Source organism: Bubalus bubalis, chromosome 4 (assembly GCF_019923935.1).
Source record: "Bubalus bubalis isolate 160015118507 breed Murrah chromosome 4, NDDB_SH_1, whole genome shotgun sequence".
In the NCBI taxonomy this organism is placed as follows: domain Eukaryota; kingdom Metazoa; phylum Chordata; class Mammalia; order Artiodactyla; family Bovidae; genus Bubalus; species Bubalus bubalis.
In genome coordinates this window covers 108,445,253-109,457,568 of record NC_059160.1, presented here as the reverse complement: position 1 = coordinate 109,457,568, position 1,012,316 = coordinate 108,445,253, and the positions used below count along the sequence as shown (strand labels likewise).

General features: G+C 37.7%; 3 protein-coding genes, 1 long non-coding RNA gene and 3 other non-coding genes across 22 annotated transcripts; 3 read left to right on the top strand and 4 right to left on the bottom strand.

The window, feature by feature from the left end:
* Positions 1-42,584: 42,584 nt before the first annotated feature.
* Positions 42,585-42,656, top strand: TRNAY-AUA. Its single transcript has one exon. It is a non-coding gene; the product is annotated as a tRNA-Tyr (tRNA).
* An 87,055-nt stretch (positions 42,657-129,711) lies between these two features.
* On the top strand, positions 129,712-321,379 carry ACSS3 (acyl-CoA synthetase short chain family member 3). Of its 3 annotated transcripts, XM_044941895.2 has the most exons (17): positions 129,712-130,457; positions 165,319-165,463; positions 188,101-188,289; positions 192,510-192,644; positions 198,677-198,817; positions 208,911-208,991; positions 209,072-209,167; positions 235,197-235,348; positions 247,597-247,700; positions 265,734-265,829; positions 268,553-268,616; positions 282,469-282,550; positions 284,906-285,028; positions 308,219-308,318; positions 308,400-308,575; positions 309,730-309,837; positions 321,232-321,379. In XM_044941895.2, the coding sequence occupies exons 1-16, from the start codon at positions 130,150-130,152 to the stop codon at positions 309,796-309,798; spliced, it is 2,061 nt and encodes a 686-aa protein (XP_044797830.1). In that variant the 5' UTR covers positions 129,712-130,149; the 3' UTR covers positions 309,799-309,837; positions 321,232-321,379. The 3 variants fall into 3 exon arrangements, with proteins under 3 accessions (XP_044797830.1, XP_025140179.2, XP_025140182.2); XM_025284394.3 differs by lacking the exon at positions 321,232-321,379 and having other exon boundaries at positions 309,730-311,857; XM_025284397.3 differs by lacking the exons at positions 188,101-188,289; positions 321,232-321,379 and having other exon boundaries at positions 309,730-311,857.
* LOC123333347 lies at positions 132,573-133,089 on the bottom strand. The gene is made up of 2 exons (XR_006550681.1): positions 132,952-133,089; positions 132,573-132,753 (listed from the first exon to the last, which is right to left on the bottom strand). It is a non-coding gene; the product is annotated as an uncharacterized LOC123333347 (long non-coding RNA).
* On the top strand, positions 262,882-262,986 carry LOC123465742. The gene has a single exon (XR_006641034.1). It is a non-coding gene; the product is annotated as a U6 spliceosomal RNA (small nuclear RNA).
* PPFIA2 (PTPRF interacting protein alpha 2) lies at positions 313,753-807,722 on the bottom strand. 14 transcript variants are annotated; one of them, XM_044941884.2, is made up of 33 exons: positions 807,584-807,722; positions 803,203-803,453; positions 707,963-708,016; positions 519,995-520,096; positions 507,231-507,395; positions 502,594-502,668; positions 463,621-463,737; positions 438,203-438,424; positions 428,134-428,280; positions 426,953-427,087; positions 420,959-421,042; positions 420,567-420,698; positions 418,975-419,037; positions 414,749-414,840; positions 409,721-409,856; positions 408,151-408,371; positions 401,594-401,831; positions 397,906-397,935; positions 392,922-393,052; positions 390,814-390,968; positions 378,471-378,564; positions 363,578-363,586; positions 351,581-351,662; positions 347,005-347,205; positions 336,466-336,528; positions 335,204-335,233; positions 333,008-333,201; positions 329,268-329,365; positions 320,764-320,939; positions 319,606-319,674; positions 317,528-317,687; positions 316,250-316,341; positions 313,753-314,004 (listed from the first exon to the last, which is right to left on the bottom strand). In XM_044941884.2, exons 2-32 carry the CDS (start codon positions 803,449-803,451, stop codon positions 316,283-316,285), a joined length of 3,783 nt encoding a protein of 1,260 aa, XP_044797819.1. In that variant the 5' UTR covers positions 803,452-803,453; positions 807,584-807,722; the 3' UTR covers positions 313,753-314,004; positions 316,250-316,282. The 14 variants fall into 14 exon arrangements, with proteins under 14 accessions (XP_044797819.1, XP_044797820.1, XP_006074898.1 ...); XM_044941885.2 differs by lacking the exon at positions 363,578-363,586; XM_006074836.4 differs by lacking the exon at positions 363,578-363,586 and having other exon boundaries at positions 333,008-333,183.
* Positions 355,965-356,036, bottom strand: TRNAC-ACA. The gene has a single exon. It is a non-coding gene; the product is annotated as a tRNA-Cys (tRNA).
* LOC102393049 (intraflagellar transport protein 22 homolog) lies at positions 395,178-395,930 on the bottom strand. Its single transcript, XM_044941896.2, has one exon. The coding sequence runs from the start codon at positions 395,716-395,718 to the stop codon at positions 395,248-395,250; it is 471 nt and encodes a 156-aa protein (XP_044797831.2). The 5' UTR covers positions 395,719-395,930; the 3' UTR covers positions 395,178-395,247.
* Positions 807,723-1,012,316: the final 204,594 nt, after the last annotated feature.

Here is a 1,012,316-nt window from a genome sequence, read left to right as displayed (position 1 = left end):
TCCTGGGTTCTAGAGCACAGGCTCAATACTTGTGGAGCACAGGCTTAGTTGCTCCACAGCATGTGGGATCTTCACAGACCAGAGATTGAACCCATGTCTCCTGCATTGGCAGGCAGACTCTTTACCACTGAGCTACCAGGGATGGCTTAGTCTTTACCTCGTAGCTAGGCAGAGCATCAGTATCAGCCAAAGGTGCAATATTAGGGCATTCCAAGGTCATTCCTGGGGATATGCACAGTCCTGCACATGAACATCACCTATATTTTCAGGAATTTTTGGACTCTTTCAAATCCCTCAATGAATATCTCATTCCCCTTTTCTTTTTTGAGATTTCTGGTCAACCTCTTGTTAGCTCCAGATGGTATCACTGCCTCAGCTGGCTATAATATCAAACAATTACTATTAAATATTTTCTACAAATATCCTGGAGATAAGAGTCACACAGAGAGAGTTCTGGGTTGAGTCAAATAAAGGCAAGTTCTAAGAATGAAACTTTGCCTAGGAGCTGCTGCTGCTACTGCTAAGTCGCTTCCGTTGTGTCTGACTCTGTGCAACCCCATAGACGGCAGCCCACCAGGCTCCGCCATCCTTGGGATTCTCCAGGCAAGAACACTGGAGTGGGTTGCCGTTTCCTTCTCCAATGCATGCAAGTGAAAAGCGAAAGTGAAGTCGCTCAGGCGTGTCCGACTCTTAGCGACCCCATGGACTGTAGCCTGCCAGGCTCCTCCATCCATGGGATTCTCCAGGCATGAGTACTGGAGTGGGGTGCCATTGCCTTCTCCCAGAAAGGTCAAATAATAACATTTCTCTGGAGATGAGATTTTAGGAAAATCCAAACCAGATTTTCCTAAATTTTCTATCAAAATCCAGATTTAGGAAAATCTGTCCCTCCAGTGGCTGCTAGACTTCTGGTTGTTCCAGCTGTCTGGTTGTGAGTCTGCAGGTTTTCAGTTCTACAGCAGAGCTGAAAAGGGGGTCACGGGAGCCAGACAAGGTATAAAATGCCACAATGCTTATTCTTCTTAAGGAGATCTAGTCATTTTTATTGCATAACAGCTTCTGTAATTGCTGCAAGCCTTTAGTTAATTTCAGGAATCTTTAAAAAGTTGCCTTTGAGAATAATTGCTAATGTTCTCATTGTTTTTATAGGGAGCAGATTTTTGGAGATCTTCACTCTGTCATTCTGGAAGTTCTCCTTGGGTCATCCCTTCGTGTGTGTTTCAGTGGTATCTTAAAATGAACATCCTAAAATTGAATCATTAATTACACATCACATTTCCCCACATTTTAATAATCTTCTTTTATAGGAAGATTATGTCTTCATGTCTTCAATACCCATGAGGCTGTACTAACCAGAAGTCTCTTTTATCTCCCGCCACCATATTCAATCCATCAGCAAGTCCAGTGTATATTATTTCCTAAATGGCTCTCAAATCTATCCATTTTTAGCAGTTCCAGTAGAAACATCGTGCCTCCTCTTCTAAAAAACTGACTTCTAAGTGCTATAATGACCCTTGGAGCAATCTACCTGCATCCAGCCCAGCCTCGTCTCACCATTTATCCACACATAGACTGCATGACATTTTTTAGATGCAAAAATAATTATATAACTTTGGGTAAAACTCTTAAACACTTTCCCTGTCCTCTTAAAAACAAACATTTTTACCATGACCTTCAAAGCTTATCCATGGTCCAAATTCTTTCTGATTTTGTTTACGGTTGCATCCTCGGAGTTTTATCACAATAGCTAATGCAAATTTTGCCATCAATAAACATTTGCTAAATAAATGAATGTTAATAAGTGATCTATTTTAAGGCCATAATGGAATAAGCAAAATTAATTCCTTTAAGCCAAGAAGTTAAACAACATAACCAAGAAATCAAAGGAATCAGTCTGTCTGTTTCACCTTTAATGCTTTACTCTTCATTGAAAGAAATATCAGTTGCTTAAAAAAAAATGTTCAAACTGTGGACATCAAGCCACATGTGGACAAAACAAGCATATGTAGAATTTATATATTCAATTTGGAGTTAATCAGTAAAATCAGATTTTGAAAATTACTTTGATAATTAAGTTCATAATAGCACATTGTATAGATTTTCTATGCTTAACTATTAGCATAGAGTACCAATAAACTAATAAATATTTTCTGTTTAACAGATATTCTCTGATCTAGCATCACAAAATAGATACAGTTAAGTTGCTTGATGTGCTTGAGGACTATCCATTTAAAAATCTATTTTCTACACAATGGCAGGGTGGATCTAATTTTTTTTTTTCCTGTTATGTCAGAGGAAACCCTTGAAATCACTCATTGTGGTTAACTACATTCCTAATAATATGTCTTTTGAAAGGACTATGATAGGTCTTCTAAGTGATTATATTGCCTATCTTCAGGTAGACTGAAAAGAGAGTTGCAGTGTAAAGAAGGCTGAGTGCCAAAGAATTGGTGCTTTCAAACTGTAGTGTTGGAGCAGGCTCTTGAGAGTCCTTGGCCTGCAAGGAGATCCAACCAGTCAATCCTAAAGGAAATCAGTCCTGATTATTCATTGGAAGTACTGATGTTGAAGCTGAAGCTCCAGTACTTGGGCCACCTGATGCAAAGAGCCAACTCATTAGAAAAGACCCTGATGCTAGAAAAGATTGAAGGCAGGAGGAGAAGGGGATGGCAGAGGATGAGATGGTTGGATGGCATCACCGACTCAATGGACATGAGTTTGAGCAAACTCCAGGAGAAGGACAGGAAAGCCTGGTGTACTGCAGTCCATGGGGTCGCAAAGAGTCAGACACGGCTGATTGACTGAACAACAAGATTGAAAAAGATATTTGCTGAGGTTTAACTCAGGATCTATCACTTTGCTTCTAGTATCAGAAGCCCAGGGTATCCGTGATACCTTATTCCAACTTGATGTGACATAGCCCTTGTGAAGTATCAGTTACTCTTTCAGTAAGATTGCCAGTATCACTTAATTTGGCTTCGAATCATCATTTTATAACTAAGTATATTGTCACAGATTTAAAATGCTTCAGATGAGAGCTTTGGATTTCTTTGCTTAAGTTTTTTGAAGTATTCAAACTTTAGCAATCTCTTCAATGAATTGCGTGTCAATTTTAGATGTATTCTTGACATAGAATTGCCCTTGCATTTCAAGCAGCACATTATAAGCTGCATATTTTCTACCTGGGAGATATTTATTTGGGAAATATGTTCATGATATAGACTATTTTTTTCCTTTAAATGTGGAAAAACTTGTTTTCTTTCTTATTATGCTGATCCCCCCACCCCCGCAAATATACAAATGAACCGCCATTCTCTTGTAGCACTCACTCTGATTTCCCAGATGTTATGCTAACTCTCTTATTGCTTTTGGATAGTTTCCAAAATACAATACTTGGATTAAATGTGTCTCCGGTAGATTTTACCCTTTAGCTGTGTCCTTCTCTCCTTTTTATACTGCTATTATATAGAACCTTTCAATGACTTTACTATATTTCAGCGTATGACTGCTATTTCCTTTATTTTTGTCTTTTCTACTTGAAAAAGAATTTCTTATTTCTCTAGGATTTTTAGGATTGGAGACCATTAGTTATATATTCAAAAGGCACACATTTTTCATGTAAAACATGTTAGTATGGATAATGACTGTGAAAGAATAAACATATTTGGAATTTTGTCTTCATTTTATTCTGCTTTGTTGGCTCTATATGGTGAAATAATTTCTGTATCAAAGTGTATATTTTGTATCAAAATGTATCAAAAAATGTATAATTTATGGTCATCAAAATATAATAACTTTTCAAGCATTCTGTCAAATATTAAAACATTTTGTTTTACAATAGTTTTAGATTTACAGAAAAATTACAGAATAGAGCTGAGTTCATGTATACCCCAAATCTAGTTTCAACTATTGTTAATAGCTTATATTAGTATTAAACACTTGTTACAATTAATGTGGGAATAAAATCAAAACATTATCATTAACTAAAGTCTATAGCTAAAGATTTCCTTCAGTTCAGTTCAGTCACTCAATTGTTTCTGACTCTTTGCCACCCCATGAATTGCAGCATGCCAGGCCTCCCTGTCCATCACCAACTCCAGAAGTTTACCCAAACTCATGTCCATCGAGTCGATGATGCCATCCAACCATCTCATCCTCTGTCATCCCCTTCTCCTCCTGCCCCCAACCCCTCCCAGCATCATGGTCTCTTCCAATGAGTCAACTCTTCGCATGAAGTGGCCAAAGTATTGGAGTTTCAGCTTTAGCATCAGTCCATCCAATGAACATCTAGGACTGATCTCCTTGAGGATGGACTGGTTGGATCTCCTTGCAATCCAAGGGACTCTCAAGAGTCTTCTGCAACAGCCACAGTTCAAAAGCATCAATATTCTTTTTCTGTTCCAGAATTCCATCCAGAAAAACACAATGCATTTAGAAGTTATATCTTCTTAGCTTACTCGGCTGCGACACTTTCTCAGATTTTCCTTGTTTTTGATTACCTTGACAGTTTTGAGGCATATTAGTCAGATATTTTGCAAAATATCCCTCTAAGGGGATTTGTCTGATGAAAGACCAGAGAGGCAAAATATCATTCTCATTATATCATATCAAGAGTACATTCACATCAATCTGACTTATTATTGAGGATGCTGACCTTGATCATCTGGCTCAGAGTGTTCTTCAAGCTTCTCTAATTTTACTCTTTGTTCTTTCCCTGTTCTCTACTGTAACTCTCTGAAGGAAGTTACCATGCACAGCCCACTTTGAGAAGTGGACAGTTATGTTTCACTTCTCAAGAACAGAGTATCTACATAAAGTATTTGGAAGTTTTCCGTACTGTAGATTTTTCTATCACCCCCATTATTTATGTATTGATCACTTATTGATATCAGTATGGATTCATGGAGATTTATTTTAGACTTTGAGTTATAACTAGATGAAATCTAGTTATTTATTTACTCAAGTTGTTAGCTTTGGGAATTGTCTCATGTCTCCTGTGTCCTGTTGACACACTCCTGCTTTTGTCTGTTTAGTTTGTATTTTTTGCATTTCTTTAATTTCTGGCACTACAAGATGCTCCAGGCTCATGCCATGTATTTCCTGCCTCAGCACATAGAATCAGACATTTCTCCAAGGAACTCTGGATCCTTTTATTAGAAAGCAAGATCTGGGCACTAGATGTTCTGTTGTATTATTTTTCTAGCTAAAGAAATGAGACTAAAATTTCTTGAGCTTCTACTATTATTTAAGCCAGAGATAAGCAAATATGTTCTGTAAAGGACCAGATAGTAAATATTTTAGCCTTTGCAACGTATCATCTCTCACAATGACTTTGTTGTGAAAACTGACTTTGATGAGGAAAAAACAGCCTTAGGCCATATGTAAACAAATGGATGTGACTATTTTCTAACAAAGCTGTATTTACAAAAACAGGTGACAGGCTGAATTTGGCCTGTGGATCATAGTCACCTAACTTAAGATATAAATAAGCTGTAGGTGTGGCCTGTGTGGTGTGTGTGTGTGAGAAGGAGGGGGATAGAGGGGAAAAGAGAAGCAGATAAACAAGATGTGAATTCGTCCTTAAAGAGTTAGGGACTGAGGTCAAATGGTCTGATTACAAAGACAGAGTTATTTTTCTTTTGCCATACTGTCTTCTGGGCTCCCCCAGTGCCTGCCAGTACAGGAGATGTAAGAGACACTGGCTCAATCCCTGGGTCAGGAAGATCCCTTGGAGGAGGACATGGCAACCCACTCCAGTAATCTGGCCTGGAGAATCCTATGGACAGAGGAAGCTGGTAGGCTACAGTCCATGGGGTCGCAAAGAGTCAGACATGACCGAAGCGACTTAGAACAGCATACATGCTGTCTTCTAATCAATGATCCTTCAAATTATATCCCGGAAGTTCCTTGTATTTTGTTTTTCCAGCTTGCAGAAAGTCTCACGCATAGACTAATCAAGTGCCTCAAGTGGTATAACTATAGTAATGATGCTGGCTTACATGTCATAGCTGGATATCAGTCTTATTTACTTTTAGTCACACGTTGTATAGTTACAAACTCTAGGTTATTAATAAAGAGGTCAACATAGCCAAGCAAGCTGTTTGCTGAAATAAACTGTTGGAAAAACTTCATTCAAAGTAAAGACATCTTCCAACTGACATGGTTCCTGACCAGCTATATTGGGTAACTGTGTAATGAGGAGTCTCCTGCTTGCCAGCAAAAACCAGAGTAAAGAGATGACAGTTCAACAGTAGTCTTCTCCAGAGACTAACAGAGAAAGACAACAAGAAAAGATGAGTGTGGCTGTTTCAGAACAGAACTCAACCCTTAAAGAAAAGGAAGAATTAAAATAAAGGAAAAACGTGAGCCAGATTGATCTCTTTAAACATTTCAAGGTAATCGTTGAGGTACTTTCCCTTTATATCAATTCTGTCTTTTACAGACCATTTTCCAAATCATTCCCCAGTTTTAAGCTCTCACATTCATGAATTCTTCTATGAATTTATAATTCTGGATGTAAATCCATTGATCATAGTTTCTCTTACCAAGGCATTTTCCCTTACTACATTAGCTTTAGCTGTGAAGCGAAATTAGTTAATGGTATATGTTTTCTCCTTCAAACTGTTATAAGTCATGGGTAATCAATAAAGAGCTGGAGAAAGATAATGTATTAAAGGTTAATCACATAATATGCCTTATATAGGACATAAGAACTCTCCTGTTATTGATTATACATTTTTTTAGTTGTTCATAGTCCATTCTCCAAAATAATATGATCTTTCTTAGACTAGTGTCTAAGAAATAAATCTCCCTACCTACTAGGTCATCGATCAGTGACAGATATACACCTATAGTGGTGTATTTAAACAATAAACCAGTTCATATAACGATTGATCATTCACTCTATATGCTTCTGGCTCAAGGATGAAATCTGTAGAAAAAATGACTAGAGTGATAGATTGGAAAAATTGGGTCAGTTCAGTTCAGTCATTATATTTTTAGAATTTTGGTTCCTAGATATTTCAGAGGATATTAATAATAACATCAATAGTATAATTGACATTAATAATGGAAAAATATAATATATATAATATAATAATGGACACAGTAGTGACTGTGTCCATCAGTCAGAAACACAAAAACCTCTCTAGATATTTCAAGTGTAAAGGGATTTAATGCACAGAATTAGTTATAAAAATATTGGAAAAGCTGGGTGAACCAAAGAGTTTAGTGCTCTATCCATTGATACAGAGCTGGTACCATTCCTGGGCTGAAGCCTTGCCATGCCACTGCTCTGACAGAGGCTATGTCCCCATTGTTATTGCAGCTGAGTGGGAACCTGGGAGCCACATTCCCACTGCAGAGCCTGTGTGGCCCTAATGCCACTACTCCTGCTGAAGGCATCTCCAGAAGCAAAGAAAGACAGCATCTCTCTTCTTCTTGCTTTCCAACATTCTGTACCCAACTAAAAAGGGCAATACAGTTTGCAGGCTCCTATTTCTACAGTTCAAAAGTGAATGAAGGAAGGCAAAAATGGAACTTATACCAAGAGATTACCAAAATGCATACAATATGATGGGTACCATTTTAACTATTTTCAGATAGACAAATATTAATTTAGATCTCATAACAACCCTGTGTAGTAGATATGCTTTATACGTATTTCACTGATGAGGAAACTGAGGCATAAAGAAGCTAGATAGTATCATACAACTATTAAGAGGTGGAATTAGGATTTGAACCAGGAAATATAACTCTAGTGTTCATACCTATAATCATGGTACTACAATTCAACAAGCCAGGTGTTCTGGACCCTGTTTCATTTATCCAAAGTAAACGCTAATTTTTCCCAGGACCCCCATCCAAGTATTTCTGATACGTACCTGCCCAAGTATCTCAGATACATGTCTGCCCAAGTATTTCAGATGACTGATATTCGCTGCTGTTAGCCACATTTGATCAACACTGCACCTTTTTTTTGCATGGCCAACAATTTCAATGGTGAGTAATTTCTCTTGCTAGTCATCCCCTTCAGCCACTGCTGCTCTCACTATTCTGGCATCAACATGAAGAAAACCACTGCCCTTCCCCTTTTACTTCATGCCTTACATGCCTTACACACAAACAGATAAGAGACCCTGTCGAGTTCCCACAACACAGCTAAATACGACACTATAATACCACTTGGCTGGATTTTATTGAAGGCTGGAGATAAAGGATTTGGAAATACAGAATGAATGATAATTACAGTATAAAAAAGCTGCTCTTGGAGTGTGCCCATCCAGGCACATCTCTGGAGAGTCCCAGTCCCAGGGGCCCTACTGGTATTGTTTCAGTTCAGTCACTCAGTCGTGTCCGACTCTTTGCGACCCCATGAATTGCAGCACGCCAGGCCTCCCTGTCTATCTCCAACTCCCGGAGTTCACTCAAACTCACATCCATCGAGTCAGTGATTCCATCCAGCCATCTCATCCTCTGTCGTCAACTTTTCCTTCTGTCCCCAATCCCTCCCAGCATCAGCGTCTTTTCCAACGAGTCAACTCTTTGCATGAGGTAGCCAAAGTACTGGAGTTTCAGCTTTAGCATCATTCCTTCCAAAGAACACCCAGAAGGCTGATCTCCTTTAGAATGGACTGGTTGGATCTCCTTGCAGTCCAAAGGACTCCCCAGAGTCTTCTCCAATGCCACAGTTCAAAAGCATCAATTCTTAGGCGCTCAAATTTCTTCACAGTTCAACTCTCACATCCATACATGACCACAGGATAAACCATAGCCTTGACTAGATGGACCTTTGTTGGCAAAGTAATGTCTCTGTTTTTCAATATGTTTTCTAGGTTGGTCATAACTTTCCTTCCAAGGAGTAAACGTCTTTTAATTTCATGGCTGCAGTCACCATATGCAGTGATTTTGGAGCCCAGAAAAATAAAGTCTGACACTGTTTCCACTCTTTCCCCATCTATTTCCCATGAAGCGAGGGGACCGGATGCCATGATCTTCGTTTTCTGAATGTTGAGCTTTAAGCCAACTTTTTCACTCTCCTCTTTCACTCTCCTCAAGAGGCTTTTTAGTTCTTCTTCACTTTCTGCCATAAAGGTGGCGTCATCTGCATATCTGAGGTTATTGATATTTCTCCTGGCAATCTTGATTCCAGCTTGTGTTTCTTCCAGCCCAGTGTTTTTCATGATGTACTCTGCATATAAGTTAAATAAGCAGGGTGACAATACACAGCCTTGACATACTCCTTTTCCTATTTGGAACCAGTCTGTTGTTCCATGTCCAGTTCTAACTGTTGCTTCCTGACCTGCATATAGGTTTCTCAAGAGGCAGGTCAGGTGGTCTGGTATTGCCATCTCTTGAAGAATTTTCCACAGTTTATTGTGATCCACACAGTCAAAGGCTTTGGCATAGTCAAGAAAGCAGAAATAGATGTTTTTCTGGAACTCTCTTGCTTTTTCCATGATCCAGCAGATGTTGGCAATTTGATCTCTGGTTCCTCTGCCTTTTCTAAAACCAGCTTGAACATCTGGAAGTTCATGGTTCACGTATTGCTGAAGCCTGGCTTGGAGAATTTTGAGCATTACTTTAGTAGCGTGTGAGATGAGTGCAATTGTGCGTTAGTTTGAGCATTCTTTGGCATTGCCTTTCTTTGGGATTGGAATGAAAACTGACCTTTTCCAGTCCTGTGGCCACTGCTGACTTTTCCAAATTTGCTGGCGTATTGAGTACAGCACTTTCACAGCATCATCTTTCAGGATTTGAAGTAGCTCAACTGGAATCCCATCACCTCCACTAGCTTTGTTTGTAGCGATGCTTTCTAAGGCCCCCTTGACTTCACATTCCAGGATGTCTGGCTCTAGGTGAGTGATCACAGCATTGTGATTATCTGGGTTGTGAAGATCTTTTTTGTACAGTTCTTCTGTGTATTCTTGCCACCGCTTCTTAATATCTTCTGCTTCTGTTAGGTCCATCCCATTTCTGTCCTTTATCGAGCCCATCTTTGCATGAAATGTTCCCTTGATATCTCTACTTTTCTTGAAGAGATCTCTAGTCTTTCCCATTCTGTTGTTTTCCTCTATTTCTTTGCATTGATCGTTGAAGAAGGCTTTCTTATCTCTTCTTGATAGTCTTTGGAACTCTGCATTCAGATGCTTATATCTTTCCTTTTCTCCTTTTTTTTTTTTTTTTTTTTTTTTTGCTTCTCTTCTTTTCACAGCTATTTGTAAGGCCTCCCCAGACAGCCATTTTGCTTTTTTGCATTTCTTTTCCATAGGGATGGTCTTGATCCCTGTCTCCTGTACAATGTCATGAACCTCCATCCATAGTTCATCAGGCACTCTATCTATCTGATCTAGACTCTTAAATCTATTTCTCACTTCCACTGTATAATCATAAGGGATTTGATTTAGGTCATACCTGAATGGTCTAGTGGTTTTCCCTACTTTCTTCAATTGAAGTCTGAGTTTGGCAATAAGGGGTTCATGATCTGAGCCACAGTCAGCTCCCGGTCTTGTTTTTTTGACTGTATAGAGCTTCTCCATCTTTGGCTGCAAAGAATATAATCAATCTGATTTTGGTGTTGACCGTCTGGTGATGTCCATGTGTAGAGTCTTCAACAATACAAGAGTCTTCTCTTGTATTGTTGGAAAAGGGTGTTTTTGCTATGACCAGTATTGTCTCAGACCTGTCTCTAAATGGCTGGGTCCAGCTTCCTCATACAATGTGGCATGTTTATGTGTCTATCTCCATTCACAGAGTCCTGGCCCAGTTTCCAAACCAGTTAGAGAAGTCCCTCTCAAGACTGAATTCCCAGCTTTTGTTTCTTTTGCCTTACTAAAAAAAAGTATCCAAAACTTGGGATGCAATATTTAACAGGTCTGCTCAAGGCTTATCTAATTCTCTAAGAGGACTCAGATTTGTCTGATTAACTATTTAGTATTGATAAAGTTCCACACTCTATGCAGTTAGAAGTTAACCTTTGAAGTGAAAGTGAAAGTGAAATTGCTTAGCCGTGTCCAATTCTTTGCGACCCATGGACTGTAGCCCACCAGGCTCTTCCGTCCATGGGATTTTCCAGGCAAGAGTACTGGAGTGGGGTGCCATTGCCTTCTCCAGGGGATCTTCCTGACCCACGGATTAAATCTGGATCTCTTGCATTGAAGGCAGATGCTTTACTGTCTGAGCCACCAGGGAAGCCCTTGTTAACCCTTAGAAGATTGTTAAATTGTTAATGATTTTTGTTCATTTGAGATACAAATGATTTCAGTCTAATTGAAAAGATAACCTAAAAGGTTACATTTTATGGTCATGGAAGCTATTAAACAATTTTGCACTTCATTCAGCAATGTCATTTCAGCAGTTTGTTTCCCCTGACTGTAGTATATACTTTGCCCTTTCTTGTATTGCATTGAGTCAGTTTAACATTTGGCTTAATCCCTCACTAATGTTTTTGATTTGAGTTTACTTTTTGTTTCTGTGAATTATATATATATATATTTATATTTAATTTATAAGATCATTAAATTTATAAGATCAAACACCATTTTAAATTGAGAAACAGGCTCTAATATATTCAACACCCAGAAAAACTTAATATTTGTAATTATCCTAATTTTTCTCCTATAGTATAATATATAAACACTGGGAAAACAATTTTCATACACTGTAAATCACAAACAACAGATGAAAGACTGAAATTATAGACATGGAAGTTTGCAAATGTCTCATAAGGTAAACAAAGTCCCAGAGTGGTTCACATAGATAAAACATGTAGAACACGTCTCCTAGGAGATGTATCTGGAAGATTAGGGTTAGTATTTGATATTTTCTAATTTAAAGCTGATTTAACATCTTGCTACTTTATTTTTTTTTAATTTTATTTTATTTTTAAACTTTACAAAATTGTTTAGTTATGCCAAATATCATAATGAATTTGCCACAGGTATACATATTTTTAACTTTTAGAAAATTATACTTTGATACTTTGATCAGCTTCTTCACAAGATTAGTAAAAATAGAAATGACTACTTCCTTCAGAGCAAATCATCCTCGGATTTATACCTAATATTTGTGGGACTTGGAAAATATTACGAATGTAGGTCCATATACAGTAAGACTAAATGTTTGAAACATAAATTATGACTAGAGTCTATTAAATGAAATATATTCTTCTCTCCTCCTTTGACAAGTGTCACTTCATAATAGGGCTTCCCTGGTGGCTCAGACAGTAAAGAATCTGTCTGTGATGCAAGAGACCTGGATTCAAACCTTGGTTTGGGAAGATCTCCTGAAGAAAGGAATGACAACGCACTCCAGTATTCTTGCCTAAAGAATTCCATGGACAGAGGAGCCTAGCAGGCTAAAATCCTTGGGGTCACAAAGAGTCAGACGTAACTGGATGAATAACACTTCCTTACTTTATAATAAACACATCGAAAAATATCCATTAGGCTCTGGTAATTTTCATTACTGAAGGTCAGCAAAATACCCAAAATGAACAAGTTTAAATATTATGATGCATACTTGGTTAGTCCGTTGAAAAGAGGAAGATATTTGGATGAATAATAAAGTAAAGCAAATTGCAAATTATATATTTATTTCATATAATTTAATATTTTAGCCCTCAGCAAAATTACTTATTACATTGTTATAATCAAGGTTTTCATATAATTTGTATTCTATTGACAGTAATGCCAAATTATATCTTGGCTGAACATTATAGTTCTTAAATATGTTTATTTGCTTTAAAAACATCAATTTGGAAAATTTTGTCTGAAATTGTTTATAAGGTTATAACGCAATACTTGGAATTAGTCTATAAAGTTTCATGTTTGAATAGTGTAATGGAGGTAACACTTGAAAAATTAATACTCCACAGAAACTATCATCATCTTATGTGACCCTGACTCATCTTTTTATTTCATAAGTAACTTTCCAAAGAAGAATACACCATGTCTACAAAGCAAATACTTTGGCATTGCAGGGCATCTTGCTGTAGACATATTCAAACAAAAGAAAGAAAGACATTTTGGACAAAAGAAAAATCAAGTAGAGCTTTGATTTAAAAGGTCCAAATAATTGTACCAGTTTCCCTCAAGAATGAAAAATAGGAGGCAGAGTGCTTGCTTTATTTTTGTGTAACTGAATAGCTTAATGAGGTGTTTCCCTTCTCCAAGAAAGCAATCAATGTTTTACAGGACTATTTAAATTCCGTCACTTTCTCCAAAGTTCCTTTCCAAGTCTCTTTTTCTACTTTTATCTAATGACAGAATAAAAGAGTAACATTTTTTCCAAATTGAGATATAAAATGGTCAATGAATGTTTTTATTCATTCATTCAAATATTTTATATTACATTAATTCTATCCCACAACTACTCTAGTTTCTGGGGGTTAAACGTCACAATCCATGTTTTTGATCTTTTAAAGGATATATGCCATTGTCTGACTTATTTATTTGTCCAAGTGAAAATATTTCTGTAGGCAAGGTGCCTAGGAAACACAGAAGAAGGGTCTATTAGACAAGCGGGCATAACATCCATTCCCATGCTATTTCTCCAGAGTAATGAGAATTAAATTCAATTCCCTATATTAATCTGCATTCATTTGCTGACTGTTGATGACCTTGAAACCATGAATAGCCACTGGCAAGGGGGTTGAAGAGCACAGATGGGACTCCCTTTCAGTAATATACTAAAGACATAGAAAGAAGAAATTCATCCTAGTAACAGCCACATTTTTACAGTCCCCATAATGGTTCCCATTGTACACAACTGCTTATTCTGTGAAAAGGATCAATGGATTATCTGTTGTTTTTGATAACTTACATCATTATTTCTCTCTATTTAGGAATAAAATGGTGGATTTTAAATAACACAATTAAGATTGACAATAAGACAATGACTTTTAAAAATTAACATGAAGAATATAATTTGTTAACTCTAGATAGCCACGGACTTAACTGTTTATAGTTGTAACACAGGGTAGGAGGGTATGGGTGTGTTTCTGAATCTAGGCTCAGCAGACCATAAAATGTACTAGTGAATGTTGGCCTGTGAGGACTTCCTAGAAGGATCAGAAATAACAAAGTCAGGAAGAAATCAACAGCATTTATTCTGAATCACCTGAATCAGGGGATATGTTAAGTCACTGATTCTTTTACTGAAATATGTTGAATATATTTATGAAATTTTATTTAAAGTATAAAAATCTTATTAAATGCTCATTCTATAGCTCCTCAACAAAAATTAACATTAGCCACATTCTAATTTATATATTCTTTCAAATTTTCCCAAAAGTATGCTCATTCAAGTGTCCCAAAGCATGCTCACATATATTATTCCAGTTATCTTTATAGTAGCACCTAGGAGATACAGAGGGGTTATTATTATCACTTCCTTGGAAACAGGAAAGTGAGGGAACAATAGGTTAAATTAATAGAGGCAAGCATAAATTGATTCATAGCTTCAAAGCCCTGCAAAATAAAATCATGTTTAGTTTACAATTTATTTTTAGAAATTATAGTCTCCCAGGCATTTTAAAAGCAATATTTGTCATTTAGACTTTATCTGATAATTGTAAACTGTAGTGGCATTTCAATTTCCCTAGAGGCTTTTATTTTATTTCTGGAGACATACTGCACATAAGAAAATAAAGCCAGAATGATGTATATCTTAATATTAACAAGATCTTGGTCAATAATTAACATAAGAAGATAATTCAACAATTTTTCCTTATGCATGAATACTTGAGTAATTAATTTATGGATAAATGTCAAAAATGCAGTCCACATTTCCCAGTATGACTTTACTATTCTAAACATATCTCACACAATCATTTACTTTCAAAAGTGTCATATTGAGAGATTTCATGAGGATGTAAAATGGCTATTATACAATTCAGATCACTTTTATAACCTTGGTTCAAGTGAAAACATAGGAGAAAAAAGTCCGTTATGCTATAGTTACAAAAAGAAACAACAAAAGCCCAGACGATAAATAAGACAGTCTCTCAACCTTGCGTTAATAGACAGTCTGCTCTTGTGAGGCAACCCTTGGGGGATAGATTAATTCATGTCCTAGCCTAAGGGTGTACGCCGCAGAGGCTCTCAACCTGCGTTCCAGCGTCTGGTTCTTCCCTTCATCTCCTCCCAGTATTGACATTATCTTTTCGTTGCTGATCTTACCTTATAAAATGCTTTTAAAAAAAAAATCAGAGGCAAGACAATAGAATTCTTTGCTTACTTTCTTTCTTGTCCTTTGTTTTCTATTTCTTTTATCAGAGATATTATGCATGTATAATTTGGATATGGTTACAGCACAGAATTCTCCATCTCTTAAATACAGTCTCTATATTGATTCTGTAAATATGTACTTTTAATCTTTTATGAGTTTGTATTTACTTGTCTTATGGGAATATGCACACTGCTCTCCTGAACTGATAAGCTATAACTACAGCAATGGAGCCTCCCTGTTTATGTCCCAGTAAATGCTGCAGAATGACCGGAACACAACTGAGGAGTCTGTAGAAGGGCCAAGGTTGATACCCTGGTAAAATATTCCAATATTGGAAATGGAAGGGCACCTGGGATGAGTAGCCACCAGAAACACTAAATAAAACGTTGTTATCTTTTCCTTCTTTCCTTCAGTCTGTAGGTGTCAGCTAAATGATTGTCCTGCTTTTGGAAAGTCATCCTCTGTATGAGCATGAGTGAGAAATTCAGAGGGAGATTTTTTAGCTTTCCACACACTGAGGCTCAATAACTGCCCTCCTAGATGTTAATGAAAGACTCAAATCGACTGTGCATTAGTCTTTGTTGACCATGTAACCCACATGCTATTAGCTTTTCTAAAGGACTATTTCATTTACTGTCGACACAGAACAAAATATCTTTGGTATCCCCAAGGCACTTGAACTTTTTTCATTAACTTTTTAAAAACTTTGGTTTTGATTAGCCTAATTTGCCTTTTCATATCTGTCAATAAAAGCTCTGTGATGAAAGTGAGGTTCTTTAGTGAATATAATACTGATGATATTTTCAGATCTGAAGTGAGTTGGCTTTACATGTCTCCAGGCCTGAGGCATCACTCAGAGCCAAATGCAGGGTCAGAAGGCAGTATGATTCACCACTTTCATAAACCCTGATCTTGTTCTGGTGGAAATTTGTGGCTGGATTTGGTTCAGGCCTGACTGTTGGAAGGGGGGTCCTGGCGTGCGTAGTAACACAGATTCTCTGGAGTCAATCTGGTCCTAGTTCTTCCCCAATTCACTAATATCTTGGAGGGTCATTTTCTATCCACTACTATTTTTGTTTTGCTTCCAGGTGTGTAGTCACCTGGATGAGCCCACAAATAAAGCAAGGAGTCTTTGCTGACCACCCAATCTAAGTGACCACCCCCAAGCACTGCCTAGTCCAATAACTGTTCCATTTTATTTGTAACCCGTGTCACTACCTGACATTTTCTAGTTCCTCTGGTTTCTTGTATATCATTTATCTGTTATCTCCATGAGGGCAGGGCCACCAGTACTTAAAAAACCACCTGAACTACTATCATTACAGAGTAAATATTTATTTCAATAAATAAATAAATGAAGACTGCAAAGGGTTTTAAGGGTTTCCTCCATAGGAAAGTAATTATTGTTGTCAGGCTGATGTGTTTAATTTAGTTTAGAATGGTTGGGTAATTAGAATAGAAAAAAGGAATCCAAAATGGTGGTGGCTAAAAGACAAAGAAGGGAAAAGCCCACGAAAATAGAACAAAGGAAGGTCTGAGGACCTGAGTGAGGACCTCAGGTAAAACAAACAGCCCTACTGGCTAGCCCAGTTTACATAGGGTAGGCTCATGGGGAGGAGAAAAAACATATAAAAAGAGGAGCTAAAATTGAGCCAGGGGCTTCTCTTCTCTTCATGTCTTTCAGGTCGGCCTGCCCTCATGCCTCTAGGATGTATTTTCCTTTACTTGCCAATAAAACCGAGCTATAACACTGGTCCGGTCTGTTGCGTTAAATTTTTGCTCCGGCGAGACAGAGCTGAGGAAATTACAAACTCCCCCAACAGAACTATAGACACATCCCTGGGAAACAAGGGAACAGTTCTGCTCCTATTACACCCTTCATTTTCCTGCAGTGAGAAAAAGGAAACCAGAATGACCTAGCCTTCTACATTTCTTAAAATCTGTGAGTAACTACAGCTACTTTTAAGTACTATGAAACAGAAACCAAAGGAATGCTGGGCTATATCAGATCATAGGAGCTAGGCTGGAACTGAATATAATTAGGAATGCAAGGAACCCAAAAAAAAAGATTGATGGTAATTATTTTGAGAAGGTAGAATTTATTTGTAAGAAGGGTGCTGGATAGGAAAACACTCTTTCAGTCATAAGGATTTGTCTTTTATCAGGGTAAAAGTTAGAATATCAATAGAGAGAAATAGTGGCCATTTAACTTGTGGTAGCTGTCCATTGTAAGCCAAAGATTTTTCTATATTATTACTTTAATGGGGGCATGCAACTTTCCTTTTCACTCACAAGTATCAACAAGGTTGATAAAGAATTTCTGCCAAGACACTGAGAGATGGACCAATAATACTGTGAGGTCAGGCTGAAACTCAGTGTAGCTAATGACTTGTGTAGCCCAAGTGATCAACTTTACGAAAGATATATATGTCTAGGAAGTTTCAATAATGTTTACTCCTTATTTATGTTATATATATGAATTTGGGTTAGCCAGAAAGCTGGGCATATCATGGTGACACAAGGATATGCTAGTTTACAAATTGCTGTCTTAACATGATGCTTCCACATTTGCCCTGGCAGGGAAGACGTAATGAACATTTGCTCTCCATTTGGAAATGCTTCTATCCAAAAGAAAAAAAAAAGACACTCATTACTGCTGCTCATACATAACGGACCTAAGCAAGTCACATGGACGTTCCTGATTTTAAGAGGACCTATTTACTTCTCAGGCGCAGGAGGGCTGAGAGGAGCTACTCCACGTTCAAGATCAGGAGGGGCGGCAGTGAGGAGAACCCTTTGTCCAAGGTAAGGAGCAGCGGCTGTGCTTTGCTGGAGCAGCCATGAAGAGATACCCCACGTCTAAGGTAAGAGAAACACAAGCAAGATGGTAGGTGTTGCGAGAGGGCATCAGAGGGCAGACACACTGAAACCATAATCACAGAAAGCTAACCAATCTGGATCACATGGACCACAGCCTTGTCTAACTCAATGAAACTAAGCCATGCCATGTGGGGCCACCCAAGACAGGCCGGTCATGGTGGAGAGATCTGACAGAATGTGGTCCACTGGAGAAGGGAATGGCAAACCACTTCAGTATTCTTGCCTTGAGAACCCCATGAACAGTATGAAAAGGCAAAACGATTGGATACGGAAAGAGGAACTCCCCGGGTCGGTAGGTGCCCAATATGCTACTGGAGACCAGTGGAGAAATAACTCCAGAAAGAATGAAGGGATGGAGCCAAAGCAAAAACAATACCCAACTGTGGATGTGACTGGTGATAGAAGCAAGGTCCCTTGTTGTAAAGTGCAATATTTCATAGGAACCTGGAATGTTAGGTCCATGAATCAAGGCAAATTGGATGTAGTCAAACAGGAGATGGCAAGTGTGGACATCGACATTCTAGGAATCAGTTAACTAAAATGGACTGGAATGGGTGAATTTAACTCAGATGACCATTATATCTACTACTGTGGGCAGGAATCCCTCAGAAGAAATGGAGTAGCCATCATGGTCAGAAAAAAGAGTCCGAAATGCAGTACTTGGATGCAATCTCAAAAACCACAGAATATCTGTTCATTTCCAAGGCAAACCATTCAATATCACAGTAATCCAAGTCTATGCCCCAACCAGTAATGCTGAAGAAGCTGAAGTTGAATGGTTCTATGAAGACCTACAAGACCTTTTAGAACTAACACCCAAAAAAGATGTCCTTTTCATTATAGGGGACTGGAATGCAAAAGTAGGAAGTCAAGAAAAGCTGGGATAAAAGGCAAATTTGGCCTTGGAATATGGAATGAAGCAGGGCAAAGGCCAATAGAGTTTTGCCAAGATAACGCACTGGTCAAAGCAAACACCCTTTTCCAACAACACAAGAGAAGACTCTACACATGGACATCACCAGATGGTCAACACCAAAATCAGATTGATTATATTATTTGCAGCCAAAGATGGAGAAGCTCTATACAGTCAAAAAAACAAGACCGGGAGCTGACTGTGGCTCAGATCATGAACTCCTTATTGCCAAACTCAGACTTCAATTGAAGAAAGTAGGGAAAACCACTAGACCATTCAGGTATGACCTAAATCAAATCCCTTATGATTATACAGTGGAAGTGAGAAATAGATTTAAGGGACTAGATCTGATAGATAGAGTGCCTGATGAACTATGGATGGAGGTTCATGACATTGTACAGGAGACAGGGATCAAGACCATCCCCATGGAAAATAAATGCAAAAAAGCAAACTGGCTGTCTGGGAAGGCCTTACAAATAGCTGTGAAAGGAAGAGAAGTGAAAAGCAAAGGAGAAAAGGAAAGATATAAGCATCTGAATGCAGAGTTCCAAGGAATAGCGAGGAGAGATAAGAAAGCCTTCCTCAGCGATCAATGCAAAGAAATAGAGGAAAACATCAGAATGGGAAAGACTAGAGATCTCTTCAAGAAATGAGAGATACCAAGGGAACATTTCATGCAAAGATGGGCTCGATAAAGGACAGATATGGGATGGACCTAACAGAAGCAGAAGATATTAAGAAGAGGTGGCAAGAATACACAGAAGAACTGTCAAAAAAAGATCTTCACGACCAAGATAATCACAATGCTGTGATCACTCACCTAGGGCCTGACATCCTGGAATGTGAAGTCAAGGGGGCCTTAGAAAGCATCACTGTGAACAAAGCTAGTGGAGGTGATGGCATTCCGGTTGAGCTACTTCAAATCCTGAAAGATGATGCTGTGAAAGTGTTGCACTCAATATGCCAGCAAATCTGGAAAACTCAGCAGTGGCCACAGGACTGGAAAAGGTCAGTTTTCAATCCAATCCCAAAGAAAGGCAATGCCAAAGAATGCTCAAACTAACGCACAATTGCACTCATCTCACACACTAGTAAAGCAATGCTCAAAACTCTGCAAGCCAGGCTTCAGCAATACATGAACAAAGAACTTCCAGATGTTCAAGCTGGTTTTAGAAAAGGCAGAGGAACCAGACATCAAATTGCCAACATCCACTGGATTATTGAAAAAGCAAGAGAGTTCCAGAAAAACATCTATTTCTGCTTTATTGACTATGCCAAGGCCTTTAACTGTGTGGATCACAATCAATTCAGTTCAGTTCAGTTGCTCAGTAGTGTCTGACTCTGCGATCCCATGAATCACAGCACGCCAGGCCTCCCTGTCCATCACCAACTCCTGGAGTTCACTCAGACTCACATCCATTGAGTCAGTGATGCCATCCAGCCATCTCATCCTCTGTCGTCCCCTTCTCCTCCTGCCCACAATCCCTCCCAGCATCAGAGTCTTTGCCAGTGAGTCAACTCTTCGCATGAGGTGGCCAATGTATTGGAGTTTCAGCTTTAGCATCATTTCTTCCGAAGAAATCCCAGGGCTGATCTCCTTCAGAATGGACTGGTTGGATATCCTTGCAGTCCAAGGGACTCTCAAGAGTCTTCTCCAACACCACAGTTCAAAAGCATCAACTCTTCGGCGCTCAGCGTTCTTCGCAGTCCAACTCTCACATCCATACATGACCACTGGAAAAACCATAGCCTTGACTAGACGGACCTTCGTTGGCAAAGCAATGTCTCTGCTTTTCAATATGCTATCAGGTTGGTCATTTCCTTCCAAGGATCACAATAAACTGGAAAATTCTGAAAGAGATGGGGATACCAGACCACCTGATCTGCCTCTTGAGAAACCTATACGCAGGTCAGGAAGCAACAGTTAGAACTGGACATGGAACAACAGACTGGTTCCAAATAGGAAAAGGAGTACATCAAGGCTGTATACTGTCACCCTGCTTATTTAACTTATATGCAGAGTACATCATGAGAAACGCTGGGCTGGAAGAAGCACAAGCTGGAATCAAGATTGCCAGGAGAAATATCAATAACCTCAGATATGCAGATGACACCACCCTTATGGCAGAAAGTGAAGAGGAACTCAAAAGCCTATTGATGAAAGTAAAAGAGGAGAAGTGAAAAAGTTGGCTTAAAGCTCAACATTCAGAAAATGAAGATCATGGCATCTGGTCCCATCACTTCATGGGAAATAGATGGGGAAACAGTGGAAACAGTGTCAGACTTTATTTTTCTGGGCTCCGAAATCACTGCAGATGGTGATTGCAGCCATGAAATTAAAAGACGCTTACTCCTTGGAAGGAAAGTTATGACCAACCTAGATAGCATATTGAAAAGCAGAGACATTGCTTTGCCAACAAAGGTCCATCTAGTCAAGGCTATGGTTTTTCCAGTGGTCATGTATGGATGTGAGAGTTGGACTGTGAAGAAAGCTGAGCACCGAAGAATTGATGCTTTTGAACTGTGGTGTTGGAGAAGACTCTTGAGAGTCCCTTGGACTGCAAGGAGATCCAACCAGTCCATTCTGAAGGAGATCAGCCCTGCGATTTCTTTGGAAGGAATGATGCTAAAGCTGAAGCTCCAGTACTTTGGCCACCTCATGCGAAGAGTTGACTCATTGGAAAAGACTCTGATGCTGGGAGGGATTGGGGGCAGGAGTAGAAGGGGACGACAGAGGATGAGATAGCTGGATGGCATCACCAACTCGATGGACATGAGTTTGGGTGAACTCCAGGAGTTGGTGATGGACAGGGAGGCTGGCGTGCTGTGATTCATAGGGTCGCAAAGAGTCAGACACGACTAAGCAACTGAACTGAACTGAACTGAACTGATTTTCTTCTTGTCTATCCAAGAAAGTTCTAGTTATGTCTGCCCTAAGAGCTCTAAGTATAAAAGAATAGTTACAATAGAAACTGGCTGTTGCAGGGTAGCATAATGTAAAAAGATGTGGAGGGGAAAAAAACACTCTTTAGCAAACAATCCAGAGGTATAGGCAACAGGAAAGTGAAGATGGGCATGGTGAATTCAGTAAAAGCAAGAAATGTCACCTCCAACCATCTCCTCCTTTCTTTACGTTGACTTTCCTTTCTTTTTCTTTACTTCCTCCTTCCTTTCCTTACTTTTCTTTCTTCCTTACTTCCTTCTTTCTCTTTCCATTTCTCCCTCTACCTCTCTCTCTCCCCCCCCTCCTTTTTCCTTTTATCTTTCACCCAATGTCTGATGTGGTACAAATATATTGCTAAGAATTATGGTTATAAAGATTTTTTTTAAAGTGTGTTAGTGATGTCTAAGGATGTTATTCTGGTTACAGACCTGACTCCATATCTGTGTCAAGTTCTATGCTTTAGTCAAATGATGAAACCTTTATCAGCATGTTGTCATGGCAGCCAACAGAGCAGGCAAGGAGCTTGTGTGGCTCCATTAAGCTGTTCCTGAAAGCAGGCCTGGCACCACCACCTTTCAGATAGCTGAGCAATTGAAACTGTGTTTCTCCTCTGCCATGACCAGAGATGCTCAGCTGGTTCACTTCAGCTTTTCCCAGTCCATCATGCAATTTAAATACAAAGCGACATGTACATCATCATAACAAACTGTCTTCAGGAAGAGCCTAAGGGGCTTTCCTGGGGGCCACCTTGCAAATGCAGGGAACATGGATTCAATCCCTGGTCTGGGAACTAAGATCCCACATGCCGCAGGACAACTAAGCCTATGCACCACAATAAAAGACCCCGAGTGATGCTACCGAGGTCCCACACATCACAACTAAGACCCAACGCTGCCAAATAAATAAACATTACAAAAACAGGGGCCTAAGGACTTTTTCAAAATTTTTCAAGTTGCCAAATTTGTCAACCAACTAGACAGTCTTTGGCAAGAGGTAACTATTAGCCATAAAGCCCTGCCTAGAATATTCCCAGGATTTTCTCTGGTCAGAAACACAAATACTATGTAAAAAGAATTTATAATATAAAAGGTAGAAAAATTTAAAAATGGAAAGCTATAATAAGAACTAAGAATTTCAATGTGCTAATTTTATATTTTTGGATAATGCTTAGTAATAAAAACACAAAAATAATAACAAATATTTCGACGAGCATTTACTGTGTGCTAGGCATTCTGTTGAGTCTTTCACATGGATAATTAATTTCCACAGTGAACTTATTACCAAGGCATACTTTGCTTACACACATATGCAAGAAGCTATGGGAGCAGAGGAAAAGTTCTGTCCAAGTTTCCCTGAAGAAATCAAATCATAAAAACCTTCACAGAGAAGGTGCTCTTTGGAGGCAAGACATGAAGAATGATTAGGAGCTTGCCAGTCATGTAAGAATTGCAAGACAGAGGGAAAACATGGTAGAATAAGATACAGTTTGGAGGAAGAAAAGGAAGTAAGACAGTAGGTTCTGGGGGTCAAATAACCAAGTGTGGTATGTATAGTATAGAATGAAATTTAAGCCATACGAAAGAGTGTAGGTGGTAGGGAACCTCTGAAAACTTATGAGCAAAGGGGACTATATTGGGTGCTTATGAAAAAAAGCATCCCATGGTAATGGAGGATGGATTGGAACAATATAGAAGGAAGGCATAAACTTCCTTAATAAAGGCATAAATATAGACTCAGTCCTCCCATAAGAAGTCAGAGAAGGTTCTATATATCATCCATGAGGAAACATCTGATGAAAATAGAAAGAACATTCTAGGGGCTATGGCTTTTCAGGGGATAGGAAGCAAAACCCATTATGCCACAGGGACTAAGACACTGATCTCAGTAAGGCATATGAGTGGAAAAGTTTTGCTCTTTTGTAGATATTCCAGATGAAGCTACAGCAGTATCAAAGCAAGGGAGATGGCAGCAAGAGAAAGAATCTCATGATAGTTAAGGCTTAAAAAAAATCTTAAATGTGTGAGTATAATTTTGACTCATGGTACTTAAAAATATGTATGTGGCATATCTTCCAACATAAATATATCAGTTATACTTGCAAAATAAACACAAAAATTACTTGACATAATCTAAGAGGAAGAGATTTAGTATAAAGAACTGGAAGCTTGGAAAACCATTGTCCATGTTAGAAGAGTAAAGGTAAGAAAAAGCTACCGTAACTTGTAGTCACTGCTAGCTTGAGACTCAGGCCATTTAAGGAAATTGTGGGGATCTACTATGTAGGTTTACAGTTGCCTGAAGCTCCAAGGCAGATAATCTGCAGAAAAATTCTTAGAGGTTATTGCAAAATTTCACATCCACTGAAGCTCAAATATATCCCACTGTTGACCGGGAGCAATGCTTTTTGTTTCTCACATGAGAGCCTTTCTTGGTAAATCTAGGCCACAATCTCGTTGGCAAGGGAAACAGACAGCAAATAGAATGATTCAGAAATGGTCCTAAGTTTCCAACTAACATAGATGAGGGAAAATGACATTTATACTAATCCAAGTAGGTACACGCTAAGTGAGATAAAGGCATTCACAAAGTTTTTAGCCTGGCCTTTAAAAAAAAAAAAAAAAAAGAGTGAAATTTACTGATACACATATTTTCAGTTTTATTGATTTATACTGTTATGTTAAAAATATATATATATTTCATAGGTGAATAACAATCAAATAGAAATGCTAATTGTAGGCATTAGCAATTAGGATAGTCTTTCAATAGAAAAACCCTAGGAAAACTGGATATCTACATGCAAAAGAATGACATTGAACCCCTACCTCACATAATATACAAAAACTAACTCAAAATGGATCAGAAACCTAAATGTAACAGCTAAAACTATAAAGCTCTTAGAAGAAAGCACAAGAGTAAACCTTCAGTTTTGGATTTAGGCAATGGTTTCTTAAACATGACACCAGCAGCATAAGCGGCAGGAGAAAGAAAACGGATAAGTTCATTTTCATCAGAACAAAAATGTTCAGCTTCAAAAAAACAGCATCAATAAAGTAAAAAGACCACCCAAAGAGGAGGAAAAAATATTTGCAGGAGGAAATAAAATTTGCAAATCATGTATCTGATAAGGGAATTGTATCAAGAATATACAAAAGACTCTTACAACTCAACAATAAAAAGACAAATGATCTAATTCTTAAAAGGCAAAAAAAATGTTAATATAGATAAACCAATGAGAAAAAAAATACACATGAAGAGGCACAACACTGTCATTCATTCATTGTGTGTATGTCTTAGTCACTCATTTGTGTCCAACTCTTTGTGATCCCCATGGCTGTAGCCCACCAGGCACTTCTCTGCGTGGAATTCTCCAGGCAAGAATACTAAAGTGGGTAGCCTTTCCCTTCTCCAGGGGATCTTCCTGACCCAGGGATTGAACCCAAATCTCCTGCACTGTAGACAGATTCTTTACCATCTGAGCCACCAGGGAAATGCCCACTCATTAGCGAAATGTAAATTAAAATTACAGTGAAGTACCACTTCACACACACTGCTGCTAAGTCGCTTCAGTCGTGTCCGACTCTGTGCAACCCCATAGACGGCAGCTCACCAGGCTCCCCCATCCCTGGGATTCTCCAGGCAAGAACACTGGAGTGGGCTGCCATTTCCTTCTCCAATGCATGAGAGTGAAAAGTGAAAGTGAAGTCGCTCAGTTGTGTCCGACCCTCAGCGACCCCATGGACTGCAGCCTTCCAGGCGCCTCCGTCCATGGGACTTTCCAGGCAAGAGTACTGGAGTGGGGTGCCATTGCACACACACTAGGAGGGCTTAAACAAAACAGATAATACCAAATATCGGTTACAGTGTGGAGGAACAGGAACCCTCATATACTGTTGATGGGACTGTAAAATGCTACAACCACTTTGAAAAACTGCTTCACATTTTCTCAAAATGTTAAACATAGAGTTACAATCTGATGTAGCGTGTCCAGTCCTACCTATATATATACATACTCAAGACAATTGAAAACACAAGTCCACAGAAAAGCTTGCATATAAATACTTATAGCAGCATTATTCATGGTAGTCAAACTAGAAACAACCTAAATGTCAATCAACTGATGAATGGATAAACAAAACATGGTATAATCCTATAGTCCTATTCATCCTAAAAAGAATAAAGTACTGATACATGCTAGAGCATGGATAAATCTGGAAAATATCATTGTAAGTGAGTGAAACTAGATACATGATTTCAAACCAGTCAATCCTAAAGGAAATCAACCCTGAATATTCATTGGAAGGACTGATGCTGAAGCTGAAGTTCCAATACTTTGGCCACCTGATGCAAAGAGCTGACTCATTAGAAAAGACCCTGATGCTGGGAGGGATTGGGGGCAGGAGGAGAAGGGGACGACAGAGGATGAGATGGCTGGATGGTATCACTGACTCGATGGACATGAGTTTGGGGTTAACTCTGGGAGTTGGTGATGGGCAGGGAGGTCTGGTGTGGTACAGTCCATAGGGTTGCAAAGAGTCAGACCCGAATGAATGACAGAACAACAACAAATACATGATTTCATTTACATGAAATATATTGAATGGAAAAATCCACGGAGACAAAAAATAGATAGTGATTTCTAGGGACTGAGGTAAAGGAGGAATGAGTAATGATTGCTACCAGGTTTCTTTTGGGAATAATCAAATGTTCTAAAATTAGATAGTGATGAATATGCCAAAAACTACTGAATTATACACTTTAAGTAACTGAATTTCATGATATGTGAATTATATTTCAATATAATTGTAATTTTTAAAATGGCAAAGCTGAAATCTGAAAATAAAAACAAAGAACAGAATGCTAGTCATTTAAACTTCTACTCTGACACTTAGAATTGTAAGCTATAAAACACAAAACAAACTATAAAACAATGAAATGAGATTCTAAAATTTTATTTACTCATTTTATATAAAATGAGGAGGGATATGGAGTGGCTTATAAATTAGATTACACGCTACCAGATGAAAATGAGCACTTATGCTTTATATTATATTTAACATGGTGTCAACTCTACAATATGGATGCCTAATACAAACTTTTAATGATGAATTCTCTCTGAACTTCTTCCAGCACTGCAGTATTAAGAATGTGAACTTCTGAAACTTTTAGACTTAGTGAAATTAAATAATCTAGAAATATATTCTGATTTTTAAGAAGTCTGTTATTTGCTCATTAACATAAAATAAAGGTATAAAATGTGAATTTTAAAAGAAACAAAATAATTATTAAATAGCATTAAATTGGAAGAAACTGGGAGAAAATATGCTTTAGTATTTATTATGTTAAAGCTGAACTAAAGAAATCTATTTTTAAAACTAGCAATATCTTTCTGATTTAAAACAGTAGCACGAAGGTGACTAACTTTACTAGGAGAGAATGACATTGAATTATTCAAGAGAAATATTTAAAAATTTTAGAACAATGGCAACTAAGAAAATGAAATAATGCATCAGCATATTTCAGTTTTAAATATCTACATAAAGATGAATGCTGGGCACATTTAAATTTCAAATAAAACCTATGATTTTGCTGCATCAGCATTGTAGCAAAATGTTATTTTTTTCTATACCAGTCATATTTGCTTTTAGCACCAGGGATATTTTTGCTTTCATAGATACTAATTTAAAAAAAATTATTATAGTAGACAGAATAATTCATAAGTACATTATCCCAGCATTCTTTATAATCATTGCTTTTTTCCCCTTGCCTTATCCGCACTTTTGCCTCATATTCATTCAGTTCAGTTTAGTTCAATCAGCCACTCAGTCGTGTCCAACTCTGCAACCCCATGGACTGCAGTACACCAGGCTTCCCTGTCCATCACCAACTCCCAGAGTGTGCTCAAACTCATGTCCTTCGAGTCGGTGATGCCATCCAACCATCTTGACCTCTGTCATCTCTTTCTCCTGCTGCCTTCAATCTTTCCCAGCATCAGGGTCTTTTCTAATGAGTCAGCTCTTCACATCAGGTGGCCAAAGTATTGGAGCTTCAGCTTCAGCATCAGTCCTTCCAATGAATATTTAGGGTTGATTTCCTTTAGGATTGACTGGTTTGATCTTCTTGCATTCCAAGGGACTCTCAAAAGTCTTCTCCAAACTCATATTCATTATCTCTCTAAAATTCTATTTTAATTTCTAACTTCTATCCTATGATCCTATTTGTTAGCTCTTGCCATTTGACATGCTTACTTTTTCTTTTTACATAATACTTTTATCCTATTCTTAGATATCACTTTTATTCACTGGCTTTATTTTATAAATCTGCTTATTAGATTTGAAAATATTTTTTCATCCAATTTTGAATCTTTCTAAAGCAGTAATTCACATAAATTAAAACCCTGTAGTCTGAAGTTAAACTCAAAAATTATTGCTAGTAGCAGTTTTTTTTTTTTTCCACCTATAGGATTATTTTAATTTTCTACCTCACCACAGGAATTTTCTATAGAAATCTTAATCATCTTTTCAACCCATAGCGTTTGGAGTTTACTAACTGATAACATCCTTTGAACATCTAGTTGGTTGATATATCAACAAATATCTCAGATGCCTTGGCATTACAATGTGCCAGAAGCTGAGTAATAATTTCCAGGATTATTCCAGGGCTTGCTATCTTGGTGAATTCTCTAAAGTGTCATTGGCCTGTGTCATGGTGACACAGTCCTTCCAGAGTAAAAGACACATGGCTTCATCTTGCACCTCACCCCTTATCATTGAGAAAAAGGCCCCTCTAAACTTCATAGGCAACCTGCATTGCCACAACTCCCTCCACATGCTTTGTGACCTCATGGGAAGGTTCTTACAGCCAGTTGTATGAGAAAAGAAACTCTGAAGGATGGTTTACACAAGAAAACAGAACTCAGCCAGTCGGAATGACACCATATACCATAACAACTCCCCTCAGCTGGGGTCCTAGAAGACACAGCGAGACCTGCCTAGTGGGCAGCAGCTTGAGCTACACTACATTTAGTGTTTTACTTGGCTGGTAATGGAAATAACAAGATACATGGAAACACACCTTCCTTGACTTATAATGGGGTTGCTGCTGCTGCTAAGTCGCTTCAGTCATGTCCGACTCTGCAACCCCACAGACAGCAGCCCATCAGGCTCCCCCATCCCTGGGATTCTCCAGGCAAGAACACTGGAGTGGGTTGCCATTTCCTTCTCCAATGCATGAAAGTGAAAAGTGAAAGTGAAGTTGCTCAGTCGTGTCTGACTCTTCGCGACCCCATGGACTGCAGCATCATAATTTAGCCTAGCCTATCTTAAACGTGCTCAGAACACTTATACAAGCCTACAGCTGGAAAAAAAAAATCATCTAACACAAAGTATATTTTATAATAGAGTGTTGGATATCTCAGATAATGTGTTGAGTACTGTGGTAAAAGTGAAAAGCAAAATGGTTGTATGGACACAGGATGGCTGTAAAAGTGTCCGTCCTTCATCCTCACTTGACTGACCAGTATCACTGGAGAGTATCAGATTGCATATCACTAGCCTGGGAAAAGATCAAAATTCAAAATCGGAAGTAGAGTTTTTACTGGATGTGTATCACTTTTGCACCATCATGAAGTTGAAAAATCATAAGTCAAACCATCATAAGTCTGTATTTACCAATTAATAGATGGTCTCAATGAATTTACTGAGTAATAATGAATATGGAAGGAACGTAATTGGAGCATAGGTAATAGGGAAGTCAGAGGAGAAAGAATGGGAAATCAACAGAAGAGAACCTTTTAGGTAATTACTGAGTGAGAACAAATTTGTATCCCATATATACCCTGTATCATCAAAAGGCATACAGTGCCAAGATTCTCCATAATCAAGTAGATATGATGACATGACCTATAGATGTTAATCAGTCTCTCTCAACAGCCACCCCAGTGTTTGCTCAATGATTAAAGAACAGTGTCCAAGGCCATTCAGATGGAAGTACCAAAGTTAAGCCACATGGGCGTACGTTCTCTAAGGGTGATCTGGCCAGTGAACACTATTGCTGAATATGCAGTCTGTCAAGACTTGAGATGAAAGCTGAGTCCCTAGTATGGCACCATTTCCCAGGACCAGCCACTCACCTGGTAACAAACTGACATGTTGAATTTTTATATCTTATTAAGGGTAGCAATTTGTGCTCTGTGGAACAGACACTTCAGTTTAGTTCAGGTCAGTTGCTCAGTCGTGTCCGACTCTTTGTGACCCCATGGACTGCAGCACGGCAGGCATCCCTGCCAACTCCCAGAGTTTACTCAAACTCATGTCCATTAAGTCAGTGATGCCATCCAACCATCTCATCCTCTGTCATCCCTTTCTCCTTGCACCTTCAATCTTTCCCAGCATCAGGGTCTTTTCCAGTTGAGTCAGTTCTTTGCATCATGTGGCCAAAGTGTTAGAGTTTCAGCTTCAGCATCAGTCCTTCCAATGAATATTCAGGTCTGATTTCCATTAGGATGGACTGGTTGGATCTCCTTGCAGTCCAAGGGACTCTCAAGAATCTTCTCCAACAACCACAGTTCAAAAGCATCAATTCTTCAGCACTCAGCTTTCTTCACAGTCCAACTCACATCCATACATGACCACTGGAAAAACCACAGCTTTGACTAGATGGACCTTTGTTGGCAAAATAATGTCTCTGCTTTTTAATATGCTGTCTAGGTTGCTCATTGCTTTTCTTCCAAGAAGCAAGTGTCTTTTAATTTTATGGCTGCAGTCACCATCTGCAGTGATTTTGAAGCCCACAAAAATAGTCTGTAACTGTATATGAATATTCCTTAGTTCTGTAATCCTTTCACAAAGTTTTGGGCCCCTGAATGTCTTATTCATTGTCATGGAATCTCAAACATTGTTTCTGACCAAGAAACTCATTTACTGTGCAGTGTGATGCAATAAAATAAAACCCTAGGATTTACTGACCTTACCGGTCCTCAATCATCTAAAAGTACAATGAGAACATGTAGGTGTGCAACTAATGGAATAAGTGGGAATGAGTCAAATCAGTACTATTGTTTCAATTCCTGTCCTGATAACTTCGGGCTCCCTGATACCTAAGGCAGGAATACTCCTACCCTGGAACAAAACAACATTTCTATAAAACTAGAAGTTGAGATTGCCAATGAACCAACAGGCAAAGGAGAGGTTTACTGAATTGTCTTAGATGAAGGGTCCTGATAATTTAGGAAAAATAGGTCTTTGCTACAGAGTGGAGTGGCCTGTGATATAGAAGGGATTCTCTAGGCAACTCTTCTTGCTTCCATCTAGGGTGGAATAACCCTGTTTATTTAACTTATATGCAGAGTACATCATGAGAAACGCTGGACTGGAAGAAACACAAGCTGGAATCAAGATTGCTGGGAGAAATATCAATAACCTCAGATATGCAGATGACACCACCCTTATGGCAGAAAGTGAAGAAGAACTAAAAAGCCTCTTGATGAAAGTGAAGGTGGAGAGTGAAAAAGTTGGCTTAAAGCTCAACATTCAGAAAACGAAGATCATGGCATCCGGTCCCATCACTTCCTGGGAAATAGATGCGGAAACAGTGGAAACAGTGTCAGACTTTATTTTGGGGGGCTCCAAAATCACTGCGGATGGTGACTGCAGCCATGAAATTAAAAGACACTTACTCCTTGGAAGGAAAGTCATGACCAACCTAGATAGCATATTCAAAAGCAGAGACATTACTTTGCCAACAAAGGTTCGTCTAGTCAAGGCTATGGTTTTTCCTGCTGTCATGTATGGATGTGAGAGTTGGACTGTGAAGAAGGCTGAGCGCCAAAGAATTGATGCTTTTGAAGTGTGGTGTTGGAGAAGACTCTTGAGAGTCCCTTGGACTGCAAGGAGATCCAACCAGTCCATTCTGAAGGAGATCAGCCCTGGGATTTCTTTGGAAGGAATGATGCTAAAGCTGAAACTCCAGTACTTTGGCCACCTCATGTGAAGAGTTGGCTCATTGGAAAAGACTCTGATGCTGGGAGGGATTGGGGGCAGGAGGAGAAGGGGACGACAGAGGATGAGATGGCTGGATGGCATCTCTGACTCGATGGACGTGAGTCTGAGTGAACTCTGGGAGTTGGTGATGGACAGGGAGGCCTGGTGTGCTGCGATTCATGGGGTCGCAAAGAGTCGGACACGACTGAGTGACTGATCTCTGATCTCTCTGAGGGTGGAAGAAATGAATGGAGGATTACAGCCGCCAAATGAAGGTGGGGACCACAGAATTCTTTACCTGGCACTCCACCAGATAAAAAGCCAGAAGAGCAGCCAAGGGATAAGGGGACAAAGAACAGCTACCAGAGAAAGGAAGTAACTAATATCAACTATTGATTCACATCCAGATGCAGAAATCACTGTAGTGCCCAGGTATGGTATACTTTCTTGCTTAATTTGCTATGAATATATTTATGTATATTAACCTATGTCATTTTTTCACTTTCTCCTATTTAAATTATTTTTGTGGGTGATTAATTTTATCACTTATTTTTTAAAGTTTGGGCTATTTATACCAAAAGAATTGTGACCAAACTAGAAGGATAAGTATATCATCTGATTTGGATAAAGTAACTGATAGAATGTGGGACCATACCTTTACTATGCTATGGAGAGAGCATATGCTAGGGAGAGAGCTAGCATATATTTATTTGAAGAAGAAATAATTATAATATGTTAGAATTAATAATGTTATTTTAAAATTTGAATATAGGTAGAAGGTTCTCTATGAATGCTGAATAGCCAAAGCAATGACTGTGTAGTGTATTATTTTAGGGGAACCAACCAGCCTGCACTCTAATTTCTTTTCCTTGCTGGCCTTATGCCACAGTGGCTGGAAGCCTAGGAAATACATTTCCCAGAATCTCTTATCAGTAGGTTTCTGGTTTAGAGTCCACCAGGCAGAGGCCACAAAGTTTGAAATGCCAAGGGAAACAGAAACCATAGCTCTTCATCCAATCAGGAGACCTCCTGGTCTTCAACAAGAGATGCTTTGCAGCTCCACTGCATCCTCCTGGAAGTTGTTCGTCTGGTGTAGCAGTGACCTGAGATCATCGCTGGAAGTTGCCTGGGATCCTGGAAGTTCCTAATGCCCTTATGGCTGGGGACGCCATAGTGACTAATAATGAATGCCTTCTATGGTCGCTGCTTCTCCAGCCCTTCCGATGTATTTTTAAGCCACTAGTTCACTGTATTAAATGTCTTCATGCTTGCAATACCAGACTGGTCTCTTCATTTTTATGACTGAATTCTGACTGATACCACGCAATTGCTTAAGTCAATTTAAAAATTTTGAGATTTGGCAATACTGCTTGTTTTAGCCTCAATTTTGAAATGAAAATTTTATAGATCAACTCTTACCACACTAAACAAAATCCTTAAACAGGCTTTGCAGGGTAAGAAATGAGATAACACTACTGATTCTTGGGGAAGAATATAAAAAATCTATGATACTTTATAATTATATTGAGTTAATCCTTATTGAATGCCTACTTTGTGTTGGACTGTTTTCTGAAAGCTTTACAATCCTCACAACAATCCTATGAAGCAGGCACTATTTTTACTCCTATTTTAAGGATGTAGTAACAGAGGCTCAGATAGGTAATTTGCTTGACATTGTAGAATTTGAAAATGGTACAGACTACATTTGTATCCAGGTATTGTGACTCCAGAGACATGACTTGTATTTAAAATTTTTTTACATTTATTATTATTATTATTATGTTGGTTTTAAAACAGATATTTATTGCTTCATAGTTCTGGAGGATCGAAGGCTAAATGTCTCAAATCAAGGTGTCAAGAGGTTTGGCTCCTTCTGAGGGCTCTGACAGAAAGATCTGTTCCACGTCTCTCTCCTTGACATCTTCTCCCTGTGTCTCTTCACATCATCTTCCCTCTCTTGACAGTTTCAGTGTCCAAATTCTCCTTTTTAAAAGACTCCCATCCTGTTGGATTTGGGAGCACCCTAGTGACCTTGTGCGTGCATGCTAAGTGGCTTCAGTCATGTCTGACTCTTTGCGACCTCATGGGCTGTGGCCTGCCAGGCTCCTCTGTCCATGGGATTCTCCAGGCAAGAATAATGGAGTTGGTTGCCATGTCCTTCTCCAGAGGATCCTCCTGACCCAGGGATCAAACCCGAGCCTCTTGTGTCTCCTGCAATGGCAGATGGGTTCCTTACCACTAGTGCCGCCTGGGAAGCCCCTGTGCATGCTAAGTTGCAACTCTGCGATGCTATTGACTGTAGCTAGGGACTGTAGCCAGGCTCCTCTGTCCATAGTTTTCTCCAGGCAAGAATACTGGAGTGGGTTGCTGTGTCCTCCTCCAGGGGATCTCCTGACCTAAGGATTGAACCCATGTCTCTTAACATCTCCTGTACTGGCATGTGGGTTCTTTACCACTAGCACCACTTGGGAAACCCCCAAAAAAGGAAGGGGCTTGGGGAATCCCCCTAGTGACCTCATTTTAACTTTACTTCTGTAATGACCTTGTCTTCAAATAAAGTCACACTTTGGGGTACTGGGATTAGGACTTCAGCATGTGAATTTGAGGGGCAACAATTCAACCCTTAATATTTCTCAAAGGAAAAGTCTCTAGCACTATAAAAACTCATAAGAAGGTGTTTGAGGTAGTTAGAGTGACTGAGGAAGGCTTCCTAAAAGAAGTAAAGCTGAGTGGAAACCTGAGGATAAATGGGCATTTACTAGCAAAAGCAGAAAGAGAAGGTTGCCAGCCACAGAAATCTTTTGGCGAGCGAGAGCACAGTGACTACAAGCAGCTGAAAGAAGGCTAGAAAAGTTGGAGTAAGGCAAAAGAGTGATGTGATGATTTTAAAATATTTTTTTAGAAAATCTTGTTGCTGTAGTTCAGTTAAGTCATGTCTGACTCTGCGACCCCAAGAACTGCAGCACTCCAGGCGTCCATCACTCTCTTCCTGACTTTGCTCAAACTCATATCCATTGAGTCAGTGATGCCATCCAACCATCTCATCCTCTGTTGTCCCCTTCTCCTCCTGTCCTCAATCTTTCCCAGCATCAGGGTCTTTTCCAATGAATCATTCTTTCCATGAATGATTCTTCCCATGAATGAAGGCCAAAGTGTTGGAGCCTCAGCTTCAGCATCAGTCCTTCCCAATGAACATTCAGGACTGCCTTTAGGATAGACTGGTTTGATCTCCTTGCAATCCAAAGGACTCTCAAGAGTATTCTCTAGCACCACTGTTCAAAAGCATCAATTCTTTGGCACTCAGCCTTCTTTATGGTTCAACTCTCACATCTGTAGATGATTACTGGAAAAACCATAGCTTTAACTATATGCACCTTTGTTGGCAAAGTGATGTCTCTGCTTTTTAATACACTGTCTAGGTTTGTCATAGCTATTCTTCCAAGGAGCAAGCATCTTTTAATTTTGTGGCTGCAGTCACTGTCCACATTGATTTTGGAGCCCAAGAAAATGAAATCTAACACCGTTTCCACTTTTTCCCCAACTATTTGCCATAAAGTGATGGGGCAAGATGCCATGACCTTTGTTTTTTTGAATGTTGAGTTTTAAGCCAGCTTTTTCATTCTCTTTCACCTTCATCAAGAGGCTCTTTAGTTCCTCTTCACTTTCTGCCATTAAAGTGGTGTCATCTGCATATCTGAGGTTGTTGATATTTCTCCTGCCATTCTTTATTCCAGCTTGTGAGTCATCCAGCCCAGCATTTTGTATTATTTCAAGTTAAATAAGCAGAGTGACAATATACAGCCTTGATGTACTCTTTTCCCAATTTTGAACCAATCCCTTGTTCCATGTTCAGTTCTAACTGTTGCTTATTGACCTGCATATAGGTTTCTCAGGAGGCAGATAGGTGGTCTGGGGTTCCCATCTCTTTAAGAATATTCCGCAATTTGTTGTGATCCATGCAGCCAAAGGCTTTAGCATAGTCAGTGAAGCAGAAGTAGATTTTTTTTTTTAATTACCTTCCTTTTTCTATGATCCAGCATATGTTGGCAGTTTGATCTCTGGTTCCTCTGCCTTTTCCAAATCCAGCTCAAACATCTGGAAGTTCTCAATTCATGTACCAATAAAGCCTAGCTTTAAGGATTCTGAGCAAAATAGTGCTAGCATGTGAAATGAGTGCAACTGTGTGGTAATTTGAACATTCTTTACCATGTTTTTCTTTAGAATTGAAATGAAAACCAACCTTTTCCTGTTCTGTGGTCACTGCTGAGTTTTCCAAATTTGCTGGCATATTGAGTGCAGCACTTTTACACCATCATCTTTCAGGATTTGAAATAGCTCAACTGGAATTCCATCACCTCCACTAGCTTTGTTCATAGTACTACTTCCTAATGCCCATTTGACTTCACACTCCAGGAAGTCTGGCTCTAGGTGAGTGACCACACCATTGTGGTTATCTGGGTCATTAAGACCTTTTTTTGTACAGTTCTTCTGTGCATTCTTGCAAAAGTAGTAAGTGAAGAGATATCTGGAATAACAGGCACATTTAGCCTTGGAGTACAAAATTAAGCAGGGCAAAGGCTAACAGTTTTGCCAAGAGAATGCACTGGTCATAGCAAACACCCTCTGCCAACAATGCAAGAGAAGACTCTACATATGGACATCACCAGATGGTCAGTACCAAAATCAGACTGATTACATTCTTTGTAGCCAAAGATGGAGAATTTCTATACAGTCAGCAAAAACAAGACTTGGAGCTCACTGTGGCTCAGATAATCAGTTTCTTATTGCAAAATTCCGGCTCAAATTGAAGAAAGTAGGGAAAACCACTAGGCCATTAAGGTATGACCTAAATCAAATCCCTTATGTTTATACAACAGAGGTGACAAATAGATTCAAGGGACCATATCTGGTAGACAGAGTACCTGAGGAACAATGGATGGAGGTTTGTAACAATGTACAGGAGGTGGTGACCAAAACCATCCCAAAGAAAAAGAAATGCAAGAAGACAAAGTGGTTCTCTGAGGAGGCCTTACAAATAGCTGAGAAAAGAAGAGAAATGAAAGGCACAGGAGAAAGGGAAAGATATAGCCAACTGAATGCAGAGTTCCAGAGAAGAGCAAGGAGAGATAAGGAAGCTTTCTTAAGATAAAGAAGCTTTCTTAACTGAACAATGCAAAGAAATGTAGGAAAACAATAGAATGGGAAAGACTAGAGATCTCTAAGAAAATTGGCACTGGGATGACCCAGAGGGATGGAATGGGGAGGGAGGAGGGAGGAGGGTTCAGGATGGGGAACACATGTATACCTGTGGCGGATTCATTTTGATATTTGGCAAAACTAATACAATTATGTAAAGTTTAAAAATAAAATAAAATTAAATAAAAAAAAAAAAAAAAAAGAAAATTGGAGATACCAAGGGAAGTGAAGTGAAGTGGCCCAGTTGAATCCGACTCTTTGTGACCCCATGGGCTGCAGCCTGCCAGGCTCCTATGTCCAAGGGATTTTCCAGGCAAGTATACCAGAGTGGGTTGCTATTTCCTTCTCCAGGAGATCTTCCTGACCCAGGGATCAAACCCAGGTCTCCTGCATTGTAGGCAGACGCTTTACTGTCTGAGCTACCAGGGACGTCAAAATAAACTTCTGTAGCTGCTAAGTCCCTTCAGTCGTGTCTGACTCTGTGCGACCCCATAGACAGCAGCCCACCAGGCTCCCCCGTCCCTGGGATTCTCCAGGCAAGAACACTGGAGTGGGCTGCCATTTCCTTCTCCAATGCGTGAAAGTGAAAAGCGAAAGTGAAGTCGCTCAGTCGTGCCTGACTCTCAGTAACCCCATGGACTGCAGCCCACCAGGCTCCTCCATCCATGGGATGATGGTAGCTAACTCTACAGTGAGCTGAGCCACAAGGGAAGCCCAAGAGTATGGGAGTGGGTAGCCTATCCCTTTTCCAGGGGATCTTCCTGACGCAGGAATCAAACCAGGGTCTCCTGCATTGCAGGCAGATTCTTTACCAACTGAGTTATCTAGGATGCCCTACCAAGGGAAAATTTCATGCAAAGATGGGCACAATAAAGGACAAAAATGCAAGGACCTAACAGAAAATCTTACTGAGACCTTACTTTTAACCATTGTAATGTTCTGCTTTTTTATACAAGCAATAAATAAAAGTGAATCCAAAGAGGTATAGCCAATAAAAGTAGTTAAAATGTATAATGTAGGTGAGCATATTAAGTTAGAATGTTTTCAGAGGCTGTCTCTTGTAACATAATTATGCTCCTTTGCCTGTCTTTGGCACCCCACTCCAGTACTCTTGCCTGGAAAACCCCATGGACAGAGGAGCCTGGTAGGCTGCTTTCCATGGGGTCGCACAGATTCGGACATGACTTCACTTTTACTTTTCACTTTCATGCATTGGAGAAGGAAATGGCAACCCACTCCAGTGTTCTTGCCTGGAAAATCCCATGGACATAGGAGCCTGGCAGGCTGCAGCCCATGGGGTCACAAAGAGTCGGATTCAACTGGGCCACTTCACTTCACTTCCCTTGGTATCTCCAATTTTCTCAGGGATCTCTAGTCTTTCCCATTCTATTGTTTTGTTTCTTGCCTGGAGAATCCCAGGGACAGGGGAGCCTGGTGGGCTGTCGTCTATGGAGTCACACAGAGTTAGACACGACTGAAGTGACTTAGCAGCAGCAGAAGCTGCCTGTCTTTCTGCACCCCCCTTCTCTTGACTCCCACCATTATACTGGTATTGGCTATTTGTTAAAAATGATGGGGTATTACTCAGCCATTAAAAATAATACATTTGAATCAATTCTAATGAGGTGGATGAAACTGGAGCCTATTATACAGAGTGAAGTAAGCCAGAAAGAAAAATACCAATACAGTATACTAAAGCATATATATGGAATTTAGAAAGATGGTAACGATAACCCTGTATGTGAGACAGCAAAAGAGACACAGATGTATAGAACAGTCTTTTGGACTCTGTGGGAGAGGGAGAAGAAGCTTAAAGAAGAAGCTGAAATTGAACGGTTCTATGAAGACCTACAAGACCTTTTAGAACTAACACTCAAAAAAGATGTCCTTTTCATTATAGGGGACTGGAATGCAAAAGTAGGAAGTCAAGAAACACCTGGAGTAACAGGCAAATTTGGCCTTGGAATACGGAATGAAGCAGGGCAAAGACTAATAGAGTTTTGCCAAGAAAATGCACTGGTCATAACAAACACCCTCTTCCAACAACACAAGAGAAGACTCTATACATGGACATCACCAGATGGTCAACACCGAATTCAGATTGATTATATTCTTTGCAGCCCAAGACGGAGAAACTCTATACAGTCAGCAAGAACAAGACCAGGAGCTGACTGTGGCTCAGACCATGAACTCCTTATTGCCAAATTCAGACTTAAATTGAAGAAAGTAGGGAAATCCACTAGACCATTCAGGTATGACCTAAATCAAATCTCTTATGATTATACAGTGGAAGTGAGAAATAGATTTAAGGGCCTAGATCTGATAGATAGAGTGCCTGATGAACTATGGACAGAGGTTCGTGACATTGTACAGGAGACAGGGATCAAGACAATCCCCATGGAAAAGAAATGCAAAAAAGCAAAATGGCTGTCTGGGGACGCCTTACAAATAGCTGTGAAAAGAAGAGAAGCGAAAAGCAAAGGAGAAAAGGAAAGAGATAAGCATGTGAATGCAGAGTTCCAAAGAATAGAAAGAAGAGATAAGAAAGCCTTCTTCAGCGATCAATGCAAAGAAACAGAGGAAAACAACAGAATGGGAAACTAGAGATCTCTTCAAGAAAATTAGAGATACCAAAGGAACATTTCATGCAAAGATGGGCACAATAAAGGACAGAAATTGTATGGACCTAACAGAAGCAGAAGATATTAAGAAGAGATGGCAAGAAAACACAGAAGAACTGTATAAAAAAGATCTTCATGACCCAGATAATCACGATGGTGTGATCACTCACCTAGAGCCAGACATCCTGGAATGTGAAATCAAGTGGGCCTTAGAAAGCATCACTACGAACAAAGCTAGTGGAGGTGATGAGATTCCAGTCGAACTATTTCAAATCCTGAAAGATGATGCTGTGAAAGTGCTGTACTCAATATGCCAGCAAATTTGGAAAACTCAGCAGTGGCCACAGGACTGGAAAAGGTCAGTTTTCATTACAATCCCAAAGAAAGGCAATGCCAAAGAATGCTCAAACTACCGCACAATTGCTCTCATCTCACACGCTAGTAAAGTAATGCTCAAAATTCTTCAAGCCAGGCTTCAGCAATACGTGAACCGTGAACTTCCAGATGTTCAAGCTGGTTTTAGAAAAGGCAGAGGAACCAGAGATCAAATTGCCAACATCTGCTGGATCATGGAAAAAGCAAGAGAGTTCCAGAAAAACATCTATTTCTGCTTTATTGACTATGCCAAAGCCTTTGACTGTGTGGATCACAATAAACTGGAAAATTCTGAAAGAGATGGGAATACCAGACCACCTGACGTGCCTCTTGAGAAACCTATATGCAGGTCAGGAAGCAACAGTTAGAACTGGACATGGAACAACAGACTGGTTCCAAATAGGAAAAGGAGTACGTCAAGGCTGTGTATTGTCACCCTGCTTATTTAACTTATATGCAGAGTACATCATGAGAAACGCTGGGCTGGAAGAAGCACAAGCTGGAATCAAGATTGCTGGGAGAAATATCAATAACCTCAGATATGCAGATGACACCACCCTTATGGCAGAAAGTGAAGAGGAACTCAAAAGCCTCTTGATGAAAGTGAAAGTGGAGAGTGAAAAAGTTGGCTTAAAGCTCAACATTCAGAAAACGAAGATTATGGCATCCGATCCCATCACTTCATGACAAATAGATGGGGAAACAGTGGAAACAGTGTCAGACTTTATTTTTCTGGGCTCCAAAATCACTGCAGATGGTGACTGCAGCCATGAAATTAAAAGACACTTACTCCTTGGAAGGAAAGTTATGACCAACCTAGATAGCAAATTGAAAAGCAGAGACATTACTTTGCCAACAAAGGTCCATCTAGTCAAGGCTATGGTTTTTCCTGTGATCATGTATGGATGTGAGAGTTGGACTGTGAAGAAGGCTGAGCACTGAAGAATTGATGCTTTTGAACTGTGGTGTTGGAGAAGACTCTTGAGAGTCCCTTGGACTGCAAGGAGATCCAACCAGTCCATTCTGAAGGAGATCAGCCCTGGGATTTCTTTGGAAGGAATGATGCTAAAGCTGCAACTCCAGTACTTTGGCTACCTCATGTGAAGAGTTGACTCATTGGAAAAGACCCTGATGCTGGGAGGGATTGGGGGCAGGAGGAGAAGGGGACAACAGAGGATGAGATGGCTGGATGGCATCACTGACTCGATGGATGTGAGTCTGAGTCAACTCTGGGAGTTGGTGATGGACAGGGAAACCTGGCGTGCTGCGATTCTTGGGGTCACAAAGAGTCGGACACAACTCAGCGACTGTACTAAACTGAACTGGGAGAGGGAGAGGATGGGATGATTTGGGAGAATGGCATTAAACATGTATAATATCATATATGAAACGAATCACCAGTCCAAGTTCGAAGCATGATACTGGTTGCTTGGGGCTGGTGCACTGGGATGACCCAAAGGGATGGTACGGGGAGGGAGGTGGGCGGGAGGTTCAGGATGGGGAACACGTGTACACCTGTGGTGGAATCATGCTGATGTATGGCAAAACCAATACAATATTGCAAAGTAATTAACCTCCAATTAAAATAAATAAATTTATATTAAAAAAATAATGATGATGACTATGTTAAAAACTAATGTTTATTGAGCAGATATTGGCCAGGTACCATGCCAAGCATTTTAAAAATGTGTGTTATTCAACCTTATTACTGCTCTCATTTCACAGACTGGAAAAGTTGAGGCTTAGGTGATTGAGTGCTTTTTCCATGTAGATGACAGTATCAGTAATAACCCAGCCTACTCTCTCCAGAGCCTGGCACTTAATCAGGCTATCATGTTCAGAAAACTGTCACCAGGAAGGAAATCCATACATTTATGTGTCTTAGAGAAAGCCCCAGCATCTTGAAGGCATTGGAGAAATTAAAGTGTAAACTTCTCTCTCTTTTCTTCTTCTCTTTATAAATACCTCTGCGAAAATAAACTCATGCCCAGGGCCTAATTTAAATGAAAGTGGCAAAGCAAATGAGGACAGGAGGCCTAAAAGAAAATCTACTTTCTGCTTTGTGGAGAGTGGATTTTTATAGGACACTGCTTCTTAAGGAGAATTTTGGATTTATTCCGTGTAGGTGAGAACTTTTATTTGCTTAGTTTAAAGAAAGTAGAACTAACCAGAGGAGGCTGCAGAGATATAAGGCAGAGTTTTGCAGATATCTTGATGTTTGAAGCAGAAGGCATGCGTTTGCCTTTCCATTTCTCTCCTTCTCAAGTGAGATGAACACCTATTTGGGGCTGGTGAGGGGAAGAAACCTGGATCTTAGCTCTTTGAAGTTTCAGGTTCCAGAACTTCAAGAGGAAGTGAGGATTAATACAGCATTTTGATGTCAGCAAACTGGCACACCACACATTACCCTGTACCTCACTATGATCTGCATTTAGCATATCAGTGGGACTTCCCTGGTGGCTCAGACGGTAAAGCGTCTGCCTATAATGCTGGAGACCCAGGTTCGATCCCTGGTCGGGAAGATCCCCTGGAGAAGGAAATGGCAACTCACTCCAGTATTCTTGCCTGGAGAATTCTGTGGATTGAGGAGGCTGGTAGGCTACAATCCACGGAGTTGCAAAGAGTCAGACACGACTGAGTGACTTCCCTTTACTTTAACATACTAGCTGGAGAAGCCCTGTACCCGTCAGCTGCCAGCCTTAGAGTGATCCAGATTTCATCTTAGCATTCCCCGGAAACACACAGTGCTTCTCGCAGAGGCAGTTATCTGCCAGGTGTCTGTCTCATTACGTGATCTCACAGCTCCCTGTTAAACTCTGTGGCACTTGCCACAGTTGTTCTATTTCTAAAATTATTCTCTTTGTATTTGTCTCCTCTTTGGCCTGGAGATTATGTTCTACTGTAGACTAAAGAAATTGATCTAGTTGTAACTGCTGTAAATTAACAATCAAAGACAATAATCATATGGTTGAAAATAAACAGGAAAAAAGACTTTTTCAGGGGATAAACTAGTGAACGTAGGTTTATGTTTTAGAACTTTGGTGACTATATCACTGAGCAGGAAAGTGGAAAAAAAAAAAAAAACACCCAGATTTCGAGCAGGATTTATCAATAATTCTAATTCTATTGGCACATTAATATCTGGGAGCTGTCAAACCACTGGGTTAAAAATAAAAGTAGTTTGGAGATGCTACATGTAGACTCAGTTATGGTGTAAAGAATCAAGAATTTTAGGCTTGGGAGCAAGCCAAATGATGGTCAAATCTACTCATTTTACAAGTGAAGAAAGTAGGTGTTCAAAGTCACACATTATTTAGTTTCAAAGCTGAAATTAAAAGTAGAGGGGACTTCCCTGGTGGCTTAGTGGCTAAGGCTCTGAGCTCCCAATGCAGGGGGTCCAAGGTTCGCTCTCTGGTCAGGGAACTAGGTCCCACATGCTGCAATTAGGAGTTCACATGATGCAGCTGAACATCCCGCACTCCACAGTGAAGATCGAAGACTCTGCCTGCCGAAACCAAGACCTGGTATGGCCAAATAATTATTTTCTAAAATGATGACTGTATTGAAACAGAATGAAAGGCAGTAAAAAAAAAAAAAAAGTTAAAAAAAAAAGTAGGTGTATTCATATTAACACCAGTCCCTTTTCCAATCAATGAAAGACATCAATAAGTTCCACAGATCTGCATCAGCCAGTGAGTGCCCTCTATTGTAAGCAATAGAAATAAACTCCGATTAACTTCAGCAGAAATGAAATTGACAGAACAGTGTCAGGAACTGTGAAATAAAATCACCATGGACTTGTCTTCAGTTGGGCCAACCAAGAGGCAGACTTTAGCCAGAACTCAACCAACCATCTGACTGCAGTAAACTCTCATTCTCACTCTCTGTAGGGGAAGTCTGGGGTACTGGGCATTAACGTGGCTCAGTTCAATTGGGTAACCAGTCAAACGTCATCTTAGGGGAGCAAATAAGTAGACCCATATAAGCAGATTGAGGTAACACATTGAATGAATCAGGACTCTCTGAAAAGGGTGCTCATAGTGAGCCCTTCAGCACAGTTTCAAATTACATCGCTCCCTCTTTGGTGGAGCACCCTCTGTTTTCACACATTTACACACATAAATATCAAAGTTCTGAAGCTCTCTGAGTCTGTATGAAACATGCCGATATATGGCTCCAGTTGGAAGCCTGGAGATCATGAGTATGATTGGGCCATTGGATATGAGGAAATTGATTTAATTGTCTACAGGATACTCTCATGCAAGGCGATTAGCTGTTAAGCAGATGAAAAGGATTTTTAAAATCTGGTTAATAGGATTGGATAATGAGGGTATGTTTTCAAATCCTAATAATCTCACTTATATAACCATACCCACTGCATCTTTACTCTTTCTGAACCAGTGCCATAAATTTTGAGCCAGAAACGTGAGTTCTGCACCCTAATGTTCACCGCAGCACTATTTATAATAGCCAGGACAGGGAAGCAACCTAAATGTCTATCAGCGGATGAATGGATAAAGAAGATGTGGTACATATACACAGTGCAATATTACTCAGTGATAAAAAAAAGAATGAAATAATGTCATTTACAGCAACATGGAGGAACCTAGATTGTCATACTGAGTGATGCAAGTCAGACAGAGTGAGACAAATATATGATAGACACAGTGCCTGGAGAGCTATGGATAGGGGTTTGTAACATTTTACAGGTGTCAGTGACCAAAGCCATCCTCAAGAAAAAGAAATGTAAGAGGGTAAAGTGGTTATTTGAGAAGGCTTTACAAATAGCTGAGGAGAGAAGAGAAGCAAAAGGCAAGGGAGAAAGAGAAAGATACACTCAAGCAAATGCAGAGTTCCAGAGTTCCAGAATAGTAAGGAGAGATAAGAAGGCCTTCTTAAATAAAAAATGCAATGAAATAAAGGAAAATAATAGAATGAGAATGACCAGAGATCTCTTCAAGAATATTGGTGATACCAAGGGAATATTTCATGCAAGGATGGGCATGAAAAAAATAGAAACAATAAGGATCTAAAAGAAGCAGAAAAGATTAAGAAGAGGTGGCAAGAATACATGGAAGAACTATACAAAAAGGGTCTTAATGACCTGGATAACCACGATGGTGTGATCACTTACCTAGAGCCAGACATCCTGGAGTGTCAAGTCAAGCGGGCCTTAGGAAGCATTACCACAAACAAAGCCAGTGGAGGTGATGGAATTCTGGCTGAACGAAGTAAAGTCCTAAAAGATGATGCTGTTAAAGTGCAATATGCCAGCAAATTTGGAAAACTCAGCAGCGGCCACAGGACCAGAAAATGTCAATTTTTATTCCAGTTCTCAAGAAAGACAATGCCAAAGAATGTTCAAACTACTGTACAGTTTTGCTCATTTCACATGCTAGCAAGGTTATGCTCAAAATCCTTCAAGCTAAGCTTCAGCTATACTTGAACCAAGAACTTCCAGATGTATAAGCTAAGCTTCAGCTGTACTTGAACCAAGAACTTCCAGATGGAGATTTAGAAAAGGCAGAAGAACCAGAGATCAAATTGCCAACACTCGATGGATCATGGAGTAAGCAAGGAAATTCCAGAAAAACATCTACTTATGTTTCATTGACTACACTAAAGCCTTTGACTGTGTGGATCATAACAAACTGTGAAAAATCCTTAAAGAAATGGGAATACCAGACCACCTTACCTGTCTCCTGAGAAGCCTGTATGCAGGTCAAGAAGCAACTGTTAGAACCAGACATGGGACAACGTACTGGTTCAAAACTAGGAAAGGAGTACTACAAGGCTGTGTGTTGTGACCCTGCTTATTTCACTTATATGCAGAGTACATCATGAGGAATGCCCAGGGGGATGACTCACAAGGTGGAGTCAAGATTTCAGGGAGAAATATCAACAGCCTCAGATATGCAGATGATACCACTCTAATGGCAGAGAGTGAAGAGGAACTAAGGAGCCTGTTGATGAGGGTGAAAGTGGAGAGTGAAAAAGCTGGCTTAAAACTCAACATTCAAAAATATAAGATCATGGCATCCAGTCCCACCACTTCATGGTAAATAGGAGGGGAGAAAGTGGAAGTGGTGACATATATTATTCTCTTGGGCTCCAAAATCACTGTGGATGGTGACTGTAGCCATGAAATTAAAAAATATTTGCTCCTTGGAAGGAAAGCTATGACAAACCTAGACCACATATTAAAAAGCAGAGACATCACTTTGCTGACAAATATCCATATAGTCAAAACTATAGTTTTTCCAGCAGACTTGGGCTCTATTCCTGGGTCAGGAAGATCCCCTGGAGTAGAAAATGCCAACCCACTCCAATATTTTTGCCTGGGAAATCCCATGGACATAGGAGCCTGGTGGGCTACAGCCCATGGCGTTGCAAAGAGTCAGACATGACTGAGTGACTAAACAGCAGCAGTAGCATGTTGTTAAATACTTTAAATTTAAAAAATTATATTTCTGGTTTTAAGAAGTCAAATTTTTAAAAATCACAATCCTTCATAAGGTTGCCAATGTTAATAGTTTGGTAGGATTATTTTTTTCTGTGCCAGGAGTAAAATTTTAGAGGCTCTCTGACTGAATTATTTTGAAGTGATTAAAAAGCCTTCATAAATTCTTTATCTTTGTAATTTTGATGTTTTAAGAATTTTAACATTGCTAAGAAAAAGATAATTTAGTTTTGGAAACAGCTTTAAAAAAGCATTAAAAATCTTTTGTTATGATATAAAGGCAATGGTATTCAACAATTATTTTTAGTGCAAGAGGAAGACAGTCACGGAACTTACCGTTTATATTAATTTCAGTGTCACTGTACCAGGATTTAAGATGCATTTTTATTGCCATTTGTCATGTCATCAGTTTCAAAGGTTAGAAAAATGATGTATATTATGCCCCAATCTTTCCCAAGTTTCGTTTTCTCCATGTAATGAAATGTAAAATGGACAGGACAGTGAGCTCTGTGGGGTCACGGGATCCCACATCAAAACCTCATCACAACCAACTAACAAGCCTTTTAATCAAGGGAACTGTATTCGGGACATAGCACAACTGAGGTGTGATTCAGGGGCTGGCAGACATTTAGCAGTGAAGAACCAGGGACATTTAAAAACGAGTTGTAATCCAGTTTTGATTGACTCTAAATGGAAAATGACACAAGGAAATTCAGGTGCTAAGTGTTGGAAGTTGTAGCCTGTTTTGTCTCAGTACAGATTTTCGGGTAATCAAAAACATTCATTGATACCTAACAGAGTTTATGATTAGGACAATACCGCAGAGTCATAATGTAAAGATAAGTCTAGCATTACCAAGAAATCAGTTATGATTTTATTCTATTTTTATTAAGTGCCTGCTATGAGTACATACCAAATACATAATGTTAAAACCACATACCGAGGTAGTTAATTCAACTTCCTTATAATGGTTTAAAATACCAATTTGGTAAATGTGTCCCGGCTGATTACATTGGGAGTAATTTGATGTAATCAGCCAGCTAAGTGACTATTCTCCACCTGGCATATTGCTGCTTTCTTCATTCTGCTTCAGGTACTAGTGGCAAAATGAGCTATGATTTTAGCTGCTTTGGTAGTGATGTGCCTGCCTTCTCAGTTATAGAAGAGTTTGCTTCGTGCAACACTGAGAAGCACCTTAAATAGTAGAGAAACCAACTATATCAAGGGTTTTTTTATTCCCCAGAGTACCATCCATGCCAAAGACAGGAAAACAACCAGCCGGATCGGAGCTGTCTTGAATCTTTCAAGCAGAGTATTTTTCACGGTGAGAGTCAGGTCACAGTGCGGATGACTGAATGGGACCCAGCATCTGAAGGGAAATGGAGAAGCAACCTAGCACGAACATAACTGACTCCGTTTTCTGGCTCCTACTACATTCTCAGCCCTTCATAACCCATGCTCAAATCATCATTTCACTACTAATTTAACATCTTTATTGTAAACATGAATCCAGATTGCTGAGACTCCATTCTTATTTTCTATCTCAAGATTATGCCAAACGTTACTTTATAACACCCCTAACACTTTCTATGTATCTTTTTCTATAAGGTCCATATTATTCTGTTTTTTTTTTGTTTGTTTGTTTATTAAACAAATATTTATTGAGCACCTACTGCATTCCAGAAACTATTCTGGCAGCAGAGACCGGAACATGGAGAGGGCACATATTATTCCTGACCTGACATCAGAAAACGTAAATTCTAAAGAGGAAAGGCAGACAACAGATAAGTAAAACAGACAGTATCAGAGGATGATAAATGCTATGGAGCGGGCTCCCCTGGTGGCTCAATTGTAAAGAATCCACCTGCCAGTGCAAGAGACGTGGGGGTTCGATCCCTCGTCTGGGAAGACCCCATGTGCCATGGAGCGACGAAGCCTGTGCACCACAGCTACTGAGCCTGTGCCCCCGAGCCTGGGAGCCGCAACCACCGAGTCCCTGTGCCGCAAGTACTGAAGCCTGCGTGCCCTAGAGCCTGAGATCTGCAACAAGAGGAGTCACGGCCGTGAAAAGTCCACACACTGCTATCAAGAGCAGCCCCTACTCATCACAACTAGAGAAAGTCCTCACAGCAAGGAAGACCCAGTAAAGCCAAAAAAAAGTAAAGAAATAAAAAAAATTTTTTAAATGCTATGGAGCAAAATATTTCAGGTTAGAGGATACGGGACATTGGAGGTATATTTTTAAATAGGATGGCTAAGAAAGATGTTGCCAAGAAGATAATACTTGAGTTACGGCATGAAAGAAGAGAAGGCTTGAACTTTGTAGATATCACAGTTACGTTATTAGTAAGAAAATGGATTTGTGCGGTTGGTGTGAACTACATGAAAATGTAGTAATGTAGAAATTATTAATGTAATTACCACAATGCTACTGTAATACTTTTGACAGAAGTACCCAGTTTACTCTTAGCAGAGTCCATAGAGCCTCTGCAAACTATTAAGCAAGTTAACCATGGATGTGTATGCATGTATGCTCAGTCAAGTCCGACTCTTGAGACCCCATGGATTACAGACCACCAGGTTCCTCTGTCCATGGGATTTTCCAGGCAAGAATATTGGAGCAGGTTGTATTTCCCACTCCAAGGATCTTCCCGACCCAGGGATTGAACCTTCCTCTCTTGAGTCTCCTGCATTGGCAGGTGGATTCTTTACCACTAGCGCCACCTGGGAAGCCCCAGGCAAGTAACCATAAAAGGTATGAATTAAAATTGCAAAATAAGTGTAAAACAAAACACAATATGCTGTGTTCAAAACTATAACCAAGGACTTTCCTGCTGGTAGAGTGGATAGAAATCCGCCTGCCAATGCAGGGGACACTGTTAAGATTAACATCCCTGTGCTGTTAAGATTCCATGTGCCTGGGGCAACTAAAGCCCTTGTGTCACAATTACTGAAATCTGTGCACTCCTGTCCCGGGAGCCACAACTACTGAGCCTATGTGCTGCAACTACTGAAGCTCTCCTGCCTAGAGTCTGGGCTCCACAACAAGAGAGGCCGTAATAAGAAGTCCGTGTATTGAAACCAAGAAGAGCCCCCAGTCATCACAAGTAGAGAAAGCCCATGTGCAGCAATGAAGATCAAGTGCAACCAAAAATAAATTAATTAATTAATTAAAAAAAAAAACTGAAACCAAAATAGTGTTGGAAATGAGACAAGCAAAAGGTAGCAACTTTTAAAGGTAATCATATATGATAGTTTGAAATGTACATGCAATTTAGTATTATGAGACAGGTTAGTGCTCACGAATATATCTACCACCAGAATTTTTAAAGACAATTTTGTTAGCTGGAAGAGAGACTATGCTATTGTGATGAATAATAAGCTTATATGTAGCAGGCTCACTTGTACCTTCGGTAAGAGTGGATCTTGTGTATGCTGCTACTGCTGCTAAGTCGCTTCAGTTGTGTCCGACTCTGTGCGACCCCATAGACGGCAGCCCAACAGGCTCCCCCATCCCTGGGATTCTCCAGGCAAGAACAATGGAGTGGGTTGCCCTTTCCTTCTCCAATGCATGAAAGTGAAAAGTCAAAGTGAAGTCGCTCAGTCGTGTCCGACTCTTCGCGACCCCATGGACTGCAGCCTACCAGGCTCCTCCGTCCATGGGATTTTCCAGGCAAGAGTATTGGAGTGGGGTGCCATCTCACTATTTATAGCCTGTAACTTAAAACTTGAAAATCAGGATCTCAATAATATTCTTCTAATGAAAGATATTTTTAAACTTACATTAATAAATATTAATACTTTCCTCTATTTAGAAATCTGGATGGACTTTCATTTTATATTTAAAAGCTCAAAGAGTCTAAAATATATGGTGATTTGATCATATCATACATACAAATTAATCAAATCAAACTCAGAAAATAAGTCAAACAATAATACTTCACTAAGTCATATAAATAACTGAGTCCATGATAAAAAATAGATTGTTCTAGCCATTTACTTAGTTTTCTAAGTATTAAAAACATTCAGGCAAAATGCTTTATAATCTAGCTACCACTGTTGGTATAATTCCAATAATAGGTATAAAATCAATTTAGTTTTTAAAATGTTAATCATACATTCTCTGAACAGATACAGGATGCCTGAACATTAATTAAGTTTAGATTAGTTGATGAAAAAGTTTAATTTAAAATTAACTTTAGTAGTAATGAGACAGTATAAAAAGTATATTCATATATTCAATGAGCAGAGACTTTGGTGGAGAGAAAAGATTCTTTTTGCTGTAGCAGATTTATTAAGTTGCTATAAATATTTTACAAATTCAGTCTCCAAAATATAGCAGCAATGGTTTAGTTATTTATCTTCTCATTGCTCTTCTAGAAACCATAGAGAGCATCAAGGAGAATGGAGAGGGGGAAAGGAGGAATTTGCAAACTATATTTTCTACAAAACTAGGAAGCATGGAGATTATGGAAACCACATGTACATATAAAGAAAGCATATGAGACCTGTGGAATCTAAAGGAGAAACTGCTGGGTGCAGGATGTCAGGGGAGAAAAGGAAGTTCTGATTGGCAAGTATTAAACATTGATAGGAAATAATCTCTCTCAGGAGAGAGCCCTTCAAAGGGTAAGAATTTAAATTTTAATTAAAAAATTCCCAAAGCAACTATTTGTTCAAATAGATAATAAAATCTGCATGAAAAAACTACTTAGATAAAAAGAAAAATGAGAACTTAGGGGATACAACCAAATGTATACTCAGAAGTAAAATAACATGCTTCAAAGAGGGCATCATGTTTTAAAAAAGAAAATATTAATAAATTATGCAGATAAAGAATATAGAAGAGATGAAAATAGTTTATAGAAATATGAGAACGAAAATAAATGGGATCAAAGTAGAAAGATGAAAAAGTTTTAAATATTAGAAGAGAAACAATTCGTAAGTAAATCCAAAATTTGTGATTTCTGTTGTACTTATCTTTGTTCTTACATGTTTGTGGAGAGTAGGGATAGAAAGAATGTGTAACACATAGAACATAAACTCTATAACAAATGTGACAAAAGAAAAATTAATTTTAAACATATAATAGGAGATAAAATCAGAGATAAGAAATTTGAGACCTTTCATAGACCCACTAATAAATTTGAAAATATTACTGAAAGTGGCAATTTTCTGAAAAATTACCAATACTCACTCCAGAGTAAAAAAAAATTGAATAATAACCATGGAAAAATAAAAAAAATACATTATTAAATTTATTAAAGAATTCTTTCCTTAATGGCTTAATTGTAGATGCAACTGATTCTATACAAACTACCACAGGTTAGAAACATAGAACGTTTTTCTGTCATTTTCGAAGTGAACATCCTCCTGAGCTCAGAATATAGGAAAATTCTCTCTCCCTCACTCACTGTAGGCAAACCTGCTTATGAATACGTAGAATAAAAAAAGCACCTTCGGGATTCACTAAAAAATCACAACACAAACAGATACAGACTCACAGAGAGTTGCCAAGGGGGAGGGAGAAGGGGGGAGGACCGAATTGGGAGTTTGGAACTAACAGATGCAAGCCATCATACAGAGAATAGAGGAACGACAAGGCCCTATTGCAGAGCACTGGGAATTATATTTAATATACTGTAATAAACTATAATGGAAAAAGAAAATGAATCACTTTGTTATACATCAGAAACTAACTCAACATTCTGCAGTGGCTCAGTGGTAAAGAATCCGCCCACCAAGGGAGACACAGGAGATCGGGATTCAATTCCGGGTCAGAAGGCAATGGCACCCCACTCCAGTACTCTTGCCTGGAAAATCCCATGGATGGAGGCGCCTGGTGGGCTGCAGTCCATGGGGTCGCTAGGAGTCGGACACGACTGAGCGACTTCACTTTATTTTTTCACTTTCATGTATTGGAGAAGGAAATGGCAAACCTCTCCAGTGTTCTTGCCTGGAGAGTCCCAGGGACGGGGGAGCCTGGTGGGCTGCCAGACTGAGGTCGCACAGAGTCGGACACGACTGAAGCGACTTAGCAGCAGTAGCAGCAGCAAGTTCCCCTGGAGTAGAAAATGGCAACTTACTCCAGTATTTTCACCTGAATAATTCCATGGACAGAGGAGCCTGGCAGGCTAGAGTCTGTGGTGTTGCAAAGAGTCAGACACGACTGATCAACTGAGCACATGCTTCAGTAAAAAAAATCACAACAAGCTAATAACCCTCTACAACCACATAGAGTTATCCATAGGAATTCAAGGATATATTAATATTGGGAAAGATATTGATATTACATCATCAATGTACTACAGAAAAAATCACCATCTCAATAAATTACCAAAACTATATAATAGAATTACACATCTAGAAGTTGATGAACCAGGAGGAAAATTAGGCAAATATGGCATTATAGAAATGTAGAGAAAAATGTTTCAGTAACGGGTTGGGTTTTGGTTCTAAAAGTTGAAATATTATGAAGATAGAAAGAAAGCAATTGCATTAAGATGGCAAGTACTGTGACCAAGATAAACAGAGTTTCAGTGGAATGCAGGGCTTAAAAAAAGGGAGAGTAGAGTACAAACACAGAAAGGAAATATAGATAACTCTATGATATTGGCTATGAGGTCAAAAACATACAAATAATCGGATTGTGTGGCAAACAATACAACTACTTTAATATCAAATTTGGAATAACTAGAATTTAGAGGATTGTACACCCAACTAGAGATTCTATCATCTGTCATATTCACTCATTAACAGCTGAGCAGCTACTAGGGAGAAAACACTGTAGCAAAGGATTCCAGATTATATTCTGCTTATGAGGAGTTTGTATTCCAGTTTTGGAAATTAAGATAATAAAAATACATAATAGAAGGTTTGCTGCTGCTGCTGCTAAGTCACTTCAGTCGTCACTAAGTCACTTCAGTCCGACTCTGTGCGACCCCATAGACGGCAGCCCAACAGGCTCCCCCATCCCTGGGATTCTCCAGGCAAGAACACTGGAGTGGGTTGCCATTGCCTTCTCCAATGCGTGAAAGTGAAAAGTGAAAGTGAAGTCACTCAGTCACGCCCGACTCCCAGCAACCCCATGAACTGCAGCCCACCAGGCTCCTCCGTCCATGGGATTTTCCAGGCTAGAGTACTGGAGTGGGTGCCATTGCCCTCTCCGAATAGGGGTATAATAAATTTTGTCCAGGCCAAACACATACATGCATGCACATGCAGCAAACACTTTTCATAATTATTTCTCCCAGACCGTAGTTTAAAGCATATTCCAGAAAAATGCACACTAATACTTTTAAAATCATATTTTAGCTCAGAAAATAAAGGTACAGATATTTAAATATACCATGATAAAGTGTAAGTCTAAACAAAAGGCAATTACTTGGATGCTTCAGGCATAAAGAATGATTAAATGAAGTCATGAATCTTTCAAGGAAAATTGTTGGTTGTTCAGAATTTGTTTGGCTGTCACAAATCTCATTTTCTATTTAAATATTGACCTAACTTTAGTAGTTTTTTGAAGACTATAAGTAAATCAAAACCTAAAAATGCCAGGAAAAAAAAACAGAACTGGACTAGGAAAACAAAATTGTGGAAGTTGAAGAATGATAGGATCGATAGTGCAGATAACTAATCCGAAACTACTTTTTATTTGTTAATTAACTGCAAACATGGATTCTGAAAAGATTATTATTACCTTTGTAAGGTATTGTAACATGCAATAGGAAGAATGCACAAAGGAAGAAAAACAGTCTGCCCAGCCACACTTTACGGTCTTCAGCATTTCCATTAGTGTAGATATCTGAAATGAATTCAGTTTCGGCTTATCTGAAAAACAGTGTTTTTTATTCTTACTGTTAAAAGAATAATTTTCATAACATCAAATTCTGATTTCGAAGATGCTATTGCATTTTCTTTGTTTTTTTTTTTTTTTCCTAATGAGAAACAAGTCCACTTAATTCATAGAGCTATTCCTCTGATTGTATGTTTTCCCCCCTCTTGCTACTTAAGACACTTTCTTTGTTTTTCATACTCATTTGTAGTTTGATTATGATGTCTCTCAGTGTATTTTCTTTGTATTTATCCTGTGTGGAGTTAGCTGAACTTCTTGTTGGTTTCCACGCTTGTGAAAAATTTCTCCAATTAATCTGCCCTATTCTCCCTCTTATATTTCTAGAACTTCATTTGCATGTATGTCAGACCACGTAGCATTTATCACAGTTCAGTGATACTCTTTATTTATTTATCTTACATTTTTTTCTTCCAGCTTCATACTGGAGAATTTCAGTTGACCTAAGTTCAATTTCATTGACATCTTTTTCTGTTGTCTCCAATCTGCTGTTAAGCCCACTGAACATATGTAAAACCCTTATCTGCTATTTTCAATACATCAGCCATCTTAGAGTTTTTTCCTACTGAATATTTAAAATTCTTTTTTCTTGACAATGAATCACTTTTCCCTGATTCTTTGAGGTTGAGTACATTTTATTAGATGTTAGACATCTAACATCTTTATTAGATGTTAGACAGTGTTAGACATTGTGGGGGAAAGATGTAAAAACTGAATTCTGTCATCTTCCTCTGAAAGTGTTTACTTTTGTTCTAACAGTTAAATTATTGTTCATTCACCTTGACTTTGTGGAGGCTTGGTTTAATACATTACTACTTTGCTTTAAAATCTGAAACTTGTCATTTTAATGACTGATATTTCAGTAAATCTAAGTAAGATGTAGTTGAGAGCAATAACAATAACACTAGTGGAAGACTTGACAATCACTTTTAAAAGGTATTCAAATGTATACCTGTGGCGGATTCATTTTGATGTTTGGCAAAACTAATACAATTTTGTAAAGTTTAAAAATAAAATAAAATTTAAAATAAAAAAATTTTAAAAATTAAAAAAATGCAAAAAAAAAATTAAAAAAAAAAAAGGTATTCAAATAGAAAGAGAGAAAAGAAGAAAGAAAACAAGTTGGTTGCCTTCCCCTTGCCCTTGGGATAAATGCAATCTCCCCAAATTGAGATATATCACTCTTTATAGTCCCATCTCAGAGCACCTTTCCAGTTTCCCAGTCTCTTCTGTCTTCTAACACCCAGCAGTAGAACCTAACTCTGCTCAAAACTCAAACTTTTGCAAATGCTGTGTTCTACACCAAGAATAGGCTTATGGCTAATATCTTTTCAACACTACTCACAAATTACTCAAAAAAACATGTCGTAATTCTATTAGACAAGGTTAGGTCCTGCATCCTGAGACCCTCAACAATACTTTTTTCATGCGTCTATAACAGATTTTATCTCATCATACCAGTTCTCTAGTGAAATTCTTGAACATTATTCATTTATTCAACAAGAGCTATTCTGTACATAAGATGTAAGAGGTATTGGCTGTACATAAGATGTAAGAGGTATTGGTATAGGTGCTCAGGATACCATGAGGAAAATAATAGAAATGATATTTTACCACAGAATGTATTGGGTGTGGTGTTCAGAATTTGTCTTGAGAAGCAGTACCTAGACAGTGGTTAAGAGAACAGACTTTGGAACTAGACTGCACTGTTTGAAGCCCATCTCTACTATTTACGAGCTAAATACCCTTGAAAAGTTACTTCTCTGTGCCTCATTTTCACCATATGATAATTGTCAATAGTATTTCATAGTTTCCATGTGAGCTTAAAATACGTAAACCAGTAGAATGGAGCCTGGCATACAAGAACTCAATAAATATTTGATATTATTTTCCTCTCATGCCTAGATTATGATGTCTAAAATATTGTAGGTGCAGACAACATATTGTTGAATGAATGAATACCTATGTTTCTGTATTAAAAGATACATATCACTTATTGAAGAAATTTTATATTGCTTCTCTGTTTTTTTCTTAACCAATAAGAAGCTATATAAGAAGTCAGAACTCAGGCTAAGAAATATTAAAAGTGCATTTGTTAATGCAATAATAGCATTTACTTCTTTTCTACTTGCTCATTCAACAAAAATTTTTTTTTGGCTCTTCTTTATTAAAAACAAAAAATGTAACTATTCTTTTCTTTGGGAGTTTATAAGTTAGATGGGAAATTGATACATATTTAATTACATATAATAAAGTAAAATGTGATATACAATGAGGATGTGACGGAATGAAGTAAATCACACATTTGAAAGCATACATGAACTGCTTGGCATATATTAATTTGAATTATATAAAACTACCAATATTTTAATGGTTTGTCTAGTCAAATGGCAATTTTATATGATTCAAAACAATAGCAGATAATAAATACATTCATGTATCAAAATAATATGTTATTCAGAAGAGGGGAAAACTTTCAAGGATTCCACTTTTCAGAATGACAAATAAAGCATTAGAATAACAGGCAATTGGAAAAGAGATGAAGAAAAAGTAGATAAAAATCAAGTGATTCAGTGATTCTTGAAATGTGGTCCCACAATTTTAGATGAGCATAGGAAGTAGTGACCAAAATACAGCTAACCTGAAAGAACAGTGGTCAGATTTTTTTTTTAAATATTTCTTTAATTTCATTTACTTTATTTTTGCCATAGTTTTCCATTTTCTGAAGTTGGAAGGGGAGGGGAAAATTGCTCAAGACAGAGTCTTTCTAACTAATAAATGTTCTTACAATTAAATTTTATAGATCTAGAAATTTTATAAATCTAATATTTTTACTTTTATGTTTTGGAAGCTCCACACAGCTGGCGAGATTTTGGTTCCCCAACCAGATGTTGAACCCAGGCCCTCCAACAGTGTGAAGGAAGTGTGAAGTCCTAACTGCTAGATTGCCAGAAAGTACCCTATAAATCTGACAATTTTACACATCTATGTCTATGTACTTTATGATAATATTTCCTCCCAGTTATTCTTACTTAATATAACTTCTAAAATACAGTGCACTAAAATATTTTAGTGCTAAGTGTGTTAAGTCAGAAGAATTTAAGTTTATTTCTTGATCTACTTAGTCATTCACTTAGTAAAATGTAACAACATGCATTTCAAGGAGTCAGTTCTTTGTTCAAAATCTTCATTTAATGAATAGAAGGATACAGAGCTGCAGGACACTCAATACTTAAAGCTGCATAAAATTAAAAGCACCGAGTGAATTTAAACTAAGGATTTTTAGTAAAGTTTCATGCTTTAAAGTGCAAGTAATTTGAACTGTAATTAAAGACAGATGGTTTATTAATACGTCTCACTTGAATACTTGGATTTATGCTTTTTAAAATGGAAATTCCAAATGATATATGTGTTATGTATAAGTCCACTTAGCCAAGGGAGAATTTTGACTAGATTTTATATTAATTTATATGCATTTAATACTGACAATGTCATTTTAGCATCTTCACATGACATGAAAATAAATACTTAGTCTTTGAACAAAATATACACTAAAACATATGACCTTTGATACTAATAGCTAGTCAACACTGCTTTGTCTAAAGCACTTACTCAAAAATTACCCAAATACGCTAACTAATCTGAACATTATTGTCTTACAGATATTAGTTCCATCCCTGAAACAACTATAAATAAAAATAAATATGTAAGGGAGACAATGGCATTTGATGTTATGGAATCACCTCTGAACTGGGATTTAGGAGATTGTTCGTCACTTGAGAAATGAGGGGTGTAAATTAGATTGTCTATCAGCTCTAAAGTTTCATGATGCTGATACTAGAATGCAAAGATTCTGAAACAAGGGCTTAGTGGAAAATACAAAGGGTTTGCCAGAAGATAAGTTGTGTGTCTTATCTTTTTCTTTCCCATAGTTTACTCTCAGTCTGTATATATCTACTGTGTTTAGAAAAAAATCTTTTATGCACAAAGAAGAGGTGTTTGTTTAACTGAAAATCTTTCAAATATAGCAGACAGGAGAAATAGCTCTTCTCTTCATTTAAAATAACCCATATGAAAGGATTAAAAATATAATCTGCACCTTTTATCAAAGTGTCTTTTTCAGTTGATCCCATTTGCAAAATAAATGTATTTTGACAAAATAAACATAGGTAAAGATATGACAAATCTATAGGAAGACAGCTTTCTGCATCCCAAACATTTAGTCTTCACGCTGGGCTCCTTCTTCCTTTAACAATGTATTTTCTAACCTTGGCAATAAGGTTCTTTTGCCCACTGACACTAGTTTTCAAATAATTCCTCTCTATAAGGCAAGTGTTCAGCAGTGTAAGGTATGAACCTACCCTGTGAAATATACATGGATTTTAACAATGAGGACCAAAAGGGGATGGGTACTTAAGTGGTGGAATCTGAATACTATAGTATATTTAAGCAATGTTCTCGTTCATCAGACCACCAAATAGATACTCCCAGAGAAAGCTGGGCATACATTTGCACCTCCATATTAAACAGTTATAGATCTATTTTCTTGGGTTTTAGGCACCAATTCAGGTTTACCTTGGCATAAGAAAATAAATGGTGTAAACTATTTAAGCATTAAAGATATGGGTAATGAGGGACTGAGGTCTAGACAGAGGCCACAAAGGAATGTTTGGCAGCAAGAGGAAAGAGTAGTTGGCATGTCAGCTGAGTATCAGCCGGAACCTACTTAGGCAGAGAGAGGGGATAAAGCACTGAAGTGTACAGATGGGACAGCCTTCTGTCAGACTTCAGAGCAAACACAGTATATGTACCCAGTGTGTGAAACACTGATCACGCTTATTACACAGCACAGAATATTTAACTCATACATGTTGTTGTCTGAGTATGCATACCCTCAATCTGATCCCTCACTAACCCCTCCAATAGCTTGCTTGCTATATCCTTCCAAGAGTACCTAAAACAAGCAAGAGAGTGAAAACACCAATCAACCAATGAACAAAATCAGACAATTTTTATTTGCCTGATTTTTGTTTTTTCCTTTATGCAGAACAGTATAAATTGAAACCTTGTTTCTTTATGCTTTGTAAAAATAAGTATCTCTCTAGTTGATTAGACAAGAGGATGATATAGTATTCTAAGATTAGTTTCAAACAAGTAAAATTTTGGTACAATTATAAGTGTTGGTAATAAGTAAAAACTAAAAGAGATAATAAAGAATTAAAACTGAAAATTCCCAAATGTTTAGTCTAATACTGTCATTTCACAGATTCATGAATTATTCCCAATCCTTAAAAAATATTAAAATAGTATTTACATAAGCATTAACTGTATGATAACAAGTGGCTTCCCTGGTGGCTCAGGCAGCAAAAAAATCTGCCTGCAATGTGGAAGACCCGAATTCCATTCCCGGATAGTAATTTTCTGGAAAAGGAAATGGCAACCCACTCCAGGATTCTTGCCTGGAGAATTCCATGGACAGAGGAGCCTGGAGGACTGCAGCCCACGGGGCTGCAAATAGTTGGACTAAGCAGCTAACACACACACACACGGTAACAAATTTCAGATTTCCCCAAATTCAAGTGTGTTTGCTAAGGTGACTCCATGGTAAAGAATCTGACTGAAATGCAAGAGATGCAAAGGCGTGAGTTCAATCTCTGGATGAGGAAGATCCCCTGGAATAGGAAACAGTAACTTACTCCAGTAATCTTGCCCATGGACAGAGGAGCCTGGGGTCACAAAAGAGTCAGACAAGACTCAGCGACTAAACAACAACATATAGTAACTAATTCCAGATTTCCCCAATTTTGGGTATATTTCCTAATATTCTAGTACCCATGTACAAAAGTGTCTCTAGACTACTTAAAAATATATATCCATATAATGAATGAACTAGTCAAAACACCATGTATTTTAGGTGGACGCTATCAATATTCATATGGTTATTCAGATTTTTCACTTTTTATTAGGATGTTTTGACATTATGAAGACATGAAAAAATTCATTTTTATTATAAGGTATATCCACATTTGGTGATTTATCGAGAGGATATTTAGATGACTAATTCATGACAAACTGCAGTGGCTGGAGTAGCATGCAAAGAACAGCTTGAAGTCCTTTCAGACTTTTTAGTAGCTCTCTGACTTTAGCTACTGAGATTTCACTTAGCAAAATTTATAGAAACAAAAATCTCTTTTAAAAAAAGGATTTAAAAGACACTAAATATAAACATGGAACAAGAGACTGGTTCCAAATAGGAAAAGGAGTATGTCAAGGCTGTATATTGTCACCCTGCTTACTTAACTTCTATGCAAAGTACATCATGAGAAACACTGGGTTGGAAGAAGCACAAGCTGAAATCAAGATTGCTGGGAGAAATATCAATAACCTCAGATATGCAGATGACACCACCCTTATGGCAGAAAGTGAAGGGAAACTAAAAAGCCCCTTGATTAAAGTGAAAGAAGAGAGTAAAAAAGTTGGCTTAAAGCTCAACATTCAGAAAACTAAGATCATGGCATCTGGTCCCATCACTTCATGGGAAATAGATGGGGAAACAGTGGAAACAGTGTCAGACTTTATTTTTTTTGGTTCCAAAATCACTGCAGATGGTGACTGCAGCCATGAAATTAAAAGATGCTTACTTCTTGGAAGGAAAGTTATGACCAACCTAGATAGCATATTCAAAAGCAGAGACATTACTTTGCCAACAAAGGTCCGTCTAGTCAAGGCTATGGTGTTCCAGTGGTCATGTATGGATGTGAGAGTTGGACTGTGAAGAAAGCTGAGCGCCAAAGAATTGATGCTTTTGAACTGCGGTGTTGGAGAAGACTCTTGAGAGTCCCTTGGACTGCAAGGAGATCCAACCAGTCCATTCTAAAGGAGATCAGTCCTGGGTGTTCTTTGGAAGGACTGATGCTAAAGCTGAAACTTCAGTACTTTGGCCACCTCATGCGAAGAGTTGACTCATTGGAAAAGACTGTGATGCTGGGAGGGATTGGGGGCAGGAGGAGAAGGGCACGACAGAGGATGAGATGGCTGGATGGCACCACCGACTCGATGGGCAGGAGTTTGGGTGAACTCCGGGAGTTGGGGATGGACAGGGAGGCCTGGCGTGCTGCAATTCATGGGGTCGCAAAGAGTCAGACACGACTGTGCAACTGAACTGAACTGAAATATAAACAAAATTTACTTGATTATTGTTTATGGTCAATTAGTTATGAGACAGAAATGGAAAATTTTCAAATATATCAACCATTAATAGTAAGCTTACTTAACAGCTTCAAAAGAGTTTGTGCCAATAATTAACTTACTCTCTATTGGTAGTTGAGTAGGGGTGGAGATTCTAGAAGCCTGGACTGAGACTAACACAGAAGGACAACAGGAAAAATTCCTTAACAAAGATAATTTACCAAAAATGACATAATAAAAAACAGTTTCTGAACAGTTCTATATCTATGGAAGACACTGAATCTGTAAATTAACATTCACAAAAATGTAAATACCAGCCATTACTTGTGAGTCCTTCTAAATATACAAAAAACACATAGCATTAATCAAAGCAAAACCTTCCTTGGCATATAGAGAGAGGGACTACTTTCCAGTGTATTTTATGAGGTCAGAATAAATCTGATATGAAAATATAACAAGGACAATGTAACAAAGATGTATTACAGGCCAGAATCTCTCATGACATGTAGGCAAAATCCTTAAATAAACATTAGCAAGTCAAATAAAGTAATATATAAAATATATGATGTGTTATCATGATGAATTGTGATTTGTTTCAGGAATGCATGTTTGCATCAATATTATAGGAGTTAATATAACTAACCACATTAAGAGAATGAAGAATAAAAATAATTTAACTATATCAATAAATCAATAAATGCAGAAAAGCCGTTTGACAATATTCAACATCAATGATGATAAAAAAAATTCTATGAATTGCAATGGAGGAAAGCTTCCTAAATTTCATAAAGGATATTTATTTTAAAAATCCACAGCTATGATTACATTTAATGATGAAATATTTAACATTTTTTCCTTAGGTTGGAAAAGGCAAGAATGCCATTATTACCACTTCTATTAAACTCTGAATTGTAGCTTCTGTCCAGGTCAAAAAGTATTGAAAAAGGATAAAGGTGGAGAGGATAAAGGGAAACAGATGACATGCTTGTGTATCTTTATAAAATCTAGTAATATTTCCAGATAAACTAGGAAAAATTACTGTATAAATTTATCAAGATTCAAAACTAATAATAATATACAAAGGTAAATTTTATTTCTATATGTTGAAGACAAAAAATAGAAAATAATACTGAAACTATCACAATATTTGTTAATTGGTTATACTTGAATACAAAACAAAAATTTTAATAAAAAAAGGAAAATAACAATAAAATATCATTTATAACACCAGAAATCTAACTCCTAGAAATAAGTCTTCCAATGGATGTGCTAAAACTACAAAATATGGTTGAGACACATTAAAAATAACAAAAATGAATAGAAAGAACGCCACATTCCTGCATTGGAACTCACTACTTTGTACCATGTAGAATTTTTTAAACAGCCCCAATGACTTACACTACTGCATTACTTCCTCCTCTTGAAACAATGGGTGGGACTTTTAAATTGCATCTAATCTATAGAAGATGAATGGATGTGAGAGTTAGACTATAAAGAAAGCTGAGCACCAAAGAATTGATGCTTTTGAACTGCGGTGTTGGAGAAGACTCTTGAGAGTCCCTAGGACTGCAACGAGATCCAATCAGTCCATCCTAAAGGAAATCAGTCCTGAATATTCATTGGAAGGACTGATGCTGAAGCTGAAATTTCAATATTTTGGCCACCAGATGCAAAGAACTGACTCATTTGAAAAGACCCTAATGCTGGAAAAGATTGAAGGTGGGAGAAGAAGGGAACGACAGAAGATGAGATGGTTGGATGGCATCACTGACTCAATGGACACGGATTTGAATAAACTCTGGGAGTTGGTGATGGACAGGGAGGCCTGGCGTGCTGCAGTCCGTGGGGTCACAAAGAGTTGGACATGACTGAGTGATTGAACGGAACTGAACTGATGGCAATGGTGAAGGGATTTTACAGATATAATCGACATCTCTATTTTTTTTAAAGGGTCATTGTCCTGAGTGGATCTGGCTATCACCATGAACCATTTAAAAAGAGTTTAGACAGCAAAGAAGGAAGAAGTCAAGAAACTCATTCCTCCTGGTCTTGACGAAGCAAGCTGTCTTGATTTCTATATGGTGAAAGAACAGATACTGATTCCTGACCTCTGAGTGAGCCTGAGGCAGATCTAATATAGAAAGAGACCAAGGTCTCAAATTAATAAAGAGAAATCACATAACCAATGAGCTGATAAGGCCCTTCATAACATTTGCCATGTTTGATGCAGGGGTCAAGTAAGTATTTTTGCTCCCAATGATTCAGGTCACAATCAAGTCCCAGACATACCCTACACTCTCAGTTCAGGAGATCCTAAAGCTCATTAAGAACTCTGTTTACTGTGTTCAGTTCCACATGTTGAATGCCTTTGACCCTTATTCATCATTCAATTTGATGACCTAGCTTTGGGCTACCAACTGCTCTATCAGACCATGCAATCCATATTCCTGTAGGTCAGTCTTAGCCCGTAACTACTACTGTATTTACTACTGTAACACAGATGTTGTTGTTCAGTCACTCAGTCATGTCCGACTCTGTGATCCCATGGGCTGCAGCACACCAGGCCTCCCTGTCCCTCACCGTCTCCTGAAGTTTGGCCAAGTTCATGTTCATTGCATCAGTGATGCCATCCAGCCATCTCATCCTGATGCCCTCCTCTCCTTATGCCCTCAATCTTTCCCAGCATCAGGGACTTTTTCAATGAGTTGCTATTTGCATCAGGTGACCAAAATACTAGAGCTTCTTCAGCTTCAGCATCAGTCCTTCCAATGAGTATTCAGGGTTGATTTCCTTTAAGACTAACTGTTTTGATCTCCTTGAAGTCCAAGGGACTCTCAGGTGTCTTCTCCAGCACCACAGTTCAAAGGCATCAATTCTTTGTCACTCTGCTTTCTTTACAGCCCAACTCTCACAACCGTTCATGACCACTGGGAAGACCATAGCCTTGACTATACAGGCCTTTGTCAGAAAAGTAATGTCTCTGTTTTTCAACACACTGTCTAGATTTGTCATAAATTTCCCGCCAAGAAGCAATCATCTTCTGATTTCATGGCTGCAGTCACTATCCACAGTGATGTTAGAGAGCAAGAAGAGGAAATCCGTCACTTCTTCCACCTTTTCCTCTTCTATTTGTCATGAAGTAATGGGGCCAGATGCCATGATCTTAGTTTTTTTTAATATTTAGTTTTAAGCCAGCTCTTTCACTCTCTTCCTCCACCCTCATCAAGAGGCTCTTTATTTCCTCTTTGCTTTCTGCCCTTAGAGTGGTATCATCCATATATCTGAGGTTGTTGATGCTTCTCCTATGTATCTTCCAGCTTGTAACTCATCCAGCCTGGCATTTCTCATGATGTGCTCCACATACAGGTTAAACAAACAGGGTGGCAGGAGACAGCCCTGTCCTGCTCCTGAACCAATCAGCTCTTCCACACAGGGTTCTGACTGTTGCTTCTTGACCCACATACAGGTTTCTTAGGATACAGATAAGATGGTCTGGTAATCCCATTTTTTTAAGAGCTTTCCACAGTTTGAAGAGTCAGACACGACTTAGCGACTTAACAACAACTACTACTTCTACTACTACACAGTCAAAGGCTTTAGCATAGTTGATTAAACAGAGGTAGATGTTTTTCTGGAATTCCCTTGCCTTCTCTATGATCCAGCAAATGTTGGCAATTTGATCTCTGGTTCCTCTGCCTTTTCTAAATCCAGCTTGGATGTCTAGAAAAGTTCCTGGTTCATGTAATGCTGAAGCTTAGCATGCAACATTTTAAGCATCATTTTAACATTTTAAGTATGGGAGATGTGTGCAACTGTCCAATGGTTTGAACGTTCTTTAGCCCCACCTTTCTTGGGAATCAGGATGAGGACTGACCTTTTCCAGTTCTGTGGTCACTACTGGGTGTTCCAGATAGCTGACACTTAAATGAACCTCACCACGAGCATCTACCACTTCAACTTAGTCCACCTTCAGCCTTAGGGCTCCAGGAATATCCAAGAAATAAACAATAAAATCACAGTCCAAGTCTATGAGACCCATGTGAAATTAATATTTGAGTTGATCCAGAGGATTGACATAAGTTTGGGACCACTTTCACACATTCACAAACTGTGAGGTTGAAGAGCCAACTGGATTAGGGGTATCTGGCCTTGGGACAGGACTAATCTAAAAGGGAAAGCTTATGTTGATGAAACTGTTGGTCAAAACCTCATTGTAATACTTTGCCTACCTGCTTACTTCTAAACTCATCCAAGAACAAGATCAGGAGGTAAGGGAGGGCAGCAGGAACCTGTTTCTCCCTCCATCCGACTCCTCCACCCCTCAAGTTAGTAGCTTTCTGCCCTCCCACCCCCATCTTAGAGGGTATCTGGCTTCTTTACTTTATGCTGGTTATTTAACTACTCCACCCGCCATGTATGACTTACCAAATGCAGATTTGAAAAATTTGAACCAGCTTTAACCTGTTGAAAGTGTTTAATTCAGGGCACTCTTGGTGGGTGGCTTTCTCCAGGGCTTATACATTTCCTTTTGCTGTAAATCCCTTTCCTCTTTTGTGCTCCTCTCTTCCTGGATTATTTAGTTGTCTCTTCATTTGTCTTTTCCCTCTCCCCATTCCATCCCCTATCTTCCAATTTATTTTACATCCAGAGCAAACTGTAATGCTACCTCAATTGTTACAACAATCAGTCAAATAAAGTGCTCTGTGCAGCAAAAATGGAAAACAAAGGAAGAAGAAATGAATACGTAAAAGAGGACCCTGAATTTAAGATCAGATCCCAGACTCTGCATCAATTTGACTGCAACCTTGTGAGCCCTTGCCCTGGGTAGAGCACCCATATAAATCATGCCTAGACTTTGAACTATGGAAAATGAGATAATTAGTGGGTGTCATTTTAATTCCCCAAATTTGTGGTAATTTGTTATGCAGCAATAGAAACCCAAACTAAAATTTCTAAATCACACCCAAATTAATCTATAAATTTAACAAAATTCCAATAATAATCCTAGCAGCTTTTTAAAAAATTAAAATTAACAAGCTAATTCTAAAACTTTATTAAGAAAATGCAAAAAAAATGAGTCAAGTAAATCTTGAAAAAGAATAAAGTTGGATTACTTATATTCTTAGACATCAATACATAAATCTACAGAAATATTGGTGTAAGGATAGACATACAAATTAAAAACACACAACAGAGAGTTCTCAGATAGATTCACATGTGTGTGCTCATTGAAATCCCAGGTGGCTCAGCGATAAAGGATATACCTGCCAATGCAGGAGATGCAAGAGACATGGGTTCTATCCCTAGGTCAGGAAGATCCTCTGGAGAAGAAAATGGCAACCCAGTCCAGTATCTTTGCCTGGAAAATACCATGGAGAGAGGAGCCTGGTGGGTTGCAATTCATGGGGTCACAAAGAGTTGGATACGACTGAGGACTCATGCACGACTCAATGCTCATGTTTGGGGATAAGAACGTCACTGAAGTTTGTTGTACAAAAATATTCTTTTCAATAAATGGTGCTGGGTCAATTGAATATTTGTAAATAACATGGATAAACCTTTATCCAAACTTTTACCATAAAAATTTAATTTGAGATGGATCATAGATATAATTATAAAATGATCATAATAAACCTTTCAAGACAAAATATAGGCGGTCTTCAAGTCCTTGAGGTACTCAAATATCCCTGAAACAGTTCACAAAAACCAAATGATGAAAGAAAAAAAAAATGATAAGTTGGTTTTGATGAAATTTGAAAGAATACCTGTTCCACAAAGGACACTGTTTTGAGGGTAGAGAGCTAACCCACTGGCTGGAACAAGATAACTGCCTCACATACATCCATCAGAAAACTTGTCTTCAGAATACGTATACCTCTTATTCAATAGAAATCAATCAATAAGATTAAGAAAATCAATCAATAAGAAAACCACACATTACGATTTTATAAATGGGGATAAGGTAAAGGTTTACAAAGAGAGGAGATCCAAGTGACCAAAAACATGAAATCATGTTCAGTATCATTAGTCATCAGCAAAATGCAAATTAAAAATATAGTGAGGTATCACTGCACAGAATTGGAATTGTTAAAATTAGAAGATTAATAATACCAAATGTTGCCTTCTTTAAAAGAACTTGGATATGAGATAAACTTCAGATTCTTGATTTGAGATTCAGTTTAAATTGCTAATTCAGGCTCTTTTAGGGTCTTATTAAAATTTATTTATTTTTAATTGGAGGATAACTGCTTTATAATATTGTGTTGGTTTCTGCCATACATCAACATCAATCAGCCATAGATATATGTATGTCCTCTCCCTCTTGAGACTTCCTCCCACCTGCCACCCTCTAGGTTGTCACAGAGCATCAGGCTTGAGCTCCCTGCATCATACAGTAAATTTCCACTGGGTATCTAATTTTACACATGTTAGAGTATATATTTCAATGCTACTTTCTCAATTTGTCCCCCCCTCTGCTTCCCCAGCTGTGTTTGTAAGTCTGTTTTCTATGTCTAATGCAGGGTTTTATTCTTTCTTTTACTGCACACGTTAATATTCCCAGGGAACATTACAGTTATTAACTAGTAAGCTTTTTGGAAGAAAGTCTGTGGTTCTTCATGTTAACAAAGAAAACTATGGTATTCTTCAGTACAGTGGGGAGAAAGCACAAACAAGACAAGAAGAGAGGGGTTCATAGAAAGTTCCAAACAGAACTCAGTTATAGCACATATTACTCTCTATGAAATGATGTGAAGAAGCTTCTAGAGACATCATGTCCAGGGAACTGATTATTGCACTTCTGTGTTTTGTTTGCCTTTATAGTCTTTCTTCAATTCTTTTCTTATAGAAATAACTAAATTTTTTTTTTCCAACAGGATGAGTTTTTAATGTGAGGCAAAGTCAATAAGTCAATAAGTCAAATAAGTATAATGGCAGAATACTTGCAGACAGCAATGTATCATTACTGCAGTGTTCTACAAATTTTGCTAATTATGTGATCTGTGCTAGTATAAGAATATTAACTATAATTTCTGATGGAAGTTTCTATTCCAATATAGGTTTATGACAATATTAGGATTGTTTCTTTGACTCAAATTGTGAGAAACTGAATGAGAATGATTCAACTCACACTACAGAGGAAAACAAGTGTGCTGTGCAGTTAAACACAATTAAATTACTTGAAATAATTCGCACATTTTCCACGCTCATCACTAAAGCACTTGCTCAGACCCTTAGACATAAAATGAAGGACCCTACCTTATAAAGTATCTTTCCTTTTCCTTTGTTCAGGCTCTGCTGGTTTCTTGTATGTACCAATTTCCTACAGTCCCACTAAGCACTGATATAAAATTGCTTCCTTATATCAGAGGCATTATTACTAACAGCAAAAACTGATGAATCTATAATGTATTTTCTCCTCATCCTGCTCCTTTCTGTCCCCTTTCTTCTCCGTCTTCTTCTTCTTTTAAACCATAAGATTCCTCCTCCTGTAAATAGCTGAGTGACTCATATATGGACACTTGACCCTAGCTAGGTCAATCAGATTCTCTCTACCAGGAACTTGAAACTATGATTCAGAGACAGGTAGGCAGTTTTGATGTGTCAGTTAGTCAGTTCAGTTACTCAAGGTTAATCTCTGCAACCCAAGGACTGCAGCACACCAGGCTTCCCTGGCCATCACCAATTCCCAAAGCCTGCTCAAACTCATGTCCATCGAGTTGGTGATGCCATCCAACCATCTCATCCTCTGTCATCCCCTTCTCCTCCTGCACTCAATCTTTCCCAGCATCAGGGTCTTTTCCAATAAGTTAGTTCTTTGCATCAGGTGGCCAAAGTTTTGGAGCTTCAGCTTCAGCATCAGTCCTTCCAATGAATATTCAGGACTGATTTCCTTTAGGATGGACTGGTTTGACCTCCTTGCTGCCAAGGGATTCTCAACAGTCTTCTCCAACACCACAGTTCAAAAGCATCAATTCTTCATGTGCACATGAATCCAAAGTTGTAACTTCAGGAACTGCAGAGCACCTGTGTATGGAGATCGACACTAGTTAAAGAGCTCGAAACTTGGAATGAAGTAAGTCAGAAAGAGAAACACAATTAACACATATTAAAACATGCAAATGGAATCTAGAACAATGGTACAGACGAATCTATTTGCAGGGCAGGAATAGAGATGCAGACACAGAGAACAGACATTTGGGCACAAGTGGGATGAATTGGGAGACTAGGACTGACATATATACAGTACCATGTGTAAAAGAGATAGCTAGTGGGAACCTGCTGTATATCACAGGGAGCTCTGTGATGGCGTAGATGAGTGGGATGTGGAGGTATAAAGGAGGCCTAAGTGGGAAGGGGTATATGTATTCATACACCTTATTTAGTTGTTTGTTGTATAGCAGAAACTAACACACCATTGTAAAGAAACTACCCCAATAAAAATAAATAAAGAGCTTAAGACTTACTACATAGAATAGATGTGTGCATGTGTGTCTGTGTTTGTGCTAGAGGATGACTATGAAAGCATTCTTTCTCATAGTATTTTATTCAAACTATAAAGATAACTTCGTAAAGCATACACTGTATTAAAAGACAGGCATACTCAAGGATCACAAATAAAGGACCATAAAAACCTTTCACAAGAAAGGTCACCATTTTGAGGCTTAAAGGAATTAATGCATATAAAAAAATTTAAACGGTCTGTGAGAAATAATGGGCACTCAATAAATTTTAGCTATTATCATCGTTATGAAAAACTGGATTTGGTGAATCTCTTATAAGCATAAGAAGGAAAGGGAAAGTGAAGAAGAAAAAAATGACATTTTCATCAGAACATGTGACAAATTTGCCCTGCAAGTTTATGACAGTGTGGTGGTCACAGTAGAAAATAAAACCACACAGTGGCTCAGCTCTGAAGTGGATAGCTGTATAACTGTGAAATGAGGGTTTTCTTCCCTTCAATTTTCTAAAGTGTGCTTTAAAAAAAATCCCCCATTTTCTTTTAATCCCTTTAAGTATTCGGCCAAAATTAATGCATTTGAAAGTGTATCATGAATACATGCAGTTTGAGAACCAACAGACTAGTTAATGAAATTACTGTGGTTTTTATTGGCAAAGCAACTGTTGCTGAAAGATTAATTTAATATATTGCCGGGAGCCAGCGAGAGACATTCCACTCGTGACAAAGGTCATGAGGAAGGAGGCTTGGCATACGCAAAGGCGGGATCGAGCCTCGGGAGTGCCCCCGGATATTCTCGAGCATCTACCCCCCAAAAGACCAGAGTCTGCCTACTTTATTGCTTTGTGCTCTCACCTCTGACTTTACTGGGGGCTGTCCCCCACCACCATCTCACTCTCTCTGTCAAAGAGTTAACTTACAGCTCCAATTAATAAAGTTCCTGGGCAATTAGGAGTGTTTAAATCCAAACCCCTCAGATGGCTCTCTAACTCGCCTGACAAGTTTACCCGGACACCTACAGCTATGCATATGATTGTTTACAGTCTCCCAGCCTCCAGAGGCAGGGGAAGCTTAAGATATTCAAATAGCTTAGAGCCTCTCAGAAAATTAGAAACTGTCAGAATAAAACTAGTAAAAGATTTCATTGATGAGCCAATGTTTGTTGCCAAGTTTTCACATCCCCTGAATTGTATCCTTGAATGTGCATTAATTAATATAGTTGGTATGTAGAAAAAATAAGTAGTGGCCTGGTGTTAGTAACTTTAGACCCTTAAGGTAGTAAATTCTTTCCTTTGTAAACCCATTACACATCCACCCTATAGGAACGTAATCTTATCTTCGGAAGATGGCGCCAAACCTTAAAATAATTACTCTTAGAGAAAATAAGTCTTTGTTGATAAGTCCTTGTCAAGAGTCATAAAATGTTAATAGGCCTCTGGCCAGAAGATGATGTAAATCACCTAAACCATTTGTATACGATAAATCTGCAGGAAAGAAACCCTGGTTTTTGATAAGCATCAAAGACTGCTGACTTTGCATCCCCTATTATCCTCTATGTGTAACTTAGGGTATAAAAGCCCCTGTTGAAAATAAAGCTATGGGCCTTGCTCACCAACGCTTGGTCTCCCCATGTCATTCTTCCCTTTAACTTCCAGCTGAGTGTCCATCTGGAGCGTGGATATCCTCTGCGACCATTTATTTGCCTGGGCTTCTAAGACCCACTCGAGAAGGTGTCTAAGGTGGGGCACCTTCCGCTATTCGAGAGGGTGCCTGTGGCCTCCGTGGTCAGAGCTAACCTGGTGTCACGGGTTATATTGATTTTCCGCGTAAACCAAGCCACTCAGCTTCTTTTCTCCACTGAATTTTCCTACTGAGCTATCCTCATTCTATTCCTCTTTATTATCTCTAATTAACATTTGAATAGGTCGCCTAGCCGTCTCTCCTTCGAATACCCTGGATCAGCCGGGGCTGGACCCCGGCAATATATAAATATTTTTCATGGAAAAAAATGAAGGAGGATGAGAGAAAGGAATTGTTGAAATCAAGATATATGATTTGGTTTTCTTCTAAGACCAAATTCAACACATAAAGTTACAACAGTCTAATTTGGTTGTATAGAATTTTATCCTCACGGAGAAGGCAATGGCACCCCACTCCAGTACTCTTGCCTGGAAAATCCCATGGACGGAGGAGCCTGGTAGGCTGCAGTCCATGGGGTCGCTAGAGTCAGACATGACTGAAAAACTTCACTTTCACTTTTCACTTTCATGCACTGGAGAAGGAAATAGCAACCCACTCCAGTGTTCTTGCCTGGAGAATCCCAGGGACAGGGGAGCCTGGTGGGCTGCGGTCTATGGGGTCGCACAGAGTCGGATACAACTGAAGTGACTTAGCAGCAGCAGCAGCAGCAGAATTATACCCAGAACAATTATTTTTAAGATACTGTATCTAATCTTTCCTTCAATATTTTCATTTGCCTACTAATAAAATTATCAAATCAAATAAAAATAAAATAAAAACAGTAGAAGGATATTATATAACATTTATGTGTCTTTTACTGTGTATCGGAAGCTCTGCTCAGTGCATTACATACATCATTTCTTTCAGTCTACAACTACCCTAATAAAGCAGGCTACATGGGACACTGATTTTGGCATCCCCAGCCATCGTTTCTCTTCCGTCACTGTGAAGCTGCTATGTGGTCTGTTTAAGACTGAAGGCAGCCCCAGATCAACACATTGCTCTAAACCTGTAAGAGCACTCTTTGCCATTTTTCCTCTGATAGAAATGATTTTAAAGGGTAGGCATGAGCCTCTGGATGATTAAATCCAGATGAAGTCTGAAGGGCTGGTGTTTGACGTTTGTGGGGAGAGTAGGGCTCTCTTACTCTGGAGGGAACAGGGTGAAACAAGAGGATCTCAATGGCTAGACATTTGCCTAGTCCACAGCCAGCCACACTGGCACACAACCTCATAGAAATGGAGCCAGAGCTGTGAGCAAAGCATCCTTGAAACTTCTGAATTCTCAATTTCCAAGAGCTAATACATTTTGGCTATTCAAATTGGGGGGGGGGGTAGTTTTTTGAAACTTATAATCAAGAATCCAAAATGATTCAGAGATGTATTATTATCTCCATTACACACATGGGGAAAATTAAGTTTGCTATGTCATTGCCTAAGAATGTAAGTTCTAAAAGTAGAATTTGGATTCTGGAAATCAGAACTCTAGAGTTATAGTGTGCAACCATTACAATAGATGGTCTTCCTAAATGATGTTGGGAAACACTGTGGCATTTACTATCACGTTCAAAAAAGTTTAAAGAAGTATTTTTTATTATTTCTTCACCTAACTGAAAAAATTTTGATGGTGAGGTTGGTTTTTGTTTGGGGTTTTGAGTTTTTTGGTTTTGTTTTGTTTGGAGCAACATGAACTAAAGGATAGACATAATAATTTGGATGCTTTGGAATCCAAATAGTTGGACCACTCCGTATAAAAAAAGGAATTTTCAAAGTATGAACAGTCATAACACTTCTTCCATTTCTCTAACTTGGAATCATTGTTGGGGTTTTGCAAGTCCTCTCTATTTGATGTATTGAGCAATTGATTTGAAATAGTGGAAAGAGCATGAGTTTAGAGGAGTTTGGAGACCTTAGATTAAATTCTGATAAACCCCTGAAAGGCTCTATGATGTTGATTAGTCTTTGAACTTCAGTATCTTCTATAAAGAGTGGTTAATAATACTTTTAATACTTTTTTCTTTTCTTCACTGGCCTGTTGAACAGATGAAATGTGATAAAAGCACTATAACTGGCAGAAAATGAGCCTTCAGTAAATGGTATCTAAATCATAAAAGATTTTGTAAATTCTAGTAGATTAAAAGTACCACAGTTGATTTTGTGCCAACCTAATATGTCACTCGGAGAAGGCAATGGCACCACTCCAGCACTCTTGCCTGGAAAATCTCATGGACGGAGGAGCCTGGTAGGCTGCAGTCCATGGGGTCGCTGAGGGTCGGACACAACTGAACCACTTCACTTTCACTTTTCACTTTCACGCATTGGAGAAGGAAATGGCAACCCACTCCAGGGTTCTTGCCTGGAGAATCCCAGGGAAGGGGGAGCCTGGTGGGCTGCCGTCTATGGGGTCGCACAGAGTCGGACACGACTGAAGCGACTTAGCAGCAGCAGCAGCAATATATCGCTATGTGAAAGTGAAGTCAACTCTTTTGAGATCCCGTGGACTGTAGCCTACGAGGTTCCTCCATCCATAGAATTTTCCAGGCAAGAGTCCTGGAGTGGGTTGCCATTTCCTTCTCCAGGGGGTCTTCGCAGCCCAGGGATCAAACCCAGGTCTCCCGCATTGCAAGCAGAGGTTTTACTGTCTGAGCCACCTGTGTTCCTTAGGTAAATGGTGTTGGCATACATTCATTCCTTCTTTACAATATTGAATAGCCTTAAGAGCACACTTATGCTCTTAATGAACACATTTGCACATATTATCACCCTTAGTCAAAATTTCCTATTTACTTCTCCTTGTTGCATGATGTTTTAGATAGGATAGGACACAGACTTTGTACTCATACAGACTAAATAGTTCAAATCTTGATTCTGATCCCAACTCTAATACCAACCATGCAAACAGAGGAATTGCTAACTTGTCTCAGGTCTTTTGTCAAAAAAAGAAGAATGCTTTTTTCTTTTTAATGAAATGAGTGGATTACAAGAGATATTACACAATAATAATATAAATATGTATAAAGTTCTCACCATAAATTAGTCATTAATGTTCATTTCTGTTTGTCTCTCTTGTCTATCTCCTTCCCCATTGTCACCTAAGCACCACATCAGAGTATTTTTTTAATGTGTGGAGGAATCAGCACTTTTCTCCTTTAATGAGTGAAAATTATTTTCTTTGAAATCTAAGGAAACTGGAAAATTTAGAGTTATCCATCTTAAAGATACCCACTTAAAGTGTTCAAAGTGACCAAAACTAAATCAAACAATATTTCTCCCTATGTTTAAGACAAATTAATGGATTTCTTCCAAATACCACTGGATAATATTGCTTCCAAAACTATCCTGGGTTTAAGAAATGCAGAGTTCTTTGAAAATCTTTTATTTACTGTAAAATTTAAGATCAAATTTATCATGAGTATTAGAATATCAAGATTATAATTCCATATATTTTGCTGTGTATGCCCACGCACACACACAAAAAGGAAACTATACATAAAATAATGTGTCTAAATTATAGAGATCTAAAGTCTTTCTCTTTTTATTTATATGTATATCAGAATTTTTAATCTGAAAAGCATGAGTAATTACCTTAGTTCTCCATTTTTATGCATTTCATAGATCAACTTTAAATTTTACTCTTTCAAATTAACTTTGCTTGCTGTCCCAATAGACTAGTACTACCTAGTATATATTAAATATGTAAAACAGGTGCTTTATAATGCATTATCTTCACCAAAGTAAATTAAGGCTCTCTTCCAATGGACAAGAATGTCTGTGTAGAATGCTAATAAGTTAATGTTTGTTTTTATGGCAACCATTTCTATTACAAACAATAGTGGTTCTTTAAAAATAAAAAAGAAGAAGGAAAAAAGCAGCAGAACAAAGCAGTAGTCTATAAAATAAAACCTGAGCAGGTGCAGAGAAATACAGTAACCTCTGTCTTTGGGTATTTGTCATCATTTATGTACTTGGAATTAGTGTGGTGTCTGCAGGAGATTAATTTACATGAAGAAAGCCAGATTGGAAGTAAAGGCCTCTCTAAAGGAAATGTATACTATGTAGGGACTATCTATCATTTTGTGTTCTGAGATTGGTTCTAACAAGGGGCCGTATTAGTATGCAAGCCCTTGTGTTTTATTCCTTTTCTAGTTTTTGTTCTTGGAATGAGGTATTCCCATGAAACTCATTAAACTTCCATTTCTACAGCTGGCACACCACTCAGGCATGAATAATCTAAGGGGTAAATAGAAAGTTGATATAAATATGCAAACATTTTTGATAAAATATAAAATAATAGGTAGCTGAAAACTGGAAGTGACTCATTGACACAAAAAAAGAACATTTTATCACTTTTCTTAAGATTTAGTTATGAGAAATTCTGATCTGAGTTTTAAATTCTTGTCCAAATGAATGTTCAGTTCAGTTCAGTTCACTCGCTCAGTCGTGTCCGACTCTGCGACCGCATGAATTGCAGCGCACCAGGTCTCCCTGTTCATCACCAACTCCCGGAGTTCACTCAGACTCATGTCCATCGAGTCAGTGATGCCATCCAGCCATCTCTAGAAGTCTTTAAAATTGTCAAGTGCTGTGGACACAGCAGGGGAAGGAGAGGGTGGGACGTATTGAGAGAGTAGCATTGAAACATATATGTTACCATGTGTGAAACAAGCAGTGGGAAGCTGATGTGTATCACAGGGAGCGCATCCCAGTGCTCTGGGACAACCTAGAGGGGTGGGCTGGGGTGGGTGGTGGCAGGCAGGCCCAAGAGCGAAGGGCTATATGTATACTTATGACTGATCCACAATGTTGTATGGCAGAAACCTACACAACATTGTAAAGCAATCACCCTCCAATTAAATATTTTTTTGAAAAAATTGTCCAGTGCCCATGCAGATATGTTAGTAATAGTAGTATGAATATTTAAAGCATGGGCATGAGAAAATTCAAATAAATAATCAAATTCCTTTTCCTTGATCTTCTGTAAAATAGTGTCTTACATACAAGGTAACAATGCAGGGGAGGAATGCTTAATACCTTCTTTGGGATATTTGCTTATCACTCTGAAAGAAATAGACTAGGATTCACAAATCATACAACTTCAGAAAACAGACAGCCCACTTTGAATATGAAGTAATTATATAGTTCAAGGAAACAAATTGAAAGAAAAAATCTTTGTAAAATGACTACTGATAAAGCAATTAGTATTTATCAGATGGGTTCAAATTAATGTCTGATGACACTCATAGGGAAGCAGAATTCACACTTCGTCGGTGACAGTGTCAATTCAAAAATTCCATTAGGAGAATAATTTCTTAATAGCAGCTACTGAATAAAAAAAATGTGCATCCTTTTCATCCCAGCCCTCCACTTCTGCTGCTGCTGCTGTCGCTTCAGTCGTGTCCGACTCTGTGCGACCCCATAGACGGAAGCCCACCAGGCTCCCCCATCCCTGGGATTCTCCAGGCAAGAACACTAGAGTGGGTTGCCATTTCCTTCTCCAATGCATGAAAGTGAAAAGTGAAAGTGAAGTCGCGCAGTCGTGTCCCGACTCTTAGCGACCCCGTGGACTGCAGCCTACCAGGCTCCTCCGTCCATGGGATTTTCCAGGCAAGAGCACTGGAGTGGGGTGCCATTGCCTTCTCCGCCTCCATTTCTAGGTGTTCCCAAAAGGAAGCACAGCGGTACCAGATTCAGCATTGTTTGTATTAGTGAAAATTGGTTTCAATGTGGTTATTGATCAGATCAGATCAGATCAGTCGCTCAGTCGTCTCCGACTCTTTGCAACACCATGAATTGCAGCACGCCAGGCCTCCCTGTCCATCACCAGCTCCCAGAGTTCACCCAGACTCACGTCCATCGAGTCAGTGATGCCATACAGCCATCTCTTCCTCTGTTGTCCCCTTCTCCTCCTGCCCCCAATCCCTCCCAGCTTCAGAGTCTTTTCCAATGAGTCAACTCTTTACATCAGGTGGCCAAAGTACTGAAGTTTCAGCTTTAGCATCATTCCTTCCAAAGAAATCCCAGGGCTGATCTCCTTCAGAATGGACTGGTTGGATCTCCTTGCAGTCCAAGGGACTCTCAAGAGTCTTCTCCAACACCACAGTTCAAAAGCATCAATTCTTCGGTGCTCAGCCTTCTTCACAGTCCAACTCTCACATCCATACATGACCACAGGAAAAACCATAGCCTTGACTAGACAGACCTTTGTTGGCAAAGTAATGTCTCTGCTTTTGAATGTGCTGTCTAGGTTGGGGTTATTGATATGAAAACATAAATTATTAGAACCATACCTTACATTATACCTAACATCTATTCCACATGGGTTAAAGATTCTAATGTAAAAGCAAAACTTAATAAAAATGTTCAAGAATTTAGAGAGCATTTATTTTGGTTACTGAGGTAGAAGAGAAAAAAAGCACAAAAACATTATACCACAAACCATGTATGAAAACTTACTGAAATATACACTATATTAAAATTACAAGGTTTATTTTGAGAAGAGATATTGTAAACTAAAACAATGTATCTTTTTTTTTAATTTTCTAACAAATTTTTTTTTAGGGTTTTTTTTCTTTCTTTCTTTCTTTTTTTACTTTACAATATTGTATTGGTTTTGCCATACATTGGCATGAATCCACCACAGGATTACATGGGTTCCCCATCCTCAACCCTGCACCAGCCCCGAGCACCCTGTATGATGCACCGAATCTGGACTGGATAGATCTTTAGCTTAAAAAAATACTTAAAAATCTATATAACAGAATATACTGTTTTTCAGAATAAATAAAAGAATTATTATGAATCAATAAAGCTTAAAAAAATACTTAAAAATCTATATAACAGAATATACTGTTTTTCAGAATAAATAAAAGAATTATTATGAATCAATCAATCAAAAAAATACTTAAAAATCTATATAACAGAATATACTGTTTTTCAGAATAAATAAAAGAATTATTATGAATCAATCAATAAATTATTATGAATCAATAAAATTATTATGAATCAATCACTAAATCAATGAGCAGATGACTCAGAAAAAGCTTGATAAAATTACATTAAAAATGCTCATTGGTAATCACAGAGATAAAACTTTAAATAATATTTTGATACTAGATAATAGATAGAAAAAACCACAACAGGCTGACAAAAGAGGTGGGTAATAAAACAGAACTGTTGATTCTCCAAGATACTGATTGAATGTAAACTAGCACAACCATTTTAAATAGTAATTTGGGAACATTTGAAACAAATTTCAAGATGTTCACATACCTTGATAGAGCAATCTCACATCGAGGCACACGCCTCAGTGAAACTCTAGCACATGTGTTCCAAGTTAAAGGTACAAAATATTTATAAGAGCCTTTAAAAAGTCAAACTGAGTTGTTTTAGTTCTGTCATATCATTGCTGAGAGTTTCTAATTCTGATTCCATGTTGCATCTTTATTAGTTTATTTATTATGTCTTTTTCTTGATATCTTCTAGCTCACTCAGCATGGTTTTAATATTTATCTATTGTATGTCTTTTCTGGGTTCTTTGAATGTGTAGATGTTCTTCCATTTCTTTTTTATTCTTTTTACTTATGAAATTCACGCATTATTTTTCTCTTACTCATTTTTTTCTGTGAAATTAATTTTCTTGAATTTTTAAAGGAAGCTTTGATTTGATTTGATTGGTTCTCCAATCTCACAGAGCTCACTCTTCTGTCATTTGCTGTAGCAACTTGCTTCCTGACATACCTGGCTCTCTTCTCTCCCCAACTATTACCTGAACACCCCTTTTCCTTCTTCTCTGTTATTTACATCATGCTAAATTTGGGTTCAACTTCCAGAAGTTACTCCCTGGGGGCCCTGCCCTGGAAGCTAGCCTTGGCGGGTCAATTTCAAGCCTTCTTAGAGATAGAATGTCCCCTCTCTTTCAGACTTCCTTGCTACAAGCTCTTGCACTTACCGACATTTGGAGCATGCCCAACCCCCCTCCCAGTGTCAGTTCTGGTTGAGACTATCTTGTAGGGTTTTCCCTTCTCATGCCCTGCCCGTGGCTCCACTGCTTGCTTCTACTTCCCCTCCACCGGCAGCCTCTTCATCCATACACAAACACACCCGTGCATGTGCATTTATTAATGTATTTCTTATTCTGTGTAGCTCCTTGTTTACATTACATTCTCTCTCTGTCATAGAGCCCTTGTTCTAGAAGAAGCAAGCTGCTATGTTATTGGCTTCCCTATAAAGAGGCTAATCTGGCAAGGAAGTAAAGAAAGCCTCTAGCCAGTAATCCATGAGGAACCAAGGCCCTCAGTCTAAAAGTCTTTAGGGAACTGAATCTTGACAACTGTGTGAATGAGCTGGAAAGCAGATCCTCCCCAAGCAGGCCTTCAAATGAAGACACAGAACTGGCAGATCCAAATTTTCACAGTCTTGTGAGACTTACTGAGGCAGAAGACTTTAGATAAACTCTGCCTGTATTCTGGGTCCACAAAAAAATGTGAGATAATCAATGCTTATCAATTTTAGAATGCTAATTTATTATGTTATAATAAATAGCTGATATAACTCATACATGGAAGGCATGGTAACCCACTCCAGTATTCTTGCCTGGAGAATCCCATGCACAGAGGAGCCTGGTGGGCTACAGTCCATAGCATCACACAGAGTTGGACATGACTGAAGTGATTTAGCACCCATCCATAACTCATATAGGCAAAATTATATATGTATGTTATATGTTGATGCATTATTTATAATTGCTAAAAAATAGAGTCAATCTAAATGTACATTAATAGAATAATAGTTAAATAAGTGGAGGTTCATTCAAAAATAAAACATGCTGCTACACCAAAAAAGGATAAGAAGGCTCTTTATGCACTGATATGAAAAGATAATCAATAAGTTATTAAATGGAAGAGCAATGTACAAAATAATACATCACATGCTAACATTTATTTATGCCTATAAAACTGTTCTGGAAAGATACAGAAAAAACTAGTAACCATGGGTACCTATTTTGGGGGACTGAGGTGGGTGGAAACTGAGTGGCTGTAAGTACAGAAGTGGGAGGGAGACTTTCAACTCTATAGTTTTTTATGCTAATTGACTTTGGAATCTATGTGAATGAATTAGCTGTTTCACGAATTAATTAAATGTTTAAAGGCTTAAAGGGAAAAATAAGTAAAATGTTTAACAGAAATTCATTTTCTTTTTCTAAAACAAAACATAAAATTGAATAAGAAAAAGAAAATTGCATTCTGTGTGGTGCATGTATATGTTTTTACAATAGGCAAACATTATATAACTTACTGACACTTGTTTATGTAATATATAAGTAACATTACTGGATATATGTAAGGCTTATTACTCCTGTGCCCCCCTTCTCATTTTCCAGTCCTCATTTCAGTCCTTTCTACTTACTGCCCAATCCTTTGATGCCACTCACCAGCCCATCCTTCTCTGACTTCTCACTGTCCACTCCCGATTCTGCTCTTATTGTGTCCTCTCTCCTTGCCTAGATCAAGATCTAAAACAGCACTTGTTGCATCTTAAATAATAGCAGCAGTAAAATTAATAGTCCAAACTAAGCCGGAATCAAGATTGCAGGGAGAAATATCAAAACCTTCAGCTATGCAGATGACACCACCCTAAAGGAAGAAAGTGAAGGAGAACTAAAGATCCTGTTGATGAAGCTGAAAAAAGAGAGTGAAAAAGCTGGCTTAAAACTCAATATTCAAAACACTAAAATCATGGCATCAGATCCCATCACTTCATGGCAAATAGACGGGGAAAAAATGCAAACAGTGAGAGACTTTATTTTCTTGGGCTCCTAAATCACTGAGGACAGTGAGTGCAGCCATGAAATTAAAAGTCGCTTATTCTTTGGAAGTAAAGCTGTGACAAAACTAGACAGTGAATTAAAAAGCAGAGACATCACTTTGTCAACAAAGGCTCACAGAGTCAAAGCTATGGTTTTTCTAGTAGTCACATATGAATGTGAGAGTTGGACCACAAAGAACTGATGCTTTCAAACTGTGGTGCTCTAGAAGACTCTTGAGAGTCCCTTGGACAGCAAGGAGATAAAACCAGTAAATCCTAAAGAAAATCAATCCTGAATATCCATTGGACGGACTGATGCTGAAGCTGAAGCTCCAGTACTGATGATGGGCCATCTGATGCGAAGATCAGACTCATTTGAAAAGACTCTGATCCTGGGAAAGACTGAGGGCAGGAGGAGAAGGGGCTACAGAGGATGAGATGGTTAGATGGCATCACTGACTCAATGGACATAAGTTTGAGGAAACTCAGAGAGAGAGTGAAGGACAGGGAAGCCTGGTGTGCTGCAGTCCATGGGATCGCAAGGAGTTGGACAAGACTGAGTGACTGAACAACAACAATATATAACTCAATAATAGTATGTAATTAATAATATGCAACTTGATACTTGCTTACATAATAATAATTTTTAATGCATGGGAATGATAAATTCCAAATTTAGGCTAACAGTTATTTCTGGAGACAGAAAGATATGAATAAAATTGGAGAAGAAGTGAAGTGACTTCAACTGTATCTTTCACATTTTCATTTCAAATTAGGTCATACAGATTGAAAAAGTACAGAGAAGGATAGAAGTGTGGAAATACTTGACGCTTTTGGGTAAAGGAATTATTGTAGGAAAGCCACTTAAAAATATTTTATATCTTGATGATGGAATTCTGTAAAAATCAGCATGAAATTTAAACATGGCTATACTGTATAGTTATGGGACCTGTTTTGAGGGAATTCACATAAAAAACATAAAAGCTTATGTATCTGTTTTTGATATTAGGAACTATCAAAGTAAAAGCACCTCATTCTGACATACTGGGTGAGAAGGTGAGCACTGAGCATCTTATGGGTAATTTTTTCGATAGCCAGTCCTTGAAGTTACTAATCTTACACTTGATAGATTGAACTCAATCAAACAGCCATACCTAATTTATTGGGAAATGTAATTTAGTTGTGTGCACAGGGAAAGAAATGAGATTTAGTGAGCACAAAGCATTGTCTCTTCCACAAGAGATGATAGCTGTCAGCATGTGGGAATGCTGACCTGTGATGCCAGACCTTTCTATTTTTTAAGAGCAGATAGAAATTCAGTTTTCTTTAAAATTTGATAGCTCTGATTTTTATATGTTGGCAATTAAATCATTCTTTTAATGACCTTATAAGAGTCAAACAAAATATGTGTCCAAGCTGGATCCAGTCTACAGGGTAATAGTCTACAAACTTTGATGGTACTGAATAAAATATCCTATAAATGAACACTGAGGGCGATCAGAGTTAAAGATCTCTTTTCCTGTGGATTTTGGGTACACAGTGTTCCAAAATTACCACATTAGTTGGCACTTATAAGAAGAGTTGGGCAGTGATGCCACAGAAGCCAAGGGATAAGATAAGATTACACCCAGTAAATTAGGATGCGGACTCAAAGACCATTGGATTGATCCAGCAAATCAAAACCTAGGGCCAGCCACAACCCTGTAATAAAGTTATACTGCCTTGCTTCTTGAAAGTTGCAATGCTCTTATAGAAAGGCCTCACAGACACAGAACCATCTACAATCCAATACAGCTCAGACTTTGCGGTAGAGACTGAACATCAAAATTAAAGAGTTATATCCTCATTTTGAGATATGGTTGTTAGGAAAAACTTCTTGAAGTAGGAGAGATGTGAATTACAGTTTGAAGAATGTAACAAAAAAGAACCTTGAGTATATTCACATAGTAAGTGGAAATGTGAGAAAGAAAGGAAAGACAGGCCTTCTAACGAGCTGAATTAAATCTCAGGTTCTGCCTTCACCAGCTACCTGAGTACAGAGGCTTCTAATTATCTCCTGATTACTATTCTTACTTTATTCTCAATTTTTAGCTGGGCACGGAGCTTCCTTGCCTTTAGGTATGATCGTATGTCTAAGTATTAGCAAATGACTCTAAGGATAACAGGGTGCACAACTTCTAGAAAATGCTTTTAAAGAGGATCTTTTTATCCTTCTCTTCTTGCTGGTTAAAATAAGCACCTAAATGCTGAGACTCTAACAGTTATCAGGGACCTTGAGGTGGCCTTGGGAATGGGAGTCCTTTTTAGCATAGTAACAAGACAGGAGCCTAGGCTGGAAACCTCTGGGCTCTCTGGATGTGTGAAAGACTTAAACTTGTCTCATTTATGCCATTTTGCTTTAAAAAATACTCAAACTTGAACATATTATTTTACCTCCCTGAGCTGGAATTTCCTTACAATGATGGAGGTAACGTTGTTAAGATAGCCCCATTGATATCTTCATACTTAACGTTCTGTATGATTTAGCAGGAAATTTAAAAGAAAATCTATTTGAGCAAGTGCACCGTGTCACACTTTACATCAACACATCTCACATAAAAGTAAAAAGTTCAATTACTCAGGTATTCTCAAATGTAGGGAAGTTTCTCTTTGAGAAAACACACGATACCATACAAAATACCTAAATGGAATACAACATACAGGTATCTGCCTCTTTTCAAGTTTGCTTTATACCACTTTGCTTTTACAAAAGACCCACATTAACACTTGTTTTTGCTAACTGAAACAAATCTGAAGAGGGTTTTCCTTTTTAGGAAAAAAGGCAAAAACGGACATAAGTATTCAGTATTTGTTTTCCAGGGATCCAGTTGTAGAGGCAGCGCTTACCCCCGCCCCCGGCAGCAAAAGGGCACCTTGAAACTCCTTTCCTGGGACTACACTCAGCATCTCCTTGTCAGGCCGCCATAGCTTTGAACTGTCTGTGGGCATCTGTGCTTTATCTTTATTTATTTTTGTATGCTGTTAACAAGATGTGCCCTAGGGTAATTGCTTTTTTATTTTACTCTATTTCTGCTAACCAAAGTTTTCACAGAAACATTCTACTTTTAAACAGCAAAAGAAGATAGCAATAAAAGTTGGAATAGAAAATTATTTCAAGTGTGCTCATTCATTAACATCACACTGCAAGCAAAAAGATTACATCATAAATGATACTGTAGAAAACTTTTATAATTGATCCCTTAAAACTGATGATTAATATTACCTTCCTCCTGGTCAACTTTTCCCAAAGTATATTCATTTGAATAAAAATCTTGACAAGAAATCAACAAAATACATATACTGGGGTGAAAGAACTGTTTATACTCTTTCAATCCATATTTCCTTTTGAGAAATTCACCAGACACATTAGAATAGAAGTCCTGAGCCATGGGGTCGCAAAGAGTCAGACACGACTGAGTGACTGAACTGTACCTGAGCCATCTCAAACAAGCAGATAAACAAAAATGTTTATCTGTGTTTAATCAGTTATTTCTACAATATATTTGACCATAATAATGTTTTTCTTTGGAAGAGTGGTTGGGAAACAGTTCTAGATGGTGTACTTTTCCAGGATTCTTTCTTTACATCCTGCTGCTTCTCCATTTAGGAAAGTAAACACAGCCCCAAGGTAACAGATAAGTTAAATTCCATTTGCTATTTCACAGCACTTCCTGCAAGAAAACTGTCTGTAAACCACACCTTGAGATTCTCAGAGGGAAAGAAGAATGATCAGTGAGCTCAGTTTAGACACTGTGCATTTAATTTTGTCTTCTGGGCTCTGTCTCTTGTAGCAAAGCTCAGCTTTAAATTAGAAGTACCATTATCGTATTATGAGCTTTAGAAAGATACTTGACATTCACCCTGGACTTAAATGTCCTTGGAGAGAGATTTCAAGAAGAGAATTTTAGTGATTGATTTGAGACTTCTCCTTGTCTATAAACCTTACAGTTTACATAGGCAATAAATATTTTTTGAAATCAGTACAAATGGAAGCAAGAGACTAACAAGTGAGGAAAGTACAATACAAAACAAGTAGTTAGTACATGGAAATGGCTCCTTTTTGGTATAGCATAATTTTTCTGCTGTTCTTTTAAATGTTTTGTCTAGCAAGAGAACAGAAATCTTCTGACTAGAAGATTCCATCTGGTGACTTTATACAATATCAGTACTGAAAAAAACTCTATTTTCCCCAATTGAAATAGGTCTAAAAACTCATTCTTTTGAGATTTCAGTGATAGGGTCCAGAAAAACACATTTTTCTTTAATTCTTTTTTAGCATTAAACAAAATAAGCTAAAAGTTTATTTTCATTATTTAAAATACCTATATGATTCATAATATAAAATAAGGAATGGAAATAAAAACTCATCAGATCAAGAAACATAAATTCATAAAACTGCTGGGAATCCAAAATAACTTAAGAAGTATAACAAAAATTATATTAATACATTCCCTCTGGAAATCATAGCTATCAAAAAGCTATATAAAAGGCCATGTTACAAATGTGTGGATTTTTAATCCATAGAACAGATGGCAGGTTTTCATTTTATTCAATTGCTTTACCAATGGATGAATCAAACGTCCAGTAGAATTTTTATTTTTATTTCATTTGAACTTATAACTATAATTATATATAATGGAGTGCTAAGAACAGTTAGAGTGTTTTTATAGGAACATAATAATAACAATGTAGGATTATTAGTTCAAAGCTGCCATTTCTGGGAAAAGTCTAGAAATCAGTAGGTGGCAAGTAAAATATGAAACATTTGCTCAGAAACCGTTGTCAGCTTTACATATCAAAATATATGGATGCTCATGCAGAGTTGTTTTTGTTAATGATTAGTACTGGTGCATGTCATTAGGTTAAAACAATGGATATATTGTACAGGGAAGAAAGGACATCTATAGAAGATCAGATTGACAATTTTGGTTTTTAGCCAAATTCAGTTTCACTGGGTTGTTAATAACTTGATTGGAGGTAACTGTTGTTTATTTCGGGAACCTGTGTATTTTATATGGTCACAAAATGGGTTAATGCATATATAGCTCAGACTGAAAAATACACGATGCTGCAGATCTGAAGGATATAGTTTCCATCTTGATTTAAACGTTTACTTGTACACAGCAGTATTTTATGAAGCCCCTGAACTTATGAACCCATGCCAGTCTACATGGTTGGTTTAACATGTGCCATGTTTGACTGTTCTTCCGAATGACCACTAATATTATTTTGTGTTCATAATTCCCAATATTCTATTTTGAAATCCAGCATAACATTTCATTTCAATGTGCTGATTTAGTCCTCTAGGAAGGACAGAGACTATTAAATTTTCAAAGCTTCACAATGCTATTCCTGTATCTAATAGAAATAGCCAATTGAAAATCATCACTGTGGTTTCTCCAGGGAACCTAGCTGTGCTTTGTCTCACAGTGTCCATTTTCTGACACATAATGCAATCATCATTAATCTCAAGCTTATTAACTTTCTGTACCAGCCTTTAGGGGTGACTATTTTTATAAGAATACATTCTAAAAGTTCCTAAAGAAGCGGTGAGACACTGCCTCTTACTAACGTCATACACCTGCTGCTGTTACGAATTACTTTGCTTCAATAAATGAACTTCAGATAACAAACTGTTTCTTTAAGTATAAAGAATAACCTTTTAAAATAATATGTATTTCAAGTTATGATTCTACTAACCTGAAAATACAATATTATTTTTTACTAAAATAAACACACTTACCTGCTTTTTTTAAGCAGAAAATATCAAGCATAATTTAGGTTTTCTTTCAACAATTAGAGTCATTTTTACAATCATCAGTTTTAGGCTTGGCTTTAGTATGGTTACTAGTTCATTTCTTACTATTATTTAGTTATTAAATAACAATTTAGTTTGTCAGTGAAGTGCTGAGCACATGAGGAGTTTAAAAAAAATATTTATGGAATTAACACATGAATTCTCAGATGAAGCTCTTACTAATGTAATGTGGACAGAGAAGTAAGATACCCAAGTGTTGAAAGTGTACATTCATTATATATCTAAGGTTGACTCAATGGTCTAGCCCATAGACAAGTCACATGAATCTTTCAATACCGGGTATTTCAGTCGATCAGAACTTTATCCATTCACTGTCAAGTTCTCAGATTTGTTAGATGTTGAATTTACCAAAGATTGATCACTGAATAAATCAGACGTTATTATCAATGAGAAATGACACGTGGAAATAATACATAGTGCTCTTGGGGAATACTATTATTAACAAGTATATGAAAAGTGAAAGTGAAAGTCGCTCAGTCGTGTTCAACTCTTTCTGACCCCATGGACAGTATAGTCAGTCCATGGAATTCTCCAGGCCAGAATACTGGAGTGGGTAGCCTTTCCCTTCTCCAGGGGATCTTCCCAACCCGGGGATCAAACCCAGGTCTCCCACATTGCAGGTGGATTCTTTACCAGCTGAGCCACAAGGGAAGCCCAAGAATACTGGAGTGGGTAGCCTAACCCTTCTCCAGCAGATCTTCCCGACCCAGGAATTGAACCTGGATCTCCTGAATTGCAGGTGGATTCTTTACTGACTGAGCTATGCTTTGCCTTAAATGATTTTTATATTTAGTTATTGATTTAGCTATAAAGAAAACTCACACATCAACTTTACAATTTGCTGTCTTTCTGTGTGTGGGGCCAGAATCAGTTGTATTCAGTGGTACCCTGAGAGGATAATGTGGTATATAAGTTGAAACCTGTGATTAGTGAGCATCCTTCGGGAACTCTCTAGGTTTCTTTATATATTCCCAAACTTGTTTTCATGTACTTGAAGACTATTCCCAGAAGCTAGTGATGTTAACTTGATTAAGTCGGTGATAAATTAGAAAACAGTGACCAAAAACAAGTCAAAAAAAGCAATGTTTTAGATAATTATTTTTAGAAAATATTTGTGTACTGAAGCAATATTCTTTTCATCTAGGTTGTTGGAGTCCCTACAAAAATAGAATTTAATTAGAACAATTATATTTCTATGTTTTTATTCATTCTCTTGTGGTTTTGGTATATTTATTCTTTAATAAAGTTTTTAAAGAATCAATTGATACTGAAGTACTAAAAATTGTTCTGAATTTTAACCTACAATGTTGATTTTGATAATCTTAATTTTCCTCATGATTTTTCTTGAAATTTCTCAATAAAATGGCAGATTACTTAGAAATGGTCATATCTGTTTTGATATTTTTAATGCATCTCCAGTGAAATTCATTTTATGAACAGTAGTATAGACTTATTCTGTGGAGAATGATATATCTCTAGTTCATGAGTGTTTTGGATTTAGATGACATCAGTCTAAAAATTGGAAAGCATTCTGCTTATAGAACCTGAAGTTGGGATCTTCAGCCCACCTGGATCTGAGGATGTATTCTGTGGTTTTTAACAATCATTTCACTGCTCAATTTAAAAAAAAATTGAGCTGCATTCTGTGTATGTGTGATGAGTAGCAATGTTCTTATTAAGTCCTAAATTCAACAGCAAAAAAAATGAAGGTTGAGAAAAAAGCAGAATCAATTTTCTGCATTTTAAAGAATGTTGAAAATAACAGGGGCTTCAAGCTCTCTGATGGCTGGTTCCCGCTACTCATCATTCCTGGTCTCTATCCCAACTCTAGGCTGTTTTAAGCACAACCCGGGCAAACAGGGAGAGCTGAAATGTATTTAAGTTGTGAATTACTGACCTAAAGAAGAAACTATGGATTTTCACTTCCTTGCCTTAAGAGTGAAGAAATGGTGTTTACCAAATCCATGAGAGAAGTCTCGAGAATGCCACCACCAGAAACGAGAAGTCAACACTGCTATCTTCAGCAACATTGGTATCTTACTACCCAGGTGAGTTGTTTTCTTATGCAGCATGCTTGTTGATTTATGCATATCTGTTCAGAGGTAAGAGAACTAGGTTATGGATATAAAGTGAATGTCATTTACTTAAATTTCTTATAATTGTACACTTAACATGTATTTTTTCTGGAACCAGTTGGTTCAATATGATCTGTAATTCATCAAAACACAATAACTAAATGTAAAATTTTATTAAAATATATAATAATTTCTTAGAAATGAGTCTCAGTGAGATTAAGTTACTTCAAAATATTAATGTATGCAGAGATGACTATGTCATATTTCTTAGTGTTAGAATATTTTTTATATTTCTTAGCATTAGAATGCAACAAGTTCACATCAGTTCTATTTCAAAGTTTTATAGTTGTATGAATCAAAAATGGCTTTTATAAACATTTTGGTTGGAATGACATTATTTTTTAATATAAATATCTCTCAATTATTTCAATTCTTTTTATAAGTAAAAATAACATTATTATCAAAAATTGTTGTTAATAACCTATTTTCTCATAGCTCAATTAGGTCCTCCTTCAATTTTGTCAAAATCTAAACATTTGAAAAACACGGACCAAAAGGATTTATTACCTCATGGTCAAAATCATTTACTTTCTCCATTTCTGGGAAATATATTAGGAATACTAATTATATTCCTAACTATATCAGGAATCATATGAAATTGCTGTAATTATAGGTCAAAAGTGATTGAACACAGAAATTTCATGCAATTTAACCTATATCTTAACCTTTCACTCCTCGTCACAGCCTTATGGATAGGTCCTGCTGATATTCCATTTTAAAGACAAAAACTAAAGAGAGGTTAAGTCATTTGCCTAATTTTTCTTGGATAAAAAGCAATAAATTCAGAATGTGAATTCAGGTCATCTTACTCTGGTTTGTTCTCTTATCAACTGAATTAAAAGTTGCTCCTTGGTGTACTCAGAAATATTTGGAAAATAAAAGCATTCTCAATTTCAATACATACTTACCAATATAATATTTTTTGATAAAAGGTTTTTATATTGCCATATGCTTTAAATAGACTTTAAAAAACTTTGGAGCTGCAGATTTAGCTAAACTTGATTACCAAGCAATTTAATTAGTAAAGTCAGTTCTCATTGTCAAAATAAAAAGCCACTATCATGGAAAGCCTAACTTTATTTTTCTAGTCAAATAAGTATGTCAATACTTATTTTGAAAAGTATTTCAAAACCACTGAGAAATAGAGTGTAGAACATGTAAGATAGCATCCTCTTAAGACAAGATTAATTCATACAATTTTATAATTCATAAAATAAATTTATAAAGCAATATACTATTTCTTATTACTTATTTTTAATAATGCAATGTATTACATAGCTCAGATCATAAGTAATTTATTTACCTAGAAATATTTCCTTGTTAAATCTATGTATACATGTATCAAACTCTGATGCTTGGTCATTTGAATAAATAAAGAATGTGTAAAACCAGAAGGAACTCTACAAACTTATCCTGTATCTAAACGGAGAAACTTCTCTCTAGCCATAACTAACAAGTCTGGCTAGTATTTACTTTTACTTTTTATTAATAGACTGTAGAAAATATAGTCATTTCATAAGATGAAATAAGAGGAGAATTAAATATCTCACAATATGACTTGACTTGATAAAGTAGATTTTAACTACTTTGAATAATACATACCAAATCAGAAAGAAAGCATAAAGATTTTGCCCATGACATTTTATCCAGTGTATCTTGAAAATTTTGATAATCTCAAAAAAATTCCAATTATGATAAATATTTCAATAATACATACCTAATCTGAAAGAAAGCATAAAGATTTTGCCCATGAGTTTTATCCAGTGTATCTTGAAAATTTTGGTAATCTCAAAAAATATTCCAATTATGTTAAAAATATTCCAATTATGATCTACTTCATTAAGCTAGAGTGCTCCAACTCTTCAAAGTATTTTTTCTTTTTTTAGCTAATGATGTTTCCCAAGGATGAGTCTTAAGAACAGCTGAAAAGAACTGCTTATATTTAAATACATGAAAAAAAAAGCTATTTTCTTTTTTTAATGTTTCTTAACTATGTTATTTGCTTTGCTCTTCTGGAACTACCTCAAAAATTGATGCTTTCTTTGACAATATGAAAAGTTGGAAGAAATGAAATCTTTAAACAGCAATTATCAATACTGATACCTTTTAAACACCAGTTTTTCACTTGTAACACATTATTGAGCTGAGGCATATTAATGTCGTAGGCATTAGTTTCTGCAAAAATTCCCCTGTCGGTAGTAACTTGTTAACAGAAATATCTGCAAGACCGAAAGAGACATACATCCTGGGGTGGTCTGTATTTCCTTGGCTATCCATTGATACTGATTTGTTCTCTTACACCAATATTTTGAAGTCACTTTCTTGGATGTCCAGAGAGATTTTTGAGAGGTGTGCCTTTCTTCTGTGAAGCAGGATAGAAGAGCTAGGGAGAGGAAAATGGAAGGGAAGAAACTGCCTCGAAGTCTTTTCTACAGTCACCCTCAGCTATATCTGTCTCAGGAAAGAACACATTATTGCTCCATTATTCCTTTTAAAGTCTTGGCATTATAGTGGTTTGCATACCGAGGTTTAAAAACTGCTCCAGAGAGTATTGTTAAGCCAGTGATTTAAGAAAACTAAAGCTCTCTACTTGTGCCCAACGAAGTCTAGAGTCTTCAGTAACTGAAAAAATAGACAGATTTGCATGTATGTATACACACATTTTAGATCATCTGATTATTTTTTTTCATCTGATAGACTATTTTGTCATCATGCAATTGTGTTGTACTTTCCATGTAAATTTGTGTTTCTGGTTTTACTAGACCAAGATATTACCAAATGAGACATATGTGCTGAGTAGAAATTTCAAACATGTGTTTAATATTTAATTATAGTATTTCTCAATCTAGGGTCCATAGACTCTTTGGGATCCACAGAAACATTCTCAACAATCTGCAGGGCCTCAGGTCTGAGAAATTTTGGTTAATGGACTGTCATTAAGAGCTTAGACCATCAGAGTCAATCTCAGATCACAGCTCTCCCCCTTACCAGCTGTGGATCCTTGGGGAAGTTTCCTTCCTTCTCTGAATCTCAGTTTTCTCATCTGTAAAATGACAGTGTAAAATGCTCATTATCCTCTTAGGTTGAATTAATTAAGAGAAATACTTCATTTACCCATAAAATCAATAAGTCAAAAATGCTATTTCAGAACAACAGAGACTTATTATTTGGGTTCTGTGTATAATTAAGTCAAAGTAGTGCACACTGCTTCAGAAATATCTGTACTATTTTTGTTAGCCTTCAGGACCAAATTTTTGGTGTACATTTAAAGAAAAAGAAACTTTATATTGCTAAAAATAAATCAGTCTGATAGCTAGCATAAAATTGTGGTTTTCTAATACAAAATATATTCATTTTATAAGTGCAGATAAGTTGAGGGTTAACTGTAATTGAAATGAGTTTTAACTATCAATACAGCTTTTCATTAAATCAGACTCCCCAGAATTCCAAATTGTGCTTTTTCTACTGATAGGAAATTGTCTTAGCAGAAAATATGGAGCTTGTGGGAGAGGAAAACATCAGTAATCATTAACAAATCATTTCAATGTTTTGTGGGACAAAGGGAATATTTTGGCCCTGTGGCAAGCACTGTATAATTATAATTTAGACTTACATTTCTTATTGCAGAAATGCTGGAAACAAGCGACAAATAGATTTCCTAGCAATATCCAAATCAAAGCTACTCTTATTTAGACCAATTGGTGCATAATTAATGATACTTTAATATGCAGCAAGGTTGAGGATGTTGAGAGGAAAACATGAGACACACTGAATCTTTGGGGTTTTCCCCACATCCTCTCTATTATTCAGGTTAGACTACCTACCAAAACAGACTATCCCTAAATCTCAATGTCCTGACACAACAGAGGTTTATTTCTCACTCACGTTCCATCTAACCTAGGAAGTGGTAGACTTCTAGGACATAGATTCCTGTCAGGCAGCTTTAGCATTTTCTAAGGTCTTGGAGCCTTCCACAGAACTTTTGCAGGCAGACAGCAGACATAAGAAAAAATATCGAGAGTATCTCATCCAAGGGTTTGGGACCCAGCTCAGATAGAATGCCTGCGTACATGCTAAGTCGCCTCAGTCGTGCCCAACTCGGCAACCCAAGGACTGTAGCCCACCAGGTTCCTCTGTCCATGGGATTCTCCAGGAAAGAATACTGGCGTGGGTTGCCGTGTCCTCCTCCAGGGGATCTTCCTGACCCAGGGATCGAACCCCATCTATTACATCTCCTGCACTGGCAGACAGGCTCTTTACTGCTGGCACCACATGGAAAGCCCTTGGATAGTATCAGTTCAGTTCAGTCGCTCAGTCATGTCCGACTCTTTGCGACCGCATGAATCGCAGCATGCCAGGCCGCCCTGTCCATCACCAACTCCCAGAGTTCACTCAGACTCAAGTCCATCAAGTCAGTGATGCCATCCAGCCATCTCATCCTCCGTCGTCCCCTTCTCCTCCTGCACCCAATCTCTCCCAGCATCAGAGTCTTTTCCAATGAGTCAACTCTTCGCATGAGGTGGCCAAAGGACTGGAGTTTCAGCTTTAGCATCATTCCTTCCAAAGAAATCCCAGGGCTGATCTCCTTCAGAATGGACTGGTTGGATCTCCTTGCAGTCCAAGGGACTCTCAAGAGTCTTCTCCAACACCACAGTTCAAAGGCATCAATTCTTTGGCGCTCAGCCTTCTTCACCGTCCAATTCTCACATCCATACATGACCACTGGAAAAACCATAGCCTTGACTAGACAGACTTTTGTTGGCAAAGTAATGTCTCTGCTTTTGAATACGCTATCTAGGTTGGTCATAACTTTCCTTCCAAAGAACAAGCGTCTTTTAATTTCATGGCTGCAGTCACCATCTGCAGTGATTTTGGAGCCCCCCAAAATAAAGTCTGACACTGTTTCCACTGTTTCCCCATCTATTTCCCATGAAGTGATGGGACCAGATGCCATGATCTTCATTTTCTGAATGTTGAGCTTGAAGCCAACTTTTTCACTCTCCACTTTCACTTTCATCAAGAGGCTTTTGAGTTCCTCTTCACTTTCTGCCATAAGGGTGGTGTCATCTGCATATCTGAGGTTATTGATATTTCTCCCGGCAATCTTGATTCCAGCTTGTGCTTCTTCCAGCCCAGTGTTTCTCATGATGTACTCTGCATATAAGTTAAATAAGCAGGGTGACAATATACAGCCTTGACGAACTCCTTTTCCTATTTGGAACCAGTCTGTTGTTCCATGTCCAGTTCTAACTGTTGCTTCCTGACCTGCGTACAGATTTCTCAAGAGGATAGTATACATCATTCAAAAAAAAGATAAGAACGTTGATATTAGTCCCAACTGGATGGGCTCTGCTAATCCTCTATAGAAATTCAGGATTTGGTTTAAATTCAAAAATTCTTATTGATTTTTGTTTCTTTTACAGATGTTTCTGTTACATTCATAAATTTTTTATTTAATCATAATTGATATTAATTCATTCATTTCTAACTCTGTGAGATTCTAAACAGCCTTATATACATATGGACTTAATTCTATTGTAAAGAGATTACATCTGTTACAACAAGATCAGTTAAGTAATTGCCAGCTGGTTAAATATGAATGATTTAAAAATCTAATTTCCTAAAAAGAATCCACAAAGATTAAGTACAATTTTCCATAATACTCAAGTAAACAAGCATCAAAGCTCAAGGTTAGTAATAAAAATGACAATCATAAAAGTAAAATCTCATAAGAGATCTTCTTGCAAATAAATTACTATATTTATGACAGAAATTTGACATACTCTATTTGACATAAATATGACATACTATATTTAAGACATAAATCTTATGATGACAGAATCTAACAAAAAAGGAACAATACCCAAACCTTGCTAAGTTAAAGGTGTTTGAAGTATAGATATTCTTCATCATCTATTGTACTACTATTTACCAGATGTTAAAGCCTGGCCCATTGATTTGCATTTGCAAAATATTTGTATCAAGAACTTTAATTCTCTCAATAGTCTAGTCACTCAAGCTTGGAGGTGCCATTTACATTTATTTTAATTAATGTGCATTAAAAATATTAGAGATATAGATTTTTTAAAATCTCCACTCCTAAAAATATGTTTACTCAGAAAAACTGGGCAAACGCTGTTGGTTAAAAATGGTGATATTTGTTTATCAGCAGATGTAGATTTGTTGTGGTCGTTCAGTTGCTACGTTATGTCAGACCATTTGTGACCCCATGGACTGAAGCATGCTAGGCTTTGCTGTCCTTCAGTATCTCCTGGAGTTCACTCAAACTCATGTCCATTGAGATGGTGATGATATCCAACCATCTAATCCTCTGTCACCCGCTTCTCCTCCTTCCCTCAATCTTTTCCAGCATCAGAGTCTTTGGGTCAGGTGGCCAAAGTATTGGAGCTTCAGCTTCAACATTAGGCCATACAATGAATATTTAGGGTTGATTTCCTTTAGGATTGACTGGTTTGATCTCCTTGAAGTCCAAATGACTCTCAAGAGTCTTTTCCAGCACCAAATTCTTTGGCACTCAGTGTTTTTTATGGGCCAGCTTTCACATCCACACATGACTACTGGGAAAACCATAGCTTTGACTTTACAGACCATTGTCAACAAAGTGATGTCTCTGCTTTTTAATATGCTGTCTAGGTTTGTCATAGCTTTCCTTCCAAGGAGCAAGCGTCTTTTAATTTCATGGCTATAGTCACTGTCCAAAGTGATTTTGGAGCCCCCAAAAGTAAAATCTGTAACTGCTTTCACTTTCCCTCCTTTTATTTGGCTTCCCTTGTGGCTCAGTTGGTAAAGAATCAACCTGCAATGTGGGAGACCTGGATTTGATCCCTGGGTTTGGAAGATCCCCTGGAGAAGGGAATGGCTACCCACTCCAGTATTCTGGTCTGGAGAATTCCATGGACTGGAATTATAGTCCATGGGTCACAAAGAGATGGACATGAATGAGCAACTTTCATTATTTGCCATGAAGTGATGGGACTGGATGCCATGATCTTAGTTTTTTGAGTGTTAAGTTTTAAGCTAGCTTTTTCACTCTCCTCTTTCACCCACATCAAGGGGCTCTTTACTTCCTCTTCACTTTCTGCCATTAGAGTGGTATCATTTGCATATCTGAGGTTGTTGATATTTCACCCAGCCATCTTGATTCCAGATGGTAAATCATCCAGCCTTGCTTTTTCATAACGTAATCTGCATAAAAGTTAAATAAGCAGGGTGACAATAAACAGACAGCCTTGCCGTACTTCTTTCCCAATTTTGAACCAATCTGTTGTTACCATGTTCAGTTCTAACTGTTGCTTTTGCAGATTTCTCAGGAGACAGGTAAGGTGGTCTGGTATTCCCATCTCTTTAAGCATTTTCCACAGTTTGTTTTCGTCCACATGGTCAAAGGCTTTAGCATGGTCAATGAAGCAGAAGCAGATTTTTTTTTTTTCTGGAATTCCCTTGCTTTCTCTATGATCCAAAAAATGTTGCCAATTTGACCTCTGGGTCCTCTGCCTACACTTGGCCCTGCAAGAGTTAGCTTATAGCTTCACTGATTTATGCAAACCCCTTTACCATGACGAAGCGGGGATCCAAGAAGGGGAGATGTAAGCTATCTGGGGCTGAATTTCCAACTCTCAGCTTTCCCACAGTGAAATAACTCATGGCCACAAGACTCACTGTATGCTTTGGATCGTGTGGTCCACGACCCACTGTTTGTTTGGGTAAAGCATTTACTCATCCAAATACTAGGTGGACTACAATACTTTTACCTACATATTTTCAAACTTTAAAAAATGCAATAATTTTATCATGTCCATAAAACTGTGGAGAACCAAAGTTTATACTCACATCAAAGGTGACCATATTTATTTCACTGTAAATATCAATACATGTGAGTCTACTTAGTAATCGAAGTTCTACAGCACTTAACAATATTTTTGTATTTACATTTTACTCTCTAACTCAAAACCTTTTCATTTCTGATTTGATTCTAGACCAAGCTCTTCATGGCAAATGGATGGGGATACAATGAAAACAGTGACAGACTTTATTTTCTTGGGCTCCAAAATCACTACAGATGGTTACTGCAGCCATGAAATTAAAAGACACTCCTTGGAAGAAAAGTTATGACCAACCTAGATAGCATATTAAAAAGCAGAAATATTACTTTGCTGACAAAGGCCCATCTAGTCAAAGCTATGGTTTTTCCAGTAGTCATGTATGGATGTGAGAGTTGGACTATAAAGAAAGCTGAATCCCAAAGAATTGGTGCTTTTGAACTGTGGTGTCAGAGAAGACTCTTGAGAGTCCCTTGCACTTCAACGAGAACAACCAGTCAATCCTAAAGGAAATCAGTCCTGAATATTCATTGGAAGGACTGATGCTAAAGCTGAAACTCCAATACTTTGGTCACCTGATGTGAAGAACTGACTCATTCGAAAAGACCCTGATGCTGGGAAAGATTGAAGGCAGGAGGAGAAAGGGATGACAGAGGTCAAGATGGTTGGATGGCATCACTGACTCAAAGGACATGAGTTTGAGCAAACTCTGGGAGTTGGTGATGGACAGGGAGGCCTGGCATCACAAAGAGTCAGACGTGACTGAACAACTGAACTGACTGACTGACAAGCTCTTCTAATACTATGAGTTTAGTCTTTAGTAAGGTATTGATTTTTCAGATACCACTCTAATGGCAGAAGTTGAATAGGAAGTAAAGAGCCTTTTGATGAAGGTGAAAAAGCTGGCTTGAATATCAACATTCAAAAAACTAAGATCATGGCATCCAGTCTCATCATTTCATGGCAAATAGAGGTAGGAAAGGTGGAAGCAGCGACAGATTTTATTTTCTTGGGCTCCAAAATCACTTCAGATAGTGACTTCATCAATGAAATTAAAAGACACTTGCTCCTTGGAAGCAAAGCTATGACAACCCTACACAGCATATTAAAAAGCAGAGACATCACTTTACCAGCAAAGGTCTGTATAGTCAAAGCTATGGTTTCCCCAGTAATTATGTATGGATGTGAGTTGGACTATAAAGAAGGCTGAGCACCAAACAATTGATGCTTTTGAATTGTGGTTCTGGAGAAGACTCTTGGGAATCCCTTGGACTTCAAGGAGATCAAGCCAGTCAATCCTAAAAGAAATCAACCCCAAATATTCATTGGATGGACTGATGCTGAAGCTGAAGCTCCAATACTCTGACCACCTGAAGAGCTAACTCGTTGGAAAAGACCCTGATGCTGAGAAAGACCGAAGGCAAAAGGAGAAAGAGGAGGCAAAGGATGAGATGGTTGGATAGAATCATCCACTCAATGGACATGAATTTGAGCAAACTCTGGGAGATAGGGAAAGGCAGAAAAGCCTGGTGTGCTGCAGTCCACGGGTTGCAAAGTGTTGGACATGACTTGGGAACTGAACAACTATTTTTCTGAGGTTTAAATTCCTTGCCTATAAAATAGGGATAAACCTTTCATTTTAACAAGGTTTTGTAAAAAACTTAAATAAGATGAGTGGTAAACTCTTTGTAAACACTATGGGCAAAGCTCAAGAGTGTCTTGCTTTTCTTTTTTATCCATGGTCTTGAAGTTTTTTTGTCATTTTGATTTTTGACTTTTTGTGTGGGTTTTTTTGTTTGTTTGTTTGTTTTTTGCCTTATCAATTCACTCACCCATTAACTCAGTTGGCAAATCAGATATGTTCTCCAAAAACACTTACTAAATATCTACTATGTAACAGTACCATGCTACATATAATGGATATCAAGGTACGCTTGATCCTTACCCTCACAAGATGGAGTTTATTCTGGCAGAGGGTGGAGTGTGATGAGTGCTAAGACAGTGGAAGCAGAGGCATCTCCTATACTTAGAGCTTCTTGGAAGAGGCAATGTATAAGGAGAGATCTTAAGGCTATTTAGGAATTATCTCAGAAAAAAAAATAAGTCAGGCAAAACAAAATACTGTGTATTAGCAGAGAAGTATGAGAACCAGCCATAAAGAAACTAAAAGTCCAGGGAACCACTTGGAGATGTAGTAAGAGATAAGGAAGGAGACCTAAAGAGAGGCGAGGTCATGGAGGACCTTGTAAGTTAGGTTGAAGAATTTTTAGTCTATTTGGATTGCAATGTTGTTGTTCTTCAGTCACCCAGTCATGTCTGACTCTTTGTGACCCTATGGACAGCAGCACGCCAGGCCTCGCCGTCCCTCACCATCTCTCGAAGTTTGCCCAAGTCTATGTCCATTGCATCAGTGATGCCATCCAACCATCTTATCCTCTGACACCCTCTTTTCCTTCTGCCCTCAATCTTTCCCAGCATCAGGGACTTTTCCAATGAGTTGGCTGTACGCATCAAGTGACCAAAATACTGGAGCTTCAGCTTCAGCATCAGTCCTTACAATGAATATTCAGGGTTGATCTCCCTTAAGATTGACTGGTCTTATCCTCTTGATGTCCATCCAAGGAGTGGAATAGGCAAATCAAAGCATTTTTCCAGTTCCTCTTCTGTCTCTGACCTGCATATCTTGGGTCATAATTTAGCTTTCTCTGGTAGTTCAGACAGTAAAGAACCTGCCTGCAATGCAGGAGACCTAGGTTTGATCTCCGGGTCAGGAAGATCCCTTGGAGAAGGCAATGGCAACCCACTTCAGTATTCTTGCCTAGAGAATCCCACGGACAGAGGAGCCTGTTGGGCTACAGTCCACAGGGTCACAAAGAGTCGGCACACTCTTTGTGTTAGTTAGTGTGCCGACTAACACTGAGTGACTAACACTTTTGCTTTCGCTTTAGCATAAAGTCCTCTGTGAGTTTTCTCAGGATACAGTCATGTGTCTGTTGTCACTGCCATACCATTCAAAAAACTAAGATCATGGCATCCGGTCCCATCACATCATGGCAAATAGATGGGGAAACAATAAAACAGTGACAGACTTTATTTTCTTCGGCTCAAAAAATCACTGCAGATGGTGACTTCAGCCATGAAATTAAAAGACTCTTGCTCCTAGGAAGAAAATCCATGACAAACTTAGACAGCATATTTAAAAGCAGAGACATCACTTTGCTGACAAATGTCCATATAGTCCAAGCTATGAATTTGAGCAAGCTCCAGGAGTTGGTGGTGGCCAGGGAAGCCTGGCATGCGGCAGTCCATGGGGTAGCAAATCGGACACAACTGAGCGACTGAACTGAACTGATATATTCTGCACACTTAAACATTACATCCTGTTGGGTACAGTTTTCCTTCCTGATTCATGTTATCGGCCTCTTATCACAGCAGATACCATTTTTCACATTGACCCTGGGGCTATCTGAAACTTAATGCTTTTACTTGAAGCTTCTGGACCATTCCACCTATCAGTCTCTTTTCTCAGCAGCCCAGGAAGATCCATTTCTCCTTTCTTCAAGGTAATTAATAAAGTATAATGGGGAGTATAACCCTCCAGGAAACTACTCTATCACACACACAGAAGTACATGCACATGTATTTAACAAAATTTCAATTTCCTGTGATTTTATAGATAAATTCCATATAATTTTAAGTGGCTTAAAAGGCACTAATATTAGGTTGCTGCAAAAGTAATTGAAGTTTTTGCATTGTTGAACTTTGCCATTTGATACTGGAATACATGCTTAAGTGAATGTGGTTATGTTATTTTAATGTATATTTCTTGCTTTATTTTTTTTTGAATCACTTATTTCTTGATGTTTATTTTATATTTATTTTAAACTAGGGAAATGATGTTAGAAAAAAGCATATTTGAGCGATTTTCTTATTTGAGTTCAAAATGGGCCATAAAGCAGTGGAGGCAACCGGCAACATCAGCAACGCATTTGGCCCAGGAACTGCTAATGAACATACAGTGCAATGGTAGTTCAAGAAGTTTTGCAAAGGAGATGAGAGCCTTGGAGATGAAGAGCATAGTGGCATGAAAAAGCTGGATAAGTGGGTGCCACATGAGCTGACCACAAATAAAATAAATCATTCTTTTGAAGTGTTGTCTTCTCTTACTCTACACAACAACAATGAGCCATTTCTTTATTGGGTTGTGATTTTGATGAAAAGTGTATTTTATATGACAACCAGTTATGACCAGGGTCAGTGGTTGGACTGAGAAGAAGCTCCAAGGCATTTCCCAAAGCCAAAGTTAGTCACTCAGTTGTGTATGACTCTTTGTGACCCCCATGGACAATAGCCCACCAGGATCTTCTGTCCATGGGATTCTCCAGGCAAGAATACTGGAGGGGTTGCCATTTACTCCTCCAAGGGAATCTTCCCAATCCAAGGATCTAACCCAGGTCCCCTGCATTGCAGGCAGATTCTTTATCATCTGAGCCACCAGGAAAGCCCAAACTTGCACCAAAAAAAAGGTCATGATCACTGTTTGGTGGCCTGCTGCTGGTCTGATCCACTACAGCTTTCTGAATCCTGACAAAATAATTACATCTGAGAAGTATGCTCAGCAAATCAATGAGATGCATAGAAAATTGCAATGCCTGCAGCCGGTACTGTCAACAGAAAGGGCCAAATTCTTCTCCACAACAACACCCTACAGTAAGTTGCACAACCAAAAGTTGAAGGAATTGGGCTAGGAAATTCCTAGCAACCCGTATTCACTCATTCACATGACCTCTCACCAACTGACTACTGCTTCTTCAGGCATTTCAACAACTTTTGGCACCGAAAAGTCTTACACAATCAGCAGGATTCAGAAAGTACTTGGCAAGAGTTTGTTGAATCCTGAGGCATGGATTTTTATGCTACAGGAATAAACAGACTTATTTGTTGTTGGCAAAAATGTGTTGCTTTTTACAGCTCCTATTTGTTTAATAAAGATGCATTTGAGCCTAGTTATATTTTATGTCTTTTTTTTTTTTTTTTTGGAGGCCAATTACTTTACAATATTGTATTGGTTTTGCCATACATCAACATGAATCCGCCACGGGTGTACACGTGTTCCCAATCCTGAACCCCCCTCCCACGTCCCTCCCCAGTTATAATGATTTAAAACTCATGGTCCAAAACTGCAATTACGTTTGCACTGGCCTAATACGATCTTATAAGTCCTGGTCACATCTTCACTTGACAATTAGTAACAACCTCTGTGTTACAGCGAGTACACAGGGGGAAATCACAACGAGGCTCAAGTGTGTTCCAGACAGAGATTACAACACATGAAAATGGCCAGAGGTGAAGATGAGAAAAGCATATGCCTATCCGAACCTCTGAAAAAATTACAGCCATTTTCATAAGCTTTTTCTTCTGTCTGGAACACTCTGGCACCTTGTTTCTGCTCAACCCGTCTGTCCCTGCATTTCTAGCTTAAAAATCATCTCGTTCAAGCAGACTTCTCTGGCTTTCCTCCTTCCCCAACTTTTTTCAAGAATTATCAAGTGCTTCCATACTCCCACAGCCCTTTTCTTGTAATTGATTATTTTAATTTATTCTTATTAAACTATAAATTCATGACAACAAGAATCTTGTCCTGTGGTATTCCAAGTAGCCAACAGAATGCCTGACATATAGCTGATAACTAAAAAATATATATATGTTTAATGAATGAATAGAAAGAACCATCGGTTTAGTGCCAATTATGAATTAAGCATTTTGCCAACTGCTTTATCTACACTCTTACTTAAGCTCCCCAGTATTGTTGCCATTTTACACATGAGGAAACTGAGTCTTAGAATAAGAAAGTGAAAGTTGCTCAGTCATGTCTGACTCTCTCCAGGCCAGAATGCTGGAATGGATAGCCATTCCGTTCTCCAGGGGATCTTCTCAACCCAGGGATCAAACCCAGGTCTCCCACATTGCAGGTGGATTCTTATTAGAATAAGAGACTTGTTTCAGATCATACAGCTAGTAAGCAACAGAGTAAGGACTGAAAGCAAGGACTATCTTACTCAAGAAACTGAACTTTCATCCACTCAATTATAAAAATTTCCCCCTTATTCTTCCTGTTATGTGTGCTTTGTGCTTCAGTCGCTTAGTTGTGTCCAACTCTTCGTGACACCATGGACTATAGCCTGCCAGGCTCCTCTATCCATGGAATTTTCAAGGCAAAAATAGTGGAGTGGGTAGCCATTCCCCTCTCCAGCGGATCTTCCCGACCAAGGGATCAAACCCACATCACCTGTGTCTCCTGCATCGGCAGGCGGATTCTTTACCTAGCACCAGTGCTACCTATTAAGCTTCTCGGTTCTTTTTCTTAATAAGAGCACAGGTTACAGCCAAGTTTAGAGTTAAAAGAGTTATGCTCCTTTGCTCTTAATAAATCTGTTTTGACTGCATATCAATGGTATTATTATTTTTAAATGCTTTTTAATCTATGTTCCATTTCCAAAGAGAAATCTGAAGTGGGTTGCGTTCTTTCCTTGGCAAGCTTTTCTGATTGTTATCTTTCTAACCGGAACTGATTAAGCATATTTTTGTGAAACAGAGCAATATTGCCTGCAAATCCCAAATCTCTTAGATCTAGATCTGGCACACAAATCCTGATCAAATTGCCAAAAGTAAAACTGCAGCAAGTTCAGTTAAATATTCACAGGATTATTTATTTTAAATTGATTTAAAAGTGTACTGCAATAAGTCACTTAAATGTTGCTTTCTAATAATATTTGTGGAGAAATGAGTCAACTTTGGGGTTATCATAACAATCACGAAAATATTTGGTTACCATTCAGTTATATACACAATAACTAAAATCCCTAGGATAGATTTAATTTAGTTTTTACAGTAACCATCTTTACTCTGCTCTACATAGGTATTTTGATTTTCATAGAAATTTAAGAATTTTGTTACATATGTTAATTACAACTTGATTATAATAGTTTGGTCTATCTAATTACCACAAATGCACTTACAGTGTGAAGGCTCAAATTTGTTTTGCTTCTATAGAGTCTAATAGAGTGCTACTACGCGTAGCATTGTTTGACTCAATGGGCACTGCCCATGAAGTAAGTAACAAACAACACAGAGCAAAATTAGTCACTTTTCTACTATTGCTTACCTAATTCTGAAAAGAATAAATGTGTATGTTTAAGAAAACTGTGTTTTTTGAGTTAAACTTTTAATTCAAATATTGATTGTGGTCTAAGTGTCATTCAAAACAGTATTGTTCAAAGACAAAATAAAGGTTTAATTCAGTTCTTAGTGCATCTGATCTCTTAAATTATAAATTACAAAAGAGGCATCTACTTAACTGAGTTTCTGCCTCTTCTGTACTTGCTTATACAAAGTGACTCCTGTTTGTTTTCAGTGTTTTCTCATCACAGAGAACATACATGCAAAAAGCATGGTCTTGATAATGTTGTCTGTGATTATGGTTTCAGTCTGTCTGCTCTCTGATGCCCTCTCTCAGTGCCTACCATCTTACTTGGGTTTCTCTTACCTTGGATGTGGGGTATCTCTTCTGACTTTATTTTTCTGGGCTCCAAAATCACTACAGATGGTGATTGCAGCCATGAAATTAAAAGATGCTTACTCCTTGGAAGGAAAGTTATGACCAACCTAGATAGCATATTCAAAAGCAGAGACATTACTTTGCCAACAAAGGTCCATCTAGTCAAGGCTATGGTTTTCCCAGTGGTCATGTATCGATGTGAGAGTTGGACTGTGAAGAAAGCTGAGCACCGAAGAATTGATGCTTTTGAACTGTGGTGTTGGAGAAGACTCTTGAGAGTCCCTTGGATTGCAAGGAGATCCAATCAGTCTATTCTAAAGGAGATCAGTCCTGAGTGTCCTTTGGAAGGACTGATGCTAAAGCTGAAATTCCAATACTTTGGCCACCAGATGTGAAGAGATGACTCATTTGAGAAGACCCTGATGCTGGGAAAGATTGAGGGCAGGAGGAGAAGGGGATGACAGAGGATGAGATGGTTGGATGGCATCACCAACTCAATCGACTTGGGTTTGGGTGGACTCCGGAAGTTGGTGATGGATAGGGAGGCCAGGCCTGCTGCAATTCATGGGGTTGCAAAGAGTCAGACACAACTGAGTGACTGAACTGAACTGAACTGATAATGTTGAGGAAAATGTTTTTGAGGAAAGAGGTGAGGAATATCTTTAAAATCACTGATCTTTTGCCTAGGTTAGTAGGCTAAGACTTTTGTTAAGCAGGCTAGATGTCCTGGGTCTAGAATAGCCATTAAGTGTACTCCAATTTGGAAAATGACTGTCAGTTATGACAGTGAATGAATAAGGGGTAGAGGGCATTTGGCGTTATTTAACACCATTAATATTATATACTTTGGGAGGGCAGTGCTAATGCACTCAACTTTTCTTGAGTCTCAGGAAGTCTAGAATGGAGTTTGAGATGTTGAAGGTTTGGGGGTTTGTTTGTTTAGGTTTTTAAATTTGTTTTTGCAAGTGAGGAGAATAAAATTTCTTTATAGCTCTCTAATATGGACAAGACAAGAGAATCAGCAAAGGCTGAGAATGATTGAAGAATTAAGTGCCTGTCTATACAACAGGTAAAACTGGAATACAGAGTCTAGGAGAAAGAGCTTCCTAAACTTGAGTCAGGGTGGGACTCAGTATTAAAATTTTATGAAATACAAACATCATAGATAAAAGGAGACAGTGTCCCACTAGCAAACCCCAAGCCACCTCTTTGAAGGCCTTTTGTCATAGACGTGAGGACCAGAATGTGTGTGTGTGCTCAGTCGTGTCCAGCTCTCCATGACCCCATGGACTGTAGCCTGAAAGGCTTCTCGGTCCATGGGATTTTCCAGGCAAGAGTACTGGAGTGGTTGCCTTCCCAGGATCTTCATGACCCAGGAATTGAACCCATGTCTCCTGCATTGGCAAGTGGATTCTTCACCACTGAGCCACCTGGGAAGCCCCAAGGACCAGAATAGGAGGCTCCAAATCCCAAAATTTTATACGCATAAATCAGACACACTTCTATTTTTAAAATCCATGCAGCAGCTCTCAACCACATTTAGAGTAAAAATCTAAATTCCTTTCTGTATTCTATAAGGTCCTTTATGATCTAACTCCTCCTGTCTCTAAACAGCATCTCTTCATCTTTTAACATGCTCCAACATCATCTGTTAACTTTCAAACTCCCGTATTCTTCAGGCTTGTTCCATCCATGAAGACCCTGCAGGTGTTCTTCCTTTTCTTCTATCTTCACCCAGATACTCATATTGGCAATTCCTCCCTATAGATCAGGTCTTCATTTAAATATCACCTTCTAAGAGAATTCACTCACTTGTCTTTTCAGTTCAGTTCAGTCACTTAGTCGTGTCTGACTCTTTGAGACCCCATGAATTGCAGCATGCCAGGCCTCCCTATCCATCACCAACTCCCGGAGTTCACCCAAACTCATGTCCATTGAGTCAGTGATGCCATCCAACCATCTCATCCTCTATCGTCCCCTTCTCCTTTGCCCTCAATCTTTCCCAGCATCAGGGTCTTTTCAAAGGAGTCAGCTCTTTGCATCAGGTGGCCAAAGTATTGGAATTTCAGCTTCAACATCAGTCCTTCCAATGAACACCCAGAACTGATCTCCTTTAGGATAGACTGGTTGGATCTGCTTGCAGTGCAAGGGACTCTCAAGAGTCTTCTCCAACACCACAGTTCAAAAGCATCAGTTCTTCGGCACTCAGCTTTCTTTATGGTCCAAATCTCATATCCATACATGACCACTGGAGAAACCATAGCCTTGACTAGATGGACCTTAGTTGACAAAGTAATGTCTCTGCTTTTTAATATGCTATCTATTTTGGTCATAACTTTCCTTCCAAGGAGTAAGTGTCTTTTAATTTCATGGCTGCAATCACCATCTGCAGTGACTTTGGAGCCCAAAAAATTAAAGTCTGCCACTGTTTCCACTGTTTTCCCATCTATTTCCCATGAAGTGATGGGACCAGATGCCATGATCTTCATTTTCTGAACGTTGAGCTTTAAGCCAACTTTTTCACTCTCCTGATCTTTCACTTTCATCAAGAGGCTTTTTAGTTCCTCTTCACTTTCTGCCATAAGGGTGGTGTCATCTGCATATCTGAGGTTATTGATATTTCTCCCGGCAATCTTGATTCCAGCTTGTGCTTCCTCCAGCCCAGCATTTCTCATAATGTACTCTGCATAAGTTAAATAAGCAGGGTGACAATATACAGCCTTGACGTACTCCTTTTCCTATTTGGAACCAGTCTGTTGTTCCATGTCCAGTACTAACTGTTGCTTCCTGACCTGCATATAGGTTTCTCAAGATGCAGGTCAGGTGGTCTGGTACTCCCATCTCTTGAAGAATTTTCCACAGTTTATTGTGATCCACACAGTCAAAGGCTTTGGCATAGTCAATAAAGAAGAAATAGATGTTTTTCTGGAACTCTTGCTTTTTCGATGATCCAGCAGATTTTTAAAAATCACAGCCCACATCTTTATCTCAAATAATATTTATGTATTGTGTTATAGTATATGCTAGGTTATTATTTTCTATATCTGATCACTAGAATGTAAACACTATGAGATCTAACAAAAAGTGTCTGTTTTCCATATACTCCTGACATAAATTGATATTCAATAGCTCTCTGCTAAAAGGACTGAAAAGTTATTGCTGAATCATGAAAGACCCTGGGATTCTTTGCCTGTGGAGGAGAAGAATTCAATCCAGTGCCAGTGATGAGGCTTGATCGCTCAGAGCTTTTGTGTCATAGAGTTTTATTAAAGTATAAAAGAGATAGAGAAAGCGTCTGACATAGACATCAGAAGGGGACAGAAAGAGTGCCCGCCTCCCACTAGTCTTTAGCTGGATGTTATAGAGCTACTAGCAAGCTGTTAATTATGGAAAGGAGATGTCTCAAAACTCAGAGTGGCACCAGGCCCCTCACCCACAACAAGCATTTTGAGATAACATTGGCACCAGGTGAGTCATTCCGGGCAATAAAACAATTGGCATGAATCTTGAAGCGAGGCAGGTTTCCAAGTAAATATATAGTTTCATTAACATAGATTAGGAGAACAATGTATGAGTAAAACATACTGGTTTGTTGAGCCCTTATCAGTTCTGAGTCTTCAGTGGAAACAACCTGAAGAAAGACAGAGTCTAGGGTAAATACAAAGTTCATTAACATGGCTTAAGAAAAACATTTCCATAAGAAAAACACATTGGTTAGCTCAAGGTGTGAGAAAAGTTAAGTTCAGGTGGAGTCAGGTGTCATCCTGGCAACACAGAATTTTAACCAAAACCTCTTTTTAAATTCTTATGGAGAAGGGGAAAAATCTAACACTTGTTTGTTTCCTCCTGCCACTTGAGAGAGAGATAAAAAATGTCTGACACTTGCAGCCTATTTCCTCCTTTTTGAGACCCCTGGCCTTCCTGTCTGTTACCCTCTCAAGACTACCTGAATAAATGAGTTAGATAGTTAGAGTAGGAAAAAGGAGTCCAAAATGGTTCTGGCTAAAAGACAAAGAAGGGAAAAGCCCACAAAAAAATAGAACAAAGGAAGGTCCGAGGACCAGAGTGAGAACCTCAGGTAAAATAAACAGCCCTCCTGGCTAGCCCAATTTACATAGGGCAAGCCCAGAGGAGAGGAGACAAATGTATAAAAGGAGGAAGCCTAGAAGGATTGGGGGATTCGCTTCTGTTCATGTCTTTTGGATCTACCTGCCATCACGCCTCTAGGATGTATTTTCCTTTACTTTCTAAATAAAACTGAGCTGTAATATGGGGCTGTAACACTTGTCCGTCCGTCGCTTCAAATTTTTGCTGTGACGAGACAGAACCGAGGAAATTACAAACTCCCCTGACATCTATGGTGCCATGACTCGGATTTAACCTGGCTGAAACGACCTCAGCTTGGCCCCCATGGGGCAGAGGCCAAGCACAGCGTAAGCCCAACACAGTGAAAGCTCCCGCGGTAAAAGCAGAATGCAAAGAAAACCCAGCACTGGGAAAGTGTCAAGAAGCCCAGCGTGCTGGAAACTGAACAGCAAAAACAAACTTGGCAGAAAGCTCACATGGCTCAGTCTCAGATTCCAGAAGACCTCTGGTTAAGGTAGGAGGTCCTTGCTCTGATGGCTGGAAGGACATATGGCTAACAAAATCTTAATTCCTTTACAACCTTGAGTCTCTTGTTTCCTCACAGAACCCGCCCCCCCCCACCCCCCCATGAACAGATGAGCAACAATGGGTGCAACTGAGGGACTCTGGCAGGGGCTACTCCTCAGTGTGTCCCAAAGGCTCCACTATCTCCTGGGCCCCAGTAGCTATTGCCCAAGAGGGTAGGGGCCCTTCTGTCCTTACTTTTCTTTATGCCAAGGATCAAGCCAATGAAAACTGTGAGCACAGGTCAGGTATATAGCAGATTTTCTGGCAAGTTATGAAAGGGATTCCTCGGCACATTTTTCCACTGTGTTTTTCCTCCCATCCTTCAGCTCCTCTCTCCTGGGACTTGAGCCCAACCAAAACCCACAGTGCCTGGCCTCAGGACCTAATGAAGCTCAGGCTGTGATGTCTCATTGCAAAACTTCAGTGAGAGACACAGCATAGGTAAGAGGTGGATTTGTTTGGAATCAGAGAGAAACACACCCCACAGGGTGTGGGCCATTGCAGGAGGAGAGGGCTTCAGTGTTGGAATGTGGTGTGATTTCCAAGCTGGGTGATCTCATATGCTAATGAGTGGGAGGATCATTCCAACAATTAGGGAACCACCCACTCCTTGGAATGTCCTCTCACCTCTGGGTGTAGCTTGCAGATTGAGGATCAATGCTTAGTTGAATTTGACTTGTCATCTTTGAGCCATTTGATTTTAATCCATTTACGTTATGCCCTTGTGCTATGTCATTCTTTCAAAAGTTGTGCCCTGCCCCCTTCCCTCCTGTTTCATGCTCTTTTCCTGAGCCGTGTCTGGGCCCACAATATTGCCTCTACAATCTTCTGGAGGAACAAACAGAAAATAGCTGGCCCTTGGGAGGAAAATACTGTATCCAGTCTCTCTAGATATTCAGGCCTTCATCTTCCATGTTTCCTACAACATGTGCAACAACAGCATCTCTCATTGAACCCGCTAGGATGGGTGACAGGTACGCCTGTTAAAAGTCCATCTGTTGGCAACCCTTCAAGGGCAACTGGGCTTCCAGGGATGATGTTTGCCACTTTGGGAGTTAACCCTGCAGGCCATTTGGGCCCACTTACCACACTTCTCCTAAAAGTTACAAAAATACCCCTGGATCAAATCTCCACTCCACTTTTATGGAACATCTGGTCTGTTGCCTCTTATCAGTTTGTTCTTAAGCCACTTACTAACTCCTACAACTAGGACCCTGCCCACTTGTAGGCAACATCGCTCCACCCCGCTTATTATTATTAAAATACTCTTAATGCCCTTAACAGGACCAGATAGCCCACTCCTTTGTCATTACTTCTGTTATTACCTAGCGTGGGTCTATGACAATGTTTACCATTGGAGACACCCTAACCTGCTCATATGGAGGATTAGGGGAGGAAATTGGTGACTTACATTCCCTCAGAGCAGTAAGAGGATAAGGCTTATGGCTATTTCTCCAGGTTCTCAGTCTCAGGGACAGGCTTGGGTTGCTTTACATCATGGTATCTATTCCTATCCGTGGTGGACAAGCCAGCAATAAGTTAAGATTACAACCCCTTAATCCTACCCAGTACTAGTCACATTGGAGACTTTGGGGATGCCCAACTCCAGCCTGGGAATCCCAGGAGGTCGACCTGCCTTGACCTGCCTAGGGATCTGGTCCTCAAAGGTTGTCATACCTCAACCTGCTCAGGGATCTGCCAGTCCAGGGGTCCCAGGAGGTCAACATGCTTCGACCTGCCCGGGGATTCGATCTCCAGTAGGCTGTCATGCCTCAGTTTGCCTAGTGATCTGCACCCTGACCTGGGGATGCCTGGTTCTCAGGTTGCAACAGTACTGGGTAGGATAAGCTTCAAAAAGCCTTATCCCTAAGGAAGTCCACCCATGGAAATTGAAGGAGGCCTATTAGTTTTTTCTTTTCCTCCCTGTCATCACTGTCTTTCAGAGGGGAAATAACCAATCTACTTCTTGACAGACGGCCTTGAGATGCATCCTTAATAGCTGGAAGCTGATTGATCCTCTGTCTCTAAGGGTGGTGGTGGTGGTTTACTCACTAAGTTGTGTCCAACTCTTGTGACCCCATGGATGGTAGCCCATCAGGCTCCTCTGTCCATGGGATTTTCCATGCAAGAATACTGGAGTCGGTTGCCATTTCCTTCTCCAGGGGATCTTCCTGACCCAGGAATAGAACCCGGGTCTCCTGCATTGCAGGCAGATTCTAAGGAGATTCTATCTCTAAGGAGAAGTTCCTTAAAATTCTTTTGTGCCACTGAGTGGCCACAGTATCCTCTGGGGGACAAGGAACACTGGCCTGAGGATGGGAGCTTAAATTACAAAACCATCCTGTAGCTAGACTTATTCTGTAAAAGACAAGGGAAATGCACAGAGATCCCCTATATCCAAATTTTCTTCCAACTAAGAGACATGGAGGCTTCCCTGGTAGCTCAGAGGGTAAAATGACTGCCTGCAATGCAGGAGACCTGGGTTCAATCCCTGGGTCAGGAAGATCCCCTGGAGAAGGAAATGGCAACCCACTCGAGTACTCTTGCTTGGAAAATTCCATGGACAGAGGAGCCTTGTAAGCTACAGTCCATGGGGTTGCAAAGAGTCGGATACAACTGAGCAACTTCACTTCACTTCAAGAGACATGAAGGAACTCTGTCTTAACTTATGGGGTTGTTGTATGCCCTAAAAGTGAACGTACTAGGCAAATGGTGTTAGGCACAGACAACCAAGAGAAGGAGCTTGTGGCCCCCAAGTTACCTGGTGCTCCTTTCTTGTATCCAAACGTCCCCCCCCCATATCTGGGAGCACCCCTCCACAAAAGCCAACTCGAGTATCTCCCTTAGTCGAAACTGGAGCAGAAATCAGACCAACCCGGGTCTGTAAGCCCTTCTCCCTCTTAGAACTAAGACAGATCAAACAAGACCTGGGAAGCTATACACATGACTCAGGCAAATATATAGATACATTCCAACACATTACCTTGGCCTTTGACTTGATGTGGAAGGACATCATGGTCATATTTAGTCAAACTTTATCTGACACTGAGCATGCTAGGATCTTAAAGGAAGCCCAAAGGTATGCTATGGGGCTTCACACATCAAGCGATAAATGCCCAGTAGGGGAATGTGGTCTCCTCCTCAGATGCTAATTGGAATTATAATGGCCCTGAGCACATCTGGGAAAGTGATCATTTTCTGATCTGTGTAAAGGTAGGACTGAAAGCAGCCCAGCAAAAAGTAATCAGCTATGCCCAGGTCTCAGCAATAACTCAGGAGCCCAATGAGAACACCATTGCCTTTCTGGAAAGGCTAAAAGAGGCCCTCCAAAAGTTTACCAATCTGGACTTGGACTCTTATGAGGAACAGGTGATTTTAAAGGACAAATTCCTGTCCCAGTGTGCATCAGACATCAGGATAAAGCTACAACAGCTACAGCAGCAGAACCCTGCTGCCTCTTTAGAGGAGATGGTCCAGACAGCCACCAATACCTTTTGTAACAGAGAACAGGAGAGGGAGGCCAAGGCCCAGGAAAGGGAGAAAAGGAAAGAGATAAGGCATGCCCAGACACTGGCTGCCCTCCAGGGAAGCCCTACGGCACACCCCTTGAAGGACAAGGCATGAGGCAAATGCCTAATCTGTAGACAGGCAGGACAATGGGCCAAAGAGTGTCCAAACCAAAACAAGCCTCCTAAAATGATGCTACAAATGCCATCAGTTGGGACACTGGGTGGCATTGTGCCCTCAGGACCCAACAGCTTCAAGGTCAAGCACCAAGACTTCCCTTGTGATGGTTCAACAAGACCTTGGCTGAAGCAGCCACTCCAGCCAGCCTGCCTGGCACAGAGAACCATCACAGGGCTGGAGCCAAGGGTACAACTGCATGTGGCAGGTAGGTCCGAGAATTTCTTGGTTGACACAGGGGCTAACTACTGTGTCCTGACCTACTCCGGAGCCTTCTCTTCCCAAACCTGTACTATTTTGGGTGCTACAGAAAAAAAAAAAAAAAAAAAATTACAAAAATATTCACCTGAGCACTTCTTTGTTGCTGGGGTGGACAAATATTTTCCCACCAGTTTCTGGTGGTCCCTATTATTGGGTCCTATTATTGGTCCCTTATTGGGAAGAGATGTTTCCCTGCCTTTGAATCTTGCAGATATTGCAGTCCTGATAGAAGATGCTTTTAAACTCTCTCTTGGGTGCAAACTGACTATTTTTACCAGCCAGCAAGTGAAACAACTCCTGAACGGGAGAAGCCATTTATGGATGTCTGATCAAAAGACACTCAGATATGCAGTAGTCTCCAATTTTGAGACCATAGAGGCTAAACCTTTGCCACCAGGTACTTCAGCCCAATTAGCTGAGCTCATAGCCCTGACTCAAGCTTTAGAGCTGGGAAAAGGAAAAAAAGTAGCCATTTATAATGACTTCAAGTATCCTTTCTGGTGCTACCTACACATGCCACTGTTTAGAAAGAAAGAGGCCACTTGACCACCCGAGGGTCCCCAATCAAATATGGTGATCGAATCTTTAGGCTCTTGGAGGCAGTCCATCTGCCCACTGAGGTCTCAGTCTCCAACTGTAAAGGACACCAAAAAGGGAACACAGACGTGGCATAAGGGAACCAAGAAGCTGATCAGGCAGCTAAGAGAGCAACATTACAGAACAATGATCTAACAGGTGTTGCTACCTTAGTTTCACAGACTAATTTGCCAGAAACTCCTTCATATACTGAAGGTGAAACTCTTAAAGCTAAGAGTGAGGGCTTTCAAGATCATATGGGGTGGTTCCAAAAGGAAGGATGCCTTTTTCTGTCTGGAAACCTCCAGTGGAAGTTGGTTAACTTCTTACATGCCACCACTCATTTAGGGGAAAAGGCCCTCCGAAGATTACTAGAAAGGTCCTTCAGAGGAACAGGCCTCCAAACCACTATAAGGCAAGTGGTCTACTCTTGTCCCACTTGCCAGTCAAACAATGCCCAAGGAGCTCGAAGACCCCAGCTGGCCCAACCAATACAACAGTGTGGGACCTACCCAGAAGAGGACTGGCGATGGACTTCACCCAGATGCCAGTTTCTTAAGGGTATCCCTGGTCTTTGCCCATGTTAATAAGTAGACTCCAGTAATTATGAAAAGCCAAAAGTGCTCTTACTTTTGGCAGCCAGCTGCCAAGATGGTCCCCAATCATTCAAACTCTTCCTACTCACACCCTTGTATAGTCTCCTTCCACACTGTACCAAAGTTTGTGTGACCTACACCATAAAGCAGAAGTGATAAATTGCCCTTCTGAGATGGGACTTGGAGTACAAGTACAAGACGGTGGAGTAGAAGGATGTGCACTCATCTTTTCCTGCGAGAACTCCAAAATTACAACTTGCTGCTGAACAACCATTGATAGGAGAACGTTGGATGCCACCAAAAAAAGATACCCTACATAAAAGGGCAAAGGAGAAGCCCCAGCAAGATGGTAGGAGGGGTGAAATCACGTTTATAATTAAACCTCATACTCGCCACAGACACTTGGAAGGCTCAAACAAAACCTTGTACGCACCAGGAAACCCCACAGAGACTGAGCCAGACCTACCTTTGAGTGTCTCCTGTGGAGGTACAGGTCAGAAGTGGCTTGCTGCAAGGGCAGGAGCTCTGGGTGCAGCAGACCTGGGTATGGCATAAGCTCTCTTGGAGGAGGTCACCATTAACCCCACCATAGAGCCACCAGAACTTACACAGGACTGGGGAAACAGACTCTTGGAGGGCACAAACAAAACCTTGTGCTCACCAGGACCCAGGAGAAAGGAGCAGTGACCCCACAAGAGACTGACCCAGACTTGCCCATGAATATTCAGGAGTCTCCCATGGAGGTGTGGATTGGAGGCACTGAGGTTGGCAGTGCATGCTGATCTCCTTATGAAAGAGGTCACCATTATCTTCATTACCTCCACAATAATTTGGCCTCAGGACAAACAACAGGGAAGGAACACTGCCCTGCCCATCAACAGAAAATTGGATTAAAGATTTACTGACCATGGCCCTGCACATTAGAACAAGATTCAGTTTCTCCCTGTCTCTACCATTAGGAAGCTTCCATAGCCTCTTATCCTTATCCACCAGAGGGAAGATAGAATGAAAACCACAATTACAGAAAACTAATCAAACTGATCACATGGACCACAGCCGTGTCTAACTCAATGAAACTATGAGGCACGCTGTGTACAGCCACCCAAGATGGACAGGTCATGGTGGAGAGTTCAGACAAAATGTGGTCCACTGGAGAAGAAAATGGCAAACCACTTCAGTATTCTTGCCTTGAGAATACCAACAACAGTATGAAAAGGCAAAAAGACAGTACACTGAGAGATGAACTTGCCAGGTGGGGAGGGGCCCAATATGCTACTGGAGAACAGTGGAGAAATAACTCCAGAAAGAATGAACAGATGGAGCCAAAGCAAAAACAACACCCAGTTGTTGATGTGACTGGTTATGGAAGTAAAGTCCAAGGCTGTAAAGAACAATATTGCATAGGAACCTGAAATGTTAGGTCTGTGAATCAAGATAAATTGGAAATGGTCAAACAGGAGATGGCAAGAGTGATATCAACATTTTAGGAATCAGCGAACTAAAATGGACTGGAATGGGTGAATTTAACTCAGATGACCATTGTATCTACTACAGTGGGCAACAATCACTTAGAAGAAATGGAGTAGCTATCATAGTCACCAAAAGAGTCTGAAATGCAGTAATTGGATGCAATCTCAAAAATGACATAATGATCTCTGTTTGTTTCCACGGCAAACCATTCAATATCACAGTAATCTAAGGCTATGTCCCAAGAAAAAATGCTGAAGGACCTGAAGTTGAATGATTCTCTGAAGACATATAAGACCTTCTAGAACTAACACCCAAAAGAGATGTCCTTTTCATTACAGGGGACTGGAATGCAAAAGTAGTAAGTCAAGAGATAACTGAAGTAATAGGCAAATCTGGCCTTGGAGTACAGAATGAAGCAGGTCAAAGGCTAACAGGGTTTTTCCAAGAGAATGCACTGATCATAGCAAACACCCTCTTCCAAAAACACAAGAGAAGACTCTACACATGGACATTACTAGATGGTCAATATATAATATATAATTAGATTGATTCTATTTTTTGCAACCAAAGATGGAGAAGCTCTATACAGTCAGCAAAAACAAGACCGGGAGCTGACTGTGGCTCAGATTATGAACTCCTTATTGCCAAATTCAGACTTAAATTGAAGAAAGTAGGGAAAACCATTAGACCATGCAGGTATGACCTAAATCAAATGCCTTATAATTATACAGTGGAAGTGAGAAACAGACTCAAGGGGTTAGATCTGATAGACAGAATGCCTGAAGAACTATGGACAGAGGTTTGTGACATTGTACAGGAAGCAGTTATCAAGACCATCCCCAAGACAAAGAAACATAAAAAGGCAAAATGGTTGTTTGAAGAGGCCTTACAAATAGCTGTGAAAGAAAAGTGAAAAGCAAAGGAGAAAAGGAAAGATATACCCATTTGAATGCAGAGTTCCAAAGAATAGCAAGGAGTGATAAGAAAGCTTTCCTCAGTCATCAGTGCAAAGAAATAGAGGAAAACAATAGAATGGAAAAGACTAGATATATCTTCAAGAAAATGAGAGATACCAAGGGAACATTCCATGCAAAGATGGGCACAATAAAAGACAGAAACAGTATGGACCTAACAGAAGCAGAAGAGATTAAGAAGAGGTGGCAAGAATACACAGAAGAACTGTACAAAAAAGATCTTCATGACCCAGATAACCACAATGGTGTGATCACTCACCTAGAGCCAGACACCCTGAATGTGAAGTCAACTGGGCCTTAGGAAGCATCACTATGAACAAAGCTAGTGGAGGTGATGGAATTCCAGTTGAGCCATTTCAAATCCTGAAAGATGATGCTGTGAAAGTGCTGCACTCAATGTGCTAGCAAATTTGGAAAACTCAGCAGTGGCCACAGGACTGTGAAAGGTGAGTTTTCATTCCAATTGCAAAGAAAGGCAATGCCAAAATATGTTCAAACTACCACACAATTGCACTCATCTCACACACTAGCAAAGTAATGCTCAAAATTCTCCAAGCCAGGCTTCAGCAATATGTGAACTGTGAACTTCCAGATATTCAAGCTGGATTTAGAAAAGTCAGAGGAACCAGACATAAAATTGCCAACATCTGTTGGATTATCGAAAAAGCAAGAGAGCTCCAGAAAAACATCTATTTCTGCTTTATTGACTATGCCAAAGCCTTTGACTATCTGGATCACCACAACTGTGGAAAGTTCTTTAAAAGTTCTGGAATACCAGACCACCTTACCTGCCTCCTGAGATATCTGTATGCAGGTCAAGAAGCAACAGTTAGAAATGGACATGGAACAGCAGACTGCTTCCAAATTGATAAAGGAGTACATCAAGGTTGTATATTCTCATCCTGCTTATTAAAATATATACAGAGTTCAGTTCAGTTCAGTTCAATCACTCAGTCATGTCTGACTCTTTGTGACCCCATGAATCACAGCATGTCCATCGCCAACTCCCGGAGTTCACTCAACTCATGTCCATTGAGTCGGTGATGCCATCCAGCCATCTCATCCTCTGTCATCCCCTTCTCCTCCTGCCCCCAATCTTTCCCAGCATCAGAGTCTTTTCCAATGAGTCAACTCTTCGCATGAGGTGGCCAAAGTACTGGAGTTTCAGCTTCAACATCAGTCCTTCCAATGAACACCCAGGACTGATTTCCTTTAGGATGGACTGGTTGGATCTCCTTGCAGTCCAAGGGACTCTCAAGAGTCTTCTCCAACACCACAGTTCAAAAGCATCAATTCTTCGGTGCTCAGCTTTCTTCACAGTCCAACTCTCACATCCATACATGACCACTGGAAAAACCATAGCCTTGACTAGACAGACCTTTGTTGGCAAAGTAATGTCTCTGCTTTTGAATATGCTATCTAGGTTGGTCATAACTTTCCTTCCAAGAATAAGCATCTTTTAATTTCATGGCTGTAATAGCCATCTGCAGTGATTTTGGAGCCCCAAAAAATAAAGTTTGACACTGTTTTCACTGCTTCCCCATCTATTTCCCATGAAGTGATGGGACCAGATGCTATAATCTTAGTTTTCTGAATGTTGAGCTTTAAGCCAACTGTTTCACTCTCCACTTTCACTTTCATCAAGAGACTTTTTAGTTCCTCTTCACTTTCTGCCATAAGGGTGGTGTCATCTGCATATCTGAGGTTATTGATATTTCTCCCGGCAATCTTGATTCCAGCTTGTGCTTCCTCCAGCCCAGCGTTTCTCATGATGTACTCTGCATATAAGTTAGATAAGCAGGGTTACAATATACAGCCTTGACGTACTCCTTTTCCTATTTGAAATCAGTCTATTGGTACATGTCCAGTTCTAACTGTTGCTTCCTGACCTGTATATAGGTTTCTCAAGAGGCAGGTCAGGTGGTCTGGTATTCCCATCTCTTGAAGAATTTTCCACAGTTTATTGTGATCCACACAGTCAAAGGCTTTGGCATAGTGAATAAAGCAGAAATAGATGTTTTTCTGGAACTCTTGCTTTTTCCATGATCCAGCGGATATTGACAATTTGATCTCTGGTTCCTCTGCCTTTTCTAAAATCAGCTTGAACATCTGGAAGTTCACAGTTCATGTATTGCTGAAGCCTGGCTTGGAGAATTTTGAGCATTACTTTACTAGTGTGTGAGATGAGTGCAATTGTGCGGTAGTTTGAGCATTCTTGGACTTCCCTGGTGGTGCAGAGGGTAAAGCATCTGCCTACAGTGCGGGAGACCTGGGTTCGATCCCTGGGTCAGGAAAATCCTCTGGAGAGGGAAATGGCAACCCACTCCAGTACTCTTGCCTGGAAAATCCCATGGATGGAGGAGCGTAGTAGGCTACAGTGCATGGGGTTGCAAAGAGTCGGACAAGACTGAGTGACTTCACTTCACTTGAGCATTCTTTGGCATTTCCTTTCTTTGGGATTGGAATGAAAACTGACCTTTTCCAGTCCTGTGGCCACTGCTTAGTTTTCCAAATTTGCTGGCATATTGAGTGCAGCACTTTCACAGCATCATCTTTCAGGATTTGAAATAGCTCAACTGGAATTCCATCACCTCCACTAGCTTTGTTCGTAGTGATGCTTCCTAAGGCCCACTTGACTTCACATTCCACGATGTGATTACACCATCGTGATTATTTTGGTCGTGAAGATCTTTTTTGTACAATTCTTCTGTGTATTCTTGCCACCTCTTCTTAATATCTTCTGCTTCTGTTAGGTCCATACCATTTCTGTCCTTTATCGAGCCCATCTTTGCATGAAATGTTCCCTTGGTATCTCTAATTTTCTTGAAGAGATCTCTAGTCTTTTCCATTCTATTGTTTTCCTCAATTTCTTTGCATTGATCGCTGAAGAAGGCTTTCTTATCTCTCCTTGCTATTCTTTAGAACTCTGGATTCAGATGCTTATATCTTTCCTTTTCTCCTTAGCTTTTTGCTTCTCTTCTTTTCACAGCTATTTGTAAGGCCTCGTCAGACAGCCATTTTGCTTTTTTGCATTTATTTTCCATGGGGATGATCTTGATCCCTGTCTCCTGTACAATGTCACGAACCTCTGTCCATAGTTCATCAGACACTCTATCTATCAGATCTAGTCTATTAAATCTATTAATTTAATAGATTTAATATCAAATCTATTTCTCACTTCCACTTAAAGGAATTTGATTTAGGTCATACCTGAGTGGTCTAGTGGTTTTCGCTACTTTCTACAATTTAAGTCTGAATTTGGCAATAAGGAGTTCGTGATCTGAGCCACAGTCAGCTCCCGATCTTGATTTTGCTGACTGTATAGAGCTTCTCCATCTTTGGCTGCAAAGAATATAATCAATATGATTTTGGTGTTGACCATCTGGTGATGTCCATGTGTAGAGTCTTTTCTTGTGTTGTCGGAAGAGGCCAAATTTGCCTGTTACCCCAGGTGTTTCTTGACTTCCTACTTTTGCATTCCAGTTGTCTATAATGAAAAGGACATCTTTTTTGGGTGTTAGTTCTAAAAGGTCTTGTAGGTCTTCATAGAACCGTTCAACTTCAGCTTCTTTAGCATTACTGGTTGGGGCATAGGCTTGGATAATTGTGATATTGAATGGTTTGCCTTGGAAACGAACAGAGATCATTCTGTCATTTTTGAGATTGCATCCAAGTACTGCATTTCAGACTCTTCTGTTGACCATGATGGCTACTCCATTTCTTCTAAGGGATTCCTGCCCACAGTAGTAGATATAATGGTCATCTGAGTTAAATTCACCCATTCCAGTCCATTTTAGTTCGCTGATTCCTAGAATCTCGACGTTCACTCTTATCATCTCCTGCTTGACTACTTGCAATTTATCGTGATTCATGGACCTGACATTCCAGGTTCCCATGCAATATTGCTCTTTACAGCATCGGACCTTGCTTCTATCACCAGTCACATCCACAACTGGGTATTGTTTTTGCTTTGGCTCCATCCCTTCATTCTTTCTGGAGTTATTTCTCTAGTGATCTCCAGTAGCATATTGGGCACCTGCCGACCTGGGGAGTTCCTCTTTCAGTATCCTGTCATTTTGCCTTTTCATACTGTTCATGGGGTTCTCAAGGCAAGAATATTGAAGTGGTTTGCCATTCCCTTCTCCAGTGGACCACATTCTGTCAGACCTTTCCACCATGACCCGCCGGTCTTGGGTGGCCCCACACGGCATGGCTTAGTTTCATTGAGTTGGACAAGGCTGTGGTCCATGTGATCAGATTGGCTAGTTTTCTGTGATTATGGTTTCAGTGTGTCTGCCCTCTGATGCCCTCTCGCAACAACTACCGTCTTACTTGGGTTTCTTTTACCTTGGTCATGGGGTATCTCTTCATGCGTGCTACAGCAAAGCACAGCCGCTGCTCCTTACCTTGGATGAGGGGTATTTCCTCATGGTCACCCCTCCTGACCTTGAACGTGGAGTAGCTCCTCACAGCCCTTCTGTGCCCGCGCAGCTGCCGCTCCTTGGACGTGGGGTTGCTCTTCTCGGCTGCTGCCCCTGACCTCAGGCATGGGGTAGCTCCTCTTGGCCACTGCCCCTGACCTCAGACCCCATGGACTGTAGCCTGCCAGAATTCTCCATGGAATTCTCCAAGCAAGAATACTGGAGTGGGTTGACATTCCCTTCTCCAGGGGATCTTCCCAACCCAGCAATCGAACTCACATCTCCTGTATTGCAGGCAGATTCTTTAGTGTCTGAGGTACTAGCTCATGGAATATATACAGAGTACATCATGAGAAATGCTGGGCTGGATGAAGCACAAGTTGGAATCAATATTTCTGGGAGAAATATCAATAACCTGTTATATACAGATCACACCACCCTTATGGCAGAAAGCAAGGAAGAACTAAAGAGCCTCTTGATGAATGTGAAAGAAGATAGTGAAAAAGCTGGCTTAAAACTAAGCATTCAGAAAACTAAGATCATGGCATCTGGTCCCATCACTTCATGGCAGATAGATGGGGAAACAGTGGAAACAGTGAGAGATTTTATTTTGGGGGGCTCCAAAATCACTGCAGATGGTGACTGCAGCCATGAACTTAAAAGACGCTTGCTCCTTGGAAGAAAAGTTATGACCAACCTAGACAGCATATTAAAAAGCAGAAACATTACTTTGTCAACAAAGGTCCATGTTGTCAAAGCTATGGTTTTTCCAGTAGTCATGTATGGATGTGAGAGTCAGACTATAAAGAAAGCTGAGTGCTGAAGAATTGATGCGTTTGAACTGTGGTGTTGCAGAAGACTCTTGAGAGTCCCTTGGACTGCAAGGAGATCCAAACAGTCCATCCTAAAGGAAGTCAGTCCAGAATATTTATTAGAAGGATGATGCTGAAGCTGAAACTCCAATACTCTGGTCATCTGATGTGAAGAATTGACTCCTTGGAAAAGACCCTGATGCTGGGAAAGATTGACGGTGGGAGGAGAAGGGGATGACAGAGGACGAAATGGTTGGATGGCATCACTGACTCAATGGACATGAGTTTGAGTAAGCTCCGGGAATTGGTGATGGACAGGGAAGCCTGGCGTGCTACAGTCCATGGGGTTGCAAAGAGTCGGACATGATTGGGCAATTGAACTGAACTGAACTGATGGGATGGGGGAGCCTGGTGGGCTGCAGTCTATGGGGTCGCATATAGTCGGACACAACTGAAGCGACTTAGCAGCAGCAGCAGCAGAACTAATGGGACTGGGTTATATAAAAGATTGTGGGGGTCTGTCTTGCTCTCTCTCTTTCTCTTTCTCTCACACCCACACATAGCACATCACTCAATCAATCCATCACTCAGTCACTTGTCAGGGGGAAGTCAGTTGTGTCTTCTGAACAGCCCCATGCACTGAAGCTTCCTGACAGCAGCCATGCTAGTGAGCATGAAGCTGATCCTCCTGCCCATTGAGATGATCTTAGTCCTGAACAAGAGACCGCCTGGCTACCACTTCATTAGAGCCAGAACCACCCAGCTAACTAACTCATCCTGATTCCTGATCCAGAGACGCTCACATGAGAGAATAAACATCTGTTGCTGCTCAGTTAGGGAATAATTTATTAAACAGCAATAGATAATAATATACTACTCATTTCCAAATGACTTCTAAGGGGAGCAGAATAGATCCCAAGTGAAAATGACAGATCAATGCTAACAGCTTCAGACTCCTCTCTACAGGTGGTGAGAAGCCATTGACAGATTTTAGGCAAGGGAGTGATAAAATTGATTCATGTTTTAGGATGATTACTTTTGCCTTAGTTATAGGGCTTTTCCATTCCATTTTGGGGTCCTTCCTCCACTATTGCTTTTTCATCTGCCTCTGAAGAACCTAACAGTATACGACACTTGCTGTGTTATTTTCCTGACTATACTATGAGCTACTCAGGGACAGAAATGGATCTACTAGTACCTCTTGGTCATTGATAAATAATTCTTGGTGCTCCTAGAACTCTGCTGAGCATTAGTAGGGAGAGGACTCAGTAAACACTTGCGAATTAATTGAGTGATAGGAGGTGGTAGAGCCTGCAGAAAGGCAGTTGGGCTAGCAAGTGACTAGATTAGCTTGCTGAAGGAATGATGAAGGAATGGCCTTTAGAGATGTCAAAGGAGAAGAAAGGAGAAATCAGTCATTTCACACACAACACACACACACACTAATAGCTAGCTTTGCAGGTGCGATCACCTATTAAAAAGCTTAAACCTTTGTACTGTCTCTTGGTGTTGTCAGAGCAGAGATCAAAGGAAGAGAATTCTGGTGGCTGGAATAGTCTGGCAGAACCCAGCAATCTTACTTGTGGTTCGTAGATATAAAACAATGCTACCAATAAGTGATGGAAAGTAAAAATAGCAACAACAGTTGTCTTACTCTTTCAAAGCTTATGAGTTGGTTTATACTAGGCTAATAAAAGTTTCAATGGGAAGAAGCAGTATAATGTTATAAAGAAATAAACCCTGTATCATATCCACATAAGTAAACAGATATAAAGAGACAAATTTTATATTCACACCAAGTTACAGGAGTATCTGGATTAAGCAAAAAAGCAAGTGTAATCAAGTAACAAAGAGAAGTCCACTGAAATCCTTGCTATACACAAAATATCTTCATTGGAGATTGTGAACACACCCTAGAACTCTAAATATTCAGTTGTTTACTTTTTTAAAAGGTAGGGATTTGAATCAACAGGTAACACATACTAGTATCACAAGAATCAGCTAAACTCTTCTCATTCAGAATGATGGCTGGAAAAAATGTCCAAATACTTTAAAACTGTCTTATGCATATAAATGAGATATCTGTTTTTACGATCTACTAAAAGTAATTTCTTTGTTTTCATATTTTCTTCCATTTTAAAACAGTACTTCATCTGAAATACTTGTCTTTAAAACCTCAAAGTGATTACCCACTTCCTTGTTATGTAAGAGCAACTCTTGTTTTGGACTTGTTTCATTTTCTGGTTTAACTTTGTATCTTCCAAATACACACACACACACACACACACACACAGGTGCACACACATGCACACACAAACTGGGAACCTGAAGTAATGTTAGGCAATCAACTACATTTTACAAAAACTTTTATTATAAAGGATATTTCTATTCCTTTTCATCATTTGTTCCCTGATAATGAGATCCTTTCTTGTATAAAGTTTTATTATTAATACAAAAATTGAGTAACAAGCAGTGGTTTTGGTTTAAGACAATAAAGTAGAAACAATACTTTCTAAGGAATTACCTCTAAAGAAGAATTAAAATGATCTTTCAAGGATCTGGGGGATCTGATTAAAATATTAACCATTTTTATTCACAGCTCCACTGATGAGACTCCCCCCCACCAACTGTAAATTGTTATACAGAGAAAAACAAACACAAACAAAACCCCCAAGAACTTGAAAAAAATGATTAGAAGTATTTTCCCAGGTTGTTCCTTTTCAGTTTTCTTCAAATAAAACAACTATATTTTTATTAACTTTTACTAACTAAAAATAAATTTTAAGATGTTTTATTGTTTACTTTAAAAAATCTTTAATTTTGTGTTGGGGTTAGCCGATTAACAAACAATATTGTGATAGTTTCAGGTGACCAGTGAAGGGACTCAGCCATACATATACATGTATCCATTCTCCCCCAGACTCCCCTCTCATCTAGGCTGCCCCACATAACATTGAACAGAGTTCCAAGTGCTATACAATAGACCCTTTTTGGTTATTTAAAATGGATAATGTGGCGCTAGTGGTAAAGAACATGCTTGCCAATGCAGGAAACGTTAAGAGATGGTTTGGGTCGGAAAGATCCCTTGGAGGAGGACAAGGCAACCCACTTGGGTTTTCTTGCCTGAAGGAAGAATCCCCATGGACAGGAGAGTCTGGCAAGCTACAGTCCATGGGGTCGCAAAGAGTTGGACATGACTGAAGCAACTTAGCATTCACGCAACTGATAAGGAATGTCTTTAAAAAATAAAAATTAAGCTGGTCGATGAATCCCATTTGGTTGCTAGGATGAATTGAAGTTGTAGAGCTCTTCCCATCCACTGAAATATTATTTGTTTTAAAACAATTCTTTCATCTGCCTTTTCCTCCTTGACTTTACTGAAGTTACTGTGTGAGCAAAAAAGAAGAAAGTTTCAAAACAGGAGTCTGTAATTAAATTACTATTAGCTATTTCACTTCAGAAGTTTTAAAAATATTTACTGAGCTATGAAAACTAGCATATTTTCCAGAAATTCTTTACTAAATCAGAATTAATCTGCAGTGTTTCTGCAGGCTCAAATTTCAGCACAGTCTGTACTTGCTGCAGAAATAATTTATGCAAATACTTCCATGCCAAGTTTTCATAATATCCAGGAAATTTAATATATGAGAACATTCTTACTTTTGTCGGTAGTAAAAATCTTACTAGTTCCAATACACAAAAGTAGACATTTAACTCTAAACAAATTTATGTGAAAATTCTGTAGCCAGCAGAATACATGATCAGGGTAGTCTACACTTATTTTTAAACTGTGTACTTTTTCATTCCTTTTACTCTCTCTGTTAACAAAGGCCTGGATAGCCAAGGCTATGATTTTTCCAATAGTCATGTATGAATATGCATATGAGAGTTGAACCATAAGGAAGGTTGAGCACAGAAGAATTGATGCTTTCGAACTGTGGTGCAGGAGAACTCTTGAGAGTCCCTTGGACAGCAAGATTAAACCAGACAATCCTGAAGGAAATCAACCCTGAATATTCATTGGAAGGACTGATGCTGAAGCTGAAGCTCCAATACTTCAGCCCCCTAATGTGCAGAGCTGACTCATCGGAAAAGACCCTGATGCTGGGAAAGAGTGAAGGCAAAAGGGGACAGGGAAGGCAGAAAATGAGATGGTTAGATAGAATCACAGACTCAATGGACATGGGTTTGAACAAACACCAAGAGATACTGGAGGGGAGGGAAGCCTGGTATGCTACAGTCCATGGGGTTCCAAAGAGTTGGACAAGACTTAGCGACTGAACAACAACTCTGCAAACAAGTTTAGCCTGTACTAAGAATGACTGATCAGAGGCTGTTATAATCCTAGGAAAAAGTTGTAGGATTCCTGTATCTTTTTCCTCTTTTAATTCTAATTCTACTCTGCCTTCCTAACTTTCAGCATCTTTTTCTTAGGCAGTAAGTGTTCCAACTCCAATTTCCTTCCTTTCTCTCATTCTTTCTCGAGCAGTCTTTCACACTTTTTTGATTCTCTATGTGCTTTCCTTGCATGCTTCTTCATCATATGAAAGTTTCAGATAATCTTGATCTACTAATCTTTGCTCAAGGTGTTTAATATGTCATCTTGAATAGCATATTAAACATACCATTTATTGCCATACAATGAAATAAATATTGTACTTATTACAAAAAGCTAGAATTTTAGACGGCGTGAAAACCAAAAAGACTGCAACCACATTGCCCCCAAATTAGTTAAAAATATAATTTTGCTTTTTTTGAAGAAGTACAGAATGTACATGCATGCTTCAATTAAAATAATTTCTTGCAAAAATTTCTGACTAAAATTTTAGGGTGTTAGTGAAGTTGGAGATTTGAGGGATTTATTTTTTGGACTGAGTGTTGGTTTGCTAATGCCTAGGAGCTATGCAGTTTATACATATTTAAATTTTGTAACAATCCTGTGAGATAAGGATTATCAGCCTCAAATAATGTTTGGTGTTAAAGGTGAAATGGTCTAACCTCAGGCAGACCTGCACACTACTTTCTAGTTTCCTCGGAGAAGGCAATGGCACCCTACTCCAGCACTCTTGCTTGGAAAATCCCATGGACGGAGCAGCCTGGTGGGCTGTAGTCCATGGGGTTGCTAAGAGTCGGACATGACTGAGCGACTTCACTTTCACTTTTCACTTTCATGCATTGGAGAAGGAAATGGCAACCCACTCTAGTGTTCTTGCCTGGAGAATCCCAGGGATGGGGGAGCTTGGCTTAAGTTTCTAGTTTTATTGCTCACTCCAGTTCTCATCTCCACTACTCCTCCTGTGGACTGACCTTCACTTACACTCTTCCCTTTTCTTGAAATGAAACTGGTAATCACAATCTATTTCAAAAAGTACTTAAACCAAAACAGCACAATGCAGGGTCCAGAAAAAACAGTTTAATCCAGCAGTGTGGGAGTCTAACTTTTCTTACACAATCTTTTAATCAGCCCTTTTGTTTTTAAGTCCTTAAACTTCATCCTGAACTTTCAGAGGAACCCAGGGCCTCCTAATGCTGAAACATTTCAGGTTTCTGATAAGGAAATGCATTTTCTGCTCTCAGCTTCCCCCTGCCACCCTCCTGCCCCCTTAAGTCATACACCATTGATTTAATTTCTTTCCATTGTCTCATTTGGCTCGTTGTCCTCTCCTGTTTTCTTCATGCTTACAGATTTTTACCACCACCATCATAATCACCACCGCAACCATCACCACTGTCCCTTCTTTTTTAGAAAGAAAAGGAAGATGAAGAAGAGGAATGCATGTGGGTAGTCACCTTGTTATATTTTGCCGGAAGTCTAAAATCTTTCTTCTTTTGAATCATTAGCCTGGTGTGAAAATTGTGGACTTGGGAGTCAGATTCCCCACCTTTTCCAAGTTGGGGCACAGAGAGAAAACGTATTTGTGTTGTATGCTGGGGTAAGTGGCACCACTAACATGACAAGTCAGTCCACCTTGAATCACAGGAGTGCCAAGGTATCCATCACACTGCCTCAACGTGGTCAACATGGGGATTACAGTTCCTATGTTGTAGCCAGGCGTTTCGGGAAACAAACTCACTCAGAAGGACAATGCGGATAGTGGAGTGCAGTTTATTACACGGGCGGGCCCAAGGCAGAGTCTCCTCTTAGTCAAGGACCCCGACCAGCATTTGTGAAAATCTTTTATACCCCATGTGCACGTGTCTGAACCCACCACTCCAAATTCCTTGAGACTTACATAAACCAAGGAAAATACAATCCCAATAACCCCATCATTCACGTGCTATGTGCTCATGTGCTCAAACAGTCAAACAGTTAGCCAATAATCAATATGGCCGAGGTTACACTCCAATTGATACAGAAAAATTTATGGCCTGTCTGGAGGAAGGGGTGATTAGTGTATGGTTTCTCTTAGGCGATGAGTAAGCTAGATACAATCTTCAAGGTTCCTCTGTCTGGAGGGGGTCTTCTCCTTCTGTTGTTTTCATAGGCACTAAACCCAGAGTTCAGAGTCCATTGGAAAGGTGGCTGAGCATGATCAGCATGAACAGGCCTAAGACGGAGTTCAGGCCCTATGAATTCCTTCTTCACCTGCTTCTTAGTACTGGTTGGGAAATGCAGGAGCTAACATATCTGAAAGTGCCAGCACAATGTTAGAAAAACAAAACTCAAACCCCAAACCAAACCGAATAGTGAGGAGTTTAAAGAATGTTAAGCCCGCCAGACAGTAACTTACACCTCCTGCCTTTCTTTTTAAAGTTTCCTCAGCTTCCTCTTTTTTGATTCATCTTGACTTTGCTCTTCCTTTTGACTTAAATTTTTGTTTTTTGTTTTTTGACTCATCAAAAAAACAACAAAAAACGGGCCAAAGAAACTCCGAAGAGGCAAAAGGGAAGAGAGAGAAAGCAACAGGTCGTCCTAATTTCTGCCGAGCTCGCGTGGGGAGTCCGATCCGAAGGTCCCATCCCAAGGGTGGGGGTGGGGGGCTACCTTCCCTGCGGCCTGTCAGTCACCCCCACGAGGCTCTTTCCAATTCGGTTGGGCAACCTCCCTCTACTCCTCCTCTCTCAGCTGTCAGGAAATCCTGGAGCCGCCCTCGCCTCGGAGCCACTTGTTTTCTAAGTGGCCAGGGATGGAGCTTTGTTTTCAAAAGAAGTAAATTAAAAAACCTGAGACTTCAGGGGCCCGAGGGCCGCCGAGCTTGGCTCGGCCGACGGCTCCCGCCGCCCGGGGCGAGGCGGCTCCTCCCGCCGGTTCTCGGAGACCGACCCCGAGCAGCCGCACACAACTTGTTTGCTGGAAAACAGGCGGGGCTGGGCCGGCGGTCCTCGCCTTAGGGGCTCTCCAGTGTCGGGGCGGGGGCGCCCCTCCCGGCGGGGTCGCGGGGCTGCTGACGCGCCGGGTTTCTCTCCAGGACGCGGGGACCCCCACACCCCTCCCCGACTCCGCGCCCCCTCTCCAGCTTCCCCCTGCCGCTCCAGGTCGGTTTTTCCCGGCGACTCTGGTGGTGCCTTCCAAAGTCCCAGGGCCCTGGGCACACCTCGGGGTTTTCTCCCGCCTCCCGCCTGCTCTCCTTGGGGCCCCAGGAAGTCGCGAGCGCCCCACGGGTGGTGCGTTCCGGGCGGCGCGCGGCGGAGCCTTGCAAGGAGTTGGGGAGGAAGGGGCGACCCAGCCGGCAGCGATGAAGCCGTCTTGGCTGCAGTGTCGCAAAGTCACCGGCGCGGGGGGCCTCGGCGGGTCCCTGCCCGCGTCCTCTCCCGCGCGCGGAGCCGGCCCGGCCCGCCGGGCGTACGTGGCCCCCGGCCCGCGGGGCGCTCTCGGGGGCCGGGGCTGCAGGGCGCTGTCCTCGGGCGGCGGCGAGTACAAGACCCACTTCGCGGCCTCGGTGACCGACCCCGAGAGGTTCTGGGGCAAAGCCGCGGAGCAGATCAGCTGGTACAAGCCCTGGACCAAGACGCTGGAGAACAGACATTCGCCTTCCACCAGTTGGTGAGTGACTTTGCGCCCACCCCCATCTCTTTTGGGCGTCCAGGCTCGACGTCCCCTGCATCGGAACCTGGAGTTCTTTTGGGAAAAGAGAATGAGACTGGAGGTGTGATCACACCTTTTAAATCCGTGTTTAATTTCAACTTCATAAGTCAAGCTCTCTTGCCTTGTCTTGAGGGATTCGGTTACCTAGGGTGAGAGCCCTGGTTCCTGTAGACCCGAAATTTACGTGTATGGCCAGGCTCTGCTTAGTTGAGCAAGAGCCAGCCCCCGAGAGACACACAGTCTGGAAGGGGAAGCAACCACGGAAACAGGTGCAAGCAGAGTGATGAACTAAGGGTTTCTAAGTATCCTCACGCTGTGGGGAGGAAGAGAGTTGGTCAAAGACTTCAGTATGATCACACCTAAGTAGAGATTGGAAAAATGGATATGTCCTCTCAAAGTTCACAAGGCTCCAGTTATTAAAGTCCAGGAGGTGGAACACAGGTTGAAATTTGACTGTTGATGTGGCTGCGAATAATTGTGTTGGTGGGAAAGGGGACTGGTGAGTCAGGGGTTGCTTTGGGAAAGGATTTATGCATCACTCCAAGTAGCTGGGATCGGGTCCACAGCCCTATCCTGTATATGAAGCTGCAGTGTATTTCAGAGAGAATAGGTAATATACCTGCCTAGGAGGTGCTAGAAATCATGGTAGGAATAAAGGTGCTTTTTTCTTTTTCTTTTAGAGTTATGATTGTAAGTAGTTATAAACATTGTTTTTGTGTTACAACAAACAAAAGATACATTTGTCGAATAAATGCCAAATTTGTCAGATTCTTAAGGGTGAATCACACAGGAGGACTTAAGAGTTATGGCTGCTCTTTGGGCCATGTGCCTAGCCCTTAAGAATGTGGTTGCTTTCCTCAGGCAGCCCCGAGGGAGAGATGTTTTCTCTAAAAAAGTCTGCAAAGCACTGCAGTGGGGTTTCCCACTGCCATTTCCAAGTCCCCGGCAGTGAAATGGGAGAATGACATGGTCAGGTTTGCATTTGGTGAATGTGTTCTTGTTGGGAGTCGGAATCTGGAAAGGAGAATGACCTCTCGCGACCAGAGACTGTTCTCTGTCACCACCATGCTCTGTCCCCTCATGATTGTTTGGAGCTGTTTACATGGTTTTACCTTTAGAGTCTAGCACGTTTCCCCATCCAGTTCAAGTTTTCCAGTAGTGTTTGATTGATCCTCTCTTATGTACCCATCAGCGAATCGAGCATGTGGTATGCATGTGGCAAGGGGCGCGGGGAGGTGTCATGATGGTTAACAGCCTGTTCTCTGGGGCCAGAATTTTGTGTTTGAGTTCTGGCTCTTATAGTTACTGGCTGTGTGTTCATAGGCAAGTTGCTTAATCACTCTGTTCTTCAGTTTTGTCATATATAAATGTGTAACTAGTAAGATTAATTTAGTAAAGGATTAAGACCAAGTCTTAAAAGAAATAGACCCTATAAATGTTAGAGTAAGAATAGCTATCTTTGTACTCTCATTCCACAATTATTTAAGAGCAGGAAATCTCTAGATCTGAGAAGATCAAAACACCGAGATTATTGTCTCACCTAAGAATGTGTTCTCAAAGTTCTGTGTCCATATATCTGTCAAAAAGTATGGAACTGAAATTATTTATGTGACCACCGTCCCATAAAACTGTGCAGAAAACTCAAGAAATCACTGGGATACTCCAAATAAAAACCAATGAGGGCCAGACCTAAGGTAGTGGCAGTGGCAATGCAAAGAACAGGTTTCTAGAGGATTAATTGAAGTTGGGGAGGGCTCAAGGGAGTACAGACAATGTGGAACTCAAAATGTCCATCAAATCAACCTTTAAGATCTGGAGATTTTCCCTCTATGTTTTTTCTCTTCTTAATTTCTTGTTGCTTGCCTGAATTTTTAAAAATTGTAGGCATAAAATGTCTACTTTTAAAGAGGTTTTTGGCCAAAGGGTCTTTGTATGTATTTTCAAAAATTCAGTACATTGTAGGTCACGGTATTTGATAATATTGTATCCAAATTCTTCATCTTTGTACTCTTGGAATCACGTGGCTGTACCTGTTTTATAGCAGCCCAACAGATCAAAGTGAATAACAGATAAGTCTTTGAGTCTGTATTTGTTTTAGCAGTGTGATTCAATCTTACCAAGGAGTTTGGTTGGCAGAACAGAGTTGGAGAGGCAGGTAGACATAGGAGACCATCCATCCAATCTGAAACTCCATTCAAAAAATGGTTTCAATCTGAATCCTATTTGGAGTTATTCTTCGTTGGTTAACATTTTTCTGCAAAGGTAAACTCACGGTCAGGGCAAATGTTCACCCGCCCCGCTTTATACCCCTATATTCTAGGGCAGAACAGACATATGAATTTAAAAAGTGATAGGTAACAGGATACATGGACTTAATGATTTTTGATTCTGCATGTCTTGGGAGGTAGCAAGTGGATACAGGCACAATTTGATATGAAGGTGCTTTGCTTACTTTTTGAAGCTGGGATCTGGGGAAGGCAGCTGTTGACCACCAATCCTTAAATAAAATGAGGAAGGGCTGCTACAGCTAGCTGTTCTCTTCGAGGTGGAGCTGACAGAGGTGTGTAGTCAAGATCGCTGAAGCCCCATGGTTTCCCAGAAGTTGAACGGATTCTTCCTCATTATACGCTTGTCTGTTTATTTTTCGTGGAGGCAAACTCCCCTCTGAATCTACAGGCCTACCAAAAACCCCAACACATACATAGTAATGCATATTAGCTTTCACAGTGGCATAAACGACTCAATAGTAGTTTACACATGCAGTAGTATGAGCATGGAATCGAAGTCTTTGAGTGATACATTAGGGACCTTCCATTGTAGTGAATAGCCCTATAAAATAGATTTCTGGGACTGTAATCTCTGAGATCTTTGAAAAACAAATTCCAGGTAGGTGCTTTAGGAACATGTGAAGAATTACCTTTCCTCATAGGTTGTTGGTTCATTCACATTGTTGACACCTAGCTTTGGGGAGAATAAAGTCTCTATTAGGCTTCAGTGGAGAACTGACTATATGGTGAAGCAATTAGAACCCCTAGTAATTTCTCTAGTCCTGGGACCACAGAAATGATGTTTTGGTTGTTTTCTCCTGATGAATTAGACATCCTACTGCCTTTCCTGAAAGTGAAATCCAGCTACCCCTCTCGGAAGAATTAGGCAATTCACTTTTGCATTATGCATTGTGGTTAATTTTTTCGGTCTGGGTCATTAATTATCCCTTTGTCTGGAAACATTGCAGTCCTATTTTAGTTTGTTTATATTTAAACAACATTCAATGATCAGACTCTCACATACTGTTTGATTTAGAATTTAAATGTATTAACAGTGACCATAAGCTAACAAAGAAAAGTCTAAATGCAGATGATTAGAAAATGATTTCTGCTTGGTTAACATGTCTACAATGGAAATCGTGTAGGTACTTTTTTTTAACATGCAAGATCTCAGTTTCTGACTGACTATGAGATAAAGGTTGTTTAAGTCTCCAAGTCTTAAAAGGGCTTATAAGTGTTAAAGATATCAATTATTCACTCATTGTGTGTATAGTATAAAGAAAATGATGAAAGAGATGGGAGACATACAGTAAATTATTACAAAACTATTTCTTTAGAGTTGTATTAAATGCTATTAAATAATAAGGGGATTCGCCATAATCTTTTCTGGAAGGATCATAGTAGGAGTCTTGAAGAAATGATGGTTAAACTGAGATCACAGTGTGTAGGGATTAGACTCAGAAGGAGGAGGGAACATTCCAGACAAAGAGAACAGCACATGAAAAGGTCGTGAGGTATGAAGTAGCTCAATAAGTTCTAGGAACTGAAAGAAGGCTGACTTGGCAGGTAATAATTAAGAAACAGAAGGAGAAAGCCATATTGTGAATGGTCTGGTGAGTCATGTTAAGGATTTAAAATTTTTTTCCTGGCACAAACGGGTCCCATTGTGGATGATCAAAACTTGAACTTCCTACTCTTCTTTCTGCACTGGAACAAGAAATGTTTGGGTTCAACCCCAGCTCTGCCACTTCCTTTGGATAGGCTTCAATGTCCGTATTGGTAAAATAAGAGTAACGATAGGATCAATTTCTTAGGATTATAGAGGTGGGTGGGAGCATAAAGTGTCTAGGACTGTGCCTGACACACAGTCCTCGTTACTGATGTTTTTGAAATATGGAAGCGAGATTCCCAGAAGCTAGTGTGGACCAGAAAGTTTTCAGAGAAATGGTAGCATATGGACTCAATCTTAAAGTAGGATTTAGAGGAAGAAAAACACTTCTTGTGTGCAAAAGAAAAACTTTTGTGTCCAAACCAAACATGACATAGGCATAGAGGAGAGAAAGAACCAAATATGCTTGTAGGTCAGAATGGATAGGAGATCAGTTGGCTTGTAGTGGTTATTATGGAGTTATAGGTACTCCAGAAGGTAGTTTCACGATGGTTTTGGAAGGCTTGGAATAGCAAGCTAAGACATTTGCATTCGCTTTTTAAGCTGTACGTCACAACCTGTCTGTAAGTCTGCAGATAGGTTTTGTGTGACTTAGGTGCTGGGTTTTTTGTTTGTCTGTTTTTGAAATAGTTGTCAGTATTTAAACATTGGAGGATTTCATCTAAAATTTAAATTTCCTTTAATGATTCAGCCTTGGAGGGGGGGGTCTTCTTTTGAAAAAAAGAGATTAACTGTCAGCGCTTGGTCAGCATTTTCGCATGGCAACGCTTGGCTGGAACTCAGCAGCTGCTGTCCCAGGTGAAATTAGACACAGTGATCACCAGGTGGGGTGTAGGGAAGTAAAGAAGTTATGAGAACCTGAGAATTTGACTCAGGTACCCAGGTGGAGGAATTGATTGTGAATTAAAGATACTGATTTGAAGACTTGGCAGGAGCTTATAGGATTATAGGTTTGACTGACATTTGTAAAGACGTGAGAGCTAAAGCTTGGTGAATGTTGAGTAGGGGGAGAGAGAGAGCGCAATTTAGAGAGAGAGAGAGAGAATGAACAAAATACTAAAAACTGAACTGGGGAGATAAATAGAAGAGGGGGGAAAACTTGTGAGAGTGGATGAGGCTTGTTCAGAGAAGTAGGATAAGGAAGAGCAGAATATTTTGGTGCCATGGAGTAAGAGGGAGAGAAGAGATAAAAATAGGGAAGGTCGATAGTGGTCAAGGGCTCTAGAGAAGTTTTGAGTCTATTGAGGACTGAAAGATAACAGTCTTGACGCAGAAATCTTCAGTGATTTTTAATAATGTGATGTCAGTGGAGAAGTGAAGGCCAAAACCAGGATCCCGAAATACAGAGGGAACTGGTGGTAGGCAAAAACAGTCCAGGAACGTATTGGACAATGACAGGAAGGGGAGGCGAGATGACAGCACGTGGAGGTGTCTGGGTTACCTGAAAAGAAGTTTCCTCATTATCTTTCCTTTCCCCACCTCCCCCTTTAAGAGCATCTCTTGTTTAAAGGAAGAAGTGAAGAAATTTGGGAAATAGGAATGAAGGGAATTTTGCTTATTTTGAAACCTGTTCCTCATTAACAGGACTCCTTGTTTTTACAAGTTGAACTTTGTGTGGTTTCTTATCTGTTGTTTTCTTTAGATGCCAGAAGTTCATGGAAAAAACAAAATGGAAAAGTCTAAAAGATGGAATAAAAAGCTACTTAACAGATTTACATGAGGTAGATAGCTAAGCATTTGATGATGAGTTTAACAGGGAAGATAAAGAGACAGTTAAAAAAAAAGATGAAAGAACTAATATTTGTTGATTTGTTAAATTATTCTGGGGTTTCAGACCTGTCAGTAAGTGGTTCAGAGGGAAAAAAGTTCTTTATCTTTTACTTGCAACTTTTCTGAGTCTGACATTCTTTCAAAGGAAAACAAATAAGGAAAATATAATGTGGATTTTATATAATCAGAAAGTAATTTATTCCTCTACTGAATTTTGATTCTTTGGCAAACAATTAGCCACATTAAGCTGTCTTGGAAATTCAGCCTCCCTCCCTCTCTTTCTTTTCTCTAATAAAATTTCCTTCATATTTATCAGTGTATTTACTTCTAGTTGAAAGGTGAGAGTTTTATCTGGGGATGAAAAAAATGTATCCCCTTCTGACAAAGTCTAAATGAAATGAATTTATTCATAATATTGTGCACAGTACAGATACATTTAAATTTTAAATTATCATTTTTTAGAAATCAAAAAATATTTTATGAAGGTACATGGTAAGCATGAAAAATGGCCTGTTAGCAATACTCTCCCTCAGATAGACTCATCAAGAAAGACCAATTTAAAAAGATGGGCTTTATTTTATATTCTGAAGGTCAACAGCTTGGTGCTGTGCTGTATCTAATTTTCTCAGTCTGTCATGCTGCTGAAGATTCAGGACAGAACAGAGTGAACTACTGGAATGCTGCAATTACATAAGCAGGGATGGATTGCCTGACAAATGCACAGTCAGTACACAATGGAAATTCAATCAGCTGTGACCAGCCTTCTACCAAGTGTGGGGTAAAGTCCATGCTCTTAGTACCTCCTGGAAGGTGGCTTACTATTTCTTTTGTTCATGCCACATACTATTCGTTGAGAAAAAAAATCCAGTAGTTGAAGTTATTTTTCTCTTCTTGTTCTCCTTTTCCCCCTCCAACTCTTCCTTTTTTTCATTTTCCCCTTCCCCTCCCCTTCTTCCCCACATCCTTCCTTGTTCTTCTCCTTCTTTTTTTTTTTTTTTTAAGAATTTCCACTTAAGCAGTGACTTTGTGAAGGCGGCATCATTTCTTTCTATTGTGTGAAATTTGTGAGAGAAACATGTGGGAGGCTAATGAATATTTGTGATCATGTATCTGAATGTAATAACCTCTTTACAGTTTTAGGAAACACATCTGAAAAACTTACATTCTTTATGTAAACCATGTGGTTAGAGAACTTATAAAAAATATGAATTATATGTACTTTTGATGGCATTATGGCCAAATGAGGTAAGGGACAATGCATAGAAAGGAGAAGTATTATTCTTATCTAGGAAAATCGAAGTTTAAGAATTTCCAGTTTGAAATCGTCCAGCTGAAAGTCTTAGAATAGCTGAAAACAGATCAGGTAACTACGTTAGAGGAGAGTTCGATTTATAACTTTTAGGTAAGTAGTGAATTTTACTGATTTAAAATACTAGTTGCTCTAAGTGGGATAAAAGCGTCTAAAGTCTGTAGGTCTTGACTTAAGAGATAACTCTAGGCAAGAGGAATACCTTCTCCAGGTTTTGATGTTAGAATAGCAACATTTCCCAAGTATAATTTTTGAGATGTCTCTCCCAAGTGACATTAATTAAGTAAAAGAAATTTGGGAAGATTAAGGGAAAAGAAAGATTGCTCTGTAGACATGATCAATATAGAAATCTGTGCAAAAAAAGTAGTACAATAAAATGATAAAAAAATTTTGTCAAAGGCTTTCTCTGCATCTGTTGAGATAATCATATGGTTTTTATTTTTCAATTTGTTAATGTGGTGTATTACATTGATTGATTTGCGGATATTGAAGAATCTTTGCATCCCTGGGATAAAGCCCACTTGGTCATGGTGTATGATCTTTTTAATGTGTTGTTGGATTCTGATTGCTAGAATTTTGTTAAGGATTTTTGCATCTATGTTCATCAGTGATATTGGCCTGTAGTTTTCTTTTTTTGTGGCATCTTTGTCAGGTTTTGGTATTAGGGTGATGGTGGCCTCATAGAATGAGTTTGGAAGTTTACCATCCTCTGCAATTTTCTGGAAGAGTTTGAGCAGGATAGGTGTTAGCTCTTCTCTAAATTTTTGGTAGAATTCAGCTGTGAAGCCGTCTGGACCTGGGCTTTTGTTTGCTGGAAGATTTTTGATTACAGTTTCAATTTCCATGCTTGTGATGGGTCTGTTAAGATTTTCTATTTCTTCCTGGTCGAGTTTGGAAAGTTGTACTTTTCTAAGAATTTGTCCATTTCTTCCACGTTGTCCATTTTGTTGGCATATAATTGTTGATAGTACTCTCTTATGATCCTTCGTATTTCTGTGTTGTCTGTTGTGATCTCTCCATTTTCATTTCTAATTTTGTTGATTTGATTTTTCTCCCTTTGTTTCTTGATGAGTCTGGCTAATGGTTTGTCAATTTTATTTATCCTTTCAAAAAACCAGCTTTTGGTTTTGTTGATTTTTGCTATGATCTCTTTTGTTTCTTTTGCATTTATTTCTGCTCTAAGTTTTAAGATTTCTTTCCTTCTACTAACCCTGGGGTTCTTCATTTCTTCCTTTTCTAGTTGCTTTAGGTGTAGAGTTAGGTTATTTATTTGACTTTTTTCTTGTTTCTTGAGGTGTGCCTGTATTGCTATGAACTTTCCCCTTAGGACTGCTTTTACCGTGTCCCACAGGTTTTGGGTTGTTGTGTTTTCATTTTCATTCATTTCTATGCAAATTTTGATTTCTTTTTTGATTTCTTCTGTGATTTGTTGGTTATTCAGCAGCGTGTTTTTCAGTCTCCATATGTTGGAATTTTTAATAGTTTTTCTCCTGTAATTGAGATCTAATCTTACTGCATTGTGGTCAGAAAAGATGCTTGGAATGATTTCTATTTTTTTGAATTTACCAAGGCTAGCTTTATGGCCCAGGATGTGATCTATCCTGGAGAAGGTTCCATGTGCGCTTGAGAAAAAGGTGAAATTCATTGTTTTGGGATGAAATGTCCTATAGAGATCAATTAGGTCTAACTGGTCTATTGTATCGTTTAAAGTTTGTGTTTCCTTGTTAATTTTCTGTTTAGTTGATCTATCCATAGGTGTGAGTGGGGTATTAAAGTCTCCCACTATTATTGTGTTATTGTTAATTTCTCCTTTCATACTTGTTAGCATTTGTCTTACATACTGCGGTGCTCCCGTGTTGGGTGCATATATATTTATAATTGTTATATCTTCTTCTTGGATTGATCCTTTGATCATTATGTAGTGACCTTCTTTGTCTCTTTTCACAGCCTTTGTTTTAAAGTCTATTTTATCTGATATAAGTATTGCTACTCCTGCTTTCTTTTGGTCCCTATTGCATGGAAAATCTTTTTCCAGCCCTTCACCTTCAGTCTGTATGTGTCCCCTGTTTTGAGGTGGGTCTCTTGTAGACAACATATGTAGGGGTCTTGTTTTTGTATCCATTCAGCCAGTCTTTGTCTTTTGGTTGGGGCATTCAACCCATTTATGTTTAAGGTAATTACTGATAAGCATGATCCCGTTGCCATTTACTTTATTGTTTTGGGTTCGAATTTATACACCCTTTTTGTGTTTCCTGTCTAGAGAATATCCTTTAGTATTTGTTGGAGAGCTGGTTTGGTGGTGCAGAATTCTCTCAGCTTTTGCTTGTCTGAAAAGCTTTTGATTTCTCCTTCATACTTGAATGAGATCCTTGCTGGGTACAATAATCTGGGCTGTAGGTTATTTTCTTTCATCTCTTTAAGTATGTCTTGCCATTCCCTCCTGGCTTGAAGAGTTTCTATTGAAAGATCAGCTGTTATCCTTATGGGTATTCCCTTGTGTGTTATTTGTTGTTTTTCCCTTGCTGCTATTAATATTTGTTCTTTGTGTTTGATCTTTGTTAATTTGATTAATATGTGTCTTGGGGTGTTTCGCCTTGGGTTTATCCTGTTTGGGACTCTCTGGGTTTCTTGGACTTGGGTGATTATTTCCTTCCCCATTTTAGGGAAGTTTTCAACTATTATCTCCTCAAGTATTTTCTCATGGTCTTTCTTTTTGTCTTCTTCTTCTGGGACCCCTATGATTCGAATGTTGTAGCGTTTAATATCGTCCTGGAGGTCTCTGAGATTGTCCTCATTTCTTTTAATTCGTTTTTCTTTTATCCTCTCTGATTCATTTATTTCTACCATTCTATCTTCTAATTCACTAATCCTATTTTCTGCCTCTGTTATTCTACTATTTGTTGCCTCCAGAGTGTTTTTAATTTCACTTATTGCATTATTCATTATATATTGACTCTTTTTTATTTCTTCTAAGTCCTTGTTAAACCTTTCTTGCATCTTCTCAATCCTTGCCTCCAGGCTATTTATCTGTGATTCCATTGTAATTTCAAGATTTTGGATCAATTTCACTATCATTATTTGGAATTCTTTATCAGGTAGATTCCCTATCTCTTTCTCTTTTGTTTGGTTTGGTGGGCATTTATCCTGTTCCTTTATCTGCTAGGTATTCCACTGTCTCTTCATCTTGTTTAAATTGCTGAGTTTGGGGTGTCTTTTCTGTATTCTGGCAGTTTGTGGAGTTCTCTTTATTGTGGTGTTTCCTCGCTGTGTGTGGGTTTGTACAGGTGGTTTGTCAAGGTTTCCTGGTTAGGGAAGCTTGTGTCGATGTTCTGGTGGATGGAGCTGTATTTCTTCTCTCTAGAGTGTAATGAAATGTCCAGTAATGAGTTATGAGATGTCTATGGTTTTGGGGTGACTTTGGGCAGCCTGTATCTTGAAGCTCAGGGCTGTGTTCCTTTGTTGCTGGAGAATTTGCTTGGTATGTCTTGCCCTGGAACTTATTGGCCCTTGTGTGGTGCTTGGTTTCAGTGCTGGTAATAAAAGCTATATATGACAAACCCACAGCAAACATTATCCTCAATGGTGAAAAATTGAAAGCATTTCCTCTAAAGTCAGGAACAAGACAAGGGTGCCCACTTTCACCATTACTATTCAACATAGTTTTGGAAGTTTTGGCCACAGCAATCAGAGCAGAAAAAGAAATAAAAGGAATCCAAATTGGAAAAGAAGAAGTAAAGCTCTCACTATTTGCAGATGACATGATCCTCTACATAGAAAACCCTGAAGACTCCACCAGAAAATTACTAGAACTAATCAATGACTATAGTAAAGTTGCAGGATATAAAATCAATACCCAGAAATCCCTTGCATTCCTATACACTAATAATGAGAAAACAGAAAGAGAAATTAAGGAAACAATTCCATTCACCATTGCAACGGAAAGAATAAAATACTTAGGAATATATCTACCTAAAGAAACTAAAGACCTATATATAGAAAACTATAAAACACTGGTGAAAGAAATCAAAGAGGACACTAACAGATGGAGAAATATACCATGTTCATGGATTGGAAGAATCAATATAGTGAAAATGAGTATACTACCCAAAGCAATTTATAGATTCAATGCAATCCCTATCAAGCTACCAACAGTATTCTTCACAGAGCTAGAACAAATAATTTCACAATTTGTATGGAAATACAAAAAACCTCGAATAGACAAAGCGATCTGGAGAAAGAAGAATGGAACTGGAGGAATCAACCTACCTGACTTCAGGCTCTACTACAAAGCCACAGTTATCAAGACAGTATGGTACTGGCACAAAGACAGAAATATAGATCAATGGAACAAAAGAGAAAGCCCATAGATAAATCCACGCACATATGGACACCTTATCTTTGACAAAGGAGGCAAGAATATACAATGGATTAAAGACAATCTCTTTAACAAGTGGTGCTGGGAAATCTGGTCAACCACTTGTAAAAGAATGAAACTAGAACACTTTCTAACACCATACACAAAAATAAACTCAAAATGGATTAAAGATCTCAACGTAAGGCCGGAAACTATAAAACTCCTAGAGGAGAACATAGGCAAAACACTCTCTGACATACATCACAGCAGGATCCTGTATGACCCACCTCCCAGAATATTGGAAATAAAAGCAAAAAGAAACAAATGGGACCTAATTAACCTTAAAAGCTTCTGCACATCAAAGGAAACTATTAGCAAGGTGAAAAGACAGCCTTCAGAATGGGAGAAGATAATAGCAAATGAAGCAACTGACAAACAACTAATCTTGAGAATATACAAGCAGCTCCTACAGCTCAACTCCAGAAAAATAAATGACCCAATCAAAAAATGGGCCAAAGAACTAAATAGACATTTCTCCAAAGAAGACATCCAGATGGCTAACAAACACATGAAAAGATGCTCAACATCACTCATTATCAGAGAAATGCAAATCAAAACCACTATGAGGTACCATTTCACACCAGTCAGAATGGCTGCAATCCAAAAGTCTACAAGTAATAAATGCTGGAGAGGGTGTGGAGAAAAGGGAACCCTCTTACACTGTTGGTGGGAATGCAAACTAGTACAGCCACTATGGAGAACAGTGTGGAGATTCCTTAAAAAACTGGAAATAGACCTGCCTTATGATCCAGCAATCCCACTGCTGGGCATACACACTGAGGAAACCAGAAGGGAAAGAGACACGTGTACCCCAATGTTCATCGTAGCACTGTTTATAATAGCCAGGACATGGAAGCAACCTAGATGTCCATCAGCAGATGAATGGATGAGAAAGCTGTGGTACATATACACAATGGAGTATTACTCAGCCATTAAAAAGAATACATTTGAATCAGTTCTAATGAGGTGGATGAAACTGGAGCCTATTATACAGAGTGAAGTAAGCCAGAAAGAAAAACACCAATACAGTATACTAATGCATATATATGGAATTTAGAAAGATGGTAACAATAACCCTGTGTACGAGACAGCAAAAGAGACACTGATGTATAGAACAGTCTTATGGACTCTGTGGGAGAGGGAGAGGGTGGGAAGATTTGGGAGAATGGCATTGAAACATGTAAAATATCATATATGAAACGAGTTGCCAGTCCAGGTTCAATGCACGATACTGGATGCTTGGGGCTGGTGCACTGGGACGACCCAGAGGGATGGTATGGGGAGGGAGGAGGGAGGACGGTTCAGGATGGGGAACACATGTGTACCTGTGGCGGATTCATTTTGATATTTGGCAAAACTAATACAATTATGTAAAGTTTAAAAATAAAATTAAAAAAAAAATAAAATGATAAAAAAAATTTAGTAGCCAAAGGGATGTAAAATCATTATTATTGACTGTTTGCTAAAATAACCGTAAGTGAAAGCACTGGAACTTAGAAAAGTCTACTTTTGCACTAATCTCTCTGCTTTCTCTCCACACTTTTTAAAATTTTCAGTTTTACTGATTCTCAGTTGTGAGTTAAGTGCTTTTCTAAGCTACAAATGCTCTGACATTGCCTTGCTCCCAACTCTCCCTGCTTAATCAAGGCTGAATAAAGTTTGCCACTGTTACCGATGCAAATTTGTACCATATGCTATCATTTTCCCCTTGGGTAAAAATGTGGGTAGGGGAAAAATTGTTGAGTATTGTTATTAGTGGAGAAAAACAAATTGATTTCTGGGTTACAACTTAGGTCCCCAGTCCTTGAGCAGTTTACTGTACCAAAATGTGGACCGTGGTGAGTATTGCTGTTCAGCAGTGTCTGTTCTCTACTTTTGAGCCCACAGGAGGGTCCGGCTTCCCCTCCCAGGGGTGGTTATGTGATTAGCTTTGGCTAGAGCAGCCAGAGAAAGGCGTGTCACTTCCTGTGAAACAATCAGTGGCTAGTGCTTCAATGCTTAGTCCTCCCTGTCAGTCAGAGCCACTGTGGAAGCATGTGTAGCCTGGGGAACCGAGCACATGCCGGTGATGGTTCTTTGGGGACTCCACTTGAAGCCTCATTAAGGGTGCATGAGTGAGGAATGAACATTGTTTCAAGTTATTGAGTATTCGCTATTGTTACTGTGTGTAATCCAGCCTATTTTATTGATTGTGACATCATTAATGTATATATTAATAACATATAATAATAACATAGAACTTTTTGAATGAAAGTGTCCAGCATAAGGCATTGGCGAACCACTCCAGTACTCTTGCCTGGAAACTCCCATGGACGGAGGAGCCTGGTAGGCTGCAGTCCATGGGGTCGCTAAGAGTGGGACACGACTTAGTGACTTCACTTTCCCTTTTCACTTGCATGCATTGGAGAAGGAAATGGCAACCCACTCCAGTGTTCTTGCCTGGAGAATCCCAGGGACGGCTGAGCCTGGTGGGCTGCTGTCTCTGGGGTTGCACAGAGTCGAACATGACTGAAGTGACTTAGCAGCAACTTAGCAGTCCAGCATATAGTGAAAACAGCTAGGCTTACGGTATCTATGCTATGAGCCAGATAGAATACTAAGTACTTGAATTTATTTAATATATCTAATAACCCTGTGAGGTAGGGGACCTTTTACTCTTGTTTAGTGTGTATGGAAATGAACATACAGAGAGTTTAAGAAAACTTGCCTAAACATATAAAACTAATAAGTAGCAGATCTAGGATTTGAACCCAGGCAGTCTGAATTTGCGCTTCCTAAGTGGCTCAGTGGTAAAGAATCTGCCTGCCAATGAAGGAGACTCAGATTCAGTCCCTGGGTTGGGGCAGATCCCTTGGAAAAGAAACTGGCAACCCACTGCAGTATTCTTGTCTGGGAAATCCCATGGACAGAGGAGCCTGGCAGGCCATAGTCCATGTGTCTCAAAGAGCTGGATATGACTAAACAGCAACATAGCACAGCACGGTACAGGTTGAATTTAGCATCTGTGCTCTAAATATACACTACATTATATTGTTTCCATAATAATTGTCTTAGTTAATTTTTGCTTTTTTTTTTTCTTCCCCTTCTCCACTGAAACTACTAAAAGTAACTTTAAAAATCTGGATTTATATCTCAGAAGCATTTGGAAAGTATCTCTATTTTATTTAGAATGATAGACTGATGTTCTTTGAAAAAATAAACTGTATGTTTTATGTAAAATATTTAAAATGTATACAACAGTCCCACAAGTGGTGGGAGAGGGACTTTATATTAATTGTTACCTACTTTAGAAATGTTTCCTGGACAGTAGAAAGCAATATTAATCCCTTCTCTTAAGAATGCTATGTTGGTTTTCTGTCTTAAGGAAAATCTAATGACCACATTATTACTCATTGCTTGTAGTGTGCTTTAGCATTATTTTTATGAGAACATGTGATAAATAGCCTAATTAATTCATCTAATTATGAGTACTTGAAAAATTTCCTTTCCTCCAACTTCTCAGGAAAAAATAATAGGACTTGTTACATGTTTGTAATTATGGAAGTTGTTTGTTTCGATTCCTTTTTTTTTAATGCATTCAAGTATTCTTTTTAATGCATTCATAGTATTCTTTGCTGTTTTGCTTCCATTGCTTCTCATCTTGATCCTAATGCACGTGGACAGACCTTGATACATAACATATGTTAAGTGCAGAGATGAGTTTTTTCCCCAAGGAATCATATTGCATCCATCTCTCTTGTTTCTAAGATGAATATCTTATTTTTGAAATCCAGTATAAGAACCATGAACTGTGGGCTCTCTCACTAACCTGTGTTATTCCATAGGTGTTGCCAAATTTTAGGGAACAAATAATCTGAAAATGTTAAATCTTCCTTTGAGTGTCTAAGGGATTAGCCACAGCAATATCTGAAGAGTCTGTAATAGATTGAGAAGAAAACACACATGACTGTTCTCTAGCACATGACTGAGTTATTCATTCTTTTCTTTAAGACTGATGAATGCGTTTCAATAATGATAATAACAGTAATAACAATCATGGCAATACAACAAAAGTCACTATGGAGCACTTGTGCTGAGTCAGACTCTATGCTAATACTATATGTGTACCTTGAATCCTTCTGACACCCTATGAGATACATATAATGCATTTTTATGACTGTGTAAACTGAAGGACAGAGCGATTAAATGACTTGTATTATAGTGGTGGACTTAATTTTTCACACCCATTGGGTCACACTGTAAGAGCCCAATTTCTGTAATGAATTATGACTACATTCTTTTTGCCTGATTGTCACATGACTGTACCTGGAAAGTACAAAGGAATGAGAGCAATGTTTGAATTACAAAAATTGTTTAATCAGAGATGTAACTTCCTTTCTCTCATTTGTCACCTATGTTTCTATGTGTCTTCCATTTTCTTCTCTCATTTTAGTGGAATTTAAATCTTCACTATTTTCCCAGAGTCAACTTGTACCTGTCTTCTTGGTAAATGGTTCTTTCCTAAAAAGCCTATCACCTTGAATCTTATTTCCCTTTAAACTAGTTTGGCAAAGAATGCTCAATTCCCATTTGCATTTAGTCACTATAAATCCACTATGTAACCTCATCCTCCACTGGTACTTTTCTTTTACCAGTAGCTTAAAAGATCACAGCTAGGTGACAGAGGGCAGGGGTCAGGTCTCAGTCATCTTTGCTGTCTCTACTATGGAATGCACCTGACCTTGTATATGTCTGTCAAACTATTTCAGGTTTAAGAGTTGTATCCATGTCATTTTACCAGATTGTCATGTTTTAGTCACCTTATTTAGTAAACATATTAGCAGATAAGCAAAAGAAAACTCACTGTTTAAAAGTAATAAAAGACAAATACCATATGATCTTACTTATGTTGTTTAGTCACTAAATCATGTCTGACTCTTTGAGACCCCATGAACTGTAGCCCATCAGGCTCCTCTGCCCATGGGATTTCCCAGGCAAGAATATTTGAACTGTGTAGCCATTTCCTCCTCCAGGGGGTCTTCCTGACCTAGGGATCAAACCCATGTCTCCTGCATTGCAGGTAGATTATTGACCACTAAGCCACCAGGGAAGCCCTGATCTTGCTGCTGCTGCTGCTGCTAAGTCACTTTAGTTGTGTCCAACTCTATGACCCCATAGACAGCAGCCCACCAGGCTCCCCTGTCCCTGGGATTCTCCAGGCAAGAACACTGGAGTGGGTTGCCATTTCCTTCTCCACTGCATGCAAGTGAAAAGTGAAAGTGAAGTCGCTCAGTCGTGTCCGACTCTTAGCGACCCCATGGACTGTAGCCCGCCAGGCTCCTCCATCCATGGGATTTTCCAGGCAAGAGTACTGGAGTGGGGTGCCATTGTCTTCTCTGAAGCCCTAATCTTATATGTAAATTCTAAAAACCATAACAAACAACAAAACAAAACAAAAACCAGGCTCACAGATGCTGAGAACAGATTGGTGGTTGTCAGAGGAGATGGAGTTGGGTGCAGGTGAAATGGGTGAGGGGCATTTTAAATACTTAAGTACTTGCTTAAGTGTGTTAAAGCATTACAGAACACAAATATATATTATTACAGTAAGAATAGCACCAGTAATATTCCTTACCATAGTTTTTTGGTGACATGTTTGCTGACCTGTTATAAAAGTGGAGGTTTTTTTTGGTTCTGCTGCTGCTGCTGCTAAGTCGCTTCAGTCGTGTCCGACTCTGTGTGACCCCATAGACGGCAGCCCACCAGGCTCCGCCGTCCCTGAGATTCTCCAGGCAAGAATACTGGAGTGGGTTGCCATTGCCTTCTCCAATGCACGAAAGTGAAAAGTGAAAGTGAAGTCGCTCAGTCGTGTCGGACTCTTCGCAACCCCTTGGTCTGCAGCCTACCAGGCTCCTCCGTCCTTGGGGTTTTCCAGGCAGGAGTACTGGAGTGGGGTGCCATTGCCTTCTCCGTTTTTTTGGTTCTAGAACTTATTAGTTCTTAATCTGTTTGTTCCTTCTTTTATTCTTCCTTTCTTTCTATTGTTCACTCATTAATGTTTACTGAATGGTCATCTAGGCCAGGCACTATTCCAGGTGCTGAATAAGAGTCCAAGTAGAGTATAACATTGAGGAGTGATTTCATACATCAAAGGAAAAAAGTGTTTTTGCTTGTAATAAGATAGCTTTCATTTTCCTATTTAATAAAGGGAGTGTAATCATGAGTGATATGGACTATCGAGTTATTTTCTGAAAATACGGGTAATAAAATTTGCTTTATTTTGCAATCAAGTCTACTCTGAATTACCTTTGACCATTGAGGTGTGAGTAACTAGAATATACAGGCTCACATTATGGTGATCCGTGGCCATTTTCTAACTAAGAAATCCTTTGATACATAAAATAATCAACCAATTTTAATTTTATCCCTTTGTGCAGCTTCTTATTTTCTGCTAGAAGTGCTAACACCCAGAAAAGTGAGGAAAAGACAAGTAACACAAAAAGAATAAAGAGAAATAATGGGCTTGGTTAGAATCAGCTAGATAATGAACTCTTGGATAATTGAGCAGGCTGCACTGCATTCAAGTTTCAAATTAACGAAATGTGAATGGAAAATGTTTAATCTATGATATTATATGTAGACAGTGAGGGAATTGGCAAGGATAGAGCTAAGACAGTTTGTGACCTTGTTAGATTATTTTGAGGATAAGACTAGGGGAAAAGACAATAACAATTTTGTCTACTTTTCTTAATGTTTTAATTTACACTCAATGGTATCTGGTTGGTTAAGTTGGCTTTAGTTTCCGGCTGTGTGTTAAGGTTGTTTTGGCAAGAATGAAGGTGGGAAATTGGAAGAGATTTAGTGGGGTTTAATTAAAAGAGCAGAGATTTTATCATCCAAAAGCCTTGGTTTGAGACATAGATTTTGAATAACTTTTCATTGACATTTCTTATTCAAAAGTAATTCTGACTGAAATTTAGGTTTATGCTTTTTTTTCCCCCCAGAAAGATGCAGTGTTACTTTAAATTTTAATTGTGTAAACTCAGGAAAGCCAGAATAGATGGAATATCAATTATAGTTCAATATCTAATCTCATATATATCTTGGTATAGTTGGTATATTTCCCTTCAGTCTTTCATTTTCTTTTTAAGTTTTTATTTTGGAATAATTATAGACTCATAAGAAGTTGCAAAAATAGTACGAGGAGGTCATTTATACCCACCACTTAGCTCCCTCCAATGGCAACACCTTACATGACTATAGTAAATTATCAAAACAAATTTGATATTGGTTCAATACAATTAACTTGACCAACCAACTTACTCAGATTCACCAGGTTTTGTTTTGTGTATGTGTTGTGCTTTTAAAAAATCTAATATCTATTTCTGTTTGTCAGTTTGTTTGACTCTCTAGATCTCTACTGTTTTTCTTACAGAGAAATAGAATTATAAAAATATAGAACTATAGAGTTATACTGTTATATTGTTTGATAGCTTATTTTCCCAGTTGGAGTAAGTTGTGGTTTTTTTCATACCTCTGTTCTTCTATTCTGTGATTTTTATGTATGCAGAATATTTAAACATACTGGGTGAATGTAAAATTATTTTTTTCACAATCCCTCCCTGTTGATTTTGAGGTGGTTTCTCTTTACTTGAAAGAATACTTTCTTCTTTGGAGACAGCATTCTAAAGATCTTTGTGTCTCTGTGTCTGTCCATCTGTCTCTGTTTCTTTCCTTCCTTCTTGCAGATGAATTCTTAGATTTCTGAGTCAAAGAGGAATTATACGCTTTCTGATATATATTGTCAAAATTTTTCTCCAAAAATATTAATAAATATTGTAAGGTTCCACAGCCTTTTTCCTTATGAGATATTTAGAGAATAAATAAAGATAATAATTTAGTGGACTGAACATTGGGTGTTTTAAGATCTTAATATTGTGTCACATTTGTTTCAGATCATTTTATTTTAAGAAATAAAACAAAATTGATGCTCCCTGTGTACCTCCCCCAGTTATATAGTCTTTATAGAAACAATCTCAGAATAATTTAGAAGTCTCAATGGGAAGAAAAGTTCTTTTTAGACATTCTAAAATGATTGATTGTATTCTTCCTCTTTAATAAGAGCTTGTATAGACCATTTCTCTGCAGACATGAGCTAAGTGTGTAGAATGAGTTAATAAATGCGGTGTCTGCCTTCTGGGAGCCTCAACTGTAGAGGACAATTTCCTCAGAACATTGCAGTGTCATTCTGCCTGAGTTATAGCCTTAACGAGAAAGAAATGGATAGCTACGATGAAGACGTAATGTGAACGTAGAAAAAATACAGCCCTGAAGTCCTCAGGTTTAGAGCATATTAGTTTCAATCCTCTATTTTCCCTCTGTCTTCTTCCCATTTCTCCCTGCTGCTGCTGCTAAGTCGTTTGAGTCGTGTCCGACTCTATGCGACCCCATAGACTGGGCTGCCCCGTCCCTGGGATTCTCCAGGCAAGAACACTGGAGTGGGTTGCTAGTTCCTTCTCCAATGCATGAAAACCAGAGCAAAATAACACCGTGTCATCAAATTGGTTTTTTCTTCCCTTGCATGGTGCTGGGGTTGCTCTCTCTTTCTTTCTATCCTTTCCTTTTTTTATCACGTCATCACGTTCTTTCTTTATCACGTCATCACTATCATCAGGATTAAATGTTAAAAGGCATCTTCTCTTTCTTCCATCAGATACAGGCTGGCATTGGAGAGTGTGCACCCTCTTCGGCCCCCTTTGATTCTCTGGATGGTTCGGAGATTTCAGGGTTACCTGCTTAAGGTCTCCATGCACATCCTGGTCTGTCGGTCTGGTTTTCCAGGAACCTGCTCTGATTTGGAATTCTGTTCCTTATGAGCTCATTGTGATCTGTTTCTGAGTTGGTTAATTGAGGACCACTGCTCCTGAGTGCCCTAAGTAGTTCTCTTGAAAAGGGCTGACTGATAAAGTTAACTTTCCTTTAGAATGTACTTTTAAATATATATTTATTGAGGATTATATTTAGATTTTAATAAATTTATGCTTTGAAATGTTAATGTCTTGATCTTAACGTTTACATTTGACCTTTAACTTTACTTAATTTTGATTTTAGCTTTTTCTTTTTTGAATTGAGTTGAATCCTACTCCCTTTTGCTTCAATTCTTCATTTTTCCTGCATTTCCTCTAGAATAAAAATAAAACAAGCAAGATAAAATTGTGTCCTCATCTTCTGCTTTGAATTTAGCTGCCAGGCATGACTCACAACCTAGGGCTCTTTAGGATCACTCATTCATGCCTTTTCTGTCTATTGACAGTGGATCCAGTTCAGATAACAGGTATTGATTTCTTGAAAGCCTTTCTTTTTACTCTTTTTCCTGTTGGCTGCATTTCTCACTACTGGCAGTTCTCTCTGTTTTAATCCGAGATGATCTGGCAGGGGTGTAGATCATTATTTCATGTCCTTTCATGCTGAGGTGGGCCAGTTTGTGGCGAAAGCTGGTAGGCTGGGGCCAGGTTCTGAGTGTATTTACTAGTGTGGACATTATCAATAGGGCTAAAGAGCACCTCTCACTTTATGTTAGGTTTCTCTGTTAAAATATTGTCCTATAGAGAGATGTGCTTTCCCGCTTCTTTTACAAACACAATATCCCTAGTGGTTAAATGAGCATGAGGTTATTATGCTGCCCCAAGTAAGCAATTACCCAATTTGGAGGGTTTCCTGGAACAGTCAGTTGATACTGTCCAAGGCCAAGTACCTGTAACTTAGATGAGATGTCACAGTGCGAGAAAAGCAATATGATGCCCTCTTAAAAATGCTTAAAGCCTTCTCTGTGTCCAATAGTAGTCTTTTGAGCTAGTCATTGTTTTTGCTGAGCAGTTACCTCATGAAACCCTTATTCTTATTTGTGTTAATGTGTCAGAAGAGTGCTATTTCAATATACATTCATTCACACTTGCAGCATTAATTTAAAAATAATAATTGAGCATTTGCAATATGCCATTAATGTGGCTCAGAGGGTAAAGCGTCTGTCTACAATGCGGGAGACCTGGGTTCAATCCCTGGCTTGGGAAGATCCCCTGGAGAAGGAAATGGCAACCCACTCCAGTACTCTTGCCTGGAAAATCCCATGGACTGAGAAGCCTGGTAGACTATAGTCTATGGGGTCACAAAGAGTCGGACACGACTGAGTGACTTCACATTAATGAGCTAGCACATGGCCTGTGCCCATAGGACATGGTGTCTAGTGAGGGTACAAGAATTACTCAAATTAGCACACAGACATGGAAAACTGGAAATTCTTCACGTTTTCCCTGGCGTCAGAAAGTATTGGGTTCTAGTCTGCAATGTGTTAGTTTGATAATTCTGGGAAGCTTTTTGACCTCTTTAAGCCTCATTTGTCATTTGTAAGATAGATATAATATTGTCTTTCTCAAGGGATAGTGCATAGATTAAATGCTTTACCAAACTCAGTTTAAATGACCAAACTCAGAACCTGGCCCATTATGGGTAATTAACAAAATGCTATTCCTTCTCTTACTTCAAAAAGTATTTACTTTTCTTTTTTATTTCAGGTCTCCTTTAAAGAGAACATAAACCTGATACCCAGAGATGATAAAACCTGTTTTCTTTGATACACCCTTCTTCCTACCTTAAGCTCCTTTGATTTGTTTCTACACTTCACCACCTTTTTTTCTTTTTTTTTTTTTACTTCCTGTGGTTTTCTAGGCTAGTCAATAGATCTGAACTGATTATCTTTCCTTGTTTGCCTCCCACTGTGACCTGAAATCCCATTCTGAACAGGGCATTCCCTTTAAAAGGCCTCCCCTTCTTGACAAGGTATTCAAGGCTTTTAGGTAAGGCTTCCAGGGGTCTTTCTTGCCTTAGCTCTTGTTATGCGCCCACCCCAAACACAAACATCTCTTCTTTCCGCAGCACTGATGCACTTGTAAAACAGAACCTGAACTTTGCCCTGTTTTTCACTTTCCCACTTGCCAATGCCATTAAAAAACAAACAGTATTTCCACTGGTATTCTGTCCTTCTCCCCTCAGCTACCTTCACGTTTTGCCCTTCTCTTTGAATACAGTCCAGCTGAAAGATTGGCATAAATAAAGAGAAACTTCTCTTCACATCATCAAGTCTTGCCTTGTTGTCTGTTTTCCAAGTCCTCTTTTCCCTTACACTCCCACGTCCACTGAAAGGTGGCCTCAGACCTCATCACTCGACCCAAATTCCTCTTCCAAATATTCATCAGTGTCAATTTGTTGCTTAATTCTATGTATTGACTTCAAGTCCTTAGCTTGTTGGATCTCTCTTTTGTATTTGACTCTGGGGACCATCTCTACCTCTGAAATTCCCCATGGCTCTGTTGTCCAGGATGGTAGCCTATAGCCACATGTGGTTACTGAAATTTGTTTAGTTTAGTTAGAATTAAATAAAATTTAATTTACATAGCTAATATGGCTATTGAGTATTTGAAAGGTGGTAAGTGTGACTGAGGAACTACATTTTAAATTTGTGTTTTAATTAGTTTAAATTTAACCAGCCACTTGTGGCTATTGGCTATTCTGTTGAGCAGTGGAGATACAGTACAGTTCCACCATCACAGAATTTTCTGTTGGACAGGGCTTCTCTGGAGTAAAGATTGGCAGAATTTTTCTTTAAGGGGCAAAATGGTAAATATTTGGCTTTTCACGCTAGATAGGCTTCATTGCAACCACTTAACTCCGCTGTTGTCAAACAAAAGCAGCTACGGAAAATATATAAACAACTAAGTGTGACTGTGTTTCAATAAAGCTTTATTTATACAAAGAAGTGGTGGGCCAGATCTGGCATGTGGCCAGAATTTGCTGGCCCTTCTCGAGCCCTGGTTTCACTTCCTAAAACATTTTCTTTTCATTCTTCTGTATTTCTCAGATCTCTCCTTTCTTTCCATCTTTATCATCACAGTATTTGATTACTGCAAAAAATCGCATCAGTCCCCTCTCCTGTGTCCTGCTGCAGTTCATTGTACCCACTGGCACAGAACTGTTCTTTCATAATTCATCGAAGTCAGATCATCACTTGTCAATGTATGTAGTGATGGTAATCACCTCATAGGGTTATTGAAAGGGGTCAATGAAATGTGTATAAAATTGTGCTCATGGTGGATTTAGATTTCGCTCACATTAACTCATCCACATAGAATAGTGTTTGTGACCCAGGGTGTGACATCCTGACATCTGGTTCCAGCTTGTCGGATTCCACTATGGACCAGACATAGGCCACATAAACTCTGTGTACCTCAGTTTCCTCATCTGTAAAGTGAGGATATTAGTATACACATAAAATTTGGGGGATAATTAAATAAATTAATTTGTATTAAATGCTCATAGTATTATGTTGATATAGAGTAAGGGCTATGTAGTGGGTTTTCATTTTATTTTTCTAGTTTCATAAGTGATTGAAGAAAGACTTAGATATGTTAATATGTCTGCATTCATGCAACTTGTAAACGACATGTCTGAGATTTGAACTCTGGCGTTTTGACCTTAAAGCCCAGGCTTACTACATTCATTTCAACATCCACCACTCCTTACACATGTCTGTGGTTGGAATTAATCTCTTTTTGCTGTGCTTTCATCATACTTAGTTTGTACTTCTGTCAGGAAATTTGCCACATTTTGCTTCTTATTATAGTTATTGCAAATTAGTCTGCCTTTCAGAGTAGAGAACATGTACCCAGTTATATTTTTTCCCCTTCCTTCACAGTCTCAGCTAATCAACAACAGATTATTTATTGTTAAAATTTTTGAATAGAAAAATGTTTTAAAAGTATTATTGACAGTTAATAGTGGAGACTGTAATGAGCTATAGTCTTCTTGTAAAATAATGTATTATTATAAAGATTATATGTTTATTATTATTTTAGTTTATAGATTTAGTATTTTAGTATACAGATAACTAAATGTATTCACCATCATCAAATTGTTTTCAGTATGTTGCTTCTGGTTTATTTAATTTTTGAAAAAGAGTTTGGAGTTTCTTTTTTTTCCCCTGAAACTATGATGAAATGAAGACCCACATAGGAGATCTTCAAAGAAGGAAATTATAAGTTGATCCAAGGAAGAAAGCTCATATCAGAAGGTAAATTATAAGTTAAACTTTCCAGTTATTTAGTAATGAAAATTTACAGAGTAGAGAAATCAGTAGCTAAGTATATAGAGAGGGTTACAACGTTATCACCACTAAATATGGTTTCAGTAGTTATTTCGTGGAAACTGAAATATTGCAGTTTGTGAAAGAGTTTCATAGGCCACCCTGTTAACAGCATTGCTTTATTAAATTTTATTCTTGGCATGGGAGGCAGTGGTAGAATTGAGAGGAACATTTTAGACTTTACTGATTTAACTTTTCATTACTGGATAATCAGATTCACAGAATAAATTTCTATCAATTTCCCCTTCTGAAACAAGGATTATTATTTTTTTGAGTGTCAGAGTTTCTTTTTCCTTGTGTAATGTTTGAAGATTGACTTAATAAATACATCCTTAAAAAGGAAAAGTTAGCCTTCAACAAAGGGAAGGGTGGTGGTGATGAGAACTGATGGGAACAGAAGAATCATATTTGCCACTAGCTCTTTCTGGCTTCAAGAGATCAAGACCATGAAACTTGTTAGGCTCCCTGCTTCTGAAAAAAATTTGACATCCATCTACATTCACCAACTTAGCCCACTGTGTGGGCCAAGTACACACTCCAGTCTAACTCATAATGAAAAAGCTGAAGTCAAATACACCATTGGCTAGAATCAGCTATTAGGAAAGACAGGGAAGACTCAGGGTAAGCTGAAGTGAAGAAACAGAAGAAGAATACAACTCAAGGCAGATTTTTTCCGAAGAGCTAAGTCTAAGATTTTATGCCAGATATAAGCTAGCAGAGGTTGATGAGAAAGAGGCAAAGACAAGTAGTAAATTATCTTCAGGAAATCTAGAAGGAATTTCAAGATGTTTCTTCTTTCCAGAGCCCCCCTTAGTCCTGCCTTTGTGAGCTCAGACACTGATAATAGCTCATCTCTGACTTCTTTTCAAGGAATCTAACATTACCGTTACAGAATTATACTAGCTGAGATTCCTCCCATTTTGTTTGTCCTAGAATTCATTCCACTGGCTCTTAAATTATAAAATAGGACAATTTTTAAAGCTAGTTTGCATTTGTGAAAGAGTCTAGATCTTAAGACTTGTATCAGGATAGATTAAGTCATCCTGCAGGAATAAACAGCCCTCAAATCTCTGTGTTTTAAAATAGCCCAGGTGTATCTCACTCATATTACAGGTTTATTTTGGGTTACCCAGGAGATTTGCTCCATGTCATCCATCCTAACTCAGGGATATAGGCTGATAGTGCAGTTCCATTTGGAGTATCCTCGTGGCAGGGAGGAGGAGAAGTTGTCAGCTTGCATTTGCTCTTGAAGACTCCGTATATTACCTCTCTTGCCATTGCATGGGCCACAGCAAGCCACGCAGTTATACTTCATTTCAAGTGGATATGAAAGTGCAGTCCTACAAGTGCTTGGAATGAGGACAGCCAAAATCTTAGTGGACAGCAGGAATAATGACCACAAATTTATGACAGATCTCTCTATGTGATTTGAAGGTTCTATCTAGCTATTTATTATTGACTCTTCAGCTGCTTGAGGTTAATTCTGGTGAAAAAAAAATAAAAAGAACAAAGGTTTTATGGCCCAAATGTTGGTTTCTTAAAACTGAGTTTAGATGTTATCATATATGTAAGAAATGCTTCTTTTTTACCAGAAGAATATTAAAAAAAGATGTTTTTGTTATAAAAATTTTTTACTAATGGTAGCTATGCCGATTACAGAGTTGACGATTCAGTCAGATCAGGAGAAAAGCCATCTAGACAAAGCATTTAAAGTTATTTAAATATATTTATTTTTGGGGGCTCCAAAATCACTGCAGATGGTGACTGCAGCCATGAAATTAAAAGATGCTTACCGCTTAGAAGAAAAGTTATGACCAACCTAGATAGCATATTCAAAAGCAGAGACATTACTTTGCCAACAAAGGTCCGTCTAGTCAAGGCTATGGTTTTTCCTGTGGTCATGTATGGATGTGAGAGTTGGACTGTGAAGAAGGCTGAGCGCCGAAGAATTGATGCTTTTGAAGTGTGGTGTTGGAGAAGACTCTTGAGAGTCCCTTGGACTGCAAGGAGATCCAACCAGTCCATTCTGAAGGAGATCAGCCCTGGGATTTCTTTGGAAGGAATGATGCTAAAGCTGAAACTCCAGTACTTTGGCCACCTCATGCAAAGAGTTGACTCATTGGAAAAGACCCTGATGCTGGGAGGGATTGGGGGAAGGAGGAGAAGGGGACGACAGAGGATGAGATGGCTGGATGGCATCACTGACTCGATGGACGTGAGTCTGTGTGAACTCCGGGAGTTGGTGATGGACAGGGAGGCCTGGCGTGCTGCGATTCATGGGGTCGCAAAGAGTCGGACAAGACTGAGCGACTGAACTGACTGAAATATATTTAAATCATCTATTCAATATATAATACATGCTCATGAAAATTAAATAACACAGGAAGTATTTATCATATAAAAATATAGACTATCCCTTCTCCATTTTGTCCCTCAACTTTCTCTTACGCAGAGTTTACCACTGTTAATATTTTCCTGTCCATTTTTCTAGACTCCTTGTGCTTTTATGCAACACAGAGATGAACATGTAAGCAACTTGCTATGGCTATGTTAAAAGTACATTTTGTATGTGTGTGTGTGTGTATGCGTATTCCTAAATTGCTGAACTAATTTACTTGCTCACCTACTTTATGTGAGAATGCCAGTTTCTCTTTACTATCACCAACAGTGTGTATACTACATTTTTTATACCAGTTGGCTCAGACGATAAAGCATCTGCTCACAATGCCGGAGACCTGGGTTAGATCCCTGGGTCAGGAAGATCCCCGGGAGAAGGAAATGGCACCCCACTCCAGTACTCTTGCCTGGAAAATTCCATGGATGGAGGAGCCTGGTGGGCTATAGTCCATGGGGTCGCAAAGAGTTGGACGCGACTGAGAGACTTCACTTTTACTTTCAGTGTAGAAAAATGACTTCTCATTATTGTTTTAATGTTCATTTTTCTGATGTTTGTAGGACTGAGTACCATTTTTATGCTTTTTAGCTATTATATTTTTCCTCTGTGGATAGTGTGCTGAAATTCTTTGTCTATATAGATTTAAATTTTTTTTTTTCTTATTGACTCATAGGAGCACTTTGAACATTACTGAAGTTGCAAATGGACCTTTCCCCTTGTTAGTTAGGGCTTCCTAGGTAACTCAAATGGTAAAGAATCTGCTTGCAGTGCAAGAGACCTGGGTTTGATCCCTGGATTGGGAAGATCCCCTGGAGAAGGGAATGGTTACCCACTCCAGTATTCTTGCCTGGAGAATTCCATGGAGAGAAGAGCCTGGCGGGTTACAGTCCATCAGGTCCCAAAGAGTTGGACACGACTGAGCAACTAACACATACTTACTTGTTAGTTATGTTGAGAATATGCCCTCCCCCCCTCCCCACACTTCGACTTTATCTTGTCTTCTATTTTATGCACACATAAACACATAATACACACACACACACACGCACATGCACACGCACACACGCACATACACCCAAATGTGCTCATCTGAGTGTGAGGTATAGCAGGTAGCTGAGTGGAGAACATTTCAAAATCCAAGTAAGTATCCATATTCACTCATCAGTGGATACAGGTTTTGATTGCTACAGTCCTTCTTTCTATAATTTTTCAGGGAGAAGAGGGAATTTCCAGGTGGCAGTGGTATACAGAGTTTCTGGGCCTCTTGGAAGTTGTTCCTATTTTACAGGTCTTAAATCTTCAGGACAGTTATGCACGCAGAGATTATACTTGTTTCAGAAAGACTCTAGAAAGGTAAACTTTTGCATGATGCATATGTGTGAATGTGTTTGATTATTATTAATTTTCCATCTAAACACCAGTGACCCATTCTTTATTCCTACCTCCCTCTGATCTGGGAGTTATTTCAGAGCTTTATTAAAAGAGAGGTTTTTGTGTTAAGTGTTTGTATTTCCTGCTTAGTATTTATAGGTTCCTTATGAATGTATTCTGTGGTAGGGCTGTATACATTTTTCTGCTCCTCCTTTTTTATTTTTTTGTTTTAACTTAGCAGTATATAAAATGTCACAAATTCTATGGGTCTGCCATGTTTCTCATGATTTCTGGATTTAGCAGTCATTGATCCTATCTGTTTTATAAATTAAAAATTTTTCCACTTTTCTGATCTAGTGGTAGCACCATTTCTAGGGGTTCCATATTGAATTCAATTTTATTTCAGTTTTATATTTTCTCTCTTTTTCAGGTAGATATGGCAATTTCAGATTGCTTCCAATTTTCTACAGAAGGAATTCAGGGCAGGGGTTGGGTAGGATAAAGAATATGAAGTTTTTTCCTTTTTGCAGCAGAATTAAATCTGACTGAGTTTAAAAAGAGAGCTATTCAAAGACTGTATTGGCAGAACATTCCAGAGGTTATGCTTAGGGGCTGTATATCCCTGATACAGATGCTGATGTCCATATATATATATGTTCATACACACAAATATATGTGTGTTTCTGTGTTTCTGTGTGATACATGAAATACTAATACATTTGGAAATATTGGAGCATCACAAATGAATGAAAACAGGATTAGTCAAAAAAAACAATGCTTGGCAATTTGTTGATGAATAAACAAATTTAACTGTACTGCCATATCAAAAAAAATATATATATATATACACATATACAAACACATGTATCATAGTGCGTGCCAAGTCATTTAAGTCGTGTCTGACTCTTTGTGACTCCATGGACTGGAGCCTGCCAGTCTCCTCTGTCCATGGGATTCTCCAGGCAAGACTACTGGAGTTGGTTGCCTTGCCCTCCTCCAGGGAATCTTCCTGACCCAGGGATCGATCCCAAGTCTATTATGTCTCCTGCATTGATAGGCAGGTTCTTTACCACTAGCACCACCTGGGAGGCTTATATATCATAATATAAACATTAAAATATAATATATAACAGATTTTACACACAGATTATATATGTATATAAATATAATAATACATTTAAGACATCACTATAAAAAATTAAATCAGAAGAGAGTAATATGAATTATCTTAGAGGGGAAATTGTGATGGAAAATTGTGAATTTATTTGATGACATATGAATTTAAAATATTTTTCTGTTCAGATCAGATCAGTCGCTCAGTCGTGTCCGACTCTTTGCGACCCTGTGAATCACAGCACGCCAGGCCTCCCTGTCCATCACCAACTCCCGGAGTTCACTCAGACTTACGTCCATTGAGTCAGTGATGCCATCCATCGAGTCAGTGATGCCATCCAGCCATCTCATCCTCTGTCATCCCCTTCTCCTCCTGCCCCCAATCCCTCCCAGCATCAGAGTCTTTTCCAATGAGTCAACTCTTCGCATGAGGTGGCCAAAGTATTGGAGTATCAGCTTTAGCATCATTCCTTCCAAAGAAATCCCAGGGCTGATCTCCTTCAGAATGGACTGGCTGGATCTCCTTGCAGTCTAAGGGACTCTCAAGAGTCTTCTCCAACACCACAGTTCAAAAGCATCAATTCTTCGGCACTCAGCTTTCTTCACAATCCAGCTCTCACATCCATAAATGACCACAGGAAAAACCATAGCCTTGACTAGGTGAACCTTTGTTGGCAAAGTAATGTCTCTACTTTTGAATATGCTATCTAGGTTGGTCATAACTTTCCTTCCAAGGAGCAAGCGTCTTTTAATTTCATGGCTGCAGTCACCATCTGCAGTGATTTTGGAGCCCAGAAAAATGAAGTCTGACACTGTTTCCACTGTTTCCCCATCTATTTCCCATGAAGTGATGGGACCGGATGCCATGATCTTCGTTTTCTGAATGTTGAGCTTTAGCCAACTTTTTCACTCTCCACTTTCACTTTCATCAAGAGGCTTTTGAGTTCCTCTTCACTTTCTGCCATAAGGGTGGTGTCATCTGCATATATGAGGTGATTGATATTTCTCCCGGCAATCTTTATTCCAGCTTGTGTTTCTTCCAGTCCAGTGTTTCTCATGATGTACTCTGCATCTAAGTTAAATTAACAGGGTGACAATATACAGCCTTGATGTACTCTTTCCTATTTGGAACCAGTCTGTTGTTCCATGTCCAGTTCTAACTGTTGCTTCCTGACCTGCATACAAATTTCTCAAGAGGCAGGTCAGGTGGTCTGGTATTCCCATCTCTTTCAGAAGGAAATACCATAAATTAAAATTTGTGAATAAATTGAGAAAATAATTTATAAATGTTAGACTTAAATTCAATATCCTATATAAAGAGCATTTAAAAATTGGCAAGGCATTGTGTTTAATACTAGTAGTCACATGAAGCAAAACTAAAACAGTTTTTTACTTCTAAAATTGAAGAAAATTGAGAACAATCTGTGTTTAGAGTAGTGTGATAAAATGAACTTTCAGGTAATGCTGATGGTAATATAAATTGATTCAACATGTCCAGAAAGCAATTTGGTCATTTGGTGTGTGAAAGTGTGTGTGTGTGTGTGTGTGTGTGTGTGTGTGTGTGTGATTGTAGGAATCTTGTTGGCATACGTAATAAAAAGCAATGTGACCAATATTTCTGTAAAAGAAACATCATCCTGGGATCATTTAAAATAATGACAGTATTGTGAAAAGCAATTTGCCACATTGCAAGAGAACTTTGTGCTTAAATAGTGCTGCAGAAGTTATTTTTGAACAGCAATTGAATGGAATATAATGCCTTGATTAAGCATGTTTTGAGAATTTTTCAGGTCATTGGAAAAAACATATAATGTGTTCTTAAACAGAGGCAAAATATTTACATGTAAAAAAAATAAAATACTCCAAAGTATATTTTCTGGGACTTCTACAGTGAGCATTAGTGATTTTAATAATCTGGGCTGACAAACCATTTAAAATCTTCTCATAAATTTTTAGAAGGGGTAGTGAAGAGACAGCACATAGAAGGCATCCAGTTGATCTTTACTGAAATGATTTGATTTGAAATGAAATAAAATCTTGTAATAGTAGAGTAATCAGATCTTTGAGCTGTGAGGCCTTTTGCAGGTCACTTGGTCCGGTTACCCGCAATAATCCAGCCCTTAAGTTTAGCCAGTTTATAGCAGTATATTCATTACCTGTAACCACCTCTGGAGCTACGCCAACATGTCACTCCATTCAACAGTTCTTGCTTATTATTGCTTGCAGGCCTTTCTTTCTGTTTGAATTTCTTTCCTGTCTGTCCCAAAGGGTGCCTTAAAATTATTTAAATTTCTCTAAGGGCATCCTTAAAAAAGAAAATGCTAGTGTGCAAATAATTTACATTTTAAGCCACCCAAAATTTGAAAATAATTGGGAAAAAAAAACACAAAACAAAGTTCTTTGAGTATAGGTGAATTTTGGGTGCCTTCTATATCTTGGCTATTGTAAATAATGATGAAGTGAACATAAGGGTGTATATATCTTTTTGAATTAATGCTTTTGTTTTCTTCTGGTAAAAACCCAGAAATGGAATTGCTAGATTTTATGGTAGTTCTGTTTTTAATTTTTTGAGGTGCATCCATACTGTTTTTCATAGTGACGGAACAAATTTACATTCTGAGTAACAGTGCACAAGGGGCCCTAGGGTTGTTTTTTGATTAGATGACTTTATACACATGAAATATTGGTCTAGAGTAAGCTATTAATAAATATTACTTAGAGACTTTCATGACAAGGTGGACAAAATGTACTTTTTCCTATTCATTCCGTTAAATATAGCTAAAAACATAGGACATTATGTATAAAACACACATAAGAAGACTCTGAAAGGAAAAGAGAAGAAACCAGATCAGCTCAGATTTGGGACCGGAGAAATGACATGACACTTGAATTCCCCAAGTTTTCTTTTTTGCTTGTATGTCCTAGACTGAGTGCTGGAGAAGGTGACAATTCAGAAATGCCAATGGATGTAGAAGAAAAGTACCAGCAAATTTTCTTTTGGATCCCTCCCCCTACACCCAAAATAGAAAAGGGTGGGGAAGGGCAGCCTGCCAAGATGGGACATCTTTGTACAGTCACCGGCCTAATTCAGTCAAACAATATGGCAAAGTGGGATCCCCATCCCATCCTCACCAGTGAAAAGATGGTGAGGAATCTAGACTTCTACTTTTCCAGGCTGTGTCAAGGGTGCCCTAAACATTGCCAGCTCCCCTCATGGTATCAGAGAAGGTTTTATCAGGAATTGGAACTTTCATTACAGCTGAGATAAAGAGGTAAGGAGGCTCTTGGCCCTGGCAGTGTTAGTAGAGTCCATGTGGGCAGTCTTAGTGAGGTGCCACTCCCCCTGGATGGCAGGATGATGTAATGGAAGCCCAGTGGGAGCCTGGATGCCATTCCCCCTGGGAGCCAGGATGATGTAATGGAAGCCTAGTGGGAGCCTGAACTTTGACCCTAGCTCAGTGGTAAGGAGGTCCCTCTTTCTCTTGTGAGTGTAAGCAGAGGCCTAATGATGAGCTGGAACTTAAGCCTGAGTAAACATTTTTTACTTTTTTCTTGATGTGTTAGTTAATTATGGCCATAATTATGCTTCATATCTCCACAAAAATCTGAGTCAGAAGATGCTTTTTCATCAGTGAATCTGTAGGTTGTCATGGGATCGGCATGACTGGAAATGTTGCTCTCAGATATCTATTTGGCTGAGTTGCGCTCCTTGCTTCTTTCTGGGCTCTGCTTCCACCTGCAAATATTCATTCCGGGCTCTAGGCTGAAGAGGAGCCAGCAGGAATGCCTGGAGGCTCTTCTCCAGGAGAGGGTCTAGGTGCTGGAAAGCGAGCCTAATTATATGTGCTGTGTCAAGTGCTTTCAAGTAAATGCATGCCTCTTGTCTGCTGATAGCCAAAGCAAGTCACATGGATGGCCCCAAAGTCAGGGGAAGTATTCTCCACTGATGAAAATGGAGGCAAGAGGAAGAGACAAAGTATTTTTAATAGAAGAGGCGAGGAGAAGAGACCGTGTTTTTGAACAAACGTGGAATCTGTTGCACTTGGCAATGCAGAATCATTGTGTTAATCACTCATTGTGCTGTACTGTAAGGTCATCATTTTCACCATCACTCATGTGTGCAGCGTCATTTGATGCTGATGAAATGATCCCTCCTCCTCCTGCCTTCTGTATCTGTTATTTCTTATAGCTGCCACTGTATCTATAGGTGTATTACCTGCTTCCTTTCACACAGGGCTATTTGAATGAGTACCTAATGGTGACACTCAGTTTTATAAGGGGGCTTTTTCTTGTTGCTTCAATATTTTCCTATTATTTTGTATTTTTATAATATTTGCTAGTCTGATGTTGGAACAAATGAACCATTACTGTACTTGTATTTTTTATCTAACATTCTCTTCCTAAAAAAGTGGAAAATCCAATTCTCAGGGAAATGAGTTATATTTTCTTAAAAATTATCTCTATCTACATTATATCTGTATTTTCCAAGGGATGCACTCAGCAATTAAGAGATAAGGTAGTGAATTGAGAAGTTTAAAAAATTTATTAACCATATGTGCATGTTGATTGCTTATTCAAATTATGAAGCGTCTCAAAATTCTGAAAAGAACTTACCTATACTTTGTGAAATTGGGGGTATTACATTTAATTGAAACAAATATATATCTTTCAAGGAATATGAATATTTCAAAGAAGAATTGATTTCTTTGCAGTAAGTCTGTCTTTTTATAGCAGAGACCCAGACTTCAGTCATGCATCTACTATTTGCCCTCTCAGCTTAGTGCATCTGTGCTACAGTTGGTTACAATTCATTTCATGTAAAGTAGATTATTTTGGTGCTGTATACTCTAGTTTCATCCTAAACAATAAAATCCACAAAATTGTCACCTTGAAGTGAAGTGAGTGAAGTGAAAGTCACTCAGTCGTGTCCAACTCTTTGTGACCCCATGGACTGTATAGTACATGGGATTCTCTAGGCCAGGACACTGGAGTGGGTAGCTGTTCCTTCTCCAGGGCATCTTCCCAACCTAGGGACTGAACCCAGGTCTCCCACATTGCAGGCGGATTCTTAACCGTCTGAGCCACAAGGGAAGCCCCCCTTGAAGTGCGAGGTATGTTTTCTTCTAGTGCACATGAGAATAAGCACATATTTATTAAAATCAGAATGTCACTTCTGTAGCATCTTAAACAGTTTACAGCCATCAATACTTGGTATAACACGCCTGGGAAAACACTGTTTAAAGGGCAGCTCGCCAAACTAGAACTACAGAAACCTAGTTAAGCAACGTTTATGTTTCGAAAAGAGTCATTCACTTTTACTTTCCAATTATTTTTCAGGTTTGTGGAAGGGATGCTTAACATTTGTTACAATGCCATCGATCGTCATATTGAAAATGGTAAAGGAGATAAGATTGCTATCATTTATGACAGTCCTGTTACAAACACTAAAGCCACTATTACCTATAAAGAAGTCCTGAAACAGGTAATATTATTAACTTTCTATACATGTTCTTTGGAAATCATACAGAAATTAATTTAAATAGCATACATTCTCATTGCATAGCCTTAATTCTCTTAATTCATTGACATGTTATTGTACTTTTAGTGCACACTGTAAATAGATGTGTGTTTACTCACTTAAATTGTTTTTATTCTTTATATTTTACAGTACTAAAAGATACTCATTTTATTATTTTTAAACATTTTTATTGCATTATAGTTGCTTTACAATGTTGTGTTAGCTTCTACTGCATACAAAATGAATCAGCCATATATATACAAATATCCCCTCCCTTTTGGATTTCCCTCCCATTTAGCTCACCAGGCTACACTGTATGTTCCCATCAGTTGTTTATTTTATGTATAGTATCAATCATGTAGCATTTCCCAGGTCGCTCAGTGGTAAATGCCTTAGACATGGGTTCGATCCCTAGGTGAGGAGAAGGAAATGGCAACCCATTCCAGTATTCTTGCCTGGGAAATCCCATGGACAGAGGAGCCTGGCTGGCTGCAGTCCATGGAGTTGCAAAAGAGTTGGTTGGACGTGACTTAGCAACTCAACGACAGCAAACATCAAAAAGCTATATGTATCAGTTCCAAACTCCCTGTTCTTCTCACCCCACCCCTTTCCCTCTTGATATCCATATGTTTGTTCTCTATGTGTATGTCTCTGTTTCTGCTTTGCAAATGAGATCATCTATACCATTTTTCTAGATTCTACATATATGCATTAACATATGATATTTTTTTCTCTTTCTGACTTCCCTCACTGTGTATGACACTGTCTAGATCCATGGAATTGGACAGAAATCCCAGAGATAAACCCACACACATGTGGTCACTTAATCTATGACAAAGAGGGCAAGAATATACAATGGAAAAAAGACAGCCTCTTCAAAAAGTGGTGCTGGGAAAACTGGAAAACTATATGTAAAAGAATGAAAATAGAACACTCCCTAACATCATACACAGAAATAAACTGGAAATGGGACCTTATTTTAAAGGAAGAGATCAACGAATCTCTAATAGTGTGCTTTTACTGTCTCTGGCCTTCATTTTCCGCCCATGCTGGCGTCACCTGGCCACTCTCTCCAACTCTTGTGCCGTTGGAGCAGTCCCCTCGCCTTCTGACTCACACATGCCACCTAAGATGACACTAAGATTTTCTTCCTAAGAAACGACTTATTACTCTACCCCCACTTACAAACCTCTTCTTTAAAAACTACTGTTATTTAGAGAGCAGAATCTGGATTCCTGTGATGTATAAGACACTTTGGAATCTGATCACAGCATCCCTCCAAGCTTCATTCCCCAATGCTCTTGGCCATGAATACAACTCTTTTTCACCCTAGATGTCCTTACACTCCCTCAGGCACTCCTGGCCCTTTAAAGGTCTTTGTACATTCTCATTCATTTCCCTTATTTGCTCTTTTTTAGTTTTTTTTTCCCCCCCAATCTGGGTAGTTTTCAGGTGAATCATGATATTGGCAGATAAGTTATGAGATTCTTTTCTTCCAATATTAGGGTAGAAATGAGATGTCCTAAGTAATTGTAAAAGTATTTGGGTTGCTTCCATGTCCTGGCTATTATAAACAGTGCTGCGATGAACATTGGGGTACACGTGTCTCTTTCAATTCTGGTTTCCTCAGTGTGTATGCCCAGCAGTGGGATTGCTGGATCATAAGGCAGTTCTATTTCCAGTTTTTTAAGGAATCTCCACACTGTTCTCCATAGTGGCTGTACTAGTTTGCATTCCCACAGGAGAGGGAGAGGGTGGGAAGATTTGGGAGAATGTCATTGAAACATGTATAATATCATATATGAAACGAGTCGCCAGTCCAGCTTCGATGCACGATACTGGATGCTTGGGGCTGGTGCACTGGGACGACCCAGAGGGAAGGTATGGGGAGGGAGGAGGGAGGAGGGTTCAGGATGGGAAACACATGTATACCTGTGGCGGATTCATTTTGATATATGGCAAAACCAATACAATATTGTAAAGTTAAAAAATAAAATAAAGTATTTGGGTATTGTGGACTGAAGGAGACTTATTCTTGCTCTGGGGGAGGGCATTTATTTGTTTGTGATTTGAAGGGAGGTAGATTGGAGGGCAAGGTTTCCCAGCCTTGACACTGTTGACGTTTTAGGCCAGGTAGTTCTGTTGTGGGGAGCTGTCATGGACACGGTAGGGTTCTTAGTGGCATTTCTGCTCTCATTCATTACTTGCACCCCTTTCCCAGTCGTGATGACCAAAAATGTCTGCAGGTATTGCTGAAATCTCCCATGTAAATGCCTTTACTTTTATATGGAGGGTTTTTGAATCACATTCTTTTATTTTGCTTTTTTTTTAAAAACTCATGTAGAATTTCCATGCAAGTTTTAGAGTATTTGGTCAACTCCCCCTGGCTCTCTGAAATAATATCCTTTGGCACCATCATTTTTCTGTTTAGCCTTCTAAGGGATTTCAAACAAAGCAACTGAGAGAAAACTATTACTGCCCCAATCCCGAGTTGCTGCAAGCAATAAAGGGAGGAAACAAGGAGGCTTTGCAGCCTGGCTACAGCAACAAATTCTACCTTCAGCTGACTGGAACATAAGAGGAATTTATGAAAAGTGGAGACCCCAAGGGAGAAGGGGTAGCAGTGAAGAGTTAAGGAGAAGCCACAAATTGCCTAAGAAGTAGAGCTGCTGACTTGACTTCTAGACTGCCAGAGAAAGCACACTGGTTGGCTAACTAGGTTACACGCCTCAGTCCCGGGCAGCTGGGAGGAACTGTCTTGTCTTTTCATTTCATAGTAGGAATAGGGCCTTGCCTCTTTCTGGGACTCATACTAGGGAAATTCCAGTCTAACAAGAGAGTTCAAATACTGGGCAGCTGACTACAGAAAAAAAGAAAAGAATGCTGCAAATACAGTGTTGGATACTTTTCGTGAGTCAGTACATGGGAACTGTGTATTTTCAGACTGAAGTATTTAGAGACAGAGCTTACAGTGGTCTGAGGAGGAAAGACAGTCTATTATCAAACAATTTTGGTTTTCATCTGAGGCTGTGTTTTATTTTAAAAGATAACATAAATCTGATAACCTGTTATATTCTGTGTTTTATTTTGTTTGTGTTTTCAGCTTTTAGATAAGGTTTATAGCCTGTGTTCAAAACCTTAATCCTATGATTTGGGTATATGGTCATAGTCTCATTAATAATTAAGACAGGTTGACATTGAGATGGGCTTCTTAGGTGGCTCAGTGGTAAAGAATCCACCTGTAATGCATGAGACATGGGTTCAATCCCTGGGTCAGGAAGATCCCCTGGGGACGGTAGTGTCAACCCACTCCAGTCTTCTTGCCTGGAGAATCTCATGTACAGAGGAGCCTGGTGGGCTCCGAAAAGAGTCAGACACGACTTAGTGACTAAACAGTAACAACAACAATTTTAAGATCCTGGTTAATCTTAATAGCTAACCTGATGAGGAAACTTACTTATGTATTTAACATATATGATCTATATCAGTATGTTGAATTTGATACATGACCGAAAGAGAAGACACTTTGGAAACATACACTAGGAAGTGTTAAATATGTTGTTCTTACTCTCATTTTCTGCTGTTTTGTTTTTAATTAGTAAGTGTATCTGATAAGTACACACACACAGTTTGCTTAGAGGCCATTCTGCTAACTCATCTTGGTTTTCTCATATGGAGTCTGGACTCTTAGACCCTTTTGAGGTTTGTACTGGATCATTGGTTTCAGATTGGCCTGACATCAAAGTACTTAAAAGGCCTGTTTCTCTCATCTGCTGACAGCTTCTGATTCCCCAGGGTTTTCTTCTCTAAAGTACTAAAGGAAGGACTGTTAGGAAAGAGGGGGGCATTGTGCTGTATTTTGATTACCTGCTCCTGGTTCCCTGTGGCTTTTACTTTATTAAGTAGAGAAGACAGGGAAAGAAAGGTTTAATGGGTAAGGCCATTGAGAACAAACAAAAAGAAGAGCCTTTGTACTTCACTTGTTTTCATCTCTGCTGCCTCATTTCTTGGGAGTTTCTGTCTAGGTAAAACTAAAGCCCATACTTCTTAATTAGTGAACCAGAACATTTTAGGGTAAAGTGTTTCAGTGACATGAAGGATCTGAAGATTTTACAGAATGATTCAGAAGTAGAGCTTTTCTCAAACTGTCATCTCTTGGGGGGAGCTGATAATGAAAACGCTTGTTTAAGATATTTGTAAGAGATGGTTTGGTTCAAGATCCCTTGTTCATTCAACACATACTTAGTTTGCATGCCACACCTTCCTTGGAATAAGGAATACAGGTAAATGAACTTATTCTCTATATTTAAAGAGCTAAAAAAAATCATGGAAACATAAGACCGGTTATGTAGGGTAGTCTAGTATTTTGTCAGAGAAGGTAATGGCACCCCATTCCAGTTCTCTTGCCTGGAGAATCCCATGGACGGAAGAGCCTGGTAGGCTGCAGTCCATGGGGTCACTAAGAGTCAGACACTTACTGAGCGACTTCACTTTCACTTTTCACTCTCATGCATTGGAGAAGGAAATGGCAACCCACTCCAGTGTTCTTGCCTGGAGAATCCCAGGGACGGGGGAGCCTGGTGGGCTGCTGTCTATGGGGTCGCACAGAGTCGAACTCGACTGAAGCGACTTAGCAGCATAGTATTTTGTGGTAAGATACCCAGCTCAGCCAGAGGCAAATAGAGTTTAGGAAAGCTTTTGCAAGAGTCAGTGTCTTATATGAGTCCTGGGACTTCCTCCCCAGTGCCCCCTTGTATTACACTGCACACCCCATCAAGCACCCACTGCCCCCCACCTCCTGCAGTCAACTCCCCAGGCTTGCTGCACACCCACCTTCGAGCCTTTCTACTTGCCTGCCTTCTGCTTCAGATGGTGTTTCTTCCAGATATCTTATGATTCATGGTACCTGAATATTACTCTCTCAGTGAGACTTTCCTTGGCCATGGTAAATACAGAGGTTCCCATGCACCCCACTTCATGAGTCCTTTTTCTGCTTTCCTTTTTTCCTTTTAAAATTTACCTATTTATTACTGAGTACCATTCTTGCTGTAATTAATGGAGTCGCAAAGAGTCGGACACGACTGAGTGACTGAACTGAACTGAAGCAATGAATGAATGAATGGGCTTCCCAGGTGGGCACTAGTGATAATACAATATTGTAAAGTTAAATAAAATAAAATAGAATGGACTGGTTGGATCTCCTTGCAGTCCAAGGGACTCTCAAGAGTCTTCTCCAACACTGCAGTTCAAAAGCATCAATTCTTCGGCGCTCAGCTTTCTTCACAGTCCAACTCTCACATCTATACATGACCACTGGAAAAACCATAGCCTTGACTAGATGAACCTTTGTTGGCAAAGTAATGTCTCTGCTTTTGTATATGCTATCTAGATTGGTCATAACGTTCCTTCCAAGAAGTAAGCGTCTTTTAATTTCATGGCTGCAGTCACCATCTGCAGAGATTTTGGAGCCCCCAAAAATAAAGTCTGAGACTGTTTCCACTGTTTCCCCATCTATTTCCCATGAAGTGATAGGACCAGATGCCATGATCTTAGTTTTCTGAATGTTGAGCTTTAAGCCAACTTTTTCACTCTCCTCTTTCACTTTCATCAAGAGGCTTTTTAGTTCCTCTTCACTTTCTGCCGTAAGGGTGGTGTTATCTGCATATCTGAGGTTATTGATACTTCTCCCGGCAATCTTGATTCTAGCTTGTGCTTCCTCTAGCCCAGCGTTTCTCCTTCTCTTACTTTTTTTCAAATTACTAGTTATAGCAAAGCTCAGTGAAATAAAAGTGTGTGTGAGTTTATGTTGCATGTGTATGTGTACATTATATGTAGTTATTATTTTTAGAAATTCCTACTATAAGTTTATCTTCTCTGCATCTAATTACATTTTAAATTTACTTCTACATGTGTTAAGTTTGTGTTTTTTTTGGTATTCAGGCAGTTGTAAATTTTTATGTGTGTATTCACTAAACAAAAATATGACCCCCTAAAGGGCATTTGAGAAATTTTCTTAAATATATGTATGCAGGGAAAATGAAGCCCAGTGTGTACTACATTTTCCTGATTTAATTCAAACTGAAAGTGTCTATTATCTTTACCAAAGGTAGCTTTTGAAATATAATTACGGCAGGAGCTGTAGTTATAAAGGCTGATAATTTAGAGGAGAAAATTACTCTGAAATCAAGGGCTATGTCCCATGAGAAGGCCTCCTTCCAACCTCTGCCCCCTTTAGGAAGCTCTCTTCAAAATGTGAATTTCATCTTCTCAGAAATATGTCAGGGTAAGATCATCTCATATTTCTTTGCTTGCCACATCATCAGTATTTCCATAAGCAAACCCCTAAATCACAAAAACCGGAACACGCAGAAGTCCAGCCCTGCCAGAGGTTGCCTTATTGAGGAGAAGATATACAGCAGTGGGTATACTTAGTTTTCTTTTCTTAAACTTCCTAAATAAACAATAAATACTTCAGTTGTGTTACAGTTTGCACCACTAAAAATTATATCTCTGTAAGACAGCTTATGTTTTCCATGGTTGGTAAATTGTGAACGAGGCTATTATGAGATTGAATTTAAAGCGGTTCATGTATTTTTCTAGCATGCAGGTTTTTAAACTTCTATTGAAATGTGATATACATTTAAAATAGTGTACAGGTCATAAGTATAAACTTGTTAGATTTTCACAAACAGAACACACTCATGTCACCAGATCAGGAAACAGAGTATTCCCAGCTCCCAGAAGCACTTATTATGCTTCTTTTTAGTCATTTCTCTCTCAACATGCATGTGATTGTTATCCAGACGTCTAAACACCATCTATGATGAGGTTGCCTTGCTTTCTCGAACTTTGTGGAAATGGAATAAATCAATATACTTTTTTTTTTTTTCAACTTTTTGTTTATGAGACTCTTTCATTTCATTGTAAGAGGCTGTAGTTGGGTCACTTGATTAATGACTAGTTTGGGGCTGTTACAAATAATGCTGATATGAATATATTTGTGAGCAAAATTTGGTGACAATATGTGTGCATTAATTGGGGGTACAAGCTTAGGAGTAAGATGGCAGATTACGGAGCAGGCACATGCTTGGCTTGCATGCTGCTGCTGCTAAGTCACGTCAGTCGTGTCCGACTCTGTGCGACCCCATAGATGGCAGCCCACCAAGCTCCCGTCCCTGGGATTCTCCAGGCAAGAACACTGGAGTGGGTTGCCATCTCCTTCTCCAATGCATGAAAGTGGAAAGTGAAAGTGAAGTCGCTCAGTCATGTCTGACTCTTCGCAACCGCATGGACTGTAGCCTACCAGGCTCCTCCGTCCATGGGATTTCCTAGGCAAGAGTACTGGAGTGGGGTGCCATTGCCTTCTCCGCTTGGCTTGCATAGATAAGGTCAAACAATTTTCGGAGTGGTTGTACCAACTTAACATTTTGAGTGTTGGTGGTAGGAGAATGCTAGTTGCCAAAACTTGATGTTGACCATGCCAAGTCTTTTTAGGTTGGGCCTTTCAAGTAGCTGGGCACTGATATTGCCTTCTGGCAATAAATGCATTTTAAATATTTATGATTTATTTGGCTGTGTCAGGTCTTAGTTGTGGTCTGCGTGAACTTCATTGCATCACGCGGGATCTTTTGTTATGCTGCCCAGACTCAGTGGTTGCAGCACGTGGGCTCAGCAGTTGTGGTGTATGGGCCTTGTTGCTCCACGGCATGTGGGATCTTAGTTCCCTGACTGAGGTTTGAACCCGCGTCCCCTGCATTGCAAGGCGGATTCTTAACACCGGACCCCTGGAGAAGTCTGGATTTAATTTCATCATCCCTAATGGCTAATGCAGTTACTCCCTTGTCCTGTGCTTTTGGGCCACTTATTGTTCTACTTTTCTGAAGAGTCTATTCAGGTCTTTTGTGAATTTACTTTTCTTTTGGATCGTTACCATGTCAGGAAGTTTTGGTGAGAGATTTTCTCACAGTTGAAGAGAATAGCTTATCAATATCTAAAAACCTTAAGAATAAAAGATGAAGATCCTTTAGTAAAAATGATGATTAAATAGTTTTAGAAATCTAAAGATGAGGACATTGTTCCGTGTTTAAAAATAATTAGTGTGAAAGTCTATTCTTTACTAATCTTGATTAACCTTTTTTTTTTTTTTTTTTGAAGAAAGTTTGAAAGCAAACTCCTTACAGTAGAAGCAGGAAGCATGAGCCCCAGTGTTAAGGCTATAAATGATCTACTGAAGATGATGCTGTGTTAGTACTTTCATGGATGTTAAAAGGCTCTACTTACATTGATTTTTGAGTGGTCTGGCTTCATCTAATTTTCCCAGAAACCTTGTTATTTTTGTGAGCTCATTTGTGCAGTTCAAAGTTGTATAATGTGGTTTAGCAGAAACACTTATATTTCATTTGAAATTGAAGATGTTTATATATGAACTACTGATTTAAGTTTTTATCTAAATTATGGCTGGAACTTTATTTGAGTAACTTTTCAGCTTAATGAAATTTAAGTTAGATTCTGAGAGTACTCCACAGAAAGAAAATAGGTATTAGATCAATCTAATAGATAATATAGAAGGGAAGAAATTAAATGAGAAAACAACATTTTGGTATTTCCTAGCTTCTTTTTTCCCTATTGTTAGAGCCATGCATTCAACACTAGAAATGTCTAAAGATAATTTTTACATCAACCCAGAATAGCAACAATATGGGCAACCCTTTTGAATTGTCTCAGCCAGGTTTTTAAAGAAATTATATTTCTCTAATTTTCTGAAATCAATTTTCCTGTCTGCAGTATAAACTCACTTCGTTTCCACTCCCCCTATGCCAGAAATCCTCACCATGCTTTGAAGTCCAGACCACTTTACTTGTATCTTTCTCTAAGCACTGGTTTCTTTTTGCTTTTTATTTTACTTAGCAGTGTACCTACACTATTGGTATACCTACTTATTAATTAATGTACCTCCTGACCATAGTAAAAGCTTCTTGAGAATAAGGGTTATATTTTATTTATACAATGCTTTATCATTTATATTATATATATAATATATATAAGTATATATATTATATATATATTCCAATATATATATATCATTGGAAGGACTGATGATGAAGCTGAAACTCCAATACTTTGGCCACTTGATGCAAAGAACTGACTCACTGGAAAAGACCCTGATGCTGGGAAAGATTGAAGGCTGGAGGAGAAGGGGATGACAGGCAATGAGATGCTTGGATGGCATCACTGACTCGATGGACATGAGTTTGAGCAAGCTCCAGAAGTTGGTGATAGACAGAGAAGCTTGGAGTGCTACAGTCCATGGGGTCACAAAGAGTCGGACATGACTGAGTGACTGAACTGAATTGATTCAATGTTTAATATAGGTCTCATAGCATAAGCTCATATTACATACTGAATGAATTCATGAATAGAATATTCAGTAACTTTCATTAAAAAGTAAAGAAAAATTGAACTATTGTCTAAGAGAAATAATCATTTCCAAAAATATCACTTGTCTCTTCCACATTGTAATTTTTTTTTTTATGTCGGGAAATTTAAATTTTTTAATAGGGCAAAAATCTTCTTTATTTTAGTGCTTTGCTTGACTAAAAGTTTCTATCTGCATCTAAAAGCTCTGCTTAAAATGTTTACCTAATTTGGTCATTTTGGAAATGTAGGAGTCTGGTCTCTAGTAGTTTTTATTCCTGCATTTGCTTAATGAATTTATTTTTATCATTCATTGGTAGGTTCTTGTTAGATGATATGTCTTGTCTACAAGGTGGTTAAACTCTGACCTTTTTGAAAGTTAGTAAGATCAGTGGATGATCTGCTTTCCATTTATTTTCTTGGACTGGAATGATGATGGAGCCAAGTTTATTTATTTGTTCAAAATATACTTTTAGAATACCTAATATGTATTTGGCACTTCTGTGGACACCATGCATTACAGTAGTGAATGATAGTCTTTGTCTACAGGAAAATTGCATTCTAATTGGGGAGATAGGTTATGAATAAAAAGATAATACAAGTGAAAAGATAACATGACATAAGGGAAGAAAAGCATAAGGCTAGAGTGACCTGGCCTCTCTTTTATATAGATTTGTCTGAGAAAACTGCTTATCACTGAAGAGATAACCCAGTGACATGGACTCAGATAAAGGCTGGAAGAAACCATGTCAACATTTGGAGGAGATAATATCAGGCAAAAGGCTTCCCAGGTGGCAGTAGTGGAAAAGAACCTGCCTGCCAGTGCGGGAGGTGCAGGAGACATGGATTTGATCCTTGAGTCAGCAAGATCCCCTGGAGGAGGGCATGGCAGCCCACTCCAGTATTCTTGCCTGGAGAATTTCATGGACAGAGGAGCCTGGTGGGCTGCGGTCCATAGCAATGGCACCCCACTCCAGTACTCTTGCCTGGAAAATCCCATGGACGGAGGAGCCTGGTGGGCTGCAGTCCATGGGGTCGCTAAGAGTCAGACACGACTGAGCGACTTCACTTCACTTTTCACTTTCATGCATTGGAGAAGGAAATGGCAACCCACTCCAGTGGTCTTGCCTGGAGAATCCCAGGGACGAAGGAGCCTGGTGGGCTGCCGTCCATGGGGTCACACAGAGTCGGACATGACTGAAGCGACTTAGCAGCAGCAGCAGCAGCAGAGTAACTTAGCACGTGCACAACAAATACCAGATTTTGATATATAAAAATTGTAACCTGTTAATGTTATAATCGACATTTTGTTTGAACAGTAAATAATTCTTCAGGGAGACAAATAATAGCTGAAAACCAAGTCCCATAGGTGGCATACGAGAGATGGAGAAGGAAGACGTCTTCCGAGGAATGCATATTCAACCAGATATTGAATGCTTATTGTATGAGGCAGTGGGCTCAGAAAAATGAATGTTTCCTACTCTCAGGGAACTCCTAGTTTGCCTGGTGAGAAGAACACAAAAGCAACTGTGTGTAATGTAACATTTATAGCACAGAGGAAGAAGGGACTAATCTTCTTAGTAGTTGAGAGAAGGCTTTGCTGTGAAAGTGAAGCATTAGTTGGATCATAAAAGAAAGAAAGAAATATGTGCCACCTGTCTTGGCTGTTGTAAATAGTGCTACAGTGAACATTGGGGTACATGTGTCTTTATGAATTTTTATTTTCTCAGGGTGTAGGCCCAGTAGTGGGATTGCTGGATCATATGGTAGTTTTATTTTTAGATTTTTAAGGAGCCTTCATCCTGTTTTCCATAGTGGCTGTATCGATTTACATTCCCAGCAACAGTGCAAGAAGGTTCTCTTTTCTCCACATCCTCTCCAACTAGAAAAATACCGTATATTAATGCATATATATGAAATCTAGAAAAATGGTTCTGATGAACCTGTTTTCAGGGCAGGAATGGAGATACAGATGGAGAGAAATCTGTGCCCTATACACAGATGGCCTCCCTACAGGTGTCCCTGGTCTGCAGCAGATTTGTGCAAGAGTTGGATCTGACATGGTTAATAATGATGCTGTGCACTGTGAAGGCAAGAATGGCTGTGTTTGCTGACCTAAGGCAGGCCAACAAGATGAATTACATGGGATCCCAAATAGAAAGATGGCTGAAGAATACGGGAGAGACAGTTACTAAAGTCAAGAAGGTACTGAGTAGAAAGAGAAAAAGTGTGCTCCTCCACGTGGAAGTGCGAGGAATTGGTAACAATTATTCTTGTGTTGCGGAGAAGGCAATGGCACCTCACTCCAGTACTCTTGCCTGGAAAATCCCATGGACGGAGGAGCCTGGTGGGCTGCAGTCCATGGGGTTGCTAAGAGTCAGGCACGACTGAGTGACTTCACTTTCACTTTTCACTTTCATGCATTGGAGAAGGACATGGCAACTCACTCCAGTGTTCTTGCCTGGAGAATCCCAGGGCCGGGGGAGCCTGGTGGGCTGCCGTTGTCTACGGGGTCGCACAGAGTCGGACACGACTGACGCGACTTAGCAGCAGCCTTCTGTTGAGTACCACCCGCGCCTGCTGTGCTATCAGCGGCTTTAGGACAGCTGAGCGTGTCATCAGCTTTCAGCTTCTGACCTTTAATAGTAAATGTTTGAAGCTACGAAATTATTTGACTTGATAGAAGTTTCAAAGCAAGTTGAGGATAAAGCTAATTAATATAATGGAAGACATTGGCTTAAGTGATGCAAATAGAGATATGAGGACAGAATCATATTTCAAGTGTGTGAAATATTTTGTTAGGCTTTTTGAAATCAGGAAAGATCTACACATGGGAAATGATGCTATTAACTTTAGTTTAATTCATTTGACAGTTTTATACTCATATTTTTGACATTTGTACTAGTTAAGTAAAATAAATGTTAATAAATCAATGCATGTTGCATTCAGTAGAGTTATTGTGAAGACTGGAGATCATGGGGGAATTGATTGTTCATTTTTTCATGCTATACTTGATTGAAGATAATTTTGTTTTCATTATAAAGCTGAATTATGTTAACTTTATCATATATAGTTTTTATGGGAAATTTTATCTATTTATGGGTATTTATGATATATTCTTGGCATTTGTGATGATCTGCATTGCTTTATTGGCTACTCTGCGTGCATGCTTGCTCAGTTGCATCTGATTCTTTGTGACCCCCTAAATTGTAGCCCACCTGGCTCCTCTGTCCGTAGACTTTTCCAGGTAAGAATACTGGAGTGGGTTGCCATTTCCTTCTTCAGGGGATCTTCCTGACTCAGGGATTAAACCCATGCCCCTGTGTCTCCTGCATTGGCAGGCAGATTCTTTAACACTGAGCCACTGGGAAGCCCTTATTAGCTACTAGTGTGTGCATTATCTTTGTGAATTTTTCATTTTTTAAAAATATGTGTGCCTCTTTTTGGTGAGTGATATTAAAGCTATTGGGAACAGACCCAACTATTGCAATGATCTTGTGTCCTTGTACAGCTCCTGGGATATTTAGCAACTTCTCTGTGAGCCAGTTGTATATATTCATTGACTTCTAGATTGTATTGACCAATGAAATCATAAAGGTTAACAGGAACACAGGCAAATTCTGGGAAGTATGATTGGTGTACCCGGAGTAGTTGTCATGTTTATATAGTGTCTATAAAAATGCTGAGGGTGTTTGTTTAATTAAAGCTTTGATTAAATTATCAGTGTAGAATCGATCTAAATGATGAAAGGTTCCTGTTGACATCTCTTGCCATCTCTTGCTGCTTTTATATTTGTCTTTCTTTATGAGAAAAAAGATCAATGAAGCAATTTTTTTCCTCTTAAAAACGGAGACATATGAATACTTCATAAAGGAAAAGCATTCTTACATACTTTTTATATTGACACAAATTGTTTTTTTAATGTGCAATTAAAACTAGGTTTTAATGTCTATTCTTTATAGCTCAATACATACATAAAGCCATCTATGATTTATAAGCCAGGATAAAAACAAATCTACAAGGTCAACCAAGCTCAGATTGACAAATTTAATTTCATATAGTGAGTAATGTTGAGGTAGAACTGAACGTCTAACTCAAGGTGCTTACGATTTGAGTGCTGCGGCCCTGGGTCCTTTGAGTTTTGGCAACCTGTTCTCTGTGATGCCTCAATTCTTCTGTCACGTGTGTGTGTGTGTGTGTGTGTGTTGCTTAGTCGTGTCCGACTCTTTGCAACCCCACAGACTGCAGCCCACCAGGCCCCCCTGTCCATGGGACTCTCCAGGCAGGAACACTGGAGTGGGCTGCCATTTCCTTCTCCAAAAGGAACTATAGAAAGAAAGAAAGTGAAGTCGCATAGTAGTGCTTAAACTTTCATAAAGCCTTTTATTTTACAGTTTTGTTATAAAAAATCATTACGTCACCTGGCTTTTACTTAATATGCATGAATTATTAAAAAATTACAAATAAATACAGTGAAATTGCATGAGTGCTCATAAATCCAGAATATGCTTTACATGATTAATTTTTTAAAAATTGTCATCAAAATCAAAACACCAGGTTTAAAAATTCTCATAGAGAATTCATGGATGACCATGAGAATGTCTCCATAGACCCCAGGTTGAGAAACACAACAGTAAACAATTTATTAGGCTGAGAAAAAGGAATATAGTTTTAATTCACTTAGTGCTACTTAAAAAAATATTTTCCATTGGTCTTTTAACATGGTGTTTATAGCAGTCACATTGTAATTTCTTTGTAAATATTAACTTCATTTTACATTTTGCTTGTTTACTACTATATACACACATATGTAAGGCAGTGATTTTTTATCATGGTCTTTATGTTTATTGAAGAATATTGCCATATCCAGATGACTTACATGAATTTATATTTAATTGAATGTTCTTTATTAATAGAGCATAGTAGATTCTGTACCTTTTAAACATATAATACATTTGGAAAAATGTGTACATTAACTACATTATACTGTAGTTTTTCTAGAATATCTTTGTAAAGCTATGAGAGTGCATAATTATGAAGAGTGACTTCTCTAATAGTTGAATTCTGTTTCATTGTAGTGCAGGTGGGTTATATTGTAAAAAATGTAATAAAACTTGCTTTAGGACTTGGAATATTTCCCTTAGAAACGCTCTAGAAAGCATACAGAAAGTAATCAACTTTGATTTGAGCTATGGTTTAAAAATTCATTTGAGAAGTCTTTAATTGGAATCTGCATGTGAATTTCTCCATGTGTCTCTGAATGGTGCTTTTCTGAGTGGTGCTTGGGTTCCAGGCTGGCTACCAAACTGTTTAACACATAATTTAGCTGGACATAATTTAGTGCATAATTTAGTGCATTAGCAGTGACAAATAATACAGTTAATATGCTTGCAATACTTGTAATTCAGGGATTAAGGGAGGAAAATAAAATGAATGAGAATTTATTGGAAATATTGGTGCTAGAGAAAAAACACGTGCAATTAGAGAAGAGTGTAGAGATAGAGACCAATGAGTTAGTTCTGAGAAGTCTTTCTGGGCAGTAAAGAGTTACAGAGGTGGATGTTATTGTGAAGAAGACAAGTGGAGGTGGTCTGTAAGAAGGAGGTTTGCCTAAGGTGGGATAAACTGAGAGGGTAAACAGTGGCAGGAAAGGGGACATGATATGATGTCCTAGGGACAAAAGGAGGATGTTGTGAGGATCAGCTGGAAGTGGATCCAGGAGGGGACCCTGGAGTTTGGCTTTTTGGTAGATGGAAGGTGGGGAAAGGGTCAAGATCACATGTAAATTGAGGTTTATAACTTTTATAGTGTCTGTTTTAAACCTCTGGTAGATAATGCAACAAAACCATGTTTACACACAGTCTGCATTTTAGACACAGTATCATTTTTTTCTTGTTGTTGGACAAAGAATATGACTTTATTTAAAAAGCTGGCTGACCGAGAAGATGGCAGACACATGTCTCAACGTTTTAATATCATAGTTTTAAATGGTTCTATGTGTAGTCACCACCTAAGGGTTCTTCTGTTTTTATCTCTCAGCCACCCTGCTTAGACTCTTTAACAATGCAGCCCTCTCGCTAATGTCCTCACCTGTCTTACCTGTTGTTGTTCCATCTCACCTCCATGATGGAACTGCAGACCTTGATCAGCCTAGTTCTTTGCCATCTCCGTTTCTGTATCTTAATGTGTTGAATGCATGCTGTGTGTGCTAAGTCACTTCAGTTGTGTCTGACTCTCTGCAACCCCATGGACTGTAGCCCGCCAGGCTCCTCTGTCCATGGGATTCTCCAGGCAAGAATACTGGAGTGGGTAGCCATTCCCTTCTGCAGAGAATCTTCCTGACCCAGAGATTGAACCCACATCTCTTATGTCTCCTGCATTGGCAGGCAGGTTCTTTACCACTGGCGCCACCTGGGAAGCCCACCTTGCTTGAAAAATTGAAGAAAAATGTCCTAACTGCAAATAGGGGTTTACTACAAATCCATCATCCCCAGTATCCATTGGGATTTCAGTGCTATATCTTTTTTCCTTTAGCATTTCTTTGATAAGTTTTGTCTTCTGCCCTCCAAAGCCTATTTTAAATCTTTGACTGTCCCATTTCCATGCCTCAAGCTTAACAGGGAACTTTGATTCAAGCCTGGCAACTGATTTTGTGGATGAAATCATTTGCCAACCAGTTTTTGGAACCCAAACCTGAACCCGTTCTTTTTTCCTACCATTACTTTTTGCATCCTTCAACCATCATTTCCTGTATGGTCGACACAAAGTATTTCTCAAATCATGTCATTTATTTTTATCACCACTGTCACAGCCCTAGATCTTGCAAAAATAATTGCATTGTAAGGATAAGGAAAGTGCCTACTTCTACAGAGATCTTAACCTGAATATAAATCTAACTCAACAAAGCTTAGCAAGGTTCTAAAAGGTACATGGTACTGAATCTCTGTATCTTTCCAAGTCATCTCACAACATTCTTCACCCTGAATTCTTGCTCTGTCTATTCTGAACTGCTTTACTTTCTCAGACAAATGCCTAATCAAAATAGCAAATTTCCTGAGGATTAGGAATTTTGGCAGAAACTATCAAGTGAGTAAAAGCAGGAGGAAGTCATTATTACTCAACCATTAATGCCCTGAGTGAAAAGATGTTAAAATGGTAAAAAGTGGAAGCAATCCGTAATTATTCTTTTCTATATAGTTTCTTTCCTTTTAATTATACATACAGTAGTCATGTCATGAGTAAATGATAGGCGTCAATTACATTTTCTATTCTTTTAGACCTTGGACTTCTCCTTTATGGAGGATTATTTTCTCTGTCAACAATGGCCTGACAGAAATAGGAGTACTATTTTAAAATGAACAAGATGTCCTTTTTAAGATGTGATAAATTTTTATGATCTGCTTGTAAATCACAGCATATCAACATTAAAGAAATGGAGAACATATTCCTTATCAAGTCTCTGAGCAACATGCATAGAAAAGGGTAGGATTGAACTAATTTTCTGTGAAATACAGTCTGAAAATCACATTAGTCTTGAAAGTACACAGATTATTGAAATTGTGGTTATTTTGAGCCTGAACTAAATAGATTAAACAATTCTCCATTTCATTCTGCTTGCAAATACACAGCCTTAAAATGACCAAATATTGATTGAAACCCACTTGTGAAGAAAGTTGGGAATGAGAAAAATGATTACTCTCAGGAATGATATTTATTCCTTCATTTGGGGGAAAACTATTTGGGAAGAAATGTGTTAGTATATATTTTCTAGTTCATTATCAGATAACTGTTTTGAACACAAGATACTACTTTATATTCTTTTCTAAAACTCAATAGAATTCCATTTTAAAATATGAATACATATTCTTTGTTTTAGGTAGTAATAATACATTTTACTCTTGAATATAAATGGTATAGTTTTATCTTTTGAGGAAAGGTTGATTTCTCTTCTTTTAATTAACATCACATCACCTCTTCCTTCTTTCTATTGAAAAGCATAGCTCACAATTGAATGGACTTAATATAGCATCATGCTATGCTAAGTCACTTCATTCGTGTCCGACTCTGTGTGACCCCATAGACGGCAGCCACCAGGCTCCCCTGTCCCTGGGATTCTCCAGGCAAGAACACTGGAGTGAGTTGCCATTTCCTTCTCCAATGCATGAAAGTGAAAAGGGAAAGCAAAGTCTCTCAGTCGTGTCCGACTCTTAGCGACCCCATGGACTGCAGCCTACCAGGCTCCTCTGCCCGTGGGATTTTCCAGGCAAAAGTACTGGAGTGGGGTGCCATTGCCTTCTCCGATATAGCATCATATTTAACAGAAAATTATCTCAATGTCATATCCAATAAGTAGTCACTGTCTTAAAAAGTTACATTTGTAGAACATCTTATGTTAGATGAAAATATTTGCATTCCTGAAAGGTTCCTTTCAAATACTTTTAGTATTATTTCACATCTTAAGCAGTTTTGATATAATTCATTCTTTTCACAGATACTTATTTACCTGGATGCATGGTTGGTGCATGACCAAAAGAAGAAACAATTCATTAGAGATAAATTTTTACCTTCTTGGTGGCTCTCTATGTATGTACAAGTAAAGAAAAAGCAAAACCATGTCTGTATGATGTGTGGGTACAAAATATGTGATTAATTTATATGTTTAAAAGTAAAATATAGGTACTTTAGGTACTTAACTCTTTCTATGGGAAATTAAGTATAGTCTGAAGAGCAGGTCATTCATATCCAATTTTAGTAAACTGTTTCCTCAGATATTATAATTAATTTTTTTTGCTAAAGAGCTGCTTTTTAAATAATACTTTTATTTATTCATTTTGGTTGTGCGTGGTCTTTGTTGGTGCGTGGGCTTTTCTCTCGCTGGGACTTCTCCTGAGCTGTGGTCCACAGGCTTCCCTTGCAGAGCACAGGCTCGGGGCACGCTGGTTTCAGTGGTTGCCGCCCCCGGGCTCTAGAGCACAGAATCAGTAGTTGGTGTTGCACGGGCTTACTTGCTCTGCAGCATGTTGGATCTTCCCAGATCAGGGTTGAACCCATGTCTCCTGTATTGGCAGGCAGATTCACCACTCAGCCACCAGGGAAGCCCCTATAATTTATTTTTAAGCTACGTACATTTTCTGATATTGATTTAAGCAGGGTTTGCAGAGTAACATCATTGCTGTTTAGAAATATTCTTTCTCTTGTCTTCTTTCATATAATTTTCTTTGACATGGCCCTAAGGTTGCCTCTGATTGTTATCTTTTTACTATAATTTGGACAACAATGCTCTCATTGTCTTACAAACAATGATTTTCCTTAGATGGCCACACTGGCGGTTTGTGAAGCAAGTGCTCTTTACTCTATGGAACATAATCTTTGATCAGTTTTGACTAATGTTCATATTTGTGTGGAGGGAATATTTTTTAATGAAACATTCTCAAATGCTTTCATATGAATAAATCCCATTTTTTATGAGCTCATATTTTATTTTTCATGAGTGTATTTATTAAAAGTCTTGAAACCTCTTTCCCCATTCATTTTCAAATTTATAAAAAATATTAATTATATTTATTTTATAATTTACAAGTAACGGTGGAAAATTTTGCTGGAGTAACATTTAGTCCCAAAAAGTACTAAAAAAGGTATTTTCTCTATTGATGATATAAAACGTGTGACTTCCTAGCGACTCCAGCGTGCTTAGTATAGCACCTAAACACTGAGGAGTAGCCGCCTGGAGGGAGGTTAACAAGGCCAAATGTGCACCATCTAGTGGTGACACAGACGTAGTGCAGCTTAATTTGACAAGATAGTCTTCCAGGGCCGTGGTTAACAACTCAGATGCCTGCAGAAGCCCGGCAGGTAGTATATATGGGAGAAATGGATGGGAGAAAAATCAGTTATCCATCAGTTATCACATCTCTGTGGGCTTCTGTGGTGACCCAATGGTAAAGAATCTGCTTGCCACTGCAGGATACATGGGTACAATTCCTAGGTTGGGGAAGATCCCCTGGAGAAGGAAATGACAACCCACTCCAGTATTCTTGCCTGGGAAATCCCATGGACGGAGGAGCCTGGCAGACTACAGTGCCCGGGGGTTGCAAAGCGTCAGACACACCTTAGTGACTAAGCAACAACGAAACTCACATCTCTTTAATTATGGAACTGTGGTGTAAGCACATGACAAAATAAACAGGGTGCAGAAGAATATATTTTAAACTGAGAAGGAAAGAACAATGCAAGCTCTGTTATGAATAGCCCTAGGGAATGGCAAGTTCATGGCAAACCCAGCAACTGATCTTTGGGTTCAGTTGATTGTTGTCATTCAAGAACACAGAGTCACTGTGACTAGATCTTCAGTTTTTTAAGAGAACCTAGAAATCTGAATTTGCATATGAAATCTTCTGATTTTAATATGTTGGCTCTTTGTCTTTTTTAGGTGTGATATGACCTCACCTTAAATACATCTTGGGGCTACATTTAGCCATTGTGAGATCTTTTCTTTTCTTTTCTTTTTTTTTTTTTAAAGAGCAGAATTTAGTGATTTTCATTTCTTTAGGAGGACAGAAAAATTTTAGACATCTTCCAGTAACATTGTGAAGTGAGACTGCATTTTAAAGTTACTGAATCACTGCTGGATTGGGTTTTGGTTGAAAATTCTTTTTATTGAACACTATTTAAGATGCCAAGACTATAGCTGTGAATAGGACAAACTCTTCTCGTTGGTCTCTCCCAGTGCTACACCTTAAATGGAACACCCAGTAATGCAACACCAGAGCATGGCCACTTTCTGCAGGGTTTACAGTGAGATGTTTGGATATAACTTTTGGTGTTATCTTGGTTCTTAAACTCCATTAGGAATTTAAGTTCATGATTGATGTTACTTTGATTTATTTTTCTTATAACTTTCTACCAGGCAACTTGGGGTTCTTAAAAAAATAGCACAAAATTAGAGCTTGCAATACAGGGCAGGATGAAACACTGAGATAGTTGTTTGTTACTTTCTGTATTTCCCCAGAGCCCTTAACCTTGACCACATCTTTTGCCATCTGCACAGAGGAAGTGAATAGAGAGAAAAAGGAAGAATGATCAGGATTCTGAATCCTTTGAACTTGTTCAAAAAGTAGGAGAGGAAGAGTGAAATGAAAGGAACCACTAACAGCGGTGTGGCCTAATTCCTTCTCCCAGGCCTCCTCTGTTCACTCTCCTAAACGTCACATTTAAAGGCAAGCATAGTCCTTCCATTTGCCCAACGGATCCCTTCCACCCCTTAAGTTCTCTGACCTGATATGTGACTGCTTTCTCATTTGATCTTTCTGTTCCACAGTCACATCACATGCGATCCCTTTTACACCACTGTACTGGTGTCCTGTCTGCCTGAAATAGTATACTCACAGATAGCCACTTATTCTTGACCTCCTGCATGTCGTTGCTCAAGGGTTGTTTCTTAGGTCTGTCCTGACGGTCCTGTTGAGAATTATATCCCCTGTATCCCAGTCCCCTCTGGTTTGTTCTACTCCCCCCATCAAATGGCACTCAGTACCTTTTAACGTAATATATGATTATTATGTTTATTTCATACCCTCTGTTAAAACAAGCATGAGTACTCTGAGGGTAGAGATCTTTGTCTTGTTTGTTTAGTGATGTGTCAGAAAATAATGTGTGTGATGTATGGAAACTCAATATATATTTTTTAGATGAAAGAATGTTGAAGTTCTTGTTCACTTAAATCTGTGCATACTTCCTGCAGTCTGCTGCAGTGGAAAGGTTTCTTGCAACAAACTGTTATGTGTAGGCTTATGATCTATTTTGTCTTTGGACTTGGACTTGCATGTGTGCTCCGTTGTGTCTAACTCTTTGCGACCTCATGGACTTTAGCCTGCCAGCCACCTCTGTCCATGGAATTTTCCAGGCAAGAATACAGGAGTGGGTTGCCATTTTCTTCTCCAAGGGATCTTCCCTGCCCAGGGATCAAACCTGTGTGTCTTTGTGTCTCCTGCATTGGCTGATGGGCTCTTTACCAGCTGAGCCACCAGGAAAAACCCATTTTTGTCTTTATTACTAGAAATACACGTTAAGATGAAAGAAATATTTGTTTGTTTGATTCCTAAATGCATGTTAGAAGTAAAAAAAAAGTTTGAATGTATGCTCTTAATATAGAGGGCAGTCACTTTGTATAGGTAATTAGTATTAAAAACTTCAAAGAAAAAATACTTGGTTTTAGGGCAACAGAAAGAACCAAGAATATGAGGTCAAAAGGCCTGTAATGGATCCTGGTTACACCTAAGGTTAGCTATTTATTATTTCTGAGAATCAGTTACCTTTTCTTTAAAATAGGAATAATAATAATAATATTAATAGAATCTGTCTTGTTTACCTTATAAATGTTTGATGATATGTTTTCCCTGTTAATCCATGCTTGTTTCCTTCAACAGTTAACCCAACATATATCTGAATTTGAGACTCATTTATTTATCTGTTCACTTGACAGATCACCCTTTAACATACAAGCTCCACAGGGAAAAGCCTGTGTCTTTGTTTTTTTGGTGTTGTTTTCCCAACCTTAAACACAATGGCATGTGATAGTTGTTCAGTAAAAATATTGTTGAATGAATAATTAAGCAAATTTAAGCCATGAAATTCAAGTGGCATAATAATAGTAAATCGGCTTGTAGTCAAGTGAAGTAAAGTGAAAGTCACTCAGTTGTGTCCGACTCTGTGACCCCATTGACTATACAGTCCATGGAATTCTCTAGGCCAGAATACTGGAGTGGGTAGCCTTTGCCTTCTCCAGGGGATCGTCCCAACCCAGGGATCGAACCCAGGTCTCCTGCATTGCAGGCAGATTCTTTACCAGCTGAGCCACAAGGAAAGCCCAAGAATACCGGAGTGGGATAGTGGTCTATCCCTTCTGCAGTGGATCTTCCTGACCCAGGAATCGAACCAGAGTCTCCTGCATGGCAGGCAGATTCTTTACCAACTGAACTATCAGGACGCCCTGTAGTCTATTACAATGGTCCAAATGTCTGTTGTTATTGTCACGATCTAAACTCTTATCATCATCATCAATATGTATTACTTAGGCTTCTGTAATCCACCACCAATGGGGTGAGTGTCTTGTAGGGTTACTCCTATAACTTACAAGTTTAGTGAATTAATACAGAGAACACTTTGCTGATCTGATGATGTTGTTACAGGTCTCTAAGCTGGCTGGTGTTTTGGTCAAGCATGGTGTCAAGAAGGGTGACACCGTGGTTATCTACATGCCCATGATCCCACAGGCAATGTACGCCATGCTGGCGTGTGCCAGGATAGGAGCCATCCACAGTCTCATATTTGGGGGATTTGCATCCAAAGAACTAAGCACTCGCATTGATCATGCAAAGGTATGTGCTTTGTTTGGAGAAATCAAGCAATAACCACATATAGTACAGCTGTGTTCATCTGCAAATGAACCATGCTAGAGTGATTGTGTTTACTAGGTCCTCTTATCAAATGAGATAAAGTTGACTTTTTACTTGTCATGCACTATTAACCAAAATTTTATTTTTGAGTAGGTCCTCTGTGAAAGATATCATTCTAAATACTGTGAAGAGTATGACATATAAGGTGCAAGTCTTACAAGTTAACTTGCCATTTACATTTGGATGTATAAGACAAAATGGCATTGAAACATGTATAATATGATATAAGAAATGAATCGCCAGACCAGGTTCAATGCAGGATACAGGATGCTTGGGGCTGGTGCACTGGGATGACCCAGAGGGATAGTATGAGGAAGGAAGAGGGAGGGGGTTCAGAATGGGGAACACGTGTACACCCGTGGTGGATTCATGTTGATGTATGGCAAAACCAATACAATATTGTAAAGTAATTAGCCTCTAATTAAAATAAATAAATTTAAGTTAAAAAAAAGAAAGATAATAACTAATATACTCATTCAGCATATATTTATTAAGCTTCCAGTCTATGTCTGGTACTCTCCTTGGAACTGGTTAATAAATGATACTTATCACAGGGATGGGGCACATGACTAGTTTTATAACCTGTGTATTTCCACGAATGGTGGTATATAGCATAGTGGTTAAGAGGGCGTGTCAGGGATGGGTGAAGTTATACATTTAGATGGGGTACTGACATCACAAACTTGAAAGGCTGTTGTGAAATATCATTGAGATATTGAATTTAAAACACTTGACATGGTGTCTGGCATATAGTACCCATTAAAAAAAAGATTAGCTATTATTATTCTATGAATTTAGAGCAGGGATTAGCAAACTTTTTCTGTAAGTTACCGGGTAGTAAGTATTTTAGGCATTGTGGGTCCCACGTGAGCTTCTGTTGAAACTACGGAGCTGTGTTGTAGCATTTCAGCACTACAGAAGCGAAGGGCATGCTGTGTCCCAACAGCACTTTACAGAAGGTAATTTGGGCAGGATTGGGCTCTGAATCATAGTTTTCAGACCCCTGATTTAGAGACAGGAATGATATCTCTTGGTTGGGGTGGCTGAAGAAGGCTTCCTGAAAGAGGTGAGATTTGAGTTATATAATATCTTGGTTATGATTCAGCTAGTTGAAAAGAATGATGTAGTCGGATCCAAAAGGTGAGAAAAAGAATTAGAGGCCAGCACTAGAGGCAGGAGAGGGTAAAACCCTTTTGAAGGACAGCAAATAGATCAATGTGATTGAAGAGGAAGAGAAGGTGAGCTTGCAAAGGCAGTGTTTGTCTGAGTTGCATCCTGTAGATGCCGACCAGTCAAGTTTTTGAGCAGGTGACTGTCATGTTTTGAGCAATGTTAAGAGGAGGCAAGTCTGGCAGTGTGGTGTGAGTGGGAGAAAGGCTGGAATGGGAACCCTTGGTCGCTGGTCTCTTTGTGAATCAGTGGCCAGTGAGCGATGTGCAGGAGAGGAATAGCAGTGGGAAGGTTAAAGAAGGACTGTCATTACGGGAGTAGGAGATGATTGATCTGGAGAGTTCTGCAAGCCCAGGATGAGACATTCTTAACAAAAAGGGAACTAATATATACTGAGGGTCCCCTGAGTGCTAGGCAGGGAGTGAGGTTTTACATATATGACTTCATCTGGTAATAAATAGATCAGTTATTAGAACTAGGAAGCTGGTTTGCACACAAATTGGCTGGTTCTTTTTTTTCCCTCTCTCCTTTTAAAAACATGTTGAGTTAGTCCTTTGACTTCCCTAGTGGGGCAGATGGTAAAGCATCTGCCTACAATGTGTGAGACCCATGTTCAATCCCTGGGTTGGGAAGATCCCCTGGAGAAGGAAATGGCAACCCACTCTAGTACTCTTGCCTGGAAAATCCCATGGACGGAGGATCCTGGTAGGCTACAGTCCATGGGGTCGCAAAGAGTCAGACATGACTGAGCGGCTTCACTTTCACTTTCTTTAGTCCTTTGAAGGGAAGTCTAGGGGGAAATGTGTCACTGATCTGCAAATCAATGGGCAGTTGGAGACTTCTCTAGTTTTTTAGCTACAGAAATTCTTAAACAGCATTTCGGCATTTGGGTTGGAAAGATATCCTGGAGAAAGGAATGGCTACCCTCTCCAATATTCTTGCCTGGAGAATTCCATGGACAGAGGAGCCTGGCAGGTTACAGATCATGGGATCAAAAGAGTCAGACACAGCTGTGCAACTAACACATGAGATACATTGTTTTTTATAAAAAGCTTTTATATGACATGGGGAAAAAACATATATACACACACACGGAATAAGAATTTATAAAACTTATGCTGCATCACTGGCATTTTTCATACACACACACATACGTACCCTAATCTTGTTAAGGAGTTTAGGCAATAAGTGTGTGTTCTTACAGACAAAACTTTTGAGCAGGTCAAATTAATGATGAGAAGATGGAGATGGCAATACATACCTGAGATATTTGAATATAGTTAATATTTGAAACCAGGAATGATTTTGATGTCATGACTTTCAACTAAATAGCTTGAGAAGAGTTTTATTTTAATAGATGAAGATGGGAAGAATGTATTCCGATTGAGATGGAATAAAACCTGCAATAAAAGGTTGTTAATAGAAATGCAAAAGAATGATTTTCTAGAGGAAGAATCTAATTTTGCCTTTATTAACTTATTCAACTTTTGATATATTCTATACATGTTTTTAATTTGATGTGTAACTTTCATTTATTCAGAATTCTAATTGTAGGGAGTGTTATCTAGAGTTATTTTTGTACATATTACAGACATTAATATGTGGATTATACTCAAATGTCTGACCTTTACAAATATAATAAAAGGATACATGATTTACTTTTTCATTTTTTGCTTTTAAAAGGCAGCTTAAAATAGTGGAAAGAGGAATGTTTTGAAATCCGTCAGAACTGGCCCTCTTTCTGACTCCAGCACTTATGAGCTGGGGCTCACTATGCCACTGGCACTGGGCCTCAGTTCCGCGAATATTGAATGATAGTGAAAACTGGGAAGTGCTATATATGCATATATTTGGCACAATATAAACCTTCCCTAGAGGAAGCATATTGTAACCAGAAATCAAAATTCAGGAATGGATGCACCTTCTGGGATTGATTTTTCTGTCTCCTGAATAATTTATCTGTCTCCTTTGCTTTGGATTTCTCTGTGAAGAAGCAGTATACTTAAAAGAACAAAGGCATGTTTGTTTTGTAAATTACTGAGAATTTTGGTTCCATGCCACAAGTATTTTGTTGAGAGCTTATGTTTTGACAAGCGTTGTACCAGGCATAGGAGACAGGGAGGTACTGGGGCCCAGACTTGTCCGTGGAGAGCTCCCTGTGCAGAGGTGGGGACGAAGGAGCACCTTGACTCTACATGGATATCTGAGGCCTGCTCAGAATCTACCAAGGAGGGAAGACTCACCTTGAATCTTTTGGCTACACCTGCACATATCTTGAAGAATGACTAGCCAATTGTCGGGCAAAGAAAGTGCCAAGTGTGTCTTAATGACAAAAGCAGACTCAGACTCTGTGGGACTTGAAACTTAAATCATTTGAGGGCCCTTTTAAGAAACATAGGACAAATTTGCAATATAGTATTTCATGAAAATGAGTATGCATTTGAAATGAGAAAGAATCATAAAAAAGTATGAGAGATTCCAGTCTCTTCCTTCTGAGGTCACTTTAGGTGTTTAAGCAAAGATGCTTACATGAAAAAACCTTAGAAATGCTTATTGATAGCAGTCAGGGTGGGTCTCTCCCCTCTAAGAAACACTACAACTTCAGTAACAACCAGCTGTTATGTGGGCGTATGCAAGTGAGGGGACTCTAAGCTTCCATTTCACTGGTTCATGGCAAATTTACATCTACCTGGCTTAATGAATTCTTTGGAAAGTATTTTTTTAACAGCTCCTGTTTGTTGGCCAAAAGCATCATTGAATGTGGAATTCTGAACAGGTAAGGGAGATTTATGTGGAAGTGGTTAGGGCTATACTGTTTAAAACTAGTTTCTTGGTTTTCAGGCCATTTATTCAAGAGAGAACAGAATCGTTCAAACATTTCGTTAGAAATGTTAAACTGTCAGCCTACACCTGAAATATTGTGATTACCTTAACTAGGATGGTTCAGCTTTGTCGTTTGTTTTTCATTGTAGCCCAAGCTGGTTATTACAGCATCATTTGGCATTGAACCTGGAAGGAAGGTAGAGTACATACCACTCGTAGAAGAGGCGCTGAGAATAGGACAACACAAGCCAGATAAAGTTCTCATCTATAATCGTCCACATACGGTAATCTGAATACTGAATTTGGTTCTTGCTTATGCTGGTGTGCTAAGGATGATTCTTGTTGACTATTTGACAGGAGCACTTGATTTATAAACTCTTAAGTATCGTTTATGAATGTCACTATTTGGGGCAAAAAACAATGATGTTTTCTGTCTTTATAAAAAACTAACTTAAAAAGATTGAAACATAGAAATATCTGTAATATTAATGAATTGGATCCAATGAATAGTCTATTGTGGTGTCCTTTATTAATTTACACTATAACTTTAATAATAATACAGTTGACCCAATGCAGAGTTTAAGGACATCAGCCCCCAGACAGTTGAAAATCTGCTTATAACTTTTGGCTCTCCCATGAATTTAACTAATAGCCTGTTGTTGAAAGTAGGCTAGAGAAAGAACTGTATTTACCTGAATTATATTTATCCATAATGTAAGTTTATGTCTGTTTATAAGATGAATTGTCTATCAGTACCTGCATCAATATTGTCTTATATGATACAAAATACTGCAGATGTACTACATATTACAACACTAGACATCAAAAATGAAAAGATAATGTGAAAAAGAAGTTCATGTTTAGTTACAGATGTAATGATTCATGCATTCATAGCAAAGAAGCAACAATACAATTGCTTCATGATAGCCCGGCCTATACACTAATGAAAGAAATATACAGTTTTTATGGCATATGGCATGGCCTTATAGTCATATTCATACTACAATATTGGAAGCATTGTTAACTTAAAAAAAAATTACTTCCCTGTGATGATAGGCTGATACCCAGTTTCTCTAAGTACCAGAGAAAGAGGTATACTGTACAGTAATGTAATTCTAAGTTAGGAAACACTAGGAAAACTACCACATTATTAATATTATCTTAAATCTCACAGTCCAGGTTCGATGCAGGATACAGGGTGCTTGGGGCTGGTGCACTGGGATGACCTAGAGGGATGGTATGGGGAGGGAGGTGGGAGGGGGGTTTAGGATGGGGAACATGTGTACACCCGTGGTGGATTCATGTTGATGTATAGCAAAACCAATACAATATTGTAAAGTAAAAATAATAATAAAATTTAAAAAAAAATCACTTACTTTATGCCTATATAAATACAAACTAGTATCTCCACATATGTATTCATGACATCACTTTTTCTTAACTTTTTTGATATTTCTAAGTAGTATGGTTCATCTGAGAGTTTTTCAAATTGCTATAAATCTTCAAAAATTTTTCCAACATATTTACTGAAAAAAATCCACATGTAAGTGGACCCTTGCTGTTCAAACCTGTATTGTTCAAGGTTCAACTATACTAGAAACATTTACTGACAGCTTACCATATAATTTTTAAGACACTCCATTCGTGGATAATTTTTTAAAAACTTCCTGATAACTTTATGAGCTTGGCATTATTCCTGTTTTAAAGAAGGGGAGTCCAGGAAAAAGAGAGAGAAAGTAACTTGTCCAGCTAGCATCAGGGTCATGATCTGAATGTGTGCATTCTGACAGTATGCTTAATCTCTCAGCTACCTAGTCCTGTGGTGAGGTGTGATTAATTTCTTTTTAAAATGTCTTTTAAAAATGTTACAAAAAGTAATCGGTCTGGAAATAAAAACTATGTTCAGGAAAATAAAATATGAATATTCTAAACAGATAAATTATCTGTGATCCATGAAGGAAGAAAAAGCAGTATAATACATAAATGACTGTGTTTTACAATGCTTTTTCCTAGTAAATTTGCCCAAATAATCAGCTTATTTCTACATCCCAAGCTAGGTCTCCAGTTATTTATAGTTAGACTGACTTGGGTTTCTAGCAGATTAAAATTTTTTGCAGAAGGAAAATTGCAAGTGTGCAAAGAATCATGCATAATTTGTAGAACTCTTGAGAGGTTATCTGTGGAAAATGCTTAAATGACAAGATGTAAGAACAGAGAGCATTAGAGCTTTCTCAGTTTGATTACCACCTAGGAAGTCGCATCACCACATTACGTTCCAGTGTAGTCTGAGTAGTCTGTGGTTCCTCAGGAAGGGCTGCACTCAGTGATTTTAATATTTTCAATGTCTTGAAGGAGAATTTTAAATTTCTTTCAGATGACCTCCAGCATGTTTTTAAAAAAGGCTTGTTGCTGTTGGGTCAGGGAGTGTAAAGTCAGTAACACAGAAGGCTTTGAGTAAGAAAAGGCTAGGGGAAGGGTAGGAACACAATAACACAAGTGTTCGGTGTGTGTGTATGCTATTCACACATGTATGAATTCATGTAGAATTTACAAAGAACTTAAGGCTAGACCCAAAGTACTTTCAGATATTCTTTATTCAATTCTTACATTCTTATAAACCAGTAAAGTAGATGTTATTAATGGCCCAATTTTACAGATGAAAGAACAGTCATGGACAGGTCACACCACAGAGTCACAGCCACTAAGTGGTAGAGCCAAGATTTAAACTCAGTTTCATGACTTTTAACCAATGAGATATATGCTGTTTCTTTTGCTTTATAAATGCTGTGGATATGGATATGTTTCCAATCAGATTTTTCTCGAGCAAATGTAATCTTTTACCTTTTTTATTATTAATATTTGCATACATCTCTAACATTCACATCTTAATGCTATATTATACATATTGTAGGCACTCAGATGATTATTATTATTCTAATTTTTGAGATATAATTTATTACATTAGGCTTCCCTGGTGGCTCAGACGGTAAAGCGTCTGCCTGCAATGCGGGAGACCTGGGTTCGATTCCTGTGTCGGGAAGACCCCCTGGAGAAGGAAATGGCAATCCATTCCAGCACTCTTGCCTGGAAAATCCCATGGACGGAGGAGCCTGATAGGCTACAGTCCATGGGGTCGCAAAGAGTTGGACACGACTGAGCGACTTCACTTTCAGTTTCACTTTAATACATTAAGATAGATGATAAGAGTACATTTTGATGCATTTTCAAAATTGCATGCACCTGTATAACTCCATCCGAATCAAGATAGAGAATTTTTGCATATTTGTTCCTTTTTCCAGTCAACAATTCCCCATTCCTAGAGGCGCATGCTTTCTGATTTGTACTGTCATAGATTTTTTGTTGTTGCTGCTTCATTCCCAAGCTTCAAATAGATGGACTCATACCATGCATAGACTTTTATGTCTCCCTTCTTTTGTTCAATATAATGTTCTTAAGATACACTTCTTGTGTGTCATGTATCAATAGTTCATTGTTTTTTACTTTTGAGTAGTATTTCATAGCATGAATATATAAAAAATTGTTTTTCTATCCTTCTATTTATGGAAATTTGGGTTATTTCCACTTTAGAGCTATTATGACTAGAGCTGCTATGAACCTTCTTAATCAGGGCTGTGTGTGGATCATGTGTTTCCATTTCCCTTAAGTAAATATCTGGAGGTAGTATTGCTGATGCATATAGTAGATGTATATTTGACTTTACTAAGAACTTTGACACAATTTTACATACTGGACATAATCATTTTATTATTCCAGCAGAAAATTATGAGAGTTCTAGTTGCTTATTTTCTTTATCGTTTGGTATTTTATAAAAATCTACTTTGATATATAACTATTTAATCTTGTACTTTCTGTTGCATGATGTAACGTTTTCCCATGTCTTTCTTTTTAACAGTAATGTGTTTGTATTTTAAAAAAAAAAACTCTCCTAGATAACATTTTGGGATCTTAATTTTTTCATCCAGTCTGACCGTCTCTGCCTTTTAAATAAAGTATTAATATTAAATCCATGTACATTTGATTAAAAAAGATGATAGCCTTCTCTTTCCTCTTAATAGGTAGAGATCCACTGTCACTTTCCCCCCTCCCATAACTAGCTCCCTTTCTCCCTCTCCTTATTTTTCCTGAGACCTTTCCTCTGTTTTGACTTTCCTTTATTTCAGCTGAAGGTCTCTTGTCCTTCATATCTGACCTTCTCTTGAAGCAGTAATTAAGCCCAGTGGATTGGCTTTGCTTTGAGTTTAGAAAAGATACAAATTATGAGGCTCGGTGATGCATCTCCTAACTAGGATTGCTTTTTTGCCAGAGGAGATAAAAACCTGGCTGCCACTCCTGAGCCTCAGGGAGGCTGTGACGTCTCACTTGGCAGGTCACATCACTCACCTGTTGCGCTCCCCCAGGACTGCCTCTTAAGAGTGGTAACAACTAGGAGGGATATGTCTATAGAAGGACATGCATGCATGAAAAGGCTAACGTTGATTTTCCCCTGTCTTCCTCTCATTAGATCTTCTTTAAACATGCCTGCATTTCTTAGCCTGAAGAATAACCCTTCATTCAAATCCTCATTTTGTTTGAACTGCAGTTATTTTTGTGATTACTCAATTCACATTTTTTTTTTTTTGTTACACAGTGTGATGATTTTTTTATAGGTCTGTAACTGTGATGCCCTAGGCTTGACAATTTGAATTGAGTTGCGTTTATCTGATGCATAAAAACAAATGGAAGTGGAAAGTTTGATCACAGTTAATTATATTTATTTATCTAAATGGTGCCTCTAGGGCACATCCACGGTAGGGCTGGAAAAATCAGTTGGGGCTGAAACTTCCCCTTCTTGAAGGTCAATTCAGATTATTGTCTATCATGTGCTTATTCATATAGGCATTATATTTGTGATACTATTAATATATTGAAGTAGCAGTTTGTAATTGTATCCATTTAAATATATGACCATTTTTTTTTTTTACAACCCCAATCAATAAATTAAGAAACCAGAGAAGCGGAAATGACCCGGCTTTTAAAAATCTGTCCATGTCTCTGAATTTAGTTGAGGGATTACCTGAATGAAGTGTAAGAGTTACATATGCTCTCTAGGTGGTGAACTTATTTTCGGTGAGGACTGTGTAGTCTTGCCTTGTGCCTTTACTAACAGGTTCAGCAACTGTAAATTTGCTGTTTTGTCATCTTGAGATTAGTCAACATTTCAGAAAATAACTAGACATGTACTGGATCATAACTCAGCTATAACTCTCTGCTATAATAATTTTTCCATAAGCCACTTTTTTCTTCTTCACTGACTTGTTTCATTGGCACCTTTTAAAGACACCTGTCTACCTTAAGATGTGTCTGTCCAATTCATTGCTCTATTATCATAAGTTTGCAACACAGAGCTTGGTTCTAGGAACACAAAAGAAAACACGCATTTCTACCATATTAATCAGTATTGTTGGTGGAGAAAAACTTGGGGAGCTTTGTATACATGTCTCATACTCTCATTAATTTCAGAACTGATTTTTGTCCTTAAAAAAGTGAAAGTAGATTAACCCTCCTCCCCTGAAAGTGATTTAATATTCTCCTGTTTGGAAAAATGACCCTTGTGTAAAGAGAAACTTTAGTAGGTTGGTTGAGATTTCATTGTGAAGACAGTAGTTCTAAAGTAAAAAGAAATAGATTATGATAAATAGAAGTTAGTTTTTAAAGTTGAATGGCACCCCACTCCAGTGCTCTTGCCTGGAAAATCCTATGGACGTAGGAGCCTGGTGGGCTGCAGTCCACGGGGTCGCTGAGGGTCGGACACGACTGAGCGACTTCACTTTCACTTTTCACTTCATGCATTGGAGAAGGAAATGGTAACCCACTCCAGTGTTCTTGCCTGAAGAATCCCAGGGACGGGGGAGCCTGGTGGGCTGCCGTCTATGGGGTCGCACAGAGTCGGACACGACTGAAGCGACTTAGCAGCAGTGTACATACAGTTGTAGAAACATGATCCTCTGTTAGTTAAGCTCTTACTGTTGATGAAATCATGCCTGCGTCACATTTAATTTCTTCAATATATCTCTAGGTTTAAATAAAACATTTTCTGCGATAAGGTCAGTTGAAGTCAACATCAAACTGTTGAATTTCTTATGAACATTTATCCAAACTCATGACCCTGAGATATTGAGTTATAGGTCTGACATTTAGCTGTATAGGCCTATATTTCAGTCAGACACTCAGACTAATGTAGATTTCGTTCCTCTCCAGTGTTTTGCTGATGTAATCTCCTTTGTTCAGTGCCTATTCCTGGGTTTTTGTTTTGTAGGATATGGTCCCCTTGGCTCCAGGTTGTTATCTTGATTGGGATGAAGAGCTCTCAAAAGCACAGTCACATGATTGTGTTCCTGTTCTTTCTGAACATCCGCTGTATATCCTGTACACGTCTGGAACGACGGGCTTGCCAAAGGTATGCTCTCTCTTGTTGCATTCTTCAGTCACTCAGTCATGTCTGACCCTTTGTGACCCCATGGACTGCAGCACGCCAGGTTTCTCTGTCCTTCACCATCTCCCGGAGTTTGCTCAAACTCCTGTCCGTTGAGTCGGCGATGCCATCCAACCATCTCATCCTCTGTCGCCGCCTCCTCATCCTGCCCTCAGTCTTTCCCAGCATCAAGGTCTTTTCCAATGGTCAGCTCTTCCCATCAGGTGGCCAAAATAGGCACTCTCTTAGGGATAGTTATAGTGACAGATTTTTTTGCACGTAGAATATTTGATTACTGATTGAAAATGTTTGCAGACTTTATCTTGAGGCTTAGGCTTAAGTAGTTTATATCTTAATCCTGTGTCTAAATATATAGAACTATTCGTTATTTAATGCCAAATGCTTTGTCCTTATTTCATTAAAAATCTTTACAATATCAGCAATATTCAATTGCTTTAGTAAGGTATTAATATATATTTGATTGAATATCAGTTGGCTTAATAAAATTTTATAAAATATATTTTAAGTGAAATATTTTTATTTTTTAAACTGAGGTATAACTTTCATACAGAAGTTGATTTTTTATTTAGAGGAATTCGATTTATCATTATAAATGCAGCTTGGAGAACTGGCCTGGACAGTTTGAACAACGGGTAATTTATCCAGAGTGTTGAGCTATTTGATTTGCAGCACTGAAGATACTCAAGGATTTTTAAGTCTTTTTACCCTGAAAGGTGTTTTCACAAAGCAAAGTTAACAATGTCAATATTCTTGAATGTGTCAGATACCAAATCATTACCACTTTTGCCTGATATCTCCAAATAACACTGTTTCTTTATACAACTTCATAAAGATTTGTGCAATCATCTTTCATCTTTATTAGGGAGTTCAATGAATCACAGAATGTTAGTAGGCAAAGGGACTTTTCACAGTCACTCAAATCCTATATGACATTGGCCCACTATTAATATTGGAGCTCTATAGCATCAGAATTCTGAACCATAACCTGTTAATATTCTCAAAATCTTGATTCTATTAGTTTAGATTTAAATAAACGAAGATCACGGAGAAGGCAATGGCACCCCACTCCAGTACTCTTGCCTGGAAAATCCTATGGACGGAGGAGCCTGGTAGGTTGCAGTCCATGGGGTCACTAGGAGTTGGACACGACTGAGCGACTTCCCTTTCACTTTTCACTTTCATGCATTGGAGAAGGAAATGGCAACCCACTCCAGTGTTCTTGCCTGGAGAATCCCAGGGACGGTGGAGCCTGGTGGGCTGCCGTCTATGGGGTCGCACAGAGTTGGACACGACTGAAGCGACTTAGCAGCAGCAGCAGCAGCAAAGGAAGATCAAGACTTAAAACATTTTATATGAAATTCACTTGCTTGTGAAAAATAAAACATTTGGTAGAAGGGTATATTCTCTCTGACTACAAACACAATGTTTTGTTACATTTTGGTCTACCATCGTGTTCTGTATGTAGTTGGTACCCACACTTTTGTTGTGTGAATAAATAAATTAATGCATATACACAAAAATATTTGTGTCATTGTAGAATCAAAGCCCTGTGCTTTTTTAAGAACTCTGGTCATCTAAAAAATAAAATTTTCTTATATTGCAGATTTGTCTGTTTAAGCAGTCCAAATGATTACTGGATGCAGTCTGTCCCTTCCACTTTTTGCAGTTAAGCATTATGTACCAGCCACAAAGAATCCAAATGAACATTTGGCTGTGAAAAAAAGGGACTCAGCAAGTTATAATCTAATATAAAAGTATCAATGTGAGAGCCAACCACTGACCCTGAAAACATAGTAGAGCCTAACCAAAAAATAAAAATCACTTTAGCTCCTTAAAAGCCTGAAGGAATCTTACAAAAACTTTTGGTGCTACCTTGAGACTTTTAATCACTGAAATTCACTGTTGCCTGGATGGGGATCTGTATGAGAGGGCAGAAGAATAGTTTGCCATCAGTTTAAAATTGACTCAGCTAGTGTAGTGGAAATAAAATAAAAGTAATATATAGGGCATTCAATCTGAAAAGTGATGATTCCAAATAAAGAATAAACCTAGATATCCCATATTTTCTTTGCATCAAGAACTACTTTCTGGAATTCTTAGACGCCCAAACTGAAGATTGTTTGATGTTTTGATCATCCTTATTTTTTTATTACATTAGTAGTACCATCTTGAAGATAAATCTATTTCTATAGATTGGAGAAAGCTTTAATTGTTTGAAGATTTCTATTCACATTGAGATTTAGTTCATGGATGTTCATTAGGTGCTAAAGAGATAAAAAATTAGTAAACCACAGTGTCTTCAGCATAGTGGGGTTGCAATATATATCAACATAGATAATGTGAGATAGACTGTGATCTTTCCCTAAGAGGAAAAAACCCTACCTTGGTCTCTTGAAGAAAAGATCAGTTTGAATGGCATCAGAAGGATTAAATTCCATTATTTCAACAAATATTACTGAGCACCCAAATACATATCTGACCATCTTCTTAGAGTTCTGTGGCTGGATACAGGCACTGAACAGAGAGCTATGTAATAGGTGATGTGTTATGAGGAAAAATAAAACAGAGTAAGGGTGATGGGAGAGTGAGAGTGCTGTTTTATCAGGGAGATGTCAGGGAAAGCACTCCATGGTATGACATTTGAAGGATGAGTAGAAATTTTACATCAGGTGACCTCATGGGGAGGAGGGCATTCCAGGTTGATTGGGTCAATATAAGTAAAGACAGGAGCATGTAAGGTTCCAGGATGGCTACTGCAGTTGGTGCAAAAAAAGTAGAGAAATGGCCAGATTTATAGGCAGGGGCCAATTGTTTAAAATTTACCCAAGAAGTTTAGGTTATATACTGCCTGTAAGGAATGGAGAGCACTGATGTTTCTTAAGAAGGAGACAAGAATATGAAGGAAGGTAACCCTTGCACCATTACACAATGGAAGCAAGGAGATTGGATTTCAAGCTGTGCTTAGTTTTGGACCATTTATTAGGGAGCAATCGGAGAAGGCAATGGCACCCCACTCCAGTACTCTTGCCTGGAAAATCCCATGGACGGAGGAGCCTGGTAGGCTGCAGTCCATGGGGTCACTGAGGGTCGGACACGACTGGGCGACTTCACTTTCACTTTTCACTTTCCTGCATTGGAGAAGGAAATGGTAACCCACTCCAGTGTTCTTGCCTGGAGAATCCTAGGGACGGGGGAGCCTGGTGGGCTGCCGTCTATGGGGTTGCACAGAGTCAGACACAACTGAAGCGACTTAGCAGCAGCAGCAGCAGCAGCAATCAAAGATAAGAGTAAAACAGAGGAAGAGTACAAGACTTTGAACCTGAGAACATAGGAAAGTGGTTTTGTTTATTTACTAAACTAGAAACAAGAGAATGGTTTGGGGCTGGGAAAACTGGGAGGTTTTGTATATACTGAGTATGATGTCTCTTTGGGACATGAACATGGAAATGCCCAGCTGGTAGTTGGATATGAAGTTCTGGGTTCAAGAGTACATCTCGATTTGGAGCTAGACCCTTGGAATATCATCAGCTAGATGATGTAGAGGACTAGTGTTTAATTCATGGGATTGAGTAGGTTTTACAGAGCAGGGCATGCAGAATGGCAAGACAAAGTAGTCAATTTTAAAGGTCTTTCAGAAATATTTCTCTTATCCCTTCAGTGGACTTTAGAATTTCAATTGCATTGAAAGTATATGTTGCCAACAAATACTTTTGCCACTTATTTTATTCTACTTTTGAAATATATTACTTTTCATTTACTTATCTTCATAACATGGCATGTTCTCTAAAAGTGTAGAATATATTTCATATACCTTTGAATATACTATGGCACTAACCTTAGAACTGGGCCATAGCAGATCCAAAATATTTAACAATCTACTTTTCCAGTTAGCTCCAGATTCCTCTAATTTTTTAAATTGAAATATAGTTGATTTATAATATTGTGTTAATTTCAGGTATACAGCAAAGTGATTCAATCATATATAAATATATATATGTTAAAATCATTTCATAATTTAATAACAACTACATGAACCAAAAATCCCATATGTATATAAATATATATTCTTTTTAAATATTATTTTCCATTATAGATTATCACAAAATACTGAGTATCCTGATGCCTCTTTATTCCTAAGATTCTCATTTCATTTTTGGCAGGTATAATCAGGATTAATAGGATCTGAATTTTTAATATTGAAATTCCAGGAATAGAAATACAGGAAAGATGAGCATACATGAATTTATGACACATTTAAATATAAACTTCATGCCATAATTTAGTTTGTTTTCTTGATCTTCATGAAGAAAAATAGTGTTGTGAACCCATAAAAATACTCTACTTAAAACTGCTCGTTTCCCATAGGTGCATATAAGACACACATAATTCTTTCTGTTCTTTGGCTGTAATTTGCAGATGTATTTAGGGCATATTTGCATTTCTGCATCTGCCAACTCTGGATTTGTCATATTGTTGTATGACAGGTTGATCTAGCTGCTGCACATATTCTACAACTGAGCTGCTTTGCATACATTTCTGTATTGTTATGCGTGTTTATTCTGTTTGGTTTGGTTGACTGTATTCAAGTTACTTCAAGAAACAACACAATAGAAGAATACCTCATCTGGATTGGGTGTCATTCTGGGAATGGGAGATTTAGTGATGGTCATATTTACCTTCTTTCAGCTTGCTGTCATGGAGGTATGGTGATAACCAAAAAAATAAAAAGTGCCACGGGAGCACAGGGGAAATAATTAGGAAGATGGACATAACAGGAAGGTGGTAGACAAGGCCTTTGTTCTGATGTGAGTTTTCTATAACTTACATCAACTTTTATTCCTATGTGTTAGGTGACTTATTTATAGAGAAAGTTAAAAAAAACCTGTGAAAAAATTTTTTTAATCTGTAGTACAATTTTTGCAGCTTCCCTTGTGGCTCAGCTTGTCAAGAATCTGCCTACAATGCGGGAGACCTGGGTTTGATCCCTGGGTTGGGAAGATCCCCCTGGAGAAGGGTAAGACTACCCACTCCAGTATTCTGACCGGAGAATTCCATGAACTGTATAGTCCATGGGGTTGCAAAGAGTTGGACACGACTGAGCGACTTTCACTTTCACAATTCTTGCAGCTAAAGGCTGAACTCACTACACCTTTGTCCCTGATCTCACAGTTGCTCAGATCCATAAAAAATTATACTGCTGCTGAAGTATCATCCATAGAGGTGGCTTCAGAGTCATCAGAAAGCCTGCAGCAAGAGATTTTATGTTTGAAGAAATAAACCAAATGGAATCATTCCATTTCTACTAATATGGCATTAAGTTCTGTAAATTTCAAGGATTTCTCTTGAACAAAGAATAATATTTTTTTATTATAGTTTTCATATATTGCTTATTCATTAAATTGTTCACTGTGTAAATCAGTTGACATATGTATTAATTGTCTATTCTATGCTGAAGATACGAAGGCGTTCTTATGGCGCTGAGAGTGGAGGAGGAGACTGAGCAGTGAGTGGATGTTGTTAGTGCCCAGAGGCTCAGTGAAGTGTGCAGGACTTGTGGCCCTGAAAAAGGAGGGAGAGGCTTTTAACACAGCAGTGGGTTTGGATGGCTTCCAGAAGAGGCAGCACTTTCGCAATGTTGTTAGGTACTCCTGTGATGAAGTAGGAGGTAACCAGGTGCAGAAAAGGGGTAAGGGTTCGTTTTAGGAAGAGGGGATATCATCTGTAAAACTCTTATAAGAACAAGAATATTGTTGGTTGGTGGATTTTTTAAGTAAGCAGAGCAATACCTCATACTTTTCAACTCATTGACTCCAATGGTCCCATGGTGGTGGATTTCTTTTTTTCAGGTAATATTTTTGTTTCCCCTTTCTTCTTCTTTTGTTTCTACTTAATTTGCCAGACTGAATTGAAATGTATATATAAGCATGCATACATACAAAGCATATGCATGTGTGTGTACATGTAGACGTATATGCATATGTATTTACATATGTATGTATGAATGGATATATATTACATGTATGTATATTTGTGTGTTTGTCTTGTACAAGTCTTTATTACTTCCCTGATGGCTCAGCAGGTAAAGAATCTGCCTGCAATGCAGGAGACACAGGAGATGTGGATTCAATCCCTGGGTCGGGAATATCCTCTAGAGGGGGGCATGGGAACCCACTCCAGTATTCCTGCCTGGAAAATCTCATGGATGGAGGAGCCTGGCGGGCTGCAGTCCACAGGGTCACAAAGAGTCAGACACGACTGAGTGACTAAACTCATAGCACAGGTTAATAGCAGGGCTTAGCTTAGGAAGTATGTTTTGTTGGTTACTCTATGTAGACTTCTCCTACCTGAATATTTGAGATTTGCCATTCAAATTTTTATAGATCTATTATAAAACACTTTTCAGATAAGACTCCCAACCTCTTAATCTTACCACATATCTCAATCTTCCTTACTTTTTGTACTAAAACTGATGTTATTCCAATTGCATTCTTCATATATTGTAGTACCCAAACAGTACACACTTGCTGTAAACAAGTTTTCTGTTTTATAGTAATTGACCCATTTATGATATTTTGTGACTGTCTTTGTTCAAAGGCAGCTCATTAAACTGGAAACCATAAAGAACCATCTGGGATTAACTGTTGTCTCATTCCTGGGGGATAAATAATTAGCCTTTAGTTTCACTTGTGTGGATTGAATTTTTTTGAATATCTATATACATTAAAAGTGTTTTGTGTTGTTTAAAGAACACGTTCACATTGTCTACTTTTGTACTGAGATAGAATTCACTTTTGTGTCTTTATTTTGGGGCACAGAGTTTTATTCCCACCTGAATGTCTTTAAGTTTTCCAGAAGAATTTAAGTATTATGCTGATCCTACAAAAACCAAAGCAGTGTATTGGGAGGCTATAGGGCTTTTCTTAAAATATATTAGGTCATCTAATGTCTTTACTTTTAAGGAAGGTAGGATATAAGTGCATAAAGTAACAGATTCAAAAGAGTGAAATGCAGCATGCTTGTGTTGTAGGGGTAAGCACTGATGGTCACCAGTATTTTTACCTCATACTCAAATAGACTTCAGAATGCCAGTTTTTGTTTCTGGTTAATTTTGCATACTGGAATATAATGATTTGTGGGTTTTTTTTTTTTTTTTTTGAAGCACGGTTTATGTATTTTCAGAGGTTGAACAGAATTTATCTGTTGCATTTTAATTATCATTACCTGGAAAATATGATTAGAAACAAAAATGCTTTATCATATTAATTTTAACCACATGTTAATATTGAGTGAACTCCGGGAGTTGGTGATGGACAGGGAGGCCTGGCGTGCTGCAATTCATGGGGTTGCAAAGAGTTGGACACGACTGAGCGACTGAACTGAATATTATAAGAAAGAAACTATCTTTTTAAAATTAATCTTTCAGTGTTTTTACTCTTGAACTTCTTATGAAAGATCTACTTGGAGAGTATGATATTATGCACTTTTTTCCTACACTGTACTAAATAACCAGAAAATTGAAAGCTGTCATCTGAATATGTTAGAGGCAAGACCGAATTTCATATTGAGAATCTAGATCAATGAATAGAGAAATGATGCCAGATGAAAATTTTATACTCATTGTTAAAAAATTAAAAGTAAGTGAATATTAAAGATCAGTGATAAACAGACATGGCTTTTCCGTGTCTGTTAGCTCTGTTTTCATTGTTTTTAATGAGAATCTCTGATAACAACCTCTAATTTTTTGACATTTCTGTCTTTTGTGTGGGGAAAAATAAAAAACAGTAATTTCTGGAATTAAGGAAATAATTTTGCTAGTAAGATGTTAAATTATTGATGGTATAATTTTAAGTTTTTTCATGCAGATTTTCATTTTTAAGTCTAACTTTTTTGGGGTTAAATGGATTTAAGTAGCCACCATTTTATAGACAAAGCAACACTGGTAAATAACCTTTAAAGAAGGGTTCACTTGAGAGGTAAGCGGAAATTTGACAACCTGTCCTTTAAATTATCTTCTAAGTTTTACAAATGAATTACTACTCATTTATGTTCTCCTTAGCCTTTTATTCCTTTCTGTCACTTCCAGTTGATTACTCTTACTCTCTATCATTTAATATAAAAAATTTACCCTTTTGTAATGATATTTAGAGTTATTAATTAAAAATGACCTCTAAATGCAGGGACAACAGACAGGTGAAGAGAAATTCTAAAACATCTTAAGTGAAATCATGCCTGACATTAAATTTCACAGAATATTGATAGCGTGCTGCTAAGTCGTTTCAGTCGTGTCCGACCCTGTGCGACCCCATAGATGGCAGCCCACCAGGCTCCTCTGTCCCTGGGATTCTCCAGGCAAGAACACTGGAGTGGGTTGCCATTTCCTTCTCCAGTGCATGAAAGTGAAAAGGGAAAGTGAAGTCGCTCAGTCGTGTCCGACTCTTAGCGACCCCATGGACTGCAGCCTTCCAGGCTCCTCCGTCCATGGGATTCTCCAGGCAGGAGTACTGGAGTGGGGTGCCATTGTCTTCTCCCATTGATAGCATATTGTCTGTGAAAAAACCTCTATTTTATCCTTTACCAAATGAATAAAACTTTTTAGAAAAGAGTGTTTGCAAGTTGATTCATATCAAATTCATCAAGATTTTGAACTGTAGGAAAAGATCTTCTCAATAAGACAAAAAAATTAGCCAAGTACATGGAAGACATGTAGAGTATATAGCAGTTGAAGACCTGCTCAGTTTGCATGGGAAAATGCATGTGTGAAAATTATTGGCAGGAGCTTAGGATTTCTAACTCTCCCAAGATGATCAAAAGAGCCAGCTGCATGCTACCCATGCCATACAAGCTAGAAAGCATACCTGTCAAATGCCAGCAAAGCTCCCTGTGACATTTGCCAAGAGACCAGGTGTTGCTGCTGGTAGATAAAATGATTCCACAGCTTGATACCTATGTTTTAGTAGTGGTACCTGAGGAAAGCAGCAATGTTAGTAACAAACAGAAAGTCAACTTCTTTGTCATTCTCCTGATGCATGCATGTGTGTTATAGTTACAGAGCTGTGCCAAAATAGTTCAACCAGGAGCACATTCATTCATTACAGCCATGTGTGCCCTTTCAGGTAAAATAATTATTTTCTTCACTGAGTGATTATAGTTGCTCTACTAAGAGATGTTTGAAAATACTTGTGAGTGAACATAACATACTTCTTAGCAAGCATTCACTTTCTCGTTCTGAATATTCACGTCATTAAGTCATTGGGAGCCAGTAATGACTAATGTTTATAATGAAGCAATAAATGAAATTAGTTATTAAATTTGCTGTCAGTTCTTATCTGTGATGACTCTTGCACTTAGTTTTCAAATATTAATCTTGTATTAACATTGAATACATTCACTCTCAAGAATATCTGCTCACAAACTGATTCAGGAAAGCTATAGTGCTATGCCGTAACAATCAGATCTGTCAGCCTTAGATCTGACTCATCAGGAGTTAGATCTAAAGAACTGCTCAGCTCTACTACTGTGGTAGCATGGTCCTTCAGGTTAGCATTTTAATAAGACTCCAGTTAGAATATGACTGTTTCCTCTAGGCATCCTATTATTATTTAATACTATTAAGGAATAAATATCCTTATGGTGGCCTGTGTCTTAGGCACACAGCTATCTTTGATCTTTCTGTGGACTTAATTTTGAAAGTTTTCATTTTTGTTCTGGAAATATGTGTTAAAATGCAGTGTTGATAATTGATGTTACCCCTGGAAATTTTTCTTTTTATTGCATGTGATTCTGTGAAATCATGTTTTCTTTAGAAAGTCCAGAATGGTCTGTGAGAATGAATTCTACAAATGGACTGGTATGAACAAATTATTCTGTGTTTGTTATTGGAGGTGTCAAAGAAATGGTGATTCAGATACAATTATTAATACATGAAAGCCCAAGTTATTTATAGCTGTAGAATATGAAATACTTTAAACAGGAGCTTTTCTTAAGTGGATAGTATGAAGAAAGAGCATCTTTTAACACATTGTCTATTGATTTTAACTTCATCTCTTCTTTCCTTTAGGGTGTGGTGAGGCCCACTGGAGGATACGCTGTAATGCTTAACTGGTCGATGTCTTCCATATATGGACTTAAACCTGGAGAGGTAATCATGGTTTTAAATTCATATTATATGACATTTATCTGATTAAGATATATGCATTTTATTTTCTTCTTATTGTTTAGGTGTGGTGGGCAGCTTCTGACTTAGGCTGGGTTGTTGGACATTCCTATATCTGTTACGGACCTCTTCTACATGGAAATACTACGGTTTTATATGAGGTAATAAAATTCATACCACATATACATAGTGTTAATTTCACTGAAAGTTTCTGAGAAGTAGTCTAAGTAGGAACAAAAAAATTTGAATGGGGACAGGGAACATTTTTATGTCTTCTTCCAGTTTGAAAATATGATTTCATAAGACAGAGAAATACACAGAAAAAAATACACAGTTATTTAAATTGTGTTGAACAAAGCCATAAAATTATATTCTGAAAAATATACACTAAAAAACTTATGTCTGTCCCTTTCTAGAAAATATCATTGGACTGATCCTGATTTAGAACCTTAGAAAACAGTCATCACAAAACAGAGATTCACCTTTTTGTGTTTTTAGAGAATTAATGGATTTCAACTGTATGATTTCTTGATTTTAGCAGATATTTTTGGTAGTTTCTGATGATTGTTGTATGTATAATAGATGATGTATACATAATTTCTGTATGTATAATAGATGATGTATGTATAATTTCTGATGATGTTGTATGTATGTATAATTGTTGTGTGTATATATGCTTCTAGACTGATCAGATTGAATCTTCAGTTGCATGAAGATTCAGTTGCATGGATTAATATTAACCAGGAATAATATTTTTGGGTGTATACTAGAAAATTCTGCTCCTATGCCTATTCTATTTAATTTTAGTAAGTGCCTTGTATAAATACTTAAAACACATGTCCATCAGATTTGTAGGATATCGGAAGTTGAGAGGAACAGTAAAATGGTAGTTTGCTAAATCAGTACACAAAATAATCTTGGACTTTTGGGGTAAAACACACAAGATGGGAGAATATGGAAATCCTTTTATAATTATATTAAAATATAATTGCAAAAATGAAGTCAGGGAAATTTGAGTTGGTTACAATTTATGTTGTTAAATCCCTGTGATTATAATTGTCTGTAGTTCAAACATCAGTGGTTGATAGGATGACTTTAAAAAATAGTCACCATATGCAATAGTATAATCTTATTTTCCCTTCTTACATTTGGAAATTTATGTTCAGTTTAATGAGAAGAAAAAAATCATTAACTTATTAGAAAGCATTTGGACGAAAGGAAATAGAGTGAAAATGTCATACAAGAAAGCGATGAAGAAATTGTGAATGGTTTAGTCTGATAATAGTAATATATTTAGTGTGCATATTTGTTAAGAATCTTGACATTTAAAGAGTTGCCATATAGTAATGTAGTAACGTGGAATTCCAGAGACCTATCTTTTGGGCATAATCAGAGAAAATTTAACTGTTCTTTGGTAGAATAGGCAGCTTCTGAAATAGAAGGCTCTCTTTCACTTAAAGTCTTTCAACATCAAGAGAGGAATCTGAAGAAGAGAATTTTATGTGAGGTGTGGATAATAGTATTAGATTTTGTCAAAGTTCTTTAAAATCTTAACATTCTGCAAGTCAATGATTCTGAAAGAATCAGAGACTGTTCTTAATCTTTGTGGCAATCTCCTAGTCCCAGTCAACATTTAAAAGCATGATTATTCCTGCATTTTCAGCTGGCTGGTTTTCTGTATTGAAATGCTCAGAGATATTAACGCAAACTTTGACACAAATATTACGCCATCTTGTACTACTCCTCATCTTTTATACTATGCTGCTGTCCTTTGTAGACTTAATATGCCCTGTGGTATTTGTAATAATTAAAACATAAAATAATCTTGACAATTGTGTCCATATTGAAGTCCTTGCAATAGAATAAGTGTTTTTATTAAAATAATAATTCCCTTGGAAGTAAACAAAATAAGCCTTAACACTAAATACTTATAATGAATTGTGGAATTGCTAATATAAAGTGACAAAGCCAAAGATGCCATTATATTGATAAGTATTTATTAAGTATTAGTTTGCCTTTAGGATTATAGTACATGTAATTTTTGTGCATTTACCATTGGCCTTTTTTATTTTTTAAGCTTATTTATAACATAATTGTCACACCATTAAAAGGGCTCTGTTTGTCTTTATCTTGAAATGATGAGCTCAAGAACAGTCTAGATGCTCTATTAGTATTTGTTGTACAAAAGGGTGATTTTCTTTTTTTAACCTTTTAAATCTTATCTGTGAAGTCGGGTTTCTTTCCTACAGCTTATAAACCTCCTCGATTCTCTCTTATCATAAAACGAAGCCTTTTAGACTCCTGCACATTTCTAGCTATCCCATCTTTATATTCTTCTCCACTGAGTCCTTGGAAAAAATACCCTTCCCTTATTGTCTGAACTTTATATTCTTCCAATTATTCTCCAACCCAGTGAAGTCCAGTTTTTCTCCACATTGTTTCATAAAGCTACTGTATCAGAGGTCAGTGGTGGCTTAGTAAGAGACAAAGTCAAGGATTTTCTTCAGTTTGATTTTATTTTTTCTCTCAGTGGCATCAACCCTGGTGCCTGTGTTGGTGATGGTAATTCTCTCTGCCCTCTTGAGTCCCCTATATCTTTTTGCTATTGTTTAGGCTGTTTCTTTTGCCTTACATGACTTTACCTCTGTCCTTCCTTGTCTGGTTCATTCCATCTATCTTGTAGACTCTGATTAGATGTAATCATCGCTTGGAAAATTTCCTCAAAGTCTTTGACTGCTCAGTTCCCCTTTCTGTGGTTCCATTGCCCCTTGAACATATGTCTGTTAGTTAGCTGACCACACTATTCTGAAATTATATCTAGTCAAGTGTGAGGGCCTCACAAGCCAGTCTCAGCGTAGTAGACAATACACACTAAACATGTAGTAAGTGCTTATGGAACTAAATTGGATGCTACTTCTCTGTTCTCATTCTGCCTCTCTGACATCCTGTCTTCCGTTTCCTCTCTTGGTTTCTTTTACTTTGATCCTCAACATTGGGTGATAGTAGAGTCTTGTTCTTAGCCCTCTTTTCTCATTCTGCTTATATTTCCTGGATAATCTCCATGCAAATGGACTTGAGTATTATTATTTATACCCAGGCTCCTAACTCCTCCTATCTATATCTAACCTTCCTGCTAAGCACCAGCTTATTATTAGGGATTTTCAGATGGCCCAGACATCCCTTATGGTCAAGGTCCTGTGAAATGAACTCACAATCTCCACTTTTCCCTCCAAAGACATTTCTTTCCGTGTACTCTGCTCTGTTGTTAACGTTACAGTCAGCTAAACTAAGAATCAAGAAGTGATTCTAACTTCATTCTCCTTACATATCATATTCTATTGCTGACTACAGCTTGTTGATTTACATTTTTTTTTGTTCTTGTTGTTCATTTGCTCAGTCATGTCTGACTTCTCTGCAACCCCATGGACTGCAGCATGCCAGGCTTCCCTGTCCTTCACTGTCTCCCGGAGTTTGCTCAAACTCATGTCCATTGAATCCATGGTGTCATCCAGCCGTCTCATTTTCTGTCACCTCCTTCTCCCTCTTCCCTCAATCTTTCCTAGAATCAGTGTCTTTTCCAATGAGTCAGCTCTTCGCATCAGGTAGCTGAAGTATTGGAGTTTCAGTCTCAGTCCTTCCAATGAATATTCAGTTTATTTCCTTTAGGATTGACTGGTTTGATCTCCTTGCTGTCAGATGTGAAATGACAGGGTAAAACATATTTGAGGAACTTTCAATGAATCCTTGTGTTGGTTACTATAAGATGCTATTTGAGAGGAGTCCAGCTGCCTATAAGAAGTCTGGCCAGATTTTGGAGCCCAAGAAAATAAAGTCTGTTACTATTTCCATTTTTCCTCATCTTTTTGCCATGAAGTAATGGGGCTGGATGCGATGATCTTCATTTTTTAAATGTTGAGCTTTAAGCCACCTTTTTCACTCTCCTCTTTCACTTTCATCAAGATTTCCTCTTTGCTTTCTGCCATTAGGATGGTGTCATCTGCATATCTGAGGTTATTGATATTTCTGCTGGCAATCTTGATTCCAGCTTGTGATTCATCTAGCCAGGCATTTCACATGATGTATCCTTATGTAGTTAAATAAGGGTGACAATATACAGCCCTGATGTACTCCTTTCCCAATTTTGAACCAGTTGGTTGTTCCATGAACAGTTCTAACTGTTGCTTCTTGACCTGCAAATTGATTTCTCAGGAAGCAGGTAAGGTGGTCTGGTATTCCCATATTTTAGCACCTGTCAAAAGTGTCCTCTTGTTTCCATGCCTCCTGCCACATAGTCGACGCTGTGACAATGATTAAGTATGTTGTTGACTGGTGTGCATTCTGTGTTTGGCCTCTGATCTCACTGGTGCCTGTGCTTTCCAGTTGTATATTTCAGACAGCCAGTCTAGACCATGTTCTAATAAATACTGCCTTCAGATGTCTTTCCAGGCCATCTCTACCCAAACTCTAATTTCTGAGCTCTCCTCACTATCCATCTAAAATGCAAAGACGAATGCAGAACTTCGTTACTTAAATTTTTTCAAAGGGTTGAGTTCTGCCTCCAGGAAGTTAGAGATGGCATACTTTTCTCTTTTCCTCACACTAAGTAGAACTGAACATTTTAGGCATTATGTCTAAAACAAATGTAAGACTAATAGATGGAGATAAGAAGGGAAACTGACTTTAGGGACCTTGCAATTTGAGAAACAACATAGTGAGGAGACCTTGGCTTAATTTTTCCCTCTTAGATTTGTGTCTAAAGAAGCTGACAACCTATAAGTGCCAATAACTGCAGACAAAGCAAATCACAACAAAACTAAACCCTCTGAAAAGGAAAACAACAATAACAAAAAAACAACAAGCCTGACCTCTCAAGCCAAAGGTTTAGGAAGGAGCAGCCTAAGACAGGAAACTTTTAGATGGCTCCATTCCAGACAGATGACACAGACAGATCCATGGTCCCAACCCCACTGCCAACAGCAAAGGCTGAGTGGGAAGTTTAGACTTGCACAATTGTTAGGCTTTAAGGAGGAACTTAATTCTAACCCTCTTCCCACAGGGTGGTGTCAGAGGAGTTTGAATAGGGAGCCAAGATTTTCCTTCCTGTTAGATTGTAATGAGGACGTGTTGAACAAGCAGTAACAGTAGAGACCAAATAAGGAGCCTGGGCTTATCCCCCTAACCTACCAGGAATGAGATACCCCTTCCATTCTCCATTGGGATAGAGTCAGTGGAAGCCTAGTAGAGGGTCAGGATTTTGGGGATTTTCAATAACAAGACCACCTGTCTCTTCCCTGTGATCTCAGTGGAGGCCTTGTTGGGAGCAGTAGCAGGGAGCTCTTACTTTGTCCAGGCAGGAAGGTGCCTTTGCTAAGTCGCTTCAGTCGTGTCCGACTCTGTGCAACCCCATAGATGACAGCCCACCAGGCTCCCCCATCCCTGGGATTCTCTAGGCAAGAATACTGGAGTGGGTTGCCATTTCCTTCCCCAGTGCATGAAAGTGAAAAGTCAAATGCAAAGACGAATGCAGAACTTCGTTGTGCAAAGTGAAGTCGTGTCCGACTCTTAGCAACCCCATGGACTGCAGCCTACCAGGCTCCTCCGTCCATGGGATTTTCCAGGCAAGCGTACTGAAGTGGGGTGCCATTGTCTTCTCCAGGGAGGTGCCTTTAGAAGCCTACAGTTAGAATGGGAACCAACCCAGAGTAATGAGGAGCATTCTCCGAAGCTATTCTCTTCTCCAGGGGATCTTTCCCACCCAGGAATCAAACCAAGGTTTCCTGCATTGCAGGCAGATTCTTTACCATTTGAGCCACCAGGGTACCCAGTTGGGTATCAATGGAGGTCAGATGAAGAACCTGGATTTTTACCCCTATGTCTTCCTTCTCTGCTGGAGTGAAATCTAAATAAGCCACCTGAAACAAGATTTAAATATGAGTCTGTCTCATAATGTAATACCAAGAAACTGTCCAGGATTTGATGACCTCATACCAAGAACTAAAAAGATCTCAATCTGAATGAGAAAAGACAGTTGATAGGTGCCAGAACTGAGATGACAGAGATGTTAGAATTATCTGACAAAGATTTTAAAGCAACTGTGGTAAAAATGCTTCAACAAGTGATGATGAACATTCTTTAAACATTCTATTTTTTTAAGGTAAAAAAAATAGTTACAGTTAAGAAATAAAAAGTTCCAGCAAAGGTGGAGAGGGTGTGGAAAAAAGGGAACCTTCTTACACTGTTGGTGGTAACGCAAACTAGTACAGCCACTATGGAGAACAGTGTGGAGATTCCTTAAAAAACTGGAAATAGAACTGCCTTATGATCCAGCAATCCCACTGCTGGGCATACACACCGAGGAAACCAGAATTGAAAGAGACACATGTACTCCAATGTTCATCGCAGCACTGTTTATAATAGCCAGGAGATGAATGGATAAGAAAGCTGTGGTACATATACACAATGCAATATTACTGAGCTATTAAAAAGAATACATATGAATCAGTTCTAATGAGGTGGATGAAACTGGAGCCTATTATACAAAGTGAAGTAAGCCAGAAAGAAAAACACCAATACAGTATACTAACGCATATATATGGAATTTAGAATGATGGTAACGATAACCCTGTATGCGAGACAGCCAAAGAGACACAGATGTATAGAAGAGTCTTTTGGACTCTGTGGGAGAGGGCAAGGGCAGGATGATATGGGAGAATGACGTTGAAACATGTATATTATCATATGTGAAATGGATCGCCAGTCCAAGTTCAATGAATGAGACAGGGTGCTCAGGGCTGGTGCACTGGGATGACCCAGAGGGATGGTATGGGGAGGGAGGTGGGAAGAGGGTTCAGGATGGGGAACATGTGTACACCCGTGGCGGATTCATGTCGATGTATGGCAAAACCAGTACAATATTGTAAAGTAATTAGCCTCCAATTAAATAAATCTATGTTAAAAAATAATAAATAAAAATACCTTAAAAACAAAAGTTCCAGCAAAGATATAGATGCTATAAAGAATAATCATAGGGAAATTTTAGAGTTGAAAAACATAATCGCAAAGATAAAAACTCAATGGATGGGCTCAATACCAGAATGGAGGGGACAGAGGAAACAATTATTGAACTGGAAGAAGAAGCAATAGAAATTACCCAATCTAAACAACAGAAAGAAAACAGACTGAAAAGAAACAACTAACAGAGCCTCAGGGATATGTGGAATGATAACAAAAAATATAGCATTTGTGATTTCAGTCATGAAAGGCGAGGAGAAAGAGAGCAGGCCTGAAAAAAATAATGGAAAACTTCTGAAAACTTCTCATCTTCTCAGATATGGCCAATTATATATATATCTATTGGTTCAAGACCGAGTAAACCCTCAAACAACGTTACTATAAAGAAATCCACATACAAAAAAAACCTTAATCAAACTTCTGAAAATTGAAGGCAAAAAAAATAATCTTCAAAGTAGTTAGAGAGAAAAGATTTCTCATCTGTATGGGTAAAACCCTTTGAATGATAGGATTTTTTAGAAACTAGGGAGGTCAGAGGAAAGTGACAGAATGTTTTTCAAGTGTGAGAAGAAAGGAACTGTCCATCAGAATTCTGTATTTATGCAAATATATTTTGAAGATAAAGGAGAAATAAAGACATTCTCAAGGGAAAGAAAAATTTGGAAAATGTGTTACCACTTTCTTATTGTTTAGTCATTAAATTGTGTCTGACCCTTTCGCAACACTATGGAGTGTGAAGACTGCCAGGCTCCTCTGTCCATGGGATTTCCCAGGCAAGAATACTGGAGTGGGGTGCAATTTCCTATGCCAGAGGATCTTCCTGACCCAGGGATCGAACCCGCGTCTCCTGTATTGTAGGCAGATTCTTTACTGCTGACCCACTGGAGGAACCATGCTGCTGCTGCTGCTGAGTCGCTTCAGTCGTGTCCGACTCTGTGCGACCCCATAGACGGCAGCCCACCAGGCTCCCCCGTCCCTGGGATTCTCCAGGCATAAGCCTCTCTAAAAGGAACAGCTAAAGGCCAGTAGTTAATAATGAAAGACTAAGTATTTCTTACGTTTAAGAACAAAGCAAGGATGTCCAATCTCACCTTTTTATTCAATAGACTTCTGAAAGTCCTAGTTAATTTGATAAGGCAATATATGAAAACAAAAAGAGAAACATATCAGAAAGGAAGAAATAAAATTGTCTCTATTTGCAAATGGCATGATTGTCTAGGAAATTATAAAACATATTTAAAAACCTGTAATTAATAAGTGAGTTCAGCCAGATCTCAGGATACAAGATAAACATGCAAACATCAGTTGTTTTCCTACATACTGCAGTAAACACCTTTGGCTACAAAAGGGCAACATCTCCTTATAGAGATGGAACTGTTCTTTATCTTGATTATATTGTGTCCTAATTGTGATATTAAGCTATAGTTTTGCAAGGTGTTACTGATTGGGAAAGCTGTTAAGGATACATGACATATTTCTGTATTATTTCTTACCATTCCCTGTGACTCTACAATTATCTCATATAAAAAACAATTAAAAGTTACTAAAAAAGACATCAAAGAACAAAATTCAAACTTATTTGCATGATATGAATAATCTGTAGTCATCTGCTCTTTGCCCACCTTTAACATCTGTCTCTTGTTCTGACCTCTAATTCAGCTTCCTACTCAGCAATCCAGTCAGTATTAGCACTTATATGAACAGAAAAAAGTGAAAGTGAAAGTCGCTCACTCATGTCCGACTCTTTGCCACCCCATGGACTATCCAGGCCATGAAACTCTCCAGGCCGGAATACTGGAGCGGGTAGTCTTTCCCTTCTCCAGGGGCTCTTCCCAACCCAGGATCGAACTGCCAGTGATTAAGTTGGTTCCTCTACTGAAATTCCACTTTTGTTCTGATCACATAGCAGAGTGGTTCTTTTTCTTAAGGGATCAACTTGGATTTCATCTTCTCTCTGATATTTCCATGCTTTCCTCTGGCTGATTGAAGTTCTTTATAATTGCATTATACCATCTAGATTCCTTTGGTCTTGTGAATACAGGCCTGTGATACCGTCAGCTGAGGATGGGGATGTTTGTCATTTCTGTACGTGCAGTGTCCAGCACAGTGCCTTTCAGGAGACACAGAAAATTTATTGTGTAAATGAATTTCTAAGAGGATTAATTGACAACTGGAGCATGCAGAACACAGAGTGAAAACTTGCTTGATTAATTAAAGCAAAACTAAAGTATAACGGAGTCCTGACTCGTCACTAGGCCAGCAAATGAAAAAAGTCTTTATTAACTTCCACAAAATAATTGTCCCACTTGTGCCCCAATTTTAGTTGGATTGCTAAATTGGCATTGTTTTATTTTAGTGTTATAATTATTTTTAATTTAGGAAGCAAAAATCTTCCATTACATAATATAAATGCATTCTTTGAATAGTGAACAGAATAATTTAGTAGATCATTCATGTCTTCATAGGATTATCTTTTCTGAATAAAAATAAACTCATAAATTTCATTGATCAAAGATTTATTTTTATTCTTAATGAATTCTAGCATATTATAGCAATATATAGCATATAGCAATTAAAACTATAGTATGACGTAGACAGTGAATTGGTATCTGTGATGATATTTTTCCCTAGTGATGCATTTTAATTTAACAAAAATTGATGTTCTGAAGTATTAGGAGATTTGCAGCTTACTCTGTGCCAAATCATCTAGAGTACAAAAATCGGCTCATGAAACATTTCTCTTTTATTGAGTACAAATGGCTTATGATATTATGAATGAATAATTACATTAGCTGAAAAAAAATTAAAAATGGTTATAATTAAGTTGGATATTCAGTGAAACCTCCAAGTACAGAATAGTTACCCACTTGAAGCAGTCTGTTTCACCATAAAACTTACAATGGATATTTAAATACGATTTTCTTTTTTGCCACAGAGCAGCAGTCCCCAACCTTTTTGACACGCGGGACCAGTTTCGTGGAAGACAATTTTTCCTCGGACTGGAGTTGGAGTATGGTTTCAAGTGATTCAAGCACATTATCCTTATTGTGCACTTTATTTTTATTATTATTATTATATCAGCTTCACCTCAGATCATCAGGTATTAGATCCTGGAAGCTGGGAACTCCTGCCATACAGGCCATGTAGGCCTACATTTTCCTGGTTGTCTGCTTTGATTTTAGCTTCCTGATAATTGCCAAATTTTCAACACATTCCTGTTTTTTTCAGTAAAATAAACAAACAGCAGCAAAAAAAAAAAACCCCATAAATTGTTGATTCCCTGTCCCCATGCAGTTACAGCTTTCTTCATCTTTGAAGGCTCTTGCCTATACCCAATAGCTCCGCTTTCTAACCTAGAACTTAACTCCACAATCCTCTCAAACTGACATCTGTCATCTTCATTTCATAATAACAAGCTTTTGATAATTTCTTTAGTGACTGGAAAAGTCAGTTTTCATTCCAATCCCAAAGAAAGGCAGTACCAAAGAATGTTCAGATTACCATACAGTTGCACTCATTTCACATGCTAACAAGTTAATGCTCAAAATTCTCCAAGCCAGGCTTCAGCAGTACGTGAACCGAAAACTTCAGATGTATAAACGGGATTTAGAAAAGGCAGAGGAGCCAAGATAAAATTGCCAACATCCTCTAGATCATAGAAAAAGCAAGGGAATTTCAGAAAGACATCTACTTCTGCTTCACTGACTGTGCCAAAGCTTTTGACTGTGTGGATCACAACAAACTGTAAAATTCTTTTTTTTTTTTTTTTTTTTTTAAATTTTATTTTATTTTTAAACTTTACATAATTGTAGGTGAGAATACCAGACCACCTTACCTGTCTCCTGAGAAACCTGAATGGAAGACAAGAAGCATCAGTTAGAACTGGACATGGAATGATGGACTGGTTCCAAATTGAGAAAGGATTACATCAAGGCTGTATATTGTCACCCTGCTTATTTAACTTATATGCAGAGTATATTATATGAAATGCTGGGCTGGATGACTCACAAGCTGGAATCAAGATTGCCAGGAGAAATATCAACGACCTCAAATATGCAGAAGACACCATTTTAATGGCAGAAAGCAAAAAGGAACTAAAGAGCCTCTTGATAAAGGTGAAAGAGGAGAGGGGGAAAAGCTGGCTTAAAACTCAACATTCACAAAACAAAGATGGTAGTATCTGGCCCCATCACTTGATGGCAAATAGATTGGGAAAAAGTGGAAACAGTGACAGATTTTATTTTCCTGGTCAAAATCACTGCGTATGGTGACTGCAGCCATGAAATGAATAGACACTTTCTCTTGGAAGAAAAGCTATGACAAACCTAGACAGTGTATCGAAAAGCAGAACCATCACTGCCCGCAAAGCTCTGTATAGTTAAAGCTATGCTTTTTTCCAGTAGTCATGTACGGATGTGAGAGTTGGACCATGAAGAAGGCTGAGCGCTGAGGAATTGGTGCTTTCAAACTATGAGGCTGGAGAAGACTCTTGAGAGCTTCCTGGACTGCAAGGAGATCAAACCAGTCAATCCTAAAGGAAATCACTCCTGAATATTCATTGGAAGGACTGATGCTGAAGCTGACGCTCCAGTGCTTTGACCACCTGATGCAAAGAGCCAGCTGTTCGGAAAAGACACTGATACTGGGAAAGATTAAGGGCAGGAGGAGAAGGGGGAGACAGGAGGAGACGGTTGGATGGATCACTGATGCAATGGACATGAGTCTGAGGAAACTCAGGGAGATAGTGAAGGACAGGGAAGCCTAGCATGCTGCAGTTCATGGGTCACAAGGAGTTAGACAGGACTTAGCGTCTAAACAACAACAGCAACTAGTAATTATATTTTGCATATGCCAGTGGACATTTTCAGTCCTCTTCATATTTGACTCTTCAATGTTTGAAAGTTTTGACTTTCGTCTATCTTAGTTACTTTCTTCCCTTCTGAGGAAAACATGCTTCTATTTTTCTGATGTTATTGTTATGCTCATATCTGCTACAGGAATTTTCTGACTCGTTGCCTGAAATATATTCCTCTTATCCTTTACGGCACAGCCAAGTGTCCCCTCTTGAGAGAAGCCTTCCTTGGCCTCTCTGACTAGGGCAAATCTACGTAGTCTTTCTTAAGCACCTGGGTTTTTTTCCTTCTTGGTTTATGTCACCATTGCCATTTCACTTTAATTTTCATGCTCCTCTGATTTATCTACCTCTCTCTACTCTATACTCTGTGAGGGAAGGAATCATGTTAGTGTTTTCTCACCATCAAGTCTCAGCTTCTTGTCTTGTTCTGGACAGATTTTCAGTTCTCAATAAATATTTGTTAATAAATGCCTCAATGAAGATATCAGGAAACAAAAACAAAAACAAAAACTTGATTTGTAAGTAAAGACTTTTTTTTCCCCGAGAAAGGAAAAAGTAATTCTAATTTTCTCTTTAGTAGAGAACTTCATGAACAAATTAAGTAATCCATTGTATCTTTTTCAAGAAACAAAGATTTATTTTTGTTCACTGATGTGTACATATTTAATATATGCAATTCTGGAAGCCACATTGGACTGCCCAATTAAAATATACAAACCAATTCTGAATAATTCAGCCCTTTATTTCTCATCTATAAATATTACTATTAATAGTACCTTTCTTACATGAGATTAAATTGGTTAATCCATTGAAATACCTTAGAATAGTTGCCAGAATATAATTGTGCCATAAATGCTAGATATTATAAGCTACTGTTATTCAAAGCTATGAATATTTTCTTTCCCAGAATAAAATTCTACAATATAAACACCAGGCATTCATTCCCATGCAATCCAGCCATTGTAATGCTTGAATTTTCACATATTCCACATTTCTTCTTTCAAAGTGTTTGTCCTCCCAACTCTGAAGTGGTCATCAGCACATTAGAGTCTGCTCCCTTTAGACCCCATTAATTCTCTTCTGAGCACCAGTCAAAGGAATCAGCACATGGGGATGTGTTGATCCTGCTCCTACCATCTTTGAAGAATGGGCAGCAGATGTGGAAAATAACCCCGTGGTCTCTCCCCTCAAGAATCTGTCCTTTCAGAGTAGAACTTGTGATTGAAATGAGAGTGGCCTAGAAGCCTTTCATCTGCAAATAGTACAGAACATTTCATGGTTCATTATTATCCAAACATATATAACCCTTCACTTCTACTTTTTGATGGGCTTTATCATTACAAGCTTTTAAATTGCCTGTATATCTTTGAAAACTTCAGGGTATTCAGCTTGATAGTCTCTTTTTGAATGTTCTTTTCCTGATTTCATGGGAGGAAGGAAAAGTTTAGATAGCCCTATTTTTTTTTTCTTTACAGTATGCTTAGTGTAGAAATGAACTCTGCACTCTCCTTTATTTGTGTAAAAATTTAGTAAAACAGTGTACGTGAAATCAGTGTGAAAGCTTCAAAGAAATATTATGGATATATATCTATAAAATATATACAAAATATAGCATGTACAATATCAATTTATATAAAATAGTGACATTATCATCACCATATATACCTGGATCAAAACGTTAAAACATTTTGCAGTATGAAAGTCTCATGTTGCAGAACATTGAGGATACGTCTTTGAACTACTTTCAAGTTATTTTAGTATTGAACACTCTTGTTAGGTCATCCCCAGTGTTTCCTCCATGGCTGTCGTCTGCTCTGTTCGGCTTTGTGTTTGTAATCTCTGTGAAGACATTCTATGATGTATTTTCCACATGTGGATGTTCTGAATTCTCAGTGCCTCCCAGGCTTCATTTTAACAGTGTAATTGTTACTTGCATGTATAGAGTTATAATCCTTTTGCAAGACATTTGCACTTCCATCTATGTTAACCTGTTTTGTTTATTGATTATCCCCTTTTCAAGGACAGAGATTTGCTTCTTTCAAGTATGAAATCTGTTACTTTTTTTTTAACCACAAATTGCCATAATATTGCTAACTAATACACTCCATAGGCATACACCAAAGACTTTCTCTCTTTTTCCTCATATAATGGAAATTTATTTCTTTCTTTTAAGTCTAGTATAACAACAATGTATTTTTCGTGTTTGTATGAAATAAGAAAAATGATGACTCAGTTATTACTTTGATTCAGGCTATATAATTTCAGTATCTTAATTGGAACCGGTTGTAAACCTGATGCTAGCATCTTTTAGGTTTCTTACAAGACTAGTTGTTGAAAGATTCCTTTTTTGAGCATTTTTCTCTGTGTGTGCCTGTGTTTTATGATCGAACAAGCAAGTGCAGCTATTGTCGTAGCTCCAACAACAATATTTATTGGGTACCTGTTGTCAGCGTAGCATCTTGCTAGGATTGATAGAGAGACAGAGAAAGTATCAGACGCCCTCCTTGCAATAAAAGCACTGACAATATAGTCAAAGAATTAAGAGTAGTGTAAAGGACAGAAAGCAAACAAATTGAAGACACCACCTAAGAAATGTATTACAGTGTGTAGAAAATGTGAAAAAATTTCCAGAAGCTACATTGAACCATTAATACTCTACATTAGACGCTTGCACCTAGTTCCATGCAACTTTCTGATGACAGAACTAAATGAAGATCAAAGAAATTAAATAAGTTGCCTTAGGTCACATACCTAAGGATTATATCCGGGCTCAAAAATCTTTCTATTAGTCCCTTAAGAGAAGTGTAGGACTTGAGTAGACAGTAAAGGTTTGTGGATGATACAGTACAAGTAATAACAGCAGCGTCTATGGATGAGTGTTGGGTGATAGGAACTCCTCTAAGCAGTTTATATGGTCTTAATTAATTCTGTCTCCAAACTCATGGGATAAATATTTTGCCTACCTATTGACAGTTGTAGAAACTTAGTTTCGGAGACGTCAAATAACTTTGCCAATAGCATAAGAGTGATGGAGCTGGCATTTGAAGCAAGGTTTTCTGGCTGCAAAGTCTCTGTCCTTGGGTTCATAATTTTGAGATGAACAGTTGGGAAACTTGAGTAGTGCAGACTGGTTTGCCCTACTCTATGCCAGAACCAGAGTATCAGCGATCTGAACATAAAGGAGAAGGCAGGATGTTCGAGTGTCCGGTGGATATTGTAGGACAAAGGTAAAGAAGGAAATTGAGAATAGTTTGATGTCTTCAGCTAGGACAGCCGCTATGGTGGCAGTGGTCAACGGAAATACTATAGGAGGAGCGACAGTATGGAGGAGGAGAGGACGGTACTTTTGGTTTTGGTAATGTTGACTTTCAAGGAGCTACTCAGACATTTGTGTGGCGTTGGGAAGTGAGGTTTGAAACTCAGAAGAACTTTAAGAATTAGAAATGTGAAAGAGTTAATAATTCAGGTACCTAAAGTGATCAAGTTATGCAGCGAGGTGAAGTCTGAGAAAGGAAAGCAATATAAATTGAGAGTGAGAAAGTGAAAAGCGATAAAGGAATCAAAAAGCCGTGTCCTAAAAACCAGTGGAGGGGAGGTTTTCCAGAAGATGAGGAATCGGTGAGCTAAGTGTTATGGAGAGAGGGCTGGTAGAACAAAACTGAAAAGAGCTTTGGCAATTTGGGCGTATGAGGGCAGTTTCCTAGGAAAGTTTGTGTGTTCATTTTATTTTTAACATGGAGAAACATGAGCATGCTGAAGTTTGTATTTGGTAAATTATGGAACGGTGTGGAAGAGTTGGACTTTGTACAGCCTCAGGTTGAATTGCAGTATACATATTGAATACACTTTATTTTGAATACGCTTCAATACACTTTGAATTGCAGTATACATATGGAATACACTTTATTTTCTGGGCGGAAACCTGTTGGTGTAATAATGCAAGAGGCCATTTAGTTTCTCTAACAGTGAATTCTCACTTCTTGCTATGAGTAAAGAGAGCCTGAATTTGTTCCTTCATTACAGGATATAGCAGAGTGATTGCTCATCCGCATGGAGGAATTCAGAGGGGAAAGCAGTCCTGCTTTTATCTAGCCTTGAACTACCAGCTATCCTAGTGATAAATATTCTCTGATTGCTGAGAACGGTACATATGTCAGAGTCCCTCATTAGCTCAGCACTGGGTCTGTGGAATTACCAATTACTGTGCTCTGCTTCATTTACTTGGCATTAATAACTTTTTAAAGTAAGCATCTTTTTAATACGTTTATTACCTAGGTGGAAGAAATGGTTTATCCCATTGAGGGTAAGATCGTCAAAAGTGTCAGTATGGTCAACTCTCAGAGTTGGGAAAAGGCAGGGGAAGAGAACAAACCAAAAGGGGCAGACCTATTTTTGATTGTTTAAAACTCTATTGAGGTATAATTGGCGAATAAAATTTAGGCTGTCTGATACGTGTGTACATCATAAGGGCTTCCCAGGCGGCTCCGTGGTAAAGACTCCACCTGCCAATGCAGGAGATGCAAGAGACGCAGGTTCGATCCCTGGGTCAGAAAGATTCCCCAGAGGAGGAAATGCTAACCCACTCCGGTATTCTTTCCTGGAGAATCCCATGCACAGAGAAGCCTAGCAGGTTACATACAGTCCATGGGGTTGCAGACAGTCAGACATGACAGCTGAGCATGCATGCCTGCATGTACATTATGAAGGGATTTCTCCCATTTGCTTAACTAAAATGTCCCACATATTAATCATTCTTTTCCTGTTGAGAATATTTAAATTCTACTCTTAACAAATTTCAGTGATACAGTATTGTCAACTGTTAGTCACTATATTATATATTAGATCCTCAGGTGCTATTCACCTTATAGCTGAAAGTTTGTACAAAAGGGATAGATCTAGATGAGGTTATAGATCAACATATGCAGCCTGAATGTAGGCATGGTGAAGTCTTACCTTTTCAGGCTGGAAGCTAGAGCCTATCCTTCCTAACCGAAGAAAGGCAAGGACTCAAACCTGAGGAATTGCAACTCTGTGGTATCTACCACAGGAGATAGTGAAGAGGGATTGTCAAAATAGCAAATGTATTCAAAGCATTAATTTGAACCACATGAAACTTCTGATATTTGACTGGCTTTGATTTACAAAAATGGCAAATTCTTGTAATCAAAATAATAGGGGGATAAAGAAGACAGTGTGGTTGGGGACCTCAGACAGGGCACTAAGTTTGGATTTTGAGACTATTTGCAGCCCTTTGATAAAAGTGGATTAAGAGGGTAGCAATAGGGAGGCTTAGCCACCCTGTTGGGGGGAAAATGAACTGAGTTATGATCATCTGCCCTCTAGCTTCATCAAGCTGTTTCTCAGAGTGAAACAAAATCTTAAAGAGATTTTACCTAGAAACCTAGGGATATATGTAGAAATCTTTTGGTTATGAAGGATTTCAGAAACTGATAAAAGCAATTGACTTCCTTCCCTAGGAAAAAGAGCATATACACATTAAAAAAAATCAGAATATTTATGAACCCCTCTGAAATTCAGATCAGAAACCCTTCATTTAAAGATAAAGGTATAGTGCTTTCAAGCAGTAATAAAACCAAAGTAAAACCCCAAACTAAAACTTAATTTTCAGTGGTCTCTGGACAACACATTAACCTCTGCTGAGCAGGGGTTAATCGTTTCATCTTTGTGGATAAGGCAGTTTTACACAGGGTGCTACAAATCATGATATATAGATATAGATATCTCCAGTCTGGAATCTGATTTAGGGATCAAGGCATAAGTAATTGGGGGAATAAGGCATTTCTCTTCAATTGTTTTCTCAGTAAATGGCCTCCTATTATCAGATTTCATTTATATCAATATATTCTTTTTATCAATACTTAGATTGGCTCATTTACTGATAACATATGGAAAAAAGCAGCAAAATTTAGTGTTAAATTCTAGGCTCATCTACTGGGATAACCAGGTAGGTAGATAGTGAAAAAATAGCCTAGCCTTAGGTAATGTGTTCAATTGTTTCAGTCATGTCTGACTCTTCAGCAACCCCATGGACTGTACCCTGCCAGGCTCCTCTCTTCATGGGATTTTCCAGGCAAAAATACTGGAGTGGATTGCCATGTCCTCCTCCAGGGGATCTTCCTGACCCAGGGATCAAACCTGGGTCTCCTGCAACTCCTGTATTGCCAGGCAAATTCTTTACCATGGGGCCACCAGAGAAGCTTTAGGTAATGCTTAGTCTAAGGACTAGGCATTGGTTTCTCAATCCTGGCCATAGATTATATTAATAATTACTTTGGGGACACATAAAACATAACAATATCCAACCCCATATCAAGGCTGATTAGATCAGACTGTCAAGGAATGGGGACCAGGCATTGGTACCTTTCAAAGGAATTCTGAGAAGTTCTAATTTATATTTAGGTATGGCAATCACTGGTTTAGAATTGATTTAGATGGTGGTATGGATATAATGGGGGCTTCCCTGATGGCTCAGTGGTAAAGAATCTTCCTGCAGTGCAGGAGACCCGGGTTCAGTCCCTTGGTCGGGAAGATCCCCTGAAGGAGGGCATGGCAACGCACTCTAACACTCTTAGAGAATCCCATGGACAGAGGAGCCTGGCAAGCTGCAGTCCTTAGGGTCGCACAGAGTCGGACATGACGGGAGTGACTAAGCAGCAGCAGCAGCATGGATGCAATGAAGGAAAGCAAGATAAAAGCATATCCTCACAGGTGAGGCCCATGGACTGGTGAAAAATCTCTAGCAAATAGAGTCAGTCGATATAATTTTTTAGTTATTAAATTGTCTTTATAGGTATATTTACTCCCTGGGTCAGGAAGATCCTCTGGAGAAGGAAATGGCAACCCACTCCAGTACTCCTGCTTGGAAAATCTCATGGACGGAGGAGCATGGTAGGCTACAGTCCATGGGGTCACAGAAATTGGACTTGACTCAGCAACTAAACAAAAACAAAGCATATAGTCACTTGGCACATATTTCAGAGCTCACAAAAGGGTAAAGAGCATGCATCTCCCTGTTCTCTGTGCTCAGCTATCCAATTTCTCTTACTTGGAAGCAGTCAATCTCTTGTTTACAGTAGTTCATTCATGTATAAACCGCGTCTTTTCTTTTTGTCTACAAACAGCCTTGTGCAAATGGTATGCACACTATTCTATGTTTGGCTTTTTCACTAAATAATATACCCTGGAGAATTGCTTATGTGTTGACAAGTCTCCAGTTTAGATGTTGCATGCCCAGACTCGTATCCCTTGATAAAGGCACCAGGCATGTCATAGGAACTCAACAAATGCTATTGCCAATTTCATCATTCTCCCAAAATAAATAAGCCGACACTGCTGCACCTGTCTCCTGAAATGAAATTCAGGAGTAGTCCATAAGGGGTTTTTGCTGTCTTCACTTTCGAACTGCAGTAAAAACATGCCTTCGATGACATTCTCAGAAGTAGTGTTCAAAAAGAGACCAAATGTATTTCAAATCCTGCTACAAAAAGAGGCAAAAACTGTAGTTGACTCAAAAATGTTATTTCAGAGTCTAAGAAATCATACATAATCTTGACCTCCAAGCCTTGAATAAAATGAAATCATAGGATTAGTAATTAACTCAATTAATTTTTTTTGCTCAAAAATTTAATATTTAAGTATACCTTTGTTTTAAGTTGTTGTATTCCACAGTCTTCTGTGTTGAAAAATTAAGCTATTGGAAACTGTGTGAGAAGTCTAGATATTACCTGTTTTCTGACTCTGAACTTATGCTTGTGATGCATTAATATTAACACCTTGAAGCAGTAAGGCCTAGATGGTTTGTAAGTGAAGCTTAATTTTATGATATTTGGTGTCTAAGAAAACTGTCACATTCTCCATGCTTTGTACCATTGTTAACCATAATGTAAATATAAGCAGTTGACATTTTATAAATCTCTGATGTTAAAAATTCATGATTTGTAACAGCTGAAAGCTCATAATCTCTGCTTTGCCATTTAGCGATTGCTTCCTGCCTTTGTTTTCTGGGTAGCAACCAAAACACTGTAGACTTCAGAGGAAGGAAATCAAAGCAAATGGTAATGACATTGACTGAATTTTAAAGAGATTTTCAGTTATTGCTACCTTTTAGCTGTATTACTGCTTTGGATGTGTGTGTTTGTTGAAAATTCCTATAATCTTAGACTCTTCTTGTTTTAAAATTGAATGGGTTTGGGACTATTGCCCCTTATTGAATATGCAAGTTCTAGAGTCAGTGTCTCCAAGCAACTCAGCATGTTTAGTGTATTAATGGTTAATTTTTAAAAGCATTGTAAAGGAGTTGTATTACTTATGTGTGCATGTGTGTCTGTATGTGCACATAAGCCAACGATGTGCAGGAGGGGAGGAGCGGAGAGTATTCCATCAAATCAATAAGCTGTTTGATTATTATTAGAGTTTGTGGTTAAGGAGGCTTACTAGCTTTGCTTCAGTTTTCTGAAGCTACTAGTGCTGAAGACATATGGGTCCTATATTTATTATGATGGTCTTTTCCATTTATTAGACACAAAATATCTTACAGCACCAACTATGTAATTTTTAATAGTATCACTACATGAAAGTGAAGATGTTAGTCATTCAGTCATGTCTGACTCTTTGCAACCTCGTGGACTGAAGCCTGCCAGCCTGTCCAGGCTCCTCTGTCTACTGAAGTGGGTAGCCATCCTCTTCTCCAGGGGATCTTCCCAACCCAGGGATTAAACCCATATGTCCTGCATGGCAGGAGGATTCCTTACCATCTGAGCCACCATGTCCTCCCTAACCCCCTAATTACTAGAGTATAAGTTCCTTTAGAGCAGGACCTTTCCTGGCTTGTTCAAAAAATTATTCCTAGGATTTTGAAGAGTATCTAGCCCATAGTAGATGACCAATAAATATTTATTAAATTAATGAATATGTTAGCATGGTCTAATATATTATGATTGTATGAAACAATGGTTTCTGATTACAGATCTTATTTTGTGCTGTCTTGTATTTGCTGAGCTGTTATATCATTCAGAACCTAATGTTTATGTTAATCAGCAGGCTGTTTTGGGAAACAATAATTTCTTTGATATAACATATTTATATCAAGATTTGAGATTGAATAGAAGTTTTAAGAAAGTAAATAAATTCATAAATATTAAAGTAATTCTGAAATAAGGAATTCACGATCATGAACTCCTTATTGCAAAATTCAGACTTCAGTTGAATAAAGTAGGGAAAACCACTAGACCATTCAGGTATGACCTAAATCAAATCCCTTACAATTATACAATGGAATTGACAAATAGATTTAAGGGATTAGATCTGATAGACAGAGTGCCTAAAGAACTATGGACAGAGGTTCATGACATTGTACAGGAGGCAGGGATCAAGACCATCCCCAAGAGAAAGAAATGCAAAAAGGCAAAAGGATTATTTGAGGAGTATAACCTTACAAATAGCTGAGAAAAAAAGAGAAGCTAAAGGCAAAGGTGACTGCAGCCATGAAATAAAAAGACGCTTACTCCTTGGAAGATAAGTTATTCCACCTAGACAGCATATTGAAAAGCAGAGATATTACTTTGCCAACAAAGGTCCGTCTAGTCAAGGCTATGGTTTTTCCAGTGGTCATGTATGTATGTGAGAGTTGGACTGTGAAGAAAGCTGAGCGCCAAAGAATTGATGCTTTTGAACTGTGATATTGGAGAAGACTCTTGAGAGTCCCTTGGACTGCAAGGAGATCCAACCAGTCCATCCTAAAGGAAATCGGTCCTAGGCGTTCATTGGAAGGACTGATTTTGAAGCTAAGACTCCAATTATTGGCCACCTGATGCGAAGAGCTGATGCATTTGAAAAGACCCTGTTGCTGGGAAAGATTGAAGGTGGGAGGAGAAGGGGCCGACAGAGGATGAGAGGGTTAGATAGCATCACGGACTCAATGGACATGAGTTTGAGTAAACTGCGGGAGCTGGTGATGGACAGGGAAGCCTGGCATGCTGCAGTCCATGGGGTCGCAGAGTCAGACACGACTGAGTGACTAAAGTGATATTGATACTGAAAGGCAAAGAAGAAAAGGAAAGGTATACCCATTTGAATGCAGAGTTCCAAAGAGGAGCAAGGAGAGATAAGAAAGCCTTCCTCAGTGATCAATGCAAAGAAATAGAGGAAAACAATAGAATGGGAAAGAGATCTCTAGATCTCTTCAAGAAAATGAGAGACACCAAGACACCATTTCATGCAAAGATGGGCACAGTAAAGGACAGAAATGGTATGGACCTAACAGAAGCAGAAGATAGTAAGGAGAGGTGTCAAGAATACACAGAAGAACTATACAAAAAAGATCTTCATGACCCAGATAAACATGATGGTGTTATCACTCATCTAGACCCTGGCATCCTGGAGTATGAAGTCAAGCGGGCCTTAGGAAGCATCACTACGAACAAAGCTAGTGGAGGTGATAGAATTCCAGTTGAGCTATTTCAAATCCTGAAAGATGTTGTGAAAGTGCTACATTCAATATGCCAGCAAATTTGGAAAACTCAACAGTGGCCACAGGACTGGAAAAGGTCAGTTTTCATTCCATTCCAATCCCAAAGAAAGGCAATGACAAAGAATGCTCAAACTACCAAACAACTGCACTCATCTCACACGCTAGCAAAGTAATGCTCAAAATTCTCCAAGTCAGGCTTCAATAGTATGTGAACTGAGAACTTCCAGATGTTCAAGCTGGATTTAGAAAAGGCAGAGGAACCAGAGATCAAGTTGCCAACATCTGTTGGATCATCGAAAAAGCAAGAGAGTTCCAGAAAAACATCTACTTTATTGACTACGCCAAAGCCTTTGACTGTGTGGATCACAACAAACTATGCAAAATTCTTAAAGAGATGGGAATACCAGACAACCTTGCCTGCCTGCTGAGAAATCTGTATGCAGATCAAGAAGCAACAGTTAGAACTGTACATGGAATAGCAGACTGGTTTCAAATCTGGAAAGGAGTACGTCAAGGTTGTATATTGTCACCCTGCTTATTTAGCCTATATGCAGAGTACATCATGCAAAATGCTGGGCTGGATGAAGCACAAGCTGGAATCAAGATTGCTGGGAGAAATAGAAATAACATCAGATATGCAGACGACATCACCCTTATGGCAGAAAGTGAAAAAGAACTAAAGAGCCTCATGATGAAAGTGAAAGAGGAGAGTGAAGAAGCTGGCTTAAAACTCAACACTCAGAAAACTAAGATCATGGCATCCAGTCCCATCTCTTCATGGCATATGGATGGGGAAACAATGGAAACAATAAGAGACTTTTTGGGGGGAGGGGCTCCAAAATCACTGCAGATGTTGACTGCAACTATGAAGTTAAAAGGTGCTTGCCCCTTGAAAGAAAATTTATGACCAACCTATACAGCATACTAAAAAGCAAAGACATTACTTTGCCAACAAAGGCCTGTCTAGTCAAAGCTATGGTTTTTCCAGTCGTCGTGTGTGGATGTGAGAGTTGGACTATAAAGAAAGCTGATTGCTGAAGAACTGATGCTTTTGAACTGTGGTGCTGGAGAAGACTCTTGAGAGTGCCTTGGACTTCAAGGAGATCCAACCAATCTATCCTAAAGGAAATCAGTCCTGAATATTCATTGGAAGGACTGATGATGAAGCTGAAACTCCAATACTTTGGCCACCTAATGCAAAGAACTGACTCATTTGAAAAGATCCTAATGCTGGGAAAGATTGAAGGCAGGAGGAGAAGGGAATGACAGAGGATGAGATGGTTGGATGGCATCACCAACTCAGTGGACATGAGTTTGAGAAAGCTCTGGGAGTGAGTGATGAACAGGGAAACCTGGCGTGTTGCGGTCCATGGGGTTGCAAAGAGTTGGACACAACTGAGTGGCTGAACGAACTTGAATTCCATAATAAAAAAATATCACTCATTGCCTCATGTTCTTCTGAGGAATAGACCATCTAATGCAAGATAACTGAACCTTTCGTAGTTCAACTAACTTACAAAAAAGTGTGAGCTTTTATTCATCACTTCCATTAGTATCCTAATTGTAATGACACGTTATCATCATTTTGTATGCTTAATAAATATAATATTAATGGAATTTTGTTTGATGCAGGGTCAGAATTTATTATCTATAAAAATATGATGCAGTGTTAACTATTATTTCTAATAAACTATTTTTTCATTATCTTTAGATATAATTAATTTGAAGGTGCTGTAAAATACAATAAACAGTGTCCTGTGTGGGTCGTCACTGTGGGGTAGCATTTTCCTTGTGACTAATGTCACTCTTCAGTGACTGTATTATCATTGTCTCGTGAGACTGGCACTGTAGTAGAATTCAACTCAAATTGGCTATAAAATAACCTTCTTCAGTAGAGGTCAAACCACTTTAAAATATTATCTCAGTGCTTTTAGCTTATCAAAGACTTATTGGAAAAGCGATTTATTCTTATTTGGCAGACAAGAAAATGGCAGCATTGACAGGGCAAGTCAATTGTGTAAGGTCAGATGAAAAATCATTTATATGGGGGTGAGGTGAAGTTTCCAAGGTTACAGTCTACCTCCCCTGGTGATCAGTGCCTAAGACAGACTGAAGAAATAAAAGTCAAATCTTTACCTGCCTTGGTTAGAAATATTAAAGTTAGTGCTGATATGCTCATGCCTTCAAAATGTATAAGTTAAATTACATACATGAGTTGCCAGAATGTATTTGGCAGCTTTTTCTACTACCTCAATGTGTTGACCTGCAATGGTAATGAAATCCTACGATGGTAGTGAAATAAATTAAAATCAGGTTTTCAGGGTCGTTGTGATAATAAAAATGAATTTCTAATTGCAAGAAGTATCTTTGGTATTTAAAGAGCAAAAGGAGAAGTAACAATAAAATAAAGAGGTAATTAAAAAAAGGAAAGTATAACTATATTAAAGAATATTGAGAATAACTTTAAAAAAATATGTGAAAACTAAATAGTACCCTAGGAGAGATCCAATTAGAAGTGGATAGTGAATCAAAATTATTAAACGGCTATCATATCATACTTATGATAAATGTCATATCATCATCCACACTTATTAGTTGTTTGGGGAGACCTCTAAGTTGGCTTCTAGCAAATTCTTCCCTTTCACTTTTCACTTTCATGCATTGGAGAAGGAAATGGCAACCCACTCCAGTGTTCTTGCCTGGAGAATCGCAGGGACGGGGGAGCCTGGTGGGCTGCCATCTATGGGGTCGCACAGAGTCGGACATGACTGGGGTGACTTAGCAGCAGCAGCAAATTCTTTCCTTCCTCCCTCCCTCCCTCCTTCTTTCTTTTTCTCTTCTTTGCTTTGCTTACCATAGCTCAGTGTTTCCCAAGTGTGTTTTCCAGGATATAAGGTCCAAAGGATGCTCATATGCTCTTCAGTCTTCAAGAAATGGTCCAAAATAGGAAACCTATTTGTCTCAACCACTTCCAAAAGGATTTGATTGTGAAATATATATTATATACATATAAACATTCCAGGACCTGACTTCAGAAACAAAGGAAGAAGTACCAGTGATGAGAATGGATTGAGGAATGAGGGAATGTAGTTGGACCAACATAGATTTTATGGGATACTTTGATTTTTTACAAAACTACTGATTTATTTATGCCATGCTCATTTTCAGTTAAAAATGTTTTGTTTCCTTTTGAATTGCATAGTCCACAAAGATTGTTAAGTTTTTGTGAGTGGATTATTTGTTGAACATGCATAATGTTATTTTGAGGCTGTGGAAAACCTACATTTTGAGATATCTTATTAGATTTTTTTTTAAGTCTTAGAAATTGGTTTTCTTGAAGTGAGACATTTAATTGAAAAGGTCAGTGCTGAGAAATCACTGTGATTCCAGGTTTTTCTATCTTCTCATATATTTTGAGACTTGCTATTGTCATTTTTAATGGAGATCATGAAAAATGTGTAATGTTAGAAATTCATAGCAACCACATTTCTCATTTAGTCTGCCAGACAAAACAATATATTTAATTGCTTGGAAAATAGAAGACTGTTTTATTGATTTAATTATATATATATAATTTCTAGTCCTTTATGTTTCAAAACTTAAGAAAGGAGAAGTTGCTATTTGAAAAGCTTTTAGGATACAGTATTGGAGCAAATCGCTTGTCTGATGCCTGGGCATTGTGTTTATTTATGACAGAACATGGGAACATATTAAAACTAAGATACGGTGAGAACCCCACTTTATTAATATTGCTATGTTAAATGTGTAAGTATTGAACAGTCAATGAAATAGGAGACATTTTATCCGGTGACGCTTTGAATGAATCTCGTTGTAGGGGAAGCCTGTGGGGACACCAGATGCTGGCGCCTATTTCCGTGTGCTCGCGGAGCATGGAGTGGCTGCCTTGTTTACCGCGCCGACTGCAATTAGAGCGATCCGTCAACAGGACCCTGGGGCAGCCTTGGGGAAGCAGTACTCGCTGACAAGGTGAACTTGGGATGCACAGGGCAAATTACATTAAAAACTGCAATCACAGTGAATAACTGAACACTGTACATTGTTTCTAGCACGGCAGTACCGTTACGGAAAAAGTCAGAGGTTCTGAATGTTAAGAATGGCTGTTCTAAATGTATTTTTGAAAGAGTTGGAAATTTAGCTATACTGTGAATATTTTTTAATACCATGTCCTGTTTATTTCTGTTCAAATTTTCTCAAATTAGTTCTCTTTTTAAAACTACTCTGCTTATATTTTCCTTAAAGCAGAAGGCTAATTGCGATTTATACATATATGTACATGTATGTGTGTTTGTAATCTAGTTCTTTACCACTAACGCCACCTGGGAAGCCCCACTCTCTCTGGTAGTAAAGAACCCACCTGTCAATGCAGGAAACATAAGAGACGCGGGTTTGAACCCGGGGTCAGGAAGATCCCCTGGAGGAGGTCTTGGCAACCCGCTCCAATACTCTTGCCTAGAGAATCCCATGCATAGAGGAGCCTGGCAGGCTACAGTCCAAAAGGTCGGACAGACTGAAGCGACTTAGCCTGCACATGTACATATATATAAATATATATGTATATATATAATACCTACCTTTTGAAAATAGACTAATAGTCTAAATAGAGGGAAAATACTTGATTTTACTTATAAAGATAAAATGTGCAAATTATAGTCCAAATTACCTATGTTGAAAGAGTGAAGGAAGTTATTTTCCTGTTGTTTTGTAATAATGTGCTCAGAATAGATACTTTTGTGCTGGTTTATTGCCATTCATTTTAGCGTAATGATATGTACATTCAGAGATAATTATAGCAATTTGTATCTTCAAGGCAGTTTCCAGCATCAGTTCTCATTGAACCTTTCTGAAATAGGTCACTGCTATCATAAACTAAAAGGATTTTGTAGTTTCTTCAAGTCAAAATTGGTTTTAAATTAAGTCAGTTTGAAATTTTTAAATTAAATTCCAGATGTTATGAATTTTATGCTGCTATGACCCAAAGAAGGGGTTAAAACAGATACCGTACAGCAATTGCAGATGTAAGCAAGAAGATTTCAATTTGGGCAGGGTCAGTGATTTGGTTCATTTGTTTCTTTTTTGGAAAAAAAAAAAAAAGGGACCTGAATTTACATAAAATGTTCATAAAATGAGCATACAATGTGTTCATGAAATACTCTTATATTTCTATTCACTTTATTTACTACATTGTGATTTAGTTTACTCCATTTCAGTGAAAGAAGAGAACATAGGTTTTGGTAAAAACATCTGAGGCTGTGTATAGTCTCCATGTCTTAACACAAGTCCAGGGGTTTTGAAGAAGTAGTGCCCTTATTCTTGCAGTGTTCCTTTTCTGACAAATGCATTCTGATTACAGGGCATGGAGGTGTGTGACGATCAAGCTACAATCTGTTGTTTGCTACATCATCTTTTCCCATTTGTTACATGGGTTTCAGATGATATCCTTTACTGTAAAGGCCAGAAACCATTTCTAATTTGCTGAAGTATAAAGCGTTAAATAATACCAAATGAATACCTATTAAATCAGCAATAAATGAACACCTATTAAATATCAGATTTAATAGGTATTCATTTGGTATTGAATGAATTTCAATACCAAAATACCAACTCTTTCAAACTAATAGGTATAGACATAGAGTATGAGATTTTAGTCCATGAGATTTTAATGTAAGAGAAATTGCAATAAACTCCCCTGATCGTGCCCCTTTGTCTTTAGGCATTTACGTTATTCATGATGATGTGGACCTGTGTTTTAAGGATCTATTTAGGAATGCAGACTCTAAAACAGCCTCAATTATTCAAATGACTACTATTAATAAGTGCAGACACTTGCTGTCACCTACTATGTTCTAGGCATAAGCAGTCATAGTTGGTTGTCTCACTGGTTATCACAATAAGTAGGAATTGTGATTATTCTCATCTTACAGGTAAGGGAGGTTAGGGCCAGAAGTTAAGTGACTTCTTAGGAAGAAACTAAGGTGATCTAACTAGAGCCTACACTCCTAACTAAATACAATGAACATAACACTTCCTATGAAAAGTAAGTTAGGAGACTAACGACCTAGGGATTTTTGTCATTCATGGGATAAAAGCAGCTTTTCCTTTTCATGTATTTATAATCTATACAAATAGTACCTTCACTGACCTACTTTGATAGAGTCTGACTTGTGGACTAAGAGAATGTTAGAAGAGACCTCCAAAATCCAACTATCTTACTGTAGGCAACCGAGGTTCAAAAAAAAGTTAAGTTTGGATTAGAGACAGAATGAAAACCAGAACCCAAGTCTTCTCATACAACTATACCTTTAATTTTATATTTATGTTCAAGACAATTTCATGAGGACTTACTGAATGGACATTTCTTAGATATTATAATTGCAGCCTTGTGATTGATTTGCAGTTTGCTTCTCTCTCCTTTTATAGAATGTTTTGTGATGGTATTTTCTTTTTAAATGTTACATAGCTCATCAAAGGTTGTTTTAAAATAAATTTAAAGATTTCCCCTAAATTTAAGAGGGTATTCTGAAATAGGTAACTAACCAGAACTATGTTATTTTATCAGACAACTAGAGTTTGGAAAAATAGGTAAGACATTGTCTAGTGAAATCATTTCATTTCACAGTAGAGAAAACTGCCACAAAGAGGTAAAATAACATTCCCAGGATTACAAAGCTACTATAGGGCAAGAGCTGGGCTAGGCAGTACTGTATGGTAATTTGGATTCTGACTATGGAGTTAGACTCCCTGGGTTCAAATCTACCGTTTACTGACTGTGTGACCTTCAGAAAGTTATGTAGTCTCTCTGTTCTTTTTTTTGTGTGTGTGAACTAGTGCAAGAATATAATGAAAATAGAAGGTACATAATTCATGCAGAGCGCTTGGAACTGTTCCTAACATAGACTGTCTTAGCTATTATTATCATCTGCTTTCTAATTCACTGCTCTTTTTCATACATCATAGTGATTTTTTTTTTCCCCCATGATCTTCTAGTTCAATTTTAGTAAAGTTAGAAAAATAATCTCTGCTGGGATTTCCATTCAAGATAGCGCAGTACCTCATACTTTGATGTAGCCTTTCTTTTCCAATTACATAGCAATGTGAGAGAAGCAATGAAAAAGAAGAAGCAGAGCATCAGCACTGAGCTGAAAAATAAACTTTTCTGTGGACTAGAAATGGATTAGAGTGGCAAAATAGCAAGGGTGGCCGAAGCCAGAGGCTTGCTAGGTGTACAGGCAGGTGTTGGCAGAGTAATAGGGACCCAGTGTTGCCTTGTACTCCCTGGAGTCAGAGTTTGCTCAGTGACTGAGGATGGGCTGGGGTGTTAACACACCACTCAGAAAAGGCAGCTGATAATAACGACTGTCAGTTGTTTTCTGGGACTGTGACTTATAGCAGACGTTGGTCTAGGGGTCTGAATCAGATGAAGGACAGTCCAGCAATCAAAGACTGAACCAAACTGCCCATCTGTCATCCTGTAATAGAATCTGTGAAATCCCAGGTATCACTGTGGATTAATAATTCTTAACCATCATTATGGCATTAGATGTCACAAACCTATTGAACAGAGAAGGTGAGCATAGGAAAGAGAGAGAGAGAGAAAGAGATACAAATGACAACACAGAACTTCTATTTTGAAAAGATTGTTGGAAATAAAATTCTAAATGCATGAAGAACTCTAATGCTATTTAAATCAACAGAACATAGATTCATTCCAATTGACCTTATTTTTGTAATATCATCAAATCAAACTTGAAATAAGTATTTTGAGGATAATCAGTCATAAACTAATAACTGTTATGTAAAATTATTAAACTTGGATATGAAACAATAAAAAGTACAGTGGATCAGATCAGATAAGTCTCTCAGTCGTGTCCGACTCTTTGCAACCCCATGAATCGCAGCACGCCACGCCTCCCTGTCCATCACCAACTCCCGGAGTTCACTTAGACTCATGTCCATCGAGTCAGTGATGCCATCCAGCCATCTCATCCTCTGTTGTCCCCTTCTCCTCTTGCCCCCAATCCCTCCCAGCATCAGTGTCTTTTCCAATGAGTCAACTCTTCGCATGAGGTGGCCAAAGTACTGGAGTTTCAGCTTTAGCATCATTCCTTCCAAAGAAATCCCAGGGCTGATCTCCTGCAAAATGGACTGGTTGGATCTCCTTCCAGTCCAAGGGACTCTCAAGAGTCTTCTCCAACACCACACTTCAAAAGCATCAATTCTTAAGCACTCAGCCTTCTTCACAGTCCAACTCTCACATCCATACATGACCACAGGAAAAACCATAGCCTTGACTAGACGGACCTTTGTTGGCAAAGTAATGTCTCTGCTTTTGAATATGCTATCTAGGTTGGTCATAACTTTCCTTCCAAGGAGTAAGCATCTTTTAATTTCATGGCTGCAGTCACCATCTGCAGGGATTTTGGAGCCCAGAAAAATGAAGTATGACACTGTTTCCACTGTTTCCCCATCTATCTCTCATGAAGTGATGGGACCAGATGCCATGATCTTCGTTTTCTGAATGTTGAGCTTTAAGCCAACTTTTTCACTCTCCTCTTCCACTTTCATCAAGAGCCTTTTTAGTTCCTCTTCACTTTCTGCCATAAGGGTGGTGTCATCTGCATATCTGAGGTTATTGATATTTCTCCTGGCAATCTTTATTCCAGCTTGTGTTTCTTCCAGTCCAGTGTTTCTCATGATGCACTCTGTATATAAGTTAAATAAGCAGGGTGATAATATACAGCCTTGATGTACTCCTTTTCCTATTTGGAATCAGTCTGTTGTTTGATGTCCAGTTCTAACTGTTGCTTCCTGACCTGCATATAGGTTTCTCAAGAGGCAGGTCAGGTGGTCTGGTATTCCCATCTCTTTCAGAATTTTCCACAGTTTATTGTGATCCACACAGTCAAAGGCTTTGGCATAGTCAATAAAGCAGAAATAGATGTTTTTCTGGAATTCTCTTGCTTTTTCCATGATCCAGCGGATGTTGGCAATTTGATCTCTGGTTCCTCTGCCTTTTCTAAAACCCGCTTGAACATCAGGAAGTTCACAGTTCACGTATTGCTGAAGCCTGGCTTGGAGAATTTTGAGCGTTACTTTACTAGCGTGTGAGATGAGTACAATTGTGTGGTAGTTTGAGCATTCTTTGGCATTGCCTTTCTTTGGGATTGGAATGAAAACTGACCTTTTATGGACACAATGAAAGACTGTGTTAAAATTATAGGATATTACTGAGGAAATTACTCAGAATGCAAAACAGAGAGACAAAATAAAAAAATCTGAAAGGACAGTTAAGAGACTTTGAGGGAAGAATCAGTTCTGTTTGAACAGAAACCAAAATAACAGTAATAAAATGGTGGAGAGTGTTTTTCAAAAGGTTATTTGAATTTTCTAGTGGGGAGAAAATAGAATGAAGGAAAAAGATGGAGATAACCACTGGGACATTGATGTAAAAAATGATGATATTCTGTTGTGTGAAGTTAATGAGGCATTACTGAAATGATATATTTTATTTAACCTATGTTGGCACAAGTGAAGAGTAGTTTTCTCTTGTTTGGTAGTTTATGGACCTTGAAAGAAAATATTCATTTTCATTTTCTTCTGCTTATACTTTATTACCAAAAATTCTTCACCATAATTTGGCTTTGGCTTTTTATCCATTACTATGCAGCTTCCTATGTATTTTGGAATAAAATTAATTTAACAACAATACCATTTTACTGTTTCCTTATTGCTTAATTTTCAACTTCATTTGAGTATTGAATTGTGCTTGATTTTATATAGAAATGAGGAAAGATGTATAGGTCTCATTCCCATTCATCTCTCTCTCCGTTTTTTCTGCTCTAGATACTGTATACTGTCATTTTGTTTATCCTTTTAGTGTCACACATTTGGAAGTAGGTCCATCTTTCCATGTGTTGCCGTCGTCAGAGTATCTCTCATATACTGAGTTGCTCTACAATCTAGGGCAGTGCTAGCCACTTAAACTGTTATCTACAGCACAGTAAGTACTAGCAACGTGTCACTACTGAACTGTTGACAAAGGGTTGCTACTGTGAAGAAATGGATATTTTTAATTTTTTTCGATTTTAACTACATTTTAAATAGCCAGAGATAGTCAGTAGCTACCATATTGTACAGTTCAGAGACAGGATGTATATAATGAATATGAGTAAATTTTCTCTCGAGAGAGTCCAAGTAACTTTGAAAAGATGGTAATTTTCACTTTTATGAATTTTTAAATAAAAAATATATTTTTGAATTTTTAAAATGGGGCATTCATCTGTGAAATTAATAAAATAGTGGCAAGGTCATTAATGAGAAATTTCACTGTTGGAAAATGTTCAGTTCAGTTCAGTTCAGTCACTCAGTCGTGTCCGACTGTTTGTGACCCCATGAATCGCAGCACGCCAGGCCTCCCTGTCCATCACCAACTCTTGGAGTTCACTCAAACTCATGTCCAAAATGTTAGTATTCCTTTTTTGCAAACCCAAAGAACTAAATGTCCTTTAAAAAATAAGAATACAACTCTTTCCCTTAGGCTTGAGTTTATCTTTAAATTATAATTTGTCTTTCCATTATAGATTTATACTAAGTAATCATTTGGTTTTAAAAATATAAAATTAGGTAGTATGGTTTTGTTTATTGTGAGAAATTAGGAGTTAAATAATACTGGATTAAATATTTATTAAAAAGATTTTAAGTTGTTCTGTTAGTCATGTCTTATTCTTGAATTTTATCTTTGTTTAGAGTGTGTTTATACTCATTATATAATTTGAAGTTGGTAATTGATAAAAATAGTAACTTTGGGGCAGTTTTACAAATTTTAATACAAATATAGATAGATAGTTTCTAATGTATTTAGGGAGAAGAGATCATCTATGCTATTTGATGTTAGGCAAGAAATACTGGAGTAGCTTGCCGTTCCCTTCTCCAGGGGATTCTTCCAACCCAGGGATTGAACCCAGGTCTCCTGCATTGCAAGCAGACTCTTTACCATCTGAACCACCAAGGAAGTCCCTAAATTACCAGTGAGCTCCAAATTTTACCTCTGCTTCTGGTAAATACTAAGGTGGTTTTAATGAAAATGGAGGGGCTTTTTCTGACTTGCAGAGAAGGCAAACACTACTTTTACTATTGTTTATTGAATATCATGCCTTTCCATTTTGCTTATTAGTACCATTATGAAGATTGCCATCATGATGATACTAATGTATAATTAAAAGATAAAAAGACAATAGAATTATAATATAAAACCATAATATTAAATAATAAGTTTAAAGATACATAAGGCTGAAATTTATAATGAAATAAGGAATCAATGCTATGCATAATTTTTTTATTATTATAGTCAATTAATTAAGTTAGTTGAAGTTTACTAGGCTAGGGAAAAAAAGCCAAAAAATTAATTAAAAGTTAAAAAAAAATGGTAATATTAAGGTATTAGTTGCCCCTTGATTAGCAAAAGATTATTTTGTATTGTGTGATAACATTTTTAAATGACTATATTTTACATTACATTTTTATTACTAAATACTGTTGAAATTCTAGTTCTTAAGTTTCATATATCAACTAAACACATGATTATCTGGAGTTGTAGAGCTTTTTGAAGAAATCTATGGCTTGATAGATGATGGAAATGTGGCCTCTGATATCCGTAAAGTAGTTCCTTTTTGTTGTTCTTTGCCTATAGTATTAGACTCAGCCAAACATATTCATTTTATAAATTTTAATACAAATTATCTAAATGCATATTATTCTTTTTTCAGACATCAGACAGTTGGATATTTACTTCTGCTCTTAAAAATTTGAGACTAATAAATTCTGTTACATGTGTTATTACAAAGAAAAAAGGTGGAAAGTACAATTTGCTCTAGAATATGATTACACTTTCAGTGAAATACAAAAAATAACTCCTCTGTTGGTTAGTAAGAAAACCATGCTTGAAACCTCCTATAGTCATATGGCAAAAATATAACAGAAATCCTAGTATGTGCATATACCTATATGTGTTCTTTCTGTTCTTCAAATTTCCTGTAATATTATACAACAGCAAAATGATTCTGTAAAGTTAATCTAAATTGTGAAGCAAGTATCCATGACCAGTCATTAAAGGTGTCTGTTTATAAGTATGGTTTGAAAGGAAAGGAAAGTGAAGTCACTCAGTCGTGTCCAACTCTTTGTGACCCCATGGACTGTAGCCTACCAGGCTCCTCAGTCCATGGGATTTTCCAGGCAAGAATACTGGAGTGGGTACCATTTCCTTCTTCAGGGGATCTTCCCAATCCAGGGATCGAACCCAGGTCTCCCGAATTGTAGGCAGATGCTTTACCGTCTGAGCTACCAGGGTTTGAGGCAGCCCCCAAACAGTGAATAGTAGACCTTTTCATTCAGTCTTTTTGGCTTCTACGATTCATCATGGATACCTGTGTTTTCCTTCTAATCCTGTTTTCTTGAATTTTGCCTTCATTTAGGATCAGGTATTTTAAAGTTTGGGCTTGGCGTTTGTTTACATATTGGTTTTTCTTCTTCCAACGACACACAAATATTTCTAAAAGGCTTTTCAAGGAAACCGGAGTTGTCAGTGGTGATAAGTCCTGTTGCTCAGACTTTTCAGATAATCCGCTCACCTCCATCTTTTCCGTCCGGGGCTGCCTGGGTTCAGGTCTCACCACTTCTCTGTGATGGTAATAGCCTCCCAAACCCGGGGCCCTGGGCTCCTGTCCTGACCTTCTTTCCATCCTCCCCACTCCTGCCAGTGGTGTCTTCCTAAACCAAAAATCTTACTGTGCCACTCTCCTGCTGAAAATCTTTCAGTTCAGTCACTCAGTCGTGTCCGACTCTTTGCGAACCCATGAATCGCAGCACGCCAGGCCTTCCTGTCCATCCCTAGCTCCCGGCGTTCACTCAAATTTATGTCCATGGATTCGATGATGCCATCCAGCCATCTCATCCTCTGTCGTCCCCTTTTCCTCCTGCTCCAATCCCTCCCAGCATCAGGGTCTTTTCCAATGAGTCAACTCTTTGCATGAGGTGGCCAAAGTATTGGAGTTTCAGCTTTAGCATCATTCCTTCCAAAGAAATCCCAGGATTGGTCTCCTTTAGGATGGACTGGTTGGGTCTCCTTGCAGTCCAAGGGATTCTCAAGAGTTTTCTCCAACACCACAGTTCAAAAGCATCAATTCTTTGGCACTCAACTTTCTTCACAGTCCAACTCTCACATCCATACATGACCACAGGAAAAACCATAGCCTTGACTAGACAGATTTTTTTGGCAAAGTAATGTCTCTGCTTTTGAATATGCTATCTAGGTTGGTCATAACTTTTCTTCCAAGGAGTAAGCGTCTTTTAATTTCATGGCTGCAATCACCATCTGCAGTGATTTGGGAGCCAAAAAAAAAATAAATAAATAAAGTCTGACACTGTTTCCACTGTTTCCCCATCTATTTCCCAGGAAGTGATGGGACCAGATGCCATGATCTTCGTTTTCTGAATGTTGAGCTTTAAGCCAACTTTTTCACTATCCACTTTCACTTTCATCAAGAGGCTTTTTAGTTCTTCTTCACTTTCTGCCATAATGGTGGTGTCATCTGCATATCTGAGGTTATTGATATTTCTCCCAGCAATCTTGATTCCAGCTTGTGCTTCTTCCAGCCCAGCATTTCTCATGATGTACTCTGCATCTAAGTTAAATAAGAAGGGTGACAATATACAGCCTTGATGGACTCCTTTTCCTATTTGGAACCAGTCTGTTGTTCCATGTCCATTTCTAACTGTTGTTTCCTGACCTGCATATAGGTTTCTCAAGAGGCAGGTCAGGTGGTCTGGTATTCCCATCTCTTTCAGAATTTTCCACAGTTTATTGTGATCCACACAGTCAAAGGCTTTGCCATAGTCAATAAAGCAGAAATAGATGTTTTTCTGGAACTCTCTTGCTTTTTCCATGATCCAGCAGATGTTGGCAATTTGATCTCTGGTTCCTCTGCCTTTTCTAAAACCAGCTTGAACATCTGGAAGTTCATGGTTCACGTATTGCTGAAGCCTGGCTTGGAGAATTTTGAGCGTTACTTTACTAGCGTGTGAGATGAGTGCAATTATGTGGTAGTTTGAGCATTCTTTGGCATTGCCTTTCTTTGGGATTGAAATGAAAACCGACCTTTTCCAGTCCTGTGGCCACTGCTGAGTTTTCCAAATTTGCTGGCATATTGAGTGCAGCACTTTCACAGCATCATCTTTCAGGATTTGAAAGAGCTCAACTGGAATTCCATCACCTCCACTAGCTTTGTTAGTAGTGATGCTTTCTAAGGCCCACTTGACTTCACATTCCAGGATGTCTGACTCTAGATGAGTGATCACACCTCTCACCACCTTCAGGATGAAATCCAAATTCTTTAGAAAATTCTATAAGCTCCTTTGTGACAAGGCCCAGGACTGGCTCTCCAGATGGCTTCACTTGCTCCTCATTTACCCTAGAAATGTATAGTATACTTAATCACAGAAGTTTAAAAATATAGTTTTGATAGTTTGAATTAGATACAATTAAAATATGTTCATGTTTTTCAGTCATAAGATTATCAACAATGTGGCATTTATATCCTTATTTTGTCTTATTTTTATATAGTATCTAAAATCATAGATATATCAACCTTATTTTAAACTTTAAAACTTTAGTCTTTGTTATATTTTAGCCTACTTTAATCACTTAATGTGTTACTATGTATTTCATCCTGCTATATCATGTCTGTCTGATGAGGTCGTAATTGATAATCCAGATTTTTATTTCAAGCAAGTTGTAAGTGAATACATATTTGATTACCTAAATTTTAGGTAATTTTAGGTAATACATTTGCTTGAATTGCAAATATATATGTAGTTTGCATAAAGTTTAAGTATCTAAAATAACAGATATTTTGATTGGTATTGATGTCATAAAGATGAATGATCCTAAGGAGTTGTGAGAAATAAGCAAGAAGCAAGTAATTATAGGATGAGATATATGTTTGTAACAGAGGCAGCATAGACGCTCCATGGTTGTGGAGCATAGTGTGGGAATATTTGAATCTTCATGAGATTTTTATGAAATAAGTTAAGGGAATGATAAATCTTCTGTGGCTATACTACATTGTACAGGATGGGTAGGCAGATTTTTACATTTGATTTGTATTTATTTATGTTTTCATTTTAATGATAGTGAATTAGGTTTTCATACACACCGTCTTTGTTTTGACAGACAGGCCATTGGGGCATTGAGAATGGAAGAAAAAAAATAGTTTTTCTCTCAATGAACCACCAATGGTGTCAAGCCAATTCTGTTTTTTTCTATTTCGTCCTTTATACACTGTGGCATAGTGTTCCCTGCAAAGGATTGTTCATCTCTTAGTAATCATTTATTCCTTTTGATAAGAGCCTTTTCATCCTGGAAGGCCACAATGCCATTTCTTTTTAAATCACCTACCTTTCACCTACCTTTCCAATATGTCCTTGAAATAGGAGAAATATGTATTGAAATCAGAGTAATGTTTATTGAAGAAACTCATGAGAAGGAGCAAGTGCATCATATCTATGAGCACATTTGTTGCCTTAGCTGATACTCTAGAGTATATTTTTGTGCATGGACTTGAATACAGCAATCAAATTTGGAGCTAAAATTAGCAGAGGTAATGTCAAGGAGGAAAAGATTTTTCATTTTTTGATTATTAGATGAATATGACAGATATATTACAAAGATGAACTCAGTTGCTTTTCTCAAAACGGGAAAGCTATAGCTGTGAATTCTGCTTCTGAAGCGTTTCTCTCCAGTGCTGTGATACGTATTTAGTTATACTGGGGCCTTCCTGGGTGGCGCTAGTGATAAAGAGCCCACCTGCCAATGCAGGAGTCTTAAGAGACATGGGTTCAAGCTCTGGGTCGTAAAGATCCCCTGGAAGGAGTGCATGGCAACTCACTCCAATATTCTTGCCTGGAGAATCCCGTGGACAGAGGAACCTGGCGGGCTACTGTCCATAGAGTTGCAAAGAGGCAGACACGACTGAAGTGAATTAGCGCTGCATAGCATGCTGGGTCCAAACAAATGATTCCTGCTTTCTACAACCATTCTACAGTGTTTTCCTCTGAGAATTAATGTGATTAGATTCTACAGTGTTTAAAAGAAGGCAAAAACTGAAATTATTTCAGTTTAGTTTCAAGGATTAATTTCAATTCACTCTCCCTTTAACACTCAGGTTCAAAACACTGTTTGTGGCTGGAGAACGATGTGATGTGGAGACGCTGGAATGGTCCAAAAAGGTCTTCAGAGTACCTGTGCTAGACCACTGGTGGCAAACTGGTGAGAATTTTCCAAACATGTCCATAAATATTGCAGAAATGCTGAGAAACACTGCAGGGATGGGAGGAAATTCTGAATTGTGACCATCAGGCACAAACTCAGCAATCAGGCGGTTCTGGCTTCAGTAGAAGTAAGCAATTATTTGATTATCCTTTTGTTAAAAAATCTTCTTAAATTACATTGATACTATCATTCTCTTGACCTTGCATATAAAGCCCTGAGACCTCGTTTGCTTTCTCATCCTCCTTGTTTCATATATCTGGTGAGTCACTAAATCTCAGGTTTTCCTTTGAATTCATCCCACCTTCAGCGCTCTGATTGCCTTTGAGCTGCGGCATCCACGCTGTCATCTACCCTTACTGAAATTATCGTCATCACTCATCTCTGTTCTCTCTGCTTTCCTGTAACCTAGCTTTCCTATAACTCCTCCAAGAGTACTTTTTAAAAGCTCTGTTTCTTTTATAGAATTTCCTGTGTTTCTCTAGTCTTTTCTTAGGATCAAATCTCTTCTGCTTAGCACTCGACAGACAAATGTATTTTTCTCCAACACACTTATCATTATATGTGTAATTTATTTATTTACTTATTTATTCTCTATTTTCCTCCCACTGAGTGATCCTTGGGAAACAACTTGTCATATTAAGTGGATAGAATAAAACTTTGGTAACTTCTTTTGAGGGATGATTATGTACATATGTGCAAGTAAGTAGTTCATCTGGAATTTCTTTTCCCTGTCACCGAAGGTAGTGATTTTGCTGGCTTTGCCATTTGGCTCACTGAAAATAGCTATGAGTTATGAGAGCCTTGTAGCCTTCATATGGATATATTTCAGTTCAATCCTACTTAGTTCAGCTAATTAGATCAACAGTTGTATATGAGTGTTTTCAGAATTTACATCTTCTGAACATTTTAGGCAGGGCATCAAATTTGAATTAAAATAATAAAATTTCTTAGTAAAAGTTAGGTCTCATTTTAAAATGACTCAGTCTAGAAGATTGAGAGACTAAAACTGAAGTTTGGTGTTTAATATTTTGGAACTCTTTGATTCTGATAAATTATACTTTTTGTATTATCTTCCTGGATGTTGCTCTTTTGGAAAAAAATGTGTTTTCTATATTCTTTGTAACTTGAAATATAAAATGAATGATCAGAGAAGAATACACGTTCTTTAAATAAGATGAAAATTAGACAGAAATGTTCTATTCTGTCTAATTTGATTTGCTAAGGAAGAAATTTCTTATCTAAATTCAGATTTGTAACTATTTGGGAAATAAAAAAGATAAGATTGAATGTGGAGAAAGCAATGCTCTGTGTAAAATAAGTATAGAAAACAAGTGAGGAATTACTGCTCTGTATGGAAGAGTGTCTATAGACTTGATGCATCGCCTATTCACCAGGAAAATTCCAACAGTTATTTTCCTGGGCATAAAGAGGAAAATATTTGATTACCTTTAAGATTGCTTTCCATGATGGTTTTCCTTTCCTGGTCAACATACAGTTTGTTTCCAATATACAAGTGACCTTACACGAATACTTGCAGAAGAGTTCTGTCCCCCACCCCTGGCTCCATTAAAGGTGACTATGCTGAAGATTGTTGAAGGAAATCAGTGCGTTAATAAATAAAATTATGATTCCTTTACTTTTTCTTATTGATATTTGCACATAATAGCCTGTGCAGATGTGTGCAGTTAGTGAATCCAGGCTTACAGAAAAGCTCACTGAAGCCTGAGAAACAAGCATAAGAGGTCTCTGGTGAGTACTGAGTTCCATGTGAGTTTGCAGTTTTTCTTTAATGTATCGTTCAGAGGGAATTAATCACCACATTATGTCAGTGTGTGGTCACCTTAATCAGCTTTTAATGGCTGCTCATTACTGTGGAAAACAGTGAATTTCTACTAACAATAACTGATTCTTTCCATCCACCACATTTATTTTTACAGCATTTGATACTGTATCCAATTGAGTATGCAAATACATACATAGGGATCGGTATGTAGGTGGGTAAGTATCTAGCTGCGCTTCCCTGGTGGCTTAGATGGTAGGTAAAGAATCTGCCTGCATTAGCCTCCAATTAAAATAAATAATTTTTTTAAAAAAAGACCAAGTTGGAAATGGTCCTAGAATAAAGGCTTACATATTTTGATTTTGAAAAAAAAAAAAAAAAAAAAGAATCTGCCTGCAATGCAGAAGATCTGGGTTCAATCCCTTGGTCGGGAAGGTCCTCTGAAGAAGGGAATGGCAGCCCACTCCAATATTCTTGCCCGGAGAATTCCATGGACAGAGGAGCCTGGTGGGCTACAGTCCATGGGGTTGCAAAGAGTCAGACATGACTGAGCAACCTACACTTTCACTTTTCGCCTTCAGAGAACTAGCTGTTTTAGTGATTTTGATTGTTATAAAAAAAAATTCATCCTAGGTGGTGCAGGTGTCTGCAACTAACGGAAAATTTAGTTAGAATCTTTATTCATTGGCATAAAAGAAGTTAGTTCACTATTTTCAATGATATATGTTGTGGTAAATAATTGAAAAATGAAGTTTAATGTTTGCAACTGTTCACTTTTCTTAAGATATCAGATTACTAGGGGAAAAGGTAAACACTTTATGGGTTATTATTAACTCAGAAAGAAGAGAAGATTTGATATTTCTAGCTCGTTTATGAGTTTCCTAATATTTTGCATGTCAAATAGATGGTGTGTGCTTCACCAAGAGGTATTTCAGTATAAACCTGATAACATTTTGAGGAAGGTTCATCTTTCACCAAAGGAATATTTTTCTTTATTTAAAATTTCAAATTTTCTACAAGGTTGTTCTTGCTATTGACTTAGAAATTGATATTATGTTATATAATCATACACTTTTATGAGCCTCAAATACAATGCATAATTTATGAATTTGCTCTCTGATTACATTAATATATGTATACAAATGAGCTGTTAAGAAACCGTGATGTATAATTTGGAATTAGTAAGGGATATGTTAAGTAACTAAAACGTATGAGTGAAAATTGATTAGTTCCTGTGACTTGGGTTCTAAGAAGGCATTCTGCAGTCAATCCCTTTATATTACGACATTGTTTTTGTTGGGCTTCTCAGGTGGCGCTAGTGGTAAAAAATCTGCCTGCCAGTGCAGGAGATGTAAGGCATGCAGGTTCGATCACTGGGTTGGGAAGGTCCCGTAGAGTAGGAAATAGCAACCCACTCCAGTATTGTTGCCTGGAAAAGTCCATGGACAGAGGAGCCTAGTGGGGTGCAGTCTGTGGAGTCAGAAGGAGTTGGACATGACTGAGCATCTCAGCAGCAGCAGCATTTTTTTTGTTACTCAAGTGAAATTTTTATCAGGAACAACATTTCTAGTGACTTTTTTGATCTGTTAATATCAACACTCTCTGATGTCTGATTTAAATAGCACCTAAGATTCTAAACTGCAAACTAATCTGTAAAAAAATCCAGGAACAGATCAACTCCTTGTAGGGGCATTTAATAAAGAATTGTCACTGTCAACACCATTGAAGCATTAAACGCTTGTTTTGGATTGTAATAATGTAAACATGAAATGCTTTCATGAAGGAAATTGGTCTTGCTAGTTTATATAGGAGAGTTGCATCTACATGATTCATAATTCTGGGTAATAGATGAATTGTCATTTACCCAGGTGCTTTATCTTCACAGTAATTTATCCATAAAATGATTGAAAGCATCTGGATTATTGACTGAATTTTTCTTTCTTTTTTTTTTTTTTAACCTGGAGTTTGAGAAACAGAGGTGTTGCAGTTATAATCTGAGAAGGGTAAATTAAGAGAATTGATGATTCTTCCCTTAAGATATGATAATTTGTGCACAAAAATATAAACAGCCAGAACTTCATTATCCTCAGTTGTACAATCACTAATAAAACACTGTACTGTTGCAGATCATTTTTAGTCCTAAGATGAGCTTTTCCAGTAATCAAACTGCACAAAGAAAGAACTCTCAGTGCAGTGCATTGTGTCTCTGGCAAGATTTTTTTTTTTTTTCCCTGACTTAAGATGACTATGAAGGAAATTTTTTCCTTACAAGTGAATCGTCTAGTGTAAGCAAGTAACTGCTGCTGCTGCTGCTGCTAAGTCACTTCAGTCATGTCCAACTCTGTGGGACTCCAGAGACGGCAGCCCACCAGGCTCCCCCGTCCCTGGGATTCTCCAGGCAAGAAGACTGGAGTGGGTTGCCATTTCCTTCTCCAATGCATGAAAGTGAAAAGTGAAAGTGAAGTCGCTCAGTCCTGTCCGACTCCTAGAGACCCCATGGACTGCAGCCTTCCAGGCTCCTCTGTCCATGGGATTTTCCAGGCAAGAGGACTGGAGCAAGTAACGACTAAAACCCAAAACATAGTAGACCTTACTCCTTTTTGAAGTTTCCTTTTCCCTTTTCCCCTTGTTTCCTTCCTGCCTCCTCTTCTCGTCCCTCTTTCTTTCCTTCTTTCTCCCCTTCCTCCCTATTTACTGTAAGATGTTGCACAGTCATTTCCAGACCTGGCCATGCATGCTCAGTCACTTCGGTCATGGCAAAGAATTGGACATGACTGAGGTGCCTGAGCACGTGTGGCACTGGTTTGGAAATGATTGTAACAAAAAAGTTGGGCATCCTGCTTTGTTATGTTATTTAATTTTAAGTAGAAACACTGTATTCTTTCATTTGCTATCAGTCCGTTAAAGGTATTGACTGCAAAGGTAGAATTCTTGAGTTCCACAGTCGCTTTTATAAGAGGCAACTTGGTGAAGGGCTTAGATCAAAAGAATCCATGATTCTTTCCACCTGCTAGCAGAACAAATCTCTGTGGTTTGCATCAGAAGATACAAAGCTTCTATTGAAAGTGTTTTAAGTGATGCCCCGGTAGTGATGAAGTAATTGAAATGAGGTAATGACCACCAACTTGAGTAGCACTGGGTGATTTTGTTGTTTGTTTTGTTTCCATCAATTTAATGGAGGAGTAAACTCCTTCCTAGAATTTTTAAAGCCTCTAGGAGGGATTTCAATGAGAAAGTGGTAGTCTCCTAATGGATTGAGACATTGGTGGCGATTGAAGTTATTGATCTTACTTTAGCTGCCTTGAGCCATCTTTGCTGAGTTCTTATATTTTAAAGTAATCACAGTGTTTCTCTCCCTGTTTGAACTGCTGCAATTTTAATTGCAATTGCTACTTCTGAAGTAAATATATTCTATATATAGCCTAAATCCTCCTCCTTTGAGGAGGAATCTGATAATTCTAGATTTTATTAAAGTAGACCCACAGGCTCCAGCAAACTTTAATCAAGCTGGCTCTTAAATAAAAATCATTGATCCTAAAGGCACATACATCCTAATACCGTATTATTAAAATATGTCAAGGCTGCCTGATCCAGTAATCCTTATTTATGCAGTATTCAGTAGGATATACTTCCTGAAGGCCCCGAAGATTGGTTAGGTTGACCAGATTCAGTCGGTATCATTAGGTGTATCTGGAGAATATCCATCAGCCCAGGATTTTTTAAAGGCAGCAATCCCTTTTATTTGCAAGAATCAAAACCACAAAATGGAATAGTTCATTGTAGTTTAACAGCAGTTATCCTAAACAGAGAGCTCTATGAGAAATGATGCAGACTCAAATGTAGTACTGTCTCTTCCTCCTGGGTAGACGCATTGTGACTTGATACTGGACAGGCAGAAAGTCAGTTTGTCGTGCTTTTTTTTTTTTTTTCTGAATCATCCTCTTCCTTTGTTACCTTTGTGTTTTCACACATTCCACCTTCAGGCATCTGGATTGATGGACTTGTTGCAGAGGAATTTCTGTCAGTGTGTACTCCTGAGTTTAGTCTGTGATAGGGGATTTTCTTCATCCCTGGAAGTCTCCATTGGGAATTTTATGAGTCTGGTTATTGTGCCTTTGAAAAAGCCATGTTACAACTATGTGCTGGGTGTGTGACTTTCTTCCATCTTAATATACCTAGCTTGGCCCCATGCAAAATCCTGTATATTTTTCTGAAAAATGGCTTCCTAGGGCTAAGAGATAAAAAGCTCTGTATGGCTAACAGTACAGCGAGGAAAAGTATCTTCCTGGTAATTTGATCTTGATGACACTATCTTTAATTATTCAAAAATCTGTTTTCTGTGATTTGGGTGCCTATAGTCTCTAGCAAACATTCCTTTTGTTGCAGATCTTGAAGTAAAAGATTTCTATATACAACCAGATGTTGCCTTCCTAGATTTTAATACTTGTAAACTGTCATCCCCTGCTTTCTGGGTTTTCCTTAATATTTTCTGAGCCCATCAAATTTGGGCTGTGGTTATAGGGTTTGGTTAAAGTATAGGCCTACATTTTTAAAGACAATGGATTGCACTAGACTTTTGAAATACACATTATGGAACTCAGAGAGCTGGGTCAGACTGAACAGACAAGGCCACTGCCCCATGAACTGGTTTGTCCAGAATGTACCCTATGATTTAGAGTGTGAAGAGTCTCTAGTAATATGAATGAATCAGTACTGTCTGATGCATTTTTGTTTTTCTCAACATAACCATCGAAAATAAATTCATCTCTTTTTTTATTCATTCATGGGAAAGAAATTGTAGATAGTTTGGCATGAGAAGTAGTGATTGGGAAGAACCGTCATATAGACACAGAGTCATCTCGGCAACATTCAGCTAGTGATGCTGTGATCGTGTTCATCTGGTGAGGGGAAAAATTTGTCTTGATGTTGTCTTTGTTGCCTGGCAACCGGATTTTTTTCTCATTTAGAGCAAGACTTCATTAGTCTAAAGTAGATAATGTTCACTGATAATTTGAGAAGACAAGCTTAAAGGTAAGCTACATGAATTTGGTTTGTGGAAGGAATAATCTTTTGTCAAATGTTAGACAGGCATGATGAGGCTTTCTCTTTTTGAAATGAGTTAACTGTTTACAGATTGTTAATCCACCTGCTAATGAATATCCCAAGTCAAATAGCAGCCACTGAATCAGACATTTTCATCTCAATAGCATTATAATGTGGGAAGAACTCCATGTTGTTATTTTTTCAGGTATGATTACTATACATGAAGCTGTTCAGATATGTATACTTGCTTTTTAGAATCTCTATTTATGCCCATTATTATATCAGTAATAATCTTTTGGGGTCATTTTTAAAGTCTTTGGTGAATTTGTTACAATATTGCTTCTGTGTTTTTTTGTTTGTTTGTTTTGTTTTTAATTTTGGCCATGAGGCATGTGGGATATTAACTCCCTAACAGGGAATCAAACCCATACCCCCTTTATTCAAAATCTTAGCCACTAGACTGCCAGGGAAGTCCCTTAGTGACTAAACACTGAGAAATTAAGAATGTAAAATTGATTTGGTCTTAGAAATATCATCTATTTTAATTGTCCTACCCTTGGCAAGAATCACATTTAATCCATTCTAGAAGGGTGAAAATATGTAATGATTTTGTAGATCTTTATAAGGAAAAGAGTTCCGAAACCCTCCCTTGATAAACCTTATTGTCTGGAAATTTGATTTTCCCCTCCTGCATGTAATTCTCTGCACTGTGGGCTCATTGGCCCCATGAAGTAGTAGTTCCCGATTCCTCTTTTGTTGTCAGTTCTAATTAGGAAACAAAAAGTGACTATTCTCCTGAACAAGCAACACGGGTGGTAAAAAGTGACACCGAATCCCAATAAGACTTTAAATCCTGGTTTAGCCACTTACTGTCTAGCCACTGCAAAGTCCTTAATCTCTAGGGCACGTCTGTTTGCTCAAAGGTTTGTAGAAATCCTGAAATGAAGTGAAATATGTATGAACAATGCAGCGAGTTCCTGGCTTTTACTAACACTCAATGAATGTTTTTCTTTTCCTTTCATTTCTATGAATAATAACCTTTCATGAATATAAAGGCCATCTTTTAGCATTCTGGTCTGTAGGTAGTTCAGACCCAAGAAAACTTAGAACATAAGAGCTTAATTCATAAAAGAAAATATTAATCATAGAGAATTTAATTTCTTAGAGTCAACTAGTTAAGATTAGGACCAGAGTCTTATTGTTCTGTGTTGATTAGAGCCCTTTCTTTGTATGTTTTATCTTATGCCTTCATTAATTCAGCATTTCTTATCTAATTCAGCTGCAGGTTATTTATGAAAGTCTCTAAGGTGAGAGGCAGCTTGCTGGTAAGAGAGTAGGATAAGACCAGTGTCTCACAGCTTGAATTAATGATCTACTCCCAGTACCAAAAGTTAGACTGCTTTGAATTAAGTATTTTAAACTGTGATCGTCCTATCTCATGAACACAAAAGATTAAATTGATTTTCTTTCACTGCGGTACATCTCACTGTTTCTGCTTTCTTTCTGCTACCACCATTCAAGTTATTTATAGCTCACAGTATAGATTTAGAGGTGTAGAGAATGGTTTCTTTACAAATTGCTTCTGTGCCCATCATGATGCTGTGATTAATATGACTCAAGGGCCCTGGGCCACTGAATTGATTTATTTCCAGGACTTTAACTCTCTGCATGGGCCACCAACTTCTAAAATCCATATTGTTTAAATGTAGTGTTTCTAGAGCCTCAGTGGGAGCACAGTGGCAACTTCCAGATATAGCAGGAGCTCTTATTTATAGATCTAAACCTGCATAACATTCTTCTTCTTAGCCCTCACTCACATCTGCTCTTCTTTCTATGTTGTCTTTCATCTGTAAACCAAAACCCTGGAGCTTGTCCTAAATTTCTCCCTCTTTTCCTGTCTCTGTATCCAAACCATCAGCAAGGCCTTTTAGTGCTGAGTGTAACTCCAAGTTGGTCTCGTCGTCTACTACCGCTGCCTCAGACCACCACCATCTGATTGATTTCTTGCTCTGGGTTGGGAGTCTCATTTTAGTGCTCCAGTTTGCAATTGAAGAGATTTTTCTAAAATGCAGTTCTGATCAAATCCCTGAGTCCCCCAGTGTTCCCAGAATAATAGCCAAACTTCTTAACATGGCACAGAAGGCACTCAGTGGTCCTCCTTTTCCCCCTCTCATTTTCGTCCTTATTATCTCTCTTACTTTACCTCTTCTTCTCACACTCAACCCCCGACCCCTAACTCCCGCAAAGTTTGCTCTGCTAAACAGCTTGAAGTCAGTCCCTTGGTGGTAGGTCTAACTTCTCAACTTTGCACATCTTTCTATTTCTGTTAGGCATGTCTTTCCGCCTTTAACACTCCTTTTTCCCCAAAAGAAATGTGTTAAGTAACTCTGATATATTTAATAAATATTTATTGAAGGACTGACCTTTGAATATCATTCTTAGAATAAGAAAAAGATTGTAGCAGAATCATAACAGTAATATACAGCTTTTTTTTTTCCCCTCGCTTACCTGAGTCTTCTCTTTGTCTTGCTCCCTTATCCATTTTGGGATTGCATTGTGTGATTTGCTGCTTATTTTTTTAAGAACCCTGATCTTAATATTGGGAGCTTGAGCCTAAATTATGTAAGTATGTATTTACTAGTCAGAAAACATTTCCCAAGCACAAAATGTCAGGGATTACACTTTGGTCCTACTGATACAAATGATTCTCAAAGCATCCAAGAAGCATCTAATTTCAGCTGCAGGCTAGGAGAGTGTTTTCATATGATTACGTGCACAATTCTTTTCTGAAAGATTTTGTCACATTTATAATGGCAAGTGTTCCAAGTATCTATTGTTGTGCAAAAAATACTTAAAACCTAATGGCTTATTACAGCCACCCTAATTCATGGTTTTTTGGATCAAAGATATGAGTTGAGCTCAATTAGGGATTTTGTACGATTGATTGAGACAACCCAGAGAAAATTGTGTGATGAATGAGCTGGTCCAGAGGGTCCAAGATGGCATCCCACTCATGCCTGGGATAGGCTGGAAGGCTGGACTCAGATAGGACTGTTGTCTGGAAAGCTTGCAAGTGGCATTTTTAGCTTGGAGGCATTGGAGTAGCGGACTGTCTTACATGGCATTTCACTCTTGAGACAGTATTCTGAATTTCTTAAGGTCTGTGCTTAGAAACTGACAAAGCATCACTTTCACTCTTTTCTGTTACTCAAAGCCATCAAAAGCCCAAAGTAAATTGCATCCACCTTTAATTCACCACCATGGAGAGATTTCAGAGTTATAGATGTAGCCTCAGGACTCTTCAGTGTAATTTCCCCTTTGCTCATAATTCATAAGTGGTGTTCAGAGATTCCGTTAATACTTGAATGTGTACCTTGCCAAAGTATATATTTTTCCCCAATGTATAATATTTATAAAAAACTTAAATCATAGTATTCATTGTTTTACAACTTTTATCTAAATAGTGGTTGGTAAGAATTATTTCCTATCACTAGACATTTTTCTATGGTATTTGAATGACTTTGCATTACTCCTTAATATGGGAAAATTCCTATTTTTTGGATAATCTTTTAAACTCTAATATAAACATTTACATGTGATAAACATCCTTGGTGCTTAATGTTTGTGAGCTCTTTCAAATATTTCCTTGTGTATATCCCATAAAGTGGAACAGCTGCGTGAAAGGCTATGATCAGTCTTTAAGAGTTTTTATAAGAATTGCCATATTGCCTCTCAGAAATGCTGCATGAACAGAGGAGCCTGGTGGGCTACAGTCCGTGGGGTCGCAAAGAGTCAGACATGACTGAAGCGACCTACCACCCAGGCTCGTATTGGTGACAGTGGGAGAGAATGTGCCTGCCAGTGAAGAAGATGCAGGAAATGTGGGCTCGATCTCCAGTCAGGAAGATCCCCTGGAGGAGGAAATGGCAACCCACTCCAGTATTCTTGTCTGGAAAATCCCGTGGCCAAGGAGCCTGGCGGGCTGCAGTCCATGAGGTCGCAGAGTTGGACACGACTGAGCATGCCCACACGCACAACTCTTACATAATAAAAATGACTGTCTTTGGCTTGGGCAGTCTGTCTCCTGTCTGCCACCTAACCGGGCTCTAGTCTTTTTGTCGTCTTTTGAATTGGTTCTTGATGTTCAGGAAGCCACAGGAATCTCTATCATTAACTAACCATCCTAAAACAGCTCCCATCTGTCTATTTTGTCCCATATATCCCTCTCAAAACCCCAGATTGAATAAACCTGATCATAGAACCCGTATGATGCTCAAATATTTAAGTAAATTCTATTTGCATTGTTGTTGTTGTTCAGTTACTAAATCATGTCTGACTTTTTGCAACACATGGACTGTAGCCTGCCAGGCTCCTCTGTCCTCTACTATCTCCCAGAGTTTGCTTAAATTCATGTCCCTGGATTCGGTGATGCTGTCTAACCATTTCATCCTCTGCCATCCCCTTTTCCTTTTGCTTTCAATCTTTCCCAGCTTGCGTTGCTGTGATTCATTAACTTCTTTGTTTGAAAGTCTTCATTAGCTTGCAACATTCAGTTAAGTTCAGTCACATAGTCATGTCTGATTCTTTGTGACCCCATTGACTGGAGCTTGTCAGGCTTCCCTGTCCATCACCAACTCCCTGAGCTTACTCAAACACACGTCCATTGAGTAGGTGATGCCATCTAACCATCTCATCTTTTGTCATCCCCATCTCTTCTTGCCTTCACTCTTTCCCAGCATCAGGGTCTTTTCTAATGAATCAGCTCTTCAATCAGGTGACCAAAGTCTTGGAGCTTCAGCTTCAGTATCAGTCCTTCTAATGAATATTCAGGACTGATTTCCTTTAGGATACACTGGTTGGATCTTCTTGCAGTCCAAGGGACTCTCAAGAGTCTTCTCCAACACCACAGTTCAAAAGCATCATTTCTTCAGCACTCAGCTTTAATTATGGCCCAACTCTCACATCCATACATGACTGGAAAAACCATAGCTTTGGCTATATGGACATTTGTTGAAAAGTAATGTCTCTGCTTTTTCATATGCTCTCTAGGTTGGTCATAGCTTTTCTTCCAAGGAGCAAATGTCTTTTAATTTCATGGCTGCAGCCACCATCTGCAGAGATTTTGGAGCCAAGAAAATAAAGTCTGTCACTGTTTCCATTGCTTTCCCATCTATTTGCTATAAAGTGATGGGACCAGATGCCATTATCTTAGTTTCTTGAATGTTGAGTTTTTAAGCCAGAGTTTTCACTGTCCTCTTTCACCTTCATCAAGAGGCGCTATACTTCCTCTTCACTTTTTGCCATAAGGGTGGTATCATCTGCATATCTGAGATGGCAACATTACTCAGACTAAAAATTTAAGGTTTCATGTTAGTTTTCTGTGATTGTGGTTTTCATTCTGTCTACCCGCTGATGGAGAAGGATAAAAGGCTTATGGAAGCTTCCTGATGGGAGAGACTGACTGAGGGGGAAGCTGGGTCTTGTTCTGATGGGCAGGGCCATGCTCACACTGCTGCTCTCAGTGCCCCTGACCCTGCAGCAGGCCACCGTTGACCCACGCCTCCACTGGAGACTCCTGGACACTCAGGGCAAGTCTGGGTCAGTCTCTTGTGGGGTCACTGCTCCTTTCTCCTGGGTCCTGGTGCACACCAGGTTCTGTTTGTTCCCTCCAAGAGTCTGTTTCCCCAGTCCTGTGTAAGTTCTGGCGGTTCTATGGTGGGATTAATGGTGACCTCCTCCAAGAGGGCTTATGCCATACCCAGGTCTGCTGCACCCAGAGCCTCTGCCCTGCAGCAGCCCACTGCTGACCTGTACCTCCTCAGGAGATACCCAAACACGGTTCTGTCTCAGTCTCTGGGGTCCCTGGGTCCTGGTATGCACAAGGTTTGTTTGAACCCTCTGAGCGTCTCTGGCGGGTAAGGGATTTGATTCTAAATGCGATTTCATCCCTCCTACCATCTTGCTGGGGCTTCTCCTTTGCCCTTGGATGTGGGGTATCTCTTTTTGGTGAGATCCAACATTTTCCAGTCGACGGTTGATCAGCAGGAAGTTGTAGTTTTGGAGTTCTCATAGGAGATGAGTGCAAGTCCTTCTACTCTGCCATCTTAACGCCATAAATTCTCCCTTGGTATCTCTAATTTTCTTCAAGAGATCTTTAGTCTTTCCCATTCTATTGTTTTCCTCTATTTCTTTGCATTGATCACTGAGGAAGGCTTTCTTATCTCTCCTAGCTATTCTTTGGAACTCTGCATTCAAATGGGTGTATCTTTCCTTTTCTTCTTTGCCTTTAGCTTCTCTTCTTTTCTCAGCTGTTTGAACTGTGGTGTTGGAGAGGACTCTAGAGAGTCCCTTGGACTGCAAGGAGATCCAACCAGTCAATCCTAAAGGAAATCAACTGTGAATATTCATTGGAAGGAATGATGTTGAAGGTGAAACTCCAATACTTTGGCTACCTGATGTGAAGAACTGACTCTTGAAAAGACCCTGATGCTGGGAAAGATTGAAGGCAGGAGCAGAAGGGGACAACAGAGGATGAGATGGTTAGATGGCATCACTGACTCAATGGACATGAGTTTGAGTAAGCTCTGGGAGTTGGTGATGAACATGGAAGCCTGGCATGCTGCAGTCCATGGGGTCACAAAGAGTCCAACACGGCTGAGTGACTGAACTGAACTGATGAGAACTTTGAAGTAGTTTTACTGCCTCTTCACTATCTCTCATACCTTATTTCCGCAATACTTCCCTCATTTGTTCTGCTTCAGTCACACTGGCTGCCTTACCATTCCTCGAATACTCTAGGAAGACATCTACCTCCGGGACCTTTGCACTTGCATTTCCTTCTTCCTGGACCCTTTGTCCCTAGATCCAAGGCACATGTCCTCTCTTTTTTCAGGTCTTCACTCACAGGTCACTTCTCTGGGAGTTTATTTTCTGGCTACCCAGTTTAAAATTGCAGTCTCTTCCCATCACATCTCATCTCATATCCTGTCTATACTGTCTTTATTTTCTTAGTAATTATCTCTTTTTAACATGCTATATATTATACTTTTATCTGTTATTATTGTTTGTTTCCCCAAATAAACTATGAACTGCATAAAGATAGAGATTTTGGCCACTTTTGTTTATTGCTCTATCCCCGGTTCTAATGACAGCACCTAGGTCATAATAGCTGCTCAATAAATATTTGCTAGTAAGTGATATGTACCCCCATTACTTCCATTTGCAAATATGAGAGACTGGACTCACTCCCTGTCAGAAAGGTTTCTCTTTCTCTGCTGTTATGTAGTCTGGATGAGCTCTCTTTTCTTCTCATCGTCTGCATTCTACGTGAGAGCCTTCCAAGTAGTACACTTGTCTCTTCCATTCTGCTCTTTATGTGGGCTAGGGTAATGGTTTAAATTTTCTATGTTAGGCTTCAATACTTTAAATCTGTTAAAATGATATTTCCTTTTCTATCAGCTTATAGTTGAATTCAGTGCAATAATACAAGCAAAAAGCACTTACACGTGGTACACAGCATAATTCATATTTGAGAAAATTATGTTTACTTGTTCTCTTTCCTTTTCCTACTTTAGAGGTTTTAAGGAAACTCCATGGGGATAATAGCTCCCTGATGCAATAAGGTGGAGTGAGGCAGTAAAAATGCTGAAATAATAGTGAAGTGCCTGTATTAGCTTCTAAGGCAGTGTGGATATAAACACACCCAGGTGACTTATTCTTCACAACTTTCTATTTCCACCGATCTTCTTCCTGGTTGTCTCTTATCTAAAGAAATTGTGCTGGTGAGTTGCTGAGCATTGTACCTTGCTAAGGTTGGATGTCTTTGGAAAGTTCTCCAAATGAAATGTCCAGTTGTTTACTTCAAAGAGAATGTTGTGGTTTCTTCATTGTAGCCTTTTCCCAGTCCACATGTTACATCTGGATTTCCTGTCAGCTTAGATTACTGTGAGCCAGTTAATTACAGCCTGCATGAAGCAGATGTGTTTAGCACATCTTTGAAATGGGACTTTGGGAGTCCTTTGGGGTTTAAGGACTGCAGCATTCCTGGGGGCTTTCCCCAGCTGGAAGCCTATTCTGTATATGGACCCACTGGGCAGCCAGGGTGGTTATACAATCAGTGGGTGTGCAGGACTGTGTGAGCACGCGCCTGTGTGCCTCCAGTAATGATGGATCAGTTCTTGGGTCTCAGGACGCTCAGAGGTATCAAGAGAAAAAGCAAAGTCTCTAACAACCAGTCTTGGGTCTTTCGCATCCCATTTTTGTCCTGACTGTGGCTCTGTCATTTTGTCTGTGCCCTTTGTATGTACGAACAGTTCTTTTTAATCCCCAAAATGAATATTTAAGTAAAGTCAATGAGTGCTCTCTCTGGTAGCATGTACACTAATATCGGAAAATTTAGAGAAGATGAGCATGGCCCCTGCACAAAATAAAATCAACAAGGTACTGAAATTACTAATTTTCAACATATAAACTTATATTATCTACTTGAAGTAACTGAATGCATAATCCTTTCCCTTACCCTTAAAAGTCAGTCAAAATGATCATACAGAAGAAAAGAATATACTTTTAAAAAATTTATTTATTTTTTAATTGAAGGATAATTGCTTTACAGAATTTTGTTGTTTTCTGTCAAACCTCAACATGAATCAGCCATAGGTATGCATGTGTCTCTTCCCTCTTGAACCTCCCTACCACTTCTCTCCACATCCCATCCCTCTAGATTGTTGTTGAGCCCCTGTTTGAGTTCCCTGAGTCATACAGCACATGCCTATTGGCTATCTATTTTACATATGGTATTATTGTAAGTTTCTACTTTTCATAGTTGTTTTATACTCATAAACAAGACAGCTGAAGGTTGAAGATTATGAATATGTAATCACTATGAGAAGATGGTTAAGAATCTTGGGAAGGATGTATAATGTCAGCTTTGTTGCTGTTTAGTTGCTAAGTCCTGTCCGACTCTTTGTGACCCCATGGACTGTTGCCCCCAGGCTCCTCTGTCCATGGGATTCCCCAGGCAAGAATACTGGAGTGGGTTGCCATTTCCTTCTGCAAGGAGTCTTCCCTACTCAGAGATCAAACCCGCATCTCCTGCTTGGCAGGCAGACTCTTTACCACTGAGCCACCTGGAAAGCCCCAGGGTGTCAGCTTCTGACAGTGCTCCGGTTTCTCATGTCTTTGTTTCAGAGTAGGTTTCTTCTCACCTCTCCTTCCCATCCTCCCTACTCCCAGTGTCATCAGAAGAACAGAGAGCCCACTTCCTTTATAAAAATCCACACTGAGATGAGATGAAGCAGGGTGCAGTTCAGAGTTTGGTTGTGGTAGTTTGTTTGCTTTTCTTGTAGGCAGCTGATTCTAGAAGTGTCGATAGGCATTAGAGCCCCTGGAAGATCCGTTTGTAGGTTCCAGAGCCGTCCACTGATAAGTTGCTGAGAGGCCTCATGGTGTTGAGAAGTGTGGAGAATTTGAACTTCAGATGACTGGAGTGGCCCTACTCATCAACTCAACTTGACAAGATATGCTTCAGAAATAGCAGATTGATTTCAGCAGCTGCTTCTCTCCAGGGTGGGAGCGAGCAGCAGCATCTCGAAGGGGACATCTTCTTTCCTACTGTGTCTGAGTAGCTTCTGTTCCTCTTGTCACTTTGTTCAGAGTACCTTCCTTTAACAACCTCATTCTGCAGGGCTGCTTCCTGTCATCACCACGACTCTTGTCTCACTGCTCTTCAAGGGCAGCTGAGATGAGATGAGTACTCAGATATTTTCCAAAAGGCAAAGGGAAAATGCTGCTAAATTTCCAAACCTGTGGATTTCCTCCCATGCTTTGATTGTGCTGCGGGGAGAATGCTCATAGCTGATAGAATGCCATGTCATAAAATACCTCCTGATTTTTTGTCATCATATGAAACTATTTGAGAATTCTTTGTTAAACGTCAGCAATGTCTGCTCTGGTTACTCACTGCTTCTGCTCAGCAGTGACCATCTGGCTTAGCATCTTAAGCACTGGACTGTGACTCAGGAACTGGGTTTTGATGTTTGAGAGGTCTTCCTCTGTTACTGATGCCAGCTGAGCTGCCATCAGAATGTGAATAATAAACTGAACTACTCTAGAAGGTAAAGAACAGTGATAGACGTATTCTAAAGTGACACAAATATGTGATAAATCATGGTGAAAGAAACACATTCTGGGTCCTTAGGAAGATAGATGTTATTAATATTTTGGATTACTTTGTATCTCATTATTTTGACAGTCAATCCCTTGCGTGTATGTAGGTATACATTTATGTATGTAAAATAGTTCTGAAACTTTTTAGTATCAATACCCACTTGCCCCTCACAGAGACAAATCTCATATTCAGAATATTCTGGTAATGTCAAACTTGCATTTGCCAGTAATAACAAATGCATTACTTTATAAAAAATTATAAAAGTTTCAGAACTTAAGATTATCATGTATTAATAATAGCTGCTATTATTCTGTTATAACGTGAGACAGAGAAGACAAATTTAAAAGTTTTCGATCATCAATGCAGGCTAATTGTAAGTCTCTGGTCTTGAGGAAATAATCAGCATAACATAAATATCTTCCTCCCTAGGTTTTGGGCCTTCAGAAGTCCAGGAGCAGCAGATTAAGAGGAATTTGATAAACCGTTGATGAATTTAGTTTTCGAAGCAAGGTTTCTAGGCAAAAGTAGTTCTTAAAAAATTAGACTATGATACTGCTCATATATATTTTTAAAAATCTTGGTGTTACCTATTCCAGAGACTAAGTTATAAATTACAGAAATATTTTTCCTATCGCTGTTACTTACCCTGATAAAATAACTTTAGGTGAATTAAAAGAAAGCATCTTTATTAGAGATTTTTCAGTTTTTACTGTGTTTTGTAAAACTGTTACAGTCACATAATTCTCCATTCTTCATGCCTGCTGATTCACAACTGAGAACACTAAAGAAGCCTTTCTTTAAAAGGAGCACTACTATGTATATGATTCTAAATTTGTATATGATTCTAAATTTGTATCCTTAAGTTTTAAAAATGTCAATATGATATAAATTACTGGATTTGTTTCATTTTTAAAAATAGGCTTGCCCTATTTATTCCTCATGCAATGAAATTCTGTGGAGGGAGAGGGGTGGTGCAAGCACCGAAGAAACATTATGATCTCAAGTTGAAATATTAAATCATAAATATTACTTGTTTCTCCAGAGACTGGATCCCCAATTACAGCATCTTGCATTGGATTAGGTAATTCTAAAACACCTCCTCCAGGGCAAGCAGGAAAAAGTGTTCCAGGATACAATGGTGAGAAATTACCTTGATTACTTGAAATATTTAATATTAATAAATTTGGTATTTTTCTGTATTTAGTGTGAATCATATTGATTGAAACATAGTAGGTGCTTAATAAGTATTTGATTGAGTTAATGCCTTGTATTAAAAACATCTAACTTTTTGTGATAACTTTTGTTATTAGCCAATTTTATCAGAAGTAATATTGTAGACTTCTTAAGGGCATGTTGTAAATGACTGTCAGAATATAAGGCAAGTTAAGGACCTATGGGCTTCCCAGGTGGCATTAGTGGTAAAGAACCCCCTGCCAGTGCAGGAGACCTAAGAAACACGGGTCCAATCCCTGGGTTGGGAAGATTCCCTGGAGGAGGGCATGGCAACGCACTCCAGTGTTCTTGCCTAGAGACTCCCTTGAACAGAGGAGCCTGGTGGGCTATAGTCCACCTGGTCGCAAAGAGTCGGACACGACTGAAGCGACTTAGCATGCGTACAAGGACCTATGTGAGAGATTAATTCCTATGGAATATATGCTAGGTGCTGAGTACTTTGCATACATTATTTCAATTAATCATGAGTTCATTTAATTTAGTGATATTCCCATTTTAGCAATAAGTTAGCTGGTGCACAGAGAGACTAAATAACTTTACTAAAGTAATTCAGCTGGTTAGGTCCTGAAGACAGTGCAGACCATTGTGTTTTATTTTGTTTGTTTGTTTCTGGATTAAAAGCTGCAGTTGTTCCCATTATATATATTATCTTTATTTTAGGGGTGATAATAAAGTTTTTAAAACTTGTTGGCTAGAAGATGAATATGAAGAGTAAAGATTCTAAAAAGAAAAAATGGTTTCATCCTTGTTGGCAGTATGTGACAATGAGATACACTGTCTTTTCCATCTAAGTTTTTTAAAGTCATCAGTAGTGATTATAATAGTTCAATAATTTCCTCTGGATTTCACCTCTTAGTTGTATATGTTATATAAAGTGACGTGTGTAAGTTATGCTTTATTGTACAAGTCAAACATTCAATTTCCTTATTTCTAAACAGAAATAATAATTCTCTATGCTTCGTAGGGTTGTTTTTTGTGATGGAAGACAATGAAGCACTGGCATAATGCCTGCTGGTAGGAAAACTGAACCAAGTCTTAGCTAGTAGGGTCATTAATATTTCAGAGAAGCCAGAGGGACTGACTTGTTTTAGATGTACACATTCATTTTACAGACAAGAAAAATGAGATACAGAAGTTATGCTATTTACATAAGGTCACACATTTAGCTTAAACCCAGCATCTGGAAAGAGAATAGTTCCTGCATGCAGTTTGTATTTGTATGAAAATTACAAAGTTTAGAGATTTGTCTTTTACTTCTCTAATATAAAAATATTATATGTTCTTTCTAGGACAATGACTGGTTAAGGATTATTTGGTTTAGCCTAGCAGATATATTTATAAAAAGACACAAATTTTGTGTGTGTGTGTGTGTGTGTAAGAATAGATACTTTGTGAAGTCAGTGACTTCTCCAGGCATGGAAGGGTGAACCCAACTTCAGTGAAATCCTCCCTTTGAACAGTTCTGTCATCTCTACTCCTTTTATCAGAAAAAATGCTTTTGTGTTGGGCCATTTTTAGGGGCTGATGACTGTCGGAGATGTTGACTCCATTTCCCTTTCAGCGTTTCAGTACCATTTTTATATCCAGTTATAAGAAAGAGTTAAAGCTTTGAGGCCTCATGGAATTTCAGTACAGACATTTCTCATTGTCTGAAAGTCATTGGCTTACAGACAGCACAGCTTAGCACTAGAACTAAAGTATAACGAAGGAAATAAAGACTTTATGACTCATGATTTTTAGATTTTGTGGATATTCAGAGATTCAAAAGTATAATGTAACATTTAATATTATAATGAAAAAAGCCATATCCTTTTGGGAAAGGAAAAAACACCATTTTGTGTAAAAAATATGCAATGTAATATAATACTTAATCTCCCATTCAATTAGTACATTATGCAAGATTGTCACTGAGTTTTCTTTTCAAGTGATTACTGTACAACACTATGAGAAGGGAATTATTTCCAGTTTTTAGATAGAGAAATTGGAGGGGTAATAGAATATGAATATGTTCTGGGCACATAGTAAATTGGCCACTGTGCTGAGATTTGGGGAAACAAAGATGAATTATCATGCATCATGGCCTCACCTTTAATGAGCTCACATCTAGGGAGAGACAGATACTGACACCGCTAATAACTGTCAGAATAGAATAGTGCTCTGGGAACACAGAGATGGGAGCGACTAACTTTTTCTAGAAGTAATGCTCTTCTTTTCTGATCGCTTTTTTGAGTAGCATAACTTGGATGGATGAAGCCACAAAAAGGATCTATTAAAGCTTAAAACATAATGATATGTTCTTATTTCTAGTTTGTACTAGGTTACCTCTATGGGTGCAAGCTTTGGTTTCTTAAAACCAAATGGGTATAAACATAGATTTTAATATTACCAGTGTGTTTAAAATACTGTGTCCTTATTTAAGGAAGGCTCTGAAGAAAATGAATTATCTAATTAAAAATCAAAGACATGTACACTTTAAATTTCTGTGAGACATTTTAGCTTATTTATATATGTTCGTGACCTCACAGGAGTTAAAGGATGCCTTTTTTAAGCTAGAGTTGGGAGATTAAATATGAAAACTTTCATGCTTTAAGGTTATTTGTTTTTATTTATCTATATTTTACTTTGCAGTTATGATTTTGGATGACAACATGCAAAAACTGAAGGCTCGGTGTTTAGGAAACATCGTGGTAAAGTAAGCAACATTTGCCATCTATTATTTAAAACAGCAAGAATTGATATATAAGATTAAGAAAAAGTAGAGTGGTTGCAATGGTATTACTAGTGAAGAGGTTGCAGAAGAAGCTTGTGTATTGTTTGAGAATACTCATTGCCTGGTCTTGTAATTTAAACATGGAAGCCCCATAAAGTGGAACCAATTTAGATACGATTTTTAAAAAGATAAATCTTGCATCTTTTAAAAAATGTTTCTGATTATATGAGTAATGCACAGATGATAAAATTAATATGAATACCAAAAATATAAAGAAGTATATAGTTTTTATACTGTAACCCTTCAGTAATACAGTGTTAATTTTGTAATATATAAATATACATGACTTTTTTTGACAAGGATTTTAGATTATTGAAATTAGTTTATTCTCATGTATTCCTGTTTTTACTTAATGCTATCTCACAGCATTTTAAATTTTATCTACCTCTTAAAAATGTTTATCCCTTTCTAGGGCTCTTAGTCTTTTTTGAATATTATGATTATAAATAATGCTGTATTGAATATCCTTTCTGTGTTGTCTTTTCTTTTCTGATCATTACAACGGTACTGAATAAATTTCTAAATGTGTAATTAGTAGCATGGGTCAAATAGTAGCATGACATGTAATTCCTGACTCTTCAGGTACCACAGTTCCTTGCTAACAGTTTTCATCATTGTTCATTTGACAGATAAAGTGTTAGAATTTATCATAAAAATATTCAAATTTACTTTGGTTGAATCAATACTTTGAAATTATTAAGCTTGGAGTAGCTGAAATGGAAGTTAAGTTAGAGACACACAGTATGTGACATTTTAATAACTGATACAGGTAGCTTTAGTGCCTCTGATTAGCACGATGTTGGCATCTTTACTGACATGTGTTAAATAGTAGAACTTGCCAGAATGAGCTGTTATAAGTAAAGAACATTGCATGTGTGTTTTTAAGTTTTATTTTCTATTTATTTAAAAGAACTCTTATTACTTGGCATTCTCAGATTGGTATAAAATTTTTCTCAGGTTAATGAACATTTTAAATTCTTTAAAGACTAAATGATAGGTAGTAATTTTTAAAAGCATGTGTTTTTTCTCAGGGAGAGATGCTGTAACCTTACAAAAATCTATAGAGGAGATGACCTTATGATACAGTTCTTCTCAGATTCCTATTGTAATCAGTAAACACAAAAATGCTTTATCACTATTTTAATTTAAATGTTAAGACATGTGTTGGCAAATGGAAAATTAATTCTGAATATGCCATTTGCATTCATATTTTTTCTGAATAGGAATCCATATTAACAGAATTGATTGAAATCTTTCAGTTGATTGAAATTGAAAGGGGAAATGTGTTGGGGACAAGGGGAGGGCTTGCTAAATAATAAATCTGAACAAAATTGTGGGTGAACGTCTAGCTCGCTTAGGGAAGTACATGGTTTGTGAGAATTTTTAAAAGCACTCCAGCAGCTTACATTTTTATATCCCCCTAACTCCAAGTGAGTCATCTGTTTCATAAGCAGTGCTTGCAAGATCCCAGAGGCAGCGTTTGATGCCAATGCAGTTTTAATCCCTCATGCATCCTGTGACTCTAATCACTGGTGGCTTCACCCCACAACCATTCCAAAGTAATAAAGCAAATAAACTACACTTTATTTTTCTCATACCCATTAGTGTTACTTCAAGTACTTGAAAGTGACACAACTATTGTCTTAAAATATTCAGTGCTTTAGATTGTCTCCAATTCAGAATGATTTTTCCCCCCTCTCTGTTCATAAACAGGGAATTTTATTGTACAGATTCGGGATTCTGAGATTTCATTATAAATTATTTGATGATACAGAATATTATGACATGCAGTGGACTTGGATTCCTCCTTTAGGTTAATAGTGAAACTAGGTGTTTGTAAATATTTTATATGTATATATATAAAATTATATTCTATATATATATATATAATTATTTTCAAAAAGTAAGGTAGAAATAATGAAAAAAAAACACCCCAAAAACAGTTACTACCAAGATCTCTCCTTTTTTTTTAAATCTCAGACTCTTGAAACCTTATTTCAGGAACTCATTTTTACCTGTGATAGAAAGGATTTCATTTTGAAACTCTCATCTGCAGTAGCCATTCCATTCTGACTCATTGACCTGAAAATTATTCATGCATCCCAATAGTTGTTTGCAGTATGCATAGGGTATTTCATATTTAATGTCTATCAAGACTTGTGTGTATTCATCTAGAGCTATTCTGTGTGCCTTGAGGGGACATATCATTCATCCAGAATGGAAAATGGCCAATGAATGCTTTTTAAGAGCACACAATAGATATATGTTTAATTGAATTAAGGGAAAAGCACACCTTCTTTACTTAAAAACATTACCGTGGCTTAAAAAAACTGTGTAGTCTGAGAAGAGAATAATTTTCTAGGTAAACCATATTCTAAAGTAGCTACCTGGGTCCACAGAACCGCCTGGTGGCAGTGGGCTTCCCTTGTGGCTCAGATGGTAAAGAATCTGCCTGCAATGCAGGACACCTGGGTTCAGTCCCTGGGTCGGGAAAATCCCCTGGGGAAGGGAATGGCAACCCACTCCAGTATTCTTGCCCAGAGAATTCTGTGAACAGAGGAACCTAGTGGGCTACAGGCAATGGGGCTGCAAAGACAGGACTGAAGTGACTCACACTTTCACTTTCAAAAGGTTTTTGGTTAAGGATTGTATATGATATTTAAGGTTCACAAAATATCTGAGCTTCTAATCTTTAAGAAATGTATTGACTCAATACATTGTATTTCTCAACTGTATTGAGAAATTAAAAATTTATAACATTTAACATCATAACAACTTCATTGTCAATATAGTCTTCATAAATGTTTCATTTTATTTGCAAACATGCAGGTTGTATTTTCTTCCCATCATTGCTGAATGTGTACAGTGATTGTTAAGAAATAATAATGAATGGTAAACTGTAGGTGTGTCTACTTGTTGTATGATTTCAAAAGCAAAAATATAACCTTTCCTTTTTCAGAAAATGTTCTAGTTTGTATGGTGTATTGCTATGTTTTATTATCTTTGCATGGATATAAAGTAAGGCCACCAATAATAAGAATGACTCAGTCCATGAGGGACTTAAAACTGATCTGGCTTTAAAAGCCATTGTGGGGGGTGACTGCCAGTCAGAGTTAGGTGTCATTCTTCTCTATTATTCCTACTTACACTTTTCATTAGTACTTATATAATAATTAAGAGGAATATTCTTTAAAAGAACAAGATTCTGTAACGCTGTTCATGTTCACTAATTATACTTGTAGTGATTAGAAAGAATAGAAAGAAAAATCCACATGGAATATTTGAAGTGTATGGGGCTCAAACTACATTAAAGTAATTCAGTAAAAAAAATATATATTATGTCTCACTGTTTTAATCCCAAATTTGTTTGCTTTTTGTAAATACAGCTGTAGCTTCTTGTTGCACTATAAAATCTGTTATGTCGAGTGTAAATGATATTTGAAATTATCTTTCTCTGGCAGTTTCTTTAAAATCTGAAGCTATAATCATATGTCCAAGTTTTACAAGGTGCTAAGCTATGCTTAGCACCATTATATGATTCATTTTATCATGTTACGATGACTCATCCCCAAATCAGAAATAATAATATGTGGTAATTTTGAAAAAAAAAACCTCTTGATCCACTTTTGCTCTTTTAACTTCCTTTGTTAAGGCTTTCTAAAAATCTCTGCTTTTCTCTTGAGGATCCCTAACGAGAAGGTAGACATTTTAGTGATTCCTAAACTCCTGTAGATCCTATGATGTAATAAACATGAATCTTACAGTTCTTGTAGATTTCTTGCTTTCAAAGAATTTATCTTTCTACAAGAAGAGAAAATGACATGCCTGCATGGAGGTAGAAAATTCTTTTGATTTTGAAACTTACTCCAGGCAGTTAATTTTGTGGGTAAGTTATGATATCTGAATTGCTATGAATACAGAATGTTCATGAATTTTAGAAGGTTTTTCTGTAATTGCATCCAGAGCTCCAAAGTACAGAAATAAAACTGTGAGTCAGTAATTTCCAGGCAATACCATGCAGGGCATGAACGAAAAGTTCAACTGCAGTTGCTTTCCCCAGTGCCACAGCGCTCACTCTTATTAAAGCCATAGGTCTCTGGCTCTTCCTGACTCGTGGACACGCATTTTTCTTTGACCAGACACGGTTGTAGCTCTCGGAAGCACAGCTTGTCTGCCTCCTGCTGTGTGTCCCGCTGGCCTGTGCCCTGCAGGCAGTAATGGGGTGCAAGGGAGTTAGATGGCCTCCTCTGGGGAGCTCTTACTCTGATGCCTGCCGGTTTCTCAGCCTCCAGATATTGAACACGGTCCTTAATGATGTCTGTTTGCATCTTTACAGTTTGGCAAGAGTGACTTGGTCACTCACTGGGCTGCTGTCTCAGGAGAAGATCAGGATAGCTTTTGTTCATCAGTGTATCCTGTGACTAAACCAGGGGTGGCATGGAGTTGTTATCCCATTCCTTCCTGCATCTCCTATGCAGATTGTAGTATGATCTTTTTATTAGGCTTAAAACAACACTGTGAGTTCGGCAGTGGGACATATATTATCTAATTTTTTATCTAAAACATCATTAAAATCTAAGCATCATTAGTAGTCATGCAGCCAGAACTCACATTTCTTACCCAGTTGTTTGTCAACCCAGAGAGAAAGAAATTGTGGCCTACTAATGTCAATAAAGACCTGAAAAAAAACTGACCTGAAAAGGTCAGTTTTCATTCCAATCCCAAAGAAAGGCAATGCCAAAGAATGCTCAAACTACCGCACAATTGCACTCATCTCACACGCTAGTAAAGTAATGCTCAAAATTCTCCAAGCCAGGCTTCAGCAATATGTGAACCGTGAACTTCCAGGTGTTCAAGCTGGTTTTAGAAAAGGCAGAGGAACCAGACATCAAATTGCCAACATCCACTGGATCATCGCGAAAGCAAGAGAGTTCCAGAAAAACATCTATTTCTGCTTTCTTGACTATGCCAAAGCCTTTGACTGTGTGGATCACAATAAACTGTGGAAAATTCTGAAAGAGATGGGAATACCAGACCACCTGACCTGCCTCTTGAGAAACCTATATGCAGGTCAGGAAGCAACAGTTAGAACTGGACATGGAACAACAGACTGGTTCCAAATAGGAAAAGGAGTCCATCAAGGCTGTATATTGTCACCCTGCTCATTTAACTCATATGCAGAGTACATCATGAGAAACACTGGGCTGGAAGAAGCACAAGCTGAAATCAAGATTGCTGGGAGAAATATCAATAACCTCAGATATGCAGATGACACCACCCTTATGGCAGAAAGTGAAGAGGAACTAAAAAGGCTCTTAATGAAAGTGAAAGAAGAGAGTGAAAAATTTGGCTTAAAGCTCAACATTCAGAAAACAAAGATCATGGCATCTGGTCCCATCACTTCATGGGAAATAGATGGGGAAACAGTGGAAACAGTGTCAGACTTCATTTTTCTGGGCTCCAAAATCACTGCAGATGGTGATTGCAGCCATGAAATTAAAAGACGCTTACTCCTTGGAAGAAAAGTTATGACCAACCTAGATAGCATATTCTAAAGCAGAGACATTACTTTGCCAACAAAGGTCCGTTTAGTCAAGGCTATGGTTTTTCCTGTGGTCATGTATGGATGTGAGAGTTGGACTGTGAAGAAGGCTGAGCGCCGAAGAATTGATGCTTTTGAACTGTGGTGTTGGAGAAGACTCTTGAGAGTCCCTTGGACTGCAAGGAGATCCAGCCAGTCCATTTTGTAGGAGATCAGCCCTGGGATTTCTTTGGAAGGAATGGTGCTAAAGCTGAAGCTCCAGTACTTTGGCCACCTCATGCGAAGAGTTGACTCATTGGAAAAGACCCTGTTGCTGGGATGGATTGGGGGCAGGAGGAGAAGGGGACGACAGAGGATAAGATGGCTGGATGGCATCACCAACTCAATGGATGTGAGTTTGCGTGAAGTCCAGGAGTTGGTGATGGACAGGGAGGCCTGGTGTGCTGCGATTCATGGGGTCACAAAGAGTCGGACATGACTGAGCAACTGAACTGACTGAAGTCACTTCTGGGGAGATGAAAAATAGCTTCATAGGAAAATCTCCAGTATAGCCTAAAGACCTCACAGGAAATTCTGAGAGTGCAAAGTTGGGATATGACTCTAGAATTCTCTAGGTAACAGGAGTTTTGTCTTCAATTTATTTCTGATACAAACGGGCATTCCTGACAGAGTATTGAATATAGACCATCCTTTGTGTGGGATTGGAGGGACCTAGGAATTTTATTTTTCAGATTGGTCAGGGATGTTTACCTTCTACAGTGATGGATCTTCTCTTCCTTTATTAGCTATTTAAGGATTTCCTTGGGAAGAATGGGCTTCCCTGGTGGCTCAGATGGTGAAGAATCTGCCTGCAATGCAAGGGTCCCGTGTTTGATCCCTGGGTCAGAAAGATCCCCTGGAGAAGGGAATGGCAACCCACTCCAGTATTCTTGCCTGGAGAATTCCATGGACAGAGGAACCTGGCAGGTTGAGCGACTAACACTTGGAAAAAATATTCTTTAAGAGGAACTCCACATTCGCAATTGGATGGGTTGTAACAGAACTCTCCTTTTCACTCTGGGAAGACTTAGGGAAGATATCACAGGCTGGTAGCATTTGACGTTATATTTGAAGGATGATAATCAATGCCTTAGATCTGGTAGACAGAGTGCCTGAAACACTATGGATGGAGATTCATAACATTGTGCAGAAGACTGTGACCAAAACCATCCCAAAGAAAAAGAAATACAAGAAGGCAAAGTGGTTGTATGAAGAGGCCTTACAAATAGCTGAGAAAAGAGAAATAAAAGGCAAAGGGGAAAGATATACCCAACTGAATATAGAGTTCCAGAGAATAGTAGGAAGAGAAAAAAAGCCTTCTTAAGTGAACAATGCAAAAAATAGAGGAAAGCAATAGAATGGGAAAGACTAGAGAGCTCTTTGAGAAAATTAGAGATTGCATGGGAACATTTCATGCAAAGATGGGCACAATCAAGGACAGAAGAGGCAAAGAACCTAACAGAAACAGAAGATATTAGGAAGAGGTGGCAAGAATGCAAAGAACTGTACAAAAAAGGTCTTAATGACCCAGATAAACACGATGGTGTGATCACTCACCTAGAGTCAGACATTCTGGAGTATAAAGTCAAGTGGGCCTTAGGAAGCATTATTATGAACAAAGTAGAGATGATGGAATTCCAGCTGAGCTATTTCAAATCCTAAAAGATGATGCTGTTAAAGTGCAGCCATAAATATGCCAGCAAATTTGGAAAACTCAGCAGTGGCCACAGGACTGGAAACGGTCAGTTTTCATTCCAATCCCAAAGAAGGGCAATGCCAAAGAATGCTCAAACTACCATACACTTGTGCTCATTTCATATGCTAGCAAGGTAATGCTCAAAATCCTTCAAGCTGTGTCAACAGTATGTGAACTGAGAGCTTCCTGATATAACAACTGGATTTAGAAAAGGCAGAGGAACCAGAGATCAAAGTGCCAACATCTGCTGGATCATAGAAAAAACAAGGGAACTCCAGAAAAATATCTACTTTTGCTTCATTGACTAAAGTGTTTGACTGTGGATGATAACGAACTGTGGAAAATCTTAAAGAGGTGGGAATTCCAGACCACCTTATGTGCCTGGTATGTATGTGGTCAAGAAGCAACAGTTAGAACTGGACATGGAACAACAGACTTATTCCAAATTGGAAAAGGAGTACATCAAAGCTGTATATTGTCACCCTGCTTATTTAACTTATATGTAGAGTACATCATGTGAAATATTGGACTGGATGAATCACAACCTGGAATCAATATTTCCAGGAGAAACAGCAACAACCTCAGCTATGCAGATGATACCAATGACACCACTCTAAGGAACTAAGAGCCTCTTGATGAGGGTTAAAGAGGACAGTGAAAAAGCTGGCTTAAAACTCAGCATTCAAAAAACAAAGATCATGGCATTCAGTCCCATCACTTCATGGCAAATAGAACAGGAGAAGAGGAAACAGTGACAGATTTTATTTCTTGGGCTCCAAAATCACTGAGGATGGTGATTGCAGCCAGGAAAAGAAAAGAATCTTCCTCCTTAGAAGAAAAGCTGTGACAAATCTAGGCAGTGTATTTAGGAACAGAGTGATCACTTTGCTGACAAGGGTCTATATCGTCCCAGCTGTGGTTTTTCCAGTAATCATGTGCAGATGTGAGAGTTGGACCATAAAGAAGGCTGAACACCACATAATTGATGCTTTTGAATTGTGGTGCTGGAGAAGACTCTTGAGAGTCCCTTGGATAGCAAGGAGATCAAACCAGTCAATCCTAAAGGAAAGTGAATGTTGCTCAGTCAAGTCTGACTTTTTGCAACCCCATGGACTATACAGTCCATGAAATTCTCCAGGCCAGAATACTGGAATGGATAGCCTTTCCCTTCTCTGGAGGATCTTCCCAACCCTTCTCTGGAGGATCTTCCCAACCCAGGGATTGAACCCAGGTCTCCACATTGAAGGTGGATTCTTTACCAGCTGAGTCACAAGCGAAGCCCATCTTAAAGGAAATCAACCCTAAATATTTATTGAATGGACTGATGCTGAAGCTGAAGCTCCAATACTTGGCCGCCTGATGTGAAGAGCCGACTCATTGGAAACGACTCTGATGCTGGGAAAGATTGAGGGCAGAAAGAGAAGGGGGCGACAAAGGGTGAAATGATTGAATGGACATGAGTTTGAGCAAACTCTGAGAGATAGTGAAGGACAGAGAAGCTGGGGTACTACAGTCCATGGGGTCACAAAGAGTTAGGACTTAGTGACTGAACTTGCAAACAACAAGGCATTAACCAGCATGTTTCTTAGTATTTTCAGAAAATTTCCTTCCGTCTACCTTTCCAGTGAATTTTTATGTTATTGTAACTACAGAAAAAAAATATTCTTTTTCTAAGTAAAACCTGCATTTAATATAGAATAAGCATTAGGTTAGCAACAAGAAAAATGTTACTTTTGAATACTGCAGAAAACAATTCTGCTCTAGTTCATATACACCTTTTTTTCTGGAGACTATTGCTTCTCTTATAACATATTTTATACATATTCATGTGCAGAATCACTGATACTTCCAGTTCTGGAACTCCCTCTTCTTTCTTGCTTTGCATTAGGACCGTTAAGTGTTACCTTCCAAGGTTCCTTCTTTAGAGTCTCTTTTCAATAGTCGATTAACATTTGAATTTTTCAATTCACCAGACTTTATTAGTGAAGAATCGGTAGCATTCTCTTGCTTTATCCTACTAATTATCAACTGCAACTTCATATCTTGCTTTCCTGCCTGTTCCTCAGTTAGATTTGGGGATAATAAAGAAGTTTCCTAGGGGCATCTCAAAAATAACTCAGGACCAGACACATATGCCATTTGCCACAGATCCATACCTTGGCTGGTGATGAAAAAACTTCCCGTCCAAGAGTTCCTGATAGTATAGAGTTTAACCATCTGCTGTAAAACTTGCCTGACAAATTTTCTTGAATATAAACATTCAAGATGTTTTGATGTTATGTCATTAATTTAATGGATTAGACATCATTCTTTACAGTCTTTCTCCCTACATGTATTCTACTGCTAAGTCACTTCAGTCGTGTCCGACTCTGTGCGACCCCAGAGATGGCAGCCCACCAGGCTCCACCATCCCTGGGATTCTCCAGGCAAGAAACTGGAGTGGGTTGCCATTTCCTTCTCCAGTGCTTGAAAGTGAAAAGTGAAAGTGAAGTCGCTCAGTTGTGTCCGACTCTTCGCGACCCCATGGATTGTAGCCTACCAGGCTTCTCTGTCCATGGGATTTTCCAGGCAAGAGTACTGGAGTGGGGTGCCATTGCCTTCTAAAAAAGTACTAAATTTCCTGTAATATACAATATGCCAGAATCTCTGTTCATCTTGGAAAAGAGTTTATATATATTTACCATTCATGTCTAACACAGTGACTGAGGAATGCCGGACACTCCACAAATACGCGATGGAATGCAGAAAACAAATGCATGAGTTAATGTGCATGAATGAATAAATTAATTAAATGATCAAAGAATTCTTCTGGTGTTTTCTTCTTTAACTCTCAAATCTCCACCCTCTCTCCACTGGCTACTTCTGCTTAAGTATTTCACATCTTAAATCCGCCTGTCTCTTCATTAAACCCCGATTTGCTTCTCTCCTTCTGGTCACCCACAAACTTTTAAAAAGTATAGTCTAACCTTACCGTCTGCACTTTCCTGATTACTCTCTGATCACTGCAGCCATTTCAGCTCCCCTCTGCAGAAATGGCGATCCTGAGGGTAATTCACAATATCTTGGTCACTGAGTTGCATGACCTCTGTTGAATCCACTTGGAAAATAATTTGCCCTTCACTTGACCTTGTTGAACACGCAGTATTACTAAAACTCTGCATGGGAGGCTCTTCACATTCTAGTGTCTCCTGGTTCTCATACAACTCTGATTTTCTTCTTTTTCTTCATGGTCTTTTTTTTTTTTTTTTTCTTTTTCTTGGTCCCTCTTGAAGACTCATATTTGACGTTGTATTTCTCCTTAATATTCTGTACTCCTCTCCATGGATCATACTCTTGCTGTGTTATACTTAATTCCCAGGGTCTATAGGTGTATACAAACTTAGGCAAACCTTTCTCACAGATAATGTAAAAATTCCTGCTGTCCCTATTCTTCAGAAAATTTGTGAAGATATTTAAAGTTTTGTGCAGTGGCTGAGAAAGCAAGTATCCTTAAAGCTTAATTTTTCTGAAGAAATTGCTATCTGTACTTGTAACCCTCTAGACGTTAATTAATTATAAGAATATAATCTATCTGTTAGGCTTCTCTGGTGGCTCACATGGTAAAGAATCTGCCTGCTATGCAGGAGACCCAGGTTGGATCTCTAGGTCAGGAAGATACCCTGTAAGCAGGGAATGGCAACCCACTCCAGTATTCTTGCCTGGAGAATTCCGTGGACAGAGTACCCTGGCAGGCCACAGTCCATGGGGTTGCAGAGTCAGACACATCTGAGTGACTAACACATACAATCTGTATGTTACTAATTGCTAGTATCAAACTTTTTCAGGAAGTAAGAGAAAACAGATCATCAGGATGTCTTCTTTTAAGAATAGAGATTGCAAACTTAATCAACTTCTGGGAAGTGTAAGATTTCCTTTTCTCTCCAGAAACACTCTTACCAGAAAATGCTAAACTCTTGGTCCTGTGTGCACACGCTGGACTAGGTATATTCTAGGCCAGTAGGAAATGCAGTCCATCCTAAAGGACATCAGTCCAGAATATTCACTGGAAGGACTGATGCTGAAGCTGAAACTCCAATACTTTGGCCACCTGATGCCAAGAACTGACTCGTTGGAAAAGACCCTGATGCTGGGAAAGATTGAAGGTGGGAGGAGAAGGGGACGACAGAGGATGAGATCGTTGGATGGCGACCCCAACTTAATGGATGAGAGTTTGAGTAAGCTCCAGGAGTTGGTGGACAGGGAAGCCTGGTGTGCTGCAGTCCATGGGGTCGCAAAGAATTGGACATGACTGAGCTACTGAACTGAACTGAGGAAACGCAGCTCACATTCTGTACATGAAGTACCAACTCATTTGGATTATTATTGCAGACACTCAGAAGTCTCTATTTACTGGGAAGAGGCAGTGCATGGATGTTGGAAATCTTACATTTGGGGTAGATACAATGGATGAGACACTTGAACAGCATGTCCTTCTGTACTCATTGCTCTTCGTATGGGCAACGTTATGTGTTTAAGAATTTGGATCAGCAGTTCTGTGTATCTCTGTATCAGGTGGAACTAAGTAAAAACTGCTCCCCCTCTACCCAACGTGTCCGTTCAAATGTACCTCAGACCGCCCCCCCCCCCCCCCAGCTCTGCTGTCTCCAGTACAGCCTAACATAGAAAAGTCAGTTAAAGGACCTGAAGGGATTGTATGCTTCAGCTTGCTGCCTTCCTGCAAATTAGCGATGAACAGTAATGGTAACAGCAGTAACAACACAGCAGCATCTCTGTGGTTTTTAATTTCTCAGGTTATAAAATGCTTTCCCATGTGTTTTATGAAATGATACGAGGTCCAGAAACACTGGGGTCACAGTTTTCCTCCATCTTAAAATAGTACAAAAAGGAGACTTAGCAAGGGAAGAGCTGTGGGCAGGCTAGACATGGTAGAAAAGGATGATCCTAGCTGGGTGGCTGATCCCACTGGGGACAGCATTTTCTCCTGACAGAATGTGAGAATACAATTCAGTGTCTCAGAATTCTAGTACAGGGGTTGGAAGTGGGTGATGTTGCCTCATGTTGGCAGTCACCGTGTCTGCCTCACTTTCCATTTTCCCACATCAGCACTGTGAAATCACTGCTTCACTTGGTGTCTTTTGTGAGTACCAGGGGGTAGGGTTTTGAAAATCTTTAAATTTACAGTATCTAAATTTACAAACTATAAAGCATCTCAAAAGTTTCTGTGTCCAGAAAATACACTGAGTGGTTATTTTTGTTAGGTGATACTTCCTACAGGGAACTGATATGAGAATTTACTTATTTATTCATGTAAAGATAGATAGCTAGATATGGGCTTCGCAGGTGGTGCGGTAGTAAAAAAAAATCCGCCTGCCAATGCACGAGGCACAAGAGACACAGTTTTGATCCCTGGATCTGGAAGATCCTGTGGAGTGGGAAATGGCAGCCCACTCCAGTATTCTTGCCTGGAAAACTCCATGGACAGAGGAGCCTGGCGGGCTAAGCCCACAGGGTCACAAAGAATCAGACATGACTGAGCACACACGCATGCAGATAGAGGTGAGCCCTTGTCATATGTGTGTGCTTAATTGCTCAATCGTGTCTGGCTCTTTGCGACTCCATGGACTGGCTTCTCTGTCCATGGGGATTCTCCAGGCAAGAATACTGGAGTGGGTTGCCATGCCTTCCTTCAGGGGATTTCCCAACCCAGGGATCGAACCCGGGTCTCCCGCGTTGCAGGCAGATTCTTTACCATGTGAGCCACAAGGGATCTTCCCAACCCAGGAATCAAACTGTGGTCTCCCACATTGCTGGCAGATTCTTATGTATAATCCCTGTTTAATACTATGGAAAAAAAGAAGGAAATTGAAGAGGAAATTGATTACAAAGAACAGATATATGCTATCTTCTATTTTATATATGCTCACATGTATTCATGAGTTCATAGGGGTGAGAAATAACATAGGTCTGGATTGTCATGAAAAGGAAGAACAGGAGACGGAAGAGTGGGGAGGCACATTGATTGTGAAGATAAGACTATGCATGGGATGTTTCATTGGATCATCTCACTGCACAACGAAACGAGACTGGCAAAGGTGGCAGTTAGTACCTTGATACGTCAAAAAAATTTTTGATTTATTTGCCTATGGTGGAAGGAAATTTCCCTTAAAAAGTAATATAATGATGCATTTCTGGTTCCTTTTTGCAGATGTTATCCTTCTTACCAAAACAATGATTGATGCTAATCACTATCTGAATGCCAAGATGGTGTGCCTTTGGTGCCCTTCTCAGAAACTACAGTTACCCCTCCGTGAATTTGCTATGTCTTGGTCAGCTGCTTCACCCTCAATTAGACATGATCTATCTATCAGGTTTAGGGGTTACAATTCAATGTGGGACTTGAATTGTTCTTACTCATCATGGCGGAAAATGATTACTTCTAATCAATCTGTCTTTATTACCACTTTCATCCTAATTCCCATGCTCTGTTTTTATATAAGGTTGCCATTACCACCTGGAGCTTTTTCAGGACTCTGGAAGAATCAAGAGGCATTCAAGCATTTATACTTTGAAAAATTTCCTGTAAGAATTTTATTATTCTTTTTTTAAACTCAACTTACATACTTCTCTGTAGTTCTCGCCTGTTACATTGAGCAGCTTACTTTTAGAATCATGGATCACAAAGCTACCCTTAAAGGTTATCTGGACCAGTTTCCAGACCTCAGAGGGAAAGAATGCCCAAAGCTCAAATGTCTAAATAAGTCATTTTAATATTTTTTTATCAGTTTCTCGACATAGAAATATCTCAGTTTCTCTTATTTTTTTCTGAAAGTTAACAGCCTTTCATTTTAGGAAAGGTTTTGCTAAACTAAAACTTTTGGAGACTTTCTATATGATTTCTTGCATTGGATTTCTCCTCACAGAGTGAGAACACTTGATCAGAACTGGACAGTTGTCTTTAGAACCTTATTAATGGTAAAGAACCCACTTGCCAGTATGGGAGACATAAGAGACACGGGTTTGATCTGTGGCTTGGGGAAATCCCTTGGAAGACGAATGGCAACCCACTCCAGGATTCTTGCCTGGAGAATCTCATGGACAGAGGGGCCTAGCGGGCTACAGTCCCTCGGGTTGCAAAGAGTCGAACACGACTGAAGCAACTTAGCACATGTGCACAACTCCTCTGTATGAGCAAAATTTGAGGAACATTTGTTCTGCTTGCCAGAAATTGTATTTTTTTAATCCCTTTGCCTATTATTGGCATTCATTCTTGAGTGCCCTCTGAGTTCTTTATTTTGAAATACAAATACAGGATAAAGACAGTATACTCAACATCCAACTGTAGTGCTTTGGATAACAAAAAGTATCTTTTGGCATTCTGTTTTATCATTTTCCTGTTACTCTGTGGTTTATGTTTATAATAGTATGTAATTGATAATACGCAAAAGGGCCCCGCTCTCATCTTGCTGCTGTCTTTTCACCTCTATTTCTTTCCCTTAGAGAAATACCTGGTCCTCATTATGCACTGGGTAAAAAAAGAGTGAATGATTAGAATTGCGTTAAAAAACAAAGGTGAGTCTAAGTACTTAGCATTCTATCCTTATTATTTGTGAGTGAAGGAAACCTAATCTAATCAACTAGACAAAGGACAAGAATTAAAATAGCTTGCTTGAGAAAGACATCTCAGGGTTAAATGACCTCAGTAGCCAAGGTTAAACATGCCCCAAGGGACTGTGGCTGGGAAGATTTGTCTAGAATTGATGCCAATAAGCCCCATCTATATGCCCGATGGGCCCCAGTCAAATCATCAGAGGACTGATGTGATTAATTACAGCCTGACAGTGACACAGGATATGCACGTGTGGTTTTCAACATGAGCACCTTTAACAAAATGGAAAGCTCCTTCAAAGCCCCATGGACCGTAGTTTATGATTAAACTAGATATAGTGAACCTATGCTCTGTCTTGTTACCTCAGCCCTGTCAGCTGAACAGCTCAGGAGGGGTGAGTAACTTGCACACTGTTTAGAGGAACAGAGCTGACTTTTGGACCCGTAATTTCTGGCTCCAGGGCCCATGTTCTTAACTGTATTCTATATGGCCTTTCTTGTAGTACTTGCTGTAAGAGTCGCCAATTATTGAGGATTTATGATGTGCGTCAGTCTTCCCTCTTCATATGCTCCGTCTCATTTATGCTACTCATAGCCTTATAAGGCATGGTCCATTACCCTATTTAATAGATTAACATACTGAGTTGTTAGGAAGATTAAGAAGCACAAATAGTGACTTGCCTGGATTTATCTGGAAGCCCAAGCTCATAATACAGGTATTAACGCAATTCTGAAGCATTAGGGGGAGGAATATTTCTTTCTTTCTAATTCTTATTCTACTTGATTTTTCATTCTGTTGTGGCATGTGGACCAGTGAAACTGTACTGCTACTGAGTTGACAGAAAATTAAGTTTTATACTTACTATTTAACTATAATTTCACTGAAGCTCAAGTCCAATCCAAATCTATGTTAACAAATTAGTGGTCTATTTTGTAATTATTAATAGAGAGCTTTAACACCTTTAGAAATCAACACAAGAAATCTATCAAAGAACTACTTTTACAATACCAAAGCATACTGGAAATATTGAGCTATTACTTCTCCATTAAAAGAAGAAATTGGGTTCGTAAGCTTTGAAACTTTCAGTCCAAATGCTTAGCTTCAACATATGTAAGAATACTTTAATTTATTCTTGGATGTCAAGGGAGCAAAGAGATTCTATTAATAGTAAGCTTTCAAAACCAGAAGTAATGGAATTCAATAGGCTAGTTGTGCGAAAGCCAAATGCAAACCTATTTTCATCCTATTTTATATTTTACCAAGATTAAAAATAATTACATTACCTAATACTAGATGCTAATTAGACATTCTTTATTCTTTATTTTCAGGGATACTATGACACCATGGATGCTGGGTACATGGATGAAGAAGGCTACGTTTATGTTATGTCTCGAGTTGATGACGTGATAAATGTTGCAGGTCACAGGATTTCTGCAGGTGCCCTTGAGGAGGTATTGATGAATATTGGTCTTTTATTCTAGATAGTATTTAGGGACAAATCTAAGTTAAAGTCAATACTGAGGTTGTCATTCGACCTGAAAAATGAACAGGCCCTTCCTTTGAAGCATAGGCTTGGTGGTCACTCAGGTATTTCCCTCACCTTCCTTTCTCTCCTGTAGATTTTCCTGTTCTCCATATTCCTCTGATTTCTGCCTGCATAATAGAGAGGAATTTTAAGCACTTACATATATTTGTAATTTATGGGAGAGTCTGTATACATTTGCACCTCGATCTTTGTTACTTGATTGCTTCTAGCATCTTGATTTGCTCTTGTTTGATAACCAGGTTTGTATATAGTCTTTACTTGGTGTGATATTTAAACATATTATTGTATTCTTAAATCCTGAGAATTTTCTTCCAATGTAAATTATACCAAGTCTCCAGAAGAGTGTTTTAAAATATTCTCTCTTTTTCTTTTTTATTTACCTTAAAATAGAGTAAAATGCTCCTTTTTATTGTGTAATGCTTGTGCTAAGTTGCTCAGTCGTCTCTGACCCTTTGCAACCCCATGGACTGTAGCCCACAGGCTCATCTGTCCATGGGATTCTCCAGGCAACAATACTGGAGTGGGTTGCTGTTCTCTTCTCTAGGGGATCTTCCTGACCCAGGGATCAGACCCATGACTCCTGTGTCTCTCCTGAATTGAAAGTGGATTCTTTACTGCTGAGCTACCTGGGAAGCCCTTACTGTGTAATACTATGAGCCACCATCCCTGGTGGCTCAGACGGGAAAGCGTCTGTCTACAATGTGAGAGACCTGGGTTCGATCCCTGGGTTGGGAGGATTCTTTCTAGAAGGAAATGGCAACCCACTCCAATATTCTTGCCTTGAATATCCCATGGACGGAGGAGCTTGGTGCAGGCTACTACCCAGATCAGATCAGATCAGATCAGTCGCTCAGTCATGTCCGACTCTTTGCGACCCCATGAATCGCAGCACACCAGGCCTCCCTGTCCATCACCAACTCCCGGAGTTCACTCAGACTCATGTCCATCGAGTCAGTGATGCCATCCACCCATCTCATCCTCTGTTGTCCCCTTCTCCTCCTGCCCCCAATCCCTCCCAGCATCAGAGTCTTTTCCAATGAGTCAACTCTTTGCATGAGGTGGCCAAAGTATTGGAGCTTCAGCTTTAGCACCATTCCTTCCAAAGAAATCCCAGGGCTGATCTCCTACAAAATGGACTGGTTGGATCTCCTTGCAGTCCAAGGGACTCTCAAGAGTCTTCTCCAACACCACAGTTCAAAAGCGTCAATTCTTCGGTGCTCAGCCTTCTTCACAGTCCAACTCTCACATCCATACATGACCACAGGAAAAACCATAGCCTTGACTAGACGGACCTTTGTTGGCAAAGTAATGTCTCTGCTTTTGAATATGCTATCTAGGTTGGTCATAACTTTCCTTCCAAGGAGTAAGCGTCTTTTAATTTCATGGCTGCAGTCACCATCTGTAGTGATTTTGGAGCCCAGAAAAATAAAGTCTGACACTGTTTCCGCTGTTTCCCCATCTATTTCCCAGGAAGTGATGGGACCGGAGGCCATGATCTTTGTTTTCTGAATGTTGGGCTTTAAGCCAACTTTTTCACTCTCCACTTTCACTTTCATCAAGAGCCTTTTGAGTTCCTCTTCACTTTCTGCCATAAGGGTGGTGTCATCTGCATATCTGAGGTTATTGATATTTCTCCCAGCAATCTTGATTCCAGCTTGTGTTTCTTCCAGTCCAGCGTTTCTCGTGATGTACTCTGCATATAAGTTAAATAAACAGGGTGACAATATACAGCCTTGACGAACTCCTTTTCCTACTTGGAACCAGTCTGTTGTTCCATGTCCATTTCTAACTGTTGCTTCCTGACCTGCATACAAATTTCTCAAGAGGCAGGTCAGGTGGTCTGGTATTCCCATCTCTTTCAGAATTTTCCACAGTTTATTGTGATCCACACAGTCAAAGGCTTTGGCATAGTCAAGAAAGCAGAAATAGATGTTTTTCTGGAACTCTCTTGCTTTTTCCATGATCCAGCAGATGTTGGCAATTTGATCTCTGGTTCCTCTGCCTTTTCTAAAACTAGCTTGAACATCAGGAAGTTCACTGTTCACATATTGCTGAAGCCTGGCTTGGAGAATTTTGAGCATTACTTTACTAGCGTGTGAGATGAGTGCAATTGTGTGGTAGTTTGAGCATTCTTTGGCATTGCCTTTCTTTGGGATTGGAATGAAAACTGACCTTTTCCAGTCCTGTGGCCACTGCTGAGTTTTCCAAATTTGCTGGCATATTGAGTGCAGCACTTTCACAGCATCATCTTTCAGGACTTGAAATAGCTCAACAAGAATTCCATCACCTCCACTAGCTTTGTTCGTAGTGATGCTTTCTAATGCCCACTTGACTTCACATTCCAGGAGGTCTGGCTCTAGGTCAGTGATCACACCATCGTGATTATCTGGGTCGTGAAGATCTTTTCTGTACAGTTCTTCTGTATATTCTTGCCATCTCTCCTTAATATCTTCTGCTTCTGTTAGGTCCATACCATTTCTGTCCTTTATCAAGCTCATCTTTGCATGAAATGTTCCTTTGGTATCTCTGATTTTCTTGAAGAGATCTCTAGTCTTTCCCATTCTGTTGTTTTCCTCTATTTCTTTGCATTGATCGCTGAAGAAGGCTTTCTTATCTCTTCTTCCTATTCTTTGGAACTCTGCATTCAGATGTTTATATCTTTCCTTTTCTCCTTTGCTTTTCGCTTCTCTTCTTTTCACAGCTATTTGTAAGGCCTCCCCAGACAGCCATTTTGCCTTTTTGCATTTCTTTTCCATGGGGATGGTCTTGATCCCTGTCTCCTGTACAATGTCACAAACTTCATTCCATAGTTCATCAGGCACTCTATCTATCAGATCTAGGCCCTCAAATCTATTTCTTACTTCCACTGTATAATCATTAGGGATTTGATTTAGGTCATACCTGAATGGTCTAGTGGTTTTCCCTACTTTCTTCAATTGAAGTCTGAATTTGGCAATAAGGAGTTCATGGTCTGAGCCACAGTCAGCTCCTGGTCTTGTTTTTGTTGACTGTATAGAGCTTCTCCATCTTTGGCTGCAAAGAATATAATCAGTCTGATTTCGGTGTTGACCATCTGGTAATGTCCATGTGTAGAGTCTTCTCTTGTGTTGTTGGAAGAGGGTGTTTGTTATGACCAGTGCATTTTCTTGGCAAAACTCTATTAGTCTTTGCCCTGCTTCATTCCGTATTCCAAGGCCAAATTTGCCTGTTAGTCCAGGTGTTTCTTGACTTCCTACTTTACTATCCATGGAGTCGCAAAGATTCGGGCATGACTGAGCAACTTCACTTATGAACTTTTTACTTGTATAGATTCTTGTAACTATCACAAACAAACAGGATAAAGAAAAATTTCAGTGCTGCCAAAGAGTTATTGTGACCCTTCCCATGCCTAAACCCTGGGAACCACTAATTTTTTTCTGTTCCTATGTTGTTTTTGCCTCCTCTAGAATGTTGTATAAATGGAATAATGCAGTATGTAACCTTTGGAGCCTGGGTTATTTTACTTGAGATCCATTCAAGTTGTTGTGTGTATCGATAATTAGTCCTTTTATGTTTCTGTGCAGTATTTCATTGTGTGGATGTACTAACCCATTTGTGTTTCCTTCACCATTAAAGGGTATTTTTTTTTTTTTTTTTTTTTAATGCTTCTCGGAGAAGGTAATGGCAACCCACTCCAGTACTCTTGCCTGGAAAATCCCATGGACGGGGGAACCTGGTAGGCTGCAGTCCATGAGGTTGCTAAGAGTCGGACACGACTGAGCGACAACTTCACTTTCCCTAAATGCTTCTAGTCTGAGGCAGTTGTAAATAATGCTGTTGTATACATTCAAGTTTTTGTGCAAAAATTAATTTTCATTTCTCTAGGTTAAATACTAATAGTGAGTTTGCTAGGTTACACTGGTAAGTGTATGTTTAAGCTTCTAAGAAATTGCCAGATGGTTTTCTAGAGTGGCTGTGCCATTTTATATTCCCATGCATAGAGTCTGAGTGCTCCTGTTTCATCTCATCTTTATTAGTACTTGGAATTGTCATTATTCCTAATTTTAATCATTCTAATAGATATGTAAAGTTATCTCATTGTGCTTTAAATTGGCTTGCCCGTAATGACTAATGGGGCTTGCCTGGTTGCTCAGTGGTAAAGAATCCGCCTGCCAACACAGGAGATGTGGATTTTTATCCCTGGGTTGGGAAGATCCCTGGAGAAAAAAATGACAACCCGTTCCAGTATTCTTGCCTGGGAAATCCCATGGACAGAGGAGCCTGGTCCTGGATCACAAAGGAGTGAGACATGACTTAGTGACTAAACAACAGCAACAATGACTAGTGATGCTAGAAACCTTTTCTTGGGTTTATTTGCCATTCATATATCTTTGGTGAAATATCTGTTAAAATCTTCTGCCTATTTTTAAAAAATATATGAACTCCTGGGGATTTTATATATATATATACATATATATGTGTGTGTATATATATATATATATGATGATGATGATGATCTAGTCGCTAAGTTGTATCCAACTTTGCAACCCCATGGACTGTAGCCTGTCAGGATCCTATATATATATAAACTCTCAAAACTGAGCAATAAGAAAAAAATACAATTTTTAAAAAATAGGCAAAAGATTTTAACAGATATTTCACCAAAGAAGATACATATATATATATATATATATTTTTTTTTTTTTTATATATATATATATATATGTTCTGGATACAAGTCCTGTATTTTCTAGTCTGTGACTTGTGTCTTTATTCTCTTAAAAGTACTCTTAATAGCGCTTGCTCACTCAGTCATGTCCAACTCTTTTGCAATCCCATGGAGTGTAGCCTGCCTGGTTTCTCTGTCCATGGAATTTTCTAGGCCAGAATACTGGAGTAGGTTGCCATTTCCTACTCCAGGGGATGTTCCTGACCCAAGGATCAAATGAACCTGCATCTCCTTCATCTGCTGCATTGGCAGGTGAATTCTTTACTGCTTAATGAAGTGAAGTGAAAGTCGCTCAGTTGTGTCCTACTCTTTGTGACCCCATGGACTGTATAGTCCATGGAATTGTCCAGGCCAGAATACTGGAGTGGATAGCCTTTCCCTTCTCCAAGGGGTCTTCCCAACCCAGGGATCCAACCCAGGTCTCCCGCATTGCAGGTGGATTCTTTACCAGCTGAGCCACAAGGGAATCCCAAGAATACTGGAGTGGGCAGCCTATCCCTTCTCCAGCGGATCGTCCGATCCAGGATTAAGCCATCTTAATAGAGCAAAAGTCTAATTCACTATTCTTTTTTTCTTTTATGGATCATAGTGTTTATCTAAGAACTCTTTCCTAAACCAAGGTCATATTTTCTTTTTTGTTTTCACCTAAACGTTTTGTAATTTTGTCATTTACCCTTAGTTTTATTGTTTTACATTTTACATCAGTTTACATTTACATTTTGAGCATTTTTTTTTAATATGGTGCAAGGTACAGGTTGAGCATTTTTTAAAATACGGATGTTAATTATTCCTTGTGTCATTTGTTGCAAAGGCTGGACTTTCTCCATTGAATTGCCTTTGCACCTTTGTAGAAAATTAGCTGACAGTATTTGAGTGGATCTTTTTCCAGAGTATCTTCCATTGTTTTAATCTCTGTGTTTATCTTGTCACCAATACTTTTCTGTCTCGATACTATTGCATTGTATAATGTCTAAGTATTGAATAGTGTCCACAGTTTTCAAAATTGCTCCACTTTTTCAAAATTGTTGTGGATATTCTGTTCCTTTACTTTTCCATATATATTTTAGAGTGAGCTTTTCTATAGTTAAAATTAATCCTGCATGGATGTTTAATTGCGATTATGTTAAATCTGTAGACAGATTTGAGAAAAATTGATATCTGGATTATAGTGAATTGTCTAATCCATGAATTTCATACATCTCTCCATTTATTTAGTCTGTTTTTTTGATGTTTCATTAACATTTTATTCTTAAGTATGTAGAATATTTTCTTAATATATACCTTCAGTTCAGTTCAGTTCAGTTGCTCAGTCGTGTCCAACTCTTTGCGACCCCATGAATCGCAGCACACCAGGCCACCCTGTCTATCACCAACTCCTGGAGTTCACTCAGACTCACGTCCATCGAGTCAGTGATGCCATCCAGCCATCTCATCCTCTGTTGTCCCCTTCTCCTCCTGCTCCCAATCCCTCCCAGCATCAGAGTCTTTTCCAATGAGTCAACTCTTTGCATGAGGTGGCCAAAATACTGGAGTTTCAGCTTCAGCATAATTCCCTCCAAAGAAATCCCAGGGCTGATCACCTTCAGAATGGACTGGTTGGATCTCCTTGCAGTCCAAGGGACTCTCAAGAGTCTTCTCCAACACAACAGTTCAAAACCATCAATTCTTTGGCGCTCAGCCTCCTTCACAGTCCAACTCTCACATCCAGAGGAAAAACCATAGCCTTGACCAGATGGACCTTTGTTGGCAAAGTAATGTCTCTGCTTTTGAATATGCTGTCTAGGTTAGTCATAACTTTCCTTCCAAGGAGTAAGCGTCTTCTAATTTCATGGCTGCAGTCACCATTTAGCTACTGTAAATAGAAGTTAAAAAAAAAAATTGGTTTCCAAATTTTCTTGGGCTTCCCTGGTAGCTCAGCTGGTAAAGAATCTGCCTGCAATGAAGGAGACCTAGGTTCAATGCCTAGGTTGGGAAGATCCCCTGGAGGAGGGGGTGGCAAGCCACTCCAATATTCTTGCCTGGAGAATCCCAATAGACAGAGGAGCCTGGTGGGCTACAGTCCACGGGGTCACAAAACACGACTGAGGACTAAGGACAGCACAGCACAGTGGATATAAAAATACTGTTGACTTTTATGAACTGATATGTATCTTATGATCTTGTTAAATTTGCTTGTTAATTCTAAAAATTGTGTGTGTGTGTATAGATTCCTTGGGATTTTTCCATGTAGACAATCACGTTGTCTCTCATTAGAGACAGTTTTATTGCTTTCTTTCCAACTTGAATGTGTTTTCTTTTTTTCTTTTGCTTTCTTGAACTGGCTCGAACCTCCAGTATACTATTGAGTAAGAGTGATGGTGGCAGTTACCCTTGTCTTTTTGCTGATTTTAAACTGAAAGCGTTCAGCCTCTTAGCATTAAGAGTGATGTCATCTGTAGGTGTTTCTAAAGATGAACCTTATCAAATCAGATTTCCTACTATTCCTGGTTTGCTAGGTTTTTTCTTATTTGAATGAATGTTAAATCTTGTCAAATGCTTTTTCTACCTCTATTGCTTTGATTGTATGGGTTTTCTTTTTAAGCCTATTAATATGGTGAATCACATTAATTAATTTTTAACTGTTGAACAATCTTGCTCTACTGGGGATAAGCTTTATTTGCAGTATATTATCGTTTTAATATATTGATTTTTTAAAAATTATAGTAATTTTTCTTCATCTGAAGTCGACTACTGTATAGTAAGCATTTTTTTAATAGTGTTAGTATTGTTTATCTTTTCCGTTTTGATATATATGCATCATTATATTTCCCGTGACCTTCTTGTAGATAACATATAGTTGGGCCTAGTTTTTATTTTAATCCAGTTTTACAATTTATATCTCTTGACTGATGTTTTTAAGACCATTTACATTTAAATCAAGTATTGATATATTTATGTCTCCAGGTTTATTATTAGCTTCCTTTTTTCCTTTTCTCTTTTTATTTCCTTCATATTATATTTTCTCCCTTTTTTTTCCTGTTTTTTTTTTTGTTGTTTGTTTGTTTTTAGTTAGTTATTTTTGGCTGCACTGAGTTGTCATTGCAGAACGTGGGCATCCTCTAATCGTGGCAAGCAGGGGCCACTCCTTGTTCGGGTGCGTGGGCTTCTTCTGTTGCAGAGCACAGGCTCTCGGCACACGGACTTAGAGCCGTGGCACGTGGGCTCAGTAGCTGTGGCCCACGGCCTTGGTTGCTCTGCAGCACGTGGAATCTTCCCCAGACCAGGGATCGAGCCCATGTGCCCTGCATCCCAGGCAGAGTCTTAGCCACTGTACCACCAGGGAAATCCCTCTCCCTTCTTTTAAGTCATTTGGTTGTTTTTTTGTAACTTCCATTTCTTTGCTGAGAACCTCTCCATTCATTCCAAGAGTGCTTGCCCATACTTTTGGGCCATGCTGCTCTGGGGTTTTTAATTATTGATCTTTGTTAATTTTACCTTTAATGTGTAAATGTGATGTTCTGGGTCAAAAACAGATTTCTTAATGCTAACTGCTCTCTTACTCCAGGTCTTATCCCTATGACCCAACAAGAGCCAATGGGAAATTTCCCTACATAAACACACCATAGATGAGAGACAAGGAAAATAACTTTTCTCTGTTTATAATCCCAGGGAAGGGGGAGCCTGGTGGGCTGCCCTCTATGGGGTCGCACAGAGTCAGACATGACTGAATCGACTTAGCAGCAGCTGCTGATAAAGAGGCAGGAGGCAACTATGTTTCACTCTTCCTAAAGAGGTCTCCTTGGTAACAAAGAGCTGGAATCTAAACTCCAGGTCTTGGCAGACAGCCCTGTGTGTCTCAACTTTTATAACCTAGAAATGTTTCCAACTTCTAAAACCCTCTTTTTTGACATGTAAATACCGAGGAACATAGTGAGCCAGTCTCCTCAGCACCTTCTGAGTTTATCCTAGGGATCTACTCTGTGCTTGCATGCTAACTTGCTTCAGTCTTGTCCGACTCCTTGCGACCTTATGGACTGTTTCCCACGAGGCTCCTCTGTCTGTGTGATTCTCCTGTCAAAAAATATTGGAGTGAGTTGGCATTTCCTCCTCCAGGGGATCTTCCTGACCCAGGGATAAACCAGCATCTCTTAAGTCTCCTGCATTGGCAGATAGGTTCTTTACCCCTAGTGCCACCTCGGAAGCCCCAGGGATCTCGTCTAGGCTGTAAGCATTTTGTAGCCCAGGAAAATTAGAAAATTTTATTATCCTGCCGTATCAGAGCAATTAACTAACCAACAGGTGTTGATCAAATTCTCAAGGTATTTGAAGAGTCTCAGAAGGCTAGGTTTTTTATCGGAGCAATGAGAAATCTGGAAAAGTTTTATTTCCCTGCACTGGAGGGGTCCCCAGCCTCCAGGATCTAATGCCTGATGATCTGAGGTGGAGCTGATATAATAATAATAGAAATAAAGTACACAATAAATTCAATGTGCTTGAATCATCCTGAAACCATCCCCCCTTTCCCCCCAACCCCTGTACCAATGAAAAATTGTCTTCCATGACACCGGTAACTGGTACCAAATGGTTGGGGAACATTGCCCTACAGATATAATAGCTACATTAAAATTTTTATCTGGTATTTCTAATACTTGGGTCATCTTGGGTTTGGCGTTTGTTGAGCATCTTTTTTAAAGAGGTGTTTCAGTTCAGTCGCTGAGTTGTGTCTGAGTCTTTGTGACCCCATGGACTGCAGAATGTCAGGCCACCCTGTCCATTATCGACTCCCAGAGTTTACTTAAACTTATGTCTGTTGAGTTGGTGATGCCATCCAACCATCTCACCCTCTGTTGGCCCCATCTCCTCCTACCTTCAATCTTTCTCAGCACCAGGGTCTTTCCAAGTGAGTCAGTTCTTTGCATCAGGTGGCCAAAGTAATGGAGTTTCAGCTTCAGCATCAGTCCTTCCAATGAATATTCAGGAATGATTTCCTTTAGAATGGACTGGTTGGATCTCCTTGCAGTCCAAGGGACTCTCAAGAGTCTTTTCTGACAACACAGTTCAAAAGCATTAATTCTTCAGTGCTCAGCTTTCTTTATAGTCCAGCTCTCACATCCATACATGACTACTGGAAAAACCATAGCCTTGACTAGATGGACCTTTTTTTGCAAAGTAACATCTCTGCTTTTTAATATGCTGTCTAGGTTGGTCATAGCTTTTCTTCCAAGGAGCAAGTGTCTTTTAAGTTCATGGCTGCAGTCACCATCTGCAGTGATTTTGGAGCCCCAAAAAATAAAGTCTGCAACTGTTTCCCCTGTTTTCCCATCTATTTGCCATGAAGTGATGGGACTGGATGCCATGATCTTAGTTTTCTGAATGTTGAGTTTTAAGCCAACTTTTTCACTCTCCTCTTTCACTTTCATCAAGAGGCTCTTTAGTTCTTCTTCACTTTCTGCCATAAGGGTGGTGTCATCTGCATATCTGAGGTTATTGATATTTCTCCTGGTGGTCTTGATTCCAGCTTGTGCTTCCTCCAGCCCAGCGTTTCTCATGATGTACTCTGCATATAAGTTAAATAAGCAGGGTGACAATATACAGCCTTGAAATACTCCTTTCCCGAGGTGTTTAGGTTTTCTGAATTCTTTCACATTATGATTATACTTTTACATTATGATATTCTGGATCCTTTTAAAGTCATCTGGATTTATGTTCTTGTGATTGTTTCTTTTAGCAGATGGTCAGCCCAGTTAAGATCAGACCACATGTCCTTTTACTCACTTTCTGTGGATTGTGGTTCCAGTGTCAGTCTTGTTTTCAAAGCTTTTACAGTGCTATTCTGGTCCATCTCACTGTGTCTTTCTCCCAGAGGCCAATCTGAAACTCAAGTGCTCAGAATTTTTGTGGTGCTGATTCTGGTGGGATTCATGCATGCACAATTTTGGGGGGTAGGCTCAGGACATCATACTTGGATTTAAAGTATCCCTTTTTTAGCTCCTTTCTCTCTGCGATCTTCTCCTTTTGATTCTCAGGGCTCTCCCTTACTGTTCTACGCAGTGTAAAGTCAGGGCTTCAGCCTCCTGGCAGCCCTCCCAGGGTTCCGTCCTGTATAGTCTACCTGCATAGTGTCTCTGAGGGGAGGAAGGAACTAGTCTCTTTGCTAGCACTCACTTCCCATAGGACAAAGGGAGTCAGTAGGGATTCACGCTCAGGGACTGGATGTTCACTAGTGGGCAGGGCAAGTGGCCCGGAATCTTCCCAGGCTCTATTGGTTTGGGATAGGGGAGTGGGCAGGGCTCCATCCCCAGGGTCTGCTGCATAGTGATGGTGGAGAAGGGAAAGGACACAGCTTTGTGGCTGCGTTCACCTGGTGAAAGGTGTGGAGAGTCAACAAGGTCACTGCATCTCTATAGGAAGGAAGGGGGCACCGCTTCTTGGTTGGTGTCCATCGGGGTTGGAGTAGGGAGGATGAAACCAAAGGCTTCTGTTCCCCAGCTCCTTTGCTTCTTTTCCTGGACCTCTGGGTAGACCCTGCAAGCATCTCTAGGGCTTTTTCTGCCCATATTTTGGACTGCTGCTAACCCAAGCCAGAATACATAGGAGGCAAAACCAACAAACCATAACCACAACAAAACCCAGAAGCTTCTGAGCAAACAGAAAACAGGGGGCTCAACCACCAGGTTGCCTCTCAAGTTCTGATGGAGTCTTCTTATACAAATTATGGCCAGAGTACTCCATGACAAGTAGTGGAAGTGATAGGGTGGAATGTATCTACTCCGGTTTTTTTGGAGCCAAACCCATAATAGTTTTTGAATGAAATGGGGAATACTGCCATATAGATACAAGAAAATGCTTAAAATAGTATGATTGATAATGCAGTATGATCAGAGTATGCAGAAACATAGTTTAGTTCTCTCTACTTAGACGATGGTCACTTTCTCTGAAGGTTATACTTCAGCTCAGACTTACTGACTTAACACTACTTGTCATGAAGGCCTTCTTTTCCCTTAGTGACAGTCAGTGTGATATTATTTGAGTAAAAGGAAAGAATTTTATAAAATATTTTGGAAAATGTGACTTTTACCTGCTATTATAATATTGTCTTGTTTTTAACCAACTGTGAATTTTGTGATAACCTGAAATTGAAATTTACGCTTCATGTATTTTGGCGTGTTGACGAAAGGTGGTTCCAGGTGCATGAACTTTTAATTTCTTACTCATAGATTACCTCCGGTATTCATCTGCATTTCTGCCAGACTCAGCTGATCAAAATACAGAGCTTACATATGCATAACTCTTATCAGTTGAAATTCTTGGTTCTCTCTTTTATTTTTAGAAGGAAAATGCCAACTTATTCAAATATATATTGTGCTTTAATATGTTTCTACTGACATGCTTCTCACTGTATGTAACAGCAGAGTGAAGCAAGCAGAAGATAGGCAGTTAAAAATGGCAAAATTAAAAAATAAAAGGACAGGACCCATGGCATGTAATAAGAATTTTGCCATTGGGTCTTAAGAGTTCTTATAGCACACAGCAGGACACCTCTCAGGGTTAGCCTTCTTGAAATGAATGTCTCCCTTCATATGAATGAAATGATTCTCTTTACTGCATATTTATGTCTAATAAGGAAATTATTAATCATATCTTAATTCATATCAAGTTTGTCTTCTCCATATTAGAATCTGTTAGAGGGTTGTGAGCCAATATTTTTACTGGCTTTTTCCTAGCACCTAGAAAAATTGCTTAACAAATTGATAATATGTGTATGAGATGTTTATATTGATGACATTACCAGCTTTTACTACAGGGCCCCAAATTTTATCCTTAAATGCTTTTTCAGGATTCTCAGCAATGAATACTGGATTCTACTCTGATTTTTTGGAAATAGGACTTGAGTGTCTTAATCCACTGGGAGTATTATTTGTGGAAATAAAAGTACTGTTGTTTTTATATACAGTGAAAATATCTGAGCTTTTTAAATTTCCCATGGTAACATTTGACAGTTTATTACCTTATATAAGACTAAATCAAAGAGAAATTCTACTAAAATGTCTACATCAAAAATATATCAGGGAACTATTAATGTGTGGTTTTCTCTTCTCAACATTGTTGTCTAGTCACTAAGTCATGTCCTACTCTCTTGCGACTCCATGCACTGTAAGCCTGCCAGGCTCCTTGGTCCATGGGATTTCCTAGGAGTGGGGTGCCATTTCCTCCAGGGGATTGTCCACACAGGGATGGGGCCTGCGTCTCCTGTATTACAGGCGAATTCTTTACCACTGAGCCACCAGGGAAGCCCCACCATAAGAAAACAGAATTCTAGGATGGCTTTCAGAAATTTAAGAGGACATTATTCTTGCAGATCTTAACACATGCCTTCTATAAATATTAGGTAATAACCAAATCTGTTTTGAACAGTTGATCTTTGAAAGCCTAGCATCTAGCTGGACATTACGGACTTCTGGTGGAAGTTCAAGGTATTCTTAAAAAAGTTGTGTCCTGAATCTCCTAGTTCAGGTCTTGTGAGCCCAGATTATTAGGAGTCAGTGTGGTCCTTCTGCTTAGCTCTCTTTTACTTTTGAGAACAGATCTTTTCATGCAAAGACATCTGCAGGGAGCAAATTGGGCTCCCTGATTTCATTTGTTTGCTTGTAACTTAAGTTTTAGTTTGCTAAAGAATCCTAGGAGTATCCTTGGGAACTTGGAAATCTGGTATTAAAATACTGTATTTAAAGCCTAGGGCTTCCCTAGTGGCTCAGATGGTAAAGAATCTGCCTGCCATTCAGGAGACCCAGGTTTGATCCTTGGGTCCAGAGGATCCCCTGGAGAAGGGAATAGCTACTGACTCCAGTATTCTTGCCTGGAGAATCCCATGGGCAGAGGAGCCTGGTGGGCTATAGTCCATGGAATCACAGAGTTGGACACAACCCAGTGACTAACACTCACTTTCAAAGCCTAGGGGAGCGTTCACATAAAATTTGCCCTTTGTTCTGACCAAACTGTCACTGTTTTTCTAAGTTAGCTATTTTGTTCGCTATTTTAGGAATGATTTCTTCTAGATTGGATACATTTCTATAAAGAATGCGTTCAACAAAGATGCCATGCAATTTCATTTCCACCCAATATTAAACGAATAATTGATTTAAATAGTTGTGAAATTGCTGAATATTTTTCTAGGCACTGATATGAATATTGATGAAGATGTGAAAGCTGACGGTTTTCTAGATCACTCCAGTATCAGAGCAAAGAAAACAATATTCCTCCTCTTCCTACTGCAGAGACAATCTTCAACTGCAGAGTGGCTCCTTGCATTTTACCAGGGTGCTTGATTTAAACTAATTTTTCTAAAATTAAAATATTTAAAGCATAATTGAGACACCTGTGTACTTTAGCCAACTAAAACCCTAAAATTCATTAAAATTTACGCAAAAATGGCAGTACCCCAGAAGCAAAGATAATTTGTTACCATAGCATTTATGTGCTCGCTTTGGGTGAAACAATCACCTTTTAAGTTGTATCACATTTTGGCTACTTGAGTGCCAGTCACTACAGATGCTTCATGGATTTTATATGGAGGGAATATATGAATGTGGCTTTTGATTCCCCCCCTCCCGCGCCCCCCGCCCCCCGTAGGACATTTGGTTGGCTTCTGTCTCTTAAATGTTGCCAAGACGTATTTTGATGCTTTTCTTTTTAACGAGTCAGTTGTTGAAATCATTATTTGGCATGCAAATACCATTTGTGGAGCCAACATAGAAAGCTGCTTCCTGCCTGTATGGCATCTTTTTAGCACTGATAGATTAATATAATGTTTTATCCACTGTAATGAACTTTATTTACAGATGACGTGGAATTCTGGAAAATGACATGTTTTTCACAGATTTTTAAGAATTTGTCTTCAATCTGCAAAAATGGGATGCTTTGATACTACAATTGTGTTATATATTACTCCTGATTTTAAAATACTCTCTGCCCTTATAGAAAAACCAGTTAGCATTTTCCCATCCTATTCTAAAAACACTGCAACTGAGGATGGAAATTAAAATAACCAGGTGAAATAATAGCACATTAGACGTTTTTGTTGTTCAATTCAATTAGAACCATAGTCATACTGGTTAGATGACAAAAGATCTGGATGTATGAATTTTTAAACAGTGATTTAAACTAAAACTTTAAAAACTCAGGTATAGAAGCAGCAGTGAACACTTCAGTAAATGAGTTCTTGACAATTAAAACTCTGGCTAGCTAGGTTAAATTATTTTTCTCTATCCACAAAGGGAGTGTTAAATTGGGATGAAAGGATTGAATCTAGCAAGTCTGTGTCCTCCCTGCTGTCGAGAGGGTATTGTCTTCCATGATGGGCGACTGTCCATACCAACTGCCCTAACAAAACTCTTGCAGTAAAATGTGTCTCTACTCTTAACATATGGACTGAAAAGTAAATAAGACCTTAACAAATGGCAAAGCTGTAGGAAACATTTTGAGAGTTCATGCTCAAGCAGTGAGAGAAGGTGGTATTTTATCATCTGCATGATGTGTCTTGCAGAAGTTTTTGAGTCTGTACCAACTGAAGGAGAGGGTGTGGACACCTTTACCCTCAGCAATGAAGTTAAGAAAACAATAGTATAAAAATCGTTTATTTAACTCATACTGTCCAGAGCATTGTAGGAATCAAAAACTATATGGATGGCAAGCCTCGCAACTGAACATCTCATGACTGATGCTGATGACAGGGTATGGGAAATGCTGACTTGCATGCTTAATTAGGGGCAGTGTGTCTACTGGGTTTGTACCAAACATTCTAGCAGTTCATCGAGGCTTCTAGGAGTTTGGAGAAGAGAAAGCTCATTTTCGGCTTGGACCAATTATTAACTTTTTTCTGTGGAAAGTTAGGGATTTTTAGTAGCATGTCAAATTTTGTTGGTTCTTCTCTTCCCTCTCTGAATGTAACTTTTTTGTTGAGTTTTTCAGCTTTTCCTTCTTCATATGGTCATTAGATATCAGGATTCTTTAAGGCTTTTGCCCCGCCCCGCCCCCCCTCCCCCCGCTTTGTCCCCAAATAATTTCATCCATGTCCATAGCTTTCATGATCATTGCTGCTAAGTCGCTTCAGTTGTGTCCGACTCTGTGCGACCCCATAGACGGCAGCCCACCAGGCCCCCCTGTCCCTGGGATTCTCCAGGCAAGAACACTGGAGTGGGTTGCCATTTCCTTCATGATCATTAATTGCATTCAAATACACATTTTAAGGTAAAGACTCTCTTCAGATCCAACTGCCTCAACTTGGATATCTTTAAAAGTACTTCAAATGGAATATTTCCAAGACTTAATACATGATTTTTCCTCCCAAGCTTAGCCCTCCACTAACATTTTCTAGCTTAGAAAATGACACCAAGGAAAGAAATCTTAAAAATTAGGGCAGAAATAAATGCAAAAGAAACAAAAGAGATCATAGCAAAAATCAACAAAGCCAAAAGCTGGTTCTTTGAAAGGATAAATAAAATTGACAAACCATTAGCCAGACTCATCAAGAAACAAAGGAAGAAAAATCAAATCAATAAAATTAGAAATGAAAATGGAGAGATCACAACAGACAACACAGAAATACCAAGGATCATAAGAGACTACTATCAGCAATTATATGCCAATAAAATGGACAACGTGGAAGAAATGGACAAATTCTTAGAAAAGTACAACTTTCCAAAACTGAACCAGGAAGAAGAAGAAAATCTTAACAGACCCATCACAAGCACAGAAATTGAAACTGTAATCAAAAATCTTTCATCAAACAAAAGCCCAGGTCCAGACGGCTTCACAGCTGAATTCTACCAAAAATTTAGAGAAGAGCTAACACCTATCCTACTCAAACTCTTCCAGAAAATTGCAGAGGAAGGTAAACTTCCAAACTCATTCTATGAGGCCACCATCACCCTAATACCAAAACCTGACAAAGATCCCACAAAAAAAACTACAGGCCAATATCACTGATGAACATAGATGCAGAAATCCTTAACAAAATTCTAGCAATCAGAATCCAACAACACATTAAACAGATCATACACCATGACCAAGTGGGCTTTATCCCAGGGATGCAAGGATTCTTCAATATCCGCAAATCAATCTATGTAATACACCACATTAACAAATTGAAAAATAAAAACCATATGATTATCTCAATAGATGCAGAGAAAGCCTTTGACAAAATTCAACATCCATTTATGATAAAAACTCTCCAGAAAGCAGGAATAGAAGGAATATACCTCAACATAATCAAAGCTATATATGACAAACCCACAGCAAACATTATCCTCAATGGTGAAAAATTGAAAGCATTTCCTCTAAAGTCAGGAACAAGACAAGGGTGCCCACTTTCACCATTACTATTCAACATAGTTTTGGCAGTTTTGGCCACAGCAATCAGAGCAGAAAAAGAAATAAAAGGAATCCAAATTGGAAAAGAAGAAGTAAAACTCTCACTATTTGCAGATGACATGATCCTCTACATAGAAAACCCTAAAGACTCCACCAGAAAATTACTAGAACTAATCAATAATTATAGTAAAGTTGCAGGATATAAAATCAACACCCAGAAATCCCTTGCATTATTCCTATACACTAATAATGAGAAAACAGAAAGAGAAATTAAGGAAACAATTCCATTCACCATTGCAATGAAAATAATAAAATACTTAGGAATATATCTACCTAAAGAAACTAAAGACCTATGTATAGAAAACTATAAAACACTGGTGAAAGAAATCAAAGAGGACACTAACAGATGGAGAAATATACCATGTTCATGGATTGGAAGAATCAATATAGTGAAAATGAGTATACTACCCAAAGCAATTTATAGATTCAATGCAATCCCTATCAAGCTACCAATGGTATTCTTCACAGAGCTAGAACAAATAATTTCACAATTTGTATGGAAATACAAAAAACCTTGAATAGCCAAAGCAATCTTGAGAAAGAAGAATGGAACTGGAGGAATCAACCTGCCTGACTTTAGGCTCTACTACAAAGCCACAGTCATCAAGACAGTATGGTACTGGCACAAAGACAGAAATATAGATCAATGGAACAAAATAGAAAGCCCAGAGATAAATCCACACACATATGGACACCTTATCTTTAACAAAGGAGGCAAGAATATACAATGAATTAAAGACAATCTCTTTAACAAGTGGTGCTGGGAAAACTGGTCAACCACTTTTAAAAAAATGAAACTAGACCACTTTCTAACACCATACACAAAAATAAACTCAAAATGGATTAAAGATCTAAACGTAAGACCAGAAACTATAAAACTCCTAGAGGAGAATATAGGCAAAACACTCTCCGACATACATCACAGCAGGATCCTCGATGACCCACCTCCCAGAATATTGGAAATAAAAGCAAGAATAAACAAATGGGGCCTAATTAAACTTAAAAGCTTCTGCACAACAAAAGAAACTATAAGCAAGGTGAAAGACAGCCTTCAGAAGGGGAGAAAATAATAGCAAATGAAGCAACTGACAAACAACTAATCTCAAAAATATACAAGCAACTCCTACAGCTCAACTCCAGAAAAATAAATGACCCAATCAAAAAATGGGCCAAAGAACTAAATAGACATGTCTCCAAAGAAGACATACAGATGGCTAACAAACACATGAAAAGATGCTCAACATCACTCATTATCAGAGAAATGCAAATCAAAACCACTATGAGGTACCATTTCACGCCAGTCAGAATGGCTGCGATCCAAAAGTCTACAAGTAATAAATGCTGGAGAGGATGTGGAGAAAAGGGAACCCTCTTACACTGTTGGTGGGAATTCAAACTAGTACAGCCACTATGGAGAACAGTGTGGAGATTCCTTAAAAAACTGGAAATAGAACTGCCTTATGATCCAGCAATCCCACTGCTGGGCATACACACTGAGGAAACCAGAATTGAAAGAGACATGTGTACCCCAATGTTCATCACAGCACTGTTTATAATAGCCAGGACATGGAAGCAACCTAGATGTCCATCAGCAGATGAATGGATAAGAAAGCGGTGGTACATATACACAATGGAGTATTACTCAGCCATTAAAAAGAATACATTTGAATCAGTTCTAATGAGGTGGATGAAACTGGAGCCTATTATACAGAGTAAAGTAAGCCAGAAAGAAAAACACCAATACAGTATACTAATGCATACATATGGAATTTAGAAAGATGGTAACAGTAACCCTGTATATGAGACAGCAAAAGAGACACTGATGTATAGAACAGTCTTTGGACTCTGTGGGAGAGGGAGAGGGTGAGATGATTTGGGAGAATGGCATTGAAATATGTATAATATCATATATGAAACGAGTCGCAAGTCCAGGTTCGATGCACGATACTGGATGCTTGGGGCTGGTGCACTGGGATGACCCAGAGGGATGGTATGGGGAGGGAGGAGGGAGGACGGTTCAGGATGGGGAACACGTGTATGCCTGTGGCGGATTCATTTCGATATATGGCAGAACCAATACAATATTGTAAAGTTTAAAAATAAAATAAAATTGAAAAACAGTTAAAAAAAGAAAAGAAAATGACACCAGCTATTCAGGCTAAAACCACAGAATCATTTTTAACCCCTTTGACTTCTTGCTTCATATCCCATTTATCGTCAAATTTTGTCCATTTTACCTCTAAAAAACTCTGGATCTCTTTATACCCCCTCCTATGACTTCAGTCTACTCTTATAGCCTCTCTAGGGTTTTCTCTGTGTAAAGCATGGCACCCACATTCAACAATCCTTTGTTTATTCTTCACAATGAAACCAAAGTAAGTCTGTGTTTCTCAGAATCCACACTGAAGGGAAAGAAACCAATTGGTAACAGCTACTTATTGTACAGTTCCAGGTGTATTAATGTTCTGGATAAGAACTTTGGAGACAGTAAAAAAAGATCAGTGGATGCCAGGAGTTACTGAGAAGTGAGGGATGAAGAGGCGGAACACAGAGGATTTTAGGGCAGTGAATGTACTCAAGTAGAATACTGTAATCATGGCTGTGTGGCGTAAAACCCATAAAGTGTACACCAAGTGTGATGTCAGCTCTGGAGTGGGGTGATAGTGGTGTTCGTGGTGGCTCCCCCGCTGTAACGACTGTACTGCTCTGGTGAGGGATTTTGATGATGTGGAGGTTGTGTGTAAATGGGACAGGAGATACATGGGAACTCAGGACTTTCTGCTCAGTTTTGCTATGAATCTAAAACTATTCTGAAAAAAACAAAGTCTTAAAAAATCCATTCTGATCTTGCATAGCCTCCTTACCTCCTGAAAGTGCTTTACCACCTTCCAGTGCTACTAAAGGGAAACCCCACCGGCTCAGGAAAGAATCCACCTGCAGTGCAGGAGACTCGGGAGACAGGGGTTTGATCCCTAGGTCAGGAAGATCCCCTGAAAGAGGGCATGGCAACCCACTCAGTATTCTTGCCTGGGCAATCCCATGGACAGAGGAGCTTGGAGGGCTACCGTCCCAGGGGTTGTAAAGAGTCAGAGGTGAATGGACACAGACAATGCTACTACAATAAGAAAATCATTCACAGGCACAGCCCTTTTTCTGCCTCTGTAGCTTCATTTCCTCTTCCACCATTCTTACTTTTGCTCTAGGCTTTCCAGAGATCAAATTGTCAACATCTGTTGGATTATCGAAAATGCTAGAGAATTCCAGAAAAACATCTATTTCTGCTTTATTGACAATGCCAAAGCCTTTGACTGTGTGGATCACAACAAACTGTGGAAAATTCTTAAAAAGATGGGAATACCAGACTACCTGACCTGCCTCTTGAGAAATCTGGATGAAGGTCAGGAAGCAACAGTTAGAACTGGACATGGAACAACAGACTGGTTCCAAAAAGGGAAAGGAGTACGTCAAGGCTGTATATTGTCACCCTGCTTATTTAACTTAAATGCAGAGTACATCATGAGAAAAGCTGGGCTGGATGAAGCACAAGCTGGAATCAAGATTGCCGGGAGAAATATCAATAACCTCAGATATGCAGATGACACCACCCTATGGCAGAAAGTGAAGAGGAACTAAAACGCTTCTTGATGAAAGTGAAAGAGGAGAGTGAAAAAGTTGGCTTAAAGCTCAACATTCAGAAAACTAAGCTTATGACATCCGGTCCCATTCACTTCATGGCAAATAGATGGGGAAAAAAATGGAAACAGTGACAGACTTTATTTTTGGGGGCTCCAAAATCACTGCAGATGGACTGCAGCCATGAACTTGAAAGATATTTGCTCCTTGGAAGAAAAACTGTGACCAACCTAGACAGCATATTAAAAAGCAGAGACATTACTTTGCCAGCAAAGGTCTAGTCAAAGCCTTGGTTTTTCCAGTAGTCATGTATGGATGTGAGAGTTGGGCTATATAGAAAGCTGAGTGCCAAAGAATTGATGCTTTTGAAGTGTGGTGTTGGAGAAGACTCTTGAGAGTCCCTTGGACTGCAAGGAGATCCAACCAGTCCATCCTAAAGGAAATCAGTCCTGAATATTCACTGGAAGGACTGATGCTGAAGCTGAAACTCCATTAGTTTGGCCACCTGATGCAAATAACTGACTCATTGGAAAAGACCCTGATGCTGAGAAAGATTGAGGGCAGGAGGAGAAGGGGACAGCAGAGGATGAGATGGTTGGATGGCATCACCAACTCAGTGGACATTAGTTTGAGTAAACTCCGGGAGTTGGTGATGGACAGGGAGGCCTGGCATGCTGCAGTCCATGGGGTCGCGAAGAGTCAGACATGACTGAGTGGCTGAACTGAACTTCCAGCCACACTGGTCTCCTTTTTATTTGAATGGAACATGCCCAGCCCTTCCCTTTGGCTTTGGCCCCGTCTTCCTCTTGGTCTAATCACTTCTCTGCCTGCTCAGTTGCTTGGTCTTGTCCAACTCTTTGTGATCCTATGGGCTGTAGCCCCAGGCTCCTCCGTCTATGGGATTCTCCACAAGAATACTGGAGTGGGTTGCCATTCCCTTCTCTAGGGGATCTTCCTGACCCAGGGATTGAACCCAGCTCTCCTCCTTCTTCTGTATTGGCATGGGGGGTTCTTTACCACTAGCGCCACCTGGGAAGCCTTCCTTTCTAAACTGCAAGTACCATTAAGACAGTACCCAGCCTATTTTTGTTCACCACCGAGCCTTCTGCAATATAGGGGGTTGGAGGTTAGGAGGTATTTTTAAATGTTTGCTGAAGAAAGAACGGGGACTGCCACACTAGCCCTTGGTTACAAGTTTGCTTACTGTTTTCTCCAGCCATTAAGGGTTTGGAGTCACTGAAATGTATATCACACAAATGTATATCTCATCTAGGAGAGAAGACCTCTAAATGTAGTGAGTGTGGGAAATCCTTCCTTGAAAACTCAGCCTTTGATGGGCACCAGCTTCCCACAGGGGAGAAGTCATAAGAAATGTATATTAATCTCATGGAAAAGAAATTTTTGAACATTCATTTTTAAAAGTCCCATCATAGCAGAATATTTTTTTTTTTTAATCCTAAGCTTCTCTATTTCATGTGATTATTCTGGGGGTTCTCATGATTCCAGATAGAAATTGCTTTGCTCTTTAAGGCATTTAGAGCCTGTGCTGTGCTGTGTTTTGTCGCTCAGTTGAGTCCGACTCTTTGCAACCCTATGGACTATAGCCCGCCAGGCTCTTTTGTCCTTGGGGATTCTTCAGGCAAGAATACTGGAGTGGGTTGCCATGCCCTCCTCCAAGGGATCTTCGCAACCCAGGGATCTAAGCCAGGTCTTCCCCACTGCAGGCAGATTCTTTACAGTCTGAGCCACCAGGGAAGCCCATTTTCTAGAGCTTAGGGTGAACAATATGAAAATGGGTGCTCAACAATGGTGATTATCTGATGTCAGGGCTTTACTTTGTCCAACTTCTTTCTCCACTTCTTGGAAAATCCCCTCTGGATAGGTGGGCACTCAAGAAGAGAAATAAAATCACTGTTTATTCATGATTTGGGGAGAAATAAAATCACTGTTTATTCATGATTTGGGGTTCTTCTGGTAGCCAGCACTGAAGTCAAATCACCATGAGGCCATCTGTTTTCCAAGGCCCATCGCAATTTGTTCCCAAGTGGTATCCATTGCATAGTTTCCCTGACTTTCATTAATAAACAACTGAGATGAAGAAGTCATTCCCTTACTTTCCAGGTAAGCTAAGCAATTTGTCTTAATTACTGCCAGTCTTTAGTGACTTTGGGATCTTAACCATTCACCTCAGTCATAAAGATATGAATAGTGAATTGATAATCATTTTCACAGAGGCAGCTCTGGGTTTTTAAGTTCTCTGTCACGTACTTTTTTTCCCAGTTGAAATTATATATACTGCATATATATGTGTATAGATACCTAAATGAATGCTTTTTTAAATTACAGTCTATCCTTTCCCTTGGCATTGTGGCCGACTGTGCTGTTGTTGGGAAGGAAGATTCTTTGAAAGGTCATATCCCATTAGCCCTCTGCGTGTTGAAAAAAGGTAAGCTGCCTTTGTCCTCCCTGCTTGGGCCCTGAATGATTAAGGTTAATGCAGAGCTAACCATCTGAACTTTCTCCCTAGATATAAATACAACAGAGGAACAAGTTTTAGAAGAAATTGTGAAACACGTTAGACAGACCATTGGCCCCGTGGCTGCTTTTCGGAAAGCGGTGTTTGTCAAACAGTTACCCAAAACCAGATCTGGCAAAATTCCCCGCTCAGCTCTGTCTGCCCTTGTCAATGGCAAGCCATATAAGGTAAATTATCAAGGCTGTTTAGTGCTTGGTTCTGAAATGTTCTCCCCCATTTCTTTGGTGTCAACAAAACTCTTTAAATGGTTCTCAATCATGAATTATATTCCTAAAAAATACATAATAGTGCTTCTCTTTTTTTTAACGTTGAGCAGATTGCATAGCCATTCTCTCTGTAGGAATGAGGGTTTTGGAGGAAACATTAAGATCATATTCTTTGATTATAAGAACCAGTATGTGAAATATTTTATTTTTTAATTAAAAATTTTTTTTTATTTTTTAAATAAAAATATTATAAATATCTTTATTATTTAATAAAATATTAGTGAATATGTCAGTTAATTTCAAACAAATTGTGGAAACTCAGTCTTATTAAATTAAGGATAAATTTTGCTTCATTGCACTCAATAGTGACTGTTAGTGAGAAAGCAAACACTTGAGACTGGCTATAAGATATTTTAACAGTTCTAATTTGATATATATGCTCATTATCTTTCCTGCTTTGAGTGAAAATTATTTTAGGGTATTTAAGTTGATTCAAACATATGCATTCTTTTAATTTGTGTGCATATTATATATGCATAATTATACATTTTAATCATAAAAGTCTTGTAAAAAGTGATACAGCAATAAAGAGTGGTTGTATGGGCAAAGCAAAACAAACAAACAAAAATCTTTCTTTGGAGGCTCATTGAAAGACCGATAAAAAAAAGTTCCATTTAGGGCTGACAGGGCTGAGCTACTAAATGCTGCGCATCTAGGACTGATCGTTTTGCTAATCGAACCATTTATTTTACTGTTAAAATGTTAATCGCTCAGTCATGTCGACTCTTTACCACTGCATGGATTGTAGCCCACCAGGCTCTTATGTCCATGGGATTCTCCAGGCAAGAATACTGGAGTGGGTTACCATTCCCTTCTTCAGGGGATCTTCCTGACCCAGGGATCGAACCCAGGTCTCCTGCTTTGCAGGCAGATTCTTTACTGTCTAAGCCACCAGGGAAGCCATTTTAAAATATTAAGTTCAAGTTTGCTATTTTTGAACCTTTCCATATGTATATGATAGTAGGGAATACAAAATCGCATTGAACTGCTTAATTGTATAGAAAGTGGAAGGGGTTCATGAAAGCACCTTCATCGGACTCTAATCTTCTTTCCAGGTATCTCCTACAATTGAAGATCCTGGAATTTTTGAGCACATAGAAGACATGCTGAAGCAGGCATCATGACTTTTTTTTCTTCTTTTTTGAGTTACTTTTCTAATTGGAGTAAGTTTTTAGAATTACTTCCCAGAAATAAATATCGAAATAATATGCAAACTGAAATGTAAATTGTAGGGCTTAGTCTAAAAGACTGTACTTGAAAACTAATAAGACCTGTGCCTTCTGTTTGATTAGCCCAATTAGCACTGTTACCAGTTGCCTGTATCATGCTCATTATTATATAGATTTTCCAGAACTTACATTTAAGAAAAATATATCTAATGTGTGATTTTTATAAATTGTAACCCTTACCCCCACCAAAAAAATGACACTAATATCGAGCCACTTCCTTAAATTAGGACTCTGCAGCTTTGATCCAAGACCTAAAGCTCAAGTTGAAGTCAGAAAACAGTTATTATTTTCTTATAGAAGTTCTGAATATCTTTGAATATTCTTGAGATGCTCACAGGGTTGGTTATTTTAAATGAAATGGGTGAAATGGGAAGTTTTAGATAATCACTGAGACATGATTTTCTAGGTAGGAGAATTTGTCTCCTCACACATCCTGAGGGAACGCTGGGTACAAAGGTACAGCTCTCTTCAGTCCTGTGTCACTTAGTCAAGGGAGGTAGTCACAGGCCAGGTAGAGGTCGGTTAATCCAATCTCTTTGTCATGCAGATGAGGCCTCTTTGCTTCAGGTTCAGAGTTGACTATATACTTTGTAATGATCTCAACTTCTTTTGGAAAAAAGGAAATGATATAGAAATGGGAAAACTGTCAAGGAAAGCTCTTAAGGAAGAAATGTAAAATTTTTTACATTTTGCATATGCTAAAGACCAGGAGGAGTTTTAAGAGAAACCAAAATTCCAGATTTTATGTGAAATCTCTAATTTTAAAATAACTCACTGAAAAAAAGTTGTCACATCCAAAGCACATCTTTCTATTTAAACTTTTGTAAAATTATTGAGCATTAACAAATAACTAGAAATGAGTCTTTGTGCCAGTTAACCAGAGTATATACAGATAATTAAACATTTGGTTTACTTAGGGTTCTACATGGTATCAGTTATTAAAGAATACATTCAAACTAAAAAAAAAAAAAATGCCATACCTATTGAGTCTTGGATGGTTCTCAAAGTATTCCTCAATCTTTCAGTCCATCAGTAACGTTATTTTAAGAGCAATTGTCCTAACATAAAAGTCTGATAACACACGAAGAATATATATGAGATAATAGATGAGCTTTTTTACTGATTTGTTCCATAAAAATTGCTTATAAATTGTATGAAGACATTCTGAAAATGTTAGGATTCTTTGGATCATAGACTATAAAACAAATGGCTTCTCAGAGTAAATTGTTATTTGCTAAAATTGACTTTTTGATTGTTACACCTGAAAAAATATATTCATCTAATTGTTCCCTTTATTTTAGAAGCCTGAGTTACACTGATTAGATGGATATTCAATTTATAATTTGAAGCTGTTAGGTTCCTTAAACTGTCTCTTCTCTTCGGTACATTTTATCTATTATCACAACTGTAATCTTAACAAATAATACACTTTTTAATGTCTTCGCATTAAGATGTATTGCCGTGTTTTTCATATAAAATTCAGTTGGTTTGAAACGGCACATTCGTTAGCAGTTCATTTGTGAGGTGTAAGCTCAGGCAGATCCAACAATTGCGTACAGACTGTCTTTGATCCTCTTGCACATTTTTCCTGGAGAAGACACTTCAGCAAGCAGGTTTGAGCTATTTTCCCGTTGAGTGGGATTGGGAAACAGGGCACAAGACCGGGCAAGTAATGTTGTCTTGTATCTGGTTGAGGAAATTGATCTCCTTTGCAGGGTCAGAGAAAGTACTGTTATTCTCACAAGACTGAATGTGGGGCCAGAAAGATACAGTCAAGCCATCAGATTGCTTAAATTTTGAAGGAAAAAAAAGGAATTTTCTATCTTAATACTGACTATAAGGTACCTTCACTCAATAGTATTTAAAATATTTTGAATTAAACGTGTCTTTAAAAATAACACTAATAATGTTACTAAAAAATGTAATTTGCTGAAATAAATTCTGTATGATCTTCTTTTGTCATTTCATAGAATTTTTTTACTGTAAGGTATTAGAAAAATTAAAATGTAAATATTTTAAAATCTATAGACAAGTGTTTGCCAATTAATGAAGCTAGTTTGCTTTTTAAAATGTACTAAGTATATATAAATGAGAACTGTTTTACATTTAAGAAGCAGTTTTATTTATAGGAAATTATACATGTAAAAGTTCTGATTATTAAAAATATAAAAATTCATGATGATGGTTAAAAGCAAGAAAACCAAGGTTCTAAGCTTAATCAATTAATTGGGTTTTAGAATCTGACACAAATGATCTTATACACTGAAGAATATTTTATGGGTTTTGAGGTAAGTAACTGGATCTCTTATATCTCTGTATGTTAGAGTCTATTCTAAATGATTAATACGTCTTGCTAGGTGATCTCTAAAGGGGAAAAACTATTACACAATTAAGTCGTGCATAACAGTAGATACAAATCTACTTTGTTATTATGATACCATAATTCCTATGTTATACTTCATTTCTGTAAGTCAAGATCCCCATATTCAGATGAACCTAAAAAGCTCTTTCCCGTTGTTTCCAATCAAGCAGCATTTTTAGAAAATTTTCACTTTCATAAGCAAGTTTAGTGCACCCTCTTGTGGCAGCCTCACTTTTGTAGATAAACATTAGATTGAGAATCACTAAAAAGAATGATTTTCATTATAGTTGGAGTAAAATCTTTATATGTGACTAGAAAATAAAGCTTAAACAGAGAACTGGAAGTATTTTTTTTTTATTGACAATGGAGAGGTTTTCTGTTACCATTACCTTTTGACTGAGTCTGTGAAACAAAAATTGACATCCAAACAAATGCAATGAACGTGCAAACATAGCAAATTAAATACAAAAAAAAAGAATTACTAATGACAGGTCTTGCTCTTAATCAGATCAAGCAGCAGAAAATCCGCAGTTAGATAAATGATCTTATTAAATAGATTTTACTTTGAAATCTCCCATATAAACAAAGAATAAACAACAGTTAACACCACCAAATAAAGCCACAGGGAAGAGATTACTCTTTGATACTTTTATACACTATATATGTTCATCATTCCGTCTTTCAGTTATTTCCTCTGATAAGACTGACTTCAGGGAAGTCCCAACAAGGCCTTCTGGGCTAAAAGCTTATAACATTAGACATGAGTCTGGCTAATGCCCTGTCCCATTGACAGAAAGGAAGGGTTTCTGGGGGTTTCTGTGTTTTTCCAGTGGAGATGACCTCAGACTCTGCAGTGGTTGAGTCACTGATCAGTGCTGCTGCTGGCTGGCCGTGCAGGGTATTTGGATGAACGTGGGGTTCTTAGTAAAGAGGTTTTTTGTTCCTTGGTCCACAGGTAACAAGAGAAGATAATGTTTTTTCTTTATAAATGTTTTCTTTTTTTTTAAATAATTGCTTTGACTCTTGTAAACAGTTTGGCTTTGTTTTGTATTGAAAAGGAGATCGAGCCATCACAGTGCTATTTCTAAAGATATAGGACATCCCTGATTGCCTTTAAAGGTCTATTTTTGGCTCCAGTTCCAGGTTAAATCATTCTTTTTTACATGATCAGAGGCAGGTTTTCAGCTTTAAGGATTGACAGACTTGAAGGAGAACCATGTGGAAGCATGAAGCATGCTTCCAGGAAACATACCGATTTGACTGTTACAATTCAAAAACTGTAAAAATGGTGGAATGGTAAAATACAAACAGTACTTGGAATTGTCAAATGTTTGCACTCGGGACTCCATGAACCATATATTTTATTTTTTAAAAAATCATATTTATATCCATTTACATAAGACTTACACATTTAAAAAGAAATACATACACAGTAATACATAAAGGCCTAGTATATTACAATAAAACATGAAAAAACAAGTGGCTCCATTTCATAAAAGCATCTGTTGTACAGAATTTATGATGTGGATGATGCTTATTATTCAAATGACTTAAGCATTTTCTTACAATTGTAGTAAACTAATCAAACTTAATATCTGACTCCCCCCAAAATCACATTTTCAGTTAGTGAAGCATTACTTGTGGTTATTTCCTTAGAATCCAGTCTTCACAAAGGTTTTCACTGCTTGTCTTCTTAGATGGTAGTGCACTTTAGGTAGAGTAGACTGAAAAGACGACATCTAAAATGTGTAATGGACAACGTTAGTTTACTGAAAGATCCCAGACTGGAAACTCTCCCTCTGCTATTTTTGGTGCAGTTCCATGCATCTTGCCCACTTTTGTCCTACGAGATAATGAGTAGGGGATTATCTTGGGGCTAACTAATAGCTGTATGTAATTAATATTTGCTCCTCTCTAATTTTGTGCAGGCAAGCTTCAAAAATAAGATTTGCTCAACTTCATGGAAAGTATGGCCGTAATACAAACAAAGGTATTCAGAGAAAATGTCAGCAATCCTTTTTGAAAAATGTACGGCTTGCTCATTAATACACTGAGCTGACCTATTCCATGGACTAGATCTGTACTCTAACTTCTATGTGCTCTTCAAAAGATACCGTTGTTTATCTGGGTCAGTTATGTGTCATCACAGATTCTTTCCAGTCATAATAAGGAAAAGATCACAATTACTATCCCAACACAAGAAAAATATTAACATTGGATTGGCCAAAAAGTTCATTCAGGTTTTTCCATCCATAAGGTCTTATGGGGGCTTCTTGGGTGACGCTAGTGATAAGGAACACTCCTGCCAGTGCAGGAGACAGAGGAAATGTGGGCTTGATCCCTGGGTCACTAAAGTTCCCCTGGAGGAGGGGAAAAATGACAGCCTGCTCCAGTATCCTTGCCTGGAAAATTCCATGGACAGACGAGCCTGGAAGGTTACAGTCTATGGGACCACAAAGAGTTGGACGTGACTGAGTGCGCGCAGACGTACATATATACACATAGTATCTTATGGAAAAAGCAGAATGAACTTTCTGGCCAGCCCAATATGTTCTGAATTACGTTAATGACAAACATGCTAATAGTTCCTCAAAATAGAAATTGGTTGTCCCAGGTTAATTTACTGGAAATGAATACATTTATCCCATTTAATGGTAAAAGCTAGGAAATATGAACTAGAATGCCATGCACAAAATACAGACTGCAAATAGTTAAAGAGTAGTTCTACCCATCAGTTAAGAGCTAAGAAGCAAGCAGTACTCAATATGTTAAATAGTCATTTGTGAATTAGTGATGTATTCCGCTCCTGGTAAATTGTTATATTATGTGTAGAAACTATTAAAAATGGTATTTTGGAAAACCTCTCATTTAGCCAAATTATTAATTGGATACTGTCATTAAATTTTTAATGTTAGGGTTTTACATTCTGAAATTAAATCTCTTATCTGAAAGCTTTGTTTTATCATCAGCAGCTTCAAAATAGTGACCCAAATAAGGCAGCATACCAGCTCCTATATTAGGCCCCAAAGACCATCAGTAAACCGCGTGGAGCTTTTAGTTCAAGGCAATGAATAAACAGCACAAGATGAGCTGTTCCTCTCCCCATCCCTGTGCACGCATTTGTTTCTAAATATTGCCCTAAAAAACATTTTTCCAAAATATCGATCCATTGTCCATGGTAGACTGTTTTAGTAAAGTTGTAGATTAAAAAAATGTCCTTGACATTTATATTCTAGGAAAACTTAGTTTTGCTAAAGACTGTTCTTTAATAAAACTTTGGAAGTAGGTTCCATCAACTAGTATTTCTCCAAGTATAAATACCTTATATCTTAATGATTATACAGCCTGGTTTTCTATTCTGTCCACCATTGTTACAAAGTTATTTCACTTTGTTCCTATGCTGTACATCTGAGATACTTAAAATTCCTATGTATTTCAACCGATATGAATCATATTGATGAAAAACAACATACCAGACGTTCACTTTGTCTCAGTTATATTTTTGTTTTTTTAATATGAAATCACCTCCAAGTCATTTGCCTGTCTCTGCTACTATTTTGACTCTGGACACCTACAAGAATAGCTGTTTGCCTACTTCCGCGTCCCCTATATAAAGTACCCACTTAATAGTGTCTTATTCTATAAATGCCAGACTCTCATCATCAAATGCTATGTGCGTCAATATAAAATGCTCCTCAAAAGTAGAAGCCAGGGTGTAGCAATGCATTGATGTGAAATAAGATAGTGACAGGCCTCCAACAGACAGGCCTTAAACCATAGCAGACAGACCGTGATAGAGAATCCTAGATGAAGAGTTACATTATGAAGAGGCCTTTTACTCTCTAGAAATTCAAAGGGGTTATTATTTTCACTTCTGTACTGCTAGGCCATGCCAGCATATCGTGTATATATTTACTAGTCTATGTAGGTTCCGTTTTTCTTTTTCGGTGGTTTGTTTTTTGTCAGCCAACGAAAACTACTCACAGCAAGTCAGTGCTGCCTCCTTTGAGTGGCTTGTCAACATGAGTATGTGCGAACAGTGGAGTTGTCTAACCTCTGCAGTCTTGATGAAGCAACTGCAAACGGAGAAAAGGGCTTTAGAGGGACTCAGGTGATGGAGTACAAAATTTCCGATGAGAAAGGTTTACTTTCCCCGCATAAAGGGATCTGGACATATTAATAGATCTTCTTTCTCTCAGACAGAAGCCACTCATATTCCTTTCCTTGAGACCAAGCTACTAATGAAAATGTATTCCAGTGTGAGTCAACTGAGCTTTCAGGTTGTACTCCTCCTAAGATGAAGTCTGTTAATAGCAACAGTTCCCTTGGGTGCTCCTGTTTTTGAAGCAAAGATTGCTCTTGGAGAATTCAGTACGATGGATTTTCTTCCCCTCTGACAGTGAAAAGCTTCTACACTCATTTTGATCATCTTAACTTCCTCATGAATTTTGATACTGTATCCATAATAGGAACACGTTAGAAGAAATGTAGACCAAACTCACAGCTTACACTAGAACTAATGTTAAGGGCCATGATAGCTCCCACCTTAAAAAGAAATAGTGATTTATAGGTGGTTTTCTCAGTAAAAGAGAGTGGGACTTTTTTGTTCAGTGCCTACCCAACAGACAAAACTTGGTGACTCCAATTTCAGGGCTGTCTCTCTCCTCCAGAATGGCTGTTTTCCTTTGTGAAATATATAACACAAGTCTAATGTCCACAGAAGGAAATACTAATTGGGAAATTACTGTCGGTTTTGTGTTTGTTTAATTCTCTTCTCATGGTTGTGCTTGTTTATTTAAGGCCTTCTGCCTTGGTCAGAGATGAAAATATCTGATGAGTCCAAGTTTTTAAGATGAAATATAAAACTTTGCAATATTCAAGCATGTAGGGCAACAGTGGAGTTAATTTCCATTTATTAAGGACAGTTAGTCCAAATCGAAACTCTAAACAAATTATTTACTTGGTGAATAGAAGAGTAAAGAAACACAAATCATGCAGATGTTTTTCTTCCTAGATGTGGACATTAGCCAAAATTGTCCTTTTCACAATTTAATTTTAAATTATTTTTTAAATGTGAATCAAGTGCTGTGAGTTCATGCATTAGCAGTTTACAAAAGAATAGTCTGATGAAAGCAAAGCAAACTTCAAGCAAAGCAAACCAACTTAAGGAGTCAATTTCAGGAAGCTGTGCAAGATCAGAGAATGATAGCATTTGCTAAACAAGCGTTTTACTTTATAAGCACAAATGCAAAACTACTGTACCATCCGTTGTCATTTTCCTCGACTGCCCAGACGTTGTAGTTAACCTGAATCCAGCTGGCAGTGTTTCTGAGGACCCGGGCATCATGCTGATTCCATGTACTTCACGGGGAGGAAACTGCCTTCTCCAGGTTGACCCACGCCTGAAATTCTTGTCCTCACTCTGCCAGTACAGAGTTACAATTTGATGTAATGAAAACAAGTAAACTAGTCCAGGTGCTTAAAACTGTGTTCTTAGAAACATGTAACAGAAAGTTAATGAGAACGATAAGCAACAACATCACAGGAAAAGGTTTCCATGAGAGGATATTAAAGGATACGCTCTCTAATCTCAACTGAGGATATGCTCTCAGTGGCATCTACAGAAGCCCATGAGATTATTTCAGTGGGATATGAATAATCAGCTTCTCTCAGAAACAAGTCTGTTCTGGCTCTAGCTAAGTTGTTTAGATATTTTTGTTCACATTCAAAGAACAAAACCGAAATCAAGCACAGCAACAAACAAAACACTAAAACAAGAGACTAGATTGTTTCAGTGATAAAGTCATGTGCTGCTCTTAATAATAAGAAAAAGAGGCAGCATATTTTAAAGGCAGATAGTCATGTTCCATTTAGGCTTTTCAGCTTGTCCATTATTTTCAAGAAGCAGCACTGTACCTCGGCCTAGACCCCTGCTTCAGGTCAGTCTGTGTTTTAGAATCTAACACTATGATAGATCTTTAACAATTTTTATTAAAATTCCTTTTCTACCTTTTAAGTAAGTATAATTGTATTTAAAAGTGTGTATGGGTTTATGTAGACTATCTTTCTGTTTCAACAATTAATAAAGATTAAAAGCAGATACAAATTATTTTGTACAAAATATATGAAGAGCCAGGTCCTACTATATAGCACAGGAAACTATGTACAATAATAATATATCCTATAATAAACCATAATGGAAAATAATATGAAAAGAATAGAAATAGAACTGAATCACTTTATTGTACACCAGAAACCACAACATTGTATATTAGCTATACTTAAATAAACTTTTTAAAAAGGAATAAGGATTGAAAAGATTATCCAACAAATTATAAAATTAAGGTCAGTTAAATATCAACTGGTTTTTTAAAATAGTAAATATTATCCTAACTGGACAGGAGTAAGAATTTTAGGAAGCTAGCTAAGGTTCAGACCGTAGAACTTATCTACCTCTAACCTCCTCCACAAAGGACAAGCTTGAGTTTTATAAAACCAAGATCATGTTCCCTGCCCATTTGAATGTGGTATTACTGTGCCATTTTAAGAACTGCTGGGTTCACTCACAAAACTATTGTAATCAGCTTTTCTTGACAGCTTAGAAACACCTGCATTTTGCAACCACATAATTATGCATCTCTGTATTTTCCACCTCATACTCAGATTTTCCTCCCCATTTCTTCCAGAAAGATCTTTGAAAACTTCCAAAGGACTATTAAAATCCACAGTTCATCAGTGCACAGAGTGTGATAAAATCCCTTGTATTCCTTCATCTCAGGAGGCTACTTACCTGTTAACTATTTTCAAATCATTTAAACATGCATATATGATGCATAGAATTTCTCATACTCAATATAGCTTTTAATTCCTATGACTGTTAAAATGTTACACATATGTTTTTAAGGAAAACACAATAATGATATCTAAAATAAAGCTTCCCATTTATTGAAAGCAAGTTTTCTGTTTCTTTAAATATCCTAAAATTTCCTGTGAAGATAAACTGGTATTTAGAAATAAGCAAATGCCTTACTGAAAAGCTGAATTTATCAGGACTAGTGTTACCATTACTTATAATTTAAAAAATGTTGCTCAACAGTATTTTGCTTTAACAACTCATGAAAAATGGCTGATTCTGAATTATTTCTTACTGCATCTAACTGCTGATATGATAATACTTATGAATTCATAAAGTTCTTTTCCAAAGCAAATGAATAACAAATATCTAAGTAGAGGAAATTCTAGATTCCATCTATACAAGCATCTGGAAAACTTGATTAGTGGTCCTTGAAAGCCACGTTGCTTGCACTAAGGCCCCTTTTGAGTGACAGACAAGGACTTACTTCATCCAGGCGCCGTTCGGTTCCCAGAGCCAGGAGGTTATTGTACTCCCTTTCGAGAATCTGCCTTGCCTGTTGACATCCAATTACAGTTACCATCACTGAAGTCACATTTTATTTGAAAAAAATCATAGCGATTATATTTACCTCCGAAAATATCCTAATACCGTGTTTTATTTATAAGGGTCTTATTTTTTTTGTCCTCCATATACAAGCCATTGTAAATTTTAACTATAAACACAAGGAAGGACAATTTTCTTTAGTGTGGACAGCGGACATATAGCCTCACCTAAATATCTGAGGTAAAGGGGTTTGACCTCACTTATTACTTTTTCTAATTGAGTCCTTGATGTAAACTTTGAAATATGTAAAAATGAATTGGGAAGTAAAGTTAGACTGCCGTACTTTTATCAAATCTATGCAGACAGTTCTCAAATCTGACCAAGGATCATCATTTGGGGAAACTAGATAATGAGGATTTCTGTGTCCTCTCTCTTGATATCTGATTTCTTAGGCCTGTGATGTAGATTGCAGATTTTCTTTTAAATTTTTAAGGAGCTCCCGTGATTCAAATAATTACCCAGGCTTGGGAATCAATGGCAAAAAGCAAAGCCGCTTGTCTGTCTAATTCAGACATGAATAGAAATGACTGGCCCACAGAGAGTCAGAGACTAAAGGCCATCTGTCAGGGACATTGCTTGGGGGAATCTGGCATTCAGGAGGGAGGGTGGACCACGTAACTTCTAAATCCTGTGCTGCTTCATTTTATGATTTTGTTTTGGCTAGAAATCCAGTAGCTTAAAATTAAAGCCCCAGTGACATATTTCAAAGTTGAGCTAACAACGCCTATTAAGAATCATGAATACACAGCCAACTTTTTTTTTTTTTCCCCCCTAAAAGTTTACTTTGTCCTTATATACAGCTTCCACGATGGCTCAGCTGGTCAAGAATCTGCCTGCAATGCGGGAGACTTGGGTTTGATCCCTGGGTTGGGAAGATTCCCTGGAGAAGGGAACGGCTACCCACTCCAGTAATGTGGCCTGGAGAGTTCCATGGACTGTATAGTCCATGGGGTCACAAAGAGCTGGACATGGCGGAGTGACATTCACTCTCACTTATATAAGCTAGGACACCGCACAACTACAGCACAGAGGGGCTTGCCTGGGTGTTCTGTGTTGGAATCTGTAGTAATAAAGCTAGGCTGCTGTAGTCAAAGTTCTCATCCAGGGCTATCAGTGAGCCGTGCACACCACTTTCAAGAATATTATTTGCATATTCTCGAAGTCCAATTGCTTGTATCCAGCGAATAACACGATCATTGCTCCACACCAACACATCTAGGAAAAGAGGTGCAATATTTTAGGCTTCGGTATTTTGCATAATAAATAAAAAACTGCTAACTAAAATAAGCCAAGGGTGTCTGGCCAGATCATCATTTATGCTGACTTCTTTATCTACTTCCTAAGGCACCTGGCACCCTTGTGTTACATGTATTTACTGTTCGAATAACTATACTTTTAGCCTAGAAAAATTTTGTCATTTTTAAGAGTGCTTATTATCACTGAAATGAGAGCACTTCCATCACATGGAACATAATGTCGCAAAGCATTTCTTGTTTTCATTCTCTAGGGGTCTGTATGAAGTTCAGTGCCTTTACCACCAGATGGAGACATTTCTTGATCATCTGAGTTAAATCCGCCCATTCCAGTCCATTTGAGTTCACTGATTCCTAAAATGTCGATGTTCACTCTTGCCATCTCCTGTTTGACCACTTCCAATTTACCTTGATTCATGGACATAACATTCCAGGTTCCTAGGCAATATAGCTCTTCACAGCATCAGACTTGACTTCCATCAGCAGTTACATCCATAACTGGGTGTTGTTTTTGCTTGGGCTCTGTCTCTTCATTCTTTCTGGAGTTATTTCTCCACTGATCTCCAGTAGCATACTGGGCACCTACCGACCTGGAGAGTTCATTTTTCAGTGTCCTATCTTTTTGTCTTTTCATGCTGTTCACGGGGTTCTCAAGGCAAGAATACTGAAGTGGTTTGCCATTCCCTTCTCCAGTGGACCATGTTTTGTCAGAACTCTCCACCATGACCCATCTGTCTTGGGTGGCCCTACACGGCATGACTCATAGTTTCATTGAGTTAGACAGGGCCGTGGTCCATGTGATCAGATTGGTTAGTTTTCCGTGATTGTGGTTTTCAGTATCTCTGCTCTCTGATGGAGAAGAATAAGAGGCTTATGGAAGCTTCCTGATGGGAGAGAGTGACTGAGGGGGAAACTGGCTCTTGTTCTGATGGGCATGGCCATGCTCAGTAAATCTTTAATCCAATTTTCTGTTTATGGGTGGGGCTGTGTTTCCTCTCTGTTGTTTGACCTGAGGCCAAACTATGGTGGAGGTAGTGAAGATAATGGCCACCTCCTTCCAAAGGTCCCATACATGTACTGCTTCACTCATTATTAAGAAGAGGTGGCAAGAATACACAGAACTATACAAAAAAGATCTTCATGACCCAGATAACCGTAACGGTGTGATCACTCACTTAGAGCCAGACATCCTGGATTGCAAAGTCAAGTGGGCCTTAGGAAACATCACTATGAACATAGCTAGTGGAGGTGATAGAATTCCAGTTGAGCTATTTCAAATCCTAAAAGATGAGTCTGTGAAAGTGCTGCACTCAATATGCCACCAAATTTGGAAAACTGAGCATTGACCACAAGACTGGAAAAGGTCAATTTTCATTCCAATCCCAAAGAAAGGTAATGCCAAAGAATCCAAACTACTGCACAATTGCACTCATCTCATACCCTAGCAAAGTAATGCTCAAAATTCTCCAAGTCAGACTTCAACAGCACGTGAACTGTGAACTTCCAGATGTTCAAGCTGGATTTAGAGAAGGCAGAGGAACCAGAAATCAAATTGCCAACATCCACTGGATCATCGAAAAAGCAAGAGAACTTCAGAAAAACATCTACTTCTGCTTTATTAACTATGCCAAAGACTTTGACTGTGTGGATCACAACAAACTGTGGACACTTCTTCAAGAGATTCTTCTTGAGAAATCTGTATGCAGGTCAGGAAGCAACAGTTAGAACTGGACATGGAACAACAGACTGGTTCCAAATGGGGAAAGAAGTACATCAAGGCTGCATATTGTCACTCTACTTATTTAACTTTTATGCAGTACATCATGAGAAACGCCAGGCTGGATGAAGCACAAGCTGGGATCAAGATTGCCAGGAGAAATGTCAATAACCTCAGATATGCAGATGACACCACCCTTATGGCAGAAAGTGAAGAAGAACTAAAGAGCCTCTTGATGAAAGTGAAAGAGGAGAGTGAAAAAGTTGGCTTAAAACTCAACATTCAGAAAACAAGATCATGGCATCTGGTCCCATCACTTCATGGCAAATAGATGGGGAAACAATGGAAACAGTGACAGACTTTATTTTGGGGGGCTCCAAAATCACTGCGGAGAAGGCAATGGCACCCCACTCCAGTACTCTTGCCTGGAAAATCCCATGGACGGAGGAGCCTGGTAGGCTGCAGTTCATGGGGTCGCTAAGAGTCGCATACAACTAAGCGACTTCACTTTCCCTTTTCACTTTCATGCATTGGAGAAGGAAATGGCAACCCACTCCAGTGTTCTTGCCTGGAGAATCCCAGGGATGGGGAAGCCTGATGGGCTGCCGTCTATGGGGTTGCACAGAGTTGGACATGACTGAAGCGACTTAGCAGCTTAGCAAAATCACTGCAGATGGTGACTGCAGCCATGAACTTAAAAGACACTTGCTCCTTGGAAGAAAAACTGTGACCAACCTAGACAGCATATTCAAAAGTAGAGACAGCAAAAGAGACACTGATGTATAGAACAGTCTTATGGACTCTGTGAGAGAGGGAGAGGGTGGGAAGATTTGGGAGAATGGCATTGAAACATGTAAAATATCATGTATGAAATGAGTTGCCAGTCCAGGTTCGATGCACGATACTGCATGCTTGGGGCTGGTGCACTGGGACGACCCAGAGGGACGGAATGGGGAGGGAGGAGGGAGGAGGGTTCAGGATGGGGAACTCATGTATACCTGTGGCGGATTCATTTTGATATTTGGCAAATCTAATACAGTTATGTAAAGTTTAAAAATAAAATAAAATTAAAAAAAAAAAAAAAAGTAGAGACATTACTTTGCCAACAAAGGTCAACAAAGTCAAAGCTATGATTTTTCAAATAGTCATGTATGGATGTGAGAGTTGGACTATAAAGAAAGCTGAGCACCAAAAATTGATGCTTTTGAATTGTGGTGTTCGAGAAGACTCTTGAGATTCCCTCAGACTGCAAGGAGATCCAGTCTATCCAAGAGGAAATCAGTCCTGAATATTCATTGGAAGGACTGATGCTAAAGCTGAAACTCCAATACTTTGGCCACCTGATGTGAAAACTGACTCACTAGAAAAGACCTTGATGCTGGGAAAGATTGAAGGCAGGAGGAGAAGGGGATGACAGAGGATGAGATGGTTGGATGGCATCACTGACTTGATAGACAAGAGTTTGAGTGAACTCCGGGAGTTGGTGATGGACAGGGAAGCCTGGTGTGCTGCAGTCCAGCGGTTCACAAAGAATCGGACACGACTGAATGACTGAATTTACTGAACTGGGGACATTTCTTGTGTCGATATACAGCTCTTCTGTCAAGAGAGCAAGATGAGAGTTTAGTATGGTTCTTCATCAGAGTGGTTTTCAAGCTACTACCTAATTATTACTTATGTACTAGAAGAAACTCTTTTTTCATCTGAAGCAATGTCAGAATAAGATAGAACAGACATTGAATAGTTTAATACTTCCCCTACTATTTTGTTAACCCACTATTTCTCAATTACATATTAATCCAAAAATCAATGACTCTCAAATCATAATTTTTTTTTTCCTTTCAGGTTGAAAAGCAGTATTTTACTGAGATTAAAAAATACTTTGAATTTTATTTTCTAAAACTAAAACCTTTAGAGAAAAATATTAGGTACACCTTTATTTGGACCAAAACATATCAAAGTATCAAAAGTATCAAAACATATCAAAAGTTTTATTACTTTTGCCTCATTTTCTTTCATTATGAGTGACAGAAATACATCAAAATAGAAGTAACAGAATGTTTCATTGAAAAGAAAGATATTTAAGAACTTAGGGGAAATGAGGGGAAAAAAAAGTTTTCTCAATCCTGTAGAAAGGGAAATGAAGCCCATAGTTTACTAGTACAGTAAAAATAAGTTTTCCTTACTTTTTTTTTTCTTTCCAAGTGAAATTTATACCTTATCCATAAAAAGTATAAAGAATACTTTGAGAAACATTCAACTGCTTATTTCCCAAATTATCTGCAAAAATCTTAATATTATTTTCTTCTTAATGTGTGTGTGTGGTACTTATACATTAATTTCAAAACCCTTATACTAATTTGTATAATACATTAATTAATAACCAATTTAGGATTTCTTGTATAATATTAAAACAGTAAAGTGATACCTCAGCACCAGGCCTTCATGTTCTTTCTCAGTCTCTATCCTCACTCCAACGGTAACCAGTATTCTGACTATTCTCACCAAAGATTAGATTTGTCTGATTTCTTGGCTTTTTATAAATGAAATCATGCAACATGTATTTTTCTGTCTGTGTCTTTCACTCAATAGTTCACCCATGTTATGGTTATTTTCATTGCTATTTAATATTCCATTGTATGATTATGCCACGATGGATCCACTCTACTGTGGATGGAAATGTGGATTCTACTGTGGGTTAAGAATAGTGCTTCCTTGAACACTCTTATTTATGTATTTTGGTGTATATTGTGAATATATATTTATAGCTGCTGCTGCTGCTGCTAAGTTGCCCTAGTCATGTCCAACTCTGTGCGACCCCATAGATGGCAGCCCACCAGGCTCCCCCGTCCCTGGGATTCTCCAGGCAAGAACACTGGAGTGGGTTGCCATTTCCTTCTCCAATGCATCAAAGTGAAAAGTGAAAGTGAAGTTGCTCAATCGTGTCTGACTCTTAGCGACCCCATGGACTGCAGCCCACCAGGGTTCTCCATCCATGGGATTTTCCAGGCAAGAGTACCAGAGTGGGGTACCATTGCCTTCTCTTGAGTAGCAAATGATAGAATTGACGTCATGTTATATACATACATTTAATGTTAGCAGATATTGCTAAATAAATACCCACTCTCACAATTTAAAACACCCAGTGCGACAGGCTTACCTCTCAACACATTTCTCTTTTTCTCAAGATCATGGCCTCTCAAGGCCTGGGTGTCTTAGTTGCTTTCTGCTGCCTTCAAACAGCTGTTTATTGATTGACCTATTTTTTCTACTTGTTCTTGGTTGAAGACTGATCTGATTGAATGTATTCCATTTATAGTTAGAAGTAGAAATTCCTCAGATTAGTTTGTATTCTTTTTGTCTCTACCAATCCACGGTGATGGTAAAGTATTTGCATATGAATCTGGAAGGCATATCTACTTCACATACCTCTACTTAACTCCTATTGTGGCTTGAACAATCTTCAAGCAAACAATCTTCAAAACAAAGCCCCTAAGAGTCTCTTGGATTTGGTTTAATGAGAAACATCTGAGGAAAGACTCAAAATGCCCACTTTTCAGAATCACTTTACTATGTCTTGCTCCAGCCCAGGCAGAATGAATTTCTTCAGGAAATAGGATGTTTATTGTTTCAGAATTCTAGCTCTTTCTTTCCTCATGTCTTCAGCAAAGCAAAGGACTTCAGTAATAATCTTTACTATCTAAGGACATTTTATATTATGTATATTCACTGGGTCTCCCTGGGTCAGTCCTAAAGTATACGTGTTCCTCTGTGTTCATTAACTTTTTCCATTGAGGTGTTAGACCTCAGAAAACAGGATGTAAGTTGGTGGTATTATATTTTGGTTACATTTAATCAGTTACTATAGTTCTATCTACTGATTATACCACACTGTACTTCAAAAGCTGGGCAGGTATGTATGGTTGGCAGTAGGAGAAGGCAATGGCACCCCACTCCAGTACTCTTGCCTGGAAAATCCCATGGATGGAGGAGCCTGGTAGGCTGCAGTCCATGGGGTCGCTAAGAGTCTGACACGACTGAGTGACTTCACTTTCACTTTTCACTTTCATGCATTGGAGAAGGAAATGGCAACCCACTCCAGTATTCTTGCCTGGAGAATCCCAGGGACGGGGGAGCCTAGTGGGCTGCCATCTATGGGGTCGCACAGAGTCGGACACGACTGAAGCGACTTAGCAGCAGCAACAGTTCTGTAATTATTTTTACCAATGGCACAACAGTTCAACAAAAATGTCGAGTTCTCTTTATGCTAAACAAATTTGTAAATAGAAAGCGTTCTTTTCTAGAGCTGGGTTCATGTTTTGTTAGTCTATGACATATATAGTTACCATATTTCTAGAAATATATGTCTATCAAAAATTCCATTAACATACCTGTAGCTATTTATGAAATAATATAAAATAATTTATTTACAGGCTGAAGGTAAATAAGATACTAATCCCAAATTCTCTTCTTCAACACATCATAGTTTTTTATTTTATTTTGTAAATTAGATCCCATTCTATAAATCTGTTTTGAAGCAAAACTTATGCTCTGACTTTAAAACTTTGTAAGGATACTCTTGACCTAAACAATAAATGGCTAGAGATCAGTGTTGACGGTTTCCTAGCAACAAATTAAATGCTTGTAGATCCTTGATATGCACATGGTCTCTTCATTTCAGAAAGCTGTTTATTAAGGTCAAGGTTAATTAATACTTCAGATAATAACAGAGACCCCTAGTCACAGTCAAGAGTTATTCCTGTAAATGTCATCAGATCAGTCATAGGAAATGGGCTATTTTTATGATCTCACTCACAGCTACATCACACATGGAGTTGCCTGTGTATAATCATGGTGAATCATGGCAGTTTTTCTCAGAGTTATGCTTACAATTGCCAAGTACTAATATAATATTTGATGTAGTGCCAAAAACATCTATATCTGAAGCATTCTGTGGTGAAACCAAGCATAATAAAATCTAATTGGAAAAAAGTACTTCAAAAAGAAAACCAGAAAGGCATGTCCCATGGTAAAGTCTATTTGTGTGCTAAAGCATCTTTTGTTAGGTTAAGCACAGAATTCCTTTTGGGGTCTTTCTTGGCCAATTAATCCCCAAATTTCAATTCAACTGAACAGCAGTGGTCTAAAGATAGCTTGCAATTTCCTGGGTCCCCAAAACAAAGTGAAATCAAACAACTCAATTTTGATAATGGAAAAACACTTTCTTGCTCCTAAGCAATGAGTCAAATGAAGTGTTACAAGAAATCCATTGTGTCTGTCTAGTCTCCAATGAACCATTTATCGAAAAATATTTTTAATCAATCACCTTCACAGGCATTCAGACCCATTCTACTATAACTAATGTACTGTCCAAGAACTGCCAAAAGAAAAAGTAATTTCTGACAATGCTTATCACAAATGAAAACTACAGAAGTCTAACATCTTAAAGAGTAAAAGAGTGCTAAACTTTAATATGGGGAAGATAGATAACATGTAATACATACTGTTTTCATATCTAAAGTAAGCCCTAAAGGCAGTGAAAATAACAACAAACTCACGCCTAACTTTGAACAATTAGTTACAAACACTTACTGAATTCAATGAAATGCTTCTAAATATAAATTCCCAGGAAATAGCAAGCAAATAACAACTTATACGGAGTTCATTTTGAGCTTATACTCAAAATTTTTTTCAAAAACTTTGAGCCTTTTTTTCCATTAAAAATAGACATAAAAGGACACGATTCCCCCCCCAAAGTCCTATAGATAACTTATATCTTACATCAAATCATTAAATTTTCCTTCAACAACAACAATAATAAAAATAAAGTGGTCTCTAACAAGTGTAAGACCTAACATGTTGTTCTTGTTGAACAGTTCTTTCCTCTGTATACTAAGGTATGTCTCAATGTTTGAAGGTCAATTACTAAATACAGTACTTTTCTAAAACGTCTGTTACAGGGAATGTCTTTTCTTACAATTCAAATCAAGTATTTTCATACAAATATTCATTGCAGCAGCCAGTAATCTTTCTAAAATCATTTCTAGTTAAAATTATTAGTGAACTAGTCTCATAGGGGAAAAATTCCTCTGTAACTTCTATATAAAAATTCCTATATAATTTATATGTCTTACAGAAATAAAATCTCTGGGCACTGAAATAAAATCAAATGATACAAGTCAAAGATGAACAGCTATAAATAAATTATATACCATGTTTCTCTGAATCATAATGAGAAGGTTCTATTAAAAGTTTGACAAAAATAGCTATGTGGAGGCATCTGTAGGATAAACAGAATGTATAATTAATAGGTTCAGAGGAATAGACCTCAATTCAGAAAATCGAGAATATGCCCCCAATGGGATATCTATCTTATATAGTGATGATATCCTTTTCTGAGTTTTAATCAGAAAAGTTATGAAAAAGAAAGAATGATGATGCTTCTAGTTGAATATTTATGTTATTTAATGACAACTGTAATGCATACAACATTTTACGTCATAAAAATGAAAACTAAAAATCCCTCCCCCCAAAGAAAGACTTATGATTTGGTATGAAAGAAAGACATAGTACCTTTTATTTCATGTTGGCTTGCTTCTCGTCTTCTTTCTAGTTCTTTTCTGTCATAATTCAACCTTTTTAAGCACATAATTCCATATTGTAAACTTGTTCTGTTATTTTTTTAAAAAAGGAGAAAACACAGTGAGTTTACTCAGTAGATGATTAAGCATAGTCAACACTATGTCTTACTTCTTCGACAATTTGTTAATGTTATATCTGTAATTAAATTATTTAGGATTATAGGGAGATGAAACTATAGTTATTTTAAGCACTCAGTGTTTCTAAACAGTAAAGAAAGTATTTTTGAAATAAATTAAGCATAGTCTTAAAACAATCTTGGATTTTGTTGTTCATCTACATTTTTGTTTTCTGTTAAGCCATTTTAGCATTGTTTGAAGACAAATGAACATCTTACTCATTTGAAAATAACTTAAAGAGAGTCACTATTATGGAGTCAAGAAGGAATTTATAGGAAATGGTTACCCTCCTTTTCATGATGAGAAAAATAATATAAAAATATGAGTAAGTAAAGTATTAACATATAGAAGCAAATAAATAGCCACCAACTCTAAGTGATAGAGAAGTATGTGAAAGGAAAAAGTCAACAAACAATGGGACTCCCTATGGAAAAGATACTGTGGATGAACAAAAAACTTATCCTTAAAGATCAAGCAGAGAAAGATTATGGGGCACCATGACATAGGATTGCTGATGAAATGTTAAATATGTGGTGGTAGTGAGACCCACTGTCCAGAGTTGAGAATCCATGTCAGGAAATAAGGAGGAATGTGATTTCACATGGAGAATGGGGTTACATTAAGAAAAGTGTGCATTCAGAATAATGTGGGACATATCAAGGTGACAGAAAATTATTGGACAATTTTCAAAGGAGAAAAACATGAAAGGTTTTGATTTAAGAAAGAATGAATCTGACAGCAAAACAGGAGTTTGGAGAAATAGGTAATTCTAGGTAACAGGGAAATGAGTTGAGGAATCAATGCTGTCAAAATAATGGTCACGATAAAGACAAGGAAAAGCATGAAAAGAAAATCCAAAACCCAGGGATGTTTGAAGAGATGAAAGAAGACTTAGTGATACTATATATAAAGGTTATGAAAGAGTATAATAGGTAGAAAGAATCTCTAGGCCTCAGGAATGAAGAACACTGATTATTAGTGGTTTCTTAAATGTTTAGAATTATAGACAAAGACATACACTGGAGAAGGAAATGACAACCCACTCTAGAATTCTTGCCTGGGAAAATCCCATGGACAGAGGAGCCTGGTAGGCTGTAGTCCATTAGGTCACAAACAGTTGGACATGACTTAGTGACTTTCACCTCACTTCACTTAGACACAACACACTGGCCAGGCTACTCTTATGTGCTGGATGCACTTCTAAGCCCTGCATTTTTCATAAAACAATGCTGAGTTCAAATAGTTCAGAATCAGAGGAAAATGAAAAAAAATCTACATTAATTGCTACTATTGGGTGAATTGTATTCCCCCAAATTGTTGTGCTGAAGCCCTAACACACCCTACTTCAGAACGTGACTGTAATTATACATCAAGTCTTAAGAGAGGTAATTAAGATAAAATAAGGACATCAGGGTAGGCTTTGATCCAGTATGACCAGTGTCCTTACAGAAGAGAAAATGTGGAACACGGAGAAAACTGGGAAGTATTCCTGCACAGGGAAGACCATGTGTGCACACACTGAGAAAGCAGCCATCTGCAAGTCAAGCTGAAGAAACCTGCAACGCTGACACTTTGTTTTATAGATTCCAGAACTTTACGAAAGTAAATTTCTGCTGTTTAAGCCACCCGTCTGTGGTATTTGGTTATGTTAGCCCAATTAAACTAATTCAGTGGATACCAGATAATACTGATGTGAAAACCATCATAGACATTAGCCAGCTTGAGATTAAACCAGTGGCTCTTTGCCTAATTTCTGCCAAACTTTTATATGTAAAATTGTGCTGTAAAGGGGATATACATATTGTTATAACAATGTCTGACAGATGGCAAACCGAGCTACAAAGAGAGTGGGTTGTCATATGCAGTCAAGTACTACCTGCTTTAAGTCAGAGCTCAGGACAAACAAGAACTCTGCCATTTGAGTAATTTTTATTTCTTTGAAATATTTTTTAACACCCAAAACATTTTTTATTGGGCTATGGCCAATTAACAATGTTGATTTTTTTTTTTAAACCTGATCACTGGATTAACCCTTTCTATTATAATAGTAATAACTAAAATTGATCTACTGAAGAATACAAAACAGGCATAAGTGTGTCATCGAAAATTCTAGTATTCAAAAATCTATTGCAACTACGCAAAATTTGAGGGCCTAAACATTCAATGACAGAGAACTCACTACCTCACAATGTATGCTATAGAGCAATAGTGATACAAAGTTTTTTTCTATTGGACATAAATCACTCACTCTATAACCTACACCTATTTGAAATAGCAAAGTGTATGTTCAAGAGAGCAAATATTATTCTTCTATCACATATGTTAAAACATAAGTAAATTTATGTGAATTCTTCCCTATCCAAGCTAAATTTAATTCCTTCCTTTCCCCTAGACTTCTACCACTCTATCACAGTTTAATGTCCATAAATGAATACGGTTTCTTATCATCATCTCACCACATAGTAGGACTTTTATTGTGCCTGCCAATAAACACAGTCTCAGTGCTGGTTAATGGCTTGATGGGTGTCACAAAAGTCAACTATAAATAACATATTTTTCACTTGAACTGCTTTTAAATAATGAATTCCCAATCCAGCATTTTAATGGTTTTTAAAAATGGTATTATATTTGTTTCTACTAAATTTAATCCAATAGTGTCAACAACTGTTAAGATTCAAAAGATTTTGATAAATTTGACTGAAGAATCTCAATTATTATCTCTTTCTCCTAACTGTATGTCATTAACATAAATGATTTTTATACCATTTTAATTTCAGTCATTAATTAAATATTGGACAGGATGTGAGCAAATAGTTTGCCAAATTGTCTAGATTTATATTTATCAATTTACTATAATTAACTACATAAAATGATCATAATGACAGTTTTGCAGATGACTTACAAGGAGATCAGGCTATAACATAACATCTATGACATGGTATTATAAGAAATGTTTTTCTACCCCCTGGATAATAAACAACTTGAAAAAAGAATTTTCATATTTTTAATCACAGCAATTTACTGCTCTGTTTTCCTCCCACTGTCTCATGTCCTACTCAGTGGTTTTTCCCTGAAAATTAATGTACAAATAAGCCAAAGCACTGAAAGATTTATATAAAAACAAAAATTTTTTCAGAGGAGAATTCCTTCTCAAAATTTTTTCTAGCATATCCCTAAGTTATTTAATTTATAACTACATATATCTATAGTTGAAACTGATGAATTTACTCTTAATAAATATTTTTCTACAATGAACACATAGATTCAAATTGCAAACATGAAATTTCCTAAATATATAGGGGGGAGAAAAGATCCACACTGTATGAGAATTTAGTACTGTCTAATTCTATAAACTTGGGGCATGTAATATGCACCCAGTTCTACATTAGACACTCCCTGCAATTTATTGCATGAAGATATTTTTGCCAAGTAGATGTACACAGATGTTTCAAAGAGCACATACTCTATATTTCTTAAATATCTCTTTATGTTCTAGTAATATATACATTAATTACTTTTTACTTAAAGTATTTCAGAAAAAAACCTAAAACCTACCGATGGAAACTATCCACCATTTTTAAATGGACGCGGAGATCTTTTTTTGTTAGGTGATCTAGCATTCTTGCATCTACCAAGCATTCCATAAAATAACTTCTGTACTGAGGTAACCCCAGGCTGGGAAGCCATTCGTTTCCAATCCACTCATGGTTCATATCTCCATATGCCAGGGTCTGTAGAAAAACCGGACACTAGAATTGTTTTATAGCAGTCAAGTTTCTTAACCAATAAGATGAGATGGTAATTGGAAGATACGGGCTATCATTTTAATTGATATTTAATTCTTTTATATATTGAAATGAAGCAGAAATAATATTTAGCCTCTAAATTTGATGTATTTTGTACAAAGTGGAAGTCTGGGTCCTTGCCTACAGGGTCCTTGCTTACAGCAAATGATTATGCTCACTTTGTTTTCTCAAAAGGAATTACTTTTTATACAAAATACATTTTAAATTCAAAAGTTAAATGAATGATGTAAACAAATGCTGAGATGAAAGATCCTTACTTTGTACAGATGGATTTATTTAATTCAACTTATTTTATCTTTATCTGTCAGCCAGTATGCCACCATTTCCCTCTCTTCAGTGTTGCTATTATATTGCTGTGGTGTAATGGCAAATCTTGATGTGAAAATAGGAGCCTCAGTAAATGAAGAGAGAAAGGAGCCACAAGGCTAGAGGGCAGAATGCTGACGCTTTATGTGGCCTCTGCTGTTACCTAGTGAAGCATGCAACCAGTACTCTATAAAAACTGATGCAATCGTTTATAGATATCAGTCAATACAGACTTTGTATTTAAAGAATCAGAGCACGACCAAAAAGGTAAAATATAATCTAATTCTTTAATATAACAATATAAACTGATCTTACCAAACACTGTTCATAAAAGTCTAAAACCCAAATCAACCATCACCACTAAAGCAATTTTTAAAAAGAATTATTACTCTATTAATTTGACAATATTTTCCATTCAGGTCCTTATCAAAGTCACAATTAGAACATGTATTTCTCATTAAAATTGAGGTGTTCCTCTTATTTTGTGTGTTCCTAAAAAATGGAATGCTTACCAAAATAAAAACCTAATGTAACCCTAATTTACTAAATGTAGGTCCTAGTAGTATCTGGGCTTCCCTGGTGGCTCAGAGGTAAAGAATGGGCCTGCAGTGTAAGAGACACAGGAGATGCGGGTTCAATCCCTGGGTCAGGCAGATGCCCTGGAGAAGGAAATGGCAACCCGTTCCAATATTCCTGCCTGGGAAATGCCATGAACAGAGGAGCCTGGCCAGCTGCAGTCCATGAGGGTACAAAACGTTGGACATGACTGAGCGACTAAACAGCAACAGCAGCAACATCCTAGTAATAACTACCGAAATTTTTCATACAGTCAAAGTTTGAATCACATTACCTAAAACATATTAATTCTTCTAGTTTAGTAGTATAGTGCGGACATGTTGAAAAAGGATAACTTCTCTACACACATATATGTATGTGCACATTACAGATGTTTGGCTCATAACGCCATCTCAATAAATGGGAGTGACTTCTGATGTGCAGTTGCAAAGCTAACCCATGCCCCTCCAACTCCATTTCTCACACACTTTTCTTTATACTATAAAGCTTGTGTGTGCTCAGTCATTCAGTCATGTCCCACTGTGTGTGACCCCATGGACCATAGCCGTCCAGGCTCCTCTTCCATGGGGTTTCTCAAGAATACTGCGGTGGGTTGCCATTTCCTCCTCGAAGGGATCTTCCTGACCCAGGGATTGAACCCATGTCTCTTGCGTCTCCTGCATTGGCAGGTGGATTCTTTACTACTAGTGCCACCTAAACAATAGGTGATTCCAAACAATTTTTTTGAAATCTCTGCTCTTCCCCTTAACATCCAACATGAATGATTCCTGATTAAATATATTCAGAGGGCGATTTCCAAGAAGTTTAATTTGTAGTTCTTTTAAAGGAGAAAGGAAATTTTCCTTTCAAAAGAGGCCAGGTGTAAAATGACAGTCATCTTCTTGATTGCAAAATATGGTGATTTAAAAAGACTTATATAGTATTAAACATAATAAAGTTGAATACATGATTAAGCTAATTTTAAGCTAAGTGAAGATTTATAATATTATGACATACAGTTTTCTTACTTTATATATTCATAGCCTACTAAATGATACTGTTTTAAAGCATATGCATTTCCTACCTGGGCCCAGCTTCCTTCCTCAGATTCTTTCTGTGTTAGCAGCAGGAAATGATTAATAAAGCAGATAAATATAAATTAATCTCAAAATTGATACAGTAAATTTTTTTCTAGTAGAAGTAAAATTGTTTTGCTAATAAAATGTTAATTAGGACACAGGCAAATAATACACAACCCTTATTGAGATCCACAGCAATCAACTGAGGAGTTCAAGGGTGACTACGAGGGCAACTATGTAATTTCTAATTTAGGCTAATTAAATACACACATGTGACATATGGAATTTTCATGATACATTTGATCTGGTCATTCCAAACCTTTTTGATTCTTAAAACTGTGGGATTTTTCATAATAAATTATAATAAAAAATTTTGATTATATACATACAAATATACAATGCACAGATGTGTATATATACATATGATGGAGAAATACTGTGCAAAGTAAATTAATGGAGTGGACAAAGGAACTGCATCCTTCCAACTAAGCTTTGTGGTAATGAAATGGGTCTCAACAACAAGCAGCAACAAACAAAACTCAATAAGAAAAGACCAAGTACAACAAGCTAAAGTAAAAATGTAATTAGTAAACAACATTTGCATTTTTATTCATCATAAGCTAAATAATCAATTTCAAATGAATAAAATGAAAAGGACATTAAATTAAAAATAAGTTGCTCATAATAAAATGCATGGCATGCCCAACTTTGCAACTTTAAATGAGAAGTGACTATACATAATATTGTATTTTTAAAAGCTGACAATTATGAGTCACCATGAATTTCTTTAAGCATGTACTTTTAATAATTTAAAAAAATGAACACTTTTCATGGAATGATGGGGACTGAAGCTCTGTATCTGAGATTGGGAAAGTACAAGAAGCTAAATGATTGCATTTAAAAAGGATATTCAATCTATACATTCTATTATAAATTTAATTGGGTTTGGTAACATGCATTACCTGGGAATATGCTAAGTTTCAAGTGATATTTGCTATAAAACATTTCCAGTGTTGTGAAATAGATAAATATTATTAAATTCTTGATTACTTGTTTGCATGTTACAAACTCTTATATTAACCACATTATGACAATCTAGTATGGCTTTATTTAAAAAGGTCTAAGTGCAGTGAAATTAGACCATAATCATTGCATATCACTGTGTAAACATACCCATTACTCTGATCCTATGGTATAAACCAGCTTTTCCATCCAGATAGCAGCAAAATAATGGTTTTGCATGTTCAACAAAGCTGTAAAGACTAACCGTTTTCGCTGGAGCCGCAAGATTTTCCATTTCTTCATGGGTCACCCAGACGTTGCCTGAAGGCTGGTGAGGAGGCCCAGAGGGAAGCAGTGGGATCCACGGGAGGAAGCAGTGGTAAAGAAGAAAGGCAGCGCCACTGTGAGTTAACGGAACCACAGTAGCGCACCGTGCTCGTGCTTCTACAGCATGTGCAAGAGACAGCATTGCCGGCTCTCACAGCTCCCTTTTGCTTCTACTTCAAAAGATTAAATAGAAAGAGGCGTGCTGCGAGGCTCACATGGGATAGGCTTAAAATGATACTTCTGTAATTATTCATCAGGAAAAAGGCTTAATCAAAATTTGCATTTCAAAGGTATGTGGCTATTGGATCCATCTTTTTGTAATCATGGAGAACTGAATAAATTTGATCTGTAGAAGAGTATTTTTTCTTCAGTAAACAAAGACACATGTGTTTTGTCATGTTATTACCAATATTTCCTTCACAGAGTTTTGATTCTTCAATGTCCTTGGAAAGAGAAAATTGGTTGTCAATACAAAGCTGAAAGTACTATCATAACCTGTCTGGAAATCAATATCAGTTTTTCCCAAATGACCTCTTCCTTTCACAGTTCAGTAAATATGTTGTTTTCCTATATTCTTAAAAAAAAGAAAAAGAAATGCTATTTTGGATGTAATAAAAGTTTTTTTTTTTTTTCATAAATATTGTCAGAAGTCACAAAACTTGGGTTATCTGGTTTTTCAGCAGTATCCTACACCATTATAGAGAAGAACATATTGTAAAACGGAAGTTTCCCTCTAGCAGGCACTATTCTATTATGAAGTCTCATTTTTCTTTTAATAAAAACAACCCATGATATTTCTTTTATATACCGAGTTACATACAATTTCTAAACCAAAGTCCATTTAGTAACACACAGATCACTGGGAACCACTTCCCATCAAATTCCACCATTTAACTGGGATATCATTATGAACATTTCAACATTGTCTAAGTACAGCAATTCTATAGTTTCAGTGACATTTGTATCCTATGTATTACTTGTTACTTGTTTTGGAAGGGGTCTCATTTTAAAGAACTGGAGGTAGCAAAATTGACACCCCAATATAACATTACCATAATTTCCTCTGGCCTTTTCTACCGATACAGTGCCATGTTAACTTAGCTTCTATTATAGATGATGGAATTTAATATAATTTAAAAAATAACTGCATATAAACTAAATTGATGAGTATAATTCAACATATGGTAAATCTCATGTATAAGAGAATTACTCATGGTTGAGCAATGAAACAGTAAATATTCATTATTATAAGTAAATCATATAGGCATAAAGATCTCAAAGGATAAGTATCATTTATACATATAGAATTCTCATTTTCCTACCATTTTGGAATTCTGAGTATAAATGAATTCTTTTCTTAAAAGATAAAACTGCACAACTGTAAAATATACTTGGAATACAGCAGCCATCCATGTCATTAAAAGCCCCTCCCTCTAGCCCCAGCTTCTAAAAATGGTACTCATTATAAACAGAAAGTTGCATATGAATATATGATTATTAAATCACTTGGCAGAAACTGCTTTCATTGCCTTTTTGAGGAGTGTTCTATGCTAAAAATGTGTTTTTACACTTCTCTGTCACATTCCCTTCACACTCAGTGATAACACTGCTTTGCCTGAACGGCTGTACTGTCTCTTCATCTCGAGCTTCAGTGATGGTTACTTGAGAGGAAATTCATTTAAGCCAGACTGTTTTACAATGATGTCTATAGATTCCACCTTGTTTGTGAATCCAAGAAATGAAGATCTCCCTCCTTCTGCAAGAAACTTGACCAGTATTATTTCATACTGAAATGCAGACACGTATAATCTCTTTCCTTGTGGCTCGGCTAGTAAAGAATCCACCTGCAATGTGGGAGACCTGGGTTCAATCCTTTGGTTGGGAAGACCCTCTGGAGAGGGGAACGGCTACCCACTCCAGATTCTGGCCTGGAGAATTCCATGGACTGTATAGTCCATGGGGTCACAGAGTTGGATATGACTGAGTGACTTTCACTTCACTTCACATAATCTCTTTCACAGGTTATTTAAAGTCTGTATCTGCCAGTCTATCACCATATTCTGGAGTGAGTAGGATTCAAGGAGCTATGACTTAATCTGTATCTTTGCATGCAAAATGAGTATATATCCAGGACAATTTATATACAAAATGAGTATATATCCAGGACAATTTTCTAAAGTATGGTTGGCAAACTTCCCAAAGTTGTAAGTTGGTTGTTCACTTGTGCTCTGCAGTTTTACTTGTGAGGAGCACTGCCTGCTCTAAAGTCTTGAAAAGTAACTCATAAAATGATTCCTATAGGACCCAACCACTTAGGCATTAGTTGAGGTTTTCAACAAGTTTATTTTATAAGCACGCCTATGGGTAGTAAGTCAATTATTTAGATTTGTTTCTTTTTATCACCAGTTTCAAGGATGGAACTTTCATCTGGGTAAGTCATAAAAAGGGTGCTTTAGAGCATGAGCGTTTCAGCGAAGAGCACATCTTAGAGAATAGCTAGAGTTGGGACGCTTCGAGAAGCAAAGGACATAGGACACTGGTGCCTTGAGTCCAGGGATAAAGACTGCAAAAAGTGGCCGGGAAAAGCATAAAGGACAAGCATCATATCATCTGGCTGTGGCTTTCTGAGAGTCACTGAAAATCATTTACTCACTGCCCTTGGTAGTCAATGCTGCAACCCCTGATAAATGAACTGGAGAATGCAAACCAGTAAATGATTTTTTTTGTGTGTATGGCAAATACCATTTGAGCCCAGAAAATGATTTCTAAAATTTTAGTTATCTAGAGGTTTCAGTTCTAGCAGTGCCACTTCTCAGTAACTAGGACATTTCCTAAGCTTCTCTAGATTCTACATCTGTCAAGTAGGCTAAAACTACATAATCATCCTGTAAAAGACCCTAATAATTTTAAATTATGATGCAATATATTCTGATCCAGGGCTGGGACTAGGACGAGGTAGGTGAGGTGTCAAGGGGGCTCCGTTTAAGGAAGCACTCACTCTCAGTGTCGTGGAAGAGCAAGGTCGGCACGGATAGTGAGACCGTCATTCAGTTTCGTTGGAGGTGCCTTGCTAGCCTGACCTTAGCCCAGATGCAGTAGAATATGCAGCTAGTATTATCAGTTGAAATCTAGAAGGAAAGTTCCTAAAGGAGGTTAAGAATTAAAGCACTTACCTATTTAAATCATTCAGGAGAGATTTATGATATAAAAATGAATATTAAACTGAGTTTAAGGGATAACTTATGAAAACTAATTGGGGGAAAATAATTCTCTTGCTGTCAGAAATACAAAATAAATAAAGCAGCCAGACCTCAGAACCCTGAACCTCATCTAGCTGTCACTGCTGTAATGACTTACATCATTTGAAGCATTTTTTACTTTATAACTGAATGTCAAAGTAAATTAATTTGAAATCTACCTTCCACATGGCTGTCTGGAGAGGCCTTACAAATAGCTGTGAAAAGAAGAGAAGCGAAAAGCAAAGGAGAAAAGGAAAGATATAAACACCTGAATGCAGAGTTCCAAAAAATAGAAGAAGAGATAAGAAAGCCTTCTTCAGCGATCAATGCAAAGAAATAGAGGAAAACAACAGAATGGGAAAGATGAGGGATCTCTTCAAGAAAATCAGAGATACCAAAGGAACATTTCATGAAAAGATGGGCTCGATAAAGGACAGAAATGGTATGGACCTAACAGAAGCAGAAGATATTAAGAAGAGATGGCAAGAATACACAGAAGAACTGTACAAAAAAGATCTTCACGACCCAGATAATCACGATGGTGTGATCACTGACCTAGAGCCAGACATCCTGGAATGTGAAGTCAAGTGGGCCTTAGAAAGCATCACTACGAACAAAGCTAGTGGAGGTGATGGAATTCCAGTGGAGCTATTCCAAATCCTGAAAGATGATGCTGTGAAAGTGCTGCACTCAATATGCCAGCAAATTTGGAAAACTCAGCAGTGGCCACAGGACTGGAAAAGGTCAGTTTTCATTTCAATCCCAAAGAAAGGCAATGCCAAAGAATGCTCAAACTACCGCACAATTGCACTCATCTCACAAGCTAGTAAAGTAATGCTCAAAATTCTCCAAGCCAGGCTTCAGCAATATGTGAACCGTGAACTTCCTGATGTTCAAGCTGGTTTTAGAAAAGGCAGAGGAACCAGAGATCAAATTGCCAACATCCGCTGGATCATGGAAAAAGCAAGAGAGATCCATAAAAGCATCTATTTCTGCTTTCTTGACTATGGCAAAGCCTTTGACTGTGTGGATCACAATAAACTGTGGAAAATTCTGAAAGAGATGGGAATACCAGACCACCTGACCTGCCTCTTGAGAAATTTGTATGCAGGTCAGGAAGGAACAGTTAGAACTGGACATGGAACAACAGACTGGTTCCAAATAGGAAAAAGAGTTCATCAAGGCTGTATATTGTCACCCTGTTTATTTAACTTATATGCAGAGTAATCATGAGAAACGCTGGACTGGAAGAAACACAAGCTGGAATCAAGATTGCCAGGAGAAATATCAATAACCTCAGATATGCAGATGACACCACCCTTATGGCAGAAAGTGAAGAGGAACTCAAAAGCCTCTTAGTGAAAGTGAAAGTGGAGAGTGAAAAAGTTGGCTTAAAGCCCAACATTCAGAAAATGAAGATCATGGCATCCAGTCCCATCACTTCCTGGGAAATAGATGGGGAAACAGTGGAAACAGTGTCAGACTTTATTTTTCTGGGCTCCAAAATCACTACAGATGGTGACTGCAGCCATGAAATTAAAAGATGCTTACTCCTTGGAAGGAAAGTTATGACCAACCTAGATAGCATATTCAAAAGCAGAGACATTACTTTGCCAACAAAGTTCTGTCTAGTCAAGGCTATGGTTTTTCCAGTGGTCATGTGTGGATATGAGAGTTGGACTGTGAAGAAGGCTGAGCGCCAAAGAATTGATGCTTTTGAAGTGTGGTGTTGGAGAAGACTCTTGAGAGTCCCTTGGACTGCAAGGAGATCCAACCAGTCCATTCTGAAGGAGATCAGCCCTGGGATTTCTTTGGAAGGAATGATGCTAAAGCAGTACTTTGGCCACCTCATGCGAAGAGTTGACTCATTGAAAAAGACTCTGATGCTGGGAGGGATTGGGGGCAAGAGGAGAAGGGGACAACAGAGGATGAGATGGCTGGATGGCATCACTGACTTGATGGACGTGAGTCTGAGTGAACTCCGGGAGTTGGTGATAGACAGGGAGGCCTGGCGTGCTGCGTTTCATGGGGTCGCGAAGAGTCAGACACGACTGAGCGACTGATCTGATATGATCTTCCACATTTAAAATGGCCTGTATCCACATTTCTCCCTAATCTGACTTGATGTTTCTCTACCATAAAAGGAAAAATATTTCTCCTTATAATAAGACTAGTTTAACACAACTGTATGTCACCTTATTTACTTAAAGGTTGAGGCTTAGGAGGTTAATAATTATGTAAAGGGGAACCAAAGTAGACTGAAAGAATGTTGTGAAAAAGAAGGAAAACAACTGGTAGAGTGCAGGAAGCAGGAAACTACACTTGTTACAAGCACAGACTACGGGCAAAACCACCTGGGGTGTGACCTTAGGACAAGTCACTTAACCTCTCTGTTCATCAATTCCTCCCATTTGTGAAAGAGTATCATGAAAGTACCCATCTCATATTGTCCTCAGACTCAAATCAGTTACTGCATGTAGAACACTTAGACCAGGGCCTGACCTTAGTTCTCCATTGATGTTGGCTGTTGCTACAATTTTACTAGAATTCTGATAAACAATCTCTACCCAAGTAAATCTTTAGTTTAATAAATGCTCTTTATTTCCCCTGTACATTTTGTTGAAACTTATCTTATGCCTTCCATGTCTGCTCAAAATTGCTAAATTATATGTTTACCAAAGATTACTTGTTTTTGTTTCCAAACCTTTTTACTTTCACAGCACTTTAAAAAATCAGGCAATTTAAGTAAATATTATATAGAGCCAAAAATTAAATAAACTTGGCTCATGTCTGAACACTAAGCTTTATTATTTGGAAAGACTAGGTAAGGGCAAATATTAAAACACATTATCAATAAGAAATACAACTTCAGCAAAGTCTAGGGGAGAATTTGTAAATTTCCAAGAGGATTCTACATTCACATAGCTTTTCGAGTATCTTAGTTATCACTTTAAAAAGAAACTCAAACTAAAAAAGTTGAAAATGTTTAAAGGATGAAGTTATCAAATAAACATAATGTGAAACTCCAGGCACTGGAATTAGCTAAAAGAAAAGTCCTTAGGGTTTCATCTAAATTTTCAAGTGCCTGAATATTTACATATTTTTACTTAAGATGAAATATTTAAAGAATTTATGTATTCTTTATGATATACCTCTTAAACCAAATATTTCAATTATCTGATATCTCCATCTCTATTCTATTATATAGGAGGCCTTCTATAGTAACTATAGTAACAACTTAGGAAAAAGAAACAGAAAGCTGGAAGTAAATAATAATAATGAATGAAAACACTAGATTTTTCTATTCATCCATTTCATCTAAACACAAAAGGAGGCAGAGTTCTGTTCAGTTTTTTTTTTTTTTAATCTAAGTATCTTGTTTTTTTCTCCTAAGAACTTCAGTGAATGAATAAGGAACATCTTTCTCAGGAACCCAAACCTAAACACACGGAATATCTTTTATGATCAGAACTGTTGGCAGTGTTCCAGAAGACATGATAACATTTATTAAAAAAAAAAGTCAACTCCTTTTAAAATTTCAAAGAGTGAATCCTAGTATATAATTTTAGGTGATGACTTTAAAATGTTTTCATCTTCACTTTATGTAGTAGATTAATTACTAAAAATTCATATGTAATTTTTTTGCAAAGCAAATCATATTTGAAATATATTAAAAATAAGTAAATACTTTCATGTAGATAGAGTTAAAGAAATATTCACAAAAAGCACTCAGTAGATTATTTTTAAAGCAAATAGAGACAACTTCTCTCTTGTGTAACCTGTATCAATATTTAGCTAAGGGCATATGTCTTATGTGAATAAAGAGCTTTTACACATTAGCAAAAAAAAAAAAAATGAATATTCCTATAATCTGACAGAAAAATTAAAAAAGCTATGAATAGGAAATTCATTTAAATACTAAAATAAATAAGAATATGAAAACATTTTACCTTTACTAGTAACTTTTAAAATGTAAACTTAAGCAATGTAGTCATTAACTTTGACAAAGGGGGAGAAAAGACTACACAATACTATCTGGCAGTTAAGATTCAAAAGTAATAAAAATATAAATGCCCTGTATACAAATATTGGCATGGAAATAACCACAGTTAATGTAATAACACAACTACATTCATACTCACTATTGTATTGTAAATACAATGAAAATTGCTAAATAAGCAAAATGTCCAATATTAGGGAGTTGGTTAAATAAATTAAAGGAGGTATGCAGCAATTAATAATGATACTACGATTACATATTTAATATTAATAAAATGGGGGAAACATGTCATATTACTGAGTTTTAAAAGGAGGAAATAATGTATTATGTGAAAATATTCTTATAAAATGAGAAAGTAGAATGAAAAGGTCTCTATCAAAGAGTTAATAGTGAAAATATGAATTATTTTAATAATTAGCAATATATTAGCTGTCTTTCAAATGTTAATTTCTCTTTGAGCCTTAATCAAAAGTGACTTTTCCCTCATTGGAATGCCAGAGCACTCTGCTTCTATGTCTTCCTTTTTTTAGCATGGTTGCCCTCTCTGTAATCAGGGCATACATATTTCATATCCTGTGTAGTGGTGGGTAGTGTGACTTATAAAATCATCATTTTAAGGTGCATATTTATTGACTATTTACAATTTGCCAGGCACTGAGTTAAGGCCCAGGGACTATGAAAAACCCGATAATACATTTGCTCTAGTGTGGGATGAATCAAGGATAGAAAATTATGTAGTCATTTCTTATAAGTATACAGAGCGATGACTTGGGAAGGGAAGCAAGCCCAGACTTTGGAGTTTGGGGAAAACTTTTTAGAGGAAGGACATTCAGGGGTCATCACCGGAGGACAGTGACCCTGGAGTGGAAAGAATGTTCCAGGCAGAGAGAAGAATGACTGAAAAAGCTAATGATCAACCCAGATCATAAAAGTTTAGGAAACTGAAATCAGGTCTGTGTTCCTGGGATCCTGATCTGAGGAAATAAAGCCTTTGAGGGGAATTGAGAATAGATGATGAAGGGTCTCATAAGCTCTCTTTACATTTGACTGTTCTTTGAACAACTGAGTATGCTCTTACCTTTAACAGCTTGTGATTTAAGTTCCTTCAGTTTGCTTAGAGATTTTTAGAAAAATAGTGCTTAATTATTCAATTTTCCTTTAAGAAATAGGATGCTAAATATATATAAATTATATTATACTTTTCATATTTAAGTTGGGACTTCTGTTGCTTTTATTTTTGCAAGATTAGAAATTTTAAACATTTTTGTTCAAATTTGCTCTTGGGAGGAGAATGTTAACATAAACCAGTCATGATACTTCTCTCTCAGTTGGAAGTTACGCAGGAAACTCATCATCAGATCTGAATTCTGTAGTTACTATTTTAATGGCCTTCTCAGCTTTTATTTTAAATATATTCTGAATTACTTTTTTAGCTTCAGTAATACTTCAGCTATAGTATATAACAGTTATATACATTTTAATATGCTATCAGTTCAGTTCTGTTGCTCCGTCGTGTCTGACTCTGTGTGGCCCCATGGACTGCAGCACACCAGGCCTCCCTGTCCATCACCAACTCCCGGAGTTTACTCAAGCTCATGACCATTGAGTCGGTGATGCCGTCCAACCATCTCACCCTCTGTCGCCCCCTTCTCCTCCTGCCCTCAATCTTTCCCAGCATCAGGGTCTTTTCAGATGAGTCAGTTCTATACATCAGGTGGCCAAAGTATTGGAGTTTCAGCTTCAGTATCAATCCTTCCAATGAATATTCAGGACTGATTTCCTTTAGGATAGACTAGTTGGATCTCCTTGCAGTCCAAGGGACTCTCAAGTGTCTTCTCCAACACCACAATTCAAAAGCATCAATTCTTCAGCAATGCTGTAAAGAGTTGGACTGTAAAGAGTTGTAAAGTCCAACTCTCACATCCATACATGACTACTGGAAAAACCATAGCATTGACTAGGCGGACCTTTGTTGGCAAAGTAATGTCTCTGCTTTTCAGTATGCTGTCTAGGTTGGTCATAACTTTTCTTTAAAGGAGCAAGCATCTTTTAATTTCATGGCTGCAGTCACCATCTGCAGTGATTTTGGAGCCCCCAAAATAAAGTCTGTCACTGTTTCCACTCTTTCTCCATCTATTTGCCATGAAGTGATGGGACCAGATGCCATGATCTTAGTTTTCTGAATGTTGAGTTTTTACTCAACGTTTACTCTCCTCTTTCACTTTCAACAAGTCATATAAAAGAATTTGTTAAAGTATATATTTTCTCCTAAATATATCTTAGGAAAAAGTTAAAATGGAATTATATAAGAAAGATAAGCAATTAAATTTTGACTTTGTGTTTCTAGCACTGGAATCTAGTACACTGGGAAGGAATATAAGAATATATATAATAAAATGAAGCCAATTTTCCAATTTATGGTGATGTTTAAGACCCATATAAAAAAAGTTATACTCAAGTTAGCTGTGTGCCTGAAAACTGAAATAATTTTGCTTTCCTATCTTTTGCCCACTATTTGAACTTACCTCATTTTTCCTTTTTTTTTTTTTTTGTATAAGACATGGGATCAGAAAAATCCAATTAACATCAGAAATCACATCCTTTATCAGAAAATGATATAATTTGGAGAAGGACTAAGGAAGGAAGGAATGTTATTTGCAAGTTTCTCTCAATGTTTGAATTTGTCATCTGGCATTCCTTTTTAAAATATTTTGTTCTTTTCTAATATTAAGACAGGGACAAAATTATGAGAGAAATAGGGATTTATAAATAAAAAGCAAACAGGTTTTGAGGGCAGGTAATTCACATGGTATTTATAAAACATTAAATATCCAGGTACTTTCATTTATGAAAACTGCTTAAGAGGTAGTGAGTTTAGCATTACATCTTCAAAAAGTACTGCTGCCCAGAGTTCATCTCTTGAGATGCTGGATTACATTAAAAAGGAAAAATCTCACGAAAGAATAAACTCTTGGTCTTGCTTGGGAGAAAAATCTAAACTTTAGAGGCTAGCTCAAAAGTCTATTTTGGTTGCAGCCTTCAAGTCTGATAGGAATCACAGCTCTTCCATTGAAAGCCTATTAAAAGTAGCAGCAAGGTTAATGAAGAGCAAGCTAGATCTCCTGAGAATAATGCATGCTGACATTGATATGCTTGCTGCCACAGTTCTGCTCTGTGGGCCTGGGGAGGCTGCTGTCCGCCCAGCCTTGAGAGAGGGAAGGAGCACAAAGGGACTCACAGTTCTGGATGTCGGAGGAGCTGAAGGACTGGTTAGGGAAACCATCTCCTGGATTGCTAATCGGAGCTTTAAGCGATGCAGAGGGTTGCTGATTCCAATCTCTCTCTGGATCTCAGTGTCCGATAAAGCAGACATAATGGCACCGCTCTTCACATTGGCTCTGCAGGCTGCCACGTACCAAGCAGGCATTCCCAACCAGAGCTGTTGGATTGGGGGAAAAACGTACCCAGATTATAATCATAGTTAACCAATAACGCTATGTGCTAGATCATATTCTAATTACCTGACCTGTATGAACTCATTTATTACCACAAGCCCATGAAAGAGATGCAATTCTTATTTCCCCCAGGAGAGAGAGAGGCATAAAGACATTAAATGATTTATTCAAAGAACCAGTTAGGCGGTAATGGAAATAAAGATTGGAAAGGGAGCCTTCAGGGTCTGCAATTTAACAACGAATTTATGAGGGATAAATATAATAGCTGCACCTCACCAAACCTCCTCTAGAGTTTAAGGACAAGAATGGCTACAAGCTGCATTTGGTAAAGGCTCAATTAACACATTTGTTTAATAAATGACTTCAATTTAGAATTCTCCTTTGGAATTCTGAGTGCTTTTGATCAAAGGCTTTAATGTGGCTAAGCGACATTTCCAACCTACCTACCTATGCTATGTGCTAATTTGTATATGCTCAATTAGATGCTAAATAGGAAAATACTTTTTGGAGAACAAAATGATGGGCTAATGGAAGAGGCGAACAGTATAAGCACCTGTAAAACATTAATTAAAGAGAGTTATGAAACGAATAATGCTCTAGAAATTACAGATTCTGATTTTTCAACTTTGCTGTGAGGCTCTGGAAAGAGTTGAATTGGCAGTGCAATGAACACAGCATAATGCCCAGCACGCATCTGAAGCCCAGGGTGGATGCGCTGAGTTGTAGCAGCAGAATTACACACGCTATTTTAATAAGGAATATTCTTGCCATTCCTCTCCCCGCTCCCTTGTCGTTAGCTATGAAGAAGAAGCGGGGCATGTGCTGGTGAGTTTAAATTTTTAAAAAGCTAAAGTACTGTTTTGGGGGGACGGGTATTTTATTTGTTGGTATGAACAGACTGAGCAAAAGGAGAGTGAGAGCAAGTGAAGGAACAAGTGAAGAACAACCATAAATCAGCAATATATAGCGTCAAGAGCTCTAGACTAAGAATCAGAAGGCTCGGGCCTTCCCTGTCGTCGGTGAGTTGTACGAGTCCTCTGTACCTCAGCCCTATTTCCCTCCTTTGTAAAATGGAAGGGATTTGGCTTTATTATTTCTAAGGCTTTGTTTTAGGCAGCTTCTAAGATGGTTCCAAATAATCTCACTTCCTGATATTCCTGCACTTGTATCACCCTCTTCCTCCAAGTTGGGGCTGGACCTGGAGACTTACTGTAATGAAAAGACTGTGTGATGAAAGTGACTGGCGCTGGTGGTGAAGAACCCACCTGCCAATGCAAGGGGTGCCAGAGATCCAGGTTTGATCCCTGGGAAGATCCCTTAAAGGAGGGCATGGCACCCCACTCCAGTATTCTTGCCTGGAGAATCCCATGGACAGAGGAGCCTGGCAGGCTATAGTCCATAGGATCGCACAGAGTCAGACACGACTGAAGCGACTTAGCACACATGCAAAATGATGGGACGTGACTTTCCAGGTTAGGTTACGAACAGATGGGCTTCATTCCAGCTGGTCCTCTCTGCCTCTATTCTCTGAGCGCTTGCTCTGGGGGAAGCCAGCTGTTGAGCTGCAAGCAGTCCTATGAGATGCTCACGTGGAAAGGAACAGATGTCTCTGGCCAACAGCTAGCAAGGAACGGAGTCAGCTCAGAACTGGATATTCCCCCAAGTCAAGTCTTGACACGACTGGGGCCCTGGGCTGACACTCTGCCTGCAGTCTTGTGAGAGACTCTGGATAGAGGCCGTAGTAAACCATGTCCAGATTCCTGACCCACAGAAGTCATGAGGAAAAGAAATGCTACATGTTGGGATAATTTGCTACATGATAATAAATAACTAATACTGATTTTTTTTTAATTTTAAAAAGTCTTCTATGTTAAGGGGTTGCTTGCTTCTGTAGAGGAATTAAAAAGTCAAATTGTTCATACAACGTGGCCTGGGCTGTGATGGAGATAAGAGAAAGGAGACAGGTTCAGTGCATGACTGATGATAGCATCTCCTACATGTTAGGCACAGGAATTGACCTTGCCTTGACAGATAATGATTATATACAAGAAAAGACGGGATTTGAATTCATAGTTTGTAAACTGAAGTTCAAAATAACTAAACATCTAAATATACCTTCACTGGACCTGAATGATTTTCACTTCTTTTCACCTCCTCTATACTAAGATATGTGGAGTTCCATACTGGTTAACATCACCAATACATGGTTGCCAATACCTGGTTACCAAGGTCATCCCTGATTGTTCTGTGTGTGAAGTCGTTTCAGTCATGTCCGACTCTGTGCGACCCTATGGACTATAGCCTGCTGGGCTCCTCCATTCATGATATTCTCCAGGCAAGAATACTGGAGTGGGTTGCCATGCCCTTCTCCAGGGGATCTTCCAGACCCAGGGATGGAACCCATGACTCTTAACATCTCCTACTGGCAGGCAGGTTCTTTACCACTAGTGCTACCCGGAAAGCCCCCATCCCTGATTAGACTTTCACAAAGTTCTTGGTGTCTATAAATGGTGTATGAAGCATCAGACTTATTTGTACCCATCACTTAGTGGGCTGTGCAATCAAGGAGGTACTAAAGGAGGTGAAAGTTAAGAGCTCTCATTCACTGGATCACCCACCTCATTCATCATGTTTCTTCCATTTTATAATTTCAGTCACTTTAGGGAACACACTAGGAGCAATTTCTGTGTGCTCAGGATAGTTTTAATTAGCAGAAACGTCAGTGCCTGTCATTTCCTAGGCCCTTAATGTCAGTAAATCTTTTTTTTAATAAAGGATCTGTTCATCACTTGCCAAAATAGCAGCTAACTCTGTGAAACTGTAGCTCATTTCGCTGGAGAGAAACTGCACAATGAGTTGCTCTCAGTTTTGCAGTGGGCTTTCTTAAACATTTTGTCTTATAAATTGATTTTTAAAATATAGTAATTTTAAAGACATATTCGGAAGAACAGCTGTGATCACTAATAAGCTAAAAAATTTCCTGACTGATATGAAAGAATAAAGCAAGACACAGGCTTCTTTCACTCAGTCCAAGAAAAAATGCAAAGCATGTTTTTATATTTATCTGTGTAAGATAATTTTTTTATATTAAATGTTTTGTTGTCCCTCATTGATTATTTTGTTAGCTCTGGATTTGATATAATAATGAAGGTAAACGATTTTAGAATCCTGAACTTTTTAAAACAATGGTTTCTAATTGCCTCTGCCAAGCAACAAAAGTTCATACAGTCAGTCCCTTGGTGTTCTTGGGCTATTGGCTCTAGGACGTCGCAGACCAAAATCTGCAGATGCTGGAGTCCCTGTCGGGCCTGACTATCTAGGGCTTATCATCCATGGATTTGTTTCAGATTGAACATGTTTGGTTGAATCCACGGACGGGGAACCCATGAATACGGTGGACTGACTATACTCCCCTTCATCTTGACATCAGCATCTCCTAGCAGCTGCCAACAGCCCACATTAGAGAACTGAATGGAAGGAGTGGTGAAACTATTGATAAGTGGTATGAAAGGGCCCTTGTGGTCAAATATGTATTTCCTTCCCCATCCTTGTCTGCTTCTGCTGATCAGGTATTGATTCATTTATCCAGGCCCTTGTGTTGTGCAGGATATGCTAAATGTAGTTCTCATTTCATTAAAAACATTCAGTCTAGACACAGAAGGGAACAAGGGTTTGTGTATTCTGCAAAATTCCAAATGTCTAAATCTAGCTGGCTCCTTCATGTTCAGGAATTATACTACAAGCAAAGGAATGGCTGCAAATGTCTTGGATCACACAGAAGTGTTAAAAATACAGAGATGGCTCTTTTCTGTTAACCTGCTGATGAGGAAGGGCTCTGGACTAATGTACTGGACAGATGCTTCCTAGCAACAACACAGCGAAAGTGTTAGTCGCTCAGTTGTGTCTGACTCTTTGTGACCCCATGGGCTGTAGCCCCCCAGGCTCCTCTGTCCATGGGATTCTCCAGGCAAGAGTACTGGAGTGGGTTGCCATTCTCTTCTCCAGGGGATCTTCCTGACCCAGGGATCAAATCCGGGTCTCCTACATTGCAGGCAGATTCTTTACTGTCCGAGGAGTGTCACTCAAGAATTGCTCCTTGATTTACTCTAGATATAAAGAGCACGGAATTTACTAAGAGTTTCTTTCATCTCACTGCCTGCTGCTTCTGCCACAGTCGCAAGAAAGCAACAGAGTAAAATCACAGCTATGACACAGCTATGACTGTGGGCCCCTAGATAAAGCGAACATTCTCTTTATAAGCTATTCCAGACTCCGGGAAAAATGAAGACGTCAGGAACCTGGCTTTACTTGCCTCTAAACATTGGACTGGATCAGAGTCTTCTGATTTAATTCTCTTACCTCTAGCCATGCGACTACAGTGGGCCCATCCCACTGGGCAAAAGGTAATCCCTTTCTCCGAGCTTCTTCTAGAAGTTCGTGCCTGAAGTATACAGTGAGGATTATTAGTCAGGTAATATGGGAAAAGACAGCTGTGATTATTTTTAATGACAAAATTTTTTAAAAGCCCAATAATCCTTATAAGCTTTTAATGAGTTAACACAGAATAACAGAATTCTTTCTTTCTTTGAATAATACATGCAAATCATCCATTGATTTTATTAGAAATGAAACATTGATATCTAAAAATAATTTTCCTAAGCACTGATTCTCTGAAATTCAAACATTAATGTTAATGGACTAAGAAACTGAATTATATTATCAGCAAATACCTTTCTCCCTTAAACAAGAAAGTGGCCCACATATACATATTCCTGCATGCATTATAGGATCTAAATGAAGTTTCTTCCATCTGTCTTGTCTGCTTCTCTTTATTATTTCAATAGTAGAAAAAAAAATGCCTGTTTATAGAGGCAGAAGATCAAGTCCGTAATTTTAGCCCCATTCAAATGATACACTTGATTTTAGTATGCTTTCTGGGTCTAGGTGGCTATCTTAGGAGTTAGTTTTTTGTATAGACTACAACATTACTTCTCATTTGAAGGGAACTCTGAGGTACATTGACTTCCATCTCTAAAAACAATGTAAGGTATAAAATTCAATAGTACACTTATTTTCATTTACAATCAGTACTGGTTTTAATAAAAGCAAAGCATCTCAATGACAACAAATGGTTGTTTCTGAAAACAAAAATATGTGAAGAGCCTAGACAAATGCATCTTTAATCACTATCCCTACTACTGACCTTTGACATCCATTTACAAAACCAATTTCAGCTCATTCATGATTGAAATAACAAGTTTGTGTTTCTTTGGAACTCAAATTGATATATCCCTGGCCAGGACTATATTGGAAAATATGTTCTCTATTCCTTAGATACATTGATCTTACACATACATTTTATACATATTGTTTTATTTTGAATGTGTGTCCTTCATGCTTAGGAACTCCAAAATGAAGCATTTGATTATTTCCTGCTATCAACTGATTAATTGCTTATTGAGGTGGACTATAACATGTTAGAATATATAATAAAGATGTCTTCTAACACAAAAGCTTTCCATGTCTGCAATAGATGCTACCACAAAATGCAGTGCAACAAAGAAATGAGGAGGCAAAACAAAGATTAAAGTTAATCGTAGCTGAAGAGACACATAAATCAACTGCTTTTTCACGTCACGGGTAATAAAGAAAGCGTGCGTAAGCTATTCAGCACCTGGGAAGGGGAACAGCAACACTGGCACCCTGACTGCAGAGTGAAACTAGAGCAGTTCCTGCACCTGGCTTGCTCTCCTCGCACCCATCCCCTCAGGCTTTCCAATGACATTCCTGCACTGAGAACTGGGCTTTTTGAATAGCCTAGTCTCACTGTGATAGAATATATCAATATATTCAATACATTGAATATAAATGAGTTGAAGGGTTAAATGACAAACCATCAGGTAATTATCGAGCACCTATTGTGAGCTGAGACCTGAGACTCACACAGACAAGCACCCAGTTTTACAGGAGATCCCTGGTTAAACAGAAAAAGCAAATACATGAAACTGTTTAAAAACTTAGTACAATTCACAAATAGATGCTAACCTTGATGAACATTCTGAGTGGGATGTTTTGGAGAAGGGGTTAATATTCGTAGCAATGGAAATGAGCAGTGGAGACTTTAGAGCAACTGAACTGACTTTGAAGGGCTGGTGGAAAGGAGTTAGGGATGACATTCCAAGCACGATGAGCAGTAAGGGTGGAGGGGCAGAGGCAGGACTGAACACAGGACACATGTAAGAAAATTCAGAGTAGGTTTCCACAGAGCCCAGGAGCATTATCAAGAGTTGCAACGTTATATCCATTGGGGGGGGAACACTTCAGTTATGTGACAGGTGAGTAGCATTACAGGGGAAGAAACAAATACACATTCACAACTGGTTTTTGCTACATTTAGAAAAAAAAAAAAAAGGCAAGTCAATATGCACTCATCACCTAGAAAGAACATAACATTTTCATAAGGAAATGACATAAATCGTACATAAGCCATTTTTGAAAAGTAGAACATTTCAATTGTGAAACTTCTAATGAATTCCCTAACTTAAAAAGTGCACCATGGGAACTGGAGTGATCCTGTTAAAAGTTAAGTCAGATAATGTAACTTCTCTGCTCATAACTTTCCAATTTTGCCTTACTGAGAATAAAAGCTAAAGCAGCTGTTAGGACCCACTCTACCCTCTGTTCTCGGACTCAACTCCCATCTCAGCAAGCAACACTGGTTTCCTTGTTGTTCCCTGGACACAGCCCAGACCTTTTCCTGCCTCAGGACCTTTGCATCTGCTGTTGCCTCATTTTGAACGCTTGTCTCCTCTATCTTCACATGCCTTACTTTTTGTATACTTTTAAATCTTTACTCAAATGTCACTTTCTCTCTGAATGTTTCTTACCCTCTTTCCCATAATACCAAGCAGACATTCCTTATCCCTATTCCTTGCCTTATTGTTTCCCACATCACTTATCTTCTAACATAACATATCATTTATGTCTCAACCTGTCATCTCATGAAAGAAAATAAGCTCAAGGGGGACCAATGCTTCAAGTACATACTCTGTTCAGAGGTGCATCTGAAGCATCCAGAACAAAGTCAGGCACCAAAGAGGTGTTCTGTAAACAGTAGTGAATGTTGAACATGTCAGCCAGTATTTGTTTATATTTCGTTGCTTCTTGTTTCAATAAATTACATCTCATAATATATTTTTAGTATATTTTTTCCAGTCACTTTATGAGAACAGCACCCATTCCAGATGGTTCTAAGAGTTCGATCTGGTTTGCAAGCCCTGATAGGAATCTGATTAAGAGGCAATCCAATGAGCTCAAATAACCCTATTCTCCTTTTGAACAGAAATTTATCATACAGTTGTCTGAGAAATCATCGGACATTATATCCCATGGAAAATTCTTCTTTGTGCTTTGTTATGTTTAAATCACAAACACTCATAGCACAGCAGCTTTAGTAAGAGTAAGCAAATGTCATGGGGAGCGTGTAATTTCCTTGGTTCTGTCTCACCGCAAAGATTTGAAACAACAGACCAGTGTCACTGCTCGATTACAGCTCAGAGTTTTATTCGGCAAGCAAAGGAACATATACCCTCGAGGCATGAGGGCAGGCTGACCCCAAAGGAAAGGTGAAGAGAAGAGAGGCCAGAGGCCCGGTTTGGGCTCTTTTTAAATGTTTTTTCTCTTCCCCCTGAGGCTGCCCTATGTAAACTGGGCTAGTTAGGAGGGCTGTTTTGTTTCACCTGAGGGTCTCACTCCAGTCCTCAGACCTTCCTTTGTTCTATTTTCAAGGGCTTTTCCCTACTTTGTCTTTTAGCCACTGCCATTCCGGACTCCTTTTTCCTATTCTAACTACCTAACACAAAGATAATGAGGTAAGGTCCAGGGGATTCTGCCCTTTGGCCCTTAGCTGGCAGGGCTAAATCCCAAATAGAGGCCTCTGAACTGATACACTTGAAACTGTGAGAAACAGGCCAGACTGGAGTGGATGACTGTGTGTTGCATGATATTAATCCAGATCTGCTTTTCCTTAACCCAAGGGCGGTATTAATTATGTAAAGCAATGCACTGAAATTCTCAAAGCAATATTTCATTTAATTTTTCTCTATTAAAAAAAATCTGCATCATATGGAAATTATTTAAGTGACATATATCTGGACACACTGGCTTGGGAGAGAGGCATGGTTAGGAAAATGAAGCAATATGGTTACTGCTGAAGTTCTTGGAAGTCACTGAGTTTAATACATGGTGATCTGAGAGATTATTAAGAGTGAGTATAGCATTAATTGCATGAAGGCATGCTTGTGGTCATCAGATATTTTGAAGATACTTTCAGAGAAATAGTGACCTGCACTATCAGGAAATACTAAATTAAAAAAAGTGACTTGGGATAAATAGGCATTTTGGATACACCGGTGTTCTCTGCTTTTGTCCTCCTTCCTTCCTTCCTTCTTCCCTTGCTCCCTCCCTTCTTTCTCTCTCTCTCTCTCCCTCTGTTCCTTTCTTTCTCCCTTTCTTCTTCCTTTCTCTCTTTTAGATAATCTAATATCTAGCCATCCTTTCCCCTCAAATCACTTATATTTACCCATCACTATACACATGGGCACCCATGAAGTGAAGTGAAGTGGCTCAGTCGTGCCCGACTCTTTGTGACCCCCATGGACTGTAGCCCACCAGGCTCCTCCATCCATGGGATTCTCCAAGCAAGTGTACTGGAGTGGGTTGCTATTTCCTTCTCCAGGAGATCTTCCTCACCCAGGGATCGAACCTGGGTCTCCTGCATTGTAGGCAGATGCTTTACCGTCTGAGCCACCAGGGAATATGGGCACCCACATTTGTTTTAAATTTTAGAACAGATTTTAGAGGACAGTCAGTAGCACTTCCTTCTACAGGAAGTTTCAGGTACAAGACTGTCATTTCCTGTGTGGAAAAAAGTATTAATTGTAAAGGAAGGTCAGTTTTGAATCAGAAAAACTTCTGAGTTGCCAAGTCTTTTCAGCAAACATATTCTTGTCTGCAGGAAAGAATGCCATTGCTGCTGCTGCTGCTAAGTCACTTCAGTCATGTCCGACTCTGTGTGACCCCACAGACGGCAGCCCACCAGGCCCCGCTGTCCCTGGGATTCTCCAGGCAAGAACACCGGAGTGGGTTGCCATTTCTTCTTCCAATGCATGAAAGTGAAAAGGGAAAGTGAAGTCGTTCAGTCGTGTCCGACTCTTAGCGACCCCATGGACTGCAGCCTACCAGGCTCCTCCATCCATGGGATTTTCCAGGCAAGAGTACTGGAGTGGGGTGCCATTGCCTTCTCCAAGAATGCCATTAGATTTCCCCAAAGGCCTCAGACTCTCTTGAGAAGGGTGTCAGTGAGTTACTGTCAATGGAATGCGGCACGTCGAGAAGCACGTGGGGAACACTCAGGTGTGTGAATAGTTGGCAAGTTCACAGGGAAATGTGCGGAGGGCAGCCTGCACTTGCCGCACCTGATCCAAAGACAGGAGCAAAGCGTGGGCACCCTAGTGATATCTACCACCAAGGACATCTAGATAAAGGGCTGGAAATGTCTAAAAAATGTAAATCCATCAAGGGCATTTTCTGGGCTTGTAGTTCCTAAATCCTAATCCAGACTAATTTAAGCAAGTATGGCTTTGCTTGAATGATTCCATCCAAACAGAAATGTCTGGTTTCTCCTTTCTAGGTTTATATCTTCAACTGTTTCAGTTGTGACCTCACAAGTAGAGTATGTTTGCATTTCTTAGCTTTGTGTCTTTCATACTAAATGATATCCATATGCTTTCCTGTCTTGTCCTCCCACTGTGTCTTGTTTTTCAAGACACAACAAAAACGCTTTCTCTCTGAAACCAGCCTACTCTGGACCTGGAGGCAATACTTAGTACTTATGTTTTTAGGCCCCTCAGTACCAAGCAATTTTCCCTAGAATATCTTTAACATTTTGCTGAGTCAGAAATTTTGTTAGTTTTATTTTGTTTTGAGGTCAAAAACTCAATGCATAGTAGGTCTATAAGAATCTACTGACGGCCTGCCGACCCTAGTCCCAGGGCATCCGCAGTCCCTGATCTCATGCTCTTATACTTTGGGAGAACAACTTGTACATCAACAAATTCACTAAGATGTTAAATGCTGAGAAATGAAATTCATCATTCAAAAATTCACAACCCTGGGGGCAGTGAGGTCTCCTTCTCCATATTTTCTCCAATGTGGATGGTTCACTGGTGTCAGTGAAAAGAGACTTTATTCTTGGACCACTTAGCCTAGGAGGCTATTTTGGAACTGCCAGTTTGCAGTGTGACTATCTAAATACCACAGGTACCGTTTCCTCTGTCACTCAGGCTGGCCGTTTCAGTCACCTTCCATTTAAGGCCTATTTCCATTCTTACTTCCTATTTTGTCTTCTTTTCCTTTCTGTTTTCACTGCTGCTATTCTTTTTTCTCAGTCTTGTATTGCCCTACTCTCCAGGCTTCTCACCCTTGCAGCACACTGCCGTGAAAAATAAATCTGTAAGAGCAGATCAGGCAATAAATACAATGAGCTCTGAGGTGGGAATGCTTGGGCTGGATTCCTGGGGACCCTCCTTCTTAGCTGTGCATCCACAGACAAGTCACTTTACCTTTTTGTAGCTCAGCTTCCTCATGTGTAAGATGAAGTTGATAACAGTACCTACCTCAGAGGGTTGGTATGAGAGTTAAATAAGAAAATATATTTAATGTGATGACAACTATAATGTGTACAAAAGAAACAGCCAATAAATGTGAGCTATTTATTACTGAACTGTGCTCTGAAAATCATTCAATGGTTCCTCAAATGCCTACAACACAATCAACTTGGATTACAAAGACTAAACCTGTTTTAGTCTTGATCTTCCTTTCTAAAAATCTTCTCTGACTTCTAATTAGACCTGGAAACTTACTTTGCCAAATAATATGAACATGAATAATTCCATCTTTGCAAGTACCATTTTCCAGCAATAGTAAGTTGTTTCTTGTCTTTGATGATCAAAATCTTGAGTGCTCGCTAAGTTGCTTCACTCATGTCTGACTCTTTGTGACTGTAGCCCTCCAGGCCCTTCTGTCCATGGGATTCTCCAGGCAAGAATATTGGAGTGGGTTGCCATTTCCTTCTCCCAGGGATCTTCCCGACCCAGGGATCGAACCCAGGTCTCATGCCTCAGAGGCAGATTCTCTACCATCTGAGCTATCAGAGAAGCTCTGGGACACCTAAATCATAAAACATCCTCTTATTTTTGATCATCCCAGATCCCACAATGACTCTTTTATCTTTAAAATCTGAAAATTCACAGTGTGAGCGTCACTCATAAAGACTGTTTCCTTCCTGCCTGCACGTGTGTTCAGTCATGTCTGACTCTTTGTGACCCCATGGACTCTAGCCTGCCAGGCCACTCTGTCCATGGAACTTCCCAGGCAAGAATACTGGAATGGGTTGCCATTTCCTACTCCAAGGGATCTTCCTGACGCAGGGACTGAATTGCGTTTCTTGCGTCTCCTTCATTGACAGGCAGATTTTTTTTTACCACTGTGCCACTTAGGAAGCCCATTAACAGCACCAAATGCATGAGGTTCATCTCCCTCTCAAGACTAATATTCAGAAGTAAGAGTTTACTCTTCTACTGCACCATGCATCTTTGCTTGAATTAGCCAAGAACATCTTTTGAGAGATTGCTGTCTCGTAATCCCTGAAATTCTCAGTGTTGACAACCATCCAGGATCCTTGATCGAAGGTTGACTTTTAAGTATTCTGTTTTTGTTAAGATCCAACTACTTATTACATCTTAATAAGAAGTAAGAATTTTGCTTATCAGTTACACAGATTGGCTGCAGAAAGAGATTAAAATGTCCTCTCTAAAATTAAATATGATATTTGTAAATTGATTGGCTACTACCAAAGCTTTTGTTCAAACTCATTTGTAGCTCATGGCAGTGAACTCCCGGTCTGCCTCTCCGGTGGTATTCCCTACTTCTCAACCTTGTTCCACCTTCCAGAAAGACCTTTCTAAACACAAATATTTTTGGAAGGGTTGCCTGCTTTAAAAACTTCAAAGGGGGAGGGAAGATTTTAAAGCAGGCAACTGAAAATAAACTTCCCAGGTGGCACAGTGGTAACGAATCCACCTGCCAATGCAGGAGATATGAGATGCAGGTTCGATCCCTGCATCAGGAAGATCCCCTGGAAGAGGAAATGACAACCCATGCCAGTATTCTTGCCAGGAGAATCCCATGGATACAGGAGTCTGGTGGGCTACAGCCCATGGGGTCACTAAGAGTTGGGCATGACTGAGCACACATACAGAACTGAAAATAAAGGTCATATATCTTGGCAAAAGTAAAAAGACCCTTGGTGAAATGGCCCTTGGATTTCTCCCAGCTTCTTTTGCTCAACCAATACTGCTATGTCCCAAATACCTCATTCTATTTTTTTACCCTCCATGACTTTGTATATGCCTTTATCTTCTGCCTGGGACATCCTTCTTTGCACCATAATTGTGGCAAACTCACACTTATCTTTCTGATTCAGTTTAAACTTTATCCTTCCTGTCAAGATTCCAAGACCTTTCCCAGGCAGAATTCATTTTCTCTTCTACGCAAATATTATAACTTGTATACATTCTAGTTATTGCACTTGCTATATTTCTCATTTATGATTTAATATTGTATTCAAATGTAATTAAAATGTATTACAATTGACTACAGTGAGTAATTGAATCTATTGTACTTTCTTGTTTATATGAACCACTTCATATTCTGAGATAAAATATCATGGTTTGAAAAATTTATGTTTCTGTATGCAGACGAATTAGGCTTTGGATCTTGGATAATAATTGCTGACATGCATTTACCACTTACTCTGTGATACTGAGTGACAGTGTGAAGCACGATTCTTAGTGCCTTATATGTGTAAGTCATTAAATCTTCACAGCCATCCAACAAGATACATGCTGATACACATTTGCAGATGAGGACACTGAAGATGAGACCACTTGGAACACACAGTGAGCCAGAGCCAGAATCTGAGCACCAACAACCTGGTTAGAGTCAGCCTCTTACCCCACGTTATCCTTTAGCTCACTAACCTCTCTGAACTTTTCACAATCATGAAAGGAGGATGGGAGTAACCACGCCTTTGTTAAAATGAAAGGCAATGATGCTGTCCCACCTTTATTTCTCCTCTCATTGTTCATTCACATGTAGACGCACATTAATTTGACTTCTGGTAATATAGATAGTCTTTACCACCTTCACCATCACATGTCAGTCCCCAACACTATAAGATAAAAAAGGAACCTTCCTTTTCTTGCCGTTTCCTATTAAAAACAGGTTCTGAATCTTGGCCAGAGGAAGGAAGTTAGCCCCATTTATATAATCAGGATGGAAAAGCTGAATTTGTAATTTGTTTCAGTTTAATTTTGCATTATTGTAATACAAAGTAATTATCTGGTTGAAAAATTTATCTTTAGGGTTTATTTATTTACTGTGGCACACAGCAAGTACTTACTTATTGATATAACCAGGAGAAATAAATGACTTGATAAGAACCAAGAATGAAATGTAAGTCAAAATAATTTGACAGTTGAATCTACTTCTTAACAGTATAGTACAGAGAATAAATCTATACATAGTTCTAAAAGCAAATTTACATAACTTTGCACTATTATTAATTATAAAATGTATCCTATTCCTATAAACTTCAACAGTGAATAGGGTAAATAAAACAGGATCTCTTCAAATTTCAACCAGACAATGGGTTATAATGCCATTTTTCAGAAATCTATATCTATTGACCAATTCTGTGAGAATCAAAAGTACAAAAAACTGTTTCAAACTCTGGTCAGTAAATATGAAGGAAATATAGCACCATGTCAATTTTTTTAAACATATGTAAGTTGAAAATATATATATATTAATTAACATAATTATTCTGAACAGAAATATATTACAAATCCCAATCAACTGCTTCAGACATTGATTACCTAAACATACACATTTAGCTCCACAAAATTAAGAGTTTCAAATCCAACATTAACAAGGTTGACTTGATTTTGAAAGCGCAGCATGCTGTGATTCTGTATGTGGGTAAGAGCAAGTGTACTTGTAGGTATATCCTATTTGGCACATTTTCACATGTAGTACATATAAAAATCCATTGCACATTTAAGTAGTGCTTTATTTAGATCCTCAGATGCATGCTACATTGCTTGAAACTGAAATTATTTGAATACATAAATCCTAAGTTCATTCATGTTGAAACCTTTTTTTTTTTTTCCCTGCAAAAATGGAGGGCACAGCCTCAGGAAAGAAATATATTTGTGAATTTGAGTTGGGATTTACATAATTTCACTTCTCATTTTATTTTGAATTTAATTACTTTCAAAACCATTAAAAAGGTGTAAACACACACATGCAGGCACAAATGTGATGGAGCAATGCAATTACTCATGCTGTTATTGAAAGCTAGCGGGGCTTGTATTTCTTTCCGGTAAACAATTTCACTTTTGCAATACACTGTGGTCTGTTCTCCCCAGTCCCTTCCTGATTGTTAAATAGGAACTTATTGGAGAGACACTGGTAAGTTTTCAGGTTTATTTGAAGGCCATTTAGACTAGATTGCTTTGGTGCTTCATTAATTTTGAGTCCTCTTTAAATCAGATTTGAAGTTTATAGTTCTAAGCTTCTGAGATTATTTTTTTCTCATACTCTTGTGAGTATTAGGAAGTTGGCAGAAAGTACAGATAATACAAGTCATTCACTCAAAGGTATGCAGAAAACACATGGAACTTAAAGTCTTGTCTTCTGTTCCTAATTCAATATTCTTTCCACCCAAATCTTCCCACGTCTATGCTATGTTAGTACTGTCTTCTCCTGACATTTAACTTCCCAAGCTTCCTTTAGTAATTGGACCAAGGAAATGATTTTGGGGTCTTAAAATGTTTAAATTCTAGGAGCATGTGCAAGACAAGAAATTAAATTTTAGAATTAAGGTAATTATATCAGTTTCGTAAAGTCCACAGACATTGATGTATTATGAATTTATTATTTTTCAATATTTCATTCAAAAAGAAAAGGGAGAATAAAGTTTTATTTCTTGGCATTATTTTCCTCATGAAACTTAAAATCATTAGAAAACAGAAGGCCACTATTACATGATGACATGTAAATAATTCTTTAAAATCCAGTGTCAGAGTATTGAATATTTTAAAAAAGTAAGGTCTTACAACTTGCATTTGGCCAATGTAGTTGAATAGTACTCCAATCACAGCTTGCCTTGCATTTTCAAGAACACTTCCTAGAGCTTTCCTTAATATAAATCATCCTAACTTAAGAAAATACTGCATTGTTAAATAATTAGTAGTAGTAATTATATCTTAGAGTAGGAAAAATGTAACAAATGTAAACCAAACTAATAAAGCACATGACCTTGTATTGGTATATAAAATATCCATATTGCCCATTAGTGACACTTTCCATAGCTTCCTGAAAAATTGCATCTCATTGGAGCCGTTTTATTTGCTCCCTCAAAATGTTTTGCTTAAAGTGTAAAAATCAATACCTCTCTTCATCTAAAGTGTTTTATAGCTCATCATGTTGTCCATGTGGGCATTTATAGAAACGTAATACTTTATATTATGCATAAACTGAAGCTTACTTGGTTTTAGAAATAAATAACATATTCTAAATTTAGTTCAAAAAGCAGGATTTGAAATTTGGAAGAGTAATCTTAGTCATACACCTTTCAAAGCTTTAAGAATTAACTCGTAGTATAGGAAACAGGGGAAAGAAGACACAAGACCAAAGGGTTCAGCCAAAACCAAGGATTATGTATAAATTATACTGGGGGAGATTCAACATTTAACCCTCTTCATCGAAGGGCAGTTCTGGTAACTGACAAATAAATTTATCTCTTGAATATAATGCTAATGGAGAACCACGAAGCACTTTGAAACACACAGGCAGAGTCAGCCATGCAGCACAGTCAAAAATACCCAAGTGACCTGCAGCTGTTCCTTAAGCCTCACTGAATGTCACACTCAGCCCTAGAGAGTGACTTAAGAACTAGGGAAAATGTCATCTGGATTGTCTTTTGATGTGTGTCTAGTAGAACCGAAGAAATTGAAGCGCCTGAAAGGCCATCATGATTCATTTAAATGTGAACATTTCTCTGAACCAATGATTCCTTTTATGGTAAGAAAATGAATACACTTCACAATTTTCATTTTAGGTCAGAGGCCGTGCAGCTTGTGTTACAACTGAAAGGAGAAATACTAAAGACAAAAGAAAAAGAAGATGGTGCTGAAAATAAACATGTTCAGCAGCCATTGTGATTCCACTTACCCCGATATGCTTTTCATGAGATGGAGGAGGACAGATGAAAAAGAAAAGCACACAAATGTTAATGGATACATTTCAATCCAAAGAAAGCCATGGAATAAAACAAGAGCATCATTTCAGATGTGCTAAAGCTCAGATACGAGAAAGACATGGTGTTCTGTTTTTTTTTTTTTTTTTTTTAATTTCACCATGACACAGATACTCACTGCATCCAAAAGCATAATCAGGCTGAAGGCAGTTCTAATAGTCGACCAATAGTCTGTCTCTTGAAAATGAGCCACTCTGAAACATGCATGACCACATTTTCCCAGCCTATAGTAAACCCCGGGAGGAAGTCAGGCAGCTTGTTAAAGATTCTTCACCTCAGGCCACTCAGCTTATTTTACAAATAGAAGCAGTAACCTGTTAAGTGATGCTTGGGATCTCAAACAGATTTATAAGCTAAGAGCTTAAGAAAAATACAGCAGACTTCTGGAAAGGCAGTGACTCGAAGAAAGCACTGGTTTGAGGGTGGGTCTATCTGGATTCTAGTTCACATACATGGTTTGATCAAAATCACTGGTAAGGTTCTGATGTTCAATCTCCCGAACTTAATTTGAGGCAAGAAGAAATTTTCACATGCTAGATCCATAATTTTATTGTGACATTACACACGTGGTATAACAATAGTAATAATTACGTGCCAGTAATCAGGTCATGAAAAAGTCCTAAAAAATTCTATCAGTCTTCTCCCCTCTAGAAGAGTAATTCCTCCTCCTCTATTTGAGCTGGCAACTGGGTGTCTTTAAGTAGACACATTTATTTATTTGGACAGATGTTGGTAAACATTGCTCTGAGGGGGAAAATGAACTAGATTAGTTCACCAATGTTACCAGATGTCATCACAGAAAGGTTGATTTTGTTGTGGTGTTTGAAGTAGCCCACTTGTTCCCTGGGGAGATTAGAGGCACTGGGAAAATATGGAATTTAAATAACCCAATAAAAAGCCATGAGAATATTATTTAAAATTTTTTTTATAAAAGCATACTAGACCAATTCTTAGAAAAATAAAATTTTACTACATAAAATATAGTCAATGTAACAGAATATGAAGCAGAGATTCCTATCTAAGAAATGAAGCAAGTTAGAGAGCTCCCTTTTTTAATTACACAATCATTATAAAGAAAAGCTGGAAGTGCGATGAACACCCTGCACGTGCCTCCTCCAAATGCATTCATTCAGAGAAACTGTGTATTCTTTCACTAAATGTGCATTTTGGAGAAATGCATGTTCTTTGACCTTAGCTTCAGAACAGCTGGGACAAGGTTTTAAATTTTTCACATAAACAAAAACATAGTCCATACACACTGGCATCTCAATGTCCTAAGAAACTTAAGGCACCTTTCTTGCATCATATATGCAACAGAAAGAAAATTAAGACCCAAAGAAATACATTCTAGGTGGTTAGAATGATTTTCCTGTCAACATACCTGTGAACTCTTTGATGAGTTCTGAGAAAAAAGCAATTTCTGAGCTCTCCATGAAAACTTTTTCATGAAGTATTTGGGGCCAGTTATTACCATGGACAAAATAATCTTCCTTAGCCTACAAGCTACCTAGGCACTACTCTCCAATAAAGTTGAATAAATCTGCACACAGTGGAATATTAATTTTTTTCACATATTTATCATTTTTAAAATAGGAAATCTGTACCTATAGAAATACCCTAAATATAAAACATGAGAAATTGCGAAAATAAACAGGAAATACAAACATATGACTCAAAAAGTATTGCTTAAAGTTCTAATATATTTATCAGTGTGTGTAAGTTAGCTGACTTCTCATAGTTTTTGCTAACTTTCTTCTCCTCCACAGACAATTAATTTAAGAGTGATCTTGACTAGCTATTTCATTTTAGAATTAAGTATTTCAGCTCACAACTTTCAAAAAGACATGTTCTGCAAAGGACAAAAAGCTGTAATTATAAATGACTCAAGAGAGTTTGTGATAATATATTATAAATTCATATCAGAGGTAATATATATTTGTAGTGCTTTTGGTCTAGATAAAGACAGTTTTCTTCTTATAAAAATTGATATTCTTTTCTACATGCAATTATTTATAGGAACATATAACTTATTTTTTCTTTCTACTCCAGATTGTCAAAATTATGAGAATACCAAGAGAGATTCTGTCAAAAATTAATCTTCTTCATTTAAAGACCACTGTAGTATATAATAGACAAATCATTTTTCACTGACCTAGAAAAAATAAGTTTTAAGTTACCCTCTAACCAATAAGAACAAGTCAGTTATTGGCACAATATTTTCCTTGGGAACATCAACATACCTCCAGGCACAAAGAAGAAGATATTATCAACTAACATATATCTTATATTTAAAAACAGGATTTTTAAATGTTTAATCGCCTCACTTTAATCTTCTAGGTCTTCCACTGAATAAATGGGCCTTCTATTTATAAACTAGTTAACTTTGAATGCAAAATTTCACATTAGAAATATTTACTAGATGAACTTCATATGTGGAATGTACCTGCCTTTTGCTTCTTAAAGTTCAAGTTAATGACTCAGAAATTTCAAAAATCAATTGTTAACAATTGAGATTGAGGAGTGAACAGGTAGTGACTGAAGTGAAAAAGTAGAATGAAGAAATGATTTCCTTTAATAGGTGAAACTTGAGCATGTTTAAATGCTGATAACCACAATCCAGAAGAGAGGAGAATTTGAAGTACAAGTGGGAAATTGGCACAACCAGACAGACAAAATAAGCAGGGATGGTCTTAAATGAGAAGAAATTAACCTAGTTTGCTGTGTTAAAGCAGGATGGGGGCAAGAGTTAGTGTGAATTCAGCAGCAAATAATTCAGAGGACTGAGGTGGTCTCTTTATCTCTCCCTCTAGAGTAGAATGTGAATGCACCTGCAGAAGACACAGGTTTGAGGACAGTGGAGGTCTCTGACAAAAGCTGCAGAGAGTAGAAAGTAGACTGGCGACAGAAAAATATTGGGATTACTTGGCAGTGTTGAATTCCCACATGAAGCTGATTCAAATTCCCTTGCATTAATTTTCTCTTGTAGCACTCAGGTAACCCAAAAGTAGCCATGGAGAAAGAAAATTCATTGGTGACTCTAGTGATGATATGGACATAACCAAATGAAAAAAAAAATGATGGGTTTGGAATTTTTGAGCATGGTGAAATTACAGTCATAGAAGCCAAGTGAAACAGGGAGATAGAAGAGGACCGAATGCAGCTGATGCACTAAAAAGTGATAGAAGTTTTTAAAAAGATGATAGTAGAAGAAGTTGATAAAACCAAGCTGAAAGGAGGAGATAGGAAGGAATGATATGCATGAATTAGTAACTTCTGAATAGGGGTGATCTAGGGGCAACGACAGGATTCAGAATATAACATAGGATGTGTCTGACTTGGAAGAGAGAATGACATTGGAAGTAATGAAGCCATGAACTTAAAGGTTAAGTTGCAAACAGCTGATTTATGTGGATATAAGAGCACCCAGGGGTGATAGCAGAAATTGCTTTATATACAGTGATGGGATACAGATAAAAATAAATAGCCAAGCACATTTCTAGTGATCCTTATAAATTAAAGAAAATGATTCAGAAGTGTTAAGTATGGTTTATTATACTTCTACAGAAATAATTTTTCTTTAAAGTCAATATTGAATCCAAATAGCTAAAGTATTTAAGACTCTTTAAAAGAGGCTGAGAAATCTTTACTTTTTCAAGAATTTTGTTATTCTTTTGCCCATGATTATATTCCAGTCAAGTCCCAATTAAAAAATTTAAGTATGTAGAATCTGAAATAAATACGTTTAACTGTATGCTGTATATATATGTAATATATATATGTATCAATCAGTTCAGTCACTCAGCCGTGTCTGACTCTTTTTGACCCCATAGACTGCAGCACGTCAGGCTTCCCTGCCCATCACCAACTCCCAGAGCTTACTCAAACTCATGTCCATCCCGTCGGTGATGCCATCCAACCATCTCACCCTCTGTTGTCCCCTTCTCCTCCTACCTTCAATCTTTCCCAGCATCAGGGTCTTTTCCAAGGAGTCAGTTTTTCACATCAGGTGGCCAAAGTATTAGAGCTTCAGCTTCAGTCCTTCCAATGAATATTCGGGACTGATTTTCTTTAGGATTGACTAGTTTGATCTCCTTGCAGTCCAAGGGTCTCTCAAGTCTTCTCCAACACCACAGTTCAAAAGCATCAATTCTTCAGCAGTCAGCTTTCTTTATAGTCCAACTCTCACACCCATACATGACTACTGGAAAAACCATAGCCTTGACTAAACGGACCTTTGTTGGTCAAGTAATGTCTCTGCTTTTTTAATATGCTGCCTAGATATATATGTCTGTGTGTGTGTTCAGTCGCTAAGTCATGTTCAACTCTTTGTGACCCCATCGACTGCAGCATGCCAGGCTTCCGCATCCTTCACTATCTCCTGGAGTTTGCTCAAATTCATGTCCATTGAGTCAGTGATGCCATCCAATCATCTCATCCTCTGCCGGCCCCTTCTCCTTCTGCCTTCAGCACTTCCCGGCATCCGTTATATATATATATATACATGCATACATATATTTTTTGAATGAAAAGTCTCTTGTTATCTATTTTTTTATAAAACCCTGTCAGTAGGATATAGATAATCACTGACCTTAGAAATGTGGGAACAAGGTAGAGAAGCTTGCTTCTGTAAGGCTAACTTTAAATAACTATGGGGAAAAAGCACATCTTCAAAGACCTTATAAAAATACCATATAGAGCTAATATAAGCTTCTATATTATGGAAACAAATATAGAGAACACCTTTTAGATCAAGATGTCAGTCAGCATTATATTTGAATGTATCTTAATTAGTCACTTTTTTTCTTTTAATGAAAGAACTTAATCATCCTTACTGTTAGACACTGACTTTGAAAGTTTTATTGGGACAAATAATGCTAGATTGATTCAAGCAGACATTTACATTTCTTACATAACTTATTAGTAATCATTACTATACTTATATCAAACTTTGGTGATAGTATGTGTGGCTAATTACATCAGAAAAAAATCAACTTTATAAAGTAACTACACTACTTTGAGATTACCTCCATTTCTCATTCTTAAATAAGTGTTTGATTTGAATACATTTGTTGCTAATTTGGAAGGATGGGATGGGGTCAGATAAGAAACTAATTATTCCCTATGGAAAAAAACTATGCTTCTCTTTTCAGAGTATAAACAGAGAGATTCTTTTTTGACTCCCCATGGAGATTATTTAAAATTAGATAGGATACTTAAGATCCAGCTGAAAGTTTGGACTACATAGTCTTTAAATTGCAGCCTTATCCTGAGATTCTAAATAATTCAGAGAAAATAGGGCTCCAGAGGTCTGCACCTCTGTATACCACAGTGCTTGGAAAGCTGTATTTTTCCATGTGTGGAAGCAACAACATTTCTACCTCAAAGGCTTTGTGAAAACTACAAGACAAAAATTTGTGTAAATGTATAGAACAGTGCTTGGCATATTGCAACTACTCAATGTGGTTATTAAATACTTCTTACATATAAAGAAGATCATTATTATCATTACCGCAAAAAGGATGAGGAGGAACACAGGACAGGATATACACACACAAGGAGACAAGAGTAGTCATAAAAAAGACATAGATATTAAGTATACTAAGAACAGAACGTGCAGGATGGGAAGCAGAGACAAAGGGATAGATAGGAAACAGATAATGTGGGGATTTAGGGACGATATGAAGGCATTTGAAATTTATCCTAGGGATGCTAGGAACCAGATAATGTGGGGATTTAGGGACGATATGAAGGCATTTGAAATTTATCCTAGGGATGCTAGGAAATGATTGAGGGATTTTAGGCAAGTTTAGAAATAATGATTTAGATAGATTTCTTTAGCTGAAGTGTGAAGAATGAATTTGAGGAAGGCCAGACTAGAAGACACTGTTTTGGTATGATGGTCTGAGCAAGAAAAGAAGAAAATCAGCAAGCTTGAGGGATTTTAAAGAGCTATCATCTAGATCACCTTGTGTGGAGGCACACAGAGGGAAGAGCAAGGACAAGGCAGGATGAGGGCAGAGATGAAGCCCTGGTTTCCAGTTCGGTTAGTTTGTGGAAGTCACTGCCCCAGTTCCTGTTCCATATTCTTGGGTTTTTGTTCTTCTTTTTCCACCCAGATGCTATTTATGTGTTCAGTTATGCAAAATGCATGTCTTGAGTATCTACACTGTGCCAGGCACTGCACTTGTTTAAAAAAGCAGAGGTTCTCTGAGTCCAGCTCTTTGAATTAGATAGAAAAACACAGAATCCGGGGCAGGGGCAATTTGAAGAGCATGTAATTCAATTTCTCAACTGAAATCTGAATCCCTCATATAATAATCTAGCCACATTCATACACTTGGCAGGTCTATGTTGGACTTAATCACGAGAAATAGCTCTCTTTCTAGGGGGTCAATTCTTTCTTCTCAGATCTGTGATTGTTAGCAGTCCTCACTTATACGCAGCTCACAGTTATCTGTTAACAGCCTTTCACTTTGGGCCCAAGATCTTCTCATGCAGCCAAAAGAACACATTTGATTGCTCTTTTTTCTTCGGAGCGTCTGGATCTTTGTTATCCATACCCCACATATTCCTAATTGTTTGCAACACTCCTTGAAGGCATTCAGTGTCATCTTGCTATGCTGATAAAGTTCTTCCGAATGTATGCTTGTTTGAATATATCTGCTTCAAGCATATTTCCCAGAAATTAATACAATATCCAGGTTATGTTCTGGTCAGTACATAGAATTTTGGCCTTATCAACTGCTTTTTGGGTACTGAAAATCATTAATATCTTTATCAGGCATTGGCAATTTATCTTTTTTTGTAGAAACATTTTTCTCAGGAGTTGCAGTTAAATTATACATATCCCCCTATACATAAGCATTCAGCATATATGAAGTTGGATGCAGATTTATTAACATAGAAATGACCCTGTTAAACTTCATCTTCTTAGATTTGCATCTCTTCAAAGGTTTCCCTTAAACAAAATTCTTTATCTAAACTTAACTACGTCTTCTAGCTTTGTGCTTTCACAAATATCATATTCATATTTAAGTCAAATATTAAAGTGCTGAGTTTGCCAACTTCCATTTCACTCAGTCATCAGGAATTCACTTGTCCAGCCCCTGTGATTACAAGGACTCCACCAGTTATATTTTCATGGTTTTAGTCTCATTCCAATCTTATGTTCATTTAGAAAGTAATCAAAACACTTTGCTGAACTCAATATGTGGTGTTTCTACAGCCTTTTTCTCATCTACATGTATAGAAAATGTCTGAAATGTTTAAGGACACAGTGTATTCTTAAGGGATTCCATTTATTCTTGGTGATTGAAAATCCCTTTCTTACTGTTCAAAAATAACCTATTGGATATTTTATGTTTATTTTGAAAAGCTAACCAGTCTAAGCAGGGTGTCAGTATACAGCCTTAACTTGGAGAACATCCTTTAAATAAGAACATTAAGTGGTTTTAGGCATATGGCACTCCTCTTGTTCTGCTCAAAGGCCAGAGATTTAGGGAAAGGGTCATGGGTACTGAAATACTAAAGTGCAATAATTTGTTTTCATGACTGTCTCTCTACAAGCTCTTTGAAAAGTAGGGCTGTATAATTCAAATATCAGTTGTTTCTCACACAGTTCCTGGAAAAAATAGGCACTAAGTAAATGACTGAAAAGTTATCATTTGCATGTTTCAGTAATCCAGGATTTACTTCAGTCAAGACAAACAATATGGATCTTTTTTATAGAAGGAGGTCATTTTTCTGGTACATGTAACTATCTGAGTTTTCACTTATTATTATTCTTTTTGTTGTTGTTTTGTTATTTATTTATTACTTTACAATATTGTATTGGTTTTGCCATACATCAACATGAATCTGCCATGGGTGTATTCTTTTTATTTTTCATGGGCAGAAAATACAGAGGCTATACAGGGATTCTGATTCTATTGATACTTACTCTGTAATCTACTAACATTGCACCATATGTTCATAACAATATCCCTATTTCTTCCATGTTTTTTTCCTTCCTCCAAGAGGGCACATTGGTTTTCCTTAGGTTCATTTTTTTCCTAACAAATTTCAGTAGAGTTTGGCCTTTAGCCTTTGTCTATTATTATTTTTTAGGTTCAGGGAAGTCTTAGAATTGTTCGCAGCAGGAGCTTGGCAGGACATGCATGATCAGATGGTAAGGCAATGAGAGCTCTAACTCAGTGCAGGCAGAGAGGGCAAATTTCTGAAGTTCAAAGCTGGAAACTGAGATATATTTTCCCAGATAAATACTGAGAACACTGGGTTTAGATTCTGAAATATTCTACTTTATTAGATCTTTTTGAGTTGATTACCCAAGAGTGTTCCCTTTAACCATGTCTGTACTAAAGGAACACTTGACTGTAACTAATTGATTCAAGTACAAATATCTCTTTCATATTAGGCCAACCAGATTTTTTCACCTGGGAGCTTAAAAATGTGAAATGGAAAAGATAAGTTATTGACAATACTCTAGAGAAACATTTCATAATCTGTCATGGTTGAAGTTTTAGAGTGGTCCTGGCTCTGTTGTTTCTGCAATTTCTGAGACATTCTAATATCCTACAAGTGAATTCCTTTTTTTTTTTTTTGGCTTTATTCAGCCAAATTTAGTTTCTATAACATTCTTCAAAACATATTTTTTTTTTTTATTTTATTTTTAAACTTTACATAATTGTATTAGTTTTGCCATTTTGTGGAGGGAAGCAAAGACATTTACCTTCCATGTATATGACCTTACTTAGATGGAAAAATGTATTCAAAGCTTATAATACATGTCTTACAGATGAACTGCTGGAATACAACTCTTTTATAAGTTTAATTTGGCACCCAGGTACTTAATAAATATTTATTGAATGAAAGAATGTTGTGGAGATTCTGTGATACCTTTAGTTATGAATATTTTCAGTGACATTTATTTTGCTTAGAGATATGCAAGCTCTGAAACTTCCAAATGCTAAAGATTAAAAATGCCAAGTCTCAAAACACATTAATGTTTATGCACTGAAGGAGACCCTTAGGATTGCAATAGAAATAAATTAACTAAATCTATAGAGCTTCACTTTTATGTCTTTGATGTTCTAACATAAAGATTCATTGGTAGTGATTAACTGTGACTGTTATGCTCCAAGGATAAAACTGCTTCTCTGGAGGATGCTGCTGATTGCCAAGTTGGAATGTTAATTTCATTTTAATGATGTTGAAAAATTGATTTCAAATACAGAATCCATATTCACTTCATAGTAGTACCCATTCAGGAGAGCATAACAAATCTAACATATAATAATATATTACTTATACTATAACTAAATATTAAAAATAATAAATTAGTATATTAATATTCATATAGTATCTTCCAATTTAGTCTCAAAATACCGATTTCAACATGCATATATGTTTTAATAAAAAAATTATACTGTGTTAAAAATGCAAGAAGAAAACATTAGCAGATAAAAACATGCAAAAATTTAGGATTTATATTTTTGGAGCTATTCACTAGGTAACTGTAGATTTTAATATGCTTACTGACTATCAAGAACTGTCATGAGTGTTAGACAAGTGTATTACTACTGAAACAGACAACTGCTCTTTAATCTCATCAGTCTCTGTAAAAATAAGCTTCTTAGAATTGAAGTTAAGCTTAGAAATAAAAATCTTTTAAGTCAATACATGAAAGGCAGTCTAATCTAACAAGTCTTTAGATTGAAAGTATAAAGTAGAAAAATGAAACATAGAAATTATTTGAATATAAATGTATTATGACATTTCTGAACCTCAGCATTAAGTGAGAAATCAAGCTTTCAGGGAAAGAGAAAGGAATGTTATACCAGGAAACAATGACAATCAACTGACATTAGACATAAGTGGAAGCCAAAAGAATAGTATGTTTAAAGCTTGGAGGGGAAATTATTTTAAACTAATACTTTTATAATTTTCCATTAATTTAGGTATAAAATATATTTACAGATCTCTAAGCATATAAGAAGTTTGTCATAAACCTTACCAACACATTTATGGAGATGGTGATATGGGAAATTAGCAGCTAAATATGTTCCAGGAGGAAAAAAAAAAGGGTAAGAAATCTGAAGAGGTATTAATACATATAATGGATACTTCTAAAGCTCTTTTTTAGGCAAAGATGCTAAGGACAAAATTTCTTTTCTTTCTTTGTGAGTTCATAGTTATTGATTCTAGAGTAATATATTTATGGAATCATAATGATGCAAATGCTATTTTTAAGAAGAAAATCCCATGGACGGAGGTCCAAGGGGTCACAAAGAGTTGGACACAACTGAGCGACTTCACTACACTACATACACCTTACACTTGTACATCCTGGAAACGTGTGACTAGCGTTTCTTTCTGTGCCAAGTGACTTTAACTTGGCAGTTCAGTTTTAGGAACCTCCTTTTATTTCCATATACCTAAGCTGTGTTCTAACAGCTGCATCAGTAACAAAGCTGACATTTTGATCTCTTATTGTCTGACTCCTCTGTTTAGCAGCAAATAAATTCTAAACTTTGGCAAAGAACAGAGTTTCTATTCACTGAGTACTAAAATATTAATACCAACATCCAGATTCTAAGAGAAGTTCAAGGAGTTAGGGACCAAAGAATATTTATAAACTTAGGTTTTTGGTGAGCTAGGCCATGTGCATTTTGGATCTTGCAGTAGCTTCTTTAATAAGGTGCAGTTATTTTATAGAGTTGTGTGGTTGACTAACTGGCCATCCTGAGAAAGAAGGTTTAGGGTTTAGTCTAAAACATTTGCTGGAGAGTTAATATAGGGAAATAGGTTCTTGAAGATCAGGATGGAAGGTATAAAAGGGAAGAAGTGAAGTTCTCAGGTCTAGTCTTAGGAATAGCAAAGATATCCAATTGATATTAAATTAGAAAAGATGCTTGCCATCCGATGAAATCAAACCAAGGATGGTGGAAAAGACCTCACATAGTAGTGACACATGAAGAGAACTCTGGAGAATCACAATTTTCATATGGAAACATATTGAAAATAATAAATGATTCAATCCTTTAGGATTTGGAGAACTATACCACAAGGCTACAGAAACACTGGCCCAATTTTAAAGAGGAAGACTAGACAAATTAATGTGAAGTACCCCAGTGGCTCAGAGGTTAAAGCATCTGCCTGCAATGTGAGAGATCTGAGTTCAATCCCTGGGTGGGGAAGATCCCCTGGAGAAGGAAATGGCAACCCACTCCAGTATTCTTGCCTGGAGAATCCCACAGATGGAGGAGCCTGCTGGGCTACAGTCCATGGGGTCGCAAAGAGTCAGACACAACTGAGTGACTTCACTCACTTTTCACTTACCCTGAGTATTAATTGGAAGGACTGATGTTGAAGCTGAAACTCCAATACTTTGGCCACCTGATGCGAAGAGCTGACTCACTGGAAAAGACCCTGATGCTAGGGAAGATTGAGGGCAGGAGGATAACGGGGCGACAGAGGATGAGATGGTTGGATGGCATCATGGATTCAACAGACATGAGTTTGAGCAAACTCTGGGAGATAGTGAAGGACAGGGAAGCCTGGCATGCTGCAGTCTATGGGGTTGCAAAGAGTCAGACACATCTTAGCTACTAAACAACAACAGCTCAAAGAATTTCAAGATGAGTTTCAGTTTGACATAATTATCATAGGTATTAACTGTATTCCATATAAGCCTGCTGAAGAAATTTATGGAATTGAAGCTTTTAAGGAAAGTATAACAAAGATAAGATGTAATAAAAATGAACCAGGCAGAACAACAATAGGTTGACTTTAGACCTTCAGGTTAGATGCTGTTCTCAGGGAAGAATAGCACCTGTGTGATAATACACAACTCAGGAAGATAGTACTCAACTCAAGAATTTTTAAAACAGTGGATGCTTTAACAGATCTGGTATTCTTAATTTCCTATTTCTCATCATAGGACAGTAGCTAGAAATAGAAGAAAAACAAATGTCTGCACCAGGAAGCAAAGCAAAAGCAGAACAAAGTAGGAACACAGACCTAGTAAGATGTTTTAATCTATCTGTCTTTAGTTGCTGGATGTAAGTGTACCTCAAATTAGACCTTTGTCTAGAACTGCCAACGTTGTAAATTTCTGAACTTTGCAAGCATTTGGAATATCTTGAATGCTGCTCTCTGATTTCTCTCCCATATGGTTTTTCAAAATGTGTCATAAGTAACTTATTTAAAGATTTCAATCAATTAAATTTAAACTCACAGATTGTCAATCAGAGATACCTGATATCTTAGTAAAGTTAAAAATAAGATTTTCCCGCTGTGCTATTTCCACAGGGAGACTAATGAAATGAATCTCTGATATGAACTTTGGCACAGTGATCATAAGTATAAGTACTGTGTCCTGGACACATCCTTTGGCTTGGTCATTGGATAGAATGTAGAAGAAAAACTGGTGGGAAGCAATAGGCATTGCAATCGTGTATATACAAACTACAGTGTTTAAAGATTTGAAATTGTTTTCTCTGTTTTTGTGTGTGCATTTTTTTAAAATGTACTTGAATTTCGTTTTCATCTTGAAAGTAGATATATGAAATTTGAACACAGAAAAGAGTATGATTCATTGAAGCACATTTAAAGAGGATATAGTGTCTTTAAAAAAACAATAAAGAGGATATAGTGTCTTTTAAACAAAGAACATGAGAATTGTTTAAATAAAATTTTAAATGCTTCAGAAAATTTGAGAACATGACCAGTGTTTAAGCATGTAATAAGAAATTTGATAGCAGTAAAGTTTGAAACTATATCATTTAAAAATAATTTACCTTGCTTATCTGGTAAAACCCATTACATGAGTACACGTGACTTTTTAGTAACCCAGAAACCCAGACACGGTGCCATAGAAGGCACGGATGAGCATTAGCACTTCCTTATATGTCTTACAAATATAGGTTGAATATCTATGCTTATTGGTCTTTTGCTATGAGATGGCCAATAATAAGAGAGATGCTTCGGTCTTTTCACTAATTAGCAACAACACTTTGCCTTCTTGTATCCATTTTAACTCAAATAATATCATTCTATAGGAAATAGTTGTGCTAAGGAATGTTAGCCTTTGTTGTATTATGGCTTGTTCTTAATATTCTTCTTGATATTCAAGACAAGGACTCTATGTACTACATTTTAAAATTATATTTTGCCCAAATGTATTTCAAAATGAAGTAATCAAGTTAAGCACAGGAAGATCTTTAAACCAAGTCCAGAACTTAAAATCATTTTCTTACTGTGAGAATACTTAGGATTTAAGGAATAATTCCATAAGATTAATATCAAATCAATCTAAGAGTGTATAAAGTTAACAATTCCTAAACTTTAATTCTAAATTTATGATTTTGTTAAGTCATGGTATAATTGGAATTTTTAACTTCAGTAGCTGTTGAAATTGACCTTTAACTTGGTCTTAAACAACAAACGAATTATGTGAGGCATTGCCTCCATACTGCCTTATATGTAAGATGAAAACTGGCCAGATTACCATTATTTTTAAATATTTCATTGTGGGAAAAATGAGAATTAACTTTTAAGGGAAATAAACTAAGTGCATTAGCCAGGCTAGGGTTTGATTGTTATTACTACTTTAGACTTAAAGCAATCTCAAATAAATACATTGAAAATCCTTTAGACTTCAAGTAAATGTAATATTTATATATATACTTTGAGTGACCAGTAAATAAAAAGGTAATATTTATTAGTATGGAATGGGATCGAGCATTTAATTGTATTCAAGAGAGAATGCTCCCAAGGTCACTTCTTTTTTCTGTATAGCATTTCCACTATATTTGGATATATAATTAATTTTAGTAAGTAGAAAGTTAATGCAACAGTTATACCAGTGGATTCTTCTACAACTTTTAAATACGTATTTTTTTCATTATTAGCAAACATCTACAAAGCAAGTGAGAAGGGAAAATATGAGGTAAATTAATTAGCATAGTATAGCCACTTGCATGTCAATAATAATGATGACTAGAGCGATGAACATACTTTCATAGGAGAGAAGGTAAATAGGAAAACTACAAGCCTAACGTAATAAATATTTGAGAGGGAAGAAAAGGAATAACCAACCAATAGATCCTGGAATAAAGAGAAATTCTTCGGATTTTAAAGAACATGGTCTAAAAGGTGTTATTTCATCACTGAAAATGTTACTATGCATTTAAAAAGTATGTTACATATAGACCCACTTGTGTCTAACAGCTGCTGAGACTCCAAATTGCCAATTTTGCAAGTTCATTTAAATGTTCCATATTATATGTGAATGAAAAAATATACTATCAGTTTCCTGACAGATGCAAAACAATCTGCTGTGATTCTAAAATAAGTTTACATTCAATCAGAGAAATGGTCTCCTTTTAAATACTCCATTTTAAGAGGAGGTTCTTTAATTGTCATGAGAGGAAATACAAATTTGGATGATATAATCTCCATTTTATCATGCCAGTTCAGTACTGAATTCAACTTCAAATGGAATATTACATTATTCGTAAGGCTACATTTAAATATTTTAAATATATTTGAGTTTTGAAATAAAAGCTTTGATCTCTTAAAAAAAAAAAAAAACTGTTTCTTTATACTAGGGACCAAAATCTTTTAATAGTTGGATGATTATAACCGTTAACACTGAAGCACCAAATAGTTTCAGGGAATACCAGGATAACACTGGCCTCTCGCTATTGTTTTCTTTCCAATTACTCTGTTTTTAATTCCCCACAAACAATGATACAAAAGTAAGTAAAAGTTAGAAAGAGAAGGGGAAAAAAAAATCTCCAAACCTACTTTTTCTTCAGTCTTCTGTCCTTCTCAGCTTGAGTTCCCAGTTTACCTAACCCCAGGGACTCCTGAGCTGCAGCCTCGGTCTCCATAAAGCCTCCTGTGAAGAAGTAACCATTCATGTTAGGTTGGATACATTGTGTCAATTCTGGAATTACATTTTTAAAGTTTATTTGAGCAACTGTTTAGTATCACTTTTTTTTTTTCTTTTTTGGCTGGTCTTTGTATTTCCAACTCAATATGCATTCAATGGCATGGGTATACACACCGAGAGAATGGACGTGGGTATACACATAAACACACACCGAGAGAATGGGGGGGGAAAAGCACCTACAAAAAAAAAATGGTAGGCCATTCAATCACACCTAGTACAACTAATACATGTGGCCTATACACTGAAAAACACTTAACTACATAGTCTAAAAGCTTTGAGGTTTGTTTTTCTACTTTTCTTATGAAAAATGAAAAAATTTGTGCCGTGTGTGAGGTTTTTTTCACTGTTTGAAATTTTTCATGTATGATGGAATAAATGATAGCCCAATGCACAGAAACTCAAGTGTATGTCTTCTCTTCCAAATTGAGAGAATGGAGAGATATTTGCTGAGTTAAAACTTTTTGCTCTAGAACCCTCCTCTGCTCACCTGGCTGACTCCTATATCCTTCAGTACAAACCTCACTTTCAGAGCTTACTACGTTCTGGAAGGCTTTGCTTTGTTTCGTAATTTTAATCAAATACCTGAAAAAAATTCTAAATCTTTCTTCAAAAGACCCTGGTAAGAATTGTTTTTGCCAAGCAGTTTATACTATTTGATGTAGAGCCAGTTTCATTTGGCTTTGGGATATATATGATATATTTATATAACCTTGGAGTAAGAGGAGAATGTAAGTGTGTTGGGCGTTGAACAATTTTACAGAGCAATTATTTAGCATCTCTAACATATCATTGTTCATAAATTATCAGTTGTAATTGAAAAATGAAAACTTAAACCTGGGCTCTGTTTTCTCTCTGCTATTTACTGTGTGGAAAACATTAAGTCATTATTTTTAAGTATGTTAAGGTATACATATGCTTTTAATTAAAAGAGATTTAAATTCCATTTAAGCTCCAGATTAGGTAGAGAGATTTAAGCTAATACTCCTACAAAGACTACACAAAAACCTTCACCAATATATCAGTAGGTATGTACTATTAAAGAAAATTTTGTTGTAATTGTTTTTCATAATTTATTTTAAGAGAATAATTTAACTACTCAATACTATTAGTTCGGGAACACTGTCATAAATAAGTTAATCTCATAGCCCAGTTATTCTGTTACTGAACTGAATAATTACAAGAAAGTCATCTTCAACTGAAAACATATCGATTGCTATCTAGATCTTACTCAGGGATTCAGAGTTTGAGGAATGAAATTTACTTTATTCAATTATGCACATAAGCAATTAAAACTTAAAGAACTTTATATTGTGAATGATTTTCATTATTGGTATCATCAGGGAAGGCATCTACTAGTTGACTAAAGTACTCAGGGAATATTTTTAAATGTGGAAATTTCCACTATGCAGAATGAGTGAATATTTTCATTTTATTTTTCTCATTGGTATCCCTGCCCTACTGTACATCTATAAATTACTATTCACCATATGCAATAATAATAAAATTGCTCTCTGGAAATATAAATGGAAATGAATAGTGATTCACTTAAAAGTCACAAAATTCTTCATCAGTCCAGATGGGGACACAGAGATTGATGAGTAGACCTATTTCATAAACAATGAGATATTCTCAACCACTACATGGTTGGATACATCAGGCTTTTTATTCTTCTGAGGAAAGAACATATAAATTATGATTTAAATTTTTTACATTTTAATTAGAGAAAAGAACATTTTAAAAAGTTTAGTGCTCTGGAAGAGAAACAAAGAGAGCTCTAGAGGAATTTTGTGAGTCCAAACTAGATCCAGAAAAAAATAGTAGACTTTTCTTCTCACAAATACAGTTCTAAAAGTAAAAGGCATGAGGGGCTTGGAAATACTCTGATCACTTCAAAATCTAATATTCTTTAAAGAAATCTGATATAGAATTGTTGCTACATTGTGTTTGAAAATGCCAATAGAAAATGACACATAAGCCACAGTAGGCAAAATTAGTTTCAAGTGGCACGGGCTGTACCCTTAAGCAGGAACAAAAATCTAGTTATGTGCACTTTTAAGTCCAAATAAAACATTTATTGATGAGAAAAACATTCTTTCATAGCACTGATCCAGGAGTGAACTCTGGGAGTTGGTGATAGACAGGGAGGCCTGGTGTGTTGCGGTTCATGGGGTCGCAAAGAATCGGACACGACTGAGCGACTGAACTGAACATGTTGAAATGATAATTTTTCTATATTGGTTTAAATAAAAACATTATTAAACTTAATCTCACCTGTCTCTTTTTACTAACCCTCTTAATATAGCTACTAGAAAATTGAAAATTACCTATGCAACTCGTATTTGCGGCTTGCATTATATCTCCGTTGTATTGGTTCTATACAGGAGACAATACCAGTTTTCAGAGGGAGTGTAAATATTTGCATATGTTGGTGGGGGAAAGGAGGCAAATTTTTATATGTCACAACGATAGAGATACATTAGATAGGAGTCAAGAATTCTAAATACCCTTCAGTAAGTAGAAAATTCTTTAGTTTACCCATTTTCAAATTGCAAGAGCGTGCCCAGTGAGAAACACTCATTCTCCAGGAGACCTCTTAGTAATATGGAGTGTGTACATACTAAGTCGCTTCAGTTGTGTCTGACTCTCTGTAATGCTATGGACTGTAGACGGCCAGGATCCTCTGTCCATGAGTTTCTCCAGGAAAGAATACTGGAGTGGGTTGCCGTACCCTCCTCCAGAGGGATCTTCCTGGCCCAGGGATCAAATTCCCACCTCTTATGTCTCCTACATGGCAGAACCTACATGGTTCTCTACCACTAGCGCCACCAGGGAGTGAACGTCGACCAGTTGTTCCGACTCTGTGACCCCTCTGTACAGTCTATGGAATTCTCCAGGGCAGAATACTGGAGTGGGTAGCCTTTCCCTTCTCCAGAGGATCTTCCCAACCCAGGGACTGAACCCAGGTCTCCTGCATTGCAGGTGGATTCTTTACCAGCTGAGCCACAAGGGAAGCCCAGTGCCACCTGGAAAGCGCCTAGTGATATGGCGAGAGCATCATTAACTACACCCCATCTCATGGCATAAGGTGTTTAGGCACAGAAGGCTTGAGTCCCACGATTCAGTGGATACTCAGGTAATATATTGCTTATCACCTTGTCAGTGGCCCCCTAGAGGTGGCACACCTGAAAGCCCAAGACAAAATCCATACCCTCTATGAAGTTCTCCGGGCCATCAGGCACTCCACAGACTCTTTTGTGAGGTTTTCAAGGACTTTGAAGTGTTTGAGACAGGATTGCTTTTAGGGTGTGAGGGGCCTAGTCAAATATTTCTTCCAGACCTCTTTCTATATAAATATTTTGAGTAACCCAAAATTAGTGGAACAACAATCTATTGTGATCCAATCTCATATGATACCATTCTGACAGCAGGAGTGATTAAATTCTGGAACACAGGTCAGGCAACAAGGTCAGGTTGTTCTGGCCCAGAGCAACCCTACAGGTAAAGTCTCTAGGCTCCCCCAGGAATCCGGAGAACACAAGATACAGTACAGAGAATTAGGGAGAAACAGGGACCCAGGTGCACATGATTTGGTTGAAGTAGGCATTGTGCCCAGACGGCACTGCCTTCCTGTCTGGTTCCATCTGAAAGGTAACAAAAAATTTGAATGCTTCTAGAGACTTGGTCTGGGGCTTCCCTGGTGGTTCAGTGGTAAAGAATCTGCCTGGAATGCAGGAGACTCAGGTTCATTCCCTGGGTTGGGAAGATCCCCTGGAGGAGGGCATGGCAACCCACTCTAGTACCCTTGCCTAGAGAATCCCATGGACAGAGGAGCCTGGTGGGCTGCAGTTCATAGGGTCACACAGAGCTGGACACAACTGAAGTGACTCAGCAGCAGCAGAGACTCGACCCACACAGTTACAGGTCTGGAAAAAGGGTGTGCTGCCGGGGTAGCATTGCCAGTCCCAAGCTCTCCCAGGCACCAAAGGAAGGTCTTGGAGAAATTTCAGGAGAGGTGCTACAAAGCATAAGATTTCCTAAGATCCGGGCTGAGAAATTTACGAAAGGACGTGCATAGGCCTAGATCTACGGATGGCTTTGTTACTGTTCAGTCGCTAAACTGTGTCTGACTCTTTGCCACCCCATGAACTGTAGCCTGCCAGGCTCCTCTGTCCATGGGGTATTCCAGGCAAGAACACTGGAGAGGATTGACATTTTCTTCCCCAGGGGTACTAGATAGAGAGATCTGTTCATTGGGATTGTGAAGGCAAATATCTCTATGTTGCCTGGGTCTTAGACTTTATTGAGTATAATTTATTTCCTGTTGGCACTTGAGGTAAGAATCTGTAGGAAATTCAGGCCAAGACCCACATGGCAAGGGCTCTATAGCTCCATTTGTCCAGCAGAGTTCCTTGCTATCATATTAAAAAGAAAATCTAATCCCAGAGAGATTAAAACTATAATCTGCAGCTGATCAGTAGTTCCATCTTTCATCTACTTGACCTCTCTTTGGAATGAATCCATACTACTCATTTTGATTTTAAACACACTTGAATTTATAAATGATGACTTGTTTCATGACTCAGTCTATTAGTTCTTTGGAGGAGGCACCTAGGCACCTTGCCTGGCTCCCAAATGGCATGTAATAAATGTATTCGTAACTGAACCTAAACATGGCTTTCTTCATAAGAAGACCTTTTCATTATGTAGAGCATGACTCATCTCTAATTGATGCTTTGAGAATTTATATTGTATTTGCTACATCCATAACATCTAGGAACAATCTGAATTTTGAGGTAAAGGCTAGCACAGCAACCCAAATTTTATGTGTAGAAACATACTTGCTAAACAATGTGGCTCTGATGTTGATATTGCTTCTGCCCATTATTTTCTTATGCTGATTATAATAAGTAATAGAAATCAGACCATTATGATATAATACAATCTGACAGACGACCATGAAGACAATTGCAATTTAGCAGGCATAAACGTGTCTTTGAAATGTATTGCTTCTCATATGCATTTAAGGGAAACTTGCAAGAGTAGTTTTTATTTATTTTTTTACTCAATAATATACATATTTTATGTATCTTTAATTAGGAATACTGCCTGTATGATTTATACATATTTTTCTGCTTCTAGCATTTTCCCACCTGCTAGGGTAATCACGTGTGCTCTGTTCATTTTTGTTTACGGTCATTATTATTAGGACTCTGAAGACCTGGGTGGGTCTTCTACCTGGGTGTTTCCCAGGTAGTAAATGTGTTAAAATCATGTGGAACAGATGACCCACCAGAGGTAATAAATGCATGTAGCATCACTACGTCTTGACACTCTGTTGCCATCTTCCTCACTGGTTAACTGCCCCTGAAGCACCGCATGGTGTGCGATTGCTCTGACTCCTCACTCACTTGTGCTCGGATACTTGATCCTGGGACCCAGGTCATTTCCTTTGTGTGCTGTGCCTCCTTCAGGTGGCTGCCTCCTAGTCTATGCATTTCCAGTCTCTCCACAGCTAGGCAACTTGATCCTCAATCCTTATCACTTCTTTGGCTTGATAATTTGGTTTCACACTTCACACCCCAGCCTGGCATCCACTTCCTAACTAACCATATCAAGACCCAGGTTCCTTTCCATCACATCTCCCATGGAGTTTATCTTTTCATGTGGCTTCAGTACTTTTTTTTGAGAGATAAGTCTTATTTGAAACTCAAGTTTTATACCTTTTCAATTCTAAAGGAAAACTGCACTTTGTTCCAAGTAGAGTCAAACATATCCAGGGAGGGAAAAAATTAATAATTTGAACACTTTACTGACCTTATGTCTATATGTTCTATAAGAAAGTTTATAATATATTCTGTGATTTTCTTACTATTGTCTTGAATTATTCTTTACTTTTTATGCATTTATGTGTAATACCTTCAAGAAGTTATAAAATTTTTGAAGACAAAAGTTTTACTTCAATAAGTTTCCAAAAATGTTCCATGAGACTATGAGCTCATTGAAGTTCTTTTTGATGGAAACAGTCCCAAGAGTATATTGTCTGGAGCACTTGCTCAGGAAGTAAGAGCTGGGAACCATTGCCAACCCTCCTACCAGTGGCTGCTTTGCCTGGATGATTGTTAAAATCATCTGTTTCTGTATAGTATAGAGCGTGGGTCATTACATGGCCCTTAGATATCTTCTAACTCTAAAAGTCTGTGATTTGAAAAATAAAATGCATTTTCATAGTACAAAACTCATGTTACGTATTTTATAGAAAGAAGAGCTGCTGGGTCTAAGGCTTAAATGTTAGAGCTTCATAGATTCAGGACTACTAGGTTTGAAATAGGTCTTAAAGATCATCTTTTCCAACTGCTCTTCCAATTCTTGGACCCCTTTCTACAACAGTTCTTCCTACTATTTACCTAGCTTCTGCTTGATGATATCCAGTGACTAATAACTCATTATTTCACAAGCCAGTTTGTTTGTATATAACTCGGACTCCACAGTATTCTCTTTCTTATTGAGATGAAGTTAATCTTTTAACACTTTGGCTAGAGTTTTGTAGCCTTACTAAACAATGAAAAGGCCAAAGATTCTGCATATAACAAGCTTTTCAGATATACGTAATTAGCCATCCAGACAGGTCAGCAAAGGGAATAGACATGCCCTTCCACTTACTTACTCCTCACATAATTTCAATTCTCCTTATCAGCTTAATATTTCCCTCCAAACTTCCTTCAAAGTTATGATATGCCTCTGAAAGTGTAGTTATCAGAGATGGATTCTATTCCCTGGCTCATGTTTTACAATAGAAGAACAGGATGAAAAGGTCTTCTTTTATCTCAATACTGTATGTCTATTAATGTGTCCTAAATTCATTGACTTATTAACTTTAAAGTTACATGAATATCCAAATTTTTCTTGCAAAAAATGCTCCCAAGAGTTACACTTTTAAAAATAGGATATTTTGGGCCTTCCATGTCTCAGGTTTTCAAGGTAATCCTAAAGAAAGAACACTTATTTTTCTTTCATTTGTGATTTCTTTTCATATCACCAATCCATAAATCAGATCACTGTGCTATTGAAATATTCATGTTCAAGCGATTGGGGGATGTGTTGATAAAAAACAGTGAATCCTCATCAAGTCATTAGAAACCTGGATTCAGGGTGTCATCACTCTACTCATCATCACTGTTAAAGGAGGATTACTCACCTGGTTGCAAATTCCACCTAATTTTTCCATCACTCAGGCTCCATTTTGTCATCTTGTGTACAGCCATGAATCACAGCTCACCCAAATGCCTTTCCTGTTCTATTACTGAGTAACTTTGTCAGAGAGCCAAACAGGCTTCATCTGACATGGCTGTTTTGAACACAATTTAATTTGCTTTGCTTTGAAACAGGTTGATGCCTTTGGATAAAATTAAAAGTCAAGCCAGTCAACATTCTGATTACTGATGCGTAATCGTGGATCTTGAGATTTAGAACCTCTGTTCCTGATTGTCTTGAGTTCAGACAACGTAGCAGGTAAAGCTCTTTTGGACCAGAAACAGTACATTTCAGTATGAAGTGTTTGTTTTTTAAATGAAAGGTTGTCTATGCTTATATACCATCCCCATTGCTAAATTCAGTGTTCTTTGATGTCAGTGCCATGCTTTCACCATTTTCCTAAAGTCCACGGTCAGTACTCTGTACTTCACAGTGGCTCATCATATGCTATTTGTTCGAAATAGGAGTAAATAAATGACTTTGGATGATCAACATTCTACCTGCCCCCACCCATCAAAATATCAATTCTCTTGGGCTTCCATGTCCTCTTGTTAATGCCTCTTTTCTGGTTGAAGTTTTGCTTTTCAAGTAAGGAGATAGAGGCAAAAGTGTTTTGGAATAGTTGCACTTATTTGCATATTTTGTTCAAATACATTAAATCTTTGTTTTATTCATTTTCTTTAAACTTTCAAAAATAATAAACAAAACAAAAATCATAAAAAATAAGAATTTTATAATTCCCCTTTTGATCTGGGCAGTTTTTTCAATTATCACTTTATTTTGGTTGGTGCCTTTTTGGATACTGTTCTTACTTATCTATGACATTCAACTATATCTGTCATTCACATAGATACAACTTATGTAAAAAATATTTTAGAATTTGTTTTTAGGTAGAGGTCACCTATTTTAGATATACTGCTTAAGTTTACATCATCATAAATATAATTGTGAGTTTATTTCTTTGATAATATCTAGCTTTGATGTCCTAACCAGTCTTCCAGGTTGGTTAAGATTGAACTTGTGACTAGAATTTTATGTGTGGAAGTCAGCATATGGTAGGTTGTAATGTGACTGACAGATGAGGAAGAAAAAACTCACTTAAGCTTGGATGATATGGGTAGGGAAAAGTAAGTGAATATTTAGGGAAGATGGCAGGATCAAGTAATGACTTTTAAAATGAAGGTTATGATATAAGCATGTTTAAACATTTATGGAAACAACAGAGATGCGTTGCATCTGGATGCATAAATCAGGGGGGCGAAACCATGGTCACTGGGCTGTTAAGTCTTTTACGACCTGCTATATAGCCCAGCAAACTCTACTCAATACTCTGTATTGATCTATATGGGAGAAGAATCTAAAACTGAGTGGATATATGTATACATTTAACTGATTCTCTTTGCTGTAGAGCAGAAACTAACACAACATTATAAATCAACTATACCTCTAATAAAAGCTAATCTAAAAAAATGCATGTTATTATATCCTGAATCTATTCTATATTCTAGGAAGTAAGCAGAGATACTTATTGGCCTGCTTTTTCCATGTCTCTCAATGAGATTATTAAACCTTTTTTTTTTTTCATCTTTTTTAGGGGTTTGTAATATAGAAAGAAAGTGAGAGAAAATCAAAGAAGAAAAAAGAGAGAGAGAAACTAAAACCAGACCCCCAAGTCTGCTAAAACAATATTCCCTCTGTCAGGACACTCTCCCCAAATTCAACTGTGACCTTCAAGGAGACGAGGCTCATAAATATGGTTTATCGTTTTAAATCCGTTATCTGTAAAGTATTTTTAGCTTTATTCAAATGCTTTTCAATGTGTTGCTTCCTTTGAGTTTTGGAGTTTCCACATTTATACTGCCTCTGATAGCAACATATTCGTAAAAAATAGATCTGCTGCTGCTGCTGCTAAGTCGCTTCAGTCATGTCCGACTCTGTGCGACCCCACAGACAGCAGCCCACCAGGCTCTGCCGTCCCTGGGATTCTCCAGGCAAGAACACTGGAGTGGGTTGCCATTTCCTTCTCCAATAAAAAATAGATCTATGTATATTGAATTTGATGCTCCATGGTTAGCAGTTATCAATGCGGTCACATTGATCTATCACATCTGATGTTCACTTTATTACCTTAGCTTTTCAGACTGTATATAACAATCTATAAGGTGAATAACATCCCCTTTACAAATATTCTATTCTGTGAATTACTATGAATTTCTCCTTTGTTGTTTGTCAAACTTGACAGAATTGAGTGAAGATTTTCATAGTTTTATTTAGAAAGTTTCCTTCCTCTGCACCACATTTCATTTAAATACATCTAGCATAGCTATTGTCCGGAGAAGGCAATGGCACCCCACTCCAGGACTCTTGCCTGGAAAACCCCATGGACTGAGGAGCCTGGTGGGCGGCAGTCCATGGGGTCGTGAAGAGTCGGGCACAACTGAGCGACTTCACTTTCATGCATTGGAGAAAGAAATGGCAACCCACTCCAGTGTTCTTGCCTGGAGAATCCCAGGGACGGGGGAGCCTGGTGGGCTGCCGTCTATGGGGTCGCACAGAATCGGACATGACTGACATGACTTAGCAGCAGCAGCAGCAGCGTAACTATTGTCAAGTTAACTTAGGTTTCTTTGCCTTTATGAGCTAAACTCTTCCAGAGTTCTAAGACCTGGGACACGGTCCTAAACCTCAAATTTGGTGCTTTGACACCATCAGCCCTCTACCATGTTACTTTCCACGGCATCATCTTCTATCTCCTATTTCTCTTTTCATTGATGAAAGAAAGAATATTGGCACAGTGCTCCCATGTCTGAATTCTCTAGATCAAGTTATTAAAATCATGATCCTTAGAGATGTTTCCCTAATTCCTTCTAATGTGTGCATCGGCAGCTCCGAGTGGCAACCCCTGGACTTGGGTACGCTTCCGCGGTCTTCCCCTCGCAACGCGGAAGCGCATTTTTCAGGACGACGTGAACATGAGTCTATATTCCTCAACCAAAGCACTAGTGATACCAGGTACCATCTCTTCAGGAAAAGAAAACAAAACACATCAAAACATGATGTACTGAAGCTCACTTGTGCCTGTGTTTCCTTATTTTCTCAAGTACTATATCCAATAAAGACCTTTATTTTTGGTTTCTACAGGAGCTTTGTTCCACCCACAATGTAGCTTTTCTACAGCTCCTGAAGTGCAGATTTTGGTCTTTGTCTTCCTCATCAGCATTGTAGTTCTTACTCTGCTATTGTCACCAGCTTTGTTTATACTCTATTGTTCTACAGAGCAAAACAAAATTGCTCAGAACTCAGCAATCTTCTCAGGTCTACAATGTGATCTTGAAAACCTATTGCTATTTTCTGATTTGGATGGAGTTGATAAGAACATAATTGTAATTAATTCTCTTCTCTTCTCATCTGTTCTAACATAGAGACACATGGTCACTGAAAATGAGTAAAAAGGCTAAGTTTCTAGAAGCTTTTATATTTTTGCAGGCTTGAAATTATATCCTAGATATCTTGATTCTGACAATAAATAGTTGTCAAGTGAAACAGATTTTAAAATAATGTCTTGGTGTGTTTTATATCCCCCAAATAACCACCTTTTTTTTTTTTTTTTTTTTTTTTAGCATAAAAGGGTCCTTTCCTGAGAAAGAGAAGCCCAAGGAACGTTTTGTTCTTCTGTTGAGTAACAGTCACAGAGTTGACTGCCCATGTGTTACAGAGATGGGTTTCCTATGGCTTCTGACGTTTTTTATGGGTTTCACACTGTGGAACTTGGGGAAGGTATTTTTGAATAATACTACAGTTGTAAATCTGCAAATATGAACACTATTCTCAGAAATTCTTGTAGTGCCAGGGCAGTAAACTAATTCTGGGGGATGGGACATTATTTGTGAATAATCATTCCTTTATTTGAGAACTCAAAATGAGTATTAAGGGAGTGCCACATTCTGTTCATCACTTACCATCAGAAGCAGGAGCTAAATTTTTTTCTAAATCTTTTTCTCTGTAATTTAACTCTAGTTCTGAACTCAACAGAATGAGAAGAGCAGGGAAAAATTAAAGGTAAGCATAAATAAGCAAGATGACGAAAAGGATTTCAGGATAAAAATTCAATATGTAAAATGACATCAAAGGAAAAAAAAAAAGCCAAGAGTATATATCGTCATTTAGAAAATACAATTCACATATTCTTTTTGTTTCAGACTATATCTATTTATTTATCTACCTATCTATCCATCCATCTATCTATCAACCTATCTATATATGTATATATTTACCTAGGGTCATTTCAGATGTATTGATCCATATTTCGTTAATTAGTCACTGACAGTAATTCTAATGAAACTCCTATTGCCCTTTCCTCTGTCTCCCCATTTATAGGCTATAGAGTTTGTTAATACAAAGTTGTAATACTTTAAAACAAAGAAACCTTACCCTTTACATCTAGGTCCTTTAAATGCTTTATTTTGACCTAAAAAGAGTTATTTTGGATTTTTTTTTGTAGGTTTCTTAATTTTTTCAACAGAAAAACTTTTAAAATACACACAGCTAGTTTTTATATACATCTATGCAGTGTGCTCAATGGTTTCAAGCTGCTTTTGAAACGTGGCCTTGGAGGAATATTCCAGTTTGGCTAATTATTAATACATTGCTTACTCATCAATAAACAAGGATGACACTAGTAACCCCTGTCTTGAGAGTCCTTGTGTCTATCACAATGTTAAAATTACCTATATTCTCGGTATTATTATTAACAGAGGAATCACAAGGATTGGAAATTTTAGAATATCTTCCTTTGAAACTTTTACCAAGCATTATTCAGCTAAATCGGTTACAAGATGATTAAACTAGAAAGTTTATCAGGTAGGGGAAATAAGATGAAAGATAGATGGGTATTAAGAAGTAAGGAAAATGAGTGGCAGTGGAAAGTCAAACATGCATACTTACGGAGTTGCCCAAGACGAGCTTTTTCTTTTTTACCAAACAAACGTCCTATTGAAGACTTGATTCCTTTCTTCTTGGGGGCTTTGTGAAGAGAGTCTTGGCTGCTGTTGGCACTGCCAAGCCCAAGGCTTTCGGGCTCAAGGGAGGCAGATAAACTACTGCAAACACAAAAGAGGGAAAACTGCTTGCTTTGGTGCAACATTCACCAGGCACACAAGACTGTACCTGTCACAAGACAATTCCGCAACATCCACAAGGGGCGTGCGTGCTAAGTCACTCAGTCGTGTCTGACTCTTTGCGAGCCCATGGACTGTAGCCTGCCAGGCTCCTCTGTCCATGGGCTTCTCCAGGCAAGAATACTGGAATGGGGTGCCATGCCCTCCAGGGGATCTTCCATAAGGTACATAAGACCTAATTCCTTGATAAAGGCACAAAAGGAGGAACAAGTACACTTGAATGTTACTTTCTCCTTTGCCTCCCATGTTTCTTCTTAAGCACATTCAAGTATGATTTCCTCAGCCTTAGAACCCTAAGCCTCCAAATATTCTCTAGAAAATATTTTTCCCAGTATTTTTTCTTTACTTTTCATACAATATCAAACCAACCAGTGAACATAGATTGGTTTATTAAGTTCATGTGAAGTGACCTTCTATAATTTATTCCTGGACCCTTTACATATTTCTTTCTTGCAGTTTATTTTTTCAGATCTTTAACATAATGACCTATGACAAGAAATTTAAATGTAACTAATGAAGTTTATGCTCGTATTCTAGCCCATGGTTTAACTGGATTTTCCTCTTGGTATCTTTCTCAGTTTTTGTGCTTAATTTGTTAAATTTTAAATCATCTGGGTGAGATTTTGAAGTAACAAATCATATACCCTAGTGATCAGTGTATATTTTCCTTATAGTTCTCAGGTCTTTTGGTACCTGATAAGCTGAAATGATTTCCAAGCAAGCTGATCTAGGTTCCATTCCTGGTCAATGTAGTTAACACTTTTAATAGGATAGGTTCGATGATACTGTTATCATTTTTATAGCTGTTAATTTGACAGTATCATGATGAATTATTTAACTGTACTTATTCATCTTAATTAATCTGAGTTCAGTAAGACAGTAAGGAATCTGCCTGCAATGCAGGAGACCCCGGTTCAATCCCTGGGTCAGGAAGATCTACTGGAGAAGGGAATAGTAACCCATTCCAGTACTCTTTCCTGGAGAATTCCATGGACAAAGGATCCTGGCAGGCTACTGTCCATGGGATTGCAAAGAGTCAGACACGACTGAGTGACTAACACACACAACACATTAAGTATAAATTTTGAATATGGAATAACTTTTCACATTAGGAAATAAAAATAAAACAAAGAAAAAATGTTTGATATCACAAAAAAGTCTTTTCAAAAATGTTTATTGTAAAACACATTAGTTAGACGATAGATTCTTACTTAAATCATTATATTCAGTTACATGTTCAGAGATGCTATAAATGATGACAGTGAAAGAACATACATTTAAGATGTAAATTGTATGCTTAGATTTATTTATTTATGGCATTAGTTATTACAGAAATCTGCTTCAATTTTTAGGCAGATGGAAAGGACAGTATGAAGAGTTGCTATGACAAATAGGGTATTTTCCCATGTAAACTTATCTCTTCTTTTAATATTTCAGGTTTTTTTTTTTCCTTTTCTAAGGAGGAGCTTTATAGCTGGCAGTAGCAGCACCCATGGGGTGATTTACATACCTGTCTGTTAAAAGTAGCGGGGGTTCAATCATGGATTTGAAGATCTTAATTATCTTTACACTAGAAGCCAAGCTTATAGTCTTGCCTTGGAACCTCTTTAGTTTTTGGTAACTAGTCCTGACCAGTACTTCCTATACTTTGACTCCACTTAGTAACAAGATTAAACATATACAGTTAATTCTAAAAATGAAAATTTGATGTCAGAATGAAAATTCGGCTTTTTCACAAGTGATATTGTGAAGAGGGAGCAGGAGAATTACAGTTCAAATAAAAAACTTTGTATAAATTTTAAGCAGTCTGATACACTAAAAGGAAGACTATTGGGGCAGGAGGACATACAGTGGCAGTGTGCTGGGAGGTCATACCTTCGGGCGTCATTATGGTAGGAAGAAGGGAGGGTGTGAGTCATCCTGACGGCTCTAGGGGTAGGGGGAGGAGAAGTTTCACATTTAATGGTTGCTTTATCCTCCCGACCATCTTCTTCTACCACTGCAATCTGGAAGCAAAAAAAATACACCAGATTCACTTTTTCTAAATTTTAACTGAAACTGATGAAAACAGAGACTCATTAAAGCAAGGCTATGGGAGTAATTCTAATATTAAAGCAAAACAAGAAATTTAGGGCATATAAGTCTTACACATAAAAACTCACATTACTAAAGAGCAGGAATTTCATAACTATTTAAAAGTTAAGACACTCCAGTTAAAAGAGACATACACAAACATAAATGGACTTACTACATAAAAATATTAGTTAAGCGTAAATAAACACCATACATCAATAATCAGGGACTATGGAAAAGCTATCTTGGAATCCATTAAATATATCAGAATATAAAAGCTTTACAAAGTTATTGAACACATATTTGAACTAATTCACTAAAAATATGCATAGTCAGGTTATCATACCATGGACATCTTTTAAGTGGGAGACTTTTGAAGTGAGAATTTGACAAAATAAAATGTTATCAGATAGGGTGTTTTAAATCAGGCTAATTAAATGTGTTCCCAGATACTAAAAAAAAAAAGAGCTGCAGTTTATAAGAAAAAAACTATTTTTTTAAAGTGAGAATAATAAAAGGTAAGAATAGAATTTTTGCAAACTGTTTAATTTCACTACCTCTTATGGGAAAATTGAGAAAGGCATACAGATCACCATAAGCAGATGGGATGAAAGGAATTTCTTTAAAGAATTTAGTTCCAAGTCCAGAACAATTCACGATACCATAAATTTTGCCAGAGATGGATATACGGAACTGTATTAAAATAAGACTTTTCAACAACCAACTGAATTGTACGATAAAGATTTTTAAAAACAATGCTGCATTTTTCATAGTACCACTGTGCATTAAACTATATATATATATATATATATATAGAGAGAGAGAGAGAGAGAGAGAGAGAGAGAGAGAGAAAGATTGTGGAAACCGTAGCTAAAAGATGTATGGTTCTAGAAGTTCTGATGAAGAAATGTCTCAATAGGGCTATAACAAAAAGTTTAAAACTATGTTCTCATCTTTTGTCTATAAATGTCTCACTAGTTTTCTTTACATTAAGCTATTATACTTAAGTGCGTTTATATGTGATACTTCATGTATTGGAGAAACAATAAAAGTGTCTGTCTGGGCTCTTGTCATTCAAACCTAGGTTACTTTTACCAGCATAGAGCATGTGTTCTCAGTCGCTTCAGTCTTTGCAACACCATGGGCTGTAGCCTGCCAGGCTCCTCTGTTCATGGTATTCTCCAGGCAAAAATACTGGAGTGGGTTGTCATCTGTTGTTCCTGGGGCTCTTCCTGACCTGGGATCAAACACTCATCCATCTCCTTCTCCTGCACTGCAGGCGGATTCTTTACCACTGAGCCACCTGAGAAGCCCTTAACAGGATAAGAGATCTTAATAAGATCTCTTTTCTCCATTTCAATGAATATAGTGCTATTAGAAGAATCTTTTTCAAGAACTGCTTTCAGCATAATGTTGATACTATGGAAAACCCTTTCTAAACTCACATCTCATCTAAATTTGTAAAGCGTATTTCAAAACTCTTCCTAATGCATATTTATGTTTTCACAGTTCCATTATTTTACCAAGATTGTTTTCCACAATTGTTTCTGGGAAGCCTGATTATTTCTGTTTCCAGACTTTTCCTCTGAGACACCCTCTTATAAAACACCTTCTTTTCTCCAGATGGCAGGTCAAACTAGGCCAACTTTCAAAATATCAGCTCTTAAAAACATTATACACAAACCCTTTTGCTGAATAATACTTAAATCTCACACTATATGAGTAAAGTGGAAAAGACTTCAGATTCAGAGATGGATTTGAATCTTGACTTCTCTTCTTTATTGAGTGACATGTACTAATTACTTATCTACTCTAAGATTAAATTTCCTTATCAATAAAATAGAAGTGAATATACTCAGTTTAATTTCTTTTGAAGTGCAAATTAAATCATGCATATAACTCCTTACCCTGATATACAATAAATGTTAGTTTGTGGTTTTCTTTCTATAACCTATCTTTCTTTCTTTCTTTTTCTTTTTTTTTTTTTTACAATTCCACAACTTGAATGACATGACATATGGAAGATGGCAAAAAAAAAAAAAAAAAAAATTCACCTTGGTTTTTCAGCTCTTTGGAGAGATCTGGGGCAAAGGAATCAGAATTCAACAGTAGGATTTTCTCAGCTGAACTAAGAATAGAGAATAGATGGTAGGGAGTCAACTCCCTGGCTGACTGGTCTTTGGGGCAAATAAGGAAAATGCCTTCTACAGCCAAAGGGTGATGAGAACCTTCTTAGGCGGATGGACTTCAGGCTCTGCACTGACATTAACTTCATTTGGGATGTGGACATCTCCTCCGGGTCTCTGCTCTCGGACACTGAGTTGATTATGCTTCTTAAATACTGGATGAATTCCATCCTGATCTCTTCTGGGTAATCCTCAAGATTCGAGTGCACCAGCTTCAGCTTGTTCAAGGGTGGTGCCAGAGCTGGGTTTTCTTTGTCACTTCCGGAGCCTGGTTTGTGGTGTGCAGTTAACAGACACGGAGTATTCTGTAAGAACTGCTGCTGGACGAAACAGGAATACCACATCTCAATTTCCTTCAGGTGACTTAGGATGCTGGCATTGAAGACGATCACCACCCCATGAGAGTCCTTCATCAGGGCTCGCCAGTAAGACTCGAACTCTGGATCACCACCACAATCCCAGAGCTCAAATTCACACCCCGCGACTTTGTTGTTTGCTGGTAACACGTGGATTCTCAAATTCCAGGATCCTCACTCCTTGGGTTGGGTTGTATTCAGTGATGTCAGAAGCTTGTGTCAGAAAGTAGGCCAAAATGGTTTTTCCACTCTCGCAGGGCCCCCCAAGGAGGACTTGGGCCTTCAGCAACTCGGTCCCGGACCCATGCAGGCGCCGCTTGAGTCCGCGCCGCAGTCTGCGTGGAGCGGAAATCACCGCACTATAACCTTCCTTTCTTACCAATCATCTTTCTGTATTCCCTAAATTCCCCGAGGCTTTATTTCTGCACAAGATCTTCCTTTACATTTTTTTCCCCTCTTATGCACACTGAAATTATTTCACATATCATATACTCAGATTTCTTCCTGTATTTCCGGTATAATCCTTTTAAGTGGTGAAGGAAGTCAAAGACAAATGGTAATAACATTATGCGTGAAAAATTTGGCAGTTGAGAACTAAAGGATAGCGTCAAGGAGAAGATATTAAAAGAAGATAGATGATGGACAATAAAAAGAAAATTCAATCAATTTAGGTCATGTAAGCATACTATGATTCCCTTAATTAAAAAAACAAAAGTTCCCTAGTTGCAGAAGTATTTGGGCATAGGCTGATTATCACAGCTTGAAGATGCTGAAAAATAGATTTATTTATGTATTAGATAGTAGGTGGAATCTTTAAAATTTGTCCCATCTGATTTCCTGAATCTGAGCTCTGCCACTCTCAATTATCTAACACAATGTTTTGTGAATCTGAACTTTATTCCATTTTGTTTCTAACCCAGGGATCAAACCCAGGTCTCCTGCATTGTGGGCAGATGCTTTACCAGCTGAGCCACAAGAGAAGCTTGTTTCCTATACCCAAGATTTATTCTCTTGACTTCATTCTAAACTGCAAAGTAGTATCTGGAGCCATGCTGAGACTGCCCCTCCCTGGGCTAGCTAATTCCTAGAGATAGCAAACTATGTTCCTGGAGTGTGCCTTCCATATGCACACCAAACACTCTAGATCAGTATCCCAAATCATCTTTTCTATCTGGCTCTTGCACTCTGATTGTGGTTCAGTCACTAAATTGTGTCTGACTCTTGCAAACCCCTGGACTGTAGCCCGCCAGGCTCCTCTGTCCATGGGATTTCTCAGGCAAGAATACTGGAGTGGGTTGCCATTCCCTTCTCCAGGGGATCTTCCTGACCCAGGGATAGAGCCTGGGTCTCCTGAACTGCAGGCAGATTCTTTACCAACTGAGCTATGCGGGAAGCCCTTACCCTCTAGGAGACACTATTCTTCTGCCTTAATCATCACAGGCTAGGTGTCAGACAACTAGAGATAGACCTTAGACCCTATGATCCACTGAAATGATTCAAACTAGTCAGTCCTAAGCCTGCTAACCTTCAGTTCAGTTCAGTTCAGTCGCTCAGTCGTGTCCGACTCTTTGCGACCCCATTTACCTTCACAATAAACATTCCTGCCCATGATTTCTCCTCACACTTTCTGAGTCCTGACCTGGTGCTTCCCCTTGGCCAGACATATCATGGCATGCCCGGGCTCTTGGGAAGTATGAGTAAGAAGCTATCTTTTATCTTTTATTAAAAGATAAAAGCTATCTTTTATTTACTAAAGATAGTAAAAGCTATCTTTTATCTTTTATTGGTAATTGTTTCTTGATTTGCTTGTCTTATGTAACTAAGTAAACTCTGGGAGATAGTGAAGGACAGTGAAGCCTGGTGTGCTGCAGTTCATGAGGTCACAAAGAATCAGACATGACTTAGTGACTGAACAACAACAACGTTAAAACCTACATTTTAAAACAAACATCACTGTTCTAGTATCAACAGTAAACTACCTAATTATTCCAAAAGAGGTCTAAAAATTCTGTGGAAAATCAGGATAATTTAGTCCCCACAGTCTAAACATTACCCTAGAAAGTATAAACAATTTTATCTTTAGACATTTGCTCTTATGATTGCATTTAAGCAATTCAAAAGCACTTAAATGTTTTTAATATTTTTATGTTAATAAAATGCTTCAATTATCAGAAAGATAATTTTAAATCTTTCATAGAAAAAACAACATTCAATTAGTAATCATATCAAAGAAATGTACAGTACCTTTCTCCGATGTTTCCTTAGATCACTTGGCTATGATTGGCAGTAATAAAAACAACACAAAACAGAACCAGTTAATGATTATCATTTGACCATGTCACAAATTTAAATAGTAGCTATAATTTAACTTTCTTTTTTTAAATTTTAATTCCATTCTTTTCAAAATAAATGTCTTTTAATCACTATAAGAGCATTCCTCCAGGGAGCTATTTTCAAGAGGAAACTTCCTAAACGGCAAGGTAGAGGGGCAGGTCTTCATGAAGGGATCATGTGTACGTACCTGAAACATGAGCTGCGAGACACAGACCTTAGGGAATATGAAACATACATGAAGTGACTAGCCAGAAGTAGACATGGGACTATATCCTCCCAAGGAAATATAGATGGGAGTGAAGAAGATTATGTGTAAAGGGAGAGCCAATGCACACACAAGTAGTTTATAAACATTCCCTTTTATCTTGCCTATGCGGGCCTTGGATCTCCTTTGGGCAGTTATGCTATTCCTACGTGATCTCAAACTTTCTGACATCTGAAATACTGAAAGCTTCTGCTTTCTCAGATGCTATTACCCAAATACCGAAAACTCTGGCTTCAGTAAGTACAGCATATATCTGGGGCTTCTCTTTTCTTCATAGTGCTCTCTTACAGAATTAAACAAAATGAAAAAGTTATTTCTTTATGACCTCAGATAAAACTTATTCACTTAATATTTGTTAATTTTTCTTATGTAAGGAAAACACTTGTTAAACTATTTCATTATAGTTTACATTTCTGTTGCTCTGGAAAATTGGGTTGATTTACCTCATTCAATATTCTAAATAACTAGATATCACTAACGTTATGTATGCCTCTGGATTTGTGGTGAGGTAAAGGGATATATCAATAGGTTTTATTACCAGGACAAATACCTACCTATGTTTGCTAAATTTGTAAATATAAACAATATGAGTGAATACAATGTCTTTTAAATCTCTGCTTGTCTGTCTTTAGAATTTCAAATTTTGCTTTGATTTCAAATTTATATTAAAACATGAATTACATCCAACAAAATTATTTTTTCCTCCAATATTTTCTACAGGTAAAGTAAAACCTGTCTTTCACTGTAACAATAATGAATTTGATGACAAAGTTCTACTAGGTGATAAGGACCTCCTGGATTTTATTTTTTGTTTTATTGAGTCAGATATTAAACATTTTAAATGTTTAATTTTTGTTTACCTTTTTGCTTTTTATCCTCAGGAAATTCTCCAAATAGCTTTTAAGTACTCTAATTATAGTATAATAATGTTCATTTACCATTGTTTTATTTATAACTGCTCAAGAAAATGCATGAGAGCAGTGGCATCCTATTCATACACAACCAAACATTAAGTCTAAATGGATACAAATATATTATTTTGTTATTATAAACATAACAACACTGTCAAGAGTTATAATGCTAATATATAATGAAAATACTTAAAAGGTCAAAATAATAGGTTGAAAAAGTGTTGAAAATAATAGCAATACAGAAATAACCAAAGTTTTCTTGGCTTGAATGCTAGGTAAATTATACCCTTGTGGGCCAATATTCTAACTACAGCTTTGATGACAAGTAGATCATCAATACATAGCATAAATTACACATGCATAAACTAAGCCAAATACAATATCATTTTTAATGACTCTAATCAGATGGATGGTTCCCGGATTTTAGAGGGGAGGGCATACCCCACAGCCTGTGGGATTTCAGTTCCCTGACTAAGGATCAAAACTGTGTTCCCTTTAGTGGACATGTGGAGTCTTAACCACTGGACCACCAAGGAAGTTCGGTTCCTAAATTTCTAAAATAAGGAGATCATAATTTGGTCATAGATTAAAATGTAGCTCAGTATATTTGGTTAGTTTATCTTAGTACATTGGCTAAAAGGTTGTGCTGTTTCTAGCTGGGATCCGCTTTGATTAGTTGGTCTTTATTTGGATTTTCCATCTGGAAATAAGCAAGGAATAGGACACAACTGAAGCGACTTAGCAGCAGCAGCAGCAGCAGGATACTCAATGGTTGAAGGAGGTATTTCCTTTTTAATTTTTTTTCATCATTTCTCTTTTATATATAGATTTTATTGCCTGGAAGTTTCATAGTTGTAAAGACTTTGGATATAGGAAATACTGCCTCATAAATAGCCTTCTGTTCCAATTTTCAGTTGCAAAATTAAAGAAAAACATACCTAAACTGATATACATAGTAGAAATTTTATGAAGATAAAATCTAAAAATTATTTACTTACAAGGTAGTTTTCCCCTTGGGGTGAGAATATTGTATATACACACACACACACAGACATACATATATGCACACATGTGTGCATTTATATATATATTAATTCTAATGCCATTTTTTGCCTCAATACACATTATTGCAACATATTTTTTTAAAAGATTTATTCAATGATCATTTAGAAATTGAGTTAAACTTCATTGTTCATATATTATACACATGTACACAGATACAGGCAATGTGACACTTTTTATAGAGGCTTCACAGCCTTCTGACCAGAAATACTATATACACTTAATATTCATATTCTTCTGTCCTATTATTAATTTCTCCTCCACTTGTTATACTTGTACTAGATTTTTGCAGTATACCATCTATTATTTGATCTATTTGCATTTTAATTAATCTCCATCTCCAAACTTTTATTTTTAATATAAATTTTATTGTTTTAATATAGTTCTAATATTCATGACAAAACACAGATTTTCCCCTCATAAAGAGTTCAGAATATTTAAATCTTCACTATTGTTGTCCTTTCAACATATTTCCCAGGTAATCACAGAAAATATATTGAAATATATTTCCCTCCTAATCACTGAAAACAACAAAGATAAAATAGTATATGCTTTTGACCTAGCAAATTTGAAGAAAAATTCAGCTCCTCTTTACTAGCTGTGTTGAACAAGGACACTTATCCATACTCTCAACATTTCAATTACTTATGGTCAAGATAACGCCCTTAGATTTTCAAATGTTGTCATGAGAATAAAGTGACTAAACATCATGACAGTCAGCAGTCACTCTACCTACATTATTTTTGGCAAGGGGTATTTTAATTTTTCTTTCATATGTTAAGAGTACTTCGTAATTTAGATTTCTGACTTTTAATCTCAAATGAAGATACATGAAATAAAAGATTAAAGGATAAAGAAGGGTGAAACTTTTGACATGGAATTATAAAGCTCAGGAAATTGCTGCTATTGTTTTAGAATTTAAGCTCTTCTTTTAGAATTATAATTTTACATTATAAAATTATAACATTCTATGTTGGTGTATTGAAGAAATTATAATAAATAATTTTGAAACTTACTGTGTTAAAAAAAAACACCCAGTCTCAATGTACTTCATCAAGATGTCATAAGTAAAAATGACCTTAATGGTTTAAATTATTCAGATTTCTGATGTGATATTTAGATTTCTGCTCTTCCTTCCATTTACTAATTATGTGGCCTTGGGAAATTATAGCTGTGTAGGCTTCATTTCGTTATTTTACAGTGGGATTAATATTTGTACTTATCACATAGGTTTATTAAGAAAAAAAAGAAAAATGATAAAACACACAGAAAGCTTTTAGATGAGAAGAAATATCCACTAAATTTTAGCTAATGCATCAGTAATTCTAATGGAAGCAAAGGTTCTCTGGACACATCATACCAGTGTCATGACTCCCATCCGGTCCATTTCCCTGGCAGGACTTCGAGGTGTGAGCTTTGGTGTTGAGTGTCCACTAGGGGGAGATGAGCTGGCCAGCGAAGAAGCTGTGACCGAGGCAGTGATGGAGGTACCTGGGTGGACCCTTGCTAAATTCAGGCCTTCCAGACTCACACTAGCCACTCTGTTCTCAATTTCTTCAGCACGTAACTCTGTGGATTCTTTTTCTTCTTGAATTAGTCTGAAAGATATTAGTTTAATTTTGATACATTACATGTTGTTATAAAGTTATTAATATTTGGAATTCATCAAATAAATAAATGAATAAATAACTGTGAATATTTTTATGTCAAATCGAACATTTTTATTTTTTCCCTAGACAATATAACTTTCAATAAACTCCAGAGACTTCTTGGCTGAGAACTAGAAAATCTTTCTTTTCAAATGACATATAATCCCTTGGGTTTACAGTTTGATACCCTTTCTATACTGCTGCTGCTGCTGCTAAGTTGCTTCAGTCGTGTCGGATTCTGTGCAACCCCATAGACGGCAGCCCACCAGGCGCCCCTGTCCCTGGGATTCTCCAGGCAAGAACACTGGAGTGGGTTGCCATTTCCTTCTCCAATGCATGAAAGTGAAAAGGGAAAGTGAAGTTGCTCAGTCGTGTCCTACTCTTCACGACCCCATGGACTGCAGCCTACCAGGCTCCTCCATCCATGGGATTTTCCAGGCAAGACTACTGGAGTGGGGTGCCATTGCCTTCTCCGTTTTCTATACTACTACCTGTTAAAACTCTTTTAAAACTTTGAGTGTCTAGTTAATTACTGCCTCTAATCTTAATCTTACATTTGCACTTAGGAACTAATATGTGAGACTTTTAAGAACTCAAGTCTCAACAAGGTCATTGACTCTTATATCCTATCCAATGAAAAAGTATGATTGATAGACTCCTCAAAAAATGGTCATTCATAATTATAATTTGACCAAATAAAACCCTGACTTAGCCAACTTGCTTTTATATAAGCACTAACCAATTTAAATAATGTATATATGCTAGATAGTTAAATGTTTTAAGAAAAATTGTTGCTGTAAATGCTTCTGAGAAGACAAATCACTATTACTCTTTTTCTTTATCAGGGAGAAATTTCAAGAATATACATAAATTATTTATTACAAAGACACAAAGAATAAAGAACATTAGCGGGGTTGCTGCAAAGATCCTATTTAAGCTGAATCTATACACAATTTGCATATTGCTATAATAAAACTGTGTACCTATATAGTTTATTTGAAAAATGGGGGTTAGAAACATCTCTCCTGAGATCAGTTCAGTTCAGTTCAGTCGCTCAGTCGTTTCCGACTCTTTGCGACCCCATGAATCACAGCACGCCAGGCCTCCCTGTCCATCACCAACTCCCGGAGTTCACTCAGACTCATGTGCATCGAGTCAGTGATGCCATCCAGCCATCTCATCCTCTGTCGTCCCCTTCTCCTCCTGCCTTCAATCTTTCCCCACATCAGGGTCTTTTCCAATGAGTCAACACTTTGCATGAGGTGGCCAAAGTACTGGAGTTTCAGCTTCAACATCAGTCCTTCCAATGAACACCCAGAACTGGTCTCCTAGGATGGACTGCTTAGATCTTGCAGTCCAAGGGACTCTCAAAAGTCTTACCCAACACCACAGTTCAAAAGCATCAATTATTTGGTGCTCAGCTTTCTTAACAGTCCAACTCTCACATCCATACATGACCACTGGAAAAACCATAGTCTTGACTAGATGTACCTTTGTTGGCAAAGTAATATCTCTGCTTTTTAATATGCTGTCTAGGTTGGTCATAACTTTCCTTCCTAGGAGTAAGCGTCTTTTAATTTCATGGCTGCAATCACCACCTGAAGTGATTTTGGAGGCCCCAAAATAGTCTGACACTGTTTCCACTGTTTCCCCATCTATTTCCCATGAAGTGATGGGACCAGATGCCATGATCTTCGTTTTCTGAATGTTTAGCTTTAAGCCAACTTTTTCACTCTCCTCTTTCACTTTCATCAAGAGGTGTTTTAGTTCCTCTTCACTTTCTGCCATAAGGATGGTGTCATCTGCATATCTGAGGTGATTGATATTTCTCCCAGCATTCTTGATTCCAGCTTGTGCTTCTTCCAGCCCAGCGTTTCTCATGATGTACTCTGCATATAAGTTAAATAAGCAGGGTGACAATATACAGCCTTAACGTACTCCTTTTCCTATTTGGAACCAGTCTGTTGTTCCATGTCCAGTTCTAACTGTTGCTTCCTGACCTGCATATAGGTTTCTCAAGAGGCAGGTGAGGTGGTCTGGTATTCCCATCTCTTTCAGAATTTTCCACAGTGTATTGTGATCCACACAGTCAAAGGCTCTGGCATAGTCAAGAAAGCAGAAATAGATGTTTTTCTGGAACTCTCTTGCTTTTTTCCATGATCCAGCAGATGTTGGCAATTTGATGCATCCTGAGATAACTTCCTCTTAAGTATAAATGGATTACTGTGATTTCCAGTGATATATAATCTTTAATTTCAAGGTAATGATCACCACAAAGTTTTCTTTTTACATATTTACTTTGGAAAAGTTTGGCAATTTCTTACAAAACTAAACATATTCTTAATATATAATTCAATAATTGTGTTCCTTGATATTTACCCAAAGAATATGAAAGCTGAGGTCCACACAAAAACCTGCGCATAGAGGTTTAGAACAATTTTATCCATGATTGTCCAAACTTAGAAACAACTAAGATATCCTTCAGTAGGTGAATGGATACATAAACTGGTACATTTATACAATGGAATAACATTCGGAGCTAAAATGAAATGAGCTATCAAGCCATGAAGAGATGTGGGGGAACAATAAATGCATATGATTAAATGAAATAAACCAATCTGAAGAGGCTACATATTGTATGAGTCCAAATATATGACACTCTGGAAAAGGCAACCTTGGATCCCCCCCAAAAAATTAGTGATTTCCAGGGGTTGGGAGGGGGAGAGGGTTGAATAGAATAGACAGAGCACAGTGAGTTTTTAGGACAGTAAAAATATTCTGTCTGTATGATATCATGATATTGGGTATACATCATCATGCATTTTCAGACAACCAACAGTGAACCAAAATGTGCAAATACTGTTTGATTCCTCTGATATGAGGTATTCAGAATAGTCAGGTTCATAGCATCAGAAAGTACATTGGTAGATGCCAGGAACCAGGACATGGGGTAGGGTGGGGAGGGTGAATGGTGAGTTAGTGTTTAATGGGGACAGAGTTTCAGTCCAGGAAGGTAAAAATTCAGAAGATGGGTGACGTTAAGAGTTGCAGAACAATGTGAATGTACTTCATGTTACTGAACTCTACAGATAAACATGGTTAAAATGTTGTTGTTCAATTGCTCAGTCATGCTTGACTCTTTGAGACCCCATGGACTGAAACAAGCCTGGCTTCACTGTCCTTCTCCATCTCCTGGAGTTTGCTCAAACTCATGTTCACTGAGTCAGTGATGCCATCCAATCATCTCAGCCTCTGTCATCCTCTTCTCCTCCTGCCTTCAATCTTTCTCAGTATGAGGGTCTTTTCTAATGAGTTGGTTCTTCATATCAGCTGGCCGAAGTATGGGAGCTTCAGCTCCAGCATCTGTCCCTCCAGTGAATATTCAGGACTGATTTTCTTTAGGATTGACTAGTTTGATCTGCTTGCGGTCCAAGGGACTCTCAACAGTCTTCTCCAACACCACAGTTCAAAAGTATCAATTCTTAGGTGCTCAGCCTTCTTTATGGTCCAACTCTCATACCCATACATGACTACTGGAAAAACCATAGCTTTGGTTATATAGACCTTTGTGAGCAAAGTAATGTCTCTGCTTTTTAATATGCTGTCTAGGTTGGTCATAACTTTTCTTCCAAGGAGCAAGTGTCTTTTAATTTAATGGCTGCAGTCACCGTCTTCAGTGATTTTGGAACCCAAGAAAATAAAGTCAGCCACTGTTTCCACTGTTTCCCCATCTACTTCCCATGAAGTGATGGGACCAGATGCCATGATCTTTGTTTTTTGAATATTGAGTTTTAAGTCAGCTTTTTCACTCTCCTCTTTCGCCTTCATCAAGAGACTCTTTAGTTTCTCTTTGCTTTCTGACATAAGGATGGTGTCATCTGCATATCTGAGATTATTGATATTTCTCCTGGAAATCTTGATTCCAGCTTGTGCTTCATCCAGCCCAGCATTTCACACGATGTACTCCTCATATCAGTTAAATAAGCAGGGTGACAGTATACAGCCTTGGCATACTCCTTTTCCAATTTGGAACCAATCCATTGTTTCATGTCTGATTCTACCTGCTGCTTCTTGACCTGCATACAGATTTCTCAGGAGGCAGGTTAGGTGATCTGGTATTCCCATCTCTTTCAGAAGTTTCCATACCACACAGTGAAAAGCTTTGGCATAGTCAATAAAGAAGAAGTAGATGTTTTTCTGGAACTCTTTCTTTTTCAATGATCCAATGGATTTGGCAATTTGATCTCTGGTTCCTCTGCCTTTTCTAAATCCAGTTTGAACATCTGGAAGTTTTCAGTTCACATGCTGTTTTAGCCCAGCTTGAAGAATTTTGAGCATTATCTTGCTACATGTGAAATGAGTGCAATTGTGTGGTGGTTTGAACATTCTTTGGCATTGCCTTTCTTTGGGATTGGAATGAAAACTGACCTTTTCCAGTCCTGTGGCCACTGTTGAGTTTTCTGAATTTGCTGGTATATTGAGTGCAGCACTTTAAAGCATCATCTCTTAGGATTTGAAATAGTTCAGCTGGAATTCCATCACCTCCACTAGTTTTGTTCATAGTGATGTTTCCTAAGGCCCACTTGACTTCATAGTTGAGGATGTCTGGCTCTAGGTGAGTGATACACCATCACGGTTATCTGGGTCATTAAGATCTTTTTTGTATAGATCTGTGTATTCTTGCCACCTCTTGTTAACATCTCCTGTTTCTCTTAGATCCATACCATTTCTGTCCTTTACTGTGCCAGTTTTTGCATGAAGTGGTTAAAACAGTATGTTCTATATTATGTGACTTTTACTACAATAGTGTTAGTCGCTCAGTCATGTCCGATTCTTTGTGACCCCATGGACTGTAGCCTTCCAGGCTCCTCTGTCTATGGAATTTCTCAGGCAAGAATACTAGAGCAGGTAGCCATTCTCTTCTTCAGGGGATCTTCCCAATTTACAGATCAAATCCAGGTCTCCTGGATTGCAGGAAGATTCTTTACTGTCTGAGCCACCAGGGAAGCCTCTTTACCACAATAAAATGACATTAAAAAAAAAAAAAGGGTGAACCAGAATGTAAATTATGGATTAGAAAAATATGCTGCATCAATGTAAGTTCATCAGTTGTAACAAAAACTACTCTTATTAAGGATGTTGACAATGGGGGAGGATATGCATGTTTGAGGCCAGGAGGTATATGGGAACTCACTCCACTTTTCTCTCAATTTTGCTCTGAATCTTAGACTTCTCTAAGAAATGACATTATTAAAAACTCTAATATAATTACTCTTAATTATAATATTTCACTTACACAAAGAATATGAATTCTGTTAGTCTGAAGTTTATTATCATGGTACCTTTTAACTTCACCCAAAGATCAGAATCCCAAAGCAAGTTTTAATAACGTAACATAGTACAACATTAATAATGTTTAAACACATTCCAATGGAAAAACTGCCTCTTCTTCAAAAAAAAAAGAAATTTTGTACTTTAAAATGATTGGCCATACACGACTCCAGAAAAACCTGGTGAGAGGTGACATGGTTTTGCTAAATAAAAAAATACAGTTTTAAACTCTAGGCATTCTATTAATTGTAAAGGAAAATCAAATTAGAGGAACTAGTTGAGTAAGAGATAGGTTGAAGTTTAATCAAACTAAAGATCCAGTGCTACTCAGATATTCAATTCATTTGGAAAACTGATCGAAGATTTCACCTTTACCTCATTCATTTATATTGCTCTAATATCATTGACTGCAAGGAGATCCAAACAGTCCATTCTAAAGGAGATCAGTCCTGGGTGTTCTTTGGAAAGAATGCTGCTAAAGCTGAAACTCCAGTACTTTGGCAACCTCGTGCGAGGAGTTGACTCATTGGAAAAGACTCTGATGCTGGCAGGGATTGGGGGCAGGAGGAGAAGGGGACGACAGAGGATGAGATGGCTGGATGGCATCACTGACTCGATGGACGTGAGTCTGAGTGAACTCCGGGAGTTGGTGATGGACAGGGAGGCCTGGTGTGCTGCAATTCATGGGGTCGCAAAGAGTCGGACACGACTGAGTAACTGAACTGAACTGAACATCATTAATCTGCATTTTTCACATATGTTTCTTATAAAAGCTGTCCTAAGTTTATCCTGGGAAACTGTGAAATTGTACATTATAATTCCGTAGGCGCAGAGTGAGGTCTGAGTATCTGGATGCCAGTGCTTCTGATTTGATGATCACAATTTTAGAATCAAGGTCTACCAATCCCTTGAGACCATCAGAAATCATTGAACTCACCTGATTTCCTTGTTGATCGCATCCAGTTGTTCCTGAAGCATCATGGCCAGTGTCTGGGCATCAGAATGACCACTTGGAGAGAGAAGATCCATTGAGCTGAAAATTGTTTCTCTATCGTCATCATCAATGTCAGACATCTCTGTGTCACTTTCAAAAGGGTGGCTGCTTAGCACTCCAATTTGTTGAGTTCTATTCCACTCATGATCTCCAAGAGATTTCACCTGGAAGGTAAAAGAAAAATTACAGTATATTTCATCTTGTTCATTTTCAAAGCACTATTTTGAAAATAAAAACCAAAAACACACATGCTTTTACAGCTTCCTTGGCAAAAGCAGAATTGATTATTAACATTTTATTTATCATGTCAATAAGATAGTTCCTTGATACTTAAGTAATGGAAGGTACTAATTTCAGCATAAATATCAATATTTTAAAAGGAATAAAAATGTTAAACTTCTGCATGATTTTTAGTTCAACTTCAATTCAAGGTAGTACTTATTTTAAAAGATCTATGTTTCCAATGTTTTCACGTTTTGTAAATGTAACAATCTCTATTTACTTGTACTTAAGCATTTCCATTTCTTATACTATTAATAATTAGCCTGAGGGAACAAATATTATCACACAATAAATTACACAGGAATTCTTTCTCCTGTATTCTAACAAAGTAGCAAAAACATTGAAAAAATTTAATTTAATCTCCACTGCTCTGGTTGCTTAAATGCCTCATTGATTTTTTTAAGCCCAAGGCACATCAATTTACACGACTATGTTTTTAAAATTAATACAATAAATCCTCCATATGAGTAACAGTCTTAAGTAACCAAGAGACCAGTGCTTGAAATTTCAGGCTATGACCTGAAGGCAGGAGATGGCTGAAAGAAAGAGAGCAGTCCTAGATTTCCTGCTATTTACAAGTGGGTTTTCATTTTTGTGATGATGTAAAATGATTTGGGGGGGCACCACAAAAGTGATATTGTCCAAAAGGCCATTTTTGGCCACATGGCATAATTTGAAATCACTCAAATACAGACACAAGTTTAGACTCATCACTTGGCTGACTATGCAAGGTAGGACACGTAAAATTTCTGAGCTTCAATTTTTTTCATACATGAAATTAGTATAAAATAGTACTCAATTTATAAGGTTACATGAATAAATACTTGACACATGCTTAGTTCAACTTTTGGTACCTAGTAGGTGTTTTATGTTGGACTTCCCAGGTGGTGCTAGTGGTAAAGAACCTGCCTGTCAAAGCAGGAGATATAAGAGATGCACGTTTGATCCCTGGGTCGAGAAGATCCCCCTGGAGAAGGGGATTCTTGCCTGGAGAGTCCCACGAACAGAAGAGCCTGGTGGGCTATAGTCCATACAGTCATAAAGAGTCAGACATGACTAAAGTAACTTAGCACATGCACAGGGGTTTTATGTTACCTATAGTTAAAAAAAAAATCTGTCATATATAACACATGAAACTAACAAAAATGAATGCTTTCAGTATAAAAATACTATCCAAAATGGAAGAGCATATTTACTTAAACCATCAAAGACTTGAAATCAAAAGCTTAACCTTTGTCTCATCTCTCCGCACACCCATGCGGCCTCTCCTTGGTCTTCTTATTACTTTAGTTGTTCTGTAATCAGACTGGCTGTCCACTAGGGATCCAACAGAATACCGCAGCTCGGCTGAGGTGTCTAGATGAGTTCTGGAAATGAGGAAAACTTATCAGCAAATCACCATCCACCACTTAATTGGCAACAAAACTCAAACGCTCAAGGGGGAGGAAAACATGTTATGAATCTTAGAGGTCTCTTCAGAGGCTTACATCATAAATTCCAGTCTCAGGTTCATTCTGAAGATCAGGTTCATTTTAGAATAGTAAAAAGCCTTTCTGTTCATTCATTATCATTTTCAAACTCCCTAGTCAATTGAAACATGTTAAGATTGACAACCAAAATCCACTGGCTTATATTCTGACAACTCTTTTATTTTGAGCTATTTAGTGGATAATCCAATACATTTTATTTATCACTGTGTTTGTTTTAAATATTCTTCATTAACCTAAGAGAAAAATAAGTAAACTTTTTGAGTCACTGCATTATCTATTTTCCTGTTTTATTTTTTGATTTAGGAAATTAACGAAATACTTAAAATCAGATTGACCTAAGGTTAATAAATTTTTTTTTTTGGAAAATAAAATAGGATAGTCCACCAGAACAGTTTTTCAGGTTTGGATAAGACATTGTTCCAAAAATATTAAGGAAGAATCTTTTAATAAGCACATTCAATTCTGAAATCTGCTTAGAGATAAAACACTTTGAAAATTCTAATTGGAAAATATCATCAGACTAGTTTTCAATAAACATGAAAATAAAGTACATTGTAATTGAAGTGCACTAAAGGTTTCTCCAAGTATATTATTTATATATGGATTTATATAAAATTAAGTTTGCAGCTATAGTAATGATGATAATAACAAATGCAACATGCTGTCATATAAATGATCCATCATCAGTAGGAAATACTCTTAAAGCTGTTTTCTCTTGAACTTGGGGCTTTTGTTGATATACTCTGCTCTTACTCTCAGTTCTCTTTGCGGACAAAAACAAACATCTCCAAATACTTGGCAAGACTATAAAAGGTTAGGTGAGTTCTGGGTTTTTGAAGAAGTAGAAGATACTGACTTAATTGATTCAGGTTCTTGTTTAGCCCAATTGGATGTTAAAACAGATGAACTAAGGAATCATCCTCCAAATAGATGACAGCTATTATTTTTATAGCAGCGAACGTGAGGCTTAATCAGGCAAAATGGCTTTATTGTGAACTAGTTATATATTAAAAACTAGCCAATCAGGCCATAGCCATTAAATGGCACAACTGTCAGTCTTTATTTATAGCAGAGGATTTAAGTTTTATCAAGACAAAGATCAGATTTTAGTCACCATTGTGTGTTCAAGGAGATATTCCTAGAATATAATAAGAACTTGATAAATATCTGGTAAGACAAGAAATGAATGCAATTGATTATATTAATAATATAGTCTAAACTGTCCAGGTCAGCATATTCCCTGTCTAATGACCTTTATTAGTCTGTGGCTGCTTAGGGTAATGTCTCTTTGGGCACTAGAGTTTCTAAAATTATAACTCATCATGCTAGGAGTATTGTTTTCATGTTGTTTTATCTCTCAATTCCAGGTCATCAATAAAAACATTAAACAAACACAGATCTGGCCCCATTGATGCCCTCCTCAAAACTCTTCATTGTTCTTACAAAGCCCTCTACCTGGGCTTCTACTTCCCAGCTTCATTTCCATTTACTCTCAAAGTCAAACTTTCTTTTGCTTCAAGCCTTTGAACATGCTATTCTTTCTGTCTCTTCACACATTTATGTGATTACTATTTCTTAAGTTTCTCTTTAAGCTGAGGCTTAAAAGTCTCAACGTCATATACTACTCTAGCTCCTGGTATTCCCTGTATGAACGTGAATTCCCTGTGTGAATGTGAATGTGTTAGTCGCTCAATTGTGTCCAACTCACAGAGAGTCCATGGACTGTAGCCTGCCAGGTTCCTCTGTTCATGAAATTTTCCAGGTAAGAATACTGGAGTGGGTAGCCATTCCCTTCTCCAGGGGATCTTCCTGACCAGGTCTCCTGCATTGCAGGCAGACTCTTTATTGTCTGAGCCAACAGGGAAGGCCTGTAATCCTCAAATTCGTATTTGTGCATTTTCCATCTGGAACATGTATTCTTCACTACCATCACCTATCTCCAATGTCACAACATTTCACAAGTAGAAAGCACTTAAGTTATCTTGAAAGAACAAAAGACCTGAAGCAACACTAATTGTAGGAAAGCATTGCTTATACTTTATTGGAAGCAGTTACTCCTCACGTCTCTCCCTTTATTCAACTCTGATCTGTCAGAGGCAGTATTTCCATATATTTCAATTTTTAAATTATTTTTGGTGTGCAATATTTTGAGAGGCATTGGCAGATAGATGTAAGTTACAACACAGTCCCTGGTTCCCTTAAACAAGGAACCATGTGGTTTCCCCTCCAGGATCTCCTGGGACTCTTGAATACAATCTCATAAAGGAACTTGCACAGATAGTAGGTATGAATTTCTTGGAGAAAACCTGTTGCACATTCCTCTGCTTCCTGGGATGTCCTTTCTTGTCCTCTGCAATTATCCAGGTCCTAACCTTTTTCCAGAGATGAGCCAAATGAGGCCTTTTTCCTGTCACTTTGGAACTCATTTTTCTTTGTTATCATCATTGTCACCATATATATCACTGAATTAATAACTTCAGTTCAGATATATAAATCATAATAAAACATTAGAAAAATGAACATTATTTTCAAAACACTATATTAGTAGAGGATATTAGTCACTGTTTCTCTCACTCCAGCTCATCTCTTCCTACTTCCCCCTGTAAGATCAAAACCTAGATGAAGTTCTCATGTACTTTGTTTTCTTTATTTCTTTTTCAATTGTGTGCACTCAGAATATGATTGTTCAAGAAATAATTTGTTTAATAAAGTTTCAGTTGTCTCTTAACTTTTTATAAATTAGCTGTCTTAATAATTCCTATAATACTTAATATTTGTGAGTTGATTTACTGTTTACAAAACACTCTTTTCTCACTTGTCTCATCTTATCTGCAAAGTAAACTTGTCATAAAATGTTATTTTATATGTAATTAATGTAAATATATATATATTTAATTTGAATTTATTAAGGAAAAAAGGGTTTTCCAAAATCAAACAGTTATTTTGTTATTATATGCCTAAGACCTAGGAATGTCAACTTACTTATTTTTAGTCTATTGTTTCCACTACAACCTGTTGTACCAAAGAATAGTTGTTCCCTATGTAGTTCCCAGGAGAAGGCAATGGGACCCCACTCCAGTACTCTTGCCTGGAAAATCCCATGGACAGAGGAGTCTGGTGGGCTTCAGTCCATGGGGTCGCTAAGAGTTGGACACGGCTGAGAGACTTCACTTTCAGGCATTGGAGAAGGAAATGGCAACCCACTCCAGTGTTCTTGCCTAGAGAATCCCAGGGACGGGGGAGCCTGGTGGGCTGCCGTCTATGGGGTCACACAGGGTCGGACACGACTGAAGTGACTTAGCAGCAGCAGCAGCAGCATGTAGTTCCCAGGCTTCCCTGACGATTCTTCATTGTCAATAAATGTCACATTGCTAGGCTCCCACGGTGACTGACTACAGTGATAAACTTTAGATAGCACTTTTACAACTCTGTATCTGAGACTGAAGGTAAAAAAGATGATGAATGTAGACCTGTGGCGGATTCATTTTGATATTTGGCAAAACTAATACAATTATGTAAAGTTTAAAAATAAAATAAAATTAAAAAAAAAAAGACGATGAAATGGCCATTTGATTCTAATAAAATATACATTTGTTGATTGAATAATGCTAGTTCTGTGTATTTACTCTGTTGGCGTTTTCTTTCATCTTTACCATTATCATCATCATCATCACCATGTATATCACTGAATCAATAACAAGTTCAGATATAATAAAATCATAATAAAACAGAAAAATAAACATTATTTTCAAAATCAAAGATCTACATATCTAAAAGTTCCTTGGGTGTATTTACACCTGTAGAACTGTGTTTCTTATATTAAACTGAATTCAAAATTCTGAATTTTGTTTTTATTAATACTCACATTGAAGAGAATATAAGTACTTTTAGGATTTTTTTTTAATTTGGATTTTTACCTGAATGCTTGAAAAATGCTTTACTAGATATGCATTTCTTCAACAATATCTATTGAGAGTCTAATATATATATATATATTTTGGGGGGTGCGGAAATTATAGTACTCAAAACAGGCAAAAAACTCCAACCCTTGTGGAGCTAACATTCTTAGGATAAGCTTAAGACCAAAAAAAAATGCACTTTTATAATAGAAGTCTGTGGTGGTCAAAAGTTTCAAATAGCTGATACTGTGTTGTTTAACAAATAAATGCTTGTTATTAACTTAGATATGTATCTATCTACATAGTAAATAAACATCTCTTTGCTTTTTTTAAAAGATGAGGTATTGACTCAAAGCAGCTGAGTACAAATAAATTTACTTGAAAATTTTTTAACGTAGTTCTCCTTCCCTCTTTTGCTTCGACAAAAACAGATCATTACCAATGATGAGTAAATATAAGTAGTCATAACCAATGATGCATCTTCAGTAACAGGAAACACTGAAAGCATTTCTGCATGTAGAGAAAATGACCGATGCCTCTTCCTAGAAAAACATGTAATCTCTATATCTATAGCTCCACTTCTTAATGCACGGTTTATAATATATAAGAAGACATATATTTCTATATATACTAAATGAAGAATACAAAAGGTAATGATTTATATTTTATTACATGTTTGAGGAAAGAATTACTAAATTAGAGAATTATTTTGGAGCATAGAAACTATAAATCAGTAAGGAATCAAAATAGGGCAATGCCTGCTGACCAACGGAAGGCATTTAGTTATTTTATTTGAGGAGATGCAAAACCCATAAGAAAAGTCACATTGATTTTTGGTGAACTATAGATAAGCTTTTAATTTAATATTACCTTGGTATTGTGGGTTCAATTAAAGAGCCAGTTCTCATTTTCAACTGGTCAAGTTCAGATCTCAGCTTTTCAATTTCTTCTGCTAACCTTTCCTAAAAATCAAAGAGGTGTTACTCGGATGATAGGCATATACCAATAATACCAACATTCAATTATGATAAACCAACTACTAAGCTTAATAACTTTCTCAAAATGGAAAAATAATTAATATATTTTTATTAAGTATTGTTAGATATGACAGCAAAAAATGCCTGACTTTCCCCTTGAGATGAAAATGTGACAGAAGAAATTAATACAATTTTACCCACATTCTCTAGTACTCACTAATCCTAAATCTTTCTAAACATATGGGAAAACTATGATCATGACTAGCTATACACACATCACTTCAAAATCAGAGTAGAAAGCATAGCTGTTAAAAAATCAAGAAAAGGTTAAGAAAAGGATGATAAAAAGTCATCACCTGATATGAGCTAAAATTATTAGCTTGATATTGGTACAATAACTTGTGCATCTGAGAATTTTCTAAGATTGGCATTATCAGTTTCAGTCTGTAAATTTATGAAGACAACAGTGATCTTATAGCCCTTAATTAAATGCTCATGTAACCACTCAATTTTGTTTTTGTGATTATAAATTTTATAGCATTATAAATGTTTAAATGTGTCCTTCTATATTTTCCATTGCTGTTATTTTTCCCCCTCGCAGGGGCCAATGATGGCCATTTTGTGGACTCATACTTCTTTTCTCACCATGAGCTTTTTTCAGTGTGGCCTTTGCAATGTTTATCATATCTGTTCTTTTTATTCTTTCTACTGCCATCCTATATTACACATATTTTTACCTTTTTCCTGAATTATTTTACCAACTTCCACAGAGGCATTGTTCCCTTCCATCTCTTGCCCACACATTCCTCTGCTAGCTGTATCATCTTTAAAGACATATATGATCAAATAAAACTCTTGCTTATAGTTATCTGATACATTCTTATTATATTTATTAATTCATTGATTCATTATTTCCACAAATATACCATGAGCACCTCTTGTGTGGTAGGCTTTAAGATACAGCATGCACGCTACAGCAATGAACTATCAAATTTCCTGCCCTCATGTAATTTACAATCTAGCAGAAAAGACAGTAAACAATTTGGGTGTATAGGATGTTGGTAGGAAGTAGAAAATAGGGGAGTAAAGGAAGGCTCTGAATTAAGTGATCCTTGAGCAAAGACGGAGAGAAAGGGAGGGAGATAAAAAAAATACCTTCAGGAAAGGAATGGCAAGTAGAAGGAACGGTGGGTGCAAAGGCCTCTTTGGGGGACCACATTTGGTGAGGGAGAGGGCAAGGAGGCTTTTGTGTCTGGACTGGAAAAGTTAAGGAGAAAGGCAAGCGGTAATGGGTTTAGGAAATCATGCTAACAGGATTTGGTAAGGGTAGGCCTGAAAGCTCTGTGAACCATCTTAAAGTGTCTGGCTTTTACTCTGAGTGAGATAGGGAATGACTTGGGGATTTTTGAGTAGAGAAGTGACCTGATGATTTTGATGGCTGTGAGGTGAACTGATGAATGGGACTGGAAGGCAGGGAAGAAATGAAATTATTACTGCTCTTCCAAAAACAGGCCAGGAGGATTATGGCTTGGACAACCACGGTGTCAGAAGAGAATGGCAAGGATATTGGCTGCATTCTGAAGATAGAACTGAGAGAATTTGCTATTGAATGGGCTAAGGGATGTGGATCAAGAAAGAGGTCAAGAATAGCTCCAAGATTTTTAACCTGAATAATTAAGGGGAAGAAGTTCTGACCTACTGACATGACTGCTGGGTGTTGATTAGGTTAGTTGGTAGTGGTGTTTTGAGAGTTGAGGGGATTACTTGTTAAGATGGAGATGCCCGTGAGTCTAAATAGAGATACTGAGTTGGCTCTTGAATAAATGAACTCCTTCAGGAACAAGGACCCAGTAGGTGATCTAAATTTGTAAGTACTCAATTTACAAATGGTATTTAAAATCTATGAACTCACCAAGGACTGAATGTACAGAATATATCCAAGGATGGTTCTAGGAACTTTAGAGATCAAGATAATGAAGAGAAACATGAAGAAAAGAAGTTGAGTATATGAAGGATTTTACTCATAATGGACTTTGCTGCTGCTGCTAAGTCACGTCAGTCGTGTCCGACTGTGTGCGACCCCATAGACGGCAGCCCACCAGGCTCCATCGTCCCTGGGATTCTCCAGGCAAGAAAACTGGAGTGGGTTGCCATTTCCTTCTCCAATGCATGAAAGTGAAAAGTGAAAGTGAAGATGCTTAGTCGTGTCCAACTCTCAGTGACCCCATGGACTGCAGCCCACCAGGCTCCTCCGTCCATAGGATTTTCCAGGCAAAAGTGTACTGGAGTGGGGTGCCATTGCTTTCTCCATAATGGACTTTGAGTTATAGATAATTGAGTGGAAATTTGAGAAGTTATAGATGTGGTTAGATTAGGAAATGTGTTCAGCTGTATGGAATGGCATTCAGAAATGATGTATGACCTGGGATTTCCTTCCTCTAGATACTGACATGAACAGAGATGTAAAGCATGGAATGATTTGTACTGCTGATTGCCTGGGCAGATTGTTGGAATTATAAGGTTCAGGTAGGTGGTTGGGGAGTGGGTTCTGGGGATCTTGCCAGAAGCACACAGAGCTTTGAATAACATAACATTCCAGAATAGGATCGAGTCCAAAATTCACAATCTGGTAACATTCTAGTCCTTTAAACACATACCAGTCACAGCAAACTTCTGGTGATTCAGCAAATCAACCATCTTTGTTTTTTCTCTACGCTACTGCATAGGTATGTCCTCTTCCCTACCCTTCTCTGTTGGTTAAGATCATATGTGCCTTCAAGAGCTGGATGAAATGTCATCTTCTTCATGGAGACATTCTGAACTACTCCAGAAAGAATTAGATGCTATCTTTTAGGCACCATACTGAATTGTTCTAATACATCTATCTTTCAGGGGATAAGAGTATGTGCATCCTGACTGTGGGACAAAATAGCTATTTTTAAATTAATATCATAATATGTAGCATTCAATATGGTTAGATGTACAATTGTTCCTTCTTCTCTTTATTCTCTCATCTTTTCCAATACCTTCCAAATGTCATATGTTGTCAGATCTTCCATCCCTTCCTTCTCCCTCTCCTTTTCTGCCTCTCTCCCTTCATTCCTTTCTTCTTTCCATCTGTTTCTTCCTTCCCTCTATTACTCTCTCTTTCCCTCCCTCCTGCCCATCTCTGTTTCCATTCCTTTCATCTTTTGTTGAGCACACATTTAATAAGTCACTTATTAAGACAGTGATTAGGTATTATTTCATTTACCTATGCTGAACAAAATAAGACAAAATTGCTAACAAGAATTTTATATGCTAAGGAAGGAGGAAAATACATTATCAATGACAGCTTTTAATGTTTCATAATCTGGTCCTTATCTGTCTAGTCTCTTATGTATTCTACAATAAGAATAACTGATTCCAGTAAAACTGCTAAGCCCATTATTATTTAAGATCTCAAACCTAACTACTCATCCTCTCCCCACTCTAAGCACCTGCAATCAGGGCACAGGTACTGTATTTGAAAGACTTGCACCACAGTCCTATCTTTCCTTAAAGTTTTCTGAAACCTTCTTTGGAGCATCAGTATATGGTGCTCTCTCTTACCTGTAGTTCTTATTGTCTATTTCCCTCATTTGGCACTTGGCATCTGCTACTCTACAATTCATTGCCTTGTGCTTTTTCTCCTGAGATTTTTCAGATACTTTAGAACTAAGATTTTGTTCGCAAAGATGTAACTTATCACAACTGTTATGCACAATAGTTATTTAATACATTGCAGCTAAAATAATCTCAGACTAGACACAAATCAGTGCATACATTTTTATATAAAGTTCAAAAAAGTCAAAATAATTTTTTTTTTATGTTAGCAGTCAAGATAGTGATTATCCTTTAGCATAAAAGTTGCAATTATAGGCTAACAATGGGGGGCTTCCAGGCTGTTGATTTTTAGTGTGTTGGCTTGTAAAAATTTATCAGGCTCTCTTTCTATATGTACACTTTTATGTATGTATTATATAAAATTTAAACTATTTTAAAAGATAATATCCTAAAATTATTATCAAATTTATTTTACAAAAAAACATTCACCATGGTGAAATAGAAAAGTGGACAAAATGTAAGGTTCCATAATACCTTATCATGTAAAGATTCTTCCAGATTCTTTCTGAAAGTTTCTGATTCTTGAATTAAAACATTCTACAGAAAAGGAAAGAAGAACAGATAAATAATTAATAAAGTAAAGAGAAAATCACTCAATGTGTAGATTAATTTTCTATGACTCAAGAATTTTCTTTGATTCCTTCCTTGGCACCATTTATTTTTTGGTTTCCATGGAAACTAAGTTTCAATGGAATCTTTAAACAAGACACGAACATTTTTAGAAATACATAATTAAAATGGGAAGTGTCATTTTGTAACAGTTGGATTGACATATAAGATAACTATTAACTTTTAAACTATTTTTGTCAACCTCTTCTTAGTCTTTTTAAAAATAAATAAATAAAATAAAATTTGAAATAATCAGTTTACTCTTTAAATGAGAAAAAGTGAATAAAAAGCAAAATTTTAGCCAAAGCTGTCACAGAGAAGAATTCAGATGAACTCATTTTTATTACCTGAAGAAAGAAAAATTTAGGATCATATATTTTAAAGATTCAATTTCTGAACCTTTATTTCATATACAGAATGAACAATTTCTAAAAATGATTAAATTATTAAATAAAAATAAAATTTAGCTATTTAAAAATTAATGTTACATGACATGATATCTAAATAACTTGCATGACAGATTAAAAAAAATCCTTGCCATAAAAGTATTACTATTTTTAAAATCTTTATATTTTTCTTGTAGTATTACAAAGCATGATTTATAATAATGCATTCTTTTTATATTCATAGAGTAAAATTAAAGTAAGAGTTTGGTAACTGGCATGCACTTGGAACTGAATAGGAAGAAGGTATGCCTTATGACTTGATGGGTAAACTGATCAAATTTCTTTAACATTTTATTGAAATATTTTTCCTGTTTTGGTTTACTGTATGGAGCAGGGATAAATGTCTAGTTTAAGTAGTGACTGGCATTCAATCTAAATTTCCAAAATGATTTCTCCACCTGGGTTTTAATTCCTACCTTTTTTATACCATGGAACTGGCAATCAGCTGACATAACTTTTGTTGATCTGGTAGTTGCCAACTATTAATGAGACATATAAATTGTGAGTGAAATTGCAGATTGTACAAAAGCCCGTTTTTGGAAATAATATGGCTGAAAGTATTGCATTTCTAAATTCTGTGGTGAGATTGACACTGGTTTTATTGGTGATATAAACTCACTCACATTTTGGCTTTTAGATTAGTAGCAGATTCAGATACTTGAAACATTTGAATGGTTCATATCCAAAATACTATTTTTTGTCTTAATCTTTTTTGCACACCAGGTGAGAAATAAATGAAACACTTTCATCACAAAACCATACCACATTTCAATACATTTGTCTATATGATCATGCTACATATATTATATAACATGTAACTTTTTTTATTCACTTAAAAATTGATCTTACATATTTTTATAGAAGCCATTTGTTCACTTTTAAGATGTATCAGGCTCCTTTCAAATTAAAGAAAGTAAATGGATCCTCTGACCAATACTATGATTGCAGCAGAGCAGAAAGCAAGCATGATCATAAGAATATAGCTAATAATCATGTAATTGGTCATTTTACCTTCTCTTCTAGAGCGGCCATCCGTTCCTTTAAATGTAGCTGTAAGCGTTCATTGGATTCTGTCAGAAGTCTGTCCACAGTATCAGATAATCTTTTGTTGTGCTCCTCATTCATTTTCTCTCTTTGCCTAGCCTTATATCCAAATAAATAAATTTAACATAAGAATCGTTTAAAAATTATTTGGGTTTGTTTTTATTTTTTTTCTAGTTTAAATATGGAATTTAATTTTATGTTTGTTTTGATTAAATCGGCAGAAGCTCTTTTTTAATGCACAAGGCATATCCATATGATTTTTAAATATAACCCATAATCAAGAAAGGCATTCATTTCTTATATGTAGAGTATAAATCCATAAACTGAGGCTTGAGAGGGATGGCTCTTAAAATACATACTCTTTGAAGTTCTTGATTTTTCTCTTCCAGTTGACCTTCGAGATGCCTCATCCGTTCTTCAATGTTTCCATGTCTTTCTTCAGCCTGTTAAGAAATATGAAGAATGCATCTGACATGTAAGATGTGGTTAAGACTTTTCCTCTAAATAAACTGAAATAAAATGTAAAGCAAGCTACTACCAACTGCAAATGTAGTTTTCAAAAAATAAACTTTCTTTCAACAGGCAGCTGAACAGCATTGCTTGAAATGTGTCAGCTACAAAGGCCTGTCACATCCAAGCATCAGCAAAACATTGGAGTTATTTATGAGCAATGAGATCAGCCAAATGTAACATGCAGACTGTGCATGGTTTGAACACAAACCTGCCATTGTCCAATCTTAAGCTCCTGAAGCACTCAACTGCACAGATGGTCGATTATCAATAAATAAAAAGTAACAAAATTTTTAGAAATGAAAAGAAAAAATTAGATGGATTCTATTTAGCGATAGAAAGTAAAGTCCAGTAGGACTACCTTCCTACGTATGGAGATCATTTCTTGTAGTTTAGCTTCCATAACATATTGATAATCATCAGATGAGGTAGAAGAGGTTGGATCAGACTAACAAGTCAAGGAAAAGGAGAGGGACAAAATTGAAAAATCAGAACTAAAGACACTGACACTGAACAGAACATAGCACAGAATGCTTAAAAGAAAAGTGTGACAGCAAATTTAATACTTTAATAGACAGAATTTTATGTGGAAAGAACTACACTGATATTTGGTGAACATGATGCAGTTGATGGTTGTAAGTGAAAAACAATGATATGCTCAAATAAAAAGCTACCAACCTAAGGTATGAAAGGTTAGTGATGGCTGGCGATGAAAGATTACTACAGAACAAATTAAAGCAACTCTGAGAGTCATGTAATCGTTGGAATTATGGGAAACCAAACACTAGAATATGTTTCTGATACACTGTCAAAAGTTATGTGTTTTGGTTTGTTATATTACTTAAAAATCATGGAAACAGTGTACCTCAATGTTGAGGAGTAGGCCAAGGCAATGATCTCAGGTGAAATAAATTTGAAATCAGAGAAGAAGCTAAGCTATGGGGTTAATTAATAATTGGAGTATTCTCCAATTCAAGCAGGATTGAGTTTCCTCAGCAACAGTGGCAAACTTACAAAATGACTTCTGGTCTCTGAATACATACTATGGTTGTAGGTGTAAAACCTTAGCATCTACTCTTAGACATAGCCTTAATTTGACATTTTAAATGAAAATGATTAAAAGTCCTCAAATTACCAAAGGGACAGTAGTGCTGTGAGGACAAGAATACTTATGGCGAACTTTCCTGAAAGATACAAGGGGCCACTCCAAAACCGATTCTGCATTGATTTGTTGCTATGGAAACTAAACAGCGCCCTAAAGTGAAAAGGCGGGACAGTGCCTTTGTGAGCTAAGGTTTGCCCCGTCACAAGGTTAGTTACATGTCTTGGAGGTGAATGTCAGGTAACCACAGATGCAGAGTGTTCAACACATGACATTGCTGATAGCTGAATTGTATTAGTATGTTATGCACAGATTACATGTAAAGTTACATCAACATTTTAATCATAATTACAAGTTAAATGATCACAACAGCCAAAGTACCTTATGTCAGTATAAACAATATTTAACTCCAGAGCATATTCTATTACATTTTATAAGTTCATTCTAAAACAGAGAAACTTACTTTATGCAAATATGAGACTATATATAAATATGTCATGCAGTACCTGCAAAGAAATAGTAACCTATTCATGTATTGGTTCATATGCATATGTACTATTTTATCCAACAAATTCCAATTTAATCTATAAAATGAACATTTAACATTTAACTAATGGGCTTATGTGGATTATAATTCAACATTTATATTTTATAAGATTTTCCTTCTGATATTCTTATTTCATAAATTGGCAAAGTAATGAATAAAAAAGAAATAAACAATTTCTCTCCCCAAATCTCCAACCAGAAGCAATAAAGAATGCTACCATAGTCTTCAAATGCTACAAAACAATTTTATAATATTATTTAAAATTTATAATTCAATTATTAATACTGTATATAGGTCAAAATATTACTGAAATGATATACTTAAATTCTTAAACAGATCTGTAATCTCTCAAAATTAAATTTTAACAAGTAATATTATGTCAGTTAGTCAGGTGATTGATTCAAGGTAGTCAAAGCATGAACATTTCTATTTGCAAAACTGTTCACTCCAATATACAAGTAGAGTTAGTATATCTTTCCAAGGTCCTTAAAACTGCTACTGTTTACATCTTAACTACTGAAAACACACCAAACATTGTGAAACTTCACTTCAGAGATTAAACAAGAATTCTGTCACTATTTTGTTGATATTTTTAAATCACTATTTTGTTGATATTTTTTATTGGTACTAAAAATGGATGAAATACCTTATGAAATTCAAGATGAATTATGTCCTGGCTGAGGGAATATGCATTTTAATTAAAAAAGTAAACATCATAAATCAAAAGATTGGGAGCCCAAAATGTTTATTAGTTGTGTATTCACTCACCGAAGCCAAATTTTTCATTTTATCCCTAGCCACCAGCATTCAAATCTTTTGACTTTCTGAAAGCCTTAAATGAGCTTTAGCTACCTATTTTTACACATACGCACACACATACATACACACACACCACCAGCAGAAGAAAAGATTGTCTTATCAACCAAACGGTAAATTCAGACATCATCTCTAAACAAGCACTGGATAAATGTGCAAGCACTACTGATTTATGTTCATCTTAACCCGAAAAGACTGTAATTTAAGGAAATGATGTAAATACTAGAGTCACGCAAAAACAGTCTGCAATTTTATGACTCCTTGATGGGATATAGGGTGTATCTTGGTTTCACTCTCTAATGTGACAAGACAATTTTCAAATGAGCTAAAGTTTTAGAAAAAAATTACAGGAAGAAATGGTTTTGAGAAGAAGGTGAATATATTTGGAAATGGAAAAGGAATTAAAATTAAAGAGAGGAGGGCCAAAGAGAATAAAAAATACATAGCAGATAATAAAAGAAAAAATACATATAGACCAAATAAAATACATGAAAGGTTGTTAATAAAATCATTCAAAACATAGGATAGGGAGTCTAGATTTAAATTAAGGATACATCATAAATTAGTGAGAAGTCAAAAATATTATGAAGTAGAAAAAGACTACGGAGATCAATAACAGTAAGGTTTTGAAAACAAACGGGTATGAAAACAATGAACTAAAGCTGGTTTTAGAGACAGTCCCTTTAGGTCTTGAGAACAGAAGATAAGAAAATGCTTAAAAATTATTTTAGCCATCAAACTTGGGAGAGCAAATGAAAGACTGAAAGACTGATCTTCAAATGTTATAAAAGGGTTACAAGCAGAGGGAGTAAATTGAAAATAAAATCTCAGGACCAGAGGAGCGTGAATTATGAATTAAATATGGCCATCTGAAAACTATATATCTGAAATAATCTGTTGATATACAGCCAGTCAGTAGAGAAAACAGCAAAAAGGACAAGCAGAGTGAATTCTAGCAGCGTCACACATTTTAAGAGAGATAGAACTGCTCAAAAGGGAGGAAATCAAAAGGTTTTGATATTTGGCAAATCTAATACAGTTATGTAAAGTTTAAAAATAAAATAAAATTAAAAAAAAAAAAAGGTCTAGATGAAGTAGAATTTTAGTAATGTATTATTGGGGGGGTTCTGGGTGAAGTCGCTCAGTCGTGTCCGACTCTTTGTGACCCCGTGGACTGTAGCCCACCAGGCTCCTCCATCCATGGGATTCTCTAGGCAAGAATACTGGAGTGGGGTGCCATTTCCTTCTCCAGGGGATCTTCCTGACCCAGGGACTGAACTTGGGTTTCCCGCATTGCAGGCAGATGCTTTAACCTCTGAGCCATCTGGGAAGCCCAATGTATTATTAGGTAGGAGTAAACTGAGGAAATATTTTGGGTGCATAAATGAATATAGGTATCAAATATGATTCCAATACAATTAAATGGAGGGCAAGACAGATGAGATACCTACTTTAAGTTATTTTTAAATTCTAAATTAAGGATTCTTAGGGATATTTAATTAAAGTCTCACTTGTCAAGTATTATGTTTTAAATTATGCTTTATTCTCAATCAATCAGAGGTTAATTTGGGGCAAATTTGCTGAATTTTAAATTATGTTTTGGGGAGAGAGATTCCAGACTTTCTTGTATTTTACTCACACAATATTGATGACTATTTCATACTAAAATATCACAAAAGTTACTTTTATTATTTAACCACTTGCCTAACTCCTTCTAAAATATTTCAATTCAATAAGATAACCTAAAAAATCCTTTATATTCCTCAGATGAAAAGCCTAAGTATGCATATCTTAATCCATATTACAGTAATTTAAAATGTGCTTTCAAAAAAATAGAATACTACTAATCTGTTTGTACTTTTTAAATAATTTCAAGAATATTTCTCAAATTAAATAAGTTTATATTTATTTTAGAAAGCATACATTTCTGAAACTGCCATAATGGTTTATGGTACTCTGATCTGTGACTATAGAAGGAGCCACATTGTATCACCCTAATCAGACAAAAGTTCTATTCAGCTAGTTAGTTCAGTAACTCTACCAACACCCAACTATTCCAATACTTTCTACTTTGTCAACTGTTTTTCCTTTCACTATCTGATTAACTACCCTATTTTAATGAACAGGCATCAGTTTACTGTTCCTCTCTAATCATCTGCTTTTTCTGAAAGCAACAATGTGTGCCTACTTTTACTTTGCTGCATCAGTTGTTTTGGATAATCCCTAATATCAGAGTTTATCATTTGCAGTTCATATATCTGTCTGTGAGCCATTTAGTACTATGGTGTGAAAAAAAGCTTCCATGATCTAGGAGTCTGGCAGGCTACAGTCCATGGGGTTGCAAAGAGTCAAGACATGACTGAGTGACTAACACTTTCACTTTTCACCAACAATGTTTAAACATCTAAAACGTGTGTACTTTTTTGAATTGATATTAATATTCAAACATGCTTTTAGTGACAAAATCTGGACCTTTATTCTAGTGACATGCATATACACTTTGAAGCAATTGCCATTTCCATTTAACCGTGAAAGGTAAGAGCAGTCATTTGGGCTTCCCTGGTGGCTCAGCTGGTGAAGAATCCACCTGCAATGCAGGAGACCTGGGTTCAATCCCTGGGTTGGGAAGATCCCCTGGAGAAGGGAAAGGCTACCCACTCCAGTATTCTGGCCTGGAGAATTCCAGGACTATTCCTGGGGTTGCAAAGAGTCAGATGTGACAAAGCAACTTTCACTTTCACTTTACAACATTATAATGGTTGCTAAGTTCTAAAATAAGCAAATTGCAGAATTTTATGTCCATAATGGAGCAGTTAATTCTGAACATTCTTCAGAATATTATTGATTTTATTGGTTCAGAAGAAATTTCAACTATTAAAATCACTTTCTGTATTTAATACCTTTAGATTTTACGGCTCTACAAATCTAATTTTCAACTTCTAACAAATTTTTTTCATACTGTAATCAGAAAGAAATCAACTGCTTATGATACTTCCTGCATTTTTAAAACTGTACAATTTATATTAAGCTTACTAAATTATTATGTCTCATGTATATCCATGTTAGAATCATCATTATGTTTTTATATTTGGTGATTATTCTTATGTACAAATATTACCATGGAAAATTAGCTATAAGAACATGAAACTTTGTTTTTGCTAATGTTTAAATAGGCAGAGAAATAATCACATTCATTTATCAATCATTCATTTCAACATAAATAAGATATATGTAATATAAAAAGTCATCTAAACAACAGACCAATATAATATAAACTCCATAAAGCCTAAAGAACATCTTTATAGATTCCATCTCGATTACTAGTCATTTCTATAAGTATTAATATATCTAGATTGACCAATTGTTTTATTGTAGTACCTTTGTCAGGGCTGCAATTCTCTGAGCCAATTCAGCCTCTACTTCAGGTAAGGTCTCAGCTTTTCTCATAGTTTGCTGCAACTTTTGCTCAGCCAGCTCAAGACGCTCTTGTAACTGTCTATTCTTCTCTTCCATCTGAACCAGGGATGAAAAAAGAGACACTTGAATTGTCACAGTTAGGAGAGCAAACACCAGTCACTAGAGGCTGTGGGCTTCAGCCTTTATCCTAGAGTTAAAATCAGCTACTAATACCACTTGTTTTCATATATTGCTTATCAATATTCCTTAATAAATTTAGCACATAAAAAATGAAAACCTTTTACCAACAACAGCAAAAAGGAATGAAGTTAATAGTGAGAATTAATTTGGACAAATGAGACACAACTTAGTACTCAAACCTCAAATGCACCATAATATCAATTGACTGAAAATCTTGACATTAGCTAGAGGAGGAGAGGGAATGGGTCACAGTGATTGAGAGTTCAGGCTCTAGAGATGAAGTTGGCTAACTTTTTCTGCTAAAGACCAGATAGTAAATACTTCAGGCTCTGTGTATCACAAAGTCTCTGATTCAACTACTCAATTCTACTATTGTAGCACAAAAGCAGTCAGAGCTGATGATTAAATGAATGGGTATGGTTATGTTTTGATAAAACTATACTTGTAAAACAGAGCCATAGTTTTGGCATGTGGGCTATAGTTTGCCCATTCCTTCTCCAGAGCCGGATAGACCTAGGCTTCCATTACTGACTCTGCAATTATGTACTTGTGACCCTGGGAAGGCAGTCATGTTCTCTGAACCTGAGTTTCCTCTGTATAATAAATGCACTTATTTTACTCTCAGTAATATAATTGTATAATAGCTATTATCCTTTACACTATAATAATTGTACTTACAGGTGGTGGTTGGATTTAAGTGAGGTTTTATATATATATATATATATATATATAGGTTACCACAGTTTCTGGTTCATGTCCAGATCCAAAGTAAATATTAATCATAATTTTTAAGACAAATTTCTAGATTATATACTGAAAATCACATCTATTTAGTTAGCTCGATTCTAAATTGCAGAGAATAATTTATTGCTAAGGAATATCATAGTTTATGTACTCCATGTTTTGTGAGAATGGCGAGAACACATACAGACCAGAAGGAAACCAAGGTGGAGATACTGAACCTGCCGTAGGATGGCCTCTTTATTTGCTAACTCATTCTCTAGTTTGTCATTCATGTCATGTATGGAGGTAGATTCTCTCTGAGCACTGAGGTAACGCTTCTCGAGGGTCGTGATTCTTTCTTCCATGTCTTCCTTCTGTGCCATAGCCTAAAATGAAAATAATTTAAAAATCAAATCAGATTCTCAGTTTGTGTATTATCTTATTATCATTTAAATAAAATAGTAAGATATTAAAAAAAAACAAAACTATTGCTTCCTTGAGGTAAATTTCATTCTTTTCTTTTCATAAAAGGGGTGCAGGATTTCATATGTGTTTTATCAGCTTATCTATTAGAATTCTTGCATCTTGGGTTAGCAAAAAGCATTGTCTCTTTGAGAATGCAACAAAGTACATTTTAAATCTACCTACTGCACAACTGGTATTCTTAGAAAAGAAGTGGCAGAAAAATTAGCTCGTTATACAGTAGAGATAAGTACAAATATGGATAGAGTTACAAACCATAAAATTGGCACAATGGTACCTGCAGTTCCAAATTGCATAGGAATTTTCAAATGACGATAATAAATATCATCAGTATCCTTATCTTCATGTATAAGTAAGAATAACTCAATGGTTAAAAGAGAAGGCAAAAATGAAATAAAAAGTAAACTTGAGTCACACTCACAAATGAATTGACAAGTTTACTTTGGAACTTAACCATTTCCCTTGTTTAATTGGAATATGTTATTTTTCAATTAAAAAAGAATTTAGAGACTTCAATGAACACAGATCTCTAGGGGAAAAATCAACTATTGGTGCAAAAGGAGCAATAATTCTAAATACTTATGATAAATATAATATTAAATATTACATTAAGCAATAATTTTAAACCATATAACTCACAGATCACATGGACATAATTTTATCTTCCAAAGAGCCTAGATGAGAATTTATTAATAGGCAGATAACCTACTTCTTTGAGCTATTGGGGAAAATCGGCTCCAGAAGTGAACACCTTGGGCTTGGTGTGGTTTTCTGATAATTCGGAAAACGCTTTTACATGTTGGTGGTTTAGCCTCTAAGTTGTGTCGGACCCTTGCGACCCTATGGACTGTAGCCTGTCAGGCTCCTCTGTCCATGGAATTCTCTAGGCAAGAAAGCTGGAGTGGGTTGCCATTTCCTTCTCCATTTTTGTATAAAAAGCCTAAAACTGAGGAGATGGCGGTAGCTTCCATATATTACTATCAAGGTCTCTTTAATCACTTGTTCCTAACCAGTCTCTTTTACTCTCCTACAGGCAGAATCAATCCTGCCACACCCACAGAAGAGATAAATTCTATTCCTAGTTTCCCAAAGAAATAGAAGCCCTTAAATGGACAGCCTTTTAGCATCCTGAACTTCCCTCACCAGCATCTGGAAATTTAACCACATCCACACATCCTTAACTTCTACCTTTCACTTTAGAACAGCTGTTCTGCCTTCCCTCAAAGTTTACTCATTATATGTATTCTGGCTTTATGCTTTTTCTACTGTAGAGATCTTGATCACTTTTTTCTCTTGAATTTTCAAGCTGATAGTAGAGGTAAATCTCAAAACAATAGCTGAAAGAATGAAACAGGTTTATAAAAGTTTTGGTATACATTAAAGGTGTAGGGCAGAGGAAAAAGAGATGATTCAAAGAAAATAAAAATAAAAAAGATAAATCATTTGCTTGACCACTGTCCATAACTGAATTGAAACTATGAAACCAAACTGTTGGAGAGGATGGGAAGATTCACCATAGCTTTAAAATTAAGTAAGCAAATTAATTTATCAGGTAATTAATAAAATCCTAGAGAAACAGAAAGCTGTTCAAAAGAAAATATTATTATTGAAAACCACTACTTGGATCATTTGTGGAAACTATTTATATAGTCATAATAATGAAGAACATAATAAAGAGTCAAACATGACTGAGCACACACACACATACACAGAATATTAACACTGAATGTGATTTGGAGATGAGTCTAGTGGAAGGATGGATGGAAGAGAAAGGAAGTGAAAGAACAAAACAGATAAAATCCTCATATGAATTTAAAAATAAAATAAAATTAAAAAAAAAATCCTCATATGATAGCAAGACATAGTCAAAGTGAAAGTTGGTCAGTCGTGCCGACTCATTGTGACCCCATGGACTACAGAGTTCATGGAATTCTCCAGACCAGAATACTGGAATGGATAGCCTTTCCCTTCCCCAGGGGATCTTCCCAACTCAGGGTTCGAACCCAGGTCTTCGGCATTGCAGGTGGATTTTTTACCAGCTGAGCCACAAGCAAAGCCCAAGAATACCGGAGTGGGTACTCTATCTCTCCTCCAGAGGATCTTCCCAACCCAGGAATCAAACCGGGGTCTCCTGCATTGCAGGCGGATTCTTTATCAACTGAGCTATGAGGGAAGCTCATACACATTTCTTAAATCATATCAATTTATACACAGAAAGGTTTTATTTTATTAACTAACAGTTTTAGTTTTATAATTAAAGTTGTTGAAAGGAATTGTTTTATTGTTAAAGTATACAACTCTTCTGCTGCTGCTGCTGCTGCTAAGTCGTTTCAGTCGTGTCCGACTCTGTACGACCCCATAGACGGCAGCCCACCAGGCTCCCCCGTCCCTGGGATTCTCCCGGCAAGAACACTGGAGTGGGTTGCCATTTCCTTTTCCAATGCGTGAAAAGTGAAAGTGAAGTCGCTCAGTCGTGTCTGACTCTTAGCGACCCCATGGACCGCAGCCCACCAGGCTCCTCCGCCCATGGGATTTTCCAGGCAAGAGTACTGGAGTGGGGTGCTATTGCCTTCTCCAATACAACTCTTCTAGACCTCACAAAAAACATATGCCAAACTGTTGGCAATTTTTTTTTAAACAAATTAACACAAATGTAACCATGTGAATAATACTTCAACATCAGTTGCTATTTCTAAGTAACAAACATATTTTTAGAGAAATAAATTCATTGATATGGCGCTTCTTTTACAAGCATGCTTTCATGATATGTAAAAACATGTTTTTTAATTTCATTTTCAATAAAATGTCTGTTCTTTTGGGAATTCTTTTAGTAATAGCAAAATCCTCAACCCTATCACCCACTAGTCCAAATAATTTTTAAGCTTATCAAAAAGCAATACAATTGTTTGCTAAAACTACCTATGTTAAAAATACCCTTCATATCCAAAGTCAAATTTATTTAAGCCAGCATCTCATATTGGAAAATTACACTTTATCACACTAAACTGGTATAAAGGCAGTTATAACTGACATAGGACTTTTTAAGCTCACCGAAAAAAAAGAAGTCATTGAAAGTTTCCTTTCAGAAAGTTGGTTCTTTTTAAAGTATACCTGTGGCGGATTAATTTTGATATTTGGCAAATCTAATACAGTTATGTAAAGTTTAAAAATAAAATAAAATTAAAAAAAAAATAAAATAAAATAAAAAAAAATAAAAATAAAAAAAAATAAAGTAAAGAACTTTTAAATTGTAAGAACTGGTTTTATGATCATATCAAAACTGTTTTCTATACCTGTTTTAAATTAATAGGATTTTCACCTACTCTAGTTTAGAAATTACATGCCTCAAATATAAAATATAGCCCTTTAGTACTGTCTTCAATAAATATCACTTACGCAGGCAGTTATATAAGACTAGAAGCAGTTCTAGAGGACAGCGGCACTCCTCTGAAAACTTGTCTGTCTGTGGAAGCTATAAAGCTCAATAGAATCTCAGACCCCAACTTCACTCCTAGAGAATGTACACAACCAGAACGAAGGAACGAAAGGTAAGCGATCACAAGCATATCCAAAGCAGAAGTGCAACAGCATGTCTTCCTTCCTGTAGAATACGGTAAAATGATTTTTTCTTTTGTTTTGAAATCAAAAAGCACCTAAAGGTTTCTGTTAGATCTCCTTTCTTTCATTGCTGCTGCTCCTACTAGTAATACTTCTTTTTTAAATGCAACCTTTGAAGGGCATGAACCAGCTCTCCAAGTACTTCAAATACCTCTCACAGAAGCCTTTAAGACTTTACGAAATGTCAAACAACAATTAATATAAAGGTAACATTTTTTTGGCTCAGAAAGTCTCAGAGCATTTCAGTCTTTAAAACCACAGCTGATAATTTTCTTAGACATCTAGGATAAGTTTAAATAAGAGAGAAATACCAAAAGTAATGGCTAAAAGGATTGAAATTAGGCTTTGTTGCCTTCTTTGATTACCTTAATCCTACTGAACTTCAAGGCCAAATTAACACCTACTTGGTTATTTATGTTTATACTAATGTTCAAAAGTGTGAAAATTAATCCATCAATTTGTCAAAAATTATCCAAATTATTTTTTTCAACAGTATATACACTTCCCTAGATCATAGCCATCCAAACAGAAGCTACTATTTAAAAAACTTTTCCTTAAAATTTAGACTTACTCTATTTTCTTTATTTTTTAGTCCAACGATGGTAGGGGTTTTCAGAGTATTCCTTCAGAGTGCCTACAATTGTTAATTGTACTGTTATATATCATAGTGTTAATTTCATTTTCATTCAGAACTCTGGGAATGTTATGTCAATTATGTAGCCCAAGAAAAAATTCTAAACCTAGTTTACATATATAAATGTCTTACAAAATTCAGTTAAAGGCATACATGTGCTTCTTCAGAATGTGACTATGAAGTAGCATATCCTTGCTTTTAATCCTAGTTTTTGATACTTATTAGCTTTGTTCTAGGTAAGCATTGCTTAATTTTTCTATGTGTCATCTTCTTTTTCTTAAAATTTAGACTCTGGTTGGGATATTAATACCTACTACATAACACTGTCATGATATAATATTGTAAGTGCTTTGCATGATGTCCTGTATATAATATACACTCAGTAAATGCTAGCTTCTTTTTTATTATCATGTACAATACCCACTCAATAAATAATAGCTTTTTGTTATTATTTATGTATTATTTTTATTACTATTATACCTACAATTATTAATAGCTGATCTGACTATGACATATGTTATGTGTAAGAGTCATTGGATGGGACTTTGGTATTTCACCTTTAATTCAATGATTCATATAGGAGATTCAATTTATAACTTCAGGCTGTGTTGCCAAGAATAAATTTTGAATTTACAAGTTGGAGAAATATCTTTTCCCTGTGTATTACTAAGAAATTCTAAGCAAGAAAGTTTTTCCTAGTTCCTGAAAACTTCAGCCTAAAAAAGGGAGAAAAAACTGCATAATTAATTTTCTCTTGACTTGAAGGTTATAGACTATATTTTATTATAACAAATAAATGTAATTCTATAATAACTTAGAGTTACTAAAGTGAAAAAATATAACTCCACGTTTCAGATAACAGAAAACATTAAATTATATGTACTCATTCATACAATCACTTAGGGAACATTCAAAGAGCTCTTAAGAAGTTAGAGTGATGAGCTGTTTTTATTCACAAAATAAAATATAACTGAAATACTTCACAGAAAATTTTAACTCTTTACTTAGCAATATGTTTAATGAGGTATTACTGTTACTCATTAAATACCTAGCTAGCAGCCTTTTTTAAAGAGTGGAGAGCTAATTCAGTCTCTGTCATGAGACTGACTATATTTTCTAGTGTGAGTCCTGTGCAAAGCTTCAACCAAGCCCCTACTCTAACAGGGCACAGTCAATTTAAGGAGCACTTAAGATGAAACTTAAAAATTAATTTTGAATAGATGTATTTCTTGACAAAGAATATTTGCTAAAATATAGTCTGAAACCATTAATGAAAGATAAGCACACAATTTGTTTCAGATATATTTGACTATGCATATGCACAGCAACAGCACTGAAGTTTTTTTTTCCTATTCTCTATTTTTTTCTTAATTAAACAAAGATTTATTGCATATATCATGTATAAATGATAGTGTGCTGGCAGCACTATAGAGACAGCAAGGAGAATCACCTTATTTTGTTTTCTACTTAAAAATCTTGCCAGCTAGTAGTCTTTGTAGCTTGCAAGCTAGTAGACAAGGATACAAAGCAAAGTCTGAAATTTTTAATGTTTATATGATACCTTTTGAAAGTACATGATTTTCATACTTTCTTGCTTATAGAAAAGGTAAAAGGCTTGATAATATGGGAAGTAGTTATAGTGAGCTGCATTATTTTTGATGGCTGCTATCTCTGAATAAATGATTGCATCTTGCTGATTTGGAAGCTACCCCTAATGGAAGAAGCACGGATTCTGAAGATGGAATAGTCTTGCATCCTTTATGGTGCTGGGAAGTCGGGAAGTGGTGTGTTGGGAGAACAGTGGGTAGGCCTTGGACAAGTTATTTACATAACCTGAGAAAAATGGCACAAGTAGAAGTATCTTCCCTTTAGGACAGGAGAAATGAAAGAAATTAAACATAATGCATCTGGAATAGATTCCAAGGTCGCTTCTCAAGTGATTTCTAGCAGCAAACCAGAGCCCCATGGCCTGTGACCTGGATGTTATGGGAAATAATTTATTTGGCCTTCACAGTGTCCTTAATACACACACACACACACACACACACACACACACACACACACGATGCATCCAAAAGACAGGTAGAATATAGGTTCCTTGTCCAGATCTCATTAACCCTATCACTTCCTACTATATGTATCTCCTCTTTACACAGTTATATTGTTTGCCTGGGCTCTGGAAGCATTTGTGTTTGCACCACTCTCCCTCAAATGTGAATGATGAGAAATATTCCTTTCTCATGAAACCTTTCTATATTATAACTACATAGAAATTATGAGCTGATAAGAATAGTTCTATTTTAAAAGAATTCCTTCTGAAAGCAGAACACACCTTAGCTATTGAAAGGAATTCCTAATTTGAACAAAAATATCCGGCATCAGATATGTGACTGATATTTTAAATCTGACTCAACTTTTTGTCACCTACATCCAAACTATTTAGAATCAAAGTTTTATTTTTACATAGATCATAAGAAATGGGTAGCTGGGGATACTGGGCTCTATCTGCGAGTGACACTGGATTCAGTTCAGTTCAGTCGCTCAGTCGTGTCTGACTCTTGACTGCAGCATGCCAGGCCTCCCTGTCCATCACCAACTCCCGGAGTTCACTCAAACTCATGTCCATTGAGTCAGTGATGCCATCCAACCATCTCATCCTCTGTCGTCCCCTTCTCCTCCTGCCTTCAATCTTTCCCAGGATCAGGGTCTTTTCAAATAAATCAGCTCTTCGCATCAGGTGGCCAAGGCATTGGAGTTTCAGCTTCAACATCAGTCCTTCCAATCAACACTCAGGACTGATTTCCTTTAGGATGGACTGGTTGGATCTCCTTGCAGTCCAAGGGACTCTCAAGGGTCTTCTCCAACACTGCAGTTCAAAAGCATCAATTCTTCAGCACTCAGCTTTCTTTATAGCCCAGCTCTCACATCCTTGCATGACTACTGGAAAAACCATAGCCTTGACTAGACAGACTTCTGTTGACAAAGTAATGTCTCTGCCTTTTAATATGCTGTCTAAGTTGACACTGGATTAAACAAGTGTAAATAGAACAGGTGAGTGTTAAGTGAAAACAAAATAAAACAAAACACTGCTAATTCTGTGAGACTAAGAGATGAAGAAGTAGAAAATGATTAAAAGTTCAAGAATGGCCCTGGTGGTTTACTGCTCAAAAATCGTAGCATTTCATAACAGTAATATAGAAGAGAGGTTACACTTCACCTACTTTATAAATTCACTGAGTTTGAGTGCTGGAAGGAGTGAAGATGAGAGATGCATTTGTGAACTGTTAATTCATACAAAGGCGGGCATGCATGCTAAGTTGCTTCAGTCATGTCTTACTCTATGTGACCCCATGGACCATAGCCTGCCAGGCTCCTCTGTCCATGGGATTCTCCAGGTAAGAACACTGGAGTGGGCTGCCATTTCCTTCTCCAATATAAAGGCATAGAGAGCATTATCTAAGCAGTGGCAGATTGGTCTCTCACTTCATGGATCATCTATCTTACTCTGAGATAGTAGGCATTGTTTGCAGACATATTCCGGTTTCATCCATGCCTTTTGATGTTTACACCAAACACTCATAAATATCCATTCTTTCAACAAAGAGCTTTTTGAGTGCCTATTATATACTCAATAGTTGTATATATGATTAAAATAGAGCAATGAACAAAACTAGGCAAAACACAAAATCCCAGCTCTTATGAATATTTATGTACACTGGAGAGGGAGGCATATGACAAACAAGTAAATCAGTAAAGTATATGCTGCTGTCAGATGGCAGCAATTCTGTGAGATTTCTAAAAAATGAAAGAAGGAGAGTGTATATTTATAAACACTAGGTTTAGAGAACGCTCCACTGAGAAGACATTTGAGTAAAAAGCAGAAGGAAAAGAAAATGCAACAGAATAGATCTGGCTTGTTTAAGAGGCCACAGTAACTGAATTGAATGGATTAAAGTGCAAGAGTAGAGTTCCAAGAGGTCAGAGGGTGGCAGTCGAGATGGTATGATTGTAGACCCCCGCAAGGACCTTACTTTTACTATAAGTAGAATAGGTAGTCATTGAAGAGCCTCAAGGAGAAAGTGACTTGAGCTGACTTACATGGTAACAGGTTACTCAGGATGCAGTGCTGAGTACAGACTATCATGATGCTCCAATGAGAGATGATTGCTGTGTGGAATAAGAAAGAGCCACGAAGACTGTGGCAAGAGGTTATGTGACAGACACATTTTGAAGTTGGAAGTAATATGCTTTGTGGATGTATCAAATACAGTGTGAGTGAAAGAGAGGTACCAAGGACAGTTCCAAGGTTTTTGGTCTGAACACCAATAAGTAGTATTGCCATCAGCTGAGATAAGTAAGGCTGCAAATAAATCTGACTTCTTAGGGGGAATATCAATAAACCAGTCTTGAGGATGTTAATTTTGAGACACCCATTAGAGATCTAGATTCAGGCATCTGGAAATCAGGAGAGACAGATAAGCTGCAGATATAAATTGGGAATCATAAGGCCATGGGTAGTTTTTGGAGCTATGAAACAGCATGGATTTACCAGGGGAGTTAAGGCTGATTGAAGAGGGAAGGCTTTCCACAGTTAGGGATGAGAAGCAGAGAACATAAAGGAGCCTGAGACAGGGGTAGCAAGCAAAAATGCAGGAAAATCAGGAAGAGTGTAGTGTGCTATTAGCAGGATGAAAAAGTACATCAAGAATCAGATCAAGTGCTTCAAAGGACTGAAAAGTGGCTCCTGGATTTAGCAACATGGAAGTTAAACTAAATTAGAACTGTTTTGATGGGACTGTGGAAGCAAAAGTATGACAGATAACAGGGGCTCAAAGGAGAATGGGAAGAAAAGAATTGGATACACAGAATCAACTCCAATAATAGCTAATTAATGAAACACAAAAGATAAAAAAATTAAAAATATGATTTAAAAGAACATGGAAAATCATAAAAATTTCATAAATGTAGATAATTTTTCTTTTTAATTAAATACAGTGATAAAATGAAAATTCTAAACTTTGCACTTTAGTTGGTAAGATGATCCGGCAATGTTACAAATAAGACATCTCCTTGTAACTTTTGTCATAAAGTACTCTTTTTCAAATAGATGAAGTGATGTTACATTTAGGAAGAACTGAATATATAGAAAAAGAAAGGTTCCCACTGTCACACATGTACATTCACATTCATAGATACAAAACCAAAATAAAAGAGAAATTTTTAAAGTAATGTCTGTGGGTATTCCCATCTGCTAAGAGTATAGCAATTCATTATTCATACCCCAATCTAGGGTTATTTAAAATTAACAGCTTAAACTTTTAAAAATTCATTAAAAAACTATAGTTTTTACTTCTGAGACTTGCTACCAACATTTTCTTTCTGTACATATTTAGAGGAGTGATGAAATAAACTATTTTTGCCTTAGTGAATAAGTTTCATAACTAACATAATGTATTCCAATTTATGATCTTTTGGGAAAATATATGAGTATATGCCATTAGTGGAAATTATGGAAAAATATCTCAGAGGCAGCATTTAGGAAGCAGAGACTGAAAGTGTTATGAATCACTTACCTCCCTAATGTCCCTCTGATACTTAGTGTTCATTTCTTCTGTTTTAATGAGATCCTTTCTTGCTGTCTCAGCTTCCTGTTCCACCTCTCCCACTCGGGAAGAAAGGGCTGCTAAACGTTCTTTCATTTGGGCCATTTCATAGTTTTGTTTTTCAAGCAATTCTTGTAGTTCAACTATTTGACTTGTTTCATCAGTTGAGTCTATAGAACCATTGGACAATCGCTGTGGGAAAAGAGAAAGAAATGACACTTAGAATTATCTACCTCTTTAATTTGAAATCCATGAACTTAAAGATCTAAGACTGATAAACATTTCATACTGAACAGTAAGAACTCTAATAGAAATAACTTTGGAGGAAAACTGAGAAAACTCTTAATTGACATTAAAATATAAAAGTAGACCAGTAATTTTTAAGTAGGTTAAAAGGTGCATTTGAGCTGGAAGCTACTATATACACATTATACACAGTTTAGCACAAAACACAGGTAAACCCTAAACATTCAGTAAGTGGCAGCTATTTTTAATCAATTACATATGAAATTTATTATAAAATAATATTATATTTATGTAACACAGCCTATCATTAGTAAGAAACTATGTAATATTTTCTATTTTTATTCAAGATCCTTTATGAATTTGCAATTAATTTTCAATGACACTCAGTAAATGAGCTTACACAACATTTTTCTTTTAAATAAGATTATTCCCATTGTGAATCTGACCTTGTTGGAACAAAGGTATGGCATAGAAAAGTCTTGCTTTCTATATTGCTACCAACATAAAAGTCATGAGTGTGCACAATCCACAGGAAAGAGGCTGAAAGAGTTTAAATAATTTGAGACTGATTTTTTTCTCTTTTTGAAGGGGCTGCCTGGAAACCAGGGTGATCCATGTCTTCAGACTGATGCCTGCAGTCAAGCTGCACTGGAGTTTTGTGGTGAAGACAGTGCAGGAACTGGGGAGAAATACGTGCTAAAAGAAAAAGATCACAAGCAAGCAGAAATAGGAAAGAATGGAGAGAGAGCAAAGAAAGCATTATCAATTCTGCTAGAATGCCTGTTTGAGAAACGTGAATTTGTTCTAGCATGATAAATACATTAAGGAACAATTTGAACATAATGTAATTTGTGTTTCCTTATGTACAATCTCATTCTTGAGAATCACTGGCCGAACGCAGAAAAACAGACCTTGCTGAATCAATCAGTGTAGGAATATATTAATCAAAATGCCACACATGCTCATTTCTCAAGCATCGAACACCGACCTCACACTTCAGGGAGCAGTTCGGGTTAACCCATCCATATCGTACACCTGTCTGATTTTACTTAACCCTCCTTCCACCACTTCACAACAGCTCACAGTTATACCCCTTCCAACACCCACTTTAATAAGCAAACTTCACATCTTTTTCAAGGTAAAGAGTTAAATTTATCATAGCAGTTATGCAATTCTTAACCATCTAACATGGGTAAAACTGTGCTACCAGTGTTACAAGTATTCTATTTCTTTTTGAAGTCACTAAGCTGTGCTGCAAACCCCTTTCCCCCATGAGCTCTGTGTTTTTTATTTTGCGATTTTGCATAACTCATGACACTTGGGAATGCAAATGTCACATTAGACAAAAGGTGGTGCTAGTGGTAAAGAATCTGCCTGCCAATGCAGGAGACAAAAGACACTCAGGTTCAGTCCCTGGGTTGAGAAGATTCCCTGCACGAAGGCATGGCAATCCACTCCAGTATTCTCGCCTGGAGAATCTCATGGACAGAGGAGCCTGGTGGGCTACAGTCCAAAGGGTGGCAAAGAGTCAGACACAACTGAAGTGATTTAGCACGTGCGCCCATAGGAGAAAAGGAGGACTATCGACTGCATCACAGAAGATACGTGAGAAAGATAAAACAGCGAGAATGGGAAAGTAAACAAATGGCAAGGCATGTTGATAAGTCCAGTTACCTAACATGTGGAGAAATAGCTGGACGCATCAAAGTTAAAAGGCCAGAGAAAGACAGTCTTAGACAGCATCTTAAGATACCAGCTGGATCTGCAGTTAGTACTTCAAAAATATTACTGAATGTCTGTAATGCAGGTGCCAAACTTCTAATTACTTAGTAAAATAGGTAGGAGATGTTACAATTAGGTAGGGATTTTGAAGAGGAACCACAGATCAGTCGACCAGATGCTCCTTCAGTCTTGATTCCCTTAGCTGCTGGGACTGATGCTCAATGAGGGATCAGAGCTAAGAACATGCCTAGGAATTGCTGTTGGTGGAAGGGAACTGCCTTTCCAGAGTTAAAAGTCCTTCATGGTGTATGCATTACCACATACAATGCAGACCAGTATTGTGTTTGTGCTCAGTCATTCAGTTGTGTCCAACTCTGTTTGCAATACTATGGACTGTAGCCCGGCAGGCTCCTCTGTCCATGAGATTTTTTTCCAGGCAAGAATACTGGAGATGGATGCCATTTCCTACTCCAGGGGATCTTCTTGACCCAGGTTGATCTTCTTCAACTTGCATCTCTTGTGTCTCCTGTACTGGCAGGTGAATTCTTGACCACATAGACCAGTAATATTGTGAAGCTAATAAAAATCCAACATTCTAAACAGTTTTTAAGAACACAAAATGGAAAAACATTGATTGTGACCTTTATATATGACATTCATGGGCAAGTCTGGATCAGTCTCTTTTGGGGTCACTGCATGAGTGTCCAGGAGTCTTCCGCAGAGGCGTGGCTCAGCGGTGGTCTGCTGCAGGGTTGGGGGCACTCAGTGCAGCATGTTAAAAAGCAGAAACATTACTTTGCCAACAAAAGTCTGTCTAGTCAAAGCTATGGTTTTTCCAGTAGTCATGTATAGATGTGAGAGCTGGACTATAAAGAAACCTGAGTGCCAAAGAACTGATACTTTCGAACTGTGGTGTTGGAGAAGACTGTTGAGAATCCTTTGGACTGCAAGGAGATCCAGTCAGTCAATCCTAAAGGAAATCAGTCCTGAATATTCATTGGAAGAACTGATGCTGAAGCTGAAACTCCAATACTTTGGCCACCTGATGTGAAGAACTGACCTGGATGCTGGGAAAGATTGAAGGTGGGAAGAGAAGGGGATGACAGAGGATGAGATGGTTGGATGGCATCACCGACTCAATGGACATGAGTTTGAGTAAGCTCTGGGAGTTGGTGATGGACAGGGAAGCCCTGCATGCTGCAGTCCATGGGGTCACAAAGAGTCGGACACAACTGAGTGACTGAACTGGTCTAAAATATGACATAATTATCTATACTTTGAACTGGGAAGAGCCAATTTACATTCATTAGACAGCAACTGAGAACTGATTTAGGAAGAAAGGCTAGAGCCAATTGCCAGTCAGTTATGTCCAAATTTGGGATCACTGGGGTATTATATTACTGAATTTCTATAATAACAGAAAATTTTTTTGAACTCTATATACAACCTATAAGTAAGGAGGAAACTTTGAGCTTTAACAGAATTTCTACCTCTTCACACTGAGAATTTTTTCTAGTCAACTAGAAAAAAGGAAAGTTTTAGAAACTATGAAAATTAGAAAATAAATTTTTTTATTTGAAAAATGTTTTATGTTATTGAAATATTACATTCAAGATTAAAGTCCTTAAGAACTTTGGAGAAACTGAGACTTAGGTAATTACACAAAGCTGACTTGAATTAAAATGCAAAACTTTGAATTCACAGTTCATTTCATCTATACTTTATTATTTTTAATTAAGAGATATAATCTAAAGGATAAATAACACAGGTTGGATGGTACTGACAAGTACCAAGAATACAGCTGTGTGTGTGTATACAGCTATACGAACATACATAAAACAGCACATACACATGTACACAACCACACACATATGTATATAAATTCTGCAAATATTTGTTCAGTGCAACTGATTGATCTTAAATTTCCAATTAGAAAAACGATTATTCCAATTTTGTGCACCTGAAGTCCATTAAAATCTTATCTAAAAATTGCATAGTTTTAATGGGCTCAAGGTGAGAGAAATTTAAGTAAATATAAACAGTAATCAGACAACGAAAATAAAACACTTTCATAATGTTAACCTCCTCAATTTCTTTAAGTTCTATTAAGTAACAGATGTGTGTTACAAAGTCTTTATGCTACTTTGGAATGTTGGACTATCCATGGAAATTTTTTGAACTTTTATTTTTATCTTGTGAAGTACATGAAAGTGAAAGTTGCTCAGTCGTGTCTGACTCTTTGTGAACACATGGACTGTAATTTTTGCCAGGCTCCTCTGTCCATGGAATTCTCCAGGCAAGAATACTAGGGCATTATATGTTTAAAAATATATATATTTCATCTATTCAAATCATCTTAAATATATTCTGTGCTGAGTTTAATATATGCTTTCATAATTTCAGAGTAGAAAGGTCATTTTAAACCTGTGATTTATGTCTTGAAAAAAGAATATATAGCTTTTGTTCCAAATCGTTATTCTCTTGATCTGATACCCTTGCAAATATTTCCTTTTATTCCAAGAGATCACTGTACTCCTCATTTTACTTTAAATTTTCAAATTTGGATTTGCCTCCCATCTACCTGCAATGCAGGAGACCTAAGTTCGATTCCTGGGTCAGAAAGTTCCCCTGGAGAAGGAAATGGCAACCCACTCCAGTATTCTTGCCTGCAGAATCCTATGGATGGAGGAGCCTGGTGGGCTACAGTCCATGGGGTCGCAAAGAGTCAGACACGACTGAGCGACTTCACTGTCACTTTCCAAATCCAAACTAAGACTGCATTTTCACTATAATGATGAAAATTATAGCTTCCAGGTACACATATATCCCCCTCCCTCCTGGCCATCTATTCCACCCTCACCTCCCCTCCCATCCCAACCATCCGGGTCACCACAGAACACAGTGCTGAGCTCCCAGTGCTCTACTGGAGGTCCCCACTAGCTATCCGACTTACATATTCTCTTACATCCATTCTCTATATCAACATCTCTATTCATGCCCTGAAAATATGTACATCTGTACTATTTTTCTAGATTCTACATACATGTTAATATACAATACTTGTTTTTCTCTTTCTGACTGACTTTATTCTATATGACAAACTCTAGGTCCATGACAACCTATTGGATACAGTAAAGGAAATTGAAGCACAGGGTGTAAATATTTCACTTAGGGTCAAATTACTGAAACATCGTAAGATTAAGATTTGAATGAAGGCATTCAAGTTTCTGATTCCTAGGAGTCTACTCCTGTCACTCTTATTTCTTTTGTTGATTTTCTCTCTCTTTCTATGTCTTTGTTCATTCTCTTTTGTTCATTTGTTGTGTCATTTAACCATTCATTAAACCTACTTGTTGTTTCATTTACTCATTCATTCAATCACCAAGACTCCATTTCCTTTGCTTTGCATCTACCATATGCCAGACACTAGGCTGGATGCACTGTGAAACAGGAATATGAAGATTCCTGCCTAAATACAACATAATGTGGGAAAAAAGAATAAATCAAATAAAGCAACTAATTAATAAATGACACCACCCTAATGACAGAAAGCGGAGAACTAAAGAGCCTCTTGATGAAGCTGAAAGAGGAGAGTGAAAAAGGTGGCTTAAAACTCAACATTTAAAAAATGAAGATCATAGCATCCAGCCCCATCACTTCATGGCAAACAGATGGGTAAAAATGGAAACAGTGATGGACTTTATTTTCTTGGCTTCCAAAATCACTGTGGATAGTGACTGCAACCAGGAAATTAAAAGACACTTGATTCTTGGAAGAAAAGCTATGATGTACCTAGACAGTGTATTAAAAAGCAAAGATACCACATTGCCGACAAACGTCTGTATACTCAAAGTTATGATTTTTCCAGTAGTCATATATGGATGTGAGAGTTGGACCATAAAGAAAGCTGAGAACCAAAGAATTGATGCTTTTGAACTGTGGTGCTGGAGAAGACTCTTGAGTCCCCTGGACTGCAAGGGGATCAGTCAATCCTAAAGGAAATCAGTCCTGAATATTCAATGGAAGGACTGATGCTGAAACTGATGCTGAAGCTTCAATACCTTGGTGACCTGATGTAAAGAGCTAACTAATTGGAAAAGTCACCTGATGCTGGGAAAGGTTGAGGGCAGGAGGAGAAGTGGGTGACAGATGATGAGGCGGCTGATGGCATCATCGACTCAATGGACATGAGTTTGAGCAAACTCTAGGAGATAGTGAAGGACAGGGAAGCCTGGCAGGCTGCAATCCATGGGGTAGCAAACAGTCAGACACAACTGATTGACAACAAAATAAAATTCATAAGGACCAGATAGCGTTTAAGCAATGTGGATTCCTAATGCTTCAAGGTTACTGCTTTTGGGCATCTTAGTCTGCCTATACTGTTTTTTTTGTTTTTGGTTTGTTTTGTTTTGTTTTTTTAATCTCCAGCTCACATATTGCTTTTTAGCTCTCAAAAAATCAGACTTGACCTCAGATTTCAAATATTGTTCAACAAACAACATTTTGTCTTTGATTTGAAATTCTCCAGTACAGATTTCACAGCTGTTATTTTCAGTTCCACAGTGACTCTTTAAACCAGTTTTACTATATATAAATCATCTATTTACAATCCCTACAAACCTAGAGCCTAGAACAAAGCACTAATATTTGTACTACATATCAGTTATTCTCAACTATGACCACACATTAGAATCCTTGGAAGAACTGAATAAAAATATAGAATGGAAATCACTCTATATTCCATCCAATGGTGGGGTCCAGACATATAATTGTTTTTAAATCTTCCCAAGTAATTGCAATGTTTAGTTGAGGTTAAGAACCACAGACCTCTATTATGCAGGTACTTTACTAATAACTATATCCAATTTATTTATTAAACCTAAACAAACTCTCTGGCCCAAAGAGGAAAGCTTCAAAGTAATAAAATAAAAGGATAAGGATTGATGAAATGAATTTTAATAAAAGATCTGATAATAGACCCAAGAAATTACTATTTTTTATCCTAATATAAACTAATTATTTTTAATGTACTATTTCAGATGGAATGACCTGACTTTATCTCTTATTCATGAAAGATGAGAAGAAAAACACCTCTATAATAGAGTTGGCTAAATGTTGCTCTTCTTGGAAGGTTTCTAGACCAGATGATTTCTTATATTAATAGTTAGTTCTCCATTAATAATCTTTTTGTTCAAAACTGAGATTTGCAAACTCATTATGATATATTAAATTCCTGATAATTTTATTCAATCCAAATGCCCAGCAAGAGGCCTTTGTCAGTTCTTAGTTTAATGTGATCAACAGTGTTTATTAATAAGTATAAAATAGATTTATTATTTTTACAGAAATTCTAAGCCATTTAAATTTCCACAAAATTTAAAAGAAGGATCGTTTCATCAGAGGAACCTCAGTTATTCTGAAGTTCCACTGCTCTCATTATGTTAAAATTAGAATACAAATCACTCACTCTCTGATGTATGTGGCTTAATAGAAATACATTTCTTTTTTATACTCTTAAGTCTAAATAAAATATCAAGAAATTTCTAGTCAATGTTCCTATGATCAAGATTAATAACACTCATAAATGTGAAAAGTAGCTGTTTCCCATATTAAAACATAAAATACAAATCTTAAAATATTAATATGCAAAAACATTCCTCTGTAAAATTCTTAAATAATCTATATAACTAGAAGATATAAGGAGATGAAGAGTACATAAAGATTTTTTTAGTCTGATTTTGTTTTTTATTTTTGTTTTCAATTAAAAGTCTTCTTGTGTTTCTTTGTTCAGCTATAGAACAAAGAAGTAAGAGTGACGAGGATCTCTCCAGCTACAAGAATTACTTAGCAGTCCGTTTAGATATGTAAATATAAAAAGCATACACCCTGCGCTAGAGGAATAATATTTAGTGGAGCCTTGATAAATTATCTCTTCCACTATGTCTTGATGAGAGGAGGGGCATTTGCATAATTACAATGAAATCTCCAAAGGGAGAAGGCAAACCAGAGTTTCAATTACTCACCATTTAATTGTGAAGTTTAATGTTATTCCAAATTCTCTTACAGACAGTCAATTGACTGGATCAGAAAAGTCTCTAAGGGTTAACAAGGAGACCCTGTCATGAGGGAAGTAAGAGTATAACCTTCCTGGCTCAGTCGTCTTGATGCATTTGGGAACTTAAGTGTGAAACTAAGCCTCAATCTAGTATAACTTGGAGAGAGCAAAAGTTCTCTGAAGAAGCACTCTGTTAGGGAATGACACTGCAGCTGGCAAAACTTCAAAACCAGAGCAGTAATTAGGAGGGAACGGTTTCATTTAGCTTGTGTGTCAGTGGGTTGTTGCAATAGTACATGGATGGCATTTGATTTTGCGGGGCCACTGATTTTCAAGAGCGAAAATTTGAAGACCATAAAATTAAGCATGACATTCTGACCCATGCATTCACACTGTATTGAACCAGTATAGAAGAAGTAAAATGAAAATTGAGAAGGAAGAGAGTAAAACTCCTTATTTAATTAACTACTTAAAAGTCCAAGAGCAGAGCCCTTAGAACTACTAACAGGTTAGCAAGTTTGCTGGATGCCATACTACTGGTTACAAATCAACTGTACCTTTATATGCCTTTATTAATTCATTAGAAAAAATTAAAAGGAACTAACAATCACAATAGCAACAAAACTGTAAGTTCAGTTCAGTTCAGTCACTCAGTCGTGTCTGACTCTTTGCGACCCCATGAATTGCAGCACGCCAGGCCTCCCTGTCCATAGAACTCCCAGAGTTTACCCAAACCCATGTCCATTGAGTCAGTGATGCGATCCACCCATCTCATCCTCTGTCATTCCTTTCTCCTCCTGCCCCCAATCCCTCCCAGTATCAGAGTCTTTTCCAATGAGTCAACTCTGCATGAGGTGGCCAAAGTACTGGAGTTTCAGCTTTAGCATCATTCCTTCCAAAGAACATCCAGGGCTGATCTCCTTCAGAATGGACTGGTTGGATCTCCTTGCAGTCCAAGGGACTCTCAAGAGTCTTCTCCAACACCACAGTTCAAAAGCATCAATTCTTCAGTGCTCAGCTTTCTTCACAGTCCAACTCTCACATCCATACATGACCACAGGAAAAACCATAGCCTTGACTAGACGGACCTTTGTTGGCAAAGTAATGTCTCTGCTTTTGAATATGCTGTCCAGGTTGGTCATAACTTTCCTTCCAAGGAGTAAGCGTCTTTTAATTTCATGGCTTCAATCACAATCTGCAGTGATTTTGGAGCCCCAAAAAATAAAGTCTGACACAATTTCCACTGTTTCCCCATCTATTTCCCAAACTGTAAGTACCTAGACATAAACCCAACAATCTTTTAGACCACTATGTGAAAAGTGAAAAAATTGTATTGAAGAACATAAAATAATACACAAATAAATGGGTATTCCAACCATATTACAAATGGCAAGACAATGTATCATCAGTTCAGTTCAGTCACTCAGTCATGTCTGACTCTTTGTGACCCCATGAATTGCAGCATTCCAGGCCTCCCTGTCCATCACCACGTCCCAGAGTTCACTCAAACTCACGTCCATCGAGTCGGTGATGCCATCCAGCCATCTCATCCTCTGTCATCCCCATTTCCTCCTGCCCCCAATCCCTCCCAGCATCAGAGTCTTTTCCGATGAGTCAACTCTTTGCATGAGGTGGCCAAAGTACTGGAGTTTCAGCTTTAGCATCATTCCTTCCAAAGAACACCCAGAGCTGGTCTCCTTCAGAATGGACTGGTTGGATCTCCTTGCAGTGCAAGGGACTCTCAAGATCTTCTCCAACACCACAGTTCAAAAGCATCAATTCTTTGGCACTCAGCTGTCTTTACAGTCCAACTCTCACATCCATACATGACTACTGGAAAAACCATAGCCTTGACTAGATGGACCTTTGTTGGCAAAGTAACGTCTCTGCTTTTGAATATGTTATCTAGGTTGGTCATAACTTTTCTTCCAAGGAGTAAGCGTCTTTTAATTTCATGGCTCCAGTCACCATCTGCAGTGATTTTGGAGCCCAAAAAAATCCACTGTTTCCCCATCTATTACCCATGAAGTGATGGGACCAGATGCCATGATCTTCATTTTCTGAATGTTGAGCTTTAAGCCAACTTTTTCACTCTCCTCTTTCACTTTCATCAAGAGGCTTTTTAGTTCCTCTTCACTTTCTGCTATAAGGGTGGTGTCATCTGCATATACGAGCTTATTGATATTTCTCGTGGTAATCTTGATTCCAGCTTGTGCTTCTTCCAGCCCAGTGTTTCTCATGATGTACTCTGCATATAAGTTAAATAAGCAGGGTGACAATATACAGCCTTGATGGACTCCTTTTCCTACCTGGAACCAGTCTGTTGTTCCATGTCCAGTTCTAACTGTTGCTTCCTGACCTGCGTACAGATTTCTCAGAAGGCAGGTCAGGTAATCTGGTATTCCCATCTCTTTCAGAATTTTGCACAGTTTATTGTGATCCACACAGTCAAAGGCTTTGGCATAGTCAAGAAAGCAGAAATAGATGTTTTTCTGGAATTCTCTTGCTTTTTCCATGATCCAGCGGATGTTGGCAATTTGATCTCTGGTTCCTCTGGCTTTTCTTAAACCAGCTTGAACATCTGGAAGTTCATGGTTCATGTATTGCTGAAGCCTGGCTTGGAGAATTTTGAGCATTATTTTACTAGCATGTGAGATGAGTGCAATTGTGCAGTAGTTTGAGCATTCTTTGGCATTGCCTTTCTTTGGGATTGGAATGAAAACTGACCTTTTCCAGTCCTGTGGCCACTGCTGAGTTTTCCATATTTGCTGGCATATTGAGTGTAGCACTTTCACAGCATCATCTTTCAGGATTTGAAATAGCTCAACAGGAATTCCATCACCTCCACTAGCTTTGTTCATAGTGATGCTTTCTAAGGCCCATTTGACTTCACATTCCAGGATGTCTGGCTCTAGGTGAGTGATCATACCATCGTGATTATCTGGGTCATGAAGATCTTTTTTTGTACAGTTCTTCAGTGTATTCTTGCCACCTTTTCTTAATATCTTCTGCTTCTGTTAGGTCCATACCATTTCTGTCCTTTATTGAGCCCATCTTTGCATGAAATGTTCCCTTGGTATCTCTAATTTTCTTGAAGAGATCTCTAGTCTTTCCCTTCTGTTGTTTTCCTCTATTTCTTTGCATTGATCGCTGAGGAAGGCTTTATTATCCCTTCCTGCTATTCTTTGGAACTCTGCATTCAGATGCTTGTATCTTTCCTTTTCTCCTTTGCTTTTTGCTTCTTTTCTTTTCACACCTATTTGTAAATTGGAAGTGGTCAAACAGGAGATGGCAAGAGTGAACGTTGACATTCTAGGAATCAGAGAACTAAAATGGACTGGAATGGGTGAATTTAACTCAGATGACCATTATATCTACTACTGCGGGCAGGAATCCCTTAGAAGAAATGGAGAAGCCATCATGGTCAACAAAAGAGTTTGAAATGCAGTACTTGGATGCAATCTAAAAAACGACAGAATGATCTCTGTTTGTTTCCAAGGCAAGCTATTCAATATCACAGTCATTCAAGTCTATGCCCCAAGCAGTAACGCTGAAGAAGCTGAAGTTGAACGGTTCTATGAAGACCTACAAGACCTTTTAGAACTAACACCCCGAAACGATGTCCTTTTCATTATAGGGGACTGGAATGCAAAAGTAGGAAGTCAAGATACACCTGGAGTAACAGGCAAATTTGGCCTTGGAATACAGAATGAAGCAGGGCAAAGACTAATAAAGTTTGCCAAGTGAATGCACTGGTCATAGCAAACACCCTCTTCCAACAACACAAGAGAAGACTCTACACATGGACATCACCAGATGGTCAACACCGAAATCAGATTGATTATATTCTTTGCAGCCAAAGATGGAGAAGCTCTATACAGTCAGCAAAAACAAGACCAGGAGCTGACTGTGGCTCAGATCATGAGCTCCTTATTGCCAAATTCAGACCTAAATTGAAGAAAGTAGGGAAAACCACTAGACCATTCAGGTATGACCTAAAGCAAATTCCTTATGATTATACAGTGGAAGTGAGAAATAGATTTAAGGGACTAGATTTGATACATAGAGTGCCTGATCAAGTATTGACTGAGGTTCATGACATTGTACAGGAGACAGGAATCAAGACCATCCCCATGGTAAAAAAAAAAAAGCAATGTATCATAGAGGTGACTATTCTCCCAAAATTCATTTATTTACTTAAGCAATTCCAATGGAAATATGATAGGGTTTTAAAATGGGACTTCAAAAACTGTTATAATAATTAAGCTTTAATAATCAGGATTTAGGTAATACTAGTTAAAATAGTGTGCCATTTAATTATTTAACATATTCTTATTGGGCTTCCTTGGTGGCTCAGATGGTAAAGAATCTACCTGCAATGCAAGAGACCCAGGTTCCACCCCTAGGTCATGAAGACTCCCTGGAGAAGGGAATGGCTACCCACTCCAGCATTCTTGCCTGGGGAAGTCCATGGACAGAGGAATCTTGTGAGCTACAGTCCATGGGGTTGCAAAGAGTTGGACACAACTGAGGGACTAACACTTTCATACTTTCACTTTCAGAGCTTACCACATGCCAGGAGCTGTTTTAGGTACTTAAGCCTGATCAGAAATAAAACAGAAACTTTAAACTTCATGGAGTTTATTCTTAGCTAGAGCGACAGACTATAAATTATAGGTATTATAAATAAATGAATTATACTCTATATTAGAATATGTTAATGGCACTTGAATAAAGGCTTGATGCAAGAGAGGGAAATAGCTACACAGATATCTGGGAGAAGGGCATTCTAGACAGAGGTGAGATCAAGTCATTAATCAACAGGAAAATGGTACTGGCGAAGCTATTTGTAGGGCAGGAATAGACACAGACATAGAGAACAGATCTGCGGACACAGTGGAGGAAGGAGAGGATGGGATGAATTGAGAGAGTAGCACTGAAACATACATTGTCATATGTAAGTGTCCATTGGAAGGACTGATGCTGAAGCTGAAACTCCCAATACTTCGACCACCTGATGCGAAGACCTGACTCATTGGGAAAGACCCTGATGCTGGGAGGGATTGGGCGCAGGAGGAGAAGAGGACGACAGAGGATGAGATGGCTGGATGGCATCACCACCTCGACGGACATGAGTTTGAGTGAACTCCGTGAGTTGGTGATGGACAGGGAGGCCTGGCGTGCTGTGAATCATGGGATCGCAAAGAGTCGGAAACGACTGAGCGACTGAACTGAACTGAATTGAAAATAGATAGCCAGTGGGAAATTGCTGTATAACAGAGGAAGCTCAACCTAGAGGGGTAGGATGTGCTGGGGGGATGGGAGGGAGGATCAGGAGAGAAGACATATGTATACTTATGGCTGATTCACAATGTGGTATAGCAGATATCAACTGCCATAAAGAAGTCAACAGGAGGCCAGTGTAGCTGGGGTGAGGGAAGAGATGAAGTCAGAAGATAAGGGAAGTCACATGATGTAGTGGGCATGCTTCATTGCTCAGTCCGTTTCTACTCTTTGCCATCCCATGCAGTGTGTAGCCTGCCAGGCTTCTCTATCCATGGAATTCTCCATGCAAGAATACTGGAGTGGGTTGCCATTTCCTACCCCAGGGGTCTTCCCAAACCAGGGATTGAACCCATGTCTCTTGCAGCTCCTGTTACTACCATACCATCCCCATAAATCATGTAGAGTCTTGTAGTAAATAGGAAATGTTTGCAGTTTCGAACATATGATTGACATGTTCAGATTTAGGTTTTAAAAATCATTGATTCATGCTATGTTAAAAAATAGACAGTAAGAGCCCATGAGAGAAGCAGAGAACCTTGGAAGGAGTCTGACTACAATAATCCAGGTGAGAGATGATAGTGGTTTAGAGCCGAGTGCTAACTGGAGGTGGTGAGAAGTGGCAGATTTTAGACATATTTTGAAAGTAGAAGAAACAGAATTTCTTTACAGCTTGATGTGTGGTATGAGACATAGGTGGCTCAGATGGTAAGGAATCCGCCTGCAACGTGTGAGACCTGGGTTAGATCCCTGGGTTGGGAAGATCCCCTGGAGAAGGGAACAGCTACCCACTCCAGCATTCTGGCCTGGAGAATTCCATGGACTGTATAGTCCATGGGGTCGCAGAGAGTCGGATGTGACTGGGTGACTTTCACTTTCATGAGACATAGGGAAGACCTGAGAATAATTCCAAATTCTTTTGATTGAGCAACTGGAAATCTGAGTTTTGCATCATCTGAGATAGAGCAGATGCAGGGAATTTTGGAGGGGAATTTCAAAAGATAAGTTTTTTGACATTTTAAGGTTCAATGTCTTTTAGATATATTAGTGGAGATAGATGTTCAATAGGCAAGTGAATATATATGCTTGGTTGTAGGGTCTGAACTAGAAGTAAAGATTTATAAGTTATTCACACACAGATAGCATTTATGATCAAAATCACTGAGAGAAAAGATGGAGGACTAAACTCTGGATTATCCGACATTAAGAATTCAAGAAGAAAACAGGAAGTAACTCTATTTAAATAGAGTATAATCTATTAAAAAACACTGAACTACTATGCTGTACATCTGAAACTAATATTAGTATAATATTTGCATCAACTATACTTCAATAAATAAATAAATATTAGAGCAAGTCTGACCATGAGAATGTAATCTTTCTGGAATCTGAAGAAATCTTGGCAAGTATATAGGAGTTTCCACTTTATGGGAATAGGAGTTTAAAGCAAATTTAATGTAACTCTCAGGATAAAATACTCTCATTGAACATGAATATCTAGATGCTTTAAAAAAAATCAAGAAGAATATGATCCAGGAAAGGAGACTGAGAAAGAATAACTGGTGGGGTAACAGAAAAACAGAGAGTATACTTTCCTATACTGTAAATGAAAAATAAAAATGAACCTAGAAGGAAAGAGTAAATTAAACAGCTCTGCATGCACGCATGTACTCTCAGTCGCTCAGTCATGTCCGACTCTTTGTGACTCCATGGACCGTAGCCCACCAGGGTGCTCTGTCCATGGGATAGTCCAGGTAAGAACACAGGAGTAGGTTGACATTTCCTCCTCCAGGGGATCTACCCAAGGATCAAACCCTCATCTCCTATGTCTCCTGCATCAACAGGTGTATTTTTTACCACTCAGCTACCTAGGAAGCCCTGAAACAACTATGACGTTAACTCAAAAAGGGCTGAGCATTGGTCACTTTATTTAGCAATATAAAATCAGAGATGATGGTAACAGGAGATGTTCCTGTGCAGTGATGGAGCAAAGACCTTCCTGGGGTAGGTTCATAAAGAAAGCAATTGTGGACAGTGAGTAGACCACTATTTTGAAGAACTTTGCTACACAGGGGAGTAAAAAATGAAGCAATAGCTGATTGTATAAGTAGGACCAAAAAAGAATTTAAGTTGAAGAACTTAGTGTGTTACAACAATGGGATATATGAAGGAAAAAAACTGAAGACAAAGGAAAGCACAGTAAGAATTGCTGGAGAAGGACATGTGACTAAGGGGACTTTGCTGATGGCTCAACAATAAAGAATCCACTTGCAGAGGAGGAGACACAAGAGAGGTGGGTTCAATCCCTTGTGGAAAGAAGCCCTTGGAGGAGAAAATGGCAACCCACTCCAGTACTCTTGTCTAAAAAATCCTGTGGACAGGGGAGCCTGTTACATTGCAGGCCAAAGGGTCGCAAAGAGTTGGACACAGCTGAACATGAGCACGCACACCTGACCAGATGACTGGCAAACATTGACATGGGTGTCACAAAGTTTTCTTCTTATGAGGTCTTTTTTTTAAAGTTCTTAAAGGCTTATGCTTCTGTCTAAAAAGCTCTTTCATGCTTCTAGGTACCCAGCCAGATTTCAGACTTCAGAAATAGTCATATATTTCAAAATTCATGAAATCATGTAGTTTTCAGTGATACCTTTTCCACCCATGTTCACTTTTATATTTATATACTTGTTACACTATTTATCTTGGCTCCTCCTTCTCACAAGCTATGTGACTTTAGAGCCAATAATCCTTGCTCTATAAATCTTACAGGGTTATTACAGAGATCAAGTAAAACAACTATATAAAAGCACTTTTGGAAACTAAAGGGCTTTACAAAAGTTATTTATCTTGTTCTCATTGGCATGTAGCCCTTTTGTTAATGAGGTTTACGGACAACTTTGAAGAACAGTCTGCCTGTCTTTATAAGTCCAGAGCCACCATTAGGGAATATTTTTCAGAATACTCATCTTGGCATGTGCAATTCTCCTGAGGATTAATAAGATTTTTGGTCACACAAATTTAGGAAACACTGAATAGTATTAACATGTAGTACTGGGGAATTTGAATAAATACTACAGTAAAGATAACAGTTCAAAATTGTATAGCATAATATATCTTAATATTCTCATCCCCAAGAAATCTCTTTTTGGGGGGAAATGGGTTCTATAAAACACCCATTATATTTCTGGAGAACTATTGCTTTATGAGAAATATTAAGATGGATAAACCCTACCAAAATGAAAAATAAAATTAGGTCAATTGCAGAACATCTGAATGATAGACTTAAAAATTCTCCTGAATTGGCTTAAAGATTGGACAAAACAATGCCGAGGGAAGGAAAAGTACTTGTTCTTCTTTATATCCCTATATGAAAACAGAGTCCTTGGCGCAAAATAGACACTCAAATTATACCAATAGGACAGAGGTAGATGAACAAATTTTCTGTCAAACTCTTGTGAATCAGTCAGCCTTTTAAAGTCTGAAATTATCCTCCTTCAGCAAAGATGTGTTTATCCTGCTTCCCCTGGATCTGGGCTAATGACACAAATGATACTAAATCTGTTATTAAAGATAAAGGAGTCAATTTTACTTCCCATCTATTAAAAGTACAGTGAAATATAAAAACCCAGTCACTGGATTCAAAGGATTTGTTTTGAACTTACTAAGTTCTCATACAACATTAGAGGTCTTCCCTCATAGCTCAGTTGGTCAAGAATCCACCTGCAATGCAGGAGACCCTGGTTCGATTCCTGGGTCAGGAAGATCCACTGGAGAAGAGATAGGCTGCCCACTCCAGTATTCTTGGGCTTCCCTTGTGGCTCAGCTGGTAAAGAATCCACCTGCAATGTGGGAGACCTGGATTCAATCCCTGGGTTGGGAAGATCCCCTGGAGAAGGGAAAGGCAACCCACTCTAGTATTCTGGCCTGAAGAATTCCATGTACTCTGCTTCCCTTGTAGCTCAGTCAGTAAAGAATCTGCCTGCAGGGCAGTAGAACCAGGTTCGATCCCTGGGTTGGGAAGATCCCCTGGAGAAGGAAATGGCAACCCACTCCAGTATCCTTGCCTGGAAAATCTCATGGACACAGGAGCCTGGTGGGCTGCAGTCCATGGTATCGCAAAGAGTCAGGCATGACTGAGCGACTTTCACTCACAACACTAGAAGATTTTTGCTTCTTATTTTTGCCATTGTTTATAAAAGATGGCTTTTGGTTATAATCTTCCTCTCCAACTCAGCTCCTATTAAGTTGATACAGGGTAACTTCCTGTGCATATGGATGAACCATGAAACAGCCTAACCTTGCCTCTTCTGGGCCCTCTTCTAGCCAATCATAGACTTCTGGGCCACTCCAGCCTTATATATGTAAGGCTATATTTGGACCCTCTATTTCCTGGGAGGTGCACCAATCCCCAAATGACAAATTCATAAATCTCATCCTTTTGTTTGGCTCCAGTGCTTAAAAATTCAATTGATGGATAAAAGGGAATTGTATACTTTATTATAATGTTATTATGAGGAATTACATCACTGCATAGGGGATCAACACAGAAGAAACTATTCTGTTAGGGCTGCACCTTTTCTGGCTCAGTCATGTCTGACTCTTTGTGACCCATGGACTGTAGTCCACCAGGCTCCTCTGTCCATGGGATTTCCCAGCAAGAATACTGGAGTGGGTTGCCATTTCCTCCTCCACGGAATCTTTCCTACCCAGGGATCAAATCTAGGTCTGGAGTCTCCTGCATTGACAGCTGAATTCTTTACCACTGAGCCATCTGGGAAGCCTGATTAAGAGGTTAAAAAAAAAATTCCAAGGATAATTACCTTTGAAACAGAGAAGAAATTGGAGCTTACCAATTAATAAAATGAGACACAATTAAGAAAGAACTGAATTTTCTGATGAATAGTTACTGAAAGTAGTTGACATGGGGTGAGGAAAGCATATAAAAATTGGCAAAATACAATTAATTATTGGAGATATCCCTATGGATGAGGGATTTCAGCTGTAACATACTAGTGATCTTTAAAAGAATGGCATTTGTGTTAAAGGTCTTTTATAGTATTTTTTAAAATAGATATATAGTATATTCATAAGCCAAACATTCAAATGTGTAGCTAATAGGTTTGTGTGAGACTATGTAGAATCTGCTATTACAGTATTTCATAATACAGTGCCATGGTATGAGGAAATGAAGCCTTCTGTCATCACTGAGGAGCACATTGCTCACAAAGCTATATTAACTTTTTCTTTTTTTTAATTTTATTTTATTTTTAAACTTTACAAAATTGTATTAGTTTTGCCAAAAATCGAAATGAATCCGCCACAGGTATACATGTGTTCCCCATCCTGAACCCTCCTCCCTCTTCCCTCCCCATACCATCCCTCTGGGTCGTCCCAGTGCACCAGCCCAAAGCATCCAGTATCGTGCATCAAACCTGGACTGGCGACTCGTTTCATACAATAACCCTGTGTACGAGACAGCAAAAGAGACACTGATGTATAGAACAGTCTTATGGACTCTGTGGGAGAGGGAGAGGGTGGGAAGATTTGGGAGAATGGCATTGAAACATGTATATTAACTTTTTCTAAGTGCCCATTTTTGTTATTGGTGGTTCAGTGTAAAACAGTCTTGCATCACTAAAAATCCACAAAACCCTTAATTTTGGTAAAGGCACATTCCATATTTCATCTTTTATAAAACTTCAGTGTCCTTTATGCACAGAATGCAACCATTAGACACTTAATTGCTAGATTTTTTGATCTGAGTATTATTCTTGCCACTGATCCTTCATTTTGTTTTATGTGTTTTTGGCCAAAGCTCTTCTGCCTACCTGGCAGGAATTAAAGAACTGAAAAAAATGCAAACAAAAGTCTGTTTCTGATTTTATATTGACTCAGCTTGCACATTTACATTGATTGTTACCCAATTATTTTGTTGCATTTTATTAAAGAACAGTCACGAATTAATGTCAAATTCTGCTGCTGCTGCTGCTGCTGCTAAGTCGCTTCAGTCGTGTCCGACTCTGTGCGACCCCATAGATGGCAGCCCACCAGGCTCCCCCGTTCCTGGGATTCTCCAGGCAAGAACACTGGAGTGGGTTGCCATTTCCTTCTCCAATGCATGAAAGTGAAAAGTGAAAGTGAAGTCACTCAGTCATGTCCGACCCTCAGCAACCCCATGGACTGCAGCCTTCCAGGCTCCTCCTTCCATGGGATTTTCCAGGCAAGAGTACTGGAGTGGGTTGCCATTTCCTTCTCCAGAATGTCAAATTCTAAGAGGAATGAATAATGAGAGCAGCGCTGTTGGAAAGGGAAGCACTAGCTTGGCTCACTAAGAGTACCTAAGTGCAAAGTGGGGTGACAAGCAGAGAAGCTTGAGAGCTGAGAAGAGGTCAGCCAGTTGGGAAAGGATCTCCTATGACATGCCAAGGATGCATTGTGTGATCACTTGAAAGATCGGCCATCCACTTCACCCTGAGCTCTGAGAAGAACGACAGTAATCTCTTAGTCACTAATGAACAACAAACATGAAAATGTATTGTGTCAAGTGTAACTACTGGTTTGTGAGACTTCAGTTTCACACACAGACACACACACACACACACACACACACACACATATATACACACACACACACACACATATGAACATAAAAGTACATCGTAAAATGTTGCAACTGAATTACATTTTTTACAGTGGGTAGCAGACAGGTGGGTCCTTAGTGTTTGTGGCAAAAGAACAAAGAAGCTTACATTCCATAAATCCAAATATGTAACAATTTTTTATTTGACAGTCAAATAAAAAATCATCCCACTATCTTCCTTGAAATACCTTTCACACTGACTTTTAGGCTAGATCCTAATGAATAATTCTAATGAAGTTCCACAGCAGAGCTTAGTTACCCAGATATGCCCTAGACTGTAGCCTGCTTCTCTTCCCAGCCTCAGCTCCTTCCAGAATCCCGGTCTGCTTTATCTGCATAAACAGTGCTTCTAAAAACACATGTCCCTTAGCCTCTTCTGAGGTCCACTGGAGTGTGGGCAGAGACAGACGTTGTTCCTAGGAAGAAACTCACAAAGGCTCTGGAGGGCAAGGTCTGTTTGATCTGAAAGTCTGGGCTGCTAGGAACTTGGCGGGTTGTCAAGAAGAGGTGCTGCTCTGACTCACACCTGTGCAACTTCTGCCTGTGCCCATCCTCAGAGAGGGGCACGAGGGGCCAGAGGAAGACCCCGCTCAACTGTGGACCCCTCTTGCCTAGGTTTAAAAACCATACTCATAGCAGTCAAAATTTGTAAATGCTACTGTCTTGAAGCCCCTGTTCAGACTGAAAAAGAATATAACTGGGAGATTTGGGGGGGAAAAAATTTGAAGAATTTTTTAAAAAGCACACTCTTAAATAGAATAGAATAATTCTAGAAAACAAGTACATATGTATAATTATGAAAGACTAAAAGTTCAGAAAAAAAATAATATTGGATTAGAATGACTTTCCAGAAACCAATAATAACACCTAGAGAAAGCATCCTGGCATGAAGGAACATGAGAGCACAGAGGAGGTGAGAAGACCAAAGTTCTGGTCCTACTCTGGACAAATAAGTCACTTAATCTAAGCAGACCTCAATTTCATTGGCTATAAAATTAAGAAAAGGCAAAAAAATCTCTAACTGGTTCAGAAGTCTGATATGAGAAAAAATGATAAATGGCTATAAAGATGTAGTACAAATGATTTGTTAAAAAATATCTAATCAAGATGCTTCCACGTTTAAAATTCTTCCCATTGCTCTGAAAATACTGCAGCCAACAAGACCGATCGTTAATGGTCTGGCACACACCCTGCTCCCGTGTGCCGTGTCCCCTGCTTCTCCCTCTCCTGACAACTAGGCTCCTTTTTTCCCAAGAATGTGCCCAAGAAGTTCTTTCCCCCTGTTGGAGCATGTGCACTTAGCGTTGCCTTCGTTTCAAGAACTCTTGACGCTTTTCCACGGACTCCCTGTGCTCTTTCAGGTTCCAGTTCAAACACCACCTCTTGAGAAACCATTCAGTGCCCTGCCTACTTAGCAACCTTCACATCGACCTTGTACCTGCCCTGTGATCACACTTATTTCCCTTTATGTGTATGTGCTTATTTTACTTACCTCTGCCCTATTCATTAGCATTCCAACCACCCAGAACAGAACCTATTTCTGAGCACTTCAGTAAGTTCACCACTAAAAATTTACTGAAAAATCAATGACCATGAGAACCCGGTATTAATAAATATAATGACCGTAGTGCTTATCTATTGCTTGTTTTCCTAACAACGAAGTTACAAGCAAGGCATGACTGCTGCTGCTGCTGCTAAGTCGCTTCAGTCGTGTCCGATTCTGTGTGACCTCATAGATGGCAGCCCACCAGGCTTCCCCATCCCTGGGATTCTCCAGGGAAGAACACTGGAGTGGGCTGCCATTTCCTTCTCCAATGCATGAAAGTGAAAAGTGAAAGAAAAGTCGATGAGTCGTGTCCGACTTTTAGTGACCCCATGGACTGCAGCCTACCAGGCTCCTCCATCCATGGGATTTTCCAGGCAAGACTACTGGAGTGGGGTGCCATCGCCTTCTCCGAAGGCATGACTAGTTACTTGTAACTGATGTTCAGGGAGGTTGTAGCATAAGGACACCCAGCTACTATTTAAATGGCACAGACAGGATTTGAATCCAGGTTTACTGACTTCAACCAAATTACTATTCCATGCTGCTTCACTGACACCTCCTATCACAACTGATGCATCTCTCCTTTAAAATCTATTATCATTTTTGACATCACTTTATTCATCACGTTTTGCAATATTAATTTGGGCAGATTATTTTCACTCCTGCAAAGTTTAGTGACTATGTCTTCTGAATCTCAATCACTGTCTAACATTGTATAGCAAACATTTTCAGCTGAAAAAAATAATTGCAAGTAGAGTTATAAGTCAGGAGCATTATTACCTCTTTTACCAGAGCAGTGTGTTTACTAAATTTTTTCCACACATTAACTCCCCTGTAGAAAGCAACAGGAAGAAACTTATTGGTCCTAGTCTGAACTTTTAATGAGGTAAAATTTAGTGTTCTGAAAAATTGTTATTATCCTTTGGATATTTATGTTCTTCTAGAACAACCGATTAAATGTGTGGCAAAAAGAAACAGACTTGTTTCAGTTAAACTTATTTTTTCTTTTCATTTTTACTTTTTACATGTTGGTAATAATTACACAACTTTTCTATGAGTAATAGGCCTGTTTCAGAGTGTGCTTTGTAAGACTATTTTTATCAACTATTTTGTCAACAGAGTGTTCAAGCCACTGACGTAAAACATCTCCTCTTGGTTAATAACCCACTCTGACCATGTAATTTAAATAACTTTACTGCCCTAAACAAAGAGTAATCCTTGTGACTAGGATTTACCAGTCACTTTCTGACAGTTCCACAGCATCTAGTAATAGTTTTGTGTTTTCCTTCCCAACAACCACTTTGCAATTTATACACGAATACTCCAGTCATCCTACACTGATAACCTTCATTACACAGACACTCCCCCAAATAATCTCTTTTCCTTTGCTTTAACATACTTTCTGAATACTCTGTATAGAAAAATTAAGTGTAAGGAATTAAATTACAACCTTATAACACTTGTTATTCAATGGTATTAACACACTTTAAATAATCCTGTTAGAAGGGATACTTTTGAAAAGATTTATAATGTTCATCTATATAATTTAAGTGTTTATATAAGGATGATAAAATAATACTTATTTTAGGATTATGTTTCAGGATAGGTACATGATATTTTGAAATACCCTAGTATATCACTACTCTGAGCATTTGGCAATCACTCTTCCTACAATTCAGGGAAATTGAAAAACAGAATACTGTTAATTACAATATTTAAAAATCTTTAATGCATTTACATCCATTCTTTACACCCATTTAAAAAGAGTGAGTTAGCAATGGCACAGAGTTTCTCTTCTGCACTGGCTGAAAAGCCTTCACCCAGAACTGGAAGGCAAAGATCGTTAAAAATAAGTTCTTAGGGTTTTAAAATACTCAGAATCCTCCACATATACACCACCATCTTTTGAGTCCAACGGAGACAAACATCATTTATTTGTAGGTTCTCATTCTAATTCTGTAATTAGGTAATTAATCTGACATCAATTGTCTTACATTCTATAATGCCTGAATATTTAGGGTTTATATTTCAAAGAAATAAATTTGAAAACAAAATACATGTATGAATACTGCTCACTCCCCAGAAGTACTAGAGAAATGCTTTAAGCACAAAATGGTTTGTTAGCAAATAGATCTGGTCTTAAACTTTTTATACCTTTGAAAGCATATTTTTCAAATTTTAGTTTGGATTAGCATAATGTGGCATCGTTATATTTTGAAGATTTCTAAGAAAAAGCCTAAATGACCATAAAGTTCATTTTCACATTCAAAACAGTGTGATTATGTAATTCTCTGAGAAAAGGTATATCACTGTATCACTGATGACATAATTAAACTGAAACAGTAATAGAAAAATGACATGCTAGTTTCCTAAACTGAGTATTTCATGTAGATGCCTTATTCTTGAGAGCTTGGTGGTTTATTTACTGAGTTAATGTCAGTTAAGTTATCTAAAGAAAAGAGAAATAAGTTTTACTCAAATTTGAAATATAGTTCATGAAATCTGGCTGTCAGATTGTAGCTTATTTTTAATACCTAGCTTAAGATTTCTATAAAATACATGGATAAAGGCTAAAATACTAAGGCCTTAAAAGAGTTGTTTGCTTCTCAGCTACCAGAATTGATGGCGTTCCTGGGAAATTAGTTTGATTTACTTGACTTCTTTTGCTTTAACACTTAAAGGAGGAAACATAAGAAGCCCCTTTACTTGTTTCAGTTGGAGAAATGAGGAAATGTGGAATTTATTTTATGGTAAGAAGTCTAGGGCTTCCCTGGTGGCTCAGCAGTAAAGAATCCACCTGCAATGTAGGAGATGCAGAGATGTAAGCTTGATCCCTGGGTTGGGAAGATCCCTTGGAAAAGGATATGGCAACTCACTCCAGTATTCTTGCCTGGAAAATACCATGGACAGGAGCCTGGCGGGCTACAGTCCGTGAAGTCTCAATGAGTTGGACACGACTTAGTGACTAGACAACAAAGGTCCAGTACTATTTGTATGGTGGTCCAGTCACTTACTTCTTAATCTCTATGTTTTAAAACCTCTTGATATTCACAATGATACCAGTTTAGATACCTGCTTCATGAGCTCTTGATGATTAAGGAGCTCAGCCACCCAAAGCTATAACTTGCAAACACCCAGGAGATGGTCCAAGCCTCATGCGCAGGATGTACAAATACCCATATTTAATATTCATGTGATTCCAGATCTACCAGCATCTGACCTTCTTTCTCTTGGGCTGGGAGCAAGTGGTTCAGCACAGAAAAGTGCAGAAAGGCGCCAGAAGAGACTGTTGGTTTCCTTGACCTTGGTCTATGCCCCACCCACAAGGAAAATCAATTCCTTCTAAAAAAATAGCTAAAGTTGGATGACTTCAGATATCCTTTCATGTAATTTCTCATTAACAGAGGTACTGCTAGAGTACCTCTAGCATCAAACACATGGAAAATGAAAAGTCAACTAAGATATTATCAACATTTTTTGCAGTGATAGGCCACAGATAAGTCACCAATTATACATAGAACCACTTATAAATCAAACTTATTTTACTTTAAACAGTCCTGTATATATATTACTAATATATATATACACAGACATATTTATTCAATTATAGATCTGTTCAGTCAGATATATAATTAAATTCTTCTTAAGAGAATCAAGTTAATAACAAGTATATTTGAATTATATTTATGTGGATAAATATATATATGTGCAAATCCACACACATAATATTTTTGAGAAAATCAGACTATGAGCAATTAATGATAAGGGAAATCATAAGGCACTTTTGACCAAGTCAAAACATAGTGTTTATTACAAGAATTACACAGATATTTCATATTCCTGTCAAACGGTATAGCAAGCACACATTTGCATGTAAGAGCATGTCATATGCATGATACCTTTTCATGGACTTTCTGGCCAGGTTCCATCCCTTCAAGATGTTCAGATTCTGTGGACCCCTCACTTGATACCATTTTCCTTTGTATATGAACATTTTGTTCACGCAAGGCCACAATCTGCAAAATAAAACCACCGTGCCTTTAAAATCTAAAATACCAACATGAAGTATACAAAAATTGAGCTTACTTGAATGTGGTTAAGAACTAGTGAATACAAACAAATAACCATAAAATAACCGTTAAATTTTACTCATTATTTCATAAATATTTCTAAAATTTAGATTAGCATTTTAAAAAATATTTATAATATTTATGCAATGTAAAATTTACTTAAAATATTTTCTAGTTGGAAAATGGAAAAAGTTTGAAATGTTTCTAAAGTGGTAGGATCCATGAGTTTTTAACTCTGAAATTACTTCTTAGTTTATGAAATGCAATAAAATTTGTATTAGTCTGAATCCTTAAAGTATAAAAAAAAATAAGACTGAATACTGAAGACCAATTATGAGCACATTCATCTTCCCTAAGAGACAGTACATGTGCAGTTTTAAAACAAGCAAATAAGTAAGCTGGACTTAATTTTGTACCACTGCCATAAGCACTTAGATTTAAATTGGTCTTCTGTCATTATTTTAACAGTCATTATCTTAGTAGTTCTAGTCCAAATATAGTTAATTTACAAAAAGAATTCTCAGAAGGCAATTAATTCTTGTAAAACCTTAGCTCAGTTTGATACACATGATACTTTGAACTAAGAAACAGATTCTCAGATAGTTGCAGTTTAAGTGATCTTAATAATGTACAGAGTGGATGATCATGTTCTAGCATTTTAAAATGGTGTTTTAAAATATATTTGCTATTTATACATATTATTTCAAAAGTACTTTACATTATATCAATACCACAAATTAGTCATTTCTTAGCAAGTTGTATTATAATGTCAACTCAGATATTGAGTCAGTATTGGTTCTAGGGGAAATGAATGTCCATAGTATTCAGTACACAATAAATATGGAATCATATTAAACTTATATGTTGAAATTATAAGATGAACATGTCACATAGACAAATAATTATCCAGTAAGCAAAAGACATCAAGAGACTGGTCATTCATCCTACTGTCTGCCCCTGCCGCTTGTATGCCAGCGGTGTATTCCTGAGAAACAGTGATTGTGCACATGACCTCCAGCAGTTCAACACATTTCTTAAGGGCATATCAACATAATGAAGAACAACTCTGAAAAGGTGCATCCCTCTTGCAGTACTGCGATCACCAAATAATTGGTTCCCTAAAAATACCATTCTTGCCCACCTACAACCTATCCTCCACAAAGCAGCCAGTCATCTTCTAAATTTAAGCTATATTGTATCTCTCTTTAGCTTTCCAAACAACCTCTCTGTTTTTCCCTGTTTAGCATAATTTTAAACTTCTTGACCTTCAGGATCCTTTTGACTACAATGGCTTCCTTTCAGTCCCTCAAACAGACTGGAGTCTTTCTCACTCAGAACTGAGGAACTTGCTCATCTTCCCATCTGAAGCATTCTTCCCCAGCTCAGATTACACCTGACACAGTCATATTTCAAAACTCAGCAGAAAAACATGCTCCTCCGAGAAAGTGTACCTAACCATTATATGTTTTATAATATTGCTTGCTAAGTCACTCCAGTCGTGTCCGACTCTGTGCGACCCCATAGACGGCAGCCCACCAGGCTTCCCCGTCCCTGGGATTCTCCAGGCAAGAACACTGCAGTGGGTTGCCATTTCCTTCTCCAATGCATGAAAGTGAAAAATGAAAGTGAAGTCACTCAGTCGTGTCCGACCCTCAGCGACCCCATGGCCTGCAGCCTTCCAGGCTCCTCCATCCATGGGATTTTCCAGGCAAGAGTACTGGAGTGGGGTGCCATTGCCTTCTCTGGTTTTATAATATATCTGTGTTTATTTCAGTGTGCATCTTACTCATTAAAATCTAATATTTTATTCCTTTATTTACTTACTCACTTTGCTTGTTTATTTAGCTAGCAGAAGTCCTAATGACATCTCATGGGAAAATAATTTTCAAAGGAATACCTTATCGAAAACAACATTTTCAAATGAAACAGCACATTACATTAGTATGTGCAAGGATTGAATATAAATGTTGAATTAAAAAATGAATGGGTATGGAAAACCAAAGAATATAGATCTAACTTATTCAGAAATAACCATAGATAAAGATTTAGAGTGCTTAAGAATCTTCAGGGACATTCCTCTCATGTTGGCATAGAAATGAATTACATCAAAGGAAAAACAGGAGTGAAATAGTCTCTGAATATATCATTTTTATATTACATTCTTAACATCTTGTCTCTTGCAGAAAGGAATAATACTATAGTACTATCAGTACATAATAAAACTTTATTATGAATTTTTTAAAAAATTAAAGAATTGTATATTGAGATCTTACTAAGACAACATCCAGCACCAATGTTAGTCGCTCAGTCGTGTCTGACTCTTTGCAACTCCATGGACTATAGACCACCAGGTTCCTCTGTCCATGGAATTCTCCAAGAAAGAATACTGGAGTGGGTAGCATTCCCTTCTCCAGGGGATCTTCCCGACTCAGGGATCAAACTAGTCTCCTGCATTGCAGGCAGATTATTTATCATCTGAGCTACCAGGGAATCCCAGATAACATTCATGACTTAACAAATAATGTTAAGGCAAAGGTAACAATTAATTTAAAAATTCTTTGCATTTTCTTCCATTATTTAATTTACTCAGAAGTGAAGAGAGACCTTTTAAAAAAATTTCTCACTTTACAGAATAACTTCCATTTGTATAGTAATTCAGATAAATATCAAATATATCCTAGTACCTAAAATAAAGTGGTCATCTGTAAAGATTTACTGAAATGACTCAGTGAAAGGATTAATTAATGACCTTAACTAAAAAAGTCAAAATGTCAAATTCATATAGAAAACTTATACCAATATGGTTGTGCCACTATGTTAAAAATTGCAAACTTCCAGTTTTTCATAACATATACCCATGATACTTCCAAGAAAGATGAACTTTTCAGCCACTAATGTGCCACTAAATCTAAATCTCACAAATTAGATTTCTGAAACTGGAGAACTGATGCAAAATCCTCTATATTCTCTATCATTCTAATATGGTTATATTCTGTTCTATTTTTGCCCAACAACAAATTATCCTAAGTAGTTCTGAAAGCAAAGCTCCGGCCTCTGATTTAATTGTAGGTGTTAATAAGCTTGATTCTTCCTTTCACACTGGGGAAAGTGAGAGGTTCTCTCCAGTGAATACTACTTTGGGGGTAGGGCTCGCTCTTCTGTGTGTGTTCAAAGAGGCAGAGAAGGTCACCTAGAAATCTGTAGCTGAAGGTAGCACAGACCTCTTTAGGAAATTCTCCTGGCTGACTTCACAAACGAATGCAGAAGGTGGCTTGGGAAGTAGTTCACAAATAGCAAGTGGAATGAAAAGCGGCTGATTCTCTGAGCTGTACTGACAGGGGATGCTCTTAAAGGGAGGGCGCAAGTGACTTGTCTGGAATACCAAAGAGGGACTGAATCCCTCATTGCTAAACTGCTAACCCTACTGCAAATAGGGTGGTGTGGTGGGCAAGAGGAATCATTTCTGGGGAGTCTCTGTAGCTTACTCAGTTGCTATGTAACTGCAAGAATGTACTGGGAACCCACCATGTTAAACTATTTTCATCTGCAAGTTAGGTCTTATGACCCACATTTAGCAAGTGATTAAATTGAGACAAAGAGAACTTAATGAGAACTAAGGAATCAAATAAAAGTCCTTATCTTTAGGTTTTCTACTCTATCACATTGTCTTGCATGGCTTTGCATTTGGGCTCTGATAAGTCAGGGGAAGTTAACAGTGGATGAGGGTGGGTAGGAAGCATTTCTTTTCCAAGTACTGTTGTCTGCCCACCCTGGGCTTCCCTGTACTTCATTGAAGTTATGGACCCCTCCCTGAAGAGAGGCACCTGTAGGCAGAACTCTGCGCGCATTTTTACGCATATCAATCCACTGAAGGCCCATGACACTCTGGTCAAGAGTCTTTCCATAATCATTTTAACTGATAAACCATGATTTGTCAAGTGTTTGTTGACCTTTGTTTTTAAATGCCCAGAATTCATTCATATTTCTCTTGGTGAAGACATCTTACATTTTCACTGGGGAATTTTCCTTCTCAGCTCTCATCCTGGACTTCCCAGGCGGTGCTAGAGGCAAAGAACCTGCCTATTGATGCAGGAGATGTAAGAGATGCTGGTTTGATGCCTGGGTTGAGAAGATCCCCTGAAGGAGGGCCTGGCAACCCACTCCAGTATTCTTGCCTGGAGAATACCATGGACAGAGGTGTCTGGTGGGCTACAGTTCATAGGGTCACAAAGAGTTGGACATGACTGAAGCAACTTAGCATGCACTCTAATCCTAGAGACACTGTCAGTCCGGCAGCCAGAGCCCATGGCAGATGGGTGAGCACATGGTCTAAGTCAGCAGCTTACTTAAGAGAAGCTTCTCGCAGAACTATAGGGTAAGAGCCTCTTTCTAGTATGGAAAGTAGGCTAGTGGGATATAATCAGAGTACTGTTTACCATCAGTTCCTCCTCATAGAGAAGCAGGTAGAAATGATGGAGCCCTGATGAACGACTTCTACTGCCGCTTTTAGCCATTTTTAATTCTATCCCTGCTGCTGCTGCTGCTGCTAAGTCGCTTCAGTTGTGTCCGACTCTGTGCGACCCCATAGATGGCAGCCCACCAGGCTCCCCCGTCCCTGGGATTCTCCAGGCAAGAACACTGGAGTGGGTTGCCATTTCCTTCTCCAATGAATGAAAGTGAAAAGTGAAAGTGAAGCCACTCAGTCATGTCTGACTCTTAGCAACCTCATGGATTGCAGCCTACCAGGCTCCTCCATCCATGGAGTTTTCCAGGCAAGAGTACTGGAGTGGGGTGCCATTGCTTATCCCTGACATCTCCATAAAATGAGCCCTAAATTTTGTCTTTGTGCTTAAACTTTGTATTGATTTTCTCTCACTTGCAACTAAAAGTGTCCTTGGAAATATAACAGGGAACATGGAAGGCAACACAGCACATTCAATATTTGAATGGGGATTTGGAAAAATGACTAAGAGTTTATGAGAGAGACAGTAGAAGACAACTTTTCAGTAGTCAGGAGAGCATGAGCTCTTTGTGTCCTGAGTACTGCAGGCTGTTTAATATTCCTGTGGCAAAACATATCTGGAAGAAGATAAAAGAATGACAGGTGACTCAGAAAGCTAAATTATTTCAACTAAAACTCAGGCATCTGTGTGATTGTTGCTCTTTAGCTTATTGGTTTGCCTTGACCCTTCTTTGGGTTTCTTGATAGCTTATTAAGCTTCTGACAGCCTGACTCTGCTTCTAGGCACTCCCAAACCCATTTTATTTCCAAGGCAACTTTCCAAGTTATGTTTTTTTTTTTTTTTTCTTTTAACTTTTGCCTCTGTCAGATTGCTTTTGGCCCTTATCAATCTCTGATAAGCTCTGATCTCACACAGTGGACTACGGCTGGTCATGGTGGCCTGTCTTCCAGTCAGGAAAATTCCCCAGTCCCCATTCCTTTATTTCTATCAGACTATTTCAAGCTTTACGGCATGCTTTACGACAGATTCTCTTCTATCCTCTTTCTTTGAAAAACAGTTTTCCTTGATGGTCTGGAGACATTCATTCATTTCACAAATATTCGTTGATATTTCACTGATGATGTATCAGGTGTTAGGGAAATTATTAGGGGGAAAAGGCAGAAACACTTTAATTCATTCTTGTTGGCTGACAGAAACTGTAAACAAAAATAAGTGGAATACATTTTTAAATGGTGATAATTGTAAAGGGAAAATTAAAGCAAGTGAAGTGAAGTCGCTTAGTCGTGTCTGACTCTTTGCGACCCCTTGGATTGTAGCCCATCAGGCTCCTCGGTCCATGGGATTCTCCAGGCATGAATACTGGAGTGGGTTGCCGTTTCCTTCTCCAGGGGATCTTCCTGACCCAGGGATCAAACCCGGGTCTCCTGCATTGTAGGCAGATGCTTTACTGTCTGAGCTACCAGGGAAGCCCAATTAAAGCAAGGGAGGGATGCAATTAGGAACTAAGTGCTTTCTGAGTATAAATCTGAATGAGAGAGAGGAAGCAATGTGGATATCTGGGAGAAAACTTTTCAGGCAGAGGGTTCAGAAAATGAAAGTCATTATTGAAAACAAAAGTCTGAGATTCATAAAAATGTTTTAGTGAGTTCTTCATATGATGTAAGATGTCTTCAAAAGATAGCTGAAAGTCGACATCTTGAAAACTGATTCCTTCAAAAGATCACTGAAAATTGATGTCTTGGAAACTTCAGGTGTCAAGAAGTGCACACAAACATGTGATTCTTAAGAGAAAGGTGATTTGGAAGAAAATAATACAGTGTATTTTGTATCTCTATGTTCTCACATTTTGGGATTTCTCAAGTGTTGGAACTATATTAATTCATCCATTGAACAAATGTTCATTGATCATTGTTCTAAGCATGAGACACCACTGGGAGAAAAGTCCTTCCCTCAAGAAGCTTACATTCTAGCAAAGGAAAGGAACAATAAGACAGGAGCAACAAACACCAACAATCTAATGAACTCTTAAAATGTGCCAAAATCTGGGCTTAACACATTATATAAATGTACTTCTTTACATCATCTTTTCATCTAGAGTATCTTTTCTTTCCAAGTTCAAGATTTCTTGAAAGCAGACCCTCCCTAAGATGAATAATTGCACACAAGTAGTTTATTTGGGAGGTGATTCCCAGAAGCATAGCATTTTTAAATATTCCTAAAAGGCCTAGGAGGAATCCTGGCCCTTCTAGTTGTTACTGGTTTCTGACTCTATTTTTTTTTTTCATTTTTCATTTACTTTTAATTGGGGGAAAATGTTGTCTGACTTTGTAAAAGTTTCTTAACCTTAAGGTCATGTTCCTCTGCTATAAAATGAGGGATAATAATACCTATGTTTTAGTGTGTTTGTAAAGTTCTTAGTCAAATATGATGTAAATTAAGTGTTTATTATGTCAATATTCATAATGTAATAATGAGGATCACCTTTATCTTCTTATTCATACTTCATGTTCTAGCTGATGAAGGATTTGCAGTCACACATACTCAAAATGCCACCTTGGCCGTATGCTTTTATATTCATTTGGAATGCTCACACATAGAGATCCTAAAACTCTTGTAAATTCCTCAGTGATAACAGTACTCATTCAGAGCATCTTTTCTTCTAATGGGGGATTCTGGGTGAGCTCCTGGATGGAGGCTCATCACCAGAAGGATCAAGTCATTATTACAAGCTTGGAACTTTTAGCTCCACCAACCATTCTCCAGACAGGGAACAGGGAAATGAATCAGTGATTAATTACTCATTCAATAAATGATTGATCATACCTATGTAATGGAGCTTTCATAAAATTCCCAAAAGTACATGGATTGGGGAACTTCCAGGTTGGTGCACATATCCACATACCGGAAAGTGATGCATCCCAACCCCACAGGGACAGAAGCTCCTGAACTCAGGACCCCCCCAGACCTTATTCATTATATATCCTTCCATCTGGTTGTTAATCTGTATCCTTTATTACTATGTTGTTCAGTTTCTAAGTCGTGTCTGACTCTTTGCAACTCCATGGACTGCAGTACTCCAGGCTCTCCCATACTTGACTAACTCCCAGAGTTTGCTCAAATTCATGTCCACCAAATCAGTGATGCTATCTAACCATCTCATCCTCTGTCTGCCCACTTCTCCTTTTACCTTCAATCTTTCCCAGCATTTAGGTCTTTTCCAATGAGCTGGTTCTTTGCATCAGGTGGCCATAAATGTAGGTAAATGTTTTCCTGAGTTCCATGAACTGCTGCAACAAATTAATCGGACCCAAGTAGGGGTTAGTGGGAGTCTCTGATTTGTACCCAATTAGCCAGAAGCACAAATGACAAATTGGACTTGCAAGTGGCATATGAAGGAGGCTGGGCGTGGTCTAGTGGAACTGAGCCCTTGACCTGTAGGATCTGATGCTACCTCCAGTGTCAGAACTGTTGGCAGTGTCAGAACTGAGTTAAACTCTAGGACATCCTGCTGGTGTTGCAGTGAAGTGCTTGGTAGGGGAAGTGTTGCTGTCAGAAGTGTTGGTAAGTATGATAGTAGTGTGAGAGTAAAGGAGAATCATAGGAGGAAGAAGAGAGTTTTTCTTACATACCTTTCCTCCTTAACTGCCTCTCATCATCTTTTATGACTTAGCAATTACAGTCAACAAGAGAGTATAAAATGCAGTACTTGGATGCAATCTCAAAAATGCCAGAATGGTCTCTGTTTGTTTCCAAGGAAAACCATTCATATCACGGTAATCCAAGCCTATGCCCCGACCAGTAATGCTGAAGAAGCTGAAGTTGAATGGTTCTGTGAAGACCTACAAGACCTTCTAGAACTTGTATATACCCCCAAAAGATGTCCTTTTCATTATAGGGGACTGGAATGCAAAGGTAGGAAGTCAAGAAACACCTGGAGTAAAAGGAAAATTTGGCCTTGGAGTACAAAATGAAGCAGGGCAAAGGCTAATAGAGTTTTGCCAAGAGAACGCACTGGTCATAGCAAACACCCTCTTCCAACAACACAAGAGAAGACTCTACACATGGACATCACCAGATGGTCAACACCGAAATCAGACTGATTATATTCTTTGCAGCCAAAGATGGAGAAGCTCTATACAGTCATCAAAAATAAGACCGGTAGCTGACTGTGGCTCAAATCATGAACTCCTTACTGCCAAATTTAGACTTAAATTGAAGACAGTAGGGAAAACCCCTAGATCATTAGGCATGACCTAAATCAAATCCCTTATGATTATACAGTGGAAGTGAGAAATAGATTTAAGAGATTAGATCAGATAGACAGAGTGCCTGAAGAACTATGGATGGAGGTTCGTGACACTGTACAGGAGACAGGGATCAAGACCATCCTCAAGAAAAAGAAATGCAAAAAAGCAAAATGGCTGTCTGAGGAGGCCTTACAAATAGCTGTGAAAAGAAGACAAGCTAAAGGCAAAGGAGAAAAGGAAAGATATACCCATTTGAATGCAGATTTCCAAAGAATACCAAGGAGAGATAGGAAAGCCTTCCTCACTGATCAATGCAAAAAATAAAGGAAAACAATAGAATGGGAAAGACTAGAGATCTCTTCAAGAAAATTAGAGATACCAAGGGAACTTTTCTAAGATGGGCACAATAAAGGACAGAAATGGTATGAACCTAACAGAAGCAGAAGATATTAAGAAGAGGTGGCAAGAATACATAGAAGAACTGTACAAAATAGAACTTCATGACCCAGATAATCACAATGGTGTGATCACTCACCTAAAGCCAGACATTCTGGAATGTGAAGTCCAGTGGGCCTTAGGAAGCTTCACTACGAACAAAGCTACTGGAGGTGATGGAATTGCAGTCGAGCAATTTCAAATCATGAAAGGTGATGCTCTGAAAGTGCTGCACTCCATATGCCAGCAAATTTGGAAAACTCAGCAGTGGCCATAGGACTAGAAAAGGTCAGTTTTCATTCAAATACCAAAGAAAGGCATTCTGAAAGGCAAAGAATGCTCAAACTACTGAACAACTGCACTCATCTCAAATGCTAGCAAAGTAATGCTCAAAATTCTCCATGCCAGGCTTCAACAGTACTAGAACCATGAACTTCCAGATGTTCAAGCTGGAGTTAGAAAAGGCAGCGTAACCAGAGATCAAATTGCCAACATCTGTTGGATCACTGAAAAAGCAATAGAGTTCCAGAAAAATATTTACTTCTGCTTTATTGACTATGCCAAAGCCTTTGACTATGTGGATCACAACAAACTGTGGAAAATTCTTCAAGAGATGAGAATATCAGACCACTTGACCTGCCTCCTGAGAAATCTGCAGGTCAGGAAGCAACAGTTAGAATTGCATATGGAACAACAGACTGGTTCCAAATCAGGATAGGAGTACGTCAAGGCTGTACACTGTCACCCTTCTTATTTAACTTATATGCAGAGTACATCATGCAAAATGCTGGGCTGGATAAAGCACAAGCTGGAATCAAGATTGCTGGGAGAAACATCAATAACTTCAGATATTCAAGGAAGCTCAGTTCAAAGGGAGAGTGTCTTATGAGTCTTAGGTTTAAGGCAGATGACACCACCCATTTATGGCAGAAAGCAAAGAACTAAAGAGCCTCTTAATGAAAGTGAAAGAGGAGAGTGAAAAAGTTGGCTTAAAGTTCAACATTCAGAAAACTAAGAGCATGGCATTTGGTTCCATCACTTCATGGCAAACAGATGGGGAAACAATGGAAATAGTGACAGACTTTATTTTTGGGGCTCCAAAATCACTGCAGATGATGACTGCAGCCATGAAATTAAAAGACGCTTGCTTCTTGCAAGAAAAGTTATGACAAACCTAGACAGCATATTAAAAAGCAGAGATATTACTTTGCCAACAAAAGCCCATCTAGTCAAGGCTATGGTTTTTCCAGTAGTCATGTATGGATATGAGAGTTGGACTATAAAGTAAACTGAGCACCAAAGAATTGATCCTTTTTTTTTTTTTTAATTTTAGTTTATTTTTAAACTTTACATAATTGTATTAGTTTTGCCAAATATCAAAATGAATCCGCCACAGGTATACATGTGTTCCCCATCCTGAACCCTCCTCCCTCCTCCCTCCCCATTCCATCCCTCTGGGTCATCCCAGTGCACCAGCCTGTGGTGTTGAAGAAGACTCTTGAGAGTCCTTTTGATTGCTAGGAGATCCAACCAGTCTATTCTAAAGGAAATCAGTCCTGAATATTCATTGGAAGGACTGATGCTGAAGCTGAAACCCCAATACTTTGGCTACTTGCTGTGAAGAGCTGAGTCATTTGAAAAGGCCCTGATGCTGGGAAAGATTGAAGGTGAGAGAAGAAAGGGATGACAGAGGATGAGATGGTTGGATGGCATCACCAACTCTATGGACATGAGTTTGGGTAAACTCTTGGAGTTGTTTGATGGATAGGGAGGCCTGGCATGCTGCAGTCCATGGGGTCCCAAAGAGTCAGACACGACTGAACTGAGCTGACTGAACTATTATGTCACTCACTTTGGGATGGGTGGCACCCCAGTGATTTAAGTTACAAAATTCCTTAGCATTCTCCAGTAACTCATATCATACAAATTATCACTCTTCAGCATGACTGACTGGCTGTTTTTTCTCTGCCCATTTTGACACTGAGTTTCTTGAAATCAGAAACTATATCTGATTGATTATTCCCAGTTCTTAGTAACTTGTTGACAAGTAGAGAGCACTCTAGAAATATTTATGGAGTGTTGAATGACAGCAGACTGTATGAACGGAAAAGACCTATGGGGAGTTGGAAAAATACTCGAGAATGTATATATGGAGAAGAAAACTAGTTATCCACATTAAAGACCATATGAACTTGAAGTCTTTCCTAATGTTCCTATTACATGATTCAAGGTTAAAAAAGGCACCCTGGGTGTGGAAGAGCTCACTGGGTAAATAAAGAAAGAAAAGAACAAGAAATATTGCCATAGTCTTGTAGAGTATTCACAAGTCTCGGTGTGAGGAGGCAGACAAAGCAGACAGCACGGGCAACTGCACAGGAGGGTCGGAATAGGATCACGGAAGGGCAGCTTAAGGAATGTCTATAAGAAGTAGTACATAAATACAAAGTAATAGGAAATGTCATTGTGTCTTAAAACATTAAAAAAACATTCACAATTGTGACCTAGGTAACGTGATTCAGGTGCACTGAAGCAGCACTGTGCTTACATGCTTTAGATTTAGAAGATATTTACATTAGATGCAATGTGTAATTCCAAGGGTATCTAGGAATTTATTCGTGCCAAAAAATTCTTAAATTGGATACAGAAAAGCAATGTAAATTAACTGTCACTTTCCCCCTTTTCCCTCATATTTTTGAAAATGTTAATGCACAGGATGTTTCCCTGAGGTTGAATGAGGAAGGAAGACAATAAGAAATAGGAGCTTAGAAATTAAATTTCTAATTAAGAACAGCTAACAATAATACAGTTGCTGAATGTTGAAAATTAATCATATGCCACATATCCCTGGTGGCTCAGAAGGTAAAGCATCTGCCTGCAGTGCGGGAGACCTGGGTTTGATCCCTGGGTTGGGAAGATCCCCTGGAGAAGGAAATGGCAACCCACTCCAGTACTCTTGCCTGGAAAATCCCATGGATGGAGGAGCCTGGTAGGTTATAGTCATGGGGTTGCAAAGAGTTGGACACGACTGAGCAACTTCACTTTCACTTTTCATATGCAAAGCAATTCATATACTCTTACATTATTTCATTTAATCTTCCCAGTAACCTTATATATTTGGTATTATTTTTATTTTACAAATTAGGAAATTAACATAAGGGGAATAAGTAATATATTCAAAGTCTGTAGAACAGGATATGATAGAGACAGGTTTTCAATCCAGGTATGATACCTTTCAAAGGGATGGTTTTTAAGTATTATGTTACTTTTGAAAAGTATTATTTTCAATATTTAAGTATTCAATATTTAAGTATTATGTTACTTTTGAAAAGTAATGAAGTCATTCACTGTATACACAATCCAAATATTTATCTAGGTCATGACTACAGTTCTGTGGTCTGATGGTAGGGGAATTTACCTGCCCTGATTTGGCAAACAATTTAGACACAAAATATGTCTTCAATTATTTTTTTGGAATAAAAATCATGCTGTTTACATTATTTATCATTTTTATTTATAACTCTTCTGTGGCACAGGTATGTCATTTTATGTTGAAAACTTTCCAAACTTTTAAAATAAATCATGTCTACCATCCTCATGCTAATTCTCTAGAGATTTTCATTCTGATGCTTTTAAATTTATATTTGCCTTTACCTATTCAACAACAACTTCCAGACAGTGCCCACATCTAATTAGCAAGATTCTTTTCATCTATTTTTACTCCAAACTCAATTAACAATTCCAAGAGTGAGACTTAGAGAAGTCTCACTACACCAACACATAATTTGGCTTCTGCACAAATAACTTATTCTAATTTAGTTGAATTCTCTGCTTAGATTACACTGATGTTGCAACAACAAAAAACAAAGAGAAGACACTAGTAGAGCAGTAGGGATTCATAATTTACATTTAAGCAACTCTCCAGACACAACAGTTTGGATTCGTGTTGTTATCTATTGATTGGGAAACCAAAAAGATTGAGACACTTATTCAAAATAGAACTAAGGACACTAAGCCAATAGCAATTTCACTTTCCAACTCTGGCTTTTGGACATGAGATTTAAAAGCATCACTGAAGCATATTAAAACCAGTGTAAAGTAACTTTATGTAGTTCAGTGCAGTTCGATCAGTTCATGTGTAATATTCATTTTCAATGTTTGTCCGTGAGAATGGATAAACTAAAAACCTATATAACAGAACTGGTCCATTGAATGATCAAATTGCTTTGAGATGAGACTCAGAGGTTTACATTGTGAGGATTCACCTCTTGTCAAGTTCAAAAAAATAGTTACTTAATAACTTAATGAGTGAATCCATTTTTTCTAATGAATGACTGAATAGCTTGGAAGGAGGAAGTATAGTTTAAGTTGGTGGTTGTTTAGAATTTTTACCACTGCTCTATCTCTGTTCAGTCAACAAATGTTTATTGAATGAATGAGAACACACTATACATTTTTTTTAAAATTCCTCCATTTTGACTGACAAACCTCCCCAATTCCCATTAGATGAATTGACTAGGAACTATAATTTTGGTCAGTTGTGTCCAACTCTTCATTACCCCATGGACTATACAGTCCATGGAATTCTCTAGGCCAGAATATTGGACTGGGTAGCCTTTCCCTTCTCCATTAATTTGTATGCACATCACCTTAAATTTCTGGTGATCTTTTGATGAAAAATATAGTATACGAACAGTACATGAATTTTGACTGCTTCCAAATTTTATATCTGAACTGATTTGGCTTATCTCTAAAAACAAGGATACTCTGTCTGACCGTGGAATCTAAGCTTATTTAGTTCTTAATGATGAAAAAATTCTTTTAAAAATAATATTAAACATTTTAAGACTGATTCTTAAAATAACAGGCCTGGAAAACTGCTATTTTTAGTTTTAAGTTTAAGACAACAGTAGCAATAGCAAAAACTTCAGATGTTTGCTTAGATAGATTTGCTTTTATGGTGGATGATTATAATCTGTCTCTCCAACATTAACTATAGCATTCAAAAAAGCTATGTTTTTAATATAGTGATTGATATATAATTCTAATATAAATTCAACTCCCTATCAAATGATTCTCTATTCTGTTCATCTAATCGGTATTTGAGTCATTACATTTTTTGGATACTTGGTTACTCTTTATTTTTATTTATTTCCACTACTCAAATTGTTGTCTGATATTTAAAATGACAATAAAATCAAATGCCAGCATTTTCACTAGAAGCATATAAAATGGCTTCAGAAAATATAAACCACTTAAATTGGACAGAATTAGTGGATATTGTTAAGGCACTATAAAGCTATTGCAGTAGATTAGCAGCTAAGAATGGGAAAAGATAAAAGAATAGGAATAAAAATGACCGAGGATACTGCTAGTGTGATAAAGTACAAGAATTAGTCCAGAGAACAAAAGCAAAAATTAAGTCCTAAAAGAGTTTTCTAAAAGTATCAGTAAATAGGAAAACACACATTGGAAAAAAATATTTTTCACTGAAAGCAGGCAAGCCTCTGTTGAAAATATAAATAAGCAAATAAATAAATGAGGACAGGTGGAAAATATTCACTAAAGTACACGAAAGACACTGAGAAGTGCACCACCACGCGTAAGAAGCAAAATTTGGTGTTGAGTGCTGAGAATGACGGCAGCCACATAGCTGAAGGTTTTGAATGTCATGGAAAAAATATATTACAATCTCTATCACCCAGGAAGATGCCATTGCTTACAACTTTCCCTGCCCAAAAAGGACAGCAGAATTCTATTTAGAAATAAACTGATGCTTGTTTAATTAGAAAAGGAGACCAGTAAGTTGAGGTAGCTTTAATGCCAGGGTAAGAATGGCACCCTACTCCAGTACTCTTGCCTGGAAAATCCCATGGACGGAGGAGCCTGGTAGGCTGCAGTCCATGGGGTTGCTAAGAGTTGGACACGACTGAGTGACTTCACTTTCCTTTTCACTTTCATGTATTGGAGAAGGAAATGGCAACCCACTCCAGTGTTCTTGCCTGGAGAGTCCTGGGGACGGGGGAGCCTGGTGGGCTGCTGTCTATGGGGTCGCACAGAGTCAGACACGACTGAAGCGACTTAGCAGCAGTAGCAGCAGCAGCCTATAGAAGTAAACCAAAATTTAAGCCTGTAATGCCTCAAGGTTGAGAAATTGAAACGCTTAGGATAACCAACCATGGACAGCCAACCAGGCTTTATTTTTTAAGCTGTCATCAATTGAATACTGTAATTTCTCTTCTTTGTTTCTGCACTGTATCTGAGGTTCTCCCTTGGCTCCTGTGGTGGAGCACTCCCGATCATGCATTCCTGGTTTGACATTGCTTGATTTGAGTTGATTTGTTTTCAAATAAACTCTTACGAAGTTTTGATTTGCCTCAGTTTATCTTTCAACTCTTGGGTCACAATGAAAAAAAGCAAATAGGACTTACTAAAGGTGTTGATTATGATAAAGTATCAATACTTCTTGACAGAGAACAAGGCTTCCTTCTTCATACTCGCCACGATCACTTCCCCTAAGGACCATTATTCTGTAACGTCAGAAGTATCAAAAATGCTAATTTGGTTTGGGCTTCAGCCAAAAGCAGAGGAATGACTGAAGTAATTATCCTTCCTCCTCCAAAGAAATAAAAAAGAGGGCAAAATAAGGAGACCAAGTCATGCTGAGAAGAAGAAGGTCACAGGAACCTGAATAGTCCAATGATTCCCTGCTGCTGCTGCTGCGTTGCTTCAGTCATGTCTGACTCTGTGCGACCCCATAGACGGCAGCCCACCAGGCTCCCCCGTCCCTGGGATTCTCCAGGCAAGAACACTGGAGTGGGTCCAATGACTCCCTACATGATGTATTTATGCAGTGGCAAGTATACTCTGAGACTTATGAATGTCTGTCTTCAAAATCCTCAATATATTTTATGAATTATGCTGACATGAATAAAAGCTTCTTTAGTTATTTCATGTATATTAAGCAGTATTACATTTCATCAAGCAAATACTGATTATTAAATTAATCAAGGTAAGTCTACATAATATTAATCACATCTCTGTCATCTGTTTATTCAAGTGCAGCCCATCTGCTGTTAGAAAATTTGGGGTGTTTTAGAATGAACATTATGTTTTAGTAATCCAAACATGCTGTATTTCCATCAACAAATATTTGAAAAGACTGCATTAAAATTCATCCCTGCGATCTGAGTACTAACCAGGCTTGGATTCTGCTTCAGAGATCAGACAAAATATTGGGACCTTTTGGGGTTTGGGGGTAGAGAATAATGGGAAGTTGCTGCTTGATAGGTATGAAGTTTCAGTTATGCAAGATGGATCATTTCTAGAGATCCACTGCACTACATGTGGGTTACAGTCAACGCTATGATATTGTACATTTTAAAATATGTTAGGCGTTAGAATAACTCCCTAAGTCCAACATGAAGCCACATCAGCACACCAGAACTTGGGTAACTTTTGTGTCCTTGTAAATGCTTTGCTCGACCAGAAAAGCAGCATGTCTGGTCAGCCAATATCAAATGCCAAGCCAACCCTGGGCCTTTTCACTCCTATCAAGGTGACAAATACCGCCCCAGCCAATCAGATGTTTTCTATTACTTGTTCTTTACTCTTTATCTTATAAAACCTTCTTGCCTTCCATCTCATTTCGCAGTTCTCTGAAAAGAGACTATTTCATGGGGTGTTATATAAAGCTGGTCTGTATCAGCTTAATTGTTTCCTTCAAAATTTTTTTAATGGAGGATAGATCTCATCTAAGTTCTCTTATGACAAAAGCAAAAATAAAAACAAAACAAAACCAAAAAAAGAACCAAGGGGAAGTTTTGGAGGTTGATATACAAGTTGAGTACCTTGATTGTGGTGATGCTATCATGAGTGTATGCATATGTCCAAACTCATCAAGATGCATACTTTAAAGTGTACTTTTTATATATCAGCTATACCTCAATAATGCTTAAAAAATCAAAATGGCCAACAGGCATATGAAAAAAATAAAATAAATCTCTTTGGAGATGGACTATACTATCCTTTCAGTACCATGAGAAACAACCTTTTCACTTTTTTCAGCCAGGCAGGGCTAACACTGTAAGAACACAGTTGATTTTTTTCCCTCCAATCAGGGCAGAAGTGACAAAATTATAGGCTATGTCTTGCAACAATTCCTTTTAGCTCCGTTATGCTAAGGGAAGGAGTCTTAAGGCAAATAAAAGTATTTCAAGGTGCTTGAAAGTACTTGAAAAACTGTAGAAGGCAGAAACCATATCCATTAGTATTTCTTGCGTATAAAAAAGCAAGCCAGGGTAATAAAAAGGATTCATCCATTTAGTTCCTTCCTTGAACATCACAAAGGAAGTATACTAAACCCACTGTTCTCAAGAATCCCTTTTAAAACAATCCATTTAATTGGGTTCTAACAGTAATAATCTTGTGTTATATTCATTTGCATGCATTTTAATATTGTATTTATATGACTTTAAAATGTGTACATATTATAAAATGTCAAAATGGGAATTGTCCAGAACTTATGTAGTCTTTATACCTTTTGTTAATGGATGAAGAAAGTGATATTTACAGAGAGTAAATGATAAACCACAACCCATACTCGATAACTGCCAGCTGGTCAGTCCTACTGTGGACACACTTCACCTCTACAGATCTCAATTCAATCGTCTTATTAAACAGAGGTCCAACAGAATCATGGCTGAAAACATCAATGTCAACATCAATAGCAATAAGATTTACTGAAAAATATGATGTGCCCAGCACAGTTTTAAGCACTCTATGTGTCACCCACAAATTGGCACTTGCCATTGGCTCTTGCAGTCTGCAAGGTCTGAGCTCCAGAAGGTGTTGGCTTCAACATCTCCTGAAAGGAGTTCAGGGTGGGCATCAGGAGTGAGGCATTCTGAAAAAAAACTGGCAGAACTAGTCTTCAGGTGGTTAGATATTTTCAGGAGAAGATTTTATGAGCCCAGTTCTCACATTTCCTCATACCTAGAAAAGCACTAAAATCCTTCATGACTAGCAATAACCTTCTGCAAAAAATAAGTGCTGGATTGCATGGACTTCCCCTTCACAAAAACCACCTATTTTCTGACTTTCCCCTTGATTCTTTGGAGCTGTTTCTCAGAGCTACCTGAAATGCTGTCTCCCAAGCTATAGACTTAATTTTGCCCCAAATAAAACTAAACTCACAAATCTAACATTCTGCATTAATTTTCAGTCAAAAATGTATTAACTCACTTAAACCTCTTGACAACCTGATGAAGAATATTCTATTAGAATTGAGGTATTGGGCTTCCCAGGTAGTGCTAGTGGTAAAGAATCCTCCTGCTAATGCAGGAGATATAAGAGATGGAGGTGGGCATGGCAACGCACTCCAGTATTCTTGCCTGGAGAATCCTATGGACAGAGGAGCCTGGTCTTTGCGACCATATGATCGCAAAGAGTTGGACATGACTGAAACGACTTAGCACACATGCAATTGAGGGAAACAGGTTATAAGGAAATTGCCTGTAGTCAAGAGCTAGCAAAGAACAGAACTATTTAGGGGGAAAGTAAATTCCCCCGGGGAGAGATTACAGCTCCTGTTTAGAGTGTGCTCAGGCCTTTCTTGTCATTGGCCAGGGCAGAATATATGCACAGCACTCAGCTGAATAATCTATACAGAAGGACGGTTTTGTACAACACTTGCTACTTTCTCTCCACTTGCCAATACCAACTTCTAACTGCTCTTTACTACTCACTTTTCATAGAACATTTCATATTTTTGTCTCTTCTTTATTGTGATATATATCTCACGGTGTTGCCATCTGCAGTTTATAGGTTTTATGTCCTATATTTATGTTATATTTAGATCAAGATTCTTAGCAGTTCAACATCATTGTCATGCTTCTTTAACCATTTTTCTAGATTCCACATATACAGCTTAGTATATGATATCTGAACACTAGTTAATGCAGTGTAGTATCCTAAATGGGAGGGAAATGCAAAATGAAGGGGATGTATGTATATGTATGGCTGATTCATTTTGCTGTCCAGTAGAAGCTAACACAATGTTGTGAATAAAAATGAATTAATAAAAAATAAATAACTCACTGTAAAACAAATAAATGAATTAAATGCAGATCCCATTTTAATGAATCTGCATTTTTTAATATTCTTTCAGTGGGTTTTATTATTTTAATATTAATATAAAATTAACAAAATTAATATTTTAATATTCTAACAGGGGTGACTGTTATACACCCCTTTGTTTGAGGACCAATGCATATGAGGTCTTCAGGTGCAGAGGGTTTCTTTCCTGTCTATTACTGGATGGCGGGCAGAGGCAGCAGCCCCGTGAAAAATCTCTGAAGTCTGTGATGGTAAGCCTCAGGACATGACCTGAGTGATCATGTATTGTGGGGGGCCAACTACAGCCTTCAGGCTGCCTATTTTTGTCAGGCCTGCAAGCTAAAAATGGTTTTCACATATTTGAATGGCTAAAAAATATCAAAAGAAGGATAATACTTTGTGATACATGAAAATAAAAAGAAATTAAATTTCTACTGTCCATAAATACATTTTTATTGGAACAGGGCCAAGCTTATTTATTGACATAATTGTCTGATTGCTTTTGCTCTGTAATGATAAAGAAGTTGTGATAAAGAGCTTCCAGCCCACAAAACCTAAAATATTTACAAGCTGGTCCTTAAAGAGAAGTCTGCTGATCCTTGGTTGTAGCGGCTCATGTCCAACTCTTTCTTTAAAAACTATTCAAGTGGACTTAGTAAGATCGGAATTATAACTCTACTTCCTGATTTTTAGACTTATGCTTTCTATTCACTTTCACACATTATTTCTAATTTCATTTAAATCAGTAGAAACACAGAATAAATTATCCCCGAAAAGGGATTATTTGATGAAGTAGAGTTTTTTCCCACATACTCGTTGCTAAACTTGTGTCTACATTGGAATATTTTAGATGACATTGGTTAACATTACAAATGTAAGAACTGAGAGAATGTATAAAAAAAACTAAAAATAAGTGTAGACTGTATTTGCAGTGCTTTCTATTCACAGCTCTGTGTAATTAGCTTTATAGAATCTTTCTCTACCTAAACTTAATTTTAGATTTATAAATTTCTAACATAAGCTCTTTGAGAGCAGGCAGTTAGTTACTTCTTACTTAGTCAGTGGTATGTCCTCAAGACCCAAAACAGTACTTGACAGTTGTCCAGTAGATTCTGCAGAGCACTTACTAAGATCATGAACTGTGAAGCAGAATTCTGGTTCTACCACTTTCTCACAGTATGACCTTATTTACCTTCTCTGTGACTTTCTCCTTTTCTATTAAGTGATAATATTTGTAAAAGCCACATAGTTTTTTAATTGGCAGACTGAGTCAATTAGACAGACCTATGTCTGTCTGCTATAGTTTTTCTCTACTATATCCCTACTCTAGTTCTCAAATCAGAATTAAACTATATAATTTTTAAGTGCAGATAGTCAGGCTTCATGCTAACTGTGAATCAGAATTTCTGGATGTGCTTGTATTTTTCAAAAGCTCTACAGGTGAAGCTGGTGTTCAGTCAAGATTGAGAACTAGTGCCCTAGGCTGGACAACCTTTCTAGTCTTCCTCTGTATGAGAGGCTTCTCTGTGTTAGAAAGAATATTTTTAAAAAGATATCAGTAGCTTTCTCTTTTTCTAATATTGAAATAGTAACTTATTTTCCTCACCTAGTCACTTTGTTCTTGATACAACAGAAATATCAGCAAGGGGGCAAACCCATCCAATTCCTTGGATAGAAAATAGCTATTCCTTTGGGAATCAGTGGGAATTAATCACTACCTTAAGAAAAGTTTTAAAAGGTAGAGATGTGAAAAAATGAATAGACTCAAAGAAAGAACAGATGCTCAAATGTTCACTAGCTTTGTATTTCCGGTGAGTTACATTATGCTTTACAACCATGTTTTCTGCATCTTTAAAATTGTGACACCACATTCTGCCTTATTGGAGAAGGCAATGGCACCCCACTCCGGTACTCTTGCCTGGAAAATCCCATGGACAGAGGACCGTGGAAGGCTGCAGTCTATTGGGTGGCTGAGGGTCGGACACGACTGGGCGACTTCACTTTCACTTTCATGCATTGGAGAAGGAGATGGCAACCCACTCTGGTGTTCTTGCCTGGGGAATCCCAGGGACGGGGGAGCCTGGTGGGCTGCCGTCCATGGGGTCGCACAGAGTCGGACACGACTGAAGTGACTTAGCAGCATTCTGCCTTATAAAGTGATGAGGCATTAGCAGGATCTCAATAAATTCTCACTGTTAATAGCAGCAATTATCTCATAATGTGGAGTTCCATAAAGGTGAGGAGGGTAAATTGCTGGGAGCCGGCATATTGCATATTGAGTGCATATTGCATATTGAGTGCAGCACTTTCCACAGCATCATCTTTCAGGATCTGGAATAGCTCAACTAGAATTCTATCACTGCTGGGAGCCAGAGTGAGGCACTCCGCCCGTGGCAAAGGTCATGAGGAAGGAGGCTCGGCATACGCAAAGGCGGGATCGAGCCTCAGGAGTACTCCTGGAAATTCTCGAGCATCTACCCCCAAACCAGAGTCTGCCTACTTTCGGCTTTGTGCTCTCACCTACACCTCTGACTTTATGGGGGCTGTCCCCCACTACCTCTCTCTGAAAAAAAGAGTTAGCTTACAGCTCCAGTTAATAATTCCTGGGTGTGACAGTGTTTAACCTACAAACTCCTTTGGAAATCCTCTAGCCTGCCTGAATAGGTTTTTCTGGCCACATGTGATTGTTCAGAGCCTCCCAACTGTGAGAGGCAGGAGATGTTCTAAACTGTCTAAACACAGATTCCTTTGAGTAGTTAAAAGATTAATTAGAAATTGTATTGGTGAAGGGTTTTTCACTTGTTGGGCCAATGTTTGCTGCTAAGTCTCCATACTCCTTACCTACTGTGTCCTTGGCAGTGTGTTGATTGATATAATGGGTGTATAGAAATGTAAAATGCAGCTTTGTCCAATGCTTTTTTGGAGGCTGGTGACTGACTTTGGAATAATCACCTTTAGAGAAAGATAAGTTTCTTAAAATGTTAACAGGTCTCCTGGCCAGAAGATGATGTAATTCACCTGAACTTTTGCATATGATAAGTTTGAAAGCCTGGCTTCGATTAGGACCAGGAACTGCTGTCCTTGCATGACTCCACCCCTTCCCCCATTATTCTCTATGCACAACTTTAGGTATAAAAACTACTTTGGAAAATAAAGTGTGGGCCTTGTTCACTGAAACTTGGTCTCCCCATGTCGCTCTCTCTCTCAAATTCTGGCTGAGTCTCCATCTGGAGCGCGGAACCCGCCATGCTTGCTAATTATGCCTGGGCTTCTAAGATCCGACCGGGGAGGCCTCAGTGTCTCCTCTCCTTTGGGAGAACGGAAGGATGCCTGCGGCCTACGCAAGTGGTGCAAACTTCTTGTCTTGAAGTTTTATTGGTCTCCCGCGTAAACCAAGCTACTCAGCCTCTTTTCTCCACTGAATTTTCCTACTGAGCTATCCTCATTCTATTACTCTTTATATCTTTAATTAATATCTAATTGAAGCTATTGTATCCTTACCCTCGCCGACGCCGTCCCCGCTTCAAATACCCTGGATCAGCCGGGGCTGGACCCCGGCAGTAAATCAGTGAAATTTCCCAGAAGTGCGTTAAAACACAGTACTCAAGTGCTTGACCCAGTCCACTGCCCCCAGATAGTAGGCTCCCCTAAAATATTTCTGACACTATAACTGTATTGCAATCTCATCTTAAGAAAATTATATTTTCTTTGTCCTACTCCTTTCCAGGCTTTTCTCCCTCTCTCTCTCTCTCTCCCTCTGTCCCTCTCAGTTTCTTGTTAATTGGTTTTATAAAACTTTCTCAATACATATCCTGATTGTACTTACAGGTTTTTTTCTCCCTCCTGATCTCCCAATCTCACTATTTTTTTAGTAGAAAATAACATATTGGCTTTATGAGCATGTTATTAAATAAGGAGATATTATCAACACTAATCATTCATTTAAAAAATCTTCAGTTAGGATAGACAGTTAAGATGATCTCTAGCTGTGTAGTGAAGAATTTGGCTCTGCCTGAAGAGAGGTCAGGCCTCTGCCTATAGCTTTTGGAGGTAATCTGCATCAAACTTGATAGGAATGTCTTCATTTAGAATGAGGTCTAATGATCTAATTACAGAGGATCATAGGATGGGGTTGGTCACACTTAATAGTCTTATTTCAGGACTGATAATGTCAGAAAGACCAACCATATGATTTAGGAGGGCTTGTGTCTTTACCTAAAGGGTGAGATCAACCGCATGGACAATCAAACTATCAGTTATGTTTTTGTAAAAAGTAAAATAAAACTCAATAAAAACTCCGGAGAGTCAAAGCTTGAGTGAACTTCCCAGCTTGGAGAATTATCTCATGTCAGTTCTAGGAGGGTAATGTATCCTGGGGACAATGGAAATTTAGCATTTGAAACCCTTCCAGACTCTGCCATATAGATTTCTTTCCTTGGTTAATTTTGAGTTGTATCATTTCCCTGTAATAAGCCATAATGATAAATTTAATAGCATCCAGTGAGTTCTGTGAGTCTTTCTAGTGAATCCCGTAAACTTGGAGTTGGTGTCAAAAGTGAGGCCAGTCTTATGAATGACTGTGTCCCTGGACTTTGAAGTTTGGCTAAATGCTGGTAATGGTGTTAATGGATTGAAGACTTATGCACCCTCTCTCCTCCCAAATCCATATCTTGAATCCAAACCCCCAATGTGATGGTTATAGGAGGTGAAGCCTCTGGGAGATGATTAAGCCATGAGGGTGGAGTCCACATTAGTGGGATTGAGTGCCCTTACGAAAGAGACTCTAGAGGTCTCTCTGATTCATTCCGCCAGAGTAGGCACCATCGATGAACCAGGAGGCAAATTCTTATCAGACACCAAATTTACCAGGGCTTGATCTTTGATTAGGTAGCATCGAGAACTGTGAGAAATAAACGGCTGTTTAAGCCACCCAGTCTACGTAGTGTTTTAGCAGCCCTAAAGGCTAAGAGTCGGTCATGACTTAGTGACTCAACCACCACCACCAAAAGCTAAGACAAACAAATAGTATACGGCAAATATAAGTTGACCACATATTGTGATTGTTTTCTGCTACCAAGGTTTTAAAAAGTAAAATTATGAGCAGTCAAATTAATAATTACACACACATGGACATACACACTCAAAGCAGATTAAAGAAATCCATGAAAAATTTCTGGCCATATATTTCCTTTTAGTATCATCATAGCTCACCTATTTGGAACTTCCAAATTTCTCAACATTTGAGATCCATTGTCCTTCCCTGCCAAAGTGAAATGGGAATAGAGAAGTGCTACAGAAATCCTCTGATTTTGTTTAGCAAAAGTGAGGTCTCAAATTTTCTACACTGAAAATTTAGGGACCAATACAACGCTCTCAAATTCAAATTCAAATTCAAAGTAATGCTCAAAATTCTCCAAGCTAGGCTTCAGTAGTACAAGAACCAAGGACTTCCAGATGTTCAAGCTGGATTTAGAAAAGGCAGAGGAACCAGAGATCAAATTGCCAACATCTATTGGATCGCTGAAAAAGCAAGAGAGTTCCAGAAAAACATCTGCTTGATTGACTATGCTAAATTCTTTGACTCTGTGGATCACAACAAGTTGTGGAAAATTCTTAAAGAGATGGAATACCAGACCACCTTACCTGCCTCCTGAGAAATCAAGAAGCAACAGTTAGAACTGGACATGGAACAATGGACTGGTTCCAAATTGGGAAATGAGTACATCAAGGTACATACTGTCAATTTATTTAACTTATATGCACAATACATCATGCAAAATGCTGGGCTGGATGAAGCACAAGCTGGAGTTAAGATTGCTGGGAGAAGTAACAATAACCTCAGATACGCAGATAACACCACCAGTATGGCAGAAAGCCAAGAGGAATAAAGAAGCCTCTAGATGAAGGTGAAAGAGGAAAGTGAAAAACCTGGCATAAAACTCAATATTCAAAAAATGAAGATCATGGCATCTGGTCCCATCACTTCATGACAAATAGATGGGGAAAGAATGGAAACAATGACAGACTTTATTTTCTTGGGCTCCAAAATCACTGCCAATGCTGACTAAAGCCAGGAAATTAGAAGACACTTGCTCCTTGGAAGAAAAGCTATGACCAACCCAGACAGCATGGTAAAAAGCAGAGACACTACTTTGCCAACAAAAGTCCATCTAGTCAAAGATATGGTTTTTCAGTAGTCATGTATGGATGTGAGAGATGGACCATAAAGAAGGCTGAGTGCTGAAGAATTGATGGTTTTGAACTGTGGTGTTGGGGAAGACTCTTGAGAGTCCCTTGGACTGCAAGGAGATCAATCCAATCCATTCTAAAGGAAATCAGTCCTGAATATTCATTGGAGGGATTGAGGCTGAGGCTGAAGCTCCAATACTTTGGCCACCTGATATGAAGAGCCAACTTACTGGAAAAAGACCCTGATGCTGGGAAAGACTGAAGGCAGGAGAAGAAGGGAAAGACAGAGGATGAGATGGTTGGATGGCATCACTGACTCAATGGACATGAGTTTGAGCAAGTGCTGGGAAATGGTCAAGGACAGGGAAGCCTGGCGTGCTTCAGTCCAGTTCTGTTCAGTTCAGTTGCTCAGTTGTTTCTGACTCTTTGCAACCCCATGAAGCACAGCACGTCAGGCCTCCCTGTCCATTACCAACTCTCAGAATTCAGCTAGACAGCTGCAGTCCAAGGGGTCACAAAGAATCGGACACAACTGAGTGACTGAAAACAGCCATGATGCTCTCATGCTGTTTCCTTCAGGATTCCAGGCAGAGTTATACTGTAGTTTATACCGTAAAACTACAGTAACAGGGGCAGTACTGTACTATAGTAACAAAACAGGGAAAACATTTAGATGCAAGGTCCAAAATCTAGTAATCAAATTTATCCAAATAATTACAAATAGCATCTAGACGTTTTAATGTGCTTTTTTTCTACACAGTGAAATATTTAATTTCAACACAATATAATGCAGTTCAAATGCACGTTAATTTAGCGAATTGAATCGTTTGTGTATGTGTGTTCAGTTACTGAACGTTAAACACCGTGTCTGACTCTTTGTGATCCCATGGACAACAGTCCTCTGAGCTCCTCTGTGCTTGGTATTTTCCAGGCAAGAATACTGGAATGGGTTGCCAATTCCTAGTTCTGGCAATCTTCTGGACCCATTGATCAAACCCGCATCTCTTGCATCTCCTGCATTGGCAGGCAGATTCTTTACCACTGCGCCACCCAGGAAAGCCCAATTGATTTAATGCACATCATTAATTAACGCCTGTTGCATTTTTCTGTCAATATAATGAAGCCACGATCCTTGAAGTAATCCATAGAAACACAACAAATATAAAGATGTCATGATGAATTTAAATAACTACTAATAAGTAAATGGTTGATTTAGAAACAGTTTTCATATATAAAGGAATTTTGTTATTAAGAGAAAGGCCAGGTAGTCTTGTGGCTACTGTTAAACACTAAAATCTGAAGTCTTCTGACATCCTGGCTTTGGATCCCTGCTGAGTAGTGACAACATGCTAAACAATTCACTTATTTCCTTGAAGTTTCAGTTTCAAAATGCAAGTAATAACTACACTTTCTCATAGGTTGTAATGATTAACTGAAAAATATGTCTGTGTGTGTGCGTGTCTAATGGGGGGGGTAGGAACAGTGCCTGGCATAATGCCAGGCACACAATAATCTCCCTCAGATTCGCAGGTGCTATTATTTTTACAAACTGCATAAATGAGTGAATTGAAAAGTCATATATAACATTTGTGTAGTGCTACAGAATCATCCTATGAATGAATATATTTTTTGTTTCTTTAATAAAAGGGGATTTTGTTCTGAGTTTAAATAAAGCACTGCTATTATATCATCAAGTCTGCACTGTCAACAGAAGAGAGTTTTCATCTATTTAACTAATTAGCTGATATTTACTTTTTTTTTTATATTTACGTTTTAAACCTAATAAAAGTAATACAACTTAAGTACTTCAAGTTTACAAAGTGTTTCCTTGTATACTATTTTATCTAAAAACCATGACTCCCTTGAAAGATAGGCTAGCCCCAAATTTATTAATATTCCATTTCACAGATGAAAAAGCTGAGGTGCAGAGGTTAAATAAATTACCATGGGTTATAGAACCAATAAGTGATAGATACAGGAGGCAACTGAAACTGAAATCTTTTGACTTGAATTTAATATTCTTTTTTAATTTTTACTTTGTACCTTGTCTCTTACTAAATTCAGTACTACACTTAAAAAGGATAAGTAATCTTGCTCAACTTTTTAGCTTTGGAGTTAATAAGAATATGCTAACAAACACATGGGTAAAGTAATATCCATCAATTATGATTTTATGACCAAAGTATTAATACTAATATCAGGCATGATTTTGCTAATAGAAAACAATAATTCATGATCTCCATATGCAAAGATAAAACAACCAAGTCTGCTATCACAAGAAAAACAAACTTTATACTTTTATCAAAGACAAGATTCTAACCAAAACAGAGATTTTTAGAAGACTTGAAGACAGACTTCAAACATCTCATAAACAACAGGAGATTATTTTAAACTATATTTTAAACAATTGCTTCACACCAGTCTTGAAAATAGTAAAAATATTGGAAGAAGCAAATAGCAGTTTCTTTAGCTCTCTTTTCTCTGCTGAGATTTAACATACATTGTTGTAAGATGTCTTGAATCCTTTCTATTTGGGAAATATTCTTTGTACTGGAACAGTACAATTATCAACAACAAAGAAGACATTTTCTATTGATGATAATAATTGGGTAATTTACAGTTTCTATACTCATGTTCATAATGCAGTATCATCACAAAGGAACATCTAGAGATGTCATAAGGAATTGTAAGCCTTTGTAAACAACTATAGGTTTGACAATGCTGAAACTTTGAGTTGATCAATATCAAGCAAAAAAGGACATCCTTCATGATGATTAAATGCTACCATTAAATAAAATCAATTAACAATTACACAATTTTCTAAAACCAGATGATACAACTCCAACAGGAAGAGTAGGTTCCCAGTAAGTGGCTTTGTGGAAACTCATAACAGTTTGCAGGCAATCTAAAAAGACAATGTCAGAGGATTTTTTATTACCTTCAAGGGATCTAAGTTTGCAGCTGCAAGGATGGCATTATCTTATGCAAACACTGTTGTCATTTAAAAAGTTTGGAGAGGGTGCGAAGATTTGGGAGAATGGCATTGAAACATGTAAAATATCATGTATGAAACGAGTTGCCAGTCCAGGTTCGATGCACGATACTGGATGCTTGGGGCTGGTGCACTGGGACGACCCAGAGGGATGGTATGGGGAGGGAGGAGGGAGGAGGGTTCAGGATGGGGAACATATGTATACCTGTGGCGGATTCATTTTGATGTTTGGCAAAACTAATACAATTATGTAAAGTTTAAAAATAAAATAAAATTAAAAAAAAAGTTTTGCTGATGAACCTATTTGCAGAGAAGCAATGGAGACACAGACATGGAGAACAGACTTATGGACATGGCTGGCGGGGGGTGGGCAAGGAGAAGGTGGGATGTATGGAGAGAGTAACATGGAAACATACATTAGCATATGTAAAATAGACAGTCAATGGGAATTTGCTGTATGACTCTGGGAATTCAAACCACGGCTCCTAACAGCCTAGAGGGGTGGGACGGGGAGGGAGGTGGGAGGAGGGTTCAAGTGGGAGGGAACATGGGAAAACCTATGGCTGATTCATGTTGATGGTAGACAAACACAATACTGTAATGCAATTATCCTTCAATTAAAAATAAATAAAAAAATAAAATCCAAAATAAACATCTAGAAAAAAAAAACTGAGCCATGATGACTCATATGCTAATAAAATTGAGCCATGATGACTCAAATGCTAATAAGACATGAAACTTACATTAGACTTTCTGTTGGAATGAGAATTCAAGTTGATCAAGGAACTTACTGATAATGAAAAGTTTCATTTACTAATGATGAAAATAAACCAACCAGTTGAATTAGGATATTTTGTGTACATAAACATGTAGGAAATCAGAAAGCTGTTTTAAGATTAATCATTTTAATAAAGGCAGTGAGAGACATAAAATATTAAATCTGCTTTTATCTCATAGAACTGGGAAAGAGATAATGAAATGAACCAAAATAATGAGTCATTGGCAAAAGGTCTATCAACATAAATAATTACCAATTTTAGGATTATGAAATAATTTAACTCAAGAACTTTTTCAGTGGTGTCCTTTTCTATATCTGGAGTTTTCCACTAACAGAAATGGCAGGTTTAATTTAAAGAGAAAAATTACTTGGTCATTTCATTAATTCTGTAAATAAGTGATCCTACAAATTTCTATAAGTATTGCTATCAGCTCCCCCAAGGCAAATTTTTCTAATAAGCACTGCTCAACCACTTTTCCACTTTCCCCCTGGAACTTCTGGTTTATCTTTAACAAATTTCTTTCTAATTATTTAAATATTGAGTTGCTCATGAATTTCAGAAGCTTCCTGAATTTTACTCCTATCAAGTTTTAGGGCAACATTTTACCTCTGAAGCAAAGTCACCTGAGACAACTTTGATTTCATATTTGTATCTCTTTCTTTCAAATTATGATGAATAACAGAACAGAACTTCATAGATTTAGATAAGGAAATACCATGACGAATCTATGTTGTTTCAGTTCATAAGTGCTGTGGCTGCTGCTGCTGCTGCTGCTAAGTCGCTTCAGTCGTGTCTGACTCTGTGCAACCCCATAGATGGCACCACCAGGCTCCCCCATCCCTGGGATTCTCCAGGCAAGAACACTGGAGTGGGTTGCCATTTCCTTCTCCAATGCATGAAAATGAAAAGTGAAAGTGAAGTCGCTCAGTTGTGTCCGACTCTTCGCGACCCCATGGACTGCAGCCTACCAAGCTCCTCCGTCCATGAGATTTTCTAGGCAAGAGTACTGGAGTGGCTTGCCATTGCCTTCTCTGAAGTGCTGTGGAAACTGGCTTTATTAAATTTGCCAGGGTAACTTAATGAGAGCTTCCTCTGAGTCTACCACCCCACCCCAAATTGTCCTTGCTTAGAGTTAACTGACTCTTTGCCATATTCTACATTATGGTATTCTCAAGCTTTTTAAACTCAGAAAAGTAACTCTGTTTCCACCTCCCTTAGCAAATAATCCATTTTCTTGGGATGACCCTCTGATAAAATTCCTATGTCTTCTTTCCTCTCCAGATAAATATCTTCATTCACATCTCTACTACACATTCCATTTTCCTTCCCACAATTCTCAAAGGAAGAAGTTCTACTACTTTCCATTGATCTCTGAATCACTCTTATCCTCTTCCCTGTTGTCCATCAATAACCCCTTCTTTCTCCTTTTTTGTAGTGGCTGTAAGCATCTTCAACAGGCTGTCCCTGAATACTGCCTACTTATTTAGCTTTCACCCTCCTCTCTCCATTGCCAAACTTCTCAGATGAGTATTCCTCACTGTCTCCCATTTTTAGACTTCTAATTTACTCAAATTCTTTTCATCACAGCTATTCCATTATTGTGCCATGATAGTTTCCTTCCATTATAGTTTACTATAATGTCTTTGCAAACATTTTCAGACACTTTCTAATTGCAAATCGAATAACCTCATATTAGACATGATCTCACAGTTTTCTATGAAACATTTGATGCTGCTGACACATACAATCTCCATTTAAAACTCTTGTCTCTCTCTCCCTCTTTCTATCATTTTTTTTTTGCTTCAAGGACTCTTGACGACTTTTCGGTGTAGGTTTCACCTTTGCCTGTACCTATTTACCTTTTCCACATCCATGGATTCAATACAGTACTGGTCTTAACTCAAAAGACTGTAGTGATAATTAAAAGTGCAATGTACTTAAAACAATGGCCATATTCCAAGGTTCCATAAACTCCTCAAATGTGAATTTGTTGTCTCTAGCCCCTCTCATGATCTTGACCCAGTATTCTGAATGTGAATGATACCTGGTTTGCCCATAAAGTTCTTTCATTTTTCCTTAGGAAATAAGACTTTAGGAATAAGGCTGGTTGTAGATGAAGTAACATGAAATGCTAATTTCCTTAAGATAATTCTTATTGAAAGTTGAAAGATTCAGTGGCTGGAATAAAATGAAAACATAGAATAAAAGCAACATAAAAATACAGTCTACAACTAAATGTGCCAGTTCTTTTTAGATATAATACAATCACGTAGAAAAGCTTTTAAAATACGTACAGCTGTGTACTCAGTGAAATTAGTCTGTCAATTGAACTTTTACTGTAGCTTCTGAATAATCCATTTTGTCTGGCTTAATTAAATAATTAAAAAAGCATACGGGCTTCTGCTAAAAGAGAACACATTGTTAGAATGTAATCTATTTATTCCTCTGCACTTCCCTTTATTATACTTTTTTTTTTGTAGTTTTCCAGTTTTAAGCAATAACAAAAGTACTCTTCAAGAAATAAAGACTTGATTGCATTTTCTCTGTCTAAAGAATCTGGACTCACTTTTTTAGGACAATGGCCTGGAAGATGTATTCAATGTTAACAATACAGTCTGCCCTATGGGGCTATTCAAAGAGGCATAAAATAACAGCAAATTTTCATTATGTATATGTATTTATTTACAATGTTGTTTTGATTCTTTCATTTATTAGTATTTTCCATTAGTAAAAGAACTTAAGAAATGCCAGATTGTTCAAGCTCTCTGTTTAACTTCTGTATTTTGCAACAGGAGTCCTCTTTCTTTCAAGAAGCAATAGTGATTTTTATCTGAACTATAAACATAGAATATTGACTCAGACATATATTTTTTAGTTGTCACTCTTGTATGCTAGTCTGCAACATTAAAAATCTGATTATATTTCTTCCCTTTAAAAAAACTTGTTGCTGATTCACCATTGTCTACAGGATGAAACCAGGCTCTAGGCATCCCAGACTCAGATCTGCCTTTCTCTGCAGCCTCATCCCCATCTCTAATACTGCCTGCTTCTCTTTTCTTCCTCCAGCTTCATCTGACAAGCTCTTTGTAGTCACCCTCAAAATTCTAGGTAAATATTTTTCCCTAGGAATATTAAAAATTTTTTTCCAGCTTTATGGATATATAACTGATGAAAAACATTTATAAGTTTAAGGTATACAATGTGAATATTTGATATATGTATATATTATGAAAGATTTCCACAATAAGGTTAACTAACTGGAGTGGGTAGCCCTTCCCCTCTTCAGGAGATCTTCCCAACCCAGGGACTGAATCCAGGTCTCCCACATTGCAGGCAGATTCTTTACCAGCTGAGCCACAAGGGAATTCCAAGAATACTGGAGTGGGTAGCCTATCCCTTCTCCTGTGGATCTTCTGGATCCAGGAATTGAACCAGGGTCTCCTGCATTGCAGGCAGATTCTTTATCAACTAAGCTATCAGGGAAGCCCTAACTAACATACCTAATACTTCACGTGTGTGTGTGTGTGTGTGTGTGTGTGTGTGTGTTGAGAACATTTATGACCTGCTCTTATTAAATTTCAGGTATACTACATGAGTTTGAGCAAGCTCCAGGAGTGGTGATGCACAGGGAAGCCTGGAGTGCTGCAGTCCATGGGTCATAAAGATGTGGACATGACCGAGTGACTGAACTGAACTGCTAAGTGTTGTGAACTATAATCACCATTCTGTATATCAGATCTCCTAATCTTAATCATCGTATAAGAGAAAGTTTATATTCTTGACAAACATCTCCCCTTTTTACCCAAACTCTAGCCTTTAGCAACACCAATCTAGTCTTTCTGTGTTTGACATTTTTAGAATCTGTACATAAATGAGATCACATGGTATTTGTCTTTCTTTGTCTAACTTATTTCACTTAGCATAATGCCCTCAAAGTTCATCATTATCCATGTTGTTGTAAATGGCAGGATGTCTCTAGGAAGTTTTTTGTAATACCATCTGCTTTTCCTCATTCATGTCCATACAAATAATTACTACTAAAGCTTGTGTTTCATTTTCACTTTAGTATTATTGCATTATAATTACTTTTTACTGTGATAAATAGTATATAGAATCTGCCATTTAAAACATTTTAGGTGTACAGCTAAGTGGCAATACATAGATTTACATTGTTATATAATCATCGACACCATTCAACTTCAAAACTTTTCTTATCTTCCCAAACTGAGATTCTGGACCCTTAAATAGTAACTCCTCATTATAGTTACTTTTTACTGTGTCTATTTTCCCTAACAGATTTGAAAAAAAAAAACTGTTGCTTTATTAATATCTGAGTTTATCAATATATTTATACCCACTACTTAATATAATGGCTGGTAAACAGAAAATGCCCAATAAATGTCTGTTGAATTGATGTATCATGCTCAAAATCACATTTCATTATGTCAGCTAGCCATATCGGATTGTCAACTTTCCAGCTCTACTCCACCCTAACCCCACAGTTTATAAAAGAGAAAAAGAGAACACATTTTCAGTGGATTTCACTTTACCAACACAAAAACCAAAACCAAAAATAAAACACTACAAAACAAATACAAAACTACACCTCAGTGCTTTTTAATTTCATAAAGAGTAAATCCCACATTCTGAGTATGACTTCAGGCTTTTCTAGAATCTGAGTCCTATTATCCTCTCCTCCCTCCTCTTCCACACTTTTTCATACTTAGATTCTTACCAATACAATATCATCCATTATTTCTGAAACAGGCAATTTCAGGTTTCCTTAATCATACTGTTTGCTCAGCTTAAAATGTTTCCCTATAGTTTTGAAGCCAAATCATAATTTTCCTTCATGGGCGAAACTTTCTCTGATAATTTGGTTCAAAACAAATACCCTTCATCTCTCTGCTCTTTTGTACTTTGTTTGAGTCTCTGTTTTATTTTTATTTAGTTTTGTACTAAATTACATTTTACTTATATGTTTATATGTTTGTCTTCATCACTGGAGGACAAATTATATAAACATTTTGTTGTTGCTTAGTCACTAAGTCATGTCCAACTCTTTGAGACCCCATGGACTGTAGCCTGCCAGGCTCCTCTGTCCATGGAATTTCCCAGGCAAGAATCCTGGAGTGGGTTGCCATTTCCTTCTCCAGGAGATCTTTCCAATCCAGAGATTAAACGTGAGTCTCCTGCTCTGGCAGGCTGATTCTTTACCACTGAGCCACCAGGGAAGTCCATATAAACATTTGCATAATGCTTATTTATCCTTTCATTTTCTTCTATTTCTACCATCAGAGACTCACAGAAATTTCTGTACATAGTAGTTACTCAATAATTATATTTTGAAAAGACAAACATCCTTCTTTTATAGACATGATCAAAATAGTGCTGTTTATTGAGCATGACGAAGGTTGTTCCAACTACTTAATTAAGGAAATACCCAAGGAACAATGTGAAAACACCAAATAGAAGGAACTCTATACAATGCAAGCTGACAAATACATATTGATCACAAAGTTGATATCACTGTAATGAGTAAAATAAGCACAAATAAGCAAGACATAGCTCACTTTCTCAGGGAACTAACAACCTAGACTTAGACAGGTATATAATAAACTCTAATACTTGTTTAACAGTCAAAACAAATGCTGAAGCAATGAGATTAAGCAATTTAAACTAAGAAGCAATGATTATCGGATAGAAATCATAAAAGATTTCATTATAAAGGTGATGTCTGAACTTGAGTTTAAATGGGGAAGGACGATTTCAATGGGTGAATTGCGGTTGTGGACCCATTCCAAGAGAGACATTAACGTAAGTAAGATTTAGAATCAGGAAAAATGCTGGCTGCTTTCAAAAACAACGAATACTATAATTTAACAAGATGTTAGAATGACTCAGAAAATTGGGCTAATAAGAGTTATTAGCCCTAGTAGTAGAGATCATTATATTATTAACATTCATAAATATGTAAATTTTTGAAAAAGCAACAGAGTTCCAGAAAAAAACATCTATTTCTGCATTATTGACTTTGCCAAAGCCTTTGACTGTGTGGATCACCACAGACTGAGGAAAATTCTGAAAGAGATGGGAATACCAGACCACCTGACCTGCCTCTTAAGAAATCCAAATGCAGGTCAGGAAGCAACAGTTAGAACTGGACATGGAACAACAGATTGGTTCCAAATAGGGAAAGGAGTACATCAAGGCTGTATATTGTTACCCTGCTTATTTAATTTATATGCAGAGTACTTCATGAGAAATGCTGGGCTGGAAGAAGCACAAGCTGGAATCAAGATTGCCAGGAGAAATATCAATAACCTCAGATATGCAGATGACACCACCCTTATGGCAGAAAGTGAAAAAAACTAAAGAGCCTCTTGATGAAAGTGAAAGAGGAGAGCGAAAAAGTTGGCTTAAAGCTCAACATTCAGAAAACGAAGATCATGGCATCTGGTCCCGTGACTTCATGGGAAATAGATGGGGAAACAGTGGAAACAGTGTCAGACTTTATTTTTTTGGGCTCCAAAATCACTGCAGATGGTGACTGCAGCCATGAAATCAAAAGATGCTTACTCCTTGGAAGGAAAGTTATGACCAACCTAGACAGTATATTAAAAAGCAGAGACATTACTTTGCCAACAAAGGTCCATCCAGTAAAAGCTATGGTTTTTCTAGTAGTCATGTATGGATGTGAGAGTTGGACTATAAAGAAAGCTGAGGGCCGAAGAATTGATGCTTTTGAATTGTGGTGTTGAAGAAGATTCTTGAGAGTCCCTTGGACTGCAAGGAGATCCAATCAGTCCATCCTAAAGGAAATCAGTCCTGAATATTCATTGGAAGGACTGATGTTGAAGGTGAAACTCCAATACTTTGGCCACCTGATGTGAAGAACTGACTCATTTGAAGAGACCCTGATGCTGGGAAAGATTGAGGGTGGGAGGAGAAGGGGACAACAGAGGATGAGATGGTTGGTTGGCATCACTGACTCAATGGATATGAGTTTGAGTAAACTCCAGGAGTTGGTGATGGACAGGGAGGCCTGGCGTCTTGCAGTCCATGGAGTCACAAAGAGTCGGACACAACTGAGCAACTGAACTGAACTGAATATGTAAATTATATCTTTATGTTAGTAATATATTAATATGGCATAGATTACATTATATATCAGAAAATATGATAATAATCAGTATGAATGGAGCTTTGCTTAGTGTATTTAACCTTGAAGAATTATACAGCAGAAACCGTACTGTAATATCCCAGTTGAGAATAAGGAAGATCTGAACTATGGTGGTTTTGATGTATATGGAAAAATGAGAACAAATGAGTGTAGGATAGAGTGTGGATAAGGTTAAATGTATGCATCGAAACCCCGTGAATGCATAGAGCTAAGATAAATTCAAGGACAATCACACTTTCAAGTAAGAGAGAATAGTGGTACATTAGGAGAAATAATCTCTCTGCGTTCACTTTTAAAATAACACTAGTAAGCCTGGCATGCTGCAGTCTATGGAGTCGCAAAGAGTCAGACATGACTAAGTGACTGAACTGAATTGAACTTCCAGTATTATTCTGCTGATATATGTGTATGTAGCCTAAAGCCTAGAGATTTAAAGCACTCAATAAATATTAGCTATTAATTGCTATTATTAACATGCCAATAGAATAATCAAATATGGAAAATGGCATCTGACTCTAAAATGTTTATTATTTCATTTATTTATAAGTATAATGAAAAGTTATTTAAAAAAAAGACTATAGAAATATATAGTACATGTTTGCAAACACCAAAGACAACTAATGGTAACAGTTTGGCTAGTTTTTTTTCTAGTCCTATAGGAGAAGGGGATGACAGAGGATGAGATGGCTGGATGGCATCACTGACTCAATGGACGTGAGTCTCAGTGAACTCCAGGAGTTGGTGATGGACAGGGAGGTCTGGCGTGCTGCGATTCATGGGGTCGCAAAGAGTTGGACATGACTGAGCGACTGATCTGATCTGATCTGATAGTAATGCATTATTTTCTTAATTAATTAATTTTTTAAAAATTGCATTACTATTATTTGTAGTTGTGCAAAATTGGGAGCATTCTGTGCAACTTTTTCCTTTTTCCATAATAGAATGCTTTGGAGCTTTCAGAACAGAACATATAGTTAGCTCATATTCTTTTTAATAAGACTACTTATTTCACGTCATTAACGTGCCACAGAGAATCTAAGGGGCACTAGGGAACCTAGGGAGGCCCGTCAGCACACATGGTAACTTTTTGTTAACTAGAAAAATGGGTGCCTATAAATGTTTACAGTCCCTTTAGTGTATGTCTTCATTATTAAATCCTAAAATGGTTTAATCCTTGATTAATGCTTGCTGGACACCTGTGGCAGAGAACAATCTATACAAACATTAGCAGAGCCCTTGAAGATGCCAAACCAATTTTTAAAACCTTTAGTGGAGCTCAGAAAAGAACATGAACGCTGAGTTACAGATTTGGTTTCTTTTTCACAGGAGTCATGGTTGAAGTCTTGGATGAAGGAGATATGGATGAAGTCTCCGAAAAATAGATTACATAAAGAAAAGTGTTAAAGGGTGCTAACTCCAAAATCATCTGTGAGAATGGGAAATGCATTATTTCTGAAGTTTAAATTGTTAAACCTAGAACAAACAAAAGCCTATAGAAGCTCATTTCATTAGCCTAGCTAATTTAAAAAAAAAAAAAAGGGAGTTTGTACCAGACAAGATTTTTAGCATGGTTGTAAATATATACTTGTTTGTATGTGAAGTGTAAATGTATTATTTTGTTAAGAATCTCTTGGCAAACCTATAATTAGGGACACTGATCTCCCACTTGCTTAAGTATTTAAAAGTAGGAAGATTTTGCTAAATTGTTTAGTAATAATAATACCTGTATTTACATTCTTGGAACAGACTTCTGAAAAAAGGTAGCCTTGTAAATAATTATCAGAGAAAAGGAGAGAGACAGAGCGAGATGGGGCTATTTTAGTGGCCTGAATACATTTAATTTGAGATGCCATCTATCTATCATTCATCTATATCTTATCCAATGACCCAAGTTCACTGGTAGACAAACAAGGAAATAAAATATTCTAAAGGAAAAACAACTCTGTAAATCTCATGGATGATTATGATTATAAAATACTTTCTTAATGTCATGAATGAGAGCAAAAGAGTGGATTCAATGATGCCACTAAACATGGGCACGATGCTTCATTTGTAACAACTTCCTAATTTAACAGATATTTGACATGTGTTCCAGTTTGGGAGCTGTGTTTTACTTCTTAAAAGGACTGGCATTCTGACTGCAGTCTTTCTAAATCCCCATCTCAGTAGCTCTCATATTACTAGCTCTTGATAATTCTCCTTTCCTCTCTTAGTGACAGATCTGAATCACCAGAAATCAGAAAACATAATTCTGGCAGCTAGTTTGAACATGCCTTGTTCAGTGGCATATACAGAATGTAATTTATTTTTTGTGACAGTTTTAATAAATGTGACGTGAAACACAAGGGATATAATGTTATCGATATTGCACCTCGAAAGAGGAGAAAGTTTGGTATGTTACCTCCTGATTAGCAGCAGCTAGTTCTTCTTCCAGTGCAGAGACTCTTTCTAAAGAAACCCTCAGTCGCTCCCTTACCTAGAAGAAAAACCAAAATATGTGCAGTAATGTACATCCCATACATATTGAACTGTGCTGAATCCATTAATATTACCAGAGACAGTCACATTTGGCAAACTATTAAACTATTTACATCCCTAAGTGCTCAGGAATACTATGACTACGTTATCACTTTACAATATGACTGTAACAAGGGATTTTTCTTGCAAGCAAGTCCTTCTAGTGTTTCAGTTAAGATCAACTCCTCTTGTACTGAATTCTGATACAAAGTGGAGGCAAAGTTCAAAAGTTTATTATGAATTCATCTGAAAAACAGTCACTGATTAAGCATAAGATAAAGGCAAAAAACTTTTACTGCTTTAAAAAATAAGTTTTTTCCTTTGATGTTTAGTACAAAATAATTTGTCTAAAAGCAAAGGATTCTTAGAACCTGAAAATTGTTGCCCATTGCTCACAAAATTAATTTTGTATTAGTTAGAGGTCTACATCGTTATTGAGGGATTGGAAAGTATGTAATTACTCTGGAATTCCTAACTACTTTTCAGATACCAAAGGTTAAACCATTATATTTTACAGAACCAAAGAATGCACATTCAGTTTGAAAGTAATGATTTCCATATGTTTCATATACAAATGAAACTCAGAAAAAAGTTTCTTTGATCTTTGTTTTCTTAGAACTTCTAAAATTGTTTTAGTTATCTTATGTTCAGATTTACAGATATGCTTCATATTAAATGCATCAAAAGTAGAAAAGCTCAGAGAAAGAAGTTTGGCTAAACTAAAATAAATGACTATAGCAGTTTAATTTTCCTTAAAAACATCAACAAAATTTATAGATTTAATTTAAAACAATTCATGGTGAGTTTTAGATTATTTATGATTAACATTGATTTTCCATGGGAATATAACAGTAAGCATTTTAATATATAATTATATAAATAAATTATATAATAAAATTCAATTTTATTAATTTATTAATGGTATAGTTTAATTAATACTTTTTTCTTTTTTAAAGTAAGATTTAACTGGGGATATAAGTTAAATACACAGAATATCTAGAAATCTATATACATAATAATTTTAAAATTGAAGTACATTTTCTAGTTAGCAGACATAAAAAAACAAGTGATAGCTTATGAATCTAGACTCTAATTAGATTTAAAAAAAAATCTCAATTATTTTAATACAGCATAATGAAACTGAAATTATTCAGGTGACTGGGTGTACTTAACTCTTGAAATACATCTTAAATAAGAAAGAATTAATGCCTGAGTGGAGTTTTAATATTAATTTCATTGATATTTTCATTATATTTCATTATGTTTAAAATCCAAAAATTAATAATACATGCATAAATGGATATTTGATATCAAATGTAATGACACAAGATCCTTCATGATATTTAAGTATGCCAGATTGGCTGCCAGGTACCAATGCTGTTAGACAAATATCCAACTGTTCATAAAAATGCATGAAACTTATGTTGATTAATAACTGAACAAGAGTGACTTAGAAGGAGATCTTTGATGATTTGACTTGGGAAATACTTTTTTATATGAGTGCTTGGAAAGATGCAAACAAAACAAATATTCCATAGGCATGAAAATGAGGAGGACTGCTGATACACTGAATGCAGATACCAATAGAAATCTTAGTAGATGTTCTTGATATTTAACAGAGATGATTATAAAGTTTTATGCACCATTTCCTAAAATACTAAATATAAAATATGGGTATTCTGATAAAAATTTAAGAATCTTGGTTGATGAGAAGAGTGATATGAAATAGTCAAAATGTAAATTAATCTCAACATATGCAACACTAATCAGATCACATTTAGACTGAAATAAAGAGGTTAGAGTACTATATTTAAAAGACATACATGTTTCATTTCCTTTAGCCCACAAAATTGGTACACATATTGGGGAACTATGTCAAAATCACTGCTGATCTTAGCTAATTGGTGTGTATTCTACCCTACAGCTCAGTGAATATATAAATGAGGACATTAATAATGAAGACTGCCAGTCATTGCAATTGTCCAGAGCTATGTTCAGTCTGTATTTTATTTAGCTCTTCTTGTGTTCTAAACCTTCTGTGGCAAAGTTTTTAATTACATCTTCTTCTGATCTTTCATATATGTTTTATGTTAATAACCATAGCACTTAAAATAGAATATTGTAAGTACTTGTTTATATGGGTCTCTCCTCACCTCTCCTGATCGCCACAAGAAGCTGTGAGCTATTTTTAGTTAGGAAAATTGTTTATGAAGATGCTTAGGCACACGCCAACCCCTCAATGATTAAATGAAATGCTAATTTAAATAAGCATATGAATCAACAGTGATACTAATATCTTTACATAGTTTGTAATTTTTGTCAAGTGCTGAAATTTATCATTAATAATAACATTCATTAACATTTACTGAGCATTTGTCATTTACTAAGTACTGGCTAGGAGCTTTACATGTCAGACAACTCTACTGGGTAGGGTAGGTATTATTATTCTCTTCATTCAAAAGAAGAGAAAACAGCTTAGAGAATTTAAGACACTTGTCTAATTCAGTCTAACTCCAAAGTTCAAGCTCATAATACTTTTCCTTTAGGCTATTTGTTATTACTTAGTTGACAATCAGTTCAGTTGCCCCTGAACTTAGCAACATCCAGGATACTTCTGGTGAGTTACTAAACCCTATTACAGTTCCTATGGTCACAGTATGAAATAGCTTATGCTAAGCTCACTGAACTTTAATATGTGCTAAATTACTTTTAGATCCAAAGTTGTACAACAACCATTTTCTTCTTAAATGTACTCATATTTGTATGAAGTGCTGTTTTATTTATTGCCTTCTATTCATTTTTTTCATAAGAGCATCCCTCATTTAAGTGATGTGGGACATCTGGGGAACAGCCAAAACTATTCACTCTCTAGACCCTCATTCAAGTCATCAAAACTGCTAGATTTTCTCTGAATAGGCCATGCTCTTTTCAAAGCTCTTGGTTAGTTCACATATTGAGCATACTGCTTAGAGTATCTTTACTTCTCTGCCTAACAACTCTTACACATTTTAATACCCAGATCAAATGTCACCCCCTCTGTGAAGACATTCTTGACGTTCTTATTACTTCTTCAGGCACAATTAGTTGCAACTCTTCCTGTGACTCCATATCACATTGTATATATCTTTGCTTCACATAGCCTGTTATTGACATGTGAACTCCAGTGCTATGAACTCCTTACTTGTTAAGAAAGTGTGCCAAATATATGCCAAGGAGTCTAACGCATAATAGCTATTGTATAAATGTACAGTCTTGCTAATTCTTATTAATGCAGTTTTATACTAAGAAAAGAAATATAATAAGAAAGTAAACATTAAAGATATTTACTGTTTTATATTAGTTGATATTATATAGATAGGGATTTTTATATAATATCCATTTGTGTTTTATTCAAAATTATTTATAAACTAATTGCCTCATACTAAAATTAAAAATAAGATACAGTTCCTTATTAATAATCTTGAAGACAGAATTGTAGTTATCCTTATACATGCACAAAATCCCCTGCTCTAAGAACATCTGAAAGACTGATGATAAAAATATGTATGGATATAAATATTAAATAGAGCAAAAGTATCTGTATGCTCAAAATCTATATATAACTGAGTAATAATCCCTATTTTGGATGTTAGTGCTTAGAACTTGTTAGATACTTTACAATGAAGTGCCCCAATTCCCACTCTAGAAAATCCTAAAAGCCTTATTAATTTTAAAAATTTCATCTTTGAAATTTAACAAAATTGAAATCATGTCATAAGCCTTACTAATCTCCAAAGAATATTATCATCATATTGGCTTATTAATGTCCATAGAACTTATCTGAGTAACAGTTAAGAGAACTTACAGTTACTTTAAAAAAGACCTAAAGCAGATTTTGCTACTAATGCCTTATGCTGCCCCATGTGGAGACTCTTAAAAATGTGTGTTCAGTACTAAGCTATTAGAAATCCCCCAAATAAAACCGTAAACTTCTAATATGAATCTCTAAAGGTTCAAGTACATCCAATTTACATCTCAAGATGTTTTACTGGCAGCTAGTAGTCTTCTATATAGCGACACACTTCAGAGAGGCAGGGAGGAGAGAGACTGCGGGGTGGGGAGAGAAGAAGAGAGAAAGGGACAAAGAAAGAAAGGCTAAATGACAGTATTAAATTTCAAACGGCCATCTAGACTAGGACTATAGCGTGCCATACTAGGAGTCTTAATAAGCCACAGATTCAGTGGGATTAAACAAAAGAATGTGGTTATGAATATTAATAATATACATGAAATGGTGCAGTTGCATTTTTTGAGTGATTTTTTCCTGTGACTCAAATATGTTCCTCTGAACTGCCTGACTACAGCAGTCTACTGAGTCGGGGATGAAGACAAGCAGCTTGACGATGATGACAAAAGCAGAGTTAAGCTTGAAATCTTTTGGCAATACTATACCTTTGTTCCAGGAGTTTGATTTTTAATTTCAGCTTTATTGAAGTTATAATCGACATATCAAATTGTAATAGTCCTTTCCCAGTACTATACCTTTTCATCCAAGGCCTTGTGGTGCTCAAATAGAGATTTCAGCGCCTTGAGAACCTCAACCTCGCTGGACACTCCCGAGGGGGACTGGGCTTGCCGCTTCACCACCGTCATTCTCAGTGACCTCTCGTGTCGTGACACAAGGCACTCCAAATGCTCCAGTAATAGCTATTGGGTTTAACAGAAAAGGTGATTGCCTTATGAATACAGGTCACTAATGCACAGAGATGACTTCTACTTTAGCAGACTGAAGATTTATAGATTATCTAATGATAACATCAGATTATCCTACAGGTAGCATCAGTGAAACACAAACCTGAGTTCATAAACCAGGGTTCAAAAATATACTAAAAGTAAATTCCATTTCTATCACATAACACTTTATTAAATTTAAAATATAATGTGAATTATATGCATTCTTTTATAAGATTTAATAATTTCAGTTTAAGTTGAGGAGAACTAGAAAACACCATATGTGAAAATGAAAGTTGCTTAGTTGAGTCCGACTCTTTGCAAACCCACGGACTATACAGTCCATGGAATTCTCCAGGCCAGAATATTGGAATGGTTAGCCTTTCCCTTCTCCAGGGGATCTTCCCAACCTAGGGATCGAACCCAGATCTCCCACTTTGAAGGTGGATTCTTTACGAGCTGAGCCACAGGGGAAGATCCAATAAATAGGGTAACTACTGAAAAATGTTATACAATGATGACTTTGTTAGAAAATAGAATTCAAAGTCAAAATTAATTTCACTTATATCTGATAATTTAAATTTTTTAAGTTGAAGGAAATGAGCATAAACTTCATGTTGCTTTAAACTTGATTATAATGACAATCACATGTTGCTATAGTAATTAATGTGGTAACACTAATGATTTTATTCACAATTAAATTCTTGGATTACATAATAGAAAAACATATGCAGCCAACTGGAATATAGTAATTGAGACCAGCAGTAGTCATTTTGGGAAAAGAGATTAAAGGACATAATTATTAAACTGTCTGCTCTGGAATGTACATTCACCCAGAGTAGTCTTTGGTGCCATGACAGAGATTAGGGGCAAGTCCAGTGAACAATGTTTCATTCTGTCACAGACTTTATGCTCTGACTTTTCCCAAATAAATTTTGCTTTTAAATGTTTTGTGAATTGGAGTTTCACCTTTATTTTATAACGCAGTTCTGCAACTAAAAGCAAAGATATATGAAAAAAGAAAAAATTGTTATCAGTTATTAAAATTTTGCTAGTGAAGAACTGTGGTGTTGGAGAAGACTCAAGAGTCCCTTGGACTGCAGGGAGATCCAATCAGTCTATCCTAAAGGAAATCAGTCCTGAATATTCATTGGAAGGACTGATGCTGAAGCTGAAACTCCAATACTTTGTCCACCTGATGGGAAAAACAGACTCATTGGAAAAGACCCTGATGCTGGGAAAGATTGAGGGCAGGAGGAGAAGGGGATGACAGAGGATGATATGCGGATGGCATCACCGACTCAATGGACGTGATTTTGAGTAAACTCTGGGGGTTGGTGATGGACAGGGAGGCCTGGTGTGCTGCAATTCATGGGGCTGCTAAAAGTCAGACATGACTGAGCAACTGAATTGAACTGAACAATATATAACTAGTAAGGAGAAAAGATTTTCAGAAGGCTAGTGAAAGCATAGGCTAACAAATGGTGTCTAGGCAAAACAAGCAGGATTACTGAAGCAATAAAGGAAAAAGCAGATATAAGACACTGAGTTGGAAGGATGTAAAGAAAAACTATTATCTTTCAACAGTTTTCCTAAAGCTCATACAATAGTTAAAATTTTAGTTTTTCCACAAAACTACTATTAATTTCAGTGTCACATATTACTGTCATGTTTCTCAGTTCTTAATGTTAATTTTTCTGTATTCACTGTCATTAATTATGGTTCAATGTGTCAGAAAACTTTGCCCATTATTACTGGAAAAGGTCAGTTTTCATTCCAATCCCAAAGAAAGGCAATGCCAAACAATACTCAAACTACCACACAATTGCACTCATCTCACACGCTAGTAAAGTAATGCTCAAAATTCTCCAAGCCAGGCTTCAGCAATATGTGAACCGTGAACTTCCAGATGTTTAAGCTGGTTTTAGAAAAGGTAGAGGAACCCGAGATCAAATTGCCAACAGCTGCTGGATCATCGAAAAAGCAAGAGAGTTCCAGAAAAACATCTATTTCTGCTTTATTGACTATGCTAAAGCCTTTGACTGTGTGGATCACAATAAACTGTGGAAAATTCTGAAAGAGATGGGAATACCAGACCACCTGACCTGCCTCTTGAGAAACCTATATGCAGGCAGGAGGCAACAGTTGGAACTGGACATGGAACAGCGTTGGTTCCAAACAGGGAAAGGAGTGTGTCAAGGCTGTATATTGTCACCCTGCTTATTTAACTTATATGCAGAGTATATCATGAGAAACGCTGGGCTGGAAGAAGCACAAGCTGGAATCAAGATTGCCGGGAGAAATATCAATAAACTCAGATATGCAGATGACACCACCCTTATGGCGGAAAGTGAAAAGCCTCTTGATGAAGGTGAAAGAGGAGAGTGAAAAAGTTGGCTTAAAGCTCAACATTCAGAAAACGAAGATCATGGCATCTGGTCCCATCATTTCATGGGAAATAGATGGGGAAACAGTGGCAACAGTGTCAGACTTTATTTTTTGGGCTCCAAAATCACTGCAGATGGTGATTGCAGCCATGAAATTAAAAGACGCTTACTCCTTAGAAGGAAAGTTATGACCAACCTAGATAGCATATTCAAAAACAGAGACATTACTTTGCCAACAAAGGTCCATCTAGTCAAGGCTATGGTTTTTCCAGTGGTCATGTATGGATGTGAGAGTTGGACTGTGAAGAAGGCTGAGCGCTGAAGAATTGATGCTTTTGAACTGTGGTGTTGGAGAAGACTCTTGAGAGTCCCTTGGACTGCAAGGAGATCCAACCAGTCCATTCTGAAGGAGATCAGCCCTGGGATTTCTTTGGAAGGAATGATGCTAAAGCTGAAACTCCAGTACTTTGGCCACCTCCTGCAAAGAGCTGACTCATTGGAAAAGACTCTGATGCTGGGAGGGATTGGGGGCAGGAGGAGAAGGGGACGACAGAGGATGAGATGGCTGGATGGCATCACTGACTCGATGGACGTGAGTCTGAGTGAACTCCGGGTGTTGGTGATGGACAGGGAGGCCTGGCGTGCTGTGATTCATGGGGTTGCAAAGAGTTGGACATGACTGAGCGACTGAACTGAACTGAACACAAAAAAACACAAATATCTGAGATCCTAAATGTATATATATCAGTCAGTAGGAATCATATTTAAGCACCAAAATAATATTTAAAATTCTTCAGTATGAAGATGATACAATCAATATTTTTAAAGAGCTTTTATTTATCAACCTATTATAATCATGGTATTCTACTCCCCTGAATTATATAGATTCTATAGACACATCTATAGATGTGTGCACTGCTTAAATCCAAGCTGTTTCACATAAGTTATAGAGCTCTGCCTATTTCTCCAACTTTATCTGATATTAGTTTTCCCTTCTTGACATATGTCTATATCTAATTCACCATTTATTTTACACATTCACCTTGTTTAAGTCTGTCTCTCAAAAAACAATGTAAGATCCATGAGGAAAGGAAGTATTTTTTAAATTAATATTTTCCCTATTTTGTCCATTGCCATATCTCTTAGTGCCTAGAAGATTGGCACATAATAGATGTGCACAAATTTTTGTTAAATTAATAAATGAACCCTGATTAAAACAGTAGTTTGTAAGAGCTATGTCTATAAGAACTCCTCAGACAAATGGGAATCTGGGATATCTGACCCAGATAGATTTGACAAATCAATAATTAAATTAACAACAAAAGAAGGAACAGTATCTTCTATGATTCATGGATAGTTAAATGACCACCTGAGTTATTCTGAAATGAGGTGTCTCTGAAAGTAAGGCTTTGATGGACTGAGTCATAGGGACAATAGACCATTTTGAAGGGCAGGAGGAATATAAGAACAATGAGGTGAGCTGGCTGCTTTGAACTGCATTGAAGAGTTAAAAGAAATAAGATGACTAGCTTAAGGTTTTAAGATTTAGGTCAAAGCTCAGAGAACCCAGAAGTTGCTGCGGCTGCTCAGAAGAGCCTCTTACTGAGGTCCCAAGACAAAACAGAAAAAAAGAGAAAGAGCCTGATCTAGGAGAGGTCACTGAATTACAATGTATGATGAATTCAGAGCCTTACCAGATATCTTATTCGGAAAACTTGGAACTACTTTGAAAATAAAAAGGCACCCCCAAGAATTAGAAAAAGGAAATTTAGAAAATACTCTTATCCCCCAAACTCCAATGAGCTGCCACGCTTTACTGATAAGTTACATCTCATTTGTCTTGGTGACCACGCATGACTTCACTTAGAGCAGTTACCTTGCAAAACAAAGCCTATGTTCCCTCCTCTTGAATCTGTGGAGGCCTGTGACTGTTCTGACCAACCTGTGTTGTACAGTGAGTTACAATTTGTGACTTTTGAGTCTAGGTCCTAAGAGGCAATGCGGTTTCCAGCTAGTTCACTGGAACACTTGCTCTTAGGTCCGGGAGCCACTGCATAAAAACTCACTACTCTGAGACCACTGTGCCATAGAGCTCATATGGAGGTTCTTACATGTAAAGTCCCAATTAAACCTGTCTGTCTTTCAGTCATTCCAGCCTAGGTGCCAGACACAAGAGCAAAGAAGTCATCTCACAAGTAGACCTTTCAATCCCCAGATATTTGAGGAACCACCTGAAGACCATAGGCTAAAGTTGGCCCATACCATCTTATGGTAAAGGATAATTTTCAGAAATCTTGTGAGCTTGTGGCTAAACACAGTTAGTTAAAGCTTAAATTATGTAAGCTTATGACTCAATGGAATGAGTCTGAGCAAACTCCAGGAGATAGTGAAGGACAGGAAGGCCTGGTGTGCTGCAGTTCATGGGGTCGCAAAGAATCAGGTATGACTTAGAGCCTGAACAACAACAAATAATTAAATATTTTTTTAAAATAATAACCATTCAAAATATATCACTTCCTAATTATCTTACTATATTTTACTATTACCAATGTCCACGGGGTTGTTTACTTCAATTTATTTGAATGACAGAAATACTATATAATGGTTCACTACTGTGCATTTTTTCCAGCTCTGCATTCGGTGACAGCATGTTGGTAGTTTGAAATCAGCAACAGTGGGAGTATTTCCACCATGGAAAATGACTAACACTATTTATTTTTTGCTTTTTCAGATTAAAAAAAATAAATCGTTTACCAGTCACTGCGTGTGCGCTCAATCGTGTCCAACTCCTAACAATCACATGGGCTGTAGCCTGCCAGGCTTCTCTATCCATGGGGTTTCCTAGATAAGAATACTGGAGTGGGTTGTCATTTCCTTCTCCAGGGCATCTTTCAGATTCAGGGACTGAAACTGTGTCTCCTGCATCTCTCACATCAGCCGGTAGATTCTTTACCACTGAGCCACCTGGGAAGCCCATTAGACGTCAAGTCATCCCAGCTGAGAGCCCAAAACTTATGCAGCAGAAAAGGGTTGTCGTACCCGTGCCCTTTCTGAATCTCTGATCCATAGAACTGTGAGTGTAGTAAAATATTGCTTGTGTCATTACATTTTGGGATGGTCTGTTTTGAAGCAATAGATAATCAGGAAATCTTCCCTAAGGAAAATAGAATGCAAACCTTTCTTTGGATATTAGCTCTAAGCTAGAACTACATTTTTGGTGCTCACTGGTGTACAGCTTTTCAATAATCTGGTAGACATAATGATTCATCCTGTGGATATTGGCCTATTTATTTGACCACCACAGCATTTTCTCAGTGGGCATAAAATAGTGACCATGGTTTCAGGGATAGGATTTATTCACTGGCCTGACAAAATGGGGTTCTCATCATTAAGGTTGATAGGATACTACTCAAGACCAATAGCCAAGTTATTTGCTGTAGCCATCAACCTTGAACTTCTGAATACAATATAATTGGAAACCAACTATTTATCTTGAAGCAAGCAGATTAAGTCAAATCCTCCCATCAAAAAAGCAGCTGTTTTTTGTTACTGTAATAAACCCTTTTTCTGAACATAGATTTGCCTTCTCTAATGGCTATGCTTCTACCAGTAACACCATATTATTAGATTTTTGCTAACAATCCTGTTAGCATACACAACACTACTTTAACACCACCTCCTAAAAAAAAAAAATACAGTGAAAGGGCTAATGCAACTGACTGATGCTCTCAGCCCTGGTTTTACCATGCCATCACATTGTTCAGAAGCTGCTAATCCTAAAGAATGGTTAAGTCATCCAAGGAAGAAACTAGGTTGATTTAAGCTGAGAGACAACACATTGCTAGGCTGGGATGCTCTCTTTCTGTAGTAAGTATACACTCAGAATTAGTGATGAAAGCAAGGTTCAATTTTTCTCAGGATATGTATGGGTCTATATACATAGGTCCAGGAATCAAGGTTTAGAATTGGAATTTATATTTACTAATAGGACTTTGTGACCAGTTGGAGAAAACAAGATCTTTCTACTTTATGCTATCATATACACAGCATATATTAAATTATTTTCCCATTTTCTTGTTATGTTTTTACTTTTTATTCTATTTTACATTCATCAAAAAAACAAGAGAGTTCCAGAAAAACATCTATTTCTGCTTTATTGACTATGCCAAAGCCTTCGACTGTGTGGATCACAATAAACTGTGGAAAATTCTGAGAGACGGAAATACCAGACCACCTGACCCACCTCTTGAGAAATCTGTATGCAGGTGAGGAAGCAACAGTTAGACTGGACATGGAACAGCAGACGGGTTCCAAATAGGGAAAGGAGTACGTCAAGGCTGTTTATTGTTACCCTGCTTATTTAACTTATATGCAGAGTACATCATGAGAAACACTGGGCTGGATGAAGCATAAGCTGAAATCAAGATTGCCGGGAGAAATATCAATAACCTCAGATATGCAGATGACACCACCCTTATGGCAGAAAGCAAAGAAGAACTAAAGGGCCTCTTGATGAAAGTGAAAGAGAAAAGTGAAAAAGTTGGATTAAAGCTCAACGTTCAGAAAATGAAGATCATGGCATCCGGTCTCATCACTTCATGGGAAATAGATGGGGAAACAGTGGAAACAGTGTCTGACTTTATTTTTTGGGCTCCAAAATCACTGCAGATGGTGACTGCAGTCATGAAATTAAAAGATGCTTACTCCTTGGAAGGAAAGTTATGACCAACCTAGACAGCATATTAAAAAGCAGAGACATTACTTTGCCAACAAAGGCCCATCTAGTCAAAGCTATCGTTTTTCCAATGGTCATGTATGGATACGAGAGTTGGACTATAAAGAAAGCTGAGTGCAGAAGAATTGATGCTTTTGAACTGTAGTGTCAGAGAAGACTCTTGAGAGTCCCTTGGACTGCAAGGAGATCCAACCGGTCCATCCTAAAGGAAATCAGTCCTGAATATTCATTAGAAGGATTGATTTTGAAGCTGAAACTCTAATACTTTGGCCACCTGATGCAAAGAACTGACTCATTAGAAAAGACGCTGATGCTGGGAATGATTCAAGGTGAGAGGAGAAGGGGATGACAGAGGATGAGATGGTAGGATGGCATCATCGACTCAATGGATATGAGTTTGAGTAAACCCCAGGAGTTGGTGATGGACACGGAAGCCTGGTGTGCTGCAGTCCATGGGGTCACAAAGAGTTGGACATAACTGAGCGACTGAACTGAACTGAACTGATGTTGATTCTGATGAATACCTACGTAGTCCATAGGTTACAAAATATTAGGATAATATTGATATTTAATGAGAGCACAACTGTGCACTGAAGAACCATATGCACGTGGCTGAATATAGTATCAAGATATTATGAATCTTTTTTTTGTGAGTAGGAGATTTTATTTTTGTCTAAGAAGTCTATTTGTATTGTTGGGTAGATACGTATCAGTATTGCTGCTTTTTGGAATTTTAATACGAAAACAAGTATGATAAAATCTGGGTGGTAATGCAGACTGGCATCTCAGGTTGCCCCCAATCTTTTGAATGTATCTTCCATGTTTGATAGGCCCCCACATTCTGAATGCCATCATTCCAATGGACAATCCAAGAAACACGTCTCAGGCATGTTCACCACCAGGGGGCAGACGTGTGACTTAAGAGCCGGCCCCCTGCCCGGGAGAGATTCTGAGGGGAGTCAGGAGAGGACACGAGCTGGGCAGGGGGCATCCCTCTTGCTGGCACAGGTATCAGCAGAGGCTGCGTGTCTCTGGGACTTTGGATGGAAGAAAAACACAAAGCTAAGAAATGCTGTCCTAGAAATCATGCACGTAAGCTCAGTTTAGACATTTCTCATAGGCTTTAATTAAAGCCTTCTTGATTAAAACGGCAGACTGTACTGTTTTGTGCAATTGGGAGCTCTCGTCCATGTAATAACAAAAACAGTTGTGTTTTTAGTGATATAAACCAGACTCTTTAAGGGTTTGACAGTTTAAATATTCTGAACACTCTTTGATGCCTAGAAAAATATTCTCTATAATAGAGGCTTAATAGTTGTTGAACTGAAGTAATAATGCTTGTAAATTATCTATCTTGGAGCATGTGGCCAGAAAATGTTCTAATCTAGAAGGTATCTATGGCTTTTAAGCTTTACATGAAAACCTATTACAAATAAAAAGGAACTTACCTAAGATGCCACTAACAGTCTACTAATTTGTACACCTTTGCTAGAAACAAAACTTTGATGTTTAATGAATCTTGCAAAAGGCACCCTTTGGTATACACTCAAAGGACTGGAGGGACTGTGTGAGTGGCCATTAATTTATGTTGGAATTCACTTTAAATGACCACAGCCTGGATATGAATACACATAAACGTATCAAATCCTATATCCATAGACCCATATTGCCTCACTGAGAATTTTTAAACAAAATTTCTAAAACTATAAGTCTTTCTACAACATCACCTTGTGTGCAATTATCTTCAATCACATACAGTATTCAAGTAGAAATGTATTCTGCCCTGTAAACTAATTTGGTCTCTGTAATACGGTCAAATAACACAATAGCAGCATCGGAAAATGAAAACAGTCAAATTGATTGCTTTCTTAATCAGTCCACTTAGTATCCTTTACTCTCAAACATGGCTTAGATACCCTACAGGATCTTGTTTTCTTTTCACATTAAGAAAAGAGTTCCTTGGAGAAGGAAATGGCAACCCACTCCAGTATTCTTGCCTGGGAAATCTCATGAACAGAGGAGTCCGGTGGGCTATGATCCATAAGGTTGCAAAAGGGTTGGACATGACCCAGTGACTAAACGACAATGTGTTTTATGCACGTTTGAGTCCCACATTGAATAGCTGTAGGGAGAACATATGTTGTACCTTACTAACTCTTGTGTTTGTCATAACCTATTGTAGCACTTCATAAAAAATATACATGAACCCAAACACACACATATTTTACCTGCTTTTAACTACCAGGGTCTTCCTTTTCTCAACTGGATTGTACTTTCTACTCCTCAAGGAAACAACTTTAGAGGGATTTTAACTTGTACAGACAGGCTGATCAAGAATGGGAAGCTTTTCTTTAGTGTCTGATTTTATTTGAACATTCATTTAACATAATTCTTTTGGCTCAAAACAAAAGTAAGGGCATAGTAAGGAATGTTTCAAACTCAGTCTTTAATTTAAACTAAAGATCATTGTCTTTTTTTTTTTTTTTAGTTTATGACCTGTGAAATGAAATTATAGTGTCATTATTCATGACTAACATTAAGACTAGTTCTTGAAACCCTAACTTCTCTTTCCAAGTCACACAATAGCTGCATTCTAAAACATTGTTAATAAGTCATCTCTGAACTCTTCAGGTACCAGAGCAGTTGAAACAACAAACAGCAAAAGTGAAAACAACAACAAAACTTTTCTACTCTTTTATTGAGAAATAATAACTATATAGATATTTATATTTTTCCCTCACCCTTTAATTCGAATAATTCTGCAAAAATAGGTAATTTTCAGCAGTTGATTTCAGTATGTTGAAATAATGGCAGGAATGCTGTTTTCTACAAATACAACTTGCATGGGTATGGTTAGAGAAGTTTTAGGAATAACAAATTTTGTTTCATTATTTTTTTCTACATTCTTTTTAGTGTGGAAATATTAAACAATAAAGATTTTTGAATGTTTCTGTAAATATGCACTACAATTTTTGAAGTTTTTATTTTTGTACAATCATGAATAAGATTAAAGTGACTTTATTTGGATTTTCTCAATTTAATTACTTGAGGCAGTTGGGTTTAAGAGCAACTCTAGTGATTACTTTGATTTTTTTCTTGTACGCTTTTATTTTGGGGGCAAGGATCAGGTTTATCTGTAGTGACAAAATGATAAATGGCCACAGCTTTTACCTGTGACATCAGAATAAATACCTAGCACATTACTTTCCACACAACTGATAGAAAATAGATTACTAAACAGATTGGAGCTGAATTACAAGAAATTGAACAAACTCTGCTCCTTCCTAGAGATAATCCCTTAGGTCACACATTACTTGCGAGTAACAGGAATATGCTTTTTAAAATATATACAGCCATTGATGAAGCCACAGAGCGCACTCTCTGGGTGTGTCACTTAGAAGCTGTGTGTCTTGGGGCAAGTCGCTGTGTTAGTTTTCTTATCAGTTAAATGGGGACAATAGGGTTGCTGTGAGGATAATGTGAGTGAAACACGTAAAACAGCGAGAGAGACATTTCACCTTTAATCAATATGTCACTATATTATTACCATTATTATTGTGTGATACACAAGATAAAATTTATTCATCCATCTTCTTCTGAAAGTTCTATGTTCTATTTGAGAACAGATATAATTCACTCAAATATCCTACCTTTGGATCTATTGTTTTTGCTGATACTCAAAATGAACAACAAAACCTTCATCCACTTATGAGTTCTCTTTATGAACTGTGTTTTCTGTGTTACATATTTCAATTTGTGAGCATATGTTAACCTCTCAATGTGGAAAGAGAGAGTCACAAGCTTATCAGGACCCTAGAAGTTGAGACACTCAAGTCTACTCAAACTTTCCCACAATCTAATAAAAAATTCTTTTCGGGTGTGAGATCACACTACTTTGTTGCTTTCTCTCCATGACCAGTAAGTGGGTGTTTATAGCAAGAAGAAAAATACACCACACAGAAGGAGAAACTATTATGTAAATCCATTTAAAAATCTTATATTTAGCAACATTTAATAGGGCATTGAAACTCCAGTACTTTGGCTACCTCATGCAAAGAGCTGACTCATTGGAAAAGACTCTGATGCTGGGAGGGATTGGGGGCAGGAGGAGAAGGGGACGACAGAGGATGAGATGGCTGGATGGCATCACCGACTCGATGGACATGAGTCTGAGTGATCTCCGGGAGTTGGTGATGGACAGGGAGGCCTGGCGTGCTGCGATTCATGGGGTTGCAAAGAGTCGGACATGACTGAGTAACTGAACTGAACTGAACAGAATAGGGCATTATGGGGGAAGAGAAAAGATTTTCTGATTTTTAGACCTGGATATTTTTGAGGTGGTGGGGGAGGTGATGATGAAACTAAGTTGTTATATATAAATCAATGGTTTGCACAAGGAAGGATTCATAAATCTATTTCCCTTGATGTAATCAACAACAAAAATCCTCCACATTATTGCTTTTAGAAAGGTAGAAAAAATGTTTTCCAGCTTTATTCATGTTTTGTCTTACAATACTGAGTTGTCATTTTTATGTTACTATCTAAGACCAAGCATACAATAAGTACACAATTAACATACCTTACTCTCTCAGTATTAATCTGCCAGAACTCTTAACACTTCAAGTATTTTCTTAGTAATACTTATTTCATATTGAAATTGAACTACAGTCACACCAAAGTGGTTTTACTTTACATTATTTTACTAGAAAAACTTCTCTCATTGATGAGTAATATGACAGTTTACACAGTCTGAAATTTAGTAAAATTTTCTTCTGAACTAGAAAATAAGGTACCTCTGATGATAGCAAGTCATGTGATTAAACAAATACATGGGTTTTCAAGAGCAGAATACTGTAATTTCCATCAGGTTCATGAAATAAAAATATCATAAATGGAAGTCTCCTTCATGAGCTTCTAAAATAGAAAAGGTATGCCTCTTTTAATCAGGAGAGTCCTCTTTCAGTGATTTTACATTTTTAACATCTTTTTAAAAAATTATTGTTTTTCTGGGGTGAGGTGATGATGAATGTCAGGCCAGTCCCTCACAGTACCCAGAAGGCAAAATCACACTCCCCTATCAAACTTATGACCCTACCATCCTACCCACTCCCAGTCTCTGAAGCATGACGCACCTACTCCATTGCAAAACAGCCTGGAACCCACTATGGAAATGCCACTTTTTCTTTTAAAGTCAAAAAAACAAAGGTCAGAAGAAACACTAACATTTTTTAAGGCAACACCGTGATTTAGTAGGCAAGGCTGTAATTTAGGTTTCTGGTCTTCCTGCTCTGAGTTTTGTAGTATATTCTCTTTTACTCTAAGTAACAGACAATGAGTTGGTGTCTGCTTGAAGTCTTCCTGAAGTTTTTAAAGGCTTCTATTTTTATGAATGTATTAGAGATAAGACACTGAACTATGGAATTACTTCCAAGCAGAGGCAGTTTTATACTTACTCTTGTGTTGTTTCTTTCAGCTTTAAGTTCAGAAATTTCTTCTTCCTTTTCCAAAAGTTGTTCCCTGCAAGCATTTAATTCTTTTGTCAGAGCAGCAAATTCCTGAAAGGGGAATAAAAACAATTTTTGAAGACATACACCAGATTTTTTAAAAATGTATTCCAGCAGGAAGGAAAAAAAATCAAAATATAAACTTCTGAATGTAAAGAATAGAAAAAAAAATGGCCTAGTTGACTATACATTGCTGTTATGTATACATACATTGCTGTCGTTAAATCAACCTCATTCGAACATTGAACAAATGCTAGTCCATGATACTTAACATACACATAATATTATAATACACTGTTCAGATGAGAGTATAAAATATATTTAAGAATGTATCAGATATAGCATATTGAATTTAACATTAGTATGATAACATATTGATAATATGGAATAATTTAAACTTTGCTAATTTTGTGAACAACTCTGAAGATCTTACACTCTCACTCTATATCACAAAGTTTAGACTGGGTGTACTACATCATAAGGAAAAAACGGCCACCATCAACACCAAGCTAAAATTCTTAAATATACTATTTAGAGATTAAGAAGTGTACTTATTAAATAGGATGAAGAAAGAGAATACACCTGTATCCTACAAAATAATAAATGCATCTAAGACTTGATATCATTATCTGAGATTCTCCTATTAATTTATGTATTGCTCAGTTTTTCATTCTGAAAGGTAAGCTCCATGTGAACGGGGACTTCACTGACTTCACTAACTTCACTGCTCAAGTCCTAGTGTCTAAGACATAGTGGGTGCTCAATTAGTATTTATTTTCAATAAAAGAACAGAGGTAATATATTCCGGAGGATTTCCCAGGTGACTGACTCAGTGGTAAAGAATCTGCCTGCCAAGCAGGGGATGGGGGTTCAACCCCTGGATCAGGAACATGCCCGGGAGAAGGAAATGGCAACCCAAGCCAGAATTCTTGCCTGGGGAATCCCTAGACAGAGGAGTCTGGTGGGGTACAGTCCATGGGGTCACAAAAGAGTTGGACACTCCTTAGCAAGTAAACAACAACATATTCTGGAGTAATCCTTTCTCCATTACAAATGACACTTTGGAGTAATTGTCAATGGCTTCCTTCCCCAAAATGGGATCAGAGATTAAATAATGTGGGTATTTCTACCATTAGGTAGTGTGTTTAGACACAATAAAGAATGCTTAAAAAGAAGGCAGAAACACCTATTGAACTATTCTGTTACTCCAATTTACAAATAAATATTTTTAAGTAATTTTAACATATCCCTATTATTATAAAATTCTTCACAGTGGTTCTTTAATAAAATTGATGGCTGTCAAATGTGTTAAGTATTTGGGAAAATTTGGGACTAGACTGGGAAAGCACTGTCAGAATATCAAAAAGAAAAAACAAAAATGGAGAGACAGGTTTGGTTAACCTAACCCTCACAAAGGCAAATTTAGTAAAAAGTAAATGAATATGATGATTATGCAAAGCTGGGAAAGGTTTAGGGTTTATATTTTTGCCTGCTTCAACCACTTATTTTGCTGGTTCTCTGAGTGGCTTCAAACCAACTGGATACTTTAAAAACCTCGGAGCAGGCACTTAGAGTTTAGAATCAAGATGAAAGAGTTCATTGTTTCATTTGGCTGGCATTAGAGATAAATGTTTTCTCCTCTGATTGCTGCCTGCTTAAATGTTGATATTATCTGAGTATATTATTAAAGTGGAGAATGGAAATAAGCAACAAGTAGAAAACAAAAAACACTTGCATAGAAAACAAAATTTTCTTCATATAAACTACATACTTTTGATGGAGAAAAGAAGAGAGTAACAAAGAACCCGCACTGCTTTTCAAAATTAATCCTATATTCACGAATAGGGCTTCCCAGATGGCGCTAATGGTAAAGAACTCGCTGGCCAATACAGGAGAGAGAAGAGACGTGAGTTCAATCCCTGGGTCAGGAAAATTCCCTTGAGGAGGGCAAGGCAACCCACTCCAGTATTCTTGTCTGGACAAAGAAGCCTGGAGGGCTATAGTCCAGAGGGATGCAAAGAGTTGGACATGACTGAAGGGACTTAGCATGAACACATGCATACTTACTAATATTGTAAGACAAAATATTAATCAAATCTGTAAATTTAGTATCATATCATTTTTTAAGTGAAACATATATCTGGATTATCTTTTTAGAGGTTTAACTTACTATCTTCAGAAAGAAAAAAGGTCAGAAGAAAATAATTTATAATTTTAACATTTCTTATCTCCAGATGGTAAAATTATAAGTGAATTCTGTTTTTTTGGCTTTCTGCTATGTATTTTGTTATCAAAACTCTCTAGAATAAATAGGCTTTTATGCCTAGTGAATAAAAGAAAATGCGAATCTATAAATTCACGGAAACAATCATGTGTTTATAACCAATGACAGATATTAGTCAAGAGGTTACTGGTGACAGACGACTTTGCATTTTTAATTTACTATCATGGCGCTGACTCTGAACAAGCTATTTAGTGACTCCATGTATTAAGATTAGTCTTACATTTATTAACTTTCTCTCAAACTCTAGGCACTATTTTCACATTCATTATCCTATTTTACTCTCTCAGTAACTAGTGGGGGAGTCTCATTTCCATTTCATGGCTGAGGAAACTGAATTACCAAGATAAAAGTTCAAGTTCACAAAGCTCATAACCCATAGTGAGCTATATTGTGAATACAGCTCTCCAGACTGGACTTCCAGTGCTTTTCCACTAGACTATTTTGACCTGGCATGTATGTATGGTTCAGAGTTGGAGTACATTCAGCAATCCTCTTCTTTATCTGGAGATTTACATAACCATTACTTACAATTACCAGATATGATCCTTCTTAATTAGTCCAAGGGAGTGTGGGGATCTAGGAAGTGGCGTATTTCTTCCATGCAGGGTTACAAGTGTGAGACAAGGACATCCTGAAAATCTAGGACCGAAGTAGATGCAGCTGTCTTGTATGGAGTTAATCATCAAATGTTTTTACACTTTTTCTCTGACACTTCTCTATTTTGTACCAACTTCTCCATCCATACTGTCACATGAACTGAGTTTTTTTAATCAACTTTTCCTAGATAACATTAATAATAATAATAGAAGAGGTAATTAACATTGAGTGAGCCCTTACCATACGCCAGGTACTCTGCCAAGCAATTTATATTGATTATCTCATTAATCCTAATGAAATTCTGTAAGGTGATACTAAAATCTCGCTAAACAAAGCTAAACGCTTACCACACAATTCAGCAAATCTCACTCCATGGTATCTCATTCCAAAGAAATCACACTTCAACGAAGTTGAAAACTATGTCCACACAAAACCCTGCATACACCATTTATAGCAGTTCCATGCATAATCGCTAAGACTTGGAAGCAATCAAGATGCCTTTTAGTAGGTGAAGGGATAAATAAACAGTAGCACCCTTAGACAAGGGAGTATTGCTGCTGCTGCTGCTAAGTCACTTCAGTCGTGTCCGACTCTGTGCGACCCCATAGACGGCAGCCCACCAGGCTCCCCCGTCCCTGGGATTCACCAGGCAAGAACACTGGAGTAGGTTGCCATTTCCTTCTCCAATGCATAAAAGTGAAACGTGAAAGTGAAGTAGCTCAGTCGTGTCCGACTCTTCGCGACCCCATGGACTGCAGCCTACCAGGCTCCTCCATCCATGGGATTTTCCAGGCAAGAGTACTGGAGTGGGTGCCATTGCCTTCTCCAAAACATGACCCTTTCTCAATTAATTAGCTTTCTTTTTCATTGAAAAATAGAAACTACCATTTTGAGCAAGAGCCACTTCATGCTGAACTTAGTATTTTATATGAATTACTTCATTTCTTTCCTATTTTTCAGATGAGAATATTGAAGCTTAGCATGGATGAATAATTTGCTCAAGGTCACACAGCTAAAAATAATTCACCTTGTTACAAAATTCTAATTTCTGCAACACTGCCTCTTTCTCACTGAAAATGGAAAATAATCAAATTTTTCAATAGTAATGATTGATATAAACATATCATCCCTCTAACTCTCCATCCACACATATAACATTTATTGTGCACCTAGACAAGAGAGTTCCAGAAAAGCATCTATTTCTGCTTTATTGACTATGCAAAAGCCTTTGACTGTGTGGATCACCACAAACTGTGGAAAATTCTGAAAGAGATGGGAATACCAGAGTACCTCGGCTGCCTCTTGAGAAATCTATATGCAGGTCAGGAAGCAACAGTTAGAACTGGACATGGAACAACAGACTGGTTCCAAATAGGAAAAGGAGTACATCAAGGCTGTATATTGTCACCCTGCTTATTTAACTTATATGCAGAGTACATCATGAGAAATGCTGGGCTGGAAGAAGCACAAGCTGGAATCAAGATTGCCAGGAGAAATATCAATAAGCTCAGATATGCAGATGACACCACCCTTATGGCAGAAAGTGAAGAGGAACTAAAAAGCCTGTGATGAAAGTGAAAGGGGAGAGGGAAAAAGTTGGCTTAAAGCTCAACATTCAGAAAATGAAGATCGTGGCATCTGATCCCATCACTTCATGGGAAATAGATGGGGAAACAGTGGAAACAGTGCCAGACTTTATTTTTCTGGGCTCCAAAATCACTGCAGATGGTGATTGCAGCCATGAAATTAAAAGATGCTTACTCCTTGGAAGGAAAGTTATGACCAACCTGGACAGCATATTAAAAAGCAGAGACATTACTTCGCCAACAAAGGTCCGTCTAGTCAAGGCTATGGTTTTTCCAGTGGTCATGTATGGATGTGAGAGTTGGACTGTGAAGAAGGCTGAGTGCCGAAGAATTGATGCTTTTGAACTGTGGTGTTGGAGAAGACTCTTGAGAGTCCCTTGGACTGCAAGGAGATCCAACCAGTCCATTCTGAAGGAGATCAGCCTTGGGATTTCTTTGGAAGGAATGATGCTAAAGCTGAAACTCCAGTCCTTTGGCCACCTGATGTGAAGAGCTGACTCATTTGAAAAGACCCTGATGCTGGGAAAGAGTGAAGGCAGGAGAAGAAGGAGAGGACAGAGGATGAGATGGTTGGATGGCATCACTGAGTCAATGGACATGAGTTTGAGCAAGCTGCGGGAGTTGCTGATGGACAGCGAAGCCTGTCCCATGCTGCAGTCCATGGGGTGGCAAAGAGTTGGACATGACTGAGCGACTGAACTGAACTACACATACCAGACCCTGTGTTAGGGGCTGAAGATATGGAAATAACTTAGGCATAGTTGTTGCACTTGACCTCATAGATCTTTCGGAATTCACATTTCAGGCATATCAGGAGCTTTCATCACTGATAAGCACTGAAAACCCACGTCCAAAGTGCCACACAGGAGGTAATACTGGTTTATATGCTTAGAGGCATTGTTGACTAACAGGTTAACTCTTGCTCTAGTACCTTCCTCTTAGTAGGTTTATCTTCTGCCTCTACCAAAGATTTATTCCTGTTTCTATCTCTATTTTTAGGTTTTCTCATCTCTCTTATTTTCTACTTCTTTCACATACTATTTCCTTTACCAAGAATGCTTTTCCCTATCCTCTCTGACTAACTGACATATTTGTAAAGTACCTGCTTGATTGTTAATGATCTATTATAGCTTGTTCAAGATCTAGCAATGCAGTTACTGTATTTTTCATAATAATTGAATTATTTGTTCATCTCCTCCAAATCAACAGCATGATCCTTTAAAACAATGTTGTTACCTTGTTTATTTTTATAGCTTTAGAACTTAGCAGAGTTTTGGACAAATTGCAGATATTCTGTAAATCCTTGTAACAATAAGTGAATAGTTCATTTCCTAAATGCTTGCTTTTAATACTAAAAACACTTTTTTAAAAAGTGTAAATAATTAAGAGTCATTTCTATTTTCTGAGATTGTTAGAACTTGATCATTTATAACATGCCACCTGATGCGAAGAACAGAGTCATTTGAAAAGACCCTGATGCTGGGAAAGATTGAAGGCAGGAGGAAAAGGAGATGACAGAGGATGAGATGGTTGGATGGCATCACTGACTCAATGGACATGAGTTTGAGTAGGCTGAAGGAGTCGGTGATGGACAGGGAGGTCTGGCGTGCTGCAGTCCATGGGGTCGCAGAGAGCTGGACATGATTGAGCAACTGAACCCAACTGAACATGCACAATATTATTTTTGCTTCATTTCTGTTGTTTTCTCTAATATCTGAAACTATACTGTTCTGCTTTTCTATATTTTACATAGCAATGGTTTTACTGTCTGCTATATTTTATTCCATGTATATGAAGTAATACTATTGTTCCTACCAAATCACACATTCATATTTATCATTTGTTCATTGGACATGCTATTTCAGTCTTATTCCTTCTCAAAATAAAAATGCATATTTAATTCATATATTACTTCTCTAATCTAGAGTTTCTTAAACTATATTCCATAGAACAGTATTTCCACAAGTTTCCTAGCCAAAAGAAAAGGCCAAATAGATTTGAGAAATGATTTATGGTATATATTTTGCTCTTGAAAATGTACTATAGACATCAGCACGTAAGAGATTATGACGAAAGCTGGTTTTGTGGCCAAGAAATGGAAACAATCTAGATTTCTATCTATAGGAAAATGGATGAATCAAATATAGTAAATGTACATGTGTAAAAGGCAGAACAAGTTGGCTAGAGCTTTATATAATATCACATGAAGCTTTCAAAAATACAATCTTGCATGAAAAGAGGTAAGTTATACAGAACATAATGTATAACACAGAGCAATGTCAGAAGCTAAAGGCAGCGAAGGATAAATTTTAGATGAAAACTTCATTTCTGCCTCCCCATCTAAAGTCAAAGGAGATTGCTTTGAATCACTGAGACAGAATTAGTAGGTCAGTTGCCAATCACAAACCATATTCAACAACTTTTCAGACTAGTCATTTTGTTCCCCAAACATAGCCTGCCAAAATTCTTACTTTTCCCAAGAACCAAAATGACTTTCCCCAGTCTGCACTTTTTTCTTGGAATTATTTTAAGAGTGGTCAGGACACAGAGTGCCACAGAAATGCCCCCAGACAGAAGGGAGTGCCCTGTTTCTTTTTTAGCATGTATTCATGCACACCACACACGCATATGTGCATGTGTGCACACACACACACACACACACACACACACACACACACACACTTCACATGACCACTCCCTCTATGCTAGGGAGATGACAGTGAAAGAAGCAAGTTAAAGTCCCTACTCTCAAAATGTTTATACACTTTCAGGCACTTAGCACTCAAAATACTTTTATTCAGAGCAAATCATTTCTAGTTATGTCAATCCCCTCTTAATACGAATTCAACTCATGATATAGAGCATTAGTTCCTTAAGAAAGAGAGCAAAATAAAACACATTTCTTAAAAAAATTGAAGGTATAATTTCTTTTTGCCTTTTTTCCCTACTTTCCTATTTGTAAATCAGATTATAGCTGATTTACAATATTGGGTTAGTTTCAGTTGTACAACAGAAGAAGGTATTGCTTCTTAGAAATCAGCACAAGTTATCTAATTTCTGCACCCCCCTAATTCTAAGTTACAAGTTTCAGAAATTGCATGAAATTTAGTTTCTTTATTGTTGATTTTTAACACTAACTTCTTGGTATTACTTCTTTTCTCTCCTGCCCACCTCATCCTTTTTTTAAGCTATTGTTTCTTGAGCACTTATTAAAGGTTAGAGATAGTGTTAGGATCTTTACATTTGTTATATCATTTATTCATGATGACAGCTTTATTCTTTCTGGATGAGAAAACCTGAATGAAAGAGACTAAATAGCTCTAGCAAGGCTCATGCTGATACACAACAATATCCGTGCTGGTATCAACATCCCTCAAGCTTGTCAGCTCCCCAGAGAGAGCTAACCTGCCTTTGTGTCTTAACAGTGGTTTTGCTGGTACATGCTGGCAAGTGAGCTAAGGAGGGTCATCAGGATATCATGCCTGAGCTGCTAATACTTCAAATAATATCTCTTAGGTTAGTGGGGTGTTCTCAGTGCAGTTCTTAGTGCAGAGAAACTTCTCCTGTTTTGGTCCCTCCATGTATATTTTCAAAGGAAAAGATACATCAGCAAAGTATAGATTGACTCAGATCCTGTGCCTATTTACCCTCTATAGAGGGAATCTGGTCAGGTGAAAAGTGTATAGATTCAGAGCTTCCTCAGGCCATCCTTCCTCTTCTCTTCTCCTTATGTCTCTTTCTACCTTGTCAATCACCACAGATTACAGGCTGCCAGCTTCACTCAGATATGGAACAGTATACATGTTCATCTTCAAATGCATTTTTTGATAGCTAATATTAAAGATGGAAGGATGGAAAGAGACTACTGACTTCTTTGCCTCAGTTCAGGATGGTGTGCTTATTTGAGGAGATTTATTTGAAGAAAAAATGATATATTTTCTCACTAACTAAATGTCCGAAAGGTCTTGACTTAATAGATGAGTCCTCACCTCCTAAAAACAGGTCAGGAGAAGCTTCGTGACAGGAGGGGAATTCAGCCTTTTAATTTCATGTCATTGACACTTGGCAGCAGTCTCCAGAGTAATCTATGACAATCCGTTCATCATAATAACAATTTTAACACTCTTTATCTTTCAATTAAACCTGCATTCTGTGGGCCACTTAATTAATGAACTGACAATGGCCTTATTTCTGCAACCATATATGAGTAAGCACTGGCTGAAAAATCAGACAGAGAAGAGAAAACATAAAGGATGAGCTAAAATGCAGCTTTCCTACATACCACCAACACCCTCCCTAACCACAGAAAGCATTTTTAAAATTTATTCTCCAAGCATCTAACATTTGTGCAATTCAAAAATAGCTCTGAGGAAAGCATATGGCATGAAAGCATGCTGACTTGACCATCTAGCATTTAAATTAGACAAATTAACTACTTCAACATGTTTTTATAATGACTTCCTTAGGCTGTGCCCCCAACTTAGTATATTTTGGTTTCTCCTCTTTTGAAAATTGAAAATTCTTCAAGCAATTCTATTTGTAATACTCGGTGGAAAGCTCTGGATTTTAACCCTACATTTAGCTGGATATAACTTGTCATAAGTTTATAGGTATAAAGATATACATCTTCTCCACACCATACATCCTGGAATTAATAACAGAAGTATTACACTAGAGAGGTGAAAACAAATCAGCTAAAATAATTGATATAGTCCCTAAATTTTATATCTGTACAAATCTCAGAATATTAGTTGCTATAAATTCACAAGAGTCTTTATAAATTTAGTTTGGAAACAAACAAACAAAAAAACACTTTTATTTCCTAGGAATCCCTATCTCTTCTTCTCTACATATATTGTTTCCTATTTTATTATGTTATGTAATCAAATGTGGTGTTAATGACCTCTGGTCTTATAATTGCCTCCTAGACTTGCGTGAGCCCAGGGAAAGCTGTCATCCAAAATTACTGTGAGAAACAGCCACGTTTCACAGGCAGCCCTGGGCTAGACAGCTCGAAGGTAGAGTTGCCCGCATAACTAATACAATTTGACAGGCACAACTGGACTTCTAGAGTCTTCACAGAAACTGTTGAGTAAGCCTGTTCAATTTAAAAGGAAAATTAGATTCAAACTTTATGTAAATACTATTTTGTATCCCTTTGATTTTTATGTATGTCTGTTTCAATAAGACACTGTTTGTCTTTTTGCTAAAACTGCATAATAGAAGATTATGTTAATGTAAGAAGATTCTGTTAATAATGACCTGAGAGATGCAGGTGTCTTTAAAATCAAACATGCTTACAAATGACACTTCATGGTAGATGTGGACATGGGTACTGGGTGATTTTATTTTCAAAAATCTTCCAATCAAGGTAATTGTCATTATCCAAAAGTGGATGTTTGTTAGTCAGATACAGTGCTGTCAGGCTGCTTCAGGCTCTCTGACCATCAAGTCATGTTCCTATCATGCCTCACTTACTCACTCCCACTGAAATGTGCCTATCTTATATATTACCCCTGCTGGTTTTGCAGACTTTAACTTGTCAGTATGTGTATAGAGCAGCCCCGGGTATTGGGTGCTCTTTAACAGCATCATTTGACATGATTCAGCTTTGTTGTTGAATTCTCAAGAGCAGGCAATGTATTTATTGGAAACAACCAAAAATGTCCTTCAATAGGTACAAAGATAAATCAACTTTTAAAAAGAGAAATGGCACATCCATACAATGGAATATTATTCAGGACTAAAGAGAAATGAACTACCAAACTATAAAAGGACATAGAGAAACCTGAAATGCACTTTACAAGTGAAAGAAGCCATCTAAAAAGACTACATACTGTATTAGTTCAACTATGTGACATTCTGAAAAAGTTAAAACTGTGGAGACAGTCACTTTTATTACCAGTGGTTACCAGGGTTTGAACAGGAGTGGGCTGTGATGAATAGACAAAGCACAGAGGACTTTTAGGGCAGTGAAAATGCTCTGTTACGATACTGTGATGACTAATACATGTCTATATACATTTTCAAAACCCCAGAATGTACAATATCAAAAGTAAACTATAATGTAAACTATAGACTTCTAAATGATAATGAGTCAAAGTATCATCTGGTGGTGGCTATATGGATAACAGGGAGGCTATCCACGTGGGGGGACAGGAGTATAAGGCAAGTCTATGTACTTTACTCTCAAGTTTGTTATGAATTTAATATTGCTCTAAAAAATAAAGTCTTAAGAATAAAAAAATGAGACATTAGTGGAAATGTGAATAGCATAGGTCCTTGTTATAATAGATGTTCATAAGTGATATATACTAGTAGTTTTTGAGCTAAATGTAGTTATTTGACAGTTAATATTTTTCTTCCAAGACAAAATTTTCCATGTTAGGATGGGACATTTCATTAGGTGCTTCAGGAAATTAAAGAAAATGCATGTTTTCCTTTTTTTTTCTTTATGGTAACTAAAATTACATGAATCTCATTAATTATCTATCTCCTCTTTTTGAGGAAGATCCTCATATCACTCCTATTAATAAATCAGGGAGAGAAAGATTGTTCTCAAGAGTAACTATAAAGAAGAGAGGGTTCCACTCTATCATTAGTGGACTAGAATGATAAAAAAATATCCAAAACAATGTGACATAGTAAACTCAGCACATTTTTGTAAGAGAAAGTGCTTATTTTACCCCCTCTGTTCCTTTGCACTTAGTAAACTATTGCTGATCAATTAATGAGGTTATTATTATGCAACACACTGAACAACACAGTATGTCCTCTTATTAAACTAAGCCGTAATATTAACAGCTGTAAAGATAGAAACTACGAGAAAAATCACTGAACATCACAAGATTGTTCTTTAAAGTTTCTTAGAAAATATGTCTCTGACCTTATCTGCTATTATTCTCTCTGCATTTTTTTTTTGATTGTATCTATTACCATTACCCTGGGGTTTACACAGCTCTCAAGATATTGTCTGGTGTCAGATGTGAAATGACAGAGTAAAACATATTTGAGGAGCTTTCAATGAATCCTTGTGTTGGCTTTGATAAGATCCTATTTCAGAGGAGTGTGGCTGCCTATAAGTCTAGCCAGAATCCAGGGCTATAATGTAAAACCTTTTATAGATTTCCTGACCCAAGAGATGAGGACGAACGATGTTTAATGAAGAGCTCTCCTCCCTGGGCTCGGTCTCTAAGCTTGAGTAGCTTCTCTGACTCCCACATCCTGCCCTCTGCCTAGTATTACAAATTAGAACGAGAAAGACAAACTCAAAGGCCTAGAATCAAGATTAAAGTTACCCATTTCACAAATCCTTTCCCTTTAACCTCCTCCAGCTCCCAGTGTACTTTTAGTCAAAAAGAAAAAGCCCTTGGGCCTGATATTATTGCATCAGATGTATGGAAGTAGAGAGAGGGAGATCACCAGAGAGAAATCCTCACAGAGGAACCAAGGCTTCTAGTTCTATAACCCAGTTAATGATCTTGTCTTTGATTTAGACTCATCTTTATGGAAAGGGGCAAATAATATTTTATCTCCACCAATGTCCAAAATATATCTGCTTATTTGTGCTTGAAAAATCTGGACACTTATTAAAACTCAACATTCTGGATATATTAGTAAAATCACCTGGCCCAGCAAGCACTGTAGCTAAAGCATGTCAGGCTTAGTCACTGCCAGCCAAAAACCCTGTTGGCAGGAAAAGCCAATTTTCAACAGCTCTGACAGTGTAAAGCAGGAGGCATGTTTGACAAGATGCTGCGTATTAATTTAAAAGGCTTTAGCATCTGGTTAGGTAACACCTGCTGTGGCGAGCACCCCCAGGCACATAAAATAGCATTCAAGCTGAATATTTAAATCTCCCAACATAGCCCAACAAAGCTCTAACTCTAAATAAAACAAAACTAAATCATGTCTCTCTAGAAATCAACAAGAGCTATAATTATATAGCCAAAAATATTTGCTCTATGACATTGTTTGCATAGTGGTAAAGAATCTGCCTGACATTGCAGGAGACACAAGAGAGGTGGGTTTGATTCATGGCTCGAGAAGATCCCTTGGAGTAGGAAATGGCAACCTACTCCAGTATTCTTGCCTGGAAAATTCCACGGACAGAGAAGTCTGGCAGGCCGCGGTCCACAGGGTCATAAGAAGGACACAAACGAACGATTGAGCACATACACACACAAATTAAAATGCTGCAGGAGGTGTTATAGAAGTTATAAAATATATTAAAATGTACTGTCCTATGTTGGAGAATTCTACTGTGTGCAGTATTTAGAAGAGGATCAAGGCCCAGAGAAAAACACTTTGTGTTCTATTATGTTGTATTGATATATAACTAAAGCAGACATTGTCACTGAAAAGGGGGCGATGATGGCACCAAATAGCAAAGAAACACAGGCCATAGGACAGGAAGAGCTGGCAGGGCTCTTCTAGGTACTCTGTCTTTGAAAGGGAGTCAAAGCTCAAGGATTAGAGTCATCAGGGAGAGGGGAGACAGACGTGGAGTTCCATCCAGAAGTCTGGAACTGGCAGGACACACTACAAGACTTAGTACCATTAAAAGTTCAGTAACACGCATATGCAGAGTACATCATGAGAAACGTTGGGCTGGAAGAAGTACAAGGTGGAATCAAGATTGCCGGGAGAAATATCAATAACCTCAGGTATGCAGAAGACACCACCCTTATGGCTGAAATTGAAGAAGAACTAAAAGGCCTCTTGATGAAAGTGAAAGAGGAGAGTGAAAAAGTTGGCTTAAAGCTCAACACTCAGAAAACAAAGATCATGGCATCCGGTCCCATCACTTCGTGGTAAATAGATGGGGAAACAATGGAAACCATGAAATACTTTATTTTGGGGGGCTTCAAAATCACTGCAGATGGTGACTGCAGCCATGAAATTAAAAGACGCTTGCTCCTTGGAAGCAAAGTTATGACCAACCTAGATCGCATATTAAAAAACAGAGACATTACTTGGCCAACAAAGGTCCATCTAGTCAAAGCTATGGTTTTTCCAGTAGTCACGTATGGATGTGAGAATTGGACTATAAAGAAAGCTGAGTGCCAAAGAATTGATGCTTTTGAACTGTGGTGTTGGAGAAGACTCTTGAGAGTCCCTTGAATTGCAATGAGATCCAACCAGTCCATTCTGAAGGAAATCAGTCCTGAATATTCATTGGAAGGACTGATGCTGAAGCTGAAACTCCAATACTTTGGCCTCCTGATGCAAAGAACAGACTCATTTGAAAAGACCCTGATGCTAGGAAAGATTGAAGGCAGGAGGAAAAGGGGATGACAGAGGATGAGATGGTTGGATGGCATCACTGACTCAATGGACATGAGTTTGAGTAAACTCCAGGAGTTGATGATGGACAGGGAAGCCTGGCATGCTGCAGTTCATGGGGTTGCAAAGAGTCAGACATAACCAAGTGACTGAACTGAACTGAGCATGTTCTGAGTCCATGGATACCAAGAAATATTCTTAGAGTAATTGAATTTTTTGTGTAGTTTCCTACAGTGGAGAGATCTGTCAGCCCAGTTTGGATACCAGGTTATTTGACAATTCTTTCTCACTGTAAATTAATAAACTGATATTTTGAAAATTCTTTTATTAACTCCACAAAATATTATTGACTGCCCAATATGTAGGGGATTCTGCAATTTTTTTCAGATGTTGCAATGTGAACAAGGGTGAAAAAGACACAATAAACCAAGGTAAGTGAACCAATTACAATATAATATGAGAAACACTATGGTGGAGCTATAACCAGGGTATTCAGCATGCACAGGCATGTTTCAACTAACCCCTGGAGTGGGTATGGGTATGGGTATGGGTATGGAGGGAGCATGTAACACAACATGTGAAAAATAAGTAAGAGTTAGCCAGGTAAAGTATCTGTTGAGTAAAAATTTTTCCAGATCAAAGGAGCAGCACAAACCACCCCCCCCGGCCCCCGCCAAAAAACCCTTAAAACAGTAAACTTATAACACTTCTAGAAAAAGCCACAAGGGTAAATTAGAGTCTTGGATTAGGTGATGGCTTCTTTAAGATGACACTGAAAGCTCAAGCAACACATGAAAAAACAGATAAATTGTACACCATCTGCTATGGCCTGAAATGTGTTCACCCAATTCACATGTTTAAGCCCCAACCCCCAGTGTGATGGTATTTGGAGATGGGGCCTTTGGGAGATGATTCAATTTAGATGAGGTCATGGCAGTGGGATTATTGGCCTTTGTAAGAAAGCAAAGAGGCAGAAAATCGAGATTTCTCTCTCTGCCATTTGAGGAAAAGTCAGAAAACAGCCATATGTAAGCCAGGAAGAGGACGTGGCCATGCTGGTATCATGAACTCAGATTTTCAGTCCCCGGAACTGTGAAGAAATAAATGTTTAAGCCACCACGTCTACGGTATTTGGTTATGGCAGTCCAAATTGATTAATACACTATCAAAACTAATAAATTTTGCACTTCAAATGAAATCATCCAGAAAAAGCAACCCATACAATGAAAGATCATTTTTGAAAATCATGCACCTTATTATAAGTACTTGTTTCTAGCATGTATGAATAACTTACAATTCAAGAATAAAAACACAAATAGCCCAATTTAAAAATGAGCAAAGACTCTGAATAGACAGTTCTCTAAAGATGTACAAATGGCCAATAAGCAAAAGAAAAGATGTTTAACATCATTAACCATCAGAGAAACGCAAATCAAAACCATAATGAGATACCACTTCACATGTTCTAGAATGGATATAATCACAAAGATAAATGATAAATGTTAGCAAAGATGTTAGCAAAGAGAAACTTCATACACTGCTGATGGAAGTGTAAAATGGCACAGCTGCTTTGAAAATCAGTCAGGTCATATCTCAAATGGTAAAAGAGATATCATATGATCCAACAATTCCACTACTAGGAATATACCCAAGAAAATGGCAAACATACATCCACACAGAAACTTGAACATGAATGTTCACAGTAGCATTATTCATGATAGCTAAAAAATGGAAACAAACTAAGTGTTCAACAATTGAAGGACTGATGAAAAGGGTAGTAGATACATAAAATGGAAATAATGCAGAAATAAAAGAAACAAAAGTCCTAATATTTACTATATCATTCATGAATCTTAAAAATCTTGTGCTAAGCTAATGAAGCCAGTCACAAAGGATGGTATATTTTATAATTTGATTCATATCAAATGTCCAGAAGAGACAAATATATAGAAACAGGAAATTGGTGCTTGCTAATACTAGAGGAGAAGGAAAAGTTGGAAGAGGTGATATTTGGCGGTAATAAACTGTTCTAAAATTGACTGTGATGGATGCACAGCACCATGATTCTACTGAAAGCCAATGGACTGCATTTTAAGTGGGTGAATTAGATGGCACGTGAATGATGTTTCAATAAAACTGTTTGAAAAAGACAGTTCAGCGTGGATTCAGTGTAGTGGGGATGTGCGCTCAGTTGTGTCTGACTCTTTGCGACTCCGTGGACTATGGCCCCCAGGCTCCTCTGTCTTTGGAATTTTCCAGGCAAGAATACTGGAGTGGGTTGCCATTTCCTACTCCGGGGGATCTTCCCAACCCAGGGTTCGAACTTGTGTCTCCTGCATCTCCTGAATTGGCAAGCGGATTCTTTACCACTGAGCCACCTGGGAAGCCCTTCAGTGTAGTGTAAGATATGCTAAATATTTCGAACTTTGGTAAAGGGCAATGGCAGCTATGGGAGAGATTTAAGCAGGAGAATGACATTATTAATTTTATCTTCCTTCTTATGAGTTCAGCAACTACTCAGAGATAGTAAAACAACGAGATTCTGGACTTGCCAAGCTAAAGGAAGGATTCTGGGTCTTATTAAACATATCAAGGTAGCAATACCCTGGCATATTCCTTTTAATAACCATTCAGTTTTCTTACAGACATCCAATTCTTTTAATTTCAATAACATCCATTCATTGTTGTCATTAGAAATTTTTCCATTCCAGTTTTTTGGACCATCTTGATATCCTTTCTCCAGGAACAAAAGATGTTAGAACAACACTTTACATAAGAAATATGCTACTTTAACTTCTCCTTCGAGGAAACATCCGCTAACATCTGAGTATCTTTCCTGTCAGTAGATGCAGGAAGAAACTCAGGAGGCTACTTTCTCGGGAAGTACTCTTCAAGATAAATTTTTCAAGAAGTAGATATGTGGAAAATATCTCACCTATATTCTTAACCTCTTCAACTATCTCACATATATTCTTAACCTCTTCAATTGCTCATAAGAAATCTACAAAGACTTAGCCAAAGCTAGGAAAAACTTTTGAGTTCCCTCTACCCTATAGATATTTATTTATAAAACAAATCTTATCAATACTGAATTGCCACAGAAACATACATATGCATAAAATTACATGTAAGGTATAATGTATAATGCTGTATATAATACATAAATTTTTTTACTATCTTATAAGGCCTTTCTACAACTTTATGAAATAAATCACATGTGTGTTGGCACCATATCTTCCCTTGCCTGAGACAACATGAAATAATCACTTATTTATTGAAGCAGTCTTGTAATAGTCCTTGATGCTGAACTTTAAGTAGCAACTACTAAGTTACCCAAACTGGCAGAGGCCATCCTGTTTTCTTGCCTGGAGAATTCTATGGACAGAACGAGCCTGGCAGGCAGCAGTCCATGGGGTTGCAAAGAGTTGGACACAACTCAATGACTTTCATTTTACTTTTCATTTTTGAAAAGTGGACCAAAAAATTGTACATTTTTTTCATGTCCTCTTAAAAAAGTAAAGTATTACAAATAGTCTAAACCATTAACTTCTATAGACAATTTTTTCAACTGCAGAATCATATCTTAGATTATCTTTTGTGTGTAGACAAAAGATATTAGAATGATTCAAAAGAATTAGAATGATTGACTCTTGTCCACATTATGCAGATAAGGCAACCCTGGAAAGTCTCTTTATTTGACTGAAAGTCCATAGTACTCCTTACTTGTTTTTAATTTACTTAAGCTAATGTTTCTTGGGAGAATGGAAAATAGCTATGAGTCAAAGTAAATATTCAGATGTTCCTTTTTCCCAATTTTATTTTTCAATGTAGAAATGGTTGAATATTAGTTTGCTTAATTTGTTTAATATTAGCTTTCAATGTGGAAATAGTTTAATATTCCTCAAAAAGAAGATTATATTTTATGAGTAAGAATTTTATACAGCGAAAAGTAAAAGGAGATTATTTTTTTCAGGGAAGAAAACATTTTCCACACTTCCTTCATGCTGAGTTTTTACATTTTCATTTAACAGCCCCACACTTGTGAATACATACTAGCACCCAGACTCACTATAATAGCATTAATTACTCTGAAATATATTACTGCCTTAGGCTTTACTGTGTTTTTAAAAAATCTTGTATTTATACTTCACAAGTAAGCAAAAATCAAATTAGCTGTTCTATTTATCTGCTTTTAATGCATTAAAGAAAATTTAGTCTTATTCGGCCTCTCCAATGCATGAAAGTGAAAAGTGAAAGTGAAGTCGCTCAGTCGTGTCTGACTCTTAGCGACCCCATGGACTGCAGCTCACCAGGCTCCTCCATCCATGGGATTTTCCAGACAAGAGTACTGGTGTGGGGTGCCATTGCCTTCACTTATTCAGCCATGAGTTTGCTAATTTTGAAAAAATTACTCTTAGAATTATTTAAGTGGTGAAGTCAATGGTACAGGCAAAAGGAGGACCCAGATTGGTTGAAGACTCCTCAGAGATGTTAAATATAAATTGTTTAGAGCACAATGATACATATAACATTAAAATAAAATGTTCTTTTAAAGTTAATGAGATTTTCTTTAGGTGGCTTATCTCTTTTAAATTAGTCATGCCACTCCTGCTTGAATTTTTGTTACTCAAGGGTAGTAACTCTTCAGATCCCAGTAAGACAGCAGACTAGAAGTTTTCATTCTAATCCAATATAATAAATAACTCTGCATCTAGGTGGTAAATTCTGTGAGGGCCAGATCTAAGGCTTTCTTCCCTCTGTTATAGTGCCAATTCCTCACTCTGGGTCTGTCAAAGAGATTATATTTGTTAAATAAAGACAGTGTTAAACTGTTTACATTTAGTAATGAAAACTTTAATGCAGATGAATTAGCACCAGAAAAAAACACAACTAAAATATTATTCTGATAAAGCTACTGCGGTAAGAATTTTAAAACATGCCATACCACGTTCATTCTTTTAAAAGTGCTATTCTTTAAACATTTTGAACACATATTACATTTTTTATAATGCTAATATTTGATATCCTTGAGAATAGAAACTGTTTTTTTTTCTGATTTTTGCATAAGGCAACTTAGTTCTTGGGATTTAAAATAGTGATTGCAAGCTCATGTTTGGTTATTTTAATGTGTGGGAATTCTGTGAGGTCTGGCTGAAAGAACTTCTTTCAGAGAGAATATATTTTTCCTTCTGGTAGGTACTGTGAAGCAGGGGTTAGTAATTTAAAATTCTAAGTTCAAAGAGAGCACTGTGGAATCACTGTTTTTTCCTAGGCCTTAACTCAGGTTCATAGTGACAGTCTGAACATCTTTTTGCTGATGATAGTCGTCTTCTAGGCTATCCTGACTTTGAGGGTATAGCCCTTCAGTGGTTCTGGATTTATACAGGGGTTTTAATTATTTTTCTTCCTAGATTCAAGGCCCTGCTCTCAGCGTACCGCACTGACAATAAGCCCCGAATTTTTAGCTCCTGGGATCAGGAAAGGTCATCAGGATGCTTACGTCTTCAGAAAACACTGCATTAGTTTTTCAACAGCCTATCTGTTATTTTTTATCCAGGCTTTTGTACTATAAAGGTCCTTGAGGCTTTCCTATTTGCTACACTAGCAGAAAGTGGAAGTTGAACATGATAAAATATTCATAGATGCTTATTTCCCATACTGAATTAACATTAAACATAATTCAAGCCATCAGGGAATTATCATTGGGAATTTTTTTTTTTCCTTTGCTGGTTACCTAGTTTGTGAGACATATGATCAAATGTGACATAAAGAATTAATGAGTTCATAAAAGAAAACACAAGGAATCTAGGATTATATAACATAAAATATGATCTGTATTTAAAATAATTCAGTCAACTAAAATATTCATATTTCCTCAATGAAAGTGCTTTCTGTTAAGACGTTTGGTCTGAAGAAGAAAAACAAAACCTCAGGACTGAGAGAAGAGGGGATGGGAGCTAACTTCAATTATTTGAAAAACATCAAAATGGAAAATGACTTTCATAGAACACAGTTTCCCCAATTTTTGAAATCTATTATTTTCAATTCTATAGGATATAGTGAAAGCAGTATTAGTCACTCAGTCATGTCACACTCTGCGACCCCATGGACTGAGGCCATGGGGCCTTTGAAGGGCCTTTGGGGTAGGGATCACTTTTAAAACGCTGTACTCGTTCATCTGCAGTCATATATTCTTAAAAGACACTGAAAAAAATTAAATGTTGGATTGCCTGGGCAAAGGTCATTTCCTTAAAAACTCCATTATATTCTAATAATTTTAGTTTCATTTTACTGCCCTATTAAGACCAAATAAATGGCTGAAAATGCCACCAGGGTAAGAATCAAATACTCTTGAGGTAGGTATAAGGCACACATTAAAAAAAATTAGTCCACATTGTTTTATGCCTGACTCTCTGCTAGACATTTTTGAATAAGATGTAGTTTCAACCACATTGATTCTGATTATCTACTGGGAAAAACAAAGCAGGTAGCTATATACTTGGGATAGGGCCTTCTGGTTAAATCTGTCATTGAGTCTGTCATAAGTGCATTTACATGAGAGAGAAAGGTGACTTCTGGGAAGGTAAATTAGGAAATTGGATTAGGATTAAAATCTCCAACTCTGGAGGCAATCATTTTTGTTAGAATCCCAGCCCCATCCCTTTAGCAGCTGCTTGGAAATTTACCTTTTGTATTTCATACTGTATCATCTGTAAAATAGAGATGAATCACAGAACTAATGTCACATCTCTTTGGGTTGCTGCGAGAAATTACTACTTTATTCATGTAAAGTGCTTAGAAGTATAAGCACTTGCTGATTAACACTATTATTATTATTAATTGTTTTTATTATTGCTAGAACAAACTCAGAGCCTGTATCTTTAAGGAGAGAAGCCCATGTCACAGGTGATTATAGGAGTAAACTTTATATTCCTAAGCCCCACCTATCAGTAGGGACTGATATTGTCACATTAATCACCAGCTTGCACGGACGATATTTCACATCCATGCTCTCAAGTCCCTCCTCAGGGTTCTAGGATAGTCAATTTCAGTTAATTCTGGTACAGAGAGAAAAAACGGTGGCATTTGGGTCGAATATCATAAAAATATGATGTTCGATGGTCAACCTGATGTTTAAAGGATCTGAACAGAACTGGACAAAACCTGATGTTTAAAGGATCTGAACAGAACTGGACAAAAAAAAAAATAATTATGTGAAATAATGTCATTAAAAATAATGACCACAGATAATAAAAGGTAAAAAATATATCATACTAACAAACAAGTTAGAATGTGTGTGAGGATAATGAGTCTCATAATCTATTTTGATTAGCATTAGCATTTCCATTTAAACTTTTATTTATTTTCATATTTAAATTAGTGATTTAAAATATATTAACATTGTTAAATGCTTTATGAATACATTATTGCTTAGAATTCTAGCACTTGTCCAAAAAAAGTTCTTTTATGTAATAATACTACACAAAATAAATTACAGAGTTGATAGTTTCTCTTTTAAGTTTATCTTTCAGTCTTTTCCTGTTATTTTATTATTCCAAGTTTTTAAAATATTTGCATTTGGAGAATAGGATGGGACAAATGTTTCACATTTGTTACATACAGAGGGTATGGCCATATTGAACCAGAATCCACTCCAATTTTCATGAGCGAATTAGTAAAAGGCACTACTTTGTCATCTGTTTCCTCCCACCAGCACTACTGATAATTTGCATCACCTGCCATTATGACATTTCAGGATTTTTAAATTAAGGTATAATTAACATATAACATATTAATTTCAGGTATACAACAAGATTCAATATTTGTATATATTGTGAAATAATCACCACAAGAAATCTAGTCTGGTATAATGTCTCAGCAACTCTCAAATATATGCAACAGAGTATTGCAAACTCTTGTTACCATGCTGTACATGACACCCCCATGCATTTCTTTTATAACTGTAAGTTTGTACCTTTTCATCACCTGCATCCACTCACCTATCTCTCACCCTGACTCCGGCAACCACCAATCTGTTCTCTGAATCGATAAGCGCCTTTCTTTTTTTTTCGGAGTCCCTCTATAATTGAGATCATACACTATTTGTCTTTCTCTGTCTGATATATTTTACTTAGCATAGTGAAAATCAGTTTCAAGTTCCATCTATGTTGTTACAAATGGCAAGAGTTCCTTCTTTCTTTTGGCTGAATAATAGTCCATTGTGTATGTGTGTGTATATATATATATATATATATATATATAATGAAAGTGAAAAGTGTTCGTGGTTCAGTCATGCCTGACTCTTTGCAACCCCATGGACTGTAGCCCTACAGGCTCCTCTGTCCATGGGATTTTCCAGGCAATAGTACTGGAGTGGATTGCCATTTCCTTCTCCAATATATATGTATATACATATATATATATATATGTATATGAAAGTGAAAAGTGTTAGTGGTTCAGTCATGCCTGACTCTTTGCAACCCCATGGTCTGTCCATGGAATTCTCCAGGCAGGAATACTGGAATGGGTAGTCATTCCCTTCTCTAGGGGATCTTCCTGACCCAGGGATCGAGTCCAGGTCTGCTGCATCGCAGGCAGTTTCTTTAGTGTCTGAATCATATGCTAGTTCAATTTTTAGCTTTTGGAGGCCCCTCTATAATCCTTTCCATACATAGTAACTGCACTAATTTACAATCCCACCAGCAATGTACAATAGTTCCCTTTTCTTCACATCCTCACTAACTTTTGTTACTTTTAAACATTTTCATAACCATTTTGATAGGTATGATGTGGTATCTCATTGTGGGTTTTGCATTGCTCTGATGATGAGAGATGTTATACTTAGGTCTTTAATCCATGTTGAGTTTGTTTTAGTTTACAGGGTGAGGAAATCTTCTAATATCATTGTTCTCTATTTAGATGCTCAGTTTTCCTAGCACCACTTTTTTTTTTTTTGGCTGTACCATGGGGTTTGTGGGATATTAGTTCCCCAGTGAGGGACTGAACCCAGGCTCAAGGCAACAAAGGTGCCGAGTCTGAACCACTGGACCACCAGGGAACTTCTTAGCATCACTTACTGAAGAGACTGTCTTTCCTCAAAAATATATACTATTTTCTGCTTTGGTGTAGGTTAATCAATCATAAATAAGTACATGGGTTTATTTATGCATAATTTCCTATTGATATACTACCCATCTTTCAAGGTTCACTTTGTATTCTACCACTATAGAGAGGCCTACTCAAATATCCTCCTAGTTAGAAATAAATAGTACTTATATTTCTCTTTCATTATTGCAGTCTTTCTTTTGTATATATGTCCAGTTTCCCCATTACAAGATCTTTTCTGTTGGAAGACTTAACATTCATTTTGGTATTACGATAAACAAACATTAGCAGTGTTGAGCATATGGTAGATGACTAATAAATTCATATGGTAATTAAACTGATTAATTAGTTTGGAAATACAAATCTCAAACTTATGACATCTGCTGATTTACAGTTGGGTCTACCCAGGGAATTTTAGGAGCTGTAAGGTCACATTTCAGAAAATTCTGATTTTTTGTCTATGTTGTTAATTTTACCCTGGGCATATAGCTTTGTAGCATATTTCTATCAGAGAAAGGCAACCCACTGAAAATTGCAAATGCAAATATTAGAAACTCAGCATAAACATAAACACCTGCCTCAATGGATGCTCATAATTGTCAAAGAGAGAAAAGTGTATCTGGGTATCAACATCTTTCTTTTCCATTGTTCTATCACCATTTTGCAACCAATAATGTTTCTAAATAAGCAACATACTCTTTCTTCTAAATTGGATGCTAATGTTTAAGAAAATGCAAAAATAAGAGAACTAAATACAATCAGAGGTTAAATTAAATTTGTATATTTAGATACTACAGGAATTGTGTGTGTCATATTCATATCAGATAAAAGTAATTTTTGCTACATAGCTCTATGCAAGGGAAAAAGCAACAAAAATTTCTTCAGACTTCTTAGACTTCCAAACCCTCGGATTCTTTATCACAGAACTCTCCCTTACTTTTCCAATATGCATTTTCCTTCAGTCTCACTAGATTTTTCCTGCTTTTTTCTTTTGAAACTTAGGCACTTGCTTAAACATGTTCCATTGACTTCACTCATGTTCACCCTCAATTCATCCTTTCTTTGACATAAAGTCCTCTGCTAAGAATTTTTCAATGTAAGAAAACGACCGCCTAAGTTGTCAACTGTAAGTGATTATTTGACTTCATTTTTTCAAGGCCTCTGACAATTTCTGGCCTCATCTGCTGCCATTTCTCACTTGAGCATAATGCTACTTTTACCCATTCTTCTGTTACATCAGACTCTTGCCTAAAGATGGGCTTCCCATTTGCTTTTCTTTAAGCCTGGAATGCTCTTCTGTCTTCAATGCGATCTTCTGAGAGAGGGCTTCTTTTTCACCCACTCTAAGTTGGGTTTCTGCAACCTCTCCATAAGTTTCTCTCTATTCTTTCATGCTTTTGGAAAATTACCTTCTGATATTTTCTTTGAATTTAGCTTTTTTTTTTTTTTTTTTTTTGCTTTAGTCCCACTCTACTAAAATAATTACCAATCTGGATTTTCTGCCTTCAATCTTTCTTATGTTTAATTCATTTTACAGTTAGAATGCACTGATCCCAACACTTGTTCAACCATCTCATTCCTCCACTCTCCTACTAAAATATAATAAATATTTGATACATACCCCATGCCTAGAGGATAAAAGTAAAAGTCCTTAGCCCTTTGTTCAAAGTCACCATGTAGAGCCTCTATCTACAGCCCTAAAGCATAACTTGCTGTTTAGTTGCTAAGTTATGTCCAACTCTTTTGCAATCCCATGAACTGTATCCTTCCCCAGGCTTCCCTTCCCATTAGATTTCCCAGGCAAGAATACTGGAGTGGGTTGCCCTTTCCTTCTCTAGGGAATCTTCCCAACCCAGGATTGAACCCAAGTCTCCTGCATTGGAGGCAGATTCTTTACCACTGAGCCACCAGGAAAACCTCAAACTACAACTTCTATTAGTCCTTTAAAAGGAATGCTCTGCCTCAGGGAATAAAAAATCATGTTAACATACATTCTTGCCTGTTCAGTTCAGTTTCACATCATTTCTACTGCCTCATTCACTCATCTACATATCTAAATATTTGTTCTTTGTTTTACTAACTCTTCAATGAACACTTCTCCAACTGTTCCAGAATTTAACAATCATTCCCTTTTTATTCATACCTACTCAGATCTAAGCAGAAAGATTTTTGTGTTCCTAAATATTAAGACAATTTAAAATAGTCATAAATTGTTGTATGAAAGAATCATTATGCTGTTTGTATTTGATAAAGTTGTAAAATAAAAAAAAACCTTTCAATTATCATTTTTTAAAAAAATTCATCACATTCACCCCAAAACACTGATAGGCTTCCTAGTTGAGGATCAAGCACTCTGTGAGAAAATGGAAATAGAGTCATATTCAGTGTAAACAGACAAAAATTGTTGCCCTTAGGAAGCTTCATTCTTGAAGAGATGGTGGTAGGGACTAAGAAGACAGAGAATAAAGAAGACAAATAGGCAAATATAGAGCACAGTAGACGGTGGTGAGTGCTAAGTGAGAGTCGCTCAGTCGTCTCTGACTCTTTGCGACCCCATGGATTATACAGTCCACAGAATTCTCCAAGCCAGAATACTGCAGTGGGTGGCCATGCCCTTCTCCAGGGGATCTTTGCCAGCCAGTGATCAAACCCAGGTCTCCCACATTGCAGGCAGATTCTTTACCCTCTGAGTCACCAGGGAAGCCCTGGTGAGTGCTAAGGAGTATAACAAAACAGGGAGGGAGGGGGTTGCAACATAGATAAGAAGTGCAGAAAGCACTCAGGGAGAGTGTGACATTTGAGGAAAGGCCAGAGATGATGAGGGAGTTAGACATGAATATCTAAGGGGTGGGTGAAGTGCTTCTGGTATGATGGAAGGGCAAATATAAAGGACGGAGTATTCTGAGCAATGCTGGAGGCTCAGCGGTAAAGAATCCGCCTGCAAGGCAGGAGCCGGAGGAGATGTGGGTTCGCTCCCTTGTTTGGGAGATCCCTTGGAGGAGGGCATGACAATCCACTCCAGTATTGTCGCCTGGTCTCAGGTACAGAATTGTCGCCTGGTCTCAGGTACAGAGGAGCTGGCAGGCTACAGTCTATAGGGTTGCCAAGAGTTGGACAAAATAGAAGTAACTTAGCATGCATGCATATTCTGAGCAAAGGGAGCAAGGAAGAGAAGACAACCAAGTTCCAGAGCTAACCTGGGGCTCAAGCATGTAGAATTTTGTAGGCCAGTGTGAGGACTTGGCTTTAGGGAAGCATTTGGAAGTGACAGGATGGGATTTCTGTGTTAATGGAATCCTTTGAGTAGCTGCTTGAGAGAGAGAGCAATTTAAGAGCAGCAAGAAAAGAAGTAGGGAGACCTGTGAAAGGGCTCTTGCAAAAATCCAGAGAAAGACAATGGTGACTTGGACCAGACTGAGGCAGCCAGTTTCAGGAACCAGGGTATAATATGAATATACTTTAAAGATAAAGCTAATAGGATATGTTGTAAAATTATATCTGGGTGTGAGATAAAGAGGAAAGTCAAGGATGACGATTTGGGGAATTTGGGCCAAAGCATCTGAAAAACAGAATAGAGATCTGGAAAATTATGAGAAGTGCAGGTTTGGAGCAAGGTCAGGGAGTTAGGAAGTAAGTTTTTGATGTCTTAAATGCAGATGTCATTTAGAAAACTAAGGTGGATTTTTTTGAAGTCTGACGTTTAGCAGAGGAATATACGTTGGCAACACTAATGTGAGAATCATTATATATAAAATGGTACTTAAATCTGTAATTTAGCCAAGATTATCAAAGGGATGAGATAAAATGAATAAAATGTGAAGAGGTTCACAGACTGAGTGTGGGGCACATCTCAGTGTTTGGATGGGAGAGATGACGAAGGAGTCAATAAAAGAAACTAATAGAGTCTAAGAGGCAGCAGAAGAAAAAAACAGAAATGTTATTACTAGAAGGCTGGAAGATGTTCTGAGGTGAGAGTAATGAAGTCTGCCAAATACCCCTGAAGACTAGAAACTCAAATCACTGGATTTGGCAACACTGAGATTTCTAATGTTCTTAATATTATCAGTTTCACTGGAGAGCTGGTGACAAGAGCCTGAGAGAATTAGAAGAAGTTGGAGACAATGAGCATTCACAATTTTCTGAGTCACTTTGCTGTACAGGAAATGAGAGAGACTGGGGTGGGGAGTAAGTAAAGCCACAATGGAGTCAAGAGAACTTGTACAAATGTGATTATTAATAATGGAAAATAACAGAGTTTTGAACACTGATGGAAAAGAAAAGGAGAGAGAGAGAGGAAGAATACAGAAATTGTCTCTGAGTAGGCAAGAGGGGATTGGAGAAGGCAATAGAACCCCACTCCAGTACTCTTGCCTGGATAATCCCATGGATGGAGGAGACTGGTGGGCTGCAGTCCATGGGGTTGGGAAGAGTCGGACACGACTAAGCGACGTCACTTTCACTTTTCACTTTCATGCATTGGAGAAGGAAATGGCAACCCACTCCAGTGTTCTTGCCTGGAGAATCCCAGGAACGGGGCAGCCTGGTGGGCTGCCGTCTATAGGGTCACACAGAGTCAGACATGACTGAAGTGACTTAGCAGCAGCAGCAGCAGCAGCAGGCAAGAGGGGATGGTGATTGCAGCCATGAAATTAAAAGATGCTTACTCCTTGGAGGGCAAGTTATGACCAACCTAGATAGCATATTAAAAAGCAGAGACATTACTTTGCCAACAAAGGTCTGTCTAGTCAAGGCTATGGTTTTTTCAGTAGTCATGTATGAATGTGACAGTTGACTATAAGGAAAGCTGAGTGCCAAAGAATTGATGCTTTTGAATTGTGGTGTTGAAGAAGATTCTTGTGAGTCCCTTGGACTGCAAGGAGATCCAATCAGTCCATCCTAAAGGAAATCAGTCCTGAATATTCATTGGAAGGACTGATGTTGAAGGTGAAACTCCAATACTTTGGCCACCTCATGCGAACAGTTGATTCATTGGAAAAGACCCTGATGCTGGGAGGGATTGGGGGCAGGAGGAGAAGGGGACAACAGAGGATGAGATAGTTGGATGGCATCACCGACTCGATGGACATGAGTTTGAGTGAACTCTGGGAGTTGGTGATGGACAGGGAGGCCTGGCGTGCTGCGATTCACGGGGTCGCAAAGAGTCGGACACAACTGAGCGACTGAACTGAACTAAACTGATGCTAAGGTTTTTAGGGTTGGGTTGAGGCACAATGTAATTTGCCACTTAATTTATAGTGTTTCAGATAAAAAGTCAGAGAAAGAAACAAGTGAAGCAAATGTGCAAAATATCATAAATGTAGGTGAAGGGAAAACTTGATAAGAATAAACTTCTGACTCTATGTTTTGTCAGCTTTAATACACATGGTCAGAGTTCAGTGTTTCTCTTAACAGCACCCAACCTGCTGTATGCTGCTGCTGCTGCTGCTAAGTCGCTTCAGTCGTGTCCGACTCTGTGCGACCCCATAGACGGCAGCCCACCAGGCCCCGCTGTCCCTGGGATTCTCCAGGCAAGAACACTGGAGTGGGTTGCCATTTCCTTCTCCAATGCAGGAAAGTGAAAAGTGAAAGTGAAGTCGATCAGTCGTGCCTGACTCTTAGCGACCCCATGGACTGCAGCCCACCAGTCTCCTCCATCCACGGGATTTTCCAGGCAAGAGTACTGGAGTGGGGTGCCATTGCCTTCTCCCAACCTGCTGTATAGTACGGGATAATTCAACACCCAGCAATGAAACAGAAGGGATATGCCAAGTATTAATATATATGTGTCATAGGATCTTGATGATGTTATGTTTATATGAGTAAGACTAGATGGATGGTTTAGTACAATAGAAAAGGAGATAGATTTGAGGCATAAACATAAACTTGAGAAGCTGGTATATTATGCAAGGTACCACAACTTGCTCTTCTTGACTATAGCATGCCTCAGAGCAAATGGAGCTGCCTTAATATTAAAGTGGCTTTAGTCCTACTGGCCCACTGTCTCCCTGGAGAGTGAGGGTACAGATTGTTTTCTAAAATGCAACAGTCAGTACTGAAAATCTGCCATAATGAATACTCCAAAATCATAAAGGTCAAAATATACGTTCTAACCCATGCTTAGTTTCTCATGCATATGAGCTGTTTGGCAGCAGCCCCACGTCCCTAGAGACAACCAAATGCTTTATTCGCCAATGACAGTTGTGACTACAGAAATAATCCTCTTACAGATTGTTCTTTGTGATTAATAGCAATGGAAACAGAAACCATGGTGCTGAGGCCACACTTTCAGGTCATGTCATGATTATATTTGGTTCAACAATATTGAAAATTAAGGATTAAAAAAATGAGATGTCTTTGAATTCCTAAGCTGAGACTGGTGACTTGAGATCTTTTCTTACTGAGATTATTTGTAAATTAATCTTTTTACTAGAACACAGCTTTCCCTATGTGTTTCTGGTATATGGGTTACGTGAGAAAACGTAATAGGGATGAACTATAAAAGGCCTCCTCTCTGCCCTCATAGCAGCCATGATGATCTTGTGTCTAAATAAGGCCCCATAACTCACAGTTAGGGTCCTTTTTGATCCTCTTAAGCACAAGCTTAAGTTCTAGATTTAAAGCGTTTCACATTTCATGGGCCATGCTCAATTTCTTTTTTCCATAATTTTGCTTTTCCCAGGCTCTTCAATAAAATTGATTTGGAGGAAGGGGACACAGTATTACAAATACTTATAATATAAACAAAAAACCCTAATAGATGTTTCTCTCACAAATTTACATAAAGTTGGCTTGGCAGGTGAGGGCATACTGTGGTATACGCCATAGAGGACGTTTTTTTTTTCTTCAAATGTTCAGTTCAGTTTAGTCACTCAGTCGGGTCCAACTCTTTGTGACCCCATGAATCGCAGCACGCCAGGCCTCCCTGTCCATCACCAACTCCCGGAGTTTACTCAAACTCAAGTCCATCGAGTCAGTGATGCCATCCAGCCATTTCATCCTCTGTCGTCCCCTTCTCCTCCTGCCCCCGATCCCTCCCAGCATCAGAGTCTTTTCCAATGAGTCAACTCTTCGCATCAGGTGGCCAAAGTATTGGAGTTTCAGCTTCAGCATCAGTCCTTCCAATGAACACCCAGGACTGATCTCCTTTAGGATGGACTGGTTGGATCTCCTTGCAGTCCAAGGGACTCTCAAGAGTCTTATCCAACACCACAAATGTAGTGTGAACTAATTCTAAATTTATAGAAGAGTTACAAATATAGTACAGAGAATTCCCATATATCCTGTACTCAAGTTTACCTACTGTTAACATCTTATATAAGCATGGAATATTTACCAAAGCTAAGAAATTAATGCTGGTACAAAATTGTCAACTAAACTCTTCAGGTTTCCCAAGTTTCTCCACTAATAATCTTAGTCTGTCCCAGATCCAATCCCGAGACACCATGCTGTATTTAGTCATCGGGTCTTCATAGCCTCCTCTAATCTGTGACAATTTCTCAGTCTTTCTGTGTCTTCCCTGATCTTGACATTTATGAAAAGGACTGGCCACATATATTGTAGAATGACCTTCGACTTGGGTTTATCTGATATTTCCTCATGATTACATGGAGATGATGAATTTTTATGCCCCTCTTATTGCATCCTCAGGGCATACAGTCATAGAGATTTAGAAATGTATGTTTCCCCTTGGGAAAGAAAAGCATAATGCATGAAGCAATGGAAGAAAAAAGTTACTATGATACTCTTTCCCTGCTGGCATTTTTGGCCTCCTCCCATAAGGCAACACTAGAAGTCAGCACGCAGGGTGCTGAGAGAACTCCGGTACCTTTACCACATTCATCTTTGCAGGCCCCACTGCCCCTGCAGCGAATGCATGGAACGTTCTCCCTGCCAAGACACACATCCTGAGTGGGCACTATGGCTCTGCAATGCCTCTTCAAAGGTGCACCATTGCACAGCTGCTCTCCACCTTCTATTGTCAACAGTTATAACAATAAAGGGAGTCCCTGACTGTTATTTGTTGTTGTTGTTGTTCAAGCTAAGAAAATTGCTGATAACCTCCAAAAAAATGGCTATTAACTTTTATTCTCTCTTTCATTTTCTCAATCGTCTCTTTTAATCTACATCAGAGCAGAGAGACACAGTCAAAAGCTGTGCCCCAGGGGAGTCCACACTCTTCCTTAAGTTAATTCTCACCTTGGAGATAGTGGCTCAGCTAATAATAATTATATTGCTGAAAAACAACAAAAGGGGAGGAAGGGAAGATGAGTCATGATGGCTGTACCACGCTCAGCACTTTCCATCAGATCCCATTTAAATCTGAGAACCTGTGAGGTGAATATTATTTTGCCTGTTTTACAGATGAAGAGAGAAGAGTTCAGTAGGATTAAAAAAATTCTTCAAAGACAGTCAGGTAGTAAGGGGTGAAGACAAAGGTCCTTCCCTTTCTCACCGGAGATATAGATCATGCACACTCTGAGTTCAAGGTTAAAAGGCATACATTTTCATGCTATCGCCAATCAAATCTAATCCTGATACCATTCCCCTAGAGGGTGAGTACCCAGATAATCACCCTGAGATAATCGGTAAAGGCTATTTCTATGACTCTGATAATATCCATAGCACAAAGGGTTCCACAAAGTTCTTATTCAATTCTATTTGATTGTATATGGATTGGACCCTGTTAGAGGTCTGAGAAGGATTTCGTTCATCTCCCTAAGAGTTCAGTGCCTCTCCTTTCACATGGCTACTCTAATACAAAAAAGCACAAACAAAAATGTTTTTTCCCTGTTTCATATACAACTGATGGTTCCCTGTGTCATATACAACTATAACTAAGAATTCCTTGTAGGAACGTGGCAAAATAAGAAACTAAAGACAAAGATTCTGACCTTAACTCTTGGCTTCATTTATCTGTAAAGATCTTAAATTTAAAGAACAAATTTCTTCATGTGCAAGGCCTTAAAGTGATAAAGTGAAAGTGTTAGTCACTCAGTCGTGTCCAACTCTTTGTGACCCCAAGGACTGTAGCCTGCCAGGCTCTTCTGTCCAAGGAATTCTCCAGGCAAGAATACTGGAGTGGTTTGCCATTTCCTTCTCCAGGGGAATCTTCCCTATCCAGGGATCAAACCTGGATCTCCTGCATAGCAGACAGATTCTTTACTACTCAAGGTCTTAGGGCTCCCTATTTCTCATGGCAGCATGGGCTGTCCAGCACTTTCAGAAAACTTAATTTCTTAAGAGATTCCATGTCTGGGTCTCTGATTATTCTTACGCCTAAGTGCCTACGTTTATACTCTCTCCAGAACACTACTCTTGCAATATTATGCACTGCAATTTTGAGCCCTTCCCAGGAAACTTCACTTACTGGACTTCACTAGTAGGTGGCTCAGCATAAAGAATCTGCCTGCAATCAATGCAGGAGATGCAGGCCAATCACCGGGCCAGGAAAATTCCCTGGAAAATAAATGAGATGGCAACCCAATCCAACATTCTTGCCTGGGAAATCCCATGAACAGAGGAGCCTGGAGGGCCGTAGTCCATGAGTCACAACTTAGCAACTAAACCACCATGCCCAGGAAACCTTACATCTAAGGACATGATCTTCCTGATCTGACTTACTTCAGCTGGTGCAACTCTGATCAGCCGCTCAAGGAAGCCATCTGTGGATGTCATTAGGGATGCTTACAAATGTCCCAGGTCTTGTTTTCTTTTGGGCACATAGCAACATGCACTTCCCTTCCCTCTTTGAAGTTAGCTGCGGTTACCTTCAAATCCTAATTCTTCTCTTTGCTAGTAACCTGGACAAGATAGTTAACATCCCCAAACCTTAGTTTCATCCGTGACATGAGGAACACATGCTTGATTCATAGGTTTGTTGTAAGGGTTAAGAGAGTATGTAAAGCATCAAGAATGGATATTGCAGGGTTTTCTTTTCATTTTCTTTTTCTCATTATTGCAAACAGATTCAAACGTTACCTTGCTGCCACTCCACTCTCAGAGCATATAACTTACAGGCAGATTTAGGAAACACACAGTCACATAGTTTAACAGTTGATCTTTTAGAAGTTCTTCTTCTCATTATAGTGGAAAAGGGTGAGCAAAGATCATTTCTTATAAAGGTTTGCATTTTCAGTTCCAGTACAGTTTTAGGATATAGCATACACATGCTAGGTGCATGTTAATTAAATGACTGACAATGAATGAATGAGGACCTCCACCAGGAAACTCAAATGCATTCTTCAAAATTTGGCTTATTGGCTCCCTCCTGACATCTTTCTTGATTCTGCCAGACACCTTTAGATAACTTTCTTGCAATTACATTGAGCCATCTATCTCTATATACTACCCAATCTATTTTATAACACATAACATTGTGAAATTCAGAGTTTGCTATCATAAAACTGGTAAACTCTTAAACTCAGACAAAAGCAGCAACAGAGCAATTAGCACCATTAACTGAGTCGCTGTGATGTGCTGAACTCTTTAAGTACTTTATATAATTATGTAATCTTCCATCAGCCCTATAATACAAAGCTCCATTTACACTTGAGGAAACTGAGGTTTAGAAAGATTAAATTATTTACTCAGTGTCATAAAACTACCCTAACCCTAACCCTAGCCCTAACCCAGTAGGGGTGCTGAAGTTCTAGTCTCTTTGGCTGAAAACCTGACTTCTGAACCAAACACACTCTACCCTGTGCATGCTTGCAACACCCAGCCCTGCCCAGCCCCTTCCTGTAAGATCCTTGGAACACAATGAGCATTCCACCACTTTGAGAATTGCCATAAGCTTTCATTTTGAGTTCATTTTTTGGGTTCATTTTTCATTTCGAGTTCATTTATAATTTTACCCCAAATTTAAGCCACTTCAGGTTGGAAAGCTTCCAGATCAAAGAACACACTCCACGTACAACACTACTTTTGGCAAACAGCATCCAACATCTTGTCATGATAAAAACCTGCTGCCACTGATACACAGTAGAAGCTGCTCACTTTCTATTCTCAAACAATACAGTAAATGATTTGCTTTAAAAATCTAACCTAATTCACATATTTGTCTTACTTGGGTATCATGTTACATTAAATAGCATTAAAGAGGCTATTTACTGAAAGTAGCATTTAGGGTGTCACATGGTCACGCATTCATTTGTGCTAATAATGTTCAAATCCTGACCTGCTATATGACCCATATTTTTGAACTGTGGGCTTTTCTGAATTTTATCTGTTAATCCGAGCCTGATTTCTCAAGTGCTGTTTCAGTTTGTCCACGGACTTAACTCTTGTACTCCTGATTTCTGCTACTCATAATCAGATTAATTCAGATAAAGCTGCATCAGGGAAGAGGTCAAAACCATTGCCAATAATAGTAGTTGCCCTACTTCAGTCTATTTTCAACACTAGCTGGGAGATTCTGTTCACACCAAAGTGAGCCCAGCACCTCCACCCACTGCTCACAATCCTTGAGGGGCCTCCTTCTTCACTCACAGTAGAAGAAAGACCAAGTCACTGCTACTGCCTACAACGTCCTACATGATCTGCACACCTCTCCTCTGATTTTATCACTGATTACTTCCCCCCAATCTACTCTTTTATAGCAGAATTGTCCTTTTTTGCTCAAGCATTCCAGGAATGCTTTCACCACAAAGACCTTCCACTTGCTATTCCCCTTGCCTTTCCCAGAGAGTTTCTCCCTCACATCATCAAGGCATTCTGTCACTGTACTAAAATTTCTAATACCTCTTCTTTGCTTTATTTGCAATAAGGATATTTATCACTATCCAACATACTATATATTTGCTTAGATTGTTGTGTTCATTGTCTAGTCCCCCTGAATACTGTAAACTCCATGATAAAGGCACGTTTCTGTATTTTGACCACTGTTATATTACGGAGCCTAGAGAAATACCTGGCACCTAACAGATGCTTGAAACATATTTATCAAGTGACTGAATAAATAAATGGATGTGTCATTATCAACTTTTGCAAATGTTTGTGGCTTGGATTATTTTTACTAAATAATATGAGCTAGTTCTTAGAAGCTGATATGTGGTCTTACTGTACTAAATCTTTATACTTAAAAATTAGTATTTTTATTTTTTAATGAAAATTGTAAAATAATATGCTAAAGGCAGTATTATTTCCAAGATGAAGATGGTCTCTTAAGTATATTTAGTGCTTCTAATATTCCTATTGTCAATTCGCTGCTAAGGTAGATCAAAGAAGAAGAACTGAAAGCCAAGGCTGCCCAGAGCTAGAGACATTAGTGTGGCTTTGAAGAGAGAGAGAGATCTGAGCACTGGCACGGAGAGGAAGTTACATAATAAGGAACATTTTTCTCTCAAAAAAAGGGATGTGCATTTGGGGGGGCACGTCTTTGTTTCCCAGTGGAATACCGTATTTTTGTGGAATCCATGCCTTGACCTGATTTATAATTTTAAGAAAATAGATAAAATTACCTTTTCTTATTATAAGCAAATCTTTCAGTCTTTCTTAGTTTCAGCCTTAGATATTCGGAACTCAAGCTAATCTACAGTTATTTTTCATCATTAATCTAAATAAGATCTAAGATTCATAAACGTAGGCCACTGTCTCTTATCTAATAACACTTACACTTTCCCTTTACTTGGTAAGTCCTCTAGGAAAAAGCCCAGCCTCCATCAGAAGCTACCTGCCTTCAGAAACTTCAAAAGAGTAGAGACAGAGACAGGGAGACAGAGAGAGACAGACAGACAGAGAACATTTACTTTAAGAACAAACAAGAACACTTCAATCATCTTGAAACCCTGTGTGTGACTTTTATTCTCAGACTGAATGTCTCCATCTCCTATAACCACTTTTCTCTATTGCATCCTTTTCTCTCATTTTCTCCTCACGGCCATAGCCCTGGTCCAGATCGGTTCCTCTGGCAAGGGTTATGGTAACAGCCTTCTAACTAGTTTCCTTTCTAGAATCTTTGCATTCCAGATAACCCTTCACATCTCCAAAAGATATCCCTGATACTCAGATCTCTTCATCACGCTGTTAAAAAAAAAAAAAAAAAAAAAGGAAGTCCAACAAATTCCCATTGTTCACATGATAAAGTTCAAAGATTAAGAGGTTTGGCATGATGTACAAAGTTTTCCATAACTTTGATCAAATTTTCTGGTGCAACTCTAGCTAGCCAAGTCTAGATATACAGAATTATTCACTCCTTTGTTGTTTTGTAAAAAGAAAACCTTTACTAACTGAAAAAAGAAAACAAAAAGATGCAAATGTTTTCAATGCATTTTTGATAGCCTTTTGGTAAAATATGAACTGAAATCTCAATCTTTGTATAGAAATTTATTTTCCTGGGTCCCTGGTAAGTTGAGAAGATTGTTCATTATTTCCTATGTATCTTACATTTAAAAATTGACCTCAAAGACCAAGTAATCATGCCAAAACTCATGAATAAACATACAAAAAAGTTATTTTAATATGAATCTACAATGTACAGAAAACTGGGTCAGATTTCTAAGTAATACTTGGTATAAAACTTGTTAAAAAGCAATAAAAACTCCATTTTTTTTGGTTATAGCACCCCAAAGAACTGAACAGATCCCATATATTTTTTATAACTTTTATATACTTTGCTCCTGGGTGGCCTTCTCTTAGAATAATTTTTCTTTCTTGTCTTCCTAGCAAATTCCAAGGTGTTTTGTTTTGTTACTGTTGTTGTTGTTTTTTAACAGCTCAGGTCAAATGCCTACTCTGTATAGAACTTTTCCCATTTCACCACCAGAACTAACTAACATTCGGATACCACTTAGCTTATAACTCTCCCTTAATAATGCCACATAGCATTATATTTTTATGTATATTTTCTCTATTTAGATATTAGTTGATTGACATTGACAACATGGATTGCAGCTCATTCTTTACACCAAACAAAATACAGTACTGTTATATACTAAAGATACTATTTGTTGATAAATTGATATTAGGTTTACTATGCCTATACTGTTCTGTTCATCTTTATCTCAAAACTAATGTTTACTGATGTATTTTGTGATAAATGTGACATAATATTTAGATATTATATAACCAGAAAGGTCTACAGTTGGTCTATTATTTTCATTGATCCAGACTATCAGCTAGATAGTAAAGGGCGAGATAGAAAATATTTTCAGATTTGCAGACCATATACTCTCTTTCCCACCACTCACCTCTACTATTGCAACACAAAAGCAGCATGGATATTATGTAAATGAATGGGTGTGGTTGTTCCAATAAATGTTTATTTACAAAAACAGGGGACCAGACAGATGTGGCTCTCCTCTAGAGCAGTCTTCCTCAATCATATTACACACAAAATAAGGCATTTTAAAGAACAGAAACAAGACTACCTCACAGGGGTCTGAACGAAAGCATAGCTATCTGTCCATTAATTCCCGATGAAGTATGGATGTATAGATGGTGGAAATCTGGGTGGTGCCCCTCCACAGTGGTTCTCAGACTTCAGATATTACACAGAAATTGGAAAATAGTAAGGGAAAAAAGATTTTTAACATTAGTCTTCCTGCTCATGAGAGAAGTCCTTCAAATTATATTACTAGTGCACCTGTTCCATCATCCTCTTCTCCTACCTTTGGTCTGAGATCATACATGAAGGTCAAATCCAAAATATACTGCCAAGGTGAACAAGCTTTTACTTACAGTGATTTATATAAAGTCCTCTCTGTCCCAGGGATCTTGGGACCCTTGATGTGCCCCTGAACCGTGTCCTCTTGCTTCAGGGAGCACTTCCAGGCCTTGCTGTCTAAACCTGCTTACTCTACCTAACCCCACATAAGGACCCTTCACTTCCAGATTAGTTCTTGATTTTTTTAAAAAAATTTAAACATAATCTTGAACTTTTAATTTTGTATTGGGGTAAAGACGATTACCAATATTGTGATGACGTCAGGTGAACAGCAAAGCGACTCAGCCATACGTAGACATGGATCCATTTTCTCTTTAAACCTGAAATTGTATAATGCCTTCTTGTGTGAAATTCAGTCTTTGGTTTATCTCTGCCTTAAGTTCAAAGCTCTAGGTCACCTCTGCTCATTCCCCTATCCAATGTGGCTCCTTTCAATCCAGGACAGGTCAGGTTCTGAAAAGGGAGCTTGAACAAAAGAGAAAGCCAGACACCACCTTTAAAGAAAATATTCTCCCTTTTTCCCTGACAACAAAGAACTCAAGATCTTTTCTGTGAGAACTCAACTTTGTGTTTCTTCATCAGAAGTAACATGAACGTTTTAAAAAGTTCAGAACCATTATATTCTATCTATTAGATGTTAAGCAAGACTAGAAGAGGATAAAAGAAAGGTACACATTCCACAAATATACAGCAACCTAACTATTCTAACTACCTGATTGCCTATGCCTTATAATTTGGTTTCTTCACTTGGCACATTGCAAATTATCTTAACACATATTCCAAATCTCAGCTAAACCCCCCGAAGTTGAATATTTTTCAAACAGCTATTTTATATATATTTCCATAATAATATATATACAAATAGACCCATAAGAGATGCATTTGTGTGTATGTGTACATATTATAAGCATAATAACTTTCCTCAGAACTATACCATTCTCAGGTAATTTGAACCTCAAATGTCTATATGCTAGTTTTTCCAATTTTTACATATAAATTCACATTTGTTTTTAAGTTTGAATTTGATCCTTATGTAACTTTATCAGTACAGCCATTATAAAATCATTGACTACTGAACAGAATTTTAAAAGAAAAATATAGAATCCTATATCTAACATGATTTACCACCTGTTAGATACAAGGTAGTATTCAAAGCTCTTTACAAATTTTAATGTGTTTAATTCTGAAAACGATGCTATGAGATAAGTTTCATTACACCAATTTTATACCAATTTCAGTGAAAACAAAGGAGGTACAGAAAGTTACAAATACGTATGGCAAGGCAGGGATTTAAACCCAGGTTATGACCCAGAGTGTTCATTCAAAACTACTTCTGCTTTTATTTTTTTCCAAATCAATGTTATGGTACACTAATTTTGTACAGTCATCATAAAAGAAAAGTCTTCAAAGAAATTGCTATTGCAAACGAAATATTCATGACAAGGAAAAATAAAAAGAGCCAAGTCTGAACACATATCCACCCATGCAAAACTAACCGAGCTTCAGCTAGTAAAGTTTATGTACTTTTTAAAGTACTCTAATTAAATCTCTTCTGTTTTTCCTTTGTTTTCCTTCTTTATTTTTTCCATAGTCTTCAGAAGGAAGTGGGATGGATGTATAGTTGTTAAATTCACAATAATAATTTACTAGTAAAAGGAAAAGCCACATACTGTAAGATTTTCATTGCAGAATATATGACAGATTTTCTGAAAGTAATAGCAATAGAAAATTCAGAAAAAAATTCAAATAAAACAATGAAAGCGGAAAACTCTCTGGCATACAAAGAAGATGCCGTAAAATTCTAGGTCAGTCGTGTGACCACTTCTGACCCATCTTTGAATATTTCCCAACAATATGTCAAGAGAAAATATTTATATTTGAAAAACCATTTTACAAAAAAACCTCTCATCATTGCTACTGAACACTTTGTGGGAGGTGTTAACTGGTATGCTGCTGCTGCTGCTAAGTCACTTCCGTCGTGTCCAATTCTGTGCAACCCCATAGACGGCCTCCTACTCAGCTCCCCAGTCCCTGGGATTCTCCAGGCAAGAACACTGGAGTGGGTTGCCATTTCCTTCTCTAATGCATGAAAGTGAAAAGTGAAAGTGAAGTCGCTCAGTAGTGTCCGTCTCTTAGTGACCTCGTGGACGGTAGCCTACCAGGCTCCTCCGTCCATGGGATTTTCCAGGCAAGAGTACTGGAGTGGGGTGCCATTGCCTTCTCCAGTTAACTGGTATAGCCTTCTGCAAAGTTAATTTTTTAAACAAATAATACACCCTAAAGGGAATCACCATAAGAATAATCAGAAATGCAAATCAAATTTTATATATGAAGATATCTGTAAATAAAATTGACTAAAATACAACTTATAATCATTCACATTTAAATGGTTTAGAAAAATATTCCTAAATAGTACTGTTTATAAAGCACTGGACAATAATATGTATATGTATATATAAAATTTTATTTCAAATACATAAAAATACACTGAAAGCTGCATAAAGCTCCCCTCTATACTGGAGAGTCTTTGGGGGAAAAATTGTGCTGTTCACTTGCATGTCTCAGGCATGTAATTTACATAAGTAATGCTCAATGCAGAGTACATCATGAGAAATGCTGGCCCGGAGGAAGCACAAGCCGGAATCAAGATTGCTGGAAGAAATATCAATAACCTTAGATATGTAGATGACAGCATCCTTATGGCAGAAAGTGAAGAAGAACTAAAGAGCCTCTTGATGAAAGTGCAAGAGGAGAGCGAAAAAGTTGGCTTAAAGCTCAACATTCAGAAAACTAAGATCATGGCATCCGGGTCATCACTTCATGGCAAATAGATGGGGAAACAGTGGCTGACTTTATTTTTGGGGCTCCAAAATCACTGCAGATGGTGACTGCAACCATGAAATTAAAAGACGCTTACTCCTTGGAAGGAAAGTTATGACCAACCTAGACAGTGTATTAAAAAGCAGAGACATTATTTTGCCAACAAAGGTCGGTCTAGTCAAGGCTATGGTTTTTCCAGTGATCATGTATGGATGTGAGAGTTGGACTATAAAGAAAGCTGAGCACAGAAGAATTGATGCTTTTGAACTGTGGTGTTGGAGAAGACTCTTGAGAGTCCCTTGGACGGCAAGGCGATCCAACCAGTCCATCCTGAAGGAGATCAGTCTTGGGTATTCATTGGAAGGACTGATGTTGCAGCTGAAGCTCCAATACTTTGGCCACCTCATGCGAGGAGCTGATTCATTGGAAAAGACCCTGATGCTGGGAAAGATTGAGGGCAGGAGGAGCAGGGGATGACAGAGGATGAGATGGTTGGATGGGATCACTGACTCAATGGACAGGTTTGGGTAAACTCTGGCAGTTGATGGACAGGGAGGCCTGGCATGCTGCGGTTCATGGGGTTGCAAAGAGTCGGACACAACTGAGTGACTGAACTGAATGCTCAATGCAAAAAAATAAAATTAACAACCGAATGAATGTTTATAGTTGGATATCTGTAAGGGGGCTTCCCTCATAGCTCTCAGTTGGTAAGGATCTGCCTACAATTCAGGAGACCTGGGTTGGGTTCGATTCCCGGGTTGGGAAGATCCACTGCAGAAGGGATAGGCTACCCACTCTAGTATTCTTGGGCTTCCTTTGTGGCTCAGCTGATAAAGAATCTGCCTGCAATGTGGGAGACCAGGGAGACCTGGCTTCAATCCCTGGGTTGGGAAGATCCCCTGGAGAAGGGAAAGGCTACCCACTCCAATATTCTGGCCTGGAGAATTCCATGGACTTAACAGTCCATGGGGTTGCAAAGAGTCAGATATGACTGAGCAATTTTCATTTCACTTCACTTCACTTCATCTGGTAAGAAGTCCTTTAAAGATCTTACCATTTCCAACTCCTGAACTGATTGTTTATCTCAAAAGACCAAGCACATCTACACAAGCAGATATTCTTGCATTCTCTTTCAGCATTGCAAAATTAAGCTCCTGTTGTTTAGCTGCTAAATCCTGTCTCACTCTTTTGCAAAGTCAAGTAGTAAAGTGTTTTTATTTGCTCATGAAAAATAAAAGATAATAGCCTAGTTACAATCTATAGAATTTTTGTGCAGCTTAGATGACACAGGGCTCAGAAAGCGTTTTACACATAAAGATACAGCATGAAAGAGATAAGTGCTGCAGTTAATGTGGCAGAGTCGCCTCTTGGCATCTGAGGGGAATCCATTCCAGCACCACAGATACCAAAATCTGAGGATACTCAAGTCCCTCATATAAAACAGCATAGTATTTGAATATAACCTAGGCACATCCTCCCATACACTTAAAGCATTTCTAGATGATTTATAATACCTAATAACAAATAAATATTATGTAAATACAGTGTAAATCATTTCCAGCCTGTGGCCAAATCAAGTTTTACTTTACAGAACTTTCTTGATTTTTTTTTTTTTTTTAGTATTTTTGACCTGCCCTAAGTTGAATCCTGGGAAGCAGAACCTGGGGATACAAAGTGCTGACTGCAAATTGAAGCCCTTAGGGCCTACTGAGATGCAATGTTTTCTGCCTACTTTCAGCTCTATTTTCCATAGTGTCCATCAATGTCACATGTTAGCTCACAGTGTATTCAATACTTAGTAGATGTTGCCTTATCATCCTTCATTTAATATCCCATAATATCTCCCCAATGTTTGTGTGACAAAGTCTCAACTCCTCACGCTGACACAAGACACCCTGGACGGCCTGGCACCTCCCGACCTGTCCTGTCCCATTTGCCACGAGTAGGGGCCCTCAGCCAAACCACATTACTTATGTTCCCTGACTCTCCTCTGTGGACTTTGCCATGCTGTATCCCAGCTTAGAATACACTTGTCCCTTGACCTGATTTCCAATCTTTCCTTAAAATTTAAAACTGCCACTTTTTCTTTCAGCTGGACTTGTGGACTTTCTTCCATATTTGTATGTTTGCATGCTAAGTCACTTCAGTCCTGTCCGACTCTTTGTGACCCTATGGACCACAGACCGCTAGGCTCCTCTGTCTATGGGATTTTCCAAGCAAGAATACTGGATTGGCTTGTCACGCCCTTCTCCAGGGGATCTTTGCAACCCAGGGATCAAACCAGTGTCTCTTAAATTTCCTGCACTGGCAGGTGGGTTCTCTACCACTAGCCGCACCTGGGAAGCCCCTACGTGCCTCCAGTATCTCTGCAGCTTTCCTTGACTGTCCTCCCCCTAAACTGGCACATGTTCAAAGTCAAGTTCTGTGTTATACTCTCTTTTCCAGAGCCCAAAGCAAAGCTTAGCCCCAGACAGAGGTTTATGAAATCATTTCATGGATGTGCTGCTATACTAAATGAGTTTAAAAGTTACAGTATTTTTAGAACCGAAAAAGGCTTAAATTTTCAGAGAAATTTTAATTCTTTAAGGCAGGTTTACCAAAGAGACAAGTTAAACCTAACAGCACTCTCAACATGGATCTAGCTTTCCAAGCTACTTTGCAAATTAGAAACGAAATACTTATGTTCATGAGCATCTCATTGGCATGCCTCTTTTCCTAACACAGTACTTTATTGCTACAGGCTTTGATCATCTGCCTTTTTTCCATCATACATATATGTGTAACCCTGTGTGTGATAAAGTCATTTATCATATTTCAAATACCATTAAGACTTCTTTCCTAAAATAATCTAACAGCTAATGGGAAGGCCTTAATACTTTCTAATAAAACTAAAAAGGTGATATTTGAGAGTACATGTAACTTACTCCCTAATGTCTTCAAAGAGGAGACTTGGGAAAATATAAAATAAGGAAACCAAAAAGTTAATACTTTCGTTCATTTTTTTTATTGGGATGTGTGAATAGTGTTAATATTTAAATAGATACATAAAACCCATCGTAGAGTTATTGGCAAACAGTGTCAGTGGCTATCAGTGAAAAACAAGGGCTTGGTAAGATTAACTCAAAACAATCAAAATTTAGAGATAAATTTAAAAACATGAATACCTTGCATTTTTAAAAACTAAACCAAACTTGTTTTATAAAATTGGGTAAAAGGCAGAAAAAGGCTTTATCAAATAATACAACAGGTCAGTAAACAGAAAAAATAAATATCCATATGACTATATATGCATTTTCCTCATTTATAAAAGGAAGCTAGTGTTTCCTCATAGGATAGTTGTCACATATAAATCATAAAAGTCACAAATATCATTGATAAGGTGATTTAGGCAGAGGAGGCACGCATTCAACTAGTGAAGCGTAAGTCACACATTTCTTTGGAAAACAACTTAGTAATATTTATCAAAGTTGAAAATGCAGGTAGTCTTTAATTCTGCTTCTAAAAACTTATCGTACCATATAATTCTAAAAAAGAGGGCATGGCAACCCAATCCATTGTTCTTGCCTGGAAAATGGACAGAGGAGACTGGCAGGCTATTGTCCATGGGTCTTAAAGAGTCAGACACGACTGAAGCGACTGAGCATGCACGCATATACTATTAAAAGTATTTAAAAGTATGTAAATGGAAGCTTACTGCACTACTTTTTCTGTCAGCAAAAAACTGGAAACAACTCAACAGCCATCATTCACGTATGATTCCATGCAGTACTATATATCCACACAATGGAATACTATACAGTCATTAAAATAAGTAGATTGTGTGTTTTAGTTTTTACTGAGTTTTCTTTTATAACTTTAGTTTTTTTAAAAACAATGTTTACTTTCTTAACTCTTTATTACAAAATACTTTTAGATTTATAGGAGACCTTTTTCCATCAACATGAAATATTTCTCCATTGATTTAGTTATTTTATTTCATTCATCAGTTTTGTAATTTTTGTTATATTGATCTTGTATATATTTTATTTCATTAATACCTAAGCATCTCATTTGCTGGGAGCTAATGTGAAATGTTGTATTTTTAATCTCAAATTTCACTTGTTCATTGTTGGTATATAGGAAAGCAATTGACTTTAGTGTGTTAGCCTATCACCTTGTTTATTAGGCCCGAAGTTTTTGTCAGGATTCTTTTTGATTTTATCCAGAGACTATTATGTCATCTTTGAACAAAGACAGTTGATATTCTTTTCAAAGAGCTCTAAATATATAGTTCCCATTTACTCTTCATCCTAATGTTCTTAATATCAACATCTTACATAATGCTGATATATTATCAAAGAAATTAACACTCACTTAAAAAATTATTTATGTATTTTAAAAAGGTATATCATTTGAAATAGATTAATAACACATAATAAATGTAGACTAACCAAGCATAGATAGGTAGACTGATCTCAAGATCAGTTTTCTAATAGCAATTGATCAGACAAATAGACATTTAAATAGCAATAAATTAGCAGCCCATCTTATATATGATTTTCTCTTCTGTGCCACAATTAAACCACACTGCTCTATAAAAATAAACAAATGAAACAATAAAAATAAAATAAGTGTGATATGCAAGAAATTGTGTTTCATCTTCTCATTTATTTATATGATTATTTCTTGAAGACATCCTGAACCAGTACTACACGAGCAGACTGAGTTGGAATTGTGAGGATACACAGAAAAGCTTTTTAAGTTCTGTTTCAATAGAATTCTTAGAAGGATCTAAGTAAAAACTATATTTGTTAATTGGTCTTGCCCTTTTCTGTCCCAGCCCAGATTCCTCCCCTGAACCCTTGGACACAAATTAAATACACAGAGTCAGTCTAATAAGCTGATCTGCTCAGAAAATTTCTTCTTTTCTTTAAGCCCTCCCACAGGTACAATCCTATTGATGCCATCATTCAGCACACATCACCTTCTTTTTACCCTGGGGGCAGACTAATTCACAAGCAAAACGAAGGCCTTGACTTTTACATCCTATGACAGTAATTCACATAGGGAATTGCTAAATAATAAAGGCCTGTAACATATCTTTTGCAATCATCTGAGAAAATGAATTAATTGTAAGTGAGGATACTTTATTTTAACTCTTTTTTAGAAGTATCTTTTTAAATGAGCATTTTCACCCACACAAAGTTAGGATCTTTATGGAGACACATACTTTCTCATAGGGCTTCCCAGGTGGCGCTTAGTGGTAAAGAACTCACCTGCCAATGCAGGAGAGGTGAGAGACCTCTGGGTTCAACCCCTAGGTTTGGAAGATCCCCTGGGAAATGGCAACCCACTGCAGTCTTCTTGCCTGGAGAATCCTCATGGACAGAAGAGTCTGGTGGGCTACAGTCCATGGAGTTGCAAAGAGTTGGACACAACTGAAGTGACTTAGGATGCACGCAGGCACTTTCTCATAATTTATTCACATATCAATAAACACTTTATTGAGGCCAGGAAATTAGGGGGAAAAACATCTTTAGGGAGGTATCATAGTATTCTGAAGCCACTAAACAATACATTATTGACAAAGTTGGAAATTCAAAATAATCACTTTTATACAATAACAATAAATTTGATTTCTATTGCTTATAGTAAACATACTAAACTATGCTGCATGGTTTAGTTTCTTCGTTTCTGCAATCCTCTTCCTTTCCTTGATAACAGATTGCGGAAATAAATTAACTCATTTGTTATTCTATGTCATTCTAGTATTTAAGCTGTCACCAATGCTTTTATTATAAAGAAGAATCACTTGTGGACTCTGTGTTTTCCTTCTTAAGTAGTTTTTTGGCATTCCTTCAGTGTTCTTTCCTGCATTAACTTTAATCTGTGAGATGATACACATGGAAACTAAAAGGGATTCAATGAGAGAAAAAGTATATGTCCCTATTATTGACATCTCCATGAATTTTATAACACTCATTTACTTTTAAGTATTTTTAAATCACTATAAAAGTGGACTGACAATTAATGCTATACTTTATGTGTAATGAGCAGTATCTGACACTTGAAAAATAACAGATAATGCTAACTCAACAGTAATGTAATCTACAACAAGGCTACTTGCCTCTTTCCTACCCCCTTGATGTGCTGATCATCAGCAAAGGGTAAATCAAAAGGAAACTTACATGGAGGACAAAACCTGTTGTTTCTTAGAAATCTGGAGTATCAACTAACGTGCATAAATACGCTTTAATGACTATAAATCATACACAAATCCAAAAGGATATTATTTATGTTGATCAACATACTTTGCTTACTTAATAAAAAAGGAAATGGCAAAATATTATCAACACTGTGCCACAATTATGTCAGCTTCATCATCTATTTTTCCGATTTCTGACTCATATATGGAATTGGCTGCTTTTCAACATTTACTCTGATGTTCAGTCCAGGCCTCCAAAGACTATCACCAGCTTCTTCCATCAGCTCAGATTCTCATATTTGAACTTAGTGCACATCGCCTGAATGTTTCAGTCCCCTCGAACTCAATGTCCTCAAAACTTACTTTCTCTGCATCTTCTCTTTTTGAATACAGTTTTATATATACATGAATGCTTTTATAACTGAGACAGAAAAGAAAGAAGGTGAAGTCATTCAGTCATGTCCAACTCTTTGTGACCCCCTGGACTGTAGCCTATCAAGCTCCTCCATCCATGGAATTTTCCAGGCAAGAGTACTGGAGTGGGTTGCCATTTCCTTCTCCAGGGGATCTCCCCGACCCATGGATGGAGTCTCCCACATTGCAGGCAGAGGCTTTACCATCTGGGTGACCAGAGAAGTTTGTGACTGAACTTTTTTCAAATCAGAAACTTGGGAGTCATTCAAAACCTTTTTTTTTTCTCATTGTTATACATCCAGTAACTCATCAAGACTTATAAACTTTACACCAGATACATTTACAGGATCTTATTTGTCTCTCCCTCCCCATAATCATCACCTCTTACCAAAACTATTATCAGAGTTTCCACACAGTAGCATCACATACCTGGAAGGACCTTAAATTCTCAGCATATCAAATTTTCTGTTCCCCATTCTTGAAACTTCCCTGCATGGACTTCCCTGGTGGCTCAGATGGTAAAGTATCTGCCTACAATGTGGGAGACCCAGGTTCAGTCCCTGGGCCGGGAAGATCCTCTGGAGAAGGAAATGGCAACCCACTCCAGTACTCTTGCCTGGAAAATCTCATGGACGGAGGAGCCTGATAGTCTACCATCCATGGGGTCGCAAAGAGTCGGACACAACTGAGCAACTAAACTTAAACTCATGCTTGAAATAGTTCTCACAACATTATTTTTTCCCCGAATACTGTGAAAATCAAGGAAATATGCTTTCTACAGTAGATTTATAATTCTTGTGTAGATTTATATTTGGGGAAAACAGTGTAGAAGAGTAGAAAAGTGAACTGGATTTGTTTCAAATAGACTAATTTTAGAACTTTAAGAGTTCAAATAGTTTTTTTTTTTCTTGTTTAAATTTGGCTAAATAGTGCAAATACCCAGAATGTCAACATCCTATATAATCTTGGTACATTTATAAAATTAAGAAAGAATATCCTGACCGTCTAGTCATTAATAAAATAAGGATGATATTTTCTGACAGAGTTCTTATGGAGATTAGTGAATTAGATATACAGTCTTGTCTCTTTATCAACTCTACTATACACTTCCTTTTCAGTTGCCAGACATTTACATTTTTACTAGGTTTTTGTTATGGGATGAATTATGTTCCCCCGAAAGATACTAAAGTACTAAGACCTAGTACTTATAAATGTGGCCTTATTTGGAAATAAGATCTTTGCAGATGATCACACTAAGATAAGGTCATTTGGTTGGATCCTCATCCAATATGCTTGTGTCCTTATAAGTAGAGGGGAAATTTGGGTAGACAGACACTTACAGAAGAATGACAAGGTGAAGACACAGGGAAAACATTATCTAAAGCCATGGAATCCCCGAGGCAATAAGAAGCATGGATCAGATTCTCCCATATAACTCTCAGAAGAAATTAATTCTGCCAATAGCTTGATTTCAGACTTTGAGCATCTAAAACTGTTAGACAATAAATGTATACTGTCTAAGCCACCTGGTTTGTAATACCTTGTAAAAGAAAATCCAGCAAAGTAAAGCAGCAGTTTTGTTTCATGTAAATGTGTCCATTCTTGAGTTAACCATTTTAGAAGGTTAGGTAAGAAAAAAGACACACTTGAATATGTAGATCATGTGTCACTTAGTACACAGGTAACTAGATAATTCAAGATATTTATAATGCCACACATGAAATTCTATAAAGCTCAGAGGGAAAGATGTCAAAATAATTACATTTACATTCTACCAAGCCAAAGGGAAGCCTTCATGATCAAGAGAAGCTGAACAAAGTCATTCATGTAACATTTTCCTTAACTCCTCTCTGTATGACTACCATTGAAATTCTGTGTAATTTCTCTAACTGCTGGATTATTGTGCTATTAAAGAGGCTTCTATTTAATAGCTGGAGAAGGCAATGGCACCCCACTCCAGTACTCTTGCCTGGAAAATCCCATGGACGGAGGAGCCTGGTAGGCTGCAGTCCATGGGGTCGCTAGAGTCGGACACGACTGAGCGACCTCACTTTCACTTTTCACTTTCATGCATTGGAGAAGGAAATGGCAACTCACTCCAGTGTTCTTGCCTGGAGAATCCCAGGGACGGGGGAGCCTGGTGGGCTGGCGTCTACGGGGTCGCACAGAGTTGGACACAACTGAAGCGACTTAGCAGCAAAGAGGCTTCTATTAGAAAGACCATAGTTTAAGTGAATCACTGAGAGGGCTAAATAAACAAACTTTAGATTAAACATTTAGTAACTAACCCTAAAGTAAACCCAGAGAACAGGGATCCAAGGTACCTGCTCTCTTTTCCCAGTCAGGAAGTCTCCAGCTTTCAGACAACACACAGTGATCAGGAAAACAGCAGGGGCAGCGGCTCCAGAAGCCCAGCCTCCCTGCTAGAGCCGGCACCAGTGAGATCTGTGCCACACGTCCTGCCTCTCAGCATCCACAGAGTGCCCAACAGGATGCTGAGACCTTTGCTAACTCCACCAGAGAAGTCCTACATTCCTCTCTGCTGTGCATTTCAGCTGACAGGACAGAAGCCACAGAGAGAGATGACATTGACAGCTGCTGCTGCTGCTGCTGAGTCGCTTCAGTCGTGTCCGACTCTGTGCGACCCCATGGACGGCAGCCCACCAGGCTCCCCCGTCCCTGGGACTCTCCAGGCAAGAACGCTGGAGTGGGTTGCCATTTCCTTCCCCAATGCGCGAAAGTGAAAAGTGAAGTGAAGTTGCTCAGTTGTGTCCGACTCTTAGTGACCCCATGGACTGCAGCCCACCAGGCTCCTCCATCCATGGGATTCTCCAGGCAAGAGGACTGGCGTGGGTTGCCACTGCCTTCTCCGGACATTGACAGAACCTGAATAAAATCACTTTAGGAGCTCTGACTGCAAGAGAATCTTGAAAATGTAGGTTGTAGCTGTCTGCCTTCTGCTAGTCATCACGCCCCATTAGAAGTAGGATGGTGTTGAGCACCAACCTACCATACCACCAGATAAACTAGCAATGTCGGTTTGATATGGGGGCAACTTAGGCGCACGATGAAATCTCTTGTATAGCCGTTCTTACTCTTCATTGCTGCTTGCAGACTGTTTCCTTCCTAAAAGCCTCCAGTTTTGAAACCCAACTCTTACACTGCACTGCCAGCCACACTTCTTTCTGTAGTAATTTAAAGATGTGATTTAATTACTTTCTTTCATACATTCAATATTTTAACACCTGACTCATAATCATTTTTTTCCAATCAGAATTTTTGATGCATACAAAAGAATCTTGACCTATTTTTTGATCCTCAATTGTACCTTAGTCACCCATTTTTGATCATAGAAAAAGTAATGGAATTCCAAAAAACATCTACTTCTGCTTCATTGACTACACCAAGGCCTTTGATTGTGTGGATCACAACAAACTGTGGAATATACTTAAAGAGACGGGAACACCAGACCACCTTACCTGCCTCCTAAGAAACTTGTATGCAGGACAAGAGGCAACATTTAGAGCTGGACACAGAACAAATGACTGGTTCCAAATTGGGAGAGTAGTATGTCTAGGGTGTATATTGTCACCTTGCTTATTTAACTTATATGCAGAATACATTGTGCAAAATGCTGGGCTGCATGAAACACAAGCTGGAATCAAAATTGCCAGGTGAAATATCAATAACCTCAGATATGTAGAAGAACAACTTTAATGGAAGAAAGTGAAGACGAACTAAAGAGCCTCCTGATGAAGGTAAAAGAGGAGAGTGAAAAAGTTGGCTTAAAGCTCAACATTCAGAAAACTAAGATCATGGCATCTGGTCCCATCATTTCATGTCAAATAGATAGGGAAAAAATAGAAATAGTGACAGATTTCATTTCTTGAACTCCAAATCACTGTAGAGAGTGACTACAGCCATGAAATTAAATAAGACATTTGCTCCTTGAAAGAAAACCTATGACAAACCTAGATAGCATATTAAAAAGCAGAGACATTACTTTGCCAATGAAGGTCCATGTAGTCAAAGCTATGTTTTTTCAGTAATCATGTATGGCTATGAGAGTTGGACCATAAAGAAGGCTGAGCACCAAAGAATTGATGCTTTCAAACTGTGGTGCTGGAAAAGTCCCTTGGACTGCAAGGAGATCAAACCAGTCCGTCCTAAAGGAAATCAACCCTGAATATTCATTGTAAGGTCTGGTGATGAAACTGAAGCTTCAATACGTTGGCTACATGATGCAAAGAACTGAATTATTGGAAAAAGCCCCTAATGCTAGGAAAGACTTAGGGCAATAGGAGAAGGGGGCAACAGAAGATGAGATGGTTGAATGGTATCACTGACTTAATGGACATGAGTTTGAACAAACTCAGGGAGATAGTGAAGGACATGGAAGCCTGGTGTGCTGCAGTTCATGGGGTCGCAGAGTCGGATACGACTTAGCAACTAAACAACACTATCACCAGCTTTCAAGGTCATGCTTTGTCTTGTTAACATCAATAAGTGAGCGAAAGTCACTCTGGCATGTCCGACTCTTTGTGACCCCATGGACTGTCCTTGGATTCTCCAAGCCAGAATACTGGAGTGGGTAGCCTTTCCCTTCTCCAGGGGATCTTCCCCACCCAGAGATTGAAATTAGGTCTCCCACATTGCAGGCATATTCTTTACCAACTGAGCTATCAGGGAAGCCCACTGCTAACATCAATAGCTATACCCTAATATCATAATCTAAATTATAAATACCTCATTTCTATATACCATCTTCTAGATTTCTAACTATTCCCTTAAATACCCAAGAATCAGTAATTCTCCAAAGTGAGAAGGGCCTGAATCTACTACATGTCATTCTTCATTCTATCTCAAGTCCTTACATCCCCTAACATCCATCTTAGATACTGTAATTCATAATTAAAATTGTGCAGACATCTACACCTTTCCAAGCATCTCCTTGTCTTCTCAAGCACTTTCTAAATCACTTTTCCTGATGTATAATTTTCCCTAACACCTGTGTATCCATCTATCTTTTTTTTCTTTTTTCACTTGGCTGCAATTGCCATGAGGCCAAAGACTCTTTTATTCACAATCTGCTGTTGCTCCAGATTGTACAGTAATGTCTGGAATGTAATAAGAACTCAAATAATATTTTCTGAGTAAATAAATGACTTAGTTATATTATAATAATTCTTTAATTTAACTAGAACAGTGGCTGTCAGATTGTAGGTGCTCAAATACATTTTTGAATAAATAAGTCATAAAGAATTGCAATTCTAAGATGAAGTAAGCCATTACAATTCTATTTGGTATATCCATTAAAGGTAACTGGGAAAGACCATTTTGTAAAGTCAATAATACTTAAGAAATACAAAGTTATCTTGATTTATTTATATTTTATGAAATTTAAAATTTCATATAAAATTAAAAATTTCAAAATATAAAATTTAAAAATTTTCCTTTTTATTTTCCCTTATAAAATTTCCCACCTTTTTTAATGAAAATTACTTCAACTAAAGTAACAATGGGCTTGCCTGGTAGCTCAGCTGGTAAAGAACACGCCTGTAATACAGAAGACCCTGGTTCGATTCTTGGGTTGGGAAGATCCCCTGGAAAAGGGATAGGCTACTCATTCCAGTATTCATGGGCTTCGCTGGTGGCTCAGATGATAAAGAATCTGCCTGCAATGCAGGAGACCTGGATTCAATCCCTGGGTTGGGAAGATCCCCTGGAGGAAGGCATAGCAACCCACTTCAGTATTCTTGCCTGGAGAATCCCTATGGACTGAGAAGCCTGGTGGGCTACAGTCCATGGGGTCACAAAGAGCTGGACACAACTGAGTGACTAAGCACGCAAAGTAACAATATAATTTCTAAAGATTAAAAATATGTGAGATAACTAAATGAATGCATTCTCAGATTGGTCAATTAAAATAACTATAGTTATATTAATGTTGTACTGAAACCCTTATTCTTTTCAAATTGATTCTACTCTCTTCAATCTGTCTTTAAGAAAGGAAATTAAATAGCTTGAAAATATTTAAAGATTCATTTTAATGATGCCTTTCAGCAGTCATAATGTAGTTCCCAAGCTATTAATTACATCAGGTAAGTCAACCATGACAATCTGTTAATAGGAAATGAAGAAGAAAATTAAATTAGAGGAAACTACTTAAACTGATTACCTAATTATGGAGGCTCACATTACATAAGCATGCAAAAGGAGAGCCTATATTTGTACACTTACATGCACCTAACTTTGATTGCTGACAGTGATGTTGCTTTCATTACTCTAGTGAACCTTCCAGAGATCTATAGTATGTCAAATTGCATGAGGTAGTCTATTAAAAAAAAATGTTTCAAGTCTTTTTGTAATTAACGTGTTCCTAAAACCCACACAGTCTTTAGCTGTAGAAGCATATCACAACAAAATGCTATTTAGAGATTATCATAATAACATTTATGATGGGTTATTTAAAGAATGGAATTATCTGATTTTGTGTATTTTGTAACCTCTCACAGTACAAAAGGCAACTGCTGCTTTCTTCCCCTTTTCCTTTCTGATTTCTTTCTTTCCTTCTTTCCACGAATATTTTTTGGTTACCTGCTACGTGCCAGGTACTTTGACAAGTGTGGCAGGATAACACATAGCAAGACAGAAAAACGTGTCTGAGATCTGAAAGATAAGAAGTAGTCAATTAAGAGAATAGCTAAAAGGAAGGGGGTCAGCATGCTTTCCTGTTTTTCTGGTGGGAAAAGCAAAGCATATTCTAAGAGTTAGCGTGTTGGGACAGAAGGGATGACAGTGAGTGTATGAAAGGACGGGGATAGTAGGTGGTCAGCATTCACACCATGCAGTGTCTGGTGGCCCAGAGCGGGAATCTGCATTCTATTGTGTGCACAATGAGAAGCCGGTATAGTGCTTTGGGGTCTTCCCCCTGTAGCAGTGGCTGAGTGGTAAAAGAATCCCCTGCAGTGTAGGAGACAGATGCAGGAGCTGCGAGTTCAATCCCTGGGTCAGGAAGATCCCCTGGAGGAGGACATGGCAACCCACTCCAGGATTCTTGCCTGGAAAATCCCATGAACAGAAAAACCTGGCAGGCTACGGTTCATGGGGCCACAAAGAGTCAGGCAGGACAAAGGCAACCAAGCAGGGCACACAGTGCCTTTCAGGAGGGAGCCCAGATGAGTTAGTGTCAAATTATCTAAGTATCATATAAAAGATAATAGCAGAAACTTCTTTTTATTATATGATGCCCTACTTTGTGTTTAATGTTAGAGAATGACATAAATCCAAAATCTATAGTATATATATTTTTTAAATAAGGACGGTGCTAAATATTCATAGATGGATTGCTAGAGTATAACTAAATGATTAGTTAATGGAAAACAATGTATTGTTGACCCTTACAAATTTAAGGAGACACATGAAGGAAAATGTGGCCTAATGATCATTAACAAAAGATCAAAGTGAGTTTTGAGACTTCTGCACACCCTAGATAACAGTCCTTACTAAATACTGCTTAATGCAGTAACTCTGGTGAGTGGTAATTTGAGATATTAATCATCTAATTGAGTGAATGGAGGTTTATTTTAATCTTTACTGATCATGAATTCTTGGAAAAGAACCAATATATTGCAAGCTTCTGCAAGAGCAATGTATGTATCAGTAAGCACTCAATATGGCTATTTTATTAACTGAAGTATTTTAAGTAGGGATGAGACATCCAAATGAAAAAAATTTTAACGTTAATAGATGTTGTTAAAACTTTCACATTTTATATATTTATCAATTTTTTATCTTATGAAGAAGATAAATTATATCCAGGACTGCTTGATTTTGTAACATAAAATTTACACTATAGGTTGTTATTAATATGTCAAGAAAACAGCAAGAATTGATTTTTTCAGTGGTTCTTATTCCAACCAAACCAAAATAATCAGAGAATACATTTCTCTAAGGGAATAATTGTCATGCATTAAGGAAAACACAAAAAATATAGCTTCTTTCAGATATTTGATCCATCATGACTTTTTGAAAATATTAAACCTGTAGATTTGAATATATAAGCAATGTGAACTGGGCTGCAAGCATCCATTATTCAAGATATTTAAAGCTAGATATTTCACTGACTCAAAATAATCTATTGCAGGTTATATTTTTCCTTTGATTCCACTGCCTACACTTCCCTCCAAAACGGACATGTATTCTCATAGGTATACATTTAACTTCATCCAAGAAATATGCATTGACTCTCTACTGTGGATTCTATACATAAAACACAATATAGGCAAAATTTGATGTAACTCTATGTGTCTTTATGTTCAGAAGGTATGATACATTAAAATTGACTATCATTCCCATCTGAAGATCGCATGCCTGTTAAGTTGCTCATTTGTGTCTGAGTCTTTGCGATCTTTGGAAGGAATCATGCTAAAGCTGAAACTCCAGTACTTTGGCCACCTCATGCAAAGAGTCGACTCATTGGAAAAGACTCTGATGCTGGGAGGGATTGGGGGCAAGAGGAGAAGGGGGCGACAGAGGATGAGATGGCTGGATAGCATCACTGACTCGAAGGATGTGAGTCTGAGTGAACTCCAGGAGTTGGTGATGGACAGGGAGGCCTGGTGTGCTGCGATTCATGGGGTCGCAAAGAGTCGGACACGACTGAGCGACTGATCTGATCTGATCTTCGTGATCCTATGGACTGTAGCTGCCAGGTTCCTCTGCCCATCGGATTCTCCAGGCAAGAATAGCCGAGTGAGTTGCTATTTCCTCCTCAGGGGAGCTTCCCAACCCAGGGACTGAACCCACATCTTTACCACTGAGCCACGTGGGAAGCCATCTGAAGATTAGCTCTCTAAAAAAATGTTTTAACAATTCTCATACAGAAAACTTTAGATATAAAAACTTGAGTCAATCATTCTGCATCTGTCTCAGCAGATGTAGAAACACACCTGTATTTCTATTTGTAAAATGTCAGAAATACACAGAAGTATTTCTGGCTCAGAAATCACACAAGCTTTCTGCCTCCAAGCTCTTGCTAGTTCAGTAGTACAGTCCATCCTACATATTACTGTAAAAGCTACATCAGTTCTTTATTTCACCCCACTTTATTTCCCTCCCATCCAAATTTTTCCTTAGAAGCCCTTTTCCACAATAATAAGTCTCTTCTTTGCTTTCCTTACAAAATACTTTTCCAATTGCCTGCCCTTACTGAAACCAAGCTTTCTTTAGAAGGCATCACTCCCCTGTTCCCTTATTTGTGGAGACAGTATTCCATATCAGTTAAGGGAATGGTAGCTTCTATAACAGTCAGTCAGTTCAGTCACTCTGTCGTGTCCGACTCTTTGTGACCCCATGGACAGCAGCATGCCAGGCTTCCCTGTCCCTCACCAATTTCTGGAGCAGAGAAAGTCTTAAATCTCAATAGAAGCATTTTCTAATTAGTAGGCTGGGAACTTCGCTCCATGTCCTCTATCAAGGACCCAGGGTGATGAAGGTTCTGCAGTTTTTAACATGTTGCCTCTAGTACGCTTGGGGAATCAACACCCACTGGTCAGAAGATTACATGGGATTTTATAGGCCAGAAACTGGTGTTTGCTTTTGTGGCCACTCATTCATGAGCCATAAATCTGTCAGTTGGATGCTCTTAAGAACAAGGGAAGAAGGGACATATACTATAGCCAAGTGCATGGAAGGAAAGGAAACCGGTTTTGCTAAATAACTAAGCAGTCTCTCAGTATCCTATGCTTCACGTACAACAGGCGCATGTTGCTGGCATTTTCTATTTATAAAACAGTTCTTTATTCATTGAGACTTGCATAGGAATCACATCTTAGAATTGACTACCTTCTATATTTTCATCAATGTGAGAAGTTTTCGTCTTTATGTGGTCAACCCATTCCAAAACCTAGCTTCCAGATTTTTTAAAAAATTTATTTCAACATAAGTAATTGTTCTTTACCTTTCATCTCTTCTGCCACCCATATTCACGGACACTTGTGTGAACTGCTTTACGCATTCTTGTCATTTGGACATTTGAATTATTGCAGTTCTTGAATTCTGCATCCTTTTTCTCATAGGCATCCCTCTTGCAACTGCTATTAAGCTCTATTTACAAGTGATTCTTTCCTGGCCTTTCCTTCTACTGTCTGAAGATGGATCTGTACTCTGTGTTATCTAAGAAACTAGAACTTAACTCTATAATGTGAAGGATTTTGAAAAATGAAAAATTTCTACTAACTTCAGCAAATTAGTCTGAATTTTCCCACCTAAATCTCTTGTCTTGCTAAATCCATATTAATGCATCAATAGCTGTTAAACAATGGCCCCAGTGATGCTCTCTATATATACAGTTTTAAGTTGCTATGTTTGTGGTAATGTATTATTCAACACCGAGGAACACTTAACATATTGTAAGTACGGCACATTCATGCCTTTCTTCATGGTGAGACTCTAAGTTCGTTGAAGGTGGGAAGCACATTTCATCTATAAAATTTAATAAATCAGTAAGTATTTTCTTGCAGAATTAAATAACATATGTCTAAGAAATCTAGTCATTAGTAAAAGAGATAAAATTTAAAAATCAAGACATTCTAATAAAAAATCTAGGTCTCAGTGGTGGACATTGCTGTGTCCTTTTCTTCTTTCTAAATATCTAGATTTTAGAACAGTTATTTCTCCCTCCTACATGCATCCCAGATAGCCTGGGAAAAGCTAATTAATCTCCTAATTTCAGAGTACGTTTTTGACTTGAGAGAACCAGAATTTTCTTTTCTCTGTTCTTGGACACTATCCTAGGGATGTACCCTTGAGTGAATCTCTTACTTGGAATCCTGGAAACAGAAAGTGTTTTGTCTTCTACTAGATGTGAATAAATATTCATGTGGTCCTACTTGCTAATGGAAGATAACTTTTGGCTCTGAGTTTTGCCTGTTTGGGGATGGTGATGACATTTCTGGAGGGCTGAGCAGAGAAACATGAAACTGTGTTCTTGATGACATAGTTGAAGCACTGTTCCACCCAGTGCTGAATCCTACCTTATTTTTGGATGAGTTACTGGTAAATCTCTTCATGGTTTAAAACTAGTCTTAGATGAGATTTCATTGCTTTAACATATTTACAGTTTATTAAATTATATTCTTAGGACTTGATATAAACATTTAGTCATTTGACTAGTTGTTTATGGAATGTCAAATAAATGAATGGATAATTTTGACATGTTAATACAGTCCTCATATGATAATGTAAACAGAACATAATGCATTTCTTACCTTCATGTTGCTATATAACTAGAAATAATCAATATCAGATACTTTAAAATATTTAATATGCTTAATTTCTTAATAGTGTTTATCTCTAGCTCCTCATACTCAAGTGGTTCTGCATAAATTTAGGCTGCTGCTGCTGCTGCTAAGTCACTTCAGTCGTGTCCAACTCTGTGCGACCCCAGAGACAGCAGCCCACCAGGCTCCGCCGTCCCTGGGATTCTCCAGGCAAGAACACTGCTGCTGCTGCTGCTAAGTCACTTCAGTCTTGTCTGACTCTGTGCAACCCCATAGACGGCGGCCCACCAGGCTCCCCCGTCCCTGGGATTCTCCAGGCAAGAACACTGGAGTAGGTTGCCATTTCCTTCTCCAATGCATGAAAGGGAAAAGTGAAAGTGAAGTCGCTCAGTTGTGTCCGACTCTTCGCTACCCCACGGTCTGCAGCCTACCAGGCTCCTCCGTCCATGGGATTTTCTAGGCAAGAGTACTGGAGTGGGGTGCCATTGCCTTCTCCAATACATGAAAGTGAAAAGTGAATCTGTTATACATGATATAGTTATTCATATTTTTTAATTCCAATAATAAATTTATACTTATGCTTCTAGATGGGAGTATGACTTAATGGTTAAACTAAAGAATTCCCACGAGAATTTAAATTAGCCTTTGATTAAAACCAAGGCATTGATCTAATAGCAAAACTGAGGAGAAATTCTGCTAGTTTTATAAGAAAATGCATGCAAATTATATGGTCAAAGTGTTTGAGTCTTGATCTAATTTTTAACCATAATATAGGAACTGGGATAATCAATATTTAAACTTAATAGGTGTCTGTACTACATGAAAACAGACTAATTATCCAGAATTATTCATCTAACACATCATTACTTTCCTCTTTTCACTGGATAATTTCCATCCTAAAAGATGCTTTATTTATCCTTATGTCTCCTCCTACCTACTCCTACCATTTTTCTACTTTCCTTTAGAATAAAATTCTTTTAAAAAAGTGTCTCTACTCATGGTATTTACCTACACTCATGCTATTCCCTCTTAAGTCCTCTTGACCAAAGCTTATTTTTGACAAGGTCCACAGTGACACCACATATACACTCACTCTCAAATATCTGCACAGTCCCTTCCTCACCTCATTTGAGTTCATGTCCAAATGTAACATTCTAGGATTAGCCTTACCTAAACCTCCAGAAGGAGAAGGAAATGGCAACCCACTCCAGTACTCTTGCCTGGAGAATCCCAGGGATGGAGAAGCCTGATAGGCTGCAGTCCATGGGGTCACACAGAGTTGGATGCGACTGAAGCGACTTAGCAGCAGCAGCAGCAGCAGCAAACCTCCAGCACCCTGCTTTCCCATTCTCTTTAGTGCTTAATGATCATCTGATATTCTCTATATTTTATTTATATATTTGTCATCATCACCAGTCACTCTCACTAGAATGTAGGCTCCACAAAGGAGGCTTCTAGTGTTTTTTCATTGCAGTATCAGAGGTCCTAGAACAATGCCTGGCCATTTGTAGACACACAATAATTTTTGTTGAATAAATGAGAGAGAACCATTGATCACGTAAGCAAGAATTAAGGAAGCCACTATTGGTAGACAGAGGATGTCAGGGTACAGTCTAAAACACACAGGCTGATTGAAAAGGATTAATAAGTCAAAAAATAGTATAGGTAACAGGAATTCAGATTCTACAAAAGACTAGGTAAAATGAAAGAGCAGAACTAGATAAAACATCAGCTTTTATGTAATTTTCATACATACTTCATATATTCTAAAGCCAGAACTTATTTTAAACAGAGCTTTTTTTAAAAGTGGAAGCAGGCAAATATAACTTCTGTGGGGTGAAATAAAAATGAGTTCCTGACAATGAGAGGGAATCTACATTCCATTCAAATTACTGGGTACTTATGTGTTCAGCCCTAAGCAGTAGTGACTTATAACTGTCTATGCCCACAAAATACAATTTAAGTTCACAAATTTGCAAATAAGTAAGCAGAAATATTATACAGCAACACAGCTACCAAAAGCATGATTAAAAGTACTTCCAGAGCAACATCAGAATAATTATCTCTATAATCAGCAGCAGAGGAAATGCACTAAAGCCAAGTTTTATTTTTCTCAGATTCATGGGACTGTGGAGCTTACCCACACAACAGAATCAGTAGCATGAAATTATATTTTACACATAAATCAGCCATTGTGCACTCTAAAATCATATAGAAACCAGTGAGTATAAAAAACATACTTTATAACAATAGCTTTGAAAAGAAACAATAGTGGTATTTTTCAACATCAGTAAAATGGATCATATTCCAATTTTGTATTATTTCTAAAATTAAAGCATTGCATCAAGAGTTTCGGTTTTAAAAGAAGACATGCAAGAAATCATTTTCATTTCTAACTCATTCAGGAAACTATTTTCTTCTCAGCACAAAGAACAACTCATCTGAAAACAAGGAAGGCACAGACTAGTAGAGTCAATGTGTCAGAGAAATTAAAAAAAAAAAATCACCAAAATGAGAATTATTTTCATTTTAATGAACATCATTAACAAAGAAAACATTCCTGTATATTAAATAAAGATTTAAGAAACAAAATATAAAAATGAAGTTGTTATAGATTTCTCAAGCCAGTCAAAGAAGACTTCTGAGCCTAATGCTAATATCTTATTTTCCTTTCCAGGATCAAGTGATGAGCTAACATCTTAATTTCTTCAAAATTATATTTTCCTATTTTCAACATAATATTCTTAATGTTTTATTTTACAATTCTAAAATAATGAGTAAGGCATTAAAAAACAAAAAACAAAGGCGAGGGGGAAGGAGAGAAAAAAAATGGGAGGTCAAATGAGAGTACTAAATCCCAATCCAATAGTCCACCAAGAAGGACTAACCTCTAGGAAGAATATAATCTGTATATTTATTCCAGTTATAGGTGTACAGATGGAGAGGAGAGAGGAAGAGGGAGATAGAAACAGAGAGACAGAGAGAAATTATCTATGTAACAAGATTGTTCTAGTTATAATGGTGACCAAGGTTATTTCCAATTCTATGTCAGTTAGAATTGTTATTTTAAGTAAAATATTTACTGTTTGCAATATTAAAATATTTAAGGAAATTTAGACTTGCATATATTATACTTATTAAAGTGTAATTCAAGCAATTTATAATGTTATCTTTCAAGCAGTTTAAACCATTAAAGGGAAATTAAGGTATGCACTGTACAAATGCAAACCAAAATATAAAAAGGTACTAAGTTTGTAAATGACAACATATAAATTTAACAAAGCTCTGCAAAGGTGAATGTTAAAATTTGCTAGAATTATGAGCAGAAAAATATGATTGCCAATTAAAATTTAAGGTTTATAAATGAGAGATATAACTTTAAACCAGTGAATACTAATTCTTAAAATTAATCATCTAATAAATATTTTCTACATGTCTCTAGATATTTTTGAAGGGTGGAAATGAAACAGAAAAAACAATAATCATAATGCATATTATTTTACATAGTAATGTATATTAAAAGAAAGTGGATCACAGTATGATGAGAGAAACATGAATTGAACTCTTGACCAGGGAACCCGGTGGTAAGGAAATGCCAATTAAGAGGGAGTCAAAAATCTGGGGGCAGAGCACTCCAACCATGCATGAGCATAGGAGGGGAGGACTATGTAGGCCAGAGTCAGGATGTGAAGAATTCTTTTTACCAGGTACACTGGAAAACCTTGGAGGGTTTAAGTATGGAAGACAGGAGACTTGATATGTATTTTAAGAGACCACCCTGGTTGCTATGGTGGGGAGACGAAATGGAAGCATGGAAAGCCTGCTAAAAGGCTATTTGATTTCACTGAAGAGGTGACATTGTCTTACGCTGGAAGGGAATTAGAGTATTTGGATGTATGACATCAGGTAAAGTTGACAGAATGTGCTGATTTTCACTGAGAATTGGCAGATGAGGTATACACAAGCAAAAGGGTGACATCAAGAATGAATCCTAAAAAGGAAAAAATGAATCCTAGAATTTTGGGAGAATCTGAAAGAGACTATGTTATTTACAGAAATAGAGATGGCTAGAGGTACACAAGGCTTGAGGGAGGAAAATCCTCCTTTGAGGATGTCTGAGGTATATATTTAGACATCTCAGTAGAGATGTGAAGTATGCGGCTGGATAGACATGTTATGTATGGCTAGGAAGTCAGGCAGCAGAGAAATATACTTGAGACTTATACCTGTTTATTTGGTTCTTTGTTTTAATATGCTTCAAATTCATTTGTATCAGTTTGGTCATAAGCCTAGAGTGTAATTCTCAAACATAACTTTGATTTCAGTTAAGTTTAGTTCAGTCACTCAGTCATATCTGACCCTTTGTGACCCCATGGATTGCAGCATGCCAGGCCTCCCCGTCCAGCACCAACTCCCAGAGTTTACTCAAACTCATGTCCATTGAGTCAGTGATGCCATCCAACCATCTCATCCTCTGTCATCCCCTTTTCCTCCCACCTTCAATCTTTCCCAGCATCAGAGTCTTTTCAAATGAGTCAGTTCTTGGCATCAGGTGGCCAAAGTATTGGTGTTTCAGACTGAGCATCAGTCCTTCCAATGAATATTCAGGACTGATTTCTGTTAGGATGGACTGGTTGGATTTCCTTGCAGTCCAGGGGACTCTCACGAGTCTTTTCCAGCACCACAGCTCAAAAGCATCAATTCTTTGGTGCTCAGCTTTCTTTATAGTCCAACCCTCACATCCATACATGACTACTGGAAAAACCATAGCTTGAGTAGATGGACCTTTTTTGACAAAGTAATGTCTCTGCTTTTTAATATGCTGTCTAGGTTGGTCATAACTTTTCTTCCAAGAGGAAGCGTCTTTTAATTTCATGGCTTCAGTCACCATTTGCAGTAATTTTGGACCCCCCAAAAATAAAGTTTGACACTGTTTTCACTGTTTCCCCATCTATTTGCCATAAGTGATGGGACCAGATGCCATGATCTTAGTTCTCTGAATGTTGAGTTTTAAGTCAACTTTTTCACTCTCTTCTTTCACTTTCATCAAGAGGCTTTATAGTTCTTCTTTGCTTTCTGCCATAAGGGTGTTGTCATCTGCATAACTGAGGTTATTGATATTTCTCCCAGCAATCTTGATTCCAGCTTGTGCTTTATACAGCCCAGGGTTTCCCATGATGTACTCTGCATATAAGTTAAATAAGCTTAAATAAGTTATATATAAGTTACATAAGTTAGAAGAAATGAAGTAGCCATCAAGGTCAACAAAAGATTCCAAAATGCAGTACTTGGATGCAATCTCAAAAATGACAGAATGGTCGCTGTTCATTTCCAAGACAAGCCATTCAATATTACGGTAATCCAAGTCTATGCCCCAACCAGTAATGCTGAGGAAGCTGAATGGTTCTATGAAGACCTACAAGACCTTCTAGAACTAACACTCCAAAAAGATGTCCTTTGCATTATAGGGGACTGGAATGCAAAAGTAGGAAGTCAAGAAACACCTGGAGTAACAGGCAAATTTGGCCTTGGAGTACAGAATGAAGCAGGGCAAAGGCTAATAGTTTTTGCCAAGAGAACACACTGGTCATAGTAAACACTCTCTTCCAACAACACAAGGAAAGACTCTACACATGAACATCACCAGATGGTCAATATCTAAATCAGATTGATTATATTCTTTGCAGCCAAAGATGGAGAAGTTCTATACATTCAGAAAAAACAAGACCACGAGCTGACTGTGGCTCAGATCATGAACTCCTTATTGCCAAATTCAGACTTAAATTGAAGAAAGTAGGGAAAACCACTAGACCATTCAGGTATGACCTAAATCAAATCCCTTATGATTATACAGTGGAAATGAGAAATAGATTGAGGGGTTCAGATCTGATAGGCAGAGTGCCTGAAGAACTATGGACAGAGGTTTGTGACATTGTACAGGAGGCAGGGATCAAGACCATCCCCAAGAAAAACAAATGCAAAATGGTTGTCTGAAGAGGTCTTACAAATAGCTGTGAAAAGAAGAGAAGCAAAAGGCAAAGGAGAAAAGGAAAGATATACCCATTTGAATGCAGAGTTCCAAAAAAAAGCAAGGAGAGCTAAGAAAGCCTTCCTCAGTGATCAATGCAAAAAAATAGAGGAAAACAACAGAATGGGAAAGACTAGGAATCTCTTCAAGAAAATTAGAGATACCAAGGGAACTTTGATTTACCATAGCCATTATTGTGATAAAAAAAAAAAAAACAAACACTGATGTTAGTACTAAACCCTAAAAAAGTAGTATTTTTCTATAATGGCAATATTTTAGTGTTGAAAACTTACTAGAGATCATTGATTCCTTGTTCTTTATTTTATTGGTGAGAAATCTAAGGTACAAAAAGTTATAATTCTTTGGAAATAAAAATATAAAATAGAATGTTATTATTCTACTCTATCATTCACCTTTCTCAAGAGAAAATTTTTATTTTTCTAATATCTAGGAAATGGAAACCATGCCAGCAAATCACACTGGCATAAATAGTATTATAGCATTTATTCATTAAAAAATGCCTGTTGAGTAATTAAGTAATTATTTAATATGTGCCTGGGATTCAACAAGGCTCTCAGTTCAGTTCAGTTGCTCAGTTATGTCCAACTCTTTGTGACCCCCATGGACTGTGGCAGGCCAGACTTCCCTGTCATCACCAACTCCCAGAACCTACTCAAACTCATGTCCATTGCATCCATCCAACCATCTCATCCTCTGTCATCCCCTTCTCCTCCTTCTTCAATCTTTCCCAGCATCCGGGTCTTTTCCAATGAGTTAATTCTTTGCATCAGGCGGCCAAAGTATTGGAGTTTCAGCTTCAGCATCAGTCCTTCTAATGAATATCCGGGACTGATTTCCTCTAGGATGGACTGGTTGGATGTTCTTGCAGTCCAAGAGACTCTCAAGAGTCTTCTCTAATACCACAGTTCAAAAGCATCAATTCTTCAGCACTCAGCATTCTTTATAGTCCAGCTCTCACAAAGATAAAAGATAATAAAACTAGAGAAAAAATATGATGATAGAGTAAGTAGAATACACCATGACATCACAGAAAAGGGGAAAAAAATGCAACATCAAAGAATCAGAGACTTTCACAATGAGTTAATGTTTGGATGGAATTCTGAATAACAAGTTACGTAGGTTATGACTCAATCAGTCAAACTGCAGAAAAACGAAAACCAAAGAAATGATGAAGAAGATAATAATTGGCAACCAGCAAGTGATCAGATGATTGATATACTGGAATATGAGGATATGGGAAGATATGAGATAGGAAGGAAGAAGGTCTTCATTCCCACATATCTTTTAGGATATGAAAGGGAAGATTTCTTCCGAAGGGTGCTGGGGAGTTTTGAAGGGCTTTTTTTTGGGTTTTGTTTTTTTTAAAGAGAATGACACAGGAGGAGTAAAACTGAAATGGACCAAGACTGGAGGCAAGGAGGTGATTTTAAGGGCTATGATAATAACTAATTTGGTAAGAAATAATGAGAACAACAAAATTGAAAATTAGAAAGAAACTCAGAGATCAACTCCCAGGTTTACGATATCACTTCTGGGAATAACAGATTTATGGATGTTAATTAAGAAAATAAACGTAATAGACATATTTCCTAGGAACTGTGTTGCTCAGTTTTCGAAATGGTCAGCATTATCTTTAATGTCTCCCCAACCACAACCTTTGGTCACAGTTAATTGGATAAAAATAGTCTTCTGAAATAAATGCAGCCAGGACATTGGCTGGACAGACTTTATGACGGGTGCTCTGGCTTTAACAGATGAGTTAATCCAATCACATTAGAGATTGAGAGATTGTTACTAGTGAGCTGTAGACTTTATAGCTGGAAGAGTTTGTATCTTTAGGTTCTGGGGTGGATATATTCAGACTTGTGCAAACTGATGACTAAGACAACTTGTAGAGAAAGGAAGATAAAGCAGACATAAAAAAGAAAGTGAAATAATATTCATGCAGTCCCAGAGAGACTGTTCATGCAGCTCAGCTCCCAGCCTAAACTGGCTCATTCTGCTGCTTCTGAGTCAGCTAATCCTTTCACTCCTATCCTTGGGTTTTGTGAGGTCCTTTAACACTTTATAATTAATATTCTCTGTTATTTGATCTAGTTCATATGCATTTGTTGCTTGCAACTAAAAGAACACTGGGTGGAAAATGTAAGAAATCAATAATCAAATATACTAGATGCTTTGCAGTTAGGATTTCCTTTTATTTTATGTACAAAGGAAATCCAGCTTCTTTGTGAATATCTAGTTAATAGAATTATATCTTTTTTGGATACACTATTTTATTTTTAGAATTTTAGGTATGAATTATTAGCAGTTTCTTGATATTATGATGAAATTATCAAAGCATGAATTATGCCTATTGCTTGCTTTTTTCCTCATCCCCAAACCTCCTATCTTTAGCAGTATGTCTTAGAAAGGTTTTAAGTTTGTTATCTGAATCTTCCTCTCTTTCAACATATTAATAGAAGTAGCTTCTCACTAAGAGAAGCAAAAGCCCCTTTATCTCAATTAAGTTGTCTTCATTTATCAAATATCACTTAAGAATTTTCTATTAATAGTGTACGTCTTATGTATCTGGTTTTGGCCAAAATGTAGCTGACATTTCAACTTTGTATCATAGCAGTGGTAGGAAATGCTGTGAAGGGGCACTTAGCTTTCTGAGCAAAGTAGGGTTCAGTTTCATATTCAGTGTCACAAATGCCTCGGCTGAAGAAAGGGATGAATGAAATGCAGTGGGTAGCCAGATGGAAGGGTCACTGGTCAAAATGTTCAAAATGTTTATATGTATTCAATTTGGTACTGTTATAAATAATGCTGCAACATTTGATGTAAAAGGGTATTCTATAAAGGTACTAATCTCTTCCAAAGTTCATATATAAATCTAGGGTCTATCAAATAGATATATATTCTTTAAATGGTGTGTGTCCCTTTTTATCCTATCCTTTAGGTACAGTTTATTTAAAAACAAACAAAAAATGCAACTGAGCAGGCCTCAAAATCCATAGCAATAAAGGCTTATAGATTATTCTCAGTTACAGACTTTCCACAGTGATTTTCACTACTTTAAAATGTTTACTACTTTCACTACTTTTTCAATTTTAAAATCTGTAAAAATTTTGAGTGGGAATGAAACTGGGTGTGAAAATTTTGACTTAGAAGAGTACTATAGTGACAAATGTGTGAAATATAAACTACAACTTATCAATATTACAACAAGGATCCTCTTCAATTACAATGGTTCCTAAACTCACATTTCCTTGCTTCAAATCATTGTTCTATCCTACTGTCTTATCCTGGTTCTCAATGACCTTGAAAAATGTCATATTTATCTTTCAATCATCACTTCCTAGCTGGATATTTCACCAAATAAGAGTGCAACTAAGAAGGCCCGAAGTTTTGAAATATTTTCAATGCATTTTCCCTTCTTGGAAATTAAATTACTTTCTTGTTGCTTTTCATTCTTTAAAAATTATTTTAGGGAACAATGAGGGAACCTCTAGGACTAAACGTTCATTGCTGAACTTTGAACTTCAAACTGAACTACAAAAATCATAGCTAAGCAGACTTTCAAAAGATTAAACATTTTATCTTCAAGCAATCAAAGGAGAATTTATATCTATCAAGAAACAAAGTTTAGATGATAGACCATGATGTCAGAACAAAGAGCAGATAAAGTAACTGACATACAAATAGATTTAGATATATTGAATAAACTCAGGTTGATTAGAGAAACGGATCATCTTGGGGAAATTCCCTGCTTTCTCCTGTATAGTCTTGGCAAGCCACAATGCCCTCAGAGAAACCCCAGTGTTACGAGGTGCTTTGGTCCCCACAATACAACACCATAATTAATGACTGGAGAGGCTGTCTAGATGAATAAACATGAGAGCATCCTTAGCAGATCTGGCACAGTCCAGTCTGAAATACGACATATGTACTCAAAATTGGTGTCCAGGACAATGGACACCAATGTCTACATATACACACACACACATTATTTGACATGGAACAACAGACTGGTTCCAAATAGAAAAAGGAGTACGTCAAGGCTGTATATTGTCACCCTGCTTATTTAACTTAAGTGCAGAGTACATCATGAGAAATGCTGGGCTGGATGAAGCACAAGCTGGAATCAAGATTGCCCGGAGAAATATTAATAACCTCAGATATGCAGATGACACCACTGTTATGGCAGAAAATGAAGAGGAACTAAAAAGCCTCTTGATGAAAGTGAAAGAGGAGAGTGAAAAAGTTGGCTTAAAGCTCAACATTCAGAAAACGAAGATCATGGCATCTAGTCCCATCACTTCATGGGAAATATATGGGGAAACAGTGGAAACAGTGTCAGACTTTATTTTTCTGGGCTCCAAAATCATTGCAGATGGTGACTGCAGCCATGAAATTAAAAGACGCTTACTCCTTGGAAGGAAAGTTATGACCAACCTAGATAGCATATTAAAAAGCACAGATATTACTTTGCCAACAAAGGTCTGTCTAGTCAAGGCTATGTTTTTTCCAGTGGTCATGTATGGATGTGAGAATTGGACTGTGAAGAATGCTGAGCACTGAAGAATTGATGCTTTTGAACTGTGATGTTGGAGAAGACTCTTGAGAGTCCCTTGGACTGCAAGGAGATACAGCCAGTCCATTCTGAAAGAGATCAGTCCTGGGATTTCTTTGGAAGGAATGATGCTAAAGCTGAAACTCCAGTACTTTGGCCACCTCCTGGGAAGAGTTGACTCATTGGAAAAGACTCTGATGCTGGGAGGGATTGGGGGCAGGAGGAGAAGGGGACGACAGAGGATGAGATGGCTGGATGGCATCACCAACTCAGTGGACATGAGTTTGGGTGAACTCCGGGAGTTGGTGATGGACAGAGGGGTCTGGCGTGCTGTGATTCATGGGGTCGCAAAGAGTCGGACAACACTGAGTGACTGAACTGAACTGAACTGAACTGAAGTTCTATTATAAGACTCATAACTTGAAAAACTCACTCATGTGTTCTTTGTTGTAATTCAGTACAAGTCTCTCTTTTATATATGAAACCAAAATAAAAATATAAGGTAACAACTAGGAAAAAAAGCATTAGCAAACTGTGCTATTTAGTCACATCACTAAATTAGGCAAGTCATAAAAGACAAGCAAAGTCAGATTTTCAGATCTGTTCTCAAATTCATTTTCATACATCATTAAAGCTAACTCTTCAGTGAAAATATGAGTATTATAAATATAGTAGGCATTTTAGCATGTGTAGAATACACTATAAGAATCCAATGTCAAAGCACATAAAATTCATCAATTATCATGACAAAGCTAACAGCTATTACTTATTTCCACATGAGATTAGCTGAAGAAAAACATGAAACAAGATAAATGTATCATCCATTCTGAATTATCAATCCAGCAATTCTCACTGACTCAGCATAACTTCTACATTTTAATCTAACATAGTCAGATATTTAATATTACACATAAACCATAAATTTAAAGCTCAGATTCTTATTGTACTTTACAAATAGAGTCTAATTGTATATTCCAAACTCTTCAAGTACCATATTAAAAATTACCTTTAGATATCAGCTAAAGACTTCTTGTATTCCCCTGAGTGACTTCATTAGAGAAAATTAAAAATAAATATTTTTAAAAGTCATGTATGGTTCCCTGCCAATGCCTGATAATTTTGTTTTTTTATATCAGTAAATACTCATTTATCAATCATGCAGTATTTGTAAAATACAGGCCCTAAAACCTAGGTGGAAAGTAGAAGGATAAAGAATTAAAAATAAGGATCTTCCAATAAAGCACTTAAATATGTACATATGTACTTTATAGATGAAATACAAAGTTTAATCTGAAACAGTCATAGAGAAATCAGCGACAGAGAATAATTATTTGATGTGATATAAGGTTAAAAAAAAATCTCTACTGGGACAATTAAGTCCTAGATGAGATTCAGCATCTAGACATTTGACTGATTTTTTACCATTTTTTTCACCAATCCTTCCCACTGGCCATCCAGCCACTATCTCTAAATCCTTTACTCCCTAACTTACAAGAAAAAAGATAAGTTAAAGAAGTAAAGGAGGAGAGGGAGGGAGAGAGAACAGCACAGAGTGGCCCCAGCTAGAACTGAGGACAAATAAAAATATATCAGCTTTTCTCAGTCTGTCTCTTTGACCATGCAGAGCCCTGTAGCTAGATTCCCTCTCCCGCTTTCAACCAACATTTTCTGGATAATTTACTCACCTAACCCAGATCCCTGAGGTGGCTTCCTGTACCTCCTGGTAAATGTAGATGTCCTTGGTAGAAAATTTATTCTACTGTCAACACACCTCTACTAGAGTGCAGATCACAAAGTATTTTAAGAATCCCATCTTCTTAGTGAGTAAACTCTTTGTTTCACTAATATTTTCCAAGGTCCGACACAGTGCATATATTAATGCTTTTACTTACTTTCATATTCCTTTTTCTCTCATTTTCCATTTCTATTAGGCATAATTGCTTGGAACTAGTTTTATCTTTCCAAAGTTTTATTAACTTCAATGTCTTTCTATTTAATCTGATTAAAGCAACTGAAGTTAACTAAAGCTTTATTTAACCAGGGATAAGTAACATTCCAAAATAGGACCTCATTTACCCAAATGAATTCCCATAGTGGGAGGGAGGGCAGAGGGCCAGAGAGGTGGTGAATGAACCAGTAGAGGTTTGGGTCAATGGCCAATTTTACACAGATTTTACACTTCTTGTCAGCTACCACTCCTGCCTTACCAGAGCAAACAAACCAAATAAAATGGCAAAGAGCAAGAGAATAAACACACAAATCAGGGAATAAATACCTGACAGACCTTTCGAAGTTCTCTCTAATGTTTAAGGAAGGTAGGATGATTTATTCTAAGAGTTAGCAAGTAAGGATGAAAAGAACTGTGTTGGATTCTAACTCAACGACTAATCTGTGGAAAGTGATTTATCGTCTCAGAACCTCCTCAAGTTCAACAACAAATATGTATACAACTAGAAAGCCTTTCCTTCAAACCCACCATGAAGGCTAAGATGAATCACTCATGTGACAAAACCTTTTTCAAACTAGGAACTCAGTAAAGGTTGCTGCTGCTGCTGCTAAGTCGCGTCAGTCGTGTCTGACTCTGTGCAACCCCATAGACAGCAGCCCACCAGGCTCCCCCATCCCTGGGATTCTCCAGGTAAGAACACTGGAGTGGGTTATTTCCTACTCCAATGCATGAGAGTGAAAAGTTAAAGTGAAGTCGCTGAGTCGTGTCCAACTCTTAGCGACCTCATGGATTGCAGCCTACCAGGCTCCTCCGTCCATGGGATTTTCTAGGCAAGAGTACTGGAGTGGGGTGCCATTGCCTTCTCTGCAGTAAAGGTTAAGTTGCTATCAAAATAGATGGAAGAAATTATCTCTCATAAAAAAAGGAAACTCTGACATGGGGAATTTATCAATCATTTAATATTAAATAAATATAGCTCTTTACAGCTTTAAAAATATTTTTAAGAGTATAAAGCATATGTCCATGTATTTATTTGTGCTATTATTGACAAAAACAGGGAGTGTTCAAAACAAAAGTTACACACTCAAATAAATATCCATATTTTAAAAATATTACATTTTAGAGTTCTAAGACATTTTCTTCCATTTCAATGAAAGTAACAGACAGAAAAGCACAGAAATAATATGACAGACAACCCATACATATCAAGACTTTAGAAATGCTTCATATTTCCATATTAACTATAGATCTCTCCTTAGGAAAAAGATTACATGTCAGACATACAATTAAAGCCTGTACCGCCTCAGCTCAACTGCCTTTATCTTTTTTTCCAGGGATATCCACTATCCTGAAGATGGAGCATATTATTCCCACAATGATTCTTGCATATTATACAATTATACATGTATATATAAGTACCATATAGTATTGTGTCCAAAATTTGCATAAATAACTTAGTTTTTTTACTTAACATTACATTTTTGAAATTTATCACTATGGATACATGTAGCTGTCGTCCATTTGTTTTCATTGCGAAACAGTCTTCTACTACAAGAACAGAGCAGTTTATTCTTTCATAAAGAAATCAGGTCATTTCCCACTGTTTTTCTTCTCGCATTGCAAACAGCTCATTGGCAAGTGTTTTCTCTTTTTAATGAGTGTAATTCAAATGAACTCAGCTGTAGGAAACTTTCCATGGCACAGTCAAATCTGACAATCCTGACCATAAGCCCCACCTCAACAGCTGTCCATACGAATGTAAGATAACTTTATGTATAAATTAATGTTTCTGTAAGAATTTTCCATGAAAAAAGTTGTCTTCTGTGGTGGGAAATCAAGGGCCAAAGGAAAACCATAATCTCCAAGAAGGAATATACAACACAGTAAATTTGTTTTGGTGGCTCTCCACGTGATGTTTACAGTATCAATGACAATTTGAAAAAAGGCTTTATTTTCTTTTGTGGAAAATGAAACAGACTTATGAAAAAAATGTTATTGCTCAACAAAATAGCTCCTTTTTTAAAAATATTAATCAGATTGATTATGTCTTTAAAATGATCAGTAAACGAAAGGCTGGTATTTTCTTGAATATTTAGGTTAACTATGATCAGGCTTCTGACAAAAAAGCACTTTTTCTTGAGTTGACTTGCTCCGGAATTGACCTGCTCCAGGCTCTAACTTAACAGTTGTGAAACCACTGTAGACACATAATGGAATTGAACAATTAAGTAATGTTTGGCCAACGGGGCAGCTAGGTTTCTCTCTTGGATTGATAGGTTATAGAGAAGCAAGGGAAGAAGACCAGAATGATCAATATGAAACTGAATTAGGGTTAGAGACATTAGTATGAATTCACGCTTAGTTTAATAGAGATAAAGAGAAACATTGTAGTGGAATACTTGCATGTGTCCTAAGTCACTTCAGTCGTGTCTGACACTTTGAGACCCCAATGACTGCAACCCACCAGGCTCCTCTGTCCATGGGATTCTCTAGGCAAGAATACTGGAGTGGGTAGCCATTTCCTTCTCCAGGGGACCCAGGGATTGAACCGGAGTCTCCTGCCATGTCTCCTGCATTGGCAGGCAGATTCTTTACTGCTGAGCCCCTGGGGAAGCCCTGAGTGGGATACTTAATGAACCCTAAAAGGATACATTTGTCCTAATCCTTGGAACCTATTAATATTATCTTAGTTGGCAAAAGATGTAATTAAGTTAAGAATCTAGTTGTGGTGTTTAGTGACTAAATTGTGTCCAACTCTTTTGCAATCCATGGACATAGCCCACCAGGCTTCCCCATCCCTGGGATTTTCCAGGCAAGAATACTGGAGTGGGCAGCCATTTCCTTCTCAAGGGAATCTTCACGAGCCAGGGATCCAACTCAAGGCTCCTGCCACGTCTCCTGCATTAGTAGGTGGATTCTTTACCACTGAGCCACCTGGCAAGCCCCTAGCTTATTCTAATTTATCCTGGTGGCCCTAAAGGCAGTCACATGTATCTTTACAAGAGAAAGCAGAGGAAGTTTTGAGACAAAAGACGAGGAGGCAATGATATGACAGAAGCAAAGACTGGAGTGATGTGGCCAAAAGTCAAGGAATACCTGGACCCACAAAAACTGGAAGAGGCAAGGAATGAATTCTCCTCTAGAGTCCTGGAATAGAGCATGGCTCTGCCTCAGGTTTGGGCTTCTAGCTTCCAGACTGTGAGAGAATATATTTCTGTTTTTGTTGTGGTTTTTTTTTTTTTTTTGCTATTCAGTTTATGACAATTTATTATAGCAGTCTCCGGAAATGAATATAGATCTATATATCTATATTATATATCTATCTAATTTATCTAGACAGATATCTAGATACATTTCTTTGTAGATAGACAGACATTAATGATAGATTAGCATGCATGTATTTAATTACTCTTTCAATTGAAAGGGCCTAGAGGTAATGATACTCCGATAGCAAACGGAATATTGACCAGACCCTATTTTATATGAAAACATTTTGGAAAGCCTAACTACCAGTGACTCAAGTCACCAATATAACATATTTCATCAGTCATATGCACAGAGATTCTATACGTAACTAAACACACCTTAAACATTCATTAGGCCTGGACATGCCTGAACATTTACATATTAAAATATGTGCTATATATTACTGCATTTATTTTCTTTTACATTTCTGGAGAAAGAAATGGCAACTCACTCCAGTATTCTTGCCTGGAAAATCCAATGGACAGAGGAACCTGGTGGGCTACAGTCCAAGGGATCGCAAGAGTCGGACATGACTTAGCAAATAAACCACTGCAACATTTCTTTTATACTTCAGTTAGAGTGTTACATTGACTTTTTAAAAATTTAGATGAATTATATTTTGTAAGAATTTTACTTAAGGAGGTAAAAAAGAGCATCACAATGGAAAGCACTGGATTTATTATAAGTCAGGATTGTAGGGTCTAGGAAGTCTGAACACCACCGGTTCAGGAGCTTCTGGTGTTTTTTTTCCTGCAGTATAGAGACAGCAGGCTGTGACTCCTCAGTGTCTCATCATGCCCTAAGCCTGGCAGTGATAAGTGTGGCAGATGCTGGGGGTGGGTGTTCTGGAAGGGAAAAGAAAATAATATTTTCCAGTATCTAGATTTTGGTGTTGGCAGTACAATTATTTGTCCATGACAATCTGCATTTATCTTCTGTGGAAACTGTGTTCAATTTATGGAACTATGCTTACTTTAACTACAAACCTAAGTTATATTGTATAAGTTTCACTGGCATTTCATTTTATTACCAAAAAATGTATTGATCAATAATATATTTTGAATGATTTAAAATCCAGGTATCAAAAGTCTACTTCTGAGTCTCAGTCTAAAACAAAGTTACACACTCTTCACTTTATGGTAACTGTTAACTGGCTGACTAAGAAATGGATGTGATGTATTTAATGAAAGAGACAACAAAATTATAGAAAGAATGAAGAGAATAGCAAATTTGAGCTATATTTCACCATAATTTGTTCTGGAAAAAATTTAAAATTCTTTGACAAATGATGTAAATTCCATTTGACTAATATTTTAATATGGAAAACAGGAATATAAGTGATCTTTAATTAAAAGCATCTAAGAACAATAAAAGTATCTAGGAAAATGTAATAAGGAAATGAAGTGGAACTCTGTTGTGTTTTACCAGCTAAGGACTATTATTACTTTTTAAAAAGTGAGAGAGAATTAGAATATTTACTTTCCTTTAAATAATAACAATATTAATTCATGACTACTATAGCCTTAGTTAGGAATTATGAGGTCAGTCATTAAACTAATGTTACAATAGGTATTATGATTTATACACAAAGAGACTGCAGGTGCTTTTCATACAACCATAACACATTTGCAAAGAAGATATTTCTGCCATTCCAAAGACTTAGTTGGTAAGCTTTTAATTAGCAAAAAATATAAGGAAGCTTAGTTTCTCACAAGAGAAATAAATAGCAAAATTCAATGTCTTTGAGCCATAGCTTGCCTCCACACAAGTAGTGAATCATGCTCTCCCATCTGTCCCAACCCGATTGCATCCTTTAGAAACACATGCCTCTTTGGAAAGAGCATTGTCACATATATTTATTATTCCTCTCATTTATATATAGTTCTAGCTTTGCCACTATATTCTGAGAGCCTTCTGTCCTTTAATGATGTTGAGTAAGCTTTGTTGGAAAGATGCCAGTCACTACCATTCATAAATGGAGATAATATTTGAATTGACAAGTGAAATATTAATGTATTCTAAGGAAAAAAACCAACTTTTAAGATATCTGATGATATATGTTAGATGCTAAAGAAACAGAGACTTCAGCTTCTATAAAAATATGACCTAGATGTCAACTGAGGCCTTTTACATTTTGAGATTTAAGTAATATTGATGGTTTCTCCCATATCATGTCCAGCGGGAAGTATAACACATTCCTTGATGTTTTTAAAAATATGGGTATGCTCATTCTCATAATAGCCTCTTTATTTCAAAATTCTTGTCTCACCAAATTCTTGAATATGGCCCTTTCCCCCCAAAGGGTCTCAAAGCATTATTTATATGACTTATTTGCATGTTTTATAAATAATAATAATAGGATAAATAATAGTTACACATAGTAACAACAGAATAAATAGTAGTAATCTATGAGTATGAGGGAGTCTTATTTTGAAGTGCTATTTTAGCCACTTCTTCCCACATCACTATGAATTTGTTGCCACCAAGCTGACCAGTTTTCAGTTGGGAGGTAATTATTTTCTCTCCATATCCACAGATCCCAATTAACTTATTATGCAAAGCAATTAACTTGTCTCTGCCTATCCCAAATCAGCCTCATATCATTTTATCTTAATTTAAGAAAATAAGTCATTAAGATACATTCTGAAGCAAAGACAGTAGCTTTCTTTCTGAGATGAGTTTGTGAACTTCTTGGTAAAACAGATAATTTAGTACAAAAACATTTACAATTTTTAATCCCAAATAAATGGACCATTATACAATTAGCACTAGATACAGGAGATATAAATTTTGCTCTTTCAGAATTCACAGTCTAGGGGTTTCCCTGATGGTCAAGAAAAAGCCTTACAATGGAGGGGACACCAGTTTGATCCCTAGTTCAGGAGGATAAACCCCCACATGCCTTGAGGCGACTAAGCCCACTCACTGGCCGCAATAGCTGAAGCCCACACATCTAGAGTCAGTGCTCCGCAGAAACAGAAGCTCATGGACCACAGCTACAGAGCAGCGGAAGACTGTGGGCAGCAACGAAGACCCAGCGCAGCCAAAAAGAAATAAAGTTTAAAAAAATTCACAGTCTAGCCAGGAAGAGGGAAAAGTGAAAAGGGTTATATATAATTAATTAAATACTGTAAGAGGGTTGTACGGGGTGTTTAAGAAGCTGGGAAAATCCAGAGATTATCAAGCTCATGGCTAAAGGGGAAGATTCATGTACAGAAAACATCTGATCTAAGTCTTCAGAGATGGATAAGAATGTGCTAGGCATTTGGGAAATTAAGGCATTCCAGATCTAGGGAAAAGCATTTGTAAAATCATGAAAGTAATTTATCTGGAAAAAATAATAATGGAATATCTTTGATAGGGTATATACAAAATGATATGATGCAATTAGCCAGAAGGTAGTAGGTTAAAGTGATATATTTAGATGATCTCGGTAAGGCAGAGAGTGGAAATAACTAGTACTTAGAGGATTTGGACATAAACAAACTTCTGATTCAGAATCTGAGTTCGGTGGACTAACAGGATTCTGGCTGAGGTCTCCACAGAGCAGTGTAAAAGTAATGTTTAATGGAGTTTTGTATTTGCCATTTAAGTTGAACTAATATGCACACAGGATGATTCTTTAGTAGAAGTAAACGTTAAAATAAACTCAAGATGCCTTTGCTATGTCATTAGAACATAAGGAGTGAAGGTAAATATGTGAGTAAAAATGTGAAGAAAGAAAATTTAAGTGAAAAGACTAGTAGACTAAGAAGTGAACTCTGGTGGAAATTGATAGTTAATGGCCAAAGAGATGAAGACTCAGATATAGGAAGAAATCTGAGAAGGAAATCTCTTTAAGTATGATAACTATAACTAAAGAACACTGACACTAATTCTTTTCGTATCTTTCCCAAAAGGGATTGCACGTGTGCTAAGTCACTTCTGTCGTGTCGGACTCTTGGCCAACCCCATGGACTGTAGCCCACCAGGCTCCTCTGTCCATGAGGATTCCCCAGGCAAGAATACTGGAGTCAGTTGCCATGCCCTTCTCCAGGGGATCTACCTGACTCAGGGATCCAACCAGCGTCTCTTAAGTCTCCCACTTTGGCAGGAGGGATCTTTATCAACTGGGAAGCCCAAAAGGGATTATGCCTCACTAATCTGAGATTCTTTGAATTGATAATGTAAATCTTAATAGGCACAATTTTCAAACAGTTACAGAATTAATGAAAGGATAAAACAGTCTTTAGTCATGGGTTTCTGTTATTTAATCTTTTTGCTGATACTTTGGCAAAACACAAATCATTATAATTAATTCCATAAAAGGGCAAAAATAATATTTGAGCACAAATCAGCAAATCAGTAACTTGATAGAGTTGAGATAGTTTTCAAAATAAACAACAGAACTTTAATTGCAAATGAGAAACAAAAATATATCCAGAATCTCAATCCATGTCTGAAGAACACAAAACTTAAGGTTCAGGGATACTACAGTTAAACTTCTCAGTGTTTAAATATGACACTGATAAATAGTGTAACAGAACACAGTCAAATTCAGTGGCTCCTATACATTGCTGCCTGTCAGGATACTTCAAATAGTCTTTAGAAATAGAGACTTCCAGGGTTTAACCCTAAATTAAATAAACTGAATAACAAGTTGTTAGCATGGAACTAATAAACTCTTGTATACACCACTCGTCTATGACTAGCCATGACATGAGGAATTCACTAGATTGGATGTACCTAGTTCACTTTCCAATGGTTTCCAAATACTTTAAATAATGTACATTATATTGGTATACTTTCTAGTTATCACGACTTATTCATCATATTGAAAACTTACTGATTAGGCAAAATACTTTGAGGTGAAGATTGTCCAATAGAGAGCTGTCATAGCTCAGTCAGTAAAGAATCTGCCTGCAATGCAGGAGACCTGGGTTTAATCTCTGGGTGGGGAAGATCCCCTGGAGAAGGAAATGGCAATGCACTCGAGGTTTTTTGCCTGGAAAATCCCATGGACAGAGGAGCCTGGTGGGCTACAGTCCATGGGGTCCCAAGAGTTGGACATGACTTTGTGACTAAAAAACCACCATAGTCCAATAATTATTCATTTATAAATGTGTCATGGTTATTTTACCAAAATTAACCCAAGGAATAAACAAAAATCTATGGCTATCAGATGAATAATATATCTTACTACAAATAACAGAGTAGGTTTATTGACATTCTAACATTTTAAACAGGCTTCTTGTTGAACCTCATTCACTTTGGTTTTGTGATTATAGAATATTTTCACAAAAAAATAAATAGGATATATTTATTTTTATAATTTCATGCATTTTAAAAGATGCAAAATTCTGTACTGTTTTAACCAACTAAATGTAAAATATGTTGATTGGGTGTAATAGGTCATTCTATGAGTGGAAAGCTTTTTGCTTAAAGTGAGATTAGGTAGGCAGTGAAACGGAAATGGGGAAATTTGACCAAGCTTTTCATGAATGTTAGGCTGTTTTGGGAGAAGGCGATTGCACCCTACTCCAGTACTCTTGCCTGGGAAATCCCATGGACAGAGGAGCCTAGTGGGCTGCAGTCCATGGGGTCACAAAGAGTTGGACACGATTGAGCAACTTCACTTTCACTTTCATGCACTGGAGAAGGAAAAGGCAGCCCATTCCAGTATTCTTTCCTGGAGAATCCCAGGGACGGGAGCCTGGTGAGTTGCCGTCTATGGGGTCGCACAGAGTTGGACACAACTGATGTGACTTAGCAGCAGCAGCAGCAGGCTGTTTTGATTCAGTTTATCTAACCCCTCCACTAACTTTTGAATCAAAAGGAATATAATTATGTTTTCCTATGGAACCTTATCGTGTTCCCTCTACAAATGAACGGAAGGACATTCTGACATATTTTTATAGAACTGAATTTTCTTCTGTGATCTACAGTTATATATTATTGTATTTAGACTGATTACTGTCTGCCAGCAGGACTGAAAGAAAGCTGCATGAATGAAGAGATCAGGCTTACTACCTTCATTCATCAGGATATTCCCAGATCAAGACAGTTTCTTGCATAGGAGAGACTCTCAAAACACCTAAATACCAAAACCTTAAAGGAATATTTAAAATATTTTCTGCTGCAGATATATAAAATCCCTTTGGTTAGAACTTTTGCATTTTTTTTTTTCTGCTTACCTGAGCAGAGAAGGATCTTTAAAACTTATCAACTTTTAAAAGTTATATATTTGAGTTATGCTTTCTTATTCAAAGTTCTCATCACAAAGGCTATCAATTATTCTGGGAAGCAGCATTATTTCAGCAATTTCTATCAGCTATCATTAAAGTTAGTCTTTGAATAGGTGAATGGCTACAATAATTTCCTTTCTCTATTATTAGAGCTAATTCCTGAAAATACAGAAAGTCTAGGCTATTACTCAGTTAAATAATTTCAGATTGTAACTGAGCCTTCTCAAATTAAACAGCATTCAGTTCACTAAGTGGGTAATTTACTTAAAAGTATTAATGGTTTGAGAAAATTAACACTTATGGTAAAATGCACTTATAAAGTTTCTGGCCATAAATTATGCCTCAAATATCATCAGAAGTTCAGGAGAGGAGTTCTAGAAAAGCCATGGTCTAATATGTATGAATGTTTATATGAATAATTAATAAATGTACTAAGCCTCACACACTCATATGTGACTAACATGTTTCTCAAGAGCCAAATGAATTACCATAGAAAAAGTGATCAACAAAGTCCTTCAAGTATGGTGGGTTTCCAGCTATAAGTATGTGCTGGGAGTCAGTGGCCCTGGTTCATAATTTTACAATTACACAACAATCCTTTTCTAATTGCATTTATTTGGTTCATATAATAAGTTTGGGCATAAAATATGGTGTTTTCTTTTACTTCATCAGATAAGAAACATGTTAGTGATACTATTTAAAAATATGTTCAAATGATTCATTTATTTTTTAAGAATTTTGCATAACTAATACAAACAAAATGTAATGTTCATTGTGCTTTTCTATCTTATTAAGTAAAAAGTGGCAAAGAAATTTTCTGCCTTCACTTTCTAAAATCTGAAAGGTAGAAATATGGAATTGTACTGGGTCAAATTTTATGATAGCTGTTAACATAACTCTCAAAGAATTTGTTACATTAATATGTTCATATTGAATAATTCTTCTGGGCTCCAAAATCACTGCAGATGGTGACTGCAGCCATGAAATTAAAAGACACTTACTCCTTGGAAGGAAAGTTATGACCAACCTAGACAGCATATTCAAAAGCAGAGACATCACTTTGCCAACAAAGGTTCGTCTAGTCAAGGCTATGGTTTTTCCTGTGGTCACGTATGGATGTGAGAGTTGGACTGTGAAGAAGGCTGAGCGCTGAAGAATTGATGCTTTTGAACTGTGGTGTTGGAGAAGACTCTTGAGAGTCCCTTGGACTGCAAGGAGATCCAACCAATCCATTCTGAAGGAGATCAGCCCTGGGTGTTCTTTGGAAGGAATGATGCTAAAGCTGAAACTCCAGTACTTTGGCCACCTCATGCGAAGAGTTGACTCATTGGAAAAGACTCTGATGCTGGGAGGGACTGGGGGCAGGAGGAGAAGGGGACGACAGAGGATGAGATGGCTGGATGGCATCACTGACTCGATGGACGTGAGTCTGGATGAACTCCCGGAGTTGGTGATGGACAGGGAGGCCTGGTGTGCTGCGATTCATGGGGTCGCAAGGAGTCGGACATGACTGAGCAACTGATCTGATCTGGTTGAATAATTCAATTTTGTTACAGTGTTAACATGCAGAAGTATAATACCACACATTTCATTTATTTTGAATAACAATCAAATGATTTTTACTGGAATAAGAAAGTATACCAAATTTATCTAGATTTGCAAATATTGGTATTATAATAAAAATTTTATTGCACATTTTATTGACACTATCCAATACAGAATGCAAATAAGTAATATTTTAATATGAATCTATAATGCATTTTGAAAATAGTATAGAATAAGATATACATTTTCAAAGATATACATTGCAGAATGCAGAGAAAAAGCTATACTTGGGAAAAAAAATAGTTGTAAAAGCTAACTCACTCTCACTGACAAGAAATGTATATATTTTATTAAACTAAAGAGTTTCTTAAATAAAAGTCATAGGATGGCACAACTATAGGGTTTCTCCTGGAACCAAGTGGTCTGGCTGAAATCTGCCAGTATCGGAGGAATAATAATAATAATGTTTAAAACATTTTTGAGTCATTATATTGTTATTCTTTTCATACTGTTCATGGGGTTCAGGAGATGGAATTCCAGTTGAGCTATTTCAAATGCAAATTTGGAAAACTCAGCAGTGGCCACAGGGCTGGAAAAGGGCAGTTTGCATTCCAATCACAAAGAAAGGAAATGCCAAAGAATGCTCAAACACCCACAAAGTTGCACTTATCTCACAAACTAGCAATGTAATACCCAAAATTCTCCAAGCCAGACTTCAACAGTAAGTGAAGAGTGAAATTCCAGATGTTCAAGATGGATTTAGAAAAGGCAGAGGAACCAGAGGTCCAATGCCAACATCCATTGGATCATCAGAAAAGCAAGAATTCCAGAAAAACATCTACTTTTTTTTGCTTTATTGACTATGCCAAAGCTTTTGATTGTGTGGATCATAACAAACTGGAAAGTTCTTAAAGAGATGGGAATACCAGACCACCTTATCTGTCTCCTGAGAAAACTGTATGCAGGTCAAGAAACAACAGTTAGAACCGACATGGAACAATGGACTGGTTCCAAATTGGGAAAGGAGTACATGAAGGCTGTATACTGTCACTTTGCTTATTTAACTTATATGCAGAATGTTAAATGTAAAATGCTGGGCTGGATGAAGTACAAGGTGGAATCAAGATTGCTGGGAGAAATATCAATAACGTCAGATATGGAGATGACACCACCTTTATGGCAGAAAGTGAAAAGGAACTAAAGAGCCTCTTGATGAAGGTGAAAGAGAAGAGTGAAAAAGCTGGCTTAAAACTCAACATTTGAAAAACAAAGATCATGGCGTACAGTCCCATCAATTCATGACAAATAGCTGGGGAAACAATGCAAACAGTGACAGGCTTTATTTTCATGGGCTCCAAAATCACTGTGGATGGTGACTGCAGCCATGAAATTAAAAGATGCTTGCTCCTTGGAAGAAAAACTCTGATCAAGCTAGACAGCTATTAAAAAGCAGAGACGTTACTTTGCCAACAAAGGTCCACACAGTCATATGGTTTTCCAGTAGTCACCTAAGGATGTGAGTTGGACCATAAAGAAAGCTGAGAGCCGAAGAATTGATGCTTTTGAACTGTGGTGTTGGAGAAGACTCTTGAATCACTTGGACTGCAAGGAGATCAAACCAGTTAGTCCTAAAGGAAATCAACCCTGAATATTCATTGGAAGGACTGATGCTGAAGTTTCAATACTTTGGCCACCTGATGTGAAGAACTGACTCATTGGTAAAGACCCTGATGCTGGGAAAGGTTGAAGGTGGGAGGAGAAGGGGATGACAGAGGATGAGATGGTTGGATGGCATCACAAACTCAATGGACATGAGTTAGAGCAAGTTCTGGGAGTTGGTGATGGACAGGGAAGTCTGGTGTGCTGCAGTCCATGGGGTTGCAAAGAGTCGGCCACAACTGAGTGACTAAACTGATTGTTATTTAAAGATATTCTCTTAAACAAAATCACCCTAAAAGATAATATTCTACTGTGTTTATCAATCGGTTCTTGAGATCCCAGATGTTGGCTCATTTCTCAAAGGAAATATAGATGATTCACTCTATAGTAAGTAAGAAATACTATTGTATCATGCCTGATTTTTCACACAACTAAATTGAAATACATAGAAAATTAAATTCACGGTTTTCCAAATGTTCTCTATAATTCTCAATTTCTGGAGTTTGGATTTCAACCAGTATTTAGAACAAATGGAGGACTGATACATAGTTAATATGATCTATATTTCTTTACCCAAATGTGAGTATATTTTCTTATCATTTATAACATGAGATAAGCTCACTGAAAAAAGTCAGGAAAACTAGGCCAGTGAAATACATGGGAATGCTCTCTCTGGACCACCCAGAGAAAGCATCCTCATGTTTCTGCATAGAACATAGCATAGTCCTGGAATATTGGTGATAGTGGAGACAAGACCATCTGAGTATGATCACAGAACTATAGAGCAATGCACATTATAGAAGCCAGGACAGCCAATGAAGGTAACAGTAGCTCAACGAATTTATTTAAAACTCCTGAGATGTCTTAGGAGACCTTTAAAATACTTAAAGATATGGTTGGCCATATGCTAAATATTTAAAGTCCTGCAATGGCATATGAGAGCATAGCTAGTGAAATTACATGTGTTAGTCGCTCAGTTGTGTCTGATTGATTGTGACCCCATAGACTGTATCCCCTCAGGCTCCTCTGTCCATGGGATTTCCCAGGCAAGAATATGGAGTGGGTTGCCATTTCCTTCTCCAGGGGATCTTCCCCGACCCAGGGATCAAACCTAGGTCTCCTGCATTGCAGGCAGATTCTTTACTGTTTGAGCCACTAGGGAAATATGGGTTACTACTTGCCAATTGGGGTTCCCATATGGCACTAGTGGTAAAGAACCCACCTGCCAATGCAGGAGATGTAAGAGATGCAAGTTTGATCCCTAGGTCAGGAAGATCCCCTGGAGGAGGGCATGGCAACATACTGCAGTATTCTTGCCTGGAGAATCCCATGGACAGAGAAGCCTGGTAGGCTAGAGTCATGCACACACTTGTCAGTTTAAACTCTGGCTGGAGTTGCCTGGGGAAGCATGGACTGCAATGCCTGTTATGAACCATCAGCATGTTTCCATTCTATCTCACACCTATCTCAGGCATGTTTTCCATTCTATCTCACATTCTATCTTCCAGTCTATCTCTCACAATGGATTTAGCACCATTTCTAGATGAGAAGCTATGTATTAAAAAAGCTGAAATTTAGTCCGTTTTGCATTAGAAACAGCATAAAACTTGCTTTATAAGTTCTTGAATTTCAGCAAAGGGCTATTTGGCTAGCTAAATCTCTTTTTTAAAACTTATCTCAGAATTAACACCCCTGAAAATTAAGAAATTTGAACCTTTAAAAAATGCTCCGTTTCATGAAACAGTTGAAAAACTTTTAAAACACAGGATGGGGAACACATGTATACCTGTGGCGGATTCATTTAGACATTTGGCAAAACTAATACAATATTGTAAAGTTTAAAAATAAAGTAAAATTTTTAAAAAAGGAAAAAAAAAAACACAGGGAGAAAAGGTCATTTCCATTTCACTAAAGAAATCAAGAATTGCTTTATGATACTCTAAGTGGTACAAAACTCAGATAGTAACAGCTTTATTTCAAAAGTAAGTGTTAAAGAGCCTTGTTTTTCTTTTTTTAAAAATGGAAGGTGAGTGAGACAACAGCAGTGTGTGTATATATATGTGTGTGTGTGCATGCACGTGTGTGTGCACATATTTTAGGTAGTAGGACAATTAAAGGCCAAGAAAAGATGATCCAAGATTGGAATTTCACAGAGTTGAGTGGTATGGGGTTCCATAGTTTTATTCATTTGAAAGGAAAATAATATTTATCCCAAAGTTAAACTATGGTTTTCCTGTTGCATGACCAAACATATGATTTCAAGCTAAAAAATGTTATAAATACATGGAAAATTATACCCAAGATGCCATTAAAAGACTCTTTGTTTGAGGCTCAGTAATTCTAGACTTAAGAATAAATTCATGCGTTACTATATCAAAGAGTTCACAAGAACATCAAAAGAAAAGATTTTCTTATTTAAATAGGATGTTCTCTTTAAAATTGCAAAGTAAAAATATTTATTAAATGATTTTACATTTTTCTCTTATCCAATACTTTTTCCATAATGCTAAGTTCTTTTGTAGTCTTTTGGCTCATTTATTTCCCCAGAGTGATGTTGACATACATCTGCTCAAATTAATTAACAGTGTATCTCAGTAGACTCACTTAGCCTGAATAAAAAGTTCAAATGCTAATTTGTGGGCCAGTGTAGCTTCCTTCAACCAAAGTATAACACCTTATATGATTCACACCAACAGAGGCAGAAGAGTTGTACACCTTCTTTCTTGTTTTCGTCTTTTTAAATGACATTTTGGCTCAGACCGTAAAGAATCTGCCTGCAATACAGGAGACCCAGACTCAATACCTGGGTCAGGAAGATCCTCTGGAGAAGGGAATGGCTACCCACTCCAGTATTCTTGCCTGGAAAACTCCACAGACAGAAGAGCGTGGCAGGCTACAGTCCATGGGCTGCAAAGAGTCAGACACGACTGAGGTGCCTATCACTTTCACTTATTGGACTATACTTGTAATCATGAGAAATACAGGTGCCAGAGACTGAAAAAGTACCGGCATCTCTCTCTTTCTTTAAGAAACATAACTGTGCATGTGTGAGAGACAGAAACAGAGAAAGGAAAGATAATTCTTTAGCATTGTATTAAGAATTATATGTGAAAAGCAATGTGGACTTATATATTAGTTACAAGTATTGCCATGACCTCACAATTTGATTGTTCTTATAAAATATGAGCAGAGAATCTTATATATTTTGAAAAGAACTGGAGTTATTTATGCCTTAAATAAAAACTGAGCTGACTTGTTTTTGTCAGGCAGAAAACTGGGCTCTCTCTCACAGAAGACTTTTCAGATCTTAAATGTATAGCTCTAAATATTTTAACTTGACTTAAAAGTGTCAACAATTTGCCGTTACTATTCTGAAACATCATACAACCTTATATTTGTAAGCAACAGAAAGCGTAGGATCGGAGAAGGCAGCCATATTTGGAATCACAGAGACCTAAGTTAACTTTCATCTCTAGTACAGGCGCTTCGGATTCTGTCATTATAAAAATGATTTTGTGGTGACTGTAGAGATTAAAGTTTATAAAAGTTAACACAATATTTCTGTCTAAAAACAGCCGATAAATTTAATTAATTGAGATTTCTTATCATGAAGAATATACATCCACAAACCATCTTTTATGCCAAAGACATTCTGCGCAAATTATAAAAAATGAGTTTTGATTCTAAAACTGAAAAGCTAATTGCTGATTTCTACTCACATTTTACAAACATACAACTAAACTCATAATTTATTAAAACTCTCATATGAGGCTTACCTTAGGTATGAGACTGTGTATAGGAAAGACATGGCTTTATAAAGTGTGGGTCAGGTGAAAATCAGTGTGTAGAGACATTGCTGCAGGCACTTCAGGGGTTCCTAAACCTATGTAGATAAAAGGTTTGGCTTCTATTGGTGATTAATTTTTGTATTCTCTGGAGAATTTACTGACACAGTTTCAAAAACCACTTTGTCCTAATTACAACAGAGTTCTGATGGAATTAGTATCAGATGCAAGCCATTACTTTTTTCTAGGCTGTGTGTGTGTATATGTGTGTGTGTATGTGTTTCCTAGGCTGTGTGTGTATATATATACATACATACATATACACACACACATATATATATATGAAACAGCACCTATTTTTGCTGCATGGTTTGGTTAAAGTTAAAATGTCTGTCTTTAGATACTTATTTACTTCATCAAAGGGAGAGTTTGTATATACTAAGCACCGAATAACTATCTCAAAAGTTAACACAAACATGAAATTAGATGACATCTGTACAAGGATTGATATATTTTAGGCGCTTTGTCATTGTACAGATGTCATTTAATTTCATGTTTGCATTAACTTTTGAGATGGTTATTAGGAGATAATACATGGAGTTCAAGGAAAAGAGAATAGTGTGGGAAGAAAATCAAGGATGATTCATGGAGGAAGTAAGACAAAACATATGTAGAGTTCATCTTACAGACGATGTAAGAGGGAACCAGGGGCTTCCTGATATGGAGAAGCAACCCACAGAGTGTGGAATAGGCACTTCTTGTGTTGAAAAGCATCACATCATCGGTCTGAAAAAGTTCCAGGTAGGTACTTTAAAATAACTAAAAAGAATAAATACGGTCATACATTAAAGTTTAAAGAAAACCAATTGCAAAAATATCTACTTTTCTTCCAATTGCACGCTTATAAGTTAAAAAGCAATAACTTTGATAAAAATAATTGCAATAATAATTCATGAATTGTGAGTATAGCTTAGCATCTTTTATATAAAAAAAAGATGTTATACATCTAGTGATAATAATTCAGGAATTTTGAGTTCAGTTCAACATCTTCTATAAAAAACTAGCTGTTATATATCTACAGTCAAGAGGATATGAAAAGCATGAATGCATTTTAACATCAACGATTATCCAATTTAAAACTCTGCTCTCAGTATTACTCTAAAATACATAGTTAAAAGTTCAGATAAATGTTTTGAAAAGCTTTTCAAGAAGAGGCCCCTAAAATCCAGAGAGTATTATAGTGTGAAGATTAATTGAAAAGTTTAATATACCACACCGATATATAAACAGTGGTTAATTTCAGATATTTTCTGATCATAAAATTATAACTTGAGATGATTGTCAGCTTATAAAATGAAAATAATTCAAGAATTAGTGCACTCTTTTTAATGTTCATGGATAATTTTATTCTACAGATAATTGTAGAAACAATACTATTAGAGAAAAAAATTTAAAACTCTTCTGTAGTTAGGACTAAAAGTGATAGCTGAAAATAATTCATTGAGGAATATTTCAAAGTGAATAGCCATTTTAGGGTCTTCCCTGGTGGTTCAGATGGTAAAGAATCTGCCTGCAATGCAGGAGACCTGGGTTCGATCCCTGGGTCAGGGAAGATCCCCTGGAGAAAGAAATGGCTGCCCACTCCAGCATTCTTGCCTGGAAAATTCCATGGATAGAGCCGCCTGGTGGGCTACAGTCTGTGACCCCCATGTCTGCAAAGAGTTGGACATGACTGAGCAACTAACACTTCACTTCATACTTTATAACCATTTCATAAGAGAGTTTGTGTTGACTGGACAAGAGACACTTACTCTGGAGAATTACAAAATGCTAATATAAATTCAGAGTATCAGGCAAGAAGAGAAATTCTTATAAGTCATTGTTCATCGCAATGGACAATGAATATTGTCTACACAGAGAAGTCATGGTCTCCATTTTTAGTCTTTTTTAGGTGTGAATATCTTTATCTTATCCTCTTTTCTATACATGTATTCATTTTACTTTTAAAGTTTCTTTAACAAAGAACCCAGTCATCTATTCCTTTCCACACATATCAATTGGCTTATGAGTTACTTTTATCTTCCTCTACCTACTCTGAGGTGTCATACCTTGGGTACCTTCTTCTCCCAGGGTTTCCACTGGATCCTTCTGCATGATGACCTTCAAATATTATATATTATTAAAAACGCCTTTAATATATTGACAACCTCTACTGCCTTAGATTTTTCCTTTTCATGTCCATGCTTCTTAAGTAGTCTAACTTCACTGCTTCCACTTGGTTTAATTTGTTCATTGCAATCTGGCTTCATTTCTAATGAATTAAATCTAATGATCCTTTTAGTCCACTTCTAATAATCTGTTGTTGATACAATTGATTGCTCCCTTCTTTAAAACTGTCTCCACTCTTGTCTTCTATAATAACACATTCTTCAGTCACTATTCATTAATTTTTTCCACTTAACAGATATTAAACCATTATCATTCGGCAGACATTATTGTAGATGCCAAAGTATAAACTTCAGTAAGGTGTGGTCCTTGTAACTTTGAGGGGAAAAAAAGCACACAAATAATTGTCATAAAATGTGATAAATGCTGTAGTAGAGATACTTACATTACAATACAGTATCAGGGAAGAGGAATCATTTTTTAAAATTTTAATATAAGTCAATTCTACTATATAAAATCAACAAAAGTTACTCAATATAAAAGCTCATCCCTTAAATAGAAATAATGGCTTCTAAAGAGTTCTGTGTGAATGACATAAAAATTGCTCATTCATTTTGTAAAATAGACTTATGTATGAAAAATGATTATTTTGAATGATATTAGTTCTGATTAACATTATAAACAGAAAAGATTCCTCTTCATTGAAAACTTATGAAATTAATCATTATTCAAATGGCACTTCAGAGGTGGTATATTTGAACTGAAAAAAAAAATACAAAAATATAGTCTTTTAAAGCTGAAGGGATCTTAGAGACCATTTAGCCCCAGTTTATTATTTTATAGGATTTCCCTGGTGAGTCAGTGTTAATCCACCTGCAATGTGTTGCAGGTTCCATCTCTGGGTCACAGAATATCCCCTGGAGAGAGAAATGACAACCCAGTTCAGTAGTCTTGCCTGGGAAATCCCATGGACAGAGGAGCTTAGTGGGCTACAGTCCATGGAGTCACAAAAGAGTTAGACACAGCTTAGTGACTAAACCACTACCATTATTTTACAAAGAAAGAACTCATCTCTGGAAGGTACTTGCTCCACATTACACAGATTTTAGGGGCATAATTGAATTAGAACTCAGGATGCTCTTTTCTAAATGATCTTTCTAAAAGAGGAAAATTGAGCACAATAGTAACTCTATATCATGAAATGCACACATCCCTTTTTGAAAGTATTTATGATAGTCTAAAGTAAAATATTTTAATGAGTATCACATGCGTTTTTGAACCCCCTCCCCCCACAATTATAAAATGATAGACCAACTCCTAAACAGTATTAAACTCCCAGGAATGATCAAATTGATGTTACTTAACATAACTGAAACTGTGTTGCCCTAAGAAACAAGAATGAGAAAATTAGATTCCTAAAAATGTCTTTCATATAAAAAATTATGAGCTGTGTCTCAAAAACTGTCACAGGCAATGCAACAAATATTTATTTTACCTGTCATCTGGTCACTTTATTTTAGGACAAATCTGAAACTATTTCCTCTTTTTTTTTAAATTAGTTGCCTAAGGCTGACTTGTATATGGTGTCCTCAATCCTGTCATATATATATGTTTACAAGGAAATCACATCTTCTCTGTGGAGAGGATTAGGATTTAAAGTCAGCTCATAAGGCAAAACTGAATCGACTTAGCAGCAGCAGCAGCATAAGGCAAAAACCGATTTATTCAAATCCACTCTAGACAGTACCTCAGGGAAGCATCACACTGGAGATCAGCATCCTACAATCCACTGAGTCCACCCCAGGCCGTTCCCCTCCCAACTTAGAACATATGACTCCCACTGGGGAAGAGCACCTGCTGCCCTGCCTCGGGGTTTTGTGGAATGAAAAGTACAATGTGTACTTTTTGATGGATGAGAATTATCTTTTAAAACAGGGATTGCATTGAGCCTCACAAGGTGCTCACACTATGAGAAGCAAGGAGCTACTATAGAAATTGTTCAGGTTCCCCATATCACAGTCACTTGGGGATATGCTCATTGCATAGCATCCTCTGTAATATTTACATCTTTATTTGTCTCCCTTTCTGCTGTTGCAGTACATGAATAGTTGAATTTACCTAAGATACATGTCCAAATGGTGCCATCTTGCTTAATATACATTTTGTTCATATATATATGTGTACATACTCATATATATATTACACTGTGTATACCAGCTATGTATTACATATATATATACTATGTATATGCATACCATTACTCAACTATACACATGTATATAGTAGAAAAAATGTTTTAATGATTTGTTTCAGAAAGATGCTGAGTTTTGTTAAAATTCTAATACTAAAATTTCTAAAATATATAACTATTATGTAATAACAAATTTGGTCTTAGGTCCACCCTCCTAAGAGGAAGCTTCTAAAATTTTGGAATGTGCCCAGTGAAGAGTCTCTTTATTATTCATGGTGGGTCCCAGGGAGCACCCCTGAGTTTATGCTAATGAGGTGACTCAAGAGAGGCCCTCAGGTAGTTTCAGGGTCAGAGCAATCCAGAAAGGTCAATCATGTGATTGATTAGAAGATTGGGGCTTTGAAGCAGGTGCTGTTAGCCTGACCTCCAATGAGCAGATGAGACTGTAGATCAAGTTCACTCTGCCAATGATTCAATTAATCATACCTGTATTATAAAACCCCAATAAAAATTCTGGACATCTGAAGCCTTAAGAACTTCCTGATTGGTGATACACATCAGTGTGTTGAAAGGATGATGTATCCTCAGAACACAGAAGATTTACAGCTGGGAACCTCCCAGGTTTCACCCTAGTGTCTCTACTTTTGGCTGGTCCTGATTTGTATCCTTTTCAGTGAAACTTAAATAGAAGTATAGTAGCTTCCTGAGTTCTTTGATGTGTTCTAGCAGATGGTGACTGCAGCCATGAAATTAAAAGATGCTTACTCCTTGGAAGGAAAGTTATGACCAACCTAGATAGCATATTCAAAAGCAGAGACATTACTTTGCCAACAAAGGTCCGTCTAGTCAAGGCTATGGTTTTTCCTGTGGTCATGTATGGATGTGAGAGTTGGACTGTGAAGAAAGATGAGTGCCGAAGAATTGATACTTTTGAACTGTGGTGTTGGAGAAGATTCTTGACAGTCCCTTGGACTGCAAGGAGATCCAACCAGTCCATTCTGAAGGAGATCAGCCCTGGGATTTCTTTGGAAGGAATGATGCTAAAGCTGAAACTCCAGTACTTTGGCCACCTCATGCGAAGAGTTGACTCATTGGAAAAGACTCTGATGCTGGGAGGGATTGGGGGCAGGAGGAGAAGGGGATGACAGAGGATGAGATGGCTGGATGGCATCACCGACTCGATGGACGTGTGTCTGAGTGATCTCTGGGAGTTGGTGATGGACAGGGAGGCCTAGCGTGCTGTGATTCATGGGGTCGCAAAGAGCTGGACACGACTGAACTGAACTGAACTGAAATAAGTGAATTATTGAAACTGAGAGGGTAGAGGGGACCCTCAAATTTATAGACAGTTGGTCTGATGTGTGGGAGGATTGGGAACCCCAGAGCTCGTCACTGGTGTCTGCAGTATGAGACTCTTGTGGAGGTTTATGCCCTCAACTATGAGGTCTGCGCTAATGCTGGGCATTTGGTGTCAGAATTGCACTACAGTAACTTTGCCATAAATGTGACCAGCACCATGTCTGAAGGTAGAGTGAGGTGTCTGTTTATTATGTAATTCATCTAATTTTCCTCAAGGAGCTACACATATTAGGTGATAGATAAGAAGTGAACTTAACGCTGTCTGATAATTTAAACTGTCCCTAGTTGAGGGAATCTCATCTCAGAGTAACTAATAAGTCCATTATAGTCAAAACATCCCTCTGCCTTACAGGCCACTCTTTTACCTACCAAAAGTGGACTGCTCAATTCTTGTCTATCCTTCCTTTTATTTTCCCTCTTGTTAGACATGGTCAGGCTTTATCTCATTCTCTATATCATTACTCAGTGTCAGGGGTCAGAAGCTACCAACGAAACCATGGCTTGATGGGAAAATAACTTTTTTCAAAACATTATTTTCATTAAATAAGGATATAGATTTTTAATTATTTAAAATAATAAAATATGTGTAGCCAAAATTAGAGAACCACTGTTTATAGTAAAACTGAATTAGGTATTTTTATACTTTTCTTAATAATGATATTCAAATAGAATTGTTTAAAACAAACCAATATTTGAAGTATTTACTTCAGTCACCAATATGCATTTATGTTGAATCATGCCTTTTCATTAATAGTAGTGAAAATTTACTTACATGGTATCACAATTTGCATAAATGATGTCATCTTTCTATGCTTTAGTTCTTCAGGTTTATTCAGGTCAGAGCGAAATAATAAACAAGCTCACAGTAACATTATATAGACTAAAAGTATGCACTGGTGACTATAGACTTGTTATGTTCTTTTATCTTTAATAACCAAAATACATGATAAATACCTAGAAGGCGTTCCTTGATTTGAAAGAACTTTGGATTTTATTTATTAACTATGTTGTACAAGTGAAAAATTACAAGGATGTTTTAAGATTAGTACTGTATGCAAACTTTATCTCTCCTAGCAAAAAAGTGAACTACATTTACTCTAAAACAAATTAAAAGTATAAATAAGCAAAAATAAAATTAAAATTATCTAAAATTTTTCCAAATCTTACCAAAAAATTCTTTAGTATTTTGTGACATGTAAAATCACTGAAAACCTTAGTGGTTTGGAAAGAAAGAAAACTGGTTGCAATATCTTTCAGGGCATACTTGCAGGATTTTTTAAATACAGTCACTCAAAAAATTTAGAACAATAGGATTGCACTGTACATGGAACACTGCGCCCTACATGTTTAATTTAATATCAAATAATAAACATAAAATTACAATATTAAAAAAGTTCAGAACACTTTCATTATGGAATTAAGGAGTAATTAAATAACACCAAGCAGTAGCTTTCACTAGCCCTTAATGAAAATGATAATAGCACAAAAACTCGATATTTTATTTTACTTAATATGTAAACACTATATGAGCATGCTCATTATTTCTTTTATTGATTTTTTTTAATAGGTTAGATGTGGTAAGTCAATTACTCACAGTTACAGAACTGATAATAGTTTGTATAGGTGTTTGAAGTCAAGTCTACCTGCAGTCTAAACTGCAATTTTAAGTACAGTTCAGTTCAATCGCTCAGTCGTGTCTGACTCTTTGGGACCCCATGGACTGCAGCACGCCAGGTCTCCCTGTCCATCAGCAACTCCCAGAGTTAACTCAACTCATGTCCACTGAGTCAGTGATGCCATCCAACCACCTTATTCTCTGTCGTCCCCTTCTTTCGCCTTCAGTCTTTTCCAGCATCAGGGTCTTTTCAAATGAGTCAGTTCTTTGCATCAGGTGGTCAAAGTATTGGAGTTCAGCTTCAGAGTCAGTCCTTCCAAAGAATATTCAGGACTGATTTCCATTAGAATGGACTGGATGGATCTCCTTGCAGTCCAAGGGACTCTTAAGGGTCTTCTCCAACACTACAGTTCAAAAGCAGCAATTCTTCTGCACTCAGCTTTCTATATAGTCTAATTCTCACATCCATACATGACTACTGGATAAACCATAGCCTTGACTAGACAAACCTTTGTTGGCAAAGTAATGTATCTGCTTTTTAATATGCTGTCTAGGCTGGTCATATCTTTTATTCCAAGGAGCAAGCGTCTTTTAATTTCTTGGCTGCAGTCACCATCTGCAGTGATTTTAGAGCCCAAGAAAATAGGCTCTCTCACTGTTGCCATTATTTCCTCAACTATTTGACATGAAGTGATGGGACCAGATGCCATGATCTTAGTTTTCTGAATGTTCAGTTTTAAGTCAACTTTTTCATTCTCCTCTTTCACTTTTATTAAGAAGCTCTTTAGTTCTTCACTTTCTGCCATAAGGGTGATGTCATCTGCATATCTGACATTATTGATATTTCTTCCAGAAATCTTGATTCCAGCTTGTGCTTCATCCAGCCTGGCATTTTACATGATGTTCTCTGCATCTAAGTTAAATAAGCAGGGTGACAGTATACAGCCTTGACATACTCCTTTCTCAATTTGGAACCAGTCTGTTGTTCCATGTCATGTTCTAACTGTTGCTTCTTGACCTTCATACAGATTTCTCAGGAGGCAGGTTAGGTGGTATGGTATTCCCATCTCTTTCAGAATTTTCTACAGTTTGTTGTGATCCACACAGTCAAAGGTTTTGCCATTGTCAATAAAGGAGAAGTAGATGTTTTTCTGAAACTGTCTTGCTTCTTTGATAATCCAACAGATGTTGGCAATTTGATCTCTGGTTCCTCTGCTTTTTCTAAATCCAGCTTGAAAATCTGGAAGTTCATGGTTCATGTACTGTTGAAGCCTGGCTTGGAGAATTTTCAGCATTACTTTGCTAAGACCCAATGCAACCAAATAAATAAATATTTTTTAAAACTCTATTGCATTTATATATCTTAATGACAAACTATCAGAAAGACAAATTAAGAAAATAGTCCCATTTACAATTGCCTCAAAAAATAATAAAGCATCTACTAATAAAATCAATGAAGGATCTGAAAGACTTGTACACTAAAAACTATAAGACATTGATAAAAGAAATTAAGGAAGGCAAAAATAAAGGAAACATATTCCTTGTTCATTAATTAGGAGAATTAATATTACTAAAAGCCTTCCCAGGTGGCACTAGTGGTAAAGAATCCATCAGCCAATGCAGGAGACATAAGAAATGCGAGTTCCATCTCAGGGTTGGGAAGATTCCCTAGAGGAGGAAATGGCAACCTACTCCAGTATTCTTACTGGGAGAATACCATGGACAGAGGAGCCTGGCGGGCCACAGTCCATAGGGTTGCAAAGAGTCCTACACAATATTGCTAAAACTCAAGCAATCTATAGATTCAGTGCAATAAAAATGCCAATAGCATACTTCACAAAACAAATTTCTAAAACTTTAATTTGAGACCACAAGAGATCTGAATTGCCAAAACAATTCTGGGAAAGAAGGACATAGCTAGAGGTATCACACTCTGATTAGCTTCATAAGTGACAAATAGATTCAAGGGATTAGATCTGATAGTGTCTGAAGAACAAGAGACGGAGGTTCATGACACTTCACAGGAGGCAGTGATCCAAACCATCCCCAAGAAAAAGAATTGCAAAAAGGCAAAATGGCTGTGTAGAGATCCTATAAGTAGATGAGAAAAGAAAAGTGAAAGGCAAAGGAGAAAAAAAAAAAAAAGATACATCCATCTGAATGCAGAGTTCCAAAGAATAGCAAGGAGAGAGAAGAAAGCCTTGCTAAGTGAAAAATGCAAAGAAATAGAGGAAAACAATAGAATGGGAAACACTAGAGATCTCTTCAAGAAAATTAGAGATACCAAGGGAACATTTATGTATAGATGGGCACAATAAAAGGCAGAAATGGTATGAAGGAAACAGAATCAGAAGATATTAAGCAGAGGTGGCTAGAATACACAGAGGAACCATAAAAAGAAAAATCATTATGACCCAGATACCACAATGGTGTGATCACTCACCTAGAGCCAGACATCTTGGAATGTGAAGTTAAGTGGGCCTTAGGAAGGATCACTACGAATTAAAGCTAGTTGAGGTGATGGAATTCCAGTTAAGCTATTTCAAATCCTGAAAGATGACGCTGTGAAAGTGCTGCACTTAATATGCCAGCAAATGTGGAAAACCCAGAAATGGCCACAGGACTGGAAAAGGTCAGTTTTCACTCCAATCCCAAAGAAAGGCAATGCCAAAGAATGTTTGAAATACTGCACAGTTGCATTCATCTCACATGTTAGCAAAGTTATGCACAAAATTCTCCAAGCTAGGCTTTAACAGTATATGAACCAAGAGCTTCTAGATGTTCAAGCTGGATTTAGAAAAGGCAGAGGAACCAGAGATCAAATTGCCAACATCCACCGGATCATACAAAAAGCAAGACAATTTCAGAAAAACATCTATTTCTGCTTCATTGACTATGCTAAAGCCTTTGACTGTGTGGATCGCAACAAACTCTGGAAAATTATTAAAGAAATGGGAATATCAGACTTACCTGCCTCCTGAGAAACCTGTGTGCAGGTCAAGAAGCAACAGTTAGAACCAGACATGGAACAGTGGACTGGTTCCAAAGTGGGAAAGCAATGTATTGAGACTGTATATTGTCACCCTGCTTATTTAACTAATATGCAAAGTACATCATGCAAAAAGCTGGGCTGGATGAAGCACAAGCTGGAATGAAGACTGCTGGAAGAAATATCAATAACCTCAGATATACAGATGATACCACCTTTATGGCAGAAAGTGAAGAGGAACTAGAAAACCTCTTGAAAGAGGAGATTGAAGAAGTTGGCTTAAAACTCAACATTTAAAAAATGACAATCATGGCATCCAGCCCTATTATGTCATGTCAAACAGGTGAGGAAGTAATGGAAACAGTGACAGACTTTAATTTTCTTGGGCTCCAAAATCACTGCAGATGGTGACTGAAGTCATGAAAGTAAAAGACATTTACTCCTTGGAAGAAAAGCTATGACAAACCTAGATAGCACATTAAAAAGCAAAAATATTTCTTTGCTGACAAAGGTCCACACAATCAAAGCTATGGTTTTTCCAGCAGCCACATATGGATGTGAGAACTGGACCATAAAGAAGGCTGAACTCCAAAGAATTGATGCTTTTGAACTGTGGTGTTGGAGAGAGTCCCGTGGACTGCAAGTTCAAACCCAGTCAATCCTAAAGAATATCAGTCCTGAATATTCATTAGAAAGACTGTTGCTGAAGCTGAAGCTCCAACACTTTGATGCACAAAACTGACTCATTAGAAAAGGCCCTGATGCTGGGAAAGATTGAAGGCAGGAGGAGAAGGGGATGATAGAGGACAAGATGGTTGGCTGACATCACTGACTCAATGGACATGAGTTTAACCAAGCTCTGGGAGATGTGGAAGGACAGGGAAGCCTGGCATGCTGCAATCCATGGGGTTGCAAAGAGTCAGACACCACTGAGTGACTGAACAACAACAAGAATTACAAAGCTACAGTAGTCAAAACAATATGGTACTGGCACAAAAACAGACACACAGGAAAATGGAACAGAACTGAAGGTCCCCAAATAAATGCATACATATATGAACAACAATTCATGACAAAGGATCAAAGAACATTCAATGGAGAAAAGACAGTCTGTTTAATAAATGGTGTTGGGAAAACTGGACAACCACATGCAAAAGAACAAAACTAGACCACTATGTTACACAATACACAAAAATTAACTCAAAATTAACTGAATACCTGAATATAAACCTAAGCCATAAATTTCTTAGAATAAAATGTAGATAGTGCTCACATTGATATTGGATTTAGTGATGTTTTATGGATCTGATTCCAAATGAAAACAAATAAAAAAATAAACAAAGGGGACTACATCAGACTTAAAAGCTTCTGTATACCTAGAGAACCATAATGAAAATGAAAAGGCAACTTACTGAATGGAAAAGATATTTTAAAATCATATATCCAAATTTTGTGAGGCAACTGAGTTGTCATCCTGCCATGTGGGATATCTGGGATTGATCCCTGGGTTGGGAAGATCCCTTGGAGGAGGGCATGGCAACCTACTCCAGTATTCTTGCCTGGAGAATCCCCATGGACAGAGGAGCCTGGTGGGTCATAGTTCATGGGGTTGCAAAGAGTTGTATAGGATTGAGCGACACAGCACAGGTGTAACTCCAGCTATATTGATTGCACTGTATCTAAAATGATTCTTGTGCTATTTTACATGTGAGAAATTTCACCTATAAAATCTCTATCCATGTACACATACAAAACAAGACAATTTCTATAGCATCGGTTCTTTAGTCTATTGGTAATTCAGACAAACTCTGATATTAGGTGGAACTGTAGTTCATCCACAGTTCATAAGAGAAAGCCCTTCTTTACAGTGGTTTCCCAGCTAATAAATAGAAGAGAAAATACAAAGTTACTGTTTCATAACTGTCAAAGGAAAACATGACACTCAAGGACCATGGATCCTTGAATGCTAAAAAAGTTGGGTAACTGTTCTAGAGTAAAAGAGACTAAAAAGACAAAAATACAATGTGTCATACTTGATTCTTCTTCAAAAGACAAAGTCATAAAGGATATTTCTGGAACAGCTGGAAAAATGTGAAATATGAACTGTGTATCAGGCGATAGTGTTAATATTCTTACATGTGACGTGATGGTGGTTATAGAAGAGAATATTTACTCTTAGGAGCTCATGCTGAATTGCAATGAATGTGTACAACTTACTTTGAGATTGTTCAGAAAAAGGAAAAATAGATATGATATGACCAAATATTGCACAAAGAAACAATATTGAATCAAGATATGGTGATTCAAATCTTCATTATACTATTCTTTCAATTTCACTGTATTTTGAAATTTTTCATAACAAAAAGTTGAAATATAAGTGCCAAAACTTGAATGGCCTAAAATGGGCATAATGACAATACATAATATAATATTTGGATTCAATTTTAAAGTGTTAATGAAAATGAATTGCTTACCTTTGTGGAATACAACACCCTATTTGAGATTTCTCTATCTTGGCTCTAGTGGCGTTTTGGATAGCTTTGTTGTGAGCAACAGTCCTGCGCATTGTAGAACATTCAAAAATATTGCAGCCTGTGTCCACTACATGCTTGGATACTGTCCTTTTACCCTTCACCCCGAAAAAAAATCCCTCAAATGTCTATAAAAATTGTCCTATGTTCCCTGGGGGAGCAAAATTCTCTCTGGTTGGGAAGCACTGCTTCACATGTTGATTTTTTTATAAAAATTTTTGGCCATTCCTCCAAATTGCTACTTTTCAGATATTTAAAAAATAAAAATTAATTCATTTTTAGTATAAACTTTGTTAAAATCTAACTCTTCCCATTAAACACACTCAAAGTATATGTCTCTACTCTGATACTTGTGGATAAAAATGGTTGAATGGATTGCTAAAAAAGAGTATTTTTAAACATCCAATTTTAAAATGCTTTTATGATAAAGCCTCTGGCAAATTTTTTAAAATAAAATCTTGCCTTTTTCCACACCATTATTCTGAATAGAGATCAAACAAAAATTTTTTGGCCTGGTAGCTTAAAGCTTGCTGCTTCTAGTAAGAGATATTGCAATTATAATTTGATCCATGGCATATTTACTAGGAAAAAGATACAGGCATTTGGAACAAAAATTACCACCAGAACAGTGTATAAGAAGCTTTTAAAAGCTTGCATATTATTAATACATACAACTACTTGGATGAATCTCTATAGGTATTAGGTTGAATGAAAGCAGGTATGCTCACAAGGTTAAATTATGTATGCTTCCATTTATATGACATTCCTGAAGGATAAAAGTAAAACTATAATGACGGAGAGCAGAGCAAATTGCCAGGGGACAGAGACAGAGGGAGAGTAGGATGACTTAGTGAGAGCAAGAGGGGTGTTTTCCTGGTGATGGAACAGTTCTGTGCCTGAACTGCAGCGGTGGTTACATGAATCTATATACATGTTAAAATTCACAGAACTGTATACAAAAGGTCAGTTTTGCTGTTGTTAATTTATAAACATAATAAGAATTTTCTTATAATCCTAATTATAATCGCATACAAAATTCAATGCTTAATAAAGCATTTTCTTTTTCTAGAAAAGCCTTTTAGTTGCTTAATAATAAGGGTGAGTTATAACACATTATATGTAAAGAAAGTACTTAGGGCAAATTAATAAAAATTCATAACCTAAATTCAAAAATACTTATAAAATATATAATAGAAACTGGTGCACTGGGACGACCCAGAAGGATGGAATGGGGAGGCAGGAGGGAGGAGGATTCAGGATGGGGAACACATGTATACCTGTGGCGGATTCATTTTGATATTTGGCAAAACTAATACAGTTATGTAAAGTTTAAAAATAAAATAAAATTTAAAAAAAATAAATTAAAAAAAAAAAAGAAACTAATATAACCTGGTTGATATCATAAGAAGGCATCGATAAGCTTAATTAACTAATTTATTAATTAAATTAATGATAAGTTTAATTACATACCATACTCCAAATGTCAAATATGAGTATCTTTAGATTATCAGATTGGGTTGCATATTGATGGGAAGAGACAACACAGATGTCCTAGTGTTCTAGCGCTAGTATTAAGTTGCTTTCAGTCGTGTCTGACTCTCTGTGACCCCATGGACTGTAGCCCACCAGGCCCCTCTGTCCATGGAGTTCTCCAGGCAATAATACTGGAGTGGGTTGCCATGGCCTTCTCCAGGGGATCTTCCTGACTCAGGGATCAAACCCGTATCTCACGTCTCCTGCAGGTTCTTTACCACGACTGCCATCTGGGAAGCCCATGCCTGGTCTGTAAGTTCCCAATTATAAATAATGGTGATAGTCACTGACCCTATGAAAAGAAGGGGTACCAGTCAAAGCAGTAGCATTATCTTGGTTTGTCTTTTCCTTATCAATTGACTCCCTAAGGGATGGATACACAACTGCTATCACATTCTCTGTAGTTGTGAGGAAATGGCCAATTTCTTTCTAATAATATAACAGTGTTCTATACTTAGACCTTATGTCATCGTTCTGGAATGCCAACAATCTATGTGCGTCCATTTAAAAGATGTTTACAGACTCCGATTCTTCTGATTTTTGACCCACACTTGGCTTTAGCAAGACTATATCCTCCAAGGGGAAATAACACAGTTAATACTTAGATTTCACAAGCTGTCTCTACTTCTAGGCTCTTTTTGGTAAACTTGAATCCCCACATTCCATTCTGTCTCTAACATCAGAGCCTTAACCTAGTGATTTTGATCCTGGGTTTCGTCTGACAATCACAAACACTTTCTTCACTTTCCCAAGAATTTATAAGCCCCTTATGGAAGACAGAGAAAGAGTAGCATGCTTTCAATCACTGATGCTAGAAGGTTCTGAACTGTTAATTACAATGCTCCTATGGAATAGCAATTCATTATAGTCCTTAAACGTATTAAATTATTTTTAAAATGTACTGCTGTTAAAGAAGTTTTAGTTGACCCCAAGATCCTAGAATGGTCAATATTTCTTTCTAACTTAAAATAGTCTAATATCTTAACTGAAAGAAAAAAATAAATCCAATCTGTATACTGTTCTAGGCTGGAAGCATTCTCAGCAGGAATTGTACCTCTGACTTTCACCCTATCATTAGAGCTTTACTTAATTTGCCTGATCTGTGATCATGATTTTGGCTTGCAATTAGACAGATGGCATTCAATTGCACATTTAATGTTACATCTACTAATACTGCAATACAAAAATAGTTATCATGGGCTGCACATCCATTTTCTGTAGACACCCAGGAAAAATAACTTTCACATTTCCTCTTTTATCATCTACTTCTGTGCAGCCAGAAGGTTGCATGTCACGCCTTACCATCTGTTGATGTATTGCTTATTAATATATTTTTGTTTTAAATCAGCAAATTAATGGAAAATTCTAGATAATAAGATTCTATTTAATAGCAATTTATTATCTTTTTTAAGAAATTAAAATATATCTAAGACTAAAACTTCATGAAGTATTACTGACTCTTTTTTTTTGATGTTTCAGAAGGACCATCAGTATTTTAAGATTACTTGTATTAAAAAAATCTTAGAGAAATCCCACTAAGTAGAAAATGGTAAGAATTAGAGGAGGATGATTCTTATTTTTATGCCACTGTGTTCAGCTTCCCAGACATAAATGTTTACATCCTTCTATTGAATGCAATGATAATAATTTGCAATTATCAACCTACCAGTTACCTTTTTAGTAATATGAGCCTTAGAATAGCCTTCAACTTTCCAGTTCCCATGAACAAAATACAGATTCATTTCTACCTGTGTAGTTACCATGACACCTCCATAGACTTTGTTGTTCTTGGGGGAAAAAACCTCTATTCCCCTGAGAAGGCTTACATTCATGTCCAATTACAGAAACAAAGTCCTAATTTAATTTATTCTTTTGTGCTTCACATTGCTCTTATATTTGCAAAGCTTAAATTGCTTTGGTAAGGCTTTGTGTTCCTGAGGTTAGATGACAGGAAACCCAATTTCTTTTGCTATTTTCTCCTGTTTTCATGGAACTGTAGCAAAACTAATTTGAATGCTAAACAAACAAAAACTAAACTGTGGGGTCTTGGTTCTGAAAACTGATAGAATTCTCTTGAAGCAATGTGTGTATATATTTAAATTATCTTCAAAATATGTAGGAGGTTGAAGAATATCCTCTAGATTTAAGTATGCAATGTTTGTGAGATCACTGATTTTAAACTCTCCTTAAGATTGTTAAATTTCTCTCTTACTATAGATTTGTAAACTTCCACTTAATAATTACTTTTTCAATATTCCCATTTCCAAATGGAAATAGTTCATGAAACTAAAGATAAATGTAATTAAGAAAAGTGGAAACTGAGAACTTCATCAAAGTGATGAGGATACCAAAGCAGAGAATATTTCACACTACTTTTCTCATTAACTAGGTCTTATGACAAAGCAGATAGTTATAAATTCACCACTACTGCTGGACAGGCAACCGGTACAATCATGAGAATTTATGAGAAATTTAAATTTCACTTAAGCTTGTCAATCTCAGATCATACATACTAACCATCCTTATAGAATAGATATTTATGAAATATTGACTTGTGGTCAGCATCAAGATAGGCTTCAGTTAATAAAAGCGGGCAAAAACACACACCAGCTCTATTCTCTGGAGTTTTCAATTTAAAAAACCTAATATACGTATGTGTATAATTAAGTATTGAGATAACCAGCATCAAAGAAAAGAGTGTGGCGCTTATAAAGTTGTAAAACAGAGGAACTTGACATTATCTAATGAGTTAGCAATAGCTGTTTTCCTAGTTAGGATAAGGTCCAGTTGACATAAAAATTACAAAAAAGTGACAGAAGCAAGAAAGAAGTTCACTGCTGTCTCATATTGGAGAAGGCAATGGCACCCCACTCCAGTACTCTTGCCTGGAAAATCCCATGGGCGGAGGAGCCTGGTAGGCTGCCGTCTATGGGGTCGCACAGAGTCGGACACGACTGAGCGACTTCACTTTCACTTTTCACTTTCATGCACTGGAGAAGGAAATGGCAACCCACTCCAGTGTTCTTGCCTGGAGAATCCCAGGGACGGGGGAGCCTGGTGGGCTGCCGTCTCTGGGGTCGCACAGAGTCGGACACGATTGAAGTGACTTGGCAGCAGCAGCAGCAGCAGTCGGCAAAACTAATACAATTTTGTAAAGTTTAAAAATAAAATAAAATGAAAAAAAAGAAAAAAAACTCAAAAAAAAAAAAAAGACTGATCGATGTCTGCGGTCCAGGGCTAATTGTGGAAGTTCCAATAAGATGGAGGCCCATATTCCTTCTCTTTTTTTTCTCTCAGTTTGAGCATGCGCTTTTACCTCATCATCAAATATGGCTGCATGAGCTCCAACAGTCAGCTTTGCATTCCAACTATCAATAAGGAGTAACGTCGGGAATGGTGCCTTTCAACTCTTTAAAAGAGCTTCCTAGAAGTATTGCACAACTAGTCCTATTACATTAGTGGGTAAGAACTTGGTCATATAGTCATGCCTAGCTTTGAGGAAGGATGATATAGTCACATAAGATTTCACTAATTAAGAATTGAGCTACTTAAATAGAGAAGATAAAAATAACACATATTTGGAGGCAAGTAGAAGTATTTACCATAACTTGCCTGGGAAAATGACTTTTAAAATGAGGTTTGCAGAATGCATAAGTGTTAAACAAATGTTGGGAGGAAGGGGAAAGGGAAGAGAATTCCCGGCTGATGCACAATCCACATGACTACATTAGCCTCCAACGCGGCTGGACATTGACTACTTGTATTTAGTATCCTTTTAAGTAGGAGAGAAAAGAACTTCTCTCTTGTAGGCAATGCTATTTTGAGAATTTAGAGATATGCAATTCAGCTGAAACCTAACTGTATCTAAAATAACAGCCTTTGCTAACCCCTTAGACAAGTTCCAGGTTCTCTATTTTACTATTTTGAGCCCAGCACATCATTAGTGTTTTTTGCTTTTTCACTAATTACATTAGGTTTATTCTTATGAGTTTATATAAGCTTCAAACATTATTACAGATACATAAGGAAATAAATCTAGTCAAGATCACATAAATGTCATCAGAATGAGTACATATATATATATATATATACACACACACACACACACACATATACATACACACACATAAATAAACATTCTATAAGGGGATCTGCTTGAAATACTTGTTTTTTTAATTTATTCTTTTATTTTATTTTATTTTTTAACTTTACAATGTTGTATTGGTTTTGCCATATATCAAAATGAATCTGCCACAGGTATACACGTGTTCCCCATCCTGAACCCTCCTCCCTCCTCCCTCCCCATACCATCCCTCTGGGTCGTCCCAGTGCACCAGCCCCAGGCATCCAGTATCGTGCATTGAACCTGGACTGGCGACTCGTTTCATATATGATATTATACATGTTTCAATGCCATTCTCCCAAATCATCCCACCCTCTCCCTCTCCCACAGAGTCCAAAAGACTGTTCTATACATCAGTGATACTTTTTGTTGAGCTACAGCAAAAATTTGGAAAATGTTCAGATAATAAAATCTCATATTTTAGGAAATATTTATCCAAAAACATATGCTAAAATAAGTCAGTTTAAGTGCATATGTTTTCTTCTGATATATACATTCTCCAAAAATATCCCTGCCAATATATTTTTTGAGGAGAGGGGATTAGAAATTTATCTAAAACAATTTCAAATACTTTTAGGCTAATCATTTGTTTGTTGACAAACCCAGAGTCGACAGGTATAGTTTTAAAGTACCCCTGCCAATACTAAAATTTCATATAAACACTATCAAACCTCAAATATGAGAATTCATGCTATTCCAAATGTTGTTAGGATAATAAAACATGTTACTAACCAGGCTATTTTAATCTGTATATTTACTTAATAGAGGTTCAATTTTTTTCCATGCAAAATGCTATTTTATTCAAGGAAGATAAACATAGTATATCTTATCTTTCATAAAATAATTAACTATCCAGATTACAAAAATAAACATGCCTCCATTTAGGAAAAAAAAAACAACACTATAAATTAATCAAAATATTCCACTGGGGAAAAAAAAATCCTATAGAAGATTGCTTCTTTTTTCTTCCAAATTTCGTCTTTGGACTGGTTATCCACTGCCTGAAAAGCTTCTGTCCTATATGCATAATCTTAGCAAGCAAACATGATCTTCAATTGCATGACTTTTTTAGGAAGAAAAGTCATTGGTAAGTACCAGACAGCATATATATATTTATTTAACTTCCATAAAATGAGATTACATGAGATGAGCTGCCAGAAGAGTACAAAAAAGAGAAGTTAAGGTACTTGCTGATAAGCAGTGTATACATGTATTTTGTAAACATCTAAGAAAAGACTTTCTAAAAGAAAGGCCAATGAAATAGTTTTCATGTGAAAGATATTGATGCTGTAAGACTGAAGTATTTATGAAGTAAAACAGGGAGGTAAGTGAAAAGCAAAGATAAATTAGGTGGAGAAAGAGCAAGTTGGTTTGGGTAGGAAAGCTCTGTGAGGGGTGATGAGATATATATAGACAGAATTGCTTACTACGAACTTGCTTAGAGATGACAACGTTGCCTCGGAGGTTGTGCTAATCATCTAGTACTAAATTGAATCCAAAAATTTAGTGTCTTAAAACAATAGTGATTATTTATTATCTCATTATTTTGTGAGTCAGGAATTTGGGGATGGCTCAGTTGGGAAGTTCTACGTTGGGGCATTTCAGAAGGTTGCAGTCAGAGACTGATTTGGGCAGCAGCCGTTTAAAGGCTTGACTGCACTACCAGAGGGTCCACTGCCAAAGTATTTCAATTCCATGGCTGGCAAGTTAGTGCTGGCTCTTGGCTAGGGGCCTCAGTTCTGTGGGCATCACTTCAGGGCTTCTGGAGCACCCTCACAGCATGGCAGCTGGCTTGTGAACAATTCCAAGAGAACAAGGTAGAAGCTGCAATGACTTCATAACCTCATTTCAGAAGGCATATACTTTTACTTACACCACATTTCATTCACATAAGGGCAGTTTTAATTTAATGAAGGAGAGGTCTACACAAAAGGCATGCATTTTAGGAGGCAAGAATCACTGGTGGTTATCCTCACAGTCAGAAACCAAATCAGGGATCAAAATATCTACCTCTGCTTTACCGATTATGCCAAAGCCTTTGACTGTGTAATCACAACAAACCGTGGAAAATTCTTCGAGAGATGGGAATACCAGACTACCTTACCTGCCTCCTAAGAAATCTGTATGAAGGTCAAGAAGCAACACTTACAGCATGACATGGAACAGCAGACTGGTTCCAAATTGGGAAAGGAGTACATTAAGGCTGTATACTGTCACCCTGCTCATGTAACTTATATACTGAGTACATGATGAGAAATGCCTTGACTGGATGAAGCACAAGCTGGAATCAAGAGTGCTGGGAATAATATCAATAACCTCAGATATGCAGATGATACCACCCTTATGGCAGAAAGTGAAGAGGAACTAAAAAGCCTCTCGATCAAAGTGAAAGAGGAGAGTGAAAAGCTGGTTTAAAACTCAACATTCAAAAAATGAAGATCATGGCATCTAGTCCCATCACTTCATGGGAAATAGATGGGGAAACAATGGAAACAGTAAGAGACTTTATTTTCTTGGAATCCAAAATCACTGCAGATGGTGACTGCAGCCAGGAAATTAAAAGACACTTGCTCCTTGGAAGAAAAGCTATGACCAACCTAGAAGAGACATTACTTTGCCAACAAAGGTCCATATAGTCCATATAGTCAATGCTATGGTTTCCCAGTAGTTACGTATGGATGTGAGAGTTGGACTATAAAGCTAAGCGCCAAAGAATTGATGCTTTTGAACTGCGGTGTTGGAAAAGGCTTTTGAGAGTCCCCTGGACTGCAAGGAGATCCCACCAGTCAATCCTAAAGGAAATCAGTCCTGAACATTCATTGGAAGGACTGATGCTGAAGCTGAAACTCCAATACTTTGGCCACCTGATGCAAAGAACTGACTCACTGGAAAAGACCCTGATGCTGGGAAAGATTGAAGGCAGGAGGAGAAGGGGACAACAGAGGATGAGATGGTTGGATGGCATCACCGACTCAAAGGACATGAGTTTGCGTAAACTCCAGGAATTGGTGATGGTCAGGGGGCTTGAGGTTCCTGGGGTCGCAAAGAGTCGGGCACGACTGAGTGACTGAACTGAACTGAAACCAAACACAAAATAGTTTCTTTCTTCATGACAGTTTAACATAATTTCCCTATGAACTTGTAACTTTGAACTTGCAAATATATCTTAACATAAGGGCAGATATTTTATGAAAGCAAAGTGATACTTCATAGGCCTTATTACTGAAATTCCACTGAAGGCATAATCATCAAACACAAAGGGCTGTGTTCTTGGTAATCAAGATTAGTTAGTCAATGAATAGCAATCATGTAACACCACCTTTCTAATGAACATTTATTACTTTAATCAAGTTCTAATTTGATTTAAAAAATTTTTAAATAGAACTGATCACATTTACTATGGTAGATAATTTAAAGGTTTTATTTCATTTTACACAGCTTCTGGGTTACCGATAAATCATTAACTACTAACAGATGAATATCATTCTTGACACATCAATATATTAAGTATGAGTTTGAAAAATTCCTTGACAAACACATGCCCTAAAGGAGAAGTAAGGTGAAGGTCATCATTACAGAGGGCCAGTCCTTGATATAATTAGTTTATTTTAATGAAAAAAAAAATGGTTTGGAATCTTCACAATTAGTACCTCAACTGAACTTATAAATTGGTCCAAGAAGAAATAACTAAATGACTTTAGCACAACAAATCAAAATCATGCCTTTATAAAAAAGAAAAAGAATTATTTATAACTAGAAAAAGGCCTTGTGGATATTTAACCTTCTACCCAGCAGTTGTCTTTCAAACAGAAAGTACCATTTATAGCGCTGAAAGAACTCTATCTCCTCCTGTCCACTGCTTCTCAATGTGACATTTCTGCACTGACATCAGCTGGAATTTTGTTTAAAAATTAAGATTCCTTGGCCCTTACCAGATTTTCTGAATCATCTCTGGGGGTGGTAATACGGTAGCTTGAATTTCTGGATAATTATGTATTCTAAAGTTTGACAACCCATATAACAGCTCTAAGTATTTTTTTTATGATCCACAACAGAAGAAGAATAAAATAAGCTGTAGTCAATAATATAAAATCTGAAAGCCCAGTTTCCATTCCCAGAGAGAATTTGCATTGACAGTATGAAGTAGTATAGCCTTGGAAAACAAAGTATTTCATTCAACTCTTTGATACTTTAATAAGAATAATCCTAAAAATTATGCTGTAAGTACTACTGTGTTGTATCTGTACTTGTTGAACCCCATGGTAAACAATTCACTTGACCTTAATGACAACCCTTTGAGGACAATATTCCAACTTCATTTACAGATGAAACAACTGAAGTTAGACTATGTCACCTGTTTAGTAGGTGGCAGAGAATGATTAATACTTAGGTCTATCTGACTTCAAACTGTTATAATACAGCACTAGAACTGGAGTGGCTTGCCATTTCCAACAGTCAGTAAAGAATCTGCCTGCAGTGCAGGAGACCCAGGTTTGGTTCCTGGGTCAGGAAGATCCCTTGGAGAAGGAAATGACAACCCACTCCATATTCTTGCCTGGAGAATCCCATGGACAGAGGAGCCTGGCAGGCTACAGTCCATGGGGTTGCAAAAGTCAGACACGACTTAGCAACTAAACCACCACCACCACTCCTCACGCCTGATAACTTAAGGAAAATATTAGACAGTCAAAGAAAATTGAAGCTGATGTACAGCATGGTAATATAGAATATCAAACAGATTGAAATGGAACATCTAAGTGTTGCATGCAGTTCACATGAAGTGCATTGATCCTGACATCATTTAGTAGACATTAAATAAGAAAGAATATATTTATGTAAAATTTTGGAATGTTAAAATTTTTTTTCCCAAAATTTTTACAAAACTTATTTTGTTAATTATATCTTCTCTCCACCAAAAAAAAAAAAAAAAAAAAGAAAACAACATCAAAAATAATATAAACGTGCTCACATGCACATGTGCATACACACACACTCAGGCAACATAATGGGGTTAATCACCTATCTTCTCTTGGATAAATCATATTTTATAGTGACAATGTCAAGTTTAATTGACATAGTCTCAACAGAAAGCTTGGTATAAAAGGTAACTTGCAACTTCTGAGATAACGACATGTATCCTTTATATAGTCAGATACCTATTGCTACTGCTGCTAAGTCGCTTCAGTCGTGTCCGACTCTGTGCGACCCCATAGACGGCAGCCCACCAGGCTCCCCCGTCCCTGGGATTCTCCAGGCAAGAACAGTGGAGTGGGTTGCCATTTCCTTCTCCAATGCATGAGAGTGAAAAGTGAAAGTGAAGTCGTTCAGTTGTGTCCGACTCCTAGCGACCCCATGGACTGCAGCCCACCAGGCTCCTCCATCCATGGGATTTTCCAGGCAAGAGTATTGGAGTGGGGTGCCATTGCCTTCTCCGCTGATACCTATTAAGCACTCACAATTTGTTCACCTAACGAATATATATGGTGTCATTAAGGAACTCATAGTATAATGGGGAAACTCTACACCTACTTAAATTTTGTGTGTGTGTGCTCAGTCCCTAAGTTGTGTCCAGCTCTTTGCAACTCCATGGACTGTACCCCACCAGGTTCCTATGTCCATCAGACTTCCCAGGCAAGAATACTGGAGTGAGTTGCCATTTCCACTTCAGGGAATCTTCTCGACCCAGGGATTAAATTCGTGTCTCCTCATTTTCTGTATTGGAAGTGGATTCTTTACCACTGAGCCACCTGGGAAGCCCCTACTTAAATTAGATTGGTGTTAAATAAGTAAGCGCAGCATTTTACAGGATCTCACCAAGGATGGTGGTGAACCTAACTGGGAATTGTGACACATTCATGAAAGACACATACTGTACTTGGTTTGAAAGAATGAGTGAGTTTGGAACAAACAAGTAGAAAAGGGGGAAAGAAAGTTTTAGGACCTCTGAGGAATATAGAGATGCAATTGCTAATTTTTTTGTCTTAAAGGAAGCCTAAAATCTGTTTGAGCACCACAGTCTTTCGATAGTATACCTCCTTATAAGTGAAGTCACTCAGTCATGTCTGATTGTTTGCGACCCATGGACTGCAGCCCACCAGGCTCCTCCATCCATGGGATTTTCCAGGCAAGAATACTGGAGTGGGGTGCCATTTCCGTCTCCAGGGGATCTTCCTGACCCAGGGATTGAACCTGGGTCTCCCTCACTGCAGGCAGACTCTTTACCATCTGAGCCACCAGGAAAGCCCATACCTCATTATAGTAAATAGAAAATTGCTGGGACCTAGGTTGAGCAAGCCAGATAAAAGGTTAATACATATAGATGATGGCATGTTTATGATTCAGTGAGATCCAGGTTGGATAAAACAGACTTTCTCTCTCTTGAATTTGAATCTTGGGAATGGAGAGAATACATATAGAGCTAACCTATTTGGTGACAGCACTGTGAAGAGAAGCCTCTTCAGTTTATTCCAGTACAAAGATGCAAAGCTGTTCTGATTCATATGTTCTCTTCTTCAGAATGTCTTCTCTGCGCACTTCTATGCTTCCTATCTGCTTCCTATGTTCTATATTTCTCCTTAGCATTTATCAACATCTAACATATGATACCAGAGAAGGCAATGGCACCCCACTCCAGTACTCTTGCCTGGAAAATCCCATGGACGGAGGAGCCTGGTGGGCTGCAGTCCATGGGGTTGCTAGGAGTCGGACACGACTGAGCGACTTCACTTTCACTTTTCACTCTCATGCATTGGAGAAGGAAATGGCAACCCACTCCAGTGTTCTTGCCTGGAGAATCCCAGGGACGGGGGAGCCTGGTGGGCTGCCGTCTATGGGGTCGCACAGAGTCGGACACGACTGAAGCGACTTAGCAGCCGCAGCAACAGACTATACATTATCCTATTTATTTTACTGTTTCATCCAACTAGAATATAAACTTCATGTTTCACTTACTCACTGATACACATTATCCTATTTATAATCCATTTTGCCACCCCCACTGAATATAAGGTAATTTTTTACTTGCTCACTAATTTATCCAATGCATAGAATAGAACCAAGCACTTAGTTGACTGCATGAGTCAATAAAATTGCTTCCCATATCATTCAAATATTTCTCTTTTGAATAACATACTGCAGTCAGTTTTTGTTGCTTGAAAAGAGCCTTAACTGAACTTTGTTTTTAAATATACAAAATGCTTTCAAGTACATTTTCTCATATCAACCCTGCTACTGCTGCTGCTGCTAAGTCGCTTCAGTCGTGTCCGACTCTGTGCGACCCCAGAGACGGTAGCCCACCAGGTTCCCCCGTCCCTGGGATTCTCCAGGCAAGAACACTGGAGTGGGTTGCCATTTCCTTCTCCAATGCTTGAAAGTGAGAAGTGAAAGTGAAGTTGCTCAGTCATGTCCGACTCCAGCGACCTCATGGATTGCAGCCCACCAGGCTCCTCCATCCATGGGATTTTCCAGGCAAGAGTACTGGAGTGGGGTGCCATCAACCCTGCAAAATATATTTATTATTCTCATTACTTAAAGGTAAAGAAATTGAATCTCAGTGAAGTTTAATAATTTTTGTATATGTACACATTTCAAGTTGCAGATATGAGACTCCAACAGTCTCACTTGCACCCTGCTTTTTGTACTCTGCCTCATCTTGAAAATCTCCAATACAAATGTTCCATTGAAATGTCACTGACAACTACCCACTTTTGTGTTTTATCACTCAGACAGACTCATTTTCTATATCCAATTGAAACCTTTTCTGTTTTTATTCAGACTCACGTATTCCTGAAGTTTTCTTACCACATATACTGAACAACTTCATTGTATTCAAACCGAAAGAACATTTCTTTTGAGTGGCAATGAAAGTGAAAGTGAAGTTGCTCAGTGGTGTCCAACTCTTTGTGACCCTATGACTGTACCCCTCCAGGCTCCTCCATCCATGGGATTTCCCAGGCAAGAATGCTAGAGTGGGGGCCAGTTCCTTCTCCAGGGGATCTTCCTGACCTAGGGATTGAACTCAGGTCTCCCACATTGCAGGCAGTCTCTTTACCGTCTGAGCCACCAGGGAATCCTAGTGGCAGAGATGATGTCGTTTTTCCACATTTTTTTCCCTGACTACATAACATCCACAATTTTTTCCATCTTTTCTTCAAAGATCTGTTTTTCAATAATAAATTGTTGGCAGCATTCTGTATTAAAGATTTATCTCTGTATTTAATTTAAAATGTTGTACCCTAACAGGCTATATATAATGAAATTACATTAATGTAATGTGAAAAGTAAGAGTAATTTTCTGGATAATCTAGTTTGTGGCATTCCGTGTATATGATTGTAATGCTGATCTTTCCCCACAGAGGCACAAACTCTCCTACATTTTCTTTAGCTTATAATAAGTAACTATTGTATCCTTATTACTTACAATGTTTTATTTGCTCCATTTAATCTTTAATATTACATACAGGCAAAATATTTAAATAAATATGAGAATTACCTAATAGTGCTAACTATACTAACTTTATTTCAGTTGTAATATTTCATGAGGTAAAAAACCCTTTAAATTTATATTATTAAAGAACAGCTATTCATTCTACTTCTATTTTTGGAGAGCTTACTAAGTACCAGGCATGATAGAATGCTCTGGGAATCACTGTTAAATAAAATATAATTTCTCAGAATTTATGTTTCTAACAGTATATTATAGAAACATTGAGTAAAGTGTAATTTTCCAGTGAGTTTTTTTCTTTAAAAAATGAAATTTCAATCAATTACTTCCTATGTTCATTAAGATTGAAGACTGACCCACACTCAGTTCAACCTTAATCTCATTAGCACTCTGATTGCTTGATTTTTTTGTCACATTTGCCAATATTTATTCCCATTCCAATTTCCATTTAGGGAGATTAATAAGAAACTCATTTATTAAGACTGATCCGAAACTATGCTTCCAATCCTGGCTCAATTCTCAGTTCTACCTGATGTCTGTTATCTCGGGCTCAGCGATCTTCCTCTCTCTTGATCCATTTTCACTTTGTTCACCTTATTTCTCAGAAGATGAAGCTTTCTTCCTTCCAAGCCCAATGTTGTAGTTCTTCCTTTACCCTCACCCTTCTTGATTTCTCTAGTCTTCTCTACCCTCTGTGGATACATATGTAAAGGGTCAAAGGAAATACATAGTTTCTTTCTTGTTTTGCAAAATAGTTTTTGCTTTATAAATGAGTAAAAGTTGAATGTTTAGGATATAGTAAAACAATAGTCATTGCTCTTTTCAGAATACCATGCTAGCTCAGGAATGAGACTATTTGTGAAAGTCTCTTAGAGGAAGTATTTTTTTCTTCCATCACCATCATCATAAGGTTGTACTGAATAAGTACATGAAATTACCTAAATTATAATAGTAATATCTATATAAACAACCTCAGATATGTAGGTAATACCACTATAATGGCAGAAAGTGAAGAGGAACTAGTCTCTTGAGGAAGGTGAAAGTGGAGAATAAAAAAGCTGACTTAAAACTTAACATTCAAAAAATGAAGATCATGGCATCCAGTCCTATCACGTCTGGCAAATAGAAGAGGGGAAAGTGGAAACAGTAATAGATTTCATTTTCTTGGGCTCCAAAATCACTGCAGATGGTGACTTCAACCACTAAATTAAAAGACACTTGCTCCTTGGAAGAAAAGCTATGACAAACCTAGACAGTTTATTACAAAGCAGAGACATCACTTTCCTGACAAAGATCTGTATAGTCAAAGCTATGGTTTTTCCAGTAGTCATGTATGGATGTTCTTGAAAGTGAAAGTCACTCAGTTGTGTCTGACTCTTCGTGACACCAGTGAGAGCTGGACCATAAGGAAGTCTGAGTGCTGAAGAATTGATGCTTTTGAACTGTGGTACTCGAGAAGACTCTTGAGAGTTCCTTGGACTGCAAGGAGATCAAACCAGTCAATCCTAAAGGATATCAACCCTGACAGTTATTGGAAGGACTGATGCTGAAGCTGAAGCTCCAATACTTTGGCCACCTGATGTGAAGAGCTAATTCACTGGAAAAGACCTTGAAGCTGGGAAAGATTGAGGGCAAGAGGAGAAGTGGGCAACAAAGGATGAGTGGTTGGATGGCATCACCAGCTCAACGGACATGAGTTTGAGTAAACTCTGGGAAACACTGAAGGTCAGGGAAGCCTGGTGTGCTGCAGTTCATGGGGTTGCAGAGTCGGACACGACTTAGTGACTGAACGACAACAACATATAAACCCTTGATGTCAAAGTATTTTCAGAGAAACAAACAATGTGCTATTATTTTTGGATAATTTTCCACAAGGCAACTCTAAGAGTTTTGAGCATAGAAATCTGGTGTTTTGCTCATTATCACTAAAGTCTGGCATAATGGGGATGTAGAACAAGGTGTGTCAAATGATTTTACAAACTAATATAAGAGAATTAATTTTAGATACTCTTCAATTTACACACAAATTCATTCATTCAGAAAACACATACCATCTATACAACAAGCATCAGGCTAGGTGTCAATAAACAAATATGAGTAGTTAAGTAAAATAAATTTTATGCTTTTCTGGAGTTCAGCAAAGACACATACAAAAAGGCAGGAGCATCTAAACTAGATTCAGAGGTGATATTCAAGGAGAGGTAATTAGGAAAAAGCTTTCAAACTGTATTTGCAAAATAAACCAAGCACACACACTCCAAATGACAGTAATTCTGGGAAGTCAGTAGGTTCAAGGATTTCATGCCCAGCCCCACCGTTCTACCCAATTCTCCTCATTCTCTGCCAAAGTCTTTTCATCCACTTCCAGCTTCCCCTAACCCTGTAAACAGACGACTCCCACATTTACGTCAACTCTTCAGACAGACCTCTCTCCTGAGAGCCAAACCCATATTTCCAACTGTCTACTCAATCTGCCCACAACCAAACTCAATACATTGGTTTTCAAAACTGCTCTTCCTCTATATTTCTCTCTCCCTCAATAGAAACTTTGGAGGTAATCTTGCCTTTTACTGTCTTGTCTCCTATATTCAGTATGTTAATGAATTTTTAAAATCTCTCTCTTAATGACTTTTCCCTCACCCTTAACATCTCTTAGTTCATACCCTTGCTACCTCTAGTGTGTTTTGCAGACCCCCCTTTGGCTCCTGCTTCTGTTGTGACCGCAGCTTATTGACCTCTTACTAACTAGCAGGCACTATGCTCCCTGAATTAAATACTTTATCTTAATGAAAGTGAAGTCGCTCAGTCGTGTCCGACTCTTAGTGACCCCATGGACTGCAGCCTACCAGGCTCCTCCGTCCATGGAATTTTCCAGGCAAGAATACTAGAGTGGGTTGCCATTGCCTTCTCCCTCAGTAGAGTACATATACACAAATAGAAAACAGAGAAAATGAACCTAAATACATGACTACCAAATAAAGAAGTCAGAGAGTGGAAAATGTGCTCCCAGCTAATTCTGTACCTTTCATGACCCACTATTCGCCTTGATTTGGGCAATTCTGTCCTCCTGTAAGTCAGGGATAGGAAACATGGTACCTTGGCATCAGTTCAGTTCAGTTCAGTTCAGTCGCTCAGTCGTGTCCGATCTGTGCGACCCCATGAATTGCAGCACCAGGCCTCCCTGTCCATCACCAACTCCCGGAAATCACCCAAACTCATGTCCATGGAGTCGGTGATGCCATCCAGCCATCTCATCCTCTGTCGTCCCCTTCTCCTCCTGCCCCCAATCCCTCCCAGCATCAGAGTCTTTTCCAATGAGTCAACTCGTCTTAGAAAGTAAAGTGAAGTCGCTCAGTCGTGTCCGACTATTTGCTACCCCCTGGAGTATAGCCAACCAGGCTCCTCTGTCCATGGGATTTTCCAGGCAAGAATACTGGAGTGGGTTGCCATTTCCTGACTGAAGGGGAAGGAAATTGGCAGTAGGGACATTAAAGAGGGTGCTCAACTCTTCTTAAGAGCACCCTAATTAATGTCCCTACTGCCAATTTCCTTCCCCTTTAGCCAATACTTGAAAACTTAAGTTATTGTAGTTAAGTATATAAGTGAAATACATTTGTGGACCTCACGCTGGGAATTTTACCACCATTTATATATTTCTATGGGGAAGTCATTCTAGATGAGGATACATTCTTTTCAGTCTATAATTCAATTCAACACCTATGTACTAATTACAGTTTTGTGCTGCACAATCTCTTGGTGTTCGTGATTTAACAATGAAAGAAAAAAAAAAAGAGGACAGAAGGGCCTGTCCTCACAGAACAGATAGCGTAGCCAACATCTATTAAGCAGAAACCTCTACAGATGGAAGAGATATGATCTCCTATGGGGAGCCCAGGAGGTACTCATTGTTTTCTATGGTTGATCTCACTAATGTAAAGAGTATTCTTGTGTAAACAAAGGTGTGTATTAAGCAAATACTTCCCCCCTTGGTTTCCCTTTTTACCTTTCAGCACAATTTGATTGGCAATTTGATTACTATAAAAACATATTTCTAACTAGAAGAAAATTGTCAATAAGGATTACATGAGAAGATGTAACTAAACAAGAATCTCAAGTTTAAAAACTCAGTGAGTCTGCAATACAATGTTTTGAAGAAGTAGAGCTAAATTTCTATAAGTTTTTGAATTAATAGATCAACAGAAGATTAGAAATTACATACCTTGAAATAATTTTGCTGATGTATTTAATCATCAACTATTTCAGCAGAAGAACATAGGGGAAAGAGTATGGAATTTTGGGTTCAGTAACTCTGGATTCAGACATATATCTTATATTATTAACAACTACTTTAAGTACATTTTTGAGCATCAGTTTTTTCTATCTTTAAAGCAGGGAAATCATAATTTCATAATTCCTCTAGGTTTTGTTTTTTTTTACTTTGGAAAGCCACTTAATAGTTTTTGCTGTCCCATCAACCAGCCAAGGCATAATCCAGTATTCCAGCTAAATGGTAAACTGAAGCCTATCATTTCTCATTGAAAATCCTTGAATCCTAAATTCAAGTTCCTGAGGATCTGGACTTGACATTCAAACCTACCTTTATGTTCTTGAGTTTGGACACTGACTTTTAGCCATTTCGTATCTCCAGCTTATGTTTTAGTTATATCAAAGTCTGCCTTTCCCACACACCAAGAAGTTGTCAGTCTACTTGCTTGAAAGACTTCTTGCGTTGTCTCTACCATTTATAATCATAATCATGACTGCATATAATTGGGTGACAAAGAAAAAGCTCGCTTCTCTCACTGAGCTGGGGAAGTCTGCCTATGTTACTCTATAACCCTAGAGCCAAAGGGTCTGTCTTATTTCTATTGGGCTACTTTGCTTTCATTTTCTATTAAATACAGAACATGTTCCAAGCATACTGATAGATATATTTAGTGCATTTTTTAAAAATATCAACAGTAGGAAGTTAATATAATGTGCTTCAAATAATATGAGTAACAGTGGATTCCCAGGTATTAAAAAAAAATGATAGAATATGAAAAAATCTGTTTTTTCCTCTGAAAAGCCAGAATTACCTCAACCTCATATGATCACAAAGATATGGTGCCCCACACTAATTATCAGTAATATCTTTTGAGTGAAATTGTTCATGCAATTGAGATTTTCAATTTGCCTATTACTCTTCTACATATTTCAAGTAATAGTATCTGCTAAATTAAAAATTATACATTAAACAATTTTAAAGTTCTTTTGATAAAGTATAAAAAGCCTCAATTACTAAGGAATTATACATAGGTATAAAGAAAAAAATCTCAAAAATGTTTTGTCTAGCTGTAAAAGAAATCTATTACAAAAACAATGAAATTAAAACTTTTCTGAGAACCATAATGTAACTGTTATTTATTTTGAAGAACCCAATGGTGGTACTCAAAGGCTTAGTTTTAAATACATTTACCTTTAAATATCTTTAGCTACTTCTCTAATAATATATATATCTCAACAAATGCTTATATAGTTTAAACAAAAAATTATAGTTTTTGTGTTGAATTTTCTAATTTTAATCATTTACTTTCCAACAAGCCCCACTTGTTATAGAGGGATAATAACTATATCCATTTGCTAGGGATGTAGATTAATAAAATGTTCTCAGTGATTAAAACAAAGCATATTAAGTTCTCCTGTAGTGATATACACAAGCAAATGATCAAAGAAAATGTACTTAATACATCATGAATAAATCAGGTGAATGAGTAAAGGCTTCACGGGGAGGTAGCATTTAAAACAAGTCTTTAAATAAAAACAACTTTTCAATAGACAGGTTCAGTGAAGAGGCAAAGAAGAGAAGCATACAGACAATTTTCTGGAAAAGCAAGTCAAGAAAGCAGTATGTTGCGTGAGCTCCAGATCAGGAAGAGCTTCTTTATAACAAACTAAAGAAACGAATTTTACTCTCTAACGACAGGGGACACCAACTATTCTAAACATGGAAATGGCACATTAATATGTTTCCCTGCTTTGTGGCAAAGTGTCTTTCTCTTGTTTTCAGTGGGTGCCAGCGGGCAACAGAGTCAAACACTTTCACACGTTCTTGGCAGTAAATGTTATTAATGCTAGGATTAAATGGCAAAGAAATATATCCTAAGCAGAAATAATTGCTCTGTGGGTGCAATAGATCAAAACTGGTCCCATCAGAAATTAACTCCTTTGGTTTGAGGAAGTGGTTTGCACACCACTTTTGCCTTGTTTTTGAAAGGAATATGCCATTTGTTACTTGCTTGCCTGAAGGCTTGCATAGAGTTCCAATGAATAAAATAGGTAAGTGTAGAATGAGGAAGCATTAATAAGCTCAGAAGAATATATTCCTCCTCCCTACTGTCTCTAGCAACTACTGACAAGCACCCCTCAAATCTTAGGATTCTGCAGTGTGAAAACCTCTAGATGAAGATACTTAATTTCTAGGAAATGACGGGGTAGCCTGGTGGTCATCAATACTTCTGGGAGAATTTACACATTATGTCTTGGTTAGCTTATCTACAGGTTTAATAAAATATAGTAAATAGTTTTACTTGCAGAAATAGAACTAAATATGAAATGATGTTAGGACATCATCTTTTATGGACATAAAATTAAAAATAATTTATTGCATTCATATATATACTTTAATTTTGTTTTAAAGTAGGTTTCCCATTTGTACATATTTGAGGACCATAGACTGACAGCTTTAATCCATTCAAATATTATAATTAATTTTAATTTTTGTCAATCAAAAATCATTCTAGACAACTATACTCTAGAACTTGAATTTTTAGAGGCAAGTTACTCACTAAATATATAGTGCAAATTGGGTGTTGGCATCATTCAGGGTGCAGGGACCTCTGAATGAAAAATGCAGATTCAAGTATTTTCATAGTGTATAGAACTGAGATCTCACTTATAAGGAAATTAATTTAAATTAAGTGTTAGTCTATACAAGATAGTATTTGCACATGTGAATAGAAGTGTAAATGTATGTGACTAAATTAAAATGCAATGAAAAATATAGGCTTGTAATTAGAATATCCTTCAGCTTCTTATTTGTCATCTTTTTACCTTTAAACAGTTCAGGTCAAATATGTTCTAAATCTTACTTTTAAAATTTGATATTATACAATTTCAGCAACAAATGACAGGATAGTTTAAACATTTGATGAGAAGATGGAACTGAAACTCAATATTATTCATGCTAAGCTATCTTAAATGTTTTTGCATATGTTAACTCTTGTGCTAGAATTAATTTAAGAAGGTAAGCATTAAAATCTCAGTTCCTTGATGCAGAATCATTTCAGAAATGCATTTATGCCATTCCATAATGAGAACCACTTTCAAAAATTTAACTAATCATTTCCACAAGATATACTTTTGACAAATGGTCTGTTATTTTATAGCATCTCATTTCTCACGACAGTACTACAATCAAAAGTACATCACCTTAAAATAGGCTAATGTATATATAAATAAGAAAGATAATCATGCATAATTCAGTCCCTTGAAGACAAAAGCAAAGAGTTAACTTTTATAAGCCAGTTTTCATGCTTTAAAAACCATCCTTCTCTTCCACCAAAAGCAAAAACAAACAATAGCAACAAAAAGTTAAACACACAATGCCTGTTACCACAAATGTCAGGATCAAATACCTTTTTGTGATTTTAAAAATGTAGCAAAATAGATCTCATATTTGTCAACATTTCTATTTTATCTGATATCTTAGTGCTTTTTACATGAATTGTTATAACATCAGCAAAAAAAAAAAAAATGAGTGGTTAAAAATCATTCCAGTGTGTTTTCAAAGAAAATCACCTGTCAGGAAATGTGTCAGCAAGACCTGCTGAAAGAATTGTAAAACGCCTGTCATGACTGAGCATATGGAATTTACTGACCCTTAAACTTTAAGAGACTGAAGCAGAATACCCAATGTCAAAAACTGCCCCTAAGAGGCAGCTACAGGATATTGTAAGGAGTGTTTATATCTCAGTGTACGAAGAAGAAAAAAGTAATAATTCTGTACAAGAGCCCCAGGGCAGTTGCATTTTGAATCACTGCCACAATAAGTTGATCGCCACTGGGAAGCAAAAATATTCTGTAACAGCACAGACTTGCACTATCAGTAGACATCAGTGTAAAGCAGGAGAGGCAACAGGATTAAAAATAGAAGTATAAGAAGGAGGAGAGAGAGAGAGAAATTATATCTACTGCTATAGTGTGCAAAGGCAGGAGCTTTTAATAAATCATAGTGCATTTATTCAGAGCTTCTTTTTAGAAGAAATATTACCTCTACTATATTAATTCTCTAGGTTTTTGCATTTATTTTTTAGTATATTATAACTCTATAGCTAAAACAATTAAATGCTAGGCTGTTCATATTCCCAGGGTATAAAATATACAGAGAAGAGTTTCATTCCCCCTTTTAATCTAATGATGATATGATTGAACTACAAAGTAAACCTTAGCACTGAAAAATGCAATTTGAGGATAAAAATGAGGTAGAATATGATTTACTTTAGATGTAACCATTTTCTAGACTGATGACTGATTTATTCAAAGGCAACTGAAAGTCAGTAACAGCTTTGTAACACACATTTACATTTATATTGTAAATCATTTTGACTTTTTGATAACACAGGAAATCTTCCATCTTAATGAGTTTCTACTTTACCTCAAATAGAAAAAGCATACTAAACATGACACTTAAGCTACTGTATTATTGATTAATTTTATATTGCACTCATAAAAGTAAATAACAAGAGTCATGTTAAGCTATGTATAAGAAATACAAAATTTTTCTAAGCCTACAGAACATAGTTTGCAAAGTTCCATAAAATGTCTTTTAATTTTATCTTCTCTGTAATATATCAGGGAAGGAACTTAATAATTTTCACCATATTATATCACCATATTATATCCATAAAGAACAATTTCAGGAGACTATCTTATAAACCTTGTAAATATGATAATATAGCAGATTTAAAAATCCTTGTGAAAATTAGTTCATTATTATTTGGCTTGAATTCACAGAGAATCGTAATGCTATCTCATTTCCATATCAAAAAACCTGGATTAAAAGGACATGCACATTTTCTACATCTTACATCCTCTTTAATACTTTCCATTTTGCAGTTTTCCTTCCCTTATTTTTCTCTTTATTAAAAGTTGGACTATGGATTAACTCCCTAGGTAGTGAAGCCATTTAAAGCACACTTACTTGAAAAGTATAAAACCGGGTCCCATTAGGAGGATGCACTTTAGGGGAGCCAGAAACGGTGTTCATATCCGAGAAGATCATTTCTGATCAGAGAGACAATATAATCCACAAGGAGCTACAGATGCAGAGCAGAGAGCTTAGCGTACAGATAAATCCGTGCATGCATTGAGGGAGGCTAGAGTGTAAAATGAAACCTGCCCCATCCTTCTTAGATACACAGTGATAGCATTTTGAATCTTTCTTCTACGTTTGAAATCTAAGCTGAAAGGTCATCAGCTGCTGACCTTTTGTGCAGCTAGTTCTTTAGAACATACAGTGTTTAAAAAAAAAAAATTAAAACACCGAAGGAAAAAAGCAAGAACCAACAATAAATGGAGCTTGTGCAGAATCTGGCAGTGCTGTGGACCTGCCCATCTGTTCTCAGTGATAATCACCTCCCTCCACCACAAGTCTAGCAGAGTGATTATGCTAAATATCCTGGTTAACCAATAACATACAGTTTCAATTCAGGGAAACATGCACGGTGTAATTCTGAGGACCTCTCCTGACTAACCTGAAGCATGTTTTCCTACACCATTTAAAGATATATCTAGTAACAAAACATAATTTCATCACGATTATTTCTGTACCTTTCTAAATCTCTTTGTTACTCATGTATTTTCAACATGATTTTAAATTTTAAAGCCTTTAAAAAAAAAAACAGTTCTTTTTAAATTGTATAAATTGTATAGATCAAATCATATTGTAGCTGGCTAAAACTTTCTGGGGCAAGGCATATAATTCAGTAATGCTATATAATCTAGGCATATTATCAAATAAAATGTATCAATTATTTTTAATTTTCTGCTTTTAAATAACATCATGAATATGAATGTATCATTGCTTTCTTATTTCCCTCACCTTAATTAAAAAAATGATATCACAATAAATGCTTTACAAAGTACCATACATTTATTCTAAATAATTACAACTTTATCTCATACATGTAGAAAATAATTAATAAAACATACTTTAGATACATGAAAATTTTGACCCAAACTCTCAAAATATTGATTATAAATATTTAGACTGTGTTGTGATGCATGTCCATTTTTCTATGTCTTTTTACACAAACTGTTCAGTCTGTCTAAAGGATCATATTCAGATGACTTTACACTTTTCAGAGGTAAAAATAAATGTTCCATTTACACATGGTTCAAAAGTGGAGACTTCAGGAGGACAGAGATTAAAAGGAACCAAAAAATGTGTCTTTGGGAATGTATCTAAGATGACATAGTTATTCACAACCAACAACCAGGAACTAACTGTTCTGAACTTGAAGACTACAAAAGTAATATGCTGGTGATGAGCTCTTAAAACTTAAATTACTATTCCTTTTTACTTTTGAATTTCTAGTTATGATTCAAATTCATAATATCAAAGAGTAGAAAATAGAAAGAAATTCTTAATTCCTAGAATCCCTATATTCTGTCAAGTTATGTAAGTAGGCAACTGTTTACTTACCAAGCCACTAAACAAAGCAGAAGATAATGTGTTAAATTAATGTTTAATTGGGGGATAATTTTAGATTTATAGAAAAGTTGCAAAGGTAGTACAAAGAGTTTTCATGTGTCCCTCACCCAATTTCTCTAATTGTCAACATCTTACATTACTATGGTATATTTTTTAAAACTAAGTAACCAATACAGAACATTACTGTTAATGAAACTTCAGACTTCGCTTGGATTTCACTAGTCTTTCCAATAGTGTCCCTTTTCTGATCTAGGTGCCAGTGGTGGGTACCACAGTTATTGGTTTTTTGTTTTTTTCCATAGTTTCCTCTGGTCTGTGACAGCTTCTAAGCTTTTCCATATTTTTCAGGATCTTGAAGACTAGAAAGAATTTCTGGTCAAGTATCGTGTAGGGTATCTCCCAATGCTTGGTCTGATGTTTTCCTCAAGATTAGACTAGGTTGAAATGGCAACCCATTCCAGTGTTCTTGCCTGGAGAATCCCAGGGACGGGGGAGCCTGGTGGGCTGCCGTCTATGGGGTCACACAGAGTCGGACACGACTGAAGCGACTTAGCATGGGTTTTGGGGAAGAATACTAGAGGGGTGAAGTGTCTGTCTCATCACATCATATTAATATTAGTGAAGTGACCTCACCACATCGTATTAGGCATGAACGATATCCACATTTTACCAGTGATGTTAACTTCAGTCATTTGGTTAAAGAAGTATTTGTCAGGTTTTTCAACTATAAAATTACTCTCTTTCTGTTTCCATACCCTATTCTTTGGAAGTTGTTCACTCTATTCTTTGGAAGTTGCACACTCTCAAAGAAGAAATATGGAGAGGTGAAATTAAGCTTTACCTCCCTGAGGGGAGAGTATGTATGTATATTATATGGAATTCTTCTATACAGAAGCCTTGCATCTCTCCTTCGATTATTTTTTCAATTATTTATTTATGTAGGCATGAACTCAGGTATGTTTATTTCATACTTTGGATTATAATACAATCTGTTTGATGCTTAAATTGTCCTAGCATTGGTCACTGGGAAATCCTTCAGGTTGGATCCTGTTTCCCTTCGATATGTTCCCATCATTTTTTTTTTTTTTAGCACAAATGATTATTTAAAAAAAATTTTTTTTCTGGTATAAATATTATTTGCTAAGATTACTTTTAGTCTCCTTAACTATAACTGTAATTAATACTGCAAGTTTACTTGAAAAGTCATGTTTTCCTTTTCTATGTTAAGTAGCCATATTATTTCATTCCTCAAATTAACTGCTTTTCCCCTTCTGATTTCTTAGCCCACGTGGGATTTGTTCCATTGATGCTCAAATAACTATACACACATACTAGTTGTGGTAATCAGTGGTGTGTGTATATATATATATATATATAATATATATATAATATATATATATTATATTATATATATATATATATATATAGTTCTTCCCTTTTAAAGATAAATGTTGGGATCATATTTACTGTTAAGAATGGAGTCATGTAACTCCTGCTCCCCAAGAGTTTTGAGTGGGAAAATGTCTCAAAAGAGATGAAGAGAAGGATATATGTGTGAAAAGGCACGAGATGGCATAGAAGTAGAGTGACTGGGAAAGCATGGCTGAAAATATTGCACGGCATAAGAAGTGACCCTGCTAGGTGTTTTTTGGGTTTTTTTTTTCATATAGAAACATTTGCTTATGTGAAATTAGTAAAGAGACTTAGTCAACACCCTTTTCCTATGAAATCCAGTGAAATTAGAACATACTTGCCTTTTAAAAATATAAGAAATGTAGAGACATATTCTCTTACTTATAGTTAATTACTTTTCCAAATAGCTTTCCAGGAGGATTGTGGCTTGTCAAGAAATTCCATACTTAGCTTGACTGTTTTTGAATTAAATTAAGACTATGTTAAGTATTAACTTGAAAGTATAAAAAGTACATTATTATTCTGTAATATAAAATTTAATACACTGATGGTAGCAATCATCAGTTTCCAGGCAATATTAACCACAGGATGGGTAAATATGTCTGTTTCAATTACTACACACAGATCACTCCCTTAAATCTCTCGAGATCTATCTTTCACAAAGAGAAGTAAATTAACAATATTAACTCTAGACAGCTTAATGCCAGCAATCTCAAGCGCTTGAATTTTTACAGAAAAAACAAACTGAAAATAAAAAAAGATAAATAAATTACATTTTTTTTAAATGAGTAAAATAAAATTCTTCAAGCCAGACGCTTGTTTTTTAATAGACTTACAGAGATGATTCCCAGAAATCATATAATACATCCTTCTGCCTCTGGGAATAATTACCCTTAAGTCTTCTGAAATATAGGTTATCAGTTTGGTTTTATAAAAAGTTCGAGAATAGTTTAAAGCTACCATTTCATATCCTGTCAGGAAGATTAAGCACAAACATTTTTACATCCCTCAACACATTTTTTCCAACAAATAACATATCCTGCTTCAAGACAAGCAATTCAATATAACTTGTCTTTCATTCACTTATAGGCATTGGAAAACACACTCAAACATTTGCTAAAATAAGAATTTGCAGAGTTAAAGGAGTACAATGAGAAGGGCTGTTCATTTGATGTTAGTTTCCAATAAATGCTCAGGGGGAAATGTCATACTGGATGAAGAATAGGAGAGAGAGAGCAGAAGAAGGAAGAGGAGTAAGATGAGGAGGAGGTGGAGGAGGAAAGGAGAGAGGAGAGATATCAATACAGTTTTCATCATAGCATTATAAGGTAACAAAGAATTTTGTAGCCAAGCATTCAGTTAGAAGTCATGCCAGATGGAGTGAAATTTACAGCCCAGATGGGAAATACATCCTGGTGAATCCATATGGATGGCATATGGAAGACAGTTAAGCATATATTGCTATCTATCTATCAAACATCTATTTATTTATCTAAATATATATTCATAATTATGCATCACTATCCATATCTGTATTGTCTTTATATCACGAGCTTTTCAGGATGCAGCAAAGATGACCTTATACATATAGCCAAAACTCTTAGATTACGTCACATCCTGCTTCTGAGTTTTCTATTTTCTCACACTCACAGCACGTTGTTCATTCATTCACTTATTCATTAATTCAACAAATCTTTATTGAAGAGAGATGATGTGCCAGATACCCATTATAGTTACGACAGAAATGAAAGACAGGTGAACTGAGAGGAAATACTCATTTAGTAGCATGTCAGACATGATTGATCCAACAGGTATCATCAAGTCTAGCAATGAGAACTTGATTAAAGTATTTCAATTTAAAAAAAAGTTTCTAATGTCTCAGAGATATTTTGACAAGTTCAAGACTGTTTTTTAGCTAATTAATCATTCATTCATTGAGGTTGTCCCAAATAAATCAAGACAATCCTTGGTATCCTTCAAGATTTGTGACCATGTAGACCAAGAAAAAAAAATGGGCATATTGAAATAAAATTTTACAACCTTCCATTTATAACAAAACAAAAATATTAAATTTGGCTTTAATCAATATCTTGATAATAGTATGTTGCATTTTCTTACATTATCTCATAAAGTTTTATTTATGTCTGTACATATATGTGCATGTATATGCATATATGTGAATTATATACATATACACGTTCATGCACACATGTCATGTCCATATATGCATATAGACACACATATATGCAAGTATATTGCCTTCAAAATTCAAATTATAAAATGTTTAAATATTATCTTTTTATATTTTTTATTCTCTTTCACTTTAGTTTCTCTTTACCTGAACCACATCTTCCACAAATGTTTACCTGTATTATGATGATAGCCTATGAATACTTTATTTCTTAAATTACAAATATTAATTGTCTGAAATTCAGGATTAAATTTTGTTTTGTCTTATAACAGGGAAAAATATTAGCTGATTAGAACTCTAAATTTTACAAGTCCATAATTTCGTTACATTACATTGTTTATATTCTGAAATATACATCATCAATTTGATTTTATAAAAATCACATAAAGTTTTATAACAGGATGTTATTTCCTAATCTACCACTCTGGATATCAGATGCTCAAAAAGCTCAAGTTTTTATTATAATACTTAAAAGGATTTCAGAGCTCTGATTTTATACACATTAAAAACAGTTAGCTGAGAAGCTGTGGGTCCATTCTATGGCATGATAACTCCATATATAGTATTATATGCTGAACCTGAAATTGGATATGCCCCACATGCTGTACTATATAGTACAGTTTTTGCACTAAATTTCACTTTTCCTTTAAAAATTGGTAAAATTCTTATCCATTCATGACCAAACAAATACTTTCACTCTGGACAAATTTGTGTTCTCTTCTTCACTGCCCAGTTTCCATATATGTTCTCAGATACTATGCACTGAAGTTACTGCATCAAGATTCAGAGAATTCTCAGTTGGTCATAAAGGATCTGAATTTTAGTCTTTTTTAATCAGGAAGTATAATGCCTTGTTAAAGTTTGAGATAAAAGAATCTTCCTAGTGTGCTAAAGTTGTGACCTATATGGAACTTATCTTCTAGTCTGTCCCTAACAAGAGCCAGCGCCATGCAGGCCATAGAGCTGTTATTTAGTCACCAAGTCGTGTCCAACTCTGTGACCCCATGGACTGTAGCCCGCCAGGCTCCTCTGTTCACAGGATTTCCCTGGCAAGAATATTGGAGTGGGTTGTCATTTCCTTCTCCAGGGGACCTTCCCAACCCAGAGATCAAACCCATGTCTCCTGCATTGGCAGGTGGATTCTTTACCACCACTGAGCCACCTGGGAAGCCCATGCCACAGAACAGGTATGCAATAAATACTTGGGTAATGACTGAAACATTCTCCTTTGACTGGTTTGCTTCTCTCTTTTCAAAGACTACATTTTAATATTATCTCATTTTGACTTGTTGACTAGTCTGGACCATTAAAAAATCTGTTTCCTCATTCTCAGATTCTTACAGCTAGTATGTAGTATGTTTAATGTTCCAACTTTGGGCTGAGTACACTGTTTGGTATATAATAGGCAAGTCTTTGCTGGATGAATGAACAGAAATAAAAATGGACAAATATAGATATTCTATCAACTTATATTGTTTTTATTAAATAATGCTGTATAGTGGTTTAGAAAATATATTTAAAAATATATGTTGAGACACCTCACTTTATACACTGAGATGAATGCACTCACCCAAATGTACACATAGATAAATACATCTCCATGCACACATTCACAGAGCTTTGAGAGAAATATCATATTTCTCTCAAAATATTCTCTCAGATATTCTAATGCTTTTTTATGCAGTTCACTTTACATTTCATTTCAGTTCAGTCATTCAGTCATGTCCAACTCTTTGCGACCCCATGAATCACAGCACGCCAGGCCTCCCGGTCCATCATCAACTCCCTGAGTCCACCCAAACCCATGTCCATCGAGTCAGTGATACCATCCAGCCATCTCATCCTCTGTCATCCCCTTCTCCTCCTGCCCTCAATCCTTCCCAGCATCAGGGTCTTTTCCAATGAGTCAACTCTTCGCATGAGGTGGCCAAAGTACTGGTGTTTCAGCTTTAGCATCATTCCTTCCAAAGAACACCCAGGCTGATTTCCTTTAGAATGGACTGGTTGGATCTCCTTGCAGTCCAAGGGACTCCCAAGAGTCTTCTCCAACACCACAGTTCAAAAGCATCAATTCTTCTGCACTCAGCTTTCTTCACAGTCCAACTCTCACATCCATACATGACCACAGGAAAAACCATAGCCTGACTAGATAGACCTTTGTTGGCAAAGTAATGTCTCTGCTTTTGAATATGCTATCTAGGTTGGTCATAACTTTCCTTCTAAGGAGTAAGCGTCTTTTAATTTCATGGCTGCAGTCACCATCTGCAGTGATTTTGGAGTCCAGAAAAATAAAGTCAGCCACTGTTTCCCCATCTATTTGCCATGAAGTGATGGGACCGAATGCCATGATCTTAGTTTTCTGAATGTTGAGCTTTAAGCCAACTTTCTCACTCTCCTCTTTCACTTTCATCAAGAGGCTCTTTAGTTCTTCTTCACTTTCTGCCATAAGGGTGGTGTCATCTGCATATCTGAAGTTATTGATATTTCTCCCGGCAATCTTGAGTCCAGGTTGTGCTTCATCCAGCCCGTGCTTCATCTAGCCCAGCGTTTCTCATGATGTACTCTGCATATAAGTTTACTTTACACTAAACATCTTGATTATATCATCCCAGGAGAAACAGATTTAACTGATAGGATTAGAGAAATCATGATGGTAACCAATTCTATGCAAAGACCTTCAGGATAGCATTATTACCATGGTTAGCTTGGAATAATGAGATGATTAAAAAAAACATTAATTTATATGGATGCACATGCCATTCATAATCCCATGTTAAATTAGAAGGACTGCAAGATTACAGGAACAAGGGCATTATTATGCAAAACTCGGGAGTAGATTATCCAAACTTTAGAATATCTTATTTCTAACTCTTTAAATTCTCTACTGCCACAGTTGCCAAGGTAGCAAGTACATTATTTTCTTCTTAATTTTATTTTTTCCAAGAATTTTCCTTGAAAGCTAAAGCCAATCACTGTATGGTTTTATTTTCTTTTAAGAGCAAGAACAATGGCTCAGTAGTTTCCATTTATTGAATGATATTATATGTCAGTCATAGTGTTGCCTTTTTCAAAACCTGTTAAAGGAAGTATTTTATTTCTCACTTATATATATAAGGAATCTGAATCTTAGAAAAATTATAACTTGTCTAAGGTCACACAGCAGGTATGTGAGAGAGTCACTTACTTTCAGGTTTATCTAATGGCAAAACCACACTATAACTCAAAATTATATGTTGGCATTGCTTATCCACCACTGATTTTAATTTAGTACAGAAATATAAAAAAAGGAAAAAAAAAACACCCTGATTGATTGAATGATTGATTTCATACATCTAAGAATCTCTAGATGATGGGCTATCTGATGAACTATTTATTTTAATGTTATTAAAGTGCTCAGATTTTCCTAATGGATCAGTTGTGGGTTGTGAAAGAAAAGAGTCCACAACTTCAAGTCTTTTGACCTGAGCAATTTCTCAAGTGTTTGGTCTGATCCATGGAAGGGCCTTCCCGGATGGTTCAGATGGTAATGAATCTGCCTGCAACACAGGAGACACAGGTTCGATTCCTTGGTTGGGAAGATATCTGGAGAAAGGAATGGCTACCCACTCAAGTATTCTTGCCTAGAGAATTCCATGGACAGAGAAGCCTGGCAGGCTACAGTCCATGTGGTTGTAAAGAGTTGGATAACTGAGCAACTAACACTTTCTTTGTGTGTGCTTTTTTTTTTTTTTTTTTTGGTCTTATCCATGGAAGAATGAAATAGCTACCAACTGAGATGAAGAAGACTGCCAGAGAAGCAGGTTTGGGGACAATTCAGTTGTTCAGTTTTGCACATGGTGAGCTTGAGGTTTCTGCTAGGTATCTAAATAGGGATTTACAAGGCAGTTAAATATACAAATCTGGATACCAAATAAGCATACAGATGAAAACCAAAAGACTGGAATGAATGCAAATAGAAAAGAAAAGAGGTCAGAGCCAAAGCCCTAGTGCACTCTATCTATAAGCATCTTGGGAGACCAGCAAAGGAGAATGAGCAGAATTAATCAGCAAAGCAGAGGGAAGACCAAAACAATGATGTGTTTGAAAGACCACTGATCAACCTGAATCCAAGAAGTGAGAGTGATCATCTGTATCAGATGCTGAGACCAAGTAAGATGAAGATTGGCTCTTGGAGTTATTAATAACAAAGCAGAGGTTGGCTTCAGTGGAGGGTTGCAAGAAAAGCTGATTAAAGTAAGCTTAAGATAAAATGGGAGGAGAGAAATTGGAAACTGTGCAGCAAAACATATTGCTGCAAAGGGAATTAAAGAAATGGCACATTGGCTGGCAAAAAGAGAAAGGAGAGAAATAAGAACACGTTTTGCTGAGGGAAAGGCTCTAGGCAGATGATAAAAAACTGATGATGTAGAATGAAAAGAGGCAAATTTCTGCAGTAGATGAGAGGAGATAGAATCTATTAGAAAAAAGACTAGCTTTAGAGAGGAAGAGGATCCCATCTTTGATAACGCATGGAAAGCAGAGTACTGAATACCTATTTTGGTAACTGTGGTGGTGAGAGGTGGTGCAAGTCTCCAGGGACTTAAGAAGAAAGGTTATCAGCTGACAGTAAATTGGGGAAGGGTGCTTTGAATGTTGGAGATGTGACAGAATGGTATAAATTAATCATGTAGGAGAGAGAGAATATTAAAATACATCCATATTAAAGAACACAGATTAGATATGTGAGCAAATTAGTTGACTTTACTTCTTTAAATTAAAGGCTTTGGCAATAGATGAGTGGGCTGAGAGAAGCTACAAAGTTTTCAGCTTGGCAAAAGGCAGTTTAGAATGGAGGCTCACTGGAGGCAGGCAGTTCCAGAGATTAATGAAAGGAGGGAAGAATAAAACAAGACATGATTCTTGTTAATTCTCTCAGACTGCTTACCCAGGAAATCATTTCGGCTTTGAAGAATACCAGTTAGGCCAGAAGTGAAGAGGGAAAGGCTACCCACTCCAGTATTCTGGCCTAGAGAATTCCATGGACTGTATAGTCCATGGGCTTCCAAAGAGTCAGACATGACTGAGCAACTTTCATTTTCATTTCATTATTACAGTGGTGTCCCTGCCGCTCGGGGGGCTTCCCTGGTGGCTCAGCAGGAAAGAATCTGTGTGCAATGCAGGAGGTGGGGGTTAATCCCTGGGCTGGGAAGATCACCTGGAGAAGGAAATGACAACCTATGCTAGTATTCTTGCCTGGAGAGTCCCATGGACAGAGGAGCCTGGCTGGAGTCCAGGCTTTGTGACTCTCTAGGTCAAAAAGAGTCAGACACAACTTCGTGACGGACCACACATGCACACGGGGACGCACAATGCCTCATAAACTAGAAGGGACTTCCCAGAACAAACATCCCTCATTTTCATTCTCATAATCTAACTTGTTGGTGTTCAGTCCCCAAGTCGTGTCCAACTCTTTGTGACCTGCATGAACTGCAGCACGCCAGGCTTCCCTGCCCTTCACTATCTCCCTGAGTTTGCTCAAACTCATGTCGATTGACAGCAAAGCCATCCGACCATCTTGTCCTCTGTTGCCACTTTCTTCTCTTGCCCTCAATCCTTCCCAGCTTCAGGGTCTTTTCCAATGAGTTGGCTCTTCGTATCAGGTGGCCAGAGCAGTGGAGCTTCAGCTTCAGCATCAGTCCTTTCAATGAATATTCAAGGTTCATTTCCTTTAGGATGGATTGCTCTAACACCACAGTTCAAAAGCATCAATTCTTCGGCACTCAGCCTTCTCTATGGTCCAACTCTCACATCCATAGATGACTACAGAAAAAGCCATAGCCTTGACTAGACGGACTTTTGTTGGCAAAGTAATGTCTCTACTTTTTTAATACACTGTCTAGGTTTGTCATAGCTTTTCTTCCAAGGAGCAGGCATCTTTTAATTTCATGGCTGCAGTCACCATCTTCAGTGATTTCAGAGAACAAGAAAATGGAATCTGTCACTATTTCCACTTTTCCCCCTTCTATTTGCCAAGAAGTGATGGAACCAGATGCCATGATCTTTGTTTTTGGAATGCTGAGTTTTAAGCCAGCTTTTTCACTCTCCTCTTTTACCTTCATCATGAGGCTCTTTAGCTCCTCTTCTGCCATTACAGTGGTATCATCAGCATATCTGAAGTTATTGATATTTCTCCCAGCAATCTTGATTCCAGCTTGTGCTTCATCCAGCCCAGATAATTCACACGATGTACTCTGCATATAAGTTAAATAAGCAGGGTGACAATATACAGCCTTAACGTACTCCTTTCCCCATTTTGAACCAGTCTGTTTTTCCATGTCTGGTTCTAACTGTTGGTTCTTGACCTGCATACAGGTTTCTAAGGAGGCAGGTAAGGTGTTCTGGTATTCCCAATTCTTTAACAATATTCCACAGTTTGTTATGATTCACTGTATTTTTTCCTGGACATCTTAAAAGTAGGAATCATCTGACCCAGTTTTCTCCTACTTTATAAGTTAACTTTTATTTCCATTCTCTCCATACCTAACCAGGAATCCATGATCTATTACGTCTTCCATTCTCTTGCTCTTCTCATCCTATTTTCCTGATACATTTTTATTTGATTCATTCAGTAAATATTTTTGAATCCAATTGTCCATTTTGTCTGCTACAGCCTGAGTGGACATGTGCTGTTGGTACATCACACGACTGATGCATTTTCAAGCGGACCATTCTCCACCTCAGCAGTGCTCCCTATGCTGCCTGCCTCTCCTCATCTCCCACTTGTCTCCTTTCACAGCACTTCCACAAACTTTCCTCTAATCTGTTTAAGGTCTTTCTCCACTGCTTGCTCACTCACTCTTCACAAACTTGCAGCAGCTTTATACTGAAATCCTTTTCTTTGTACTCTTACCTACATTTGCACCCACGCTTATCTTTGTGTCTCACCTCATCTCAAAGTCTGAGACTGATCCTTCCACTCGATTTTGTCACAAGGAGAAAGAGAAGTTTCCTGGCCATTTCAAGTCTACAAGGGGATCTTCCTAAGTATCATTCTTCTATGGTATCTTTTATCCATATCTCTTTCATGGATTTTCCTTGATTGTCCCTTTAAAGCATCCATTATTCATTGGCCTCCAAACTTAGCTTGCTATAGACTATCTCCAAACAAAGTTTCAGACAGTTAGAGACACAAAAGGCCCTAGCAATCATCCAGCACAGTAGAATCTTCCAACATTAGAATTCTCTAGGGTGCTTTAAAAAATACTAATATTTAGGCCTTACTTCTAGCCCTCTTGGTTTAATTAGTTTAAGGATGCCAAATAAGTATTTTTCTAAAGCTCCCCTGGTGTTTTTCAAAGTGCAGTCAACACTAAGGGACCATGACATAGTACAATTCTTTTATTTTGCAGTCAAGCTGAACATAAGAGAGATAAAAATGTCCTGCTCTTCTTGGTCATACCATGAATCATTCTGAGCTAACTAGGGCAGAGCATCTCAACTAGTGTGCTGCAAATAGGTTACAAGCACACTGCAACACCAGTCTCTCAGCTTCAGGGTGACCCCTCAAAGTCTCGACTTCCTAGGCTCCTGAGTTTGCTCAGTTCCTGGCTTGAGCATCCTCCCCTGCCTGCATTAGTGTGACAGAGAAATACCATGATTTTCTCTTTGTGTCATTATGTTAACAAGTTTGAGAAACTCTGATTTAGTACACCCTTATCCTCAAAATTTGCCGACTAATATTTCTTCTCTGAGAAGATTATCTTTCACCTTGTTCTCTATTAAATTCCATTTTTTTAATGTTGATCATTTCTAAATCCAGGTCATGTGACCAGTTTTGTGTTATTAGTACATTCTTCAGTCCAATAACTAAATAAGGAATGAATGGCTGACTACCACCAAGACAGGGAATGACCTCAGTAAAAGTTTATTTTGAACATACTGACAGTAAATTATTATTCCAGAATCCAATTTCTTAGCTGGAAATGTAGACAGATAACTGAAAGACTGTGATCAAGTCACAATTTGGTAGCTTGTTGATTAGGAAGCTGTATAAACACAGAATTAAAACTTTATTGTTCCATGATAAATTGTGGGCATTTATTAATTCCTTAAATTTATCTGCTTTGTACTTGACATCCACCACACATAAATAAATGAAAGGAACATAAATATTAACACTTCATAACAGAGACAGAAAATGGCACCCACTCCAGTACTCTTGCCTGGAAAATCCTATGGACGGAGGAGCCTGGTAGGCTGCAGTCCATGGGGTCACTAAGAGTCGGGCACCACTGAGTGACTTCACTTTCACTTTTCACTTTCATGCATTGGAGAAGGAAATGGCAACCCACTCCAGTGTTCTTGCCTGGAGAATCCCAGGGACAGGAGCCTGGTGGGCTGCCGTCTATGGGGTCGCACAGAGTCAGACACGACTGAAGTGACACAGCAGCAGCAGCAGCAGCAGTTTGCTTTAATTATCAAAAGGGCACATAATCAGCAACATAATTTTAGTGCCTTGGGCAGCACTGGCAACTCCAGTCATACAAAAAATGTTAATTTGACTGAACTGATTAAATTCAAGGAATTGGATATTTCTTGGAATTATGATTATATTATCATTAAATGACTGACTCAGTACAAGGGCTCTCGGTCAAACAGAGTGAGAGCAAGCTAAGTCGCTTCAGACATCTCTGACTCTTTCAGACCCTATGGACTGTAGCCCGCCAGGCTGCTCTGTCCATGGGGATTCTCCAGACAAGTATACTGGAGTGGGTTGCCATGCCTTCCTGCAGGGGATCTTCCCAGCCCAGGAATGAAACCCGTATCACTTATGTCTCCTGCATTGGCAGCATGTTTTTACCAATAGTGCCACCTGGGAAGGCCGGTGCCAAACAGACCCAATTTCAAATCCCCATGCTTCTATTTTCTTGACCAATAAAACTTTGAGTTAGCCTCTCTGAGCCTCAGTTTTCTTTCTCTCCAAAGTGAGGACTAAAATAGGTTTGAACAATCGGTGGTATTGTAAAAATCAAGAAAGATTATGTAGGTAAAGCTCTAAGTGTCATCACCACTCTCAGTCAGAATCAAATCTACATTCTAAAGTTCTTTTTTTAAACCAATAGATTGTATTGCACTTATGCCTTTCTTGATTGCCTGCTATTACCCAGAATTCTCTTTTCACTGAAATTCAGGGGCCAACTCCAGTGCCCATTTCCTATGAAGTCTCACCGGTCCAGAAACTTTATTTCCACACCACTAGTCTGTACTTCAGTTGTAGCCCTGACCAAGGCCTGCAAGGGGTGAGCAATTAGCATACTGGTGCACCTGTCCACTCCACTAGCTCCTAGAAAATATGACTTGCTTTCTTCATACAGAAGTCTATAATATCTGTAAATATGTGAATCAGACCATGCTGTTCTCTTACTCTCATCTCTTTAGTACGTTTCTATCACACTTCAGAGGAAATCCAAAGTCCTTTCCAAGCCTACAAAGCCATCAATATTTGATCCTGGCCCTGCCTGTCCACTGCACTCCACCATGCCCTTGCACACTATCCAGAGGCCACACAGTCTCCTTCTCCACCCCAGAATATAATATCAATTGATACAGTGGAAATCTACTGATCAGAAGCTATGAGTCAGATGCCGTTCTAGGCATCTGGGGAACATTGGTGAATACAATAAACAAATACCCATCTTTGTAGAGCTTTCATTCCAGTGGGAAGAAGCGTGGAAATCAGCAATATAAGTAAATTATATTGTCTTTCAAAAGGGATAAGTACAATAGAAAGAGGCAGAGCAGGGTAGGGGAAAGAGAGAAGAGCCAGGGCAGAAGGGATTAGTTGTGATTTCAAATCCATGCTAAGCATGTTCTCCTCCAGCACTGGCAACTGCTAATCCTTTTGCCTGGCTCTCCCCTTGCCAGCCCACCCAATATTCACATAGTTCCTTATATCAATTATTTAAGTGTCTCCCTAAATGTCAACATTTTTGAAAATCGTTATCTGAAGAGGGTAAAATGTATGCTCCCGCTCCCACACTGCAGCTCTCTACTCCCCTAATTAGCTTTATTTTCTTCACTACATTATATATTTATTCATTTTACAATGAAAAAAAAAAAATATATATATATATAAACTGTTTTATTTCTAGTGCTTAGGACAGTATTTGCCATAGTTGTAATAGATATCTATTAAATAAATAAATGCAGGTAATAATTAGCTTCAGCTCATGGTTATTAAATGTAAAAGGTAAAGCCAAGAAAACTGAAATGTATTCAATAATATATTATTCCTTAATAATTGGGAAAATAATTTCTATTTTAAAATTCTGCCCTTTTTATGCCCATGGTACTTTTTATAGAAAACAAGGACCTGCCAAACTTCTTTAAATGAGATCCCTCTTCATTAATTCAATAGTTGTTGAGTGCTCATAACATTCTAAACTTTGTACTAAGCACAGAATATACACACATTCAGAAGATGGATATAATTATTTTTAAAATGGCATCTTTAATTATTAACAGCCTTATATATATATAATTATTTATATATATATATATAATTATAAAAATCAAAACACAAAGATTGTGAACATCATCACACTACTTCTTTGGAGTTAAGTCCCCATTCAAAAATGATGGGTTGAGAACAAAAGCATGGAGGGGGGTACTCAGAGTGCAACAAGCAAACAGGCTAGGAGGCTGTTCAGGTGATCACTGATGGTGGCTGAGACCAAGGTGGTAGAGGGAAGCTGGTGAGACTCACCTACGCTCTAAAATATTCTGAAGGTAGGTTTGGACATGAGGAAAACAGGAGTACAAAAAAAAAAGAAGAATTTTACCTACATAAATGGATAGAATAACCATAAATGGAGATGGGAAGACTATGGTTGGATCAGGTTTGGAAGGATGATCCAGAGTGCAGCTTTCAACAAGCTGTGTTTTAGATAACTATGAGACATTCACGGGGAGATGTCAAGTAGGCAGTTAGACGTATGAACTTGGATTTCAGTAGAGAGTACTGGCAAGAACTATACATTTGGAAGGCTTCAGTGTATAGGAGTAAATTTAAGGCGAGAAGAGGAGCGTTCAACAACAGAATCTTCCACCCCGACATCACAGAATCCAGTGAAACGAGGAAGGGCTGAAAAAGTAGCTAAAGGGGGCTAAAAGGGGGTGTCAGCAATCACAGTGCTGGGACTGGGGTTCCATGGGTGGAGCAGTCTACTCCTGAAGAAAGAGCCTCCTGTGTAGAGCAGACAGCCTTTTTGTCCAAGCTGAGAATTTGGACAAATAGCTAGGTGGACTGAAAAAGGAGGTTGCCTCTTTCCAGCCAACCAGGTCAGCCAAATCCACAGTAGTGACCAATGAAGTGACAAATTATCACATGATTATTATCCTATTCTGACTTTAATGGCAGGCAGGATGGAAATACATCAGTAAACAACATGTGCTTGCAATCTGATACACAGAGTGTGAGTGCTAAGTAGCTGCAGTCGTGTTCAACTCCTTGTGACCCTATGAACCGTAGCCCAGCAGGTTCGTCTGTCCAGGGGATTCCCCAGGCAAGAATACTGGAGTGGGTTGCCATGTCCTCCTCCAGGGGAGCTTCCCACCCCAGGGATCGAACCTGCATCTCTTATATTTCCTGCATCGGGAGATAGGTTCTTTCCCACTTGCACCACCTGGGAAGCCCATAGAACTAAACACCAACACCAAAATGATCTGGAGGGCCAGATGTCAGTGCTATGGGGTACATTATAGATTCTTTGATAAAATGTTGATATAGTCCAGTAACTAGTAATTTAGACTCTTTCCTAAACAGAAGAATGTATGTTAAATAAAATTAAATGTGGAAACCCATGATATAGACATATAAAAATGAGATGTCTTTGTTTGAAGCACAGGTAGCAGAATCAGAGACATGCTTGTTCAGAGCTCCTACTGGACTGTTCTTGGGCATCTTGACATAGTCCTAGAGCCCTGGTAAATGTGGCTTAGGAACACTGGCAGAGACTTAAACACAAAGCAGGTTAGACATGAAAAAATATTGTCATTTGAAGCTCTCAGGAAAGGTCTGGGAAAACAGGACCAGAGAGACAGATTGAGCCCAGGTTGTCAGTTTTGGATTTTCCTGCCTCCAGAATTGTGTGACATCTCAGTTGTAAAACTTCCAAACTAAAGAAAACATCTTGGAGATGACCAGAATCATCTAGCAATAGTGTTAAATAAACCATAATTTAAAGGAAGAGATAAAATGTATAGTCCAGAATAAAACTAAACTTGATGTGAATAAGAATATACATATTCAGTGAGTTTCATCCATTTCACGAATACATTGATTCTAAGGTAAAGGGGTTAAAAAATGCATTTAAAAGTTTTTAAAAGAGAAAGGAAAACAAGATACTGAAAATGCTCTTCCACAACCACCTTGGGAAAGACAGAAGTTGTGATGGAGCACACTCGATAATGAACCTACAATTGCATCCAATATTAATCTATTTTAATCAAATGGGAAATTAGCCTTCCTGCCAGCACTAAGTGGAAGTGTGAATAAGAATGCAATCTTGCAGAGTCCCTCAAGAGGAATATTCCAACTTATTTAGAGATGTGAGACTGTTAGGAGGTATTCAAAATAGGGAAAATAGAGACACTCAGAAAGGCATGGACTATTTCAAAAGAGCAGATAAGATAGAATAAGAGTCATGAGAAATACAAACTAGTATTTGTAAATGCTCACTTAAGTGATGAGGAACTTTGGCAACTTTAATAGCCTAAATGATACCACATTAACTTCGTCCATCTACTACATCGAATTGGGACATTATTTCTTCTAAGGCTGAAAGACGTATCACTAGTTTACAAAGGTGAGCAGTGAAATGATCTGCCAAAGATGTCATAGACTTTAGCCCACCAGGCTCCTCTGTCCATGGCATTCTCTGGGCAAGAATACTGGAGTGGGTAGTCATTACCTTCTCTAGGGGATCTTCCCGACCCAGGGCTTGAAACTGGCCTTGCAGACAGATTCTTTACCATCTGAGTCACCAGGGAAGCCCTAAAGATGTCAGAGTAACTTACATTAACAATACAAGATATCAGAATAAATAGCCTGTGTTATTGCGATACATGTAAGTTTAGAAAGCTTGTACAAGAAATCTTAAACAAGTAGAATTCAAGTTAGATGAATCAGGATGCCAAGAAATTTGTGTGTGAAAATGGAAATTATTATGTGCTAGCTAAAAATATCATGTTTTGAGTTTGGAGTCTATTTTGAATAGAGAAGTGTTATCCACATCATTTTCCACCTAAGATGTGATGAAAGTAAGACTGTGATATTGGGGTTAAAAAAGGTAAATTTTACTTAGTACTCTTTTATCTCCTGTAATCAAGTCAGCTAAATTTTGGGCACTACTTAAATAACTACATAAAAAGAAAAAAGAACAGACACAACCAAAAACAATATTCCCTATTTCCTTGATCAGAACATTATACTAGTAATCCTTTACATAATCACATATTATTTTGTACTAATTGGTTATTGTGATCAATGTCTCCCTTTTGCCAAAGGAAAAGATTCCATGTGAAATGGTACAGAGGAAGGAACAGGTTCAATGGAAGACAGGCTGAAAAGAGGATCTTCATTTCCACAAGCACTAAAGGTCGAAATACTCTTCTTACAGTAGTTGATGATCATATGTCAACTCGCAAATCCAAAAAATACACAGTAGATATGTGGCTGTTACTACTCTCTGTATACCCCAATTTTTAATTATTAATTTTCTTAGGTTCAGAACCAGGCCAATCCTATAATTCATACATTGCTTAGCACTTACCTCAGAACACACTTTTATACATAATATCTAATCATGATAAGGATAATTATGAGATATCTTAAAGGTTTACACCTCAAAATCTACCATCAGTTCAGTTCAGTCGCTCAGTCGTGTCTGACTCTTTGCGACCCCATGAATCGCAGCATGCCAGGCCTCCCTGTCCATCACTAACTCCCAGAGTTCACTCAAACTCACGTCCATCGAGTCGGTGATGCCATCCAGCCATCTCATCCTCTGTCGTCCCCTTCTCCTCCTGTCCCCAATCCCTACCAGCATCAGGGTCTCTTCCAATAAGTCAACTCTTCGCATGAAGTGGATAAAGTATTGGAGTTTCAACTTTAGCATCATTCCTTCCAATGAACACCCAGGGCTGATCTCCTTCAGAATGGACTGGTTGGATCTCCTTGAAGTCCAAGGGACTCTCAAGAGTCTTCTCCAACACCACAGTTCAAAAGCATCAATTCTTCGGCGCTCAGCTTTCTTCACAGTCCAACTCTCACATCCATACATGACCACTGGAAAAACCATAGCCTTGACTAGATGGACCATTGTTGGCAAAGTAATGTCTCTGCTTTTCAATATGCTATCTAGGTTGGTCATAACTTTCCCTCCAAGGAGTAAGCATCTTTTATTTTATTTTTTTTAATTTTATTTTATTTTTAAACTTTACATAATTGTATTAGTTTTGCCAAGCATCAAAATGAATCCGCCACAGGTATACATGTGTTCCCCATCCTGAACCCTCCTCCCCCCTCCCTCCCCATACCATCCCTCTGGGTTGTCCCTTTAATTTCATGGCTGCAGTCACCATCTGCAATGATTTTGGAGCCCAAATCTACCATAGACAACAAGAATTAAGATAATGACATACACTTTACTGGTTTTGGCCTTTCACAAAATTTTGATAGAAGTAATTACTTCCAAGTTACAGGTTGTATACATTTTTAAATCTTTCCATATGTTAAATATGATACTAACTTGCAAAAGTCAAGGAGGTTAGGCTATCTTGCAATGAACTACATTATTAGCAAAACACTTCAAAGTAACTTAATTAATTAGTCAGTTAAATGTGAATAACTGAGCAAATTTCATGTAGAATGACATCAACTCAGTTTGTTAAAGCATAGAGGTTAATGATGGAATGATGCTGCTCACATAAACTAATCACTCTCTGCAGTGGTACTGTCAGTCCACGCTCACACTGTCTTACAAGCAGTTGTCCTGTGCCATAGAGAAACTTGGCTCAAAACTACGTTCATTTAAATAAAAATTCATGACAGAATGGAACATGTCACTATCATGTACTTACACACTTTAGGGTAACGGCTGGGGTCTAACCTTATCAATCTCTGTGACTGATATGTCAGGGTTGCCTGTGATATGTCTGATTTGTGTGGACATGCCCTAAGTAGTTGTTAGAGATGTGAATGAGGATTCAAAGCCTATGTTTACATCCTGAAACAAGAAATTTAACAAGAGAAATTATGCTTGTGCTCAGATTCATTACTGAAATGTGAACTCTCTTTGGAGGGCTCACCAACAAGGCAGGAAATCTCAGTGTGAAGGAAAGAGAGGAAGGCTGTGTATTAAAATCCACAGCTGGTATCATTGATATAGTAATGTCACGGCATGATCTTCTTTGGTTCCTCGGTCAGACTTAACAAAAATCTCTCAGCTTGAAAAAAAAAAAAAAAGAGCCTGAGCCAAAGGCCCAAAGAGCTTTCAAAATTCAGCCAAAGTTGACTGACATAGCTGTAATATCTGAGAGGAAGCCTTATCACGTTTGGGAGAGACATATGCACAGACCAGAAGAGATGACGGCAAGAGCATAGAGCAGGGGTCAGGATGGACGGAACACAGGTGAGCAAGAGCATCTGTGTGGAGAAGGGCCACACAGATCCACTAGGCTCTGGGGCCTCTCAGATACAGAGCCCCAAATTCTCCATTTCCTGTTCTGGCAAACTTTTCCTCTCCTTTGCTCTTACTCTGTTTTTCCTCCTTTTACGTTCTTTCTCAACCTTTTCTATCAGGCCAGGAAACTTGCTGATCTCTAGTGTTCAGGTAATCTAGTGACTATCATTAGAAACTTTCACAAGATGAAAAAAAAAAAGAAAAGATCACCCAGCTTGGACTCAGATGGCATGAATCTTGGCTCTGCTACTCTGTATAGCGGCTATTTTATGTCCCTGGGCAAGATTCGTGACTTGCTTTGTTTTGATTCTTGGCTTTGAAAGTCATGGTTTCTAAGGCTGTAAACTGGCTACAATAACACATATCTGACAGAGTTCTTGAGCAGATTGTATTCGAACATCTTATTTGAAAATAATTATCATGATAGGTAGTAAACTCATTTCTGCTATTTCTATTATTCTCCTGTATTTTCTAAGTATTATTGCCATTTCCTGACTTTTTCTCTCTTGTTTTTACTCCCAATAATTATTTTGTGTGTTATAACTTAGCTGTTCGTGATAGAGAGAAATATGATTCTTAAGCCATAGAAAGAGGAGAGATCAATTCTCAACAGCAATCACTCTCAGATTTCATGAAAATCACTCTCTGAAGAGGCACTGTCACTCCACGCTCACACTGTCTTACAAACAGTTGTCCTGCGCCGTAGAGAAACTTGGCTCAAGACTATGTTCATTTAAATAAATAGAGCCTTAATTGACAGAAATCTCTAGTTCCCATAGCAGAATATTTAAAGCTAGTTTTTGTTACTCCTTTTCTAAATTAGATTATCAACTTATGCAGATAGCATTTATAGCAAGTTTGTAAATGTAATTTATATATCCTACCTATTTTAGGAATATTAAAGCCAGTGGAGAGGACTTATTCTAGGTCAAAAAAGACTCTAAAGTTGAAAGAATTCTTCTCTGTAAACCGAAAAAGAAGCTATTTTCAAGCTTTCTCCATTGCACATCAAAGGGATGTTTTTCTACTAATATAGCCTATTTCAACTTACAAAATCTCAAATCTAAGGCTATATTATATGGTGTGAGGGACCATCAAAAATATAAATCCATAAACTATTTAATCTAGTATATTATTACATCCTCATTAAATTAAAAAATCATATCATCTTCAAAACTAAGGCATGTGATCAAATAGACACAACGTTGGATATAAATAGGAATTCTCGCAAGCTATTTGAATCACCCTGCAGTATGTCTGGTAGAATGGGCAGAGTACTACAAACAATAATGAAATTAATACAACAGGAACTGTGTTCTGAACATTATGTTCTTGGCAAGAATTAAGGTGATGCTATCATAAAGGACACCTGCTTCCAGAAATTCAATTGGGAAACGATTGCATTATTTCCCTGGGAACAAAGCAAACGTACATTTTGAATGATGTGCATTATTTTGGGGATTTGAGGTTAGCATGGACAGAGATTTTTGATGTACTCAGTATATCAAATCTTTCTTTATCCTCTAAATACTTTTTCTTCTTTGCCCTAGAAAAAGTAATTATTTATGCTACATTACCTTGAGTCATGGGGATACAGACAATATTACGAATCAATCTCCTTTTAACTCTCAAAATAGATCTTAATTCATAAAGGATCTTTTTTTTTTCATCTTGGTCTTAGATGATGTGCTTGAAAGCAGATAACTACATACATCAGCAGCGATCAGGCAAGGGTCATCAATATCCATGACAGTCTTTAAAAATTAGAGTGATTTTGGTCACGGAAAGACTGCCAGTCTCCTGGGAGAGTACTGGCTGTTCATTACAACTGTTTTTCCACGACATCGTTACAAGAAGGATGTACTCTTTTTCTCGCATCATACATGGGATGATGTATCAATTGCATAACTGTGAATATCACAACCTAAAGGAAAAGATTGAGCTTAATTTGTCTTCATTTCCAAGATAAGTACTATGGAGCTTTATATTGTCAGAACTGACAATAATGTTAAATTCATGATCAAAGATAACTTACAACATCCTCACATTATACGCAGCTGAAATAATCCTTGGAATTTCAATTATTTTCTTTGATCGCCCTCTTGTGGCCATATATATGCTGCTACTAACAACAAAATGAAAATGCTATATATATTTTGTTTTGTTCTATCTTAAAGCCTTGAGGTTTTATTAACATCTGAAAATTCACTTTATAGTTAATGATAACCATGCATATTCTTAAATTAAATTATAAGCAAAATCTTTATTTCTAAAAATTCAGTATTGGCAGTAGTAAAACTTTTTTCAAGAAATGTAATCAGTAAAAGGTTTGCTTTGGTTATTTATTAGTTTCGAACCATGAACATGCATTGATCCATAAAACTAATATAATGATTTAATATCATAAAATAAGGCTTTAGTGCTATATATGATACAATATTCAGGAAAAGGAAATTTTGGAATAGAATAGTAATATCTAAGATTAGTACTAAGTACTGGTATTGGTGTTAGAATTTCTTCTTGGTTCTCTAACATATTTACTAAAGCATGTTTATTCTCAAAGACACCGTAAAAATAATAACAATATACAATCAGGTACACCAGGCACATAAGCTGTTGAAATGTATTGATCCTGGGCTACTATTTAAGCTTTCTAGGCCTCAATTTGGAGAAGGCAATGGCACCCCACTCCAGTACTCTTGCCTAGAAAATCCCATGGACGGAGGAGCTTGGTAAGCTGCAGTCCATGGGGTTGCTAAGAGTCAGACATGACTGAGCGACTTCACTTTCACTTTTCACTTTCATGTATTGGAGAAGGAAATGGCAACCCACTCCAGTGTTCTTGCCTGGAGAATCCCCGGGATGGGGGAGCCTGGTGGGCTGCCGTCTATGGGGTCGCACAGAGTCGGACATGACTGAAGTGACTTAGCAGCAGCAGGCCTCAGTTTCCTCATTGGTAAAGAAATTTGAGCCAGGTGATCTTGACTAACACCTATTTTAGATCCGTCTATTAATATATCCCATTCACAAGAAATAACTAGCAATCAACAGCTCTGTTCTCATTTTTCCTCTCTCCACCTGATTTCTAGAATGCAAGTCAAAACATCTACTGAGTTCTCATTTTTTTTTGAGGCTGCTGCCTCCGGTTCACGTGTGCAGGCTTCAGAGATGGTTCTTTGCAGAACAAAGGAACTCAGTGACACACAATGTTCACAGTCTCCTGTTGTTTTCAGTGCTGGTTGGCAAGATGTGGCCCAGAGCCAAGAGTGAAGGAAAAGACCACAGGCAGAGGGAGGCTGAGCAGGCCCCCGTGGGTAAATGAAACTAGTTGACTTTTCTACCTCTTCCAGAAGGGATATATGCCAAGAAGAAAGGTAAAATAAGCTCTGTGCTAACACTGGAATAAAAATGGACATAGATTAGATCACCTAAGCTTTGCAAATATTTATATAACAGATCTGAGAACACGTACCTATCTATAATATATATATTGATGTTACAACGTATTGATTATACCAATAAAATTTATATTGCATTGAATGAGCTTTGATAGTTTGATTTAAGTAGACAGGAACACAAAACTTATGCATCATTAAAAAAAATTTTAGATGTAAAGACTTAAAAAAATCCAATTAATCTCTAACACATTTAAAACTCCTGGAAGAGAACATAGGCAGAACACTCTTTGATGTAAATCACAGCAATAATTTTTTGTATCTATCTCCTAAGAGAAAAGAAACAGTCAAAATAAACAAATGGGTCCTAATTAAACAAAAGGTTTTGCACAGAAAAGGAAACCATGGACAATACAAAAAGACAACCTATTGAATGGGAGAAAAATTTGCAAATATTATGACCCATAAGGGGTTAACATCCAAAATATATAAACAGCTCATACAATTCAACTGATATGGAAGCAACCGAGGTGTCCACCAATAGATGAACGGTTTGGATAAAGAAGATGCGGTGTGTGTGGAATAATCTACCTCACCTAATCCAAAGGTCTGATAGTGTGTAAAGCGAAGGGAAAACAAAATGATAATGATAATGCTGCATGAAATTACAGAACTGTCATATAAAAATACAAACACAAAAGGCAAAACTCAGAATGGTCTTTCATTCTTTTTTAATATTCTCTGATGATAAATATATAACACCTAACTCATGAATTGCTGAATTTTAATTTGGAAGATAATCATCTCAGTCAAGTTACAACATAATTACCACAATGTCTACTACTCAGTATTTATGTTTCCATAACAATGTCATGGAGGATGAGATGGTTGGATGGCATCACCAACTCAATGGACATGGGTGTGGGTGGACTCCGGGAGTTGGTGATGGACAGGGAGGCCTGGCGTGCTGCGGTTCATGGGGTTGCAAAGAGCCGGACACGACTGAGCGACTGAACTGAACACTGTCATTCCAATACTACGTTACAATGGCTTCTAAACATTTAGGAAGCATAGAACTGTGTTCTACAGCAAAGACTTCATTCCTGAAAGACCTGATACCCAGTTTTGGCTCTCACCTAGTTCCAATGGCCCGACAACCCTCTTCACATGTAAAATGGTCGTCATCACAGTACTCACCTCATAAGTTAGAAACATGACTTAATGACATAAGGCCTTAGTGATTGGTACATTGTCTAGTAGAAGATAACTACTCAGTATGTGTTAGTTATAAATACAGTAATGTTAAGCCAGGGATGAGTCAAATCCATATTGAGTGAATAACAGTTGTGTCCATTATTAGGGACATATACTATGTTTATTTAGTCCATATGTTTCTACTGTAGTAAACCATTAAAATAAACAAGTAATAGGTGTTTTATAATACATTGCATTTTTCTCTTAGAAATACCTTTAATATATGTTCCTTTACATAATACACTGCATGCACCACAATCTGGTGCGCACATTTTTCTTCAATGAAATAAGCAGGAAAACAATTCTAATACAATGTGATGCATGCTCACCTAGGAACTCAGCGAAGACATGGTTGTATTCATGGTTAGGTTAGGATGGTTTTTCTTCTTCTTCATTTTTTTCTTTTTCTTGTAGGACAGCAAGAAAATACTTGCAAAGATTTCCCAGAGGAGGTGACTTTTAAATTTGTTCTTGAAAGCTAAAACAGAGTTGGCGAATAGAGAAGAGTAGGCTTCCCTGGTGACTCAGACAGTCAAGAATCTACCTGCAATGTGGGAGACCTGGGTTCAGTCCCTGGGTGGGGAAGATCCCCTGCAGGAGGGCATGACAACCCATTCCAGTATTCTTGCCTGGAGAATCCCCATGGACAGTGGAGCCTGGTGGGTCACAGTCCACGGGGTCGCAAAAAGTTGGACATAACTGAGCACTGAGTGACTAAGTGCAACATGGTGGATACAGTAATAAAGTATTCCAGGCAGGAGGAATTTTATGATCAAAGGAAAGAAGTCTAAATAAACTAAAGATCACAGATTTATACAAATAAAAACTGTATAATTAAATATAAGAAGATAAGACTAAATGAAAACTATTAAACAAGATGAAAAGAAAATGAAAGAAAGTCGCTCAGTTGTGTCCGACTCTTTGCTACCCCATGGACTGTAGCCTACCAGGCTCTTCCGTCCATGGGATTTTCCAGGCAAGAATACTGGAGTGGGTTGCCATTTCCTTCTCCAGGGGATCTTCCCGACTCAGTGATTGAACCCGGGTCTCCTGCATTGTAGGCAGATGCTTTACCATCTGAGCCACCAGGGAATTCCATTAAACAAGATAGGAGAGTATAAAATGAGCCATAATCTCTTATTATGATGATATCTAAGGTGATTTTACTTTTATTTTGTATGTGAGTGTTTGCGGGGGGTTATAGAGAGATTGTTTCTATTTTTATTAGGATCTCAGGAAAATTCATGCCAAAAATGAGAGAGAGTGAAAGTCGCTCAGTCATGTCTGACTCTTTGCGACCCCATGGACTATACATGTCCGTGGAATTCTCCAGTCCAGGAATTCTTCAAGCCAGAGTACTGGAGTAGGTTAGCCTTTCCCTTCTCCAGGGGATCTTCCCAACCCAGGGACTGCACCCAGGTCTCCCGCACTGCAGGCAGATGTTCTGACAGCTAAGCCACAAGGGAAGCCCCCAAATGAGAGAATCAAGTACTCAAAACTTTGCTGGACTCTTTGGCAAAGTTTGAAAGTCTACTTACAGGTACTCACTGTGGTAAGCTGGTATTCACTTTGGAATGACTTGGAATATACATAAAATATTACCATTTTTTGGTCAGTAAAGCAGTTTTTGTGCCCTTCCACACCAAGTATGAATGCAAATAGAAGTTGGAGCTTCTTTCACTTCTAGAAATGTCTGTAATCTTTTTAATAGGTTTTGATCTCATGAACTGCTGTACATAAATTGTTAGTTTGAAGGTTGGCATCTTTCTGTGGCTTGAAATATGAACTCTATAGCTAAGGGTTAAAATTATGGATAAGGCAAGAAGTCTCCATTCTTTCTTTGAATGTTCTTGCTGCAACTAACTAACCTTAATTTTCATAGCCAGAATGAATTTGTGTAAGCTTATTTTGTGGAAAACATTTAAGCTTTTATTTTGTATTCCTCATGGCAAAGGCAATATTTCTGCTCTTTAGGTGACTTGATGAAGTGGTCCAATTCAACTGTAACTTTGCTGTTTCTCAAAGCAGGGAAGGCTGTTAATAACTTTCTGAAACTGAGTCATTTTGTTGTCTTACACATTAATTCTCCACAGTTAAAACAAGTTCCTTCCTCCCAAGGCTCTTGCATTGCCCTCTTGTGGATAAAAGTGAAATATTTTTCCTTTAAGGAACATGCTGCACATTATGATACAATTTTCATAGATATTACCTGTCATCATAATTAGTTTTGAGGACCACATCAGAGTAATAATTTTTATTCCACATATCAAACATAATTTTGAATACTCAAGTGGAAAAGGAAAGTCTATATTTATGCCTCTTCCATTTTTTAAAAAAATTTTTTCCTTATGTTCCAAGTTTCCTTCTTTTATTATTTCCTTTCTGTTTAGAGAATTTTCTTCAGACATTGTTTTTTAGAGGAAGCCTGTTGGTGCCAAATTTTCTTACTTTGCTCTTATCTGAGAATTTCTTGATTATCCCATGTTTTTAAAGGGCATTTTTATTGGATATAAGATTTTCTGTTGACAGATCTTTTATTTTCAGCATTTAAAAACATACTACACTACATTCTTAGACAGCTAAGGTTTTTGATGAAATTCCACTGTGATTTGAATTGGCTTTCCCCTATTGATAACATGTAATTTTTCTCTGGTTGCTTTCGAGATATCTTCTTTGTCTTGTTTTCAGAAATTTAGGTAGAAAGGGAAAATTGGAAAATGTCAGCTATTATTTCTTAGAAGACTTTTCCAGCCCACCCTCTTCTTCCTTTCTTTTTTGGATTGCATTGACATGAATGATAGAGATTTTGTTTCAGTTGCCTATGTGTATGAGACTATTTATGTTGGTTTTCAGTTAATTTACACTTTTCTTTTCATATTAGGTAATATCTATTTCTTTTTTAATCTCCAGATTCAGTAATGCTTTCCTCTGCCTTCTCCATTCTGCTGTTGAATCCAGCCACTTGAGTTTTTATTTTTGTTACTGTACTACTCAGTTCTAAAATTTCCATTTGGTTCCATTTATATTCTCTATTGGAGAAGGAAATGGCAACCCACTCCAGTACTCTTGCCTGGAAAATCCCATGGACGGAGGAGCCTGGTAGGCTACAGTCCTTGGGGTCGCTACTGAGCGACTTCACTTTCACTTTTCACTTTCATGCATTGAAGAAGGAACTGGCAACCCACTCCAGTGCTCTTACCTGAAGAATCCCAGGGATGGGGGAGCCTGGTGGGCTACCGTCTATGGGGTCGCACAGAGTTGGACATGACTGAAGCAACTTAGCAGCAGCAGCAGCATATTCTCTATTAGGGTTTCTCAGGTGGCTCAGTGGTAAAGAATCCGTCAAGCAGGAGACGTGGGTTAGACCCTGGGTGGGGGCAGATCCCCTGGAGAAGGAAATGGCAACCCACTCCAGTATTTCTACATGGGCAATCCCATGGACAGAGGAGCGTGGCAGGCTATAGTCCAAGGTGTTGCAGGAGAGTCGGACAAGACTTAGCGACTAAACAACAATATATTCTCTATTACTTTGCTGAAACTACTATTTCTTTGAGACACTTTACTTTTTGTTTCAAATATGTTTATTGTTGCTCACTGAAGCATTTTAATGATGGCTGCTTTAAAAAACTTTACAAATAATTCTAACAATTGTGACATCTCAAGATTGATGTCTGTTGATTGTTAATTTTCATCCAGTTTGAACTCTACCTGGTTCTTGCTATGCTAATAATTCCCTATTGAAACTTGGACATTTTGGGTATCATGGTATGAATTCCTAACCTTATTTTAAAAATTTATGTTTAGCAAACCTCCATGGTCTGCTCTCCAGTGGTGAAAAGGTTGCTGTCTCATTAATTCCAGGTAGGAGTAGAAGTCCAGGTTCTCCATCTATTCCTACCGCCATCTTTAATGGCTTAAAAAATGAAAGGAAGGTCATTCAAAAGCCTCCTTTTTTAGTTTAGTTTTCTCAGTCTCTTCGCCTCCATTAGTTTGCCAGACACCCATACTCATATGGCAATACTTGATCTTTCATCACCAGTGACTTCCTGATCTAAAGCCCAGCTTGAGGAATCTATTTGACGACCATCTCCTGTGCTCCGACTCACTGCTTCCAGTATTCCATTGCAACTGTGCTGTGATCAGATTTACATTTCACGCAGCAACTTAGTATAGAAGTTTGAGAAAATTTCAGGGAATGAAGCTGTGTGTAGGGAGCCTAATGAGAAGGCTATTGCAGAGGTCCAGTTAGGAGACAGCAATGATTGAGGCTAGGTTTGTAACAGTGGAAGGGATGTTTGGGTTTGAGATTTAAAGATTTAATTGATGAAGCTTGGAGAATACATTGATGCAAGTTGTGATGAAACAGTAGTTCAGGAAAAAAAGATTCAAGAATATTTAAGTGCTTCAGTGAGACCATCCAACTTGGCGGTGGAACCATTTACTGAAATATAAAATCTAGGATCTTCCCCATGCATTAATCGAACCCCAGTCTCCTGCATCGCAGGCAGATTCTTTACTGTCTGAGCCACCAGAGAAGCCTAAGTAATAAATATTAAGTAATAACTAGCATATGTTGGGAGAAGGCAATGGCACCCCGCTCTAGTACTTTTGCCTAGAAAATCCCATGGATGGAGGAGCCTGGTAGGCTGCAGTCCATGGGGTCGCTAAGAGTCGGACACAACTGAGTGACTTCACTTTCACTTTCCACTTTCATGCATTGGAGAAGGAAATGGCAACCCACTCCAGTGTTCTTGCCTGGAGAATCCCAGGGACGGGGGAGCCTGGTGGGCTGCCGTCTATGGGGTCACACAGAGTCGGACACGACTGAAGTGACTTAGCAGCAGCAGCAGCATATGTTGAGATAAATTTATCTTTATAATGATACATAATTTTTAAAACTATATTTGCAGTCACAGGTTTAGATGATTTATGGAGAGATGATAAGCAGAGATCTGAGGAGGGATCTTTGAACAATATTTGTCTAATTGATTTCATCCACATATGTTCTATCTAGGATGATTATCATTTATGAATGTGTGGAGTCTCTATTCAAAGATTTCTTAGAGCTCCAAATATGGCATGGTAAGATGAAAACTGTAATTTCAATTTTTTCTTTACTTGCCTTAAATTTTCTTTCTCACTCCAATATATTTTGAAGTCTCCTTCCCACATTTTTTCTCTAGGTTCCTGTGGCTTTTCCCTTCTGTCCTTTGAAGGAAGTAATTGTTAGCAAGGGGACTGTCAAAGCCCTTCTTATGTCAAATAGGAAAGCCAACAATCTTGTTCATCACTATCTATCTCCTGAGGAAACAAAATTACAGAAGCAGCCACAGCTACCAGATGAGTAGTGTGGGAGGACGTTTGACTGGTATCAGTTTTCCCCCTCTTTTCCTCTGAAAACATGTTCCTCTGGATCACATTTCCAAATACCACTTGCAACAAAAACAACATTCAGCAGATCTCTGACAAAAGAAAACAGAAGCTACAATAGAACATTCACTCCCAAGCCTTGAAATATCCCCCAATATATCAACACACCACCTACAGCCTAGAAAAATAAAATACAACCACCCACAACACCCTCCCACAGCCAACATGACTCAAACACATACTTTCCTTTTAACCTCACTTACAGAGAATGTCTACTCAGTTGAATAATTAAATTTTCTTAAAGTCAGCAATAAAATATCATACATTATTCAGCCACAATAGGTTTTACCAATGCTGAAAGATATTTTTTGATTTAAACTAAGAAAGTTAAAGTACATGCGTTTCACACAAAGGTTACAAATGTTTTCTTAATTGATAAACAAGAACATCCTTCACAGAACATAAGCTCAGTAAATGTCTATTAAATAGAACCAAAACTGTCATATTTCACTAAAGAGTTCACACTTGTAATAACCTATAATGAAAAAGAATATGAAAAAAATATAATAATAATATATATATAATAGAAAAGAATCTGAAAATAATATAATACATATATGATTCAGTTAAAAATAACCAAATCACTTTGATGTAAACCTGAACTAGCACACCATTATAAATCAACTAGACTTCAATTAAAAAGGAGCTCACACTAAGATTGTGATAATTATATAGGAGTCCAAAATTGTTGACAAACTAGACATTGTCTAGTTCATTCAAAATGAATTAATGAGTTCATTTTATTCATTAATAAAATGAATGTAAGGTTGTTTTTGAAAGAACCAGATGATTCCATAGTTTTCTATATCGATTCAATTAGTTACTACCATTTGTATCCGGTACTGTTAATTTTATACTCAATTATGAGAATAATTATTTGTTGTTTTTTTTAAATAAATATTTGAGTTTTGAGTTTAGGGGAAGCTTAGCTATCTATGATTGATGTTCCTCAAATGTGAACATGATTATGTAAAAACATATACGGTTAGATATGTTTAGATTGAACGTTTATGCAATGTGAAGGACAATCGTAACATTTTTGGAACTTTATTTATATTATGAACCTTGCATCTTCGCTTTTAAAATTAATTAAAATATTTCCTGAGCTATTGTTACTCACCTACACTACACTTCAGGCTGAGATCATTAAGCATGGAAAGTTGGGGATGTATGAAATGTCACCTCAGAGGGAAAGGATTCTAGCAGTTGACAATTCCAATAACTAGAAACATGATGAGCAAAAATATAGTGCCAGAAAAGCAAACAACACAATACCATCTTATTCTATGTATTTCATCAAGCTTGCCAAATTAATCATGATCTAGTCTTCCAAAATCCTAAATATTTATTTTTGATTGCCTGCTCTTTTTCTTGTAGAGATATTTGCTTTAAATTTACCTCACTGCCAAGGATTTTATGTTCATCTCCACATGGACACTTCTATCTGTGATTTCCATCTAAAATCCCAGTTTTAAACTTTCAATGCCCCAGCAATTATTTCCACTGACAATCCAATCAAATCTTGTCCAACACAGATTACTTTCAAGAGAGTTTTCTTTCTGACATGTGTTTTTGTTGTAATCAGAACACTATTCAGAATACTAAGGAAATTATTAATTCTATAAATAATGTACTAATGGTATGTTCTGAGCACTTACTATATTAAGCATACAGTCATGCATTTGCATGATTTCTTTTAATCCAACCAATTACCTGATAAGGTGGCTGGGCTATTATCATTTCCAGTTTTTTGCAAATAAACAAATTTGAACTTGTAGAAAATAAATGACATGTCTAAGGTCAGTTTTTAGGAAAGGGAAGTCAGTGCTAAAATGAACAGACTTTTAATCCAAGGCAATCTTACTGTAAATCTTTAAACACATAAATTATTTTCCTTCTCATTAACAAAGCCACTTAGGTCAAATGATTTAATCTGACTTTTCTCACTTCTTCACTGTTTTCCCTGATATCAGGTACCATTGATTATTATCTCACAGGGTATATAATAATATTGTGAAATATATATATATATATATACACACACATACATATATACATGCATATATACACAGACACATCATAGTCATTCAGATGACCAAAATATATTACCCACATACATTTGGTCTTTGTGTGGCTCTTGGCTCACATCTTCCAAAGCCCTTGTAATTTCCTAAGTGTGGAGAGTGATAAAGTTGTCTTTTGGTTAGCTCCTAAGAAAGTGAAGCTAACCAAACAATTAGAGGATTTGAATTTTTAGTCCCACTCACTGACCTCTGAGGAGGGTGATGGGCTGGACATTGAGTTCAGTCACCAGTGGCCAAAAAGCTAAACAATCATGACTATGTAATAAAGCCTACATGAAAATCCAAAAGGACACAGTTCCAAGAGTTTCCGGATTGGTGAACAAGTGGAGATTCAGGGAAAGTGGTGCACCTGTGAAACTCCACACCTTTGCTTTATGTTTTGCCATATGCATCTCTTCTGTGTGGCTGTTCTTGAGTTAAAACCTTTTATAAGAAATGGTTCAGTTCAGTCACTCAGTCGTGTCCAACCCTTTGTGACACCATGCACGCCAGGCCTCCCTCTCCATCACCAACTCCCAGAGCTTGCTCAAACTCATGTCCATCGAATCGGTGATGGCATCCAACCATCTCATCCTCTGTCGTCCCCTTCTCCTCCGGCCTTCAATCTTTCTCAGCATCAGGGTCCTTTCTAATGAGTCAGTTCTTCGCACCAGGTTGACAAAGTATTGGAGTTTCAGCTTCAGTATCAGTCCTTCAAATGAATATTCTGGACTGATTTCCTTTAGGATTGACTGGTTTGATCTCCTTGCAGTCCAAGGGACTCCCAAGAGTCTTCTCCAATATCATGGTTTAAAAGCATCAATTCTTCAGTGCTCAGCTTTCTTTAAGGTCCAACTCTCACATCCATACATGAATACTGGAAAAACCATAGCTTTGACTAGATGGACCTTTTTTGGCAAAGTAATGTCTCTGCTTTTTAATATACTATCTAGACTTGTCATAAGAAATGGTAATCTAGTGAGTAAACAGGTTTGCTGAGCCACACTGGCAAATTTATCAAAATAAAGGAGTGGGCCATTGGAACCTCCAATTTGTAGCCTATTGGTCAGAAGCCCAGGCAATGCTTAGGTTTACAACTGGCTGGTATCTGAGTGTGTGTGTATGGAGTGGAGGTTGGGGGAATCTTAAGAGAATGAACCCTCAACCTATGGAGTCTGATTTATCTCTGGATAGATAGTGTCAGATCTGAGCTAAATTATCAGACTGCCCACAATCCCTCTTCCCACACACACACTGGAATTTGGTCTAGGAATACAAAAAGAGTACCAGTTCCATTTCCACTGCTACAAACCTGGTTGTAGTAGGTTACAAAAGTGGTCACAATTTTTTGCAGATATATCCACTAACAAGTGAAGTACAGTTTGCTGCTGTTGTTTTAGTTGCTAAGTTGTCTCCAACTCTTTTGCACCCCATAGACTGTAGCCTACCAGGTTCCTTTCTCCATGGGATTGCCAGGCAAGAATACTGGAGTGGGTTGCCATTTCCTTCTCCAGGGGATCCTCCCAAACCTGGGACCAAACGCACAGCTCCTGCATTGGCAGGTAGATTTTTTACCCACTGAGCCACCAGGGAAGCCAGAGTACAGTTATCTACACCCTGAATCTGGGCTGGCATGTGATTTACTGAGGACCATAGAATGGTCCAGAAATGAGGTTGTATGAGTCCTGAATCAAAGTTTCAAGAGACTTCTCAAGCTCTGCTCTCCATCTTCAAACCTCTGCCACTGCTGGCTACTGAACACACCTGCCCTATCTAAAAACTAAAAGAAAAACATCAAAGACCTCTCAGCTACTAAAACACCTTCACAGATTCCTGTCCTAAAGCTACCATGAATTACCCTATATAATGATGTCTGAAATCATGCAAAATCCAATAAATCTGTGACTAGTTCTTTAGATGGAGAAGGCAATGGCACCCCACTCCAGTACTCCTGCCTGGAAAATCCATGGATGGAGAAGCCTGGTAGGCTGCAGTCCATGGGGTCACTAAGAGTCGGACACGACTGAGCAACTTCACTTTCACGTTTCACTTTCATGCACTGGAGAAGGAAATGGCAACCCACTCCAGTGTTCTTTCCTGGAGAATCCCAGGGACGGGGGAGCCTGGTGGGCTGCCATCTATGGGGTCGCACAGAGTTGGACATGACTGAAGCGACTTAGCAGCAGCAGCAGCAGTTCTTCAGAATCATACTTTAATTAGACATAATGAATTATTAATGCAAGAAAAATGTTTATTTGAATTACAATTTGTTATAAGAAAAGAAAGATAAATATTGCTATAGTGCAATAATCCTGGTGGGTATGATTATCTGAATTGAGGTTTTTGGAGAAAAGATAAGGCAAGAATATGTGGACTACAAGTCACCTGAATGTTGGTTCCCAGAATAAGACTCAAGTTTTTTTAACTGACCCATTAATAGTTTGCCATTGCTGTATATGAATACAGAGAGGCACCTTTACAATTTATGTTTATCACTCAAAGTTATAGAAATAAGGAGCAAAGAACAGAAGCAAGACATATAAAGATTCTAACAAACTAGAAGGATGAAATTCGCATTGCTTAGACTCATTAGAAAAGTCGCCCAAGTCAAACATGTTAGAATAGTGGTGAGGAAAACCTGGCTTAAGAAAATTCGATGTTTAGGGGCTTTCCTCATAGCTCAGTTGGCAAAGAATCTGGCTGCAATGCAGGAGATCCAGGTTTGATTCCTGGGTCTGGAAGATCCCCTGGAGAAGGAAATGGCAACCCACTCCAGTATTCTTGTCTGGAGAATCCCATGAACAGTGGAACCTGGCAGGCTATAGTCCATAGGATTGCAAGAGTCAGACACGACTTAGCAACTAAACCACCAAACAATAAACCATTAAAACACAAAAACCAGAATGGATTTTATTCTTCTACAGTTTCAACACAGAGGAGTAATATGACTTATAAAACGTTGTAAGGTAATTTGGAATCCCAAAGCATGAATACAATGTTTGAGTCTGCAAGATGATGAAACCTGTGTTTTTTTTATATTCATGAGGAGGAAATACTTTTCAGCTGTGGGCTCTCCATTGCAAGAGGAGTAGCTTCAAACTTTTAGTTCAACCTTTCAAAGTAAATTGAGATGAAATAATGTCACACATGGAACCTTTAAAAGAATCAGCATCAATATAATACATAGAAATAGTAAAGCTTTTTCAAGTTAAATTCCATGAAATACTAGATAAACTACTTGTTCTTAGAAAAACTGGGATAATGCACCAGAATCTAGAAAGATGCTAGAAAAGTAAGTATTATCTTCAAGCACACAATAGTATATGTGAGCATTGCTTTCTTATTAAGATAACAAAATTCATTTTTGTTAAATAATCTAGTCCCCAGTAAAGGTCAATGAAGGATTCCCTAGTGCTGGTCAATGAACAATTCCCCAGTGCTGGTCAATGAACTATTACTATATTCTAACATCTGACAATTGATCAAAAAACGAGTCAGGCAGACAGGACTGATGTTTTCATGGCCATATTTAGCCCTCCATTGGTTATATGTAACTTAGTGAACACAATAAATTCACTCCCTCAATTTTGGTTTCCTTATTTTTAAAGTAAGGCTTTTTCTTGGATCAGGTCTTAATAGTTTTTTATAATTTATTATCTTATGCTAAATATTAGTTCTAAAATAATGTTCATATAAAAGGAATCATTAGTATTATAATTTTACAGATGATTTTCATTGATTCACTAAACGGAAAAAGTTGATGTACAATAAAATTATTTTATATGGTTAAAATAAAATTTTTCTAATTTTATCTTTCCATTTTTAAATTTTACTTTGGAAAAAGCATGAGGTTTTATTTCTATGCTAATAACTTAGTATAGTACAAATTACAAGCACTGTTTTTTAAATGAACTATTATTAATATTCCTGTCTTCCAGTACATATAAGCATATATTCCCACAAGGTGGTGCTCTTTATTTAAAAATTCCAATGGGAAGCAGTTTTTCTGTATTTGCATAGTGCTCAGAGACATAATACAGGTTTCACAGCATATTGTAAAGGATCAAATGGGCAATCAAGTTGTGGTAGCAATTCACTTATTGAAAGTTTAGAGGTTTTAAGAGTTAAGATCTGAATGGCAAAATGCATTCTATTCATACGCAAAAACATGGCAGGAAAACATAGTAAGAATATAAGTTTGCATGCAACAGAAGTTCTTCTCTGGAAATAGAAGGAAGCTGGAGTACAACATGGAAACTGTCTAGAAAATCGCCATTATTAAGTACAAAGAAGTCATACAGTAAGCACATTTTATTAGCTAGACTTCAGCTATCGGGGAAGGAGGGAGGAAAGCAAAGAGATGGGGAGAGAAAAATAGAAAAGGTGAGAAAAAGGAAAGAAATAAAGAAGAAATTGAATAATGACAGTGACTATTTTTATCCATCCATCTTGATATGAGCTAAGACGATTGAATTTGCTATTTCTTCTGCGCAACTTAGTTCCCTCAAAAGCCTCTCAGAATATTGTTACATTTCACCTTTCTGAGGCTCAAAATAATATTCAAAATTGTATATTATTTGTTCACATCACTCATCAGTACAAGCCAGAGTTTATCCAGTAACCTCTACTTGATTCTTCCTCTCAAGGACAGCTTCCAAGGTGATGATTCAAAATTGTGTTACTTTAATAGTGCTACTGAAGGCTACAAGAGGCTCAGAATCTTAATTAGTTACTAAAGGAACATGAAAAATCCTCACATAACAGTGAAATGTGGGTTTAATTTTACAGATGAGAAAACCGATGCTCTGTGAGAATAAGTAGCTGGTCTAAAATCCAAACACTTATTAAAGTGATAAAATTTGGGATTAAACCCTCGGGTCATTTCTTAAGACTTTATTTCTATCTTATATAATCATAGTATTTAATAAATATTCCCTCTCCAAAAGAGAGAATATTTAGCTTCCCTCAATGAAACTAAAATCTAATATGGCATTTTAAAGAAAGCGTCCCTTTGAGATTAATTTCAAAGAAGAGCTTCCAGTTACAGTTTTGATCAGACAAAAGAAAACCAGTGATCTTAGTTCCACTTATGCCACTAACAAGATATGAGCCCCACGGAAACGTTGTCTTTCTGAATCCTGACACCCTTAATTGTAAAGTAAAGGTATACAGTCATACAGTCTGTGAGGTCAATTCTACTTCTACAGTATATAAACATAAAAATTGGCTGTAAAAGACCAGTTCTACCATATAGATGATCCAAAGTTTGGATTGGTTTGTATCCACCTTTTTTCCATTTGGATTTCATATATAAACATTTTATTTTTTATTTATTTATTTATTTAATTTTTAAAATTTTATTTTATTTTTAAACTTTACATAATTGTATTAGTTTTGCCAAACATCAAAATGAATCCACCACAGGTATACATGTGTTCCCCATCCTGAACCCTCCTCCCTCTTTTCTCCCCATACCATCCCTCTGGGTTGTCCCAGTGCACCAGCCCCAAGCATCCAGTATTGTGCATCGAACCTGGACTGGCAACTCGTTTCATACATGATATTTTACATGTTTCAATGCCATTCTCCCAAATCTTCCCACCCTCTCCCTCTCCCACAGAGTCCATAAGACTGTTCTATACATCAGTGTCTCTTTTGCTGTCTCGTACACAGGGTTATTGTTACCATCTTTCTAAATTCCATATATATGCATTAGTATACTGTATTGGTGTTTTTCCTTCTGGCTTACTTCACTCTGTATAATAGGCTCCAGTTTCATCCACCTCATTAGAACTGATTCAAATGTATTCTTTTTAATGGCTGAGTAATACTCCATTGTGTATATGTACCACCGCTTTCTTATCCATTCATCTGCTGATGGGCATCTAGGTTGCTTCCATGTCCTGGCTATTATAAACAGTGCTGCGATGAACATTGGGGTACACGTGTCTCTTTCCCTTCTGGTTTCCTCAGTGTGTATGCCCAGCAGTGGGATTGCTGGATCATAAGGCAGTTGTATTTCCAGTTTTTTAAGGAATCTCCACACTGTTCTCCATAGTGGCTGTACTAGTTTGCATTCCCACCAACAGTGTAAGAGGGTTCCCTTTTCTCCACACCCTCTCCAGCATTTATTGCTTGTAGACTTTTGGATCGCAGCCATTCTGACTGGTGTGAAATGGTACCTCATAGTGGTTTTGATTTGCATTTCTCTGATAATGAGTGATGTTGAGCATCTTTTCATGTGTTTGTTAGCCATCTGGATGTCTTCTTTGGAGAAATGTCTATTTAGTTCTTTGGCCCATTTTTGTATTGGGTCATTTATTTTTCTGGAGTTTAGCTGTAGGAGTTGCTTGTATATTCTCGAGATTAGTTGTTTGTCAGTTGCTTCATTTGCTATTATCTTCTCCCATTCTGAAGGCTGTCTTTTCACCTTGCTAATAGTTTCCTTTGATGTGCAGAAGCTTTTAAGGTTAATTAGATCCCACTTGTTTATTTTTGCTTTTATTTCCAATATTCTGGGAGGTGGGTCATAGAGGATCCTGCTGTGATGTATGTCAGAGAGTGTTTTGCCTATGTTCTCCTCTAGGAGTTTTATAGTTTCTGGTCTTACGTTGAGATCTTTAATCCATTTTGAGTTTATTTTCGTGTATGGTGTTAGAAAGTGTTCTAGTTTCATTCTTGTACAAGTGGTTGATCAGATTTCCCAGCACCACTTGTTAAAGAGATTGTCTTTAATCCATTGTATATTCTTGCCTCCTTTGTCAAAGATAAGGTGTCCATATGTGTGTGGATTTATCTCTGGGCTTTCTATTTGGTTCCATTGATCTATATTTCTGTCTTTGTGCCAGTACCATACTGTCTTGATGACTGTGGCTTTGTAATAGAGCCTGAAGTCAGGTAGGTTGATTCCTCCAGTTCCATTCTTCTTTCTCAAGATTGCTTTGGCTATTCGAGGTTTTTTGTATTTCCATACAAATTGTGAAATTATTTGTTCTAGCTCTGTGAAGAATGCTGTTGGTAGCTTGATAGGGATTGCATTGAATCTATAAATTGCTTTGGGTAGTATACTCATTTTCACTATATTGATTCTTCCAATCCATGAACATGGTATATTTCTCCATCTGTTAGTGTCCTCTTTGATTTCTTTCACCAGTGTTTTATAGTTTTCTATATATAGGTCTTTAGTTTCTTTAGGTAGATATATTCCTAAGTATTTTATTCTTTCCATTGCAATGGTGAATGGAATTGTTTCCTTAATTTCTCTTTCTGTTTTCTCATTATTAGTGTATAGGAATGCAAGGGATTTCTGTGTGTTGATTTTATATCCTGCAACTTTACTATAGTCATTGATTAGTTCTAGTAATTTTCTGGTGGAGTCTTTAGGGTTTTCTATGTAGAGGATCATGACATCTGCAAATAGTGAGAGCTTTACTTCTTCTTTTCCAATTTGGATTCCTTTTATTTCTTTTTCTGCTCTGATTGCTGTGGCCAAAACTTCCAGAACTATGTTGAATAGTAATGGTGAAAGTGGGCACACTTGTCTTGTTCCTGACTTTAGAGGAAATGTAAAGTTTACTATTTGAACTGGCTATGAAATTAAGAATAGGATACTACTGAAATTTATTGCTCATAGAAGCTATCAAAAGCAATGTGAATTAGATTTGTGGATTTACAAAAATGTCATTGGCAGTTTGTTTCAGAATTCCTTATCCCATCTTAAATAGTAAAAAGTAGCATAAGAACTAAAAACACAGAAGTGGCAGAGACTACTCTGACTGTGTTACTGAGGAAAATTCTCGAGATGATAGCCAAACAGTCCTAAACGTTGAATCATTTGACTCATGAATCCCTTATTCATACACAAATAAATCTGTTATAGTCACTATAGCAGTGGGTAGAACTTAGTTCCCTACTTACCTCTATTTCTACAACATTCACAAACATTCATAAATTTTCCAGCAGGAAGCTTCTTATTTAAGGTCCTGTATTGCATATTTTGGGGTTTTCATGGTGACTTAGAGGGTAAAGAACTGGCCTGCAGTGCAGGAGACCTGGATTCCATCCCTGAGTCAGGAAGATCCCCTGGAGAAGGGAATGGCTACCCATTCCAGTATTCTTGCCTGGAGAATTCCATGGAGAGAAGAGCCTGGTGGGTTACAGTCCATTGGGTCCCAGAGAGTTGGACACGACTGAGCAACTAACACACACACACAAAAATTGCATATTTTCCTCTAATTTTCTTCAGTTTTGGCTTGGACAAAACTTTCTACACTTTTGTGTTTTGGACAAAACTCTTTTTTTTTTTTTTTTTGGACAAAACTCTTTCTACACTTTCTTCCTAAATGACCTTAGCTATTCACATGCCTTTCAATATTATTTACATACTGGAGTCCCTGAAATTTAAATCTCAATCCATACAAAAAAAAAAAAAAAAAAAACCTCACCTATGTCAAGCTAAAACATCCTTCTTTCTCACTCCTCCCCAATTTTTATCTCCCTCGTGTTCTCTGTTTTGGTAAATTTCATGAACATGTATCCATTAGCTCAGCTCAAATCTTAGGAAGGCATTTCTAATTTTTACTCAACATGTACTTACAATCCATCAGTAAGTCATCAGTTCTAACTTCAAAATATATCTCAGCCTGCTTTACTTCTCAGTTGCCATGACTCTACACCAAACTCCCACCATCTCTAACCTGGACTTCCATGGTATCCTATCCTCTTAACAGGTTCTCTTGCTTTAATTCTTATCCTGTTCTACTCAGTTTTAAAGAGCATCCACCATATTATTTTAGCACATAAGTTTTAAGTAATTTTCTCTCTGAGAGTTGGACCATAAAGAAGACTGAGTGCCGAAGAACTAATGCTTTTGAACTGTGGTGTTGGAGAAGACTCTTGAGAGTCCCTTGGGCTGCACCTTGACCTTTGGTCAATCCTACAGGAAACCAGTCCTGAATATTCATTGGAAGGACTGATGCTGAAGCTGAAGCTCCAATACTTTGGTCACCCGATGTGAAGACCTAACTCGTCGGAAAAGAAGCCTGATGCCGGGAAAGACTGAAGGTAAGAGGAGAAGGGGATGACAGAGGATGAGATGGTTGGATGGCATCACCGACTCAACGGACCTGAGTTTGAGCAAACTCCAGGAGAAGATAAAGGACGGGGAAGCCTGGCGTGCTGCAGTCCACTGGGTCACAAAGAGTATGATACGACTGAGGACTGACCAACAGCGACTTTCTACAACACTTGAAATAAACTCCTGTAAGACCCAACATGACCATGCTATTGCCTCCTATTCCAATCAAATGCAATAACTCCAAGCAAATGTACTTTGTTGTTAACTTACTAAGCTTTTGTCACTCTCAATCCCTGTCTTAGGTTCCCAAGGGTGCTATAATAAATGACCAAAAGCTTGGTAGCTTCAAATGACAGAAATGCATAGTTCTGGGTGCCGGAAGGCTGAAATCAAATTACTGGAAATTCTGAAGGAGAATCTATTCTAACTAGACTCTCTCCTAGTTGCTGGTGATTGTCAGCAATCCTTAGCAGTCTTTGATTTATAGGTGCTGAATTCCAAACCCTGTCCCCATTTTTACAAGGCGTTTTCCTTTATGTCTTTCTATGTGCTCTCCTCTTCTCATATGGACGCTAACGACTGGATTTAGAGCCCACTTTATATCCAGGATGTTTTCGTCTCAAAATTCTAAGCTATATCTATAAAGACTATACTTCCAAATAAGGTCACATTCCAAGATGTTGTGTAAACATGAATTAGAAGGAGACATCATTTAACCCACTACACTCCTCGGGTTATTACATCTGCCCAAATATTCATCAACTACTCTTCTTTATTGAAGTCACTTCCTCAGAGAAAATGTCCTTGACTCATCTTCCATTCTGTTGTTTCCTTCACAACACCAGCCAAACATCTATAATTTCAATACTATATTTAAATGTAGCATATGAAATACATACGTATATATGGACAAACATATATATACACACATACACACTAAATGTATAAATATAAGAGAAGACATAGAATAACATGTATACATAAATGTGTACAAAAATATTTAAAATTTGTGTTCCTGATATACCATGATGTCATACCTTATGCATTGCTTCATTTAACTAGCCAACATTTTAAGTTAATATATCACGTTTTGCTTCAAGTTTTTTTGGCCTTATATCACAGACAGATCCAAAGCTGGCTTCCATGTTCATTCCTTCCATAAAACCCTCTTTTTGAGCAACTGCAGGGGGTTGACAAAAGGTATGAATATGAGGGCCACTGTTGAGCATTACAGGACCTACAGTTTGCTTCTAATTAAATAAAATACGTATATATATGCATGTCTATATATGTGTATGCACATATACAGACATGTACATATAATAATATCACTTAGCCCACAACTTGATTGCAACCAGTTAGAACCCTCAACAGAGGAGTCACCTAAGCTATTCTCAGACTCCTGACCCACAAACTGAGATAAGATGTGTGTTGTTTTGAGCCTATTGTGTGTGTTTAGTTGCCAAGTCGTGTCCAGCTCTTTTGCTACCCCATGGACTGTAGCTTGCCAGGCTCCTCTGTCCATAGAATTCTACAGGCCAGAACTCTGGAGGGGGCTGCCCTTTCTTCTCCAGGGGATCTTCCTGACAACAGGGATAAAACCCACACCTCCTGCATTGCCAGGTGGATTCTTTACCACTGAGCCACCAGGGAAGCTCCTTTAATTCTACTAGATTGTATTAATCCATTATATAGCAATAGGAAACTGATATACTTCATAAAACAACTTGAGAAGTGCTTCTTCTCTTAGAACTTTAATAGTACAATTCCTTTCTTAAATGGTTACATAATTCACAGGTGAAGCCATCTTGTCCTGGATTTCTCTTTGTGAGATTTTTTTTTTTTTAATTGAAGATTCCATTACTTTCATACAAAGTATTTGTACTTTTTTATTTTTGGGGTTAACATTGTTAAGGTATGCTTGCTTAGGAATTTTCTCATTTCATCTAAAGTTTTAAATGTACCCACATAAACTGTGTTCAAACTTCCATTATTTTAAATTTTACTAACCCACCAGGGAATAATCAGTAAATTCTTTAAAAAAAATGTTTTGCTTTGCTTATACTCTATATTAAATATTCTACTTTATTAATTTTTGTTGCTAGCTTCATTTTTGCCTTCTTTCTCTATACCCTAGGTTTTATTTGCTGTTTTACTTCTAGTTTCTTGAGATAATGCTTGGATCATTGATTTGGGGCCTTAATCTTTTCTAATCTATATTAATGATATAAATATGTCTTTAAGTGGCACTGCTGCTGCTAAGTCGCTTCAGTCGTGTCCGACTCTGTGCGACCCCATAGACGGCAGCCCACCAGGCTCCCCCGTCCCTGGGATTCTCCAGGCAAGAACACTGGAGTGGGTTGCCATTGCCTTCTCCAATGCATGAAAGTGAAAAGTCAAAGTGAAGTCACTCAGTCGTGTCTGACTCTTAGCTACCTCATGGACTGCAGCCCACCAGGCTTCTCAGTCCATGGGATTTTCCAGGCAAGAGTACTGGAGTGGGGTGCCACTAACTTCATCCTAAGATTTTTCAGTATGTAGTAGTCCAATATCACTGAATTCAACATTTTTTTCTTATTTTTACTTTGAATTTTCTGACCATGAGTTAATTAGAAATATACAGCATACTTTCCAAAAACTTATGTACTTCCTATTTATCACTTTTAATTTCATTTTTATATTAATTTCTAGTGGAATTCTGATATTATAAAAGAACATACTTTGTATGATTTCATGTCTTCAAAATTTTTTGAACTTTCTGTAAGACCCATATTTGTTCAGTTTGGGGAAATAAAATGCAAAATTCTTTATACATTACTGAGAAAAAGTTTATCACATTGCTCAAATTATCATTATCTTTACAGTTTTTATCTTCTTGTTCAGTCAGGTATTGAAAGAATTATTGAAACGTTCCACCATGACAGAGGACATTTTTATTCTCCTTTTATTTCTGCTAATTTTTGTTTTCTATATATTTTAAGTGTTTGTTATCATGTACATAAACATTTAAAATTTCTATCTTCCTGGTATACCATTTTTTTATATTTAAGTTTCTCTTTTTATATTTAGTATTTCTTTATAAAAGACTACACTTTCTGGTATTCATGTAGTTATACCTGCTTTATTTTGTTACCTCATTTTCTATGGTATGCCTTTTCTATCATTTTGGTTTCAACCTTCATTTCCATATTTTAGAATTCTTTTACAAACTACATATAGTTTAAAAATTTTTTTCTGACAATCTTTATTTTACATTGACTATTTTTCACTTATATTTAATGTAATTATTTACATACATTTACTTAAAAGTTAGAATAATGATCTTGTTTGTAATGTCAAACTTTAATGAATTCTCTGGCCTTTTAGAGAATGGTCATATGAATTTAATGAAACTTAGTGTTTCTAGATATGAATACTAAGATTTTTAATTCTTTTTTTTGCAAAAAGTGTTGTTCATAGAAGAAAAAATAGTCAGTTGTGGATTACTCATTTTAATCTATGATGAAGAAAAGGAAAAATAGAAGAAAAATTAGCATTACCACAAAACTTTCCACCATACTCCAATAAGAATATAAAATATTCCTATGAGTAAAACAAAAGAATATCTGGAGAATGTATTATGTAGACAAAAGATAATTTTGCAAATTTCAGGGAAGCTTGATGAATGTTTTTGGACAAATATTAAATTTTTAATATTATAACTCTTCTATTTTTCCTATGAAGTGAAAGTTGCTCAGTTGTGTCCGACTCTTTGTGAATCCAAGGACTATAAAGTCCATGAAATTCTTCAGGCCAGAATACTGGAGTGGGTAGCCTTTACCCACTGGAGTGGGGAGACCAGGGATGGAACCCAGGTCTCCCAAATTGTGGGCAGATTCTTTACCAGGTGAGCCACAAGGGAAGCCCAGGAATAGTGGAGTGGGTAACCTAACCCTTCTCCAGCGGACCTTCCTGACCCAGGAATTGAACTGGGGTCTCCTGCATTGCAGGCAGATTCTTTACCAGCTGAGCTATCAGGGAAGTCAATTTCCCCCCCATAATACTTACAACTTTATAATTATATACCAATAACTTCATATATCTTTACAAAAACAATTTAATAGCCTATCATACATCTCTGAGGCAGATTCCTATTATGTGGTGTTCTTAACACAACACAGGTTTTATTTGAAAAGTAAGAATTCTGTATAATATTAACTTTATTATGAACATATAATCAGATTCCTTTTTAAAGTGCCTTTGGTGGTTGTAACTACTGTTAAGTGAAAAATAAGCATATGCATGTAATTTCAGCATTTACATTTTGCTTATTCATGTTTCCGTGAGTGTTCATTTGAAAAAGATAATCTTTATGGGAAGTAGCTAGAGTAAGTTGCTTTCCTTCCAGATGAGTATTCTTTCACGTAGAGGCACAAGTTCCTACACAGGACCAGAGGACAAGGAAGCTTTATGCTGCCTCCTCTAGAAGCCCAATAAGGAAAAAGGGGAGCCACGAGTTTGCAGTTTCTAACCCCGCCAAGTTTTGATGAATACTAATGGTAGAAATATTGTCACCCTGCTTATTTAACTTATGTACAAGTACATCATGTGAAACGCTGGGCTGAAAGAAGCACAAGCTGGAATCAAGATTGCCGGGAGAAATATCAATAATCTCAGATATGCAGATGACACCACCCTTATGGCACAAAGTGAAGAGGAACTCGAAAGCCTCTTGATGAAAGTGAAAGAGGAGAGTGAAAATGTTGGCTTAAAGCTCAACATTCAGAAAATGAAGATCATGGCATCTGGTCCCATCACTTCATGGGAAATAGATGGGGAAACAGTGGAAACAGTGTCAGACTTTATTTTTTGGGGCTCCAAAATCACTGCAGATGGTGACTGCAGCCATGAAATTAAAAGATGCTTACTCCCTGGAAGGAAAGTTATGACCAACCTAGATAGCATATTGAAAAGCAGAGACATTACTTTGCCAACAAAGGTCCGTCTAGTCAAGGCTATGGTTTTCCCATGGTCACATATGGATGTGAGAGTTGGACTGTGAAGAAAGCTGAGTGCTTAAGAATTGATGCTTTTGAACTGTGGTGTTGGAGAAGACTCTTGAGAGTCCCTTGGACTGCAAGGAGATCCAACCAATCCATTCTAAAGGAAACCAGTCCTGGGTGTTCATTGGAAGGACTGATGCTAAAGCTGAAACTCCAATACTTTGCCTGCCTAATGTGAATAGTTGACTCATTGCAAAAGACCCTGATGCTGGGAGGGATTGGGGGCAGGAGGAGAAGGGGACGACAGAGGATGAGATGGCTGGATGGCATCACCGACTCAACGGACATGAGTTTGAGTAAACTCTGGGAGTTGGTGATGGACAGGGAGGCCTGGCGTGCTGCGATTCATGGGGTCACAAAGAGTTGGACATGACTGAGTGACTGTACGGAACTGAACTGAATGGTAGAAAAGGGAAAATCCTCAGAAAATGAGCTCATTTCTCATTTTGCCAGAGGAGGTGGAGTATCACCTCATTGGGATCCCTGGGAGAGCAGCAGCAGCAGCCCTAAATCTGTGCAAATCCTATTGTCTCAGGTTATATGAAATGGCCCACCAGATCTCCTTTTAAGAATGCCAGCTGTGTGCAGTCATGGGCTTCCCTGATAGCTCAGTTGGTAAAGAATCCACCTGTAATGCAGGAGACCCCAATTTGATTCCTGGGTCGGGAAGATCCCCTGGAGAAGGGAAAGGCTACCCTCTCCAGTACTCTGGCCTGGAGAATTCCATGGACTACAGTCCATGAGGTCACAAAGAGTCAGAAACGACCTAGTGACTTTCACTTTCACTGTTTGCAGTCATGACTCTTCTATTAGAGAAGAGTCAAACAACCCTTGGCCTGAAGCCTAATCTCATTGAGGCTGAACAGGTGTTTAGCCATTAAGCTGCACAGGCACATGGAGGGTGTCTGGGGTTTCCTAAAAAATAAAAACATATACACTTAAAAAATACCCCAGACCCCTTAAATCTTATATTCTAAGCTTCAGTAATTACATTTAAATTGATATACTGTATATAGTCAGTTTTATGAGTTGCTGAAGTCTACAGAATTGAACTATTTTCGGATACATGAGAAAGACAGACCCTTAATTCCTTCCATCCAAAATAAAGGTTTTAATTAAATGCAAATTAGATCTTCAAGATTTGGTTCAACATTCACCTCTCAAAATAAGTCTTACAAAAAGTAAAAATAAAATCCCCCCAAACACACTTACCATGGTTCTTTCCATTTAAAAAAAAAGCAATTATTTATCTATGTACCATTTTTACACTTATCAATCATGTTTTAAAAAGAAACAATTGCTAACCAGTTAAAGTACAAAAATCTATAGAGCTTAATTAGTATCTTTCATTTCTTCTCAAGTGCTGAGAATAGTATTGCACACATAATAGGCATTACAAATATGTTTCCTAAATAAAACTTTATTTTTATTTTATATTTTTCACATTTTAATGAGCAGTTACATGTATAAAGCTGTATTCATCCATCTGTCTTTTCAGATAAACATCCTAAATTATAAGCATCTTTGATCAAGAATAAAAATAGTTCCACTTTATTATGTTGGATAAGAACAGTCTAATTAGAAACCAGCCCCTTGTTTAGTCAAGAAACTAAAAAAAGATCCCATTTTTTGTAGGGTGAAATATATATTAAAATGTATATATATATATAAATATGTATGTATATACACAGTTAAATGTGTGTATATATGTGTATATAAATATACACATATATAAATAAATTCATGTATAATAAAAACAAAGAGAAAGAGAAAAGCAACTAGGAAAATACCATAATACATATACAATATCTATAATTGAAATTATATTACTATTTTTGACAGAATTATTATATAGCTTTTAAGGAACAAAGATAAGTAAATGAAAATGATTCATATTAAGCTTTATATGATCAGAAAACTGAGTATATATTAATATATAGTTCAATGTTTTATTATTAACAAAAATAATATATTTTGCAATAATGCAAGTTCCTAATTTTTTTTACTATGTCCTTTTTCATTAACATGTTGCTTTTGCCTCATATATCACATTGCCCCCTTTGCCTAAATTTCAAGTACTATATCTTTATTTTTATAGATTGATAAGAAATTAATAGTAAGTTACATGACCCTAATTTCTAATAAGTTGTTTTATTACTCTCAGCTTCTCATATAACTTCACCTGTAATAGAAAAGCCATTTCTAAAATGTCTCTTATCCTATTAAAACACCAGTGAAGCAATATTCTGAGAGATCTCAAAAAAAAAAAATGCTTCCACATTCAGTGTTATTCTAATGCAACCTTTGGCTGTTAGTCTATAATTCATATCTTTTTTGCTCCCTTTCACATTTAAGATGATTCAAATCTTTGAATACAGGAAACCATATTCAAAGGTACCCTCTAATTAATTAGTGTTGAAATTCATATATTTAAATTGGTCTAATCAATAAAGCATTAATAAACAGGAAAATACCTAACATGTAAATCTTCTGGTATTATTTACACTAAGCATTACATTTCTCTCATGATAAAATCCCTGCATATGAACTTTCATTATTGTTGCTACATATTTATGACACTAATAGTTTAAGTACCTATTCTGACTAGCTAAAATATTAATAAATTAAATAATTAAAATGAAGTTATTGACTCCTTTCTTTCCTATCCCTTATCCATATTTGCATAGAGGAAGCAAACATCTGATTCAGTTGTTATGTGTATCTCCAAACCCTAAGGGATACACATTAATTTTTTCCCCCTTGCCTTATATCCCATGGAATTGCCTGCTGATGTAGCTGCTGAATAAATATCCAAAGAGAGATAGCACTGCTTTCTTCCACGAGTCATTGCTCTGGGTCCATTCTCATTTGGCTTAGGAGAAGCACACCTTTCTCTTTATCATGAGAGTTAAAACTCGGCACCAATTCTTACCAGCTGAAATTCTGCTAATAAGTCCTGTCTGGTCACCACTTAGAGAGGCTAAAGGTGGTGATTCACAGTGGCAGTACTGACATTACTGTAATTATTAATTAACAAGTCTATGGTGAGTTTGGTCTTCCTTGGTGGCTCAGTGGTAAAGAAACTGCCTACAGTGCAGGAGGCCCAGGTTACATCCTTGGGTCAGGAAGATCTGGAGAAAGAAATGGAAACCTACTCCAGCATTCTTGCCTGGGAAATCCTATGGACAGAGGAGCCTGGTGGGCTAGTCTATGGGGTCAAAAAAAAGTCGGACATGACTTAGTGACTGAGCACGCACGTGTGCTGAGTATGTCTAGCACTACTCCATACAATGTGGAGATACTTACCACCAATGATACTATGCTCTGAGGCCCTAAGTATAACTTTAAACCACCAATGAAAGTTCCATTTGTTTTCTTTTACTCTCTTATTTATTGAAATTTTTCAATACCTGATTCACATTAATTCTGTCTGAAGACCTACTAGATTCTTCTTCATTCATTTGTTCATTGAAGTGTATAGTTACAAACCAGACAGAAATTTCTGCTTTCAAAGGGATTATATTTAGTGATATTAAATGAGACAAATAAGATATTCAGCATCCAAATATATCCTTATGCTTTGGTATTGCCATTATGTTTCCCAATGGTCAATATTTGAAGTTACCCTTGAGTCCTTGTTCTTTTCCCACTGGAAGATTCTACTAATACTGCCTTTGTAAGGTTTTTATTCTCTACTATTTTAATTCCTGCTACCACTAACATATTGTGAAGTACACTCATGTAATCTGATTCCAGAATTATTATAACAGGCTCAATCCCTTTCACCATGCAGTATTCTGCTAGAGTTATTACATTAAGCACACAAATATGATCGTATATATCATGTGTCTGAGTTGTGTTCTTATTCATTCAGCAAATATACATTGATGGACTCACATGACCGGTATTATTCCAGATCTTTGCAATATAATAGTGAACAAATGAGACAGTCTCTAACTATACGGCGCTTTTATTACTATTCAGTTCAGTTCAACTCACTTCAGTTGCTCGGTCGTGTCTGACTCTTTGCGACCCCATGAATCACAGCACGCCAGGCCTCCCTGTCCATCACCAACCCCTGGAGTTCACTCAAACTCACGTCCATCGAGTCAGTGATGCTATCCAGCCATCTCATCCTCTGTTGTCCCCTTTTCCTCCTGCCCCCAATCCCTCCCAGCATCAGAGTCTTTTCCAATGAGTCAACTCTTCGCATGAGGTGGCCAAAGTACTGGAGTTTCAGCTTTAGCATCAGTCCTTCCAAAGAACACCCAGGACTGATCTCCTTTAGAATGGACTGGTTGGATCTCCTTGCAGTCCAAGGGACTCTCAAGAGTCTTCTCCAACATCACATTTCAAAAGCATCAATTCTTTGGCGCTCAGCTTTCTTCACAGTCCAACTCTCGCATCCATACATGACCACAGGAAAAACCATAGCCTTGACTAGATGGACCTTTGTTGGCAAAGTAATGTCTCTGCTTTTCAATATGACATCTAGGTTGGTCAAAACTTTCCTTCCAAGGAGTAAGTGTCTTTTAATTTCATGGCTGAAGTCACCATCTGCAGTGATTTTGGAGCCCCAAAAAATAAAGTCTGACACTGTTTCCACTGTTTCCCCATCTATTTCCCATGAAGTGATGGGACCAGATGCCATGATCTTCGTTTTCTGAATGTTGAGCTTTAAGCCAACTTTTTCACTCTCCTCTTTCACTCTCATCAAGAGGCTCTTTAGTTCCTCTTCACTTTCTGCCATAAGGGTGGTGTCATCTGCATATCTGAGGTTATTGATATTTCTCCCAGCAAGAAAACAAACAATAAGCACATAGGAGCAGAGAAAAGAATATTAGTTGATCTTTCTGATAAAGTAGCTTTTGAACAGAGACCTAAAGAAAGTGAGGGAGTAGGCCTAGCAGGTATCTGTGGAAACATCACGGTAAGCAGAAGGAATACTGGCAACAGCATGCCCTTGTAAAGGGCTAGAAACTCGTTAGTGCCATCAAAGTGGAATGAACTATGGAAAGGAAGCTACGACTTGAGTTCCTAGAGACTTTGTACGGAGAGAAGTCATGAAGGGTCTTAGAAACTACTCCACGGGCTTTGGGAATTTTATTCTGATGGGAAGCCAACAATGATTAAGCCCTGATGTAACACGAGTCGACATATTCTAAGAAATTTATCTTGCTTGGTTCGCTGAGAAAGGATATATGAGAAAGTATGGTGATTCAGACCAGGGCAGTAATTTTGTAGGGGTGGTAAAAATTGGTTAAATTATGAATAAATTATGAAGACAAAACCTACAGGATGACTCTAAGGTTTTGACTTTTGGAAATAGTCGTATGAAATAGACATTAATTTTTAGGGGTAAAATGCAGATTTGTGGAAACTGACAGAGAAGACCAGAAGCTCCAGTTTTTAATCCATTATGCTTTAAATTTCTATTGGATATAAAAATAGGTATGTCAAATATTTAGTTGGATTATACAAGTCTGAAGTTCAGGGAAGTGATCAGTCTAGAGATGTAAATTATTCAATTATCAGTGTCTAGATGGCACTTAAGCTGTAAAATAGGTTAGGATTATCAAGGAAGTAAATATGGGTAAAAAAGATTGCAGGGTCCACATAAATAATCCATCAAACTGGCTTCTCAGTTCCTTGATGTCATCAGTTCCAATGAACTTCATGCCCTCTATACTTCATCTATTTCCATGACCACAATCTGGATCTTAGCAGCAACCTGGGAATGTTTTGGTCTTATAGTGCTTAAATCAAGCATCCTACTCTCTTGTAACATCTTATATTCACTATACTGGTTTTTCAACTTATTGAGATCCTTTCCTATATTCACTGCAATTCTTACTCAGCTTAGACTTTATGATATTCTTGCTAATGTTTTCAATTACCTTGGTTCATTGGTCTTCCACAGTAATTGCCTGTCAGAACAACAATCTGAAATCAGAATGACTGCAGGCATTCCCCTGTCCCATACTTGAGCTACAGAGCACTGTTGAAGCAAAAGCAAACACAGCTTTACATATTTATAACCAGTACAAATTCACTACCTACAACAAGTAGACCCTAAAACTTTCCACTAATCCATCTATGGTTTGCATAGTTCTTCTGCAATCCACAAAGGCTAAATATATCTTCTCTAAGTTCTTGAACTATCTTAACTCATCATCTCCCCACCACTGTCAGCTAATTAGCTCCTTTTTACAATGTGGGGAAAATAGAAGCCATTCAATGGAAACTATCTCAGCTTTATAAGAGCCCCCCCCCCAAAAAAAATGTTTGCATCAGTTTCCATAATTTTTTCTACCCTTATTTCACATTTGAACTGATATTGCTCTTTCTATATAACATGCCCTGGAGTCCATCTTATTCTGCTTCATCCAGTGACCTATTAATTTCTCTTGTCTCAAAAATTCTTTTCCCTTTCTATGAGCTTTCTATGGGCTTCAACACACTCAAATTTTCTCTCCTTAAAACAATTTCTCAAGTTCATCTCTAATGTTGGCTATTATTTCTTTTCACTTCCTTCATAATTAAACTCTTTGCAATTATTTCCTTAACAGCAGAATCCAATTCTTATCTTCCTATTGTTCAGTTCAGTTCACTCGCTCAGTCGTGTCCAACTCTTTGGACCTCAAGAACTGCAGCACGCCAGGCCTCTCTGTCCATCACCAACTCCTGGAGTTCACCAAACTCATGTGCATCGAATCAGTGATGCCATCCAGCCATCCCCTGTTGTCCCCTTCTCCTCCTGCCCTCAATCTTTCCCAGCATCAGGGTCTTTTCAAATGAGTCAGCTCTTTGCATCAGAAGGCCAAAGTATTGGAGTTTAAGTTTCAACATCAGTCCTTCCAAAGAACACCCAAGGCTGATCTTTAGAATGGACTGGTTGGATCCCCTTGCAGTCCAAGGGACTCTCAAGAGTCTTCTCCAACACCACAGTTCAAAAGCATCGATACTTTGGTGCTCAGCTTTCTTTATAGTCCAACTCTCACATTCATACATGACTACTGGAAAAACCATAGACTTGACTAGATGGACTTTTGTTGACAAAGTAGTATCTCTGCCTTTTAATATGCTGTCTAGATTGGTCATAACTTTCAATCCAAGGGGTAAGCGTCTTTAATTTCATGGCTGCAATCACCATCTGCAGTGACTCTGGAGCCCACAAAATAAAGTCAGCCACTGTTTCCCCATCTATTTTGCCATGAAGTGATGGGACCGGATGCCATGATCTTAGTTTTCTGAATGTTGAGCTTTAAGCCAACTTTTTCACTCTCCTCTTTCACTTGCATCAAGAGTCTCTTTAGTTCCTCTTCACTTTCTGCCATAAGGGTGGTGTCATCTGCATATCTGAGGTTATTGATATTTCTCCCAGCAATCTTGATTCCAGCTTGTGCTTCTTCCAGCCCAGCATTTCTCATGATGTATTCTGCGTATAAGTTAAATAAGCAGGGTGACAATATACAGCCTTGATGTACTCCTTTTCCTATCTGGAACCAATCTGTTGTTCCATCGGAGGAGGCAATGGCACCCCACTCCAGTACTCTTGCCTGTTAAATCCCATGGATGGAGGAGCCTGGTAGGCTGCAGTCTATGAGGTCGCTAAGAGTCGGACATGACTGAGTGACTTCACTTTCACTTTTCACTTTCATGCATTGGAGAAGGAAATGGCAACCCACTCCAGTGTTCTTGCCTGGAGAATCCCACGGACAGAGGAGCCTGGTAGGAGCCATCTATGGGGTCGCACAGAGTCGGACACGACTGAAGTGACTTAGCAGCAGCAGCAGCAGCAGCTGTTGTTCCATGTCCAGTTCTTCTTCTTTTCTTTTTTTACTTTACAATATTTTATTCGGTTTGCCATACATTAACATGAATCTGCCATGGGTGTACATGTGTTCCCCATCCTGAACCCCCCTCCTACCTCCCTCCCGAAATCATCCCTCAGGGTCAGCCCAGTACACCAGCCCCAAGCATCCTGTATCATGCACCAAACCTGGCCATGTCCAGTTCTAACTGTTGCTTCCTGACCTGCATATAGGCTTCTTAAGAGGCAGGTCAGGTGGTCTGGTATTCCCGTCTCTTTCAGAATTTTCCACAGTTTATTGTGATCCACATAGTCAAAGGCTTTGGCATAGTCAATAAAGCAGAAATAGTTGTTTTTCTGGAATTCTCTTGCTTTTTCAATTATCCAGCAGATGTTGGCAATTTGATCTCTGGTTCCTCTGCCTTTTCTAAATCCAGCTTGAACATCTGGAAGTTCACAGTTCACGTACTGTTGAAGCCTGGTTTGGAGAATTTTGAGCATTACTTTCTAGCGTGTGAGATGAGTGCAGTTGTTTGGTAGTTTGAGCATTCCTTGGCATTGCCTTTCTTTGGGATTGGAATGAAAACTGACCTTTTCCAGTCCCGTGGCAACTGCTGACTTATTGTCAGCCAAATTTGCTGGCATATTGAGTGTAGCATTTTCATAGCATCATCTTTTAGGATTTGAAATAGTTCAACTGGAATGTCATAACCTCCACTAGCTTTGTTCATAGTGATGCTTCCTAAGGCCCACTTGACTTCACATCGCAGGACGTCTGGCTCTAGGTGAGTGATCACACCATTGTAATTATCTGGGTCATGAAGATCCTTTTTGTATAGTTCTTCTGAGTATTCTTGCCACCTCTTCTTAATATCTTCTGCTTCTGTTATGTCTGTACCATTTCTGTCCTTTATTGAGCCCATCTTTACATGAAATGTTGTTCCTTTGGTATCTCTAATTTTCTTGAAAAGATCTCTAGTCTTTCCCATTCTATTGTTTTCCTCTATTTCTTTGAACTGATCACTGAGGAAGGCTTTCTTATCTCTCCTTGCTATTCTTTGGAACTCTGCATTGAGATACTTATATCTTTCCTTTTCTCATTTGCTTTCCAGTTCTCTTGTTTTCACAGCTATTTGTAAGGCCTCCTCAGACACCCATATTGCCTTTTTGCATTTCTTTTTCTTGGGGATGGTCTTGATCCCTGTCTCCTGTACAATGTCAGGAACCTCCATCCATAGTTCATCAGGCACTCTATCAGATCTAGTCCCTTAAATCTATTTCTCATTTCCACTGTATAATCATAAGGGATTAGATTTAGGTCATACCTGAATGGTCTAGTGGTTTTCCCTACTTTCCTCAATTTAGGTCTGAATTTGGCAATAAGGAGTTCACGATCTGAGCCACAGTCAGCTCCCAGTCTTGTTTTTGCTGACTGTATAGAGTTTCTCCATCTTTGGCTGCAAAGAATATAATCAATCTGATTTTGGTGTTGACCATCTGGTGATGTCCATGTGTAGAGTCTTCTCTTGTGTTGTTGGAAGAGGGTATTTGCTATGACCAGTGCGTTCTCTTGGCAAAACTCTATTAGCCTTTGCCCTGCTTCATTCTGTACTCCAAAGCCAAATTTGCCTGTTCCTCCAGGTGTTTCTTGACTTCCTACTTTTGCATTCCAGTCGTCTATAATGCAAAGGACATCTTTTTTGTGTGTTAGTTCTATAAGGTCTTGTAGGTCTTCATAGAACCATTCAACTTCAGCTTCTTCAGCGTTACTGGTCGGGGCATAGACTGGATTACCGTGATATTGAATGGTTTGCCTTGGAAATGAACTAGATCCTACTTGAGTTACTCCACTACAATTACTCTCACCTAGAACAGTTTTTTGGAGAAGGCATTGGCAACCCACTCCTGTATTCTTGCCTGGAAAATTCCATGGATGGAGTAGCCTGGTAGGCTGCAGTCCATGGGGTTGAGAAGAGTTGGACACGACTGAGTGACTTTACTTTCACTTTTCACTTTCATGCATTGGAGAACGAACTGGCAACCCACTCCAGTGTTCTTGCCTGGAGAATCCCAGGGGTGGTGGAGCCTGGTAGGCTGCTGTCTATGAGGTCGCACAGAGTCGGACACGACTGAAGCGACGCAGCAGCAGCAGCAGCAGCAGCAGCAGCAGAACACCTTTCAGGCTCCCCTGGTGTCTCAGTAGTAAAGAATCCACCCGCCAATGCAGGAGAAAGAGATTTGATTCCTGGGTCAGAAAGATCCCCTAGAAAAGGATATGGCAACCCACTTTAGTATTCTTGCTTGGGAAATCCTATGGACAGGGGGGCCTAGCGGCTACAGTCTATGGGGTTAGACAAGAAAAGAAGACTAGTTGGACAAGATTTAGCAACTAAATAGCAGACCACCCTTTACCCTCTTATTGCTAATTTTTAATGGGGCACTCTGTTTTTGAACTCTTTTTTTTTTTTTTGGAGAGGTTCTTTTTTATTTTATTTATTTTTTAAATTTTTAAATTTTATTTTTTAACTTTACAATATTGTATTGGTTTTGCCATATATCAACATGACTCCGCCACAGGTATACACGTGTTCCCCATCCTGTATCATCATACCCAACATCATGAATCTGCTAAAAATCCTTTTCGCCAGCCTCTTGTGACCTTGGCATGCATAACTGCACATTTTTCTGGTATTCTTTCCTTGCAATCATCTCTGTTTTTTCTTTTTTGAAGCATACTCTTCCTCTTACCTTTACTTTTCCTCTGACCTCTAAATACTTTTCTTACTCAGGGCTTTATTCTGAATTCTCTTATCTTCTCTTTAAGAGTACATTTTTTAAGTACTGATGAACCTATCTGCAAGGAAGCAATGATGATATAGATGTAGAGAACATACTTGTGGACACAGTGGGGGAAGGAGAGGGTTGGACTTGAGAAAGAAGTACACATATATGCTACCATGTGGAAGACAGACAACTCTTGAGAAGGGGCTGGGCTACATAACACAGGGAGCCCAGCCTGGTACTCTGTGATGGCCTAGAGGAGTGGGTCAGGGGGAGGGGCGGGAGGCTCGAGATGGAGGGGATAAATATATTATTATGACTGATTTGAATTGCTGTATGCTAGAAACCAACACATCATTGTAAAGCAATTTTCCTCCAATTAAAAATAAATTTTAAAAAGATGAATTTTGGTTATTAGTTCAAAAAAAAAAATACATTTTTTGGAGAGATTTCATCAGCTCCAATAGTTTGTCAACTATTTCACATGTTCTAGTCTATTCAACTATTCTAACTATTCTACATGTTCAAATCAATGACTATAAATAATATCTGACCTTTAAATTCCAAAATCATTTATATATTCCCAACTCTGACACCTCAATTTAATGTATCAAAAACTGAACTCAGAATCCCCTCTCTAGAAACGCTCCACCCAGTAGGATTCTTGTCTCTACGTATGATACCTTTATTCACTAAATTGCCAAATTAGAAAGTTCAAAATCTGCCTGAACGTTTCATTCTTGTTCAGCCTGAAGTTTTATTCTCCTCCCTCCAACCAACCACCTATCCCTGTGTTCATCAAGTCCTTAATAGCTCATGAATCAGTTTATTCCTCTCCATTCTCACTGTCACTTGATAGGCTCAAACTAAAAATTTAATCTTTTAACAAAATAAAATGTTGACTTTCCCCTGAGACATTGCCTCAATTAGTTTTATAATGTACTGGGACAAGACCAAAAAAAAAAGTCACCATGATGATTTGTATCATCTGTCCTTGGGATGACTGTAAGAGCCTCTTTCAATGGCTTTCTTGCTTCAGCTTTTCTCTAAATCTCTCTTCAGTAGAGCCAGAAAAATGTTTCTAAAGGACACAGCTGATTAAGTGACTCTCCTATTTAAAAACTTTAACGGGTCCTCATGTTCTTTAGTACAGAGCTCAGTGTTCTCCATGGAATTGCTTCCTCTTGCCCTGTGTTATCTTTTACCTTCTATCTCATCACCACCTACCATCCTCCAGCTTATTTCATATGCTGCTGCTGCTGCTGCTGCTAAGTCGCTTCAGTCGTGTCCGACTCTGTGTGACCCCATAGACAGCAGCCCACCAGGCTCCCCCGTCCCTGGGATTCTCTAGGCAAGAACACTGGAGTGGGTTGCCATTTCCTTCTCCAATGTGTGAAAGTGAAAAGTGAAAGGGAAGTCGCTCAGTCGTGTCCGACTCTTCACGACCCCATGGACTGCAGCCCACCAGGCTACTCCGTCCATTGGATTTTGCCAGGAAAGAGTACTGGAGTGGGGTGCCATTGCGCTAGCCACTCTATTTTCTAATTTTTCACTTACACATATAATATTTCCTTATTTAAAATTCCATGCTCGACTTTTTTCAGTTGGCAAACTTCAACTCATTCTACAATTAGACTTTGTTTTCTTTTATTTGCCTTCTTTGATCCTCCAGCCCAACTTGGATTACATGATGGTCTTACTTACTTTCATTTCAACCTGTACTTATATTATATTGTAATTATTCTACCAACCTGTCTCTTTAACTATAAGATGCTGAAAAAAGAAACTGTGAATTGCTTACCACAGTATTTCCAAAATCTAAGTAAACGTCTAGCACACAGCATACACTCAAATATACACTGAATTCTGACTAAACAAATAGGACATGAAAGTAAGTAATAAAGCAATAGAATGTTCAAGGTGAAAGAAATTAAATTAGATCACAATTCAAACTCACATTTTGCATTGCCTTATCTTTTGAAGCAAGTAATTAGAACATTGGTATTTTTTGAAACATTAAATTAAAATCAGTTTGGAGACTTTAAAATGTTAATGCTATTTACAATCTGAAAAATATATAACCTGATCTAAACAGCACCCTCAGGAAAATGAATTGGTTTTGAGTCCTGTGGCGTGTTTACTCAAATTGCTAAGAACCATCAGGAAGACCATTAAAAAGAGAACAGAAAGTACAAAAAGATGGAATGTACAATTCTGCTTCCACAGTAGGAAAAAAATTAATACAGATGGAGAATGTTCAGGACAGTGTGCATATCAAGCTAAGGATACAGATTAGATGGATAGCCACTTATTCACCATACTCTAGAAATAAAGAGAAGCAATAGCATTTGAATAAAGGAAGCTTAGAAAAATTAAAACACTAAGTTGTGTAAGAAGCGAATTTATAGATCTTATTACACCAAGGTAACAAATAGAAAGAAACTAAGGGATGAACTGAATGGCCCCCGCAGCACTGCCGTTCTAAGTCCTGGGTTAGGCAATGACGTGGACTTAATTCAAACACTGATCATAGCACTCTGAACTATCAGGACACTTTGACATTTGACCAGTGTGCTCAGAAATTTGTTTCATCTAGTCTGTCTAGGGTTTCTCTCACATTATTCTTTATTAGATTTTGTCCATATTAACTCTTAAAAATAATCAGAAACAATAAGAAAGTGAATAGCTGGTTTATATCAGCATATTAATAGTAAGAACATTTCTTAAACCAAATGACAAAGAAAAACTCCTCTCATTGTGTACATTAGTCTGCTTAGCTCTGTATCCCTAAACTTAACTTTTGTGGCCAAAGCTTAGCTACTAAATCCCCCCTGCAGACTTAGACATAGCGAGCAGTGTGGGACACATCCTGGCTTTCGGGCCAACAGCAGGCCAAAACCTCTGCCTCGTTGGCTCATGGGCTCAAAACAAGACAGAGATCTGTCACACTGCTGATTCCGCATGGTCCTGCATAGCCACAGCTCTCCAGATACAAGGTTCAGCTGGTGTAGCAGGTGAACTGTTTATGCTTTGTACCTGATTTTCAGCATCAAAATCCCCTTGGCCATCAGAAACTGAGTTGTTTAGACCTTACCCTGACCTTCCTATCGGCTCGCTTGAAGGCCTGACAACTTGATAATGTGAGACATTCCTGACATCTAACATTTCACAAGTTTTTCACTTTTAATATTTAAAATTTAAAACAATATGGTGAAATGGTGTATTTAAAAAGCACTATTTAATTTAATAATGACATTTTAATGATCTATTTGTCTTCCCTTTATTTTATATGGGTATGTCACTCAGTCATGTCTGACTGGGAGGAGGAAATGGCAACCCACTCCAGTATTCTTGCCTGGAGAATCCCAGGGAAGGAGGAGCCTGGTGGGCTGCTGTCCATGGGGTCGCACAGAGTCGGACACGAATGAAGCAACTCAGCAGCAGCAGCACATCTGACTCTTTGCAACCCCATAGCCTGCCAGGCTCCTCTATCCAAGGAAATCTCCAGGCAAGAATACTGGAGTGGGTTGCCATTCCCTTCTCCAGGGGATCTTCCTGACCAAGGGATTGAATTTGGGTCTCCTGCATTGCAGGCAGATTCTTTACCATCTGAGCTATAACGGAAGCCCCAAGAATCCAGGAGTGGGTAGTCATTCCCTTCTTCAGGGGATCTTCCCAACCCAGGGATCAAACCTGGCTCTCCCACGTTGCAGGCAGATTTTTTACTGTTAAGAAGTTTACTTATGTCTATATGTGAATATATGCAATGTGCTTACACTAGAGGTTAATCTGTGGTCTAATTTTTGTGAATGAAAAATATAGGCAGAATATAAAATATCTGATACAATTTTTCAAAGATAATTTTAAGTTAACATAATAGGCAATATTTTTCTCAATGATAGAAGACATTTTGTCTAAGATAATTGTGTGGTTTAGAAAAATCTGTAAGTTCTATATGAAGCAACAATGGTTGTCCAGTTTATGAATTTAAAAACATACTTCCCAAAATTCTTTTCAGAAGAAAACCATTATAAAACATCTTGACTTGTTCCCTGAAAATAATGAATGAGCCAGTCTCCCTTTCATTATTAGAATTACAACTGAGACTACTGAATTTTCAGAATACCTCCTTAACATTTAGAGTTAAAAATATCAATGCAAACTAAATTCCTAGAGTTACACAAATTTATTCTTACCAGATATGCAAATGTATAAACACATTTGCAAATTTGACAAAAATTTTTATATATGCTTGCTGTATGAAAAAATGTAACATTCTCTTTTTTAATGCTTCAGAAATAATATTTATATCCATTCACAGAAAATTTTTCAAGCTTTAAATACACTCATACTTAAAGATGTATCTGGTATTTCTATTACACTGGTAAAGCTATTAGTCCACAGCTATGCATTCCTGTGAGAGATCATTCATTCAACATTTTATATTACTCTGTTCAATGAGCAAAAATTATAAGACCTTGAATTTCTTACCAATGAAAATTTCAACACAGAATGGCTTTAGTAATAATACACTGTAAACATTTATTAAAAATACATAATTTTAGAAATGGATAATGAATAATAGTATTTAGAAAATCTATTATAAAGACCCTTTTTAAAGAAAGAAAAAAGTAATATGAAACTTCAAATGCACTTAGGTTATGTATGATTTAATCTGACTTTCAGTTTTCTACTCTGGGTGCAAAAATGGTATCTCAATTCAAAGTCTTAAATGACTGAAGCAACTATAGACATTATTATCATTTCACCTTCATATCTGGACTACTTTTATAAACTATATAGAATATTAAAAAGTGATTTTATTACATAGCTCTTGGTAATATGCTTTGGATATCTCTTTAACAGTGGGAAACAGTAAATATATGTACACTGTTAACACCCTAGATTGTCTAAGCTCTTAAATACTCCGACATTTGTGTGATGAATTTCCACTCTACAAAATGTTATAAAATAAACACATCTTCATGGTAGGAGATGCCAAGAGAGAACCTCTATCCTCATGATTTTATAAATTATGTCCAAAGAAAAGACAAACGTGTAGTATAAAACACAGAGACATATTCACTTCACTTTAGCACTTAGAAATGAAGTTGGTTAAGTTTGCCTTCAGGTCATCAACTTTCCTTTCTGTGACCTTTTGGCTACAGTGGCTTCTTTTAATAACGAGGCTTTAATGCTGGCTCAATCTTCCATGTTTTGAACTTTGCCTTCTTGAAAGGATGTGATTAACTTATTTTAACATGAAAATAGCAGGTAAGAGTTTTATGGCCTCATGTAGAAGAGAGGTCTTTTGTTTATTTTTGAACAGGAGACAAATCCTCTTAAAACCAACTTATCTCTAATTGCAGAATTCTTTCAGAAAAAAGTGAACAATGAGGGGAGGTATTTTAAAGGGAATGGACTTATTCTTCTAATAAAAGGGGAATGCTATGCACAAACATAATGCAAAGCAGCAGGGTGGAATTGTATCACAGAAGCAGGGACCTCCACTGCTTGCTATGCTGCTGCTACTGCTGCTAAGTCGCTTCAGTCCTGTCCGACTCTTCGCGACCCCATGGACTGCAGCCCACCAGGCTCCTCCGTCCATAGGATTTTTCCAGGCAAGAGTACTGGAGTGGGATGCCATTGCCTTCTCCAGAAAATGAGCAGCGAATCAAATTGGAGGTGGATAGGACTGGCCAAAAATCCTGTCATAATATACTTGCTGGGCTGACTTACATTTCATCTTTTCTTATGCTTCAGTATAATAGGTTCAGGGACTAAATATAAGCAGCTATCTGTCTGAAGAAAACACATTTTTCTTTCTGCATAAATTCAGACAATGAAACTAAAAGGACAGGAATGGACTAAAATACGTTGTGTAGCCTACTTTAGGAGGAATCTGATAAAGATTAGACAGCATCAGGAGATACATGAAAGTAAGACAGGAGAGAAAAAGCTACAATTAGCTTTCTTTAACACTTCAGTGATGTCTTAATTATGGACTTCAGGTAGATGCCTAGATGAAGTATAGCTAAAAATTGATAACACAGGATTCTGTTTCACATTAAACCTCACAGAGCTAAGAGAAAAGGAAGCAGTGATAAAAAAAAATTTATACATTGGCTATCTGTTGAAATACACTGAATTTTATCACTTGAGATAGTGCCATGAACTTGTTTGTGCCTGAAGCGTGAAATCACAGGAATGATACTTTACTGAATGTTTTCTGAGATCAGACATCACAGAAAAGACTACAGTGTTCCAATACCAGACTATCAATCTCTTGTTATTGTCTAAAAATAATACTCTTCTAAAATTTTCATGCATTTCCTGGGTAAAGTAGGAAAGAAATGATATCAAGAATCAACACTGTGAAAAAAAATGGCCTGAAAAAAATTGTTTTTTTTTTTTTCCATCAGTAACAAGAAAGTATATTGCAACCAAAATCATACACTTATTTGAAACAATAAACTCTCAAGTTCCAAAATGTTTTAACTTTTGTTGTAGTGCATTAGTAGGATGCAAGGTGTTTATACATTCTGATGAAGCTTTCATTCTTATTTTTAGAGTCAATATAGGGATGAATTTTATGAATTATTAAAACTTTTTAAAAGACCAAATGACACCTTGAAGCAAGTTCACATTTTTATATTAGTTATTGCAATAGCTATAAAGTTTGTAAAGAAACTATTCCAAAAAGTTACCTGTACAACTACTTGTATACAAGTAATCCTGATGATCTGGTATGTACATAATTCAATTTGTCAGTAGTTAAATTTAATGAAGAATCTAACTTACCGGTGGATCAGCCCCCTTAGAACCAGTCAGCCCTCCTGTTAGGGATTCGATATCCTGAAAAGGGGAGAGGTGTTGATTGTAAAATGCTACTGAACAGCAAGGAGAATTTCCCAGTCCCACAGTGCACTATATTTTTTAGCTACAAAATGAGGGCACTCAACTACATTTTTGTTTTGTCTTGAGATAATTTTGCTTATGGTAAAGCTATGCCAATTGTTGTTATCTAAAGATCTAGATATTTTCTGTACAATCTGTAAATAGAAAAATACAAATATTAATTATTCTTTAAATATGCAAAGAAAATGGCCCTAGGTTAGAAAGCAGATGTTTCATTCTCTAAGAAGCTGAAGTGAGGGTGGAATTGAACAAAGAAAATTGAATGAAATCACAATTTATCACATTATTTGCAAGAATATTGAACCTATGGAAAAATGCTCAAACTACAAAAAAATCGAATTATCTACAGTTCGCTCAATTACTATACATGTTCAGTCACTAAGTCATGCCTGACTCTTCGTGACCCCAAGGACTACAGCTCACCAGGCTCCTCTGTCCACGTGATTTTTCCAGGCAAGAATACTGGAGTGGGTGGCCATTTCCTTCTCCAATTACTGCATATAGAAGATGAAAATTTAAACAGATCTGGATAGATTAGCTATTCTTTCACAAGGACTGATTTCTAATCTTAAATTGGTAGACACAGTAGATCATGACTAAGTAAAAATTACAATCGACAAAGACACCGCAAATGAAGAAATGGGAGATGCTGCGACAGACTAGAAAGCAAGTGCCCTGTTTTAGGGACAACTGGAGCTCTTGCTTGCCAGTTGTATGGCTTTGGTTCCAGGGTTACTAATCATGATCTTTTCAAAAGAAGCTAGAATTGTAGATTTGTAAGTAAAATCTCTCGGGATGTTAACGTTTGCAGCTTTTAATTTTTAAACCAGCCCCCTCTCCTCCCAAATAAAAAAAAGAAAACAGTCTGCTCAGAGGTAGCAGAAAGAAGTTTAGGGTTACATAAACAAATCACACTTTTTGCTAAAATGTTTCTTTCTTGAGACCCTGTTCACTTCTTATCTGCCTCTAGTTGAATGCATAGGTTTGAGGAATCTGGGGAGGTGTAGTTGCAGCTAGAAATGGGAGATGAAAGAAAGGCAACTGAGTAAAGACACAAGGCAAAGAAATTTAAATATCTACGATCAGAGAATCAGCCAAACACCTGGATATCATTAAGAATGCTACTAATTCTTATAGTGCTGAGAAAAATTAATCAACAAGAGAATTCTGAAGATGCATGGAAAAGGCATTGTTATTCAAGATTTTTAACATGCTGAATGAAAGCAAATTATGAATTCATGGCTCTAAAGAGAATACAGATGTATTCTTTTAGTCTTCTAATTAAAAAACAATTTTTGAGCTTATATTCTGCTTTGAGTGAAAGTTGAGACAGTGTCCTACCTGCACAGAAACCCAAGTTAAACACAGCTTACCCATCACTTGACGCCAAGAAAATTTTCAGTTGTGAACAAGAGAAGTATGCGTGAATGCATTTATATTGTGAAATTAATAGGTGAAATAAGCAAATCCCTTGAGAAACTCTGAAAATAGTTGAAAGGGAGTCAGTCTTTTAGATGGTTGTTGAAAATTTCATCTACCAAATATAACTTAAATCTTTGATAAATGTGTCTATTTTATTTTTACAAGTCTTCATAAATACAAAACAAAAAGGGAGACACTAGAAAGTAAAAACATTAATTTTAGATGGGGAAACAGTGGAAACAGTGTCAGACTTTATTTTTCTGGGCTCCAAAATCACTGCAGATGGTGACTGCAGCCATGAAATTAAAAGACGCTTACTCCTTGGAAGGAAAGTTATGACCAACCTAGATAGCATATTCAAAAGCAGAGACATTACTTTGCCAACAAAGGTCCGTCTAGTTAAGGCTATGATTTTTCCAGTGGTCATGTATGGATGGGAGAGTTGGACTGTGAAGAAGGCTGAGCGCCGAAGAATTGATGCTTTTGAACTGTGGTGTTGGAGAAGACTCTTGAGAGTCCCTTGGACTGCAAGGAGATCCAACCAGTCCATTCTGAAGACCAGCCCTGGGTGTTCTTTGGAAGGAATGATGCTAAAGCTGAAACACCAGTACTTTGGCCACCTCATGAGAAGAGTTGACTCATTGGAAAAGACTCTGATGCTGGGAGGGATTGGGGGCAAAAGGAAAAGGGGATGACAGAGGATGAGATGGCTGGATGGCATCACTGACTCGATGGACATGTGTCTGAGTGAACTCCGGGAGTTGGTGATGGACAGGGAGGCTTGGTGTGCTGCGATTCATGGGGTCGCAAAGACTCGGACACGACTGAGCGACTGATCTGATAGTTTTAAAATTTGCTATTGCAATAATGCTATTTGATTAAAACATTCAAATCAAACTTTGATTTTTTTTTAGGTAATGGAATTTAGATTTAATAGCTAATAAAATAATTACTACTTACTGAACATTTACTACATGCAAATACTCTTTAAATGCTTTGTATACATTATAAACAGTCTTATAAAATATCTCTCACCCTAGTCCTGGCCTTTCTAGGGGTGTGGAAAGCTGACACAATGGTGACTCTGTTCATGCTGTATATATAATGTACTCTTTCAGTCCCTTTGGACTCACTGTCTCCTCAGTCAAATCTATAGAAATGTGGAAAGCTAACCTGGCACCTGCCATGTGCTGCTCGGGGATGGCTTGCTACTTAACATCAGCATGACATAGCCTCTTTTGTATGGACTGTTATCTGCTGCTGCTGCTGCTGCTGCTAAGTCGCTTCAGTCATGTCTGACTCTGTGCGACCCCATAGATGGCAGCCCACCAGGCTCCCCTGCCCTGGGATTCTCCAGGCAAGAACACTGGAGTGGGTTGCCAGTTCCTTCTCCAATGCATGGAAGTGAAAGTGAAGTCGCTTGTGTCCGACCCTTAGCAACCCCATGGACTGCAGCCCACCAGGCTCCTCCGTCCATGGGATTTTCTAGGCAAGAGTACTGGAGTGGGGTGCCATCGCTTTCTCCGGTTATCATCTATACAGAACCAAATAAACTAGGATTAATGAACTGCATGAATTATGTAATCAACTTTCTTAAAAGAAAATCCAGGTGATTAAAGTTTCACTTCCTTCTCCAAGGTGTCAAACACCTGAGTGAGGTTATTAGCCAGTATTTGACACAAGCTATGTAGAGTCAGTCTCTTTTATATGGGAAAACCCTGCTCCTGAGATGGAAGGTTAGTAATTCAAGGCTGATCCATGAATCAGAAATCTTGGGAAGGCTGAACTGCAAGTGGGATGGAGCAATCAGTGTCAGAGCTCTGAACACAGTGAGATTTGAGGGCAGCCCTTTGAGGGCAGGTTTAAAATAAATTCCACTTTGTGCTACACTGATGCTCTTGGGTGCCTATCTGCACCCCCTTCCCATGATCAAAAAATTGATATATTTTTTTCCCTTTGACACATAATTTGGTTTTTCATGCAAATCATTAAGATCAGATGTTGAAAATACTGCTTCTTCTGTGTGGAGATGGGAAAAAGGAATACTTTGGGACTTGAGATTTTCCTCAGGGCAATTGATGGATCCTTATTTTTATCCCTGAAGAGTAAAATCAGCCAATTATGGTTAAGGAGAAGATGATAAGGTAATCTGGGTATTAAATATGCTAAAATGAAGAAAATAAAGTTTTAAACAGTCAACTGAATCTAACATTGCACATATCATCAGATTCAGAACATCTTAGAACCTAATAGCTACATTTAAAGTTAATATCAAGTATTCAAGTATTATTCTTCTAGTTACTTTATATAATATGAAAATACCTAAAGCAATACAGTATTGTTACCAGCTATGGGTATGTTAAAATTTGATTTATGCATATTTTTAACTTGTAATTATTTTATAAATTCTTTAGAGGAAAGTGACCATATTTCAATATAAAGTACATTTTTATGCACAAAACAATCTATAAAAAATGTATTAGTACAGTGAAATAAATATAAAATAGTAAAACATTAACCTTATTTATTGAATGATTACATATAAAATTTGTTTCAAGGCCTTCAAAAATATGATGAGGTATCTTATGTTTGTAGAGAAGTTTACACAATTCATATATTAAAAAATATCAAAGTTCAGCATTTCTCTCATCTCTTTTAGGGAAAACCCCCCAAATGTCCCTCATGTTCCATTTCCTCTCAATGCAGGCTTCTGTCCCCACTACATCATTGCTACCCCTCTTATCAAGGTTACTGCTGCTGCTGCTAGGTCACTTCAGTCATGTCCGACTCTGTGCGACCCCATAGACAGCAGCCCACCAGGCTCCCCCGTCCCTGGGAGTCTCCAGGCAAGAACACTGGAGTGGGTTGCCATTGCCTTCTCCAATGCATGAAAGTGAAAAGTGAAAGTGATGACATCTAATTGGGTGAATCAGTGGTCAGTGTTTCATCGTCATTTTTCTTGATCTCTAAGCCACATTTGACACAGCTAACCACTTTGAAATACTTTTTTTTCCCTTAGTTTATTCAGTACCATGGCTTTTATTCTCATAGATTTACACTGCCTACTCCAATTTGTACTTGGGTATATTACAGTCATCTAACACTTAACACTGCAAAATCAAACTTGATTTTCACCTCAACGCCTCCCTCAAAGTAGGTTTCTGTTCCAGTACTGTCCATCTTGACATCACCATTTATCAAATTTGTCAGGTCCAAATCCATCAGCAAATCCTGCCAATTCTATGTTTAAAATATGGCTGCTGCTGCTGCTACTGCTAAGTCGCTTCAGTTGTGTCCAACTCTGTGCGACCCCATAGATGGTAGCCCCCCAGGCTCCCTCGTCCCTGGGATTCTCCAGGCAAGAACACTGGAGTGGGCTGCCATTTCCTTCTCCAATGCATGAAAGTGAAAAGTGAAAGTGAAGTTGCTCAGTCGTGTCCGACTCTTCTCGACCCCATGGACTGCAGCCAACCAGGCTCCTCCGTCCATGGGATTTTCCAGGCAAGAGTACTGGAGTGGGGTGCCTAGGAGTAGACTATTTCTTATTACCTCCATTGCTGTTGTTGTTAAATCTCTAAGTCATGTCTGACTCTTTGCAACCCCATGGACTGTAGCCTGCCAGGCTCCTCTCTCCAGGGAATTCTCCAGGCAAGAATACTGGAGTGAGTTAACATTTCCTTCTCTGGGGGATCTCTCCAAACAAGGTATTGAGCCCACATCTTCTGCATTGCAGGCAGATTCTAAAGAATCACTGGGCCACCGAGGAAGCCCTGCCACCTATGTTGCTACCATCCTAACGCCTTGGACCATATCAACAATATCCTCCCTTGGGCTAAAGAATTATTTCCCTAACTGTTGTCCATTCATGGGTCCTTCTTTCCGCATATATTCTCCACACACAGTCAGAACTATCCACGTAAAATGAAGGTTAGGTCAGATTACTCCCATGATCCAAACCCCTCCATGGTTTCCCATTAATCTTAGAATAAAATTCAAACTTACTGCTATGGCATGCAGGCCCCTGATGATCTGGTTTTGGCTGTCCCACTGATCTTGTCTTTTGCCATTACCCCTCTCTCTCATGCCACCCAGCCACACTGGCTCCACTGCTGTTTGAAAAACAACCCAAATACAGTCGACTGTCTGAATCAGTGAAGGTGCCACCCAAAAGCAACAGGCAAACTCAAAAGCAAAATGCTTAATCCGAGCGTATTTTGCAGAGATATGGATGGTTTAATGGATCCAGTGTGATGGTGAAGCATGGAGACTGGCAGGAAGTTGTAACCACTCCAAGCCCAAAGGAGTTCGGTGAAAGAGCAGAGTTGCCTGGAGTTCAGCAAGGGAGGATCACCACTCACCAGCCTCTAGAGCGGTTTGCCATACAGTGGGAGCTCAAGAAGTACTTTGTAGATGAATGACTGAATGAATAAATCAGGTAATATAATTTATACTTAAAAAAGGCAAGTCTCAGAGGATGTAATTGAAGTGTTTCTCATTGTTGTATAAATGTATCACTTTGAAAGCATGGCTCAAGGCAATAGTGCCTGCATACCAAGTATTTTTAGTATGCCTGAATGAACAAATTAATGAATGACTTGTGCAAGAGCACACATCTGGTAAATGCTCCAAGAACCTTTGAAATCCTGGGTGTTATAACTTCAAGCACAGTATATGTTTTTTTTTCCATTATACATCACTAAAGAGATATCCACCTTCAAAAAAGACACTCGACTCTATATTATCTTATCTTGAGGCAATACATTTCTCTATACCCATGGTTTCTAGTTCAAAGAAGGAAAATATACAAAATGATTTAATAGAAAATAAGAGTCGGACACAACTAAGCGACTCAACTGAACTGAAACATTAAATTCATCTTCTGATGAAATACTGCCAATACTTCAAATTAAAAACCTGATCCCCTAATTATTGTACAATAAATAAATCAATGGTTGAAAACTTTATATAACATATGCACTGAACATTAATAAACAGTTCGAATACATTAAAGTAAAAATCAAAAATGCTCATTTTTATGTAACATTTCAGAGTGTAGGTACATAGTACTGGGTATGAGTAAAAGTCAGAAAACAAAATTTCCTTAAAAAAATCATTCAGTTTTTTACATAAGACTTAATGGAAACAATCTTTCATCACAGAACACCAGCTCCTTGAGGCAAGCATCCAAATAATGAATCTGAGTTTATTAATGAGGCATCTTTCCTCTTTTACCAGACTTAAGCTGTTAGTCTTTCCTTGGCAACTTTACAGGGTAAATTTCCTGGCAGGCAGAAAAGAAGCAACAAACACACAACCAATTTCATAAATCGTCTTTCTTAAGAAGGTCAGAGAGAGTTCTATTTAGTACTTCTTTAAAATTTTTAATAGAGGAAAATAGCTACAGTTTTACTTTGAACATAGTCTGGCCCAAATATGAATTTTCTCTGAGCCACAGAATTAATCCCTTAAAATGAGAACGACTGAACACCTGTTATGACTGAGGCACTGGGCTGGATACAGACAGCATGATGTTGAATAAGTCAAAGTCACAGCTCTCAAAGCGTCCAGAGTCTAGCTGGCCACCAGAAGGACAACGACAACTTAGTCAAAAACATATCACACACAAAATAAGCATAAGGCACCACACTGAATCTGATGGATGGAATCCAGAGGCTACGGCATCCTCTCTGACTTCAAGGATCTTTCAGTATATTGATCTGAAGAACAACATGGGGAAGAATTTAGAGAAATAAGGTGCTAAATTCACAACACATCGGGGTTATAGGGATAAATTTCACAGAGAGACAGTAAGTCTGAGTATTTCATGTTGCTGGAATTGTATTTATTTTTGAATGCATACCAGGTAAGTCTGCCCTAAGATCTTGGTTGGGTGACATAATAATTAACATTTATTAAGCACCTATTGTACCAGATGCCATGCTGAGAGCTCTACTGTCTCATTTAACATCCCAGCTCATTTAGCTGTTAATATTTTCATCATTTTTCAGATGATGAAACAATCTTCAAGACTTTAAACGATTTGACAATGGTTACATAACTAATAAGTGTTCAAATATAGACAGGCTAACTTCAGAGGCAATGATTTTTAACAATAAGGCTCTCTTGACTAACTGGAGGAGTGGAAAAACTATGGAGGACATCTTGGCCCACCACACAGAGACTTAGGATAAAACATATTTGTTTAATATTTGTATAAGGAATGAATAAAATTGCAAGCAGAATTCTGCTGAAGTGAGGTGGATATTTTCTGATGGGACAAAAAACATCCTTGTTTGACCTACAGATAGGAGCGTTGACACCAATGGATTTAGCAAAAAAGTAAAATTCCAAAGATTTTTGCTCTATATTTCTAAATTCAAAAGTATCCTCCTCAAATAATTTAAACCAGGACAGGAACTCTACATAAATTAAAAACCTAATTGTGTCAGCGTTGCATGGAATAGGGTTTTCTGAAGAAAGCGCTGAAGAGATTTAAGGTTCTGCCTTTTCTATGGAGGGCCCTCTGGGAAGCACTTTCCACTATCGTGTGTGTGTGTGTGTGTGTGTGTGTGTGTGTGTGTGTGTGTTACTTTTTTCCCTGTCTGCTCCCTTGCATATGGCTGAGGTGATAAAGGGAAACTTGTGCTAAATCTTGACTCAGACTCAGCTCTGGTTTTGCCAACGTTTGTTCACACACTGATGGGTCCTTGTTGTCGCACATTCTGTATAGCCAAATCAGACCTCCTCTCCTCTCCTCCTCTGTCATTACTCCGGCCAACTGCCTCCACCCAGTCTCTTCCCTCAGCATTTATCTCTGTTGGCATTTCCCAAAAAACAGTCTATCAAGATTTCTGGAGCTCAGTAGAGTATTCCCTCACTCTGGTATTCAAATAACAATGCCAGTCAATTTTTTCCTTCTGGGTTTCTGCTTAGTTCATTCTACTACCTCCTTTCATTATCCACTCCAGTCACTACCTTAGTTCAAAGCCTCATCTAATTTTCCCCCTACTCCTAGCTTTCCCCAAAAGAGTGTCTTTCTTGAGTTCTTTTTTATCTACTCTAATCCTTATATTAATATGGTCTTTTCTCCAGAGAAGTGCTTCTTGCAATGTGACCTGGAAACTAGGAGCATCAGTATCACCTGGAAATTTTAGAAATGCATTTTCTTGGGCTTTACTCTAGTCCTGCTGAATCAGAAACTCTGTGTTTAATGCCTGTTGAGCCCTCTGATGAGTTTTGATTCAGGGTAAAGTTTAAGAATCATTAGTTCAGAATGATGTGTTTCAAATGCAAACATGTATATGTTAACTCCTATACTCTATCCTTGAACAAGGCAATGGCACCCCACTCCAGTATGCTTGCCTGTTAAATCCCATGGACGGAGGAACCTCGAAGGCTACAGTCCACGGGCTTGGGAAGAGTCGGACACGACTGAGTGACTTCACTTTCACTTTTCACTCTCAGGCATTGGAGAAGGAAATGGCAACCCACTCCAGTGTTCTTGCCTGGAGAATCCCAGGGATGGGGGATCCTGGTGGGCTGCCGTCTATGGGGTCGCACAGTCAGACATAAGCGACCTAGCAGCAGCAGCAGCAGCAGCAGCATACTCTATCCTTAATAATAAGATCTTATTCTTCTTAGAAACCTATCAAGTATCTTTATGCATGGTTTTTCATTATATGGTTCTAGACTACTTTTCCTATTTCACTTTTTACCGCCTCCTCAAAAGAAACCATATACTCCCTTCATAATGAATCCTGTACTTCCTTTTGTGACAAGTGTTTCTTACTTCTGTGCTTCTGTACCACAGATTCTTCTGCCTAGAAAGCCATCCTTCCCTCCTCTGGATAAATCTTACCCTTTGAAACTCCACCCAGGCACAACCTCTTCTCAGGAGACTTTCCTGAGTTCCGAGAGCTGGGGTAATGGTTCTGCTGCTACTTCCACAGCATCTTCCACTTAACTCACTCACAACTCTACCAAATCATTTTATAATTGTCATTCTCCTCATCTGTCTTTGCCATTCGATGGATAAATTAGCTCAGTGAGGCACTTGCCATCTGTGTATCTTCAACAGTTATTATGAAGCATGACCAATAAATGTTAAAGGAATAAATCTATGTTGAATTTAGCCTCCCGTGAAGTCCTATAAGGAGAGGGAGAGCTGAATGGCTGACAGTAGCATTTGGGACCACTCTGAAATGTTCATTATCCTATATTAGAACATTTTCATTATGGATATATATCTACCGGTTTCGTTAGTGTATACCAGCCATTGAGAAGCTGGTTATCTTTGAGTTTACTGCAAAATTTAAACTTCTAGATGACAAAACTGATGATCAGATATCTTTGTCAACACAACAGAGGACCATCCCAAGAGAACCTGGCTGAGTAGCCAGCAGCCCTTTATTTCTACCTCACGCCTACAAAATGCAACAGACATGCAAGTAGAAATATCTTAGTGATCAAGAGAACAGGTTCAAGCCTAGTTTTACTACTTACTAGCTACGTTAAATTGGCCAAATTGCTTTATATGTCTCACATAAGTCAACTTATGTCTTACTACTTTATCCTAGAAGGACCTTGGGTTATTAATTATAATAGTTCATAGAAAGTTATATTGATAAGCTATATAGTAAATTATCAATGAAAAGTAGCTTTATTATGCATGCACAGGTATAGATTAGATTACACATGTATAAAATAAAGATGGGCTACGGGTACATTACATATTGATATACATTGAAACATAAGCATTAGCAGGCATGTAGATGAGATTCTGATACAGATTAATTCTAGGTATGAATCCCCATTAAATTTCTAGAATGTATTTTCCCTGAAAGGCAAGAGATGCTAAGTGTCATATTCTACCTCCTCAACTATCCCTATAATTTTACGCATTTCTATGGCTTCAGTTCTTACACATTTTTCACCAGTATCTTTTTTTAAATGCATAATTTTTATTCTAAGTTTGAGCAATCTTTTTGCAGCAGAGTAACAATGATTTTTTTTTATAAAATTCATGAATGTATACACAATTTATTCCTCTTTCAGTGTTGAGTCATATGACATTATCACATATTTATATACCATAGTGGACAGCTTTAAGTCTGTTTGAAATGCACTATAGCAAGTGAGAGGAAGAATCCAACATTCAAAAGAGGGCATCAATGCTATGATCCTAGGTACACAAAATTCGTGAAAATGTATCTTATTATCCTTCATTGGTTGAGACTCAATTTCTATGATCTTAATTTAAAATTAAACCTCCAATTATATGATGCATCAGCTTTTCCTATCTGATAAAAAACACAAGTAAATAACTAGAAAAAAATACAATACCCTACCTATCCTTTTTACAAATCAGGTTTTATTTTTAACTCAGTAAATAACTGCTTAAAACTTTTACTGGGTTAAAAAAAATCTGAATATTATCCTGAGGTGACTTTTTTAGAGAAAAGAGTAAAATATAACTCTTATCCAACTATCATCTGACTTAGTATCTCAAAGACATGTATCCTTTTGATTTACATCAGATATTTCTAACAAATATCTAACAATATCTCTCTGAATTTTATGTATTAGGCCAACTAACACATAGAGTTTTTAAGCTAATCTTGAGAAACTGGTGAGAATGCAGATAAAACATTTTCAAATTCATTAAGTTCATGCTTCCAGAAAAGTTCTGACACAGGATTTTCAGCTAACAATTAAGTATGTATAGATAATACCTTAATTTTGGAAATAATAATCATGAAAGAATCAGAGAGATGAAAAATAGATAAAACAGTAATAAGTAGCATTCAATCAGTTCAGTTCAGTCGTTCAGTCGTGTCCGACTCTTTGCGACCCCATGAATCGCAGCACGCCAGGCCTCCCTGTCCATCACCAAGTTCCGGAGTTCACTCAGACTTGTGTCCATCGAGTCAGTGATGCCATCCAGTCATCTCATCCTCTGTCGTCCCCTTCTCCTCCTGCCCCCAATCCCTCCCAGCATCAGAGTCTTTTCCAATGAGTCAACTCTTCGCATGAGGTGGCCAAAGTACTGGAGTTTCAGCTTTAGCATCATTCCTTCCAAAGAAATCCCAGGGCTGATCTCCTTCAGAATGGACTGGTTGGATCTCCTTGCAGTTCAAGGGACTCTCACGAGTCTTCTCCAACACCACAGTGCAAAAACATCAATTCTTCGGCACTCAGCTTTCTTCACAGTCCAACTCTCACATCCACAGATGACCACTGGACAAACCATAGCCTTGACTAGATGGACCTTTGTTGGCAAAGTAATGTCTCTGCTTTTGAATATGCTATCTAGGTTGGTCATAACTTTCCTTCCAAGGAGTAAGCGTCTTCTAATTTCATGGCTGCAGTCACCATCTGCAGTGATTTTGAAGCCCCAAAATAAAGTCTGACAGTGTTTCCACTGTTTCCCCATCTATTTCCCATGAAGTGATGGGACCAGATGCCATGATCTTCGTTTTCTGAATGTTGAGCTTTAAGCCAACTTTTTCACTCTCCTCTTTCACCTTCATCAAGAGGCTTTTTAGTTCCTCTTCACTTTCTGCCATAAGGGTGGTATCATCTGCATATCTGAGGTTATTGATATTTCTCCCAGCAATCTTGATTCCAGCTGGTGCTTCTTCCAGTCCAGCATTTCTCATGATGTACTCTGCATATAAGTTAAATAAGCATGGTGACAATGTACATTCTTGATGTACTCCTTTTCCTATTTGGAACCAGTCTGTTGTTTCATGTCCAGTTCTAACTGTTGCTTCCTGATCTGTATATAGGTTTCTCAAGAGGCAGGTCAGGTGGTAAGTAGCATTACCGAAAATAATACATGCAAAATTTTCAGAAAGAAGTCTAATTTGACTCTAATGGGTATGTAGATGAGTTGGCTTCATAGTGCTATTTTTAAGAGAAAAACTTAAGTTCTAGATCACAAGAGGTAAATTTTACATTCATTTCCTGTTTCTTCTCCTTTTGAAATAAAGAATGATGACTATAATGGTAATCAGAAATAGCAAGAGGATATATCATTTTTCTACTTTTCTTATGGGCAGCTGTATTTCAATTGATGCTAACAAGATTCTGATACTAATCAATGTTCACAAGATCAATATCACATTTAAAAATACAATTAAATAAAAGGGAATAAAGGAATAAAACTGACTGAAATCAGATCATGAATGCACTGATATTATGCTACTAAATGAATTGACATTATAGCATAGTATAAGAGTCTTCCAACCTGGAGATTCAGAGGCAATGACAAAATGTTCTATAGTTAGTATATGTTCTATAGATAGTCTTCTTTTCTTCTATTCAACCGAACAAGTTGCAAAAAAAAAAAAATCAAAACCAATTTTCAAAGTTTATAATAAATATGCTTTGATTTGTAAGACATGATAAATCACATAAAATTGGAATCTTTATCTCCCCTTTTTGTAATATTTCTGGAACTTACTTTTCCTTATTTATCATTCCTTCTAGATGTAAATGAGAGCAATTCAACTGAGCTATACAGCCAGAAACTCCAAAGTGAAAGTCTCTTTAGGTTAGCTCAGTGGCAAAGAAATTTGACTATTTCTGTTAAATAAAACCACCCAGGCAGAAAATGCAGATAGCCGACACTTTGCTTGATACAGTGTTAATCAAACCTGGTGAATATAAGAACCATACCCTGTTTTCAATGGCTCCGTCTGTGGCAATTCAGCTGCTGTGTAAAGCAGGAGTACAGCTCTTCAGTTTTCAACATGCACTGGTTTCAGTTAACGTGGCGGCATGCAAAGTAAGAACTGCCTGCAGTTACTTTTTAAAGGTAGATTAGTCTTTATTCCTTTGCCTCCAGCATCCCCAAAACTGGAATGTGAATCCTGAACACATAGTGCCATAGCTATATATAACCAATAGTAGAACTGGAATTGTTCTCAATTTTCAGATCAGTTCAGTTCAGTCGCTCAGTTGTGTCCAACTCTTTGTGACCCCATGAATCGCAGCACGCCAGGCCTCCCTGTCCATCACCAACTCCCAGAGTTCACCCAAACTCATGTGCATCAAGTCAGCGATGCCATCCAGCCATCTCATCCTCTGTTGTCCCCTTCTCCTCTGCCCCCAAACCCTCCTAGCATCAGGATCATTTCCAATGAGTCAACTCTTCACATGAGGTGGACAAAGTATTAGAGTTTCAGCCTCATCATTAGTCCTTCCAATGAACACCCAGGACTGGTCTCCTTTAGGATAGACTGGTTGGATCTCCTTGTAGTCCAAGGGACTCAAAAGAGTCTTCTCTATCAGCACAGTTCAAAAGCATCAATTCTTCGGCGCTCAGCTTTCTTTGCAGTCCAGCTCTCACATCCATACATGACCATTGGAAAAACCATAGACTTGACTAGACGGACCTTTGTTGGCAAAGTAATATCTCTGCTTTTGAATATGTTATCTAGGTTGGTCATAACTACCTTCCAAGGAGTAAGCGTCTTCTAATTTCATGGCTGCAATCACCATCTGCAGTGATTTTGGAGCCCAGAAAAATAAAGTCTCACACTGTTTCCAATGTTTCCCCATCTATTTCCCATGAAGTGATGGGACCAGATGCCATGATCTTCGTTTTCTGAATGTTAAGCTTTAAGCCAACTTTTTCACTCTCCTCTTTCACTTTCATCAAGAGGCTTTTGAGTTCCTCTTCACTTTCTGCCATAAGGGTGGTGTCATCTGCATATCTGAGGTTATTGATATTTCTCCCAGCAATCTTGATTCCAGCTTGTGCTTCTTCCAGTCCAGCGTTTCTCATGATGTACTCTGCATATAAGTTAAATAAGCAGGGTGACAATATCCAGCCTTGACTTGCTCCTTTTCCTATTTGGAACCAGTCTGTTGTTCCATGTCCAGTTCTAACTGTTGCTTCCTGACCTGCATATAGGTTTCTCAAGAGGCAGGTCAGGTGGTCTGGTATTCCATCTCTTTCAGAATTTTCCAGTTTATTGTGATCCACACAGTTAAAGACTTTGGCATAGTCAATAAAGCAGAAACAGATGTTTTTCTGGAACTCTCTTGCTTTTTTGATGATCCAACAGATGTTGGCAATTTGATCTCGGGTTCCTCTGCCTTTTCTAAAACCAGCTTGAACATCTGGAAGTTCAAAGTTCACATATTGCTGAAGCCTGGCTTGGAGAATTTTGAGCATTACTTTACTAGTGTGTGAGATGAGTGCAATTGTGCGGTAGTTTGAGCATTCTTTGGCATTGCCTTTCTTTGGGATTGGAATGAAAACTGACCTTTTCCAGTCCTGTGGCCACTGCTGAGTTTTCCAAATTTGCTGGCATATTGAGTGCAGCACTTTCACAGCATCATCTTTCAGGATTTGAAATAGCTCCACTGGAATTCCATCACCTCCACTAGCTTTGTTCGTAGTGATACTTCCTAAGGCCCACTTGACTTCACATTCCAGGATGTCTGGCTCTAGGTTAGTGATCACACCATCGTGATTATCTGCGTTGTGAAGATCTTTTGTGTACAGTTCTTCTGAGTATTCTTGCTACCTCTTCTTAATATCTTCTGCTTCTGTTAGGTCCATACCATTTGTGTCCTTTATTGAGCCCATCTTTGCATGAAATGTTCCCTTGGTATCTCTAATTTCCTTGAAGAGATCTCTAGTCATTCCCATTCTGTTGTTTTCCTCTATTTCTTTTCATTAATCACTGAGGAAGGCTTTCTTATCTCTCCTTGCTATTCTTTGGAATTCTGCATTCAAATGGGAATATTTTTCCTTTTCTCCTTTGCTTTTAGCTTCTCTTCTTTTCACAGCTATTTGTAAGGCCTCCTCAGACAGCCATTTTGCTTTTTTACATTTCTTTTCCATGGGGATGGTCTTGATCCCTGCCTCGTGTACAGTGTCACGAGCCTCCATCCTTTTTAGGCCCAAAGGCCAAGAACTGGTACTGTAACAGGCGTGCCCACATCCTCAAGCAAGCACTGCACCAGGCCTTGATAAAAAACTGTAAAGAAAAGTTCTGCCAGAATCAAAAAGCATCTTCTCTTAATGGGGGCATTATTCGCATTATTGAAAGGAAAAAAAATAAATATATATATATATATATATATATTTTTTTACATACCTTAAGTACATTCAAAATGGGTTCTATCCTCTTAACACAATTTCAAGTGCACAACGCAGCACTAGTACCTGTGGGCGCGATGTTGCACAGATCTCTAGAACTTACTCATTTTGTATAATGGATGTTTTATACTTGTTGGTTGGCAACTCCTCATTTTCTCATCTCCATAGCCCCTGGAAACCACTAATCTCTCCTTCTATGACTTGAACTATTTTAGGTATTTCATATACATGGAATTATGCAGAGTTTGTTCTTCTAGGACTGGCTTGTTTTACTGAGCATATCCTCAAGGTTTATTCATGTTCTTGCATTTAGCAGGATTTCCTTCTAAGTCTGTATAATATTCCACGTGCGTGTATATGTGTAAGTCTCTGTGTGTAAACATCACGTTTTCTTTATCCATTCATCCATGTGGATCTTCTGCACATCTCAGCTGCTCTGACTAGTGTCACAGTGACAAATATTTTTGAGATTACGATTTAAATACTTGTGCGTAAAGATCCAGAAATAAGATTTCTGGATCACATGGTACCTCATCTTTAATTTTTTGAGGAATCTCTACTTTAATTTTTTGAGGAATCTCTACTAGTTTTTCATAGTGGCTACACTATTTTGCATTCCCACCAACAGTGTATAAGGGTTCCAATTTCTCTATATCTTCACCAAAATTTGTTGCCTTTTTGTGTGTACAGTATGGTATCTTTGTTTTTCAGGATGTTTGACATCTTCAGACACGAGCACCAAAGCCTGTCTTTCTCACTCCCTAACCTCTAAGCACGCATGCACACACACGCACACAAGTGTGCACACACACTCATTCCGAAGACTAGCTGTTGGCTGCATAGGAAAAGTGCATCCTGAAATGTAGTAGACCCAAGAGGACTACCCAGAAGGACAGAGCAAACTAGCCCGGAGGTGGATAAAAAGAATGCCCGGGGGAAGACGTTTATTAATTTTCTATTGCTGCTTTAACAGATTACTACAAATTTGGTGACTTAAAACCAAACAAGTTTATTTTCTTACAGTTTTGGAGACCAGAAACCTGAAAATCAAGGTGGTGGCAGGGCTGTGTTCCTTCTGGAGACTTCAGTGGAGAACCTACTTTCTTGTTTTATCCAGCTTATAAAGGACACCTACATTCCTTGATTCATAGTCCCATTCTCCAACTTCAAAGAACATCAGTTTGATTTCTGTTTGCACCTTCACATCCCCTTTGTCCGACTCTAACCCTCTGGCCTCCCTCTGAGAAGGACTCTTAAGATAACACTGAATCACCCAAGTAACTTGGAACAATCTCCCCATCTCAAGATCCTTAGACATAATCTACAAAGTCCCATTTACCATGTTAGGTAACATATTTTCAAGTTCTGGGAATTATGATGTGGATGTCTTGGGATCCATTATTCAGTCTACCAAAGGGGATATTATAAATGCAAGCCAGAGTAGGCTTGGCCTGAATCACAGGATGTATGAGGACACTACAGATTCAGAACAAACAACACTTTCTTGACCAGCCCAGCCAGGAGTTTGTTAGGTTGTTTTGGTACCCTAAAATAAAAACGCCAAATATAATTTTCAAAAATTGCATCCACTGAATTTCTTTTATATTTATGTGTATATATATATGCCTTATATTATCATTCTATGTGTTTTCTTTCCATATAAACTCTAACTCTATTAGCAGAGATTTATCTACCTTTCTATGTTGTGTGGATTTTCAAAAATATATTGATTCAAAAAACCCCAAGGTCATGGAAGGAGGCTTGGAGTTAACAGCTGACTGTATGGTTGTAGCAAAGCTTTCTTAAGGCCTCTGCCAAAAAGTAATCTCCTTCAGGCCCCAGCAACTTATATTCTCCTATTATAAATTATTTTTCTATTCTAGGGCATTGAAAGATGACACATTATTGGAATTAGTTACTAACACTAAGTGAATCATTTCCACAGATTCTATCCAATCTCAAACATCTCAAGTACAAACTCAATGGGAAAGGGCTGATCCTTTTTCACTGTCCACAATGCATTTGCCGAATGTCTTGCATATGAAACATTACTTCAACAAGTACCTACCGATGGATAATAGCTCAAAGCAAATTTTCATCAATCATGGAAAGGAGGTGCATCATTTCAGACCAGAGGTAACACTCAGGGAGAGAATTCCATAAAGGAGAAAATTATCAAAAAGGGAAAGGGGAGAAAGGATACATCTCACTTATTTTGCAATATTGTTTAATATATCTTTGGAAATTGGGGTAGAGAGACTCTAAAACGAATCTCTATGATCCCATCTCCTAAATTCCATAGGTTTGTGTACTAGTCTCCCCTTGAATATGAATTGGATCTGTTGAAAACATAGTAAAAGTGACGAGATGTAAGTGACGAGATTCTAAGATTAGGCTGCAAAAATTGTGATCTCTCTCTGTGTCTCTGTCTTTCTCTTTCAACCCTTAGGGGGAAGCTGCCCCTTACAAGTATCATTATGGGGACATCCACATGGCAAGAAACTAATGTCTCATGTCAACAAGCAGCCAAGACATAAAGCTTGTGAGCTCATGTAAGTGAACTCAGAAGCCACTGCTTCCCTGTGTGAGACTGAGATGGCTGCAGCCCTGGAGGATGCTTTGATTGCAGACTTATGAGAGACCTTAAGTCTGGGGAACCTGCTAAACCACCCCAAATCCCTACCAACAGGGACCATAAGATAACAAATATTGTTGTTTTAAGTCAGCTGGTTTTGAGTTTTATAAAACTGCATAATTGTTTATGCAGGGATGGATAGCAGCTAAATAGGAATGGATAACTAATACAGCAACTAAACTCAATATACATTTCTAATACTTTCTGCCACATAAGGGCTCAATATAACATAGAAATATTTCACAGAATTAAAATTTTTATAACAATGAGTAAATAAAGGAAATAACATTTTTCTTGTTCTGGTTTTTATGCATTTATATAACTCTATCTAAAAACAGTCTTTCTAAAAACATTCTAAAAGGAATGTTGGGGTATAAACACTAAGTGATCAACCAACTGCTTATGCTGTTATTAACAACTCTCAGTATGAATCATAAAAGTATGCAAAACTCACAACACATCTTCTTCCATACACATTTCTGTTGTCTTAGCCATTTCTGAATATTTAAGAATTCTTAAATTTCTAAGAAAAACAATTTTTGCTGTGATTACTACTAGGTTGAATTTTGATACCTCAAAGCCACTTGTAACTATCAGCTACGACATGGAATTCTATTAAAAAAAAAAAGCAATTTCTTTTCAATTATGTATGAATGACTCAGTCAAACTGACACAAAAGAATATTTAAATAGCATCGTGATTTTTAGATGCTGAATACTCCATCATGGCTGATGACTCATATGTTATTTTTAACCAGAGATATTTTATAACATAGATTAAAAATATTCCTCATTCAGTATCTGATCACGAATTAAAAATATGAACATACGCATCCAATTTATTCCTATCTAGTGCTTGAGTTGGAGAAGGCAATGGCACCCCACTCCAATACTCTTGCCTGGAAAATCCCATGGACAGAGGAGCCTGGTGGGCTGCAGTCCATGGGGTTGCTAAGAGTCAAACACGACTGAATGACTTCACTTTCACTTTTCACTTTCATGCATTGGAGAAGGAAATGGCAACCCACTCCGGTGTTCTTGCCTGGAGAATCCCAGGGACGGGGGAGCCTGGTGGGCTGCCGTCTATGGGGTCGCACAGAGTTGGACACGACTGAAGTGACTCAGCAGCAGCAGCAGTGCTTGAGTAAAACATAAGGTAATTAAAAAGCATCCATTCAAGAAGGCACAAGGAAGTATATGACAATCTTAAAACTCCATGTATAGAATTCCCCCCTCCTCCATAGGAGCTTTTACAAATGGTCTAGCCTCACTCTGAACATACACATGCTAGTCAAAAAAAAAAATGTTTCCCTTAGAAAAATATATTCTCCTCCAATGACCACCTCTACACTTCGACTGATTTCTGCTTCTTTTAAATGGTTTTGCATTTTATATTCCTCAACTCTAATTTCCTTAGGCAGCTCCCTGACCTCATTCCTAATTCCTAGTGTTGTAACAGAATCGTCTGAACAAACAAGAACCCCCCAAAATGACAAAATTTATCCAGAATTTTGCAAGCGGAAATTCAACAAAGGTGATAATTTAATTTCAATATATTATGGTTTTGTCATGTAGTTCATGTTAGTGTTTTATTAATACATGGGTCTGTACAGCTTTAGAGCCAGGATGAGTGAGTGAGTGAGTGAAGTTGCTCAGTCGTGTCTGACTCTTTGCGACCCCATGGACTGTAGCCTACCAGGCTCCTCCGTCCGTGGGATTCTTCAGGAAAGAATATTGAAGTGGGTTGCCATTTCCTTCGCCAGGGGATCTTCCCAACCCAGGGATCAAACCTGGGTCTCCCTCATTGGAGGCAGATGCTTTAACCTCTGAGCCACTAGGGAAGCCAGGATAGCTAGGTTCAAATCTTGACTTTGACACTGATTAGATATATAATCTTGGCTAGCTACTTTACTGGAGAAGGCAATGGTACCCCACTCCAGTACTCTTGCCTGGAAAATCCCATGGATGGAGGAGCCTGGTAGGCTGCAGTCCATTAGGTCGCTAAGAGTCGGACACGACTGAGCAACTTCACTTTGACTTTTCACTTTCATGCATTGGAGAAGGAAATGGCAATCCACTCCAGTGTTCTTGCCTGGAGAATCCCAGGGACGGGGGAGCCTGTTGGGCTGCCATCTATGGGGTCACACAGAGTTGGACACAACTGAAGCGACTTAGCAGCTACTTTACATTTCTGTGCTTTAGTGTCTCATATATGAAATTTATCTAATAAGAGTAACTGTCTCACATGATTGATAAGGGGAGTAAATGATTGCACATAGCAAGTACAAATAAGGTTTAGCTGGTAGTAGCATAAGTAGCCATTGTAGAAACAACAGTGGTCATTGATGTGCTTTTTTTTTGAATCACATATTGATGCTGTGCTGTGCTTAGTTGCTCAGTTGTGTAGGACTCTTTGCGAACCCATGGACTGTAGCCTGCGAGGCTCCTCTGTCCATAGGGATTCTCCAGGCAGGAATACTGGAGGGGGTTTCCACGCCCTCCTCCAGAGGATCTTCCCAATCCAGGGATCAAATCCAGGTCTCCCCCATTGCAGGCAGATTCTTTATCATCTGAGCCCCCAGGGAAGCCCATGAATACTGGAGTGGGTAGCCTATCCCTTCTCCAGGAGATCTTCCCAAAACAGGAAGGGTTCTTTACCAGCTGAGTTACCAGGGAAGCCCCCACATACCAGTAGGAGAGAAAAAGCTGGTTTTTCCATTCTTCTACCAGGCATATAGCCTATAGGGTCCCCATTCTCATAATCCAGTCATAAAGAATGTGGTATCATAATTTCATCAGGATACATTGTGACTGAGTCAAGTTTAAGGAAAAAGACACAAAATGCATGTTTTTACATTTAAACCTTTTATATTTGACTTAAAAAACTATGAAGAAACCAGGTTTATCTAAAGAAGCACAGACACAAACCAAGGTGAGCAGATCTCATGATATTTTTGCAGATTTAATTGGGACTTATAATTAAGTATGGTCTCTTAAAGTCTTCTTGATATGTAATGGCTTCAGCAAAACTTTTTATCTATAATACATGTTACTGTATTTTCATTTCTTTGGAATTCATTATTGATCAAGAAATTTTTAAAGCCATATCATGAATTCTTCTCTCAGGAAAGGAATTAAAGATTTTTTTGGACAGTTTTTTGAAAATACGCAATAAAAAAGTTAACCTATTAAAATGGGATCCAATTAGTCCTGACCTATTTGATCCCCTGCTGTTTTTCTCCACTAGATGAAAAGACAGTCTTTCATCCTTAAACCTCATACACTTAAAAGTTCTGACTTTTGATCTTCATTTTTTCGCTTAAGAAATCAAAGACTTTTTTGCATGTGAAAGTAAATGATTTTAATCTCAAATCTCGGTTTATTATGAATGTAGAATCATTTTTATTATTGAAATAAATCATAGATAGACATTACCTAATGGGAGAAGTGTCAGGCTTCCATATGAAATGTAGATTTTCCTGATTTCTAAATTTTATTTAATGAACATGTTTCTAATTGTGTAATGAATTAAACATAAAAAGGAAGATATCTTTCCTCCTCCTTCTCAATTGGGAGGTCTTACTGGAAAGTATATATTCCAAATGAGAGAATTTATCAGTAAACAATTTTTAAGACCTTAAGGCTATGTTTGTTCACTAAATGCTGTAGTATATAATAAACTATTTAAAACCAACTTACAAAATATTATTATTTACTGTAGTTACAAATTTATTCCCTTACAACAACTCTCAGCTCAGACTTAGGGAGATATATCCAATTAGTTTGGGGAAGAAAAGGAAAAGAAAAACAGAGGAATTAAATGTTATATTTCTAATTATGAAGAGTTTTATAGGCCACTTCAGCTGAAAAATCTATACATAATTATATCACACTATTGGATTTAGATTTACATTATTCAGAAGAGGGCACTTTACACTTTCTAGCAATAACATTGACCTAGAAACTGCAAGAGAACATGGGTTTTCTTTAGTAAAATTAAAATTGATCAATAAAAACTTCTAAAATGTTACAAATGCTCTCAAGTTGTCTCTCCCCTTCATTATTCAGCATGTTTCCTCAAGGCAAAGACTTTGTTTTGTTCACTGCTCAATTTCCAGAATCTGGATCAATGTGTACATAAGACAGGCCCTCAATGAATATGACTGAGTGACTGGATGAATATACCATTCCAATTCAGGTCAGGCTAGAATGATCAATCAAGGAAATAACTGACATTAATTTTTTAAACAAATCTATATATAGTGTTTAAAAGTCTTCAATACAAGCAACTATAACCAATGTGATAAGAATAGCTCTATTCAGATAAGTTTACTGAGGGATATTCTAAAATAAGTCACATAATATATATATAAATTTCATCATGTATATTACTATTCCAGAAGAGAAACATGAAGATGACAAAAATACTGATGTCATGTCTTATTCAGAGACTTTCTTATTTAGTAGAGCAAGAGTTGAAATATTTGTTTCTAAGAAAAGAGATTTGTTTATGTAGGACTGCTGTGGGTACAGAGTCAGAAGAAGGAGCATGAAGGTATAGGCCCCTGAGGATAAAACATACTTTTTATCTAATTTGAGGCAAATCCTTTAATTTGTGTAACTTTTGACCATTTCCTGCACCTACGGAGGAGTGGTGCTCAGAAAGTGTGGCTTAGAGTTGCTATTAATTTAACCTACCTTATCCTTTTCATATATATGCACACTTACACACAAACACCGTTATGGAAACAGATTGATTCCTTTTCTTCTTTAAAGCAGTGGTTTTGAGTAACCTGAATGCAAGTTATCTGTTGCATGTTCCATGATAATTACCATGTACTGTAATAAAATACATTGGAGCACAGGAGATTTTATAACAAATATTGTCAGAGCTAAGATATTTGCTGCTGCTGCTGCGTCACTTCAGTCATGTCCGACTCTGTGCGACCCCATAGACAGCAGCCCACCAGGCTCCCCCGTCCCTGGGATTCTCCAGGCAAGAACACTGGAGTGGGTTGCCATTTCCTCCTCCAATGCATGAAAGTGAAAAGTGAAAGTGAAGTCGCTCAGTCGTGTCCGACTCTAGCGACCCCATGGACTGCCCCACCAGGCTCTTCCGTCCATGGGATTTTCCCAGGCAAGAGTACTGGAGTGGGTTGCCATTGCCTTCTCCGAAGATATTTGCTAGCTTTCGAAGTCGCTCAGTCGTGTCTGACTCTTTGGGACCCCATGGACTGAAGCCTACCAGGTTCCACCGTCCATGGGATTTTCCAGGCAAGAATACTGGAGTGGGTTGCCATTTCCTTCTCCAAACTATGGAAAGCAGAGTTATTTTTTTCTAACTCAGAAAAGCCTTTAGATCAGATCTTCTACCATCAAAGGATATGCAAAATCAAAACCTCAGAAATAAAACATTACAGGATTCAAGGAATTATAAAGTTACTAAAGGTGGTACATAGTGTATAAACCTTTTTTTAATGGGAAGATTTATCCTCAAAGATAAAACCAGATCAACTGACTACTGATTTGAATTTGATTTGTTTCAATAGCAGTTTAAAAATGTGATAGGGTTGAACAGACCCTACTCTGCTATATATTGCAAGCTTTTTAAAGAATAAATTTAATAATATTGTGTTGGCCAAAAAATTTGTTTGGGTTTTGCTGTACGATGTTATGGAAAAACACAAATGAATCTTTTGGTCAACTCAATACATAAAATTATTGAAAATTTTTTATGATTTTTTTTAAATTTTATTTTATTTTTAAACTTTACATAATTGTATTAGTTTATAATTGGGTAAATTTGACTTTTTGCAGAGATATTTTCTTCTTGATTTAATTTTTTTTCAATGTTTATTATGAATATTTGATGTAAAAAATTGTGTAGTGGTAAAATTACTTTATTCATATTAACAATATAAGCTTTTGTTGAGAATATAGAGATTAAAAATTATGAAACATACTCTAAAACAAAAGTGAGTTTCTCCCTTGATTATTAAGAGTTAGGCATAACTCTTACAGATTATAAGAGGTTAATTAAGTACAGTCATAATGAAAGGAAAGCAAATGATTGGATTCTGGATAGTTCTATAAATACAAAAGTTTGCTTTCAGTGGATTTTATCACCATGATGATTCTCCATCTTATAATATTGGAATAATATTAATTATTGTCTCTGAACATATGAATCGTCCCCAGGTATCTCCCTATCTCTCTTTCTGGTTTATCCTCCATATGTAGTATAAATTTTTATCTCTCCATATCTTTACTAATCATTCAATCCCAAACCTGTTTCTGCCTCCACAATTGTACAGAATCTTATCTTTTCAAAGGCACAATGATCTCAATATGCTGCTAAATAAAATTCTTACTGGATGGCAGTATTATAACATGGGTGAATCTTCGCTCCTTAAAATTTTAATCATGAAACTTTTCTTCCATAAAATATTGGACTTCTACTCTTAACCCCAACCCCATAATTACTTCTTCACCTGAGTGCCCCTGAAACTGGTATCCCACAGAATTCTATCCTTGACCGATCTTTCTTGCACTGTGATTCCCTGGGATGATCTCATTCATTCATAGTCATAACCACTAGTAGTAATATATACTGATGGTTTCTAAATTGTTACCTGTCCTGGTGCCTAATGTCATCAAGAAATCTCAAATACACTGTATCCAAACTGAAGTCTTCATCCTTTCAACTGTCCTTCATACCTCAATTAATATCACCATTCATTACCTACAGCAAACTTTGAAGAACCCCTGGATTTAAGCAGCTCTATCGTATTTAATTACTCAGTCCTGTTACTTTTATCTTGTAAGTCAGTGTCAAATTTCAGTGCACAGAGAGTAAGCTGATAAAAAGACATACCCCACACTCTCACCCAAAAGTTTGTGATCCAGAGGTTCTGGGGATGAAAATCTACATTTCTAGTACAGGAAGTTTGTTTTTAGGATGGGCAAGATCTGAACACGCTTACAGGCTGAAGATTGGCTGTGGATAAGGAGACACCAAAGAAGAACAGAAGGAACTAATAATGTTGTTAGGCACGTAGGCACCCCTCTGTTGTGAAATCAGTCCTGTAACATTTGGTAATGTACAACACTTGGAAAGGAGTGGAGCCGTGGGGGATGTATTAAGGTACCTTGTCTTTTCTAAGCCGTATAAGCCAGTAAGATACCTTTTTCTGCTTCTTTTTCAAGTTTTATTCTTCTATTTTGTACTGCATTAGAAAAGACTATTCTTTATTTAAAACAAGAAGCCCAAAATGGAGTGGTTCATGCTAAGCACATCACCAAACAGCGCTGGCTGTCCCAGAAACAGCATCAGAAACACCAGTCAGCAATCAGTTGCCAGATCAGAGCTAGTTAAGTAATCTGCCTGACGACCCAAAGTAACTGCTATAACCAACGCGCTTTTTGGTCCATTTTCCTTGTTCCTGCTCCCTTCTGCATTTTCAACTTGGAGCCCCTTTCTATTTGTTAGGGTGGATGCTGCCCGACTGAATTGACTTTTGCTCCTATAAACTTTAAAATTTTTTAACACGCCTCAGTTTATCTTTTGAAAGCTCTTAGTGTGAGAACCGAAGCAGACGCCCAGGGCCCCAGGAGCCACTAGCAAGCAGCCGCGGTACCTGCAGAGTGCTGAGCGCGCATCCTTCCCGCCCCCTCGCCTTCGGAGGTGCTGGGTCCTTCGCTCTCAATGTCTCCCGGGCTTCAGACTCCGCACGGAAATCTTCGGAAGTCGGACTGGGTCCAACATAGAAACAGGACCAAACTAGGGGTCTGACTGCGGTCCGACCCAGAAACGGACCGGGTTTGGGGCTGGACTTCGGACAAGTTAGAGAGAGACCCGACTGGTTCCAGGTCAGTGTGGGTCCGCCTGAAGCTGGACTGGGCCCGGCGTGAAGCATCAGCTGAATCCTATTGTTTTGAGGCCGAAAAAGCAGGTTAACCTTATCCAGGATAATCCTGAGTTACAGCGGCCAACGCGAGAACTTTTAACCTGGATAAACTTTTCCATTTACGACCTGCTTTAGTGGAAAAAAAAAGGGGGGGGGGCGGGGAGGAGGGCTAACACTCAATAACAAGAGTAGACTCAAAACTGTTTTTCCGCCTCCTCATGAGCTCCTGGCGACCAGGAGAAGGCCAGCTGGGATATCCCACTCGCTCCAGAGTCTGCGGAATCCTGGGGGAAACTGGCAGAAGACAGCCAAGGGTAAGAATGCTTATCAAAGTCAGCTTTGCTAGATTTCTATCAGCGGTGCTTGGTGGAGAGAGGAAAGTAAAATTTCAGATGGTCCTTTCCTTCCCAAATTCATAGTGGCAGGCAGAAAGCCCTAGTAAGATCTTTGAACTGACTTGTGAATTTGCTTTTGGAGGTCGATTGGTTGTTGATTCTTTTCCAGGAAGACTATTGCCTTCTTGATTGTCTTGTTGGCTTCCTAACAGTCAGGCTGGCACGGGGGGTGGGGAGGTCCCCAAAACATGGCTGGACAGAAATGTGGGTTGCACTCTCCAGCTAATGTTCCTACTGACTGTTGGGAATTGTCTGAATCCTTTCTTGTTGTCTTTAGGAGTGGCACTGGATTTGGGAGGGTAGTATTTTTTGATTCTCTATGGGGACACCTCTTGGATCCACAGAGTTGTTCCCTACTGTGAGCGATGTCCCTGAGTAAGGGCCGAAATGACAAAAAAAAAAAAAAGAAAAGAAAAGGAGAATGTTCTGTCTTTGCCATCTAGTTATTTCTGGGCTTGCTTGTTTATAACATTATCTGGCTCTCTGAGGCTACACTCCGCAGACCAAAACAGCCTTTGAAAAGCAAAGATAAACTTATGTAACTGTAAGAGTGATAACAAAGATCATTGTACTTGATGTGTGAATGAAAATGTTTTGAAACATTACAGTTGTTCATCAAAGGCAAAGTTTTACTATGTCTATAGCTTTCAAATTAAAAAAAAAAAGGTTATAATTCCTGTTCTTAGGCCTTTTAAAGCTGTTTTCTTCTGCCAAGTATAAAACTTGTCATAGCTTATGAAAAAAACGATGAGCTTATTCTTATAAGGAATAAAGATTCTTATTCTTTATAGGAATAAAACATGGAACCTGAAAATTTCTCTGTCTAAAGTTTTGTTTTGTTTTATTCACATTCCAAAGCATATGGTTCTAGAACATGTGTTTCAAAACAGTTTTATATCACTATATAAAAGATTACTAGTTCCACTTCTGGCATTATGCATTATGTTTGAATTTACATTTCAAATGTATACAGTGTTGAGAATGATATAAAAAGTAAAGTGATGGCTAAAAATTAGTACAGAGATATTTCACAGGACAATTACCAGTAAAGGCAGCAGGGAAGAAGAAAACAAACAAACATAAAGTCCAAATAGTTGACTATTAAATATGAGTAAAAGGAAACATTTTGAACGGAAATAAACTTCACTGAGAATGCTCAAAATATGGACTTTCTATATTTTGCTTTCATTAAAAATCAACAAAACGTCACCTACAGATGGCTCCCAAATTGAGATTAAAAGGTTTAGAAAATAGAAATGGACTATGGAGAAATGGCTATACTCAGTAAGAATTTTGAACATGTAAAAGTATCCAAGATTTTGAGACTGACAACTTAAACTGCAGAGGAATATTGAGTCCTCCTACACTTCGTGGCTAGGTTGTGGATTACTCAGCCACTGTGAATCCCATTTCCCTTGTCTGTGAGATGAAGAGCAGCATGAGCCCTCTGCACAGCATTGTTGGGAAGATGAAATGAAAATGCCACAAGTAAAGTGGTTGGGACGTGCCTGACACTCAGGCACCATTCAGAGGATAACTCGTATTAAGAGCAGCTGCTGCTATTACTACTGCTTATAAGTTTTAGACAGAGACATGGTTCTCTCCATTTGGCACTTGGATAAAACTGATCCTTTCAGAGAGCACCATCTCTGAGGAGCCACATGATTCTGAACTTTGCTTGGACCTGCATCCATACCATGTAATGGCTCCTCATGTAGTAGAATTTAAGGGTTAAAGCTTAGGCTTTGTGTCAGATTACTTGAATGAACTCCTGGCTCCAAGACTTGCAAATGCATGATCTTAATTCATGTAACCTCTTTATCTATACAATGAGGATGAAAATAATAGCTGACTGAGTTATTGTGAAATTTAAATAACATTTCACATAAAGCACTTATACCAGCATATGAAATATAGTGCTCAATAGATAAATATCAATCACTGCCTAATCTACCATTTTCTCCTTCAAGTGTGTTGTAAAAATATTAATGAGGTTATCCATTAAAACTATTAAATAGAGGCTTATTACTTATGCATCATTACATCACAAAACTGTTCTGGTAAAGTTTGAACTGAACTTTTTCTGATTTCAATTAACCTCATAAGAGTAAGCTGTATATATTCTGGGAAAGTAAAAAGAATGAAAAAGAAAGTGGCTGAAAGCTGAGACCTATAAGAGTTGGATAAGTAAGGAATGAGAAAGAAACAGCAGACTGGTAACTAAAGATAGTGAGAGAAAACATGTGAAGTCAGCAGGAATTTCCTATCAGTTGCTCCTAGCAGCTGCCTGCTGGATAGGAAGGAGAAAAATAGTGCAGGTGGCAAACACCCAACTGCAGCTTCTCTTTCTGAGTCCCACTCCTACCACAAGGGCACTGCAGCTACTCTTATCCAGGGATACACTGGAGCCCAGATTTTGCAAGCTGATGTTGCTCTGCATACACCCCACTTCCATATGGAAATGTGCAAGAGCATGTCCCTGCTAAATGTATCTTTTCTCTGTCCATGTTCTTTCCCAGTTACTATGTTGCTCTCTTGCCTTGACAGCCACAATTACAACCTTGTCTCCACTAGCTCCCTCCTCTGTAAGTATCAGGCAGTTCAGGCCAGTCTGGCTTCAAATACCTTCACTCCAGGGAAGCCAGTCTTATTGACATCACCAAATTATTTAAGTCCATTTTGCTACATTTCAGCAGCATTTCCTGGAGTTGTTCACATCGTTTTTCAAAACACTGGGATTTATACATCACAATAAGCCTTTTGATGTTTTATCCAAAGTGCATTACAAAACCACAGAAAGATTTTTGGGATGAGAAGACTCCAATGACACTATTCTGTCTGGGCTTTATGCCTCCTTCTACAGTGCAGCCTCCTCAAACAAAACTCTAAACGCCAGTTGTTATCAACTAAATGTTTTCATCTCCCCAAAATTTACATGTTGAAGCCTAATCCCCAGAGCGATGGTATTAGGAGAGAGAGCTTTGGGGGTGTGATTAGCTTAAGATGAGGTCAGGAGAGTGAAGGTCTCATGATGGATTAGTGCCCTTATAAATGGAGGAGGAACACCAAAGCTCTCAGTCTCTCCTCCATTTGAGAACATAAAGAAAAGGATGTCTGCAAGCCAAAGAGAAGGCACTCACCAAGAACCAAATCTGCTGGCAGCTTGATCTTGGACTTGCCAACTTCCAGAACTAAATGATGTTAAGTCACCCAGTCTATAGTATTTACTATGGCAGCCTGAGCTCATATACAGATGTTCCCCAGGGTTCAGTCTGGAGACCCCCTCCTTCCTTCTCTAAACTTTTTCTCCAGAGGTTTTCATCCAGTTCTATGAGTTTTAAAGACTATCTACTTGTGTCAATGAATTCCAGATTTGTACTTTTGTCCTCCTAAATTTCCTCGAGCCCCAGATATTTATAATAATGTGTTTATCCTGCATTTTATTGAGTATCAAACAGATAACTCAAACTTAAATTTCAAGTTTGTTTGTCTTACAGCCTCCTAATTGTGTTTCTCTCTTAGTCTTGCCTATTAAAAAAAAAAAAAGTTTTAACACACCAAAACGTTGCAAAGCAGAAGCATGTTAGTCTTTCTTGATTCTTCACCTGCCTTTAATCCTCCTGTACTATCCCTTAAGTCTTCTCCAAATCAATCCAAAATATGTTGTCTTCTCCTCTCTTTTCACCACTGCTGTGACTCTGCCCAAGTCACCGTCTTCTATCCTAGGAACTCCCAGAGTGTGCCCCTTATTCTTATTCTGTTTGCTCTCCTGCCCTCCTCCACTTGCTTCTGCAGATTCTTCTGTTAAATATTAATGACACCCTCATTACAAAATCTTTTAAGTAAAAACCTATTGTTGCCTACAGATCTCAGCTGAATCCTGTGCATTGCCCAACCTTCTACCTTCATTTCAAGCCACAGAGTCTTAGCTGCAGTGGCCATCTCTGAAATCCCAGCAGGCACCATGCTCTGTCTTACTCATGCTGTTGGCTCTCCTGGGAATGCTCTCTCTCCTGATCTTCATATACCAATTCTGTGTTAGTTCTTCAGATCCAGTTTCAGTTCAGTTCAGGTCAGTCGCTCAGTCGTGTCCGACTCTTTGCGACCCCATGAATCGCAGCACGCCAGGCATCCCTGTCCAACACCAGCTGCCGGAGTTTACCCAAACTCATGTCCATCAAGTTGGTGATGCCATCCAGCATCTCATCCTCGGTCGTCCCCTTCTCCTCCTGCCCCCAATCCAGTTTACATGTCCCTTACTCATGGAGGCCCTACCCACTTCATCTATGTGGATTCCCCTTGGTATTCTTTCTCAATCATGTGCTCCTCATTGAATTAAGAACATTATCTGTATACATGTGTTACTTATTTGCTATCTGTATTTCTCATTACACTGTAAAATATAAAAGGGCAGGATCTTACTCCTTGTATTCATTAATGCACACTCAGTCTCCAGCACATTTGCTAGACTTGTAGCACTCAATGTGCTAAATGAATGAATTCAAGTATAAAATGGGCATACCACATGCACTTGAATAACTAAGTAGGGTTTATTATAAATTAGACAATATAAACATTTAACTATATTGCCAATTTAGTAATGCTCAAATATTATACATAACTGTTATGGAGAAATATTTTGAGTTCACCAATATGTTTTTATTGAAACCAGTATCTACCTTATGCTTGTTTTTTGGTGTTACAGGGAGAGTTGAATAAAAATAAAGATAATCATTGCTCTTGAAAAGGGTTCCAATCTAGAGGAGCTAATATTTAAATACACAACATGGAAAAGATGTAGAAAATGATTTCCTACTGTGAAAAATAGCTGTAGAATATTTAAGGAAACAATGATAATGAATGGTCTTTTTAATGAACAGTCATGGCCCTTGAAAAAGTGACCACCTATGAGAGGTCCCACTGAAGTTAGAGAATCACATCACATATGTGGGTACACATGCAAAGTTAATGTGCCTTGGGAATTTTTAATAGCTGCAGAAAAAAATTCAGAATTGTAGTTATCTAAAGAAGTCAAATAACATAATACTTCGGGGTGGCAAAATATAATATGTAAACAATAATAACCTCTCTTGCATTATATTCTGACTGATGTCAGACTGGCAAAAATGAATAACGTATACTACCTGCTCACAGTGTCTCCATAGTGCAGTTGGAGGGAGAGGGAAGTAAAATAATCATATAAATACCGAATCAACAGGTGGTATAGAAAGAAATACACACACAGATCCTATGCAAGTGCCACAATGGAAGAGTCAACTAATTTGCTTGTGGGAGTCTACAGTGAAGTTACAGAGTAAATGGCACCAATAGCCTTGCTTGAGGGTATGTCATTTGAACCAAGCCTTGAATATAAGTAGAGTTTTGACTGCGTGAAAAATGCGTGTGTATGTTAGTCTCTCAGTCATGTCCAACTCTTTGCAACCCCGTGGACTGTAGCCCACCAGACTCCTCCGTCCATGGGGATTCTCCAGGCAAGAATACTGGAGTGGATTGCCATGCTGTCCTCCAGGGGATCTTCCCAAGCCAGGGATCAAATCCAGGTCTCCCACATTGCAGGCAGACTGTTTAGCATCTGAGCCACCAAGGAAGCCCTGGTGTTTTGACTGCTGGAAAAATGAGAATTCCAGGTAGAAGGAATGATTCATTCAAAGTCAGTGACTCAGACGGCAAAGAATCCTCCTGCAATGTGGGAGACCTGGGTTTGATCCCTGGCTTGGGAAGATCCCCTGGAGGAGAGAATGGCTAGAGTACTGAGAGAACTCCAGTATTCTGGCCTGGAGAATTCCATGGACAGAGGAGCCTGGCAGGCTACAGTCCAGGGTCACAAAGAGTCAGATACAACTGAGCAACTTTCACTTCACTTATTATTCCAGGTAGAAGAAATGGCTTGTTTAAAGTCATAGGCCGGAGAGGAAATGAGTTATCTGTGGAAAATGGAATGCAAAGAAGTCTCGGTGAATTAATACAGTAGGTTCTTGGAGCATACAAGACTTTGCCTACCCAGGCTAAAACATCCTAGTTAAAGGAAAATGCAAAAACTCAAACCAAATACTGTGATACAGCTGGTTGTTTTGCCACAGTGTATAACTGCCTAATCAGTTGTTTAATTTCTTTCTGCCTTATTAACTATCTTCGTTAAATGAAAAATAGTTTACCTTTTGGAGAAACTATAGGAACTCTTTTAAAACATAGATCAGTGAATGTTCTAAAGCTTCACTTCCCAATTAGAAGCTGCAAGCCACAGGTGGCCATAGAGCACTGGAAATGTGGCTATTACCACATACTGAAATGAGAATATTTTGGATATATTGGTTTAAATAAAACATTATTAATATGATTTCACCTACAGGCATGCCTCAGAGATATTCCTAGTTTTGTTCCAGACCACAGCAATAAAGCAAATATCACAATAAAGTGAGTCACACAAATATTTTGGTTTCCCAATGCATATAAAAGTTATGCTTACACTGAACTGTTCTTTTAAGTGTGCAATAGCATTATGTCTAAAAAACAAATAAACAAACAATATACATACTGTAATTCAAAAATACTGTGTTGCTAACAAATGCTAACCATCATCTGAGCCTTCAGGGAGTCTTAGTCTTCTTGCTATATTAATATCAAAGATCACTGATCACGGGTCACCACAATATAATAATAATGAAAACGTTTGAAATATCAAAATGTGACAGAGTCACAGAGTGGGCAGAGCCTGTAGAAAATGGCACCCATAGGCTTGCTTGAGGTAGTGGTAGTTGCTCAGCCATGTCTGACTCTTTAGGCTGTAGCCCGCCAAGGTCCTGTGTCCATTCAATTCTCCAGGCAAGAATACTGGAGCTGGCTGACATTTCCTCCTCCAGGGGAGCTTCTCAATCAGGGATTGAACCCGGGTCTCCTGCCTTTCAGGCAGATTCTTTACCTTCTGAGCCACCAGGGAAGCCCTGCTCAAGATAGGATTTCCACAAACCTTCAATTTGTTTTTATTTTTATTTTTTTAAAAAAGATCCACAACATCTGCAAAGCACAAAAAGCAAAGTGCAATAAAATGAGGTATGCCTGTATTTATCTTTCCTGTTTTAAATGACTTCTAGAAAATTTTAAACTACACGTGCAGCTATTTCTATTAAAGAGTACTGTTCTAAAAAAGGTATATAAAACAAAATTAATAGTATTTTCTAGGCATGGGCAACACCAATTTAGAAGATTAGGGATTGTTTAACACTGAGCACATAAAATCCTTTCTAAAATTCATGTGATTAGAATGAAAGCCGTAAAAGTTCAGTATTGTATGACACAGAAGTATTCTCTTACACACGTGGGAAAGCATTGAGCATTTTTTAAAAAGTGGTTTCACCTAGAGAAGCTGTATTTTGTAATTTTAATTAAACTTGGAAAGCGGAGAATTTCACGACCCCTTTAGTTTTTAAATTTTGGACACGACTGAGCGACTTCACTTTTAGTTTTTAAATGAGGCTATTTATTGTGTTAGTTTTGTTATTTCCACAACCATAGAAAATTAACATACAAAAATGCTTTTCTGATCCATGTATGATACCCTTCGTTTGACTCGGTTTATTTTTAAAAGCACTTCATATATGTGAAAGGTAAAATTAAAAATAAGGTAGAAATGTAGAGCAATTATTTTTAGTGTGACTAGTTTTTTCTTTTAATTTTGAGAAATATAAAAGAGGATAACATAATTTGGAATCAAATTGAAAATGGCTTAAAATGGTCAGTATTTATTGGTTAAAACTAGATATTTGGGGGCACATCTACCAATTATTATAAAATTAAGGAAATGCATCTAGAAATTACTTGTCATAAACCTAAAATAAAAAAGTTTTCTGAGTTTGACAAAATTATTACTTATACAAAAATTACAACTAATATTTATTTAGCAGAGTTAGCATGAAGCAATAGTGGCGTTCAGTAACATTTAACTAATTACATAGATCCACTAATTTCTGTGAAGTGCCTTAAAATAAAATGGATTGTTAGTATTTACTGTTTAGGGAATCTCTGCTAATATAAGAGACTCAGTCAGCTTCTTCAAATGATCAGGAATAACACAGCTTTTAAAATGCATGAGATTACACTGTAATGGCATCTTTTACCTAGTAACATTCAGGCCAGAAAAACCAGTACACATAATCACTGGGCCCTTAATGGAAGATTTCTGCTAATTTTGAAAGCTTTACAATTAGCTGCGATTCAGTGAACCTGATCCCCTGTTAAACTGTTGGGGAACACAAAACAGTGTTGTCTTAAAAGGGCAATGCTGAAGATTCTATGTGAATTTTTACTTGCCAAGGCAAGGAAATTTTAAAAATAAAATTGTTTCATTGTTTTTGTAACTATAAAAAATTCATAGACTGCACTAAGATTAAAGTACACTTTTTCTTTTAAATACTCGGGACCCAGCAGGGCCATTATACTGCCAGGATCTCAGACTTTCTCTCACACACTTCTCGGGGTGCAGGGACCCCCATCATAGAGGCCTTTTTTCTGCTGCAGCCCTCCCTGCAAGCTTATTCCAGTCTGAGAATCCTCGTCCTTGCTGTTCCTTCTTCCAAGAAGGCAGTGTTCCTCAGATCTCTCATAATTAGCTCTTTCTTTTCACTTAAATCTCCATTCAAACCTTACTACCTGGAAGGCCTCTTTCCAGAGTTCCCTTATTAAAGTGCCATCATTTTCCCTAATGCAGGAATTATTCCTTCTTTGCCTCAGAATAATCATCAAATTAGAATTTATTTTGTTAATTTGTATGCAGCGTTTGTTGTTAGCCTTTCCATTGCAGAACACACACTCCATGAAAGCAGAAACATTATTGGGTTGTCCACCTCCACTAACAAACTGATTAATAAAATGATGATATACATACATACAGGCTACACACATATACATTTATAAATATATAATACGTATTTATTGTCATATTGCTCCTGATATTTGGTAGCATATTTTTTTCTATTAAAAGTCTATTAGCTTTTCAAAGTTCATAAGCCTATCTCTGCAGAATGTGTTTTAATGATTACAGGGTGTTCCACCAGTTCAATATACTAGAGTTTGTTATCACATCTTCTATTGTTGGATATTTAGGTTCCTATCATTTTTTCACTGTTATAAACAATATTTTGAATCACAATGTTGTAGGTAGATATTTGAACACTTGACTGATTACTTCCTCCAGATAAGTTCTCCGAAGATAAACTAAGTAAAAAAAAAAAAAACACACAAATTTTGACTCATATTACCATACTTTTCTACAAAAATATTTTACCCATTCTACTTATAGCAACATTGTATATAAATGACTATTTCTCCATAGTCTTGCCAATATGGAAATTATCAATACTTGTCAATTCAAAAGGGGAGGATATATCATTTCTCTTTGAATAAATTGTTCATGGTCTTTGGAACACTGGAAAGTTTATCTTTCTCAATGGTTTCTAAGATCTATTTACATATTAAGATTATTTAACATATAGTCAAATAACTGTCAGTTACATATAAATTTTTCCAATTTTTAGTATGTATTTTATCTTTTTTATGTGTGTTTAGCAACCCCATGAACTGTAGTCCACCATCCTAATCCACAGATCAAACCCAGGTCTCCCATATTTCAGGAAGATTCTTTACTGTCTGAGACACCAGGGAAGCCCAAGAATGCTGGAGTGGGTGGCCTATCCCTTCTCCAGGGGGTCTTCCCGACCCAGGAAGCAAACCAGGGTCTCCTGCAATGCAGGAGGATTCTTTGCCAGCTGAGCTACCAGAGAAGCCCGTTCATATATTAAGATTATTTAATATATAGTCAAATAACTCTCAGTTACATATAGTTTTTTCCAGCTGTTTTATAGTAAAATCTGTTTCCTTCAGGTTTTTTATTTTTACTATCAAGTTTTAAAAAGTGCCACTTTATCCCAAGATGATGAAAATCACACACACATATATAAAATGTGTATATATTGTAATGTGTCACACATATATATACTATATATTTTCTTACTTCCATCTTTATTCAAAAAAATCTATAAGTATCAGAGAAATTACTTTGCAAGTTTGAAATATTAAGGCTTATATCGATGTATCATTCTAATAGTCTGATACAAAATGGTAAATATTTTCTATTGCTCTCAAAGAGAACCTCACAAATAATACTGTTTCTCTATAGGACAAAAATGCTAAAATCTCTTAATTGCAAATGTGTCTTTCCCAACTGACTTTAATATTGGTTTATAGGGATATGCCTTAAAAGGGGCTGCCTAGACTTCAAAACTGGAGAAGGCAATGGCAGCCCACTCCAGTACTCTTGCCTGGAAAATCCCATGGATGGAGGAGCCTGGAAGGCTGCAGTCCATGGAGTCGCTAGGAGTTGGACATGACTGAATGTCTTTACTTTCTGTTTTCACTTTCATGCATTGGAGAAGGAAATGGCAACCCACTCCAGTGTTCTTGCCTGGAGAATCCCAGAGACGGGGGAGCTTGGTGGGCTGCCGTCTATGGGGTTGCACAGGGTCAGACACGACTGAAGTGACTTAGCAGCAGCAGACTTCAAAACAGTCTTAGAGACTTACAGTAAGAGTTTAGTAATAAATACCAGTTGTGGATGTTGCACTCTGTACCACCTAATGTTTTCAGTTATGACTAAGGAACAGCCCACTCTTAAATATACTCTGAAGGTAGATACAGTTTGAAACATCATGATTTAACAGGTGGCTTAGTAAGTGACTCAGCCCCTTCACTCTGGCTGTAACAATAACATAAAGGGATTTTTAGAGGACATGATTGTTCTTTTTTTGACACCAGCCACACACAGAAATGACTGAGTTATACTTCCAATTATGTGACTGTCTTTAACTCGAATAATGAAGCCTCCATCCTGTCAGTGCCTAAGACTTCCTTAAATGTGTTATTTTCAACATCTCCAAGAGAAGTGATGATGTGGCTAGAGTCCCACTGTGTAAGTAAAGTTTGCTTTTATCATAAACACATTATTCAAGACAAAGGCTGGAGCCCAGCTTTGGAAGCTTGAAATACTGCATTTTTCATTTTCATGATTAACATTTTTAATTTTCTTGCTCTTTTTAGGCATAATAGAAATTAATCAGAAGACAAATTTTCACCTGTGTGATTCATGGCCATGATTAGTATTTCTATGATCCTTTAATATTTCAGTACAGATTTGCTAGAAAATACCATAAATAATAATAACAAAGTTGTTGTGAGGACTGACTGTATACTAAAAGTTTTAAGTATATTAATTCATTTAATCATCATAGCAAATTTATAAGGTTAGTAACTATTTTTGTTTCTATTTGACATGCAAGAAAATTGAACCACCAGAAAAGTAAAATACTTACCAAAGGTCACATAGCTAGGAGTTCCAGAGCTAAAACACTAAGGCAGGCAGACTGCTTCTACAGCACCTCCAAAGAGTACACTCTCCACTGCTTCATACAGCTTACACTTTTCTCCAGCTTCCATACTCTGAAGTTATGATGGGGTTATAATGAAAGTGATCAGCATTTCACTGATTGACCAAGACTAGCTTCTCCAGTTCTGCAGCAACCTAATTGCAGTTACTCCTAAGAAGCTCTGGAAATCCTAATGCATTAAGGTTGTATCATGGGCTCGCCAATGGATTTAGTCTAAGGCATATTTCTCATGTCATTGCCATGAAGTTTTCTGCTATGGATACTAACTCCTAGGTCAGCCTGGTTCTATTCATCAGAATTTATTCGGTACTTACTATGTATCTGTAACTGTTCTAGCTGCTGGGAAAATAGGAAAGAATAAAATAAAATCCTTGTTCTTGTGAAGCTTAGTAACAGTGCTAAGTGATAAATAATTTGTGAGCAATAAGTGCTGTGGATGAAAAAATCAAAGATGGGAGAAGTCATTTTATATGAGATGGTAAGGGTAGGCCTTAACAATAAGATGATATTTGATTAAAGACCTAAATGAAATAAAGGCATGATCCAGGTAGATTTCTGAGAGAAGACCTCTTCAGAAAGAGTTCTGAAGAATATCCAATGTGATTGGAGGGAAAAAAAATAGAGGAGAGTGGTATGATCAAAGGGGCTTCCCAGTGGTAAAGAACCTTCCTGCCAATGCAGGAGACATAAAGAGACTCCGATTCGATCCCTGGGTCAGGAAGATCCCCTGGAGGAGGACCTTACAACTCACTCCAGTATTCTTGCCTGGAGAATCCCATGGACAGAGGAGCCTGGTAGGCTGCAGTCCATAGGGTTGCATAGAGTTGGACATGATTGAAGCAACTCAGCATGCACATAATATGGTCAAAGAGATAGAGGGGCATATGAAATGGGAAATGTGTGTGTGTGTACATACATATATGCAGACATGCACATATTTTTATGTATTTAAATATTTAAAGTAGAGCTAGAAATATTAAATGCTGGTTAGCATTTAATCAAAGATGTATAGAACAGTATATATGTATAGAACAGTCTTATAGACTCTATGGGAGAGGGAGAGGGTGGGAAGATTTGGGAGAATGGCATTGAAACATGTAAAATATCATGTATGAAACGAGTTGCCAGTCCAGGTTCGATGCACAATACTGGATGCTTGGGGCTGGTGCACTGGGACGACCCAGAGGGATGGAATGGGGAGGGAGGAGGGAGGAGGGTTCAGGATGGGGAACACATGTATACCTGTGGCGGATTCATTTTGATATTTGGCAAAACTAATACAATTATGTAAAGTTTAAAAATAAAATTAAATTTAAAAAATGTTGAGGGCAAATGGGTGAGCAATTTAGGGTCGGGGTTTGGGGTGGAAGTTAGATACTCAAGTTATGGACATGTTAAATTTGAGATTCCTATTCAGTGTCAAAACAGAGCTATTGAATAACCAGTTGCAGTTGTAAATTCTTCTTGAGGAAGCAGTACTAGCTGGAGATGTAATCTGGGAGGTGTAACATTATGAACTGTATTCAATGCCATGAGACTGAATGAGCTTACCCTCAGAATCCACGTAAAAAGAAAAGACAAAGGACCAACTTTGATGTCAGCTGACATTTAGAGGCTAGGAATATGATAGAGAAATTATCTTGTTTGAATAAAGAGGAAGAATTAGAATATAAATTCTGGAAGAATAGGATCTGAATATCCTTCAGACGATATTCTATGACAATATGTGTATTATGTTTTGCAACTACACTTTCATAAAAGATTCATGGTAGTGTTCACGGAGATAATGAACTTGAATAAAGGAGAAGCCTTTGGCATTTCCAGTGAACTAAGATGATGAAGTTGATGTTATTTTATGAAAATAAAGGCAATAAACAGGCATACTTATGTTAATTCTTGGCATAGTATTGGACCAAGAGCATATGTCAACACTGAACATTTCCAAGAGGTAAAGATGGAGAATTTGTTATAAAAATCTTTAAATGGTCAACTGATATTAATGGAAAGGAAAGTCTTTACAAATTCCCCTGGTCAACTGATATTAATGGAAAGGAAAGTCTGTTTACAAATTCCCCTGAGTCATTTTTCTCATTATTAATCTGGCAGGCAGTAGGAGGTAAAGTTGTGGAGAAATGAAATTGCTCCTTGGCCCTGATCTACCAAAATGGCACAAGAACCCTGGTGCAGAAAATTTTCTAATACACACAACAGACCATAGAAATAACACAATTTTTACATAGAGTTCTAGTTCTAAGAACACTTTCTATACATTGATAAGACAGAATTTTTTTCATCTTCATTCACCTGTTTCTCTCTACTTATATTAAGAGAATGTGCTACATTCATAGGTACATATTAATAGCAGAATCTGGTACATGTTCTTAAATTCATGCTTGTGCTGTAAGTTTTATATAAGAAACACTTAAAATTTTTAAAATAGGGGATAATAATTAAGGGTACATTGTTATCAGATGATTTTATGTTGGATGTTCAGGTGAAAAAAAGCTACTGGGGATAGGCAGATTAGATAATAATCAAATGTTATGTGCTTTTTTCTGTTTGGTTTTTTTTTTTCCCATAACATTAAGGCCATAACATTAATGAGAGGAATGCAGCATTTGCTGTCAGATTTTATGAACATAAACTTCACTGCTAGGGTGAATAATGAAGACTCATTTGTAATTTAAATAGTGCTTTGCAAGCTGGGTGTACAAAACTTAGGCAAAGACATCTAAATTATATAAATCAAATAAACAACTACTGGCAAAAGTATATAATTCACATGCATTTAAGAGAAGCTAATAACTTAAACATCCTTAATCTCATTTTACCTTGTATATTTTACCATTTAAAAATAAAGGGTAAAATTTTAGTTATAAACAAGTCATGGGGATATAATGCACAGCATGGTGACTATAATTAATAATATTGTATTGTATATTTGAAAGTTGCTAACAGAGTAGATTTTAAAAGTTCATCAAAAGAAAAAATGTGTAACTATGGTGATGGATATTAACTAGATTTATTGTGGTGATCATTTCACAATGTAATATATGAATATCAAATTGCTGTGTGGTAAACCCAAAATGAATACAAAGTTATATATGTCTATTATATCTCTATAAAAATAATTTAAAACAAAGTTAAGCATATCATTATCAACATAACTATATATCAATACTTAGGATTGACCTTATACATAATTTTTCCAGCCTTACTGAGATATAATTGACACATGACATTGTATAAGTTAAAGGTATACAAGGTGATGAGTTGATAATCATATATATTGTAAAATGATTACCTCAATAAGGTTAGATTAGTTAATACATTCATCTCCCCACATAGTTACTTTTTATTGTTGTTGTAGAAATTTTAAAATATAATACAGTATTAGTAACTATAGTCATTATTTTGTATATTAGATCCCCAGAACTTATTCATGTTATATGAATAAAGTTATAATAAAACACTAAAGACCATCAGAAACCTATTAGAACTAATAAATGAATTCAGGAAGTCTAAGGATAGCATCATCAACTCAAAGGACATGAGTTTGAGCAAACTCTGGGAGATAGTGAAGGACAAGGAAGGCTGGTGTACTCAGTCCATGGGGTCACAAAGAATTGGACACGACTGAGGGAATGAACAACAAAAGTCTAAGGATACGAAGTCATCATATAGTAATCAATTGCATTTCTATATACTAATAGTGAACTATCTGAAAATAAACAATCCTGCTGACAATAGCATTGACAGCAATAAAATACATAGGAATAAATTTAACCAGGGTAGGGAAAGATCTCGACACTAAAAACTGTAGGACATTAATGAAATAAATTGAAAAGAACACAGAGAAATAGAAACATAGACTTTGTCGGTGGATCAGAAAAGTTAGTATCGATAAAATGTCCATGTTACCTAAAACGATCTGCAGATACAATGAAATCTCTATCAAAATTCCAGTATTATTCACAGAAATAGAAAACATATCCTAAAATTTGCATGGAACCATAAGTTTTAAATTTCAACTCATAGTTCAGTTAAAAACTTTAAATATAACCAACGTAAATTTCTTTAATAAATTTTCTTTAATAAAGCATTATTGAGTAAATAAAATAATAACATTTAACACTGATATAGTTCTAAAAACATTTGGTTTAGTACTGCTTGTCATAGCCTTAATAATAAAGACTAATTGTTCACTTTTACCTTTGATTTTGTATTTATCAACATGTCATCTAGAATAACATTTCATAAATATTAAATTAATCTTAAATATTAAATGTAATCTAAATTTCTTATATAAAATAAGATTTCTTCTAGAATATGATTACAAGATATGTAATTAGACTTTACCAATTTCATCCACTCTGTTGCCTTATTCTCATAAACAAAACGAACAAAGAGTGTCACTGATCATCCCCCTCTACACAGGGTTAAGTCACAGCCCACTTCAGTCACCCAGTGCCAGTACTCCCTGAGGGGACATTAGAATGAAAAAAGATAGGATGCATTCTGTGTTTTTGGATAAAGGGACCCATAGAGAAGATGCATATCTAGGGGTGAATTTCAGTGACCCCAGATTCTTGCATCTTCTCATACATGGAAAAACACTAAAATCATTAACTTGAGATATCTGTTCTGTATGATTAACAGTAATTGCTTTATGGTTGACTATATGTACTTCCCAGATCCTCCCCGCCCAAAAAATCATATATATATACTTGCTCCTCCCCCACCTCTTCAGAACAGATCCTCATATATATCTGACATAGTGTCTCCTCGATTATAGTTCTCGGTAACACTGAAACTCACTGATCTTACATTGTGCTTTTTTCCTTCAATTGATATTTTCTATCTCATTAAAGAAATGGACCAGCAAAACATTTCACTGAATTCAAGTTATGTGACCAAAGAACAGAAAGCTAATTAGCTTAGAGAAAATTAGCTCATCCTTTTCAACTCATTAGAATCATGGTCTAACTACTGAGATAGTTAAAGCATAAAGCAGTTCCTAAAGCTGCTAAGACATTTAATTTTAATATAAAATGTAATCCATGGTTATTGTTTGAGATTCTATTTCTCATCTAACAGTTCTTCAACTAGATAATAAACTACGTCTTAGAAAGCCAACACACACACACACACACACGTGCACTTTTTCTTCTCTATACACTGTGTAGGAAGAAAAATACAGGTGATCTAAGAAATGCAAGTTAGAGGAGATGGAGATAAAATTAGTTTGGAATGAAGTATTATTTTGGAATGAAGTATTGTGGGACACACGCATGACAAGAATAAAGACTTCTTAGAAGAAAACTGCCACAAATGGAAATCCTCTGTCTTCTGTTCGTGTTCTATTTTTTTCTTGTTTCTGCTAGCAAGACTTGTGCTGGGGATGTTTTCCTGGGTAAGACACCAAATATATTTAGTTGTGAATGCTTTGGATAACTAGGAAGGAATTCTAGCTGAACAAGTAGCAGCTGCTAACAAGGAATGGAATGAAGCTTCTTCAAGGAAGAACAGTTTGGCTTAAAGAAGTCAGAAAATGATGATATGACAAAATATGTCATAGGTCTTATTGAACTAAAGACATTTCATGATCCAAAATAATGCTTAGAAGACTCCAAGGATAGTGAGACATCATGAAAGTCTAGGTCTGAAGAAGAAAACAATCAGCAAATGTTTTCTACAGTGAGACAGACAGTGAAATTTTAGGCTTTGTGGGCCATGTAACCTCTGCTACAATTACGAAAAACTCTGCCTTTGTATCATGAAAGTAGCAATAGACTATACATAAATAAATGGTTCTGGTTGTGTTTTGATGCAACTATGGGCACTGAAAATTGAATGTCATGCAATATCCATGTATCACAAAATAGTATTCTCCTTCAATCTTTTTGAATCATTTAAAAATGGAAAAAGCATTTTTTATCTTGTGGACAAAACAGGACTGCATTTGACTCACAGGCTTAAGTTTGGCTTAAATTATCATACAACTTCAGAAAATGCAATGTTAGTTGAAAATATTAGTAAAGATTTATGTTAATAAACTGTAATTGAATTTTAAGATGCTTGCAAGGTGGTAGGTGGACGTTTTGTTATTTGTCTTCATTGTCTTAATTGTCTTCATCCAATGCAGAGTGAATGTTCTAACCATCTAGGGTGTTGCTCTACATAAAATAATGGGGGCCTTCAAGTCCAAAACAGTCATTCAAAATCACTTAAGCATTTATAGTGCCAGCCTGGGTGCTGAGGGTATGGCAGTGAATATAGGAGACAAACCGTGTAACCTCTGAGAGCTTACATTCCAGAGGGATGCCTTGGATCAAGTTCTCCAGAAGCAAGAGCCTGAGGAAGAGGGTAATGGAGGAAGCAAGGTTTTGTAGGAAAGTAAAAACTAAGCAAGAATTACAGTTTTACCTAGATACTGGTTTCAGATCAATCCCATGGAAAAGATTTGAAGTAGGAATGCACAGTTGGCTGCACCTTGAGGGAAGGGAACTGGACTTCATTATTCCTATCTGGGGTTGAGCATGCCTCACTGGACGGACAGCTCCTATTTAACCTGGGGGCAGTTCTCCTAAGATAAGGAGATAGGCACATCAGCAAGAGGTCAGTAGAGGGATCCAGCCAGGGAACTATCCCCATCCACTAAAAGGGAGAGAGGAACACTAAACACATAAACATTTAATATATCAGGTCATACATGGTTGTGTGGGTGAAGGAGAACAGATGCTGAAGTTGGTGAAATGATTGCTTTCAGCTAGGGTGGTCAAGGAAGGCCTCTACAATAAGGTGAAATTTGAGAAGAAATATGACGACATTAGAAATCATGGACATGTAGCTATCTGAAAGAAGAAAGACAATAAATGAAAATAGAACTAGCCTTGGAATGTTCTAGGAAGAGTGAGAAGGTGGATGTGGCCCAAGTAGTTAAGAATGGGTAGAGAGACAGGAGTTGAGGCTAGAGAGGAAAAAGGTGGTGACGGATTGTACAGAGCCTTGAAGATCACAGTAGGATATTAATCTCCTACACTAAGAGAACAAATGCACCAAGTTCTATAACATACCTGCATCATGGCTAAAAACAGAAGGGCCCTCAAAGCCATCTGGTCTGACTCCTAAATTTTAGAGAGTTTCTACAGTGGAAAAATTTCATTGAAGCTAAAAGGCAAAAGTAGAATTCTGAAGTGTATGAAAAGCAACTTCCCATCTAATATATTTGAAGGAAATTCTGCTATAAATGTTGGAACAGTTTCTATATATAGGTTCCATTTGTTTAAGTCTTAAATCGTAATGTCATCCTATCCATGGCAAAACTGTTGATGATGAGAGCTAGCTGGCTGATATACAGAGAATGTATGTTCACAGTCTGACATTAGCTTGGCATTTATTCTAGCTGTAATTCCATCACTTTGGGGAAGAAAAATAGTGATAATGGTTTCAGGCAAGCAGGCCATATTTTCCTTACATGCAATGGTCAGCTACTGCCAGGATGATTACAGCTCCATAAATTGCCAGTTCCACCAAGTCCAAAGTATTTTTTTATGTTCAAGTTGATGAATGGAGAACAGCAGACTACCCTTGAAAGATAATCAGTAACTAGTTATAAAGTAATTTGAAAATAACACTGCATATGAATACCCAATAACACTAATGATATCCTGTCGCTTCTATTAGTTTGAGAGAAATATTCCATTTCATTAGTATTAGCCTTCATAGAAATATTTCTTAACAGCTTCAGCTCTCTGATGTTGTTTTTGCTTAATAGTTACTATATCCAGTGCCTGTATTAAATCAAAACATGTTTATATGCTCCAGTGCAAAACCATACTTTGTTTTCTTGAAACACAATGTCTTAAGTTTCTACACATTTATTATTTACTTTGAGTAGCCCACATCTTACTCTGATGTTAATTCTCTCCTAATACAAATTTCTTATCCTAATAGTGCTTCCTGATCATTTGCCGTTAAAAACTTCTCAATGTGGTGATTAAGCCTTACTGAGGAGGTGTCCTTGGAAAAGAAGCCTAATTTTCATCTATGTGTCACACTTCTTCTGCTTCTTTTTTTATAAACATGTTGAGATTCCAATGATATCAGAGAGAAACTTGGCAAACTGATGCATTTGGAGGAGTTAAATTTTTTACCTGAATACCTGTGTCTATCTTAGTTTAATTAAGTCAATATTAAATCAACATTCAACCATCTTAAAAGAGATATTGAATAAAAAATTCAGTACTTTCCTGCAACTGTATATATTTTAATATCTTGGTGGGACAAAGTCATTTCAAAATAGTGTGTGTGTCCACTGACTTCTAAAATAGGGTGTTTCTGATAACATCACGACATACTTAGCTTAATTTATTTAAATACCCTGTTTTAAATATAAAGAGTATTTAAGTATGAAAGAGCATTATTTCCTTTCCTTACAGTTAAAGTATTTTTTATTTTATTAACAAATTGCAACCATTCTAATGTATTTAAAGTTAGTAAACCTCAAGAAAACTTAATGCAATTTAAACATAGTCTGGCATTCTCTTTTTAAGAAGTTAAATATGATTCCTGTGAACCAATCTGTGATATAATTGGTGAGAAAGCATAGCCTACATATGCCCACATCTTAAATTTCAAATAGAATAAAATCCCTAATTGTTACTCTCTTCTGTGAAGACAGTCGCTGTCAACAGGATCCTTTAATTAGGAAGAGAAATGGTACTGGAAAAAGCTCTAACTGATTTTAAAATGTTTTTTGGAAGAAAAATGAGTTGAAATTCCTGGCACTAAATACATTTGGGTCCGCATGTCAAATGCATATACACAATAAATTCTTTGGCTAAGAGCTATATACATATAAATGGAACTAAAATGAATAAATTTAAGACTACACCAGAAGTGTTATCTATGGATTTTCTAGCACAGCATTAATTCCCCTTGTCTGTTAATGAGACTTCAAAGTCTTTGGAACACTACCCTCTCCAATACAGATACTTGGACCTTGAATTAAACTATTGATCCCTTGTGGCCATGATGTGAGCATGTGATTCAACTTGGCCTGCTTCAGTTCTTTCACTTGGGTATGTGAATTTTGAACAGAATTTGCCAAAATCTTTTGGCATGAGAAGAATTGAACGTGATAGAACTCATATGCAAACACCCCATTAACTGTTCTTTTGTTCTGCTCACATCCCTGGATTTTCCTTGGTTCCTATTCTTTCTGAGAACTAACTATTGGGTTTCCTTTCTGAGACCCTACACTGCCTTGCATACTTTCAATAAATTCTTTTTTGGCTCTAGTTAGCCAGAATCAACTTTTGTTACTTATAAGCAAAAATCTCTGGCCAATGAAAGCTCACAAAAATGATAAAATATTATATGTTAAGAAAAAAAAAGTTACTGTATGGAAATAAAACTTGCCACATAAAATGTGCCCTAGACCTTAAGTTGGAAAGCGAAACAGGAAGTTGATTAATGAATAAATGTTGACACCCTATAAAGAAAAACAAATTGACAGTTTTTATTGCTCAGCTGCTGCTATTAGAAATTACATTAGTTCAACAATAAATAAAAAAGTGCAATAGGGGTACAGGTGTAGATAAAGCCAAGTTTGGATATTCTTTCACATTGATCCCAGAGATTTTCCTAGGAAAATTCCACTGATCCATTTTGCTGTCCCCTCAGCAGGGGGGACATGTTTTCCATGTGTTCTAAGCTCTTTTGCATTCTTTAATGCTTTTTTAAGCTGAAATTGGACAGAGCTTTTGGTTACTAGGTTTTCTCTACCTAGTAGAGTGACTCTTGCAGAATGTTTATTCTATTAACACATGTTGACTTCATTCCTGTTAATAAGTACACACACACATATACACATTTAGTGACAATTTGATTGCTAAGAGCGCCCTGAATGATTAGGTAACTGTTGTTGAGACACAATTTCAGAAGAATTGGGGGTCTCACACAGCATATTTTGCACCATTTTATCATTAGAAAAATATTATTTTACTACAAGTCTTTTCTAAAAGCAACTTTACCACTTTATTCATAATCTCATATGTAGCACTGGTACTCTACCATCCACATAATTTTTTAGTTACATAAACTTCATATACTTAAGGATAGCACGGTGGAACTATAGAAGCTCTAATACTCTTCAATGCCAATCTATTTAAATTATTTATGACAAAATTTATGTCTGTTTAAATCCCAAGGCCTTTATACAATTACAGAAGAGATTCAGCACAGTAGTCAAAACATCCTATGAAGCTTTGACATGCCTAAAAATAAATGCACACAAAAATTTAGTGAGCTATGAAGCTTAAAATTCAATACCAGAGGGGGAAAATTACTAGTCACAAACATCATTCTGAATATCCTGGTGACCGAAACAAAGAGGAGAACATGATCGCTTTTACTATTTAGAATCTCAGCCCCTGTGAGCGTAAGCAGTTGTGAGAGTGCTGCGAAAACGGGTCTAAAGGGCCACTTGGTGCTCCTCCCACATTTACTGGTTCCATGAAGAAACGCAGACTCTAGTCACCAGATTGCCCAATTTTTTAGAGACTTTTAATGTCAGACTTTATGTGAAATCTCCCAGATTTGAAGCTTGGAAATTAACCTATAATTAGCAGTTTAAAGTAAAAAATTAGCTCTGGGATCAGACTGCTGGAGCTCATGCCTTGACTTCATCATTTACTATTGTTTTTCCGTGGGAAGGACAATCATTCTCTCTACACTCATATGGAAGAACAATAATATCAGCCTCATAGAGGTTTTTTAAGGATTTCAATGAGATAATAGAGTATCTGATATAAGAATTTAATAGATATTAGTTGTTTTTACTATTTAAAATAATGTGTAGTAAAACAGAATATATCTATAGTGTTAGATATAGGTCACGAGTTTAGATCTGTGCTTTGTAATTGTTCCTATTGTCCAGAAGGGGAAATACCCATTTTTCAGAGAAAGCTCTTGCTTACAGCATTTGTCTCTAAAATAATGTTTTTCTGCAGAACTTCATAGAGATAATGTAATGTATAGAGCAGGTATAACCCAGACAGAGTTCAGTGATGTGACACACCCTCACTCTTCTTCCCCAGCTCCTACTTCCCAGCAAAGTTTGATCTTAACCAAAAATCAAGTGGTATCTTGAACCTTGCATTCGAATTGAATTAGAATTCACTATACAGTAATCAACAATAAGAACTTGATGTCATATATATCAACCCAGATCTGAGACTAAACTTTCTGGAATATTTTAAGATAAAAAGTAACAATGCTTCTGTAGTTTGCTTCAAAAAACATTTCTTTTAATTCCTTATTTATCAACAAAGGATTATCTAAATCACAGAACCACATGAGAGAAAAAGCACCCATCTCACTTTTTATGAAACTTCTGCTTCCCACAGCAAAATCTCCTAAGAAATAGTTACTATATTTTCTTCTCTTTGTCTCCCCAAAGACAAATCAGGATACCATCTCAGCAAGCTCTGGTTCTGTGGAGGAATTTTTTAGTATTCAAAATGTTGGTCATGATACAGATTTTCTAGATTGCTTCATTCCAACCCACATAAGGAAGATCTCTGTTCTAAAAACCTTGCCTACTTGATGCTTATCAAAACTGTTGCTGCTTTGCCATGACATGATTTATTTACAAATTTCTCTTCTGATAGTTCACAGAGTGCTTCGTGTCAAACATAAAGGATGCTAATTACCTCTTCAACTTGTCCAGTCTCTGAAACACATGAATCACATGTCTATTGGCATTATGTAACACCAAACAACAGAACCTAGCCTGAGGACATAACCTTCTATCATCTGTGCCTAGCCTCAATTAAAAACTTAGTTGCACATGTGTAGAGGTTAAAGCATATAGGCAAACAGGTTCAGGAACACACAGGTTAGAAATATGCTGTGCTTGCCTGCCTCATATTTCACTGCACCACTAACTCCATGCAACCTCTTTGAAACCTATAATTAACACTTTGAAATACTAATTCACTGCACCCTTTCTGCCTACAGTTGAAAACACAAGGACATACATTGTCAGCCCACTGAAAATACACAGGCAAGATTGCACAAGCTGCCTCGGTTTATGGTGATGATTAATTGAAATAATATACGGCACACCTACAGTTCAGTTCAGTTCAGTTCAGTTGCTCAGTCATGTCCGACTCTCTGCAACCCCATGAACTGCAGCACGCCAGGCCTCCCTGTCCATCACCAACTCCTGGAGTTTACTCAAACTCATGTCCATCGAGTAGGTGATGCCATCCAACCATCTCATCCTCTCTCGTCCCCTTCTCCCTGCACTCAATCTTTCCCAGCACCAGGGTCTTTTCCAATGAGTCAGCTCTTCACATCAGGTGGCCAGGGTATTGGAGTTTCAGCTTCAGCATCAGTCCTTCCAATGAACACCCAGGACTGATCTCCTTTAGGATGGACTGGTTGGATCTCCTTGCAGTCCAAGGGACTCTCAAGAGTCTTCTCCAACACCACAGTTCAAAAGCATCAATTCTTTGACACTCAGCTTTCTTTATAGTCCAACTCTCACATCCATACATGACCACTGGAAAAACCATAGCCTTGGCTAGATGGACCTTTGTTGACAAAGTAATGTCTCTGCTTTTCAATATATAACGTTAAAGCGATGTTAATAAAATGTTAATAATTTGCTTTTTAGTTTCATGAAAACAGTGACCAAAGACTATCACTTTGTTGAAAGCTGTCCATATTGAGGTACTTAGGAGAATCAATCAGACCCAGTCTTATCTATCAATACAATCACCTATTCTGTCGTTGGTATTTTAATTCTAACACAGTCTCCAGGTGAATAATTACTCTTCTTCATAAAAAAAATCATGTCATAGCTTAATAGAATACAGTTCTCTGTACACATTAAAGAGCTGCCAGTTGAGTGCATTGTTTTGCAAAAAACATCTATTATAATGCAAATTATGAAATATAAACACTCTAGAATTTCTGTCTATAAGGCAGCTCATTGAGAAAATTTCTCATAATACAATGGGATAATTCCTGCCACTTAAGGTGCTTTATATCTGAAAGCACAAATTAGAGGATAAAATTAAACCATTTCTCAATGAGATGAATTATAAATGATATTTTATGTTAATTTTATCTAAATTGTCAACTAAAATGTCTAAGATTGAAGTACATTTTAGGGAATTTCATATTATTATTGCTTTGCTTATTTTAAATAATGGGGTTATCTGCAAATATTAGAAAGAAAGAAAACTATAACATTTCATATGAGAGTATTTCCAATTATATTTTGGTTTGGCCACAACTGTTTATCTCTAAATTTGAATAATCTTAAAAATAATACTAAAGATTTGTACAGTATCTTCTTTTAAAAGATTGTGTTTGACATTGTTAATAGTGATTGTCAATTGTTGTACTTATTATGTTTCAAAATGACAGTTGGCTGATACACATGGCTGATAACTTGAAAGCTCTGTAGTTATTAAAATTGTCAAAATGTTATTAATTTTCTTATATAATTCAGCCTTTTTCAATTCATATGAGGTCAACTGTTCCAAAATTAAATAACAGTTTAAAAGAATTGCATAAAAAGATAGGTCTACATAATATATAATATATATATTATATATATAATTAATTATATATTAAATAAATATATAATACATAAAATATTAATTTTACCTTGAAAACAATAGCATAAAGTTTTTTTTCACCCAAGTTGCTTTAGAAAGGTCACAAGTTTTACCATATAAGAATATTAAAAAACCAATCATTTGAAAGTTGGCACTAGTAGAGACCACATTTTCTGATCAGAATATATTAAAAATAAAAATGATAATAAAACTAAATAAAGTAGCCAAAACTATTTCATCGGAAAAGTTCAAAACTACTTACTCTACTATTTAATGTTTAAAAACTGCAGCATACTAATATTTTGGACACTACATATCAGAATCTATTGATGAGACACCATCCAATTCTCAGGGGGAAAAAATCCTTAGTTCTCAAAATAATGATGAGAAAAACTGAAAATAATTGAATTAAACATCCAACATATAAAGTTAGAAAAAGAACAAGATAATAAAGCTACAGGTGAGAGAATAAAGTATTTGAAAGTGATAAAAAGTAAACTGATGAATAGGGAAACATAAATATTATAGAGCTAACAAGCCAAATAATGGAGAAGAAAGTCAAAACCCACTCCAATTATTCTTGCCTGGGAAATCCCATGGACTGAGGAGCCGGGCAAGCTTCAGTCCATGTGGTCCAAAGACAGGGATATTACTGAGCGACTAAGCCCAACACACAAGCCAAATAAACGTCAGTAAGGTGAAGAGAAAAAAAAAAAACAAACAACACACAAAAGATAACCTTTTGAGTACTCTAATCAAGAAAAAAGGAAGGAGGAGAATGCATGAACAAAGAGAACAACAGCAAAATAACAATAGGTACTATAATAAACCTTTAGAGGATCTTTAAATGCTTTTTTAGCAACCATACTCTACATTCAAATTCATTTTTCTTTCATTCTCTTAGAAATGTATTTCACATCTATTCTTCTATCTTCAACTTATCACCCATATTCAGTCTTAATTGATTGCCTTGCTCTCTACTGGACTAAGATTACTGAAGCAACCAGCAGAGAACTTTCACAGGCTCTCTAGCATCTCTACTGACATACTTTAACTTTTCATTTACTATCACAGGGGAAAAAAAAAAAAAACCATGTAGTCATCTATGTAAAATCTATATATTCTCCCATTCCCACAACTTTCTGAAAGATGTAACTCCAGGAAGGCCCCCCATCTTCACACATCACAAATTTTTGGAGGTTATTTCCATCAGTACCAACAGTATAAAAAATCCTGTTAGTCTATCTGTAAGAAAATAAAATATTTATTTCTTTTAATTCCACTTTACCTATCAACTACCACCTGTTTGTATCTTCCTATTTATAGCAAAGTTTCTTGAAACATGTCTTTGTACTTGAAATCTCTAATTCTATTCATTTTCTCTGAAACTCGGAGAAACTGCCCTTTGCCCATGCTGCTTCACCAAAAATTTGCATGAAAATTATTAATACAATATGCTAGATAATGTAAAATGCTGGATGTACCAAAAGTTTAATTAGATACACGCTTTGCTTCTGAGAAATTTCTAGTGTAAAACAGTTGTTACTTTCCCTGGGATTATAAATAATTAAGGTAAAAAAAAAAAGATACCATTAACTAAAGCAAATTTTTTACAAAGCACAGTGAAATTGTTATACACGCAAATGGTATTCTTTAATGATAGCAAAAAAGAGCCAACAATCTCTGTAGCTCCAGACCTCCTGGATCTGCTAACTCTGACTGCAAGAACCACCATTTCCATTGACTAACATCACCGCCACACTGCTACAAAGCTCAGCTAAATTCAGTTTTTGTCTTCAGAAGTCTTGCTTTGGATGCTAATCTAGTGGACTGGTGCTGGCTGCTGTCTTCTCTTTCATTCCCCTTTCTATTTTTCTTCTTTGAATTCAGCAGTTAAAAGAAAACTATCTGTGGTCTGTCTGGGAGAACTAAGAACTATGACAAAGTGAAATACTTGAATTTGGAGGCTCAGTCCTTTTTGCTGATTTTTCTTGGCTATGGATGTGAACCTTAGTAACTATTAAAAAGTGAAAAATCTGCAGCACAGAGAGTTTCACTAGATTGATGTAACTAGAAATCTAAACTTCAAATTTCACAGGGAATGCTTTTTTGTATATCACAGTCTAGAGTCTGTAGACCTCGGTGTCTCAGGTTTGCTAAAGGGCTTTATTTTGCTAATAGCTTAACAGGAAAAACCTTAAACTTTCCTTTGGGGATAAGTTTGAAATAGTTACCAAAATTTATATATCATATGACTGTACCAATGTAGACTGATTGTCAGTGTGAGAGTTCAGAAATTAGACTTTGTTACAAATGGAACCCTGACTTATACTACCTTTGCAACCTGAAGAAGGTGAATGAAACCTCCATGCCAATTTCCTCACCTGTAAAAGAGGAAGAATAACAGTACTTTTGGTGCATAGGGTAGTGGTTCCTATTGAGTGTTATATATGCAAAGTCCTTAGAACTGTCTCTGGAACATAAGTTCTTAAACAATAGCTGTCATTTCTGTTTCTGATCCTAGTCACCACTCTGAAGAGTTGGTGGCCCAAGGGTGCATGAAGAGCAGTTATAAAAGATTTCAGAAAACATGATAAATAATGAAAATCAATTATTAAAACCTATGTCATAACATGATATGATGAATATATATATGGAGTTTTACCATATAAAAAGTCAAAGGAAACTGTTGAATAGGTAAGGACTGAGAAAATATACCACCACTCAAATATCTTTTCATAGAAAAATGTACTTAAATTTACATTCCATCTGGCCAAGAAATGAAATCAAAGGTTAAAATGATAAAAATATATAAATGATATATTCAGGAATGATACAAATATTCAAACATATTAAACATAAGTGGTATTTAATTAGCTGCTAAACACTTAATTGCAGCTGTGAATACAATTATACACAATGTGTGTTGTTTTTCAGTCCCTAAACTGTGTCCAACAGTTTGCAAACCCTTGGGCTACAGCACACCAGATGCCTCTGTCCTCCACCATCTCTCAGAGTTTGCTCAGATTCATGTCCATTGAGTAAGTGATGCTATCTAACCATCTCATCCTCTGTTGACCCCTTCTGCTTGTGCCTTCACTCTTTCACAGCGTCAGGGCCTTTTCCAGTAAGTCGGTTCTTCACATCAGGTGGCTAGAGTATTGGATATTTAGCATCAGCAGCCAATGAATATTCAGGGTTGGTTTCCTTTAGGATTGACTACTTTGATCTCCAAGGGACTCTCAAGAGTCTTCTGCAGCACCATAATTCAAAATCATCAGTTCTTTGGCGCTCAGCTTTTTTTATGGTAGAACTCTCAAATAGATAAATGACTACCAGAAAATCCATAACTTCGATGATACAGACCTTTTCGGCAAAGTGATTCTCTGCTTGTTGTCTAGTTTGTTCCTTCCAGGGAGCAAGCATCTTTTAATTTCATGGCTGCAGTCACCATCTAGAGTGATTTTGGAGCCCGAGAAAAGAAAATCTGTCACTGCTTCCACTCCCCCCCTCCCCTTCTATTTACCATGAAGTGCTGCAGGGTTGGGGGCACTGAATGTAGCAGTGCATGTATGGGGCCATTTGAAGGAGGTCACCATTATCTTCATTAGCTCCACCACAGTTTGGCCTCAGGTCAAATAACAGGGAGGAAACATAGGACCGCCCATCAACAGAAAATTGAATTAAGGTTTACTGAGTATGGCCCTGCGCATAAGAACAAGACCCAGTTTCCCCCTCAGTTGGTGTCTCCCATTAGGAAGCTTCCATAAGCCTCTTATCCTTTTCCATCAGAGGGCAGACAGAATGAAAACCACAATCACAGAAAACTAACCAATCTGATCACATGGACCACAGCCTTGTCTAACTCAATGAAACTATGAGCCATGTCATGTAGGGCCACCCAAGATGAATGGATCATGGTGGAGAGTTCTGACAAAATATGGTCCACTGGAGAAGGGAATGGCAGACCAATTCAGTATTCTTGTTTTGAGAACCCCATGAACAGCATGAAAAGGCAAAAAGATAGGACACTGAAAGATGAACTCCACAGGTTGATAGGTGCCCAATATGCTACTGGAGATCAGTGGAGAAATAACTCCAAAAGAATGAAGAGACGGAACCAAAGCAAAAACAACACCTAGTTGTGGATGTGACTGGTGATAGAAGCAAGGCCCGATGCTGTAAAGAGCAATATTGCACAGGAACCTGGAATGTTAGGTCCATGAATCAGGGCAACTTGGAAGTGATCAAACAGGAGATGACAAGAGTGAACGTCGACGTCTTTTAGGAATCAGCAAAATAAAATGGACCGGAATGGGCGAATTTAACTCAGATGACCATTATAACTACTACTGTGGGCAAGATTCCCTTAGAAGAAATGTCCGTAGTCAACAAGAGTCCGAAATGCAGTATTAGGTGCAATCTCAAAAACGACAGAATGACCTCTGTTCATTTCCAAGGCAAACCATTCAATATCATAGCAATCCAAGTCTATGCCCTGACCAGTAATGCTGAAGAAGCTGAAGTTGAATGGTTCTATGAAGACCTACAAAACCTTCTAGAACTAACAACCAAAAAAGATGTCCTTTTCATTATAGGGGATTGGAATGCAAAAGTAGGAAGTCAAGAGATACCTGGAGTAACAGGCAAATTTGGCCCTGGGGTATAGAATGAAGCAGGGCAAAGGCTAACAGTTGTGCCAAGAGAACGCAATGGTCATTGCAAACACCCTCTTCCAACAACACCAGAGAAGACTCTACACGTGGACATCACTATATGGTCAATACTGAATTCAGATTGATTATATTATTTGCAACCAAAGATGGAGGAGCTCTATACAGTCAGAAAACACAAGACTGGGAGCTGGCTGTGGCTCAGATCATGAACTCCTTACTGGCAAATTCAGACTGAAATTTTAGAAAGTGGGGAAAACTACTAGACCATTCAGGTATGACCTAAATCAAGTCTGTTAGGATTAAGCAGTGGAAGTAACAAATAGATTCAAGGAATTAGATCTGAGAGAGAGAGTGCCTAAAGTTTCTATGAATGGTTGTTTGTGACATTGTACAGGAGGCAGGGATCAAGACCATCCTCAACAAAATGAAATGCAAATGGGCAAAATGGTTGTCTGAGGAAGCCTGTGAAAAGAAGAGAAGTGAAAGGCAAAGGAGAAAAGGAAAGATATAACCATTTGAATGCAGAGTTCCAAAGAATAGCAGATAGTCATGACCCAGATAGTCACAATGGTGTGATTACTGACCTAGAGCCAGACATCCTGGAATGTGAAGTCAAGTGGGCCTTAGAAAGCATCACTATGAACAAAGCTAGTGGAGGTGATGGAATTCCAGTTGAGCTATTTCAAACCCTAAAAGATGATGCTGTGAGAGTGCTGCGCTCAATATGACAGCAAATTTGGAAAAGTCAGCAGTGGCCATAGGACTGGTAAGGTCAGTTTTCATTCCAATCCCAAAGAAAGGCAATGCCAAAGAATGCTCAAACTACCGCACAATTGTACTCATCTCACATGCTAGTAAAGTATGCTCAAAATTCTCCAAACCAGGCTTCAGCAATACGTGAACTGTGAACTTCCAGATGTTCAAGCTGGTTTTAGAAAAGGCAGAGGAACCAGAGGTCAAACTGCCAACATCCACTGGATCATTGAAAAAGCAAGCAAGTTCCAGATAAACATCTATTTCTGCTTTACTGACTATGCCAGAGCCTTTGACTGTGTGGATTACAATAAACTGAAAAATTCTGAAAGAGATGGGAATACCAGACCACCTGACCTGCCTCTTGAGAAAACTGTATGCAGGTCAGGAAGCAACAGTTAGAACTGCACATGGAACAACAGACTGGTTCCAAATAGGAAAAGGAGTACGTCAAGGCTGTATATTGTCACCCGGCTTATTTAACTTATATGCAGAGTACATCATGAGAAACACTGGGCTGGAAGAAGCACAAGCTGGAATCAAGATTGCTGGGAGAAATAGCAATAACCTCAGATATGCAGATGACACCACCCTTATTACAGAAAGTGAAGAGGAACTAAAGAACCTCTTGATGAAAGTGAAAGAGGAGAGTTAAAACAGTTGGTTTAAAGCTCAGTATTCAGAAAACAAAGATCATGGCATCTGGTCCCGTCACTTCATGGGAAATAGATGGGGAAACAGTGGAAATAGTGTCAGACTTTATTTTCTTGGGTTCCAAAATCACTGCAGATGGTGACTGCAGCCATGAAATTAAAAGATGGTTGCTCCTTGGAAGAAAAGTTACGACCAACCTAGACAGCATATAAAAAAGCAGAGACATTACTTTGCCAAAAAATGTCCATCTAGTCAAAGCTATGGTTATTCTAGTAGTCGTGTATGGATGTGCGAGTTGGACTATAAACATAGCTGAGTGCCAAAGTACTGACGCTTTTGAACTGTGTTGTTGGAGAAGGCTCTTGAGCGTCCTTTGGACAGCAAGGAGATCCAACCAGTCCCTCCGAAAAGAAATCAGTCCTGAATATTCATTGGAAAGACTGAGGCTGAACTGAAACTCCAATACTTTGGCCACCTGATGCGAAGAGCTGATTCATTGGAAAAGACCCTGATGCTGGGAAGGATTGAAGGCAGGAGGAGAAGGGGATGACAGAAGATGAGATGGTTGGATGGCATCACCAAGTGAATGGACATGAGTTTGAGTAAACTGGGAGTTGGTGATGGCCAGGGAAGCCTGCCGTGCTTTAGTCCACGGCGTTGCATAGAGTCCGACATGATTGAGCAACTGAACTGAACAGAACTAATGGGACCAGATGCCATGATCTTAGTTTTTTGATCTTTGAGTTTCAAGCCAGCTTTTTCACTGTCTTCTTTTGCCCTCATCAAGAGTCTCGTTAGTTCCTCTTCACTTTCTTCCATAAGGGTGGTATCATCTGCGTATCTGGAGACTTCCCTGGTGGCTCAGACCTTAAAGCGTCCGCCTACAATGTGGGAGACCCAGGTTCAATCCCTGGGTAGGGAAGATCTCCTGGAGAAGGAAATGGCAACCCACTGCAGTATTCTTGCCTGGAAAATCCCTTGGACGGAGGAACCTGGTTTAGGCTACAGTCCATGGGGTCGCAAAGAGTTGGACACATCTGGTTGACTTCACTTTCCTTTCCTATCTGCATATTTGATGTTATTGTTGTTGCTCCCAGGAATCTTGATTCCAGTTTGTGCTTTATCCAGCCTGGCATTTCACATGATATACTCTGCATATAGGTTAAATAAGCAGGATGACAATATACAGTCTTGATGTACTCCTTACTCAATTTTTCATCAGTCCATTGTTCCATGTCTGGTTTAACTTGCTTCTTGATCTGCATACAGGATTTTCAGAAGACAAGTAAAGTGGTCTAGTACTCCCATCTCTTTAAGAAGTTTCCACAGTTTGTTCTGATCCACACAGTCAAAGATTTTAGCATAGTCAGTGAAGCAGAAAAAGATGTTTTTCTGAAACTCTGTTGCTTTCTCTGTGATCCCATGAATGTTGGCAATTTCCCATGAACACTGGTTCCTCTGTCTCTTTGAAACATAGCTTGAACATCTGGAAGTTCTCAGTTCACATACTACTGTAGCCTACCTTTAAGGATTTTGAGCATAACTTTGCTAGCATGTGAAATGAGCAAAATTTTATGATAGTTGGAACATTCTTTGGCATTGGTTTTCTTTGGAATTGGAATGAAAACAGACCTTTTCCTGTCCTGTGGCCATTGCTGAGTTTTCCAACTTCGTTGATGTGTTGACTGCAGCACTTTACAGCATCATCTTTTAGGATTTAAAATAGCTCAGCTGAAATCCCATCACTTCCACTAGCTCCACTAGCTTTGTTCATAATAATGCTTCCTAAGGCAAGCTTGACTTGACAATCCAGGATGTCTGGCTCTAGACGTGTGACCACAGCATCATGGTTATCCAGGTCATTAAGACCTTTTTTGTATAGTTCTTCTGTGTATTCTTGCCACCTCTTCTTACTCTCTTCTGCTTCTGTTAGGTTTTTACCATTTCTGTACTTTATCATGCCCATCCTTGCATGAAATATTCCCTTGATGAATCTCCAGTTTCCTTGCAGAGATCTCTTGAAGAGTCATTCCCATTCTATGTTTTCTTCTATTTCTTTGCATTATCCACTTAAGAAGGCCTTCTTATCTCTCCTTGCTATTCTCTGGAACTCTTCATTCAGTTGGGTATGTCTTTCCCTTTCTCCTTTGCCTTTCACTACTCTTCTTTCCTCAGCTATTTCTAAAGCCTCCTCAGACAACCGCTTTGCCTTCTTGTGTTTCTTTTTCTTTGGAATGGTTTTCATCACTGCTTCCTGTACACTTTTACAAACCTCCATGCAGAGCTCTTCAGGCACTCTGTCTACCAGATCCAGTCCCTTGAATCTATTCATCACCTGCACTGTATAATCATAAGTTAGGATTTTATTTAGGTCATACCTGAATGGCCTATTGGTTTTCCATACTTTCCTCAATTTAAGTCTGAATTTCACAACAAGGAGCTCATGATCTGAGACACATAGTCAGCTCCAGGTCTTGTTTTTACTGATTGTATAGTACTTCTCCATCTTTGACTACAAAGAACGTAGTCAGTCTAATTTCGGTATGGACTATCCAGTGATGTCCATGTGTGGATTGTTAGAAAAGGCATTCATTATGACCAGCATGTTTTCTTGACAAAACTCTGTCAGTCTTGGCCCTGCTTCATTTTGTACTCCAATGCCAAACTTGCCTGTTATTCTGGGTATCTCTTCACTTCCAGCTTTTACATTCCAGTCCCCTGTTATGAAAAGGACATCTGTTTTAGGTATTAATTCTAGAAGGTGTCATTGGTATTCATAGAACTGGGCAACTTCAGCTTCTTTGGCATTTGTGGTTGGGGCAGAGACTTGGATTACTGTAATATTGAATGGTTTGCCTCGGAAACAAACTGAGACCATTTTGTCTTTTTTGGTTGCACTCAAGTACTGCATTTTGGACTCTTGTTGACTGTGAGGGTTATTCCATTTCCTCTAAGGAATTCTTGCCCACAGTAGTAGATATAATGGTCACTTGAATTAAATTTGCTCATTTCTGTCCACTTTAGATCACTGATTCCTAAGATGTTGAAGTTCAATCTTGCCATCTCCTGCTTGACTACATCCAGTTTACCTTGATTCATGGACCTAACATTCCCAGTTCCTATGCAATATTGTTCTTTATAGAATTGGATTTTACTTTTGCCACCAGATAAATCCACAGCTGAGCATCATTTCTGCCCACCTGCTTCATTCTTACAGGAGCTACTAGTAATTGCCCTCTACTCTTCCCCAGTAGCATACTGAACACCTTCCAACCTGGGTGGCTCTTATTCAGGCATCCTATCTTTGTGCCTTTTCATACTCTGCATGGGGTTCTCCAGGGAAGGATACTGGAGTAGGTTGTTATTTCCTTCTCCAGTGGATCAGGATTTATCAGAACTTTCTATTATGACCTGTGCATTTTGGGTGGCCCTGCATGGCATGGCGCATAGATTCATTGAGTTTGGAAGCCCCTTCACCACAATAAGGCTGTGATCCAATAGACAATATATATTGAAGTATTATATAAAAGTTTCTAATAATATGAATTTATGTTAACGTAGATGGAGAAGTTCAGTACAGACAAGCAAGAATACAGAAATATTCAATTCTTCCACTTTATAAGTTGTGCAAAAATGATACAATTACTCTAATGTACTAAATAAAGAAATATAGGTGATTTTTTTTCAGGAAAAACAGGATCCACTACTTTGATTACAAATAATTTGTATTTGTCATGTATTGCAGAGAATAAACCAAAGAAACCCAGTTTAACAGCCAAAGCCAAAAAAAAAAAAGGAAACATGAAAGAAAAAGAAAGAAATTTTGAAGATAAGAAAAATTGCTCATAATAGTTCAATGAGAAAAGCAGCATATAAAATTACACATACTATGATTCTGACTTTGAGAAAAGCGTCTCAACTGTGTGCTCATGCCTATGCTTCATTGCTAGGTTTTGCCTGACTGTGACGCCATGGACCATAGCCTGCCAGACTCCTCCATCTGTTGGATTTCCCAAGCAATAATACTAGAGTGGGTTGCCATTTCCTTCTCCAGGTCATCTTCCCAACCCAGGGATCAAACCCTGGTTTGATCTTCTGCATTGACAGGAAGATTCTTTACCACTGAACCACCAGGAAAGCCCTTTAAACTAGTTTGAGAGATGATAAAGATCTATTTAAATTGAACTTTAAATAATTGTGGGTGTAGATATGTGAACATTTTCAGCAAAGCATAAAAAAAGCAATATATAAGAAAGCAATTTCCAAGAACAGACCAAAATTGAACAAGGTTAGTATGTGACTCAAAATGAAAAAATCAGCAAAACATGTATCACAAACTGTGTTGATAATCAGCTCAGTTCAGTTCAGTTGCTCAGTCATGTCCGACTCTTTGTGACCCCATGAGTCACAGCACGCCAGGCCTCCCTGTCCGTCACCAACTCCCAGAGTTCACTCAGACTCACGTCCATCCAGTCAGTGATGCCATCGAGCCATCTCATCCTCTATCATCCCCTTCTCCTCCTGCCCCCAATCCCTCCCAGCATCAGAGTCTTTTCCAATGAGTCAGCTCTTCGCATGAGGTGGCCAAAGTACTGGAGTTTCAGTGTTAGCATAATTCCTTCCAAAGAAATCCCAGGGCTGATCTCCCTCAGAATGGACTGGTTGGATCTCCTTGCAGTCCAAGGGACTCTCAAGAGTCTTCTCCAACACCACAGTTCAAAAGCATCAATTCTTCGACGCTCAGCCTTCTTCACAGTCCAACTCTCACATGCATATATGACCACTGGAAAAACCATAGCCTTGACTAGACAGACCTTTGTTGGCAAAGTAATGTCTCTGCTTTTCAATATGCTATCTAGGTTGGTCATAACTTTCCTTCAAGGAGTAAGCGTCTTCTAATTTCATGGCTGCAGTCACCATCTGCAGTGATTTTGAAACCCAAGAAAATAAAGTCTGACTCTGTTTCCACTGTTTCCCCATCTATTTCCCATGAAGTGATGGGACCAGACGCCATGATCTTCGTTTTCTGAATGTTGAACTTGAAGCCAACTTTTTCACTCTCCACTTTCACTTTCATCAAGAGGCTTTTTAGTTGCTCTTCACTTTTGGCCATAAGGGTGGTGTCATCTGAATATCTGAGGTTATTGATATTCCTCCCAGCAGTCTTGATTCCAGCTTGTGTTTCTTCCAGTCCAGCGTTTCTCATGATGTACTCTGCATAGAAGTTAAATAAGCAGGGTGACAATATCCAGCCTTGACGTACTCCTTTTCCTATTTGGAACCAGTCTGTTGTTCCATGTCCAGTTCTAACTGTTGCTTCCTGACATGCATACAGATTTCACAAGAGGCAGGTCAGGTGGTCTTGTATTCCCATCTCTTTCAGAATTTTTCAGTTTATTGTGATCCATACAGTCAAAGGCTTTGGCATAGTCAATAAAGCAGAAATAGATGTTTTTCTGGAATTCTCTTGCTTTTTCCATGATCTAGCGGATGTTGGCAATTTCATCTCTGGTTCCTCTGCCTTTTCTAAAACCAGGGAACATCTGGAAGTTCACAGTTCACATATTGCTGAAGCCTGGCTTGGAGAATTTTGAGCGTTACTTTACTAGCATGTGAGAGGAGTGCAATTGTGTGGTAGTTTGAGCATTCTTTGGCATTGCCTTTCTTTGGGATTGGAATGAAAACTGACCCTTTCCAGTTCTGTGGCCACTGCTGAGTTTTCCAAATTTGCTGGCATATTGAGTGCAGCACTTTCACAGGATCATCTTTCAGGATTTGGAATAGCTCAACTGGAATTCCATCACCTCCACTAGCTTTGTTCGTAGTGATGTTTCTAAGGCCCACTTGACTTCACATTCCAGGATGTCTGGCTCTAGGTCAGTGATCACACCATCGTGATTGTCTGGGTCGTGAAGATCTTTTTTGTACAGTTCTTCTGTGTATTCTTGCCACCTCTTCTTAATATCTTAATATCTTCTTAATATCTTAATATCTTCTGCTTTGTTATCTTCAGCTCAGAGCATCCAAAAAAATTTCTCATAGTTATAGCTGATCTTGTATTTTTTACAAATCTCTTACTGAAGAGATGTTATAAATTAAGATAGCAATCCCTTTGAGGTCTCTCTATAGTAGGATTATATAGAATATATTAAATTTATGATGATGATGATACAGATAAAATTATGGTTCTAAAGTATGTCAGCATTCTTAAGAATTTTTTTACTTAAAATTTCCAGTTAAATAATTTTCCAGAAAACTACTAGTAAGTACCCATTGTTTAATATTGCTCTTGAGTATTTGCTGTGCTTAGTCACTCAGTCATGTCCAACTCTTTGCGACCCCATGGACTGTAGCCCACCAGATTCCTCTGTCCATGGGGATTCTCCTGGAGTCGGTTGCTATGCCCTCCTCCAGGTATCTTCCCAACCCAGGGATTGAACTAAGGTCTCCTGCATTACAGGCTCTCTACTATCTTTGACTAAATCTTAAGTGCTTTCAGAGAGATTGCATTTCAAAGATAAAATTGTAGAAAGTTTCAGTTGTGCAAAATGAGTAAGTTCTGGAGATTTGTTCTACAACATTGTCCCTATAGTTAACAGTCCTGTATTGTGCACTTAAAAAAATGAACATCTTATACTGTGTCCTTAACATAATAAATAAAATTTTGTAATGAAGAAATAAATGATAAAATAATTAGGGAAACCTGTATTTAAACCCTGATTCTAATATTTACCTGTAGTGTGAGAGAGAAAACATATGTTTCTGAGATTTTATCTTACTATATATAAAATAAAAATAAAGTGATTACTTTCAGAACTCTTTTCTTTTTATGGGATTGTTTTAATCCACATGTTTCTTTTATATTTTTTCCTGTCATATTATTTTTTATTTTTAAAATTTTTATTTTATATTGAACTCTTTGAGAACAAAATAAAACATTTAAAGGAGTCAACTAATATAATACATGATCAACATGCTTCCCTCCCACTATTCCACTACTCTGAGATTTTTGCCCTTGTTCATTATCTGCATACTTCCATCATTGTCAAACATCTATCATACATCATCACAAATATAGCTTTGATCATCAGTCACCTTAAATAAACTAGGCATTCCTTGAAGGGAGAGATATTTTTCATTTACCTTTTTCATTTCTATAAAGGAAAGTACCCATAACTCCCCAGTATAACCTAAACATCTACCCTTTGTGCTCCAGTACTACTAGTCACATGACTCTCTGTAACATATACCTTTTATTACAATGTTTTGATTAGGAATCTGTATCTTCTGAAGATATGTAATATCATTAAGGGTAGGAATACAGTGTCTCCCAGCTTAAAAACGATCAGTACTGTCCTAGATAAAACCATGGTCTCATGTTACCACTGTTTTCTATTTAAGGTACATGTAGTACTCAGGGTTGGATGGCATCACCGACTTGATGAACATGAGTTTGAGCAAGCTCCGGGAGTTGGTGATAGATAGGGAGGCCTGGAATGCTGCAGTCCATGCATAGCAATGAGTTGGACATGACTGACTGAACTGAACTGATAGCACTCAAATCTGAGAACTGTGTTGGAAAAATGACAGGTGCTCTCCCTGTGCTTGTGGTGTTCACAGTTTGATTTTCTCTCTACCCCAGGTGAACCTCTTCAAATATCTAACAATTGTTAGATAAAGCAAGGCTTAGCACTGTGTTAGGAATTTGGGGAGATATGGAGATATAAGATAAAATCTCTATATTCTCAAGAGATTACACTGTATTTGGAGAAGAAAATACATGAAATGACACTGAGCAAGACAGCATTAATAAGAAATTTAGACTTGTATTTAAAGTTATGAGGCAGTCAATAGAATATGAGGAGGAAGAGAGGCAGATTTGAGATCATATTTTGAGATATAGTAAGAAGATTAATAATTTATTTTACAAGACTAGTGTTTTCAAATCTAATTATATGAGTTATCTAAGGTGATTATTAAAAATATGAAATCGAAATATCCAGAGATGAAGATGTCATTGGCAACAAGCATTGTGATTCTTATTTTCAATAAAGTTTCTAAGGACTGAGAGCCACACAAAGATATTTCTAGCACCTTCATTGAGGAATAATTTAAATATGACAAAATTAATCTGATTTTAGTATACACTGCCATGATTTTAATGGATAGAGTTATATAGTTATCAGTCAGTTCAGTCGCTCAGTCGTGTCTGACTCTTTGCAACCCAAAGAATAACAGCACGCCAGGCCTCCCTGTCCATCACCACCTCCCGGAGTTCACTGAGACTCATGTCCATTGAGTCAGTGATGCCATCCAGCCATCTCATCCTTTGTCATCCCCTTCTCCTCCTGCCCCCAATCCCTCCCAGCATCAGAGTCTTTTCCAATGAGTCAACTCTTTGCATGAGGTGGCCAAAGTACTGGAGTTTCAGCTTTAGCATCATTCCTTCCAAAGAAATCCCAGGGCTGATCTCCTTCAGAATGGACTGGTTGGATCTCCTTGCAGTCCAAGGGACTCTCAAGAGTCTTCTCCAACACCACAGTTCAAAAGCATCAATTCTTCAGTGCTCAGCCTTCCTCACAGTCCAAATCTCACATACATATATGACCACAGGAAAAACCATAGCCTTGACTAGACAGACCTTTTTTGGCAAAGTAATATCTCTGCTTTTGAATGTGCTATCTAGGGTGGTCATAACTTTCCTTCCAAGGAGTAAGCGTCTTTTAATTTCATGGCTGCAATCACCATCTGCAGTGATTTTGGAGCCCAAAAAGATAAAGTCTGACACTGTTTCCACTGTTTCCCCATCTATTTCCCATGAAGTAATGGGACCAGAAATCAACATAATACAATTTTAGAATATTCCCATTATCCTAAAAAAGACCCCTAGTGCTCACTCGGAGTAACTTCATTTTCCTACCTCTGTTCAATTCAGTCACTCAGTCATGTCCAACTCTTTGTGACCTCATGCCCTGCAGCACGCCAGGCCTTCCAGTCCATGACCAACTCCCAGAGTTTACTCAAACTCGTGTCCATTGAGTTGGTGATGCCATCCAACCATCTCATCCTCTGTTGTCCCCTTCTCCTCCCACCTTCAATCTTTCCCAGCATCAGGGTTGTTTCAAGTGTCAGTTCTTCACATCAGGTGGCCAAAGTATTGGAGTTTCAGCTTCAACATCAGTCCTTCCAATGAATATTCAGGACTGATTCCCCCTAGGATGGACTGGTTTGATCTCCTCGCAGCCCAGTGAATTCTCAAGACTCTTCTCCAACACCCTAGTTCAAAAGCATCAATTCTTTGGCACTCAACTTTCTTTATAGTACAACTCTCACATCCATACATGACTACTGGAAAAATCATAGCTTTGACTATATGGACCTTTGTTGGCAAAGTAACGTCTCTGCTTTTTAATAAGCTCTCTTGGTTGGTCATAACTTTTCTTCCAAGGAGCAAGCATCTTTTAGTTTCATGGATACAGTCACCATCTGTAGTGTTTTTGGAGCCCCCTAAAATAAAATCTGCCACTGTTTCCCGATCTATTTCCCATGATGTGATGGAGTCAGATGCCATGATCTTAGTTTTCTGAATGTTGAGTTTTAAGCCAGCTCTTTCACTTTCATCAAGAGGCTCTTTAGTTCTTCTTTGCTTCCTGCCATAAGGGTGGTGTCATCTGCATATCTGAGATTATTGATATTTCTCCCAGCAATGTTGATTCCAGCTTGTGCTTCATCCAGCCCAGCGTTTCTCATGATGTACTCTGCATATAAGTTAAATAAGCAGGGTAACAATATACACCCTTGATGTACTCCTTTCCTGATATGGAACCAGTCTGTTGTTCTATGTCAAGTTCTATAACTGTTGCTTCTTGACCTGCATAGAGATTTCTCAGGAGGCAGGTTAGGTGGTGTGTTATTCCCATCTCTTTCAGAATTTTCCACAGTTTATTGTGATCCACACAGTCAAAGGCTTTGGCATAGTCAATAAAGCAGAAGTAGATGTTTTTCTGGAACTCTTTTGCTTTTTCTAAGATGCAGTCGATGCTGACAATTTGTTCTCTGGTTCCTCTGTCTTTTCTAAATCCAGCTTGAACATCTGAAAGTTCACAGTTCACATTCTGTTGAAGCCTGGCTTGCAGAATTTTGAGCATTACTTTAATAACGTGTGAGATGAGTGCAATTGTGTGGTAGTTTGAGCATTCTTTGGCATTGCCTTTCTTTGGGATTGGAATGAAAACTAACCTTTTCCAGTCCTGTGGCCACTGCTGAGTTTTCCAGATTTGCTGGCATATTGAGCACAGCACTTTCACAGCATCATCTTCCAGGATTTGAAATAGCTTAACTGGAATTCCATCACCTCCACTAGCTTTGTTCACAGTGATGCTTCCTAAGGCCCACCTGACTTCGGAGTACAGAATGAAACTCTGTAAGGCTAACAGAGTTTTGCCAAGCGAATGCACTGGTCATAGCAACCACCCTCTTCCAACCTGTCTCTAGGAAGCTATTAGTGTGCTCTCCATCTCTATAGCTTTGCCTTTTCTAGATATTTCATATACATGGAATCATATGGTTTGTAATCTTTTGTGATTGGCTTCTTTCCCTTGTCATGATCTGTTTAGTTTCATTTTTACTGTAGTATCAGTAGTTCCCTATTGGTATTTCTGAGTAGCATTTCATTACATGAATATACAGTGTTTTGTCCATACATTTGCCAGTTGAGGGATATTTATGCCACTTCCATTTTTGGCTGTTACGAATAATGCCTTTACAAACATATGTAAACAAGTTATATGTGAACATATGAGTTCATTTCTCTTGGTAGATTTCGAAATTGAATTTATGTTTATTTTTTTTAGGAAACTGCCAAAATGTTTTTGATAGTGGCTGTATTATATTAGATGCCAATCAGCAATTCATGGAAGTTTTAGGTTTTCTACAATATCATCAGCGCTTAGTATTGGCTCTGTTTTTGATTATAGGATTCTCTGGATGTGAACTGTAATCTCATTTTGGTTTAAATTTGGGTTTCCAAATGACTAAAGGTACTGAGTATATTTACATGTGTTCGTTGATAGCCACTTATCGTTATTAGTGAAACATCTATTCAGATTGCCCACTTTTTTTAATGTTCCACTATCTTAATTTTTTCCAGATTTATTGAGATATAATTAGCATATAACATTGTGTCAGTTTAAAGTGTACACGTGATGATTTGATACACTTATACATCATAAAATGATTACCACAGGAGGGTTAGTTAACACCTCCATCACCTCAAATAATTACTATTTCTTCCTTGTGCTGAGAGCAATTTTCAGTAATGTAATACACTGTTATTAACTATAGTCATCATGCTGTACACTAGATCCTGAGAAATTATTCATCTTATAACTTGAAGTTTGTACCCTGTGACCAACATCTCCCTCTTCTCTCTTCACATACTGCCCTCAATCTCTGGCAACCATCATTCTATTCATACAATCTGTGATCATCTATTTCCTATGATTTCAACTTTTTTCAATTCCTCATATAAGTAAGATCACTTAGTATTTTTCTGTCTCTATGTGACTCATTTCATTTAGCATAATGCCCTCAAAGTCCATCTGTGTTTTTACATGACTGGATTTCCTTCTATCTCATGACAAACATGAGTCAATTGCTGGATTATATGATAGTTATATTTTTACTTTTTTGAGGAACCTCCATACTCTTTTCCAAAGTGAAAGTGCCAATTTTGTTGGTGCTGCAGCCTGTCTACTGGAATTTTGGATTTCCGCAAAGCCTCTCTTGATTATTGGCGATTGTCTACGACAGTGTTCTCTAACGCCTTACATACCACAGTCAAGAAGCGTGTGTGCCTAGTCGCTCAGTCATGTCTGACTCTTTGTGATCCTTTGGACTTTAGCCTGTAGGTTCCTCTGTCCATGGGATTTTTCAGGCAAGAAAGAATACTGGAGTGGGTTGTCATTTCCTCCTCCAGGGGATCTTCCCAACCCAGGGATTGAAACGGTATCTCCTGTGTCTCCTACATTGCAGGCAGATCCTTTACCTGTTGAGCCATCAGGGAAGCCCACAGCCAAGAGGGGCTGGAGACGGTTCACGGACCACTGCATGATCTGCAGTTGGACGCAGGGTCTATATGTCTATCACGCAATACACAACAGGTGAGACCCCTTTCAGGTCTCTTGGCATATAGTGCTGAATCCCTCAGCTTCCACAAAGGCATTTTAATGCATGAATTGATGCCAAATTGTTGTTGTTGAGGGGGCAATATGAGTTACTACGTTTTTGATATCACTTTCTATTTGGGAATAATTTAAATATCTCATTATTGAATTGTGAGAGTTTTTATTATATTCTGAATACAAGTCCTTTATCAGATAAACATTTTGGGAATATTTTCTCCTAGTTGTCTCTCTCTTTTCATTTTTCTTTATGGTCCTTTTAAAGTATGCATTTTAAAATTTTGTTGAAGTCCAATATATCAGTATTTTGTGAATTGTTTTTAGTACCATGTATCTGCGCCTAATCCAAGGCCTCAAACATTTTCTCCTAAAATGTGTACTGTTTTGCTCTAACGTTTACATCTTTGGGCCATTTGAGTTAATTTTTGTGTATGGTATGAGATAAAGGTCTAAAATAATGCTTTTATGTGAATATCCGTTATCCCAGCATCATTTGTTGAAAAGACTGTATTCTCCACATTAAATTGTCTCATTATTTGTTAAAAATCAATTGACCGTAAATTCAAGAATTTGTTTTGGATTCTCTCATCATCCATGTTCTATCCTTATGTATGTGCTTATTATATCTTAAGGACATGTTTATTCTTAAGCTAGCTTGATGATAGCACTTTTAGAATAAGTTGTGAAATTAGTAAGTCCTTCAGTTTGTCATTATGTTTCAGGACTGTTTGGCTATTGGAGGTTTTTTGCCTTTCCATATAAATTTTAGAATCACTTTCTCCCTACCTTCAAAATGTCTGCAGACATTTTGATAGGGATTGTGCCCAATATGGAGCTTCCCTGGTGGCTCAGCAGTAAAGAGTCCACCTGCAATGCAGGAGACATGGGTTGGCAGGCAACCCGCTCCAGTATTCTTGCCTGGAGAATCACATGGACCGAGGAGCCTGGAGGGCTATTGTCCATAGGACTGCAGAGCTGGACATGACTGAAGCAACTGAGCATACACATGTGCTCAGTATATAGATCAGTGTGTGCATATGTGTTATCTTAATTTTGAGTCTTTGAAATATGGACATGGAATGTCTCTGTTTAAATCTTCTTTAATTTTTATTAGCAATATTTTATAATTTTAATGTGTTTTTTCAGTGTTCACTTTCAGTACATACAAGCTATGTATTTTGCTAAATTTATTCTCAATTATTTTATTTTGATGTTATTGTGGATAGAATTGTTTTCTTTTTATTACTTTTTGATACTAGGTAGGAACATAATCAATGTTTGTATATTCATCTTTTATTCGGTAACCTTGCTGAACTAGTTTATTGGGTCTGATAGTTTTGGAGGTTTCTCATTGTCTTCTTTTGCACATGAAAGAATTTTAAGAAAGGAAGTAGTATAATCATATTTGAATTTTAAATAGATAAGTTTGCAGCTGTGAGGAGTATGTATTTGCAGGAGGAAATGCTGGAGCAAAAGAAATTATTTTTTCAACACTGTTGGAACAGTTACTGACAACCAGAATACAGCAGGAACATGTAACAAGACTAGAAATACATCAGAAAATGAATTAAGAAAGATAATTGCTTACTTTTTTTTTTCACAGAACCAGTTATGTTTATTTTAAGAAAATTGTCTTAAGCTGCCTTTTCAATTAATTACATTTTGAGCTCATTAAAGCTCATAGACTTCTGCTTCCAATAATAGCAGACTGCAAGTAAAACCAGCTTTGTTGATAAGGAAAACTACCAATGTTCCACATTAAAAAAAAAAGTTCACCTATAATCTAATATGACACAAAAGATAGTAAAGAATAGAGAGTATGGGATCAGGAGAAGGTTAGGTTTCAGACTTTTAGTTGCTTTTTCCCCTAATTTTAGAGGGACTGGATCAGCACATTTTGCAGCTTCATGAGGCCAGAGAGACAGATATTAGAGTCAATTCCTGACAAGGTAGAAAGGCCCTGGTGAGTCCTCCTCATTTGGAGTTGAGACTCTGAAGGGCTGTAATCTAGAAGGATCTTCCCAGAAATTATTTGAATGGAGGTATTAAGGATTGCTGTGTTTCCTAGGCACCTTGCCAAAATAAATTGATATTTCCTATAGAGGAAGATAATATAATCCTAGAACTAAAATGACTTCCACTAACAATTTTAAAATAAATGACTGCCAGAGTCAAAAATAACCATGCACATGAAATGACAAGACAGTAGGAATGAGCAATAACAAAAAATAGAAAATAGCAGAAATAGGCATATGAGGTACAGACATTGAAGACAAAATAACTATGCTTCTAGCACTCAAAGTGATAAAAGACAAATTTTCATAGGAAACCGAAAATTTAAAAAGCAAAACAAATGGAAATTGTAGAATTAAAAGGAAAGTAAACACAATAAAGAACCAAATAAATGAACTCAACAACAGATTAGACACAGCAGAGAAAATTAGTGAATCAAAAGGTAGGTACAAATAAGATTTTTGACAAATCATAGACAAAGATGTAGATAATACAGACAGGCTATATGAGGTATAGAATACAAAATGAGAAGAATAAGCATATGGGAAGTAGAACTCAAGAATGAAAGAAAAAAAAAAAAACTTTTCCCAAAATAATAAAAGGCACTAAGTTACAACGTCAATAATCCCTATGAACACAAAACAGGAAAAAAAATACATTTCATTGTAAGGATCATCATTTTAAAACTCATTTAAAAAATCCCTTAAAGCAGCCAAAACTAAAAACAAAAAAAGTACTATTTATCCTTAGTGAAAGTCACTCAGCCTTGTCCAATTATTTGTGGCCCCTGGACTGTAGACTGCTAGGCTGCTCTGTCCATAGAATTCAAATCAGAATACTGGAGTGGGTAGCAGTTCCCTTCTCCAGGGGATCTTCCCAATCCAAGGATTGAACCCAGGTCTCCCACATTGCAGGCAGATTCTTTACCATCTGAGCCACCAGGGAAGCCCAAGAATACTGGAATGAGTAGCTTATCCCTTCTTTAGGGATCTTCCCAACCCAGGAATCAAACTGGGGTCTCCTGCATGGCAAGCGGATTCTTTACCAGTTGAGCTACTAGGGAAGCCCATTTATCCTGAAGGGGGCCACAATTAAATTGGCGACTACCTTCTCGATAGCAACGATGAAGTTCAGAATGAAATGATATGTTGAGTCATCAAAAAAAAATACTGCTAATCTAAAATTCTATATCCAGTGAAAACATCCTTCCTTCAAGAATAAAGGTGAAATAGAAGCATTTTCAGAAAGTCCTAAGCTGAGAAATGAGTTATCTTTAGATCAACACTACAGGAAATATGGAAGGACTGCTTATCAAGTAGAATAAAAATGACCTCAAATGGAAGATCTAAGATTCAGAAAGAGTGATTAGTAACACAAATGGCAAATGTATAAAAAAAATAAAGGAGTAAAAATTGCCTATAGACAACTACAAAATAATATCTTCATATCATACACATGGAAATATAAAGCTGGAAAAATACACGTTAACATTACATTTTGGTACACTGAAATAGATGTTGCAATCTATACATGAACTATTAGAAGAATAGCAAAAGAGTGTAAAACTGCCAGAGTAGTACAAGGTGAAAACTGAATGATTAAAAAAGCATTGTTAATCAATTCAAAAGGAGACATGAAATGTTAGTAACAGAAATGCAAAACATACAGAGAAAATGAAAAGCCTGTAGTAAGACAAGAGATGAAATACAAATATCCAGGTAAACACAGTAAATATAAAAAGACCAAATAATTTTAAAAGGAAAATTGACAGACTTCATAAAAACAAAATCCAGAAATTAAATGCTGCTTGTGAGTGATACATGTGTAGATGCAGACACATTGAAAGTAAAAGGATAGAAAAAGATGTACAGTGCAAAAGCTAACCAAAAAGAAATCTGCTATAATACTGTTAAACTCAGAGACAACATAATTGATGAGAAAATGCCTGTCTAAGAAACTTCATGATGACATAAGATTAAATTGACCATGAAGAGAACAAGGACACAGCTGAATACAACTAATAAAAACCTCAAAACATATGCAAAAAATTATAGAATTGTGAAGAGAAATAGGAACTCTATAATCATAGTGGGGGGCATTAAAATTTGGATTTATACCAACATAGAACTTTAAACTTGGAATTGTAAAGTAAAGTTGAATTTTTAGAAGAAAAATTAAATTTACTTAATAATGTTCTGAAAAATAGGATTTTAGAGAACAAATATTTTCTAAGAAAAAGATATTAGTAGGTAAAAATTTTCTGCCTCTAGCAATGTAAACTGCGATGGAATATTTTGTATGGAATATATTATATCGTTCATAAGACCATATTCTGATGACAGAATATGTCAGGCAATAAAATGTTTAAATGGCATTTTTAATATAATTGTTAAATACTGTTTCCCATATATAAAAATAACCATAGTCTTGATATTCAGTTCAGTTCAGTCCCTCAGTCTTGTCTGACTTTTTGCAACCTCATGGACTGCAGCACACCAGGCCTTCCTGTCCCTCACCAACTCGGGAGCTTGCTCAAACTCATGTCTATGGAGTCAATAATGCCATCCAACCATCTCATCCTCTGTCATCTCCTTCTCCTCCCACCTTCAATCTTTCCTAGCATCAGGGTCTTTTCTAATGAGTCAGCCCTTCTCATCACAGAGCCCTTCTCATCAAAGAGCCCTTCTCTTTGGTGGCCAAAGTACTGGAACTTCCCCTTCAGCATCAGTCCTTCATATGAGTACTCCAAATTGATTTCTTTTAGGATTGACTGGTTTGATCTCCTAGCAGTCCAAGGGAGTCTCAAGACTCTTCTCCAACACTACAGGTAAAAGGCATTAATTCTTCAGTACTCAGCTTTCTTTATGGTCCAACTCTAACATCCGTACATGACTACTGGAAAAATATAGCTTTGACTATATGGACCTTTGTCAGCAAAATAATGTCTCTGCTTTTTAATATGCTGTCTAGGCTGGTCATAGCTTTTCATCTAAGGAGCAAGCATCTTGTAATTTCATGGCTGATGTCACCATCCACAGTGATTTTGAAACCCAAGAAAATAAAATCTGTCACTATTTTCATTGCTTCCCCATCTGTATGCCATGAAGTGATGGGACCAGATGTCATGATCTTAGTTTTTTCAATGTTGAGTTTTAAACCCAACTTTTTCACTCTCCTCTTTCACTTTCATCAAGAGGCTCTTTAGATCATCTTTGTTTTCTGCCATAAGGGTGGTGTCATCTGCATATCTGAGGTTATTGATATTTCTCCCAGCAATCTTGATTCCAGCTTGTGCTTCATTCAGCCTGGCATTTCTCATGATGTACTCTGCATAAAGTTAAATAAGCAGGGTGACAATACACAGCCTTGACATACTCCTTTCCCAATTTGGAACCAGTCTGTTGTTCCATGTCCAGTTCTAACTGTTGCTTCTTGACCTGTTAGAGATTTCTCAGAAGGCAGGTTAGATGGTCTGGTATTCCCATCTCTTCCAGAATTTTCCACATTTTCTTGTGATCCACACAGTCAAAGGCTTTAGTATAGTCAATGAAGCAGATGTTTTTCTGGAACTCTCTTGCTTTTTCTATGATCCAGTGGATGTTGGCAATTTGATCTCTGGTTCCTCTGTCTCTTTGAAACCCAGCTTGAACATCTGGAATTTCTCAGTTCATGTACTATTGAAGCCCAGCTTGGAGAATTTTGAGCATTACTTTGCTAGCATGTGAGATGAGTGCAATTTTGGACATATTTGGCATTGCCTTTCTTTGGGATTGGAATGAAAACTGACCTTTTCCAGTCCTGTGGCCACTGCTGAGTTTTCCAAATTTGCTGTCATATTGAGTGTAGCACTTTCATAGCATCATCTTTTATTTATTTGGAATTAATTGATTTTTCTGGGCTCCAAAATCACTGAAGATGGTGATTGCAGCCATGAAATTAAAAGACGCTTACTCCTTGGAAGGAAAGTTATGACCAACCTAGATAGCATATTCAAAAGCAGAGACATTACTTAGCCAACAAAGGTCCGTCTAGTCAAGGCTATGGTTTTTCCTGTGGTCATGTATGGATGTGAGAGTTAGACTGTGAAGAAGGCTGAGCGCCGAAGAATTGATGCTTTTGAACTGTGGTGTTGGAGAAGACTCTTGAGAGTCCCTTGGACTGCAAGGAGATCCAACCAGTCCATTTTAAAGGAGATCAGCCCTGGGATTTCTTTGGAAGGAATGATGCTAAAGCTGAAACTCCAGTACTTTGGCCACTTCATGCGAAGAGTTGACTCATTGGAAAAGACTCTGATGCTGGGAGGGATTGGGGGCAAGAGAAGAAGGGGACAACAGAGGATGAGATGGCTGGATGGCATCACTGACTCGATGGACATGAGTCTCAGTGAACTCCGGGAGTTGGTGTTGGACAGGGAAGCCTGGCGTGCTGCAATTCATGGGGTCGCAAAGAGTCGGACACGACTGAGTGACTGATCTGATCTGATCATTACATAAGAACTCCATAATGAAAACTTTCAAATTAATAACCGGTATTTTTTAACATATCCAATTAAACATATAAGTAACCAAAACATGAGTGAATTTTCTAAACTCTAACAAAAATAGAAAAAAAAAATTGAGCCAAATGTATGTCTTAAAGCAGCTTACCCTAAAAGTGGGCATAAAAAGAAAAAACCATAGGTAAAAATAACCCAGAAAAATTACCTTACTGTAGAACACTGTAGTGTAAGTTTCTAATCACACCCATTCTTGAGCAGTTTCCTCTAACATCAAAATTAACATGGGCTTACAGGCAAAGGAACACTTCAAAGCAGAAGTCTTCTGCCAAATACTCTAGGAATAACTGTCAGTTCTTATACCTGCTTTTGAAAGCAACCTGAAATCTCTTCAGCACCTCCTGAAAGAAGAGAGAGGAGGATATAAGAGCCAAGAGAGATGAGATTGACTTTGCTCCCGTGGTACCCATTCCAAGTTCCAGGAAAGGGATCTCAGTACCGGAGGCAAAAATATTTTAAAATTTAATTTTGGGAGAAATCTATCCTAATTCATGGACCAAGAAAGAAATTAGCTATTATTCAGAATCTTAAGAGACACCTGGAGTAACAGGCAAATTTGGCCTTGGAACACGGAATGAAGCAGGGCAAAGGCTAATAGAGTTTTGCCAAGAGAATGCACTGGTCATAGCAAACACCCTCTTCCAACAACACAAGAGAAGACTCTACACATGGACATCACCAGATGGTCAACACCTAAATCAGATTGATTATATTCTTTGCAGCCAAAGATGGAGAAGCTCTATACATTCAAGACCGGGAGCTGACTGTGGCTCAGATCATGAACTCCTTATTGCCAAATTCAGACTTAAATTGAAGAAAGTGGGGAAAACCTCTAGACCATTCAGGTATGACTTAAATCAAATCCCTTATGATTTTACAATGGAAGTGAGAAATCGATTTAAGGGACTAGATCTGGTAGACAGAGTGCCTGATGAACTGTGGAGAGAGGTTGGTGACATTGTTCAGGACACAGAGATCAAGACCATCCCCATGGAAAAAAAATGCAAAAAAGCAAAGTGGCTGTCTGAGGAGGCCTTAAATGTAGCTGTAAAAAGAAGAGAAGTGAGAAGCAAAGGAGAAAAGGAAAGATATACCCATTTGAATGCAGAGTTCCAAAGAATAGCAAGGAGAGATAAGAAAGCCTTCCTCAGCGATCACTGCAAAATAGAGGAAAACAATAGAATGGGAAAGACTAGAGATCTCTTCAAGAAAATTAGAGATACCAAGGGAACATTTCATGCAAAGATGGGCTCGATAAAGGCAGAAATGGTATGGACCTAACAGAAGCAGAAGATATTAAGAAGAGGTGGCAAGAACACACAGAAGAACTGTACAAAAAAGATCTTCACGACCCAGATAATCATGATGGTGTGATCACACACCTAGAGCCAGACATCCTGGAATGTGAAGTCAAGTGGGCCTTAGAAAGCATCACTATGAACAAAGTGAGTGGAAGTGATGGAATCCCAGTTGAGCTACTTCAGATCCTAAAAGATGACGCTGTGCAAGTGCTGCACTCAATATGCCAGCAAATTTGGAAAACTCAGCAGTGGCCACAGGACTGGAAAAGGTCAGTTGTCATTCCAATCCCAAAGAAAGGCAATGCCAAAGAATGCTCAAACTACCACACAATTGCACTCATCTCACACGCTAGTAAAGTAATGCTCAAAATTCTCCAAGCCAGGCTTCAGCAATACGTGAACCGTGAAATTCCAGATGTTCAAGCTGGATTTAGAAAAGGCAGAGGAACCAGAGATCAAATTGCCAACATCCACTGGATCATAGAAAAAGCAAAAGAGTTCCAGAAAAACATCTATTTCTGCTTTATTGCCTATGCCAAAGGCTTTGACTGTGTGGATCACAATAAACTGTGGAAAATTCTGAAAGAGATGGGAATACCAGACCATCTGATCTGCCTCTTGAGAAAACTGTATGCAAGTCAGGAAGCAACAGTTAGAACTGGACATGGAACAACAGACTGGTTCCAAATAGGAAAAGGAGTATGTCAAGGCTGTATATTGTCACCCTGCTTTTTAACTTATATGCAAAGTAGATCATGAGAAATGCTGGGCTGGCAGAAGCACAAGCTGAATCAAGATTGCCAGGAGAAATATCAATAACCTCAGATATGCAGATGACACCACCCTTATGCCAGAAAGTGAAGAACGAAAGAGCCTCTTGATGCAAGTGAAAGTGGAGAGTGGAAAAGTTCGCTTAAAGCTCAACATTCAGAAAACGAAGATCATGACCTCCGGTCCTGTCATTTGATGGCAAATAGATGGGGAAACAGTGGAAACAGTGGCTGATTTTTGGGGGGCTCCAAAATCACTGCAGATGGTGATTGCAGCCATGAAATTAAAAGACTCTTACTCCTTGGAAAGAAAGTTATGACTAACCTAGGCAGCGTATTAAAAAGCAGAGACATTACTTTGTCAACAAAGGTCTGTTTGTCAAGGCTATGGTTTGTCCAGTAGTTGTGTATGGATATGAGAGCTGGACTATAAAGAAAGCTGAGCACAGAAGAATTGATGCTTTTGAACTGTGGTGTTGGAGAAGACTCTTGAGAGTCCTTTGGACTGCAAGGAGATCTAACCAGTCCATCCTAAAGGAGATCAGTCCTGGGTGTTCATTTTAAGTTCTGATGCTGAAGCTGAAACTCCAGTACTTTGGCCACCTGATGCGAAGGGCTGACTCATTTGAAAAGACCTTGATGCTGGGAAAGATTGAGGGCAGGAGGAGAAGGGGACGACAGAGGATGAGACAGTTGGATGGCATCACCGACTCAATGGACATGAGTTTGGGTGGACTTTGGGAGCTGGTGATGGACATGATGCCTGGCATGCTGTGGTTCATGGGGTCGCAAAGAGTCGGACACGACTGAGCAACTGAATTGAACAGAATCTCATTTAATAAATTCTGTCATGTTTGGGAGAAATTAGTAGACTTTTATGTAAAAAAAAAAATCACTAGGATCACAAATAAAACTTGGATTAGAATACAATGAGTAATTTAAAATTTGAGTCCTATGTACCTTTGACCTGCTAATCTTCAATAAGATTAAACTGCATAATCTTTATGACTGTTAAATTGTTGGATAAGAAATAGTAAGGTTTTACTAAGGACCATACAGAATAAGCTAACAGAGCTGCTGCTGCTGCTTAGTCGCTTCAGTTGTGTCCGACTCTGTGCGACCCCATAGATGGCAGCCCGCCAGGCTCCACCATCCCTGGGATTCTCCAGGCAAGAACACTGGAGTGGGTTGCCATTTCCTTCTCCGATGCATGAGAGTGAAAAGTGAAAGTGAAGTCACTCAGTCATGTCCGACTCTTAGCGACCCCATGGACTGCAGCCCTCCTCCATCCATGGGATTTTCCAGGCAGGAGTACTGGAGTGGGGTGCCATTGCCTTCTGTGTAAATTAAATTTTAGAAATCAATACAAAGATGTATGACATAATTACTCAGGGTATGATAGTTATGTTTTAGAAGAATTTCACTATAGTCTAAACTCTCTTTTCCCAAACTGTAGCATTTTTGTTGTTGCTACCTAGCTTTGAGCCATAAAGCTCTGAAAAGAAATATCCAGGGCAAGCAAATAGTGTGAATTTCAATATCTTTGTTATTGAATCTAGATTTTCTCTTCAAAGATTAACAAGAAACAAATGAATCACATGGATGCTAACATCAAGTATACTAAAGTAGACGATAAGATTTATTGGAAAATTCAGGTTAGAAATTCATCTTGAGAATATTAATGGCCTTTTTCTCTTAATATTTTCTTTTTCGAGAGAATGAGAACGAGTGGAACAATAAACTGCTTTAAAAAAAAAAACTAACCCAAACATTCTACTTTTATTATTGTTTTCTCATAATGAAAGTCAGATATAGACACCAAACAGTGGTAGTAGTTTTATAGCATCAAAAGCTATTTTTACCATTTCTTTTATGAAAGCTGACTTGATTTAGGAGCTAAACTCCTTAGTAAAAGAGTATTAAAATGCAAAAACAAATTTGAAGTCAAAAGAATTTATTCATATCTTCAAAGAAAGTTATTTACATGCTGATCTTCCATGCTCTCATTTGTAAAATATTCAAAATGCCACCACCTCTTGATATAAAACTCATTTCATTATGTAAGGGGGTTTGAGGTATAGTATTAACACCAGCCTCATATATACTATAACTTTAGTGTTATAAACACTCTAGCCATAAGGCTTTATAAATTATATTTGTTCTTCTGTTTTATGAAGATACTTAATATATGCTATCTAACATGTTTATGACTATATGATTTGCCAAATAAGCACAGGATATAGGAAAATGTGTTCAAAAAGCAAAGAACTGGTTTTTGTGTTCATTTTATTTAGTATTTTTGAACAACTAAATGCCAGATACTGCCGTAGGCAGAAAACACAGCTGTGAACCATTAAAAAAGAATCTCCTGGCTTCATAGAATAGAATATAGTGAGGGAGAATGAGATAATAAACAAGACAAAGAAATAAAATATGCACTATGATGGATTCTTATAAGTGCTATAGAGTAAAACTAGAGAAGGACTGGGAGTATTAAGCAGGGGCTATTCCCAGGTGGTGGTGGTGGTAAAGAACTTACCTGCCAAGGCAGGAGACGTAAGAAACCTACAGCTTTGATCCCTTGGTTGGGAAATGCCCTAGAGGAGAGCATTACAACCCGCTCCAGTAATCTTGCCTGGAGAATTCCATGGAGCCTGGCGACCTATGGTCCATAGGGTCATAAAGAGTCAGACACAACTTAGCAGAAAGAGAGATTATAATTTTAAATAGGGTGATCAGGCAGGGTCTCACTGAGAATGTGATATCTGAGTAAAGCCCAGAATGAGCTGAGAGAGTATGTGTTTATGGAGAGGCAACTTTCCCAGGCTTTGGAAAGAGTCGTGGCAAAGTCCATAAGTCAGTTGAATGCCTGACATGTTGAAAAGAAAGAACATCAGGATGGTAGGAGTACAGCTGAGTGAGCTAGATAATAGCAGGAGATGATATCAGACAGATAAAGAGCAGGGGGTGGATGTTAGACCTTTGAACCAGGTTAAAGACCTGGCCTTTTACATTGAGATGGAAAAGCATTTCAGAGACTTGAACAGATGTGAAACATAATCTGACCTACCTTTTATCAGAGTCCGGATCTCTCTTGCTGTTCTTTTTACAATAAACTGATACAGTACAGGGATACAAGCACGAAGACCAATTAGGAAAATCCTAGTATACTTGGATTAAGATGCAGCTGTAAAGGTGATTATAGTCATTCAGTTCTACATATGCTTTGAAGCTAAAACTGAAATGTTTAACTGCTAAATTGAATACAAATGTGAAAGAAGAAAGACACCAATATTTTGGCCTAAGCCCACATAAGATTGGGCTTCCCAGGTGGCTTAGTGGTAAGGAACTTGCCTGCAATGCAGGAGACCTGGGTTTGATCCCTGGGTCAGGAAGATCCCTTGGAGGGAAATGACAACCCACTCCAGTATTCTTGCCTGGAAAATCTCATGGACAGAGGAGACTAGTGGTCTACAGTCCATAGGGTTGCAAAGAATTGGACACAACTGAGTGACTAAGTGTGCATGCACACACACACACACACACACACACACACACACACAAGATTAGCATTGCTATTAATTGAGATGCATGAGACTAATTGAAGATGACAAACTCAGTTTTGGACATTTTAAACTTCTACATTTTGACAATATGAATCTGAAGGTCAGAGGCAATGTCTGGATTAGAAATGTAAATTCCAGTGTTATCAATATTTAGATGTTGTCTAAAACCAGGAGATGGAAGAAATAACCAATGGTGTCAATAGAGATAGAAAGAGAAAAGGTACAGGTATTGAGCCCAGGGAGTAAAAAGTATTAATGAGTCAGGGGGATGAGAAGCAACTAACAACCAAGACTGGGGAATAACCAATGAGGGTAGAAGGAAAACCAGGCAAGTGGGCTGACCTAGAGCCAAATGAAGAAAGTACAAGAAAAGTGTCTAATGATAAAAAAAAGTGGAAACTGAAAAGTTATCACTATATTTAGCAATACGGAAGTTATAAATAATATTTGCAAGAGTAGTTTAGATGAAGTTGTTGAGGTGAACACCTGAGTGGTGTAGATTCAAGAGAAATAAGGAGAGAGAAATTAGAACAAGTATAGGGGAAAAAAATTAACTTTTCCGGCAAATGGAAAGATAAATGTGGTGACAGCTTGGTATGGCAGGGTTGTTAATATATTTTTTAAATGGGAAAAATATAGGAATATTTAATGCTGTTGGTTATAATTCATTAGAGATGGACACATTATTGTTGATGTAGGAAAAAAGAGGGAAAATGTTTTGTCCTAGAATTGCAAGAGGGGAGGAGATCTAGAACACAAAAGAGGGAACTAGCCTATTGTAGAAACATGGACAGTTCATCACAGTTGAGAATAAAAGGCAATAAAATAACTAGAAATGATAGTTTCAAAGAATTTACAAATGAATATAATATTCAGTGGATTATAGACATTAGATTCTTATTACCATAACAGATTCCTAGAAACCATAATTGGGTAAAGTCTTAAAGAAAAAAAAAAGTATGTATCAGCCACTCTATACTGTAAACACAGAACCTGACTCAGAGTAGGCCCTAAAATATTGTTGAATAAACCATAATTGTATGTTAAGTGGCTGTGAATAAATTAGTAAAGCTGAGGTGCATACCCTTTATAATCACTTGAAATTGGCCAATGTATACAACGTATTAAATGGTACTAGAATTCCTTATTTTATATGTAAGTAAACAAAGTCTCAGAAGTTCAGTGGTTTTCTGTTGTCACAGGGTTTGGAAAAATTGAAACTAGAATCCAGGTATTGTAATTTCTAATTAAATACTTTTCCATAAAGCCTATACTGTCCTACTCATTAGATGGACCTAAGGGGCTATAAAAGTATGCTGAGTACATAAAAAGGCAAATTCATGGTAACATAAATATGAAGATTTGGGGTCCTTGAATACTTATATTCAGTATAATTATACCAGCTCTAATAATCATTTCACATTTCCTTAATGGCAACCCACTCCAATACTCTTGCCTGGAAAATGCCATGGACAGAGGATCCTGGTAGGCTACCGTCCATGGGGTCACAAAGAGTTGAACATGACTGAGTGACTTCACTTCCTTCCTTCCTTGTTAGAACTTAAGAGTATTTCTGATGAGTGCTTTTTGTGGCCCATGTCTCTTAAAGGTTTCTATCCATGGGATTCTCCAGGCAAGAATACTAGAGTGGGTTGCCATTTCCTTCTCCAGGGTATTTGCCCAACCCAGGAATCAAACCCAGGTCTCCTGCCTTGCAGGCAGATTATTTACTGACTGAGCTAGGCTAAGGGAAGCCCTAAAGGTTTCTAGAGAAGTTAAATACTTCTTTATGAATATAATGAAATAAAGATGACTTAGAGTAAAACAAAAGTAAGCCATGAATAGAACCCTGGTTGAACAGGTTACTTAACCTGTCTATGCTTCAGTTTTATCATCTGTAAAATGGGAATGATAACACCCTCATTGGGATGTTTTAAGGATTGATTCCAAAATTAATATTATTATATCTCTTCTGATTCCCTCAGGTAAAGAAATTAGCCCCAAATGAAATTTCACCCACATGTCTTAAGTTTTTTTGCTCATACTTAGAAAACAAACTATCTTTCCTTTTGTTCTGAAATTATACAGTCTCACAATTCCATAGTGCTAGTTCAGTTGAGACTCACATAGTCTCAATTGTGAGACTGAAATTGTGCAGTCTCACAATTCCATAATGCTAGTTCAGTTGAGACTCACATAGTCTCAATTGTGAGACTGAAATTGTGCAGTCTCACAATTCCATAGTGCTAATTCAATAACATACTAGTTCTGAGCTCCTATCCCAATCTAAAGATGTGCTCTGTCCTTCCCTGCCCCTGCCCCTGCCATCCTTCCCACCCACCCACCACACATAGTTCAGGCTTGTTTCAAGCCTTGAAGCAGGTCTGCATTGGAGGATGAGGGCATGATCTCTCTTTACTCTGACATCCCCTACTCATAGCAGCAGTTTCTGACCATTCTAAGAATCAGGGCCATGGAAGGGGAAACTGGGGAGAAAGATTACAGTGGTATGGGCTGACTTACATGTCATCCAGGATTGGGGCTTTCTGAATGGCAGATAGATAATCAGTGGTCCTTCTTCCAAGGTGCATTTGTGGCTTCCTCAAAAAACCCCTCTGTAGATTCTTCTTTGGTTTTCATTGACTTGCTCTCAGTATCTTCTCTGAAGTCAATATCCCAATTTGTCACTCATTGCTTACCATTTAGAAACTTGGGGTTTTAATATTCTACTTTGTGGGTTTACACAGAAATTACCCTAAGTAATATCCCCTTTTGAGGGAACTTCTTGCTCTTCAAAAAACTAACCTTTGTGTTGATATTGGAGGAGTTGCAGTTTATCTGACAGGTGACTCTTCAACCTGCTATAGAGAAAGGGGCATTTCCGGCCACACCTGTGGCTTTTAGACTTCAGCCTCTATATTTTTCAACTTGTGGGGGAAGCACATCAAGCTCTCTGAACATTGCTCATGAAGCCCTTCTCACTTGACTAAGTTGAACAGAAATCACCCCATGCTTCATACATGGTGTGGTAGATTATGCACAGCAGACCAGCTGCCATGCAAAACAGCTCTGTCTCTCTTCTAGCTTTACTAACTTCTGTAGAGTCTTAAAATGGAGTTTAAGCTAATATTGGATTAATTACTTGGATTATATCTTAGCACCTCCTGCAAATAAAGTCTTGCACCTCACTTATTTAGCCTCCCCTCAAACAGAAAGACAGCCTCCCATTTTAATATCTGGATGCTTAAATGAAACATTACCTGGCATAGGTGGAGTGTTCAGAAATGTTAGATATTACTGTCCAGTCGTCTTCTATTTATTATTTAGTATTTTTAAAGTGGCTAAGTGAGGAATTGCTCACAGAAAAAAGTATTAGGAGAAAAAAGTTTGAAAGATTTAGGAATGAAGACAACGTGGTATCATGAAAGTTAAGAGTGAAATGTTTTTTTGTTGTTGTTCGTTTATTTGGGGAGGTATTTTTTGAGACGGGAGTTAATCACAATGTCACATTTTGCAGTGAATTTTAATAAAACAAACCTCCCACATTTATCAGGTGGTAACTGGTAACATGATTGTTAGTAAGGTTTTAGAAGAAAAGCCCAACTGCAGATGCTCAGAAGGGGAATAGAAGATGAAGACACTGAGACAGTGAAAACAGACAAGTTGGGGAATAAAGGAAAAAAGAGATTGGTAGCTAAATGGAGACACGGTGTTAAGGATCCCTTTTGTTGTTATTGTACTAACCATCACTGTACTTTTAAGGGATAGATTTGAATATGTGACAAAAAAGCCAATTGAGAAGGAGAGGGAGAAATTGAAGATACAGGAGACAAAAAAAAGTCAAAGGAAGAGATAAAAAGGAGGGGATTGGGGATTTGGAGGGAAGGATTAAACAAGAAGGGTAGTGCTTAAGGTTGGAGAACATAGGTAAATAAAGATGAGTATGGATATAAATAAGTATATGAGAATATGTAGGAAAAGAATGAGTACTAAAGAACACCACACCTTGTAGCCTATGAGGGGAATGGTTATGAAGAATTAAGGACATGAGAATTTCAAGATGAGATAATTAATAGCACATTTTGGCACAAAGAGGCCATGAACATGAAGAATGAAAGAGGATCACTGGATTTGCAAAATGTGCACACATCGGTGGCATACAGGAGTGTGTTTTCAGGAGAATGGTGATGATAGAAGCCTGATTATAAGAGTTAAAAAAGAAAAGAGAGGGACTTCCCTGGCAGTCTGATGGTTAGGACTCCACCTTTCAACTGCAGTGGGCATGGGTTCAGTCCCTGGTCAGGGAACTAAGATCCTGCATGCCTCACAGCACAGTCACACAAAAAAAGTTATAAATAAAGACAAATAAAAGGCCATAAATAACAGGAAATAAAGGCTGAGGGTAAATACCATTTCATTTGGCTGGGGGAAAAATAACTGGAAGAAAGAGAAACACATTTAAGATAGAATAACCATAATCAGAGATAGCAAAAGATAATAGTATCTTTATTTTTGACAGGAGTGAGGGGTAAAACCCTTCTGTATGTGTTGTGGTGGCATTAAGTCTCACTGATAGGGAAGGAGCTCTTAATCCAGATGTGATCTTCTTAGCACAACAGGAAGGCTGTTGTTTGACTTAATCAAGAGACATGAGACTGGCCATCAAGGAAGTGAAGAAATTGGGAAAACAATTTAAGAAAATGCAGTTAAGATTTTTTTTTAAATAAGATCAATCAAAAACTTACAAAATTTGATAATGATTGTGGAGAGTAGGGTTTTTAGTGCATTCAGTTTGTGCTGGTGTTCATTATTACCCAGGAAAATTGTGCCATTAAGATTGGCTAAGGATAATGATGGTAATATCTATGGTAATAATAACATCAATAGCTGCATTTAACATTTATTGAGCATGTACTATCTGTGAGGTACGGAACTGATCATTTGACATGTTCCAGTTCATTTATGTCTCATAATGACCTTATGAGGCAGGTTCTATCATTATTTGAACTAATTACTTTGACCAAGGTTATTAAGCTAGTAAGTAGCAAGCCAAAAATATACCTAGGTACAATGTCTCTGGAATAAGAGTGACTTCTGTCACTTCCTGTAAGTTTCACTTAAATATTTTGGTTTTTTTTTAATGTTAAAGTATAAATATTTCCCTCTTCTCCACAAGTAGCCTCTTTTAACTTAATTCCTCATCAGAGTAGATACTGGCACATCACAATTTATGAAAAATACCAGGTGACATTTAATAATGTTTAAGGTTTCTGAAGCACATACACACACCTCCTTTTAACCACTCATATGGTAGATATCATCCTCTCCTTCCAATGAAAAAAATAGAGTTTCAGAGAAGTCAGTCACTTACCCTTGACAGCTCAGCTAATAAGTGGAAGAATTCCAATTCAAATTCAGATCTTCTAACAAGTCCAAAATCACAGCCATTTAGTTCATTTTCTGGCTATGTCCGTTCTCTCTCCTCAATATTCTCTACATTGACATGTCTTTCTTAGTTTCAAGGTTCACAGTCCTATTTCAAATTCCCACACCTCATCAGAATGATTACATTATCACAATAAGTTCTTCTAACATAATAATGACCCAAATGACTCTTTTAACATCTATTTGTGGTAGATTAGTTACACCGATGGTAACTGTGTTTCATCCATCCTTGTAATTTTGCCGTGTAATATTGCTTTCCACTCTGTCTCTTGGCTTGGCCAAGGAGTATTACCAAAAAAAAAAAAAAAAAATGACCCAAGCAGAAGCATAGGAAGTATTTGCTTTTTTTTTATTTGCCCTTACTCTTTTGCCATCACCATGAAAACATGCAAAGACTATCTTATTGAAGGATCAGATACAAACTTAAGAGTTGAGGGGCCCAAGTCGGTCCAGCTAAGGCCATCCTAGATCAAACAATAGCCAGTTAACATACAGTTAACCGAGTCAACTTTCAGACAACAAGTGGTCTAGTAAGCCCAGCCAAGATTAACCAATCCAAGTCAAGGTCAGGCTCAGGCACTCAGTCTTGTCCAACTCTTTGCAACTCCATGGACTGTAACCCACCAGGCTTCTCTGTAGATGGGATACTCCTGGCCAAAATATTGAAGTAGGGTGCCATCCTCCTCCAGGGGATCTTCCCAACCTATGAGTCAAACCCATGTCTCTTACATCTTCTGCATTGGCAGGCAGATTCTTTACCATTAGCACCACCTGGGAAGCCCAGTAAAGGTCAGCTGAATTCCTTAAACCTATTATATTGCATGATAATTAGGTTTTATGTTGTTTGTTACATAGCATTATTTTAGCCATAGATAACTGATACACAAGTATTATATAACCTATTCTGAATCAAAATGGCCGAACAATATCCCTTCATTATTGCCTTATCATGTCACTAGTTCACTCAAGCTTCTACTGATTACTCTGTATACAAATGTCCGTCCTTACCTTTCACCACACATATGAACAGGCTAGAATCCTCCACTGTCACTATACAGAAGATGCACTCCTACCCTACAGCCCTTCAACAACAAACCTCTCAGTCACTCTCCTTGCTGCTACTGCTTCTGCTAAGTCACTTCAGTCATGTCTGATTCTGTGCGACCCCATCAACGGCAGCCCACCAGGCTCCCCCATCCCTGGGATTCTCCAGGCAAGAACACTGGAGTGGTTGCCATTTCCTTCTCCAATAAATGAAAGTGAAAAAATAAAGTGAAGTCGCTCAGTCGTGTCCAACTCCTAGCGACCCCATGGAAAATCCATGGGATTTTCCAGGCAAGAGTACTGGAGTGGGGTGCCATTGCCTTCTCCGAGTCACTCTCCTTATTTAATCCCTATTTACTCTTCTCTTTTTAATCAGGGATACTGCTAGCCCAGCTGGTTCCTTTATGGGAATTAGGAACACCTCGCCTAGCCTGGAGCAGAGCACGGGCTGAATTTCAGTCCCCACATATCCTTCAGCAGGATCATCCCTGCATAACTGTACTGTCTGATACAAAATATCCTCTAGTCCCTTCTAACTTTCTCTTAAAAATATCTCTAATATCATCTTCCACATGAAACTTTATATAGTTTATTACATATCAGTGTTGTGGTACAAATACTTTTAGTACCTCTGTAATCTTCTGGTACTATATTAATTTTGATCTATTAATGTTATACCTATTTCCTAAGTTCTCTGGGGGGAAAAAACTATGTTCTTTTTTTTTTTTTCCTATCCCCTTTACAAACATATGTAATCATTCAGTAATACACAGAAGACCCTCAATATATGCCAAATACGATGCTGGAAAAGGGCTTCCCTGATACCTCAGTTGGTAAAGAATCCGCCTGCAATGCAGGAGACCCTGGTTTGACTTCTAGGTCAGGAAGATCCACTGGAGAAGGGATAGACTACCCACTCCAGTATTCTTGGGCTATTCTTGGGCAGTCAGCTATGAGGACTATCAAGTGTCTGGGTGAAGAGTTAGAGAAGCTTTGGTTGAGTGAGAGGCAGATGATAACTGAGTTTGGGCATCTTGAATCTCAGATTCTATGGCTCATTAAAATGGATCTGTACATTAGACATCAGTGTATTGCTTAGAAACATCAGGCCTAAAATGTGGAATGATGTGGAATTATCAATTCTTGTTAAACACGGTTATCTTTAATTACATAATGAAAAAGAAAACAATATGACTACAAAATATTTTCATGGTTAGGAGTGTAAAAATCACCACTACATTTGTTCCTAAAAAATGATAGGAGAGAAAATGACTAATTCAAAGCACAAAATCATCAACTAAAAAATATTGTATAGGTGATTGAAAACATAATATGTCATGAAATTTGACTCAGCTTTGAAATTCTATCCATGTTTCCTAAAACAAATTTCATTTTTACATTATTGTAGTTTTTATTGTACATACTTTATTTCTGCCTAAAAACTCACAATACCAAGGGAATATTTCATGCAAAGATGGACACAATAAAGGATAGAAATGGTATGGACCTAACAGAAGCTGAAGAGATTAGGAAGAGGTGGCAAGAATACACAGAAGAACTGCACAAAAAAGAAATTCACGACCCAGATAATCACGATGGTGTGATCACTCACCTAGAGCCAGACCTCCTGAAATGTGAAGTCAAGTGGGCCTTAGGAAGCATCACTGTGAACAAAGCTAGTGGAAGTGATGGAATTCCAGTTGAGCTATTTCAAATCCTAAAAGATGAAGCTGTGAAAGTGCTCCACTCAATATGCCAGCAAATTTGGAAAACTCAGCAGTGGCCACAGGACTGGAAAAGGTCAGCTTTCATTCCAATTCCAAAGAAAGGCAATGTCAAAGAGTGCTCAAACTACCACACAATTGCACTCATCTTACACACTGGCATGGAGAAGGCAATGGCAACCCACTCCAGTATTCTTGCCTGGAAAATCTCATGGATGGAGGAGGAGTCTGGTAGGCTAAAGTCCATGAGGTCTCAAAGAGTCGGACACAACTGAGCGACTTCACTTTTCACTTTTCACTTTCATGCATTGGAGAAGGAAATGGCAACCCACTCCATTGTTCTTGCCTGGAGAATCCCAGGGATGGCAGAGCCTGGTGGACTGCTGTCTATGGGGTCGCACAGAATCAGACATGACTGAAGTGACTTAGCAGCAGCAGCACACACTAACAAAGTAATGCTCAAAATTCTCCAAGCCAGGCTTCAACAGTACGTGAACTATGAACTTCCATATATTCAAGCTGGATTTAGAAAAGGCAGAGGTAACCAGAGATCAAATTGCCAACATTCATTGGATCATCAAAAAAGTGAGAGAGTTCCAGAAAAACATCTATTTCTGCTCTGTTGACTATGGCAAAGCCTTTGACTGTGTAGATCATAATAAACTTTGGAAAATTCTTAAAGATATGGGAATACCAGACCGCCTGACCTGCCTCCTGAGAAATTTTTATGCAGGTCAGGAAGCAACAGTTAGAACTGGACATGGAACAACAGACTGGTTCCAGATCGGGAAAGGAGTATGTCAAGGCTGTTTATTGTCACCCTAATTATTCAACTTATATGCAGAGTACATCATGAGAAATGCTTGACTGGATGAAGCACAAGCTGGAATCAAGATTGCTGGGAGAAATGTCAATAACCTCAGCTATGCAGATGACACCACCCTTATGGCAGAAAGCGAAGAAGAACTAAAGAGCCTCTTAATGAAAGTGAAAGAGGAGAGTGAAAAAGTTTGCTTAAAACTCAACATTCAGAAAACTAAGATTATGACATCTGGTCTCATCACTTTGTGGCAAATAAATATGGAAACAGTGTCAGACTTTTATTTTTGGGGGCTCCAAAATCACTGCAGATGGTGACTGCAGCCATGAAATTAAAAGATGCGAAGAAAACTTATGACCATCCTAGAGAGCATATTCAAAAGCAGAGACATTACTTTTTCAACAAAGGTCTGTCTAGTCAAAGCTATGGTTCTTCCAGTAGTCGTGTATGGATGTGAGAGTTGAACTATAAAGAAAGCTGAGTGCCAAAGAAATGATGCTTTTGAATTGTGGTGTTGTAGAAGACTTGAGAGTCCCTTGGCCTGCAAGGAGATCCAACTAGTCCACCCTAAAGGAGTCAGTCCTGGGTGTTCATTGGAAGGACTGATGTTGAAGCTGAAACTCCAGTACTTTGGCCACCTGATGCAAAGAGCTGACTCATTTGAAAAGACCCTGATGCTGGGAAAGATTGAAGGCAGGAGGGGAAGGGGATGACAGAGGATGAGATGGTTGGATGGCATCACCGACTCAATGGACAGGAGTTTGAATAAACCTGGGAGTTGGTGATGGACAGGAAGGCCTGGCGTGCTGCAGTCCAAGGGGTCGCAAAGAGTCAGACACGACTGAGTGACTGAACTGAACTGAAAAACTCACATTTGTGGGAGTCATTTTCTTCTCCCAAGCGAATGTCAAATGTAGTGCCACCAAACAGTTCAGGTACATTGCTTACAAAATACTTTAAAAGGTTCAAGGATGCCAATTGAAGAATTTTGTATTCCTCTGTTACTTGCAGAAAACTTAAATCCCTGAAGTTGTAGATTAGGTTATTAAATATTTGCTTTAACAAATGACAGGACCATCACTCTTTAATGACCTGTGGATTGCTAAGGGTACTAAATATTTCTAATAGTAAAATACAAATAAATATTGAAAACTGTGTCAAAGTGTTTATAAAAGAGACTAGAACTATACCCATTAAATGTACAGGCTCCTAATCCCTAATCTATAATTCCAAGACTCAAACACTCTGAAAACTGACATTTATTTGTAAGTATGAGGCCATTTATAGTCTTAATGTTTTTCACACAGTAGGAATTTCTCATATTTCTTCAGAAATATGAAGTGTATAATTATATAGTGTTTCCTAGAATCTGGCTAGAGGAGATCATAGTTTAAGTTGCACAATACATGCAATATAAATTAGGAAAATTCTGAACTTTCAAACACAATGGGCTTGGATAAGAGATTGTGTACCAGTATAATTAAAAGTCAAAAATTTTAAATTTAGGTGTGGCTCAGACAATAAAGAATCCACCTGCAATGTGGGAGACCTGGGTCCGATCCCTGGATTGGGAAGATCCCCTGGAGAAGGGAATGGCTACCCACTCCAGTATTCTGGCCTGGAGAATCCAATTAGCAAAAAGTCAGACACAACTGAGCGACTTTCACTTTCAAATTCTGATGATATAATACAGATTTTCAACATACCTGAATGCTATAATTAAAATATTTTCATTCCTATACCATTCAAAAGAGGTTTACCTACACAATATAGTTATATACGAAAAATTTTCAGTTTTCTCCTTTCCCTCCTGAATACCTTGTTCTAGCATTAATATTTTATTTTTACATCTTTATAAAAGATTCACCCATGTCTCTATCATGTCACCATGATAGAGAAAAAAAAAAATGTAAGACCCAAATTATTCTTAGAATCATCTTATTAGCGTTAGGATCACAAATTGATAGCATCAAGCTTAAATAAAATATAAAAAGATAACTTTAGGACGGGTACCTGTATAGTCCTATACTTACGACCAAAAAGTCAACTTCTAAGAAGAGTGTGGGAAAAACACATGGCGTTTTTGCAACTCAATTATAAACTTCAGTTTTTTGCCATTCTAATACATAATAAAATTATGTTGCACTTGCCCCCCAAATAATAATATAATACAATTCTAGGATTCTTAATGAAACACTCTATTCCAGAAAGAGAAATGATTGCCCTATTCTATGCTCATCACAGAAGGTAATGAATAGTGTGATTGGTTATAAGACCATATTTTAACAACAGCATTAACAAACTCAGATAATTTTAGAGGTGAGTAAGCATGATGATAATCATTCTAGAAATGACTGTATGAAGAACAGTTGTAAGCACTGAAATGTCTAGTTTGAAAAATATAATTTTTGGTGAAGGTATGACAGTTGTCCTTTGAAATGAACCAATACAATACATTCTGTGCAAACAAGTTAGTGTAAGTCAACAGGTCAGAGTTATTGGAAGTATTATTGCATTTCAACACAAAGCAGACTGAAAATAAAAAGAACTGGGACAGGAATTATGGAATTACCTAATGGGAACGTGACAGAGCAATCTAGGTGATCCTTTTTATTCTGAAAGTCATAAATATCTCAACATCATACTACACGTTTATTGTATGGCTGGTTTAGAATTTTATCAACATTGATTATGTAATTCTCAGTATTTATGAAAAGATATTACCTACAAGATATAAATTTATGGAGAAAGATCAACTCTTCAGCATTTGCTGTACTGTCTTTTAAGTAAAGGGCGAATCAAACTTGTTTTAAAAGAAAAATATCATTTATTGAGGGGTGATTATTAAAAACTTAGTTCATATTCTATGATGCTTCTCATACCTAAAATATGCTATTCTTAAATAAGAGAACTGACTAATTATTAAATTTGTACATAAATTAGCTGAAAATCCTTAAAATATCTTTTTCTGTAAAATAAGTATATGACAATAATATAGTAAAAATAAGTTATTTTATATTACTACATATAATAATATTACAATACATATACATAATGCATATAACATGTTATTACATAAAATAATTATTTTCTAAATATTTACTTATAAATAAAATTGTTAAAATCTAACAGTTTTAAGTTTGTGAGAATAAAGCTGAACTTTTACCTATTCTCCTATTTCCAAAATACTTTTCTTTTTTAAAGAAACTGGTTGAAATGTTTTTTCCAAGGGAGGGTAATACATCAATAAATTCAATACTTTTAAGCAGTATTAACCTTTTCTAAAGAAAGACAAATAAAAACTATTGGAAAACAAGCACTATCATATCCAAAGACAGACCACAAAACTGAAAATGTAAAATACATCTTTCCAAATGTCACCTGTGCTAAGTCGCTCAGTTGTGTCCAACTCTTTGTGACCCCATGGACTGTAGCCCCCAGGCTCCTCTGTCCATGGGGATTCTCCAGGCAAGAATACTAGAGTGGGTTGCCATGACCTCCTCCAGGGGAATCCTCCCAACCAGGGATCAAACCCAGATCTCCCACGATCAGAGCCACCAGGGAAGCCCGAGAATATTGGAGTGGATAGCCTATCCCTTCTCCAGGGATCTTCCCAGCCCAGGAATCAAACCAGGGTCTCCTTAATTGCAGGTGAATTTTTTTTTTTTTTTTACCAGCTGAGCTACTAGGGAAGCCCAAATATCATAATAGTATTTAAAAAGCAAGAAAGAGAAAACTATTCTCACACTCTGGTAATTAAAAGCTGATCAACAGGTGATCTTCTACCTCCACCAAAAAACAGATAAAATTTCAAGAGAAACACCAGATAGGGACTCATGCTTCAAATCTCCTACCACCAAAGTGCCACTGTTTTGTTTGAGGCAAAGTTGCATGTGAACTAATTATCTCTTCTTAAATTTTTCTCACCAAAATTTGCATATCATCTCTACTAAGGGAAAAAATAATTATCAGAATGGAAATAAAGCAAAGCTTATTATATCTTATCACATTTTCAGCTGCAGTAGGAAGGACAGAAGCTCCCAGGAGGCATACCTGTGGTAGGGCTGAATTGAGCTGTCTCTGGAGCGAATCTCTGTCATAGATGACATCCTGCAGTCTTTGCTGGGCAAGTGAGAGGCTTTCTTGGGTTTCCCGAAGGGTGTCTAGAAGACGATCCCTTTCATCCAGCATATTCACCATCAGCTGCTCAAAATGGGAGTCTGAGTCCGAGCCACTGCTTTGGGAACCCCTTTGGCTCATTGGGGTGTCCTCATTAATCGTGGGCATCACTTCACACATCATTGCTTAAAGAAATTAAAGGGGAGAGAAATCTTAGTAAAACAAGATTTCCAATAAACCCACTTGACCCTCAGCTCACCCAGCTCTTTGCAGCTCATCAGCCTTTCTTCTCTCCTCACTGCCCCAAATCCTACCATACTAAACATCTGACCTCAGTGAAATATGATTCACTGACTTCCTCAAACTAACATGCTCTCTCTTTGCATGACAATCTACATATCTCCTACCTACAAAAACACGGCTTGATTTCATTTACTTCTCAAAGTTTGGTTTTTTTTTTTAATGATTTACCCCACCTCATTCAATTTATAATAAGATGTCACACAACACTTATTAATTGATCACCTTTCTTCCCATTCAAATTTACAAATCACTTATAGCTAATACCTCCATCTTACCCTTATTTGTTATTACATTGTTAAAAGCAAGGATAGTGGCTGACATTTAACAGGTAGGAAGGAAATGATGTTTGTGTTACTTAAATAAATGAATGAATTGATGTTCATTCTTTCATTTAGAAGATCTGAAAATAATTGGGTATTCATTTATGTAAAAATCAGCTTTTACTTTTTAATTTTATCAAGTTTTTTTCATACAACTATTTTAAAGCTTCTTGACTTTACAACTCCCATTTTATTATTACAAGCTCTCTTCCTGAATTCCTACAATATTCTACACAGAGATAAGTGATGCTGACTGAATTAGACACACGCTTTAGGATATAGACTGAAATGCATAAATTTGTTTAGATTATTATGCTACTAATTATTCTTATTCTTTTGTTTCCTGCAAATTACTTTGTCTGCTTTCCATCCAAACCATACAAACTAACACTCTTTCAAATATTCCACAAAACAGATGCCATAAATTACATTAGCTAATGTAGAAAGTTTACATCCTAACTGCTAATCAGAAGCAGCTAGTCATAAAATAAATGGACTCTTCAGAATATTTTAAAATTAATTTACTTAAAATTGAAAACACAGACATTAAGATGTAACATTGACCTGTTGTGTAGCATTTTAAAAATCAGAAATTATCTCATTTACTCTTTTCTTTCTTATGTTTAAGAAAACATCAAATCCATCTCAGTTTCCATTGTACTGAAGCCAGAAGCTATTAATTAGAGGGCTTGGTTTTGCAAAAGTCTGATGTGGAGAAAGGCTGGTTTGGCTGTTGATCCTGCAGCATTCTTTGGTTTTATAATACAAGGTCAATTTATTTTTCTGTCTACATAATCCTGTCCTTGGGGAAAATATTTCTGGTGATATTTTCAAATAAAATGTCAAGATTTAACAGTTCAATAGTTAATTACTTTTTATGTAATTCTTCATATAAATTGAGTTATTGAATAGAGAAATTCAATTATCTGTGAATTATTTGGTCAAGGCCCACTGAAAACTAGGAGAAACTTTTAAAAAGATAAAAGGAAGTATTCTGTGACTGACAGCCTATACAGAAGGATTAAGGCAGGGGTAAATTTTAGAACAATTCAAAGTAATGCTTTGAATTACTGCTCATCATTCAAAACACTGGACTCCCTGAAGGCAAGAACTTGACTTGTTCAATTTCTTTTTCACCATAAACTAAGCGATTCAAATAGGATGTATGAATATTTAAAAACACACATGTACACACTCAATCACACTCATGCATTTGCTAATATTGTTAACAACTTAATGGTTGCAAATAAATTATTTTTTATTTTTCTCAACCTGAATTTCATTCAAACAATAGCACAAAGGTGGGAAAAATGAGACTCTTTTCTGTTATAAATTTCTTTACATTAATTAAAACTAAATTGGAAAACAAACCAAAAAAAGCTCTAATATATTTGAATATTTAAAGTAGTTGGTTCACATGCCATGCATAAAATCCACAACACTGAACAGCTGTATCATTCTCAGGAATCATTATCAAGAGCCAATGTGTTTCTACTGACATTTAAGGTTAAAACAAAATACTGGGTGAGGAAATGGTAGCTCAGTGACAGTCAGTGCCAAAACACTTACAGGGTTTCAGTTTAAGGTTGGTTGGACATTTTCAAAGTTGTGTTCTAAACGTGTCCTTCCTGAAAGAAAGCTCTGAGCCAACCTCTACTCTAAATCACTCATAATAACTTTAAATTATGAGGAAAAACTTAACTGCAGCAATTACCTCAGCTACAGCTTTCTTCTGAATATGCTACTCTAGTTCTGACAACCATCATCATCAGGAGACATTAGACATTCAGAAACTTTAGGCTCTTTGATCAATAAATATAAAAGTTGGTCTTTGACATAGTTGGAAGATGCTATGATGAGAAGCAGCTAAGGGATTTAGAAAGCCCATTAAATTTACACTCAAAAGAACTTGATTCAATTCAATTCCCAGGGCATGTGAGCCAGAGAAGTTCACTCCAAGTCTCCAAACTTCAGTTTTCTTTTCTGTAAAGTAGGAATAATAATGTAGGCATTTTAAAAAAACAAGCCCATAGTTCCAATAGGATACCTGACTGAAAACACATAGTAAAATTATAAAGAACTATTGCAGATTCAACTATTTATTCCTATTATAAAATGGCCAACATTAACCTTTGCAAAAAGAACATTTTACCTTTATGATTTATTCTGCTTCTATGCCTAAAGGTTTAATTCCAGTGGGTGCTCTAGACTTTTCAAATCCAATTCAAAAGTTACTTAGAAAATAAGATGAACACATGGTAGATGCTTTTTTTCCCTCACAGTCAACCCGCATGAGTAAATCTAAAGTCTTTTCATCAAAATTAGAAGGAAAACATTTGTCTACAAAAAACAAGGCAACTTTCATGAGCTAGCTGAGTTTCTTGCAATAAAACTGATATTACATCTAATATAAATTACAAAATAGTTGTATATTTTTTGAAATGTACTATAACTTATTAAGTGTACATTTTAGGTGTTAAAAGCAATTAAAAATCTGTATTCAGTGTAACTTGCATAGTACAGAAGGCTATGGTCATTCAACTTATCTTCTATTTCATCCTCATATTGCCACTTTTAACTTTTAGAATCATTTTCAATATTGAAAACTTCATTGTATGACATAATTCCTAATAAACTAGAGAGAGCATACTAACAATTTGCTTTGATATTTGCCTTTTCATCATTCACTTCCCCAAATCAACTGATACATGAATTATGTTATACTCTTCTAGGTGTTGATGCCCTGGTCATTTAATTACTGAAGGTTTCAAGGGCTAGTTAGAGACATTGTTTATTTTTTTTGTTAAAAAAAAGAAAAATAGCTGTTTTAATTATCTCAGTGCTGAAATTTAGCTTGAACAATTTTATACCAGGAAAACCAACTCCCTTATTCTTAGCACATAACCTTGACTGTCTTCTAAATCTCTGATTTCAAAATAAAACTTTTGAATGCCCACTGGAGTCATTACCCAAGGGTTTTCAAGATCCAGAGTGTTTCTTAGCAATATATGCTATTCAAACAGTATGTATCCAGATATGACAGTGCTACAAAAGCTTTTTTTTTTCCTGTCAATGACTCACTTTATTCAAACAGATAATTAGGATTTAGAGCCTACTGGAGACAAAAATCTAATTATTCTCTGTAGTCAGTTTCTTCTGCAAAGATTTAGTCTTTAGAACCTACCTATCTCCACCTCACTTAATCCACAAGGAATAATTCGGTGAAAGAAATCTTAGCCATTGTCTGATTACACTACATGAATATTCCTCCTCCTATTTAACTCTTTGAAGTCCCCTGTCCTCGGGAAATATTATTATATTTTTAATGCCAGCATTTTGCACTTTCTTCACCCTAGTGCATTTACAGCTGGCCAAAGAGCCAGCACACCTCCATAAGGCTGGCTGGACAGTTCTCTCTCAGCCACACCCCCCCCACCACCCTGAAGAAGTTGACTTCATAATTTGCACACCAAAATTGTCCATCCTGCCCAACAAGAGACAGCCAAGGTAGAGGAAATAGGAGAAGGGAGAGGGTGGGGGTGGAAAGCAAAAGGTAAGGAACACTAATTGACAAGGAGGGAATTTGCATCTCATCTTCCCTGGGGGCGGGGTGGGGCCAGGAGTGGGGAGGGGGAAGGGGTAAAAAAATAAAGCAGATGGGAAACCAGGTAACTCAAACACAGTCTCTGTACCTAATGTCTTGTAATTTCGGGTCCCGCTTCTTCAGTTGAGCAATGACAACCGCAGTCTCAGGCTTGACGAGAGAGGAGGCTCACAGCCGGCACTCCTGGACCATTTCCCTAGCAACGGGAGGAGAAAAGCAGCTTAGACACTCGGGTGCCCCGGCGTTCTCCCGGAACGTGCCCCGGCAGGCTGGCGTGGCAGCAGCTCGGCATCTTCCCGCGGCTCCGTCAGCAGCCAAAAGGAGAAGCGTCCATCGGAAAAATGGCATATTACAAATTTTGCTTTGGGAAGCAGAGCTCGGTTCAGACCATTGTCAAAGGGAGGAGAGGGGGAGGCGGCTCTTAAAGCAGCAGCGACCCGTTTGCCAGAGCAGCCGCAGCTCCTGGCGTGCAGCTGGAGACCCGGGGCGGGGAGTCGGCAAGTGGGGACTGGATTTGACTTGTAGAAACTTAACCAAGCGGCGCTACTCCGAGACCGGGCCACCTGGAGGGTGTCACCCCCAAACGTGAGCTTTGGGAAGAGGTGTGAGAAGAATCTGGAAGGGAATTTCTCCAACCAGCCCCCGACCCGGAGCCCCTCTGGAGTTTATGGCTACCTCCAGGAGTTGAAAAGCTAAAGGGAAGCGAGTCCGCAGGGATGCGAGAAGCAGGGCAGATCCCCTCCTGGCCCTCTGCCTATTTCCAAGCTAAGGGTGTCTTGTTTCACTTAAAAGAGCTCCTGCTTCTCCAGAAGGGCAAGCAGTCAGAACCCCCACACCCAGCTTCGCCTCCCAGCCTCTTTGCTGGCATCGGTTGGCCCGGAGAACCAACCTGCTGGGCGCCAGTGCGGATGCTATAGCATCTTCTTACTTGCCTGTGCGGTTGCTGCTGCCGCTCCTCCTCCTCCGTCTGTCTCCCCCACCTCCACCCCCTTCCTCCTCCTTGGCAGCCGCCACCTCCTCTTCCTCTGAAACAAGGGCTTCCCCTGGAAGCTGGTGCAGTGGTTTCCACCGGCCCTTAAATAAATTCTGAAGTAATCACGTCTTTGCTCTCCTCCTCACGTACACGCGCTCGCGGATACACACGACTCCCTCAAAGCTGCTGAGGCTTGCGCTGGTCCCAGTGCCCCCGGCAAAGGCAAGGGCTGGGGCTGGGCAGGTGTGACAAGGCGGGTGCGTTCCTCCTTGCCCTGGCTTCACGCACAATGGTCTCTACAGGAAGACGTGTGTTGCCCGTACTGGTAGGGACAGAACAGGCTTTAGCATCTTCTGGCTCTCTGGCCTTCCGTGCTTGTCATTTCTTTAACCGGCTTCCTTCTCTCAAGACCAAGGGCATGGTAGTCGCGGTTGTAGCGACCTGAGTCAATCTAGGGTGTGGCAGCATCTGTCACTTCTCATTACCTCTCCAGCTCTTTTCCATTCATAGCTTTGGAGATGAGAATTGTGTGTTAAGTACTCCCTGCCAGAGTAAATTTTAGCTTTGAGCGGTCTGCTCCCTGTATCTTTTCCAGTTCTCTCATACCTGAACAACCCTTAACATATTTTCCTTTCTTTCTGCCTCTTCTGTCCATTCATACAGACCCATCAGGGATAGAGAGAAAGCAGAAGACAAAACTGGTACCTGCTCTAAACAAAAAGGAAAGGTTTCAGTAAGGGAAATTAAGATATCCTAGTTTTAGTATAAAGAAGAGGACATGCAGAAGAGAATTGGGAGAAGGGTTCAACATTGTGTATAACTTGGAAGTTAGTACAAATACTCTTATGATGTAGTGCAATAAATCCAAAAGATATGTTTCACTTTTGTGTTAGGCAAATAGTCCAAAGCTAACTATAGAAATACTATTCAAATAACTGCTCACTTACATTAAGTACAGTATTCAAGAAACATACCATTTTATGTTAGGCTGCTGCTGCTAAGTCGCTTCAGTTGTGGCCGACTCTGTGCGACCCCATAGACGGCAGCCCACCAGGCTCCCCCATCCCTGGGATTCTCCAGGCAAGAACACTGGAGTGGGTTGCCATTTAATTAAGTTGATGACCTCATAGTAGAAGGTGAGCTCAAGCTCACATAATTACCCCCTTCTCTTCTAGACTGTTACTCAAATTCTGTATCACAACATAATCTTATTAGAATTAAGTATAAGAGAATTAAGTATTAGAATTAAGTATAAGATAAGTATTAGAATTAAGTATAATCTTAATGTAAAGATTCATTAGATGTCAACTGGAGCACTGTTTCTCAAACACAGCATACTTATTGCTGTTGTTTAGGTCACCAAGTCATGTCCAGCTCTTTTGGGACCCCACGGACTGTAGCATGCCATGCTCCTCTGTGCATGGGATTTCCCAGGCAAGTATAATGGTTGTCATTTCCTCCCCCAGGGGATCTTCTCCAACCTAGGGATTGAACCCATTTCTCCTGCATTGATATGCGGATTCTTTACCACTGAGCGATTGGGGAAGCCCCATAGATCACCCATAGATCTTGTGCTATCGTAGATTCTAACTCACTTGAACTGGGGTGGACCCTGAGATTCTGCACCTGTAACAACTCCTGGATGAAACTACACTTTGGGTAGCAAGGATCTAGATCACCCAGTCAACCTACTATGTGATGTTGACTTAAATATTCTTAATCACAGGAAAACTCACTAAGTCACAAAGCACCCCAGCCCATTTTCAGATAGATCTAATTTAATAACAGATTTTTCATACTGATCATATATCAGTACACATAATTTTCATTCTCTGGAATTCCCCTGGAAGATATAAAATGGTCTTTATACCTCAGAAACGTTCTTATTTTTAGAGACAGTTGACATGTCTCTTTGTACAAGAATTTCTTCCTTCCTTCCTTACAATTTCCTTGGTAATCAACATTTGCCAAGTATAGCCACAAAGTTGTTATTAATAGTATTTCCAAGAAAAGTCTTGATTTGTCTGATTCCTATTCATATAAGAAGTACAAATATTAATTCTAAATATAATGCCCACATATAGTTGGCACAACAGAGTTGAAGGCCAACTCAGAATTGATAGCACAAAAGAGAACATTTTGATAATGGATGGCAGGAAGCATATAGTAAAGACTATTTTACAGAGAATAAATTGTCTTTATGGTCATCCTCAGCTTAGAAACTATATGTTCTCACATTCTCACCCTTAAAACCACTGCAAAGGGCATAAATAACATTTAGGTGATATAGTCAACCCTACACTAGTTCTACACTAGTTCTAATCTAGTGGCTCTCAAGTTTAGCATGCAAGAGAATCTCTAGAGTAATGGTTACAGAACAGATCTGGGGGCCCCATCCCTAAAGGTTCAGATGTACCCAAAATGCTACTGGGGAAGAACACAGAAGTAGTTCCAGAAAGAATGAAGAGGCTAAGCCAAAGTGGAAACAGGCCCAATTGTGGATGTGTCTGGTGGTGTAAGGAAAGCCTGATGCTGTAAAGAACAATACTGCGTAAGAACCTGGAATGTTAGGTTCATGAACCAAGGTGCACTGGAAGTGGTCAAACAGGAGATGGCAAGAGTGAACATCAACATTTTAGGAATCAAATGAACCAAAATGGACAGGAATGGGCAAATTTAATTCAGATGACCCTTGTATCTACTACTCTGGGGAAGAATCCCTTAGAAGAAAAGGAGTAGCCCTCATAGTCAACAAAAGAGTCTGAAATGCAGTACTTGGGTGAAGTCTCAAAAATGACAAAATGATCTCAGTTCATTTCCAAGGCAAGCCATTCAGCATCACAGTAATCCAAGTCTATGGATAAATAGGCAAATGAAACTGAATTGGACTGGTTCTATGAAGACCTATAAGACTTTCTAGAACTAACACCAAAAAAGATGTCCTTTTCATCATAGAGAATTGGAGTACAAAAGTAGAAAGTGAAGAGATACATGTATTAACAGGCAAGGTTGGTCTTGAAGTACAAAATGAAGCAGGGCAAAGGCTAACAGAGTTTTGCCAAGAGAATGCACTGGTCATAGCAAAAACCCTCTTACAACAACTCAAGAGAGAACTCTACATATGGACATCATCAGATGGGCACTACCAAAATCAGATTGATTATATTCTTTGTAGCCAAAGATGGAGAAGCTCCATACAGTCAGCAAAAACAAGACCTGGAGCTGACTGTGGCTCAGATCATGATGAGCTCCTTATTGTGAAATTCAGACATAAAGAAACTAGGGAAAACCACTAGGCCATTCAGGTATGACCTAAATCAAATCCCTTTTGATTATACTGTGGAAGTGACAAATAGATTCAAGAGGTTAGACCTGATAGAGTGCCTGAAGAACTATGGACAGAGGTTCATACCATTGTATAGGAGGCAGTAACCAAAAGCATCCCCAAGGGGGGGAAAAATGCAAGAAGGCAAAGTAGTTGTCTGAGGAGGCCTTACAAATAGCTGACAAAAGAAACAAAAGGCAAAGAAGAAAGGGAAAGATATAGCCAACTAAATGCAGAGTTCCAGAGAATTGCAAGGCAAGGTAAGAAAGCCTTCTTAAGTGAACAATGCAAAGAAACAAAAGAAAACAATAGAATGGGAAAGACGACAGATCTCATCAAGAAAATTAGATATACCAAGGAAATATTTCATGCAAAGATGGGCATAATAAAAGACAGAAACAGTAAGGACTTAACAGAAGCAAAAGAGATTTTTAAAAAAGTAGAAAACACAGAAGAACTATACAAAAAAGGTCTTAATGACCCAGATAACCGTGATGGTGTGATCATTCACCTAGAACCAGACATCCTGGAGTGTGAAGTCAAGTGGGCCTTAGGAAGCATTACTACAAACAAAGCTAGTGGAGGTGATGGAATTCCAGCTGTTATTTCAGGTCCTAAAAGATGATGCTGTTAATGTGCTGCATTCATTATGCCAGCAAACTTGGAAAATTCAGCAATAGCCACAGGACTGGAAAAGGTCAGTTTTCAGTCTAGTCCCAAGAAGGGCAATGCCAACGAACATTTTAACTACTGTACAATTGAGCTCATTTCACATGCTAGGAAGCTAATGCTCAAAATCTTTTAAGCTAGGCTTCAACAGTATGTGAACCAAGAACTTCCAGATGTACATGCTAGATTTAGAAAAGGCAAAGGAACGAGAAATCAAAGTGCCAACATCTGTTGGATCATAGAAAAAGCAAATGAGTTCCAGAAAAACATCTACTTCTGCCTCATTGACTACACTTAAGCCTTTGACTGTGTGGATCACAGCAAACTGTGGAAAATTCTTCAAGAGATGGGAATATCAGACCATCTTACCTGCCTCCTGAGAAATCTGTATTGAGGTAAAGAAGCAACAGTTAGAACTGGACATGGAACAACTGACTTGTTCCAAATTGGGAAAGGAATATGTCAAGGCTGTGTATTGTCACCCTTACTTATTTAACTTATATGCAGGGTATATCATGGGAAATACCAGACTAGATGAATCACAAGCTGGAATCAAGATTGCTCCGAGAAATATCAATAACCTCAGAAATGCAGATCATACCACCCTAATGGCAGATAGTGAAGAGGAACTAAAAAGCATTTTGATGAAGATGAAAGAGGAGAGCGAAAAAGCTGGCTTAAAATTCAACACTCAAAAATGAAGATCGTGGCATCCGGTCTCATCACTTCATGGCAAATAGATGAGAAAACAGTGGAAACAGTGACAGACTTTATTTTCTTGGGATCCAAAATCACTGGGGACTGTGACTTCACTCACAAAATTAAAAGCCGCTTAATCCTTAGAAGAAAAGCTCTGACAAACCTAGACAGCATGTTTTAAAGCAGAGATATCACTTTGCCAACAAAGGTTCCTATAGTCAAAGCTATGGTTTTTCCAGTAGTCATGTATAGATATGAGAGTTGGACCATAAAGAAGGCTGAGCACCAAAGAATTAATGCTTTTGAACTGTGGTGTTGGAGTCCCTTGGACAGCAGGCATATCAAACCAGTCAGTCAATCCTAAAGGAAATCAACCCTGAATATTCACTGGAAGCACTGATACTAAAGCTGAAGCTCCAAAACTTTGGCCACCGGATAGGAAAAGCCAACTCACTGGAAAAGACCCTGATGCTGGGAAAGATTGAGAGCAGGATGAGAAGGGGGCAACAGAGGATGCGAGAGTTGGCTAGTATCATTGACTCCATGGACATGAGTTTGAGCAAACTCTAGGAGATGATGAAAGATGGAATCCTGGCTTGCTGTAAGTCCATTGGATCGCAAAGAATCTGACACAACTGAACTGAACAACCACCACAAATCTGTGGTATGGCTAGAGAATTTGCATTTCTAATAAGTTCCCAGGTAATAGAATACTGCTCGGTCAGGAATCCCACTTTGAGAACACTAAGTAAATCTGAAGAAATTTGGGAACAGTATGATTACAGAACAAGAAAACAACTGATATTTTATGTTTAAAGCAAAAAGTCTCCCACACAAGTATAAAACTAATTATTATGCTGAGGTTATCTTCTACTCCTACTGGTGTTTGAAAGCCAAGGAACAATGGTTAAGATAAAATATGCTTATCTTCTAAGAAGTTAATTACATTTAGGCAGAAGTAGTGGAACCCACCTCTTTCATTAATTTTAGTGTCTACCTTCAATGAAAAAAAGTAATTCATAGAGGCATACAATGTCACTAACCACACTTATTCTGCATATTTTATTTCAAATACCATTTTTTTGTCTATATGTTCTTTCAAGGGGAGCATGTCATACAGCTACTCTCATGTTTGCTGTGGTGGCCAGCCCTTCCATCTCTTTGGATATTCCAAGTATTACATGGTATATTAGTAACATAATAGCATAATAATAATAATGAGCATTTGTTCTATTTAGACCAATGATGGTTTTGTATGTCAAGATAAAGTGTGCTAAGATCAGGCACCAAAGAAAATGAGTAATTAAAGTATGGCCATGACAGTAGCAAAGACTGAGGAAGTTGCAGTAAGTTGTCTTTTAAATTCAAATATAATTTTGATGCAAAGTAAAGCAAATATTTACAGTTGTAATAGACATTTTAATTTCAGTGTCACATCATTTCAGCTATAGAGTTTACCATTTATGAAAATAGTTTGCCTATATTCACAACACTTTATTAACTATTATGAATATTATTCATATTTTTATATATATTAATGCTAGCATTATTGAAACAATTAAATTGCATTTTCTTATGCTTACTGTTGAATTTAAAATTTAACATGGCTTAGATTGATAATATAAATAACTTCCACCATACACTTTACCTACCTATAGTTTTGTGAGAACATGAATTTATTTCCATTAAACAAGACCACATAATATTATTATGCTGTATAATTTAGAGCGAGCAATAAAACAATACCAAATAAATAATGGGTCACAAACTCAAGTGAACTTTATTTTTTACTCTTTCAATATTCCAAGGTAAGAATTGGTCAGTGGGCTACTCGCATCCATGCAATAATTTAGGGTCCTTGTCTGATATCTACCATTTCTTTGGGTTTTGAACCTTCGTGGTCCAAAAAATGGGAGAAATAAGCACACCATTTCTAAAACCCTTGGTCCAGAAATGACACATACTTTTTTCTTTTGCCACTGGTAAGAATAACTCACATGGCAGCATTCAATTACAAGAGAGCCTGGGAAGACAGTCTATCCTTAAGGCTGGAAAAAGAATGAAGAGCCTTTTGGTAAAAACTTAGCCAGTTTCTCTCACATACTGTTTGTGAAAGTGACAGTGGAAATAAAAAGTATGTGAACAATATGTTATGTTTAAACTTTCTGTTATGTGTATATTTAAAAAATGCAATTAATTGGGGTCAATGGTCATAACAGCCAGTACCCAGTTCTCTCACAGTTAGCATTGTTTATTATAGAGGTTTCATGTATCTTATGTTTATCCTACACGTTTTTCTTTTAACCTGTCTAAAAGAGCAAACTGAAGAATATGAAAGTTATTTAAACACATAGTTGCTGACTCTTGTGCTTCCACACAAATATATGAGTATCACTTCTACCAAGATAAATTTTTTGCGAGGCTACATTAATCAGCCTTTATCTATGCATTTATATGAGATTATTACAATATATAGCAATTTGACAAATAGTCACAGGGATTTAAATTTATAACTAAGGAATCTTAGTGTTGTAGCAGAGCAAAAATTTTTATTTTTTGAAGTCAAAATATGATAAGAGAAGACAGGTTTCAGAGAACTTTATTTTGCATCATTCAGTACTATGTAACATCAAATCGAAGAGCAATATAAGGGCACTGAAAACAAATAAATTAGAATAGTGATGCCTTATGAAATAACATTTTTTCCTTTTTAAGGAAAAAATAACATTTCATGGGGAAAAATTATCTTTAGACTACTGTGAGGGAAAATATTAAAAGAAACATTCTAAATGCATCCAGTAGTTGTTTTATTATCTAGAGAGGAAAGATTTTAATTTTTGCTGCTACTCCAATTCAGGGAGCCTTGCTTTAGAATTGTGGAATCATGGAATTTTATGCTGAGAGTTCTGATATAACTCCATTCTTACAGATGCATATAGTAACACTAATTCCTGGGTTTTCTAGCTCAAGTACCTAAAGAAACTAAGCAGGCACTGGTTCAATTTTGATATCTACTTTTTGACACCTCCTATTAAATATAAATCTTCCAGAACTTGACTCAGACTTAGTCATGATTACCTACCTACTTTGATCATTGGTATCACTGATACTAATCCAGTTATTTCTTTGAATCAATTGGCAGCACAAATAAACTGCATGAAGTTGAGATCAGTGATCACTGCTATTCTTTGGATGAGAAATCCTTGGAAAATAATAATCACCAATGTGAAAATGAGCTTTACCTTAATGCTCACTACTTCAGGACATGTGCAAGCTTAAATGATGAAAATAACAGATATGGGTAATCCTCATTTTTGATGTAGTTTAAAGATTCACAAAATGAATACAAATGTAGGCTTGAGAAAGATATAGATACACAAGATACACATGAGAATTATCTTTCATGAAGTCTTCATTTGGCCACCCATTGGTGACTTCAGTTGTGACCCTTTATGTCGTCTGCTCAAGTAACCATATAAAATCCCTAGCTATTCATTAGGCTAATTGGAGAGCTAGAGCTATTGGCCAGGTGTATTCATCCCTGCATCTCTCTAGTAGAACAAGTGTGTGTCATTTACCCAGAGCATCTTTTGGCACTTTGGCACCAGCTCAGACTTTATCTCTGGCCTTTATAACCACATCGTCAGTCAGTGCAGTTGATACGGCAGAAGAAGGAAGAGGACATCTGAACATAGATAACCAGCATTCCGGAGAAGGCAATGGCACCCCACTCCAGTACTCTTGCCTGGAAAATCCCATGGATGGAGGAGCCTGGTGGGCTGCCGTCTATGAGGTCGCACAGAGTTGAACACGACTGAAGTGACTTAGCAGCAGCAGCAGCAGCAGCAGCAGCATCCCAGCATTCAAATAGTGTGATCTTTCCCACTGCATCTTATCCTATGTGGGTTAATATATCTTATCTCTTTTTCCTTGCTTTGGTGTGTTTTTAATAGACTTGATAAAATGAATGATTTTGAGTATTTTGTTTTGTGAGCTTTTCTATCCCATGACCTCTGATATCATTTGCTGGTAATGTACTTGGAGGCTACCATTCCCTCAGGGTGATGTCTCATATGACACTTTGTCTTGGGAAGTGGGAAGGGAAATTTGGGGATCTTTATATTTTTCCAGTGTTAACTCTCTGGATTAGGCTCACAACAACAACAACAAACTAACTAAAACCAACAATAACAGCAGCAACAAAAATCCCTGATACTAACCAAGGGCCATCCTCCTGGATGCTCTCTGAAATCTCCTTCAGTCACAGAATGCAAAATCATCTCACAGATACATATGTTGTGAAAGACAAGTATCGTCAAACAGTGCCAAGCTGTAACTAGGCCCAACTTAGATTTACACAGGGAAACCATAAAGTGGACTCCGGCAAGCTGGTGTTAAAGTGTCGCTAAGATCCCTTTGAGTAATCTTGAAATTATGCAAACTGGCATATTGTGTAACTCAATTTATTTTAGTAATCATTTCACCATGGTTAGTAAATAACTATTGCTGCATACATCAGTGCTTTATTTGCATTTGCTTTCCCAGTGAATTTTAGAGTTTTGAAGTTGTAAAATGGGTCTTTGGGACTGAAACTTAAGTTATAATATTATACATTTGTAAATAAAGGTTTCATTCATAATTTTAGGTGTCCATGCATCATCTTGGAACTGGCTGTGTAGGGAGTCAGGAGTCACACAATATGATGAGATATAATGGAAGTGATGTAGGAACATAGCAAGTAACCATCTAATCTACTTGTGGAAGACCAGGATGAGAAGTATTTTCTAAATAAATCTGTGAATGAATAGTGTGAAAATGTAACAGCAAGGGCAAGTAAGCAGAGGCAGATAATCTATAGATTGCATAGGAAACAGGAGAAAGTGCCAATTTGGCTGCTGTATAGAGATAAGATGGGCTTAGACTGACAGAAGTGAATGGAAATCTAAGCTGGGACCATGTGTGAAAGAACATGTAAATCTTATTAAAGAGCTTAAAATGTATCGAGGGGAATGCAAAGTCTAGTAAAGTTTTAAATCAAGAAAAGTTAGAGCACATTTTGGAAGGAAAAGGGTAAAAATTGGGAACAAAACAAGCTATGGTTAAGATATGAAGTTGGAACCATCCTTCAAGGGGGTATGAAAGAGGCAGGAGTATTTTCAGTGAAAACAGAGTGAATTCACTTTTGATCATGTTGAATTTTGTTATCTGACTGTGAGCCGTCCAATTAGAGATACTAAAAAAGAGCTGAAAAAGATAATCTATCAAATGAGAAACCCGGGCCAATGATAAATGTTTGAGAATCATTGGTGACATTTGCAACAATGAAAGTAAACAGTATTGACAATGAAGAGTGTATAGAATTAGACAAGATGAGGGTGGAGTCATAGAACCTCAATAAATACAAATATTTAAGAAATAATCCTAACAAGTTAGGCAGAGACAAGGGAGGAAATTAGGTGAGTATATGTCACAGATGGTGCTTCCCTTACGGCTCAGTGGTAAAGAATCTGCCTGCAATTCAGGAGACCCAGGTTAAATCCTTGGGTCAGGAAGATCCCCTGGAGAAGGGAATAGCAACCCATTCCGGTATTCTTACCTAGAGAATACCATGAACAAAGGAATCTGGCGGGCTGCAGTCCCCAGGGTCGCAAAGAGTTGAACATGGCTGAATATAAGTGCGTGCGCGCGTGCACACACACACACACACACACACACACACACACATGTCATGGATACCAGGGAAAGAGAACAAACATTTGAGGAAGGGCTGAGTGGTCACCAATGTCAAATATGACTGAGAAATCAAGTAAGGTAAAAACTGGAAAATGTTCTGTAGATTTAGCAACAGACATTACTAGAAGATTTAACAAGGGGAGTTTTACTGAAGTGGAATTGCAGAACAAAAATCACAATGGCTTAAGAAGATTACAGATTGAAATAGTGGCCATCCAAGAAATGTAGCTACTAATGGTATGAAAGAGATGGAAGGAAGCTGAAAAGATATTATAAAAGTTCCTTTCTTTGGAGTCAGTAGAGCTCTAGGTGGTGATTAATTGGGCATTAGAAAATTCCAGAATCTCAAAATTGTATCCAAAATTTGCATGTATATGAATGAAAGTGAAAGTCACTCAGTCATGTCTGACTCTTTGTGACCCCAGGGATGACAGCCTACCAGACTTCTCTGTCTATGGAATTCTCCAGGCAAGAATACTGAAGTGGGTAGCCATTCCCTTCTCCAGGAAATCTTCCCAACTTATGGATCAAACCCAAGTTTCCTGCAATGCAGCAGATTCTTTACCCTCTGAGCCACCAGGGTATATGCATAAGTGCATTTATTTGAGGTGAATATTTATAATATGAGATTCTTGAGGCAATCAGAGATCAAAATATTAATTCAGTTCAGTTCAGTCATGTCTGACTCTTTGCGACCCCACGTACTGCAGCACGCCAGGCTTCCCTGTCCATCACCAACTCTATGAGCTTGCTCAAACTCATGTCCATTGAGTTGATCATGCCATCCAATCAACTCATCCTCTGTCATCCCCTTCTCCTCCCACCTTCAGTCTTTCCCAGCATCAGGGTCTTTTCCAATGAGTCAGTTCTTCGTATAAAGTGGCCAAAGTATTGGAGTTTCAGCTTCACCATCAGTCCTTGCAATGAATATTCAGGACTGATTTCCTCTAGGATGGACTGGTTGGATCTCCTTGCAGTCCAAGGGACTCTCAAAAGAGTCTCTTCTCCAGCACCACAGTTCAAAAGCATCAATTCTTTGGCGCTCAGCTTTCTTTATAGTCCAACTCTCATTTTAATATTAGCATTAATACTAATATTAAAATATTAATAATCAGAGCTATATTTGTGTGTGTGCATGCTAAGTCACTTCAGTAATGTCTGAGACTCTTTGTGATCTTATGGACCATAGCCCATCAGGCTCCTTTGTCCATGGGTTTCTCCAAGCAAGAATACTGGAGTGGCTTGCCAGGCCCTCCACCAGGGAATCTTTCCAACCCAGAATGGAACCCGCATCTCTTGTGTTTCCTGCATTGGCCGGTGGGTTCTTTATCACTAGCACCACTTGAGAAGCCCAATCAGAGTTGTATATAGTATATTATTTAAATAAATACCCATTAGTTTTATACACTATTTGAATAATCTTTATAACTGGCAGAGACTTGAGTTTATATATGATGACAATATATTATTAAGACTTTTTTTTTTTTGTTGTTGTTGTTTGGGACAGGAAAACAAATCTTGTTACTTTACTGTAAAACATATCATGGTATATTTTACTACTGTTCGCTATTATTCACAATATTCCCTGAAGAAGATTATAAATCACTACCTGTTGCAATGATCGTTTTACTGCCCTTTGTGGAAGGAGTATGTATCCCTTCCATTCTGACACAGACCTTGTCATGTTACTTGTTTCTGTTCATGGAATATGAGCAGAAGTGGCCATGTCAACACCTAATAGAAATGTGAAAAATCATCACAATTTCCTATGCCTTTTTTCCCTCTGTCATACATCTGAAATAGTTGCTATTCTTTCAGCCCAACTAGTACATAAATATACTCTTCAAAACTATACCTTTTCTAATGTGTTCACATCACTATTATTTGGATATTGTTGCCATTTTCAGGTGTTTTCCCCTTCCCCATTCTATATAAGTAATGAAAAGGAAGGACTACATCAAGAAATTTTTCACAGAACAAGTATATATCGAATGTTGACATTATATTACTTAATATGAACAATGCAAAGAGAAAACTGGGGTGCCTCAGTCCTTGGCCCCTTAAGGGAGAAATAAGACAAAATCACAAGGGACTTAAGCATGAAAAAGCAAAATTATAAGCCAATAAAAATTTATGCAGATCAAACTAGTAATGTCTCAAATAAATATGAATTTGGTTTTAACTGTTCCTTATGAGTTACAATAGGAAAGTCTAAGGGAAAGAATGAGTACATAACTTGAACAAATATACAGAATTTATTTGGGGCATGAGAGAAGCAGAGAAAAGGGTTAAATAATGAGAAAGATCATCTGACTGAGAGAATGACCTGTGCACAGAGGAGTGAGACATCTAAATTATCAGACATGAAACTATTAACTTATTCAAATAGGTGACCCTAAAGCTTTAGTGATGAAAAAACCAAAAGACATTTGGTGTAAAGATCTTTTGACATTATGTTAATTTTATATGAAAATAAATACAGGAGAGGAAGAACAAGAAATTAAGTTAGAAATCCAAGGTGTGACTTGATACTTGTTTGAGAATTAAGAACATAGGGATTGGAGGGCAGTGTTAATCCAAGTAGCCCGAAATACATTTTTGTGCTCAGATAATTTTCCCTGTTATTACCTTTTATTTATAAATTTAATTTCTTTCATCCTGTGTATGCTTTATTAAGCATCTATGATATTCCAGACAATGTTGTATATGCTGAGAATGTAGCAATGAATAATCAAAACAAGACAAAACAAACTTGTGCTCATGGAGTTTACATTCTAATATTCATTCATCCCAAAATATTTATTACATATCTTTTCATCAGATGATTCATCAGTAGTATGGGACTCAGTTATAAATATCATTATAAATATCAGTTTACAGCTATAAATATCAATTATTATATGGTACTTTTCAAACCATAGACCCACAGTTTGTGTGTGTGTGTAGAGAGAGAGAGAGGAAAAAAAAATTGTTTTGACCCTAGAAACATGTAACAAGTATCTTACTTTTAAAATGCAGAAGGCCTGAATAGGCATTTTTCTGAAGAAGACAGATGGCCAGTAGGCACATGGAATGATGTTCAACATCACTAATCACCAGGGAGATGAAAATCAAAGTCGCAAGATATCCTTTCGCATCTGTTTGAATGGCCATCATCAAAAATGCAACAAATAACAAGTGTTGGAAAGGATACGGAGAAAAGTGCACTGTTGATGGGAATGTAAATTGTTGCGGCCATAACGAAAAGCATCATGGAACTTCCTCAAAGAATTAAAAATAGAGCTGCCAGATAATCCAGCAACTCTTCTCTTGGGTTTACATCTGAAGAAAACCAAAACACTAATTCAAAAAGATATATGAATCCCAGTGCTTATTGCAGCATTATTTATAATAACCAAGATACAGAAGCAACTGAAGTGTCCCTCAGTTGACACTGAGAGTATCCCTCAAAGATGAATGGAAAAGGAAGAAGCAAGATATACACACACACACACACACACACACACACACAATGAAACACTACGTAGTCATAAAAAGGAATGAAATTTTGCCATTTGCAGCAACATGGATGGGCCTGGAGAGTATTATGATTAGTGAAATAAGTCAGACAAAGAAAGACAAATAATATATGTTTTCACTTATATGTGGAATATGAAAATAAAAATAAATAGAATATAACAAAACAGAAGCAGACTCAGATACAGAGAACAAAAAGTGGTTAGCTTTGGAGGGAGCAAAGCAGCAAGGGGCAAGATAGGGGTAGGGGATTAAGAGATGTAAACTACTGTGAATAAAATAAATAAGAAACAAGAATGTAATGTGAAGCACAAGGAATATAGTCAATATTTTATAACTTCACATGGAATAGAATATATATTGAATTACTATGTTATTCAAGTGAAACTATTATAATATTGTAAGTCAACTACATTAAAAAAAAGCATTTCACTTCTATATTCCTATGAAGTTACAGAAAAGCTTAAATGCAAAATGAACTTCTTTTCAAAACTGTTATTTCTTCATTGCGTTTGATTATTTTCATATGTGATTTTAGGACTATTATGATACTTCCAGGTTATAGTAAAACTGACAAATTTGGAATAATATTTGAAAATTTTAAAAAGCACAAAATTATACTAGTGTTGTTTAAACCCCTTCAGAATCTGAGGGCATTCAGTTTTAAAGATATAGCAAAGAATATAATTCTCCTTTAATTAATTTCTGTTGAATTGGATTTCAGTGTTTGAATTAAATAACTCAAAGAGAGAATGAGAAAAAGTCAAAGAAAACAAAAATTTTTTGCTCTATAAATATTGATGCATTAATTACCAGGAATAAATCTTAAAATACCTTCCTTCAAACCTCTCTTTCTTTATAATATAGAATTCTGTATTAAGATATTTGCTATAACATCTAAGATACTTACTATGACATTTAAAAATTACCTGCAGTTAAGACCTAAGATCATTAGTTAGGAACTTTTAGACTGATTTTTTATTTCACTTTAAAGTTATTAAAGTCACAAATAAAAATTATTAACAGTATTCTTAAATTTGACACTGAAAGTTTTTGAGATGAATATATCTGTAAAGCAGATTCTGCCTTAATGAGAGTATTTGATGTGTTTTTTAAAATTCATTATCAATTGAGTGTAGTAAAATGACTTGTGGATATCATCTATGCCTTTGTCTAATAATTACAATGAAATTTACAATGAAATTTCTGAATATTGTGTAGATTTTAGTGCAACTTACAAAGCTCCTACTTGATCTCTCTATGAAATATTTAAAAAGTAAAAGAAAAAATCATGATATCTTGCAGAGTGATTGATGAACTTGTGAACATGGTCGTGTCAAGATACTCTGCATGTATTTCTCCTTTTCCTCAAACTGAATGTAGCCAAAACCAAATTTCTTTCTTTCCTTTTTTTATTCCTAACTCCTCATGGTGTCCATTTTCTGAGTATGACACCTCCATCCTCCCAATAAGTAAGAATCATAATTTTGGAATCTCCATTTATTTCTAAATTTCGATCCAGTATCAAATGTAATACTTAGATTTGTTGGGCTTTAACTACAAAATATTTCTCAATTTTTCTTTCTGTTTTTACCATTGCGACTCAATATTCACTCCACATTAGCTGCCGTCTGTGGGGTCGCACAGAGTCGGACACGACTGAAGCGACTTAGCAGCAGCAGCACCATGTAACTGAGTTGTTTTTAATAATCTTGAAGGAGTTCAGCAAGTGTAGGAGGAAGTCAGGATATAAAGAGAGTCTTGGGACTAAAATCAGGCAGAGAGATATACCGCTGAGGTGCAGTGATAAACTATACACAAATAATTCAGCAAGCAGAGCATCTGAGTCATCATGTCCATACATAATAGGTCACAATCCAGCATCAAGCAGGGCAAGTAGAATGCCTGGCAGCATGTGGGCTTTACTCCAAAATAGACAGAAGCAGAATTCCAGTCCTTTAGAGGTTGAAAGAGCATGGGAGAGCATCTGCCTAAGTAAGGAAATAAAATATAGTACTAAAAGCATCATCTAAAACCAGAGTGCCTGGTTTCACGTCTTCTCATAGGCCAGCTTACCTTAGGCAAATTATTTTCTGTATTTTGCATTATATTATGTGTAAAATTGGGATAAAAGAGTATCTGCATCATAGGATAAAGGAGATCATTTATATACACAGCTAAATAAATGCCAGCTATTCTTAGCACCAGTAATTCCAGACCTGAGAAATCAGGCAAAACCTAGTATTTGCAGCTGAGATAAAAAGTAGAGGTCACACACAATAGAGCAAATTTGTGTAAACAGATAAATGTCAGGGATGGTCTTGATAGATAAACATACTTTGCTTTACCCTCTCAGTTCTGAGATTTCATCTAGAAAATACCTAGCTAAATTATGTAGAATTTATGTTAGCATGTATGCCATCAACATACCATTTAGTTTATTAATGAATTTATAAAATGCTTTTTAATATAGTTGTCATTTCCATTTTATCAGAATATAAGTACTTGAGCAGTATGAAGTTTCTTTAAAAGACTAAAAATAGGAGTACCGTGTGATCCAGTAATGCCACTCCTGGACATAGATCCAGAAAGGATGAAAAATCTAACTTGAAAAGATACATGTGCCCCAGTCTTCACAGCAGCACTCTATATGTAGCCAAGACATGGACGCAAACTAAATGTCTATCAACAGATGAATGGATGAAGAAAACGTGGTATATACACTAAGTCCCCTATGTATAGACATTCAAGTCGCAAACTTTCAAGATGCAAGCATGCGTCTGGGTCCAGCAAGGAGCCCGAACCTGTGCTATCATTGTGAGTCAGTGAGTAAAACTGCAGATTGCCCTCCACCTCCTCCAAAATGTAGGCTTCACAGTGTGTGAACTGGGAACTTTCAGAGGTACAAGCTGGATTTAGCAAAGGCAAAGGAACCAGAGATCAAATTGCCAACATTTATTGGATCATGGAGAAAGCAAGAGAATGCCAGCAAAGCATCTATTTCTGCTTTCATGGACTATGCTAAAGCCTTTGACTGTGTGGATTACAACAAACTGTGAAAAATCCTTACAGTGATGGGAATAATAGACCATCTTACCTGCCTCCTGAGAAACCTATATGCAGGTCGAAAAGCAACAGTTACAACCAGACTTGGAACAACTGACTGGTTTAAAATTGGAGAAGGAGTACCTCAAGGCTGTGTATTGTCACCTTGCTTATTTAACTTATATGCAGAGTGTATCATGCAAAATGCTGGGCTTGATGACTCACAAGCTGGAATCAAGAAATATCAACAACCTCAGATATGCAAGATGATACCACTCTAATGGCAGAAAGCAAAGAAGAAGTAAAGAGCCTCCTGATACGGGTGAAAGAGGAGAGTGAAAAAACAGTTTAAAATGCAACATTCAAAAAACTAAGATCATGGTATCCGGTGCCATTACTTCATGGCTAATAGATGGGGGAGAAGTGGAAACAGTGACAGATTTTATTTTCTTGGGCTCCAAAATCACTGCAGATGGTGACTGCAGCAATGAAATTAAAAGATTCATGCTCCTTGGAAGAAAAGCTGTGACAAACCTAGACAGTGTATTAAAAAGCAGCGACATCACGTCTGTATAGTCAAAGCTATGGTTTTTCCATTAGTCATGTAGGGATGTGAGTGTTGGAATATTAAGAAGGCTGAGTGCCAAAGAATTGATGCTTTTGAACTGTGGTGCTGGAGAAGACTCTTGAGGGTCCCTTGGACTGCAAGGAGATCAAACCAGTCAATCCTAAAGGAAATCAATCCTGAATATTCATTTTAGGACTGAGGCTGAGGCTGAAGCTCCAATACTTTGGCCGCCTGATGCGAAGAGCCGACTCTTTGGAAAAGATCTTGACACTGGGAAAGTTTGAGGACAGGAGGAGAATGGGGTGATAGAGGGTGAGATGATTTGATGGCATCACAGATTCAGTGGACATGAGTTTGCACAAACTCCAGGAGATAATGCAGGATGGGGAATCCTGGTGTGCTGCAGTCCATGGGGTTGCAAAGAGTCAGACACGACTGAGTGACTGAACAACAACAACTCCATCTCCTCTTGCTGACAGTCCTTCAGTTCTGCCATCTCCCATCTCCTCTCCCTCCTCCAGTCAGTAGCTCTTTTTGCCTAGTGACCTGATGCCAGCCTCTATATGCCAGATATTGTACTGTACTTCAGTACTTTTCAAGGTACTATATTGTATGATTAAAAGTATTTTATTTTTTGTTTGTTTTTTATGTATTATTTCTGTGAAAAGTATTATAAACCTGTTACCGTAGAGTACCATATAGTTGACTGTGTTAGTTGGGTACCTAGGCTAACTTTGTTGGGCTTAGGAACAAATTGGACTTACGTGCTCTTGGAATAGAACTCTTTCATATGTAGAGGAGTTACTGTATATGTAGTGGGATGCTATGCTGCACTGTGTTTTGTTGCTCAGGCAGGTCCAACTCTTTGTGACCCCATGGACTGTATGTAGCCCGCCAGGCTCCTCTGTTTTGCCTGGGGATTCTCCATGCAAGAATACTGGAGTGGGTAGCTGTTCCCTTCTCCAGGGGATCTTCCCAACCCAGGGATCAAACCCATGTCTCCCATATTGCAGGCAGATCCTTTACCTCTGAGCCACGAGGTAAGCCCAAGAATACTGGAGTGGGTCTCCTATCCCTTCTCTAGGGGATCTTCATGACCCAGGAATCAAACCAGGGTCTCCTGCATTGCAGGTGGATTCTTTACCAGCTGAGCTACAAGGGAATCCCAAGTGGAATACTACTCAGCCATTCAAAAGAATGAAATAATGCTGTTTGCACATCCTAGATGAACCTAGAGATTGCTATACTAAACGAAATGTTAGAGGAAAACAAATAGCATATGATATCTCTTATAAGTGAGATCTGAAAAAATGATACAAAGGAGCTTATTTACAAAATAGAAATAGACCAACAGACATAGAAAACACCGATGGTATCCAAAGGGGAAAGGGTAGAGAAGGAATAAATTAGGAGTTTGGAAATAGCAGATACATACTACTATATATAAAATAGAGGAACAAGGACCTACTATATAGCACAGGAAGCTATATTGAATATCTTGTAATAAACTATAATGGGAAAGAATCTGAAAAAAATAAATGTATATAACATATGTAACTAAATCATATTGCTAAATACCTGAAACTAATACTTCAATTTTTAAAAAGCAAGCAGTATCTAATCAAACAATTATAAGGTATTATTTTTGCTTTAAAAAGGTATGAAGTTGTATGTGCTTAAATATCACTCTACTAATGCATAAAGTGGCTGACGAACTGAATTTACTCATGAAAAGAAAAAATAATTACATTTTAGAATTGTAAATTGAAATATGCAAAGATAGTTTACTTGAATGACTTCAAAACTGCTTCACTCTCAGTCAGACTTGGTTGTATTTGTTAAAACTCAGTTTTATTTATTTGTTTACTCATCCTTCTTCACCAAAATGTCACTTATTTGATGGAGCATGATAACAGTCTCAGATTAATTTCTGATACCATCAAGGATAGCATTTATGAGAAAATATTTTCATCTCCAAAATTCGGGATTTTGCATTTTCTTAGAAGGAAACATTTTCAAAAATTTAAATAAAATATGAGCTACTAAAAGTAATTACTACACCGAAGTTACTGTTTCAAACAGAAGACAATTATAGGAAAATCTCTTAAGACTCTGAGGTGATTTGAATATTTTGGATGGTATTATCAAAAACTGAATATTAAAATTATATTGGGATTAAAACTGGGAGTTTGTTTTTCTAATATGGGAAAATGTAATTTAATTTAATTTCTCCATTAACTGTAAGAAAAGACTCTATTGCTATCAGTGTTTAAGAATATTATTATATCCTGTTATGTTTATTGCCATAAACATTATATTAAAAGAATTTAAATGTGTTGTTTATGTTTGGCTCATTTTAGAAAAGACATTACATTATACTTATATCCGGAGAAGGCAATGGCACCCCACTCCAGTACTCCTGCCTGGCAAATCCCTTGGATGGAGGAGCCTGGTGGGCTGCAGACCATGGGATTGCCGGGAGTTGGACATGACTGAGTGACTTCACTTTCACTTTTCACTTTCATGCATTGGAGAAGGAAATGGCAACCCACTCCAGTGTTCTTGCCTGGAGAATCCCAGGGACGGGGGAGCCTGGTGGGCTGCCATTTCTGGGGTCGCACAGAGTTGGACACGACTGATGCGACTTAGCAGCAGCAGCAGCAGCAGCATACTTATATCAAAAACTCTAATTTTAATGAATAGATTATAATATTCCATATGAATATAATTTAAATAGAAATGAAAACTGTACATAAGGCATTATGCATATTTAAACTTGGATAAATAGCTGAAGATATGACTAGTAAAATAAGTACTTATCATGACATTGTAAAATGAGCCTGCAACTAAAGAATATCTTTCATTTATCAATAACTATCTCTGTGAAGTATTTTACCCAGTCTCTTCATATTACTTATAGTTACTTCCTACATGCACACTTACTTTAGGTATTTAAGTTTGCATGCATTCATGCTCAGTCACGAGAGAAGGTAATGGCACCCCACTCCAGTACTCTTGCCTGGAGAATCCCCTGGACGGAGCAGCCTGCTGGGCTGCAGTCCATGGGGTCACTAAGGGTCGGACACGACTGAGCGACTTCACTTTCACTTTTCACTTTCATGCACTAGAGAAGGAAATGGCAACCCACTCCAGTGTTCTTGCCTAGAGAATCCCAGGGATGGCGGAGCCTGGTGGGCTGCCGTCTATGGGGTCGCACAGAGTCGGACACGACTGAAGTGACTTAGTAGCAGCAGCAGCAGCATGCTCAGTCACTTCAGTTGTGTCTCACTCTTTGCGACTCCACGGACTGTAGCCCGCCAGGCTCTTCTGTCCATGGGATTCTCCAGGCAAGAATACTAGAGTGGGTCACCATGCCCTCCTCCAGGGGATCTTCCTGACCCAGGGGTTGAACCTGTGGCTCTTATGTCTCTGGCATTGACAGGCAGGTTCTTTAGCACCACCTGGGAAGCCCATTTACGTTTATATCTTCCTTTATATTATCTTATAAACCCATGTTATACATTACATGAAGATTTTCTGAAATAATAGTCGTACTTATTTATTTTCTTGTCTTTACTGTAATGATGTATTTACCATGTAAATTGAAGGCTGCATTTCAAGATATGCTTAAACTTATTCAAGTGGGAAAACTATTCAAGACTCCAGGGTTGCAATGATGTCATTTTCTTGAAAAACTTCAGAAAAATCTATACTTGATGAAGGAAGAACATCTTTTAGAAAGGAGCAACCACACTGGCCAATCTGGCCAAGATTAATAAAACACCAAAGGGCTTAATAGGCTGCATATGTTTATGGGGCAGGCACCAGGTGGACATCAACAAGAGTAATTCAATATTCCCTTCCTTTGTCATTTACCTATTATGGGACAAAGGAAATCTACAGATGGACAACGTGATTTAGACTAATTTACAATGATTGTTTTGTGATCAGTTAGACAATGGGTGTTAGATGAAGTAGTTTGTCCTTTAGAAATTAGATCAAGATATTGAGGATAACCTTCAGATGGTGACCTTTGTTCCTTTCAACTTTGGCTAATTATAGATCTTGGTCTCAAGGTTAATGATGTTATATCCATTACACTGTCAGTTTTCTAAGATAAATCAATTCCTAAGTGATATCACTCTAGTGCAAACTGTTCACATCAGGAGCTAATCTGGCCATGCACTTTACAATTTAATTATTGTAAAAGGAAAATGCATTAAAATGTAGTCATTATATGACGCCTTTAAACAGAGGGCTGCCACTACACTTTCATTTAGATCTTTGAAAATGAGTAAAAGTACTTTAAAAAACTTTAACTTAAAAATGCGCAGAACACACAGAAGAAAACCATTTGCTTATCTTTGTATCATACATTAAAAACATGTATTTAGATTTCATATGTATGCACACACACATATGGGCTTCCCTAGTGGCTAAGCGGTAAAGAATTCTCCTGCAGTGCAGGAGACATGGGTTCAATCCCTGGGTGTGAAAGATCCCCTGGTGAAGGAAATGGCAACCCACTCTAGTATTCTTGCCTGGGAAATCCCATGAACAGAGGAGACTGGTGGGCTATAGTCCATGGGGTTGCAACGACTGGGGCACAGCTTAGCGAGTAAACATGCTTGTGTGCACGTGAAGTCCAACAACACACGTATATGTATATACATACAAATATACATTTTATATTTGTGGAAGATAATAAAGCTAATTATATTGCATGTCTTCAAAGAATTTCAAGTATGATCAGATAAAACATTAAGTAGTAGATATAGTATGGGAGGGCTTGAAATACATTTGTAAATTTCTAACTCCTTCATGTGCAAATAATTTATTCACATGTAAGGAACTTGAGAAAAATATGATTTCCATAGTAAGACCAATTCTTGCCTACCACGACACATGACACCATTTCATTATCTTATTGTGAACTAAAAAAAAAAAAAAAAAACCACTAGTCATTGATTAGTAATACTGACACAAATAATAATAAAACCTTCTGTTTAAGGTAGTCAGGCCATAAGTATTAAATTACTCTTTTCATTTTGTGCAGTGCTTTAGGATTAAAACCAGAACTCAAATACAACGTTTACTCCTGTAATCTGCATCTCTGATTAGTTAAGAAATGTTTTCCAATACTAAACAATTTAAGAAATATATATGTAAAGCCTGTAGTAGCTCAAAATGTCATGGGCATTTTAAAATGCCACACAGATATTTTTCAAGAAATTATTTAACTGAATCGGTCATTAGATCATCATTATTATATCTCAGTTTAAAGAATTTTTTAAAAACTTGCCAAAACCTAACTAGGAACTCTGATACAGCATTCTAAAGGATAAGTTTGGAGGGTTTTGTTTATTTGGATACAATTTGATGAGGGTAAGGGCAACATTATCGAAAAGTATCCTTTTCTGTGTCCATCAATGTTTGATATGTCAAAGGGAACTTAATTTACTATCTTTGAAGGTTTTGTTCTGGGAGCTTTTAAATTTAAACTGCACATTATAGCTATTAATTCAATCAGCATGTCACAAATCTGTCCATCAATATAAATGATGTGTAATTTAACTTCATCATCACATAGTATTTTTCAATATTATTTACCAAAGAAGCTTGTGTTTTTTATTTTACATATTTTTAGAAGATTTACTCTCTTCCTATTAATGTGTGAAGCTGGTGTATGCCTAAAATTTCCCTGCCACTGAGTGAATGAAAAGCATAATCTGTAATTTGCATCTTCAATATTTTTCCCACAGGTTTGCCCTCTTTATTTTTTTATACAAAATAAACTAACAGTTAAAATACCTACAACAGATACATAAATCACAAGTCTATTGATTGTTGCTATCCATTTTATACCACATTTTAGGGACCATATTATTTGAACAATAAATTTGCCAGCAAATAATTCAAGCGAAATGGTCTCTACCCTCAAATAGAAACTATAATCACAGCATTTAAGCATTAGTACTGACAGTTTGCCTTAATGTTTCATCATGAATTTCATCCTTCACAACACATTGTAGTTCAAATTAGAGGCACTGCTTTGGCATAGGAATCCATATCACCTTTTGGAAATTAAGATGTATACTTAAATCCATACTCACATAAAGCTCAGCTACCTTCCTTTTGTATTTTATTCTGTCATTTTTTTTTAAGTTGACTGTTTTTCTTTTTAATGGTTGTTGTAGTAAAACAAACATACACTTGAATTAGCAAATCTTCATTATACATCTCATTGTTAGTTTTTTTTTTTACAAACTGAACACACCCAGGTAACTGTCACCCAGATCAAGAAATAGTCAGCACCCCAGAAACTTTCTCATGACTTCTCCCCTTCATCACACTGTCAGAGACAATGCCATTTTCATGCCATTCACCACAAATTCGTTTTCTCTTTTAGAACATACTATAAATTGAATTATGTGGTAAGTACTTCTTTGTGTTTGGATTTTCTTTTTGTGTTTATATCTTTTCTCAACATTTATCCATGAAATTTCTCATGCTGTTGCGTATAGCAGTTCTTTAATATTTTTCTTTGCTGTATGATATTCCATATAGAAATATCCCAGGATTTATTTTTTTTTAATTTTATTTTATTTTTAAACTTTACATAATTGTATTAGTTTTGCCAAATATCCAAATGAATCCGCCACAGGTATACATGTGTTATCCATCAGCAGATGAATGGATAAGAAAGCTGTGGTACATATACACAATGGAGTATTACTCAGCCATTAAAAAGAATACATTTGAATCAGTTCTAATGAGGTGGATGAAACTGGAGCCTATTATACAGAGTGAAGTAAGCCAGAAAGAAAAACACCAATACAGTATACTAACGCATATATATGGAATTTAGAAAGATGGTAGCAATAACCCTGTGTACGAGACAGCAAAAGAGACACTGATGTATAGAACAGTCTTATGGACTCTGAGAGAGAGGGAGAGGGTGGGAAGATTTGGGAGAATGGCATTGAAACATGTAAAATATCATGTGTGAAACGAGTTGCCAGTCCAGGTTCGATGCACGATATTCTGTCATTTTATATGCAGATTATCCTGGTATCAAAAAGTCCTGCAGTTTTGCCTTTCTCCATTAGAACAGAGAACTAACAATAGAAATTATGAAACCATGGTTACATTAGAAGAAGTTCTGCATTAGTCAGAGATTCTATTAATTTGTGTTATGTCCATCATTTGAGACATCCAGTATTTTTAAAGCAACTTCTATTCATGAGGGAGATACAATAAGAGATAGGGTTTTAAAAGATCAACTAATTATATTAAACAATATCAGAGGCTTCTAAATAAAACAGAAGTGAACAAGGTATACTCTTTCATTTAATGTGTAAAATAGCATTCTGCAGATAAAAATTATCATCACATAAGTTTAGTGCTAGCACAAAACCAAAAATGCCTCAGGTAGCTAGAAATAGTCTTCTTCATATCCATAGAAAACAACTTTATTTTCTCTGTTATAATTATATATTGTTAACATATATATTTAATTATTTTATTCAATGAAACGAGTTTTAAACTTTTGACTATTATTCATTGGCTACAAGAAAATATATATATGTTCTTTACATTAGGAACTGCAAGCAAAATAACCAAATGCACATGCTAATTTTTGTTGTACATGTATAAAGAAATTGTCACATTTTAGTGTATATATGTATACATTTATAGATAGATACTAACATCCACATGTATAAAGGTAAAGAGTATACAGATATACACAGAGATACCTACATAATTTACTTTGAATTCATACAATTGTATTTTTAAAATAATGGCTTGATGAATGGTCTTCCTTGACATAGTCTCTGAACATACACATATTCACTTATACAGAAATCAAATACTTTAACAGTAACAATCATAGGTATTACTTAGCAAGTGCACATAGAATAAAGATTGTGTTCTAAAGCCCCACTTTCTAAATTCACATTAAAGGTAAATTTCTTGCTGGATAAACTAACCTTCAGTATTTAAACTCTCAGTTCCCTCATCTTTAAGTTTAGGAAATTAAGATGACAGTGACAATAATATAAAACATATATATAATATTGTCTACAATCTGAGCACTATAGAAGATATAAATATATACATATCAACGTATGTAGTGGTCTCCATTCATAAAGCTATTGAAGACTAAACAGTTAATACAGAGTTTCTAGAATATGTGGTACAGGTGAGCAATCGGTGCAGATTGCCTTTCATTACTAACAACCCAAGTCTTTCTGACTGGTATGTTACATTCATCCTCTCATTTAATTCTCATGATAACCCAGTGGAGCAGACAACACCTGCCTTATTTAGAGATGTGGAATTAAGACTGAAAGAAGTTAAGCCATTTTCCTGTAGCCCCTCTTTGTCAGTTGTACAGCTGGAACTCAAGTCAGACTCCAGAATCTCTTAAGTTCAACCATTATGATTTATTGCCTCCCATACTCAGCTTCCCAGGTGGAGTTAGTAGTAAAGAACTCACCTGCCAATGCAAGAGATGTAAGAGATGCGGCTTCCATCCCTGGGTTGGGAAGATCCCTTGGAGGAGGGCATGGCACCCACTCCAGTACTCTTGCCTGGAGAATCCCATGGACCGAGGAGCCTGGTGGGCTGCAGTGCATGGGGTTGCTGGGAGTTGGACACAACTGAGCGACTTCACTTTCACTTTTCACTTTCATGCATTGGAGAAGGAAATGGCAACCCACTCCAGTGTTCTTGCCTGGAGAATCCCAGGGACAGGGGAGCCTGGTGGGCTGCCGTCTATGGGGTTGCACAGAGTCGGACATGACTGAAGCGACCTAGCAGCAGTAGCAACTGCAAACCAAAGTCAAAGTAGTCTATTGGTGACATTTTTACACAACCAGGAAGCACAAACTTAGTGGAGAGAGCTGGAGAGCTGATCTGGGAGGGCAAAAATTCTTATATACCATATTCTTTTAAAATATTTCAGAATGTTACTTCTATTTTAAAACCTTAATTTATTAATGAAATCCCTTAAAAATGGTCATTAAGTTTTGCCTGTTATAAAGAGTGACTATACATATATTATTCCAAACTTTTGCAAGTGGAATTTCTAGTTTTTTAAAAGAGTAATTTCAACATTCATTGTATTATTAACAAAAGTGTTCAATCCAGTTATATTAACACCAACTGTTTGATAATTTCTGTTTTACATAGCAGATGTAAACACTGCTGTTTATAAACTGTATATTTTTACAAATCAGTATTTTTATTAATACATCCATATAATCATATATAATGGCCTTTGGTATGTGATTTTCTTATATTTATTCATTATTGATATATACTTTTATAAACTTCCATTTTACCTTCTTTTTATATTATAACCACATATTTATTATAATTTTTACAAATGTAGGATTATACTATATTGATATTCTTCAGTTTTGTTATTCCCAAAATAATCTGTCCTATTTGCCTCCTCATATCTGGATATAGATATTTTTCTTGTTCTTTCTCTGTGCTAAGTAATATTTCAGTTTGTAAGTGTACCAAAATATATTCAACCACATTTTTCTTGATAGAATATAGAAACATGTTTTTTAAAATTAGAAATGATCCCTTAATAATCACACTTCCACATACTTTGCAACTTTCCCATGTTCTTCATTTTCCATTGGGCTGTTATCTTTCTCTTAACTAATTATGGATTGTTCTGCATATTCAGGAGACTGGCCCTCATATGTTTAAGGTATTGCTTACATTTTTATCTGTCATTATTTGTCTTTTGACTTTTTTGATAGAGTATTCTCAGCTATTTTGTAAAGAAATCCATTAACCTAGGGTTACTGTGTTTCATGTCATGCTTATAAACAACATCCCCATCCTTTAGGGCATTTCTCTCCCCAGGCTAGGTAGTCTTCTCATAGCCATGCACTGATCAGTATTGTCTTCAGTACTCAGGGAATCCACTGCAGAGCTCTGTGCAGGTTGTTTTGTTTTGTTTTGTTTTGTTTTTTTCCAGGTATTCTGATTTGCAGAATTCTTTCCACCTTTGTGGAAAGACCTCAGCTTTCCCGACCTCAGCTCCGACTACTTAACTCAGGGAGATGGCAGTCTCTACCTAGGTCCCCCCTCCCTGTGCACACAGCATGAAAGCTCTCTTACGGCAAAAAGCTGGGAGAAGTCTCACCTCATTTTTGTCATAGCTCTTAGGGATCACTGTCCTTCCTTGCTTTATGTCCAATGTTTTGAATATCTTTGATTTACAGATTTTGCCCATTTATTTTTTTCATTGTTTTTGGGTTAAACTGAGTTTCTGTCACGTCATCTTGGCCAGAAGCAGAAGTCCACACTTAGGTTTTTTATTATTATTCATTAGAGACCCAGGACTTCCCCGGTGGCTCAGTGGTAAAGAATCTGCCTGCGATGCAGGTGACATGGGTTCTATCCCTGAGTGGGCGAAATCCTCTGGAGGAGGACATGGCAACCCACTCCAGTATTCTTGCCTGGAGAATCCCATGGATAAAAGAGTCTGGCTGGCTACAGTCCATGGGGTCACAAAGAGTCAGACAGGAGTGAGTGACTGCATGCCCTAGAGACTCAGCAATATTTTATTTTATCTTTTATTGAAGTATCATTGACTTACAGTGTTATGCCAGTCTCTGGTGTACAGCAGAGTGACTCAGTTATATACATATACACATTCTTTTTTAAAAAATATCCTTTTCCATTATGGTTTATCACAGGATATTGAATATAGTTCCCTGTGCTATACAGTAGGACCTTGTTGCTTATCCATCCTATACATAATAGCCTACATAGTTTACAGCTGCCAAGTCCATACTCCCAGTCCTTTCCTCGTCTACCCTTCTCCCCTTTGGCAACCACAGATCTGAAGATCTGCTGTAATTCCTCGGACGGCTCCAGTCCCCTCACAGGGTTGGAGTTCTCCCCTGAACCTCCGTGCATATAGCTCTCAGTGGTACCCTGCCTAGTGCTCCTGATTCCCACCTCCTGGAAGTGGCTCTGCTGCCCGACTCCAGCTTCTCTTCCTATGCTCCAGGAAGCTAGATGACCGCTAGGACCTGGAAAACGACTCTTGCCTCGCATGAAGCATTGCTATGGGCTAGGAATTCCCCTTGACAAGTTCTGGCCTTTGGCTACTATCACCATTCCCAATTACTTCTTACTCACAAGCACCCTTCATCCCTCATCCCCACTTTAGGATAAATGCCCTCCTCTTCACAAAGTAATTTCCCTGCATTTCTGGCTTCCAAATTCATTTGAAATAGAAATTTCCCCTAATGTGGTAGTGTTGAAGAATTATTCCACTTTACATGCCATACTGAATTATCTTTCAAGTTATTTTTTCCCTTTACTTTTACATTATATGATTAAGTTCACAGTGAAGAACAAAAAGATGCTTTAAGGAAAGCTATTTCAGTAATATGGGAAAATTTTTAGTCAATTCTATGAAGCCACTGAAAGAATTATTTTGTAATTAGAGTTTTTCAAAACCTAATTACATGCATGTAGCTTAAGAAATGAAGAGCTACAGTTAATATATACTTTTATAGCATCTGTTAGTTGTTCAGTCGTGTCTAACTCTTTGTAACTGCATGGACTGTAGCCCACCGGGCCCCTCTGTCCATGGAATTTTCCAGGTAAGAATACTGGAGTGAGCTGTCATTCCCTTCTCCAGGGGGTCTTCCCAACCCAGGGATCAAACCTGGGTCTCCCGCACTGCAGGGAAATTCTTTAGCATCTTAGCAACCAGTGACCCCTCTGGTTTTATAGTACCTAGTCCATCACAAAAACAATAAAAACATCAAATTAGTTAATTAATAATGTATTAATTAAATAATGAATACATAGGATATGCTACTTCAAAAGAGCTTGGAGTCAGGATATGTGGGTATGTAATTATCAAACTTTATGGCAAATGAAAATAAAATTTCACAGTTTCATAAAATCCATCCTAAATGTTTACTTTCCTGATATCACAAGTTTTGATAAAATTAATCTATTAATAACTGCCAGAATGCAAATATACTAAGAAAATCTTTGTATACAGCTTTACAGTTTATGAATAATCACTAAATCACATATGGATAATCACTAAAATAGAGTAAAACTAGTCAAAATGTATGTTTCTTTAGTTTACGTTGCTCTGTCTTTTCTTGAAATAATCTTAATAATCAGACTGAAGTCACACGTTAAAACATGTTTTATTTCAATTAAAAGACATTTAATTTTGAAATCTGTTATTCTCAAAGTGTCTGCAGATGTGGCGTCTCTTATGTGCAGTCTTTCACTGCATAAGAATGAGTTTCTTTCCCACGTTGTAACTTTTTCACCACTATAAGTAAAAATCATTTAAATTATGTTGTCTCACTTTGACAGCAAGTGAAAACTATTTCATTAAAATTTTGAACACATTGGGTAAAATAAATAGTACCATTAGTAACACACTACATCATTGATAGTAATAGTATTGTTAAAATGCCTAGGAGGATAGGATGGCTGTATCTTTGTAGAAAAGAAAACTCATTCAGTTTCACTTGCAGCAGTGATATATCAAAAAGATAGACTGATGTTTGTACTGTTACTCAATGAGAAAGTCACATTCTTATAATATGATATAGGATTTCTCATTATTAGGTTTTTTACTAAAGTCACCATATCATGTACCTTAATAATGAAGAAACCTACTTTTCATCAGTGATAGCAGATAAACAGGTACTGATTTCTTTCTAGTACTGGCATAAATAATAAAAGGATGGAATGTCACAGCCTAATGTAGGCAATAAACTCAACCTTTATTGAGTTACACTGTTATGTGAGAAGTTGAAATAATGACTAAATTGAATCAAAGTTTTAAACAAATGAATTCTTCAATTATATCTCATTTGAACAGCAGTTTCACTGGTTTTCAACTCTTTAAAAGCATTTTTTTTTCAATTCTAGAAGAGTTTTAGAAGTTCTCATCCAGAAACTGTAAAAAACATAAAACAGAATTTTAGTTTCTAGAAAAACATTTAGAGGTAAATTTTATTGGGATTTATTAGGATCCTAAAATTTATTAGGATGATAAAGCTCATTATTTTGAGCCAGAATTATATTTATTTGAGTACTTTAATGATATTCTTGTTTTAAGTTCCAGGGATATTTTGCATCTCTAAGGATGATCACTCATTTTCCACTTGAAAATTCTATCCTAATTATCACAGCATTTCATAAAACTTAAAACCCATTACTGCCAAGATCAATCTTCTTAATATTTTCTCACTTATTTAATGTATTTTATAAGGAAATTCATTTCAAACTGCTGAAGGCTTGTCTTCATAACTTATTATTTTATCCCTTCTTAATAAGAGTAATAAGAGTAATTTTTTCTGTTATTTCTGTTGGTTCTGATTCACTTTAGATTTGTTTCACACAAGTACAAATGAACTTTTTATAGAACGTTGAAAATTCATTTAAATAGGTTAAAAATATATTCCTGTGTTTTGGAGTGCTCTCTCTGTTTTGTTCTATTGATCTTCTTTCTCTCTTTCATTATCAACCTCTTACTTTCTTTTGACTCCTTATTATTTGAAATAAATAAACCTGCTCAAATCTCATCTATCTTTTAAATTCCCTTCAAGGACTCATCTCTTCTCCCAATTACTACTCTAGGTCTCTTTCTACTTACAACCAATCTCCTGACATATTCATCTATAATCTCTCCATTTTATTAGCTTCCACTCATTCTACAACCCACAGTGATATTCTCTACCTAAGATTAACTTTGAGCTTCATATTGCTAAATCAAATGGGCATTTGCAGTCTTTATATAATCAGAAGGATGAGATTGCTTAGTTTGCTCTGGAGAGACCTGAATTATGGCTGCTGTTATGGTCTCATATTCCAAGACTTAATGACCAAACAACAATTGTGTCAAATCCAGTTCTATATTTGCCCAAGACTTTTCATCTTTTGGTAAAATCTAACTATTAACTTTTGCATTAAGTACGGCAAGTTGTATTTGGTAAACTGCTCTTGTGAAATGTCCAGCTTCTGCTATCATCTCACCTAGCAGGTGAAAAACATGGGCAATGCACAGACTTCTCATGTTAATAATGCTTAAACATTATTATTATGGTATTATCATATTAATATATCCCTGGACAAGGTCTCATATAGGCTGTAGATTAAATTTATATTCACAACATATTTGAACAAACCAAAAGATAGAGAATACAGCACTTTCACAACATCATCTTTTAGGTTGTTTTTTTTTTTTTAAATATAAATTTATTTATTTTAATTGGAGGCTAATTACTTTACAATATTGTATTGGTTTTGCCATACATCATCATGAATCCGCCACAGGTATACATGTGTTCCCCATCCTGAACCCCTCTCCCACCTCCCTCACCATACCATCCCTCTGGGTCATCCCAGTGTACCAGCCCCAAGCATCCTGTATCCTGCATCGAATCTGGACTGGCAATTTGTTTCACATATGATATTACACATGTTTCAGTGCCATTCTCCAAAATCATCCACCCTTGTCCTCTCCCACAGAGTCCAAAAGACTGTTCTATACTTCTGTGTCTCTTTTGCTGTTTCACATACAGGGTTATGGTTACCATCTTTCTAAATTCCATATATATGTGTTAGTGTTTTTCTTTCTGGCTTACTTCACTCTGTATAATAGGCTCCGGTTTCATCCACCTCATTAGAACTGATTCAAATGTATTCTTTTTAATGGCTGAGATGGCTGGATGGCATCACTGACTCGATGGACGTGAGTCTCAGTGAACTCCGGGAGTTGGTGATGGACAGGGAGGCCTGGTGTGCTGCGATTCATGGGGTCACAAAGAGTCAGACACGACTGAGCGACTGATCTGATCTGATGTGAATACTCTATTGTGTATACATATCACAGCTTTCTTATCCATTCATCTGCTGATGGACATCTAGGTTGCTTCCATGTCCTGGCTATTATAAACAGTACTGTGATGAACATTGGGGTGCACATGTCTCTTTCAATTCTGGTTTCCTCAGTGTGTATGCCCAGCAGTGGGATTGCTGGGTCGCATGGCAGTTCTATTTCCAGTTTTTTAAGGAATCTCCACACTGTTCTCCATAGTGGCTGTACTAGTTTGCATTCCCACCAACAGTGTAAGAGGGTTCCCTTTTCTCCACACCCTCTCCAGCATTTATTGCTTGTAGACTTTTGGATCACAGCCATTCTGACTAGTGTGAAATGGTACCTCATAGTGGTTTTGATTTGCATTTCTCTGATAATGAGTGATGTTGAGCATCTTTTCATGTGTTTGTTAGCCATCTGTATGTCTTCTTTGGAGAAATGTCTGTTTAGTTCTTTGGCCCACTTTTTGATTGGGTCATTTATTTTTCTGGAATTGAGCTGTAGGAGTTGCTTGTATATTTTTGAGATTAGTTGTTTGTCAGTTACTTCATTTGCTATTATTTTCTCCCATTCTGAAGGCTGTCTTTTCACCTTGCTTATAGTTTCCTTTGTTGTGCAGAAGCTTTTAATTTGAATTAGGTCCTATTTGTTTATTTTTGCTTTTATTTCCAATGTTCTGGGAGGTGGGTCATAGAGGATCCTGCTGTGATGTATGTCAGAGAGTGTTTTGCCTATGTTCTCCTCTAGGAATTTTATAGTTTCTGGTCTTACATTTAGATCTTTAATCCATTTTGAGTTTATTTTCGTGTATGGTGTTAGAAAGTGTTCTAGTTTTATTCTTCGACAAGTGGTTGACCAGCACCACTTGTTAAAGAGATTGTCTTTTCTCCATTGTATATTATTGCCTACTTTGTCAAAGATAAGTTGTCCGTAGGTGCGTGGATTTATCTCTGGGCTTTCTATTTTGTTCCATTGATCTATATTTCTGTCTTTGTGCCAGTACCGTACTGTCTTGATGACTGTGGTTTTGTAGTAGAGCCTGAAGTTAGACAGGTTGATTCCTCCAGTTCCATTCTTCTTTCTCAAGATTGCTTTGTCTATTCGAGCTTTTTTGTATTTCCATAGAAATTGTGAAATTATTTGTTCTAGCTCTGTGAAAAATACCTTTGGTAGCTTGATAGGGATTGCATTGAATCTATAGGTTGCTTTGGGTAGTATACCCATTTTCACTATATTGATTCTTCCGATCCATGAACACGGTATATTTCTCCATCTATTAGTGTCCTCTTTGATTTCTTTCACCACTGTTTTATAGTTTTCTATATATAGGTCTTTTGTTTCTTTAGGTAGATATATTCCTAAGTATTTTATTCTTTTCGTTGCAATGGTTCACAATTTTGCCAACAAAAGGCCCATCTAGTCAAGGCTATGGTTTTTCCAGTAGTCATGTATGGATGTGAGAATTAGACTATAAAGAAAAGCTGTGTGCCGAAGAATTGACGCTTTTGAAATGTGGTGTTGAAGACTCTTGAGAGTCCCTTGGACTGCAAGGAGATCCAACCAGTCCATCCTACAGAAAATCAGTCCTGAATATTCATTGGAAGGACTGATGTTGAAGCTGAAACTCCGAACTTTGGCCATCTGATGCGAAGAACTGACTCATTTGAAACGACCCCGAAGCTGGGAAAGATTGAAGGCAGGAGGAGAAGGGGACAACAGAGGATGAGATGGTTGGATGGCAACCAACTCAATGGTTATGACTTTGAGTACACTCCAGGAGTTGGTGATGGACAGGGAGGCCTGGCGTGCCGCGGTCCATGGGTTCAGAAATGGTCAGACACGATTGAGTGACTGAACTGAACTGACTGAAAAGATAGAGATAACATGATTAAGTCTTACTTATTTCTATACCTTCCCCAAATATGATTTTTAAACTCTTAGGAAATGTAGTATTAATGAAAATCTTGGAATATTTGCTTTGAAATTCACAATGCTTTAAAGCACTTATTAAAGTCATTTTCAATTTTTTTTAACCTCAATTGTTCATCTGTACTAAATGGTACCCCCTTGCCCCCACCGGCCTTATACACAGAGAGAGAGAGCAAGAGAGGGTAAAAGACTCTCTATTTCACTTGTTCTTGGCTTTTTATGCTTTACCAGTAATATCCTGTAGTTGAAAAGCTGAATCTCCGCTCATCCACTCAAGGCAATACTTCTTAAAAATACTCAATTTCTTGTTAGAAATGCTGGTAGCTGCATTGCGACTTGCATAGCTCATCTTTATTAGAGTTGATGATAAACGAGACATACTTGTCAACTTTGACATTTGTTCTTGAAGATGCTGTATTTGAATCACTTTTAGTACTCAGAGAATACTTATTCTTCTCAGTGTCGGAGTTTACAGTCCTAGAAACTCCAATCTCTTTCTGTAAAGACTTATGAAACCGGATTAATGTTACGCTGATGCGCTAAGGAAGCTGAATTGAGATATAAAGGGAAATGTTACCGTTTTCTCTATTGCCCAGAATCCCAAGGCCCCATTTCAAACACTTCATTTTGATTTCTTAAACAAAATTCAGATCCTTCACACTTCTGTTGTCTTTCCTACCAAGAAACATAATTATTCTGACTTAACTTCTAATTCTGACTTAACTTCATCTAATATCTCTAAAGTGATTTGAAAATAGGGACATCTTAAATGACCTTTTAAATTTAATTCTCAGAAAAAGCCTCCAATAATATGTGAATATTATATAGCCTTTGAAAAAATAAAATATTTTTGAAAAATATCCTTAGGAACTTAGGAAAGAGATGATAACAACTCCTGAAATTGTATGTGACTGCACTTTGACAACTGCAAAGTACTAAGCAAATGGAGAATAATACAGTTACTGTATTACTCTACCGGGCACTAGAATTAGTATTATCTTTTCAGCATCTATATGTGGAAGGCCGAGAGTAAAGGGAGGACTAAGAATTTGTAGGAGAGCAAAGATGAGGTACATTCTGTGCATGTTACATATCCTGGGGAAATGGTCTTGATAGAGCCCTGCATGGCCTCCCTCAGCTCTGTAGCTAAGCTTCATGCTTCAGTTGCCACAGTTTCTTTGGCCCCATTTTATTAAATTCAACACTAGCACCAGGGTGTGAAGTTGCTAGGGAAAAATTTTGGAAAGATACTTATTCATAGCCCCAGTTGGTTTTCTATGGATTAATAAGTAGCGCAATGCAATTTAATTCATTTTAAATCAATGATGCGACCCATCTCTCTGTGGAAGAAAATTACACTTATCTCTGTGTAACATTTGGTGAGCGAATTACCTATTTGTGCTGCTTGCGACCCTCAGTACTTAAATGTTAATTTTAACGTAAACAGAATTATCTTTCTGTACAATTCCGGCCTTTAACACCTTGGTAGATTTTTGCAGTAGCTTTCTGACTTTCCACAGCTGCAGCTGCTGTCTTGGGGCAACTGTTGTCAAGAGAGCCTGCCTAAGACAAGAATTTCACTGTGGTGTTTTTGGCTCAGAAAAGGTCACTAGAGTAAGAATGTCACTGAATCTTTTTCTTGGGCTTCTAAAATTCCCTAGTCACCATCCCTATCAATCATTTGGCGAAATTATGTACTGTATTCTAAAACTGATCGTGTGTATGCATGGCGTATTTCCAGTTATATTCTAAGCTGCTTAAGGACAGAGAAATTAAATTTTACTTTTAACTTCTAGCTTTTTAACTTCTGGCATCATTTAAATCATGCCTGCAGTATTCTAAGAACATTGTATATCTCATATATCTAATTACACAGCACCTCCTGCTAGGTGTTGTTATCACCATTTTATTTTAGGGAAACCAAGTCACAAAAAATATGTGACTTGACTAAGTCCATAGTCCCAAGTAAATGATAAAGCCACTTTTAAACTGAAGACTCTTGGCCTCAAAACCCTCCCTCTTCATTCCACAACATACTGCATTTAGTAATTTGTTTTTATTTTTAATGATATTTGGCCTCAAGAGAACAAAATTATCATCCGGGTGATACATACTGGATGCAAGAAAAACCACTGAGACTGATGATACCTTTCTGTTTGCTTATTGCTGCTGCTGCTAAGTCGCTTCAGTCGTGTCCGACTCTGTGTGACCCCAGAGATGGCAGCCCACCAGGCTCCCCCGTCCTTGGGATTCTCCATGCAAGAACACTGGAGTGGGTTGCCATTTCGTTCTCCAATGCAGGAAAGTAAAAAAGTGAAAGTGAAGTCGCTCAGTCGTGTCCAACTCTTAGTGACCCCATGGAACATAGCCTACGAGGCTCCTCCATCCATGGGATTTTCCAGGCAAGAGTACTGGAGTGGGGTGCCATTGCCTTCTCTGTTGTTTGCTTATTGGAGTCAGATAAAAGAAGCAAAGTGAAGAATCGTGAAACAGATGGCTGAGCAAACATTCAGCAGGACTGGGGACACTCTACATTGATCTTGTATGACAGTTCCCCTGATTCAGTAAAATATACAGAAATAGTAAGGTCTGCCTTATTTAAACACCAGTTTGTAAGGCAAACTGAAGAGAAAAAAAAAAAAAAAGTATGATGAGAATTGGCACCTGTTCATTAACATTCTTTCTAGACTAATGAAAAAAATAAAAATCTTTAGGCCACCTTCCTTGGGTGTTGAAACTCATGCAAAGTAACTTTTCCCACTGGTTGCTGGGAATTTTTGGTAGTCATGGTCTATAGACATGTAGAAGGCAGTATATAGAGCAACAGTAATTTCCTGAGACATATGTCCATACTCTAAACAGGAGGAGGCACTTCAGCAAATTCCCTTTGTGCCTATTGAATGTTTTCCGTGATTTCATGTGCACTCCATTAGGAAAAAAAAAAAAAAATCTCTTCATCCCAGTGGCAAAACAGTAGAAATCTTTTTCATTCTGGAAAGTTGTAGATATGAATTCCTTAATTTAAAAAAGGAATTTTTTTTTTTTTAGTAGTCAGATTCTGTGCTATCTAATCAGCTCTTGACAGCAAGACAAAGACCAAAAATTAACTTATTTTGGTAGAAGACAACATAAAATGAGTTATCTGTCATTTTTTAAAATGTTGGAATTAACAGCATTTAAAGTTCATGACTTTGAAAATCTCCACTGAAAACCTAAACAATGTGTTCCATCAAGACTCTTGCTTTGACACCCAGGTTCTCAATGAAAATCATCTTCTGCTTTTTCACCTGGCAGTGTGTTGGCATCCCTCCCATTAGCTCAGTTCTCCCCAAAAATAATTTTAGCAGTGTATGTTCCTTTGTGACTGTACATTACAAGGATTTTACATGCACAGAAACTGGTAAACATCTTGAAATTCTTTTAATAGTAATTTTAGGTGAAAGTCTTTCTTTTGTGAGAAGGAGGGCAGGAGTTATCTATGAGGGACAGTAGTTCAGTAAATTTTATCAGTTTCTAGACCTATAGAAAATAAAACATTAGAGAATCAAGGGAAGATTAGTGATACACCATAATGAAATACAATTTTAAAACATAAAAGTGTTGATAGTACCCTTTGAAGGTGCAGCATTCGCTTTTTTCAAAAAGAAATGTCAATATAAAAGATAGACAATTATTACTATTACTATTTAGTCCTATCAGTATTCTTTGCAGGACACAGTAAAACACACTGCCTCTTAAGTTAAATTATGTAAATTGAGAGGAAAAAACAAGGAGATCAAATAAGACAAATCCTACTTGTAAATATTGATACAAAATAGCAAGTGACCTTCTATTTAAATGTGATTTAATAACAATATGAAAAGTATGTAGCAAAAAAGACTAATTATCGAAGGTAAGCCCAAATCAAATGTAATCTAGTATAATTCTCCCATGTCTACATTTTAGAGAAGTATAGTAGACTGGAAATATGACATAATTTTATTTTTGTAATAAATACATTGCTGTAGAGCTATAAATCATTTTTACTGTTTACTGAAAATGCAACTGAAAATATTAATAGCGTATTTAACTGTGCAGATATTAAGTTAGAACTGCAAGAGCAGTGTGGTTCCCGTGATCGTCATCTCATTTATTTTTCCCATCCTGAGTAAGAAGGTTTTGCATACCCTTCCCCAAAGTAGATACAATTCTAGAAAGCAATAATTGCAGTGTACATTTTACTGAAAATGGTAATTTATCACAACCACATAGCAGAACTCCAGAAAAATCTTTCTAAGCACCTTCTATTCCTTGTCCCCTCGAACTTTCCGCACAGGCGTCTCCAGCCTCAGGACTAGCGCTTTTCAACCTCTGGAATCTGCCCTCGGGGTTTCCTTATTTCACAGCTCTTCTTCTGCAGAATACAGTTACCCCTCAGCTTCTCAAGTCTTGAAATTTCCTCATTCTTATCACCCAGCTCAGCAAGGAACATATGTTCTTTATAAAGCTTTGGGGTCTTGAAATATTTTAATATTTTCCTGCCATGAATGTGTTTTTATTCACAAGTAAAATAGATATCTGAAAATAAAATATATTTAGGGATTGGAATAGGAGAATAAAAGGAATTTACAGCACAGATTTGCAGGAACTTATGGGCACAAATTGGTTAAACAGGCTATCAGAAAAGGAAAGGGGAGGAGGAAATACTGATGAGTGAGACAGGAACAGTCCTATAGAAATTTTTATTAAGTTCTGCTGCGTGGTAGCAATATCTCTCCAGTTGCAATACATTTTAAAAAAAACTTATTTATCAAAAGGCACTATGTAAAGCCAATCTTCCTAGAGATGATGTTTGTAATACTTGTAACTAAAGAGATCTTTCATTCAGAATATTTGAAATTAAAAAATCCAGCAATAAAGAAATAGATGACCCTTTCAAAATCAAAACAAAACAAAAAAAATGATAGACAAATGATTTGATCAGGCTCTTCACAAAAGGGGAAATCCAAATTGCCTTTAAGTGTATAAAGGAGTGTTTCACATCCTTAATCATCAGGGAAAAGTAAAATGAAAACCAATAATGAGATATGACCCTACACCCAAAAGATGATCTTAAAAAATAGTAGGTATAGCTGTCAATGCTGTGTCCTTGAGGATAAGGAGAAATTTGAACTCTCATATACTGCTACTGAAGAATAAATTGGTACAATCTCTTTGGAAAACTGATTTCTGGTTTCTAAAAAAACAGACTCTAATCATCTCTTCAATTCCATCTCTAGGTAGATATAATACATGGTAGATACACAGTAGAATTGTAAACAGAACTACGTAATATGAATACAATGCTGTATATTCATAACAGCACTCTTCATAGTAACACTCAGCTGGAAAAAAAACAACCATCAGCAATAGAATAAGAAAATAGTGTTACATTCTTAAAGTAGATTATTACAGAGCAATTGAAAAAAAAAATCACTGTTACACACAACAGCATGGGTCATGTCAGATGTATTATGTTGGACAAAATTAATCCAAGCAAAAAACATAGACTTTATGATTCTACTCCTCCCGTAAAACGCAAGTTCAGTTCAGTCACTCAGTCGTGTTTGACTCTTTGCGACTCCATGAACCGCAACATGCCAGGCCTCCCTGTCCATTACCAATTCCCGGGGTTCACCCAAACTCATGTCCAGTAAGTCAGTGATGCCATCCAACCATCTCATCCTCTGTCATCCCCTTTTCCTCCTGCCCTCAATCTTTCCCAGCATCAGGGTTCTTTCAAATGAGTCAGCTCTTCACATCAGGTGGCCAAAATATTGGAGTTTCAGCTTCAACATCAGTCCTTCCAATGAACATCCAAGACTGATTTCCTTTACGATGGACTGGTTGGATCTCCTTGCAGTCCAAGGGACTCTTAAGAGTCTTCTCCAACACCACAGTTTAAAAGCATCCATTCTTCAGTGCTCAGCTTTCTTCACAGGCCAACTCTCACATCCATACATGACCACTGGAAAAAACAGCCTTGACTATATGGACCTCTGTTTTTTAATATGCTGTCTAGATTGGTCATAACTTTCCTTCCAAGGAGTAAGCATCTTTAAATTTCATGGCTGAAGTCACCATCTACAGTGATTTTGGAGCCCCCCAAAATAAAGTCAGCCACTGTTTCCACTGTTTACCTATCTATTTCCCATGAAGTGATGGGACCAGATGCCATGATCTTAGTTTTCTGAATGCTGAGCTTTAAGCCAACTTTTTCACTCTCCTCTTTCACTTTCATCAAGAGGCTTTTTAGTTCCTCTTCACTTTCTGCATGAGGGTGGTATTATCTGCATATCTGTGTTTATTGATATTTCTCCAAGCAATCTTGATTCCAGCTTGTGCTTCTTCCAGCCCAGTATTTCTCATGATGTACTCTGCATGTAAGTTAAATAAGCAGGGTGACAATATACAGCCTTGACATACTCCTTTTCCTATTTGGAACCAGTCCAGTTCTAATGTTCCATGTTCCATGTCCAGTTCTAACTGTTGCTTCCTGACCTGCATACAGATTTCTCAAGAGGAAGGTCAGGTGGTCTGGTATTCCCATCTCTTTCAGAATTTTCCACAGTTTATTGTGATCCACACAGTCAAAGGCTTTGGCATAGTCAATCAAGCAGAAATAGATGTTTTTCTGGAAATCTCTTGTTTTTTCGATGATCCAGTGAATGTTGGCAATTTGATCTCTGGTTCCTCTGCCTTTTCTAAATCCAGCTTGAACATCTGGAAGTTCATGGTTCACATATTGCTGAAGCCTGGCTTGGAGAATTTTAAGCATTACTTTACTAGCGTGTGAGATGAGTGTAATTGTGTGGTACTTTGAGCATTCTTTGGCATTGCCCTTCTTTGAGATTGGAATGAAAACTGACCTTTTCCAGTCCTGTGGCTACTGCTGTTTTCCAAATTTGCTGACATATTGAGTGCAGCACTTTCACAGCATCATCTTTTAGGATTTGAAATAGCTCAGCTGGAATTCTATCACCTCCACTAGCTTTGTTCGTAGTGATGCTTCCTAAGGCCTACTTGACTTCACACCACAGGATGTCTGGCTCTAGGTGAGTGATTACACCATTGTGATTATTTGGATCATGAAGATCTTTTTTGTATAGTTCTTCTGTGTATCCTTGCCTCCTCTTCTTAAAGACTAGATATCTCTTCAAGAAAATTAGAGATACCAAGGGAATATTTCATGCAAAGATGGGCTAGATAAAGGACAGAAATAGTAAAATGCAAAAAAAGCAACAATGATAGTTTTGGTGACTCAAGTCAGAATAGTGGTGATCTGTGGAGTGAACATTGGAGGGTGATGTGGAAGAATCTTTTCAAAGTGCAGGGTCTCTGCTGGTATAGATGGTGGTTACCTAGGTGTGTTTATTTTACCACTTAGGCAATACAGTTTGATTTGTGTACTTTTATGTATGTACCATTTTATTCACTTCAATAGCATATTGAAAAGCAGAGACATTATTTTGCCAACAAAGGTCTGTCTAGTCAAGGCTATGGTTTTTCCAGTGGTCATGTATGGATGTGAGAGTTGGACTGTGAAGAAAGCTGAGCACCAAAGAATTGATGCTTTTGAACTGTGGTGTTGGAGAAGACTCTTGAGAGTCCCTTGGACTGCAAGGTGATCCAACCAGTCCATTCTGAAGGAGATCAGCCCTGGGATTTCATTGGAAGGAATGATGCTAAAGCTGAAACTCCAGTACTTTGGCCACCTGATGTGAAGAGTTGACTCATTGGAAAAGACTCTGATGCTGGGAGGGATTGGGGGCAGGAGGAGAAGGGGACGACAGAGGATGAGATGGCTGGATGGCATCACTGACTCGATGGACGTGAGTCTGAGTGAACTCCGGGAGTTGGTGATGGACAGGGAGGCCTGGCATGCTGCGATTCATGGGGTCACAAAGAGTCAGACACGACTGAGTGACTGAACTGAATTGATGTATGTACCATATAGTTTGGTTGTAAAAGTTAAAAAAAAAATTAGTTAATTCAGTGACCTTTTGAATTTTTTTCCAATCTTGTCATTCCAATGAAAGCAAAGGTAAAATGTCTACTGCTTCAGTTTCTGTGTATTTGAGACATAAATGCTTAAATATATTCACTTCTTGCTATTTGCTGTGTTGTACATATCCTAGGATCCATGTGAAATTCTAATTGTAAGGGGGAGATTACTTATATCGGTGCTTTCTTTACCTAGAAGTATACGGAGCAGAGTAATTTGTAGAGGTTTGTCCAGGCAACAGAATAAAATGCTGCATCTTGAGGAATATTAAACATGAAATATTTTAAATCATGACCTAAACAATATACCCACAGAGACAATATGAAGGGTCATTTCTTTTTTTAATATTTGTGACTAATATGAAACTTTCATGATGAAGTCATCAAGAAATGATGGTGTATCAAAACCCATTTTTTAACTGTAAATATTAGAATGTGTGAAGGGGAAGTCAGGAAAATCATGGACAATTAATCCCCTGTTGGTCACTTCTTCTGCAAAGTCATAGCTCTTCCCAACTAAAACTTGCCTTCATTGGGCCCTCCCATGTGGTACATTAAGCCTGTGTCCATGCTGGTGAAGGGAACAACATTATCAAAATTCTGAGAGGGAACAAATAGCATTGTCAAGGAAGTATGAGTTATTAAGTTTATTCAAAGTAGAGGCTTAAGGAAAGACATTGAGAGTCATAAGATCAAGATCAAGGAAGTCAACTGGGCTCAGATCCAGGAAGATCTGAATGTAATGGCCATGAAAGAAATTGGGCTTCCCAAGTGGTGCTAGTGGGAAAGAATCCACCTGCCGGTGCAGGAAACCTAAGAGACGTGGGTTTGATCCCTGTATTGGGAAGATCTCCTGGAGGAGAAAATGGCACCCCACTCCAGTATTCTTGCCTGGGAAATTCCATGGACAGAGGAGCCTGGCGGGCTACAGTCTGTGAGGTCACAGAGAGTCAGACACAACTTTGTGACTACTAAACACTACTAAAGCAACTTAGCATGCATGCATGAAAGCAATTATACTTTTTAAAATAGTTACCGTGATTGAAATAAAGAAAGGCAAGCCATTCCTAATATTGCTTATTTTGTTAGAAAGGAGAAAAGGTTTCATTCTCCACCCACCTCTCTATACACACAAATGTTGTTTGAAAAGATATATTATAGGACTTTCAAAACAAATGTGCTAATAAATGCATAGTCACAGCCTGAGAGTAATCATTTGATGGTAGAAGAATTACATTGATGGTTTCTCTCTATATTATTTGGAAATCCAAAGTCTAATTTCTAATTTTAAGAAGATGGTATATAAATTTTAAAGAGCCTCTTAAGGGAGATGATTAATATCACGAGTGTACTTAATTGTGGTTGAGGCTTATCTGGAGGACTCCAGAAAGCTTTGGTCCCCACACAACCCCAAACAACCAAGATACTTTAAACTCTCATCATGGTGGAGAGCTCATTGTTTCCTTATACCTTGAAGACTTACCAGCTTTTTACTCTCCCCTATGAAAATCAAAAGGAAGTACTATATGTATATATATATGTGTGTGTGTGTGTGTGTGTATATATTATTAACTAAATGTGTATATATATACATATATACACACACACATTTAGTATGTATATGTATGTATATTTAGTATGGATGTATATATAATTAACTAAATATAATTATGCTATATTTAATTAGCTAAAATCTCCCTAACAGCAGAAGAGGAACAAGGATCCCAAAGTTTGTAGAGGTATATACTGAAGTGGTCATGCCAAAGACATTTCTTTGTATTATCAAGCTCTAACAAACCATATCTTTACTTTCTACCATTCAGTCCATCATATTTATGTTTCTTTTAATGTGTACTATAGTTTTCTATATTGCTTAAAATTTGCTTCCCCAAAATTTAAGGCCAATATTTAAAACTGTGTAAAATTGATGCCATAAAAGAGGTATCCATGAATTTTGGACTCGGATGTTGCCTACTCACTTGATTCTTTCCTCTGTCTTACATCACAACTCTGATGTTTTTAATAGCAATATTTCAATAGAAACATTCACTACCCTAGAGCTTCTCCCAGTCAGGGGAGGCCGTGTGACCTATTTCAGTTTCATGTGCTATAAAGAGGTTCTGGCTATTATTTTTCTGGAAAAAAAAAAATGAGGATAGAATCAGCTGTAATCAGCTTTTTGGCTCTTCCTCTTTCCTTTTTTCCTGCTTGCAGCATTGACATAAGGCCTGAAGGTGAGGCGGTCACTTTGAAGTGTGGAATCATGGATAGGTGACAAGGAACCACCAGTCAGAATCTAGTAGGGGTCTGAGTGTCATCCGTGCTGTGACTGCCATTGATGTCCATTGGAAACTTCTGCTTTGTTAGGTGCTGTCCAGTACATTAGCCATTGTCCTCACGGAGTTACAGAGCATTTGAAATGCACTGAATAAGACTGAGAAGGCAATGGCACCCCACTCCAGTACTCTTGCCTGGAAAATCCCATAGATGGAGGAGCCTGGTGGGCTGTAGTCCATGGGGTCACTGGGAGTCGGACACGACTGAGCGACTTCACTTTCACTTTTCACTTTCATGCATTGGAGAAGAAATGGCAGCCCACTCCGATGTTCTTGCCTAGAGAATCCCAGGGACGGGGGAGCCTGGTGGGCCGCCGTCTATGGGGTTGCACAGAGTCGGACACGACTGAAGCGACTTAGCAGCAGCAGCAGCAGCAGTAAGACTGAAGAGTCAATTTTTAATCTAATGCATTTTAAAATTTAAATAAGAGCCACATATATCCAGTGGCCACTATATTAGATAGCGCAACTAGACTATATCTCTATTTAGTTGAGTAGATAGGCAGGTTCTTTAACATGAAATTAACTTCCCTCCTAACTATGTTTATTCTGGAGCTTCAAATTCTCTCTTTTACCTCTTGGTGCACACACATACGTACATACATGTAGTCTGAAAATCTTTCCCTTAAATTACTCTCGGATCAGCACCTTAGTGGGACTGACCTACAAATAACTGAGATTTTCTTTATAGTGGAGAAAAAAAAAAAATGGAGATGTGGAATACTGAAAAGAGAGTGATTTACCACAAGCACACTCCAATTCCTGAAGGAAATGTCCCTGATTCCGAATGTAATCAAGCTTCTTCATCTGTATTACTCAATGAAGACAACTAAATAACACAGAAGGACATGTGTTCCTTGCAGGTTAAGCCTTTCCTTCTCAAAGAAAACGGGCTCTGCCTCTCCTCAAGGGATATGTCGCACCCTACATGTTACGTTGCTCTAGTTCGTCTCACTTCATATTCAGACACGGTACCTCTTCTGACGTGGGCTTGTTTTATATTAGGGCAGAAAAGGAAAATGAATAGACAGAATGCCCTGCCTGATGGCTAGCAGTACACATATGTTCCATTTCTTGTGTCTGAGTCATTCACACAGACCCGAGAATGAGTAGAGGTCAGCATGACACCCGCCAGAAGGGACAGAAAGCCAGCTGTGGACAATTGAAAGGATTAGCCACTGCTGCCAGCCAGCAGGCAGGAAACGGTGTATGAAAGGTCTTGTCTTTGAAGACTGTGAAAAACAGAAAGATCTGAGTCTTGGGATCTCAATCATAACCATAAATAAGACTTTCTGTGAACAGAAAGTATTAAGAACATTGCTGTGGCTGTCATTTTCACCCTCGGTTACTAATGGAAATACAGCCTGATAGTGTTTCATACACAGAAATTGTTAGGCACCCTCTGTAAAAAATGTTTTTGGGAAATGAATTATTATACACTTTCATTTTAAACATTAGAAGATTTAGAAATTACCCTTACCCAACTATGGCCTTAATGTGTGTCTGGTACTAACTGAAGCCATGTTATCACACAGCAATTGCTTATTTTCAGTCACAGAGCTTCATTTGATATACAAAGTAGGTAAGAAATAGTAGGGCATAAAAGCGTTTTAAACATTCTTTTTTTTTCAAACAGAAACTATGACAAATGTTATAACTGGACTTGTGAGAGTGTATTTCTTTCCATCAAACACAGTTCTGTTCCTGGCTGGTTCATTGCAGCATACGACTAAAGGAACTTAAATAAATGAAAAAAAAAAAAAAAACCAGACCACTCTGACACATAAATTCTAAATCATTTGATAATATACAGGTATTTCAATTATACTGGAAATTATAGTGGGTAAATATAATAAACCTAAGGCAAATATCAAAGCCCCAAAGTAAATCCAGAACAATTAAGTAATTTGCTTTAAAGGCTTCCTTAGCTATAGAGTAAATGCTTACTTGGCATCTGTTAGCCACTTAATAGATAATAATAGCACAGACTGATTGAGTACTTACTATGTGCCAGACCCTGTGCTAACCACTTATATTTATTGTCTCATTTACTCCCTTTAATCAGCTGTTATAAAATATAATATAATCAAGGCAGTTATTTTATTAGCTTTATGAAGGATTCACATTATATCATAGTTTATCAAAATATATTTCATATTAATTTGTAATCATTATCTTTAATATGAATGATAACCTCCAATGAGGTAATGACTATATTGGAAAGAAGTTTAAACTTCTTAGATTCACAAGATTCACATCCTTACATCCACTTTGAGCTCTACCACTTATATATCAGTTATATGACTATAGGAAAGCCACTGAAAACACTGCTAACAGTTTGCCTTATATTTTGAAAATTGTTTCAAAATAACTGAGTGAGGAGGAGGAAACAAAATAGAAGATACTCAAATCACAAATTGTTGATCCAAGAGAATAGGAACAAGACTTCATCATTTGTGCCTCTTAAAGATAAGTGAAGTAGAAGGAATGGAAAATGATTTGGATGTTTTTTAGGGCCAGTGTAACTTTTATCTGAATTTTTATGAAGAAAAGCCTAGTAACTAATTAGGAGTGGTTGGAAACTATAGAGCAAAATGGTAAGAGAGGGAAACTTGACTCTAACAAGTCAACCTAAAACCACTGATTATGTCTCACAAAGACATTATAGTGCTGGGTTCCATGAAGAGAAATAGATAGGAAAAAGTACAAAGCCTGGGCAAGAAATAGGCAGAACTTTTGCATTAGCTTGCCTGAAGTCGTGAACTACAACAACTGTTCTCAGGGAAATGGATTGAACGGATGCATCACAAGTTTGTAGCTCTTTGTAGTTTGTGTAATATTAGAACTCTTGTACAAGTATGGCTTTTCTCTTACGTTGGTGACTAACACTTCTCAATGATTGACTCATCCGCCTCCTCTACTTTCTCTTCAAATTACCCATGAAATCACAAGTGTCCGAGTCACGATGCCTCTAGAGGGGAGAGTACTGATTCTGATTTGCCATATTCTGGGAGGCATTCCCTCTGCCACGCAGCAGATATACCAGACTCTTCAAAGACTCAGAGCTGCTCTATATTTTGGTGGATGGAACAAACACCACCACACAGGGAAGTCATGAATTTGAAATTCAGGTCCAATCATATGAATGGTGGTGCCCTTGGAGCGACACAGTCTGCACCAAAGCGGAATCTGTTTTCTTCAGTGTTAGGTCATTACCAGACCTGTCTCTAAGCATTTGCCCTGGAGACTAATTATCCATGATGTGGCTTGGCCAACTGAGAAATTTTCCTGACAGGGATTCGGTCCTGGGACGTGAATGGCATTGTATGTTGGGGCAGCCATTCTGGGGCTAGCAAAACAAATATCATTTATCTCAAAATATCCAGGGGGGCGGGGAATGCCATCATTCAGAGTTTGAAGAACAGGGAAAATGAGAAGAACAAGCCCATTCCTTAATCTTATAGGCCCACACTGGCTAAAGGCTGCCAAATATGGGAAATGCCTACATTGAACTGTCCTCGAGCTGAAGATCTGAGAGGAGTGTTCTAGCAGCATCCAGGTGGACCTGAAGAGCCCAGGGGCAAAATGCACATCTTGTCTGTGCTGAACAGCAAACTACTAAGATATAGCTTCATTATTCATGAAAAAGGAAACTATAGAAAGTGTTGAGGGAAAGAAATTGCCTTAGGGTAATTAAAAGACTATTGCAAGGCATATTGGGGACATTGCCTTAAAAATGTAGAAGACAGTTGACTCTAAAAGTGTTGTACCTCAATAAATGTGAGAAAATGTTAGACTGTGCTTACTATGTGCTGTCACTAAAATATATGAACAATGCATGCTATCTGAAATAAGAAGGAAAGTAAAGGAAGGAAAATAAAATGGAGACAGACAGGCATGATGATAGCTACAGGGCATTAGAGCTTGAAAATTTGCATTCAGATCCAGGTTTGGCCACATCAGTTATCAACTCTATGATTTTAGTTGATTATTTAGCTTTATTGAATTATAAGCATCCTTGCAGATAATAAAGGAAAATTAAAATGATACAAAAATTTAGAAAAATAGTACAAAAATATTAAAAGAAAAGTAGAGGATAATGTCTGTACTATAGGTATAATTAAAAGCTTTACTAAGAACTACTGAGAAGAAATCAATACATGACATAGCTTAAAAAATGTGAGAAAAAACTTGTCTTCTAACCTCATACCATATAATAATGCCAAGCGGTTTGAAGAATTATGTGTGAAACATACAACCGATCTTGGCAAGGCAACAGTGAGTGGACTTTACAGCTTCTACTGTGAAACCAGATCTGAATTCTCTGCCCAAGAACTGAACCTGGGTAGCCTGGATGAGAATCAGGAATCCCAGCCACCAGACCAGCAAGGGCTAGAGGCTAGAAGCTGTTTTTTCCTGGATCTTAGCTGCCAGTGAGAAATACATTTATCACGGAGGCAGAAACTGCAAATGCAGGTACAGAGTTTAATTATTAGAGGCATCGCACAGCAACAAGTGCATGTAGAGAAATGGTTCATTTAGTTAAGACAGAAGCAAGACAGAGATGCACAGCTGGAGAGAAAAGATGTGGGCATCCCCGCCTCGTGAAGAAGAGCAAAACAAGAGCGATTAAATCATTTTGGTCAGTTCTTTCGGGTCTTCGTCTTCCTTCAGGCAAATTATCTGATTTCTTTTTCCACACCTGACCTACCCTGGGAACCTCCTGAGTGTGCATGCACCCCTCAGCCAAGATGGATCTCGAAGTGAAGGTTTTTGGGAGGAACATGACTCTTTATGATCTGGTGTTATGCCTTGACTTTTGACCGACAGGGAGCCTTTCTGCACATGTGTAGTGCCTCCCATGTCCTGAAAGTGGGGGGAGGAGAGATCCCTTAACCCTTCAGTCAAACAGGATTTTACCCCTCTTTGTCCTTGGCATGACTATTACCTTGACTCTCACCGTGACTATTACCTTAAAGTGTTTACAAGTGACGAACACTTGCTATTACCCTGTTTCTGCATCCGTTTTGAAGGGCAGACAGGAGGCTGATTGTAAATATCTTAACTAGAGCACAACTATCTCTTGTCCCAGAAAATACAAACAGGTGTACGTATCCAGCCTGAAACCCTCTTCTTCATGCCCCATGAAATGTAAACTAGAGGCCAGTTGTAAATATCTAAGCTGAAGCCCATCTATTTCCTACGTCACAACTACAAAGGAACAAGATGAAATTATAGAGGAACGTGTGTGTGTGATCTAGGGGAGAGAGACAATAAAGCTTCCTAAGTACAAAATCATGAAATAAATAAAAAAGGAAAAAATTAATGTGAAAATATTATTAAATATAATTACCTTTTAAAACAAGAAGACCATCATAAAATTTAAGCATGAGAATTTAAGCAGATACAAGCTACCATACATAAACTAGATAAGCAACAAAGACTTACTGTATAGCATAGGGAATTTTAAATTGTGGTGCTAGAGAAGACTCTTGACAGTCCCTTGGACAGCAAAGAGATCAAACCAGTCAATCCTAAAGGAAATCAACCCTTAATATTCATTGGAAGGATTGTTGCTGAAGCTCTAATACTTTTGTCCACCTGATATGGAGAGCTGACTCACTGGGAAAAAACCCTGATGCCGGGAAAGATTGAGGGCAAAGGGAGAAGTGGGTGGCAGAGGATAAGATGGTTAGATAGCATCACTGACTCAGTGAAGATGAATTTGAGCCATCTCTGCTAGATAGTAGAGGATGGAGAAGTCTGGCGTGCTTTACAGTCCATAGGGTCACAGAGTCAGACATGGCTTAGTGAATAAACAACAACAGTGAAGATATATATACATACATATATGATATATACATGATATACGTATATATTCATATATATATATGTATGCTGCTGCTAAGTCGCTTCAGTCGTGTCCGACACTGTGCGACCCCATAGACGGCAGCCCACCAGGCTCCCCCGTCCCTGGGATTCTCCAGGCAAGAACACTGGAGTGGGTTACCATTTCCTTCTCCAATGCATGAAAGTGAAAAGTGAAAGTGAAGTCGCTCAGTCGTGTCCGACTCTTAGCGACCTCATGGAGTGCAGCCTACCAGGCTCCTCCGTTCATGGATTTTCTAGGCAAGAGTACTGGAGTGGGTGGCCATTGCCTTCTACAGATATGTATGTATGTATGTATGTATGTATGTGTACATGTGTGTGTGTGTATATATATATGTTATGTAGTTAGAATAAGGAAAAGGAGTCCAGAATGATGGTGGCTAAAAGACAATGCAGAAAAAAGCCCATGAAAATAGAACAAAGGAGGGTCTGAGTTATTGACATTTCTCCTGGCAATCTTGATTCCAGCTTGTGTTTCATCCAGCCCAGTGTTTCTCATGATGTATCTGCATATGAGTTAAATAAACAGGGTGACAATATACAGCCTTGATGTACTCTTTTCCTGATTTGGAATCAGTCTGTTGTTCCATGTCCAGTTCTAACTGTTGCTTCCTGACCTGCATACAGATTTCTCAGGAGACAGGTATTCCCATTTCTTTCAGAATTTTCCACAGTTTATTGTGATCCACACAGTCAAAGGCTTTGGCATAGTCAATAAAGCAGAAGTACACATTTTTCTGGAACTCTCTTGCTTTTTTGATGATCCAGTGGATGTTGGCAGTTTGATCTCTGGTTCCTCTGGCTTTTCTAAATCCAGCCTGAACATCTGGAAGTTCACACTTCACATACTGTTGAAGCCTGGTTTGGAGAATTTTGAGCATTTCTTTGGTAGTGTGTGAGATAAGTGCAATATGCAGTAGTTTGAACATTCTTTAGCATTGCTTTTATATATGTGTGTGTGTGTATAAAAGATATGAGTAGACAATTCATAGAAGATATATGAAGGGCTAATAAACATACAAAAATTTTCATCCTCATCATGAATTGCTTAAATTAATGTTCTAAATTGCTTAAATTAATATTCTATTACCTGTCAAATTCACAAAGAGAAAAGAATAGTAATGTAGGTGAAAGTTATGTTGCTCAGTTGTGTCCGACTCTTTGCAACCCCGTGGACTGTAGCCCACCAGGCTCCTCCGTCCATGGGATTCTCCAGGCAAGAATACTGGAGTGGATTGCCATTTCCTTCTGCAGGGGATCTTTCCGATCCAGGGATTGAACCCAGGTCTCCCACATTAGAGGCAGATGCTTTAACCTCTGAGCCACCAGGGAAGCCCAGTATGGGTGAATGTGCACAAAATAAACACTCTTACACCTACTGCAAGTATGGCCCAGAACAACTTTTCTGAGAAACAATCTCATCTCATATATTTAAAAAAAAACTTTAAAAATACTGCATACACTTTGACCTAGCGTGTTACTTTGTACTATTCTAACTAGAGGCAATAAAAATTCTGACAAAGATTAATATCCATGTGTATCATTGTGGCATTACTTTTAACAGCAAGATATTGGAAACAACCTACATGTTCAATGTTTGGAAAATGATTAAAAGCATATTGGCACAGCCTTCTGCTGTTGGGAGATGAGGTAGGCATAGATTTAAATCCCGATTCTCTGCTTTATCTGTGCCTTTTTCTGAGTTACCTAACTTATCTTCATCTTTGTTTCTTCAAATGCAAAATGGGGTTAATAATATCTATTCCAGGGTATCTTTTAGAGTAAATATGATGATGCATTCTAAGTGTTCTACACATATGCATATGTAACACTGGAATGTCACACTTAAGAAAAGTAATCAAAATAGTGTTTATGAAATCAAATTACATGAACTGCTGTGAACATTTTTGAAAAAAAAAAAAATCATCCATAAAATTCAGAATATTTTGTTTCTTTCTTTCCAGCCGTGACTCCGGTATGCTCATGTAGGGTGCTTTTTTCCCTACCCATGCCTGACTGAATTAGGAGTCTGGATTCCATGTAAGCTGAGCTCCATTAGATATTTGTCTGAGAGTTATCATGGCAGATGGCATGATAACTTGGAGAAGGAAAATGGCAACTTCCTTGGAGCTGGAAGTTCCTTCCTTGGGAAAGGAAATGGCAACCCACTCCAGTATTCTTGCCTGGAGAATTCCATGGACAGAGGAGCTTGGCAGGCTGTATAGTCCATGGGATTGCAAAGAGTTGGACACGACTGAGTGACTGTCTCTCTATCAGGGCAAATAAGGCTCCTTTCCCAAAAGTAGAAACAAATTTATGCACAAATGGCAGGCCTGAGGATGTTGCCCCCAGGGAAGCTTTCAGAATTGCGAAAACCCCTTTATCACCAAGCACTGTGTAGGTGGGTTGAGTAAAGGGCCACCTATTAGGGGATTTTCCCCAGTGGTTTATGGGATCCAGGCAACACTGTTTGGAACACACAGTGTTGTGACAAAAGTGATGTGACAGGCTGAAAGACACAGTAACATCACATCATTACTCAGGTTTTAGCCACTGCTGACTGAAAGGGACGGCATCACCGACTCAACGGACATGAGTTTGAGTCAACTCTGGGAGCTGGTGATGGACAGGGAGGCCTGGTGTGCTGCATGCAGCCCATGGGGTCGCAAGGAGTCAGACAGGACTGAGTGACTGAACTGAAAGGGAAATGTACAACCTAATAGCTGCAAGTTAAGTTGTATTCCGGGACCTAACTTAGAAGCATAGCCAGGAAACAGCTTCTCAGATAGCTCTGAGGCTACTCCAAAGAAGTAAAGGAGGAACCAAAATGTATATGAATTTTTTTGCTGAAGAAAATAATGTAGTCCAACATCAAATGATTGCTGCTAATCACAAAGAACAGACAAACTCAAGATAATGATTTTAGTGCTTTATTGTGTGTGGGAAGATGCAAGAATCTGGGTTCACTGAAATTGTTTTCTTTAGATATGCATCTTAACTACCTGGGCTTCCTTGGTGGCTCAGACAGAAAAAAATCGGCCTGTAATACAGGAGACCTAGGTTTGATCTCTGAGTCAGGAAGATCTCCTGGAGAAAGAATTGGCTACCTGCTCCAGTATTCTTGCCTGGAGAATACCACAGACACCATGGGGTCTCAAAGAGTTGCAAACGATTGAGCAACTAACCCTTTTACTTTTTTTCAGTTCAGTTCAGTCGCTCAGTCGTGTCCAACTCTTTGCGATCCCACTCTTTGCACACCAGGCCTCCCTGTCCATCATCAGCTCCCGGAGTTTACTCAAACTCATGTCATCGATAGTCGGTGATGCCATCCAACCATCTCATCCTCTGTCGTCCCCTTCTCCTCCCACCTTCAATCTTTCCTAGCATCAGGGTATTTTCAAATGAGTCAGTTCTTTGCATCAGTTGGCCAAAGTATTGGAGTTTCAGCTTCAGCATCAGTACTTCCAATGAATATTTAGGGCTTTTTTACTTCACTCAATTATGTAGGGCCAGTCTCCACAGCATAGGAGGCTTCCTGTTTTTCCTCCATCCTAAACTCCAGTACTTTGGCCACCTCATGCGACGAGTTAACTCATTGGAAAAGACTCTGATGCTGGGAGAGATTGGGGGCAGGAGAAGGGGACAACAGAAGATGAGATGGCTGGATGGCACCACTGACTCGATGGATGTGAGTTTGAGTGAACTCCGGGAGTTGGTGATGGACAGGGAGGCCTGACGTGCTGCGATTCATGGGGTCACTAAGAGTCAGACACGACTGAGTGACTGAACTGAACTGAAACTCCCCTCGGGGCACTGTCAGTGGATAATATTATCACTGCTAATAGGTTCAGGATTTCTTTTGGGGGCGGATAAAAACTGATTGTTGTGATGGTTACCTGACTCTGTAAATCTACTGAAAAAGATTGAACTGTAAACAAGTAACATGTAAAAGGCCAATACCTTTTGATCCATGTAGAACTAGAACGGCAGCCATGTGGGTTTGTTTACAGTGTCCACATATACACAAAACTCTCCAGACAGAAAAGGTGAGACCCTCAGATGTGGTAAGGTAGAAAATTTAAAGCAATTCTTCAATAAATAATATGGGGTATTAAACTTTACAAAGCCTCTAGGTGCTTCGCATGACTCTTTTTTTCCGTATCCTGTATTTTTAAATTAATTTTTATTGTAGTATAGTTACTTGACAATGTTGTGTTAGTTTCTACTTATAGCAAAATTAATCAGACATACATATTTCTAGATGCCCTCCCTTTGGACTTCCTTCCCATTCAGATCACCACAGTGCCTTAAGTAGAATTCCCTGTACTATACAGTATGTTCTCCTTAGTTGTCTGTTTTAATCATAGATATCAAGAAGGAAAGGGAGGGAATGAGAGCAGTTAGGATATTGGGATTGATACATATACACTGTTGGTACTATTTTAAAATGTTCACCCTGTCGAAAACTGGAACACTTATACACTACTTGTAGAATGTAAGATGTTATGTCAACTTTGGAAAATAGTCTGTTATTTCCTCAAATGTTTAAACATATAGTATCATATGACCCAGTGATTCTGTTGCAGTAAGGGGGACCCCTTCCAAGGCCCGAAACTGGGCTCTTGTCTAACACTCGGAAATGAATTGTCCGAGGAGACACATGTGCTGACAAAGCAAGAGATTTTATTGGGAAGGGCACCTGGGTGGAGAGCAGTAGGGTAAGGGAACCCAGGAGAACTGCTCTGCCGCATGGCTCACATTCTCGGGTTTTATGGTGATAGGATTAGTTTCCGGGTGGTCTTTGGCCAATCATTCTAATTCAGTCTTTCCTGGTGGCATACTGCATCGCTCAGCCAAGATGGATGCTATCGAGAGGGATTCTGGGAAGTGGACGGATATGCAGTGTCTCCTTTCGACCTTTCCTGAGCTCTTCCGGTTGGTGGTGGCTTATTAGTTCTGTATTCCTTATCAGGATCTCCTGTCATAAAACAACTCATGCAAATGGTGCCTGGCCAGGGTGGGCGGTTTCAATCAGTGTGCTTCCCCTAACAACTCCCCCTTGAGAGACTTCATACTCAAGATACTTCTTGGGAATTGGGACAGAGGTCTCTTTCTTCTGTAACTTCTTCCTGCTGCGCATGGGCGTAGGCCTGCCTAGCAGAGCAAAAGTCTCTCTCTTCCTGATCTAAGTTGGGGTGTTCCACATCTGAAACCAGCTTCCGCCCTTGTAGTAACAGCAATTTAGTTTGAAACTGTTGGCTTCTCTCAGAGATGAAATAGAAAGGCGCCAAACAAGAGACCTAACAGGATGGTCATCACTGGTCCCCAGAAAGAGGAGGCAACATTTGGGGTGAGGGCTGTAGGGTTTGTGACTTTTTTTTTTTTTTTTTTTTTGATGGTTGGTGGTGAAGCAACAGAGCTATGCTCCAGGAATCTTGTGTTCAGTCTGAAGTTACCATCCTCCACCTGGGTGGGGGCTCCAGTTCTGTAGAACTCAAAGACATTGTTATGCATATTTCTTTGAATAGGAACCAGGACCCTGTCTCAAGGCTGTACCACCATTTGATTGTTTCTCCTCTGTTTCTGGATCCCCTCCCTTTCCTGATTAGCAATTGTTTGAATCCACCCTTTGGAACTCAGGGAAGGTCAAGGAGGCTGAATGAAGCCTATATCCTACAGACAAGAAATGGAGAACACAGAACAGATCTCTACTCCACAGCCCCACAGAGTCCTGCTCAGTTTTAATTTAGGGAACTGGACAGCTATGACTGTGATAACTTCATGTCAAAATGGGGCATAGGACTGCCTCAGCTTGGAGAATAGACACTGAATTGGGAGTATTCCTGAGTTCCAAGTCCTAGATCTGAGCCTTGTATGATTAAAATCTCAATCCCTTGGTCTGCCATTTTGTTGTAACAGACCCAATTAGAAGTAGCTGGAGGAGGGATAACTGGAATTTTAATGGACAAAATAAATCTCATTTCTTTTTAGAAGAATAGGCCTGAAACCCAGTCTGGACCTGGCACTTCGGGGAGACTTGTAGCCAGGTAGCCAGTTACCTAGTTTTATAAAAAGTAAGATTGCGGTTACTAGCTTCCAGCAGACATTGTTTTGAAAATGGTGGCATCTAAGCCTGACCCAACTCAGAAAACTCAAGTGTTTAGCAATACAAGGTCTAACCTGAAAGTACACCCATAGCATCACCTAGTTATTTCCCAGGATGTCTGAACCACAGCTACTCTATTTTGACTTTTAATTGAAAAAATTTTCCTTAATAGCCTAAGAAGATGTCACCATTAATGACATCGGTGTTTTTCAAGGTATGAGAAGATGCAAGAATTGAAACTCGTAAAATCTTCTCCTGAAAAGATCTAACTATCTGAAGGACTGTTCTGCCAGTTTTTCCCAGAGCACAGAGTGCCTCATTCCTGATTTTCACCCTGAACTCCTTTCAGGGGTGTTGAAAGTCAGCAGTTGCAGCGGCCATGATTTAATCTTTGTACATGTAGATGGCAAGTGTCAGTCTTCAATTGACAGAGCCACTTTTTGCTCATAAACTTGACCATGATTTTGAGGGGGGCACTTCATGACCATTTTATCCCATGGTGCCGACAATGTCCATTCTCAGGTTTGGCAAAGATTTTCTTGACAGGCCACTCAGTGTGCTGTTGCTGGACTAGGCCATAAAACAGTATCCAAAATTCTCTGGACCACCTGTCTTACTAGCCTCTTGGTCCAGGGAAATATTCCCTCTTGTTGCTTCTTCCCATATCTAGAGTTACACTGTTACCATTATCGATCTCATATGGGACTATATATTATTCTATTAGAGGCCTCAGACACACATTTGACAGTGTAAGAAACAGCAATTTTGTAAAACAAGTGAAATACAAATAACATAGCCAGCAGTACTAGTAAAGTCACAAGTAAGACTTAAGTTAAGAGCTTCCATTAGATGTAGCCCAGTATATCTCAGGTCATCTGACTTAGTCTGCTCTGTAGACTCTTTATCTTCCAGGGAAATTATATATTGGCACCACCGTCTATAAGGCACATCACCCAGTTTTCTAGTGTTACTAGACTGATTATCCTTCAGTTCAGTTCAGTTCAGTCGCTCAGTCGTGTCCGACTCTTTGTGACCCCATGAATCGCAGCACGCCAGGCCTCCCTGTCCATCACCAACTCGCAGAGTTCACTCAGACTCACGTCCATTGAGTCAGTGATGCCATCCAGCCATCTCATCCTCTGTTGTCCCCTTCTCCTCCTGCATGATTTAATTGTTTCCAACACAGAGGAGACTTTAAACCTAAATTACCATAGCCTGGTGTTATCTATATAGATCCATCCCGTAATTGTGGGAGATTTTTTTCCTCCTTTGCTGAAACTTTTCTTGTTGCTTTGATTGAGCTAGAGTAATAGAAAACAGCTCAAATTTATGGCCAGAGTCTGAGCAGGCATTATTAATTGGCCCAGTGAAGGGATCCCATCTAGTAATATCACAGTGACCTGAATATGACTATAATTTTTTTTTTTTTTAAGTAAATTTTCTCAGGGCCAACCAGTTAGAGTCTTGTAGTAGAGAAATTTACCAAGGTAACCCAGAACTAGACACAGGTAATTGGCCACAAACCCAACAATTGAATTGATTTCTAAAACTAGCATAGAATCAGGCCTATGATAGAAAAGCATTTGATTTATATGCAAAGGTCTAAGAAGTTAAGAAAACATAAATGATCATACGAATCAGGTCCAGCATCTTGGGCAAGCTGTCTACCTCTGATGTCGTTGTCTTCTCACCCTGGTGCAGTGTAGTTTCTCTTGCCTGAGCATCATTTTAAGGTGAGATCAGGTCAGCTGTCTTCTCTATAGACCAATCCAGTGTAGGGGACTTTGGAAGTGGGAATTAATCCAAGAGTTAATTTCCCTTCAGTTTCATTGTGCATGAGCCAGTTAAGAGTACCTGATAAAAAAGTCCTTCCATCCAGGTTGGAGACAGTCCCTTAAATTATGTCTTTTTCCGGTCCTGGTGGCAGGTCATGAGGCATCTGATCTTCATCCAAAGATAGACTACTGAGATAAGCTTCAGAAACAAACTTAGGGCGTTCTTTAAGAATTCAATTAAATTTTACATTAATATCATATAACAGCAAAGAGCTATCCAAGAAATGAGTCGTCTTATCTCCATTGGTAGACCTCCATTAACAAACTGGGATTTAACATTTATTAAAACATCTTTTTCTCCCTAAAATTACCCCTATTTTTATCAAATATAACCAAATAAAGGCTAGCTTGTTTGCAAAATAGGTCTGTTCTCACTAATTTTGGTCTGATGATTTATATAACCATAATTGATCATAGACTTTTTATTTTGCTAAAACATGTATAGAATCTCAGACTGAACTTTTAAAATAAAACAGGGCTGACAAAAGCACACTAAAGGCTTATCACAGATTTTGCCTAACAAATCTAGGTGAATTCTTCCCTTTTTCAGGTCTCAAAAATTCCTTGAGATTTTTGTACTTGTTGGTGAGATAAACTTCCTAGCTCATTTGATAAACTTACTGGAAACCTAAGAGTTTCAAATTTCTGGAGGAGTCAGATAGAGAGAAAATATAATTGTTTTGTTTATAACATATAATTTTACCAAATTATTTTCATAATTAGTTTGAGAGGAAGGTTTACCCTACTCCGGGAAAACACAAGATTCAAACCTGTAATTTTTCAGATAGAAACCATAAAAATTATAAGCATATTCACTGTTTCATTCAGTCCTTTGTTAACTTTTGTGAAGGCATCAGGTTTTCCATTAGAATACTGGGACATATCAGAATGTTAAAACTCTATATAATTTCTAGGATATCTGTATTAGTAATTTTACCATACATTGCAACATGAGTGGATTTATTACTCATTTGATAATCTTTTTCATGTAATTTAACCAACCAAATAAACACAGTTTAATATCTCTCTTTGGGATGTTTCAGGGGCCCTCTGAAGCACCCCAAAGTTAGCTAGAGGTCAAAAGAACTTCACAAGAATTCGACTTAGGAAGTTTTATGGAAAAGATCAATTAAAAGGGTTTAGAACATTTGGTCAGATTTAGTCAATGTTGATGGGTGTATCATTTAGCTTGTTGATATGTCATAATAGGCCTAAATACCAAGGCTCAAGGTCTAGTGAAAGTCAGCTCTGCCATCTTGGACCTGGTTGACTCTAACCAGTTTTCTTATGGCTGTGTCATTTCTAACAAAATCCATTAATCTAACTAATCATAATCCAATTTTAGAAAATCCTGATCATGCATAATTCTTTTTAGTATTTTTTCATACTTTTTTTTTTAACTGAAAACACACTTCCTACTTTCCTTTAGCAACCAAGAACTAATTTTTATATTAGCATTTTATAGATTGATGAGCATAAATACCAGTGATAATTTCTAAAACCCTTGCTTTCTTAAAACATTTTAGGATGGCACCAAACATTATCCATTTATAGTCCCAAATCTCTTTAGTTTCTCTGTAAAAGGAAATTAGTGTTTAGTAGTAAATGTTTCAAAATCTTGTTTTATTTGGAAATGACCTAATTTATTCAATAGACTTCCAACACTTAGCACAGTTAGCACAACCCTTAGAAATTCAAGTTATGCCAATCTGGAGAGACTATTTTAGACAGATATTCCTAAAGAATAATTATTCTCAATAGAGTTTATATAAAACTCATATCAAAAAAAAAAGCTCATATCTCATTTACATTTTTTTAGAAGTTTATTCACTCAAGGTAGTTTCCTTGTTGACAAACTTGTAACAGATATAATATTTAACTTATATTAAACCTAGGTATAATGTAAATATTCTATTTAATGTTAAGTACTCTAAGACATGTCTATATTAGATAGATCAACAAACAAACATTAATATCAGGTATTTAATACTGAATATTTACCAGTTCACATGAACCTGGAATTTATTGTTTAATTTAGAATTATTTGATTTGTAAGTGCTTACCTTTCTTTTTTTTTTTATTTTTTTTTTTATTTTTTATTTTATTTTTTTTTTATTTTTAGACTTTACATAACTGTATTAGTTTTGCCAAATATCACAATGAATCCACCACAGGTATACACGTGTTAGCCAATTAAATAGAGCTCATTTACAAATTAACCTTAAAAATATTATCCAGAGATAAAGACATACTGAGACATATTTAGACAGACACAATGCAAGATCTAGCTTCATTTTCTAAGTTTAGTCATGAATTAGATATTACAATATAAAATTTACTAGTTTATAAAAAACAGTTGGAATAAATAAAACTTTTAAAGGCACTTTCCCATTTTTCCTCAGTGTCAGGAGTTAGAGATGGTCTAGATAAGTGTTCCTGAGAGCCCTGGTCTCAAGGCACAGGGGAAGAAAATCAAGTTCTAACAAAATGGCATCAGGTCTAAACCAAATGGTGGCCAGACAAAGCAAAATGGCCATCAAAAATCACAACACATAACACAGAGTTAAAACACACATATAAACCTGGCAGTCCTCATCAGACACTCCCTTAAATAAAAGAATATAGTCTCTCAGAAAACCTCCTATAGAAACACAGAACTTCAGATTCAAGTACTAACAGAATAAAGGAAAATATCTCAGGTCTTCAAAGATTTCAAAGGGAGGAAAGGAAGCCAGGTTGAAAGAAGGAGGAGGAGGAGGCAGGAGGGGGAGCAAAAGGGGTGGCCTTACAGACGTCTCCTGCCACCTGCAGATACCCAGGCGTTATGGGACTTTACCCTGGGCCTCCAGAGAAGGGAGGACTAGAACTCGGCCCTACCAGAAATCAGACCAGACCAGAACCAGAATTCGAGTTCTCTGCCAAGGGATGGTGATCAGTCTCCAATTCTCAGCTCAGGCTGAGGCCCTTTGACCAGATTCCTGCATTCAGGACCAGGGGACTAGAAAAACCGGGAAGGATAGGAAGGGTTAAGGAGAGGAAAGAGAGAGGGAAGGGGAGAGAGGTCAATAAAGTCTCTTGTTCCTTACCCGGTCGGGGCACTCTGGCCAGTTGTCCATGTCAGGAGGAGACTAGGGACAAAAGGGTCCAGTTGCGGCCGCTGGATCTGGTCCATTGGCAGGCAAGCTGGCCCCTGAGTACCCTGAGCGGTCAGGATGTCAGTCTCAACGAAGAAGAGTTCCACCAGTCACCATTTTTTGCAGGAAGGGGGACCCCTTCCAGGGCCCGAAACTGGGCTCTTGTCTAACACTCGGAAATGAATTGTCCAAGGAGACACATGTGCTGACAAAGCAAGAGATTTTATTGGAAAAGGGCACCTGGGTGGAGAGCAGTAGGATAAGGGAACCCAGGAGAACTGCTCTGCCACGTGGCTCCCAGTCTTGGGTTTTATGGTGATGAGATTAGTTTCCGGGTGGTCTTTGGCCAATCATTCTAATTCAGAGTCTTTCCTGGTGGCACACTGCATCACTCAGCCAAGATGGATGCTATCGAGAGGGATTCTGGGAAGTGGACGGATATGCAGTGTCTCCTTTCGACTTCTCCTGAGCTCTTCCGGTTGGTGGTGGCTTATTAGTTCTGTATTCCTTATCAGGATCTCCTGTCATAAAACAACTCATGCAAATGGTTACTATGGTGCCTGGCCAGGGTGGGCGGTTTCAATCAGTGTGCTTCCCCTAACAATTCCACTCCTAGATCTATGCCCAAGAGAAATTAAAACACAATCCACACAAAAATGCTTACAGCAAGCAAGAGTAAGAACAAGTAAAATGTAAATCGACTGATGAATGGATAAATAAAATGTGGTATATCCATACAGTAGAATATTATTATATGACAATGAAGGAGATGAGGTAGTGATAAATGTTATTACATGGATGAAACTTGAAAGCAGTATGCTAAGTGAAAGATGCCAATCACAAAGGATCACATTTTGTATGATGATGCCATTTATGATGCCATTTTAGATACTCAAGAATATGCAAATCCATAGAGCTAGAACCTTGATTAATGATTGCCTAGGGCTAGAAAGAATGGTTTGAGCAAAGTGGTGAAAGACTGCTAATAGGTTCAGGGTCTTTTTTTTGGGGGGGGGGTGTGGATAAAAATTAATTGTTGTGATGGTTGCATGACTCTGTAAATCTACTGAAAATGATTGAATTGTATGCCCATTAATGCATGAATTGTAAATTATATGAATTATAGAAAAATGAAACTCTTATAAAAATGTACTTGCCTAGACTTTCACTTATATCAAAGTCTACAACGGCAGTTAGTCCTTGACTATTTAGAATAAGAACCACTTAAATTTTAGAGTAGAAAGAGACATTAAATATTTTATATTCCAATCTCAGTTTATGTATCATAAAGTACAGTATAGTCACTGTCTCTCTCCACATGTCAAAGCTAGATGTCCAAACTATTTTTTTAAACCGAGGATTATTTTCTCCCACCTACTATTTATTTTATATGGTTAGCAGGCAGTTCTAACAACTTTGGTTTATGTACATTTTAGGAAGAAGAGCTCCCAAATCCTGTTGATACCTGGAAAAAAAAAAACCATCTGATATAATTAAAAAAAAAAAATGCTTCAGTTCCTTTCCTTCAGATCTTGACTCAACCATCATTCACTCAAAGGCATTCTACGCTATGCTACGCTAAGTCACTTCAGTCATGTCTGACTCTGTGTGACCCCATAGACAGTAGCCTACCAGCCTCCCCCGTCCCTGGGATTCTCCAGGCAAGAACACTGGAGTGGGTTGCCATTTCCTTCTCCAATGCATGAAAGTGAAAAGTGAAAGTGAAGTCGCTCAGTCATGTCCTACTCTTAGCGACCCCATGGACTGTAGCCTACCAGGCTCCTCAGTCCATGGGATTTTCCAGGCAAGAGCACTGGAGTGGGGTGCCATTGCCTTCTCCCAAAGGCATTCTATGAATACTCAATAAAGTAGTTTAGTATAGACTGTTACCAAACTCAGGTCCAGCTGCTTGCCACTCAGAAGCCAACACTCAAGAGAAACATGCTGTAGAAAGGAAAAGTTGCTTTATTCAGGAAGTCTGCAACCTGGGGGGAAAGCCAAGGTCCCCTGTCAATCAAGGGGAAGGAGTTTTTAAAAGGGAGTTTTGGGTGTATATCGGCAGACAGAGGAATCTACATGCATAACAGTGTAGTGAGCTCTGACAGTTATCTTGAAATTAGTCAGGTGGTGGTCTGATCAGCACTATCTTGATTTTTCTAAGTGCAGTTACTCTTCACCACCAAGGATTGATTTTTGCCCCATTTCTTTGAGGCCAATTTCTCAGAACTGTGGCAATGTGTGTCATGGCTACAGTCTGGTCATTATGCAATTAATTTCTTCCACGTAGTGAGGGTTCCAGTCTCTACAAAATACCTCCAAGGATATGGCTCAGAATATTATCTATAGCCCTTGAAGAGAAACTAAAGGTCTTTGAATTTTCTTTAATGACTAAACTATTATTTTGACCTGTTTTGATTGTTATTCTTTTGATTCTGCATCTCCTCACTTCTATGACGCCTTACAGACGTCATAAATTTATCTTTTGGCTAAAGTTTTCCTAAAGACAAAATGTCAGCTGAGGACGTTAGGTGGGGCAAGGATCTGTCCTGAGAAGCTTCCATAAGTCTTGCACTGTTTCACTATATTTTTGTCTATATCATTCATTTATGTTAGAATATAAAGTCCATAGGGTAAGATATTTTTCATTGTCACCTGACCTAAGTAGATTTGGTCATGCACAATGTTTAAGTTTTTATTCTTTTAGTTTCACATTTGTACATTACAGCGCCTGGCAAAGAGGTCTCTGAAGTAGGCTAGCCTTCCTCCACCGTCTTCCTTTTCTTCTCTTACCTCTCTGTCCTTTTAGGGACGGCAGCTACACATTGGACAAAGGGCTGATAAAACAGTGTTCTATCATAGTTATGGTCATCTTCAGGCAGCAAGCCAGCACCCTGCCTGAGGTTGATTGTAGGACACAAGATTCATGATTTGCTAGCCTTTAATGCTCTATTGTGCAAAGGAGGGGAGTAGTTCTAAGACATTTTAACCTGTGGCTATTTCTTCAGTATTGTTAGGTTTTCCGCTAATCCCCAAATGTAGTATTCACATAATAGCCAAGAGCCACACTTGTCACTAAAATAAATCGACTTCTGAAGTTCAGTATGGCAACTAGAAAAGCATTAGTTTTTCAACACACTGATATCTAGACCTTTTATTGTAGCCATTGCTAAAGTGCTGTTCCTCTATCACAATGGAGATCCACCACCCTAGACTGTGATTCTTGATTACCCTAGATAATGGCCCCTAAACTCAGGACGCATAGTAATATCATGTTCTGTAGGCTGAGTTCAAAGTATGGCTCAAAGATCTTGACATCGCTCTCCTTTGCTCCTGTATTCTCGTCACTAGGTGTCTGTCACTGGACAGTCAGTTATTTCAGACAAGTTTAAGATGCCATCTGACCCTTATCCTCAAACTTCTCATCCTGTCATAGTTATCGTGCATAATCCAGTATAATTCCTTTAACTGTAGCTGTAATAAAAATTTTACCTGTAGGAAATAAAGGAGCTAAATATGACATTCTCCTGAGTAAGTTCATCCTCATTCATGACTTTTGCCTTTTCCTTTTTTAATTTTTGTGTTCCTTTGAATATGCTGACCAAAAGATTTTTTCACTGAGGCTCAGGTAGAATTTCAGCTGAAAATCAATTTCTTTTGTTTCCTGGGAAAAAAATAATATTGAGCACCTTAACTTTTTATTTATAACTGAAAATATTGTCAGCTTACTATGTTCTTGACTGAGAATTTTTGTCTCAGTCATGAAGAAACTTTTACCATGATAGATCAGAATGATTTTTAATTGTACTAGATGCTACATAGCATGTAAAATGGTACAGTCAGTCACTAGTTAATGTACTCTTTACCCCAAATCATGAACATTTGCTATAAATAAATCTTTATTGTAGAAATGTAATTTGTAATTTCAAAGATCCTTTAAGTTTGAACTCATGCCAAAAGACAGCCTTATGCCAGTGTGGGCTGCTGACAGTTGGCTTACTCATAGCTCACTGAAAACCTTTCTTCATCCCTTTACTGTCGACTAGGAGAAGGCAATGGCGCCCCACTCCAGTCCTCTTGCCTGGAAAATCCCATGGACGGAGGCTGCAGACTGGTAGGCTGCAGTCCATGGGGTCGCTAAGAGTCGGACACGACTGAGCGACTTCACTTTCACTTTTCACTTTCATGCATTGGAGAAGGCAATGGCAACCCACTCCAGTGTTCTTGCCTGGAGAATGCCAGGGACGGGGGAGCCTGGTGGGCTGCCGTCATGGGGTCGCACAGAGTCGGACACGACTGAAGCGACTTAGCAGCAGCAGCAGCAGTAGCAGGAAACAAAACACTAATTACTCCAGTCTCTTTACAACTTCCTTACAGAGTTGGTCAGAATATAGAGTTTTGACCAGTAGAATGTAGAAGGATATCCCAGGAGTTACCTCATGAATGAAATGTCAGAATCTCTTGAAAATAAGGCTTTTGCTTTTGACCCTCTTTTATCACCTTTCTCATCTCTAGAACTTGAAAATGATCATCAGAAGTTCAGCACCTTTCTTAAGGTCAGGGAAGAAAAGGTATGTGTTAGGGGCAGAAGAGAAGGATAGAAGCATGGTTCCCTGAAGATATTCTTGAGTAGCTCTGCTCAACTTGGACCCTGTAATCTCCAGATTTTTGATCTTGAAGAAAATTAACAGGTTCATTATCCCAATAGAGCAAATATCTAATATAAATAGTTGCAGTGATAGAAAAAATAATTTTAAAAGTGATTTTCAAGACAGAATTCTTCCCTTTCTTCCTATCACAGAAAATATGACAAAAGCTAAGGGATTTTTTATTATATTACTTTTAGGCATCAGAATAACAGAATTTTCTGTGGGATAAGTTGGGATTCTGTATTACCATTTGGTACTTTAACCTATACAGTTTATTTTTATTAAATATGTATTTAAAAGAAAATAAATCAGATATGTGATTTGAGAGTTATCCTATAAATTATGACAGAGTACTGATAATATTATTTTTATTCATATGCATAAAAGTTTCAATAGTCTTATATAGGCATTGTTTCCTGGACTTTGCTCATGAAAGTTCTTTTATCCCAGGAAAATAAAATTCATAGTTTCAAAAGGTACTAACAATGGCTGGAGCAGAGATTTTCTTTTTTAAAACTATCAGTTTTATATTATATACTCTTAAAAAGTGTCTCAGAATTTATTTTATCATTTTTCTGTTTCCATTCTGAAAAGGAGGGTTGGGTCATGAACAAGATAAATGAAAAAGAAAAGCTGCTTAAAGACACAAGCTTGTGTACCATGATTAATATTTTGCAAATGATGACCCATATGCATTTTAATTTCCCCCTTAAATCATGTTTGAGTTTTCCACCTCCCACCTCCAGAACTAAGTCAGGAAGTGTATAGATCCTGGGAAGGAGAGGGTAGAATCTTCCTGTTTTTAGTAAGACATTGAACATGAAGAATGGGCTCTATGAAGAGGAAAAAAAAAAAAAAATGACTAGACTGTTTCAGCTCCCACTTAACATTTTGAGGGCTTCCCAGGTGGCATGGTTGCTAAAGAATCTGCCTGCCAATGCAGGAGATTCAAGACATGTGGCTTCGATTCCTGGGTCAGGAAGATCCCCTGGAGTAGGAAATGGCAACCCACTCCAGTATTCTTGCCTGGAAAATCCCACGGGCAGGGGAGCCTAGCAAGCCACAGTCCATGGGGTCGCAAAGAGTCAGACACATCTGAACATGCAATAAAGTACATAGCCATAGCAAATAGAAGATGCCTCTTCCTCCTGTGACAACTAGGCTTGAAGGTTCTTTGTTCTTACTAGAAAGGAGTTAAGATACAGAGAATGGGAATAAGCCAGTCCTTCTCTGTCCCATGCGATTGTGGAAGCAGGGAGACAGAAGAAAGCAAAATTGCTAAAACTCCTCTTCTGATTTTTCTTTCTAGTCTTTGACATGGTATGTAGAGTCAGATAATGAAATAGAGAGCGTGCCCTAATCCATTTCCTTTCGGCTTAGTATATAAAACTATCTCCCAGGTGTTTTCTCCCACATCAACCTTGGGTCCCAATATCAGAGTAGATGGTCATATAACATAAGGAAAGTGAAGTCGCTCAGTCACGTCCGACTCTTTGTGACCCCGTGGACTGTAGCCCACCAGGCTCCTCCATCCATGGGGTTCTCCAGGCAAGAATACTGGAGTGGGTTGCCATTTCCTTCTCCAGGGGATCTTCCCGACCCAAGGATCGAACCCAGGTCTCCCGTATTGCAGGCAGAGGCTTTAACCTCTGAGTCAGGCAATAATGGTAAGGCTTGATTTTTCAAAATCCTTGCATGAATTGAGGTGGGACCTGGAAGGTAGTGAGAGTGCTGACTGCTAGGTTTTGAGGATGGTATTGAGGTCACTGAGGCAGGTGAGTCACCCAAGTAGGAAGTCATAGAAAGTACTGAGATGAGACTAAGTCTATAAGGAAGGACCATAATGCTTTAACCAAACTGAAGGGAAGTGGATTTTGAGTATTACTGGTCTCTGATTTCAGACCTAACTCTTGGTAGTATTGCTGCAGGTTTGTGCCTTACAAAACTGGACTCTGATCAATTCTATGTCAAGCATAGAATTGTTCGACATAGAATCTCATATATATTGAGAGAGAGACAGAGACAGACAAAGGCAGACACAGAGAGTGGAGGGTGGACAAAGACAGAGAGACAGAGAGAGACTCTCTGGGCAATTTTATAATTTGATAATTGGAAGAAATTTTTTAACAGATTAGTTTCTGGCTCTGAACATTTAATTCATTATAGTTTTTTTTCTCTTCCATCAATACCCACACACTTCTAATCTCTGCTGCCATCAGACATGTTCATATGATATTAAATCCTCTTGCCCTGCATCCTCATGTCATGAAGTAGGTTGAGCTATCATAGTAGAGAGTAGTGGGAGTAATTCTGGGATGCCATTGCTGCACTGATACAGCTAGCATAACAGAACTCTATATGACAGTAAGGGTGATCTTCAAAAACATAGCACCCTTAGCCTAAAGCAAGGGAATTCCAAACATACATCTACTTCTGCTTCATTGACTACAGTAAAACCTTTGACTGTGTGGAAAGGTTTTCCACACCTAACTGGAAAATTCTTAAAGAGACTGGAATACCAGACTGTCTTCTTAGAAATTACCTGTCTTCTAAGAAATCTGTGTGCAGAACAAGAAATGACAGTTAGAACCAGGCCTGAAACAATGAACTGGTTCAAAATTGGGAAAGGAGTATGTCAAGGTTGCATATTGTCATCCTGCTTATCTAACTTATATGCAGAGTACATCATGTGAAATGCTGGGCTGAATGACTCACAAGCTGGAATCAAGATTGCTGGGAGAAATATCAGTAACCTCAGATACATAGATGATACCACGTTAAGGACAGAAAATGAAGAGGAACTAAAGAGCCTCTTAACGAAGGTGAAAGAGGAGAGTGAAAAAGCTGACTTAAAACTCAACATTCCAAAGATGAAGATCATGGCATCTGGTCCCATTGCTTCATGGCAAATAGAAGGGGAAACAATGGAAACAGTGACAGACTTTATTTTCTTGGGTTCCAAAATCACTGTGAATGGTGACTGCAGCCACAAAATTAGAACAAAACAAAACAAAACACTTGTTCCTTGAAAGAAAAGATATGACAAATCTAGATAGTAAATTAAAAAGCAGAGACATTACTTTGCCAATAAAGGTCAATATAGTGAAAGCTATGGTTTTTCCACTAGTCATGTGTGAATGTGAGAGTTGGACCATAAAGAAGGCTGAGTGTTTTCTTTTTTTTTTAATGCTTTTGAACTGTAGTGTTGGAGAAGATCTTGAGAGTCCCTTGGACAGCAAGGAGATCAAATCAGTCAATGCCAAAGGAAATAAACCCTGAATATTCACTGGAAGGACTGATGCTGAAGCTGAAGCTCCAATACTTTGGCCCTCTGATGCAAAGAACCAAATCATTGGAAAAGACCCTGATGCTGGGAAACACTGAGGCCAAGAGAAGGGAGCGACAGAGGATGGTATGGTTGGATGGTATCACTGACTCAGTAGACATGAGTTTGAACAAACTCGGGAAGATGGTGTAGTACAGGGTAGCCTGGCATGTTGTAGTTCATGGGGTCACAAAGAGCTGACATGACTTAGCAACCAAACAATAACAACAGCATTTTCAGTGGAACCCCTAAATACCAGCAGCCACTCTCCTTTCACTCAAGATGAGGAAAGTGTGATGGAAATATTGTTGGAGTGAAAAATATAGCATTCTTAACTAATTAGAATTGACTAAACAACAACACTGGAGAAGGCAATGGCACCCCACTCCAGTACTCTTGCCTGGAAACTCCCCTGGACGGAGGAGCCTGGTTGGCTGCAGTCCATGGGGTCGCTAAGAGTCGGACATGACTGAGCGACTTCACTTTCACTTTTCACTTTCATGGATTGGAGAAGGAAATGGCAACCCACTCCAGTATTCTTGCCTGGAGAATCCCAGGGACGGGGGAGCCTGGTGGGCTTCTGTCTATGGGGTCACACAGAGTCGGACACGACTGAAGCGACTTAGCAGCAGCAGCAGCAGAACAACACCACCAATAGTACTACTCTTAAAATTCTAACAAAAAATCAACCACGTTAAAACATTGCAAATAGTTCACAGTAAATATTCTTCTGAATGAAAAAGTAAAAAATGTGAGAGACTGAGCATTGTGTTTTATTGTGTCTGTCTCTTGATTAAATTATCTTCATGGGAGAGGGTTGAAACTGAATAAAACTAAAATCTAAAATTTCTCCCACTGAATAGTGGCTGCAAGGTCAGTAATAAAGAGAAACAAATTTGTTATTTAAAAAAATCCATATTTAACATACATTCAAACTTTAATGTGATTTTCCCATATTCCGTATAAACACATTTTAAATAAGCTTCATTCCATACATCTTATCTCTATTGAAATCTTCCTCTTTCTTTAAGATCTGACATAACTGCCATCTCTGCTTTGAAGCCTTCCCTGGTCTCCAGGGAGAATTGAACTCACCCAAATAGGAATTGCAGTGGTACTTGGTTTGTGCTTATATCCTAATAGTTATTACTTACCACTTTATATTTTAGTTATTGGGTATGCATTATCTCTGGGGTGACCATATGATTTATTGACATGGCAACGCCACCTTTGAAAATAAATGCAGCATCTTGTTAATTAAGCCAGGAGCACAGGTAGAAATTCAGGCTGCCTTGTGGAAATAGGGAAGGATGATTATTCTTTATCTCTCTTATTTGAATGAAATTTTCTGAACACATAGATTGGAACTTTGATTTTTTTCCCTTTAGGGTTCTTAGTAATTTCATTAAAATCACTAGAGAGGAGTTTAATATAATTTGTGAGATGATTACTTTAGTTGATAATTTTAAAAACTTCCCTTTATTGACTTATAAACATTTACCTTTCTGGTTTATGGACAATCAAGTCATGACATAGACACAGTTCATATAAGCAAGAATTTCATAGGCAGTTTAAGTTAATAAAAATTACTCAATAGCTGGTTCAATAAATATACATTCTCATATATAAAGTGGGTAGACATACATCATTATATACAGAGATCACTCTGAATTATAGAACAGATATTTCTGCTTTTTAATCTGATGGGTCACAATGCAAATTTGAAAGATGTGGATTTCCAAAATGGACTAAATCAACAAAGTTTATCGGACTACAAAAAGGAAAATCCAAGTTGTTCATTCCCCATTCTAGAAAATTGTGATTATTAATTTAAATGTCTGGGTCATGCATCATTTTAATTGATAGAGTTGACTAGAATAATCTCATGTTTTTGTTATTGATAATGATTACTTTTTTATGTTTTATATCTCTAAAAGATTATATAAACAAAATTTGAAAATTGTGAACAATTTTACATTATATTCATTTTCCCATTATTTTGAATTTAGCTTAGATGCTTAGATTTTACATAAGACTTTTGGATCCTTTATGTATTATCTTTTGTAGTTTTTTTTTAAAACTAGGTTTTGTTCATTCAATAAATATTGATTGTTTATTATAATTCATGAAAAGTAGGTCATTCACTGTCCTATACCCTGGGGGAAGAAACAGTGACGATGATACATTTAATCAGAAAATTCCCTGATAGCTCAGTTGGTAAAGAATCTGCCTGCAATGCAGGATACACCAGTTCAATTCCTGGGCCAGGAAGATCCCCTGGAGAAGCATTAGGCTACCACTCCCGTATTCTGGCCTGGAGGATTCCATGAACTACAATCCACGGGGTCGCAAAGAGTTGGACACGACTGAGCAACTTTCACTTTCCTTTTCCTAAGAAAATCATCTTAATTATATTTTAAAAATATTTTAATTGGCCTCTAGTTTTATATGTGGGGCTATAAAATTTACAAATAGAATTGTTAGTTTTTAAAAATAATCACATACGGCTTCCCTCATAGCTCAGCTGGTAGAGAATCCGCCTGCTATGCGGGAGACCTGGGTTTGATCCCTGGGTTGGGAATATCCCCTGGAGAAGGGAAAGGCTACCCACTCCAGTATTCTGGCCTGAAGAATTCCATGGACTCTATAGTCAATGGGGTCGCAAAGAGTCGGACACGACTGAGCGACTTTCACTCACTCACTCACTTCAAGTCAAATACATTAAGACTCATTAAGTGTACAATGATTTGTACCTGCATATGAGTGGAAAAAACACAAATATAGAGAATAATTCAATTAAGATTATTGTCCATCAGTTGAATAGTATGTAAATTACCATGCAGTCTTCTGAAAACAAACTTGGTTTTCAATAGAATTATGTCTTACCCCGTTATTATTCAACTTATCATGTCAGATTGTGTTCTGTTTTTTACACACTAGCAATTAATTTTATTTTTTTTTTTTTGGGGGGGTGCTCCAAAATCACTACAGATGGTGACTGTAGCCATGAAATTAAAAGACGCTTGCTCCTTGAAGGAAAGTTATGACCAACCTCAAATAGCATATTCAAAAGCAGAGACATTACTTTGCCAACAAAGGTTCATCTAGTCAAAGCTATGGTTTTTCCTGTGGTCATGTATGGATGTGAGAGTTGGACTGTGAAGAAAGCTGAGTGCTGAAGAATTGATGCTTTTAAACTGTGGTGTTGGAGAGTTCAAGAGTCCCTTGGACTTGAGAGTTCCTTGGACTGCAAGGAGATCCAACCAGTCCATTCTAAAGGAGATCAGTCCTGGGTATTCATTGGAAAGACTGATGCTAAAGCTGAAACTCCAATACTTTGGCCACCTCATGCAAAGAGCTGACTCATTGGGAAAGACACTGATGCTGGGAGGGATTGGGGGCAGGAGGAGACGGGGACGACAGAGGATGAGATGGCTGGATGGCATCACTGACTCGATGGACGTGAGTCTGAGTGAACTCTGGGAGTTGGTGATGGACAGGGAGGCCTGGCGTGCTGTGATTCATGGGGTCGCAAAGAGTCGGACATGACTGAGTGACTGAACTGAACTAAACTGAATTAATTTTATAGCTTTCAAGATTAAGATTACTTTCTTTGGCTCCTCCAAATTTAGCTTTAAATACCGTTTATAGGTAATATGACTAATATAAGTATATTATCTTGCAATTAGGCTCATATAAACAGAAATATCAGTATATCAGAGTTAATGTATAAGTCAAGCTCTCAGCAGGATAAAGATGGTATATTCATTTAGGATAAATTGAAGAGGATTTATTAAAGAGATTGTTTTAAGAGTTAGCAGGGTGAAAACCTTTGAGGAATTCCATAGGGAAGGGACTGGTACACTAAATACCCAGCATGTCTGTCTTCCTTCCGTCTGATCATCTGCCTGGGATTCTTTATTGGCAAAACTCAACTGGAAGAGGACAAGAGAGCCTTCTGTTATGGTCAATACAGATGTACTTTCCAGGAAGGAGATCAGAGTGAAGAGTGAATCTAATAAGACAAACAAGATATATGGCACCATTCATTCTTTTGTTTCTCAGTATACACTGTAGTCTTTGGCCTGAATGTGTTGCAAATACAGGAGACACATAGAGACCCACAGCCTGTTCAGTCAATCAAACTTCTATCTGACATCTAAAATATTAACTGCAACCAGTTTTCATATAAGAAAGTAGGAGAAAAAGAGAGAAAAAGAGTTAAATAATATTAAATATGGCTAAGTCATCACTTCTTTAACTGATTAAAAGATCTAGGTTAATTATAACTGCCTTAATTCACAATATATTGTACATTCTCCTTACCCTCTGCCAGTAACTTTCTGGATAAAGTTCCTTAGAATGTTAATCCAAATCATCTTTCCTATAGAATCTGACACCTTGCATTGCCACAGTATTTCACTGATTAGGGCTACAGCATATTAAAAAGCAGAGACATTACTTTGCCAACAATGGTCCATCTAATCAAAGCTATGGTTTTTTCAGTAGTCATGTATGGATGTGAGAGTTGGACTGTGAAGAAAGCTGAGCACTGAAGAATTGATGCTTTTGAACTGTGGTGTTGGAGAAGACTCTTGAGAGTCCCTTGGACTGCAAGGAGATCCAACCAGTCCATTCTAATGGAAAAGAGTCCTGAATATTCATTGGAAGGACTGATGTTAAAGCTGAAACTCCAATACTTTGGCCACCTGATGCAAAGAGCTGACTCATTAGAAAAGACCCTGATGCTGGGAAAGATTGAAGGTGGGAGGAGAAAGGGATGACAGAGAATGAGATGGTTGGATGGCATCACTGACTCAATGGACATGAGTTTGAGTAAACTCCGGGAGTTGGTGATGGACAGGGAGGCCTGGCATGCTGCAGTCCATGGGGTTGCAAAGTCAGAGATGACTGAGCGGCTGAACTGAATTGAATTGAGCTAATTCATGATATATTCCATATTCTCCTTACCCTGTGCCAGTAACTTTCTGGACAGAGTTCCTTAGCATGGTAATCCAAATCCTCTTTCCTATAGAATCTGACGCCTTGTGTTACCACAGTATTTCAATGGTCAGGGCTATGAACAAGCACATAGAAGTATAAAGAGACACCCAGTGAACCCCTGGATTCCAATAATAGTCTTTTTGTCCAATACCTCCCAACTAAAGGGATCAATGACCCCAGTTAGTTCTCTTCTTATTGATTTAGGGACATGAGAACCCCCCAATGGCCAGAAGTAAATTTAGGCCTCCAATTTGTTGGAATCATGACTGTATTTTTTTTTGAACTAACATTCCTTGTTTGGGCACTAGAGCCCCCACACCTACCAAGTTCAATGTTGCATTGCCAAAAATAAAAATTTCTCAAAATGTTACCATATGTAATATTGAGAGAGGCCACCTTCACTCTCATCTCTTGGTTCCCATATCTATGCATTCTGGGTATACATGAGCTGAGGTTTACGGCATATATCACATATCCTGTAAGCCTACTATATCCTGTTCCCTCCCCCAAATTGAGGTCCTTGATGAAATGAATATAAAACCCTTAAACCCCATTAGGCTACTTATTCTTTTATCGCTTTTCCATTCATTCTCAATAGGGGTATCCCTAAGTGGGGGATGTTGAGTTTTGAGTGTAAAAACAATCTGGAATATCAAAATAGTATTTGATGGAAGAAGGGCAGGATGTTGGGGTGGCACAATTAGAAAAAGCAATGTCTAAAAAAATTTTGTAGGAGAGAGATAATGAAGAAACGTTGAGAAACATTGAGTTACTATATTTTGTTGTTGCTAAGTTGTGTCCGACTTTTTGTGACCCTGTGAACAGCAGCACACCAGGATTCCCTATCCTTCACTATCTCCATGAGTTTGCTTGAGTTTATGTCCATTAAGTCAGTGATGCCATCCAACCATCTCATCCTCTGTTGCCCCTTTCTCCTCTTGCCCTCAATTTTTCCCAGCATCAGGGTATTTTCCAGAGTCAACTGTTCTTTTCAGGTGGACAAAGTATTGGAGCTTCAGCTTCAGCACCAGTTTTTCCAGTGAATTTTCAGAGATGGTTTCTTTTAGGATTGACTGCTTTGATCTCCTTGCTGTCCAAGGGACTCTCAAGAATCTTCTCCAGTACCACAATTGGAAAGCATCAATTCTTAAGCACTCAGCCTTCCTTATAGTTTAGCTCTCACATTCATACATGACTACTGGAAAAACCATAGCTTTGACTATATGGACCTTTGTCAGCAAAGTGATGCCTCTGCTTTTTAATACACTGTCTAGGCATGTTTAATTTCATGGCTGTAGTTATACCACCCACTGCAATACTTTTATTTAAAATATTATTTACAACAGAAGCAGAAGGATATTGGAAAACCATAAAGGTTAATGTAATAACCTGTGGGTGAAAAGTGAAAGTGAATTGCGACCCCATGGACTGTAGCCTACCAGGCTTCTCCCTCCATGGGATTCTCCAGGCAAGAGTACTGGAGTGGGTTGCCATTTTCTTCTCCAGGGGATCTTCCTGACCCAGGGATCAAACCCAGGTCTCCTGAATTCCAGGCAGGCACTTTAACCTCAAAGGAGACAGAAAGGAGGAATAGTTTAAAGAACTTGTAAGCACATAATCATATTTAAATGACTGACGAGAGGAAATACAACTTTTGTTGAGAAAAACAGCCAGTTTAAAGAACCTCTTCAAGAAAGACTTCATGGCAACAAGTTTTCCAACATTATTTTCATATTTTTTTCTTATCTTTTGCCACAGTTCCCAATTTTCTGTCCTGCAAGCTCTACAGAAATGGAACCCATTGACATAGGATATCCAGGTCAGTCTCTTAGAAAACAGAGTGTAAAAAGGTGGATGGGGTAAACAGATGCTATTCAACACAATAATGTTTAAGGGTAACCAACAAAGGGAAGATAGTTTCTTAAATTCGTTGCTTTCTTGAAAGTGAAAATATATGGATGAATCATCTTTGAAATATGTTTCTAAGTAAAATCTTGTATTAATCTTAATCTAAATTAATATGGGAAGTGACTGATGAAAATATGGTGAGACAGTGGTATGATACTGGATAAAACTGTGAGAATTTCTAACAAGGTATTACAGAGCTAACACCCCCTGAGTTCAAGGTAATCTTCATTATCACTTTTGTATAGTGCGTATAGAAGTCTATGGATAAAGTCTATAGAGAAAACAAATTTTTTTCTAAAAATAAGCAGTTAGTTTGTTTTTTAGCCTAATGGCAACCCACTCCAGTGTTCTTGCCTGGAGAATCCCAGGGACGGGGGAGCTTGGTGGGCTGCCATCTATGGGGTCGCACAGAGTTGGACACAACTGAAGTGACTTAGCAGTATAAGGCATCAACATTGAGTAAATTAATCAATACTAAGTAAAAAAAATAATCCTTATAAAACACCCCCTCTGATGGTCTGAACACTTGATAGTGCTACCCTTCTCAGTGTACTGCATGTCTGTCCACAGTTACAAGGAACCAGGGACTATCAGGAGGAATCCCAAGTGGATCACCAGGGTTTCACATGTATAGAACTGTCTTAAAGACTTCTGCTGATGAGGGTCATAGCCGGATGGTTCTTAAGGAGTAGCCTCACATGGAGGGCTCAGCACTAGCTTCTGTTTTTTAACGTTACACATTCAGAGGCAACTGTAGCTAGATATTCATTGGTGAAATACTTTGTAAAATTGGGCCCATAAATAGCCTTCATGTCTGCCATTTTGGCCACTTTTTTATTGTGCTTAACATCCCATTTTTGGGGTGGTCACTGAAGAAAACTGGCTAAATCATTTTGTCTACTTCATTATTCAGTGCCTCTTCCATCATGGATGTTTTCTTGTGTAAGGTAAATACAAAATTTTACTTTACTTTGTGCCCTGCACCATATGTCCATTTGCACACCTCTGCTGGAGATTTTGTCTCTGACCATGTCAATGATCAATAATACAGATCTATATAAATTCTTAACTCAGGTCACTTTTTGCTCACTGTGTCACATTGGCATTGTGTCCATCAATGTAGTTTGGTATGGTTTATACGGAATTTATCTATAGCCCAAATCTTTTTGACTTAAGTATGATACAAGGCAGTAGAGTTGACATAGTCCTGCGAAAAAACTCTAAATTTTGTCCATCCCACATGAATGCAAACTCTTTCTGATTTATTTTATAATTGGAATATTAAAAAATGCACTTGTGAAATAAATAACCACATACCATGTGCCTGAAGTATTATTAATCTGCTCCAGCAGTGATACAACAGCTGCTATTGGAACTGCTACTTGGTAGAGCCTGAAATAGTCTATGGGTAATTCTCTTAATTCTGCAATGACCACAACAGCAAATTAAATGCTAACCTTCATCATACTCCTCAGGAAAAACATATTGTTTTCTAGGATAGAGGTTAAGGCGGGTAGCTTCAAAGTATTCCATCTGACTTTCCAAATTTCATTAGCTCTTATGCCGTAGATTAGGGGGGGCTTCCCCAGTGGCTCAGTGGTAAAGAATCCACCTGCAATGCAGGAGATGCAGCAGATGCAGATTCAATCCCTGGATCAGAAAGATCACCTGGAGAAGAGCGTGGCAACCCACTCTAGTATTCTTGCTGGGAAAATCCCATGGACAGAGGAAGCTGGTAGATTATGGCCTGTAGGGTCACAAAGAGTCGGACGACTGAAGCGACTGAACACGCACATACGCATAGACCAGGGACTCAATGTGGAGTCACTCCTATAGCCAAGTACACTAATTCCACTTACATGGTTAGGAATTGAGAAAATGAGTACTGACTGGGTGTGCAGACGCAGTAGACTCACTGCGGGGCAGACTTTCACCAAAACTCCACGTATTACCTGGCTCCCATAGGTTCCCATTTACTCAAGAGAGAAAGAAGGAGAGTAAGACAGTGCTTTGGGTCTCTGGGTATTGATGCCAACTCATATTCTGTCTGCCATAGTCCTTGAAATGTTTGTGTATAAAGAAATAGAGGGAACTAGGGAAGGATGGGAAAGCTGTCAGACTGGGTTGAAAATGAGTGAAAGAGAGGGAGAAGTTTGGATGGAGACAAGGCCATTTGTGACCTTGAACCAAAAGTGGTCAATAGAGTCCTATATTTATTTCCTAGAAGCGACTGACCTTGGCATTCGTACACCCTTAGTCACTTGACCATCCTCACATCTTTTGTTTAGAGATTCAGTTTCTCTCCTCTATTACAATAGCCTTGAATAAAGTCTTCCTTGTTTCTTTAACTTGTGCAATTTTCTTTACATATAGGAAGCAACCATTAATTTATGTTTTATCTCTATTTATTGGCTATTCTGGACATTTCATATTAGTGGAATCATACAATACTGAAGTGACTGACTCACTTCTTTCCTTTGACATAATGCTTTCAAGTTGCATGATGTTGTAGTATGTATCAGTACTTAATTCCTTTTTGTGTGTACTTAGCTATTCAGCCTTGGGCGACATTTTGGGCCCACATAGACGGTAGCCTGCCAGGCTCCTCTGTCTATGGGGATTCTCCAGGCAAGAATACTAGAATGGGTTGCATGCCCTCCTTCAGGGGATCTTCCCGACCCAGGGATTGAACCCAGGTCCCACACTGCAGGTGCATTCTTTACTGTTTGAGCCACTAGGGAAGCCCTAATTCTTTTTACTCCCAAATAGTATTTCATTTCTATGTCTATATCATGTTTTGTTTATCCATTCATCAGGTGATAGACATTTGAGTTCTTTCTATTTTCTGTCTTTTATGAATGCCTGCTATAAGCATTCATGTTCAGGTTTTATGTGGATATATTTTCATTTACCTGGGATGTATACCAAAGAGTGAAGTTGCTGTATAGCTTCCTGTGTAATATTTGGAGTAACTGATAAGCTGTTTCCCAAAGTGGCTGCACCACTCTGTCTTCTGAGCAAGAATGTATGAGGATTCAAATTTCACCTTAGCCTTGCCACCACTTTTTATTATCTATTTTTTTTTCACAGCAAGTCTAGTGATTATAAAATGATATTTCATTGTGGTTTTTATTTGTATTTCCTAATAACTAATGAAATTGAGCATCTTTTAATGTGCTTATCATCTTTGGAGTAATATCTGTTCAAATCCTTCACATAGATCGAAATTTAAAATGGCCTTGTCTTAATATTTCAAGTTTAAAACGATTTTCAAAAGGACATTTCAGTTGTCCTATTTTTTGCTGTTATATATGATGTAAACAGCCAACTCATTGGGAAAGACCTTGATGCTGGGAAAGATTGAAGGCAGAAGGAGAAGAGGGAAACAGAGGATGAGATGGTTGGATGGCATCATTGATTCAATGGACATGAACTTGGGTAAACTCTGGGAGATGGTGAGGGACAGGGAGGCCTGGCATGCTGCAGTCCATGGAGTCACAAAGAGTCAGACACAACTTTGCAACTGGACAACAGCAACAAGTATTTACCAAAAAGCAACAAAAATTTTCATGTGGGTCATGAGGTAATAGAAGCTTTTATTTTCCTTTTTGGTCATGCTGGTTACTTTTTGAATCTCAACTAGTATAGACATTAAACCATGAAGTGTGTCTTCAAAGCTTGTGCTTGTTCCCTAAAGTATACAGAGTTAAAAAGCAGGTATTCAAGTTCATGGTTATTGAATGTTCTTTAATATTCCTTTTTATAAATCCAAGTATGCCCCATCTAAAAAGTACTGTAATAAAAAAGATTCTACATTTATAAAACTAATAAATTAGGGTAAAATTATATATACACTATAAAATATTATTTTGCTAAGACAAGTAAGAAAGAAATGATTAAAGGATTCTTTTAGAACTTTTATCCACTGTTTAATCATCATCTGACTAATTATAGTGAGTTTATACAATACATTTATGAAACACTAAAGGATAAAAGCAAAATATGAATAGTCATGTTCAAATAACAGCAGATGTGGGAATATATACAAGCCAATCTTCCTAGTATAATTAAATCAATTTAGGTAAGTGTGTATTACTATTCCTCCTGTAGCACAGTGGAAACAACACTGGAATTTGATTCAGAAGAATGCATTTGTGGTGTAGATCTATAGCATAATGGTTGCATGAGCTTGGGCAAGAGAAGAGAAAATAGTTCATAAACTTTAAAGTTTTATGCATACATAAGGCATTAATAGTTCTAAACCTGACAATTAAAAGTAATATGTATGTACCACATCTTCTTTATCCATTCCCCTGTTGATGGACATTTAGGTACAGCAGGAACTAACACAACCTTGTCGAGCAGCTATACTCCAATAAAAATTCAAAAAACAGGATATAAAGTAGATAGCAGGGAAGCTCATCTGAGTAGAGGGGAGCACCTATGTATATCTGCATCTATATCTACCTATGTAGATATATAATTCTAACTCTAATTTGGTGATAAAAAGCTGCATTGACTTTAAAATGACTTTAAAGTAGCTGATAATCAGTCATACAAGTAATGGTTCACAGTTATTTTCCTTCTTTACCACAGACAGAACAAGAGGTTTTATAATCTAGGAACATTAAAATAAAGACTTTTCTTAAAACTTCCAAGTATAACAACATTCTGTATCAAAGACTGTTTCCCTATAAAGTCAGAATACCTAGACTTGTATTGAAGTAAACTTCTGTGAGATAACATTTTGAAAAGACTTTTAAAAACGCAATAACTTATGGTGACATAAGAGGACAATTTTACACTTACCTCTGGAAGGAATTCTATAGTAAGCAAATGTACAATAATAAAACTAACAGTAACCTTGAATCCCACCCAACAACTGATCTACAAAGTTTCTCTGGTCAAATTGCTTTCTTTCTCTGTAGATTATTTGCAAACTTCTCCACTCTCTGCATCCTGTCCTCTGGGCCTTCCATGTCATCAAGTGATCTCCCTTGCTATTTCACAGAAGAAAAGAAAGAAAAAGTCATTTAAGTTTCTTCCACCAATCTTGCAAACCATCTGTCCACATTGTCCTATCTATCCTTCCCATTTCAATAGAGGTATCCCTCATCACATCCCAACCCAATTCTTCTATCTGTGCTCTATTCTGCACCTTTCTGCCTTCTCAGGAACCTCAACTCACACCACAGGTTATCATTTCTCTTTCCTTTACATTCAAGTTTTCCCTTTTAAGTGTTTGCATTAAAGCATGATCAAGCCTATAATCCAGCAAATAAGAGCAAAACCTTCCTAAATCAACCACTTTTCTACCTAACAAGTTGTTTCCTTTCTTCTTTTGCTAAGAATATATGGAGGAATTTTAAAATTAAAAAAAAGTTTTTGAATCTTAAATCTGCATAAAGATCTTTTCAAATTGCATTAAAACGAAATCACAACCCTCTCATAGTATTTTTCTAAAAGCTTCAACTGATGAACTAAAAATTTCCTAGATAATTCTTTGGAATTTTAACTCAATGACCTTTGTTTCAAAATGAGATCAGATACACCGTGAATTTCTTATTCTTTCATATCTTTTGATGAGTCTAGATATTCTGGAAAATTTCAGTGGTACGTTAAAAAATTTATAATTGCCCATAATAAAAACTACATCTCACTGCTAATTTCTCCGGTTTTTCTATGGAAGAATATCTGCTAGTGGAAGAGCAAAAAAGTAATATTATAGTAAAATAACAAAGTCTTGCTTACTGTAATAAAGATGTACAGGCTGAAAGATGAACTGGTCTTTCTCTAACCTAATTAGAGTTCCCAAACAAAGTTTATTGAAAAACCAAAGAAGTTTCAATATTGAAGACAATTTTTAGAAAGTAATTTTATAGAATTTACACCATCAGATTATAAGGATTACTATAAAGCTATAACAGTTCAGACAATGTGATGTTACCATAAGGCTAGTCAAATAAACCAATGACTAGAATAGAGAGTCAAGAAGTAGACCTATACATACTGAGTCATTTTATTTATAAATAAATATGCCAGTGTCAGGCAGTGGAGAATGAATGGTCTTTTCAATAAATGGCACTAGAAAATATAAATAACAAAGAAAGATCTATCTGCTCCTATGTTTACCATAATAAAGAAGAAATTCAATTACAACTATTGATACAAAAGAGAAGGGTAAAACAATAATACAGATAGAAGGAAACCAAGGAGTATATCTTTATGATCTTAGAGTAGGCAAACACTTCTTTAGTAAGACACACGAAAAATTGACTAAAAATTTCTAACCTTACAACATTAAATTAAACTTATTGTTGGGGCCACCCAAGATGGATGGGTCATGGTGGAAAGGTCTGACAGAATGTGGTCCACTGGAGAAGGGAATGGCAAACTACTTCAGTATTCTTGCCTTGAGAACCTCATGAACAGTATGAAAAGGCAAAAAAATAGGACACTGAAAGATGAACTCCCCAGGTCAGTAGGTGCCCAATATGCTACTGGAGATCAGTGGAGAAATAACTCCAGAAAGAATGAAGGGATGGAGCCAAAGCAAAAACAACACCCAGTTGTGAATGGGACTGGTGATAGAAGCAAGATTCGATGCTATAAAGAGCAATATTGCATAGGAACCTGGAATCTTAGGTACATGAATCAAGGCAAATTGGAAGTGGCCAAACAGAAGATGACAAGAGTGAACATTGACATTCTAGGAATCAGTGAACTAAGATAGACTGGAATGGATGAATTTAACTCACATGACTATTATATCTACTACTGTGGGTAGGAATCCCTTAGAAGAAATGGAGTAGCCATCATGGTCAACAAGAGTCTGAAATGCAGTACTTCAATGCAATCTCGAAAATGACAGAATGATCTCTGTTCATTTCCAAGGCAAACCATTCAATACCACGGTAATTCAAGTCTATGCCCCGACCAGTAATGCCGAAGAAGCTGAAGTTCAACAGTTCTATGAAGACCTACAAGACCTTCTAGAATTAACACACCAAAAAGATGTCCTTTTCATTATAGGGCACTGGAATGCAAAAGTAGGAAATCAAGAAACACCTGGAAAACAGGCAAATTTGGCGTTGGAGTGCAGAATGAAGCAGTGCAAAGTCTAACAGAGTTCTGCTAAGAGAACGCACTGGTCATAGCAAATACCCTCTTCCAACAACACAAGAGAAGACTCTACACATCTGCTAAGACTCTTCAGTCGTGTCCGACTCTGTGCGATCCCATAGACGGCAGCCCACCAGGCTCCCCCGTCCCTGGGATTCTCCAGGCAAGAACACTGGAGTGGGTTGCCATTTCCTTCTCCAATGCAGGAAAGTGAAAGTGAAGTCACTCAGTCGTGTCAGACTCTTAGCGACCCCATGGACTGCAGCCTACCAGGCTCCTCCGTCCATGGATTTTCCAGGCAGGATTATTGGAGTGGGGTGCCATTGCCTTCTCTGGACGCTACACATGGACATCACCAGATGGTCAACACCGAAATCAGATTGATTATATTCTTTGCAGCCAAAGATGGATAAGCTCTATACAGTCAACAAAAACAAGACCAGGAGCTGACTGTGGCTCATATCATGAACTCCTTATTGCCAAATTCAGACTGAAATTGAAGAAAGTGGAAAAAAACCACTAGACAACTCAGGTATGACCTAAATCAATTCCCTTATGATTATACAGTGGAAGTGAGAAATAAATTTAATGGACTAGATTTGATAGACAGAGTGCCTGATGAACTATGGATGGAGATTCATGACATTGTACAGGAGACAGGAATCAAGACGATTCCCAAGAAAAAGAAATGTGAAAAAGCAAAATGGCTATTTGAGGAGGCCTTACAAATAGCTGTGAAAAGATAAGAGGCAAAGGAGAAAAGGAAAGATATACCTATTTGAATGCAGAGTTCCAAACAATACCAAGGAGAGAAAAGAAACCCTTCCTCAGTTATCAATGCAAAGAAATAGAGGAAAACAATAGAATGGGAAAGACTAGAGATCTCTTCAAGAAAATTAGAGATACCAAGGGAATATTTCATGCAAAGATGGGCTCAATAAAGGACAGAAATGGTAGGGACTTAATAGAAGCAGAAGATATTAATAGGTGGCAAGAATATACAGAAGAACTGTACAAAAAAGATCCTCACAACCCAGATAATCATGATGGTGTGATCACTCACCTAGAGCGAGACATCCTGGAATGTGAAGTCAAGTGGGCCTTAGGAATCATCATTACGAACAAAGCTAGTGGAGGTGATGGAATTCCAGCTGAGCTATTTCAAATCCTGAAAGATGATGCTGTCAAAGTGCTACACTCAATATGCCAGAAAATCTGGAAAACTCAGCAGTGGCCACAGGACTGGAAAAGGTCAGTTTTCATTCCAATCCCTAAGAAAGGCAATGCCAAAAATGCTCAAACTACCACACAATTGCACTCATCTCACACACTAGGAAAGTAATGCTTAAAATTCTCCAAGCCAGGATTCAGCAATACATGAACCGTGAACTTCCAGATGTTCAAGCTGGTTTTAGGAAAGGCAGAGGAACCAGAGGTCAAATTGCCAACATCCACTGGATCATGAAAAAAGCAAGAGAGTTCCAGAAAAACATTTATTTTTTCTTGATTGACTATGCCAAAGCCTTTGACTGTGTGGATCACAATAAACTGTGGAAAATTCTGAAAGAGATGGGAATACCAGACCACCTGACCTGCCTCTTGAGAAACCTGTGTGCAGGTCAGGAAGCAACAGTTAGAACTGGACATGGAACAACAGACTGGTTCCAAATAGAAAAAGGAGTATGTCAGGCTGTATATTGTCACAGTGCTTATTTAACTTCTACGCAGAGTACATCATGAGAAACACTGGGCTGAATGAAGCACAAGCTGGAATCAAGATTGCCAGGAGAAATATCAATAACTTCAGATATGCAGATGACACCACCCTTATGGCAGAAAGGGAAGAAGAACTAAAGAGCCTCTTGATGAAAGTGAAAGAGGAGAGTGAAAAAGTTGGCTTAAAGCTCAACATTCAGAGAACTAAGATCATGGCATCTGTTCACATCACTTCATGGCAGATAGATGGGGAACCAGTGGAAACAGTGAGATACTTTATTTTTATGGGCTCCAAAATCACTACAGATGGTGACTGCAGCCATGAAATTAAAAGATTCTTACTCCTTGGAAGGAAAGTTGGACCAACCTAGACAGCATATTAAAAAGCAGAGACATTACTATGTCAACAAATGTCCGTCTAGTCAAGGCTATGGTTTTTCCAGTGGTCATGTATGTTTGTGAGGGTTGGACTGTAAAGAAAGCTGAGTGCTGAAGAATTGATGCTTTTGAACTGTGGTGTTGGAGAAGACTCTTGAGAGTCCCTTGGAGTGCAAGGAGATCCAACCAGTCCATCCTAAGGGTGATCAGTCCTGGGTGTTCATTGGGAGGATTGATGTTGAAGCTGAAACTCCAGTACTTTGGCCACCCGATGCGAAGAAATGACTCATTGGAAAAGACCCTGATGCTGGGAAAGATTGAGGGCAGGAGGAGAAGGGGATGAGAGAGGATGAGATGGCTTGATGGCATCATCGACTTGATGGACATAGGTTTGGGTGGACTCCGGGAGTTGGTGATGGACCCGGAGGCCTGGCGTGCTGTGGTTCATGGGGTCGCAGAGTCAGACATGACTGAGTGACTGAACTGAACTGAACTGAATTGTTCATCAAAAATTATTTTGTTAATGAATAAGATATATTTAAGAAATTGTTCACTGTAAATATATTATACAAAGGACTCATACTGAGAATATAAAAAATTTACTAAGCAAATATTTTTATTTTTATTTTTTTTAAATCTCATTTTGAAAAAAAAGTTTCTATTTAATTGAAAGTGGCCAAAAGACTGACAAACATCTAACAAAAGAATATGTTCAAATTGTAAATAAGCATATGAGAAGTTTCAAATTATTAATCAAAGAAATGCAAGTTAAAACCATAGATCAACCAGTACAGGGGCAAAAATTAAAATGAGAGTGTATCCCAAGTGTTAGGACAGAGGAGTAAGGAAAACCCACAGATGTTGCTGAATATAGTGTAAATCAGTACACCTAGGTTGGCAAACTTTTAGGTAGTATTTAGGAAAATTAAGCCTATATTTATCTTAGACCCATTACTTTGAAATATTTTGGTGTTCCCAAGACTGTGTATGTCTTATAAATGGTTTATTTGTAGCAGCTTTATTTACAGTACCCAAGTATTTGAAAAAACTTAAATGGCTCTAAACAATAGAATGGGTATACAGATTGTGTATTATACATACATAGAGGAATAGTACACAGCAATGAAAAACAACAAACTAGTGACAACCACACATAAATAGATCTCACAAACTGTTGATTAAAAGAACTCATGCACAGTGGACAACTCAATTTATATTAGCTTCAAGGATAGGTGAAACCAATGGTGATAGATATCAGAATATTGGTTAATTCTAGTAGAAGGACAGTGGGGTGAAACACAGAATGAGGGAACTTCTAGAATTTAATATCTTGATCTGGGTAGTTGTTAAATGATTGTATTCATGTTAAAAATCATATGGCAAAATTCATCCATCCATGCACTTAAAATGAGAACAATAAGCTGTATAGATGGAGACTTCAGTTTTAAAATAAACACACACACACGCGCACTCATGCTCAGACAAGTATGATCAAATGTTCTGGAAATGTAGAGGAGAAAGTCATTACTTTTTCCTGTGACACATTCAACTGAAGAGATACCTAATCATCCTGTCACATGCCTCAAGCCCTAGTCTGGTTAAATTCTTTTATGCTGATACATAATGACTCCCTTCTATTTTCTTCATGCTTTGTGAGATTTGCTGACAAGATCCAGAATCTTTTACAATGAATATCCTGACATGATGAATCATAAGAAAGCCTAGTCATTGATCAGTCCTAAGAAATAGAGGAAAAAAATAGGATGGGAAATACTAGAGATTTCTTCAAGAAAATTAGAGATACCAAGGGAACATTTCATGCAAAGATGGGCTCAATAAAGGACAGAAATGGTAGAGACCTAACAGAAGCAGAAGATATTAAGAAGAGGTGGCAAGAATACACAGAAGAACCGTACAAAAATGATCTTCATGACCCAGATAATCATGATGGTGTGATCACTCACCTAGAGCCAGACATCCTGGAATGTGAAGTCAAGTGGGCCTTAGGAAGCATCACTATGAACAAAGTTAGTGGAGGTGATGGATTTCTAGTTGAGCTATTTCAAATCCTGAAAGATGATGCTGTGAAAGTGCTGCACTCAGTATGCCAGCAAATTTGGAAAGCTCAGCAGTGGCCACAGGACTGGAGAAGGTCAGTTGTCATTCCAATCCCAAAGAAAGGCAATGCCAAAGAATGCTCAAACTACTGCACGATTGCACTCATCTCACACGCTAGCAAAATAATGCTCAAAATTCTCCAAGCAAGGCTTCAGCAATACATGAACCGTGAACTTCCAAATGTTCAAGTTGGTTTTAGAGAAGGCAGAGGAACCTGAGATAAAATTACCAACATCCATTGGATCATCAAAAAAGCAAGAGAGCTCCAGAAAAACATCTACTTTTGCGTTATTGACTATGCCAAAGGCTTTGCCTGGGTGGATTACAACAAACTGCAAAACTCTTAAACAGATGGGAATACCAGAGCACCTGACCTGTCTCCTGAGACATCTGTATGCAGGTCAGGAAGCAACAGTTAGAACTGGACATGGAACAACAGACTGCTACCAAATCAGGAAAGGAGTGTGTCAAAGCTGTATATTGTCACCCTACTTATTTAACTTATATGCAGAGTACATCATGAGAAACACTGGGCTTGATGAAGGACAAGCTGGAATCAAGATTGCCGGGATAAATATCAATACATTGGATAAGCAGATGACACCACCCTTATGGCAGAAAGCGAAGAAGAGCTAAAGAGCCTCTTGATGGAAGTAAAAGAGAAGAGTGAAAAAAGTTGGCTTAAAACTAAACATTCAGAAAACTAAGATCATGACATCTTGTTCCATCACTTCATGGGAAATAGATGGGGAAGCAATGGAAACAGTGACAGACTTAATTTTGGGGGGCTCCAAAATCACTGCAGATGGTGACTGCAGCCATGAAATTAAAAGACACTTGCTCCTTGGAAGAAAATTTATGACCAACCAAGACAGCATGTTAAAATGCAGAGACATTACTTTGCCAACAAAGGTCCATCTAGTCAAAGCCTTGGTTTTTCCAGTAGTCATGTATGGATATGAGAGTTGAACTATAAAGAAAGCTGAGCGCTGAATAATTGATGCTTTTGAACTGCTGGAGAAGACTCTTGAGAGTCCCTTGGACTGCAAGGAGATCCAACCAGTCCATCCTAAAGGAAATCAGTCCTGAATATTAATTGGAAGGACTGATGCTGAAGCCAAAACTCCAATACTTTGCCCACCTGATGCAAAGAGCTGACTCATCTGAAGAGACCCTGAACTCGGAAGGATTGAAGGCGGGAGGAGAAGGGGATGACAGAGAATGAGATGGTTTGATGGCATCACCAACTCAATGGACATGAGTTTGAGTGAACTCCAGGAGTTGGTGATGGACAGGGAGGCCTGGCATGCTGCAGTTCATGGGGTCACAAAGAGCTGGACACGTCTGAGTGACTGAATTGAACAGATGATGAATCACTTTTGAAGATGGAAGGATTTTTCAAAAAATATTTCTTTCTTTATAATGATTAGCAATTTAACCCCATAATAATAATATCCTTAAATTGTTACTTCCTTTTTCCTTCAAAATATGAGACCCATAGTTAATCTGGGTGTGCTTTTCAAATGGAAATGTAGTGTAGAGCTTGCCTCTAGCAATTTGTAGTTTTCAAGATGCCTACCATTCTCCCATCTACTCTCATATTTTGATATCTCTTTAAAAATGCTTACATTAAGTTATTTTGTTGCATACTTAATTTTTTAGTACTGATAGGCTACTATTTATGTGATAAAAGTGAATGAATTGAACATATTTCATGTAATGTGTGTTAGTTGCTCAGTCATGTTCAACTCTATGCGACCCCTTGGCCTGTAGCCCACCAGGCTTCTCTGTCCTTGGGATTCCCCAGGTAAGAATACTTGAGTGGATTGCCATGCCCTCCTCCAGGGGATCTTCCTGACCCTGGGATCCCTGAATTGCAGGCCGACTGTTTACCATCTGAGCCACAAGCCACAAGTGTATTATTTCATATAATACTTGATGTTAACCTCATGTGAAGAGTTGACTCATTGGAAAAGACCCTGATGCTCGGAGGGATTGGGGGCAGGAGGTGAAGGGGACAACAGAGGATGAAATGGCTGGATGGCATCACCGACTCGATGGACATGAGCTTCGGTAAACTCCAGGAGTTTGTGGTGGACAGGGAGGCCTGGCGTGCTGCGGTTCATGGGGTAGCAAAGAGTCAGACACGACTGAGCGACTGAAATGAACTGAACTGAAAATTTGAATTGATGTACAAAAAAGAAATAAAAGATAAAAGATAGTTTATTAACATGATTACATTTATATTTATTTTTCTGAGTTGCACAAGAAAACCTTTTAAAATCATGAGTGTCAATTATCAAGTAAAATATGTTGAATTTCTTAGACATGTAAAGCTATATGTTCTATCTCACATAAAATATTTGACTTAATAAAGCTTTTTCTTTGATACAATCAAAGCAAAAGGCTTTGCAGAATAAAACAATTTAAGGAAGATTATTAAAACTACAAATATAATTTAAAAGATAATTATTCTCTTATTTTAAGATATAACTTCTGGAGAAGGAAATGGCAACCCACTCCAATGTTCTTGCCTGGAGAATCCCAGGGACAGGGGAGCCTGGTGGGCTGCCGTCTCTGGGGTCGCACAGAGTCGGACACGACTGAAGCGACTTAGCAGCAGCATGGTCTTCCCCGTGGTCACATATGGTTGTGAAAGCTGAACAATGAAGAAGGCAGAGCATGGAAGAATTGATGCCTTCAAACTGTGGTGCTGGAGAAGACTCCTGAGAGTCCCTTGGACATCAAGGAGATCACTGATTCTGAAGCTGAAACTCCAGTATTATGGTCATCTGATGCGAGCAGCTGACTCATTAGAAAGTCCCTCATGCTGGGAAAGATTGAGGGCAGAAGGAGGACCGGGCATCACAGGATGAGATAGCTTGATGGCATCACTGATACAATGAACATGAACTTGGGCAAACTTCGGGATATGGTAAGGGACAGGGAGGCCTGGCGTGCTACAGTTCATGGGGTCACAAAGAGTTGGACATGACTGGGTGACTGAACAACAACAATTTGCTGTTACTTCTCTCCACTGCTTCTATTTATTTTCTAACTGTATTTGAAATTAGATTAAATAGGGACTTTTTATTAACAATTAAAAAAAAAAAGATATAACTTCTATTTGGCCATAATATACATGAGGTGAGTTGAAAAGTAAGCAGTACATTTTTAAATTGCAAGTTACTTCAAAAGTGATAAATTCTACTTGAAAACTAAATATGATCTGAGTTTAGCAAAAATAATTAATCAACTGGAATATGATTTATTTTCAGATTTGTGAGTCAGCATAAAAATTCACACATCCAAAATATCATTCAAGATTAAGTATTATCATTTTAAAATAATTTTTCTTACTATTTGTCCTACTTATCTCCTTACCTCTACAAACTGTTTTCTCTTTCAGGATCTTGCCAAGAAATAGAAATTAGGTGAAACTGATTTGAGCAGTGACATTTAAGGCTCTGGGTTTTGAAACATTGCCTACCACTATTGCATTCATACTCCGTGGTCCCTTTGGTTATGCCCCTGCCTATAGGTAATTCCGCCTCCCCTATACTGAGAATCCATTTCTTGATTCTTTCTCTTTTGATGTTCTCCTACATCTTGTTTTGATGAGTGTAATTTTCATAATGGAGATTCAAGAATTTTTGCTTAAACGGGGAGAACAGGCAAAGGAGATCTAAAAACAAAATGTGGGTAAAATAGTAGACTGAACTTTTATACTGACCTTTAGCTCACTATTTTTTCCTTAATTCAGTCTGTTCCCCCCAAATCATGTTTAATTGGAAATATGATTATGGTACTTGAAAGATCTTCAGTCTTTCTTTTGATCCAAGGATTGAATTAAAAATCTTCAACATGGCCTACATCATTTGGTACCTGCCTAACAAAGTCAGTGTTCTACAGGCTAAGTAGTTTTTTCCAGAAACATATACTCAGCTAATCACTTGAATGAAGCATACTAATTGGAGTAAAATTCCAGATGCCTTCCATATTCCAAAAAATACTAAATAAAGTGCTTTAAATTGAGATATGATCCTGACCAACTCCTCCCTCTTTTTATGCAAATTTTATACCTAATCCTGCTGGGCTTATGGAATTAAAATGCATTTAGCATAACAAGGGTGTTATGGCTATGGAAATCTCTTCAAAAATGGATGCTAAACAAATAAGGAAAATGATTAAACCTGTTTTACAACAAATTTTAAATATATATTTAAATATATATTTAAATATATATTTAAATAAATATTTTAATTTTAAATAAATATTAAATATTTAATAGCTCTATGATATTCTAAGATATTCCATTTCAACTAATAATTTATTTGAATCACTAAGTAAATAAATATCAATATATATATATTTATTTAGTATATAATATTTATTACATTTAATGTTTAAATAATTGTTTCTCAGGTGTCCTTTCCTTGCAGGTGTTCATAGGTGTGTTCAGGACGTAAGAGCTAAATATAGAACTAAATAATACTTGTTCATGTCAACCATCAGTAAATATCAATGACTTAAGTCCTTCAGAATTCAATAGAGACTCAGCAATTTGGTTTTTTTTTCCGTTCCAGATATAGTCTAAAGTGTACCTTTAGCTATTCTCCTGTGACTAAAATTTTCAAATCTCTTTTTAGTGTTTGGTGATATAGACATATTTTCCAATAAGCCTCAAAATGCATTTCATGCATCAAAAACTTACTAAGGTTTTAATAAATGCTTATGAAATATATATGTGAAATATCAAATACCATACTAGGAAAGTTTGGGGTTAAATAAAATTAAATAGGTTTCTGTACTACAGGACTTCTTAGACACTTTAATAGTGTAACAGCTTGTGTGTGTCCTACACAATAGCTCAGCTGGGTCCTACTCACTCCTCTGTCCAGAGAATTTTCCAGCAAGAACACTGGAATGGGTTGCCATTTCCTACTCCAGAGGATCTTCTTGACCTAAGGATCAAACCTGTGTTTCCTGAATTGGCAAGCAGATTCTTTACCACTCTGAGATTTAGTAATAGTAAAATAAAGTATGCTACAATTTCCAAAGTGATTTAATAAAAAAATCTACTGAGAAAAAAAGAGCACTACTTCATGGAACTTTGAAAGGGCTGGTAGAAATGCACATTGATAGGTAATTTGCTTATTGTACACTTTGATAACTAAAATATTGTTTCTTCTTACCAATGATTTATTTAGTATATGAATAGAATTATCTTGTTAACATCTGTTCTCATTGAAATAACTTGGAAAATTGAAATCATCTTTCACTTGGAAGTTCTCATCTTAAACGTTATTTCATATGTAAGATGTATTACTCTCACGATACAGTAAGTACATAGTCTGTCTTCTCTCATAGCACCATTTTAATTTCCTCATAACATATATTAAAATATCCTCCCATCTGTTTCCTCTCACTAGAGTTGTTATCTAACTTTGTTACTATAGTCCAGATACCTAGTCAGTGGTGGACACAAAGTAAGTTCTCAATTAATATTTATTAAATAAATGAAAGAATTTATTAGAGCTTTATGGCTTGTAGAAATTTAGACCAAATAGTTGTATACTTTGTGGGTTTAGCTGCTCAGTCATGTCTGAATCTTTTGTGACCCATGAACTGTAGCCCACCAGGCTCCTCGCTCCATGGGATTTGCCTGGAAAGAAACCTTAAGTGGATTGCCATTTCTTTCTCCCAGAAATCTTCCTCTATCAGGGACTGAACCCACGTGTCTTACCTCTCCTGCGTTTGCAGACAGGTTCTTTACCGCTGAGCCACCAGGGAAGCCCAGTTAAATACATAAAAGCAGTCTAAATCAGGATTAATGATCACACGCCCTACTAAAGGATAGTATCATTTGATTTAGTTACACTTTTACCAATGGGCACGATATCAAAAGATGTGGTTCTGTGGAAAAAGTCAAGAATCTGTAGCAACCATAACAGGTTGTTGGACCGGAGCCTAATGCCTTCAATGTCATAGTTCATCTTCCTTTGACAGTTAACCATTTCCTTTAAAGCCAATCAGTACTGAAAGCTATGAAGTAACTGGAGAATGCTGTATTTGCTATTTTTGGAACCCTTTGACAATAAACATTTAAAACACACATTTAAAATTTACAAACCCAAAGCACTTCACTTCATAGGAAGAAGCTTAAAACTTGGTTATTTATAATATATTTAGCTATATAATATTATCTCAAAAGATGTGTTTATTTACTAATAGGAAAGAAGGCTTTTAAATATAAAAAAAAAAGTAATTACAAAGGTTCTTAAGAATAGTTAGCCAAAAACCTCAAATAGGATTCTTTCATTCTATAATACTTCTTTGTAAAGCATTTTTGAATGGTATGCAAAAGCAATAGCACTGTGTTAAATTATACTTGCACAGTAATATTTTAAGTATTAGTTTCAAGTATTAGTTTTAAGTAATGGTTTCAAGTATTAGTTTTAAGTAATTAAAGTAGTATTCAAGTAATTATTTTAAGTATTTAGTTTTAAGTCATAGTTTCAAATATGGAAAATTTTAGTATTCAAAATATTGAATTATGTTACTATTTCTTTTTCAATATTATTTGCCCATTAAATAAAAGAGATTTTAAAAAAAGGAATCATTTTAGTTTTTAAATCATTTTTTCTGCTTCTGATTACTCACATGAAATTGGATTCGGTCACTATTTGAAAAAAAATTTTAGTAATGGCAAGGAACATTTTATGTTCTGTTAATGCTCCATTTTGAACTGTGTTCAACTTGAGTTACATTCAAAGAAAATTTTAAATTGCTGATATATTTTATTCACAGTAAATAATTGTTTCCTTTTACTTGGGGAACAAAAAGCACACCCAACAAAATAATCCTTTCTTGTTTGCAGACTGATAAAGTAGAAAATGTTATTATTAGTGTGGTCATTTATTTTATTGTTGAACTGGGACAGTTTTGAGAGGATAAGAAGACCTAAAATTAAATCAGTATATAAATATTGACTTGCAAAATTCTTTTATTATTTGTGGTGGATATATAAAATGATTAAACCATAACTAAATCATATGACCTTATGACTTCTACTTATATACTCAACACTAAGCCATAAATATATTTGCAAAAACATACAATTAAAATATTCATAAAGTACTTTTATCCACTAGCCCAAATGAAAATTACCAAGATGTCCATCAAAATGAGAATGTATAAGTAAATTTAGTATATTCACATAATGGAAATCTACAGAGCAATAAGAATGAAATACCCACAAGTATAACTATTAGGGAATATGAAAAGATTATTATCAATATTTTTAGATAAGAAGCCAAATGAAGGCTACGTAGTATATGACTCCATTTATGTAAAATTTGAAAACTAACAAAACAAATGTATAGCTTAATAATAAGTAGTGAAGTCACTCAGTCGTGTCCGACTCTGCGACCCTGTGGACTGTAGCCTACCAGGCTCCTATGTCCATGGGATTCTCCAGGCAAGAGTACTGGAGTGGGTTGCCATTTCCTTCTCCAGGGGATCTTCCCAACCCAGGGATCGAACCCAGGTCTGCCGCACTGCAGGCAGACGCTTTACCCTCTGAGCCACCAGGGAAGCCCAATAACAAGTGGAGCAGGGCCTAAATAGCGCTCATGTCTTTTGGTAGTGTTTTGTTTCTTGGTTACATTATTGGGTTCAATTAGTGAAACTCTTTGGAGATGTACACATATTTGTGAACTTGTACACATATGCTTCAAATAACAGTTTCTTTAAAATCACTGGTATACTCCATAAGCAAAGTTATTCTTGCTGAGCGTGCATAATCTTTAATGTGATCCATAAATGTGTCTTATTCTGATGTCTTGTCTGCTATTTTTCTGAAGAATAAGGGGTCTCTTTTAAAATTTTTCATAAAGTTGTCCTTTGGAATTATCTTCAAAATTGCATTTATGGTTAGTACATTTGCTATGGTTGACATATTTAACTGAAGCTCTTCTAGAGACCATAATCTTCTTTGAGAAAATAATCTCCATATAGGCACTGAGGTAAAGGAAGCTCAGAGAAGATTCTAGTAAATGGAGGCTCTCACTACTTTTTTTTAATATACTGAAATAGATAGTCATTTCAACCCACACATTTTCAAATGCCTCCACTCACAAAAATCTTTTCTTACAGTTTACAGCAAACAATAAATGGGCTTCCCTGGCAGCTCAGTGGTAACAAATCCACCTGCCTTGTAGCTCAGTCGGTAAAGAATCTGCCTGCAATACAGGAGACCTGCGTTCCATTCCTGGGTTGGGAAGATCCACCAGGGAAGGAAATGGCAACCCACTCCAGTATTTTTGCCTCGAGAATTCCATGGACAGAGGAGCCTAGCAGGCTACAGTCCATGGAGTCACAAGAGTTGGACACAACTTAGTGACTAAGCCACCACCAAAGCAGGAGACATGGGTTCAGTTCCTCAGTCAGGAAGATCCCTTGCAGAATGAAATGGCAACCCGCTCCAGTATTCTTGCCTGGAGAATCCTATGGACAGAGGAGCCTGGTGGGTTATAGCCCATGGGGTTGCAAAAGAGTCGGACATGACTTAGTGGCTTAACAACAAACAATAAATAAACTCTATATTTACTTCTTTAAAAATTCACAAAATTTAGATGCTACAAAATCATTAGGCTTCTCCAGTTCATTCAGTTTTGGCATAGAATATAAGTGTATTCAGTTAAGTATACCAATTCCTTCAAAGAGCTTTAAGACAAATCAATATATAATAATAATGGCCCTATTTCAAAACTACATCTCATATACTCCTTATGTTGCTGCTGCTGTTAAGTTGCTTCAGTTGTGTCTGACTCTGTGCAACCCCATGGATGGCAGCCCACCAGGCTCTCCCGTCCCTGGGATTCTCCAGGCAAGAACACTGGAGTGGGTTGCTATTTGCTTCTCCAGGGCATGAAAGTGAAAAGTAAAAGTGAAGTGGCTCAGTTGTGTCCAACTTCCTTGCAACCCCATGGACCATAGCCCACCAGGCTCCTCCATCCATGGATTGTCCAGGCACTGGAGTGGGGTGCCATTGCCTTCTCCTACCCCTTATGTTTCCATCATCTAATTTGTTCACTGCCTCCCTTGCTCTGATAGGAAACATCCATTCCTGTTTGCAGGTGTCAATTTCAGTAACTGAAACTTATTAAAATCTCCAAAAGCTGTAGATTGTTATTGCATCATTTATTGGTTTTAGGCTTCTAAATAATTTTGGCCAAATTCAGCCGATTTAAAACACAAATTCATAAAATAAGCTCATTATTATTCTAAGGCACTTAATTCAAATTCACTTCATCAAAGGCTCAACATTTAAAAAATCCAGCTGGTGATGAGCAGCAAAGAAAGCAAGCACATAATGCTGTGCTGAAGTATCAGTATTTAGCATCAGCTTCTGGCTCAGATGGTAGAGAATCTGTCTGCAATGCAGGAGACCTGGGTTTGATCCCTGGGTCACAAAGATCCCCTGGAGAAGGAAATAGCTACCCACTCCAATATTCTTGCCTGGAGAATTCCATGGACAGGGGAGGCTGGTGAGCTATAGTACACTGGGCCACAAAGAGTTGGACACGACTGAGCAACTAACACTTTCACTTGTCATTGTAAAATAGTTTAGGTAGTATAAATAGTGTATAAACAAAATACTTGTGAATGTTGACAATTTTATTTCGATTAGTAGAATATCACAGCTTATTTCTATGCAATCATAAATTGGGGTGTTCCATAATCAAAATCAAACCACATTACTCCTCGAAAGGGTTCTGAGTTTGATAAGAAAACAAGTTTTCCATGACTGTGCTCCATCAAAATTTAACTTTTCACTACAAAACCACTAATTTTATGTTTAATGTTGAATTTTAAACTGAAATACAGTAGTATTAATAACTGTGTCAGGTATTTCACTTTGTACAAAATGAACTTCTAATATTTTACTTTGATTTCATTAAAACTGTAGATTAACTCAACAACTGATTTTCTCTCTGAAGCATCAGATAACACTGACAAAAAATTAATTGTTGGTATGAAACAATTATCCATCCTTTACCTGTTTCCAAAGTTCTGCTAATGAACAACACATTAACGGTTAGTGTTTCACTTCTCCATGTAAGAGAAATTTGGGGCAAAATAGGAAATTAATTTAGAAGAATACTTACTTGCTTTAAATAAAAAGTCATGGTTCAGAGTGAAATCTCATCTTGTGGAACACCATCTTCTTAAAATGAATACTTATATTTGAAGTAGATGCTGATGCCTCTTAAGCAGATTTTATGACTTTTAATTTTCATGGGCCATTGATATCATCATGAGGCCCATGGCAGATGTTAAATGTAAGCAAACAAAATTTCAAAATGTTAACAAACATAAAATAAATTCATATTTTATACTATGCATTTATATCCAATAATAAATGGCAAAACTATAGAAGCAGGAACATTCATTATCTCTATGCTCTCTAAACCACAGGGCTGAGACTCTTTTTCTTGCTCATATTTCATATAGCTAACCTATAATTTCCAATGGATAATGCTGTTTTCATAAAGCTTCACACATCTGACAGACTGAGAATGGGCCATGACAGAACTGATGGTCACTTCAGTGCCCAGAGAGGCCCAGAATATCTTCATGTGTTGTTGTTTAATCACTGAGTCATGTCAGACTTTTTTGTGACTCCATAGACTATAGTCCACCAGCATCCTCTGTCCATGGGGTTTCCCAAGTAAGAATACTGGCATGGGTTGCATTCTTTCTCTTAGGGATATTCCTGACCCAAGGGTGGAACCCATGTTTCCTTCATTGCACAAGGATTTTTGCCACGAAACCACCTGGAAAGTATTGCTCTTCATACTGCCCATGAAGAGAGGGTTTATTCTCTTGTGCCTGGAAAAAGGCAGTGGGAAAGAGGTAGATTGATACTAGTTGTTTTTCCATTTTGTGTGCACTTTAAAGTGAAAGCTCTGTGCTCTGCACATGTATTTCAGACACTGCTAGAAAATATGATGGCAAAAAATGGGCAGGGTAGGGTCAACCAATTGCATGTCAGTTTATTTTAATGTACTGTTGGTAATAACTAAAAAGTGAAAACTCTGGGACATATATTAGATCAGTTGAGATTCCAGGTCAACAGTCATAAACTGAGAAGAAATGTTTTGCTGACTGTGATCATGAAAGAATTCTTAGAAGAGGTAGCACTAAGTTTGGGATTTAAAAGGTGAAGAAGTGTTTAACAGGCAGAAATGGCAGTGAAGATACTTGAGGCAGAGAGAATGGCTGTAGCAAAAATTCATGACCTATTTTACTGTCCGTAAGTAAACCATTTTTTTCATTCTCTGTAGCAGTAACTCAAAAACTCAAGATGTAGTCAAATTCCCTTAGAAACACTGATGCTTTCCATACCAATACAATTTCCAGTACATTTTCGTGATACATCCCAATTGTGGATCACACCACTGGTGGTAAAAGATGATTTCATTTATGTGAACACTATGTTAAAAAATTAAATCAAATACTAAGACAAATATTCTCTTAAATATTTATAATTATTTCAAAAGGAAAATCTCACTTTACTGCTTGTCTTTAACACCTTTCTAGACTTGATATATATGTTTTTTAAGTAATAATTATCTGGAAAAAATTTGAATATTTGTTAAATTTTTAATAAATTTTATTTTTATTGATTAAACTTTTTATTTACATTTATATTTTTTGCAAAAAATAATGCTCTTTTCTTTAAAGCATGATATAAAGTTTTCCTTTAAGTCTAAGTGAAAAAAAAAGTCAATTTAAATATAGTATTTAGTAGACAATGGTTAATAGAGTTTGCAAAATGGTAAAAATTTCAAAAGTCATATGTAAGTGCCTCAGTTTGGGGAAATAGCATGTTCAAGATTTGAAAGCAATCTATAAAGAAACTTCTAAATTCAACCAGCACAGTGACCAGGCATTTCAATGTGTCAAAATAAGGACCGCTTAATTTGTCTTTTGCAAAGACATTACTTTTCCAGATGTCCTATGTAAAATTCAACCTTTGTTTAATTCCAAGCTTTATCTCTATCTTTTCAACATGTAGTCAACCTATAAAGTTTTAGAATGGTTCATATAATTTTTTTAATATTTCCATCAATTCTACAATTACAATATGATCATATTTTAATCTGACCTCTTGCTTCCAAAAGAACATACTCAACACATTTGCCCATTTAAGTCTAGATTTAAAGTATTCTACAGAAATTGAAAGGAAAACATTGTATTAATATAAAATATTTTAGAGACTATTCAGTAAGTTAACAATGTACTTACTGTGGCATATTTTTATTACTACCTGCATAATAAATTTTGTTCCTTTATTGGAAAAATGCTTCTGTTGTTTCTGAAAAAAATTACAAGTGTATAGTTATTATTCATTTAGTCAGACCTTGATGCATTTTAAGAATAAGCTTAAGCATTCTATAGCAATCATTCCTTTATTTATCATACAGCATGAACAGCTTATTTAGAAAGGATCTTTCCAAATGATACCAAAAGAAAAAGTTTAGTTGTATTTTATGTCACATGCATCATATCCTTGGTTAAATCAGAAATTGTGCTAATAATTTAACTTGGTACATTGTAATTTATTTCTGAAAATTTGCCAAGACACTTAACTCAGTGATTACTACCCTTCCTTTCTTATGTCAATTTCTACATCATACCCTGTGTTTCTAAATTAGATTCAACATTAACCTGTAGTCAGATCTTCAGATAAAATTTATTGAACATTATGAGTTTATCTCAGAACCACAAAGATATTAGAATGTTTCAAAAATGGAAAGAAGCAAAGTCTCTGTTGTTAAATATAAATGCTGGCTAGGGAAATGCAAAATATAAATGTGAGAAAACTAAAGAAATTTAAAAAGCAACTTGCAATTAACTATAAATTAATTAAAATAGTAATTGAGAATTAAAGATATAGGAAACAAAAAGGCAACATGTTCTCAACAAAATCACTTATTAGCCATGTAATCTTGAGCAAGTTTCTTAACAATTGTATAACTCAGTTTCCTCATCAGTAAAATGAGGATCACATTAATACATGCTAGGCAAGCAGGTTGGCTATTCAACTCTCTCCAATTCCATGTTAGTCAGGTTTTGCTGGGCAAGATTTGCCCAACTATAGACTCCATTTCTCAGTTACTGTTGTAGCCAGCTGTGGCCATGTTATTAGTGTAGCTTTTACTGAAGCAATCTGGACAGAAGTAATCTTTGTCTCTTCTGAACCAAGATTATTAAAAAGAGAGTGTTTTTCCTGAATGCTTTCTCTCTGATTTCACTGGCTGTTGTCAGGTCAGTGTGTGGAGTACTGCTTTCCACCTACCATAATAATCTCCTTTGACTATTTAGCTAAGCCACTGGGATGAGCTATCTGTTAAAGTAGATTTTTTCTACTTTGTGTGTGTGCTTGATCGTGTCCGACTCTTTGCATCCCCATGAACTGTATGTAGCCTGCCAGGCTCCTCTGTCCATGGGATTCTCCAGGCAAGAATACTGGAGTGAGTTGCTGTGTTTCCTACACCATGGGATCTTCCCAACCCAGGGATCAAAATTGTGTCTCCTGCATCTCCTGTATTGGCAGGCAGATCACCACTGAGCCACCTGGGAAGCCCCTAAGTAGATCAGAGACAGTGATAGTGATAGTGAAGTTGCTCAGTCGTGTCCGACTCTGCGACCCCATGGACAGTAGCCAACCAAGCTCCTCTGTCCATGGGATTTTCCAGGCAAGAATACTGGAGTGGGTTGCCATTTCCTTCTCCAGGGGATCTTCCCGACCCAGGGATCGAACCTGGGTCTCCCACGTTGTAGGCAGACGCTTTACCGTCTGAGCCACCAGGGAAAGCCTAAAGTAGATTACTTACTCTAATACAAATGACCTAAGGTTGTTGTGAGGAACGATTTAACATATAGCCTCATCCGTAATAAAAGCACAATAAATGTTATAAATAGTGCTTTTACTGTGAAATATTTCTGAAATTTGCTTAGTTGTCTTATCAATCAGTTCTTTCTATAAGATAGCTGAAAAAATGTCAATCAACTCTAACTTGAGAGAATTAAATAATAAATCCAATTTTTTAGGTCCATGTTACCTGTATGCCATTTGACCCAAAAAGTATTTTGTGTTAGTCAAAGAAAACAAGCTATTCTGACAAAGGGGAATCTCCAGGGTTTTGCACAATGCTTTTTTTATGTGGTTATTGTCATTATTTTATAAATGAACAAATGCATGATCCAGATTGATAATCATCTCCAAAACTAGCATGTAGCGACTCCACTGATTAATTTCAGATAATGCACTAAAAATGACTGGATGGGGGGTTCAGCAATTGTTTTGCCAGCTTCATGTATGTAGAAGAAAGTATCTAAAATAACCAAATGGTTACTTTGACAAAGTGGTAGCGGTAAATTTTTCTGGTTGCCCTTTCAATGGAGTCTAATCACATCTTCATAATCAACAATCTGTCAATTTTGTTGGATGTATAAATCCTACCTAACGTAGAAGTTGTTACTTGACAGCTTATATCAGACATGTTATTTCTTAGGAGTTCCCTTTGCCTTGGCCGTCACTTTCTCTGTCGCTTTTGAAGTATCTGTCATCAGTTTCTTGTTTCCACAGTAGTACCCTTTTATGACAAGCCATTATTCTCTAGCTCCTTACAGTCGTATAGGAGTCCTGTCATCCACAAACCAGATATTTTCCACTGGCTCAGAGTATTTCACAACCAATTTATTGGCAAATGATCGTTACTTGTTTGTTTTAGTCTATAGGAAGGATTCTAAATCCAAGCGAGTGATACGGATTTTAAGTTCAAATTAAGCATCTGCTTTTGCACTGTAATGAACAACGTAAATGCACCATATGTGTCACTTTGATACTTTTTATAAATTAAAAAAAATCAAAACATTTCCCACAGATATACTCCTAGAAGACAATAGTCTGAAGAAGTATGGACTAAAAATATAAGCATTGAAAATTCTTTGTTTTGACTCAAAATTTGGGAGTTGAAGAACTAACTGTTCTCTATCAATAATACGGATGATTTCATCTATAGATTTCTCAGAAGTATCTGCTTATAGATGAATGTTTAGAATGGGATAACAATGATAAAAATACAAATATGTGAGCAGTTTCTCCAAAATCCTCCCATAATTGATTTATAAATGAAGAAATAATTATAAATACCTGGGTAACTTGTCATCTTGAAATAGATAATGAACTTTTACACAGACATATTCAAAAGTGATTATCTCCTGACCAATTATGTTTCTGCTACTGATGATGTTTCCTGAAAAATTTAAGTAAACTGTTTCATATTTATTATGATTGAATTCTCCATGCATAAATTAAACAACAAACTTCTGTTTCCCATAAAGAAAACAAGTGTTTTATTTCTTAAATTTTGCTTAATATCTTGAACATTAAAAAAAAAGGAATCCCCAAATCCTATTTTATTACAAAATATAAGACATGAATACATGAAGTAGTGCAGCCCTCTGGTGTTCACCGTGAATGTAATACATATAATTTCATTTCAGTTGTGAGTCTATTGAATCTGACGGTGATTTACCTAAGATAAATGAGTGAATGCTATTCTAAAACAAGAGGCCTAGAACACCGATATTAACTAAAGCACTATACTTCTAATCAGATTACCTCAGTCTTGTAGTTCTCACATGATTCAAAATCTAATTCCTTCCTCACATGAAAAAAAAAAATGTATTACTCTATTCTTGACCAAATAATGTCTGAATGTTATATTTTTTCAAAGTCTTTTGTTCAACATAACCTATTCCTACTGAAATCAAATGCCAGGAAAATCCACCAACAAAGTTAGCTTCATTTCAAAGGACTCCAGGTGGTCTGGGTGATTATTTGGCTTCCCATTTACACAGAAAAATCTGGTGATAATTTGAACACAACTAGATAGAAAAAGGTATCTGTGATAGGCCAGTGCTTCTGGATCCGCTAAATGCTGTCATTTTGCCTAATTGAGCAGCTTTTGCTCATCCATCCTTTCCTTCGGAACTAGATAGTAAAGGCTAACATTTATTCATGTGCATCATATGCCAGGTCCCCTTCTATGCACATTACATACAGCAAATGCTTTAAAAAAGCAACCTATAAAAGTAGATACTATTATTATCCTTTCTTACCATTTGACAAGGAATGCTGCCAAAGTTAAATATTGTCCGTAGTTATAGTTAGTATATAATTTGCTGTCTTTTTTCAGACACTTTGAGAATTAAGGCATAAATAATAAAGGTAAGACAGCAGACATAAAGTAGGACAACCCCAGACACATGAAAATATATGGTCATCCCCCCTATATTTCATAACGAATTTTAAAAAGTAGAAGTTATGCTACATGTTAGTCATTGTTTTTCCAGCATTTAAATATCTATAATTCTAAATTTTTTTATTTCACTAATTCCAAATCCTTGGGACTGACTGTATCGTACCTACTTAGTAGCAGCACTGAGAAACGGTTTTCAGCAATGTCTGTTTTATACTTCAAATAAGCAAGAAAATAACTTGGCAGAGGAGCGAGAGAGGAAAAATTTAGAGAGTTTTATGTTTCCTTTATATATACAGAAATGTCAAACTTTTAAGCAACATTGCTTGTCATTTCTTCAACAATGGTAATTGAAAAACAAAGCACTGCATGTAAACCTAAATCCATTTGCAGAGGTTAATTGTTCATCTCAGAAATGTCAACATGAAACAATACTAAAAGATATTATCCTTTCCTTTCCACATTTGTTCAGGACACACATGGAAGCTAATATTTTAGACTTAGTCTAAATACTGCACTATACATAATCTCAGTTATTTAGAGAATTTGATTTAACTGATATTTATGGACTAGTTTTTGCCAAGCAGATAGGGATGGTAGGAACTAAACAGTCAAATTCTATTCAGAGGTGTTTAGGGGGAAAGAGAGAAAAAGACTAATAATTATAAATAATCACAGCATACCAGGTATTAAGAGTCGCTATAAAATACATTATTAATATAGTGACGGGAGGGTACTTTTGTTTGGGTTATTAAGGCATTCCTTTCTCAATAATAAACATTTGAGCTGAGTTTTTTTTATGCTAGGAAGGAATCAATCACGAGAAGGCTGGGAGAAATGTATAATACAGAGGAAAGAGCAGATTCACAGACCTGAGATCGGAAACAAGTTGGCAGGGGAAGAGGATGAAGAAAGCAGTGCTAGAGCTTAGGCACAGCAGGAAAGCAGAGTACGCGGTGAGTCTAGGGACGTCAACCCTGGCCAGAGCACCAATCTCGTGGACCCTGGTACTTGCTGTGGGTTTAATCAGAGTGCAGTAAAATGCCTTTAGGATTTTAATCAATTGGTATGCCTTTTAGACAGATCACTCTGGCTGCAAGGCAGAGAATAGATTATAGGAAGGCAGAATGGAGACAATGATACAAACTAAGAGGTCTTGTAGCTAGCCACACAGTGGTTTAGGTCTGGGAATGGGCTTTGGAAGTGAAAAAAGTGGATTGATTTGGAATTTATTTCAGAATTAGAACAAGTGAGATTTAGTGGTAGACCTTCTGGTAAAGAAATTACAGCTTCTTTTTTCCTGCAGTAATTTTTACTTAATTAATGAGATTAGTTTTTGCTGCTTTGTTTTGCTTTTCACTTGTCACAGGATTCAGTGAGTCAATTAATAGATTTCAGGTTCTTGGTGAGCTGTCGAAAATTGTGTACAAAATAATCAAGTACATTTCTTAATATATACAGTTTTGAAGGGAAGTCAGTTAATTTGTTTTGTTGGGTGATAAGAGGCCCATGACCCAGAGCAAGAGAGGAAATATTGAGCTTATTTCCCTAAGTATTGTATGCATGCTCTTCCATGACCTGAATATCTATTTCCCTGCCTTCACCTCTTACTACCGCTGCCTGGTAGATTACATTATAATAATACCAAACTGCCTCTTCCATGACATTTTTTTTTTCTATAATATCTCTTCTCATGCTGTATTCTCTGACTCTGCGCATTTCTCATCCATCAAGATTTGGCTGAGATATAAGTCCCTCCAGAATATATTTTCTAAACTCTTAAACTCCAGTAACTTTTTTCCTGTATGTGCCCCAAACATATATATTTGTTCTTATTATCAGGATTATTTCATTAGATAAGATCCACAGCACAGGTATTATTAGATCAAAGGTTATTCACATGAAGATTTCTTTTAATAATTGCCTAATATAATACAATTGTATGATTATAGTGTCACCGTCAGTGAAGGATAAAACTATTTTGTATCATATTCTCCTGAATGTTGTTATTCAGTCACTAAGTTGTATCCAACTCTGCGATCCCATGGAGGGCACCACACCAGGCTACACTGTCCTCCGTTATCTCCCAGATCAGATCAGATCAGATCAGCCGCTCAGTCGTGTCTGACTCTTTGCGACCCCACAAATCGCAGCACGCCAGGCCTCCCTGTCCATCACCAGCTCCCGGAGTTCACTCAGACTCATGTCCATCGAGTCAGTGATGCCGTCCAGCCATCTCATCCTCTGTTGTCCCCTTCTCCTCTTGCCCTCAATCCCTCCCAGCATCAGAGTCTTTTCCAATGAGTCAACTCTTCGCATGAGGTGGCCAAAGTACTGGAGTTTCAGCTTTAGCATCATTCCTTCCAAAGAAATCCCAGGGCTGATCTCCTTCAGAATGGACTGGTTGGATCTCCTTGCAGTCCAAGGGACTCTCAAGAGTCTTCTCCAACACCACAGTTCAAAAGCATCAATTCTTCGGTGCTCAGCCTTCTTCACAGTCCAACTCTCACATCCATACATATATCTCCCAGAGTTTGCTCAAATCATGCCCATTGTGTCAGTGATGCTATCTAACCATTTCATCCTCCGCTTCCCCCTTCTCCTTCGCCTTCAATGTTTCCCAGCATCAGGATCTTTTCCAATATAGGCTCTTCACATCAGGTGGCCAAAGTATTGCAGCTTAATTTTATTTAAAGAGTATGTAAGAATTGCTTTTTCATTTTGCATTTGTTTGTTAATGACTGAGGCTGAATTTTTAAAAATAAACATTTAGGTGCTACTTATATTTCCTCTTTTGTTTGCCTACTTATATTATAATTATAATTTATTTTATCTTTTCTCATTAATTTATAAGAATTATTTATAAAACAAGCAATTATTTCTGCCATATTTGCAACTTTGTTTTAAAACTAGTTAACACATATTGAACACTAATTGAACTAGTTTATGTCATAACCACCATGCCTAGGGGTTTGCATACGCTACCTCATTAAATTCTCAAAGTTAATTATGAGAAAGATGCTATTGCAGCTTTCATTTTAGAGATAGGAAACTTATGTATAAAATAGTTTAGTAGTAAATTCTAGTAAGGAAAACCAGAAATCAGATTAAAACAGACTCCAGAACTCTTACTACTTCCCTAGAAAAATCTAACCTATTCCAGTTGACATATTGCTTTTGGTCTGTCTTTGAACATATTTAAAGCCCTGACTATGTAAGCCTCCCTGGTGGCTCAGACAGTTAAGAATCTGCCTGCAATGCAGGAGACCTGGATTTGATCCCTGGGTTGGAAAGATCCCCTGGAGGAGGACATAGCAAAGCATTCCAGTATTCTTGCCTGGAGAATCCCCATGGACAGAGGAGCCTGGTGGGCTACAGTCCATGGGGTCGCAAAGAGTCGGACACGACTGAATGACTAAGCACACGTGTAAGATTCTATTATTTCTTAGTTTGTATTTTAGTTCCTTGGTTAGGAGAGGGTAAATACTAATCCCTGGTTATTTTCTGCTTAGTGAGATACATAGAAAAGGTATGGGTTACAGTGGTAGCTCTTTGAATCAAAAGTCTAAAATGTGTTGGAAGTACGAATGCAGAAGTTGGATATTTATTTAATAGTGCTTCATCTCAGTTACGCAGTCTGCAACATGAATAACGCCCACTAGAACTGTGTGTGTACGGCACCACGATTGTACATTGTTAATCCTGAGTTGCTCTAGTTAGGTATACAACTACTAGCTTATAAGATCAGGTAAAAAATATATTTAAACTTATCTGCTAGATATTTTTAGTTCTGTCTTTTGGAATAGTGGGCCTTTTACATATTCATGCTATTTTAATTGTGGGTACAACGCTGTATGCCCATATAAACAGTTGTTATGTTTCTCTTGAAAATATTCCTTAAACCAAATAAGTGATGTACATATTAATTCCTCATCGTACATAGTGCTTTAATAATGAGCATATAGGAAGTCAGCATCACAGGGGTGGAAAATCTCAGGCTCTGAATTAGAAAGACTGTAGAAATTCATGTTCTGTCATTTACTGTGGGACCTTGGGCAAGTGAATAAGCCTCACTTGCCTTACATTTAAAATAGGCATCATAATAGTATCAACCTCTGTCAGGTATATTTTGGTGATTAAATGTGATATTTAATGTACCAGAAAAACAAGTTAAAGTGATAATGTTAGCTGTTGATATAAAATAAGATAAAAAATAAGTATTAATCTCAAAACAGTGCTATTAAATAGTATCTAGCAACTGTCAATATAGAGCTTTGTGAATTTTATTCTTAGGGCTCTGCTTTCAGGCCCGCTGAAGTCTCCTTCACTTCAGTGGATGTGCATACCAATAAATTAGGCCATTGTGCAAAATACACACTTGACCTGGTTGTCAGTAAACTACAGCTTTTTTCAACTGGGAGAATGCTTGCTCCTCTCCCATTAACTGTTTTTCAGTTAAATCAAAATTGAAACATAATTATTTCAGTTTATTTTCCAGATTGTTGAAAGTGATGACTTCATTTATTATTAAGTGCAACATCTGGTAACATCTCAGAGCATGCAAATCAGTTAACCCCCTTTGATTTGGTTTTCTTCTCTCTTTTCAAGAGGGCTATAGCTTTCTTATTGGTCAAAATGGAATTATATTTAATACAAAGGAAATAATCAAGCAGGTTGTTTATCAATATCAAACAGATTATGCTCTGTGAGTATATAGACAACTACTCACATATTAAAATAACTCTAATGTACTTAATTTTATCATTAGAAAATACTTATTTAATGTGAAAATAATTTTAATGCTGCTTTGCTTATCATTGTCACTTGAATTAGTTATATTATAATAATGGTCAAGGCTAATTTTGGCACACATCTCTAGGAAAACACAATAAATAAACCTGATTTATTTTGGGGCATTGGCTTCATGTGAAATATTATTTTTTTTTTATTTTAAAATATAAACTGGATTTAACTAGTGTTTTAAAATCAAGATGGAAATTTTTACATAAAAGTATCATACTTAATAAAATCACAAATCATTTCTTCATTAAAAATTTTTACTAAGTCCTTAGTGATGGCATTTATATTTTTATCACTAGAGACATTTTTTCATGTTAATTTTATCTTGTATTTTTGCAGTGTAAAGAACCAAGAAAGTGATAAACTTTATAACTTCTTATAGAAAGAATAAAATATTTCCTACTCAAAAAACTTGGCTTTCCTATTTATCATCTACTTTTTGATTCCAAAATAATTTTAATTGTTTCTACAGAATTTGCAGCATATTATTCATGTATTGCTAAGCATGTTTGGAAATACAAAACTCCTATCATTTTCCTGGAACTATTATAAATATTAGATATATATTTCATAAGACTGTTCCAGTAAGAAAAATATGACTAATTATAATGGCTGAAACTCTAGCTCTTTCCTAAATTATGCCAATTACTTGATCCAGATTTTATTTTTCATTTGATTTATATTACATGCATTCATGACAATATTTTTAATTATTATTTTCAGAAAGTATCATGGATAAATAGTATATTATCTTCACCATCATCATCACATTTGCTGTCTTATGTCTATTGGGTAAAATAAAATTCATAACCTAAGATATTGCTGAATTTTAGAATACACAGAAATATTTTAAAAGCAATAAAATGATCATCTGCATTTGGAGAGCCAAATGAGAGTTCTTAGTGGCCAAAACATCCTGAATTAAATTTGACAGTATTTCAAAGAAATTGATTTTTAAATATTATTTCATCATATTGGTAGCTGTTTTCATTTTAATTCATCCATGTAGTTAATTACTCACATTTCTACTTTTTTTCATAAATTAGTTCAAAAACCAGAGAATCTGGTGTCATTAAAGTTAAGCTACTTTTGCTTTTGACCAGTTTTAAAGAGAATATATTGTCAAACCAAATTCTCTTATCTACATGCTGAGAATACATTTCTATTTTTGAAACCACAGGAATAGGGAGATGTTTTGAACTTCTGGTATTCTGGATCACGGAACTTCCCTGGTAGCTCAGCTGGTAAAGAATCCGCCTACAATGCAGGAGACCCCAGTCTGTTTCATGGGTCGGGAAGATCCCCTGGAGAAGGGATAAGCTACCCACTCTGGTATTCTTGAGCTTCCCTGGGGGCTCAGATGGTAAAGAAAATGCCTACAATGCTGGAGACCTCGGTTGGATCCCTGGGTTGGGAAGATCCCCTGGAGGAGGGCATAGCAGCCCACTCCAGTATTCTTACCTGGAGAATCCCCATGGCAGAGGACCCTGGTGGACAACAGTCCATGGGGTCACAGATACAGGTTTATTCAAATAGCTTATTGAGCATGCCTATATAAGAATTGAGACATTCACGACTTCCCTGGTGGTCCAGTAGTTAAGAAAGAATCTGCCTGCCAATGCAGGGGACACAGGTTGGCTTCCTGGTCTGGGAAGATTCCACATGCCTCAAGTGGAGCAACTAAGCCCCTGCATCAAAACTGCAGAGCCCCTGTGCTCTTCAGCCTGCAAGCTGCAACTGCTGAGCCCAAATGCTGCAACTACAGAAACCCGAGTGCCTAGAGCCTGTACTTCGCAACAAGAGAAGCCCCTGCAAGGAGAAGCCCGTACACCACAACAAAGAGCAGCCTCTGCTCATCACAGATAGAGAAAGGCCGCATGCAGCAATGAAGACCCAGTGCAACAAAATAAATAAATAAATAAAAATAAATAAGAAAAAAAAAAGAAGATCTGAGACATCCAGGACAAGGAAGCGATAATTGCCCTGGAGATTTGGAGGCCTTCTAATGAAAAGAGATTGAAAATTCAGTTGATGTACAACCAAGAGAAATATAAACAATTTCTCCCCACATTCCAAATAATATTATTCTTTTTCTCTGTTTGGAACTTAAGTGCAGAGAATTAAATGGCTTATTATAAAATATCATGAAGCTCATGTTACACCATTTAACATTGGTTAATATATAGTCTTCTGAGTTGTTTTCCTTCTTTATAAAAACAAATAGTACCATAAATGTAATACCAACTAAAACCTATAGTTCAGTTCAGTCACTCAGTCATGTCCAACTCTTTGCGACCCCATGAACCACAGCACACCAGGCCTCCCTGTCCACCAACTCCTGGAGTCCACTCAAACCCATGTCCATTGAGTCGGTGATGCCATCCAATCATCTCATCCTCTGTCGTTCCCTTCTCTTCCTGCCTTTGATCTTTCCCAGCATCAGGGTCTTTTCAAATGATTCAGCTCTTCCAATCCTGTGACCAAAGATTTGGAGTTTCAGCTTCAACATCAGTCCTTCCAATGAACACCCAGGATTGGTCTCCTTTAGGATGGACTGGTTGAATCTCCTTGCACTCCAAGGGACTCTCAAGAGTCTTCTCCAGCACCACAGTTCAAAAGCGTCAATCCTTTGGTACTCAGCTTTCTTTATAGTCCAACTCTCACATCCATACATGACCACTGGAAAAACCATAGCCTTGACTAGATGGACCTTTGTTGACAAAGTAATGTCTCTGTTATTTAATATGCTGTCTAGGTTGGTCATAACTTTCTTTCCAAGGAGTAAGTGTCTTTTAATTTCATGGCTGCAATCACCATCTGCAGTGATTTTGGAGCCCAGAAAAATAAAGTCTGACACTGTTTCCACTGTTTCCCCATCTATTTCCCATGAAATGATGGGGCCAGATGCCATGATCTTAGTTTTCTAAATGTTGAGCTTTAAGCCAACTTTTTCACTCTCCACTTTCACTTTCATCAAGAGGCTCTTTAGTTCTTCTTCACTTTCTGCCATAAGGGTGGTGTCATCTGCATATCTGAGGTTATTGATATTTCTCCCGGCAATGTTGATTCCAGCTTGTGCTTCCTCCAGCCCAGTATTTCTCATGATGTACTCTGCATATAAGTTAAATAAGCAGGGTGACAATATACAGCCTTGACGTGCTCCTTTTCCTATTTGGAACCAGTCTGTTGTTCCATGTCCAGTTCTAACTGTTGCTTCCTGACCTGCATACAGGTTTCTCAAGAGGCAGGTCAGGTGGTCTGGTATTTCCATCTCTTTCAGAATTTTCCACAGTTTATTGTGATCTACACAGTCAAAGGCTTTAGCATAGTCAATAAAGCAGAAATAGCTGTAACATTAATCTAATTTATATTTACTATTCATTCCTTTCCTAATCAAATTTGTATTCTGAGTTTTATATTTATTATCACCATATGTAGTCTATTTGAACCTGCATTTTTCGCTCAATATTGTTACTAAGAATCATTGCATATTTTCCTATACTTAACTATTTCTTACTATTACTATTTCTTGACTTTTTAAGATACCTTACATGCAATATTTTTCCTTCTGTGACTGGCTTATTTCACTTAGCATAATGTCCTCCAAGTTAATCAATCTGTTGCAGATTGCTTGATTTCCTTTTTTATGGCTGAATAATATTCCATTCATACATGTATCATATTTTCTTTATCCAGTCATCTGTTAATAGATATTTGAGTTGTTTCCATATCTTGGCTACTGTAAATAGTGCTGCGATGAACATGGGAGGGCAAATACGTCTTTGAGATCTTGAATCCAATTTTTTGGATATATACCAAGAAGTGCTCCTACTGAGTTGTATGGTCATTCTGTTTTTAATTTTTTGAGGAGCCTCCATTTCGTTTTTCATAGTGGCTGTAGTATTGAACAGCAACCAATAACGTACAAAAGTTTCATTTCTCTACAATCTTGCCAATACTTGTAATATTTGTTGTTTTTTTTTTTTTTTTGGATAATAGCCTTCTTAAAAGATGTGAGGTGATAATTCATTGTGGTTTGATTTGCATATGCTTGATAATTAATGATGTTGAACATCTTTTTATAATATTGGTCATTTGGATGACTTCTTTAGAGAAACAACTATTCACGTTCTTTGCCCATTTTAAAAACTGAGTTATTTTCTTTTTACTATTGAGTTGCAGGAGTCCCTTATATGTTTTGGATTGGTATATCTCCTAGTGTATGCCAACATTTCTTTTGGGTATGTGTAATCTGAAGTGAAACTGCTGGAGAGTATGTAAATGTTCTATATCATAAAACAATGCCAAAGTGATTTGTGGAATGGTTTATTTATTCAAAAAGTATTTTTTGAAAAAACACTGTGAGAAGCATCATTTTGTACCCATGGTATATTAGTGAATGAAAATAAAGGATATTTCCTTCATCCGAGTTTACAGGTAGGTGTAGAATGCAAATGATTCATGTGACAAGTAAATTACAGAGTATGCTAGAAGGTGATAAGCATTATGGGGTAAAGTATAATAGGTTTAAGTGTGTTGAAAGGACTGTTGAGCAAGGACAGGGAAGAATTTAATTCCATTGAAAATTCATTTGAGCAAGAATTGAATACCCATTTTCACTATCCAAAAGAAATTCAAAGAGTATTTTTATTTTATGGAAAAATCAGTGTGTACTAGTGTATTTAGATCTTTCACAAAAGTGAGATGGACTAATGTAAAATTTCAGATAGTGGAGGATATCTGCACTTGAAGGTTAAGCAGAAAAGGATTTTCTTAAAAAATGTATATGATGTTTAATGATATATAGAAGTCAAATATAACCCCAGGACTTCTATCCTGAGTGACCAGAAATTTGAGTTTCCATCTACTGAAATGATGTCTAACAAAAAAAGTTTGTTGAAGAAAGCTCAGGAGCATAGTTTTGGGTATGTTCATACAAGTTTAAAATATCCATTTGGCATCCAAGTAAAGATGTCAAATATACAGGGTTTTTCATATTCTTTTCCATTATGATTTATTATGGGATACTGAATACAGTTCCTGGTGTTATATAAGAGGACCTTGCTGTTATCCTCTCTATATGTAATAGTTTGCATCTGCTAGTTCCAAGCTCCCAACCCAACCCTTCCCCACTGGCTCTTACCCTTGGCAGTCACAGGTCTGTTCTCTATATCTGAGTCTGTTTCTGTTTCATAGTTCAGTTGTATCCTATTTTAGACTTCACGTTTAAGTGATATCATATGGTATTTGTCTTTCTTTTTCTAACTTATTTAGCTGAGTGTGATGATCTTTAGGTCCATCCATGTTGCTGTAAAAGGCACTAGTTCATTCTTTTGTGTAGGTAGGTAATATTCATCTTCCTATCCATTCATCTATCAATGGACATTTAGGTTGTTTCCATGTTTGGGCTATTGCAAATAGGGCTGTTTTGAAGATAGGAATGCATGTGTCTTTTTATAGTTTTGTCCAGATACATGCCCAGGAGTGGGATTGCTGAATCATGTGGCAACTGCATTTAAAGTTTTTTGAGGAACTTTTATACTGTTTTCCACAGTGGCTGCACCAACCTGCGTTTCCATCACCAGTACAAGAGGGTTCCCTTTTCTCCACACCTTCTCTGGAATTTGTTATTTGTAAACTTTTTAATGATGGTCATTATGACCAATGTGAGGTGGTACCTCCTTGTAATTTTGATTTGCACTTCTCTAATAATTAGCAATGAGCAGTTTTTTTTTTTTTTTTTTCATATGCCTATTGGCCATGGGTTGTCTTCTTTGAAGAAATGTCTATTGAAGTCTTCAGTCCATTTTTTGACTGAGTTGTTTTTTGGGTAAGTGTGGTTATTGAGTTGTATGAGCTATTGGATATCAAAGAAACAGCTTTATTCTCTGTTTGAGAAAGGGGAGTTTGGAGTTAGAGAGTAAATTCTTAGCAGGCAATATAAATTTGGAAGAAGTTAGAATATCCTGAACAAAACTATAAGGACATGATTATATATAGAGAAGAAAATAGAAGGTCAAGAAGAGGAGGGACTGATAAAAAGTAGCAATTAGACAGGAAAGAAATCAAGAGTGTGGTGTCCAGAAAGCCAGAAACAAAAGTATATTAAGGAGTACACAGTGATCAACCTTGCTAAACACTGCTATGAGGTCATATAAAATGAGAACAGAATTAACCATAAGGATGTAGCAACATACAAAGCATCGGTGTCCTTCCCAAGAGCACTTTCACTGGAGTAGCATAACAGAAAATAGGAAGAAAGAAGTACCAGTTTATAACCCCAGCAATGAGATATGAGATCCTACATCAGATCAGATTAGATCAGATCAGTCGCTCAGTCGTGTCCAACTCTTTGCGACCCCGTGGATTGCAGCACGCCAGGCCTCCCTGTCCATCACCAACTCCCGGAGTTCACTCAGACTCACGTCCATCGAGTCAGGGATGCCATCCAGCCATCTCATCCTCTGTCATCCCCTTCTCCTCCTGCCCCCAATCCCTCCCAGCATCAGTCTTTTCCAATGAGTCAACTCTTCTCATGAGGTGGCCAAAGTACTGGAGCTTCAGCTTTAGCATCATTCCTTCCAAAGAAATCCCAGGGCTGATCTCCTTCAGAATGGACTGGTTGGATCTCCTTGCAGTCCAAGGGACTCTCAAGAGTCTTTGCCAACACCACAGTTCAAAAGCATCAGATCCTACATAGAATGACAGAAATAGCCATATCATGTACCAGGTCTCACTCAATGATAACCATTCTCTATTTATATTATCTTCCACATTTAGTCAGCAGCTCTTCTATTAATGTCATCTGCTGTGTTTTGTGACTCATTTATAAATCTCTTTCCTGCACTCTATACTCACTCACTTAGCTTATTGATACTGTTGAAATGCATCCTGTGGGCTTCCTGCCTCACCCCATCCAACCCCCGACACAATAACTATAGCTGTTCTAAACCAAATCTGACTTTATAGATTCTTTGGTCCGCTGCATACCACATTCACAATTTTAAATGGAAATTTTTGTTTCCCCTCATCAACTTATTTAAGATTGAGCAACTTTAATTTATTTTGAAAATTTCCAGCAGCCTTAAAAAGAATAAATAACATTTATTGAACATCTCTAGGAATAAGTTGTGGAATTTCTGACTTTGACAAAAAAGAGTAAGAAAAATTGCATAATATGTTATACAGGATAGTAAAGTTCCTGAAACTTCTCAGAAGTGAGAACAACATACAAATCAAATCAAGATAAGATGTCAGGGGCATGCCAATTAGTACTTTTGATATAGTAGAACAGAGAAAAAATAATGATAATGACAAAGTGGGCTAAGAATGGAGGCTGATGAATGTGTGAGAAGTCTGAAGGTATTATTGAGAAAAGACTAATATTGATACTCCTTATTTCCAGTATCATGTCCCATCAGGGATAAATATCTTTAACAGCAATCAGTAAACTGAAGTAGCAAGCCATTTGTTAATTTATTTTTTTATTAAACAATGAGATCTGAATGTGCTCCATACTGAAGTTTCAGACTCTCTTGATATATTGGGTTGACATGACCTTGGGTTATTACTATTAGGGCAATCATGGAAATTTGACAATACCACTCTTTTGCTCAAAACCCTGATTATAGGATAAAGTCAAGTCATTACTCCTTTAGCAAAATGAAAATCCTTCACATACAGTAAGCTTCTTTTTCTTTTTAGTTACTATCTTGTGTATTCTGTGTCACCAGTCTCCATAAAGAAACAGTACATTGAATGGATAAGAAAGCTGTGGTACATATACACAATGGAGTATTACTCAGCCATTAGAAAGAATACATTTGAATCAGTTCTAATGAGGTGGATGAAACTGGAGCCTATTATACAGAGTGAAGTAAGCCAGAAAGAAAAACACCAATACAGTATACTAACGCATATATATGGAATTTAGAAAGATGATAACGATAATCCTGTATACGAGACAGCAAAAGAGACACAGATGTATAGAACAGTCTTTTGGACTCTGTGGGAGAGGGAGAGGGTGGGATGATTTGAGAGAATGGCATTGAAACATGTATAATATCATATGTGAAACGAATCGCCAGTCCAGGTTCGATGCATGATACAGGATGCTCAGGGCTGGTGCACTAGGATGACCCAGAGGGATGGTACAGGGCGTGAGGTGGGAGGCAAGTTTAGGGTGGGGAACATGTGTACACCCATGGTGGGTCCATGTTGATATATGGCAAAACCAATACAATATTGTCAAGTAATTAACCTCCAATTAAATAAATAAATTTATATTAAAAAAAGGCATTATCCTCAAAGACAATATTACAAGTCATGTCTTTCCTAAAAAAAAAAAAGAAGCAGTACATTCACACAGGTAGTTATGGAGAATTTAATTAAAGTGTCAAATATATGTTAGGTATCATAGAACAATTCAATAAAATAATTACAAGAAATACTATAATAAAAACACTAATAAAAGTTTGTAGTTGGTTTATGAAGGACTTTATGTTTGAAAAAATTTTGCCCAATTGAGACACAAACCCAGTTCAGGGCAATTTATAAATAACCAAATCAAATGCAAACAGTCAGAGTTGACAATGGACAATGCAAATTAAAAATGAGTAATAGAACTAATAAAATTATGCAGATGTATAAATTAGTCTCAACATTTTAATAGCCATACTCCTGTCCTTGGCAATCTCCTTAATTTTACTGTATAATTGGTTCTATAGAAAAGTGTATCAGTTAATATTAGTGGACATAGCTTGTTTTGTCTTTGATAAAAGACATAGGAATAAGACTGTTTATTTTGCCAACCAAGGTTGGCCTTGTAAAATATGGGGCCTATAATTTAGTATCACTTGGTAAAGGATAGCTCCTGACTGATAGAGAGGAAGCAATACTTCTGTGGTAAAACAAAGGCTTTCATTCATATTATTGCACTAAATAGACCTTAGAGGTCAGCAGGGCAGAGAATGTTATGATCCCCATTTCAGAGCTGAGAGATCATAGAGTCGGTGTTTGCAACCAGTTCAGTTTCCCACATATTATTTATAGAAGAGCTAGAATGTGAATTTAAGTCTCCTAAAATCAGACTCCAGAAGTCTTTAATGCAGTTCAGCTTAATCCAGTCAAGCAGCCGTGAGTGCCAGGTACTGACTGATGTGCATTCAAAGTCAGATGGAAAGGAGTTCTGTCCTTTAGGAATTTATAACATGGTTTGAGAAAAGAAACCTACACATTTGATGACATAATGCAGAAACTCATTCTAAGACTAATAAATTTTATAAAATATAAATCCCTATATATAGAAACAACAAAACATTGTGATTATTGTATACATTGAGGGATTGTATGCAATAAACACTGTGCAGTAAACCCTTTCTAAACTGGTTTTCTCCAATTTATTGCCAAGTTTTCCTCCAAATAGTTTATAAAACACTGATTAAAACATTTGTCAACCCTTCCTCTGGTGTGTTAAAGTTATAAGTGTATGCATGAAATGGTTTTATACAAATTTAGTGTATAATTATTCCTGTTAACTTGGTTGAAGTTACTGTACTTAATTGAAAATTAGATGGAATTCAGGAATATTCCTATAATGTGGTAAAATTACCTTTAATATTTTAATCCTTAAATATCTGTCATTATGCTTTTCAGGGCATTCTGTGGCATAAAGATACACTCCTGTGTCTTAAACATATATCCATTCAGAATGTGCAAGTATTTTAAATACTAAAGTACTCAAGGAAACTGTAGTCATTTTGTTCCCTCCTTCACCTTGCAAGGGCTTCCCTAGTGGGTCAGCTGGTAAAGAATCCGCCTGCAATGCAGGAGACCTGGGTTTGATCCCTGGGTTGGGAAGACCCCCTGGAGAAGGGAATGGCTACCCACTCCAGTATTCTGGCCTGGAGAATTCCAGGGGCTCTATAGTCCATGCAGTTGGAAAGAGTCAGACAGGACTAACTTTCACTTTCACCTCACAAAATGCTGATTATTTGGTATATTATAGTATGCCTTGGAAAAAAAGTATGAATGTTTGTTGTAATGTTTTTCTAATGGTCATGAAAACTTGAGGGAAATGCAGAAATGAAGTTGAAAATTGTATTTTTCCTGAAGCTTCACCGCGAGCTTTACCTTCATCAGCAGTGCAACCATGAAAAGGGAATAAAAATATGAAGTAAATTTATGTTGGTTAGGTTGAATGAAACACTATATGCTGAAAAATAAATATAAGTGCAATGATAACATTTATTGATTGCCATCAACAACACAAAGTGTTTGCAAAAGGTGTGTCACACATACAGTCTCATATTTTACTTGCAGTTGTTAGCTGTTTTCTCCATTTTATAGTTGAGGAAACTGGGTTTTACATAAGTTAATAATATACCCAATATATGCAGTGGGTATGAGATGAAAACTCACAATTTTCTAATTTTAGCACCTAATTTTTATGCTTAGATTTCACCACCTCAGTATCAGGGTAATTATCTTTAACACTAGAAAAAAAATTTTTTTAAGATTTTTTCTTTCCTTAAAATTCCAGAACGAATGTGAACTAATTGATGATACCCAAAATAATTTTTTCTTGCCATCTGGTTTTTGGATAATTTTTAGCTAGTAGACATAATTTTGGAGAAGGCAATGGCACCCCACTCCAGTACTCTTGCCTGGAAAATCCCATGGATGGAGGAGCCTGGTAGGCTGCAGTCCACGGGGTTGCTGAGTTGGACACAACTGAGCAACTTCACTTTCACTTTTCACTTTCATGCATTGGAGAAGGAAATGGCAACCCACTCCAGTGTTCTTGCCTGGAGAATCCCAGGGATGGCAGAGCCTGGTGGGCTGCCGTCTATGGGGTCACACAGTGTCGGACACCACTGAAGCGACTTAGCAATAGCAGACATCATTTTATGTTGTTTTACTATTTTAAAAATAATACTAATATGTCCAGGGCTAGTTTAAAAATATTAGTTTCTTATGAACACCTAGCAGTTTTTTCCTCTAACAGAATTTAATTTTTGCTTTTGATCATACCTTAAAGAAAAGATGTGTTACCCGTGAAGCACTGCTGAAACAAATGAGGAAAATAGTTAATCAAAAAAATTATATTTAAAAATTAAGTTCCTTTTCCAAGTTATCATACTTTTTTATGGATAAGATATGCTTACGTCTGTTTCATTACTTCATAAAAAAATTCCTGAAAACCTCACTGATAAATGACTAACCTTGAAAGACATTAAAATGTAAGGAGGATTTCAGCTAAAGTTTTCAAATTCTTTAAACATACAAATAAAACATTATAAAAGCAAAAATACACTTTTTTTTTCTTTTACTAATCTAGGAAATGCAAAGACATAAAAGCAAAACAATATGGATGGGATTCTTAAATGAAAGTAATGAATCATGTCAGCACTAATAAGACAAAAGATCTCACAATATTTTTGCATCTTTTTATCGATGAAAGCAATTACTTTGCTTTGCCATGTGTGATCGGCTCATTTTTTAAAACCTGTATGAGTTTTTTAACTCTTCCTTAGTTTCAAAATTATAGCTTCAAAGAAAGCACTGTTCTGTAAATTCCTATGGCAAAGTAGGATTTATGAAATCTTATGAAACTTGAAGATGGTGGGCAAAACAAGGGAAACAAGGCTTATTGGCATTGTGCTCGAATCCTTAAAATCATTGATCAATTTGCGTTAGGCATTATTTTCATCATTCTGAAGATAAGGAAATGAAGGCCAGAGAAAGATCAACTAGAACAATTGAGCAACTAATCTTCTTTAAAAGAAGAGAAACCAGCATGGTGTTCGCTAGTAGTAGGCACACTTGTAATTTCTGGAAATTGCTTCCAAGCTTTGAATAATATCCTTGAAACCACTGACTGGCATTCTTCTTAATGAGTGGATGAAACTGGAGCCTATTATACAGAGTGAAGTAAGCCAGAAAGAAAAACACCAATACACTATACTAACGCATATATATGGAATTTAGAAAGATGGTAACAATAACCCTGTGTACGAGACAGCAAAAGAGACACTGATGTATAAAACAGTCTTTTTTTTTTTTTAATTTTATTTTATTTTTAAACTTTACATAATTGTATTAACTCTGTTGGAGAGGGAGAGGGTGGGAAGATTTGGGAGAATGGCATTGAAACATGTGTAATATCATGTATGAAACGAGTTGCCAGTCCAGGTTCAATGCACAATACTGGATGCTTGGGGCTGGTGCACTGGGACGACCCAGAGGGATGGAATGGGGAGGGAGGAGGGAGGAGGGTTCAGGATGGGGAACACATGTATACCTGTGGCGGATTCATTTTGATGTTTGGCAAAACTAATACAGTGTTTCAGGTTTTAAAATAAAATAAAATAAAATAAAAAAATAAACTTGGATTCTTAACCACAAGCTCCTAACTTAATTTTTTTTTAAATACCAGTCTCAGTCATTATTGAATAAATACAGACATGATTATGTATTAATTTTACTACACTAATTTTCAAACTATATTAGAAAGTATTGGGCTTCCCTGGTGGCTCAGTGGTAAAGAATCTGCCTGCAATGCAGGCGACTCAGGAGACACGGATTCAATCCCTTGATCAGGAAGACCTACTGGAGGAGGGCATGGCAACCCGTTCCAGTTTTTTTGCCAAGAAAATACCATGGACAGAGGAGCCTGGGGGGATATCCAAGAAGTTTCAAAGAGCTGGATATGATGGAAGTGACTGAGCACACACACATAGATTTTTTTTTTTTTTTTTTTTGATGTTTTTTTTTTTCTTTTCTTTTCTTTTTTTTTTAATTTTATTTTATTTTTAAACTTTACATAACTGTATTAGATTTGCCAAATATCAAAATGAATCCGCCACAGGTATACATGTGTTCCCCATCCTGAACCCTCCTCCCTCCTCCCTCCCCTGACTGAGCACACACACATAGATTTTAATTGCATTCATTATATCGTGCAGAAACTAAATATTTAAACAGTTTTGCAGTTGGCCTTTTGTTTCTGGTGTCAGAAGGTGTGCAAAAAATATTCCTGCAGGAATTCTACCACAGGAGCTACATATTTCTAGAATGCAGGACTCTCTTATGTCACTTACGTTCCCCTCAGTTAGCGACCCTTATGTCTCCGTGGCTTGCGTACTTTCATGGGAACAACAAAAAATAATTTTACTGGATGATTTGAATTTAACAAATGATCTGATCAGCAACAAGAAAGTGTCTTTTCTTTTGCAGAAGCTGTATTAAACATTTGTTTCCATCTTAACACATAGGATTTTGAAAGGTATCTCTATTTCTTCTTATTCTGTATACATTTTCTGCAGTTTCTCACACATGAAACATTCAACTAATTGTTAATGCACTTCAATTTAATATCAGTTAACTAATGATCAGGATGCTTTGAAAATGATTTACCATTTTTAAAGATGTTTTTATGTTATTTTGAATAAATAGTGGCAGTTTTATTCATTACTATGGCAACCTGAAATTCTATTTAAAACTGTGACATTCCATTTTCTCAGAAGGCATTTTAATTAAAACATACTCAAGTGTTTACTGAAATGAATATCTAATCTCACCATCATAGCAGGAGAGCATATAATATTGCTATGACTGATAATATAAGGAGTACCTATCACTGAAAATGAATTTGGAAAAATGTCTTTTTCAGCCTGATTAACTTTCTTGTTAATTAGGTTTGCTTAGTTTTACTACTGCAAGCAGTTTTACTACTGCTACCTATAGGTTAATACTCTTATGCTTTTGATTTACTGAATCTATTGAACTTGCTGTAACTTGAATACCAGATACTATTTCATATTTCTTCTCCTATACTCTGAGTCTTTCAAGTCCATAATGTAAACAAGCATCTTTTATTTTCAGCACTCAACTCAGATGGCCTTCCTTAAAGTTTTTAAACCATTTTCCCCCTTTAGGAAGAATTGCCCGTTCCTCTAAAGTACCCCTAGTGTTTTCTATATAGGTCATGAATATGTTTTACATATATATTTAATTCTGTTTCTTCTTCACTGAGCTGGTATGTCTCAAGGGCAGAGCTACATTTGTTTCCCAGCATCTAGTTCTAGCACTCAAAATAATGGACTCTCGATAATAGAATTAATGCCTAATATATAAGTGCATGCAAGAATGAATGAAAATCAACCGAATTACATATGGCAACAGTTTATAAAGGCACATATTTGAAAGATCTCTTGAAAAGATAAGAATAAATATGATACATATAAAGTTTTCTCTGTGTCTCAACTAAACTATCCTCTTGAGTTGTCTCCTCATTGTAATTTTTAAAAAAATATTGTTCCTGTGCAGTTTAGAACATAGAGAAAAGACTAGTTACAGAGCAGCATGTATATCATAATATTATATAATATGCTATATATGGAAACGGTGTGTGTATTTGTGTGTCTCTATTTAGAGATCTTGAACGTGTTTATTAAAGTATTAGAGTGGTTACATAAGGGTGCTAAAATTTTGTGTCATTTTTTGTTTTAACTTTTAAAGTTTATTTGAACTGCTAGGTTGATCACATGAACTCATTTTGAAATATATTACCTAAAGGAAAATATATTATTCATATTAAATGAAAAGATATTAGTAATAATGCCTATGTATGCTGGAACTGAATAATTCAAAATGATAATGGTATTTTGCCAATATCCATTGGATTATAAAAAAAGCAAGAGTATTCCAGAAAATCATTTACTTCTGCTTCATTGACTACATTAAAGCCTTTGACTGTGTGAATCACAACAAACTGGAAAATTCTTCAAGAGATGGGAATACCAGTGAGCCTTACCTATCTCCTGAGAAACCTGTATGCCCATCAAGAAGCAACAGTTAGAACTGGACATGGAACAATGGACTGGTTCAAAATTGGGAAAGGAGTGTGTCAAGGCTGTATATTGTCAACCTGTTTACATAATTTCTGTGCAGAGTATATCATGAAAAATGCTGGGCTGGATGTAGTACAAGCTGGAATCAAGATTGCCGGGAGAAACATCAACAACCTCTTTTATGCAAATGTACCACTCTAATGGCAGAAAGTGAAGAGGAATTAAAGATCCCCTTGTTGGGGGTGAAAAAGCACAGTAAAAAAGCTGGCTTAAAACTCAACATTCAGAAAATTAAGATCATGGCATCTGGCCCCATCACTTCATGGGGAATAGATGGGGAAGCAATGGAAACAGTAACAGACTTTATTTTCTTGGGCTCCAAAATCACTGCAGATGGTGACTGTAGCTACGAAATTAAAAGATGCCTGCTCCTTGGAAGAAAAGCTATGACCAACCTAGACAGCATATTAAAAAGCAGAGACATTACTTTGCTGACAAAGGTCCATATAGTCAAAGCTATGATTTTTTCCAGTAGTCATATATGGATGTGAGAGTTGAACCATAAAAGAGGCTGAGTGCTGAAGATTTGATGCTTTTGATCTATGGTGCTGGAGAAGATTCTTGAGAGTCCCTTGGACAGCAAGGAAATCAAGCCAGTCAATTCTAAAGGAAATCAGTCCTGAATATTCACTGGAAGGATTGATGCTGAAGCTGAAGCTCCAACACTTTGGCCACATGATGCGAAGAGCCAACTCATTGGAAAAGACCTTAATGCTGGGAAAGATTGAGGGCAAGAGGTGAAGGGGGCAACAGAGAACGAGATATTTGGATTGCATCATTGACTCAATGGACATGAGTTTGAGGAAACTCTAGGAGATAGTGAAGGATAGGGAAGCCTGGCATGCTATACAGTCTGTGGGGTCGCAGAGTCAGACATGATTATTGACTGAACAACAACAATTTTTCTATATGAGGGAATCACAGTTGTCATTTTTCCTCTTTTTAAAATATATAATTGCCCAAGTATACGTTTTTTTTTCAAAATGAGAAAATCATAAACTTTAATATTAACAACAAAAACCCCAGACATAAAATATTTTACACTGTTTGAAAACTCTCTAATTGGTGACTTCCAAGGTTTTTTAAAAGGGAAAAGAGTAATATCAGTTAAAAAAGGAAGCATAACACACTAGTATTTCAGATTATTTTGTAGATTCTAACAATGAAAGCTCTAGGAGATAGTAATGACAAAGGCCTGTATATAGTTAATGTTACTTCTGCTTCACACATTATGTTTTAAGTGACTAAGTGTACACTTGATAAACCATTGTTACAACAGTCCAACTGTGTCCTAAACAGAACACTCCCCAAAAGGCAGAGCTGGTTTCATAAGAGATAAGGATGTCTTTAATTATTTTCCTCATAGTAAAAGTTACATATGTATATGATCTGGTGATGGAACAGTATATGACCCTAAAAATGATTGTTCTGGGGACATCTTCCAGCAATAACACTGCTGAAAGATATTCATCCTTGGATGGAATGAAGTTGAGACACAAAGTCTATAATTCCCCACACTGACTATGATCATCAGGAGGCTAAAATTATCTCAGTGTGGATACTAGTAAATGTAGAAGTAAATTGTCTAAGAGAAAAGATTTCCCAATTTGTGGTATGCTTGATTCTCAATGGCTAAGATGAAGCCATAAAGTCTATTAAAGATCATCAAATGTGAAAGAAGTAAAGTTGCTAAAAGTCAAAGTCAGATGAAACAATGAACAAAAATATGTTTAGATGTTCAACCATAAAGATATTGAATTTCAGATATTAGAGCATCTACTTATCAATTATTTTTAAATGGTTAATGTCTGCACAAAAATCCCTGAATATGAGATAATTTCTCTTTTTTTTTGAATATGAGATAATTTCTTAACCTTATGAGATACATAAAAACATATTCTCCTTCTATACCAGTGGCTATTAAGATCAGATCATGAAGTACCATCCCTTGTTATCTATGTAACTTATATATATTAGGTTATTGTTGTTACCCTATTTTTCCACCTTCTAGTCTTGAGAGAATGACTTCAGCACCACAACACTCATTCCGCTCTTTCCCCAATCTCCAATTGTTTCTGAAGGTCACCAATGTGTATTTTATATGATTCCAAAGACATTCTCTCAAGTTCTTCTACTTATTGCCATCTGTATGTGAAGCTCTCTTGGACATTAATAATGTTTCAGTTCTCATGGTGTCAGAGCTGTAGGATGATCCTCACAGAAATCGAAGTAAGGCTTCTGATCACTCAACATCATACTTTGTCTCCTAAGCCGAGACAACACTGTATATTCCCTGTGTTCTAAAATCCCTTTGACAACATTTACCCTCGCTTGTAAATTATAGGACTCTTTTTAGAGATTTCAAAAGTAGTAAATGGAAGCGTTTGCGCATAAGCCATCTTGTGCTGTCCTTCTCCCCATCCAATTTTTCACTGCCTCCAGACACTTTTCAAAAACCTTCCTTTCTCTCCCCTACATTAACTAGTATCTTGTTCCTGATCATATTTCACCTTATTATTAAGCTTTAAACAATGATAAAGTTCAGTGTTTTTAGAAGTTTGTTTGTCAAACGAAGTGCCTGAATAATTGGAACACCAAGTTGGTATGTCACACTGGCATATATTAGGACCAGCTGAGTCATATAGCTACAGTATAAAGCTCTAGCAAGGTTAGGTTTCATCTTATGGTGGCTTGAGCAGGTTGTCAATATCCTGCATGGTTTTCTTGTTGTTATTGTTGCTGATTCAATATCTATTCTCCAGTGTGATGTGAAAAATAAGAACTCAGAGGTTTTTGATACTTTGATGGTAAGTGAGTTATAGTCCTAGTAAAACTGTTACAGCTTTAAGGTATCTGCAGAAGTGCAAGTCTTGATTAGCTGGATCAAGTTTACAGTTTTATATATTCTGTAGAAACAAAAGGCTAACACTCAAAATGGCCACTAGCCTTTTATTCATGGCCAGCTATTGTGTGATAAAATTACTTTTCAATTCTGAGCGTCATGGTGACTGATAAAGTTCTTTAATGACTGGACGTCAGCGGGCATGAGCAGTCTGACATGGGCTCTTGCCATGGTCACATTAATATATGTTATAAACAATTGTGGAAAGTAGATATTTAAGATTCAAATATCATCCTAAACAGAGAAGAAGAGTAGAGAGACAATATATCCATGTCCTTTATTTCTAAGACAATTTCATCATATCTTTTTTGGACTAAAATCACATCATTTGCTACAAAGACAAAATTGCAAATGCCAAAGGGTTGTGTGTGTGTGTGTGTGGGGGGGGGGTGGCGTACATGTATATAAACATACTTGCATACACTAAGAGTTTGAAACAGTCCTTGCGAACAAACACATTTCTGTATATATGCAAACTGATTGGGAGGAAGGTAGGAAATAGAAACAAGTTTCTCATATTTCAGCATTTCAAATGTCCTTATATAAGCTCAATTAGGATACCCACTTACCCTTGATGCCTTCATTTTTCTTCCTCTTTACTAAGCTAAATTAACTCCATCATCACCCAAATGTATCCAGTACCACAATTAGACAAGCATATAGAAAAAAGATGACATAACACACTTTTCCATTTATACTTCTTGCTCATTTTTAATCTCAGCAGCCAAAAATTGGCTTAAGCCTAGAAGCCAATGGAATATTTTAATACAAGGGTTAGGAAAATGAGTAAGAGAATGAATGGAAGAGATTGCAAATGTTAGCTGGAAAATGTATGAATACATACAGTCCTGGCACCTCTGCCATAATTTTCAAAGTATAAATACGGGGACAGTAGAATATTCTTCTTTTTGCCATTGGGTAGAACATAATCTTTAAAAGAGGAATGGAAAATATCGTCACCTCTGTTATTCAATTCCAAACCAACAGCAGTAAGACTTTTATTAAATTATGTCCTTTGCAAAATTCTGCTCATATCAAATATTACAGAACAAACATATAACTTGATCCCTAACATACGGAGATTGGGCTACTTATATGCCATCAAGATCATGCATACCGAGACCAGAAGTTGAGAGACATTTGCACTGATTTAATCAGAGCATTTCATAATTGCTTTTGCAAATGACATTCTTTATAGCATTTTAAAATTTACAAGTGTATTAGTATATATTTAAATTCTTGAATTCTCAGTAGGAGATAAATAAAAATACTTTTCTCTGTTGAACCAATTAAGAAAACAGGGATACGAAGACCTAAATAACTTGCAAACTGCATGTAGGTAGTAAGTGGGAATTAAAATTCAGATTCTCTTAATTTCAAGTTGCATATTTTTTTCTGTATGAAGTATTATCTTGTAATTACAGAATAGTTTTTAGCCATGAAGATAAAATGACTAACAGGGCCATATGAGCATTGAAACTAATTAATTCTAAGTGAGAAATTACAGGAAAAAAAAACAGACTAAGCTTAGAAGCTTAGTTCTTTCTCCCAAAGGATGCATTCCAAAAAAATAGAGGAAAGCTTAATGCAGATGGATATTAGAATATATTTATTATTATTAATTTTAAAATTAATACACAGTACATTATTTATGGGAAAATATATGATTTATTGGATTTGTTTTAAAACGTTTATGCCAAAAAAGTATATGTCAGGAAAATAAATGAAATTAAACAGTAGAATGTTTATATACTTTAATTGATGTTGGCAAATGGATATAGGGAAATTTATTAATCTATTTGATGAATGTTTGGAAATTTTATATAATAAATGTCTTAAAACTCAAAGTAGTACAAATCTACTTTCTCAGTGAACTTGAAGACTTAGGTAATACGGGCAATTTTTCCTAGAACATATCTTATCAAACCTCACTTTTAAGAAATAAAAATCTCAACTGTTATATGACTATTAAAGAAATGGAATCAATCATTTAAAAACTGCACACATACGTACCTAAACCTACTGATCTCAAGTATTTTCAAGAAACAAGATAATTTCATTTACATGTAAATTCTTTCAAAACATCATAAAGTGAGCATACTTTTGAATTCACTTTATGAAGTAAATACATCATTGATCCCCAAGTCAGAAAAGGAGAAATAGGAGAAAAGAAATTTATAGATTAATCTCATATATATCATAGATGAAAAATTCTCAATAAAATAGCAGCAAATCTTATTCAGCAAAGCCTTAATACAAATAATTGAAAAGTTTAATATGAGAAATATCTCCATATGCTTTGCATTAGTCATAAGAGGAAAATATAATAATTTTAATTTTAAAATGAAAAATAATTAAACATGATTAAATATGCACTGCAAGGAGATCCAACCAGTCCGTTTTAAGGGAGATCAGTCCTGGGTGTTCTTTGGAAGGACTGATGCTAAAGCTGAAACTCCAATACTTTGGCCACCTCATGCAAAGAGTTGACTCATTGGAAAAGACTCTGATGCTGGGAGGGATTGGGGGCAGGAGGAGAAGGGGACGACAGAGGATGAGATGGCTGGATGGCATCACTGACTCGTTGGACGTGAGTCTGAGTGAACTCCGGGAGTTGGTGATGGACAGGGAGGCCTGGCGTGCTGCGATTCAAGGGGACGCAAAGAGTCGGACACGACTGAGCAACTGAACTGAACTGAAATATGCATTTATAATAAAATAAGAATAATAGTCATAATTATAATAATAAATCCTCAGGAAACTAGGAATAGAAGACAATCCCTTATCTAACAAATGTTTCAATACAAGCCCATAACAAATAATCACACCCAATGATAGCATATTCAAAAGCAGAGACATTACTTTGCCAACAAAGGTTCGTCTAGTCAAGGCTATGGTTTTTCCTGTGGTCATGTATGGATGTGAGAGTTGGACTATAAAGAAGGCTGAGCACTGAAGAATTGATGCTTTTGAACTGTGGTGTTGGAGAAGACTCTTGAGAGTCCCTTGGACTGCAAGGAGATCCAGCCAGTCCATTGTGAAGGAGATCAGCCCTGGGATTTCTTTGGAAGGAATGATGCTAAAGCTGAAACTCCAGTACTTTGGCCACCTCATGCGAGGAGTTGACTCATTGGAAAAGACTCTGATCCTGGGAGGGATTGGGGGCAAGAGGAGAAGGGGACGACAGAGGATGAGATGGCTGGATGGCATCACGGACTCGATGGATGTGAGTCTGAGTGAACTCCGGGAGTTGGTGATGGACAGGGAGGCCTGGCGTGGTGCGATTCATGGGGTCGCAAAGAGTCGGACATGACTGAGCAACTGATCTGATCTGATCTGATCTGAGTGGTGAAATATTAAGATGGTCCCTTTTATACAAAAAACAACAGTGTAAGACTTTCCTAGTGGTCCAGTGGTTGGGAATCCACCTGCCAATTCAGGGGACATGGGTTCGGTCCCTGCTCCAGGAAAATCCCACATGGTGAGGGATGACTAAGCCGGGGGCCACAACTACTGAAGCCCACACACCCTAAAGCATGTGCTCTGCAACAAGAGAAGTCACCACAATTAAAAGCCTGTGCACTGCAACTAGAGAGTAGCCCGCATGCAGCAACAAAGACCCAATGCAGCCAAAGAATAAAATCAATTAATTAAAAAAACAGAAGTGTACATAACACATTTTTACTAAATATTTTTCTGGAAATCCTAAGCAAATACCATAGAAAAGGTGTCGTTTTATGATCACTAGCAGGATAAGTACAAGTACTCCACATCCTAGACAGTATGATTGCCCAACTAGAGCATTCACACCAATCTGCAAGTTATCACACTTCAGTTCAGTCGCTCAGTTGTGTCCGACTCTTTGTGATCCCATGGAATGCAGCACACCAGGCTTAACAACAGAATTTAGAGTGCACTGCACAGGCGGAGAGGACAATGGCACCCCACTCCAGTACTCTTACCTGGGAAATCCCATGGACGGAGGAGCCTGGTGGGCTGCAGTCCATGGTGTCGCTGAGAGTCGGACATGACTGAGCGACTTCACTTTCACTTTTTCACTTTCATGCATTGGAGAAGGAAATGACAACCCACTCCGGTATTCTTGCCTGAAGAATCCCAGGGACGGAGGAGCCTGGTGGGCTGCTGTCTATGGGATCGCACAGAGTTGGACACGACTGAAGCGACTTAGCAGCAGCAGCACAGGCGTTGGAGATCATTGGTTATTGCTTCCCTTTACTGACACTTGGGCTTCACAGGTGGCGCTAGTGGTAAAGAACCCGCCTGCCAATGTATGTCTTAAGAGACACAGGTTTGATCCCTGAGCGGGGGGCGGGGCGGGGCGAAGATCCCCTGGAGGAGGAAATGGCAACCCACTGCAGTATTTCTGCCTGGAGAATCCCATGGACAGAGGAACCTGGTGGGCTGCAGTTCATGGGGTCACAGAGTCAGAAACTACTGAAGTGACTTGGCATGCATGCACAATTTAGTCAAACGATAGGCAAACTACACAGCCTGTAGACAAAATCTGTTTTGCTGCCTGTTTTTTTAAGAACTGTGAGATAAAAATGATTTAACGTGTAAAAAACTTCTTAGCTGTTTGTTGAGAATAATTGATGGGTTTTTCTCCTTGGTCTACAAAGTTAAAATATTCACTAACCAAACTTTTATAGAAAGAATTTGCTAATCCCTGACTTAGGTCTCTAAACAAAATCTAATCACAGACACAAACAATTAGAAAATGTAATTTATAAGCGTCATTTCCAAAAGTTAATATATACGATAAGGCTAATATATTGAAAATAATATTAAGACATTTGTAGAGAAAATTGTAAAACTGTGTTTAAAGGCATTAAGATTAGCATGTAAAAAATGTAAAGAAATTTTACTGATCAGTTTTTAAATGTCAAATATAAAAATAGAAAAAATAGACAAAAACACAGAAAACATAAGTGTCCTATAAACTATGTATCAATAGTAATTAGGGAATAACATATTAAGACCATAAGGAGAAACCATTTCAGGTTGGTAAAATTTATGTTTGACACTGTCGAGTATTAAAGAGGATGTAGATCAAGTAAGATTCTAATATTTTGGTTCAATCTCTGTGGAGAAAAATTTGACACTTTCTACTGATGTTAAAGATATGTATAACAAATATCCCAGCAATTTCATCAGTGGAAATTTGCTCTAGATAAGCTCATGTTTGTTTGTAAAAGAGGATGGATTTGTACTAGAACATAAGCTTCAGGAGGACAGCAAATTCATTTTCCTCATATTTTTGATGCTTGATAACTATTTCTTTAATGAAGGATAAATGAATGAAATATAATCAGATATGAACTAAATATCCACCAACAGTACAATGGATTCTTTCTGATACACACATAAAAATCCATACAAAAGGAAAAATAAATGATCTAGAGCTACATAAACCAACAGAATGAGTCCCAAAGGCATAATATGGCAGAAAAACGTTATAGAAGGATACATACAGCATAAATATAAAATACAAAATGTATAAATGATATTATGTATTTTTAAAGATAGAAGCATTGTACAAATATAAAGACATTTATGAACCTGGCTTTCTCTGAGGTTTAAGAAAGAAGGTTAGATTAGGGAGGAGCACATAATGAATCATCTGAAGATATTTTTAATGCTTCATATTTTATTCTGGGTAATTAGTATATAAGTATTCATCATATTATCTTTTAAGCTTTTTCCTACATCTAACATAGTTATTAAAAATAAAAACAATAGTAGTGAAGTATTATGGGAACAAAGAAGACAGTTTATTAAAAAATTGAACCACAATATTTGTTTAGCAGAAGATGAAATGCAAACATAGATGGCCTTTTTTTCTTTTTTTGCTATGTTCTTTGCCTTGAGAATATGGAAATAAACTTGGGTTGTGAAATATGAGTTTGGGAAGCTAAATATTAGTTTAATCATAGAGTCTTGAATGTCAAGTTTAAACCAATTTTTGAAAATACTACATTTTCTAGCAAGGTAATGACTTGCTCAGAAAAGCATTTCAGGGAGCAGCTAAGTTTATAATAAACAGGAAAACAATATGGAGACCATTAACATAGTCTAAATTCTGTGCTATGAAAATCTGAACATACACACAAAAAATAAAATGAAGAAAATAGAAAAGCTAAAAGTTGAAGCTTTTGTATCAAATTGAAAGGGTTAACAAATAAAATGACAGCGTTCTTTGGATAGGGAGCAGTCTTCCTGAAGGGTTCACGCTGCATTTTTTTTTTTTTAATCATGAGTTGGTTATTTCAGTGCTAAGTTTTAGTTTACCTGGTTTATAAAAAACAGACTAGATCTGGGTAGCTGTCATAATTGGGGAGTATATCACAAAGAACAACTGTACCTAGAGTTTTATTTTCATTTCAGTACATAGCTTAAAATGTTAGCTAATTATGTCAGAAAAATCCTTCCATAAGCTTTACATTTGATTCTCTCAAATGTCCTATGAGGTAGTAATATCAGCTTGTTGCTGCTGCTGCTAAGTTGCTTCAGTCGTGTCCGACTCTTTGCGACCCCATAGACAGCAGCCCACCAGGCTCCACCATCCCTGGGATTCTCCAGGCAAGAACACTGGATTGGGTTGCCATTTCCTTCTCCAATGCATTAAAGTGAAGTCGCTCAATCGTGTCCGACTTGTAGCGACCCCAATGACTGCAGCCCACCAGTCTCCTCCATCCATGGGATTTTCCAGGCAAGAGTACTGGAGTGGGGTGCCACTGACTTCTCCGATCAGTTTGTTAGGACTGCCTTAACAAAATACCACACACTGGGTGATCTAAACAACAGAAATGCATCGCCTCACAGTTCTGGAGGGTAGAAGTCTAGAGTCAAAATATCCCAGGTTTGGTTTCTTCTGATGGCTGTAGGGAGAATCTGTCCCATGTCTGTCTCCTGGCTTCTGGGGTTTGTTGGCACTCTCTACCATTTCTTGGCCTAAAGATCTGTGCCTCCATCTCGCTGTATCATTCTTCCTTTGTCCACATCTGTGTCTAAATTTCCCCTTTGATAAGAACACCAGTCACATTGGATTGGGAGCCCACTCTATTCCCAAATGACATCATTTAAATAATAATTAAATGATTATTACTTAATTATAAGTTCAATGACAATTATATGTGCGATGACAATTCTATGTGCAATGATCCTATTTCCAAATAGGTGCTATTCTGAGATACTAGGGGTTATGACATCAATATTTAAATATTTGAGGGACACAATTCAAGCCATAACAGGTAAATATTAATTTGTTTTAAATTTTTACAGATGACTAAACTGAGAAAGAGCTGACTCATTTGAAAAGACCCTGATGCTGGGAAAGATTGAGGGCAGGAAGAGAAGGGGGAAACAGAGGATGAGATGGTTGGATGGCATCACTGACTCAATGGACATGAGTTTTAGTAAACTCCGGGAGTTGGTGATGGACAGGGAGCCCTGGTGTGCTGCAGTTCATGGGGTCACAAAGAGTTGGACATGACTGAGCAACTGAACTGAACTGAAACTGAGAAAGAGAAGGGCTAAGTTTATTGCCAGAGGTCACCCAGATAGAATATGGTGGAATATGGTGGAGGTAAAGTTTGCAGTCAAGCTGTCTGACTTCACATGCCATTTCTGAATTTAGAAGCTAGAATAAATAAAAAACTTTCCTTTGATAGGAGGTTGTCTTAGTATATACTAGATATACTAAGACTCACATTTTACATAAACATTATAAATTTGTCCTGAAAAGTGTAAATAAAATGTATAACAATAGATACCAAAGGGTGAGGAATGAAGAAATGGATACAAATGCAGAAACCTAGCTCTCTCTCCAGAAGACTCAGTTGTCAACCAACCACTTCCCCCAGGCTTCTGAGTCTACTGACTTCTTCACAAGTGATTAAAGTCAATGGGAATGTTGCAGATGGGGATGTGAGAAATAGTTAACTCCTGAAAGATTTAGAGACATTGGAAGCTGGTCTCTGTATAACTGAGTTTCCTTTAACTATAAAATCCTATCCTTGAATATCAAAATGTAGGTAATTCTAAAGGTCTGTTCTAAATTTCCATCCCTATTTCAGGTCCCTGTTGTTTCCCATTTAAAGATTCTTCCAAATTTTTGTTTCTAGAAAAGCCTGTGAGTCACATCATTGCTGTGGTGTCAGACTCTATCCACATTGTTTTCTTAGAAAAAACTCCAGTACATTAAATTGTTCGAGGCGTATATAACTTCTGAGACTCTTGGACTATTTTGCAATTGTCCTCAATTTTCCTTCAACAAGGTCTCAGTATGAAATGTGCTATCTTGTTTCAATACCCTTTACAGTCTTATCTTTCATCAAAGTTATTTTTCAATTATGAGTTTGTTTATTGGCTCCCTGAAACTACTTAATGTGCTTTTTCTATATCCCTGTGACATCTGATAATATCATAGTCTTCTAACTCCAATTCACAGTTATTATGTTTAGGGGGAAACTCTCTGATTCTCATGGCAATATTAATTTGCCCATCCCCTGTGCTCCCTCTTGGAGAAGGAAATGGCAAAGCAGTTTTAGTATACTTGCCTTGAGAACCCCCAACAGTATGAAACCCCAAAAAGATAGAACACTGAAAGATGAACTCCCCAGGTCAGTAGGTGCCCAATATGCTACTGGAGATCAGTCAAGAAATAACTCCAGAAAGAATGAAGAGATGGAGCCAAAGCAAAAATAACACCCAGTTGTGGATGTGACTGGTGATGGAAGTAAAGTCTGATGCTGTAAACAGCAGTATTGCAAAGGAAACTGGAATGTTAGGTCCATGAATCAAGGCAAATTGGAAGTGGTCGAACAGGAGATGGCAAGAGTGAACATCGACATTTTAGGAATCAGCGAACTAAAATGGACTGGAATGAGTGAATTTAACTCAGATGACCCTTATACCTACTACTGTGGGCAAGAATCCCTTAGAAGAAATGGAGTAGCCATCATAGTCAACAAGAGTCCAAAATGCAGTACTTGGATGCAATCTCAAAAGCAACAGAATGATCTCTGTTTGTTTCTAAGGCAAACCATTCAGTATCACAGTAATCCAAGTCTATGCCCTGACCGGTAATGCTGAAGAGGCTGAAGTTGATGGTTCTATGAAGACTTACAAAACCTTCTAGGACTAACACTCAAAAAAAAGATGTCCTTTTCATTATAGGAGACTGGAATGCAAAAGTAGGAATTCAAGAAATACCTGGAGTAACCAGGCAAATTTGGCCTTGGAGTACAGAATGAAGCAGGGCAAAGGCTAATAGCATTTTGCCAAGAGAATGCACTGGTCACAGCTAATAAGCTCTTCCAACAACACAAGAGAAGACTCTATACAAGGACATCACCAGATGGTCAATACAGAAATCAGATTGATTATATTCTTTACAGCCAAAGATGGAGAAGCTCTGTACAGTCAGCAAAAACAAGACTGGGAGCTGACTGTGGCTCAGATCATGAACTCCTTATTGCCAAATTCAGATTTAAATTGAAGAAAGTAGGGAAAACCCCTAGACCATTCGGGTATGACCTAAATCAAATCCCTTACAATTATACAGTGGAAGTGAGAAATAGATTTAAGGGACTAGATCTGATAGACAGAGTGCCTGAAGAACTATGAACGGAGATTTGTGACATCATACAGGAGGCAGGGATCAAGACCATCCCTGTGGAAAAGAAATGCAAAAAGGCAAAACAGTTGTTTGAGGAGGCCTTACAAACAGCTATGAAAAGAAGAGAAGCAAAAGGCAAAGGATAAACGAAAGGAAAGATATATCCATTTGAATGCAGAGTTCCAAAGAATAGCAAGGAAAGATAATAAAGCCTTCCTCAGTGATCAGTACAAAGAAATAGAGGAAAATAATAGAATGGGAAAGACTAGAGATCACTTCAAGAAAATTCGAGATACAAAGGGAACATTTCATGCAACGATGGGCACAATAAAGGACAGAAATGGTATGGACCTACAGAAGCAGAAGATGTTAAGAAGAAGTGGCAAGAATACAGAGAAGGACTCTACAAGAAAGATCTTTACAACCCAGGTAATCATGATGGTGTGATCACTCACCTAGAGCCAGACATCCTGGAATGTGAAGTCAAGTAGGCCTTAGGAAGCATCACTTTGTACAAAACTAGCAGAGGTGATGGAATTCCAGTTGAGCTATTTCAATCCTAAAATGATGCTGTGAAAGTGCTGCACTCAATATGTCCGCAAATCAGGAAAACTCAGCAGTGGCCACGGGACTGTAAAACGTCAGTTTTCATTCCAATCCCAAAGAAAGGCAATGCCAAAGAATGTTGACAGACTACTGCACAATTGCACTCATCTCACATGCTAGCAAAGTAATGCTCAAAATTCTCCAAGCCAGGTTTCAACAGTATGTGAATCGTGAACTTTCACATGTTCCAGCTAGATTTAGAAAAGGCGGAATGACCAGATATCAAATTACCAACATCCATCAGATCATCAAAAAAGCAAGAGAGTTCCAGAAAAACATCTACTTTTGCTTTATTTATTATGCCAAAGCCTTTGACTGTGTGGATCACAACAAACTGTGGAAAATTCTTCAAGAGATGGGAATACCAGACCACCTTACCTGTCTCCTGAGAAATCTTTATGCAGGTCAGGAAGCAACAGTTAGAACTTGACATGGAACAACAGACTGGTTCCAAATTGGGAAAGGAGTATGTCAAGGCTGTATATTGTCACCTTGCCTATTTAACTTACATGCAGAGTACATCATGAGAGATGCTGGGCTTGATGAAGCACAAGCTGGAATCAAGATTATTGGGAAAAATATCAATAACCTCAGATATGCAGATGACACCACCCTTATGGCAGGAAGTGAAGAAGAACTAAAGAGCCTCTTGATGAAAGTGAAAGAGGAGAGTGAAAAAGTTGGCTTAAAGCTCAACATTCAGAAAACTAAAATCATGGCATCTGGTCCCATCACTTCATGGGAAATAGATGGGGAAACAGTGGAAACAGTGTCAGACTTTATTTTGGGGGGCTCCAAAATCACTGCAAATGGTAACTGTAGCAATGAAATTAAAAGATGCTTGCTCTTTGGAAGAAAAGTTATGACCAACCTAGACAGCTTATTAAAAAGCAGAGACATTACCTGTCAACAAAGTTCCATCTAGTCAAGGCTGTGGTTTTTCCAGTAGTCGTGTATGGATGTTAGACTATAAAGTTGAGTGCCGAAGAATTGATCCTTTTGAACTGTGGTGCTGGATAAGACTCTTGAGAGTTCCTTGGACTGCAAGGCTATCCAACCAGTCCATCCTAAAGAAAATCAGTCCTGAATATTCTTTGGAAGGACTGATGTGGAAGCTGAAACTCCAGTACTTTGGCCACCTGATGCGAAGAACTGACTCATTAGAAAAGACCCTGATGCTGGGAAATATTGAAGGCAGGAGGAGAAGGGGACAACAGAGGATGAGATGGGTGAATGGCATCACCGATTCAATGGACATGAGTCTGAGTAAACTCCGGGAGTTGGTGATGGACAGGGAGGCCTGGTGTTCTGCAGTCCATGGAGTCGCGAAGAGTCAAACATGACTGACAACTGAATGAACTGAAATGAACTGTGCTCCCTTTGTACTTGCTTCAAGATCATTACAACAGTTATTGGGTTGTTCTAGTTAGCTGACTTTCTGCTTGGTTAAGGTGCTAGCTCCTTATGGATGGGAACAACAATATATATAACAATGATTACATATATATATATTCTTCTCAGCAAGGAGTAGTTTAAGTAATATATAATCAAGTAATCAGGTTTTGATAAATGTTTTTGAATGTGGAAAGAGAGCATATACTCTGTTTCCTCAATTAGACCTATATTCTCTGAATCAGTCGTCATCATGTTTTACTGCAGCAAATGATTCTGATAATGACTTGCTGTGGTAAATCTCAGTTCCAAACTTACTTGAGACAAAGTTCAAAGAGTTGAATAGATTTACTGAACTATGTGGGAATTTTTAAAAATAGACTTAATTCACATTTTATTAATGGCTGTAGGAATGGTTTCATTACCATTTAATCATGTTTACTCAATGCAAAAAAAAAAAAAAAAACAAACCCTAATTATTGTATCTTAAAGAGAAAATAACAGATTTCAATTTTTTTTTTTATTGAAAAGCAAGGGAAACATGAGACTTAAAAAGCACTTCTGAGATCAATGGACCATAGAATATTAAACATATTATTGTATATTTTTAAATCATTTAACACTTTTGAAATATCATGTAAGCCAAAGAAAACGTGACTTCAAACAGGGTATGACAAGAAGGTATCTTGTTTGCAACCTCTGTGATACATAAGTTGTGTCAAAAATACAACCCCTTTGGGGCTAGAGGCTCTAACCCCTAAGCCAACATGCCTTTCAGGGTTCAGAAAACTTCCAAGTGCAGCATTCAATTTGGGAATCCACTGCAGCTTCTTCTTTAAAAAAAAAAAAGACGTATATTTAAGCATGTATTTAAAAAAATCTGCAATGTACTCAAAATAGTTCAAAAGCCACAATGTAGCAGCTTTGTAATCTGCTCCTATTTGTGTTTGTCTAGGTCAGGGAATTGTTACCCATTAACTTCAAAAGTAAATTAACTCTTTTATTATTTGCGAACTGTTGTTTTAACTCTCTGCAGCCTGACCACTCACACTTTTATAGACATTTGGTACCTATTGCTTCTAAGTGCATCCCTTGTGAACACTCTCATATTCTCTATATTGCCCTCACTCAGATCTCTGCTCCCTACTCGGGCATTAATACACCATCTTTGTTAACATGAGGATGAAGTTATTAATCTTTTCCATGATACATATCTGCTCTCTGCCTGAAAATTCTGTAGTTTCATAAACCAAAAAATGTGTTTATTTATGGAAATTTGATGACATAGCAAGCGCTTTGGGAAATCACTTTCTGTCAGGCAAGACTTTGGACATAGCTTAAAGAAGTGATCATTAATTCAAATTCTGTAAAGTAGTCTGGCAAGTAAGACACACGAGAAATGCAGATGTTGTGTGGCAAACTTAAATGTGAAACCCTCATCCTGGTAGCCCTGCAGCTGCTTTATTCCAGAAGATTTTCTGTCCTGCAGGATAGTAAGAATGGAGCCGAGAATCCCAAATTTCAGTTGCTAAGAAATGAAACATTTTTAAATTGTCATTGAAATACCATGTAAGCCAAAGAAAATATGACTTCAAGCAGGATGTGATAAGGGGGCATCCCATTTGCAACCTCTGTGACATAAATTATATAAAAATATTGTGCCTTTGGGAGTAGAGGCTCTAACCCCTAATACAACATGCCTTTTGCAGTTCAGAAAAGTTCCAAGTGAAGCATTCAAGTTGAGGACCCATTGTAGCTCCATATCAGATTATCCATGAGTGAGTGACTGAGTGAGTGAAGTCGTTCAGTCATGTCCGACTCATTGCGACCCAATGGACTGTAGCCTACTAGGCTCCTCCAACTATGGGCTTTTCCAGGCAAGAGTACTGGAGTGGGTTGCCATTTCCTTCTCCAGGGGATCTTCCCAAACCAGGGATCGAACCCGGGTCTACCGCATTCCAGGCAGACGCTTTAGCCTCTGAGCCACCAGGAGGGAAGCCCCAGATTATCCATAGCTATTCAGAAATAGGAAGTTTGAAACTTTTGGAAATGTTCAAAGTTTGTTGTAAATGGAAAAAATCCAAGAAAAAAAGGCTTTTGCTTCAAAAATTTTAAAATAGTAGGTGAGAAACATTTTTCAAAAAAATCAGTGAGGCATAGTTAGCATGATCAACGTATCAATTCTCCCAGCCCCTGCTTAAATTGTTATATACAATATTCACTTTTCCCATATGGCTATATTTTAATTGGAAATAAAAGAAATTTAATGTGTTATGTAATATTCTTAGAAGTTCTTACCAGTTTAATCATCAGTGACATGATTTCTTTTCCTTTTGTAATGTAGTTGATTTGCAATGCTGTATTTGTTTCTGCAAAGTGATTCAGCTTTATATATATATATATATATATATATATATATATACACATTCTTCTTCCTATTCTTTTCATTATAGTTTATCACAGGATATTGAATACAGATCCCTGTGCTATAGAGTACAACCTTATTGTGTATCCATTATATATATATGCATGTGTATATATGTATATAGTTTGCATCTGCTAAACCTGAGCTCCCACTGTGTCCACCCCTCATCTCCCTGCCCCTTGGCAATCACAGGTCTGTTTTCTATGTCTGTGTGTCTGTTTCTGTTTCACAAATACATTCATTTGTGTCATATTTTAGTTTCCATGGGACTTCCCTGGTGACTCAGACGGTAAAGAATTTGCCTGCAATGAAGGAAACCTGGGTTTGATCCCTGGGTTGGGAAATTCCCTGAAAGAGGACATGACAACTGGCTCCAGTATTCTTGCCTGGAAAATTCCATGGACAGAGGAGCCTGGTGGACTGCAGTCTATGGGGTCATGAAGAGGTGGACATGACTAAGTGATGATCACTTTCACTTTCATTCACTCTCACTTTTAGATTCCACATATAAGTGATATCATATGGAATTTATATTTATCTTTTTGTCTTCACTTAGTATGATAATCTCTAAGCTCATCCATGTCACTGCAAATGGCATTTTTTCATTCTTTTGTATGGTTGAGTAGTATTCCATTATATCGAGGTACTATATTTTTTTTCCATTTATCTGTTGTCAGAGATCAGATTGTTTCCATGAGTTGGCCATTGTCAATAGTGCCACTGTGAATATAGTGGTACATGCATCTTTTTGAATTACAGTTTTGTCCAGATGTATGCCCAGGAGTGGGATTGCTAGATCATATGGCAACTCTATTTTAAGTTTTTTGAGGAACCTGTAAACTGTGTTTCATAGTGGCTGCACACAATTATAGTTCCAACAGTGTAGGAGGGTTCCCTTTCTCCACACTCTCTCTAGTATTTGTTATTTGTAAACTTTTTAATGATGTTCATTGTGACCAGTGTGAGGTGCTACCTCATTGTAGTTTTCATTTGCATTTCTCTAATCATTAACAGAGACATTACTTTGACAACAAAGGTCTGTCTAGTCAAGGCTATGGTTTATCCAGTGGTCATGTACGGATTTGAGAGTCGGACTGTGAGGAAAGCTGAGCGCCGAAGAATTGATGCTTTTGCACTGTGGTGTTGGAGAAGACTCCTGAGAGTCCCTTGGATTGCAAGGAGATCCAACCACTCCATTCTGAGGGAGATCAGTCCTGGGTGTTCTTTGGAAGGAATGATGCTGAAGCTGAAACTCCAGTACTTTGGCCACCTCATGCGAAGAGTTGACTCATTGGAAAAGACTCTGATGCTGGGAGGGATTGGGGGCAGGAGGAGAAGGGGACAACAGAGGATGAGATGGCTGGATGGCATCACCGACTGGATGGACATGAGTCTGAGTGAACTCCGGGAGTTGGTGGTGGACAGGGAAGCCTGGTGTGCTGCGATTCATGGGGTCGCAAAGAGTCAGACACGACTGAGCGACTGAACTGAACTGAACTGAATCATTAGCAGTGATGAGTAATTTTTTATGTGCCTGTTGGCCACCTGCATGCCTGAAGAAATGCCTATTTGAGTCTTCAGCCCATTTTTTGATTGAGTTGTTTTGTTGTTGTTGAATTATATGAGCTGTTTTTATATTTTGGAAGTTAAACCCTGTCAGTCACATCATTTGAAAATATTTTCCCCCATTCCATAGGTTGTCTTTTCATTCTGTTTATGGTTTCCTTTGCTGTACAAAAGCTTGTAAATTTCATTAGGTCCCACCTGTTTATTTTTGCTTTTATTTCTATTGCCTTGAGGAACTGAACTAAGAAAATATTGATTTGAATTGACATTATTTCTTAACATTCCAATCCCAAAGAAAGGCAATGCCAAAGAATGCTTGAACTACTGCACAATTGCACTCATCTCACATGCTAGTAAAGTAATGCTAAAAATTCTCCAAGCCAGGCTTCAGCAATATGTGAACTGTGAACTCCCAGATGTTCAAGCTGGCTTTAGAAAAGGCATTGGAACCAGAGATCAAATTGCCAACATCCACTGGATCATGGAAAAAGCAAGAGAGTTCCAGAAAAACATCTATTTCTGCTTGATTGACTATGCCAAACTCTTTGACTGTGTGGATAACAATAAACTTTGGAAAATTCTGAAAGAGATGGGAATACCAGACCACCTGACCTGCCTCTGGAGAAACTTGTATGCAGGTCAGGAAGCAACAGTTAGAACTGGACATGAAACAACAGACTGGTTCCAAATCGGAAAAGGAGTACATCAAGGCTGTATATTGTCACCCTGATTATTTAACTTATATGCAGAGTACATCATGAGAAATGCTGGGCTGGAAGAAGCACAAGCTGGAATCAAGATTGCCAGGAGAAATATCAATAACCTCCAATATGCAGATGACACCACCCTTATGGCAGAAAGTTAAGAGGAAATAAAAAAAACCTCTTGATAAAAGTGAAGGAGGAGAGTGAAAAAGTTGGTTTAAAGCTCAACATTCAGAACACTGAGATCATAGCATCTGGTCCCATCACTTCATGGCAAATAGATGGGGAAACAGTGGAAACAGTGTCAGACTTTATTTTTTTGGACTCCAAAATCACTGCAGATGGTGAGTGCAGCCATGAAATTAAAAGACGCTTACTCCTTGGAAGGAAAGTTATGACCAACCTAGATAGCATGTTCAAAAGCAGAGACATTACTTTGCCAACAAACGTCTGTCTACTCAAACCTATGGTTTTTCCAATAGTCATGTATGGATGTGAGAATTGGACTGTGAAGAAAGCTGAGCGCTGAAGAATTGATGCTTTTGAACCATGGAGTTGGAGAAGACTCTTGAGAGTCCCTTGGACTGCAAGAAGATCCAACCAGTCCATCCTAGAGGAGATCAGTCCTGGGTGTTCATTTGAAGGACTGATGTTGAAGCTGAGACTCCAATACTTTGGCTGCCTCATGAGAAGAGTTGACTCATTGAAAAAGACCCTAATGCTGGGAAGGATTGGGGGCAGGAGGAGAAGGGGATGACAGAGGATGAGATGGCTGGATGGCATCACCAACTTGATGAACATGAGTTTGAGTGAACTCTGGGAGTTGGTGATGGACAGGGAGGCCTGGCGTGCTGTAATTCATGGGGTCGCAAAGAGTTGGACACGACTGAGCGACTGAACTAAACTGAACTGAATAAATATAGCCGTAACAAATACCCTTTTTCTTTTGCTGAATTTCATTTTTTCTGTTATAATAATTAGTAAAACCTCACTGCAGAAAATATGGAAATAAAAAATTAATAAACAAAGTTTCAAAGTAATTATGAATATACCCTATGCATAGAAACTTCCAGGTTGATTGTAGATATAACATGCAAATTTGGGCATTGTTTTGCTTAATAGGTTAATAAAGATGGATACACAGTTGACTCTTGAACAATGTGGGAGGAAGGGACATCAACACCCCATGCAGTTGAAAATTTGCATGTAACTTTTGACTCCTTCAGAGCTTAACTACACTGGGAATAGACTCTGGTTTACCAGAAGTCTTACTGATAAGGTAAACAGTTGATTAGCACATATTTTGTATGTTATATGCAGTATATGCTATTATGTGTTTATTCTTACAATAAAGTAAGCTAGAGAAAAAATGTTAAAAGAAAGTCATCAGGCAGAGAAAATGCATTTACTGTCTTTTTTTTGATACTGTGTTTACATTCTCTGTTTTCAAAATGAATCATTTGTCAGTACCTACATCAATACTGTCTTATATGATCGAAAACACTGTAGTTGGTCTACATATTACTAGCACTAGACATCAGAAATGAAAAGATAATGAGAAAAGAAATTTATGTTTATTTACAAGTAAAATGATCCATACCTTGATAATGAAGAAGTAATATGATTGCTTTAAGATAGACTAGTATCAGATCAGATCAGATCAGTCACTCAGTCGTGTCCAACTCTTTGCGACCCCATGAATTACAGCACGCCAGGCCTCCCTGTCCATCACCAACTCCAGGAGTTCACTCAGACTCATGTCCATCGAGTCAGTGATGCCATCCAGTCATCTCATCCTCTGTCGTCCCCTTCTCCTCCTGCCCCCAATCCCTTCCAGCATCAGAGTCCCTTCCAATGAGTCAACTCTTCACATGAGGTGGCCAAAGTACTGGAGTTTCAGCTTCAGCATCATTCCTTCCAAAGAAATCCCAGGGCTGGTCTCCTTCAGAATGGAGTGGTTGGATCTCCTTGCAGTCCAAGGGACTCTCAAGAGTCTTCTCCAACACCACAGTTCAAAAGCATCAATTCTTCAGCGCTCAGCCTTCTTCACAGTCCAACTCTCACATCCATACATGACCACTGGAAAAACCATAGCCTTGACTAGACGAACCTATGTTGGCAAAGTAATGTCTCTGCTTTTCAATATGCTATCTAGGTTGGTCATAACTTTCCTTCCAAGGAGTATAATCAATACAATTGCTTCAAGATATCCTAGCCTATACACTAATGAATGGATTGTTGCATAATTTTTTGGCATACAGTACTACACTCAAATTCTTATTACAGTATTGGATACATTTTTACTTTGTTTAAAAAAGGTACCTACTGGTAATGCTAGGCTGATGTAAATTACACAATTTCTCAATTATGATAGAGAGAAGCATACTATATAGTAATGTAATCCTTTGAAAATAAAGTTATAAAACTGTAAGAACACTAATACATTATTAATTTTATATTACCACTCACCTTATACCTATGGGAGATAGACTGGTATGTACATATATTTTATGCATTCATGACATATCTACTTTTTTGTTTTCCTTCAGTATTTCTAAGCTATGCAGTTCATCTATGATTTTTTTCAAAATGCTACAAATCTCCAAAAATTTTTTTCCAAAATATATATTTAAATAATGTGCATACAAGTGGACCCCTCCAGTTCAAATCCATGTTGTTCAGAGCTCTCAGTTCAGTCGTTCAGGTGTGTCTGACTCTTTGCAACCCCATGGACTGCAGCATGTGAGGCTTCCCTGTCCAACACAAACTCCCAGAGCTTGCTCAAACTCATTTCCATCAAGTCAGTGATGCCATCCAAAAATCTCATCCTCTGTTGTCCCCTTCTCCTCCCACCCTCAATTTCTCCCAGCATCAGAGTCTTTTCAAATGATCAGCTCTTCACAACAGGTGGCCAAAGTATTGGAGTTTCAGCTTCAACATCAGTGGATATTCTTGTTGGATCTTCTTGCAGTCCAAGGGACTCGCAAGAGTCTTCTCCAACACCACAGTTCAAAAGCATCAATTCTTTGGTGCTCAGCTTTCTTCATAGTTCAACTCTCACATCCATACATGACTACTGGAAAAACCATAGCTTTGACTAGAAGGAGCTTTGTCAGCAAAGTAATGTCTCCAGTTTTTAATATGCTGTCTACGTTTATCACAGCTTTTCTTCCAAGAAGCAAGCGTCTTTTAATTTCATGACTGAAGTCACCATCTGCAGTGATTTTGGAGCCCAAGAAAAATGAAGTCTGTCACTGTTTCCATTGCTTGCCCATCTATTTGCCATGAAGTGATAGGACCAGATGCCATGGTCTTAGTTTTTTGAATGTTGAGTTTTAAACCAGCTTTTTCACTCTCCTCTTTCACTTTTAGCAAGAGCCTCTTTAATTCTTCTTCACTTTCTGCTCTAAGGGTGGTGTCATCTGCATATCTGAGGTTATTGGTATTTCTCCCGGCAATCTTGATTCCAGCTTGTACTTCATCCAAACTGGCATTTCACATGATTTACTTTGCATATAAGTTAAATAAACAGGGTGACAATATACAGCTTTGATATACTCCTTTCACGATTTGGAACCAGTCCATTGTTCCATGTCCCATTCTAACTTTTGCTTCTCAACCTGCATACAGATTTCTCAGGAAGCAGGTCAGGTGGTCTGGTGTTCCTATCTTTTCAAGAATTTTCAACATTTTGTTATGATTCACACAGTCATTGGCTTTAGCGTAGCCAATGAAGCAGAAGTAGATGTTTTTCTGGAACTCTCTTCTTCTGTGATCCAATGGATGTTGGCAATTTGACTTCTGGTTCCTCTGCCTTTTCTAAGTCCAGCTTGAACATCTGGAAGTTCTTGTTTATGTACTGTTGAAGCCTAGCTTGGAGAATTTTGAGCATTACTTTGCTAGCATGTGAGATGAGTGTAGTTGTGTTCAGAGGTCTACTGTATATTATTTTTTGAGAAGGCAAAATATCTAGATGTGCCCTTATTTGGGGGGCTCAGCATTAAAGAATTCACCTGCAGTGCAGGAGATGCATGTTAGTCCCTGGGTCGGGAAGATCCCCTGGAGATGTGAATAGCAATCCACTCAATTATTCTTGCCTGGGAAATTCCATGGACTGAGGAGTCTGGTGGGCTACAGTCCATGGGGTTGCAGGAGAGTCAGACACAACGTAGTGACTAAACAACAATAACAACAACCCTTATCTTTAAAACGTATACTTTTAGAATGTATCCATATACTAATCCATAAACTTTTAGAAGTTTTCTGACTTTCTTACTATTATATACAGTACCTCAATATGTATAAAGTGAAGAACTGAAGTGAAGTCACTCAGTCGTGTCTGACCCTTTGCGACCCCATGGACCATAGCCTTCCAGGCTCCTCTGTCCATGGGATTTCCCAGGCAAGAACACTGGAGTGGATTGCCATTTTCTTATCCAGGGGATCTTCCCAACCCAGGGATCGAACCCAGGTCTCCCACGTTGTAGACAGATGCTTTTACCTCTCAGCCACCAGGGAAGTCCCTATATGTATAAACATCTATTATAACATGTGAAAGATTTCAAATGTGGCAGTTTAGAGTTTGAGAATAATCCAAGATAAACACAAGACTACAAGACCAAGTCTTATCAGCACTGCTACTGCATGCACTAGTTGAGCATTTCTTTTTTAAATTATTTTTTCTATAAACTTTATTTAAAAAATTGAATATAATTGATTTACACTATGATATAAATTTCAGGTATATGACTGGGACTTATAATTTTTAAAAGTTATACTTCATTTATAGTTAATATAAAATATATACCTCTTAATCCCCTCCCCTGATCTTGCCTCTCTCCTTCCCATTCTCCACTGGTAACCACTAGTTTATTTTCTGTATTTATTTGTTTCTGTTTTGTTTTATTCACTAGTTTGTTTTATATTTTAGATTCCACATATAAGTGATAACATATAGTATTTGCCTTTCTCTATTTGACTTATTTCTCTCTATATAGTAACCTCCAAGTCCATCCATGTTGTTATATATGGCAAAATTTTATTATTTTTCACAGCTATATTGTATATATGTACCACATCTTCTTTATCCATTCATCTGTCTACGTATACTTAAATTGCTTCCTTGACTTGGCTTTTGTAAACAATGCTTCTGTGAACATCGGGGTGCCTACATAACTTTTCAAATTAGTATGGAAAACTGCTGTTTTAGATGGCATGGTCAAGGAGGTGCCTTTGGAAGAGTGACACTTGAGCAGATGCCTGAATGAAGCAAAAATTTATGACATGAATCTCTTGGAAGGAAGCTTTCTAGCCATATGAGTGGCTCAAATAAGTATATTCATATTATGTATTCTCAGTTGTAGAAATATAAATTATACACATCTCTTAAAGATTGACAGCACATCTGTGGTTTTGTGGTATCCAGTGAACCATAGCACTAACTAAAAAAACATTTTTATATGATAAAAACTATTTTCTCCCTTGTGTGTATTATGACCATGCCTAATGTTACACCCATGGATCTTAGAATATCTGGTTAGTTAGGTGGTCAGTACATCTGCAGATGTCTGCTTCCATTCGATTACAAGGTATTCATTTACATTCTGATGTTGCTGGACTCAGAGCTGTTACAGGCTGATTGACAGACTGTTACTAGTCTCAAACTTCTTACACTTCCCTGCAATTAAATCATGTATAAATCATCTTGAACTATGGGCTCAAATATAAATAAATCTGCATGATTTATATTTCATATCTTTTGATAGCTTTAATATAAATATATGTGAATAAGGGAAGGACCATGAACTAGCAAATTACAAAACCCCTATTAAATGTCAAGAATTCAATAGACTCTTTACATGCTGTATTCCATTTGCTTAACAGCTCATGAAATATTATTAGCTCCATTTTGAAAATGAGAACCTAGGATCAGTTCAGTTCAGTTCAGTCGCTCAGCTGTGTCCAACTCTTGTGACCCCATGAATCGCAGCACACCAGGCCTCCCTGTCCATCACCATCTTCTGGAGTTCACTCAGACTCACATCCATCGAGTCCGTGATGCCATCCAGCCATCTCATCCTCTGTCATCCCCTTCTCCTCCTGCCCCCAATCCCTTCCAGCATCAGAGTCTTTTCCAATGAGTCAACTCTTTGCATGAGGTGGCCAAAGTACTGGAGTTTCAGCTTTAGCATCATTCCCTCCAAAGAAATCCCAGGGCTGATCTCCTTCAGAATGGACTGATTGGATCTCCTTGCAGTCCAAGGGACTCTCAAGAGTCTTCTCCAACACCACAGTTCAAAACCATTAATTCTTCGGCGCTCAGCCTTCTTCACAGTCCAACTCTCACATCCAACATGACCACAGGAAAGACCATAGCCTTGACTAGATGAACCTTTGTTGGCAAAGTAATGTCTCTGCTTTTGAATATGCTATCTAGGTTGGTCATAACTTTCCTTCCAAGGATTAAGCGTCTTTTAATTTCATAGCTTCAGTCATCATCTGCACTGATTTTTTTTTTAATTTTATTTTATTTTTAAACTTTACAATATTGTATTGGTTTTGCCAAATATTGAAATGAATCCAGCACAGGTATACATGTGTTCCCCATACTGAACCCTCCTCCCTCCTCCCTCACCATACCATCCCTCTGGGTCATCCCAGTGCACCAGTCCCAAGCATCCAGTATCGTGCATCAAACCTGGACTGGCGACTTGTTTCATATATGATATTATACATGTTTCAGCCTAAAAAAAAGAGTCTGACACTGTTTCCACTGTTTCCCCATCTATTTCCCATGAAGTGATGGGACCGGATGCCATGATCTTCGTTTTCTGAATGTTGAGCTTTAAGCCAACTTTTCCACTCTCCACTTTCACTTTCATCAAGAGGCTTTTTAGTTCTTCTTCACTTTCTGCCGTAAGGGTGGTGTCATCTGCATATCTGAGGTTATTGATATTTCTCTTGACAATCTTAACTCCAGCTTGTGTTTCTTCCAGTCCAGCGTTTCTCATGATGTACTCTGCATATAAGTTAAATGAGCAGGGTGACACTATATAGCCTTGACATACTCCTTTTCCTATTTGGAAACAGTCTGTTGTTACATGTCCAGTTCTAACTGTTGCTTCATGACCTGCATATAGGTTTCTCAAGAGGCAGGTCAGGTGGTCTGGTATTCCCATCTCTTTCAGAATTTTCCACAGTTTATTGTGATCCACACAGTCAAAGGTTTTGATATAGTCAATAAATCAAAAATAGATGTTTTTCTGGAACTCTCTTGCTTTTTCAATGATCCAGCGGATGTTGGCAATTTGATCTCTGGTTCCTCTGCCTTTCCTAAAACCAGCTTGAACATCAGGAAGTTCACAGTTCACATATTGCTGAAGCCTGGCTTGGAGAATTTTGAGCATTACTTTATTGGCATGTGAGATGAGTGCAATTGTGTGGTAGTTTGAGCATTCTTTGGCATTGCTTTTCTTTGGGATTGTAATGAAAACTGACCTTTTCCAGTCCTGTGGCCACTGCTGAGTTTTCCAAATTTGCTGGCATATTGAGTGCAGCACTTTCACAGCATCATCTTTCAGGATTTGGAATAGCTCAGCTGGAATTCCATCACCTCCACTAGCTTTGTTCGTAGTGATGCTTTCTAAGGCCCACTTGACTTCACATTCCAGGATGTCTGGCTCTAGGTCAGTGATCACACCATCGTGATTATCTGGGATGTGAAGGTCTTTTTTGCACAGTTCTTCTGTGTATTCTTGCCGTCTCTTCTTAATATCTTCTGCTTCTGTTAGGTCCATAACATTTCTGTTTTTTATCGAGCCCATCTTTGCATGAAATGTTCCCTTGGTATCTCTAATTTTCTTGAAGAGATCTCTAGTCTTTCCCATTCTGTTGTTTTCCTCTATTTCTTTGCATTGATCGCTGAGGAAGGCTTTCTTATCTCTTCTTGCTATTCTTTGGAACTCTGCATTCAGATGCTTATATCTTTCCTTTTCTCCTTTGCTTTTCACTTCTCTTCTTTTCACAGCTATTTGTAAGGCCTCCTCGGACAGCCATTTTGCTTTTTTGCATTTCTTTTCCATGGGGATGGTTGATCCCTGTCTCCTGTACAATGTCATGAACCTCATTCCATAGTTCATCAGGCACTCTATCTATCAGATCTAGGCCCTTAAATCTATTTCTCACTTCCACTGTATAATCATAAGGGAATTGATTTAGGTCATACCTGAATGGTCTAGTGGTTTTCCCTACTTTCTTCAATTTAAATCTGAATTTGGTAATAAGGAGTTCATGATCTTAGCCACAGTCAGCTCCTGGTCTTGTTTTTGTTGACTGTATAGAGCTTCTCCATCTTTGGCTGCAAAGAATATAATCAGTCTGATTTCGGTGTTGACCATCTGGTGATGTCCATGTGTAGAGTCTTCTCTTGTGTTGTTGGAAGAGGGTGTTTGCTATGACCAGTGCATTTTTTTGGGCAAAACTCTATTAGCCTTTGCCCTGCTTCATTCCGTATTCCCAGGCCAAATTTGCCTGTTACTCCAGGTGTTTCTTGACTTCCTACTTTTGCATTCCTTTCCCCTATAATGAAAAGGACATCTTTTTTGGGTGTTAGTTCTAAAAGGTCTTGTAGGTCTTCATAGAACCGTTCAACTTCAGCTTCTTCAGTGTTACTGGTTGGGGCATAGGCTTGGATTACTGTGATATTGAATGGTTTGCCTTGATGGAGCTTAAGGAACTTGTACCAGACCATTCAGATTATGACAGATGGAAAGATAATATGAATCCACAGAAGACTGACTCTTAAATCCTATCTGCTTTCTAGCTTGTTCTCTTCATAAACTGAGAGCTGTTTCCAAAGAAAGTAGTTTTCTTATGCTGCTTAGATGTTCAAGAATTTTGAATGTTTTTTCTACTCTCCATGGGACTAAAACTAAACTTGTTAATACGTTTTACATACCTTCAGAAACTAGTCCTTCACCTGCCCTGCCATAGGCTTGCACTCTTCCTTCATGTGCCACGTCCCCAAACATGAGGCACTTTGATTTTCCTCTAAAATGTCATGCACAGGAAAAGTATTTTTAAAATTACAGTTTATTTCTTCCCCTCTGCTTCATGTCTAGTCACTCAAAGCTCATATCCTCTCTTTATTTGACCTTTTGTATCCCCAGAGGATACAACAAAGTCAAGTATTATTTTAAATAAATAATCATGTATGAAGGAGATTATATTTTTTTCTCAAAATTTTCCTAAGCTATGCATATTAGGGGAAACATGGTTATGCTGGGATGTAATTTTCAATATAGTTCTTGTACTTTATAAAATCATGGATGTAATGATTATAATTTTGTGTATCAACTTTGAGAGCAGTTTTGGTTGAAATTGATAATTAATTCAGTAAAGTGTAAGTAAGCAGATTGCCCTCTATAGTGTGAGTGAGCCTTGTCTAATCAGTTACAGGCCTAATTAAAACAAAAAGAATGGCCTCCCCTGAGCAGGAAGGAGCAAATTCTCCAGCAGGCTACTTTTGGAGTTTATTTGTACCATTGGCTTTCCTGAATCTTCATCTTTTGGCCTTCAGACTAGAACTGCACCACGAGCTCTCTTGGCTTTTGACCTTGTTGGTCCACATTAGACATCTGCCAGTCTCCATAGCTGTGTAAGCCAGCTCCATATTCGCTCTCTATAGATAGATAGATAGACAGATAGACATATTACATATATTCACACATCATATTGGTTCTGTTTCTCTACAAAACTCTCATATGATGGACTGTTAGCATTTTGAATTTCCCATGAGTGTGTCTTTTTCAACATTATCTTTTCATATTTTATCATCTTTGTGATTATAGACTTTCACCAGAGAATCCAAAAACAACAATGACAAATTTATGAAAAAAAAAACTCACTAACTTTTTGAAAATATAGTCAAGAAAGAAAATATAAATCACAATATACTCAACAGTGAATAAAATTTAACATTTACATAACCATGGTATTCTGAACACTGAATACTGATTAACTAAAAATTAGGAGTTTTTTTATTATGTGAAAGAAAGGGAATAGCAAGAATACAAGGAAACAAAATCTTTACCTGCAATAAAAGTAAACCAATATTTATTATACAAAGACACAAATTAATAAGTAATGATATTAACATGTTACCTAGAAATTTGTAGGTAAATATCATGAGACACCTGAATGAATGAGAAATGATTACTACTGTGGATTAGCAATGGAGACTGTGATTTGCAATATTATGTATTTTTAAGTTGCATTCCATATTACTTTGATAAATATCTTTATATGAAAGCAAAATTGGAGTAGTGAGTAGTCAATGAAGAGAAAAATGTAACAGTCTATGAATTCCATAAAAAAAAAAAAAAACCTTGGAAAGAAATGTTATAATATGCCTGATGCAGCAATTATCTCAAAACTTAATTTTATTATAATTGCTGAGTGTGTATGTAAAGAGCACTGTCTAGGCAGAAGCACAGTTAAGTGAGTAATTTAGAGTATAATCTCAGGCCCCAGACTCTTCAAGCCGTAAGACACCATAGAGATCATCTGTACATTTCTCATTGCTCTTTCCAGTTCATCCGCTTTCCCCTTTACCTCACCATCAGGCATAAGCATGAGGTATTACAGTTTAGCAAAGGGATATGCCACAGCTGTTGCCTCTCTTGACTAGCTTCCAGTTGGTCAAGTGGGAGTAGCCAAAGTAGGGAATCTGAATTCTATGAGGAGAAAAGATCATATGGTCTGATTAATAAAGTATTAATAAAATTATTGAATTAATGAAGTTATTGAGTTAAAAACAGTTATTGATCTTCTTATTGACTGCATTTGAAGCTACTTTAGTATCAACAAATTTAAATTAACTTTAAGAATCTTCTGTAGACTTTCATTGAACTTAGACATTGTAGATCTTTAAAAATGCAGGTAGATTAGACAAATTAAGATGAACACTCACAACAGTTAGCATTGTTTTTGTTGTTGAGTCCCTAAGTCATGTCCGACTCTTTGCAACCCAATGGATTGCAGTATGCCAGGCTTCCCTGTCCTTCACTATCTCCCAGGGTTTGTTTAAACTCATGTCCTTTAAGCCAGTGATGCTATCCAAGAGTCTCACCCTCTGTCACACCTTTCTCCTCCTGCCTTCAGTCTTTCCCAGCATCAGGGTCTTTTCCAGTGAGTCAGCTCTTTTCATTAGATGGCCAAAGTATTGGAGTTTCAGCTTCAGGATCAGTCAGTCCTTCCAATGAATACTTAGGATTAATTTACTTTAGGATTGACTAGTTGGATCTCCTTGCTGTCCAAGGGACTCTCAGGAGTCTTCTCCATCACACAATTCGAAAGCATCATTTCTTCATCACTCAGCTTTCTTTATGCTCTAGCTTTCACATTCATACATGACTACTGGGAACACCATAGGTTTAACTATATGGACCTTTGTCAGCAAAGTAATGTCTCTGCTTTTTAATACACTGTCTAGTTTGGTCATAGCTTTTCTTCCAAGGACCACGTGTATTTTAATTTCATTGCTATAACCACTGTCCAAGTGATTTTGGAGTCCCCCAAAATAAAATTTGTTACTGCCTCCACTTTTTCCTCTTCTGTTTGCCATGAAATGATAGGACCCAATGCCATGATCTTAGTGTTTTGAATACAGAGTTTCCAGCTGCTTTTCCACTCTCCTCTTTCACCTACATCAAGAGATTCCTCTTCACTTTCTGCCGTTAGAGTGGTGTCATCTGCGTATCTGAGGTTGTGGGTATTTTTCCTGGCGATCTTGATTCCAGCTTGTGATTCATCCATCTAGGCATTTAGCATGATGTATCCTGGGTTGGGAAGATCCCCTGGAGAAGGGAAACACTACCCACTCCAGTATTCTGGCCTGGAGAATTCCATGGACTGTATAGTTCATGGGGTCGCAAAGAGTCTGACACGACTGAACAACTTTCATTTTCACTTTCATCCTGCATAAAAGTTAAATAGCATAGTAGTCTTTATTTTACTCTGGAGTGGGAAATATTCAGAATTAAACTCCCTGAAGCATAAGGTGTTTCCTTATCTTAATGATCTGTGAACGAACTGGACTTGTGGCCATTTTTATGATTAGATTAGAGAACCGGAATGGCCTTTCATTCCCGGAAGCAATTTTTTGTGGTGTGATATCATGGGTACCCACATTTGTAGTAGTAGTCAGCCTTATTAATTCTATAGTGGCATTAGATGTATACTTACCAAATGTTTTTATAGGATTTTAAGCTTGTTTATCTTGCCTATCAACAGAGAAATCCTACTTTCCACACTGCCCAACTCCAGGAGAATCCTAAGCAGACCCTACAATTGTGAAATGTGGCTATGGGTCTGCCCACATTCTCAAACAGTTAGCATAGGCAGAAATGAGACATCAGATGAAGACTGGTCAAGGACCTTGTATACTCCAGAGCTGAACGTCAGTGACAGTCAGAAAGTATGACATTGCTAGCTCCAAGATATAAGAATATAGAGAAAAAAATTTCCAGACAGGGTGGGGGAAAAAAAGAGAAATATGTAGTTTGTTGAAGGTGCAAATCAATTTGGAGATTAGATGAATAGAATACAATTTTCAACAATTTTTGTGTATAGTGCATATTGAAATTTCCAAAGAAGTTTATTATTCATCATCATATTCCAAGGCACCAGTGATTTTTTTGAGGTAAGATATTGTCACTGGGCCAAAAGAATTGGAAAGGATAAAAATTGTAAACAGCTGGTTGGTTTCTGTGTGCCAGGAGTGGAGAGATGCCTGACAAATTGCTTAGCTATAAATCTGGAAGACAAATGTCATAGGTAGTTGACACAGAAGAATTTGAATTAAAGGAATGTATGGAAAATAAGGGAATATGAATTTTTTTGCCTTTTGTAATCATAGTGAATAGGAATGACAGAAATATAGATTCCACATGGATTTATTTGGAATGTCTCAAGGGACACTTGGCCTTAAACACCATCAGATTTTTTGGAATCATGTATTTTGTACTGCTGATAAAAGTAGATGTCTAGACTAAATGACTAAAATTATTAATGACTAAAATGATTAATTATGTAGTTTAAAAATTATAATTATAGCATGAAATAAATTACTTGATGTAGCTATAGAAGTGAAACTACAGAATTTTTTTTTTAACTTTACCAAAGACCCTTGTCTTCCCTCTTATTAATTTTATCTTCTTGACAGTGAAGAGCTTGCAAGATTCCCTGTAGTCATCAGCATAATTCTTATCTAAGCTCATTAAAGATCTTCTGGGGTTCCATGCAATGTCTTAGAGATTAAATTTTGCTCAGGTGTGAGCTCAAGGGGAATTCCATACAGAAGGCTGCAACTTTGATTTCTCCACTAGGGAGAATTTGTAGAAGTCATAAATATCATGTAGATTTTACCTTTCATATATATATATATATATACACACACACACACACACACACACACACAACGTTAAGCAGAAGAACACAGAATTTGAAACCTACCTTTAATCATTGAATTCCCCATAGCTTTATATTAAGCCATTTGGATTTTTTGGCTACTGTCTGAATTAAGTAGAAGTGAGTCGCTTTGCTATAGCAGTCTGAAACTCAGATTGCTCACATGTAATTGCTGGCTATTTTTAGAATCATTGTTCTATGATTTATCTTCTTCTTGCATCATAAGTTGAGCTGTATTTGAACTGTATTATTGTACACAGAGGAATCATCCAGTTGACATAAGACAAAGTAAATATATTTTTGCCTCTCCAGCAGTTTTAAAGAAGGCATTTTATAAAAGGACAGCAAATTAATCATTAAGACCTATGTCTTAATAAAGTTGTTACTATATTACGTTCTAGTTATTGATGACATATTTTAATCTGGGAAAGGGCAGATGGATTTAGTAAAATGCTATACTGCATGCTATAGTAAATTCTAAAATGTTATACTATATTCTATATGCTATACAGAATTTATTAAGATGCCAATATTGAGAATACATTTTGGCTTAATAATTAGTACCATTTATTGAACATTAACAGTGTACTTAGAAATATACCATGCTTTACACATCTAATTTTCCTAGAAATAGCTTTATTAACAGGTTTTTTTGGTCTTATTGTTGAATGCTTAGTTTTTCAGTCAGCATACCTACAGAAAATAGATGGCATACTCTAGTGAATAACTGAAATTTGATGAAAGATAAATGACAAGGATGAAAAAAACAAAGAAACAGGATGAAAACCTAGGAATTCAGAGACATGTTCCCTGAGAGGCAAGGACAGCTAGTAGTTACCTGATCCGGGGATGCTGCAACCTTTGGAAAGGTGTTATGGAACAGCTGTGGCCTTAGAGAGCACAGCTGCTAGCTACTTGGGTACTTTAAAGGGAATAAACAGCCATCCTAATTTTCCTGTCTCCTCTTAGTCTCTGAAAGTATTTCCCACTCACAAAATTCCACATGGGTAAAGCCAGAGGGCAAGGAAGTCCAGATTGGCAATGTGTAGAGGCCAGCCTCCCATAGCACAGAACATTTAAGAGAAGAACTTGAAGCAGATCTGGTAAAGCAAATGGAGAATATGTAGCACTACCTTTCTCTTTCAGACTCTTTGTTATTATTAGTACACAGAGAAAATGTCTTCAGGCAGGAAGATTACATCCCACTGGGACAGTGCATAAAAGAAACAAAATAAGCAAAATATATAGTATACAAGATAATGGCTATGGAGGAAAACTAGGGCATTGAAAGAATAGAGGGAACAATAGGAAGTGTAGAAGTTGGGGTAAAAGTTTTAATTTTAAATAAGGTGGCCAAGGAAGTTCTCACTGAGGAAGTGGTATATGAGCAAAGACCTTAAAGAGGAATCTACATGGTCATTTAAGGAGAAAACATTTCAAGCAGAGGGACCAGCAAGCATATATCTCTAGGTGAGAACAGGATACAGGCAAGCCTCATTTTACTGTATTTCATAGATACTGCATTTTTTTGCAAATTGAAGGTTCAGGGCAATCCTGAATTGAGCAAGTCTGTTGGCACCATTTTTTCAGCAGCATTTGCTCACTTTATGTCTTTGTGTCACATTTTGGTTATTTTCACAATATTTCAGAACTTTTCATTAATATTATGCCCGTTATGGTGATCTGTGACCAGTGGTCTTTGATGTTACTATTGTAATTGTTTGGGTACACCATAAATAATACCCATATAGGATGGCCAACATAATTGATAAATGTGTGTGTTCTGACTGCTCCATTTACCAACTAGCAGATCCTTCATCTTTCTCCCTCTCCTCAGACTCCCTGTTCCCTGAGAGATAATGATTTTGAAATTAAGACAATTAGTAACCCTCAATGGCTTTTAAGTTTCTAAGTGAAAGGAAAAATTGCATATCTTCCACTTTAAATCAAAAGTTAGGAATGATTAAGCTTAATGACAGAGAAGGCGATGGTACCCTACTCCAGTACTCTTGCCTGGAAAATCCCATGGATGGAGGAGCCTCGTGGGCTGCAGTCCATGGGGTCGCTAAGAGTCGGACACGACTGAGCGACTTCACTTTCACTTTTTACTTTCATGCATTGGAGAAGGAAATGGCAACCCACTCCAGTGTTCTTGCCTGGAGAATCCCAGGGACAGGGGAGCCTGGTGGGCTGACGTTCATGGGGTCGCACAGAGTCGGACACGACTGAAGTGACTTAGCAACAAAAGCTTAATGAGGAAAGAATTAATATTGAAAGCTGAGATAGGCCATAAGCTAGGTCTATTGCACGAAACAATTAGCCAGGTTGTGAATGCAAAGGGAAAGTTTTTGAAGGAAATTAAAAGTGCTACTCCAGTGAACACGCAAATGATAAGGAAGCTAGCTTGCATTCTTGATGATATGGAGACAGTTTCTGTGGTCAGGATAGAAGATCAAACCAGCCATAAGATTCTTTTAAGCTGAAGTCTAATCCATAGCAAGTCTTGAATTCCCTTCAATTCTATGAAGGCTGAGAGAGGTAAGGAATCGGCAGAAGAAAAGTCTGAAGCTAGCAGAGGTGGGCTCATGAGGTTTAAGGAGAGAAGCCATCTTAATATCAAAGTACAAGGTGAAACAGAACTGATGTAGAAGCTGCAGCAGCTTATCCAGAAGATCTAGCTAAGATCATCAATGACAGTGGATACACTGAAAACCAGATTTTCAATGTAGATGAAATAGCCTTTGATTGAAAGAAGATGCCGTCTAGCACTTTCATAGCTAGAGAAGAGAAGTCAGTGCCTGGTTTCAGAGCTCCAAAGGACAGGCTGACTAACTTTCTTGTTAGGAGCTAATGTAGCTGGTGACTTTAAGTTGAAGCCAATGCTCATCTACCATCCCCAAATAAGGCTGTTAACAATTTTGCTAAATCTGCTCTGCCTGTGCTCTCTAAATGGAACAGCAAATCCTGAGTGACAGCACACATGTTTACAACATGGTTTAATAAGTATTTTCAGCACACTGCTGGGATCTGTTGCTCAGAAAAAGATTCTTTTCAACATAGGACTCCTCACTGACAATGCACCTGGTCGCCCAAGAGCTCTGATGGACATGGATAATGAGATCAATGTTGTTTTCATGCTGCAAATACAGCATCCATCTGAAGCCCATGGATCAAGGAGTAATTTCAACTGTCAAGCCTTATTATTTAAGAAATGAATTTCTTAAGGTTATAGCTGCCATAGATATTGATTCCTGTGATGGATTTGGGCAAAGTAAATTGAAAACCTCTGGAAAGGATATACCATTCTAGATGCCATTAAGAACATTCATGATTCATGGGAAAAGAACAAAATATCAATGTTAATAGGAGTTTGGAAGAAGTGTATACCAGGCCTGACGGATGCCTTTGAGGGGTTCAAGACTTCAATGGAGGAAGTAACTGCAAGTGCGGTGGATATAGTGAGAAAACTAGAATTAGAAGTGGAGTCTGACGATGGGACTGAATTGCTGTGATAGTTCATAATAAAAATTGAATGAATGAGGAGTTGCTTCTTAGAGATGAGCAAAGGAAGTGGTTTCTTGAGATGGAAACTTCTCTTGGTGAAGACGCTATGAATATTGTTGAAATGACAAGAGAAGATTTAAAATATTACATAAACTTAGTTGTCAAAGCAGTAGCAGATGTGAGAGGATTGATTCCAGTTTTGCAAGAAGTTCTACTGTGGGTGAAATGCTATCAAAGAGCATTGATGCTACAGCAAAATCTTTCATGAAAGGAAGAGTCAGTTAATTCAGAAAACTTTCAGTTCAGTTCAGTTGCTCAGTCATGTCCGATTCTTTGCGACCCCATGAACTGCAGCATGCCAGGCTTCCCTGTCTATCGCAACTCATGGATCTTGCTCAGACTCATGTCCATCCAGTCAGTGATGCCATCCAACTATTTCATCCTCTGTCACCCTCTTCTCCTCCTGCATTCAATCTTTCCCAGCATCAGGGTCTTTTCTAATGAGTCAATTCTTTGCATCAGGTGGCCAAAGTATTGGAGCTTCAGCTTCAACATCAGTCCTTCCAATGAATATTCAGGACTGATTTCCTTTAGGATTGACCAGTTTGATCTCCTTGCAGTCCAAGGAACTCTCAAGAGTCTTCTTCAACACCACAGTTCAAAAGCATAAATTCTTCAGTGCTCAGCTTTCTTTATGGTCCAACTCTCACATCCATATATGACTATTGGAAAGACCATAGTTTTGACTAGACTGGACCTTTGTCGGCTAAATAATGTCTCTGCTTTTTAATATGCTGTTTAGATTGGTCATCCTTGGAGAAGGAAATGGCAACCCACTCTAGTATTTTTGCCTGGAGATCCCACGGGCAGAGGAACCTGGCTAGCTACAGTCCATGGGGTCAGAAGAGTCGGACATGACTTAGTGACTAAACCACCACGACCACCAGGTTGGTCATAGCTTTTCTTCCAAGGAACAAGTGTCTTTTAATTTCATGGCTGCAATCACCATCTGCAGTGATTTTGGAGCCCAAGAAAATAAAGTCTGTCACTGTTTCCACTGTTTCCCCAGGTATTTGCCATGAAGTGATGGGACCAGAGGCCATGCTCTTAGTTTTTTGAATGTTGAGTTTTAAATCAGCTTTTTGACTCTTCTCTTTCACTTTCATCAAGAGACTCTTTAGTTCCTCTTCACTTTCTGCCATAAGGGTGGTGTCATCTGCATATCTGAGGTTACTGATATTTCTCCCGACAATCTTGATTCCAGTTTGTGCTTCATCCAGCCTGGCATTTCACATGATGTCCTCTGCATATAAGTTAAACAAACAGGGTGACAATATACAGCCTTGATATACCCCTTTCCCAATTTGGAACCAGCTCATTGTTCCATGTCCAGTTCTAACTGTATTGCTTCTTGGCCTTCATACAGATTTCTCAGGAGGCAGGTAAGGTGATCTGGTATCCCCATCTCTTCAAAAGTTTTCCACAGTTTGTTGTGATCCACACAGTCAAAGGCTTGGTGTAGTCAGTAAAGCAGAAGTAGACGTTTTTCTGTAAAGATGTTCACAGAAAACTTAATTGTTGTTTTATTTTAAGGGATTGCCACTGCCACCCCAACCGTCAGCAACCACCGCCCTGGTCAGCCAGCACCATCCACCCCGAGGCGAGACCCCCACTAGCAAAAGAGGTTCAGGTGATGCTTAGCACTTTTTAGCAATTGAGTTTTTTTGTTTTTTTTTTTTTTAAGTAAGGTATATACATTGTTTGCTTAGATATGATGTCATTGCACACTAAAATGTAGTGTAAATCTGACTTTTATAAGCATTGGGAAGGCAAAAAATCCATTTTATTACAATATTCACTTTATTGCAGTAGTCTGGAACCAAGTTTACAGTATGTATGACTATATGTAGTTTGTTAGTGAAATGGTAAAAAGTAACATAAAGCCAGTGTGGTTGCTGAGAAACAGCAAAGGAGAGAAAGGCTGGCAAGATAGGACTCTTGAAAGTCATAGAAATTAATTCTGTTTTATTTAAAAGCAAAAGGAAACCACTGAAAACTTGAAAGAAGAGGTAGATGTGGTTGTTAGCTCTACACTCCAGAAAACGTGCTCCAGCTGTAGTGAAAAGTGGCAAAAATGCTCTGGTGCAGAAGGTGATGAAAGGACAAGGAGGAAAGATATGGGTGTTCTGGGCAGTTACAGTTAGGTAGATGTCAACGATGCTAATTTGGATAAAGGCGGTGGCAGTACAAATGGACTTCCCTGGTGGCTCAGCTGCTAAAGAATCCACCTGCAATGCGGGAGAGCTGGGTTCAATCCCTGGGTTGGGAAAATCCCCTGGAGAAGGGAAAGGCTACACACTCCAGTATTCTGGCCTGGACAATTCCATGGGTTCCTCCTGAGTATATGCCCCTGAACTCCCTACTTAGAACATTTAATTTAGAAAACTTGCAGTTGTAAATTATTTTTCTGTCCTTTGTAAAGGACAGAAGAGTTTTCTGTAAATCTTCTACAGCCCAGGAATGTCTTTCTCAAGGACCTGGGATTCATTTTTATTTTTGAAATGTAATTATCAGAAAAGATTTCATTCCTGTCTCCCCGTGTCTGTGGGAGAGTAGTAACCTAACTTCTTTAAACGTTAATTAGTAAGCACAGATGGCCCGTTCACACTGACTGAGTCTCCCCTCCCACACCCCTGTGTCCTTCAGTACTTTCCACTTTTCCTTTCAGTGGAGTCGAGTTCAATATTTCTGCCCTGTTACAACCATCTCTCTTTTCCATTGTGATTGTCTTGAAGAAAGTCTTCATTGCCTGTTTAACTGACTTGGTATAATTTATCTTTTCCTAAAAACTATGTGAATATGTTGGAACAGGGCATGGCGACCCACTCCACTATTCTTGCCTGGGAAATCCCATGGACAGAGGAACCTGGTGGGCTACAGTTCATGGGGTTGCAAAGAGTCGGACACGACTGAGTAACTAACATGCATATGAATATAATGGGTCAAATGGACAAAGATTCAGTGCTGACTTGTAGCGTAGCTTTTATTCAGTCAGCTATACAGCCCATGCACAAAATCAAATGGGACTGTGATACTCAGAATCTCTTGACCAAAGTCATTCTTATCTTGCTAATTTAATACAGTTTTGAAATCAAAAGAAATAGCATGATATTGGTCCGTGTAGTGTTTGCCAATATAGTTTCCAACACAAGTCTTTTATTTAAATTCTCGTCATATTCATGTCACAGTTTTTAAAATTATTGTATGCTATTTTCTCAGGTACACCTTCATTGTAGAGTTCTGTAAATTATCATTTGAATCAAAGATTAACAGTAATTTTAGCTTCGGGTTTCTTTCAAGTGTCCATAATTATTTAGACAAAGGTTAAAATGTATTATAATTAAGAAGTTTGGCAAGTAATGGAGAAAGTGTAACACTGAGAAAAAGGACATTTTAGTATACTCTAAAATAGCAGTGGCCACAGGACTGGAAAAGGTCAGTTTTCATTCCAATCCCAAAGAAAGGCAATGCCAAAGAATGCTCAAACTACCACACAACTGCACGCATCTCACACGCTAGTAAAGTAATGCTCAAAATTCTCCAAGCCAGGCTTCAGCAATACGTGAACCGTGAACTTCCAGATGTTCAAGCTGGTTTTAGCAAAGGCAGAGGAACCAGAGATCAAATTGCTAACATCTGCTGGATCATGGAAAAAGCAAGAGAGTTCCAGAAAAACATCTATTTCTGCTTGATTGACTATGCCAAAGCCTTTGACTGTGTGGATCACAGTAAACTGTGGAAAATTCTTAAAGAGATGGGAATACCAGACCACCTGACCTGCCTCTTGAGAAACCTATATGCAGGTCAGGAAGCAACAGTTAGAACTGGGCATGGAACAACACACTGGTTCCAAATCAGGAGAGGAGTACATGATGTCTGTATGTTGTCATCCTGCTTATTTAACTTGTATGCAGAGTACATCATGAGAAATGCTGGGCTGGATGAATCACAAGCTGGAATCAAGATTGCCGGGAGAAATATCAATAACCTCAGATATGCAGATGACACCACCCTTATGGCAGAAAGTGAAGAGAAACTAAAAAGCCTCTTGATGAAAGTGAAAGAGGAGAGTGAAAAAGTTGGCTTAAAGCTCAACATTTAGGAAACTAAGATCATGGCATCTGGTCCCATCACTTCATGGGCAATAGAAGGGGAAACAGTGTCAGACTTTATTTTTTGGGGCTCCAAAATCACTGCAGATGGTGACTGCAGCTATGAAATTAAAAGACACTTACTCCTTGGAAGGAAAGTTATGACCAACCTAGACAGCATATACAAAAGCAGAGACATTACTTTGCCAACAAAGTCCGTCTAGTCAAGGCTATGGTTTTTCCTGTGGTCATGTATGGATGTGAGAGTTGGACGGTGAAGAAAGCTGAGTGCCAAAGAATTGATGCTTTTGAACCATGGTATTGGAGAAGATTCTTGAGAGTCCCTTGGACTGCAAGGAGATCCAACCAGTCCATTCTAAAGGAGACCAGTCCTGGGTGTTCTTTGGAAAGACTGATGCTGAGGCTGAAACTCCAGTACTTTGGCCACCTCATGTGAAGTGTTGACTTATTGGAAAAGACCCTGATGCTGGGAGGGATTGCGGGCAGGAGGAGAAGGGGATGACAGAGGATGAGATGGCTAGATAGCATCACTGACTCTATGCACATGAGTTTGGGTGAACTCCGGCAGTTGGTGATGGACAGGGAGGCCTGGCGTGCTGTGATTCATGGGGTCACAAAGAGTTGGACACTACTGAGTGACTGAACTGAACTGAACTGAGAATATAAATATAGTGATCAAATATTATTAAAATGTAACATGTTAGTAATTCCACATAAGGCAATGAATGATTTTTTAACATTTATTTGATATGATTGACAAAATTGTAACATATATAAAGTATAGATCATGATGATTAGATATATGTATACATGTGAAAGAATTCCTCCCGTCTAGTTAATTAACAGATGCATCATCTAACACACTTATCTTTTTTGGTGAGAACCTTTAAGTTATATTCTCTTAGCAATTTAGATTATACAGTACTATGTTATCAATTGTAGTCACACTGTTATTCAGTAGAACCTCAGACCTTGCTTGTCTTTTAGCTCAAAGCTTGAACCAATCTCTCCTTATGTATCCAACCTCCCAGTCCCTGGCAACCACTTTTCTGCTTTATGTTTCTGAGAGTTTGACTTTTTATTTAGATTCCACATATGAGTAATAGCATGTAGTATTTGTCTTTCTCTTTCTGGCTTATTTCCCTTAGCATAATACCCTTAAGGTCCATCCATGTTGTCTCAGAAGAGCCAAGATATGGAAATAAAGCACAACTTATGGATTACAAATGCACAAATTTGACAGGTATTACCCATACTATGACGCTTCTGAAAAACTTGTAAAATTTCACCTTAAGTTACCTGAAATTATTGCAAACCAAAGCCAGATTTTCAGTGGAATGAACACTTAGATTAATGCTTTTCCCCATTGCACTTTTACTCACCTGCCTCATCCACCATCCGTTCTCTGCCCATGTCTGCCTTGCTCTGTGCTCCTGAAGCTTGCTTTCTGTGGTCTGCTGCCTCTGCTCTCTGTGGGGATGGAAAACACCAGCACTGGACAAAAAGATGACGCTTTGCCTGCACACACCTTGTTTCCACGGCGCTAGCTGCTTTCCTGTGGCCCATTTCAAGGGCTTCAGCTCTCATAGATTCTGTTAACACTGTTCCATTCCCTGTTCTGGTTTTTTTCAGGCCCACGATAATACTCACTTCCATAAATCTTTTCAGTTCAGTTCAGTTCAGTAGGTCAGTCATGTCCTACTCTTTGCGACCCCATGGACTGAAGCACGCCAGGCTTCCCTGTCCATCGCCAACTCCCGGAGTTTACTCAAACCCATGTCCATTGAGTCGGTGATGCCATCCAACCATCTCATCCTCTGTCATCTCCTTCTCGTCCTGTCTTCAACCTTTCCCAGCATCAGGGTCTTTTTAAATGAGTCGGTTCTTCGCATCAGGTGGCCAAAGTATTGGAGTTTCAGCTTCATCATCACTCCTTCCACTGAATATTCAGGACTGATTTCCTTTAAGATGGACTGGTTGGATCTCCTTGAAGTAAAGTGAAGTGAAAGTGAAGTCGCTCAGTTGTGTCCAACTCTTTGTGACCCCATGGACTGTAGCCTACCAGGATTCTCCGTCCATAGGATTTTCCAGGCAAGAGTACTGGAGCTCTCTGCTGGATATAATATGTATCATATTGATGCTACATGTGAACTGAGTTCAAGTTCCTATCTAAGACAATTGAGAAAAGTAACATTACATTTTAAAATAAGGCCTGTTTTAAACTTTTCAAAGACAGTAAAATATAACTTCACAGGTATCTTCATTATCTCTTTATAAATTTACATTAATAAAATTCCAAACATACACTATAGTACAGTAAAATAAAGTCCTGTGATTTCCATCACCCATTTCAAGAACCCTGTATATTTTACTGTATCAATCTACCTTCCTTGTCCTTTTTTCAGGAAAAGAAGGGTGGTAAGAGAGGGTATAGGCCTGAAATGTTTTAAAGCTAATCCCAGATAGCATATCATTTCACTCTGTTTTAGTACACATCAAAAGCAAAAAATCCATGTCATTATTACTATGAACAGTTAACAAAACTAACAATTTCTTATTATCAACTAGAATGCCTATAATTGTCTCAAAAACATCTTTTAAATTTGCTGTTTTGAGCATTAGAATCTAATCCAAATGATCTATTCGAATTGTATTTCCTAAGTCATTCTCTTTCTGTCTTTCCCTTTTATGTTTTTTTTTTTTTTTAATATAGATAAGTCTCCCCTCCTTCCACTCTATTTTTCTCGGCATTGCTTTTTTGAGGAAATTAGATTAGTTATCTTATAGATGATCCACTGTCTGGTTTGGGTGATTACTTCCTATGGCATTTCACACTGTATTCTGTTAGACTGGATATAAGTCCCTAAAAACTTGATTTCATTCAAGTAATTTTTTTTCTTTTCTTGCAAAAATGTTTTATAGATGATGCTATGATGCTTTGTACATCATATTGTATCACTTTGGAGGCATATATTCTCCAATTGTCTCAATTCAGTGATATTGATTGATATATAGTTTCAGATGGTTACAGCCTGATTCCTTCATTGCAAAATTCTCCATCTTTTTTTTAATAGTTTTAACATCCGTTATTGACCATTGCCTAAATCAGTTCTTTTGTTAGTAGTAGCAAAACAGTGTTTTTTTCTAATTGTGTTATTTGTTCTACATTTATTACCTGGAATAATTCTTTTATAAAGGATAGTTTTCTTCACCTACTAGGGTCTTTTTGTTACATTGAATTACAGTTTATGTTGAAAAGGTAGAATAATTTATTAATTCTTTTTTAAGAAGTATCCTACTTTAAATTCAATTGGAATAATTTCTATGCTATTTCCTATGGTATGGGGTGAATTTTGTTACTTTCTCTTATAAATACTGTGATAAAATTATGACCTTTTGTACTCACTCTGTTTTAAACAAATTTAGTCTTTTTTTTTTTTTGAGATTCATGCTGTCTCATCTTTGGTCAGTGATACTTCCTGTGAACTTTGATATCTCCCCATTTGTTTTCTATAACTTATTTCCTAGCAAAACTGGGCTGTCCCAGGCCCTTCTTGTACATTTCATGACACAGACTTGAAATCAATCATGTTTTCAAGAAGGCTCCCTTTTTAGTGTGAAAATATTTTATGTGAGAGCTAGAAGAGCTCGATATTAGTATGTGGTCATTGCCTCTGTGCTGTGCTTAGTCACTTAGTCATGTCGGACTCTTTGTGACCCCGTGGACTGTAGCCAGTCAGGCTCCTCTGTCCATGAGATTCTCCAGGCAAGAATACTGGAGTGGGTTGCCATGCCCTCCTCCAGGGGATCTTTCTAACCCAGGGATTGAACCTAGGTCTCCCACACTGTGGGTAGATTCCTCACCATCTGAGCCACCAGGGAAGCCCAAGAATATTGGAATGGTTAGCTTATCTCTTCTCCAGGGGATCTTCCCAACCCAGGAATTGAACTAGTGTCTCCTGCATTGAAGGTGGATACTTTTCCAGTTGAGCCACAAGGGAAGCCCAGTCATTGGCTCTAGGCCTTTTCAATTGAGGAATGTGTAAAGTTTTGTTTTTTATTTTAATTTACTTATTTTAATTGGAGGTTAATTACTTTAAAATACGGCAGATGAATGGATAAGAAAGCTGTGGTACATATACACAATGGAGTATTACTCAGCCATTAAAAAGAATACATTTGAATCAGTTCTAATGAGGTGGATGAAACTGGAGCCTATTATACAGAGTGAAGTAAGCCAGAAAGAAAAACACCAATACAGTATACTAACGCATATATATGGAATTTAGAAAGATGGTAACAATAACCCTGTATACGAGACAGCAAAAGAGACACTGATGTATAGAACAGTCTTATGGACTCTACGGGAGAGGGAGAGGGAGAGGGTGGGAAGATTTGGGAGAATGGCATTGAAACATGTATAATATCATGTATGAAACGAGTTGCCAGTCCAGGTACGATGCATGATACTGGATGCTTGGGGCTAGTGCACTGGGATGGCCCAGAGGGATGGTATGAGGAGGGAGGAGGGAGGAGGGTTCAGGATGGGGAACACATGTATACCTGTGGCGGATTCATTTTGATATTTGGCAAAACTAATACAGTTATGTAAAGTTTAAAAATAAAATAAAATTTAAAAAAAAATAAAATAAAATAAAAACATATAGTCTCTTGACCACAAAAAAAAAAATTAAAAAAAAAAAATTAAATTAAATTAAAAAAATAAATAAAATAAAATACGTGTAAAGTTTTAAAAAGGGAAAAACGAAAGTGGTCATATGGCTGTTTCCCATGAATTGCACAATTATAGGGTTTTTATTTGGTTGCTTTCTTTGATTTAATACCTGCACCATGTTGCTTTAGGCTAGAAAGCTCAGTTAACAACAAATAGCATAAGTTACAAAGCATAGTATTGATTCACTCGATCCCTGGATCAGGAAGATCCCCTGGAAGAGGAAATGGCTACCTACTCCAGTATTCTTGCCTGGAGAATTCCATGGACAGAAGAGCTTGGCAGGCTACAGTCCATGGGGTTGCAGAGAGTGGGAGATGATTGAGCGGCTGACATGTTTACAACCTACAAAGGATGCCTATGACTTTAAAATTGACTCAATACATACATTTCAGGAAAGAAAAGAGGTCTTAGGAAAATAAAAAACAAAAAAGAAACAATTTATCTATATCCAGCTACAATGGAGTAATTGATATTGGACCTATCCTCTACTGTAAATAATTATAAAATTAGAGAATATAAGTCATGGTTTCCCCAAACTAAAGATCACAGATTGGAATTAAGGATGATGAAATGGCTGCCAATTTCAACACTAAGGATCATGATCCAGAAACCTATGTGGGGGTTCCTTATTAGTCTTTGATCAATAGCTGTGCTAATGCAAACGGCAAGGCCTAGTGTTGCATGACTGAATGATCGTCATACCATGATATTCCAGCTTGAAGAAAGTGAAGAGCACTTCCCTGCAAGGCCATCACTCAGGTAAAATTCTTAGAAGCCCAGATCTTAACAGTAGGAACTATGCATAGAGTAAAGCTACACACCCTAGGAGTAAGCATAAAACTAAAATAAATTTCCCAAAGAATAAAACTTTATGGGATCAAAAGGCTCTACTTAACTGCCTTCCAGAATGAAGCTCAATACTCTTTTCAAAAAGTCAACATAATCCAGGCTTTCTATAATGTACCATCCAGAATGTTCATCATAAAATAATTTGTCTAAATATTTCTAATTGTTATAATTTGTGTTTTTAAACATAACAGACTTGTCTCATACATCCCTACATATCATATAATACTTTTTCTGAAAATTTTCATTTTGAGCAGGCTTAATGTTTTTTCACATTTTCTAAGACCTGTTCTGTCTTGGTGACTTGTCTCCATCATTGAAAAGGATGAGGGGAGTGGAGTTTCATATATTATTAGTTTGCTTCTTGCGCAGTTTGTTTTGACTTCCATGAAATTATTTTGCATTCTACTAACTTTGCATATAACAGAATCTCTTTTGGTGATGTACATGTTTCTGAGATTTTTTAAAATATTAATAATAGCTACAGAAAGCAGAATAGAAGTTTCTTTTCTCCAATTTATAAAGATTTCTCAAGTCTTATTGAGTCTCCTATGTATGGATAGCATCAAATATTTATCTGCTAATGTTGTAAAATGTTTGTTAAAGTTAAGCTGTTGGTTTATCAATAACCATAAACACTAATAAAATGGCAGACTACACAGTGTATTTTCCTAGTGTAGAAAAATGGAAAAGAATTACTTCTATTCAGCAGCATCTGTACAGTTACTTTCTGACATTGCACTATTTTCAAAATGAGGATATTTTGCTTGAAATTCAAGGCTTTGTGAAAATAGTAGTGGATTTTTTACATTAAATATATGGTGTGTTGTCAGTTTCAAAAATTATAAGTAATTATTGGGTATTACATTATATAATAAAATGGATGAATTAGCAAATTAAGGCATATTTTGAACTCTAAAAAATACATACTAGTTTCTAGGTGCCCTCCCTTAGGAATTGCCTGCTAAGTACTTACAAGAGTGCCAATGTGATCTTACGTCCTTGAAAACTGAAAATAAAGAAAGATTATAATAATGTCCAACCATTATCATAAAATTTACACCCTAGGAAAGATGTATGGCAAAAACCACCACAGTATTGTGATTATCCTCCAATTAAAATAAATATTAAAAAAATAAAATAAGTACTTAAAAAACATATTAGTGTGAATTTTTCATTAAAATGAATTTAAACAGGTTTTCATGCATGTGGTTTTCAATTGTTTAAGCAATGATGAGTTATGGAAAGAACAGGGAGTCTAAAGTCAAACAAACTTTTGTGCTAAATATTGACTTTGACATTTCAACATATTATGTTGGACAAAGAGCTTATTGTCTCTGTCTCTCAGGTTCTTCTCAACAGAATAGTCACACTAATGCCTTTATTTCAGGAGTTTTATGAGGATAAAATGTGACAACAAGTAAAATTTCTTTAGAGGATGTGGAATGCAGTAATATTCCATAAATGTTGGTATTCTAAAAAAAAATGTTGGTATTCTTATTCTTTTTTTATGTCTTAAATATACAAAAATTTTATTTGTTAATTATACGTTAATAGATCTGGCAGGGGCAGGATTAAGTAAGGCCCTAAAAATAATCAAGATGTACACCTTAAATCTATATAATTTTTGCCAATTGTATTTCAATAAATCAGTTAAAGAATAAACTTTAACATGATTCATGTTAAACAGAATATCACTTTTTTTTATTTAAAATTATTTATTTTAATTAAAGGCTAATTATTTTACAATATTGTATTGGTTTTGCCATACATCAACATGAATCCACCACGGGTGTACACATGTTCTCAATCCTGAACCCCCCTCCCACCTCCCTCCCTGTACCATCCCTCTGGGTCATCCCAGTGCACCAGCCCCAAGCTTCCTGTATCCTGCATCAAACATGGACTGGCGATCCGTTTCTTATATAATATTATACATGTTTCAATGCCATTCTCCCAAATCATCCCACCCTCTCTCTCTCCCACTGAGTCCAAAAGACTGTTCTATACATCTGTGTCTCTTTTGGTGTCTCGCATACAGGGTTATCATTACCATCTTTCTAAATTCCATATATATGCATTAATGTTTTTCTTTCTGTCTTACTTCACTCTGTATAATAGGCTCCAGTTTCATCCACCTCATTAGAACTAATTCAAATGTATTCTTTTTAATGGCTGAGTAATACTCCATTGTGTATATGTACCACCGCTTTCTTATCCATTCATCTGCTGATGGACATCTAGGTTGCTTCCATGTCCTGGCTATTATAAACAGTGCTGCGATGAACATTGGGGTACACGTGTCTCTTTCCCTTCTGGTTTCCTCAGTGTGTATGCCCAGTAGTGGGATTGCTGGATCATAAGGCAGTTCTATTTCCAGTTTTTTAAGGAATCTCCACACTGTTCTCCATAGTGGCTGTACTAGTTTGCATTCCCATCAACAGTGTAAGAGGGTTCCCTTTTCTCCACACCCTCTCCAGCATTTATTGCTTGTAGACTTTTGGACCGCAGCCATTCTGCTGGCGTGAAATGGTACCTCATAGTGGTTTTGATTTGCATTTCTCTGATAATGAGTGATGTTGAGCATCTTTTCATGTGTTTGTTAGCCATCTGTATGTCTTCTTTGGAGAAATGGTATTATTCTTTGTCCATTTCTCTCTCATGAAATAAGAAAGCTCAAAAATCAGATCTTTTTCAGAATTTTCAGAGAGTAGGAAGTAAAGAGATATATCCTAGTCTGTCAGAACATTCTCCTTCTCTCACCATGATATCCTTCAATCTACTGCACTAATACTTGTATTCTCTACCTGACTTCCATCATAAGAAATGGACTACTTGCATTTTTATCACAGATTTTATCTGTCACTTAACAGCTGCATTTTATGATTTTTCACAGTCTATTTTTGCTCCTCCCTTTCACTCCTCTATTTCCCTTTTCTTCTGAATTATATTTCTTAACATATAATCTTGCCCTTGGGTGTGTGCATGCATGCTAAATCACTTCAGTTCAATTCAGTTCAGTCACTCAGTCATGTCTGACTCTTTGTGACCCCATGGTCTGCAGCACGCCAGGCCTCCCTGTCCAGCACCAACTCAAGGAGTTTACTCAAACTCAGGTCCATGCAGTCAGTGATGCCGTCCAACCATCTCATCCTCTGTCGTTCCCTTTTCCGCCTGCTTTCAATCTTTCCCAGCATCAGGGTCTTTTCTAATGAGTCAGTTCTTTGTATCCAGTGGCCAAAGTATTGGAGTTTCAGCTTCAACATCAGTCCTTCCAATGAACACTCAGGACTGATCTCCTTTAGGATGGACTGGTTGGATCTCCTTGCAGTCCAAGGGACTCTCAAGAGTCTTCTCCAGCACCACAGTTCAAAAGCATTAAATCTTTCATGTTCAGATTTCTTTATAGTCCAACTCTCACATCCATACATGACTACTGGAAAAACCATAGCTTTGACTAGACTCACCTTTGTTGACAAAGTAATGTCTCTGCTTTTTAATAAGCTGTCTAGGTTGGTCATAACTTTTCTTCCAAGGAGCAAGCATCTTTTAATTTCATGGCTGCAGTCACCATCTGCAGGGATTTTGGAGCCCTGAAAAATAAAGTCTGTTACTGTTTCCACTGTTTCCCCATCTATTTCCCATGAAGTGATGGGACCAGATGCCATGATCTTAGTTTTCTGAATGTTCAGTTTTAAGCCAACTTTTTCAGTCTCCTCTTTCACTTTCTTTAAGAGGCTCTTTCGTTCTTCACTTTCTGCCATAAGGGTAGTATCATCTGCATACCTGAGGTTATTGATATTTCTCCCAGCAATCTGGATTCCAGCTTGTGCTTCATCCAGCCCAGTGTCTCTCATGATATACTCTGCATATAAGTTAAACAAGCCAGGTGACAATATACAGCCTTGACGTACTCCTTTCCCAATTTGGAACCAGTCTGTTGTTCCATGTCCAGTTCTAACTGTTGCTTCCTGACCTGCATACAGATTTCTCAAGAGGCAGGTCAGGTGGTATGGTGGTCCCATCTCTAAGAATTTTCCAGTTTTTTGTGATCCACATAGTGAAAGGCTTTGGCATAATCAATAAAGCAGAAGTAGATGTTTTTCTGGAACTCTTTTGCTTTTTCAATGATCCAACAGATGTTGGCAATTTGATCTCCAGTTCCTTTTCTAAATCCAGCTTGAACATCTGGAAGTTTACAGTTCATGTACTGTTGAAGCCTGGCTTGGAGAATTTTAAGCATTATTTTGAGCATTACTTTACCAGTGTGTGAGATGAGTGCAATTGTGCGGTAGTTTGAGCATTATTTGACATTGCCTTTCTTAGGGGTTGGAATGAAAACTGACCATTTCCAGTCCTGTGGCCACTACTGAGTTTTCCAAATTTGCTGGCATATTGAATGCAGCACTTTCACAGCATCATCTTTTAGGATTTGAAATAGCTCAACTGGAATTCCATCACCTCCACTAGCTTTGTTTATAGTGATGCTTCCTAAGACCCACTTGACTTCACATTAAGTCGCTTCAGTCATGTCCAACTTTTACAACCCCACAGACTGTGGCCTGCAAGGCTCCTCTGTCCATGAGATTCTCCAGGCAAGAATACTGGAGTGGGTTTCCATGCCATCCTCCAGGGGATATTCCCAACCTAGGGATCAAACCCGCATCTCTTACATCTCCTGCATTGCAGGCAAATTCTTTACCATTAGTGCCTGGGAAGCCCAATCGTGCTCATAGAGGTTAACAAAAATTCTTCAGTGGCCCTAACAGTAAAGCCTGACCCCCAAGCCCAGGTTCCTCCCACTATACTGTAGTATTGCAATGTTCACTTATACTCTGACAGTCCAAGTCTCTTCTCCTTCAGATCTCTTACAAGGATGAGATCCACAGACTTCTTAATTTTACAGGTGTGCAGCTCTGAGTCCAATATACTTAATCACACACAGACACACACACACAATATACATTCTAAAAGGTAACTATTTGTCCTCAAATAAGATAGTGTAATAAGAAGGTAAATATTTAGCTTGAATATTACCAAAGTTTACATGGAATTAAAACTCATAAGGATGCAAACTATTTGTACCAAACACTTAGATTCCCACTCTTGTTTCAAGTAGTTTTCCTTGGCCTTGCTGAGAATGAGAAATAAGCTGATTGCTGAACCTCATCCTTCATCAAGGCTACTCAAATATCAGCAGAAATTTCCAGTCAAAGCTGAAATGATTATGCTGGTTCCACATCTTAGTGTCTGGCCTACTTTCAGGGAGTAGGGCTCACTGAAGCCCTGGCAACCACGGTTTTGTTCCTGTCTTCATAGTTTTGAGTTTTCCAGAATGTTGTGTAGTTGGAGTCACACGGAATGTGGCCTTTTTAGACTGGTTTCTTTCACTTAGCAAAATACATCTAAGGGTTCTTTATGTCTTTTCCTGGCTTAATAGTTCATTTCTTTTTATCACTGAATAATACCTCATTGCCTGGATGTACCACAGTTTGCTCATCCACTTATCTATTGATGGACATCTTTTTTTCCACTTGTATTAAGAATTGACATACATCACTGTATAAATTTAAGATTTATAGCTGAAGGCCATATTGGTTGTTTCCAAGTTTTGGCGATCATGAGAAAACTGCCATAAATGTTCATGTTCAGTTTTTTGTGTGAACATAAGGTTTCATCTCCTTTTGGTATGTATATATTTAGGAGCAGAATTAATGAATCATATGGAAAGACTATATTTAAGTAATTATCAAACTGTCTTCCAAAGAGGCTGTGCCATCTTGCATTCCTACTAGAAATGAATGAAAGTTTCTGTTGCTATACATGTTCAGCAGCATTTCATATTGTCAGTGTCCTGTATTTTAGCCATTCTGTTACTTGTAGTGTGGTAAGATGGCATCACACATGATTGTAGGTATATACACACACACACACCCATTCACACACATATATCTTTGCTGCTTAAAGAGTTTTTCAATGTTATCGCCACTGTTTAGGTTCAAAAAACACTTGTCTCTGCCAGCTTTTTAAGACTTTGAGTTTCTGGGATATATAGTCCGGTTATTTCTTACTTGCAGAGCTAGCAAATTCTTTTTTAAGCTCGTTTCCTTCTGTGATTCCTGGGCAAATGTGATCAACAAAAACCAACATACACATTGGTATTCTGTTTTCTGACTTCTTCCCCTCAAGCTAAGTTCTGTGTGTACATGGTCTGCATATGCTACTGCTAAGTCGCTTCAGTCGTATCTGACTCTGTGCGACCCCATAGATGGCAGCCCACCAGGCTCCCCGTCCCTGGGATTCTCCAGGCAAGAACACTGGAGTGGGTTGCCATTTCCTTCTCCAATGCATGAAAGTGAAAAGTGAAAGTGAAGTCGCTCAGTCGTGTCTGACTCCTAGCGACCCCATGGACTGCAGCCTACCAGGCCCCTCCATCCATGGGATTTTCCAGGCAAGAGTACTGGAGTGGGTTGCCATGTATATATATATGGCTTTATATATAATAATATATTAACTATATAATAATTATATTATTATAATAATTATATCTTATACATATATAAGAGATTTATTAAAGGCTAATTCAGACTGCTATGGAGGATAAAAAGCCCCACAATATCCATCTATAAGCTGGAGAACAAGGATAGCTGGTAGCGTAATTGAGTGTAGAGGACTGGGAAGCAGCAGAGCAAATAGTATAATTCTTAGTCTAAGTCCATAAGTTTGAGTGCAGGTAGTGCCAGTGTCTGAGGGCAGCTCAAGAAGAGAGAATTCATCTTTCCTCTACCTTACTTTTTCATTTTATTTAGACCCACAGAGAACTGATGATTCTTACCCTTACAGAGATGAGGAGAACTTTACTCAGTCTATTGTTTCGAATGCGAATCTCTTCCAGAAACACCCTCATAGAGCTAACTAGAAATAATGTTTTACCAGCTACCTGGACATAGCTGAGTTCATTCAAGTTGATACAAAATTAACCATAACTGGAAACTGTCCCTAACAGGTGCCCCACAGAAGCTATATTACCACTGTAACTTTGGTTTCTGCTCTATGCAGGGAGGCCAAGTGCAATTAAAGTAACAAAGTTACACTTCTTTTGATCTACTTCCCTATATACTAAAGGATCTCCAACCTTTTGCAATTTGAAAATAGATTTCTGAGCAGTTTACTTTCTTATTCATCAGAAAGGGTCTATCAAACAGATACGGTATTCCAAGGATAGTTTCATAATGAGATAAAACCAAGCAATATGAAAAAGTTCAGGACCAATGTAACCTGTTGTTCAGTCGCTAAGTTGTGTCCAACTCTTTGCAACCCCATTAACTGCAGCCTGCCAGGTTTCTCTGTCCATCACTATCTCCCTGAGTTTGCTCAAACTCATGTCCATCGAGTCAGTGATACCATCCAACCATCTCATCCTCTGTTGTCCCCTTCTCCTCCTGCCTTCAATCTTTCCTAGCATCAGGGTCTTTCCAACGTCAGCAATTCACATCAGGTGACCAAAGTACTGGAGCTTCAGCTTCAGCATTAGTCCTTCCAATGAATATTCAGGGTTGATTTCTTTTAGGATTGACTGATTTGATCTCCTTGCTGTCCAAGGGACTGTTAGACATACAATAAAAATAAAGCCCATTCTAAATAGTTGCTTCTTCCTGCCTTAGATTAAAATTCCAAGAGAATTAGGGAATATGATTTTGTTTCTGCCTGTTTTAAAGAATGAAGGTGCAGAAAGTGAACATTAGTATTTTAAAAGGATATGTATACATATTTTTCTAAAAAAAAAAAACAAAACCCTAAAGGTTTTTTTCAAACCCAACCACATTTTAATTTTAGCAATGTAAATAAGCCACTTTGTTTTCAAACACAAGATACATTGCTTTAATAGTCATGCTTAGTTTAAATCTTCCAACTGTTAAAATCATGATAACTTATTTTAATAATTCTGGTTGTTCCAAAATAAGAAAATTGTATCAAGTTACTTTAATTAATTCACTTGTAAATGAAAATTAAAAGTAAACATTGAAAGATATTCCCAATTATTATAATTCTTTATTCACACAGAATCTTACTCTGAGAATTTAAAAGAACATCAAATACCTATTATCTGATTTTTTTTTTCTTTGTAGTGTGTGAGGCAGAATCCCATATTGTCCCCTTCTTGCAGAATAGAAAGGTTTTAATGGAAATAAAATTTCCTCTTCCTGAAAATATATCCCTCTCCTTGTACTCTGGATCCTGGCCGCTGCCAAACCTGCATAAATCATCCACCTGTTCATTCATTTATTCATCCTTCCACATATTCTGCAAAATTGTGTGGCAGTCCAACTATGTGCTGAGCACTATGCTTGGCAATGAGGACAAAATAACCCTAGAGAAAGTGCCTGAGAAAAGAGGAGAGACGTGCAGCCCAGTGGATCCTGGCAGTAAGCTCCTGTCCTGCCTCCAGCTCCTCTTCTCAAACTAAAGCAGATCAGAACTTTTGTTTTCTGAGGCGAAGAGAAGTATACAGAAGGGGGTTGGAGTCAGGCAGGGAAACTGCAAGCCTTGCAGATTTGTATGCTTTCAGTATTTTTCAGTCCTGGTCTCAGAGGCAAAATGACTAGGAATATTGGAATTGCAAGTGCTATCCTGGAAGTCACAGCCAGCTTCAGGCCCTAGAATCATCTTCATATATATTTAAACCAGAGTGGGGAGCAGCACTAAATGGTACTGAACAGCAGCCAGAACAAACTGGACTTGTACCTTGCGGACAGATCCCTGGAACTCAGGATGGTTGTTGTGCAGGCTTGGACTCCATTTCATTAATCTTGCTATAAAGTGAGCCCCACATATTACGTTATTTAATTTGGGGTCTACTTATATTAGAGTGGGGTAAATTACTTGAGAGACACCTTTTTCCTTTGTGACACAGTACAAAGAAAAACAAAGGAAGGAACAAAGATGCTGATAGCTCCAGCGTTGGTAGCAAGGAGTTGAGGAATTTTCTACCTTGTTGTTGGTGGTGTCTAGTCGCTAAGTCATGTCCGACTCTTTGCAACCCCATGGACTGCAACATGCCTGGCTTCCCTGTCCTTCACTATCTCCCAGAGTTTTCTCAGATTCATGTCCACTGAGTCAGTGATGCTATCTAACCATCTCATCCTCTGCCACCCCTTTCTCCTTCTCCTATCAATCTTTCCCAGCATCACGTGTTTTCCAGTGACTTCGCTCTTTGCATCAGGTGGCCAAGTATTGGAGCTTCAGCTTTGGTATCAGTCCTTCCAATGAATATTCAGGGTTGATTTCCTTTAAGACTGACTGGTTTGATCTGCTTCCTGAGTTCTTTTTTTTTTTTTTTTTCCTGTGGTTCAGGAATCAAGTTCATCTGGTGAGAATGGTGAGGCAAATACATTAAGACATTACAACTTTAAAACAAAACAAAACCTTTCCCAGTCTGTATGCTTTTTGCTCCTCAACCTTCTCCAACAGTTGCTTCTTTCTCTGCTGAGACCCTTTAAACTCTTTTACTTCCCGACTTGTTCCTGGCTTTATTTTTACTTAATTTGTTTTACTTGTTTGTTTTGAACCAGCCTGCATGTGTGGTATCTGTGTCTCTCAGTTCTAAATTTAAATTTATTGGAAAAAAGAACCTGACAGGGCCAGCTTGGCTCAACTGGATCCACTAAAGTGTTCAGCTGTGGTCAGGAGTCAAGTCATATAATCCTGGCAGCCATACCTGAGTATAGAGACTACTTCTGGATAAAGAGAAACTGCTGTAAATTAGTCAGAAAATGTATGGCACCTTCATCATTCCCATGGACCCCACGTTCCTAGTTTTCTTTATTTTCAGGAGAATCTTTCTCAGAATCTTTGCTTGACTATTTTCCCTCATCCTGAAATTTTGCTAGTGATTTCCAGGATTCTCTTCAAGGTCCTCTTCTCCTCTCTCTCTGGGACCTTCTCGTGGGTGATTTCATCGTTTTTCAAGGATATAATCAACACTGACCCAGTGATAATGCCTAAATTTATTCCTCTTTTACAGAAATTGTTCCTAAGTAACAGGCCAAGAACAGAGCTAAGAGAGGTAGAGAAAATTTTGATGACATCAAAAATGTCAAAACCCTGGATTTAGCTGACCTGAAACTAAATCTGTCTCTGGGTTGTTTTGTAATAAGAATTCTTGCTTAAGCCATATTGAGCTGAGTTTCTCTTACTTACAAACAAATGCTTATATGGCTGATTCAGGGATATTTTTTAGACTGCTTTTTTCCTCAATGATTCCTCCTGCCATTCGCCCCGGAGTTCCTGTCATGGTCACTTCTTTATTTTTCTCCCAAGGTCAGACAAATAGCCTTCTCAGGAAATAGTCTTATGCTCTTCCAGAACCATTCTCACTTTCTTATTATCATGAACTTTTCCTAAGTCAACACATGCATGCATATACAGACATGATGAAACAAACTCAAAATGCTAGTGATCATTTTGCTCTTCTTTAATAAACAGTTCTTTTGAGAATGTGTAGCTATTAAAGTTAATCTAAACACAGTTCTCTGTTTTAACTAGAGAAAGAGATAAGGTATAAACATCAGATCAGATCAGATCAGATCAGTCTCTCAGTCGTGTCTGACTTTGCGACCCCATGAATCACAGCACTCCAGGCCTCCCTGTCCATCACCAACTCCCGGAGTTCACTCAGACTCACATCCATCGAGTCAGTGATGCCATCCAGCCATCTCATCCTCTGTCGTCCCTTTCTCCTCCTGCCCCCAATCCCTCCCAGCATCAGAATCTTTTCCAATGAGTCAACCCTTCGCATGAGGTGGCCAAAGTACTGGAGTTTCAGCTTCAGCATCATTCCTTCCAAAGAAATCCCAGGGCTGATCTCCTTCAGAATGGACTGGTTGGATCTCCTTGCAGTCCAAGGGACTCTCAAGAGTCTTCTCCACCACCACAGTTCAAAAGCATCAATTCCTCGGCACTCAGCCTTCTTCACAGTCCAACTCTCACATCCATACATGACCACAGGAAAAACCATAGCCTTGACTAGACGAACCTTTGTTGGCAAAGTAATGTCTCTGCTTCTGAATATGCTATCTAGGTTGGTCATAACTTTCCTTCCAAGGAGTAAGTGTCTTTTAATTTCATGGCTGCAGTCACCATCTGAAGTGATTTTGGAGCCCAGAAAAATAAATTCTGACACTGTTTCCCCATCTGTTTCCCATGAAGTGATGGAACTGGATGCCATGATCATGACCGGTAGTAAAATATAAACTCAAGAAACCTGGGACTCATCCCATCTATTTTGACAATAAAACTACCTGAGGAAACACATATTTTACAAAATTATTTCTACATTTTTATCTCTCCCCTAATAAAAATTATAATACCTACCCCTTATAGTGTTGTGTGTGTGCTTAGTCACTCAGTTGTATAGGACTCTGTGAATCTTTGGACTGTAGCCTGCCAGGCTCCTCTGTCCATGGTTATTTTCCAGGCAAGAATACTGGAGTGGGTTGCCATTTCCCTCCTCCAGGGGATCCTCCTGACCCAGCAATCAAACCCGCATGTCTAGTGTCTCCTGCATTACAGGCAGATTCTTTACCTGCTGAGCCTTCAATGTTACAAAAGCCTAATTAGTAGGAGCTCTGAAATAATTGAACCATGTGAAATTGTTCTTTGACAATGACATCTCAAAAGAATTAGATACACATTTAAAAGTAAAAGAAAATTAGGAGACATTAAATGGACAAAATCTTAAAAGAAATACCTATATAAATACTTAAGGTAAGGTAAGGTAAGGTAAGTCGCTTCAGTCGTGTCCAACTCTGTGTGACCCCATAGACAGCAGCCCACCAGGCTCCCCTGTCACTGGGATTCTCCAGGCAAGAACACTGGAGTGGGTTGCCATTTCCTTCTCCAATGCATGAAAGTGAAAAGTGAAAGGGAAGTTGCTCAGTCGTGTCCGACTCCTAGCAACCCCATGGACTGCAGCCCACCAGGCTCCTCCGTCCATGGGATTTTCCAGACTTACCTATATGTAATTTTTATCTTGAAATATACAACATTTGTATTCTTGTTCAAATAACTATACTTTTGTAAATAAAACTGCAAGTTCTTTCATGTATTTACAAATATAGTAAACTGTATAGAATTCATATACATTATAGCACTTGAATGTGCATACAAAGGATTTAATTTAAAGGGAAAGGAACTCAGCTATTGTTTAATACTATACAGACATATTTATATCTTGTCTGCATTAATAGTGATCTAGTCAGAACTGCAAAATAGACTGATCATAAATATCCTTAGTTTCTATATATAGATTTATTTTATTTTAGATACTAAGTGCAACATAAGATGTCATAGGCAGATCCAGAACAATGGTTTAGAATACTTCCAAGCAATTCTCAATGCATCAAGTAAAAATAAAATTCAATACAAATTAAAAATAGATAATACATTTTACTTCCAAGATGTATTTTGCCTATAGTATATATCCCAAAATAACCTCTCAATAAGACTTACAATCTTCATAGTAACATATATTAAATAGTAATTTCTCTTATTTATGTAAAATACCATGGAAAAGAATGCTTTTTGAAATTAGGACAAGATAGTAATTGTCTTGTATTTTTAAACAAATTCTTCTTAAAAATAATTTTGCTAAGCTAAATTGCGAACTCCTTTTAAAATGTATAGCTACCTTTATTTTTTTCTTTTCTTTTTTTTAAATTTAATTAATTTATTTTACTTTACAACATTGTATTGGTTTTGCCATACATTGACTTGAATCTGCCATGAGTGTACATGTGTTCCCCATCGTGAACCACCCTCCCACCTCCCTCCCCATCCCATCCCTCTGGGTCATCCCAGTGCACCAGCCCCGAGTACCCAGTATCATGCATCCAACCTGGACTGGCAATCTGTTTCACATATGATACTATACATTTTACAGTGCCGTTCTCCCATATCATCCCACCCTCGCCCTCTCCCACAGAGTCCAAAAGATTGTTCAGTACATCTGTGTCTCTTTTGCTGTCTCTCATACAGGGTTATTGTTACCTTCTTTCTAAATTCTATATACATGTGTTAGTATACTGTATTGGTGTTTTTCTTTCTGGCTTACTTCACTCTGTATAATAGGCTCCATTTTCATCCACCTCATTAGAACTGATTCAAATGTATTCTTTTTAATGGCCCAGTAATATTCCATTGTGTATATGTACCACAGTATAGCTACCTTTAAAACAGTTTATAGTTGGGAGAAGGCAATGGCACCCCACTCCAGTACTCTTGCCTGGAAAACCCTATGGGCTGCGAAGCCTGGTAGGCTGCAGTCCATGGGGTCACTAGGAGTCGGATACAACTGAGCGACTTCCCTTTCACTTTTCACTTTCATGCATTGGAGAAGGAAATGGCAACCTACTCCAGTGTTCTTGCCTGGAGAATCCCAGGGACGGGGGAGCCTGGTGGGCTGCCGTCTATGGGGTCGCACAGAGTCGGACACGACTGAAGCGACTTAGCAGCAGCAGCATAGTTACTAAGAAATCAGAAGGATGATACCAAAAGAATAATAAAGAATAAAAATATATATTGATGTAGTAGAAAGAATAGAAAGAGACTGATGTCTTAGTATCTAGTTTAGTTCTTGAATTAGATACCTTTGTTGACTGAAAAAAAATACAACCTAAAATTTGAGAATTATGTTTTATTTTGTGGACTTATTGAGAACTTAAGCCCAGGATACTGCCTCTCTGATAGCTGTGATGGACTGTTCCAAAGACATAGCAGAGAAGGATATATAGTTTTTTATGAAAAAGTAGTAAAACATCAAAAGATTACTGTTAATCACAAAAACACTTAAAGTTAATGATTTTAGTGCTTTTCTATGTATGGGGGAACTCAAGATGCTGAGCTCATGGAAATCACTCTCCTGACACGTACCTGCTTTTCTCCACACTGTCTTCCCTTCAGGGTGCACCCTCTGGGCAGTCGCAGTGGGTGATGGCTTTATGGCCCTGACAGGCTTGTTTATGGAAGTGGCAGATGATATTCTTTGTCCACAGCTGTATGACTTTGTCTCATGGGTTCCTTGGGCCTCAGTTTTCTCTCCTGAATAAAGAGAATGTCAGTTTTCATCAAGGATGCCTCTGCTCATCCTAGGTTGCATTTTAGTGCAATAAGGAGAGGAATTAATTATTACACAGTGAAAGCACATGCTCCATCTTAGGTAACATTACAAAGAAAAGCAAGAGATAAAATTTTTCTAAAAAGAATCCCCTCATCTTCTGAAATTATCAAGTGTATTTATGAAAGGATTAGCTCCGGCTTACTCTTAAGAAATGGGAAACTGTGGTTACTCATATATTGTGCATTATTTGTGATAATTCTGCTATGTTTTTCTTTACTAAATTGTGTGCCTTTTTGTTGCTCTTCCTCTGGTTAAGAATTTTAAAATTTGATCTATAGCTGGGAAATAGGGGAAATCCCTTGGTGACCTAAAATTGTTTAGAATGCATTTGTATTCCACTTTAACAAATACAGTAAATCAAAGAAGAGTAAGTAAAAGTTTGCCCAGGGCTGCTTTAACTGATGCACCAATGGCACACGCAGGATTCACACAGTGCTTTGTACGACTATCACTTTTCTTTTTCTATTGAGAAACAAATGAAGCAGGACCCACTTAAGCATTAGTCTTGTCAAATCGATGTTGGATTTCTCTTTTTTCCTGGAGGCACTTATACTAACAAAGTATCATTATTATTATTAAAGAAGCCGAGGCTGGCTTTGTGCTCAAAATGCCAAAATAATTTAGTCACTACCAAATGAATTGTTTGGCATCATACAAACATAGCTTTATGTGGAGTAGTCTGACTCATATGAAATTGTTTAGGAATAAAACATAAGGCACCAGTCAAAAAGAAATGAAGTCAAGCTTTAGTCCAAAAGAAAAAAAAAATGGTTAGGACAGTAGCCATTTGGGGATAGAGTAATACCAAGCTCACAACAAAGTTATTTCAAGAACAAAGAAAGGCAATTTAGTCCATTTAGTGGGGGAAACTCTAATGAGACTTTAATAATAGAAGAAATATACATCTCCAGGCTTACAAGGGATACTTCATCAAACTCCTGGCTATGAATTTGAAAGCTTCATTGCCTCCACACCTGCTATCCTGCCTCTGTCTATTCACATAGTAATTATGAAACATCTACTATATGCTAGATGTTTTCTGGTCTAATGGAGATGAAAATGTAGCATGGGATCTGTAGATTGATAATTGTTGTGACAGGCTTACACATGCCATTAAAGGAGGGATGTTTGACTAATGATGGAACTTCAGAGAAGATGTCCTAGAGAAGGAAATTATTGACCTAAGCCTTAAAGGCAGGCAGAACCAGGCCAGGTAATGAAGGGATATCTGGCTACTCCAGGGGAAGGAGACATCTTTCAGTAAGTGATACAGAGAACTAGCAAATAGGTTACTTGTACCAAAAGAGTGATAGATGAAGTTTCAGAGACAAGGGTGAGATCATGGAGCCATGAAGATTAAACTACTGCTAAGTCACTTCAGTTGTGTCCGACTCTGTGTGACCCCATAGATGGCAGCCAACCAGGCTCCCCCATCCCTGGGATTCTCCAGGCAAGAACACTGGAGTGGGTTGCCATTTCCTTCTCCAATGCATGGAAGTGAAAAGTGAAGCCGCTCAGTCGTGTCCGACCCCCAGCAACCCCATGGACTGCAGTCTTCCAGGCTCCTCCGTCCATGGGATTTTCCAGGCAAGAGTACTGGAGTGGGGTGCCATTGCCTTCTCTGGAAGATTAAACTAAGAAACTTTAATTTTTAACGCTTTGGGGAGCCATTGGAAGAATACAAAAAAGCAGAGTAACAAGATTTTGATTTTTTTTTTCAAACTATTCTTTGTACCTAGAGTTTAATCTTCTCTTCATATATTCAGCAAATATTTGTTGAGCATCTACTGTGAGAATGTAGTGTATCAAGAAATAAAAGTGCAACTATAAATTAGAAAGTCAGGCTCCCTGCCCTCATGGAGTTTATAGTTCCTCAACAGAGATAGATGGCCAACTGCTTATAATTTAATAAGCTATTTCAATAAACGTGGTGAGATGGGGGTCACAATTCAGCCAATAGCAACAGGTACTGTTGAAAACGTAGGGAAGAAATAGTGCAAAATAGGAGTAGAAGTAACAGGATTTAGTTATTCTATTTTTTCCAGTAGTCATGTATGGATGTGAGAATTGAACCATAAGGAAGGCTAAGTGGTGAGGAATTGATCCTTTTCAACTGTGGTGTTGGAGAAGACTCTTGATAGTACCTTGGACTGCAAGGAGATCAAACCAATCAATCCTAAGGGAAATCAACCCTGAATATTCATTGGAAGGACTGATGCTGGAAGCTGAAGTTCCAACACTTTGGCCACCTGATGTGAAGAGTCAACGCATTGGAAAAGACCCTGATGCTGGGAAAGCTTGAAGGCAGGAGGAGAAGGGGATGACAGAGGATGAGACTGTTGGATGGCATCACCGAGTCAATGGACATGGGTTTCAGCAAACTCAAAATAATGAAAGACAGGGAAATCTGGCGTGCTGCTGTCCATGGGGTCGCAAGAGTCAGACAGGACTGAGCGACTGAACAACAAACACAGGTAAGTTTTGTTTTTTTTTTTAATTGAAGGATAATTGCCTTACAGAATTTTGCTGTTTTCTGTCAAACCTCAACATGAATCAGCCACAGGTATACATATATCCCCTCCCTTCTGAACCTCCCTCCCGTCTCCCTCCCCATCCCACCCCTCTAGGTTGATACAGAGCCCCTGTTTGAGTTTCCTGAGCCATACAGCAAATATCTGTTGGCTATCTATTTTACATATGGTAATATAAGTTTCCATGTTACTCTTTCCATACATCTCACCCCCTCCTCCCTTCTCCCCATGTCCATAATTCTATTCTCTATGTCTGTTTCTCCTTTGCTGCCCTATAAATAAGTTCTTCAGGACCATTTTTCTAGATTCCGTATATTTTTAAATAATAGCTATGTAGCTGATAGGAGAAGGAAATGGCAACCCACCCCAGCATTCTTGCCTGGAGAATCCCAGGGACAGAAGAGCCTGGTGGGCTGCCGTCTATGGGGTCATAGAGTCAGGCACGACTGAAGCGATTCAGCCGCAGCAGCAGCAGCATGTCACTGATAAACAGGTACATCTGTTGAGTGGCTACTGTTTGTCAGACACTGAAACAAGCATTGTATTTTACTCATTGCTCATGAAAACTCTCAGGTATATATTATATGTTAATCTTATCAAAAATTAAAGATGTATACATTTTAAATACTTTGCAGCCTCTCCCATTAAGAGATGAAGCCCTTTTCCTCACAGGGCTTGGTCATGTAGCTTGCTTTGACCCCTGGAAGGCAATGGGAGTGATGTCATACCAGTTCAGAGTCTGGACCTCTGTCTTGCATGCCCTCCACCATCCATACATCCCTGATCCAAAGCACACGTTAAAGATAATGGAATGAATGAACAAAACCAGGAGTAGACCCCAACCATGAAGCTTTCCTAAATTTGTATTTGTGAGACTTACTTTCAAATTTCTCAGAAAAGATCCTACTCTGCACCTATCTTTTATTTCTGTGCACACATGTCACTCCCCACCTTTACTATCATAGCATTCTATTCTTCAGACAAATCCAATGACCATTTAGATCAACTCACGTTCGTGGATAAATCAAGATTTACTAGCAGTTTTTAGGATCCTGTGTCAGATTCTTGTGGTACAACCTCTCTCATTGGCAGTGAACCTCTGATGCTGTTTCATAGATTTTTTAAATGTAATTCTCTGGTTGTGTGATTGTTTATCATAATAACCATAAAGCAAGAATGATGCCACAGAGTCATTCATAGAAGAGTATGTCAGAGCTAGAAGGGTAACTAAAGAAAATGTATTTTAACATATTTCACAGATGAGAAAACTATGATGAGTTTCAGAAAACAGATGAGGTTCAGAAATATTGTGGCCAGCCCAAAGTAATACCGTTCATTAGTTAGAGAATTAGAATCAAATACAGGTCTTCTGAGGTTCTGTCCAGTGCTTTTTCAACTATCAAAAGTACTACTTAGAATCAATGACTGGTTAATAAAAAAGGAAAACAAAATAGGCACTTTCATCTCCCTAGGAAATTTTCAAGTCCTACAACACAAAGTACAAGTGTTAGTCGCTCAGTTGTGTCCAACTCTATGTGACCCCATGGACTGTAGTCTGCCAGGCTCCTCTGCCATGGAAATCTCAAGGCAAGAATACTGGAGTGGGTAGCATTCACAAAAGTACAACTAAATGAAAAAGAATTGAAATGCATGGGGAAGGAAACAAACTGAACAGTCTTTCCTTAACAAGCTACCTTTTCAACACTCTTCTTGAAAAGCAAAACTCAATTTGTACATAGTTCACTAGAGAGGTAAAACTCTGTGGCGACTATTTTTAAACAAAATTACATATCCAAGAGAGCAGTTAATATATCCAAATTGGAAAAGAAGAAGTAAAACTCCCACTGTTTGCAGATGACATGATCCTCTGCATAGAAAACCCTAAAGACTTCACCAGAAAATTACTACAACTAATCAATGATTATAGTAAAGTTGCAGGATATAAAACCAACACACAGAAATCCCTTGCATTCCTATACACTAATAATGAGAAAACAGAAAGAGAAATTAAGGAAACAATTCCATTCACCATTGCAACGGAAAGAATAAAATACTTAGGAATATATCTACCTAAAGAAACTAAAGACCTATATATAGAAACTATAAAACACTGGTGAAAGAAATTAAAGAAGACACTAATAGATGGAGAAATATACCATGTTCATGGATGGGAAGAATCAATATAGTGAAAATGAGTATACTACCCAAAGCAATTTATAGATTCAATGCAATCCTTATCAAGCTACCAACAGTATTCTTCACAGAGCTAGAACAAATAATTTCACAATTTGTATGGAAATACAAAAAACCTCGAATAGCCAAAGCTATCTTGAGAAAGAAGAATGGAACTGGAGGAATCAACCTACCTGACTTCAGGCTCTACTACAAAGCCACAGTCATCAAGACAGTATGGTACTGGCACAAAGACAGAAATATAGATCAATGGAACCAAATAGAAAGCCCAGAGATAAATCCATGCACATATGGACACCTTATCTTTGACAAAGGAGGCAAGAATATACAATGGATTAAAGACAATCTCTTTAACAAGTGGTGCTGGGAAAACTGGTCAACCACTTGTACAAGAATGAAACTAGAGCACTTTCTAACACCATACACAAAAATAAACTCAAAATGGATTAAAGATCTAAATGTAAGACCAGAAACTATAAAACTCCTAGAGGAGAACATAGGCAAAACACTCTCTGACATACATCACAGCAGGATCCTCTATGACCCACCTCCCAGAATATTGGAAATAAAAGCAAAAATAAACAAATGGGACCTAATTAAACTTAAAAGCTTCTGCACAACAAAGGAAACCATAAGCAAGGTGAAAAGACAGCCTTCAGAATGGAAGAAAATAAGAGCAAATGAAGCAACTGACAAACAACTAATCTCAAAAATATACAAGCAACTCCTACAGCTCAATTCCAGAAAAATAAATGACCCAATCCAAAAATGGGCCAAAGAACTAAATAGACATTTCTCCAAAGAAGACATACAGATGGCTAACAAACACATGAAAAGATGCTCAACATCACTCATTATCAGAGAAATGCAAATCAAAACCACTATGAGGTACCATTTCACACCAGTCAGAATGGCATTGATCCAAGTCTACAAGCAATAAATGCTGGAGAGAGTGTGGAGAAAAGGGAACCCTCTTACACTGTTGGTGGGAATGCAAACTAGGACAGCCACTATGGAGAACAGTGTGGAGATTCCTTAAAAAACTGGAAATAGAAGTGCCTTATGACCCAGCAATCCCACTACTGGGCATACACACTGAGGAAGCCAGAACTGAAAGAGACACATGTACCCCAATGTTCATCGCAGCACTGTTTATAATAGCCAGGACATGGAAGCAACCTAGATGTCCATCAGCAGATGAATAGATAAGAAAGCTGTGGTACATATACACAATGGAGTATTATTCAGCCATTAAAAAGAATACATTTGAATCAGTTCTAATGAGGTGGATGAAACTGGAGCCTATTATACAGAGTGAAGTAAGCCAGAAAGAAAAACACCAATACAGTATACTAACGCATATATATGAAATTTAGAAAGATAGTAACAATAACCCTGTATATGAGACAGCAAAAAAGACACTGATGTATAGAACAGTCTTTTGGACTCTGTGGGAGAGGGAGAGGGTGGGATGATTTGGGACAATGGCATTGAAATACATATAATATCATATATGAAACGAGTTGCCAGTCCAGGTTTGATGCACGATACTGGATGCTTGGGGCTGGTGCACTGGGACGACCCAGAGGGATGGTATGGGGAGGTAGGGGGGAGGAGGGTTCAGAATGGGGAACACATGTATACCTGTGGCAGATTCATTTCGATATTTGGCAAAACCAATGCAATATTGTAAAGTTTAACAATAAAATTAAAAAAAATAGAAAAAATAAAATAAAAATAAGCATTCAGTTCAGTTCAGTTCAGTTCAGTCGCTCAGTCATGTCCGACTCTTTGCGACCCCATGAATCGCAGCATGCCAGGCCTCCCTGTCCATCACAAACTCCCGGAGTTCACTCAAACTCATGTCCATCGAGTTGGCGATGCCATACAGCCATCTCATCCTCTGTCATCCCCTTCTCCTCCTGCCCCCAATCTCTACCAGCATCAGAGTCTTTTCCAATGAGTCAGCTCTTCGCATGAGGTGGCCAAAGTACTGGAGTTTCAGCTCTAGCATCATTCCTTCCAAAGAAATCCCAGGGCTGATCTTCAGAATGGACTGGTTGGATCTCCTTGCAGTCCAAGGGACTCTCAAGAGTCTTCTCCAACACCACAGTTCAAAAGCATCAATTCTCGGCACTCAGCTTTCTTCACAGTCCAACTCTCACATCCATACATGACCACAGGAAAAACCATAGCCTTGACTAGACGGACCTTTGTTGGCAAAGTAATGTCTCTGCTTTTCAATATGCTATCTAGGTTGGTCATAACTTTCCTTCCAAGGAGTAAGCGTCTTTTAATTTCATGGCTGCAGCCACCATCTGCAGTGATTTTGGAGCCCAAACAAATAAAGTCTGACACTGTTTCCACTGTTTCCCCATCTATTTCCCATGAAGTGATGGGACCAGATGCCATGATCTATAAGCATTATAGAACAATAATTAGTACCTAAAGAAGAATCATTGTTGAAATAAAATGATTGTGATTATTATCATTCCCAAGGTAGTATTACCTGCAGTAACAACATCTGAAGTTTAAACAACTGCTCCTATTTCATCTGAATATTAATATATACAATTGAACCATCTAAAACTACAATGAGTTGGGCTTTTCCTCAGATTGTCAAAATGATGCATACAATTATTTCATTTATTTTTACAATGAGAATGTTTGTAACTTTGCAATTATGGGGTGAAAAGTTTCCATGGCTTTTTGAAATTGCATAGAAGACCTGGAATGCATATGGAAATAGAAAAAAAAACTAGTGATTCTGTAAGTATAATATGGGATATCTTCCCAGCCAATACTTATCTGAGAAGCCTCCCCAGACCCAGGCTCTGATGAAGAGTTAAACTGCCCTCCTATGCACCTGTGACTTCCCTGCAAGCACTGCTAATGAGAACAAAAGTGGGCATAAATTCCAAAATAACCTAACCTTATTGTTTCTTTCAGAAGTTTATGTTTTCCGATTCAAGGACTTACTTTGTTGGTATCGGTTCTTGGAGTTAAAGATATTGTTCATTTCAATTAGTGTTTGAACCAGTGTCACAGAAACCTAGAGTCACCATGAGCTGTGAGGAGACTCATTGACAAGACTGCCTATCTGAAGGGAAATAGTGAAGGCAATGTGCAGTACTCAGCCTGAGGCAAATAATTAGAAGAGAGAATTTGAGTGTAAGAAAGAGTTAGAACAGAGGCTACTTATTAACCTTATACACATGAAACTATCTGTATTCTTTACAACTTGATTCCTCCAGAGTACTCTGGTTCCTAAGTGCTTCAGAGACATATCACGATGGTACAGAGCTAATTGTATAAGTTGTTTCCATGTCTGAAGAGATTTTACAAACAGCCAAGGAAAAAAGAGACATGAAAGGCAAGGGAGAAAGAGAAAGATATACACAACTGAATCAGAGTTCCAGATAATAGCAAGGAGAGATTAGAAAGACTTCTTAAATGAAAAATGCAAATAGAAGAAAACAATAGAATGAGAAAGACTAGAGATCTCATCAAGAAAATTGGAGCTATCAAGGGACTATTTCACGCAAGGATGGGCATGATAAAGGACAGAAACAGTAAGGACCCAACAGAAGTAGAAGAGATTTAGAAGAGGTGGCAAGAATATATGGAAGATCTATACAAAAAAAGATCTTAATGATCCAGTTAACCACGATGGTGTGATCACTCACCTAGAGCCGGACATCCTGGAGTGTGAAGTCAAGTGGGCCTTAGGAAGCATCTCTATAAACAAAGCTAGTGGAGGTAATGGAATTCCAGCTGAGCTATTTCAAATCCTAAAATATGATGCTGTGAAAGTGCTGCACTCACTATTCCAGCAAATTTGGAAAACTCAGCAGTAGCCACAGGACTAAAGAAGATCAATGCCAAAGAATATTCAGACTATCATACAACTGTGCTCATTTCACATGCTAGTAGGGTAATGTTCAAAATCCTTCAAGCTAGGCTTCAGCAGTATGTGAGCCAAGAAACTCCAGATGTACAAAAAATGGAAACAGTGGCAGATTTTATTTTCTTGGGCTCCAAAATCACTGCAGATGATGACTGCAGCCATGAAATTAAAGGACACTCCGTCCTTAGAAGGAAAGCAGTGACAAACATAGACAGTGTATTAAAAAGCAGAGACATCATTTGCCAACAAAGTTCCATACAATCAAAGCTATGGTTTTTCCAGTAGTCATGTATAGATGTGAGAGTTGGTACATAAAGGAGGCTGAGTGCTGAAGAATTGATGTTTTTGAACTGTCATGCTGGAGAAGACTCTTGAGAGTCCCTTGGACAGCAAAGAGATCAAGCCAGTTAATCCAAAAGAAATCAACCCTGAATATTCATTGCAAAGACTGTTACTAAAGCTCCAATACTTTGGCCACCTGATGTGAAGAGTTGACTCACTGGAAAGACTGTGATTTGGGGAAACATTGAAGGCAAAAGGAGAAGTGGGCAGCAGAGTGTGTAATGGTTAGATAGCATCACTGACTCAATGGACATGAATGTGATCACACTTCAAGAGACAGAGGAGGACAGAGGAGTGTGGTGTGCTATAGTCTATGGGGTTGGAAAGAGTCTGAAAGGACTTAGCAATTGAACAACAATGGAGCTCATCATTTAGGTCCCAGCTTAGATCCATGGAGAGACAACCTTGGAAGCATAACCGAGACCAAATTGTTAGCTTTAATTAGTAATGAAATCTAAGAGAAGGGCAATCTAATAACTTACCCTAAATTTGTCAGATATACATACCCAGTTACAAACCTAAAAGGAATACTGTAGGTTTCACTCATGAGGTCCTGATCCTGAAGAAGGCGGTATAGGTAATACATTTCTCTGCACTCAAAGAAAGGAATGGGTAATCTACATACATTCAATGTGTTCTCCAAAATTCACTAAATAATGCCATGCCTACTTGTCTGTGATGCTAGTTCTCATCAAAGATAGTCTTCTTTAATTAGCCTGGGTGTTAGCAAGACATTGATACTATCTAAAGTTCTCTTGGTGAATCTAATATACAGCCCATCCTGGAAACCTCCTTTCTAGGGAAGACTTGCTAGAGTAAGAAGCGGCCATTGTCAACCTCCCAGGACTTTTTTCTCTCAGCTGTAGGACTTGATCATCTGACTTATGACTTACCTAGTTGTGGTTTTCCCTCTCAGGTAAGGATATCAGCAATTTCCTCAGGATTATCCCACTACCATACCCAAGAGGCTCCAACCAAAATACCAATAACTCCTATTCAGACTATCTTTGATTTTATGCTTGGTAAGGTATATTCCAGAAAAAGCTGCACAATCCATCCTAAACCCATCCTAATATATCAAATTAAGTTCAAGTGTTTCTCAATCCAAATTAATACCCTTACTATTTCCCAACCCAGATTACGTCAGTTCATGTCATTATAGCTCATCAGCATCAGCAATGAGATTAAGTGACTTTAAGTATACTAGTGATAAAATAACAACTAAGGTATGTGCCATATTTGAATATAAATCTCTTCCATTATTAATTCATAGGAAAATGTGAAAAAGCAGTCCAAAGAAACTTTATATTTAAAACTAAAGTAATTTTTTCAGATGAATTTAAAGCCTAATTAAAGTTTTCCCCAATTTCATAAATCATTTAATCTCTGCAAGAAGAGGTCTCAACACTTGCAGCTAGAGTTTCAGTTTTTGTCTACTGAGTAAAGTATAAATCCCACAGCACCAATAAAGTCCAGCTTATCTCAGCCAAAGTCTCTTGTGTGCTTTATTAAAAAATTTTTATGTGTATCCAGCATTACAGTATTATACAGAGTGCTTTCACTGCCCTAAAAACCCCTGGGTTCCTCCTATTAATCTCTTCTTCCCCCAACCCACCCTGTAGAAACCACTGATTCTTCTACTGTCTCCATAGTTTTGCCTTTCCGCATGAATACCCTGGTTGGAATCATACAGTGTGTTCACTTACCACTAAGCATTTGAGATTCTTCCATGTCTTTTTATGATTTGAGAGCTCATTTATTTATTGTTGAATAAAATTCCAACACAAAGATATATCACAGTTTATTTATCTATTGACCCATTGAAGGACATCTTGACCCAGGGTATTTTTTTTTTTTCTTTACATAATTGTATTAGTTTTGCCAAATATCAAAATGAATCCGCCACAGGTATACAGGGTATTTTAATGTCCAGTCAGAGTTTAAAAAATCACTGCCATAGACCACAGCAGAAATTTAATTGGTTTTGAAGGAAGGATAAGAAATTGGGAAACATTTATTTTAGCCATGGCTGAGTGTCAGACTACTCATTGTCAGTGTATATTTAAACACACTTGTAATAAACAAAATCAGGAGAAAGCTCCCATTGAGGGATTAATGTTTTTCACTAAGTGTTTTTCATTTGGCGCTGGGAAAGCCACCTACTCATGCTGTCTTTTCATGCAGCATTTGAGCTATTGTTGCGTTCTTATGAAGCCTAGAAATTTGCTGTCAGCTCCAGTCACCATATGCTGTCTTACTCCTTCCCTGTCTAGCCTTTAAATTTAATTCCATCCCTTCTTTTTTTTTTTTTTTTAAATTTTATTTTATTTTTAAACTTTACATAACTGTATTAGATTCCATCCCTTCTAATCAATTTCTCTTTGGGGTTGTATGCTTTCACACTATTACGTAAGCAAGCATTTTAGCCTCCTACTTTAGGTCATTTAATAAGGGTAGATGCTTTTGAAATCTTTGGCATAAGAAATATTTTCTCTAGTCCTCTAGTGTTTTCAACTGGGGAATCACTGTCAGCATATCTCTAAGGTAAAACTTACCTGTGATTTTTCCCCCCTTGTGGCTTGTAACCCCAGAGGCTTAGAATGGACCAGCTTCTGTCAGGTGGTCTTAAATACATTGTCTTGTACAGCTTTGCAAAGTCTCAGGCCTTGTATATCATAGCTCTTTTTGTTGTTTTTTGTTTTCAAACAGCTTTATTGAGATATAATTAACATACTTATGTGTTATCCATTTAAAGTATACAATTTAACATTTTTCAGTATGTTCACTAAGTTGTGCAGCCATTGTGAAACTCTTAGTTGGGAACATCTTCAATCTCCCTGGGAAAAAAACCTGTTCCCATAAGCAATCAATCTCCATTCTCCCCTTTAAACTCTAGCACTAAGCAACCACTAATTTACATTTCATTTCTATAAATTTTCTTATTCTTGCTACTTAATATGAATGAAATAATCCAATATATGTTCTTTTGTGACTGACTTTAACTTAGCATAATATTTTCAATAGTCATCATGTTACAGCATATATCAGTACCTCAGTTTTTCCTGCTGAATAACAACATTCCATTAGTACTCTTGCCTGGAGAATCCCATGGACGGAGGAGCCTGGTAGGCTGCAGTCCATGGTGTCGTGAACAGTCGGACACGACTGAGTGACTTCACTTTCACTTTTCACTTTCATGCATTGGAGAAAGAAATGGCAACCCACTCCAGTGTTCTTGCCTGGAGAATCCCAGGGATGGGGCAGCCTGGTGGGCTGCCGTCTATGGGGTCGCACAGAGTCAGACACAACTGAAGCAACTTAGCAGCAACAGCAGTGGGTGTAAAGTAGTATGTCATAGTGTTTTCAATTTTCATTTATAATGTAGAACATCTTTATATGTGCTTGTTGATCATTAATATACCTTCCTTGGAAAAAATGTCTATTTAAATTGTTTGCCCATTTAAAATTTTCATTATTTGTTTTTTTTTATTATTGAAAAGTCCTTTTTAAATATCTGGATAAAAGTCCTTTATCAAATATATGATGTGCCAGTGTATTTTCCCAGTATGTGAAGCTTATTTTATTTTCTTGATGGTATCATTTGAAGCACAAAAGTTTGAAATACTGTAGTCCATTTTTTTTTCTTTCATCATTTGGGCTTTTTGTGTAGTACCAAAGAAACCATTGCCTAGCTTATGGTTGTTAAGATTTATTTCTGTGTTTTCTTCCAGGAGTTTTGTATTTGTAGTCCTTACATTTAAGTCTATGATCAATTTTGAGTTATTTTCATTTTATCATATTGTGTTGTATTATAATTTTTTGTATATGATTTGAGGTAAGGTCCCACTACATTCATTTGCATGTAGTCATCCAATTGTCACAACAGCATTTGTTAAAATGAGTATTTTTTTCACCATTTAATTTTCTTTTCTTACTTTTTAAAAATAAATTGAGCATATGTTTATAATTATGTCAGTACTGCTGGAATAACAACTGTCTTCATTACTATAGTTTGCAGTAGGGTTGAAATCAGAAAGTTTAAGCCCTCCAACTTTGTTCTTCTTTGACTGTTTCTTTTGGCACACACACACACACAGACACAAATACAAACAAACACCCATCTACCCATTCATCTATCACTGGTCATTTGCACTGCTTCCATATCACAGGTATTATGAATAGTGCTGCAATTAATTTTGTATTCTGCAAATTTACTGAATTCACTGGTGAGTTCTAAGAGTTTTTTGTGGCATTCTCAGGGTTTTCTATATGTAGTATCATGTCATCTACAAATAGTGACAGTTTTACTTCTTCCTTTCCAATTTTATTTATTTATTTTTTTCTTTGTGATTGCTGTGGTTAGGACTTCCAATACGATGTTGAATAAAAGTGGCGAGGTTGGGCACCTTTGTCTTCTTCTAGATCTTTGTCTTCTTCCTGAAAGAAAATGCTTTCAGCTTTTTACTACTGAATATGATATTAGCTATGGGCTTGTCATATATGGCCTTTCTTATGTTGAGTTATATTCCCACTGCTTTGTTGAATGGTTTTTATCATAAATAAATGCTGAATTTTATTAAAAGCTTTTCTGCACCTATTGAAATAATCATATGATTTTTACTTTTCAATTTGGAATACGGTGTATCACATTGATTAATTTGCAGATATTGAACCATCCTTAGTTGTACAGTTTTTTCTTTTCATCACTTTAAATATATTGTTTCACTCCCTTCTGGTCTGTAGAGTTTCCACTCAAAGTCAGCTGATAATCTTATGAGAGTTTCCTTATACATAACTAGTGGTTTTTCCTTGCTACTTTTAAGATTCTCTCTTTACCTTTAATTTCTGCCATTTTAATTATACTGTATCTTGATGAGGCCCCTTTGTGGATCACTGCCTTTTCATGACAAAGGGGCTTGCATCACTTGATGAAGCTATGAGCCATGCTGTGTAAGGCCACCCAAGACAGACAGGTCATAGTGGAGAGTTCTGACAAAACATGGTCCACTGGAGGAGGGAATGGCAAACCACGCCAATATACTTGCTGTGAGAACCACATGAACCGTATAAAAGGACAAAAAGATATGACACTGAAATATGAATCCCCCAGGTCTGAAGGTACCCAGTATACTCCTGGGGAAGAGTGGAGGAGAACTACTAGTAGCCCCAGAAAGAACAAAGCAATTGGGCCAAAGTGAAAATGACGCTAAGTTGTGGATATGTCTGGTGATGAAAGTAAAATCCAGTGCTGCAAAGAACAGTATTGCATACGAACCTGAAATGTTAGGTCCATGAATCAAGGTAAATTGGATGTAGTCAAGCAGGAGATGGTAAGAATAAACATCAACATCTTAGGAATCAGTGAACTAAAATGGACGGGAATGGACTAATTTAATCCAAATGACCATTATATCTACTACTGTGGGCAAGAATCCCAAAGAAGAAATGGAATAGCCCTCATAATCAGCAAAAGAGTCCAAAATGCAGTACTTGGGTGCATCCTCAAAAATGACAGAATGATCTTGGTTCATTGCCAAGGCAAACCATTCATTCAACATCACATAATCCATATCTATGCCCCTACCACCAATGCCAAAGAAGCTGAAGTTGATCAGTTCTATGAAAACCTAGGAGACATCCTAGAACACCAAAAAAAAAAAAAAAAAAAAAAGATGTTCTGTTCATCATTGACAATTGGAATGCAAAAGTAGGAAGTTAAGAGATACCTGGAGTAACAGGCAAGTTTGGCCTAGGAGTACAAAATGAAGCAGGGCAAAGGCTAACTGAATTCTGCCAAGAGAATGCATTAATCATAGCAAATACTGTTTTTCAACAACACAAGAGATGATTTTACATATGGATATCACCAAATAGCCAATACAGAAATCAAATTGATTACATTCTTTGTAGCCAAAAATGAAGAAGTTGTATACAGTCAGCAAAAACAAGATCTTGGAGCTGACTGTGGCTCAGATTATCAACTTTTCATAGAAAAAAATCAGGCTTAAACTAAAGAAAGCAGGGAAAACCACAAGGCCAGCAAGTTACGACTTAAATCCCACATGAATATACAATGGAGGTAATGAATAGATTCAAGGGATTAGAACCTGTAAACAGTGTGCTTGAAGAACTGTGGGTGGAGATCTGTAATATTGTACAAGAGGCAGCAAACAAAATCACCCCCAACAAAAAGAAAAGCAAGAACGCAAAGTGGTCATCTGAGGAGGCCTTACAAATAGCTAAAGAAAGAAGAGAAGCAAAAAGTAAGGGATAAAGGGAAAGGTGTATCCAACTAAATGCAGAATTCCAAAGAAGAGCATGGAGAGAGAGGAAGGCCTTCTTCAATGAATAGTGTGTAAACCTAGAAGAATACAACAGAAGGGGAAAGACTAGAGATCTCTTTAGGAACATTGCAGACAACATTTTGCCCAAAGATAGATACAATAAGGGACATAAACGATAGAGACCTAGTAGATGTTGAAGTGATTAAGAAGAGATGGAAAGAATACATGGAAGAATGGTACAAAAAAGATCCAGATGAATAGGATAACTATGATGGTGTGGTCAGCCACCAGAGTGAGCCATTCTGGAGAGTGAAGTCAAGTGGGCCTTAAGAAGCACTGCTGTTAATAAAACTGGTGGATGTGATGGAATTCCAGCAGAACTTTTCAAAACCCTAAAGGATAATGCCATCAAGGTTTTGCATTCAATATGTCAGCAAAGCTGGAAGACCCAGCAGTGGCCTACAGGACTAGAAAATGTCAATCCTCATCCCAATTCCCAAGAAGGATACTACTAAAGAATGTGATAAACACTGGACAGTTGCACTCATCTCCCATGGTAGTAAGGTCATGCTTACAATCTTGCATGCTAGGCTTCAGCATTATGCGAACCAGGAACTTTAAGATAATCAAGTGGGGCTTAGAAAAGGAAGAGGAACCAGAGATCAAATTACTGACATTTGGTGGATCACAGAAGAAGCTAGGAAATTCTAGAAAAACATTTGTCTTTGTTTCATTGACTACACCAAAGCCTCAGACTGTGTGGATCATAATAAACTGTGGAAAGCTCTTAAAGAGATGGGAATAGCAGACCATCTTACATATCTCCTGAGAAACCTGTATGCAGGTCAAGAAGCAACAGTTAGAACCCTATAGGGAACAACTGATTGGGTCAAGATTGAGAAAGGAGTATGACAGCTGTCTGCTCTCACCCTGTTTGTCTAATCTATATGCTGAACATATCATGAGAAATGCTGGGCTGGATGAGTTACAAACTGGAATCAAGATAGGCCAGAGATATACCAACAACCTCAGTTATGTGGATGATAGCACTCTAATGGCAGAAAGTGAAGAGGAACAAAGGAGCTTCTTGATAAGGGTGAAGGAGGAGAGTGAAAGAGCTGACTTAATTCTAAATATAAAAAAAGTTCAGATCATGGCAACTGGTTCCATTACTTCATGGCAAAAGAGGGGGGACATGTGGAAGTAGTGACAGATTTCCTCCTCTTGGGCTCTAAAATCACTGTAGACAGCAACTGTAGCCATGAAATCTGAAGACGATTGCTTCTTGGCAGAAAAGCTATGACAAACTTAGTGTGTTGAAAAGCAGAGGCGTTACTCTGCCAACAAAAGTCTGTATAGTTAAAGCTATGGTCTTCCCAGTGGTCACAAACGGTTGTGAGAGCTGGACTGTAGAGAAGGTGGAGCACTGAAGAATCGATGCCTTCGAAGTGTGGTGCTGGAGAAGACTCCTGAGAGTCCCTTGGTCAGCAAGGGGATCAAACCAGTAAATCTTCAGGGAAATCAACCCTGAATACTCATTGGAAGGACTGACGCTGAAACGAAACTCCAGTATTTTGGTCATCTGATGCAAACAGCTGACTCAGAAAAGCCCCTCATGCTGGGAAAGATTGAGGGCAGAAGGAGAAGAGGGAGTCAGAGAATGAGATGGCTAGATGGCATCACCAAAGCAATGGACATGAACTGGAGCAAACTTCGAGAGATGGTGTGGGACAGAAAGGCCTGGCATGCTGTAGTCCACGGGGTCACGAAGAGTCAGACATGACTGGGCAACTGAACAACAACAGTCTTGATGTGGATGTCTTTGGTTTAATCTTGTTGGACTCCCTGTGCTTCCTGGACTCAAATACTTGTTTCTTCTCCTAGATTAGGAAAGTTTTGATTGTTATGTCTTCAAATATTTTCTTCGCCCCTTTCTGTCTCTCTTCTCCTGGGACCTGTATAATATGAATGTAATACACTTGATGTTCTCTCAGCAATCTATTAAACTCTTCTAGTTTTTTTTAATGCTTTTGTTTGTTTGTTTTTCTGTTCAGCTTGGATGATTTCCACTACTCTGTCTTCTAGTTTGTTGACCTGTTCCTCTGTATCATTTAATCTGCTGTTGCATTTAGTGCACTTTTTATTTCAGTTATTGCATTCTTCATCTCTGTTTGGTTCTTCTTTATATTTTCCAGGTTTTTGTTAAACTTGTCACTATCCATTCTTTTTTTGAGTTAGTTGAGCATCTTTAAGATCATTGGGGGCTTCCCTGATATCTCAGTTGGTAAAGAATCTGCCTGCAATGCAGGAGACCCCGGTTTGATTCCTGGGTAGGGAAGATCCACTGGGGAAAGGATAGGGTACCCACTCCAGTATTTTTGGGCTTCTCTTGTGGCTCAGCTAGTAGAGAGTCTGCCTGCAATGTAGGAGACCTGAGTTCATTCCCTGGGTTGGCAAGATCCCCTGGAGAAGGGAAAGGCTGCCTGGAGAATTCCATGGACTGTATAGTCGATGGGGTTACAAAGAGTTGTACACGACTGAGTGACTTTCACTTTCAAAGATGATTAACTTGAATTCTTTATTGGGTAGATTGCTTATTCATTTTGCTTGGCCCTTCTTCTGAAATATCTTGTTCTTTCTTTTTGAAAATGTTTCACTGTTGCTTAATTTTGCCTGATTCTCTATTTTTCTTTCTAAATATCAGGTAGGTCATTTATTTTCTCAATCTTGAAGACATGTCCTGATGTAGAAAATGTCCTTTGGGGTCCAGCACACACTTCTCTCTGTTCCTCAGAGCTTTATGCTCTAGAAGTACTCTTTATGTGGATTGTGTTGGCCCTTCTGTTGTGGTGGGACCAACTTCTGTGGGTGCACTGGTAGGTATGGTTTGTCCCTGGTCCTGTTTGTTGTCTAATATATAGATTACCAGCCACTGGTGAGTGGAGCTGGTTCCTGGGGTGGCTGGATGTGGGGCTCAGGGCCTCCCAGAGCCAGCCCACTGGTAGATAGGGTCAGGTCCCAACTTGACTGGATGTATGGTCCTGAAGGATCCAGAGATAGTGCTGACCCATTGGTTTGTGTCGCTGGGTGCTGGATCATATGGTGAGCAGTGCTAAGTGCCAGGGTGGGCGGGGGTCTTGGTGGAGGTGGGAAGCTGTGGCAGCTGACACCCTGCCAGTGGGTGGGTTTGTGTCCCTGTGAGGCTAGCTGGAAAGTCCCGAGAGTTGTGCATACAGGCCACAGTTGGCGCTGGATTCTGACACTAGTAAGCTAAAAGGAGAGCTCTAAAGTGGCACTTGCCAGCACCAGTGTCTTCATGGTAGAATGAGCTTCCCAGAATGACTATTGCCAGCATCTGTGTCCCCAGCATGAGTCCAAATTGTCTCCTGCCCTTTCCGAGAGGCTTTCTAAAATCAGCAACTGAGTCTGCTCCAGGCTCCTTTGAATTACCCTTCTGCCATAGATCTCAGAGCATGTGAGGTTTGTGTGTACACTATAAGAGCTGAGTCTCCCTTTACTACATCCTTTTGGTTCTCCAAAAAGCAAATCCCACTGGCTTTTGAAGCCAGACGTTGGCAGAGCTCATATTCCAATGCACAACCCCTAGGCTAGGGAGCCTGATGTGGAGCTTAAACACTTCAGCCCTTGGATAGAACCTTAGAAATTGTGATTATCCTCCTGCTTGTGGGTTATCTACCAGGAAATGTGGATCTTGACTGTGCTGTGTCTCTCCCTCACCTGTCTGTCTTGTTGTGGCTTCTTCTTTTTATTTTTAGTTGTAGACATGTTCTGCTAGTTTTCAGGCTTTCTTATCAGTGATTGCTCTGTAAATAGTTGTAATTTTGGCATGTCCATGGTAGGACATGTACCGAGGGTCTTCCAACTGGCGTCTTGGTCTCTCCCCTATTGGCCTCTTTTATATTAAGCAGATTTTGTTTAGTGTAACATTTTAGTCACAAACAGATTTTAACTATATTTTGAGTAATTTGTATTAGATATTAGTTTCTCGGGGATTTATAATACACATCTTAACTTATAAGAGTCTACTTCACATTTATACTGATTTAATGTAATTCCAAGTAAGACAGTAGGTGCTGAAAGAGGGCATCAGAGGGCAGACAGACTGAAACCAGAAACACAGAAAATGAGCCAATGTGATCACATGGACCACAGCCTTGTCTAACTCAGTGAAACTAAGCCATGCAATTTGGGGCCACTCAAGATGGGCGGGTCATGGTGGAGAGGTCTGACGGAATGTGGTCCACTGGAGAAGGGAATGGCAAACCACTTCAGTATTCTTGCCTTGAGAACCCCATGAACAGTATAAAAAGGCAAAAAATATGACACTGAAAGATGAACTCCCCAGGTCGGTATGACCCAATATGCTACTGGAAATCTGTGGGGAAATAATTCCAGAAAGAATGAAGGGATGGAGCCAAAGCAAAAACAACACCCAGTTGTAGATGTGACTGGTGACAGACA

What these genes read in the sequence shown, in the direction of transcription:
- ACSS3 (XM_044941895.2), top strand. Translation starts at nt 130,150, where the DNA reads ATGAAGCCGTCTTGGCTGCAGTGTCGCAAAGTCACCGGCGCGGGGGGC. An exon ending in GAACGACGGGCTTGCCAAAG is followed by an intron (nt 198,818 to 208,910) that starts GTATGCTCTCTC and finishes TCTTTCCTTTAG; the next exon opens with GGTGTGGTGAGGCCCACTGG. An exon ending in CCTCTGCGTGTTGAAAAAAG is followed by an intron (nt 308,319 to 308,399) that starts GTAAGCTGCCTT and finishes CTTTCTCCCTAG; the next exon opens with ATATAAATACAACAGAGGAA.
- LOC102393049 (XM_044941896.2), bottom strand. Translation starts at nt 395,718, where the DNA reads ATGAAGGACTCTCATGGGGTGGTGATCGTCTTCAATGCCAGCATCCTA.
- PPFIA2 (XM_044941882.2), bottom strand. Translation starts at nt 734,167, where the DNA reads ATGCTTCACGCCGGGCCCAGTCCAGCTTCAGGCGGACCCACACTGACC. An exon ending in CTGAAAGAAACAACACAAGA is followed by an intron (nt 507,396 to 519,994) that starts GTAAGTATAAAA and finishes TAAACCCAATAG; the next exon opens with CTATTACTGGAGCATTTGGA. An exon ending in CTCCTCCGACATCCAGAACT is followed by an intron (nt 336,529 to 347,004) that starts GTGAGTCCCTTT and finishes CCTCCTCACCAG; the next exon opens with CCTTCAGGCAACGTCTGGGT.